General features: G+C 46.3%; 30 protein-coding genes, 2 long non-coding RNA genes and 1 other non-coding gene across 53 annotated transcripts; 16 read left to right on the forward strand and 17 right to left on the reverse strand.

Annotated features, from left to right (window-relative positions):
* Nucleotides 1-2,294: 2,294 nt before the first annotated feature.
* Nucleotides 2,295-33,517, reverse strand: RP1L1 (RP1 like 1). The gene is made up of 6 exons (XM_051615063.1): nt 32,879-33,517; nt 15,987-16,152; nt 11,529-12,929; nt 11,034-11,233; nt 5,224-10,794; nt 2,295-4,524 (listed from the first exon to the last, which is right to left on the reverse strand). Exons 1-6 carry the CDS (start codon nt 33,515-33,517, stop codon nt 3,655-3,657), a joined length of 8,847 nt encoding a protein of 2,948 aa, XP_051471023.1. The 3' UTR covers nt 2,295-3,654.
* A 49,894-nt stretch (nt 33,518-83,411) lies between these two features.
* Nucleotides 83,412-87,804, reverse strand: SOX7 (SRY-box transcription factor 7). Its single transcript, XM_051614405.1, has 2 exons — nt 87,576-87,804; nt 83,412-85,776 (listed from the first exon to the last, which is right to left on the reverse strand). Exons 1-2 carry the CDS (start codon nt 87,802-87,804, stop codon nt 84,878-84,880), a joined length of 1,128 nt encoding a protein of 375 aa, XP_051470365.1. The 3' UTR covers nt 83,412-84,877.
* Nucleotides 87,805-94,605: 6,801 nt separating this feature from the next.
* PINX1 (PIN2 (TERF1) interacting telomerase inhibitor 1) lies at nt 94,606-156,870 on the reverse strand. Of its 3 annotated transcripts, none has more exons than XM_051614411.1 (7): nt 156,803-156,870; nt 150,544-150,653; nt 148,260-148,352; nt 147,451-147,529; nt 143,688-143,780; nt 140,885-140,961; nt 94,606-96,634 (listed from the first exon to the last, which is right to left on the reverse strand). In XM_051614411.1, exons 1-7 carry the CDS (start codon nt 156,819-156,821, stop codon nt 96,038-96,040), a joined length of 1,068 nt encoding a protein of 355 aa, XP_051470371.1. In that variant the 5' UTR covers nt 156,822-156,870; the 3' UTR covers nt 94,606-96,037. The 3 variants fall into 3 exon arrangements, with proteins under 3 accessions (XP_051470371.1, XP_051470373.1, XP_051470372.1); XM_051614413.1 differs by lacking the exon at nt 156,803-156,870 and adding an exon at nt 155,925-156,473; XM_051614412.1 differs by lacking the exon at nt 148,260-148,352.
* Nucleotides 156,871-201,709: 44,839 nt separating this feature from the next.
* On the reverse strand, nt 201,710-794,003 carry LOC127382597 (gallinacin-13-like). Of its 4 annotated transcripts, none has more exons than XM_051614428.1 (4): nt 793,678-794,003; nt 793,247-793,414; nt 791,644-791,796; nt 201,710-201,720 (listed from the first exon to the last, which is right to left on the reverse strand). In XM_051614428.1, exons 2-3 carry the CDS (start codon nt 793,305-793,307, stop codon nt 791,675-791,677), a joined length of 183 nt encoding a protein of 60 aa, XP_051470388.1. In that variant the 5' UTR covers nt 793,308-793,414; nt 793,678-794,003; the 3' UTR covers nt 201,710-201,720; nt 791,644-791,674. The 4 variants fall into 4 exon arrangements, with proteins under 4 accessions (XP_051470388.1, XP_051470389.1, XP_051470387.1 ...); XM_051614429.1 differs by lacking the exon at nt 201,710-201,720 and adding an exon at nt 299,962-299,971; XM_051614427.1 differs by lacking the exon at nt 201,710-201,720 and adding an exon at nt 551,918-551,929.
* XKR6 (XK related 6) lies at nt 208,218-390,920 on the reverse strand. Of its 2 annotated transcripts, none has more exons than XM_051614383.1 (3): nt 390,169-390,920; nt 232,041-232,237; nt 208,218-211,226 (listed from the first exon to the last, which is right to left on the reverse strand). In XM_051614383.1, the coding sequence occupies exons 1-3, from the start codon at nt 390,918-390,920 to the stop codon at nt 210,262-210,264; spliced, it is 1,914 nt and encodes a 637-aa protein (XP_051470343.1). In that variant the 3' UTR covers nt 208,218-210,261. The 2 variants fall into 2 exon arrangements, 1 of the variants encoding a protein (XP_051470343.1); XR_007888993.1 differs by lacking the exons at nt 208,218-211,226; nt 232,041-232,237 and adding exons at nt 338,837-340,651; nt 343,842-343,952 and having other exon boundaries at nt 390,169-390,259.
* On the forward strand, nt 365,706-521,996 carry LOC127382606 (uncharacterized). The gene is made up of 2 exons (XR_007889002.1): nt 365,706-365,796; nt 520,823-521,996. It is a non-coding gene; the product is annotated as an uncharacterized LOC127382606 (long non-coding RNA).
* Nucleotides 420,848-422,054, reverse strand: LOC127382598 (cygnin-like). Its single transcript, XM_051614430.1, has 2 exons — nt 421,997-422,054; nt 420,848-421,007 (listed from the first exon to the last, which is right to left on the reverse strand). Exons 1-2 carry the CDS (start codon nt 422,052-422,054, stop codon nt 420,874-420,876), a joined length of 192 nt encoding a protein of 63 aa, XP_051470390.1. The 3' UTR covers nt 420,848-420,873.
* On the forward strand, nt 426,988-427,620 carry LOC127382599 (small basic protein 1-like). Its single transcript, XM_051614431.1, has 2 exons — nt 426,988-427,045; nt 427,490-427,620. Exons 1-2 carry the CDS (start codon nt 426,988-426,990, stop codon nt 427,618-427,620), a joined length of 189 nt encoding a protein of 62 aa, XP_051470391.1.
* On the reverse strand, nt 436,333-437,787 carry LOC127382596 (cygnin-like). The gene is made up of 2 exons (XM_051614425.1): nt 437,718-437,787; nt 436,333-436,482 (listed from the first exon to the last, which is right to left on the reverse strand). Exons 1-2 carry the CDS (start codon nt 437,773-437,775, stop codon nt 436,349-436,351), a joined length of 192 nt encoding a protein of 63 aa, XP_051470385.1. The 5' UTR covers nt 437,776-437,787; the 3' UTR covers nt 436,333-436,348.
* MTMR9 (myotubularin related protein 9) lies at nt 454,018-486,607 on the forward strand. 6 transcript variants are annotated; one of them, XR_007888994.1, is made up of 13 exons: nt 454,018-454,525; nt 457,849-457,957; nt 458,650-458,775; nt 466,638-466,811; nt 468,761-468,978; nt 470,178-470,339; nt 472,809-472,944; nt 473,789-474,015; nt 476,318-476,469; nt 477,166-477,263; nt 481,347-481,427; nt 485,065-485,179; nt 486,201-486,607. XR_007888994.1 is itself a non-coding variant. In XM_051614385.1 (12 exons), exons 1-12 carry the CDS (start codon nt 454,341-454,343, stop codon nt 482,693-482,695), a joined length of 1,674 nt encoding a protein of 557 aa, XP_051470345.1. In that variant the 5' UTR covers nt 454,018-454,340; the 3' UTR covers nt 482,696-483,297. The 6 variants fall into 6 exon arrangements, 3 of the variants coding, with proteins under 3 accessions (XP_051470345.1, XP_051470344.1, XP_051470346.1); XR_007888996.1 differs by lacking the exon at nt 481,347-481,427 and having other exon boundaries at nt 486,201-486,606; XR_007888995.1 differs by lacking the exon at nt 486,201-486,607 and having other exon boundaries at nt 481,347-482,827; nt 485,065-485,082.
* LOC127382586 (L-threonine 3-dehydrogenase, mitochondrial-like) lies at nt 502,010-515,365 on the forward strand. 2 transcript variants are annotated; one of them, XM_051614408.1, is made up of 9 exons: nt 502,010-502,079; nt 507,563-507,764; nt 508,121-508,163; nt 509,291-509,361; nt 510,116-510,265; nt 510,349-510,521; nt 511,336-511,426; nt 511,895-512,164; nt 512,401-515,365. In XM_051614408.1, exons 2-9 carry the CDS (start codon nt 507,581-507,583, stop codon nt 512,538-512,540), a joined length of 1,122 nt encoding a protein of 373 aa, XP_051470368.1. In that variant the 5' UTR covers nt 502,010-502,079; nt 507,563-507,580; the 3' UTR covers nt 512,541-515,365. The 2 variants fall into 2 exon arrangements, with proteins under 2 accessions (XP_051470368.1, XP_051470367.1); XM_051614407.1 differs by lacking the exon at nt 502,010-502,079 and adding an exon at nt 504,260-504,357.
* Nucleotides 553,470-578,358, reverse strand: FAM167A (family with sequence similarity 167 member A). Its single transcript, XM_051614418.1, has 3 exons — nt 578,033-578,358; nt 569,087-569,628; nt 553,470-556,987 (listed from the first exon to the last, which is right to left on the reverse strand). The coding sequence occupies exons 2-3, from the start codon at nt 569,456-569,458 to the stop codon at nt 556,724-556,726; spliced, it is 636 nt and encodes a 211-aa protein (XP_051470378.1). The 5' UTR covers nt 569,459-569,628; nt 578,033-578,358; the 3' UTR covers nt 553,470-556,723.
* Nucleotides 594,597-632,566, forward strand: BLK (BLK proto-oncogene, Src family tyrosine kinase). The gene is made up of 13 exons (XM_051614434.1): nt 594,597-594,764; nt 601,236-601,338; nt 603,580-603,628; nt 610,452-610,545; nt 611,528-611,626; nt 613,043-613,146; nt 621,779-621,928; nt 622,424-622,576; nt 623,484-623,663; nt 624,214-624,290; nt 628,523-628,673; nt 631,313-631,444; nt 631,811-632,566. The coding sequence occupies exons 1-13, from the start codon at nt 594,685-594,687 to the stop codon at nt 632,017-632,019; spliced, it is 1,581 nt and encodes a 526-aa protein (XP_051470394.1). The 5' UTR covers nt 594,597-594,684; the 3' UTR covers nt 632,020-632,566.
* On the forward strand, nt 696,239-730,169 carry GATA4 (GATA binding protein 4). Of its 3 annotated transcripts, none has more exons than XM_051614400.1 (7): nt 696,239-696,561; nt 698,490-699,150; nt 719,529-719,698; nt 722,742-722,867; nt 723,888-723,975; nt 724,241-724,383; nt 725,484-730,169. In XM_051614400.1, the coding sequence occupies exons 2-7, from the start codon at nt 698,625-698,627 to the stop codon at nt 725,664-725,666; spliced, it is 1,236 nt and encodes a 411-aa protein (XP_051470360.1). In that variant the 5' UTR covers nt 696,239-696,561; nt 698,490-698,624; the 3' UTR covers nt 725,667-730,169. The 3 variants fall into 3 exon arrangements, with proteins under 3 accessions (XP_051470360.1, XP_051470362.1, XP_051470361.1); XM_051614402.1 differs by having other exon boundaries at nt 698,676-699,150; XM_051614401.1 differs by lacking the exon at nt 696,239-696,561 and having other exon boundaries at nt 698,454-699,150; nt 719,532-719,698.
* On the forward strand, nt 732,482-736,888 carry NEIL2 (nei like DNA glycosylase 2). The gene is made up of 4 exons (XM_051615064.1): nt 732,482-732,649; nt 734,040-734,371; nt 735,929-736,125; nt 736,572-736,888. Exons 1-4 carry the CDS (start codon nt 732,512-732,514, stop codon nt 736,886-736,888), a joined length of 984 nt encoding a protein of 327 aa, XP_051471024.1. The 5' UTR covers nt 732,482-732,511.
* Nucleotides 739,560-754,183, forward strand: FDFT1 (farnesyl-diphosphate farnesyltransferase 1). Its single transcript, XM_051614399.1, has 8 exons — nt 739,560-739,712; nt 740,752-740,849; nt 745,511-745,694; nt 748,321-748,449; nt 748,929-749,120; nt 750,143-750,319; nt 750,569-750,721; nt 752,453-754,183. Exons 1-8 carry the CDS (start codon nt 739,611-739,613, stop codon nt 752,672-752,674), a joined length of 1,257 nt encoding a protein of 418 aa, XP_051470359.1. The 5' UTR covers nt 739,560-739,610; the 3' UTR covers nt 752,675-754,183.
* Nucleotides 754,740-767,842, reverse strand: CTSB (cathepsin B). The gene is made up of 10 exons (XM_051614403.1): nt 767,764-767,842; nt 760,842-760,993; nt 760,336-760,421; nt 759,826-759,940; nt 759,499-759,617; nt 758,740-758,825; nt 757,830-757,976; nt 756,854-756,970; nt 756,167-756,295; nt 754,740-756,061 (listed from the first exon to the last, which is right to left on the reverse strand). The coding sequence occupies exons 1-10, from the start codon at nt 767,840-767,842 to the stop codon at nt 755,964-755,966; spliced, it is 1,128 nt and encodes a 375-aa protein (XP_051470363.1). The 3' UTR covers nt 754,740-755,963.
* Nucleotides 794,004-800,228: 6,225 nt separating the features above from the next.
* Nucleotides 800,229-801,241, reverse strand: LOC127382602 (gallinacin-12-like). Its single transcript, XM_051614435.1, has 2 exons — nt 801,022-801,241; nt 800,229-800,651 (listed from the first exon to the last, which is right to left on the reverse strand). Exons 1-2 carry the CDS (start codon nt 801,152-801,154, stop codon nt 800,497-800,499), a joined length of 288 nt encoding a protein of 95 aa, XP_051470395.1. The 5' UTR covers nt 801,155-801,241; the 3' UTR covers nt 800,229-800,496.
* A 15,509-nt stretch (nt 801,242-816,750) lies between these two features.
* Nucleotides 816,751-816,822, forward strand: TRNAW-CCA (transfer RNA tryptophan (anticodon CCA)). Its single transcript has one exon. It is a non-coding gene; the product is annotated as a tRNA-Trp (tRNA).
* Nucleotides 816,823-829,410: 12,588 nt separating this feature from the next.
* On the forward strand, nt 829,411-830,193 carry LOC127382595 (gallinacin-10-like). Its single transcript, XM_051614423.1, has 2 exons — nt 829,411-829,555; nt 830,057-830,193. The coding sequence occupies exons 1-2, from the start codon at nt 829,498-829,500 to the stop codon at nt 830,191-830,193; spliced, it is 195 nt and encodes a 64-aa protein (XP_051470383.1). The 5' UTR covers nt 829,411-829,497.
* Nucleotides 830,194-838,389: 8,196 nt separating this feature from the next.
* LOC127382605 (uncharacterized) lies at nt 838,390-840,922 on the reverse strand. 2 transcript variants are annotated; one of them, XR_007889000.1, is made up of 2 exons: nt 840,785-840,922; nt 838,390-839,066 (listed from the first exon to the last, which is right to left on the reverse strand). It is a non-coding gene; the product is annotated as an uncharacterized LOC127382605 (long non-coding RNA). The 2 variants fall into 2 exon arrangements; XR_007889001.1 differs by having other exon boundaries at nt 839,951-840,922.
* Nucleotides 840,923-841,287: 365 nt separating this feature from the next.
* LOC127382594 (gallinacin-9) lies at nt 841,288-844,632 on the forward strand. The gene is made up of 3 exons (XM_051614422.1): nt 841,288-841,429; nt 843,737-843,866; nt 844,396-844,632. Exons 1-3 carry the CDS (start codon nt 841,372-841,374, stop codon nt 844,409-844,411), a joined length of 204 nt encoding a protein of 67 aa, XP_051470382.1. The 5' UTR covers nt 841,288-841,371; the 3' UTR covers nt 844,412-844,632.
* Nucleotides 844,633-845,594: 962 nt separating this feature from the next.
* Nucleotides 845,595-849,948, reverse strand: LOC127382592 (gallinacin-8-like). Its single transcript, XM_051614420.1, has 4 exons — nt 849,263-849,948; nt 847,940-848,024; nt 847,483-847,616; nt 845,595-846,061 (listed from the first exon to the last, which is right to left on the reverse strand). Exons 1-4 carry the CDS (start codon nt 849,290-849,292, stop codon nt 846,053-846,055), a joined length of 258 nt encoding a protein of 85 aa, XP_051470380.1. The 5' UTR covers nt 849,293-849,948; the 3' UTR covers nt 845,595-846,052.
* Nucleotides 849,949-860,405: 10,457 nt separating this feature from the next.
* Nucleotides 860,406-864,180, forward strand: LOC127382593 (antimicrobial peptide THP2-like). The gene is made up of 4 exons (XM_051614421.1): nt 860,406-860,456; nt 861,653-861,723; nt 862,453-862,573; nt 864,022-864,180. The coding sequence occupies exons 2-4, from the start codon at nt 861,666-861,668 to the stop codon at nt 864,056-864,058; spliced, it is 216 nt and encodes a 71-aa protein (XP_051470381.1). The 5' UTR covers nt 860,406-860,456; nt 861,653-861,665; the 3' UTR covers nt 864,059-864,180.
* A 14,199-nt stretch (nt 864,181-878,379) lies between these two features.
* On the reverse strand, nt 878,380-889,358 carry LOC127382603 (gallinacin-5-like). 2 transcript variants are annotated; one of them, XM_051614437.1, is made up of 4 exons: nt 889,297-889,358; nt 888,471-888,557; nt 878,738-878,864; nt 878,380-878,582 (listed from the first exon to the last, which is right to left on the reverse strand). In XM_051614437.1, exons 2-4 carry the CDS (start codon nt 888,526-888,528, stop codon nt 878,567-878,569), a joined length of 201 nt encoding a protein of 66 aa, XP_051470397.1. In that variant the 5' UTR covers nt 888,529-888,557; nt 889,297-889,358; the 3' UTR covers nt 878,380-878,566. The 2 variants fall into 2 exon arrangements, with proteins under 2 accessions (XP_051470397.1, XP_051470396.1); XM_051614436.1 differs by lacking the exons at nt 878,380-878,582; nt 878,738-878,864 and adding an exon at nt 886,222-886,346.
* A 3,908-nt stretch (nt 889,359-893,266) lies between these two features.
* Nucleotides 893,267-893,689, reverse strand: DEFB1 (defensin beta 1). Its single transcript, XM_051615065.1, has 2 exons — nt 893,620-893,689; nt 893,267-893,418 (listed from the first exon to the last, which is right to left on the reverse strand). Exons 1-2 carry the CDS (start codon nt 893,687-893,689, stop codon nt 893,267-893,269), a joined length of 222 nt encoding a protein of 73 aa, XP_051471025.1.
* A 3,159-nt stretch (nt 893,690-896,848) lies between these two features.
* Nucleotides 896,849-905,077, forward strand: XKR5 (XK related 5). 2 transcript variants are annotated; one of them, XM_051614379.1, is made up of 7 exons: nt 896,849-896,906; nt 898,140-898,323; nt 898,426-898,607; nt 899,451-899,660; nt 899,763-899,932; nt 900,821-900,932; nt 902,576-905,077. In XM_051614379.1, exons 1-7 carry the CDS (start codon nt 896,849-896,851, stop codon nt 903,646-903,648), a joined length of 1,989 nt encoding a protein of 662 aa, XP_051470339.1. In that variant the 3' UTR covers nt 903,649-905,077. The 2 variants fall into 2 exon arrangements, with proteins under 2 accessions (XP_051470339.1, XP_051470338.1); XM_051614378.1 differs by lacking the exon at nt 896,849-896,906 and having other exon boundaries at nt 897,949-898,323.
* Nucleotides 905,078-909,778: 4,701 nt separating this feature from the next.
* On the forward strand, nt 909,779-933,354 carry TRAM2 (translocation associated membrane protein 2). 2 transcript variants are annotated; one of them, XR_007888997.1, is made up of 12 exons: nt 909,817-910,017; nt 918,913-918,976; nt 921,276-921,385; nt 921,608-921,724; nt 924,882-924,940; nt 925,524-925,608; nt 925,748-925,818; nt 926,845-926,949; nt 927,086-927,244; nt 928,478-928,641; nt 928,893-929,074; nt 932,737-933,354. XR_007888997.1 is itself a non-coding variant. In XM_051614404.1 (11 exons), exons 1-11 carry the CDS (start codon nt 909,898-909,900, stop codon nt 928,964-928,966), a joined length of 1,128 nt encoding a protein of 375 aa, XP_051470364.1. In that variant the 5' UTR covers nt 909,779-909,897; the 3' UTR covers nt 928,967-933,354. The 2 variants fall into 2 exon arrangements, 1 of the variants encoding a protein (XP_051470364.1); XM_051614404.1 differs by having other exon boundaries at nt 909,779-910,017; nt 928,893-933,354.
* A 1,065-nt stretch (nt 933,355-934,419) lies between these two features.
* EFHC1 (EF-hand domain containing 1) lies at nt 934,420-971,982 on the reverse strand. Of its 2 annotated transcripts, none has more exons than XM_051614382.1 (11): nt 971,939-971,982; nt 946,998-947,219; nt 944,687-944,974; nt 942,848-942,997; nt 941,802-941,994; nt 941,277-941,497; nt 940,170-940,310; nt 938,761-938,974; nt 937,977-938,124; nt 936,944-937,148; nt 934,420-935,044 (listed from the first exon to the last, which is right to left on the reverse strand). In XM_051614382.1, exons 1-11 carry the CDS (start codon nt 971,945-971,947, stop codon nt 934,973-934,975), a joined length of 1,863 nt encoding a protein of 620 aa, XP_051470342.1. In that variant the 5' UTR covers nt 971,948-971,982; the 3' UTR covers nt 934,420-934,972. The 2 variants fall into 2 exon arrangements, with proteins under 2 accessions (XP_051470342.1, XP_051470341.1); XM_051614381.1 differs by lacking the exon at nt 971,939-971,982 and adding an exon at nt 953,213-953,288.
* PAQR8 (progestin and adipoQ receptor family member 8) lies at nt 957,171-972,396 on the reverse strand. Of its 2 annotated transcripts, none has more exons than XM_051614410.1 (2): nt 972,390-972,396; nt 957,171-962,734 (listed from the first exon to the last, which is right to left on the reverse strand). In XM_051614410.1, exon 2 carries the CDS (start codon nt 962,678-962,680, stop codon nt 961,622-961,624), a length of 1,059 nt encoding a protein of 352 aa, XP_051470370.1. In that variant the 5' UTR covers nt 962,681-962,734; nt 972,390-972,396; the 3' UTR covers nt 957,171-961,621. The 2 variants fall into 2 exon arrangements, with proteins under 2 accessions (XP_051470370.1, XP_051470369.1); XM_051614409.1 differs by lacking the exon at nt 972,390-972,396 and adding an exon at nt 971,939-971,982.
* A 6,746-nt stretch (nt 972,397-979,142) lies between these two features.
* MCM3 (minichromosome maintenance complex component 3) lies at nt 979,143-991,214 on the forward strand. Its single transcript, XM_051614377.1, has 18 exons — nt 979,143-979,256; nt 979,651-979,770; nt 980,432-980,544; nt 982,205-982,413; nt 982,677-982,807; nt 983,634-983,872; nt 984,435-984,543; nt 985,256-985,409; nt 985,947-986,078; nt 986,517-986,725; nt 987,249-987,423; nt 987,596-987,722; nt 988,051-988,201; nt 988,645-988,785; nt 989,003-989,109; nt 989,844-989,926; nt 990,260-990,335; nt 990,560-991,214. Exons 2-18 carry the CDS (start codon nt 979,693-979,695, stop codon nt 990,756-990,758), a joined length of 2,433 nt encoding a protein of 810 aa, XP_051470337.1. The 5' UTR covers nt 979,143-979,256; nt 979,651-979,692; the 3' UTR covers nt 990,759-991,214.
* A 9,640-nt stretch (nt 991,215-1,000,854) lies between these two features.
* On the forward strand, nt 1,000,855-1,002,890 carry LOC127382591 (interleukin-17F-like). The gene is made up of 3 exons (XM_051614419.1): nt 1,000,855-1,000,930; nt 1,001,810-1,002,054; nt 1,002,653-1,002,890. Exons 1-3 carry the CDS (start codon nt 1,000,904-1,000,906, stop codon nt 1,002,888-1,002,890), a joined length of 510 nt encoding a protein of 169 aa, XP_051470379.1. The 5' UTR covers nt 1,000,855-1,000,903.
* An 8,104-nt stretch (nt 1,002,891-1,010,994) lies between these two features.
* Nucleotides 1,010,995-1,012,216, reverse strand: IL17A (interleukin 17A). Its single transcript, XM_051614433.1, has 2 exons — nt 1,011,972-1,012,216; nt 1,010,995-1,011,255 (listed from the first exon to the last, which is right to left on the reverse strand). The coding sequence occupies exons 1-2, from the start codon at nt 1,012,196-1,012,198 to the stop codon at nt 1,011,018-1,011,020; spliced, it is 465 nt and encodes a 154-aa protein (XP_051470393.1). The 5' UTR covers nt 1,012,199-1,012,216; the 3' UTR covers nt 1,010,995-1,011,017.
* Between the last annotated feature and the right edge of the window lie 31,021 nt (nt 1,012,217-1,043,237).

A 1,043,237-nucleotide genomic window follows, 5' to 3' on the forward strand; every position in this document is an offset into this window, starting at 1 on the left:
CATTGTAAGATACTTTTGGGTAGCTATGCTGGGATCAGCTCTTCCCGTATGAGATATCTCCATCTGAGCAACTTGTCTAGACTCCCTGTGCTCTCAGCAGAGAGAAACAAGCCTGCTGAGAGAGTAATTCTTCCCAGTGTAGTTGTCTGCAGCAGATGAATTACACACTTCTTTGCCTCTCTCTCTCCAGTAATTATAACAGGAGTTTTGGTGGTGGGCTCAGAGGGAGACATCTTCACCAGAAACGACTGAAGTTAAGTCAATGCCTATCACTTCCAGTGTATGTCTCATGCCAAGATCAGAGCTATGAATACCCAGCTCAGTGCCTTTCTGAATCCTGTAAGAACTGATCAGTCAGAAAGCAGACATTTCACTTGGTTCCCATGGAACCATAACACTTCTACTTGTGACTCCTTGTCTACCAGGTGCTGCCAACATAGAGAGATGCATACTACAGGACCACTGAGCAGCCATGCTGGGCCTGCTCTTCTCCTGCAAGGACTGAGAAGCTTTAAGGCTTCTTTTGCTGGCAAACACCTCTTCCCTGTCATCTGTAATAGCTCACTAGCAGGCATCAGTGAACAAAGGTGAGACAGCCTTCACCCAATGTCTCTAGGCTGGGTTTTGAACCAAGCAGCTTGGTGGTACTTGGCCAGCTTCCAAGTTCCAGGAGTAGTTCACAGCATGAATTAAAAAATTTGTTTGAAATGCTTTGGTTAGGAGCATTGGCTGGAGAACCCAGGACAAAGCACCTAATGCATATACCTAGAGGTAGCAGTATGAATAATAGAATCATAAGATAGTTTGGGTTGGAAGTGAACTTAAAGATCATCTAGTTCCAGCCCCCCTGCATGAGCAGGAACACCTCCCACTGGACTAAGTTGCTCAGAGCTCTAACCCACCACAGCTGTACCTTTCTCCTGGGTGCCTTAATCATGAATCAATGAATGTACCTATTTTTTACATTTCTCACTCTGGACACCTTATAGAGTGTTTTTGAATTGGCTTGTGGAAATCTTGGAACAGTTTAATACAGAGTCAGAATACTGATGTCATGGGACATCACTAAAGAAGGGTAAAAGTACCCTGCAGAAGCACAGTTTCTTTCTGACCCAGACAGTAAATGCCAGAGGGATTGTTTATGCTGTGTGGGTGCTGTCTTTAACCATGACCAGATGAGGAGGATTCAACAGGACTATCAAGTCTCTTGTGGATGGTGGGTACTTGAAAGCATTTGCATGAAATCCAGCTCATACAAGCCATGGTCACTTAGGTGCAAACCCCACCACTGAGCTCATGTAGAAAAGCTTCTGCTTAAACCTTTAAAGAGGACTTTAAAAGGAGCATTAATGGTACAGAAGCTATAGGACTGGCCCTCAGAGCAGGTATGGTGTTCATCATGTACTGCAGATGTGGGAATTAACCTGTTAGTGCAGTACTGAGGTACTAGAAAATGCAGAATTATTGCTGTGTCAGAGGAGAGTAAGTGTCCTTTTCCTTGTACTTCAAAGCCAGTTGAGTTTTCACATTTAGTTTTAAGCTTGTGCTTAATTTTCTTGGAGTAGGATTTATTTACAAGATTTTAGGGATGGATTTTATGATTCTGTTTTTTTACATCCAAGTGTAATGCGACTTAAGATGCCCTGGAACAGCCCTGAAATTTACAAGGAGCTTGCAATAATTATCTGGACCTGTAGGAGATCGACACCTCTTCAGACCTACACTTGCACATGATACTGGGTATCCTGGGCCCTCTCAACTGGCATCAAACTTCTATGTTTAAACAACTCCAAAGAGCCTAAGCTGTTTGAGAGCTGGTAATTTAGGTTTTGGAGCAAACATGGCACTGAGATGACCACATGAGACAAGATAGCAGACTTTGAGATAGGTTCAGGGCTCAGCTGAGTTGCATCAAGAGAGAGATGCAGTTCTACCTGAAAACCCAGGACATTCCCAAGAGGCTAACAGGTAGAGTTGCTCTTCTTTTCAGGAAGGCCCAGATCTTTCTTTATTTCTGTGTCTTGAGGACAGTCTGGTTGTCCTGGACTCCCTGGAGGATCTCAGATCCTGTAAGCTTTTGTGAGGGCAGCTCAGTTGTGATCTTTCTCTCCACAGACTTCTCCACATAGACCCCTCTTTCTCAGACACCCAAAATTAAGCATGCACATCTGGAGCTGAACCCATTTTTTTATTTGAATGAAGTGAATCTTATCTCTGGAAATCAATATATTTGCTATGAGTTTAAGAAATTCATTCTTAAAATGATAACAACATGAATTGTTTTATTTTGAGGATTGATTATTTCAACATGTCAGCATGCAACTTCACAAACCCAGCACAATGCTACACACATACTTTTTCACCATACAATTTAAGGCATTTTGTTTTCACCTTCTCTTCTTTTTTTGCTGTTTTATTCTCCCTGCAAATTACAGATAAAATTGACTGCTTCCTAGAGAGGAATACACACGTATGCAGCTGAGGCATGGACAAATTTCTCCTGGCATTAGTTGGGCTTTTATTCAGAAATATGTATATGGCCCCAGGGGGGGAAAAATAATGAAGAAGAGATATCGTGGTAGAAAATAGTTATTAAATGAATTTTGCAGTTCTATTGGCATTTGTAAAGTACAACTTCTCTAGTAAATGCTTGAGCCTCTTCCAGGTGTTTGCTGCAGCACAAACGCTCAAACCTTTTCCATGTTAAAGGTAAAATTAGGTTGAATATTGCTGGTTGTCTGCAAGGGCGAGGCACTGAACAGTTACAAATCATATTAGCTTCAGGACAGGGCCTCGTGCAAAATTGTCTGAGGGATCCCAGATGCTTGTAAAGTGCTTGGATACCATCATTGGCATAATAAAGGTAATCACAAGGAATTGTACTTTACTCATTTCTAATTTGGTTGATACTGCATTCAACCACTTCTCAGGTATCTGACAGGTGAGTTAACTCTTCTTTGTTTATCTACTGCTACACAACTACATGCTACAGTGATGAGTACAGGACAAGCAGATGGGTGGTCTGGAAGAGGAGAGATCCACTGGGGTGTTGGGTGTTGAGGATGTCCAGTGAAGTGACAAACTATCTCAACCCCCACTAAAGAAAAATACAGGTAGTTGGGAAAGACTTTAATATCTCAGGCCCTTTTTCTGGGTACAGAGAGGGTAGGGTAGAGTAAGGGGAGAAGCTGAATGTACGGCTCTGCGGGCTCTGACCAGACTTTGGCAATGGATCCAGATTTTGTCAAGTTTCTGTGGATTGGCAATCTTTCCAAGAAAATGGCATGCCACAGACAAAAGGCATCCTGAAGTCACCCAGAGATGATGCCTAGAAGAGCCACAGACGACTCAAGCAGCAGTGTGGCTTAAAGAGTGGGAACAAGTAGGTATCACAAACAAAACAGCCTTCTCTTTCCCCAAACTGCTTTTCTATTGAAACCACTAAATCTTAAGGAGTTTACTAGCCCTCTAGAAATGAGGGCAGGTAATTGCAACATTACTCACAGGATTCAAGTTTACCACATTTAACTCAGAAGAAAAGCCAATTATGATGGCTCAACTCACTGGAGATACTGTAAGATATAATGAAAATATAGTTTTAAAAAAGAAAGAAAAGAAGAAAGAAAAAAACAAAACAGTTTTTTATAAGCAATTCTAGAAGTCCAGATCATCCTGGTCAATGTCATTAGTGTCTTCTTTCTTTTTAGAAGTCTGAACTTCATCTGTATGTTCATCTGCCTTTGGATCTGCACCTTCAGCATCTGCCTGGTCCTTGTCTCCTAAAGGATCAGTGCAGGAAGATTCTTTGTCCTCTTCTTCTTCCTCATAGGCAGGGTACATCTGTGAGTGTTTGCTGTTCTCATCAGTTGGAACCTCACCAGTGAGGTGGTTGTTCATGGGTTTCTCGTCATCTTTTAATTCCTCTTCATCTTCAGACCCCTTCAGGGATTGTTGTGAGAAGTTTCCCATAGAAGAATAAAGAGTTAACATGGCTGCTTTCATCAGAGTCTTTAGCTTTTTAGTGGCTCTTTTGCCTTTGGCCCTTGAGGCTATCTCAGAAACCTTGTCATTGCCTTCATCTTCCTGTTTTCCATCTGCCTTATCAGAGTCATCACGGTTAGGTTCCTCATCATTCTCATCATATTTGTCACCTCCTTCACTGTTGTTTTCCTCCTTAGCTGAACACACCTCATTTTCTGGCTCAGGGTTTGCATCTTCCACTGCCTCAGCTTCATCCTGCTCAACCTCTTTACTTTCTTCTGCAGTATTGCCTTCAGGATTGTTGTAATTTCCAGAGTCATCAGCATCTTCTCTCCAATCAGATGTCTCTCCCTCATCATCAGCCTCTTCTGCGTCATCAGCGCCAGTATCTCCATCCTCTGGCTCCTCTGCTTCTTCAGCTTCATTGTCAGCTTCATCTCCTGCTTTGGATATCTCTTCAACTTCTTGCTCTTCATTTTGAGTTTCTTCTTGTTGTTCTTCCTCTTTTGCTTCCTCCTCCTCCTTCACTTCCTCCTTTGCTTCCTCCTCCTCCTTCACTTCCTCCTTTGCTTCCTCCTCTTTTGCCTCTTCTAATTCTTCTGTCTCTTTTGGGTTTTCTTCCTCTTCTTCCACTTCCTTGTCCTCTTGTTTTGTTGCTTCCTCATCTTCTTTTGCTTCCTCATCTTTCTTTGTTATTTCTTCCTCTTCTTGCACTTCTTCCTCCTTGTCTTCTGTTCCTTCTTCCTCCTTCTTCATGTCTTCCTCTTCCTTTGTTTCTTCATCCTCCTTGTTCACTCCCTCCTCCTCTTCCTCTTTTGTTTCTTCTCCTTCCTTCTTCACTTCCTCCTTTGCTTCCTCCTCTTCCACTTTTGTTTCTTCTCCCTCCTTCACTTCCTCCTTTGCTTCCACCTCTTCTTTCTCTTTTTTTTCTTCTCCTTCCTCCTTCACTTCCTCCTTTGCTTCCTCCTCCTCTTTCTCTTTTTTTTCTTCTCCTTCCTCCTTCACTTCCTCCTTTGCTTCCTCCTCTTCCACTTTTGTTTCTTCTCCTTCCTCCTTCAGTTCCTCTTCCTCTTTCTTCTCTTCCTCCTCTTTTGCTTCTTCCTTCTCCTTCACTTCCTCCTTTGCTTCCTCCTCTTCCACTTTTGTTTCTTCTCCTTCCTCCTTCACTTCCTCCTTTGCTTCCACCTCTTCTTTCTCTTTTTTTTCTTCTCCTTCCTCCTTCACTTCCTCCTTTGCTTCCACCTCCTCTTCCTCTTTTGTTTCTTCTCCTTCCTCCTTCACTTCCTCCTTTGCTTCCTCCTCCTCTTTCTCTTTTGTTTCTTCTCCTTCCTCCTTCACTTCCTCCTTTGCTTCCTCCTCCTCTTCCACTTTTGTTTCTTCTCCTTCCTCCTTCACTTCCTCCTTTGCTTCCTCCTCCTCTTCCTCTTTTGTTTCTTCTCCTTCCTCCTTCACTTCCTCCTTTGCTTCCTCCTCCTCTTCCACTTTTGTTTCTTCTCCTTCCTCCTTCAGTTCCTCTTCCTCTTTCTTCTCTTCCTCCTCTTTTGCTTCTTCCGTCTCCTTCACTTCCTCCTTTGCTTCCTCCTCCTCTTCCACTTTTGTTTCTTCTCCTTCCTCCTTCTCTTCCTGCTTTGCTTCCTCCTCCTCTTCCTCTTTTGTTTCTTCTCCTTCCTCCTTCACTTCCTCCTTTGCTTCCTCCTCCTCCTCCTGTTTTGTTTCTTCTCTTTCCTCCTTCACTTCCTCCTTCACTTCCTCTTCCTCCTTCTTCTCCTCCTTTTCCTCCTCCTCTTTTGCTTCTTCCTCCTCCTCCTTCACTTCTTCCTCCTCTTCCTCTTTTCCTTCTTCCTCTTTCTCCTTAATTTCCTCTTCCTCCTCTTTTGCTTCTTCCTCCTCCTCCTTAACTTCTTCCTCCTCTTCCTCTTTTCCTTCTTCCTCTTTCTCCTTAATTTCCTCTTCCTCCTCTTTTGCTTCTTCCTCCTCCTCCTTAACTTCTTCCTCCTCTTCCTCTTTTCCTTCTTCCTCTTTCTCCTTAATTTCCTCTTCCTCCTCTTTTGCTTCTTCCTCCTCCTCCTTAATTTCCTCCTCCTTCTTCTTCTCTTCCTCCTCTTTTCCTTCTTTCTCCTTCTCCTTTACTTCCTCCTCCTCCTTCTCTTTCTCCTCTTTTGCTTCTTCCTCCTCCTCCACTTCTTCTTCCTCTTCCTCTTTTCTTTCTTCCTCCTCCTTCCCTTCTTCCTCTTCTTCCTCTTTTCTTTCTTCCTCTTCCACTTCTTCCTCTTTTCTTTCTTCCTCTTCCACTTCCTCCTCCTCCTTCACTTCTTCCTCCTGTTCCTCATTTTCTTCTTTCCCTTTCTCCTTCACTTCTTCCTCCTCTTTCTCATTTTCTTTTTCCTCTTCCTGCTTCACTTCCTCTTCCTCATTTCCTTCTTCCTCTTCCTCCTTCATTTTCTCTTCCTCCTCCTTTGCTTCCTCTTCCTCCTCCTCCTTTGCTTCCTCTTCCTCCTCCTCTTTTGCTGCTTCCTCCTCTTTTGCTGCTTCCTCCTCCTTCACTTCTTCCTCCTCTTTTGCTTCTTCCTCCTCCTCCTTCACTTCCTCTTCCTCCTCCTGTGCTTCCACTTCCACGTTCTCTTCCTCCTCTTGTTCTTCCTCTTCCTCCTCTTTTGCTTCTTCCTCCTCCTTCATGTCTTCCCCTTTTGTTTCTTCCTCATCCACTTTTTCCTCCTCTTTTGTTTCTTCCTCCTCATCCTTCTCTTCAACCTCTTTTGTTTCCTCCTCTTTTTTTTCCTCCTCTTTTGTTTCTTGCTTGTCTTCTGCCTTCATGATTACTTCTTCCTCTTTCTCTTCTTCCTGCTCTTTTGCTTCTTCTCCTACTCTCATTTCTTCCCCTACTTCTTCTGTGTCTCCCTTTTCTTCTTCTTTGCTTTCTTCATCTTTAACCTCATCCTCCATCTCACAGTTTTTACTCTCTGATATTTCAGGTCCTTCTCCAGTTCCATTCAATGTTGAGCTGTCCACCTCATTGAGTTTGGGCTCCTTTTCTTCATTGCCCTCCACTTCTGTTTCACTTGGCTGGAATTCACCCTCATCATTCTCCTCCTTTTGATTGTTATTTTCTGCTGCTTCCTCCACAGAGTTTCTGGTATTTTTTGTGATGTCCTGGGCTGCTTCTGAGACACAGACTTCCTCATTTTTCTTCAGCCTCAGGATTTGTTGTAAATCAAATGCTTTCAGAACTGGGGCATTGGTGGCCACCACTGGGTTTCTTATGGGCTTGGAAGCTATTTTTTTCCTCACACAAGTGTCACACGGGCAGAATTCCTCCTCACTCGTTTGTTTACTAATACTGGCCTCAAAAGCTGCACTAAATGCTTCATCATCACCTACATCAAATGATAAGTCTGACGTGCCCTCTATCATACTCTGGTTTCCATTCTTGTCACTGAAGAAGGACCTTCTATGCATAGACTGCAGTCGTCGTCTCCTCTCCTCAGTTTGTTGGCTCAGTGTTGACTCGCTCTTGGGTGATTCATCTGGAGGTCTTGATGTCTTCTCTGCTCTGGCTTTAATCTTCCTCAACTCCTTTTCTATGCTTTCCTGTATCCTTTTGCTCACTTCTTCCTTCAGCACCAAAATCATTTCATCCATCTGCTCGTTGTTCTGCAGGTTCCACCTGACTTTTACCTCATCCATGGCACTGACATAATGAGCCATGAACTCCTTCTCGATTTTCTTGAGCAGTTTCAGGACCCAGGTTGGATCTGGTTCCATTGAGTTTTGCTGCGTAATGGATGTGTCCACACTGGTGGCCACATCAACATTGGGCTTTGGATCATCTGGAGACTCTTTTTCAAGTTGCTCTTCCAAATCAGCTTTCAGTTCTGTTCCACAATCAGCATCACTGGCATTTGTATCATCAGCAGTAGCTAGCTGATCAGTTTCCTCTTCAAGATTTTCTTTTGGGATTTCATCATTTACAGCTTCAGCTTCTTCTTGTTCTCCATTTTCAGCTAACTTGCTGTTTTCTTCATTTTCTTTTTCTTCCCCTTCCTCCTGACCATTCTCACAGTTGCTGCACGGATTCTCCCCCTTCTCTTCTGCTTCCTGAATTAGAGACTCCTGTCTAGTAGACTGTGCTTTTTTCTCACTTTTTGAGCAAGCTGTTGAAGGGCGGGATGACTTCTCTTGCTTGTGAATTTGCTCTTCAGCCTCAGTCGGTTCAATGCCAGTCATTACATTTTCCATTTGTCCAGCTGATTTGACTTCAGCAGTTTTCAGTGCCATTGAAGTGCAATCCTTGGTGCAATCTTCTCCTGAGCCACCAGAACCACTGTTAACATCGACCCCAGAGGAGGACATGGGAGTGAAATCATTATCTACAGATGCTTGGGCTTTACACACAGGGGCTGTCTTTGCCTGCTCACTTGCCTCTTGATCTGGACTTGAAACACATTTTTCATCTGTGCATCCAAACCATAAGGCTTGAAAAATATTTAGCAGGTCCAGATAACTTGGCTTACCCAAACGTTTATCTGCTGGATCTTCTGATTCTTCATCAAGGAGTTGGAGACTGGCAAGACAAGTAATCAAAACGTTGGCAGAGTTACTCAGTTTTTTCCCCATAGTGGGGGACATTTCAGGCAAACTGTTTGATCGGTCAAACTTTGGTTCGTATTTTGAACTGAGCAAGGCCTTCATGATCTGGACAGAGGTCTGGACTGAGGTTGGCAGCTCTTTTTGGTTGTTGTCTTGGCTGGATGTAACTGGTGGGTTGCATTCTCCCTGGTCACATTCTGCTTGGTCACATTCTGCCTGGTTACATTCCTCCTGGTCAACCTTGGCAGCTTCAGACACAGACACAGCCTCAGATATTTGCTCCTGATTAACACGTTCTTCAGTGTCTTCATTATTAGAAGTGTTTTCTGCTGTCTCTTTTCCCTCTTCATGCTTTGCTTCATTTTCAGCTTCCTCCATGTTCTCTTTCTCAGCTTTTTCATCCTCTGAGGCTTCCTCTGCATTTGTACAGCCAGATACCTCAGTAGTTGCCTCTACACATTCTTCTTCTGCACCATCATTCATTTCATATTTCAGAAGTAATACTTCTGTAGGGATTTTATTTAGCCATTCTTGCACAACTTCCTCCGGAGATGTATTTGGTAGAATAGACGGCATTAACTCACTCCCTTCCTCCTGAATGCTCAGACCTTCTAACTCTTCATTCTCTTTTCTGCTGCAAGAGTCATTGATCTCTTTATTTTTCTCATCATATACTTTGCTTGCAGCTGATTTAGACCCATAAGAAGTTGCTATGGAGGAATCTGTTATTTCTTTTTGTTCTTTTCCTGTGGCCAGCACTGATTCAGTACCTACACTGCTAATGGAGTAATTCTTCATCATGGGTGACTGTGCTTTTTTTCTGTTTGGCTTCCCTTTTGGTGGGGCAGGGCAATGCAAGCTACAGACTGACAAAGTGTCAGACAGTGATGCTCGACTGGAGTTTGCCATCTTCACATGAAGATTTCTAGTTTTTAACTGTCTTGATTTTGAGGACTGAGATAAGTTTGATTGTGAACACCTATCATCACTCTCCTGAGATGTCTGTATCAACAAGCATTTATCTTTTATTTCTGATTTTGAAGAGACTCTTGAAGAGACACTTTCAGGATATCCGTTCCCAGGCAGAGCCTCAGTCACATGGTCACCTTTTGAACACACACTCTCACTCATACTTCCTTGTCTTGAAGAAGGGGCCTCTGAATTCATCTTGGAATGGCCCTCTCTAGCACTTCCATTAGGGCTTGAAACACTTGAGCAGGGGGATGATGATTTGCTATTTTCTTCTATATGGCTTCTCTTCTTTGAACTTCTTGAGGACTGACTGTAACAATTGGTACTTTTCGAGCTTTTCTCCTCAGCAAAACCTGTTATTACCTCTCCTTCATTAGAAACTGAAATGCTTGAGTGAAAAGATCCTGAGTCTTGAGACTTGGAGTCTCCAATAGATTTTTTCTTCATTTCACATGAGCTTTTGGAGTAATTAGTTGCCCTGCTGCCTGATCTCATATCACCTGCATATAGGGAGTTACTCTTTTTATTTCTAGTGGATTCAAGTGAAGACACAGACATTTCAGACCGTGCATCCAAATTAATATGGCTGTGTTTGCTCTTCTTGGATCCTCTGGAAGAGCAAGAGAAGTTGCAATTTTCAACCTCATCATTGTCACTTCTCTTGCTATTTCTGTCACTAGCTCTGGAATGAGGGGTTCCTTCTCTAGAGCACTGTTCACCTTCACTGCTCTCATCTCTAATTGGTTGGCTGGCCTTTGATTTTGCTGACACTGAGCCGACCTCACTGATTTCATGTTCTTCTTGTTCTGCTCCAGCTTCTTCAGCCTCTTTCTGGGGGTGGGATTCACTGGAGAAAGAGACCATTGCATTGTCATTAGAGCTTTTGGAATAATTAGATGCCCTGCTGCCTGATCTCATATCACCTGCATGTAGGGAGTTACTCTTTCTATTTGCAGTGGATCCAACTGAAGACACAGACTTTTCAGACCGTGCATCCAAATTAATATGGCTGTGTTTGCTCTTCTTGGATCCTCTGGAAGAGCAAGAGGCATTGCAATTTAAAACCTCACCACTGTCACTTCTTTTGCTGTTCCAGTCACTAGCTCTGGAGTGAGGGGTTCCTTGTCTAGAGCATTGTTCACCTTCACTGCTCTCATCTCTAATTGGTTGGCTTGCCTTTGATTTTGCTGACACTGAGCCGACCTCACTGATTTCATGTTCTTCTTGTTCTGCTCCAGCTTCTTCAGCCTCTTTCTGGGGGTGGGATTCACTGGAGAAAGAGACCATTGCATTGTCATTAGAGCTTTTGGAATAATTAGATGCCCTGCTGCCTGATCTCATATCACCTGCATGTAGGGAGTTACTCTTTCTATTTGCAGTGGATCCAACTGAAGACACAGACTTTTCAGACCGTGCATCCAAATTAATATGGCTGTGTTTGCTCTTCTTGGATCCTCTGGAAGAGCAAGAGGCATTGCAATTTAAAACCTCACCACTGTCACTTCTTTTGCTATTCCAGTCACTAGCTCTGGAGTGAGGGGTTCCTTGTCTAGAGCACTGTTCACCTTCACTGCTCTCATCTCTAATTGGTTGGCTGGCCTTTGATTTTGCTGACACTGAGCCGGCCTCACTGATTTCATGTTCTTCTTGTTCTGCTCCAGCTTCTTCAGCCTCTTTCTGGGGGTGGGATTCACTGGAGAAAGAGACCACTGCATTGTCATTAGAGCTTTTGGAATAATTAGATGCCCTGCTGCCTGATCTTGTATCACCTGCATGTAGGGAGTTATTCTTTCTATTTGCAGTGGATCCAACTGAAGACACAGACTTTTCAGACCGTGCATCCAAATTAATATGGCTGTGTTTGCTCTTCTTGGATCCTCTGGAAGAGCAAGAGGCATTGCAATTTAAAACCTCACCACTGTCACTTCTTTTGCTATTCCAGTCACTAGCTCTGGAGTGAGGGGTTCCTTGTCTAGAGCATTGTTCACCTTCACTGCTCTCATCTCTAATTGGTTGGCTGGCCTTTGATTTTGCTGACACTGAGCCGGCCTCACTGATTTCATGTTCTTCTTGTTCTACTCCAACTTCTTCAGCCTCTTTCTGGGGGTGGGATTCACTGGAGAAAGAGACCACTGCATTGTCATCAGAGTGGTCATCTTGTTCACTCTGAGCTCTTGGTGTAGGACATTTGCTAGACTTACTGTACACACTATTGGCAGGAGTGGAGCACCTGGTATTATCTTCTTGATCTGCCCTCCGAAGGCTGGAGGAGGACATGCTCCTAGCCACACTGCTTGTTTCCTCACATACATTTTTCTTGCTCTGTCTGGACTGCAGAGATGACCTTGACATGGCACTCCCAACTCTGCTGGTTTCAACCTCTTCCATGTCATCCTTTAAGCACTTCACAGAGGAAACTTCAAAACAGTTTTCATCTTCATGTTGTGAATTGGTTTTGCTGGGTTCATGGTCTTCAGGGCTGTCTTGAGGATCAAGGTTGTTTTCACAGCTTGAATGTGACATTACGCCTGCGGACGAAGGTCTCTGACTGTTGCTCGTGCTTGTCCGGGTGTATTCTTGCTGGTCTTCTCCATTGGAAACACCTGTAGACAGCTCACTTCGACAGGTACACTTTTTAATTGATCGGTATGACACTCTGTTCTCTACAGTCTCTGAGTAGGATGAGGACTCATGCACAATGTGTTCAGAGAACTCCTCACTGGATGTGGTGTGGAGGCTATCCACAGAAGCCATTTTTTTGTGGACTACTCTCCTCCGGGAAGATGTGCTGGAGCATGACGACCGTGTGCGCCAGGTGCTTCGTACACTGGGCTCTTCCCTCTGGGATGTGTGCATGGGATTTTTCCAGATGTCATAATCCTGGTGTTTCTTGCCACAGTTGTGGCAAAGAACCTCATCACATTCCGATTCCTCAAGTTTTGACATGTAAGAATCAATATCACAGGGATATAATGACTCATCTGCCTCTGAGCTGGCCTCTGGGTTCATTTTCTGTATGGGGTCTACTCCAGTGTCCTCTACACCGGACTCTTCACAAGGCATCTGGTTCATGTTGGACTTTTTGATCTGGGTGGACCATTGCAGAGTCTCATCATTCAGCAAGCGGAAGCGAACTTTCATCTCAACAGACAGGCTTCCATCCTTGTTCACATGTACCCGTTTTTCTATGTCATCATTGACCAAAGAATGGACCAGTTCCCCAGGTTTTGGATGCGAGCAACTGTTTGAGAAAGGTGCCCCATTATCTGGTGAGGCAGCGAGACCATTAGGATATGACTTTTCCGATGATAAAGAAAATCTCATTGACCTGGTGCTTGATGATGTCCGTGGATGGATAACACTTTTTTTGGCTTTCAGCCCAAAGTTTGCTGCAATTTGAAATGGGTAAAGAAAATAAAAATTGAGAGAAATGTTAACTCATATAAAGATAACACAAAATACATAGATCAAACCCTCAAACTAGAGAACACTAATATTATTGCATTAAAACTAAGCTTATGCAGGTTTGCATAATTTGAAACTTTGGCTTTGACTAAGTGATGGCCATGAATGTTACTTTTTGAACAACAATGTGTTTTAAAATCCTCTATACCTTAGCTTTATTATTTTTCTAAATCTAAACTGAAACCTAAATGCTTCTTGTTGTTGTTGTTGATGCACTATGTGTATTGTCAGGAAGAAAAACAAATACATATATAAACAATTTAGTCTCTATATTTCTGTATTTTAACACATTGCAAATATCTCTTTATTTAAGTGCTCAAATTTTCATCCTTCTTCCTCAGCCAGGGAAAAAATACGTGTAGAACTGATGTTAGAGTTCAAGCATCACACATTTATTGTGTGTCATCCAATTCTCCACCCACATGCCAGAAAATGCAGGTGTGGTCATGTAGACCAGAGCAGCACTCAGGCCCTGCAGCGATGTGCCACTATGAGTGATTATAAAGTTTATTAAAATTTAGAGAACAAATGGAAAAGGAATTGTAAACTGGTGATGGTTACGAAGAGAAATAGTGATAGTTATAGAGGAAGTCAGCGATAGGAAGGGACTTTTAGGAGTTGTTATCCTAAGCACATCTCTACAGCTCAGGGCAGTGATCTGCATGGATTTACTGAGGTCCTAGACCCTTCCATTTTGAACACAGCATATTTGCTATCATACTGTCTTGCAAGATATGCATCTATCTTGTATCTAATACATGTTTGTTCAAAGTTCACTTTTATATATCTAGACAACCTTATGCTTCTGTAGACAACCAAGATCAATAACACATGAAATAGCTTCTATTTAACCATCCTTATACATTTGAACAGATACATTTGCTCAGTCCCTTAATTGAAGTGATAATTTTCCCAATTTGATGGACAAATCTTCGGCTGTTCCCTCTGCATCTGACTTTTATATCTCAGACAATGAGTAAGGGATACCTCTGTCTTTAAATTTCAACACGAGTGAATGTTTCCTGGCTCCTGGTACTGGCAATGGAGAGAAACAGGTGCACCTTCAGAGCACTGTTCATTTCACGCTAAAACCAGTTCCTAATATAGGGTGGAGGAATTGCCCTCTGAACACTGGAAGTTTCTCTTCATAGGCTTCTTAGGCTGACTTAATTACCTGCAACCTTAGGTAACTCATGATGAAGTGCCTAGAAATATCATCCTGAATAACCCCCACCCATCTTGTGGGGTGTGGACCTGTTGGAACGTGTCCAGAGGAGGGCAACAAAAATGGTCAGAGGGCTGGAGCACCTCTCTTATGAGGACAGGCTGAAGGAGTTGGGGTTGTTCAGCCTGAAGAAGAGAAGACTCTGGGGAAACCTTATAGTGACCTTCCAATACCTGAAATGGACCTATAAGAAGGCTGAGGAAGACCTGTTCGTGAGAGCATGTAATGATAGGACAAGGGGTAATGGTTTTAAGCTAGAGAGGGGTAGATTTAGGTTGGACATTAGGAAAAAGTTGTTTAATATGAGAGTGATAGATCACTGGAATGTGTTGCCTGGAGAGGTGGAGGAGGACCCATTCCTGGAGACATTCAAGGTTAGTCTTGATGGGGCTCTGAGCAATCTGTTCGAGTTAGAGATGATGCTGCTTATTGTAGGGGTTTGGACTGGATGACCTTTAGAGATCATCCCAAGACATTACCTGATTCTATGATTCTATAACATACTCATTCCTGCAGTGCTCCAGGCTTGGGGAAGTGTGGCTGGGAAGTGCCCAGCAGAAAAGGACTGCGACGGATTTGGTTGACAGCAGCTGAATATGAGCCAGCGTGTGCCCAGGTGGCCAAGAAGGCCAATGGCATCCTGACTTGTATCAGGAATAGTGTGGCCAGCGGGACCAGGGCAGGATTCACCCAGCTGTACTTGGCTCTGGTGAGGCTGCACCTTGAATCCTCAAGTCAGTTTTGGGCCCATCATGACAAGAAGGACATTGAGGGGCTGAAGCTTGTCCAAAGAAGGGCAAAGGAGCTGGTGAAGGGACTGGAGCACAAGTCTCACGAGGAGTGGCTGAGGGAACTAGGGGTGTTTGGCCTGGAGAAAAAGAGGCTGAGGGGAGACCTTCTCACTCTCTACAGCTGCCTGAAAGGAGGTTGGAGTGAGGGGGCAGTCTGTCTCTTCTTCCAAGGAAAAAGTGACAGGACAAAAAGAAATGGCCTCAAGTTGTGCCAGGGGAGGTTTAGACTAGATATTAGGAAGAATATCTTGACCAAAAGAGCAGTCAGGCCCTGGCCCAGGCTGCCCAGGGCAGTGGTGGAGTCCCCATCCCTGGAGCGATTTCAAAGCTGTGTAGATGTGACGCTGAGGGACATGGTTTAGTGGTGGCTTTGGTAGTGCTGGGGTAACAGTTGGGGTAACCTTGATGATCTTAAAGGTCTTTTCGAACCAAAATGATTCTACGATTCTAGTTTATGATTCCATAACCTTTCCACAAAAACATGCTTTGTACCCAAAAGACTGCACTGCAGCTTTAACCTGCAGGAGAAACTGAGTCTTCTGCTGACTAAATTAGGTCAACCTCTGATGCAGGCAAATGCAGAAGTGGAGGCATTACATGACAGACAGACAAGGGGATAGAAGATCTGTGGGAAATCTCATGAGTTTAGGGAGTCTTAGAGGCAGAGACAGGAAAGGAGGGAATTCTGGAAGGAAAAGGAGCTACAGAGATATGAAAGAGGAAGGGAAGTCAGCCAGACATGGGGAGCATATAAAAGAAAGACTGGAGGGTGTAGGGAGGAAATCCTAGAAGGAAACCAGGGGAAAAGAAGGGGAGGATGGAAAGGCCTGGGAGGCAGAAAGAGGGAAGTATATTTTGCACATGAAATTTGCACATTGCGGCAGTACAATAGGTGCCTGTAATCTCCAGGTTGTGGGACACAGGCCTGGAGACGACTGTGCAAAATGCCCCCGGGTTTTCCTTACCTTCATTGTTTTCATTGATATTGTTGCCATTGGAACGAGGGGTCAGGTCGGGCAGCTTCTCCACCGAGTGTTTCCTCAAATTTTCCATCGATACTGGTTTGAATGGCTCCCGGCCAACACACACCAGCACGCTGGGGCAGTGAAGCAGAGCCTGCATGCTGTCGATCTAGAAAGAGAAGAGCAAGTGCATCACCATGAGATGAGAGAGCAGAGCTGGTTTCTTCCAAGCCTGGAATCAACTGACAGTTGTCACCTAAAATAAAATAAACTTGGTTCTGGAGAAGCTTGAGGGCTACCACAGCCTGCTGGCAGGCTCTGGTGCAGTATTTTTCAATTGAAAGAGAAGGTCTGGTATGTTTTAATCAGATCATCCAAGATGGAAAGGGTTGGAAAGACTGCCTAAGGGAGAAGATATCTCATTTATTGCAAGGTTTTATATCTTGTGGGAAAAAATTAGGCCTATCAAAGTGGTAGTGAGGAAGAGGGTGGAACTGGAGGCTTTTCAGTTTCCCTTACATAGAATAATACTCTTTAATTCTTCTCATTCCTGTATGAGATGGCAGTTATTACCTGGTAAATGCTACATTCCAGATTGACCATTAGCTTTCTTCCTTCCTCTAGTTATGAAAGGAAAAGAACTGTGACTTCCCCTAATATTGCCTCAAATACTGTCTCAAGTATTACTTCAAGTATCGCCTCAATGAAATATTACCTAATGTACTGCCTCAGTGCTGGACAATGTGGGACATTGTCCCTCAGTGTGGGAAGTGTCTGAAGGACTCTCCGTTCCTCCATGAGAACCCAGGTTACACACTGGTTCTTCGTTTTCACCACATGACCTGATTCTGGATGACATACCAAGTTCTTCCTGTCAACTACAGCAAGTAGCAGGGAGCAGGGCTGGACATGGCAGAAAATAACTTTTAGCCAAATACAATGTTTACCTGGGATCTAAAGGAGCAAGAATTAGTCTTGTGATGAGCGCTGGCTAGACAAAGTCTGGAGTCCACTTCCATCTTGCTTTTGCAATCCTTTATTTGTAAGACAAGTTAAGCTCCCAGGTAAATCACTTGTTGGCTTCTAAAAGAATGAGAAGGTCTTAGAAGGGCCCAACATCCAGCAGCTTCATGCTGTGAGGGGGTTCCACAGTCTAGCTAGGATGTCACTCTCTCCTCAGCCTGTTACGTCAGGTGAATATCTCTAGAGCATATGGGAAGTCACCAATAAGAACTGAGTGTGCAATGGGCTACCAAGATGTTAGCTCACATCTGTGGTGGGCTGAGCACTATCTTGCCCATAAGATGCACCCTGACTTCACTGTGTCACCTAATCATCAACCCTTGAACTAGCAACCTGCCCATGCAGAGGAGTTGTAACTAGATGATCTTTAAGGTCCCTCCCAACCCATTGTATGATTCTGTTTTTTCTTACAGTAAAGCATATGTCATCAACTTTAGTGGGAATACACTAAAATCCCATTCTCTTCCCATTATTTTTGTATACTTTGTGCTGTAACAGCACTTGGAAACTGAGGCCTATTGAGTTGTGTAAAGGAACAAAACTTTGCATCTGTGTGAAGATTACCATGAAACAGAAACTGAAAATGAACCACAAATATCTGCCTATGTCTACTGCTTGTCATTTGCCAATAAATAATTGTTTCCAATGTATTTGTAAAGGAAATATCCTTCTAGCTCACTCAAAAAGTGTCTAGAAAGCCTGTAATTTAATAATTTATAAGATTTTTAGTAGGTTTTTGCCATCTGTATCATTTCCTTCTTTACCTTCCTGTTCTCTCATTCATTTTCATTCCTTAGTGAGATGTTTTTTCATGTCCTCATGCAAGCAGAAAAAAAGGTGAGGGTAAGAAAGAAGAAAGAGAAAAGAAGAGGAAGAGAAGAAAAATAGATGTGAAATCTCTTCCAACCCTAATGTAAAACACTCTTTTGTTAAACCCCCACTAATCTTAGGAGCTATTCCTATTTGTAAAGGACTTATATTCAGTGAAAGCTATTTTTTTGCCCTGACATTCCCTCACATGGTGCTGTGTCTGTATATAGATACTTCAAGCACACTCATCACTGCTGTGCTGTTTGTGCAAAAATAGATGGTGCCAGTGACACAGCTTCAGGACTCAATGGAGCTGAGCCAGCCAGGTTATTGAATTTATATATACAAACCAAATTCTTTCATATGAAATAGACTTGTGTTATGTGACTTAAAATAAAGGGTGTGTCATGTAATATTTCTGGTATCATCAGCTCTTCAGCAGCGTTTATACCTACAACACAGCTTTTCTTCTTCACACCTTGCAAGCTTAATACCTTTGAATTAATAATTGTAGAAATTCATCTAAATTTGGGAAATCAATACTTAGTAACAATTGCTAAAAACATTTTGGTAGTTGTAAATGTGACTGAATGTTTCCTAAAGGTTAAATACATAATTTTTGGCCAAGAAGGCCAACAGCATGCTGGCCTGCAACAACAATAACGAGGCCAGCAGGAGTAGGGAAGAGATTGTGCCCCTGTGCTCAGCACTGGTGAGACTGCACCTCAAGCACTGTGTGCAGTTCAGTTCTGGGCCTCTCACTACAAGTACATTGAGGTGCTGGGGCTAGTCCAGAGAAGGTCAATGAAACTGGTGAAGTGTCTGGAGCACAAGTCCTGTGAAGAGAGACTGAGGGAACTTAGTTTGGAGGAGGCTGGGAGGGGACCTTATTGCTCTCTACAACTCCCTGAAAGGAGGTTATAGGTAGGTGAGTGTTGGACTCTTCTCGCAAGTGAATGAAAATAGGACTAGGGAAAATGGCCTGAAGTTGTGCCAGGGGAGATTTAGACTAGGTATTAGGAGGGATTTCTTTACAAAATGATTAGCCAGGCACTGAAACAGGCTGCCCAGGGAGGTGGTGGAGTCACCATCTCTGGAGATATTCAAGAAATGTGCAGATGTTGCAATTCAGGACATTCTCTAGTGGGCATGGTAGTTTTTTTCTGGATTAACTGTTGGACTTAGTGATCTTAGAGGTCTTTCCAACTATGGCAATTTTGTGATTCTGTAATTTTTCTCACATGGATTTGGTTTAATGGAACATCCATTCTGCCAGGTCAGTGAAGTGCTATGGGGCTGGGATAATGATTCACCTGTTTGGTCAGCACAGAGCTTTCCCGCGTGGCTGCAGTACCTCTCCTCTCAGTATCACATTGCTGCCTGGCCTATGCAGAGGACACCACAACTTTTAAATACCTACAGGGATGGTGACTCCACCACTGCCCTGGGCAGTGCCAGGGCCTGACAACCCTTTAGGTGAAGAATTTTTGTAAACTACTTCTATAAAGAAGCATATTGTCATTATGTCCCTTAGATAAGTTGTGAAAAACAAGTAACAAGCATCCTTCTGTAAATACTGAAAACAAAAGACAGCAAGATAATATATAGATTTTGCTTCAGATTTTGGACATCTGTAAGTTAGATGTGTAGGGCTAAGTTAGTCAAGGCTGTATAGTCCCTGCAGAAAGGGCAATTTCTGTACCCTGCATTAGACTCCTACTATGAGACAAATCATGCTCTGGAGATGTCTCTTTCTCACTTGGTATAGATGCACCTTGGAATTATTAGGAGAGATGCAGACAACTGAGCTAAGTGAGATAAGTTCCAACCAACATAACCACTCAGTAGTCATCAGGAAGCACCATAACATTGAATATCAGTCTCTAGGTTCCCAGGCCTGTATTCCTTCTTGAAGGCCATATTAGTTCAATGAGCTGCTGCTGCTTGTTATTTTAGGAATACAATCATTATTAACTTTAGCTATATAATACCACATGTGCCATATTCCAAATGTAAATAATATCAGTAATAGAGCATGTTTGGTCAAACACTATAGATCTGGTCTGAAGCACGGAGTCTATCACTACAGAAGAAATTAATAATTTTAAAGGGCCCTTTAGATTCCTCACACTCAGTGAAAACTTGGGACTCCAGAGGCCCTTGTTATCTGACATTTATTCCCTAATTATTTATTTAAAAAATTCTACTTAAACAGAAGAAAAAACTTTTCTTATTGTAAAGGTGGCCAAGCACTGGACCAGGTTGTTCAAAGATGTTGTGGAGTCTCCATACTGAAAGATATTCCAAACCCAGCTGAACACCTGATTAACCTTGAACCTAGCTGGACACCTGAACAACCTACTCTAGTTGACTATGCTTTGAAAGGGTGGGCTGGATGAGATGATCTTCGGAGGCCTTTTCCAGCTTTAGTGATAATGTCATTCTGTGATTTATTGTAAAAGAGCCTGATACAGATATCAGCCTAAAGGAAAAGTGTGGTGGAACTCGAAGAGTAGAAGGTGGATGTTTTTGTCTGCCTTAGCAGTCACCGTCAGTGGAGAAAAAAAAATGCCAGTAGGGTACAATGTGTTTCATTCTAAAGCAGCAATAAAACTTCAGATATTTGATATTTTCTTTTAAGGTGAGGCAGTAAATCAGAAAATGCTCCAGTGAAATGGAGTGGTGGGTTATGGTTGCCCAGCACAGATTTTTTCAGAGATTGAAGTTTTCTGTGTTTGCTCAGAGGTGCCATTATCTCTTCTGAGCAGCAGCCCATAAGGAAATCCTTCTGGTAAACAGATTCCCCACTTCCCTCTGGCTGCAACAGCAAGATTCTTGAGCACTCGTGCCAGGATACCATATTACAAGAAAACAGTATTACATCCCAGTCCAATTTAACCACAAAAAACAAAGGCAACTGATTGAGGCTGCTTAAAGCCCGGAATAACCAGAAGGAGTTGTGATGGAGAAGGCAATGTCCTGCCATACTGTTTTTCCATTAAATCATCACACTTGGTTGTCAGTCATCTTTTACAATCTAGGCTTCTTGCACACTGATGGAGGACAATCACTATTTGGGGGGGAGAGGTTGTTTTACCCCAGGAAATTCACCTGATACAGGCAATAAATCCCCCATTGGATGTGCCCATCTCTTTCACTGACTAGAGAGAAAGCCAATTGTAGAATCACATAATGGTTTGGTTTGGAAGGGACCTTAAAGATCATCTAGTTCCAACCCCTCTTCATGGTCAGGGACACCTCCTACTAGGCCAGGTTGCTCAAAGCCCCATGCAACCTAGCACTGAATGTTGCCAAGGATAGGACATCTACTACTTCTCTGGGCAACCCGTTTCAGTGTCTCATCACTTTCACAGCTCAATGTAGTTCTCTAAGTGTAGATACCTAGAGCAATTTGAGATGTTCTTGGGTGTCAAACCATTCTATGATTCTATGATCTAATATGTGCATGAAGAAGGCACCCAGGATACAAGACTGTGCCCCACCAGACTACCATCTGAAAGCTGAGCAGGAAACATCTGGCATAGTCATATAGAGACAGTGAGAAAATTAAGTGTCTATTGCAAGCTGAATCCCAGCTAAATGGAAACTTCAAGAGTAGTTTAATCTATGGTAAGTGAACAGTCAAAAATAAAATGGAAGAAAATTAATGGCTTGTGGCAAAGATTTTTGATGGGTTAGGAAAGAGTTGCTTTGGATCACTCATGCCCCTTTCAAGCCCTCATTTGAGTTCTGTCAATGTAATTACCTGATCACAGGAACTCATGGGAAGAGCAATTCCTGAAAATTAAATAAGTTTCTCATTCTTACTGTAAGACTTGACCCAAATCCCACTGTAACCAAGGAAGAGAAACTTGTTGACATTTACAGTCTCTGGGTCAGGAACTAAGAGAATTATGGAGGCTGTGAGTGAAGTTCTGGACAAGAAAGCAGGAAACTTGTTGCCACTACTTGCCACCATTTGTATCAACCATCTTCTGGCCCACAAACTACTGTGGTATCTTAAATATCAGGGGCTACCTTGTGAAAAAATTTGCCATTTTTTGTTCCTTAAACCTATAGGCACAGACTCTTCCAAGAAACTATCAGTTATGCTCTTAAGTTTATTGAAGTCTTGGTACTTCTGACAACAAAATAGTGATTTTTCAAAGCAGTATAACTGTTGGTTATTTGCATACTTGATTATCTCACACTACAGGAAGTCACTGTCAAAATGGGATATATCATGTATGGCTCAGTTCAAAAAAGCTAAAAGTTCTTTCAAATAAAAGTGTTTCATAGACCTTATTTTAAGCCCCACTGAGGTGGCCACCATGTGCGAGGTGGAAAAAAATGGCCATCCTCTCTTCTGAGCTATGTCTCTTTTTCCATTTGGGTGTTATTCATTAGAGGATAGATTGTCTTAATGAATGTTACTGTATAGTAACTACCAAAAAGGGGCTGTGATCTTAGCAAGGACCTCTAGGTGCTACTGCAACACAGTTAATAATAAAATGTCATCAGTACCTAAAGAGAAGAAAGACAAACATAATATCTCTAAACTAAGGAATCTGTTGGTTGTTGTGGAGAACAGGTCATCCTCTGGCTGTTCCCAGAGGAGAAAGAACCTTCACAAACCTTGCTCACCTTAGAAGTCAAATACAGAGACCAGTTTCTCATGAAGGTCATATGTCCTTTTTCCTCTGCTGGCTACCAGCCAACCAAGGATATTTGGAAGAGTAAGAGAAAGACAGAACGGGAAAATAATTCAAGACATTGTTCAGGTCACAATTCCATAATCTAAACCACCTTCCAAAGAAGTGCAGAGATGCAACAGGAAAAACTGGTAACTGACATGTTCAAGGAAAGACTAACAAAAGGAGTTCATTGCCTATCATGCTGACTCATTGCCTTGTTTCCTTGTGCTCTTTCCTCTGTTCCCTTTTGTCTTTGATTTGGATTTACAGCTCTTTGGAGTGTGAACAGCCCTTTGGTTTTGTAGTTGTATTTCATTCTATCCAGAGGGATCCAGTACCTGAACTAGGGTGTCTCATTTTAACAATAATGACATTTGTAATTTATTTATGCAAATAACCCATTTGCCCTGCCCTCCCTCCAGACTTCACACTGGAGGAATTAGCTAGTGGTTCTTCTGGGGAGTGGTTTTTTCAAGCTATGCTAATCTGTTGGTCAGAAGGTGAGTCACGGGGTGTTGCCACTCCCTGCCCACATACATATTAACAAATTAGCTGAAGAAAATAAGGTGGAAGTTTATAGGATAGTGCATGACTTGGCCTCACTTTCTCTAACATAAACATGGGCAACATTCCCCCACACCCTACAACAGTGGAACACCCCTTTTTCCCATCTGCAGAGAGCCTGGTGGACGTGGCATGGGTGTGTATTTGATGAGCAGCCGGAGGGCTCTACCCCACACATCAAAAGGAACACAGAGCAAGAGCTAATATTGAACTTTAAGTAGGGAGCTATTGCACAGAAATCGATCTAATCCTCTGCAAACTGTAGCACACAAACTATTAGTCTAGAAGAGACTACACAGCATCCTTTCCTCTCCCACAGCACACCAAAATTCACATGGTCTCCTACACACCACATCAAACCTCAGGTCTTACAATACGCATGTAGGAAGCAGAACAGGTACCTGCTATAGCAGGTAATCCACTAAACATACATTACACACTGCTACCTTTATTTGGTACTTATATCGTGGGAACATGGGCCAGTCCATTGCTTCAGATGCTGAAATGCAGCAATCTAAGATGATTTGTCATACCAATACTTCTAAAAACATCAGCATCTTCGAGAGCTGCTCAGACATGAGCTGTCTAGTTTTCTGTTTTGACCACTGTGTAAAGCCGCATGAAAAATGATAGCTTTGGGAGTTGTGACCTGGAAATCAGGCCATGAAGTGTTCAAACAGCCAAGTAAAATATGTGAAAAGACAGAGGGATAAGGCACTGCACTGCTTTCTCAGTCAACCACAGGCAAAGATTTTGTTTAGCTATTGCAAGGATGGCAGCTTTTCCTACAGTACTCACAGATGCCTTTTCCCTGTGTTTGACACTTTGCAAATGCATAAGGAAAATGTCCTGAGTTTGGCCCTGGAAATAGTCCAGATGAACATCTTACAGCAGATCAGGAGAAATACTACAATCGGAAGTTCAGTGGCCATTGGAAATCATTTGGGCAGCAGCAGAAGAGAAACACTGCATGGAAAAAGGACAAGGAAGAGGAAAGACTGAAAAAAAGGCATTAAAAAAGGAGATTTTTTTTTGCTAAACAAGTGAAGAGGACAAAAGGGGAGGAAAACTTATTTGCAGGCTGCAAGGTCACATGAGGGCTGCCACAGTTATTTTGTCTCTGTGGAAGATGAGCTGGTTCCTAATGAAGACTCTGAGTGTCTTTCTGAAGACTTAGACTGAGTGCTGGATTGAGTTAAGGAGGTCCACAAATCATACTGAGTTTCTATTCAAGCTTTTTACGGCCTTTTTGATGGCTGAGGGAGGGGATTCTCCCCCTCTACTCCGCTCTGCTGAGACCTCACTTGCTGCACTGTGTCCAGCTCTGGGGTCCTCAGCACAGGAAAGATATGAACCTGTTGGAGATAGTCCAAAGGAAGCCACAAAGATGATTAGAGGGCTGGAGCACCTCTTCTAGGAAGACAGGCTGAGGAAGTTGGGGTTCTTCAGCCTGGAGAAGACAAGGCTCTAAGGAGAGCTTAGAGCACCTTCCAGTAGTTAAAGGGGGCCTATAAGAGAGATGGTGACAAACTTTAGCAAGGCCTTTAGTGATAGGACAAGGGGAAATGGTTTTAAACTGAAAGAGGGGAGATTTAGAGGCTTGACAGGAGGCTTGATGGGGCTCTGAGCAACCTGATCTAGTTAAAGAGTTCCCTGGTCACTGCAAAGGGGTTGGACTAAATGGCCTTTGAAGTTCCCTTCCAACCCAAACCATGACTCTTTACCTTGCACACCCACCCAGTTGGCTCAAAATGGGGTGTGAGACTTTTCTAGTTGTGAATCAGAAATCAGAGCCAGAGAAATGAAAAATTGCTCTTAAGGGTGCAAATTTCAACATGGAAGAGAAGAAGGCATTTCTTAGAAAGTTTTTGCAGTAGATATTATCTACCTTCTGACATGGTGCAATTCCTCATTGAAATCAGAGTCCCCCACCTGCTCTAGGCTCATTAAATCTTGTCCATCCAACATCAGCATTTAAAAATAATGAGTCAGACTAATGTCCACCCCACCCCAAGCACCTGCCCTTATCCTCTCTGTGGGCAGGATTAGTTCTGAAAAATGCTAAGCATCTGCTTTTTGTGACTAGCCTTGTGGTGACTGAGTCAGTGAAAAGGATATGGTTCATGAGTTTAGGCTTTTCCCCATTACCAGAAGTTCTCAAAACTTATTCTGTTTGCATAGGAAATATCTGCACCACGGATGAAAAGTTACTCCAACTGGAAGCTGTAGAGGAAAAGAGGGAAGCACAACATAGATATGCTCCAGCTAGGAGCTGGGACTGAGTATATGAACCTTACTGCTTCTAGATCAAGCTCACAGATCCATATGGCTTTGTTCCATGGTGTCACAACCAGGATTGGGCAACCCAGCCTGATTCAGATTGAACCCTCTTGCTTTCTAAACTCCTTCTCAGATGGAAATGTTCCCTCACACATGGTCTTACAAACTCAGATGTCTCTTAGCTTCAACATTTGTGAATTGTGCTTCATGGAGCACCACGGATCCAGCCAATGGAGTACAGAAGCTCAGGGCCTAGAGAAACCCATCTGTCTCAAAACCCTGGTTTAATTAAATAGTTTTCTTCTTATTGACTTCAGGGTTTCACCCTCAATTTGCAAAGTCTGTAGTACAATTGTGAAAGCTGGAAAGTTGTTCATTTCTATGCAGCAGAAGGAGCTCCCCTGATGTTAATTTATTTTAGAAAAGATGTGAGTAGAAGGAGAACCAGACCTGCTGAGAGTTGCAGCAGAATCATTTGAATTCTCTGCTCATGACCCAAAGGAAGAAGCAAATTGATGAAAATGCAAAACATGCTCTTTTCCTCTCCTAATATAGGTAAAAAATCAAAAATCTTAATTTAGAAAAACAGATTTCCCTACGAAAAAACCCTGCCTCTCCTGCAAAAATTCTTCGCAGAATCAATGATTTCTACTTAAATTACATAAAGGAAATTCACAGTTTTTCCAGGAGAGGGTGGAATTCTGCTGTTCTTTATGCTCTAGGTAAATGAATAAATGTTCACAAATATTATTGCATATACTCAATAAAATGATTGGAAATGTCTTTGTCCTGGATTAAATTCAAAAGAATTAGAAAGTAATTATACTTTGCTACATTACTCTTGAAAGAAGAAAATCTCCCCAGGCAAAGGGATTCATTTGCATTTGGTATATGTTAGATAAGAAAGCATTAGATTTGGTGTATGTTAGATAAGAAAGCATTAGATTTGGTGTATGTTAGATAAGAAAGTGGCTAGCACACAAGGTCCATTTCACTACATCTTGTAAGGCGCTGGGCCAAATGATTTCAGGGCACCTGAAAGGTTCATAAAACACACCTGGATATGAGTCTTCTTATGGATCAGGTTCATGGAAAGTTTTGCTGAGGTTTACAGATCGCTTGTGTAAATCTCGTTGGAGTCATTGTGGTTTTGGCATGGAATCAGAGAATATTGAACCTGAAACCTGGGGTTTGTTTTTAGACTATGAGTCACGCACATGGTGGGTGGAAAGTGGTACAGCTCACTTGACAACAACAGTCTGCAACAGATGAGGGGCTGAAATTGGTTGCAATTATTCATACCTGAACACAGCATGAAACCAAATGTCACACTGAATATGTCAACATGGAACCAGAAAAATTCACTCTCCCAAGGAGGGAAATTATCACCTTTCTTCTCTTATTGTTTATATACACACCACATTTTTAACCAGCTCATTTGCCTCCATGTACCTCATTTCTCTCTTCCAGTTCCATCAGGGTCTTGATGACACCTGTCATTAAGACAGATGAACTTGGTAAACAGCCCACACATGAGTGGCCTAGAGGATGCCTGCGGGCAGTCTACAGATGTCCTAGAAATGGCTACATGGCTGTGTAAATTGGAGCCAGGAAATATGTCAGACAGGCCTGTTTCCTGGCCTTGCACCCTAAGGTCGCTGTAAATGCAGTCATTATTACCAAGAATTATTTAGTAATGATAGTTAAGTCAATATGTTTGCTAGTAACAGCTAAAAATAAAAGTTCTGTCTTTACTGCTAGATGGAACAATTCTGGATTCATGGCACTTGAACAGAGTTACCTGCACTGTTATGTTGTAAGGATGGTCTTCAGTGCATTTAAAGCCTGGATCGATTGGAGCTTTCCCAAGCAATTCCTGGGAAGGTCTGGGAGTTAACATATGCAGGGGACCTTCCCTAAGAAGTACCTTGAATGTGGCCACCCAGTTTTAGAAAATGAGACCCTGTTTTGCAGTCTACATAGTATGAGTATGTGTCCTGACACTATTCTGTCTACTAGAAAAGTTGTAACAAATGACACTACTTCCGTCTGAGGAAGATCTTTGCCTACAGGTTACTGGATACTGAGAAAATATTCTGGGGAAAGAATCACTTGATATGTGCCTTTCTGTCTTTCTCTGAGACTGCTACAACTGATCACTGTCAAAGATGGCTTGATTTGACCCAGAATGGTTAGTCTTGCCACAGCATCTAGTGTGTCTCCTTTCAAACTCAACACAAACACAGAAGAAAAATGAGGGTACTCGCCCCAAGGAATTTCTAATAACTAATCCTTTACAATCTCCAGTTAGTGGTGCCTGAGGAAGCATTCCTTAACTTGTGATTTCTCCCCGGATTAACTTGCACAGTAATTCTCTGATTCCTCAAGGAAATTTGGTTGCATACAGTGCTCATTCTGCAATGTCCTCACTTGTAGAGTCTAAGGCAAAAGAGAGTCTGGCCGTCTGCTCTGCCTTTGTACATAACAGACTGGATTATATTCACCCATTAAATACAACAGCTTATGGTCAGCCTTGAGTGCTTCTAAGCAAAAGAACATCTAAGTCTTGGCCTGACTGCAACAAACAAAACTAGCCACATCCCTTGGAAAACTCTTCTGACGGTTGATAAATCCCATTTGAGAAGCTCATGGTAATTGCCACCAGTAGCCATAAACTATGCAGACTATTTGCCATAGCACAATGTGGTTTCAAAAGCCATACAGGAAGGAGTATTGGATTTTAAGGAAGAATTTGGGTTTGTTTCAATTTAAGACAGTAAGTAAAAGGAAGGTCTAGTCAGTGAAGAGTAATGGTAGAAATCAGGACAACTGTGACTAGACTCATAGTCATGTTGCTGGGTTCCTGTGACTTAAACAAGCCTTAATGACTGCTCAGCTGGTGGATCCGGGATAATTGCCATTTGTAAGGGAAATCCTCTGTTGCTGTGCAGTTGCTGTCACGTAATCCTACACATCATTTCTTAGAGTTTGTCTGTGAGGCCTTTCTATGATCTGTCTTCCACTTTGTGCCTACAGGCATCCTTCCCTCTCCAGTGACAAGTGATGGGGATCTGTGCATAGGTGCACTCCTTCTGTGGTTTAGACCATGAGGAAAGAAAAATCCACTGGATTGTATAAGAATTTTGCAGAACAGAGATGAAAGTGTGTCTGGTGGAGAAGATAACCTACAACTTTTAATCTACCTTTTTCTTATTGAGGTATCTGTTCTTAGTTGAACACCTGGTTCTTTTTTAGGGTAGAACTGATGTCCCTAGTAAAAACTAGGAAAGGTCTAATTTTCAACTGTCTCATTAGCCAAGTGATCTTCACATGTAGAGTCCTGTGTCTTATGTTTGCTAATATTTGAATATCTGTAGTACTTTAAAACTTGGAGGAAAACTTGGGCCTGGGTTAATTCCTCCTAATTTTAGATGTACAGTCTGAGTCAGTCTTCTCATCTTCTTCTGCAGACAGTAAAGAGAAGCCAACAGGAAACGTGACCCCTTCATCCTATGCCTAATAAACTGTGAGATTTAGATGAATTAATCCAGGTCGGTCTATTTTTTAGTGCACAAACTTGCACAAAGTTTCACTGGCAAGTTAATGACATGTCAATGTTCATCTAAATTAAAGATTTCTTTATTTGGGCATTATTTTCACTTAATCACCTGAAAAACAGTAACTAGACCTTGACCTGAAAAGAACTGTATGATTTACACTTTTTACTTGCTGAAAATTTAACTGATCTGTCTAAGCTAAAACCAAATTAAATTTCTCTCCAGTCCCATAGTCATCAAATTCCTTTTTTGGTTTAGAAACTGACAACAAAATCATGGTTAGTTTGGGAAGAGGGGCTGTCGGCCCTGCTGAAATCACTGCCCAAATACCTAAACACCTATTCACTTCAGTGGGACTAGCTTTTCCTTCCTTGCAGGCAGCCTGATGGATGCTTAAGAGTAAAAATTGTGGTTTCACCTCATTCAAGGCTTCAAGGGTTAGAATAAAAATTCAGAAGTGTGAATTCCAATAGGACTACTATTTATACTAAGATTGGAATCAGGATTTTTGAATCACTGTTTCTACTGACCTGAGCTTTTCTTAATTATTATAGGCTAATTTTGAATTCAAAGCACTGACTTTCTAACCCAAGAGCAATGAAGGCCCTGTAATCCAGGCCACAAAAGAAATAACCAGCAAATAGGCTGACCTTTCCCAGGAAGTTCATAAAGTATAATTTTGAAAATATATGAGAGTTAAATAAGCAGGCAAATGGGAGCCAGAAAAGATAAAATAACAGGAAAATATGTGTCATCACAAAAGCAAGAGCTCTGCTGGCCTCCAATGGCTCTTGATGTTACAACAACACCTTTTTCTTTACTATGAACTTCATCTGTATTAGGATTCTGCATAGCTGCCCACGACCATCTTCTGACTTTGTTTTATAAAAAAGGGGTAAACTGTTCCTTCATTTTCTTCATGAAACCACTAGCATTTCTTCCTTTTCAGGTAAAATCTTAAGCTAATGCCAATTTGGGAGAGGAGAAGAACCAAAATGAGGGGTATAAAAGCAGAAATTATACAAGTTTTGTCTGGAGGAAAAAACATATTGATGCAGAAAACCAGTGAGATTTGCATTAAAAAAAATTATTTCTCTGTGAGCTATGATTGAATTAAATTTAGAGGCTTACTGGAAACATTTGTGGACTAGGTGGACTACAAGATGAGGAAAACACTCCTCTGGTTTTTCAAATCAGTAGTACATGAAAGGAACACAAAACAACAAGCCTGTTCAATGTGTTTGAAGCTTACACCAGCATAAAGGTAAAATAGGAAACCCAAGACTTGTAATATTGAAGTGCTCTGGATTTACTCAACTAAATTCTAAAGAAATTAAAACACAGCCACTGGGACAATATATGCCAACCATACCTCATGTTGCAGAGGTGATTTAACTTAGGATTCCAGTTTAGATCTAGAGTCATAGTAGTAGAAGAAAACAAAAGCAGATTGAAGGGGCAACACTCTCAGCTCTATGAATAGAACTTTCACTGATGGAAGAGACTGAGTCACCTGCAGGAGAGATTTTTCCTTTTTCATGTTCAGTATTCAAGAGATCAAGGAAAAAACTGCCAGCAAAGGAAACATTGTGAACTTGGTTCTAAACCAGACAAATATAAAATAATTGAAGCAGTATCCCAGCTACATTGCTTAGGAATTAATCTTACTGTTATTCAGCTAACCCATGAAGTCAGGGGAAAGAATATTGAAAGTTCCTATTCTTCCCACTCCAAGCCCCCTTTCCAAGAAATAAGGCTGTAATAAGGCTAGACATAGGCATGTGATAAAAGAAGTTAACAAAATTGTTAAGAGACTATTTGAATTCTTATTTGAAGAGAGTAATATGAGAAACAAGGAAATACCCAAGAAATATGAAACATCCAGACACCTTTGAACAGTCATGGCAGAATGGAGACATGTTTTCATTGTCACTAATAGAAAATGCATATGTAAGTACAAAGGTAAGATGCAGAGTCAAAGTTAATCTTCAGCACCAGCTGAAGTAGGTTATTTCAGGAAATCGCCCAAATTATGTGAAAAATTTACCATTTTCACTCCTCAAAGAAACTGTTAGTATCTGGTGAAAACTCTAGGACACAACCAATTGTGTGTAAGAAACAAAGATCTTGAAGATGACATATGACAAGAAAACTTAGACAGAAGAGCAGAAATGATGTAGAGAATCCTTGTGAAAGAAAAAGACTGGAAAAATCCAAGACAGAGTGACTAATTCTGTGGTTTAAATCCTTTGCACCTGAGACTGGAATAACAGCTCCAGGAAGTCCTAACAGAATTGACCATTGAATGAGCAGCAAGAAAGAGTTAAAAAGCAGGAGGTAAGTGACTGAAATTAAGAATGACCAAAAAATAGTTTTAAAAGATTCCCCAGAAAAGATGTTAATGGTCAGGCTAGACCCATATTTGTCACTACACCTATCACTACAATACTCTACACAAGAATAAAAGGAGTGCTAATTAAATTAATAAAGTACAGAAGATAAACTGTCTATTGACAAGATTATAATTAATATTTTCTTATTTTAAAAAAATGGAGACATTATGTGATAGTGTTTGATCCACACCTACATTACTTCAGGTGGAAAATGTAGAGCAAAAAAGGAGGAGAGAAAAGGTCTCTATGGAACCCCTGGGATTTATTGTGGAAAATATCTTTATCACTACATAAAGGATAATCTTAAACTCTATGGCATGCCAGAGAAGATAATGTCCTGCCATGTCTTGGCATGTTGGGATGAGATCTGGACTCTGGGAGAATAGAAACCTTTAGGCATGTTTATCACTACTGCTGAGCTGAAAATGTGGAAGATAATTTGATGTCATTAGATGGAAAGAAAGGTGGAGGCTGAATAATAGTGAAAATACTGTGTTTACAATGCATAGCAGAAAACACTGTGATGTGATGTTCTGCCTCACCCAAGAAAGCAGTCTTAAGGCACCATCATGTCCTTCCTCTTTCCTTCTTGGTTGCACACTCCTGTCCCTGTGCCAGGTGAAAATTACTTGGGTTAAAAATATTCCTCTATTTTTTCCCCCTACTGGATGGTAGGTCATTTGAACCCAAGTAATCTCAGCGATCTAGTTCAGCAAGTGACACCACAAATGGTTGTAAGGTTACTACTGAGGAGCTGGCACAGAGATCTGTGAAGGGGGAACATTTCTCAAGCAGCAGCAGAATTGCTTCACTTGGCTGCATTGCCAGGGACTAGTCAGACTAACATGTGAGACCTCTTCAGAAGAAATGGAAGCACAGTTTAGTCTATTTTACAAAGAGAAGGAGAAGAAACCAGGAGAATCTTATGTTCGTCAGGAGATCCCTTGGAGAACAGAAATAGTCATGTCATGTCCCAGATTTGTTATGGGAGTTCACCCCAATTAGCACACTCACCAGATCACCAATACAAATGCATCTCCTGATCCCACTCATACCTTTATGCATTTATTAGTTATATTACCATAATGCTGAGGATCCTATACCGTAAGCAGGACCCTGATCTGTTAGGAACTGTACAACCACAGGGTGCTACCTAAGGGCCACCTTATTCTGTTGAAGTCCTTGTTACTAGGTATAGAAAAATTAATCCCCTGTTGGGACATGCCTCCCTGGAGAGCGTGGTGAACTCCATTACTAGAGGTTTATTTAGGTTTTTATACCCAGCTGCAAAAAATTGAGCTTCTGGACTTCTATCAGAAGTTGCCTGTCATTGACCCAAAATGGTACCTGTTGTATGAAGCTCTTGAACTGCTGAACAAGATTTTTCTCCATCACCCCTTCATGTAATTAATGAGGAAGTAATTAATGTGACATTAAGTACACAAGCCCGAAGGATTAAGGTAATGTGGGCAAGATAATGAGCTAAAAGATTTGTGTCAGAGGGTATGCAACTGCTGATGTGATAACACACCTATTAGAATAACTGACCAGCACCAGGTATGAGAGATACTTGCCTTCTTCCCATCAACAGTGTAGAGCTTCTTCACTGGGAACTGCAGGATCTCTGAGATCTCATCCAGGAGTGTTATGAAGCTCCTGGCATTTCTGCGGTTCAAGATAATCGAGCGCCGAAAACTGGTTTCTCCATTCTTAAGTAGAGTGATTTTCTTGGGTATTCTAGGTCCGTGCTGTGTAAAAGTTGTGGAATAATCTTCAAATCTACCTTCCTGAGCTGCTCTTCTCAAGGTACTGGAGGGACGACCATTTCGTGGAGGGCCTGGCCTGTACCTCCCAGAAGTAATGCTAATAGGCTTGACATATTTCTTGTCAGAGCAAAGGTAACATCCTCCATCTTCCAGCTGGTCCAGCTCATTGATGCAATGTATTCCTCGTGGGGTGGTGATGGTCCGTACCCCAAATGGCAGTGGGACCCGATGAGAGAGGTCATCCATGAGTGCATTGAAGCTCTTGAAGCTTCGCTGGTTGATGGCCATCTTGACTCCCTCAAACTGAGGATCTCCACTCTTGAAGAAGGTTATTTTTTTGGCTGGAGGTACCTTGGTGACAGTGCTTGTCCGAGCCCCGGGGGGAAGGGGCTGCTCATAGTTGTAGGAGCTGGTGGTTGACAAGTAGTCAGCAGGTGCCTCAGTCATCCCTCTTGCTTAGAGGTAACTACAAGAGAAGCAAAAGCAAAGTAGGGTTTGTTTGAGTCATGCAGAGTCAGTGCCTGACTAGCCTGGTGGCAAAGATTGTTTTCCTCACAACAGTTTTACCACCTGTGCTTGATCAAGAGCAGATTGTACCAACATGGACTTATGAACTCACTGGCTCAGGTAGATGCAAGGAAACAGCAGGAAGAGTATCCATAACCCTGCTCCTCACAGTTAAACCATTCTTGTCCTGCAAATGCCAGTGAGAATTCAGTCAGTGTTAGTCTCCCCTGAGGCACAAAAAGCATGAGTCAGACCCCAAGCAAAACCCACAAAAACTGAGATTTGTGTATTGTTGGCCTTTTGAGTTTTGTGTCTTCCTTGCTTATATTTTTGAGGTTTTCTCTGAAACTGTCAGAGCCAGCGACTACTTCGGGTTTATTTTTACAAGCAGGGTGCTGAGATTCTCATGTAACCCTTTAACCCTGTGAACTGGAGCATAACAAAACACCCAGAACAAACCTGAATTTGTTCCTGCAGTGGTTGCACGTTGTTGCACAACCACTCCTGAGTGTACCGAGGAGCAGAGCAGCCTGGTTGCAGAACAGCTGCATGTGATCATGCCATGGTGTGCTACAGCAAGACCTGGGTGAAAATCCATGGCAGTTATGGAAACAAATAATGGTAAAACATATTGCAAGTCCTCAAATGGAGGCTGAGCGGTGGGAAAATGTGAATTCAGGTTGGTAAGCACAGACACAAGGAGAACGATCTGCCCAATTTGTGTCAAAGCACCTGGTGTCCAATTTTAAAGGCTAAGCTGACTTCAGTGTTTAAAACTAGAGGCTGAACTCCAGCTCTTTTTAATGTCTTTGCCATGACGGAGACAAGCGTAAAAAAGACTGGACTCCATTCTTTCTTGCTCACCTTTATCAGATGCACTGTCTTGGAAGCTGATCCCTCAAAAATTCACAACCCATGTGGTACAAAACTACTATGCCAAAAAAGACGCTTTGGTTTTGATATGGAAAAATAAAAATCAACATTATTTGCAACTGCTAAAATATTGGCTGTGATGAGTGTGATGAATGACTGTTTAATGAATGTGAACCATGATTCTACAGTTTACTTTGAGTTAATTACTCAGAATTAATTGGAGAACCTCAAAATTATGTTTAGAGATATCAGATATCAGAAGTTATTGCTCACATATAGGCAGCAAATAATTTGAATCATTAGCAAGAAATACAGTAACTTGTAGCTTGTAGAAGGTGGTTCTGGTGACAAACACCTACACCAAATTTACTTTTCAAATTACGTTCTTAGTTGGTAGCAGTTTTCTATGGCAACTGCAAAAAAAATCTCTCACAAGAAAGAAATATTTTAGTGTTCACAAATGATTTAGAAAACTATAAATGTATTTCTAATGACATGTTTCCTTCAGTTTGCTCCTGGTTACCTTTCTTGCAGCAGCTGAATGAAGTTCTAGTTTCAATAAAACTGTCCTGCTACTCACAAATTATTACTGTTGAACAAGCTTGGTGACCACTGTAATTAATAGGAATTTTGTCACTGATTGCAGAGGTGCGTTTAAAAAGCTGTAAATGCTGATTTCCTTTCACATTTTTGAACAAAACCATTTTTATTTCTTATGCTACTCTCAAGTGAAATATTTTTTTGTGCACTTTGTACTACAGCATATTCACCCCTGCAATAAATGGAATTTTAACCTCAGCTGGGTGAGAAAAGTCATCAAGCAACATTTGAAAGATTGTTATTTTGACAAATCTCTGCTTTTTTATATCCATGCTCACTGACAAAAATTTCAATATGATTTATTCTTTCCAAGTACATATTTCACTGAGCAATTATTCTCTTATTTATTTCCTACTTAAAGGTCAATCCACCACACTATCTTCCATGGGAAGAAAAAAACAACAAGTTAATTTCTCTAATTTTCAACAAATTCAGAAAGGTGGTTCTAACATTTTCTCCATGAGTCCCATATTAAAGCTTTCAGACACAGGCAGCATAATTTCCAAACAAACCCATTATCCAAATTGTAGTCTCTGGACCAGTGGCGGTCCATAATATGCTGGTTGCAATCCCAGAATTCAAACTGCTTCCCAAGGATTTATTCTTTTTTGTATTCAAGCTGTTAAATCATATTGAAATACGTATTAAAAAATTAAAAAATGGGAAAAATCATAATATACTGTCTGAAACTAATTTTCTTTGGGAATAATTTCACAAAACCATTAGGAGATCACCGATGTAAAGGCACATTGTTCCCTTAAGTTTTGGGTGATAGAGTTTTTTATCTACACAAACCTAGATGGTCTGTCAGGTCTGCTCTTATGAAGCAGCATATCATGTGAAGAAAGAGCCTTCCAGAAAAGCCTTGCGTGAAATACAAACAGTTCCCTCAGAGGGAAGTTCTGTCTTGTCTATTTAAAGTTCCAGAATGGGAAGGGGATTCTACTGTAGAGCTGGCAAGGCAAAAAAAGTCATAGAATCACAGAATGGTTTGGACTGGGAGAGTCTTTAAAGATCATCTAGTTCTAGCCCCTGCCATGGGCAGAAACACCTTCCACTAGACCAGGTTGTTCCAAGTCCCATCCTATCTGCTGTTGAACACTCCCAGGGATGGGGCAGCCACAGCTGCTCTGGCAACCTGGGCCAGTGTCTCACCACCCTCACAGCAAAGAATTTCTTCCTAAGATCTCATCTCAATCTCACCTCTTGCAGCTTGAAACCATTCTCCCCTTGTCCCATCACTCCATGCCCTTGTCAAGAGTCTCTCTGCAACTTTCCTGTAGCCCCTTCAGGTACTGGAAAGTGCTCCAAGGTCTCCCCAGACCCTTCTCTTCTCCAGGCTGAAGAACCTCAGCTCTCTCAACCTGTCTCCATAGCGGAGCTGCTCCAGCCCTCTGATCATCATCTTACCTTAATACATATTTTTAGAGATACAGAAGAGAGGAGTCTCAATGCATATTTTTGTACTTACATTGAAATACTTCATGCCTCTTGCTCAAGATGAATTTTTCTTAGAGAATATCCAAAAAAATTTTAAAAAATCAGTGAAATAATTAAATAAAAAAATCCAACACAGCCAACCAACCACCTCCAGGATCTAATGCACTAGACAACTCAGGGAAAAGCATTACAGGTTACATGCTGTCAATCAAACTGTCCTCAAAATGACTGACCACAGCTTGGAGACTTAATCAGGACTGTGTTGCTAAGGATAGAAAGAAAAGCTACCTAAGCTGCTGGAGATGGCTCTCAAATCCACTGGGGCTTTAGGCAGAGTTCTGCCAATCCTTCTCTTGCATCATGTAACTTGGCCGTGCAGCTAAGGCCATCTTGCATAAAAGTCTGCAGAGGTCTGGATAATTTTCCTGAGCCACCCCACTCATCAACCCACACACTCATGAACTGCAGTTTGAAATCAGATGTATCTTTTAGGTAACTCCAAGGAAATCAACAGACTTACAGTAAAGATAATGGCAGCTCTTAGTGATTTGTGTCTGTTTGTTACTTCTCAGCTGTTTGATAGTCAGCTACTCAAGACATAGATAGCTGAGGTTCATAGCAATTATTCAATGAAATATTATCTTAACAGGAAAGTCTGATGAGTCCTAACCCAAATATTTCTAAGTTCGTGGCAAATGTTAAAGGCAGATTCTCAGATGAATGCTCAACAGCTGGATCATCAAGATTTGGGCATGAAATAAGGACAGACAAGCAACCTCTCAATTATAAATTATGGGAAATAACTTGTACTTTTCTAATTCACTTATAAGAGCCTTTCTGCTTTGTCTCACACTTCCTCTTTACAAAGAAAACACACACATCCCTCAAAAAAATTGATCATTTGGATTCAGGTACAAAACCAGTGCGAAATTTCATTTTTGTATGGATGGCAATTCTTGTATTCCAGCAATATCTGTTCACCCTTTATGTCGTCGTTGCACCCATGCACCGATGTCGCTTACAGCTCAGCACTTTCTTTTGTAGAAAACAATGACTTGCACAGAAACCAGGGTCATAACAGGCTTTTCTTGGAAGGGCAGGAACTTGGGGATCCTGCAAGAATTGATTAGCAAGTGATCCATCTCAGAACCTCAGCATGAATCTTCCAAATATAAGGCTAGTGTTCGAGCCACTACACTGTCCTTCCTATATACAGCACTGCTCTTCCACTTGTTGGATTGTAGATCTAGAAAAGCAAGATAATCTTTCTATACCCTGCAATTACTAGAAGAGGTCAACAGCTCTACTGGAAAATTTGTAGGAGTCCACCCATGGGAAAGAATGAGCCTGGCATGGAGGCCATTTTCCTCAGTCAGGACTATGTCAAGGCAGCTTGGCCCTTGTCTAAAGTTTCCACCACAGTTCAAATTGACATATCACTATATACCTTATCAAGCAGGTAAGTCATGCACTTCTAAACCCTCTCAGGTAAGTCATGGACTTCTAAACCCTCTCCAACCTCTGCTATCAGACTTCACACAGAGGAAACTCTGTGACCGTGTGGTTGGGCATCTATTATGTGAATCCTTAGCCAAAATCTCCTGGGATCTCCAATATATCTGCAACAGGTTTCTCCACACCAGCAACACTTTCAGTTCCCTCACACTAGTCTTTTTACCTCTGTGGGTTTTTTGCAGACTTCTCTCATTCGGGGGCATAGAAGAAGGAGAGGAATCCAGATACCTCTCTGGCAAAGGCCTGAGCTGAGGCAGGGAAGCTGTCAGGGAGCTTGATTTGCAATTGATCTGCAAGTTTATAAACCGTTTGAGAGATGCGAGAGCCTTTATGAGAAGCATATAGACCTGACTTAAATAATTTAAATTACCAAGTCTACCCTGTCCAGAAGCAACAGTCCCAATAACTAACCCCACCTACTCCTAAACTTCTGCACCTTTTCTCTAGCTTGAATATACCTTGAGTAAATTATTGTATGGTGTTTGTTGACAAATGAGTGTGCAGACTTTACTGGAAGTTCCTGTTTCCATACAACTAATTGTAGCTTCCATTTTTACAAAGATATTTTTTCAAGATGAAAAAAACATATGGGTCACCATTAACTTTGGAGTGAAACTGGCTGAAAATCTAGGTGTGTGTTCTAGGGAAATCATGGACAAGGTTATTTAAGTTTAATTTTTTCCCAGAACAGGTGAGAGCTTCTGGAAAAAAGGAGAATTATCATTTTGTAAGATGAACAAGGGCTCTAAGAAGGCTCATTTCAATTTGCTATGTGTCCTTTTTGAGACAGAAAAGTATTTTTAAAATGTCAAAGTGATCTTATTAAGAAGGATTATTTATAGTCTGACCAATCCAAAGTATTGTATGGAAAATCACAGAATCAAGGAATGATTTGGTCTGGAAGGGACCTTAAAGATCATGATGGAAGTTGAGATAATTTATTCCTAAAATCAGGAAAAGCATTGAGTTGGAAGGCAGCATATCCATTTGCCTGTGATTATATGAGAATTCCCTGAAAACAAAACAGCTAGATTGTAGATTTTTCCCCCTCAATCAGTTTGCAACTTAGAATTGCTTGAAAAGGATTATCAAACTGTGTAGGACTTCAAGTTTTCCATTGTTTAGAAAGCAGGTTTCCGACTGTCTTTCTGTTTCACTCCTGAGTCATCTTAAATCACAGTTCTCTTCTTCACCCAGGTCAGAGTTGGTGTTAAATACAAGAAAAACCACCTCCTGTTAGGAACTAGTGCTTTAGTAATCGTAGCCATTACAACTGTCTCTTGAACCACAACACTGGGCCAGTAAGCTAGAAAGCATGATGGAGGTGGAAACCTCTATCTTCTGCACTAAAACCAACTAGAATTTAATGGCATCTACATCTTATACCATTTTTCCTCTACTGCTCTCAGTGAGGAACATGGGCACATCCATCTAAGAGGGTTTGGATTCATTGCATCTAATTTGATTTATTTCTTTTCCTTCTCTTCTGGGATTTACTTGGGAATCTACTATATGGATATCTCCTCTATTACAGCTGAACTGTGCCCATATCCTACTCCTTTCACATTAGGACAATCAGGGTTCTGACCAGAAACAAGCACAATGTTACCTCCTCTCAAGTCCTGTCTTGAAGCATGAACATACCCAAGCTCTTCTATTGGTGACCATGCCTCTGTTCTGGATGTTTCCTTACTCAAAGCAACAGCATAACAAACAGGTTGCTCTTTGCAGATCCCGAGGGTTGGAATGGCAGGGGCAGGGCAGCACTTGAGACAGTTGCTGAGAAACCCTCATTAGTGACCTGAATGGTGGCACAGGACACCCTCAGCAAGTTCCCCAGAAATACCAATTTGTGGGGAGCAGCTGATGTGCTGGAGGGCAGGACTGCCATTTGGAAGGACCTTGGAAGCCTGGAGAAATTAGCTTACGTGACCCGTGGGAGAAGGAAACACCAACTACATGTCAGGGCCAGAAAGCCCCCGTTCAGCAAGGCAGGCTCAAGCTGACTAATAACAGCTTGGCAGAAAAGGATTTGGGGGTCCCAGTGGAAAAAGAAGTTGAACGGCAGTCAGGAGTGAGCCCTCGTGGCAAAGAACATTATCCACATACTGCAATGTGTTAGCAAGAGTGTCCTAAGCAGCCCAAGAGGAGTCAGAACTCCCTCCTGCTTGGCTCTTTTGAGAGCACATGTGGACTCTGTATCCAGCTTTGCACTCCATAGTGCAGAGCAGATACTGGCATATCCACATGGTGGGTCCAACAAAAGCCTCATGTGGTAACTGAGATCCTCTTAAGTGCCAGTTCAGTATGTTACATCCTTTGTAGCAATCTGAGCTGTGCCATCCTTGGAGATGTGTGATTCTATGAATCTATGTTTTCTGTGAACTGATACAATATTCCACCTCTAATTAAATGCAAATTATTAGCTCTTTCCTGTTGTGTTTACTGGATTTACTTCTTAAAAAAAGAAATAATTTAAAAATGTGGGGCAGATTCTAGTAGATAAGGTTTTCTGTTTATGTTTTGAAGGGCTTTGGGGAAGATGGGGTGGTCTGGTTTGAGTTTCTTTGTTTGATTTTTTAAAAAGAAGGAATTGCTTTGTCTTTGTTTGGGCTTATATCAGTTGGGAATAAGTCAATCTTCAAAGTACAGCAGTCCCAGTTGTAGTTCCAGCTCCTGCCTTCAATGCAAAGGATTACATTGCACTTAACCTAGGTAATCAAACAGCCCAGTTTTCTGGAGGATAAGAATTAGTCTCAGGGATCAGATTCATCTACAGCAAATCTCCTTCGTATTCTAGTTGCATTATCTAATTAGTTTTTCAGCCATAAACCACAGGTGTAAAGAAAAAAACCCTCTGAAATGGCCTAATAAATAAATAAATAAATAAAATAGGGGTTTTTCAATGCTTCTTACTTTTAAAAGCATTTCCCTAGACTTGCTACATCAGTCTTCATGGACTCAAATTATGAACTGGAATCCCTTCAATATAAGACAAAATATAGATGAGAGACATCATTACCTTGCCAAGATTCATACTCACCATCCAAATAATCGGTGCATACATGAAGGTGAAGACCAAAGCTCATGTTTTCAGTAGCAACTTAGAGAATGGGGACTGAGCCATGAAGATCTAGTCACAGGACTGGGACCTTAGACTGGACAGACCTTATCAATTTTGGGTCCTTAGCACTATACTGAAACTTTGTTCAAACTCCTGAAAATCTTGATGTTTGCTTAAGGGGAAACCTGACTGAATACTAGAAAAAAAATCACCTAAAGGGTGACAGAAACAGGCTGCCCAGGGCAGCAGTGGAGTCACCATTCCTGCAGGGATTTTAAGCCTTGTAGATGTGGTGTTGAGGGACATGGTTTAGTGGTGGGTTTGCCAGTGCTGGGTTAATGTTGGACTTGTTGATCTTAAAGGTCTTTTCAAACCTGAACTGTTCTGTAATACTGGAAGGATAGTTGTACATGGCTACAACAAAATAAAACAAGAAGATGGGTGGCGCACAGAACACCTGTTTTGTTCTCTTGATGAGCAGAAAGACACAGGGACACACTGGTGCTCTGTTAGGTATTCCTTCCCCTACGTATCCTGTTGTCACCCATCAAGGACAATTTCTTTTATTAAAGAAATGTAGAATTTGCCTTTCCTAAAATGAAAACAAGGACTTAAGAAGCCAGAGGCAGAGAGGACAGTTCTGTCATGTACTCACCCCCAGTTGTGGTCTATCAAAGTGACACAGCCCTGGTTACACTAATGTCTGCAACAGGCTCTGACAGCAACAGTCACATCTGGGTGTTTCACAGAATCACAGAATTGTTAGAGTTGGAAGAGACCTCTAGAGATCATCTAGTCCAACTCCCCCACTAAAGCAGGATCCCCTAGAGCACATTACTCTGGACTGAATTCAGGCAAGTCTTGAATATCTCCAGAGTGGGGGATTCCACAACCTCCCTGGGCAGCCTGTCCCAGTGCTCTGTCACCCTCACCCTAAATAAGCTTTTCCTCATATTTAAATGGAACTTCCCATGTTCCAGCTTGTGTCCATTGCCCCTTGTCCTGTCTCTGGGAACTACTGAAAAGAGTCTGGCTCCATCCTCCTTGCACCCACCCTTTAGATACTTACAGGCATTAATAAGGTCTCCCCTCAGCCTTCTCTTCTCCAGGCTGAAGAGTCCCAGCTCTCAGCCTTTCCTCATAAGAGAGATGCTCCAGTTCACCAGTCATCTTTTTTACCCTGCACACAGGTCAGCTCCACCAGCACCTCTGAAACATCCCTACAAGCTGGGGACAGTGCATTTGTTTCCAAGGGTATTTCTAGTGCCACATCCAGGCACTTCCTAAGAATACTGCTGTTTCAAACATCTGAGATTTTAGAGACACTGCGCTGCCCTTGACTCACATTTCTGGCAATACAGAAGAGAATAACTTTGCCTTTCCTTTTTGAGGTGGGCTTGAAGTTTTGTGTCCAAGCTGATCTGCATGTTTTTGCCAGGAAACAGATAAACAGAAGCATTATTTATTGTGTCAAGTGGAGGTGACCGGATGGCAACTGACTATATGAAAGGAAGAAGATCACAAGAACATAGATGTATCACAAGGATTAAGTATGGGTTGAGGAGGAGGTTGGCAGTCCTTTTGTCTGCTAATGATGACTGATATGCATATCCCTTGGCTATGGGATCACAGCCACATGACATGGCTCCTCCACCTCTCATCTCTCATTCCAGGCTGTTTCCATCTCCAAGCAGGACATAAAAGCTCAGGCACAGAAGTTTCATAGACAACCAGTTGAGATTTCCTAGACTGGGTAACTCATACTTAACAACCCAGGTGTAGCTTCCTCTTCTTCCTCTCTGTAAAGGGGAAATGAAGGAAGAGGCTGAGCAAAGTTATTTATGTGAGTATCCAGGAAAGGAAAGCAGCTGACTAGAGTGAGCAGCTGAAGAACTAGGAATATGCACAAAACTTAGGACCTGAAGCAAATCCTGTCTAAAAAGCTACATCCAGGAACCAATTACTGAGAAGTGATCCAAGAAAGTCACCATGAGCTTTTAAGAGTTTTCAGTTTACAACTGGATCTGGACTTGGCAGCTAACAGCCAGTCAGTAGAAGAAACTCACTGTAGGTTTCAGCAGCTGCAGCTGTTGGAAGCTCTTTGCTAGTTTCCATGCAAACCAACTCCAACCCTTCTTCCTCAGGACAGCTCCAAACTCTGCAAACACACAGGTGCTTCACTGCACAAACCTCCTGAGTTCAGTGTGGGGCTATCCACATGTCCACATCTGCAATGAAACAACCACTTGCATCCTAGTGTCTTCATCTGCCACAAGTTGATTTCCTCTACACCACCATCCTTCCCAATTTTACATTTCTCACGAAACATTTATTTGAGATTATTAAACTTTTTATATGTGAAATTTGTTTTTTTCCCCTACTATGCATCTCATTTTTCTGACTGTTTCTAACATTTCTAAGCCCCTTTACATCATTTCTCTTTCCTTTCTGGTGTCCTCAGTTACTTTCAAATGACTATCTATTTTGATTTGCATTAGCGTGTTTTTGCACTCTTAAAAATTATTTCAAAAGATATGAAATCAAATCAAATCCCTCCACATTTCAACTTGTATACTCTTCCCTCTCACCTTTTCAGTACATTTATTACCGAGTCTGTGGACACCTTTTATTTATCCAACAATGTATCTTCTAAAATCCTTTCAAACAGTTTTCCAAGCCAAATTAAGCACTGTATAAAACCTGATCAACAGTAGCAGCAGACAAGTTTCTCTGACATTGCGTATTTAATTGGACTTTTGTCTACAATTCTCATGTCATACAGCTGTGTTCTTTAACATCTGTTCCATTATATTAGAAGACACAACGTTTTACCTGGAGTGACTATCTCCTTTTTGTCTTTTAGTAGGGAAAAAAAAAATCAGAGATATTGTCCCAGCCCCTTCTTCTTTATTCGTCACAGTTGGCATAAGTTGCCTTTGAAACAGAGAATCACAGAACTGTTCAGGTTGGAAAAGCCCCTCGGGATCACTGAGTCCAACCATCATCCTTACTCTACAAAGTTCTCCCCTAAACCACATCCACCAACACCACATCCAAACGACCCTTAAACACATCCAGGGATGGTGACTCAACCACCTCCCTGGGCAGCCTATTCCAGTGTCTAACAACTCTTTCTGGGGAAAAAAAAATTCCTAATGTCCAGTCTAAACCTCCCCTGTTGCAGCTTGAAGCCATTCCCTCTTGTTCTGTCGCTAATTACCTGTGAGAAGAGACCAGCACCAGCCTCTCTACAATGACCTTTCAGGTAGTTGTAGAGACTGATCAGGTCTTCCCTCAGCCTCCTCTTTCTCAAACTAAACATTCCCAGCTCCTTCAAGTGTTCTTCATAAGATTTATTCTCTAGGCCCTTCACCAGCTTTGTTGCCCTCCTCTGTACTCGCTCCAGCACCTCAATATCTCTCTTGAATTGAGGTGCCCAGAACTGGACATGAAACTCCAGGTGTGGCCTCACCAGTGCTGAGTACAGGGGAATAATCACCCCTCTACTTCTGCTGGTCACACTATTTCTAATACAGGCCAGGATGCAATTGGGAAGCAATATACAGTTGGTGTCTCAATTAATTCTCTGATGTCCAGCAGGCCAACATGGTCTCCATGTGATTTCCTTTTTTTTTCAGTAATTCCTCCACTTGTTCTCTATCAATTATATATGTATTTTATAGTTACTTCCTTCCTCACTGTAAATCCTGTCCAAATTGCTCTCCTATAGTTTTATTCTTTAGGAAAGATTTTTTTTAAGGTGCTCAGAAACTCGGCCACTTCTGAATCATTGTCCTCTTTCATTATTAATAATCCAGCTTTTTCCGTTACTTTTGCTCTACCCCCAAGATTTACATCCTTCCAATTTTTATTTTTTTCACTTTTTAATTTTAATTCATGTCAGCAGAACTTTGACCTCTCATCAAGGGTAACATTGCTAATACTGGTAACATGGCCAAAGTCTAAATGGGCTGATTTCTGCAATTTTTGCTTACCTACACATTTTTAACACAATAAACTGTTCTTTCTTTTTCCCCCATCTATTGAATCTCAGTGCCAGGTTCTCAGACTGGATGAGCCAGCAGGACTCACTGGAGCTCACAAGATCTTTTGGGATTAATTCTTGCTGAACACCTGCTCCTCTTGGGCACTGTGCAAGGGGAGAAGGCACAATGGTCTCTCTCCAGTGCCAGCTGCATGACAATGGTGGATGTTTCCTCCACACACATTCCTTCCCAGATGTGTTGGGGCCTTTCTGGAAGAACAAAGTGTTGTGGTGTAGTAATACAGTCAGGTGGCTTTGCTGCTGCTCAAACCCAGCAACCTGGTCTGATTGAAGATGTCTCTGCAGGAGGTTTGGAACTAGGTGACCTTGAAAGGCCCCTTCCAACCCAAACCATTCTGTGATTCTCCAGTTCTGTGCTCAGAAAGATAATGTGCAACCAGGGAGCAGGGACAAGGATCAGTCAATGCCTGAGCATCATTGGACAAATACACCCTTGCTGGGCAGGATACTTCAAGTTGGATGTGGATGTCTGTAATGTACTGACAGTCCCTCCAGCCTTCCTTCAGTCAGAAAGATATGGTGTCTTTTGGCTGAGCTCATCCTGAATTGGATGTCTCAAATGAACTCTATCTTAAAACTCTTATTTCTCTCCACTGCCTGGAAAAGAAACTCAAGGTGATGAACTCAAACAGTGACAAGGCTGTTTCATCAGATTTGTATCACTCCTTGTGTCCTGGCTCTAAATTACTAGAAAAAAATACTTGAATTACTAACAAAGAGAGAGGAGATGGAGGAATCTCCTTGGCTGTTCCTTCAAACTACAGTTTTTTTAAAATATTGGTTTAAAAAATTGGATGGAAAAGGATTACCAGAAATGAATGCCTGAAATACTGAGGAGGAAAAAGAAAACAACCCCCCAAACAAACAAACAAACAAACAAAACCAGAAAAGCCATGTTCCCTCCAGGATTGATCCTTCAAATCGCATTTGTTTACTATTTGTAATAGATAGGAAGATAAAAAAGCCATTTTAAATGAAGTGAAAAGTTTTATTTCACCTTAATTTTCCTTCTGCTCTCTCAAAGAAGTTGAAAGAATGTTTATTAAAAAAAACAAACAACAACAACCAAACCAGAACATCCATATTTTTAACACTGAACATCTGAAACATTCAAAATTTTATGAACAGAATAGCTTGGGTCCTTTAAAAGACTCCACATTTGAACCTGACATTTAAAAATAAATCATCTACAAAAGCCACCTCCCGCCCTCTACATGAGTGGCCATTCAGATGTCCCCAACAACAATGGGCACTACGTTTGTAAACCTCAGTTTGCTTTGTGACAGACTGGCCACCTTTTGCTGCCTTCCCTCCACATCTCCTCTGAATGCCCTGGTTCTTCTTACTCATCTGCATTCTCTCTCCTGTTGACATTGTGCTCCCTGTGATGTCAGCTGGTGGCACCATAACCCACACTGAGGGCAGCAGGTGTAACTCTCCACTGTGGGGTCTCTCCTATCCTTCCTCTGAGTTCTTTCCCAGACGTGTGGCTGCCAACACTTTTACAGGGGTTAAAATAACACCTCCTTATCTCTCACCATGAACTCTTCCCTTCCCAAGCCCTCCTTGCTGTGAATAACTTGCACTTTTGTGACACCCAGACTGGCAATCTCCATGTCACCCTCAACACCTACATCTCCTTCACACCAAACACTCATACCTGGATTGTTGCCAAATCCTACAGATTCCTGCCTATAATCTCTCCAACATCTCCTGCCATCCTTTCCTGCTGAAACATCTATCTGGTTCTGAGTTATCTTATCTCAACCTTTATAAACTTTACCAGCTTTCACAATATTATGCAAGGTCTATTCAAAATCCTGCCTATAGAATTCTTCTCTTCTGCAGTCTGGTGGTTTCCTCTCCGTCTTTCCATTTGCCCTTACCACCCTCAGCAGCTCTGAAGATCTTCACCTTCTCCTTTCTTGCTCCTGCCTCCTCCTGAAGATTGCCAAGATCGGCCAATTCAGCTCACACCTTGCAATCCATGGAGTGGAAAGTGCTCAGATACTACAGAAATAGGTGACATGTGAAAGCATGGGGAGACATGTGGTCTTCCTTATACTGTGCAGCTCCCTCCCCAGCCTCATACCCATCCTAAAATAACAGATCTTTCTTCTAAAACACATAGGAGTTAATGCAAAGCTTGTGTAACACTGCAGTCATCACCCAGTTCTTCATCACCACCATTTCCCAGTCTGCATTTGATGCCGACCTGGATCTAGATGTGAACACTGTTCCATTTGTCCTGTCTCTCACTCAAAGGCAGATGTGATAAGAAATAGCAAGATAATTTATTAAGAGGTTTTACATGCCTTTGAGGAAGCTTAAAGTGATAGTGTGCTGGAGTGGGTAAATGAATTCCCAACAAAAAGGGAAGAGGTCTGGAAAAGTACTGCTCAATGTACTTGGGATTATTTGTGCTTTTTTTTTTTTTTTTTTCCATAGGCTGGCCAGGTGCCATGTTTCTACTGACTCCAGCATTCACTTTGCCTCAACTTTAATGGCAAGGGCATCTGCCAAATGTGCTTATGGGCTTGCTGAGGTGTTCAGGGAGGGCAAGTAACAACTACCACCTTGCAAGACCTCATAGCCAGATCTCAGTGACACAAGATTGGCTTGTGCAGTCAAGAAACAAGGATGACACCAGGTGACTAAGCCCAGTCAGCTAATGCAGAAAGAATGCAAACATGAAAAAACGAAGCCACTGAGCAAAAAACACCTGTGAGCAGATCATGGGATAATTCTAATAAACTTTGATGCAGCTGTTAATGTTTTCTCAAGTGGGACAAAAAAAAGTCACAAAAATCTTGCAATTTATTGAATTCAACTGCAGTGCCTGTGAGTAACCTCACTTCTGTTTAAGACATATATCATTCTCCCTCTCTACTCCACTCTTCTGAGACCCCACCTGTGGTGCTGGGTCCAGTTCTGGTGTCCTCAACATAACATGGAGCTGTTGGAGCAAGTTCAGAGGAGAGCCAAGAAGATGATGGGAGGGCTGGAGCAGCTCTGCTCTGGAGACAGGCTGAGAGAGTTTGGGTTGTTCAGCCTGGAGAAGAGGAGGCTCCAGAGAGAACTTACAACACCTCCCAGTAACTGAAGGAGCTAGAGGAATACTGGAGAGAGACTTTTGACAAGAGCATGGAGTGACAGGATGAGAAGGAATGATTTCAAGCTGCAAGAGGTGAGATTGAGATGAGATCTTAGGAAGAAATTCTTTGCTGTGAGGGTGGTGAGACACTGGCCCAGGTTGCCCAGAGCAGCTGTGGCTGCCCCATCCCTGGAAGTATTCAAGGGCAAGTTGGATGGGGCTTGGAGAAAGCTGGTCTAGTGGGAGGTGTCCTTGTTCATGGGAGGGGGTGGGAACTAGATAATCTTTAAAGTCCCTTCCAACCCAACCCATTCTGTGATTATGTGGTTATTCTTCCATGCAGTTTTAGTACCAGAAGTTACTGTAAATGTGTTTCTTCTAAGAACTCTGGATCAAATATTCTAAACTTACAACTCTGTGTGTTATTTTTATCCCCTGCCAGAGCCTTATTACTTTCCAGGCTCTGAGACACATGTTCTGCTTCTCCCAGTGCTTCCCCATGCAACCCAACACAGCAGCTGCAGGCTACCTGGCACCTGTATATGTGCCTCCATAGGCAGCAAAGAATCCAGTCTCACTGTTAACCAGGCTAACAAAGTCTGAAAACATGCTTGTTGAAGGAGCAGAAATGGCAAAATATGGCTCTGGGACATGCATCAGGTCTGTTGAGTAAACAGATGTAATTCCTATGCATTTATTACTCCTTTGGGTTCCAGCACTGCTCCGAGGCTGCTGTTGAGATGGCTGATGGTACATGCACATGTTAGGACATCCACACTGCCAGCCAGCACAGGCCCAGGTTTGCTGTCAGGAACAGACTTGGCCACAACCACACTGATCAGGTATGTGTGCTCAAAGAGGTCACCTCTGCTCTCTGGGTGCTGTAATATGAGACAACCTCTTTCTGCAGGGCAACATCCAGGTGGTCCTGCATATGCCCTCCCCAGATAACCAAGCCTGGCTCCTTCCAAACATGCTGCAGATGCTGAGACCCCACTGGTGCTCAGCACATAGCACAGAGGGTGGGTGGAAAACAGGCTTAGGGAGCCAGCAGTGCTTAGGCTCTCTCTACGTCTCAGAGTCGTATAGACCCAATCCTCAGTAAGTCACAGTTCTCAGAGGGCCATTGGAGCGAGTTCAGAGGTGGACCATGAAGAATTAAGATGATGAGAAAGCTGGAGCACCACTCCTATGAAAACAGACTGAGAGAGTTGGGGTTGTTCAGCCCGGAGAAGAAAAGGCTCAGGGAAGACCTTAGAGCACCTTCCAGGACCTGAAGGGGCTACAGGAAAGCCAAGGAAAGACTTTTGACAGGGGTAAGGAGTGTGGTTGCAAAAGGGGGGATGGTTTTACACTGAAAGAGGGGATATTTAGATGAGGCATTAGGAAGAAATTCTTTGCTGTGAGGGTGGTGAGACACTGGCTCAGGTTGCCTAGAGAAGCTGTGGCTGCCCTCTCCCTGGAAGTGTTGAAGGGCTGGATGGGAATTGGAGCAGCCTGGTCTAGTGGGATGTGTCCCTGTTCATGGCTGAGGGTGGGAACTAGATGATCTTTAAGGTCCATTCCAACACAAACCATTCCATGATTCTATTATAAAAGGGAATCTGACATACTGAGATACCAAGTGAGTTGCCCATTACCACTTACATGGCCATTCAAACAGCACTAGGAACACAACCTTTGTCTCCTTGGTCCTGACACAATGATTTACACTACCTCATTTAAGCAAAGAAAAAGGGATCAAGCTAATTTCTGACAAAAGTACATTGTTTCTGGGCCAGCTGCTTGAACCTGATGATTTCGAAGTTCTTTTCCAACCTTGACGATTCTATGCTTCCATGAAACCATCATGGAAGCGTTTGCTTCACCATCTTGGTAGCCCACCCCTCCCACTAAGCCTTTAAGTACACACAACACTCTGCTCACATAATCCTGGGGACCAATGTCAGTGGAAACACCTAAGAAAGTAAGACAACAAACTCAAATTCCATGCCCTCCAGGAGAAGGAAGACTGAGGGTCTCATTGGACAACCACAATCTGGCAGGATGCTGATGATTTTGGGAGCTTTTGGAGAAAAGCAACAAAACTATGGAGGGGTTGGTTAGATAAAGGAGGGAAGAAAAAAAAAATATGGAAAGCACTAAATATATATTGCTGTGCCAACTAATGCCCAAGGGAAAATAAAAGAGCTGGCAGGCAGGAGGGAGTTGAGAGCCAAGGAAGAAGTAGGATCTCTGCTGTTTAGAGCTCTCAGCCCTTGTAAGTGAACAATGAGGAATGACTTTGTGCTGCAAGCCAGGAGATAAATCAGGCTGAGGGGAAGCTGATGAGTGTAGGCACGACACAAATAGATGAAATTAAGTTATTTCTGAAACAACACTTTTGGCACTCACTGCACCTGGATCTTGATTGTCTCCTGTGGTTTTCATTCTCTACGTGGTCTGAAGGTTAAGACTCTAACTCGTCCCATGCGTCCAGACGAACTGCTCAATGTCAGGCAAGAGGGTATAAATAGATGTGATGGGATAAAACTGAGAAAAGAGCAAGTGGGGTCATTTAGATTGGAATCATTTTCTAATGAAGCAGTGGAAACCCACAGGTTATTCAAAACTAGACTGGGGGAAAAAAAAAAAAACACAAACAAAAATATTGTTTTCCTTTTTTAAGGGGGAATAGACTTTAGGCAGGGGGAAACTGTTCCGTGAAGGGAAGAGATTGAGAGATCTGTTTTTAATCTCTCCAAACTGATTTTTTTACATATTAAGACCACCTAAGCTGAATAAGAAAAATGTTGCCTTTGAATGTGAAGTTTGTCCCTCTTTAACACCTATGAGAACAAATTAATAAAAATAATTGATAGCAATAAAATTCACCTCTTGGCCAATGATTCATGTTTCTCCAAAGCACAATATGAAAACAGCCATGATTACAAGGAAATATATTAAAGAGATAAGGAAAATAATCCCTGTTAATTCTCCAAAGGAGAGCCAAGGGAGATCCAGTAGAGCAGGGAAAAAGAAACACAAAACAAACAAACAAACAACCTAACCAAAAAACCCAAACTGAACACCAGCAATGGACTGAGACATTATCTTGTGCCCTCAATTGCTGTAAGGAGCACTTTAGAGGAGCAGAAGATAAATACCCATCAATCATGATCACAACCAATAATTCTTAGTGATTATAGACAAGCTAAGAACTTACTGTAGTTTCAGATGTTCAAAAGCAAACACAAATCTTGGCTCAAACCATACAAGAAGAGTTAGAGAGATGCAGAAATTCCCAGGCCGGGAGTACAGCTACCAGGCAATATTCTTCCATGACAGAGAAATGAAACCAGGTGGGTTCTGAGCAAGAGGCAATGGGGTGTTGCCAAGCCCCAGTGCTCAAAGAGTCAATTAGCTGCTGACCTGTGGCCTTCTGATAAGTTTGTATCAGTGCTCTTCCTCCGTTCTGTGTTAATTCAACCCCTAAAGATCCTGTGGTCCTGACATTATGAGTTTCCCGTATAAAGACCATAAATGAAAGGCCAGGAGCTATGGGATGAAATTCCATGCCCCACACTATTCAAGGGGTCAGATTCGATGCTCTCAATGACCCTTATGTAATCAACTATATGAACCTCTCTTCAGCCCAAGAAATTAATTCCTTTTTTAACAATAATTCCCTGAAGAGCTGTCAAGGGTTAATGACCTGAGGCTTGTGTTAGCCAAAAAACACAAGGCCTCCCTTTAGCTTGTACTTAGAGAGACTGAGGGGTTGAAAAAAAAAAAAAAAAAAAATATATATATATATATATTCTTACAGAGAAAATCAGAGCAGAAATGTCGGTTTACACCATAATTGGAATTGTGGTGAAAGCCACAATCTCTCCCATCAGGGACCAGTGTTGGACAAGCCTGTGGCCAGCCTAGCTCCCTGCCTGGGCAGCATTGCTTAACACGTCCAGGACTCCCCTTTCTGTGCACAGGAGCCTCTATCTTCTTATGGGCTTGATCCAGTCAATCTCCTGCTGTCCTGAAATAGCAGCAGAGACTTTAAGTGGCCACAGCAAGTTACATCAGGAAAACTGGAATCCAGCTCTGGTTAGAAAAGAGACCTACTTGCTTGGTAAATGCCTCAGTAAAGATGGACCCAGAGCCCACTGTAAAGCCTCCTAGAAAAACACAAAAACAGCCTTTGGAAATCTGCCAGGGGTAATATCTGCATTGCTCAACAAAGCAAAATACAGCCACCAGCTATGGTTTGATCACATCAGCAACCTTCCCCAAAAGCATAATTCTTATTTATCATGGGCACCTATTTCTCTCATGTGAACATCAACCACACCTCACTTTCCTAGTAAGAAACAAAGACATAAGAAAAAAAGACAACAGAGTTACAGAAAAAAAGGCACTCAATCAGACCTGCTGCTGCCTGCTCTCCATCATGCCAGTATCTCCCTTGTTGCTCCTTTTCCCTATTTGGATTCACAAGGGTACAGAGGGACAGAGAGAGGCAGATTCAACTCACCCCAGTTAAGGTAATCCAGGTACATAGCTTTGCTTGGGTCAATAATCCATCCCAGATCAGGCCTCCAGCAGAGATCAAAAGCCAGGCAGAGCAATCTCCCAGGTTTAGGTCTCCCAGTCCTACAAATGAAAGGTGGAGCACATCTGCTCACCCACTGCCTACACCAAGGCACAGGCCCCCACCTTCCTGCCTAAAGCTTTACATCTCTCCCCTTCTCACTGCTTTCCCCACCACCATGTCCTCCCGTGCTCAACCACTTCTACAAATAAAAAAACCACACGGGCTCTTCTGCCCAGGGTAGCCACTGGGAATGGGATTAAGATGAGCAGAAAGAAGCTTACAGCTGGGCACCATCTGTGGTGATGGTAATTAACTAATCAGATTTTAAAGATTTTTTTGTTCTGTTCTTCACAGAGGAGTGTGATGACTGAGAAATTTGCATCACTGTGTGCACTATGGTCTTTGCTCTTTGACAAGTCTGACCCACTGCCTCCTCCTCTGTACACATTAGAGTCACAAGCTTGGATGCAGGAGAAAAGCTGGCTCCTGGTGGCAAAGGCTTTCTTGCATTTTCTGATCACAAAGCCCATGTTTTAAGTCTTGAGCCTGTGATATGCAATACATAAATCTGGTTAAATTATTGCATAGATCCCTCCCAGCCTGAAAAAAACCTCATGAAGAGCAAAAAGAAAAATTCAGAGTCATAGAATCACAGACTGGTTTGGATTGGAAAGGACCTTAAAGATCACCTAGTTCCAATCCCCTGCTGCCATGGGCAGGGACACCTCCCACCAGACCAGGTTGCTCCAAACCCCATCCAACCTGGCCTTCAACACTTCCAGGGAGGGGACAGCCACAGCTGCTCACAGCTCTGGGCAACCTGAACCTCACCATCCTCACAGCAAAGAATTTCCTCCAGGACGAAGTTTTGTATATTCCATCTTGGGATCTTAAAGGGCACCCATGAATGATGCAGACAAAAATCACAAGCCCAGACAGGTGAGGGGAAACATTATTGCTCATTCACAGGTAAGAAAAGAGGCATCTTCAAATTTTGGTATTTTTCCACAGTCAGGCCAGGTGCAGAACCCCAATGTCTTCATGCCTAGCTCATGCCTTCATCACAGACCAGATTCCTTGCCAGAAGAGCATCACATTTTCTTGTATAAAAACACTGTCTGGCCTGCAAAGCTGGTGTGCTCTGAAATATAGGTGCCTGCACTGCAGACCCTGTGAGATGGCAGCCTATGCTCCTCACTCAGCATGCTCCTCAGGACACAACTCCTCACTTGCTATAACTGGTGGTGATCAGGCATCCTAATTGCAAAAATGGTTTCTGTTATATTTTGCCAACAAGAACTTGAGTGATGCCCACTGTTTTCTCCTAAGTGTGAAATGCTCTTGACAAGGTCAGGTGCCTTCTCACCCCACCTTATATGCAGATCAGCTTGGTCTCAGCGGTGCAAAAAGAATTTGCTCTGCCAGCAAATCTCCAAGAAAGGTTCAGTTCCCTGTTACAGAGCCTGAAGACAGTCTGTGGATGCCCGTGAAATAAGTTAGATTTGTGCTTAAGCAATAAGACGTTCCCTCTTAGAAGCTGGTCTTCTGTTGTTTGAGTTGGGTTTTTTAGTTGTTTAGGTCTTTTAGTTTGTGGGTTATGTATTGTTTTTTTTTTTCTATTGTGGAGGGAAAAATTAGGAAATAAGCTGCAAATTTTGGATTTTCACCAAGGGAAGACAAACATCTCTGGGATCTCTGCTTTAGAATGAGCTGAACCATTTTCCAGGCTGTGTTGACCATGGCTTGTCTAGAGGGAACACCATATGCAGAACACATACAGTACAAGCATAAAGAGTTTATTGTCTGAATTTATACAATGAATTTAATCCTTATCCCTGTAAAGAAGTATTTGCAACAACTACTACCTACCTTCAGGTTCTTCTGTTTCTTCAACATGAAGAGAGACAAGGAGAGACCTCAGCCAGCTCTGACTTAACCCTTGTAAGTGACTATTGCCCCATCTATGACAGACCAGAGGCTGCTTGCAATGTATTATTCAATAGCTGTAACTAGAGCAGAATCTAGTTCTGCATTATTTGACAAAAATAATACTGCAAAAGACAAGGCCACAAGAACAGTGGGGTAAAAAGATTTTGTGTGTTGTACCCCAGCCACTTCCTTCACTCTGTCCTGTCTGAAACTTAAATCACATCTGCAGTGATGGTCAAACCATAGCTGAAAATAGAGCTTACTTCAGACATGTGTGAGGACTCCACATGTTGCAGGCTGCAACTTCAGGCAGGTGTCATGTTAAATCTCTCGAGAGGGATTGATTACTGTTTATCATCGGAAGGAGGAGATACTCTCCATCTTTACCTTGTGCAATAGCTTTGTAACTTAAAGCTACACATGATCAGCTTGACCTTATGCTGCAGTTGTTGACTAGGTGATTTTCCAAAAGAAGATTACACATTGAGATGCTCAGAGTGGGGTTTCCATCACTTTTCTCCTCTGAGATTGTCTTATTAATTGTTTGTTTATTGTCATTAATTGCATTTTGGCAATCTTCCTGGCCTATTTTACTTGTAAATCTCCATGTAACTTCAAGGCATTAATAAAAATAGCCTCACCTGCAAAGGTGGCTGAGGATTTTTTTTATTAAGTGTTAATACAATTCAGGAGGGAAAAGACTTGTTAGGTTTGAGAAAACTCTTGCTGGGAGCGTTTCTCAAATTCAAGGCTGAACTCTAGTCAAATTTACAGGGGAGAGAAAGCACCTAGGGTGGATAACTATTAACCCAGGTTCATACTTTTTTTAATAAATTAAGAATCACACTGTAGGTCACAGCTCCACACCACAGTGGCTGTCCTGACCTCGTCTCCTCTCCCAGTAGAGAGTCCTATTAGGTCTTGAGCTGCAGAAATGGTCATGATGCTCATCTGCATTGAGAGGGAAAGGTAGATGAAATAACACATTGACTGTGACAAATCAGCAGGTCATACAACCATCCCAGGGACACCTTTTCCTAACTCCCTCCTCCATTAATAAGCATCTCTTGCCTCACAATGAGAAATACAGAAGAAGACAGGAGAAAATTTGCTGACTGGGAGACCAGGAGAACCTGACCCTAAGCTCTTTGACTCCCATAAAACCCTCCTTAGGTTTGGATATTATTAGCGCCTGTTCCTAATCCATTCTTGAAAAGTTTTATGCTTAACAGCTGAAATTGCCAAGGGTGTCAGATCTCACTCAGAAAAACTGAGTACAGTACAACTGGGGTTACTTTGGGCAAATCACTAACTCCCTGTTCACAAAGGAATATAAGGTCCTGATTTCCAGGAGGTGTTTAGCTTCTTCCTAGCTTGTCCTCTGTTGAACAGGGCCTCATTTTGTCTTTAAAACATTATTTTACATATAGTGAAATACCTCTCTCCTGGCCTCCCAGAGGTTATCATCAAGAGGTAATGGAGCTGCCCAGACCTGCAGAGCAGAAGAAAATGAACATAGACCTCCCTGTTTATCTCAGTTATTAGTTACTGTTCTCTACTAAAATAATTCCCAGAATTAATAATGCTCATTGCAGTCCCTAAGTGTTTGGTGACATGTCAATATTGTATAATTTCAAGCAGACTGTACTTAAGGACTGGATTGCTCATAATATCATAGCATAGTTTTGGTTAGAAAAGACCTTTAGTATCATCAAGTCCCACCATTAACCCAGTACTGCCAAGGTCACCACTAAACCATGTCCCTCAGCACCACATCTACATGGATTTGAAATCCCTCCAGCAATAGGGACTCCACCACTGCTCTGGGCAGCTTGGGCCAGGGCCTGACAACCCTTTCAAGGAAGAAATTGTTTCCAATATCCAATCTAAACCTCCCCTGGCATAACTTGAGGCCATTTCTTCTTGTTCTATCACTTGTTTCTTGAGAAAAACAAGACCAACCCCCAGCTTGCTCCAACCTTCTTTCAGGTAGTTGTAGACAGTGAGAATTGTCTCCACTTCTTCAGATGAAAGACGCCCAGTTCCCTCAGCTGCTACTTAAAGGACTTTTCCTTTAGACCCTTCCCCAGCTCCATTGCCCTTCTCTGGACACACTCCAGCCCCTCAGTGTCTTCTTGTAGTGAGAGGCCCAAAACTGGCCCCAGGATTCGAGATGCAGAAATTATGATCCCAGGTGGGATCAGATAATTCCAGCTGTGGATGGCTAACTTCTAGGAGGACTATGAAGCTTAGGTGTTATCAAGACCTCTGGAGAGTCTAGAAAGTTAGGAAATACATCTGCAGGCAGACCTCTGTCCTTGCTACAGGAGATCCCTCTTTCTCATTGAGACTAAACTTGGACATTTCTAAGATTCAGCTGGACAGGATGCTGGGCCATCTTGTCCAGATTGTTTTTGTCAATACAGGTTGAACCAGATAATCCTTGAGGTTCCTTCCAACCTGGTCTTCTATGATTTTTATTTCCCTACCCCCGGTCTCTCCTACTTCCTCACCGAGCACACATCCTACTTCAACATTGCATGGTCACCTGAAAAAGTTTTTAGTTTTTCTTGTGTTTTATAAAAAAGAACCACCCGAAAACCAAATAAATTAGGAAACCCAGTTGTGTCCTGAAATGCAGCTGTGTATTTATCAGTGTGATTAAACTCTCAGGGTCACACACAAATTAAAATGAAGTCACTCATTGAAGGGTTTGTCATGTTATTAATTCAGGACAGGGACAGAACAAATCAAATTGTTAAATGGGCAGAGATAAAGTCAAGTACAAAGGATGAAGTTTATTACAAAAGTGTTGCTACCCCTGAGGTGGGAAGGACTGTTCTGAGCCAGGCCACAGGAAATGGCCAAGTTATCTCCTGCTGTCCAACAGCACCAAAATTAATTGACCTGTCATGGTGCATAGTGGGAAGGCCAAAACCACAGATCTCAAAATGCTGGTCCCCTTGGAGGTGCTTGACTGGCAGGATGGTGAGATGACCTTGATTTGGTCCATTACAGAGATAAGAGATGGCTGTGGGACACTCAAACACCTCCCCAGACCTCGCCTTCTGCCTGGGCCCCTCTCAAAGACCAACATTAGGCTCCCAGTGGGGCTGTGACCACAATGAAAGGTGTGAGCAGGACGCTCAATCACCAAGCAGCTCCTCTGGGTGAACAAAAAGGAGATCTGAAGCTTTGCCAGGCTTTGCTGTGCTTATCTTATCTTTGCTGGAATGCAACCTCTGACATATCTTCACAGGTTCATCTCTCAGTGCTGTGACATAACTGGGCAGAGCCTACTAGCTGATGCACAGGGTGATAGTGCTGCCTCGGCCCAACACCCTGCCCTAACCACCCTCTCTGTGTGGAGGGTTTTGAGATTAGGATCTCAGGTTGCTCTTGGGAGACAGCTGAAGTACCACAAGCCTTGTTGGGCTGAGATGAAGGACTCTGGGCTTATGGCAGTTACACCTGCAATGGGTGAGGGTGAGAGTTCTCAGGACTGGTTTCTTTCACCCTCCGATGTCCTGTCTGTTGCAACAGGTCATATGATGCAGAGAATGATGGGTGAAATGCAGAACACAAGAGCTGAAAGACCGCTCCTACCTTTCTTCTGGTACCCAAAATTTGTATGAGAGACAACTGGCTCATATGCTGAGACATTAATGTAGTAGCACTAAGAGATTTAGGGACTTGACTAGTACTGTAACCTCCACCCTCACCCACCATGTGACAATGCTTTAAAGGGCTCCATCCTTGCCTGGTCTTTGTGCCTGCCAGCAACCATTCATCATCTAGGATGAGGGGGAATAGTTTGAAGCTAGAAGACAGGAGATTTATGTGAGATATTAGGAAGAAATTCTTTGCTGTGAGGGTGGTGAGACACTGGCCCAGTTTGCCCAGAGCAGCTGTGGCTGCCCCATCCCTGGCAGTGTTAAAGACCAGGTTGGATGGGTCTTGGAGCAAGCTGGTCTAGTGGGAGGTGTCCCTGCCCATGGCAGAGGGGTTGGAACTAGATGATCTTTAAGGTCCCTTCCAACCCAAACCATTCTATGATTCTATGATCCTGGTTAATGGCCAAGAACATGACTGTGATACCCAGGTCATAAAAGAGACACCTGGAGAGCTTGTGAGAGGTTAAAGTCTCTCAAGAGCCAGAGGCACTCCCTCAACTTGGCCCTCTTGGAAAAATATTTAGGGGGAGCGAATTATTCACAGCGCTGGGGCTTGGGACATTTGACACATCCCTAGGGGGAAGTGCCATGGATTTCTCTTGGCTTCACCAAAAAGGGAAATGATTTTAAAATGTCCCAACATGACGACATTACCAGATGCATCATGTATTCTTTTGGGATTCAAAATCCATCCCCTCAGCTACTTCACTGAACCTCTACTCTTCCCAGATCCTCTCTCTTGTTTTTTCCTCCATCTCATTTTGCTTTCCACCTTCAGGGATGAGTTTGGCTCATTTTCTTTTCCCCTGGAAATAGCCAATAATGGGAGTCAATGGTTTTCTAACAGGCACCAAATCTTAGCTCTGACTTCCCAAAGCCTCTTGCACAGCCCAAAGACCCCTCACGACCACATCCAAGCCATCACCCCCTCCATATGAAACCCAGCCTCCCAGCCTATGTACTGCCCAGCACCAACAGCCTCCTCTACTGCCCAGTCCCACAGCCTGGGCTCCCTGCAGCAACACCATCTGACCTCTGCAGCCTAGTCATACTCAAGTTGATCTCATGTAGACTTAAGACCTTCCCAAGGAGTCTAAGTAAGGTGTGTTGCAACCTTTGGGTCTTGCTTGCCAATGGAAAGGAAAAGGTGCCTCCAGAGAGAGTTTACGTAAAGAGCGTGGGATGGCTAGCTGGAAATCCAGGCCTCAGTAGATGTTTTTTCAGAGAGGGAGTACAATTTGCATTGTGTCTAAATAGAGGCAAAAAATGTCCATGGTGGTCTGAGAGCTGCCCCAGGGTGGGAAAAGCCCTAGAGGGAAGGTTTTGTTAGAGCTGTGGTTGCTGGGGACACCAGGAGCAGTCGTGCTCTGCTATGCTCTGGGCAAAATGTCTGGGAGCCCAGCCTGGCAGAACAAGTCTGGTAGGGTTTCTGGCACATCCATACTGGTGTGATCGGTATGAAATCATGCCCTCACCCTACCTCCCAGTGAGCTGCTGAAGAGCTTCCCTGTTTTGTAACAAAGATGACAACATCCATCCATCCCCTGCCAAGCAGGGATCCAAGTGTGGTGGGTAAACATCCCTGTGCTGCCCCAAGCTTGGCAGGAGAGAGGGTCTTGCCCAGGGCTCCTGCCAACAGGGGGGAAGTGATGCTCACCACAGCAAACATCTTCACTCAGCACACACGTACTCCCAGCAGGGAGGCATGTGAGAATTTGCTCCTTTGTACAACTGGCTCAAGGGACCACTGTGTAGCTCAGGCAACAAGAGTTTGGACTCTCGTCTCAGGTTCTATCCAGATACCTTTTTTCTGCTGTCTTTGTCCCAGCCTTTTAAAAGTGTAATTACACCACATCAGAATTGAGAAGTTAAATAAAAAACCTGAGGCTCTAGTCCTTTCCATGACAGCAAAAAATAATGCTACTGATTTAATTTAAACTTTGTATTGCTTTGGACCTACCTAACTTCTTGGGCATCAGGTCTATATATTGATTGTCCATCACAGTAGTATTAATCTAGATCAACAAGATTACAGTTGAAGGAAGTACTGTGGTTTTATACCATTGAAATGAATGCAGAATCCAACCCCTCACTTGATGCTGAGTATTTTAATCATGTTGGGTATAACAGTCTAGCCAGGAATGAGAGTTTGGCTCTGCTGGAGGGAGGTTTGCAGAAACCTGACTATGCCACTGCTGCAAACCCCAGTGTAGATGGGTTCTTCCCAGCAAAGAGAGGTAGCCTTCACACTTCTTCCAAAACTGTTGTTTTGATTTGTTAATCCTCCACCCCTGCTGCTGCAAGCATGTCACCACCTTGCCAGCTCTGACTCTTCACTGGAGTGGCCCCATCAACACTTTAAGGAGAGGTGGGAAGATCCTTAATGGAGCATTCTCTACTAGCTTCCAGTAGTCCCCTGGAGTCCCCTGAGGTCACCAGGAATGCACTGGTGAATATAAGGAGTGAATTAGACCTAAAGTGTGTCTGACTGTGTTGATGACCAGACCACTTAGTTGAGTCACTGACAACTTTGGCTACTACTGTAACTAGTGTAAACCTTGACAAGATTTTAGCATGACCTTGCACCACTCTCACAAACTATTTCCAGCACAAATCAGGAGGTAGTACATGACCAGCTTGTTTTAAAGAACAAATTTGGCATCATGAACATGGCCAAACTCTGGGCCAGGTGGACCAAGGCCCAGAGAATGGGCAGGGCACTGTTTGATTTACAGATGTTGAAATGAGCTTTTTGGTGTTGTCTCTGTTGGTTGTGGCTTTGATGGATATAAATATCCATCTTGAAGGATCTTGAAGGCTTTACCCTGCAAGAACCTCAGTTTGCATTGTCTTAGAGGTTTCAGAGTGGGCAAAACCACTCAGTACTGCAGTGCTTTAAAGTATTTGCATTGTTATGGCAATTTGTAAACATCATCAGGCAGTTTGTTTCTTTCTTGCTCCCACCTGAAGCCAAGAAATGAATTAGAGTTAGTATTTCCCTTGTTTGCTTATGAGACAACAGAGTCACTTCTCGCCACGGGGTGTGTCTGGTGCGTTCTCAGCACAGCTCTGAGCGGGGATGGGCAGTCACCTTTGAGCGTGGAGCTTGGTGTGAACCTTAGAACTTCCCTTATATTCAGTGTCTGGAAGAATACCTGCAGCTGGGGGTTTGTCCTGGGCTCTTCACAGAATCAGGGAGTGATGCGGTTGAGAGGGAACCTCTGGAGGTCTCTGGTCCAACCCCCTTATTCAAAGCAGGGTGAGTCTAAAGTTAGATCCAACTTCTAAGTTATTACATATTGCTTAGGGTCATACACAGCAACATTTTGAGTACCTGCAAGAACAGAGATACCCTAAAATCTCTGGGTAACTCGTCCAAATTTTTTTTGTCTTCATGGTAGATTTCCCCATCCTGGCCCCTAATGTCTAACTGAGATTTCTGTTCTTGCACTCAAAGTCCATTGCCTCTTTTCCTTTCATCATGAACACCCAATAAGAATCTGACTCTACCTGGAGTTCCCAACATAAAAAGGACATGGAGCTGTTGAAATTATTCCAGAGGAGGGCCATGAAGATGTTCAGAGTGTTGGAGCACCTCTGCTATGGAGACAGGCTGAGAGAGTTGGGATTGTTCAGCTTGGAGAACAGAAGGCTCTGGAGAGACCTTAGAGCACCTTCCAGTAACTGAAGGGGCAACAGAAAGCTGGAGAGGGACTTTTGACAAGGACAAAATGCAGTGGTAGGACAAGATGGGATGGTTTTAAGCTGAAAAAGAGTAGATTGAGGTGAGATCTTAGGAAAAAATTATTTGCAGTGAGGGTGGTGAGACACTGGCCCAGACTGCCCAGAGCAGCTGTGGCTGCCCCATCCCTGGCAGTGTTGAAGGCCAGGCTGGATGGGGCTTGGAGCAAGCTGATCTAGTGGGAGGTGTCCCTGCCCATGGCAGAGTGTTTTTGGACTAGATGTTCTTTCAGGTCCCTTCCAATCCAAAGCAGTCTGTGATTTCTCTATACCCTACCCCTAGACAGCCGGATACAGCAGTAAGATCCCCCTTAGACATATCTGCTTATAGCTGAACAAACTCAGTTCCCTCAGCCTCTGCTTGTAAACACTTTGCTTTAACCCTCTAACCATGCTGATGACCTACTGCTCAACTCTGTCCACTTTGCCAATCTCCTTCTTGTGGAAAAGGCCAAAATTCGAAGCCCCAAACCAGATACAGTGTTCTGGATGTGTCTTACAAGTACCAAGTACAAATGAGAACAGGTCTTCCATTACACAATTACACTGTTTTATTACACTCAATTACACTCCAGAAGATGTAATAAGGGTTAATCTTCTCTTGGGCTGTTTTTCCATTCATCTCCTTGGTATTTTGAAATTGTCTCTTACTTGCATTGATGCAAGCAAATCAGGAATCAGATCTAAGCTAAGAAAGAGACAAGGATGATCCCTTTCTCCTTCATGCCTCCAACAAGAATGAGAAGGGTGGAGCAGGTGATGAGAGAAACCAACAGCCAAGCCACATCAACACAGTTCAGCAGTTGTTCACTTAACAGTTGGGTGAAAAAAACAGTTATCTGCTTATGTCCTGCACTGGATGGAAAGAGAAGACAGAATAGTACCATGACACTGTGTTGTTTTGCATGATGTGCTGGTTGGCTTCCCATCTCACTCATCTGTTGGAGGTGGTCCGTGTCTACCACATGGCCAAAGAAAGTTAACAGAGTTTTGTGCTGGTGGCAGAGTAAGCCTGGGGTTTTTAGGGTACCTATGAAATAAAATGTAGATGTCATTGATGCATAACTCCAGAGAGAGCTGCTGCCCATGCCCACAGAGTGCTTGGATTCCCTCCCCTGCCAGGCCCTAAGCATCATCTGGAAGGTGCAGAGCAGAGCTGAAGAGAATGTACTCATCTGCCCTGGATTAGACCCTGCACACAGAAGCCTGAGAGATCAAGTATTTTGGTGCTTACAGAGCTGTTTAATCATAAGATAATGCACAGCCTGTTCACAGAAATTAGGGTGGGTCCTGTTTGCATAATGTTGGTTTCAGAGGCAAATTAATCTCACAGACAACTTGTTCCTACTGCAGATTTTATCCATCCAGCATATTCAATACGGGAACAGGTCTCAGTCTGATGAAATTGTTGCAGGGTCAGTTTTGAGTGGAAGAAAGGAGGTAAAAAGAAGTGCAGCCAGGAAGGCAGCTGAACTTAACTGGGGAGTCGTTCCAGGATTGCTAAGTTTAGACAGAATTTAGCAAAGACTTTATAACTTGAACTGGATATTTGACCCTTGGGAACAGAAAATGTTTAATAACAATTCACCCCCTATTTGTATTGCAAATTCAGTCATGGATCAAACATCCACCCCAACCCCACAACCCTCCTGTGTTTCTTGCCCCACAGATCTCCCAATCTGGCTACCTTCCCCACAAAAATGCATGCTTACATTCATTACTTTCCCAAAACCACACAGGATCAGAGCACCAATTTCCAAGCATTCCCTTTGAAATAAAAATCTATTCAGGACATCCATCACTTCTTAACAAGTTTTTTAAATTTCAATTAAGCATCACTAAGAAATTAAATTTCCCTTTGCAGTCAGCCAGGTTGGGAAGGACCATGGGGCATCATTCAGTTCCATTTAAGAAGCCAGGTGGAAAACACAGCTTTGAGGACTTTATGAGTTCTTGACAAATGTTTGGAAGTGCATTTCTTGGGGATATTTTAGAAACAGTAGCACAAATACTTACACTTGAAAATAAGTTCTGACACAGCTTGTGCTTTCAAACAACCCCCACAAACACAGGGGTCAACAAAGGAGGCAAGCAGAGATGTGGGCTATTGAGAGAGAGAGAGGAAGTTATGGGGGATCAGGAGCAATGAGACACTGGGAGTTGTAGGGTCCCAAAGAGAACTTGCTCTCATATTACTTCTACAAGCCTACAAATTGTCCCTGATTCAAAGAGGTTTTTTAACAGAAACTCTGAGGTTAATGGCTGTAACCACTTAGTCAAATTATAATTTTAAGCCACTTTACATTACTTTTTGTTCAGAAAGCTGAAAGGTGCTTCCTTCCTTACTCCAGTGCAGGACAACTCCAGTGTGAGGTGCTGGAGAAGCAAAGCCAGCTGAAGCACAAAAAGATTTAAGCTTGGCAGCAGCCAGTGTCTAGATGAATTGGGATGAAAAAGCAAGTATGTAAGTAGTGGAAACACAACCTTTCTGCATCATTCCCTGAACTTTACAGTCATTCTGCAAAGAGAGGACAATATGTCTCTGGGATGAAGCTCATTTTAACTGAGGGCTTGAAGGAAGAGGTGGTGGTGTGGAGCTAAGAGCAGACTATTATCTCCCTCATCTTAGGAGCAGCAAATGGAGGTGGCCATAAGTTGGTGGGTGGTTGGTGGCAGAGAGTGGAAAACAGAGACAAGAGCAGAGGTCTGTGTTGTATATGGCCAGGACATCCAGAAAGAGAGTCTGCACAAGACCTACAAAAATCCACAAGGGCCATTTGGCCTCAGAGGAAATGTCTGGTGAAAGAGTAGTGGGCTCAGATGTGTCATGCAAGTGAAATGTCTTTGGTGGAGAAGTGCAGGAAGGATTGAAAAGAGCTTAGCATAAGGGAGAGAAAAAGGTACTTGTGACTGTCAGCAAGAGGGACCTACCAAAACCTTCTCTTGAACTGTGAGTCCTCTATTAACCATTATACAGTAGTTGCAATCTTTGGCAAAGTTTTTCATCTGAGCAAGCCAACTCTCATGTGCAAGTCACCAGTCAACACAGACCAAGAATCACTCCCAAGAGGCAGTTTGAGTGAGGCCACCTGATTTTGGAGGCTGAATAAGTAAAGGCATGGCCAGATGGTGCCCATTGGTGTGAGGGTGAGAAAGTCAGTGCTGCACTTTTGTTTCATAGCACACGTGTGGCCAGAGATGTGTCCCAATTTGGGAAACAGCCCACAGGGGAGTGTCCATGTTCCTTGTAACCACCCACCAGCTCTCTGCAGCTTGTCCTTCATTTTACTCCATTAATGAAACAAAAGGATTGGCTCTGGTCACCTCCACCCATCTCTGTCTCTCCCCTAGGAAATACATTCCTGACTTTTACGATGTGAATAGGAATTGCCCATTCCCAGCTATCCTTCTTCCTTGTCTCACATAGGTTCTCCAAGACTTCCTGCAATTTCCCATTTACCCCACAACTTCTCCCTGCTGATACCCTCCATGGGGCAGGTTTTCCAGCTGCCTCCCTGCATACTGTGCTGCAGCCATTCACCACACAGTGCTGTACTGAGCTACAAACCAGGAGTAGCTTTAAACACCAGCTTTTCTCATCCTTTTTTCCATAACTGACCAATTTCATTGACTTTCATCCCTGCTGGGTTTACACCGCTACATCACGGGTGGCTTCTGGCTGAACCGAGGGGCAGACTCCACCTTGGAAGCCTCAGAAGATGCCAGCCCTCATCAGGCTTCTAGGAGTTTACATTAGAAGTGCATTAAAATGTATGAAATGCAAGGTTTTTTGTGCCCTAAATGCATGAAATACAATGTCTTTGTTTCCTCTGAGAGGAGAAGGGTGTCACAAAGAATTTGGACCTTAGTAGTCCCATGGGCTGTTACATCTTCTCAGCTGCTTCTGCATAGATACAAGAAAAGGTTCAGGTACCAGTAAGTTGTGTGACCACAGCCCAAAGGACCTAAATATCAAGTAACTTCAAGTAGCTGAAGGGAGCTCAGGACTTTCACCGTCAGCTTGAGATCTTTCTGCTACAGCTGAGCTTTGGATTCCCCTCAGACTGCTCCTTCCCTTCAGGTCTCAGGGTGGAAATCACAACACCTCATTCTGTTTTGTGAGGTGCTGCAGTAAATCTGGGGTAACTGTGTTTTGGAGGAGCTACCTCCCATTGACATGGGTGTGATTAGGTGCTAAAAGAGTGCAAGAAAGGGGTGGAGTAAGGTACATCTGGTGGGCCTGAGCTTATATGGAAGCAAGTGAGAAGTAGTTGTGCTGAGCTTTAGAGGGTTGCACTCAATGAAAACAGCATGTGGATGGAGAAAGACCACATCCTAACATTAATATGTTAACTCTGTATTTCAGCCTTCTGGATCCCTATTTATAAAGTGCTTGGGGTAAAGGACTTTTTTCTTGTTGTCTTGTGTTTGCAAAGAAGCTGGCATGGGGCATTGTTGAGCTCTGGCTGAAGTCCTGTGATGATAGCACTACTTACATAGGCAATAAAACACCAAATCTGAGTCTTGTCTGTGCTGCCCCAGGCTCTTCACGGGTTGTTGGGATTCATTGAACTTCAAGGTCAGGCTTGATGGGGCTCTGAGCAACCTGATCTAGTTAAAGAGGTCCCTGATGACTGCAGGGGGGAGTGGTCTAGGTGACCTTTGAAGGTCCCTTCCAACCCACCACATTCTAGGAGTCTATGATTCTGGGCACACTGGAGTTGGCTGAATCCAACCTCACTGCACTTGCTTCCCTTTACGGAGAACACATTGAAGAATGGAGTATGAATGAAGGGCACTTTTACAAAGGACAAGTTTTCTTATTTTAAAATAGATGTGTAAAATATCATGACTGGCTCTAGAGGAGCTCAGATCTCCCCATTGACTACAGAGGACTTAAATAAATTAGCTCAGTTTTGGATTTTTAGGCTATGCCTCTTTGAGCAAACTATGGACTCCCACAGCACTGGTGCTGGTGCATCATTGTCCTCTCTGATAAATAGCACAGGCATTGGTATGGTTTCTCCTTGGCCAACCAGCACTGATCCAGGCCATTTCTATACACATTTTGGGAGTTTGCACTACCTATGGTGATTCCCATTAAGCAATGTAGGTATATCAGGCTATTAAGTTAAATATTATGATTATTTGGCCAGGAATGGGCATTGTAGTATTTAAACAACTAACGGAGGTGCTCCTCCGAGTGCCTAAACTTATGGAGGGTAAATAGCATCCTGCACTTTTTTCTGTGATCTTAAGATCACAGAGGGTTATCTTGCCATTTTCACTACAAAGGCATTCACCAATTGCATGTTTTTCCCTGTGTAATTGCACAAAGAATGTAGACCACACTTTTACACATGAACCTCTATTTGCCAATGGTTGGTGGGGTAGTCGGGCACTTTGCACAGTAATGACTTGTTTCTGTTCATCCCACAGGATCCCTGAAAAATCTTCATGTCCAGGCACAGTGAGGTGTACACAGTCCATTCCTTGTCTCACCCCCAGAACATCATTCCCATGACATGATTCATTTGTGGACATAAAGCCTGAAGAAAGTCCGGGAGATGTGCCTCCAAGCAAAATCAATGGGCATCAGGCTGTTACATCCTCATGTAATTAAGCTCTCTCAGATATCTCCCATCAGAAAGCATCAAGGGATTGGTATATTTAATAACCACATCCATTTGTTCAACACTGCTTTGCCTCAGTTCCCCAATGGGTTTGGCTGTGCTTTTTGCCTTGTGTTGCTATGGATCTTCCTTCCTAGCCAAATGTTTTCGTGCTAACAATTTTATCTCCCAAGGCTCAGACTATTACTACAGACATCTCTCCCCAAAGACATCAATCTTTCTCCAACTCATTACTGTTACCTCAGAGGAAACAACAGAGTGTGTTCACCAGCTCCTCAGGATTTTACAGAGGGTAACGGATGTTCCCAGTTCCCTTAAGGGAGGAATTATCATTCTGGTATTGAAGAAAGATTAGCCAGATCTCACCAAGGGTTAACTGACTTGGCAAATGGAATGTAGTGATTTGGTGGCAGAAGCAACACTGTAGTTAGAATAGAATAGAATTCGATAACATTAAATTGAATCAAATCTTTTTGGTTGGAAAAGACCCTTAGGATCATCAAGTCCAACCGTTACCCCAGCACTGCCAAGGTCACCACTAAACCATGTCCCTCAGCACCACATCTACACAGCTTTGAAATCCCTCCAGGGATGGAGATGCCACCACTGCCTTTGGCAGCCTGGGCCACGGCCTGACAACTCTTTCAGGGAAGAAATTGTTCCTAATATCCAATCTAAACCTCTACTGGTACAACTTCAAGCAATTTCCTATTGTCCTATTGCTTGTTCTTTGGGACAAGAGACCAAGTCCCTCTCGCTCCAACCTCTTTCTGTAGAGAGCAAGATCTCCCCTCAGCCTCCTTTTCTCCAGGCTGAACACCCCTTTTTCCCTCAGCCACTCTGTAGGACTTGTGCTCCAGACCTGAGTACTGACTCACTCCAGTAATAATTATTGTCTGCCATTAACATAACTCAGACTGTAAGGTTAGGAAGTGGAACACAGAATCACAGAGTCACAGAATAGTTTGGGTTAGGAGGGACCTTAAAGATCATCTAGTCCCAACTCTCATGCCATGGGCAGGGACCTCCCACCAGACCAGGTTGCTCCAAGCCCCATCCAACCTGGCCTTGAACACTTCCAGGGATGGGACAGCCACAACTGCTCTGGGCACCATCTCTTACAATAAAAAAAATTCTTCCTCTTCATTAATCTATTAAAACTAAATAGGCCTTCAGATTAGTAGGATCTGATGATAAGGCTGAAGCCTAGCTTCACCAAGAACCTGTTGATTATAGCTAACAGAAAGAAATAAGTACAGTACATATAAATAAATCATATTTTCTGTGGATGTTCTGGAAGAGCTTGGGTATTGCTATGAAAAATGTTATTTAAAAAATTATACCCATCATATCTTTTAAAACAAATTGAAATCTCACTCTGACTTTTCAGTCATCACTTCTATTTTTTCTTAATGCCTGTGGGCCACTAAAGAGGGAAAAAAGTGAACAAGTTGTGAAAAATGCTTTTTCTTTTAAAGTGTGCTTAAGGAAAATGAAACTAAACCTAGACATTTTTTTAAGTTTCTTTTTTTCTTTTTTTTTTTTTTCCCTAGAAGGATGTTTTCTACAAGGAAATCATCAACGCAAAATGTTTGACCAGCTGTACTCTTATCTTCAGATCTGGAAACACATGCAATACATGGAAATCCCCACCTCACTTGAAGTTTCAAGGAGGTGACTGGGTTTTGTGCTCCTACTCCTTTTGACATGAGTAAGTGTTTCAGTATTTGCTTTTGTTTGCTGTCCATCCACTCTGGTTCAAGGGAAAATACAGGAAAATTTTTCCATTTTGCCCTTCCAGTGCATGATCACTGTGCAGGCATCTGTAAAGTCTGTGCCTGTTGGTGTTTTTGCAGTCCCCTGAATGATGCCTCAGTCTTAGCTCCTTCTTTTGTCTTCAGGGAATTTTAATCTGAAGATCAATTTCCAGCTTGCAGGAAGTAACAAAGACAACCTGGTGGTATTTTGATATGGACTGGCCATCAGAGCTCGGTCATTTGCAGGGTTGTTAGCATGGCTCCTGGCTTGGTTTTGGCCTGAGCCTGCTGGCCCAGACCCAGATGATCTCAAGCCATAGGTCAGGAGTTAGCATAGTCCAAGGACCATTCCTAGTAGGTTGTTTAGATGCAGCCACTTGGCTCTGGAGGCAGTTTAGCAATACAGACTTCACCAGACCAGGCCACCAAGACAGAGCAAGGACACTGGTCCTGGTTAGTCTGCTTGTAAGCAACTATTTGGGTTCATCATGGACTAGTTTTCTTTTTCTGAGGTTAATTACTCAAGTGCATCTTTGTACCATGGAGCAGAAGAGTCTTGTTCTTTGATCAATGTTGTCCTGGCAAAACCCTTGTCCATCTGTTTCACTTGTCAAAATCCTCTAGGCAGGGGGTATTAGGTTATCCTGGGGAATCCTAAAACAAGAACTGGTTTAACAGTTCTTTGGAAACAGCAGCCTCCCATCCTCTCTCCAGCTTAGCCAGGAATTGCAGGAAACAAAATAAGAATACTAATAATAATAATAACGAAAGGGAAGAGGAGGTTACGTTACATTTTCCAGTTAAGTGAACATCAGTTGATGCTTAATAGCTGCATGTTATTATTTTCTTCTTTACCATAGTAGTGAGTCTTGATAGCTGCAGGATTTTTGCAGGCTCATTTAGGCTTCCATTCACTCACCTTTGGGCACACAGCTTAGGTTCCTAAAGGATTTTAGCTGAATAGTCCTTCTCTAGAGCCCATGGAAAGAGGTGACCTCCTCTGGAAAGCTAAGAAGAACTCAAAGCCAGAGGATCACCCTTAGAAGACCCTGTTTCTCTTCACTGAACTGAATCCAAACCCCGGGAACCACCATCGTGTCTTTCCAAGTCTAATCATTTCCCAAACCCTTCAAGACTTACAATACAAAGTCTCAGCCTGTGAGCTGAATCTGAGACCACCCAAGAGGAGCATCTGGTGTGATTACTTTCTCAACATGTGCCTCAAACATTTCCACATCTAACAATTCCTGTTGTGGCACATGAGAGCAGTGGTGGCAGAGCTACACTGGAGATCTGTGTCCCTCCATATGCCATCCCACTGGAGGATGGCTTAGGTGTAGAGGTTGAAAGATACCAAAACACCAGCATGTTGCTGCCTTGTGGACACCAAGACCCAAAAACACAGCTATGTGCTGCTTCTACAAAAGACAGTGAGGGTTGAGAAGGATACCATCCTGGAAAAAGCATACACAACACTGGAAGACCCAGGAAAGAAGCTGGATAGAGCAGTAAACCCTCCCCCTGATCTGAGAGTTGCTGTTGATGCAGCACTCAGAGCTGACTAAAGGGGCTGGAGTTGGCTCCAGCCCTCTGCCACCAGCACTCTCTGACCTTCCTTCTAACTCTTCATTTTTCATCTATGAGACTAAGGATGAGGATGACATACGGGACATGTCTTTCATGTAAAAAGATCTGGTTATCTGATCTGCATTCAGCTTTGGGCCCTCCAATACAAAAAGGACATGGACAGTTGGAGTCAGTTCAGAGGACACCATGAAGATGATCAGAGGGCTGGAGAACCTCTGCTATAGAGACAGGCTGAGGGAGTTGAGGTTCTTCAGCCTGGAAAGGAGAAGGCTCCAAGGAAACCTTGGAACATCTTTTAGTACCTGAATGAGCTACAGGAAAGCTGGGAAAGGACTTTTTACAAGAGCATGGAATGATAGGATGAGGAGGAACATTTTCAAACTGCAAAAAGGGAGATTAAGATGAGATCTTAGGAAGAAATTATTTGCTGTGAGGGTGGTGAGACACTGGCCCAGGTTGCCCAGAGCAGCTGTGGCTGCCCCATCCCTGGCAGTGTTGAAGGCCTGGCTGGATGTGTCTTGGAGCAACCTGGTCTGGTGGGAGGTGTCCCTGCCCATGGTAGAGGGGTTGGGACTAGATGATCTTTAAGGTTCCTTCCAACACAAACCATTCTGTGATTATGTGATTTTAGGTTTCCTTTGTCATCTAAAGCTGTTAAGTTTGGAATTATTCCGTCCTGTTTGGTTTTTTTGCCAAGTTTCAATAGCGGGAACTAATCTATCTGGGGGCAACTTCTAATTCCTGATCACCTCCTGCTTATGTCCTACAAGAGGACTGCAGTTCAAAATTCTGCTGTTCCACTAGTACAGCACTCTCAACAGGAGTGGTGGGAGTAGAATGCCTGTAAGAGTTGGCTTTTCTTTATACAGTGTTGACTGGATTGTCACCTCAGGTTGTATTTCGTAACCCAGCCATGAAGTGTTGATAACATTTAGGAAAAAAAAATAAATTAAAAATTACATTTGCAAATACAAAAAAAAAAAAAACACAACCAAAAAAACCCCAATAAAACCTCAACAAGATCAACAACAACAACCCCCAAAACAAACAAGAAAAAAGAAAAAAGAAGAAAGAAAAAGAAAAAGAAAAAGAAAAAGAAAAAGAAAAAGAAAAAGAAAAAGAAAAAGAAAAAGAAAAAGAAAAAGAAAAAGAAAAAGAAAAAGAAAAAGAAAAAGAAAAAAAAGAAAAAGAAAAAGAAAAAGAAAAAGAAAAAGAAAAATAAAAAGAAAAAGAAAAAGAAAAAGAAAAGAGAAAAAAAAGAGAAATAAAAAGAAGAAAAAATAAAAAATAAAAAGGAAAAGGAAAAGAAAAAGGAAAAGGAAAAAAAAGAAAAAGCTCCAAAACTCCAGCCATACACACACACAGATGCAGACCTGCTTCAGCTTGCATTACAGGTTCTCAGCCCCGGAGCAAATCACTTGGGAAATTTAATTAAACTTTAATGAGGCACTTTGATTGTTGGGCCGTACGCCGAGTGGAATTAATGTACAGTGAAGGGGCGTCTCGTCATGCTGCTGGCAATAGCTGGCAAGTTCATGTAAAGCAGAGCATGTCATCCTAAATCACCTTTTGAACTCGGGAAAGCAGCAGGGAAGAACAACCTGGAAGCTCTAATGGGTCATTCAGTTACAGCAGATTCTACATGTGTGAGACCCATAGGTTCAAGAAATTCCCTCTGAGTTGATTTGAGACTTTTCAGGAGGCTGGGGAATGGAAGGCAGGCAGGGTGGTGGTGGTGGTCTAAGTCATGTGTTTCCTTCTCTTCTTTCACAGAATCATTTTGGTTGGAAATACCTTTAAGATCATCAAGTCCAACTGTTAACCCAGCAAACCAAGACCACCACTAAATCATGCCCCTAAATGTTCCTTTGAGTAGGCAAGAGCCTGGATTGGAAGGAGCTCTGGTATGGGAGATCCTGGCAGAGTTGGGTGGTGAGCAGGGACCTCCATGGGTCCTCAATGAGACCCTGGTACACAGTTACTCACTAACCAGAGAAAGACACTATTTTGTTGCTAGTATGGATGCAGCTTCTGTTTAAGTGAAGGACCAAGCTATTTAAGCCCTCTTCTGCCACAAGGGGAAGGCTGTTTTGTAACATAACCCTAGTTTGGTGAGGACCATTCAATCTCAGGAGAGTTCCACCTCTTTCTACCTCAAAGCTAGACCTCCATCTCAGAAAAGATCTGTTCTAGATGCCATGGAATCTCCAGACATCCCTTACAACCTCAACATTCCAGTGAGAAGCTGCTCCACCAGACTGGATTTGATCACCCATCCTTGGCTTATTGAGTCCCAAAAGGACTGGGACACTGTGCTTTCACCAAGTTATGTTACCATGCAAGGTCTCTTATGGAAAGGATCCCTTTTTGAAAGGTACATCCCTCTCTAGGCATTCAGGAAAGTGATCAGATGCATCCACTCAACTTTTAATGTGTAGCTGAATCTTGCCATGTCCCTCCCCAGTGATTGCACAGAGCTGGTCAACTCTGAGCAATGATTTAAGGTGGGATTTGCTTTCCAGACATGCCCAGCTGTCTCCACTGCAATCCCAGGGTAGCAGAGCTCCCACCTTGAACACCACACCAGGAATCACCTCTCTATTGTAGATCAGCCCTCAAGGCAAGGTTCTTTACCTCCTCCGGTCTTTTCACTCTTTGTAAATGAACTGGAGAAGTGCTGGGAACATGTCTCAGTAACAAAAATGATAACACAAAGCACAGAATGAGCTCTTGAAACCTAACTGAGTTGGAGATAAAACAGAAAGTCATGTCTGCACGTGCCAGGTCATCATGCACTGTGTTCTTGAAAATCTGGAGGCTACCAAGCCAGTAGCCTGCTTCTCTTTCCAGCAGACACCACAACTTCTTTTTACAAGGGCATGGAGTGATACAACAAGGGGTAACGGTTTTTAATTGGGAGAAGGTAGATTTAGGTCAGACATGAGGAAGAAACTCTTCATTACGAGGGTGGTGAGACAGTGGCCCAGGTTGTCCAGAGAAGCTGTGGCTGCCCCATCCCTGGAAGTGTTGAAGGCCAGGTTGGACGGGGCTTGGAGCAACCTGGTCTGGTGGGACATGTCCCTGCCCATGCTAGGGGGTTTGGTACTAGAGGATCTTTAATGTCCCTTCCAATCCAAGCCAGTCTGGGATTCTAGAATTTTATCTTAAGACCCTTGCCTTCTTGGCTGAGGACTTGAGAATATATAAAATGAATGATGTAGGGATGCTGAACAGGCATGGATGATCCTCCTCAATGTTCAGATGGACACAGGCTGCCCTGAAGAACCAGGTATGTCTTTAACTCTGCCATTCAGCATGTCCATCAGGGCTGCTAGGGGACCATTCTGCTGGAATCGCTGGCAGCAGAGTTTTTAATTTCCAGATGCTCAGTTTGTGACCCAGGTCTGTGGTGCAACTGAACTCCAGCTATGGTGTAGGATGCCCTTTCTGCAGGTGAGAGCTGAGTTCTTGAGTATGAATTGACCAGTGAGCATCCATCATCCCAAGCTGATGAGCATCTGTTCAACAGCTTGCTTCACTGGGATCCAAGGAAATGGCTGAGTTTGTGCAGAACCAGGGTACTGGCAGGACAAACATCAGGGAGGCATCCCTACCCAAATCCTCTGCTTTTGCATCAGGGATGATAAAGCAGAAAATAAGGCCCAGAGGTGGGCATCAGGTGAAGAGAGAAGACAGCAACTGCTAATGATTGTGGAGCTGTGGTCTAAGTTCAGCTGTTTAAATGATACCTCTGATGTGGTGTTCAAGTTGGTAGCATACCCTGAGATTGAAGTGAAGACAGCTGGGCATGTCTGGGAAGTAAATCCCACCTTAAACCACTGATCAGACTTGCCCAGGTCTGTGCAATCACTGGGGAGGGACCTGGCAGGATTTGGTTACATGTTAAAAGTTGAGTGGATGCATCCAAATTTGTGAGCTGAGAGAGGCAGTGGTCCAAGAGGAGGAAAAAAGGTTGATGTGTAATCCTGCAGTGTGATCATGCAACGAGTGCCTTTCACTGCATGATCACATCAAGGGATCTCCTGCAGCTCCAGGTCTCCTGCGATGCCTAGCACCTGGAAAGAGCAGAGGGGCTGCACAAACACGCTCCAGCCTGGCATTTCCTAATCCCAGAGCACTTGGCTCTACAACTGTTACACACTTCTTCTAGTGTGCATGGAGGGGGGCAGCCAGAATGTTTTCTAAGGCTGTAAAGAGCCCAGAAGAGAAATTCACCCGTATCCCACAGTCTGGCATTACCTAGGTGCCCCAGTCCTCACCTATACTCATAAATGAACAGAGCCAGGATCAGGGGCACACACACCTCTGCAGTGCCCTTCCAGTTACTTGTAGCAGTGCTACCTGGTGGGATTTAAGCCCAGAGCAAGTGGCACTGATGCAGCCAGCACCCAGGTAAGGTTCAAGGTGAGCAAAAGCCAGGGTTCGTGTGCAATATCTGGGTGCTGTTGTTCTCTTTTTGGAGGCTGAGAGGGTTTAGTGACAAGGATGGACCAGCTGGGCTCAGAACTGACCTGTTTATTTTCCTGCACAGGTGCATCCATATGAGCCATTGGGACAGCCACCATGCCACACCAGGAGGCTGTCACCTCTCCCAGGCCAGCTCTGAAGGGGACACGTGGGACATGTACTCTGCAGAGGCTTTCACCTGTCTGTGCTGACAGCTGTGGAAAAGGAGACCAGGGGATGCTGCTTTCCCCTGTCCCCAGCTTGTCCCACTTCTGTCCTCTGCATTGACCACTCACAGGCAGCCCAATAATTTCTTCTCCACCCTGGGCCACTGGTCTCTCTCCTGTCAGTTTTCTATTGACCCTTGGCCCTGCTGTAAGTTCTGCAATCCCTGCCTGGTCCAGCAGATCCTGATAGCAGTCCTCTCTTTTGCCCAGCCCAGTCTCCACTCCAGAAGGTTCCTTCCACTAGTTTGATCCTTTCCTCCCCAATCTTCTTGTTCCTCATCCGACATCTGTCCTTCCAGTCATGCTCTGTTCCTTCCCAGCCCTACCCTTCCTGGCCAGACCATGGCTGTTCACACCCAGCCTCCTCCTTTCTTGGCTGCTTTCCCCAGCCTCTTTCACCATCTAGTCCTGTCCCTGACACCCCAACTGCTTGTCTCCTGTCTCGCCCAGACCAGGTCCCACTCCCTGTCTCTTGCTTGCCACCATTCCCACACCCACCCAGCATCCCTCGGTGTCTCCTCCACCCAGTCTCCCCCCACATAATGATAGTTTTAAGCTGTTGAAACTTCACAATACAAAAGTCTCCCTCTGCAGCACCTGCCCCCAGCGCTCAACAAATATTCCTGAAGGGAATGATGAGCAAATCAAGTCTCAGCACTCCTGAGGTAGGCTGATATCCAGAGAGGAACACTGGGGGTCTCCAGACTGGAAACAAGATGGGTAAATGGTGGGATATGAGATATGGCTACAAAATCACATCTGGCCCAGGGAGGGTAAGTAAGGAGTAGTGCAACTGGAGAACTGTGGCATCAAAATGGGTGAAGGGCTACAAATATGATCAGAAGACTGGGAAGCCTGCCATAGAAAGAGAGGCTGAAGAACTGGGTTTGTTCAGCCTTATGAAAAGAAGGCTTAGGGGAGATCTCATCACCATGTTTCAGGACTTATAGGATTGACGGGTACAAATTACTGTTGAGGACATTCCGATTAGACATAAGAGGAAAAATTTTCACAAGGAGAACTCTCATCCATTGGAATAATCTTCCTAGGAAATTGATGGATTCCCCAGCATTGGACACTTTTAAGATGCAGCTGCTCAGAGCGCTGGGCCATCTTGTCTTGATGATATTTTCACCAAGAAAGGTTGGACCAGGTGATCCTTGGGGTTCCTTCCAACCAGGAATTCTATTATTCTGTTAAATGAACCTGGCATATTGCAGGATCAAAGCAACAGATGGGAGTGGTTCTTCACATTGAGAAGAGATGTGAAGGGGACTAAAATTTTAAACCCTCAACTGAGCAAATGCAGGAAGGAAAATCTCACCGAGTTGAGTTAAAATGGAGACCTCACGAGGTCTTGGTGCTTGGATGGATTTCTCTGCTTGCTCCAGCTTCATACTTATCTCCAGACATGCTTTTCTTATCCCATCAGAAACAACATCATGGGCTGAATCCACCGTGGGCATGGCAAGATGTGACCTGTGCAGGTATATATCATAGGATCACAGACTGGTTTGTATTGAAAGACACCTTAAAGATCACATAGTTCCAAGCCCCCTGACATGGGCAGGGACACCTCCCACTAGATCAGCTTGATCCAAGCCCCATTCAACATGGCCATCAACACCTTCAGGGAGGGAGCAGCCACAGCTTCTCTGAGCAGCCTGGGACAGTATCTCACCACACTCAGAGCCAAGAATTTCTTCCTAATATCTCATCTAAATCTCCCATCTTCCAGTTTAATATATATGTATGTGTCATATCTCTTCTCTGCAAATATATATGTATGTGTGTTTATATATGTGTGTGTGTGTTTATATATACCTTGGATGTCCTGTAAATAAGAGGGGCAGAGTCAAGAATACCATCCACCTCCAGACCAAAGCTCCTACTTTTCCTGGATTCGGAGTCAAACTGATGCCCCTGGGTTCAGAGTCAAATTAGACTTCAGGTCTTTTCTGCTGTGGGAGGGTCTGAGTGCTGACAAACTTTGTGGTCTCGTGTGATGCTCAAGCCGTGAAATCTGATCCTAACAGCAGAGAATCAAAAAGCTGGTCCCAGGTCAGGGGTGCTAAGAAGCTTGTTTTAAGCTAAGGTTTTCAACATCCTCTCTGGCTTTTGGCTGAGGCCCAAAAGGGCAGCATGGAGACTCTTGCCTAGCTGGAGAAGCAAATCCAGCCTTTCCCACTCAAGCTGCAGGAAAACATAAACAAACCTCAAACGCAGCATTTTTTTCCTCAAAGCTAGAAGATAGGGTGGTGGCACAAGAGAAAGATTTTTGGTGCCCTAGCTGGGCAAGGGGCAGTGGGACCTGCTGACCCTTGATACCCAGTGCTGCCTGCTCCCTGGGATGCAGGGAGGGAGCAGCAGGATCGTGACTCAGCCACCCCCCGTAAGTGGGTTTCCTTCCTGCACCACCAGCCCAAGCTTCTGATATTTTGTTTGTTGTGAAGCTCTGGGGCCAAGAGGGAGCTCCTGGAAATCAAAGGGAAAGAAAAACATCTTGGCTTTTCCAAAGCAGGGTGCATCCCGGCTGGCCAGGGGGTTCAGGGGTTCAGCATTTGGGGTGCTGCAGGAAAAGAGGTGGGAGAGCTGGAAGGAGGGCAAGGTCAGACCTCCAGCACAAGCTTTCTTAATCTCTCCTTTTATGCAGCAATGCTCCTCAGATGTTCTTCAGCTGCCAGCAGGGACCCTCATGGACTCCCCAGGCCCTGAGGAAGAGAAAGGGAAGGGGTTTCCTCCTCTCTCCTTTAATCTCAGGGTGTCCTCCAGTCCTGTCTCTGCCCCACTGGGTGGGAAGCGAGACCCCCAGCAGTACCTCTTGCATTGAAATGGGAGTAAATGGGGGTGGGGAGGCAGCTCAGCTCTTGTGAACTACAATGGACACCAGACTGCCAAATTTTCTCTCTTATCAAACTTCTCTCTATTGACACCAAAGACAAAACTCTTGATCAGAAGCTGATCAACACTAGCAAAAAAAATGTCTGTAGATAACCTTGTAGTGCCCAGACTCAATTGTTTGACTCTGAGGACCCCAACGTGATCTGGATGCAACCAGAACAAGTGGTCACATCCCAAACCTTCCTGGGGATGTCCTCACTACCCCAGCCCCAGGGCTGAGAAAGGACTTGTTGGCCTGGGCACTCCTGTGCTAGGGACTGTAGTAATGTCAGAGTGGATGGTAGTGATAGAGGGCTAGGGATCTTCCCTGTCCTGCTTTCTTCACCACTGTGGGCCCAGTTCAGGTCTCTCCATGTCCCTTCCAGTACCCAGAAGTTACTCTGAGTGTGTACCAACCTTCACTGCAGAGCTTTTGGCTTGAGCCCTGTGGATGGTCCCAGAAGTGTGGCAGGAGCACACAAGCTGCATTCAAAAGAGAAGAGTCTGGCCAGCACTGGATTTTACTAATTTATTGCAAAAAGATGATGAATATCCCTATTTGCCTCATTGCCTCCATATCCACTGCACAACTTCTCCCTCCTCCCCAGCTAGGTGCTCCTGGGCTGTTGGACCCAACTCTTCCACCACCCTCCCTCCTTCATTATCTCTGACCCCTGGATGACAGAGGTGGACAGGAGTTAACCCTGGACCTTCAGCCACAAAAATTGGTGTGGGTGACTTTAGCTCTTGCTGTGGAGGGGCTTTTCTGATCCTTACTGGGGGCTGGATGTCCTCCAGGTGGGCACCAGAGGTGACATGCTTGATTCAGCCAAGTGCATTGTCACCGATGTGACTGGGATTGATTCTGAGACTGAGCACACGGGGTTGAACTTGCACTACCCAGCCCTGGGCTCATCTCCCTTCTCCCCTTGCCTTTGTCTTGGCATCCAGCAGGGAGGGAGAAATCCCAGCCTTCGAACTGCCCTCCTGCCCTGGGGCCAAACTGTTCTGCCCCATCACCCACCTCCACCCCCTTACCCCTGCTTTCCTATTCCCAGCATTTCCCATCCCGCACATAGCCCTGGGGGAGCCGGAGGATTGTACACAGAGGGAGAAGTTATTTTTCCTTGACATAAACATCCAAGCCTTTCCTCAGCCCCTTCGCTTGAAACGTGGAGGTAGGACCTGGACTCATAACATCCGGCAGGAGGGGTTGGCCTTATCTGCCAGGAAACACTCAGCTCCAGATACATCCTCCCTTGCTCCCGGCACCCCAAGCAGCTCCCATTGGCAGTGCCGGGCAGGAAACCACTCAGCAGCTTGTCTCATTCCCTCCTCTGGAGAGATGGGAGGGAGGGCCTGATCCTGGCCTCCCCTGCGTGGCTCCCCATGAGGTGCAGTGGGGTTCAGAGTAGGGTTGAGATGGGTGCAAAGGGAGATGGAAGGGGAAGGTGTTTTCTCATGAGCAGAAAAGGAATGATGGGGGCAAAAGCATTTTTGGGGGAGCTGGCAGTGCTGAGGGTCTCTCCGAGGCTCTGTCACTGATTTGCAAGGTGACCTGAATCAAGTCTCCTCGTCCCCTTCTCTGCCTCTACTTCCCCTCCATTGCCTTCTGCCTTGAGAGAGACCGAGGGAAAATAACAATCTCTAAGATAATTTCAGCATCCAGAGCCCTCACATGGGGTGGATACCCCTTGTGCTAAGGGAAGCACAAGCCCTTGGTCTTGGTCACAGTTGTGGTAAGGTCATATGCCAAGGCTGGAGAGAAAAAGATTGAGAGGGAAGGAAATAGTATCTCTAGTTTACAAAAAGGGAAACTGAGGCACAGAACAGCCATGTGAATGCTTGTTACTGGGGTCTATGCCTCCCCCGTGGCACTGGGACAAGTAGGGATGGGCGGTGGAGTGAGGATGAAGAGGAACCACCTGCTCAAGGGACACAAAGGACATTGCCCACCGTGGCAGGGCCAGGCCATGACACACACTGCAGCTCCCAGCCAGCCCAAATCCCTGTGCTATCCAGGAAGGTGACCTCATCCCTGCTCCTGATGTCCAGCACCATGACCCATGCAGCCACAGGGAACAAGGGCTGGCTGGGGCCACCGGACACCGGGAACAGAGGACTCACACCCTGGTCACCTCCTGGCAAGGAGGGCCCCTTGTCCTGGCCCAACTTGAGACCCCTAAGTGGTTGCTCAAATGTACTGTGAGGTCATTTTATACCTTCCTGCAGCCCTGAATGGATTTTCTTGCTGGTTCCCAGCCTGGAGAAAGCAACCCACAAACCACAAGACTCCTCGGCATGCACAGAGACAGCCTTGAGCTTGTGGGTTTGGGATAGGGAGGGAGGAGAAACACACAGAATGGGTCTTTCTTGGGATGGAGACCCCCCCAAACATCCATAAACCACCATGGTCACCATGCAGAAAAAGGCTACTTCCCATCTCTGTCCACCACTTATTTTCTGTCAAGTCCCTGCCAGCAGTGCCCTGCACCCCAAAAACCTGCTGCGGCGTGGGGGGCAACCTCGAGCCTTGCGTTTTTCTATCCTGCCGGAGAAAGGGCAGATGGCTCCACTCCCTAATTTCATCTCAGCTGCCAGTGTCCTGGGAGCTGGAAGCTGGCTGCTCCCGGCGCTGGGCGTGTGCCGGGATCCGGCCGGCGAGCCCTGGCTCCCGGGGAGCCGCACCTCGCCTTGGCTCTGGCTCCCAACACCCTCGGGGGGCCCCAGCTCCCGGTTGGGACCTGTAGCTGTTCCTGATGTGCAAAGAGCACGGGGACATGCTCCCGCTTCTCCTCACGTGGCTCTGGGTTGAGCAAGTGGGGACAGGCTCAGCTTGCAGGAGTCTCCCTGCATCCCAGCCTGGCATCTCATTCCTTTTCCTGGGGAAACCAGGCTTTGGCCATGGCTGCACACGCTGCCCAGAGCTCTTGCCTCCACCAACCGTGAATGTGAGTCTGGGAAAAGAGGCCTGGCAGAGGCTCATGGGGTGTTTCAGTCCATCCTATCATTGCTTGGGGCTCAGAGCAGGATAGGAGAGAGCAGCCCATGTCCCGGAGAGAGGTTCCCACTGGGGAGACGAATGTGAGAACCCAGGTCAGGCACCCTGATGGCAACACCCTGAGCTTATCTTCTTGTGCAACTGGGACAGCTGAGTGCTCTGCCTCCTCAACAAGGCGGTTTAGAATCTCATTACACCATTCTCAGCTGCTCCTGCAGAAGACCTGGCAGAAAGGACTACTTGCCCTGAGGTTGTTGGCCCTGTGATGCCCTGGTCTGGATGCTCTTCTAATGACAGTCTGTTTGGAAGGGAGCACCCTCCTGGATTTTCTGGTTGAAAGGCAGATCCAGGTTTGCCACAGGCACAATAACCCCTGTTGCAAACAATTTTTAATGTGCTGCTGGGTGACTGGAAGCATCCCTTGGCCCTGGAGGCACCACAGGGATTGTGGGCAGAGTAGGGCCCACAGTCTTCAGTCTTTTTCCTGCTGCTGGCACCAGTGTCATTGGGTAGAGAGGCCAAACAGGCTCATGGCATCACCCTCCTTCCCAAACGTGATTCACAAACCCTCTTGGGAAAGCAACGCTGCCTGTCGTGAGCTGGCAACATCCAGGCTGCTGCACTGACCATCTTGACACCACACCAAGTGTCACATCCTTGTGTCACGACCTGGTGCAAGAGCCACCACAGTCCACAGCATCAGCAGGACACCCAAAAACATCCATTTTGTCCACCTTAAAAGGTAAACCAGCTGCATGGGGTCAAGGGTGGGTTTGGATGGGCAAATTACAGGCAAAGGAGGAGGTGGCGTGTGTGATGGGAGTGCTGTCTCCAGGGGGTCTACGGGAGGGGGACAAAAGTCAACCATAAGCACAGATCAGGGACATGTTGGTGCCTTCCCAAATACTCACACCGAGTCCCACCTTCTGGAACCATAGGGTCCTTGAGTCACAGTTGTCATTTATGGGAGGCAAGCCAGCCCAGTTAGGTTGGGTTGCCTTGGGTTGGGTGACCTCAGGAGACCCCTTCCAACCAACACACGTAAGAAGGCATCACAAAATGCATCAGGAAACATGCTCCTCTGCTTTTGGGAGCCAAGCAGGAGGACACAGAGGCAAGGCCAGTGCTCTGGCGGGTGTGCATGACTCAAGGACTGCAGGAACACAGCTTGATTTAATGTCTAGCAAGAGTAGGCTGTGATGTTCATCCATGGCTCAGAAGAAGGACTATGATTTTCTCTTCCCTAGCCATACCTGAAGGCCACCACTCAACATCTGCCTACAAGATCACCCATCATGCAGCATCCCAAATTTAGTTCACGTTCCATTTCTGAGGCCTCAGTGCCTTGATCTGCACGTGCCCTAAGGACCTTTCACATGGTGCTCGCAAGGTGGAGCATCTTCAACGATGCATCAGCACAAACTCTGAAATACAGACTCAAATGGGACTAAAAGCCATGCTCCAGGCAGTGGCACTTGCTCCATAGACAACACCATTACTGCTCACAAACAGACCAACAACATCTACATAGGACCTGGAATGAAAAGGTCATATGAGAAGGCAAAAGCGGGATCAAGGTGATAGGAGTGACTCCTGCCCCTGAGACACAGCAGGGAAAGTGAAGACATGCACACGTCATGCCTCCAGTTGGCTTGTCAGAAAGCAGACCACAATTTTTAAAAGACAACCACAGATCTTTTTTTTTCTTTTTATTTAAAAAAAATGAAAGTAGAAAAGTTTGGCTAAAAATATCAACCAAAAAAAAATTATTAAAAAAATTGCACTTGAACAGGAAATGTTTTTGTCTCGAAAACTTTGTCAATAGCTACAGCAATTTAAATCATAAAACAATCATTGTATAAAACCATATTTATTTAAATTAAATATTTTATGCAAACTCATATATACACTCATTCAAAATGTATAGAGTCACACAATAAAGATGGAATGTATTAGCTTAAAAACCTGTGAAGTTCTGGGGTTTTTTAAAGTATTATTTGCAATTATTATTAATACACATTCAGGACTGAAACCAGAAAATCATAGCCATGCTACTAACTAATCATTACCAAGTGCCATACAGTAAACACTAAGATTAATCATGTCATATAACTGATTTAAAATAAAGCTTCATCTTTACAAAAAGGAAGAGAACTCGAGCAATACAAAATCAGAGGGGAGGAATAATGGGAGAAATAAATCAATGTACAGCTTTATTACAAGCAATAATATGCCAGAATTAGAAGAGGCATCGGGCACTGCGGCTCGAAACGTGAAGCCTTTGCCTTCAAAGTTTTGATTAAAAAATGTGCCTGCTACAACATCACTTCTTTTTCCAAGTGCTCGGCCCAGGACCCATTCCCAGCCTGGTGGGGAGGGCAGCTTTTGCTGCCCTGTCATTTGGGAATGCTTCTGCGAGAAGGCTAAGGGGAAGCTGTGGGGGGTGGATGCTGGTCAGATCCTGCTTTGCAAGCCCTGGTCTTACCCTTGTCCAAAATGCAGAGGCTGAGCACCCCCAGGGCTGGCTGCCCCCTGGAACAGCCCCCCTATGCAGTCCTAGGGCCAGCCCGGCAACATCCCTGGTATCCATCCCTGGTGTCCATTTTGTTCCCTCTGGAATTTCCCCAGGGGATTAAGCCCCCAACTCATGGTCTGGGGGTGGGAGGATGGGGGGCTTTAACACCAGGAGCAATGTTAACACCAGGAGCTGAGATTGGCCCAAAGTGCACTTGCAGACTGTGAACCCATTTACTAAAATCTTCCCTTTTTCCCCATCCCTGCCTTTTTTCCCTTGCAGGGGGTTTTACCCCTGCTGGGACTTCAGACCTGCTGTTTACGGGATGCTGCCACCCTCCCAACTCCAAAATACAGCCCCAAGTGGTGGGCAGCTTTCCCACGCTCCCAGGAGCACGTCTGCTTTGGAAGAGGGACGTAGCCAAAGGGTTTTGGCATTGGGAAATCCCCCCCTGGCCCTGTTGGGAGCAGAGCACCCAAGGCTTTGCACCGGTGGTGAGCTGATGACCAAAATCCTTTACCTACACCACCAAGGAGACTCCGTGGCCCTCACGGTTTGGACTCGGTCACCCTGAGGGGCGGCGAGCGATGTCCCTGAGGAGCAATGCCTCGTAAGACTGTGTCGGGTCCTTCCTCAGCCGGTCCAGGCGGCCCCAGCAGGGGGTCTAAGAGACACTGTAGTTATTGTAGTAGGTGGCCGTGGCATCGGCGAGGACGGAGATGAGGCTGGTCTCAGAGGCGTGGGAGCTGCCAGATGTCGGGACCTGCCCGTTGACCAAGACCCCGCCGTGGTGGTCGCCATGGCCGGGATTGTTGAGATACTGGTCGAACTCATTGCGGTCCATCTCCCCCAGGAGCTCGGCTTGGCTCAGCTGGTCCAAAGTGTCAAAGCTGTGGTGGTCAGGTGGTGGGGAGAGCTGGCCCAGGTGGGCATGGAGGCTGGGGGGGTGCAGGGAGGGGAAGGCGGGTGTGTAGTAGCTGGGAGGAGGAGGAGGAGGAAGGGAAGGACAGCTTGTGGCTGGGGGGATCATGCAGGTGGCCGGCTGAGGCATGGGGCTGAGAGGGTGGTGGTTGCACGGGAGCGAACTGCCCGTGTATTCCGGGGAGTAGGTGGCTCCGGCAAGGTGGGAGCGGTGATGCTCGTCGGGGCAGGGCGAGGAGAAGAAGCTCTGCTCAGGGTCTATGGCATCCAGAGGAGACATCTCTGGGGGGGTGGGCAGCCCATAGGGGTAGGTGTCCACGCTGGTGCTGCTGCCACTGTCTGGGGCGTCCCGGTATCCCCGGATGGATGGCAGCCCCGGACCAGGGGGGTACTCACCCAGCCCCTCTTTCTCCCCCCCAGCCCGGCCGCAGTTCCGCTTCTCCGGCACCGCGTTTTGGTCCCGTGTCAGGCTGCCCAGCAAAAACCCGGGGTCCACCCGCTTGCAGATCCGCTTGACCTGCTTTTTCCGCCGGGGCCGGTATTTGTAGTTGGGGTAATCTTGCATGTGCTTCACCCGCAGCCGCTCAGCCTCCTCCACATAGGGACGCTTCTGCGAGAGGCTCAGAGCCTTCCAGGACTTGCCTGAAACAGAGAACAAAACTCCCCTGAGTGCCCACAGTGGCCATATCCATATCGGGAAAAGAGACCAGGGGGCTGCCTCCCAAAGCTTACAGGCACTCAACCCAAGGACAAGGTGGGGGTTCCCAAAATCTGAGCCAGCACACAGGGAGGAAACAGCCTGTAACCCTCCCAGGAGGACGAGATAGGTGAAGAAGAGAAGGGATTGAAGCTGCTGTAGATCCATCAACTGCCCCCATCCCAGGTCCCAGAATAGGGTGGGTTTGGGGTTAGCTGAGCCTCACTGCAAATACACCAGGGCAAATCAGCTCCCCCGGCTCCATAGCCTGGGATGGAGAGCCTGGCTGCTGAGTGAGGCTGGCCGAGGCCATGCCTGGCTGAGCAGGGGGTCAGGACGTGGTGTCCCTGGATGTGTCCCAGTCCATGCCCTGCCAGGACCTGCACTGGAGCATACAGAGACCTGGGTGCCAGGACCTTGCTGCTCCCTGTTCAAGATATACAAAATGTTCTCAAGACACAGGACACTGGAGCAGCGCTGGGGCGGGGGGGTTGTATCCCACAGTGAGGCTACTCCAGGCTGTTCCTCAGGGACAGGGGGGGAGAAATGACGATATGGATCAAAGCATTTGATGCCTTCCCATTGCCAAAGGGAACCAGAAATAACCAGAAATAACACTAACAAGCTGAAGTGCTGCAAGGAAAGCAGAGAGGAGAAAACCCGAACCACCAAAGAAAACACCACAAAACTGCCCAGGGAAACACAAACTTTGGGTAAGAGGCTGGACAGCAAAGCTGTGTTGCAATTTGGGCAGCACTTTCTCAGGCTGGGCTGGTTATTTCAGTTTGTTCTCTTGGTTTTGCATAAAAAAGGGGGAGTGGGAGAAGGGGGAAAGGGTGGATGGGGAGTGGGAAACAAAGGTGTGTTCAAAATGGGTTGTGATCCCTGAAAAGAAACAGCAGAAACACACATACACCCCCCAGCCACACACTGTTGGTGGTGGGACAGTGAGTTTGGGGACAAAGTGGGACAGCAAAGACAGGACAGGACAGGAAAATCTGGGTGTTTCCTTCTTGTACAGCACCTAGGGATCCCTGGCACTGGCAGCATGAGAAGTTTGCACCCCAGCAGGGTTTGCACCTGAGGGGTAGCAGGGTGTGCACATGGGTGTGTGTCCCAGGGGGTGTGGGACCCCTTCAGGCTTTACACCCCACAGGGAAGTTTGGAGGATACTGCTCAGGGTGCTGGACCCAGGCAGGCTGCACACCCCACAGAATGGCCAAGTGGGTGCATGGGTGCCTACAGTGGAGTAGTGGATCCAGACAGGGTTTGCACCCCTGGGGATGCCCAGGTGGGTGCGTGGGTGCCCACCTGCTGCATGCCAGACCTGTCTGTAACCCACGGGATGGCCAGGAGGATATATGCACCCCAGGGTGCCGGTGCTAGACCTGGGCAGGGCTTGCACCCCGCGGGGTGGCACGGAGGATCCATGGGTCCCCATCTGGGCAGGGTTTGCACCCGTGGGGATCCCTGTGCGGGTGCATGGGTCCCCACTCTGGCATACTGGATCCGGAGAGGGTTTGCACCCCATGGGATCCCGGGGTGGCTGCGTGGGTGCCTACCCCGGAGTGCCGGATCTGAACAGGGTCTGCATCCCCGGGGATGCCCGGGTGGGTGCACGCACCGCAGGCTGCCAGACCCAGAGCAAGGTTTGCAGCCCCAGAGAGGGCCGGGGGATGCCCGGACACCTCACCCCACTCTCCTCCCTCCTCCCCAACAAACCCCTCACCCCTTCTCTCCTTACCGAGCATCTTGCTGAGCTCCGCGTTGTGCAGGTCGGGATTTTGCACCGCCAGACGTTTTCTCTCGTCCTTCGCCCACACCATGAAAGCGTTCATGGGCCGGCGGATCCGGCTTTCGGAGCCTTTTTCCCCCGGTGGACAACGGGGGGTGGGTGGCCCCGCTGGCAGCCCCCCGGCTCCGTCCCCCTCCAGTCGCTCCGGCCAGGGGTAGGTGTTCATCAGAGCAGCCATGGCCCGGCCCCGCCGCCCCCCTCCAGCCCCCTGCGCTGCCCTCGGGGTCCCCGCGCAAGTCCCAGCCTCCTCGCTCCGGCCTCCTCCGTATTTATGAGCTCCTTGGGAAAAAAAAAAAAAACACCAAACAAAAAAAAAACCAAACCCACAACCTCCTCCAATGACACCGAAGGTACTCGGCTGCTCCTCCTTGTTTGCAAACTCCTCAGCCCCGGGGCCAGGATGGAGCGGGGAGAAAACTTCTCCCCACCCTCTGCCCCAGCTCTCCCCCTCCTACCTCGGTGCCCCCCCTCCCTCCGCTTTCCGTCCCCCTCTCCTCTTTATTATTATTCTTTCATTCTTATTTTGCCCACTGAAAAGCTGAAGGAGAGTGAGGACTGAGCTGGAAATGGCCTCGTTACTCGCCCCTTCCCCCCCCCCCCCAGCAGCCCCCACTGCCCCCCGCACCTTGGAGCCCCTAAAACCGCAGGGCTGAAGGAAACTCAGAGAGGAGGGATGAGGACACTGAAATATTTTGGGGTGGCCTGGAAAGATAAGGAGAATGGCCCCATGAGGAAGGTGACCACAGGAGTGCAAAAGATCCCTCCCCAGACCCCTCCCCAGCTGCAACATGGGCGTTAGCACAGGGAAATCAAAGCATGGGTCCTTGCACCCCATTTCCCCCTCACCTCTTGCTTTAATCACCAGTCCAGGCTGTGCTTTGCCCCCACCCCGTGCAAGTTGTCACCCAGTCACCCCAAATTCCCAGGTCTGCTCATACGGGAGGGAAACTGGGACCCAGTGTATGTGCTGGTAAGTGTTTGGGAGTAAGATTTGCAGGGATCACAAAGGGCAGGATGAAGGGCCCAGAAGGGCTGCAACATGCCCAGTTGGTCTCCACTGCCCATCTCCCAGCCACTGGGAGGCAAAGGGCTGATCCGATGCTTTGTGGCCTTTTTCTTGCTGCTGCATTTCATGGAGCACTGCTCCTTCCTGCAAAGCCCCCCCCCAGCCTGGCTGGCATGGAAGCACCACAATCACATAATGATATTTCCCACTAACCCAGTTTGGTGCTCATGAGGGCAGAAAAATCACCCACAAGAGGCATTCCCCCGGCTAGGACAAAGGATCTCCAGAAAGGTGAGGGGACCAAAAATCCCCATTTGGACACGCCCCCCCCCTTGCTCAGCTCATTTCTGCAACCTGCTCCAAGGAATATATGGAATGTATTTAGTCGCTTGACTCCTTTATGATTCTGACCCCCTGACATGGGCTGCAGGGCTGCAGCGGCTCCGCTTTGACCGATGGTGGATTTCCTCTTAATGCTGCCAGAAAGCCAGAGGGCTGGGGAGGGAGATGGGAAGGAGGGAGATGGGAAGGAGGGAGATGAGAAGGCATTTCCTCGGGCAGGCTGGCCCCATCAAACCCGAGCACAGAGGGGGAAAACCCAGCGTGGATCCCAAGCCGGGGTGTTTGTGCAGGTCGGCAGCGATTTCCCACGTGCCTGGGTGTTCCTATTGACTCATGTCAGATTACAAGTGATGGAGAGCACGGTATGTAAATGTAAGCTCCACAGGGTTCAGGATCTGCCTGGGTTTCCTGGTCTCTCCTCTTCCATTTGCACCTGAGTGGGATTCCCTGTGGATCTGGTTTCTTGCAGGTTACAGTGCCTTGGAGGTCCAGAGAGGTGGAATCTGCCAACTCCTCGTTCAGCAACTGCCCTTTCTGAGCTTTTCCCTGGGACCGAATTAAAACCCTGCGGAAGCAACAACATTTTCCAAAGGAACTGATTAAATCTATTAAGCTATTTACAAGTGGGCTTGATCAGAGCTGCGTTATCTGGGAATACAACAGGAAGGCAACTTCTCTTAAATCTAAAAGGCACAGGAGATTTCCTGGTCTCAGGACAGCTTTATAAACCCTTTACACACACACACACAGAGGTCGGCCCATAGCAACTGCCTTTTATGTGTGTTTTGGAGCCATGCTTGCTCCTGGGGACAGCCTGTGCTGTCTTAAGCTTTGCACAGCGGGCTCCGGTTCTCTCTGCAAGTGCCCGTCTCACGCCTAGAAGTGCCAGGATGGGGCAGAGAGAGAGGATGCCAAGCCCTCCATCCTGCTCTCAACAGGTCTCCTGGGGGCATTTTGCAGGCGGGAGTTGCAGCAAGCGGTTGGGAAGAAAATCTCTTAACATCCTTTTATTTTTTCCCCCTTAGTAGGGGTTGAAGTGCTGGAAGTTGCAAGGTTTTATTTTGAAGATGGTGTTACACTGCTCTGTTATTTTTTAATCCTCAGGATGCACAGGGCCTGAATATCATCATCACTATAAAAATACCACTTCTCTACTCCAGGTCGTGGAGCCCAGACAGTTTTCATAGTAGTAGTACAATATATCCCTGCAAGGGGAAAGAAAAGGAACACATGAATTCCACTTGAGCCTTTTACATGGCATGTGTCTATCCCGTGTTCCCAAGCTGTGACATGCTTTAAAACGTATTTGAAATGCTGAGCAGGGGGACAGGACCTGCATCCAGCCCCCACCTCTGCTGCGGATGCCTGGAGGCTGTTGGAGCAACTCGCCAGATTTTCCTGGTCCTCATTATTCCCTCTGCATTGTGGGGGTAACACTGTCAGGTCCACCCCAGGTTTTGCAGGGATAAACTCACATGGCTTTTTCCAAGACACACTCTGGGACCCCTGTGGCAAGACAAAAATACTGCAAAATATTTATCATTTGGATTTGCCCCCACCTTCCTGAGGGCCTTCACACTGAATTTTGAGTGCAAACAATAATAAACCGTGTTTTAAAAAATTGTTTTCTTTTCTCCCTCTCTCCTTTAACACCTGGCATTCTGATTGCATTAGTAAGATGGGTTTCATTCTGCACCCTGCCTAAAATGCTGGTCAAACCTGTCCTGTCGGAAGCTCCACATTACATAAAGGCAGCTGGGGCCATGTGAAAATGCCACCTTTTAATTGCGACCGTATCAGGGTAATTAGCAGCAGTCTGGAAAACCTCATCTTTACTTTTTCTGCTTACCTTCCCAATTCTGGTGCAACACTTACCTGTATCTGGGGCACAGGAAGGAGCAAAGCTCTCACAGGGCTTTGAGAACAGGGAAATTACAGCTAAAAGCTACAAGCTAAAATAGACCGAGCAGACAAAGGGTGGAAGAAAGCTTTGTTCTCCCCATTTTCACGGATGGGGAACGGTGGCAGCAACTCCCATGGGTCGTGCAGAAAATCCATGGCTGAACCTGGCTTTCACGTCGTGCAGTCCCCAGTCTTTAAAAACATCCCCTTTTGGCGTGGATATTTTCACCAAGTAACCTCCCCCCTGCCCCCGCTTTAGAGACACTAAAATGTGTTAGAAAGTGCAAATCCTAAATTAGTTCAATACTCACGTCTTCCTTAATTATTGATGAAACTCTCATCTCCCAAAGGCAGGTTTTGCAGAGCCAGCTGGGGGTTCCCAGAAGAGTCAGCTCTTGGTGGTGCAGCTCCCAGCTGTTTTGCCACCAAGGCAGAAGAACCAACCCTGCCCACCATCCATCCTCCTGGGGTCCACCAGCCTTTCCCCAGGGATCGCTACTGGGACCATTTATCTTCTTGGAGGAGAAGCCAGAACTTTCCTCTTATACACCCCACAGCAAAAAAAAAAAAAAAAGGCACACACACATATTCAACATACACACTCATGGTGCTGAATAATTCTGCTCTTACTATTTTTGAAATGCAGCTTTTACATTTAAAAAATAAATATATCATAGTCCATTTGGGTTAAAAGGGACTAGTAGAATTTCCCTCTTATACTTTAAAATACATAAAAAGGGATTAAGGGAAAAAAAATCAGACCCAGAAGCAGAATTTTAGTTCTGACTTGCTGAGAAATCAAGCTTCAATTTGGCTTTGGAACAATCTTCCCATTTTTGCCACCACAAAAGTTTATTCTTGCCATATTCACCAGTCCCACATCACTAGAAGTTTGCATACACAAGCAAAACCTTCCTTATCCCTGCACAGGACAGGTCTGGAGCCTTGGTTATTGTCCAAGTACTCGGTGAGCTCTGATCATTCCTGGGGGGCTCCTCAGCCACTAGCACCATGCGGATGGGATTTGTAACCCTTCCAATAGCAAACCTTCCCCTGCCCAGGAATGAGGAGGAATTAAGCAAAGGGCTGCTTGAGCTGCTAGCAATCCTCACGCTGCTTGAGAATAGACTATTATAAGATCTTTTTTTAAGATAGGCATGATGCTATGCAGTGTTTCCAAAAGACTTTGTGTGGTTTTCCTCTCCTCTTGGAGCTTCCTTCCTCTTCTTAGTGCTGGCAGGTTTGGAGGTTTTGTGACGTAAATTGTGCCTTTTGAAGGTGGATGTTTGAAGAACTTCAATCTCATGTGTTTAAACAGGAGAAAATTGGTTAATTACATTGGTGCATTTCAGCTAATTTTCTTTGCTGAGAGCTGATTATCTGAAAGAAGTCAGCACCAGAACTACCTTTTGCTCAAAGGAAAATTGCATCAATTGAATGTGATGCTGAACTGGATGGGTCCCCAAGTACAATTCTTAAGTTTCACAAAGCAGCTGCCTCTCAGATTCTATCTAATGAACATAAACTCACATAGATATATGGATACAGGGTTCTGAAATATTTATGGGTTGTCTTGAAACTTCTACTTAATAGTATGACACCTCTGTGCTTTGAAATAACCCTGGCTGTTACTTCTGCTTTACACTGCTGGTGTGCAAAGCACTAAAGTCAGTATGTCTTGGACAGAAATCCAAGGAATGATGCCTGTACCTGGGTTGTCACATGGTGTGTGCCAGTGCCATCTCTTGTCCTCAGCAGGAAGGAAGGCTCTGCAGCAGGATGAAAACAGCTGAAGCCCACAAAGCTTGTGCAGACTTTGGTCCAATGCTGGTAACAGACTATTTTTCCATGGCCTCTACTTTCCAGGATACAGTTTTGTGCTCGCAGGTAATTACAAGCACAAAAGCCAGGATATATATTGCCCTTCACAAAATTGCAATTGCAAATCACATCGCTTGGCATGTAGCAGCCTTCGTATCGACAGTTAATTTCAAGGCTCAAAGCGAAGAACAACCCTGCACCTGTGAAGAATGGAAGTAACTCAGGAGAAACCATCATCTGTGTAAGGCTCCCAGTGTGAAAAAGAAGAAAATTCTTCTATGTCACTGGTGACCTGGGATTACTAAACTGAAAACTTTTTAATATCTATGTTGTGTGCATATCTCTATATCTATTTGTACCTATACGGGTGCATCATTCTCGATTTGGAAGCGAAAGCAGAGTGGTAGATCTCATTTTGTTTAGTTTCTAAGTAATTTCACCTGGAGGTACATAATTTTGTGCTGCAATGTGTGAGTAAAATGGACAAATCTATAACAAAAGACTCAGCTGCTTTAAAGTCTTATTTTCACAGAAATGAAACCAAATAATTTCTTTGTGCTTACGTTCTGCTAATTTTACTATTTGGGTAATGACATAATTCTTCTTATGCTTTCTAAAAAAGACCTTCTTGCCAAACCAGAGTTTGGTTAAAACTGGACTCACAACCCACTATAAACTAAAAACCCCAACAATTTATTACTTTGAACCACATTCCTGTTGTTCAAATAATCCACTTTAATAGACAGTATCTGGTCAGAAAAGCTTTTTGTTGAGTATTGCAAACTGGGCTGATCACTAACACCACCAGAGCAGAGCAGCTAAGTCAGTTACTTGTTTCAAATGTTGGTCTATTATGATTTTTTTTCCCTTGCTACTTATATTCTGCACATACTTCTTCTCTTTGAGTTTGAGGCACACAAAAATCCTTCCTTTCCTGGGATAAAGTGAATTTCCCACTTCTTGCACAATAGAGAATCTTCTGTTTGTAGCTGATATTTCAATCCAAGCCAGATTTAAATCTTAAGTATACTGTGCTTAACTGCATAACACTGTAAACGTAAAGATTTATTCCTGGTTTTCTTCTTTCTATAACTAGCACTGGAATCTGGCCAAAGATTTAGAATTAGCATAAGTATCAGCACACAGAAACTCATGGACGATTAACACAAACAAACAAGCCCAGCAGTATTTGGAGAAGAAAACCCTATTCCTTGACTAGCACCTTTTAAAATTGAAATCCCAGGGAGACTCTACATTTTGGCTGCTAAAGAGTTAACAAAATCATCTGACACAGTCAGGCTTTGCCTTCTACTAACAAACAAAAATGCAAACTCATGGTGAACAAGAAACTAGAAGGAGTGCTTTGCCGGGGGCCAAAAAAAATTTCCATGTTTCAATGTAACATGAAATAATCATCAGCATTGAGATTATTTTTTTCACCCCAATCATGGAGCTTACTCACAACTCTATAGCAACCTCATGGTATTAAGTGGTATTTCATTTATGGAAGCCAGGGAATGAGCCCAGTCATAGCAGCATCATAAAAGCTAATATTTCTATAACACTGAAAAACCAAATGCTGCAAGGGTTAAAAAATACTGGCATGCCAGCAGTGAAACACAGAGAAAGGCATCTTGTTCTCCCTTACAATAAGTAAAACTACAGTAATTTTGCTGCAATGAATAAGCATGTCCTGAGGGCAAGAGAGGTGCTCTGCAAACCAAGATATCTTAGAAAGGAAGAGTTCAGCTGCAACTAAACCACCTGAAGCCACTTGGACTGTGTGCTGCAGACCAAGTTTCTCCCTCTGGACAAAAGAGGCAGCTTAAGGCAATTTTTTCATATTAACATCTGCATCTCGACAATGTTTTTCAAACCACATTAAGCAACACAACTGAGCTAAGACAATAAAAACAAAATGGACCCATTTTATTCAGCAGAGCAGGCCAGTGGGATGTTTTAGATTTACACTGATGAAACACAGTCAGGCCCAAAGTCAACTGAACAGCAAACGGATTTGCATTCTAGACAACTGGTGGGTTTTCAGGGTTGTGCTGTCAATCTGCTGTGGCCAAAGCAATACCAGAACAAGATTTAAGGACAGTGACTGCTTCTTCCAGTTCCACCACTTTGCTTCCAAGCTCACCCATCTCTTGTGGCAGCTTTTAGCTGAGTGAGAGAAAGACGCTAAAATCTGTGCTGAATGTTAAAAATCTCATACAAAATTGCTTACAGAAGTGCTGAGTTCCAGCATTACTTATTTCCAGGTTTACAAATAGAAACAAGCTCTCATTTGGTTCTAAATCTAAATTGCAGATTTTCAATGTATAAATGGCAATACTAAGCCATCTGACCAGCTATGCTTTTAAAATCTATCTGGTCTCCTAATTTCACAGAAAATCATGCTCCATCCGAGACAACTTTTTGAATTCCAGATGCACCACTGAAGGTATCCTGAATCTTGCTTGGACACCAAAGATTTATATATAGTTAATAAGCTCCTTTAGCTTTGTTGCAAAGTTACAATTTCTTGACAATAGTTAACTACTGGATAGGAAACAAAGGGAGCTTTTCTTCATTTCATTCTTCAGTACTGACACTCAGGCTAAACCTTTAATTAGACTGAGTATTATGGGAAGAAACAACATTCATTTTATACGTAAAAGGAGATAGATGAAAAAATTTGACAGGACATTGCAAAAGTCAATGAAAAAATACATACAGCTTTGCAAACCCCCTCATGTGTCCAGAAGCAGAGCTGGGCTATCAGAAGTGGAAACAATGGTAGCTTTAATAATAAAGGCAGTAGTAGGGTGATTCCACCTCACCTCCCTGGATTGAGAAAAAAAACAGTCTGTGTGAAGCAGCAGTTAGTAATTCACTGGCTTTCACAGTCTTAAACACAGCAGTTAAAAGCAGTCCTGATTTGGCTTGCTGTTCCCTGACTTGAATGGAGTTGCACCACAGTGAATCTGGGCTGAAGGCAGCACAGGCTCTGCTGTGCTGAAACATTTCTCTTCCAAAGCCATCAAGGTGAACGTCTGCCACACTGGAAGAGGCAAAGCATAACTAGTTTTTATCAAGTCTTGCTTTGCAGATAGGCAAGCCTTGGCCCTACACATGGAGATCCTTTTAAGATGGCACTGAAGCTCATGGTGGCCTGTCACCATGTTCTCCCTTGAAAGAGCTATGTTTAAACACAGTCTGTGGTCTCAGCTGGAGGTAGAGCAGTGTGCTCAAGACTGGATTACATTGTGATGTCTGGCTGGTGCATTTACAGACTTCTCTAACATGCTAAAGTTCAAATCACCTCAGAGTCCCAGCTGGACTGTTAAAATGGTTAAATGTGCTTGCAGTGCTTCTTTTTCTTTCTCTGTGCTCCTTCAAAACACTCATCTGTCTCCTCTTGCTGTCTTTTGTTTTTCTTATGGTGTTTCTTTTGCTTTAACTTATAGTCCTTTACACTGAGATCTTCCCCAGCAGATACTCCCGTATAAATTTCACCACTGCCCATATTTTCATCACAACTAATGCTTCCCTCTTCGTCCCGCTTTTTATGTTTCCTTTTCTTTTTCCCTGAGTGACATTCACTGAGGGGAGCATCCTTTCCAATCAAGCTACCTATCTTAGGTTGCTTCACTTTTGGATTCTCACAATGCTCTGCACTCTCTGCCTCATCTCTCTTCTGCTTCTTCTTTTTCTTTTTGACTTTGGTTTTCAGCTCTTCTGAAGGCTCCAAAGCTTCATCAGCTGTCAGGCATGAATTGTCTACCTTAGCTTCTGTTTCATCCTGGGATCCCTTCAGTTTTGCCATGCGCTTGGCGAAATATTCCTGAACAGTGAGAACACTCTTCACTGTGTTGTAGCCATCTGCAGGCCCAGATAGCCAGCAGCTACTCTTCTTCTCTTCCTGAGACTCAGGATCAGTAATATCCTCCTGCAGGTGAACAAAGAGAAGTAGGAGTGAGAGTCAGAAACAATGACTTTAAACATAAGGTTATTTTTTTTTTGCACACTCATAAGAAAAAACATTAAAAAACCATACAGTGGTGAAAATTAATTATAATAGAACAGACTTTGGTGAAGTGAGAGGCAGCCTTTAATGCAAAGGACAATGTAGGTTTAGGGAGATGAGGTGGCAGCATGGAAGGCAACAAGAAAATACAGAAAAAGACAATTCTCTGTTGCTTAGAATTTCTTACTGTTTATTGACTCCAGTGCAACTCATGCAGATTATGTATAATACTATCATACTCAGTGTATTACACTCCCTTTGCAAAGGCACGTGTCTCTACAAGATATAAAACAACATGAAAAAAAGCCCACAGTGTGCTCCTATTAGCCTGTGGCATAAAGGAAATCCCATGCCTGGAATACCTCTACAGTAAAGTGTAAGAACTTATGATACACGGAGCAATCCAGCACTGATGCATCTCTTCCATCTTATCTGATCTTCAGAAATGTTTGTTTGGTAGCTGGTTTACTGTCAGTGTGTCCTAGATGTTGTTATTTAAACATGCTCCATTTGATCATATGTTATCAGATGGCAAAAACAACATCACAGGTTAGATCTTACAAGGCTTCTGCATAGATAAAATAAATAGGTGCTGAACTCTAGTTGCTGGTGAACAGCTATAAAAAAGTCTAGTATCTGGGAAGTAAATATAAAACAAAAAGCAAAGTGTAGCTCTGGAGCTGGATGTTATGTATGACACGAAGAGAATTGACTCTGAAAAAGCAACAAATGCAACAAGATGAAAATACGTAACTTGTTAAATTATCTGTGACTTACAAACTAAACAACCCAAAAAATGAGTTGAAATTCAGACTCATTTATATGGATAGTGAAGCACTCAACAATAACCCTTTGTGGCATATCCTTCTGCTTGGCACAAGTCACAAATAACTCCCAATTTTTTATTTTTTTTTAGGTTTTTGTGGGGTGTTTTTTGTTTGTTTGGTTGGTTTGTTTGTTTGTCTTTTTAAAGCCTTGTATAAACTGCAGGTATCCAAGCACACTCTCCTTGATGGGGAAAAGTACAGAAACCATACCAGTATCTGGCCTACAACATACTTCTTGGACAGGAGGGAAATCCACAGCTATTACAGTTGAATGTGGTGTGACAGAGCTACTTCACTGCTTTTCCATTCATAAAAGCACAGATAGGTAAGAGCATCCACTCTACCCTTGCATCTTCTACGTGATCTGAAGTGACTATAAACTACATCCAAATCAGAGCAGCCCAGTTCCACTGGCATAAACGTATACAGGGTGAAGGCCAGTGGCAAACTGGGAGATATAAAACCACTTATCTCAACACTACAGTTACTGCAGGATGGTGTAGATAAATGAGCTGGGTCTCTTCAGGGCATCATTAAACTGGCTAGCTTAAGTGGGGTTTACTAGGGTTTGTGAGTAAGGTTTGCAGGTCTGACTCCTTATGCATCCATAACCTTTGCTCACATGAGCAGGAATGCAAAAACTCGTGTCATTAGTGATGCATTACGAGGAGTGATTTCCTCATATATCTGCCTTCAAGAGAGCTGTTCCAGTGGAATGAAAGTAACAAAACACTTGAGATTCCAGTAATGTTTCTGAGGGCACTTAAAAAAACGTAGGTACTTTTCTTGTAGGAATACCTCGCACTGTAACTTCAAGGCAGGTTTATGAAGTAACTGAAACTATTTGACTTTTGGGAAAGAAGTCTGTAAAGATGTTGAACATGGGGAAAAATAAAGCGTGTATCTGCACACTTCCACACATACAGGTGACATTTGAAAGGAAAACTGCAGGAGGAGTTTGACAAGACAGAATCCACAGATTAAATGGATTGAGCTACGTTTGCAGTCACTCTCCTTTTAATAAGATACACCTCCCAACCCAAGGAAACAGCGTTAGCGCGGATCAAAAAAGGATGCCTTGCTAAAGCAGAGTTAAGCAGGTCACTTTCTCTTCCTTTTCCTTCTACCCACAGCAGGACTTTGACACCTCATACTGCAAAATGACAAATAGTCTCCCAGGTTTTCTGCCAGCCAGAACAGTTTCCCTCCCCAGCCCAATATGTAAAATGTACTTGTCACCAGAACACCAATTACTCCCTGGCCAACCAGGAAAGGATTTTCTCATTCCCTTGGTGACTTCAAGTCCTGACAACTTAATTACTGTAATTGAAGGCAAATATTACTTGAACTCTACTCATTTCTTTTTTATAAAATACATTAGGCATTAAAAAAAAAATGTTCCTTCAGTTAAATGGAGGAGTTCAGAAGGTATGCATGATCCCAGAAAATAAGAACCTTGCTCAAAAATTCCTTTATTGATAAGAATTTTAATAACCATGGGCCATTGAACACAGAACTAACAGGGCATGGAGACAAGCAAAGAGGTGCCAACCCTAGAATACCTCTAAGTTTAGGAAAAGCTTATGTGAAACCATAAATCACCTGGAAAGGCTGTTAAATGCCAGAAGCATTCCCCCTCCTGTAACATACCTGTCCTAGTAGCCATGGGAACACCATTGAACTCTAACCATGGGTTTTCTCTAACCTCTCAGTAGGAGACTCACAGTTTATGCAATTCCTCCCTTGCTTGCCCCAACACATGCATATAAAGGTTTCAAAGAAAAATAAGATACATATACTTCTATGCAAACTGAGTTCCTGCAACTTCTGAAAAGCAATTGATTACACAAGATAAAGAGACAGAAAGAAACACTCTTTCTCTGCAGAACTGATGATCATGTAAAAGGAAAAGAGAAATCGTGGTGTAATTGGTGGGAAGCCTGAAGATTGGGCTTTGGAGGAGTAAGTTTGTCTACACTGCAAGTTCTAAAACTGTCAATGAAATCAGATTGAGAAGATTAAAAGCAGTTGGGAATACTGGCCTCTAGGGGATTGGTAGGATGGTCCCAAGCAAGAAAAAAGAACTGCTTGAAACACAGTGTTAAATGTGGAACGAGTAAGAGGAAACAATAGGAAAACTCAAGGAGAAGCTGGGAAGTGCACAGGAAAAGATGAAGGTCAATTATAGCCAGAAGTCCCCTGTAAATACCATATGTTTATGCAATTAGTTAAATGTATGGAAAATAATGTGAAGCACATAAAGCACTCTGAAGACCAGGGTTTTTTTCTGCCTGCTTTCTTCACTTGAGACACACAATGCTGATTTAATCATTAAGGTAGTACACCAAACTTACAGAGTGAAATCCTGGTTCCCTTGATTCCTGCAGGATCAGGATTGCATCCCTAAGGCATCATACTCTCAGAGCACCTTTCAGCCACAGTTATTTAGTGAAGAAAAAAATAGGGGATTATGGTCAATTAGACATAAAAAATTCACAGTTTGGCAACAGTAGAAACTCAAAGTGGAAAGTATTTAGACACCTTATGAAATCAAATTAGTCTGAAACCCAAAGATTTTTGGAGACTTAAGACCTTAGGTTGAAAAACTAAAATGCAAAAAGAAAAACTGCATCTGCATTTTACTCTGGGAGGAAAAGTGATACATAACCAATCAGCAAAGAAATAGGGTGCCAGTACATCAGCAACAGAAGCAGCTTGGACTAATTCAGTGAAGTTTCCTGCCTTTTCAGACTGCAAGTGTTTCTTTCTTAGCACTTAAAGCTTAGAATCAAAAAATCTGCTGTACTGCCTCAGATCTGCCACACAGGAACTACAATTACTTAAGTCATTTCAGATGCCTTTGCTTCCTCATTTGCAAATGAGGGGGTACTAATTCACAAGCAATTTTGTTAGCTCAAATTCACAAAAATGATATGAAAGGACAAGTACAGAGGGATGAGAATAAAGGCAGAATGAAGCTAAACTATAATTTCAGTAGATTCTCACTGAAATTACAGAAAATGGGCTAGATGAAGTAAGTAGAGGCTAAATCTCCAGCCTGAGCTACAAGGCAATCACACAATCATTCAAGGCTTCAAAATGCAACAACGCCGTTCTGCAGTCTGGCTGAACCACGGTGATTAGCTACTTTCTTGTTGAGAAACCATAGCAATAAGATTAATATAATCCAGTTCTGTTTCTGCTCCTTCAGATCCTCACTGCAGAGGTGTGATGGTATGACCCCCATGCAGTGCCCAAAACTTGCCAGGCAAGAACTGAGGGCATCCCTGTATCTTTCTAACCCAGGTCTAGCTGTCACAGAGAGAAGTACTGCAGATTATTCATGAAGAGTCACTCTGGAGCTTCACAGACATTAAGGATGACAGGGTCTTGCTTTAAGGAGTTGACAACTTCAAGTTAAGTACATGCATAAACATTTGGATTGGGATCAAACAGGCAAAAGAGTGAACAAAGACTTGTAGCATGATGAGTTTAAGCAGGATTAAAATAAATACGTGCATAAATAAGGCCACGTACCATCAGTTCTGAAGTAAATTCTGGCATAAGAACAGGTACCCAGGAGGCTGTAATGTTTTTGGTTTAGCTGATTAAGATTGGTGTAGTGCAGACAGCATCTTATAAAGCACTAATGAAAACTGACTTCCAATACAGAAAGAGCTGATGCAAAGAGAAAAGGGGACAATATCCCCTGTGCTGATGAGGAAGAGGACAATCAGCAGCAGATAGAAATCACCAGCATGAAACTTTGCTAGTAGGATAAATCTATCAGTGTAAATGTGAAGCCTCTACAACCACTGGGAGTCTTGAACATTGAAAGCAACTCACACAACTATCAGGAAAGCATTAGGTAGAGTTAATCCTTCCTTGGAATGGAAAACACAAAATCTGGACTCTAGAAGGATCCTCCAGTCTTGTAATACTTTAAAAATTTAAGCAGGGATAGAATTTGACTTCCTGTTACTAAAAGAGGGTTTAATGAAAGAGACGGAAAGCAGAACACTAAACCTGTAAAGAAATGGTAAAAATTCAGGTCATCTGCAATTTGCTTCTTGGGCCCTGGTATTCTAATCACCAGGATGCCTCACATAACCATAGCAAGGTTTAACTTTACTATTGTTTATATTGAATGCCAATACAGCAAAGAATCCACTTATGGTAAATGGAATGAAAACCTTGAACATCTAATACCTGGACAGGCTGTATAATATCATAGCACTTCTTAAAAGGACAACTTTCAATTACTATAGAGAAGCACTTTCCTGTTTAACTCCATTAAAAAAAAGATAATAAAAATGCATTGAAAAGCCAGCTGCTGTCTTGCAGTTGGATATTATCTACTATACTCCACATGAACTATCAGGCAGCAAGGACAAGAAGAGAGGTTAGGAAGTAACTAATGGAAACAGGACAAGGAAAAACCTTTTAAAAAAATCCAACTGTTTTCTCCATGGAATTATGAAGATCCAGTTTTGGTACATCTGGATCCATCTGCAACTACAAGGGAAAGAGCAGTCAGCCTGCTCCTTTTGTCATTAAAAATGCCAGGGAATTTAATTGTAATAAATATCTGCTTAGAATAATTTTGGGGTTAGTCACAGAATCACTGCTTGGAAGTGACTCTGGAGGTTTTTAGTCCAGGTCCAGCCTGGAGCAGGACTACCACCAATCCTGGACCAGGTAAGCTTTTTGTAGCAGAGTCATGGAAACCTCCAAGGATGGAGGTTTCATGATCTTTCTGGATACCTGTTCCCATGCAGCACTGTATCCTAGTGAAGTTTTATTACCACGTAACAGCATCCATTTCATTCTACTGTATAAAACTATAGATGCTTGGTTTTCAAGTATATTTACACTGTACATCTGCTGAGTTCATTTTTTTAATTTTAATTTTAAATTCCATGGTGATGTGTTTCTATGAAAACCACATTCACACTCTCCCAGGCTGTCTTGTAATTCTGTTTTATATTTTTGCCAAAAGCTCATCCCTCAGCAAGTGGCCAATTTTAGCATTTTCATTTATTTTTACAATTCACGTGCTACTACTGCTAAAGTAGCAAGCCACCATCTCTCTTGCTGAATGCAATCTCTAGTATCCAAAATGCCATTTGCTTGTCATATAAACAATGCATTTCTACTGTTGTCTATGACCTTCTGGATCCCAGCCTGTTTCCAGCAATGAAAAAGGAGCTGTACAATAAGCTGTGGTTCTCAGCCAGGTTTTGCCTTCAGCCTGAAAACAACAGCGTAACAGGAAGCAACAGGGTTGCAAAAGTGCAATGGATTAAATTTTGGCCAGAGACTTGATTACAATGATAGTCATGGGGATTCATTCCAGCCCTCATTATCAGATCCTGGTCAGTTCTACAGTACTAACAGTTACAATATTAGCAGTTACAACACCTGTATTTCTAACGTCAGCATGGGAACCCTGATACTGTGTTGCACAGAGCACACAAACTTCCTTCTACTGTTCTTACACTTTTTAGGAAAAAAAAAAAAAAAAGCCTTCATTAAAGTTTTAGCAAACAAAGGCAGTGAGGAAAATCCCCAAGCAGAAGGCAATACACACCATGAGAGAAAGCAAAAGAGATGCAGAAGACTGAAGGCACGTAGGGAGGGAGTTAAAAAATCAGCACACCGCAGAGAAGAAAAATCCTTTTTGCATCTTGAGAGACACTTAGATATCCTTGTGACATCTCATTTCACTCCAGCTACACTGCTGAGGCCAGCAAAACCTCTTTTCCTTCGCATTTCCTTGCAAATTACATCTGTGCATTAGACTGAATATAAACAAAACTAAAGGAAGAGATTTCCCCTAGGATCTCTTTATTGGCACAATACAGAGATACAAACATAGTGACTTCATCTTCCCAGAAGCACCTAAATCAATTCTAACCATTCTGTTCACACCTTGAATAACAGAGGAAGTATGGTCCGGCAAAGCGAGCACAGGACTGGGAAGGTCACATTTCCCAAGTTCTCCTCCCAGATGGTAGGAAACCCTGGAGAAGAAGTTATTCCCTCCAGCTCTGGCACAGGTTACTGAAGCACAAAACGTACCTTATCAACTATATGGAACTTGCAGCAGAGGTGGGAGTTCCATTAAGTGTTTGTAGAGTGCTTTGAGGTCCTTCAAAGAGGTACCACAGACATGCAGGGCTCTGTGCAAGTACCGAATCAACCCCACCAGGCAACTCTCCTGACAGTGCTACGTGGCTGTGACACTCAGCAGCCAAAAGAAACATCACAGTTTTTGTCTGTTCTGCAATATACCCATATATAAGCAAATCATCAAGAAACTCTCAAATACCGTATTTTAAGGCAGCAGGCAGGACTATAATCAAACTGGTACAGACTCATCTTTTTGTCCAGTACCCATCCTTGAAATGTCAATGTCCAGGACAGTCACCCCAGTAGTGTAGGTATTGTTCATGAGGCAGTAGGGCTGCCAGGCACACTCAGAAGCAATCCAAGTCATCTTCACATAGAAGTTTACTACTCTAATTTCATTCCCTGGGCATTTTTCATCATTCTTTTTGTGTGTGGAATAGGCAGCTGTTGTTAATCCATTCTCATCAGGATTCAGAAAGACAGAATCCTTCTGGATTTTTGAGTTCAGGATTTCTTCCTATACTCCACACATACAGAAGAAACTGCATGGATGACATGAGAAGTAACAAGTGGACTTGGCCAAATTGTGAATACAAACAAAAGTATTAACAAGAGCTCTGAAGATTTAAGATGCTGAGATAAGCCACTGAGGGAAAGGATGCAATAAAAATCGTTGGAAATATCCAGAAGAGAGAAAGGAATTCTGGTAGCGATTCTGAGAGCAAGCACAGCAAGCATCATAGCTTGACTTCTGGCAGAGGAAACTACATGTACTTTGAAATCTGAAAATAAAACCTATGTAAAACTTCACTTCTATCTCTTTTCTAATAATAAATGTAGAAAAGTGTATTTGTGTATAAAGTGCTTCTAGGAGCATCTGAAGCAGATAGTTTAAATGGCCAAACCTTTCCTCTTTTCCCCTTCCCCTTAGAAAATGCTTCTGAAAAGGAAAATACACACTTGAAACTCTTCCGTTTCTCTGCTCTGAGAGGGCAATATGCTAGAGAGCTGAGCCTCGTATCAAAATCAAGTCAGACCTCTGTGCAAAGGTACAGACATTTCCTGTTTTTCAGCACAAGAAGTGGCAGAGTAGCTGCTGAGAAATACCTTGTGTCACTTTGTAGTCACTTATTTGTTAAGTGTGCCTTCACCATGACTTGGGTTCCTTTCTCGAAGCAGGTGTGAAGAAGTATTTGCAGCACAGGAAAATGAATCAGAACATTATGATTTAGGCAGTACAGAACATAAATACCAGCAGAGCCCTCCTGCCTGAAAGTGTGCAGACTAAAAGACAGATGTAGAAAAACAAGACAAATGGCAAGAATGAGAACTGAAAGCTGAAATACAACTGCATGGATGTGTATGCACATTTCTTTCTTCTCTCCAATCTATAATGGTCTGAAGAAAATATTTTGTCTGAGGAAAAGGTTTTATTTTTTCAAGGCATATCACTCATGCAGTGTACCTACAGTTCATATGGATCTTATTTTTGTTTTCAAGAATTCACACAGCCCTGCAACTATAACAAAGCCAGATACAATCTCCCTGCAGCTTTCTTTCATAAATCTCTGTATTTTTTCATCTTTGCTGCCTTTAGTTTTGGTGCTTCCTTTCACAGCTATTCTGACAAGTCAACTCCTCAGATCAATTGAAATTAGCACCCATTTTCTCCTGCCACAAACCAACACAACTCTTCTATACTATACTTCAGAATGCTACTGTTTTCAAACACAGATGGAAGTGCTTAACTAACCATATTACCCATGTCCTACCTTACCCTTTTACTCTCTGATATGTGTAACACCCTGCTCTTGTTCTGTCCATCATTTTATTGTAAGCTCTCTGGGGAAGTAATTAGCCCACATGTGAGCACTATATAACATAATTAACAAATAATAACCACTAAGAAATGTAGGCCAAAAAAGCAAAGTTATCAGAGCAACATTTCTGCAGAGACTTGTATTGTTCTGTTCTCACTTGCAGCACTAGCTTCCAAGTTCCTGGAGGCACATATTATACTCCAAGCAGCAAAAAAGCAAAGGTGAACACTGTGCTTTAAAGAAGATATAAAATGTTCTGACTTTATTTGGATTTACAGGCTTTGCTATTCTTCCACATCAATTAACATTACCAGTAGTAAGTATTTACACAGCACACTACAGTCAATAAATTTCACAATTTGAGGTGAAAGGCTTATAATTTGATTCTAAATTAACTTGGCAACAAGAGTATCAAAGGAAGGAAAGACAGGATGACTGTAACCATGAGCAAGATGCAACAGACTTCTCAAGTGACATCATTTCGTATGGAAAAAACTGCTTGAGGAGACAAGGATAGAACCTTCAATCATGGGTACTCACCCTCACATCCCCCAACAGCTAGTAGAGAATGGCAGCAACTGTTGCTGTCCTATCAGGGAAAGCCTAAGAACTCCCTCTGATTTCAGCAGGGAACAAAGTATTTCCCATTCCTGAGCCTTCCTACTGTAAGCCAGGTATTTCAGCCTCTTGCACATTTGCTAGAAAATGTGAAGAGTCCTGGGTATCCCTTCAACTGTGTCTCTATCCCCTTGATACTGAAAAATAAGTCTGACTGTTAAAGTGCCAAAGGAATTAGACAAAGGTTTCTAAGAAGCCTGAAGTAGACCTCCTGTTTTATGGGGACCTGGGGAGCTAAGGTATCATAAAGAAGGATGAAAGGAGGGAAGAAAAGGAGAAAGGATCAGTCTGGAGTGGTTATTGGGATGAAGCAAGATGACACTTCCAACGTACAGAGGAGGAATAATATGCAGGAAAGAAGAGGCAGAAAGTGTGTGATTACACCTCCACATTTCTGAGTATGTTAGCAATGGTGACTGGGTTCTGAAATACAGCAATAGCTGATCTTGTCTTGAAACATCAAATTAAGGTGGCCCCTGCTGAGGACATGACAGTGAACAGACTACTCCAGCCACAAGGCAGATGGAAAACCTGTCGCCAAGCAGTTGGCACTACTTTATGGGCAATCCCTGGAGACTACAAGTGCCAGCGTGACCTCTGCAGCCTTGCAGCCTAAGTGAGACAGGGCACGTATGCTGTGACCTGTAACTAAGATGCTGACTTTTCATGGTCAGTTTGGGAAATCTGCAATCTTTGGCAGAACTTCGGCTCTACCAACCTGCAAAACAACTCACCTGTTTTAACCCATGCAAGCAAGCTTTTTGAGGAGAGAATAGCTTAGATCAGCATGTACAGTATCGGCATTTCCAAGGCCTGCTTCAACGCCAAGAAAAATCTTAACTATCTAAGTGAAGAAGACAAGTTTCGTGCTTTAAAACTGATGAATAGCTATACAATATTGAGACAGTTTGTACTCTCACAGGCAGGGTCTTATCTCAGCTTTTCTGCTCATAGGCAATCCAGCTCTAATCTCTCAAGCATTAAAGGTGAAAACATTTAGTTTATTTGTGTTTCACATCCATACCTGTCCAGACTGCTCTTGGGTTTACATTACTTTCCTCCCCTGGGAGTAAAGAGCCTCACTTTCCACCTTCAAACCCCTTCTTAAGACTTCATTTCCTTTGGCTTGCTTTCCATGGCTGACCTTTGTATTTCTGCTCTGCTTTTCCTGCCTCCCTTCAACTTCTGCACCTTGCAAACCACAGCTTTAATTTCACACCCTTCCTTGCTACTTCCCTACCTCCTTACTTTTTTTTCTTTTTCTTTTGTGATGGTTGCTTCTACAATTTGACCTGGGTAAGCTTTAAAGACACACGTCTTTCATTATGCTAAGTATTAGCTTTATGGTACTGCATAAAGATTAAGCAGTAATGTGAAACACGACAATAAGAAAATCCCCATGCCTGTAATTCCAAATAGATTTCCTAGGATTTTATTATTAACACTTTATGTAATGCCCCAAGGGGAGTGAAGTGCTCTGTGGTTGCCCAGTGAACCACACAAAACACATAACCTGTGCCTCAAGGGACCTGCAGGTTAAAGCTAGGAGTGGGTACAAAACAACACAAAGAATTGCCAGGTAGGCAATCCCGCAGGCAGCGTTCCTGTTCCAAGCCGGAACGTCTCCTGACACAGGAGCTTTGAAAAAGGAGTGGGAATGGGATGCTTATCACAGCTTAACAGCAAATTGCTCCAGGAATATGCAGCAAAATGAAGAGAAGACTCAGGAAGAAATGTCAGATTAAAGGAAAGCCCGATTTGTTCCCAATGTCTCATTAGCTTCTAACGCTCTGCTGTTTTCAGGTAAGGAAAATAAAACAGCATAAGCCACAGCTGCCATCTGCAGTCCCTCAGCCATGCCGTGGGCAGCCATCCTGTTGAGAGAGAAGTGGTGTTGGCTGGGGTCTCGGATCCTTAGTGGAAGCCTTGGAGTAGTTCTCCTAGATGTCTTAAGTGCACTGAAGCAGAGAGAAACCAGATGCCAGACAGCACAGAAATTCTTCGAATGAGCATTAAAAGGGTGTAAAGAAAGAGGGGAAAAAAGACCCTTACCCAACAGACCTGAGTGGCCCAGCGTTCAGCAAGAGCACAGAAGCTTTACAAGATTGTGTTTATCCCCAGTTAGACACTAACAATCCACCCTTAAAAGTGGCTTTCTACTTTTGCTTCACCTCCTTTCAGTCAGTCTTCCCACTGCCCTGCTCTCCTTTCATAAGGTGAGTCCTTTGCTAATCCCTTCTGCTACCTGGGAGAGCTGGGTGGTCCCCCCATCCTGAGTGGAACTCCACCAACACGTCAGCCTGTCTCAAATCTCGGCAGTGACTCAGCAATGCCAGCTCAGGTTTATTTCTTCCCTTCATTACCCCACACTTAATGCCATAAGAAAAGCAGGAGGGTGGAGCCAGGGAGTTTTTGAAGAAGTCATTCCAAGCACAGATGAAGGTCACGGCTACTCCAAGGTGTCAGCTACATCTCTCATGTACAGAAGGATAGTTGTAGTAGCTCTGAGCAAAGCAACGTGGCTTCCTGTGCCTTTGCATCTTGTGGCTGGATGACCCCATATTTAATGAAGTGCAATTTCTGACAGATGCTGTTCTTGTGGTTATAGCATTCATAACGACTTTCCTCTGTGTGGATTCTCTGATGTCTAATAATACAGTCGAGCCCAGCTAGGAAAACAATATGTCTTTCCTTTTCATGCGACTATTTATTTTCACAAAGAGTAGGAACTTAGTATTTGCAAGGCTGCTGTCTGCCTATGCAGTGTGGTTGAAATCAATGACAAAGGATGGAATAAACAAAGAGAATAATCATATATGCTTAGCTGACCTGGAAATCAGGCTTAAAATGAGGCAGCACTTTAAGTAATGGAATTGATAGCAAAAAGAAGTTCAGTGTCGATAAATAAAAAGTAATGCACTTGGGTGAAAGATAACCTACCATTTAATAGTATAAAAATCAGGAAGTTGGGAAGTATTTCAGCAGCCCATCCAGCCTGTTGTTGTACTGATAGATCTGTGCATCTGAACTGGGGTGGACATTGGTAGCTTGACAACTTAAAAAGCAGCATACCACACAGACATAGGTTAAAAAGAAAGTCAATGTAATGCTGATTAAAGAAGTCCAAAGTTCCCAACAGTAAAGTGTGCCAGCACTGATTGCCATTACTGCATTCAGACTACCTTTAAACCATTTTCTCAGACATATCTTCTTCATGAGAACACGTGTGCTAAGAGGTGGGTGGTGATTCAAGACGGAAGTGAGGCTCCACGAGAAATGGGAAAACAATAATGACAGCAAAAACCACCACTAAAAATGCTTTAAGAGTAACTGGCTGATTTTTTAAGCAGATGAGAAACAGTCACAAGTCTGTTCCACCACCTCTGCTGCAGAGGAAATCACCTCTGGAAAAGGGGCAATAACATACAAATGGAAGTGGTGAAGGTAAGGTGCAGACGGCAACCATTAACACAATTATTTTTGGAGCAATCAACACCTCTTGAAGAAGAAAAGAGCCCATGCTAAGTCATAGGTGGTAAGAAGCCAACACATCACTAAAAAGAAGGAATTGTTCAATTATTATTCTGGATATGAGCATTGCAAATGCAGGCACTAACATCCATGTTACAACCTGTTATCAACCGCAGCATGTTGAAGGGATTAAAAACTAACATCGCATCACTGTTCCTCCTAAAATCCTGTGCCAGGCCAGGGTATTCCAATTTTTCAGCTTAAATATTCACAGAGTTGCAACATCAGACCAACTTTGTTTGCTCCTAATGAAAGAGGTGATTCACTTCCTTTCAAGGAGCTACATTGTAAAATGTTGATTAAAGCACAAATTGTCCCCCAAAATTTAAAGCTGAGCAAAAAAGAATACAAAGCGAGGTGTAACAGTAGATGGGAGTCAAGGGGAAAATCAAAGCAGAGAATTCACCAAGAGATAGAGATTTTATCAAAGTGATTGGTTCATTAGGCAGAAAATTTGACTATGCATTAACACTGTACAGTAGTATTTTTTGTTAGTGAGTTCTTCAGGGCAGACACCTTTGTCTTTATACTTGTAAAACACCAATTAGTATCTTGGGCAGACTACAAACAAATCAACATTAGAACAAAGCAGTGAAACAGAACCATTTGTATATCCTGTTATGCCTGGAGTCACTAGGACAGATTCAGTTCCCCGGAGAGGGACCATATTCTCTTTTCTCTAACAGTTTTGTCCATGTTTGCTGCACGTTCGTAGTAGTTAAAAAGCACAAACTTTGATTTATCTCTCTGCTTTGGTTCAGAAGGAGTTCACCACAGCATGTCTCTCTGGGAATTTTTGTTACACTTGTCATGTGTGTGCATTCAAGCTGGCTTTAAATTAGTAACCAAGTGCAGGAGCAGAGTCCTCTGAGAGCTGCAAAACCCACCCAAGACCAAGATAAATGTGCCAGGAGCCAGCCCTGTGGCATCACTGCTTTCCCATCATCAAACTGATTCCACCTATTCCCCATCATCTGCAGGGAGGTGGCCACATTTGGGAGTTTAAAGGGAGCTGGAATGGGACTGGAGGACTATATAGAGTGGAAGGCACGAGATCTTGCTCAGTCTTGTCCATGTGGTTGGACTGTGAAGGGTATTTGTCATAAACATTCTCCAGAAGTGTACGAGGTGGGGGGGGAGGGGTTGTTTTGGAGAGAAACAGCTCATTCACTTCAAAGTGGAGTCTGGGAGGGAATTTACTGAAGTGGACATCTAGTCACCAGGATGCAGGAGGGAAAAGGAGGACCAAGCTATATCAGCAAAGGTGTACACAGTAACTCAAGAAAACAATCCAAAGTTGCAGAAGCTTCCCTTTCAACCTGCCCTCCCCAATACAGCATCTTCCCCCCACTTCCCACACACAGTTTCTAAACTGGAAGAGCCATCTAGTACTGTCTAACTCCCTAAACTATTCTCAGAGGAAAGGCTGGACACAGCAAAAATCTCTTGGTTTAGGGTCATGGTAGTGGTTAGGATGCCATACCACAGAGTCTGAGCCTTCCCCTGATTCACACTTATGGGCTGGCCATGTTGTACTTGCTGCAAGGAGGAAGATAGTAGTTTAGACTCATGATTAAAAAAACTGAAAATATGCCAGCCACATCTCTGCCTGGCATTCTAGAAGTTATGAAAACCAAGGCTACAAGTAGGGAATGCATGGTTTGGGTTTTACCATTTCCTAGAGCAATGTTAAAGTCAAAGGCTGGAAGAGAACAAGGGTCTTATCTCCATGGTCTACTGTCTATGGTAAATAAATACAGATCTTACATAGTAGATACAAGATGTATTTTGTAAGAGTTGGAAAAGCCTTTCCATGTTTAGTCAAGCAGACAACAGACTGTGCAGTCTGTGGAGTTGATGTAAGAGGCACTCATTTAGTGGCTTTTTAAAACACATCTGTCAAGACTCCTGCTGATCCCTGCCAGAGAAAAGGCAATAGATTTGATGAACCCATAAGGTCCTTTCCTAACTTACCTCCTATGAAAAGAAACCTAGCACATGGAAACACAGAAGAGAGGAACAAATAACTATATCCTGCGAGTGAAAAATGGTTCCAGATCACCTTGCATCTTGTCCTGAGCAGCTCTGGTGAACAGCAGCTTGGTAACAGAAAAGGGTGAGATTTAGAGATCTCATGAAAGAGTTAAATATTAAAACAGGTAATATCTGAATTTTGAAAGAATTTGGGCAACGGAGCTACTTCCCTGCAACAGTTACAAGAAGCTGGTGCCAATGTTAACATCAGGAGGCAGATACTGACAGGTTTTTTTTGCCCAGTCAGATGATGGTATTGACACTCATTTAGACAAGCCAGTACAAACATGCATAAAAGGACATTTTCTATAGCAACAGCTTCTCAAGTGACTGGGGAATTTACTGACATCTCTGGCAGGTGGGTGGGAGGCGGTGGGGTTAGCTTCCCAAATGTCCTGGGGCACGGAAAAGCTGATGAGATTCACGTAACAACAGTTCCTACCACGCTTCTGAAGCCTGGGTAGTTTGAGAGATGAGTGACAGCCTCCCCGAGCTGTGCAATAAAGCAACAGGAATCACTGAAATTTGGTAACGTGTCCTTTTTGGATGTGGAGGATGGGTGATAAGTTACCGTTGCAGGTCAGGCTCCTTGTGAGAGGACATACTTCTGCTGAACCAACAGCTACTTGAAATTTTCCTTGCACAAGAGTTACTGACCAGTTAATAAAACTCAAAGCAATATCCCTCCTATGGGAATGCATCAAAATGCTTTATCAATGTTAGACTGAAACAGGACCTATTGTGAACAATTGTTCACAAGGGAACTATTGTGAACAAGGGAAACTTGCAAAGAAATACAAGTATCAAAGGTACAAGTAACCAAATACCATCCAAATTTCTGGTTGTGCATTTTATGCCCCAGCTCATGGTACACCATCTAACCAGACACAGTGCTAGCAGAGAAGGGAAAACTGATTAAGAGAGAAGCAGCTGATCTGATTTTGCAAAGTCTAGGGCAAGGGTAAGAACAAGGTGTGGTACGTTCCCTCACAGACTAGGATCTCCACACCCAGTGCTCAGACCAGTTTCCAGCTTTCCTGTGTTGAAGAAAAGGGATGTGAGCATAAGCTTGGAGCTGAACTCCCAGCTTGAGCTGCTCTGCTTCTCAGAAGACCAGCACCAGCTTCCTTGTACTTGGATTTTGAATCTAAACTGTGAAAATTTATGCCTTTAGCCCATCACTAGTCTGAAGGCAGAAGTCTTAACAAATTTAACCTGGTCTCAGATTCACAGTACTTAAGGAAAAGATCGTGCAACCTTCACCAGCAGTTGTGCTTTTGTCTTTAAAGTAGAGCTGAAAATAGCATGAATCCTGGAGAGTTGATAGCCATGTGAGACAGACAATGTGAAAACTTCCAAGAGGGTTTTTTAAACACCAGGAAGAGAAGGTCTGGAAAGGTAGCTGACAGTCTGCTATAGATGACAGATTAGCCAACTCTACAGGGCACAATTTGCATCTGATTCATGAGGACTGGAAGAGAACTAGAAAGTTGAGATTACAATGAGATTAATCATACAACTCTAGGGATCCCATTCATCCCGCTGCTGAAGGGTCCTAGGGCCACTCTGTACTATCTGTGCTGCATTTCAGAAGTTATTTGGGATTCCCTGGGACGGAAACATGTCTGATTGGAAGGAGGCAAGGGATAAAAGTTTGCTGGTTTTCCAGACAAAAGCAGCCAGTATCAAAGTTATGTGACCACGAGCTGAGATTGAAGACAGTAGCAAACCTCAAATTCCAGACTAGAGCTGAAATGCTTAGAGATTTAATGCTAATAATTCATACAGCTCTTGCATTTACCAGGGGTGACTGTTCAAAAAATAAAAAATAAATAAAAAAAATTAATCAATCAATCTGGAAGAACCATTCTGCATCCTGAAACAAAGGGAAAAGATGAGATCATACCTATTTCTTCAGGCTTGGTGAAGTCTCACAGTTAACATATGAAACAGATGAGGAGACTTGCATTAGCAAGGCATGCCAATGTCATAGCAATAAATAATTGTTCAAATAATAAGGCTGCACCTTCAGCTGATGTGGCAGCACGCTACACTGCTGCCAAACCTGGGCAAACTGCTTTAGTTCCAGGACCTCTGGGTAATTGAAGATCTGGCGCCACATTTACCTAAAGGTGGACTTCAGAGCACAGCCACTATAAATAGTGCTGGGTTGCCAGGCAGGCAGTTAATTAGAAGAGAAATACTGTGCACTTCCAAGGTCCCTTTCCCACTGTGATCTTCTGTGTTGAACTTGGCATTATCATGGAGTTCTTGGTCTGTTCCACCAATGGGGACACCAAGGCCCAGAAAGCAGTGAAGCAGTTTGCCCCAAACTGTACAGCATTGATATTTGATGTGGGACTCCTGATTTTCCTGGATTTCTAGTTCCTTTGCCCACTGAGATACATTCCTACATGTGACCAGAAGAAGAGCTGCAAGCTGGGGCTTTTTGTGCCTATTTTAATGGCAAAAATTAGGAATGAAATCTAACTATTATGTGAAAGTGAAATTATTTGGTCCAACCAATTCATAACTGTGTTTCTATTTTTTCAAAAATTGGTTGCTAACCTAGTCACAACACAGGCCCTGGCTGAGATCCTGAGGTCCAGTCACACTAAGGCTCAGGCAGTCCTGGTGGAAGGTTCTGTTTGCTCCAATTCACATTCCCTTTGACTTAGACCCTTCATTTCTAGGTCACATAAAGACAATACATAAAAGAAAACCTCTGATGTTTGTCTATAAAGACGCTCACTGTCCAAATAACCCCTTCGTTGAGGACAATTTTTGTCTGACCTTTGTTCCAAATCTGAACAGCACAACCCTGATTTTTATAAAACTCTCTTAGAAAAAGCAGCTATTTTTTTAAAAAAACAACTTAATTCACCTTCTGGTAGAAGTCTAAACAAACAATTAGGAGTCATGCTGAATTTATGTCCTTTGGAAAAAGAAAAAACAGCTAACAAATCCACAAAACACTACAATGTCTACAGAGATGTCTATTGACCCAGCAGTTATCAGAAATGTGTTGGGTTTTTTGGTTGTTGGTTTTTTTGTTGGTTTGTTGTTTTTTTTTTTGCTGGCACAAAAACAGCTTTCTAAACAGCCAGTGACCCACTTTCACCTAGCTGGCCTCTGAAGTTGAGAGAAGATTCATACCCTCTAGACGCTAGAGGCTCTGTTTGAAGTCACTGCTGTCAGGAGATGGTCAGTTTACGTCTCCTGTCCTAGGACAGGAAAAGGATGCACTCTCAGCTCCATGTGTTGCAGTAAGATAAGCACAAAGATTTCTGTCCTATGCCCTTATCAGCTTTTCCTGCTACTCTCCAGAACAGACACCACCAAGACTGGCAATAAAAATTAAACTTGCTTAAGCAAAAAAAAAACAACCAGAAAAAAAAAAAAAAAAAAAGAGACTCAAGTATTTCTCATAACTGCAATCCAAAAAGTTGAAGTTTTGGGGAAAAAAGGCATGCTAGGATTATTTTTGGAAGCACTGAAAACTACCTAAAATCCTCCCTATAAACTAAGCTCTTTTCTGACACACCCAGGATGACTTACATTTTACAACATATCTCACCAGTTAAACAGCAGTCTTTACTACATGAAAGATACAAATATTCCCCTTGCAAATAAAACCAATTAGCTGGCAAAAGGACATTTCTTGCATATGGAAATTATGCTGATGTATCAACATTTTTCTCCTATGGTTTTCTGTGTTGGTTTTTTTTTCTCTCTCTGCTGCTCACTCCTTCTCTTTACATTCCATCTGTCCTTCCACCTCAGTCCTTACTGTGCAGAGGACAGGCTAGACAGAGCCTCCAAGGACCTTGGTTTATCTCTTATCTTTCCATCACCTGCCCACATGTGATTTAATTTATGGGTGCTTCAGTCTCCACCCTGTATAAAACTGGCATTACTATTTGTTAAAACACAGATGAGATGGACTCCACATCACAGCAGCATGTTGTTCAAAAAAGCCATTTTACAAATCGTAGACTCACAGAATCACTTGGATTGGAAGGGATCTTAAAGATCACCTAGTTCCAACCCCCTGCCGTGTGCAGGGACACCTTCCACTAGACCAGGTTGCTCCAAGCCTCATCCAACCAGGCCTTCACCACTTCCAGGGATGGAGCAGCCACAGGTTCCCTGGGCAACCTGGGCCAGTGTCTCACCACCCTCATAGCAAATAATTTCTTCCTAAAATCTCATCTCAATCTCCCCTCTTGCAGCTTGAAACCATTCCCACTTGTCTTGTTACTCCATGTCCTCATCAAAAGTCTCTCCCCAGGCTTCCTGTAGCCCCTTCAGGTACTGAAAGGTGCTCTGAAGTCTCCTCAGAGCCTTCTCTTCTCCAGGGTGAACAACCCATAGCTAAAGGCTCCTTTCTAATCTTGTGGAAGATGTGGTTGCGCTCCCCAAACTCTCCTCAAATACTACTCTGGTGGATGAGAAGCACCATCAGGATCAAACATATACAGACATGGATGTATGTTGTGGTTTTGATGTCTACTGACACAATCAGCTTCACCTGCCAGGGATGGTGCAAACTGCCTGTGCAAGCCCAGGAATCAGACCTCACCATTACTGGCTTTACACCAGTCACCCAAGTGAAAGCAAGTGACATTGACATTCATGATCCCAACTGAACAGATATACATCCCAAGTGCCTCTTTTAAGACATCAATGCCACTTCAGGAGGCACCCTCTACTAAGACTTGAACATATAGGTGGTAAATACCTTCCAGACAGAAACTATGTTTCCAGTCTTTCTATAAAGATCCTTTTTCACCTACCAACAAATACCATTTAGCATACACCCAAGTATCACTGCCACATGGGAACTGCTCTTATGCTCCTCCTCAGTCCTCAATATACATAAGTAAAATTACAACTGCTGAGCATCTATTATTGCCTTTCTGAAGTACCAAAACCTAACCCATTCTTGCCCACGGAAAGGAAATAAAACAGTGTGGTCATTTTACACATTTAAACAATTTTAGAAAATACATCCCATGGAACTGCAGCAGCTATTAAATACACATCACAGAAGTATGGGGTGCCATAAAAATGGAAGGAGAACTTTGTTGATGTGCAAGGTATCACTGAAAGAAAAGCCACAGGAAAGTCATTGGGTAGGTTGAGACTCCTGCTACTAATGTACCAGGTATCTTGGGAAAATTGAAAACAGTAGTCCAGTGTAACTTTTAAAAGCACAGAAGATCCTCAAACATACTAATTTTCTAGGTGACTTAAAGACCTACCTACCTATCTACACAGAAGAACATCTGGAGGTCCAAAATGACCACAAACCACTGAAGCTATAATCCACACATTAGTTCTTTAGTGAAAGCAGGACTTTTGTATTAGGTAAACAGAGAAGCTTCTAAAATTTTACTTTTAAAATTAATGTGCTCCTGATATATTTTACCCTTAAACGTGATTCAGTACCCTCATTAAAGTGAAAAAATACTTCCTTACATCCACAGAATACCAAAACTTGAGTTTCTTACTCTTAATGCTATTGAGTAAACCTTTCAAAAGGAAGATATTAGTATTTATCTAAGTCACTCTGACATTTCTCTGTAAGTTCTACCACAATAAAGAAAAATTTACTCACTCAAAACCCTATAATAATATGAGAATATGGAAAATATGATTAAATGATCCCTGGGCAAGATAAGAACTACGGTGATGGCATAAAAAATGTCAAATAATCCTTCAAAACCAAACTGGAACGAAACAAGTGTTTAAAGACCTTAACTACATTCAACCAAGAGCAGCATTATGTACAGCATTCTGGATAAAACAGCATGTGTGTATGTGTCTGGGTGTGTTTATCCCTAGATATCAGACAGAACAGGAAAGGAAGAGCTGAAACACTTGCCCAAAAAATCCTCAAAAAGAAAACACAGCCAGGACAAATTTAGAAGCTTTACTTAGCTGTAATATCAAAGGCAAAGCTGACTGTAAAAGCAACCACCTCTCAAGAATGGCAAAATAAACTTACACGAGTCTCGGGAGGAAAACACTGATCAGAGACTGGATATTGTTAACTGCTGCTGTTTTGGTTAAGTGAAGTCCTTTTTGACACTACTAAGATAGTCTTGTCAAAGAACAACATAAATGAAAAGCAAAAAAACCCCCCAAAACAACAAAAAAAAACACCACAGACAACAGCCATTTCAGGGGAATCTGTTTGGCAAAGCCTGGCTTTGAGCTGATGTCTGAAGAAACAAAACTTGGAATGAACTTCCTAAAACATTTTTTTGGTCTTCTTTGGAAAAGCAGCAGAGAGCCTTTCGCAAATTTCAACAGTCTGATCAGCAGCTTGTGTCTTGATCAAAGCAGAAGTCTGAAACACATCTGAAAAAGATTTTTCTGAAAAAAAGAAAAAAAAAAACCAACCCAATATTTCATGCTCAATTCAGAATAAAGTTTTCCTAGCAGAAACTAAGCTATTGGAATTTATTTAAAAAAAAAAAACAAACAAGTTTTCTTTCAAATAAAACAAGCCAGGAGTGACATATTTTAATAACAGTCTTAAATATAGGAAGTTTACATGGATCTATACCCATAATCTGGACTTGATATCAGTGTACTGAAATAATGGTTTGAAACTGTTTAACTTTCTATACAGTGTACATTAATTTGCTTATGTTATGCTGAAAATTCACCTCAGACTCTGAAAAACATCCGGATCTCTTCTTTTACAGTAACCATAATGACAAGCTTATGCTCAGAAATAGTCTGCATTTAGATAGGAGTGTGGCATCTGCCCATCTCTGATATAAAGAAGAAGAAGAAGAAAAGCCTGAACTTGGTTAGCAGCATGCCTTGAAATTGCTGCTACTTCACCTGGGGAAGTCTACCTCGAAGATTTAGCAAAAGCAATAAAGCATGTGTGTTAACATGATCTATACCATCCAATGGATAAAACTGGCTTCATAATTCACCCTCGGAGTGCCAAACTCCTGCTGTCTAGATATTCAGAAATTTAAGTGATGTCAAGCAATTTCCCTTGGCTTACAGTAATGCCAGCAGACAGACACTCTGACGCCAAGAGAGGATGATGGCGAGATAGTACGTCCCTCTCATTTGCACAAGAACTCGAGGGAACTGCTCTCATATCTTTTGCAGAATTAATCAAGATAAGTTAATGTGTGATAACATGTATCTGAAGTGCTCTGAAGGGAAGAAAACTTCTGAAGAGAAGAAATCCTGGATCTCCAGGATTAACTGTAACAGCTCTCCAAGAAACACAAAGCTTTTCTTTTTTGCCCTGATCTAGCCCCAAAACAGAGTTCATACCCCGGAGTCAGAAATGTTGAGGATAAAAATATAAAGTATGTCACAGGAATGCAACATGATGGAGAAGCACCTCCTAACACAGAGGCACTGACATACTACTGAGGCTTCTACACCCTAGCATAAGACATTTTTACTTGACCTGTAAGTACTCCTTCTACTGTTACTATTCAAATACTCCACACTAACAATACATAAATGATTTCTGCATACACAAGCATGGACATTTTGAGGTATTACAGAGAGGCCTAAACTATATTTTGTTGCCGCATTACAAATGTGATATATTTTACATTTAATGCAGAAGTCCAAAACTATTGGAACATTTGACTTGTGGATAAGCTAGGAAACTGGAAAAAGGTTTTGGTGGCAACCATGTAAATTGGAGTATAAAGACGTCAGAATCCTGTGCACACACATGCACACACACATTTTTTTCTCTGTAAGCCGAGTGTACCAAGCGAGCTGTTGCCTTCCCAACCAGTCTTGCCTTTCATAAGATATTCCCTGTTATTCTTCTTAAAGCTCTTCCCATGAAAAGACAAGCTTGACTTCTTACTTGCTCTGTAACCAAGGTGTTAGAATGCTGGTTTGTGAGATGCTAGAAGGTGGGCCACGGGATGACTGCCACCCCCCCATGCAATCCTTTCGCACTCAGCTGATGGGAACAAGTCACTACAAGCAGGCAAGCACAGGTAAGAACCAATTCCCCACAGCAGTCAGTACCTAATTAAAAAGCTAACTGAAACAGCAAAACGAGGGGGTTTGTAAGATAATATGGTTTTGCTTACTTCAATATAAACTACTTTGGTACCTCTCTCTCCCTCAGGTGCCAACACTTGGAGGTAAGATAGCCTGCAAGATGTTTCTCTCCAAGGGACTGCAGTCCTTTGATGAAGAGCTTGGGAAGCACAGCCCTCCCCAGTGTAACACAGCAATTAACACAGTTCTCATCCAGCTATCAGTGTCTAAAGACTCTGGTATCTGTGTAGCTTTATTCATCACAAATGAGGTACTTTGCAGACTCAAGAAGTCTTCTAGCCATGACAGTAACTAACTCACCAGGAATCACATGCCAGCAAGCAAATATCTGCATTGAGTGCTTTGAAGTGTTCACAGGGAATTCCCAATGAGTGCAATGAATTAGATCTAATTAATAAACCATGCTATTAAGGCATGCTCTGTCTATCTGTGCTCACAATAACTTCCAGACACATACGTGCCGAGACATGGTGGTAGACAAGCACCAGCCGTGTGTGCGTTATACACAAGGACATCACATATAAAGAGTTAGATAGGCAAAGGTGTCTAAAAATACTACCCACTGCATTTACAGAAACCACAATTTAAATAGGAAGCTCTCATGCTCCCTGTTCTCACCTGCGCTGTTCCCAGGGTGACATATATAAGAAGCATCCCTGATGGCATGGATTAATAGAGCGACTTCAGAGGATGAGTTTCTAGCTAGATATTTATACCACCTTCCATTGTGAGTGAGCTGACTGTACTTAGATAGGAAACTGTAACCCACAAAAGGCAGAAATGTCAGTGCACCAAAAAATGAAATCAAATGGGAAAAAAAATCAAAATTAGTCTGTTTTGTGTGCAGACATGTTGGATACAGAAGAGCCTTCTAAATGAAAGGTGATTTGACCGGAAGATTTCCCTGAGGCATAATTTGCCTCTCTAATAAAACTATAACTTCTCACTGTGCAGTCATGAATAGTACCACCTAAAATAATACCTATTTCTTTAATCCAGGAATATATGGAGAGGTGAAAAAAAAAATTTGTATGTACAACCAATGAACAGCAAAGCAGCAGGGCTGACATAAAAAACTCTCTTCTTCATTAGTTCAGAGTTATTCTTGACAGAGACTCACAGTGAAAAACTAAAATCGTTCAGCTCCAGGTGTGTGAACCCTAGTTTTGAAATCTGTATTGCAGAGAGAGAATTTTCACAGCTAAACATTAAACAGTCACAGAAGACTATGAGCACTGGAGAGATTATTATAACTCAGATCCACAAGAATATTTAGGTGCCCAATGCTTTCCAGCAGCTTTGTGCTTTTGCATTCTGTTACCAGTTAAAACTATGTAGCTACTTGTTATGTTCTGCATAGGACTTCCCTCCTCTCCTGCAGTGAGCAGGACAGACTTCACCAGAGATGATGGATCAAAGGTTTGCAGTGATGGAAGCAACACTCTATAGGACCATGTATCACCTGGTGCAAAATGCAGAAAGCCAAACAATCAAGAGTCTCGTCGTTAAATTAGCTGAATGGTGACCTGAGAAATACAATTCTACTTTGGCCATGGCCACAGAGCACACTGATACAAAGTAATGCCCTTAGCTTCTGTTTCTCTTTGAAGTGCCTGTCAAAAACCTCAATTTGAAAGCCACTCAAGTTTTTCTTAAGTCAAGAGTAGAAGTACTGTGAATACATGCAGCTTTATGATTTGAAGCAATATGAAAACAAACAAAAAAGCTGAGGTGCCAGGTGTCTCAAGCTGCAAACCTAAAATCAGTAGACATTTATATTGCATCATCAAAAGTGGGGCAGCTGCACCCAAATTACTTCTGAAGAAGAGATGATGATGTATGTTAGTTTCCTAAAACAGGCCAGGGCATTGTATGCAACTGTCATCTGCCCAGGGATTGGGCTTCCAGTTTAATAGCATGGACAATCAGAGGCCAGTGAACAGGTTGGTACCTCAGCCTTTTAAGTTTATTATTAAAACACAGATTTTTTTGAGCTTTCTTGTCCATCAAAAGGTTGGGATAGTACCCTCTCCATCTCGTAGCAATATTGTGAGGACTGGGACAGGTGAGGGGTAATTCTCCTTGCTCAGACTTCAAATTTTCACTTCTCATACTTCAGGATATAACAGTGTTATCTACAAGTACCTGATCTCTTCCCCATACCATAGATGAAATGTTGAAAAGAAAGGATGTAGACATGACTGCAGCAAACAATGCAGAAAGCCAGCAAGAATATTCATAATTCTGTTTTCTGAGCAGCATTTGAATTGTATGTAGTAAATAAAGACCCAGGCAACACCTTAAGTGAAAACAAAATACTGAACAGTTCTTCATTATGCAAGAGCTATTTGCAGAAAAATGAATAGTACATAATTATGTAATTAACAATTATGACTGCCCAAATAATCTTATTGTAGAATTGGAGGGAGTCAAGTTACATGATCAATCTCACATTCTGCATTTCTAGTTTTTCAGTACTTACACAAATTAGCATTTGAACTAGGTACAGTCCAAGATATCCTGTACTGAGAAAACACAGAATCATAGAACCATGGAAGGTTGGAAAAGACCTTTAAGATTATCAAGTCCAACTGTCAACCCAACACCACCATGTCAACTAAACCATGTCCTGAAGTGCTACATCCGCATGGTTTTTGAACACCTCCAGGAATGGTGACTCCACCACTTCCAAAAAAGGATGAAATAAACATTCAACTCTTAACTGTAAAAGAAGTGCATTATACAAAGGACTCTAGGAGACACAGTCTGATTCACATGAACCCACACAGGCTACAGGAGCAGCCAACTCACATCCAGACTCAACTACTGTCTGCAGAAACATGCAATCCCAAACTTATCTAAGTACAAGCATGAAAGTCAAGTTGACAGCTTAAGCATTGTGTGACACTCACATGTGTCCTAAGTAAGGAGAAAACAACAAAAAAATTGATTTTTTTTTTTAAATTCAAGTACTGTCAAGACAGCCTCATGAAGTACATGTAAAGTTTTTAAAGACATCAGAGAAACGTCTTTCAAATCCTTGCCATAAAAAACCCAAGAGCTTCTCTCCCTGAAAGAATTTTCAAATACAGTGCTTATGACACCAGGTAGTAACTATGAAACTTTTTAGAATTTTGAGTACAACCAAAACTCAAATGTACACCTTATTAAAAAATAACTGAAAAAAAAACCCCAAACTAAACAACTTACACTGGAGCACTTGAGTCTTCCCACTGTGAAGCTGCCTTATTTGGAACACACAGAAGCTAAGTGTGCTCTGTTAAATATCAACACAATATTGCAGCCTGCACTGAAATTTAGGAAGCCACCCTGTACATGTTATGCTAATGCAGTAATGGTTTTTACAAGTAATTGTTTGCCTTATGAATGGATTATTTTTATTGAATGTCCCTTCAAGTATCTTCTGAAGACAATTAAATTTTTGGTCTTATGGTTTCCACTTCAGAATGGACAAACCCCATTTTTTCTTTCGAATAAAGCCAGTTATTGCTCCAGGCAGTGACCATCTCTGAACCATCCAGACAGGTGCTGACATCAGTGTTACAGGGCTTGCAAAACAGAAAGTCACCTCCCACTCAGACAGTTAAAACTTGTCTGAAGCCTGTTGGACTCCTGGGAGCAACTGGATGCTCCAATAGTTCTGACAATACATGTTCCCATTTCCACAGGAGTTAACCAGAACAAGATCAGACCACATTCCTGTCAGCCGACTCTGGCCGTGGCAACCTACTCTTGTGTAACCTCAGGTACAAAGGCAGAAGTTTCTCTCCACATCTGAATGCAGCCAGGTCACTTTGCAAAGCCACCTGCAGTGCAAAGAGCAGCTGGATGAACAGATCTCCCAAGACTGGCAGCACTCTGAAGGGACAGTTCAAGGTCACTGGCTTCATACTTAAGAGTTGTCCTTAGTATCAAATATTTTGGAGATTATTTCCACTATCAAGAACTCCTGGCAGTTAAGTTTCTATTGCAGCAGGGGAATTCCTAGCTGTTGGAAGGAAGCTTCTGTGAGGCAAGGTCTTTACTGCAGTGAGATCCTGGCAGTAGAATTTATCCATCCAGGAAAATGCAACTGGCTACAGTTCCAAGAAAACCACTTGCACCTTTGAACAGCTCAGTGGTTCATTTGCACATCACCAGGTACAGCAGGTAAAGCAGGAGAATAAGTTATTACTTTTCATTTAATGAGAAAAAAGAATTAAAACTATCTTAGAACACTTTTAAAGTCTTCAGTAATGGTTTTACAAAGAATTAGGGGGAACCCTCCAACTTTTGGAAGTGGATCTGCCCTCCAACCAGAGAACAGGCGACTGGGAGGTACCAACCCTAGTAATCTCTTGTAATAGAAAGCTAACCAATAACATCATAAGACCCAGCAAACCCTATTCATGCTTTTTAATGTGCCTCTTTGCTTCTGTATCTGAAAGATGATTGAACAGCTTGGGTCCTCCTCAGCTGATTATAGTGTGGGGTACAGTGTACAGCTCTATACATCACAAATCTTTCTCTCAAACAACTTTAAAAAATACTATGGATAAGATACTTTTGTTCCACTTAAAGACTGAATTACCATCTCTCAAAACAAATATTTTAGAGAGGCTTTTCTTGGTTTAGAAGCCAGTCTCATGCTATGAGCTCTCAACCAGTCTTGTATCTACATTCTCTCAAACACTTGCTATTCAGGACAGCCTCAGGAACCCTAAGCAGTTAGAACAGCACATCTCAGTTTCCCTGAGCAGAGAGAACTAGCAAATGTATTACAGGGACATTAAAGAGTTAATTAGGTAATGCTTCAAGCATCACAGCTTCACTGCTTCAGCAAGTCTCCTGTAACACCTTATTAACAAATCTCTAATGAGCTGTTTCTTAGAGAGCTCAGCATTGGTGCTCCATGCAAATCTTCCTTAACGTGCCAGCCATGCAGCTATGAAGCCTCTTGGCCCCTCAGTGAGGGTATATTGAGATTGTTCTGGCTGGATTTAAGCTGTCATTCATGCCCCGTCCCCCTCCCCACTAAAACTTTATTTACTAAACTTTGAAGCATTTGGTACAAAGCAAAAAACAGCAAGCTACATCAAAGCCTTCCTATTATCACTCCCTAGTGAACTGTGAAAATATAAATTCAAAGCTGACAAGCTAGTTAGACTTTTAACTAAAATCTGAGTGCAATTAACTTTAACCATGCCACTCTGCTACTGTACTTCTGGCACCAACTTTGAGAAGTGGCCCAAATTCTTCTGAGGAACAGAAAGACCATTTATCTACTATATTTATTCAGGGCAAACCTCCTCCTTTGTGTCAAGTAGGGAATGTAGTGTTGCTGACTGTGACTGGCAGTGATAAAGGAGCTGGTATGATTTTCAAACGAGTAGCATGTCCCGCTTTCCCAAATGTTAGAGACAAGTGAATAAATGTGTCCTCCTAAATAAGCACCAGGTACTGATTCAGAGATGCACATTGGGGAAAAGGTGCCTGTAAATTACTGGACGTAAAAAGCTACCACCTCAAGAAGGCTTTCTGCTTGGATCTCCTACAAAAGGGTATTTTTCTTTGTAGAAGTTGGTAAAGGAAAGTGATTCAGAAGAGCGAGAGAGGGATCATTTGTCTACGGTAAAGTTAGGAAATGACATTAATTTACCAAACAATTTGTATACATGTGGTCCCTTCCAAGGCTCACAAAATCACAGAATCTTAGGGGTTGGAAGGGACCTCGAAAGATCATCTATTCCTTGAGGTTCCTGGAGGTCTGGTGTGTACTCTGTGTACTGAACCATTTTAGCAGTATTACACCTGTAAAATAGAAACTGTCACAAGTGTAATGTCTTACCTAAACATCCGCATGGAAAGGAAAATAATATAAAGCTTTTATAGATTTGCAATCTATGCATATAAACCAAGAGCTTTGTACCCTCACAACATTTCCAAATATTTATATTTAGTAGAAGCTTTAAATCTGGAGGCTAAAATAATCATATTCAATGGAGAGAGGTGACCCTCAAATGCGCAGGTCTTACCTTAAGTGGGTTAAATGGCCCTTCACTGGTGCTTCTCTCTTCCTCTGCTTCTTACATCACTATTATTTAACCTCTCAGCTAGGATTAATCTCCCTCTACTTTAGCCCTCTAGCTTAACTCTAAAACAATTGGAGAATATTGTCTTGACTCCATTATTATCAGCAAATCTCCACAGCAACAAGATATCCTGAAGGACAAAACAAGGCAGTTAAGTGGGTACCTCTTGCATGGCACCCTGAAGATGATTGTGTGTCAGGGTCCATAAGTGCTATTAAACCCCACAACTCTCCCTTGAGAGCAATCTTATGTTTTCCTTCAAGGACTTCAGACTCAGGACAACAGAGAATTCTCCTACCAGCCTGAACAATACAGGTTCCAGAAAAATTAATTACTAATTAGGACAAAAGATTTTTCAGCTTTCACTCAAAAATTTATAATCATAAAAGCTGCTCAGAAAAATAAGTACAAGAAGTACTTTACAAATGGCATGGCAAAAATCTAATATTTTGTTGCCTGACACCAGCTCAAGGTAATTGTTTCTAGTAACCATCCTTGCAAGCTTCTTTTGGGAGGGCTACCAGTTCCCATCTCTTCAGCTACTCCATGTTCCCATACTCCTTCTTTCAAGAAAATCACCTGCATTTTTTTACTGTGCCCCACAAAGGTCTGGGCTCAGTGCTAGTCCCAGGGCGTTGACAGGTGAACACTGGCAAATACTTCAGTTGAAAATGTCAGCAAACCCAGCTCTGCACATCTCTGTGCTGAAGGTTACTGTCCCCCTTATATAGCAAAATCAGCACTGGAGAACATGTGCCTGTAAATCAGTCAGCCTAGTGTAAAGCCACCTTGGTATGTTAAACCAAGAACCTACACTGTCTACTAGAGTGGCTGAGGCATATGTACACTGTTTTTCTTCAGAAGGCTGCAGCACAGCAGGTTCTTGGGATCAGAAATATCTTACAGCTCCATAAATTTACCCAAGCTCTTCTGTGCTCAGGAGAAGAGTATTTTGCTCCAATAATACTTACAGGAAAGACAGAAGCTTCAAGACAAAATGAACTTTAATTCTGTGACTTGAACAGTAACTGCAAGAGCCCTGCAAGGCTTTACATATTATTGAGCATCTGGAAGTGCCAGACGTTGAGGTACAGAAGGTATTTGGGACCAGACAAGCTCCACAAACCACACTGTGAGTTCTGCCATCCAGGGACAACTCTGGGGGTTAAAGCAGAGGGGCAGCATCACCACTACACTGGAAGATTCCCAGAAAGCAAGCACAAGCCAGGGCTGGGCACGAAGCCCTTTATTGTTATCAGTGTTTTTATAAAGTCAGTTGCCAGGAGTGACAAACGTCTGTTTTCTAGAAGCAAGTATTAAAATCAGAACACCCAGACTTCTGTGCTGAAGAGCAAGGGCTACAGCGATGGGCGTCTCTTGGAGACACCCATTTCCCTACGACAAGGGAGGAAAAAGGAACAGGCCATATTTTGTGCTTTTGGATGAAATCCATTGCAGTTGCTACACACAGCATTCCTTTGGCATTTGATAACTGTGAAACACTAGGCTTATTAAAAAGAAAAAAAGAACAGCCCTGCAGTGCTCTGGTTGGTAAGCACTGGTCAGAGGAGGTCTGCTGTAATGAATGGGTGTCAGAGAACCAGCAGCCCAAATGATACATTAAGTACTAGCTGTCAAAACAAGGGCTGCTACTTCACTTGACCAGAAACAACCCCTTTATACAAACACTCCTGCAGGTAGATACTTCTTCACTTCTTTCTTGACCTCAACTTTCCAAGATTCACAAATCTGCAGGGTTGCATACCCTCACCTTCAGAGTGAGTAACATGGTGCTGTGGAGCACACTCCCTCCTCCCGTTCAGAGTTTATGTGAACAGCCTTCCTTTTGCAGGGATTTCAGGAAAGCCAGAGACAGTCACGCTTCAGGAATCTCTGAAAGTTTAATTAAGTTACAATGTCCTAAACCCACAGTTAAGCTCTTACAAGCACTATCGCTGTAAAACTTAAAAAGTAAACAAGTAAGCACATATAATACACCTCAAACAGCTCCTCTAGTTCCCCAGAAATAATCTGAGAAACTGAACATATATGATAAACTTCGCACTTTTTACATTCTCACTTACCTAAATACTTCAATGCACTTCACAAAGAACTACCATTCAACACAAATTAGGCTAATGCCACCTACATGGGGTATGTGGTGTTGGGTTGACGGTTGGACTTGATGATCTTGGAGGTCTTTTCCAACCATAATGATTCTATGTGAATCATCCCCAGATTTAGTGATTGTGAAACTGGGATGCACAGAAGTACCTTGACCCAAGGCTGTGTAACATGTGAGTAGGATGGTGGTGAAAGCAAAGAGCCCTGACTACAGGCTGCCTGTGCCTCATCAGAGCCACATTCCTGGGACCCACTGCAGGCTGATGTCCTCTGCAGACAAATCACACGCTCAAATCCATCTTTGCATAAAAATGCCAAGAGGCTGAGAGAGAGGAGTTCACAAGCAGCAACTGATAGAAGGCTCAACAAGGCATAAGTTAAAATAGGGACATTTTGCCTTCTAACTTCTTAGTGTGCAAGTTACAACAAAAAACTTCCTCTTCCAGTTGCTTGCTGACGTGTAAGATTACACAATTTTCTCTCATCACCTCGAAGTTTGGCCCAGCATTCTCACTGCCTTTAAGATGAAATGTAAATGAATGGCTCAGCTTTCAGCATTAGCACGGTCAGAGATACTAAGAGGCTGAAACTAGGTCACTTTGGCCAACACTGAACTGCTCTCCACAGAACACCCATTCTTCAATTCAGGAGGAGAAAAGTTTTTTAGGTAGAAGCAAACTTGAGAACTGGATAACTCAACAGTCATGTGTTTCATTATATCACTGCCCCAGATTCAAGCTGAGCAGCACCAAAAGGTTTATATAAGCAGACTATTATGGTGGTCTTCATGGAACAATTTGAGTTTTGAGCTGATGCCATTATTGGACAGATTGAGAACACAGAAAAGGAAGATACTCAGAAAAATTAATAACCCACAGGCTAAATGTGTTGTTTACTGATTAAGGACAAGCTGAGCCAGGCAAGTAAATAAAGACTTGAAGCTCTGAGATAATCTGAGAACTGTTGGAGGAAATAGCTTTTGCTTGAAGGTGACAGCAGTGGCATATAGAGTTAGCAGCCCCCGAGATGTTGTGCATCAAAACAAAATTCAAGAAGTTGTCCTTGCTGATTTCTGTTACTCTTTTCATACCAATTTTCCTAGTGTGTTAAAACATCAGTAGTTGCAGAGAAATTCCACATCTACTGCTATCCAGAGGACTTTATAGTTATTGTACTGAACAACAGTTAAACCTTGGAAGCTGTCTTGGAGTGTTTGGTACAGGCTAAGGTGCTTTTTGAATACAGTTAAGAGTTAAAGGTAGAAAAGAGGTGAGGAGGATCAACAAAAACCTCCTGCTTAATTACTTCCATGGTTTCCTTTTTTTCTCCTAGTAACACATGAATCATATTTACAAGACATCAGACAAATATAAAACCAGAAAGGCTTACCTGAACTAATAAATAACTGAAATTGCATTTTTTTTCCCTCATCTAATATTTTTAATTCATTATGAGATAAGTGGTCTAACAAGCAATAATAAAAAGCACCTACAAGCTTGCACTTGATTGCAACAAGAGGTCTGTAGTAATTCCTCCTTCTGTAACTGCAAATATTCATTACAAAACACAGAAGTTGACTATTTGAAATGAAAACATTTTTTGAGAAATTTTCCAACAAAAATTGACCATATTTTATGTGAACTAGAAAGCATTTCCTAATTAGCATTAGCCTTTGACTAACTCACTGTACTACAGGCTTTCTTCTACTCCCCAAGCTTAAAGAAATTTTTTCTTAAAAAAAGTATTGAGAATAAATAATTTTCTTTCAAGTATTGAAGTACCAAGTGACATTGAAATTCTTCAATATTCTGGAAAACAAGATTTTAGGGCACGTAATATTTTTGATCTTCTCTTCATTTGTTAAAAAAAACAACCTGTAACACACAGGTGACACAGGATCTAGTTAGCCTGAGCTGGGTTTGATTCTGTTGCTGTCAACAACATGTCCCAGAATTTGGAAAAAAATCAGCTCATGGTGACAACAGAGCAGATTTAAACAGAAATAATCAGAAAGAACTGAATTATTAGAACTCTTCAACCCTGTGGATAGCCACACTTCTCATTTGCTGTCTCCTCTACTATCCCAAGTCAAATCAACCTTGGTTTTGTCCTTTTCACAGGAGCTTAAAGGTCAGCTTCAGGTCCTAAGGGACATAAGCATTTTCTACCAGCAGGTTAAAACTCTATGCAGAACCTTCTGAGGGTCCATTGCAGACTGTGCAACAAACTTCCACAGAAACTAATTATCATGAACAGCATCATCTTCTGCTCCAAAGCCAGAGCACACTTCAACTTGTCTTCACTAATACCCACTGGATTCGTATTACTGAGAATCTGCCAAACCAAAACACTTGAATGCACAATCATTTCCCCCAAGGAGAGAAAGAACAAACTATGCACAACAGACAGACGTCACATCCCTTAATCTGGTGCAGGGAAGAGTTCAGGCACTGTTACGTGCACAGAAACTTCAGAATCTGTACAGTAACCAAACTCTTTCCAGCTCAGCAAAACTCAGGCTTGCTTGAGGTCCTCTTTGTTCCCTTTTCTGTTCCTTACTTCAGATGTTACACCCTTGCTTCCTCGCTCTCTCCTCTCAACTACAATCTGGCTTAGTGATCAAAATTGGATAGCATTGATCCTTAACACCAAATCTGAGGTCCTTCCCCCAAAGTATTCTGTGATGGAGAACAGATTCATCAACATGATACTGGCAACTGATATAACATTTTTAAAATTATCCTAAAGCAAACAGAGCATGGAAGGTATCTACCATTCCATCATCATCCTCTCCAACATACTCTTCCTCTTTTCTTAACTGAGGGATACATGCAGTTACTAGCAGATGGTCAATTCAGTGACATTAGTTAGCAGGTAACATTTGCCTGTATGTATGTGTAACAACACAATTATTCAAAGGAAACACACTGGGATTGCTGATAGTTTGCAGAATGAGGCTGTAGGATTTCTTGATCTTGTCTTATTACTTTGCGAAAACTCAAATGAACCTAAATTAACTTCAAATTGCCAGACTTCTCAAACACGTCAGAAAGCTGAAGCAAGGTCAGAGAGAGGAAGGTATAGCTCATACACTCTCAAGGTTACCCCCGTGGGGAAGTTTACCATTAAGTCACACTTCAGCACTAAGTACTTCTCCAGATTGGAGAAGGAAAAAAGCAAATGCTCACAGCTGAAGAAAGAACTAATCAGTAGAGAAGTCTGGACTGGAAGTGGAAAAGCTTGTTTCTTTGGTTTTAAGGACAATCTCAGGTTGAATAATTTATTTTGCTCCAGGTTCTGGTTTGTTTAACCCATCTGAACCAACTAGCAGTTTCATGATCAGTTTGATGAGCCAAAATCGGAACACACCTTTGGAGAAAGCTTAGACGCCCTTTAATAACTAAAAGTCAGCAAAAATAAGACTGTACTGTGAGCATCCACTCCTTCTGCAGGCTGAGTGGATCCAGCAGCCTTCTTAGAGGGCAATAAAACATACTATATTCCCTGAGAGAGAACACATGCTGCCATTTTCCTCTCATTCCCACAGCAGTATTATTCCCACAAGGTACCGATCCCAATTGCCCCTCACACCACCCCTTCTCCTAATGCACAGAGGAATAAACTCCTTGTACAAAGGACTATCATCCTGGCTGTATGTAGCATACTCTTCCACCAGGGATAGCAGGGCAGGTAGCAGCCCACGAGATCAATTAGTTGTCAAGAACTTGCCCACCTGGCTTTAAAATCAACAGGAAACCACCTGCTTAGTTCACACTTCCATACAGAAATCCTGTTATGACAGGATCAAAAAAAGGTACTTTTCCTTGTTTTGATAACTGCACTGGAATTTTATCTTTTTTTTTTTCTTCCCCTTTTTTTTAAGGAAAGCTCTTTGATCACACAAATATTTTTAAAAGGAAAAACAAAACAAAGCTGTTCTATAAAAGTGCAGGCCCATGATGAGTGCTGTTTGGGAGGAAGGGATTACACACGGCAAAAATAAGGTTAACTTCATTCTCTAGTACTCAAGCCCATATCCTTAGGTACTGACATTACTTTCTCACAGTATACACACAGTTAAAGGGAAAAAAAAAAAACCCACCATAACAAAAAAGCACAATTAGGATTTGTTTTGTGCACCCAGTTAAGCAGCTATGCCAAACATTATTGGTTTATGGTTCCTTACATGGTTTCACTGCTTTGCCTCTGTTTACACACCTCACATGTTATAGTGGTTCTGGATCACATTTTTAAGCCATTTCATGTAGAGCTGGATTTATTCCCTCCCTTTTTCCTTTTTTTTTTTTTTCTTTGACTCTCAGTGAAGAATCCCAGTGGGGAACCACCCTTTCAAGATAAGGTGTTATAGAGATGGATGTCAAAAGCCAGTACTAATTGAAACGGGTATGATGAAGTCTTTTACCAACACAGACATGCATCGTACTTTGTATATTTTCCCCAGTTATTTCATTAGACACATTTATGGATGTCAGCTTTGTTCATGCAGTGCCTGAAGACAGGACATGACCTACTAAACAGCCTCAGTATATTTAAAAGACAAAAAGCTATCAGCAGTTCTGATGAGAGACCCACTCAATCTCAATACAAAACCATGACAGTGATTTCTTTTTTTTCCCCTCTTTTTTTATGCCTGAGACTTTTTCTGCAATTCAGAAGAACTACGAAGTTCTGTTTGGGCTTTTCCTCTTAAAAACATTCACAATCTAAAAACTCCCACAACATAAAAAGCAAGGGCAGCAAAAATTCACCTCCAAAAATGCAGTGCAGCTTTCACACAAAGTGTAGTTAAAAAATGACTAAGTTTTCTTGATATATGAATTTGTGGGTAAACCATTTATCAATGACCTGTTTACCTGTGCAGCAGAGTCCCTCAAGCCGAGGGCCATGTCATTCCCCTTTGACTGATTAATTAGCCAATCAAGGGATATTTTTCACTGTGAGGCATGATGGTTTATTCCAGCTAATGCATGGTCTCTAATGGTAACACATTAAAGCCAACTCGGCTCTTTAAGCCTATCGAAGTGACCAAAAGGAAAGGAGAGAAGATAAATCAAAAGATCTCCCCCCAGTTTTGTTTCTGTTCCTAACAATCCCCCCAGGAACTATCACTAGAGGCAAGACTCTTCTCCAATGAAGAGGGAAGAAAAAGCACCATTTCTTCCAGTCCAGGAGATGTCTCCTCCTCTCCCTCTCTGCTGATTATCTGAGCAGCAATAATTTATCCTCAGTTGATTAACCAGGCACTTATAGAATAGGCAACAAAACATCAATACTTTGCTCTTCCTCCTTTTATCAAAAGCACTGCTAGGACACCATGCGAGGTAAAATAATTTTTACTGGTGCTTCTGGAACAATCTTATCTGCACGGAGAAGTATTAAAAATATGGCTCAAATTAACACCTTGAGCCTAACTCATTGTTCTTCTGACTTATTATATACAGTGTGACAAGTTACCAGCTCAGAGCAACAACATTTTAGATTTACTTTATGTTAGCCTGTGCCACTCCTACACACTGAAGATGCATTAAGCCCTTCAGCTGTATTGTCATGCTGTCCTCCTTGTGAGTTTGTGGCACCAACCTGTACTTGCTGTCCCTCAAGCAAGGGCAAAAGCCTTGTTCTGGTAAGTGGTGCCAGAACCTGTTATTGAGGGTTTTTTTCCTCTTTTTTTATCAGGAAATAATCCCTGTATTTGTTAAGAGTCCATGGTATGCAGCAGAGCAAAAGTGGACAGGCCAAAGAAGCAACTGCAGTATTACAGGAGTAAAAAGCTTTTGCTAGAGGTAATTTTCAGATATCTAATTCAAAGAGTCAGAAAGAAAAAAAACAAAAAACAAAAGAGGTGAGCACACAAACCTAAGGATATCCTCTAAGACTGATGCTGCAGAACACAGAGCTCCCACCGTAAAGGAGGACTAAGCCACTGTAGGCTGAGTGCTGCCATTTCCTACATCATGCACTTCAAAATGTGCAGTGAGCAAGCCATGCTGGGCAACGAAGAAGAGAACTGGAGTTTGACAGAAACCTTTCTACTCAGAAGCAGGTTTCTGGGGATACAGAATGTGTAAAAGCACCATTACGGTGTCTTGTAGTCTCTGCCACTAGGTCACCAGCCTCTTCCCACTAACCAACATTTAAAAAAAATAAATTAAAATGCAGCCTTCACAAGAAGTCAGTATGTCAAGAGGTTTGAGCAGCAATCACATGCTGACAAGAACAGTCAGCTTTTGCACTGAAATGGAACAGACTGAGAATGTAATTTTTTGATTGGAATTGTCAGTGCTAGGTTAATGGTTGGACTTGATCTCAAAGGTCTCTCCAACCCAAATGATTCTGTGATTCTACAAATGCACCTCCCTATTAGATGTTCCCTATGATCAGTGAAAAGGAAGGCAAGTATCTCTAGGAAGGGTCCTGCCTCATACACCTTTACCATCTTTGGAGACAGTGAACGCTTCTGTTTGGACACCTGTACCTTGTCACCATGAAGGGAGTCTGAAGAAGATGCCCAGACCAATAAAGTCTAGTGGGATTAAACTGTATCTTATGTTATTTATGCATTTATTTGCCTTGATTTTTGGTAAAATGTTAAAATTCATTTTCCCCAATGAAACACAACACATTACATACTTCTGTGCTGAAATGGCCTAATCATACACAGGCATAAGCACTGGGTGGTTCTAAATTTTAACTCTAAATCTGACAAACTCTATAGCCTGGAAATAATTATAACACCTAGGCACAACATACTCAGTGCCTCTAAAAATGCAATTCTTCTCTCTGACAACAAATGTATAATAAAAAAAGAAGGAAATATGTTAAAGATACTATCTCAGTGTTTTTTTCCTGCTTTCCTCTGGAACACATTGACAGCAATTGCATTTTTACTCTGACTTCTTAAGGAAGAAAAGTTTCCACAATCATTCTGCCCAGGTACTTGTATACATCACATACTCCTATCTCTCCAGGTTTTAATCCAACCTGAGAGAAAATTAGAGATTTCAAGGATATTAAGATGCTAAACTATTTCATCAAACCAGGAAGCTGGATAGAGAAGGCCAACAGCATATGGACAAGGATTTCAGTGTGAGCTCATCTCCTTTAGTCACACAGAATCCAAGCACAACACAACCACAGGAAACCAAAGCTTCACAGAGTAACTTGCTGGGAGATGTTTTACTTCAATCAATTCACCTTTGCCCATTTCAATGGGTCTAAAAGTGTTAAATCCATTTTCTATCTTGGTGTCATTTACTAAGGAGCTGGGATTTCCCTTAGGAGACTCTTCCACTGCTCTGCTGACATCACTGCAAGGAAGCCTGCCGAAGAGTAAGCTTGTGTCTTCCTTTTTCTAATTGAAGTTCTCACCCCCAGTACCATTCTTGGCTTTTGCCTACCCTGATTACTATCCCTTCCCTTCCTCTGTTCCTCCCTCCCCCTGACCCCCAGATATTTATAGGAAGATAGGTCATCTTTCTCTGCCTCTTTTCTGAGATGAACGTATCCAGTTCCTCCACTCTCTCCTTCTAGGACATGCCCTCTAACCCTGTCGCCCATTTTACTAAATCCTTTTGGACTCTTTCCAGGTTTTTGATGTCCTTTTTCTGTTCTGCTTCTCAGTCCCAAATACTTCATGTTAGTTGCAGTCTCTAAAGCGGAAAAAACAAAGTTAATTTTTAACTAATTTTTTTCTTCTGCAGTTTTTTGTTCCTCAACATTTCTGAAGAGAGGAAAAGCAAGTTAATTTCTATGCTACCCCTGCAACAGGGACTTTTGCTACAGGTAAAAAAAAAACAATAGACTAAACTTGTGACTTGTCTAAAAGCCACAACTGTGAAGCCCCACAAACATCAGTATCATGACTGGTATTTTTCAGAAAGAAAGTTGAGGTGTAGACAATGATACTGCTTTACCCATAGCTTCAGTGAGCCCATAGCAGAGCCAGACTTTAATGGATTTTCAGTTATGTCCCTTAAGATTAGTCAACATGCCTTTCTGATAAGTGCTGGGAAATGTAAGTCAGTTGAGGAAGTTCTGCAAAATGTGTCAGAAGACAATTTCCTGATTTAAAAAAAAAGGGGAAAAGCAACAGGGCGGATAGTTACATATCTAATGACTAACATGGAAGAAATCACCACGAACTCCAGACTTTTGAGCTACTCGGATTAGGATGTTTAAAGGGAACTTACACAGACTTACATGCAAATTACAAAGACTTGGAGGAAGCAGATTACTCATCAAATGGCCAAAGACACTGAAGTGAAATGGAGGCAAAAGATTCAGTTTTCTTTGCATCTCAAACAGGGTTATTACAAATGTGCCAGCAAATCAGAACTGCTCCCCCAGCCCCCAAAGAGAAATCAGTGCCAGAATCATGTTGTTCAGCAACCAAGTTGGGACTGTCTGTAACTCATTCCCAAATTCTCAGTCTCACTCAGGAGCATTTTCTCCAGTGATAAGGCTTCATCAGGAAACACAGCTGGATGGAGGAAGGAAATTCTGAGAAGCAAAAAAAATAGTGGGGGTTCCAGGAAGTTCAACCAGATAGGAACTAATGGAATTTGTTTTTCTGCCTCCCCAGCTCCCAGTGTTCCTAAGCAAGTGAGAAAATCAGAGGGAAAGTGGGGGCAAAAAAAGTCTGGCAGATCTTACCCTGCAAAACAGGTCCTCACTGCAGGTCTCCAGAGAGCATCATAATTACAATTCAATATTTTCGATCCCTTACTCTCTCTGGGAAAAACTGCAGACGTTTTCAATTCAGGCCCACTCTGAAGCCCAGCCATTGTTTTCTTTCCCCCGTTTTTCTGACTTGTGGTTGGTTTTCTTAAACAAAGGTCCCTGTGTAGTTTATTAAGGAGGTTTTAGTTGAATACATGATTTATCAAAAATAATAATAATAAAAAAAAAGTACCGTTATGTTTTAACATTCAGGAGAATTAAAGGTTTCAAGTGCCTATGATTAGCAACACATATCCCAGAACCACCAAAAGAACAGCTTGAACTAGAGTCTTGGTCATCTTACTTCTAGGGAAACTCATTTCGACCCTCAGGGGCAAGCAGCATTTCCTTCCATATCCTTTGCAGTTCCACTCTTTTGCAATCTTTACAATCCTCTAGCCAACTCCCTTTTCCTTTGATAAGGTAGATAATCCAAATTTCAACATCTCCACTTAGAGCAGTAGTGTCAGTGTGAAATAAGATCCATTAGCCAGACCACTCCTAGGCTACTGAGACAGTTAAAAATTTGAGTTAAGAAAGCTCAGACTAAGCTAGCAAAAAACATCTGCCAAAGACCTCACAGGTCAAGATTATAAAATGATTACTAATGGCTACAGTAGAAAAGACTGTACATGACTAATTGGAACAGTGTCTCTGTGACATACCTGATTTGTTGAGATACTATTTATCACAGTAGCAGTTCAGAGGTGACATATTTTTGACACACACTTCAGAAGAGCCAGGGTTATCTCACTGGTCCAGAGACCATGTCACTTAGCCTTGAGCCCTTCCACCAGTTTCCATTAGACCATAAGAACAGAGGGAGTTTCCTGGATTTTACTCTTTCTCCCCCTTTTCCTAATCTTTAAGAACAATGTGATGTAACACCAACCAACCAGACATACCTAGTAGGACAGTGCTGATGAGCATCAATATAATACCACTGTCAATATCTACTACATGTTAAACCACTTGTAGAAACAGAAAAGCTCAAAGGCAGTGGGTACAACAGCTCTTAGGAATAAGAGAAGGTCCACAACTCAGTCAGATAAAAAACTTTGCCATAATGCCATCAATGGCATCTGTAATCATTTCCATAACTTCCACCATGTCTCTGATGCCTACCGATGTGCAAATGATCACTCAACTGAGTCTGTTTCTAGCATAAGCATTTTTTTATTCCAAACTGTTCCCATTTTCTGCTCCTGAAATTATTTATTTCATCCATCCACTGAATTTTGTCACAGGCTTAAACTGGCAGCTACAAGGGAGGGAGACAGTCAAAAGTTAGCTGGAAAAGGTCCTGAGCAACTTGCTGTAGCTGATCCTGCTTTGAGCAGGGCAGTTGATCTAGAGAACTTCAGAGGTCTCCTCCAATCTCAGCAATTCTGTGATTCTATGAAAAGCAGTTCCTGCATCTTTCCCTGAAGAATCCAAGATGGTTCTGATCCTGTACTTAAACAACTGGAAATATGGGAAACAGAATTATGCTGAGTATCTTTGTCAAAAGATTACAACTCTACTGTGAGCTAAGGACAGGTCATTCAGTCCAAATCAAATTTGTACTGAGTGCTTCTTAAACTGCACCTCTGAAAAAAAGAGGAGGAATCAAATACTTGGAAAGTATGGCAGCTGTCCTCATCTACTGTGAACAGGGACAACAGCACACCACTGTTACCAACAGCTGCAGGAGCTGCAATCAGAAGACAGTGCAGCCTACCACAGTCTGAAGACATATCCCAGGGCTCTGATGGACACCAGGACTCTTCGTATATTATCTCTGCAGAGGAACAGATAGGAACCAACTTGCTTCAGGAGAATGACAGCACTTTCCTGCTCTTGTAGTGCACTCTCTGCCACACCATGGAAATGCCCAGAGCCAATGGAGTTCAAAATAGAATGCAAACACACACTGAGAACAGTATTGCAGTTCTCAGAGGGCAGTTCAGTTTATGCCACTTTAAGGACCAGGCTCTGGAACATCACGGAAAGGGATCCTTAGAGTTCATGGGTGCAATGAAATTGCTCAGAGCTGGAGGGCCTGAGCCATGCATTTTTGTTCTGTGCAAACTTCACAGATCTCTGATCCATGAAGAAAAGGAGAGGGGGATTAAAATAAAAAAAAGCAATTGTGCTGCCTTTGGCTTTCTCTCCCTGTGGCTCCTTAGCAGCAGACGGTAGCCAGAGGATGACAATGCAGCTCAAAATTACATTACCTCCTGCCTGTATCTGAATATGGAAATCTGGGTGTTTAACAGAGAACAGACTGTGACTTTTTGCCAGAACCTTGACCCATTAGCTCAGCGTTACCGAGGGGAAAAGGGAAATCTGCACAGGAGCCATCAGCCAACCACTGCAGCCATCGAGGAATTAGCAGAAGGCTGCACAAACTTACATACCCTTCACAAGCAGCTACAAAGTCCCATGATCTGCAGTGTCTATAAACAAAAGAACAATCACCCCGCAGGTTTTAGCCTCAGAAGAAGCAACAGCACTTTCCAAACTTATCTTCAGTTTCAAAAGATGTAGGACATGCAGAGGAAACAAGACCAACTATTTGGGATAAATCCTGGGCGGGCAAAATCTCCTCCCTCAACTATTGCACTGTTGATTTGTATTAAATCCCAGTTCTCTTGCTTCATACTGATCTGAGGGCAAGGGAGCTACAAAGTAGATCCACAGAATATTTAGGTGATTGGAAGTGCTAATCAATGGGGCTCTGATAGTGTAAACTCACCTGCAGCATCTGAGACCTCTAAAAGCTCTCACAGACTTGAAGTCCCCAAACACTTATTTCAAGACATTAATAAGCTAAGATGGGTTTTGTTGTGGCAGATGGCCTCCTCCCAAGTTCTTACCTTTCAAGCCAAACCATGTGACTTGTAACAAAGGTTTGTACTGTTTCTCACAGTGGCAGACAAGACAGGACAGTTCTTAATTCATTTACATTTCTTCTAACTTCCCAGTTCAATTAACTGTAACTGCATTTTTGTAGTTTATAGAACAGTACTCAGAAAAACTTGACATTTTTCTCTGTCCTACCAGTAAGTGTAAAGCCCACAGCAGATTCACTGAAATTATAACACCGTATGACACAACAGCAAGACCAAATCCTTCAAACTATTTGATTCAAGGCATCCCACTGAAGTGTATGTTATAGTAAGAGGTTTTTTTCAGTGAAGAATCCCCAGTGGATCCCTATTTGACATTCTGCCGCACATTTACACAGCTATAAACCTTGTTATACTTTCATTGCTACCCACAATCTCTTAGAACATTCTTCCCCCTATTCCTATCCTCCCAAACTTCACAGTGGCTTACAGTGAAGTTACAGAACAATCTTCAAGAGTCCTGCACAACAAGCAAGGTGTCAAACAAACACAGGGCATTTCAGAAATTTCCATTCCATTTCAGGCCCAACCTTTCCCTCTAACTACAAGAGACTTCAGAGACCCCTGAACTGACATGGCAATTCTTGCTACATATTAATTTGTGCTTTTCCAGATGTTATCTTTTCAAAACAAGTTTTCTGGATATGTTAGTCACATTTCAGTGTAAGCCTGTTACTTTACATACTGCTACAGCAAGCCTACTTTTCTGCAAGTAGAAAATGCTAATGAATACAAAAATAATAAAATAAATGCTAGTACAAACCTTGATCTCATTAAACAAAGTTGGAGGAAAGTCTTTTCATTAAATATGTACCAGTGTTCCAGCCATCTTTGAATCCTTTGTTCAAAGATGAGCATGACTTTGCAGCTGCTCAGCCTTCCCCAAATCTTATGAAAATAAAGCCAGTTTGCTGAAATTGGCCAGTAGCTGCTCTGTGTCAAATTTTGTTTTGGGTATTTACGCAACTTTCAGATCAAGCAAAAATTATTTACTTTGCAATGTATAATGCTTCATAAGTATAAAATTAAGATAATGGAGATTTCTAACACCAAAGAAGTTACATCACAGTAATTCATAAAAACACATTCAATTTACTCTAGCTTTCTAATGGTTCAGAGCAGAGCTCTCCACCTGCAGCTTTCAAGTAGGAACAACAGTGACTGAATGGGCAGGAGACTCCTTGCTTTTGATGGGCAAGTGGTAATCTCATCAAGCAGAAAGACATTTAGGTGTGGTTTTGTTGAAAGGGAAAACATGTAAGGGAGCAAGAGAAAGGTGAAGCCTCTTGTTTACCTGTGCCTTCATACTCTTCCGTCTCTTCCCAAATATGCAGGAGAGATCATCTTCACTGCGCGAAGAGAGATCCTTACCTGAAAGGGGAAAAAGAAGAAAAAAGCCCACCACAGTCTTCATATCTGGTGATGACAGGTACATTTTGATAACAAAAACTGTGATCCACGGAATTAGAGAAATTGTTCTTGGAGGTGTAAAAAAAAAATAAATCAGGAGGAGGATGGCACTAAATGAAGGTTGACCATGGTTCCCACATATTGTAGGAAATGTCTGTGAGTGGAGGGAAAGGCTGGTGAGGAGACAACCACAGCCTGTTGGTGCATGCCCACAGGAAAACATTGAACAACACCTTGTTCCCACCCCGACGCTGCAATTGTCATAGCAAGATGAGGGAAGCAGCCTGCACTACATGGAAGGGAAAGAAGAGTTGCAACCTCCTGCACACTAGAAAAGTTAAAGGAGAAACTGCACATATTGGGATTATCATGAGAATTCCCCATCTCTGATAGAGTCAGGGAATTATAGCTCCTCTATACAGTGGGAAAAAATCCATCTCTGCTCAGCAGGGGGATTTTCTTTGATTCGTGAAATTGCTTCTGAAAAGCAAAACCTCCATCTCTGCAACCCACTGGATTATTTTAACTTAAAACGACTTCAAGGATGAAGCAAAGATTTCTCTGAGTTCCAGTAGGACCATTATTCTCATCTCACTGTTGTGTGACTAGCTGAGTATTAAACATGGAGCAGGGAGGGGGAAGAACAAGGGTGTGATGTGACATTTTGAAGTACTGGTAAAAGTTTAGTCAATTCCACAGTGTGGAAGCCTTTATGATTTGTCCACAGCTCATCCTAGAAAATTCTTAAAAAAAAGTCAGCAAAAGTTAAAAAAAATGAAAATAGCCCAGATAGGTCAACTTATTAGGAATCTGCTGGGGTCTTACTCCTCTTGATTGTTTAATTCCAAAATCACTGACCTCAAAATGAAACTAAGCACATATAAAGGCAATAAATAAATAAATATTAAAAATCTACCTATTCTACCTGTTTCTTCAACTCAGGACCCTTAACTGCCCACAAAGGTTAAGCAAACACATCAACCTACAGGAGTGTTACCCAACTTTCCGGTGTCTCACTGTGCAGTCTCTGGACATCCTTTCCCAAGGAAGCTAGATGGCTCTGGAGGCTGTTTCCAGCTTTATCCTGGCCAAGACTTGGAACATGAGACCTATACTCCTGGTGCTACTCCTCTCACTCAAAGCTTTCTTTCCATGCTTTCACCCCTCCAAACATATCCCCCTCCTGTTTTTGCATTCTCTAATAGAAAACCAACTCCGCCGACAGTCCACAACTTTGCAGCATCACAGTGGAACGGCTACTGGAAAAGCATCTGAAATCACTGTCTTACTCTCATGTTGGTGTGTATTCCCTAGATCCAAGTGTGGCTGCTAGGGCTATATGTGGGGACTATGTTCCTCCAACAGCGAGACTACAAAACAGCACCAGAAACGGAAGCTGGGTTTTCTGCAGTTGCTGTTCCCTTCTCCCGCTTTTGTGTGAGCTCGTCTTGTTTAGTCTAAAAGGAAGCAGGATCGGACTTGAACAGCAAGGGCCACGACAACATCAGCCTTTCTCAAATAACTTTTCCTCTTTCCTTGAAAAAGCACAATTTCTCTGTTGTAGACTACAGAGGGTACATTCAAACAGGGGTCTAGCTTACAGAAACACTGCAGCCAAACAAATAAGGGATATTGCTAACATGAAAGCCTTGCTCCATGTTTTACATGCTCAAAAGACACTTCTTCTTCCTCTGCATTTACCAAAAGGTCAAATCCAAATCCAAATTAATCCTCTTTGCTACTATCTCCAATAGGCCATAACCTCTGTACTTAGCACGCCCTGAAACAATTTGTTTAATATTGTAAAGTGACGAGGACATGTTAACATGTTTGAATTCTAGGCTGAATTATTTAATCAAAAAAACCAAACCCTGGTACCAGAATTGGGTATCTAGTCAGATGTCAATTATTTCTGTTTTAGCAAAACTATCTGTTATCAGAAAATATTATACAGAGCCTTAGAGTATAATAGATTAGCCATTTCTGGAAACTGATCCTATCCAAACACTGACACACATACACACACACCATGTGCACATGGGTGTGTGAAAAGGGGACACAATCAACTGAGAAAGAGAGCAAGGGATTGAACAATGGTCAAGAGCCAAAACCAGGGATGGCTGAAATAATGTCATATCTCTAAGAAGGAAAGAAATGACTAAGCTCCATGAATTCTTGATGAAGTTTTTGTGGCCACCAATTGCTGTCCTCATTTGTCCAATAAAGCATCTGAGAGATGTAAGAGGGCTTTCCTCTTCCTGCATTCAGGTTTAATCTGATCCCTGATCTTACCCACATGATCTCTTAGCAGGGGTTATTGGAGATTGCAGAGGATAGTGCAATGCAGATGCTCAGGCAACTCTGTCACCACCTTTACCTCCCCCTTCTATCCCCTGCCCACACACAGATCACTCAGAATATTCACTGCTCCTATATTCAGATGATGGTTCCTTCAGACAGAAATTGTTTTAATCAACAATATCTGCCTGAAGCCATGCAAAATTGTCCAAAATAAAGAGGAACCGTGTATTATAGCTTTAAGTAAGTTGCTGCAGGGGGTATTTCTAAACCAAGATCTTACTTGCCATATTTAGACCCCAGAAGGCACAGATCACCTTGACACGTTGTTGGGTGTTTTTTTTTTTTAATCTTGGCTAGAGCTTATGAAACAACAAAACACCTCTTACCTTTTGCAAACTTCATATAATGGACACGTCTCCTGGAAGATTTTGATTTCTCTTCCAGACTGAATGTCTTCTTCTGATTATTCACTGTGGACTCTAATGGAAAAAAAGAAAACCAAACAGGTTCCACCCTACTAGAGGCATTCTAACCACCAAATTCAAACATTACTGTATTTAACTTTCTCTCTCAAAACCAAGTCTCAACACCATATCTCAATAAATTACTGAAGGAAGCATAATAAGTTTTGTCTGAGACATGTTACTGCTTGATTTTTTTTTTTTGCCACATCCCCTTCCCATTTCCAATCTAATGTAATTTGAAAAGGCAGATACAGGTATTCCAGGTCAAAGGCAAATTCTAATTTAACACCATTTATACGGTAAGAAGAGAATCATAGGTCAGGGTTTATCATGTAATTTGTTACAAAATATCTCCAGTGCCAGAGTCTGAGAAAGATGTAAGAAATAGTACAAAATAAAATACTGAATCTGACTGGGTAGAAAGGGGGAAAAAAAACAAATCACACAGACAGGCTTTCCACTTCTAATACTACACAAAGTGCCTCTATCTGGACACAGCCTGATACATCTGTGTAAGGAAACTGAGCAGTGGCAGAGCTTTTCTTTCCCTGAGGCCAGCTAGAACAAATTGCCACATCCGTATTATTTAATTCTCTCAGCTTCCAGAAGAGGGACTGCATCTAAACTGTCCACTGGGAATGCTCTCTGGGATTGGCTAAGTCCCATATTCACTCAGGAGTTGTTCGGGGGAAGATTAGCTTGTGCAGGTCAAACCCATGTGAAAGATTATTCTAAATATTTAACAGCAGAGGTATCAAGTTCCTGTGCTGTGGCAAGTTATTTTACTGGTACAGACATCCCTTGTGCCTCGAGAGCCTGTTAATTTACAATAAATTCTCAGAAGGAAGTAACCTCCAGTCTAGTTAATAACTACTTTATTAGTCCTGTCCTGAAAAAACAAAATGGGCACTACAGGATTCTGTGCTCTGTAACTCTAAAAAAGGCTTCTCTGGTGAGATGTTTTTTTTTTAACTGCCAGTGGCAACTGGGATAGGTAGGGAAATCAACCCATACCCTGAGGGCCAAGTTGAGTCACCTTTTCATGTGATCCTGCCCCTAAAAGCTCTGCAGACCAGAACTTTCTGATATTGGAATTACAGCACTTCACTGTTTGATAGATAGGTAGGGACACATGATGATTAGGTCATTGACCTAAAAATTAAATCCACAGCCTGCAGTGGGACAGCTGACTACCAGAAAGCAGGTGAGATATACTCTTATTCCAATCTTCTTTTCTACTCTTGAGATTTACTCTTCTTCTACACACTAAGTCCTAATGAGAAGAGGAAGGACTAACAAAACCAGTTTTAGACAGAGCGCAGTCAACTTGAAAATATTTCATAAAAAGGGCCTATGGGGAAAGCAGGCATCACAACTAAAATATCCTGACCAGAGATGAAGCACTTTGAGTCTGCTCTCCAATTCCCTTGTCCCGAAGGGAACATCACACGGCAAAGGATTTCCACAGGACTTGTTTCTCCTCTTTATTCTTACAGCGAAAGGGGCAGCAGCACCGCCTTGTGTCTTCAAGGAGGAATTTCACCGTTGAAACGTGCCGGCACTTGCCACGGACAGGGAAGTACATCCCTGTGTCTGCCAGTGCCTGGTAAATCCTGACAAACTGAACAAGCGCTGCAGGAATATTACTGTGCTTTTTAAAGCAATTCAGTCATAGCAATGAAGCCACGTACCATTTCTACAGCAAATCTGATACAGGTGAATATTCCAAAGCACATTACAGCCACAGCAAGTATGTTGTTGCTCCATATTAAGAAAGGGAAACGGAAAAAGAGCCAGGAATCAAAACTCCTCACTAAATGCTCAGCTAGAAAAAAAGGGAAGAAAACTAAAACTATGCAGAACAAGGGTATGTGAATGTTGGCAACCTAACCACCACGGGGCCCTTCCTTCCCGATCTCTAAATGCAATCCAACTCTGTCAACTACACCAGTTATTTAAGAACAATGAAGTTTTTCAGCTGACTTTTAATGCAATCTGAAACTGGATGATGGCCAATAATGTAACATTTGATCCCATAGCACAGCTGCAGGCAGAGTGACCTGGATGAGTTTTGCCAGCTTAAACAATTGCCAAAAAACCAAGTTTCAGAGCAATGCTCGCAGTCTGCAAGTCACCCAATGTGGTTCTGACCACAAATTTTCAGCATGTACCCAAATTTGTCCTCAGTGATTGAAAACTCTTGTTCCAGCTCCTAAAAAGGTCAAGGAAAAATAACTGAGAAAAAGAGGGAGGAATATGTTTTTTAGGGGCCATTTCGTAGCTGTAGAGATGATCCAGGGAATACAGCTCAGATTTAGGAACAAGGCAGCCTTGCTCAATGAACCTGCCTCTGTGCTGACTCACTGTGTCACTGGGCAAGTCACTTCAGCTCTTTGCTCATCAGCTCGAAGGTTTCCCACCAGTTACACCTAACTGATCTTCCCATGGCTCAAGTTGGAACTTGGGCAGGATTTAGCTATAAAGGTAGAAAGGAACTTCTGGAATTTCCCTACGATATGCTATTCTACCTCTTGAGGACTTCAACTACAGAACTTAGTACTGTGTGGCCTCAGACCACAATTAGGCTCCAATGCACAAGGATAAGTCACACAGGAATTAAAAAAACTGCATCAGGTTTAGAATTTTAACCCTAGTTTTCTATGATTAGAAACCAAGTTTGATCCTTCTTGCTAACTCAAATTCTTTCACTTTCTATATTCCCTCTCCTAGAAAACCTTCTGTGCTCAGATGTTGGGAACAAATGAACTGTTGCTAAACTCACTAAGCTGGCAGTTCTGCCACTATAAGCATGTGGACAGGCTGCCATGTCCTAGTAGAGGTCCTTGGTTTAACAACACTCCACAGAGAGCTGTTTGAGTATACGATTAGAGTTTAAATTTGAGAGACAAACCAGTCTAACTGAAGGAGATATGATGTGTTTGATGTGTACAGTTCTCCCTGCAAGCTCATACCCAACAGCTTTGTGTAACTTCATTTTTACTAATCAAAGTCAAACAGTAGAAACCCCTTAAAAATTAAGACTTTAAAAACAGCCTGTTTGAGAAAGCTGTGTAGTTTCCCCACTTTTGTGCCCTACACCAGGGCTACACAAATGACACTGTAACACACTCAAAAAAATCCCATGTGTAACTCTGAGTCAAAAGCTAAGAAGCAGCTCTCTGAGGAGAGGAGCAGTAGGTATGTAAGAAATGACCAGAACATGGAAGCCAGGTGTGACTTAGTAAAAGGAAGGCAAATGCATTTCAATGGAGAATGATTGTGTTGTGAACTTTCATACTGGCTCTGGCTGCATTGCAAAGAAACTAGTGCTGCTATAGTCCCTCCCAGCAAAAGGTCCTTCATGTTGTGGTTGTGGGTAAAATAAACAAGTTCAAAGTTTTATGTTTGCTTTTCCCAACAAAAAGTCTTTAATAGAAGGCTGACTGGGAGCAAAACCAATCCACCAAGATCTATACATCTGAGCAAACATGAGCATGGTCAGGGATGGCAACATGTCCTTTGGCTCCCACTGATTTTGAGGGAAAAGGAGAAGAGGGAGGAGTTGTCAACTTCAGGATGCAGACTATTAGCAGCCCAAAAGATTGGGCCTCAGCTAGCCTTCTAAGACAAAGGATGGAAACTCTGCTAAGCTTCCAGAATCTGACTGAGCAAAGCATGAACCTACCTGTTTCACCCTGTCCATGGCAATCATTCAGTTCAGCCAGAAGCTGGTTGAAGTCATCCTGATGAGCAATCCAGTTGTCCTGTAAATATCACCCACATTAATACAAGACAAGTCTTCATGACTAACAAAGTTGTGGTAAAACAGATGTTAAGTCTCTGCACTCTAAGAAGTAACTTAATTGTATATACTCAATCTCTGTTGGTGGGAGAGACCCTCAGAAGCTCCACAGGTGGTAATGCTGACAACAGCTTGCCACAGTCACTCTAATGTGCAAAAAATGATAAGGGTTGAGCTTAGAAGTCCTCAAACAATAATGAGCTGCTATCGGCTCTGTGTGTCCCCCATCAAGATGTGCAAGATGTTTTCAAAAGTAGGCAGGAAATTCGAGTGTGATTTTTTCCAGCAACAAAGTTACTTAAGATGTTGATCACAAGACAAGCACCTTTAGGACCATGTTCTGCTCTGCTCATGTATGTGAACTCTAGTCAGAGAGGTGACTGTATCAGGGAGAGGGGCAGAAGGCACGAAGCTAAGGAGGGCAGAAGACACAGGGAGAAAGCAAATACTTTGCCTGGAAGCAAAAAAATCTCTGAACAGCCTGCTCCCAGAACTCACTGTAATCTTTCCAAGCAAGTTCTTACTCCTAAAATACCCAACAAAGCAGAGCTAAACTGAAGAATTTCTGCAGAGATGTTTGCACATGTACATGCTGCCAACAGATGTGACAACAGATTTCAGTAAAGTACCATTCCAAGGATTGTGCTTTAGCTGAAATGGGAGCAGCTTCCTTACCTGGGTCTAGTGCTCACCTCATGATTGATGGTTGCTCCTAACCCCAGTGTGTTGTTTTTCACCTGAACCTTGATATGTTCTGTATTTCCTTGTTCCTGAGCACCAAGACCCTAAAGAGGATTTGATGGCAAAAATGTAAGGATCGTACAGCAGTGATCAAGCAACTAGAGCTGCTAGTACTGTAAGACAGTTTGCAATGAAATACAGCAAGAAACCTCAACTTACTATTTATTTGCTTGCTTATAACTGAATTAATTTACAGGCATTATTACACATGAGATACTAAGTTTTTTTAATTTACTACTTAAGCCTCCAGCAAAGTATTATAAACACTAAAATAGCAACAACGTTAAGTAGTTGGGTGATTAATCAGGAAGCCACCTGACATTCCTAGGCATGTCCAAAGTGTTTACAATTTTAAAACAAGACACTACATAAAAAGAACATGCCTCTCACAAAAAAAAAAAACCCTCCATCACTGGGAAGGCAGCTGCCTAACAGCTGTAGGACAGATGACACAGATAACATACAGCACAGAATGAATATGGGGGAGGAGGCAGGGAAGAGTCAGACTGGAGCTAGTATGACATTAAGAACTTCCATCTCACACTAATAAGCCAATATTGGAACACACGTGTCAGGTCTGTCTATCCTAAAAACCATAATAATTCAAATCTGGGAAGTTATTTTTAGGCCCACTATTATCTTTATTTCAGGGGAAAAGAAGACAAAGCATTTGGTTTCAAACTTTATTCTTGGTATCTACCTGCTTTTTCCCTAATCTGTCACCAGCAACAAACCATCAGCTCAGTGTGGGGCTGTAATAAACTTGTATGTGGTGGAGTAGAAGAGAAACCCTGTGGATAGATCTCCTATTTGAAGCAATGAGGTATATTTGAAAAAGGCTGTTGCTCTTATGAATCCAGTAGTTTACTTGTTCAGTAGGGTAGAAAATTTACCTTGACACTTCTGCTAACCAAAAAGCATGGAAGCAAGGAGGACACTTGGCTACACATCCTGCCATGACCCAGTTCCAACACAAGTAATAACAGGACTAGTGTAAGCAGCTTAATTTCACTGCACAGATGGGCTTTTGTCCATTAATTTGATCAAGTTAAGGCTCCATTTGTCTGAGTTTGTAGTGGAATGGAGACACAGATCTTTCTTGTACAGCTGTAACTGTTGTAAAGGAAGATCCAGTAGCTCAAGTAGGAAACATTGTGAAGAGAATAAGGGGGGATGACAGATAGAAACAACAAGGCCTTCCTTTCCCTCCCTGACACAAACCATATTCCTAACAGCAAAGGTGTTATCTACAGTCAGAGAAGGTGGCTGCCTAAAATACAACCAGAACATTTAACAGTGTTTTTTCTACTCTGGTTTACATATCTATTTTAATCTTAGACACAATTAACATAAAAGGAGTACCTGAGCTCCATACTTTTAACAGTCTGATCTAAAGCTTAGTGAAACCAATGTCAGCTCCATGACTTCAGCAGCTTTTGAATCAGATACCACAGCCTGTTGGTGAAATGAGCCAGATTTATATGTGCTAACTGTAAGCCAACTGAGGCAACAGCAGGCTACACTGAGAAATCTAGGAGGAAGCTTATTTTTCTAAGTTCTAACGCATTCACAGAATTGAGAACGATCCTAATTTTATTCCTTTAAAAAAAAAGGCTGGGAGAGGAAATCTAGAAGAATTCAATTAGTATTGTGGAAGTTTTGCATGCATTCATTTCACTGAACATGCTGAGGCACCTCTGTGGAAGGTAAACTGCTTCAAAGGGGTGGCTGAGAAGTCTGCAGCTGCTCACTGACCTAGAGATTACTCTTAGCTCCAGAAACCAGTCACCTCATTCTACAGGTAGAGGCTGAAGCTGAAGGAATACAGCTCACATAAAGCTGCATTTTGGCCATTCAAGGCACAGATCAGAAGGAACCTTTAAAAGCAGGTAAAAGATTAAAGCAGGTCCTGGAGTTGCTTCAAACAGTAGCAAAAGCCAGAGAGAACTGAGGGCATAAAGGGAACTTAAAGCCTTTAACCAGCACCTGATTGAAAGTGCCAACTCCTGCTCTTACTTGAGGACATGTCAAAGACAGAGGAGAAAAACTGGCAAGCAGGACAGGCACGAGCGAGTACCTTTGTAACAAACTGCAGAAACAGAACATTGGTCAAATTCTCTGTGCACGCAAGAGAATAAATCAAACAGGAATAACGTGGCAGTTTTAAACACTGACATCAAGAGTTCCCCAGCAGTCTTCCACCTTCCAGCTACACAACTGTCTTTTAGGTCATACCTTTCCTTTGGACCAGCCCATCTTTTCCAGCATCTTCTGGCCAAATTTAGACTCATCTTTACTCCAAGCGCTATTCCGTGGATCCACAGACCACTTCTGCTTTCTACGGGCTAGAGCAGGAAGGAAAAATTCAAACAGGCTCTATTTACATTTCCACAGTGTTCTTAGTCATTTTATTCTTTCAAGGAAAGCTCTTCATTGCAAAAAAAAATCCCACCAGAACTTGCACCAGACCAAACACGTTCTGGCAGTTTAATTTTACTAAACCTTGTGTTGCAAAAACAATGGAGTGAAAATTGTAATTATTAACGTGAAGAATGCCAAAGTAAAATTTACATGGAAGTTGTCATCCTTAAGGATGGGCTGCAATTCAGGGAAGGCTTAAGGATTACCACTTAGGTGTACTGGCTTAAATTCCACATTTATTCCAACTTTTGTTTTACATCTGGCTTCAACATTAAAACTACCAGGGATCCGACTACAGTGCTGGCATTCCCCGTTCTGGACAACAGCCACTGGCTAGTCCTCCTTTTAACCTGAACACAGAAGTTTTAAAATTTGCCTTCATAACAAAAGCCAAGTCAAAAATCAAACATAAGCGACTAGAGCACCTGAATTACAGAACACAGCCCACTAGGATTTCAGCTTCTGGATTTGCCACAAAATGGTTTATTTGGCAACTGAAGAGACAACGGAAATTACTGCAGGTGTTAAGCAATCCAAACGGGAACCAAAGCTCCTTTGTTTTACCCAGACTACTAAAGAAACCACAGTCCCCCAGGCCCACATGCGTGCGCTTGCCTCCACCACCAGGAACAGCTTCACTGAAAGCAAGGAAGAAAAGCTAGCACAGTTAACCAGTCACTTCAAGCGTGCACCTAAATATGCAGGAAGACAACCTAAGTAAACAAGACAAATAAAGAATGGGAGACAGGAAGATTACAGACTTCATTAAACATGATGGGAAACGGTGGATCAAAACTGACCGATTAACCCAAGGCCACACAAAGTCAGTGAGAAGCCAAGTCCACTGAGGCACTCCACATAATCAGGAAGTTATCTTTCCCTAAAATGAAACACTTCGGATTTGGGCCACAGCGACAAAATATGACAGGGATGTTTGATTCATTTTTGGCCCAGTTTTGTTTCGTTCTCAAAGAATGACTAATACTGTCAGCAGGTATGATGGTGGCTTTGTTGAACATACTTCCGAAGCTTTGAAGCTCCAAACTGGTGCTGTGTGGCAGCCCCATAAAACATCAGATAAAGAAATGCATAAAACCCCAAACATTCAAAAAAAAAAAAAAAAAAAAGCTACAGTAGGTTCTCCACAGGAAAACAACAATTTATTTCCCACAAGCAGCCTTCAGAGAAGCATCGACTCCAAGCCCGGCCTGTGCTGCTCACAAAAGGCAGTGAAGTGCACCCGCGGACTGTGATTTTAAATGTGTCAAAGCAAATTTGGTTCCCTCCTACCCCAGTGAGAAGAAAAAACTCTGGCTCCCCTAACAACGTGGCTCACTTAAGTCATGTATTGCAGTCTTTGAAGCACTGACCTAAGAATTTGGGACAATTAATATGCTTTGGCATCTTCCCTCACCCAAGATGTAAATGATATCTAAGGACACCAAGTTTCAAATGGTTTCTGGGGGGGGGGAGGGGGCAGAGCAGGAGTGTGAATTAAAAAGCTATCAAGCTGGCAGAAAAGCTAAATCCTATAAAAACAGGGAATACCTTGGCTGTTGCTTTTGTCCATAGCTGACAGTGAAATGAACAACATAAAAGGACAATGAAAAGAAGCAACTGAATAGAGGTTATGCTGCCCAGCTGAGCAGCACCTCTCCTGTTCAATCACATTTCTTCATTTGTCATTTTGTTCAGAATATCTCAACACCAACTTTCTCTCGGTCACCCAAACCTGTTTAATGCCTCTTTTTAAATCTAACTATAACAACATTTTAAGTGTGTCTGTATTCTGTTATGCTTTCTGCAACTAGTTCCCCGGGTGGTGACTTTGCAAATCCCGAGAATTTATATTCAATGCAGCCCTTACAGCTGTGAAGCCACCATACCTATCTAAGGATCTGTCTACACAACAAAGGTAATTGGTGTCAAGTGAATAAGTGAATTTAAATTAACTTCCAAACTGAGTTGTTTGATGTAGTTCAACAAATTCACTGTTAAAGTTAACTTCTATTAAGGTTGGTTTTTTTTAACATCTCTCTGAAGAGAAGCTCTAAAGTGTTTTACTCCTACGAAAACCCTGGTAACAAAACACAAGGGTACCTAGTACTGAGATTTCTTAAGCTTGAAATTTTAAGATATTTTCCCTTTATTCAGCACTTTCAATGCAAGTATTTCAAACCTCTCAAGTACTGCTATAGGATTAACCTTCATATTTCTGTCAGGCTAACAAACTCTTACTTTCAAATATGATAAGCTAGACACAGAAAAGTAAAGAAACTTGCTTACATCTTTAGAGAAGAATTTCAGGGACAACTTCATGCTACATAGAACAATGATAAAATCATGTCCCCTCTCCAAACAGCAAAAAAAATGCTGCTTAGTCAACAATTTATCAGAAATGTTTTTTTCACTGATGTCTTGAGAGTGAGAAAGGAAACAACATATTATCTTCCAGGTAATAAATTCAGCTCAGAAGGTTACACCAACCTTCTGTGCTGCTCATAAAATGATGCTAGAGATAGTAACAGAACTCTGGGCAAGCAGCACCATCCAGTGGAGAAAAATGTCACTTCTTTAGATAACTCTTCATTTAGATACCTTATCTTAAAAAAATAAATAATAAAAACATCTATTGCTAAACCCTTTTACCAAGACTAATTCTGTGTCTGGAACATATGTTTAACTACATTTCTAAATGTTCCCTGTTGGTTCAAACCCCTGTCCTGTGTCCATATATGGTGAAAAGGAACACAGAAAACAATAAACATGTTAAATTTCTCCAACAAATGGGGAAAAAAAAATGTCCTTGATGATTTTTTTTGTTTTCAATTGAAGCTATGAAACCCATCATTAGCATATGGACTTTTTTTACTGATAAGTGCAAATATGATAGACATTTAATTATCGTTTATTAGAAATTTAAGAGTTAGAGTAAATGAAAAATAGAAGCTAACTCTGGCCATTTCTGCCACATATACTTTTTAAAATTCACACCACACAAGCACAGAATTATCAAGATTGTCCTTTCCTAGTTTAGTTCACAGCACCATAAAAGTTGGAAGGACTTATCAAGATCATCTACTTCAACCTCCTACTCAAGCAGGTTGTCCAGGACTGTAGTCCAGTCTGGTTCTGAATATCCCCACAGACTGATACTCCACAGCCTCTGTGAACACTGTGTTCCAGTGTTTGGCCACGCTCACAGTGAAAAACATGGAATTTCTTGTGTTTCTATTTGCAGCCACTGCTCCTCGTCCTGTCACTGGGTACCACTGAGAAGTTAGTTGAAACACATGTGCTTTCATAGCTGTAGTAAAACCAATTAACCCCCTCCCACAACTTTTTTTTTTTTTTTTAAGATGAATATTAATAGGAGCATGAGAACTTGATCCCAGAGTTGCAAGCAAAAAGGCACAGTGTAACACAGCTGCACAATCACAACTGCAGCTGAAGGTGATAACAAAGGCATAAACTCTGCAAAGGAGGTGGCTCTCAGAAACTGGATTTGTTTTTTTAAGGCATTTCATTTTAGAAGTTACTACATACGAGAAGCTCCATTTACACACAGGAGCAGATTGCCCTGAGAGATGGCGGGAGATGCCCCATCCCTAGAAACATTTCAGGTCAGGCTGGACAGGGCTCTGAGCAACCTGATCTAGTTGAAGATGTCCCTGCTCACTGCAGGGGATTGGACGAGATGAGCTTTAAAGTTCCTTTCCCATCCACATTATTCTATGGTTTTAAGATTATTGAAACGTGCCAGCTCCAATTAAAATAATTAACAAATTCTATACAAAATGGCATTAAGGAAGTTTACATCTAAAATAATTTTAAAATTACATATGTAAAAGCTATTTTGTTTTCCTCATTTCACGCCTGAATTTTCCACTGGAAATCAGATTTTCTAATTGGTGATTATCCTTAATTCCATCTTGTCTGCAGTCAGGCAAACAGATTGATTAGACCCTGTGCTCTCAGGTTAAGGGTGTCCTGACACCAGCAAGCTCACCGAAACTGCCTCATGACATTACTCATAAGTATATTAGTACTGTTACATAAAAATTTACAGTTGAGACGTTTGGTCTTCCTACTCATAAAGAGTTTGACATTTATTAGAAAAGGTAACATTACACGAATTCATCTTGGAAAAGAAGGCATCAAGTTTTTATTTCCCACTTTGGCCAACCCTGAGAGTTCCATTTCCTGAACTGAAGGGCATTACCCGAGAAGAGTTATCAGGCAGGATATTCATTCAATGTTTAATCAGTTCTTTTATATAAGAGGAGCCCAAGTCTTCCATCACCTCAGAGGTAAGAGTGAAGCTCAGTTTGGTTCCAGTATCAGGAAAAGGTTAAGCAAAATTATCAGGCTACATATAGTAAAACCTTCAAAAAGTATTCACTCAGCAACACCTTTACACAAAAGGCGTAAGACAATCACAGGGCCCTACCCCAAGTTCTCCCTATGAGATCAGGGGATTTATTTGTCCTTCCTGAAGCACCTGCCTAAAATCTCTGATATCCCAATGTCATAAGCCAATGCCAGGGGTCTACCGGCTGTCAAGGTGCTTTCATGACTTCCTCCCCCCCCCAATCTGGAGGGGTTGTTGAATAAGACCGAGGCTCACACGTGGTGTTTGCCTCTCACAGAGGAAAGGCCACTGCGGGACCATATCTTAGAGTGGAAGTTAGATACTCCCCCATCACACCCACTCGCACTTTCCCCAACCAAGAATTTGCTCTCCAAAGTTACCTGTACAGACAAGAACCACAGAATCCCAGACTGGTCTGAGTTCAAAGTGACCCCTTCTAGTTCCACCCTCCTGCCATGGGCAGGGACATCTCCCACTAGACCAGGTTGCTCCAAGCCCCATTCAACCTGGCCTTGAACACTTCCAGGGATGGGGCAGCCACAGCTGCTCTGGGCAACCTGGGCCAGGGTCTCACCACCCTCACAGCAAAGAATTTCCTCCTTAGATCTCATCTCAGTCTCCCCTCTTTCAGCCTAAAGCCATTCCCCCTCATCCCATCACTCCATGCCCTTGTCAAAAGTCTCTCCCAGGTTTCCTGTAGCCTCTTCAGGTCCTGGAAGGTGCTCGAAGGTCTCCCCAGAGCCTTCCCTTCTCCAGGCTGAACAACCCCAACTCTCTCTCTCTGCCTGTCTCCAGAGCAGAGCTGCTCCAGCCCTCTGATCACCTTTGTGGCCTCCTCTGGACTCGCTCCAACAGCTCCATGTCCTTCTTGTGTTGGGACTCCAGAATTGGACACAGCACTGCAGGTGGAGCCAGGAGGGCAAGCTAAGATCAACCCCTACACCTGTGTGCAGTCCAAAGACCAACACCTACAAACACGCAGCTCCCCCGAGTCCTGCCTGCCGGCCACACAGCAATCAGCTCCCCAGCACAGCCCCCGCTCCAAGGCTCCCTGTAACACACTGTGCCACGGCATGGCACTGAGATGCTGAAGGAATCGTACACTTGTTCTGGCTAGAAAACACCTTCAAGTTTGTCAAGCCCGAGAATTAACCCAGCGCTGCCAAGGCCACCACTCAACCACGTCCCTCAGCACCACAGCTACACGGCTTTGAAATCCCTCCAGGGATGGGGACTTGGCCGCTGCGCCGGGCAGCCTGGGCCAGGGCCTGGCAACCCCTTCGGGGAAGAGGTTTCTTCTAATATCCAGCCTAAACCTTCCCTGGTGCAACTCAAAACCATCGCCTCTTGTCCTACCCTTGTTACCCGGGAGAAGAAGCCGACCCCCCCCCCCGGCTACAAACTCCTTTTTCAGCCAGAGGGTTTCCCCTTTCCGCCTCCTCCCCTTCCAGGCCGGGAAGCCACAAGAGCCCCGGAAAACCCGCACCAACCACCGCAGGGCGTGCGGGGACCCCGGCGAGGAACAGCCCGGCAGGGAGACCCTGCGGTGCCTCCCAGGATAAGGGCCCGACCCCCTGCCCGGCTCCGAGGGGGCGGCCCGGAGCCCCGAGCCCCCGGCTCCGAGGGGGCGGCCCGGAGCCCCGAGCCCCCCGCTCTCCGGGGGCGGCCCGGGCGGTTTCTCCCCGCGGGACCCGCACTCACGCTCCGCCAGCATCGCCATCTCGGGGCCCTCCCTCGGCCGCGGCGCGGGGCCGGCAACGCGCGGCGCCCGCTCCTCCCGCCCAGCCCAGCCCAGCCCAGCCCCGCCGCGGGGCTTTCGGCATCGCGGGCGCAGCGGGCGGCAGAAAGAAACGCCTGATTAAAAAAACACAACACAACGCAACAAAACCCTAGATGTACGCGAGTACAACGCCCCCCCCCCCTTTTAGTGCAAACACAGGCTGGAAACCTGCTCAATAAGCAGCTGTCAATAAGACAGGCTGGGTTGCATATCGGCTCTTCTTTCCCTCCCGGGCAGGCAGCTGCAGGGAGCGCTGGGCCGCGGCGGCTGCGCGGCCTCCGGGACCCGTCGGGGCGTTCCGGGGCGTCCGCCGGCGCGTCCCGCTTGCGCGGAGGCTCTTGAGGCCGCCGCGGGGCTGAGCAGCCCTGGCTGCGGCCCCGAGGCTGCCGCATCCCGCGGGGCGGACGTCCCCGAGCTGACCCGCGTCCGCGCCCGCCGCGGGAGGCAGGGACCGCCCGGGCTTGTCTCGGTGCGGGGCTGCCGTCCGGGCGGGGGGCGGGCAGAGCGGCAGCGGCTTCGGGCCTCCTCAGGCGAAGTTCGTTCTGCTTTTCAAGGCTTTTAGGGGCTGGGAGGTGAGCCCAGGTCTTCCTGTGCTGCCAGCTCGGTGCTTCTTGCCTGACCCACCTGAGATGCGGGCAAGGTTTCTGCAACAGGTTTTCGTGTACTTGAAGACTGACTGCAGCTGCTCCTCGAGGAATGCTTTTTGAATCAAATTACTACTATTTAGCAGTCTTCCCCCCCCCCATTCATGTTTTTGAGCTCCTGGTCGTTTTGTGTTTTCTGTGGGGTTTTTTTTAGCCAATGTTCAGTTGTTTCTTCTGTTGGAAGTACAACATGACACATGATGCAGCTGAGCTTCAGAGCACTTCACTGGAATTGTGGGCTGCTTCCTCTCTCTCCTCTCTGGCTACATTTTGCATCTGAGTCAGACTTTGTTCTTGACCCTCCGTTTCCCTTCCAGAGGTGTTATGCAGGGATTTTGTGTTCTTTGTTCATACACTCTGTTAATCCTGTCTTGCTGCCCTTACTGAACCCATCCTTACTTCTCTCCTTCTGTAAAGTTGTATTGTTCTGCATTGCAGACCTATCCTTTGGGTCTTCTGCTGTCTCTTTCCCAGCTTGCAGTCACTTGTCGGTACCATAAGTGTTCTCTGTGCCTGAAGTCACATCATTCATGGGAGTATTGAGTCCTGCCTGGAGGAAAACAGTTGCCCACCACTCCTTCTTCATCCATATTTCCATTTGGATGACAGCTGGATTACAGCTCCCACAGTTCGGCTTTTCAAAGGGTTTTCCTTCTGTGCTGTTTGATTTAGATTACCTTTCTCTATTTGCTGATGAGAACACTGCCAGTTTCTGAAGACTTTAGAGACACAGAAAATAGAAATTGTAACTATGTCTTTTCCTCTGTAAGGCCCATTCTGTCAGTCAGCAAAGTTAGATTGATCCAATAGAGCTTGTTCTTGGCAAATCTATAAGCTTACAAATAGCTTGTTGATTTGTTTAATGGTTTATACTCAGTTCCTATTAAACTGGGTGCTCTGACTGCCCCACTTCCTCCTTTAAAGAAGGGTGTCAGGCTGGTCCTTAGTCTTCTAAGCCCACCTAGCCATCAGAAATTCTTGTGTTGCCTGCTTTCATCACACTTTTTTGCCAGTTCTTTGTCAGTCAACTTTCATGTTGATCACACTGGACTAACATGAAAGCAATTAAATACTTTTCAGTCCTTCACTACTTGAGAGACACCTTTTTTCCCTTTGCCTCTTTTGTTAGTTGTATTAGCCACTTGATTGCATCTAATCCTTTTAGTGAAGACTGAAGGAATCACCTCCCAGCTCCTTCTGCTCTGTAGTGCATCAGCCTTGCCTTTGGTCTGTCTCTTATGCCTGCTGTGCTATAGAAAGCTTTGCAGCTACAGGTTGAATCTCATTCAATGTCTTGAGTTTGGTCATTTGTCCCTTATGCTTATAATGCATGTCTGTACTGCTCTGCACAAGGTGGCTTTACCTCTGCTTGTGTCCTTCTGGCTTGCAGCTGGGTGTTTATTAGTGTTAGTTAAGGAACAACTCTCTTAATTCCTAAACCAGGCTCCTAAGAGTCTGCCTGGTCATTCTCTGAGCTTACTGAGGTCTACCTGAAATCTGTCAGTTTTTTTGGCCTTCTCTACTCTCCTGCCTTAGGAAGAGGAACCATTGTTTGCACCTGGAAATAACCAGGTATGTAGCATCTTTCAAGCATTCACTTAATGTCTTCTTCCAGGAGGAAGTCCCTGGAGATCAGAATAAACCCTAGAGGAGCCTTCTTTCTGTTTTCTTTTTTCCTTTCTGAACAAAATTCGTACACAGCAGAGACCTGCTTGGACAGTCTAGGACAGGATCTACCTCACCTCCCTTAACTGCATACAAAGCAGGCCTGTCAACCAAATTCCTGGTGCCCATCTTTTTTCCAACCCAGATGTTAGATGTTAGATACCCAGCCAATCGTCTGGATAGCTCTACTTGAATCCCACCACCCCCAGATGATGCTGGACAGGCCAGATGAACACTCCTGTCACCACCACCTGCCATTCTGCTAGTTCTCAGCCTGGCACCCTGCCTGCTTTCTAGTGCTCGCAGGTCACCCTCTCAGGATCCTCCTCCCCTTCCGTCACCACCCTGAGACTCTCAGCAGTGGCTGCTCTTTGCCTGTCATCTGAAATACAAGGTGATGTGTCTCCCATCTGTCATCCTTTTACCTGTGTTTGCTGAATAAACTCCTCCTGCAGCACCAGCCGTTTTGGTGAAGTGTCCCTACGAGTTCTGTTCCATCAGCTGAATTGCAGTGTCGTCCATCCATTAAGTGTTCAGTTGGTCACTTGTGTGAGCCATTTCCCACCAGCCGAATTCAGCTTCCATTTTTGGGTCTGGAGAGGTGTCAGTCTCCTGCCTGAGAATCGAGTGTACTATTTGATGGCTCCAATAGGGAGCAGCATCCCACACGTTTGGATCAGCTTTGCTGGGATATAAAGACCTCGCCGAATGTGGAAGAATGGAACTAATTTCTGTTAAAGGATGCCTTGAGGTGGAGATTTGTTTCTTGTTTGTTTTCTAAACTTAATATTCGACTGCATCAAACCACTTCTACTTCCAAACCTGCCTTACTCCCTTGCTTGCAAAGAATCATCGCTCAAAACATGAATGAGGTCATGCCTGCTTTATTGCTTAACAGTAGGCTTGAGGTCAAAGTCCAAATTATTCCACACATGTCAACACACTCTTGCAGATTAGTAGCTTAAGGTGCTGATCCTGAAGACATTTAAGTTCATGATATGCACAGGGACTGTGAAATTGGGCCCTGTGCACAGAAGGGGAAGGTTCCATCCAGGGGTGATTATTCTATTTCACAATTGCATGCCTGAATAAAAGCTGCTGTCACAGGAAAGAAAAATATACATATGTATGTATTTGTATGTTTGTATATGTGTATACATATATATATATATATATTTAGTCCCAGAAAAAGAAGAGCTGAACTGGGTGGTTATGGCCCTCTGAGAAAATACCCTGAAATCCTGTTTCCTGTGTGCTTGAAGTGGTTGAAATGTAGCTCTTCTCTGAAATATAAAGTGATAAAGATGCCCAATGGGCATGACATTCAGAGTTCTCCAGTGAGTCCTCCCAGGGGTCTTACTTGAGAAGAGGTGTTTCCTGACAGCCAGCACAGCAAAGATCACGTGGGGCTCAGCTTTGAGCAGGGTATTTCCCTCCTGGCACATCATTATCGATCAGACAGTGGCTGCAGCCTGTGCTGTGCTGTCAGTGTCAGCTCCAGAGTCCCCACAGGCTTTGGGGAATTCCTTTGATGCCACTCGCAGGTTGAAGTGTCTGGGTCGCAGGGAGAGATCCAGCTGGGATGAAGAGAGCCAACAATACAGAGAAATTGAAATGGCAGATAAATGGAGGAGGGCTGCAAGTGTGTCTGGACCTGGTACCCACCCTGTTGGACCCCTTCCACCCAGGGGAGACCCGTGGAAGGGAGGAGGGAAAGAATTACATTCCCCAGCTGCCAAGCAGCTCCTGTGCCCTACAGAAGGGCAGCCACGAGTACCAGCGATGGGCTAATGACACAGAGAGCTCTACACCAGTCTCTTGCTATCTCAGGACACTGGGGTGGGATCTGTGAAGATGTTGCAACTCCCTTCGAGTTGATGGGGCAACAGGCACTCACAGGTGGGGTTCAGGCCCCCTAACACAAGGTTCCTGCAAGAGATGTCTAGGTCTGGATGCATCAAGTTCAAATGGAGAATCATAGACACATGAAATGGATTGGGCTGGGAGGGACCTTTAAATTCATCTAGTCCAGCCACCCTGCAGGGAGCAGGGACTTCTTCAACTAGATCAGATTGTTCAGGGCCCCATGCAACCCAACCTGGGATGTTTCCAGGGATGGGGCATCTACCACCTCTCTGGGCAACATTTGCTAGTATCTCACCACCCTCATTGCAAAAAAATTCTTCCTTACATCTACTCTAAATCTTTCCCCTTTTAGTTTAAAGCCATCCCCCCTTGTCCTGTCACTGCAGGCCCCTACAGAAGTCCCTCCCCATCTTTCCTGTAGGCCCCCTTTAAGTTCTGAAAGGCCACAATAAGTTCTCCCTGGAGCCTTCTCCTCTCCATGCTGAACACCCCCAACTCTCTCAGCCTGTCTCCATAGGAGAGGGGCTCCAGCCCTCTGATCATTTTTCTGGCCCTCTTCTAGGTTCACTCCAACAGCTCCATGTCTTTCCTGTGCTGAGGACTCCAGAACTGGACATCATACTCTCACAAGAGTAGAGTAGAGGGGGTGAATCCCCTCCCTTGACCTGCTGGTCACACTACTGGGGATGCAGCCCAGGACACAGTTGGCTTTCTGGGCTCCCAGTGCACATTGCTGGCTCATGTTGAGCTTTTCATCCACCAGTAGCCCCAAGTCCTTCTCCTTGGCTTCTCTCAATCCCTTCATCCCCCAGCCTGTATGGGTACCGGGGGTTGCCCCAACCTTTCACTAGGCCTTGTTGAACCTCATGAGGTTCACCCAGGCCCACTTCTCAAGCTTGTGCAGGTTCCTCTGGATGCCATTCCATCAAAACAGTACCAATCAAAACACCCATTTTTCTCCCCATCAACAATGGAGGTGTGTTAAGGGAGAGGAGAGGTGGCCAGGAAAAGTGGGAAAAAGGAGGAGAGGAGCAAGTAAAGAAATAGGTTGTGAGTCCTGGCTGTGCAACAGGTCATTTGTGAGGCAAATCAGCCCCTGTTGTGTGATCATGACCTGAGGCCAGGGTAGAAGTGCTTATTGAGTGAGTCCTGGGAGAGGTGTGATGGAAGCACTAGGGACAAGGGCTGCCTGGAGACCTTAAAATGAAAAGACAGGTTTGATTTAGGACAATGATTCGAGAGAACAGGCGGATTTGAGGTGAGCTCTGGTGCAAAGCCGCATTAGTGGAGCAGAGAAGCCACCCATCAAGTGCCAGGCAGGGAGCAAGAGACTAACAACGTCTGACCCATGGAGCAAAAGATGTCACAACGAGTGTCCACAGCCAGGAAATGAGGGGTTTAAAGAACAGCTACTGGGGCAGGGGAGGAGCAGAAACAGGCTCAAGGCGAGGAGGTGATGTTCCTCAAGATGCTGCCAGAGAAGAGCTCAGCATCAGTGTGCAGTGCCTAGCAGGGAACGCTGGAGGGAGTGTGGACAAAGGAGGCAGCAGGCAGGAATCTGGACAATTTTCCTTCTATTCCATAACCACAGTGTGCTTTTATCATTTTTGCTAGTGCTGTTGTTATTTCTTCAGCCTGTGCTTCATGGAATATGAGAATGAAGGCCTTTTGTAAGCAGTTTGTTATGCAAGCAGAAAAAAGGAGGTAGGGAGCAGATGGTTTGTAGATGGGAAACTGAGGCACAGGCATAATGTCACAGCACTAAGAGCTTGCATTTCTTGTGGGGATATTTTTAAATATACAGGAGTACCAAAAAAGTTGGATACTACTGTGGAATTAGACTCACACTGGATCTAACCGTGGCAGGGGTTTCAGGACTAAATGGTCTGTAAGGTCCCTTCCAACCCAAACCATTCTATGACTCTATGCACAGGTTGGAGTTTTTGGTGGTGGTGTTTGGTGTTGGTTTTTTTAATTTATTATTATTATGACTGATATTTTGATGATCAGATTTCCCAGCTGGGCTGTGCTTAAGGTGGGTTGGAAGCATTGCTCTGAGGTACAGTCATGGTAGGATGAGGCCAGGCATCAGAGGGTCCCAAATGGACCAGTCCAAAGAAGGTAAGGAAACCAAAAAGTTGGAGCCAGCAAGTCCCAAGGGCAATCCAGGGTGTAGTCCACAGGTGGGGTGAAGATGAGGATCCCAAGGACATGTGCAGCAGCTCAGGGCTTGGGAACACCTTAGACAGGTTGATTTAAAAGAGATAAAGGAAGACAAGGTCAGAAACCATTAAGGGCTAGGCTGATGTTAGAGGCGATGAGGTTGGAAAGGTGGCTGGAAGCCAAGCCATGGAGAAGGTCTGCAAGATCTGCAAACTGGTCAAGAGTCTTTGCACAGATGCATCCTCAGAAACCATCAGCTACATCTTGCTGCCAGTCATGCAACAAAGCTCCCATATCCCTGTCTCCATCCCTGGAAACATTCAAGGTCAGGTTGGATGGGGCTCAGAGCAACCTGATCTAGTTGCAGATGTCCCTGCTCACTGCAGGGGGGTAGATGACTGTAAAGGCCCCTTTCAACCCAAACCATTCTATGATCTGCAACTCAGAAAACCCCAGACTGAGCATTCCAAGGGTAAAAAAAAATTGAAACTACAAACCTCTTTCAAATGACTTGCAGCACGATCCCATATGAATTCCAGACAGCTTCCCCACATCATGGGTGCACGTGTCTAGTTGGTGCTCTGTGAACAACCTGGTGTGGGACAGACCATCAGCTGATGTATCATGCACAGCAGGGCTGCAAGCAGTGTGGAAAGCAGGATTGAAACTCAACCCATCACTTGAAATGGAGGAATAGGCTGGAAAAAATGAGACAGCAGGCAGTAGGGTAAGAATTAAACCTGCAAAATAACACAGGTAGGAAAACTAGGAATTACCAGGAGGCACCAACACTGGGGGGGGAATAAAATAGGAAGGAGTAGAACTAAAACATAACTGATCAAATGAGAACCTATAGAAAAATGCTGGTTCAAAAGGAGCAGTTAATGTCTGGACCACATTATCCGTGATGAAAGGGAATAATCGTTCCTTGTCTCAGAGGTGGAAAAGCCACAGCTGTAATACCATGCCTGTGTCTTCCATTGCACTTCACAAAATTAGGGATGAGCCAGATATGGAGCACAGAGGAGAGGAAGAGACACACCAGATGATTGGAAAAGACAGTTTGAGGAAGAGCTTGGAGGACCTGGACTTGTTTGGTCCAGAGATTAAAAGCATACAGGAACTTCAGGCTGCTAAAGGTAAGGGTGAGCAATTGGTTTTGTTGTCCACTGCCACCTGGACAAGCAGGAATCAACATCATTAAAAATGTTGGAGAATATGCAGGGCACCAGAACACCTGGGACTGGCTAAGGGGTGGTGGGATGGTCTTTTTTAATGGTCAGACTTGTCACCAATGGACTCCTTGACCTGACCACAGAATGGGCAGAGGAGTGAGGTGGCTTCCCAAAGGCTCCTCCAGTTCATCCAGTTCTCCATATCTCTGAGTTTATGAATTAATTCGGGTAGCCCTCTCAGAACACATCTTTTCTTATGTCCAATTCAATGTCTTAACCACAAAACCCATTCTGTGCTCTTTACTCTTTCTTCAAGTGCAGTTTACTCTTCTGCAAATTTAACTGTCCCATTTAATCCTACAAAACATTCATTTGTTTCATTCAAAATGGGATGGGAAAGGAAAAAAAAAATAATAAAAGGTTTTCCTGCAGATGCTCATTCGAATTTCAGAATTAATTGTCTTCCACCTTTGCTATGCTCATTTTCTGATCAGCAGCTAGGCAGCAAATTTCGTTTGCACAAGACATTTGTTGGCAGCCAGGTTGCAGTGTTATTTACCACACACGAGATAAGAAGCAAATGATACTTTTGTAGATTCAAGAATTGCTCCTCTGGTCAGGAAGCAAGAAAAGGAGTAGGTAAGCAGCACACCAGCAACACCAGTGGCTCAGTTCAACAGGACCCACAAAAAATATTCATGATGAAACAGCTGAAATAAAGCTTTCCTGGCCCAGATATCAAATACTTTTGGATTTGCAAATGGTTGCAAGGAAAGTTCATCGCTTCCCAGGAGGAGGAGAAAATGCCAGGCCCAGCAGAGCGTGTTTGATATATTATTAATGAAAAATCATATGCTGAGGACTAGTCAAAATTGAGCAGCAGCAAACTGGCCAGCAGTGAATAAAAAAAAAAAAAAAAAAAAAAAAAAGGCAAATAGAACTGCATCAGGTTTTAAACTGTTTTAATGTATCCAGTTTATAGCCCAATTTATTCATTAGCCCTGGTTCTTGTGGCAGGATTGAGGTTACTTCAGAAGATTTCCGAACCAGCATTGCTCACAGCCTCAGCAGGGTTCAGCTTTATAAATGCAGCAAAGTAGTTTTAGGGCTTTTGAACAGAAATGAAGAGGGAAACCCACAAGGACGTTGCTCACTTTTCAAAGCGTGGCTGCGCTTTCAAGGCTGACCCAGTACTGTCGTTTCGGGCTGTTTGAGCAACCACTGGAAAATAAAAGAAGACTAAAAATAGCCAACACGGGCTCATTAGCTCTTTAATTACACATTGGTTTTCCTTTCTCTCATCTTTGACCTGTGATCTCACCACTGACATTGACTGGAGAATGCCAGGAGCTGCCTTGGGCTGGTGGACACCAGTATGATTCACATATAGTGCATCTTCTTACCCTTCCCTTTCCCACAGATTGGAAGTGTGGGTTCCCCCCCATGAAGCCCGTGGTTAGACAAGCATTGAGGAAAAGAAAATGTAAAGAAAACAGGGTGGGAAGTGACAGTAGCAGCCTCCGAAGTGCTCAGAGCTTGTCCTGGTACATGAAATAGAGTTGTGTCTTCAATAAAGTGTTAAAGAAGCAAACATGAGTCTGACTAAACAGACATCATAGAATCACAGAATGGTTTGGGTAGGGAGGGACTTTAAAGATCATCCAGTCTGAACCCCCTGCCAAGGGCAGGGACACCTCCCACTAGACCAGGCTGCTCCAAGACCCATCCAACCTGGCCTTGAACACTTCTAGGGATGGGCAGCCACAACTTCCTTCGGCAACCTGGGCCAGTGTCTCACCACCCTCATATTGTTTAAGATCATGAAGTCCAACCATTAACCCAGCACTGCCAAGTTCACCACTAAACCGTGTCCCTCAGCACCACATCTACATCTAGGATGGCGACTCCACCACTGCCCTGGGCAGCCTGTGCCAGGGCCTGGCAACCCTTTAAGTGAAGAAATTTTTCCTAATATCCAATCTAAACCTTCCCTGGCACAACTTAACCCCATTTCCTCTTGTTCTATCAGTTCGATCTACTTCGGAGAAGAGACCAACCCCCACCTCACTCCAACCTCATTTCAGGTAATTGTAAAGAGCAAGAAGGTGTCCCCTCAGTCTCCTTTTCTCCAGACTAAACATACACAATTCCCTCAGCCACTCCTCCCTCCTAAGTCTTCACTCCTCTAGACCCTTCACCATCTTTATTGTCCTTCTTTGGACACACTTTTGTTCAGTTTTTCCATACTGGTTTGTTTCCTAGACCAATTATCTTGTCAGGAAGAACTCTAAGCCACCCTTGTGCCAGGCATTGTATAAACACACTGATCTTCAATTAAACAATGATTTCATGGCCTGGCACTCTTCTCTGCGAAGACAAAGATGATGGAAACTAGTTCCTGTAAGTCCACACTTATTTGCATGGTTGCAACCCAGATCAATTAGCCTCGGTTTCTAGATGTGTTTTCCACCCAGGTCAATTAGGACTGAGCCAAACCATCCCCTGATGCTACTAAGGAGTTTAGCATAGGTCCCAACATATAGTTTGGACGTGGCCACGTTGACCGTCTCCAGGGCTCCACTGGAACATCTGCCTTAGCTCCTGTGAAAGAAGCTAACTTGCAAACCTTCCTATGAAACCAAAGACTGGACAAGTCTCCAGAAAATTCAAATTGAAAATCTGATCATCTAAGTAGAGGCAACTGCTACCTACCTTGTGCTACAATGTGGCAGGAGTCCGCTCTGCAGACAGGTGAGGAACCGCACAAGAAGCCATCGGGTTGTGGCCTGAGCTGAAGGTGTTCTTTCCAGAAGTCAGGGAAAAGTATTTAAGGAAAGTGTTAAAGGGGAACTTGGCAGATTGATGAAAGGAAACAGGGAACTTGTTTTGTCAGAAGGATGTCCTGGGCTGGGTATTAGGAGGAAAGATGTAATTGTTGTGTAAAGCAGTGTCTTCACTTGTTTTTCCCCACCCTGCTAGGTGAAAGATGGTCTTTCCAGGATTGTTGCTCTGCTCCCAGAGATCTGCACTCCACTGGGGCTCTGCAACAGATGTCCACCCTCCTTCTGTTAGTGTGCTGTGCCATGCAACAAGATGGCATGATGACTGTCACTGGTTATGTCTATAGCAGTAAATTAAACAAGTAGTGAATGGGTTTAAGAGCACAATCCTGAGTATAGTTTTGGACCAGGTCAGCTGTAACTGTCCCAAATAATACTTGGACTTGTCTCAGGAGTTAGAATAGCCCATTCCCAATGGGTCATTTGGTTGTGACCACCTTGCTCTCAAGGCTGAAGCCCTGCCTTAGAACCAAGGATGAAGCCAACATTCACCTCATGGTCACAAGCAGATTTGCTCTCCATGCAATACCAACACCCAGCACCACTGCAGAGGCTTCACAAGAGGCCTCTTGGTGCCCTCAGGTAAGAGTTACCACCACATGATAGAGCTGCATCTGAAGGAGGACAGCTTGCATAGCCCACTTCATATTTGGGCTTTGTCTATAAAGGGATGGATCAAAGGTATCACTAACTAGCCTGAACACATCTGGATTCTTAAGGGGGGTTGGGAAAGGGACCCAGTAGCCTCCTTCAGCATAAGCTGAAGCCAGAAAACTGGAGAAGCCAAAGCACAGCTCATTGGCAGCAACAGACACATGTCCCTTTGTGTGTGTGGTGGGTTTATGCACCATCCTGGGCAGGGGCTTGAAGGAGCAGGAGGTGACAATGGAGGTGAATGACTTGTGCCATCCCCTATCTGGAGACTCCAGGGGGAGGTCACATCACCTCAAGCCAGCAGCAGACAATTTGTTTTCCAGCCTTATGGAAGTTTACTCTAACCCTGGACCCTCCTTACCCCCAGGTATTCTACTTTCTCAAGCTGCCTCATCCTGTGGTTTGCCCTGGTGCCCATGGGGTTTTCCTGGGGCATCCTGCTAAGGACACGCTCTGGTTTAAAAGAAACTCAGGATTGTTGGGAATATTGCAGAGCTGCTTTTGATTTTGTAGGCTCTCTGTCCAGTGTGGAGTAGAAAAGAAAGAATAAAAAGACACAGCACACTGCAAAGGTGTTATTAAAATGAACTGTTTATATTATCTCAGTTGAGTCAATACATTATAATGTATTAAAATGGAAAGGTACAAAATTGAAATAAATACTTTCTGATTCATGTATAAATCTTTTGTCAAGATGACATTTTGTTTGTTTGTTTTCATCAGTACATGTTTCAATAAAACATTTAAAATGACAAAGTATCATTTAAAATATGGTTCATGGAAGAAAAGGTTGAAATCAAACAACTTTTGGCTTGTTTTGGCATGAGATCTTGACACAATCTGGGTTCCCCAAAACCACGTAAATGGTGGTAAAATATAAATGCTCAAACTTATTTAAAAAAATAAACAGGCTTTACAAAACCCTCTGATCCTTGACTTAGCCACTTTTCTGTATAGTCTGCACTTACGATATATACATTCATTATTGTCCAAGGGAAGACAGCCACTGACGTTCATTTAAAGAGCTTGGTGGAGAGGCCTAACAAACATTATGCAGCTGACTACACTTAACACGGTTTAAAAAATTCCTGACAGTGCAAAAAACAGCTCAGAAATCAAAGTGTACAAATGGGACAGGGAAGAGGCAAGTGCACAAGACCAGATCTGATGCAAAAGCTCTCGGCGTTTTGGCCAGGTCTAAACAAAACCATTTTTTTAAAGGATAAGCCAGCTGATCAGCTTCTCCTGCAAAGGTGTGCCAGCATGGACTTCACGTGGGCTTGGAGATCTGCCTGTTTGCTGACACGGGCCATTTCAGGCTCTCCTGCAGCTCCCAGTGGTATTTGTGCTCCTGGGAAAATCACTCCTTGGCACCCAGGGACCTTCTGCAGAGGCTCCTTTCTCAGGGGTGGTGAAGAGAAGAGCCATGCTAAGTGGAATACACTGGTGTGAGCCTGGCCTGGGAGAGGGGGGTGATGTCCAGACGAGACATTGCAGAGCAGGAAGGGAGGAAGGGGGAGTGTGAATGTGGGTTTGGGATCTTTGAGAAGAGGCAGTGAGGAATTCCCTCCTAGGCAGTGGGTTTTTATCAGGATCATGGAGCAGGCTTGTTGGTGTGCTTTAGTCTCAACAGTGTGCTTATTTCTTTGTCACCATAGCCATGGGCTGCTGTGGTCCCTCTACCATGTGCTTATCATTGTGGGGCAATGGACAAGGTGCTGCTTGGGGCAGGATGTGAGAGCATGGGCTTCACTGTTGGATAATGGTGACTTTTCCCAAATTTCCAGGAAATTTCCAAGTTTCACCCCAAAGGGGAAAAGAAACAAATGTTGTTAAAAAATATCTTCCTGCCAACCTCTAGATAAAACTTCTTGATGCTTGGTACAGGTCCTGTGGGTTGTATTGCTGCCAGCAGGTTAAGCTGTATAAACTGAAAAGTGGATCTTTGCTTGGTTGTTTTTAAAGTGGTAGAAGATTTTATCACCTCAGAAAGAAAGAAGAGCCCCATCCTGGCTCCGTTGAAGGGCAGGCAGGACTCGAGACAGTGCTGGCCGTGCTGTTCTCCTTGGAGCTATGCAGGGTGCTGGGGACTAAGTCTTCTTGCGTACCTGGTTGTTCCCATCCATCTCCTGGCTCAAGCTGTTTGCGATGCTCTGAACGTTGCTGCAGGCATGTGGTTCCTGTACCAAAGGCAATCCCATTGCAAAGAGAGCCCAGTAAAGTGTGGGACGTGTGGGCTTGAGGGTCAAGGGATATGAAGGATATGTTGTTTGGAAAAAAAATTCTCTCCCTGCCCAAAAAACAGCCAGTGCATCAGAGTTAAAACTCCTTGGAAAATGCCAGCTTCACGCCGTTGCCTGTTGAAAAATATCACAGCCAGGGGAAAGTGAAGGATGTGATTTGAGGCCCTCCAGTATCTTCTTTGATATTTTTATTTGTTTGTTGTTTTGTTTTGTTTTTTTTTTTATTTCAGAACAGCTTTTCATTTCAAAATGCAATGTAATTTTTTAAAAAAGAAGGAAAAAAAAGAGGATGCAAACGGGAAGATCAAAACCATCTCCCTCCAAGACACCAGACTGCTTTTGTTGGCCTATGCATTGTTTTGCATATTTTTGTTTCATGTTTGCTGTTAGCCTTGAGGTTTCCATGTTCCTCGGAAAAACAAATTCACAAAAACTCTTTATGGATGTAGCAGTTCTTTCCTATCCTACTCCTCTGCACAGAACACTGGATTCACCTTCGCTGAAGCTCTCCCCTTCTGTATTTCTGCATTTGGGACTCAGTTTTTAAAGGCCAAATGGAGCAGAATTTCTCTGAACGCTGCTTTCCAGTGAGGTGGACCCAAGAATTTTCATGTCCCAGTGTGGGTGAAAGCTGATAATTCATCCTATTGTTTTCTCTTAACCAGACTCATGTGGTGCACAAGAAGGGTCTTTTTTGGGCTCCTTTTCCACTTCTGGGAGGAGAATTTTCTCGCTTTTCATTGTTTCTTTTTAGCATTTTGTGTCCTAATCTAATCTTGCTGCTTTCAAAAGCCCACCTCACTGGAGATCCTTAGATTACTAGTTTTATAGCTTTTAATTCTGTTAACCATGGTTAAGATGAAGCTTGGGACAAAACAGCATCCTTCACTGACTGTGGGGTAAGCTAGGAATGTGACAAAGACTGTTTTTTTAGGAATGTCTTTCTCTCCTCCAGTGCCAGTTGCTGGGACTTGTGCCATAAATCCTGTCTGCTAGAGCCCAAATCCATTGACTGAGTGTGTGTGGTCAAGGATCATCAATGTGATGAACTCCTAGCAAAGCAGAAAAATTATTTTTAAATTACTTTAAAATATTGCAAGCAGCAAACATTTCCCTGGATGTTCCCGTGGTGCCATAGGACAGCCTGGACTGTCACAGAAAGCCCTGGCATCTCATCTGCAGCCAAAATGTGAGAGTTCACAATTCAAAGACTTGTTCATGGAGACAACAGTCTGATGTGGTGGTTGTTGGAGACTTGTGACAGGAGGGTAAAAGACCCTTTGTCCATGGTTGTGTCAGTATTTTCAGCTGTCTCAGGAATAAGAGCAGAGCTTCCCATATCTTATCTCCTCCACATGTCAAATGCCCCAAACCCTGGCATTGGACAAAAGCAGTGAATAAAACTCACAACAGCACTGGCTTCTGCTAACACTGATGTCTCAAGGAAGAGTTTGCACAGGGAATGCTGATGAGCTGATCTATGAACGGGGGGCATTTCTACCCCACCTTCCAGACAAGAGTCTCAGTAACAGAACCTCACAACACCCCTGTGAGGTAGATATTACACCAGGGTAGGTAAAGTGAGGCAGAGATGAAGTAGAAAGCAAGTGAGAGGAGAAGCTGAGGATCCAGGGATCCTTGATGGCAATCTGAACATTTCCTCTCTGAAGAAGAAGATACGTGGCTGTCTGGGGGAAGGTGGGAGAGTCAGACCAATGAGCTCCTGGAACAAAGTATCAACACTAATTTTCCTGGTTGAAATCCAGGGTTCAACTTGTTAAAGGTAAAAAAAAGGTCACTGGGCACAACGGCAGTGAAAGAGATAATCCAGAAGAGGTAAGAAACCAAGTCAAGAGGGGAATACAAACAAAAGCACAATGAAAAGGTAGTTCCAAAGGGACATCTGTGGGCTCTCTACACAAACACCTTCAACTGAACTGTGAAACAAGGATGGAAAGAACAAAGGGATTTGCTTTCATAGATCAGGGGACTTCCAGTGAACCTTTTACCTCCTCATCTCACAAGAAAGAATGAGAGAAGGAAAGAAGACAAGAGATACAGAGAAAGACAAAGAAAGAGAATGAGAAAGACACAGAGAGGGAGAAAGATAAAAAGAAATAAAGAAAAAGAAAAAGAAAGAAGGAAGGAAGGAAGGAAGGAAGGAAGGAAGGAAGGAAGGAAGGAAGGAAGGAAGGAAGGAAGGAAGGAAGGAAGGAAGGAAGGAAGGAAGGAAGGAAGGAAGGAAGGAAGGAAGGAAGGAAGGAAGGAAGGAAGGGAAGGGAAGGGAAGGGAAGGGAAGGGAAGGGAAGGGAAGGGAAGGGAAGGGAAGGGAAGGGAAGGGAAGGGAAGGGAAGGGAAGGGAAGGGAAGGGAAGGGAAGGGAAGGGAAGGGAAGGGAAGGGAAGGGAAGGGAAGGGAAGGGAAGGGAAGGGAAGGGAAGGGAAGGGAAGGGAAGGGAAAGAAAAAAAGAAAAGAAAAGAAAAGAAAAGAGAAAAGAAAAGAAAAGAAAAGAAAAGAAAAGAAAAGAAAAGAAAAGAAAAGAAAAGAAAAGAAAAGAAAAGAAAAGAAAAGAAAAGAAAAGAAAAGAAAAGAAAAGAAAAGAAAAGAAAAGAAAAGAAAAGAAAAAAACATCTGTAAGCCACATAGTTTTACCCATTTGTAATCTGTCCCTGCTGGGATAGAGACAAAGAGGTTTTTTTTCCCTTCCAACATTCTGCAAAGTGCTGCTAGGCAGAGCAAATCCAGGGCAGACTGTCCCATGCAGAAAGTTTTGGGAGATAGCACCTGGCACAAGGTTTGCTACAGTAAGTTGGTTATTCTTTATTGCGTTGGAAATAAAACAGTCATGTAAAGTCCTGCATAAATCCACAGCTCTGGCCTGTAAAATCTCTGCCTCACCTTGACTTTGTTGAATGTTTTCAGGGTTTACCGCCTGAGGGGTTTTTAAATTGTATTTAGTTTCAAGAATGGAAATTAAAGCTGGCCATGAGATTTGTTCTTAGGAGCAGGGGGGAGAAAATCTGTCTATACAGAGATTTTTCTCATGGGTTGCTAGTGAGGGTGAGGTTAGAGAGTGAGTAAAGGAATGTGCCCAGCTTATAAATTGGTGCAATATTTTTAAAGAGGGCTTTTATCTAACCCTAGAACATGCTCCCATTGAGCAAGTTAAAGCTTAGACAACATCTAGAAGATGAAGATCTTTCTGGCAGCTGGTAGAGAACTAGTGATAGGACAAGAGGAAATGGGGTCAAGTTGCACCAGGGGAGGTTCAGATTGGATATTAGGAAAAAACTTCTTCACAGAAAGTGTGGTGAGGCATTGGAACAGGCTGCCCAGGGAGGTGGTGGAGGCACCATCCCTGGAGGTGTTAAAAAAAATGGGTGGACGTGGTGTTTTGGGAGATGGTTTAATGGTTAGGGATTGTAAGAAGGACATTTGGACTTGATGTTCTTGGAGATCTTTTCCAACCTTGATGCTTCTATGCTTCTATGATTCTATGTAAGACCACCTCCAGTTACTTCTAGGAGGCTGATAATTTACATTGAATGGATGGTTAATTGATCAACTGGAAACATTTTCATGTGGGCCTTTAGACAGGGGAGGAGGACCAACCATTGGAGGCTGCTTCTGCAGGACACTGATCTAAGAGCCAGCTTGCTCTTGATGTATGTGGGGCCACAAAGAAGCGGATAGACCAAAGGCAAGGTGACACTCCATGAGCATATTTCCAGGTTGCACCTGCCAAGGAATAAGCTCTTTTCTAATAGGGCCCAGCTCCTTCTTCCAGACATGTCGGAGATACAGAAGACCAGCTTTGCAGAAGCGAATCTTGACTATTAGGAAATGCTCTTGCAAGGGACTGAATACAGATGTCCTCCATCTGAAGATGCCCATATACAGATTTCAGGGGTCATAACTGATCTCACAGACTTTGAAAAAACTTGATTTCAGCAGAAGTTTTTCTATACGAAGACTTAGGACTCAGGACTGATTGAACCCCTCTTAAGAGAAAGATCCACTGAGCATCACACCATGAACCCTCAACCAGGTGATCTCCTCCTCTCACCAGACAGCCAGTGTTTGGGCATTTCCAGTGTTTTGCTGGAGAAACTCTGGATCTGGAACAAAGGAAGAAGACAGCTTACCAAGCTGGGGAGAGGATCGCCACAAGCAGCTTTTCAGAGATGTAGCCAATCCTGCAACAAATCACAGGATTTGCAGTCAGCATCAAGGCCACAAGCTGACATCCATCAAGCTGTATCATTTGGCCACAGGACAGTGCATATATCTGCATGCCAAGCACAGATTCCTGCCGGCACCTAATGTCAAGCTGTTTGTTTCTGTCCAGATTAAAACCAGTTAGAACATCAAGCAGCAAAATCTCAGTGTAACTGGAGTTTAAAAGAAGTAGTTGAGATCAGGAAAGACTGAAAGTTAATTGGCCAATACCTTTCTATAAAGCAAGGAGACAAGGAAGGAGCAAGGGATGGAGTTGCTTTATTTCTGGAGCAGAGGAGGGGACAATTTGTTCCCTATTCTCCTATGTGAAAAGAATATTTTAAAAGCTTTTAGGAAAGAATAAGCTGATGAAAGTGGCCTGGAAATGTTCAATCCCCAACATTGTGTGAGGACGGAACAAAAGGAGGGAACTGCCCAGAAAAAAGGAAAATTAAATGAATCAACCTGTTCTCTCTGGTCTTACTGTGGACTTAGCTGGGATTTTAGCATGCTAGACAGTTGCTAAGCTCCCCAAAGGTGTAATCCATATCCCTTGCATTAGACTGTTGCATAGAGTTGCCATCAGCTGGCAGCTTTACAGGCTGCACGAGTTAAGATATTGTTACGTTGGAAAAGCCCTTTGAGAACCTCTGGGATGAAGAACATGAAGAAATTTGATAGCTCTATGTATTTAAGACTAGCTCTGTCTTGTTTTTGGGAAAGGCCACTGGAGATTTTTCAGGCAATAAGAGACAAGAAAGTGTCCACATTGACTATCGCAGGGAGGTCAGTCCCAGGAGCCTTTAACGGTCACTAAAGCCAGCAACTTTTGGTGGAGTTGGTGCCTGCTAGATTACCTACTAGAAGTTAGGAAGTGTCCCCATTCTGGTGGTTCAGCAGAAGCAAAGCTTGGAGAAAACTGGTAAGAGGTGTGGTAGAGCAAGGAGATGTGAAAATGAACTGTGACCATTGCCTGTGTGGTCCCTGCTTGGATGTTTGGTCCCAGCTCTCATGGCATCCATTGGACAGACTCAGTCTGTAGGGCACCGTGCCAGCTCCTCTTGAACATGGTGGGTTTGTGCTTCTGGACTGGAGTATGGAGCTTATTGCAAATGCTGAAAGTTCATTATGTTTCTCATGATGGCAAGGGCTGGTTGTCCACACTCCGCTGCCGGTAGCCTGTTGTTTCAGCAGTGTTGGTTGGCTGCCACTAAAAGCCAAATTCATCCATTAGAGAGCTGGGAGAAACCCCAGAAGATGCCTGCTAAGATCCTGATAAAACACATGCTGCCAAGAGGAAAAACCCAGCCTTCGTTCTTTGAGGAGGGACCAAATCCTGCCCTTGTATCCCTCTGTTGTCAGGGACAGCCAGGCCTGACGCTGATGTCCAGGTGTCCAAGTGGAGCAAACCACTTGGGTCCTCCTTGTCCCAGTGGCACTCGCAGCCTGGCCTCTAGCATCAACCCCCTGGCAAGTAAGATCCCAAAGGAAAGTCAAACCTGAACCTTCACAGCAAATTAAATGCAATGCAACTGAATCACAAGTGTGATGCAAAAACATCATTTTGCCAGACGAAACGCAGTTTCCACAACCTGGTTTTAAGGAACAGTTTTACATAGAGATAGATACACTATGCTAGATCTTGAGAAAAAAAAAATAATAAAAAATGCTAAATAAACTAAGACATACAGTATAGGGGATATTCTGATCAACAAATCAATCACCATTAGAATCAAAAAGTAAACCAGCCTTTCACTTAGGACCCTAACAACATTTCTCAATGCACTAAGTACATTTTAAACCATGCAAGTTTACACAAACATCTTAACTAGGTTTTTTTTTTTTTTTACTTTTTAAAACACCAACATTATGCATTTCTTTGTTAATTATATTGGTTAAAGTTGCAGCCGTTCACTGCCAAATATCAGATACATCATATACATATTTTTATACAGAATCTGGACAACACAACATTACACAGCCTAAAGAGAGAAAAAAAGATTATTTGTTCCTTTGTTTGTTTGTTTTTTTCAGTTTTGTAAAAAATATGAAATGATGATAGGAAGGAGGGAGAAGGTGTGGGAAATCTTCTACCAAATTAAAGGATTATATCAAAATAATTCCCAAATCACAGTACAACAAGGAAAAAAAAAGGTTCAAACTTAGCTCCACATTTAAGATTCTCTTAGTTAAGAAACAAGACTTTACACACAGAATGTCTCAGTATTTAAAAATAGAAAGAATTGCAACACCATGCTGATTCCAAATACATATTATTTAAAAAAATAAATAAATCAAAAGGGGGAGGAAAACATAGCCAATAAATGGAGCGGTTGCAAAATTATCTCATTGGTTTGGATTTCCTACCTACTCGCAATGCATTGCAGTGTGATGGAGCTGGACAGCCAACGTGGCCAGAACAACCCCAGGAGAAAGAAATGTTGTACAATGGGGGCAGCTGGAACTCTGAACGGGATCAGAAACCGTCCAAATGGTTTGGGGTCTTTGCTTTTCCTTCTACTCAGCTCATTCGGGTGCATGTCTCTGAACAAGAGAGGGGGGTGACCTACCAGCTCCCATGGCCATACCCTGCCCATCCACATTTAGCAATGCATGTGTTTGATTAGACAGAAAGGAAACAGAACCCGGAAATTAACCATGGAGGATGCTATCGTTGACATGGTAAGTATACAAAAATGCTAAAATTTCAGATATAATCAAAGATACAAAATCAGTTCTGACAAGAGGTTTCTTTTTTTCTTTTTTTTTTCTTTTTTTTTTTTTTTTTAATAGTAACCATTACAGTGCAAGGTTTTTAAAGTTATTATTACAGTAAAAGGTGTGGATCTGGTTTTACAGTAACTGTATCACTGATTTTTGTTATGTTTAGTAGGTCCCTGACGTAAAGTGTATGCACCAGTTTGAGAGAAAACCCCGCACAATAACGGCTCTTGAGTTTTAAATGCTTTTTTTTTGTTTGCTTTTTTTTTTTTTTTAACAGATACAAAATAACACATCAACTTCACAATTTCACAAGCACGTACTTTTGCCATAATAAAAAGCATGAAAACTTTGTTGAAGCCCCGACACTTAAAGAAATGTAGAAACTGTTCAATGAGGGACACGGCTGTGTGTTTGAGTCCCAGCATCCTGCCACCCCACTGAGCTCCTGGAGTTCACCAGTGATTTGGTGTCATCAAACTGCTGCTTCTTGCCCACCCACCAGTTTCTGGCCAGGCAAACTGGTGTTCAGCTTCCCACAGCTGGGATTTGAGTTTGTGCATTTCACATTATCAATGATCTGCTTTTTGCGTGGATGAGTTCCCTCAAGAAGGATCATCCATACTGGCCCTGTGACTCCCAGCCCCAGATGTATTTGGAGAGGGCTCTTCTTTTGCAAAATTATTAAGTGAGATGCAAATAGCTGCAGCCCTGGCTATAACTCACTGTGTGGAACTAACTCAAGGAAGATGCTCAACTCCTATCCCAAAAAGCCAACTTCAGTTAAGAGAGCAGGTGCCCAGAACATACCACAAAGAAGGTGATTTGGGAAAATCACTGAGGCAAAAACAAATTCAACTCCTTGATCCAATGGAGTTATTCCAAAATTAGGCTAGTGCAGCTGACTGCCCTGTCTCTGTGGGCTGGATGAGAACAGCTGAGGTCCCACAACTTCATACTTGTGTCTACTCTGAAAGCACAGCTTAACATACAGGTGCTCAGAGAGGAATCATTACAGTGCTGCTTGTCTGTCACTCATGGTATACTACTAATATAGATCATCTCTGCCTTTGCACCTCTCTCTATCTAGCCTACCACACACCCTAAACACACACACATGACTTAAAAGATACAGCATGAGACCCTACTACTCCTTAATCACTGTCAAAAGGTATAGATAATATCCCTGGTCTCCTTTGGAGATAAATCCTTACTAGAAAGTTTGCTTTTCTCTGCAGTATTTACCCAGCAGTCTCCCACTCTCTGTTCTCATGAACAGGGAAGACTAAGCTCCTAGGGAAGAACTGAGTGGATGGACCATCCAGCATGGACCACTGGCAGAGGTCACCAAGCACCACCAGATGCAGCAGGTCAGAGTCAAATGAAACAATATGAGATGTCCAAAGGTTAGATACACCCATCCTGCCAAATCACTGCTGGTCAGACGTTTACCAAATGTTAAACTCAACAATCAACAGGTAGAAACTGCCACTGCTAGACTCTGATTCTTCTTCCTATCATGGAGGTGAGCAAAATGTAATGAATCACAGCCTGGTAGTGCCTGTTTTGCTCAGTTGGCTACAGCAGGGGTATAAAGAACAAGCTCAAGTGGAGAAGCCTCTTACATGGACATACAACTGGTGAGATAACTCCCTCCATCCCTACCAGGAGTTCAAGACAGTAAATCAAACAAATAAAAAAATAAAGTGAAATTAGTACTAGATCTAAGTGCCAAGATGTTCTAGCAAGCAGTCAGACATCTCTGTGTATCAGGTGTGGCCACAGTAGGAAGCATTATTTCAAGAGGGGAGCAGGACAGCTGAAATTGCACAGGGTAGTCATAAGGCCTTACCATTTCGACGGCACCCACATAGAGCCAACCAGGAGATAAATGTCTTTGTGGTTGCCTATCTGGGTCCCTTCTCCCATCCTAAGACAGATATGAGCTGGATCATTTTCAAGAAGTGCCAGTCTTTTCCTGTTGACTGCAGTGGGAATTCAGACAGTTGTATTAGACTGAATACCTGCATTAGGACAGTTTAACTTTGGAGTTAGACCAGGCACTTTAATTTTTAGAGTGAAAGTTAACTGGAATTATTCCCTCTTTCAACTTCTTATCATCTACCTGGACTTCTCCAAGGCTTTTGGTATGGTCCCCCACAGCCTCCTCCTGGAGAAACTGACTCATTACTGCCTTGACAAGTGGTCTGTGCAGTGGGTGGGGAACTGGCTGACAGGTCATACCCAGAGGGTGACAGTAAATAGTTCCTCCTCAAACTGGCAACCGGTCACAAGTGGGGTCCCCCAGGGATTGATAATGAGCTCCGTCCTGTTCAACATCTTCATAAGTGACCTGGATGTTGTGATCCTGATGAAGTTTGCTGATGACACCAAGATGAGTGGAGAGTCTGACACTCCAGAAGTGAGAGCCACCCTCCAGGATGATCTGGACAGACTGGAGGAGTGGGGTAGCAGGAACCTTATGAAGTTCAACAGGGAGAAGTGTTAAGTCTTGCACCTGGGAACACATAACCCAGGAGTGCAGTTCAGACTGGGATCCACCTGGCTGGAGAGCAGTCCTGTGGAAAGGGACCTGGGGGTCTTGGTGGATAACAGGCTCAACATGAGTGAACAATGTGCTGCAGCAGCAAAGAAGCCAACAGGATGCTGGGCTGCATCAACAAGGACATCACCAACAGAGGTAAAGAAGTCATCATCCCGCTCTACTCGGCACTTGTCAGACCACACCTGGAGTATTGGGATCAGTTCTGGTCCCCATGCTACAAAAAGGATGCAGACAGGCTGGAGAGGGTCCAGAGAAGGGCCAGAATAATGATCAGAAACCTGCCCTACGAGGAGAGGGTGAGAACACTGGGTTTGTTCAGCCTTAAGAAAAGAAAGCTTATTACCATGTTCCAGTACTTAAAGGGTGGCTACCAAGAAGATGGGAGGCTCCCAGTTTAAAAGGAGTCACATGGAAAAGACAAGGGGTAATGGGCACAAGTTGCTCCTGGGAAGATTCTGATTGGACACAAGAGGTAAACTTTTCACCATGAGGACAATCAAACATTGGTATAGTCTCCCAAGGGAAGTAGTAGATTGTCCCACATTGGACAGTTTTAAGTCTCAGCTTGACAGGCTGCTGAGCCATCTCATAGAAACTATAGTAGTACCTAGAAAGGTTGGACCAGATGATCCTTGAGGTCCCTTCCAACCTGGCATTCTATGATTCTGTAATTCTATGATTCTCTCCCCACTCCAAATGGCTAGGGAAACCATACATAGGGAGTGATAATCAGGTGGGAAAGGCTGCAGAATTATTTGGAGGGAATATTGTATATTAAAAGAAAAAAACCTCATATTTTGAAAATCTCATCTGCAATCTTCAGCTTCATGAAGTCCCAGCCAGAGGCTAGGGGAGGCTGGGTGAACACTATGAGCTCAACAGAGAAAGACAATTTTTTTTTTTCCAAGGTCTTCTATCCCTGCCTCCCTTTAGATTTTATTCTGAACACTTGTGTAAGAAACGGCACAAGTTCAGCACAAGAGTGTGATGCTCTTGGTTGTATTAGAAACCACAGTTTGGTTCTGTCAGACACTGCACCCTTCCATCAGACTTGGTTCCTGCAGTCTGCTCCACCATGACTCCTCAGCTCCTCATTGCAAAGCCTCTCCATGTAAGAATCCACACCTCTCTGACAGGACACCTCAATCTTGGCCTGAGGCCTCATAGGAAACCTGCCACTGCAGCTGGGGAACCTTATTTTTTGAGAAGATCCTGCCTTTGCAGTTTACCTAACACTGTGGAAGCTTGTTATCAATCTGGCTCATACCAAAGTAAAAGACTTGACAAAATCCCTGGTCAGAAATAATGTTTATCCTTTTAAAGAGGAAAGGTTCAAGGATTAGAAACATTTCATCACAATGCTCCTCTAGCCTGGGCTTTTATTAAATGAGGTGTTCCTCTTGAAGCTTAATGAATCAGTGGAAAAGCAGTCAAAGTATGGAGGCATGTGCTAGGTGTGTTGCCTCAATGCAAGAGGCATTTATTTAGCTATGATTGTTGTTCTAAAGCAAAAATACATTTAAAAGACAAAGATAAGTTCAACAATGGCAAAAAAAAAGAAAATATCCTTTTAAAATAAACAGCACCACTCCTCCCAAACTCTGAGGAACAGCAAGATAGTGAACCACAAGCCTAACCCAAAAAAGGCTGAAAAGTCAGGATGTCCACAAAGTTATCTTTCCTGCCTACCCAGAAAACATTCAGATACTTAGAGCACAAGTTCTTAAGCTAGAAAAGAAGAGGTCAAAATCTGATGAGCCGCGTTGCTTAAAATTAGCCTAGGTAAAGCTTTGGGACCTGAGACTGAGGCTAGTTGAGCGGGGTCAGCTTCATTATCCCAGGAAACAAAGAAGACCTCTACCATCTACACTGGCTTTGCTCCTTGGATGTTAATGTCTGAGCTTCTCTGAAGAATTGTGGATGGAAGAAGGACAGTAGGAATGTTGTCTCAGTCTTATATAAAATAATTTGCTGCATGACTAGAGAAAATAGCCTGTGATCTCCACATTGTGTTAGAAAATCACCCTTGGCTTCTTTTGTAGTCGGTGGAAAGAAATGAGCATTTCCAGTGACTGATTCATCTCTCATACTTTAGATATCTCTGCTAGGAGAGGTGAGTATTATCCTCCAAGAATCAAAGAGAAAGTTGAGCAGCACTATCTTGAGTTTGGAGAGTCAACTTTCAGTTATCTAAGTCAGACAAAGTGAATTTCATCACCAATATTCATTCTGTCCACACTAAAAAATTTGTGGAGCTTTGGATTTTCTAAAGAACTGACACATTTAAATGCTATTCAATTTTGTATTGAACTTTTCAACTCATCTTGAACTGAAAGCTATCATAATTTTTTGTTCCTTCATTTCATGCCAAGGTATCACAGCTTCTTTTCCACAGCAATACTTCTAGTTTGTTTTCCCAGTTGGGAGAACCTGTATTCACAACTAAGAATTGAATATGATCAAGTCTAAAGACCAAGACTGAAAGTAACTCTAGAATTTCAGCAGGTGATGCTTCTGAAACCTTAAGTTGGGGAAGAAGATGAGAACTAGATTGTTTGAAGTGGCACTGTATGAATAAGGTGTAAACTGGCCATTGAGGTTCCAATGAGATGTTTTGCAGAAATAGAAATTGTAATGTCTCCAGCTTGACTCATAATGTTGGCTGCAGTAAGTTATTTTCCTTCCACGTTCTTAAGAGTGTAAGAAACAGAAGATCACCTTGACAGGTAAGCAGTGTGCTGAGTACCCTTTAAAAACTGATTTTGATCTTGAGACACTGGGAGCCTCATTATCTGAACAAACACAGGTTGATGCATGTGTTTGACTTAGTATCTGGCTTCTTCCAAAGTCAAGACATATATGAGACATGGATATTTCTAGGACATGGTTCATCAGACAAAGTGCAGGCAGCTGCTATATGATGACAGGGTTTGCAACCCAGAATCACATTTTCCTTTCTACAGGCTGTAAAAGCAGCCTTCATTCATTAATCTACTCATGTGGGGCATCCACACTGTACATGTCTAAAGTCAAGTGAGATGGATCTCACCTGAGATTGCAGAGTTATTCATTTTTGCAATTTTTTGCCTCTCAAAGCAGCCAGGATGTTATAGAGCAAACAGAAAGCTCAAGGATCGAGAATCGCATGCATGGATCCTATTTCTACTGGAGACTCAGTCAAAACCCAGAAACTTGAGAGAGTTTTAAAACTCTCTTAAAATCTTTAAACTATGGGAGCTCTGTGGGAGAACTTTTCACTTTTGCTAAAGAGCAAGGGACAGAAATAAAACTGTCCTGGGAGAATGACTGAGTGTCTTGCCTCACATGTAAACATGTAAGGTACAGAGGAGTGACTAATTGTCATGATGATAGAGCTACCTTAATAAAGAATAGTAAATAAGCCATTTACTAAAAGTTTAAGTTCAAGACAAATTTCCAAAGAATTAAAATGCAGAATATTCTCATAGTGTCCTTCTTAGTGTCTACAAAAGCAACCAACCTAAGAGCCCACCAGGATAACAAAGGATGGAATCAGCTAGGAGATCATCTGACTGCACGCTGGGCTACCAGAGCTTGCAAGTTTGAAGGACATGCCATCTCCTGGAACTCCTCAAGTAGCTAAGTAAACTGTTGCTGTAGTCATGGAGCATGAAAATATCTAGATTTTAAACAGGTTTTATTGGATTAGACCAAATAAGAGGCGAGCGGATAATAGCTTTTCAATGACATGGTACGTATTTGAAAGAGAATCAAATGTATCTCAAAGCAGATAGGCTGGAAATGGTGGTGCTAATGGACAGAAGAGCAGAGCTAAGTAGCATCTGATAAATGTCCTAATATCCCACCAAGAGGGCTGAAGCAACAACGGGCTCAGAGGAACATCTCCATTGGCAATTTCAGCCAATGGTTCGATGCAGGGAAAGCTACAACTGAAACTGTGTCAGAGTAGTGATGTAGTACATTAGCAATGCAGAGACAACTGCACTGATCTTACCAATGTTCATCTATATTCCTCACTGACACCAGCCTCTCTTTCCTGCATTGGCTTGAAATTCTCCATTTTAAAAAATGGTACCATTTGGTATGATCTTTAATACCAGGTTCATTACAGCTGTCTTTTGCCTCCGTGTAAACCAGGCACTTCTTTTCCTGAGAAAGGAACTGTACTACTACAGGAAAGTGTCATCGGTGGTCCCTGCTGTTTGAATTACCTGTATTTGGCTGATATGGGTCAAGCCTGCTTGTGTCATGATACAAGGAGAGACAAATGCATTTGTCTTCTCCACTAAAAAAGTTTCATCTTTATAGAAAAAAGTAACAAAGCAAAAGCATCTCATGCATTGAATACAGGACCTGATGGAGTCAGCAAACACAAGTGATCCAGAGAGTCATGCTGCCTTCTGCTTTACCACATCTGGGAACTCTTAACCCAGTCTCAAGTTTTCATGCCAAATGCCTCCTCATGGCTTGCATGATGCAAATTCTTTCAGTGGTCTTGGCTAAGAGTTTTGAGAAAGCCTAGGGCTGAGTTCTTAGAGAAAATTTGGGCTGAAGAAGTATTTTGCAAACAAGATAAAGAATTACCATTTAAATCAAACTTAGCCTGGGGGGAGGGGGACAGCTCGAAAGCTGTTCAATTCTTCAGAAATATCTTGCTTGTCAGAGGGAAATGGACATAAACCCAGCACATTTTACACCATTAAAACTCATGCAGCACTCTGGAGTCTTTACTTAAAAAAAAAAAAAAAAAAAAAGCATAAAAAAAAACCAAGTGTAAGAAGGCCATATGCTGTTCTTGAGTCTCTGTTGGCAGGATAACAAAGGGAAGGCATGGAACAAAAAAATTCTGGGCTCTTCCTGGAACATACTGATCCCCTTAGCTCCCACAGAAAGCAAGGATGCTATTTTTGGACTTTATAAGGAACCTTTGGCACCTTTGCAAAGCTGAAGTCTCTTGCCCTGGTGTGTATGCTGGGATAAGAACCAGGTACAGGCCATAAGGATGAAAAGGGCCACAACAGTTTGTTAACGCTAGAATGACCACACTGAGGCAAAATCCATTATACATTTCTAAACACTTCCTACTCATGTGTTAGTAGCTGGCATAGCCTAAGGTAATACAAGAGGCATGGCTTAAAGGGGGAGATATTTTAATAATAAAATATATTTTTGTAGTAAAAGATATGATCTCTCCCTCAAACCTTGTCTCTTTTATTAAGCAGGGACTTGGTTGCAGGTCTAGTCTGATATTACCTTCTCTTGACTATCACACCATAGTTTGTGATGCCATTTAGCTAGCAGCTGATGAGGTTCATGTTGACTGTATCTATAATAACCAAAACAATGCCAGGATCCATTCTTTCCCTCTCTGAAAGTCTTCCTTAGCCTCCCAGACAGAGTGACAACAATTGAAGTGCCTGTTGTCTCCAGATCCTGTACTAAATCCTCAAGCAGGAGAGTGTTGGGTCAACGCTAGCTGTCCCCAGCCAAAACTGTGCCAAGGATCTTGTTTACAATTGAAAAATGTGGACAACTGAGTGCCAGTGCCAATACCCAGGTCCTGTACTATTTAACTTACTACTGTGGACAAGGAACCCAACTGGAACGGCATAATAATCTGTGGTTCTTATCAAGTCTAGAGCTTTTAAGTCTTCAGAGCACATCCAAATGTTATTCAACCCCTCTCCCTTCAGCTCAGTGGTATCTAAGGAGCATGCTAGATCATGGGATGAGATCCCGAACAGGTACACCAGCAAGGTAGTCTGGTTGTTCATCTTGAAGTCTGAAATTGGCTGGGCAGTAAAATGCGCATCTGGTGCCTAGGCAGATCAGTAAGAAATTCACTGCCAAGTGATGTCATCAGTGTTGAGCTAATGATCCAAACAGTACCTGGCACAAAAAAAAAGAGCAGAATGTCCTCACAGCTAATGCCATTACCTCTTCAGAAAAGTAATTCAAGGTACATGTTTGAGACTCAAGCCAGTCTCAGAGATGGAACAGGCCGACTGAGCAGCAGGAAGTTATCATTCTAGCATCGACCAGTTTTACACCTCCTTCTTGTACCTCTGGTCAAGGTTACAGACAGGCAGGATGATGGGCTGGATAGCATGACTGCTTTGGTGATTCCAGGCTAATTTTCTTCAGGTTTAAGATGATTCATCACTTTTTTGATAACAAAGCTTCACAGTTGCCACGTCAGGCATTATGTCCTTAGCCCCCTTTCTAAGTGAGTCCGTATTTCAAAGAAAGATTTCAGTGGGCTAAAATTGCAGCACTTTTCCTATATATTTTAAGCTCTGATATCTTTTGTAGCATCTTCTAATGGTGCTCTGGTCTACCGTTCAGCATGTGCACTTGGGCATGTCCTGAAGACCAACCATTCAGCCATTAAGGAACCCAGAAGCCCTTAAACCCTTTTCAACCTGAGCAGTGAGTGAGCTGACTCTGACACTGTGCAGGGCTTTGTGCCTCTAAACCTCAGGAGATAACTGAGAGAAAACAAAACAGAGTCCTGCAGATGAAAGCCTTTGCCAGTGGTCTGCTGCCTGAAGGATCTCAGGACACCCTTGAGCCAAATCAAATGAGTCTTGGTTTCTGTAAAAGCTCAGTTGCCAGAATCTGCTCAACCCTTTACCCCAATTATTTCTTTCAAAAGCGACAGAGCAGAAGACATTCCCAATGCTATTACAGCCACTTGTTATAACCCATCTCTCATGCAACAGTCAACACAGAGGCAACTCCTGTTCCAACAGCACACCCTTCTCACCAATGCATGCAGCCACTCTATGCCAGGATAAATGTTGAGTCAGCTCCACTGAAGTTGCTAAAGCTCTCCCACATTGTCAGAGTAGAAGAATAAAATTTTGCTCATGATGCAGCTACCAAAATAAATGGGACCTCTAGAGAAATGAACAGTCTCACCACTGTGAAAAGAGCAGATAGTACAGCAGGGAGCATGAAGCTGGAAGACCCACTTTTTCCTATACAGAGATATTGCCCATGGTGCAAGAGACACACAGAGGTTCTCAGTGAAGTAGAGCCAATGCTACAGTAGGACATAAACCCTTAAAGTCAGCATTTCCAAACCATCATGATATGATCATAGTAGCAAAGCAACATGAAGATGTGACAAGAAAATGCTTTCACGACCAAAACCAAAGCATCAGTAGAAATACTTGAGAGGAAGGGAACAAAATCCAGGCTCCTTTCAGATAAAGAGATGAAGAAAAAGAATTGCTTAAGACTTTCCCATTTCATCAAACAACCCACCAGCCCTCTGAACATCTGAGGACACCATTAACGCCACCTCGGAGATCCACCTATGCCTGCACCTCTGGAGTGCAACCAGGATAAACCTGGTCCCTCGTTAACATTAATCAGCGTGACCCAATCAGAACCACAAGTGATTTGCATGACCTAGTCCTTCACAAACTTATTTCACTGCATATGGGATAGAAACCAAGCTGTCTCTTCCATTGACTGGATAGACTCTGTCACTCAGCTAAAAGCACTTCCACTTTACAGGAGGCCTCAAAGAGAATAACCAACTGCAAAATTCAACCCTGTGTTTAAAGCAAATAATGAAAAAATGAGGCCAGGAATTCTGCAAGATTTCTGACCGGAAGTGAAACAGCTGCATCTCTCCCTTTTGGCTAACGCGAGATGATTAATGAACAAATATAAATGATTATATATTACACATCAAAAGTATGTGATTATAATGTTCAGATAGGCAAAAAATGAAATAACATAATGTAAACTCAATAAAATTATAACTGTTTAACAATAATTGTGCTTTTTGGTATCTCAAAACCCTCAACCTTCATAAAGTCTCATTATTTCAAAATAAACCTTTCAAAAAGCTCAGTAGAATGACAAAATGCTCAATTTCAAACACACAATTTGGAAGCATGCTTTTCATATAGATATTTTTCCCATTGTTAGATTTCTTTTTTTTTTTTTTCAAATCACTTCCAACCTGTAATTCCATCTGCTACACAATTCATGAACACATCTGCATTTCGTTCCCTATAGACAAAATACTACACCATAAAAATAGAAATAGCTGGGAACTGGCAACAAAAAATTATAAAAATAAACCAAAAAACAAGCCAGATTTGTACAGACACCAGATCAAAATGAGGAAAAAAAATGCTGTTTGTACTGAATAATTGTGCCCATTTTAGAGCAAAGACTCTAGGCAGAAGGAGTCTCATGAAACAGACTCTAAACATGTGTTTTGCAGTCCTGTCTTGTGCTGTCCTGTCTTGTGCTTTAGGTGAAACCCAATAGCATGTTCTCCACTCATATTTGTTTATATTTGGGTTTAATTTCCTGCATCTTCCATTTTTCCTAAGATGGAAAAGCTGGATATAAGTTCAGTAGTATTTCTTCTCCTTGCTTCAAAAAAATATTTAAAAATTGTCATATTCCTTTTGTGTCCAAGTCTTTCTGATCACCCATTTTTTGTTTGCTTTGGCAAAGCAGTGGGCAAAAATATTACTTTCCCCACAATCTGGTGGGAAGGAAATGGAGAGGATTCCCCTCATTTTACTCCCAGTAAAGTCAGTGTGTGAGATCCATCAAGCAAAGAGTCCCAACATTTGGGGCTTGATGTTTTTTTCCTAATTCAAGTCTACAGGAGCAGCAGGGGGGTGGGGGTGGGGCTGGAGAAGGACTGCACTGGGCAGATGTGGGTTTTGCCCCCTCACATTTCTGGCAGCAGGATCAAGCTTTACTGGGATTAAACAGATGAGAGGTCCTGTCCACCTCAACAGTCCTCCCTGATGCTCCTCCCTGCATTGCAGGATGCAGCCAGCACTTCTGTGCCAGATGTTGGACCTTGTGGTATTGCTGGCTAGTCACTGTGTCCAAGGACATTTTCCACCACACAAACATAGAAGAAGTAGGCAAAGTCCTGCTCACTGCACCAGGAACTCCCACCTTCCTCATCCCTTCCATTGACAGAGCATAAAGCATCATGTGGTTCAGAATAATGCACATGACCAAAAATGGAGAGAGTTTTCACTTGTCAGTTTGTTAATTGTCCTTCAACTTGATTTTAGCCCATAAAGTTGAAGTGTCTAATGTGAGCTCATCCTCTCAGCTCCATCCACAGAGATGGGGAGAGACAGCCATCCTAAAGGAGATGCATTCCACATGCCTTAAGATAGTGTATTTTTGTCTCTCTCCAATCCCACAGAAAGGACCTGGATTAGTGTCTTTGGGTCCATGACTGCCATTAGACACATAACATTTCAACAGCTGGAGATAATTTTGATGAGTGTGGTCCCCATGCTCAGGGAAGTGCCACATTTCAGTAATTTCAAAGAATGAATCCCCTCTTTGCCTATATGGAAACAGATGAACATATTTTTCCTTCCTCAGCCCTAATAGCCCCTATTTTTTTGCTCCCTCTCCACCTCCTGCCAAATTTAAAGTGAATAACAGACAAACCAAAATTGAAAGATCAGGACTGCAAGTAAATTTCTTTCAATTTCACTGTTTGATTCCAGTTACAAACAGGCTGTATTTGGGGGAAAGAAAAAGTAAACCAATTCGTGTTTGATGATTCTGGTGTCTATCTCACATCTCAAAAATATCACTTGAATGGAAAAGTAACAGAAATAATAACCATTCACTCATGAACACAATATCAGTTTTAGTGTACAGGAAAATTGGATCCAGACAGGATTTTACAACTAAGAAGGGAACATTACAATAAAGATTATGACATTTTATGAATATTCATGTTATAGCTTTGAGCTTTATTGCAAAGCAAAAAATATATATTTGTATATATATATATATATTTATCTACATATCACCTCTGACATTGTATACAACACTAAATCACAAGAAATCAAAGAAATCATAGTGAGGTAGATACAAAACAAAGGGATGCTGAAGAATCCAGATGCTAAATTTGGCTTAACACAACTGTCATTAACATATGTTTATTCAACACAGCAGTGAGCTTTGATTCACAGCTTGATCAATGGATCCTACTAACATTGATATTGATATTAGATCCCATTTAGAAACAATGCCATGTGGAAAGGGGGAGGAAAAAGGGAAAGTAAATAATGAGTGTTCCCTACAAGCAAATAATCGCCAAGGGAAATTCTTCCATTGATTTTTCATGATTTTTCATGTTGATAAAACAAATCTAAGAAATAGCCTGTGTTCTAGGGGTACTAGCAATGCATGAGGGTAAAAAAAGAGGCTTCATAGTCAGGGAATCTACTGGTGCTGAAGATGGCCTTTTTGATGGCCAAGGGGCAGCAGCACACCCTGGGAATGCTTCAGGCTACATTCATCAATGTATGCTCATAAATATCAGCTTGGATTTGTTGATCACGGCCAATGAAACAAGGTTTCAATAGAAGGGCAGCGCCTTGGTGGATCCTGTTGCCCTTTTCAAGCAACAGCAGATACGTGGTAAGAAAGATGGTACCAGTGAAGTAACCGGGTGCTGGTGTGACCGGTACTGGTACCTGGTGAGATCTGGCTGCTTGGTCTGCACTCCCACAAGGAGACTTGTTAAGGCACCTGGATGACTGGGGCTCTTCAGTTAATTCTCATTGTGATATCCTAGAAGGGATTTGGAGTAATCTTGGATTTCCTAGCTTTTATGTGTAGTCTATCAATCCAGGACAATGTGTACCTGGTGCTTCCATAGGAGAAAAGACATGAAGATGAGAAGCAGTAGGTTTAACTGCAGTAAGGGGGAACCAGGTTGGATACAGGAAAACCTTTTGAATAAAATTTTGGGATGTTTGGTAAAATATCTTCTTTGGGCCATCGAACCACCCTCACCCATGAGGTGGCACGTGCAGCAAAGGAAGGGCATATCCTCATACACCAGGATGCAGGAGCCCCATATTATCAGGATTGTAAGGACCTTTCAGGTGCTTGACATGAAGCACAGACAAAAACAAGTTTGAAGTCTTGGATGAGGCAGCCCCATCCTTTGCTGCTGCTTAATCATGTCCTCATCTTCTTGCAAAGGTAGGAAGTGGTGCCCTGGAGAGATTATAATTCCCCAGCCATTCTATAAGAAGTGGTAATCTGAGCTTTAGTCTCATATAAATTACAATGTCACGGCTGAATTAAAGAAAATAAAGACAAAGGACCAGTACAGATTGCTAACGAGCTGGAGAAGAAGCCAGTGTGATAGTTACCAGCTCGCTATGTGAATCTATTAAACAAGTCACTGTTATAGATCAGATTTTACTCCTTCTTTTTCACCTAGCCAAAAAGTGACCATGTCCTTTAGGGAAACACACAGACATAACACACAGGTTATTCCTTGTGAATTGGTTTCCAAGGCATTTTTTTGGTGAACCCCTAGAGTGACAAGAAGACTGCCACAGAAAGTTTCTATCACTTAAGGAAATAAAATTCTCCCCTCTTTTGAGTGGGTCCCACTCTGAATTGCATCCTGATACCCTTAGTCCTGAGAGTGAAAGGTTTGATGTGGATGTGCCACTTAGGCAGAGGCTGTTGAGCAAGCATGGGGAGCTAAGCTGAAGGAGGTAAGTTTGAATGTTCATTGGCAGAGCAGAAAGAGCACAAATCTCACAGTAAGCCATGGTAGGAAATGGACTGGAAGTGCAGTAAACCCTGTACACTCTTGGTGGGATTCAACTCACCCAAACGTAACCAGCTAAAGGCCACACAACTTGGATGAATCCCTACCTGGAGGTATCCTGCTGTCTCTCTTCAGTATGGAAGGGTCCTTGACAACTCACTCAGCTTTTCTGGCTAAGTCTGGGACTGGATCCCATGCTTAGAGAGCCAGTAAGTGAAGTACTTTGGACAAACAACCCCAGCGAGGGGACTTGGTATGTGTGCCAAGAAACATGTTCTCTCTTAGGGTCTGAAAGTTGTGGGTGACTTTATACTTGTCCTCAAAGTGAATGTCTCCTGCTGTTGGACAAACACACTCTTAAAGATTTATTTTTTCATGTCACAAAAAGGCATTTGAAACTAACACAATGGCCTGTTTTTATTTTAACTCTGATGGGTGCTTTGCTTTGCTTCAAAGCGACTGGGTGACCTGGAGAGGAAGAATATATTGCCAAGCATCCTCCAAGTATTTCTTTTCCTTACATAGATTTTCTTGGTGGAAGTCCTGGAAGGAAGTTTGCAAGTTACTCCCTTTAAGAAACTGGAGTAACTGGACTTAAAAGATTATAGCTGCAAGATTACAGATTAAATCAAACTTGCCCTCTACATTCTTCCATTCACCAAATCTAGCAATTAGAAAAGTGTATTTGTGTGTGTGTGCCCTTAAGGCTTTAATACAAACTGCTAACTGAGGCAGAAGATGAGTCCACTTGACCTCCTTAGCTGGGCACCTCTCAGCACTACATTTTCAGGGAAGGAAGTTAGTTTTGCCTTAAAGTGAGCCAGAGTGGGGATGGGGGCGGGGGGGGGGGAAGGAAATACTGTCCTTGATTTGTGTATGGGATTAAGCATTAACACAGCCCACAGACACCAGCATCCTAATGGTGGCAAGTCCAATGAACAACTATAGCTCCTTGCAAACACCAGCCACAACCAGAGCCTAAAACCTGTCAGTGTGAGTAGACGGAAGAGCCCACGTTTGTGCAAGAAGAGTAAATAAGTAGACACTTGAGGCAATACAACTGTGTTACAGATTATATCACCAAATACATGACGTGTAACGTAAGCCTGGGTGAGATGTCCTGAAATAAATTATTTAGGTGTGAATGCTGCTTTCTAGAGAGCTTATTTATATGAAGCACTCACTGGAAGTTTTGAAGCTCACCTGGATTTACAGATCGACCAAATGGCTACCAACAACGGCAGCCATGAGACTGTACAAGATAGGAAGATTGCCCCCAGCTTTTCCACTACAGTTGTTTTTAGACAAACGTGGCTTTAACTTCAGTAGGAAGGCAAATATGAAGTTCTTGTTAAGGAGTCACGCGCAAAAGACTGGCTGGAAGAAGCATTCATGCTGCCACAGACTGATGTGGACACTTGTGTTCCCACTGAGACACTGAAGAGATGCCACAAAACCATCCCCTTCATCCTTCCCATCTTACTGGCTCCAGTAAGGGCCCTTTCTGTATTCACAACTATGTATAATACCCAACCCAGCTGTCCCTTGGACACTTAAAGAGCTTCCTTAAATCAGTTGTGTCCAATAAGTCAAAAATGGGGTTTCATCAGCCCTATCTCAAGAAACATAAGGTCATAGAATCACAGAATATCTCAAGTTGTAAGAGACCCATAAAGATCAAAACTATCAGGCCTGCATGTGGTATTTAGGGCAAGAGTGGGCTATCAGCAGCAACCCAGGGTTTTGCTCTTTGCCAAGTTGCTTGGAGGTACCGTGGCTGAGGAGAGCCTGATTTGAAGTGTGTTAGTGTGGTGGCTCATGGTTCTCAAGGATGAGGAAGCCTTGAGTGCAAGGAAGGAGAAGCACATCAGTGCTCATTTAAAATGTAATGGTGAGAAGATGAAGGTCAAGAATGGCCCAACAGGGCAGAAGTGGGTTTCCTGAACAGAAGAGAGATGGAGGACATGGGGTAGGTTGGTGAAGATCTCACTGTAAACTGGTCCGAATCACCTCCTACTAGTATTGAGGGGGCTCCTGCAGTACTTGCAGAGAGGGACCATGAGTGCAAAGTGCTTAAAGGCTTGGTAAGCATTAGCAACCCCAGTTTGACAGGCACAAAGAAGTGGGAGTGACGTGCTCTGAGTTGCATGGTGAGTCAGTGGTGGGCAAGGGGCATGGCAGCCACATCTCGTGGTCTTGTGGTTTCCTGAGCTCATCACTGGATGACCCTGTTTCCTCACCAACACTCTCTCCTCAGCACCTGCTGGTAAACTGGGGAGGGGAAAGAAATGTTAGAAAGGCTAAATCACGCCAGGAATATGAATGGTGAATAACAGGGGAGGACAATTCTTTGCAGAGAAGAGGTTTACCCAGTAGAGCCAGGCTATTTATTGTCACTTTAAAACCTTAAAGAAATACAAACCCCTGTATTTGTGTGGTATAGGTGGGCATGATAATATGTTTAGATGTGTGTATATATTATACACACCCTAACATGGACATACACTATTATATACTTCTATAATATATAATATAGTATATAATACATACACACACGTGTGTGAGATACTCAGATATCTTAATTAATCTCCTCTCAATTAAAACTCTCTTCTTTGAAGGTCAGGTTAACACTCACTACATTTTCTATATAGACAACTTTGTACATACAAGTCGTAAAGTGCGTTAAAAAGCGCGTAGAATTTTCTATGTAGAAAACTATATACATATAGCACACACATGTACTAAAACACTTGAAGTTAAGCCAAATTTCACCTTCATCTTCACATCCCCAATACCTACGATACAAAACCAGAATTAAAAAAAAAAAGAAATACATAAGGAAAGGAATTAAAAAAAATAATAATCCTAAAACCGTAGAGAATAAGAAATAAACCAGGAAACAAAACCAAACCCAAAAACAGTCAACAGAAGCCTGGCACATGTAGAAAACATCAATTCACTTAGAGAACATAAAGAGGATCATGTCTGAACCTCCCTTTTCTTAAAAAACAAAACCAAACCAAACCCCTTTTTGTCTATTTGTTAGCTCTTATCATTTGAGAAAAGTCACAGTAGCACTCTCACCTTGAACCAGAGTTTGGAACTTTTTGTGTTTCTTTGTACAAAAGAATAAACAGTTTAGGTTATGGAAAATAGTTGGGATATTTGAGGTTGAAGAGAGGAGATAGAGAGAGAAACTGGAAGATTGCATAGTTGTGAACAGTGGCTTCTCATCAAGGTGAAAAAGTGCATCATCTGATAAAATAGCATTTGATTATTATTTTTTGTTCGGTTCCATATGTGTCATTTTTTTTTCCTCAGTCAACTGTACATGTCACACATAAAAAGGTATATACAGCACACACACATGCTAACATTAAACGTCTGACATCGAAACAGCCATTCTTTAAATGTTCCATCAGTTTTTTTCCATGCAAATTTGTATTCTTTTTAAATACATTTTTTGCTACATCCTAAGACCACAAACTTGTCTAAGCCCATCTCATGTAATTTTGACCATTAGCAACACAAAAAGGGGAAAAGCACCAGAATGGCTGGGTTTGATCACCAAACCTCTGCTTTGACTTCTTTCTTTTTTTATTTTTCATTCCTTCAATTCACTGCTGGTTGTTTGCTTTTTCTTTTTTTTTTTATTTTTTTTTCTCTTTTTGTTGTTATTGTCATTTGTTTGCTTTAATTTTCCAGAGATGGGAAAAAATAATTGACTTTTTTTGTAAGTGTTCTTGAGGTAAGAGTTATGCTCAGCACCTGGGGCAGGCAGCAAAGCTTTCAAAAGCATTTGAGAAATGAAGTGTGAGTCCAAACACTGTCACCCATGTCATAAACTAACAACAAAACAAACAGACAAAAAATAAGATACCGATTAATATTTCAGATTTCTGTGCTATCTAAACCTCTCACCCTCTTTGCATCCCTCTTTCCTTTTCCCAAAAGTCACGAACAGAATTAAAAGGAAATAAAAGTGACTTGGCACGTTCCCTCTTGCACCAGCCAAACAAAAAAAGACAGGTGTCGTGCATTAAAAAAGATACTTCAAAAGCTTTTCACGCTTGCTGCCTGCCTCAAGTGCATTTTTACATATGTCTGATCATTTACATTTATATAGGAAAGTCCTATTTGTTACACTTTATACAGGATCACTTAATTGTTGTCCTTTTTTAACCTTTTCATGTGTTGGTTGGTTGTGGGGTTTTTTTGATAGTTGGTTATAATAATCTATAGTAAGGCTGCACAGGAGAAATTCTGTGTATTTATTTTTTTTCTTCTCTAAGATTCATAGTATATAAAATGAGGTTTGATTCTAGCACCTTTTATAGTATTATTGGTGTTGTTCCCTTCAGTAGAAATACCTTCATTCCACACCTGTTCTATCACCTATCTATAGTTTCGGCAATACTTCAAGGGTAACGATAAGGTGACAATTGTCCCAACCCAGCAGTCCCTTGACAAAAAGTCCTCCCCTCCTGAAGTCAGGCAGAACGTGAGCAAAGGAAAAAGCCTTTGCTGGCTTCCCTGCATCCCGCCAGCGAGGGCTGCGGCACTGGGCTCGCTGGGAGCAGCGAGGGGGAAGCCAAGCATCCCAAAAGAGAAAAGAAATACACCAAGTTGCTGTCTGGCTGGGGAAGCTGGGATGGAGAGGCTTGCCAGTGGGGGCTTTTGGCTAGCAGGGGAATAATGCTGCTTGCCACCTGGGGGGTTGCATTGCCTTGATGCAAAGAAAAGGCAAAGATGCTGCCCTGGGATGCCACCCTGAGATGCTTTCCTGGGATGCCACCCTGGCATGCTGTCCTGGGATGTCACCCTGGGATGCTGCCCCACTGGCCCCACCATCCTCCTTTCGTGACAAGGGGAGACCTCCCCATACAGCGATGGGAGGAAGATGTTGCCTTGTGGCATGTGGCAGGGAGAGCTGTTTGGAGAAACTGCTGTGGTGTGAAACAGCAGCTTTCACAGAGCGCATTTTTGGGAGCAGCAAGGAGAAGGGCAGGAGAGAAGGGAGCTGGAAAAATGAAGGAGGGAAAGAGAAGCTCCTTGCCAAAGTTGTAACACTTTACAGGACATTGAGCTGTTGGTTTCACTTGAGCAGTGTATAATCCTGCAGAGGAATGGTCCATTCCCCAGACAGTGGCATCAGAACCTCAATTATATATATATAATTATAACTATAGCAATATATCTATGTAGCTATCTATACTTATATATGTATACGTTAAAGTCTGTTACTGCACTGGCACCTAATACAGAGGAAAAGTTCTGGTGTTGCTGTTTGATGCAAGTGGTTGCCTTGATTGAAGTCCTGTGAAGAGTAAGCACCACAAGAAAAGGCACCACAAGGTTTTAGGATTTGAAAGGTTGCTGCCCTAACATTGTTGTCGTCAACAAACAGAAAGGGCTTCTTGGAGTTAATGAGGGCATTTGGGGCCGGGCCAAATTCAGGCCTCTGACAGCAGGAAAAACAGGGTGTTCCCCCAAAAAATAGTGGGGTTCATGCAGGGTGGCTGGTGCCTTCGTGAAACTGAGACCAGAATTTGGTCTTTTAAGGGGCACGTTGACTTTGCGAGCTCTTACTTTGGACACTTTTTAACCCCCTTCCTAAATCAAAATGACCACATCTTGCCATGTTTGACATGCTTGCACTGTTGTAAGGGAGGCAGAATTGAACTTGGAATGCACAAAGCATCATCTAACATAAACAGGGCACAACCTGACATGAGCTGCCTCCTGGGGTTTACTGGGTGCCTTCAGCTTCCACTAAACCAGGGCAAGTTGAAAGAGCTCAGTGAGTCTGATCTCATCCTTCTGTGGAGCCCTGCCCTGAGTATCTCAATCTGTCACTCCCCAGAAGCCCAGAGAAGAAACTGTCCTGGACACAGACAAGAATCTTGATGGATTTACAGAAGTAAGAGAGACAGAAATCAAAATCTACATGTCTGGTTTTCCCAGGTCTATGCCTGTGCTTCTTATTCACTCCTTACTCAGTCAAAACTTTCATTGCACTACATTTTTGGGTTGGCCCTTGCTCTATTTCTTTTGCTCATAAATTCAAGCTCAAGCACACACATAGATGTATACTTTGCGGTCCAAGACATAGAAATCAGAGGAAGAGCTGGGGAACAAAAGTGCATGCTCTAAGCCTTCCTGTGAAACAAGAGGACACCACAGACCTTGTCTGTGAAGAATGGGCTTCCCATGCATAAAGTAATTGCTTGGTGATCGAAAAAGAAAGAGAAGAGACTCGCAGGCACTCTATGCCAAGTGAGTAGCACCAGTTTTGCATCGTGCTGACACCTGTCAGCCCATCCCACCTGAACGACCCTAGCTCTTCAGACAGCTGCCGACAAGCAGCCAGCCCTGCTCAGGGCAGCATTGCACCAAATAGAGGGCAATGCCACCCAAATCAGCAGAAATGCTCTGGATGGACAAAAGACGAGGGTCAAGTTTGCCCTCATCCACTTCTTTTGGCCAGCCCAGAGCAGAGTTGTTGGCAGTCCTCCTGTCTCCCCAGTATGACATATGCAGCTTGCTGGCAGAAGTTAGAAATGGTGTTGGAACACCACTGTGGGAGAGAAAAGAGGTTGCCTGTGGCAGGACCTGAAGTAGTTCTCCTTGTTCATTCAGATCTACTTTTGGGGATCTAATTTGGATAAAAGTCTCTCTAGATCCTCCACAAGGATGCTTCAGGTGGAGAACTAATCTAGGATGGAGCCAACCTCTCCCAGTCTGTCTGGCAGATCCTTGATCCTAACTTGGATGGACAGGTATCTTCACCCGCAAGCCACGATGGGTCAGAAGGGCACTGGAAGAACAACTTCAGATGAATGACCTGGGTCCAGAATGGGCTGAGTTTGGCTAATAAGGCAAGATTCAAGGCATGGACATGACTAAGTTTCAAGCTTAGTTAGCAAAAAACGTACTTCTTGCTAGGAAAGTTTAGACCATTATTTCTGTCTGATGTGCCAGATTGAGAGAGTTTAGGGTGAGCAAACCCCTTCTTTGGAAGATTTCCAACCAGACAGGATTTAGGGCGGGAGGATAAGACACAGGGATGCCTGTGGCCTGAGCTCTTGGGAATGCATCTGATGATCCACATGCCCTTTCCATCTCTGCTTTCTCCGATTCTATGACCCAATGGGACTGTGCTAAATCCTTGGCTTCTCAGTTGACTTCCCTCAAATTGTTTTCAAATTGAGAGTGGAGCATTTCAGGGGATGGAGAAAAGCCATCTCCGAAAGTCTGGGTTGTGTTAGTCCTCTGCAAGAATTCAGATCAGCCTGCCTTCCCAGTCTCTGCTGGGCTGCACAGAGACCAGGGAAAAGTGATAATGATGCACTTTGTCCTACTCTGCTCAACATCACTTCAGTCCTGCAGTGCTTTTGGTCTTAAGGTCTTGAAGCACTTCACCAACATTGAATAAATAATCCTCACCTCATCCTGTGAGGGAAGCTTTACACCTCCCACTATACAGATGGGGAAACTGAGGCACAGAGCAGTTATACCTGTGCTCAAGGTCACACAAACAACCACAGTAAAACTGCAGGCTATTTTAGGGCAAGTCCATGTTTCTCTGTGTTTTGGTAAAGCACAAGGGGGTTGTAAGCCTGGCTGTCCTAGAGTGCCTACTGCAAGGCAAATGGACAATATGCAGTGTATTGCACTCAAAAAATATTAGAAAAACTCAGGTGTACTGATTTAAGAGCTTCTTTCTACTGCTTTTTAGTGATTGGTGAATTTGTTCTTCTTGAATAAGGTTTATCTGAGGCACCAAGTGCACAAGTATTTTCCAGGTTTTGAATGGTAATGAGTTCCAGCAATGAGTAGTTAAGTTTCAATGCTTATGGGAAAAGTGGCACTTCTGAAATAGAAGTATTTAAATTGTGCTGTCCTCTATGACTGTGCCAATTTTCCAGGACTATCAAAATTCACTAACCAAAAATGCTCCATGGATGAAAGCTCATTTGAGACGATACCATGAACTTTCAGAATTCCTTTCAATAGGAAGGTGCAAGATGCTTGAGAGCTTTGGAAGAAGAACCTAAGTACTCTGTCCTCCCAGCACTTTCATAGAGTACACAAGGATCACACTTTGCAACACCTGGAGCAAGTGTGGAAGGGCTGGAGGTGGGATTGGTGCTGGAAGCCAGGCAACAGACTGACCATTCCCATATCACATGCCCTGGAAAAGGCCAGTGGTACCAGGGAACTTATCTGCCGGCAGAGACAACCCTAAAATCCCTTTGTCTTTCCCAACCAACAGCCCACAGCAGAGATGGAGACAGAATGTGGATCTTCAGGCACCAGGATTTTACCTTCTGTACACAACAGTGCATCCAAAAACATACAACCCAAAGGGCTGCTATTTTCTTGCAATCAAAATTCATTCAAAGCCTACAAAATATATAGCCTTTCTGTGAAAGTCCTGCTTTTAGGGGAACAGGTCCATGATGGGGCTTGCTACATCAGGTTCCCAAGCACACCGCCATTAAGTCTGTGGTTGGGAACATGTAACACCACTCAAGGGCCTCCTCCCAGCTGTTATCTCATACTGGTTTCATACTGGGTAATCACACTGGCTTCAGTGGAATGGTCTGAACTTGGCCCAATGAAATGAGTGGAAGTCACCAGACCTAGATGTGAAATAGTCCTTCCCTGAGTAATTTAAACACTTTTGAAACTACTTCCTATTCCTCATTGGAACAGAAGTCTGGAATGGTAAAACATTTTGCAGACTGGAAACATTAGCCAAAACCATTGGGTATTTTCTGATAGGAAAATGTTTTCTACCAAAAAAATGAGGTTTAGATCCATTTTGGGAAGGGACATGTTTGGTAGCTAATGGCAAACTTTAATGTTCCATGTAAAACCTCTTCCCTCTCACTTCCTTACACAGAGAAGATGGGGGCCAAAGGGTTTGGCTGTGGCACCTAATTAGCCATTTTTAAAGAAAACACACATCACAGCTCTCCTCCAAATGACTGCAATTACACCCAATTTAAGGCTTATTTAATTGCTTGAGCAATACCAAGAGGTCTATGGGTAAGTGAGAACCAGTCCACTTCTACTACTTCTCTGTCACAAATTTGTTGACTGATACCCAGGCTTCAATAATTGTTGAAAAAAAGAAACCCAGATTATATGGGAATACTGTGAAATTGTGGTAATTTGAGGGGGTCACCTGAGGTACAGTTGCTGTATCTTTCTCTAGCAGCAGTGTCAGCTCAGAGCAAAGTCCATTGAAGTCAAGTGGCTTCAACTTCAGGCTGCAGAAATTTCTGCAGGTGCATGTGCCTGTGTGTACTTGCATGGCCTCAGAAAGTGAAATAAAATCCTACAGTGAACAGATTGCAGGTGTAATCATCTGGCATTTATCCGGGGTTTTTGCTACTTGGGAAAAAACAGTGTTTGCTTTTTAAGGTGGAAGAAGGGGAAGGAAGATAGGGTGGCAGGCAATGTTCAGCTGGGTCTGAGGGATGAATGGGAATGACATCTGGAGAGAAAACAAGTATCATTCCCTTTGATTGGCATTTGGTAGTTGAACTCTAAGGGCTTGAAATTAGATTTGGAGAGTTTAATCCCTGCAAAAGAGGGCCTGGTAGCTGCATGTATTAACAGGGCTCTTGTTGTGATAGCAATAGATGTGGCAGTGGGAACCAGCACTTCCAGTAGGGCCAGTAGTGCCCAGTCTGGGCTCCCCTGGCACTAGCAGAAATGACTGGTTTTAGCACAGGGAGTGTAAGAAGGCACCTGGACATCAATGGAGTTTCACTGATTTATACCGACACTGCTTTTGGCCGTCATTTTTGGTCTGATTTTGGCTTCCAAATTTCTTAAGAAATGGAAGGTCATGTGGTACAGTATTTCCTCTGAAGGACCTCAAGCCTCTGATGGTCTTTTGTATCCGTTTCACTTAAAAATTAAAAAAAAAAAGAAAAAAAAAAGAAAAAAAAAGTACAAGGAATATTTTTTCAGTTCTGCTTGCAAATCCCAAATTGCTAGCACCTCACACCAGAAAATACCTTCCTCATCTCCAAAAGCCCTTTGGAATTCACAATGTGTTAATATATATTAAAACATATATACTGTTGCAGTAACATGGCATGTATGCTTTTCTATATTTTCACAGGACTGTGTATATAGGCACAGACATACATGTTGATTAGTCCCTTTAATCCTGAAAATTTCTAGCCACCCACTTCACAACAGGCCTAATACACAGTAGAAGGAGTTCTCTCTCTCTCTCTTACTTTTTTACCTTTGCAGTTAAGAGTCACCAAAGCTGCTGGAGTGAGTCAAAGCAAAACAACTGGGTGCAGACACAGCCAGGTGTTTTTGCTGTTGAACAGTATATTTTCAGGAAAATTAAAGAGTGATTAATTGATAAGGTGATTTTTTTGTATTTTTTTCTCAAATATATATATATATATATAATGCCCTCAATGCTTTATAGGCTATATCCTATTTACTTCCATGAGGTGGGCGACAACTAGCTTTGAAAGCAGTCTGCATTTACATCTGTTTTTCTTGCTCTACTAGATACATGTGAGACTTTAATTACTTTCAAAACCACACTTGCCCTCTCTCACCCCTCTCAGTCCATCCCTGTTCAAGACACAGATGGGTGGTGATTCTTAGGACAAAGAGGGAAAATCTGTATGTTGGCCAGCATTTAGTTGGGTTGAACAAAGCAGTTAGTATAGCACCGAAGGAGTTACATTGCTGTTTCTTTTTTCCCAGCTTCAATCTTTTTTGTGGAACAGAAGCAGTAAAAAGAACCCAGAAGCACTGAGCTGAGTGCTTAAAACAGGGCAAATAAATGGCTGGGGAGAAGACTGGGGAAGGAGCAGACCCAAAGCCAAGGCAGATGAGCAGTGGCCCATCTGGAAGAGTTGGGCTTCTGAATTTGCTTTGCCCCAGAGAGGAGATATGCAGCTGCCTGGTTAGTCATGCGGAAGAGCCTGGCCCACCTAGCCAGAAGATTTTGAACTACCTCCCCATGGTGGATACAGAAAAGGGATGGGGAAGGTATGTGGCAGACCAAGACCGAGCTGGAGGTGGAGGGCTTCCCAGCTTGCTTCATGCAAGGCAAGCCTTGGGTTAGAGAAGACAACAGCCGCCTGAAGCACCACCCGGTTATTCAGAACAGGCCGGGTTTCACAGTCCTTACTCAGGAGAGAAAATGAGACCCAAGAACAAAACTCAGGAATTTTGCCTGAGTAAGGAGTGCATGAGTAGACTTCAAAAAGCTTTTCTAAAAGGGAGCAGGGAGTCTTGCCTCACACTGCATTTCCAAAAGAAACAATAGATAATGGTCAGGACACTAAGACACTTAAAAAAACCACTTGGCTCAAAAGCAGAAAAAAATACAACCCAAGCTTTCTTCCCATGCCTTTTTTCCCTTCCAAATTATCTGACCAGTGGTGATATTTGGAGCAATGAACTGGATCCCTTCCCTGTGTTCTAAAGAAAATCATCCTTGGTTTCACCCGAGCATCTTGGGGTTCAACCAGGGATGAATCCACTTTGCTGGACACATAATCAACAGCCAAAACTTCCGCGGACGGCAAGGGAAGTTTTGCCTGTAGGAGGATGGTGAAGGCAGGCCTGGTCTAGTCTCTCTGGATGTGGCACAGATTTTTCTCCAGAAAAGTGGGTACTTCGAGAAGAGTCACGTGCAAGCAGCGTCGAGTCTAGTTTATCCTTTTCACAACCCCCCTTCACCCTTCACATAGGGAAACAGTTAAAAAAACAAAAAAAGCTACTGTACTGTACAACCAAGTAAACTGCAATTCTTGTGCTGTCCTAGGTAGTTAAGAAACTTAAAGGCAAAAGGAAACAAAGAGAAAAAAGATTTTTCACATGTACATCAGTTGAGACCCTAGTTTTCCCATGCCTACAAGAGTCCTCAGCAAACAGAATACCAGCCTCCCAGATAAGGTCCAGGCTATTCCAAAACAGCGTGAGCAAATTTTTCACTGTATTCAGATGGAAGCTGATGACGGAAAGATTAGTGCACATTAACCGTGGCTGATGAGAGCAACTTTTAAAGAAATTCAAGTATTCGTCAGTAATCTGTTCGGTTCAGAAGTATTTTTGTGATCTTTAGTTTCAAGTTTCCAGAAACAGAACAGAAAAAGGGAAAGGTCACCTGTTGTGTAAGAAAGTAATATTGCAAACAGTGCTATTACATTTGACCAGAAAAGCAAGGCCATTCAGCTGACGCACAACAATTTTCTCCATTCTTTGCTTGTGGGGACAGAAAAGACTGCAGATCACCTTCTCAATACACGCACGTACCAGCAGCTTTTCCTCCCACATGTTGTAACAAACCCCTTTTCTGCTGGTTCCCAACAACAGCACAAACCCAGCAAGAATGAGATTTTTACGGCGCACTTCCAGCACCTCTCACACACATTTCCTTAAGCCTCACAACACCCCTGTGAGGTAGGTAAATATTATTATACCCATGTATAGACGGGTAAACTGTAGGCACAGAAAGGTTCAATCACTTGCCTAAGGTTACACAGCAACTTCGTGGCAGAGCTGGGGTCCAAACCCAGGAGTAGTGTCACCCAGAAATCTGCAATGAGTTTTAGACCGTGGCCATTTTCTACGCTGGCTGTAAAAGGCCACCTGACAAACACAGCGTTGCATAAATCCAAATAACTCCATGTATTACAAAGCACCTGGTTTTCAAACAGTTGCCTTGCTGCATGTGTCCCAAAGAGCAGGGGGGAAGTAAAAGTTTATGGTCTCAAATGATTTTTGTCTGCTTGAAATACTTTGTTTTCTTCCTTTTTAAATATTTTTTTTTTCTTTAACTTTTGAATACACAATGGGAAACATTAGTCCACGTTACTTAATCAACACCATCGCTTTCCAATTGGGTTGTGTGAATGTCTGAATATACATTAAGGTCCAGATGGTTTATGCAGATCTATTTTAATTGTCATCAATTGCATCCCTCCTCATCAGTGAAGAGCCAATGGAACATATGCAGCTATCTGCCATCTCATTTTCACATTTTTCTCATTATCCTACTGTCTGAGCTTCAAGTAAGCAACAAGGGTTGAACACAGGCAATATCTAGGACAGTGGGAAGGCTCCTACCTTTCTTCACATTGCACCTCAACAGAAAAGAGTCACAACACTGTTATTCCCACGTTCAAACACAACAGAACAATTAAGCCATTCTGAACGTGCTCATGGAGAAAGAGTGGATTGTAACAATCTCTAGCAGTACCCAAAGGTCTGGAAATGCATTCTGCACACAGTGAAAGGTTTGCCCACGTCTATTTGGGATAGCCTCAAATCTTCTTATTCAAACCAGGCTGAGATTCTCTGCACCAGAATACACCTGAGCTCCAAGGAAAAATAAAAACAGCAATCATCATCCTGGGAAACTACCATCCCCAAAGCCCCAGGGCTTCAGACAACTGCCAAAATAACAACATGCAGGCTTCTGCAAGCAAAGGGTACACAAAAGAGTTCACATCATCCCTACCATCTAACATCGACTATCTCAGATTCAGTGGGGATTGGCATAGACCTTACTTTTTACTGGTTATTTGGGTTTCTGTTTTCTGGTGGATTTTCTTATTTATTTATTTTTATTAATTTGCATGACCACATTCAATCTCAACAGAATCCAGAGAAAAACTAACCCATTAAAAGAAGACAAGATCCTAGAAAAGCCTGTCTCCGCAATTTTCCGCTGACTCTGGCAGCTTCCAAATTGTCCCTTGCCCAAGCTGCCCAGCAAGCAGGCACTAAAAGGTTTTGCAAATGCACAGTAGTAAGTTTTCCTTTTCAAAGCACCTCTGAGCTTCAATGAAATCAGGCTGGACGACCCTCAGACCACATTTTCTTCAGGAGGTTTAGTCAGGCAGCAGGTAGGTGGGTGACAGGTGTGTCATGCATTTTTGTGTAGGGATGAGGGATAAATTGTGAAGTGAATCTTGTATGAACAACAAAAAAAAAGTATCTGAAGACCACAGGATGATTGCCCTCTGAAAGTCAACAGCAATGCTGCTCTCATGAGCAGCATCAGCCATGTTTTAGCAGACCACTGACTAAAAGCTTGGAATTAATTTTTATCCTGTTTCCCAGCTTTAAATAAAAATACATGCAAATGGCTACTGACTTTTAGCACATGCAGAGAAGGATGGAATGAAGGAGACAGTTATCTCCAATCCAAAACACTGGAGAAGTATATATTTACACTTGAAATTGGTGGCTTGCTTGCACTTCCTACTGGTAATCATACAACATTGGCTTGTCTTCTGCAGCTCAGGTTGGATATGCTGTGGATGAAAAATGCCTTGTGTGGGTGGCAAAGCATGACAAGGGCATAGGCAGGGACTCTGGGATTCCTGTATTTCCATTGTTGGTTTGGTCTGGTTTGAATCACCTGTCTCCAAATTAGCTGCCTACAGATGTATAATGCTGTCACAATAAGCATGCCAGCCATCTGCTGTGGATGGAGGGATGGACGGACAGGTTGACATCAGAACGATAGAAGTGATGCTGTTCGCAAAACAACCTCAGCAAAAAGAGTAAAATGAACTGAAAAAAATACTTTGCCCATTGAGTCGGGCAGAAAATAGAAAAATGCCAAACTGGAGCTGAGGTACTCCAGCAAATCCTGCATCTTGGTCTGGGGCATATAATTACACCTTTATTAGTTAATTAAGCCCAGCCAGGATCCATTCTGGCTGCAAAGCCAACTGACAAATGCTGGCCACGTCCCCACTGCTAAACACTTTCACCTCCAGTACAGAGCGGTTGCATCCAAGCTGCCCATTGGGGATGGTCCCTGGCCAGTGTCAACATCTGTGCAAGCTGTGCCCTTGGACTCCTTGGAGTGGGTCAAAACCATGCCAGGGAAGGTCCGAACAATATAGCAGTGGGGGTGGTGGAGCCCTCATGCCCTGGCTTTGCCGTAGCATGCCATAGTTGGCTGGTTTAGATGAATCTAGCAACATAAACATGCCAGAGAAGTTGTCTGCTGATCTTGTGATGTGAATAAATACAGACTCAATCTTCTTCATGACAGTTTCAAAAGCCCCTTTTGTAGTATCTTCTGGCAAGAAGGTGGGACGTGGTATAACTAAGCTACAAGGGAGAATCTGAGGAGTTAAAAACAAGTGAAATCAAGACAAGTCACTGACCATTCTTCCAAAGTGCATACCCAAAATCCAAGAGACCCTGGGCAAAAAAAATCCAAAACGAAACAGAAGCTGAGGACTAGACTCAGAATCAGGATTAGTACCAATAAAGAACCGGGGGTAATTTCCCTCCCCAGGCTTTTGGCTTGACAAAAGGCGCTGTTTGGCAAAAAGATCACAGATAATCCCAAGAGGAAACGGTCACCACTCCAAACAGTTCACCATGAACTCATTGGGTGTAGTGGTAGAGCACGTGCTTTACGTTAAGGCTGTAACGAAGTCCTTCAGAGAGAAAACAGTTCTTCAAGGTTGACTCAGGCTCTCACTGGAAATCTTTTGCTCCATCAAGATGCCAGTGGATATCATTCCAAGAAAGGACTAATAGCCGAGGCAGAAAGTTTATGCAATGACGTGTAATGAAACAGTTTTAACAGGCAGTGGAGGCACCTGCCTTAGTTGTTATCCATACTACGAGCCACGAGGAAGGAGGACTTTGGAGCAGAGGTGTGTCAAGCCCTTAGTCAAGCTGGTTTGGTTGTGAGAAATTAGCACTGCATTGAGAGGTAAGGTCACTTCAAGAGTGTTTTGCCCCTCCATTCCCATAACAGGATGGAGAGGACAGCTGTTGGTGTGGTGGTCTGGAGCAAAGGTCCTGTTCCTAAGGGAAGGCAGGCTGCAAATGCTCGTGAGAGGCAACACTGAAGGGTCTTCTCCTCGACTCCTGATGAATGTTCCCTGGCTCGTTGACTTGTTTCATTGTCCCGGTGCAAGGTGGCAGGGTTCTGCTGTTCAGTGGGGCCAGGGAATGGGATTACATCTCCAAACCAGACCTCAAAGTTGGTAAGTTTGTGGAGGGGAGACTTCTCAAGGCGTTTTTGAAAATGAAGGTACTATCTCCTGGATGAAAGGTCCCAGAGGAATAGCAAGGTTGTTTGTCATCCATTCCTTTCCCATGCTTATGCCAATGAAATGCAGATGAGTAGAGGAGAGCTCTTCACTGAAGGACCAAGGACAGTTTTTACACTGGGCATGAGTCTCAGGGAAATGGATCAGAATAAGTCTACACTAGTGTTACAGGTAAATGAAGAACAAGTCCTGGGAGCAGAAATGCAGGCCTGTTGCTGGAGGATGGACACCTCTGTGTTTTTATGTTTCAGTAGACGGGGACAGCAAGTTCACTTCACAAATTACCTCTTTTTATAGAGACAGCATACTGATTAGGGAAGAAGGGGTGAAATGTTAGTAGGACACTTGAGAAGGGACTGGTTTTGGGACACAGACGATGGAGAACGGAAATGAAAGGTTTTCACAAATATATATGTGTGGGTACATATATATATTTATGTGCACAGTAAACAAGGGATGGGGAATTTAGATAAGGGACGACAAGACAAAATCCCTCCCTTTGCGTGAAAATGTGACCATCATATTGGTTGTAATGAGAGCCCAGAAACATTTGCCTGAAATGGAGTTTGACTGGGAATTACAGTACCAGTGACAATTTGGCTTCTTATAAACTTTGCCGTGTGTCTATAGTTTGGCGTGAGTGAGTCCTGCCCTCCTTGGAAGGGACAGGCACTAGTTAAAAGTTTTCTTTACAAAACAAAATGAAACAACTAAACAAACCTCAACGTTTTCTCAGAGTACTGCAAAGGATCACTGATTGAAAAAAATGTTTGTCTTCAGGTATATTCAGGCGAAGAAAGCATTCAGCTTCTTTGAACTGTTATATAAAATTGGTACTAGTTTTTTTAAATACTATTATAATTTTAAAAAAAACACAACCTGATTCCTCAAAATTAAAAAAAAAAAATCATAATAATAATTAAAAAATATCCCCCCCATGCTGATCTTCTGCTCAGAATAGGTCAGCACGGGAGTTTTGCACCCTAGACAGTTACAGTATTTCTGGAATAAAAAATTGCAATTACACACAGAAAATACTACAGCATTCACTTAAAAATATCTTGTTTTGTTGTTGTTGTTTTCTCCCCTCCCAAGTAGAGGGATGGTGGGATTGAAAAGATGCCCTGAAATGGGAATATTCCTTTAAAGGAGCAATACTCTCAAAACAGAAAAGGGTGTCGGTTAGATGCAAACCCGTGATTTAACTCGAAACAAGAGATTCCCAGCACAGAAACAGAATTCTAGAGATGTGGATATTCGGACACCAAGCGGGTTATTTGGAAATGTCAAGACAACCACGCAGCCCTCAGCAGGTGACCATCTAGGCTTTGCCATCATCGGAGGTGGCAGCATCTCCTTGCGGTGAGAAGGCTAAGCTAAACCACGATGCTCTCGCTACACCCTTGAACTTCCTTTGGTGGTGTTTCTTGCCATGTACTTACAGTAGAGGGTGACACGAGACAGTTTTTATCAGCAGTTCCCCACATGTACTGAGTTGAAGAATTCTCAGCTAAATCACAACAACAACATCAACAAAAATACAAAGCACCAAATCATCTCAAGATGTGAGTCAGTTTACAGGTTATTACCATTTGAAGAAGTTTGTCAGTTGTTTTGTTGTTGTTTGTTTTTTGTGTGTGTGTTTTGGTTTGTGTTTTTTTTTTAATCCCGATTTTCATGTTTTGTTTTCCTTAAAAACAAAAACAAAACAGAACAAAAATCAAAACCCAAAATCCCCAAAATGAAACAAAGGATGCTTTACAATCACTTTAAGGCTCTCACTGAATGAGACATGACAGGTCTTACACAAGATTACAAATAATGGATGCCTTTCACAGCCTTAAAATGATACAGTAGGTCAAATTATTTTGCCAGTCACTGATCAAGTATTGTGCCTTTAAATTGACTCGCTTTTTGCTACTATGCTGAGTTTTATTATTACTGAAATAGCTATTAGATATGTGAAAATGTACTTTAGGATAATGGTTTTGGTACATAATTTCAACATTTGCAGATTTCTTATTTTCCAGAAATCAAGGTGGCAGGCTTTATTCTGGGCTCAGATGGTTGGTATTTACTCCACTGAAGACAGTGGAGCTTCAGCGTGTGCAATTGTTGGAAGCAAGATCAGATACTGTTTTTCCATATTAATCTGGTGCAAACTGACCATTACATGTGGCCCGTTTACACAGGGGAAAAGGTTGCATGGTGGGATGGCCTTTAGGACACGACCTGGTCAAGGCTTGCAGGCTCGGCCAAGTGGTGTTACAAATGCTTTGCCAAATTGAGTTACAGACCTGATTTTATCTTTCATCTGTTGGAAAAATCAGACTACACTGGGGGTGTCTTGGCTTTGCTTTCTTATCTTTAGACATTTGGGTTTGGTTTTTTTTTCTGCTAAATCCAATTATTTTTTTTCCATACATTTCTCTCTTTTTGTTGTTGTTAATTTTTTTCTTTTTCTTTTTTTTTTTTCTTTTTTCTTTTAAGGTTTGTATTTCAGTTGGTTGTTTTTTTTCCTGGCATATAATAATCAAAGAGTTTTGCATGAGAAAGGTGACAGTACTTAATGAAACTCAGCACCTAAGGGCATAAGGCAGTTGTAGGTTTGTTTGTTTGTTTGTTTTATTTTTCAATCAGCACCAATCCCATAAATAATGTTCTACACTTGGTGTACGGTATAAAACTGATGTGGAGATGCCTCCTTCTCCACCTGTGAATCCTAGGTGTGGAAGTTGAAATACTGTTTCTTGTGTGTAAAAAACAAAAGAAAAGTTTTTCTTTTTGTTTTTACTTACAAAACATAGAGAATATCTTTTTTTTCTTTTTTTATACATACAGCAACCAGAAAGAAAGCTTATCTGAAGGTTTGTGTTTGTTTCATGATCTGTGTTTACCGTAAACAAAAATAAGGTCCCCTCTTTTACTCTTGCTCTAAGGAGCTTTTAAAGTGAAGATTCATATTGTAGCAACTCATATAAGAGAGGTCCATCTCTATACCTAATACCTACAGCTGTGGGGGTGACATACTGGAGGATGTTGATAGTTCTTCTTAACCTCCTGTCTACAAAATGAGCATCCCATGCCGGATATCTTTTTCTTGGGATGTCAATCTTAATGAGAGGCCCCTCGGGGGGGTAGGGTCGCCCAGATGGAGTAGGTGGTACCATTGCTCTCACCTGGAAAACGGGCAAGCAAGTGTCAGCTGTGAGTTCCTCCTGTTGCTCCGTGACCGCTCTGGTGGGCGTAGCCTGAGCCCCCCGGTACCCAGGGGTTTGGGGCGCCATGGGCTCAACATCGGGGGGCAAAGGAATGCCCCAGAGCAGCTCGGCGCAACAGGAGCTGGCAAAGATCTTAGCTCTTGGCCCCGTGGGATGCAGCACACCATAATATAACAGCATCAAAGCTATCCCAGCAGCAAAGCTAAGAAAGACACAACACAGTGCTGGCACGGCATATGAGTCAGTAGTGTCAGGATCTCTGTAAAAATACCAAAGGAGCGTCAAGGCAGCGTTCTCCGTCAGGACCACCGTGTAATACGCAAACATTCTGTATCGAGTCCGCCCTTCCTTGACATTAAACCAGCAGAAAATGTACACAATCCCTACCACCATGTTGAAGAGGATCTCCTCCCACTTAGACATGCAGAAATCTGTCCCACCATGGATGATCCAGAAAGCCATGGCACACCAATGGACCACTACAAAGATCCCAAAGTAGAGCTGGAAGATGGAAGCAAAGAGAGCAAAAGAAATAACTCGGGATGAGATGGTGAAGAGGCGCCAGAAGAGATGGATGAGGGCCCCTCTGTAGCTCATACTCTTCTTGTCGTCCCTAGAGTCCCGAAGAAGCTTGTGATAGGAGGCTAGCACCCAAGCCAGGGACATCAGGGAGGCCACAGAGGACACACCTGCCGGAAGACACACAGATCCACTGAGTTAGACAGGAGGTTTGGTTGAAAACATCATCTGCTCACTAAATATTGCATCTGGGGCAGGCTCAGAAGCCCAGCGGTTCAACTCACTCCAGGTTGTCCTTGTCTAGAGGAGAGAAATACAGAAATATCAGTGGGGGAACCGGAAAGTATGCTGCACTCAGGAGTTCTGACACAGCCCATTATGATAATCTTCATGATCTACTGGCTCTGCCACCCCACCACAGCTCTTCTCTTTTTTACAGGGAACCGCCTCTGTCCTCATCCTGATTCAATCACATTTGAGAATTTGAAATCCAGATCCCATTCAAAATCTGCAGCCCAAGTATGAAGGTCACTTTCTCTAGAAAGGGGTCTATGATGGGGTGCAACATGCAAGAGCAGGACATCTATGTTCCTTGTAATGGCAGGGATCTTTTTTATTCTAATACTTTCATACAGGTAACATTCATACTGACTTGCACTTGATTCTGCCTTAATCAGGAATCCCCATTTGCATTCACCTTTGAAATAAACAGGCAGTTGATCAGCTTTTTTGTCACCCTGTTGTCCTATACAGATAATATATAAAAACAGGGAACATCAAGACTCGTCAATACCCTCCAAATGCTCCTAAAGCAAAGAATCTGATCCCTGCCATCTTTCCAGGAGGGACTGAAGACCTATATGGGAGGTAGGTTATCTCCAGCCTTATCTTCTGGATGAACCACAGATCCAAGGTGCAGTCATGTCTTCAGCCCTGTCTCTAGCCCTGTCTCATTCTGCTCCTGATGAGACACCCTGGAGGGACCTTGGATCTGGTACATACCCCTGCCTTGTCTTGGTCTGCTGAGGGAGCCACAACCAACATGCAGCTCTGCCCTGTGCACTCAGACCCTGTGGTTCTGCTCCCATCAGCGAGGGCATTGCCTGCTCTGGGGTCACCCTCACTTCCCAGTTCATCCCCCCATTCCCTGGCATGGGACAGGCACCTCATTATATTCCAAAGGGGCTTGATCTTATTTCCCATCCCAATCAACACTATTTATTTGTTCCGATGAATAAAATAAAGCCCTGTCACACTTCAAGAGCTTTTAAAAATACAACACCATTGATTATCACAAGGGGAAACTGCACAACTCATTGAGCAAAGCATCATAATCAAAATCAATTGACAGATTTCTGGGAAAAGAAAAGGCCACTGGCATCTCATTCCTTTGCTCCCACTGTTGTTCACTGGACAATGGCTCTGCAGGTGAGGGAACAGATGATCAGCTAAGATCCATGTTTGGGAAGTAATTTGGTAGCTATATTTTGACTGAGCCTTTGCCAAAGATTTCTCTGGGAGCATCACCTATAAAATACACAGGGAAAATGCTAATGGGTTTTAAGCAATACAAACACTGACAAACACCCCTCCATCTCTGATGTGTAACGTACTGGAAAACAAGTCCAAATATATTTTGCTTTCACTATAAGAAAACCCAAGGATCAACTCGCTGCAGCTGCTCAGGGCTAAAAAGCTAAAATGTCTGAAACCCCTAAATTTAATCTCCTCCTGTTGTCTTATCACTTTTCCCTCTGCCCACAAGGACCTTGCTCCCATGGGGATGAGAGGAAGATGCCTTGGCTCTTCAGGTCTCACTGTAAAGACATTATCTTCATCCTTTGGAGCAGTCCACACCACAGTGTGGTGGGGTTAGATTCCCCATTTCCAGCCTAGGTATGTCCAGAGGAGACATGATGGAAAAGGTGGCCAGGAAGGATGGCAGATGTCCATCTCTGGCCCCCATTGCAATTAACCCAGCCTGCTGGTCCACTAAAACTGTGCTCTTTCTCCAGGACTCAAGCCTCCCAATACCTTGCCTTTGGGCTCACACACCTTAGCACTTCAGACTGAATTTTAAAAAACAACAAAGCACAAACCAGTAAGATCAGTGGCCTTATCAAAGAGGGAAACTTTAGGCCATCATCTTGGAAAAAAACAGTTTTCCCCAAGTTTTAAGTCCCCAATAAGAAACACTTGCATATAGGACTTGGCAGCTCTAATAGATGGAAACTTCTGAAAGTTGGGCCACAGCCCCAAACAGAGGTAGATTTATTTTTAACCTGCCAGGTGTGTGACATTTTTAGCAGAAGTAACAGTTTTGGAATGCCATGCAATTGTTAAGGGAAGTGTTGCTATGTGTGTAAGTACTGTTTGTTGCAGTATCTTCTCGATATTCAGGTTTAAAACTTTCCATTACTAGAAGAAAAAAAAAAACACAAACCAAAAGTCATGCATTGTCTTCTTTTAGTGCTATTATACTAGAAAGTCATACAGCATTAGCTGTACCTGCACACCGAAACTCAAGCACTGCCAACCCACAGGGGACATGTGTCACACTGGCTTAAAAATGTTTCTATTGGGTTGATTTATTCTAGAATAGAGAGGGGAATAAAATACACCAGAAACAAAAACCCAGTGTACACATGAAGGCTCTTCCCACTGCAATGTTTTCAGTGCAGAAGCCTACAGTCATGACAGCCATTGCTGTAAACTGCACTGAGCTGGCTGGGCGTGTGTGCATTGAGTCACTCATGTCGCACGGTCCCATGCCTGCTGATAGTCATCTGAACATCTCCTCGAGTCAACAGAGAGAGGCAGACACCCCCAGAAAGTGATTCACCCTGTCCTAAGATCCATGTGTGGGACAAGCGGGGTTGACTCATGCTCTCAAAGTGTCTGTCTCCCTTAACAGGGGAGTGTGGGGACTTGCCAACACCAGCAGTCAGGCAGGATGAGTCCTACCCTTACCAAACAGTTCATGTCCTCCTCATCTGCACTAAGATCTGAGGGGGAAAACTAAGTATCTGCAGAATTTTTGACATATTCCTGCCATTGTTTAAAAATCCATGACTTTGTGGCAAAGGTGAACTTTGGCATCCTAGCAATGAGCAGGACTGTACCTGGGTGTCAGGGGGGTGCAATGAGGTGGACATCAACAGGAACCATGGAGCAATATGAAGATTTCTGCAGTACTTCTTACTGTGTTGCTACATAAATTATTCCCTGGCTTTTTCATTCAGACTTAAATGACAAAGTAAGCCTTGGCTTTTGTCATCTTGACCATGAGTTTCTCAATCCCATCTTTTCCTGTTATTTCTAGCCTGTGACATCTTCATACAATGTACAGTTTTCACAGACTGTGGGATAAACTTTTCTTTCTTTTCCACTTTTCCGGGCCTTATTTCTAAGCAACTATAGAGACATCTCCAATTATAACTAAAAGAAAAAAAAGTCCTGACAAATTGGATCACATGGGAAATAGTTTTTTTATTTTGATTTCGACATTTGCACATGGTGACTGATGCACCTTCATCTAGCATGAGTAGGTTTCAACTCCCTTCCAAGGTTTGTTTATCAAAGGCTTGGGGTTGGTTCAAAACTGGAGTCACTTCCAAAAACCCACTCCCACTCCTCCCACTGTGCTTAGTCTTGGGAGTGGAAAATACCTGCCATGCATTGCCACCTCTTTGTGGGCATTCTCCGGCCAGGAGGACATCAACTACCATGGGCTGGATGCCCTATGGCTGCATCTGTGGGATCTGTATCTCAACTATATGTAAAAAGTGAGAGTAGTGGAGACTGGGGTTATCTTCAAACTCTCTGGACCAGGCTGTATAACAGCTCTCAAACTCCTCCTCTCACCTGCTAGGAGCAGTGAGTGACTCACATGTCATAATCACCTCCATTGAAGAGTCAAGCCCATGTGTCTTGAATGACACATCACAAGAATTAGTTCCACAAGTCCTTTTAGTAATGTCTTCTCAAGCCCTTTGATGAGACACCTCCTAACTTACATTCAGCATGATGAGACAGAGCTCTGTGATGTCCCCATTTGGCAGAAGCAGCACTAAGATTTGAAGGATTAATCCAAGGTCTCATATAAAATCTGTGCTACAGCAGGGAATCAATCTCTATCACATCACTGGGTTCCTTGCATTTCAGGCAGAATTCAGCTTCTACTATAGAGATTCACCCTGTGGTGTCCATGGGTGAGTGACATCTCTTTACTCAATGGAGAACTAAGACTTACTGCAACCATAACAGATGGGAAACCAGCAACATTTGAGATGCTGTAGGATATCCCAGACCTCCGTATGGAGCTGGCAGATGTAACAAACTTGCACAGAGAAGACATGAACATTTTCGAGCTGAGAGCTGGAGTGAGGCAGGGTAATCAGGGCATCTAAAATAATGCTAGGCAAAAGTCAACCAAATTGCTCCTTCACCCAGTGGAGCCAGAGCTGTATGATGGTCATTGTTTAGACCCTGTGGCTGTGTTGCCTACATCTCCACTGAATACAAGGGAAGTCTGGACATTCCCATCATGTGAAGACACCTCCATTGAAGACACCTTTGTTTAGGTGTCTGAACCTGGAGTGGAACTTGTCCATCACCTTGAACTTCCTTGATGTTGACTTGAGCAATCTGGTCTAGTGCCCCTTCCCATGGCAGGGGGGTTGGAACTAGATGATCCCTTCCCACCCAAACCATCCTATAATTCTATGATTCTTGGCATAGTAACTCTGCCTTTCTCAGGGGGAGCTAATGAACAGTTGTCAGTGGTAAACATGTGGCATGGAGACTAAGCACCAGTAAGTGGTGAAGAGAAAGGAGAAAGAAGCGGAAAATAAGGCAGCTACACAAAAAGTTAAACTTTCTGAGAAGAATGTCAGACCAAGGAATAGAGTCTCTGAGAAATGGAAATTAGCCATTTCCTTACATCATGAAAACAGGAGTGGACTAGAGTATAAGGTAGGTAATGATCTCATATCAGAGAAGAGGAGGATGAGCCATTTGAAGTCCAAAGAAAGCTCCTGGATCGTTGCTGAAGCTCACACGGACAGGCTGAATTTCAGCTTGTTTTGTTTTTCATCCTCTAGTTCCTACTGATGGCCCAGAAAAAGAAAAGGCCAACTCAGAAATATAATGAGGGTCTTTGAAAAACCCACATCCACAAGGGAGACTCAAAACAATGACTCCCCTTACTTTTCCATTGCTGATTTTAAAGCCCATATATATGCAGGAATAAAAACAGCACATGGAATGCCAAGCCAGTCTATCTGGCCTATTCATGCTATGCAATTACACGTGGTTTTACAATTAGTATAATAAAAGCTGTAGACAAATCACACACACACAAATGAACATTTAAAATGAGCAATATATCCATTTTTTTCCCCTTACTCGTAGTGTTGTTCAGCTGAGGAGAGAGGTTTTCACTAGGGGTATGTAGAGTTTTCATCATTAATCCAGCTGCAGGTTATGAGCATAAAGTAATTTGAATGCACTTACTGTAGCATATTCCCTAAGTATTTACTGTGGTGCCTGTCCCTTTAAAGCTGAAAATTATGCCTAAATGGTGTTCTATTTCTTTTTTGACATTAATTGTCCTGAAGATTCTACTAGAAGAAAATGGGAAGATACCAACATTTCTCCCGGTTAAGCTGGACAGGAGACATTCCATCCAACATTAAACATTCCAGCAGCCCCTCCATGGAGGCAGTGCTTGCTTAATGCCAAGTGCCACGTCTCAGTTCCTCCCCATCCCTCACTGGCTGCTCAGGCCTCTGTGCTGTGAACCCTGTTATCATGTTTTCCCCTTTGGGTGGCACGTTTCTCCCTGAAGGTTGGTACGAACTGAGGAACAGGTTTTCATTTCAATGCACACAGAGTGAAAATGCTTTCACATACCAAAGAGACTGAGCCAGATTCTGCTCTTGTAACAACATTGCCTGAAAGCTGCTCCCCCTTAGTTTTTAATCTGTTTTTAATTTATTTGTACCAGAGTGAAAGGGATCAGAATCAGGCTCCAGGTTCAATTTAATTTGTCCCTGCTGTATTTTGATGCTTGATCTTTCCTTTTTCATTCCTTTCAGTGGAGGGAATGACTTTTCTTTCCTTCATTCTCCTTCTTTGTTTTTCACTTTAAACATAGAAGAATATAGTCCATTCCCCGTATATAAATAATAAAGGGCTGCATAGACTGTTTTGGCATTAATTTTCCTCTTAGGACTTCAGGACACTTCCTTAACCAGTTTCTCCAGTGTGCCACCAGTCCACTACAGATATGGTGACCATCACCAGTCATTCTGACCCAGGCCTGGCCTGCCTTCATCTATGTGCCACCTATTTCTATGGTCACGTAACACTCTGCAGGTGCTCTGTGGGTGAAACCAAGCCCAAAAGGTGAGCTGAACTTAGGTTCAGTATTTTTGACTTCTCAATTCCTGTGGCTGCTTTTAATGGAAAGAATGGGGTTGGCTAAAAACAAGACCTCTCCTCAGGGGATGACTTATCTCACACATCTCAACAACAGAAGATGAGTCAAGTCATGTTTTGGAGCATTTGCCTCTACCCAGTGACTACTAACGGAGTCAACTTCATTTATACAGTTTAACATAAAGCTTAAACTGTCTAAGATGAATTCAGCAGCTTAGCAAGGAGGATGGATCCCATCCTCAGGGCCCAAGAGAGCTGAGGGATCTATTGTCCTTTGGGAGATGATTGATAAAAGATGGAGATGTGCTGAAACAGTTCCTAGAGCTGAACTTCCCTAAATTTGTTAGAAGAGTATGAGTCTACACTGGGATCTGCCTTTGGTTACAGGACTGCCAGCTTACCTCTGTACTTGACTCAGACCTGGAGTGACCAGTCACAAAAACCAGATCCTGACACCAGGAAGAGATGTGACTTGAAGACTGGGTTTTCTATGGGTGACACCAGTGTCTTGTCCTTTGTTCTTTTCTCAAGAAAAATGTTTTGGTTTCATTGGCAAAGGGTGAATTTCAAATCCCCAGGATCTGCCCCCTTGGTAGGGAGCTCTTCTGAGGCTTTCCTTCAAGGAACATGCACAGCCCCACTCTCCCCAGGGCCTGACCCTCATAGGACACAGCCTCACCAGTCTATAAGAAATGGAAAACTACTGGTGCCTGTTTGGGAAAGGGAGGAAGCAAAGATAAGTAATTCAGTTCAGGGATCAATCTCCAAGTAGATCTGGACAACAAGAAGTAGGTCTTCTACCACTGAATCTCACTGGGAATTCTTCACATGAGGCTTGCTTTGAGTTTCTGTACAGGACAGGCCATGTCCAAGCTTGCACAAGGAAGGCTCTTCCACATTAGACCAGAGGAGCATCCACATTCCCAAATCTTTTATTGTGAGAGTGTGAAAGTCCATAGCAAGGCAACTTCAAAACAGTTTGCTCACACAGAGAGTTGCCCTCCCACCCCTTGCCAGTTAAAGGCTGGCTGATGTCATGAAATAGGAATGCTTCCTAAAACCTTTTCTTTTTGCTCAATTAAGATGTCCTCACTGACCTGAGAAGCACTGGATCTCTTTTAAGTTCCCCACCAGCTTTTGTCTTAGCAGTGCCTTTAGGAACTGAGGCCCACAGGTTCACTACAGATTGTGTTTGCAAAGGACTTGCCTTCTTCCCCTTTCATCCTGCTGCCTTTCAGTTCTCCCAAATGCTCCGTTTGCTCAACTGCTGGAAGAGGTGACCGACCATGTTCCTCTGATCTGTGCTCTCATTATCTCAGCTGCTTCTGTCATGTCTCCTCCTACTCATCTCCTCTGTGAACTCAGGAGCTGCCAAACTGGCTCAGACCCTGGGGCCATCCAGTCTTGTATCTCCTCCTGGATGCAAGCCAACAACTGATCCTTCTGCAGGCAGCACAAGCAACCCAGGCCAAGCAGAAATAGGATAATCTGCCCTCTGTTTTGGATTGTCCTTGAATACCCTCAGCAAAGTGTTAAATCTGCTGTTGCAAATGTTGACTATCACCCACCACACAAGGATTGGCAAAGCTTCCCCCTGTTTTAAAACACTCTTAATTAAGATCTTCCTCGCATCATGTGCCTCAGTGTTTATCCCATCCAAGGAGATCTATCTGAGACATGGGATGAACTGCCCTCTGGAAATGCTGCTCTGTCTCTCCATTGACTCTACCTGAAGTGTGGATAAACAAACCAAAATGACCAAACAAGGAGAAGTGGATAAGATGAAAAGTACTGTAGATAGCAGGGATTTGGTATCCACCAAATCCCCGCAAGAGCTCAGAGGAGGGCCTTCAGTCCCAGAAAGGTGAGGAGAGCAGAGAGGATGCTTGGGGAAACCTGTTCCTGACTTCAAGATAAGCAGAATAACTGGCATTGACTTCTACAGAGAAGTTGCCAGACCCAACACAGCATGGACAAATTTGAATGATGCAACACAAATATTTTATACTACTGAAGGCCAAGCAGGCAAACGTATTGGACTACACCACCTTTAAAGGTCCCTTCCAACCCAAACTGTTCTATGATTCTATGAAAATGACCCCCCAACACCCTCCTAATGGGAGAAGCATGTTGCGACTAGTCAGAGGATACATTTCAGTTGCATTGCTCTGAACAACCAGAGTTATCACCATCCTCAAGAAAGTGGTAGTAAAAACACAAAATCCACTCGCTACAACAAGAAGGCAGCTGATCTCAGCAGGCATATATGTACACAGTCCTCACAGGCATGTAAGATCACTATTTGCTTTTCATAACAGCCTTGCCCCTTTCCTAGGATGCTGACTGCAGGTATCCCAGGTTGTACCTATTTATGTAGGCAAAAAAGCTGCTGACATCCACTCCACAGCTGAAACATTTCTATTGGCACTTACCTAAAGCTAGTATCTCAGTCCTTAGATATGCACAGATCTTCAAACAAGCCTCATCTCACTTAGTGAGCTGAGATCTTTGATCTTGTATAGTGGCTCACCACCAGATAATGGCTCACAAAAAAGAACAGGAGAGAGGAGGAGAGCACATGGGAAGCCAGGCCTTGAGAAATCCTGGGTTATTGTGGTGACATCTAAACTAGCAACCAAGAAACACAGCCAGAGCTATTCAATGACCCTGAGCCCAGCTGGCAGAGTCTGCCATGTCCACACTATTAAACTTTCTTAGTAGTTGTATCCAAACTGCCTTTTGGGAATGGATCCTGGACTATGTGAACTCTTTTTGTCATGCCTGGGAAAGCTCTGGGAAAGGCCTAGCTGGCCAAAACTGTTCCAGAGATCATGTTAGCAGAGTCACTTGAGTGTCAGTGCTTGGGCCTCAGCCTTGTTTGCATTAAGGTATATACATAATCTGTGAGCAGTCCTCTGCCTGTCACAAACATGGTCATATTGTTCCCTTCATCACTTTAAAAAATAATGTGGAAAATGTGGTTTAACTGCTGGACATGGAGTCTCTCATATTACCAGTTTTTCCAGGCTGGGGTTTTTGGCAGAGGAAATTAGCCTAAGTGGCTGCTCTGGGGAGCCTAGGAATGTCAGCTAGAGCTTCAGAATGGTGGAATACAGAAGTGTAGGCAGCTTTATGCCAGCAAAATGTCATTTTGTCAGTGTAAGCTAATTCTTCAGCTACTCTCTCAAAGCTGTGTCTAAGAAAAAGGCCACAGTGACTCTTATTGCTACAGATAGATGGGCAAACCTTGCCTTATGGAGAAAAGCCCTGTTATGAAGGTCCACTAGAGTTTGGTGAATAGTTTCAGTCCTAAAGAAGCTGGAGACAGTAATGGAGTAGAGGAAAGGAAGGACATACTGTAAGACTAAGCTTTCCTTCGTTGTTCCTTTTGATGTGACATTATTATGATATTATTTATGACATATAGCTATTTATTTTGAAATCCCTCCTCCACTTTGAAACTTCCCCTAAATGTTAAGGAAATAAAAGGAAAATAAATTTCTGTCCCACTCTGACAAAAAGCAAACAGTTCCACTTCAGGGGGGCTATTTTGGGGGTATTAATATAGAACAGTTCTTTTCTTTGTGATTTTTGGCCAGTAAACCAGAAATCTCATTAGTCCTACTTATGGTGTTTTTGATGTCAGTGTGGGACGACATTTGATGGTGTTTCCAATTAGCATTAGCTGCTGTTAGGACTTAATTTGGGGTTTGTGTATCCTGGTAACCCACATCCCCTGCAGGATTCAAGATATTTTACACATGTGACAATATCTCTGCAGGATGTTCCCACAGTGCCCTGGTGCTTCCTCCCCCAGTGCTTCCTCCAAAGGGCATGCTGAATCTCATGTGGACAGGGCTTCCTCAAGGTTCCTAGGGATGCTTGGCACCAACAGCTGTGTCTCTCTCCATCTTCTAATGATACACACAGGAATGAGAGATGATCTGGTCTGAGCCTGGTCTAAATTGATCCAGGTACCAATTACATGGGCTAATTCTGCTGTGGAAATGTGCTGGGGGAGTAGCAGCCAGGATTTTCTGGGCTCACTTTTTTGGAAATAGAGCATAAGAGCTCTTATACCTGTCTATTTTTGTCAAAGCCTGTATGAATTGCCACTATTCAGACTGAGATGCCCTCTGCACAGTCATCACTGCAATTATAAAGACTACAGTTAAATTCCTGTTAATCTGGATGACTTTAATCACTGTCTCAGAATCACACTGAAAAAGAACCCCACATGAATCCCCCAAAGTCAACAGCCACAGGCAGGAGGATCTGAAGCTCTTCATGAGACCCCAAGAGATTTCACTTGAAATGCTCCATCAGGATGTCCTGACAACTCCTCCAGCAAGGACAGGTTTTTAATCTTCGCATGCAGAGAAAAATATCTCTTTGTGGGCATTGTTACAGGACAGTAGAGCCTAGCACAGAAACCTGGTTCAACCTGAAAGGAACACAGCCAGCAGAGAAGTGTACAAGTCTTCTCTACAGACTTCTATTGTGTTTTTTTTTTTTGGTGCACTTTCTGGTTACTCTTCTGCTTACTTGCCTCTGACCTCAGTTCAGAAATCGGAGTAACCTGAGCAGAGCTTTGAACCTAGGTGGTCATCAATGTGGCTCAGAGGCATCCAAATCTTACCAGGCACCTGAGATGGCAGAAAAGTCAACTTAAGTTACCCTTAGAGTTAATATGGACAGCTAGGCACTACCATTAACAGGGATCTACCATAGATCTCTAGAGACTAAAGACACCCAACTATGACTGTGCTGCTCTTATGTAGAATCTTGGAATCACAGAATGGTTTGGGCTGGAAAGAACCTTAAAGATCATCTACTTCGAACCCCCCTGCCATGAGCAGGGACACCACTCAACACTCTTGTAGCCTGTTGATTAGATGTCCAGTGTTGTGTGGTTGTTGATTGCTGAGATCTAGGGTTTTTCCCTCTGCTATTTAAAATAAGTCTTTCCCAGAGCAACAAGAGAAAAAAAACCTGAATGCATGATCACTTTAGCTGGGAAAAATAAGGTGGCAAAATCCAAGAATTACTCCTGAAGGAAAAATCATATTGCACATTCAACAGCTGGTTCTTTATGCAGGACACTTTAGACACAACTTTTAGCAGCCAGTTCTTTGCTCAGATTCTTGAGTATATTGAATATCTTAGCAGACTCCAGCAGAGACGCTCCTGATTTACACTCTGCAAAGATCAGAATGAGCCTCTTCCATCGGGATTTTTTAGACCTAATGATATTTCAATTCTACCATTAGAAACCTTTAGAAAAGAAACAAATCTTAGGATACTGCTAGAATATACTGACATGGGAAAAAAAAAAAACAAAAAAACAACCTCCTTTGCTAAGGAAAACAACACATGGCTTGATTCAGAATAAAATCTTTCCCCACTCATTTCTATGTCCTGAGTAGGGTAGTTGTCATGAAACATCACAACTCCATGAAAACATACAATATACTTGCATTTTAACACTGTGTGTTTGATATTTGTTGCAGCATCTTTATTCTGGCATTCTTTTTTTATTCAGATGAGAACCAGTCATTGGGAAGAATTTAAATCTACCTAGTACAAGTTGAAAGAATGTTGTAACCTTGCAGGAGGGGCTAAAATACTCTGAAAAAATAGAGAAGCATGTCACACCTGGAAAGAAATGCCCTAGGAGTTCTGTCTGCTTCTGAAAGTCACCGTTAGAATCTCTTTTCCCTAGCACAGGTCTGGGGTGCCTTCCAAACCTGAGACCCTGTGCCTAGAGATCAGTAACTGAGCAAAGCCTAATTCTGTTGATTGCTACATCCATGTCCTTATTCTGTCTCAGCCTCCAAAAACAGGGTGGCCCAATCCAGATTTCCTGTTGGGAATCATCCTTGGCCTGTGCTAACATCTGAGCCAAGCATAGGAATTGTTTGGGTTGGTGAAAGCTGCCGCAGGCTAAAAATATGCCAAGGACTGTGCTGATAAGTGAACCACGTGGATGACCAAGATCTGGTGGCTGTGCTCATGCTCTGCTGTGTTTCAGTTTATTAGCATAGATGAAACCCAACAGACTTGTCACCAGATTGGAAAAGCAACATCTTCTGCCAGAGCTTAGTGAAGGAACTTCCTGCTGTAAATACAGCTCCCACGGCCAGTTCCTTACAGAGGAAGCAACACCAATGCAGTATTTCAAACAGCCTGCTAATGGTTTGGCCTGGACACAGAAAGTCTGCAGGGCTTTAGAGAAATAACTTCATCCCAGTCCTGGAAATGCTTTTGAGCAGATGGGGGAGAGGAAGGAAACACAACTTGGTTCACACGCACTGGCCAAGGTAAGAGGGTCTTCATTCTTGCTGACCCTATGGCTTTAAAGTCTTTGTTATTGCATAAGGGGCCATTGCTGGAATTGTCTCAGCATAATTGCAGGTGAGAGGACTGGTGTCCTGAAAAGAGGGATCATCTCAACACTTCTGGAGAGCCTGGCAGGGCATTTCTGTGAGGGGGAGTGACAACGTGACAAAAAAGGGATGTGGTGCAGCTGGTGCTGTCTTGCAGTGGAGTAGTTGAAGGCACCAGGGACATTGATTTCCAAGGATAACAGCAGGAACCTGTTTCTCCCTCTGCTTCCCATGCTTTGTAAGCTCTGCGAAGGTCTAGAGTGGCGTGTAGCAGGCCAGAACTCAAGGACACACCAGCATCCACTGGTTAAGTCATGCTCAGGTTGGCATGTCTCCCCTGGGTCTTTTTGCCTTCTCAGAAGTTCACGTGTGTACAAGATGGAGTTGAGACTGCCTCTTCAACAGATTAATGAACATCACCTTCCCCCAGGACAGGCTGAGATCAAACCATGCATCCATTCCCCTACTGCAAATGTTGGTTTGCACCTTAGGGTATTCCAGACATGTGCTCCTGCAATAGGGAAACAGCCGTGCCTGGTGGACATTCCCCTTCGGTGAGTGTCCATGTGAAGATGGGAATGCACTGAGGGCACTGAGAGCAGGAGGTTGGTCAAATGCCACTTCGGACAAAAGTCATTTCAGGAGATTGCCACTGACTAAGTAAATCTGCTGCACTCCCAGACTCGGGGCTGTCACCCTGAGCTAATCATCTAAACCAGCTGATAGTTTCTGAAACAAGAAAGTTCTTTCCTTCAATACTCAGCGATTTTGAGGCAGTTGCATCAACCTCAACTGCTCCATCTACATCAGGGTTGCAAACACAGAGAAGTCCCTGCCCAGCACACGCCCTGCGTCTTCTGATTTTTGCATACCCCACCTGCTCTCTGTTTTTCCAGAGTTAGCATGTTCTCCTGGGTGCCTGATGTGAAGCCCAGAGTTGCATGCTAGAGTGCCCTGAAGGCAAAAAGAGTTGAATTTCCATGTATGTTACTTGCCAATTACCCAGCAGTGTGCAGCCACCCTTCCTATGCTCTAATCATCAATCTGCCATAACAAGTATGTCTCCAAAAAAGTCTGCAGCATAAAATTACCTGAAAAAGCTTTAATTTCCTGCCTGGAATATGTTTGGCTTGAACTTGCTCCCCAGGAGCCTACAGTGTAACCTCGGGTTAGTCAAACCTCTCGGTCTGTGCCTCAGTTTCCCAGCTCCTAGGAACAGCATGAGCTAATGCTTGTTTAGTGCTCTGATGATGTAACCTCCCTCCCAATGACTACCACAGCCTTACGCAGCCTAAAGTTGGCAGCCCTGGCTCCCTGCCAGCACTGTCCCGAGAACGGTGACTCATCTTTATTGGCTGTGGCCTGTCATACGTGTGATGGTGGCATGTGACAAGGAACAGAAGGGGCTTTTTATCAGCACTCCAAAATAACTGAGCGAGAGCAATGGGAAGGTGGTGGATGGAGAAGCTGCAGGTGGCGACAGGCTAAAGGATGATGTCTTTCTTTGGGCTTGATCCAAAGTCCCTTTGGAAAAAAAAAACACCACCAAAAAAAAGCTGTCACTGGCTTCAAAGGCTCCTGGACTCAGTCCTTCCCTGCTGTGCTGGGACAATATGGGTGATGACAGAGCAAGCTTTCCCCATGCCACTCACTGCTAGTCTGCCTCGGGCTTGGCCTGCTCTCAGCATGCCAGAGCAAGACGTCCTCAGTGCCCACTGCCAACTGGGGAGATGGCTTTTTGATGCTGCTGGGAATTGGCCTGGGACCAGCCACTCATTTCAAGCAGGGCACCAAATTGCTATCTGTCATCCGGCTTTGGTGAGAGGGAGGGGAAGGCAGGAACTGAGCCATATGCCCCAGTCTGGCACAGCACTTGAGTCATATGAGTGGCCTCCCAGGCAAGCTGCTCATGTGTTGGGAGATATCTGGGCATTTTGTGAGGTGCCTCCTTGGTCTGCTAATGAACATTTAAAGGGAAACTGTGGCTGAATTAGGAAAAATTTTCAATGCAGATTTCCCTGCTTCATCCCTGCCAAGCCCCTTCAGCAAGCACACTACTGGGGGGGTCCCATTCAGACCTCTTCTGTCACAGAGAAATAGGGATGGGTGATGGATGTTTCACAGAATCATAGAATGATAGAACAGTTTATGTTTGAAGGGACCTTAAAGATCATCTAGTTCCAACCCCCTGCCATTATCAGGGACACCTCCCACTACACCAGGTTGCTCCAAGCCCCATCCAACCTCGCCTTCAATATTTCCAGGGATGGGGCAGCCACAGCTTCTCTGGGCAACCTGGGCTAGTGTCTCACCACCCTCACAGCAAAGATTTTCTTCCTCATGTCTCATCTAAATCTCCCCTCTTGCAGCTTGAAATTGTCCTCCCTCATCCCATCACTTCATGCCCTTGTAAAAACTTCATCTTTCCTGTAGCCGCTTCAGGTCCTGGAAGATGCTCTAAGGTCTCCCCTTCTGGAGCCTTTTCTTCTCCAGGTTGAACAACCCCAACTCTCTCAGCATGCTCCAGAGCAGAGCTGCTCCAGCCCTCTGATCAGCTTTGTGGCCTCCTCTGGACTTCTTTTTTGGGGACTCCAGAGCTGGTCATAGTGCTGCAGGTGAAGTCTCACCAGAGCTCAATAGAGGCAGCTTCCCATTTCTTTTACTCCCCAAGAAATGGCATGAGAGAGACAGAAAGAGAATATGTCTTCAGCCCCATAAGAAAATTTTTAGCATCTTTTTTTCCTATGATCACTCTGACAAAGTCCAGAGTGTGGGCTTAATTCATTATCACTTCTCACTCAGCTGCAGGAGCATCTAAAATGGGGCAGACTCATCCCAAACCCACTCAGCTGGATGGGAAATGCCATCTCTGGGCAGTGAGGATAATGCCTAACCCATTCCTGCTCCCCATCCTCCAACACCCCACAAAGATCAGTTAAGATCAGTTTTCTAAACTAAAGTGAAAGGAGAAAGCATCTCAGAGTGCTCGTGGAGTGCCCTTGCAGAAAAGGACAAGCTCTGATCATACGTGGCCTCCAGACGTGGTACAGAAAGAGTGAGGACGTGATGAAACAGATAGGACCTTTATTTGGGAGGGACAACAAAATCTAGCTACATTATTTATGAACTCCACCAGGATAACTCCTCAGCCAACACATCTCCAGTGGAGATGCCTACAATTGCCTTTTGCGCCTAACTTGGATCACTCTGCTTAAAAAAAGTGACAATGCAGACAGGCTGAAGCTCATGTTGCTTTTTCTTACATATACCAGCAGCTCCAGACTACTCATTGTGGGCTGCAGAGAGTGCTGAGACCTCACAAAATCCCTGAGATTTCAACAGGACTTTGCATAATGAAGGCTTACGCTGCAAATCTCTTTCAGATCAACAGCAGGGTTATGGAGGAGACGGGCACAGCATCAGTGGATAGACAGTCCTTTTTGTGGGGAGGAATCCTGTCCTGAAAACTTCAAGTGCAGGCAGGCAAATTCCCAGCAAAAGCCTTGCAAAAAGTACTCGTGACATGAGTGGAAGGACGTCAGAGGTTCTGCTAAATCTCAATTAAGTCTTAAAGTAGCCACATTAAAAATTAAATAGAAGGTAACCTTTTTAGGAGGAGATTTATGTTGAAAAAACAGAATCTCTCTCACCTCACTAACTGTCTAGAAGTTGGGTGTCTTCTTTAAGCTGGTTGTATGTGCTCCTTCCATTCAGTGCAGAGGAACAGGCATCTCTGCAGGGTGAAGTGGGTTAAGGATGGTTTATTTGGCAAGAAGTGAGGTGGATTATCGACTAGGAGTGACTAGGAAGTGAAGAGTGGGGTTGCTGGGCTTTTTTTGTTATAATTAATATTATGTTTTCCCCCAGAAATATGCCATGTTATTTAAATCAGGGAAGTCCTCTGGCCAGCGCTGTCCAGGCATCTGAGAGAGATGGCCACCATTTAATCCTTTCCCCTTCTACATCTTGGAGAGAGTTAAGGTGAGTAAGGGACAGGGCTGTGTCCTCTTCAGAGTCCCACCACCTCCTTTTGCCTGTGACGTCTAGTGAAAGGTGTCTCTGCCCATGGCAGAGGGTTGGAACTAGATAATATGTAAGGTCCCTTCCAACCCAAATCATTCTGTGATTCTATGCCCAAATGCATCACCAAGGTTCTGTCTAGATTCCATGGAGAAAGACACTGCTGGAGGGCAAGCATCTCATCTTACCTCCTCCAGCTTATCTGGATGTGGGCTGATCCATGTTTTGGAGGCATCCTTCCTCCCTCACCTTCCATCGACTCTGTTTGGACCCATACATCTGTGGTTGTAGCTGATGAATCCTCACAACAGGCCTGTGTGCCATCACTAGCTTCTTCCACATGCATATTCAGGAGCTGGTGTCGACCCATTTGTCCCAGCACAAGGTACTCCAGCTCAGGCTCCCAGTATGCACCTTCCAGAGTACAACGAGTTCCTGCTTATCTTCTCTGTGCTATTTTCTGCTCTTCCAAAGTCACTGGGTGATGGCAACTAAGCTGGGACCTGGTTTATCTTGTGCTAGGGTTATGATAAAGCAATGAATCTTGACCTTCATGAAATCTCAGGGGGTGTTGTCCCAAGCTTTACTGGAGTGAGACTTTACCTCAAATTCCAGCTCTAGCACTTCTGCTGCTAGGGGTGTCAGACCATGTAGGAGATACCAACTCTTGGGTGAGCAGGGGCCCACTGGTGAAACCGGTCCATTCTTCGAGCACTGCAGGAACTATAAACTCGTGTTCTGCCTAACCCTCTACCCAGGTGCCTCTCAGGGTGAAATGGCTCTTGCAATGCATGGTGAGGCTTTTTCAATCTACCCAATAGATACGGAAACCAGGAAATTAAGCATTAGCCTGACTGCATCCCCTTCTAGTCTTCGCAGCGCTGCCCCACACACTGCAACCACAATAGGCCCTTTCTGTCACCATGCTCCTTAACAGTTCTGGAGGAGATGCTCTGGGCTTGGGTAAAGACCTCCAGTATATTCACTCTTACTGTCTCAACAGCTACCTTGACATGGGAACTAGGAGAAAAAAGCAAATTTTGTCCTAGCCATCCCAGTAACTTTCTTTCTACAGCTCCTTAAATAGGAGAAGGAGACATTAGCCGACCCACTGGAAGAAGACTGGAGCCTGCTTTGGCTTCCTGCACTGGGCTTGGCATTGCAGTCTTAAGAGCTGGGAGGACTGAGGCTTGGAAGAGGGATGTATGCCATATAAAATGACATATGGACCTTGCTGTTGCACTAAAAGAATCATGGAATGGTTTGGGTTGGAAGGGACCTTTAAATATCATCTAGTTCCAACCCCCCTGCCATTATCAGGGACACCTCCCACTACACCAGGTTGCTCCAAGCCCCATTCAAACTGGCCTTGAACACTTCCAGGGATGGGGCAGCCACAACTTCTCTGGGCAACCTGGGCCAGTGTCTCACCACCCTCACAGTAAAGATTTTCTTCCTAATGTCTCATCCCAACCTCTCCTCTTGCAGCTTGAAACTGTTCCTCCTCATCCTATCACTCCATGCCCTTATCAAAAGTCTCTCCCCAACTTTTCTGTAGCCACTTCAGACACTGGAAGGTGCTCTAAAATCTCCCCTTCTGCAACCTTTTCTTCTCCAGACTGAACAACACCAACTCTCTCAGCCTGTCGCCACAGCAGAGGTGCTCCAGCCCTCTCTCTGACCATCTTCATGGCCTCCTCTGGAGTTGCTCCAACAGCTCCATGTCCTTCTTTTGTTGGTGACTCCAGAGCTGGACACAGCACTGCGGGGGGGGGGTCTCATGAGAGTTGAGAATCCTTTAGTGACTGGGTGAACCATACAGAAGGAATCTGGACATATCAGCACAGGATGTATTTGGGTTTATAAGCACTGTTGTGGGCCATTTTGTGTCCCTCAGTGTCACAGCTGATACTGTCCCTGTTCAGAGGCAGAACTGGCCTCTCCCTGTACAGCCTGAGAAGCCACACTCACCCAGACATGAGGAGTCAGGAGAGACTGGAGTTGATTTTTAAACATACTGCCTTCCTAACAATATCCATCTTCCTTTGGTTTCTGCCTGCTTTAAGGGAAATCTTTGATGCTCCTTTTCATAACGGCCCCTCTCAGCATTTAATTTCCTTGCACATAATTATGTACAGGCTGGGAGGAAGACAGAACAGGCATGGAGGAGCTGTAGGAGACCTTGCACCTGAGTCAGAAGCGCTGAGCAAGCTCTGCTGCTCGTATCCATCAGCATCCCAAGATCTGCAGGCACATCTCTGGCACAGGCTGGGAGGGGGAAGGCAGGGAGAAGGTTCACTGGGGACCCTGAGAGCTGGGCTGCTGGAGCGTGGCAGGCAAAGAGCCCTCCAGGGCTGGAGGAGGCAGGCAGGGACGTGCGCTGCCTTGGAAGAGAGCGCGGCTTGCTCGGTGTGGTGGAGGAACGGAGGAACTGCATAGCTGAAGAAGGAGGGGGGGGGGGGGCGGTGGTGTTGGAAAATGATGCAGCTTGTTCAGTGGATTAGGCAGCCATGCCTAGAAGTGGCAAACTGAAAGAGCTGCAGATTTGGAAGCCTAGAGGGATTATTCAGCCGTGTCACACAACAGAGGCCAGCAAACTTCACCCAGTGCTTTCTGTAGCCAGACCAACAAGCTGCATAACACCCTGGCAAGCCTCTTAGGTTAGGATTTATACATTTGATAGTAGGGTTAGTAATGTTGGAAGCAGCAGGAAAAGGGTGCTGGCAAATGTGAGCAGTGCTAGCAGGAGCTGCAGAAATGCATGTTCATCATGTCAGCATTTTGGAGGCTTGGAGAGCTCGTGATGAGAGGTTTCAGAAATAGGCTGCATAAATAGGAGAAGGGAGGCCTCTGTAAACAACTCTGATGGACATGTCCATAGTATGGAGGAAGGGGAGAGCAGTCGGACTTACTGATGCTCTAGGTAGCAGTGATCTTGGTCCAACCAGCAAAATTTAACCCTGAAGAGCTGCCAAGTTCCAATCCCACCTCTAAGAAACTCCTCAGTTCATAGAGTCACAGAATAGTTTGGGGTGGAAGGGACCTTAAGGATCATCTAGTTCCAACCCCCCCTGCATGGGCAGACACCTCCCATTAGACCAGTTGCTCAAAACCCCATCCAACCTGGTCTTGAAATAGCATGGTCTGCCAGAAATGGCATGCCACAAACTGGCTCTCTTTGGGAAGCATAATCCAAGTGTCATTCCTGGTGTGTGGTTTGAGCACAGGCTGAATAACCCAGCAGCTCACCAGCTGATGCTGCAGTTGGTCCTTGTGAAGGACAATTATTCCTCAAGCTGGTGACTCTTAGGCAGCCAGCATACCCATTGGCATGGGCTGGTAGAGCTGCTCACCCCAGGGCTGGGACAGGGGAAGATGCCTCTTGACTGGGGTGGATGCCCCATGCTCCAGGACATCACTACAGCAAAGCATATCAGAACTGGCAAACTCTTTGTGGTCACTTCCAAGCCTCCGCTCAGCTATCTACCTTTGCAGATACCTGCACTACAAAATCTCTGTCCCTACACAATGCCCTCCACTGCCTTCTCCCCTCTCTTTTCTTGGACTTGCTGAGAATCAGAGAGCCATTGACCAAGTCTTGATTCCTGAGCACTCTTTGGAAAAGGTCCTGCAGCTTTTATCTATAAAACCAAGCTCCTTATCCTACACTTCACACCATCAGAGCACCGCACAGGCATTGAAGCTTTTGTCCCTACAACACAAATTAAAACCTGGCCAGTTTTATCCTCCTGCTTAAGTAAGGAGGGAAACTGAGGCAGAGAAGGATTGTGTTTGCTTAGTTCCATGTGGCAAGCAAATGGTGACACTTGCCATAGCAGCAGAGATTGCCCCCTCCTGATAACACCATCATTTCTTTAGACTGGACCGGGTGTGGAAGAGCTGAAATCTCATCTTTTGACAGACAGTGTGTGGGGTTTTTTCTCAGCAGAACGAGCAGAAATTTTACCCAGCAGATGCAGTGTGGAGCTGGAATGAGATTTGTCCCAAGTGGCAGCCCCTTACACACTGGGTTGCGTAGGGCAGGCGGTTCGCAACACCGCCAGCAGCAGCTGAGCAGAGGACCAGAGAGGGGAGGCCGGGAGGATGGGGAGGGGGACACACGAGGGGGCCACTTACATGGTAATGTTTCTGCACGGTTCTTTTGGATCATTATGCAGAGCTGTAGCACCAGTTGAGGGGCGCTCTCCAGGAAAGTTTCCAGGAGGCGCAACATATTTACGTCTGCATATTCGTACATCATAGCCCAGTAGAAACGCCGCTGGTGTTCCTTCCGCCTCTGGCTCTGGATCCCCAGGTACATAGTTCGGATATACCTGCAGGAAACAGGAGGAAAAGCTGAGTGTGAGACTTCGGCTTGCATCAAAACACAAGGTGGACAGGGCTGTGGGCCAGCTGCATGGGGAGAGAGATGTTGTCTGGGTGAAATGGGAGTCTGGAATGCCTACACAGCTCCAACACCACCTCCTGCAGTATTTTGTATTGTAGGAGTGGGAAAACTTTCACTTGCACCATCCAGATGTGAAGCACAGGGGTAGGAAATGCTCATGGAGCTTCTGCACAAGAAAACAACTCCCTCACTTTGTTCTCATAACAAGAAAAGGAGGAACTCCTTGACAAATGCTGGCCACAACACTTGGTGGTGGCTTGACAGATTATAGAATCATCAAATCCTTCTGGTTGGAAAAGACCTTTAAGATCATCAAGTCAAACTGTCAACCCAGCACCGCCAAGGCCACCACTCAACCATGCCACTCAGTGCCACATCTACATGGCTTTGAAATCTCTCCAGGGATGGGGACTCCACCACTGCCCTGGGCAGCCTGTGCCAGGGCCTGACAACCTCTTCAGTGAATAAATTTTTCCTAATATCCAATCTAATCCTCCCCTGGCACAACTTGATGCCATTTCCTCTTGTTCTATTACTTGTTACTTGGGAGGAGAGACTGACCCCCACCTTGCTCCAACTTCCTTTCAGGCAGCTGTAGAGAGTGAGAAGGTCTCCCCTCTCAGCCTCCTTGAAACTAAACAATCCCAGTTCCCTCAGCCACACCTTCTAAGATTGCCTCAGCCTCTTCAGCACTCTAGCAAGGAGCCTCTTTCACAGACACCAGAGATCTGACCCCATGTCATCACAGGTGGAGCAATGAGACACCACCTTTACCTTCAGCACATGAGTGACCCACAAGTGCAAAAGGCCACAGCTTGCCACTGGTGGGCTATTGAGATGTTGGCCAACACTGCACTAGAAGGAGGTGTCTCATGCATAGACAGGTACTGGTCTATCACCTCTGTTTTCCTATCAGGTGTGAAAGGAACCCTGCAAAGCTCACCCTGGGGACACAATTTCCCTTGAGGGAACATTTGGCCAACCTTTGTAAAGGGAGCTGATCAAGTCAGGGGAGCACAAGGTGCCCAGATGTCACAGGTTGCACGGCATTTCAGAAATAAAGTATCTACAGCAGGTTCCTTTCTAATGCTTTCTGATATTAATGAACTAATACTGGGTCTTCTTCCTTCTGATTCTGAGTGGTGGCTGTAACCTTGTGCTCTGAAATTTGGCATGTAAATCTTTTCACCTAATGCCAACCCTGAAACTGGTCATCTGAGTTAGTCAACGGGCAGAAATGTCCCCTCCTGGGACCGTTCATCTGTCCCACCTCAGATGCCAGCAGGACAGTGGGATGAAGTGCATTCTGTAGCCTCTGGGAGGGGCTCACAGCACAAACTGGGGTTTCATCAAAACGATTAGATCATTCCTTGCCACTCGGGTGAGGTTGCAGAGCAAGGAAGAGCAGGAGGAAGGGACACAAGCCCCGACAGCCTCTGCATTTCCAAATTACGCTCAGGGACTGGGAGCTGGGACAGAGGCAGAGGTGGCTCTGCACGCTCTGCCCTTTCTCAGGCACCTCGTCCTTCCTCCCCGCTTGCAGTTCGCAAGCACGCAAGACGAAAAATCCCGAAAGAAGCAAGGACACGAAAAACGACGCAGGAAAGCCACCAGATGGGGCTCGACACTCGAGAAAAATGCTGCACCGGCCACACAGGACACTGGTGACACGGGTGTGACATCCCCGTAGAGCCTGAGTGGGATGGAAATGGCCACGGAGCCGCCTGCTCTCCCACGGACACCAGTCCTGGTTCCATTCCCCCAACAGCTCAAGGCCACCGCCTGGATGCAGCTTTTTCCTGGAAGCACCCAACCTCAGAAACTGCAGGATGACACGGGAATCCTGCCTTCCCTCCAGGCATGCAAAAACCGAAACAGGTGTAGTGTAGCTGGAAAGGCAGAAGTTGGGAGAAGTGAACTGTAATGGCTCAAGGACAAAGCAGAGGAAAGGATCGTGCAAGTGGTTTTCAGAATACCAGCAACACAGGGCCACCAAAACCCAAGGTGGTGGTGCCCAGAAGGTGCTGCCCATGGGCAAAGACTGCATCACCTCAGGCAAACTCTTCCCAGGGACATATTTACCAAAGCTGTCCTGAATTCTTGTGTGGCCTTCCCTACCCAGGAGCTCCCATTCCTTCTAGTACATGAAACCTAAACTCCTCTTCTGACGGATAAGCCACTAATTTATCATTATCCCAGCCATGGACAAGGAGAAGAATCTATTAATTTTCACCCTGCAGCCAACTTTTACCTGTTTGCACATGGTTACCATGTAAACCCCCAGACTTCTTTTGTCCAGATGAAAAACAACCCAATTTCTTTTCAGCCCTTTCTAGCAGGTCATATTTTTCTAGACCTCTATTCTTCTGCATTGCTGTCCCCACCAGCTCTCCTCAGTTTTTGATTATTTTTAAGACTCCCTTTACTTTTCTGAGCACTCCAGGTTGGCAGAACCAACCTATAACAATGACAGTGAGTCACTCAAAAAGATTAAGAAGAAACTAACAGAAGGGACACCATGTCCCACAATGATTTCTCCTTGATTCAGCACTATCCACAGTTTAATAATGAATATTTCTAACTGGCCACAGTAAGAGGACCTATTCATGGAGGCATGACACATATAAACGCATTGGATTAATGTAATGCCCTGATCATAGAATCACACAATGGTTTGGGTTGGAAGGGACCTTAAAGATCATCTAGTTCCAACCTCCCTGCAGGGGCAGAGATGCCTTCCACTACACCAGGTTGCTCCAAGCCCCATCCAACCTGGCCTTGAACACTTCTAAGGCTCCTGTCTCCGTCAATGGACAGCACAATGGCAATGACAGTAACACCGAATTCTCTTGACTGTTGAGCCCACAGCCTTTTACAAAGGTCAACTGCATTGTGCCCTCTCCATTGATGGGGAAACTGAGTCATAGAGCACCACAAGGGCTCTCCCAAAGTCTTCTGGCATCAGAACCCAGGCAAGTTGCTGCTGTCCTAAGCCTCTGATCACCACAACACGAGCATGTGAGTGAGGAAAGACTCTGCCTGCTGGTAGCTCCCCATCCAGGATGGACATACTTCCTAGATACCATGAAGCCCAATTCTGCCCAATCTGACTTGTGCTACATGACCTAGCAGGCCATATATGTCCTTATCCAACTGCCACATGGAATTATGACCTTGGGAATTCCCTGACATAATTTCAGCTACCTGGTAAGCTTTCAACAAGTAATAAATACCTGCCTAATTAATCAATACAAGACTTCACCCAGCTGTAAAATTGGCAATGCTTAACCCTATTTTCAAACATGAATGTACAGCAGTGCTGTAAGCAGTTTTATTCCAGTCCATCTGTTTTTTCATGCTATTTTCTTTACCTGTTTCAGGGCTTTTTCCTGCCTTTACTAATACTGGTTAAGTGTAGACAAACTGCAAAGGAAAAAAAAAAAACACACCAAAAAATCAATGTCATTTCACCTGAAATTTGTTGTTCTCGGTCAAGTTGGTAGCAAACAGGATTCTATAATTAGACTTTCAAATCCATACTCAGGCCTGATCTTCAATCTTTAGCAACACGATGCTTCCTCTTATGTCAGTGAAAGCCATTCACCGCCCTGTGCTTCTGAAAATCAGGCTAATTTATTTATTTAAGAGCTTAATTTTGGATACAGGAGCCTAACTTGGGGCTTTTTATTTCTTGAATGCTGGCTATTTTTACATACGAGCGTGTGTATTTGTGAGTATCTGTGTATTTTTAGTTCTAAGCCCCATCATGGCTTCAAGAGATAGAACTCATTTGGGGTTGGGAGGGGGATTCGGAGTGATTTTCTTTACATGCACAAAGGATTGGCTGTCCTCTCCATTCTGGCAGGGTTCCCAGAATTCCTGTTGGCATAATTACCCTCATGCTTATTTACTACGTGTGTTGCAGTAACACACCAACTGCACGGGGCAAAGTCACTGCTGTCCCTGCGCCAAAGCAGGTTTTAAAGGAGCCCAAAGCTCTTGGCTCCAGAAATGTGGCCAAACAACCTCTGGAGAGAAACCCCGGATGCCACCAGGAGGAAGAAAAGGAGATGCTTCTACTGTAAAAGAACTCCCACCCTAAGTGCAATGGAAAAATGTGATTCACGTTGGATGACGGAGGCTGCTCAGCTGTCTCAGCAAGGACTATAAAAGAAATGTCCAGAGATAGGATTATGGAGTCAGAGGCTCTGTCTATACCATTAAACAAAGCAGCCTCTGTCCTTGGCCAGCTGGCATGACTCAACTCCACGTGGCTATGTCCATGCTAGTTGGCCAAAATTGCCAGAGTCTGTGCTAAAAATGTATCAGGGTGAACTATTACAGAATTGTGCCTGTGCCTGGCACTGTTTGATTTACAGAGGTGGCTCTGGATACCACCAGCAGAAAGTGTAGGAGGAAGCCTCAGGCAACAGACTGGGTTGAAATGAAGAGGATGCTGATGTGTAAGAGGGTTCCAGGAGCATGGAAAGGCACATCAACACAGGCCCTGGGCTACGTTTTGAGGACAGAAGAGTTCTGAGGGACTGTCTCACACAACTACAAGCTGACCAAAGTCGGGAAACTCAGACTGTATCCACAATAGTCAACAACAAACAAGGAACTGATCACCGTTCCTGAAGGCAATAGGACAAGACTGACCACAGAAATGAGCTCTCTCATCCTCCAAAACTAGGTAGCTGCCTTCAGGCTCAGTATTGGGAATGATTGCTAGTACCTGTGGAGTCCTGAACCCTGCTTAGGTTACGACTATGAACAGGCCTTGAAGTTGCCTGGTTTGCTTATATAAGTTTATGGAAAGATAGAAAGGAACAGGATTTGGGGTACTCAAACCACTGCCAACAATTCCAGGTAGGGAAACTTTTCTTGACCAACAGCTTCATGTCCTTCCTTTGTTGGGGGCCCCAGAACTGAACATAGGTTCAGGTGGGTTTTCTAGGTGTCATGGTAGCAAGGCACACCATCTCCCTCACCCACCCCATGTACCAACCTTCTCCCTGGTGTTCAATCCTGTAAGAAGAGGGGTGGGATGGAGCAAGGTGGAATGGCTTATTCTCCTGCCATCTCCTCCACAGGCACTCCTGCTAACTCTTGCAAGGGGCCATTATCCTTATGCACTAGAGGGTGTTTACAGATTAAAAGCCCACTCCTTGGAAGGGAGGAAATGAGGACATGTGTAACCGCTCGGCTGGAAGGCGTGCAGCAGAGGCTGCCTGAGCAGAGCCTTAAAATGAGGTTATGTAAGGCCAGATCTCAGCTGGAGCGAGCTGGCATCCACAGCACTCCAGCAATTTACACCAGCTGCAGCTTTGGCCCCCTTTTTTTAATTTTAATGAGTTATTTTCATTCTAACAGATATAAAAGGAATATAAAATGCAGCGCTAAAGCAACAGGGGAGCACGAAAGTAAAATGCTGTCTATTAAAAAAATCAGAATCAAACTTACAGTTGCCATCACAATTAACGTGCTCAATATCAACACTTGTTAGTGATTTCTTTCTTTGTAATGTTGCAAGTTAGAGATACTGTTCCTAGTTGGAGTATCAAAGTAGTAACTACCTGGTCCCATCCAGGTGCCAATATACCACAGTTTTGTCTGGCTGCTTCCATGGCATCAAACTCCTCCAGAACAAGGTGGCTGCATCCAAACCACCTCTGGGGAATGGTTCCTGGTCTGGGCTTGTCCTCAAAGGGTGTGCAGGGCTTATTTACACCACTGCTAGTAGTCTTGTGCCAAAATCATGCTAGGGACCATTGCTAAACTAGGAAAGACCATTTGCCATCTCAGAAACAAGCAAGGGCACCTTAAATCTTTTCATAGGACTAAGCAAGCAGTGTACAAAGCCTTCCTTTAATCCAGCATCCTCATAGGTCACCCCAACAACTTATGACTAAATCACTCATCATGCATCAGGACCCTGATTTTCAGAATTGAGATTCTCAGAGCTTTCTAGAACCTTGCCACTTTCAGCACCTCTTCATGTAGTTTACATCCAAGAATGAACAAAACATAACAAGAAGTGTGTTCATCAACTGTTTTAGTCTTTCTATCTTGCAATTCCTGTACTCTCCTGCCTGGTAAACTTGCTTCCATATGCAACTACTCCTTATCTAGTTAATTGCTTCTATCAGCTCCTATTAAACAATTAATAATCTCTATTCCATGCCTTGTCTTTCTTATTGGAGGATAATGTTGCTGAACACAAAATAAGCTTGTTCCATGCCTTAGAGACACTTAAAAAGCTTAAATGTGTGGTCTGACATAATCCATGAGTTACGTAGACTAGTGGGTCATGCAGGACACTCTCTTTATTCAGACACACAGTTTATCATCATCTCAGTGTCAAACTTGGAATTCCAATATGAGACTTTATCCACAGTCTAACTTATCACAGCACCACTGTGATCCAGGATCAGGTTTAGGAATCACTCACAAGATTACACAACAGTGACATCATCAGTGAGAGAAAATCGGATTACTTGGCCTATATTAACATTTTTGAGTTAAGACAGTACTCGTACCTACTTCAACCTCTTTTCATGTTTTCTAGCATCCAGATGTTCCTATTGGCTTGTTATTTCCTTATCCCTGCTTGAGAAATTTTCTGTGAATCTGTTTCTCACAAATAGTTGCCAAGATCTCTTCTCTTTAAAGCTAACGGGTCAACTCAAGTCAAACTTCCTGAATATCCCTGTTTTGTAGACATGGTAACCACCACTTCAGGGAAAACACTGGTCTTTATGTGAATTCAAAACCCTATTCTTTACATGCACATATTTAAGAGGGGATGATACCTGAATATCCATTTATATTAGAAAGTTTTACTTTTTATGAAATACTATTTGCAACTGAAACATCCAGTAGAGAGAGTGATAGACCCAGTCTTCTGCTGTGCCAGAGAAACTGTAATAATTTTGTATTCTAAGCCAGTTTAAAGCTGTTTTAAAGCACAGATGGCTTTACTATACACCAACCACGAAAGAGGCATCTGATTTATTCTGTAAACTGTACATTGGGGAGGATCATATCACAGAGTGATGGAATAATTTAGGTTGGGAGGGAACTCTAGAAGTCTCTGGAGCAAACCTCCTCTCTAACTTTGAAGTTAGAGAGGGCTGGTCATGGCCTTGTGCAGCTGAGTTTTGAAAACCTCTAAGGATGAAGACCCCACAGTCTCTCTGGGCAACCTGTTCCAGCACTTAACCGCAATCACTGCAGAAATGATTTTCAGCCTGAGATCATTTTCACTATTTAAAGAAAGCCTACAAATCAACCCCTCCTTGAAAAGAGTCAATTCCATCAAACAGTTGGAGAGAGACAATAAAATGATGCCACAGGATTTTTAGGATTCCGTTTCTGCAGCTTTGATGTTTGCAGGCTGTTGTAAGTTGTGGCTGATAATTTGGGGGCTCTGATACACAAAACAGGGAGCTTGGATTGAGAATTTCAGAGAATTGTTCCCAGCTCCTCTGAAATGGTTGCTCTGGTTGCAATGCCAGCCAAATGGAACATCTACCTCTATCACCTCCTCTGGGACATAATCTACAGTCTTCATTCAATTCCCTTGGTTTAAGCAGATATTTGGGACTGAGAGAGCCCACAGCAGAGCTGCAGGTGTGGATTTCATCCTCCTGACAGATAGCAGGGCCATAACCTCCAGCAGATGCATGGGGCAGAAAACTGGGACAAGGGCATTGCTGCAGTTAAAGCTCCAAAAATGTGTGAGCTGCCCATCCCCATGTTGCTCAACCTGGGGGATGTTTCTGGGATTCATCTTTGTGTCTATTCTCCTTTTCTAGCTGCAGGGTAGTTTTCATTGACTCATGGACTGAAAGATCACAACCAGAAGAAGAGAAATGAAACATAAGCAAGTGCTAGCTCTAGACAGTCCCTTTGTCTGGCATTAATTTTCAAACTTTCCTGAATCTGGGCTGTTACAGAAATCTCCATGCTTCACCAGAGCCTGGCTAACATGTCTTTTATTTGCAAAAATAATAACAAATGTGTCACTGGTATATTCATTACAACCCCAATTTTGCAAGCAGCTCTGCCCAGGCAACCTGTCTTTGTGTCCCATGGGCTGTGGGACTCTCCTGGATACCCAGGCTGCAGAATCCCTATTTCCAGATCTTTGCTCAGCAAATCAATAGAGCATCAGAGAACAGCTCTGTAGTGGGAGCTACTACAGTTTCAAGCCAAGCTTGTAGAAATCATGTTTATGTTTTTTTACTTGTCAATTATTTCATGAGGTGTAGAGTTCTAAAACAGAGAAAGAAACTCCAAAGACCTCTTCAGCACGAGAGTATGAATGTCCTTTTTAAAATATATTTGAATGTGGGAAGCATCCTTGTGCTGAGCAAAGGAGCAGGCAGGATAGCACGGGCTGCTGGAGAGGGTATCAAAGCGGTGGGTGCTGCAGAGACATGTCAGAGCATCCATCACCCGTGGGATGGTCTCACATCCTAGCACTGAGCCAAATGCCCTTTTATCACAGATTCCCCCTAAACTAGTTATGAATACTTAAGTTCCAGTCCCTTTCTGATTTTGCACATACTTACTTGCTTTAAAGTGTACCTTGACGCCTAGTGCTATCACCTCTGGGAAAGCCTTCTGTTTTAAATCAAAGCTGTTAAGTAGCTTTGCATAGAAAGAAAGAAATTGAACTCAGACTGAATTTTGGCTTCAAGTGTCTTTGAGCTATTAGGGTTCATTGTCAGGGCCTCCCTTTTGGAAAGAAAACTGGTCCCAGTCCCGTAGACCCTATAGGAACAGATGCACCCAAAGGCCTTGAAAGTAAGTGGAGGTCTTTTCATTGACCTGCCTTGGTTCCAAGCAAGGGAAGTTTCAGGGCAAATTCAGAGAAATGCCTGAGGGCTCCCAAAATGTGAGTGTTCAGGGGCATGATGCTATAGGGACACATGGGAATAGTCACCTTATTCTTTCTATTGGATGGGCCACATTTCAGTACTTAACCCAGATGGTCTTGAGAGTTGATTTGGCATCACATGGACTCATCAGAGCAACAGGATACCTCAGGAGAGGGGAAGTTTGCATTGCCCTGGGAGGCCAGTCAGGGACAGGGACATACCTTCCCCTCCTCACAGCTCTCTGCAAGCCTCCAAGATCCCTTGGCGGAGGATGCAGAGGAGTAGAGGGGAAAGCAATGGCTTTAATGAGCTCTGAGTCTCCTAGAGATGGAGACATAATGTGGTGGTTTTCTCTTTCAAGGGTTTCCCTCTTCCTGAGTGATTTAACAAGTAGCGGGTCCAAAGATCAGAACAGAGACAGGAGGTTGCCTGCAGTGTAAACCCTCAAAAAGTTATGTGGACCTCAGAGCCAAAGAGGAACATGTCTGGGAGCTGGTCACCTCGCTCAGAGGGAAACATTTCCTCTTCCCAGGTTCTGGCTGATGGCAAAAGCAAGAGGGTCACATCTCCCACTGGGAGATCAGGGAACTGATATGGACTCTAGAGTAGTATTCACTGAATTTATAGCATTTACTCTCTCCCTGGCCATCAAGGTCACTGATGCTAAAGCAGGAACTGAAAGCACTAGACAAGACTTTTCCATACACCAAAGCCTCTCCTAATCCCCATGGCCGTGGCTTTGTGGAGCTAAGGAGGCGGATGTTCCAGGAGAGGCTCTGCCAAAGAGGTAGGATTTTTTAACAGCACACCAGAAAACCACCAGCCAGAGCAGTTCAGGGGGAGAGGACCCTGCCTGAGAAGAGGCGAGCTGATTTTCTGAGACTGAAAAAAAGCCTGCTGCAGAGCTGCCAGGGGCAGAGCTGTAGGCTTGCTGCCAGCTGCAGCAAGCTCTCCCCATCACTTGCATCCATGTCCCAGCACACGTCACTGCAGAACAAAGCTTCAGGTCTCCCTGGGGCCAGCAAATCCTCCGGGAGCTTCTCAGCAGCCATCGGAAATGCTGGTGACCACCCCAGCCTTGCAAGAGGCCATGACAGACCTGGGACCATACGTTCAGCAGCATGTCCCCAGCTCGTCCGTGCCACAGGGGTCAAAAGACACCCCTGGAGCAAGGCTCCCCACATGGTGGCTTTGCACGAGGGTTGAGACTGTTGCCTCCGTTTTGCCATCCGTTTGAGAAGGAGCTAAAAATTGGGTGAGCGCCTGCGAAATCCTGGAAGAACAGCCTCAGATCTTGGCTATTTTTAGTTTCAGAGAAGCTGTGCATACATTAGCAAGGGCCTGCCTCCCTCTCCGGGTGCACACGGCTCCGAGAAACCTCTCAGAAATCACACGGCATCCTCCCAGCCTGCCAGGAAAGAGTTTAACCCTTGTCATCTCACCGCAGTCAGTCCCATCCAGCTCCACCTGGGGGGGGAGAGCTTTGCCCCATGGCCCTTATATCATTATATCTGGTGGGAGGAGCAAGGATCTTTGGTATCACCTGGGGACTGGGAGGAAATGCCAGCACAGAAATGGCATCTGACTCCCATCACCATCAGCTCTTGCTGGGAAACAGCCACACTAAAGGCTGAGAGGGGCTGGGGGGAGTTCAGAGTGGTTCCATAACCCAAGACATGATGCCTCAACTCCAATGACCTTTTGTGACGGCCAAGATGAATGCCACTCATGAACTACCACATCTCATCCTTCAATGCACCCACCATGAGATCACAGATTCACAGACTGGTTTGGGTCAGAAGAGACCCTAAGGATCATCCAGTCCCAACCCCCTGCCACTGGCAGGGACACGTCCCACTAGACCAGGTTGCCCCAAGCCCCATCCAACCTGGCCTTGAACACTTTCAGGGAAGGGGCAGCCACAGCTTCTCTGGACAACCTGCTATGCACAATCCAAATGTGTCATCTGAATTTGCAATCTTTTAGCCAGGCAATATCCTGGGGAACAAGACCTTGCCACCCCTCAGGCTCCTCAGATGCTTGTGGCATCTCCTTCCTCTCACTGGCTGTGTCTCTCCTGGTCCAGACTGACACATCGTGCTAGGAAAACCACTGCTTGGACCCATAAAGGGGATGAGGCCAGGGACAGGGCATGAGTTCACAAGTGAACAATGCCTTTCAACACACCATTAACAGAAAATAATTGCAACATTTATTTCTATGTTCCCTCCTGCATGAAAGGATGAAAAGCAACGTCTGCGTGAGGCACACGCTGACGATCTCTGCACTTCACACCCACGGTGCTTGTCAGCTCTGCTGCCCGTGCACTTTAACATTTTCCAGCTCTTTAATATTTATTCCCTTTGCTGCTTTGTATTACTCATCAGCCATTCCTGGCCAGAGGAAACGTAGCAGCGGATTCTGAAGCGCGGACGTCTTCTTCAAGGGAGCTGTAGGTCCAACAGCAGCCTGGCAAACACACCTTTGGGCATCGCAGTCTCCTGGGGCTTTTCAGGCACCAGGTGAAAGAGAATCAAATGCACCAAAATGCACCAAACCACTCTCTCATGGTAGCTTTGCAAAGACCACAAGGATGGAGTAAGCCATCAGGAGAGGAGACACAGCACTTCTGAAAGGTCTAGGAGCCCTTACCTCAGTGTATTTGTGCTGATCCCTGCAGAAACACCCCTTTCCCCTTCAGAACTTCACATAGAGGATCCTGCCCTGCTCTACTTGCAATTATTTCACAAGTCTCCTGCCAGTCCCATGATTAACCACCAGCCTTCCAGCAGCTGTGCTTACTTGCAGCATTTCTTCCAGCTGCTGGGGTCTCCATGTAAGGATATACCTGAAGGGGCTACAGGAAAGATAGGGAGGGACTTTTTACAAGGCTGCAGATGAGGGGGAATGGTTTTCAGCTGAAAGAGGGAAGATTAAGATAAGAACTTAGAAAGAAGCTATTTTCTGTGAGGGTGGTGAGACCCTGGCCCAGGTTGCCCAGAGAAGCTGTGACTGCCTCAGCCCTGGAAATGTTCAAGGCCAGGTTGGATGGGACTTAGAGCAACCTGGTGTAGTGAAAGGTGTCCCTGCCCATGGCAGGGGGGTTGGAACTAGCTGATCTTTAAGGTCCCTTCTAACCCAAAGCATTCTGTGATTCTATGATTCTATGATAAGACAACAAAGCAAGTCAAGCTACATAGGAGCCTATGGGTGGCTGCACTTCCAGCTGTTTCATTTAATAGGTAGCTCCTAATTAAGAATGACTCTAAATAACATGACAAAGAGGACTACTTTCTAGCTGTCATGTTCAGAAGAAGAAACAGCTCAAGTACAGTATTACCCAGTATTACAGTAATTTTTCTTTTTTCTTTTTTTTTTTTTTTTTTTTCCTCTTCTCCTACTAATTGAAAAGGAGCTTTCTGCTTGGAGCTTAATAAAAGTGAAGCCACCTGACCACATCCTTGCTCCACCACCCTCTGGGTACAGCTGAGTCTTTTCGTGCTGGTAGAACATTTATCCAAGTGACACAAATGTGCTTGCAGGAGCTTTCTACCAGTGAACAGCATCTGGGCTGCGAGGTGCAGGGTCCTGCAGCCCAGCCCAAGGGACTGATGTTCATGCACATTTAGGTGCAGAAATGGAGACAGTGAGGTTAAATAACTGTCCTCGAGCTAGCAGGGGAGATTGGTGTGGGGGCTGGTGTTTTTTAAATAGAAAGGGGAAGGAAAAAGGAGAGGAGAGGAAAAAAAATGAAAGTAAAAGGGAGGGAAGGGAACGGAAGGGGAGGGAAGAGGAAAAAGGAGAGGAGAGAGGAGAGGTTTCAGCTGGAAGTGACCTACAATGATCATCTAGTCCAACTGCCCTTGATTCTGTGGTGGTCCTGCTCTGGCTGGGGGGGTTGGACTCTGTGATCTCCAGAGGTCCCTTCCAACCCCTATCATTCTGTGACTCTGTGATTCTGTGAACTGCCAATCTGGGAGGTCCCTGTCTCCCTGTCCCTGCTGGTTGCGCTCTTTGTGTCCTTTCAGAAGTGCAGGGTGCATGCCTATTATGAAAGAAAATAAAGCCCTGCATTTTCTTACATGTCCTTTTGACCTTCTGCTGCTCAAAATGCTTCCCCAGCCCAACCAAAAACCTTGGGCACATCTGACACAGCCAATGCAGCTGCCCTGCACTGTGTGGAGGATGTTTGCATCAACACTGACTATCGTAAATGCCTGGACAAGATATATCCCAGCAGCACCAATAAATTGCTGGATGCATTGATCTAGACGTGACTCAGGAGTCACCACTGAATAATCTCTTCAGGCAGCTTTCTCTGGTTGAGCTTGGGCAGAGTTTCTGCTCTCATCAGCAAAGCAAGTAGAGGTCTCTTCCATCTTACACTTCTCCAGGGGAAGGCCAGCTTAAATGACATGTGGGTGCTATTGATTTCTGTAATGAATGAATGGATTTTCCCCTCCTGTGCTCAAACCCCCTCTCCCTGCTGTGGAATAATTTAGGGCCTCTGTCATTTACTGCCCAAATGCCTCTCCAAGGTGCAAACATGCAACCTTTCCCTGCTGGAATTGCATGCTGTCTCCAAAGCCCTGGCCTTGGCTCCTCTCTTTTCTCCTGTCTTCACTGATCTTGGAGAGCTTTGCTTCCTGGAGAGAGCATTTAGCCTTGTGCAGTGAGGAAAGTATCCCAGGAGAACATGGAAGTTTTCCTCCCACGAAGGAAGATGTGGCCACAGTGCTTGGGTAACTCAGGCTGTGTGTCAGATGCTGCAGAATTGGCTGGGAAAGGTGGTGCAGCTGCACGTCGAGATGGGCCTGGAAGAGATTTCTGCACTCTAGGGATCTGTTCTTAAACAGGAGCAGAACAGATGTTGAGGTTTTTGAGGTACTGAAGGAAATACAGCTGGGGATTTTGCAGTTATCATAGAATCATAGAATTGTTTTGGTTGGAAAACATGTTTAAGATCATCAAGTCCAACTGTTAACCCAGCGCTGCCAAGGCCACCACTAAACCATGTCCCTCAGCACGACAGCTACACAGCTTTGAAATCCCTCCAGGGATGGGGACTCCAACACTGCCCTGGGCAGCCTGGGCCAGGGCCTGACAATTCTTTCCATTAAGAAATCATTCCCAGTATCTAATCTAATCCTCTCCTGGCACAGCTTGAGGCCCTTTCCTCTTGTCCTATTGCTTGAGAGAAGAGACTGATCTCCCCCCGCCCTGGCTCCAACCTCCTTTCAGGCAGTTGCAGAGAGCAAGAAGGTCTCCCCTCAGCCTCCTTTTCCCCAGGCTGAACACCCCCAGTTCCCTCAGCTGCTTCTCATCACACTTGTGCTCCAGACCCTTCCCCAGCTCCGTTGCCCTTCTCTGGACACGCTCCAGCCCCTCAATGTTCTTCTTGTTGTGAGGGGCCCAAAACTGACCCCAGGATTTGAGGTGCAAACTCATCAGTGCCCAGCACAGAGGGACAATCCCTGCCCTGGTCCTCCTTGCCACATATGGATTGAAACAGCCTCATGCACACTAGGATCAGCTCTGAAGCAAGAGATGTCCTATTTTGTCTACAAGGAGTCTCACTGCTAGCTCAAAATGTCCTTCCTTTCTGCCTTCCCAAGTTCCTCCTTATGTAACTCCCTTCTATCATCAAAATTTGCTGGATGTGAAGGAAGGGCTTGACCTTCACCATCAAACATCACAGGTGAACCCATTAACCACCCCAACTTCAACAAAGACACAAAGCACTCAGATGCCTGTGTTGGGGCTGCTGTGCAGGATATCTAACACTCAAACATCTCCTGAGACACGGCATCATGTCAGGAAGACTCTCATCTGCTGGCTCAAAGGGTTATCCCCTCGAGGGGCTGACACCAAAGCTCAATTCCTTGCAGCCAGACGTGCTTCCTCAGTCACACGGGGTGGCTGGGTGCCAGCAACTGGGCTACAAACACAGTCTCATGTGGACACCCTGTTGGAAAGAGGATGCTGCAGGCTTGAATGAACTCGAGGCTATGGAGGCAACTCATCTTAATGCTTTAATGGGATTTTCTTTCTTACTTCAGCTGTCCAAAAGTGGGAAAGCTGATTTCAACTCATCATCTTAGTTCCATCTTTTACCAATGGAGGGAGAGAGATTTCCAGAAAGCCACTCCTACCATCTCAAGATAATAATATAATTATAGAATGGTTTGTGTTGGAAGGGTGTCTACAACACCTCCTACAGTCTTCCTGTCTCCTTCCCTTGACTACAGAAGGGTCCAGACAACTAGCTGAGATCTGATGGCTGATAACAGATGTCTCTCAGATCTTTGGCATCACTTTCCTATCAGATGCCTCTCACCTCCTTATCATCATTTTGATATGCCATTTGGAGGACTCACTTGTGCTGGATGCACATACTTCCCCATGGAAAAGACTTGGGGGGACATGGAGACTGGGGCGGGGGCAGGGACCATGCTAACAAGTAGGAACAGATTTTCCTGTGGGAATTTCACACTAAAACTGAATGTATTCTTATCTGATAGCTGGAGTAGGAGCTCCCAGAGCTGGCTGGGATATTTTTTGTTCCAGCCATCTCTTCACTGCCTTTTTCTCTGTGGATCAAATACACAGCCATGGGAAGAGGACACACACCATGAATAGCCCTTGTCTAGAACAGATGCTGTCCCATGTCCTTCTCTACCCAGAGGAAAGTCTTTCCTTTCAATGAAAGTCCCTATGGAGGAAAATCACATGCATAAACCCCCAGCCAGCTTTTCCAATGCATTCCTGAAGAAGCTGAAGACCAAGAGCAAGACTCACAGGCATCTGGACTGTTTTAGGCAGTATCAAAGATATCCACAGACTGGTGTCAGGTAGAACACAAGGCATGCAGAAGACCTGTGCCCTTCTACACCCACAGCTGAGGGTGCACTGGGACACACACAGCATCCTGAGTGGTGCTGGGTGCCTGGTTTGGACAACTGAATGGAGATCCTGAGTCTCAGCCCAGAGGGAGAATGTATGACAGCAGGCCACCAAGCCAGGCAGACCAACTCCACGCCGCTAGACAAGAAATCAGGCTCTCCTCCTCCCCATGCTATTCATTTCTCCATCTACACTTTGCCCATGGGGAGCCACCCAGTTTATTTGCCTCATGTCTGGAGTTCTTGCCCTTCCCTGGCCCCTGCTGCCCACTGCAGGCACCAGCTGGAAGAAACCCTCACTGTGAGCCTGACAGCAGATTCTGCACGTCCCTGCAAGCCACAACAACCCAGAACCTCTGTCCTTGAAACCTCCAGGGCTGCTAGTCCTCCTGTCACCAGCTATGCCCTCTGACGAAGATGTCACTGTTCACTGCTTAGAAAAGAAAAGCAGCATATAAAGGAGGTTTGGGAGCTTGCTCAGGAGACTTGTAGGCAGCAGAGACTGGTACATGGGCAGAATACATCTCTCTGAACAGTTTTGTTTATTAAGGCAGCAAAGGTTGGGAAGCACAAGGGAGCAGGAGAGCAGTCATCCAGTAGAACCAATACACTGTCCACAAAGCCTTTGCTCCAGTGTTGGATCAGCCCTGTAAGTGCATTCCCTTTCATTTTTTTCCTTAGGATTAGTGATCTGTTCCATAGGAAGCCAAATTTAATTCATATTAGTTATAGAATCATAGAATCACAGACTGGTTTGGCTTGGATGGGCTCTTAAAGATCATCTAGTTCCAACCCCCCTGCCATGGGCAGGGACACCTCCCACCAGACCAGGTTGCTCCAAACACCACCCAACCTGGCCTTCAGCACTTCCAGGGAGAGGGTAGCCACAGCTTCTCCAGGCAACTTGGGCCAGTGTCTCACCACTTTCACAGTGAAGAATTTCTTCCCTATTTCTCATCTCAGTCTCCCCTCTTTCAGCTTGAAATATTTCCCCTCATCCTGTCACTACAAGCTCTTGTCAGAAGTCCCTCCCCAGCTTTCCCGTATCCTCTTCAAGTACTGGAAGGTGCTCTAAGGTCTCCCTGGAGCCTTCTCTTCTCCAGGTTGAACAACCCTAGCTCTCTCAGCCTGTCTCCAGAGCAGAGCTGCTCCAGCCCTCTGATCATCTTGGTGGAATCCTCTGGACTTGCTCCAACAGCTCTGTGTCCATCTTGGGTTTGGGACTCCATATCTGGACCCAGCACTGCAGGGGGTCTCACCAGAGTGGAGCAAAGAGGGACAATCCCCTCCCTAATCCTAATCCTGCTGGTCACGCTGCTGGGGATGCAGCCCAGGACACAGTTGGTTTCTGGGCTGCCAGCACACGGTGCTGGCTCATGTCGAGCTTCTCATCACCCAACACCCCCAAGTTCTTCTCAGGGCTGCTCTCAATCCATTCTCTGCAACTAGTAATTAAACTCTTGCACCCCATCAACTCTTCCTTAAAGTTATTAATAAACAAATCCTCATTTCCTTCCCCATTCAGCCAATCCTTCCAACTACTGTTTCAGAGATGTTTTGTTCCTTCTGAGCACTATTTTTAGAGGTTCTTCAAGGGGTAAAGTAACTTGTCTGTGGCTGCAATGCAGGAACTGAGAGACCTGGACACAGAACCCAGGAGTCCTGGCTCCCAGGTATGAGTGTTATTTATATTATAGCAATGTTAAGAGGCTTCTGCTGAGATCAGAGTTTGATTGTACTGAGTCCGGTGCATACACATCGTAAGAGACAGTTCTTGCCCTAAAGGATTTACAATCTAAATTGACAAGGACAGAAGCACAGCAAAGGAAAGGATGTGTTATTAACAGCAGGGGACTGAGGCATTGAGAGATGGAGTAAATCGCCTGCAGTCACAGAGGGAGCTTGTGGAAGAGCCCAAAGCTGACCCTTGCTTTCCCACCAACACAGTCTTGTCTCAGCCGTCAGGGAAGGTGCACGCTGGGAATCTGGGTGAGTTGGGAACTTTGCTGATGGTTCAGGTGAGGCCAAGACCCCTGCCAAAACACACAACCCAGCACAAATGCGTTCTTGCTCCTGCCCCATCCTTATTTGTACATGACTGAGAGGGAGAAGAAAAGCTCCCTTTGACACCACCGCCCCTGGTGTCATCACCGTCCCCTGCCAACTGGCTTTGGTTTACCCAGACAGGTCCCCTCCAAGCCCTGTTAGAGGGGTCAGGGCTCAGGCTGATAAACCTCTCCAGGTACTTCTATAGACTGGCAAGAAAGGAAGACGAAGCTGAAATAACGTCTACTTAGGTGAAACCTGCCTGAAAAAGTAGATTTCAGGGGACATCTGCCTGAAAAAGTGACCCTCAGCCAGTTTGTTAGGTTGGGCACAACACTGTGCCAAGACTCTGGTTAGACTTATTCATCATTTCTGAGTCTGGTCAGGACATCTCAAAGCACGATGAGATTATCCCACCTGTCTTTGCACACACGTCCTATAACACCCCACATCTATCCAAATCACATGTGAGAAAGCACACGAAACCAAATACATTTACTCTGTCTACTGGAGGAGAGGCTGGTACTACTTTTTTTGAGACTTGGCATCTGACATCAATTCCTTTTCCATTAGCCTACCAAAGCTCCTTGACTCTCCAGGATGCACCTGAACCATAGGAGTGATGCAAAGGAATTTATACTATTCAGTTGAACACCCAAATCTGAACAATTTAAGATTGAGTATGGAAGGGTCTTATTTCAGTTGATAAATATCAGTAAATGTAGGGGTTTGCCTTGTCACATCCAGCCCTGTGTCTCATTTAGCTACTCACTGTCCGTCTGGTCAGTTTTGGCCTCAAAATTAATCAGACTCTCTTACTGTCCAGAAAATGTAATGGTGAGATCTGCGGGAGAAACAGAGCAAGGAAGAAGCAAGCTGGGGTTGAGACTCGGACACTTCAGAAGAGACAAACAACTATAAAAATGGCAATAAAAAAATAGAATAGCTATTTTAGCAGTAAAAGCCATTTTTAAACAAAAATGAAAGTCCTACCCAAACAAGTCGGAATTTCAGTTGCTGAGTGACACCGCATGGGAGGGGAAAGAGAGAAATACGTAGGACTGTATCTGCACCACCCATGGCCATGCCCCATCATCCTTGGCCCATACTAGTCACTTTGTGGTCATTACACTGGTTTCTCTTCTGAAGCCTTCACCATCAGAGGTCCACCTCTCAGACAAGCTTAGCCATAATGCAGGGATTCAGGGCAATTTGCCCACGGTCTTACGCAGCAAAAGACGTATTTCTGAGCTCACCCTGCCTCCATATGGTCATAGGTTCATCCTGTTGTGTAACTGCTTTGATTTTTCCACACTGCCCTAGAATCCCTGTCAGATTAGAACTGGTTATGATATCAGTAAAGAGCTTACTGCTGTGGGTGCTCTCAACATCTGCATGAAAACCTTCGTAAGCAGCCAGGGCAAGGGAGAATTCAAAGGATCTATCTCGTTTTGTCTCCTCCTTGCAGCACGCCCTCATGGGAGCAAACATTCCCAGGAATTATTCGTATCAAATCACAGAATCCTCACATGACCCTGAGTGCAAAGAAGCGCTTTCCTTATACAATGTTTATGGAGCAGAAGCATCAGGTGAGGAATGAGCAGTTTTAAGGCTTGTGTCATTTTCTGGGCCAAGAAAAGGAATTGTTTTTTATACTAAAGCTTTGTTCTGGTCTCTAGGGCCTCATACAAAGTCATTAACTAAACATTTCATGGTTCTCCTCTGGCCCTGAGGCCAACAGGCAGAATCTGGCTACATCCATGCTATTGAACACTGGAAGCCTTCAAACCAGAGCCTGGAGAGAATGGGATGAGCAGAGGGGGTCCAGAAAGCAGGGCAGCTATACCATGGCTGCAATTCTACAGTGTGATCTCAGGAACCAAGGAGGACAGGATGCAATAATGCCTTATGTCAATGTATTGTAAACATTTCATATTGTCAGCCTTCTCCATGGGCAAGCATCTCTGACTCCATGAGTTTAAGCCAATCTGAAATAGCTGTTGCCCCTACAAAGCCTTAGTCTTGCGTAAGATCCTGCCCCAGGGCACTGACAGCCTGCTTTTTCATGGACAATCCCTTCAAGAAGAGTAAAGCCTTCAGGATGGGACCCCACAGTTCATTACTACAGGTTTATGAGGGTCCTTGACTCTAATTTTCTTCACGACACACACTGCTTATTTGTGCATCACACTCCTGACACATCCCAACACCAAAAAGCATCCACATGGCTCTAGCAGACTTTGTGTTTGAGCTAGAGCCCTTGGGCTTTGCAATCTTCCCCGCTCACTTTCCTTTGGCTTCAGCCACCCTGCGTGAAAGTAATTTAGGATGCCAGACTTCGAGTGAAAATGTTGGTTTCAGAAGCACAAGACTGAGGGTAGCTGCCCATGTAAAGAAGGGGCAATCCTTGCTCTTATGAATATCAAAGATAAGTCTCCTGGAGGCAAAGCTGTGCCTGAAATTCCCATTGTTACACTGATCAAAGTCAGAGATCACAGAGTCACACAATGGTTTAGGTTGGAAGGGGCCCTAAAAATAATCTAGTTCCAATCCCCTGCCAGGGACACCTCCCACCACTAGACCAGCTTGCTCCAAGCCCCATCCAACCTGGCCTTGAACACTTCCAGAGATGGGGCAGCCACAGCTTCTCTGGGCAACCTGGGCCAGGGTCTCACCACCCTCACTGCAAAGAGTTTCTTCCCAATTTCTCATCTCAATCTACCTTCTTTCAACTTAAAGCCACTACCCATTGTCCTATCACCCCATGCCCCTGTAGGAAGTCCCTCCCCAGCATTCCTGTAGCCCCTTCAGGTACTGGAAAGTGCTCTAAGGTCTCCCCTTCTGGAGCCTTCTCTTCTCCAGGCTTAACAACCCCAACTCTTTCAGCCTGCCTCTATATCACCTTTGTGTCCTCCTCTGGACTAATTTCAACAACTCCATGACCTTATGTTGGAGGCCCCAGAACTGGACCCAGCACTACAGGTGGGATCTCACCAAATCAGAGCGGAGGGGGAGAATCAACTCCCTCAAACTGCTGTTCATCTTCTTGGTCGTCATCTTGGTGATCACCACAGCACCATCCCCACCAGCATCATTTCAGTGAAACACAAAGGAAACCAAGTTACAGTAACCTGGCTTTTCTACATGGACCAGGTTACTCTCAATCAAGGTCTCTTCAGAGCTTGTTGCTTAGTAATAGGACTCCACCATAATGGTGTCACCAAAGCCTGGCAATGCCACTCAGGAGCCTGTGATCTTAAATGGCATTATTTTCCTTCACAGTTGTGAAAACTGCAGTGCCTTCACCCATTCTACTGAATAATGGGAGTGCTTCTGCAAACTTGCCATGGTGATTTAAAATCAAATTTATTTTCGTATCACATTATAACTTTTTTGCTACAGGAAATTAATGCTTTAGTAAATCATATAATGTCTGCAAAACAACAAAGTGCATTAAATGGTAGCACTGCAAGGTTCTGTTGGTTTGCAATGAAAAAAACAATGGATGTATGTATTGAAATTTAAATATGTAGGTTTTGCTGCTCATCAGCCCTGAGAAACATAGGGAAGGTAGGTGAACCTGGATCAGACCATGACATCTGCTCAGTGATGGAGAGGAACATGCCCTGCATTTAAGAACAAAAGGTACCCTTTCAAGTATCTTCTTCAGTTGTTGGAAATAAAGTGTGGCTGAGACTTTTCACACCTCAGCTGTCACTTTTAATAATTTTCATCCAATGCTTTGCAGGAACATTAGGACCACAGCCATGCTATAAAACTCAGAAGTGCCTGGGACTGTGGAAAAGGGCTGAAGCCTGACTATCCACACTTAAATTGTTAGCGTGGTCCTGCCACAGCCTTCTCCAGACAATTCCCAGGCATGGATGAGAAATTAGCCAAAGCCAGGGCCCATTTGCAATGAAAGACCAGGGATCTTGCCCCATCATTTTGGTGGCTAAGAGATATGATGGTTCAAATGTGAGCAAACCATGCAGATTGGTCTCAGAGTTAGAGAATATCACTGATTATTGCTCTGGTTTAAACATAGACACAAAATTTGGGCTTCAGGTCCCATGTTTTACCTATTTTTCACTTGAAAGCAAACAGAGAGAGCTTGTTCTTAAAAGGTGTGATTTTTTATAAGGAAAATCCATGGATGGCTCTAGAAGACCTTTCTCCATAAACAAAAGAAACACATTGGGGATGAAAGCATATCTTCAGGTTGAAAGGCAACTTCTCTTTTAATCTTCTCTGTGCTTATATATGGTGATCAGAGACTGTGGTGAGAGATGATATTGAGCCTACCCAGATGGACTGAAAAAAACCACCAAAACCACTATGAAGTTCTTTCTAGTTAATAGATATTTACTGAAGCAATGCACATAACTTTTTTCAGTTCACTGGTGGAACCAAAGAAGTAACTAAAGGTGATGCTGGAGGCAGCCAGTGAGAACAGATGCTCATGGGGTAGCCTGTGGTGGGTACAGGCTGGAGTTCAGATCCATGCTCAGAAATCAGATTGATGTGGTGGGGGTAGTCACAGACCTTTGAGGGAGCATGGGCAGATCCAAGGTTGTCACCAAACATGGCCAGGTACAGCCTGCACATGTGGGTCAGGCAATGGGGCTGTGGGAGGTTAGGTGCCACCTGCACAGCAGAATGGCCAAAGCACCATGCTGTTGTGTGAATGATGATTGTTAGCCCCATAACTAGCACTGTGGAGGGGGTGTTAATGGCTGGAGGTGGAGCTCACTTCATCCTGTCACCCTGCAAATGTGTTCAAGGATAGGCTGGATGGGGCTTTGAGCAACTTGGACTAGTGGAAGGTGTCCCTGCCCATGGTAGGGGGGTTGGAACTAGACTATCCTTAAGGTCCCTTCCAACCCAAACTATTCTATGATTCTAGGATTAAATTACATTGGATATGACCTGAAACTGTGTCTTCTGCTGGCTGCCAGCTGGCATCACCAACTCCTTACACTGTATAGTGGAGGACCCTATTCATCCTCCTGCATTTGGGGAATGATGCTCAAACCTTTTGGTGACACTGCCGTGAAAGCCAGAGCTGCATCTTCCATGGCAAAGGAATTGCTCCAGTGCTCCTGGACTTGTGGGGCAGGTTTTCTGTCTGTTTTCCCACCGACGAACAGAAACTGTAAAACCCCTCAGTCACCTCCACTCCTTTCCATGACAATCACTTCAATAAAAGACACGATAAAAAGCAGAAGAGAAAAAAAATCCACCAGGTCTCTGAATCCCCCCCATTCAAATTACTACAGCCATTTAAAAGTGAGGTGTTCCATGCTGTACAAACCTGCAGATCACTCTGCCCAGATTTTTAAATACACAGGACAAAAAAAAAAAAAGTCTTAGCCTGGGCCTTCATCTCCTCTCCTGACGTGCCTACTTGCCTGCTTTCAGCCCTTGCTGTCAGCAGTCCCCTCCTACCATCAGAGGCAAATAACAAAAGCGCAGCTCCTCGCTCCTGAGCCGCCAGTCATTAGGAAGTTCCTGCCTCTCTCCCAGTTGTCTGTTAATGAGCAGAGAGAGAACCAGGGATGGTTTTGCTCAGTGTTTCAGAGCCAGCTCGGGAGATGAAACCTGCCATTCAGTGGCTTTCACAGGAAAATTGCTCCCCTCCCAGGCTTTCCTCAAAACTCATCAAAACCAGCGTGAGCAGGTGGGCGCAGCCTGATCCAAAGGATGGAAGAGGAGGAGGGCTGGAGATGGATGGCTCCTGCAGAGCCCGTGACCAGAAAACCCCTCTGGTCAACCCATGCATTGCCCATTCTTTTCTTGGAGGCATTTTGTAGACAGGAGTGTGAATTTGAAGTGTAAAACATCTTTGTGATAAACACCAAGGGTGCATTGCAGGATCAGCGAATGGACAAGCCATAGCGGACGTTTAGCATGGACTTCAGAATAACCTCCTCAATGGTGTGGAGATGCCAGCTGAGACAAGAGATCTGGCTTGCCTTCCTCAGCTTGGAGGCATTTGTAAAATAGGGGCAAGAAGGTAAAATTGTGACAGATGGGTCAGAAAGCCTCTGGCTACACCTGCAAAACTCCCTTCTACCTCTTGGTCTCCCTCTTCCTCATACATGCTAGGATTTGGGAGATATACCTCATCCCCATATGGACACATTTAGCTACTTGAGAAGATGGGATCTGTAGCTGAAAGACCACCTTGGAGCCAAAAGAAAGCTTTTCCCATGAAAGCTTTCTCAGCCCTGGTGCTTTCCCATCTAAAACTGTTGCTTTTGACAAATGGGCATCTTCCTTCAGGGGACAGTAAGCAGCTTCGCTATAAAATGCCTTACTTGTGTCAATGAGTATTTTGGACATGCCTCTGCTACATCAGCCAGTGAAAGCACATCTATATCCTAAGAGGTCTAGGCTCTGTAAAGCCTCCTGGGAGCTGGCAAGGTGTCTCCTAGGCTGCCCAACATGCAGTAAGTCATAGAATCACAGAATTCTTAGGAGTAGAGATGAGTTCTGTAGGAAGCCAAATTTAATTCACACGGGTACAGAACCATACAATCATAGAATGGTTTGGGTTGGAAGGGACCTTAAAGATCTGGGTGACCTGGGCCAGTACCACGCTCACAGCAAAGAATTTCTTCCTAACATCTCATCTCAATCTCCCCTCTTTCAGCTTAAAACCATGTCCTCTTGTCCTATCTCTCCCTGCTCTTGTAAAAAGTCCCTCCCCAGCGTTTCTGCAGCCCCTTCAGCTTCTGGAGGGTGCTCTAAGTTCTCCCCAGAGCCTTATTTTCTCCAGGCTGAACAACCTCAGCTCTCCCACTCTGTCTTCATAGAAGAGGTGCTGCAGCCACCTCATGCAATGCCAAACCACTATGAAGCTGCATGGACAGGCACGTGGAAAAGGAGGTGCAGTAAAAAATAAAACCTTCCTTGCCCCATCCTCTATCATCCCAAATCAGTGTGAGGCTGCCTGCAGCTGGGGTGCAACGTCTGAGACAATCACAGCTGACAGTGCCTTCGAGGGACGCTGTCAAAGAGTTTTAGGCTCATTGTTGGGTGAGGGAAAGACTTCATGGCTGACTTCATGGGAAAAAAGCCCCTTTGCAGACATTCTGGGAGCACAACCTGCAGCTGTCATAGCTTAATCCCTTGTTCCCATGGCCTGACACCACTGCAGGATGGTACCACCACCCTTGAAGGTGAGGGTGGGGTCAAAGATGTTGGGCAGAGTCAGGTAAGGATAAGGAGGTCTATGTGGAAAGCTCTTATTAGGAGGATGGTGGCAAGGCTGCAGTGCAGCCAGCCCTGGTGCAATGGGGCGATGCCCTTGGCGTATCGTTCTTGTCCATGTTTTTCTAGTGGTTTGGGTACTGCAGGTCTCCAGTTTGATACAAGACATTGGCAGCACTTTGGGGTTTGTGGTGAGTGGATGTGCAGTGAGTACTCAGGGCACCAGGTTATTCATGTCACCATCATCAGATGTCTGATGTCAACCAGGCTTCCTCTGCAGCCAAGGGAGAGCAAGGGGCAGCTGCAGAGGGTGACTCATCTCCTGAAACTGGCCTCCTGCACTGAATCATCCTCCAGAGGAACCTCTCCCTCCACAGAGAGCAGGAGGATGAGGTGGCACACAAAACTCAGGGGCAAACGACTAGCCAGAGCTTTCTGGCTTTCTGTGCTTCTGATGGTTGCAGGGGATGGATCTCCTTTCAGGTGGCAGTCAGGGATCCACTACCCACACATCCAGCCATGCTGGGAATGCTCATTGCCCTTTCCATTCAAAAGGGAAAAAAAAAATAGTGTATTTTTACAGTGACAGCCACCTGATGTGCCTCAGAGTCCTGCTTTAAGCTCAGATGAATTATGAGTTTTATTACAATTATCTACCTTATTTGGAAATACCTCCATTGCCAAAGTACCAAGTCAGGTGGGGAAAATCCCATCCTTCTGGTTCAACCATTCAGCTTTGATATCATCTATATATTCACCCAAATCCATTTTCTGACACTAGATTCTTGCCCCACTTCCATTTTTCCCAGGATTTTGCCCATGAGTCACTTTATGTAATCACTCTGGAATGAATTTTTTAACAGTTTTGTTTATTTGTTTGTTTGCTTTTTAATTTATGAGCACCACACAGGACTCTATCACCAGAAAAAATATGTAACGAATAAATAAACCACATACAGATAGACATACCCTTAAATACACTCTTAAACATAGATGCAGGTTCATATATACGTACAAACCCATATGTATACATATCTATGGCTTATTTATTCATTATAGGTGTATATATGTGTATATATATGTATATATGTATACATAGAGGTATATGGTATATAGAAATAAAGGAATAAAAAACTTATTTATGACCTATATATTGATATGAATAAATAAACAGTATGTGTGTATATATATAACAGATATGGCCATAGACATGGTTTATTTATACATCTATACAAACAATTTCCTGCTGGTGGAGTAGGTAAAACCAGGAATTCCTGTCTGATGTAAATGTGGAAATCAGCCTTCAGGTCAAGCTGGAATAAGTAAAAGAGTATTTTGAAGATTTTGTGTAAAAGACCTTTGGAATTAATTTGGGGAAGCTCTTTTAAGAAACCAAGGAAATGTCACTTCTTGGCAAAATTGTTATTACTGGTTGCATTTCACTTTTTAAACTTCATATTCAGTGTATGCCATCCATAGTGCTGGATGGGATGACCCATTACTGTATAATGTATTTCCATGGTAATAGGCTATTTCAAAATAAAATAAACAAAATAAAAGAAGGGCAGCTGTAACTTAATACAGATTGAATAATTGTCTTTGGAGAGGCAAAGGGTTTTCTCACTGGTGAGTCAGGGAAGCAGCTACATTCTTCTACCCCTTGTTGCCACTAAAGGTAAGAAGAAAAGGCACTTTATCAGGTTCCTGCTCCACTTGGAGGTATCAAAAGACTGTGGCCAAACTCTTGATGTCCTTCCCCTGTCCCTACACTCTCCCAGGTGTTACATGAGCTGAACTTTGCTCACCATCTGGCGTCTCTTTCAGTCCTTCCATTACTCCCCTGCCTTTCTCTGGTTTCCCTCCTGAGCTGCAGACAGCAGGTCTGGACAGAGTCTCCCTGGAGCCACTGCAGCAACGCCGGCAGCAGAGATCATATCGCTGCTGCTGGCTGCTTGGGAGGGATGGAGGAGCCTGTCCGTGGGGCCATGCCATGGGGACCCTGCATCCCTAAGCTGCAGCCCTGTCACCACCAGTCCCATCTTCCAGCCCTTGTCCTGGGAGGTGTGACTTCATATTTGATCTACAAAAGAGCATGGAAGTGACTCGTTTGATTATATACACAATAGATATAAAGGAACCTTCTTCATATTAATTCATGAATCAAATCTAAGCTCATACGTGGCGTTGGGAAACTCAGAGGTTGCACAGACATTCCCCTCCTGCTGCCCCTGCCCTGGGGCTTAGTTCAGCTTTTGATAAACTCAAGGGTAGCTAAAGAAGGGGGCTAATTTATTAATGCCCTGATGTCTGGAAGAGGAGAAAGTAGACATAGAACACAGCTCTAGATCGAGTGCAAGCCAGGGCAAAGCACCCCAGTGAAGGATGGATGTGCTACCTGGGAGAGTGGGGGAGGATGATCCAAGGAGGGGTGAACACCTTGCTGTGAAGGAAAGAGAGAAACAGCCAGGATACAGCCCTCTGCCTCTCCTGGAAAATCACCAAAGCAAGCAATAGTAATAGGAGAGCTACTTGTAAGCTGGGCATCTTCCCCCCCGCTAAAAGCTTTGCCTGTAGCACTGAAGGAGTGGCTACTGATAAATATATATATATTAAAAATATCTGCTCTGACAAGCGTGAAGCAGGAGAGCAGAGAGGGAGGGGAGGAGGTAAGGCGGGTAGGAATCATAAATCAAAATGTTTTCCTGCTTCTAATTAAATCCACCAACCTGTTTGTAACAAAACCATGCTAGATCAATGGGAAGAGATAGGGACAAGAGCTGCCACCGCCTGATGGTAAAGGAAAAACCACTCCCTCCGTAAAGCTGAGCCTCACGCAGGAGCACAGAGGCCTCGGTGTCTTTATGCTATGTTTGCAGCTTCAGAAAAACCTCCAAACATCTGTGCCAGGCAGAGAAAGCAGGAGAAGGCAGAGCAATCACAGCAAAGCAGAGAGGAGAGTGGGGAAAAGTGTTGCAGGCTGCAAAGGGAGGGCTGGAAACCCTCTCACTGTTCCATGTCCTCTGCAGCCAGGTGGCTGCAATGTGCTGCTGCCAGTCCTGCAGCCACCATGGCTCCTGTAACCTGCATGGCCTGGGAATGGGTCAGAAGAGGAAGATCAGATGGAAGGGAGACTGAGAAAGGGAGAACACATACAAGAAAGCATGCTACTGCTTCCCTGTCCAGGATGCTGCATGCTGGGTGTTTGTAGTCCCCACTCATCTCCAAAAGGACACATTGGAACTAGAAAAGGCTCAGAGAAGGGTAGTGAAGGTGATCAGAGGGCTGGAGCATCTCTCCTATGAAGATGTGCTGAGAGGCCTGGGGTTGTTCAGCCTGTAGAAGGGAAGGCTCCAGAAGGGGAGACCTTACAGTACCTTCCAGTACCTGAAGGGGCTACAGGAAACATGGAGAGGGACTTTTTACAAGGGCATGGAATGATAGGATCAGGGAGAATAGTTTCAAGCTGAAAGAGGGGAGATTGAGATGAAATGTTAGGAAGAAATTCTTTGCTGTGAAGGTAGTGAGACACTGGCCCAGGATGCCCAGAGAAGCTGTGGCTGCTCCATCCCTGGAAGTGTTGAAGGCCAGGTCAGATGGGGATTGGAGCAACATGGTCTAGTAGGAGCTGTCCCTGCTCATGCAGGGGGGTTAGGACTAGATGATCTTTCAGATCTTTTCCAAACCAAACCAATCTGTGATTTTATGATTTATATTATTTATCCCCATCTCATCTGCTTGCAAATGTCACCACACACTCATTGCATGCTGGGGACATGTGATGGGAGTAAGGTGGTTGGGGATATCAGTCACCTACTACTATCTCTTCATCAGGAAGTGATACTGCTGGTCCAAGATTTTACAAACAATGTACAACTTTTTCCACTTCCTTGGCCTTTGCTCCTTGCCTTGCACACCAGCTACAGAATGGATTAGGGGAACTTTATCGGAGGCTGATGTTTTTCTAGTGATTGTATTGATTCAGAGTAGAAATCTGCTGACCTGTTGGAAAGAAAGGAGGAGGAGGTAAAAGAGCAAGCTCTGGAGAAACACACAAGGTTACTACTACTACTCAGTCACTGGACAAAATAAACACTGTGGAATATCCACAGGCTGGTTTTAGTGCTGTACTAGTGCTAAATGTTACTGTGATGTGGGGGAAGTGAAAGTTACAAATAATAAATTACTGTTTGGGGTTTTACTTCTTCACAGATGCACAGAGGAGAAGGTGGAGTAACATGATAGCAGTGAGTTTTTTGGAGTGATTGTCTTAGCACCTGGGGTAGGGAATTTCACTTGGTAACATAACCAGATTCCTGTCATGGGTTTTGGCTTCCAGAAACCTATCCAGGTTTGGCTTATCCGTGCAAATAATGGGGAAAAATAACCAATAATGGTCCATTTTGATTTGTTCCCATTGCAATCCCAAGCACAGATACAGGCTGGGTGGAGAATGGATTGAGGGCAGCCCTAAGAAGGACTTGGGGGTGTTGGGTGATGAGAAGCTCACCATGAGCTGGCACCACGTGCTGGCAGCCCAGAAACCAACTGTGTCCTGGGCTGCATCCCCAGCAGTGTGACCAACAGGGCCAGGGAGGGATTGTCTGTCCCCCTCTGCTCTGCTCTGGTGAGACCCCCTGCAGTGCTGGGTCCAGTGCTGGGGCCCCCAACACAAGAAGGACATGAAGTCATTGGAGTGAGTCCAGAGAAAATTCTATGATTGTTACCTACCCACACTGTCCAAAGATGTGAAACTTGTTTCAAGTTGGAATTTGACTGACAACACTTTCCCAACTTGGGAGATCAACAGGTGGTTTTATCTCCTACAGCAGATATTGTCTTTCTGAGTGCAAGTTACTGATGGTGCCCATTCAAGAGGTGGCTGTGCTTTTAGAAACCAAAAGTTCACCCACTAGGGCTGCTCTGACTTGGGAGACAGGAGCCATGGGAACCATTGTTAGCATTTCACAGTAGAGTGGGTTGATATTTTTTAATCAACATTTGCATGCTTGAAGTTCACTTATATTTTATTTTTAACCACCTCCTTTCTCCTCATATTTTCAGAGGACAATAGGAAAGAAAGGGAACTTTTAAATTAAACTTTTGAAGAAAAATATAGTACAAAGTTGTTCTTTATATTGCAGGACACAAATCACTGCAAACATTTTGAAGACCCTTGTCCATCCTACTCTCTTTGGTGCATTGTGTCAGCACAATCATACTTCAGAAGTGACCTAGGGTCCAAGTTTGGCTCCTGGTTGAAGTGGGCCAGCAGAAGAACTTAGCTGTCACTACCTGCTTATCAGACTAAGGAACCAAGGCAATGTGATGCTGGACACATCTTGGGTACCTCTGCCAACTGACAAGAGTGCCACAACCAAATTTCTTCACCAAAAGGATTGTCAAGCATTGGCAGAGGCTGCCCAGGTCACCATCCCTGGAGGTATTTCATAGACATATAGGTGTGGTGCTTAGGGACATGGTTTAGTGGTGGCCTTGTGTCAAGGTTTAACAGCATCCGATAAACTGGGCTGACAATTAAATGACTGACAGATGCTCTCTACAAACCCTTCTCTCTTCCCAGAAAGGGAAAGATAAAATACGGGAGAAAGACTTGTGGGTTGGAAACTAGACTACAAAGCTTTAATGAAACAGTAGTGATGGAAAAGAAAACAATGAAAAATATACAAATATATACAAATATACACAAAACCAATATCGTTCCCCCCGGTAACGCTCAGGTCACCACTGAGTCTGCAGGGCTGGCTCTGGGAAACTCCCAGACTGGGCTCCTGGACTCAGCAGCAGATGGGAACTGGATTCAGGAACACACAGATTCAGGAACACAGGGATCAGGACCAAAGGCAGATGAACGGATGGAGCCCTCCTATGACACCAGCCACAGATGAAGAGAGCTTGACCCTCATGATCCCTCAGCTTTATACCCAGTATGACACATGGGATGGAACACTGCCTTTGGTCAGTTTTGGTCGCCTGTCTGGTCCGCTCCTCCCTTCAGGAGGGTGACAGGTGTGATCCCTTTTCCTCCTCTTTGTTTCCAGCACACAAGAAGTTCAGCAGAACCAAGAAGCGACCTTGGTTTCTATAGCAATAGGTATCACCAAGAGCACACCCCTCTCCAGCACTAACTACAAACATCAATGCTATCAGTCCTAGGAGCAGACACTGACTGGAAAACAGGCTGTTAACTTCAGCACGTGCAGCTACTTAGAAGAGACTTAACCGAAAAGTAAAATTACTAGAAAGAAAATTGGTTCTGTCACCTTGGCAGTGTGAGCTTAACAGTCGGACTTGATGGTCTTAAAGGTCTTTTTCAACCAAAATGATTCTATGATCCTTCCCTGATGAGCCCCACAGACATGTAACAGACCCTGCATTTGGGCACAAGATCTTCTGGAGAAAGAGATTTTATCTGTGTTAGTAAATCAAGGTCTTAAGCCTGACACTTCCCCACCTAAACTTCTTTAGGATGCCTCTTGCTACAGTTTTTGCTCACTCTTAAAAAAGTTCTTTGTAACCTTCAGGAATTATCTTGGGCATAGGGAGCATAGTCCTAATATACCCACTCTGTTTTGGAGAGTAAGAGAGTTTAATAAAATGGATGTGGCCAAAAGGCTCAGTTTTATTTAAGTATATATAGAGCCAGAATTTCCTGATGTGCACTTCAGCATGGCTGGCTTTCTTCCTAAAGCAACGGGTAGAAATTCGGACTATAAGAGGAATGGGATGCACCTCTCAGTTACTAAATGTATCTGATACACATTTTTCAATGGAAAATTCAACTTTTCAGACGAGAAAGCTTCAAACCCCACAGGGTTACAGAAATGTCATAATGTTTTTCCCTAGGAGATGCAGTTCAGATGCTCCACATTTTCAATCTCAATAGGATAAGGTTTCCAGGCAGACCTGCACTTCCAGGATGCATCAGTCTTCTTCCCTGCATATGTGATATTATGGAGATAAAATCTAGTTTCCTTTCATGAAGAAGACATGGACACACTTAGCACATGCTTCTACGCCTGGGCCACCCAGACTTTGCTGTCTTTGTGCCTCCAGATGCAACTGCCAGGGTGGTCATTTTGGAGCCGACTGAAACCCTCATGGGTAAAGTGCTGGCCTTGTCATGGCTCTTTGTGCAAGCAGATGGAACAGAGGCCATGGTCCATCCCTAAGCATAATCCCAGAAAGTAGTCAAAGGGCTGGGGAGTAGGAAAGGAAAACTTAAGAGAACCTGCAAGAAGCCACTCAGGAGAGGTGTGAAGGCAGAGCATTGCTGTGAGGCTGGAGCTAGGCTACCTTTAGCCTCATCACCAGCCACTGCCAATAAGAAGGACAATCTAGTGGCCCAACATTGCAGAAACTTGCCCTGTTGGCGGACTCCAAAACACCTTTGTGTTACACACCTGCAAGGAGGCATCTCCTTGAGTAGCCTGTGTAGAACCCCTTGAGATAGCTTTGAGGATGTCACCTAATCTTTATTGCTGCTCATCCAGTATGACATGGGGCTCCCATACATCCTATATCCAAGCCCATGTCCCCACAAGAATGTTTCTGGATATCTCAAGGGATGCTAGGCACCTGTTTTTAGGCAAAAGACTGAAAAAGCAGTAAGTAATGAATAATGCAACTAGCTGAACTGAACCTTAGATGATTAAAATATAAGTGTCTACTTTTGAGTTAGTTGCCCCAGGTCCTTTCTGTAATCAACTGAGAGAAATGGATTTGTGCTATTTCAAATGCATGTTTTCCTCCATTAACTGCAAAGGGGGTTGAAGTAGCAGCTCAGAAATAAGTGTGTACATCGTGGAGGTTTTATCCTGGTTAGATGACTCCCACTATCTAGAACTTTTTCTTTTTTTTTTTTTTTCTTCCCAAAGGTAGAGGGCCCTCTGCTTTGTTCATGCTATTTATCCAAGAATCTCAGTTACTGTACGTTACAGCCACCACGGCCTATATATCAAAATCATGAACACCCTGAGATTTTTTCTTTAAACATCCAGAAAAATGAAGCCTTGTTCTTGTCCACAGTGGAATGTACTACACCAGATGAGAGGCTGTCGTGGTTTGGGCCCAACACAACAACAGAGGAACAGCCCCATGGCTGCTCACTCAACTCCCCCCCGCCCACACACTGTGGGATGGGAAGGACAAAGGCCAACTAGAAGCTCATGGGTGGAGACAAAGGACAAGGAGGGTTTGCTCACCATTTATGGTTCCAGGCAAAACAGACTCAACTTGGGGAAAAATAATAATTTCACACAAATCAAACCCACACAGGACACAGACACACACAGAGCAGGGCTTGCATATGTTACCCCACCCCTCCCTTCTTCCCAGGCCCAAATCACTTTGTTCCTGGTTTCTCTCCCTCCTTCCCCCCAGCGGCACAGGGGGTGGGGATGGGGTTTAGAGTCAGTTCATGGGCTGGTGGTTCTTGCTGAGCCATCCTCCTCGGGAAGAAGGATTCCTTACAGTCCTTCCCTGCTTCCCCATGGGCTCCTTCCCATGGGAAAGAGTTCTCCATGAACCTCTCCTCCATGAGTCCTTCCCACGAGGTCTGGAGCTGCTCCAGCCTGGGCTTCCCACAGAGTCACTGGCTGCTCAGGGAACAGGCACCTCCCCTGGCTCCAAGGTCTTTCAAAACTGCACAATCAGAGTCCACAGGCAGCAAATCCACTGGCCACAACATCCAAGTCCTCTGGCCAAGTTCAGCCCTCCTGGCGCCTTCAAGGAATGTTTCACCAGGTTCCTCCATGAGTGCAGGGGGACAGCTGCCATCTCGCCATGGGCTGCAGGGAAACTTCTGCTTGGGCACCTTCTTCCCCTTCTTCCTCACCAACCACCAGCACCGCTCTCCTTGCCCCGCACAGCTCTCCTCCCTCTCTCCTCAGGTGTCATATCAGTTCTTTCGGTTTTTTCGCAGAGGCGCATCTATTGTCCCTCTAACGGCCCTTTAGCTGGGTTTGGAGCAGAGGGAGCTTCTCAGCTTCTTACTAGAGCCACCCTGGGGCCCTTCCCCAGTTACCAAAAAACCCACCAAACCAGAACAGAGGCATGAGCTATTAATAATACCTTACTCTATATAACACCTCTCACTATAGTATGCCACTGTGAAGATCCTGCTGCTTCTGTTCTGCTGTCAGTAATGGGTCATGAAGATTACCAGAGGGCTGGAGCACCTCTTCAACAAAGACAGGCTGAGAGTTGGGTTGTTCAGCCTGGAGAAGAAAAGGCTCTGGAGAGACCTTAGAGCACCTCTGAGCACGTGAAGGGGCTATAGGAAAGTTGGGGAGGAAGTTTTTACAAATGCATGATGTGAAAGGACAAGGAGGAACAGTTCCAAGCTGAAAGAGGGGAGATTGAGGTATTAGGAAGAAACTATTTTCCGTGAGGGTGGTGAGACACTGGCACCGGTTGTCCAGAGAAGCTGTGGTTGCTCCATCCCTGGAAGTGTTCGAGGCCAGACTGGATGGGGCTTGGAACAACCTGATCTAGTGGGAGGTGTCCCTGACAATGGCAGGGGGGTTGGAACCTGGTGATCTTTCAGATCCCTTCCAACCCAAACCAGTCTGTGATTCTATGCTTCTATACCAGCTGAATCAACACTACCAGAAAATTGGGATGGAGAGCTCTCAAGACATCAAAGAGGGATATTTCAGAAGAAAACAACCAAATAAAATAAATTAAAAAAAAAAAAAGCCCTCTCCTCTAAAGTACCAGTAGACTAATGATAAAGACTTCCTCAAACCCTCCTCACTTGGCTCATTAAACACTACTGAACACAATGAACTCACAAAACACTTCTCCACTGGTGCCAAGGGTCTTGTCATGCTTCCACGGACTTTGGAGCAGCATTTTGGTCATCAGACCCAATTCTCCTGAGCAGTTTGGCAGCAACAGCCTAGACAGCAGTCAGTCCAGCTAATGGGCAAGACAGGGAGGGATGCTTCCCCTCCACACTTTGGCAAGGAAGATCCTTGGATCTAATGGTTCTTACCCTGGCCTACTCCCCCTTGTGCAGGAGCATCTGCCTGTCAGATTAATAATGCAGTCAATGCAGCTTGTCACCATGCATAAGGTGAGCTGTGATAAGCCCAGCATCCGATAAAGCTGTCTTCAACACTGACAGCTTGTGTAATTTCCCAGACTGTCAGCAGCAAAGGAAGAGAAAGAAATTTCATGGGACTCTTCCCATATATTTCTTGGGCTTGCTGATCCTGCCACCAGTAGGGGAAAAGTGGGTAGGTGAAGACCAGGATCAGCAAGAAGGTGCTGCATGCTACAGTAGGCTGAAATCCTCACAATAAAATTCTCCCATCTGTCTTTGCTCAGATATGGGGTTTGGTTGATAAGGGTAACTGCAAAGGACTTCTGTCAAGTACTTGGCTTTGTGTCATGGAATATTCAGGTGGAAAACTAGCTCAATGCTGTATTAACTTAGCTCATGCTGCTGGGGTTCATATGGGCTGGTTAAAACATCTCCTGCCTGGTTCAGGTTGCAGAGAATCACAGAAACTTTGGGTGGAAGAGAAATCTTGACGTCTCTGTCTGAACTTCTGCTCTAAGCAGGACTAAGTCAAATACCTGATCAGGTCAGTCCTGGTGTGGGCTATCCAGGTCTTAACAACCTCAAAAGATGGAGATTCCCCCACTTTCCTGAGTGGGTTTCCTCCACTGCTGCACAACCTCCTATGGAAAAAGTTTGTCATGAAGTTCAGCTTGAACCTCCCCATATCCTGGAGAAAGAACGTTTAACTGAAAAATGGCTAGAGCCAAGGGAAATGATGTATGGACCTGGGTAACAGTTTTGCATTACAAGTAAAAAGGCATCAAAGAAAGAGCAGGAATGTGTAAAAATTCTAGCCTGACATTTAAAAGAACAGGTGTTTCAATCTCCCATGTCAGCAGTTAGCTCAAAATAAAACAGGAAAATCGCTCTGAAACAAAGGAATTTTCTTTTTTTAAAATCTCCAAAAGCAGAGGGTTAGCTGCATTGGGAAGGGGAGGGTCCATCTGTTGAACATGGAGCACTTAAAAACAGGTAGTAATTCAGGGGCGGATCCCCCTTCATGCAGTTTTCCTCCTGAATTTCCATCCCTGCTTGAATCCACCTGGCATCCTTAAGCAATACTGGGGTGTACCTCTAACCATGCTTCCATCTCAGCAGAGCCCTCCTCTGCAAACCATGAGTTCAGAGACCACACCATGCATTATGTCATCCTGCAAGGAGGAGCTGGGCAATTCTGCAATGATTTCTTTCCTAGCCCTTTTATTCAAACCCTCCTCTGAACAGCACTGCTGAAGAAGTGAAGCTGAGGGGAAAGCCTGGACACAGGGGGAAAGGTATCACAAGAGGAGATCCCATGCCAGGATCTCCTGATCAGCATCCCAAAATTAAAAGTGCTGTGGTGCAGGGTTGAGAATGGTTAAGCTGCCTCCCTGGCTGCTGCTCACCTGCCGTGTGGAAATGCCAGCTCTCTCTCGCTTGCAAGAGAAACCTGTGTGCAGCAAAAGGTGATGTCATCCTTTCCCTGCTCCTGAAATTCAGCTCCTTGCTGAGCGGGGCTCAGGGCTGGTGTTATTAACAGTCCCTTTTGACACATCCTGTGCTCTGATGATTTCTTTCTTTCTCTTTTTATTTTTTTTAATTTTTTTTTTATTATTTTCCACTCGACTTTTCTCTTTTTGCTGCACAGTGACCAGGCTCCTGAGAATCAGGTTGATTAAATTTCTATGCCTAGCAGCTTCCCTGGAGTCCACATAATTTATGTAAATATGAGAGATAAGAAACGAGGGGGAATCACAAGAAAAATGGAGCATTAAAGCCGCCAAGATCCATTAAATTCTCCATCACCCTTTTCAGAATCCCAATGTTCAGCTCTACCACCCCCATGTTTTCCCCCACACCACAGCAACGTGGATCAAATTAACTCTCCTTGGGCTGAGGAAATGCACAGGATCAGTCCTACCTCCTGCTTAACATTTGGATTTAGCCCTGCCTGCAATGAATCAGCACACAAAATGAGCCCTATCTGGAAAACAGGTGGTGCAGCTGGTCACAGCCCCTTGCTGAGCTGGATCGCGATGCAGTCCTGAGCAGCTGGAGCAGGGATGATGCAGGGCACATCCCAACATACTGAGGCATTAGTGGGTAAAACAAGATCACAGAATCATGGGATAATTTGGGTTGGAAGGGACCTTAAAGATCATCTAGTTCCAGCCCCTTCTGCCATTATCAGGGACACTCTCACAAGACCAGGTTGCTCCAAACACCACACAACACTTTCAGAGAGGGGCAGCCACAACTTCTCTGGGCAACCTGGACCAATGTCTCACCACCCTCACAGCAAAGAATTTCTTCCTAATATCCAGTCTAAATCTGCCCTCTTTCAGTTTGAAACCATTACCCTTCACCCTGTCATTCCATGCCCTTGCCAAAAGTACCTCCCCAGATTTCCTGTAGCTCCTTCAGGTGCAGGAAGGTGCTCTAAGGTCTCCCATTCTGGAGCCTTCTCTTCTTCAGGCTGAAGACCCCCAACTCTCTCAGCCTGTCTCCAGAGCAGAGATGCTCCAGCCCTCTGATCACCTTCATGGCCTTCCTCTGGATTTGCTTAAACATCTCCATGTCCTTCTTGTGTTGGGGGCACCAGAACTGGACACATGATGAGCAGGGCTTCTCTGTTTCGGGTTACTTGGGAGATCCTCCAGACTTCTTTGGGGTGTACGCATGCTGTCAGCTAACAGGGTTAGTCTGAGCCCACTGTCACAACCAGACCTAGCAATCCCTGAAGCTTGCCCAAAACCAGCCCTTCAACCCAAAACCATGAAGAGCTGTGCTAAGAAGGAGCAGGAATAAGGTCAGCAGCCTGATTCTCTCCTTCGCACAGACTCTGCCCTTCCTAAGCCCTTCCCAAGCACCTTGTTGAGTTTAAACCCCTTCTCCAGCCTGTTCATCACATACTTGGGCAGGGAGAACTTCACCACCAGGAAACATCTCCACGAAATAGTGCTAAGCCATCAGCACTCCAGATTGGTGGTCTATCTTGTTAAACTGTTCCTAGCACTGTCTTGGTCCACACCAAGAAGAAAAGACCAGAAACGATTCCTGAGGTTGGTTTGGAAAGTGGCCTGGATGGGGGACAGTCCCCAGTTGGCAGGCTGAATGGAAACACTGTGTTTTTAGAATGATGCAAGGACAACAGGGACAGGAGACATGATAGTAAAGGCATGGTCAGAGTGTACCAGTTGGCCTCAGGTGAGAAAACATATCTGGAAATCACAAAATCACAGAATCACAGAATGGTAGGGGTTGTAAGGGACCTCTGGAGATCATCTATCCATCCCCCCTATTAGAGCCAGATCTCCTAGAGCAGATTGCAGAGGAACATATCTAGGTGGGTTTTGAATGTCTCCAGAGAAGGGAACTGACTCCACGACCTCCCTGGGCAGTTTGTTCCAGAACTCTGTTACCTTCAGAGTAAATAAGTATTTTCTTACCTTTATGTTAAACCTCCTGATCATTTCACCTGTTCTGTCATTGGACACCACTGAGAAGAATCTGACCCCATCACCCTGACACCCTTCTTTAGATATTTATAAGCATTCATGACATCCCCCCTCAGCCTCGTTTTCTCTAAGCTAAACAGACCCAGCTCTCTCAGCCTTTCCTCATATGGTAGATGTTCCAGTCCCTTAATCATCTTACTGGAATACATTCCTCAGGTGCAGAACTTCTTGGTAAGCACCATCCCAGGCATGGATCAGCTGTCTACACATACATGCTGACCACCTGTGCCTGCTCCCATACTGAGCTGAGCCCAGTTTGAGGATGGGAGTCACCACAGTCACAAGGTCCACAATCAACAAGAAGTGGTGCTCAAACCCGCTTGCACAAATGTCAACTGAGAACACTTCTGACAGCACTGGGAGCCTTGGGGCTGGCTGGAAGCCACTCAGACCCAGAAATGACCTTGTATACACAGCCTCCTTCTTCCCTGAGACTTTCAGTCCTGCAAAGAGAACCCAGTTAACTCCAGCTCTTCAGAAATACGTCTCTTTCCCTCTCCAAAGGGATGCCTTTACTGATAACACCACAGACTTTTTATTTACGTTTGGAGCTCATGGGCAATGCTTGAATTGCTTAACAAGTGTGACAGACAGAAACATCTCTTTAATGGAAGCAAAGACTCTCCAACCACAATATCATTTTAGGATGCTGGAGCTTGAGGGAAAACACTGCAAATCCTGAATGGTGATGAAGTCTCAAGAGCAGAAGTCATCAGCTCTGTTCCTAACCTGGATGCTGCAGCATTACCTGGGGTGTTTCTGCTTACAGAGCTACCTGCAGAGTCAATCCTTAGTGTCAGTGCCCTGGGCACAATTAACTACTCCAATAATCAAATATCAGCTTATAGATCTTGCAATAGTCATCCAGGATCAAGATCTAATTAAGACTACAAATGAGTTAATCATGTGTGATGAAGTCTTCTATGAAAATTACACCCAAGACTTACATTCTGTCTGAGCTGAAAATACTTTTGACAAAGCCCCAAAGCAGAGACTAAAATAATGAAGATTAGATGGAGCGATGGGTATGAAAAAACAGAACTGTATAGGTTTAAAAAAAAAAAAAAAAAAAAAGGCTACCTATCATCTGCAGCTTGGATTGCTGAATTATTTGAGACAAATTTGATTTGACAGATTCCCTTGAAACATCTATTAATTTTGCAAATCACTTTGCCCCAGCACTCAGTGACCAGCAACTGGAAGAGACTTAAGTGTCTCCTTTTTCCTGAGCAAAATATCTAGTTTTGAGCTGTGATCAAATGAAACACACTACCAAGACTGGCCTTGGACACAGACAAAAAAGGCCAAGGAGAAGTGACAATTGTTTGACCTTCCAAACCAACACTGGAAACAACACAGCACAGTATAAAGCACCCTGTATATAATACGTGTGCCTGACATTTAACAGGGTTTGAAAGGTCTATTCCTTGGCTTCATCCTGTCCCATGGATGCATCATTTGCTGTGCTATCATGCTAAAAATGACTACGGTCATTTAGGAACAATTTAGGCTTAGGAAAATAATTATGGTCATTAATGGGGCTGAAAGCAGACGCCATTAAGAAGCAGGAGCAGAGTTGTGACAGCCGACTGTGCACGCGATGTGATTGACGTACACGGTAATTATGGTGTTCGTATGATTATGCATCCTGACCAATCCCAGTTAAGGCTTAGGAGGGAGCCAATAAGTGATATGTTCAAAGGATATCGGAGAAAGGCCAACAGGATCACAACAAGACAAGGCACAGCAGTGTCTAGGAGAGCTGGCTGGAAACACAGCATGGGTGGTAGTCACCAAAAAATACTATTGACCACCATGGAGTACAAAGTGTGCCTGCAGTTCAAGTCTACTACAAATATTCAGTGAGTGGTATGAGTGGCTCATAAACAAGGTCACATCTGGCTACTGGACTCTAACTTCACAGAAATATGACATCTGCAAAGAGATGCCTAAGGCAGATACCTCAGTCTTTGGGCCAGCTGATGGCATAGGTAGGACTAAGCATGGGTAGCTGCATGTAAGAGATGGCTTATCCTCTGGGGTAGCTCCCTCAGTAGAAAACAGTGGTATATTGAAATCTATGAGCATCCATCTGGGATCACATTTTCAGGGCAGGTCATATGCTGTGACCCAGGAAACATCGGTCTAAGAAACTGAACAAGAATGAGAAAGTCATGCCTGGATTTCCTCAGGCTCCCTCTTTCTGTGAAAAGCACAGGAAATCTTGGCAGTCAGTTAATAAAGCTCATTCACGTTGTCTGGACAGTCTCCTAAAGATTTAATGTACTACTCAACAAAAGAGTCAACTTGGAAAGGGTAATGGTCGGTGAAACCGGACAATGACTGACTGGTATTTTTAAATCTTTAAGGTCTCCTCCAACCTAAACCATCCTGTGATTCTGTTTCTACACTAGTAATACAAATACACACTGTTTTCATTTACATCAACGAGGAAGGGAAGTTTAACTTGACATAGGGCTGTTCATTTCTAAGGCAAATCTCTTCCATCCCAAAACCAGTAGCCTGAAGTCAGCCTTGTCCCAGAGGTGATCAGACCATTGTGCAAAGCCCCAAAGCCACCTTCTGATATCCAGGAAAGCTCATGCTCATCCAGGTGCCATCCACATCTTTGACACTCCCTGGTTCAAAACACATTACTCTCCCTTCATTAACTCCAAATCCACAGACCATCTACTACCCTCAGTTTCAGGTTATACTTTTGGGGAGCAAATTTCCACCTGCCTTTAGAGGCAGACAGAAAAACATCTTGTGGATGTCTCACTTCAGTGGAGAAACATCTGATCATCTTTGTGCTCCTTGCTCTAACCATGTTGATCACAAGTATCTGGTCTTGCATTGGCTGAATTTTGCCAATTCAGCAGCCTGGGTCTTGTTATGATTTAACTTGATAAATTAAGGAGCCTTTTAGCACAGGGAATCTGCCCAGCATGTATTTATTGAATCAGATTGAATCAATCCATAGCATTGTGTACAGCCCAAGAGTGTCACAGGGAAAATTTTGCTGGCCATTCTTGCCTTGGGATCCCCCCTGGCCAGAGGCAAAATGTCACCAGAGAGAAGGGCATGTGAAGAGGGGCGTAGCAGGGAAAGAATGGGTTAAACTGCCACAAAAAATGTGGTTCTGTCAAACATCCCATTCAGTTGAATTAAGTAAAAAACCAAAATGATCTAGCTGCTTAGAAACTGAGGATGTTTGTGTCCCAAAACATTCCTTGGGTGGAAAGACATAGTAATGGCCAGCAACACTGTGGTCCTGCCATCAATAAGTCCCTGTGTCAGGAGGATAAATAGATTAAGGATGCAAAGTGATCAGATCTTAGCAAAATAAAGGTATTGGTGCTCTGGACTACAAGGCTGATCATACAGGAATGAGAATTACCACAGCTGTTGAAGGCATCATACCAAGTAGGACAGAAAGGTTAAGTAGATACCCAGGCTTTGGTGCTACCTTCCAGGCTCCAGCATTTCTATAAATAGTTGCTTTAATAAATAGGCCGTTTAGTTTTGCAAACCTGGAGTCCCTTCACATGGCTTTGCAGCAGGTGGTACATGAAACATGGTGGCAGGAGGCAGCATCACCAGGCTTGCAGCACAGGAAAGACTAATTAACAGGCAAATAACCCAGCATCCAGAAAGTGAATCTGAACAGGCAGCATGGAGAGACTAAGACAGCCAGAAGCACAAGCTTGCCAGGGAGAAGAGGCCCCGCACAGGCATGAGAAGAAGAACGAAGGCCAGCTGCAGAGCTGAACACGGATGATAACAATATGTAAGAAAAAAAATACATATTTTTATCACTGCATTGTTGGAGGTGACTTTTTAGCAGGGTCTGTAGTGACAGGACAAGGGGTGACAGTTTTAAGCTGAAAGAGGGGAGATTCAGACTAGATAGAAGGAAGAAATTGTTTACAGTGAGGGTGGAGAATAACCGGCACAGGTTGCCAGAGAGGTTAAAGTCCCAGCCTTGGAAACATTGAAGGTCAGGTTGGACGGGGTTCTGAGCAATCTGATCTAGTTGCAGATGTCCCTGCACACTGCAGGGTGTTGGACTAGATGGACTTTAAAGGCCCCTTCTAACCCAAACCATTCCATGGTTCTGTGATTCTATGAAAATCGTACAAGAAGTGAGTAAGAATGGTATCAATAACTTCCCAAAACATAGTTATTTGATGATTTTGAGACCCCCCCCAAAAAAATGAAGGAGTTGAGTAGACAATCTCCCAAAGTCCCTTGCAACCTTAAATGCTCTGTGATTCTGTGAAATGCTTTTAGTGGAGAAGGCTGTATCTATGGACTGCAGTCAAACCTGTGTAGTTCAACTCAAGGGACCACTTAAATGGCAATGGGAAGGCAGCCTTGTTTGGAAAGACAGACAAAAATCTGATACCTGCTTCCCACAGGGAATTAGACAACAGCTCAGAACAAAGGCAGGCCAAGAAGCAAGACTCCTGCTTTCAAGGCCAGGTTGGATGGAGCTTGGATCAACCTGGTCTAGTGGTAGGTGTCCCTGTCCATGGCAGGGTATATGATCTCTAGGGTCCCTTCCAACCCAAACTATTCTGTGATTCTGTGACTCCCACTGAGGTTGGTTCTTTGCAATGTGGCCAGAGAGCAGGGACAATCCATGGAGGCAGGTAAAAGAAAGTCAGACCAGCCAGATTTGCACTGGTCTCTCCTCTGGCTCCTGCAAGCCAGCAATCATTTGCAGAAGGAAAGATACAAAAAAATGAAAAACATGAAAAAGAAAGGTGAAACAGCCCATGTGGAGCACAGAGCGAGTCACGCTGTAGAAGGAAAAGGCATACTAAGGCTGCCTGCCTCAGGCTGGAGAGCTGTGTTGACTCCTGGTCGCCCTGAAAAGGACACATTTAGGGATTAAACCATTCAGGTTAAGAAGCATTGAGCCTTTTGCTAATGCTGGCAGGTGGTGGCTCTTGGTCTATGCACACTAGCAACAGCAGATGAAGGCAGCATTTCCACAAGCCTTGCAGGTAGGAGAAGGTGGATGACTACTCTCCACTCTGCCTCCTGTAACAGTAGAAAGAGTGGGATGCAGAATGACCTACTTGTGTCCTGCCCTCAGTGCCTCATTTTGCTCCAGCCAAGCCATCCCCAAGCACCACTCTTCCCAAGGTTCCTGTTCTGTCTATTTGAACTGCCTAATTGAGTCGCTCCCCTCTTCCACCTCTTCCTGTCCCCTTGGCTCCTTTGGAGCTAGGAGGGCTGCAAAGATACTGTGAGAGGTGCAATGGGAACTGGCAGCAGCAGTGGGATCACTCACAAGCCATGAGAGAAGGAGATGTAATGGAGAAGCATCCCTTGACGTTGGCTGCCCATGGCACAGGGAGCCGGGTGCCCCCCTTGAGCACAGATGTAAATTCACCGGTACGATTAGAGTTCTTCCAGATTTAGAGCAGGATTGTTTAAATAATCACCTCCTTTCTCCTCACAAGTCAAGATGGAAGGAGCTGGGCTTTTGGGGATAGGACTCTTTTTCTGGAGAAGGTATTGATTTAATTGCCTGCTTAGCCAAAAATATACTAGGCATGAGCTTTTCAAAAGCTCTCAGAATCACGAACACTCTGCTCCTTCATGAACTTCTGAGGTATTACCCCTGTTGACTTCAATGGCAGCTGAGATAGCCCAGTGCTGAGCTGATTTGGAAAACCCAGCCCTAAAAGCATCAATTCTATTAATATATATATATTTTCTTTATAAAGATTTTTATAAAAACTATTGCCATGCACATTATCACAGGCTTTCAACACAGCTCCCACAAAGCCAAAGACATCTTTACTGCACCTTGTGAGGCAGTCATAAAGAACCTACTGTCTGCGTTATTGAGCTCTTGGAGATATTTCTTTGTCCTTTACTTGCAGCTGTAGCCTAGCAGTTGTGACAGGTTTCATTTAAGGTCCTTTATTTACAGCTACGATGAGTTGTCATGTAATCAGCCCTGTCCATCTTGCTTTGCACATTATCTCTGATTAACTCTTCTCCATGCTGGTCTGCTGCTATGGAGAGGATGGGAGACACAAGGAGTAAAATCTAGAATTAGACAGCTAATGACATTTTCTCTCTCCCATGGGTGAACAAGGAGTGTCCCTTTGCCTCTCCCACTGTTGACTTTTTCCTGGGCACTTGGACAGAAATTGCTGAGCAGACTGCAAGGGTGGGTAAATCCCATTCGAGCAAGATGTAGTGTTGAATATCATTGCTGAACACATCTCTCCTTTCCCTGCTCCCCTAGTCAAATTAGTCAGAGATGGTGTGATGCCTCAAACTGACCTGCAGTGGGTATCTCTCCTGTTGGTCAAACAACCCCTTTTTGGTCAGCTAGGATCTGAGCAGTGAATAACTCTTTCCAAACCGGAAATAGTGAGAGCTGCAGTTGGATGATGTCCTGGAGCATGCTGGTGCTGTAGTGGCATCTCACCTCTGCCTGTATGAGAAGCCAAGTCTGGCCAGCATGAAGCACAAACTGTCTGGATCAGCTGACATTCTCCTAAACCTGGTGGCCAGGCAACACAGAATGCCCAAATTAGTCTCACCTCATAGATGGTCTGATCATTATGCCAGTGGCTGTAACCTGAAAGGAGGCCTTAGCAAGATGGGTGCTGGTCTCTTCTCCGAAGTAACAATAGGACAAGAGGAAATGGCCTCAAGTTGCACCAGGGGAGGTTTAGATTTGGTGTCAGGAAAAATTTATTCCCTGAAAGGGTTGTCAGGCATTGGTACAGGCTGCCCAGGGCAGTGGCGGGATCCCCATCCCTGGAGGGATTTCAAAGCCGTGTAGCTGTGGTGCTGAGGGACATGGTTTAGTGACGGGCTTGTCAGTGCTGAGTTAATGGCTGGACTTGATGATCTTAGAGGTCTTTTCCAACCAAAACGATTCTATGAATCTGTGATGTAGCAGAAGTCCTACAAACATTCTTAACCAAATGGACATTTCAAGTGTTTGAACTTAGGGCTTGAGATAAATTCTTGATGTGGTGCAGTGCCCACAGACTCAACCCCTCAGGATTGGTGCTTGATGTTCAACATAGCTGCCACTGCTTCTGGAAGCTGCCCTGACTTAGAAAGGTGAAATGGAGATACTGTTCAAGTTTTGTCCACTTTTTGTTCTCTAAGACAAGGTCTGGTAAAGCCACATGGCAGATGTGGCTGCACACGTGCTGGTAGAGGGGCCACAGCATCAGCCTCACCAGCCACCAGCTGCACACACAGCTTCTCTTCCACACTGAAGTCACCAGCTTTGAAGTTTGACCAGTCCCACACCATTCATGGGACAGCAGAAAAATTGGGCTGCAGAGGTGTGAGGCACAGAACTTCAGTGCAGAGGGACTACCAGGAGAGAGACCAACATATCCGACTCTGCTTGTGAGAGCTCACCTGAAGAGACGCTAAAACCGATAGTCCTGTCTGAAAACCACGCATGAGATGTTGGTTCCCTTCACAGCAAGCTACATTTGCAGTGTGACTCCTGGGAGAAGAGCTACGGCCACCGCACCCCCTCAGCATGTTCCATCTTCAGAACACCACCCCTTTACTAAGCAAGAATAGTTCTTTCTCTTGCTGCAGATCTGGCTGAGAAAGCCTGGCTGGTATCTTCACATAAGTATCATCACCATAATCATTCCCTTAGGGAGCACATCAAGAGGAAGCTAATGTAAAGAGATGGGCCTCACCATCATCTGCTCCAAAAGTGACAAAGATCTCTGGTCATTCTAATGTCTTGAGGATTGAGTCCCACAGCCAAAGGGCACCTATGCAAAAGATCTGACCTTGCTGCACTTGAGAAGTTCACCCGAGGCCTCGTTAGTTCCAGTCTCCCTGGGAGCTGAGCTGTCTCAGTTGGTCACATCATGGGGGCAGGAGACAGATGATCTTACAAAGAGTTTTCTCTTTATGGCTTAATGTATTTTGTATTTCACTAATCCTGGTGCCTGCCCACTGCCCTGGAGCTCCCTGTGTACCACAGCTCCTGCCATTTGTCCAGAGCAAAACCTGGATGGGCTTTCAAACCATGAATAAGAACTTTCTTCTTTGATCCTCCACTTTTGAAGTACAACCCCAGCACTATCCCTGCCCTGTGCTAACTCCAAAAGTAAAGAAGCACTTGAACCAACACCAATGGCCCCAAATAATGTCATGGTGCTGCCTAATTAATCCAAACAGCTGTAGTCTGCAGGTGGCTCATTGAAATGATGGAGCAGTTGATATCTCAAGCCACTTCCAGGCACTTCTAAGACTCAGGTCTGATACAACCTGGCCATTTGACTCCTGGGGCACAACTCTTGACTCCTTGGTAGTTTTACACCATGGTCACTTGAGGCTAGGAAGTCTAAAGTAGGTCTAGGCCAGCAGACTACAAGAAGACTACAAGACTAGAAGAAAGCATCTGATTCATGGAACACCTCAGGGTGGCCAAGCAAAATAACTTAAAGGGCTATTAGGACATAGAAACCATATTTGACACCATCTGGAAAGATTGCAGGAGCTTCGTTGACGCAAAAGCAAGTCCCAATAAGTTAGGAAGACCACTTGCTACATCACTGAAAGCCACAGGTGGATTGCATTGTGCCTGCTTGTTTTCCTGTCATCAAGTCCCCCACAGTTCCACCCTCACAGATGAATTCTCACCTCCCTCTGAGTCTTCCTCTCTTCAGAATTTTCCCCTTACCTCCGGAGTCTGGGATTCACGAGCAACAGCTTTAGCAGTGAAGACTGAAGCAAAGAAGGTGTTGAGTGACTCTGCCTTCTCTGTGTCTTTTGCCATTAGGGTGCCCACCTCATTCATCAGCAGCCCTACATTTTCCTTAGTCTTCCTTTTTCTATTGATATACTGAAAAAAACCTCTTCTTGTTCTATTTAACTGCAGTGGCCAAGATAAGTTCTGCTTGAGCTTTGGCCCTTCTAATTTTCCCCCTGCATAGCTTCACTACTTCTTGGTATTCCTCAAGTTCCCAACACCCTTTTCCAAAGGCCATAAACTTTCCTGTTGTTCCTGAGGTCCAGCCAAATCTCTCTGTTCAGCCAGGCTGGTCTTCTTCCCTATATCATAGTTATCTTCTTGCACAATGGCCTCCAGCTCCTCCTGTTTGTTGCCCTTGCTGCATGCATTGGTGTAGATGAACTTCAGCTGGGCTAATTGTCCTGCCACATTTTTGGGGGGACAAGCCCTAATTCCCACCTGACCACACTCAGACACTTGCAGTTACCAACCTATCACTAACCTTCATGTCTTTGCTGCCCTATGGATCACCATCCTTCACCTCCACTCAGACAACAGACTTTAAGACCTTGCTAGCACTTCTACCCACAAGCACTGGCATGCAGCCCCAGGCTTCTCTCTAGTAAGCCTGGTTTCATCCCCATCCCCCTTCAAACCTAGTTTAAAGCTCTTTCAAGGAACCCTGCTAACTCTTGTCCCAGAAGCCTTCTTCCCCTTTGGGTTAGGCTTTCCCCACCTGTTGCCAGCATGCCTGGTGTCCTGTAGATCAACCCATGATCAAAGAAACCAAAGTTCTGCTGGCTCCTCCTGCTCATCCCATCATCAATCCCTGCAACAGTTGGGAGAGAGCAGAACATTAGTTGTGCTCCTGATCCCTTAACCAGTCATCCCAGGGCCCTGAAGCCTCTCTTCATTGCTCTTGGACTTATGGTAGCTACCTGAAATATGTGTCCTCTGTAATCAGAGGGCTGAGCTAGCCTAGGAAGTTTTCTCCGTATCTTTAATCCTGGCCCCAGGGAGGCAGCTGAATTCCCTAGGAAGTGGGTCTGGCCTAAATATGGGGCCTTCTGCTCCCTCCATTTAGAAGTGAGACACTCATGACAAGGACCCACCTTTTTTTCTTAACTGTTACCTCAGTTAACACACATCTCACCACATCTACCTGTCTGCTAAATCCCTCCAGGGATGGGGACTCCATCACTGCCCTGGGCAGCCTGGGCCAGGGCCTGACAACCCTTTTGGGGAAGAACTTGTTCTCGATATCCAATCTAAACCTCCCATGGCACAACTTGAGGCTAATTCCTCTTACCCTACTGCTTGTCAGCACAGACCCAAACAAGTCCCCAGATACAGACCATCCCCATCAGAGCTCAGATACCTTTGCTCAGGTAGCTTATCCCAGCCATACAACATTGCTACTAGCTTTCATTTAATAGACCTCCTGATGGCTAATGACAGCAGAATAGACTCCTTTGTTTGTTTGTTTGTTTGTTTGAGGTTTTTTTCATTTTTCAACAAATTTGGTTCTTAAGATAAGTAGGTTTTATTCCTGGCACCTGGGATGAAATTTCAAGTTAAAGAATTCCTCTGATACAGAGAAAAAAAATCAGCAAAAATACAGAAACACTAAATCAGTGATTCATTAACTTGCACACCAAGTGGCAAAATAATTGGCAAATGATCAGCACTACATCCAGAATGGAGCTCTCACAACTCCTTCTCCTAGACAGGCTACTGATCTATGGAATTGTCTCTGCAGATTTATTTTCAGGGGAAAAAAAATCACTCTGATTATAGCAGGAAGAGAGTTTTGAACAGAAGAGCTATTTCCCAGTGGGGCTGAGGGCTCTTACACTATATCACATCCCTGCAACTTAAAATATTGCTGTGCATCAGCTGAGACTCAGTTATTGCTCACGTGTGTGTTTTTTCTCAGAGGCAGGTATTGCTATGTGACTTCATCCTCCTCTCTGATCTGTAAGATTAAGCTGAATTCCTTTGCATTTTCTCCAGGCTTGCCTGCCTGGTTAGCAAAGCTCAGCTGATTTGTGCTAATTTCTTAACCTGGTTTTTTGGTGGGGTCCCAGGTGGATTGAACTAATTTGGAATAAGGCGTGTCTGATTCTGGAATAAGAGCATCAACACAGGGAATTAATTATGAACCACTAATGTCAAGTGGGTAGTTCAATATAAGGCCTTGGATAGATGAGGCTTAAGACCATTTCTAATTTTTTTCTCAAAAGCAGATTTATTTTATATTTTTTTTCTTGGTCTGTCTCTTGAACCATCTATCAGGAAATACTCACGTGGATGTTTTGCCTTTGCCTCATTTCAGCCCCTGAACCCTGGAGACCAGCTCTGTGCACGGGATGCTTAGTGTGCAAAGTCCTTCATACACTTAGGGCTTGATCTTGCTCTTTCAGTCACCAGGCTTATTTTGTCTGCAAGAAGTTACTCAGATCAGAGTCCTCACCAGTTTCTCAGGCTTTACTAAAGACTTAACTGTATGGGAGCAGCCTAAGCCATGGAAAGTGTGATTTTCAGAGTGAGGCAGTTATTCTGCATTCAGCCTTTATTATACACCCTATCTCAGTCTTATTTTTGCTTATTTAATTCCATTTTGAGTCTAATATGGGCCATTTATTCCAAATATGCAGATCTGGGGCTTTAACTCACCTATCTCAGAAGACATTTAGCCAGAATTTCTGCAGTGTTCCCATGTAAATTCAGCCTCTTAAGGCTCCACTAAAGCTCAACTGTCCTTAACTACACTGGTCTATTTCATGATACTGACTCTTCACCCTCAAATGGGATTACCCCAAGGTGGAAGCATCAATAGCCTCCAGCTTCAGCCGCAGCTACTCCCACTGGGAAGGATGGGGACCTCTGGGTTCACTGCTCCCTTCCCCAGGGTGGGAGGTCCCTGGGTCACCAGAGCATTCTCAGATCAGTGAACCAATCATTTCTTTCAAAGCACAGCTTTCCTCTGAGCCTTCTCCTCTCCTTACCCACTCTACAAATACAGGTGATGTTCCCCTCCTTAGCTATAAGCCTTGATTGCTTTGGGTGCAAATGCTGCCCTATTGCATCAACCTCCTGTGCTGGCCCCATTGAAGAGTTTTAGATTTTGGGAGTGAAAACAGGTGAAATTTAAACCTGAGAAACTTTCTTGGCATGACATTGCCAAGATGGAGTTAAGCTTTTTTCAGTGATGACCAGTGATAGGACAAAGAGTAATGGATACAAATTGGAGCATAGGAGGTTTAAGGTGAATATCAGAAAAAATTTTTTTACTGTGAGAGTGACAGAGCCCTGGAACAGGCTGCCCAGAGAGGTTGTGGAGTCTTCTTCACTGGAGACATTCAAAACCCGCCTGGACGCATTCCTGTGTGATGTGCTCTAGGTGACCCTGCTCTGGCAGGGGGGTTGGACTAGATGATCTTTCGAGGTCCCTTCCAAGCCCTAGGATTCTATGATTCTATGATTGTGGGTATTGCTGGCATACAAAAACTACCCTTTTATGCAGGAAAGTTTCAGCAACCTTGTTAGTGATCATGACAGAGACCTTAGAGACCTGGTAAGTTTGTTTGGATTATTTTTTATTTATTTTTACTTTTTTTGCTCAAATAACTTTCAGTGAGAGATGAGATGCATGGGCAACTCCTAATTGTAATATAACCATGACAAAGTGAAGATAAATACTAAACTTAGTCTGACTGGAGTGATTTAGCAATCTGGTCTACTGGAAGGTGTCCCTGCCCATGACAAGGCAGGTTGGACACCAGATGATCTTTAAGGTCCTTTCAACCAAAACCGTTCTATGATTCTGTGGTTCTACTTGTAGAGCCACCACAAATGATGCTGTAACATTCAAAATGGGGCAAAGACATCCTTAGAAAAACCCATGTAGATAATAAATAAAATAAAGTGACCATATTGGACAAATCCTTTGGAGACCTCCCAGAGGCAAGGTGAAGTTTCTGGCCTCTGTATCAGACTGTGCAGTCTCTGGTAAACTCAACGAAGTGAATTATTACTTTGATTTTAGCAGTAAGGAAGGGCAAATCTGTGTCTTGATTGCTGCTTGAGTAAACCTGTAACTTCCTTTAAAGGTTCTGGTGTGAGTAGTTATAAATAAACCTAACAAAAGGAACAGTTAACTGGAGCTTAATGCAGTCTGATGGCCAACATCTACCTCCAGAGGTGGTCACGATGCTACCAAGTACAACAGGGCAGGACACAGTGATTGCTTTGCTTGGGTGTATGCACAGAGGATCCTTGCTCACTGCTCTCTTCTCCTTCCAGATGTTTGACATCTCACGGACATGATGGACATGTCATGAGCTGGGGAAACTGAGGGAGATGCTCAAATTTCACGGCAAAAGGTTGCCAGTAGCGATGCTCATCTCTCAAGAAGCTCTGTCCAGCCCATGTACATCCAGCTCCCCTGGACTGTGTTTGCTTAAGAGCATCTTCTGCTGAGGTGGGAAGAGCAAGAAAGTGGTGGGAAAGATTTTGGGTGGATGGACTTGTCTGAAGAACAACTAAAAACCTCTGGCCATATGTTTTCAATATCAACCAGAGCCTTTGCCCCAGATTCAGTGAGGCTGCAATGACTCTCCACTGGCTTAGTGGTGGAACTTGGAGCTCATGATATCTAACTGCAACGACAGACCTGGTGGTGGTCACCACAGAGTTGCACCAGCATGGGAAGTGCCACCCATCCCTATATGGGAAGGGGCTAAGGAGAAGGTCTTCTCCAGGAGCTGTCATCTCTGCAGGGAGAAGGTCCAAGATGCATCTCATCCACAGCTTTGCTGCTAGATGTGTCTCCTTGCTTGCCAGAGCCCTTGGGATTAACCCTGATGATTGTGCACTCCCTTGGGAAGTTTTGCCCAATAAAGTCTCAATTTTACAACCCAGAGAGCAGGTGACAGTGTGAAGATCTCAAAAAAGGATTGTCCATTTTTTCAAGAGTAAACACCACTTCTTTCCCTGGGGCTCGTCAAACATCAAGTCACCTTCAGGTACAGAGCCTGTATTTTCTGTATTTTCTACCTGCCCCATTACATACACCCCTGGGTGCAAATCTGAGATACCCCAAACATAGATGGAGATCCCAAAACCACCAGCACCGTCTGACCTCCCTGTATGGAGAGGTTACCAGGACAACACCATTTCCTGTTCCCAGGATCTCTGGGCTCTCCACAAGGGCTGGAGTTTCAGTGATGTTATTTCAGCTCCTTATCAGGAGCATGCACATGGACACACAAGTACTTCAATAGGTCTCCTGTGGAAGCCCCCACCCACCCAACATAGGGCCAGTTTGGACATCAGATTAAGTTAGCTAAGGATATCCCCCACTGCAGCCTGTCCCCTCTGCCTGTCGTCCCTTTATTGGGCATGTCTGAGAAGAGTCGTTTGATCCTCTCCATACCCCCCAGTCAATATTAGAAGACAGCAATTCAGTGGCCCTTCATCTTCTCCTCACTGGGCTGAGCACACCAGCGTCCCCAGTTCCCCCTCATAGGTCAGGTACGAGTAGACAGAGGACATTTCTCTGCAATGAACATGGGATAATCCACCTGACTCCCTCTGTGACTTAGTTTCCCCTCATTTTCTCTAGCAGCCTTCTCAATCTCCATACAGAGCAGGTGTTGTCAACCATCTGTGCAGCCTACAGTCGCTCTCCACCAAGGACTCCAAACATTTCCCAGTCTCCTTGAGAAACTTCACACCTCCAGGTGACTGCCCAGCATACACAGACTTGCTTTTCTCAAGCTTGTGTCATCATCCCACCTCAATGCAACCCACCGGCCCCCAGTAATTGAAGGGCAATGATCCAGGACAAGGCCATGGCTCTATGCAACACCACCAGACACTGCTCTAATACAAAGCTGAAGACAAGAGAAATCAGAAGGGTGTTCAGAAGACTTAGATTAAAAACCTGGAAATGGAAAAATCCTGATTTTGACAGTGAATTCTCCTATGAACTTGGCAAACTTTGGTTTCTTCTCCTTCCTGTTAACCCCTTGTCTTTTTCAAGAACCAAAACATTGCTGGAGCTTAAGAAGATGAATTACCTGACCTGCATATTCAATGAAGCTCAAATGCTTCATAAATGTGACATGAGTTTTAACAGTATTTAATGGTATGCAGTAATCAGTAATTATTTAAAGATGTCAAACATTTGTAGATTTGAAAACTTTATAACCTTCAATAAATTCAGTGGGGCTTAATGAATTCATCCAGATTTATACAGCTTCTGAAACACACTCTATCTGAAATAAATTCAATAGTGGATGAAATTTCAAGAGAAAGGAAAAAAGAAAAGAAGGAAGGAAGAAAGCAAAGGGGTGGGGAAAAAAAGATACAATTTATTAAGTCTTGATTTAACGGGAGACAGATGTATTAAATCACTTCAACATTTTATTATGTTATTTGACTGATTTTTTGAGCAGTTCTGTGGAAAAGCTCTTGATGCAATGAGGGGTGGGGAGCTCACAAGCTGAGCGAGCCCCTGGATGAGCAAACACCCTCTGTAAAAAATGTGGGGTCATCCCTTTTCATGTGGGTGGGGTGCAACAGTCCAAAACAGAGGTTGATCCCCGAGGAAGTGACAGAGACCTGAAATGGTCAAACTGCACCCTCAGAGCCCAGGGAGTGGGGGTGGACACTAATTAACACTGACCTGACCTGGGACATGATGATTATCCCCCCCAAAAAAAGGTCCAAAAAGGTGAAAATTCCACTTGTCAAATTATTTTCCACAAAGAGAAAAGTTTTTCTGCAGAACAAACGGATACAGGATCTCAACTTCTTTTTCCTAGTCCAAGAAGAAAATAAGACTTGAGATATTAACATTTACTTTTGGATAGAGAGTCTGATTTTCTGCTATTTCTGGAAATTGTACTTATTGTACCACCAGTGATGAAGCCCAGGACATGGTTGATTTCTGGGTTTCAGTGCATGGTGCCAGCTCATGTTGAGTTTCTCATCAACCAATGCCCCCAAGTCCTTCTTCTCAGGGCTGCTCTCAATCCATTCTCCACCCATCCTGGATTTGTGTGCCTGGCTCTAAAAATTTGGTGTAGTAGGGCTCCAACCTCAGCCTCCACAAGGTCCTGTCACACCAACCAAACCCCAGCAGGTGCTGCTCAGCTTTACCACCCCTAGTAATGAGGAGAACACATATGCCCTCTTTAAAGCAGGCATAGACCTCATTTAGCTACAGTCCTGATCTTCTTCACCAAGCCTTTCTCATTTTCAGTCACTCACATGGTCACTTGCCCAGACTCTTCACCCAGCTGTGCCCACCAACATCATGCACCCTGGGAATAAAACAGGCCTGCTCAATTCCAATATAAAATGCCCTCCCATCTTTTGAAACCATCACCCCTTCTGCTCCCCTCATTTTATACCCACACTTGCTCATCCCTGGAGACCACAAATAAGAAGAAGAGGTGCTCCAGAGGTCCATATCCCAAACCGGTGCCTCTTCCGTGCCTGTCAGATGCAACAGCTGAGATGCTACAGTGTCCCACCACGGTGCTGGCAGTACCTGCTCTCCAGCAGAGAGCTGGGATGCTCAGCCCCTGTGATGGGACTGGCAGGGACACTGCGATCCATCCATATGGAGATCTGCACGGTGGGGCACCTTGCTGACGTGCTGCAGCCTCCGCTTGGCCGAGGGAACCCGGCCGTGCTCTGGCTCACTCCCCTCCCTCGTTTGCTCATGCAAATTGGCTGCTGGGACTCCAGCATCCTGGGAACTTCCTGGCTACCAGCTTTACTGGGCAGGCTGAGTCAAGAGTCAACGAGAGGAAGCAAGACTATAATTGAAACAGAGGGGAAAGCTGCAGGGGAGTTTGTCTTGGAATGACAAACAGGAGCTGCAAAGGCAAGAAGAGGGTGAGGGAAAAGGGATGAACAGTAGCAAGTGCAGACTGACCTGCTTCATAGCATGAGCTACAGCCCAGTGCCCTGGAGAAGGAGGAGGCAGGTCTCACTCCTTGCCCCTGGCCTGACACAGCTGCACCAAAGCACTTGGCTGTGGCCACCCACTTGCTGAACCTGGCCATGCAAATCAGACCTGGGCTTGAACTGCTACCGAAAATCTTGCCAAGGCACCCAGACGGATTGTTGGGGCATTGATAAATAACCACTGAAGCAGTGCCATGGTAGTGCTTAGGGCTGCTCACCAGCACGGGAACAGAGAGGAGACACTCTCGTGCTGATATGGTCTACTGAGTCTACAAACACTGAGAAATCAAGCCACACAGCAGTGACCCAACTTGCTCAGTGCTCTTCTGGCCTGGTTGATGCCACCCTCAAAGATATCAGCCTTCCAGGGACATGTGAGAAAGGACAATAGTCTCCTAAAGAAATATAGAAGTGATGCTCCCTAGAAACACAGTGAATCCCAGAATCACAGAGTGGTTCATGTTGGAAGGGACCTTAAAGATCATCTAGTTCCAACCCCTTGCCATGGGCAGCAACACTTCCCGCTAGACAGGGTTGCTCCAAGCCCCATCCAACCTGGCCTTGAACACTTCCAATGATAGGGCATCAAAACTTCACCTACCAACCTCAGCTGGGAGCAGCTGGACACCAGACTGGTGGATTTTGGGTTGCTTCTCTTGCCTAAATTCAAAGGCAACCATCCCAAGGAAACGCAACTGGTCGGAGGCATCCAGGAAAGGAAAACTTTTAGGAAAGAGATTAAAATTTTCCTACAGTGCCTTTTTCTGTCCTGTGTTGCTGGTCTTGCTTGAAGGCTGGGTACTCATTGTTCTGAAGCTGGGGTGATAAAAAAAAGTCTGTGGCCTTTTTGGATAATATAATAAAGACTTAGATGCTTTTCGGACGTCAGCTGCTGCCAGTAATCAGCACTTCCCAGCTGCTGAGTCACAAATAGATTGAAAAATATTTCCAGTCCTTGCTCTCCTGAGAGCTAATCCCAGAAAGGGCAGTCTTAAAAAAAAAAAAAAAAAAAAAAAAAAAAAAAAATCCCAAAATTACCAAGTGGCCCCAGAAAACTCTTTTAAGGAGGTGAGTTAGATGTTGGTTCTGGATTCATATTGTCTTTAGCTTGTTGCCTTCTCCTCCATATTCCCACCTCCTCTCTTTTCCCTGGATATGGTTGGAAAAGGTCATTCTTCTGTCCCTCATCCTGTCTTTGTTCTGGTGACAAACGTGGCCCCAACCTTTGAATCAGCTCCATTCCCAATGTCTCATAATCTCCTGTCTTCATGGGCTCTGTCCTTTTGCTCCCTCCCCACACTTGCCCTGTCCAGCCCCAATATCCCTCTGTGCCAGAAAATCAGATAATGAAATGTTTCACTAAGCAACAAAGAGATTTTTGTTGTTCTTGTTGGTTTGGGATTTTCCCCTATTTTTCAGAAAGAACATGGATGTTTCTGTGTGGGGTTGTCCACAAATTTTTTCAAGTCACCCTTCAAACCAAATATAATTATATTGGCACTGTTATCTGCGAGAGATCGTACCCTGGTGTCCAAAGGCCTCTTCTAAATTTTTCTTAAGCTTGTTCAGAATTGGTTTAGAAGTATTAAAATAATAGAATCACAGAATGTTAGTGGTTGGAAGGAACTTCTGGTGATCATTGAGTCCAATCCCTCTGCCAGAGCAGGATCACCTAGGACAGGCCACACAGAAACACATCCAGATGGATCTTGAAAGTCTCTAGAGAAGGAGACTCCACAAGCTCTCTCGGAAGCCTGTTCCAGTGCTCTGTCTCCCTTACAGTATGGAATTTTTTCCTCATGTTGAGGTGGAACTTACCACCTTCCAATTTGTTTCTGTTGCCCCTCATCCACCTGGAATACTGTGTACAGTTCTGGTGCCCTCAGCACAAGATACAGACCTGTTGGAGAAGGTCCAAAGAAGGGCCACCAAGATGATCAGAGGGCTGGAGCACCTCTGCTATGAAGACAGGCTGAGAGAGTTGGGGCTGTTCAGCCTGCAGAAGAGAAGGCTCCAGGGAGACCTTAGAGCACCTTCCAGTACTTGAAAGGGACTACAGGAAAGCTGGGGAGGGGCTTTTCATCAGAGAAGATAGTGATAGGTCAAGGGGTAAAGGTTTTAAACTGAGAGAAGGGAGATTTAGGTTAGATATTAGGAAGAAGTTCTTCACTATAAGGGTGACGAGGAACTGGGATGGGTTGCCCAGGGAGGTTGTTGATGCCCCATCCCTGGAGGTTTTTAAGGCCAGGTTGGACAAGGTTTTGTGCAACCTGGTCTAGTGGTAGGTTCCCTGCTCATGGCAGGGGGGTTGGAAATTGATGATCTTTAAGGTCCCTTCCAACCTTAATGATTCTATGATTCTATGATCCTATCACAGGGCATGACTGAAAAAAAGACTGGCCCCTTCTTTTTGACACCCACCCTTCAGATATTTGGAAACATTAATAAGATCCCCTCTCAGTCTTCTCCAGACTAAACAGCCCCAGATGTCTCAGCCTTTCCTCATAAGACAGATGTTCCAGTCCCTAAATCATTCTTATAGCCCTCCTTTGGACTCTCTCTTGAACTGAGGAGTCCAGAACTGGACACAATACTCCGGATGTGGCCTCACTAGGGAAGAGTAAAGAACCTCCCTCAACCTGCTGGACACACACCTTTTAATGCATCCCCCACCCTACTATGAAAATACAGTTTCTTTATGACATCTTTCTTTAAGTGAATGCCAAGCATGCTGCAAGAGTCATCACCACTAATTAATCAGAAAAAAGGCCAGTTGAAGCCAACATGAGTGTGTCCATGCAGCTGCTTGCGTAATTTTAAATAGATAGATAGAGATAGATAGATTAAAATAAACCTATTTTAGAGCTTGTTATCCAATTCTGGCCCTTTTCCATACCACTAAATCCTCACTCAACAAAGTAGGGTGTTGGCATCTGAGCTGCCTGTTGGGGATGGCCCCTGGGTTGGGCTAACTCCCAAACTCAACCCAGCAACTGCTTGGGTTGGTCCTTCTTGGCCAGGTCAAACCTGTGTGAGCAACCGTGACATTATTTCAGTAGTTTGGATGATTGAGTTCCCTTGCTCATGTAGGTAAGGCTGAAGCTAATCTTCATCTTTCAGGTAGGGAAGGAGATGCCAGAAGCACTTCAGACCCCCATAGCCCCATGCTATCCTTGTGGAAAGCACACCTAAGCAGCTTGGTCCCAGTTAATGTCTGAAGTGAGTACATAGGTTGGTGTCTCCCATGTTGGAAATAACATGCCTGGAATTGCATGGCCCCAGGTAGGTTAAGGCTACACCAAAGCTGGGAAGATGGGAGAGGAAGGCTCAGCCTTTAAGTGCAGGTCCATATTATTAAACTCTTGTGACCTCTGAAAGGGAGTGGCTGAATCCAGAGCACTTTGTGGGAAGAGTCATGGTCCCTGCCCCATGCCTGGGCATTATGTGGGCCAGTGCCCACTGGTCTTGGCCAGCTGGTGCTGCAATAAACCAGTGATGTAGACAGTCAAATGGCAGAGCCTGTGCCAGGGTCCCGGCACTGCTGCATGTACTGGTCCAGAACTCTATGGCTCTCCCTGCTTTTCTCTGGATGACCCTTTGCTCCTCCCCTCTCTCCTTGTGACCCCAGTTTTTCTCTCCCAGGACACCCCCAGTTCCAGAAACCTCATTTCCCTTCCCTTGGCAAGGACTCAAGATTTAACGTAAACCCAGGACATGGGAAGACATGAGCCACCCCCACGGGGACAGCCAAGCAAGAGCAAAAGCCTCTATAACTCAGCAGAGAGTATTTTTAACATTAACAATAATAACCGGATGGCCTGGCCTACAAAATGCTGCTACAGGGCATCTGTCCCAACATGGCAATGATCCCGAGTGGCTGCTGGGACTCTCTGAACTAAGTTTAGCCCTGAAATGAGCTCAGACCCCTTGCTGAGGTCTCTGACTCATGGTCTCCTAGCTGAGCTGGTGAAAGAGGTTGTTGCTTCCCCCTCTGGCCCGACTCCTTTGCCATGGGTGGCTTCCCCCGTGCCAGAGCAGAAGATGCAAATGCACCCATGGGACATGGCAAGGACTTCACCGTCCCCCTGTGGTGACAGCACAAGACTCTGATTGTGCTGAAAACTTTGGCTCCAAGGGATCAGCGACTGCCCTGGGTTGCTCCTTGCTCTGTTTTTTTGCTTTGTTTTTTTCTCACTCTTCCTTCCGGCTGCCTACGGCACATGAAAAAAAAAACCCAGTGGCCAGAGCCAGACCACGTGGACGTCTTGGGGCTGGGCTTTTGGCCAGCATCACCCACTGAGGACCAGGGCATGTCCCTGCCAGACCCTGTCTCAGAGCTCGCAGCCAGCACCCACCCAGGAGGAGACGTCCAGGGAAGGGCTTTAGTGTTCCCCAGTGATGCTCCTGGGTGACATCTCAGCACCACCCCAGGCCTGCGGGCTCTTGCACTGCATTTGTCACCCTGAAGCTGCCCTGACTGTGATTGTCCCCAGGCAGCACCAGCTCATCCCAGTCCTTCCCTGCTACAAATGTGATAGTCAGAGCTGAGCTCTGCCCCCTGCATAAGCTGAGCGCTGACGGGGAGGCCTTCAAGGACATCTTCAAAAAGTATGACGTGAACAAAAAGGAAATAAATAAGGAATAAACCGGGGGCTGGGACACCCCAGGAATCTCACAGCCATCACCAGGAATACGCACAGGCGCAGGGGAAGGAGGGGCCGTCAGGACCGAGCTTGCTATTTTAAGGACAAGTTCCAATAGTAAAGCAATCATCTCCCGAGCAGCAATGCTATTTTCTGGATCCGTGCCCTCAAGTCAGCACGAAGCCACCGCGCTTTCTATTCCAGTCACACCAAGCACTTCTCACCGATCTATCCGTCTTAATCCCAGCCCCGGCAGCCACACAGCCCTGCCGGGGTGAGGGGTGCCCAGGGGCGAGGGGTGCCGAGCTGGGTACACCCCTGCCAGCCCACCCCTGGGCAGGCAGGACCATCCTCGCCGTCGCCTTTCCCCCTCGGGCGAGATGCTCCTTCCAGCTGCACCCCCCCTGCTGCTGCTGCTGCTGGACAAAATGCCTCCCCCTTAATCAGTTCCCTGTCTCCTCCTCCTCCTCCTCCTCTCCCTTTGTCCCCTCCTCCAGCGCTACAGACGAAGGGATCGGTCCTGCAGTGACGGGGTCATTTCGGGAGCCGTGGCTGCTGGAACGGCCAGGGTTTGCCTGCAACACAGAAACCCTCTCCCCGCTGCAGCACCGAGCGACAGGGGCGGCTGGCCACGGGGAGACGGGGAGATGGCGGGATGCTTCACCCCAGCTCTGCCCGCTCCTGCATCCCTCCTCCCTGACACCGCAGCACTCCCCGTGTCCCCATCTCACGGGGCAGAACAGCCTGGTCTGCCGTGCAAAAAAAAAGGCACCTGCACAAACCTCAGTGCCCGCTGGGCACGGAGACGTGTCCGCGGCACAAAGCCACCTGCACCTCCTCCCTGGGGACCACGCCTGCCACCTCCCATCCCCACATCCCTCCCCGCTCCCCTCACCCGGGGCATCCAGCCCCAGCCAGACCACAGCACCGCACAAAGCTCTTCGTCTCTCCTTCTATTAACTCTGACTGTGCTGCTGGTGGATCAGGCAGGAGCTGCACTTCACGCTGCAAGGGTTTCCCCACAAACTTCACCTTCAAAAGCTCAAGTCCCCAAAGCCCCGAGGCACAAGGTTTCCTTTTGCTCCTTCCTAACACGTGGTCAGCAGCTTGAGGGGCTTTTATTGTCTCCTAAACAACTACGTTTCTTCAGAAGCCCAAGAGGTTAAAAACCCAGCCGACTTCTAGAAATTATGTCTATATGGAGCACAAAAAAGATCTGGACTGTATAAAGACATATGTATAATATAGAGATAAACGTGCACTAATAGAAATACAGACACAGAGATGCAACACGCTACCATGCAAACCCAGGCTTACAGAAGGACCCTCCCAGGCACAAATTAACCTCTCGTTATGCTTTAGGATCAAACTCTCCCTGGAGCAGTGTGTTTCCTACCGACACAGACAATACCTAAATGGCCATCACTGTAGTAAAAAATACACTGCACTGAAGAGCCTGAGCCAGGCAGGCAATTTTTCATGGAATCACAGAATTGTTTTGGTTGGAAAAAAAACATTAAGATCAGCCAGTCCAACCATTAACCCAGCACTGCCACGTCCAGCACTAAACCATGCCCCTCAGCACCACAGCTACATGGCTTTGAAAGCCCTGCAGGGCTGGGGACTCCACCCCTGCCCTGGGCAGCCTGGGCCAGGGCCTGACAACCCTTTCCAGGAAGAAATTGCTCCCAATATCGAGCCTAAACCTCCCCTGGAACAACTTGAGGCCGTTTCCTCTTGTTTTATTGCTTGTCACTTGGGAGAAGAGATGGACCACCCCTTGCTCCAACCTCCTTTCAGGCAGTCGTAGAAAGCAAGAAGGTCTCCCATGACAGAGATTTTGGTGCCCTTTGATCCCAGACACTTGTCTCTGAACCCCATTTTTTTCATCTGAGTGCACAAAAGCCCTATGCCTCCCTCTGTGCCTCAGTTTCCCCACGTGTCTCATGGGCTCAGCACCAGAACTGAAGTCAGATGACACAGCCATAGGTTGGCAGTATGTCCAAGTCCTACTTCTGCTGAAAGAAATCATCCACATACCAAAAATTAAAGCTGAGAAAATGCTCAGGGCAAGATGGTTTGGGCTTTTTGGGGAGGGAAGAAATTATTTTTTTATATAATTTTCAGGAAAAACATTTTTAACATGATTTAAAAAGAGCCAGAAATCAGTTACAAGAGGCTTAAAAGTTATAAAAAACATGAGCTCATAATTTCTCCCAAAGACATGGATCAGCTCAAACAGGGGCATTAACCAAGTTCCTCCACCAAGAGCTTTGGAGCCCTCGAGTAACCCAGATTTGGTCTTCACATTAATTTCTTCATTAGCACTTTTTTTCCTCCCTTCCCACCCCTTTTGTCTCAGGCTCAGCACATAATTTCTCAAGGCAATGCTCTTTAAATATATTTATAAACATTAGTTTTATTTTGTATATTTATTACTTATATATATTTATATAGCTTTAATATATGTTTTATACAGACACAATTATTTATTTGTCAGCTCAGCAGGTGAGTTTGAGTGAATGAAGCTGAAGAAGAGCAGAGGAGGAAGAAGAATCAGAGACACAGAATAGTTAAGGTTGGAAGGGACCTTAAAGATCATTTAGTTCCAGTCCCCTGCCAGGGCAGGGACACGTCCCACTAGACCAGGCTGCACAAAGCCTCATTCAGCCTGGCCTTCAACACCTGCAGAGAGGAACCACCTCCCTGGGCAGTGCCAGGAAGAGGAAGAGAAGACAGGCAAGGATGTTTGCAAGAGGCTACACCCATATGGTAGATATACAGAGGTTATACCTCTACTGCTAACATCAGCTCCAGGGGCCCTTCCTTGAGCCCCCCTGCCCCCACCTCCCCCACCCCAGGTGGTATCCAGACTGTCCAGTTCTTACCCTCTGCCAAGCTGCCCGGGACAAGTCCTCACCCCACAAATTGGGAATTAGGTGCCCTAATAGAGTATGTACAGATACAAATACTCACAAACACTCCAACTTGGAAATGCTTAGGTTCTTCCCCCCATTAAAAAAAAAAAAAAAATGGGGAGGGGGGGAAAAAAAAAAAGAAGAAAAAAAAAGGCAGAACAAAACCAAACCTCTGAGAAAATAACAAAATAAGATCCTGCTATGGAGTCGTTTCAGGAGCCCAGGACTAAATTGGAGCAGGTCCCTGGGAGTCACTTGAGCAGCAGAGATGAGGCAGAGTGCTGCAAGAGCCAGTTATATGCCCTGCGGCTGGCTAAATAATAATAGTAATAATAATAATAAGCCATGTCCAATCAGCCCTAATATCCATCACCACCATCAGGTCCAATGCAGGACTAAGAAGTGGATGTGAATAAATATGCCTCTGATTTCCACTGTGTGTAGAGACTGATTGAAAATCCCAGCGGAGGATGCTCAGCCACGGATGCAATCCAGCCACCTCTCCAAGCTGAGGATGCTGCAGATCTCTCTTGGCCTCACTCTTGTCTCTTCTGTTGTCTGACCCTACTCCTCTTCCTCAGCTCTCACTTGAGTTGTGCTACAGCTGTAACTGGGGTTGTGCTGGGCTGTAGACCAAGCAAGAGGGACAAAGCCAATGGTCTCATGCATTACGGGGACAAACTTTTTAGCAGGGCCCATTGCAAGAGGACAAGGGGTGATGGTTTTCAACCACAAGAGGGGACATTCAGGCTACACATAAGGAAGACATTTTTTACAGTGAGGGTAGTGAAGAAGTGGCCCAGGTTGCCCAGAGAGGTGGTAGATACCCCTTCCTGAAAACATTCAAGGCCAGGTTGGACGGGGCTGAGCAGCCTGATCTAGTTGCAGATGTCCCTGCTCACTGCAGGGGGGTTGGACTAGATGGCCTTTAAAGGTCCCTTTCAACCCAAACCGTTTCATAATTCTGTGATTCTATGAAAATCATAGAAGAAGTGAATAAGGTATCAATGATAACTTCCCAAAACAAAAAAAGGGCTAACTCTATTCTATGCTTCTGTTCCCCACTGCCGTGGTTTGGATTTATCCTGCCAAGGGCTCAGGTTAGCACCTAAAATTTAGTAGGATAAACCAGGGCTCATCCTGGTTCTGATGAAATACCCATCTCAAGACCAGATAGGTATTCATTCCTTGAGTTTGCTGAGATTTTGAGTTGAGCCCACAAGTAAGACCTTGTGCTTCTCCTGATGGAGCAGCAGTAAATCTTTCACTGCTCGGGCACCTTCTTCTCCACTCAGCCCCTGCTGTGAGGACTTTCAACCCCATGGTGATACAGTAAATCATACAACTTCACTTTGTTTTGGTGATATCATCACCACTCCTAACAAATGCGTTTCCATCGCTTTACCTTTTGGCAGTCAGTTTTTTCCCTTATTTTTTGGATGCTTCAGGGAGGAGCAGGTTGACTCGGAGAAGAAACGGCGCAGACAGATCCATCAACTTCAGCCTGGCCAGCAGGGAGGAGCCAAGTGGGCAAGCTGCCGAGTCCCAGCGTGGAAAGGAGCAGCAAGATGAGATGTCTCTGCCTCGGGGAGATCTCTGCATTGAGGGATGACGGGAGAGCCCCTCAGCCCTCCCTGCATCCTCCGCACTCTCGGCGTCCCCTCTCCGCCTCCCTACCAACTCTCTTGTTTCCGTGACAACAGTTGGCTCACACCAGCCTCTCCACAAGCAGCACCCACCCACCCCAGTGCAAAACACAGCCTGTGGTGCCTGTGCATCCCACGTGGGGCTCTGTGGGGCTGCCATCAAGCCAATGCCTTCGGGCTGGGCGCTTGGAGGAAGCGCCAAACTGCAGTTGAATCTTGGAGGGGGAAGAAGCCTGCTAGGTTGGGGATCATCTCTTTACTCCTAGGAAAGGTGGACAGTGAGAGCAGTTGGGATGTAACGGAAGGCAAAGGAAGGGAAAGGAAAACAAAAGCAAAAAGGAAAGTGGATATAACCATCCTGGTGCTCAAGGCCAGAGCCGATGCTGAGGCTACACCTCCGCAAGAGAATAAACCCGTGTTGGAGCCTGGTCTCCAAGTAAGATGGCTGCATCCCCACCACCTGTTGGGGATGGTCCCTGGCCCCTCTCAACTCCTGAGCTGTGCCAGGGATAGTTTTGGTAAGTTCAAGTTGGCCAAGGTTAAAATGGCACTAGGGATGTTGGTGGAAGTGTAAGGGTAAAGAAGATTGAACCCCAACCCTTGTCTCCTGACTCTGCTTTATTTACAACTTACAGTTATGCATCATTCAGCCATAGCAGGGCCTGGGCAAATCTGAGCACGTCTCCCAGCTTGTAGCTCCTTGGTGCCCCAGTTGATGTCAGGGCAGGTGCCTTAAGCAACAGTAGGGACTTAGATCAACAAATGCAGATAGATGGTGACTCACATGCCATCCTTTCAGTTGCTTGCCCTCTGATCCAGGGTACAGATTCAAACGCCAGCTACTTTGGTGAAACAGCCACCAAAGACATGAAGTCACACCTACACACACTGCTAGGAGAGTTTGCAGGGACCAAGGGCTGTGCCTAGGAAGTGGCCACATGGTGGAACAAAGGAGCAGGGATTTTACAGAATCACATAATGGTTTGGGATGGAAGGGACCTTAGAGATCATGGCGCAGCTACAGCTTCCCTGGGCAACCTGGGCCAGGGTCTCACCGCCCTCACAGCAAATAATTTCTTCCTAGGATCTCATCTCAATCTCCCCTCTTTCAGCTTAAAACTGTCCCCCCTTGTCCTACCACTACATGCCCTTGTAATTTGTGTTAGTATAGATGGAAAAGGGACCATAAAGAAGTGTTCAGGGGTAGAGGGGGGACAGATGAGTTGGCAGGAGCAATCACCAGCTCTGTACATCCCCACTGAGCAGTTGTGAAGCAAGAGTAAGGGCTGGGGGGAGAAAGCAGGGAATGAGCTTCCCAGAACAAGCAAAACTTGTTTAGCTCTGTTGCTAAGGATCAGGAAATGTGGCAGTCCTGCAAAATGTCCCACTTTTGCAGGTCTTCTCCTCATCCCAGTCCTTGGCACCAATGACCAGCAAGGTGCAGAGAGGACTGTGTTTGCCAGCGTAGTCCCTGGCACAGTCTTGGCCCAGACCAGTATGTGCTCTCCCAAACTGTCACACCATAGGGGTCCTAAAGAGAACCCAGGACCAGGAGCTACACAGATAGGTTGTTCCGTTTAGTTCCAATCATACATCCTCACAAACACCACAAAAACAGTCACCTGAGTAGAAAAGAGAAAGGGAGGCAGACAAACGGAGGGCACACATTTCATCTTCCACAAGAAAAAGATTGTCCCATGATCTTACCCCTGCAAAAGACAACAGTGAGCCCAAGGGGGATAGAAAACCCTAACCGAGCTTCAGTCCAAACTTGCACCTTTTGAAAAGCTCACCACAGTGAGCTTTGGAAAACACACTCAGCCAGAAATCTCTGAGACATCATTTTGAACTCCACTATAGCAAACCCACCAACAGGAACGGGGTAGGAGCAGAACATGTTGAAAAGGAGGTGAGGTCCAGTCAGTTTAAAGACATGATTATAGGAGTGGGTATGATGGTTTATTCTTCTCATTCCCATTAATTTGAGAAAACTTGGTCCAGAGGCAAAATCCCTCTGCTTTCCAGCTAGGGCTCAGGGTTGGACACCAGCAATGAGGGACATATATACTGTCGCCTGCCCTGGCCTATGGAAATAAATCAATGACAACGAAAACAAGCTCAGTGAGAACGTTGGACCACTAGAGAGGGAGTTTATTAGCACCCCGGGAAGAGAATGTGAGGCAGGGGGGGCAGGAAAGAAAGCATCACACAGTGGCTGCTGGAATTTGTTTGCAAGGCTACTTTATCAGTGTCAAGAGAAACGCAGGCTGGTTTACACCACAGGGGTCCAAAACACTCAACTTACTAAAAGGCAGTTTGCTGGGTGGTGAGATCCTGCTGCTGCCAGCTGAGGTTCTTCCCAACGGAGTCCAAACGTGATGGAGATGTTACTTATGGGCAGCCAAATTCCCAGGGCATGAAGGAAGGGACTAGCATGGTAACTCTTCTGTGTCACATGGAGACAGGTTTCAGTATGGGTTGGGAACAGAGTCCACTTCAAGATCTGGACTCTTGGCCTGAGTGGGAACAGAGGCATCAGCAAAATACAGGGTTGACCTCTTTGACATTGAGAAAAAAACTCAGGTTCACCTGGTTGCCAGAACAAACACTGAGTACCTGTACTCAACAGAGAGAAGATAGAGCTATATATTACATACATACATGCATGCATAAAGTTCTCCCTGGCATTAAAATTTCATTACAAGGAGTGTACCAGGAATAACCATTATCAATTATATATTATACGCTGCTTTAGTCTAAAAGAAACCTAATGGCTTGGGGTGTTCTGCTGCAAAAGGAGTCTCTCTTGCAAGGTTTGAAGCTGGTTGTGTAGAGAAGCTTTGTGAGTCATAGAATCATGGAATGGTTTGGGAAGGGACCTTAAAGATCATCTAGATCCAATGCACTGCCATGGGCAAGGACATCTTCCACTAGACCATGTTGCTCAAAGGCCCATCCAACCTGGCCTTGAACACTCACAGAGGGGGTGAATACTTCCAGGGAGGGAGGAATCACCACACATGTGCTCACCACTATCCACCCAGCCCCATGTTGGGATGGTGGGGAAATTCAGCCCATGAGGTGCCTTGCTGTTTCCCCTGGCTCCATGAAAATCATGCTGGATTTTGGATGCCTCCATGGAAAGCTCAGGACAGGGAATGAGAACTGGATCTTACGGCTTTCAGAGAAGTTATTCTGTGAAGTTCTCACTTCTCTGTCCTGATAATGCCACTGTGCCTTGTGCCTTCAGCCCTGGTGCTCCCTGCACATGGACATTTTGAATTCTGGCCTTCTTGGACAGCCTTGCTCTCAGTTTATCATCGTGCTGGTACTAGAGTCCCTTAATGAGTCACTAGGGCATCTAAGATGCCTTCTGCAGCCATAGGCACGTCCACAGAGGTGGCTGTTCCTATGTATCTTGGACACCTTTCATGGATGAGATTACTGGAGGTGTCTCCACTGTTGACAGAGGGCTCTTTGGTGACCAGTCTCCTCCTTTCAGATACTTTGTTCTAAGCATGAGACAAGACCTATGACCCAGATCTGCAGTGCGTCCATTAATTTGTTCCATATACCATTTCTTTCTGAAAGTGGTGACAGCCATCCCTCCAGTGTCTGAAGCCATCCAAATCTCCTCCCTCCTCCAACATACTACCCCTGAAGGCTGAGAAGCTTTTAAAAAACAACCCAAAAGAGACAACCTCATCCATTCTCAGCATGCTCCTCACCCCTGCTCCTCCCTACAGCCACTGAGGCCTGAGCAGCTCTTGACCCGGCACAATGGAAAAGACCAGCTGGCTTCCACATCTTCATGTTGAGGAATAAATGTTTGCATGGACAGAAGGCTTTCCAGTTAAATTATTTGCAGGTCCTCCTCCCTGGAAATGTTCAGTGCCAGGTTGGATGGGGTTTGGAGCAGCCTGGTCTAGTGGGAGGTATCTCTGCCCAAGCAGAAGGGTTGGAACTAGATGATCTTTAGGGTCCTTTCCAACCCAAATCATTCCATGATTCCATGATCTTCCTTTGTGGATAGCACCAGTGAACAATCCCAGTGTCTTGATAGATGCCATTTAATAAAAGATAATGGCAAGGACACTGAGCTGCAATGGGGCAGAGGGAGGAGCTGCCCTGCTGAAGACTTAATGCTGCTGTCTTAACCGAATTAGTGCCCCTGTGCGTACCAAGGCAGAGGCTCTTGGAGAAACCTCCGTGTAAAGGCAGCTGGGTGGGTAACAGTCAGGCCAGGGAGGGGATCTGCATGACTTTGGTCACCCCCTTAATACTTTTGGGGGAATACAGGTGCTGAAGGGGGAGGAAATTGAACTGCAACGCCAGCTAGACCTTGTCCAGTGGTTCACAGGGAAAAAGAGTATGAGAAAACATGGTTTGGCAGGTAAAAAAAAAATGTTTTGGAGGAAGTCAGGGGGTCACTAGGCTGGTAGAGACTGTAGAACAAGATGGTAGAGCAAACCCAGGCCAAGTTCAGGAGGTAGGATAAGACAGAGGACATTGCCAAGAAGAAGAATGAATCTGGTCACTGTGATGGGTGTGATACAACAGCAACAGGGAAGGGACATTATTTGCATGGACATCAGCTGGGCTAGCACTAAAGCAGGTCTCACATTTCTCTGCTGCCAACAAGCCCATTGCTACATTTTGAAAGCCCTATTTCCCTTTCCCATTCAGTAGATCATGACTCAGAAAGTGATTTCTCAGAATGCAGATTAAAGAGAACAGCAGAGAGCCCTCAGTGCAATTATGAAAAGGAAGTAATAAAAATAGTAATTAAAAGTCGTATTTCTGCTGGGTAAATGCCTGGGCAGGGCTGGGAGTTGTTGGAGAGAGAGATGTCTGAAAGACAGGGGATGCAGCTGAGGTAGAGATCACAGAATCATCAAATCCTTTTGGTTGGAAAAGACCTTTAAGGTCACCAAGTTCAACAGTTACCCCAGCACTGCCAAGGCCACCACTGACCCACGTCCCTCAGCACTACATCTTCATGGCTTTGAAATCCCTCCAGGGATGGGGACTCCACCACTGCCCTGGGCAGCCTGGGCCAGGGCCTGACAACCTTTTTGTCAGGAAAAAATTTTTCTTGACACCAAATCTAAACCTCCCCTGGAACAACTTGGGGCTATTTCCTCTTGTTCTGTCTCTTGTTACTTGGGAAGAGACTGACCCCTCCTTCCTCCAGCCTCCTTTTAGGGAGTTGTATCGAATGAGAAGGTCTCCCCTCAGTCTCCTTTTCTCCCAGTTCCCTCAGCTGCTCCTTGTCAGACTTGTGCTCCTCCCCAGCTTTGTTGCTCTTCGCTGGACACGCTCCAGCCCCTCAGTGTCCTTGTACTGAGGGGCCCAAAACTGAACCCAGGATTCAAGGTCCAGACTCACCAGTGCTGAGTACAGTGGGACAATTCCTGCCCTAGTCCTTCTGGCAACACTATTCCTGATACAAGCCAGGATGCTGTTGGCCCTCTTGGCCACCTGGGCACACACTGCCTCATACTCAGCTATTGTCAACTAACACCCCCAGGTCCTATTCCGCCAGGCACTTCCCAGCTAATCTTCCCCAAGCCCGTAATGTTGCAAGGGGTTGTTGTGGCCCAAGTGCAGGACCTGACACTTGGCCTTGTTGAACCTCATACAAAAATCATAAAATCACAGAATGGTTTGGGCTGGGAGGGACCTTAGAGATCATCTAGTTCCAACCCCCCTGCCATGGGCAGGGACACCTCCCACCAGACCAGGTTGCTCCAAGCAACCTGGCCTTCAACACTGCCAGGGATGGGGCAGCCACAGCTGCTCTGGGCAACCTGGGCCAGTGTCTCACCACCCTCACAGCAAAGCATTTCTTCCTCAGATCTCATCTCAATCTCCCCTCTTTCAGCCTGAAACCACTCCCCCTCATACTATCTCTCTATGCCCTTGTCAAAAGTCCCTCCCCAGCTTCCTTGTAGTGCCTTCAGGTCCTGGAAGGGGCTCTCGATCCATTCTCCACCCAGCCTGTATTTGTGCTTGGGATTGCCCCATATGACCCATGTGCAGGCCCTTGCACTTCGACCATGTTGAACTTCATGTGGTTTAGCACAGGCCATGATGATCTTTACGATCTCTTCCAACCCAAACCATTCTATGATTCGATGTGGAACCTCTAGGGAAACACTCAAGGAAACCTCTAAGCCAACAACCCCAAAGCCCAGAGGGACTCTTTGCCTTCCTGCTGCTTAACCACCAGTGATGCGGGCAGCAGGAATTAAACAGAAGAAATAAGAATGGAGCAACAGTAAATGGAGATCGCAAACACAAACCAGATTAAAAACTTAATGGGTCTAAGCAGGCATCAGGGGAAAGCAGGGGTGGGAGAGAATGGGGGACTGGTTTTGTCTGATGGGCGGAAAGGGCTGTAGGAAGATCAATCTCACTGCACTCAGGGGAGGGGAATCAGATGCTTGGGAAGCAAGAGATGGAGATGCAATTGCTCTGCCCAACGAGCAGCTGCTGCTGGGCTGGACTGGGTGGCACCCAAGAGCTTAGAGAAAATTTGGAGTAAGCTGTGTGCAAGACAAAGCAGAGGTTCATGACCACCACTACACCACTTATGGCTGTGGTCCCCAGATGATGCATTTATTTCTCTTTGGTGCAGATGGCCATGGTAGGTAGGACCTTCCTGATGATCTGCTCCAGGTGAAAAGAACTAGCACCTCTGGCATTTGACACATTGCAATCTTCCCACAGAAGAGCCATTTTACTGAAAAATGTCCACCTGACTTTGTGCCATCAATGATTCATTCAACAGTTGTGTTTTCTCTGAGTAGAGCTGGAAGCAACATGCTCCAAAAGCCTACTGTGGAGGGATGTTCAATATGCCATTCTCCAAGGATGTCCAAGAACCCCCAGGGGTCTCAGCCACCTCAGCACAGAAGAGCTCTGCAACTGTTAGAATACTTTCTGGGCCAACAACCTGATGAATTTCCAACTCTCACACTTTTTTTTTGCAAGCTAAAGGAAATTATTTGGAAATGATTTTCAGACCAGGAATAGGCCAGATCTGGTGGCAAGAGGGTCCTTCAGAAGATCAGATGCAAGGGCCATGGTCCTTGTAGCTCTCCTGAAAACCCTGCAGTGTGCTAAAACAAATGCTTTCCTGGTGTGATCATGATCCAAATTGCTATACCTCAGCTCCCTCAGCCTCTGAAAACCTGTCCTTATTGGCTGAAATGAGAAATGCTCATTCAGAGAGCCAATATTTTTGTTAGGATATGTAGGATTAAGATTAAGACCCGTGCTGCAGGTGTTGCTTGTCCCTCACAAGCAACACAAGCTTCCATAGCTTCCAACCCTGGGGGTTGGAACTAGATTATCTTTAATCCAGACCACTCTGTGGTTCCCTGATTCTTACACTTGGGTTTTTGAGAGCTGATCTGAGCTTGCAGATCCCCAACATCAGGTTTAAAAGAGCTCCATCTTGGTCTCCTTGAAGCTACCTGAACAGAAAGGCTGACCAGATGTGCAGACTTGGAGCCCATAATCTTCCTGTGTTTCTCTTGCTGTACCAGTCAGCAGAATAAAACCATGATCCTTCCCTATGAACCTCCCTTCCATTACAATTTGTGTAACTGTGCTCTTAGTGATGTGCATAAATGCACTTTTAGTTTCACGCTGCTGTCCACAAGAGGTGATTGAAAATGAAAGCCATAAACAATCAAGGCATTATCAGCTTTATGATATTATTATTATTTCAATATTCTTAGAGTATCCTAGGGTTAAAAACCAAGCAAACAAACAAACAAAAAACAAAAAAATCCCACCTTTCCCACTTGCCTCCCAAAGTGTTTCTTTACGTGCTCTACCATGAAATCACTGCCAGACCCCTCCACACGCTGTGATGCAGCTAAGAAAACAAACTCCTCTGTGTTAGTAAAAGAGCAAAGCAAGGCTGGTTTCCAAGGAATGGTGGATAGTCTAGTGCCCAGTGTAGGGCAAACTCCAAAAAAACTCCAACCCAAGGCTGTGACATTCATCAAGTCTCTCTAGTGTGTGGTTTTACTGGAATTTAAGAGGTTGTATGTTCCTGGGCTGCTTTTTGCTTCACTGAAGATATGAACCGGTCCCTCTCTATCCCTGTGCCTGGTTGTGTGAAACTTGTAGGGTTTATCCACTGCCAAAATAGTATCAAAAGATGTGATGGGCTGCCCTGGTTTGGGCCTAACACAACAGCAAAGAAGCAGACATGTGGCTGCTCACTCACCTCAAATCCCCACACACACACACACTGTGGGATGGGAAGGACAAAGGCCAACTAGAAGCTCATGGGTGGAGACAAAGGACAAGGAGGGTTTGCTCACCATTTATGGTTCCAGGCAAAACAGACTCAACTTGGGGAAAAATAATAATTTCACATAAATCAAACCCAAACAGGACAAAGACACACACAGAGCAGGGCTTGCATATGTTACCCCACCCCTCCCTTCTTCCCAGGCCCAAATCACTTTGTTCCTGGTTTCTCTCCCTCCTTCCCCCCAGCTGCACAGGGGGATGGGGATGGAGTTTAGAGTCAGTTCATGGGCTGGTGGGTCCTGCTGCTCCTTCCTCCTCAGGAAGAAGGATTCCTTACAGTCCTTCCCTGCTTCCCCATGGGCTCCTTCCCATGGGAGAGAGTCTTCCACGAACCTCTCCTTCATGAGTCCTTCCCACCAGGTCCGGAGCTGCTCCAGCCTGGGCTTCCCACAGAGTCATGGGCTGCTTCGGGAACAGTCACCTTCCCTGGCACGGGGTCATCCATGGCTGCATGATGTCCATGATCAAGTCCATGGGCTGCAAGTCCACATTCGCCCCTCCTGATGCCTTCAGGGAATGTTCCACCACATTCCTCCATTAATGCAGGGGAACAGCCTGCCATCTCACTACAGGTTTCAGGGAAACTTCTCTATGAGCACCTTCTTCCCCTTTCTTCCTCACCAACCTCAGGATATTCACCCTGGCACTGCTTTCACCTCTTCAGCACAGCTCTTTCTCCTTGCTCTCTCCTCAGGTCTTACATCAGTTCTTTCATGTGTTAATCGTGGAGATGCATCTGTTGTGTCTCTAATGACCCAGCCTTGGCCACCTGAGCTGGGGGAGCTTTTAGCAGCTTCTTACAGGAGCCACTTCTGGGCCACCTCCCCCGTTACCAAAACCATGCCAGAACCAAACCAGCACAGGGGCCCTTGGCTGCTTGCAGTCACCCTCCATTGCTACGTAGCTCTGGTTTCCTCAGGAAATCAAAGTAAAGTTGTGATAGTCGCTCTGGTGAAAGTCACTGCACAAAACCAAACATGAAACACTTGGAAACAGATTTTCGCACCTCTGACACAAAGACAGGCATTTTAAATCTCTCTGAGGTGAGAAGGTTTAACTTGAAAATTTTCCTCCAGGCTCTAACACTTTGGGAAAACAAAACAAAACAAAAAGTAAAAAAATGGAATGTTGATGACATTTTTCTCTACTTGCCCGGTTTTAGTCAGTTTCTGAAGGCCTGACGTGCATCCTGGAGAGCCTGAGATTGGCAATGCCAAAGGCAAAGGCGCTGAATTTCAAAATGTGGAGGAAAGAGCTGGCTGATCACATCAGTGTGAGCTGCTGGTAGGACAGGGACTCTGCCAAGTGGCTCAACACTCATCTCCCAGGTGGTGGTGACCAAGTCCTCTCTCTGCTGTGCCTGTCACCCCAACCCATCTCTGAGATCACCATGGAAAAGCTGAGAAGTGTTGTTGCACCATGCAGACCTCGGCCACATCCACTTTTTGGACCTTTTCTGCATGTGTGAGCCACCTTCTTGTGTCCTCCTCCAAGAAGGGACCAGAGCCCTGCACGGCTCCCCTTGGGAAGGGGGGACATGCAGGATGCCACCTTGTCTGAGCATGTACTTATGTGTTTACACATTTGTGCTCATGTAAGCTTGAGTATATGCATCATGCTTGGGTGCACACATGCATTAAGCATGTTAATGCATGTATGTACATGCACAGGTGTATGCATGGCCATTTTTGTACCCATACACATGTGTCTGTCTGCATGCAAGCTAGCTTTTGCACGGCTTTGCATCATTTACTCACGCAGTGGTGTGTGCACACACATGGGGACAAACAGGAGGTGTGTTTGTGTACACAGCCTGGTGCGTGCGTGTGCCCCGAGCTGGCCCCAAGGGTTTGTTTGCCCTTCAGAGCATGTGGCAAACTCCACCTCTGAGTGCAAGGGGACATGCAGATGGGGGGTCCAAGCAAACCCTTTCCACACCGATCCCCAGCTCTCTCTGCAGAGCTGGGCTGAATGATGTCCAGGGCAGGCTGACCTGCACCATGCGAGGCATTAACGCACAGTAACGGGATCTGGCTGTGACTCACCATCACAGATCTGACAAACTGTTGATCCCATTGATAAAAGCCCGGAGGGTTCGGGCACCCAGCCAGATCCCTGCACTTCATTCATGGAAAGGAGAAGGGCTGGGGAGGGAAATCGGCTGGGCTCAGGTCCAGGGAACAGAAGCACAAGCAGCTCTGGCTATTGCACAGCGTCCTCCTATAGCCATGGATGGAGGCCAGAGGCACGGGCAGGAGCCGGGAGCCGTAGCCATTCCCACACAATGAGGCTCCGGCCAGAAAACAGCAAGGCAGTGGTGTCCTGGGCCAGGAATAATCCTCAGAAAGGGAATAAAGCAGACCCTTCGGCAAAGCTCTGCCCCATGTCCTTCTGCCCTTGTGAAAATCCCTCTGCCGGCGCTGTTAACTCAAGCAGTGCTGTTCTCCCAGTTGGATTTAGAGCCAAGCTCCAGTCCTACACGCCAGCAGCAAGGGAGACCCTGCCAACAAGACAGGGAAGGACAAGGAAGGGGCAGCCTGTGGGGGTTGGGGGTTGCCCATGCTGCAAATATCCCTCATGCAATCCCTGTACATTCAAATCTTTGTGTGTGCCCAAGCTCTCCTAGATGACTCCAGTGTTGGAAGTTACATGGGATAGTTCCTTGCAGCTTTTCCTAATTGCTACTGGAGAGAAAGAGGCTCCTGGAGCTGCCAGCTCATCCACCCCTTACACATAAATCCCACAAGCCCTGTTCTTTATTAGGTAGATCATGGACAGAAGTCCCTTGCTAACAGGTGGGGCAGGCAGATGAACCACACACCATGGGCAACTGGAGCACAGCACACTCACAGGGGCACCCATCACAGGGGGAAACCCCATAAATAGCAACCTCTAGATCAGTACCCAGGCCACCAGACTATTATTTCAGAGGGGTCCCTCCTGCTGGTTGAATCCCTGAAAAGGGTTGGTTTGCTTGTTTTCTTATTTGTTTTATGCCTAAACTAGTGTTTTCCAGCAGGGAAATTAAAAGTTTGCCTTGAGAGATCCCTGGTCAGCTTTCCCAGGAGATTCATGAAAGAACATGAACAGGGTCACTGAAGGAATGACGTCTCATTGCATTCTGCTTGGAAAAAAAGCTGAAGAGGCAGGAAACCCTCTCAGTTGCCTCAGGTGGTGCTGGACATGCTGCTCTGACCCATCAGCAAGGAGCTAAGGTGTTACTGCTCGAGGCAGAAATCTGCTGGTGTAACTTTGTGCAGAGCTGCTCTCAGCCTACTCTGCTGAAAAGGCTATGCAAAGAGCCTTTGGATTTTTTTTTTAACTCAGGACATTTTAGTAGACTGGCCCAAGAGATCGATCACAAACAGTGATGCTCACAGACCTGAGGAAACAATCAGTTCAAGCAGGACTGGGCTACCTTTGCCAGGGGGAAGCTTCCTCACATCTAAGGTGCAACCAGAAAGAGATCATGTCATGTCTGAGAAGCTGCACGCACCGTCTTATGTCGATAGCACAGAAACTTCTCAATGGGTTTCTTTTCAAGTGACAGGTCAGGAAATCTAACAGCCAACCCTATCATATTTTAAGCTGTAGGGATAAGAACTGAACCACAATCCTCTCTCAGAAGGCAATGCATGGAGGACCCAGGCTTGGATAGGCTGAATACATCCTGTTTTCACTGATAGCATCTCCAGGTCTATAAGGATGAACTGCAGAGTGACAACCTGTCAAGGACAAAAGACTATTCAGTATGACCCCACCTGGACTTTGATCCCTAGCTGAACCTGTTGTAAGGAAGAGAGAGATGATGGCTGGTTTGCTTTAAAGCTGCAGCAGTGGCTTAAGCCAGTCCAGCCTCCAGACTAGTGTTGGATTAGTCTCACTCCACTGCTTTAATGTGTCTGTAAAGGTTAAGTGTTGATTCCTGAATGTGTTAACCATGCAATGGGGCTGTGCTGGAAGAGACAGTAGAAATGATAGCCTGAAAATAAGCAAAAGGCAAATTTGAAGCATTTACAAAGACTTTGCTGAATAGAGAGACGCTGGTCTCTGGTACAGTGCCCAGGAGGGAAGGGGACTCAATCCCACCACCCACTTGGAGCTGATTTTGCCAAATCATTGATCTCACAGGAGGTAACTTCAGAAAACTTGAGTCTAACTCAAGGCAGACGTGAAACAGCAAGAGCAAAACACCTACAGAGATCCTGATCCTACTACTGGACCAAAGCAAGCAAACCCTTGGAGAATGACCTACAACACCCCCTCATACCCTCACATTACTTCCAAGCCTTGATGCAGAATTCAGGAAGCACTTGCCTAAGTCCTAGTGAGTGACTAAATCAAGCAGAGAGGAAAATGAATACTTTAGCTGCGCTTTGTAGCATTAGTCACGAGTTCCTGTGTGTGAGGAAAGTCGAGCCCTGTGTTGTGCTCTACCCACACAAGCAGTCCCATTGAGATCCAGAGTTACTCACGCGGGGAAATTCAAGTGAAGTGAGGATGTGTGGGTAGCTTGCACAGTGCTTTTAAGGTAACATTTGAGGTTGCCAACCAATTTTTCCTCTTGAAATTCACTGAGCAATTTTCTCCCTCTCGTAATGTTTTTTTAGATTTTCTTTTCTTTTTTCTTTTTTTTTTTTTTTTTAAAGCCAAATCCACATTACAGAGAAAAATGGCAAGAAACTGTAATTGTAGAGGAGGGGAGCGAATGCAGAGAAGGGAGAGAAGGCAGCTGTATTGACCATCTGCTATACCGCTAAAAACACCCACTTAAGTATCTGTTTACAAATCAAGTTGCCTGTGTTAGTAGAAACAGAGGCTCTTGCTTCAGAAGTATCAGACGATTGGCTGCCAACATGCTGAGTTTATTAGGTAGCAGACTGGGTCTTTGTGAAAATGTGTGGTAGGAGGAATAAAACCAAACACTGTTCTTAACAAGGAAATACTGAGGAACATGTTAGAAAAACCAATGCCTGCAAGGAGCTGCAAAGAGTGCCCACCCCTGAGCCAGTGGCCATTGCCAGAGGAATCCTAAGCTTTCTTAAACATAAGGTGTACCTTAAAAAAAAAAAATAAAAATGCACTCAGCTCCAGCTTTGTCTCTCATTTACCAAGGACCACAGCCAGGCATGCTGTACAGCCACAGAGACATTTCATGACTGGCTCACAGCGTTGTTTGCAAAACGAGTATTCTTTCTTAAAAGTTTCCAGTTATTTTCATATTTAATAGAATCACAGAATGGTTATGTTTGGAAGGGACCTTAAAGATCATCTAGTTCCAACCCCCTGCCATGGACAGGGAAGTCTCCCACTAGACCACATTGCTCCAAGCTCCATCCAACCTGGCCTTGAACACTTCCGGGATGGGGCAGCCACAAGTTCTCTGGGCAACCTGGGCCAGTGTCTCACAGCAAAGAATTTTTTCCTAAGATCTTGTCTAAATACCACGTCTTTCAGCTTGAAACCGTTCCCCCTCATCCCATCACTCTCTGCCCTTGTCAAAAGTCCCTCCCCAGCTGTCCTGTAGCCCTTCAGAGTTTTAAAGATGTACTGATAACTGATTCGTATTTCCATTTTCATCATCACTTGAGTAACTGGTGCAGGAGGATACAGCTGCATTTTGGGAAGTCTGCACACACAGCTGAGGCTGCCACAGTTTTGAAAATCAGGAGCTGTGGACTTCTGATGTAGCCACTTCTCAGATTATGCTCGTAAGAGAACAGAAGTTGGGTCTCCAGGAACTACCTCCCCATCCCATTCCATCCTAAAAAGCGTTTTGGGGTAACAGCGATTTTAGGGTAATCCAGCAATAAAGTCCTGAAGTCATCTGGAAGAAACAAATCTTTTATTTGATTACAGAATTCATGGGATAGGACTTTAAAAACAGAAAGTAGCATAGGTAGAGTTGCTGCAAGACTAACTGCACTGAACTCTCCCAACTCCAGTTTCTGGAATTCTATAAAATAGGAAGTCAGGTGCTTGCTGTGTTGGAGACATAACCAACACAGTCAAAAAGTCCCAGGAGAAAGACATTTTAGGTGCTAGGTATCAGCCAATGAACCTTTAAAAGTATTCCCCTGACTCCCACCTTGGCCACTGCGGGGCACACATAGCAACAAGTGGAAATGAGATGCATGAGTAGCATGGATTTCATGAAACAGGAGCCATTTGCTTTCTCCTGAGGTGGCTGGGTGACAAGGACATCTTTGCCTCCTATGCACTGCCACCAGGACAGTCCCTTGGTTGCAATCTCCGACCCCAACTCTTTGCAAAATTAATACCAACCTGGGTATTCCACAGTTGTGGATCAAAAAGTGGTCCTGATGTTGATGTCCAAAGCAACCACGACAGTTGTAAATCGAAGCTGCTCCATCAGGGTCAGTCAATTTGCATTTCTTTACATCCATGGGAGATCTGGGTTGTACTCCAGTTTAGGCAAAAGCAGGGGTCAAAGTGAGACTGTGAAAACATTGGTAGGGATACTCGGAAATGTTAAGGCAGATGGCACAGCTCCATCCTAACTCCTGCCCACAGAAAGCCCTGGCAAACTCCTCTGAAGTTCTGGCTGACCTGTCTGCAGCAACTGCCTATTTCAGACCACATAAAATACTGGCCACATGCCAAGGACCTTCTCTCTGACAAACGGTCCCACCAGTAGCCTGTCACACCTCTTCAGGAAAGCCCTGCCTGGCTTTCCTCCCTTTTGGGGAGTTTTCTCTTTCTGACGTGCCCAGGGAAGAAAAGCCCAGGCAGGCACACTGCTTTTTAAGCTCTGAGGATGGCAGTGAGGAGGCCAGCCCTCTCCTGCAGCCCACAGTAGGCTGGCAAGCCTGTGTGACAGCCAGATCCAGGTAGGTATGAGCCGTTCATCTCCTGCAGGGGACAATACTCCCTGTCTCTTTGAACCACTGCATTTTATGAGGGAGTGAAAAGAGCAGACAATCAACTGTTAATGCTCACTCCAAAGATGAAAACATTTAACATTAAATCAGATCTTAGGGAACAGGATTTTTTTTTTTTAAATATTATTATTCTCTCTCTCTTTTTATTCTCTTTCCTTTTAATTCGCTCCTTTATCTCCCAGGCCTTGATAGTGTCACTGACTGATGACTACAGTGTTAAGTTGCCTCTGGTTAAACCAAACAGTGCTTCAAGCAATGAGTGTCTGGCTAGGAGCAGTTCAGGAGTGACAGGGGGAGAGGGAATAGGCTATGCTTCTTTGATGGGTTGAGGGAACCACACTCTTGGAGTGATGAAAAGAAAATATCCCTGTGCTGGTTATCCTCATCATCTGGCACAACAGAGTTACACCCAGTGAGGGTTCAGATAATGTTGTCTGTGAGGTTGGTGCAGGGCAGGAGAGGTTGCTTCTAGGAACAAAAGACTCATGAAAGTAGCAACATGTTCCATTTGGAATGAAGAGACGGTCTCGTGCTTGGTCTTCTCAACCTGAAGCCGCAAATACACATCAGAACAAAGCCCAAAGCGTCCTACTACACAACCTCTCTCTCTGCAGGAAGAAATCAGTGGAAATGTTAGGCAGGGGAATAGTCTTGCTTGGTGGCAGCTGCCTCTTCAGTGACTGAACCAGCACTGTCCAGTCGTGCACACAGGGGATCAGGGTGTAACACCAGGGCAGTCCCAGCACTGAATGCATCGCCGTCACCAGGGCTGAACAGCAATGCAGCCAGTTCAGGTTGCTCATGGGTGGATAAATCTGAGCTGAGTTTTCTTCAAGGTCAGTGCCTGCCTTTTTTCACACCAGGTGAAGCTTCTCCGAAAGCCAGTGCACTCCCCCCACTCCACTTTGTGCCAAGTCACATTAGCATCAACACCACTGAGAGCAGCAAAGCTCCGCTCTTTATTAATGCAGCAGGGCTGTTCGTCCCCCTTATGCAGATGAACACTAAACACATTCTATGAGCAGCACTGGGAATCAGTCCCCCACTTCAAAGAACCACTTTAGAAAACAGAAAATACTGGATGTTGGAGTCCATCATGGGTTTCCCAGGGAGAGGCGGCCAGCTGGTGGGGTTTAGTTTTCTCATTAACAGTCCCTAAAACTTCCAGACACCTGGCAAAGGGCATCTTTGCTTGCACAGTCTGACAAGGCAGTGCACAAATCCAACGCCTCCAGGACACATCCCACATCCCTGCTAGGAAATAAAATGGGCCACGGCCAGTTCTCTGAGGGCAAGCAGCATGGTACAGCTCACATCCATATGGCTGAACTCACCCATCCTCAAAAACAGGCTGGCATTGTGCTGGTTGGAAAGCATCCATGCTAAACCCTCCAGCATGCCGAGACATTGTCTGGGAGATAGTTGGTCTGGGCCAAAACTGGGTTTGGGATCATGGTAACAAATTAGTGGTATAGATGATCTGGGACCAGGATTCAGCCTTGTGCCCTTCTCCTGGTCGGTTTGTTAGTGCAAATATGGAGACATGGCCCTGGTGAGCTCTCAGAACGCACACACAAACCATGAATGCAAGGACCCACCACCCTGGGCTGGCTTGGCTACACCCATGCACACCAAAGAGTGGTGGCACCTAAAATCTACAATTACAGGTAACTGATCTCCAGTGTCCAGGTGCTGGCAGTGTTTAATTTGCTAGCACAGACATACCTTCACTACCTACTGTTTTCCAGAAAAAAAATCAGTGGAACCAAACTCATGAGCTCTTGCATCCTGCAAGATGATGAAGGCACAAGCAGTCGTGTAATCCACACATATGGGCAGGGGCTCTGCCCATTCCAAGCTATCCTAATGCCAAAGAAATGACAGACGTAGCAAAATATGGTAAAATCACAGAATCACAGACTCACTGGAGTTGAAGTGACCTCTAGAGATCACCCAGTCCAACCCTTCTGCTAAAGCAGGATTGCCTGCAGCACATTAGACAGGATTGCATCCAGGCAGGTTTTGAATATCTCCAGAAAAAACAGAAGGAATACACTAGGATTGAATCCATGGCAAGAGCTGGAGTGTACCTGAAAGCCTGGCTCTGTTAGAGGCTGCTCCCCCAGCAGGATGCTGGTGCAGAACAACACCCAGTCTCTGGTTTTCCATTGCAAAACCCAATTATCTCATAGGCACAAAAGACAAAAGAGTGGGAAGAGATCCAAAACCATAGAATCCCAGACTGGTTTGGGTTGGAAGGAACCTTAAGGATAATCTAGTACCAAACCCCTGCCATGGACAGGGACACCTCCCACTACATCAGCTTTCTCCAAGCCCCATCCAACCTGGCCTTCAACACTGCCAGGGATAGGGCAGCCACAGCTTCCCTGGACGGCCTGTGCCAGTGTCTCACCACCCTCACAGCAAAGAATTTCTTCCTAATAGCTCATCTCAATCTTCCCTCTTTCAGCTTAAAACCGTTCCACTTCACCCTGAGTAAAGCAACATTCCTCCTTCTGCTGTTGCCAAAACCAAGAAAAAGATATGCTTGAGTCTTAGCCTTCACCATCAACCTATTTACCATTATCTATAATACTGTATTATTTTGTGAACCGGGGCAATGAGCTTGTAAGAAGAAGAGATTTTCTCTGTAATAGTTTTGACAATAGCAACCTCTCTGTATAGCCAAAGTTCTGGAGAGAAAAAAAATAATTTTTTGGGGAAAAAAAATAGCCAGCAGCAGCCTTATGTATTGACTTCAGAAATGGCCTTTTGACAGCTCTGATTCATAACTATGCCCAGCCAAAACAAAAACCTTGCTGGCTGTTGGCTGAAGGCTCTTACAAGCATAGGTGCATTTTAAAAGGTTTCACCTGACTTTGACTTTGGACCAAGTGGATCTGCCTGCCTCTGAGAAAGATGGAGAGGGGAGATTTGCTAGGGCACATAGTGACAGGACCTTATCACTCTCTACAGCTGCCTGAAAGAAGGTCATAGAGATGTGGCTGTTGGTCTCTTTTCCCAAGTAACAAGTGATAGGACAAGAGAAAATGGACTCAAGTTGTGCCAGGGGAGGATTAGATTGGACATTAGCAACAATTTCTTCCCTCAAAGGGTTGTCAGGCCCTGGCCCAGGCTGCCCAGGGCAGTGGTGGAGTCCCCATCCCTGCAGGGTTTTAACAGATGTGTAGATGTGGTGCTGAGGGACAGGGTTTAGTAGTGGCTTTGGCAGTGCTGGATTAACAGTTGAACTCGGTGATCTTAAAGGTCTTTTCCAACCAAAGCAATTCTATGATTCTATAACTTCTTGCTCCCATCCTCAATCGCTCTGCAATGAGAGCTTCAGCTGTGTGAACAGTTCAGCTTGAGTTCTGTGGTCTTCTGCCCTGGCTCCGCAACACATCTGAAAGGCTTTAAATCAATCCTAAGGGGACATTTATTACTACAGCTTTCACGTTTGTATTTTTAACCTCCTTGAAGAGTTCCCAAGGATAGCCAGAGGAGGGATACTATTTTAAGTGCATGAAGCAGATGAAAAAAGACACAAAATTAGCACTTCGTGCATTTAGCGGACTGGCAGGTGTTTGATCTGATTCTCAGGTTGGAAAGGGTTGGATTTCCTTGTACAGAAGCCGAACAGCACCATCCTCCCAAATCAAACTTCAGCCTCCAGCATCACCACCTCGCAGGCTGTGGTTTCAGAGGATGTTTTGAAGAGCTGGGAGCACGTGCCCACCCTCTGTTTTAGGTGAACACAGGCACGACCAGGGCGCCATTGCATTCACTTAATTAAGAGTGACGGTGCTAGAAAAGCTCCAGCGTGTGCTGGCAAAACATCAGCAAACCAGGACTGCAAAAGCATCCACTTGAAGGAGCTCAGGGACGGGCAAACAGCCCATGCAGAAAGGCGACGGGTGCTTTTTGCACGCCATCCTCTTCTGCCAGGTAAGTGCTGTCAACCCTACGGTGTTGGAAATAGCAAGAGGAGGTGAGAAGCATCCCCAGAGGCACCCTGGAGGTCTGGAGCTAAGGAGGGAATTGAATACGCTCCATCAGGCATTTCTAAATCTGAAGGCACTGCCTTGTGAGCAATATAAAATTAAGGACATTTAAGTGATGGGAAGTAACAGCCCCAGCCAGGCTACCTTACAACCTCCTGTAAAATCTCCTGTGTTGTCCTCCAATCTAGCTGGCAGTAGCTGTGCTGTGACAGAGGGTTATAAGCCAGGGAGTGGGAGAGGTTGCTTCATATCACCTGATATAATAATTCCCTTTTCAGGTTCTCCTCCCTAGGTAGATTGACCACTTGCTGCTGACAAGAGGCATTCCTTCTGCTCAGGTGTTTGGGTGCTATGCTGTGGCTTTTGGGTCTAAACTCTTGGAAACAGAGACTGCAATCCTCCCTTTCCAAAGGCTCTTCTTCATTTTGAAATTGATTTTGGTGCAGTTCCTAAAAATGTTTCACAGGAACTACTGGTACACCCACAAGTCCAACTCTACCAGTTTGGGATTCAGCTCCAGGTTATCTAAACGGAGTTGCGTATCTGTAGGTATCTCCGTTTCCACCATAGCCACGGGAGTCCTTGCTCATAGAGTCAGCAAGGCCTGGGAGAGTGGTTCAGCTCTCCCTAAAGCACACTAAAACATGCTTCCTCCAGGACAGCTGGATGGTTTTCTCCAAGCTCTTCAGTGCTCAAGTCTTGTGCCCACAGGGAGGGATCCAGTACTGACTGTGATGCCTCAAAATATTTCTCCTGAGTTTCAGTTGTTCCTTCAGAGGAAGGTTAATTAGTTCCTCCTTTCTCTCATTTCCTTGGAGGTGGTAGCTATCTTGGTGTGGTTTTAGCCCTCACAGGCTGTGATGAAAGAGCCATTGCTAGGTGGGTAGCACCATAGTCGGTACCTGTGCACTGGATCTGGATCAAGGGGAGAACCAAGTTCAACCTTTGGATTCAACCAATCATAGAATCATAGAACCATTCAGGTTGGAAAAGACCCTTGGGATCACTGAGTCCAACCATCATCCCTGCTCTACAAAGTTCCCCCCTAAAACCATATCCATCAACACCATATCCAAACGACCCTTAAACACATCCCAGGCCTCTTTGCAATGACAAAGGGAGACACCAAAGGGAGACCTCAACCCCCAGGCTCAATGCACAGCAGTTTCCTTGTTGGTATCTTCAAACTCATGGGGAAACATGGGGTGCTTCCAGCTGGCACCCCAAACCCCTTCCATGATCCCTCCAGCTGATGAATTTGGTATGATCTGGGCATCTAGTCTCACCCTCTCCTGTCACAGAATCATAGAATAGTTTGGGGTGGAAGGCACCTTTAAAGGTCATCTAGTGCAACCCCCTCCTCTGGACCCTGCCTCTGAACTCTGCCCAAATTCAGCCTGGACTCACTCTTGATGTACTAGGGAGAGCAGAAAACGGTGCAATGTTCCCACAAGGTCTCCAAGATATGATGGGATCAACCTGGTCTCTACTAGAGACACTTCTGATCCCCTCTACTACTTCCACTTCCATGCTGTATTTTCCACCTTGTGATCAGTTCACACTTGGGTTTTCCTTCCTTCTTCTGCCATTTCTAAGACCAATTACTGCATCTTGGCAGAAATTACTGCAGTGAATCCCCAGGCTGCATCACTCCTCACAGCCCACCAGGCTTACCTGAGGGCCCTCTGCTCCTCTCTCTATCCCAGCCCCAAGGCGAGGTCTCGAGGCCAACCTAAGGTTTGTGGGGATAACAGAAATAATGTAATTTATCTGAATTTGCAATACATCAATTTGCCTTTGTGTGAGGGTCACCCTCTCTAGCCAGCACATCCTTTTTAGCTTGTAATACAAAAGCTTTTTGCAGCACAGCAGGGTGGCAGTGACAGTATCTGTGAGAAGATGCCAAAGAGCAAAAAAAGTGGCAGTAACCTCTCTGGTAAGTGTCTGGCTTCAGCATTTCTCCTGGGATGGTACAAGTGCAAGTGACTCCTTAGAGGAGTAGGGCTGGAGCCTCCTTTTCTTCATTTTGGGGTAGTCTGAACTTGGGCAGATACTTCACATCCCAACTTTTCTGTCCTCGTAAAGCAGGAGTGCTCATCCCCAGCTCCTGGAGCACACAGGCTTTCTCAGAAAAAACTATTTTCCAAGCAGGGATCTTTAGGAAATAGATACTTGATGAAAAGCTATCCCCTTCCCTTCCCTCCTAATTATTTTTTAAGCACTATAGACATGAAATAAAACATTTTTATTAAAATGTCGGCAAGCAAACAAAAAATATAAGAGATATTCCAGAGCGAAGCCAAAATCAACTCTGAAAAATTACTAAAGCAGAAGAGTTAACCCCCAGACAGTAATTTCTTTCCTAGGGAGACAGCAAAGCCTCTAGAGCTCCCTGTGCAGAGGGACTACTGCAAAGCCTGGCATTATTTTACTTTATTGTTTTATTGTTTTCATTTCAGAGCAGTAACAGCCCTTCTCTAAGACTGTGGACTGGATTTGTCCTTATAATATGGCCTTTTTGTAGCCTACAAGTAGTGGAAAAAAGACAGACTCTGGCAGCAAATGGACAAGACCTCTGGCTTTCTCCAGGTGAAAAGTCAGGTTTTACCCAGCCTCAGCTCTGAGCTGCTCTGGAGACAAGAGCACAGTGATCTCCACTTATCTGCTGTGATCTGCCATTTCCAGAGCTCCTACTGCGAACCCAGGTCAAGTCCCTTATGTGTTTTTGCTTTTCTTGCAATGGTTGAGCAATCCCTCTTCACTCTCCAGAAACAGAAAGAGCCCCTTCACTTGCCTGACCACTACAGCCTCCACACAGCTTTCCTGCAGATGCCCACAGCCTTCCTGAGCTTCTACTGTGTGTGGCCCATTCCCATGCCTGGTGAGGATGACCCTTAAGAATCGCAGAATGGTTTGGGTTGGAAGGGACCATAAAGATCATCTAGTTCCAACCCCCTGCCATGGGCAGGGACACCTCCCACCAGACCAGGTTGCTCCAAGACCCATCCAACCTGGCCTTGAACACTTCAGGGATGAGGCAGCCACAGCTGCTCTGGGCAACCTGGGCCTGTGTCTCACCACCCTCACAGCAAAGAATTTCCTCCTCAGATCTCATCTAAATCTCCCCTCTTACAGCCTAAAACTGTTCCCCCTCATCCTGTTTCAGTACATAGGAAGCATGAAGCATGAAGACCTTCCCAAATAAACTACCTGGGCCTGAAATGTCAGGCAAATCCTTACTCAAGGAGCACATCAGTAGGTACATCAATCAGACAACCCTTTCTTCCAGCAGGCACATGAGTGAACGAATACCTCGGTTATGGCTCAGTGTTTCATTGCACTTGACCTTATGAGCCCAATGCTTTCTATGAAGCAGTTTAATCCAATTAGCACACTCACAGGCTTTCCAGCCAGGCTACTAACTGACCCACTGATGAAGGATGTTTAAAGGTAGCACAGGGCACTGGAGTTCAAATCCACTATTTTCTCTTGCTTTCCATCTGCAGTCCAAAAAAAAGAACATCAGTTATTCCAGCAGAGGTGGCATTTGTTGCAAAAACTTCCTACCATTTGTTTTTGCAGGTTTAAAGGCTGTTTTTCTTCAGGCTTTCAAAGTATGCTCAGGCAGGGATGCATGCTGCTCATAAAACATGGAGAAAGTCACATCCATAAAGTGGAGGAATCTTGTGCTGGGATCAAAACACGAGAGGTCAGATGGCCTCTTCTTTGCTTGACAACCCACTGGAGAAGCTGCTCTGAAGGTTGCAGAAGACTTGTTCTCACATAGGTCAAAGCCAGGTGTTGGTTTTTTTTTGTTTTGAGGGGGGGGCTGGACAAACATGCACTGTGGGACAAGGCAATATTCATGGGATCATTCATGACCTTGACCACACCAGTTCTCTATTCTATGCTCTGTTTCTGGAACTAGACTCACAGAATCACAGAACCATCCTGGTTGGAAAAGACCTTGCAGATCATCAAGTCTAATCATAACCTAAATCCCCCTACCATAACCTAATCTACCCATTCAGTGCTTAAGTCATGTCCCTAAGCACAACATCTATATTTCTTGTAAACACTTCCAGGGATGATAACTCCACCACCTCCCTGCACAGCCTGCTCCACTGTCCAACCACTCTTTAGGCAACAAAATTCTTTCTAATATCCAGTCTAAACCTCCCCTGGCGCAACTTCAGGCCATTTCCTCTGGTCCTGTCATTATTCACTTGAGAGAAGAGGCCAACTCCCACCTCCCTACAGCCTCCTCTCAGGTAGCTGTAGAGAGCAATCAAGCCTCCCCTCAGCCTCCTCTTTTTCAAACTAACAATCCCAGTTCCCTCAGCCTCTCCTCATAGGACTTATTCTCCAGGCCTTTCACCAGCTTGGTAGCTCTTCTCTGGACTTGCTCCAGCAGCTCTACACCCTTCCTGAAGTGAGGGGCCCAGAACCGCACACAGTACTTGAGGTGTGACCTCACCAGTGCTGAGCACAGGGGCATGATCACCTCTTTACTCCTGCTGGCCACACTATTCCTGATGCAGGCCAGGATGCTGGTGAGCAAGAAAAGGAAGCAGCAGGGAAGGGAGATGGAATCTCAGAAAGAACCAAGGAAATTTAGAGGGAATTACCAAGGCCAAATAGCTAGAGAAATGGGCAGATGGGGGAAAAAAACCCGGAGGCTGGTTCCCAGTCCTTTTGCTCAGAGGAAAACAGGGAGCGTGCCTGTTGAAGCTGGGATAGGCAGGGGCACCAAGAGCTCTCATCCCTCTCCAGGGTACCTTGGAGCTGCGGGGGAAAAAAAATAAAAAAAAAAAAAGGAGAAAAAACATCCAGAGACCTTGCTGAAATTAGAAACTTAACAATGAACACGGTCGAAGTACAACTTGCCCATCTCTGTAGTCATGGAGACAGCTACAAATTTGTGTCAGACAAAATCCACTCTCCAGTTCCTCAAATTTAAAAGAAAAAGGAGGGAGCGAGGGCTGGGAGGCGGGAAGGGGGAATTCCTCTGCACTGTTTGGCTTTGATGTGCATCACGTTTAAAGGCACAGGGGATTATCTGAGCCTGATGCCAGATGAAGCAGCGACTGTGCAGCAGCTGATGTGTGCTGGCCACATTCCCCTCCAGGAGAGCATCTCTCCAGCCTCCCTAACGGACATGTCGAAATGTCTTGGTGCTGGGGATGAACTCAATGGCATTCCCAGGAGGCTACAAAGCATCAGCATCATTCCTGGAGGTAGTGGGGTGAGGCAGCATCTAAGAGGGGATGGAAGGACCAGAAGAGTTGGGAAACAAGGATCTGAGGGATGGGTGCAGGGCTTCAGAGGGGAAGCACCAGGAAAGATGCTGGTAGTCTCTGCATAGCAAAAAGGGCAGAGTCAGAGAGGAATTTCCTGGTGCCAGGATGGCAGGGGAGAAGATGAAGCAGGAAGGATGGGATCAGACACTTGTTTCTCCTGGGCTTAGAGGTCACAGCTGGGATTTAGGGAACTGGAACAAGCTCCCCAGGGAAGTGGTCACAGCACCAAGCCTACTTGAGTTCAAGAAACGTTTGGATGATGCTCTCAGGCACATGGTGTGATTCCAGGGGTGCCGTACACAGGTACAGGAGTTGGACTGACGATCCTGATGGGTCCCTTCCAACTCAGGATATTCTATGATTCTGTCAACAACACACCCCAAGTTAGGCAGACCGCTGGCTGGCTCTGTCTGAAAAGCAGCGAAACCACAGTTTCTTGGACAAGACTTACAGCCTCTTGGACTTACAAGGAGGTTCACAAATGAGTAGGAGTGGCATATGGAACCTGTGATTATGCAGAAAGGTCACGGAAAGTTGCCTTTTCAGCTAGGCAAGGTGTGAGGAATAAAGAAGAGCCAACCCCCACATCTTCATGGAGGAAGTCTGCCATATCTCAGCAAAATGCAAGCAAGCAACCAACCAGCATCCCCTGCCCCCAACAGGGGGGGATTCCCATCTTTGACAATTACTAGGATTTGCATCATTTTTACCTTTTCCACATTTCCTTTGATTTGGGCTACTTTTGGTTGGATTGTCTCATTTTTGCTATTATGCACCTCAGTCCTACTTGTGCTGCTACATGGACCTGAAAGCCACACATTGTAGGAAACTACAGGGCTGCAGGAAACTCAGCAGCACAAGGAGAGATTAGAGGACTCTGAAACTCTCACAGCAGTTAAATAATATTGAAGACTACACCACCAATGCTAATTTATACAGTGCTGTTCTCAAGCCACCCTATGTCTCTGAAGGCTACCTGGGGAAATGCTGTAGGGCTTCCTATCAAGGTCTCTATTTAAAGACAGGTCAGAGAGGTAAAAGAGATGTGGACTATTCTGACCAACTCCTTTTGTTTCAAGGGCTAACCCACTGAATCATCCACAGGTGACCAGTACAGAAGCAGGGTGTTAGCTGAAGCCATGGCGATGGAGAAAGAAATCTCAGTTCCCATCAATTATTGTATGATTGGAGAGTGCTATTGGCCACAAATTCAAGATAACCCACTGAAAGCAACCTGATTTTCCCCTGCATTCATTCCCTGCTCCACCATGTTCCCACTAGTACTACAAGATTTTGGATGGAGAAGGTTGAAAGGCAAGAAGCTATCCAGCAGAGGAAGACACCTGGAGAACTATCTCTTGGCCATGGATGCAAAACAGAAACACACCTCACAGCACCTGTAATAACAGAATGACCTACAACTCCTAATTCATTAATCACTTCTATGGAATAAGCCTTATTTCAATGGGGGTGAAATTAACTAGTGCACTGCAATGTACTGTCATATAGCTTATCATTTGATTAAGGTCTAAAATGTGCATGGAGGGTTTATTGGAATGGTCTCATTTGCTGCAATGCAATTAATTAGAGATACACTCCCAGACAGGTATATTTTTAATGCTATCTGATGAGTTTTCAAAAAAAAAGAGGATGAGACAGGAAGAAAAAAGGACAATTGTAACTCATTTTAAATCAGGAGATTAAATGCATCGGTGGAACTCCTCTTTCTAGAGGAGTTCCTTTCCAAGAAAAACCTGTCAGAAAGCAGTTTTGCTGAATCTTGGATTTCCCTCATCAGTGAAGTGGAGCTGAAAGCAGCACTTGGACTGGGAGGAAAAAAGCAAACCTGAACACCCAAAGGAGCCTGTTGACCAGAGATACATGAACACCCCACTATGACTAATAAGCAGGGCTCTACTTGTTATGTGAGCTGCAGTAACGCTCCAATTAATTCGTTCATATTTGCAAAGCCATTGAAAGAGGCAAAGCATTAAATATAGATGCTAAATAAAAGGGAATAAATAGCAACTAGCACGTATCTCTCCAGGTTTGAGGCCCTGTCATCAGGGACATCCACGCAGTGCCCAGAGCAGACTCCTTAACTAAGACTCGTAAGTGCATTATGAATTTTTCAGAAGCACCTACCAGACCTAATGAAGACTCAGTTATGCTATTCATGAGGACTCCACACTCAGAAGAGCTTTAAAATCTCCAGTCTCATGGCTGATTAGGGTCACAGGATGGTTTGGACACAGACCAGTTACCCCCCTCTGCAGCCCCAAGTCCTCCTGCTGCCCATTTTCATGTTTCCAAACTGGTGGTCCCTGCCCCTGGTGAATCTGACAGCCATCACCCATCCTGTCTCTCCCAGTCTTGATTCTTCTCTAAATGGCTTCATTTTTTAGTCTTCTTGCTGCCAATGAGTAAAGACAGTTGCAGCACCTGGAGAAAACTAGAGCCTTCTACGGTCTCTGCTGTATGTTTCTGTTATTAAACCATCCTAGCATCCAGGCAGGGTAGTCACATCCAAACTGCCTGTTGGGAATGGTCTCTGGTGGCACTGGGCATCCAAACGGGCAGTGTGGATGTCCATTTCTTTGGGATGGCACTGCTAGTATAGGCATGGTAAGGAAATTATATATTTCCAACTGGATTGCATGAGAGATCTCAACATATTCTGGATAGTATCTAAAGATCCCTGTCGAAGCCAGGCACTGGTGACTAGCAGGACCTTACAAAGCTACTCTTCCTTGATGAAGGCTTTTTGCAAACAGTTGTTTTGACAAGACAAAGTCCTTGTTCTGATTCCACTGGCACTGACCATCCCGTTGGCTCTCAATGGGCAATAAAGGCCACCCCTACTGTGAGGACGTTGGTGGACATGTGTTCTTTCAGAGTAATGGGGAGGTGCACCTCAGAGTTGGATACCTCTTGCAAGGAACATGCTTCCAAGCTTCATTTTTAACAATAAGAGGGAATTTCAGCTTGAGCTCAAGGGTCTGCACTGGTTGCATCTACAGCAAGAAGACAGCAGTAGAATCATAGAATGGTTTCTATTGAAAGGGAACCTTAAAGATCATCTAGTTTCCAAAAAACCCAAAACAGAACAAAAAAACAAACAGAAAAAAAAAAACCCTCCCAGGGGCAGGGACACCTCCCCCTAAACCAGGTTGCTCCAAGCCCCATCCAACCTGGCCTTCAACACTTCCAGAGATGGGGCAGCCACAGCTGCTCTGGGCAACCTGAGCCAGTGTCTCACTACTCTAACACTAATGAATTTCTTCCTAATGCCTAATCTAAATGTACACTCTTTTGTTTCAAGACACCTTCACCTCCTTCCCTTGTGAATGGCTATCTCCTACAGTAGCCTGCAATTATGGGCTGACCTCCAGAAAAGATATCAGCTTCCTGAAATCCATCCCCCAACTGCCTCTCATGAAGGCCAACAGGTTTCCAAATTGGTCCATCCATTCCTCACTCACACCACCCACTGTCATCTCATCCCCCCTGATGATTAGAGGGGCAGTATTAAAAAAATACCCTCTTTGCATGTCACCCCATGATCTCCAGGTGTTGAGGAGACAGGCTTATAATCTGTGCAGTCAGCTGGTGTGTTCCCCTGGGTTAGTAATACATCAATTATCCCTATTTTTAGGCTTGAGGGTAAAGTCCCGTAGTCCACAACAGAGGCAAACAACTCCCAAAGAAAAGGTATTAATGTATCTTTATATTCCAGTCTTTGTTTAGCTCCATGAGGGATCCATCAAGAACCAGAAGACTACCAATTTCCAAAGCCTGGAGTATTTCCAGGATTCAGTTCTGCTCCAACCCAGCTGTTTCACCCCCCTTCTTTTTCTTTCCTTGTTCTCTTTTATCCGTGGGAGTTCATTTGCCTCGAAGTACCTCCTTGTACTTCGTTGAGCTTGTGCCATTATTATCCTCCCTCCAGAAATTCTTGTGTAGAAGGTTCAAAACACATTATGTATTTCTTCATTTATGGCTGCATCCCCATTGTTATTAGCAGCCAGAAAAAGACATCTTATTAGTACTTTCTCTGTTATTAAGCCTGGAAGCTCATAACTTCCTTGCCAACCTGCCCCCAAGACTTCCCCAAAACTCCTTGTGCAGATCTTAATCTTCAAGTCATTATAATTTATCTGCACATGTGTTGTGAACTCTGTGCCGGACAACACAAGACAGAGACCACTGTGATGGACAAACAGGGACAACATCAAGTAGAGCTGGAAAACCTCTGGATGATGATCTATACTCTTCAGGTTCTTCTTCTTGATACAGTGCTACCAAGACACAGGATTTGGGAGTGTTACACAATTAACTTCCTATACTCAGGTGTCAAAGCCACAAGGAGCTTTCTCGTGCCTTCACCTTTCTCCTGTGACATCATTTTGCCTTTCAACAGCAAAAACCAAACCAAAGAGTCTTTTCAGCCATTCTCCCACTTGGCTGTCCTTGCTTTGTTTCCCAAGCCTGTCTGACAGGACAGCTCACAGCAGAAACATGGCAGCAGCTGGTACAAAGGTGGCACTTCAAGTGGTTTTGGACATCCACCCTCAAATGCTGCATAGGCTGGGGGACAACGATGGGACGCAAGAGCCTGGAGGCATTGTTGGTTTTATTCTGAGACAAGCTGTGAAGGAGGACAGGAGAGCAGGAAGGTCAGTGGGTGGAAGTGGCCTGGGACATCTGCCTCAAAATGGGATGAGTAACTCACTGTCAAGTCACTTCGTCTCTGTTAAATGTGTCTACAGGTGTGTTCACTTACAGAGGCATCACCTCATGCAGTTTCCTTCTAGGATTACATTGGACTGGATTCAGGACTGCAAGTTTTTAAGTAAAGGAAGATCATAGATTCTCTAGGCTGCAGGACAGTGGCTGCCCAATGGTCATCTCTTGTGCTTTGTGACTTCACAGCCTCCAAGCACCAAAATGGAGAAGAGCTGAAGGGAACACTTGGCACAAAACATATCCCAGGGTGATGGGCTTCTCAACAGTGAGTGCTTCTCAAACACTTAGAATCAAAGAATTGTTTTGGTTGGAAAAGAACTTTTAGATCCTCAAGACCAACTGTTAACCCAGCACTGCCAAGGCCACCCCTCAACCATGTCCCTCAGCACCACAGCTACACAGCTTTGAAATCCCTCCAGGGATGGGGACTCCACCCCTGCCCTGGGCAGCCTGGGCCAGGGCCTGACAGTCCTTTCCAGGAAGAAATTGTTCCCAATATCCAATCTAAACCTCCCCTGGCACAACTTGAGGTCCCTTCCTCCTACTCTATCAGGCCACTTAACTAAAAAGAGGGAAATGATGCTGAGATGGGGAACAACTTTTCAGGATCACATCCATTTGAAATACATCTTTTTATTAAAGAAAACGCCAACAAAACCTTGCAATGGGAAACAGTTTATTTCAAGTGAGGAATAAAGCTTGATACCACCACAATGAGTACTACATAAGTAAGGAAGAAAAAGAGGACAGATAGGGACAGGCCGAGAGAGGAAGCTTTGCTGATGTAAGGGAATTGCCATGTGCAAGCTGTCTGTCAAAATAAATCACACAAGACCTTCATCATGCTTGCTCCACCCCACCCTTGATGTGAATTTCAGTTCAGGCCCTCAAAGCTATTTAGGAGTCTACTTCCAGAGAGAGCTGGTTGTCTGAATGTGTCACTCTTCATGCTCAGGTGCCCAGTTCTGCAAATTCAGAACAGTCTTCTCTCATGTGTCCAGGCAGGACTTTCTAGGAGATACTGTAACCAATGAAGATCATGAAGAGGCTCATATGGTAAAGCATTACACCATTAAGACCCCCTCTGTAAGCACTGGCAGTAGTTGCTATCACAGCTCTTGGGTAGGATTCATATTGTGAGGGTGGTGAGACACTGGCCGAGGTTGCCCAGGGAAGCTGTGGCTGCCCCATCCCTGGAAGTGTTCAAGACCAGGTTGAATGGGGCTTGGAGCAACCTGGTCTAGTGGAAGGTGTCCCTCCCTATCCCTGGGAGAGGGGTTGGTACTAGATTATATTTAAGGTCCTTTCCAACCCATACCATTCTGTGATTCTATGATCTAAGCTAAATGTGAATGTTTTCATCACTGAAAACATCTGTGGAGATCTTCCCAATATGAGAACTTTGTGACATCTCCTTTATTACATGACCCTGAACACAGAATATCTACCAAGTCATACTTAAGAAGACCAACTACTAGCCCTCTCCTTCCTATCTCCACAAACCTGTAGATGGAGTTATTTAACACTACTATAAAAGTAACATCCAGACTGCCCTGCTGTGCCAGACAGAGCACAAACATCTAGCAGACAACAGATCTTGTCCCCAGAAACATAGCAGGAGGTTACTGGGCAGCCAAATCCTAGATCCGTATGTCCCAGGACCCAGTGAAGTATTTAATCTTCTATGCAATGCTGATTCTCCCAGAAACATGGAACAAGATATTCCTGCCTGCAGACTAACCCAGCAGGAACTTGTAGTGCAGGAAAATGTAATGCCCAGCCTGGAATTTTGCACTGACACAGGAAAAATCACATGCTGCACCTGAGCTGCACGAGTGACACTGTTAAATGGAATATTAGCCTTCATTAAAAATAAAAAAAAAGGCAAACCAGCCCTTTTAGTGGAAATTATTTCTGGCACAGAAGGAAAGAGGAGGCCACGGTGTTGCTCAGCCACCTCTGCACTCACAGCTCTGTTTGAATTTAGAGTTGGTAGGAAAACAGACTCCCACCTGGGGCTTCCTACACATCCTGCCCTTGTGGTGAGACTCAACGGCAGTTTCTGAGGCCCCAGTGGGTCTGCCCCACACACAGAGATATCGGGAGGTACGTGGTTCTTGCAGGCTGCTCCTGGCTTTGCATCAACAACCACACCTCAGTGGTGGCTTGTAAGTGCCACCTAAATCCATCATGGGAGATGTGTTGTGGATGGGACTTCACCAAAGTAAGCAGGTATAATTCCCAGGGAGGGTTTCAGCCCATTGAACCACAGGCGCCCATGTCAAAGTCTCCTCTCCAGGAGGAGACATCAACTGCAGCTAATGGAGATACCTGCATGCAGTGAAGGCTGCTGAGGTTTCCTTCCCTGGAGCAAACTCCTATGTGCAGGTGCAGAACACCATCCCACTCCGGCTGGTTGTTCACCTCTTTTCTAACCTTACTGGACTCCTAAATTCACACACAGGTCGATCTACAGGAGGTTTCCCCAGCTGACCCACTCCTTGCCTGCCTGTCCACGGGGATGCCTCATTCAAGACAGTGGCAGTAGCTGGGTGGGCAGCAGGGCAAACACATGACATGATGGTTGCGAGGGCAGCCAGGGCCTTGTTGTACCTGATGGCATTTCTTCACTGAAAACAAACACTGTGGTGTAGGGAAAAGACAGGAACAAACATCTGAGCACAGCAGTTCTTCTTGCAGCAAAAGCAACGGGCTCAGCAAAGGTGGGAGCGGGTTGGTGCCGGATTCCCATGGGGTTTCACTGAGTGATGGGTCTCAAATTGCATTAGATAGTGATATTCTCCCCAGAGGCCTCAGAATGAGAAAATCCTGTGAATGAAGGGACCACTGGGACCGAAATCCACCTGGCAGCTCACCAACTGCCAGTCGTTCTGGCCTTGGCTCTGCCTGTCACACATTGCCAGAAGAGCTGCTGGATCTTGGGCTTCATGTGTGCTTGCCTGTGTTGATGCTCCAGAGTTGCAGTGAAGCACATGCTTTCTTAGAATCATAGAATGGTTTGAGTTGGAAGAAACCTTAAAGATCTTCTAGTCCAACCCCCCTGCCATGGGCAGGGACACCTCCCACCAGACCAGCTTGCTCCAAGCCCCATCCAACCCAGCCTGGAACACCTCCAGGGATGGCACAGACACAGCTTCTCTGGGCAACCTGGGCCAGTGTCTCACCACCCTCACAGCAAAGAATTTCTTCCTAATGTCTAACGTAAATCTCCTCTTTTTCAGTTTAAAACCATTCCACCTCACCCTAGCCCTCTGCCCTAGCCCACTGCTTCCCATTCTCTTCCAAGCTTATCTGGAGACTGCTAAGTCCTAACATAATCCAACATCTAACAAAGGTATCAGAGATGTTACCAAGCTGTGAGAAGGACTTTGGAGCTGCTACGGCTCTCCTCTTAGAAGCTGAGCAAGCTGGCTCACTGCTGCAAGGCTGCCGTGGCTTGTCCTTCTCTTCAGCAGACAAGAAGTGCTTGAGGTTTACCACAGGCAGTGCAGTTGGGTTTGATGTGCCATCTGGAAAGCTGTCAGCCCTCTTCTCTCAGCAGTGAGAGAGAAAGTTGGGTTTTTTTTCACCAGTGTCTTCATCTGCTTGACTAAAGCCATGGGGTTGTGAATCAAAGGCGCTGCACAAGATGACACCAGGACATTTTACCCTCTGCCACCTTGGCCAGTACTCACTGTTAGTTCTCTTAGATGTCAGAAGCCTTTGAAAGTTCCCCCCCAGGAACATGTGTTTATTTCTTTATTTGAAAAGGCAGCACATGGAAAGGCACGCAGCGAGGAATGGATGTCTAGACCAGGCTCTAGAAGTCCCCAAGCAGTGGCACATGTTGCAAGAGGTGCTTCAATGGGGGCTACACACCTCCCCAGGCTGCTCTACACCCTTTGCAGCTCTTGGGCACAGCCAGGTGGACTCTGAGCATAGTATATTTGGGGTCCCTGAACACCAGGAAGATCCCAGCTATCACCACAGCTAAGGAAATAACATGAAGCTTCTTTGTGAAGCTGGATCACGGCATTGGTGACTTCCTGTGGTCCAGATTACCTCACAGCACCATCAGAAGGGACAACAGGTCTGGAGGCCGTCTCAAAGCCCATAGGGATTTTGCAGAGAGAAGCCTGCCTGTTTTTGAGGGGAGAGAAATTTTCCTGCCCACACAAAAAAAAAGTGCTGCAGAACTCTTTGAAAGCTGTTAAACTCCCCCCCTGGGAATTTCTCCCCAGGTTTGAATTTTTCCCCTTTGTAAACAAAAAGCACATTTTTGTGACCATGGAATCACACAACGGGACTGTTCTCACATCAAAAGGTTCCAAAGCTCACTTAAAAAAAGGTTTGTTCAGTAATCACATTTGTAGTTTGAAAAGCATTTATAGTGAAGAAAGGATGAAGTATTTACAGAGAGCAAAAGACATCCACTGAGAACACACTTCATGCAGCAGGATGGGCTGACATCTACCCCTGACTTCTAACATGAGCTGGGCTGTCCCTCCTCTCCATTTCAGACCACAACCAGCTTTTTATGGGCAGAAACACCATCTCTGTGTACCACGCCTGCACCCAACATGAGACCAACTGCTCCCACCACCACTGCTCACCCTTCATGGGTTCTGCAGACCTCTCCCTGCACAATCATAGAAACACAGAACCACAGAACTATTCAGGTTGGAAAAGACCCTTGGGATCACTGAGTCCAACCGTCATCCCTACTCTACAAAGTTCTCCCCTAAATCATATCCACCAACACCACATCAGCTCAAACCCTTCACATCAACTCTTCATTGCTTCTCCGATTACCAAACTTACTTGTCTTGAAGCAATTGCTCTGTGCCATCAAGGATGAGGTGCAAGTACACTTGTCTAGCTGGAAAAGACACACTACCTTTCTGAAATGGAAGTTTTTGCTGTAAACTTACCTTGAGCTCCTGGTGCTATTAACTCAAGTGCTTCTACGCACAAATAATCTCCTTAGTCAAAAGTGAAGGTGTTTTGAAACTGATTTGACTGGCAGGGCTGAGGCTTGCTGAGGAACTGGGGGAAAACAGCCCCTTGCTGCTGCAAGCTCTGCTGTGGGCTGTGGAAAAGGGAAACGCCAAACTTCGGGGTCATTTCACAATCCATCCCACAAGTATCTGCACTGTGTCCCCGCTGACACTGTTAGATCCATCAGATCTTGCAGCTGGACTAGATGATTGTTGTAGGTCCCCCCCAACTGGAACTACTCTATTCTGACGAAAAAATCCAGTCTCAGGTTACCTTGAACTGGATCAAAATTTCCACAGCTCCCTGAGCCAAAGCCCTGACCCAGCAGGAACTCACCGCAATGGTTTGAATTTATTAAACAACAGCACAGCTTCATGCCAGGCCCATCACCCTCCCACAGACACACAACAATAACAAAACTACTGCACCCTTGGCTAATCTGACTGGACTAGGACATTTTCACAGTGACCACCATCTCTTGAGCTTGGCCAAGAATAGCACCAAGTGCTATTCTAATAGCAACAAGTGACCCCCAAAAGTTCTATCAGAAAGCCAAGAGATACCAAGCTGACCACAAGAGGTCAGCTCTGTCCACTCCAGGAAGATGCCCACAGCTCAGTTCCCAAGGATCCAAGTGCCACCACTGCCAACAGGCACATAGCACAATGCATTTTTGGCAGATTCCTACCAACTTGCAACAAGGTTTTTGGATTATACATAACCTCAGGAGGTGCTCAGGAGGGCTCCAAAAAGCCACGTGCTGAACTGAACCTCTGGGGGTCTTGCACCTCACAGGGATTCATGTGCTTCAGCCTCTGCTGGTGCAATTCCTCATGCTGCACATTCACAGACACACCTCTCCCACTGTTCAAGTCAAGGAGCTGAGGTGTTGCCTCTGGCAGAGGAACAGGCACTGAGACAGTAATATCTTAAACCACCACATCAGGATGCATCAGCCCTTGCCCCCAAGAGTCAAAGAAACAAGCACATGGATAGCTAAGTTGCATCTTATGAACATTCCCAAATAATCAAATTTTGTTCTGTTCTGGAAGCTGCCACTTTTTATTGCATGTTAGATTTTCATTCTCCCTGGCCACACATGTGGCTCAAGACTGCACATAGGGAAAAGAAATGTATTCCTGCAGAATCAGTGGAGAAACAGCCTTGATCTCAGCACGACAATCTCACAGTATCCCTGTCCTGCTCTGTGTGTTCCCATTTTATGCAGATCCAGCCTGAATCCCAATGTCTACATATGCTTCTACAAATGCTGTGTTTCTCATATAGGGTCTGCTATACACTGGAGTCTTGCTGTAGAAATCAGGGAAGGCAGCTCCAAATGGCACAGGAAAATTATTACACCTTAAAAGCCTGTGACTAACCATGAGAGTCATTCAGTTCAGAAAAGAGGCTAGTATTTAGGTTGCAGATGGAGAAAAACATCAAGAGGACTGTTCAAACCACTGCTGTTTCAACAACTTACTACAGGCAGCTTTAGTAAACATTATACCTTAAAGGAGCCCTTCTGCTGCTCACAGAAAGACTCTGATGTCAGTCTGATAGTGACTGGTCATCGGGACTCCTCTACTCATGCTTTCCAACCACCCTGGTCCTCTTGTAAAGCGGAGATGCTCACAGGGAACCAAGCCTGGCTGGAACTCTTGATCCAGAAATATGCTGCTGTAAACCTCAGATAGGATTCCTCGCCAGCTCAGTAACGTAATGAATTGAGGCTCAGGTTTTACACAAAACACACAATAACCTTTCAGTGATGCTTAGCCTTCCCCTCCTGTTGTCCCCCTATTTCTCTTCCCAGCCCTTTGCAGAAGGAGCAACAGCCTTGACCAGAAGCTCTATAAGCACAAGGGGGAATGTCCTGGCCCCCATAAAAACAGCATCTTGGTCATGTTAGCTCCAGCCATTATTAATTGGCCAAACTTGTGTGCCTGAAATACCTTTATTTGTTCCCACGGGCACCAGGTGTGGTGGTACAGCACTGAATTTAAGAGCTGTCAACTCCAGCCTTGGCACCACACAGCTTTTTCATTATGGTCTCACTCACTGGAGTTGTCTAAAGATACTTCCTGGTCATCCAAAGTTCTCTGTGGCTCAGAGTGATATCAGAGAGGGGGACAAGGGAAAACTTCAGGCTCCAAGCGTGTATCTGGGCAAGTGAAAATGCACAGCTGGAGAGCCTGCTGCATGCCTGCCCCATCCTGGAGGCCTCTGCCTTTACTGCAAGCCATCATTGGCTCAAAGAAGCTGGTGAGGACATGGGAGACACCTGAGCACACAACTTGCAGCAGCAACTCTTACACACCTTGATCTTTTCCAGTCAGAGTTCAAACTGAACTGGACTGAACTGCCTGATGCTGTTAAACAACCTCCCCAGCTCACATGTGCTCCATGTGGGCAGCACACGGCTGGGTCCTGGGGGCAGGAAAACATTAACAGTGCTGAGCCTGTGCCTAAGGGGACTGAAGGGGGGCATAAGGAGGAGTGTTAAGAGGAAGATGTGGTTTAAAGGCCAGTAGCTTGGTCAACACATTATTTTACATTTTTAAAACAGAAGAGCAAAATGGACTGCCACTCTCCCTTCTGTAATTTCTGAGGGAGGTAGGATCTGCTCCTGGAGGGGCTGGTGCTGCCAACACATCCTTCGTTACCACCAGTGCCTAACGAGGCTTCAGCACCGCTCTGGAGAACATCAGTTATTACAAGGGCTCATTTGGAGGAGTAATGATAGGGCAGATATTGGACAACACTGCACTTGGATGAGCAAACCCCAAAAGCTGTTAGTGCTTGTACCCTGAAAACCACAGGAGAAGCCTCAGATGAAAAGGGCTGTATGCAGGCACAGCTGCAACTTTTCTTCCCTGGGCAGGTGACTGTGGGTTGTTCAATGCACTGCACATGTTGGAGGGAAGACTGAGCATCCCCTCAGCAGCAACCAGCTGCACACTAGTGAGCCTAAACCCAGATTTCTAAATTCATACCAAGGGATGGAAATAACAGCATCCCAAGTTTTGAAAGCACCGTGGCCTCACTCTCTTATTGAATTGAACTAAACACCAAGGTCAGTGTCTTATTTTAGAGCATATTATTCAGTTTTAATACTTTCCAAGACTGATTTTTTTTCTTTTCAGTTGTAACTCCACCTTTTGGACTAGTGATTTTGCTTTACGATGGGATATTAGGAGTAGGCAGCCAACCCTTTTTCTTTTTTTTCCAAGCCAGTATTCCAAAGGAATAGATTAAATCATTAAATACACAGAAGCATGGGAAACACTGGAACTCTTAGCCATTATCCTATGAAAAGAATGCCAGTGCAAACACTGTAATAAAATATTCTTCACTGAAATCAACACTAATTTTCCAAGGCAATCAAATCCATTCCTGTGATCCCTCCTCCTAGGGAAAACAGCCAGCACAGCTAAATTCAGATCTGTGTGGCTCCATGCTTACATTTGGCTCAGACATGCTGCAAATCAATGACTCCAGAAAGGTTTGCTAAGGAAAAATTCCCAACGGGCAACATTTGCTACAGCACATGGCAACTCTCCCAACAAAGCCATAGAGTATGATGCTGCCTTCATCTAGGGCTCCAGAAAGGCTAAAGCATCAAATTACAAACTTGCTGAGGCCACCTTGGCCACTATTTGGAGATGGCTCTGTGTTGTCCAAGGGGGAAGTCTCCAAAGAGAGCTCAGCCAAGAGGAACACCTCTAAATGCTCCCAGCTCAGGTGAACAACTGTATCCCATGCTGCATCCCCAGCAGCGTGACCAGCAGGGTGAGGGAGGGGACTGTCCCCCTCCACTGCACTCTGGTGAGATCCCCCCTGCAGTGCTGGGTCCAGTGCTGGGGTCCCCAGCACAAGAAGGACATAGAAACTGTTGGCACGAGTCCAGAAGTCACAAAGATGCTCAGAGGGCTGGAGCAGCTCTGCAATGGTGACAGCCTGAGACAGCTGGGGTGGTTCAGACTGGAGAAGGCCCTGGGGAGACCCTATTGCAGCCTTTCAATACTTTAAGGGGCCTATGAAAAAGATGTGGATAAACTTTTTAGCAAGGCCTGTAGTGACAGGACAAGGGGTTTATTTAACCATTCTGTGATTCTATGATTCTAAATGTTGATGCTCCACCAGGAGCCTAGAAAAAGCACCAAGTCAATGCCTCCTCCTTCCTAACCAATCTACAGAGGGGGGAAAAGGATGTGCTGTTAGAAAGGACTGGAGCAGGTCTAGTCAATAACCCAGCCAGCATCAGAGAAACAGGAGGAGAGGACACATGACAGAATTGTAGAATGGTTTGGATTAGAAGGGGCCTTTAAAGGTCACCTAGTCCAATCCCCCTGCATTGAGCAGGTACATCTCCAACTAGGTCAGGTTGCTCAGAGCCCTGTGCAACTTGATCTGAAATATTTCCAGGGAGTGGCATCTCCCACTTATCTGGGCAATCTGTGCCAGGACTGTCCTTTCCCACCTATTCACAGTTTGTGGTTTGGCCATGTCAAGGGCTGTGCTCATTTTTCACACACCTACTCCTGTTTCAAGAAGCCTGTTGAAACCTCTCTTTGGTGGTCCCTAAATCTTCTAGAATAAGACAGTGAATAAATGTTCCATCCAGGTATTTTACAGTGGGTGTGTACCCTTCATCATTTCTTTAAGAATCCTGCAGCATGCTGCAGATAGTGGATTTCAACAATGACACTTGAGAAATACTTAAATACTCCTCCACACTGTATGAAGAGTTACCCAAACAAACAAAAAACAGACTTTTCTGTTTAAGATGACTGGATAATTTCAATCAAGTAGGCTCCAAACCATGCTTCTGATCACAACGATCTTACCAGATCAGAAGACCAACAGCCATGATGGCAGGTGGGTCCACAATCCAATCTGCCAACACAATTTTTGTAGGACAGACATTACCAGGATCCATTGCCCAGTCATGGTGCATGGCCACATCCTACTGTAAAACACTGTCTCTCTTTTGGAGAGACATATGTACAATACATATACATTACAGCTTTTCATGGGGAAAAAAAAAAAAACAAACACCAAGTGCTGGTGTTCACTGTGTCCTCGGCACCAAACCATAATACATTCCCCAGTGTGGTTGAGGTCAAATGCAGAATTCCCATCCTAATTTCTGCTCAACATCACCCAGGAAAAATAACCCCAGTGCTTCTCATGTTCTCTGGCAAATGGCAGAAACGCTTCTTTTTATTTTCCTGACACAGCAGTCAGGGTTCAGCATGATTCATCAGGTGAACAAAACCCGGTTTATCCCAAGTTCAGCAAACCTGAAAGCACTTGCAAAAGTAACAATTATGAGAAGCAACCACATATTCCTCTGAAAACAGAGATGCCCTAGGCAAGTTAACAGGACTTCTTCCCTCACTCTTTCAAGCCACCCCAGAAGCACTTTTGGTTGATGGCAGAGCAGCTCTGGGACACTACAGGTTTTATCAGAAACATTCAGCTGCATGGGACACCTAGGGAGAGACCACGTTCTGGTCCAACTCTGAGTGGCAGGGCAATGCCATCACTTTGCTCACACAAAAGGGGTATTGCATCAAGTCTGCAAAACTCAGGGCTTTTGCTCTACCTTTGGATCAAGCTGGGTGAAGTCCTGCTTCTACTGAGGTCACTGAGATCTACATTTTTAGCTGGAGAGACATGACACTCCCCTGGCATACCCTGAATGCAGCTTTAACCTACTGAGGACTGCAGGGCCCCATAGATTAGCATCTGTAGTATGTAATGAAGAACAGGGCAGCCTGGTCTCCTGTCCAACAGCTCCAAACAACAGTACATCATCCCTAACAGCTCAGCACAGGAGCCCCCATCCTGCTTTCACCACACACCCAACTTTTTACAGCCCGACACCCTTGTGCTTGCACAGAGCAGTGATGGGTGACCATCTCCTGGCTAGGCAGCAAGAGCTGCATCATCAGGCTTGGACACAGCCAAACACCTTCTGCCAATCCTTCCTGGTGATGGAGGCCGGATAATTTCTCCTTTCTGTATCCACAGCATAAGATCAATGAACCTTTGCTATGGCTCCTCCTGTGAATCACTTAAGAGAGGTAATAGTTAAACTGCTTCATAGGAAGTGGTTTTAAAAAGGCTCTGCTCTGCATAGGATGAGAGAGTTTGACACAGAGAAGGGGGGGGGGTGGAAATCAAGCATGTTCAGCATCTTAGGGATTAATCCTAGGCCTAGAGGCAGGATAATTACTGCCAGAAGGAATAAAAGTAACATAAATATAGGTTAACGCACAAAGGATCCCGTTTGCAAGGTTTTATGCATCACCAGCTCAAAAGTGGATTTGCAAATTTAATTATAGAAAGATTATAAAAGCAGGTAATACCCAAAGGGTTATTAAAATAATTTTACTACAGTGATGAGAACAAAACAAAATAACCCAAACATTTTAAATGAAGCAGGGCAGCCGACAGATCTCTTGAAGACCTTCCGCAGGATTCAGACCAGACTGGGCGCCGGGGATGCGCACGTGGCATCCGGCTAACGCAGCATCCGCCACGATCTTCCAGAAATGCCCTTTCCAAGGGAGAAGAGATAAGTCACTCTGACAGCTGTGCAATCTTCCAGTGCTGATTTACTTAAAAACTTTTTATAGAAGGTGCTCCTGGTGGCAGGAGCATGCAATGGTCTGGTCAAAGCCATGTTAAGATGGAAGAGGACACTTTCAAATTCACCTTTTCTGCACGGGTGACGTGAAAAGCCTGAATATGCTGGTTTCCATCAGGATTAATGGCACTCCTCTGCCAAGAACAGCCTTGGGGGTGGAGGACAGTTCATTAAATATCATCAGGAGGGATCTGGGTTCTACCCCACAACTGTGCTTAGTGAGCTGTTGCCAGTGAAGAAAGTGGCAATAGCATGTGCTGTCCAAGGAACTCGCTCAGAAAAGCAAGAATATTCTCTGCCATCCAGGCTGACATGATTGCCTCTTTCACCCTGCTAAAAACTGTCTGAAATGCGTATATATTTCCAAGTGTTCACACACACTCATTTACTGTAACACAGTTAATCCTGTAGATGATCTGAAAAAAAAATCCATCTCAATGTACACAGCATAATATTTAGGTTACCTATTGTACTCATCGTTTATCATCTTTCTGCTTATCCCTTCTCCCTTCTAGAAATGCTGCAGGACTTCTTCCTACTGGTGCTGTCTGCACTCCCTAAGAAAATTTAAATAATCCTGCAAGGTGTGAATAAAAGGTGAAGGCACAGGGCAGGAACAGAGATGAGAGTTAAATTCTGGGATCTCTCGGGCTTATTGTTAATACACACGTAGCCCTTAGTAACTTCAAATTTTAACTCTTGACCTATAAAACATTTTTTTTTGGTGTATAAAGCGTATTTCTGACCTCTCCAGTACTTTCTACTCTAAAAAGCAGTTCCTGAAACATCCCTGGGACTGATCTGGGTGCTAACCTAACACAGCTCTGAACAAGCTTTTGTCCAGCAAAACACACTGTCAATTTTAAATGCATCGCTTGCGTACTTAAAATAGATCATGTGGCTCAATGCTCTGCTGCTCTGCCCCGTGTGTGTAAGGAGAAAACATTCTGAGCACGCTGCCAACACTGCATGCTGCAAAAAAGGCACTTCAAAGCATCACAGACAAGTGTTTTTTAAGCCTGAAAACACACATTTATTAGAAAGAACAGAAGGTTTTACAAACTCATCATGCATAAAACACAGCGCATGCATAAAAAACTCAGGACTGACCATTTAAACTTTCCACTTTGCTGGAAAATAAGTGACGTGATCCTCTTCTTTGCCTCAATCAGCAATATTTCTGCACACATGGCTCTTTAACTTTGCTCCACACCAGTTGTTTTTGTGGGCTACAGATCCACACCAGCCACTACAAGCCCTTTGGCATGTAAATGTGTCGAACAGTTTGAAGACCTATCCACAAGCCACACACAGTTGCTTCTAAGACTGGGGTTAAAATAGATATAGTTTGACTAAGTGTGTAGTGAGCATAGAAAATAGCATGAGCACGTTAATGCTCCATATGCCTTTGAAAGCCATATACCAAGGAGCAGTGACATTATGTATATGGCACAGGATGAAATGGGATGCAGTAATGGAAATGCAAATTGAATCTCAGCATCGAGCAAGTACCTCTAAATCAGAGGCTGTGCCACACAACTGTTTGGCAGGAGTCATAAGAAGCCCAGTCTCCCGAGACATGTAAAACTGGATTAGACATGAACTTCAAAACCAGTATGAGGTGGAATAATCCTATGCTGGCAGAAAGGGATCAAAGCTAATTTCTCTAACTTGCCTAATCTTCTGCAGAGACTTCTGAACCCTAGATATATACCACTCTCCTTTGTAAAGTTCAGCAGTGGCTAACTGAACACAGAGCAAGGTAAATATCCCACAGAGCACAGTTACTTTTATAAGGCTTTTTTAAAGGAATCCTATGGCCAGGGACAGCAGGTCTGCAACAAAGGAAAAGCATCGTTACACAGGTCTATCCACTTGGTTACCGTCAGGGGGTCACCATCCAAATTGCATGACCTAAGTTCAGAAATTCCTGGATGCTTTTAGTTTTACATACATACACATTAGTATTTTTTAAATATTCTTTTTTTTCCCCTAACTTGGCTCATGCAATCCCTGAAACACAGCTGAAGGCAACTCTCACACTGTCCTAGCAGAGGACCGCGAGCACTCGGGCAGAGGATTGAGCGCTCTGCTGAACAGGGACAGACCTGTTCCCTCCACAGGAGGAAATTAAAAGGATGCTTCATTTCTCTGGCTGAGGGGTGAAATCCTGGCAACACAAAAGGAGCAGCAAAGCTCCCCACTCTAGTGCGTGGTGTTTGGGACTTCACCTGAGGCTCTGCAACCTTTAGCAATGTGAGATCCCACGGTTCCAGCACATACCGCTTCAGCCTTGCCTGCTAAGCAAAGGAGAGAGATTTCCCTCCTCCAGGTCATTCACAGCATAGCAGAAATCCTGCTAAACCTCAGGCTAAGGTGAGCTCCAGCTGACACAGCACTGCTGGTAAAGTAAATCCCCAACATCCCAGTTTCTTCCACGGAAGTTGGCTTCTTTGCTAAATGAAGCTGCATTTGGTCCACGTGTGTCATAGTTTTCATTGCACTTCTGATACTCATCAAGTTTGAACAACTCCTCAGCCAAAGCTTCTCCCTTTCCTCTGCTGTTTTCTGTGACAGCTCCTCCAGGTCTTTTTCTGCCTGGGGATGGTTTCATTTGCTCTGTTGCACATACAGTATTTGCATGTTTATATACATAGATGCACCTCACCTGGATCTGCTACGCTGATTTATAATTACAGCAATTAAAAAAAAACATAATACAACAACAACAACAACAACAAAAAATGCACTCCTTCCCAACATTAAATGAAACACAATGATCCAAGCACTGGAACGTCTCACCACGAATAAAAACTTTTCAGACCTAAAAAAAAAAGAAAAATAAAAAGAAAAAGAAAAAAGAAATAAAAAGAAAATAATTACATAAATAGTAATGTTCAAACATTAATCCATTATCAATCAATTAAAGCTTAAATGGTGAAATAAAAATTAAAATAATGCTTTAGACCTAAAGGAACTGAACCACTTAAACAAAAACCTGCTTCTAAGTACAACAGCAACATTTTTCCACTTGGTGTACTTTCATGTCCCCATTTATTGGAGGAAAAACATGCAGCAGAACTGGAGGCATATAGTATTTTCTTGACAAAATAAAACTAGGGGAGTTCTTGGCATCCCAACAGTACTTGCAGGGGTTTGGTTTTATACTTAGATGCACTATTTTTTAGTGAAATACAGCCAAGAAGAGGTGAGTTTCAGACCTGTCAGCAAGAAGTACAACAGTGAGAGACAGTTCCCTCTGGAAAATTAGCTTATTTGTGCCCAGACTTGTCTTTGGGGTTGGTGAGTGGCAGCTCGGGGAATCCACACCCCATCATGTGTGACACTCCAGTGGTACAGACCTGCTTTCTGTGTAGTACACAGCACTGCATCAAGAAGACCCATAAGGCACAGAAAGAGCAGCTACTGACAAAAGTATTTCCAATAATTTTAATTTCAAGAGAGGATTTTAACTTAAAAAAAGAGTATTTTTTTCCTTCTTCTCTATAAGGCCATTGCAACAGAGTGCTCTCCTAGGGATACTGGATGACTAGAAAGCACCTTGAACCATCAGCTGGTTTCCAGCATGCTCTACTCATGCCCATTAAAGCTGATGGTAGCAATGCCACAACTGGGCTCCCAACCCAAACCATGGGGTGCTCCTGTTATTGGCATGTAGAACTTTTTGTAAGGCTCCCCAGCCCTGAAGACCCCAAGCTGTTTAAGGATGTCTGCAACCATGGCTTTTGTGGAGATGGCATTGCACAAAAGCAAAAAATTAAATCCCTCCTGTGACTGGCAAAGGTCTCCCTTGCAAAAGCAGGATTCCATCAGATGGGTTTGATTAAAGTAAATTTGGATACACATCCCCCCTCTAGGACTACTGACCCCACAGATCAGATCCAGGACAAGGTGGTGCATGGGAATCAGCATACCAACTTCCCTGCTGCATTGCCAACACCCTCTGGCTGCTGCAGGGACAGTTTCATAGCTCTCAGTGAGGCATCACAGCTTATGCACCCAAGGAAAGACATTTTAGAGGATGTTTAGAGATTGCTCCTGCTGAGAGGGTGGCAGAGTTCATCCCACCAAACATTAGTTGCCAGAGAATCGTTTTGGTTGGAAAAGACCTTTAAGATCCTCAAGTCCAACCTTAACCCAGCACTGCCAAGGCCACCACTAAACCATACTCATCAGCACCTCATCTACATGTCTATTAAAACCCTGCAGGGATGGGGACTCCACCACTGCCCTGGACAGCCTGTGCCAGGGCCTGACATTCACCTTTTGGTGAATTAATTTTTCTCAACATCCAATCTAAACCTCCTTTGGCACAACTTGAGGCTGTTGACAATACTGTTGACTGAGATGGAGCCAAGACAAGTAGCTCAGTCTGGACATCTAACTTCTAGATAAATGAAATCAGCTGGAAAAAAAACAACAAACAACCCAGCAGGATAAAGTAACCACTGTGAAGCCTTTAAAAGAAATACTGTACAGGCAGATGCAAATAGAATCATGTAATAGTTTGGGTTGGACAGGGCCTTCAAAGGTCATCCAGTTCAACTCCCCTGCAGTGAGCAGGGCCATCTTCAATTAGATCAGGTTGCTCAGAGCCCCTGGTCTTGAATGTTTCCAGGGATGGGACCACCTCTCTGGGCAACCTGGGCCAGTGTTTCACCACTCCCACTATAAAAAACTTCTTCCTAATACCTAGTCTAAATGTAGTCTGAATTGTATTAGTAAATATACCTTATACTGGGACAAGAATAGGGCTATTCAGTTTGGGATGACACATTCTTCCACACTATAGGTGCAACATGAGTTGTGCTGGTAAAAGCAGAGTGCTAACAGATAAACCCAGAACTTCTCCAGCAGAATATACTCTGCTTTTCAAGTGTGAATCAACCCTTACACTGTCATTTAAAAATATCTTGTTGCATAAAAAAACACCAAAAAATTAAGTACAAAACGGCTAGATCACATCAAATCACAATTATCCATAAGGGGATACATTCTATCATACACATATCTTCGCCCTGTTAATTATTAATTTAAATGGACACATTTAAAAAGACATATAAGTATAACACGGTTAAGCACCTTTTGCTAGAAGACAGCAACTCCTGTTAGTGAGTAAGAAAGGAACAGCTACAGAGGAGAGCAGAATGAGGCATTTCATGCAAGGAGCAGTCCAAGAATAAGAAAAATACATAGCACAGTAACCTGATAAAGTACACTTTTCTGATACAGACATAGAACTCTCACATGTACATACTTATATGTATTCAGTGTGGCTCTTCTAAACTCATTCCTTTTTACAGGACTTTTTTTTTTAAATCCAAGCTACTTAGCATGATATATTGTTGTCTTCCAGAAATGTAAGATTATTCAGTTTGAACAGATTCCTCTAGTGAGTATGGAGTAACACTATGCTAAAACATACTCCATTTGAAACAAGCACTGATTTAGCTGCAACTCACACCAGACAGCTTTAGCTGCACGTGTCTATCACTTAAAAATGTGAAGAAAGCTCTTTCAAAAGCTTCACGTACACATGCTAAATATATCTTGTGCCAAACACAGCAAATACTCTCTGTAATAAATCAATCTGTAAAGTTTTTTTGCCTTCCTTAAGTTCCAGCTTCAAGGAGTACTTGGCTACACTCTCAGACATACACTCAGCTATGAAGTGAAACATCAACCTAAGCACATGCCTTACTTGTTTCCTCCACTGCTGTTAATCTACAGACATATTTGCTGCATTTGCCAATTATCTGTCCCTACAAATCTTCACAGCATTCTTCAACACAGGGGTTTTTGCTTGGTAAAATGCTGCCTAACCTCCCCCCTACTCCCAAAGCACTGGTTTTCAGGGAGTTCTCAGGACTATACGCAAAAGCAAACCCCACAGGAAAGGAAAGAGAAGCTGTGCAGTGCAACAGTAGTTGTGCCTGAAGAAAAAAGAAACAGAAGAATGCCAGCACAACAGAAGCCTTTCTTTTTCTCATTACCATTTTGTTGGGAGTTTTTCAGGGTGTCGATCTCCTACAGCACCTTCTATGATGGAATCAGATGATGTCCAAATAACCCCAACTCAGCCTTAACGCTTCATGTCTCTCAAGCTAAAAATAAAGACACACATGGATGATTATGATATGTCACACACAAGAAACTGAAAATAATGTTTTGTTTCAGGATTCTGGATTACCATGAATTGTGAAAAAATAAAATAATCAAAAGGCAAAAATGTTTTAACTTGAAAGTATGGATATAATGTAAATAAATTAATTTATATGTTGGAATAATAAATGGCTTGTCAATGGAATAACATAAATAGCAGGTAAAAATGTATTATGTTTCTAACAGATGATAGAAATGAACAGAAATGGACTACACATTTCCCACGGTGTATTCCTGACTTAGGATAAAGGCATTTTACCAGTTACACAGCTGCAATTAAGATAATCTCAGTCACAAACAACAGCGTTGCATGGGGGAGAGGGATTATCAGTGGTTTATTTGTCAAACTGAATTACCTGTGGTATGTGTGTGCAGAAGTACCAGCTTAAACATTCAAACAAATTGCCTCCAAGAAAAGTCATCTTTATTTTCATTGTCCTCAATTTCACGGCCAGGCCAACAACATGTAACGTATGCACGTCAGCACAGCCAGCACTTGGAGGAATCCATACTGACATGACAAGAACTAATCCTATTATTTCCTTTCCGGCATCTGAATAGGCATTTTCCAAGTACTGCTTCTTATTGTAAGTTTAACCCACGTGTTAATTCTCTTACTGAGATCTCAAGCTGCTTTCTCTAAAAACGGGGATTTAGGGGAGTAAAATCCCTTCTATTCAATTTCGTACTTAAGAGACAAACCTTTCAAAATTGCAGACTGTTTGCCTTAAAAAAAAACACACTTCTCCTTCCAAGGCATTGGAAAATATCTCTAAAGCCACCTTAAGCAAGTAGAAAATAAGTTTTTAGTACACCTCAAGTTTAAACCTGACAGCAGTTTGGGCAGCTGCCTTTCAGTGAGAATTAGGACTGCAGAGAAACATCACAGAAAGGTTTTTCAGAATTATTTTAGTGACAATTCAATGAGTGAACAATCAAGTGATGCTCCATTACAGTGAATTATTTCCTAGGACTCCAATCCTCCTCCAACAAACTGCAATATTCAGAGGTGACCAGCTTGGACAAGGCATACTCCTTGGAGTCATTTCCCTTGGCTGAAAAAATGTTAAGCACATGGTGCGTGGGGGAGTTTTCCTTTCTGTAATCAAATATTAAAATATGAAGCACAATGAAAACAAACAACTTACTCCACACACACACTTTTTGTGCTTTCCAGCAAAGCCACAACAGCAGATTTGCTGTGGGTATGCAGGAACTTATAGGTAGCATATTAAATATTGATTAAAAATAAATCCAAATAATTAGGCTTAAATTTTAATACCCATGTACTTTTCTCTATAATTCATCATGAACGGAATTTTATAAGGTTCCATGAGAGGCTCTGGGTTTAATTTTAATTATGCATTTATTACATAATTCACCAAATTCAGTAATGTGCAATGAGTCTCCCAGCCATTCAAGTGAGTAACAAGATCTATCAGCCCAGTTTGTCACACAACAAACAGGATTCAGAGCTGTTATAAAGGCGGGTGATGAAAGATACATGGAGGGAGGGAAGAACCAGCAGCAGCTTTATTCCCATGTAATAATGCTAATAATATGCAAATAATTCCCCATCTTAATGAATACTTCAGATGAATGCCACATTCAAAACGGAGGCTGCACGCAGCTCAGCTGCTCTGAGTTTTCAAAGCTCTTTTGAAGCCACGAGGTATGACTGCTCGTATCACTGAGCATCCATCCACTTCAACCTGACTGAAAAGATGCTGCCCCATAGCAGAAAATACCTAAGGTCCTCAAGCTCCTTTATAAAGAGTGACAACCACGTCAAAGCCACCTTAAAAATATGCATTATTTTCCAAATATGCAGGGAACCACACATACCTCTAGGGATCTAAATCTGGCCTCTGGAGCACAGTTCTCAGGGAGCATACACGAGCATCTTCAATGCCCAAATCTCCATTGGACTGGGACTTACTCTCCTAAATACTTCTGGTGACTTTTCAAATTTTCAAAATCCCAGTATCCCAGCAGAAGCAATCTTCAAGATAATTAGTGTTTATAGGGGTTTTATAGAGTTATAGGGAAGAGACAATGAGGTCCCATGGAAGATACAAGCCTAAAATCAATTTAAACCCACCAAAGATCACACTGATGCTGAGTGGAGGTGGTGGATTCTCCTCCTTTCTCATTCTTGGAGAAAGGCTACAGTGTGAAGCTCTCCTTTCTTGGGCACTGAAGAATCTGTACAGAAACCATAAAAATTACTTCCACAGGCCTACAATACCCTCCTGTGGCCCAGAGCAAATGACCGTGAGACACAAGCCACAGAGACACCAGGCTTCATTAGGTCTGGCACTCAAAGCACTGCTCCTGAGACATACAAACTGTAAGACAAAACAAGCCTTTACCAATCTCTATCCTCAGAAATCCTCAGGTCCAATGCTATCATATGACTTCACTCTGAGATTGCTGGTGCTTCAATATTCAGTATTTTGCTTATTTTGACTTCAAACACAGAGGACAATCTGCTGCTTTTACTGTCAGTTGGGACCAGCAGAGAGGGGATTTTTTCAACAGCTGATCCACCATCAGCTGAGCTCCTCACTCACTGAACCCAGAGTACACTTTCTGAACTAAAAAAGAAACTCATTCCTCATCTTTCACTTAAAGGATGCTTTTAGACACCAGATGACAGTGTTCTGCAAGGATACTTAACTGCAAAATACCCAAGTTGCTGCAGGAAAGAGATAATCTGAGCCAAGAAAGACCCAGAGACTGTATTGCACCCACTGAAAAGCATCGCTTCAAAGAAATCCAGACAGCATGTCCTCATAGCCCAGACAGCAACCAGTGTACTGGTCAGCAGAATTACTCAGGAAAGACACCATCCAAGTCTGAAATAAGTCTCTTCATTGCTCCTCTCCCATGTATGCCATGAGCATCACATGGGTGAAGAGGTGGCAGCCTCACCTACCTCTGAAACAGTCTGATCTAGGAAAAAATACAGCACTGCCTGTGAGGGCAACATTAAATTCTTCAGCCTCCCAGTGATATAAAAGATTTTTTATAGCCTGTGAAGGTTCTGATTCTTCCCCAAATCAGCACTGAGTAGATCCAAGCATGCAAAGGAAAACAAGCAGGAACAAGTCTTGCAGCAGGGATTGTTTCAATCTGCTCATTGCTTAAGAACCAAATAAAACAGAAGAAAGTGGACAAATAAGCAACCAGAGACATCACATCTAAGCTACCAGGTGGATGAACATCACTTAATAAGGCAGTTTTGTGGGCAGCACCAGAGCTGGAGACCTTTACTCTGGCCTCTGCAATCACCACTTGGAAGCACTTTGTTGACACAATAGAACATGGCTCGATTTCAAGCACCGCTGAGGTTGAGTAATTTCAAACATCTTTTAATGCTTGTAGATAGTCCAGAGGGAAGTTGGCTGAAAAGATTTCCAAGGCAGCCACGTGAAAATAGATACAAAACTCTTTAAATCATTACAGTGCCAGGCAGGAGGGAAGAACAGAGACCAAACAGGGAAAGGGGGAAAGGTGAGGATCCAGACTTCCAGCTAAACTGCTTAAAGCATTTATTTATGTCCAGTGCCTCCATTACAACTTTACAGGATGCCTGAGGGAGCAGTAACAGACCAATTCCATCAAGCAGATTGGTACTTCAGAAGTAAGATTTTAAGTGTAATCTGTACTCTTCTTTCTTCTCACAGAATGAATACTCACATTGGAGGTAGGTCATTCTCCTGTTTTCTTCTGGGTAGCAAAAATATTGCATGAGAAATCAGTTAAGATGTTAATACAGCTGGACTTAACCAGAATATTACACACTGAGGCAGTGGCACTTCTAATGAAAATCTGAGAAAGGTTAAACCTGGGTCAGAAACAAAGCATGTCAGGGAAAATGGGCAAACAGATTTAGCTACAGAGCTTCTCCTAAACTCATGAGGTAAGAGAGAGCCCTTTGAAAGTCTTAATTAAATACACAAAGGACAAAATTAGCTGCTCAGTGTTACTGTTAGTATATTACAGCATCTTCTGGAGGGTGACCCAGCAACAGGACTACCTTTTGCTAAGTGGTGGTCAAGTGTGTTAGAAAGACATTTGGGAAAACATGTGGGGAAGCCAAGGCACGGGAATATAAAGGATGTCCAGCATATCTGTATCACGTAAATCAAATCCATGTCTTAAATCAGGTTATTTGGATACACAAAAGTAATGTAAGAGGAGCAAAAAGGCCTTTCAGATATAGCTGGTTGCTGAAACCCTCAATTCTGAACAAAATTTTTCTCCAGTCCCCTGGCATTACCTTGCTGCTGAGGTCAAGCCAGCATCCCAGAAAGGAATTTCAGGACAACAAACAGTAATAACACAACAGCACTTACTGTTTTGTGGGGTTTTTTGGTGACTCATGAGGATTCAGAATAAGGAAATCTGTCTCAAGAACTTCCAGAGAAATACACCTATTTCTGGCTACCACATTAAAACTACGCTCCTCTGCAAACCTGTCAAAGCCACTAACTCATCACTCCCACTCCGGTTTGTGCCCCTGAAGTGAGCCAAGCAGTAAAAGATGTCAGGGTGAAAAGTAACACACACCTCCTGCAACAGGGAAACATGATGGTGCTGGAGAATCTGCACTATATGAGGTGAAAAGCTACTTGAATCTTCCTGACATCCCTGATTTCTTACTGTCCTGGTGAACCCACTGTGTGAGCAGAGTTATGCTCTGCGCTGGTGTCCGGCTGCTCCGGCTGGCAGAATTTAAATCTGGCAACAGTGGAACATCTCTTGCTTCATCTGCCACTTCTCAGTGCCTCTGGCAACATCACATTTAGAGCTTCAGAGGAAAGCAAAGCTAAATCCTTCCTAACCATTCACAGCAACGCAACCACCGTGCTTTCATCGGGAGATGATTCATCCCCGTGGATAGATCCACATGCCACCCTAAGTGAGATCACAACAGTTTACCTTGTTCCCCCATAAGTTAAAACTACTCTCCTAGCACCGTATGGTGCTGTGGTTTATGGGTATTCAATGGGTGAAGAACAAAAAAGGGTGGGCATGAAAATAAAGGCCCTCTCCCACATCACAGAGAATCACAGAATATTAGGGGTTGGAAGGGACCTCTGGAGATAATTTAGTCCAACCCCCTGCCAGATTCACCTAGAGCAGGTTGCACAGGATGGTCTCCAGGTGGGTTTTGCTTGTCTCCAGATATGGAGACTCCACAACTGCTCTGGGCAGCTTGTTCCAGTGCTCTGCCACCCTCTAAGTAGTTTGTTCATGTTTAGATGGAACTTCCTATGTTCAAGTTTGTGCCCATTACCTCTTGTCCTGTCACTAGGCACCACTGTAAAAAGACTGGCCCCATCCTCGTGACAAGCACCCTTCCAGTATTTATAAAATTTCTAAGATTCCACCTCAGTCTTTTCCAGACTAAAAAAACCCAAGTCCCTCAGCCTTCCTCATAAGAGATATGTCATCTGACAGAAGAGAGCCAGCCTCAGAGGCCACTGCATATAATGGGCACCAGTGGCTGCTGAAGATACTCCTCCTTAGCGTGTGCTGATACCCTGATACCTAGATATCTGACCCCAGAACCATTGCCTAAAGGAAGATTTTTCCTCTATGTGGCCAGACAGAGCTACTCCACCAAGCCCCTATTAATTTGCCATTTGTTTATACCCAGCCAAGGTAAAGACTAAACCAGCACCTCTGTAGTTTTGTAACAGATGCTTTAGACTTCCTAGACAGACAGACTGCAAGTGCTGCCCTGCTGGGACACTGCACTCCACATCAACAGCACATTAAGGGGGTGGCAATCCCAGGATCAGCTGTGTGAGCACTATCAATAAACAGCTATTTTTCAAGCTTGATTTCTCCAAACTCTCATCATTTTCCATTTCGATGTGGATTCTTACCATGAGCAAACTCATTACTGCCCAGCTAACTTTGTCTCTCCGGCCCAGACACCACATTTGTTCACACAAGACTGCAACATATGGATTTTTCCTTCAAAAAATGAAGAGTGTCAGCATTTTTGTATCATTCTTCTGCAGTAAAAGCGATCAGTTGGTGCCTGAGGTGAAGAGATGGTTCCACACAGCACACCCACCCCATACAGCAGCTCCACTGACAGCCAGGACAGGATCCTCCAAGCACCCAAAATTTCCTTGTGTTACTACTTAAGCCTTTTCTTTACAAAAAAAGCAGTCTGCCTTTAAATCAAGAAAGTAGAATTTATCTCCCTTGGCCCACAGAGGACCGAAGATGCCAGCAAAACACTATCCCAGGCCCAAGTAGCCCCAGCATGCTTTTACATCAAGATGCACTTGATACTTTTGTTGAGTCCATGCAGGACCAAACTGAAAACCCACCCACCACAAGCATGGTGTGGGTGGGTTATTTAACTGCTCCCTTCCAAACGCAGAAGCACATTTTGTTAGAACTCTGCTTTGTCAGACCACAGTGAAGACACAGATCAGTCTGGCAGGCAGAAAACGTTGATGATCTTTAAGATCCCTTCCAACCCAAACTATTCTATGATTCTGTAAAAAGCAGTTTTTCAATGTGTTGTGAAGGTTGACAGAGCTGGGATAGCAGAAAGGATCCCTCACATGTTCAGGCAGTGTCAGGCTCTGCAGCAGCTCTCCATTGCCTGAATGTAAACTAGTCTCAACTGATTTTCACTAATTCCTTCAAAGGCTCTCTTACAATCATCTCAACAGATTACACAGTAAATACGCTTTAAGAAAGCCCTCCCTAACACCAGCAAGGCTATTCAAAAAAATAAGGCTTAATTGGTTGACCTCTGATTATCTCAAGCATTTCACCCATCTGTATCCAACAGACAAATTCCAGCCTCAAACAGCACTTTGTTAAGGTTTTGCAACTGGATGTTAATAATTACAAAACTACTTGATGCCTTAAATGAACTGGCAGCATGAAAGCATCCAACTGTCCTAAAAAAACTCATGAGTGCCACAAGGGCATTTAAGTGTCAAGCCCTGCACTTGGGCCACAACAACCCCAGCTGCCCTGAGGAAAAGGACCTGGGGGTGTTGGTAAACAGCAGCTGAACATGAAGTTGCTTCCTCTGGTCCTATCACTTGTTACCTGGGAGAAGAGACCAGGCCCCCTCCCCCCCACTTCCTTTCAAGTAGCTGTAGGGAGTGAGAAGGTCTCCCATCAGCCTCCTTTTCTCCAGGCTGAACAACCCAAATTCTCTCAGCCACAGGACTTGTACTGTTGGCCATTCACCAGCTCCATTGCCCTCCCCTGGACTTTCTCCAGCCACTCAGTAGTGAGAGGCCTAAAACCAACCCCAGGATTCAAAGTGCAGCCTCACCAGTGCTGAGTACAAATTCATTCTGCCATCAAATAATACATAAGAGGAGCTGGTGGTGGCAACAAGTTACAGCTTTTTCTATGATAAGCTTATTTTCAAGTCTTCAGTTTGTTGGGGGCCCAGTGCTGATGCCCAAGAAAGCTGTGTGTGCACCATGCACCACAGGCTTTCAAGCCACTGCCCACCCTCCTGTAGACTCAGAGAGCAATTCTACCTACCCCCAGTCTCTAAAAATTGTGTTTCACCCTTTCCAGCCCAGTATGCATGCTATTTAACATCTGCTATAGACACTATAAGCAGCTTCTGCATTTGAAGACTTTCCACTGAGTGCAAATTACAAGTTAGGTCTCTTTAGGACAAAATCTGTCTCACTGGGCATTTTAAGATACCCAGGGAGCTCCTGATCCTAGCAGGGGCTGGAAATTGTTTCAATTACAAAAGGAAAAAAAATGCACAAATCCATTTCAAACAAAGGGGAAGATGGAGCAGGAGTCTTCAAATGGATGTAGCTTTGCTAGAAACAGGAAAAAAATCACAGGAAGAGGAAATCACAAAACATCAATTTGGGAAACAAAATATCTGCAAGAGGCTGATTATGGCCTTGATGAGCATTCCCAGCTCAGGGCTGAAGCAAAAGAAGCATCAGTGAGGAAGGCCATCCCTGGGAAGAGCTGAAGCAAGGTAGGTGCTGCAACAGTTTGCTGCTTTCCAAGAGAGCAGAGCTACAGGGACCCTTCACACATCTATTATCCGTGAGGAGAGAGCGCAGAGCATCCTCTTGCCAGTGGAAATGAATCTTGGCTCAGGAGCGAGACAGCCCTGTTAGAGTGGAGGAAGCGCCTCTATCCAATTACACTGCCTTAATGAGTCTAAGAATAGATGAATATTTTATCTGTTTTCACCCTGAATATTTGGAGGGTTTTTAATTTCAGGTGGAAAGGCGGATGCAAATTCACGGCAACGGTAGGCTGGAGCATCCGGCTGGTACAAAAAGCGCCATGGACCTGGCCCAGCACCTCTGAATCCCTGTGGTGTAGCTGGACCATGGACACAGAGACCCACGTGAGATGCCACCAGCAGTACAAGGTCAGCTGCAGTTCTGAGATTATAGAATAACAGAATCACTTAGGTTGAAAAAGACCTTTAAGATCATCGAGTTCAATAATTAACCCTACTCTGCCCTGTCCAGCACTAAGCCATATTCCCAAGCGCCACATCCAGACAACTCTTAAACACATCCAGGGATGGTGACTCAACCACCTCCCTGGGCAGCCTGTTTCAATGTCTGACAAACCCTTCAGTTAAAAAAGTTCTTCCTAATATCTAGCCTAAACCTCCCCTGCTGTAGCTTGAGGCCATTCCCTCTTGTTCTACCACCAGTTACTTGCGAGAAGAGACGAGCATCTACCTCTTTACAGTGTCTTTTCAGGTAGTTGTAGAGGGTGATGAGGTCTCCTCTCAGCCTCCTTTTCTTCAGACTAAATAACCCCAGATACCTTCTTTTGGGGAGAATGGGACTGAGGGTGATTTGGTGCAGCTGTAACCAACTCCTGGGTTTACACAACAAAATTCTCTGTTCATGATCTGTCCTCCTGCAAAGAAACCTCATGATACAACAGAACATCCACTCCTTTCTGCAGAAGGATGTGGAAGTAATGGCTCAACATGCTCCTTTGTACACCCACTGATCTGGATCTTCTGCTGACAGCTCTTCCTGCAGGGTGGTAGGGCATAACCTGAGCTAAGACATAGTAATCAATTTGGGAGCATATACTGGTTTACTTCATCTCCCTGGGCAAAATCTCTCACTCCATCTTGAATTAAATCTAAGCATGAAGCAAAAGTGGCTGCATTTGTGTAGTGATACATGAAAGTGTCTGTAAAACATTTTAGGATCCTTCAGGAAAAATGCTAACTATCTGTTCTGTAATTCAATGTATGTTAATATATTCACCACAGATTTCAACTCTCCAATTGCACAAGAAAAAAAACCAAGATCAGACCTTGCTGAAACATTATGATGCCCAGGGATGAAAATGGTCCAGGGTCTCAGAATATTCAAACAAGTTTTGTATGGGGTGTCATGAAAGAACCCTTTACAATGGAGACATGGGGTACAGTAAGGAGCTCTAAACTCCAACAGTGACAGACACACCAGGCTTGACCTGCAAGTACAGAAGCCACAAGCCAGATGCTGTTCCACATTTCTGTGGCTCCAAGATCAAAACCAAAGTGCCTCAGTCCCCATACAGCAGTGTTCCTATGCTGCTTACCAGGCAGAGAGACAGGTTAAGCATCTTTCTGCTTATTTTTCACTGTGTCCTCTTCTAAAAAGCTGTACTTAAGGTGCTTATATCCACCAGCAGCTTTTGCCTGATGTGACCTCACGAGGAGAGGGCTTCAGACCACAAAGCAAGAGCACTTACCCTCTTTTCCTGTAAATGCATGCCCTTAATTGTTACCTCTGGACTGTAACATATTTTTCTTCACTGCTTGGAGCAACTCTTGAGCACATAAACTGCCCTCCATTGTTCATGCTCTTCAGCGTAAAGGTGAACAACAGAACCTACTGCTTTTCTACTGTGCTCAAACACAAAAACTCTAAGCAAGATCACATGTTTAGCAGACTTAGCGCTATTTGAATATGTGCTAATTTAGGGGAGTGTTTGAAACACACTCACCAAAGTAGTAATCAGAGCTCACACACCACCTGCTTTTACACCTTGAGAAATCGCTGCTGCAGCATGTTGCATGCAGTAATACTCTCCTCTACAGTCCCCCTTTAATATTCTTCAAGTCTCTGGCAAAAGCTCTGCAGTTAATTTTCTCCCTCAGCATCTTTGGTTTCTCAGTGACCATTTAAGCAAGTCACTTCTGGACCCCAGCCCTTGTTTCAAACCTCCTCTTGTTGTGCTGTGGTGCTACCGATAATTCATCTCAGCCTGACAGCTGGAGTGTTGCTGAAGCGAACTCTGGAGTGCCTGAGCAGGAGGGGCAGGAGAAGCACTTTAAAATGAAAGTATTATTCTACAGCAGTGAAGCACCCTTTCCTCCTGCCTCGAGCAACATCAACCCTTCCATTCCTTTGGTTTCTAACAATATCTTCCTCCTGCCACTGAGTTACAAAAGGCCCGACCTGAAAATCGGCTCTTAAAGCAACTGTCAGCAGTTTTTAAAGCCTGTTAAGTAGTACACTGGAAGGGGAAGGGGAGTCACCTCCCCTCAGAGGCAAACCTCAGTTCAGTTTTCCTTGGCCATGGAAAAATAAAATATAAAAATAAAATACACTGATAAACCTGAGAGCTGGCATGCCACAGGATGGCAAAGCACATGGTTTACTGGCAGAAGGGCTGCAGCACACCCTCTTGCTATACAGTGACTACAGCAAAACAGAGGGTCTACAGTTGCTTCACAGAAAAACAGCAGGAGCTGTCAAAAATCTTCTTCGACCCACTGTCATCTGGAGGGAAGGAAGAAGAGGACGTGTCTGCTAATTACCCGGCACAATGTCACCTCTAAGCCAGCAGCAGTCGCCTTAACCAGCTGCAAGCCCGACCTGGAGAGGCTCCAGGAACTATGAAACACACACCCATGCTCACAGCTTAGCTCAAACCCTCCAGAGATCCTGACAGATCCTCACTTGTAAAAACACCAGCAGGTGTCACAGGAACTGGATGCAATTGTTAGAAGACTTCAAAGATGGCATGGTCGGACAGAAAATGTTCAACCAGTGCGAGGCCACGACGCGTATCTATCTGCAAAGTGCCAGCAGGAAGCAGGGATGCAAAAGCGTCCACTGCATTTGTTCTGCTCTGAAGCAGAGAGAGGAGCCGTACATGTGCCATCAACAGTGCATCAAGGATTTATTTAATTTTCATACACTCACTGGCAGGGATCCAGTGATAGTTGTGTGACCATTTTTTCATTGCCCGTGTGTATATTTCACAGACCAACGTATTATACACCTCCAGGTAATGAAAGCCCATTTATAATCTGATAAACCACTATCCCTAGCTAGGCTCAGATGAACAATTTAAAAACTCTCGTGTTACCTTTTTTTATTATTTTTTTTTCAAGTGGAAGATTAAACCAAGAAATCATTGTCTACTCTTTTTTCTAAAGCACTGATGTATGTTACACAGGAATCAACATGTACACAGTTGAGAGTTCAAAAACCCAAGCTCCTCAGAAAACTGAGAAACCTGCTAAAGAAACATGGCAGGGTTATAACATTCTACCACCCAGTTACTTTTCAATGCTACTCACAGAAAACCATTCCAAAATAGCCATTCAGGATCCCACTTTTATTATCTCAACGCCATCAACACCATATAGACTTTGCCTCTTAGTAAATGCAGAGCAATATTTAGACGCCTTAGAGTTTCAAGAATGGAAAGCCATTTCAATGTTAACAGCCTCAAGAAGCAATAAATCATAACATTTCAAAAAGGAGTTGCTTCTGACTCTGGTATTACTGAGCTAAATGACTTGTACCATTACAGAAAAGTAATTCCGCATATGAGAAACGAGCAGCAGCACTTTGGTGATAAGGATATAGAGATATTTGTACTAATGAGGAAACGTAAACTCCATTTTAACACAGACTTGCTGCAGCCGTAACTCTGGAGCTGTTAGCAATGTCTCCTCGGGTTTCTCCAGGGACCAACACAGTATCACTATCACATACTTCTCCAGAGCGATGAAAGCACATTATAGGCTGATAAGAGGCAATCCATGGTTATTTCTTACAAGCCTCCAAAGATGAGCAATTTATTAAGAAGAGCTTTTCAGGAACCTGGCAAAAACAAAACATTCTTCATCAACACCTCACACCAAATCCATCTTCCTTTAAATAAATTCCTAGAGCTGGTGCTACGAAGTCACTCTTCCCTGATTGCTGCTGCTTCGAATTTGCAAATTACAAGTGGTAATGCCTCCTCGCTTGTCAGCAAAGATTTATCAACCCACTCCTGTGTCAAAAGGTCACACGAGTAAATCCGAGTGTAAGTGGTTTCAGCAGGAACACCTCCACCCTGCCCGAGCTGTCCCATTGATAACTGCGCACATCACGATGACATAAGAAATAGCTTAAATAATTGAAACTATAATTATCAAAGCAAAAGAACAAAGCAGCTCTGAGATGTAACGAGCCTTGCTTTTCTTATCCTCTGTTCACTTATCTGCAACAGGTCTCCCAGGCACTACTGTGAATTAGAGTAATGAAGAGATGCTCCAGGGTTTGGTTAAAGGCTACTAGATCCAGCTGTGCGTCCTTCATTAGAACAAAAAGAAACCACCAGAAAACCAAGGGTCTGATTCTCACTTACCGCTTTAAACCATTCCAGCAGAGTAAATGTGAGAAGAAATTATACCCACGCCTCCTCTAGCAGCAGTGTGAATGAGCTGTACTGTAAATTACGATCCAGCTGAAGGTTTTAAATTAAGACCTAAAGGAAACATGACAGCCAGATGTTCTGTTGTCTTGTGTCTTCTGCAGGCGCTGCTTCCCATGAGCGGTGGAGTTGTTCACCTCTCCTTTTAATGGCACCTGGGAACTGCAGCGTCATGCCAGGCTCTGTAAAAACCAGGCACGGAAATGCCCGATAAATGAACCATCCAAAAACTCCTTTTACTGCAGCTGCACCTTCACTGAAATAAAAATCTCCCTCACAGCCCACCTGCTGCCATGAAGCTCTCCAATTCACCCACACAGCTAAGGAAAGCTTAAACCAAGCCACTCTGTGTGAAATCAGGTGAAATCAGTTAAATCGGGCCAGTCAAGTGAAATAAACAGGCCCCGCACTGTGTGCGAGGAACCCTGCTCCTTACCCGTGTGTCTTTATTCATTGCGGGTCACACCACTTGATTTCAAGCACATGATTCCTTTGGCTTCACGAGGGACTCTGCAGATGGAGTGATATCTCCAGTCGTTCGCACTGACTGGGGTCACTACCCAACAATTCATCCCTTGTAGCAACATGTCATCCTCTAAAGCCCTGAACATGAGGTGACCTTACAATGACAGAACGATGGGAATGCAGGAGAGCGGGGCAGGAGGAGAAGCCCAGCACAAGCACCCTGCCCTGCTGTCTTCCCACAGGCACTCGCTCCAGCACCTTGCTGACCTTAACTGCAGCGCTAACACCAGTTTTTTCCATTCTGTTTTGTGGGTTTTTTAAACACATATGACTAAAAATAGAAGAGGTACCTGCACAGCTCAAACATAACATGCTCCAACAGCCGTGTGGCAAGTTTAAGTCACCCTGTGATTTATTGACTCTGGGATGTCTCACTTGTGTCCAGGTCATGACACCCTACTCCAGAAATCCCAGTTATCCATACAGCAGATGCAGTCTTAGGGTCCATAAAATCTTATTCTCCTTTTCCTCCAAAAATGCTGAGGGATTCTACTGCACCACTGAGAGCCCATAATATATCATCTGAGACTGTTGCAGTGGACTGAGAGCAGAAAAATGTCAAAATACACATTCCAGGATTATACTGTTGAACCAGATTGAGTAGGGTCAAAATCTTTTGGTAGGGAAAGATTCTGGAAGCTCATCTTTTGAATCACACTGTGCTGCTGGAAGCACATGCCACTCTGCATTTCAGTCAAAGCCTAATTCAGTTTGACTCAAAATAGGAAAATAGCACATTAATCCTAAATCCTATAAACATTTGTAAACACTTTCCACCATTTTCCTCACCCATGCCGTGGAGGGTTGGCCCGTGTTTTCAAAGCCTGTATGAAAGCAGATGGCAGCCATCTAATTCGGATTCGATGCAATCTGCTGCTGGTGGGGAAAAAAATCTTGACTGCTTCTCCAACAAATGTAAAACCTGGGAAGTTCAACCTACTTCTTAGTTTTGTTAGATGTTTTGTAACAGTTTTGCCAACAGACTCAGCTAGGCTCAGGGAAAACACATGCTTCTTGTTCTCAGCCTCAACTCAACAGCAAAAAAAGGCTCAGATGACGCTGGGAATGGCTGATTGTCTACTTGCTTAGCTCTTCTTCTTGGTCTGCCTTTGCAACAGCATCAACTGTTCTCTCCTCACCCACGAACCCAAACATTTTAACCCCCAGGACAACCCGGTTGGTCTGACATGATTTACCCTTGGTAAATCCATGCTGACTGTTCCCAAACTCTTTCTTTTCCTGCACATACCCAGAAATTTGTTCTAAGAGGACTTGTTCCATCCCTAGTGACCAAAGTTGGGCTGACTGGCCTGTAGCTCCTTAGGTCATCCTTGTGGTTTTAGGAAGGTGGGTCCAATATTCACCTTTCTCCCATCATCGAGGGCCTCTTCCAATCTCCCTGAATTTTCAGAGATAAGACAGTGGCCTTACTTTAACATCAGCTACGTGTCTCAGCACTCGCAGATGGAGGCCATCAGGTCTCACAGACTTGCAAGTATCTGCAGCTGATGTTCCTCTGCGTCTCAACCCCCCACATTAATGACAGACGACAGGAAGACCTCACTGGTAAAGACTGAAGCAAAGAATGCCCTGAGGACCTCAGCCTTACCTGTGTTCACTGGTGTTAAATCACACAGCGTATTCAGGAACAGGCCACAATGCAATTCATCAATCACTAGGGCAGGGATCATCCTCCTATACTTGGCACTGGTGAGGCTGCACCTCAAATCCTGAGTTCAGTTTTGGGCCCCTCACTACAAGAAGGACACTAAGGGGCTGGAGAGTATCCAGAGAAGGGCAACAGAGCTGGTGTAGGGTCTGGAGGACAAGTCTGATGAGGAGCAGCTGCGGGAACTGGGGGTGTTCAGCCTGGAGAAAAGGAGGCTGAGGGGAGACCTTCTCACTCTCTACAACTGTCTGAAAGGAGGCTGGAGTGAGGAGGGGTTTGGTCTCTTCTCCCAGGAAGCAAGCGACAAGACACGAGGCAACAGCCTCAGGTTGTGCCAGGGGAGGCTTAGATTAGATATTGGAAAAAATTTCTTCGTGGAAAGGGTTGTCAGGCCCTGGCACAGGCTGTGCAGGGCAGTGGTGGAGTCACCGCCCTTGGAGGAATTTAAAAGACATGTAGATGTGGTGCTGAGGGACATGGTTTAGTGGTGGAAATGGCAGTGCTGGGCAAATGGCTGGACTTGATGATCTTAAAGGTCTTTTCCAACCAAAACCATGGTATGATTCTGTAATCATCTTGCTGCTCTTGATATCCTCTTGCAAGAACCAACTCCAGATGAGCTCTGGCATTCCTAGCACCAAACCTGCCTGACTGGACAACGTTTCTAACCTCCACCTTTGCAGCCAGACTCAGCTTTTACCTCCTGCATACTGCTTTTTTGCATATTGAAAGCAAAATGAACCACACTGCCCTGTTGGGCCTCTAGCAGAGGTCATAACATGATACCTCAAAGTGAAAAATCTCTTCAATCCCATCCAAAACTCAAGGATTTGGTATTTTTTCTCTCCAAGAGATGAAAAACAGGCTAACACTGCTAGCGACTAGTTAAGCCCCTTCACAGCAAACTGTAAATAACCCTGGCTTGATACACAAATGCCAGTGGTTACAAAGCTTCCAAGTCCTTCTACAAAACTGGGAGATTTTATTTGACTGGGTCTCTCTGTGCAAGAACTAATTTTGGAGGTTGATTCCATGTGATACAATCAGGATGTTTTAGTTCCTGGAGATGACACTTCTCCTCCTACCCACAGCTATAAACTTCAGAAGCATGACACAGATTTCCTACAAACCTACAAATATTTGCTTCACTATTTCAGCAGCCTCAAAGTGTATTAATTTTATTTAAAAAAACACCAATCATCAGTAACCTGAAGTTACAACATTTCTGTGATCCCTGATGTTTTATAAACATTCAGTGAAGCTCTCAATGAGCACATTCATATTCTCCATAGCACAGAGCTGCCTTGCTTTGTTTTCCCCTCTTGGGGAGAAATGCAGCTCTGAATCCCCCATGTCTGATCACAAGGGTAAAAGCAGAAACTGGACAACCGGTTGATGAGTCAGGTTGAACTGGGAACTTTAGTGGAACACTGAAAAACATACCAAGACAAGATTTTATTTTTCAATACTTAGGCTTCTAGCATCCTCCTGTTATTGCTACACTGAACACTTCAGCTAAATGACATGGGGGACAAGGTGATGTGGGGAGACTTTTCAGTGTAATTGATCCATTTTCTTGGTATATTAATCCATGTCAGATAAACATTAAAAATAAAACCTATCCCCAAACTCTGCAGTTATTCAGTATCAAAGACTTCTCTGTTTTTATTTCAACATTAAGTTGCTCATAAGCCATCAATATCCACCTTGAAGACTGTAATGGAACTAAAGAAGGAAGAAAATTATTTTAAGAACCTTAATATCTTCCTCTTGGAGAACTCCAAATCCCAAATGGTTTTAATCCCAACTCTAAAATTAGGTCTCAGGTCAATCTCTTTCATACCTCTTTCTCAACAAGTGACAGAGCACATGCATTGCTGACAACACACTTAAATTGAAATATATCACACTGGTGGGCCCACCTTGTCCTGTCTTCACAAGGAACCAAAACCCTTCAGGAGATGGGACAGGGACTAGACCATCAAGCTACCCTTTCTACTTTCCTCTGTGGAGAAGAATTACTTTAAACTGCCTGCAGAGTGGAAGAGGAGCTGAAGGAATATGTTACTGACTTGTTCTGGTGCTAGCAGCAAAAGTGCAAAGACTTTTAAACCCATTTAGATCCACTGAATCACGTAAAGACTCCTCTGCAACTGTCTGATATGTTCTGCTCAGCAAGCAGAACAAGAACATCCTTTCTCAAGCGGAGCAAGGCTTTGCATTCTCCACCTGCTCTGTCTCAGAAAAGCTTGTGTGGCTGAATTTCACCCAAATCTGCTGCTCCAGCCTCATTCAGTGCCACTTGTCCTAGAACAGGAGCTTTCGGGACAGGACCTAAGCCAGCAGCTAGCACAGATGGGCCATGTCAACGCTTCAAAGAGGCAGGTCCTACCATGTGATGCTGCACCAGTGCCAAACCTCACTCTGCCAAAACCGCTCTGGAGACAGTCTGCAGTGTTAACAGCACGGAAAGAGCTGAACCAGGGGCTGTCTTCTCCTTTGGAGACAGTCTAGCTGCTTTCCTTGGCTTAGAAGTCATACATCACCACTTCAGGGACTGTCACTAGATGCTGGACTGATGCCCACCCTCAGGTTCCATCCAAGCAAACCAGTTCAGTCCCTGGCAAACCAACCCTAGATTACACCCAGTGCAATGCTGTCACTGCACACACCGGGCACTTGAAATGATGTACAAGCCCTTGACCCTTAGGTCATCTCTTAGGCAGTATCAATATCAGAGGCTAAGTTTTAATGCCCTGGAGCTAAGCAAGAGACTACCGTTTGTCTCGTAACAGTGTAATTTCACAAAACGCACCTCTCCAGGAGTACTCCCGCTCACTTTAAAGGTTAGACATTGTTTCACAAGATTTATTTTCAGGAAATGAGATTTTTATCCTCCTTTTCATAAATCATCTGATTTCACAAGATATTTCAGCTGTAATATTAACTGTACAAATTCACACATACCCAGGCAGAGATGCTAAACAGGGAATGCTCTAGAAGTGGAGAATGATGTACAGGCAACTATGAGGGATAAGCTACATTTAAGAGCATTGCAGCATCTTGCTTAGAACATGAGAAAGGCATGTGCAACCATATTTCTATAATCATGTGAAAAAACTTTAAGAAAGATTAATAAATCAAAGGGACAATTAAGAAGGGGCCGTTTTTGAGAAGTGACTGATAAGCCAATTGCATAAAACCTGGAGAAAGAAGCCAACACTTAGTCTTAACATCTCCTTCAAAAGAACCTTTCACTTTCAGACTCTGTCATGCTGTTGTTACTTTGCACCTGCCAGCATTGAAAACTTGGCTTGGAACAGCTGTAAACATGTGCAGGAGATTTCTAGTTTGTGCATGCCAGCATTTCCCTCATTCCTGCTCACAGAACTGCACTCATGCTAGACCAAGGGTAAGAGTTACCAGCAATGTATCCTAAGTGCAAAGACCAACCGCCTTTCAATCCTGGACCTAGAAGCCTTAGGTTTGCTATTAAGTTTTTCAGAAAGAAGGAAAAATTAAGCATATTGGGAAAGAAACTCCTCTTGCACAGAAGTTCAATCCAAAGGGACAGCAAACTACTCGGAGATGGTGCTTTCCTCCTAAGTACAGATCAAGCTCTCAAATCTTTTAAAAGCAAAGTGGAGCTCTCCAGGCTTACCCTATTTCCAACAGACTGATCCCAAGTACACAAAAATCAGCAGCCATAATTATTATGGGTTTTGGAAGCACTTTTGTTTCAACATGGACAAAAATCACATGTCACAGAGCAACAGGTGAGACACTATGGCACCCCTGAATCCTGGGCTTAAATAGTAGTAGGTCTGTGTGTGTCTACAGCAAAATGGGAGAAACCACAGTCGTCTAATCAGGCTGCAATCCACTGCCTCAGAGTGCAGTTTTAGCCGGATCTTAATGCTGTGAAAATTACATTAGCTTCAGCAATCCAATCTCCCTCTCATTACCTCACTGCTACTAGGCTTCTGATGTAATTGACATGATCACTTGTAAGGGTTAGGAAAGTTTTGATTCTAGAACAGTCAATCCTTGCCCTCTTTTTCTGTAGCATTTTAGACTCATCCATTTATACAATCAGATTTTTTTCGCCATATAAATACTCCTTTCTGGAAAAGAAATTCAAAATAGTTCTGATTTCCCAGTAATTAGGAATATAAATAGAGTGAAAGTAACAAGAAGAGTTTCTAAGAAGACAAAACCACTTGCTTTTCCACCTAGGAGGATCAGGCTTCCTGATTATTTCTGTCTGCAGAAGAGCTTGTCCCCAACATAGTGACAGAGTATGTGTCCTCTGAACACTCTCATTCACACCTGGATGTGACTACCACCCTGAAGGGAAATCCTGTGGTTGTTCCCTCTCAAGCACAAGTTAAGGAGATGAAAGCCCAGGTTGTGACCTGTCGTGATGGTCAAACTGAATTCTGACCTCAATAAATCCTTCCTGGTGAAAAAACTACCTTTATAGAAATACTTCTCCCAGCAGTGAGGGCAAAGCTGCTTGTTATAAAAACCTGTCCCACTAACAAACACTTCTGGCACAAAGCCTTACCATCCTCTTCCAGCAACTGAGACAGGTAAAAAACTGAGGCAGGCTTTCATAGAATCATTGAATGGTTTGGGTTGGAAGGGATCTTTAAATGTCATCTTGTCCAACCCCCCTGTAGTGAGCAGGGACATCTCCAACTAAGTCAGGTTGCTCAGAGCCCCATCCAACCTGACCTGGAACGTTTGCAGGGATAGGGCATCTACCACCTCTCTGGGCAACCTGGGCCAGTGTCTCACCACCCTAATTGAAAAAAATGTCTTCATTAAGATGAATATCTAGTCTCCTTATATCCTCTAGTTCTTTTGAATCCCAGGTCCTCTCTGCACAAACTCCTTTCCCCTTGAACAGGAACTCTCTTACTCTTACAGGAGTGACACATTTCTCTGTGCTCACAAGCTGACTCCTGTGCTGCTCAATACCAGGCTGGCTGAAGAGACAGAAAAAAAATTTAAAACAAAGAACTTAAAGCTTCTATGTCTGGTACTTCCTCTTAACACCTCTTCAAGCATTCACCGTTCATTGAGCCTTTCATTTCCTTCTCAAATAACCTCCTACGGAGTTAAACCAACACAATCAAACAAAATCTCAGTAACCAGGCCAACATGTGGAGCTCACATAGAGCTACAAAGCACGCTGAGATCTCTCACACCCTGCCACAGTGCCATGCTCTGCCATGCCCTGGGTGCCGTATGTCTGAGCCAGGAATGCCAGCAGTTTCAGGAGGAAAACTAGACTCAGATTAAGGCATCACTTCTGCCAACAACTGACTCATGAAAGAGCAATGCTCCTTTGACATGGCCAGATCTATGAACAGAGGGGGTGATGAAGATCAGTGCATTATGCTTTGGTATCTCCTGGTGAACTCATGGAGGCTCCGAGACAACACATGGCAGCTTTTACACCACGGGGACTGTAACAGCTTTTTCTATCCCCTCTGCTTTCATGGGCTCTAAAAGAATTTGTTATCTTCAAAATCTACGCTGAAAAATTTGGCTAAGACTGGTCAAATTCAGAAGTTACTACAGGGACTGCCCATGTCTCCTCTGCACATGCTGGTCATCACATAAACCATCAACTCATTTCAAAGGAGTCTAAAAATCATATGCTTTATGCATAAAGACATGATTGGTGACAGCCAACATGGCTTCACTAAGGGCAAGTCATGCCTGACCAATCTCGTGGCCTTCTACAACAAGGCTACAGGGATGGTGGATGGTGGCAGAGCAACTGGCATCATCTACCTGGATTTGTGCAAGGTGTTTGACACTGTCCCACATGACATCCTGGTTTCCAAACTGACAAGGCATGGATTTGACAGATGGACCGCTCGGTGGATAAAAGATTGGCTGGATGGCCACACACAGAGTTATGGTCAATGGCTCAGTGTCCAAATGGAGGCAGGTGACCAGTGGTGTCCCTCAGGGATCAGTATTGGGACCAGTGCTGTTTAACATCTCTGTTGGAGATGTGGACAGTGGGATTGAGTGTATCCTCAGCAAGTTTGCTGATGATACCAAGCTGTGTGGTGGGGTTGACACCCAAGAGGGAAGGGAAGCCATCCAGAGGGACCTTGACAGGCTGGAGAGCTGGGCCAGTGCCAGCCTCATGAAGTTCAACAAGGCCAAGTGCAGGATCCTGCACCTGGGTCAGCACAACCCCAGGCACAAATACAGGCTGGGGCACGAATGGCTGGAGAGCAGTCCTGAGAAGAAGGACTTGGGGGTGGGTAGCAGATGAGAAGCCAGACATGAGCCACCAGTGTGTGCTGGAGCCTGGGGAGCCAGTTATGTCCTGGGCTGCATCAAAAGAAGTGTGGCCAGCAGGGCCAGGGAGGGGATTCTGCCCCTCTACTCTGCTCTGGTGAGACCCCACCTGGAGCACTGTGTACAGTTGTGGGGCCCTCAGCACAAGAAAGATACAGACCTGTTGGAAAAGGTCCAGAGAAGGGCCACCAAGATGATCACAGGCCTGGAGCAGCTCTGCTCTGGAGACAGCCTGAGAGACTTGGGGCTTTTCAGCCTGGTGAAGAGAAGGCTCTGGGGAGACCTTAGAGCACCTTCCAGTACTTGAAAGGGGCTACAGGAAAGCTGGGGAGGGGCTTTTCATCAGGGAAGATAATGATAGGACAAGGGACAATGGTTTTAAACTGAGAGAGGGGAGATCTAGGTTAGATATCAGGAAGAAGTTCTTCACTATAAGGGTAGTGAGGAACTGGAATGGGTTGCCCAGGGAGGTTGTTGATGCCCCATCCCTGGAGGTTTTTAAGGCCAGGTTGGACGAGGTTTTGTGCAACCTGGTCTAGTGGTAGGTTCCCTGCTCATGGCAAGGGGGTTGGAACGGGATGATCTTCGAGGTCCCTTCCAACCTTAATGATTCTATGATCCCACCCCTCCTTCAGAGTCATGCTGACCCCCATCCCTTCCTTGCACTAGTCTTCTTATAAAGCGTGCATGGTCAAAGAAGACACCTGCATCACGAGAGCATGTGCTTTTTTTCCCTCTCCTGCAGTTTTTACAGTGCCAAAAGTTAAGCCATTCAAATTTTGTTTTTTTGACAATTCCTCTGCTTTATACACTAAGCATGAAAACACAGAAAGCTGGTTGTGGCTGAGGAGCAGGTACACCCTCTTTGGGAAGGCACACGGTATGAGCCTGATTCCCTCTCCACAGGGATGTTCAGTGATGCAGCACTCTCCTAAGAGAAACCATCATTCCTGTGCAGAGCACACAGACACGCACCAAGTAACTCCATGTCAATCAACACCAGCCTTCAAAACACAACAACCAGACTATTTTCTCCCTGCACATCAAAACCACATGCAAACACAGGAACAATTCCAAAACACAACTGCAGGTTTCTCGCTTTCCACACACCCCATGTACCCACTGCAGAAGACTATGAGTGAAAAAATGGTAAATCCAACCTAAACCAATCACAACCAGACCCCAGCTCCTGTTCTACTGACAGAACAATTTCACTTTCTGGCTGCAAGGTACAAAAGTCTTCGGGCTCCAGGTTTTGCCAAGGCAACACATGGATATCACAGGGACCCTAAAAAAGGCTGACAGCAGACACTTTTCTTACACTCTCTGCCAGGTCTCCTGTGTGCCACAATATTCAACCCTTGCTATTCCCAATCCCTGAGAAAACACTCCCTTGCTCTACCTTACCCTAATGGATGGGCAAAGTCAATTTGCAGAACACCAATGGGCAGAAAGCAGCAGCCCAGGTTACACCAACCAGTGAAGGGGCTTTGTATTTCTAGGCTTTAGATGCTCTCAGGTTGTACCTAATGGGTGCTGAGCAAAACCTGCAGAGTCTGGCATTACAACCTGCCTTCCTGCTTTCTCAGAAAACCAGCAGTTAATGGCATTCAGACTGAATCTGGAATCATGAAAATATCTTTATTAAGCATGTCAGAAAACGTAGCAAAATGCTATGTTGAACAATTGGCCATAGCAATGCTACTCAGTTCAGCAAAGTGAGCCTGTATCACATCTGATGTGTTACATAAAATATATGTCAGCATTTTCCTGGCAATAACAATACAGCAGTTTCTGAAAACCTTAACATACTGCAAATAAAATATTTGCAATGCACTTGGAATTGTGGTCACTGTGCAGCTTAACACACCCAGCTGTATTCTCACGTTTCAATTGCCGGAGAAGAGCATGAAATAAATCCACCTCTTTAAGGCACGCACATAGTGCTGAGTCTTGGGTCTTCTTATGCATTTCAGGTATAAAAGAAACATATTTGTATTTATCTCCATCCATGCATTCCTGTCTAGAGGCATACGACCCTTGGAAAAAAAACCAAACAGGAGATGAAGGCAAGGAAGGAGGGCCCGCATAAGGAAGGAGACATGGGCAACAGAGGTTTTTAAGAGGCTTGAAAATTGCTGTGATTAGTCAAGCTAAGGAAGAAATCAGAAAGATTAAGAAAAAGATGGATGGTTCATATAAGGACAGGAGGGAAAACACTATAGCAAGGAGACAGGGGAATAAAAAAACCCCAAAAAACCTAAAGAAACAATCAGGAGTGACTTTTAAATGAGATATAGTATCGCCTGGGGTCAGAGAAGAGAACCAGGAGCCAGAAACGCACCCTCAGAGTTCATCAAGCGTGAGATTTCTGCCTGGAAATCTCTTCAGTTGGAGCTCTTGTTGCTGCTGTCTGTTATGAGGCTTTTTGAATCCATCTGCTCCTGACTGCCAGGCCCACACACCCATCAGCAACACATCTCCACAGAACACCAAGAGACGTGCACTTAAATGGATGGAGAAATCCTCCAATTTAACCCAAGCACAGACCAACAGAGGTGGCCTCCTGTGATTTGTCGTGACCCAACCCTACAGAACAAATTCCACTTAAAAGCAGCATTCCCACAGATTCCAGTGGGGCCAGGACTTCCCCTCCTGCCACTTATAAGGGTCTGACCTGTTCTGGCTCATCTTGAACCCCACTGAGGTGCTGGCTCTGAGCCAAAACCTCCTCCCCCAAACACAAGTCCCCATCCAGCCTCATTTATCTCACAGCCCAAAAGTTTCTGCTGCCCATCAGCTCAGTGTCCAAAAGCAATGCTGCTGCATCATGAGTAAAAATGCTGTACCCTCTGGCACAGCAAAACACCAGTAACAAAATCCCACTTAACCTGAAAAGGACCACACAGGCACACTACACAGGTTTGGCACTGGTTCTGCTTAAATTCAGCATTTCATTTAAGAGGAAACGCATGAATTTCCAACTTTTCACACCTTGATACCCTATGACCATCACATACCCATCAGGGCTGGAGTGGAGCAACTGGAAAAAGAAGAGGAACAGGAGTGGGACTTGATGATCCTCACAGGTCCCTTCCAACTGAGCATATTCTATGATTCCGTGGGGATATACCCAGCCCCCTGATGCTCACGCCCAGCAGCTCCAACAAGAGCAGGACTGGGCTGGGGGCTGTGCCATGTTCCAGCCACCTTTGAAGAGATGGACACCAGCAGAAGCAAAGCACTTGTGTTTCTAAGTGCAGTCATCCCAGGAGAGCACTTCTGAAAGGTTTAGGAAGCCTTTTGATTAGAAGGGAAATTGGAAATCCTAGCTACAGAGCCTAGCACATAATAGGCAAAAACCTGCTGTTGCCAAAACTACCCATTTAATTTTTTTCACAGCTCTACCAGAAAATGAGTTACACAGAAAAACAGATTAAGGAGAAGGAAGGGCTGTTAGCATGGTCTTGCTGTCTCCTCCACGGATGCTCCCTCCTTCAGGTAATTCTGTCTTCGTCCCACCCTACCACAGAGAACCGCCACGCTTACTTATTTTAACTGTGATTTCTCTTCAGAGGTGACATGACTGCGCTCTGATTTTGATGCATCTCGACACCTATCAAGACTCCTAATCTTACAAGTAGTGCAAAGTGACTCTCCCACCCTTTCCAGCTCTTGATTCTTACTTAAAAACTGCATTAGACAAGGACTTAGCCATAAGCCAAACATCTTGTATAAGGCAGTCTTCCCAGTGAAGGATGGTAACCACAAATGTTAGGTGGTGAAGGGCTTGAACATCAGTAGGACTTCTTTGCTACTGACAACAAATAACTAGAAAGCCAGAACAGCTCAACAGTGTTGAGCCAGAACAGCCTGAGCGGCTGACCCTTCTCCTCATGTCCTCCATCTGCAAGGCTTTGCAGTGTTGGGGACAGCATCCACACCACAAAGAAGCTGGCATGTTAATAACTTGTCTTGTGCAAAGGGATGAGCAGTTTACAGGCCAGTCTGTAGTATCCTGGGCAGAGACCCAGCTCACCGTGGGACCTGGTGGGCCAGGTGAGGACAGCAATGACCTTTAGGACCAGAGAAAAAAGGCTTGAGGAGATGAAGCTTTATAACAGCAGGAAGGTGGGGAAGTCTGGCAGGCCCATTGGATGGGCAAATTTGCTTTTCTTTTATTATTTTGGGTCTCCCCCTACATCTTCCTTAGCCCTGCCTTGTCTAACATTGGCCCTGCCAGAGACTCTAATTTTCCCTGCCCCATCTGTTTGGATTTGCTTACTTACTAATTTATACAACATCTAGCTCCATGGTGGCTAAGCATTTTAATCACAGTGATTAACACACTGAGCAAGAACAAAACAAAAATGGTTAATCAAAGGCTATTAGCAGTGTTGGAATGTCTAGACGCTGCTTTTTACACATGAATGCTGGTTAACGATCATCTCCCCATAACATTCACAGGTCTCTGATTTATTCATTCTTCTGCCAGCTCTGCAGTTTGCCACAACCACATCAGGGATTTTGACCCATTTGGCACCAGAAGAACACAAGATGCTCCTGCAGGAAACACTCATGCTTTTTAGCCTGTCTGAAGTGCTTAATGCCATGAGCACAAGTAAGAGAGAAACCTCAGGAGAACAAGAATGGTCTGCAACCTGCACTATGATGCCCAAACTCCTTGTGCCTCCAACATAAAGAGGATCCTTCCCAAATCAAGGAATGCTCTACAACAAGAAATGCCAAGAATTCCCATTACTAGGTGCACAATGTCCTAACTAGTGTTTGTAACAATAGGAACACTACTTGTAAACATACATACAGAGTTTTGTAGTGACATAAGCCTGGGCTTGCTCCTGCAACCACCACTACATGAGCTGGCAGCTCACCTCCTGGGTACAATAATCACCACCTCCAAAACTATTGCCAGCAGCAAAATGGAGCCCAGTGTCCAAGTGGGAAGCAGAGCCCCCTGGGTGAAGCAATGTCAGTACACAAAAAAACAGTCTGGCTCAAGGACCACTCACAGATGCCAGACAAAGGGTACACAAGGAAGCCAGGGGATGCCCAAATACCTGGGCAAAGTACTAATTTGGAAAGCCTAAGCCTTTAAGAATGAGTTACCTGGGCAGGGAGAGCATGTCTTATCTGTGTTTGTAAAGCCCTGTGTAAATTAACAGCCTTACACAAACAGGATTTAAAACAAAAATACAAGTGCATCTACAGGGTTTATTGCTTAAATACATCTCCAGTGGTTTACACTGTGAACACGGAGCTTAATGGCTTCATTTATGAGTCACAGCTGCTTAAGGTAAAGTGTAAATATAGGTTTTTAATAGCTAATACAACTAAGAGCACCCAAAAAAAGTTTGACCATTCTTCCATGCTTTCAATTCAGTTGCCTTCAACTAGTCCTCCTGCCACTTCACTGACCTCTTCTGAGGCACCTTTGGTAAAATTTTAAGTCTGATTTTCCTTATAAAATAGGGCACCACAGCTGCATACAGAGTTCTGGGTTGGTTCTTGGTTCAAAAGCCTCCAGTAAAAGCTGTATATTGGGTAAAGGTCCAAGATAACCAGTAAAGCTTGAAAATTATACAATCCCATGCCTGTGCACAGACATTTGTCTTTCTCCTGTGATAAGAAAATATTTATTTGATGGTAAACTAGAAGGAAATTAAATAAGCACCCTTGCTCTGCTGTGGTTTTTACCTCCTTTTCTAACAAATCATCACTTCAGGGACATGAATCATTTTAGTGATACCTTTGCTTCATTAGAAGAAGTGTATGTTTAGAGCAAAATAGAAGTTTTGAGGGTTTTATCTCTGTGTGAAATCCTGTGGACACATGTATCCCAAGTCACAGTGCTGTGCAACAGAGAGGAAGCCAGCCATCTCAAGATGGACCTCAATTAGCTGCGTCGAGATATGTCTCCAGTCACTTTGGTCCCTTAGTACAGCATTACCAGCCACAGAAAGTAATAACCACACTGAAACTGCACATTATTAATTTAACAAGGCTGACTGGGAGATCTTTACATTGACTCTCCCAGCCTTCCACTAGTTCTACTCCATTGTCGATTGTTTATTTATTATTTATTATCTAGGTGTCTCTGGGACAACTTAATACAGTAAGATAGTCTCTCATCTCATCCCTGCTAATGAAAGTAATAAATAACTACAGTAAGCATTACAATCAATATTACGCTCTGCTCACATCCTGAAGAACACGAGGTCTGTGGCCCACAGTCCTGCTGGAGATGAAGGGTCTCCAAAGGATCCAGATCTGCTTAGTGCTCAGACAAGAGCAGGTGAATTAGCAACAGTGGGCTGGGGTACCAGGGGACAACCAGATGGCTGGGAAGGTATCCCGCAGGTGATGGTTTCATGTTTTGGAGGAGATGTGAAGCACAGGTGCCTGCTCACTTAGGCTCACTGCAAGCAAACCTCAAAAGCAGCAGTAACACCATCAGTGCCTCAAGTGAAAGGCAAGAGGAGGTTGCTCAGAAACGTAAAGTATGATAAAAACAAAGAAGGGGCAAGAAGAGACATTGAAAGTTTGCACTGAGTAAATGCTGGCAAATAATCCTACAGATTTGTTTCTGTTTTCAGAAAAAAAACATATTTAATGGAAAAACACTATGAACTGCACAATATGAACAGGCTCGAGTTACTTGGAATTTACCTTCCTATAAGACAAGATCATGGAAAGCTCCTGAGATACTGAATTCAACTGTTTTTTTTGCTGTATTTCCTGCTCTTAGGAATACAGAAGAAACCCACACAAGTTTTCACACTGCTTCGTGGAATGTTTTCACACTTGCCTAATGGAATGGTCTGGGTTGGAAGGGACCTCAAAGAGCATCTAGTTCCAACCCCCCCTGCCGTGGGCAGGGACACCTCCCACTACACCAGGTTGCTCCAAGCCCCACCCAACCTGGCCTTCAACACTGCCAGGGATGGGGCAGCCACAGCTTCTCTGTGCAACCTGTTCCAGTGTCTTACCACCCTCACTCTAAAGAATTTCTTCCTGATATCTACCATAAATCTCTTTTCAGTATAAGACAAATTCTCAGTTGCCATCACTCACTCATGTCACCAGGAAAGAACTTGGTCCTCTTCATCTACACCACAGAGAAGCTGGAAAACTGACTTTGCAACATTTTGTATCTTGCTCCACTCAAAAATAAGTTTCCACAATTAATCTACGGAAAGATACTTCTTGTACAGGCATTTTCTGACCCTGCAAGGGGCACTCACCCTCTGGTTTCGGCTCTTCCAGGATAACTTAAAACATCTAAAGCTCAAGTGATTGAATTAAATCCTCGTTGCACAAATGGATTTGCAGGAAAAAACACACACACACACAAAAACCCCCTCAAAAACCCTGTAATTGCCCCATTCTTGATTTCTGCAGAAGTTTCAAAACCCTCAGAATTCATACCCTTACCTGGGGATGTCCCTAACCAAAACAGTGAGGAAAGCCCATGTGATGCAAAATTTTCTAAACAGCACTGAAGAAAATTTTGCCAAACTTCAAAAACTCACAAAGTACTGAAGTATTTATCATGAGCTATTAAACACTCACCATCTCCTGCTCAGGAAGTTTTTAAGCCACAAATGCCAGTTGATGGCACAATAAGCTGCAGGAAAATTATAACGCACCTGCCCAGATCCAAGGCCTGTTCTGAGGCCACCTGTGATCTTTTCTGTTCTCCATCAGAAACACGATAATGAGCTGCACAGTGTTTTGGCCTGACATCTCTGAAGACACAAATGCTTTGGTTGCACTCTCCTAAACTCCCAGAGGAGCTCTTTCAAGCATTGTGAACTGTTTTCAATAACTAGTAGAGCACAAGAAAGGAAAAAAAAAAAGAAGAGATTTTATGCTCACTTTGGAACTCCATTAAAAACACCAAACATTGATGCTTCTTTGTGGTTTCTTCCTTTAACTCGGGTAGTCATTACAGATCACAGGAAGCTCTGCACAATAGCTAGTTGTACCTGTCACCCAGAGTCCTGACCCATTCAGGACACAGAGTTATTTAATTCACTAAAGACACAACTGAACGAATGCAGACACCCCAGGAACAGTCCCCATCAAAGACAAAGCAGAGCAAGAAAACCCATATGTGAGTTGGGAAGGACTGAGTAGCCAACAGCCTCATTTAGATAATCCCTCTGGTTTGACGCAAGGTGGTACAATCTCATCACATAACAGATCTTCTCGGGGGGGAAGCAAGAGATCATAAACTGACAAAAGCTGTCTGAATCCAGAGGTTTTAGAGGTATCTAACTATTCCTGCCTGCACATCAGCCCCGTTGCTGTGGTCTGTGTAGCTGTGGAGATGCAGGGTGGGAAACAGTGTACAGAGGAAAAGAACAACTACTCCACAGACCTGGGTAAAAAGCCTGATTTACAGCAGATATTTCTTTTTATAATTCTACTCATATGATTAGGAAGAATAATATACATCCTTTAACAGGCAAATAAAGTCATTTCAGGGTTATCACTAGAATTTTCAAACAAAGGATGCATGAACAAATTTTGTGTTTGGGATGGTAAATTTTTGTGGTCGTTCCTTGCCCCTACAAATGTGCTTTTTTGACATCTAATGCAGTGCATGACAACACTTTCAGTGAAACCAGCCTTAATTTGTCAGGTTTTTAAGTTGTATTTCTATTATGAAACTTCTCTTTTGAGGTTTTCTTCTCATCTAGTTCTTCTTTACTGTTAGGAAGATGACCCTAAATGACTTCTGCAATGAACGTCTCTTTAACTTAAATCACTAATAACTTCACAGCCTCCGACACTTTTCAAAACTTACCATATGTAAAGTTACACTCCACCCATTCTGGGTCCATGTTAGGGCCCTGAGAAGGAAGGCTGCCTGCTGAAGACCCAAGCCAGGACTAGATTGGGTGGAAAAGCTGGGCTAGCAAGGTTGCATCAGTGTGCTGGTGTTCAAGCCTCTGAGAGTTCAAAGGCTCCTTGGCTAAGGAACAACAATGTTCAGTTCTCACTCATTACACCTGGCTATCTGCTGGAGGAGCTGGCTAGGCTAAGATGGGCTGCAGGGGGGTAGGCAGCTACCAGGCCTCTGCGTTTGAGGCAGATGAGGAGAAGGTACTCAAGCTTCAAAAACTTGAAACTTCATTGGGGTCAATGCCTGGATGTAATCCTAGCAGATGATGCTCAAACAAAAATCCAAAGTCTGCATGGCACAAAGAAAACACTGAAATTTAATAAATAAATATATATAAATGTTACCATTCACTGGTTCCTGCTACTCAGATCCATAAATACATCAAGTAGCCCAACCCTGGAGACACTTGGTTTAAAAAAATATTAATAATAACGCCCACAGCAATTCAATGCACTGATTACACAAAAACTCCAGGTTTGGGAACCGGTAAGAGTCCAGATAAAACACTTCGACCTACCTTAGCACTGCTGAAGAAAAGAGCAATACCATCCCACAGAAGGGAAATGGGTAAAAAGCAGAACACAAAAGGACAATGCCAAGGCAGGAGCACACTGCTCATCTCAGAGCTCTTCACACATATTACAGGCAACTGTGCCTGCTGTGCAAACACAAAAACAAACTTGCAGTTACAGTTAACAGAGATTAAATGTCTTACTGAAAGATTTCCTCTTAGAAAAGGGATTGGAAGAAAAATAAATTTCTTTAAAGGTGACTGCTCTTTAAGCCTAATCAGTAAAAATCCACACTTTTATCACAGTGAAATTGCTGTTAAGAATGCAGACGTCTATTTTGAGTGACTAACAGATGTTTTCACTGAGGATTTAGGACAGAAAGAACACAAATACAATGATAATGGCAGCATAATGAAGCTCAGCCTTCATTTAATTCACACAACCAATTAATACTGTACTCAGTGGAAAATACTACCAGGGCAAGAACCCTTTAGTTGACCATAAGAGTCAACGTGAGGCAAAATATCCACCTGCATTTCAATTCTTTATTAGGGAAGAGTAAGGATGGTGTTAGAGGGCTGTGCCTCTTTAAAAGCAGTAACTTCACAGCAGCAAACAAGCATCCAGCACCTGATCCCCACCAGAAAAATTGCCCTGAGGAGGTCCAGCTTCTCAAGCAGTCTGGAGGTTTAAACATCTTTCTGTTCAAATGAGCCCATTATCCATGTGGGAAATGGCACTAACTAAGGAATTTTCAATGGATGCATCCTCATTCATCATTTCTCACGTGAAATACTTCAGCAGCTCCCCTCCAAAATAAAAGTATTATTTTGCCTTTCCTGTTGATTTCCCCCAAAATGAGCTTTCAGGACCATAAAAGCAGTTCAAAGGAAACAAAAGATGTGACCTTCCCAGTTTTTTTTAGACACCTCTGTGAGGAGTGCAGGTTTACAAATCCCCTAATCCCCTGAAAGAAAGGGGAAAATAAGCCAGTCCCAGGAAAAGAAGTCAGCAAAGCATCAGAAATTAAACTTAAACCCTCAGTTCAAACCCCCTGCTGCAGTTATGTAGCTCCCGATAATTGCAGTGGCTTCTTTTAATCTGAGAACACAGTTAAATACCAACAAGAAAAATGTAAGGGACAGAAATAACCTGCCCTCACTGCTAAAAAATTGGTCACTTCCCAGGAACCGCAAAGAGCTGGTTCCTGGTTAAAGGAGCAGCAGGGAATTACGGTGAGATCTGTGTGTTCAAATGGAAAATTCAGCGGCTCATTCCAGGCAGAGCTTGATCACAAGGGAAAATAATGAGAGACTTTAGCGAAGCTCTAATTGTGCAACAAGCCATACCAGAAAAAAACCCCACGTTTTTGTAAATGGAATTATTAAACTCCAGAGCAGTAAAACAAAGGCTAAAAAAAGCCTATGCAGAAATGCTGATACAGTATCAATTATGGCAGTGTTTTGAAGCGTATCAATGGAGAGATTATTCAGGTAAATGCTAGGTTACCCAGCCAGAGTTTCAATACTAAAAAACAGTGTTTAATCTTAGTTTCTGCTCTCCTGAGTTTTAGAAAGTAAAAATATTCCCTTTACTCAGGATTCATTTCTATTTTCTTATGAGAATATGTGGGGTTTTTCAGCCCACCTCTGCAGGCTCTCCTGCACATTCCAAGATACGGGGCGATATCAGAAAGGACCAAGCAGTAAGACCACCCTTACGTAGTTCATTTGTCTCTTGTGTTCATTATCTAACCAGCAGACTTCAATCTGGTTTTTGCATCCCAATCTGGAAAGCCACACCAATTTTAAAGCAGCTGAGGGAATGCTCAAAAACATATGATCTTTGGGATGCCAAACATCCCAAAGCATATCAAACATAAGTTTTTGGAAAATTATGAATGACACCTGAAGTCCTAGCTGAATTCATCTCCTGAAGGATGATTAAGTTGAAAATCTACAGTTACTTCCAATCTTAAAAACTGATAGGTTTTAACTCCCAACATACAGTAGCTAAGATGTGATATTACTGGAAGCTTTTTGAAACCAATCAATAACTATTAAAGCTGGATCCCATCAGCTACGACCAGGTATTAGCCACTTTCTCAATATCTCAAGTATTCAGTTATTCTTAGATACAGTTAAAGTAGTAAAATGAAGTGGTCTCATACTGACACTGCGATAAATACAAGATTAAATATAGAACAAATTTATTACTCCCTAAAGTCCTACTGAGTGTCCTGATTTTTCTGTATCCACAACAGTAGAGTTCACTTTGATGTTTTATTATCCCAGATCTAAAATGCACAACTGAAAACCAAAGCCTGTGCTGGTTTAAAGACCGAACAGGAACGAAGCCAATGCCGAACCCACGGACCAAGCTGATGTCCCTCTGACAGACGTCATGCCCCTCTTAAAGCAAGTGCCACCACCTGCATGTGAGTGATTTGTGACACTGAGCCTGTGTGACACACTGCAGCACCCCCGGAGTGCCTGAGGGCTGCCAGAGGAATGTGCCTGCAGGAGATGACTCTTCCTAATACCCTGCTTTGAAGAAAACTGAATAATCACCCCTTTTTAAACCACTGTTTTTAAGGGCTCTGAGGAGTTTTAAAGTAAATCAGCTAATTACTCAGCTTGCTTAAAAGGAACTTTTGATGCACAAATGAAGTTCCACTGGGTCTGGGTGAAAATGGCTGACCCCAGAGGTGCATGTTTCTGGCTCGCTGCCTGCTCTGCTCTCCCAGGATGGTCCCAGCTTAACTTCACCAGGTCCTCATGCACAGCAAAGCATGCTGAAGGAAGCTGCAGGAGCAACAAACCACGTCCTCCCTCATCAGCATCTGAGAAAATGTGTTCACAAGGACATGAGCATTTGGGTCTCAGCTAGAGGGACATGCCTAGGCAACTCTCACCATCACTCACCTGGATCCCAGGATCTGGGCTCCACTACTGGAACACACACATGGGCCACAACATAACCACATGGCCGCATCTGAAAGCTGGAAGTGGATTTTCATAGAATCATGGAATCATTTGCTTTAAAAGGGACCCTTAAAGGCCATCTAGTTCCATCCCCCTGCAGTGAGCAGGGACATCTTCAACTAGATCAGGTTGCTCAGAGCCCAATCCAACTTGACCTCCAGTGTTTCAAGGCGTGGGGCATCTACCACCTCTCTGGGCAACCTATGCCAGTATTGCACCATTTTCCTAGAGATTCTGATAGGCTGGATACACCTCAATCAGCTGGGGAAAAACCCACGTATTTTTTAAGAAAATGAAAATTAACCCTAAGTAAAGGGAGTATTTTCCTTGCAAAAGTGTTGCATCCCTCTGGGATCCTTGTTGTACATTAGGATGCTGCAGCTTCTGCAGCTCAACCACTATAGGACTGTCCCTGGCACAATTCTGGCCAGGACCTACCAGTCCTCACCCCAGCAGCTCCTCAGCACCAGCTTAGGAGTCAGCACAGCCCAGAAACCACTCCCAGCTGGCAGGGGGAGGCAGCCACCCTATCTCAAATGCCAAGAAAGCTTAACGTAACAGAAATGCCCACCCTATGACAGCATCACAGGCAGAGGACAAATCCTGCCATTACTTGGCTTACAAGTGGAGATGTGGCCATTGAGGGTGAGCTCCCAGCACATGAGGCAAGGAGAGCTCTATGCTTGATGAGAGCTTGTGACAGTGGTGTTTTACTCAAGGGAGTAAACTTGAAGCAGAGGAAAGCAATGAGATGGACCCCCTGAGGGTCTTCTCTATCATCCAAAAGCTGGCTGCATCAGATTTGGGGCTGGAGCCTTCCCCAGAGGCAGTGGTATGATGCCTTTACATCAGTGTGTGCCAACAGAACCAGGCTGACAAGGACTAAGATTAAGCATTCAGGAGACAAGCATGTCCTTCACAAAAACAAGGGCACAAAAGTCTATTGTGCTGCTGTTCCCACGTGCAGATGTGAAAGTCTTAACCTCCAGCTCCCACTCTGGGTCTGATGCTGATGACTCGGCATGGGGCTGCTGCAGCTTCCCAAAGAAACCAGTTTTTTTCCAGCCCAGTCACAAGAAATGTTGGGAAATAAAGCAGTACAGCAACCTCTTCGTTCTACCACTGAGTCCATGTGTTGGTTGACAGCCTGTACGTGGGGACTTCACACTCCAACATGAGCTTGCATCTTCCCCAGGAGTCACCTGTAGTTGCAAGTCTCCCACAAGGGAGGAACAGATGCATTTCTGCTGTCAGTGCTTCGAGAGTCATCAGTGCACGCTGTTGCAAATTATTTCCATTCCTAATTAATATTCATAAACAAACCACAATACTGTGCCTTCAATCAGCCGTCACACACACCACCCACACTAGATGAAAGGACAACTACACCAGATAAGCGGTTTATTGGATCAAAAGTCCCCTTTTGATGAGAAGACAGCTATTCCAAGTGTAAAACTGATAGCATCCCATAGCGGGTGTACGCGTGGAGGAAGTATGAGCAAATCTCCCTCTTTAACCAGAGATTCAACACAGGGAATGTACAATGCAATTATTATGTTACTTTATCTGCATTTTTCTGCCTGCTTTAGGTTTGAGCTGGAGGTAGGAACTTACGTTTGAAAAGTTGGCATTTTGTGTCACTGAAAACGGCTACTTCAAAAACCTCGATCGACACCCAATTACACCATCAGCAGTTCCAAGTTTAATTCCCCATCCCTATTGCCAGAATTCCTGCTCCACCATTCTCAAATGGTTTTGAGTGAGGACTTTGCCCTTCAGCTTTTGCTTTTACCTGCCATTTACATCTTGCTCAAACAAGATCTATAACATGCTTCTCCTTATTCTCCTTTCCAAGCTAAGTCCAAGTGGCAGAAATCAAGGATCTTGTCTGCCCGCACAGAACATGGCCTTGGGATAAAAGACTGGATGCACCTGTCAAGCACTAGCTCTGAGTGAACAATAAATTAATTAAAAGACACCTGACAAAGTGATGTCAAGCCCATGTACAGTGACAGAAAGCATTTTATCTTTAACACTGCATTCCCTCTCTCCACCAGATGGGAAACTCATATTTGCCAGTGATAACGGCAAGATGATTATAAAGACCAGAGAAATTTTTCTTGTTCACCACTTCCCAGAGCTATTCTGCTCCCCAGTCATGAGATACCAAAATGATCTGCCCAAGAAAAAGAGTATTTACACCCATTGCCAGAAAGGGAAAGTATAAATATTTCCAAAGCTTTATGAAGGCTAGTACTTACAGTCATGCTTTGAAAGGGAAAGAATAAAGCAAAATATTCAATTAGAAAAAATTACTATAATTGCAGGTTCTGTTTTATCCCTCCATTAAAGCAATAAAGTGCCTTGAAATATTGCTGAGCTGGGATACAGAGCTTAGTGCTACTTAACATCTTAATATACATCCGGGGGGCCTAATTTAATTTACATCTGCATGAGGGTCTTCTCTCCTCCCTGGCCCCTACTGCCTCTCCCTACGCATCTTAAAATATGGCTGGATATAAATATATGCTCCTCCCCCATGCCAAAGGATGTACATGCAGAGCTGAGGCTGGACATAAATTCTGACACATGCTGGCACCCCCCCAGAGTCAGAGGACATCAAGCACATACCAACATAGTTCCACATATACAGATGCCCAGTTAAAAGTGTCTTTGCCTACATCTGAAAGTTCTGATGTCCACATTTTTTTATTTCTAGGTTTTTTTTTTTTTAATTGGAGGAAAATACCTGATTTCTGTTCCACGAACACCAAACAAAATCCTCTTGGAAATGTAAAATGATGCCAACTTGCTCTAACAGCACATTAATCCCATGGGAAGGGATTTGCTATTGAGGCAAGCAATGGCTGAGGCTGAAGAAGGGGGCTTACACTCCCAGCCCTGGGCTCTCACCACTACAGTGCTACAAGCTGCCATTTTCTGAATATAACCTCATTCCTCCCTGAGACAGAAGATAAGTGAATCTTATTTTAGGGAGCCCTTCATCCTTTTAATTAAACAAATTAATATCACTTCTCCATATCTCATAGCCTCTACTATCTTTTGTGAACTCCTACAATTCTGTTGTAAAGATATATTGAAAAAGCACTAATTGAGATAATCTCTGGAATTCAAGAGTTGGTATATTTTTAGCTATGTTTTAAAACTATTTTCCCTTTGTTTCTGGAATGCCTCCCATCCTTCCTCCCATGCCAGACTGTTTACATTATTTAAATGCCTTCTGCTTATACCACTCTTTACAATTTTTACATCAACAACACCGGCCTCCGTTGCTCTTTTTTCCATCGCTTAGACATAACTGGGATGAATTCCAATCCCAAACTCAAAATCACTCCTGGTGCTTTACTGCTGTCTTCTGTGTTTGGTACATCAGACAAGGCACTACTGCCAGTCCTGTCATCCAGGACTGCCTGTGGGGGGGAACCAAGCATCAAGAGTAAAACTGTTCTTTTAGAACAGAAACTAGGGAAATGGTGATTTTTAATTTTTTTTTTCCCAGAATTCTCTGCAAACTCAGAGATATTTGTCATCCTCCTGCTTTAGCTGACAAGCCTGAGCCACCCCACTGAAAGGATGGAGGAACCCATCACTGTTTTGTAGAGAGCTGTGAAAACCAGAGCCCACTGTAGAAGCAGAGCTACCCCATGACTGCCCTATAGAAAACCCCACTGACTGAGACCCTCGAGCTGAAGGAGGCTCCTGCAGCCGACCACACATCTCTGTTGCTTGGATTTGATTTGCTTTTTCCTCAGGTTTAATTATAAAGGTGATAAAGGCAGCCCCAGGTGCCAGAGCCTTTTGCATTGCGGCTCCTGAAGAGTTTTTAATAAGAGTTCTGCCAAACTGGTGGGGGTTTAACAGCAAGTTTTTCCTGCATTGAAATGACCTGTAAAGGTGGAAAGGGTGATACAGCACAACAGCCTATTGAGTTTGATATTTATTTGGGATGCAAAAATCCTCAGCAGCCTCTGCAGCAGGTAAACTGAACCATGCAGGCAGAGCAGAGGAAGAGGAGGTCCGCATGATAAAGGCTCTGGGCTTGAATGCAGGAGGTTTCAGCAAAGCTGCCAATTCTGCAAAAGATCTGTGCAGCCGAAGTCACTTAAGGACAGACAGTGAATATTTCATAGGTGAACCTGAGCTCTCTCAGAATTCAGAAGAAAGGAGACGTGAGGAGAAGCACACCCTTCAGGTCCCATTATAGTTTTGGGGACATATTTAAGAATGCCTTTTGTTCTATTTTTTGTCTATTGGCCAAGATCTGGTTTTACTCTAGCAGGGCTGCTGGTTCAGCGAGGGCTTCAAGACATGGATGGAAGGAATAACACACTCATTTATACTGAAATAAGAAAAGCAGACATGGACACATGCCATCGGAGCACATGCATACTTTAAATGGAGTTCTCAGTCCATAGGGATAGACAAATAGCAGCTCCTGAGACTCTTCCCAAGCAACGTAACCATGGCTCCTATGCCACAGCAGTTACATGTAATCCAACATAGGCTGAAATCAGAATATAGGGTGGCGGGCAATACAAAGTCCCAGAGTGGGTGGAGCTGCAAAATATGTAAAAATAAAAACCCAGCCATGGGGAGGTACAGAGGGCTACTACCAGCCACCCTGGAACACAGCCAAATGATCAGTTCTGTGACGCAGGAGACAGTCAGAACATCCTTGACACTGTGGGCACCACCAGTCCCCAAAGACATAGGACGTGCCTGTTGATCTGCCCTGCAGAGACCGTGCTGTTCCGCTCTGATCCACAGGGTTAGAAACACAAGCTGTTCCTCCCACTGCCAGACTGCTGCTAGGCTTCAAGATTTTCTAAAGATCCTTCTCCCAAGAAAGTGCTTTCCCGATTTTCTTGGGATCAGTTTGGAAAAGCACCTCAGTGCCCTAGTGCCTAGTCACAGTACACTAGGGCATCAGTCTGAATCCCAGCACATCAGAAGAAGGCGGGTCAATGAAGTAACAATATTTGGCACACACTCTTCCCTTACACCTTTAATTACAATTTAATTTTATCTCTAGCTACAGCAAAGTGTTACTCTGATTCACAGTTCCTCCTGCCTAAAAGCTTTCCGGTGTTACAACAGCGGCTTATACTACCACTGATTTTCATGACAGTAAGGTGATAAAAATCAAGTCAGGATTCAAGGGAAATAAAAGTAAAATGCAAGTACAGGGAGAAGTTCTGGGAGGGATCCAGACTTCTCCACAAGCTCACCTTCATTCCCCAAGTAAAATTACACATTTGACGTCCAATTTCTGTTTCCTGCAGTCTCAAGACAGTGAAAGCAGCTCTCCTCCAAAGAGGTGCTTTATCACCATCAGTTCTACCGCCATCCTTTTCATTAAAGAAAATGCTCCCTGAATAACGTACATTTGTCCTGAGAGGAGAACCACTGCAAGGAATAAAGCGAGCTCGATGCAGCTAAAAGCAAAATGGAAGTGTCTAGAAAAGGTGGAAAATAGAGAGCTTATAATTTTAACATTTAAAAAAAAAAAGGTGAGCCATGTCTCTTTCTTCCCTGGGCACCCTGCCCCCCCTCCACCAGGAAAGGTACTTTCAGGTTGCCACTGGCATTAGAGATAAAGCACCTGGAAAAAAAAAGCATGACTCTCTTTCCTAGAGTTCAGCATGAAGCCTGAGCAACCGAAAGGGGACATTCTGGTCAAAGACCATGCAGGTAGCAGCATTTAGGGAAGCAGCCTGCAACCCAACTTCAAATCAGCCATTTTACCTTATAGTAAACCTCATAAATACCTAGCACTGGTGGTTTTGCCTTGAACGTCATGGAAACCTTACGCTGGTTTCCAAAAGAACGAAGTCAGGCAACCAAAGCATTTCTGCTTCCCCTTTCTCCTCCCCACATACCATGGTGGAGAGTTGACAAGCTGTCACCAACGCAGGACCACCTTACCCAGAGGTGCCCACCTTACCCATCATGCCCACATGGGTTTTCCTCATTAAAATCCCCACACCCAAGAAGAAACCAAACTCCAGATTCTCCTCCAAATCCCGCTAACCCAGCTCTCCAAGCCATGCTGTTGCTGCAGAAACACTGAACTACATGGGAAGGCAAGTTCTCATCAGTTGTGGGCAGCATGTTATTTCTCCCAATAAAACGTTTGAAGAAAACTTTGCCCTCCCAAGGCTGGCACAGCAGATCGGCTTCAACATCTGAGGTTTTACCCCCTCTAGTGGGTAGCACTCAACAAGACAAGGAGCCTCACCACGACCCTGAAACCAATGGAGATTCTACTCAAGTGATAAAGCCCTTTGCCATTATGATAATGATGATGATGATGATTACTATTTTCACACACACACACCCTATCTGCCTTGCACTTCAGATTCAGTGTCTTTGGACCTCTACACCCACAGGCTGGCACTTTTTTAGATCCTGTAGAAAACTCTTAGAAATGGAGGCTGAGTAGCTAAGGCTTCTGGAAGGGATAACCACCTCACTGGGAAAATAAAAGTTATACCTCAGATTTTGAAAAGAGAACATATTTACCATCTATCCCAGAATGTCTTCCCTCTGCCAACTTGTCAAAAGCTGACAAAACTTCATAATATAAAAGCAAGCTGTTAAAACTTGGCTAAAAGCAAAAACTTAGCTGCCAGACAAGCTAACCAGAAAAAGCTGAAAAAAATATTCCAGTGTGCCAGGGCAGGCAGTAAATTCACAGAAAGGCTCTACAGAGCTGAACATCCCAAACCAAGGCAGCAAAGCAGTATTAGGTCAGCAGCTTCTTGTTCATCTGTCATTTGACAAGCAGATGTCTCTCACTTCAAGGGACCTGGGCAAATATCCTAAGAGTTGTAGCTGACTATATATTTAAACTGTCCAAAGGAGCATGTATCTAAGTCACAGTTCATCCCAGAAGAAAGTATTTTAGTAGCGCCTAAACCCACTTATCACATAGTCATTAAATACCACATATTCCATTTAAAACCATTGATTCATCCTTCCACCTCCAAGCACGTCAAAAGATTAACAACTCACAGATTTGGTCTTTCCACTGATAAATAATATATCAAGTCTTTGCCTAAATTTTTGGAATTTTTCTTCTCATCACACACATACCCAAGATCTTTTTATCATCAAACTAGTGACAAAGGTTGTTCTGGTTTGTTTTGTTGGGGTTTTTTTACAGAATGTTTTTCTTCTAAATATATATTCAAATGACTTTTAAAACCAAAACTCACTAACGTATTACACTCAAGTCACCAAATCTAACATTCATTTTAGCTCCAACTCCACATACTGCTAACCCAGTGGAATCCAATAATGTTTTCTTCAATAGCACCCTGCAACGCAAAGGATCGTACTTTATACTCTAAACCATGTGCTCCAGAACAGCAATCATGACCCACTAACCCACTTACAACAGAGGTTAAAGAGAGGTACATCAAACACAGACTTAATTGTCATTAATACAACTTGTGCAACTACCCAAGATACGAAAACTTCAAGTCAAAAGGAGGCCTCCTGAATTTACAGATCTGAATGGCTTCAGCAAAAGCAACAGCCCTGGCAAGCTCAGGTGTCCAACCCGCCTTCAGCTTGTTTCCAGCAAAACCACAGCACTGCAACATCCCTCTTCAATATATTAACAGACCTTCTGCAGCTCGCAGTGCAGCAGCTCAATAGGCAGTGGAATGTGCCCCAGTTGGCATCTTTACTTGTCGGAGAGTCTGGCCAGGTTGTTCTAGTCCTCGAGACAATCAAAGAGGTTTGAGATGAATGGTGAAAACTGTAGACTGGAGAAGATAAAAACTGCAGGAACTGAGTTTCATCAGTGGAAACACCATCTGAGGTTATACTACTTCAAGCAAGAATTAAAAATGCATATATAAACGTCTGTGTATATACACATGTGTTTTTACAATGGACAGTTATACTTTCTTCCCAGCAGCCACTACAGGTAGGCAGTATTAACACAGCTTTTGATTCTTAGATGACCAAAAAGCAACCACAAAACAATGGGAATATCTTTAAGCTCCCCTCAGTACTTGCACCACCCCCCAAGCACTCACTCCCCTCAGTACATGCACTGCCCCTCCCAGCACTCCTGCCTGGTCACGATTCACTCTCTGAATAGGACAACAGAGGACATGGGCAGAAGACAAAACCCCCACACCCAGGCTGCTCAGAAAAAACAAGATATCTCTCCCACAATCCTGACAAAATGAAGAGACGATTTTGCTAAAATAAGAGCCTGATGTATGTTCATATTTCTGCCACAAAATGTTATTTATTAATCATCTCACTGGCAAGTCTTCCCAACATTTAGGAAAATAATCCCTGCAGGAACTGTATTATTCCCCCCCCAAATCAAAACCCAGATTACCCAACATATTTCAGGACAAGGATTTCTGTACAACTCCAACCTACCCGCCCCTCTTCTCTACGACTTCACCTCCAGCTGCTGAGCAACAGCCACGACAGCCTCTACCTAACGTACAATCCCGATTACGCTCCATGCGGTCGCAGCGCGTATCCGTGATTCCGCAGGAAACCAGGCTCGGTGCAGTGTGCACTGAATGTGCACTGAACTTACATAGTCCTAGGTCTTCCTCCTCTGTCCCCACGGATAAACTTCTTACCAGCACAGAGTGATCTAGCTGCAGGCAAAGACGGCTAAAACTGCACTTTCCAGTATTAGTCCCATCACCACATTCAAGATTAATTTTAATGGCGTTTGCAATAGCTACAGTGGGAATGCAAAAAGACACCCTCATGAAGGCGAGTTCACAGATCCCAGGAAGTTATTCTTGCTGTGGTCAAATACTGGGAGGCAGCTCCACGCTTTTCAGCATGCCTTAAAAAGCAGGAGCTGTGTGCTAGCAGGATTAGCAATCAACAGGAGGGACAGCTCCCTTATTTCACCTAACATGATACAGTCTGCAGAGCTCCTTTCCAGTCCCTTTCAGCAGTCTCAGCCCTGCACAACCTCAGAAGCAAATATTTTTCTCTGCATTAAGAAAATCAGGGCAACTTGAACCTTGTTTTCTTTCACGTTACCAAAAAATAATCCCCCCCCACATCCTCCACATGCATCCCGTGTCTCTGCCAGCACTGCTCTAGTGTCCCCCTCCCCACCTGTTCACTCAGGCGTGCCAGGGGGATGTTTTTGCCAATGCCGGCTCGTATCAGGGCTAACACACAATCATTTCTTTTTGCCTGGCTCCAAGAGGGGAAAAATCCAACTTGCCAGAGGAGCATCTGCATTGAGAACTGCTCTTGCTGATGGGATCAGCACTCGGGAGTAGCAGGGAAAGCAGGAGAAAGGGTCGCATACCAATTCATCACGCACGCAGACACTCCCTTCCCTCCATGCCCCAGCCCAAACCTCGGCCACAAAGAAAATAATAATAAAAAAAATAAAAATAGAATAAACCCCTAAGCAGAAGTTGAGAACAAACGTGCTTTGAACGCTGCACAAATGACATTGAAGACGCAGAAGAAATATGTATTTGCTGTTGCGCTGCACGATGTCATGGGCTTATTTCCTAGGTATACATTTCACGCACCCTTCCCACACAGATCCCCTCCCCTCCACCCCCTCGGCTTCTTTTAACAAAATTTTTTAAAAAATAATCTTTGATGTGCATACTCATTTTATCTGGAGAGAGCGGTGTCCTCAGAAGAGGTGTCAAGGCCCTCCCCTGCCTCCACCCACGCAGCCCTCCCCCAGGCTCAACCATGCTGTCTCCATCTTAACTCCAGCCACTTCTTCACCGATTTCATTAGGCAGCGGAGTTAACCCCTTCAGCTACCCACATGCGGGGGGGGGGGGGGGGAAAGGACCTCCCCATCAGTCATCACTTTCTGACTTCCCCTTCATCTTCTTCCTCTTCCAGACCCCAGCAAAAAAATTCCTAAAATCAACCAATGAGGTTATTTTTGCCTCATTAATTAATCTGAGAAATACCAATGCGGGGACATTAACTCTTCCAGTGAGCTCTTCCAGGTCTTCCCACTGCTTCACCATGACATGCCATCTTCTCCCCCCTTAAAAAAATTCAGCATCTTCTCCCTAATGGTTACTTTTAAAGCTACAAAACCCAACCAACCCCACCTGCAGCCTCTTCCCCAAAGTCTAACCCATTTGTGGGGTGGAGAGGTGCATCTGCCACCCTGTGATGCTACCCAGAGACTTCCTCCCACCCTCCATCATCCATGTATCACACCCCTTCCATCTTATTAATCCGTGTCCCATCTCAGAAGACACTGGGCCACATCGGGTCTTTCCAGTTGTCCTTACAACACCCCTTTCTGTGAGACCGACATCTCTGTGGTAGCGTTGCATCTCCAGGCTTTTATCCCGGAGAATCCCTCCCCGCCTCCTCACACATCTCCTTCTGGGGAGGTTAACGCAATTTCCAGCTCACTCTGGAAGATGCTTTTTTTATTACCACCGAGCCTGGGGTCAATTCCCAGACCCTTCACTGACCAGCATCTCCTCATCCCAGGACCCCTCCTTCTGGAGGGGAATGATCCCTGTCTCTGACCTTCAGTCTCACACTGGCAACCACAATGCCGTCCCCACTCCCCCGAGGAGAAGACTTCTTATTTCGCCAAAGCCACAGCTGAGGCATCACGCTGTGTTTTTCCACTCCTACAACCTGCTCCTTCAGTGTGGGGGGGTCCCTTCTGACCGGTGGGGAGAGGCTCTCAGGGATGGATGCGATCCTCACCCTCTCCTCATCTATCTGGGGGCGTCTGATCCACATCAGCTGGATACCAACCCTCTGGAAACAGCACATCCTAGAGCTTGACAGCAGGGGGTCTGCCATACAGCCCAACCACAGACCCTCTCTGAAGCAGCCCCACACCTTCTGTGCGGTCTTTCCATTACCACTACCCCCCCCATCCCACCCCGTCCCAGAACAGGAGCAGTGGGACAAGCCCTCCTCAGGGCAACAGGACTTCCCTCTGCAGCACTGCCCGTGCCAGGGTCACCCCCAGCCCCGGTCCTGCCTCCATGCTGTCACCCACGGGTGTCCCCCCCACAAGTTCTTGTCCTGCAAAGCAGCTCCATCCTCCAACTCCCCATCCTGCCCCATGTCTGTGGGGCAACAAGAGCCAACACCATGAAACATCATCTACAGCCCCACAAAACTAGCACCCTTTCCACCCCCCATGGTGGGGCACGGACCCATGTCCCCTGCAGGCTGTGAGGTGACAGCAGCCCCCATTCCTCTCTCCTCAGCCCCACACACTCATCTGGGGGGCATGTCTCCTCCCTTCAGAACTCTCCTCAGTGAAGCAGGGTACACCCCAAATCTCCACATGGGGGGCACCAATCCATGTTCAGCTTGGACCACTGAAGCCCACTCCTCCCACCTCAGCCCCACAGACACATTTTGGGGAAACTTCTCTTCCGTTTGGATGTCTGCTCAGCACAAGGGGAGCCCTTAGACCTCCTCCACCTGGGGGGGAACTGACCCATGTCCACCTCAGTTTGTGAGGTGGCAACAACTCCCATGTGCCTTGTCGCAGCCCCCCAGGCTCATTTTGTGAGAATCTCCCCTCCCTTTGGGTCTCTCCTCACCCAAAGTGGGAGTAACCCCCAAATCTCCCCTCCTTCTTCACATGGGGAACACCGCACTGACAAGGGCCACCTCAGACCACAAGCTGACAGTGACCCCCATCTTCCCCACCTCAGCCAGGGGACAGTGACACACTTCTGCCTCGACGCATGAGATGACACTGACCCACGTTCACCTAGGACCATGAGGTGACACTGACCCCCACTGGCCCCACCTCAGCCAGAGGACAGTGACCCACCTCTGCCTCATGTACGAGATGACACCGACGCTCACCTATCTGCTCCACCTCAGGCAGTGACCCACCTAAAAACCATGAGGTAGCACTGACCCACGTCCACCTTGGACCGGGAGGTGACACCGACCCACATCCGTCTAACACCACAAGCTGACAGTGACCTCCAGCTGCCCCACTTCAGCCAAGGGACAGCGACCCACCTCAAGCCATGACCCACATCCACCTTAGACCACGAGGTGATAGTGACCCATGTCCACCTTGGACCACACGCTGACAGCAAACCCCACCAGCCCCACTTCACACCACGAGGCGACACCGACCCACGTCCACCTCAGACCACGAGCTGACAACGATCCCCACCCGCCCCACCTCCACCAGAGGACAGCCACCCCCCTCGAAACCACGGGGTGACATTGACCCACCGCCAACCAGGAGGTGACACTCACCCACGTCCACCACAGGGCGAGCGCCGACAACCACCTCCACCCGCCCCACCTCAACCAGGGGACACCGACCCCACTCCCAGCATGGGGCAGCCACCCCCGTCCGCACCCGCACTCCGCCGGGGGAACCGCGACCCGCGCCCAGGGACGCGCCGACCCAGCGCCACGGCGGGCACCCCCCCGACCGACCGCTCCGGAAGGACACCCGGCCGCCTGCCCCCCTTACCTCCAGACCTGCCCCATCTGCAGCAGGTGGATGACGGACTGCCAGACCCAGACGGAGATCCTGCAGAGGCGCTGCGCCCCGGGGGTGGCGGTGCCGGCGGCTCCTCCTACCCCGCCGGCGGGTCCCCCCCGGCGGCCGACGGCCCCCATCATGGGCGGCCCGCGGCTGCTCAGGCCCTGCACGGCCCCCAGCCCGCCGCCCGTGTAGTCCTGCACGAACCAGCGGAAGCTGAGGATCTGCACCAGCACCGAGGGCAGCAGCACGAAGGCCAGCGTCAGGCCGCACCAGACGTAGTCCCGCCGGCCGTAGTGGTGCAGCGCCAGCCACAGGTCCGTGCCCACGTCCCCGAGCAGCACCAGCAGCGCCAACACGATCCACAGGCAGTCCAGCCACGGCCGCTCTCCCCCCTCGACGACCTCCGGCACCTGGGGCGGCCCCTCGGCGGCGGGGCGGGGGGCCAGCGGCTCGGCGGCGGCGGCGGCGGCGGCGGCGGGCGCCCGCCCGAAGAGGCTCCGCAGACAGGCGCTCCGGCAGCCCCAGTAGCACGACGACGTGTTGCAGCAGTGGCAGATGTGCAAGGAGCTGCTGCCGCCCGGCTCCTCCGCGCCCTCGGCCGCCGCTGCCCCGACGCCGCCGGCGCCGCAGACGCCCGCCGCCGCCGCCGCCGCCGCCGCCTCGTCCAGGTTGTGCAGCTGGGCGAAGCCCGCGCCGCCGCCGCCGCCGCCGCCGCCGCCATCCGACTTGGCCGCCATCTTGCTGCCGCCGCCGCCGCCGCCGCGTCTCCGGCCCCTTCGCCGGGCGCGCTCGCTCGCTCTGCCCCCCCCCGTCCCCGCTCCCGGCACCCCCCCCACCCGCCGCCCGCCCGCCTGCCCGCCCGCCGCTTCCGGGGGCGGTGCTTCCGCGCCCGCGCAGGACGGGCCGGGCCGCCTAGCGACCGAGCGGGGCAGCGACCGAGCGGGGCAGCGGCCGGCGGGGGGGGCACCGGCCGAGCGGGGCACAGACCGAGCGGGGGGGAGCACCGACCGAGCGGGGCAGCGACCGGCCGGGGGGGGGGACACAAAGCGAGGGGGGCAATGATCGAGCCGTAGAGCGACGGAGCGAGGCGGCTTCGCGCCGGCCGGGAGTGGAGGGCACAGGACAGGACGGGACGGGACGGGACGGGACGGGACGGGACGAGCCGCCGCAAGGAAGCGGCCCCGGCCCCGTTCCCCGGCCCCGTTCCCCGGCCGCGCTCCTCCGCCCGGTGCTGCCCCGGCTCGGTGCTGCTCTCTGCTGGCGCCCCGCACGCCGGCACCCCGCCCCGCACGCCGGCACCCCGCGCTGCCCCGCACGCCGGCACCCCGCCCCGCACGCCGGCACCCCGCCCCGCACGCCGGCACCCCGCGCTGCCCCGCACGCCGGCACCCCGCGCCGCCCGCTGCCTCATCCCCACGGCTCCGGTGCCCGCTGCCCTCCTGCCCGTTCTCGCTGCCCGCAGGTCCCGTCGCGCTGCTTCCCACAGCCCCCGCGCGCTGACACCGGCGCCCTCGTGAGCATCCTGAGCGGGGCCCCTTGTGCGGGCCCCATCCCGCTCCCAAAGCAGCGCCCCAGCCCGGTGTCCTGGCCCGCAGATCCCTGTCCTGCGGCGCAACCTCCCTGTCCCCGTGGCCCGATCATCCTCAAACCCGAAGGGCATCACTCTGTCACCCAGCTTGTCCTCAACACCCCTACCCCCCAAGTCCACCTCCCCTTCCCGCCCCCAGCGATTCCCTGGGACCTGCCAGGTCCAGGTGCTCCTCTGGGTTTCGCTTTGCCTTTTCCCTCCCTATGGCCGTGCTGGGGAAGGGGGACTCTTGTCACACCCCCATCCCATAGCAGCAGTCTCCAAGCACACCTCAGCACCCTGACCTAACGTGGCCTCAGTCACCTCCAAAATCCCCCACCACAGTGTCCTCCTGTCCCTCACTTTCCAAACACGAGGATCCCCCATCCTCTGTCCTCCTTGGCATTTGTGCTTTCCTCTCCCACTCTGGGGGACACTGCTTTGCCTACCCTGCTCTGACAGGGTCAGGCTGGCTCCTCTTTATGGGCTGTTTCTCGTTGGAGGACACAAAGCTCTGGCAAGGTGAGGAAGTGATTCCCAGATCCAGTTCTGGGCTTTGCCCGGGGCTGAGCTGCACCCCAGGCAGGTGTTTCACCAAAGGACCTTCTGGCAGTTGAGGAAAGCCAAAATCAAGGTCTTCCTCCCCTGGTTCTCTCTGCACCCATTCATATTCCTTAAGTCATCATATCCACCTTTTCTGTGCTGTCCTCTGTAGGTTATAATCTCCCCTCTTTTCTGTTGTGGGGGGTTTTTTGGCTTCTTTTCCCCCCCCCCCCCCATTTGATAAGTGTGCTCCTTCCCAATAACTGTGCTCATTCCCAACACTCCATCTCCAGCTGTTTTAATCTTACATGGGCTCTTGCTTCTGCCTCTTTCCACAGGAGTTTGAGCTCAGCACTCTTTTTTTCTTTCTTTCTTTTTCTTTTTCCTTTCTTCTTTTTTTTTAACATTGTGGCAAAACAAACTGTGGCTGATACATTCAGGGCTCCAGAACTGGCTGCTAAAGTCACTACTTTTGCAAAGTCTGAACTTCAACAGAGGAAAAACCAACCGACAACAAAAAACAAGCAGAAGAGGTGCCTAAGTGCTTTTTCCAGGGAGGGAAAATTATTTTCATCTTGAGAAGAGTGGGAGGGCTCGTATATATGAAATAAGCTGTCCGGGGAATGTGTATTTGGCCTTTCCAAGTGACAGAGGAGTTCAAAAGTTTTGCAAAGTCTGAAAGACCCTGTTGGTTGTGAAACGGTTGGACCCTCCTGCAGCAGGGAAACAGGAGAAAGGAAGCAGAAAGCAAAGCTTTGTGCATTCTCCAGATGAATGCACTCTGATGCACACCCCTGTGTGGCCAAATCAGAGTCATTCAGCGTGGGTGAAACTCTGGTACAAAGTTCTTCAAAAGGAGAAAACTGGGGTAATGCATAAAACGGGATGGGGGAGGACGTGATCCCACAGGTCCCCACAACGCTGAATTCAAGTCTTGCAGATAAGCTCTTTTCTACTGCCTTAAACTGTGACAAGAAATATGAATATGGGAAGAAATGAGACAAACGCCAGCCCTCAACTCCACCCAAATTAATGCACATGCACAAGGCATGTGTAATAATATATATGCAATATAAAATCCCTCTCCTGTTTGACACTTTAAGCAGTAAATACATATGTCGATTCTCCCAGTGCTAAGAAATAAGGACTCTTGGGTGAGAGGGGCTGATGTAAAGCTTCAACTTTTGTTTTGCAGTGTGATGAGATATAAATGGGAACATTCCTCATCTGCTCAAACATTCTTATGTGGCAAATTTGCTACATCTGATTTGAAAGGGGGAAACAAAATAAATCAAACCAAAACAGCACAGAAGTAATAAGACTATTTAGTCTTATTATTTAAATAGAAGTGTAGGTGCACATTGCATTTCATGAACCAATAAGGGGGCAGAAGAGTCATCTGTTTTGATACAAAAAGAACCCAAATTTGTGCGATGAGACATATGGGTGGGAGAAGACAGCAGTTAAGGGTTTTTAGAGTTGGCACAATAAATGAGAAAAGCAGTTGCTTGGGCAATATATGACACAATACAATACACTGTTAAGGCTGCCTCTGAACTTCTCCATGCAGTTGTGGCCAGCTGTGTCCAAAAAGAGCGTATTCAGGCTAAAATATGTGCCAGGAAGAGCCAGGAGTTGATCAGAGGTGAGGACAGCCCATTTTTCTACTGAGGACTGAAAGAATTTGGCTTGTTTATTTTAGCAAAATGAGAACAGAGAGGGAATGTGTTTCCTGCCTATAAATACATCCTGGAAAGTAAATGCAAGGAAAGGGAAAGGCGTTGTGATGCTGAAGGGCAGCAGCAGAAGAATAAATGAGAAGAAACTGACCATGAATATATTTAGTCTAGAAATTGGAAGATCCTTCCAGTAGGAGTGACAGAGACTAAAACAAACAAAAAAAAGAAAAAGAAGAAAAAAAAAAAAAAAGAAGAGAAACTACTTTTAACACATAGTTTCAAAATTTTGTAAAGGAAATGCCAATTGGATGCCAACGTGGAACAATGAACAGTTGGAATGAAAGCCCTTTAAAGGTTTTCCAGTCCGGAACATCTCTCCTTGGAAAGATCTTGTCCATTTCCATGTGTGGAACACTACGTTCCTTCCTGCAGCAGCCGATGAGTCACGGATACATGACTCCGTGGGTGGCCAGAAGTGATATCTCCACCACTTACATCTTAATTCCTGATTATCCCATGATGTTCTCCAGCTCCCGCTCACTCACTTCTCACACAGAAGAGATGCTGCCGTGTTCGAAGCACCCCACAAACCCCTCATTTCCCTGGTACCCACAGCCACTGTATGGTCTGTTGTAGGGTCTGTTTGTCCAAGGACACGAGGAAGATGCTTTTCCTCTTAATTCCAGGAGAGCTGCAGCCCTGCTTTGCTCTAGGACTGGCCCTTACAGAGAGCCAAAAATGTCATTAGTCAGAACCTGTTTCTTTTATTAGCCAACACCATGTATTTTTACGGGGTTTTTGGGTGTCAGCCACCCCCGAGTGGAGATCTCTCTTAACTCATATGTTTGAGAGGAAAAAGCTCTTCTCTGTGTAAAGTGGTGATCCACGCTTCCACAGCACTGGAGGCATTTGTGTCCCCAGGTCTGGGTAAACTCCGTGTGACCCATAGATCTGCAAGTATTTATAGAACGTGTCTAGCAAAAGGTTTTCCTTTGCAGCACTCAGAGCTGATCTGTCTGTGCCTTGCATTTCATGTTTTTTCTGTTCTTCAGGAGCACCACCAAGACACCAGGGAGAGAAGGGATGTTTGGTACTCCAGTAGCACCCAGCAAGCCAAGGCATGGGATCATGAAACCCAGAAAGCCAACCGTACCCTGGGCTGCATCAAAAGCAGTAAGACCAGCAGGGTGAGGGAGGGGATTCTCCCCCTCTACTCCATTCTGGTGACACCTGCCCTGCAGTGCTGTGTCCAGTTCTGGGGTTCCCAACACAAGAAGGACATGGAGCAGATGGACAAAGTCCAGAGGAGGCCATGAAGATGATCAGAGGGCTGGAGCAGCTCTGCTCTGGAGACAGGCTGAGAGAGTTGGGGTTGTTTAGCCTGGAGAAGAGAGGATTCTAGGCAGACCTTAGAGCACCTTCCAGGACCTGAAGGGGCTAAAGGAAAGCTGAGGAGGGACTTTTTAACAAGGGCATGGAGTAATAGGATGAGGGGGAACGGTTTTAAGCTGAAAGTGAGGAGACTTAGAAGACATCTTAGGAAGAAATTATTTCTTGTGAGGGTGGTAGGGCACTGGACCAGGTTGCCCAGAGAAGCTGTGGCTGCCCCATCCCTGGAAGTGTTCAAGGGCAGGTTGGATGAGGCAGCCTGTTCTAGTGGGAGGTGTCCCTGCCCAGGGCAGGGGGGGAACATTCTATGTTTCTGTGACTCTCTAACCTTCTTGTGCCTGTTGGTTAAAGGCTTTATTCTTCCTGATCAATACACTAATTGAGCTGTGTGGTCTTCCATCTTCCAGGCATTTATTCAGATCAGGGGAACAAACACTATATATAGAGAGGTATGTAAGCCAGAATCAGAGTTGTGTAAATCTGGAACTACTTCATTTAAATAACTGGGGGATGGACCCAGCTGAGTGTTACGTGTATGTGGAATACTCCACTATCATCACAGATAATTACAGTTAATGGGGATTTACTTTAAGCAAAGTAGGTCAGAAAAATGACATCTTATTGTGTCATTAGTTTCCATCAATTACTTCCATGTTGTTTGCTCAGTTCCCAAGTCAAATGAGTGTGGGCTGACAGCCTTGCAAGCTCAACTTGGTATTGTCTCTAAAAATCAAACTGCATTATTTCTGCCTCATGCATCATCACTAACAATAAAGCATCCAGCACTGGAATATAGCAGGTGGCTTTGTTATTCATGCATGAGGCAGAAAAACTTCAACTTCCTTTGCCTTGACATTAAAGTCTCTGCAGTGTTAAAAGTTGGGTATGTTGGTAAACTTAAGAGTTATTGTGGGAGTTTGACTTGGAAGGCACACTCAGATGAGTCCTTCTGTTTATTATCTTCTGTATTTTCTATTAGACTTTTGGGGTGCTAGATGAATATGTTGGGGAAGGATTAACATAACGCTGCTTTTGCTGTTATTTATCTCCTGACGGCAGCATTTTGTGACATTAGGCTCTCTAGGAAAAGCACAGAAGGTGTAAAAAGTGTTTTTTATTGAAAAACCTGCTTGTTCATCCTAAGAACTACCTCTAAGAGACTCTGAGAAATGTTCTATCACTTATTTTATTATTTGTGGACTTAGTTTTTGACATTTCAGTTCATGTAATCAACTGGTGTTACCAATGACTGTCAATAATCATGTGTTAGTTGGTCCCTACTGATATCTTGAAGCACCTGAATGTGGTATATTCTGACAGCTAGACCAGGTACTTGACTTCTAATCCCAGTTCCTTAAAACCCTGTCATTCCACATGCAACTGAGTACTTTTGAATGGTTTACGTTTTTCAGGAAATATGTTAAAATGTCAAGGGTAAGTTTAGGCTCCTGTAGTCCAACTAGGTGCAGGTTTACTTTCAAGTAACAGTAAATATCCCTGTGAGCCACCCTGGTTTCACTTGTTGAGGTTTTAGCTGGAGGGGCTATCATGGAGGAATGAATCTTAAGCAAGACTCCTCTTCCTGGCTGTATTTTTGGCAAAATAGAGTCTCTGATATGACCTAGACAGGTTGTGAAGCTTGATTAATGGATACAAATTGGAGCATAGGAGGTTTAAGGTGAATATCAGAAAAAAATTTTTTACTGTGAGAGTGACAGAGCACTGGAACAGGCTGCCCAGAGAGGCTGTGGAGTCTCCTTCTCTGGAGACATTCAAACCCTGCCTGGAAGCCTTCCTGTGTGATGTGCTCTGGGTGACCCTGCTCTGGCAGGGGCGTTGGACTAGATGATCTTTCGAGGTCCCTTCCAACCCCTAGGATTCTATGATTCTATGATTAATATTCCTAAAACATGCTCAGGTCCCCAGATGTTACTTGATAAAATCTGGGTAACAATTCTCTACTAAATATGGAATTACATGGATCCCAAACTTTTCTCTACTGGATAGCAATATTACACTTAAATTATTTTACATCTCCTGACAAATTTAGGAATCAGTACAGTCTTGGGAAGTGTGCATTAGCAAACTTCATAGCTCCTATTATCTAGATCTCACCTGCAGTGGCATGGTTGATTCAGCTCTCCTCAGGTTTCCTTTAATCTCCTGAGAGCTGCAACTGTTTTCCTTTATTACTGCGCATCAAAAGGAGCCTGTCTCTCTGCTTTCAGAAACCTGCCTTTGTGGGACACGGTTTAGATGCAATCAGCTGAACCAGTGGCATCAGATGCATGATCCTGGGGCCACCTGGGGACTGGCCTGTGCAGAAGAGGGTGACTGCGAGAAGCTTTCCGACCTGTCTGCCTCTTCTTTGCCAAGCCTGGCAGTACTTGCAGCTTTCCTGTTAAACTGAGCAGAAGCTAATCCCCTCGGTTGTGCTCTTCGAGGTACTGGTTACACAGCAGGAAGAAGTGACTTGACTTCATCAGCCAAAAAAGGTGGTGAGTGGTACAGGGAGCTGTGTTTTTCCCCTTGGAAAAGCATTAACAGCTAAGACCTCCAGCCTGATGGCTTTGCTTGGTGCTCTTCCAAGCTGGGATTTAGGAAAAGCAACTACACAGCATTTCTGACTTCCCCCCATGGGGCTGCAATGATTTAATTTGCTATGAAGGGCAGGGACGTATCTCATGGAGTAGCTGGCTGCTGTTTGTCAGCCTGCCACACTGCTCGTCAGCCTCAGTGAAAAATAAAGTGATCAAGTGATGCTTTCCCTTCTCAACTGGTGTATGTAAAGGTTGGTCACGGTGCCAACAGGAGCTGCACATAGCACGTAGCTCTTCTTCTGGGTCACTGGGAAATCCAAGGAATAGCCACAGACCACGTATGGAAGCAGAGCTGGGTTTTACACTTTAACTAAGGCCAAGCATGTTCCCTGTACCACAACTCCCCTTTCCAGACACACTCCCTGATGCTCATTTTAATACCTAATAATGCTGTAAACCTCATCCAAACCCATGCATGTAAGAAAATAAAGTATTTTCCTTTTATTATGCTGTCACTACAGAGTATTTAACTAAATACATGGCATTTTCTATAAAAAAACAAAGACAGAATGTTGCACTAATGCCTACCTGCCTGGGTTTCCCCTTGGAAGATAGCAAGGAAAAGGCTGCTGATGGTAGTTGCTCTGGTGGCTGTAGCTTCATCCATTTCCCTTCAGCTGAAACACCAGCCCAAGCAGTGCCTGTTTCTAACATGGGCTATTACACCCTGGTGTTTCTGCTTCCCCTCTTCAAGACCTTGGCTCTAGTCAAAGTACTGCCATAGAAATAATCTTCCCCTGGTGCTCCACTGAGCTTGTGGGATCCTCCATGGACCATTTTGGAGCTTCCAACTTCATGCCTCCATGTTGTCTCCTAAAACTCATTCTCCCCAGTAGGATCAGGTTCTGGTTTCAAGCAGCAATGTGGGCTTTTTAGGTGTTTTACAGGGAACCTTTTATCTGGCTTTGCCACTTGGCATTAAGTGATGTAAGGAGATGGAGCATAAATATTGTTTATTCTCTAACTGAGCAAAGATCTCTTTGTAGGATATCAGAAACACTTTATTTCTTACTTCCTTTTATTGTCTCACTGCATTAAAAGCATCACCATTCCCTTACTCTGTTTTTTAATGGTTTTAATTAATATAGCTTTACAGGGGTCACTAAATATCTCTGGGGACAGATGAGATTTGCCCAGCTTGAAATGGACAATTAAGGTCTCATCTGTATGGCAAAAATAATCTTGTGGCTATTTCAGAGAATGCTTAAAAATCAAGCATTGCTTTTCTGGAGCGTTAGTTGAGGCACACACTGTGGTTTCTGATATGTTCACATCACCAGTGTATCCAGCTTTGGCAAGTGCTCTTCTCATCCCTTCCATCTGCCAGCACACACAATGTTTCTGAATCTGTTAATTAAGGGACTGAATTTTGCCCTAAGATACCGGAGTAACTGGTTCAGTTTCTTTGCAGCAAAAACTGATGCTTGCCTTGTCCATAATTACCTAAATTGTTGAGAAAAAATGATTCTGCTTTCACGTTGATTCACTTTTGTAATTTCATTGCTGAGGCTAAGTGTGGCACCCATTTAAATTATCCCCTACTCTCGTTTTACTCAAGACATGTTATTTGCTAACAAAGATTCAATATGGAAAAACAGGAAGGTGACAACTACCTCCTTCATCAGTGCAAACGACAATAATCTCCTCTCTTCCACCATGCAAAAATAAACATTGAATCATCCCAGGCAGAAATACCCTTCTGCATTCAGAAATATGGATACAGAAAGTCAACACCTGCTCCTATTCCTTTAGTGGCAAAACTCAAGTTTATCTAGTGATTCCCTGGCAAATACTTCAGGAGAGCAACAGCAACATGGACTCAGACTGCAAATGTCCTCAGCATTTTTCCTAACAGTATTCACATGCTTCATTCTTTGGTTATACATGCACTTGAATATAGAAGATTACTTTTTTCTCCTGTTAAATTATTGAAAATATTTATACAAAAAATCATCCCCTGCAGCAACTCTGCTATAAATTCCTGCTTTCTATAGCTCTCTGATACATTTACTAGCTTCTGTACAGCTTCTAAAGCAACATTACACCTCCCACAAGGGATGACCTCTTGTAATAAGCACTGTTGGGTGTGCAGAGACTTGTCGAGATGGTGGGCTGAAGCTGATGATCCAGTGAGAAGACTTTTGTTGGACACGCGGCCGCTGGGAAGAGCACACAAAAACGTTTGCCATCAGGCTTGTAGATACGCAGTTCTGCTTAGTAAAGTAGTTCTCCATACTTGAGTTGTCCTTTTGGAAACACTTGAAGGGTTTTTCAATGGCTCTGGGACATCTACTCTGCTCTCATGAGACCACACCTGCAGTTCTGTGTCTGGTTCTGGAGTCCCCAACATAAAAAAGACATGGAGCTGTTGGAGCGAGTCCAGAGGAGGCCATGGAGGTGATCAGAGGGCTGGAGCAGCTTTGCTCTGGAGATAGGCTGAGAGAGTTGGGGTTCTTCAGGCTGGAGAAGGCACTTTCCCGTACCTGAAGGGGCTACACGAAAGCTGAGGAGAGACTTTTGACAAGGGCATGGAGTGATAGGATGAGGGGGAATGGTTTCAGGCTGAAAGAGGGGAGATTGAGATGAGATCTGAGGAAGAAATTCTTTGCTGTGAGGGTGGTGAGACCCTGGCCCAAGTTGCCCAGGGAAGCTGTGGCTGCCCCATCCCTGGCAGTGTTGAAGACGAGGTTGGATGGGGCTTGGAGCAACCTGGTCTGGTGGGAGGTGTTCTTGCCTTGAGCAGGTTGGAGGTGGGATTAGCTGCTTTTACCCTTAATCCTATCACTACAGGCCCTTGTATACACATCCATCTGGCTTCAGATAAAGGTAGAACAAGTTTTGAAGGGGATCATGAAAGTCTGTGACTTCCAGAGGATTAGCTAACAGTAACAACCTCTTTGCCCACTAGATGCCTGTGAATCTTCTCCCTGAGACTGAGTAAACCCCTCCAGAAAAGGCAATGCCAGTGTGAATATAACAGTGGGACCCACAGCCCCCTTCCCCTCCGTGGCAGACCCACTCTGCAGCAGAGGAGCATCCCCTGTGGCTCACAGCTTCCCTCAGCCCTGCTTTGGGATGTTGGAAGTGTCTGCATAAGCAGGCATCTTTGTGTGACCTGGGCATGAAAGGTTTTTTGGTAGATGTGAAGGCCCAGCTGCTGTGTAAAAGATCCACGGGGATCTGAGATGGCAAAAACTTTGTCAACATCCTCCAAACAGAGGGGAAAACACTGTCAGAAAATCACCCTTGGATGGATTTGGGTGATTGTGTCAGAACTTAGCAAAGCAGGTCAGAGGGGCATCTACTGGAAGGTTACCCACTTTTAGAAGGGCCAGAAGCATTTTGCATGAGTTCAGAAATAAATGCACAGAATAACACCATGCTTCTCAGAGATGATATCCATCTTTGCACAGCGAATAGAAGTTCTGCTGGCTCCGCTGACTTCTCTTGTGATTCCTCCTCATGCTTTGAGCCATTCTTCTCTCTTCAAGGATGGGTGTTTACATGCTCACCTCCTAATCAGCCACAATTACAGCCTTTTCCAGTATCTTCTACTGCCAAATTGGAAGGGAAAAAAAAAAAAAGAGTTTTTTGTGTTGTTTTTTTTTTAAAAAAAGAGAGGGAGGCTAATGCTTGAAAAGACATATGTGTTTAGTGTTGTTGGCAGATTTGTAAACTTATTAGTGCCTCCACACACCATGTAATTAAGATCTACTGGTAATTAGTCAATAGTTAAAAATAGGGGTTGGTATTGTGCTACTGAAAACGCCTACAAAATAATGTGTTCTCTGTGCTCAGGATGCAGTTAGAGTCTCTTAAAAATGCTAATTTAAAAAATATATATTTGTTTCAGACCCAGATTTTTTAGCAAAGTAGATTTCAGCGTGTGTGTGTGTCTCTGTGTGTGTGCACATGTGTGTTCAGCCTGCTTATCTTGGGTCATTTATGCATGTTTATGTGATGTCCAAAGAGACTGACTGAGTATTTTGTCTCGGATAAAAATGTTCTGCTCTAAAACTGCAGCCTCCACACAGCCATGGAGGGAAGGGGAGCTTCTCTCATTTGTGGTGTTCCATTGAAATAAACCTGCTCATCAAAGGAAATTGTTCAGAAATCCACAGGAACAGCAGATGTGCAGCACCACGGGGCAGATGTCTGTTGTTTGGAGAGTCATGCATGTTTTTTTCTAAATATTCAGGGATTACCACAGTCTGTAGATATAATCCCTTAGTAACCTGAAATGCCAAAGACAATGCAAAAGCTCTAAAGCCTTGTAGCAAACGTTTGGCCACACTGCCCGGTAAGAGCAGACATTCCCACACATGCCTGTAGTCACTTTACTTGATCCCGTGAAGGAAAATCCAAAAGAGTTGATGTGGTTTATAAATTTCTGAACTCCTGCTTTATAATGTGGTCCAGAGCTGTGTGAGCGTTGCTGGGGAATGTTCTGAAAGGACGTCTCACTTGGCTGTCATAAGCAATCTGTGGTGATTTGTTGTGCAGACAGGCATTTGTCTCAAGTAATTCAAAGGGCTTACTTTGATTGCTTGATAGATCCAAGGAACGGATAGTCAACTCAATGGGGGATTCATTTCTTACGCTCCCAAACCATTCCTAAATCTTCCCTCATGTCATGTCAATGGACTTGTCAGGCCACCCTCACATAGCAGTGATGCACTGGTGGGGAAAACGTACCCTTGCCAAGCAGAGTTAGTTGCTGTGTTTGTAGGCTTCTTTCTGAAGCACCAGTGGTGAGTGAAATTCTGCTGCAGGAAATAAAGTGGACTTTGTTTCATGCCCTAGAGAGAAGCATCTTCTGTTGATCTTAGGAAATTAAAGGAAAAAATGACAACTCTACTCCAATTCCATAATAAAGCAGAACAGACCAAGTCTAGAAAGTCTTAGCAGGTGCCAGCAAAGTTATTTCATGGGTTGTTCCTGATACACACGTGAGATCATCTAGAAAGCCCTATGAAGGCTCCACAAACATGAGGTATTGCTACATCTGAGTCCACAGTAGGATTTATAGTAATGTTTCTTTGATGCTGAAAGTTAATTTCAGTTTCATTGTGTTCTGCTCTGGAATTCATTGAGTGAGGTTTTGTGCTCAAATACCTGAATGGCCACTGAAACTCATTTTCAAGCAGCATTTTCAGAGTACGAATGTGTCTTTTCACATTCAGGTATGAATGTGTCTTTTCTCCAACCTGTTCCAATGTCCTCTTCCCCAGCTGGGTAGGTATGGTAGCTAACCAGCACATGATAGGGTAGTTGACACACATGGTATAGTAGTTTAACAACACATGATGCAATAGTTAACTAACACATGACAAAAACTTTGGAAATGTCATCAAGTTATTGACACTGAACCCACGAGGAGAGCAATACTATATGTGGATAATTAAAATGCACATCAGTGATGCTGGTTTTATTTTTAATCAAACAAAAGCACTGATTGCAGAAAAAAAATCCAAACAAAATGAAAACAACCACCTTTGAGTGAGGAGTAGGTTTAAGAATTGTGAAACAGTTGTGCATGAGGAAAAAGCAGAAAGTCGTTGTAAGAGTGAATTAGTTTTACATCATGATGTGTTACATTCTGGTGTGGAAATCTCATTTTCTAATTGAAAAGCACATAACCTCTTGCAACATGAGGGAATGATTTCCCCAGGATTAAGCTTCCATTGGAAAAGACTGGTTTAGGAATTAATGATCACTGTGGCAGAGGGGCAAGGCAGGAAGGATACTCAGGCACAGAGTTGGCCGTGCTGTGTGATAGATGAGGAACTAGAGAGAACCCTTTCTTTGAGTCTGTGCCTGTCATCTGTAGCTTTGACTGGCAGAAGACATGAATGGGGTGTCCCTCCTCTCCTTGGGATCCAGTAGAAACTAGGGAAGAAGGAGTTCTTAGAAGGGGTTAGAATGTTAAGAACATAGAAAGCTAGAGATGAGCACTCTGAGGATGTGATCTCCCGAGTCTTATTTCCTCCAGAAGCCAGAAAGACATAAAAGAGCCATTATTTTCTTTGCTCTTCTCTTTTTCACAAGCTCTTTATAAATCATCATCCCCAAATCTCACTGTCCAGCTTGGGCTCACTCAGGACTGAAAGCCAATGCAGCCTGCAGGTTCACCTCAGGGTTGATGCACACTCATTTTGGGAAAAAGCTTCATTTTTCAGCTGATCAGTCATCACTGGGGACCACCAGTTTATCAGTGGTCATGCTGGTCCTTGGAAATAGCTGCACACAAAGCTGCCAGAGCATGAGAACCTCTGGGGCACCAAACAACCAAGGCTGGACAGTGACAAACCTCTCCAGTGGGACTCCTGACATGTTCTGCATGGGCTGTCCCAGAGCTCTGAGCAGCAGAGACGCAAAACCCTAGAGGACTTGAGAATTGTGAATAGGGACCAACTGTTCACTGTCTCTTCCAGAATGAGAACGAGTAAGAAAATCCCACTGCAAGCAAATAGCAACAGAATCAAGGAATCCCCTGAGCTGAAAATGAACAGAAAGTGGGAAACTAGTAGAGAACATGTGCCATACCTGCTTACCCTGTTCTTACTTTTCTTATAGGAACCTGTTAATGGCCAAAGGCAGGGCAAAAATGCTAGGTGCAGCCTTGGTTTCAACCAGCCCAGCTCTTGTACTCCTCCCAGAACAGATTGCCCCCCAGGAGGATGCACACCACAAGTCCATCATTTTGGTCCACTGTGAGAGGAGGTTGGAGTAGCCCCCATGCTGCTGGCTCTGCAATATATAATCTCCTGGTGTTTTCCTTCACAGTGATGTCTTTTCTTCTTGGTTAGAAGCTTTGTTTTGAAAGGCAGTTCTGATGACTGTGATTTATCATGACAGCAACTCCAGTGGCATTTAAAGAGACTGGAAGGAAGAGATAAATAAGTTTGAAGATTGCTTAATAAAGTGATAGAAGAGTTGTTCTTCCCTATAAGGTTCCTAAATACTAAGCCAGACATCGGAATTTGTCTCATGTTGTTTTAGACATGTAAAATTGTGGCCAGCAGGACTAGGGCAGGGATTTTCCCTCTGTACTCAGCACTGGTGAGACTACATCTCAAATCCTGGGTTCAGTTTTGGGCCCCTCACAAGAAGGAAACTGAGCAGCTGGAGCATGTCCAGAGAAGGGCAACAAAGCTGGGAATGGGTCTGGAGCACAAGTCTTACGAAGAGTAGCTGAGGGAACTGAGGGTGTTCAGTCTGGAGAAAAGGTCACCATCCCTGTGTCTAAAAGCCATGTAGCTGTGGTGCTGAGGGACATGTTTTAGTGATGGCTTTGGCAGTGCTGGGTTAACGGTTGGACTTGATGATCTTAAAGGTCTTTCCCAACCAAAACAATTCTGTGATTCTAAGAGCAACCCAGACTAGGCAGAGTGAGTAAAGCCATCTTCAGAGATAGCTTTGATTAGGTGACACTTTGAATCTTTCTTCTTGGATTGCCAGAGCCTGAGAGCCATGAGTGGCATGCTTGGTCTTTGGGCGAGTGTCACAAAATGCTCCCTGTGGCATCTTCCACAGGAGTCCCAGCCAGTAGCAGAGAACCCCACCTCCTGCTCTGCTCAGGGGCTGGTCAGTGCAATACAGAGAGAAACCTGGGGAGGTCAAGCAAAGCTGGAGGAGAACAAGGGCTCCTCAAAAAAGAAGCGTAAGGAACTGAGCTATCTGCTGGTTAGGCTGATAAAAAGGGTCACGAGGGGTTCTGAAGCACAAATGCTCAGGTTGAATCTCTGAGAGGATAACAAGTTCTGGCATTTTTAGGGCAGAATTAAAAAAAAAAAAAAAAAGAAAAAAAAAAGAAGAAGAAAAGAAAAGAAGCTGAAGTGGCAGCAAACAATGATTCTTGATCTAAATCTTACAGATCACTGTACTTGCAGTGAAACCAATGGGGCAACTGTCCAGGTAAGGACTGCTAAGCCGAGTCTGCTGGATGAGACCTACTTTGGCCCAAAAAGTCCCAAAATTTTCCTCCTAGCTCCAGCAGGGATTGTGAAGCCCTGACTGGTCACTCCTCAGCTCCTCTAGCATTTCACCTGGAAGAGAGGAAAGAATTCTCATTCCTCTGAAACACAAAGGCAGACTTAATTCATAGACCTGAACACTGACGGCAGTTCTGCTGATCCAGCACCAGACAGGTCAGAAAACCCCACCAAGAGGTATCTACAACAGAGAAAACAGACTCTTCATAAGCAATGGCTTTCATCGTGCTTTTGAGTAACCGCCGCCTGCTGCCTCGCAGGGAGCTGCGAAGATGCAGCTCATCTGTTGTGCTATTAATTAATCAACATTCAAGGGAGAAGGCGCCGGTTCCACTTGCGTGAGCAAGTTGGTCTCTGCGTGGCAGGCTGCAGCTCAGGGCTACCAGGAGGATTTGGTGCAAGATGGCAGCTGGGCTGCAGGATGCAAGGCGGCAAGACCTGGCGTCCAGGAGCCGCGGCAGCACGGAGCGCAGCGCGCACACCGCTCCCTGCCCCGCGGTTCTCACGGGGAAGGCAACCCCCTCGCACTGCTCACCTGTGCTTTCCGTACATAAATGCTGTTTCCACCTCTTTGCTGACAGCTCTTTTATGAAGTCGTGATTAAACAAAGAAATAAACAACAAACCTATTCAAATTCTTATCCCTATTTAGGCACCTGCCTGAGATATGTCTATGTGGCAGAGTATTTAAACACTGCCTTTCAGTGCCACTCGCTTCAAGGAGCACAGATGAGCTTCAGCTTCATTTTGGGTGTAACACTGAAAGAATAATTTAGACTGGAAAAGAGCTTTCAGATTATCAAGTCCAACAGTAAACCTATCATTACCAAATCCATGACTAAGCCATCTAGGTACAGAGAAGTGTGGCACAAGAGGGCATCCTATTTGTTGCAGGAGACAAAAACTAACACTGTCTTTGCAGAAGCAAATGTGGTGGAAGGACCTCACAGGTTTATCTTGAGCCTTCAAGTCTATCTTGAATTGGTGAGTATACAGGTTATGGTAAATGGTGACTAAGTAGTCCTCACCCAAGAGCAAAAGCCGTACATACATTCAACTTCAGGAGAGATTCCAGTGCTTTCCATCCTGGGACACAGTTATTTTCCATCTTTGTTGTTCATTCATACAGGCTGTGCATTGACCTCAGTGCCTCCACTCTGGATTGTTCCTGACAGATGGAGTTAAATTCATCTCTGACTTTCCCATCCAAAGCACATGAACCACAGCTTGGGTCTCAAGAGGTGTTGCCACAAACTCCTCTGGGAGCATCGCTGCTGGGAAATAGGGATGAGTCCTCTCCCACACAGCCCCTTACTGGTGTCTGCTGAGGACTGGTCTCTTAAAGACTGCGAAGCATGCAGAACTCTTCTGTGGCAAGGCTTTAAATAAGTGGAGACCTTGGAGTAGGTGCTTTCAGATTCGTCACAGCATCGGGTATGGATAGATCAGTTGAAAGTAAGGAAACATCAGCGGGAGAGTCTTGGGGCCTGAGGATCTCCAGATCTTCCCTTTGCTCTCACAAGAACAAGGTGGATCCATCTAATGCCTCTTTGATTGAGTTCAAATTGTTGTTCAACGTTCAGAAAATATTATGGCATAGAAGGTTGAAAGGAGTTTGGAGCAAGGTGGGTGTTGCTCTCTCCTCCCATCTTACCAGTGATAGAATAAGAGGAAATTGTCTCAAGTTGCACCAGAGGAGATTTTGATTGGATGTCAGGAAAAAATTCATTACTGAAAGGCTTGTCAGCACTGGAAGAGGCTTCCAGTAGTGGAATCACCATCCCTGGAGGAATTTAAAAGTCATGTAGATATGGTGCTGAGGGACATAGTTTAGTGGTGGGCTTGGCAGTGCTGACTTAATGGTTGGACTTGATGATCTTAAAGGTTTTTTCCAACCAAAACCATTCTATGATTCTATGATCTGTGGCTTCGCAACCATTTTCCAGCACCTACCTTCTTTTTTTTTTTTATTTTCCTTCAGAAGAGCTTGGATGTGTCAACAAAAACTGGATGCTGGACTGAGCAGTCTGTACAGGCTGTGTGAACAGCAACGATGGATGAACATCCCAGCTGGCTGCCAGCACTGCAGCAAAGCTGGCTGCCTTTAAAGCCCTGTGTACTTTAACCCAGAGAACTGTGAATCCAAGAGCATTTGACAGTGTGAAGGCAGAGCAACAGCCTGGCAGCTGGTATCCCAGTGGGAAATCCTGTGCCTGGCTCGTGTTCGCTCCCTACATCTGGGAGCAGTCATGACTGGAGGTGATACCTCCATTTTCAGGTGCAACTGCTCTTTCAGCTATTTGCCTTCCAAAATCACTCTTTATTGCTATGTGTGAAAACCTTCTCCACTCTGCAAAATTACTGTGTATCTGATGGGAACAGTTTCCTGGCGCTGGTTTTCAAGACAATATTTCCCAGCTCTCTGCTTGCTGGGAAACACCCATTTCTGCTCCAGTCTGTGCTGCTGACCCACAGAAGTCACAGGCTGGAGCAGCCTCCTTATGCAGAGCCTGTTGAAGAGTTGCCTTATTGCCACGTTGCCTTTTTTCTCTTGCACATCACAGAATCACAGACTGGTTTGGGTTGGAAGGGATCTTAAAATCATCTAGGTCCAACCCCCTGCCATGGGCAGGGACACCTCCCACAAGACTGGGTTACTTCAAGCCCCATCCAACCTGGCCTTCAACACTGCCAGGGATGGGGCAGCCACACCTGCTCTGGGCAACCTGGGCCAGGGTCTCTCCAACCTCACAGCAAATAATTTCTTCCTAAGACCTCATTTAAATCTCCCTTCTTTTAGCTGAAAACTTTTTCCCCTCATCCCATTACTCCCTGCCCTTGTCAAAAATCCCTCCCCAGCTTTTCTGTAGCCCCTTCAGGTACAGGAAGATGCTTTAAGGTCTCTCTCAGCCTGTCTCCACAGCCCTTTCCAGCCCTTTCATCATCTTTGTGGCTACATCTGGACTTTCTCCAACAGCTACATGTGCTTCTCTGGTTGTGGACCCCTGCTCTGGTGGCAGTTTTAGTTGGGGTAGGCCTGCACAGATATTGTTTTCCAAAATTTATCCACATAAATGCATGTAGACCACAAAATTTGAACTGCATCATGTTACCCACCGGAATGTTATGTCTCTTCTCAAGTTTGCAGTAGTGGTAGCACCATGACTGATCTTTTTATCAACATGAATACCAACAGCTTGTCACATAAGGGAGGTTCACTATTTTAGTATTCATGGGAACTGAGGACTTCTTCATTGGTCCTAATTCTTGAACTGAGCAAAGTGTCACCTGCAGTCCCCAAGGATTTTCCAGACTCCATTGCAAAAGTGCTCTCTGGTCTTTTTCTTGATGTTTCAGACTACTGTTAGCTGTTGAGGCTACCTCCTGAAAGACATACATTTCCAAATGTGGCAGCAAAATGGCTCGTTGTAGCACATTAATTGCACATTTCCCCTTTTGTGATCCCCTCAGCTCTTGCACAGGAGTTGCCATACCCTGTTAGACCACCAGCTCATCAAATCCTGCTTCCTGCCTCCAGCAATGGCCAAAACCTAAGGCTTCAGAGCTTACCTCCATAGCACACCAAACTCACTGCTCAGTCCTGGGGGGCCGGGTGGAAAAGCTCTTTCCTGGCTGCCACAGAAGATCCACTTATGCACTGAAGCATGAGATTTGATTACCTTTATTACAGGATCTTCACATGCAGACTTACAAATGTTCGTGGCCCTGCAAGTATCCAGTCACAGCAGTTGACTCAGTGACCTTATTTGACAGTGAAATCCACACGTTGGCTACATACAGTGGAGGCAACCTCTGATTTGCTGCTCCTCCATTGACCTTTACCTTCAGCAAGTGACATCCAGTGACTTACATTATACATGGCAGGGTAAAATGGGGAGACAGTCTCAGGCCTGTTGTTCCCTGTTTTTTTTTGTTTGAATATCCTCAAATTCTTATTTTGTCTTTAGAAAACTACCCTGAATTTTTGACCATTTTCTTTCCTCAGATAAGAATGTATTTCTGCTGCTCTTCAGAATTTTCCAGTGCTGTGGGCCCATGAAATGTCCAGCACATCCTTTGGCTTCTCTGCATAAAGATCTCAGGTGTGTTTGGGAACAGAGCAGGGCTATTACACACATGCAAGAAGGAAGGTTATTTCAAGGACTGACATGATCTGAGACCCAGCAGAGGCAGGAAGATGATGAGTGTACCCAGTTAAACATTATGGGGAAATTTCTACATGAGAAGTCAGAGAATCAGAGTGTAATTTGGCCAGAGATCACATTTCTCAGTTAAAGTGTTCCAGGGATCACAAGCAACAGGACAAACAGCTATAGTTTGGGGGGGGAAGTTAGTTTTATCATAGAATCATAGAATCCTTTAATTTTAATTTTTTAATTTTTTAAACCAAAAAATGCCACAAAAAACCAGTTAGCAACTCTTCAAGCACATGCTGCTGCAGCCTTGAGTGCAAGGAGCCATAAAAGTGACTAAAGCAAGAGTCTCAGGAGCTGATTGCTCAAGTGAAAGGAAGCTGGAATGAAATGCCAACCCTGTCGGTCCCTCACTCAGCACTGCTCAGAAATGCCTGATGCTTTCTGACTGGGTGGCCAGGACTGGAGTAATTACTCAGTTGCATTTTCACTTTTAAGGAGAAAAGGAGGCTTCTTCTCTTTGCATGAGTTACAATTTTGCCTCATATGTTATGAGTTGACACCGTTGGTGAAGGTCTTTGCTATGAAGTCCTTCTGGTCTGGTCCTGACCTGCTCATAACGGCCACGTGGCTGCTATTCTGCTCTACCATACTTGAAGCCAAACTCCCTGGGACTATGTCTATACCTGGAAACAAAACAACTTGGGGTCGAGATAGTCACCCACACTGCTAAATTGCCAGTTTCAGATCAAATGAACAAACAACCCTGGGAAGCTCAGGAGTTAACATAGACCAGGGACCGTTCCCAAAGGACCATCTGTAGGAACCACTCTGTTTTGAAGACTGAGAGAGTTCAATATCATGGACAAGGCCAGGCTGTGCCAAAGGGCTTCAGGACTAGAGAGCTAGTCTGACCCTGGGGTTTTTTAGTGGTATAGATACAGCCCAACAGCCTGCAAGGACACCTCCCACTAGAGCAGTTTGCTCCAGGCCCCAACCAACCTGGCCTTCTACACTTCCAGGGTTTGAGCAACCACAGCTTCTCTGAGCAACCTGGGCCAGTGTCTCACCACCTTTATAGTGAAGAATTTCTTCCTAGGTGATCTTTAAGGCTCCTTCCAACCCAAACAATTCTGTAACACTATGATTTGAGCTGAAAAGCAGAACCTATTTCTAAGCAACAGCATCTCTTTGCCTCTTTGTCACCTTCCTGGGAATCCCGCAAGTCCTTTCCTCCCACTCGACCACTGTCTCCCAAAGGCCATCACAGCCACCAACATCCATGATGCTGTAAAACATGGCAATTTTAAGCCATTCCCTGTTCCTCCACTTCAGCCACCTCCCCCACACAGTTTCCTTCTCTAATCCTCAAGGAGCCACAGCTTAGGAGTCCCAGCTTAGCATCACATGATGTGTGCATCCTATTGTCCCCCTCTAATAGCATAAGCCCTGCATGAATCCCCTGGATTTTAGGGCACAGAGTGTTGCTGGAATTCTTTGCCTTGTTTCTAGTGCTTCTAGTTCCCTATTGGGTCTTTTCACTTATTTATTTGCTGCCTGTTCAGAGCACTGTAAGACATATTATTGTTTATATTTTAGAGGCAGTGTTTGCTTTCCATGTAGATAACAAAGCAGGGATGCAGCAGAGGGGCAGTGGTCTCTATCATGCATCCTCTAAAGGTAAAATTTGGGTAAAAGGTTAAAGTCATCAAGATGAGAAGTTCCTTTTGAAAAAAATCCCAGCTCTTACTGTCAGGGCCAGATGTTCTCAGTATCACCCTCCTATGACACATACTATCAGAAAAACCTGGTTTAATTATTTGGCTTTGGGGAACTCTCACTTTATTTACATTTGGTGCTTTTGGGGGGCCAGGCTAAAGGTTTCACCTTGGCCATAGATGGCAAGGGAGGTCAAGCAATGGAGACGTAGACCTGCCAGGCTTATAGGAATGGAAAATCTTGGAAGCAATGTGTGTTTTAGCACATTTGATTTGGGTTTTATCAGGCTGATTAAAAAGTTCTGTACACTCATGCATTGACAGAACCTAAACATTGTGGTGTTGGCTTGCTGGACAAAGGCCGTGTGGGATGGGGGCAAGAGGCTTGCATTAAGATAGTATCACAGAATGGTTTGGGTTGGAAAGGACCTTATAGATCATCTAGCTCCAACCCTCCTGCCAGGGAGTGTTGGAACTAGATGGAAATCACAGAATCATAGAACGACTTGTGTTGGAAGGGACCTTAAAGATCACCTAGTTCCAGCCCTTCTGCATGGGTAGGGACACTTTCCAATAGATCAGATTGCTCAAAGTCTCATCCAGTCTCTTATCATAGAACCACAAAATAGTTTGCTTTAGAATAAACCTTTAGAAGTCATCTAGTCCAACCTCACTGCAATGAGCAGGGACTTCCACTAGATCCCAGCGAGATGGGGCAGGGTGGGAAAAGGATGAAGACTTGCAGCTTGTCTTCGTCCACCTAAAGCAGGCCATCTCCCTTTGTCTGTGATGGGGCAAATCCTTTGTTCCTTGATGGCAGCAGAAAAGGCATGAACAGATTGGCTGCACAAAAGGGAGAGAAAACAGATGACACGTCCACAAGAAATGCTTTGGTGTGGGGGCATCGCAGTGGTCCCAGCAGAGGACCATTTGCTCTCAGAGGGCTCACAAAGGGGCTTTGCCCAAGGCATATTTAAGCAGCTTATGGTCATTAGATGAATGTTTAATCTGCAGGAAAGTGGGCCACTAGGCAAGCAGGTGCTCTGATCCATTTAAGGCCATGGAGCAGCTGGGCCTGTGAAACAGAGGGGTGGCAGTGACCCAGGGGACAGGCCATCAGAAGAGTTTAGGACCAAGGTTGTCAGTGTCAGAGCTAATGGCCCAGGGATTGAGACAGCAGGTATAGCAATTGCAAACCCCAAAAAGGCTTCTGTGGAAAGGTAAAAGGAACCTCTGAAATCACCTAACAGCAGCAGGGAGAATTCCCAGACAGAAGCACCAAGCCTAGTTGAACCTGCATTCTCTGTGTGTCTTGCAGGACCTGAGCTGACCAGGTGGAAAGTAGCTTCAATGTTGTTCTCCAGATGTGCAGCTCCATCCTTGCAGGTATGGTCACTGCTGAAGGGCATGAAGGTCCAGGCTGAAATTCTGCAGATCATTTCTAGATCTGATCCTAGTTTTCCCTAAACAAAGATCTGGCTCGATCTGTTCGGGGCAAGAGCAGAGCAGGAATAACTTCAATCGTCTCCATCTGCACCTTGTCCTTCAAGAAAAAGGCCTGAGCTGGCATCTCTCAGGTCGTGAGCAGCGTTTCCTAGGCAGGTGCCGTTATTTTGCAGAGATCCAAAAGGTGGCAGCCTTCCCCAAATCTTCTCCCTCGCCAGCGGGCTGGGCGCTGGGCAGGAGGTGGGAGCGCTCCTGGCCCTGCGGGAGGCAGCTCCGAGCTACAGAGCTGCTCGAGGCCACCTTTTCAGCCAGGCTTTTGGTGTTTTGCTAATGCGGTTGCTTTGGGTTTGGTTTTGGTGGTGTTTTTTTTAAGAAACATAGACTCACAGACTGGTTTGGGTTGGAGGGACCTTAAAGATCACCCAGTTCCAACCCCCTGCCATGGACAGGGACATCTCCCACCAGACCAGATTGCTCCAAGCCTCATCCAACCTGGCCTTGAACACCTCCAGGGATGGGGCAGCCACAGCTGCTCTGGGCAACCTGGGCCAGGGTCTCACCACCCTCCCAGCAAAGAATTTCCTCCTAATATCTAATCTTAATATTGTTGGGGTGCTTTGCAGCAATGCCAGGTGGGCTGGAAATGGCCTTTATGAGCATCCTTAGGTATTTCCCACCAGCAAAGTGAACCTGCACATCTCAGACAAGGAGGGAAGTGCACCACTGAGACCTGCATCCACCTGAGACCTGCCATAGGCTCTGTTGACCCCGATTGACACCAACACCACTAAAAGATGAAATTGTCATTATTCACAGGGTATTTTGTGTTTCCTCGAGGCAGGAACCAGCGAGCTGGGTAATGCACAAACAGTGGGAATTACTCCCACTCCCAGTTCCTGCTCCTCCTAAGGTGCACTCACTACAGCCCCAGGAGTGTGGGTGGGGAAGAAATGAGGCCAAGAGCAAAATGGCAATGTGATAGCAGCACTACTGTCATTTTTCCAGAGGTATTTTCTCCACAGAAAGAAAATCCTTTCTTTAAATAAATGCCCACAAGGTGAAATCGGAATTGCTGGAGTGTCCTCCACTTGGGGAAAGGAAAATATTTGGGTTTGGCTGCAGTGTTTTTCTCACATGTTTTGAGCTTTCAAAACCTTTCCCTTCCCTGTACATTAAAATTGAGTAAAACTATAATTGCCTTCCTCTCAAAGAGACACAGGAGAACCCTTTCCCCCTGTGCATAGGTAACTCGCCTGTGCCTTGAAGGAGGTGGCACCAGAGTCCACAGCTGAGGAGGCTGGGGGGAGTGAAAGGAGATATCAGTGAATTCCTCTCCAGGAAACCCACCCAGTCTCCCCTTGATCCCAGGTGAAGTCTCAGCAGCCACAATACTACACGGTGGGGATTTTGAAGTGCTAGAAAAGGAGATGAATTCACAGTGATGAATGGGAGCTCGGGTCAGCAAGACATGAAGATGATATGGGATGTTTTATTCTTTGTCTTCCAAGAAAACAGTGAGCAGAGAAGACCCCTGGATATTTCCTTCTTTTCTGGCTCATGTGCCCTGCCTCCTGCTGCAGCACCAGTGCTTGTCCCTGTTCTTCAAACCAGAGCAGGGCACACTGTGGATTTTCTGGTTCACTGACAAGCCTCAGGAATGCAAAGAAAATTGACTTTGATCTAAAAAGAAATGAAGAAATGAAGCTTTTGCCTTTTCAGTCTGTCCAAAAAAAAAAAAAAAAAAAAGAAAAAAAAAAAAAGAAGAAGAAAGGATATCTTTGAGATCAGGCAAAATGTTTTCTTTCACATCCAAACATTTTAAGTTCTTGTTTAAATAAAAACACAGGATAAGAAGAGAAGGCAAGAGGCAGGCTGTGAGGACTGCCTGATTCATGGAATCACAGAATGGTTTGGGTCGGAAGGGACCTTGAAGATCATCTAGTTCCTACTACTGGACCAACCAAAGGCTTTAGCAGGAATTTGCTGCCTTCACATGACTCTTGTTTGAGGAAACAGGCTCTGAGTGACCCACGGACAAGTGGTGGAGGAAGAATGGAAGGAAACATCAACACTGTGGGATACAAATGCTTTTGGGAGTTGGTTCCCAATGTACTGGCAATGCAAGGGTGTGAGGGTTGAAATGTAGCAGATACCAGATGCCCACAAGGTTTCTCACATGAGACATCTCTGAAGTAATTCACAAGGGTTTTGGAAACTGAAACTATGATCTTCATAGGTTTATGTCTGCTGGTTCAGGTTATCTGGATCAGAAGAAGAGGTAATAAAAACCTTTGCGGTGGTCTCTGCTCATATAAGGTAAAGATGGTGTTTGCAGTGTGCTGCACACCTCGAGGGCCACAGCTTTCAGCTGGTGCTGGCTAACCTCTCTGAGAATGACATTCAGTGGTTCTGTGGGACCTGCTGGGGTCTGCTGGCTGGTACCACAACTTGGGCTTTGAGGACGCGACTCAGAGTTATCGATGTGGGTGTTGGGTGATGGATATAGTGAACATGCAAAACCTTGGTGATGGTCACTGCTGATGATAGATCACCTCAGCCCAAGTGTGGGAGGGATCTCTGGAGGACAGTGACAGGGCATGCTGAGGATTTCTCGCTGCTACCACCCCACTGTCTCTGTTCCTGTGCATCCCTGCAGTATTTGAATCACACAAAGGCACAACTTCACATGAACAGGCTGCTAAGACACCCAGAACTCTCATTGTGATGAGGCTGGTATGAGAAAGTGCATATCTGTAAGTGCCCATATGATCTCTATAAACATGGACTTATCTGGCGAGACTCACCAGATCTTTTCCAGTCCTCTGCACACAACTTCTTGGAAGAAAATGAACTACACAGCACATATGAGGGTAAGAACTGGTCTTTTTTTAATGAGAGGGGTAAACTCCACTTCCATCAACCAAGAAGGAACTAACACAAACATCACTGTTTCCCTTCTCCTCTCAGCACTGAAAGTCTTTGCTTTACTTCTTTTTCCTGTGAGCCAGGCAGCAGGACCTCCTCCCACAGTCTTCAGTATGCTCCTCCTCCTCCTCTCCTTTAGCACATGTCCTGGAACAATACCCACTGCAGTTCTTCTTTGATTGTTTTTTGCCTGCAGAAAGAAGTAAACTGAGCTACAGCTGCATTGACTAATTCATCATGGGCAACAGCACAGAAGTACCACCACACAATAAACTGTCTCCTTAAAAAAGAAGTGTCCACGTCCACACTGATACTTGGGAATGGACTCTGGCCACTGTTAGCCCTTGTCTCAGGAGTGGTTTGAGTCCATGCTGTTTGGCCAAGAGCAGAACAGTGACAACACTGTCAGTTACGGAGACAGGCTGAGAGATTTGAGGTTGTTCAGCCTGGAGTAGAGAAGGCTCCAGAAGGGGAGACCTTAGAGCATCTTCCAGTAACTGAAGGGGCTACACGAAAGCTGTTGAGGGACTTTTGACAAGGCCAGGGAGTGATGGGATGAGGGGGAAAAGTTTTCAGCTAAAGGAGGGAAGACTGAGATGAGATCTGAAGAAGAAATTCTTTGCTGTGAGGGTGGTAAGACACTGGCCCAGGTTGCCCGGAGCAGCTGTGGCTGCCCCATCCCTGGCAGTGTTCAGGGCAGGTTGGATGGGGCTTGGAGCAACCTGGTCTGGTGCGAGGTGTCCCTGTCTGTGGTAAGGGGGCTGGAACTAGATGATCTTTAAGGTCCCTTCCAAGTCAAACCGTTGTGTAATTGTACAAGTAAATGGTGTTGAAGACCTAGTACAAATGTCAAGCTGATAGTCCCGGCACTATAAAGTCACACCTTGGGTATGTAGCTTGAGATGAACTGAATTGCTCTGACTAATAACTAGAGTCCAGTGACCATGATGGGACCCAGTTTACAATGAGATCCCCAGAATGTGGATGTCTCTGTCTACTATGGTATGATTCTGGGACTGAACTCCATTCCAAAAGGCTCATGAGCTGAATCAACCAAAACCCTGATATAAGACTCATCACCCACACCTGCTTTCCTGGAGAAGTCTTTTGTTAATCTTAATTCCTCTATGGTTCAGTATTATCTCTCATTTCGGCTCCCCATAATTTGCCACCTTACCTGGGGTGGCCATCAAGGCCATTAGAAAAACAGCAAACACAACATAGATGATCCTCATGATTGGAAATCCACCAGGATCACAGCACGTCTGGGATGCAGCCTTGCAGAGAGATGTTGAATCAGTTGCTAAGAGAAGGCTGGAGATCCTGGTATTTATAGACATTTCTTGACAGAGAGGACAGTGTTAAGGAGGAGTGTGACTTTGCTGTTGTCCAAGGACATTGTTTGCTGCTTAGCAGGATATTATGTCACTCCAACCCAGTGGCCATTTGAGAATGAGACGTCCACTCTGTGCCCTTTCCTCACTGGCTCTCTGAAGGCATCTTATGTGGCCTGTGCATGTGTCTCTGCCTTGGGACCTGGACTCCTCTCAGTGTGGCTGGCAAAGCTTTTAGCAGAGACAATTGGGACTATCAATCCCTGGCCAGGGAACTTGGAGCTGCCTTGTAGGCATGGTTGTGGTGAACAGTGTTGCACTAACAAGTCTAAGATCCCTTCTTCTTCCCTGCCAAAAAAGAGATCTGAGAGGACTGGTGCTACAATGGCCAACACCACCGTATGCATTCCCAGCTGTATGTCAAGGCTTAGACCTTCTGCTGGAATCCAAAGTGCTGTGACAATGGATATGCAAGTTATTATGAAGTTGAATTGTCTTTCCAGTAAAAAAAAAAGCCTCTGGTTGTCTGAAGGTGAGGTCATCAGTCTAAGCTGGTCTAATCATCATAAATAGAGGAGGAAAAGCTGGACATGAGCCAGCAATGTGTGCTTGAGGCCTGGAAGGCCAACAGTATCCTGGGCTGCATCAAAAGAAACGTGGCCAGAAGAGTGAGGGAGGTGAATCTCCCTCTCTGCTTCACTCTCATGAGACCCCCCTGCAATGCTGTGTCTGGTTCTGGGGTCCCCAACACAAGAAAGACCTGGAGTTGTTGGAGCAATTCCAGAGGAAGCTATGGAGATGATCAGAGGGCTGGAGCAGCTCTGCTCTGGAGACAGGCTGAGAGAGTGGAGGTTGTTCAGCCAGGAGGAGAGAAGGCTCTGAGAAGATCTTATTGTGGCCTTTCAGTATTCAAATAAGAAAGATAAAGACAGGGGAGATTCAGGCTAGATATAAACCCAAATTTTTTTATGCTGAGGCTGGTGAGACAATGACACTGGTTGCCCACAGAGGTGGTAGATGCCCCATCCCTGGAAACACCCCAAGTCAGGTTGGACACAGCTCTGAGCAACCTGTTCTAGCTGAGGATGTCCCTGCTCACTGCAGGGGGCGTTGGACTAGATGGTCTTGAAAGGTCCCTTCCAACCCAAAACACTCGGTGGTTCAGTGATTCTATGATCTATGGCTCAATTCAGTTGCCTACACACAGACTCATTTGAGACCTCCTGAAATTACCCAGGTTTCTCCTACTCTCCTACATCAAATATGTCAAAGAGGTTTGGAAACCACACTCTGCAGATAGGATAAACAGCAACTCTGTTCTAGCCCAGCAGTGTCAGACTTTGTAAACATGACTTAACAGAATACAGCAAGGCACTAAGTGCAGAGGTGACCAAAGAAGAGTGGCAAGTAGCTTACGCCTCTGTTGCCCACCTAAATTCTCCTTCACCACAAGCTGGAAAGAAGTCCTAACATTTACATTTACATCAGCTTGTGATTGATGTGTATCTTTCCTCATTTCAGAGAATCAGAGAATCCCAGACTGGTTTAAGTTGGAAAGGACCTCAAAGATCATCTGGTTCCAACCCCCCTGCCATGGGCAGGGACACCTCCCACTAGACCAGCTTTCTCCAAGCCCCATCCAACTTGGCCTGGAACACTTCCAGGGATGAGGCAGCCACAGCTTCTCTGGGCAACCTGGGCCAGTGTCTTTTTGCTTGAGGAGAAGCAAAGAAATAGCTACCACAGAATCTCCAGTACAAGGAGAACCCAAACAGATACAGTGTAGGTTGTGTTCCCTGGCAATGGCAGAATGTTTGAAACTGAACAATATTGGCACTGCATCACATCATTCCCTCCAGAACTTCCTGAGAGCAGGCTGGGGCTATCTGCCCTGGAGAACAAAAACTGCAGAAGCCCTTGCTCCAAGTCTGTCCACTCTGAGCAGGATTAATTCAGATATTAATATTTTGATTTCTCATGCAGGTGTCTCCTTCTGATCTGTGAGAAGACACCAGAAGCTTCCCCTGTGTCTAATAGAGCCAGTGCCAGTAGGCTACAGAATGGACCTGCCCCTGGCCAAGGCTGAGCCCATCACGATGGTGGTAACACTAAGAAGGGGAAAATACTGCTGTGCTAAACAGCTGTGAGAGAGGAGTGAGAATATTAGATAAGTTTGTCTATGCAGAGGTGCAAGACTGCTCCTGCTACAGAACACACCTTTCATCACCTTCTTGGCTCTTCTCTGTACCTTTTTCTGCTCCAACACACCCAGTTTGAGGTAGGGACAGCAGAAACCACACCCTTAGTACAGTATTGATCTGTAAATTGAAGGTGAACAGAGGGCTGGAGCAGCTCTGCTCTGGAAACAGGCTGAGAGAGTTGGGGCTGTTCAGCCTGGAGAAGAGAAGGCTCTGGGGAGACCTTAGAGCACCCTCCAGTACCTGAAGGGGCTACAGGAAAGCTGGGGAGGGACTTTTGACAAGGGCAGGGAGTGACACGGTGGAACAATTTCAAACTGAAAGAAGGTAAATTGAGAAGAGACCTTAGGACGGGGGGGCGGGAGGGTGGTTAGGCACCATCCCAGGTTGCTCAGGGAAGCTGTGGCTGCCCCATCCCTGGAAGTGTTCAAGGCCAGGTTGGGTGGGGCTTGGAGCAACCTGGTCTCGTGGGAGGTGTCCCTGCCCGTGGCAGGGGGGGTTGGAACTAGGTGATCTTTGTGGTTCCTTCCAACCATTCTGGGATTCTGTGATTCTATACATAAGACAGAAGCACTGACTGGCCTGTCCTGAGACTTTGTTCCGAAGAGGACATAAAATCCTTTGCATGAGATCTGTGAGGGCCTATTTGCTTTTCTTTTGCCCAGCGCTGGGGATTTGTTGAAATGTTGATGGGAAAGAGCTGTCTTGTGCTTAGAGGAGACACTGCTGAACTACCCACATTTTTTAAGACATCTACAGACAACCTGTAGCCTGAAAAAGCAGTAGGGACCTGAAAGATTCTCTCTTGTCTCTAGAGGGTTGTGTGCAGGGCCACATAGAAAGCAAGAGGAAAAATAATACCTTCTTTCCCACTTCCATACCCCATGAGACCCCTGGCAGCTCTGCAGCTGCTGTCAGTGGATGATCAGGTATTATTGGTGCTGGGCTTGGAAAATCTGTCCCAATGCTTTACACAGGATCATGGGGAATCCAGTAACCACACCACACACATAAGAGTTACATCTCCTTTTTTTCCCATTTTATTTGTTGAGAGGAGGGGATGACAGTTGGGTTAGACAGTTGAGAAGCTGCTCCCAAAGCCACCGCAGTGCCTCCTCTTCCCTGCAACCTTCTTCTGCAGCTCCTATTTCCCCTTCCAGCCAGCTGGGATGCAGCAGTAGTACTTGCAGTCATAGGAGTGGGACCATACGTCTGCCTTGGAGCACTTGCTGGAGCAGTACCCCACCTTGGGGCAGTGCTTCCTCACCTGCCCATAGCCTGCAAGAGAGGAGAGCGGTCGTGTCAGTGTAGGTGCCTCTGTGCCCCACTGCCATGCCCTCCTACCACCTCCAGGTCTGAGGGTGGCACTGGTCACATCCAGACCCTGCTCCTAGGGAGGTGCTGCTCCATTCTCCCACACATCCACCTCTCCTGCCCAAGCCCAGCCCCAAAGCAGGAAGGGATCCTGAAGAGCACAAGCCTGAGAGACTCCTTGTGCATCCCTCTCCCCCCAGCTGGTGACTACAGAGCCCGCTGATGACACTGGTGCAGTTTGGGGAAGAGATGCTCCCAAGGAGAGCAGATTCCTTACCCACACTGATAGGCACCCCAAAAGCAAAGTTCATAAAGATGTTCATAAGTTTCAAAGTTCATTAGATCTGTGCAGTATTGCATCTCTCTTTAAGAGACAGGAATCAGTGTTCTAACAGCAAAACAACAGAAGCCACATGAAGCTTATTTCAAGAACTCAGTTGTTCACTCAGGTCTCTGTGCCTGTATCATTCTTTTAAAAAATGCCCCCTTACTCAGAAATGGCTGTAAGGATGCTGCAGAGGTCTTGAATTTGGCCCGACAGCAGCCAAGCACCCAATATTCACCATAGTAGGTTTAAAGTGAATGAGAAGTAGTATCTGAAGGGGGTTTCTAAAGCCTGTCTGGGAGATTTCAGCCCAGAATCCCCTTTTGACTCCTGCAGAGACACCAGAAAGCCTTAGAGTCTCAGAAACAGGCATTAGCAGCATTAACTGTGTCACAACAGTAAATCAAATGTGCTCAGGACTGAGCCCCAGCAGTTCCCTCAGTTATTCCCACACAGATCTCTGGTAGGCATTCCTGCTTTCACTGTCTCTTAGAAGAAGGCATTAAAGTACTTGGCCAGATTGTAGAAGTCACCTTGAATAACTTGGTATCTATAATTTTAAGAGTTAAAGTTACTTTAAAAGACCCTCAGCTAGTACCAGCTTATCTTGCCCAATTTGTCATCTTACCTGGAGTGGCCAGGGAGACCAGGAGGAAGACAGCGAAGACCAGGTAGAGAAACCTCATGGCTGGAGTTGAGCTGGAACCACAGCAAGGCTGGAGAGAGGAGAGCTGGTGAGAGCTGGAAGGGAGGAGGTGGTGTACAAGGAGGCTGAAGCTGCTGGCTTTTATAGAACCTTTCCCTGCAGATGCTGGGGAAACACAGGAATTCATCCAAGTCTGGGATGGGTGGATGTGAAGTCATGGCATGAGCACCAGCACTTCCCACGCGGGCCCGAGTGTGCTGGCAGCCACCTCCTGCCCCCCTAGCTGGTTACTCAATATCAGATAGGATTTCAGGGCACTGGCTTGGATGAGAGCACAAATGAATAGGGGCTGTCAATAGTGGAGTTGTCAGGACTAGGCTGGTGGGTCAGAGGGACCTGATGGAGATCTGCAGGTACAATGATGAAGAGACAACAAGATCAGTATCACGGGGCATCAGGCCTTTCCCAATCTCTGGCAGAGATGCAAGGGGGCTAAAATGTGGCCACAATGCACTGATAAATCTCCCTCCATTCTTCAAAATGGTCATGATGCGGGGCTGGTGTCTTGGAAAGGACCCATGTTCCCATTTCGGCTTGTGAAACAAACAATGAATGCAAAATCTCTCTGATAAATCTGTCAAACATCACACTCAATGGAGTCTCTTTTGTTGTCCCCTCTCACCCTTCTAATGGATGGGCAGGAGCACTGGGGCTGAGAGCTCCCAGGAGTCTGGATGTGGAGACCACTTGCAGACACTTTGATCATCACCTCTTCCCCTCAAACCCTCTAGGCAGACCTGGGGTTTCAAACGTGAGCAGAATTCTGCAAAGGAACTTTTCCAACCTCAGCTCACTGGGCTGTTCAGGAACTTCATAAACAGCCAGGAAAAAAAAAAAAAAAAAAAAAAAAAAAAAAGGCTGATGAAGGGACAGAAGCTGTTGCTGATGCAGAATTACTAAAAACCATCAAACCTAAATCTCCAAAGGGTAGCAGAAGGATCTTACAACCCTGAGAAAGAGAGAAGCAAAATCACAGAATCACAGAATCTTAGGGATTGGAAGGGACCTTGAAAGTCCATCCAGTCCAACCCCCCTGCCACAGCAGGATCACCCAGAGCACATCACACAGGAACGTGTCCAGGTGGGTTTTGAATGTCTCCAGTGAAGGAGACTCCACAACCTCTCTGGGCAGCCTGTTCCAGGGCTCTGTCACTCTCACAGTAAAGAAGTTTTTTCTGGTGTTTACGTGGAACCTCCTATGTTCCAGTTTGCATCCATTGCCCCTTGTCCTGTCACTAGACATCACTGAAAATGTCAAAAGCTGAATCAATGCAAGTTAGTTTGAAGTTCTCTATTTAGAAAAATCCATAATCTTTGTCCAAATTATGAGCATCAATTACCTAAAGCCAGTTAGGAAGTATGTTTGGGAGTCCTTGAACAGAGTGTTCTGAATACAGCAGATAAGAACCAAAAAGTGGGAAACTGTACATTAAGAAATGTAAAGAAAGTTATCAAGGCAAAAGAAAACTGCAGCAGTCTATGGTGTGTTGCACTGTGGTGTGTGCACTGCTCATCTCCCCAGCCCTGATGGCCAACAGTAGGGCAAGAAGAGGTCAAAAGAAAGGTGGCAGAGCTGGGGACTCATCTCCATAAAATTAAATATACTGACACTCTTCCAATATTATTAGAAGTGTAACACAAAGCTATACAAGTTTTAGAGGACTGAGAAAAACAGAACTATGGCTCAATTTTTATAATTCAAAAAATAGGTGGGATGCAATGTTAAATCAGGTGTTTATCAAAAAAGCAACCAAAATAATTCCGCTTTCATACCGAGCAAAGCTGAAACATGGAACTCAGTCAAGAAATTCAAGAAATGAAAATGTATTGAAAAGACAAATGTATTGAAAAGAAATTTATAAATTAATAAATCAGGTCCAAATTAAAAAAAAAAAAATATAGCTATAAAACTTTCTGGATGAAATCACCAAATTCATGTTACTGGATGGTGGGGAGTTTTACAAAGTGAAAACATGTTTTTTAACTCATTCCCAGGCACTCACTTGTGCCCAAGGCAGGCTTTGCACTCTGACTTGGCTCAGCCTCACGTTCCTCTCCATGATCTTATCTGAGTAGAGAGACAAAGTAAAAGTAAAGGTGAGAAGACAGTGCAGCTTTTCTGCCTCATCACCACTATTTCATAGAATCACAATGGTTTGTGTTGGAATGGACCTTTAAAGATCATCTAGTTCAAATCCCCCCTGCCATGGGCAGGCACACCTCCCACTAGACCAGGTTGCTCCAAGCCCCATCCAACCTGGCCTGGAACACTGCCAGGGATGGGGCAGCCACAGCTGCTCTAGGCAGCCTGGGCCAGGGTCTCATCACCCTCACAGGAAAGAGTTTCTTCCTCAGATCTCATCTCAATCTCCCCTCTTTCAGCTTGAAACTGTTCCCTCTCATCCTGTCACTCCCTGCCCTTGCCAAAAGCCCCTCTCCAGCTTTCCTGTAGCCCCTTCAGGTACTGGAAGGTGCTCTAAGGTCTCCCTGGAGCCTTCTCTTCTTCAGGCTGAACAACCCCAACTCTCTCAGCCTGTCTCCAGAGCAGAGCTGCTCCAGCCCTCCCATCATCTTTGTAGCCTCCTTTGGACTCCCTCCAACAGTTCCATGCTCTTCTTGTATTGGGCACCCCAGAACTGGACCCAGCACTGCAGGGGGGGTCTCACGAGAGCAGCATAGAATGGGAGAATCACCCTATTGTTCTCAGGAGCTTGTCTGTTTTTTAAGACCATCAGCAATAGTGTTTCCATTCCCCCCCCCATTCAGTCCTTTCTGCTGCTGTACAATCCTGTCACTGGAAAGGCTTCCCTAGACATCAAGTGAGATTATCTCATTGTGTCTGGAGTCACTGGCTTCTCATTCTGGACACCAGGAACAGACCACACCTGTACAATGTATTGTCTTTGGTGGATCTCGGGACTTTTATGTTTTCCATGTCTTCTCTTTCCTGATTATCATTATTCCACTTGCTTCAGGTTTTTCCTACAGGTACCATCCTTTTGACCTCCTGTCATTTCCTGAGCTTCCCTCAGTCCTTTCACAGCTTTCTGGAAGCAGAGTGTACAAAACTGGATGGAGGCACTTTGAAGGGGTGCCCAGTGCAGTGGGTACACCCTGTGTTTTACAAATGCAGCTTTTGTTTATAGTTATAGGACAATTAGTTCTGGTTTCCCAACACCATGACTCCTTTGTGCCTACCTATGATCCACTGCAAGCCAAATTTTCCTGCCAGAACTGCCACGCACCCAGAAACTCCTTGTTCTCTCTTCTCCAGCTTATTATTCTTGTCTGTATAGACAAAGGAACTTTCCCTATTACTTAGTTACATTTTTTCGTTCTCTTTAGCATGAGATGATCCACTGGAAGGCTAATCCTGTCCTCAAATGTTTTTCAGTCCCTTCCAACATCTTATTGGTGAATTTAGTGAGCAGAATTTCTAGAAAACCATGAGAATTATTATGCAGGATAGCACTGGACTTGCACCAGATTTTTTAACAGATTCATTACCTTAGCTTCATCTGCATATTTGCCTACATCCCCTTTACTCAGCACCTTTTTTGAGAGATTTCAGACAGAAAACCCAAATAGGTCTCTGGTGAAATGAGTGTGATTAAAAGCAGAGCAAGTGTGAGGTCCTGCACCTGGGTTGGGGCAACTCCTGGTATCCATACAGGCTGTGGGGTGAAGGGGTGGAGACCAGCCCTAGGGAGAAGGACTTGGGGATGTTGGTGGTGAAAAGGTGGACATGAGCCAGCACCGTGCGCTGGCAGCCCAGAAACCAACTGTGTCCTGGGCTGCATCCCCAGCAGTGGGACCAGCAGGGCCAGGGAGGGGATTGTCCCCTTCTGCTGCACTCTGATGAGACCCCCTGCAGTGCTGGGTCCAGTTCTGGAGTCCCCAACACAGGAAGAGCATGGAGTGTTGGAGCGAATCCAGAGAAGGCCAGGAAGATGATCTGAGGGCTGGAGCAGCTCTGCTCTGGAGACAGGCTGAGAGAGTTGGGGCTGTTCAGCCTGAAGAGAAAGCTCTGAGAAGACCTTATTATGGCCTTTCAATACTTAAAGGTGGCCTACAAGAAAAATAGAGCCAGACTGTTTATCAGGGTCTGTAATGATGGGAGAAGGAGTGATGGTTTCAAACTAAAAGAGGCAAGATTCAGACTAGGTATAAGGAAAAATATTTTTTACAATGAGGGTGGTGAAACAGTGGCATGGTTTCCCAGAGAGGTGGTGGATGCCCCCTCTCTGGAAGTGCTGAAGGTCAGGTTGGACGGGGGCTCTGAACAGCCTGTTCCAGCTGAAGATGTCCCTGTTCACTGCTGGGGGTTGGACGAGATGACCTTTAAAGGTCCCTTCCAACCCAAACTATTACGGTTGGGGACGGATGCACCTCAAAAACTCTGCCCCATGGTGGGTCTGATGCCTCGGCATTGTCCACTGTGTCTGGGCCTTGGAGACAGCACCCAGTGCTGGTGGCTCATTAGATGAGCACCCAGTCCCAATCCCTGCAGCTCTGGGGAGCAGCTCTGCTGCTGGCAGCCCTGGCTGGAGCTGGGTCGAGCAGGGCTGTGCTCAGTAGCTCCATGAGTCCCAGCAACTGGATCTGGGGAAGGGGGAATTGCCCCCACGTGTCCGGGTTGGTAAAGGCAGCTGGTGAGCAGTGAGAAGAAGCCCTCTAGAGCATGGACCTGGCTGCCAGGTGCCTTTGTGAGTGGGACCAGTGGGTCGGGGTGACATTGCACACGTCGACAAGCAAACAACACCTCTTTGGAGAAAGGTTTGCTCAAGTTTCTCCTCCTGCTGCTCAGCTAGTGGCAGGAGTCCGTCTATAAAACCCAGGCCTCCAAGGTCCCCCACCATGGCCATCTCTGACTCGCTTTTCTGGTGTGCTTAGATCTCTGCTGGCCTCCAAGAATGAGGGTGCTCTGCGTGGTCTTGGCTGTGCTCCTGCTTTTCTCCTTGGCCAGCCCAGGTAAGATGGCAACACATAGTGGTAGAGAAAGCAGTGCTGACCCTGGAGACTGAGGGTATGGGTGCCTGTCCCCTCTCTAGCCTTTGTGCCTTGGGGTGGAGGGAGGTGGTTCCATCTCACCCAGCTTGGGCAGATGGGTGCAGCTACCCGCAGTTGGCTCTGGCTGATGATTTACCCAACCTGGCTCACATAACTGATTTGGGATGAGATTAATGCCACAGTACAAATGCACTGTTTCTCGTGCTCATGAACAAAAAGATCTTGCCAGCAAGCTGCAGTACTCACCTTTTTTAGGGGGAGGACTTTTAAGAGTCCCCAGGTCAATGGGGACAGAAGGAATGGGTCCAGCCCTAGGTGGGCCTAAACCAGCAAGGAGATAACTTTTGGGGCCCTGCTTTCCTACAGTGTCTGACATTTATAACCCATCTCTCCCTCCCACTGTAGGGTACGGGCAGCCTAAGGGCTTTTGTGGTGGGTACTGCTCTTACACGTGTGCCAAAAGGGATGAGTGGAGTTTCAGCCAGTCCTGCGGGAAGATGTTCTGCTGCATCCCCCCACCTGAAAAGGGAAAATGATTGTGAAAGGCTCCAGCTGTGGAGGAGGAGCAGCACTCATGGTGGGGTTCCCACCTCTGTATTCACGGTGTGACAGAGATGGTGTTCACTGCTTTGAAGTAAAGATGGGCAAATGTCATCTCTGTGTGCTGTGTGGTCCATTCACCTCTCAGGAGAGCAGCACTAGGAGAGGTTCTGCAGCCAGACCTCCCTGAACAGCATTCACAGCACACTCCTGAAAGCCCCAGACATTTGTGACAGCCCCAGATTCATGACACCAAAATTGCATGCTGGAAGAGAAGAGGCTTCAGGATTTTCTCATTGCTTCAAGGCCGGGTGGTAGCAAAGGCTGAGAGACAACTAACTGCTTAATATTGTGTTCCCCTCTTCCACAAGTTGAGTCCCAGTTCATTTTTAGGGGTCACAACAGCCCCCAATGCCCCATCAATCCCATTCAGCCTCTGCACTGGGGACCTCAGTCCAGTGGGGGCTTAGAGCTCAGAGGCCAACAGCCACCACCTACCCCTTGCACCCCTGAAATCCCACTCTCGGGCTGCTTCAAGAGCATCCTCACCCCAGTGCAGCCACTCAGGTTTCATAGTCCCATGCTCCTGGACTCCCTTGCACAAAGCAGGTGACTTTTCAACATAGCATGTGTTTAATCTCAGTAACTCTGAGCCCTTGGGGGTCACCATTATTGGAAATAAAGGCAAGGAGGATTTCTTCAGTGTCCTCTTCTCTACCCTCTCTACAGCATGGTAAACCATTCACCCCAGGCTTTCTGCAGGGGGACACGGATGGTGTTGGATGGCTCAGAGCATTCTGGCAAAGGGCAGCCAGACAAGCCCTGGGAGCATTATCGGAGGGCGAGATGTTTGTGTCAAAAAGGGTCAACTCCCTGACTGGCCCATGGGACAGGAAGCAGCCCTATTTCTCTGAAAACCTCCAGGAAAAAAAGAGTAAGCTTCCATCCCTGTGGCCTTTCAAATCAAGAAAAATGCCACTGCACCAATGTTTGTCCAACTGAAGGATGCTGAAGACAAGAGAGGAGATATAGATCTCTCCCTTGCAGAAAGATTGCCTAACTTCTGTAGAGAAGAAGGTCTGTGTCTCCTCTCTTCTGCAGCATCCTTCAGTGGCCAGTGGTCAGTAGAAATCTTGGCACTACCACCGGTACCTGGAGTTGAGTGGAGAGAATTTCTCCTAAGGCTAATTTCTGTATTTTTCCAAAACTCCAGTTGCCAGCAGAGTCTGAACACACAGTGCCTGTAGACGTGTCCCTGCTACCCCCACAAGAGGTGAATCCTCGTTTTGAGTCTGTACATGCACCACAACCTGCTCCAAGGGGCTGGCTACCAACCACAGGGTCCAAATGACTGTGCCAGGCAAAACCAGAAATAACATAGTGAGCAGACTTATGATCTTTTATTTTATGCTTAGGACACGGGATAAATATGAAATCTGATAACTTGATATCAATTTTAAGACTGGCCAAGCAGACAGAAATCCTGACAAAGCTGTGGGATTTCTTATGACTTTTTTCTTGATAAAAGGAACAAGACTCTTTCCAAACTAGGGAGATACTGAGTATGAGGGGCTTAGCATCTAGTCCATGATGACCAAGATCAGGCAGGGGTGGGTAGCAGGTAAATGCCACATTTGGTACAGGATGGCCCATTAAGAGCCACTGACTGTTGTCTTTGAAACAGTAATTTGTCAAATTTCAACTGACCTGAGACATCAGGATATGAAAGAGGGAAAATTCACCTGAAACAACCATGTGCTGGTGAGCAAGCTCCACAGACACAGAATCACAGAATGGTTGGGCTTGGAAGGGACCTCTGAAGACCATCTAGTCCAACCCCCTGCTAGAGCAGGATCCCCTAGAGCAGAAAAAACAGGAACACGCCCGGGTAGGGTTTGAATGTCTCCAGGTGGGGTTTGAGTGACACATGGATTGAAAGTTCAATAAAATAATAAAAATTGCAGAAAGGAACAGCAAATGGAAAAGCAAGAAGACAAACAAACAAACACTTTCTGTTTCTTTCGTGTTTTCCTGCAAGAAGAAAAAAAAAAAAGGATTCTGTGAGGAGAGTGAAAAGCAAAGCCCCGTGAAAGTGAATTAGCTGCAAAATTAGTTTTTGAAATGGTGTCTCTCATTCTGTTGCATCTCCAGGCTTCAAAATGTCTTCTGCAGCTGAAGAAAGTTTCCAAAACCACACGAGAATTTTATTTTTAATTTATCTTGTAGGAGAATGGTAGACCCTCCCTTTTGCTGCCCCTGTCGTCTGCAAATGGTGTGACCTCCTGGGGCACCTTGTTGAGGAGCAGAGGGATCCTGCAGCTGCACCAGAAGGAAAGGCTTGGTTTCTGTTTTGGGGTGGGGTTCAGCCTTGAATTTGGCATGGGTGTAATGCAAGTAGGGAGTGAGACAGGGTTCCTTCATCTTCAGATCCCACCTCTTTTATTGGCAGAAGGTTGGACCTGGGATCCCCAAGAGGAACCCCGCATTCCCCGCAGTAGAGAAGCTCTCAACATACAAAATACGGGGTTTTTCCTGAAAAAAGAGGCAGAAGGAATTTGCCTGGCTTCTTCAGCCCAGGTGCCCTGAATGCTAACCCCGCATTTCCCAGCCACAGGAGTTGCACATGCTGCAGTCTGGGGATTCATCCACTGCAACTGAGTCTTCCCTCCTGTTGTTAGGAAGGCAGGTGGGACACAGCTCTACTGCACAGAATGCTTGGCATTTCATATGCATGCACTTTGTGCTTATGTTAAACATGGGTTTTGCTTTTTCACCTCTTTCAGAACAGCAGTCCAGCCACCTCAGGTTTCCACAGTGAAAGGCACACAAAGGAAAAAGAAGCTGTACTTGCTCTGTCCTCACAGCCAGGAAATGTCCAAAACCTTGCTGGGCCACTCACCTCCTCTTGCAATAGTAGAGCATCCTGCAGTTGCTACAGGTTCATCTTCAGAGGAAGAGAGTGAGAAGCAGGGGTGAGGAACAACAACTGCTTATGGCAAATGCTTTGGCTGCAAAAGCTCTGTCTTTATTTTGTGGAAATGCTGTTTCTCAGAGTTGTCTCCACTAAAGGAAAGCAAATGTGAATGGCATCCAAGAGCTCCTCACTGGCTGCCTTCGAAGGCAAGACAACAATTTGGCTGGTGTCTTGTGAAGACAGTCAATAATTACAACTTAATTTGTTCTATTTGATCACAAAGGCTGCTTTTCCAGCCACACAAGGTGTGTTTTTCTGCTGGTGAAGTGAACCAGGTAGCAATTATAAGCTTGAAGAGAGCATTTCAACCTGCTCACAAACACAGTCAAAGCAGGGAAGAAAGAGGTACTGGAGATGAGGCATATGGGGGAAAAAAAGGCTCTGGTGCCTGAGAAATCCATGACAGTAGACAACATAAGCGAGAAATATTCAGCTATTACACCAGCAAGAGAGCTTGCCAGGGCTGAACCTTCCTCTTGGAACAGAATCATAGAATCATAGAAAGATTTGGGTGGGAAGGGACCTTCAAAGACCACCTAGTCCAACCCCACTGCAGTGGGGTCCAACCTGACCTGGAATGTTCCCAGGGATGAGGCTTCTAATACCTCTCTGGATTTTAGAACCTGTGCCAGTGTTTCACCACCCTCAGCATAAACAATTTCTTTCTTATATTTAGCCTGAATCTCCCCTCTTGTAGTTTAAAATCATCACCCCTTGTCTTGTTGCAATGGGCCCTGCTAAAAAGTCTGTACCCATCTTTCTTCTAGGTTCCCTTGAAGTGTAGAAATGCCTTAAGTATTGGAAGGCACCATGAAGCTGTGCATCCAAAAAAAGGATGTAATGAAAAGATATTGCATATATGGAAGGTGCTGGTGGCAGTTTCAGGCTTTCAGAAGAAGAATGAGCAAAAGCACAGTGTCTGAAGCAGTAACCCCCAACATCCCACATTTTATAGCATCACACTGAAAGGGTGTTACTTGTGTGTTGGATGGTGCTTTGGGTATGAAGGTGTAAGATAGGGTTGGAAGACACAGTCCTGTCTTTCCAGAATAGAGCTCTTGTACAGAAGATCTCAGAAACAGAAACCTTGTCTTGGAGGGGATCAGTTGCCCAGAAGTGAATTGGTGCTAAAGACAGAGCAATCCAGGTTGACAGTGTGAGTGCAGAGGAATCACAGGACACAGCAGTTGAGCATGAAGACCCCCTTAAAATATGTAACCAGACCTTCTTTCTGTATAGCATACACATGATGCTGATACTTCTTAAACCTGTATTTAATTCAGTCTCTTCTGGTTAACTCGGATATTTCCTGGACAAAGGTATCCAGGTGTGAACAGATGACCAAGAAAAAGAGAAAACTTATCTTCCCTAGTGTGGTCAGTCACCATTAATGCTAAAAATATGGTCTGCCTTTAATTTCAATCTGTTCATACCCTAAATGCTATGCCAAGAAGCAGATTTGTGTCCTGGAAAGCACCGTTTAGAGGAGAAATGGTTGAGTATTTGTATCTTAGGAAGCCAGTATTGATGAATTACTGGACTATGGGGTTTTCACATGTTTACACGGAGAAAACACCAGCTACAGGCTCACTGACCTAGCAGTAGGAGACAAAGGCACAACAAGTGATTTCTCTGGTGTGCTGAATGACAGAGCAACAGCACTGGGCTCTGGTTGACGTCTTGGGCTTGGTTCAAAGTTCTACCCTGAGAGAGCTACTCTGCAGCACAGATCATCCACAACTGCAGGAGCAACAGTGGATGAAAAGGCCACCACTTTTGTGCTTAATTTCAATAAGGGAGCTACAAAAAGAATGCAGAAATTGTTAAAAAGAAGATAAAAGGGGCACCTAAAAGAGTTAAATCCTTGCAAATAGATTCTTTGCAAGCACCATGGGAGCTGTTTAAGGCCAGTGTATTGGAGCCTCTGAGAAAATGTATGACATCTATTAAAAAAAGCCCTGAGAAAGAGCAAAAGAAAAAGGTCATAGCAGAAGAGTGGGATGAGGGAGGTTGCCAGAAAGAAGCAGCTGAAATTGTGTCCAAACACAGAAAATAGAAATTATAATAAACTGTGCCTGACGAAGTATAAAACACAATAAGGCAACTCAGCTGAGAATTGCAGGAAGAACTTGTAAAAGGCAAAGAAACCTCTTAAAAGAAGTTGGTTACACTTTTTTTTTTTTTTTCCAAACACATCAAGAGCAGGAAACCTGATGAAGAGTGTGTAGGGTAGGAAATGGTCAGAACAGTAAAGCTAATAAAACCTAGGGCCACTCCATGGAAACTAAATGATATATTGGCAGCTGTGTTCACCTTGTAAGAAAGAAAGGTCTTCATGCTGAGCTCTCCTTTGTGGGCTCATCAAAGGACTTGTCATACATGAAAAGGAGGTGGAAGAGAGGAAATAAGCATCAACAGATCCTCAGCACTCAGATTATTTTCCCCAAAAATCCAAAGGGAATTTAAGGATAAAATAGCTGCCCTCCTGACTGATCTATTGCTTAACAAAGATTTACTGTGCAAAGATGGGGAAATGCTAAAGTTATCATCAAAAATAATTGCAAGGTTCTACAGGATTGTAAGACAGGATTGTCCCAGTTATAAATATAAGAACATGAGAGGGGGAAAGGAGGAAAATCCTGTTCTAAAAACCTGCTCACATTCCCTGAAGGAGGCAGCAGACTTGACAACTGGAGAGACTGGCATGCAGGAGGCAAGGACTAGCACTATGGGGCCTGAGTTGCAGGAGAGGGAGGTGAAGGGCAGCACTGTGGGGAGTCACTCTTGGGGCTACAGTGGTAAATTTGATCATGAAAGATGTGGAAAAGGGGCTGAAAGGAAAGATAACAAAATTTGTTACTGCTGCTGTTGCTGTTGAGGGCAATAAAGGTAATGGCTGCAGAAGGCCCTTGCTGGTTTGAGCAGCCAGCTCGTGAACTGGCTGATGAAACCCAGTGCAGATCAAGGTAGAGTGATGCACAGAGAAAAATCAAACTAATTTTATATGTTCACAACCTCACTGCCAAATAGAGACCAGAATGCAAATCATCAGGAGAGGAAGGGAGAACAAGGTCAACACCATTACACTGTATTGCTTGATAAACCCTGGGGATTTTAGCCAGAAATTTTGGGACTCTTTATTTGCTCCTTTTTTTTGGTGTAGTTTTTTTTCTTCCTTTTTTTTTTTTTTCTTCCTTTTTTTTTTTTTTTTTTTTTAATCTTTCATTTCAGGAAGAAACCTTTAATCTCCTTTGAAGGATAGCTAATATCCCCATGCAAGAAGAGGGAAAAGTTGGAGGTACCAAGATTTTTGTGTGCCAGAGAGTGAAATCTGAGACCTGGCCCAACCTTTAGCCTCCCTCTTATCGGGCAAGTAGAAGAAGCTCTGATGGGTCATTGCTCTGCTGTTCATACTTGCATATTTGCTATTTGAGCAACCTCGTCCAGCAGGAGGTGTCCCTGCCAATGGCAGGGGGGTTGGAACTAGATGATCTTTAAGATCCCTTCCAATCCAACCCATTCTGTGATTCTATGCAAAAAGCAACCAACCAGAAAGGTTCAGGTCCTGGTGAAAACAAAACAAAACAAAACAAAACAAAACAAAACAAAACAAAACAACAAGCCAGTGTAGACCCTGCCCCAGTCACTGTCTGCAAGTGACAGAGAAGCAGATGGGCTTATTAACAGGAATCCTTGTGCCAGATGTTTTCATCATGCCTGGCATTCCTCTTTCTTCCAGGGCAGATGTACTGACTGTCACTATAAGAAGAGACAGCTCTTTACAAAGTATAGCACCAGACAATATGGTAACTCCAGATTTGTTTGGAAAGTGGTTTGGATTTATTTTGGGTTTTGTTCTTTGGGGTTGTTTTTTTTTTTTTGCAGCTTTGTTTGCTTTAAGATGTTTCAGCAGAAGTCATTATATTTCATTGAAAATAAGATGTAGTAGAAAGCAGTGGCAAAAAAAATAATAATCTTAGAAGCAGGTTCCAATCTATTATCACCTTGTAGCTCCTGGGAGCAGAGCTCAGAAAAACACTTTTTCTTATGGAGCTGCAAATTATGGTGCAGTTTTAATTGGTACTTACCATATTTTCTTACCACTCCAGCTGCCAGACAGGAAAGATAAAGGTTTTTTTCCCAAAATACCTGTCCTTTCAACATCTGGAACACCATGAAATCTTCATGTGAAAGGGGTGAATAAATGACTGCATTAAAGTTCTGTGGGTTTAGGTGAAAACCAAAAGCAATTCATTCTCACTTCATTATTCCACTCACTATTTCACTTACTTTATAACAGTCTACAAAGATGAGGGTATCTTTGCTTTCTCACTGAAAAATATGGCTTATTTTCCAGGTTTTTCTGGACCCTGTGAACTCCCTAAGTCCTAAGGCCCCTTATCTTCTTGCTTTTCTTACTAAACTCACTGATCAAAGAAAATGTATTAGAAGGGAAGTACAGATGAGGACTGAGGAAGGATCCTCTGCTGAAATATTGAGAATTTTCTCCGTGACTTCAGGATACCAAGACACATGGGTGGTTTAAGACTTGGACTCACACCAAGTCAAGTCCTGGATTAGTCACTTACAGAACATCCTAAAAGAGATTATTAACTCTGGCCTGATTTTGGAATCATGGAACATAGAATCATAGAACTATTCAGGTTGGAAAAGACCCTTGGGATCATCAAGTCCAACCATCATCCTTACTCTACAAAGTTCTCCCCTAAACCACATCCACCAACACCACATACAAACGACCCTTAAACACATCCAGGGATGGTGACTCAACCACCTCCCTGGCAGCACGTTCCAGTGTCTAACCACTCTTTCTGTGAAAAAATGTTTCCTAATGTCCAGTCTAAACCTCCCCTGTTGCAGCTTGAAGCCATTCCCTCTTGTTCTGTCGCTAATTACCTGTGAGAAGAGACCAGCACCAACCTCTCTACAATGACCTTTCAGGTAGTTGTAGAGACTGATGAGGTCTCCCCTCAGCCTCCTCTTTCTCAGACTAAACATTCCCAGCTCCTTCAAGTGTTCTTCACAAGATTGATTCTCTAGGCCCTTCACCAGCTTCGTTGCCCTCCTCTGTACTCGCTCCAGCACCTCGATGTCTCTCTTGAATTGAGGTGCCCAGAACTGGACACAAAACTCCAGGTGTGGCCTCACTAGTGCTGAGTAGAGGGGGACAATCACCCCTTGCTTCTGCTGGTCACACTGTTTCTAACACAAGCCAGGATGCCATTGGCTTTCTTGGCCACCTGGGCACACTGCTGGCTCATATTCAGCCTATATCTATATCTATTTTTTGAGCCTCAGGACTAAACCAGGCTCTCTCCCACACAAAATCTGTGGGTTTTGCAATGAAGCTCAGTGGGAAAAGAGTCACCCAGAAGGTGTTATTCCAACCACACCACCACACCTTTTTCGTCCACCATTGTCTGAATTCACTGTGGGAAACAGTGGAAAACTCCATCTTTTGGCACTTTTGTTATAAATTTTGTGCAAAAAAGGACAATGAGACATGCAGCTAATGGACCTTTTGGGGTGTGCTTGGAAAATCTGTCCCAATGCTCTACATGGGATCATAGGGACACCAGTAACCACACCACACACATAAGAGTTACATCTCCTTTTTTTCCCATTTTATTTGTTGAGAGGAAGGGATGACAGTTGGGTTAGACAGTTGAGAAGCTGCTCCCAAAGCCACCGCAGTGCCTCCTCTTCCCTGCAACCTTCTTCTGCAGCTCCTATTTCCCCTTCCAGCCAGCTGGGATGCAGCAGTAGTACTTGCAGTCATAGGAGTGGGACCATACGTCTGCCTTGGAGCACTTGCTGGAGCAGTACCCCACCTTGGGGCAGTGCTTCCTCACCTGCCCATAGCCTGCAAGAGAGGAGAGCGGTTGTGTCCGTGTAGGTGCCTCTGTGCCCCACTGCCATGCCCTCCCACCACCTCCAGGTCTGAGGGTGGCACTGGTCACATCCAGACCCTGCTCCTAGGGAGGTGCTGCTCCATTCTCCCACACATCCACCTCTCCTGCCCAAGCCCAGCCCCAAAGCAGGAAGGGATCCTGAAGAACACAAGCCTGAGAGACTCCTTGTGCATCCCTCTCCCCCCAGCTGGTGACTACAGAGCCCGCTGATGACACTGGTGCAGTTTGGGGAAGAGATGCTCCCAAGGAGAGCAGATTCCTTACCCACACTGATAGGCACCCCAAAAGCAAAGTTCATAAAGATGTTCATAAGTTTCAAAGTTCATTAGATCTGTGCAGTATTGCACCTCTCTTTAACACACAGGTTCAATGTTCTCAGAGCAAAATAGCAAAAACAACGCCAAAGTAATTTCAAAATATTAAGTTTATGTTCCAAAAAAAAAAAATATGGAGGGTTTCATGGGTGTCAGTTCCTGTGCCAACCAGAAATCTGAGCCACATTATTGCAAAGAGATTCAAGTGCCAAGCACTAGGCACCACACTGGGAGACTGTTGGACTAAAATAGTTCAGAAATTATGTCCAGAGTAAATGGACATTGGGCTGGGAAACTTTTGTTCATTAAAGAGGGAAGCAAGAAGCAGAACTGGAGAGACTGCACATTCAAAAGATCTGAAGCTACTTTCAGAACTGGTGTGACACAAAAGGTGGCATCACCTGAGCAGGAAGCCTCCAGCAGGCTGGTGTCTCTGAAAAAGACATCCCGCACTCGCTTGGGACTCCATGGCTAAAGTAATTACATGATGTCCCAGCTCATCTTGACCTAGAAGGTGTGAAAAATATCTAAAACATCCTAAAAGTGACAATTACAGCAAAGTAAGTCTGTCTTTTGATAGGATCTCTATTTTCTAAATACAGGGTCCAGCTCAGCTGCCTGCACACAAATACACAGCCCCATTTTAAACAACCTGCAGTAACAAGTTATCTAAGTGTTTTCAGGAGACCAGCACCCAGCTCCATACCCAAAGGACTTGGCACCTTTATGGGGGCAACAAAATCACAGCCTTTAAAGCCAGTAGAGGTGACATTTGTTCAAGCTGCCTGTCAAGCATGGCCTACTGATCCCTCCATCATTCTGGTTCTCTCACCATTGTCCAGCTCACCTTCTAATGACATTTACCCTCTTACCTGGGACAGCCAAGGAGACCAGGAGGAAGACAGTGAAGACAAGGTAGAGGAACCTCATGGCTGGGGCTCAGCGAGGATCTCAGCGAGGCTGTAGAGAGGAGGGTTGGAGTGAGCCTGAGCTGGATGCTGCTGAGTGGCAAGGCTGGGGATCCTCATATTTATAGTGCCTTTCAGAGCAGAGAGGAGGGTTCTGGGGGAGGTCCTATGCTTGCAGAACCTCTCATGGTTCAACACACAGCACAGCCACTGGCCCCTCCACCCTGCACCTGGGCATTTTGGCAAAATTATGCTCTTCTCAGATCTGGTATCTATACCCGATTCAATGAAAGCCATTGAGTGTGACAGGAGCCAGCAGTGAGTGGATAGAACAGATCTGCTGGGGCAGAGGGACCTGATAGGAAACAAGATCAATATCAAAGAGCCTCAGGTCTTTCTCAACCTTTGGCAGGGATGCAGCTACATGCAATAGAGCCGAGCCACGACCATGATACACTCATAACTCTCCCTCCAATGTCTAGATTTGTTACCATGTGTGGCTGGACAAGCCGAGATGGGCCCTGGTGGGACCAGCCTTGGCTTGGGAAGGACCCAGTGTCCATGTATCGACCACTTGGGAACAAGAAATGCAAAATTCCTCCAATAAAATTAACAAACACTACATTCAGTGCAGTCTGTTTTGTTGTTCCCCCTCTCATCCCACTGCTGGGCAGGAGCACTGGGGCTGAGAACCTTTGCCCAGGAGCCTGGATGAGCCAGGCAGTCGCAGACACATTGATCATCACCTCTTCCTCACAAGTCCTCCTGACAGATCTGTGGTCTCAAGTATGCTTAATTTCTGGGAAAGTGATAGCCTGATCCCTGATGCCAGGGGAGCTCTGGTGCCAACAGGAAGTCATTCAGTGAAATGAAAACTGACTCGATTACTGTGAAGGCCTTTTCCAACCAGAACTGTTCCATGATTCTCTGTGTCAGTCTGCAAGGCAGAGGGATCTCAGTGCTGAGTGGCAGCGTAAGCAGATGGCAAGTGAGTCTGTGATGGCAAACTTACTTTCAGCTTCCAGGGAAGAGGTGCTCCCAAAGAACATTCACATCAGTGTCCAGAGGCAGTCAGAAAGGAAAACTGAGTGTTAGTATTTACTAGACCAGGCCCTGACAAAAATCAGTGTGTCACTAACAGTTTTGAGGGTACTTCATCACAGGAAGGTTTGGGTTGGAAGGGACCTTAAAGATCATTTGGTTCCATCCCCCTGCCACTGGCAGGGACACCTCCCACTAGACCAGGTTGCCCCAAGTCCCAGCCAACCTGGCCTTCAGCACTGCCAGGGATGGGGCAGCCACAGCTTCTCTGGGCAACCTGGGCCAGTGTCTCACCACTCTCACAGCAAAGAATTTCTTCCCAACACCTCATCTCAATCTCCCCTCTTTTATTTTTAAGCCGTTCGCCCTCATCCCATCACTCCCTGCTCTTGTCAAAACTCCGTCCCCAGCTTTCCTACAGCCCCTTCAGGTACTGGGGTGAGTTCAGGTATTTTCTGCTGCATACTATGCATGCTGCTACTCTCCCTGTCTCTGCAAACCTGGAGTAGGACAAGAAGAGGTACAAAAGATGACAGCAGGGATGGTGAAAGCTGGGGACTTATTTTCAGACAGCGGGATGGTTATTCTGTTGAGACTCTCACTCCAGGAGGAGACAAGTAGGTGGGGACATGTGACAGCAGTGTAAAACCTGTAATTGGCCTAACAAAGAGAACCACAGAATCACAGAATATTAGGGGTTGGAAGGGACCTCCAAAGATCATCAAGTCCAACCCCCCTAGCAGAGCAGGACCAAAAAACCACACACAACGAGGGCAGATCACTCAGAAAAGCATCCAGACAAGTCTTGAAGTCTCCAGAGAAGAAGATTCCGCAACCTCTCTGGGGAGCCTGTTCCAGTGAGAGAGAACCATGGGTTTACATTCGTTATAACCAGAGAAGCAAGAGACAACAAACAAAAGTATGATGCACTGAACAAAGAAAGTTTTCTTCCACACTGCACACAAGGGGACGGTGCAGCTCATTGACATGGATACTGTGGAGGAAGAAACTGTAAAAGTGTTCAGAAAACAAGTTGGTCTAACTTTGAAGTTTGCTCTGCTCTAAGCAGCTGGCTGGATCAGATGATCTCCAGAGCTCCCTTATACCCTGGATTATTCTGTACTTCCATGAAATCCATAAAATCCACTGAGGGGCATTCAGCACAATGACATGGATCCTCATTCAATTCAATAACCCCAACACCTCAGACTGCTGTAATCAAAGGGATTTCCAGTCTGTATGTTCTTCCACTCTTCTGACCATCAGCTATTTGCTGCTGTCCAGCTGAAGACACTGGGCTAGATGGGTCCCTGCTATAGCCTCGTTTGCTCTCCTTGCAACCCTAAATCACTCCTCTCAGAAAGTTCTCAAGCTTCTTTGGAAATACCATCAATAACTGTCCTCCACCACATCATTTCCTCTCCTTCAAGACACCATTTTCCATCCCACTAGAACCACTATCCTATATACAACACGGAACTGTCACCACCACAGTTTCAGCCCACTGTTTCTCACCTGGATCACCCTAGTCATATACTGTTCCCTTCCTATGTTCTCTTTACTCCAGATTTGTGGAGCATCATTGCTCCAAATTTTTTTCCCCCACCGTCATGATATCAGTTCTTCCAGGCTTTTTATACAGATTGTATTGTCTTTGTTGCTTAACCATCTCAGCTCTAGGCTCTCTCCAACTATCCCACCTCATCTTGAAGTATGGTGGCCTATGCAGCAAACAGAACACTGCCTGAAACTCTAGTGGTTTGGAGTAATAAATGGATTAAGTGCCTGACAAGTGATAAGCCTGTTTTGTTGGGGGCTTTTTGGTGTTTGTTTTTTTGTTTGTTTGTTTTTAAATAATGATTTCTGCCTTTTCTATAACAGGACATTGTACTATTATGAGTACCTTGTTGCCCACTGCTCTCCCACAACTCTTCTGCAGAACAGCTGCCTGTCAGATATTGCTTATTCCACCTTCTCCACCAATTGCTTCTGTCTATAGCAAAAAAAAATAAATTATGTTGATTTCTAGTATCATCCAACATCTTGTAGTCTCCTTCAACCTGCTGTTTGCAAATTCACTAAGCACAATCTTTATTCCATTATGCAATTTTTTAATGAAGACTCTAGATAGTACAGGAATCAGAACAACCTTCTGAAATGTCCTTCTACCATCACCATGGTAACTGGAAATTTATTAACTTCTGTACATAAACCATTTTTCCTCCATTTCCTTTAGGCCATGATCAATACTGAAAAAATAAGAACAGAATTGAGACAGAACACCCAGCCAAATGACTGTGATGAAAATGTCTTAGACCACCAAATCTGGGGGAGAAACTTGAGGGACTTTTGACAAGGCCATGTCATGATGGGACGAGGGGAAATGGCTTCAAACTGAAGAGGGGAGATGGAGATGAGATGTTAGGAAGAAACTCTTTGCTGTGAGGGTGGTGAGGCACTGGCCCAGGTTGCCCAGAGAAGCTGTGGCTGCCCCATCCCTGGCAGTGTTGAAGGCCAGGTTGGATGGGGCTTGGAGCAACCTGGTCTAGTGGGAGGTGTCCCTGCCCATGACAGGAGGTTGGACCTAGAGGATCTTTAAGGTCCCTTCCAATACAAACCATTCTGTCATCCTGTTCTATTGTTCTGTGGACCTCACTGCCAGTGCCCTGGTCAGGAATGGATACACCTGAAAACTACTCCCCATGATGGATCTGATGCCTCAGTATTGTCCATTGTGTCCGGGCCTCTCAGACAGTGCCCAGAGCTTATCAGATGGGCACCCAGGCTCAATCCCTTCAGCTCTGGGGAACAGCTCCGTGAGTCCCGGCAGCCGGATCTAGGGGAGGGGGAAATTGTCCCTACATGTCCGGGTTGGTGAAGGCAGCCAGCAAGCACTGAGAAGAAGCCCATTGGAGCATGGACGTGGCTGCCAGGTGCCTTTGTGAGAAGGACTAGCAGGTCAGGGTGACATTGCACAAGTTGACAAGCAAACAACACCTCTTTGGAGAAGGGTTTGCTCAAGTTTCTCCTTTCTGTGGGTGGCAGGAGTCTACCTCTAAGCACCAATGTCTCTATCTTTGTTTTTGATGGGTATTTTTCTTTGTTCCCAGCACACCCAGCTGTTCACTGGCCTCCAGACATGAGCATTTTGTCCACTGTTTTTTTTTTCTCCATGCTCATCCAGGTAACACAGCAGCTAGGAAACTAGAGAGGACAGAGAGAGCTGGAAAGTCAAAATCAGGAATTAACACCTTCAGAGTCCTCTTGTCTGAGCAAGTTGCAGTGGGACAATTTTGAATGCAGTCTCCAATGCCCATAAATTTTGCCCCAAAATGTTCAGATTGGTGAAGAGTAAACTGGAAAAAGACTCATTCCAATATCTCACCTGTCATTTGTTTACTCCCTTTCCTGCTTTCTCTATTCCTTCTCTCTTACTTGTGTCTCCCCCCAATTATTTGCCACAGGTTCATACCCTCCCAGCCCCCTCCTTCAAGCTTTGCTTTTTCCCTTCGCTCTTCTTTTTCTTGTTTCCCATGAACACTAGAGGGAAATAACTTTGCTCATTTCTGCAATTAACCATTCATAACCTTTTTAAATTTAATAATTCAATTTACTGGAAAGTTGAAGGAAAAGGAGTAATTACTCTTATACGAAGCATCTTTTTTTTTCTTGACAAACAACTGTGGGTTGTTTTCTTTTTTCAGATGCAGAGTTTATTTTGTAGCTACTGAATGTGTGTGTTGCTATAAATGTTCAACAGGGAATCCCTCACTCAAGCTATTTCCATTTGAATGCAAACAAACACCACTACTTGTTTCTAATGTTGGCCCAGCATCCAGAGCTGCAGACTTTATGTGGATTCATCTTTTCTGGATGCAAAACCAACAGCTATAATTTCCTCCTTTGAGTTGAGGCACAAGGACCCAAAAGGATGAGTCTGGAGGAGTTAACTGTTGTGTGAGAGAAACCACTCTGCACCATGGAAGAAACAGCAGAGGTGGAGAAAAGCCAGCAGAGGAGAGGAAGAATATTTTATGTTTCTTCACAAAAACATATTTTTTCACTGTATTTTTGAAGTGGATGTGATCTAGCCTTGATGGAATTTTTAAATTTTTTTTTTTTTTGAAAGTCTAGAATCATTAGCCCCCAGGCAGACCTGTGACCTTGTGCAGATGTTTTTGTGAGGCTTATTTCTTTCCAAATTTTCCCGGCAAGAGCAGTGACCTCTGTGATCCTTGTGTGATCCTGCCTCTGTACGAGTAAAGTAAACATTTTAAGAAGTGGTAAAAAGAAATGTGCAGTCTCTCATCATGAATATGAATCTGGGCTTATTTTTTCTTTTCCATTACCTTGCAATTACCAGTTTTTATGAATATTTCCCAAAATGCTCAGCAGTGAACAGAGATTGGGTCTAGCCTACTTCAGTGTGTCAGGTACTGAAGATTTCCAGTGTGCAGCAGTGGTAATTGCCACATTAATTAGACTCATCTGATACTGCTAATGAGGTGCTCCAGGAAAGGCAGATGGAATGGATGCAGTTGTAGAAACTGGGTACCTTGACTGCTATTTAAATCTAAAGATAATTCATCTAGAAAATTAAATCATGATGGTCTCTGCTGGTTTAAGCTAGACCTCTTGTTTATCACCTGTAATAAATGATGCTGGGCACATTTTCAAGGGGGAAGGAGGACAATAAGAAAACTACCCTAACCCATCCCATCCTATCCCCTGGTATCTTCATGCCTTTCAAGGGTATCCTACGAGCTATCTGTGAAACTTTTCTGTTGTAAATTTTCATACAAGCAGATAAATGTCCTCACTTAGTTCTTGTAACAAGATATGGTTTCTCATGGTGCCCAGAGGACCTTCCTTTTCCACTGCTCTTGGTTCATTTCATCCAGAAGTGGGAAAGACAATGGGATGAATTACTCAGATAGTGAGATAGCAAAAGGAACTGGGATCTCTTATCTCTCCTGGCTCTTTACAGTTGAAAATTTGAAACCGAGTCCTTGGCGTGTGTAAGTCAGCTCAACCTCATGCTGGGCAGCAAGGAGATGTCAAAATGATAACTGTGCTGAGGACTCCAGAGCTGTACTCACCAGAGCAGAGTATAGGGGCAGAATCACCTCCCTGGCCCTGCTGGCCACACTTCTTTTGATGCAGCCCAGGACACAACTGGCTCTCTGGGCTCCAGCACACACTGGTGGCTCATGTCCAGCTTCTCATCCACTACCCACCCCCAAGTCCTTCTCCTCAGGACTGCTCTCCAGCCATTCTCCCCCCAGCCTGTATTTGTGCCTGGGGTTGCTCCAACCCAGGTGCAGGACCCTGCACTTGGCCTTGTTGAGCTTCATGAGATTGGCATTGGATCACCTCTCCAGCCTGTCGAGGTTCATCTGGATGGCCTCCCTTCCCTCTAGAGTGTCAAAAAAGAAGATCAGAGGGCTGGAGCATCTGTGCTATGAAGACAGGCTGAGAGAGTTGGAGCTTTTCAGCCTGGAGAAGAGAAGGCTCCAAGGAGACCTTAGAGCACCTTCCAGGACCTGATGGGCCTACAGGAAAGATGAGGAAGGGCTTTTCACCAGAGAGGGCAGTGACAGGATGAGGAGTAACGGTTTTCAACCGAGAGAGGGGAGATTTATGTTAGACATCAAGAGGAAATTCTTCACCATGAGGGTAGGAAGGCACTGGAATAGGTTGCCTAAGGAGGCTGTGGAAGCCGCCTGCCTTGATGTGTTCAAGGCCAGGTTGGATGAGGCTTGTGCAGCCTGGTCTGGTGTGAGGTGTCCCTGCTCATAGCAGGGAGGTTGGAACCTGATGGTCTTTACGGTCCCTTTCAACTTTAACAATTCTATGATCCTATGACTGGAGTACAGCACTGCTTAAGTTAATTTAAGAGTATGGGCAAACTCCAGGGTAGCTCAAGACCACAATGTCTCTGAGTTTTAAGGAAAGAAAGAGGAGTATATTTAATCAGATCTTCTGGACTTCACAAGCCATGGAGTTGCACCTTCAGTGAAAATTTTCCCTGGCTAAGAGTATTGGGTCTTGAGTTGAAGACCTCAAGGAAATTAACACATGATCACTCACACTATTAATTGCTCTTACTCTTCAGAACTAAGCTTTCTTTCTCAGTTTATTCTGTTTAACTAAGAAGCAGCATCAGGAGGTTATGCCTCCCTCTGTTCAGTTAAACAGCTGCATTTATAAATTGGTATGTTTTCCCTGTGAAGATACTTGTACCCTCAACTGAATCACTCCCCAGTGCAAAGCTTTGATAAGGCACATTGATTCAGCTCCTTATCTTGCCTCAAGGTGACATTTCCTCCATTTCACTATATCAATCCACCCCCTTTTTCAAAAACATGTTCTTTCTAGTAGCATCACCAACCACAAACAGTCACATGTGAGTCAGCAGGGTATCCTTGCAGCAGTGAAGGCCAACTGCATACCAGACTGTATCAGCAAAAGCAGGGCCAGCAGCTCTGCTTTGTCTCTGATCTTACAGCTAAAGAAGCTTTGACTCTGCTTCAGCACTGTTGGCGAGTTACAGCACAGCTTGACTTTTTTGCCAGTTCTCACTTTGTGTCCTTTTTGATTTCTGAAATGACAAGTCATTGCTCTAAACTTATCCCACTCCCTACAACAGGGAGGGGAACAAAAGGCATTTCAGCTTCTGGGAGCATGTCTGACCCTACTGGGCTACCCTGTCTCTAGTCCCTTTGTCAGATATAAGCATTGGTACCCTGGCCATTTATTCATTCATTCATTATTAACTGGAACCATTAATTGGATTCTAAAGGAAAGGATTTTCGCTTCTGAACATCCAACAGAGAGAACATTTATTCCCATGCTGAGCACCTTTTTTCCCATGCTGAGCCCCTTTTTTTGCCTGATGAGCAATGCTTCCATCATAGCCTTAAGCTACTAGACACTCAGCCTAGAGAACCTTAATTCAGCCTGTTCAAATTTGATCTTAAATCATAGAATCACAGAATGGTTTGGGTTGGAAGCAACTTTAAAGATCATCTAGTTCCAGACCCCCTGCCATGGACAGGGACACCTCCCACTAGACCAGGTTGCTTCAAGCCCCATCCAACCTGGCCTTCAACACTTCAGGGAGGGGCAGTCAGAACTTCCCTGGGAAACCAGTTCTAGTGCCTCACCACCCTCACAGCTAAGAATTTCTTCATAATAGCTCATCTCAGTCTCACCTTTTTCAGATGGAAACTGCTTCTGCTTGTCCTATCACTCCATGTCCTTGTAAAAAGTCTCTTCACACCTTTCCTGTAGCCCCTTCAGATACTGGAAGGTGCTCTAAGGTATTCCCAGCGCCTTCTCTTCTCCAGGCTGAACAACCCCGAATCTCTCAGCCTGTCTCCTTCCTTCCTTCCTTCCTTCCTTCCTTCCTTCCTTCCTTCCTTCCTTCCTTCCTTCCTTCCTTCCTTCCTTCCTTCCTTCCTTCCTTCCTTCCTTCCTTCCTTCCTTCCTTCCTTCCTTCCTTCCTTCCTTCCTTCCTTCCTGCCTTCCTTCCTTCCTTCCTTCCTTCCTTCCTTCCTTCCTTCCTTCCTTCCTTCCTTCCTTCCTGCCTGCCTGCCTGCCTGCCTGCCTGCCTGCCTTCCTTCCTTGCCTGCCTGCCTTCCTGCCTTCCTGCCTTCCTGCCTTCCTTCCTGCCTTCCTGCCTTCCTGCCTTCCTTCCTTCCTTCCTTCCTTCCTTCCTTCCTTCCTTCCTTCCTTCCTTCCTTCCTTCCTTCCTTCCTTCCTTCCTTCCTTCCTTCCTTCCTTCCTTCCTTCCTTCCTTCCTTCCTTCCTTCCTTCCTTCCTTCCCTCCTCGATGATCTTTAAGGTTTCTTCCAACAAAAAGCAGTCTGGGAGTCTATGATATTAGGATTTTTCTCCCTCTGCACTCAGTGATCATGGGGCCCCCTCAAATGTTAAATTGCATCCAGAGCAATATTTGCAACAGAATCCATTATTCCACCTAACAAATCAGGTCATGGCACATCATCACATGAAATATTTATCAGACCCCTAAGTTGATACTTCTTCAGATTTCTATAGGTTTTGAGTCTAAGGAAAAGGTTGGGGTTTTCTCCTGACAATTTCTGAAAAAGCCAAATGCAGATGATATCAGATATCCTACCCTTCCCACATGGATGGTAACGACCGCTGAGGAAAGTTCTGGGGACAATTTGTACCCAAGCAATTGTTCTCACTCACTCAGAATAATTGCACACAACTTTGGCATCGAGCTGTCTGTGAGTTTCAGATGACCAGCCCTAAAGATACTCTTAGAGTGCAGAGTCTTGTGGGCTTGTCTTTGCTGAGAGCCTGAATAATACCATGACAGGAAAGGATTTTCCCAAAGTGAAGAAAATACAAACTCGAAATTCCCTTTTCATTGTCCAGACATTTCCCAGGCTGACAAATGAAAACTTAATTCAGATAAAAAAACTTGAGATGGAAAAGACAAAGAGTTTTGTAAAAAATGTTAGATTTCTGGACACAATGCACTGTCCCATGACTCTTTATGAGAACATGGAAAATCTTCAACAGAAACTAGCTATTTTCTGCAAAAAAATAAAATAAAAAAGAATATTCTGCTAAAAATAATATATTAGGGAAATTTAGATCCAAAGAACACTTGTGTCTGCAGGATCAGGATTGGGTACATGTGCCTGCTCCATCGCATCCTGCCAGGCTGTCTCCTCCTGCAGTCTGACTTCAGATGTGCCCACTCACCCTCTGGTTGCCAGATTCCCAGTTCAACATTCTCCTGTGGTTTCAGGAGAGCTAACTGGGAAGCTCTCCCATACCTGCAAATTCCCTCTTCTCAGCTCCCAAGAATCATTGAATTATTTTGGTTGGAAAAGACCTCTAAGATCATAAAGTCCAACCATTAACCCAGCACTGCCAAATCCACCACTAAACCATGTCCCTCAGCACCACATCTACATGTCTGTTAAATGCTTCCAGGGATGGGGACTCCACTGCCCTGGGCAGATTGTACCAGGGCCTGATAACCCTTTCAGTGAAGAAGTTTATTCTAGTATCTAATCTAAACCTCCCCTGGCACAGCTTCCAGACATTTCCTCTTGTCCTATCATTTTTTACTTGGGAGAAAAGACCAACCCCACCAAGCTCCAACCTCCTTTCAGGCAGTTGTAGAGAGTGAGAAGGTCTCCCCTCAGCCTCCTTTTCTCCAGGCTGAACACCCCCAGTTCCCTCAGCTGCTCCTCATCACACTTGTGCTCCAGACCCTTCACCAGCCCTGTTGCCCTTCATTAAACTCACTCCAGCACCTCAATGTCCTTCTTGTTGTGAAGGGCCCAAAACTGACCCTAGGATTCCAGATGTGGCCTCACCAGCGCTGAGCACAGGGCCACGATCACCTCCCTTCTCCTGCTGGCCACACTATTCCTGATACAAGCCAGGATGCTGGTGGTCTTCTTGGCCACCTGGGCACACTGCTGGCTCATATTCAGCCAGCTGTCAATACACACTCCCAGGTCCTTTTCTGCAGGGCTCTTTCCAGCTACTCTTCCCCAAGCCTGGAGTGCTCTTCCAGCCTGGGGTTGTTGTGGCCCAAGAGCAGGAGGTGACACTTCTCTCAAAAGAGAATGAACCTAATCTGTGGGCAACCATCTATACCAGACAGGCTTTAGTGAAGAAGCAGGAAGGGAAGCTGTGTGCTCAGACATACTGACAGATATTAAGTGGAAAACAACAGATAAATCAGCTTCAGCTGACTCTCCTGCCATCGTAACAAATTTCATATAAATAGAATAATTTATCTGGTGCTTTATGGGAGGGTTTTGTTTTCTGCCTCTTTCTTTTCCAGACCTCTGGCTACATCCACACCAGTAAATGAAACGGTGCTAGGGCCAGGCTAAGACCTAAAATACAGCACAGCCCCTGGAACACTGTTGGTCTGGGCAAACTGGCTCCTAGGCAGAGCTCAAGAGTAAGCACTGGGACTGACACCCAGCCACCCACCCACTGTGGATCCCTTTTTAGGCAGCCAGGAGATCTGAATATCCTGCATATGGCTTGGCCATGCCAGCTGGCCACATGGCTGCCTTGGATTTATCCCTTCAGGTGTGGTTACTGCCATCCTGGATGATTTTCAGCCACAAACATCCTTTACTTTGCCTCTGCTGCTCTTTCACTTCTCTTCCTAGGAAGATACCAGTGGGTAAAGCAGCTGGGTGTCTGGATAAGAAGATCACAATCTATTTTAGGAATGAAAACAAGCAAATAGAGAGCCCAAAAAATACTAGTGCTCATCCAAAAGGCAAACGGTCATGGGACTGTAGCATATGGAGGGTGATTCTCTGCTATTCTGCAGCCAATTACTTCTTGGATTTCACAGGCAAAACCCTGCTGATATGAGTATGTGTCGTGGAGGAGAGCTTGCTTGTTGAAAACCCTAAAATCATGATAACTGCCTCTGATCTAGGAGATGTTGTCTCACCGAGGAATCCAGACCAACTAAGTGCAACCAGAGAGAGGAACTTCCCCTGCTCAGGATCTGCCCTGTGCCCTGGGGTCCTTCAGGGAGATGCAGGAAGAGTGGCCAGAGACCTGAATGGTTCCTCATCCTGCTCTCCAGACAGGAAAGGAAGAGTAAGCAGCTCCTAGAAAAGCTCAAACTGAAGAAGGAAGCACACGGGGGGTGGAAGCTAGGGCAGGTATCCTGGGAGGATTACAGAGAGGGTGTCTGAGCAGCCAGGGATCAGGTGAGGAGAGCCAAATCCCTGCTAGTATTAAATCTTGCCAGGGATGTTAAGAGCAAAAACAAATGCTTCTTTAGGTATGTTTGGGAGAAAAGGACATCCAAGGAGAGTGTAGGCCCTCTCCTGAAGGAAATGGGAGAGGTAGCAACACAGGATATTGAGAAGACTGAGGTCCTCAATGACTTCTTTGCTTCAGTCTTCTCTGGCAAGTGCTCCAGCCTCAACACAAAGGCCACAGAAGGTGAAAGCAGGAACTGAGAGAATGAATTACCCCCACTGTAGGTGTAGAGCAGGTTCATGACCATCTAAAGAACCTGAAGGTGCATAAATCTGTGGGATTCACCCACAGGTCCTGAGGGAGCTGGCAGATGCAGTTCCTAAGCCTCTGTCCATCATACTTGAGAGGTCATGGCAGTCTGCTGAGGTTCCTGCTGGTTGGAAAAATGATTCTGTGATTCTGTGTGGGAAGAGCCCCTTCTGCTGAGGCCAAACAAGCCTCTTTGCAAACCTCTTCAAGACACGTTACGGGGTAGAAGGAAGCAGATGGCTGGGTGCTTAGGGGTCTGGCAGGAGGAATCTCTGGGCATTTGGCAGAGAGTCCTGATTTAGCTGCATTTCCTTCTGGTTGGACACTTTCTAGATGTGCATGCTGCTTCTGATTGCTAGGGAGGCTGTTTCTTAGGAAACTTTCTCAGAGCAACTAAAGCTTATGGTACCTGGCAGCTGGTGAGCCCCAATTAACTCGTTATCTGCTGGAGCACATCCAGAAAAGGACAACGGATCTCAGGGAGGGTCTGGAGCACAAGTCTTATAGGGAGCATCTGAGGGAACTGGGGGTGTTCAGCCTGGAGAAAAGAAGCCTGAGGGGACGGGGAGATGTTCTTGCTTTCTACAACTCCCTGGAAAGAGTTTGGAGAGAGGGGGCAGTTGGTCTCTTCTCTCAAGTAACAAACAACCAATAAAGAGGAAACGGCCTCAAGATGTGCCAGGGGAGGTTAGATTGGATATTAGGAGAAATTGCTTCACAGAAAGAGCTGTCAGGCCCTGGCCCAGGCTGCCCAGGGCAGTGGTGGAGTCCCCAGCCCTGGAGGGATTTCCAAGCCGTGTAGCTGTGGTGCTGAGGGACATGGTTTAGCAGTGGACTTGGCAGTGCTGGGTTAATGGTTGGACTTGATGATCTTAAAGGTGTTTTCAAATCAAAATGATTCTGTGATTCTGTAAAAAAATGCATCCTCACAAATACCTGCACAAGTTCTCTCTCACACAGGCAAGTCTCTACCCCCTGACACGAGGCTGTATTAAGAATGGTGGTGTGCACAGCCCAGCCTCTGCTGGAGCTTTGGGAAGGCAGAACAGGACAATTTGTGCAGGACAAACAAAAAATTGTGTCAGGTTGGTGGGGTTTTATTGCGCAAGAGACACGTTGTACTCTTCACAATGTCCTGTACACCTTCTGTTCTTCAGAAGACTCTAAGAACATTCACCGACTGTTACCAGGGCTGCCCCGTGCCAGGCAGCACTGAAATGCAGCACAGGAAAGGAGCGTGCCCCAAACATTACTGATCCTTATTTTACAGGAGGGAAAATGAGTCCAAAAGAGCAGGATGACACTCACTGCAATATTCAGATGTTCCACTGGAAGAGTTGAGGTTTGAGCCAAGTTTTCTGGAGTGCAAGTCGTCTGGCTCTGCCACACAGCAGTTTGCTTTCCCTAAAGCACACAGCAAAAGGCAGCAGAGAAACCCACCAGAGGGCCAGTCACCCCTCTTTTCAGTCTCATTTCTAAAGCACCTCTGGCTCCTTTTAGTCAGTGTAGTATCTGATATGCTCTCCATTTGGGGAATGTATTTAGTGCTTTTTTTTCCCTCTGAGCTGGGAGAGAGATGTTCTACTTGCACACATCACCTGGGGCTTGCAGAGTCATCAGGGCTAATGAGGGGGAAGTGCTAGGTTTGTAATTAGTTGTGGGGTGTGCAGCCACTGCCCAAATTTTCCTTTCCCCCCCTTCATGGAGGCAGCCATGACATTTCCCTGCTGCCCATGGGGCTGAAGCTTTTGCTTTCCTTTCTGGTCACTCTTCAGCTGAGTGTGCCCCATCCCTGGAAACATTCAAAGTCAGGTTGGATGGAGCTCTGAGCAACCTGAGCTAGTTGAAGATGTCACTACTTACTGCAGTGGGATTGGACTAGGCGACCTTTAGAGGGCCTTTCTAACACAAAGCAGTCTAAGATCCTGTTGAGGATGCTCTTAATAAACGTAACTCCCCACAGCACTGCCAGTGAGATGGAGGCCACCCCACAGAGAAAGCAGCTGTTGCTCAGTCTGTGGGGCCTGGTGGTCCTCTGTGGGGATGGGGGCTGTGGGGGCCATGGGGACAGAGGAGGTGAACACGGAGAGTCTGGGCAGAGTCTCCTAGGAGATCCAGGATGGTTAATGCCTATAAGCTGATTGCAAGGGAGATGTATGGCGATTTCAGACACCTCTCCTGAAGCTGAGGATACCCCCAAAACACCAGCCCTCCCTCTGCTATTGCAGAGGAATCTCCAGAACTGCTGTGCATGGTGAGGGGCAGGGAAGCAGAATCACAGAATCCTAGAATGGTTTGGGTTAGAAGGGACCTTAAAGATCACCTAGTCCCAACCCCCCTGCACGGGCAGGGACACCTTCCACTACACCATCTTGCTCCAAGTCCCAATCCAACCTGGCCTGGAACCCTTCCAGGGATGGGGCAGCCACAGCTGCTCTGGGCAGTCTGGGCCAGTGTCTCACCACCCTCCCAGCAAATAATGTGTTCCTTATATCTAGCCTAAATATCCCCTTTTTTCAGTTTTAAACCACCACCCCTGGTCCTATAGATACTGACCTTGGTAAAAAGTTTGTTTCCTTCTCTCTCAAAGGCCCCCTTTCTGTGTGAAAAAGCTGCTCTAAGGTCTCCCCGGAGCTTTCTCTTCTCCAGGCTGCACAACCTCAACCCTTCAGCCAGGATAAACTGCACAGGTGAGCAGCAGCCCTTTCACAGTCCTGCTTATCCTCTGAAGGTGGGGGTTCATGTTTAGCTCCAGATTCGTACCAAAAGGTTCCCAGTCTGCCCAGTAAGATGCAGAGAGGATCAGTCCTGTGCTGCTTCCAGCCCATCTCAGCACTGGACTGGAAGCTGCAGCGTAGACATGGTTTTATTTTAATTTCCATGCCCTGTTATCTCTAGACCTGGGAGAGAATCCCCTTCTCTTTTGGAAGGGTTGGTGATGTGGATCATTGCCACTGCTGTAAGGGGAGAATTAATCTTCCTTATCATGAATCTTTGCATATATCTAGGAGAAAAAAACATGTCATTCGTTAGACTTTCCAGATAATTCTCAGGTACTGAAATCACCTGAGCTGCCAGCGTGAATAAGACACCCAGCTAACAGCCTGGACAAATTCAGAACGAAGTCACCACCAGAGGTGAGCCTCAGAATTCGGGTCACTCTGTCTGAAGAGCAGCGCAGCCCTTCTCAGGTGCAGCTGCCCGGCACGGGCTGTCACCACCTGCCCGGACACCTCCAGCCGCCTCCCTCCTGCAGGGACTCAGCGCCCTTGAACTTGCACCACCCAAACAACCACGGGCGGGACTGGTCCCCGACAGCTCTTCACCTCCTTCCAAGGGAGCCCCGGCACTGCCCCATGACCCGGGTTATCACGCTTCGCTCTTCTCCGGAGCCGCATCGGGGCCCGCCCCGCGGGCATCACCGCCGGCCCCGCACCCTCCCGCGGCGTCCGGCGGCCGCTGCTGGGCAGGCGGCAGGAACCGGGAAGAGCCTCCTCGGGTGTCCGGCTCTGCTGTCACCGCCGGGAGCCCTGGAGCCCGCTCCTGCCGGGAAGCGCGGGGTGAAGGGGTGGGGGGGTGGGGGGGGCGGCCCTTCCCAGCCCCGCCGGCGCTCCCAGGGGAAACGCGGGATTGCGGCGCTACCCGCCTCCAGCGGCGTGCGGAACGGGGCGAGCTCGGGGGCTGCTCGCGGGCCACCCCAGGCCAGGACGGCTCCGGAGAGACCTTGGAGACCACCCAGTCCCAACCCCTCCTGCACGGGCAGGGACACCTCCCAGGGACCAGGCTGCTCCCAGCCCCATCCAGCCCGGCCTGGAACCCTTCCAGGGATGGGGCAGCCGCAGCTTCCCCGGGCAGCCTGGGCCGGGCTCTCCCCACCCGCACAGCGAAGACTTTCCCCCCCATCCTCATCCTCATCCTCATCCTCGTCCCCGTCCCCGTCCCCGTCCCAGCCCCGCCCGCCTCCTGCTGGCCCCGCCCACCTCCCCGCTCCCCATTGGCTGCCCCTGCCCCGGAGGCCCCGCCCCCCTTCCCTCCCTCTCAGGCCCCGCCCACCCCGCCGGAACGGGCCGTGCCGCGGGCGCGAGCTCCGTGCGGCCGCGCCGCTTCCGGGGAGGGGCGGGGCGGGGATTGGGCCAGGCGGGTCACGTGAGCGCCCGGCATCCGGGGCCGAGCCGCCATCCATCCCCCCCGGTCCCGCTCCGGTCCCGCTCCGGGGCCGCTCCGGTCCCGCTCCGCCGGGTGTCTGCGGGGGCCCGGGGCGGCCGCTGCCGCCGGGCCCGCCCTGCCCGCCCCCTCCGGCGCTCCCCGCCGGGCCCCGCGCGCCTCGTTCCCCTCCGTCCGGGGGGGGGGCGACGGCTGCGGCCTGTCCCGGGAGCCAGGACCGCATCCTGCGCTGGCCGCTCCAGGCCCGCCCGGCTCCGGGAGGCCGTCCCCGGGCCCTCCCGCAGCTCCCTCCCCGCTCCCTGCCGCACAGGCCCCCCCGGGCCCGCTCCGGTGCTCCCCATGGAGTTCGCGGAGCTGATCAAGACCCCCCGCGCGGACAAGGCCGTCCTGCACCGCCCGTCCCACCCGGCCGTGGAGGGCACCCTCTGCCTGACCGGCCACCACCTCATCTTTTCTTCGCGCCGCCAGAACGACGCGGAGGAGCTGTGGCTGCTGCACTCCAACATCGACTCCCTGGAGAAGCGGTAGGCCTCCTCCGGGCCCCGCCGGCCCGCCCCGCGTCGCGCCTCACGGGCTGAGGGCTGCCCGTCCAGGCTGGCCTGCACCTCGGGTCTCTCACCTCCAGGCCTGGGGAGGAGGCAGGCCAGACAGGGGGAGCACAGGGAACGCAGGTTCTCTGTCTGTTTGGGTATTGACATCTGCATCTTAGATTTTGGGGGGTGTCTTTTCATATGTAGAGTAGGAAATTTTACGTTTAAAGACCTTTATAAACTGCTTGAAAGAGTCCACGAAGATGCTGAAGGGAGTGGAACATCTCCCTGATGAGGAAAGGCTGAGGGAGCTGGGTCTCTTTAGCTTGGAGAAGAGGAGGCTGAGGGGTGACCTCATCAATGTTTACAAATATGTAAGGGATGAGTGTCAGGGAGATGGAGTTAAGCTTTTTTCAGTGATGACCAGTGATAGGACAAAGGGTGATGGATGCAAACTGGAGTGTAGGAGGTTCCATATAAATATCAGAAGAAACTTCTTTCCTGTGAGAGTGACAGAGCACTGGAACAGGCTGCCCAGAGAGGTTGTGGAGTCTCCTTCTCTGGAGACATTCAAAACCTGCCTGGGCACATTCCTGTGTGATGTGCTCTGGGTGACCCTGCTCTGGCAGGGGGGTTGGACTAGATGATCTTTCGAGGTCCCTTCCAACCCCTAAAATTCTGTGATTCTGTGATAAGGGAGGAGTCTTTACATGGAGACAGAAGCCGAGGTGCTGGTGAAGTGATTTGCCCTGGGTCACCCCAGAAGTCGGATGGCAGGAGTGAGTTCTGGACTCTCTCAGCCCCAGATCAGTCTCCTGCTGCTTGACACCATCATCCCCACACCCCTCCAACTGCTCCTGGGAATCGATAACATTGTAACAGCATAATTCCTGTGGGAATGATGTGGTAAAGCTGAGCTGTAGCTGCAGCTCTCTGTTTTATTCCTGTCCATCCCCTTTTTTTGCAGGGACTTCAGAGATGAATCATCTTACCATCACTTCTCTCTGCTTTACATCTGCTGTTGCCCCATCACTCTTTTGTTATTGAGAGTCAGTCCCATCATTGTCTCCTGCTTCCTCATTTTGGTCCTTTTTTCAGTTTGCTCATGATATTTTAATTTTTCAGTATATTTTTTTGCTAATGACAAAGTCAGCCCTCTCTTTTCCTTACCTTTTGAAGCAACCTGGAAGAACCGATTTCCTTTCTGCCAGCAAGACTGGCTAAATCAAGCAGCAGAGATTAGAAATGCCAGATTGCCTCAGAATCTGAGAACTGGTGAACTACTGGATGCTGATTAAGTTTCTTCCCACCTTCCTGATTTCTCTGAGTGTTTCTGAGGAATTCTGCGTCTTGGCCTGTGGGTGGAGAGGAACAGAGTGGTGGAAACCTGAGGAAATCTGTTCCCATCTAGTACTGCTCAGTCATTGGGATGGTTTGGCCTTGTCCTCCATCCTGCTGGTACTAAAGTAGCCATAGCTGCCCTTTGGAAATTACTATGGACAAGCTTTGTTTTGTATGGGTTTTTAAAACTTGTTTTAATCTTAATTGCAATTACATTGTAAGTTAATACCAAATGAGCAAGGAACATAAACTGTGGTGAGGGAGTAGCCTGTTCCTAGCTCAGTGCATGATTTGTAGTAGAGTTATATGTCTACAAATCTATTGATGTCTGTGGACTGCAGCCCTTATTGCCAGCCAGAGTTTCTAGAAGGTCTCTGGAGTGGATATCTCCCTCCCTGGGAGTAGCTTTGTGTGAATGTAACTGCAAGAAAACTACTGTATAAAAGGGGAAGAGTTTATTCTTAGTGCTGGAGAGAATGGAATAACAAGGCTCTTACACCAGTATAGGTTGTAGCAAGGTCCAGTTTGGCACCGATTCAGGTTATTAGTTCACAACAAGTGTGAGATTGTGCCAGGTTCATAGAATCAAGCATGGTTAAGGTTGAAAGGGACCTTAGAGATCATCAGGTTCCAACCTCCCTGCTATGAGCAGGGATGCCTCACACTAGACCAGGCTACACAAACCTCATCCAACCTGGCCTTGAACACCTCCAAGGAGGGGGCTTTCAAAACCTCCCTAGGCAACCTATTCCATTATCTTACTACCCTCATGGTGAATCATTTCTTCCTCATGTCTAGCCTAAATCTCCGCCCTTTCAGTTTAAAACAATTACCCCTTGTCATATCAATGCCCTCTCTGGTGAAAAGCCCCTCCCCAGCTTTCCTGTAGCCCTTTCAGGTACTGGAAATCTCATTAAATCTCTTCATAAAATCTCTTCTCCCACTCCCACGTTAGAAGTATCTTTTGTACAAAGCTGTGCTTTCTCTAGTTGTCAGATGGTTCCCAAACTGCTTTTTAAATGTTCGTAGCTTTTGAAGCAACTTAAACATGACCTGTAGGGTTTGTTGAGAAGTGGAACAGTCTGTTGTGCTTTTGCTTGGAGGAAACCCAGCCTGGTGATGTGTTGTAGCTGTGCTTTGTTATTACCCTGGAGATCTGTGAAGTGGCCCTGCAGGAAGGACACACGGGGCACAGGCTGGAGCTGCAGAGCTTCTCTGTCAAAATGTCTGCAGTTCAGCCTTTAGCACTATCCAAATTCTAACTGGTTCTGCATGTTTCCTCTTTGTCTGCACAGAAGAAATAGATAATAACCCTTCAGCCATAACACTAATTCTAAAATAAATCGTCAGCACTTTTTGTAGCCTGTAAGGAAGACTGGAGAGGGCGTCTGTGTGCTGTGTTTGTTCTGGAACTTAGAGGTTTTTGTCCAAGTTGATTTGTACTCTGCCACCCAGTGATAAGACCTTAACTTCTCTGAGGTCTGCAGAATGAACGTCTCCATGGGACCACAGGTATCAGAAACCAAACTTTCTTGATAAGACAAAGCCAGACTGTAGTTACTTTAAAAATTCAATTCTATTTAAATGTCTTCAGCAATCCTCAAAGCTTCAACACACTCATGAAACTCAAAACTTGCAGCTGAAGTTTGCATACTACCAGAAAATACCCAAGCATACTTTTTATTTCATGGTTTAAAGCAAGCTGGGAGGAAAGCCTTCTCTCTTCTGTCTTGTAACACTTAGACCTCCACTCACTGCTTTATCACAAGGATGGAATTAAAAGAAAAGAAGCAGAGCACAACTTGCAGACACCGAATAGAGGAGTTTGGTTTGTCTTTTTGGAAAGATGATATAGCAAACACAACTACTAAAGGAATTTTTGTCTTGTAGGCATATGTTGTGGGAAAAACTAGAATGCCTCAGCATGCATTAGAATATGCTGTTCTTATGAGACATTTCTTGCTGTCTTGCTGTAGGTTTGTGGGCTCCTTAGGTACCATCATTATAAAATGCAAGGATCTGCGCATTATCCAGCTGGATATACCTGGGATGGAGGAGTGCTTGAACATTGCTAGCTCCATTGAGGTAAGAATTCATAATGATAAATAACACTTATATTCTCAGATCTTGATCAGACCCAAACCTTCACAGCTTTTTTCCTGGTTACGAAAGTTTTAATTACTGTTCTGGAAGGCATATGAGAATTGTGAGATATTTCCTTTCAATTGGTAAAATATTGTTTAAAAACAAAAACACAAACTACATGTTTTCTTGATCAAATATATTACAACAATATTTGGGAAAATGAAGCTCAACTTCATTATGTTGGAGCATAAGGAGGCAAACCCAAACCAGACTGGATGAGTTTCATGTGTTCAAACAACATCAAGTGATTGAGTTCGAGTCCTGTTGTTCGTAACCAGGTAAATTCCATGTAGGATGTGCCCTATGAGTTATACCTGCTCGGTGTGCATCTTTCTCATCCTGCAGTGCACTGTTACACAGTGTAGCCTGCAGAAATGGTGCTGTTTGTACAGATCCTTAGTTGCTGTTATATTGTCTTGTTATCATCTGCTTTTGTTTGTGCTGCTTTTTTGATGTATCTTAAACCACCTTGCAGGTAACTTGGTGTTTCAAGCTTAATGGCTGGGTGTTTTTGGGTGGCTTAGGTTTGCATCACCAATATGAAAGGAAAATTCTATTTGCCTCAAGTTTCTTGGAATAAAATAGCAGTTTGAATGAATTAAGTGGCTGTTTATTTCTCTCTTCCCCCACAGGCACTTTCCACCCTGGATTCTGTCACACTCATGTATCCCTTCTTCTACCGGCCCATGTTTGAAATCGTGGAAGATGGCTGGTGCTCTTTTCTGCCTGACCAGGAATTTGAGCTCCTCTGCTCAGTGGTAAGTTGGATCATAAGGATTTGCACTTGGATATACTTGAGCAAGTAGTTTGTGAAGTATTTCACCCAGTAGTGTCCAGAGTGGAAATCTTAGATGACAAAAATAGCAGTTGTGTGCCTGAGTGAGAAGTGAATGCTGCTCAAATATTTGCTAATGTAAACATCAGGCATTTCTGTTTATGTGCTAAATATTCCTATTCAGCATTTTTTATCTTCTACTAATGGAGTTTTGAGGCCTGTTTAATCATTGCCTGAGGGGACACGAAGGTAGGAAATGTTGTCCTTTGAGTGTGGCCCTCCTTATTGTATGAGCAAATTTAAAATTGCAGAGGGTTTCTTAACTCTCTAGGAAGATGGCAGTAGATAAAGATGCCAAATTTGAAACATTCTTCACTCTAATCCACATTGGGGAAATCCTGGGAGTCTTCAGACAGCAGGGAATTTTCAGTCATATTCCTCCAGGTGCCATGAGCACATGTTGGTAGTATTTTGGTACCTGGAGGGCAGGAATTGTTCTTGTGGCATTGCCTGTGGTATCTGTTATCCAAACTTCATTTTAGGGTGCTGCATTTGATACAGTGGGAGCTGTCTCAGTTGCAGGATCCTACTTGTTTTAATGGTGCCTTGGGTTAGCATCTTTGTGTTCCCAGTCTTGATTTCACAAAAAAGAAATGCACTTGCTGCATCATCTTAGGTTTCTGAGACCACATCCATTAGTGCAGCATTAAGGACATGGATTTCTTTAATTTTGTCTGCAGCATTGATCACTTCCTGTTTATGACTAATAACTGAGTAATATAATTTGCTTGACCAGATTCATGTGATGAAATCACTGGAAAACTAAAGGAGTTCAGGGATCTTCCTATTTTTATCTCCTAATTGGAGTACTCTCACATGTTCCATCTTCATCCACTGTCAAAAGACACACAAACTGACCTGTTATAATAACTAGCCCCCCAGTTTTGGTTTTAATTTCAGCTGGGGAAGTCAAAGATGTGATCAGAGCGTCCTCCTGTTTGGAGGTAAATCAGCAGGTGTTTTCCCAACTCAGCAGAGGAAGCCTGCATGCATTTCAATGAGAATTTAAAGGCCAGCATCTGAAGTGCTATCTGGTGAGGAGGGAGGAGTTGTGAGAGCAGGATTGAAGGCAGCAGAAGGAAATCCCTCAAAGCTCAATGAATGATGGCAGGAGATGGTTGTTCTTCTGTTCATGTTTTGCTTTCTACGTGTAGTTGAAATCCTTTTGAGATTTCAGAAATCCAGTCACTTTTGATGGTTTATTTACCAGCATGCAGGTGCTAACATGGATCCATTGATATGCTGTTGTTTTTTTTTTTCCTTTTGGAGGTTTAAAAGTGCACTGCTACCTTATTTGTGGATCTCTTGGCTTTCTGAGCATATGTTCCTTGGAAGGCTTGCATTTAAAAACCTAATTACTTTAAAGCTTTACACTTCAAGGGCAATAACTAATTTATTTAAAATCTGCACATGTACCAGCTGTTGATTAATTCATGGCTTTTAACCCAAAACTTCAGATGTACCTAATTTTTAATGGTGGCAAAAGCCACGTGCAGATGATTTACACTTCCTGAACAACACAAAAATACTGTTGCCCAAAATTCCTTGTCCTGTAATTAAACTTTCTTATGTGACAGACTAAAACAAGTAATGACATAGTGGAGAAAAAAAAAATAGATCAGCCAAATAAGTGGCATTCTGAAGGTTACCTCCCTCTCCACTAAACCATCCATCTGGCTTTGTTATGCCTTGCCTACCCCAATATGATAACAACTTGTCAAAAACTGCATTTCACCCACACTGCAGCTCTAGTGGTGTTTTCATTCCACGTTTGTCTGCTACAGGAGAGTTGTTTTAAAGCTCTGACACATTCTATAATGGCAAAGTAAAACTAGGAAAGTTAAGATTTTTGAAAAGTTAGATAACATTTTTAAAAAATCAGCTAATATATGATGGTATTATTCTGTATAATAAATAATGTACATGTTTATCTTTGTTTGTGTTGTGCCAAAGGTGTTTTTCTCCCAACATTCATACCCCCTGCATGTTGCTCCAATCTGAATGTGTCATCCAGCACTGCCCCTGGAATTTGCTATCAAACACTCAAGCAACTGCTGGCCCAGCTCCAAGGTTAGGGAGCCTGCCATACTGTCACAACATTCTTGGACATTTAGTTCATGGAGGTGTTAAAGGAAGAACTGTCAAGGCAAACAACATGATTTGATCTAAAGAAATTGCAGGAATTAAGTTGCTGTGGGCTGTTACATGCTGATAGCTGGTACCATGTGTGCTACCTGTTTGTTTTCTTGGGAATAACCTACAGCCCAGATCAGCAGGGCTTTTGACAAGTGTCTTTCCATGAACTGCTCTTCTGATAAGTCCAACGTGTCAACAGGAGTAGTTTAGCTGAGAATTAAGTCATATGAAGAAATCAACTCAATGTTTCATTAAATGTCACAGTAAAAACTCCACAGTGCCTGCAGGCTCCAAGTTATTGCACTGTGAGATGAGACTTTAAAAACAGAAATATATGAATGGAGTAAAAAGCTTCACAGGATAGGTAAAGTTTACTCATCCAGCTTTTGGTTGTGTGTGTTGTGTTTTTTGCTTGAAGTACACTACAGCTGGGTTGGTTGCAGATATGCCAGGTGAAATCAAAGGATATTAGGGGTAGGAAGGGACCTTCAAAGATCGAGTCCAACCCCCCCTGCCAGAGCAGGACAAAAACAAAAAACCGCACACCAACTAGGGTAGATCACTCAGGCATCCAGATAGGTCTTGAAAATCTCCAAAGAAGAAGACTCTACAACCTCTCTGGGGAGCCTGTTCCAGTGCTCTGTCACCCTCACATTAAAGAATTTCTTCCTCATGTTGAGGTGGAACTTCCTGCCCCTCGTCCTGTCCCAGAGCACAAGTGAAAAGAGGTTGTCCCTGCCTTCTTGACACTCAGCCCTCATGTATTTATTAGACATTAATTAGATCCCCCCTCTCAGTCTTCTCTCTAGACTGAAAAGGCCCAGGTCTCTCAGCCTTTGCTTGTAAGGCAAGTGTTCCAATCCTTCAATCATCATCGTAGCCAGTGTGTGAATATGTGTGAAAATTCATATTCTTCTCTGTGCTACTGCCTAACCAGTGAGTGGCTGAATGGAATTAGAGTATACACATTATGCAAAATATTTCAGATTTTTCTGAAGTCAGAGAAGAGCTAATAGGTCAGGGGAAAGAGATTTCTCTTCTTGCAACTTACACAACTACAGGATAAGGCAAACTCTAAGAGGAAACTGAATTTCCAGAGTTAAGTGAAGTGTCTCTGAGAAATTTGTACACTAAAAGTATTATTGATATTAAGAGATTTCATGCAACAAAACTCACTTTCTTCTTTCTCTTCTTTATTTCTTTTCCATTTTGTAGGAAAGAATTCAGGGTTCTGGACAGTTCAGCCATGCTTTATCTGCTGTCCCAGAGGTTCTTAAAAAAGCTGAGTTTTCTGGCTTTGGGCTGAGTTTACAATGGTGTGGGTAACCATGTTTTGCTCTTCTCAGACAAGCATCAATCTTTGCCTGCATCTGTTGTTATGCTTCTTGTCCATGCACAATCTGTTATTAACAGGGCTTGTTGCCTTTTGCCTGTTCCTTGGGAATGACCCCTGTCATTGCTGCTTTGCAGGATCCTTCAAGGTCCTAGTTGGTTTCTTGACATTTAAGGCTTATTAGTAGAGCTTGATTTGTTTCACACTGTATAGAAAACAGTTTCTCTTAGCAGTTACTAAGTTTTAGGAGGAAGGATAACTTGTTTTAGCCTTTCAGTAACATTTGAAAATCAGTATCTTTAAGCAAGTAACAGCACAAGGAAAGTAGAAATGTAAGAGTTTTTCTTGTGTTTAAGAAAATATTTCTTATTTATTTATTTATTTATTTGGAGTGCTCACCTCCCCTCTGCTCACCTCCCATCCTTCACTGCTTCTAGCTTTAACTAGAATTAACTTTTCCCCATTCTCTAAAGTACAGATTTCTTGCTGGCAGAAATAAATGTTAACTTTGTACTTGGGTTTCATACAGTGTATCAGGTGATGTCTGAAGATGAGGTCCATGTCTTCCCTTTCCCTGCAGTCCTTACTCCTTCCTGTGTCTGCAGCTGCTGCTGCACATAGTTGAATTGATGTTCCTTTGCTCTTCCAGTTAGTAATGGCAATTTTTTTCTTCCAAATTCCAGACGTGCCCCAAGCAAAAGCCAGGAAAGAGACTTACACTGTTGGGTTTTACTATAGTTTGATTCATGGAGTATATTTTAGCAGTGTGAAGCTGGCACTGCAGAGGTTAACTGGATCTCTGCAGAAGTAACTATGCTACAGAGGACAAATGATGCTAATTGCTGCTGTGCTCCCCATCCTTCCCATGTAACAGTGAATTATAAAGTGAATGACATAACAGTATCATCTGTCTCATGTTATAAATGCTGAGAAGAGGTTATGGACAGGGTTAAGTTACCAAAGTAGGAGATAAATCAGGTTGATGCTGCTCCATTTCTTTTCATACTGGTGATATTGGTGACAGGCAGTCTCTCAAAAAAGTATACCATGGAGTTCTGATTTTGCTTCCTCTACATCCTCTCTGGCAGGAAGGTGTTTATGTGTATTTTTTTTCATTCCAAACAAATTGCCCACCATCATATGAAATCTGCTGTAATTTAACATAGATACCCCCAAAAAACTATAAAAAACCATCATTATTGGTGTATTAAAAGCACAAACTGTGACCAGCTGGCCTCCCTTATGTGATCTAGAACTTTCCATCTCCAAATATGACATGATTGCTGGAGGCAGTTTAACTTTGCATGTGGGAGAACCTCTGCTTTTTATGAAACATAGATATTCAGAGAAGCTGTTTTGAGGCTAATGAATAATGAAATAAGCTTACAGCACGGATGGTGCAGAACTGTCCAGGGAGCAATTGCTGTTCTTGCTGATGATAATGCACACGTGTACCTCTCCCAGTATCTTTTTCCTAGGCTGCCACCAAAAGGAACAATTCTCCTGTTTCCTAAGCCACACATCCCATACCTTGGATCTACTGATGATGAAATAGTGAGCAGCTTGTCCATCTAAGGGAAGGACTTAATTGCCAGAAAACCCTTCTGAATCAATCCTAGTTTTCTGCTGGACCAGGGAGTCAATGATTTATACAACTAGGTACCAGTCAGAAGGGTCAAAGGCAAGAGATATTAAGCCTCTGGAGGAAAAGAAAGAGGAAGATACCTACTTCTGATCAGAGCTGTGTAATTAATGCAGGCTAAACTAACCTTCCTGAATTGGTTTGGATTTTTGTGTATTCTGTTACCACATAATTTAACTGTCATGCTCTTGTTTTCTCTGATACCTGCTTTGTCCCCTTACCTTTTTGTCTAGCTGAAATTTTTTTTGAACACAAATGAGCAGAGTTTTTAATGGCATCTGTATGAGGTGTCTGCCTGCTGCAGTGGCACACAAATGCTTCCCAGTCTGTACTGAAGACCTCTCAGCTGAGGAGTTACTTAAGGTCTTGTTTGCTTTCTGACACCTGTGTCATGTCAATGCACATGAACTAAAAAATAAATAAATGAAAAAGTTCCACCTTGAAAGCAGCTCCCTGTTCCTCTTCAAAAGCATTTTCTGTTTCATTTTAACTTTGGAGCTTTTGCAGGTAAATTTGACTGGTATTATAGAATACAATCATGGAATGGTTTGGGTTGGAAGGGACCTTTCAAGGTCATCTAGTCCAACCCCCCTGCAGTCAGCAGGGCCATCTTCAGCTAGATCAGATTGCTCAGAGCCCTGCCCAGCCTGACATTGAATGGTTGGTTCCAGGGATGGGGGCATCTACCACCTCTTTGGGCAAGCTGGGTCAATGATTCACCACCCCCATTCTAAAAGATTTCTTCCTAATATCTGAATCTGCCCCCTTTTAGTTTAAAGCCATCATCCTTTGTCCTATAACTACAAACCATGCTTAGACATCAGGAAGAAATTCTTCACCATGAGGCTATTAAGGTTCTGGAATAGGTTGCCTAGGCAGGTTGTTGATGCCCCCTCCCTGGAGGTGTTCAAGGCCAGGCTGGATGAGGCTTTGTGCAACTTGGTCTAGTGGGAGGTGTCCCTGCTCATAGCAAGGAGGTTGGAACTTGATGATCTTTAAGGTCCCTTTCAACCTTAACCATTCTGTGATGCCATGCTAAAAAGTTTACCCCCATCTCTTTTATAGGTCCCCCTCAAGTATTGAAAGGCCACAATAAGGTCTCCCTGGAGCTTTCTCTTCTCCAGGCTGCACAACTCCAACACTCAACCTTTCCTCATGCAGAAATGTGCCATCCCTCTGAGGGTAATTGTCCTGCTACATTTAAGAATTTAATGCTGCTCTTAAAATCAAATGTGCTGTAAAGGCTCTTGGGTCATTTTCCTCACTAAGGCTTCTGGCTGCAGGTTTTGTTTGCCATAAGGAATACAGTTTCAGGATCCACTCAGTAAAAATGCAGCCCAGCCAAACCCATGGCCTGCTATGGAAGACCACAAGCTTAATTCCTGCCAAACTTTAGGCAAGATACTGCTGTGTGATCTGAGCCCCTGGGGAAATCATGCCCCATGGCCATTTGATGCACCTGGATAGTGTCTTTACCTCAGCAGGCCATGGTGTGGTACCAGCCCAGGAGCAGCAAGCCCTCCATGAAAGCTGAGCTTGTCCAAGGCTGCAGTTAGAGCAGTGGCAGCTGTTCCAGACTGGACTTTTAAGTAAAGATTTCTTGTCACAGGGGCAACTTGTTGACCTTTGGTTTTCTCTGAGGTGGAGACAGGTCCTGTGTCTGACCCTGGGTATCAGGTAGCCTGAGTTCAGATGCCAAGTGCCTGTGAGGGCACGGGGTGCCAGTTTTCAGTGCTTCTTTCACAAGTGTTTGGCTGTTGGAAGCTGACAATTATGTAACAGGAGTTCATTACGAGACCTTTGTGCGTAGATGCTGTGCTGGTTCCAGGAGGTGCTTTTGCAGGAAGAGCTGTAGTGCCTTATGTAAAGCACAGCCCGTAGACCAGAACCAAGCTAGAAATGTTAAATTGCAATTTTAACCTCGGAGCATTGTCTGGAGTTATTGGACATTCTTGCCTTTTTTACTGGGCACCTTTGTCTCGTGGACAGTGTTACTAATTCTGCTCTCAGCACAGACAGAAGTTTGAGCCCATGTTACCTGCATCTAAATCAACCTTTTTTCCTCTAAATCTGTTGAATACATTTTTATTCTGGGGTCTCCCTGAGAGACAGACGTACCACACTCTTACTTCCTATGAGGTTGAAGCTACCTGTGAATGCAGTAAGTTGAGCTGTAGCATGTGCTGCAAACGTGTTGTCTGCCTGTGTCTGTGGAATAATTAAAAGCCACAATCACCCATTTCTGACTTCCATTGCTTATGAGCTTTACCTGCATGCTGGGTAATGAGCTTCTGCAAGCTGGTGCAACAAGAGATTATGATTGCAGGCAGAATTAAGGGGCGTGGGGGAAAAATAATGAGTCAACAGACATATAAAAGGATACTACAAAGAACCAGGCAGGGATATTCTTTCTAATATCTGTAATACAATATCTGAGAGGTAGAGGATGAGGAGTGCAGTGCAGAGGCTGGTTTGTTCTTGAATAGCATCTCTTTCAGCATGTTTCTGTTGGAGACAAGATGTGATGCTGGGTTTCATCTGACCAATTAGTGTAGTTATGCTATTACAGGATGCTTTATCCTCAGTATGGGAGTTCCTTTTCCCTAGTATGTTATGCTGAAGCAGTAGTCATCTGTTTTCTCACCCAAAGCTGGTATCTTCTGATCTTTTTCAGACGGATGAATGGCGTCTAAGCTGCATCAATAAGGAATTCTCTGTCTGTCCCTCCTACCCTCCAGTTGTTGTTGTCCCCAAATCCATCGATGATGAAGCCCTTCGGAAAGTTGCCACATTTCGCCATGGCAGTCGCTTCCCAGTCCTCAGCTATTACCATAAGAAGAATGGGATGGTAACTGCATTTCAGTAATGGTTGTACCTGAAGGAACGGTGTGAATTTGTTCATTTAGTGGCAAAACCACTTGTGCTCTAGACTTAATACAGTTCATGAGATCTTTTCTCATTGTTTATTCCAACTTACTAAGCGTGTGCAATGCTTGTGGTGATGGAATGGTTGTGGGTGATGGAATGGGTAACCCCCATCCTAGAAATAGCTGTCAATCTGCTTGTTTGGGAGCCTGTGTGGCAGGAGCTTGTTCACAGCAGTAAAAGGAGGATGAGGCTTGTAAAGCCACCACTGGCACCCTTATGTGCTTCGTCTGTCAAGAGACTTCATGCTGAAAGGATGGCAGAAAGTGGGCTGCCTCCTTCCTAATAGAGTCATGATGAGAGCACGTGTGCCCAGAGCCAGCAACGCTTCTGTGTTGCTGCTGAAGGAGTGATCAGAACAATCTGTTCTCTGAGCCTTTCAGTGTCACGTATTTCAGGAGTAGCAAATTCTTCCTGTTGCACAGACTTTACCAACATGCTGAAATCTAAGTGAATGACTGATACTCTATAATTAAGAAATGCAATTTATGAAATTGTTGAGTAATTCTCTGTATCTCTTGTTGATGTAAACAGTTCTGAGGAAGCTGGGATGTCCAACCTGCAGCTTGTAAACTTGATCCAGGCTTCTGAGTCAAATGCTCTAGTGTGTTCTCACCTCGTGTTGCCAAGATTTGTAAGCTGTCAATTAGAGGACATCTAGTCTGATTTAGTAGCACCTTGGGGCCCTTTCTTCTTTGCTTTGAAATCAGCTATCCACCAGCTTCACCACAGTTGTGCTTTCTGCTTTTTCTCACCTTGACTGAAAGCTACTGAAGGAAGATTATTTCAATTATCTCTCTGAATTGTGCATGTTTCAAGCCGGTGGAACATAATAGCATTTGGCACCGAGTGCTTGAACTTGTGACAGTAAGACTGTCTGTCATGTTGCTTTTCTGACTCTTAAGTTCTCAAGCATAGCTGGGGTTGCTGACTGGCTGCCCTTGCATTTTAGTGATAATTTGGGCTGCAGGAATGCTTTCTGAATGGAAAGGCATTTACTAAAAAGAAATTCAGCTCATAAATCTGTGGACCTAATATTTATTAGTCTAGCCACTGGGTAAAACTGTACCCAGGAGGCATCTTTAGCACATGAATCACTCCAGTGTTTTAAAAACACAGTTGGGAAGAGACCTTAAAGATGACAATCCTCAAAATGTGGGTTTATAAAGGAGCCATCAGCAGGAAGCCAGTTTAGTGGCTCACAAAAGTGGTACTTGAGGCATAGTTAAAGGGATAAAGCTAAGACCACCTGTGATTTAGAAAGTGGCCTGCCAAAGGATTGTTCAATTCAAGGATATCTAGTTTGTTTTTTCAATAGGTTCAGTCCCTGCAAGGGATTGCACTTAAAAGAACTGAAGGATTCAGGGCAAAGAGGAGGAGCAGGTGTGGGAAGAGCTAGAGAAATGTTTCTGTGTATCAGGCAGTGCAGATCAGGGACTTGGGCTGTGTGCAGACATTGCTGATTGAGCTTGAAGCAGATGGGATTAGGAAGTGTGGTGGAGTGAGAGCTGTACTTGCTGATTCACAGAGAAGAGCCCCACTTGCATTTTACCACTGAACTGGTAGAGGAAGCTTTTTTAAGGTTGAGCAGTCTCACTCCCATAGGCACTGTCATGATGACCTGAGTTGTAGAGGAAAGCAGGAGTATCCTGTGAGACTTTGAGCAGTGCTGGTCTCCATGCCTGGCGTTCAAACCCAGCATCCATTTGCAGTCTGTGTTTACAGACCCCTAAGAAACCCTCTAGTGAAGGGGTGTCCTTTGCGTCGTGAGTTTAAATCTCCGGTCTTGGCTTGGAGCTCAAGTGACCGGTGGCTTTCAAGCTTGACTCTCTCTACTTCCAGTGCATAATTGATGGTTAATTGTCTCCGCAGGTCATGATGAGAAGTAGCCAGCCTCTTACAGGTACCAATGGGAGACGGTGTAAAGAAGATGAGAAGCTCATTAATGCCACGCTGAGGCCTGGCAAGCGTGGCTACATCATTGATACCAGGTCCCTGAATGTTGCCCAGCAGGCCAGGGCCAAGGGTGGGGGCTTTGAACAAGAAGCACACTATCCCCAGTGGAGGAGGATTCACAAATGTATTGAGAGGTGGGTGACATCACACAGGCTCTCCTCTGGGCTTGGCTCTGTAGGGTTGCTTTGGCAAAGCCATGCTAGCTCCATAAAGTGTTTGCCTCTGTAAGAAGTGGCCATGTGTCCTGGTTCCTGTCAATGTGGCCACATTCCTTTTTTTGCAAAAAAAGGGAACGTTGGATGATAATTTTGGTATTTGGCTTTGGAAATCTGTGTTTAGTTCCTTGTTCTGAACAACCTGCTGCAGGTTTCAGACATCAGACAGTCTCCTGGTGTCACCTCTTTCTCTGACCATGTATAGGTGTTCGCCAGCCTTCCTGGGTTCCCCTTTGCAGTAGGGCACAGGAATGAACAAGTTCCTTGCCAGAAAATGTCTGTAGGTGAAGCTTTGTTCTGAGGCAGTCACACTCCTCTTATCCAGTACTTTTTTTCTGGACATCTAATACTGTTTGGTCATTTGGAGACAAGTTACTAAGAGATGAGAGACTTTGTCTCATCCTTTTCAACTGCTCTTAAGCCTTAATTCTGGGGAATCCCTCTACACAGGCATGCAGTAATGTTACTGGAGCTATTGGAAAGCAGTCACTCCCCTGGTCACCTCTTGTGTTGAGGACTCCACAGCTGAACACATTACTCCAGGTAGGGTCTTACAAGAGTAGAGTAAAAGGGCAGTATTACCCCCCTTGACCTGCTGGTCCCATTTCTTTTGATGCAGCCCAGGATACAATTAGCCCTCTGGGCTGTGAGTGCAGATTGTTGGCTCATGTCCAACAGTTTTCCACCAGTACCCAAGTCCCTTCTTGCAGGGCTGCTCTCTGTCACATTATCCCCAGCCTGTATTGATAGTGAGGATTGTTCCTACCCAGGTGCAGGACCTTGCACTTGGCCTCGTCGAACCTCATGAGGTTCACACAAGCCCACTTCTCTAGCTTGTCCAGGTTCCTCTGGATAACATCCCATCTCTCTGGTGTGTAAAGGCAGGAGATTGTTTATGCCCAAGAGTGGTATCTGCTGGCCATTAGGTGTGGGTTTGGCATTAACCAGTGAAAGCAGGTTTGCTGAATGAGAAGACATGACTTCTGTAGGCTCATACTCTTTCCTATAACTTCATATAAATCACAATGCTTTATTTTTAATTTAGTGTATTTCTGTAAACATATTGTCCTGGTTATGTTACTGCTAATGTTTTCAATAATATATTGCTTTTCCCAAAGGTTTAACATTCTGCAGGAAAGCCTCATCAAACTTGTGGAAGCTTGTAATGACCAGTCACACAATATGGATCGCTGGCTCAGTAAACTGGAAGCTTCCAACTGGCTGACACACATCAAGGAGATACTAACTGCAGCTTGTCTGGCTGCTCAGTGTATTGATAGGTAAATCTTTTCCAGAAAGCCTTGTGTTTCTCATTCACTGGTTACAGGTGGCTTGTTAAATGTTTGTATTTCCACTCCAAGTATTAGTAACTAATCACTGTCAACTGGCTTGCTTGTACCCATGCAAGACACTGTTTCATCGTGTTTAAGGAATGTTACTCCAGTAAATCATGCTTACATTCTTAGAAGTACAAGCTTGAGGGAGGGAGACTTGGCTAAGAATAGGCATTAGATCATCTGGTGAAGGTATATTCCTATGTCTCATACAACCAATCTGATTTAGTTTTATTGAAGGTTTAGGTTACAAGGCACCCACCTGAAATCCTGGTTGGGAGCCTATTGAAATGCAAAAACAGGTTGTTGAGGTTTTATTTAAAGTCCTTTTTTTTTTTTTTTAGCTGAGAGTTTCCACTACCCCACCTCACTTCTAGAGTTTAAAACAATCCAGTTTCCTCCTTTTCCCCAATAATTAGTCCCGTGCTTTTTCCTCTTTATATTTTTATCCTCATAGTCCTATCTAAGCAATCCTATTCATCCCTTATAAGTGCTTGTGACCTCTTTTAACCTGAGGTTGATTTAATAGATACTGCTGACCTGGCTGCCTTGTCTTTAGACTGCAGGCTGGAGAGAAAAAGCTAGATGTCAGGTGCCTGGGTTTGTAGGAGCAAATGCAGGAGTCTAAATGTGATTTCTTTGTGGCTATGAGAGGTGAAAGCCCTTCTCAAAGCTCAGGAGCAAAGTAGCTTTTCGTACCAGCTGGGGAATGTTATAGAGATACACAAAGAGGCTGAAATGCAGTCTCATAAAACAGCATTACTGCATTAAAAGATGAGCTGCTGTGCTTTTTAAAAGCACTAACAGTGCCTGTTTCATTATTGCCAGAAAAGGATTGCTCTTGATCAATACTTTTATCTGTAATTCTTTCCTGTGTGTATATAATGGGAATGATCAGTGATGAAACCCTTGTGCCTTGTTGGGACAGTGGACAATTTCATCATTTTTTAACCTCAGCTTTGCTTTTTGTGTTTACCTGAAGCTATGGGAGGCCAGCTCAGCATTGGTGGCCCACCTCATTCAGAGCCTGGAGGTCATAGCTGAGCTGTCAAGGGTGGTTCAGTTATATTGGCTGCAGGGAGGGAATGGTTGGGATGGCTCTTGCAGCTTCTTAAAGGTCTAGGGCCAGAAAGGTGAAAGTGGCATTATCCTGGTGTGCCCCACTTTGGGAAGTGCATAGGCTTGCAGTCAGCCTTTGCCATTGTGCTTGGCTGTTAAGCAGCCTCTTTATCAGCCACTGCCTGGGGGAGGAGCAGAGAAAGTGTCTGAAGATTATCTGTATTGTAGAAGCACTGGGTTTATTTTAGACCTAGGACTATAGACAAAGAAGTTGCAATGTTTAAGGAATAGATTTTTATGCTTTTTGCTTCAGAAAGCAAGCAATATCTACAGGGTTTCCTGTTTTGTAGATACATGTTTTTTACCGCACTTTGCTGCTTGCCTTGGATCTTTGCACAGAAACAAATTCAGCCTGCAGTTCATTTCCTTTCTGGGTGTAAGGATGCTGGCAGAAGTAAAGCATTGGGTCAAGATTTGGGAAGATTAAGGGGAATAAATATCATTTAATGCCATTCAGTCCTTCCTTCAGGAGCCTGTGGATGATATCTTGGTATTGTATCCAAACACAGCCTAGGATGGAGGAAGAGGGAAGGGAATCAGTTGTCCTGGACAGTCCCCACTGGAGTGTGGGGAGTGACAGCAGATGGGCCCCCACCACTGTGCAAAACCCTCCTGCCCCAAACTCTGGGCTCCCTCTGCTCCTCACATTGTTCTGCTGATTCACTTGAGCTGGCTGGTGAGTGAGAAGCCTTTGTGCTTGGCTCTCTGACAAGCTTCCTTGCTCAGCACAGTAACTCTGCTGCCTTTCTGGAGGCCAAGCTCTGCCTATTCTTTTGTTCTTTCTCCTGAACTGGCTTATTTTGCTTGCAGTAAATGCCACTTGAGGCCCAAATGCAATTAAGCCCAGGTTTGAGCAAGAACCTCATAGTACTGTTCTGCAGAGCATCTGGTGGGGATGGTATGTCTTCATTGCAGTGTGTATGGAAAAATCTCAGAGTACTTAGGAAGGCAATAAACCACAAGCAAATTTTAAGATGCTTCTCCATGCTGTAAAACAAAGGGGTACCAATTGAAAGTAGTCAGCACCACAGAAGAGATTTTGCTGCACATCTTTGGTCAGTATGGCCAAGGTTCTGGATTTCCAGAATGCTTAGCAAGAAACTAAGGTGTTACACTTCCCTATGGGGTGTGGAGTAAGCTTTATGGGATGAAAGGAGTAAAGAGCCAGCAAAACCTCAGCACTGTCAGCAGCACTGGTGTCTGTGGAATGTGCTGGCATCCACTGGGATGTATGCATCTTTGGGATGTGTTTTGCTCCTTCACATTCTTTTCCTTTTCACTTTTTTTCTTTCTCAGGGAAGGTGCTTCAGTGTTAGTTCATGGGACTGAAGGAACCGATTCAACACTCCAGGTAACTTCCCTGGCACAGATTATCTTGGATCCAAGGTGCAGGACCATACGTGGCTTTGAATCTCTTGTTGTGAGGGAGTGGCTACAGGTAAGAAATGCCTATGGACAGAACAGTGATCTGTTCCAGTGACAATTGTGTTCAGAAATAGCTTGAGAGGCAGCAGACAGGTTGGGCCTCGGTTGCAGCCCTGCATAGTGTGAATGGCTTCTGTCCTAAAAGCAACTTCATTAACTGAGTCATTTGTACCTCTGACACCCCACAGGGCCTCTGCCTCTCATGGTAGTTTTTTGGTTTGGGGGAACTGCCTGTCTTGTGGGTACAGTGTGAAAATCTTGAGAGAACACTGTTCAGACTAAAATCTTAGTTCTACCTGTTGTACTCCTGCAGCTAATACCCTCAGCCTGGTCTTCTGGTGTACCTACACCAGTTTGTTCATAGAATCACAGAATGGTTTGGGTTGGAAGGAACGTTGGAGATCATCTAGTTCCAACCCCCCTGCCATGGGCAGGGACACCTCCCACTAGACTAGGTTGCTCCAAGCCCCATCCAGCCTGGCCCTGAACACTTTCAGGCACGGGGCAACCTGTTCCAGTGTCTCTCCACTCTCATCGAGAAGAATTTCCTCCTATTGTCTAATCTAAATCTCCCCTCTTCCAGTTAGAAGCCATTACCCTTTTTCCTCTGGCTACATGCCCTTGTTCATGGTAAAATTCTCTGATCAAGTACAGGGCAGTTGCCATAGCCTGAAAAAGGCAGCAAAGTTGGCTGTGGCTGCTAGCAGTTTGTTAGTGGGCACATGATGAATTTACTGTTGTAGAAAAGAGTAGCAATAGCACAGTTGCATGGACAGAACGAGCTCTGGAGTCTTTTTTGCTGCCTGTACTCCCATCCCATTGCTTTGTGTATGGTGTTCTCTGATCCTTACCTACAGGCTGGTCACCCTTTCCAGCAGCGCTGTGCCCAGTCGGCCTATTCCAACAGCAAGCAGAAGTGGGAGGCCCCAGTGTTCCTCCTCTTCTTGGACTGCGTGTGGCAAATCCTTCGCCAGTTCCCCTGCTCCTTTGAATTCAATGAGCAGTTCCTCATCATGCTGTTTGAACACGCTTACGCTTCACAGTTTGGGACTTTCCTGGGAAACAACGAGAATGAGAGGTTGGTGAGGATTTTTGCTTCGAAGCCTTTAAATATTGGTTTCTCTCTGACAAAAAGCAAGTCGTTGCTTGGTTTGAAAGTGTGAGGGTGTTGGTGTGGTCTCCCTCGCACTGGTGAGCATCTTTTTGCAGTTATGTTGTCTTCTGCAATGTTAGGGAGCTCTTCTGTCACATGTACAAGTGGGACATTGTGATTAAAGCAATTAGTGACTTGGTCAGGGAGCTTGAATTAGTTTTCTCCAAGTCCAAGCTAATACCATAGCCTGTCTTTGCTGTTTCCCTGTGTGGCCTTGAAAAATCTCCACCCATCACCTATATAGATAGTCTCTTCTGCAGAAACTTGTTCCATAAAAGAATAAACAGCAGGAGTTCAACAAGGATGTGAGTCATAGCTGTGGGAAGCAAGCTTGTCCATGCAAGTCTGGAGGAGGTCAAGGCAGGCAGAGGCCAAAGCTGGAAAGTCTGGTTCTTACCTTAACTCTTGGGGAGGAACATGACTCTGTAGCCTGGTGGTCTTGACACCCCCAGGAAGGGAAAGCTTTGCTTTTTCCTTCATCCAACAACTGTTGAAAGTGGAAACCATGGAAGGTGTTCTTTCAGAAGGATCTGCCTCACAGTTATGCCATGGCAAAAGCTTTAGTTGTTTGGCTCTCAGCATCACAATTAGGTTTGAGGTCTGTTTGGCCATGCAGTAGTACAACTTCAATAGAAGGACAAGAAAATCACTCGAGCCATAACCTGTGACCTGAAGTGTGACTGGCAGTCTGTACTGCTGAGGTTCTTAGCAAATGCTATCAACTTTCAGGCAGATGCTCATGCAACTTTGAAAGGAAGCAGCCAGGACTGCATCCTGTTGGAGTCAGCCTTGTCAGGTGATCACAGAATCATTCTGGCTGGAAAAGACCTTTCAGATCATTGAGTCCAACTGTAACCTAACTGTACCAACCATTAACCTAACTCTGCCAGGTCTAGAGCTAAACCATGTCCCTCAGCACCACATCTACACAGCTTTTAAACACCTCCAGGGATGGTGATTCAACCACCTCCCTGGGCAGCCTGTGCCAGTGTTTAGTTACCCTGTCAGTGAAGAAGTTTCCTCTATTATCTAGACTAAACCTCCATTGGCACAACTGGAGGCCATTTCCTCTTGTCCTGGGGGGCTTGTCTGGGATGACAGGCTTGTGCTGAGCTTGCTTACAAGCTTGTGGTGGTAAAGGTACTAGAGCAGACCAACATCCAGCTTCTGAATCCTAGCCTGGGTTAGATGCTGTGCTGGGCCAGTGGGGCCTAAGTAGGGCTGCTGGGAGCAGTAAACAGGGTGGAACCCAGGAAGATGGGAGCCTCCCGTGGCAGATGCCAGAGAGGCTGGGATTCCTGTTTTGATCTTGGCAGTTCTGTTCTTAGGACTTTTGACTCCAGCAAGACCATGTCTGAAGGTCATCTACTTAACTGAAGACTATGGAATGAGTAGAAAGGAAAATCAGAGCTGATATTACAGATTGGGAAAGCAATTGAAACTTCGTATAAACCTCTGTCCTTAAAGTAATATTTGCTTAGAAGAAACTCTTCTGTTTTCCAAAGGGCTGCTGAACCAGTTGTCTGCAAAACCCAGTTAGACTTGAGACCAGTAAGATGAAATTTGAAAGAACGTTGAATGTTACATGTAATCACCTGCTTGTCACGTCTGAATATGTCAGCCTGGGTGGCAGTTTGATGTGCTAGTGCGTGCAGAAACAGGTTCTGGAACCTAAGGAGCAGACACCTCTGTGTAACTCCCGGAGGTGGGTTTGACCCAGGAAAGCAGCACCGATTTCTGTCTGTGTTAGGATGCTTCCTGCCACCAGAGGGACCTAATCGGATGTGCCTGTTGCACAATTCCAGCTCTAACACTGCTTTGATGTACTGTGAAAACTGCACTGTCGTCCTTGATGCAGATCGACTGCTCCTCCATCTCTGTCTTAACACCAGAGTTCAGTCCCTTTCGGAATCTGGCAGTCGAACAGTTTTGGGAAAGTGACCAATTCTTCATCTGGACAGAAGGCAGCTAGCTTCCACCCAACTTACAAATGTTATTTCCCTGTCTTTTCTCCAAAACTAATTGTAATCAGCCAGGTTGAGTAAATTCCTTTAGGTTTATACTCTGTGCTATGCTGGTGAGAGGTATAGAAGGGATTACCCTGAATTGTCTGAGCTAGTAGCACATGGGAAAGCTTGTGGCATTCTAATCTGCAGGGTTCTGACAAAGCAAAATGAATCTTTACAGTGTAAAAGTGAAAGCTGACTTGTTCCTGTGGTTTTGTTAGGTCTAAACTGAAGCTGCCACAAAAGACTATGTCCCTGTGGTCCTGGGTGAACAGGTCTGAAGAGCTGAGCAAATTCCAGAATCCTCTTTTTGAGGCCAACAGCCTTGTCATCTGGCCCTCCGTTGCCCCACAGAGCCTGCAGCTCTGGGAAGGTAAGCCAGGCTTGATTTTTTTGTTACAGGCAACATATATTTTGTGGCAACTTGTAAAACTTCTGAAGTGTTCACTCCTTTTTGTCTCTGGTCTCAGCTGATGGTAATCTCACTCCTTTTGAAATCTGATCCAAAATATTTTTGGCATGTACCATCCCCAGAGGCACAATGCTTTCTCCTTCCAAGGTTTGGTGACATGTTAGTCTTTGTCAGGGAGCCTTCCTTGTACCATTTAACTTACTAATGCAATATTTCTGCAGTGATACAGCCTAATCTATAGATGTTCTGCAGGCCTAAGGCTTTTGTTCAGTATCAACCAAGACTTCCCTTTCTGCATTACTAACTGTGTTGGCCAGGATAATCTGTGTGCAGTAGGTTCCCTGCTGCAGAAACTTTATCCTATGTGTGCTGAAGCATTACTTACAATGAAGCAAGCAGGATGCAGGCTGAACATGGATTGGTCTGATCAGCATTAAAAAGAAATTAAAACCCTTCATATTTTCTTTATTATCGGTGTTTAATAGAACTGAGAACTTGGACAGGAGGTTCAGTTATTTCTAAAGGCTACTTAGGGGAGAAGGAAGGAAAAAAGGCATCAACTGTTTGTAGATGACTTGGGAATTAATGTAATATGGATTAATATTTCCTCCTTGCAACAAAAAACCCTTCTGATTTGTGCTGTCTCTGGGCTTTCAGGTGTCTTTCTTCGGTGGAACAGGCCTTCCAAGTTCCTAGGTGAAGCCCAGGAAGAAATGATCAACATTATAAATTACAACAAGGAACTTCAGGCAAAGGTTAATGCATTGAGGAGGCAGCTAGCAGAGATGGAAACAGATGATACAATGCAGGAGAGCCTGTGAGCTGGCAGGGCTTTGCCTCAGGTCGTTCCTTTCCAGTCCCCTTTAAGTTAAAGACCAAACATGGGAAGTGCATGGATTGCAGAGCCCTCTGGGTACAGTTGACCCTCAGTCCTCCTGCTGCTGAAAACTCCACTTCACACTATTGACCTCCCTGCTTTTTGGGGAGGATTTCTGTTTTGTTTACAGAAGACACAAACAACTGGGCATAGTGTCTTCTCTTGGCAGCTTTTCTGTCTCAAAATGGTGTACAGTGTCAGCAGAAGCTGAAACTCTTACCTCCACCCAACTGCATGGATGACCAGGATGGGCCAAGATACAGGTTGTTTCAGATTTGTTTTGGACTTTTTCTGGTTTTGTTGAACTCTCTGAACACTCAGCAGGATTAAAATACCAAACTATGTACAGATAGGTACAGGCATTTTGACTGAAAGCACCTTTTCTCTCCAAGAGTAAGTAAGGCAGCTTAGTTCTTTAGTTTCCTAGAAAAACTAGTAACTGGTACACTCTAACTACAGGTTCTACCAGTCTACATGTTACTGTCAGTAGCCTTCACATCAAACCCTTTTTTTTGTTAAGCATTGCCTTGGCAGCAGTAAGTTGAACACCAAACCAGAGCAAGACATTTTAGTGCAATACAGAACTGAAGTAGGGATTCTGCTGCTAATGTTTAAGCCGTGGCCTTCAGGTGGAATTGTCCCTCATGGACAAAAATACCTCCTAAGGAATAAAACTTTTTTTCATTCTACCAGGAAAATAAAAAGGTTAAGTAGTTGGCAGAGGTGTTCACTTGCAAAACAGCGGCTTGGATCTGTCCTTTGAACTAGAGCTAAGCTGTCCTCTTAAAACTTGGGATGGCTCTGGCTGGTTTTGTACATCTGAACAGGTTCACAGCATTGTGAGGATGTAAGAGCAGCACTTAATCCACAGCACAGCTGAACACTTTTGCTCCACCTGGTGTGCTTTTTCCTCCCATGCTCTTATTGCATGCTTTATGAAACATCAGTAGCAGAAGTTGAGAGTTAAGGTGTTCTCACATGTCAGGTAGGAGATTGAGGCTGTCACACTACAAAAATGCTAACAATTTTGTTCATATGTAGCTGCTAAAAACTGCTTAAAGACTTTAGGGATAAGCTTTTGTCTGCTCTTTTTTTTTTGAAATCAGAGGTTTTGCTAGAGGTTCTTTTCTTTCCTCCTTTAAAAAGACAGATAAAAGTGGGTCTGAAATACTAACTCACCCAGACACTTGTTCAGCTTAATTCCATTGTCAGCTGCACATGACTGAGAAGACAAATTAATGACAGTGCATGTGGCTGGGATTATCTTAAAAGGCACTTGCTGTTAGCCTGTTTCTACTAAAAAGAATGGAGCTGTGTTAGGTCAGGGTTGATCTCTTTGGAAACTGTTGAGCTTCTGTGACAGTATATGCTGGTTTGGAATGAAGTTGCCTTTATTCACATAAAGATAGGTAGATAGATGTCACAATGGAGGATTATTTTCTTGTTGAGTAACCTAAACTTAGTCCTCAAGTCATCTGGCTTAAAAACTGAAAAGATCCCTTTTAAACCTTTATTCATTTAAGGCAGAAGAATAATTCCCCCTACTTAGAAAACCAATTTCTTTTTGGATTTGGAGAGGGACAATCTTGTTCACTGAGGTCAGGGTGGCTGATCTGTTCTGTGTAGCAGGGGAGGCAGAAGTAAGTTGGCTGTGCCTTCCACCTCCAGGTGCTGGCTTCTGGAGCTACCTTCTGGGTAAATTGCAAATTTGAGCCCTTAAGATTATTACTTACCCTTTAAAATAATATCTGTGGCTTCTACACCTGCCTGGGTGTTGTATCCTTGTCCAGTTCAGAATTTCTACTGTTCCTGTGCATCTGAAACACATCATCACAGATGGGAAGGATTCAGAAGGCACTATTTTCCCCATAATAGACTATACATAAAACACTTAAAGGTTATGTAATTTCCTAACATAGTAATTGCATATTGAGCTAAATAATAGAGAAGCAAAGAGGATTGTTTTTGTTTTTTTAATCTAATTGCCTGGCTGCTTTAGTCTCTCATGCAAACTGCAGGCATCTGAGGAAATTGGGTAACCAGCTGTGACAGCTAACAAAAGGCAGCAAATTCTCTCTGAGCTGGCATTCCATCCTTGGCTTGTGTTTTGGGACTGAGTCCACACCCAAGCTCTGTGTCCTTGCCTTGTCGCCGTGGTGGTGTGGGTGACAGCCTTCATGTCAGTCTGCCAATGTCCTGAGCAGCCACAGCAGTTTCTTCCCCAGTTTCTCTGCCGTGCATCACAGTGTACTCACTGCCAGCAGGCAGGAGCTGGAGGCTTAAGGTAGCCTGCAAATAATCACCTTCATGAGACGTTACCTGGAGCAGTCCTGTGAGGCATTGCATGTGATGGAGTTGCGAAAAGATGTGTGGAAGCTTGCAGGTCCTCCTGGGAGAAGACAGTTCACAGACCTCTTGTGCCAAGCTACTTGCACATTGTCTTTTAACCTTTTCATAGCCGGTGCTTTCCACGTTCTAGTCTGGTGGGTACTGGTGATACACACCAGAGCACTCCAGTTCTTTGCTTATCTGCATATTTATTCCCATATTTAACACGGATGATCAGCTTGCTTCCTCGTAGAGGGGGATACCTGGTAGACTCTGCCCTGTGGGGTCGCTGACACCCTGTTTGCAGCTTACCTCTGTCTTGCTGAGCTGTAAGGGCTGTGGCAGTGCCTGGCTCTGGCTCTTCAGCCTGACCCTGCCTTACCCTCTAGCTGACCCCCTGCTTCTGCTCTTTTGCACATAGCTTTTTGTGCAATAAGCTGGACACTGAGGGCCCCCTTCCTCAAACCCTGGGGTCAATCACTGCGGACACTCTGCCATTTACCAAAAAAAAAAAGGGAAAAGGAAGTAACGTGCACAGTTCTCATAAGGGAATATGAACCTTCAGTATTTTGATTGTATCGATCTAACTCTTGAATGTGGCAACTGGTTTAAGTGCACTATTGTCCATGTTGCAGATGATATAAATTAAATTGCACTGTACAGCATATTGGTGTCTCATTTATGCTTTACTAAAGCCTTGGGAAGTGCTACCATGTACAGGTTCCTGTAGGAGGGGAGAAAGTCTCTACTAGCACTCTTTTTTGTAACTGTGTGACATTGAATAGCACTGTGTGATGTGTGCTATGTATCTGTTAATGAGTACAACTTTAAGTGATGAGTGCACTTCTGTCCAAACATCTGGAATTGCTAACTGGACTTGGGTGCTGCATCAGTCTTGATTATTTTGGATTTTCAATGAAACAAGTAATAGGGCTGGGAGTTGTGGGCTATTGTTAGCTGTATGTTCTGTGTGTACAGAGTCCCAGCCCCTGTGGAGTTGAATATATTGCAAAAAAAATATGAAAAGGTAACAAATCTGAGAAAAACTATCATAGCTCGAATTGCTTGGCCGTTTGAGTGAAGAAAAACAGATACAAAGTTGCTGTAAACTTCGCTGTAGATATGTTGAGAACATAGTAGAAATGTCTGTTCAAATTAAAACCTTGAAGACTACAAAGTTCTTTAATTACAGTGCTGAGTCTTCTTTATTAGAATTGCTTTTGCTTTCCACTGGGGGGATGTGTGTCTGATTGGATCTAAGCTTTTGCCTAAAATTTTGGTTCTTTTCAGCTATTGTGTATTTTCTTTTACAGCTGAATTTTATAGCCGTGGTGGTAGAGGAGGGGTTTGTGCTGCAGGGCTGCACGGAAAGTAGAAGGTTGAGACTGGTTTGCAGAGCTCTGCTCCTGTGGTTTTTGGTCCTTTGGCAGCAGCTCTGCACATGATGGATAAACAATTCAATTAGATGAGATGTTATGCTTGTATTGAACTCTAAAGGAACACAGGCAGATGTCTTCAAAGGGAGGGTGGTTTGGACTGAAGTGAAACCTTGCAAGAAGTCTTTCAGTAGATCTGGGGTCACTGTCAACTATTGTTTTTTAAGGGTTGTGGGGTATTTCGATGTACTTGTCAGGGGAAGGAGCTAAAAAAGGACAGACGGCTCTTGGGGAACAGAGGCTGTGAACCATGGGAACTCCTGGATCTCTCCTGGCAGGTGGGTCAGTAGGCTGTGAACCTCTGGGCTGCTTTCCTACTGCATTATTCGTGGTCTCTGCAACCTCCCTGGAAGGTGAAGAATTTGTGTGGCTTTTGGCATCTCAGCAGATGGAGATTCTGGGTGTCTGTGCTGCCCTGCAGCTTGTGCAGTCCTGTATGGTAACACAGTGAAGGGTCTTGGAGATTTTATGTTAAAAGATTGATATTCAGCCCCTGTTTGCACCAAACATACAAGCAAGTCCCAGCTGAAACAGAGCGGGTCTATTTTAAAATATTTTTGGCTATAAAAACCAGGCAGCCTGATTTGGTTTGAACTTGTTTTTTTGGAGGGGAGAAAATAACTATCTGATCAAGTGTTCAAATTTCTTTTTATTTAAATTTCTTTCTTAGGTTTTGTATTTGAACATAGTAAGAAGGCATCATTAGTCCAGTGGTTTAAAACTTAACATTTAAAGGCTCTGGAGTGTTCAGAAGGGCATAAAGCAGTGTGCTGGATTCAAACTAGATTTGAGATGCCACTCATAAAATTGTTCCTTTAAAGAGCTTGTACTGTACAAACAGGCTGTTCAGGGGAGCTATGGTGGGTTCCTTCAGCCCATATCATCTGCATGTAAAACACAATGTTTTGATTCAATGTGTAGAAACACCCATTGGGAGAGGGTGGAAGAGACAGAGGCAGACTCTGCTTGGTGCCCAGTCTGTGACTCACCTGGACTCTGGTGTGGCTTCCCAAGCCTCTGTTCCCAAGCCTCCCTGAAGTCATCTGGCATGGGATCTGTCCCATCTTGCCCCTTTCTAGCCTGTTCCCCAGTTTTGAGGCTTTGCAGGGGAGGGAATAGGAAGGTTTTACATTCCTGCAAGCTTCATGAGGAGCAGCAGCCTGCAGGGAAACCAGTTAACCCCTGCGGATGGGATGTCCATGAGCTCATCTCATTAAATACTGGGTTCCTCTGGCTGGTGGTGACTGTGCAACATCCACACCCCAGTATCTTGTACATGCCATGGCATCAACAGATCCTGAGGAAGCTAAAACTCAGCAGATTGAGGCCACTGGCATTTCTTTTTTGGGAGCCCAAGTGATTTTGTTCAGTGTCATTGTAGGACTCTCTTCCATGCTGCCAGTTTTCCCCTCCAGCAATGAAAGAAAACAAACTACCATTGTGCATGAAATGTAACTCAGGGTGCTGGACTGTGCTGGGTTGCTCACAATTCCTCCTGCTGTGAAAATGTCAAGACAAGCCTGTGGCATTTGTCTTTTAGAGCTGAAGATGATGATCCTTTTGATGTTCTGTTGCAAGAGCTTGTTGGTGGCTTTGGATCACTTTATCTGATTCTGCATGTCACGCTAATGGACGGTTTACTCTTCAAGCTCAAAATCTGCTCCCTCAGTATCTTAAGGTATTGATAGCTACATGGAAGAGGAGAAAACCTGTTTCTCATAAACATGGGGGATTTGGGAAAATTTTCGGTTGCTACTCAAGTGAGCAAAACTTTTGCTTGGGTTAATGGCGGAAAAAAAGACACAATGTTGCTGTTTGCTTCCTATGGGAATTCACCAGGTTGGTCGCATAAATTCAGTGTTTGCTTTAAGGAGAAGGTGCCTCTGTGTTTGTTTGCACTAAATGAGTCCAGCTCTTTCTTTTCTGTACTGCTGCTTACATTTTAGTCTCTCTTAAGCATCTTGGGTCATGGCTGGGCAGGTAAGGGGCTCTGCCAGAAATGCTGAAGGTTTTAATGTTGCTGTACAGTGCACGGGAGGGCTGTAGCTCTGCACCTGAGGGATGGATGCCATAAGAACAAAATATCCATTAAATGGAGTATTTTACTTGCTGTGGTAAAATGCACATTGTATCAATCTTAAAGACACTGGGTGTTTGTTGCAGCTTGTACAATTGGGTTGGAACTGTTACTGTTTAGAGAGGATTCATGTGATTCAGAGCTGTACAATCTTCCCTCTGAACTGTAGGTTGAAGAATACAGGGCACATTGTGCATTTGTTCAAGGGACTGATTGTTGCACCCCAACACTGTAATTTTGAGTTCTTAACAGCTTTTAGCTACTCAGGTTATTACTTGCCAAAGTAAAAGCAAAAGCTAGTGGACTGGATCATTTATGCTGATTTAAAAGGCAGGATAATTACAGTTCCTGTCCTTGGAGCTTGCCAGAGGCTACCTCCCCAGCCACCTTCAGCTCCAGAAGTTTCTAGCACCTGCTTTGTCAGGCTGTGCTTCACATGCACAGGATTACTCTGATATGTTGAGCTTGGCATGGATATCTAGGATGTAAATCTTCACACAGGGAATTATGTGTGGGAGGAGAAGTGCCTCCTGTGAGGAGGTAGATTATCAAGTGTCCAGGGAAAGTTGCAGATCCAGGGTTTGCACTGTGCTGTGCCAGGACATCCCTACCGGTAGTGGTACCACACAGGGTAGTTCTCAGGGTTGAAGGGTGTAGCCTGTGATGGTTGTGTGGAGGAAAAAAAGTTGTCAGCATTTTGGCAAGTGGATAACTCAAAAGTACAAGAGGTGGAGGGAATTTGCCTCCTAGTGTCTCTTTCGATGTGAAATAAATTGTTGAGATGCCCCAGCAAGGGGACAACATTTCTACAGGATATTTTCTGTTTCAACCATTTCCTTTTGGCTTGTAATTTTTTTTAAGGGTATGAAAAAAAACCAACAAACTTGTCTGAAATAAAAACCTGTCCAAAATAAAAACTTGTCAAAGATTTTTCTGGCAGGCGTAGGGGGTGTTTGAGAGTTGGGGGGGAGGCAGTTTTGGAGCAGAGAACTGCTTGCCTTTTCTGTACTGTGCTTCACCCCACCAGCTGCCATCTTTTTTGGTGGTGGTTGGAACATCTAAGCTACCATGGCCATATCCTTCATGGTCATGGGGTCCTGAAGCCTGTGTTAACCAGTGGGTTAGATGTGGTGTAGGAACAGCTTTGAGTAAGTGCAGTGCTGGGTGCACTAGACTGAGAGTTACACTTCACCTCAACTTCTTCTCCCTGGAGGCTCAAGGACATTTCTGCCAGAGTGAAGATGATTTTCTTTCTTATTGAACTAGTTGTTTCAGGGAGAAAACAGCAATTTGGACTACAGTGGGGTAAGTACAGGATACTCTAGTTTCTACAGTTCCCTAGATATGGAGGGGGATGGGGGGGAGGGAATGCTGTGCCTCGATGGGAAGAAGTTTTCTTCCATAGATCTTTATAGGACATTTGCACAGCATCAAATCCATAAAGCATCCTGGCTGCTCTGCCAGCAGTTGGCAAGGCTCTAGTTTCACAACAGGGGAGGCTTTGGGAATGCTGAATTAAAATGCTGCTGTTCTCCTCCAACTCTTTTTCCTCCTTGCTTGTGCTGGTCCTGCTGTTTGGGATTCCACGTGGCATGTTGGATTGGAAAAACTGGAAAGGAAAAGTAACCCAGCCAAGAGGGATAAAGCCCTGCAGCCTGAGTCAGCATCTGTGGTGTTAAACATTGCAATGATGCTTTTCATAATGAAGTGACAGCAAAGATTTGCAAGGTGAAAACCCATGTGGATTAATGAGCTGTCATCTTAAGGCTGTCAGTGCAGCTGGATCCTCAACTAGACTGGAAGGATGACTGTTTTTCTAATTAGTTTTGTTTTTTCAGGACTGGGGTTTGGAAGAATGAAGTCCTGCTCCTGCCACTGTCAGAGATTGCTGGTGTCATCTTGAGTGATTTATTTGATCTGCAACACTTTTGGCCAAAGAAGTGCACTTTCTAGGTGAGTCCAGGTGAAATTCCCTGTTCCCATGTGCCCCTTGTGTTTGCTGTTTGGAACAGAGCTTTGATCAAAGCTCTAGACACTAATCCAGGTCTCAGCTATCAAGCATGTAGTGAAGCCCAGGTGGAGCTGAAAGAGGAGAGAGGATACATGTACCTGGACCCTTTCCCACTGCTAACTTTACAGAAAGCCATGCACTTCACATCTGCTCAGTGTCAACAGGACTAAAAATAACTGGTCTACAGAAATAAAAGAATGGTGCCCACAGAGTATGGTCCTGTGCAGAGCAGCAAACCAAAGGGATGGCATGTCTCTACAGCAAGAACTCTTGTATCTCCAAGTATCCTGAAAGGCCAGGAAAAGCTGCTTTCACTCAGCTATCTAAGCACAATGAGTTTTGGGAAAGTTGTGTAAATCCAGCAAGTGGGCAGAGGGGGAGCAGGGCTGAGATAATGAAAACACTGAGTAGGAGGGGGTGGGAGGGAGACTTAGCCTGGGGCTCTGGGAGAGGCTGTTGCAGAAGGCCTCCAACAAGAGGAGCACTACTGGATGCTGCATGAAAAAGTGGGGGAGAAGGCAGTGGTGTAGAGTGGGGAGAGGGAGGAGCTCTCCTGGAGACATGAGCTCCACCACACCATGCTGCTTACATCTCCTGCTGGAGACTCCCAAAAGCAGAGGGAATTCCCAGCAGCTCTGGATCCCTGTCCTTGCCCTTTTGGCAGTACTGTGCATAAGTCCCAGCTCAGAAACCTGCCTCACCACACTGCAAAAGATGCTCAGGAATTTGCTAGCTTAGTATTTTAATGTTCTATCCCTCCTAGAAGAAGGGAATGGTTTGTACTCTGCCATTGCTTGGGCTTGTGTTGGACTTGAGTGACATCATGTTAAAACTCTTGCTATTTTGGAGCCTTTTGAGGAGAGGGGAAGAAAAGAAATAGGATTTAACTATTTTAGAGGCTGCAGCTTTATTGCTCTTCAAACTGGGAATATCCTTAAATCTACAACTCTGCTGCTCTTACAGGATGGCACCTCCTGTTTGAACGAGGAAGAAAGGGCGCTGTGCTACGAGGATGGTGCTGTCCCCCTTCCTGGGTGAAAATCAACCTTTTGCTGTCCTCTCTCCCTTCTTCAGCTCCCTGGATGTCTTTCTGATGAGAATGTTGCCTCAACACCCAGTCCAGACCTAACTTTACCCTCCCCTTCATCACAGCCTTGAGAGGCAGAGCAGCTTGTTAGAACATGTCCTGCTCTTCCCTTTGGCTCTTTTAATTTGCTTTTCCAATATTCCCCCATTACTGAGTTTCTGAGCTTCAGACTGGCTTTTCTAGTTTGCAGTCTCTCAAACATGGGTTTCAAAAAACCAAAACCAAACAAAACCAAAAACCTAAAAATCCAGATATAATTAAAAATATAAAACTTAAAAGCTTCTCAGTAGTTTCTCTCTCCTTGGAGCATTTTTGGGGGCACCGTTTGTCATGCACAGAGCTCTGTGATTAAGATACTCGCAAGCAAAAAGTGAGCTACAAGGTTCTGCTGACCACCAAGACAGACACCCAAAGTGTTTTTGGTGCCCAAACAGGCACTTGTTGGGTGGGATGGTTGGCCTTGGATGCTTGCTGTAATCACTCATGTTGCTGAGATGCCACCATCCTTCTCAGGGAGTGTGAGTTTTCTGCCTTCTCATGTTGAGGTTTTTCTCTTGCACCTTTGAGCTGCTACCTATCACATCTAAACAATCCTACCTCTGCCCTCAGTTTTACCTTCCTTATCTTGCAGCGCTCTGTGCTCTTTCTCACAATCTGGCAATCTCCTCAGCTCTCAGAGGCAGAGTTATCCAGCTGGGCTGTTTCAAGGAGGCCTTGGATTGCAGCTGAACTTGGAGGACAGGGTGGTTTTAGGGCTAGCTTGCTGCAAGCTCCATCTAGTTTGTGTTCATGCCAATTCAATGCTCCAAATGGTTGCCTCAGTGCTGGACAAGGCAACTGGTTATTAAATCACTTGGGCTTCTTTGTCAGTCTGAGGGATCTGCTGTCCCAGTGTGATACTGGTCTAAAAGAGAACTTTACATTGACTCAGGTAAGCACATACAGTAAAACCACCAAAGAACAACTTCAGGTGCTCAATGCATCGTCTTTCCCAAGAAGAAAAAAGCCTTTTGCTCAACTGCATGTGTGTATCAGGGCCCTGGAGACAAGAGGATCTTTTATTTTTGCCTCTGCATTATGCCAGGTGAGGTCTGTTTGCCCTCGCTGCATAGCAGGATCCACGGTGCCCTTCCTGAGTGCATCCATGGAGTCATGCTGGAGGCTCTGCTCTTCTCTTTATTGCTTGGTGGCAGTGACTGCTGAGGTGATGACATGATGGAGGTCTATGAAACATGGCTTTTGTGGAGATAAGGAACAACTATTTGACTCATACAAGAGTTAAAGTGTGACAGATGAAATTAAAACAAAAGGAGGTGGTGTTTGGCAGGGCAATGTGGTTCAGCTGGGCAGCTCATGGCCATGGGGCATCCTTGATGGCAAACATGATATGCATTTAAAAAGCAGCTAAATTTGAGAAAGAAAAATCCATCAGGAGTTATTTAACACAAAGACATCAGCTGTCATTTTGGCTTCTTGCACACTGGGTAATGGACCCTGCTCTTGGGACAACAAATGGATGTCCCTGAATAACAGAGTATCAGGATGACAGGGGTGCAGAGAATGATAGAATGGTTTGGGTTGGAAGGGACCTCAAAGATCTCCCCTAAATCTACCCGCTTTCACCCTGAAAACATTCTTGCTTGTCCTGCCACTCCATGTCCTTGTAAAAAGTCCCTTCCCAGTTTTCTTGTAGCTCCTTCAGATACTGGAAGGTGCTCTGAGGTCTCCCTGGTGCCTTCTTTTCTCAAGACTGAACAATCCCAACTTTCTCAAAAGCCTGTCTCCAGAGGTGCTCTAGCCCTCTGGCCATCCTTGTGGCCAAGAGGTCCATGTCTTTTTTGTGCTGGGGACCCCAGAGCTGGACCCAGCACAGCAGGAGGGTCTCACCAGAGTGGAGCAGAGGGGACAATCCCCTCCCTGGCCCTGCTGGTCACACTGCTGGGGATGCAGACCAGGACACAGTTGGTTTCTGGGCTGCCAGCACGTGGTGCCAGCTCATGGTGAGCTTCTCATCACCGAACACCCCCAAGTCCTTCTCCTCAGGGCTGCTCTCAATCCATTTTCCTCCCAGCCTGTATTTGTGCTTGGGCTTGCCCTGACCCATAGCTGTGAGATTTTCCTCCACGTACTGGGTCTTGGCTGTTTGCTGGTGGCCTTTGAGACAACACAGAGGACTGAGATGACCCTTTTAGTTGGACTCAGTTTGCGGAAGATGCTGCAGTGATACTGCTGATGGTCCCATAGCTTGGCTCCCCAAGGGGCTTTAAATTAATTCTCCGAAGCTCTGCAGTGAATAAGCGAGTTCTTGTGTTTATTTTCCTATTGTAGATTTTCCTCTTCTAAAAAGAGACAGCTGGATTTGTGAATGGTACTTAACAGTTCTTTCAAACTCAATTAGGCACTTGGGAGCCAGGAGTTGTGAGCACTAAGCTTCTATAGACAGCAGAGTACTTCCCCCCTTGCAGCTTCTGTTACACCACGATTTTCCAAGATGGTCCAGGTTTTGTGAGCTGACGTTTTAAAAGTGGCCGTTTGTCAGTGTCTGAAAGCCTTGGAGACAGTGGCCAGTTCTGCTTTGTTTGCTCCCCTAATTTTGAACTGCTCTGAAACCAATTGCACTCTCCACTGTCCTTTCAGGAAAAAAAAGAGGGGAAAAAATATCTGTAAAAGTCAGGCTCTGTCCCAACCTTGAACGGACTTGAATCTTGTATCTACAGCAAATGCCAGGAATTTTTTTGGCAGACTTGATGACAAACCATTCTTCCATTTGAGAGTGAAAGTGTTTTTTCCTTTTGTTATAAGTGGGTATTGAGGTGCAGTGTTTTGTGCAGGGTCTTCTGCTCATGCCCTGTAGCTGTGCCCTGTACTGCCCAGCCAGGCACGAAGTGATGTGATTAACAGCTGTCACTTGTGGTTGGCTCTGCCTCTGATCTCTAGGCTGGGGAGATCTGTGTGTGCACTGGAGGGTTTTATTTTGCTAGCAGAGCTCTGTGAAAGGTTTCCCTCTCAGGAAATTGTTTCTGATACTTTAATGTTGGTCTTTGTCCTGACTGAAAATTAAAACCTAAAAAATATATATATATAAAAAAAAAGAGCATACACATATTTTTTGTATGACACTTTTTTATTTAGTTAGTTAAGCTTGCCAGATTATTTCCTTTAGGTACCTTTAACAAAAGCTTTTTAAAATTTTAGGATTCCTTTTTGGGTTGCTGAGCTGAAGGTTCCAGCTCACTGAGCTATATGCTCACAGGGGCCTGGGATACTTTAGATGTCATTTTTTCATGCTCTGGACTCCTGCCCAGACAATGTGTCCCCAGAGAGAGACACTGCCACAAGACACAGCTGAGCTGCCTTAATGCAAGCATGTAAGAATGACCACATGGAGAAGGCACAAACATCTCCTCGTTTGGTCTCCAGCAGCCATCAATAGTGAATGTTGAAGGAGAGAATGTAGGGAATGGGATATTTCCCAGACTCCGGTCATAAATGGCTCAATGACTTCTCGAGGCAGAAGTTGTATCTGGATTGTCACATTTAACACTCACTATGGAGCTATCTTCTGCAGATTGCCTCTTGAATCCACGTTCCCTTTGGGGCTTGGTGATCAAGCACTTTTTGGCTCTCCTGTTTATTTTGGAAAGGCTACAAATGTATGGCACCTAAATCTGCAGTCTCAGCAGGCAAACAGTGGCCTGAATTCATGCAACTTATTGCTGACATGACTTGAAACCCTTTGGATTTAGATCAAGAAAATGCTGACTTTTGATTTAAGGGGGAATGAAAAGAAAACTGAATGATTTAGGCAAAATCTCTTTATTTTTTGCCCCAAGGATATATTTTTTTTTCTTTGCTGAGATTGCTCTTTGATTGTTCTTTCTGTGGATGGAAAATCCCAAACCTGCTTGAGTTGGCAAGCTCTTGGTTTTAGCTAAAGCATATGCTGATGTATGTTTGTATCTTGCTCCAACAAAAAGCTGTGGATAAATAAAGATCTGAAGGCAGTAGGCACTTACTTTCTCTATTCCAACAGGCCTCATAGTGCCAGTGGGGGGGTGGACAAGTGTGGATTACAGTTCAGACTGCAGGAATGACAGTAACATTATGTTAAGTAAGAAAATAAAATATAAGCCCACCTCTCTCACCTGTCCTACAGGGGACTTCACTGTAAATGCAGAAAGAGCCTGACAAATTGATCTGCAGCACCTGTTGCCTGAGAGATGTCAAATGAGAAGAAGGAATAAATTGACTTTAGTTCCAGAGGAGGACTATTAAACTCTGAGAGCATCTAGCACTCGCTGTGCTAGATTGTAGAGGCTATCTAATAATTTTGGATGGAAGATGGAATTCTTAAATACTTTGCCTCTCCCTAGCTCATAACTCCATGCCTTCTTACCCTCAAGCAAAGGCCAGAAATTCTTCAGTGGATTTTTCACTGACACTCTGCGTGCTCCTGCCGGCTGCTCTGCTCAATCTTAACAGCTGTGAGAGCCTGTGGGAAAGGTGTCTGCCTGTTCTTGGACTCCTCAAGCTTGCCCCTAGCACTTGATAAATGATTTTGCAGCTGTGCTAATGGCTCCATTTTGCAGAGATGGCCTTTTCAGGTTTCATTTTAAATGCATTTTAACTTTTCTGTCCTGAACTCTCCCCTCCGAGGTTTTCTGCCAAAAATCAGCTTTATTTTAGAATGAAAGTTTTGAGGTTAATTGAAAAGAGCACTTGGGAGATGAGGGATTTAAGTCCGTGAGACTCTGCAGATTTCTTGAAATGCAGTGAAATGTTTTTAGCAGGCTTTTCTCAGATCAATCCGTGAGGGTTACACTCCTCAAGACCAATGAAACCCAGTGGTTTTCTGGACCAGCTAAACTGAGGAGGTGTGCATCTACTCCCAAGTAGACTGTCAAGTCAACAGATTTGACAGGTTTTGAGCTCCTGACAGGGAAAATTTACATTACATTATTAGATGAAACCTGAGTCCTTTTCATAACCACACTATTTCTTCTCCAAAGTCTATTTAACAAATGTGCTCACTAAATACAGTTGGGAAAGTGGCTTTAACTTGATTACAGGGTCTTCCTCCTCTGCTTTATTCTCTTGCAGAAAATTACCCTGATGAATGGTATGTCCTCTCAGGCTATAACTGGCCTCAGCCAACCCCAAGACATTCACAGCCAGCTGTGGCAGTGGCCAGAGAGGGTGAAGAAACAATCATGTCAGACTCACGACCATGTAAGTGTTCCAAGGCTCCTATATGGTGTTTGACCATCTTCTGGGCAGAGGGAGGTGATCTTCTCCCTTTCTTGTCTCAGAGTGCCTGCCTTGCTCAGAGCTGTTATTATGGCATCCCTTTCCACAGTCATGTTCAATGTTTGCTGCTGAACCCAACTGCTTCTCTTCTTACCACCAGAGTGCTGGAGGTGGGATCTTCTCTGTGGGGCAATACTGTGTGTTTCTGCTAATTACAGAGGCTGTTTTGCACAGATTAGTGTCCAGAGAGACTGTGTCTACAGGAGGCCTATGATGTCATCTCTGCACTAGGATGACATCACTAGCTCTGCTGCTGTAAGATAGTGGATGCCCTTGTCACTTGTGTCTGTCTGGTTGTGACAGTGAGGAAGGGACTGAAATGATGCAGAACCTTTCCTGCCCAGTAATGGCAGACTGTAAGTACAAAGGAGTGAATTCAATACCCCATTCAGCTGATAGCTGTGTGTTTACTGGGTAAAAGCATTTATCAAGAAGCTCTGTAATCCATCAGCACTCCAGGGAGAGTAAACCACCACACAGACCCCAGTAGACCACTCTTTTTGAATCAGATGGTCACTCCCCATTTTCTTGGTTTCTGAGCATCTTAGGAAGAGGTATCACTGCACTGACAGTGAACCTCAGTTATAAAACCGTAGCATAAAGATGTATTTCCAAAATCTTTGGTTTGCCTTTTGTGGTTTCCAAACAGTTCTCACCTGTAGCCTCAAAGGTTCCATCCATACACAAAGGTTGCTAGAATGGCCTTCTTCTGTTTAGCTGAGCATCCCAACAACTACAGTGGTTGCCTCAGAATGGTGCAGCAGATGCTGCCAGCCTCAGACAGACGCTTTTTGGAGTGGAAAGTTATCAGAGAATTTGTATTATTGGATGAGTGAAAGGAAAAGGTATTTCTGTGACTATGGAGTATCTATTCAAGGCTTTTCTCCCTTACTGTAACTGAGTAAAGGATAAAGCCTGACTTCCTTTCCATTAAAGTCTCCCCTTTCTCATGGAGCTTAAAGCCCTACTGTGTTTTCAGGTGTGGACCAGCTCGGGTACACACTGAAGAGCCCAGCTATTCAGTGGAATATCTGGAAAGTCAGATGCAGATCAGCCTTGACAGAGGAAGATACTTAAAATCATTGCATTAATAACCATTGTCCTTTGTGGTGTGAGGCTTTGGGTTTTTAAGATAGTCTGGTTTTCACCTCTCAGAGGGTACATTCCTTAACCCTTAGTGTAATGTAACAGCTGCTCACCTCAAAGACCTGTATGAGCTTGTTTTTATACCCAGTTGTGTGTTGTTTAGAAGGATACAGACCTTTGGAAAAGCAGGGCATTATTTACTGGACAGAGGAGACTTGCTGTGAACAAACTCTCCTACTGGCCTGAGAGCTGTCTGAAACACTGCTCCTGATTAGGCTGAAAACTCATCCTTGTCATTAGCTGCACTAATTATGCAGCTTGTTTCCATAGCCTACTTGAAACGAAACCCTGTGTGGAAATCTGCACTGTCAAGGCCAGTAAGGAAGGAAAACGGATGCTGTCTGCACTCCAGGCACTGCTAGTGGATCTAGTTCTGCAAAAACAACTGCTGAGGGTATGTAGTATTTTCCTCCTGCCCTTGTTTTCAGCTGTGGTTACACTTACTTGTTACAGGATGAATGTATTTAGCCTTAGAGAAGCTGTGAAGGGCGAGGAGATTGGTTGGGACTTAGTGCTTCTGTCTTGAGCTTTCCATGTGATGTTCTTGGTGCTACAGGAGCTCTGCAGGAAAACAGAGAAAGTCAGCAAGGGGGGAGGGAGAGTCACTTTGAATTAGAGCACCTGCCTGCCCCTTGTGAGCCCTGTGTCTCCACTCTGAGCTGTGAAAACCCTGCAGAAGGGCAAGCCTCAACTTGCTGTGGATTTCTTAGCATCTTTATGGTCTCTGTACAGGCAAGTGTTGATGAAGGGTATGACCTAGGGGCAAACTCATTACCTACACATGCAAATATAGCTCAAATCATTGTTCTTATGTTTGGAATGTATCCTTCATCCATTTTGTTTGCTTTGATGTGACAAGACAGTCACATCTAAGCTTAGCTGCAAGACAATGGGTAAATGGGCATGTATAGAAAAGTCTTCAGGGAACAAATGAAGCTGTTCCCTTCTCTTTCTAGGAATTCTTATTTGTTGGCTGCTCTGCAGGTCAGGGCTTCTTGATGACTGTGTAACCTTCAAAACTTCAAACAGTGGCCTTTTTTTAGTACACTCTCAGGAAACAAGTGTTCCTTTGTTATTTTGTATGTTTCGTGTATATCAAATAAACCACAAAAAATGCTATTGGTCACACTAGAACTGTATGATGACTCTATATGCAAACTGATCTAAGCTGCAAAGGCTTCAGAGCTGCAGAAGCAGCAAGCATGGGGAGATATTCAGACATTAAGCCTGAAGAGAGAAGGTGGTTAAGCCTCTCTCTTTGCCCAGAGACAGGATCCCCTAAATGTGCATCCCTGCTGATGGAGGCTTACCTAACCTGCTCTTAAATCTCTTAGCAACTAAAACTCTGCACCCTCCCCAAATTACCTTTTCCAGGATTTCCTTACAGCTAAAAGCTTGTCTTAAGGAATAATCTTGCTGCTATTTGGCTTCAAAACCAATCTATTTTGGAATTTTTTTTCTTGTGGTATTGGTGGTGCTTTCTGTTATAAGATTTGCCTCGTATCTCCTCCAAGCCACTTCTCCTCACAGAACAGTCTCTGTTCCTTTCTTCTTTTCCCATTTATTATTATTATTATTTTTTTTATATATAATTCTTGTTGTTCTGGACTGTCATTAATTGTCTCATCACTCTTGTAAGCCCCTTCACTATCAGGGTGGGAATTAGCATAATGGATATGAAAGGAACCAGATGAAATATCTGCCATCATTACACTAGCAGTATTCAAGTCTCACATTGCAGTGGACAAATTACTGTCTCTAAGGGGAGCTGCCCTTGCAGGATTTCTACCCTGAGCTCACAAAAAGATGTTCACAGAAAGATGTTGCTCCCCTTACGCAGACAAGTGTGGCTGCAGCCACTGGATGTACACACCCAGGGCTGGAGAAAAACTGGTTGCAGAACTTCCTGCTTTCTCTGACCAGCCTGCCCAGAGAAAATGTTACCCTCTAGGCAGTGATCTTCGTAGAATTTCAGACTGGTTTGGGTTGGAAAGGACCTTAAAGATCATGCAAGGGGGGCAGGGACACCTCCCACTAGACCAGGTTGCTCCCAGCCCCATCCAGCCTGGCCTTCAACACTGCCAGGGATGGGGCAGGCACAGCTGCTCTGGGCAACCTGGGCCAGTGTCTCACCACCCTCACAGCAAAGAATTGCTTCCTAAGACCTCACCTCAATCTCTTCTTTTCCAGGTTGTCCAAAATGGGGCAAGATAGCAGATGAGATGTATATGCACAGATCAAGATTTATTGCATGTAACGCTGGAGTCTTAACTCTTTAAAGTAGAAGGCATAAGCATAGTCAAATTGTAGGAAATTGGGAGTTTGGAACAGAAGCTAAGGTTAGAATGCAAAAGGTAGCTTAACAATAAAGTGTACTTCTAGTAGTTAGATCAAACAATAAAGGCTAACCATTAAAATGTTGACCAATTACTTACTACCAGGTTTTATAGTAGGCCTAAACACATGTATCAATTTTAAAGACTTCTCTAATCTTAAAACTTGATGATGAAAGTTACTTAAGGTTAAGTTTGCTAATCAAGACAATAAAGGAGTTAATATTTCTCACCCTTGCCTGGCCACAGCTGGGTATCTCTGGGTGGGTCTTAGTTCTCCAGAATTAATCTCTCTGGCAGGTGGCCCAGCTGGAGAAGAGAAGGTCCAGCAACCTCCTGGGCGGATGGGAACAGGCTTTTATAGAATAAAATGGTTTGACTGCTGTCATTTAACCATTTAGCTGTAACTCCAAAATCTCTCATTGGAGAATAAAAGGTAAACAGTAGAAAAAAACAGGAAGGCCCAGTTCTCACCAAGCAAACTCTGTTGTTTATATTTGTTATTACTTTAGCTCTGGTTTGGGCCTAGCTGTGGCTGGGCTGAGCTCCTTGTTCTTCAGCACTGGAGAGCAGCTGGTGTTATGCACATCCACTTGGCCCTCTGTTTATACCTTTCAAGGTTGTTACCAGCTCAGAGTTTGCTAAGCCGTTTCCTTTCTCATGAGAACATCTCACTGCAGGCCAGGGCAGTTGAATCATAGAGTGAAACTGAGGCAGGCATATTGAGAGATGGAACATTCTGCTACGCAGGTTAAAGCCATTGCCCCTTGTCCTCTTGCTACAGGCCCTTATAGAAAGTCCCTCCCCAGCTTTCTTACACGTGGTGTTGAAGAGCCAGGCTGAAAGATGCTATCAGCAGAAGCAGGTCTTCTTCTCAGCCTACCTGAAGGGCTAACACCTGTGTTTTCACTTTGAAGGAGTTCCCAAGAACTGGAAGATGCCAAGTGAATGATCTTAAAACATCCATGGTTCACACAATGCTGCACCTCTTCCTTTTTTTTTTTTCTTTTTTATAAAAAAAAAAAAGAACCAAACAGCTTCAAGCTCTTTTAATTAAAATACCAACTTCTAAATATAATCTTCCCCATCTCTTCTCCTCCAAGGAAATGGCAATCCAGTGCAACGCACATGTTTGGGTGCAAAAGCAATGCCAGTCACTCAGAGAGGGAAGATTACAACTGACTTTGATCAGGAAAGGCTTTCCCTTGGCTGCCAACACAATGTGGCACCTTTTTGTGTACAAGCACAGCCTGTGTCAGGTCTGCTGGGGCTGAAGAACGTCAGGGTTAAAACAGTTCAGTGCCAGATGGAGAAGATGTTTCTTCTTTTTGCATTGTATGTGTTTGAGCTGTCACCAAAGTGAAGTTCAGTCTCCCTCCTTGGTGACTCTTTGTGGCTACCATGGCACATTTGGACACAACAGGAACTTGCAGAATGTAGAATTGAGAGTCTGCTCATTAGTGCTAGCTGCTACATCTGAGGGACATAAGATCATACAAAGTCAAGGCATAAGTCTACTTCTTGTTAACCTGTCTCCTAACAGTAAGCAGTGGCAAAAGCTTGTAGAAAAAAAGTAACTCCTAAGAGTTATTCTCCCTTCATCAGACCTTGGTTTCTAGTGTTCCCACTCTTACTGCAGTCACCAGCCCAGTGGCAGAGTAGGACTCCTTTGGATCTGCAGCATTTCTGAGCAAGGTTGTGCTTCCTAAAAGAACAACACAAAGAGATGACTCCCCTTTCCCCATCTCAGCCTGCATCTCATGTATGTGCAAAGTCCTAACTGGCTTTGCTGAGGCCTCAGACCAGCAGAATGAGTCACCTGGTTGGTCTTCAGTTCAGAAACCAATGTGGGGGGGAGGGACTGTGCTCAGTCAATAATGTCTTGACTGGAACACGGCATATAGGAATCATGTTTGTGCTGTCTGCACAGCCTGATAGTTATGACACCATGTGTCAAACTGGAGATACACCCTAGCTCTTCAGCAAACTCCAGTGCAGCTTCTAGCATATCACAAGAGAGTCTGCTGGCTGATTTTCTGCAGGAGATGGGTGTAGCTGTTCTGAGAAGAAAACTCGTCCTATCAACATACATGCTCTTCTAAGTAGGAGGCCATGTAGAGAATCAAGTTAGTGGAGCTGCATGTCCACAGCAAGGATCCCACTGACTGTCAGACACTCAGATACAGTTAGATTCTACCAGTGAAAACTAAAATAGTTTTAGAAAGGGAATTTACTTGATACCAGGTGTATTGAGCTGGGATAGGATGGCACTTCCATTAGAGACATTTCTTTTTATGCTGTTTTGGAACGTGATGGGTAAATTTCTATACAGGACAAGAGTGCAAGACTGAATGCTTTGTGGGTCATTAACCTGGGGTCAATGTTTTTGCATGTCCACAACAGGAATGTGTCCTGTGAGTTGACAAGCCCTCTGAAGAAAATGCAAACCTGTCTCCCCCTTCCATGATCTCCAAAGCTCTTTGTTCTGGGGTTTTGGAGCTGTGCTTCTTCCTTACAAATTCTACCTCTTCATTTTCCTTTCTGGGGAAATGATCTTACTTTGAAGCACCTGTGTAGGTATTTCCCATCAACAACAGAGGAAGCAACTTCTTCAAATCCTTTTCTTACCCCCATGTGCATCACTGTAAAGTGAGCTCTGGGGTGTCAGATGCCTTCCAAGTCAGTCCTGCATAGATAACCATCTTGGTTCAAGGCCTCTGGACAGTTTCTTGTCTCAGGTTACAGTTTGGATCATGCAATGATGACGTCCTTGGTGTTTATTCTTTCCCCATGCTTTGCAGTGCACAGGTAGCTGGAGCAAAGGACTGCCTTGGTGGTAAAATAAGAGTCCAGAAGGTCCCCCGGTGAGTGCCTGCTGGCCTGGGGTTCACAGAGGAGTGTTACCCGAGACACCAGGATTACCAGGATTCCTGCTGGTAGCCTAACAGGAAAGCTGTGGAGTGAAGCCTACATTGAGCCCTCCTGGAAAAGCTGCTAAGTCTCCAGTGAGAAGTGACTGCCCACAGCAGCCAGCTCGTAAGCCCTAGTGCTGCCTTTTATCCAATGGTCTCCTTCATTCAGTCTCTTCATAGCTCTTCTGCACACCTTTGAGACTCCACCTCAGTGCTGAGTCTCCTCTTCTGTTTCTCTGCTCCTCAGGTGCTATTTGTTGCCCTCATTTGTTGTCCTTCTCCTCCCCAGCCTGCCTCTGCCTGGTTTCCTCAGACCAGATGTTCTGGACCATCAGTTCTTGTTGTGGACAGCCCACTGGAGGGCAATCCCATCTGTCAGGGCTGACAAACAGATACTCCCCAAATTGATGTGATAATACCATAACACTGTGTGGAGGCAGCAGGAACACCCTTGCATGTTTCTTGCAGAATATCCTTCTAGAGTGGAGTCTTGGCCAAAACTGCAAGAGCCCAGAACATGACATCATGGTTCTATGCCATCCAGGCACTCCTGATTTCCTGGATGACTGGTAAAGCCAGAAGTTCTTGATGAGCGACCAGGAGGGGATTAGAGACCCTGGAGCTGTTTGTGCAAAGTATTTGGACTTAAATCTGATCCCTTGTCACACATTCTAAAACTCTTAGCAGCATTCTGGTGTGCTAGGTTGTCGCAGCCTAGGAAGCAGGGCTCCACATGGGAATCCCACTCCTAAATCCAGGTTCTTCTGCTGTTTCTGGCTGAGGGAGCAGGTTAGTTCTGACAACAGAAGGTTCTGTTCATGTAGATAAGTAGGATATCCTCTCAAGAGGACAAGCTGCTGGCAAACAGGACATCATTGATCTGATGGACCATGGCAAGGCCTAAAAAGGGGGTGCAGTCACCCATGACTGCTTTCACACAAAAGGTGACTGAATCCTACTTTCCCTGAGCCGATCCTCACTTCTCATTTCCAGCAGCAACTGTACAAAGAGCTTCCAGAGCTCCAGACCCTTCTCCTCCTTTCTTCTGCTGAGCTGTACGTCTTTTTTTCCCCCCTTCTTCCAAACACTTCTATCTTTCACAACCATAAACAACATTAACTCCCCAAGCAATCTTGAAGAAAAAGGGCTTTGAGATAAGATTAGCTTGCCACAGAGAAGGTTGGAAGATGCTGGTTTCCCTTCCCTCCTGCTTCTGAACTTCACCTCTTGGCAGGCTGGGGATTGTTATGTAGTATCTTAGCTACGTATACTTAGAGGGCACCAAATTATATACAAAGCAGGCATATTATCCAGTGTGGGTGCTACCAGCTCACTGGAGTTTTAAAAGCATATATGGCCGAGTTTGTTGAGAACAAAAACATTAATGAGTGACTGTAAATATACAGAATATGAAGATACCATGTCTGGCTCAGAAAGTCCTTCAGCTGTAGGTCAGAGGTCTGTGAGAGCATTGTGGGGAAGGAGCTGCTGCTAGAGATAAGGGAAGTGGACTAGGGTGATCATTGCTTGATTTGTTGTGGTACACTACACTGACTGAGGAGCACTACCTGCTTAACCACAGTAAGGAGTCAATGAGGATCTCACAGAGCTTTGCAAACAAACCATTCTTTATAAAAATGCTGTTTGTCCAGGCCTTTTATTATAAGCAGAACACTGAGGCACAAGGAAGCTAGGAGTACTAATTACATTTGTTAAGTATGGGCCTTTTCTGTTGGCTGGACCCACGTGACTGTTATTCATACAATAGAATAATTTTTGTGTGTGTTGAGCTTATCAGTTTCTGCTTTAAAAACAATTAGTGCTTGAGTTATGCTTACCTTCCCTCTTAGCAGTACTGGCTTCTGTGTTTGAAGGTGCTCCTGAAGGCAAACCAACCTCCTTCGACCTGTGTTACACATTTAACATATCTTTTTGAAATCCTACCTTATCTTCTGTGAAGCCTGTTGTATTCCACAGTGTTTTGCAGAGTAGTCTTTCCATTTTGCCACATTTCTACCCATAAACAGGTCTTAAATTGATCATAGTGGGGAAGAGGGGAGATAGACACCTTCCAGCTTTCTCATCTTCCTCCAGGTAGAAAGGCAAATATCTAATACTTTCTTTATTCCTGAAATCTTGCCATCTGTGTACTGCCATTAACTACCACAGAAGAAGGTTACAATGGCCTTAGAGGACTCTCCCCCTCTACCTTCCTCATGATGAAACTCCTGATTTTTTTTTTTATTTTTATTTTTTTAAATACTCAAAGCCTTTCTGGCATTTTAACTGATAAATGAACCTGTTTTTGAATTTCTGTATTAATTCCTTCTTGGAGGAAGAAGAATTTTCCATCTCTATGCTGATCATCAAACAGCCTTATTCCTGATCACACAAATCCTGCAGAACTCACCACTTTGCCATGCTCTTTAACAGTTGTTTGATCAAAAGGTTTTACTTGGCAAAATATGCTGGTTACTGGTCCTTCCTTGCACCCAGAGGGATCATCACCAGCAGCACTCATCCTGCTCAAGGAGCTGAGCAACAGGTCATCTGATCCCCAAGAGAAGTTCACTCACTGTGTCTTGATTTCATCCTACCCTTTTCACAGCCAGAAGGGATTTGCAACAGCCTTATCTTGCAGCTCGATATGAAAGGTGCTTTGCAGTTAGAAATATTATTTCCAGTGGCATTTGCAAAGGGGCCACCATGGCTCCCTCGCCTCAGACCTTCATACTGCTGCATGTCACAGAATGTCTCTGACTGGAAGAGACCTCCAAGATCATCCAGTCTGGCCTTAGACCTAACACCTCAAGCTCACCACTAAACCATGTCTCTAAGCACCAGGTCCATGTGCCATTTAAATGCCTCCAGAGATGGTGAGTCCAGCACTGCCCTGGACAATCTAATGCCTGACAACCCTTTCAGTGAAGAAATGCTTCCTAATATCTAACCTAAACCTCCCCTGGTGCAGCTTGCATCCATTCCCTCTGGTCCTATCACACGTCACCAGGGAGAAGAGGCTGTTCCCCTCATCACTCCAACCTCCCTTCAGGCAGTTGTAGGGAGCAATGAGGTCTCCCCTCAGCCTTAGAATCATAGAATCAGAGAATCCTAGGGGTTGGAAGGGACCTCAAAAGATCATATAATCCAACCCCCCTGCCAGAGCAGGATCACCCAGAGTACATCACACAGGAACGTGTCCAGGTGGGTTTTGAATGTCTCCAGAGATGGAGACTCCACAGCCTCTCTGGGCAGCCTGTTCCAGGGCTCTGTCACTCTCACAGGAAAGAAGTTTTTTCTGATGTTTACATGGAACCTCCTATGCTCCAATTTGCACCCATTACTCCTTGTCCTGTCACTGGTCATCACTGGAAAAAGCCTCCTCTTCTCCAGACTGAACAACCCCAGCTCCCTCAGCCGCTCCTCGCAGGACTTGTGCTCTAGGCCCTTCACAAGCCTCCCTGCCCTTTTTCTGGCCACGCTCCAGCACTGCTGTGTCCTTCTTACAGCGAGGGGCCCAGCACTGAACCCAATATTCCAGGTGTGGCCCCCTCCCAGTTCCTGCCGGCCAGGCTGTTCCTGGCACACGCCAGGCTGCCCCGGGCCGCCTCAGCCGCCTGCACGCCCCGCTGGCTCACGTCTCGGCCATCAGTCCATACGCGCAGGTGCATTCCCAGCCCGCAGCACGTCCTCAGCTTCTCTCGGCAAGCCTCGCCTCAGCCAGCGCCTCAGCCACGCCGCAGAGGAGACGGACCTGGGGCAGCCGGGGGACAGCGGCCGAACGGGGGCTAACGGAGGAGTGAGTGCCCAGGCGGCCAGCGCAGCCTCCTGGCCTGCATCAGCAGCAGCGCGGCCGGCGGGACCGCGGCGGGGATCACACCGCGAGTCCCGGGCTCCGTGCCGGGCCCCTTCCCCCCCCTCCGCCCCGCACCGCCGGGCGGGAACGCGCGGCCGCCGCCCCGCCCCTCCCGCAGCCCCAGGGCTTGGGGCGCGGCGCCGGCCGGGAGGCACCGGGAGGCACCGGGAGGCGGCGGTGGGAGCTCGGAGGGCCCCGCGGGTGAGCGCGGGGCTGGGCTGGGCTGGGCTGGGCTGTGGGGGCCGTGGGGGCCGCGGGGCCGCCCCGCTCCCGGCCCGGCCCCGAATGAATGAGGGGGGGGAGGGGAGCGGGCGGGCGCGCGCTGCGGTAACGGCCGTAACGGCCGTAACGGCCGCGCCTCTGAGGGGCGGCGGGCGCCGCTTCCCGCCTCGCCTCGCCCGCCGGCCGGGGCAGCAGCCGGCTCCCCACGGCCTCTCCTCCTTTGGTTTCCCCCCTCCCCCGCCTCTCCTCCCCGGGCAGCGCCCTGAGGAGCCGCCGCCCTCTGGGGTGGGGAGGGTGCGGGACGAGCGCTTTTTCCTCGGCCTTTTCGCTTGTCACCTGGCGCGGGGTGCCAGGTTTTCTTCACGCCTGTCACCCGCTCCAGCCTCTTCATCTCCAGCGGGCTGCCCAGGGAAGCTGCGGCTGCCCCATCCCTGGAGATGTTCCAGGCCGGGCTGGATGGGGCTGGGAGCAGCCTGGTCCCTGGGAGGTGTCCCTGCCCGTGCAGGGGGGGTTGGCACAGAGTGATCTTAAAGGTCCCCTCCAACCCCAACCATTCTGGGATTCTATCTGGAGATGCCCCGTGTGAAGTAGCTCTTCCCAGACCCGCTCCGAGAGCCTTGCGTTGTTCAGCAGCTGGTGTAATTTTTCTTTGTCTTTCTTTTTTTTTTTTTCTCTTTCTTTTGGCTGCTGAGCTCAGATGTGCAGTTGTTCCCTTGGCATTTCAGGCTGGCATCGTTTCTTTGCCAGGGGGTAACGGCGTCATCCCGCGGTTGTGCATCACCTCTGTAAAATGAGCCGCGGAGGTTGCGTGTGTCTGTCTGTGTGTGTGTGTCAAGGTTATTTCAACTGAGGTTAGCCAAGAGCTGCCTGCTGGAGAGGACAGCACCAGCCCAGCCACCCCTCATGGCACATCTGCCGTGCCAGGGGACACCGGGAGGGACGCAGGGTCCCCTTACCCCAGCTTGGGGCTCTCCAGAGGGAATGCCAACAGAGGACATGTGATGGCCTTAGTCTGTCCAGCTATCCAGGCTGCATTAAGTGTTGGTTGGAGTATTATCACCCCAGTTTTTTTCCTAAATGCGGTGATCCGATGGGCTTTGGGCACCAGGGAACAATGCTTTCCTGTGGGATGGGCAAGGTGGCATGTGCTGCTTCTTCTGGATGCCCAAGGCAGGCAGTGTCTTTTCAGTCAAGCTCTTCTTGATACAGTTGGAAAAAAGAAGAGGATTTTTCCAGTGCATAAGCCCTTCTTCATTGTCTGAAGCAGAATCTGTGTGTTTTGAAGGCAAGCATGAGTTGAGGATGACCGAGGTGCTTAGTGCTTTGATGTGGACCATATGCCCGAGGCTGCTGTCTCTTATGAAAGTACTACTGTTTGGGAATCTGCGAGATCCTGTGCCCTAAAGAGTGTCTTAACTTTCTTGGAAAATAGCGAGTGTTGGACTTCTTTTGATTACGAGTGTTCTGTGGTATCTTAGCAGCTGAGCAGCCCCTAGAAATGCTGTGGGAGCACTGGGGTTTGGTTCTGACCTGTCTCTCCTCCCTCTTTCCTGTTTTCTTCGAAGCTTACTCTTGTGGGATTTTTCCAGACCAGACCCACGAGTTTCTTAACTTTCTTATCGCTGTAATGTTCTATTAATAACTAATACATAAGAAACTACTGGCTTCTATAAATATGTTTTTGTCTTTTTATGTGAGCAACAGGTGCTTGCTGCTTACATAACACTTTGGAAGTCTTGCAGAGAAAAAGCAGCTGGCACTTAACTTGCCAAATGTCATTTTATGAGCCCATTTCTTTTTTTTTCCTCCTCTTTTCCCTCTCCCAGTGCTTTAATCTTCTTACAAAACTCAAGTTTCCTGCTATCCAAGGGAGATTACTGCTTTACATTTGAACCATGGTTTTCTTTATACTAATTCCTTGCCCTGCAACCAAGTAGTTTAAAACCTGTCCTTCAGAGATGACCCTGTGGTTCTGGGAGTTAAAGGAGCTGGTTGCATTCTTCAGAGTCCTCTGCCTATCACGAAGTTACAGACATTTCAAAAGCAACCCAATGTGAACAAAGTGATATCCCTGGCTTGCTGCTGTTCTCATGCACATACTTTCTTTTTTTTTTTTTTGTCCCCGTGGTTTTTTTTTTTTTTAAGGTGTGGGACAACTCCTACTTTCTGGCAGGTTTTGATTGGCTTTCGAAAGAGGCAGTGTCCTATAAATCACCATCTCTGCTTTGCTCTTTCTCTATCACCAGCTAGGGGACAGGTGAGTACAGAAGAGGAAAAATTCCAGCCATTATTACTTAATTCTTGAAATCAGCTTTGGTTGTTAGTTTAAATTAGTGGGGTGGGGAAGTAGCTCCATGTTTCTGGATAAAATTTCTTTGTTCAATTTGATCTACAAGGCAAAAGAGCTGGTTTCTAATATCGGTTTGGGCTGATGTGTAAAACCAGAGAAAAACTAGTCAGCAGGTGATATGGGGAGGGATGTTTAAAGATGTGTGTATATATATGATTTTTTTTTTCCCTTTCCTGTTCATAATGGTACAGAAGTGTCCCTCTTTGGGATAGTAAAAAAAGGAGAAACTTATTGAAAAATTTAAGATTTTTCACGTTAGTTAAATTAATGTTTGGGGTTTTTTCCAGGACTGTTAATAATTCCTTGGAGTTATTTAAAATGGGAAAATCTGATCTAGCAGAATGGGCTTTTCTGACCTAGTTGCTTTTGCAAGTTATTGACTGTGTTTGGGCTATCTTTATCTTATGGTTGGGTTGGGGAGGTGTTTTTAAGGGGTGCTCTTAATTTCTTTATATATCTATGCACTTCCTGGCAACTTTTAGAATTGAATAGATAGTTACACCACCATTTCCCCCCCTGCTTCGTGTTTGAAATAGAAATAAGTGAGTGCCATAGGTAGGATTTTTGCATGCAGCTGTGCTGCCTGGTGAACCAGGGCTTTCACTGTCTGGTATAAAATGTGTTTACCTAACGTTTGAGTCAGTCTAGACTTGCAAGTAAATTCTTAGCTTGAGCCTCTGTGGTTTCACTCCAGGTGAACCAGTCCAGTAGGTGGGAAACCAATTTCATCCTAGTGTGGCATTTTTAGCAGCAACGAACTTTAGTTTGTACTTTGTTTATAGAGCTCAAAATGCCTTTTTAGGTACTTTATAAGGGTAAATTTCCTGCCACAGAGCCCAGTGAGTCTCTCTTAGTGCTTTAATAGCTTTTTATTATCCCATTCTGAAACAAGAGGGGATTATCACTGCTCCTTAAAGGGCTCACACTGCCCTTTAACGCTCATATTGGTTTTCTAGCAAGAAGCATGTCTAATGAGATTGAATTATCTGGATACATGTCTGCCTGCTGCCTTCTTACCCTGGACACCTAACTATTTTTGCACCTATTGGCTAATTTCAATTAAGCTTGACAGGAACTGAGTCTCAAAAATAGCAAGAACATGTCTGTTTTGTGTAAGTGGTCTTGCAGGAAGGAAATCTCACAGAATCACAGAATGGTAGGGGCTGGAAGGGACCTCTGGAGATATGTAGTCTAATCTCTCCTGCTAGAGCAGGATCCCCTAGAGCAGGTAGCTGCATCATTAGTGCCTTGGCTGAGCATCAGAGAGTGGCTGAGCTTGCAAGGGACCTCTGGAAGTCACCTGGTCCAGCCCCCATTGCTGAAGCTGGGACACCTAGAGCTGGTTGCCCAGGATCATGTCCAGATGGCTTTTAGGTATCTCCAAGGATGGAGATTCCACAGTCTCTACAGGGAACCTGTGCCAGTGCTGGGTGACCCTCACAGTTAAAAAGGAGCCTCCTGTATTTCATTGTGTGCCCATGGCCTCTGTTCCTAGCACTGGGCATCACTGAAAAGATCCTGGCTCTGTCCTCTTCACACTTTCCCTTCAGGTATTTGTTGAAATCTCCCCACAGCATTCTCTCCTCCAGGCTGAACAGTCCCAGCTCTCTCAGGGGAGATGCTCCAGGCCCTTCTTCATCTTTGTGGCCCATCAGCAACATAAACTGAATCAAACTAATTAATGTTAGAGAATCAGGATGGGAGAAACGGATCCATAACCTTTTAGATAGAAATTAGTTACCCTTGAGATTGAGTTCTCAGGAAATGGGGCTTCTTCCCTTCCAGTGCTCAAGGAATAGCTTGTTTGCTCTAGTTTTGGAAGCGTAGTGAGGTGTCGGTATACAGGGTTGGTGTATAACAAGGAATTGCAAGAGTCTTGTGCAAAGCCCAGAGGAGACAGAGCAGTTGCTTCTATAGCACTGTGACAGGAGGGACAGCTTTGGTAGATCAAGCCTGTAGTTGGGGAGACTGATGCCTCTGTTGGGTTTGTGGCTGTGAGGTGCAGCACAGGCTTGGCTAATTGACCAAGCTTGACAAGGGAGCAAACAAGTCTAAGCAGGGGGGAAAGATGCCCCTGATCTTTGCTCAGTTTTAATATGCAAATGTGCTCTTTAATTATGCGTTTTTTTGGGTGGAGTATCTTATTAAGTATGTGATAGGTAGTTTAGCAAGTCTTCTGCATTGAAATGGCTGCAGTCCCTGAAGTGTCAGAAAATTCTCAGCCTTGTGTGTTGCCATAAGCGAAAGGAACCTCCATATTAATTGCTTGTTTGCATTTCTATGCCTGTTAGGATTTGTAGTGCTGGAATTTGGGTAGCTGCACCTCAAGAATTGTATTTGAAAGAAGTTAACTGAAACCTCAGAAAAGACCAGTTGTGCATGCATGTGGGATTTGTTTGGGGTGCCTTCTTTTCCTAATATGAAAGATTTGGAGGGAAAGAAAACCAAACTTGGAGGTAGCTCAGGGACACTTTTGCAATGTGTTGTTATGAGCAAATCGTGTCTTTTTTCTTTTTTTCTTCTTTTTTGATGAGGTAATTAGAACATTTTCATGAGTCCTGGGTAAATAGTGCTTCTCCTTTGTTTCCTGAGTCTGTCCATCCAGGATATTAAGTCTGAGCAAAGCAGTGCTCTTGAAAGAGATTCACTGCTGTCTCTGTTGGCTTAGCTGGATCTTGCTGATGCAATACTGAGGAAGTTTGCTTATTCATGGCAGTCTACAAAACTTTTACTCCAAAGTACCTGCAGTGAAGCAGTGTCATCATACCTGCTGAGCTTGTTGAATTCTGTATTTGTTGTCTTTTGTGCTTGAAATAATGGTGACTGTTTTTAAAAGGCTTAAACCTGAATTGTATCCTCTCTCTTCAGTATACTGGACTCTGTGCTGGGGCTGTGAATATTTTCTTGAGCTTACTCTGGTGAAGGCATTGCCTTTGTTCATGTTACTTTACCAGCTGCTTCTAGTAGACGTGGCTCTCAGTTGGCACGTCAGCTGGGACTTGGATTGCCTCAGACTTCTCATTAGCCCTTCAGAGTTTTCTAAGGGAGTGTTTGAAATGTTTAGTATGGTTGAGTCATTTGTGACTAATGTTTTCCCTTGATGTCCTCACAGCGCATTTGAAGGAGGAAGATGCCGATTGTGAAAACCGTGAGCCGAGCTGCCAGCCAGCTGCTGCAGAGCTCTGGCTGTGGCTGTGGAATTTCCATCGTGCCTGTTCGGTGCATCGGGGTCTCACCCCGCCAGGTGGCCTCTGATGCCAGCTTTCACTCGGTGACTTTCTCCGAGTCTGCTCATCCTCGGGTCCTAATTACAGGTCAGCATTCCTCTCATAAGTGTATTCCTGCTCCAGCTCCTCAGGCAGGTCCTTCACTCCCCTCTTCCCTCCCTGGTGAGCAGAATGCTGGAAGCTAAAATACTCAAAATAACCTGGAATTGTGATGATCTTTCCCCTATGGTGATAAAATCAGTCTCCCATGTGACCTTTCCAACTGATTTTCTTCCCAAAATCTACTGAAACCAGTTAATTGGGTTTTCCTTGAGAAAAATAAAAAAGCTTTGACTCACTGAAAAAAAAAAACAAACACTCACTTCTCATGTGATACATATGATAATGGAACTCTTGATATCACTTTTTTCTCTGAGTTTTGTCTCTTGTGTGTTGCCTTTTAGGTGGTCTTGGCCAGCTTGGAGTGGGTCTTGCTAAGCTGCTGAGGTATGTCATGAAGCTCTGACTTGAGGAATTCAAGCTTTAGCCATAACTTTTAGAAGGAATAATTTTCTGGGATGTATTTTTAAAAAAAAATCCCTTTTTTTTGTCTAGCCAAAGAAGGCTGGATTTGAGTGCTCAATAGAGAGAAAAAAGTTTGGGATTTTTTGCAGGTGCTACAGGAGAGAAAGAAGTGCAAACATCCACTTGAAAGAAATGCATGGTCCTTTGCTAACTACCCAGCTGTTGGACTTTGTAACTGCTGACTTTTATCCTTCTGAGAATTTAATTTAAGTGCCTTTAGAAAGAAGATGCCCTATTTAGTCAAGTGCAAACAAAAATAGAGATTAGGGTACAAGATTTTGAATTTTTTAATATTTGGTGAAAGATGAACTCAGGCAGCAAAAGGAGTAAATTGAAAATGTATTTCTTCTGGTTCTTTCTGTTTTCCTCTGCTTCACACACACACGTACGTTATTTTTTCATCATATTATTTAAAGATATTTTGCATTTCTCTTTAAAGAAAAGAGTGTCATTTGCACATAGACAGGTGGTTTGGACTATGACCAAAAGTGAGCAGACTCACTGTGTTCAACACTGTGTTGCAGTTGGAATGTTTTCTACCATTTCTATGATATATTTAAAAAATCATCCAAATAATGGAAGGCTGGAATGTTCTCCAGTGCCATCAGAATTGTTCTCTGTGACAGTCTTGTGGTGATTAGAAAAGCACAAGACAGAGATTACTCAGTTGTATTTACTTTGTTGATATAAAAGTAGCAGGAGCTACAGTGGCTTTTTGTTGTCTGGAGGGGAGTAGATTATCTCTGGGTAAAATTTTCAGAAATAATTGTGTAGGAAGGTCTTTTTTCTTAATGTGTCTTCATTTTCTAAAAAATGTGTCTATCCTGTGCAGTCTTTCACTTCTCCTAGAAGTAGTTTACTCATTTTCTAAGATGCTATATTGACCATTAAAGGATTGGTGGATAGTTTTTGTAGTGCAATAACTGATTTCATTGTGGAGATTATTGTTCTTCTGGTACTGCTCCTGCAAAACAAAATAGCAGCACAGCAACTTAGGAATTATCTTGAAGGCTGTGGGCTCACTGTACCATGTGGGTATTTTCACACAGGAAACGCTTTGGAAAGAACAACGTGATCTTGTCTGACATCAGAAAGCCTGCAGATCATATTTTTTATAGTGGTAAGTGGCTGGGGAACCAGATGAAAAAAACTTGACTTCACCTCTGATGTTGATAGGCTAATTACCAAAGTCTAAGTGCTATGTGGATTAAACTGAACAAACTGCTGTTTGAAACTTTTGGATAATGCCTTCCTGCTTTGAAATTCTGCCAAGACATTGATTTCTTCTGTCAGTTACTCCCTTTTCCCAAATATTTTTCTTGGCATTTTTCACTGTCTGCTTGCTACCTTGTTGGCCAGATTAAATACTGAAGTCAAGTTGAACTGGGCTGTTGTGCTCTTGCTGTAAAGAGAGATGCATTTATTCTTTTGGAGAAACAAGTTGGAAATTAAATTTGTACCTAGTTTTTCCATGTTCAGGCAATTTTCATTATAAGATGGATGAAGAGTACGATTTTTGGATTGTTTTATTTTCATTAGAGACTTGCATAGGTTTTTCTTCATCATTACTGCTAAATGATGTATTTAGGTATTTGAACAGTTTACACTCAGTGTTCCCTGCTTTCATGGCACTAACTGGATGAAACAGAAGTTCTCACATCAGTCTGTTGTTGAGGTAAAGGTAGAGGTTTCCCTTTGTTTCTCCTGCTTATTTACTGATTTATTGACCACTACTGTTAGGTGTGCATTCTGCTGTGCAGTCAAATCCTGTCTGTAGGCATGGTCAAGAAGCAGCAGTGTGAGTTTCATGCAGAACTTTTCTTTACATCCATCCTTTTTGGCATTCCATTTCCTACTGGTTCCATTTCTTCTAGGTCCCTTTATCTATGCGGATATCTTGGACTACAAGAATTTACGTGAGATCGTGGTGAATAATCGCATAACTTGGCTGTTCCACTACAGTGCTCTGCTCAGTGCTGTTGGAGAAGCAAATGTCCCTTTGGCCAGAGCTGTGAATATTACTGGTATGTGACAAGAGTTTCAACTTCATGACTTCTGCAGAGGCTTGAGGAAGTGCAGTTCTGATAAATCGTGTTGGTTGTTCCAGGTTTACACAATGTTCTGGACATTGCAGCTGAGCATAATCTGAGACTCTTTGTTCCGAGCACTATTGGAGCCTTTGGACCCACCTCTCCTCGAGATCCAACTCCTGATCTCTGCATTCAGAGACCAAGGACAATCTATGGAGTCTCCAAAGTTCATGCTGAACTCATGGGAGAAGTGAGAATTTTGTATTTTATTTATATAATTAAAGTTCTGGGAGATCCTCATTGCTTTTGGAAGATTAATCTCTGCAGTGTTGTTCCCCCTTCTTTCCTTCCTTCAGGCTTTAGTATTCAATAGTAGTCTGAGGCAGCTTTTAAGGACAAATATCTTTTGAGTTCAGTTGGAAAAAGTACAAAGAATTGGAAGCTGGCAGACATCTGAGCTTCAATATACTTTCTTTCCCTGGTTCTTTTGACCTTGGCCTCTTTGCCTCATCTGCCAGTAGGAATGGCATTTCATAAATGGCAGTGCTCAAGGCCTTGTGGAAGTGTTCTAGACAATGATGACTTTGACACCCACAACCCAAAAAGAAAGACTAAAGTCAAAACCATGGGAGTCTGTACGTGCACAACTTCTCTTTTGGCTTTGTGGTGTTTTAGAAACAGGGCATTATTACAGCTGATGTTTTTGCATCCAGTTTCCTCATGCTTGAAATTTTTTGAAGGACAGTGGCAGGTCTGAAGGCTGTATGAACCTGAAATGTCTCACAACTTAGGAATATTCAGTTTCTGAACACTAGATCCAGACCTGAAGTCAATCTGTATCAAGGATCTATTGCTATTGATGTGGGTGTAAACTAGAAAAGAGCAAGCAGGGAGATCCGCTACCTGGCAGGGAATGGGGACTGTTCAGTAGTTCCTTTCTTTCATTCCTGCTAGGGGATGCTTATAGAGTGGAGGTTCATCCTGTGGCAGGTTTTTCCTGTGAAATCAAGGAGTTGTGTGGCCTCATCTTGGTGTGTAAAGCTGTTTCTTTCCTCCCTCCATAGTACTACCACTACCGGTACGGCCTAGACTTCCGCTGCCTGAGGTACCCAGGAATTATATCTGCTGACTCTCAGCCTGGCGGGGGAACAACTGGTAAGTGTCTTGTGCATATTTCTCAGTATTGCAGGCAAGAATAGGAAAAAAAGCCAATACAGTATTTTTTAATACGTTTGCAGGAATTTAATCTGTAGAGCATCAGTGTGGAGAGGCTGCTTCAACAATGTTACAACAATACTTTTGTCCACTCCAGCCTAGGGCATAATTTTGTAGCCTTTACATTTAAGCAGTATCTGAGAGATTTTAGATTATTTACATTCACTGAGGCCCTTTTTTTAACAAATATTTTAAACTCTACTGTCTTGCTGCAGTGTGTAAATGCTAGACCAGCATTGGCATAGTTCAGGGTGACTAACACTCCTGCTGTACAGTATATATTATGCACAGTTCTGCTGCTAGATTTTAGACAGGAGGCTTTGGGACTGGTCTGAGGATTGTTGACTGTCATGAAGTGAACAATGGCTCGAGGCAGATGAGTACATACAACCATTGTTCTTTCTTCAGATTATGCTGTCCAGATTTTCCATGATGCCATAAAGACTGGCAAATTTCAGTGCTACCTAAAGCCAGACACTCGTCTCCCTATGATGTACATTGATGATTGTCTGAAAGCGACTCTGGAGGTCATGGAGGCTCCTGCAAAGGCACTGACCATGAGGACATACAACATCAGTGCTATGAGCTTCAGTCCTGAAGAGCTGGCACAGGAGGTGCAGAAGCATGTTCCTGAGCTCCAGGTGACCTACAAAGTGGATGAAGTCAGACAGGCCATAGGTTAGTATCAGCTTATTTGGCAGTGGGTAAGAAAAAACACTGGATTGCTACAAGCTAAGGGCAAAACTGAGTTTCTTTTCCTTTTAGGCACTTGCAAATTACTCCTGTACAGTTCAAGTCTTAAGGTTTGAAATTCAGCTTTAGTAGTTCAAATGGCCATGATGACACATCTTAAAGTTTCAAAGAAATGTTTCTTAACTCTCATGCTCCTTGTTTCTTCTTTCTTTTCACTGCAGCTGACAGCTGGCCGATGAACTTCGATGACAGGAATGCCCGGAGGGATTGGGGTTGGAAACATGATTATGATCTCTCTGAGTTGGTGTCTACGATGTTTAGCTTCCTTGGGTCTGACTCCAGGATTGCTCAAGCTAACTGAAATTGTTTGTAAGATGTTTCCAGTTTTCCACAGAGGACCAGGAATAAATGGCTAAATTAGTTTAGAATTTTCTGAGTCTTAGAGCATGTCAGTTACTAATTTTCATAAGTAGCAATATTGTTGGGCAGAAGCATACTGTAGCTGGAATGTGCTTTAGGTAAACAACATCATTTGGTACTGTCTCTCAGCACAGCACCCATGACAAATGTAGAATTCTTGAACTTAAGCAGCTAGAGAAAGAGAAAACAAAACCAACAACAAAACCCTTACTCCTGGCTGATGACTCTCCAGTCATTCCTGCTGCCTGCCTCTTCTTTGGCAAACAACATGGGGTTGTATTGTCAAATGTGGTGTCTCGGGCATATCACACAATGTTAATGATAGGTTTTTTGTTTTCCTGGTGGATTATGTTAGGTTGTAGTATGATCTGATCCTTTCTACTCTTTACTTACAAAAGAGAGATCAGCAGAGCTACTTCATATTTCCAAATTGCAGGGGTTGTTGCAATTCTAGTTTGAAATCAAACTTTGGTCAATAGTTCCTATTTTTTATATATATATATAGTGCTGTATAAACATACACTTTTCTATACATAGCTCATACAAAGTAGCATTGTTATTATAATGCTTATAAATGTGGAGTAGGACTTTAACTCTCTTTATGCTTTAAAAAAAACAGGGTTTACAAGCTAAACTTTTGTCCTGTTCTTTGAAAGTGCTGCTGCCTTCAGTTTAACCTTGGAGGCAGACCTGAAATCCGAAGAGCTGGTATGTGTAAGTGAATCTGGGGTGTGTTTCAAGAAGGCAATGCCCGGGTGTGGGTTTATTGCTAATTGGCACTACTTTTGGTTATCCCAGTTGTTTGCTGTGCTAGCATGATACACTGTCTCTAGCAAGTTCTAAAGGTGTGCGGTTGATGGAGAGTCAGGTCAGCCTTTGAAATCTGCTCATGTACACTACCTTTTCCGTGTGCACTGTAAGTATATTTGTAGATGCTATTTATGTGTTAACTGTCATATGCTTTTCTTCTTTAGAGAGGGATCCAGAAGCTGAATCCATCTTCTAGCTACAGTTAAGGGCTGTTCTGCTCATTGAGTTTCATGCAGAGGAGATTCTGGGATTAACAAGGGAGTCTTAGTAGATGCATGCAAGGAAGACACATCTATTCAAAAGCTACTTAAGGGGACTTTGAGAGAAGGCAAACAGGAGAACCAGGAAAGCCGTTTGAGGTAAAATGTCAGTTTCTGTGGATGCAAATCTGAGCCATCAGATAATATAGCTATAGCATGCCTTGAGAAACAGCATCTGGGAACTTTGGATTATTATTTTTTTTTTTCAAAGAAAAAAATATCTTTCATTTTCATAATGACTGGAAAATCCCTATATGAAGCTCTCCATCTTTTTTGCCTGGTGTACTCCCGTAGCCTGTGTAGGCAAACACGTTCAAGTATTTTTTTGCCTACAACTTGTTTTCTCTGTTTCCTGTGATGGTGCTTTGGCAGTTGCCAGTCTGTTATGTTCTCTGTAGTCTGCAGTGTTTCCTCAATAAGTAGATAACTGACATGACCAGATTTTCATCTCTGTGGAGGAATCTACATGCTGCAGGGAATTTGTTTTCTCTTGGAATTAACCTTTAAATGAAAATTCTGTGGTGAAACTCAGTTATTTTAAACATTGTTAAGCTTGTATCTCTTGATTTTTGTATGTATCTTACTGTTTCATCTGTTGGCTAAGTGTGCGTTTCCCAGCTATTTAAGCTCAAAACCTCTAAGGTTATGGCCTGTTATTGAAACTTTTTTTTTTATATTGTTTATATTGTATCTGAAAGGATAAGTTTTTAAACTTTGGCCGCTGTTGTAACTATCACATTGTTCAAGTGTAATATTTGGCCCAATGGGCCAGGGAAGGTTGGCCATCCATTTGTACCCTCCAAGGAAAGACTTGACTCAGGTTTTGTCCTCTGCCCTCCCAAAACAACATGATCTCCCAGTGAACTGTTACACTGAGCCTGCAGGTGAAAGGCTCTCATGTGAGCTGACATGTCTTGTCCATTCCAGCCTTTCTTAAGTCAGACGCTGGGGACTCCTCATTGCCTCTGTTCCAGGAGACATGTAAAATAGAGTTGATGAGTCTCACTCCATTTCTTTACTTCACTCAAAGGCATGGGGGCTGTTCCCCTCACCCTTGCTCAGAGCTCCAGTTAACACTTACAAGAGTGAAGAGCAAGGATGTTCTAACTTCTGAAACACACTGTCTTCGTTTGTGGCGTTGCATTTAAGTTTTTGCTAACGTGTTATGGTGAAGGTGAAATTCAAACCTATGGCATTTTGAACAAAAGGTTTTTGTTTAGTTTTTGTTGGGTTTTTGTGGGGTTTTTTTCTGCCAAAAGTTGCTGACTCTGTTATGAGCAAACATTTAAGAAACTTTGATTTTGCAAAATCTAAAAGAATCCATCTTGACAGTAGAGTTGTTTGGAAGCAACAAAGTGGTGATGGACAGAGAATGTGATTAGAGATGGTCCGAGTCCTGTTTTAAATCCTGATTTTCAACCTGTGACACGTGTAATCCCCCACCCCCATCTTCTCCTTTAGCTTCTGTTGTAACTATGTTACAATATTTCTGTATTAAACCAGTTTAATATGTTATGAAATGTCAAACTTCTGCTACCAGATTGGAGTTTGACTTTTGGGCAGAGACTTTGTTCATGACATTTGAGCACTAGCTGTTAAACTACCTAGTCAGGAAAAAAAAAAAAAAAAAAAGAATATTTTTTCAAATATTGTAAGTTGTGGATGATGCCTACTTTAATAAAATCCTATGCAGGTGTGTCTGTGTTCTGTCTCTTTGTTTAGAGCACACAAAGGCAGTGTTGAAGGATGCTGGTTAGTGCTGAAGCCTTTTCTTTAGCTGCAGAAGTAATGCATGACTTGAGGCACAGAAAAGGATACAGACACCCTGGGCTCCCCAGTCTATGCACTCACTGAGACGTTTGTGTTATGGTCAACTTTCTGCTGATGGTTCCTGTTGCTCTGTGTAGCAGAGTCCCTCGGGCAGGTGCAGCATGGTTATTTTCCATGAACCACTGGGCAGGTGTAGGGGCTGTGCTGGTAGATGGCAGCCATCCAAAAAGTGCTGGGTTTCAAATATTCCTCTGGTATGTCTAGGTTTCTTAGCCCTTTCTCATGTTGAGAAGCCAGTTGGTCTGTCTTCAGCCGTGTTTCTGTCCCTCCTCCCATCCATCCAGCTTTCAAGTAGCAAGGAAAGAGCAATAGTGTTCTGGGGGAGGAGCTTTAAAAAGCAGATGCCAAGAATTTAAGATTGTAGGGTCCTGGTTTCTGCTTCTGGGAAGGTCTTGATTCCACCTGCTGTGCAGCCAGTAATATTGGTCATCAGATGTTTGTGCAGACATAAGTGAGAAGGAGTGGGCTGATAACTTTCTGTGAACCCACCCTGCAATGTTAATCGATGAATAAACTCTCCCTTCAGGGTAAACAAGGCCTTTCCACACCTCAGCTTTCCGATGATGGGAACTTATTGTGGAGTAAACATTCCACTTGACCACAATTTAATGACTAATGCAGAATTCTGCCTTGCAGCACAGGAGAGGGTGTTGCAGCATTATGCTCTTTCCAGCTATTTCACTTTGAGTAGTTTGACTCTTGTTTACACATGCTCAGTCTGGCTTCTCTAAGTGCTACAGCTGACAGTGCTTCATCCAAAGCTGCTGCAGCCAGGGAGAGGATCACTGTTACCTTTGAGGTCATTCAGGCCCTACAGAAACAACTATTCCACTTTCCCCATTTTTCCTCCACCCTGTTCTTCAGAGACTTAAGAATATTTGACCCTGTAATCATGTTCATGAAGCAAAAAACAAATGCCTCCTCACCTTTTTGCTTTTCATTTTCAAATTTACTTCTCCTGGCCGGTTTGCCTTGGAGTCGGTGTTTGGCTTGGTTGTCCTACCTTCATGGTTCCTTTGTAAGAGGGAAGGGGCAGAGGCTTTGAAGCTTTGAAGGAAGAAGCTCTGCTCCTTCTCAAGGTGTGGGTGCTGGTGGAGCGTGCCTGTTCAGCCTCCCCCAGGATTTGAAGTATGTGCCTCTGTGGCAATGGGTTATTAATACCCAGGCAGCTGAATTCGAAACGGGGGCCAGAGAAAGTGTCTTCAGTCATCTTGAAAGTTGCCTCCCAAGCCTGGGATAGAAATGTAAATCCTGCCTGGGTCTGGGTCCTGTTGCGAAGATTAATTCCTAAGATGTTGAAATTAGTTCCTTTGTTTCAAGCCCATGCAGTCACAGCTGCTTTCTGCTCTTGGCTGCTAAAGACATCCTAAGAGGAGGAACCTTTTTCCCCCAGTAAGATCGCAGGAGGGCTGGGGGTGATTAACCTCTGTGCTTTTGGATGACCCCTCCTTTTGCTCCTCAGGAGGAAGTCAGGTTCTGCATGCCTCCAGGGAGGAGAAGCCAGGCCCTGGAGAGAGGGAGAGAGGAGAGTGCCAAGTTCCAGGGTTACCCAGAGGGCAGAGCATGGCTTCCTGGGGGTGGGATGCCCATCTTGCAGCCCCCACTCACAACACCCCATGTTTCAGGCAGGGTTGGAGGCATTCCTGCCCCACCCTAGGCAAGCTGTTTCTATTTTAGATAAATACTAGCTGGCACTGTGAAACCTTTGCCCTTCTCCTGGAGGCCTGGGCCAGAGGAGCACTCTGCAGGCTATTTTTGGATTCATACCATAATTGTACTCGATCCTAATTGTGCCTGGATCCTGTGGCACGCTGGGGCTGAGGGGGTGTGTGAGGGGTGGGCTGGCACATTCCCACTGCAGTGTCACAAAAAGGGTGCTGTTGCTGTCCTTCTTGGGGGCTTCATCTACACGGGGAATGGCTGTGATGATGTCTGCCTCTTCAAGCCAGGGTCAGCTTCTGGATTAAAAAATGGGTGTTTAAAGATGACAGTGACTCGATGCAGCAGCTAAGAGTTGGCACACGTGGCTGGCTTTGCCAGCAGAGACTGGATTCAAAAGGTATTTATGCTTTTGCAGTGCTGTTGTGGACCCAAACCTAGAGTGGACCTTGCTCAGCCAGAAAAAAATAATTGCTTCCCACACCTGATACTGCAATTGGAAGCGATTTAGGACATTTTCCTTCAAGCTGGCAGTGATTATCTGTGCATTTTTGAGGACTCAAGACAACAATTTGGTAAAACTGAGATCCAGTTCAGCACTGGAGTGCTTGTCCAGTACAACCACCATCCATCCTGACCTAGGGGTGGTTTTTGTGCATTTGATATCTTCCAGAAGATGTATTTTCTCTAGTCTTTGTGCAGTCTCACTGAAGAGCAAACTGAAGCTCCTGAGAAGGTGCAGTGCACAGGTTAGTGTTCAGCTTTGAGAGGATTTCATCTTCTTGCTAAAAATAATCGGCAGCTGAGTGTCACCTGCACACCAAGCTGCTGTCTCCCTCCTTCTCACAGGGCTCCCCACAGCAGAAAAGATCTAAAGTGCAGGAGGATATTTCTTCTGGTCTCAAGCATTGCTCTGTTACCCTGTGAAGCCGAGTCCTACATCTAGTATTTCCATTCTGCTTTCCTCTCCCTCTGGCCATCCTGTGAAGTGTGATCCTACCTTGTTTGTCTCTCATCCTTTCAGTGAAGGTGTAAGATTCTCCAGCCCATCTGAAGGCTCACCAAAGTCTTCCTGGGAGCTGCTGCAGGCACTCACTGCTAAATGCTTTTCTAGGTGAAAGTGACAACTTCAAAAAAAAAGAACAAGGGAAAGTGCTGGTTTCAGTGACCTTTTGCATGGAAAATATATAGATTTGCTTTAAATGATATATTTTTTTAGTCAAGTCAGAAACTTCCCATATGGATTTTTACTAGACCAGAATGTTTAGTTCTATTTTTCCAGAGCAACCTTTTATCTCAAAATGTGTTTCACCTCAGAGGATTTCAGAGGGTGAGAAACTCCACTCCTTCCCTGTGCCAGAAGGCACTTTCCCAGCACAGATATGTTAATTTTTCTAGCTGCCATGTCTTCCCAGGCTGCTTGGGCAGACCTTATCTGAGCACCAACAAAGCAGTAAGCCCTTACAGATGTCAATGCTTGAAGGTCATCTTATTTCTTTGTATTATTGTTGTCACTTTGGTCTCTAAACACAGGTGCTCCCCAAGCTGTTGTGCAGACACAGGCTGGAAAGATCTTTCTGGCTCTAGAGTTTCAGTCTTACTGCATGATGAGAGGTGGGTATAGACAGAAGGAAGAGGAAAGGAAGATGGGTTTGTGGTCGTGGTTGGAGGCAGATAGACCTGGATGGCTTGAAGATATCTCTGTACATCTCATTTCTTCTGAAAGTTAACGTAAAGCTGGATGGAAAAGAAGCTGCAGGGGGTGTTATTTCTTAGCCCAGATGTAACCCGAGTATTCTCAGCCAAATGTTCCCAGAGCAGCAAATGAGACCTTTCACTGGGAGTCATCTCCCAGCCTCTGTGCTGGTTGTGGAGGTCCTTGGGTCTGTGGCTTTGAATGACACCATCTGCCACTGTCCTGAAGAGGAGAGCAGCTGTGAGGGGCCAAATCCCTGTCAGTTTGGGGCAGGAAGGGGATCTGGGGCTGATGGGGGAACCACACAGTTTTACCTGGATTACAGCTGATGTCTGTTCTCACTGCGTTACCTGCCAACCATGTCCCTGGCAACAGGCCTGGGGTTATCCCAGAGAAAGAATCGTACCCAGCAGGAGATTGTGATGCAGTGATCTTGTCTCAGGGGCAAATGAGTCCAATATGTGGCTACAGCCAGAATGTGCCAGCCAGAGGGGGCCCAGGCCCTGCTCAGGTTAGTCATGCAGTCCCTCATATGGGTGTCTCAAGTGTCCAGCACAGAGAACCAAGAAGCAGGAGAAACGGGATGTGGCACAGCGGTGTGGATTGGGATGTGTTCCTCCTTGGGACCCCACATCAACAGGCTTGGCCATCTCCAGCCTACCCTTTCTACCAAGGTTCTGGGACTCGGCCATCCAGCCATTGGGGCAGAAGCATGAGGAAGCCCTTTAATATCTTCTACTAACCAAAGCATAAGTCCCCTGGCCCTCTTAAGCTCAACAGATGTGTCCTCCACTTTGCTGGTTGCTCAACATGTCCCTGCCTCTATTCCCAGTCCTGTGAGCCTTCACAGCCCCCTCTTTGTCTAGTGGAAAGGTCTGAGACCACGATCCTGTCAGGATGAATATATAGGATTTGTGCAAGGCATTTGGCACTGTCCCACATGACATCCTGGTCTCCAAACTGACAAGGCATGGATTTGACAGATGGACCACTCAGTGGATAAGAGATTGGCTGGATGGCCACAAACAGAGTCGTGATCAATGGCTCAATGTCCAAATGGAGGCAGGTGACCAGTGGTGTCCCTCAGGGGTCAGTACTGGGATCAGTGCTGTTTAACACCTTTGTTGGAGGCATGGACAGTGGGATTGAGTGTATCCTGACCAAGTTTGCTGGTGGTACCAAGCTGTGTGGTGTGGTTGACACCTAAGAGGGAAGGGAGGCCATCCAGAGGGACCTTGACAGGCTGGAGAGCTGGGCCAGTGCCAGCCTCATGAAGTTCAATAAGGCCAAGTGCAGGGTCCTGCACCTGGGTCAGCACAACCCCAGGCACAAATACAGGCTGGGGGAAGAACGGCTGGAGAGCAGTCCTGAGAAGAAGGACTTGGGGGTGGGTAGTGGATGAGAAGCTGGACATGAGCCACCAGTGTGTGCTGGAGCCCAGAGAGCCAGTTGTGTCCTGGGCTGCATCAAAAGAAGTGTGGCCAGCAGGGCCAGGGAGGGGATTCTGCCCCTTTGCTCTGGTGAGACCCCACCTGGAGCACTGCGTACAGTTGTGGGGCCCTCAGCACAAGAAAGATACAGACCTGTTGGAAAAGGTCCAGAGAAGGGCCACCTAGATGATCAAAGACCTGGAGCAGCTCTGCTATGAAGACAGGCTGAGAGAGTTGGGGCTGTTCAGCCTGGTGAAGAGAAGGCTCTGGGGAGACCTTAGAGCACCTTCCAGTACTTGAAAGGGGCTACAGGAAAGCTGGGGAGGGGCTTTTCATCAGAGAAGATGGTGACAGGACAAGGGGCAATGGTTTTAAACTGAGAGAGGGGAGATTTGGGTTAGATATTAGGAAGAAATTCTTCACTATAAGGGTGGTGAGGAACTAGAATGGGTTGCCCAGGGCGGTTGTTGATGCCCCATCCCTGGAGGTTTTTAAGGCCAGGTTGGACGAGGTTTTGTGCAACCTGGTGTAGTGGTAGATTCCCTGGCTCATGGCAGGGGTGTTGGAACTGGATAGTCTTTAGGGTCCTTTCCAGCCTTAATGATTCTATGATTCTATACCTGGGATTTTCCCTCCCACAGCGAGGTTACAGCGTGTTGCTGGATGCGCCAGATGACCTTTAGACCAGTCCTCAATAAAGGAGGCTCTTGGCAAGGCAAATCAGAGTGCAGCTCCAAGGTCACCTGTGAGCTGATCATTTTTTGGCGAGAAGGGAGCATTGCTGCAAGGATGATCTCATTTTACCCAGCTGGTGCAATAAGTCCTTGATCTCTCCATCCTTTCCGTAATGTCAGGATCAAGACCCGTCAGCAGCAGCACCGTTGCGAAAGCAACGTGTCAGAGCAGAGAAAGTCCAGAGTTCATCCACTAATCATCTGCTTTCCCTTCAAATGATGCTGCTGGTTCTTTGCATCTGAAGCCCAAGATTCGTGAGATCCGGTGCATTTTCTGAAGCCCTGACTCCTGGACTCTCATGATTCTGAGAGGCTCTGAGGTTTAAAAGCAATCCTTAGCTTTCTAACCCTAATATTTTCAAGAAAAAAAAGAATCTTCTGAAAATGAATCTGCATTGTATGTAGTTATGTTATTGTATGTAGTTAATTTTAAAAGTGCAAGGGATTAATATTTTCTTATTATTTTATTTATAAACATCGATAATATTTTAATTTTCTTGCTTAATTTAGTGGACTCACCATTTTACACTACATGATCACACCCATATTCATACATTCCATTGGAAAATTCAGGAATTACATCGTTCCTGATCACATGTGGCTTGTCAACATTTCCTAAATTGTGATAAAGATTTTCTGAGGATTGTCTTACAGGGACATCATTACAGAGTGTCTGAGTGTCTTTAGTTACACAGAAACATCACCCCCACGATGCAGTTTCATGGAATAAGTGATACATTGAACTTCAGTAATAGGGAAACCTGGCTTGGATGTGTATCTTGTAGCTGATTAGTGTGGGTGTCTAATAATGAACAAAAAATGTTATTCTTTGCAAAGAGACACCTCCTCCCTCTGTCTGAATCCAGCCCCATTATGCCCACACGTGTCCCTCCATGATCTTCCCCCTTGCACTTGCCTTTGGGGAATGCAAAGGGAGGAAATGTTAATAAAGGAGCATTTGCCTTTTGCTTGTAGTAATTCTTTTGTATGTAATCTCTCCTCCCACATCTACTTGTCTTTTTCCATGATTATGGGTGGGTTAAGCAGGTTTGAAGTTGTGCCAGGGCTCAGTGGGTCTCACAGCTGACCCTATTGAAGCCAGATGTGCTTTGGAAACCAGGAGTAACCCCAACACCTCCTGCAGTCTCTTCCCCACTTGAAGGTGGTATGACACCTGACATATCTATCAAAAAACCCCAATCTGGTATCAGCCATCTTTACCAGTGCTGAGGGCAGGAGGAGAGGCAGGTGCAAATCCTGCTGGTCCAAGCTCAGGACAGCTGATCTGTTTTCCTTACCAGATCTTGCAGCAGCCTCCCTGGAGGAGCTGCTACTGCTTGAGTGTGCTGATGCGGACTGAGGGGGTTTGTATCCAGCGTGTGGGTAGAAAGTGGACTCTGGCAAAATCTGGGCTCTTGCCAGGAGCAGCAGGACTCCAGTGCTCACTAAGGATTCAGCATGTCCCCCATCACTCCAGCACTGTCCAAACTTCCCTGTGGATGTCAGCTCCACGGGCCTAATGGTTAAGGTTTAGCCTTTGATTTGCACTGTAACCATCAGATCTTTTTCAACCCTTATCCATCTCCTCCTCCACATGTGGCAGGGGACTTGCAAAGCCTTGTGCTGACAATGAGCAAGAGGACAGGCTTTACTCAGAGGGTTGCTCAGCTGCTTACTCTAATGGCTGATGAGCTGCCAAGAAAACAGCAACACATTTATTATTGTACAACCTGGTCTAGTGAAGGTGTCCCTGCCCGTGGCAACAGGTTCGAAAGTAGATGATCTTTAAGGTGCCTTCCAACCCAAACCACTTAATGATTCTATGATCATTTCTTTGTCTAATTGACCCTCAGTTTTGCTGTCTTCTTGCCAGGTAGAAAAGCTGCCCCATCCATTGCCCAAGAGCAGCAAGGTCTCACTCGAGATGCTGTAGATGACAGAGCAGATGTTTGAGCTGCCAGTGACCCATGGCTGACTTGGGGGTATTTGCTCTTTTGGCAGCGTGTCCCAGGATCGGTGCCAGGAGCAGATTTTCTACCTCCAGCCTCTCCACCTGGCAACAGCAGCTGGGACATTTGCCTCAGATAATGCTGAGCCTTTGGGAGAGAAAGAAGGGACATTTCCCATCCGTCCGCAGGCACGTACGCCTGCCAGTGACCCCTGCAGGTCCTCAGCCAATGGGAGGGCAAGGCCAGCAAGATCCACATTGCATGGGAAGGGTTGTACCTTGGTCCCTGGGGACACACAGTGTCCCCATCCTGACAGCAAGGGTCCAGAGCAGTTTGAAAGGGTTTTGACGCTCCAGAGATTGCAACAGAGCTACAGCCACCATGGTGACAGAGGTGGCGATGGGGAAGGGCAGTTGTGCCATGCATAGGAGGAAGAACACATCATCAGGCTGGGAACCCAGGGAGGAGGAGGATGCAACCCACCATCACTGGGTCACCCTTGGCTGACCCTTTTGGACCTCAGCCATCACCCTGTTGTGCATCTGTTTGCCATCTCCTTTGGCAGAAATGCAGAAATGAAAGTCTCCCTGTTGCTTGTCCCTACGGGGTCTTCTTTCATCTCTCCTGTCTCTCTCTACAAACCATTCAGTACTCAGTGGACCATGTAAAATGGTTCTATGATTCTATGATTCTATAATTAGCTCTGTCTTAGGCTGGGAGGCAGAAGTGGAGGTGGTGAACACTGCTGCTCCTCTGGGCTTGGGACACACTTGGGTGTGCAGCCATGGCACCAGTTTGGGGTGTGTTGGGGCAAGTAACACTGCTGGAGGAAGAGAAGCCTTTGGAAAGGTCTTTTCCATGGCCAAGATTGGTGTCAGAGCCACACCTGGTCCAGACTTCTTCTGTGACCCCAGAGAAGCTGCTCAAGGAGTGATTTTGGAAAAGGGGGGAGGTGGGGGATTCTTCATCCTCAGAAAGTGAGTCCTGGCCAAAAAAAGCTGTTTTGCGTTGTCATCTCCTCTCCCCTCTCCACCCCAGATTCTGAAGGCCTTGTGCATGATGTATTCCAGGAGCTGATGATGCAACACTTCCTAAATACTGGATTTTGATGGATTTGGGGTGGGTTTGTTTTGTTGTTTTAAGGGAAACTGATGGTTGTGCACAAAGGGGATACACATGTTCACATGAAACCAGCTCTCCCCTTCCCAGTGACAATTTAAAGCAAACATTGTCACTATTTTTCCTGTCTTTTTCCCCTCTCCAGCTGTGGATCAGCATTTCAGGGTGAATCCAGCATTACTCTATAACCTGAGCAGTGCAGTTACTCTGCAACATGATGCATTTTGCTTTAAACTCTCTTGGTCTCCTGTGTCTTTTCCATTTGTTGGTGAGGTTAAACTCAGGTGTCTGATAAGGTCCAAGTTGTAACTCAGGGGCTCCTCAGTCACGCTGTGGCTCTTTCAACTTCCAAAGTGACTCCAGGCACTGTTAGGGAGCAGCAAGTGCCACGCTGCTGCCACCAACCCTGTGTCAGCATCTGGGAGAGGTTGGCATCTCCCTGTCCCCAGGGAGAGGAGATTTCCTGCCCTAAGCCATACATGATGCCTTAAAGCCCTTGTGGCCGCATAAGCAGGAGGGGAGGATGGGAAGCTTATGGAGAGAGAGGAAAGTGATCCCTGGAACAAATCCCAGAGGTACTAGCAATGGGAAATGGGGGTGAGTGACCCAAATCTCTCGCCAGAAAACCAAATACAGGCAGGGACCTAAGCCAGGTGACCTGCAACAAGGTTTGCACAGGGCCAGCACTGCTCTTTCCATTATTTTCTAGAGGACTAAAAATCTGACCATCTCCCCTTGCTCCTCCCCTTCCCCAGGCTCCTGTGGCACAGGCATTTTTTAGTCAGTTTCCAAAGAAAATGAATCATATGCCCAACTGTTTGTCTGTCTGCTCATCCGTGCTCCTCCAGCAATAATTACATCCCATGATTGATTTCAGCCAGGCTGCACCAAGAGCTAGAGAGAAAAGAAGTCTGTAGAAATATTGGGGCAGGGACCGCTGGAAGGAGTGAGAGACAGATGTCCCATGGTGAGCTGAGCCTCATATTAGACACCAGAGAAACCTTTCCCCTGCACAGATCTCTATTCCGGGGGCTCAGGGCTGTTATCAACTGAAATCGTGGACTTGTTTTGCCATCTGCTGGTGGGACCCCGGCAGAGGAGCTGGAGCAGGGGCAGAGGACAGCCAGGAGAAGGAGGTTGTGGGGTTGAGCCCCACACCGAGTCCCTGTGCTGTTGCTGGCACCCCCGTGGGGGACGAGCTCAATCAGGAGAGAACCAAGCACAGCCTTGTGAGTTAATTTCTTCTAAGAATCATAGAACATCAGGTTGGAAGGGACCTCAAGGATCATCTGGTCCAACCTTTCTTGGCAAAAGCACAATCTAGATGAGATGACCTAGCACTCTGTCCAGCTGAACCTTTGAAACGTCCTAAGTCGGGGAACCCACCACTCCCCTGGAAGGATTATTCCAATGGCTGATTTTTCTCATTGTGAACAATTTTCCTTTTGTGTCCTCTCAGAATCTCCCCAGGAGTAACTTGTACCCATCACCCATCTTTTTCCCTTGTACAAAGGAAGTCTCCATCTCCATCACTCTTTACAAAATCACAGAATTGTTCTGATTGGAAAAGACTTTTAAGATCATTGAGTCCCACCATTAACCTAACTCTGCTGAGTCCAGTGGCAAACCATGTCCCTCAGCACCACATCTACGTGTCTCTCAAACACCTCAAGGGATGGTGATTCAACCATGCCCCTGGACGTCCTGTTCCAGTGCTTGAAGTACTTTAAGTCCTGGAACATAGTGAATTCTTGCTTTCCAGAAGGCTTTCCTTGCTCCTGTGGTCTACCAATACCTTCTGAAACATATTCATCCTTGTGATAGCATTTCCCCTCTCCTGAACTTCCCCGCTTGGTGCTCCCAGGTGTGATTCAGGGATGCTCCTTTCTCCAGCTTGTCCCTGCTGCAGCTCACCTGGTTTCACCTTCCTCAACACAGATGTTCCAAGGATGAGCTGTGGTGGCCAAGGTGAGCAGGTGGCCTGGCCCTCGGGGGTCATGGTGTGGATTTTGATGTGGTCAGGGGGCTGGGAGAGACCTCTGGCTGACAAGGCTTAGACAAGCAAGAAGGGCTCTCCCATGTGCAGGCCCTGATCATAGAATCACAGAATTGTTTTTGTTGGAAAAGACCTTTAAGATCATCAAGTCCCACCATTACCCCAGCACTGCCAAGGCCACCACTAAACCATGTCCCTCAGCAGCACATCTACAGGGTCTTGAAAACCCTCCAGGGATGGGAACTCCAGCACTCCTGGGCAGCCTGTGCCAGGGCCTGACAACCATTTTGGTGAAGAAATTTCTCATAATATCCAATCTAGTCCTTCCCTGGCACAACTTGAGGCCATCTTCTCTTGTCTTTTAACTTGTTCCTTGGGACAAGAGACCAACCCCTCCCCCAGTTCCAACCTCCTTTCAGGCAGCTGCAGAGAGCAAGAAGGTCTCCCCTCAGCCTCCTTTTCTCCAGGCAACCCCTGTTCCCTCAGCCTCTCCTTGTAAAACTTGTGCTCCAGACCCTTCCCCAGCTTTGTTGCCCTTCTCTGGACAAACTCCAGCTTCTCAATGTCCTTCTTGTAGTGAGGGTCCCAAAACTCACCCCAGGATTCAAGGAGTGGCCTCACCAGTGCTGAGTACAGGGGCACAGTAACTTCGCTGGTGCACTGGAAAGAGATGGACACAGAGGAACCTCACCATAGGTCTGGAGGAAAGCTGTGTATTCTGTGTGCCTGTGGCCAGTGGCCACACTTGGCAGGGTGCTGGGGGGTGCTTTGGTTTGGTTCAGCATCATTCATATTGTTTTCTGGAAGAAGGTTTCCTGAAGCACTTTGCCCCTCGTTATTCCATCAAAGGTTTCCATGGGTGAACCACCGCCAGAATTAGACTTTGAGGGAAACCTGAGCCACTCGATTCATGCCTGTGGCCAGACCTGAGGGTTGATAAGCAACCCTAGTACCTTCCCCACCGGCTTTTGGGAGGATGTTTAGGCCTGTAAAAGGTGTCAGGAGAGGGAGCCAGAGCCTCAGCTGAGAACTTCGAGAGCTGCCGGGAATGGTGGGCACCGCAGCAGGGGCATCCCAGACTGCAGAACCACCACCGCTTTGGAGCTGGTCCCACCGGCATTTGAGGATGCTCAGAGCAAGTCGGGTCCTCCAGGGCTCTAATTTTTGAAGACACATGCTGGCACAGTCAGCACAAGGGCCAGGGCCCTGTGGGACAGCAGTTTTAAGCCCCGTTGGAATTTTGTCCTCTTTTTTAATTGAGTGCTGTGACTGCAATGTTTTTTGGGTGGGATTTCTTCTTGCCCCTTTTCCTCTGGAATAAGAACCAGAATTCAGCCACCCCCTCAATACTTTCTGTGTCTTCCAACACATGGGTGTACAGGTGCATGTGTCAGCACGTGGTGGTGTGTCCATGGGATCAGGTTGTGTGTCCACTGGCAGATATGTGTGGTTTTGGGGCTGGACATAGGTCTGCACTAACCAGGGTGTGTTTGAGGGCTCCTCCAGGTGTGCACGTGTGGTGCCTGCATGAGACAGGCCAGAGACACTCGGGCTGTGTTTTCAGGGTGTGCTGACATAAAAATTGCTTGGATTCATATACTTTAGTAAATGCAATTGCTTTTGTTTTGCTGAAGCTGAGAAGGGGTGAACGTGTCCTTCCAGAAGCTCAGCTGGTAAGAAATGCATCCAAGGATGAGCTGACCCCCCAGTTTAACAAGAGATGTCTCCTGTGTTTTTGTGTTAACATCAGCTTCAGGCTTTTACCTTCCAGTTTTCCTTCCCCCTGCTCCCTCTAAATATAAAAGATGTTCAGAAAAGTGTAAAGTCTCATCCCAGCATCTCCAGGATGGTCAGAGTGGAGCATTTCTACAGTGCCAGAAAAGGCACAGTGCTGTATGGATATCTTAACTACAACTCCCATAATTAAATCCTGCTCCAGAAAGCTCAAAACTTTTCTCAGGGTAGAGAAAAACACAGATCTGAGTATAGGAAGAGGTGACAACTGAGCCTGGTGTCCTTGAGAGGGAGAGCCTAGCAGCAAGCTGGAGCCTGGTGGCTTGAAGCCTGGAGAGGAGCAGGACACTACCATCTCCATTTGCTGACAAAGCAGGAGAAAGGATGGGGAGCCTGTATTTGGTGTCTACCCTTTGAAATGCATTGATGATGGTGCTGCACCCCACACGTTCACCCATGGCTTGACCACTGTGACCCTGGGGGCAGAGCAGCGCTGGGTGCTTCAGCTGCTGAGCAAGCACTGTCCTGCATCTTCTCTCCAGCTCAGCTTCAGAGCTTCTTGAATTATTGATGCCTCTGATGTACCACTCTATAATTAGCTCTCTAGACCTTTTCCCTGTGGGCTGAAGCTGGGGACAGGTTTTCTTTCTCTTTCAGTGGTTTTGCTCTGACTTGAGCTGACTGGGGAGGGAAGAGGGGAGCAAGGGATGGCTGAAGAGCTTGGTTAACATCAAGGGAGGACCAGCATGGATTTGAATGCATGGGGTGGTTCAAGAGAGTGGCCACCCTCTTTATAGTCCATCAGAGAAAGGGGTGTGGAGAGAGCCCAGGCTGTCCAAGAGGTCCTCAACCCAGCTTGTGGAGGCCCTGTCAAGAGCCATGAGGAAGCGATGGGTCTTCTTCATGTCACCCTTTGGGGCCTCTGCAGCTACAGTGCTGGTGGGTCTACAGATCAGAGGGAGAAAAACATTGATCCCTGGGTGCTGAAAGCAAGACTACACCTCATGCAAACAAAGGGCTGTGTTTGGATGTGTGTGGGTAGAGAAAATGGTGGGTTAGAGGCACAGAGAGGTGGCAGAAGGCTTCTCCCACTAGCAAGGAGCAGGTCAGCTTCAGAGTGGGCTGCTCTTCAAGAGCTGTTCATAATCTAAAATTATTTCAGTAGTTTCCAGAAAGTTTGGCTGCATTAAATGCTCATTCCTCAAAACTCTAAGTCTCAGTCTAAAGCGGAGCACAAATTCACCAAGGTTTTGAGGTCAGGGGCAGTAGTCCTCAAGTTTATCTCTCTGTCTTGCTTTCTGAAAAACAGACACTTTGAGCTGCAGCTGATGGAGATACTTGCAAACTGTCTAGAATCCCACAGCCCTAATTTAGGGTCTCTGTGGTCATGTTGGAGACATTTTGTTTAAAAAGAGAGTCAGAGCAGGAGGTAGGACAGTCCCACTCTTCTCTGCTGTTTTCCTCCTCTTTCCTCCCTTTGAGGTATGGAGGAACTCCCTCATGCAAGTGTCACTGACCCACTCCTGGTGCCATCAGCTGGATGGGCAGGAGATGCCAGTCTCTGCATGAAGGGCAGGGGGATTCCAATCAGAGGATGAAAACCAGAAGTAGGGGTAAAATAATTAGAATAATATAATGGTGTGGGTTGGAAGGGACCTTAAAGATTATATTGGTCCAATCTCCTACCATGGGACTACACCTTTAACTAACTACACGAGGTTGCTCCAAGCCCGACCCAACCTGGTCTTGAATTCTCCCAGGGATGGGGCAGCCACAGCTTCTCTGGACAGCCTGGGCCAGTGTCTCATCGTCCTCACAGAAAATAATTTCTTCCTCATATCAGATCAAAATCTCCCCACTTTCATCTTAAAATCGTTCCCCCTTGTCCTCTCCATTTCACATGTCCTGGTCATGGTTGGGTTTATGGGAATGGATTGCTGCAGTAGCTTGGCCAGGGGCTGCTCTAGGCCAAAAGTCCTTTCCAGTCTGAGTTCTCCCTTCTTCAGCTGGCAGAAATCCCACTCCATTATGTCAGTGCGAAGGACTGGCAGGTGAAAGAGGGTAGGATGGTTTTGGTTGCAAGATGAGGTTGAATCTGAGGGCACTGACCTCCCCTTCCAGTCCTGGAGCCCATGATCACTGCAGCTGAGCATGGCACAGACCTTCCTGCAAGCCCTTCCTGGAAAAACCTCATGCATGGGGCAGAGATTACAGCCAAGACCAGCAGCAAGAAGGGTTCCCCAGTAAGATTTCTGCTGCTGCTGCCAATGCTGCTTTGGGTCTGGGGGTGATCACAGGAGCAAAGAGTTGGCAGGGGAATTCCCATTCCAGTGCTTTTGCTCCAAGCTTGGATCATGTCACCTACACTCATCCTGGCAAGTATTTCTCTGGGCTACTTTAAACAATGAATGGAGATTAAGGAATTCACTTACTGAATGAGCCTTCTAGTGATAAACTCCCAGTCTCCAATCCTGCTTCCAGGGACTTGCCATTTCAACAGGACTCCCCTCCTGGGCATTTGCAGCAGGTCAAAGTGAGGCACGGACAGGAACTAGCTCATCAACAAGGAGGAAGGTGAGTTGTCTCCAACTCCAGAAATTCCCAAGTATCCACTTCCTGGCCCACAGCATGGTGACAGGGGCTTGGAGAAAAGCTGGTGCTGGAGTCAGCCTAGGAGCTGGCCTGGAGAGGACTTCTCGTGTCTGCAACAACAGATCCTCCACTCTCCTCAGCTTTACTGGAGACTTCAGCACCAAGACCTGTCTCAATCCCTTAAAACAGCAACAAACTCACTCCAGCAGGAAACTACATCTATTTATAGTGGATTTGCATAATTTATGTCAGGGCCTGACCTATGGCTGTCCCTTGTGTCCCTTACATGGGGCAGGCTGAACAAAGGGCAGATCTTCCCACAAGCAGCACTGAGGACCCACCCTGCCCTGGTCCCATCCCCTTGGAGATCCCTCTCTTGGTGTTGGGAGGTCTCTCTGTCCCCACCACACAGCCAGCCTTGCTGCAAGTGTTTACTTCAACATGTACATTAAACATATATTTAAGCACATTCCCTAGAAAATTGTCCCTTTTTTTTGAGAATCCTGGCATAATTAAAGAGTTGACTTAGTTTCAGCCCTGTGGGAAGGACAGTGCTGGAGCCAGTATAAAGCTGCAGGCAGGCTCAGAGCCTCCTGCTCTGCACCCACTCACCCCTTGGGCTCTGGGCATAGGTTTGAGCAGGATGAGACCCACTGACCCCAACAACTCCAGTACATGTGCATGTGGGGGTGGGGGACTTAAAAAAAAAAAAAAAAAAAGGGCTTTTGGGAGAAAGAGGGATTTTCCAGAAGACCCCACCAGGACTTGGATGGAAATGCAGAATCCTGCTACCAGCCTCTCTGTGTTGTGGGCATCATCCTGGGGCGAAAAAGCAAAGCTGAGGAATGGAGCAGGGTCACTGGGGACTGAGCAGGGACAAAGGGGATTGTTCAGCCTACAGAAGAGAAAACCCAGGGCAGATGGGGCACAAAGTGATGTACATGCTCTAGGTGTGAGACTTGATGAGACCATCAGTGCTGCCAGCACTGATTTATGTGTAGTTCCTCCTCCCACAGGGCTGGGAAATGAACTGAGGCTTTTTGAGATCCATCAATCTGCATTTCCTAAGGGCTGAGTGAGCTGCAAACCAACAGACTGACCTTCCCTTTCACCCAGCCATGTGGAAACCCAGAGTTGAGGGGGTAAGAGAGCAAAGGGAGAGGTTTAAGTTCAGGGCATGGGTCATGGGAGCCTGTTATAAGTAAACAGGACTTGTTTAAAAGATGATGTATGCTGCACTACTATTATTCCCAGTCTCCCACTCATCACTGCAAGCTAATTACACTTCCTGGAGCCATCAAGCCTTCCTTTGCATCTTTTATGCACTGTACAACAACATGGATATGACCTAGAAGCTTGTGGCTGAGGGTTGCCCCTTCTCTTTAGGTTTCTTTTGGATTTTCTGCTGTAATTGAACTGTGTCCTGGCCTCAGAGGAACTCTGGGTCCCCGCCATATTTCCTTGAAAGAACATGGGGATAAATATGAGGTGAAGTCCCATATAAATCTCATATAAGGTTTTGTGCAAATGGAAGTAGGTTTCATTAGCTGCATTTGTGCCAGTAAACAGGATCCCTACGTACTGGGAGATGGACCCACTTGATGGAACTTGGCATCTCCGCTGGGTTGTCAGTCTTGCTCACATAGTTTTGGCCCATTGCTTACAAAATAAAGGAATTCTACTTCAAATCTGGAAGGGAAAGGGTTAGTGGTAGAATGGTAGAGTGACTGGGAACAATAACTTCTTTCCCACTGCTTAGCTGTATGGTCTCTGAGAGACAGAGGTCTTTCTGCCAAGGTCTGGGTGCTGGACAAGCTAGGACATCATATGGTAATAGAATGGTTTGGGTTGGAAGAGAATTTTAAAGGTCATTCAGTTCAACCTCTCTGCCATTGACAGGGACTTCTTCAACTAGACCAAAACCTGATCTAGGACATATCTTCTTTTGATGGAGAACATCAGTCCTTAAATGTTGCTTTTTTTTCCCATTTAACTTGGTCAAAGTTCAGGGTTTCTTGGGACCACTTTTGCAGTGTGGCATCATGGTGGCCAAGGTTTGTCCCTGAGCAGGTATTATCTGCTTCATGCCAGCCACCACTGGGATCAGTGGGCTAAAACACCTTCCTGAAATCAGTCCTGTTGGAAGGGGGGCCTTCTTCTGACCTTCTGACCAACCCGTAACTCCTGGGAGGAACCTTTCAAACACATCCTTGAGGGCTTCAGGTCCTTGAGGTCAGTTCAGAAGTCAGTTTGATTTTGGGTGGTGGGTGCTTGGACCCCACTCAGGGTTGAGGACAGCTGCTGGGTTGTGTGTAGGCTTTAGGATGCTGTATGTATCCCTCAGCTTCAGTGATGTCCTACCAAAAAGTGAGTAAGTGCCCAGCAAAGCAGGAAATGGCTACATTAAGAATAACTCCTCTGAAAGGACTAGAAGGTGCTGCCAAGTCATTTACCAAAAAAGCCCCAGGCTAGGGCTGGCCCCAGGGATGCCCTTGCTCAGAGCAAGTTGCCTATGTCATGTTGGTGTTCAGCTCACCCTGCTGTTCTCCATCTCCCTGGGAAATGCCTGAGTAGGTCATGCTGCAGACCCCACAGGTAATTTTTCTCTGTCTTGCCTGCATAATTAATCAGCAGTGCTAATACTGTCACATCAAAACTGTCTTCAGGCAAAGTGAGCTGGGGTGGGGGGAGGCAATAAATCTGCCATTGCTCTGTTCCACAGCGTCAATGATGACTTTGCAAACCAACTTGCCTTGTAATAGGTAGGATCCAGGAGCTGGGCACAGGTGGCTTAATTTCCACTTAACCCACCTGCACCTCTTCCTGCTTCCCATGACAAAGACTCTTAAAAGCCCATAGGAAATACTCCATGCAAGGAATTTGGATATCTGCATCTGAAAGGGATGCCCAGGGTTGCTCTGTGGGGCTCTGGTGGCTGAGGGGCAGCCCTGACACACATTGCTGAGTTTGCTGCCAGGTCTGACTGGAAGAGGGGCAGCCTGTACTTACCTGAGGGCAGCCTTATTAGTCCCAGGGATTTAGCCACCTGTAGAGAATATTTTGGGCGTATAAAATACAATCCCAACCTCTATTTAGCTCCAGCTCAAACATTGACTCAGAGCAGAATACCAGCACATGGACATCAGGTGTGTGGTGGCACGGATAGGGATGGTTTCCTTCCTGGTGAGCTACCAGGACCTCATTTGGGAGTTTCTAGAAGTGCACGCACTAACCCCACCACTCTCATCTCTCCTCAGGAGAAGGCAGGAGCTGAGGCTAATTCAAACCTCATATTTGGAGGAGAAATTACCTCTCCAAACCCAAACCCCAAGGCCTGTTAACGAGGACAGACCACACAAAGCCCAAAGACCAGGAGTCTAAATTGCATTAGTTCAGAGACCAAAGTGACAGACATGTTTGTTGGGTTGGGACATACAAAACAGGGTGGGTCAGACACACAAAAGTGAATTTTCAAACACCAGCCCTCGTGGGTTAGATCTTTCTCCCCAGCATCTCTGCTACATTGTCCAGAAGCTGATGCTGAGGTAACACTATAAGAGTAAAGCAAACATAAAATATCCTTCCCCATATTCTCCCCCAGCCTCAGCTGTGCCTCAAGATATTTCTGTCTGCTCATTTTAACACTGAATTCCACTGTCACAAAATAATCTGGTCTCCCATCAACTTCATGTCAACTTTTAGCAGCAATAACATCTGCAGCAAGTTCCACAGTTCTGGTAATCAAATCTGATTTTAAGCACTTTCCAAATTGAATTGAGCCTGGAAAAAAAGGTAACAGTCAGTCTCTGAGAAATGCAGACACCTTCCTCCAGCTTCTGGGCACAGGCATTGGCTTCTGTCCCTTGAAAATGCTGCTGCCTTTGAAGCAAAGACGGAGACAGCACATCCTTTCATACCTCAGCAGAGAAAGGAGCAGGGACACAAAGAAAACATCTGGATTTTCAATGTTTCTGGGCCAGACAGGTGGAAAAGAGGAGTGCCAGCAGAGCAAAGAGGGAAACACAAACACCTTAGGTGAAGTGTTTCACGGTGCTCTGGCCAAATTTGAAATTCTTTACACCAAAGGTTTTAAAATCACTCTTCCTGAGCTCTGAAGATTAATGGGTTCATTCCTTCTTTTCCCAGGTGTAATTTCTCTTATTATGACCTTATTCTAACAGCTCCAAGTGTTTAATGTCTGGGATATTTTCCAGATAGTTTAAACACCAGATTCAAGGGCTGAGTTGATGGTTTCCTGCTTTAGTATATGCTGCAGTGAGTGTCACACTGGATGCAGGTGATTTCTGGCTGGCTTTCTCCACAGACTAGGTGGAATGATGTTGGTTTGCTCCACCTCAGAGTCTGGCTTATCCTTTCCACACGTAGCACCTGCTTTGTTTTTTGAAAATTGCTCCAATACACTGAATCTGTGGGGCCCTCAGGAGATTTTCCATTCCCACCTTTAGAGAGCCTCCTGCAAAGCTCTGCCAGGACTTTTCTGGATGAGTGGTTCACATCTGCTTCAGGTATTGGTGTCACTGATGTTTCAAAACTATCTGGAAAAGTTTATTATAAAAAAAAAACAACCCAACAACACCAGATGTAGCCCCCAGGGGTGAAACTTATTCCTGGCCCAATGACTGGTAGTAGTTAGCTCATTAGTACAGACCACAGCAGCAATTTAAAATCTTGGAATAATTCAGATTGGAAGGGACTTCTGGCTCTAATCTCATCCTAAGTCCTGCTCAGTGCAGGTCTAATAACAAAAAAATGTTTATTTAAATACATTCACAACAACAAGAGGACTAGAGAGAATCTTCTTCATTTATTGGATGCAGGGGGAAACATAGTGACCGAGGATGAGGAAAAGGCTGAGGTACTTAATGACTTCTTTGCCTCAACCTGTAACAGTAGGACTGGTTGTTCCCTGGGTACTCAGCCCCTGAGCTGGAAGACAGGGATGGGGAACAGAACAAGACTTCCATAATCCAAGAGGAGATGATTAGTAACCAGATACACACAAATCTATGGGGCTGGATGGGGAGTTGGCAGATGTGCTCACCAAGCCACTCTTTGTGATTTATCAGCAGTCCTGACTAACCAGGGAGGTCCAAGTGGACTGGGCGTGGGCAAATGTCATGCCCATCTACAAGAAGGGTCAGAAGGAGGATCTGGGGAACTACAGACCTGTTAGTCTGACACTGGTGTCAGAGAAGGTTACAGAACAGATGATCTCAAGTGCCATTAAGCACCATTTACAGGACAACCAGGTGATCAGGCAAAGTTAGTACGGGTTCATGAAAGGAAGGTCGTGCTTGCCGAACCTGATCTCCTTCTACGACAAGGTGACCCGCCTACTGGATGAGGGAAAGGTTGTGGATGTTGTCTACCTGGACTTCAGTAAAGCCTTTGACACTGTTCTCCACAAGATCCTCATGAAACACCTGGGAGCCCAAGGCTTGAACAGGCATACACCCTGCTGGGTCAAACACTGGCTGGATGGCTGGTCCCAGAGAGTGGTGGTGAATGGAATTCAACCCAGCTGGCAGCTGGTCACAAGTGGTGTCCCCCATGGCTCAGTTTTGGGTCCCGTCTTGTTTAATATCTTTGTCAATGGCCTGGATGAGAGAATTGAGTGAATACTCAGTAAGTTTCCAGGTCACACCAAATCAAGTGGGAGTGTTGATCTGCTTGAGGGTAGGAAGGCTCTGCAGAGGAACCTGGACAGGCTGGTTTGATGGGACCTGGACAGTTGTATGAGGTTCAACAAGAACAAGTGTTCAGTCCTGCACTTGGGCAGGCAATGCTCTGGGCTTGGGGAAGATTGGCTGGAAAGCTGCCCACCAGAAAGGGACCTGGGGGTGTTGATCAGCAGCCAGCTGAACACGAGCCAGTGTGTGCCCAGGTGGTCAAGAAGGCCAACAGCATCCTGGCTTGTAACAGCACTGGTGTGGTCAGCAGGACCAGGGCAGGGATCATCGCCCTGTGCTCGGCACTGGTGAGGCTGCTCCTCAAATCCTGGGTTCAGTTTTGGGCTCCTCACTACAAGAAGGACACTGAAGGGCTGGAGTGTGTTCAGAGAAGGGCGATGGAGCTGTGGGATGGTCTGGAGCACAGGTCTTATGAAGAGTGTCTGAGGGAAACGGGGTTGTTTAATCTGGAGAAAAGGAGGCTGAGGGGAGACCTTCTCACTCTGTACAAACTGCCTGAAAGGAGGTTGGAGCCAGGGGGTGGTTGGTCTCTTCTCCCAAGTAACTAGCAAAAGGATGAGAAGAAATGGCTCCGTGTTATGCCAGGGGAGGTTTAGGTTGGATGTTAGGAAAAACTTCTTCACAGGAAGGGCTATCAAGACCCAGGACTGGCTGCCCAGGGAAGTGGTTGAATCACCATCCTGGAATATTTTCAAAATCATATAGATGTGGTGCTTAGGGTGATTGTTTAGCAGTGGGCTGGTAGAGCTGGGTTAGTAGAGTTAGGTTAAAGATTGGACTGGATGATCTTACAGATCTTTTCCAATCTGAATGATTCTATGATTCTAGGATCTCACGCTGGAGTCAGCCCCCAAAGAGCTCATATTCTGCACCAAAAGGGAAGTATCCCCTAGTGTTCAGCCAGCCAGAATCCCTGGGGCTACAAGATCTGGCCCAGAGCTCCCTTCCAACAGGAGCCATTTCCAAAGGCTACAGGAGATGAAGGGGTGTGTGTTGCATGTGTTGGAGGGAAGCCACTGACCTCCAGCCAAAGGACACTTTCTGCTTGGCCAATCTGTTCCCTTTTTTCCTCATTAATGCTACTTCCATGCTCGACGGTTGTGATTTGAATAATTTGGACTGATTAGTGTTTACATAGCAACATTTGGAGGAAATGAAACACACCAGAGCCAACAGCCAACTCAAAGCTCTGAAACGCTGGTTTGTTGGGTTTTCTAAAGAAAGGGGCTTACATGACCATGCAGGTCTATGCCTCCTCCTTGTCTGCAAGGTTAATCACCTTGAAATATGTGACAAGTCATGGCCATGTCTAATCTACAGGTGCAGGTCTCAAAGATATTTGGTTCTTGCAGGTTTTTAGTAACGCTGGTTGTTGGCTGGAGGACAGGAGGGGCATGACTGTGTGAAATGAAGAGAGGCCAGGGGTGGCAGTGCCTCAGGCTGGTTTATATCCACTAGAGCAGAGACACAGTGGGCAAGCAGTGCCTCTACCCCCTTGTTCAGCACCTGCATGGATCCAAATGAGGCCAAAACATGGTGTATCCACAGCCAAGGATCAATAGGAGACAGGGCCAGAGGAAAGAAGGGAGGGGAAGTATTGCACCTGGGAGATAAGGAGATTTAGGAAAGAGAAATTAGGGTTTGGGAATTATCTGGGAGTCTTGTGCAGGTGGATGAAAGAAGCCGAGGGGCAGCAGGACACAAACCTGAATGATGTAAATATTCGTCCATTGCATGGAGCTTCTTCGCCTTTTTTCCTGATCAAAGATCATTTTTCAAAGGTTGCTGGGGCTGCAGAAACCTTTTTTTAGTGAATCCTTTTCCTTTCTTCATCTCTGCAGGGAGGCCTTATCTGATCTTTTCTGGGAATGGATGTCCTGCCACCTTTTTCAAAGGTGCTGATGGAAATTGAATTCCTTGAAAGTGTTATGTACAAAGTCAGGAAGGTTTCTCCTCCCCAGTCTGCTTCTGGCACTGGTCATGTCTGCTTTTTATTCACCTCCTTGGGGCTCAGCAGCATGCCTGAGCTGGCTTAAATGACCCCAGGACTATTATGGTACCTCCAAATTCTCCTGAGGAACAGTTGCAAGGGGGATATCTGAATGCAGGAAGAAATCTGTGTTCAGCTCTGGGGCCCTCAACGTAAGTAAGACACTGAAATGTTGGAACATGTCCAGAGGAGAGTCACTAAGATGATGAGAGGCCGGGAGCACCTCTGCTACAGAGACAGGTTGAGGGAACTGATGTTGTTCAGCCTGGAGAAGAGAAGGCTCTGGGGAGACCTTAAAGCACCTTGCAGTACCTGAAGGGGCTACAGGAAAGCTGGGGAGGAACTTATTGCAAGATCATGGAATGATGAGATGAGGGGGGATTGTTTTAAATTAAAAGAGAGGAGATGGAGATGAGATCATAGGAAGAAATTTTTTGCTGAGAGGGTGATGAGACAGAGGGCACAGTTGCCCAGAGAAGCTGTGGCTGCCCTACCACTGGAAGTGTTGAAGGCCAGGTTGGATAAAACTTGGAGCAACCTGGTCTAGTGGGAGGCATCCCTGCACGTGGTAGGGGTGTTGGAACTAGATGATCTTTAATGTCCCTTCCAGCCCAAACCGTTCTTTGATTCTGTGAGCTGCATGATTCAACTGAGCTTTTGAGCTCTCCCACTTAGCAGTGCAGCTTTGAGTGCAGCAGCACTTGTGAGACACCGGATTCCCCAGCACAGAGGGAAGGGGATGGGCCTAGCATGAAGCTTCAGGGATCCTTTCATGCTTTGGTTCCTGTGGTGTTTGCCCCATACATCCAAATCTAGCCAGCAAGTCCTCCACCTTGTATTCACTCAGCAGGGGCATTTCCCACCACCCACCCTCTCCTGTAAGCCCCAAGCAACCAGAAAAACAAGGAGAGGATTGAACAGAAACTGAAATAAGCAAATCCCAACACCCTCCTCCAAAGCTGATCTTTTATCTGAGGGATGAAGCAGCTCCCAAGCCCCCTTAGAATCATAGAATCATTCAGGTTGGGAGAGATCTTCAAGATTATTGAGTCCAACCATAATCCAGCTACCACAACCACTAAACTATATCCTGAAGTGCCACGTCTAAATGCTTCTTGAACACCTCCAGGGATGGAGACTCCACCACTGTCCAGGACAGCCTGTTCCAATGCCTCACCACTCTTTCAGTAAGGAAATGTTTCCTTACCTAAACCTCCTCTGCCACAATTTAAGCCTAGTTCTTCTTGTCCTATTACTATTTACTTGGGAGAAGAGACCAACACTGGCCTCTCTACAACCTCCCTTCAGCAATAAGATCTCCCCTGAGCCTTCTCTTCTTTTGACTAAACAACCCCAGTTCCCTCAGCCTCTCCTTGTATGACATGCCCTCCAAATCCCAAACCTCCAAACCCTTGATGCCTGCTGGGACTTTGAGCCAAGTATTGACATTATTCAGGAGATGCTCTGATCTCCAGCAGTGAGCTGAGGGTAAAACCCTTGGAGAGCTAACACAACCTTCCTGTATTTTCTTATTTATTTGACATTCTGTGCGTGGGAGTCTTTGTTTGTATGGACAGAGATTTCTAAATTAATACAGTCTTGGATTTCCTTTTTGCTTTTGTTTTTGTGTTTGCTGTTCTTTTTTCTGGTTGTTTGGGGCTTTTTGTTGTGTTCTTTGTTTGTTGTGTTTTGTTTCTTTGGGTTTTTTGCCTTTTGTTTGTGGCTTGTTTCATTTTGTTTGGTTTGTTGTTGTTTGGTGGGTTTTTTTGGTTGGTTTGGTGGGTTTTTTTCCTCCCCTGAAAAGGCTGAAATGCCCCCTTCTTATTCAGGTGGCTCTGTGTGGGCAGTGACCACACACACCCCAGGGGCTTCTCAGTGTCTCTATGGAGGGCAGGGCAGAGCCTGGCTCTGGCTACATGTCCATGTGCTCTCTAGCTGTAGGAAGAGCCAACATTTCTGCCTTTTCCTTTCCTGCCAGCACACAGTACTGCTGAGGAAATGAGAATTCATCCCCTCCTGGCAGCAAGAATTAATAACCAGTTTCTGAGACAAATGGTACCAGCGTCTCCGTGTTCGCGGCTCAGCAAATACTGACGCTCGGCTCTCAGGTGTTCCCAGCTCTCCTCTGCACCTGACACAGAGGGAGATACAGAGCTGCTCCTGGAGGAAAATTATCTCTCTCCAACACTCCAGTTTCATCTATTTTCCAAGATCATTATTCTTGCAGGATTTCTGGGTACTGGGGTGCATGTCTCTGCCCTTCCTCCCTCATCTGCTGCCCTGCTTCTCAGCTGGACTGTGGGCTCCCTTGGGATGTGTTTCATAAAATGATAGAATGGTTTGGGTTGGAAGGGACCTTAAAGATCATCCAGTTCCAACTCCCCAGATGTGGGCAAGGACACCTTTCACTAGACCAGATTGCTCCAAGCCCCATCCAACCTGGCCTTTGCACAGCCAGTTGCACGGGGAGGGCATCAATCCCAAGAGGGACTGAGAGGATCCCAGTGATACAATCAGAAGCTGACATTAAAATTATCTCCAAGGGTCACAGAATGGTCCCTTGAGCCCACGCTGGCCAAAGAGATGCTCTTTAGAGACAGCTCATTAACCCGGCACCTCTCTGTGGGCCAGTCCTCAAGTGCTTCCCCAGCATCCTCACCCCTGGATTTAGGGACATGGGCAAGAACATCCCATCCATTTATGGCTCTGCTGTCCTTGACTGTTTCTCCCTCTTTTTCCAGCATCTTGATACTTTTTGATGCCCACTGTGTCAAGACCTAATTTGTGTTATCCATTTTGAACTGATTCCCTGATAGCTTGGTCACTTTCTCCCTATGACTTCATGGAGGGAGGGCCTGCAGTTACCAAATCCACCACCTTCATGACCACAAGACCAAGGGCATCTTTGGCCAGAAGACAGGTCCAGGCACTGATTAGTTCACTGCTATGGCTGTAGTTAGTCTCAAGCATGTTCTCTGCTCCATAAAGACACGGATGGAAAAGCACTTGAGAACCATTTGTGGGAAAGTGACATCTCTGAGGTTCACTGCTCTGTCAAATGTTTCAGAGATCAGGAGGTTCCAACATTGTTTGTAGGGAAGAGGGGATGGACAACAAGCACAGGGGTAAACAGCTGGAGTAATTCATCCGTCTTGTAGAAAAAAACACCCATTCCAAAAACAGCTTGTGCATCAACAATCAGAGCTGATACCATGAGAAGGAAGATCAGGGAAAACATGGTAATTTTATGAAGCATAATTAATCAGATCCACCAAATAAATCACAGCTCTGCTGCTCAGGAAGCTGGAGAAGCAGAGAAGCAGAAAATGAGGCTGAGCCTCTTTCTCTCTCCTCACACCCAACATGCAAATCCATCCCCAGCAATTTCTGCAGCAGCAGAAGGTCAGTAATTGATTTGGAGACCCGAATTTCTGACTACATCATGATGCAGCTGTGCTTCCCAGCCCAGCTAGTGGCCACACAGCTCCCACTGCAGCAAATGAGCTTGGAATATGAGCAGAGAAGAGAAAGGGAAGGAGCACACTCTTTCTTTGACAAACCAGCAACAGGAGATGAAAAAACCCAACCTTTCCATGCTGCTTTAAACCAGTTTTGTCTTGAGTTGCAGCCCCCTCCCTGCCCCCCATTGCTCCCTAGAGCAAAATGCCTGGTTGGAGTTGCCTTGCTGGGGTAAAAGGAGGCTGGAGGAGGGTGAGTTTAACTTGGGGTTGTTTTTAGATGTTTTCTTTGGAAATGATGTTGCATTTTCAATAGCTAGAGCGGCTCTGGTCCTCCCCACATCTTAACCCCCAGCTCAGGCAATTTTTTTGTGAAGGACTGAGAGTGTGATGAACCTCATCCCAGAGCTGAAACCATCTTAGTGCAGTGAGGAACCCCTGCTCCTGGCCATGGAGGCTGAGCACTGGCCCCAGCATAAGAAGAGACATCTTTCAGCCTGGTCTTGAGCATAATGGACTCCAAATTCCAGACTGAGGGAGGTGATTCTCCCCCACTACTCCACCCTCATGAGACACACACCACATCCCCCCCCAAGCAGTGCTGTGTCCAGCTCTGGGGTCCCCAACACAAGAAGCACATGGAGCTGTTGGAGCGAGTCCAGAGGAGGCCACAGAGATGATCTGAGAGCTGGAGCAGCTCTGCTCTGGAGACAGGCTGAGAGAGTTGGGGTTTTTTCAGGCTGGAGAAGAGAAGGCTCCAGGGAGACCTTAAAGCACCTTCCAGTACCTGAAGGGGCTACAGGAAAGCTGGGGAGGGACTTTTTACAAGGGCTTGGAGTGATAGGACAAGGGATGATGGTTTTAAACTGAAAGAAGGGAGATTTGGACTAGATACTAGCAAGAAAATTTTACAATGAGGGTAATAAAACACTGGCCCAGGCTGCCCAGAGAGGTGGCAGATGACCCATCCCTGGATGCTCTAAGGTCTCCCCTTTTGCAGCCTTTTCTTCTCCAGGCTGAAACCCCCCAACTCTCCCAGCCTGTCTCCAGAGCAGAGCTGCTCCAGCCCTCTGATCATCTCCGTGGCCTCTTCTGGACTCGCTCCAACAGCTCCACGTCCTTCTTGTGTTGGGGACCCCAGCACTGGGCACAGCACTGCAGGAGGTTGTCTCACAAGAGCAGTGGGGGAGAATCCCCTCCCTCGTCCTGCTGGTCAGGCTGCTTTTGATTCAGCCCAGGACACAGTTGGTTTTCTGATCTGCAAGCACACATTGCCAGCTTAGGTTTGCCGCTTATTATCACTTTGTTTTGAACATGTCACCTGGATACACACACAATCTGTGTTACACACACGAGTGTGTTCCCTGTAGGCCATGGGCATGTCTACTCCTCTGGCACACCCGGCCACTCACTGTGGCACACACAGACACATGCCTTGTGGTTCATATTGTGACACACACATGCACACTCGAGCTCAGGAGATACATCATGGACATGCCAAGGCGAGAAATGTGCTGATGAACTCATACCTTGGGACTTGGAGAGAGATGAAATCCGAGGAGAGACATTTTCATGTGGGAAGAAGTCTTGATGTCTGCAGTGCAGGCGAACAGGGGAGCTTTGGAGGCTTGTCTGGGGATTCCCTGCAGCCCAGATAGCCACCCCAAAATCTTGACCTTGTTGTTTACTTGTGTGAATCTCCCCTTCCCATCACCCACATGGCAAACGTGGCAGGATCTGGATGGCACAGGCATCCCTGTGGGACAGCATGGCCGGGTGGGAGCTGCAGCCAGGAGCACAGCAGCACGCCAGGGAGCTGGCCTCTCTGGCACGGGGGGGTTGCCTCCTTATTTCCCAAAATACCCAGTACCAGCAACCTTGGCCCTTCAGTCTGGCACAGCCACAGGACAGATGGTAGCAGGAGACAGCTCAGGTATGAAAGCAGCTCCTCCAGGCTCAAAAACCTCCCTTTCCCCCGCTCCCTCCCGCTCCCTCCCCCCACCCCCCCACCCCCCTGCAGCTTCCAGCCAAGGAAGGGGACGATTAAAACAAAATCCATGGCAACCCGGCCGGCAGCCTTGGAGCCAGCTCCTCGCTCCCTCCCTCCCCTCCTCAGCTCCTTTGTCTGCCGCTGGCACATCCTTCAAGCCCTCACTTTTTGCTCTCCTCCCGGATTTCTGAGGGAGCAGCTTTGCTCTTCTTTCCCTCCCGAGGCAGCCCTGGCTGGGGAAAGAAGATGCAGAAGAGATTTACCTGGAAGAGACACCTTTGCTCCTTTTCCTACACCACCAGCGTTACAAAAGCCACTGGTGACGTGCAAGGATGCTCCCTGGGAGCAAACTGCAAGCTGGCATGGGCGAGCAAGAGCTGGTCTACAGGTGAGCCTGGAAAAATAAGCCAGCAAAACTCCAGGGAAACCTCTCTGTAAGAACCCAGGGAAGAGCTTACACACTCTGATTCCTGGCTTGTTCTGCAGGTGGGTAAATAACTGTATTGCTGCCCTCAAGCTGATGATTTCCACCTGCAAACAGCCCAGTGGAAAAAAATCAGACCATGACTGCAAAAACTGTATCACCAGCAAGCCAGTAATTAAAAATCAGGGTATCCCTACAGGAACACACAGATATAGTCAGCTATGAGGTTAGGGGTTCTTCCCATCAAGGAAGCAGCATCTTGGGCCACAGAGGGGAACACTGAGAGCTCATGCTCAGCCTGTGGTTTGTGAACAACCTTACAAAAAAAAACCTGGAGTCCATGACTTGAATGCAAGGCTAGAGATCTGGAAGTGTAGCCTGCAAAGGATAAACCAGTAGCATTGGTGGAATTTGCCACCTTTCCAAGCAAAAACAACCCAGAGGGAATCTCAAAAAAACCCTTCTGCATCCCATCCTGCTGAGCCCACTCCAGATAGTAAATTCATGTGGCCTCTTTTAAGAGCAGCTCTTGAACCCACCCACCTCCTGCATGGCTCAGAGAGCTTCCCCCCGGGAAAAAACCTCCTCTGCAATGTATGAAAACCCTCCAGGTATTTGGACGTGATGAATTTAATCTTTACATCCCAGGAAGATCATCAGCACTGTGCTATTGTCAGAGACTCCTGACTGTCATAGAATCACAGACTGGTTAAGGCTGGAAGGGACCTTAAAGATCACCTAGTCCCAACCCCCTTGCTATGGGCAGGGACACCTCCCACTAGACCAAGTTGCTCCAAGCCCCATCCAACCTGTCTTGGAACACTTCCAGGGATGGGGCAGCCACAGCTTCTCGCGACAGCTTGGGCCAGTGTCTCACCACCCCCACAGGAAAGAATTTACTAATATCTCATCTAAATCTCCCTCCTTCAGCTTTAAACTGTTCTCTCCTGTCACTCCGTGTCCTTGTAAAAGGTCCCTCCCCAGCTTTCCTGTAGCCCCTTCAGGTACTGGAAGGTGCTGGAAGGTCTCCTCGGAGCCTTTGCTTCTCCAGGCTGAACAACCACAATTCTCTCTGTCTGTCTTCTTTCTCCCTGACCCCTAAGCAATTGCCTTAGGAGACTGGGATGAGTCCCTAAGGAATCCTGTGCTGGCAAGAGCTCCTAAAGCCTGGCCAGGCAGCCCAGTGTCCCTCTGGCGGGTGCCAGTGAATGACAGCAGGGAACCACAGCAGCAGGGGCACCATCCCCTCTGCACCTCCTTGCCTGGAGGCTTCGCATTCACCACCTGCACTGAGGGAAGGCAGGAAAAAGAGGGGACTCATTGTATGGACTTCCCAGCATGGGCTGGGGCAGGGCATTTCTTGAGTGCTGCAGGAGCTGCTTGGACGGCTGACACGATGCACTCCTCATCTCAGTATGCGAAGGGTTTTGCTAGAGCTGGTAACGCTGCTTCTGCTTGAAGATAACATGTTCTTGCAGGCTGGGCTGGCAGGAGCCCAGCGCCAGCACAAAGAGGGCTTTGTACGAGCAGGATGCACAAGGGGATGGGGCAGAGCTGCTCTCCGAGGAAACTGGAGGCCCGTAGATAAAACGGGTCCCCGGTGAGAAGCTAAAAGGGGACCTTTCTTGCTTTGCTTTTTTGCAGAGACAGAGGAGGCTGCACATGGGAATGAATAAGCCGCAGGTGATCAAACCCCTGCGGCCGCTGAGCAGGGAAAGGGAAGCAAAGAGGCACGGGGAGGAGAGGCAGGAGTAAACACTCTCCACAGGGCGCTGCTAGGAAAGGAAAGCCAGCTGAGGTCGGAGGGGTGGGACACTGAGCCACGATGGCATCTGTCAGATCTGCTGGCCTTGAACTCATCAAAAACCTTATTTCCTTTTGGCTGTGAAGCTGACTGCCAGGCTGGAGATGGACTCTTGTAGAATCATAGAATCATTTTGGTTGGAAAAGACCTTTAAGATCATCGAGCCCAACTGTTAACCCAGCACTGCCAAATCCACCACTAATCCATGTCCCTCAGCACCACATCTACATGGCTTTGAAATCCCTCCAGGGTTGTGCTCTACCACCAGCTAGAGCAAGGGGAAAGGAAAGCAGAATGATAGCAGGGGGAAGTAGTGCCCTACATACAGAGCTAAGTTTGGCAGGCTGGGTGGGTGTCTGGCCATGCTAAGGAAACACAGGCTGGCCTGGTGCTTGGAGAGGGGGCATCCGCAAATCCCACTTGCCACAGGTGTTGGCTGAAGCATTGCAGCTGAACCTTGGGCAAATGGAAGACCTTGGCTTCAGGCTTTATAGTGATTATGATAGTAAGTAAAACAGGTCATAGACTACTCTCTGGCCCCAAGAACCAAGTAGCATGATACAGATGATGTTGACCACATGATGACATCCACACCTGCAGCTCTACACCCTCCCTCTTTCAGCAGAGCAGCTGTGTCAGTTCCCAGGTCTCGGCTGGGCAAGCTCTGCTGTGCCAGGGTGCACAGGGCTAGTTGTGAGACTTGTCATTGGCTGTGGTGTTTTTTTGCTAGCTAGTTTGCTAATGTTTTCTTTGCTAACAACACAAGCAGGTGTCAAGGAGTTGTGGGCTCCTGTCTCTGTCCCCTCCTTCCTACCCCTCTCCTAGGCATTGACGTGCACTCTTGTGCAGCCATGTGGGGAGCTGGGGTGCTGAACCCATCTAGGTTTCAACGACTGTAGCTAAGCCATGCAGAAAACCTGAGGCATAAGGTCAGTCCTGCCCTGCCATGCTTGGGTCATCATATGGGAGGGAAGAAAATAAGAGTGGAGGGTGGTTAGCAAGAAGGTAGGTTGGCATCTGGAAGGGATCCAAGCCACTTCCAGTTAGAGCAGGACTGGCTCTGTTTCTGACCCAGTTTTCAAGAGAAGAAAATCTTGCACCATCAGGGTCTGTGTGTGTATCTGTCCTTAAGTACCACCCTTGCCTTCCCCTAGTTAACTTTCAAGCTCATTAGCTGTCCTTGATCAATGCCTGTCTTCATCCCCATCCATCCCCATCAATGTGTTTGATCTGCTGTTCATAGAATGGAACCACAGAATGCTTCAGGTCGGAAAGGACTTTCAAGGTCATCTAGTCCAACCACCCAGTTGTGAACAAGGACATTGTCAACCAGATCAGGTTGCTCAGAGCCCCATCCAACTTGATCTTGAATATTCCCAGGGACAGGGCATCTACCACATCTCTGGGTAACCTGTGCCACTGTTTCACCACCTTCATTGTAAAAAATATCTCCCTAGTATCTAGTCTAAATCTCCCCTCTTTCAGCTTAAAACCATCTCCCCTTGTCCTATCTCTACAAGCCCTGCTAAGAAGTTTGTCCCAATTTTTCTCATAGGCCCCCTCTAAGTATTGAGATGCTGCAGTAAGGTCTCCCCAGAGCCTTCTCTTCTCTAGGCTGAACAAATCCAACTCTCTCAGCCTGTCTCCAGAGCAGAGCTGCTTCAGCCCTTGAATAATTTTTGTGGCCTTCTCTGATTTTACTTCAACAGTTCCATGTCCAAATGTAGAGGAGCAGAGGGCAGCTGTGGTCAGGGATGGCTGCTTGGTGTCTCATAGCTGTGAGACGACTGGGTTTGCATCTGGAGAGAATCTTGAGAAGACAAGTCATAGGATGAGGACTCTGGGCCCTAGGAGAATTTACCTCAGTTTATGCAGGGAACGGGGAGTTCGTTATGAAGGGAAAAGGTGTCCAAGCCAGCTGGCTGATTTTTTTAAAGAAAACTTATTCAGAGCTTGGGAACAAACCCTGCCTTTGCACATGAAAATCAGGAATTTCAGCACAAAGCCTGCTTGGCTAATTAAGACACTTCTTATTGAACTGAGCTGCTAAAAGGGAGCATACAAGAAATGGAAATAAGGAGAGAAAATGAAAGAAGAGTGCAAATGCATTGCTGGGGTGCTTAGGGATAAAAGCAGAAGGGCTGAAGACCAGATGGAGCAAAGACTGGCCAGGGATGTTAAGAGAAACAAAAAGGGGGGTTGCAAGTATTTTAACAGCATACTGTTAAAATGTAGGTTGATTGGTGGAGAGGGGAACAGCCTAGTAATGGATTAGTATGGAAAAGGTTGAATGCCTTTTTTGCCCTAGTTTATACAGGTCAGGCTTGTGCCAAGCTTCTGCACAGAACAACAGCCTTTGGGAAGGAGAACAGCCAGCAGTGGGGGAAGGACAAGGTTAGGAACTATTTAGTAAAATTAAACATATTTACACCCATGAAACTGGATGAGATTCACCCTAGTGTTCTGACAGAGCTCTCTGATGTGAGAGACATAATTTACTGCCTGTCATCTGCCAAAAACCATGGTGGCCTCTGTCTACCCATCAGGTGTCTCCAAGAGATATACTTATCTTAAGAAAGGGAAAAAGGGGGATACAGAGGGCTATAGAGATCAACCTCGCCTTGGGCCTTGGAAAGATCATGAAACATGTCCTCTGGGAATTCATTTCTGGATATATAAGAGCAAGAAGATAGGGACCTGGGACCCCAAGCTACAGATCATGTTCTGTGGGTCTAGTGTACAAGCTGCTCTGCACAGACGTAGGACTTTAGGGAGAGAGAAAGAGCTTACAAAGGAATCTGCTGTTCTTCTTCACTGGCAATGACCTTAAACTGGGGCGAGGAGGAAGCCTTGCATTTTGAGGATATAAAGAAATTCTATATTATTAAAGTTCCAGTATTAAATCCTTCCCTTCTCTGCTAGAACCCTGAAACAGGGAAGAAACCACAAACGATGGGGTGGATGTCACCTTTCTCTATGATACATGACAAATCTTGAGGCTTGCATGCACTGAGATGAGTCTCTGTGCTTGCTCATCCCAAAGGAATAGCTGCACAACCATGAAGAAGACAAAGAGACCCTACAGGAAACCTGGGCTTGCTGTGACTGGTTCAAGCTGAGCAACCTCAGCTGTTTGGCTCTCAGTTTCTCTGTATATTTTGCATTAAACTATCAGTGGGGAAGGTAGAGAAATGGACAGAAATTCAGAATTTCCACTCTCCTGGGGACAGCCCCGATCACTGAACCATCATATGCCTCTTCTGGCTTGGTTACTCTCAAAGAAATCTCACCTCATGGGAGCCTTCCTCCCTCTGGATAAAAAAATGGAAACAAAATGGATAGAAAAAAGGTGGAAAACCCAAAGAAGAGCTGTTCCCAGACAGTGTGGCTGCCTATATATAACCAGCCACTTGAAGCTCTCCCTTTTACCTAGAGCAGGGGCTCAGCTTGGCTGCTGTGTGACATCATGGCTGATCCCACCCAGGGATCCCACCCACTGAGGGTTCTTTCACTTCCTTTTGGTGGTTGTTTTTTTCCTGAAGGAGGGATTTCCAGGAACAGCATCAGGCACCATCCTTTGGAAAGGTGATGGAAGCTGCTCCCCCTCCTTGTAGGGCTCTGGAGCATACTCCTTCCACTGTCCTCTCCTCCTACATGACAAGGAACCATCTGATAAATAAGTCCCTTTTTTTCCCCCTGATTCTATCTTGTTGCCAAGATGTCCAGGAAGCATTTTGGGACCACTGCACTGAGCAGACTTTCAGCTAATGAAAATAATGAAGATTGTATAGTCACCTTTCCTAACAATCTGGCTGAGCTTTCCAGTGAGGATCTGAGTGGACTGAGGTCCTCTCTTTCTGTGTTAGGTGGGTTTATAAGAGATCCAAGTGAGGAAGAACAACTTCTTTAGGACTTTGCTAGATTTTGTGCTGCTTATGTTAGCAAACCAAATGGTGGAGGAACATTTCCATGTGATGGAGTTCAACTGTTCTGGGGTCATCACAGTCCTTGGCATGGTTTAGGCATGGGACAACAATCTCCAGGCAAAGTTTGGTAGCTTTCCTGGCTCAGGGAATATTCCTAAAATGTAGTTTATCAGTGGCTGCCCTGTTTTAGTAGTTAATGATATGGACTCAGCCAGACTGGTCACCTGGCCTGAGGTCAGAGAATGGGTCCTAGTTGCTGGTGGAGATGCAGCTCATGGTGTTCCCCTCCAAATGAGTGATCCCACCTCTGGATGGGAGGTTGTATGTCAAGAATCAAGAAAATTTTGTCTGTACAGCCTTGGCTTAGAAGTGCACTAGGAAGCTGTCCCTTCACAAGGCTCATGAGTGATTAGTGATTGCTGCTTCATTGGAAAGGTGTATTGCACACTGTTCTGACTGCCTTTCTTCATGCAGATGTTGCATCATACTGGTGAACTGAGCAGCTCCAGAGTTCCTCCTCTGTCCATGAGACCAACTGTAACGGCCCGGACAGGTTCATAAAGTTAGACCCTCATATCCCAAAAGTGGTGGTTGCATGCAGATTGTCTGCTGGGATGGTCCCTGGCTTACACTGACTCCTGGACTATATCTGCTGGTTTTTTGAATCAGTGCTAGCTGAGCTGGACCAACACCATGCCAGGAACCGTGCTGACAACTGATCAGGCAGAGCTAACCCTTGGTAAGCCCCATGCCAAAGCCATCGAAGCTGTGGCTGGACTTGGCAGCATGAGAAGGGGAACAGCGTGGCCTACCAAGCTCTGGTTTCACAGGATGAACTTAATAGCATTAAGAACTTGATCCCTCTGATTTGGTTAAGAGGCTTTGCAATAGGCTTTCAATTTTAATCCACCTGCAGGACAGGCTTGTGTCTTGAAGCCCAGCCCCAGCAGCTTCCAGGGTGGCAAAGGACATGCTGAGCATGCCGAGGTGCTCACATCTGAAGGGCCAGAAGTTTCTCAGCCATATCTCAGACTGAGCAGCCACAGCATGGGGCATTCCAGGTCTTGTTTTCCATTTTGTAATGAGATAATAACTGTTCTAACTATCTTTCTGGGGTGGTAGGAAGGAGGTCACCTTTGCAGGCCTCTGCAGAGAACTGTCAGCAGTGTTCCTGCTTCCTGTTGAGTTGCCTCCTTAGCTACCCAGGCTGCAAGCTTAAGTGGTTGAGGGAAACTCCTTCTACCTCCCTGAGCAATCCCCATCCTAATGGCATTTTTTGGAGCAGCTCTTTCCTGCCCCCATTGTTGCCAGAGAGGAGAGACAATGATCTAAGAATGCAAAGCTCTTGAAACCCCTCCAGAAAGCTGCAATCTATGAGCAGCCTGTTCCAGCTGGCAGAGGGAAGTTGTCAGTGGAAAAAAAATATTGTGCAATAACCCTCCCCCTCCTCTTCCCAGGAGAAGCAGGCAGGGGGGTGGGACACAGAGCCACCAGGGACAGGAGGTGTTGGGGAAGGGGAAGCAGTGAAGCACTGGGCATCTTCCACCAACAGCCTGGGGCTTGGGCATTGCAGACCTCTCACTGTGGCTGACCCAGAGTGTTTTGCAGCACATTGAGATGCTGAAGGCAATGGTCACCAGGAGGGTTTGGCTGCCCTGAGGATCAGACCACAGAGCCTTTGCACCATCTGCCTTTTGCAAGGATGGTGCAAGTCCAGGTCTTGGCTTCTTTGAATCATGGGTGCATGGAGCTGGTCTCTTGGTCCTTCTTCATAAAATAGGTGGAAATAATGAAAAATGACAGCTTGAAGTCAAGAGTTTGTCCCAAATCTGATAATTGCTTACCTTAAAATCCGCATTCAACCATTGCAGCTTGGGGCTCAGCTTTGCATGAGTGAGTGTGGCCATCTGAGGGCCAGGTGTGTCCCCTGGTCAGAGAAGTGAGTGAGAAGACAGTGGGACTTTGAGCAACTTGGTTTCCTGGGAGGTGTCCCTGCCCATGACAGTGGACATGGAACTAGATGATCTTTAAGGTCCCTTCCAGCCCAAACCATTCTGTGAGTCTGTGTTACTCAGATTTCCAGATTTCCCAGGTAGCACAGAAGTGGCTGAAAATTTTGGGAGTGGTTTGCACAGCTTTGGTTCTGTTCCTCCTTCGGGGGACTGCACAGAGCCTCTGAACACCAGTTGGGTTATAAGGGGTAACTTCTCCATGAGGTTTGGGCATGTCTTGCTCCCTGGTGCATATCTTCTCAGACACAGCACTTGATTTTAAAACAAGCAGTGAGGGAAGCAAGTCTGACTCTGGTTTTGGTGTGTAACCTGCCACCTTCTCCCTCAGTCTTTTTTTTCTTCCTCCCCCTGCCCTTTCTCTCTTCCTTAGTCTAAAATAAAACCCCTTTTACAGACAGCATCAACCTGTGAAAAAAAACTGACAAGGTGCTGGGAATCCTCCATCTGGGCTTTTTTTCCACTCTCACACACATATATATATATATATATATATATATATATGAAGAGGTTAGACAGTGATAGCTGAAATAACAAGTAGCAGAGGCAATCTGAAAATTCAGCCTTTAAGTCCTTAAATATATCATTCCCTGCCTCTCCTGGTGTAAGTGGGACCTATCAGAGCATTTTATCTCTATTGAATTTCATTAAGAGTCTATAGGGAGGCAATTTTGGGAGATGTCAAATAGGAATCAGTAGCTGATTATACAATAGCACTTTGCAGTGCCTGAAGAGTGAGAAATGAGACACTCTCCTAGGAACAATAACCCTTTTCATTGTTGCTGCACTGGGGCTGTGACAGATGAGCAAGGTCTTCTTCCTTAGTACATCATGGTAGATCCTGCCAGGGAGAGTGGCCAGCTGGACGAAGGTTAAAATGTATAAAATTGCTTTGTGCTTCCTCTTAATTGACCCAAAGAAAATCAGAAACCAAGCAGGGCCAATGTATATTTAGCTGCTTTCTTCATGCTGAAAAATATCTAGAACTTTGGGTTCACTGAAGCTGTAGGGATTTGGTCTAGCTGGATATGTGGCTGATAACCACTGGAAAGAGAAAGTGGAAATGTTTCATTGAGGTTATTTCAGGGAAAATAATTTGACTGTTCATTCCAAAACAATGTTTGAATGAACATGAGGTGATAGTGGTTTCAGTTTTAATTTAGGACTTTTAGAACTGTTTTAAGTAAAAGCAAAATGTAACCAATTAAAATTCTAGACTAACTAAGCCCATCTTTAGTCTTAATTATTCACATGGACTAGGCTCAAACTTGCTCTTTGACTTCAGCAAGAAACATGTCTCACTGCTGGGTGGCTTTAGACAACCCTTAAGTCAACATTCAGTAGATCCCTGCTTCAAATAGATGGACCAGCAGCCATGAATGCTCCAGGTGGAGATACCAGGGCCTTGATTTGGTGGTCCACACATGGCCACATTAAATGGTATTTTCAGGATGGATCCCAGAAGTGTTAAACCTGATTGCCACCAGCCTTTCTCTGCAGACACCATAGGTCATCTAGGGAAGGAGACAAGGCTCTAAGCTACTTGTAGGAGGAGAGGAACTGGCACTCAAGGACATGAATCATCTCGTTGCAGACAGCTGAGAGCTGCAGGCTCCTTTCTTGGAATTCTGTGGTGGGAGCAGTGATCTGTATCCATGTTTCTCAAGGCCCATCCAACCTTTGGATCACTCTTTTAATTATTTTTTTTTTTAAACAAAGTTCAGCAAAATTAAGACATACTTCCACATATTTTTCTTCCTTAACCTGGTACATTTTGGAGTGCCTGGATCCACTTTTGACTCAGTGGCTGACTAACAAAACAGTACCTAACATAAAAAGAGGGGTTTTTTTATTTCTTTCCCATCAACTTTTGCCCAAATATGTAAGTGCTCCCACCTTCATTCCTTCCCCTCTCCTCCAGACTGCAAGGCAGAGCAGCTGCTGATGGAGCTGTAAGGGTGTCCCAGTGAATTTCCAGGGAATTGGGGTTGTTTAGTCTAAAGAAGAGGAGGTTGAGGGGAGACCTTCTAGCTCTCTACAGCTATCTGAAAGGAGGTTGGAGCGAGGTGGGGTCAGTTTTGGTCCCACGTTACTGGTGATAGGATGAGAGGAAATAGCTTCAAGTTGTGCCAGGGGAGGGTTAGATAGGATATTAGGAAAAAATTCTTTACTGACAGAGTGGTCAGGCACTGGAAGGGGTTGCCCAGGGTAGTGGTGGTGGCATCACCATCCCTGGAGGTATTCAGAAAAAATTGTGGATGTAGAACTTCAGGACATGGTTTAGTTGACTTGGTGGTGTTGGGTGGATGGTTGGACTTGATGATCTTAAAGGTCTTTTCCAACCTTAATGATTCTATTATTCTATGATTCTAAAAACATGAGTGGAAACCTTGCACACCTGTGAACCTTGAACACACCAGACCGGAGCATCCTGAACTGCTCTCCAGGTAGAGCTGGAGCCACTGAACGCAGTGAAAGACCAGAGGCAGAAATCAATACAGACACAATTTTATAATTTAAAAATTGTGCATTTTGACAAGCAGCTGGCAGTTTTAACTCATTCCACTTAATGCAGAAAATACATGTCTGGAACCCAGACGTCTGATATTTCTAATGCCACATATAATGACCTCCTAAGACTGTGCTTGTACTAAACTCCTGCACTTGGCTACCAAAGGCAAGTCGACCCTGTAGTTGACTCTAGCTGATCCTAGAACTGATGCCCCTCTTCCAAGGCATTATTTTCACTCAGAAGACATCGTTACTATCTTTTAATCAAAATTTCCTCTGAAAAATCAACATGTGGGACTTGGATTGACTTGTTTTATTATTAAAAAAGTAAACAAAGATAATTTTAATGTGTTTTTTTGTTTGTTTTCAAGATGTCCATGGGGAAATAAGGCTATTTCTCTACTAGTAAAATAGACAGCACTGTGGTTGGTTGTTGTGTCCAGAGGCCCACTGAGAGTGTGGCCACAACCCAATTAAACCTTCACAACCTGGGCAGCACAAGATTTAGTACCCAGGCATGGCACTTATTAGCTTACTGGGATAGATGGAGCTCCAGTGACCATAATACCTCCTTCCTTAGCAGAAAGAAAGGATATTCAGTGAGCTTTGAAATGAAGAGGGAAGCATCACTGAGAGGTTATGTGCTATGGGAGATGAAGGATTGAACTCAGCTCCCGAGTCCCCTGCCAGTCCGCAGCCCCATGTGGCTATGAACCCCTTTGTGATGTTAATTTGTTCCTCCCATGAAGATCTGTGGAGGCAAATGAATTATTTTTCTTCTCTGCATCAACCTAACCTCGCTGTGGAAACCCCGAGTCTTCAAGCCTCCCTGTGTCTTCCCAGACAAGGGAGAGACCAGATGGATTCTGTTTCACATCACATTTGGGAACAAAGACATAATCCAACACTCAACCTCCTAGAGGAGCTCCCATGCACACATAAAACAACTTATGCACACACACAGCTCACAGACACAGTCGGGTATGGGCACGTCAGCACAACCACACAGCTTTCAGCTCAGCACTGCTTTGCACCTTCCTCCCTCATCCCCAGGGCTTGGGCTGGTGCTCTGTGGACACAGTCACGTTCACTCAGTTGCAGATGTTTCTGCTCTGGCATGTGGTAGAGAGCAGAGTTGTGGTGATGGGTTGAGAGGTTGCACCACACTGACATGGTCAAGAGAGGTATTAGTACAAGAGGGGGAGCCTAAGGCCACCCACACTCCCTCTAGACAGCCTGCCTTGGGTGCTAAGTGTCCCAAGATTGCCATGGCTAGATCTTTTGAGTCCCATCCCTTGATGGGCTATGCCACTGATGTCTCTGCCCTCCATGCTACAAACAAGCAGGTGTGCAGCTGTGTGCACTGAAAGGCAAGAAAATACAGCATCCATCTTACGTCCTGCCAAGCAGGGAGGGGATCCTGCGTTTGCTGCAGGTCCAAAGCTCATTATATCGAGATTTCTCCCTTTAATTTTACAGTCACACTTTATCTTCTTTATACAAATGTCCCTTTTCTCCTCTTGAAGTTCCCTTCTCTGATGGATGTGTGTTGCTACAGATCCAGGATTTGCTGGTGCTGCTGTTGGGGGAATGTCAGCCTGGGGTGACTTCTCTGATAAGAGATGTCCAGGGTGTAAATAACCTCCTTTGTCTTACTGCTTGTAGGGGTTATATTACAGTGTCTTGTGGCCACTGTTGACTACAAGATCAGAAACACATATTGCTCTGGGTATAATTTCTAGGGCATACAGGTGACTTTTGACTGACAGGAGTCCATGTATAAATCTGTCCATGATTTGTCCATAGTCTATACCACAGGCAAAATTCAGCTAAATTAGCTGGATTCAATGGAGCAAGTCAACAAATGCGTCTTCTCACCATGTCTTGGGGACATGTACCATTTAACCCATAGTCCCTCACCTGCTGGGAGGGCTCTTTTCCACAGGAAATCAGCTTTCCACCTGAAATAGCTCCATGGACCCTGTGCTTGGGCCAGCAGAGGCTGAGGATTGATGCCCAAGGAGACATCCATGGAGGAGAGTGACTTATTTTCTGAAGAGATGGCTCTAGCCTGAAAGGAGGTACAGGGGAAGGGGAAAGGGATTTTGCTTTGTTTTTTGACTGCTCTTCACCCCCTTTTGATTTTTGAGTACAACCAACCACACTGGAGCTGCATCTTCTTGGTTACTTGGGGAGGAAGAGAAGGAGAAGAGACTTTGCAAAGGAACAGGCTAAGAGCACATTTTAGGTTCAGATGCATTCCACGCTTCCTCCTTGCAGGTCCTGTCTTCCCAACGAGCATCTCTGGGCCATCTCAGTGCCCAGCTCTGCTGCTCTACCCTGCCACCAAGACCCGCTGTGGGTTCCCTTTTTGCTCCTGTTCCCTCTCTTACTCTTTGGCCTCTTTTTGCCCAGCCACCAGGCAGAGAGAGCCCTGGCACTGTCCAGTCCTCTCTCTCTTTCTCCCCTATCCTTCCCTCTTCTTCCCCCCTTCAACACAGTGAGAACCGGCGGGAGTTGATGTTCATCTTGGTGACTCCGATGAGCTTGAGCGGCGTGGAGAGGCTGAAGGAGTTGACAAGGGGGAAGTCACAGAAGAGGTCAGAGAGCTCATCCCTCTCCTCCAGCTCGTACGTGGCATCGTTGAGCATGCGCTGGTGCAGGTGGCAGGTCTGCTCGATCTTCAGCTTGTTGATGTCACTGCGGAGGCGCATGAGCTGCCTGGCCAGCTGCTGGTCCTGCAGGCGCATTTCTGCCTGAAACACAAGGTGGAGGGTGGGGAGAGAAGAAGGTGTTGGCAAGGGCACAACAAATATGCTCATCGTGCTGTTCCCTGCTGATGGAAAATGTAGCTTAACTAGAGATCCTACCCGGCTGTAAAGAACAGGAAGAGACACGAATCTTCCAAACAAACAACGCATCCCAGTCAAAGACCAGCTCAGGATGGTGAATTTTTAATGTTCAGGAAGTCTGTGCCTGCTTAGGTTTTCAGGAGCAGCAGGAAACTGGAATTAAAGAGAGCCAAGCCAAGTTCTTGGCTTAGATATTCATCAGAAAAGCTTCAGAGCCTCGATCTTAACCTTAAGCAAAGTCCAAATTAATTTTGCTCATAAGGGAGCAGCCAAGGTAGCAATTGAAGGTGGAAAGGAGCAATTAAGAGAACCCCAGAGAACAGATCCCCACACATTCAGCTCAGGTTTCCAGTCTGCATAAATCAGAGATGGTTCACAGCAGCCAGGAACGTGGCCCTCCAGGTCCCCTGTGGCTTATCTTGCTGACTTGAAGTGGCTCTCGGGATGGGACCTCCATGGTTTCCCACAGGAGAGAGAACAAGTATCCCGCAGGCTAATGAGCTAAGTGTTTTGGAGGGTTTTTTTCCTTCCCTGGCACCTGACTTCAGAAGGTGGAATATTCAGAAGTGATGAAAGATATATGGTTATTTTTAATTGGTTTGGTGTTGTTTTTTTTTTTCATTATTAGTTTTGAAATTCCAGCTTCTAATTAAGCAGAAAATTTAGTGCCACAGGATATTGACGGTGGTGAAGGAAAGAGGTGAACATTTGGTGCAAGAATCAGCCTTTATTTGGAAAACAGAAGCAGACAGAGCTAGAACAGCAGACTTTGAGAAGACAATCCCCATGTCTCACCCAGCATCCCTCCTCACAGAAAAGCAACAAACCACAAAAGCCACAAAGGAAAGAGAGTGGTGGGAGAGAAGCTGAACTGCTCTTAGCAAACCGTGTAGCTGAAATCTCTCTCTAAGTGCTGGAGACAAGGAAGGAGCAAAACTGGCTGGAAAGCTGTTCTACATCTGCAGCAGTGAGGTGTCCTGCCTCTTTCCCTAGTGTTGCCTCTATCTCAGCTCATGAACTAGCACTGGAAAGAGTCCCTTGGCACCCAGGCTCCTGATATTGTTTTGTTTGGGGTTTTTTTCCTCCTAATGCCTCTCTGGGTAAGTCCTGTCCTCGCTGACTTCTCGATGCATGAGATGATGCCCTGAGCTCATCTCCAGCTGCATAGTGCAGCTACCTTGACACCAAATCCATCCTTTAACTCTCTCCTTTGATTTACATCACTGGCTTCTTGGCTCCTTGTGGTTTGAACAAGCTCAGAAACAGAACCAGACTTCTTATGTAGCAAAACATCAAATAACACATTGTAACAAAGTCGGCTCCTGGATTAAAAGCTCAACATGAGCTGGTAATATCTGTTTGCAACCCAGAAAACCAACTGCGTCCTGGTCTGCATCCCCAGCAGTGTGACTAGCAGGACAAGGGAAGGGATTGTCCCCCTCTGCTGAGCTTTGGTGAGATCCCTTGCAGTGCTGGGTCCAGTTCTGGGGCACCCAACATAAGAAGGACATGGAGCTGTTAGAACGAGTCCAGAGGAGATCACAAGGATGAACAGAGGGCTGGAGCACCCCTCCTACAAAGACAGGCTGAGAGAGTTGGGGTTGCTCAGCCTGGAGAAGAGAAAGCTCTGGGGAGACCTTAGAGCACCTTCCAGGACCTGAAGGGGCTACAGGGAAGATGGGGAGGGACTTTTGATAAGGGCAGGGAGTGACAGGACAAAGGCAGATGGTTTCAAGCTAAAGAGGGGAGATTGAGATGACATCCTAGGGAGAAATTCTTTGCTGTGAAGGTTGCAAGACACTGGCCCGGGGTGCCTGGAGCAGCTGTGGCTGTCCCATCCCTGGAACTGTTGAAAGCCAGGTTGGATTGAGCTTGGAGCAACCTGGTTTAGTGGGAGGTGTCCATGGCCATCTCAGCGGGGTTGGGACTAGATGATCTTTCACAGAACCATGGGAGTTGGAAAGCACCTCTAGAGATCTTTTACTGAAGGAAAAACAAATCAGTAAAAGGAAAAGTGGCTTCATCCTGGCTCAAACCAGGACAATCACCTAGATCAATGCCCCTGCTGAAGCTGTATCCCCTAGACCACATTACACAGGACTGCGTCCAGGATGGTCCTGAATGTCTCCAGAGAAGGAAACTCCACAAGCTCTCTGGACAGCCTATTCCAGTGCTCTGTCATCCTCACAGTAAAGAACTTTTTCCTCATGTTCAGATGGAAGTTCCTGTGTTCCGGTTGCCCTTTGTTCTATTGCTGGACACTACTGAAAAGAGTTTGGCTCCATCATCCTTACACTCACCCTTAAGATATTTATAGACGTTAATAAGGTCTTCTCTCAGCCTTCTCCTCTTCAGGCTAGACAGTCCCAGCTCTCTCAACCCTTCCTCATAAGAGAGATACTCCAATCCACCAGTCATCTTTGCTGTCCTCTCCAGCTGGACTCTCTCCAGTAGTCCCTTTTCTCACTTGAACTGAGGAACCCAGAACTGAACACAGTACTTCAGATGGGGCCTCGCCAGGGGAGAGTAGAGGAAGATGATGATCTCCTTCAACCTACTGGCCACAGTCTTCCTGATGCTTCCTAGGATATTATTAGCCTTCTTGGCCACAAGGACAAAATGCTGACTCACTGTTAACTTATTGTCTACTAGGATTTCAAGATCCTTCTCCTCCAAGCTGCTTCGCAGAAGGTCAGCCCCTAAGGTCCCTTCCAACACAAACCATTCTATGATTTTATGAAAGTCTCTCCACTTGATTGTGAGCAATGTCCTGGCATCCTTTGAGCTGAGGCCAGTGCTCACGGTCCTAAGCAATTCCTCAAAGGATCTCTTCAGGAGTGAACACAGTGGGATTCATCCTCAGTAGGCGTTTGGGATACAGCCACCTTGTCTGGATTTTAACAGCATGGGTGTGGTCAGACCATACTAGTTTGCTTCCAGGCCTGAAAATGAGCTGTTTAGTTTACAAGTAGAGATGTAGCTCTGGGGGTGGGGATTAAATTTATTCCTGGTCTGGTGGCTCGTAAATGAAACTACAGAAGGAAAAGAAGGAAGGAAATTTCCCCTCAAGAGGCTCAACAAGTGGCCCTGGTATTTCTACATGAGACCTTTCTGATACATGGGCAGCTGCAGCAAGACGGTCAACCAGAGCAGCCTTGGGGTTGCTCTGGCTTGTAACGCAACCCCTCCTCCTCCAGGCAAGGCCTCCAGAGACTTTGGAATTGGCCCTTTACAGCATTGCCAGTCCCACAGCAAAGTGAAGCAGCCACCTTAGAAGGCTGAAAGGTTTGGAGGGAAGCCTGGCTCGGCTCCAGCTCCTTTTCTGCAGCGGTCAGGAAGCCTTTTGCAATCCCAAGCTCAAAGCCTAAACCGAGAGCTGACAGGAGCATAAGGAAAATTAAGCCAAGAAAAGCTTTTCTCATTCCTGCACCATCAGGGCACCCTGGAGGACCTTGCTTGGTGCTCTGAGCCAGCAACTGGACTCCAGCTTGGCTGCCTGGACGGGATTAAGTCACCTTTCTACAAATCTCAGAACGAATCTCTTTCTCTCCTGAAATCTGGCAGCACTGTGGCCTTTTACCTTCTTTGAAAAAACATAATTTCCTTGCAGATCTCAGATCTGCTGTGCCCCCAGCAGAGCAATGCCACTCAGCAGGTTTTTCTTCTCCCATGTGAGTTGCAGTGAAAAGATATGAATTTTGTTGATACTTTTCCCTACTTCACAACGAATGCTGCGACTTGACATTTTATCAGGAAGGAAATCGTGGGTTTTATTGAACTGACCCTTGGTTGTTCTTTCTTGTCAGTTTATCAAGCTACATAAGAAATGTCAACAAATGCTTTCATTAAATGCTTTGAGGAATGTGAGATTAAAGAACCAAGACCTAAAAGAGTTTTAAATTAATAACAAGGCCATTGTAAAGAGGAATGTTACTTGGAGATTGCTGTTTTATCCCTACAAGTCAACTTTTTGGCCATTTCTTGCTTTCCCTGTCTTTGGAGGAAGCTGTCTTGCTTTCATGCAAGCTGGAGGACAAAGTCCTGTAGGACATGTCCTTCAGGTGCTCGGTGTCCAGTCCCCTTTCTTCCCTCCATGAGACCTGCAGACCCCCTCACTTACCAAGCCAGCCATGTGGCCTCCTGGCCCATCTGTGTGGTGAGGGCCATGTGGCACTGGGCAGATGCATCACCCATCTACATTGATCACCAAGGCTTTGACATCATCTTGGACACAGCACACCTGCCTGTGCTTTGGGGCTGAACAGAGAAGCAGCAGTGACTGCCAGATGTGCACCATCAGCCAAGGCTGTCCCAGGGGGATAAAACCATTTCCTGCTCTCCAGGAAAGAAAGGTGGATGGGAGAGGAACAAAGACCAGCAATGGTTGACTAAAGGATGACGTGCACAATGAGGAGATGTCACAGGGGCTGAAGACTGTAACTTCTTGCATCCCCTGGGAGCTCACCTTGGCTTCCTGAGGTCTCAGGAGCATTTTGTGTGGTGACAGCTCCTATGCAGACAAGTCTGTTGGCCATGACTGGGTGGGGAGCAGAGCATGAAAGGCTCCACTGTGGGCAGGAAGGGTGGGCTGCTCTGCAGGGCACTGCTCTTCCTGCTTCTCCCTCTAGCTTGGCTCAAGATGTACACAGCCTGTCCTCCCTCCATGGACTTGTCTCTTCAAAACTTGCTTTGGTCAAAACCACACAATATTGGCAGAATTTGGGTCAGAATCCAGAAATCCTCATTCTTCTTCCCTTTCCTAGGGGTTTGTCCTGAGTAATAGAAACATTCACTCCATGACACACTGAGGACCTAACCATCATTAGACATGGTCAGTGATCTCTTTTTAAAAGCAGCATAGTAGGGTCATCAAAGGTCCACAAAACTTCCTGGAAAGAAATAACAGGACTACATGGGCCACATCTTTGGAAGCTGTGGGTTTTCTGCTTACACAGAGCAAGTCACTGCAAAGTAGCTCCATGCACCAGTTTGTTTGTGTGGGACAAATTCATGATCCCACACACTGTGTAATGTCCTAGAGAAACCCCACAGGGAGCACCCAACAGCAGATTATTATTTTACTTCCTTCAAGCCTCACGTGCCAAATGCAGGAACAGCCTCAGGTATGTCTTGCTCACACAAACTGCCCAACTCTAGCAGGCAAGAAGGTGCCTTTCATCTGCATGGCTAGAACATGCTGTTGGGGTGGACAAGATGCTGTTTTGAATTTCCTGCGGAGGGAGAGGGGCCCAAACCCACGTCCTTCCTGGCACAGCTACTGCAGCTCCTAGGCTGAATCACAAACCTGGACCACAGAGGCTCAAACCCTGGAAGGATTTTCTGTTTGGATTTTGCCTCAAAGTCTCCATAGGATGTTTAATATGGGGGAGTGAGAGAAAGTTTTGGATGCATCTTGCCAGCTGTCCAGTTTAGGTGGCTTAGCCCAAATAGGTCATAGTAGCTCTGGGTGGTGCTGAGACTTGTCCTCAAGTTTGCCTTAAACATATGGTCACTGAGAGCAAGATCAATAATGTTACCTTTGCCAGTGGTCCATCTCCCTGCAATACAACAGGGGGTTGTATCTGCAGAGAGAGCCTCACGGCGTGGAGGTGTGGAACTCCTTGGGACTTCTTCCCAAAAGTGAAGTGTCCCATGGATAGCCTCCCATTCTGTGGTCCATGAAGCTCAGGGTGATGGTCTGCAGAGAAGTGGCTACTCCCATGGTGCTAGTCCTTTTTATTTTTATTGTAGATGTGGTGCTGAGGGACACAGTTTAGTGGTGGACTTGACACTACTAGGTTAACAGTTGGACTTGATGCTCTTGAAGATCTTTTCCAACCAAAACAATTCTATGATTACATGATTTCCAAAAGATCAAAAGAATTTTAAACTGGTGCTTTCCTAACTAAGTGGATTCAAACATAAAACAAAGCAGAGGCTGGTTAGTCAGTCAGATCCTTGCCAAACACCTCAGGTAAGTCAGGTAAGTCTATGTTTTAGTTTGAGGCTTGGTCTTCAAAGGTGTTTAGATGACACCCTGTTGTGGTTATTTTTAGATGCTCATGCCCTTGTGTTGCAAACAACAGCCCCAAACAAGGTACCTGATTTTCTGCAGTGCCTGGGAGTTACATACCACCAAAGTCCACCTGACACCTGTAGAGCCTGATGTGGGTCCCAAACCTCAACCTTCTTCAGTGTTGAGTGTAGTCTGTGTAGAGTCCCCCAGAATTTATCAGATTATTGTTCCTAAAACCAGTTACCTTGGGTGTTTTTTTTTGTTAAATTAAGGGTTGCTAAAATGATTCCAGGGTTGGGAATGCTGCACTTAGGAGAAAGACCACTGTCTGAGGAAAAGCCTGGCATCTTAACATCTGGGTGAGTTGAACTGAGGAACATCTCAGTGGGGTAAAATGTGGGCTTACATAGGAGAAGAGCACGTAATTTCTCAGATGTTTCTGCAGTTACATCTCTGCTATGTGCATGAACCCACATCCACCCCATGAAACTCCCTCTCTCTCTCCACAACAGGGCGAATGTCCTTTGGGGACAGTCCTGTTCTGTTATCCTTAGGATAACTCCTAAATTGTGCCCCTGTTCTAATAATTTAACAGTAGAGATGACCTTGCTCTGGTGCCTCTGTTCTTTCATTGCTTTAAACACAAATGCAGACAAGCCCTTCTTGGACCTGCTACATAGCAGGGGACTCCCAAGACGGGCCAGTCTCCATCACCATATCCATGCTGTAAACTCCTTATCTCCACCTCCCAACAACCACAGAGCAATGTGCAACGAGGTTCATGTCAACAATGTTTTGGTGCCACACTGTTGTTTAAATTCACTTAGGTACTTGTTCAGCCAATATCAGTATCCCAAACAGACATAACTTAATAATTCTTATTTAATAATATTTAATAATAAGTGTCTGACCAACAGAGGGTAAGTGTTTTACTGTCAGACATTTGTGTCCCTCTTCAAGATTCTTTTCCTGCATTCTGGTTCAGACATCTCACATTTCAGTGCCAAAGATTGGTGAATTTGAGATGGAAAATATCTTCCTCTTGGGACAAAGTCAGACTTGTCCGAAGATGTTCCAATTCAAAGCAGAGTTTTGTAATTCAAACACTTTTAGGAGGAAGAGGACTTTTGAGGGCCTAATTTTAGACTGTGTAAAGAGGAAATCACAGTCTGGCCACTGTGATCTTTGGGTCTGTCACCTTACCCTGGCTGGTGATGGCCTTACTTTCAGCATAGGTGAGGAGCAGCCACACTTGACAGCACAAAGGCAAAGATGAGGGCAATGAAGAGGCAGGAGGAGCTGAGGAGGGAAGTGTTCCAGCCAGCCCTGGGGCGGTTCAGCACATGCTGAGTGCTGCAATTTGCTCCAACACCTTCACAGAACTTTTCAGCACAAAAAAACAAGGGCAGGAGTTTGCATATCTGAATAAATCAGCATCCCCAGGCGAGATTCTCAGCAGGTCTCGGCTGACGTGGCTGGCTAGAGCCTGGTGGGCATATGTCAGTCCTAAACACCAAGGCTCAGAGCTGAACGTGCAGAACCAGGGCCTGGGACAGGTCACATGGGGTGAAGGACCAAGAGCAGCAAATGCACATTAAGACCTTGGGTTTGTCCTTCACTTCTGAACTTGAGGAGCCTGAACCTGGCTGAAACTGAACCAGAGCACAGAGGCACAGAGGCAGCACTTCATGATCCTTTTTGTGTGCACTGGGTGTAATCCTTCAGATTTTACTGGGAACTTCAATTTTAAAGCTGAGCACTCCTGGACCATCATTTGACCAAGCAACTATCCCATGGCATGGCCATTCTGTAGCACTGTAGCCAAGGGGAGGTTTGGACATACACATACTACTAAATTCACTTTGTTTCCTCTGCTTGTTTTTGGCTGGGATAAAGTTAATTCCAAAACTGGGTGGTCCTGTCCAAGTTGAATATTGAGAATAGTCCCCAGCATGTGCAAACTCCTGCAGCTCTAACTGGCAGGGTGCTGACTGGTACAAGCCAAGCCATGCTGGGGCCATGCTATTGAAATAACCCAGCCAAAACCCACTGGTAGCTGGGAGGAGGGTTGCACAGTGTGGGGGATGGAGCTTCACACCCCACCTCATTGCATGTCATTCAGTAAGGGCATGGGCTGCTCTTCTTTCCTGGATAGAAATCTTCATGTACAACAGCTTTTGCCTTTCCATTGGACAGACTACTCCTACATACCTTAAACTGACTTCTCTTGAAGGACTGTGAGAAGGAGGATCTACCCTGCAGCAGGAAGAAGCTGATTTCAGCCGTTATGAGTGTTGGATCATTTTTGAATCACAGATTGGTTTGTGTTGGAAGGGACCTTAAAGAGCATCTATTTCCAATGGTCCCCTGCCATGGGCAGGGACACCTCACACTAGACCAAGCCCCATCCAACCTGGCCCTGAACAATTCTAGAAACGGGGCAGCCACAGCTTCTTTGGGCAACCTGGGCCAGTGTCTCACCACCCCCACAGCAAAGAATTTCTTCCTAATAGCTTATCTGAGGCCTGGAGCACCTCTCTTACGAGGACAGGCTGAGAGAGTTGGGGTTGTTCAGTCTGAAGAAGAGAAGGCTCCAGGGGGACCTCACAGTGGCCTTCCAGTACCTGAAGGGGGCCTACAGGAAAGCTGGGGAGAGTCTTTTTACAGGGGCTTGCAGCAAGAGGACAAGGGGCAATGGTTTTAAGATGAAAGAAGAGAGATTTAGGTGTGACATCAGGCGTAAATTCTTCAGTGTAAGAGTGGTGAGACACTGGAACAGGCTGTCCAGAGATGTTGTGGGGGCTCCATCCCTGGAGGTGTTCAAGGGCAGGTTGGATGGGGCTCTGAGCAGCCTGGTCTAGTGGAAGGTGTCCCTGCCCATGCAGGGGAGTTGGAACTTGATGATCTTTAAGGTCCCTTCCAACTCAAAACATTCTGTGATTCTGTGATCTAAATCACCCCTCTTTCAGTTTGAAACCACTCCCCCTCATGCTATCACTCCATGCCTTTGTCAAAAGTCCCTCCCCAGTTTTCCTGTAGCTCCTTCAGGTCCTGGAAGATGCTCTAAGGTCTCCCTGGACCCATTTCTTCATTCAGGCTGAACAACCTCAACTGCCTCAGCCCATCTCCATAACAAAGGAGGTGGCCTCCTTTGAACTCACTCCAACAGCTCCATGTCCTTATGTTGGAGGTCTCAGAGCTGAACACAGTACTTTCATCTCCAGAAAGCTGCCTGAGATAATCAGTGCTTGTTTGAGGTTGTGTGGTGCTCCTAGGTCTCTGTTCCCCTACATTAAATCAGAGCAGAAAGATCAATTTCCCACTTAGGGTGACCTTACCCAAGGTTTGGGGTGCTGTCCCCTGCCTGGCTGCCTGGAGCAGGATGCTGTCTGAGGGATGCCCCCCTTTCTGGCCTCTGCTTCTCTCTTAAATAAATATATAAATTTAGATATAACTATGGGAGGGCTGGAAATAGGGGATCTTTAAGGTCCCTTCCCACCCAAACCATTCTATAACCTTCTCTTAATCTTTCTAATTTGCTTTATTACCACAATGTGGGGATAAGGAAGGAAAAATCCTGGCTGTGTTGGGCTGTGTGGAATCTTGTTCCTTTATTTGAAAAGAAACTGGGTTTCACCCCTGAATGTAATGTGAAATGCATTTTTCTGTTCCAGCATCCTGTGATGTGATGGTCTCACTGTGTTCTCACTGTTTGTTGGCAGCTCTTGCCCAACAACAGTGACTCCAACATCACAGTTTAACTGTGTGGTCAGTCAAATACACACTCTCTCTTTTGGGGAAATTGTTCTAAATTATATGAGTCATGTCCAGATCCAGCAAAGACTGGTATAATTAAGAGGCAGGAAAATAGAAAGTGAGGAACAATTAGGGTTTGCTTTGCCCTTTTTCTTCTTTAATTTAAACTTTTATTTTTTGACAGATGGTGGTTTCCATACCACACCCCAGACTAAAGGGTAGAATCAGACTGAGACAATTGATACTTCCACCATGGGCAGAAACTGAAAGAACAAACGAATTATTTTAAAATCTGGGGCTCTGAGAAGGAAAATCTCCTTCTTACTGTCCTTCAGGCATCTTGACGTGGAGTTTACATCAAGTGCACTTTGAATTTAAGATTGCATCACAGATGCAAGCATGGACTCAGATTCAGGTTTCAGATCTGGAGCTGAGACTCTTCAGAGCACACAGTGATTTTAGGAGGTCAGCTCAAAGATCTTCCTAATAGTCCTGGGTTCCTGAAACACTGTACCTGCCTCATGAAAACCACGAGCCTGAGGAACCTCTCAACCACCAAAACATAACTTCTCTAGGGATCAGTCTAGCTGGGACAATACAGCAAGAACAACAAGGAGTTGAAAATAAATATTATCTGAAGCAAATAATTTGCAGAGAAATTTTTAGCACCTATTAGTTGTTGTTTTGCATTAGAAGTTTTTCTCAAAAGCTTCCAGTGTTTATCAAAAGCAGATTATTTGCACAGCAACATTTTCACAAGTGCATCTGAACTGTAATTTCTGCCCCAAACCTCTGGGACCCTCTTGCAAATATTTCTGCTGTCGACACAGTTGCAAATGCTGGTGGGACTCACAGGCAAACTTCCAATTAGGCAACAGAAACAAGGCCACATGATGCGAGTTGTTTCCAGCCATGTGGGCCAAAGAATAAAGGTTTTTCATTCCACTGAGGAGAAGAGAAGGATCACTGCAAGTGTGGTCTTGGTATCTGTTTGCTTCTACATTTTTGAAGAGCACTAGGGACCATTCTCCAGCCTTGAACACGGCTGCCCTGATGCAGTCATGTCCATCCTATTGGCCTCCTGTGGCCTCCACAAAAGATGTATTTCATCCATGATTCCTCTTGGGAATTATCCCCAGGCTGTGCTAACTCCTGAGCTGGGGTGGAAGCTGCTTAGGGCAGTACTAGTTTAGCCAGGCCAAATTTGTGCCAAAGAACATAATAACAGCACAACACATGAAAGATGAGCTTCCAGTGCCCACACTCTGTGTATTTTCTTAGCATAAGAGTAGTATTTTTGTCTTGTCTTCCTCTCTGTGAAACTACCAGTTCGTAACTACCAAAAATAAACGTATGTGCAAGACAGGGCTGAAGGCTGGGATGGGAGGAGGACAGAAATGTGGATCAGCTTCTAACAAGGCAGGAGCCAACAGACGATGAACCTGTGAGAGCTGCATGAGGAGGGGTCTGAGATAGGGTTCTGACATCATGCACACAGCAGAAAAAGGAACAGGGTTCATTAGAGATTTCATGGTCAGAACAAGGGGTTTCCACAACAATTTGAAACAAAAGGAAGCACTTGGCCTCGCCCTGCAGAAATGACCTGGGGGAAGCAGGTTACCAAGAGACCATACAGAGACTCATGAGTTAAAAATTAAAAATTAAAAAATAAGAGAATAAGAGAAACACAAGCACAGTGCTCAGCATATAACCTCCTGCTGGGGGACATCTGAAACCACCAACAGCCACAAGCTGCAAGGGCAGATCCAGGGGATGGATCTAATCACCCTTCCCACAGCCCTGACGAAGCATCCCTTTGTGATGCCATCTGAGCAGCGCAGCTGCACCAGCAGTGCCCACGTATTCATGGTGGGCTCATACCTGCTGTGTTCACCTGAGTGCTGAAATATAATTAGAGAAGCAGGGGAGGGGGCAAACTGCTAAAAGTCCTTGTCAGTGCAAGATACCTTAAGTCCCCTGATCTATTGGATCCCAGCCGGGGTTCTGAGATGATCCCAGCTCCTTCTCTGAGGCTATGGGTACTCTGACATTTGCCTTTTCCCTTCCCTGGGTTGCTCCTGATTCCACCAGATACAGAAAATGCCAGGATTGATTCTTGCCTTTCCACTCGGGGTTGAAGGCAGGTAGGAACAAGCTTGTTTCCTCATTCTTTTCCCCCCTACACCCCTTGAAAAAAGAATGATACCCAGCAGGGACAGGAAACCACTTACCAGTTCCTTCCTGAGCCACGTCAAAGCTTCATCAATGCTCTCAAAGCCACTTATTCTCCCTGAAGTAAGAGTCACCTTGTCCTGGACAGAGCTTCCATTGAGATGCAGCTGCACCTTCCTCAAGGGAACAGTGTCCCCAGTGGACTTTTTGTCCTCGATCACCTCCTCCACTCCTGCAGGCTGAGGGCTCTTCCATGCCTGCTCCTCCAGCTTTGCTTTCCACTCCAAGTAGGATGGGCGCCTGGTCTCCAGTCTCAGCTTCTCTGTCAATGCCTTGAGGCTCCTTAGGTGGTCATCAGGAGGAGCAGCACCTCCAGAGCTGGCATCCATGCTGTCCAGTGCCTCTTCTATTTGGATTTTGGGTAGAGACATTTTTTTTGGAAGTCAAACAGCATAGAGGTGTGCTGCAAAAGATCAGGGATGGAGGTGGGAAACCCTCAGGGCTGGACCAGCTCCTGTTGTGCAACAAGCACAGCCCCTCGGAGGACAGCTACAGTGGTGGTGGCTCTTGCTCCAGCACTGCCCTGGCCCTGGACAAATGCCTAGAAGAAAAGCAGAGGGTTGGATTCCAGTTTGTGAGGGAGAAGGGAGGGAGAAGGGAGAGATGGCTCTTGCTGCAGCAGAGGGAGGGAGAGGCACGGCGCCAAGGTGCTCCTGGGGAGCGTTACCTCACCTCAGCCATCTGACTGCTTTTGGGGCAGGAACAGGCAGGTTCTGTCTTTTAGGGAGGGTCTGGTTACCTGCATCTCCAGTCGTAACTCAAGGGGCCATGACAGGGTTGCGAAGGAGTCCGGGACACGTTCACAGACCCCTCTGGAACTGTATCACACAACCCTGGGGGTCAAGGTGTTTCTGTATGTTTTGGTTGCTGATTTCCTGGCTTGTAATCTTACATCTTTGCACTTGGGCAAAGCAGGATAGGATGAAATAAGACAACCCAAAAAATACCCAGAAGCATGGTCCCTGGCCAAGTGTGGGAGAAGCTGGCATGCGAGCACAGTTTGGGTTCAGATGTCACCCCTCAGAGAGACCTGGCATTGTGGTTTCCATCACTGGCCATGTCCAGTCTGCCTATTAGGAAGAGGGTCCCAGTGGTCCTCCTGAAAACACACTGGTGAAGGGCTAGCACTGAGGAGCCGGGAGCTTCCTCCCAGCTCCTCCTCCTGCCACTTCATGTAGACTCAGATGAGGTCCTACCCCTAGCTGGTATTACCAAAACTTGGGACAAAGGACTCAAACAACTCAGCAAGAGTTAAGCTCAGGCAGCTTCTGCATTCATTTGCTGGTAGGATCAGATAAGAGACTTTCTCAAGGTCATATGCTCATCTACGACTGAGCTAGGAATAGATCCAGAGCTCTCATCTACACTTTGAACAGAAAACAAAATACGTTTTTTGCCTGCCTGGTAACAAGCCCAGAAAGACCAGCCAGGACATTTGCAGCTTTCTAGCTGGATGCACTAAACCATGGTGATATGAGCTACTCAGCCATTCTCTTCCCTGCTATTTGTGCCCACAAAGACGTGTGTAACTCTGAAATCCAGGCCATAATTATGCCTCTCCATTTTTTTTCAGTAGGAAGATTCAATTTAAAATAAACACCAACACAGAGCAAGATTTATCCCACAATTGTGTGCAGGCACATGGGCTGAACGAGGCGTCGATAATGTACACACAGACAGTCTGGGGGTGGAGAATTAGTCATGTTGTGGTCTTGTTCCTGCTCCTATTTATGTTAATGAGAGTTTTATGGTGAGCGGGAACAAGCACAGATACTGTATCAGGTTGAAGCCAACAGTTCTTATGCCTGGAGCACCAACAACTTTCCATCTTCTGTGGAAAATTAAATCATATGGAGGGGAAAGCAGAGGGCTGCCTTGTCAGAGGGTCGGGTCCTGCACCAGCTCTTGCACGGATGCTCTGCAGAGCTGCGGGCATGTTGATGAGTTTCACTTGCCTCCAGCTCTAGCCTACCAAAATCTATAAACACCTAAAGACTGTAAAGACCTCTCCTGTGATTTTTTTCCTGTCCACTGAGATGGAGATTGCTAGGGGAGGCCAAAGGCAGCAGCCCAGTGGAATCTGCTGCAACTCCACCCTGGGCTACTGGATTTAGAATCATCGAATCACAGGATGGTTTGAGTGGGGAGGGACCTTTAAAGGTCATGAAGTCCAAACTCCCTGGAGTGAGCAGGGACATCTTCAGCTAGATCAGGTTGCTCAGAGCTCTGTCCAACCTGACCTGGAATGTTTCCGGGGATGGGGCATCCAGAGCTTCTCTGGGCAACCTGTGCCAGTGTTTCATCACTCTCAGTGTAAATGATTTCTTCCTTAGATCTAGTCTAAATCTACCCTCTTTTAGTTTAAAACTTGGTAACCCCTAAGAAAGATAATATTTTTATTGTTAAGCTGACTTTTCTGAATGCTACAGCTACAAAGCAGAGCCCCCACAAACTCCTTTGTCTTATGTCTTCAGCACCTACAAAATCCTCAGGATGGAAAACACCCTTGCTCTGTGAGCCTTGGCTGCAGCTCCTTTAGCATTTACAGCATTGGGCCATGAAAGCATGACAGCAGTTTGGAGCATCCCCTTTGCTCTCTCTCCCTCCTTGTCACCACCTCCCAGAAGCTGTGGAGGGATTTTATTTTCCTCCCCTAAAAGCAACCCCGATCCTTCACCTCCTCCCAGGTGCAACATGAAAGTTCTCCTTCAGTCTATGGGGACACCCAGGCATGTTTGTTGCCCAGCCTGACCCAGTTCAATAAGAGTAGAAAGGAGCAGCCTCTAATTTCCTATCAATACCTTGGACCTGGGTCAAATACCTGCTGTGGAAAAGGAGAACTGAAAGTGGTAAGCGTGAGAAAAATGTCTGTGTGTGAGGCTGTAATACAAACCTGTTTGCTGCCTGAGAGCTACACAATTCCCAGGAACAATCCTGGCCTCTGGCTCAAATCCCAAGTCTCCCAGCCTCAGGCTCAGTTTCCCCCTAGGCTAGCCTATGTGTAGGAATTTAAGGGATTAACCCTTGATTTGTCCTCATTATCACACTTGCCTGGCTCTAGGTATTGCCTAGTTAGGGGTAACAGGTGCCAAAATGAGGTGAGGGTGTGCTCACTGAGAACCTTTGCTCAGGGGTTTCCACCTTCTCTTACATGAATTCTATCAGTCCTGAAGGCACAAGGACACATCAAGTCACCGAGACACCAAAAAACCCTTACATTTCTTTGTTGGGTTAAGTTTCCATCAGAGAAGTCAGCTTACCTGACCTACCCTGTGAGCTGTAGTGCAAAGGGATTGGCAGAAGCACATGACCAGGATGGAGAAACGACAGGACTCTCAAGCTGGATTGGGTGTGAAGTCCTACCATGCCAAGACTCAGGGAGCTGGCATACCCTGAGGCTTGGCTTTTGCATGGTTGCAGGTCAGCACTGCAAATCCTGCTCTCTCCCACACCAGATACACTTGGTGAAGCTCACGGGGTGTCCTATGTTGTAAGAAACCAGGTCCAGTGGCACAACCTACCACCACAACTTGCCACAGCGGCCATTCCTCTGAGCCTGAAGCAGATGCAGAAGACTGTCCTCATCACACACCCTCCGACATCCCTACATGATGTGATCAGGAGACTCATGTGAACATCCCCTGACAGACCAGGTGGGATGAGGCAAGGACTAGAAGGCACAGGGATGTGTACACGGGTGTGAGCAAAGCTTTGCTTTCCCATCACTGAGGGTGGATAACAATAAATTCAGATGCTGTTCACTGTCAAAAAGGAGGTTGCACAAAGTGATTCTAGGCATAGCTCTTTACTCTGTGTGATTTCTAACATGCCTGAGAAGTGTTATAGATCTGTACCTTCCCCATCTCTCTCTGTACCATGGTCAGCTTTGAACACGAGGCATTCATGGAGCAGTGCTGGTTTGTACGTGCCAGACCAGAGCAGCACAGATACAGCCTGTTAAATTAAGGGCTGTAAATAAGGACACAGGGTGTTTTGGAAGGTCACAATCTGGGGAGTGAGAGGTCTAGGAGAAGAGAAGAAAGGAAAAAAAAAAAAGAAGAAGAAAAAAAGGATAAACAGGAAGGAAAAGAGAGGGGAAAAGCAGAATAGATAGAACAGGCAGGACAGAGGTGTGGGGAACAAATAATTCTGCTCCCTTCACTATTCCTGGTGGACTTCATCTTGCTGTAACACCATTTATTATTGCAGACAAGCAGCAGTGACTGCAAGAGTCTGCATTACTCTGCTTTTCTAGTCTCTGAGAAGAAAAAACAGCCCCAGCATGAGACAGAGCCCAGGCTGAGGGAAGTCACTTTGCAGGATGAAGAGATACACTTCTGGCATGGGTTAGACAGGGCAGAGGTATTGGTTCAGCTGTTAATAAATTTCAAAAAGCTCTTCAGCCCCTTTTATGCCTCAGTTTCCCTCTCCTTGAGTAGGCAGTTCATGCAACTGGTCTTCAGGAAAAAAGCTCTGAGGATCTTCAGGGATGTACAGAGATTCTCCCGTGGTATCTCTGGGTCTCTCCATCTCATTGGGGTCCCCATGCTCTGGCTATAATTGATGCAGGGATACCCTGGAGAGCCACAGAGTCTGGGACCTGATTTCCCTGACTGTTTGCAAGGATTTGCTCCAAAGGCTTGCATAGGTCACCATGTGGGCCATTTAGAGACCTCTTGAACCTACAGAAGAAAACTCTGGAGTAAATCACGGCTCCTAACATCGTCATCAGGTTCTACAGGTCCCAGTGGGTGGGGAGGACCCTGAGCCTGAAACATCAAGATGAAGAAATACTGAGGTGGAGCAAGAGATGGGGGGAGTGTGCAGGGAGAGCTGTATTTGCTTTCCTTTTCAGCACAGCAAAAAGGTGGGGATGGAGTGGGGCTGGTTGACCCCCCCTCCCCCCCGAGGTCTTCAGCAGGTTGGCAGCAGGGCAGCAAGGAGGAGATGCCTGTGCGAGGGGGTTGCCATAGCAATGGAGTAAGGGAGGCTGCTGCATGGTGGTGGATGGAGGCTGCTGAACATCCTCCAGGCAATGGAAATGTCGAGGCCTGGGGTGAGGGAAGGAGGGATCTGCATTGAAGATCTGCATCAACATCACCGCTTCCTGGAGGTTCCCTTTCAGGCTGGCTGCACATGAATTACCCCTTTCCCCATGCCAAAATGACCTCAGGAGAGGAGCTGCGGTGCTGTGTGAGCTTAGGCTCTTCCTCACCCTAAGGTCCCCTGCCACAGCCCCCCCAGCAGCACGTTGCTCTGCACAATGGTCCCACAGAGATGGAGAGCAAACTGCCCCCTGGTCATCCCACTGACTCAGGGGAGAGCTCATCTCCCTGGGTTTTATTACCCAGAATTTAGCCATCTGATCCCTTCCTGTAACACCTGAAAGCTGCTTTGGCAGAAAACTGATCTGGTTCCCAAATGCCTTTCTCTGCCCAATCTTCAGCCTCCCTCCCCCAAAAGGAGAAGATGCCAGCAGCCTGAAGATGAGCCCAGTCCTGAAGCCAGGACTCCCTTCAGGGCAGAAATAGGCACCATCAGGGCCCAACACTCTACCTACCCAGCATGGTTGGGGCAGGATGGAAAAGGTCTGTCTGTGTAAGGTTGGAGGGGTCTTGGCAGAGCCCCCAGACCTCAGTTCCCATTGGATATAGTGCCCATGGGGACCTCTTGGCCACACTCATGTGGGCTATGAGCTTGGTCCTGCTTCCAGCAGCAAGGTGAAGGCACCAAAGTGACCAAGCTGGGTATCATAAACACAAGTACAGGTCCAGGTTTGTGACTTTGCCTTCAGGCCTCCTTGCAGGGCTGCCCACATTAACTCTACCTTCACACACTCACAGACTCAGATTCCAGCCCTGTACATAACAAAAGCCCAGAGAGGAGCCAAGTTTCTGTCCCTGGGGTTGATTCATTATTTAATGCCCCTACAGGTGTATGGAGAGATGGTCACAGAGTTGCCCCATGCAACTGACATATGGATATAGGATCCAGTTTAACGGGGTCTTGAGTACACCTCAATATTCCTATCCCTTTACTGCCACGAACAAACCCCCAGAAGACCTCCCAGACACCTTGGATGCTATGGTCAGCAGCAGGGAAGCAGCCCTTCCTGCTGCTGCAGCCCTTTGGATGTGGACATGGGATTCACAGGTACAGGGGGGAAAGAGGGAAGAAGTGGAACTCTGCATTAATGTATGACCTGGAGCAGGGTGACGGTTCAACCTGGTACATCCTTCTGTCCAAATACCCAAATTTTCAGCATCACTACTAGAGTCAGAACCGACTCCAATCAACAAATACATCTGCCCCTTCCTGTCTAGCTACAGCTTATCCCTCATGCTTCCCCTGCACAAGATCGAGCAGGCTCCTCGCAAGGAAGCAGGATGGAGATGACTGCCTGCTTTACATGGATTCTAGCAGCTCTGTTTTCAGACCAGCTTAGCTTCCATTGATCAGCAGTCAGGTGGAAATCCTGCAGGAAGATGGGCATTGCCAGATGTTTGGCATTCCCGCAAACCAGTCTTCCAGTGAGTGGGAAGCATTTGCAAACTGGGAAGCTGGAAGGGGTCAATGCTCTCAGCCTATCAGCCAAAACCAGGTATAACTGCACTAAGAGGGAAAGGGACTAAGCAGCCAGCAAAGGCAAGTTTGTAACCTCTTGGTGAAGACACCCCATCCACCCAAGTCATCGTCTGGAAAAGTCTGTTGAGGTGACAGGAGCCATGGATTATGGGCCAGGGTTGCTTCTCTGTGCAGTGCCCCAGGGTCCAAGCAGGTCTTGGGACCTAAACCTGGAGGTGGCACGCCTAACCTGTCCTAAGATATGCCCCCGAAGGACCTGTGGCTTGGCAGAGCCAGTTCCTCTCCTTATTTTCCCTGCTGCCACCCCAAGCACAGCCACGTTTCTGCAAGCAAAGAGCAGACAGAGCAGGCAGGGACTCTGTTCCCGTGCAACCAGGGTAATGCCAAGGGCTGGGACTCCTTGGGAATGAGCAAGGGCAGGCTGAGAAATGCTTTCTTCCCAGGAGGCTGCTACAGGGAGTTATTTTTCCCTAAATGCAGCCTGGAAGGCAGTAGGGTATATTTTCCTTTAAAAACCCCGACAAAACAACAAACCTCTTTCTGGGCTTCATCTGCCCAGCACCAAGCAGAGACAAGCTCCAGGGCAGCTCCCACTCGAGACCCTGAGGCTCCAAGTTATAGTGATGGGGGGAGCAGGGTCAGCCTCCCCACCCCCCCCGGGCAATCCCCTAATCCCTTTTCCATGCTCCCTGTCCCAGCCAATTACCCACCTTGGCGGCTGCCCCAGCAATGATCAGACGAACCTCTGTCCTCGGACCTGCCTCCCCCCAGCTCTGAGCTGCACTTTGTTATTCAATATGATTTAAGGCGAGCCGGTTGCAAACAGTTCCTCACTCCCTTCCCCCGAAACTGCTACGTTACTCTGAAGCTGATTATTATTATTATTATTTCATTTGCCCCCCCCCCCCACCTCTTGCAGTGTCTCTGCTACATTTTGCAAACACCTAATGGCTGCGGAGCTTTTGCAAGCCCGGGAGAAGCCGGATGCCTCCCATTCTGGTTTCTTTTTGTGTGTCATACAGACCCCCCCCACCACCCCACCCCATGAAAAGGTAAGACTGCAATGGGCTTTTGAAAGCAGAGGAAACCTGAGATGCAAATAACAGTGACAGCCCCAGCATGCTGAAATGATGGCAGGCAGAGAGAAAACACACAGCAGCCAAAACCAGCTTGTTCCCACTGAAAAGTGGGAAGTCCATAGGATGTTGGGAATGAGCAGACAAAGCAGAGATAATGTGATACCAGCCAGGCACAGCTCCTCACTGGAAACAAGGCACTTGGTTTTCATCCATTTTACGACCTTCTCCTTCCACTCAGGTCTCTGGTATAGAAAAGCTTCCAAGGGCAGAGCAGTGCCAAATAGTACAGGGAGCACCACAGGAAAATAAGGAGGGGTCCCCCCAGCCCTGTGGGTGATGGCTGTGGGCGAGATGTCCATTTGCATGGGCTAGAGAGGGTGCAGGCTGTGTGATTTGGGGGGTGTGGGTGCAGGGCAGTGGGGTGCACTGGCAGGAGGCTGTGGGCTGACAGCATTATTTTAGCAATTAGCCCCAAGCTGTTATAAAGGGCTCGGAAGAAGTTCTAGGTGATTTTTTTGTTGTTGTTTTTTCCCCCCCTCTTTTTCTCTCCCTCAGTGTTAATATAAGCTGCAAGGGCCAGACCTGAGCAGGTGGAAACCTGCTCTGCTCAGCACACGGTTGCCTTGCCTGCTTGAGAAATCAAAGGTAGCTACACCCTGTGAAGCCGCCACGCTTTATCCCATTATGTCTGTGCTGCACAAGCCGACAAACCCTTCCAGGGCTCTTGCAGATCTCGGGGAGGGGGCAGAGGGAGCAACAGGTGATTGTCCCGAAACCTGGCCCAGACTCTTCCCTATTACACCTCAGCCAGGGCAGAAAAATCCTCCTGAAGGTGGTGAGCACCCCCACGCCGCCCTCGGCTCACAGCAAAATCCACGAATCCTCATGGTAAAGGAGAACTCAAACCCTGTCCTTATTTCCAGCCTGTCCCAACAGGGGAGCCACCATGCTGGCCATCTCCAGAGGATTTAGGCAAGGCAGGAGGTGGTGTCTGGGGGGACACAATGCAAGCCCCCAGCCCTACCAGGCTGCAGCTGGCACACCAGACCCCAGTGTTGAACTTCACGGTGCCTGGGGTCCCCATCACCCCCACCCTGATGCTCTCCGGGGACCTGGTCCTTGCTGCCACCCCTTTCTGTGGGGCTAACAGAGCTGGGGGTTCCCTGCTGCACCCGGCTGCTCTCAGGGATCTCCCGCCCTGGGTGCAGCAGGGTGTCCAAGGGTGCCTGTGCTCCCCCCCAAGCCCCTGCACGGCTGAGCCAACCCAAGCAACAAACTTACCGTGGACCCAGTCAGAGGGAAGATTTCACGGACATCTTGGCTCCCTCCTCATTCCTCGGGTATCCAACTTGGTGTTTGCAGCGTGGTGTCACCAGTGCCTTCAGGAGAGCATTTCAGCCTCCTCTCTGTCTCGCTTCAGAAATCTCGGTGTGTGTGTGTGTTTTTTTTTATTTAAAGGACTTTCCCCCCCCCAGCGGTTGCGTCAGGCCTGTTGCCTGGAGACAGGCGAGCTATTCCAGTTTGTGCTTTTCAGTCCAGATTTCCTGTCTCTCTTTCATTCATACCACCGAGCCCTGAACCTACCTCCCACCAAGCAATAACCCTGGAGAGACCTGAAAGGGAGGAGCTGCACAGCCTGGGTCCTAAACATCCTCCCATTCCGGCACCCAAATGAGGGAGGAGGGGCCTGGGTAAGAGGGATGAAGGGGTGCACTTGAGGGCAGGGATCCAAAGAGCTTGCAGGAGATGCTCGTGTACCCTCAAAGGAACCTGTGGCTCTTTCCAGCATGAGCAAGACTGGTGTCCCTGTGGCTGTTCCCGTTCTATGCCATGGAGAGTTATGAGCCCTTCTCCAAGAAGCCTGGGGTACTCTGGCACTCGGGAGAGGTTTGGGATAACATTTTCCAGATGCCATGGCTCGCCCAGGGGTCAACGTGTGTGCAGAGGGGAGTTTTGCAAGGCTGCATCAGCATTGCTGGGAAGCCCTGGGGGGGGGGTACCTCGGGGCACTGTGGCTGGCACCCGCTTGCTGGCACCATCCATCCCCAGACAGAAACCAGCTCAGAAACCAGCCTTTGCCTGTCCCATGGACTGGGAAAGCTCCTGTTGCTCTCACATGTCCCCAGGAGGGCTTGGAAACCGTTTTAACTGCTTCCAAGGAGGGACCGAGAGAGGCACGTGTCCAGCTGCTGGCTGACTCGGGGCCAAAAGCAAAGGCAGGAGACAGAGTTTCTTTCCTTCTCCAGCAGCCGAAGGTGAACCCTTAGAAGCCTGGGGACAGAGCTCAAAAGCTCTCCTCACATCTCTCTCCACCTACAGCTGCTACATGGCTGGTGTCTGAGGACCACTGGCTGTGTTTGCAAACCCGATGGTGCAAAGGGTTAAGTGCTGGCCATGGACACTTAACCACGGAGGCCCCTGCCCACATTCAGCTTTTGTGAGACAAACCCCCTCACAGCCTCCTTTTTCTTTTTCTTTTTTTTTTTTTTAACCCTTCCCTTCTCCTGCCTAAACCATCCCCCCTCTCCCCCACGGGAGAGATTTATAGCCCTTTCCTCTCTCTGCCATCCCAACGAGAACCTTACAAACTGCATCACAGGGCTGGGAATTCCCACCTCCCTTCAAATACCAACGAGACCAGCGATGCCCCCCCTCCCCCCAGTAATTTACAGTCCTTATCTGTACAGCACTGAGCCCAGGGGGAGCTGATGTCCTGTGAGATGCAGCAATGCAGACTCTAACAAACAGCATTTTCACATTTCTGATGTAAAGGCAAATTTTTTTCTTTTTTTTTGGTGTTTGTTTATGCTTTGCCAGCACCCTTTTTTGATCAGATTTCAGATATGCGTTTGCAAATGCAGTCTGGTGATCTGCTCTTTCTGGGCTGCAGGCAGCCACCCAACAGCTTGCACCCATCCTTCCTGGCACTGCTACTGTTGGAGAGGGATCAGGGAGATGGAAGAACCGTTGTCTTCATGCTAAAACCATCTGACATATCTACAGCTGCATTTAAGCTCTTGGCGACAAATGGGTGGTTCAACGTTTCCTGCAACATCTCATCAAAAGAAAATCTGGGTCCATGCCAATGAACCAAGTGGGCCTGACTGTGAGGAAACACAGTCTCTGGGCTGGTTTTCATGTTGGACAAGCAATCTCAGAATGTGGTTCAGGAATCAGAGAATCACAGAAGGGGTTAGGTTGGAAGGGACCTTAAAGATCATCTAGTTCCAACTCCCCAGGTTGCCCCATCGAACCTGGCCTTCAACACTTTCAGGGATGGGGCAGCCACAGCTTCTCTGGGCAACCTGGACCAGTGTCTCCCCACCCTCACAGCAAAGAATTTCTTCCCAATGCCTCATCTAAATCTCCCCTCTTTCAGCTTGAAACCATTCCCCCTCATCCTATCACTCCATGCCCTTGTCAATAGTTCCTCCCCAGATTTCTTGTAGATCCTCTTTAAGTACTGGAAGGCTGCTCTAATGAGCAGTGAGCAAGACCAGGGCCCCTTCCTGACAGACAAGTTGGATCCAGCCAGTCAGATTTGATTGCCATGAGCATTTAATTTCATGGGAGTGGCCAGACAGGGTCCATTGGCCTCAGGACTCAAGACCAGGTCTAGCATGGGTTAGTTTACTGGCAGAGGTGTCACTACCAAGGCTGGACATCTGTCTCATCACAGTAACAGACCATACACTGACACCCGCTCCCTCTTCTGTAAATGTTTATTTTTCATTTAGTTGTGTAATGGATTTCAAATGAGCTGCCATAAGACACCACTGAAAGGCTGAATCCATGTCCTTCTGAAGTCTCTTCATCGGTTTGCAGTGGTTCTTGGCCTGAGTTTATCTCATTTCAGTTGTCTTCACCCCCAAAAAGTGTGGTGGGTACCTGGTTGTCTTCTACAAAAACCCATCTGGGGAGGCTCTAACCCCAACCACCTGCAGTGGTTGTAATTAGTCAGTCTGAGATTGGGTGTAATTAGTCAAAATAAACCTGTGCAACACCAACACTGTCCCTATGGCTCAGACTTTTTTTTTCTTTTCCTCAGATACAGTGGGGCCTTTCTCTTGCTCTAAGAGATGCAGAAGGTGCCAGTTCCACATCAACTCTGGGAACACCACCTTTTGCAGTGGACTCCTGAATCCTTGGGAGCTCTTGAATCCAAGCATGGGTCCTTGCTGGAAAGTGGTTTTGCAAAGCACAAGCTGGGAACTGCCTGCTGTTGTGCTGATTCTCTCCAGACTTTCTTGGGAACCTAAATCTCACTTGCCAATCAGAGCACCACAAATGCTATGAGGTAAATGTGCCCTACAGCCAGCTAAATGTCATCTGGACCTTCTGAGCTGCCTCTGTATCACCAGAAATAGGAAGAAATGGCCATTCCTCTTCCATAACTGCAGCAGTTCAATGCAGTTTGGATTTGACCCCTCTATTTCTTGCCCTGGCTCCTGACTTTGAGGAATTGCTCCTTGTAGGCATCCTGTCAACAGAACATGGAGAAGGTGGACTTCCCAGCAGGACAGTGAGGCTATTTTGTGGGATCATGTGCTGGGGGAATCTTGGAGGATCACAGATGGTTGCTTCTCGGTCACCAAAAGAATGCCTTTTCCCCAAAACAAAGTTCCTGGGGCTCAGCCTACCCAGACTGAGATGGAGAGAGGAGGATATGGTGTTCTCAACCATCTACATCCTATCTTAGTCAGATGTAGCCTCTACACCCTGCACACAGACTTGTATCAGAAAAGTCCTCTGACATCATTGCAGGGCCACCTGGGAGGCAGTCAACCTGGAAATGTGGCAGAGGCATCTATAGAGGGCAGCAGGTCTCCAGCTAATGCTGTCCCTTGGCCACCTCAAGGGAACCAGTGCAAGAGCAGAGCATTGTGGTCACCTGGCTGCTCATCTCCATGGCTCACTGAAGGACCCAGGACTGGCCTATTTCAGTATTGCTCTGCTGTTTAGTCGGGGTTCAGCTAGTTTAAGAGATGTCATTTCCCAGCTGGGCTGACAAGAGTTTTTTGAGCAACACGGGGGAAACAGCCCACTGCAAGGACAAGCCCCCTGCACCCATGTGTTTGGCTCTGCTCTGCTTCTGGATCATAGAAACACAGAATGATAGAACAGTTTGGGTTGGAAGGAATCTTAAAGAGCACCTAGTTCCAACTCTCCTGCCATGGACAGGGACACCTCCCACTAGAGCAGCTTGCTCCAAGCCACATCCAACCTGGCCTTGAACACAGCACCGAAAGCCAACTGTGTCCTGAGCTGCATCAAAAGCAGCATGACCAGCAGCTCAAGGGAGGGGATTCTCCCCCTCTACCCCACTATTGTAAGACCCCACCTGCAGGGCTGGGTCCAGTTCAGCAGTCACCAGCACATGGAGCTGTTGGAAGGAGTCCAGAGGAGGCCATAAAGATGATCCGAGGGCTGGAGCAGCTCTGCCCTGGAGACAGGCTGAAAGAGTTGGGGTTGTTCAGCCTGGAGAAGAGAGGGTTCCAGGGAGACCTTAGAGCACCTGCCAGTACCTGAAGGTGTTTCAGGAAAGCTGGGGAGGGACTTTTTCCAAGGACATGGAGTGATAGGACAATGGACAATGGTTTCAAGCTGAAAGAGGGGAGATTTAGGTTAGAAACTAGGAAGAAATTATTTGCTGTCAAGGTGGCGAGACTCTGGCACAAGTTGCCCAGAGAAACTGTGGCTGCCCCCTCCCTGGAAGTGTTCAAAACCAGGTTGGATGGTCTTTTGATCCACCTGGTCTAGTGGGACTTGTTGCTGCCTGTGGCAGTGGAGGTTGGAACTAGATGATCTTTAGGGTCCCTTCCAATCCAAATCATTCTATGATTATATGTTTCAAAGATGCAAAGAGGAGGCTGAGCAGAGGAGACTGAGTCCACTGGAGAGGAAAAGTTTAATGGTGAGCACCATTAATGTGTTAAACACCGAAGCATTGGGAGGAAATCAGATTTCGTGAGTTTCACTGTCATGGAACATTTTGGTGGTGTTTGAGTTTTGTGTTCCCTCAAGGTGTCAGAGATATTTTCTCCATGGGTTTCTCCCAGGCAAGTCAACATCAAAGAAAAACAAAGGACAATTGTGCCTGAAGTTCTACTGAAATGATAGTGGGAGTTTTCAGCCCTTCTGTTTTTTCTGGAGGTAAAAAGAAATTCATTTGGTGACTCTAAAACTAACTCTGCAAGAGTGTATATTGAATTAGTGAAACACTCCTTCCTCTAACTCTGAAAAAGTTCTCAAGCCCCGAAGAACTAGAAATAATTTCCAAAGAAAATCAAAACCTTTTCCAATGATTTGAAGTGGCTCATTTGTCATGAATTCCCTTTGATAAAGCTGCTATCCAATTCACTGCAGCCACCCATAGTTTGCTTCTGAGATTTCAAAATCTTTGGACTAGTATGTAGTATTTTCCACCTTTCTACTTTGCTGGAAAAAGGACTTGAATTCCATTTTCACCCAGAGTATTAGTTATAAATTATTTTCCAGAACCGTTTGTGAACCTGAAATTCCTCCTTTGATCTTACCTGGCTACTCTGTAAAGCATCTTCACTGAAAAACAAAAGAGTGGAAACATTTTGGGTGGACACAGAGTATGGAACAACCTGGTCTAGTTTGAGGACCTGGCAGGGACATGGCATGGGAGGGAGATGGCAGGGAGATTTGAACTAGATGATCTTGAAGTTCCCTTCCAACCCAAGCCATTCTGTGGTTCTATGATCTGGGATTCCATGGCCCTGTTGGATTTCTTTGCCACTGCAGCAAACTGTTCGCTCATATTGAGCTTATTGTCCACCTGGACTCCAGCTGCATGGTGTTCAAAGACCGTTGGGGACAGCAGGCACTGAACCACCTCAGCAGAGTGAGTTCTGAGCTGTTCCCTGCCCACAAAGGCACCAGGTGGGCTCTGGGTGCTCAGCCCAAGCGAAACTTTTTGCAGTAGAGCAAGTAGCTAATTGCACAAGACAGAAGGAAGGTAGATCTTACAAGATCTTACACACAAGCGATATAGAGATATCAGGATGTGCTGTCAGGTGTCTCCCCTGCCTCTCTTTCCCCCATGCCCTGAGTGGCAGGAATTGTTTTGTGCTGCTTGCCAAAATGCAGCCAGCTCTGAGGAGGAACAAGACCACTCTCATTAGGTGAGATTTTAAGCAGAAGCAGAACCTTAAGTGGAAAGTAAGATTACAGCACCGTAGCAAAAGGGGAAACTGTTCAGAGGAGAACCTGACTGGTGATAAACTCTCCCAAAGGTTAAGCACATGCAATAAATATCTCCAACCCTGCTATTGGCCCAGACTGCTCTTAGCTGTGAATGAACCAATCTAGAAAACTTAAGGACCTGTATTACTCCTCCCATTTGCACGACCAGTTTTACACCCTGTGGCTCCAGACGACAACTTTCAAGTCACAGCAGCCTGAATGAGAGCGATTCGGGGCATCATTTGTAGTGGGACTTTACTTTTTATAGCCTGCTGAGCCTTTGTGGGTAACGGTTCTTCTAAGGTAGACACCGTGCTAACATTAGTGCTAAATGAGCAGTGTGGTTATTCTACCAGCCTGTAATTGCTATAAGTGTAACAAACCAGTTCGATTTCTCATTCAGCTGTTGTCGACAGGAAACCACTAACAGCAACTGACAAGGCCAAGAAAAATTAGGGTTTCTCTTTCTATGTGCTCTAAGGATTAAAACTTACCAAGGAGAGCTTATGTTCTGAAGTGCACACCCTGCAAGGGATGTTTTAACTCTGGAGGACAACTAGGATCAAGAAGGACATGATTTAACCCTAACACAGGACTCGCCAGGTAAGCGCAAACTATTTTCCAGCAACTTTGCTTCATTTCTGCTGCTTGTTCATTGCCCAGTTGCACTCCAGTGGGTGCAGCTCCTTAGAATGTTTCAAGATTTGGTCGATCTCTGGTTATTAATTATAGGCCAATGGTAATTAAGCCCTTAAAGACCGGGAGTGGGATGTTCAATGGACCATATTGTTTCCATGGATGTCCTGGATCAGGACAAGGTGCATCTTTTTGTTTCCTTCTGGCAAGGTCTCCATGCTGAAATTAGGGCACTTTCCAAGGTAGAACTACAGCTGGAAGTCAGAAGGTTACCTGGTAGGTTCTGTCTTGGACACAGATCAATGTCTTTTTCTTACAAAAAAAATAATAATAAAAGCATATGAAAGCACTTTAAATAGCAAGGGGTGAATGAGTTTCTTCCAAGTGAATTCCTTGGAAAGGAGAGAGAGGGGAGAAAGTGAGATCAGGGACTCAATTGTAAATTGAAGAGGAGTGGGAAGTTTAGATACCCAGGCTCCAACCTGGCAGTGTTTGCTGAGTTGAACCCATGGATGCTGCGGGTGCTACAGAGAAGAGTTGACACTTTACTTCTGTTTCTGTGAGAGGCACACTTGGTGCTGAGGATCTTTGCTTTCTTTTGCTCCGCAGGTAGGTTAGGTGGTCTCCTTGGATGTAGTATTTTGCTTTCACCAGCTGCTCCATTCAGGCTGGTAAAACCAGTGGCAGGTTAATGCTGGTTGTGGACAAAGCTTCTGGCAAGCTGGAGATCTCCAATGGAGTTATGGGAAGGATGGACTTGCTGCTTCTCCTCCTATCACTTCCGATCCCCACACATGCAGAGTCTACACTAAATCCCTAATTTTCATTCTTGACTAAAATTTAGCCCAGACTCAATATTCTACAAGGGTTTCACTTGGAGCCTGGATATCTCAGAAGCCTGGAAGAGAAGAACAGTTACTGTGTTGTGGGGTGTCTGTATCTCAGACCTCCTCAGGTGTTTGCTCCAGGCTTTTGGGCCAGTGCTGGCAAGACAACAAGTTGTTTCTTCAAGCTGCTTCAGCTACCCCACTTGTGAAATGGGGGCATTTCTTGCCTTTCTTTTTTTAAGTGATTATGGGACTTTAAAAATGCCGTATTGGGACAAGGTGAATCCACTGCCAGCAGAGAGGGTTCCTGCTGTATGCAGAGCATGCACACATGATCGCTGCTCTGGTACATGCTGGAGAACAGAAGGCAGATTGAAATTAAGAGGAAAGAAAGGACAGCTGCAAGGCAGCAAAGGAACCTTCATTAATATGTTCATTCTGTTAAGATTTAAGTAATTTCTATCAGAAGATTGGAGAGCTGCAGAGCTTGTGATTTCTTGCCCACATTTTGATTTTTTCACTTAGTCTTCTGCAGCATCATCATGATACTGGTGCACACAAATCTGTGAAAAAAACTGCTGGCCCATTCTTGTTTTGTCCTGCCAAAACAGAGCTCTCACTGTGCCTTGAGGGCTGTGAAGTCACAGACTGAGTTTTCTGATGGAGGAGAAAAGACCCGCGACACGTTTCAGTGAAAATTTTGCAAAAGTGTCACTGATTTTCCTTTATCTGTTTTTCTAATGACTGCCTGGGTTCTACTCTAGCCAGTGTGTCCTGGCACCATCTACACTCTGGGCTCTCAGTTCGGATGTGCTTTCCAGCCCCTGTTAAATAAGCCCACATCCCATGTCTGCTCAGCTTGGGCTGCGTGCCTGTTTCAGACGTGGGCATCAGCTCTTCTATTTATTTTCTGTGACATTCCTCTCGACTGACCTTTCAGCCTTTCATTCTCAGTGGCACCTTTATGTGCACATCAGAACCCAAAAAGGTCTCGAGGATGTATTTAGCTGCAGACAAGACTTCTTGCATCTTGATCAGGTGTGGAAACAGGTCACCATAGATTTCACGGAGACCACAGCTTTGTCTTGAGCAGAGTAGGAGCACTTGGGCATATTATTACTTCAACATTTTTTGTCTTCCTTCCTTCCTTCCCCTCATTCTTTCCATTCTCTCTATGTTAAAAAGGGAGTTTCTTCACCGCTCTTCCATGGTTGACAAGACTCTGGAGGCAATCAAGAGCTGACTCCATGTGGGTGAGCTCCCCTGTAGTCAGCCGTTTCCTGCAGGCTCACAGGGTTCAATCATGGGCAAGAATTTAGCAAGACACCTGGGGCTAAATCCTGCTGGAGCCTTCGGCAGCCCCAAAGTTTCCATGTTATGTGATGCAAGTCCCCTTTCTCGTTTGGTCGGCACCACACGGCAAGATTAAATGTATCTGAGGGGGTAAACTCCGATGCAATTCCCCTTTGGCAGAGGTCTTGGCAACAGATCACAGCCTCAGGGGCCTCTTGCTTGCTGTGGATGAAGTGGCTGCACTGCTGGACATCACTGTGAAACTCAAAAGTACATCCCTGTATGATAACAGGATATATTGGGTCATGGTTATTGCTTAAAAAATATATATTAAGGTGCAACATATGCAATATGAATGTCAATCAGACCTCCAGTATTTCATGCTGGACAAGGCATGTGCTTCTCACAGGTCAATCTGCCTTCTATACCAGACTGAAATCCATATGAATTCTTTTCACTGGCCAGCCTAAAAAAATATCCTCCCCACCGCCCCCCCCCACCAACAAACCTCAAAACACAGCAGCTCCTTGTGTTGAAATAAAAAAAGAGGTTTCTAATTATATTTTTTTTCCAAGAAAATGTTGCAACTGAGTGGGAAGACAATGTTTCTGTGGTTTTACGGAGCAATTTTGCCTTTGTTAATGTTGGTCAGTTTTAATTGGGAAAACATTGTGGGCTTGCCTATTCAAACATCCAAACCCAATTAAAAATGCCTGATGAAGAGGGACACAGTTAAGCAAAGGTGTAGAAAATGCAATCAATGAGGAATTTTTACCATAATTATTTTTGCTTCATTTTCTGCAGCCACTGCAAAGAAGGGAAGGAATGAACTTTATGTCCACCATGGACAGGACAAGCAGTTGTAGGTCTTTTGGTGAAGGAAATTACTTCTGATCATTAGGAAGTCATTTTAAGGCTATGGGAATTGGAGGGTTGGGATAAACTGATGGGCAGTAGTAAGAATTCCCATCTCTGAAAGCTTTGAAGTGGAAGTTATGTAGTGTCCCAGACACCATGTAGATTCCTCAAATTAAAGATCTACTAGGGGAAGTTCCTACATTTCTGTGAGTGTAGTCTTGCAAAATGTATGTGGCTTCTGTACTGAATTGTGTTTTTCAAATTTTTTCTCCTGAATTCCCCCCTCTTTATTTTATAATTTATGTAATTGTGAAAATATTCTCCACATTTTACAGAATCTCACTGATAATTTCTGCTCTTCTGGAAAATGTGAAATATGTTATGGATCACAAACCAGCTTGCAGGACCCCTGTGTGTCAGACACATTGGTCACTGAGCAGAAATAGCAATATAAATTATATAAATTAATTCTTTGCTACCTAATTAGGGGAGAAGAGTGAAAGATTGCTCAGTTGTCCGGGATGTCTGGACCACCTTACCAGTGACTGAATATGCAACACTTTCAGTAGATGAAAGTTGGGTGAAAAACAACCATTTTGCACCATCTGCCTAAGTGTCCTCACAGCCAAGAGGCAAAAGATGTTATTGGCCTTCTGCCTAAGTCCTCAGGGTCCCAATTTGCTACATTACGGTGTTCAAGGCCAGGTTGGATGGAGCTCGGAGCAACATTGTCTAGTGAAAGGTGTCCTGCCCATATCAGGGGCCAGGGGGGTAAAACTAGATGATCTTTAAGGTCCCTTCCAACCCAAGCCATTCTGTGATCCTGTGATCATTCTGTGATTCTATGTTCTTCTTTGTTTTATTCAGTTCCACTTGCAGGCCCCCCTTGTACACAGAAGGTCACAGCCTCCTATTTTCTTAGATCTCTGTGCTATCCTGGGTTAAGATGGTTAGTAGTAGAGGACCATCAGGTCACACCAGGTGTCCTCATAAGGAGTCACCCTTCTTCTCCATGAAATCCCTGGGCTGGGAGAGGCAAATCTTGACAAAATACCACAGGCAGAGGTGGCGCAGGACTTCTTTCAGCCCAGCTGAAACACCCAAGCCATGATGGTATCCGTGTTTATGTGACTAGTTGCTGATGGTGAATGGCTTGGAACCATGACAATCTGGGGCAGAACATCTCAAAATGTGTGTGTTGGAGGATGATGCTCGGAAAGTGGGCTTTGAATAGAGGTTAAACTTGACCTATGGAAAAATCAAGGCATCACCCACAATACATGGCAGAAGAAGTGAGAACTAAGGTCCTGCTAAACAAATGGAGAAATGATTATACATTTCTAACTTGACTTTTATCTCAAGACGTTTTTTCCTGGCTGTCTCTTACGTGTTTGGCTTTCACCATTTTAGAAGCACAGGAAGAAGTCGGCAGCTGCTTGAGACGTTAATATAGAAAACTTGCATGGGAAATGATTCTTTTCCCAGTGAAATATGCCACTAGGGAAGGTGTTTCAGTGACAGAACCTTTTCAAGGGTGGCGATTTCCCATGGAATATTTTTTTTTTTTCTGGAAAATTTGGTGGACCAATGAATAAAAACTGTGCACAGAGGGGAACTGAGACTGTGGGACTCTTTATAAGAGAGGCCTTAGCCAGGTGGGAAGAAATCCTAGTTGTTTAAACTTGGTGCTTGTAGGGTCATCAACCCATCCTGGTGATGCTAGTGAGAGTATGGACACTGGCAAAGCAAGAAACTTCAGGCAATAAGATCCCTTCTGGCTCTGATGCAGTAGAATTAGACCAGATCAAAGATGAGGTAACCTGAGATCAGCCCCATCATTGCTGGGCTGTGAATAATGACTTCTGAAATACACCTGGTTGCAAGGTTTTGGCCTTGTTCTGTCACATTTTAATCTCCTTCCAGCATCATAGAGAAATTTGAATATTCTTCTAATTCTGAAAGTCAAGTTCATCTTCTCATTTTGAATAAGGGATTAAAATGAATTTTGTTTTGTTTTGCTTTGGTTTTGCTTACCAGCATCAAAAAGGAAATCCAGGTTCGATGGGACTTGGAACAATCTCATGTAGTGAAAGGTGCTCCTACCCATGGCAGGTGGGTGGAACTAAATGGTCTTGAAGGTCCTTTCCAACCCAAACTATTCTGTGATTCTATGAAGAAGGAAAAAAAAAACAAAAACCAACAACAACGAAAGTTATATCCTCCCTCCAAAGAGACTTTTCCTAACTGGGACCAGACAAAACCTTGTTGTGATTCCTACTAGCAGAATATTCTCCCAGTTGCTATCAGCCAAAACCACTGCTGTGTTTTTATCCCAGACCCTCAAGGTAGCCCTGCAGTGCCCGTGGGATTCAGCAATCAATAACAATAGAGAAACAAGTGCTCAGAGTGCTCTGATATCAGGGGCTACACAAGGTGCCCATGTCTGAACAACATGGCAAACATGGTGATGTGCTCAGGTTAACAAACCAGGAGAAAAGGGACAGCCTGTGTCTTGAAAACCAGAGACTCAGCAGGCAGGCAGTGCAACCTGAGCAGTCATGTTAAGATTCTGTAAACTCAGTCCAGGAGGTAGTTCAGGATGGGGACTACAAGGGCTTTGGATGCAGCCACCTGATTTTGAAGGGTGGGAGAACAAGTCCAAATATTGCCTGTTTTAGCAGTCAAGATGCTTTCTCAGAGAGCTCAGAAAGTCTAAGTGCTCAAGATGGAGGCTGGAGGGTTGGTTCTAATGCACCAGATTTTTCAGGAGCAGCCATATTTTGCATTAAATAAGCTTTCATTCTACTAGAAGAATGGACACAGGGAGGTTCAGGTGATAAATTAGGCTACTTACTCTCAGCAGAGAAGAGAAAAACATGGCCAGACAGTGAAAATATCATCTAGAGGGAATGAGCTGCCCAGCTTTCACAGCAGCAGTCTAGGGAAGCAGCCAGCTGGAAGAGGAGAGGTGCCTTTATTCCTCTTGGTGGTTTCAGATCAAAGCTGGAATCACTTCTGCAGCAGCCACCTTAACAGGAACACTTTCAGGTTGGTGTGACCTGGGTAAAATGCAGTGGGAGTGGGAGCTACTGCAGAAGGAGAATGGTGCCATGGGCCACCAGTGTTAGTGTCTGGCTGTGGGTGACGTGCAGGCCATCCCTCTCTATGTCCTGTGAAGTGGTAGATGCTAGAGGTCTTTCTCAGGGGCAAGCCTAATGGCATTTATCTCATGGGTTGGACTTCTGGTGTTCATGCATGTCTTACAGGGGATTGCAAAAGCCTCAGGGTTGCACACTCATGTAGAGGCCTGCAAAGGTACTGAAGAGCACCTGGGGACTGATGTATGAAAACAGGGTGGAAAGCACTGCCAGACAGACCCTATTCTGCTGGGTGACCTGTCAGGTTGGGGAAACGGGAGCAGGTGGAGCCCATCTGGAGTGACCCAGGAGCTGCAGGAGGGACTTTCTATTTAGTGCCCTTTTTCATGTGCTTTCTCAGCAATCTCCCTTCAGCTGCTTTCAGAGGACATCCCTGGGCTGTCCCTTCATGGTTTCTGAGTAGCAAACTGCAGAAGGGCACTCCCTGCTTGGGCTTCTTCACTCCAGGTTTTGTCTCATGTCCATGAGATTGCAAGCTTGGAGGAAACAGAGGAAACTCAGGGATGGAGGGATGTGCCCCAGGTGACATGCAGGATACCTTAAATACCAAAATGACCCCCCTGAGAGACAATAGACAGACCACGCCATACCTAGGAGATATTTCTTTATTATTTTTTTAATTAATATTTATTTATACTTCTTCCTTCTGAGCTGCTTGAACCCTGGCTGTCACTGGAAGGGTCTTCACAGAAGCCTGGCTGCAGCTGCTGGGTTTCCCCATCATCAGCATTGGGAGTGTGTCGCAAATCAGAAGCAAGTTTCCCAAGATGACTTGGCAGCCACTGGCTTATTTTTAAGTCTTTGCTGCACCTCAGGGTAGCTCCTCCTTCCTACCTCAGCAGTGGATGACAAGCAGCTTCTAAAAAAGCAACTTCTCTTTTCATAGGAGTAGGAAGTGAAGCTTGCTTAACAAAGAGAGGTCAGGTACCTCAGATGTGTTCTCTGCCAAAGTACAAGTCCCTGCCCTAAAGCTCAAAGCTCTCCAACTAATTCTGAAGCTGTCTTCTCCTTCTCCAGCCCCAACCCTACCCATTCTGTCTCCCATCTCTCCAGCCCTTAGCTGGAGGAGAATTGAGCCAGCAAAATGCAAGCTGGCGAAGGAGAATTTGATGAATCTGCAAGGGTTTCCTCATTTCTATATCTCCTTGGTATGCAAATGGAAGGCACACCTGGCTGGGGGGTGATGGGGTGGGTGTCTGTCCTGGTTGTCTTCTGAGTCACCCTGTGCTGACCGTCTAGGATAAGAGCCATGGTGCCACCCCCCAGCATTTGCCAGCCCCTGCACATGGCCCAGGCAGCTCTGCAGCCATCCACAGGGTTTCTTCCTTTATCAGGAGCACTGAGCACTTGAAGATCCAAGGCTGTTGTCCATGCCATGTATCCTGTGGGGTTTTACCAGGGGGTGCACTTCACAGCCCCACAAGCAGTGCTTGGGGCATCAAGAAGGTGCATCCTGGAGCAGCAGCTCCCATCTCGCCATGAGTCAGCAACGTAAGATGGCAGCCCAGAAAGCCACCCATGTCCTGAGCTGTACCAGTAGTAGTGTGACCAGCAGGGCGAGGGAGGGGATTGTCCCCCTCTGCTCTGCTGTCCTGAGACCCCCTCTGCAGTGCTGGGTCCAGTTATGGAGCCCCCAACCCAAGATGGACACGGAGCTGTTGGAGGGAGTCCAGAGGATTCCACCAGGATGATCAGAGGGCTGGAGCAGCTCTGCTCTTGAGACAGGCTGAGAGAGTTGGGGCTGTTCAGTCTGGAGAAGAGAAGGCTCTGGGGAGACCTTTGAGCACCTTCCAAGTACCTGAAGGGGTTACAGGAAAGCTGGGGAGGGACTTTTCACAAGGGCATGGAGTGATAGAACGAGGGGGGAAAGGTTTTAAGATGAAAGAGGGGAGCTTGAGATGAGATCTTAGGAAGAAACTGTTTCCTGTGGAGTGGTGAGACACTGGCCCAGGTTGCCCAGAGCAGCTGTGGCTGCCCCATCCCTGGAAGTGTTGAAGGCCAGGTTGGATGGGGCTTGGAGAAACATGGTGTAGTGGGAGGTGTCCCTGCCCATGGCAGGGGAGTTGGAACTAGATGCTCTTTAATGTCCCTTCCAACCCAAAACAGTCTGGGATTCTAAGATTCTGTGATCTCATGCAGCATCACGTCCTTGGCCACCCTCACCTTGCCTGTGGGTTTTATGGTTGGTAAAGGTCCTTCACATTGACCTCAGCTTTGATGTGCTTCACAAAGATTTCCTCCTGTAAACAGCATCACCAGCGTGTGGACGACCTTTAGGTTGTGCATCACACTCAGCTGATGTTGGCTTGTGTTTGTCCTTCTTGGTGAGAGCGGCCGAAGTGCAAACCATGTGAGGTCATCCCAGCCTCCAGGAGGCTGATACCAAGAGTCCCTTCCCTCCTGCTGCCCCATATAACGCAAAAATGATGTCACCTAACTACCCACAGAGTTTGCACAGTGGTTTTCGGGGAGGTTTTGTCTCTGCAACAGCTTAAACAAATACATTGAAAACACCCAGGGAAACCAGCTCTTTATGAGCCCTGCAGGAAGCCTCAGGAGTCTGTAAAAACAAATCTTGCTTCTTATAAAACGTTGTTGTATAACACAACAATTATCAGAGGGCTGGAGCAGCTCTGCTCTGGAGCCAGGCTGAGAGAGCTGGGGTTGTTCAGCCCGGAGAAGAGAAGGCTCCAGGGAGATCTTAGAGCACCTTCCAGTGCCTGAAGGGGCTACAAGAAAGCTGGAGTGAGACTTTTTAGCAGGATTTGTAGTGTTAGGACCAAGGGGTGATGGTTTTAAACTGAAAAAGGGGAGATTTAGACTAGATATTAGGGATAAATTGCTTACAGTGAGGGTGGTGAAGCACTGGCTCAGGCTGCCCAGAGAAGTGGTACATGCCCTGTCTCTGGAAAGATTCTAGGTCAGGTTGGACAGGGCTCTGAGCAACCTGATGTACTTGAACCACTGAATCACAGAATTCTTGAGGCTGGAAAAGACCTCTGAGATCATCAGGTCCAATCTATGACCTAACACCACCAGATCAGCTAGACCATGGCACTAAGTGCCACATCCAGCCTTTCCCTAGAGACCTCCAGGGATGGTGACTCCACCTCTTCCCTGGGCAGTCCATTCCAATGTCTAATGAGCTTTTCCATGAGGAAGTGTTTCCTAATATCCAACCTAAACCTGCCCAGCACATCTTCAGGCCACGTCCTTTCATCATGTCACTGATTGCCTGGGAGATGTCCCTGCTCACTGCAGGGGGATTGGACTACGTGGCCTCGAAAGGCCCCTTCTCCAAACCATTCTATGATTCTAAGATTCTAGGTTTTAGCTCCTAAGACAGAGGCATTTTCAGGATCCCTAACAAACCTGCTGAGTCATTTCCTCAGAGTCACCCACAAGTCCCTGTCCAGGTTTGTTAGACCATGCTGCTATGGTTGAGTAGATTCATAGAGGTCTTCTGTTAATTACAGGGAGGAAAGATCATTCCAAAGCTATTTTGTTCAGCTCTTTCCTAAAATTTGGTGGTTTGCACCATGCAAACACAACCCATTCACAGCCATTGTAGCTGTTTTTACTGACAGCTGTTGATAGTCTGTGGGCTTTGCTGGGTTTTGTGTCTGGATTCTCTTTGGGTTTCTAACCTTCCTCACTGCTATTTTCATTGGTCAGGTTTTCTGGGAAGTGCAACTCCCCCTCCCCCTCCTCCCAGGTGATCATTTTTTATATTCAAAATAGAGCATGGGATCCTTGGGGGGTAGAAAAGAGTCAGTTCTGACACAAAGACCTGATTAAAAAAAGAAAGCCCATTAAAAGCATTTGCAAAATCAGGCTGCTCCTGCAGTCTGGGAGCGTAACTTTCAGAGCGGTCGGTCCCATGGATGGTGTGGACGTGGTGGGAGCCAGAGATTTCTGACAGAGAACTTCTGCAAGGGCCCTCAGCCCCATGGAGCATCTGTCATGGGTCGGACCAGTTGTTCGTCCGTCCTCAGGTCGTGTCTCCAGGAGCAGCTCCGTGGGAAGCAGGCAAGTAGGGAATATCCCACCCCCACTTGCATTCCCCTGAGGGTGGGGAGAAGCCCAGCAGGTTTTTCTCTATAGTCTTCCTCTCTCCTATTCCTCCTTCACATAATGTTCTCCTCTGCCCCGTTTTCCTTCCCCAAGATCTGTGGGGTAGAGGGATGATGGGGCACTGTCCAGTGGCTGCTGAAGTCCAGCCCCACGGGGTGGTCTGCAAGGATGATGTTCCCTTGGTTTACTGCAAAAGGAGGGGAGGATAAATAAGATCCAGGCATGCTCAGCCTGGTAGTCCTATCCTACCCTGTGTCCCCAGGGCTTGTGGGGAAGAAGGAGGTAAATACCTGGGGGAAAGCTGCCTGGAGCTGGACACAGCTGTGACAAGTAGGGGAAAGGCTCTGTACCCAGTAGCTATTTCTGATGTGGTTTTCCAAGCAGTGGGATGTATTCAAGTGGGGAGCTGGAGGTCTACATCCTTCCCTACAGCCTTCTGCCTCATCTGAGGATGGTGGGAGGGAGCGTCGTTCCAAATGAGACCCAAACCAAGAAGGGGATCTCTCACAACATGGAATGCTTGAGCACCAGCTTAATTCCTCCTCTTGGAACATGGCTAGCAGGCCCAAATAAATGCTGTTCCCTTGCTAGGAAATGGCAGCTAATGGGATGCAAGGCCCTCAGGAACAGCCTCTCCCAGGGCAGAAATATGAGTGGCCATATGTAGAGGTGTGAAAGGACATTCCATCCATCTCCTCATCTTCCTAGGGCTGTGAGGGTCAGACCTCCTCACATCTCTGCAGACCACCATGATGTATCCACAAGGTGCTGTAAAACAACATAATGGACTTTTGTCAAGCAAGTATGGACTATGACCACTTTTAAGGGACTTGGACCTCAGTTAGGGGTGGCCTCCAGACAGGATTTCTCCCTGTTTCACTTCACCTTGCCCATAACTCATCTGCAAATCTGACTGAGATCTGCGTTGGGCAGCAGATAGATTTGAATTGAAATTTGGGTCAAAATTCCAGCACCACAAAAATCGTCCTCAAATAACAGTTTCATGATCATAGAATCATAGAATTACAGAATGGTTTGGGATGGAAGGGACCTTAAAGATCATCTAAGCCCAACCTCCCTTCCATGGGCAGGTACATCTTCCACCATCCAACCTGGGCTTGAACACTTCCAGGCATGGGGCAGCCACAAGTTCCGTGAGCAACATGAGCCAGTATCTCACCACACTCACAGCAAAGAATTTCTTCCTAAGATCTCATCTAAACATCCCCTCTTTCAGCTTAAAGCCTTTTCCCCTCATCCCATCACCCCATGCCCTTGTAAAAAGTCCCTCCCCAGCTTTCCTTTAGCCCCTTCAGGTCCTGGAAGGTGCTCTAAGGTCTCCCCTTCTGGAGTCTTCTCTTCTGCAGGCTGAACAACCCCAACTCTCTCAGCCTGTCTCCAGAACAGAGGTGCTCCAGCTCTCTGGTTATCTTTGTGGCCTCCTCTGGACTTGCTCCAACAGCTCCATATCCTTCTTAAGTTATGGACCCCAGAACTGGACCCAGCATTCTAGGGAGGTCTCAGGAGAGCAGAGCAGAGGGGGAGTGAATCCCCTCCCTTGACCTGCTGGTTATGCTCCTTTTGATGCAGATTATTAAAATCTCACACTTGAAGAACTCCAGGGATGCTCCAGGTATCCAAAGGTTCCTGCTTTTCCTGGCCCAATCCTCCTCCTTTTCCTCTCCAGTGCATCCCACCTTCCTGTGCTGCAGGACATGACATCCTGCAGAACCATCCCCAGCAAACATCCCACCTGGCTAATGCAGGGCCTGGGATGAGCTCATGAGGAAAGCATGTTGAAGGGAGATGGGATAAGCAGTCTGTGCTCCTGCTCTTCCCTCTCCCCAGGACCCCGAGCCCTGGCTCTGCTTCCTGGCCCACATCCTCTTGCAGCTCAGCTGAGCATCTGCCAGGTTCCAGCAGGGTGCAAGGCTCAATGTAAGCAGCTATTTTTCCTCCAGACAGATGTTTTGGTTAGTGTACGACCACTCTGGCAGCAGGAGGCTGTTTTCTACTTCTGGAGAGAGTGAGAATATTTTACTTTATTTTTTTAAAAATTATTTTTATTTTTTTATTCCCTGTCAAGAAACTTTTTGCATCTGCTTAAACTCAGGGGCCTGGAATTATATGTGCTCCCACCCCCTGGTCTTGAACACAGTCTTCTCCCACAGAGCATCCCAGCTCTTCAGAAAAGCCTGAAACAGTCAGATTTTCTGCTTGGTTCATTAGTTTGGGCCAGATCCACCTGCAAAACATGGCTGGAGAGGGACCGTGGGTTGAGGATGGAGCTAAGTTGCAGTGGAAATGTCAAGCTGGCTCAGATTTGACTGTTGTAAGAAATCCCAAAAATAAGCCAGTGGGCTCCAGCCTCATTTCTGCAACACGTAGTCCTCACCGAGGGGTAAGTCACAGGAACACAGAGCTCCTCTGGTTTTGTTCTGCAGCTCCCCTAGGCTGCCAGGAAACAGACATTGCTGCTGAGACCAGTTTGGCTGCACTGGCTGTGCTAGAGACTGGGACCAGCAGCAGCACAGCTCCAACATCAGCACCTCACCAGCATTACCTGCAGAGCCTGGCTCCTCCTGGCAGCTGCCTTTTCTTCTCCCTCAAAGACCTTTTACATGGGCCAGCATGTTTTAAAAAGGTCTCAATGCCAGCACAAACATATAGTGGTATCAGGATCAGGACTGGATGGGATCTGAACATTGCCAGTAGGATACTGTCAGTCCTCCAGCAAGGATACAACATGCAAGCCAGACGTATTATTCATTCCCAAGCAAAAGTCATTGTGGTTCTTGCTCTGGGCTCTCCAGCTCTTTGTGGGGACTTCTGCTTGGCTGTAATTCCTCCTTACACAGTCTGGTCCTAATGAGCATCAGCTTTTGGCTATGGGAGTCCCCTGATCTTAGCTGGAGACCCAGCATTGTGGGTATCATCACAGGAGGTCTTGCTGCCCTTCCACTTGCAAGGAGGGATCTTCAGCAACTCTTTGGCCACTGTGTCTTTCTAGAGGATGGTGGCCATAGCCTCAGTCTTCTGCCTCTGAGACAGACATGTCCATGTCCAATGCTGTTTATAGCACAACACACTTGTTTGTAGGCATCTTCTAACCATCTCTTAGTAACAAAGCCGCTGTTGTTGCTAATAATAATAATAATAATAATAATAATAATAATAATAATAATAATAATAATAATAATAATAATAATAATAATAATAAATCACATACTTGACCAAAACCCAGCTAAAACAGAAAACAGTCACAGCAGAAAATGTTTTGGTAGAAGATCTTCATTTCTATTTAAATATCTGATCTCACCAAGCTCTTCAGTGTCTTGTAAAGCAGTCTGAAGGTGTTGGATCAGGAAATATAATGAAGAGTGATTTCACTGAGGGAAAAGAAAACTTCTGGAGAATTAATATAGCTGGCATGTGCCTAGAACTGGTGGATTTTTTTCTGTTGAACTTTTTTGCTTCTTGCTGTTGCAAAAATGCAACTCATAGAATCATAGAATGTTACGAATTAGAAGGGACCTTGAGCATCATTTAGTCCCAAGCTCCCATCCATGGGCAGGGACACTTTCCACAAGACCAGGTTGTTCCAAGCCCTATCCTAGAACATTTCCAAGGATGGGGGGTCCACAATTTCGAGAATAATTAAATTAAAAAATTAAATCTAGAATGAGTAGATTATTGTATCCAAAGTGACTTGATTTCAACAATTAAGGGGATGACATACAAATAGAATCTCAGCATTTTGAATCCTTCATACTTGTCTATATCTGCATTTTCAAAGCATTTTTTTTTAGGGTTTTTAATGTCATTTCCTTTTAAAATGTGTTTTCTTAAAAAGGATATTCTGAAGTTTTAAAATGAAGTGAAAGTTCTAATCTTGGTAAGCTATAAAAACACTTTGGCAGGCCTACCCTAGAATCTGAATGGAAAAGGAGGTCATTTTGTGATTTCACTGGGCCTGGGGGTTTTTTGGAGCTGCCCTCACAGTCAAATACTATTGGCTTGTTCAGGTCTTGACCTATTTTTTCATGGCACAATTTAATGGGGGTGAGGGAAATAACAACCCTAGATTTCTGCTTTTCTGCTAGATTCTATCTTATTTTTTCCCTGTGCCCACCCGTGCAATCCCACGTGTGTCCTGCACATCCCTGTTGCAGAAGAGGTTGCTGCATTCGCATCAGAAGCAATTTTTGGGCTCTCTTGCTCTGGTGGCAGGAACCAGCCAACTGCAGTAGATGCTGTGCCCATGGTGCAGGGCTGCTTTCCATAAAGACCCTATAGGCAATAAGCTCATCCTTGTAGTGCTGGGCTTAGCCCAGGTGTCTTCATCCTACCCTCTCATCTGCTGCAACAAAAGGTCCAATTCAACCCTGCCCTGATTGTTTTAGCCCATTCTGGCCACACATACAAGCCAAACACAGATGCAAGACAGGTCTCCTAACCTTGTGGTCACTAAAGACCTGTGTCCACCTCTAGTGGACCTTCATCTTCTGCAGTTCCTGATCCAGCTTAGTGTGTTGATCCTGTAGGGCACATTCTCCAATCATCTTGGAAGACAAGAGAGCAATAGAACATTCAGACATACTCCTTCCTCTCCACCATGAAGATATTGTCCTAATGCCAACAAAAACATTGCCAGAGCAGGACCTTCTGGTGGGATCTTCAGAAGACCTCCCATTGGCCCACTCATGTGGGAACATCTGTACCTGCACCCAGCTTTTGCTAACCAACATGTCACTTCAGCTGTCCCTCTGAAGGTTACAAAAATTACTTTTTTGTTGTCCTACAACATGGGACACACAGCATCTTTTAGAGATCCTGTACAAGCTTCCAGCAGTCCGTGACCAGCATGTCTGTCCCACATGTGTTCAGAGCTGGATGCTCCACAGACCTCACTGCCCTGGTATCTACTGATTTCTTCAGCAGATGCATGCCTGACTCTGCCAGGAAGACTTCAGCATCAGATATTTTCTCTCAAAGCTTATCAGCAGCTAAGCAGAACTATTTTTTGCTAAAACTTTTCAAGCATACAGAGAACTTTTGGGTTTCTTTACAAAATTTTTTGTTCCACTTTGATTTCCTGTTGCTTTAAAAAGGGTTTGTTTTATAAATCTTCTTTTTTTCCAACTTGAGCAAAGTTGAGGAATGAGTTTCCCCACAGTTATTAAAAATAAGCAAACATTTTTAGATATGAAAAACTGTAAATTCTCAAAAGGAAATTTTCATGCTTTTCTGAGTTACTCTTTTCTGCCCAGTGTTCTTTTCCACTGGGAAAAAAAACCAAGTAAACAAAACAAAATGCCAAGAAAAAAAAATGGCTAGGAGAACTATGAGTAAATATTCCCCAAATATTTTGGTGAAGCTAATTAAAAAAACCCCGACATGGATCAGAAGCAGAATCACTGTGGAACAGTGGCCAGTCAACTCAGCCACCTTTTTTTTTGAGAAAAAAATAAATTCATTGTTTTTTAAAAACTGAAAGCTCCAGCAGCTGTGGGCTGGGAGCTGACCAGCAGCTCTCCACATCTGACCACATCTGTCTGTGGCAGTACTTGGGATTTCATATAGCACCTGCAGGCATGAAGGGTGGTTGCCTTGGTTGTCTAAGCCTGCAAAGGTGACCTGGAGAGCGTGAGGGGTGGATTTCGTAAGGACTGTGAATACATCAAAGCTGTGCTAACATCTTCCATGCATGGGTGAGAGACTCCTTTGTGGGAGACTTTTAACCAGTTCCATTTCCCTCCCGTGCTGGGACATGCTGCTCACTTCTCTTGTGCTACTCTGCACAAATGCATCGTCAGCACGAGCGTGCGGGGGCACAGCTCAGCTTGCACAAGCATGCAGAGGTGCTTCCAGCTCCAGCACGATGCAGATGTCCCCCTGGGCACAGGAGCCCCATGGGGAGATGCACAGGTTAAAGCATGGTCCCCATTCCTCTAAAACCTTGTCAGTCCCCTGATGGGACTTGTTGAGGTTGACCAACCCAGCCTAGGGAAAGGTGTCCCTATCAGCAGAGTGGTATTCCTCAGGAGGTCCAGCAACCCTTCTTCAACCCTCTAACAGTGCATGCTTGCAGCATTACCCATCTCTGGAGCAAGGCTGCTCAGTGCCAGCTGGGACTCTCCACGTTAGAGAGGGGACATATCCAAAGCAGTCATTTGTGCTCATTTTGTCCTGGTGACTTATAGTGTCTGTCTGAGCCCTAAGTATGAAACATCAGAATTGTGTCAGAACAGTAGGAGGACTGTAGGAAGGATGATTTTATACGCTTGTCTCCACTGTTGCATTGCCTTACATTCTAATCTTCTCCATTTTGTTCATCTTGACTGAGAAGATTATTTTGTCTCTCAGTCCCTGTCCCTTTCCCCAAGAGCAGTTTCATTAAAAAGTAATTTCTGGTCTTCCTTCCAGGATGGGGTTGCTCGGGAGCAAAAATCAGCTGACATCCAATGAGAAACACGCTTCTGGAAGTAACCCAAAAACCAAGAGTAAGCCTCCTCCTGCCCCACCCAAGGTAAGTCTGCAGTTTTGTGTCTTTTTGGGGTCCTCCATAGCCAGTGTCTGGAGTGACGTAGGCAATATTTGTGTGTGACAGCAGGAACTTGAGGATTTCTACTTCTTAAAATTTGGTCACCAATTGGGAAATGTTATTCAAAGGGCAGAAAACATATGTTTATGCCTGACTTCCCCTAATGAGCTTCTTAATATGGGGTGAGCTGTTCAATCAACACTTTCTTGCTCTGAGTTTCCCATTTTTCTCTTTGGACACACGTTATGGTCATGAATTGTCTGAGTAGACAAGGGATGATGTTGCTCTGAAAGGCTCTCATGTTGAGCCTGGCATGATATTTTGTGTGGGCTGAAATGGAGAGCAGGGCAGGAGACAGGGAGAGAGAATTTTGATATTGGGAAGAAATTATTTAGATATTAGGAAGAAATACTTGACTGTGAGTGTGGTGAGACACTGGCCCAGGTTGCCCAGAGAACCCGTGGTTTACCCCTCCCTGGAAGTGTTCAAGGCCAGGTTGGATGGGGCTTGGAATAACTTGGTCTAGTGGGAGGTGTCCCTGCCCATGACAGCAAGGTGGAACTAGACGGCCTTTAAGGTCCCTTCCAACCCAAACCATCCCCTGATTCTGTAAGTCTTGTGAGCTGATCTTCATATCTTTTAGACAGGGCTGCTGCTCTCAGTGCTCTGCAGCCCAAGCTGATCTTTCTGACTTGCAAACTGCACAAAGATGGCTCAGATTCAGGCTAAGATTCAGAGCTGCAAACCACAACGGAAACTCTACCATCAGGGAGGACAACAGGTTCACTAAAGAGGGTCCACAGCTGAGCTGTGCTGGGATGGGCTGAGGATCAGGAATGCTAAGCATCCTCTGCTCCCTTTGAATTCATACAGCCTCTGTGTGCAGGGACACAGCTCAGTAAAACACTGGGTCAGGATTGAGGAGACCTCAAACAACAAATTCACTGTTCAAAATTTGGAAATCACTTTATCTGTATGTTGCTGTTCAGGGGATATGAAGCTATTTTCCTCTTTCTTGCCCTTGTCAGCACTGCATCCCTCAGCAAGAGCAAGACAAACTGCAGGTGCAACTGTCACTTAAAAACCATCTTAAGTCTCAAGGTCTGAGAATCGCCTATCATTGTTTTTGATGACAGGTGGAGATGTTGTTCACTCCTTTAGTTTTATTTCTGAGTTCTCCCATGGTTATGAAGTCCAGTTTTCATGACAGTAGATGTCAGATTGACCAAGTTAATGTTCTTTTCCTAAATTTCCTCCTCTCCAGCTCATTGGAGAGGAGCTGCCGTCAGTGTAAATACAGGATCATCAATCACCTTCTGACACTGATTTTTTCTTTTTGCCATGGGCACTAAGCCCTCACATGTCAAGGGAAGTCCATTTCTCCTTCATTTAAATTAGAAAGGGCAATGGTTGAGCAGCTCTCCCACCCCACACTGCTGCTAAACAGGAGTCAAAGAGTGACGAGGACAGAAAGTACTACATGTTTTTATTTCAGAGTCTGTAGTTCACTCCTTTTGCAGGTGCATAAAAATACCTGGTGGTGGTCAAATACCAGGACTGGCTTTTGAGGTTGGTTAGCATCCAGCAGAGGTCACCTGGCCATTTCCGCCGTATTAAACTCAGCCCACAAGCCATGATTGCAACCCAGCTGCAGATTAGGACTGGTCTATGGCCAATTGGCCACTCTCAGAGTCTGGGCCAAACCAAACCAGGGACCATGTCCACATCTTGTAAGTGTGCCTAGATGAGTTGCAGTACCCTGCTGCTGTTTAGTCTGCTAACACAGTCACTAAATGCATTTCTAACATACCCCTGAGCAAAGGATATTCCATGAACCTTGAGACAATTATGGTTAAGAGTATTTTTATTTTTCTGCTTCAAATAATACTGAAATTGTCATTTCTCAATGGGACCATTCATGTCTCATCCCCCATTGATCTGAAATCTGGCATCAGTGAATGCTGGTTAGTGTAAATGAGTGGGTAGCAGATTTATGCTTTTATTCAGAGGGGAGCCAGGGATTATTCCAGCTGACAGCTATGAGCACATCATGGCAAAACGTGCTCAAGCCATCATGACATATACGGACCCAAAACCAGGGACTGGTGACTGACTACAGTGGGCTCTGGATCACACTCCCACTCGTCTGTCAAGCTGAGAGTGGGTCTTCCTGTAGAGACAGCAAAGTAATAAATGCCTTCTTATTTCTTTCTATTTCTACCAAAGGGAAGACAATTTATCAGCATCCCTCATCTAAACCAAGCCTCTGTACAAGGTAAGATTCTCAGCTCAATTGCTGTTTTCTTCTCCTTCCCGTGGGGCTTTGCAAGGTGCTGGTGTCCCAAGAGCAGCTCTTGAGAACAAGCAGTCATGCCGCAGGCGTGCGGTTTCTGGCCAGGAGTGCAACAGTCTGTTTTTCAGAAGGTTCAGTTTACATCACTAACTGTTTGTAGCTGCCAGTTTGCCCTGCTCATCAAAGAAATTAAGAGGGAGAAGCACTCATTTTCCATCGGTTGAGCAAAGTGAGATCTGAGACATCAACGGCATGAAATTTCTGGCTGCTGAACTGTCTGTGGCGTGACAACTTGTGGATGTTCTCTCCAGCCTGCTGGAAATTTCAGAGGAGATAGCAGGCCTCAGAGAGCCCAGAGAGACTACAAAGAGAGTGAGAAGAAAGGAAACAGTAGAAAATAAGGATGTAAAGAGCCTCTGCTTGGAGTCTGTTGGCTTCATCCACCTCTGCAATTAACTGCATGTAGCAGATGGCATTTGGTAGATGAGTGTCTTTTAGCAGGAAGCCTCTGCTACCTCTGCCCTGCTTCTGACAGCAGCTTGTATGCTTTTCTGTTGAAGAAGTTTTGTGAATTGAGAGTGAGATAAAGAGAATTAAAAGAGGGCAAAAAATAGAGGAAGCTCAGAAAAAGTATCTTAGAACTTTAGTATGTTAGCAATATGCTAAAGTTCCTCTTGCGGGCAAAAGTGTGGGGTTAGGGGAGAAAAGGCATGACAGAAGGAAAAAGTGGGGTGACAAATGCCACAGGATGGCATGACAGATTTAGGTCTTCTTAGGTCTTATGGATGATGGCGGAGAGGGTCTGCCACGGGCACATCAAAAAGTTCTTCAAAATTGACCTTTGCTATGGAGATCAGCTTTGTGGGAGGTGCAGCTCTTCAACCATGTGAATTGGGGTGCATTTCCCTTGAAGTACCATTTTTCCAGAAGCCATGCTTTCTTTTCAATAAATGTTTTCATGGCACATTTCTGAGTGCCCTTGTTGTCCTACCTCAATGACCAAGCAGACACTGCCAGGTTTTTGTGGGTTTTTTATCAACCTTCTCAGTGTGGTGAGAAGCACAACAGAAGCTATCTTCAGGGAGGAGGCTTTTACTTCTGCTTCATGCCAGAAGGCAGAAGTGGAAAGATGCAAAAAAAATGCATTAAATACCATTTTAGACATTTTCAGCTCTCAAAAGTATTTTGGTTTGTCAGGTTCAGTTCCAGTTTTGGAGGAATATTCATACTGACAGTCTGAGGAACTTCCTATTTTTCTCTACCTGTGCCTAATTTTCCAGACATGATGCTGTGCTGAATCTGCCCTGTGTGGCAAAATGGGCTGATAGGAACCACATGAGATATTTGAGATCTTTGAGAGATTCTCATGAAGGAAGACAATTCAAGGGAATTGACAGAGGAAGCACAAAATCCAGAGAATTCAATAATATAAAAAGATTAAAGAGCTTAATTACATCCTGTGGGAGCACTTCTAGTTAAATCAAGTAAAATTATTGACTATGGAAGTGTAGCACGTAATATAAAATCAAAACCTTCTTCTTTCATTGTTTTTTGTTGGGTTTTTTTGAGGTTTTTTGTGGTTTTTTTCTTTTTGTTTGTTTTTATTCCTTGCATTTTGGTTTTTAATTTTTTTTTTTTCCTGATCTCGGTGTTTTGCAACTTGTTTCACAGTTTCCAGCTTCCTCACTGCTGCCTCAGAAATAATTTATTTATCTTTTTCATCATTAACAAAGCCTCATTCCTCCCAACATTATTTAGCTTGATGCAACTAACACGAAGACAGGGCAGGGGTAGATGCCTCTGGGTTTGACTGTTGTATCGGCAGTATCGCCAATAAGCTTCTCACTTGGGATGGGCTCTACTATCATGTGAGCCCCTGATTCATTTTCTCGTGGTTCCCTCAGCACTTATGGTGCCTTCAAGGTTGGCTCTGTATCTCTGCAGGGTCCAAACTTACCTTTTATTCTGCACCTCCAAAGTCTTAGCCCATGATGGTGCTCCCCAAACGCAGCAGCTCTATTGCTACAGCTGCAGCTATTCCCTCACATTGGGTAGATAAGACATAGCAGATGGGTAGTATAACCCCTGCCCTTGTCCTGCCAGCTGCTCACAGCTGGATTTAAATACCACTGGTGGGGAGAGCTGGTTGGTTTGAGTGTTTGTCCTCAGGCTTTATAGCAACCTGTGACTGCATGAAGAATAGGTCTCTCTGCGAGGCTGTTTCTTCTGACTGAGGAACTGCAACTTCTTACAGCTTCTTTCACTTGCTTTTGGCCAACCACAGTATGAATAGGACTGATTTTGGGGGGGTGGGAGGGAAGCATGCTCTGGAAATTGAGGTCCTTCGTAGCATCTCAAGATTAGCAAAGCCCTTAGTAGTTTTTATTGTTGTTCCCTGAGTAGAGGTGTGAGTTTGAAAGGAATGTCAGAAATGGGCTTTTGAGCTTAATTGGAATAGGGGGGCTTGTTTGTACCATAAAGACAGACTTCTGTATGAGAAATTAAAACTTCTAATAAAAAATGGGCATCACTAATCAAAAGTAAGCGGGGGAAGGAAGATTAGAAGGAATTACCCAAAGTGTTCCAATTTCCTATTAAAAGCGTTATGAGTTTGGTTCTGGGATGATTTTATGAAGGAAGCAGGAATAACACTCACTGAGTCAAAAGGCAAGGCAGAAAGTTTGGCAGAAAGAGCTCTCTCAGCAGAAGCCAGGATGTCCCAGGAGACATCTCCCATACTGTCCTGCCTGGGCTTCCTGACCAGCTGGGAGATGCAACAGTCCCAGCCCACAGTCCCTTGCACCTCTACTGACCTTATCTGATGGTGTTTCCCCTGGTGACAGCAGCCAGGAGGCCATTGTGCCACCAGCAGCTGCATGTTTTGAAGACATGCAATTCTAGTACACGTTTACCTTGGTGAACCAGCCCATGCTCTGCTGAAACAGGAACCTGGACCCATTTTCTGCAGCACTAACTCATAGCTCAGTGCACTCGGTCAGTCAACATGTACTGCGAGTTGTCATTTACCCCATGACCATCCTAGCACAGCTTTAAATCAATTTATGGTCCTCTGGGGGACCCTGGCACAGTGTCAGCCTGGCTCCATAGCTGTGAGATGGTTGCAAAGACCTTCCATTCATGATGGGGCAGCTGGGGGAAGACTGGTTGATTCATTTCTATCAAGCCATTGAACTGGCACTCAGCCTATGCAAACCGAGCTGGTATCTAAACTTTCTTGACAGCAGCTCTGAGCCAAGATGTCTTTGGCTTGCAATCAAAGTCTCCAGGCTGCTAGAATTATCTGCAAAACACTCACTCTTAGCAGCCTTGACTGGTCCTGGAGAGTCACTCATGACCTAACTTGATCAAATAGGCCAAGAAACTATTATAGAAGTTATTTCTCATTGGGATGACAACCAGAGACAGGAAGAGCCACTTTCGGCATGAGACAGTGAGTCTTGCTGGCTTGAACAGAGAGAGCTTTTCTTCTGGCTCATGTAAGTGGGCAGTACTTCTCAACATGTATGTTGAGAAGGGGATAAGAGGTGAACATGGTATTTTTTTAGCAGATAAAACCTTTTTCTCCTCCTTGCTATATTTGCTCTTTTTCTTTCTCCCTCTTTCAGTTTTGCTTTTGGTTCCATTTACTTGTACTTGAGTCAGTTCCTTCAAGATCAAAACCACGTTTTTCATTTTATTTTCTGGAACATGCAGGCACTCTGTGCTTGAAGATGTTGACATATTTGCTTGTATTTTTCAAAGCAAAAGTGCAACCACTGCATTATTTTACTTCCAAGAGGAAGAGGACGGTGCATGTGGATGAACACATTCCTTGTGGACCCTTTGCAGTAGGAACATGCCCAGAAACCTTTCATGTCAGTGAAGCCACATGATAACAACTTTCTCAAGGAGCCAACAGGAGTCTGGCTGTGTTGCTTATGCCAAATGCTTTTAGATCCCTCAAGGGAAAGCCGCCAACCATCCAGGCTATTTTAAGACAATGTTAAGGCCGTTTCAAAGCCTTGTGACTGATCATCTTTACCCCATAAGTAGGAGAGTGAGGGTCTGCTGAAACTTCTCGTAGAGCTCCAAGTTCCTCCTTGTAAGTCTGAAGGGAACTGCTCAGGGCTTCGTTTTACAAAGCTACATTTCCGCCCACACTGACCCTTTCTCCTCCCTTCTCTGCAATAAATCACTGGCAGAGCAACAACCAGGCCTTGCACAGACACAAAACCCAAGTTGCCCTAGAGACAGGTTATCTTGTAATGACAAAGGGCCAGTCTGGCTCTCTTGCTGGTGGCGTTATTTGAAAAGGTCACACAGAGACTGGAGCTTGCCAGTCTGTTTTGAAAAATGCTATTTATACACTGTCTATCACTCTTGGTGCATTAATTAGGCCGTGTGCAAGCTAAAACCTTGCTACAGCAAATGGTTTTCTTTTTCTTTTTCTTTTTCTCTTTCTTTTTCTTTTTCTTTTTCTTTTTCTTTTTCTTTTTTTTCTTTTTCTTTTTCTTTTTCTTTTTCTTTTTCTTTTTCTTTTTCTTTTTCTTTTTCTTTTTCTTTTTCTTTTTCTTTTTCTTTTTCTTTTTCTTTTTCTTTTTCTTTTTCTTTTCCTTTTTCTTTTCCTTTTTCTTTTTCTTTTTCTTTTTCTTTTTCTTTTTCTTTTTCTTTTTCTTTTTCTTTTTCTTTTTCTTTTTCTTTTTCTTTTCCTTTTTCTTTTTCTTTTTCTTTTTCTTTTTCTTTTTCTTTTTCTTCTTTTTCTTTTTCTTTTTCATCTTCTTTTTCTTTTTATTCTTTTTCTTTTTCTTCTTCTTCTTCTTCTTCTTCTTCTTCTTCTTCTCCTACTCCTCCTACTTCTCATTTTTTCTTTTTTTTCTTTCTTTTTTCTTTTTTCTAAATTGTATTTATTTATAATTTTGCCTTTTTTAATCATTATTTTACTCTTTTTTTTATTTTCCCCACCACTGAGTTTTGCTTTGATTTTTGTGCTTGTGTGCATGTTCTGATCCTCTTCATAAAGTTTGCTTTGCTCCAGAATAGCTGCTTGTTTCTGCTTCAGTAGCTGCCAGCCTGTAGAGCCCATGTGAACAGTTGCAGAAGCTCCCTGAGAGCAGCATGGGCACAATGTGGGCATGGAAAGGGGGTAATTAAGCCCCAGCCCACAGAGCTCTGCCCTGGGGGTGGGTCAGCAACCTCACACCACACATACCAGGCTGCAGCTTTGCCACACACAGCACAGCTCCCACACACCAGAAAGTGAAGGTTCTTTTTGCCATGCCAAGATTTAGTTTTTATCAACTAGTCCAGTTATGGAGCTCCCAACACAAGAAGCACGTGGAGCTACTGGAGGGAGTCCAGAGGATTCCACCAAGATGATCTGGGGGCTGAAGCACCTCTGCCCTGGAGACAGACTGAGAGTTGGGATTGTTCAGCTCAGAGAAGAGAAAGCCCAGAAGGGGAGACCTTAGAGCACCTTCCAGTACCTGAAGGGGCTACAGGAAAGCTGGGGAGGGACTTTTGGTAAAGGCCAGGAGTGTTAGGACAAGGGGGAAAGGTTTCAAGCTGATAGAGGGGAGATTGAGATGAGATCTCAGGAAGAAATTTTTTACTGTAGGGTGGTGAGATACTGGCCGAGGTTGCCCAGAGAAGCTGTGGCTGCCCCATCCCTGGAAGTGTTCAAGGCCAAGTTGGATGGTGCTTTGAGCTACCTGGTCTAGTGGAAGGTGTCCCTGCTCATAAGAGGGGGGGCTGGAACTAGATGATCTTTAAGGTCCCTTCTAACTCAAACCGTTCCATGTCTGGACTAAAAGCAACATGGTTGGACTTGGTGATCTAAAAGTCTTTTCCAACCAAAATGATTCTATGTTTCTATGAACTGGGAGTCACAGAGCACTGGTTTTGTTGCCTTGAGCATCTAAAATGCATTTGCACTAGGGAGAGGGAAGAGGTTTCTGGAGCATCTGCCACCCCAATGGGAACTTCTGGAGCCAGGTGCTGCAGAGGTGCTGGGTCAAAAGCAGCCACATGACTTAAACACAGTGCCACATCTGCAGGGAACAGTGGGAAAAAGGGATGTCAAGATACAGGCTGAGTCAAGAGCATCTGGGAGGAGAACTAAATCAAATCAATGGGCTCAAGAACAGAAACTTAGATGACTTTACACCTTTCTCAACCAAGAAAACCTCTGGTTTTCAAGTCAAATCCCAGAGCCATCCTGGGAGGGGTTGCTACAGAAGTTTTCATTTACCACCACATAAAACTCAGGTCAACCACTGGCAGGTTATTTATGACCCTTCTTATTCCACACAAACCCTTTCTTCTTGTTTACACACTGGGTTTTGCGGATAGGGGAGCCTGGAGTGCTTTAAAAACACATTCACAGGAAACACTTTGGTGAATTAGCATTAGTCCCTGAGCAAAGATTGTGGTTGGCAGGGAAGCTGGGTTGGCAGAAAGTTTGGTTTTGGGGGGATGGGGGGATTGAAAGCTCCTGTGTACATGGGGGTCAAATTCCCTGCCATACACCCAGGTGTGCATCACCAACCAGGCAGGGAACTGGCTGGGTTCAATGGTGCTGCTGCTTCTTTCACTGTGTTGAAATTCTACACTGTGAGGGTGGTGAGACACTGACCCAGGCTGTCCAGAGCAACTGTGGCCGCCCCATCCCTGGCAGTGCTGAAGGCCAGGTTGGATGGAGCTTGGGGCAACCTGATCTAGTGGGAGGTGTCCCTGCCCATGGCAGGGAGTTGGAACTAGATGAGCTTTACTTTCTTTTCTAACTCAAACTATTCTGGGATTCTTTCAGACAACTTTGTGGTGGTTGCACTGTACGATTTTCCTGCCTCAAGTGACCGTGATCTGCCTCTGGTCAAGGGGGAGAAACTCCAAGTCCTGTCCAAGTAAGTGACCAGAGTGGGGCTCAAAGATGAGCAAAGGTGAGTTCAGGGAAGTTGGTACCTTGGAGTCAGCAACTTTGCAGCTCACCAGAGCTGGGCCTGTATATTAACTTTGTTCCAGAGTGGGATTCTGGGTACCCTCTTCTCTCTGCAAGGTGACAATTCCATGGGTTACACAGACTTTTGGCTTGGGTAGTGTCCCTGCCCGGATGCTGCTCGGACCTTCTTCACTGCGGGTGTGCGTGGGTGCAGAAGTATCATAAATAACAACAATAACTGAGCTCCTGTTTCATGTTTTGTGCTGATTCTGCTTCTGCAAAGGATGTGGGTTGGGTGTAGTCAGAGGAAAGGACAGAACCAAGCCAGAGAGGTGCATGGTTTCACATCACCTTCTTCTCAAACTCATAAGAGAAGAGGCGCACATCCCGTCTGCCCAGTCCACAACAGCCCCAAGGTGGGCTTGGATGCCTCAGTCACTTGGCCTTGTAGGGCTGCTCCATCCTTGACCTCTTTGTGAGGTGGCCTCCAGAGGTGACATTTCTCACTCGGATGTCATGGGAATGCATGGCTGAATGGGAATGTTTTTTGGTGGTCAAGTCAGGGGTGAGAGAGTAAAGCAGACAAAGGAAGAAGCAGAAAGAAACAGCCCTGATGTCCTTATGCAAGAGACAGAATAAACCAACCCTCAGTGGCCCAGAATTCCCTCTTCTCACCTGGGGCATGTAGCAGAGGTTTGGCTCTGTGATTACTCTGCACTTCCTCTACATTCATGGAAAGAGACTGTCACCTCCAGACATCCTAGAGAAACTACAGCCTTCAACAGGGTGGTGGTCTTAGGAAAATGAGCGGGACCTGTGGGGTGGATTAAGGAGTGCTGAACTATTTGCAGTGCTCAAAACCACAGAAAGCATGATGTCCTGGCAGCCTCAGCTCATCACGAAACCTTCTCTAGGCACCCATGTTTTTTCTTCTGTTTGATTTGCAGTGAGGGGGACTGGTGGCTGGCAAAATCCCTCAGCAGCGGGAGGAAAGGCTACATTCCCAGTAACTTCGTTGCACAAGTAGACAGTTTGGAAGAGGAAAAGTAAGTGTGAAAGCTTATGGATGGTGAACACAGGGCTTTCCTTTCCAAAGGATCTCAGTTTATCACCAAGCTATGGGAACAGCTCTACTTGATGGCAGGAAGATACGTGTGTATAGATGTATGATGCATGTACACACATACTTAATGTCCCACCCCAATGTTGCTGTGTTTAAATTCTGTACAGAAGCAAAAATCACAATAAAAGTTCAGTTTAGATGCCCCATCCCTGGAAACATTCAAGACAAAATTAAAAGCCCTTTGGGCACCTAGTCTAGTTGAAGATGTTCCTGCTCATTACAAGGGGGTTGGACTAGATGACTTTTAAAAGTCCTTTCTAACCCAAACAATTGTATAATTCTATGATTCTATGACAATGCTGGGATGGATGGCAAGAGGTCTTTCATCATCTCACAACAGTGCTGCCCAAAAGTACAGGAGAAGTTTTAAGCACCATGTGGGTGAGGTACAGGGAGAACAAAGAATCCTGTCCCACTGATTGCACCCCTTTGGAAAACAAGCATTTGGGGGAATGAACATCAAAGTTATCTTCACACTGGTAAATTAGTAGTGCCATGGACCATCTTCTGGGCCAGTTCACCTACATGCACAATGTTAAACTTCCTCAGCCTCCAAGACTGTGTGTGTTTGCAAACTGGGACTGGGGGTCACTCAGGAAGGGTGCCTTGATCCAGGTCTCAGGTGTGCCAGGCACCACACCAACCATTTAATGGAGCAGACAGTGAGTGCCAGTGTCCAGACCCCCATTCTGGAGCTGTTTGTTTTGTTAGCCCAGACGTAGCCCTCATATTTGGCTTCCTGGAAAGAAGATGGTAAGAAAGACTTGAGCCAAAAGGGTTTATTATACCAATAATACAAGGAGAAGGAGAAGTTGCTTCCATGACTTATTCTCCTTTATGGCATTCAGCCATAAATGATCAGCCATGCCTGCAAACTCCTCTTGGAGGGACACAACCATCACGGAATCCAGCAAATATTTAACCACACATAGAAATGTGTTTAAAACATCAACGCTCTTTGTATCCAAAGGGTACATTTAAATGGCTATGGGCACCCTGTGCTTGGCCTCCAGCCCACGGATCTGCTTTATTTGGGCACAGCTCAGGGCTTACTCACTGGCCATGTGAGGCGTGGGTCCCTGCATGCTGTGAAAGACACCCAAAGTGACCCAATCTGGTATTAATCTACTGAAAACTGTCTATTACTGGCATTTTCCAGCCGATAAAAAAACTACTGGCTGATAAAAATAACCCACAGTTTCAGAGTGTAATGGTTAAAACAAAAAAAGAAAAAAAAAAAAGAAAAATAAAGTGAACTAACTGGAAAGAATTTGCTCTTTTTTTTTTTTTTTAGAGCTTTTTGTTTTCCAACAATGATTTTGCCTTTTCTGTCTCCCAGGTGGTATTTTAAAACTCTGAGCAGAAAAGATGCTGAAAGGCTGCTGTTGTCTTCTGGTAACAAAGTTGGCTCTTTCCTTGTACGAGAGAGTGAAACCAGCAAAGGTGAGATCCACAGAGCAAGGGTAACTCCTCATTATTGCCACAGCTTGGATAAACTTCCAGACCTGAGCTGCAAAGTTCAGCTATGTCGGTGTTTCTTGGGTCTGCCTGGGCAGAATGGAGCTTGTGAGGCTCAGTGGGAAAGCAGGGGTGAGCTGGAGATGTGGAGGACTAATATTTACTCATTACACTCTTTGTCTGTGTAGTTCAAGCTGTGGTAAGGGTGGCTCTTGTCACCACAGTGCATGGCAGAGATGCAAGAACAGAGAGAAGCAGAAAAGACTTTCCTATACAACGTGTGGGAGGTTCTTTTCCTTTTCTTCCCAAGGAGAGAGAGGAAAGTGGAGATATCTCATTTTTTTTTGGCAAATGGGGATTCTTTGAAACATTCTTGAAGCATCATTTCTCCTGCTTGCAGCAGAAACTTGGAGAATTTTTTTTAAAAGTCTTTTGGTTAAATATTTTCCAAGGGGAAATATGTTTTTACTGGTAATCTGTAACAGGGGCAATTGGTGCAAACCAAGACTTCTGAAAGGAGACTGACTGGAACTGGAAAGGTAGACTTCATCCACTTTCCTTCCCTATGAACATGTCTGGCTTTTGAAGGCATGACCCAATTATGATGGAAAGGGCAAAGCATCGTTGTCACTTCTCTTGGGCAGTGGATATAATTATTAACTGTAATACTTAACTGTGTAATTGCAGTTCCTTCATTCCATGCTGTTAATTTGCAGACAGTCTGGAAGCCAGTTTAGCTTGTCCATCCCCTGGAAATTTCATATTGTTTATTTCCTACTTTTCTCTCCTTGTATCCTCTGGGCCAGCAGGTGTGTTTATGGCACGGAGGAAGTGATGCTCACAGTGATCTCATGGTTCTGCTCAGAATGAGGTCCTTTCAGTAGTTCAAGGAAGTACCTCAGTTCTGCTGTGCTTTGATTTCTTTCCTGTGAAGTGGATACAGGAGTCTTTGCTTGCCATATGGGAAAAAGTTGGTTTGTGCCTTCCTAGTAGATGAGAAGAGACTTGCAGCACCCATCTGAAGTAATAAGGGACCTTCTTTTCAATGCCTTGCTTCCCAAATGCTTCTGTAAGTCTCTGGCCAAACAGATAGAGTGGGAACAGATAAACTGGATCCTCTGCTCTTGTGACCCCCCCTGCAGTACTGTGTCTAGTCCTGGAGTCCACAACATAAGCAGGACATGGAGTAGTTGGAGCTAGTCCAAAGGAAGGACATGAAGATGATCACAGGCCTGGAGCAGCTCTGCTCTGGAGACAGGCTGAGAGAGTTGGGGGTGTTCAGCCTGGAGAAGAGAAGGCTCCTGGGAGACCTTAGAGCACCTTCCAGTCCCTGACGGGGGTGCAAGAAAGATGGGGAGGAACTTTTTTCGAGAACATGGAGTGATGGGACAAGGAGTAATGGTTTCAAACTGGAAGAGGATAGATTTAGGTTAGGAAGAAATTAGGAAGAAATTATTTCTCCTGAGGGTGGTGTGACACTGGCCCAGGTTGCCCAGAGAAATTGTGGCTGCCCCATCCCTGGAATTGTTGAAGGTTGGAGCAACCTGCTCTAGTGGGAGGTGTCCCTGACCGTGGTAAGGGAGGGTTGTGATTAGATGATTTTAAAGTCCCTTCCAACCCAAACCATTCTATGATTCTTCATTTTACAACTAGTTCTTGCCTACAGCAGCTTTTTCTTCTTCCTTTCTCTTCTCTGTTTTCCCCCATTCACACTGGAGGTCTCCAAGTCAAGATCTGTCCCTTCCTCCCTGGCTGCATCATTGTCAGCAAATTAAATAGTGCCAGAGCCTGCATGTAACAGCTGGGACATCCATTCAGGACCTGTACAGGTTTTGTCCTGTACTGACAGGACATTCGCAATTGTCAATTTGACTGCAGACACTCTGTTCTAAAGGCTGAGAGAGTTTCTTGGTGTGGATGTCACCCCAGAACTAGAAAGCAGGTTCTTGCATGTTGTAGTTTCCTCACAGATGTAGTTTTCACCCTCACTGTGCTGCAGCCCTGACCATTTCAGCCACTTCCAACAGCAGGATTTGACCAATAGTCAAACTGGGTCCCCGGTCTTGAGCTGGTGTGATACTTGGTGTGCTAAGTGGGGCAGCAAGGTGCTTGTCTCCCTCCAGCCATCAGGCAGGGCTGCTGTGTCAGCACCGTAGCAGCCTCCTTTCACTTCCTCGCCCCATGCCTGAACTCACCTCCACACATCCCTGCTGACCTGATGCCAAGTTGGAGGGCTATTTTCCATGTGGATTTGTGGTTTTCAGAATGTTTAAAGAGTGTTCAAGTCAGAAAACACTGAAGAAACATGTTTCTTAGCATTTCTCTTTACAAGTAGCTTGGTCTGTTTGTATATTTGTTTCTCTGCTGCTTTTGTGGTGCCTTTGAAACAATCAGTCTTGGAGCAGTCACTGCATGATCTAGATGATCTTTAAAGTCCCTTCCAACCTAAACCATCCTATGATTCTATGATTCTATGACATGCTGCTCTTATCTTTATCCACTTCCCACTCTTCCCATTGTTTGCTGGGATATCTGGGCAACTGGCATGACTATGCATTGCACCCAGGAAGGTTAGGGAGCAAGAAATGTGCTGTGACCAAGCTCAGCAGTCACTTGTGCATCGTATTTGAAGGTCTGGGAAGGGGTGAGGCCCTCTGTCCACACATAGAATGGCTTGAGTTGGAAGGGACCTTAAAGCTTGTCTAGTTCCAACCCCTCTGCCATGGGCAGGGACACCTCCTGCTAGACCAGGTTGCTCCAAGCCCTATCCAGCCTGGCCTTGAACACTTACAGGGAAGAGGCAGGCACAACTTCTTTGGGCAATGATTCTAGTCTTGGTGATGTCTCTAGATGCCACTCATGAATAGGATCAGACCTTTCCCTACTCTTGTTTAGGAAAATTGCCCCCTCCTTCTGCTAGTTGTGAGCTACAAATATGAAAAAATTCCTTGCAATTCTCTGGAGTGTGGTTGAGTCTAGGTCACATGAAGTTAGGATAGAGGTGATGAGGTCCTGAGAGTCAAGGAGTAATAACCAGCCTAGACCCAGTCTTCAATACCCTGTCTCTGCTGGCTAGAAACAGACTTAGCTGGAGGTGTGTGGCATTCTGCATCAGCAGATGTGATATGTCTCAAGTTAGCCCCAATGGTCAGAAATCAGCTTCTGCTCTGAAATGTGAGTCTCACCTCTGCCTTTCTTGATATTTAGTGTTCTGCTTCAAAATACAGCTGTTATTCCTTCAAAGACCTCATTCTTCTCTGAAACATACTATGGGTTCAGCTTCTACCTGAACACCCTGTGCCTTAAACTGCCTGAATGGCCATGGTGACGCCATCTGATCTGCCCTAACCACAGCTTCCTCCTCTCTGAAGAGAAGGGGAAGAGAGAAAGCCCCACATCTCCAAACATGCTGTGAAGCTGAGTTTGCTAATGCAAAGTACTCTGTGACTCACTGCGAGATGTCCAGAGCAATGCCATGGAATTAACCCTGCTCTTCCAAACCCCCCAGGTTCTTCCCATTTGCTTCCTCTGTGATGTATGCTTTCACTCACTTTGCAGATCACCAGCAACATTTGACCTTCAGGGCTGAGCACTGAGTTAAGCTAAGGGATGTATCCCCCTTAGCTCATGCACTGTAGGGTGGTTGTCTCAGAATCACAGAATCTCCCAGGCTGGAAAAGACCTTTGAGATCATCAAGTCCAGCCTATGACCTAACACCACTAAATCAGCTAGATCATGTACCCTCAAAGCTTAACCATAGACCTATCACAGTAGACCCTTACCCTAGACCCTTAACCCTAGACCCTTAACCCTAGACCATTTAATCTAGATGCTTACCCCTAGACCCTTAAACCTTGACCCTTAACACCAGAGTCCTAACCCTGGGCAGAATCGTCCCAGAACTTAGTCCAACCACAACCTAAACCCCCTACCGTAACCTAATCTGCCCCATCAGTGCTTAAATCATGCTGCTAAGCACTATATCTCTATTTCTCTTAAATGCTTCTGGGATGGTGACTCCACCACCTCCCTGGGCAGCCTGTTCCACTGTCTAATCACTCTTTCAGTAAAGAAATTCTTTCTAATATCCAGTCTAAACGTCCCCTGCTGCAACTTCAGACCATTTCCTCTGGTCCTGTCATTATTCACTTGAGAGAAGAGGCCAACTCCCACCTCCCTACAACCTCCTCTCAGGTAGCTGTAGAGAGCAATAAGGTCTCCCCTCAGCTTCCTCTTCTCTAAACTAAGCAATCCCAGTTCCCTCAGCCTCTCCTCATAGGACTTATTCTCCAGGCCTTTCACCAGCTTGGTAGCTCTTCTCTGGACTTGCTCCAGCAGCTCTACACCCTTCCTGAAGTGAGGGGCCCAGAACCGCACACAGTACTTGAGGTGTGACCTCACCAGTGCTGAGCACAGGGACACGATCACCTCTCTACTCCTGCTGGCCACACAATTCCTGATGCAGGCCAGGATGCTGTTGGCCTTCCTGGCCACCTGGGCACACTGATGGCTTATATTAAGTCATCCATCAACCAGCACCCCAGGTCCTTTTCCACCACGGAGCTTTCCATTCTGCACCCTGCCTAAAAGCAATCCAACTTAAACAGTGTCTCCTTTTGCTCATGGCTAAAGACTGAGAAACTTTGCAAACTTGAGGGCCCCTTGCTGGGAAGAGGAGTCACTGTCAGACAGTGTGGGAAGCAGACCTGCAGTGAAATCATTGTCGGAGAGCTTGCCTTGCTGGACATAAAGAAATCTTCTCCCATAGAGGTAATAATTCTGAAACCTGAGGGAATGCAGGGACAGCTCTGCCCAGTCACAAACTCCTGGCTCACAGCAAGACTGCTGTGTCTGTTCTCCTGACAGGAGGGACCTCCTGGAGCTCAGCTGCTGTATGAAGCTGAACTCCTGGGTTCCCTGTTGGGAAGGAATTAGGAGCCTGATGAGGAACAGGAGATGCCAGATGTGCCATGTGAAAGTGGGACTCAGTCTGAGATGCAGACATCAAAATGTCAATATCACATGTAGCCTGAGCTCCTGCTGTAGCCAGTGAGGCTTGAATTGGTGACCAAATACTAAATGTTTTGGAGTTAGAGAATCATAAAATGATTTGGGTTGAAAGGGACCTTTAAAGGTCACATAGTCCAAACCCCCTGCAGTCAGCAGGGACATCTTCAACTAGATCAGGTTGCTCAGAGCCCTGTCCAAACTGACTTTGAATGTTTCCAGGGATGGGGCTCCTACCACCTCTCTGAGCAACTGCACCAGTGTTTCACCACTCTCAGTGTAAAAAATTTCTCCATTACATCTAGTCTAAATCTTCCCTCTTTCAGTTTACAACCATCAACCTTTGTCCTATTACTACCAGCCCTGGTAAAATGTTTGTCCCCATCTTTATTATAGGCCCACTTTAACTACTGAAAGGCTGCAATAATGTGTCCCCAGAGCCTTCACTTCTCCAGGCTGAATAGCTCCAACTCTCTTAGCCTTTCTTCATGGGAAAGGTGTTCCATCTTTTGATCATTTTTATGGCCCTCATTCATCTCCATGTTCTCCTCTAGAAGGTGTGATTTTGCACTATATCTGCCCAGCCCATGTGGATGTCCCAGAGCACCTCAAGTGCTGCCAAACACCCATGTTTAAGTTACTGAATCATCCCTAGGTATGATGTGAAGTTGAATCTCATCTTTTGCACCTTCTGTTGCTCTTTCCCGTACAAAATTAGTGACTTTTTGACCAGAAAGGATCTGAGAGCCCTTGTAGGATGGTTTGGGGATCCCAGACCCACAACAAGAGAGTCTGACACCCAGAGCTGCCCAGACCAAGATTTGGTTGTGCTCACACTGTTCTGAGGTGGTGCTGAGTGCAGGCATGGACCAACGTGTGTGAGCCCTGGTCTGTGCTGGGATGAGATGCAGGGCTGTCAGACTGGGATGTCCCTTGTGATCCCTGGCTATCCTAGCCAGGATGGCTATCCTGGCTATCATCAGAGGAGATTAGGACTCCTGCCAACTGTCTGGATCTACTTAACATTTTTCATTGGCTGCTGTCAGTGGTAGAAGAGAGAATTGAAGCTTTTCAGCCCTGGTGCTTTGCCTTTACCCTGCAGATCCCAAGAGAACAGTAACCAGCCACAGGGAATGACAGGGGAAGCTCTAACACACTCACTCCAGCAAACTAAACTCTGGCTTAGGGTGAAATACAGTCATTAGCTCTAATGACAGGATAAGTATAAATGCTGGTAGTAGGCAGCTGATAAAATGGCCTGGAGGATGCCTGGAGCCCCTGTCACTGCTGCATTCTGCACATGGCTGGTTTGCAAGATACAAGAGGGTTTAAAGGGTCAGTGGGGCCTGGAAACGAGGTCCTGCAGGAGAACAGCCGTTTTGGGTACAACACTTAGCTTCCAGGCACCCATTGGCACACATGTTGGTTGTTAATTCCTGCACTCCCTTCTGCCATCCTGTCGTCAGTGCAGCTGGATTCACTCCATGTAAACATCCCACACGTACCTTGGAGTACTCAAGCACCATCTTGGACTCCAGCTACGTAAACCCAGCTCTGGGTTGCAGCCTGCCCTGTGCATTATTCCAATCACTTTGGAATTAAAATGTTATAACCAACAACAATAATATAAGGTAATAATTTTAATGATCATAATAGAATTATAGGGTGGTTTGGGTTGGAAGGGATGTTAAAGATCATCTAGTTCTAACCCCCCTGCAATGGGCAGGAACACCTTCCGCTAGACCACATTGCTCAAAACTCCATCCTTGATAATGATAATAATAATAATAGTAGTAGTAATAATACTAATTGCAACTTAGGATCACATAAGTACCACAGAGGAGCCAGAGGGGGTCTGGATCCAAGTGCCAGGAAGTGTAAATGTGGCTAAACCCTCTAGCAGGACTTGTGCTAGAACTTCTGGACTCAAGCTCTAGCAATACCTCTCTGCCACCTATCAAGGACCAAAGATCACTCCCTTGGAAAGACAGCCTTAGCTGTGTAGGGACATTTGGTCACTGGGACAGGGACCAAAAAAATGAGATATTCCTTTGCCCTTCTCTTGAGTTCTTTGTTGCCCCATTGAAGATGCTTCAGGGTTTTTTCTTAGACTTTCAGCTGCTGAGAGTCAAAAAGTCTTCTTGATCTGTCTTCTGCCAGACATTCATAGTGAAGGAAACAGCATCCTCTGTTGAGAAGGAGCCCACCATGCTTCCAGTCTTGAGGTTCCCTGGCCCTGAATTTAAACCAGCATGTCTTCTATGAATGTTATGCCACCATATCTCCTGGTCTGGTCTCTGCAGAAAGCGAGTCCCTCCAAATCAACGTCTAGCACTTGAAAAAAAAAAAAATAAACTCTCCCTTGTAAAGATTTATAATCACTGCAACAGCACAAATATCCACAGAGGTGGTTTTCTTCTGTCACTTTCTAAAAATGTGAATGGTTTCCAGCCGCAGCGTCTAGAACTGCTGGTGGAGAAACACCAGCCAGTGAGTGTTACATGTTAGTAAACTCCCTCGCACGCAGGATTAGGGTTTCAGAGTCACTGTGGAAGGTCCTAGCTTCTGCTTCTGATCCTACATGACAGATGCATACTTTTTAACATCTATAACTTTGCCTTTTCAAACATTTAAAAGGGCAACCTATCAACCCAGATGACGTATTTGACTTTTCACAGCCCAGCAGGCTTATAACAACTCCCTCTGGAAATATGATCCAGACAAAAGGGGGGGGGGAAACCCACTGCTAAGCTGTATTGAAATTTACACTAACAGAGGCTGGAAGTTGCTGCTCTGTAGCAACATCTAGTGATGTTTTTGTGCACAAAAAAACCCCCATCCCCATGTTTTGGATTATAAACCCATTGTAAGGCGAAAATGGAAGGTTGGAGTGTTAGATCGTTGAGTAGCTCCCTTGAGGTCAAGAGACACCTGGTTCTAAAACTGAATCTAGATGTGGTTCAGCCACAGTCACAAATTTATGGCTGAACAAAACATTTCTCCTGAACCTTCCTTATGTACCTTCCAGCTGAACCACTGACCTTGGCACAAGGGTTATAGGGGATAACAGTGACATGAGGACCTGGGGTAATGCTGAGAAGGGACACTTACTTCTTATCTCTCCCACTACCTGGAATCTGGTTGTGTTGGCAGGGTGGTTCAGCTCCTTGTCAGCCCTGTGTTTGCACAGACTGGTGGGACTGCAGTCACTTGTTTCATTCAGATGAGATGGTAAGATTGACTGAGCTTAGAAAGGAGATGTGAAGCTGTAGGATGACCTTAATAACCTAAGCAGTGTCTGATTGCTCTGGCTGGAGAGATACTATGGATTGTCATCTTGCTTCCTTGGGAATGTTTGCCACAGCATAGGCAGATCTTAACCAAGCCTTGACTGGCCCAGTTAAGCTCTGATGACTCTTTTTCCTCTCCGTTCACCTTGGAGAGAGGGGAGTTTATAGCTTTGCAGTCTGGTGGGACTTGCCCTGAGAAAGCATCAGCAAGGGCTGTGAGAGGTGTCTGCAGCTAAAGGCAGCCAAGGAAGTGGAGGTGGCTGATCCCTGAGTTAGTTCTGACTTGTCCTCACCATTCTCTCTTCTGCTTATTCTTCAGGTGCCTATTCATTGTCTGTGAGAGACAGCAACTCTGCTCATGGGGACATCATCAAACACTACAGGATCCGCTCCTTGGATGGCGGGGGTTATTACATCTCCCCCAGGATGACTTTCTCCAACCTGCCAGAGCTAATCCATCATTACAGCCGTGAGTCGCTTGCCTTCTCTAAGGGGTTTGTCTCCAAGCAGAAGCTGGGCATGTGGGCAGAGGGAGGATGGGCTTCCTAGCCATCACCCCCACACCATCCACTCTAATGGGTCAGATATGTTTCTCCAAGCAGAACTTGGGCACCCAAGTCCAGTCTTTCATCTTAGGGCACTGTGAGGGTAAGCTCTGCCCACAGCTGGATAACCAGGGAGTTTTTCCCACCAGGAAAGGGAAAAGATCAATTCTGAAAGGATATGCAGGAGGCATGCTTGATGTGCAGGAGAATTTTCTCCTCTGTGGCTTCCTTTGAGCTTTTTCCTTTCACTGGGTCCATTCTGGGTGCCTTTATCCCTGTGGCTGAAACATTTGTGTGGTTGTGGAGTTTTCCCATGGGTTGACTTTTGCCTGGCTTGTGTGGATCTTGGAGGAGGTTAGCTCTGGAGCTGAAAGTTCAGGCCATCTCATTGAGCTGTCCTGTGCTTTGTCCTCACACAGAGAAGGGGGATGGTCTGTGCCAGCGGCTCACAGCTCCCTGCATATCCCTGGTTCCCCAGAGACCCTGGGCACAGGATGAATGGGAGATCCCAAGGGAATCTCTGAAGCTTGTGAAGAAACTTGGCAGTGGGCAGTTTGGGGAAGTATGGATGGGTAAGTAAAATTCCCCCTGTTCCAGGAAAGAAAGCATAAACAGAGGTGATGGAAAACCCTCTTTCTCCAAGATAGGACTAATGCAAGTATGGGGATCCTAAAGCATGAACATGTGTTTATGGATACACAGGTAGCAGTAGATGTCACACACCTGGAAGGTACCAAACAGGTTGTGCTTGCACATATCAGTGGCTGACCATGGGTTTCATAGGCTGGACACATGGGAGAGGTGGTGGAGTATGTATATACTCATCTCCTGAGACATGTTCTTGTTCTTCCTGGGAGTCCTGGGCATGGCTGTGGGATTCTAAGTGACACGCAGCAGGGTACCTGGGTGACACTATCCCAATTTCTCTGTTTCCTTGTTCCACTTTCTCACCCAGATCCAAATTCTTTATGCCTTCCTGCCCACCACTAATCAGTGAGAGAGGAAGTGTGGTGACCTCAGCTTCCTTTGCTGTCCTCTTTGTGGTTGCCTGTTGCCTTGGCAATGGAGATTATGGACAGGACCAGACTGAGCTGGTGTCCTGTCTGCAGTCCTGACTTTCTCCGTGGTATTTGGAATATCTGAGGTGGGAGGCCCAGGGCTTCTCATTCAGAAAGAGTCTTCCAAGACTGAGAGAATTTCATGAGAATAGGCTCATTGCATGGACGGCCACCACCCAGAGCAGGATTGATCCCCAGTGAAGCCACATGCACTGACACTTGTGCCTTCTCCTCTCATACCTGCTGGTTGCTCTGAGCCCACAGGCACAGAGGTTTACCATTTACTTCTTGTTGGAAGATTGAAAGCTGTTGTTGTGGTTTTCTGCTCCCTCATCCACAAGCTCTTCTGCTCCTAAATGCATGGCCTCATAGAGCCTGTAGGGAGGCCAAAATGCTTCAATGCATCATTATCTCTCTGCAGGTTACTACAAGAACAACATCAAGGTGGCTGTGAAGACCATGAAGGAGGGCAGCATGGATCCTGATGCCTTTTTGGCAGAAGCCAACTTGATGAAGAGGCTGCAGCACAACAAACTGGTCAGGCTATATGCAGTAGTCACAAAGCAGCCAATCTACATTGTGACAGAGTACATGGCCAATGGTAAAGAACCTCAGGGAGATTTTTGTTTGGTTTCTGCCAAATCAGGTCAACAAGCAGGCTGGTACAGCCATCATAAGGGAAATGGGGAGGGGGGATTGTACCAAATCTATAAGCAGAAGGACTGAATGATCCACAAGTTTCTTTCTAGTACTGGAAGAGACTTTATGGGAGATGAGATCCTGCCTCTTGTGATCTCATATTTCATAAGCCACTTCACAAGATAGCAATGCTCTATTTGGAGGGTATTTAGATTTCTCATCTCCACTGTTCCTACTTGAAGTTTGTTTCAGATTTTTGCTCCCCTCATGGTGAAATTGTTCTTTCTTTCTCCCCTCCTGTCTATAAGGCTTTGAGTGAGGAATTTTTGTGCAAAATAGAGGGGCAAAATGGACCATGTCTGAGAACTTTCCTAATGGAAGATGCTCCAGCAGACACCCACTGTGGTTCCCCTGATTTTCTCTGGGGATTTTCTGCTTCCTCAGAAAAGCATCAGGGAAAGCCAAGATACAGAGTTACTAAAAAGAGTCACACAGTCTCTCCTCTTTTGCAGGGTGTTTGCTGGATTACTTGAAGACAGAAGAAGGAAGCCAATTGAATCTCCCCAAACTCATTGATATGTCTGCTCAGGTTAGTGACCAGCCTCTGGGCAACAGACTCAAAATCATGATTTATTATTGCCTCAGGGAAACTTTCGCAAGTCTGAAGTCTGTCAAGAGTGTTTTTCAGGAGGAAAACAGCAGCACCTCCTGGTGTGCTCTCTTAGGGTTTCCCTCTCAGCCCTCTTGTGGTGACGTGCGTGTCAGCTCAGCAATGTTCTGCTAGCCTTAGGACAGCCTCTGGGGAACTTCGTGCTAGAGAACTGGAATCTGTTTTTTAAGGTTTTTTTCAATTTGTTCTTGGTTGTGGTTTTTTGGTTTTTTTGTGGGGCTCTTTTTGTGTTTTGGTTTTTTTTTATGTTGGCTTGTTTGGGTGTTGGGTGTTCCTTGGTTGGTTGTTTTTTGTTGTGTTCTTTTGGTTTTCTGTTTGTTTTGTTGTTTGCTTGTGTTTTTTTTTCAATTTCTGGCTTTCTGAGCAAGAAATATGTCTGTTTCCTTTTTTACCTAAAGGAAGAAAATGCTCAACAAAGAGACTTTCAATGTAGAGACATGCGGGCTTTCAGCAGTTCTTCCCTTCTGATGATTAAGCATGAGGGATGTTCTGATCCTCAAATCTAGGAATATTGCTCCTTGTGAGAACAAATTTTTACCTTTGAAGGTTTTTTTTCTAAGCATCCCCAAGCTGTAACTGTTAGCTGCAAATGCTCTGTAACATCCTAGTCCAGAAGCATCTAAACCAGGTAAAAGTGAGGAAAACAGAGACCCAGAGCGGCAGCATCTTGGCAACAAGTTATACATGAAGGTTGAGATTGGCCAAGTCACTCCACTTTGGTCCTTACCAGCTGTTGACTGAGTTTGGCTCACCCAGAGCAGAATTAGGCTAATTTTGGAAATACTGGAAAAAAGACATGAAGTGTCAGTGTGGTAGCTGAATGCAGCCACTTTGGTGTGGAGGTCTGGGATTTACCTGTGAGGTCACTCAGCCTCTCTGGGTCAAAGTGAGCCTGAGCAAACAACATGTAAAAGCTGCCCACTTGGTTCCAGCCATCATACAGAGTTATTTTATTGAAATTTATTTGTTATTTATTTAAATTATTAAAACCTGGAGAATCTTAATATTTCATTCAGCACAAGTTATAGGATAGTGATAGATTTTCCTTCTTAGTTTCCCACCATCCTCACAGGAAATTATTTCTTCCTAATATCTCTTCTCAATCTCCCGTCTTTCAGCTTAAAACCATCACCCTGATCCTATCCCTCCATGCCTTTGTCAAAAGTCCTTCCTCAGTATTCTTGTAGCCCTTTCAGATCCTGGAAGGTGCTCTAAGGTCTCCCCAGAGCTTTCTCTTCTCCAGGATGAACAACCCTAACTCTCTCAGCCTGTCTCCACAGAGCAGAGCTGCTCCAGGCCTCTGATCATCTTCACGGCCTTCTCTGGACTTGCTCCAACAACTCTGTGTCCTTCTTGTGTTGGGGACTGCAGAAATAGACATATTATTGCAGGTGGGGTCTTACGAGAGAAGAGTAGAGGGGAAGAATCACCTCCCTCAAAACCCATCAAGGGCAACTTCATGCACCCAAACCTCCTCTCTGAATTCAGGGTCAAAGTCTTGAATATGATGACGTGGCACAGCCTGAGCTGGCCAGAAGCCCATCCACTACAATCGTCAAATAATCCCTACAGTGGGAACCATTTCTGGGTTTGAGTAATTACACATGGACACCTGGAAACACTCACGTGCCCTGCACAGGCTTCTCACATCCCTCCATGCTCTTTGCAGCACCCTGCACCACACACCTCTCCCAGGACCAGGATGGTCAAATGTAGACCAAACCTACACACCCCAGCAATGTGATACGCCACACAAGCCACCCCACAGCACTTGGGGTGAGAAGGGTTTTGCCCATCCCTCAATATATAGTGATCAATCAGAAGCACAGCTCTCATTGCTCCCCCTCCCACCACCTCACCAGGGCAGGGATTCAAAGACTCCCTGGGTAGCACTGGGAGGTCAAGGGAAGTCTCTCAAGCTATTTTGCAATCTGCTAATCTGTGGTGTTGGGATGACATCACTCCCCAGCAGGCACCCAACCCTCTTCAGCACAATTTTGGATCCAAGAGCATGTGTCAGAGTTAAAATTAGCAATCTCTGGGCCGGTGCTCTTGATCCTGTGGTCAGTCTCAAGGGTACATGCTTCAAAGCACACTGAGCTGGAACGGGCCCACTGCTGGGTACTATATCATTAACATCAGGACAGGAAATTACATCATTTCTTCCATTTTCCACTGCAGCAAGCAGCACTTGCACTGAAGGGGTGTTGACACAGGTTAGAAATGCAGCATTGGAAAGTATGTGTTCGTATCCTGTTTAAAACCACATTTAAGTCAAGATGTTGATGTGAATCTGTATGGAGTGGAAAATTGCTCTGCCCTTACCCACAGGCTCATAAAAGCTTTAATAGGTCCTAACAGGGGGTTGCAGAGGTTGCATGCATCCTGATAAATGCCTGACCTGAATCTGAGACTCAACTGATAAAGCAATTTTGCAATCTCTTTTTTTCTATACCTACCAGCACCCAGCAATCAAAGATTGATGCCATTGTCACACACCAGGCACCTCCCCAGGGCTGCTCCCTGCTCTGAGGAACTAATCAGTGAAAGATGATCTTGGGAGCAAGAACCTCCCAAAGTAAAGTTTGGAGGTGGTTGAAGAGAGCATCATGTGCCCATGACAATGGATTTGTCCATGGACAAACTCTCTATCCATGTCATATTTTTAAGGATCACAGAATCACAGAATCTTAGGGGTTGGAAGGGACCCCGAAAGATCATCCAGTCCAATCCCCCTGCCAGAGCAGGGTCACCCAGAGCACATCACACAGGAACACGTCCAGGAGGGGTTTGAATGTCTCCAGTGAAGGAGACTCCACAACCTCTCTGGGCAGCCTGTTCCAGTGCTCTGTCACTCTCACAGGAAAGAAGTTTCTTCTGATATTTACATGGAACCTCTTATGCTTCAGTTTGCACCCATTGCCCCTTGTTCTGTCACTGGATATCTGGGTCTTCTGCTCTAATGAAACCTGTAGGTATCAGAGGGGAACTGTGTTGTATCCTGGGTCCTAGCTGGACCATTCCAGCTGGATCCAGCAAATGGAAAGAAAACACCACTTTCAGTTTTCTTGTGGAGGGACCTCCAGGGGTCTTCTCTTCATCCCAAAGCAGGCCAGTGAGGGAGAACAGAGGAGATTACTGAACAATATCTGGCTGTCCTACATCTGAACTTTGCTACTCTGACTGAGGCACAGATGATCTCTTTGAGGGCTTTTCCTTTTTTCTTTTCTTTCTTTAGTTTTTTTATTAAATTCATATATTTAATTTTGTGATTAAAATCCTAACTAGAGGGGCGAGTCTTGTGGCAGAAACTGTGAATCCAGTGATGTGGCTTTAGGTTTTCTTCAACTTTCCGTGTCTTGCTGCAGACAGGACTCCCAGCTGTAACCTCTGAGCAAAACAGAAATTGATGCTTCTGTTCTGCTTGACTTGCTTGCTTAAAGCTTTTGGAGGCCTGGTGCATGCTGGTAGAGCTGCACGTATGCACATGTACATGGGCAATATAGAATAGTTTGGGTTGGAAGGGGCCTTTAAAGCTAGTCCAACCCCCCTGCAGTGAGCAGGGACATCTTCAACTGGATCAGCTTGCTCAGAGCCCCATCCAACCTGACCACCAATGTTTCCAGGAATCGGGCATCTACCACCTCTCTGGGAAACCTGTGCCAGTGTTCTCCACCCTTGTTGTTAAAACTTTCTTCCTATTATCTAGCCTGATTCTCCCCTCTTTGAGCTTACAAACAAACCTCCTTGTCCTATCACTCCATGCCTTCATCAAAAGTCCCTCCCCAGCTTTTCTGTAACCCCTTCATGTACTGGAAGGTGCTCTAAGGTTTCCCCAGAGCCTTCTCTTCTCCAGGCTGTATCACCCCAACTTTCTCAGCCTGTCTTCACAGCAGAGGTGCTCTAGCCCTCTGATAACTTTAGTGGCCCATGCCTCTTTAAGCATGTATGTACCTGTCTACGTGTTTACCCATCTGTCCGTTGATCTACCTGTCACTCCATGGAGCACATAGACATGCCCACGCACATAGAGGCAGGTGAGCAACCCTATATGCTTGTCGTTCTTTTGTAAAGGCGAGTAGGAAGCAGCCAAGCCAACTTGTTGTCCCAGGGGGGTGACTGATAAAGGTGGACTCCTGCTGCTCTCCTAGGTGGCAGAGGGCATGGCGTACATCGAGCGCATGAACTCCATCCACCGCGACTTGAGAGCCGCCAACATCCTCGTCTCGGAGACACTCTGCTGCAAAATTGCTGATTTTGGCTTGGCCAGGATCATTGAGGATGAATACTTGGCACAAGAAGGTGGGTATCTTTCCCAGCACTGCCTCACCAACACATTTCCCTTATCTCCAATCCTTCTGCCATGCAGACGTGTCAAGATACAGGGTGTTCAAGGGTTGGGCTGGGACCAGGCATGGGGCAACACTGCCCATGGCCAGAAACTGGAGTCCCTGTTGCCTGCCACTGTTAAGCAGAGGAAGAAAGGGACCCAAAAATGGGGTCCCAGGAGAGAGCACCTCTTGGGGATAATAAAGAGCAAGCGGGGTTTGCAGAGGGAAATGGAAAAAAATCGTCTGGTGCTGCTTGAGTGAGTCCTGCTGAATCTCAGATTGTGCTCCTGGAGAAATTTGACCTCTACTAATGAAACCTGCTGCCTGTGCCCAAGTGTTCACAGGGACTCAGTCCAAAGGGAAGGAAATAGCAGTGTAATTCAGTCACTGCAGGGCTGCAGAGGGGATCTGGAGCCACAAATCTGGACCTAAAGGCAGGTTTTGCATATTCCAGACAAAATGAGCCCAGATCATGTCTCTTCAATAACAGAGAGACAACCTACAAAACATGGGGCAGGGACTGCAGCTTGGTAGGTGGTTCTTATGGGAACAGACTACTTTAACTATCCAAAATAAAACAACAAAAAATTCCCCAAACCCAACCCAACCAACCAAAAAAAACCCCAAACAAACAAACCAAACCCCACAAAACAGAAAACAAAAAAGCAAACAAAAAAACCCAAATTACATAAAAAAACCCATATCCCCCACATTAATATGAAAATTCATTACTCCATTTGCAAAGCCAAGCCTCTTACTGGGGCTGACTACCTAAACTGGTGGTGGACAGGAGAACATGGCCATGAGAGGTGACAACTGGTATGCTTGGTACAGAGGTCTGTCTACAGCCATTTGACAACAGGGTTAAGTCAAATTCCTCTAGTGGCAGGATTTTTTGGCTGTACTTTGAGGTTAATTATAAGATGGTGTCATTCAAATTGCAGAGTCTTTATAGAGCAGCAGTGACACAAGCAGAAAGGATTGAAATAGAACAATCAAATATGGTATGGGTGGCAGAAAATTTTCAAATTTTTGAAATCTCTACACCTCTAGAGCTGGGATGAATTTAAAATTTCCCATAAAAATACTCTGGGGAGAGAAAATATTTCATATATTTTTTTCTTATAAATCAGAAAACATTTCAATTTGCTGTCCTAAAATACTTTATGATGTAAATTATACTCATTTGAACATGTAAAACTAAATCAAAGTAGTAAAAACTCACAAATGTAATTTGTGAAATATAAAAGGTTACTGTGGGATAGATTGTCACAATTTCTAAAGCAGTTTTTAGCTTTAAGAGAAGTTTTGGTGAAATCAGCTTACTTCTGTTAGCATCCCCAAAGGAGCTACGTGTCCAGTGGAAAACAGTTCCTATCAGCATTTTCCCAGCTAGCTTTAATCTGAAATAACAACTGCCCCTCTATCTGCTTTGAATGATTTTCACTTCATAAGCTGAATTTCCTACCTTCATCAGTCTGCCTTGTCTGCACATGATGTGCAAGAACAAAGGCACTTGTTTCACACACTGCATTTGGGCTTTCAGTCCTGAAAGGATATCTACAAATAAAAATGTGGTTTCCTCTGTGGTCTGTTACACATTCAGGACCTACTTATCAAGGTGTTTTGGGCTTTTGGGTTTGGTGTTGGTTTTTTTTTGCTAAACTTTAGGTCTTTTAGCTAAACTGAGGTTACAGTCTTGTGATCATTGCTGCCCAAGTGTGCAAAACAAGGACCTGGTGGATAAAATAAACTGGGACTTTTTCTTGTTTTCATACATATATGCAGCTTTAAGAACTGGATAATGTATATTTGCTGTATTATTCAGGCACTTTCACTAAAAACAGCCCTCTTCACCTAGAAGTGGTTTCATACAGAATAAAATAAAATCCTCCTGTTGTTGTCCTCTAACAAAGCTACTTGAGACATTTACTTTGAACAGCACAGACACACAGTATGGTCTACAGAAACCCCATGGTCTGCATGATTCTCCACAGCAGGTTGCTACCTGAGGAGCAATGGGTCTCTCAGGAGAGCTGCTGGATGCCCAAGGGCTGGGGCAGGCATTGCCTCCTCCAGTCTTGGCATGCACAAAGCTGGTCCACACTGCCATTCCTGGCTCCTCTCCTGAGATCCCATTGTTAAAGACACAAGAGATGCAAAGGTGTTGTAAGACTGTAGATTCCTCTAACTTCAGCAGTAAAAAAGTTTACCTAGGCTTGTTTTCTGTTGTTGTTTTTTTTTTAAATAAACATATTATTATTCCTTACCTAGGACATTAAGGTTTTCCATTATTTGGCCTTCATACAACAGCATCTATGGAGGTTTATGAGCACATACATGTAAAAAAGTTTTTTTAAAAGAAAATAGCCTTGATTGCACTGGAGGAAGAGCCAAGAAAGGCAAATAGATGCCAGATAGAAATCACTTATAAAAGCAGGAGTTAGGAAGCAATTACCTTCTTCTGGCCTTACCTCCATAACTTCACAGTACCATCAGTAAGTCCCATCACAGCCCCATGGTGAAGTTTTTGGGGAACTGGTTGCTCCATAAGAGTGGAGGGAGCTGCTATACCTCCACATGCTATTTCTCTTTGCTTCCTCTGGACAGGTGCCAAATTCCCAATCAAATGGACAGCACCAGAGGCCATTAACTTTGGAGTTTTCACCATCAAATCTGATGTGTGGTCTTTTGGGATCCTCTTGACAGAAATCATAACCTACGGCAGGATCCCTTACCCAGGTACGCTGCAGATACGGGATGAGTGAGCTTCAAATGATCCAGTGCTGCTTTATGCTTGGAGATGCACACATAAATGTGCACGTGTGCCCAGATACATGGCCCTGTCTCCATGCTGGGTTTCCTCTCCAAGGCTTTCACGAGGCTCAGTTATACCTCTGCTAGGTAAAAACCTACAGAGGGGAATTGGGGAGGAGACAAAGGGATGGAGGGGGGAGCACAACTCTGAAGAAGGGATGGTGCACAGGTAAGTCCCAGCATCACGGTCCCTCATGCCCCTCCAGCCCTGCCTGGATATGAGCTATGGGGAGGACTCATCTTCACTCTCAGGGTGCTGAATGTCTCCTGTTGGGTTGTGTTTCCCTGCAGGAATGACCAACCCTGAGGTGATTCGCAACCTGGAGCGGGGCTATCGCATGCCCTGCCCGGACATGTGCCCCGCTGAACTCTACAACATCATCCTGAAATGCTGGCGGAACAAACCAGAGGATCGCCCGACCTTCGAGTACCTGCAGTCGGTTCTTGAGGACTTCTACACTGCCACGGAGAAGCAGTACGAGGCAGAACCTGAGCAGTGAAGCCACAGTCTGCCTGGGGACAGATCTGGAGGAAAACCACTGCCCTGCACAGCTCTGCGATGGCTCATCTCAGGCCTCTGCCTTCCTCTTGTGTGCCACCATGATGGCAGGATGGAGATGGGGAACAAGGAGGGACACAAGGAAGGTTGGTACTGCCAGCTCTGTGCTTATCACGGAGACTAAAGAGGTGGCTGAGAACTGGCACAGCTCCTTCCTCATCCACCTTGGAGGTCTGAACCCACTTCGCAGACATAGTTTCTGCCATGAAGGACAGCAGGACTCCTTTGTGACCCATCCAGAGAAAGAAAATCCCCTCAGCCCTGCAACTGCAGCCCTGGGAAGAGGGCATCATGGCCAAGGTGGTGGTATGGAGAAAGCACAACCTCTCCCCCTCATCTGGTGCCACTGCCAGCAATACTACCGCTCCCCTCGTGCCACAGGCAGGGATGGGAAAATGTTCTGTCTGCACCTCCTTGGGCCACTCCAGACCCCTAAGCTCTGGATCAATCTCTCCAGGTGGTGCCACCCCCCTTGTCCCAAATCAATAATAAAGAACTGGATATGACTATTTCTCGTTTTTTATTCAGGTGTCAGGATGAGAACTGGGGGCTGCATTTCCCACGTCCACCCCCCCAGCCCATGGAGAAGAAGGGGAGAGGTCATGGAGCTCCCGGGGCAGCTCAGGGTGATGCTGGGATGGAAAAGGGGAATGCTGCACCTCAAATCTTGTGTTCCATATTCTCATAACAAGAAGGACATTGAGGGGCTAAAGTGTGTCCAGAGAAGGGCAAGGGAGCTGGGAAAGGGTCTGGAGCACAAGTGTGATGAGGACCAGCTGAGGGAACTGGGGATGTTCAGCCTGGGGAAAAGGAGGCTGAGGGGAGACCTTCTCACACTCTACAACCCCCTGAAAGGAGGTTGGAGCAACGGAGGGTCAGTCTCTCCTCCCAGGTAATGAGCAGTAGGACAAGAAGAAACAGCCTCAAGTTGTGCCAGGGGGAGGATTAGATTGGATAGTAGGAAAAATTCCTTCCCCATAAAGGTTGTCAGGCCCTGGCCCAGGCTGCCCAGGGCAGGGGTGGAGGGATTTGAAAGCCGTGTAGCTGTGGTGCTGAGGGACATGGTTTAGTGGTGGCCTTAGCAGTGCCGGGGTAACGGTTGGACTTGGTGATCTTAAAGGTCTTTTCCAACCAAAACGACTCTGTGGTTCCGTGCCCGGGATGCAGCCCGGAGGGTGTTCGTGGTGTGGCCACGAGATGTCCCTCCGACCCCGCAAATCCTGGTGGCACCTGACGCCCCGCTGGTGGTGTAGGGAGTTGAAAATAGATACACTGAAATACCTCCCAACTCAAAAATGCACTCAGTGCTTTGCTGAGCCCTTCACTGCACAAGGTCCTGATGCAGCATCGAGGCATCATGCCAGCCCCATGGCAGGTCCCGCTCCATGCCCAGCACCAGGAGGGTTCAGATGCCCTTTCCCTGTTCTCTGGGGCAGCTCTGACCTACAGCTCTGATAGGAATGTCCACCTTAGGCTGCAGGGTGGTCTCTGATCAGCAGTTGCACTGGGCTGAGGGGTGGTGGATGAAGAAATAAGGCACACTGATGGGGTGTTAGGACCTGGTGTGAGCATCAAGCTGGGACTCTCCTTCGGGTTATGATGCTGAGCAGCATCTCTCTGGGGTGCTTGGTCTGCAGTTTGTGAAGCAGATTTTGAGTCCTTCTGTAGAAGGTGATTTACATAAGTAAGAACAGAGACGACCCCTGTGTGCCAGAAAAATACCTGATGGTCACCGAGACGTGACACAGAGATATCTGTGCACACCACTGCTTCAAGAGAGCCTAGGAGGAGAAAGGAGTGGGAAGATTCATAACACATTTATATGGACAACTGGGCTATCAGCAACTACATTCAGTCCAAGGCCTTGATCTTCAGTCCCATGATGCCCCTGTCTGCCATCAAAAGTCATCCTCCAATTCAGCACTAACATCTGGGGAGCAGTCGTGGCCAAGGCCTGGACACAGTTAGGCAGGTCTCTTCAACAAATCCTTAGAAAAACTCCTCTCCTTCCCAACCTGGTTCCTGGACCCTGTGAGACCAGTAGGTCCTAGCACTAGCTCAGGGTGGAACAGGCTTGGTCCACTTGTTTCATGGTTCCAAGGAGCAAGTTGTTTTTTCCATAATTGTACAAAGCCCATTTTAAACAAGAAGAATTTATTAGTAATTTATTCAATATTTTCACTGGATTTGAAGAAATAATCTTTCCCCCAGATTGGTCTTTGACAATAACCAGGAACTTCATGCAGACCTAGGAGATCTCTGTTAGTGAGATGACACACTGCAAACAAGTACAGATGAAAGATTTATGATGCCTTGGCTGCAAATATTTTATTGAACTGAAAACTGTGGATCATCTGTGCTAAAACAAACCAGGAAGAAGAGGTACATGGTTTCTGCTGAGCACTTGTGCATTGCTTTATCGCCCAAGGCCAAAGAGTCAAGTATTGTAGCTCAATTTAGAAAGGAAATGGATATTTTTATGGCCAATAGCAACACATGGCCAAGCTCAGGGTGAACATAACAAAGAGACTCTAAGCTCTGCTTCCTCTGCACTGGACACCACAGGGTTTTTATTCATGCTGTCCAAATGCATGTGGAATTTTGCTCCTTGCCAGGCCTGTGACGAATAGCTGGGGCAGACAGTCACCTGGCTGCACAGTCACACATGCTTCCACCACTGTAGAAGGCACTGACCATTCTTCTTTTGCTTCAGGACTTGGGGCTATGTCACCAACTTGAGTCTCTGCAGTTGGAGAAGGGAGACTGTGACCCCCATGAGCAGCCGTGGTTTCATGCAACAGCCACCAAAACTACTGGGAAATGGACCCCACGGCTCCACCCCAGCAGAGGTCATTCAGTTGCAGAGAAAAGGACCTGCACTCCGCTCTGCCTCCTGGACGTGTACATCAGGGAGCTCAGCCAAAAACACAGGTGAGAAGTGAGATGTATTTCTCAATTCCCCACCTAACAGATGTGGAAATATCCCCGTGGCTGCAGTGCAAAACCTCTCCCAGGCAATATCTGTGCACGCTGACATCTTAGCAAAGCATTTGGAAACCTGGAGCCATGGGCATGACACAAGTATGGAAAAATCAGAAGAAGATCAGAGGAGAGTGGTGGGAGTGAGAGAGAGAGCAAAGGACAAGCAGTGAGAGGGCAGGGCTGTGGGGAGAGCAGCAGGGAGGAAATTGGATAGCTTCTCTGATGTCTAGTGAGGTGTGAAATACAGATGAGGCTCATCCATAACCCAGACATTCACAGCAATGTGGATTTTCTCATGTCTAATAAAAGATTAAGCACACAACGGTCTTTCCTGAATGTCTTTAAGAAGCTGGGTTAAAATCAGACTAAGACAAGATTAACCAAGTTGGAAAAGCACAGGAGAGTGGAGGAGGAGATGCATGTCCCTACCCAGGGGATAAAGGCCTAGGCCTTCTCAAGGAAGGCTCCTCTACCCTGTTCTCTACACTCCATGCTGTGTTAACACCCTGAACTGCCTGACCAGCACGACCCTGTGCGTGCAGAACTCAGCCAGGGAAGGGATGAAGAAGAAAAGTTCATTACATTTCCAGATCTCCGGCTAATGGGGGAACTGGTTCCCTGTTGGGGAAAGAGGGTGCCCAGCAGAGAGAGAGGTCTGCCTCTACTTTCAGAGGCTGCAGCTGTACCCTGAAACGATGAGTTGGGTTTGTTCAGCTGGTGTAAAGCAAAGGCAAAGTAGCTAGGTATTTGACACTGTCTCCCACAGCATCCTCGTGGATAAACTGAGGAAGTGTGCTCTTGATGGTCAGGTGGTGAGGTGGATCATGAACTGGTTGAAAGGAAGAAGTCAGAGAGTTGTGGTCAATGGGACAAAATCTAGTTGGAGGTCTGTGACTAGTGGAGTCCCCTGCCATGGGCAGGGACACTTCCCACTAGACCAGCTTGCTCCAAGCCCCATTCAACCTAGGCTAGAACACCTCCAGGGTTGGGGCAGGCACAGCTTCTCTGGGCAAACTTTGCCAGTGTCTCACCACCCTCACAGCAAAAAATTTCTTCCTAACATCTAACCTAGATCTCCCCTCTTCTAGTTTAAACCACTGCCCCTTGTCCCCTCACTCCATGCCCTTGTAAAAAATCCCTCCCCAGCTTTCTTGTAGCCCCTTCAGTTACTGGAAGGTGCTTTAAGGTCTCCTGGGATTCTTCTCTTCTCCAGGCTGAACAGCCCCAACTCTCTCAGCCTGTCTCCCTAGCAGAGGTGCTCCAGCCCTCTGATCATCTCTGTGGCCCATATGCACCAAAATTTGGTCCGAAGGAGGAACAGCATCCTTGTCTCCCTGATGAGCCAGTGTGGGACAACCAGTCAGGACACCTCCTCCAGGTTGAACTCAGTCCTGACCTGGAATGTCAATGCATGAGCTGCTGGTAGCTGATCTAGGCAACCGAGTGATGACAGAAAAAATTAAAATCCAGTGCATCTTGCTAGGATTAACAAAGTACCTTTGTGCTGGGCAGCTGTGAATGAAAATCACTGTGGTGGCACTGTTTGAGAGAGGATATTCTTCAAATATGGCAATGTCTCCAGAACTAGGAAGAAGCCAAGAAAGCCTGCTGCAACACCCAAGCTTTTCCTTATCACCACAGGCCACTTGAACATGTTTGGATAAAGCTAAGTTCTTCACTTGAGTTGCAGCTGTTGGGCAGACCCTTGAGATTGACAAACAGTTAACCATAAAAATGGGGTAGGAGAGATTCATACCAAAGAAGCTACGGAATTGGTGGACTTCTTGGGTCAAGACCACAGACCTTCCCACTGACCCCAACATGCATAGCCTGCTACTTTCCCCTGACCCACAAGCTTGGAGTCCCAAGAAGGACCCCTGCTCATCTACAGGGATATGTTAGGAAGAGTGAAGACTGGAGCTATATGGGGCAGTGATCATCACAAAGAGGACATCCCTCTTGAGAAAAGGCAGAACATTGAGCACCAACAAAAGGGATAATCCTTGACTAGGGCGTGAGCTTTTGCAAGCAGAGGGATGTTCAGCTGCTCTGAACAGGTAAATGTGAGAGCCTTTGTCCCACATTTTCTTACCCAGATCAAACTTTCAGAACAACTGATCTGTCCTGTCCAAGAGTTTAGAAATTAATATCACAACAAGTCCTTTTGCACTTAAAATTGGACCTTGCCTTACAGTGAAATGTGCTCCAACCTTCTTTCTCTACCAGCTCCTTGCCTTTGCCATCTTCAGCAGAGAATCATAGAATAGTTTTGGTTGGAAAATACCTTCAAGATCATCAAGTCCAACCATAATTACCATCTATATTCCACCAAGGACCTTGAGAGTCTTCCTTCTGCAGGACAAACACTGCTAGAGCTGTTCTGGGTCATTTTGACTCTGTAGTACCTTAAACTTAGGAGGCCACTCATTATAGTTGTGCTGGAAAACAAAAAAGTACCTGGTGTGTCTTTGGACACTGAAGCTGGCTGGTCTAGTATGGTCATGTCCATACTATTAAATTCTCTTTGCCTCCAGAACAAAGGTGGACATATCACATCCAACATTTTGGGAATGGTCCCTGCTGTGTACTATCTGCAGGACTATGCCCAGAGATTGTTTGAGTCCATGCCAGTTGAGCTGGGCCAAGCTGATGCTAGGAGTAAGTTCACAATTTAGGACTGCAGATGGTCAAGTTGCTGGCTGTGTTGAATTTACTAGTACAGATACATCTAAGCCCAGTTTTGCCTGAAATCATCAACGGTGGTTTTCATCTGGTGGACAAAGTCTCCTCACCCCATGGACCAACACCGCAGAGGAGGTTAATCAGCCCAACTGGACAGACTGCAATAAAGCACCTTTGCCATCTATTGACTGGTAATCATTTTGCCAGGTGTTTAGATGATCATCTAGGTTCCCAGCCCTGGAGCTATATGGGCCAGGAGCCCCCTGTGTAGACTGTATCTCTAGATCTCCTCTCCTGAAGCTGCGCAGGATCGCCACACAGCTCACGTCGCACTGTAGGTGGTCCTCCAGCCCCACCGCATGGTCGCTTCCCTCTGATAACTCCAAGGTCTTAAAGGTCAATCCAAGGGCAGTGGGTGGACATGTATCAACCAGCTTCGACATGCTGCACTCCAGGAGTAGCTGTGTTTAGACCCAGCAACTCTCTGATCTTCAATAACCTGGCAGCAGCTTGTAAACAGTGAGCTTGACGTGATAGCATCCTCAGTGAGCGATTTACACCCTCCCCCCTCAGTCCCCATCCCCTCTTTTCTCCTGCAGCATTGGAAGCCTGAGGGAGAGGCTTGCTCAGAGCCAAAATTGCTGAGAAAGGCTGAACTTGTGGCTAAGTGTCAGCTATGGTGGGTTGGGGAGTGGGGAAGGCTGAGGAGGTGGGAGCACTAATGTGTGTTTGCCCTCTACATGCACAGCTTCATGTGTGGGGTGCAAAAGAAGCACTTACAGGTGTCTCTAAACCAGTGCCTTGGTTTTTCTCTTATGCATTTGGTCTAAAAAGAGGGGGATGGTGGAAGACTGTCAAGCCTTCAATGTGTGTATGTACAGCACATACACAGCAGTGTGTGTTGGGTGTATATTCATGCTTCTTTCTGTTCCTCACTACAAGAAGGACATTGAGGGGCTGGAGCGTGTCCAGAGAAGGGCAACAAAGCTGGGGAAGGGGATGGAGCACAAGTCTGATGAGGAGCAGCTGAGGGAACTGGGGGTGTTCAGTCTGGAGAAAAGGAAGCTGAAGGGAGACCTTCTTTCCCCCTACAACTCCCTGAAAGGAGGTTGGAATGAAGAGGGGGTTTGTCTCTTCTCCCAAGTAACAAGCAGTAGAACAAGTGGAAAGAGCCTCAAGTGCCAGGGGAGGATTAGATTGGATATTAGGAAAAATATATTCCCCAAATGGGTTGTCAGGCACTGGCACAGGCTGCCCAGGGCAGTGGTGGAGTCACCTTCCCTGGAAGGATTTCAAAGCTATGTAGATGTAGTGCTGAGGGTTTAGTGGTCACCCTGCCAGTGCTGGGTAAACAGTTGGACTCAATGATCTTACAGGTCTTTCCCAACCAAAATTATTCTGTGATTCCATGTACCTGTAACATCCTAGCCCAAATATATGACCTGCCAATCTAAAGCTATTTGTTGGGATAAAAGCAACACCCACCAGGCTGATGGTCAGAACATGCCTCCTGTTTCACAGCCTCAGCTGCTGGTACACAAGTGAGGACTGTCCGAGCCCTGGGGATGAACTCTGTTTTACTCAGAGAGTTTCTCAGAGCCTTGTCACCCCTGGATGCAAAAGGATGGGCTATGAGGATCGTTCAGTGCAGGGGAAATGCCCAACCAATGTCCCCTCTGAAGCAGGAGGAGCTCACAGAAATGAACAGAGGGAAAAGGAACCACCCTGTTGCTTTGTTTTATACAGAACATGGAAAAACCCCTTTGAATCTCCATCTCCAAATTGTCTCCCCTGCTTAGTCTGGAGCAGGTCTGGCTTGGCCTGGCTAGTAGTGACCCAGATGAGTCCCAGGCATGGTTTGAAGGTTATCATGGGCCCGGGGCCATTCCTAACAGTCATTCTGAATGTGGCCATCCTTTCGTGCAGGTGAGGAGACCTTAGTGGGATGTATCCAATTCGTGCTGGTCTCCCTGCCTGCAGGACCAGAGAGTGAATGCATACCCTGTCTTCCCGTTTGTCTCCATGTGGGAAGAAACTGAAGCAGGAGAAATCAAAGGGCTCCCCAGCCAAGTGCCCCCCTTTGCTTTTTCCTGAGCAAAGCAGGAGGTGAAGGCCACGGGACAGAGCCCAGCTGTGCCGGGTATTACAACGCTGTCTCCAATGAAATCCCAGCCGCCAGGCCCGCTCCTCCTCCTCTTCCTTCTCCTCCTACTTTTGCTTGGAGTAGGACTGCAAAACAAGCCAACCGCATCCTCGCTCGCTCTGGAGCCTTTTCCCTGTGCTCAAGGTAACAGTCGGTGCCCATCTGTGCCTCGGCCCCCCTGCCCACCCCTCGCCTCCCCACGGGAATGTTCTGTACCCAGGAGCAGGAGCGTCACGGGGGAGCTGCCTGCGTCAGGCTCTCCTGCCGCGGGGACCTTGACTTCTGCTTCTGAACAGAAAGGACAGCAAGGGCCGCATTTGCAGACACGCATGCAAGAACAGATCTAGGGTGCAGGATCAAAGAACCACAGACTGGTTGGGGTTGGAGGGACCTCAAAGATCATCAAGTCCCAACTCCCCTGCCATGGGCAGGGACACATCCCCTAGACCAGGTTGCTCCAAGCCGCATCCAACCTGGCCTTTAACACTTCCAGGGATGGGGCAGCCACAGCTTCCCTGGGCAACCTGGGCCAGGGTCTCACCACCCTTACAGGAAAGAATTTCTTCATAATAGCTCATCTCAGTCTACCCTTTGCCAGTTTGAAACCATTCCCCCTCATCTTATCACTCCACGTGCTTGTAAAAAATCCCTCCCCAGCTTTCCTGTAACCCCATCAGGTACTGGAAGGTGCTCTAAGGTCTCTCCAGAGCCTTCTCTTCTCCAGGCTGAACAACCTCAGCTCTCTCAGCCTTATTTAAGGTCTTGCCATTATAAGATCAGATTTTCTTGCTGGCCACATAAGCATCCCTTCTGTTTTCACATTAATTGTAAACCCACTGTGACCTGGGATCCTGTCACATCATGAGGAAAGGATTTCCCCTGGTTCACAGCCTCAAATGCCTGTTGATGTTAATAGCCTGCACCTGAGTGAGGAAAAGGAAACATTAAGGTCCTCCAATGCCTGCAGACCAGGTGCAGAAGCACACTTGAACTTGCAGACACTATCCATAGGACTACGCCTCAGCTTTTGCTGCAGCCCAGCCAGAAGCCCCTCACCAGTACTGATGGGGGGAAAAAAAATAGGGCTTTTCCATCTTGAAGGGAAGCCAGGTCTTAGCCAGAGAAAGGCCTCTCCTTCCCTGGTCATCCACTGGCCACAGCCATCTGAGAGGAGCTTGTGACACCTTCTCATGCCTCTTCTCCATCAGTCTTTTATCTGAGATTCAACATCAGTAAGGTCCTGAGGTATCACTTGGCAGGGCTGTCACTTCCTACCTCCTCCCTACATGAACAGGAGCCTCAGAGCTGCTGGCAGCAGGGCAAACATTTTAACATGTGTCCCTGAGAAGAAAACTTGAGGCACCAGGAAACACTGCAGTATCTCAGAGACAAGGCAGGATCTTGGTGGATCACCAAGACACATCTCAGGCCTTAAAATCACCTATGCCCTGTGCTCCCACCAGCAGTCTTCAGGAAGCTCCCACCTTACCAAGTCCCCCTCGGCCATTTATCAGACACACCATGGAGAAGACTGGATTTTAGGGTTCCCTATATCCATCTACAACATTCCCAGCACAGTGAAGCTCCAAAATCACCTACACCCCCCAGCCAGGTACTCTGCAACTAAGCACTCAGTCTTCTGAGGCTCTTAACACAACATTTGGTCCACACTCAAGACGGAAATAAAGATGTTTTGGTGAAATGCAATGTCTGACCTGCCCACGGATGCTTCTTTCTGTTCACTCCTGTTGTTTCAGGAGATGTCTTCTTATCTGTCAGGCTTGTGAGCTGCCTTTTCTCAATACAAGAGAGGTTGGCTGCTGAGCTGCTGAACGGATATGGGTAGGCAAGGCACTGTTTGGCAGGGAGAGTTGATATTAACTGCTCAGACTATTTAAAAAGAATGATTTAATCAGCCGAGCTATTTCTGCCCAGCTCCATGCACGGTACATTTGGCAGTTTGCTGGAATTGGACCAGGGTCTTTTATCTAGAGGAGAGAAGGGAAGGAAAGGGCAAAGCAGATGAGGGTGCAGATGAAAAAAAATTAGAGTTTCCAAGGCTCTTCCATAAAGCAAAGCAAGGAAGAGAAAACAGAGTTAAAAATAATATCATGGCATGTTCTGGGCAGAGATACCAGCGTCCTAGGAAAAATACACACTTTTACTTTTTGCCAAGAGGGAAGTAAAAGGGAGGATGAGGGAGGATGCTGAGGTTGTTCTTTGATTTGAAAATGAAGCAAGGCCAAAGAGCAGAGCTGGTCCCTGGGATTTTTCAGCAGAATCTGCGTTTTATAGCTAAAGCAAGCTGGGCTTGAAAGCTGCCAAGTGCAGAAATTTGCTCCTAGGGAGAAAGGCCAGACCCGTCAACATGGGGTGTTGTGCTACCAAATGCTGCTCAAATACTGTTGGAAAGAAAACTGTGCAAATCCTTGGATGGGGGTGAATGGAGCTAGTGTGAGCTCTGATTTTTGCTCTAAGTGGTCATTGGTTCAGACCCTTTTTCTGGTGAAACCAGTTGTCACCATACAAGCATGAAGGGCCAATCTAATCTGAAAATTAAGTACTAACTCTCTGTCATGTGAGAGGGAGTTAGGTACATGCATTCCTTCAAGAAGCTAACCATAAAGGCTTGTCTGGGAAGATTTTTGTACCATTTTAACTTTATCTCTTCCAAACAGCTCTGGGTTTTGTCTGAGCTTGCCAATTTTTTCATGACAATCATTAATTTAATAAAAAATGCAGGTTTTGGCAGATGAAGTCTCTTTGTAAGTTCAGGCCAAATTTGGCAAACTGTTTCAACCAAAAAAAAATTAAATAATGGTGAAAACTTAGAGACATTTTGCCTTGAGTTTCAAAATGAAATTTCTTGCCTTTTCTTTCTTGTGCAATGGTTTCACCTTGAAATGAAGCTGTGATCTCCTTATTCAAGTTCTTGTGAGAATAAGTAATAAAAGAAGATAAAATGAAACATTTAGCATAATTTCATTTGCCTGAAAAGAATGAGCTGAATTATTTGTGGGGGGAGGAAAAGATTTGTCCCCCAGATCAGAAGTCCATTTCTTCCTCATCTTCATCAGCTTTACCTGGATGAGGATGCCAGGACATAATATTGCTAAACAGGCAAAAAAGCAAATAACTACATAAAAAATCAGCTAAGCTGCAGCTTAAACCTCTGAACAAAACAGACTGAAGGAGAGAGAGTCCAGTTGTGCCAGTATAAATTGCCAGGAAGAGGCCCAGTGTCTTAAAATTCGGGAGGTTCCTTCTAGCTTCAGGTTTTACTTGGAGGAAGTGAAAAATCCCCCATGGCTGCTGGAAGCTACCATGTTGATTCCATCATGGGGACACAGAACAGCTGAGCAACTCATGATAATGCAGGGACTAAAAGCCAAGCTTCCCATGGTGGACATCAATTCCTGAATCCTGGATCACTCTACTCACTTTTTTCCTTGTGTAGCAAGGATACAAATTGCAGCACGTATCCCCAGCCTCATTTCCTAAGTGCCACCACGAGTCTGACTTGCTCCAGCAGTTCCTAAACTCTGCTTTGAGAAGAAACTAAAACTTTCTCATCTTTTCCCCCTGTTATAGTTTCAGCTAAGTCCTAATGATCTTAATTGAATGACTTTGTAGTTGAACCACACAGCTTCCAGGGCATTTTAAGGAAGCCAGTAGCTTCCAGAGGATGCTAAAAGCACTGTTTCTCCAACATGGTCTCCAGCATGACCTCCAGCAGGTCATGATAGACACATGCATAGGTCTATCAGAAGGAATTGTCCCATAATTCAGGATATAGGTCAGTGACATTTTCTCCAATGAGAAAGCTGGTTTAGGAGCATCAAGGAATGGTATAAAGAAAACAGGGGAAGTGAAGATCCTCATCCTGTTTTTTTGAGTGCAGACCTTTTCTTATTTTTTCTTTTTCTTTTTCATTTTTTTTCTTTTTCTTTCTCTTTTTCCTTTTATTTTTCCTTTCCTTTTCTTTTCCTTCTCCTTCTCCTTCTCCTCCTTCTCCTTCTCCTTCTCCTTCTCCTTCTCCTTTTCTCCTTTTCTCCTTCTCCTTCTCCTTCTTCTCCTTTTCTCCTTCTACTTCTCCTTCTCCTTCTCCTTTTCCTTCTTTTTTTTGCTTTTTGTTACTCCTAACCATTCCAATGACCTGGAACAGCACCAGAAATTTTGTCATCAAAGTAACTGCAGGTTTGGCAGCCTGAGGCACAGACCTGTGGGGCATTGCTAGGGCTGGACACCCTTAAACTGACTTTGCATCCACAGGGAGTAAAACTTGGATCTAGACCCTTAGTTCCTGGATGACTGTGATTATAACCATCTGTAAAACATTGTTGATGTTTACCAGAAGAACATGTGGAAGAGCATCTACACTTCCATTCCTTTCTCTTCTGCAAATGTGGTTGCTCAGGAAAATCTACCGCTTTGGACTGATAGCTCCAGGTAGTCACAGAGTAGCTTTTGTTGGAGCTGCCCATGGGATCCAGGTGGCACATCTGCAGTTCTTTCACACATTAAATGCAAAGTCAGTTTGTCTCAGGTGTCCTGAAACATCCTGGACTGGAGCAGAGGCAAATTGGAAACACACAGGCAAAGTCAGGGTTTGTGACACCTTCCCATGTGCCATACCTCAGGTTCCTGAAGAAGCTATCAGATTAGCATGAACACTAGGAAGTTTTAAAAACATTACTAAATTCCAGGCATCTTTTCCCCTTCTAGGCAGTTTCAATTTTTTCTCCACAAAGGTAAGGACTAACATCTCTTGAATCTCAAAGTGTAAGCTCACAAGCTTGTGGTGAGGGGGCTTCAAGGACAGTTTGAATCAACGGTGGATTTGCAGCAAATCTGTGATGGGCAACATCACTTCAGGGCAGCTCCTGAGGCTGCTGGGGAGGAAAAGCAACTGGGGATGTGACCATGTCTCTGGCAGGAGTCAGACTCTGATCCCCTTTGTGATGCCTTCACCTCTTGTTCCTCCCACCCAATGAGCTCCGTTTCTAGTTGTCACAGGTGCTTGTTGTTTGTTTGTTGGTTTTGGGTTTTTTTTTTTTGTGGGTTGTGGTTTTTTTTTTGTTTTAGGAGTGTTAAAGGAACAATTAGCTCCTGTTTTGTTCTTGAGGGATAATGTTCACTGCAATCAACCCTTGGTCACAAGACACAGGAAGAGCAGTGAACGCTGGGGTAGATGAACAAAATTATGAAGTTAAAAATGCAGAGGGATTGCCAGGAAACACTCAGGATATCTGAAACACAGCAGGGGACACGAGATGGAAACAAGGTCTAACTTGGGGATTAACTATTCAATTTGCAATTTTTTATCCTCAAACCCTGCCTTGCCTTCTTTTTGGCCATTTTTAAAACCAGAACCTCTTTTTAGGTTCTGAGATACTTATGAATGTTTTCATATTTACTCCAGCCACCTACAGGAAAATGATCCTGCACAATTTACCTCCTGGCCAGAAACCAAAGGTGAGTGCAATCTGCACAGCAGGGATGTACACAGCTTCACCCAGCAGTCCCTGCCATCTAACTTGCTCAGAAAGGTTGTACTAGCCCCAGTGCTTCCCAGTCCATGTTCAGGGCCTTCCTCCAGCTAGAGGGAAGCTGACTTTCTCCTGGCAATTCAGGTCTTCACCATGGACCAAGTTTCCAAAGGCAGAGGGAGCTGCAGAATTCTATAATTCTATTCCATAGGTGGTGGACTTGGCAGTGCTGGATTAACAGTTGAACTTGATGATCTTAAAGGTCTTTTCCAATCAAAATGATTCTATAATCTTTAAAAAAAAGGACACAGTTGAGCACCAAAAATGTTTTCCAAAGTGTTATAGCAGGTTAGCTTTTGCTATGACCTTGCACCAGAATCTCAAACCACAGAGGATCATAGTGAGAGGGAGTCTGTGTCTACAGATGTATCTACAGTGACTGTCCACCATCATGCAGTAACATCATGACAAATGTACAGACAGCAGCAGGGTCCACCTGTACAGGAGAGCACCCATAAGATGACATGCACAGCCAGCCTTTCCTCCCCTCAGTTACCTTCACAGTCTATGAATGAGTTGTTGGGGGTTTTTAGGTGTCATTGGCCAACTTCAGCCAGAAGGCTGGAGAGGAGGTTGTGGCTCCTTCCAGGAAAACAGATAATTTCAGTCTCTAATTACTGAGCCTGAGAGGGGCTATGAACTGAAATCTCTCCTTTTCTTTCCCAAATTACCTATCTGTGGGGCTCTGCAGCCCTTTCCCTCCAGTGTCACAGAGAGAGTATCTACTCTGGAGCAGTTTTGGGAACCTGTTGGGGATAGGGACCTAAATGCTCTCTCTAGGAAATCCCCTAGTAAACTTTCAAGAGAGAATTTGCCCATTCCCAAAAGGAAGCATCTGAGACCAGCCAGCTCAGTGCACACAGGGTCAGGACTTGCAGCTGGGAGGAAGCTCTGGGCACCAGGTCCCTTTCACTTTGCTCTCAGATCACTCACCAGCAGGCCCTGAAAAGAGACTCAAGTCACTGCAAAGAGTCTCACTGATTTGGAGGCAGGCAATGGGGCAAAATCAGTGTTTGCTCATAAATCTGGGCAACATGTATATCACTTTAATTGATGTCGAACTTCCAGCCTGACATGCTTTATAAACCCTGGGCAGCTTTGATCTCCTTGTCTTTGCCTATAAATGCAAGGATTACAAAAACATTCCAAAAAAACAGCACCAAAAAATGTCTTTCACCGAGGTACTTTGCTCCAGCAGATAAGGCTAATAAGCCAAGAAAACCCCAGGTATTAGGAAATGAAGCTTTTCAGGAATATACTCCGGGGTGGAGAGAGGGGGGCCTAAACGTCTGAAGGATATTGATGGTTATGTTCTCCCTGTCATTACTTCACTATATTGTTTATATCCCTGGGATGTGGATAAAGGTAGCTGTCACTTCTGGCACCGCTCACTCCCCAGGAGATTACAGCGAACTGTGGCTGACACTGCCCAACCTTGTGCTGACTGACAGCCCCCCATGGCATGGTTACTGTCAGAGCCCTCAGAGGCCTGGGGGTGCCCGGGTCTGTGAGGCATGGGGAAAGGGAGAGGGGTTTCCAGAGAATGGTGGGCTCCTCTTGCTCTCCAGTGCATCCCCAAGCGGGAAGAGGCAGCTTCTCTCCATGCAGGGATTGACAGTGTTAGTGGAGTTGAGGGAAGGATTTTTACTGGCCCTTTTGTGGGTACAGGGTTCAAGTCCCCAATGCTGGGGTCCCTCTCAGGTGTTTTGGTGCTCTGCTCCCAGGTGATGCTCAGGGATGTTGATGGGATGATGTCTTGCAATGCCTCCACCCAGCAGGACAAGGGAAGTTTCTTTGCATGGAGAGAATAGGTGGAAACAGAGAAGGTAGGTGTGAAAACAGAGAAAGGGAAGCTGTATGACTTGGCATGCAAGTCAAGACTCAGTTGTGGATTAAGACTAACAAGCTTCTTCAGCTTAGTGTCTCCCTGAGAGATGTATTCCCTTTATATTCCCTTTATTCCCTGTGGTATCCTTAGGCAAGATTCAGCTGGCCAAACAGAGGCACTGGGAATATCTGATGGGACCTTGTCAACATGAGGTCAGAAGATACAGCACAAGACTCACACCCAGCTAAATGGCAGCAGGATCTCTGACTGCTATGACCTTAGACACCCATGTGAGAAGCAAATCCCACGCTGGCATTGACCAGAGCCACCAAAGTTAGTTACTCCACTCAGCAACAGAGACCTCAGCTTGGCCAGCTGGATGGCTGACTTGTGGACACCAAAATGTGGGTATCTTATGTCTGCAGACCAACAGCCTTCTTCAGCTTCCTTTCATAATGGGAACCACTCTTCCCAATCTCTGGGAAGCTGGGAAGTGTCTGAGCCTTTGGGGAGCTCTGTGGAGTTATGGCATTATCTTTGAAGTTAGCTATGGAGTTATCTCCTTGACACTGGGAAGGTCTCAGCCGGAGTGCTGGGCCCCCTCCTGGGCCCTGGGTTTCAAGGAAAAAAGGGGTCAGACTGGGGACAGCCCCAAAAAAATGCAAAGAGAATGACTAAAGGAGTAGAAATAACAGATTAAGGAGGAAGTGCTGAAATTGGTTAGTTTGCAGAGACACGTGAGGAGTGGCATTCCTTCAGGAAAGGTAAAAGAAGGGAGGGAGGAAGGGAAGAAAAGAGACTTTAAATGGCAAGAACAGGGAATCCTAGGAGGGAGAAACTGCCTGGGAGGATCAGCATCCTTCAGAACAGCCTCTGAGAAGGATGGAAATAAGTAGATATAGTTGACTCTGCCTTGCAGCAGGAGGATGGGTGAGATGCCCTCAAGGAGCCCCTTCTCATCCTGTAGTGCTTTGACCCTTGTCAGCTGGGGCTGTGGCAGCTGCCATATGATGTGACTTGCCCCAGGTCCCTCAGGATTCTTTGGGGTGGAGCAGGAAATGAGACCCATCTCTGTCAGTGCCCACACCAGTGTCTGGATGCAAGGCCACCCTCTGTATCTGCCTGCGTCTGTCAAACAAACTGATTAAGACATCTGAGAAAAGCAAAACCCAGGGGCTGTGACTGCCTTTTGATGGCATTACTTGGGTCCCACCTGGTGAACTCTAACAGGCTTTGTCAATGAAAATGAGGGGGCAGGGATTTCCAGCCTTGGCACACACAGCCTTGCCTGTACTATTCCAGGCTTTGCCATGTTTCTCCAGGACCTTTTCCCCTTTCTCACTTTGTAGGCCTTCATTTACACAAATAAACCCCCTGTAAACAAGATTTTGCACTCTCCTTCCTGTAAGACAGAGGAACATAGCTAAACTGCCCCCGTGAGGGGTTTGGATAGGAACATGGGTTTTAAAAAAAAGGAACCAGGCATTTACATAAATTAAATTACACTGTTAATTGACATGATTTAAGACCGCAGACCATCTAGATGAGACGTTAACTCTTCTGCTTCAGGGTTGAAAGCAAGATCCAGTTTTTACAAGTCCAGATAAGTCTTCTGTGAGAAATAGGAATTTGGCTTCTAAATCAATTAGGCCTGCCAGCTCTACAAAGGGGAATTATAACTGAGCACAGAATTAACCCTGGACCTTGCAAACTGTACGTCAAGCTGCTGAGCGCTGCCTCTCGCCTCTTTGCCTACTTGAGTCTCATGGCCCGAAGAGAGAAATTATTTGGAGTAATGTTGTCAGAGACCAAAGCAAATCTGATGCTCCCAGACGTGTGGAGGGCACAGGCCTTGACCTGTGACTGTAACCATCTGCAAAGGGAGGATCCACCCGTCGGAGCATGAGAGGAAATCAAAGTGTGCAACATCCTTGCTTTTCTGCTAACTGCCTCTTTGCTGCCTGCGTGAGGAGCCCTGGCAAAGACCAAGGTGGTTCTAAGACCCACCAGCCTGTGCCCATACAGTCCTGAGCACAGCTTTACACACATCATCTGTCCTCATAACAGATGGGGTTGGGACACTTCAGGAAGGTGTGTTGGAACCATTTTGTCTGCCAGACATCACGATCACAAAGACTGATGAAGGACAACACGGTGCAGTTTGTGTCTAAATGAATAAGCTTTTGAGTTTGTATTAAAGGAGTGGTGACCTTTTTTCTAGAACAAATTGCCACTCTGGCTTCAAGCCTGACTTTGGAGCCTCTTCTTCCCAGCCACATACACAAAACTTGGCCAGCTTGGGCCAGATATCCAGAGCCCAAGTCATCTCCTTTGACTTTAGCAGTTTGACTCAATTGCCCATGAGAAGACTTGGGGAGATATTTTACATGCCCTCAGCTTCCAGCAGCTCTTCAAGACCTGCACAGGTCTCCCACAGATTTGGTGTCTTTAAGGTCCTTTCCAACCCAAACCATTCTATTATTCTATGATCAACTCTCAAGCATCTCAGTGGGCACCAGGTCCCCACATATGTGCAGCTAAAAATTGACGTGTCCGTTCAATCTAATGACTCTACGTTCCCTTTCCAGTCACCAAAGAGCCTTGCAGACAAGCAGGCATGAATCATTTGACCTCTTTGAGAATCCTGCCTTGGGCCAAGACAAGCTGGCCCTTGGAAGTGCCTGTTTCTCTTTGCTGTCTACAAAGGGAGTTCAGGATGATTAGCTCAGCTTTGGATGTTTACAACACATACGGCAAAATTTGACCGGAAGACTCTCACCCTTGGGCCTTTGCTGCTCTGCCTGTTCCTGTGTCCCTTCCAAGGCTGGGTTTCTAATGGAAAAAAGGGAAAAAAAAAGGAAGATGAAGAGGCCCTCCCACTCTGTCTCTGCTTACATCGTCTTTACACTAAATGGAGAGGATCCTAATAGGATATTTAGAAGAGGTTAACTCTTCAGAAGCCTCCGTCTCTACCCTACATCCTGGACGCCTGCCAGAGCAAAGCCAAGGATAACAAACCAGCTTTCGTTCAAGTATTCTGAGCCAATTAAAAAAGACAAATTAGTTTGGCCTTATCTCTCCCTCCTCCTCCCCCTTCCCACCCGAGAGACAAGAGGGGATTCACGGAGGAATGTTTCTCCTCTATGAGGGCTCTGCCTCACTGAACTCTTCAAGGTCTATGACGGATGAAAGCTCTCCCTTCCATTACGCTTCCGACAGCCTGCTGGGTCCTAATGGGATTTGGGGGGGGGGGGGGGGGCAGGGGCAGCAATGGGGGGACTGGAGTGGCAAAGTAGGGAGAAAGCTTTAGGAGGGAATGGAGGCAATGGAGCTAATGGACATCTCTGTTCCCCATCCAAGCTCAGCCTGAGGACCTCTGCAACCTTGCAAGCCCCAGTGCGAGATAAACAAGAACTACCCCACACTATCTGCCCTTTTCTTATGTTGTTCTTTCTTCCCCTGCATTTTTGGACATGCAGTTGCTGCATTATCCACGTGCTACAAGCAGAAACTCTGGCACCACCTGGGTATGCCAGGAGGCGGGGGGGGGGGAGGCAGAAGCAAGGAAAGGTTTTTGGGAAGAACTATTTGGTCCAGTTCTGGGCTTTTTAAAGATATCACATGCTGGTTTGACCTCTGCCTTGGTCTGAGCTCCTCTGCATGAAAACAGGGCAAAAAGATCTGAGCAGCCGCAATGAGTCAGAGCAGAGCTCTATCTGCTTACGTGCTGTTTCCCAACCCTGACCACTAGCAGATGTTTATGTAAAGGGTTTAAGAAGCAGGGCAAGCAGAACAATACATCAACAGGCTCAGCTGAGCTGTGGCCACATGCTTGTGGCACCTGGGGGGAGTTCAGATGGGGTACCCCAAAAGACTGGGTGCTCCACCTGAACCTCATCTGGGTGAAACAGCATCCCTGTGCTGGGATCACAACCACACTGCCCTTTGCAAGTCAAGGATAGCTTAGGTTAGCACTGGGTTTGGACCAAAATTGTGCCAGGCATCATGTTAAAGATAGAGACAATCAAGTTCCAGTATCTGTGTTTGGTGCTGTTAAATTCGTTAGTAGAGCTGTGTCCTGTGACGGAAAAGATCATCTCATTCCCCAGATTAGAAACCCACTTGTTCTTGTTATTCATGATAACGCTGAGCTTTTTTCATCCCTCTCTTGCAGTCTTTGTTTCACAGCTGGGGACATGCAGGACTTGTCTGATGAGACAATGCAAAGAGTGGAGTTTAGATCCCATCTCACTTCCCAAAGTAACACTCTACCCAGCAGGTAACAAGGTATATCTTGCTTGACTGACTAGGGAGGGCAGGGAAAGGACCCATCCCACACTGGAGATACTGCTAAGGTACTTTTTCCCCACTCCATGAACCCTGGGCTGAAGAAAGCCAAAACAGCTGAGCAATTCAAGAGAACTAGACTCCTTGGTTTCCATCCAGTCTCAATCTCCTAGGCTCTTCAGGGCCTTCAGGGCCCTTCAGGGATTTTGCGTTATCCTGCTTCTGCAAGTCTAAGAGAAACACTCCAGGATGTTTTAATATTAAGACTATGTCTTTATAGAAAGAGCAAGAAAGACTTTATTGAAAGGTCCTGAGGAAGTCTCCAATTTCCATTGTGAAACACCTACTGGGAAAGAGATGCATGCACTTGACTTTCTGCTAATGCTGTTCAACACCTGGAAATGCGGTGAAGCAGCATCAGACCAGGAGGTATGGGGACAGCAAGAGGATGGACTCTCAGAGACAGAGAAAGGATGAAAGCACAAAGCAAGACAGACCCATGGAGAAAAGATACTCATTTGCACTTTGTTAGTTCCATCTGACTTGGGCTGAGTTATGTTTGAAAGGTTGGTGAAAGTTTTTTTTCCTTTCTTCCTATTTAATCACAGGAGCATGTTGGTTGGAAAAGACCCTTCAGATCATCGAGTCCAACTATAACCTAACTCTACCAAGTCCAGTCTGACCCTCTATTGCTGTTGACTACCAGGATACCAGAGAGGCCCAGGTTTCCTCTAGTACAAACATCTCTCAGACAAGAACAGTGCAAGACTCCTGCTTCACCCGAACACTTCTCTCTTCCCCACCACTGCTTTGGAGGCAGGTTAGCTCCTGATCTCCATTCTTACCTTTGCCCTGCAGGGACCCTTCAGACAAGAGTGGTTGGGTTGTTAAGGACACTCCTTGGGTAAAACCTACACTAAGGAAAGGGGTTCATGAACTGTCTTAGAAGTGGTAGCCACATAGGGCTCCTGGAGACAGGAAAGTGCACAGCTGAGGAGGGTCACACTGGAAGCAGCTGGAAGGGACCTTTAAAGGTCACCTAGTCTCTTCAGGTTTCTCAGAGCCTTGCCTAATCTGGCCTTGAATATTTCCAGAGATGAGTCATCTACCCCCTCTCTGGGCAACCTGGGCCAGTGTCTCACCACCCTCAGTGCAAAAATTTCTTCCTTACACCTAGTCTGAAACTCCCCTCTTTTAGTTTTAAACCATCACTCCTTGTCTTATCACTACAGGCCCTGCAAAATGTCTGTCCCCATCTTTCTTATAAGCCCCCTGTAAGTACTGAAAGGCCACAATAGGGTCTCCCTGAAGCCTTCTCTTCTCCGGGGCTATCAAATCTAACTAGAGAGGTCTCACTAGATGCTCCATAATGTAAGTTTTGTAAGGACCCAGTCTTCGTGTGGTGTCTGCAGCAGCAGAGACTTTGCAGAGACATGGGCACAGGCCTGGCACAGCCTTGCCAGGGCAGAGCTGTGACTATATCCCATGGGCACTGCACCAGGAGGGTTTTCTAGGAACCACTCAAAAGACCTGCAGGAGCTTGAGGTCAATGCTGCAGCACTTTCATGTCAGTCCTGGGGACAGAGTGTAAAAGAGTATTGGAGGGGCAGGAGTAAGTCCCTTGGAGGGGCTCCAGACAGGCTATAAAAGGAGCTGGTCTCTGCTGAATTCCACAGGGAGTGAACAAGTTGTAATTGCACTGGTGCTGTCTCAATCAACAGTGGCACAAACCAGAACCTTCCAGTTCTGTGGTGGGGAACAACAGCTGAAAATATGCCTTGTGCCCTTGAAACAGGGAGCTTGCAAATTAAAGTTTAGTCTGAAACTCCACTCCTCTGCATGCTCAGTCCTGGCCTTGGAACGGGGGTGTGCATGTGGGCTGCTGGGAAAGAGAAACAGTGGGAGAAAAAGCAGGAAAGGGAGAGATGGAGGGGGAGACATGAAAAGGAGAAAAGAAAGATTTAGGATAAACATATCCTAGCTGATAAACAATCAGGGTCAAGATGGGAGGGGCTGGAAAAGCTGCTCAGAAGGAATGAATGGAGGGGGCTTTTTTTTTCTTCAGCTGTGCAATGAAAGGTGTTGTGACTTCTCTATATGCAGGACCCTACAGCCCCTCCCAGCCATGCTGAAGGCTGTGTACACAGGACATGAAATACTTGATGCCCCCCAGGGTTGGGACCCCACCTTTATCTCAGAGAGGAGCAGTCTGACTTCCAATGGCTCTGGGTCAGCACAGGTTCTGTGGGTGTCAAAGAAACTTAGCATGAAGAAAGCACAGTATTGCCATTGGCATCATATAAATAAGAAATTTTATGCTATGAGGGTGGTGACACACTGGCCCAGGTTTCCCAGAGAGGTAGTAGATGTCCCATTCCCGGGATCATTCCAGGTCAGATTGGATGGGGCTCTGAGCAACCTGATCTAGCTGAAGATATCCTTGCTCACTGCAGGGGGGTTTAGACTAGATGACCTTTAAAAGTCCCTTCCAACCCGAATTATCCCATGATGTTGGTGTAGAAAATCTGCACTGGGAGCTATTTGTGAGAATAAAGGGTAATGTTCATGGATCAAAGTGTAGTAGAAAAAAGGAGGATTTAGTAAAGAGATCCCAGGGTTGATGGAGGCCAACCACAAGGCAAGAGATCAACAGGAGCAGAAGAGGATCTACACTGCAGATCAGAAGCTGAACATGTGGTGCAAAGGTTAACTCCACACTGGGAAGTATAATTGATACATAACTTGGGATAAGGGAGGTCCAGACTGCTCAGTGCCACAGCACAGGGTCCATCTTGGGGCATCACACAAGGATATGGGAGCAAGTGGAGGGAATGCAGAAGACAGTAACTTGGATGAGCAGGGGAATGGGAAACAGACAATGTGGAGCAGTTGAAGGACATGGAGTGCTTAGTTCAAAGATAAGACATAGGGTAAATGTGATATGTACCTCTTTTGCCTGTCTAGGGAGACAGTAGGGAGGAAGGACAGTGTCTCTATCAACAGTGTTTTAAAAGAACAGGCTGCCCAAGGAGGAAAGGTGTCTAGTGCAGCTGAGGGAAGAGTATTTGGACTTTCAAGGGTCCCTACCTCCTACAATATTTTTCAGCTGTGTTTTTTTATTCCTCTGTTGCTATTTGCTCAATATACACTCAAGTTGCCCTCCTCATGGTCGAATCTTTCAGCCCATAGTCTAAATGGTGGTTTTAGACCCTATGTAGCTGGTGGCAGCTCTTCCCAGTGAAGGTCCATCAAGAGCTTTGCTCAGAATGGGGGCAGAGCTCAGGAAAAGCATATTCTAAGCAACACATTTGGCGAAAGCCTGTCCTGCAAGTCTTGCCCAGTGAGAAAATTGAACATTGGTAATAAAGAAGCTGGGAGTGAAAACAAAAACAAAAACAAAAACAAACAAACAAAACCAAAACAAAACAAAAAAAAAAAAAACAACAACAAAAAAAAAGAGCAGAACAGAATGAGTAAGAAACACAAGTCTGTTTTGAAGAAATGAAATACTAAATCACATAGCCTTCCTGTGTTCTTATGACCTGCAAGCCCAGCAGGTAATAACACCAGCACAAGAAAACACTTCCTGCATTACTCGAAAGTTTTCTTGGTGAAAATTCTCACTTTGGTTTCTCCATCTCCTTGATTTGCTGAGTTGTTAACCTCACCTTGAGCAGAAGCTCTGTGATCATGAATCAGCTTTTGTAAGCACTCACCGATCTGGCTGATGACTAGTTTCCAGGTCTCCCTCAGCAGTCCTTCAAGATGTGCTAAAGCAAACCCAGTTGGAATCTCCATCCATCAACTGGGTAACAACAACCCAAAGCCAAAACCAAAACAAACAAACAAAAAACAAACAAAAAAACCCAAACAAAAAACTCCACACAAACAAAAAAAAAGCAAACACAACAAACAAACCACACAAAGAGAACAACACCAACAAAAAAGCCCACATTGTTTTCCTAAGTCTCCCCTCACTTTTCATGAATCATGGCAGCAAAGACCCCCGTGGTCTCACCTCCCATATAGCTCAACCAATCATATTTCAGGACCGTAAGTCCTGATTTTCAGATGTAGTTCTCACTGCTCAACAGCTTGCCTTTGGCTAAAACATTGCTTCCAGAAAGGCATCTGCTCTTAATGTCAGGGTAGCAGGGATGAAGGACCTGGGTAGCCTATAGACTAGTTACTCTCAGCAGTAACAGCAGGCCTGGGTGGTTTGGCTCTGCTTTGCAGCCATGGGAAGGCCCTTTTTTTGCTAGATTAGAGACCTTTTGCATCAGCCATTTTTATCCCCAAGCAATTCTTCTCCAGTCACCTCTCCATCTCCTTTTCTGATAAGCCAACAAGCTTTCTGAGCCTGTCATGCTCAGGCTTCCCCTTCACTCTTCAGATAATTTTTATGGGCCTTTTTTCCATGCCCTTTCTCATTTTTCAGTGTCTTCTTTAAAGCAGCAATGTGGCTTTCTCAGGCTCTAGCAACAGCCTGTCTCCATTCAAAGAGAGAAGACCTCTCTGGTTTAAGCTATGTGGCCTGCTTAGAGATGACAGAAAAATAGCCAGAGGGTTTTATAAGGTAAAGAAATAATGATCTTTTCATCTTTCCTTCTCAATATTTTCATTTGATCCTTCCTGCCTACAGTGAAAAAACAGTAAAATTTGATTACAAATTTTATATTTGGGGAAACTTGTATATCAAAGAGTGTGTGTGGGGGGGGTGTTGCTTTTTACTTTTACTTTCTGAAAAGACTGGGAAATTCTCAGAAATGGGAACATTTCCTGAAGATTTTTTTTTTTTCTTTCCACCCAGCAATACCAGCCAATAAAACAGATCCAGGAACACCTGTTGGTACTGGTCCACAGTCACCTACACTACTCTTAGCTGCCCTTGCCATAGATTTTGCCCTTGACCAACCAGTAGTTGAGCTTCACAACGAACACTTGAGCTTCTGTGTCCTACCTGGAGGACATGAACTGCATAAGCAGGGTTTGCCTGCCCACAGCAGCATGGACCCTGAACTGCAGGGACCTCCAGCCCTCCCCCTGCTACTCCCTCCTCTGCTTCAAACTCAAGCATAAGAAGTTCCTCCTCAACATGAGGAAAAACTTCTTTACTGAGGGTTACAGAGCACTGGAACAGGCTCCCCAGAGAGGTTGTGGAGTGTCCTTCTCTAGAGACTTTCAAAACCTGTCTGGATGCATTTCTGAGTCATCTGCCCTGGTTGTTTGTTTATTCTTTGGTCCTGCTCTGGCAGGGGGTTGAACTCGACGGTCTTCAGAGGTCCCTTCCAACCCCCAATATTCTGTGATTCTGTGATTCTTTCACCACCAAGTTAGCTAAATAACAGGTGAGCCAAAGTGCAGTATTGTTGGGTAGTGGTGAGAGGTGAAGGAGAGGGAGATGTTACTCACATAGGAACTGGTGTAGATGTCTTAGGTGAGCCATAATGCTTCACAAGCATGGTTTTCTTTTCAGGCCCACAAAACAGCTACCCTGGCCTGATCCAGGGCAGACCAGGACAACCCTGGCTTTGAAGCAATGCACAACCCAGATAACACTGGAAGTGGGACCCGACATTGTTGGGGCACAGCAAGCATGAAAGGTCACTTGAGGCCAGGGAGTGCTGGGTTTCATGGGCAGAGCTTTGCTCCCTTCTGTTCTACAGCCAAAGCCAGAACCTATAAAGTGTATAGAAATGGATGTCTCACCTCTTCTCCAGCAATGACAATGAAAGAATACAGACTCAGGGCAATGCTTCCCCAACACCTTCTTCTACCCTCTAGGAAGTTGCTACCGTATGACATCCTGAGCTAGAGGAGTTGGTCTCACATTTAGTGGCCCTCAATAGACTGTTTTTCCTCCACCCAAATGTCCAGTTTCTTTCCTGAACCCTCATGAACCTCTAGCTGGGCTGGATTTCAGTTCTCTGGAGTTGATCCCATGCCCTGGTGTCACAAGGCCAAGCTTCTTGCAGACGTTAGGTTTGAGGACATGGTGGGGGCCAGAGGAGCCCTATCAGCCTTACCCGGTGCTGAACTCCCGCTGACACCAAAAGGAGCCGGCCAGACTCTCCGGGATGCTGAGCACAGGGGAACTGCCCAGGCCACGTCCCAAACAAACAGGAGGGAAAAGGCAGAAATTGGTCCACGTAAAAAATGAGAGGGGGAAGTAAGGGGCAAAGTGAGAAGGGAAACGTCTGATTCATTATGCGCTTGTTTTGCTTTTGTTTTCTCCAAGGAGGAAGAGGATGGAGCGCTGTCAAAGACAGAGACAGAAGGATGTTTCCTGGCCAGGCCTGGGAGAAGATCAGATAATGGGCAGATAACAATAGAAATGATGACTGAGACAAAACGGCCTCCACCCGCCAGGCAGAGAGAGGCTGAAGAGGAAGAGGCAAGAGCACAAACAGCTTCGGTGTATGACCTGGATGGTCCAGGTAGGACCTCCTGGAGCCAAGAACCTCCAGAACTGCTGCAGCCCATTACATGAGCGTTTCCACATTTTTATCTGGGGTCTCAGGGCACAACAGCAAATTCAAACCACAGTTGTGGCAGGGGATGGGCAATAACCCTTTACTACGACTCTTCTGCCCATCACAGTTTGCTTTTCTACTCTCGCTTTCCCTTCACCAGCACTTCAGTGCTGACACATAAGCACTAGTTTTTCCCCAACTTTGGATACTTTTAAGATTCAGCTGGGCAGGGTGCTGGGCCATCTTGTCTACATCATGCTTTTGCCAAGAAAGTTTGGGCCAGATGATCCTTAAGTCCCTTCCAACCTGGTATTCTATGATTCACTCTGTTTGAACCTAGGTCTGTCATGCTCCCATCACAGTGAGATTTCCACTAACCTGATGGGTGTCATATTTTACAAAGGAGCAGTAAGTCACACTAATTCTGAAGGTCTTCTCAGGAAGAACTGTTTTGGTTTCTCCATTGCATATAAAACATGCTGTGGTCTTCACACATCTCCAGGAGTCAACATGCAAATGTAGTCATGCAGGATATGCAAACAGAGATGTAAATGTACCAGTAGGCAAATGCCAAAGCCCCAGGCTGAAGCCTGTTGGATATGGATGAAAAGTGCTCTTGTTTGTGTCTGGACTAGTTGTAGATAGGACACACTTCAGTGTACGAGGTCATTTCCAACACCAGAGCTTAATGGAAACTACTGCAAGATGTGTGTGTTCTTACCACTCATCTTCTCCTTTGAGGAAAGCATGTTGTGTGTGAGTACCCCTGCAGCTGTAGGGCATGACCATCCCACCGCAGACAGTGGACCAGAGGAGAATGCTCATGTGTGCAGAGAGTTTGCCTGGGGTTAGTTTTTGCAGTTTGCTGTAAGTTCTTCTTGTCTCATGGATAAACTCTGAGGGGATGCAGGTGGGTCCTGAGCAGTTTTCTGAAGCTCCATGGTATCTTCCTGTGTGTCACAGAAAAGCCCCGAGTCTGCCTTTAGCTATTAAATGAGGCTTTAAGGGTCTGTAGCAAGACATGTGATTGTTTATCCTTGACATCAAACAACCTGCTGAGCTGCCACCACGGCTGAGCTGCTGGGGTGATGAATGTACAGCAGACACCAGGGCCACACAACCCCTCTCCCAGGGTGAGTCACCCAGTAGTTGAACCCAAAGTCCAAAATCAATGCTGTTTTCTGCTTGGTCACACAGTGAACCAGGCACTAGTGAAACAGCCAAAGGATGAGTCATCCCAGGTTCTTACTAATAACACATTAAATATTGTACAGCTTCTACTAGTGGCTACTGGATATACACATTTTATGAGGGCATATCCTGGCTGCAGGTTCTTTAGCAGCCTACTGGGCTTGAGTGAAGATAAATAGGAAATTGTCAAGTTCATTATAAGCAGTGGAAATCCAAGCTGTCACCTGTGCCTGCAAACATCTTCTGATCCTACCTGCCCACACAAGGTCAGATGGAAATGTAGAGCACGAAATCCCATCAAAGAGGGTGTAAAATGCACCTGATTTGGTCCACCTCCCTCACACTAGAGATTGCTCCAAGGTGGAGTTCCAGTGGGATTGAAAATAATGGTCCTGTCGACTTTGGCCAAAGGATGGTTGCACATCAGGGCTGCCATGTGGACCAGGGTAGCCAAGTGAACCCATGCCATAGTCCTCAGGGTTGATGCACAAGTATGGCTCTGGGTGGCCTGTGCCCCAGTTGATAACCTCATTGCTGCTCTTACTATTGCTGAATAGGCTGAGTTAACACACCTGATCCTGCCTGGCCATATACCTCATGTTGCTGTACTAACATAAATTTAAGGTTCTTCTCTCTTCCCATGTGGCAGCTGAAGTGACACTGTCCTTGCTGCTGTAGTGGAGATGATAGAATCACAGAATGGTTTGGGTTGGAAAGGACCTTTAGAAATCATCTAGTTCAACTCCTCTGCAAAGAGTAGGGACATCTTCAACTAAATCAGCTTGCTCAGAACCCCATCCAACCTAACCTTGAATATTTCCAGGGATGGGACATCTACTACCTCTCTGGGCAACCTGGGCCAGTGCCTATAAAAAATTGCTCCTTTGTATCTAGTCTAAATCTCCTCTCTTTCAGTTTAAAACCATCATCCCTTGTCCTATCACAACAGGCCCTGGTATAAAAGTCTGTCCCCATCTTTCTTACAGGACACTTTTAAGTACCAAAAGGTCTTAGTAAGGTGTCCCCAAGGCTGCCTGTTCTCCTGAGGGTTTAAACTTCACCAAGCAAAGTCTATGAGGCTGTCTTGTCCTGTAATTACTTCATATGGGCTACTTCATTTGTCTTTCCCATTCAAGCCCAGAATTTTTTAAGCCATTGGCCACTTAAGGATGCTAAGCTGCTGGCTGTTCTTTCAAAATAGATGTCTAGAGATGAGAAAAAAATGGGGGGAAAAGCCACAGTGGGAGCTCAACTGGTACATTAGCCAGTGAAAATCCTCACAGGAAAGTGCTGTCAAGGATGATCCACACTGCAGGAGATGTCTGGGCTCACCCTGCCACCAGCAGCTGGGCCACTCCAGCATCAGAAAGCTGCGCCTTCTGGGGCTCGTAGGAGGAACCAGAGAGGACACTTATCCTGACAAGCAAACACTTTGGTGTTTTATTGTCTGGGGTGGGGAAGGAGAAATGATCTTCATTAAAGTGCTGGCTGGAAATAGTCTGCTCAGTTCAGGCTGGAAGCCCCCCTCCACCACCCAGCCAGCCCTCCCTCTTTGCTCCATGCAGGAGAAGGTCTCCTATCTCCTGAGAATCCCGATAAACCCTCCTCTCGCGCCCTCCCCATCCCTCCCCCGGCCCCCCCGAAATAAAAGTGAGCTGTCTCAGTGCTAGGATGCAGAAACCACTTCCAAGCCAGCATTACATCAACATTGCAGCTGATAAAGGGATGCACAATGGAGTGTTAGACTAATAGAAAAACACAGCTCAGATAAGGCCGGCTCCTGATAGCCTGGGCTGATGTAAAATGCCATTGTCTCCTTTTCTGTCAGCTGAGTCACGGAGTGATAGGGAATTCCAGTGGCAACGGGCAAGTCAGGGGTCAGAAACCACCAGCTCTGGGTGATGCAGATCCCCCTGGCCTGGGCACTGGTGGGCACACGGAGCTGGGCTGGGAGGACGTGGCTGGGGACAAAAGTGGTGGAAAACGCTCCATGGCTGCAGGAGTAGGGAGCAAGGACAAAGGATGGAAAGGGTCCAGGATGCAAGGCAGCACTGCGGTCTGTGTGCAAGGATCTACCCAGCACAGAACTCTCAGCATCACCAGTCCTAGCGTGGGATCAATTGATTTGATTAGCTTTTGCTCTCCATTTCACTTCCCTCCCACTAGCTCATCCATCTCCTGTATTTTCCCTGGGTAGGCTGAAGTCAGGATGAGTGGGAAGTCAGCTGGAGAACGCAGTCACAGGATGCTGATGGCACTGCCCTGGGCAACTGCAGCCTCCCGAGCTCTTTTGGATCTACATCATCTCTTCTGGGGGGCTTGAACAGCACCAGGCACAAAAAGGGCTAGTTCTTGTCTCAAGCTGCCATCTTACACAAGTCCCAGCTATAAGGTGGGAGAGGCATGGACAGCATGCCGGCACCCAGCTGGGTGTCCAGAGCCAGAGGAGGATGTCTGTCTCCATCCCTCCTGTGAACGGGAACTCCCAAAACCCTCTGAGGGCTGCGATTAGTCCCCGGCCGGCGGGTGAGGGTGTTTTTCCCTCCATGGGCTCTGCTCTCTTTTTCCTGTGCTGCCTTTTGATCTCCTCTCACACGGCCCCAGCCCACGAGGCTGCCCCAAAGGAGGAACTCCAGATTGCATGACAGGGTGATGTCATTTTTCCAGTGGACGTGCTGGCCTGGCTTTCAGCTGAGAGGGCTTTTTTTAGTGCCAGCCCTGTACTCATCAGCCAGACAGGTCCTAGAGAAACCCTGAAGTGGCGATGCTGCAAAGCCCTTGTGCCCCAGTGACAATCTGGGGCAGCCAGATGGGACCCAGGACAGGCTCAGCAACCAACTCTGGTCCTTCTCTCTGTTTGTTCACACCTCTGTGGGAAGTCAAGGGTTTCAGAGCTCGTCACAACCCAGCTGGGGCAAGTGCAGCCTTAGCCAAAGCCCTGGGAAGTACAATGTAAGGGAAGATTATAGGTTTTATACTGAGGAATGGATGCTACCTCCCATCCAGGTACTTGGAGGTGGGGCAGAGCTACAAGGATGTTGCAAGTTAAAGGAATAGCAAACATGAAACTCCAGTGATGAAGAATCAGATCTGGCTGCAAGTGTTTATGGCTTGCCCTTTTGTTTCACCATAAGTGCAGAGTTTCAATGAAGAGTAAAGAAAAAAAAAACACATTTTTTTTTAACAAATATTTTTTACATTTCTTCTGAAAATTTTATGATTAAAATTGTCCTCTTCTTCCCAAATTAGTGGGTTATTTTATCTATCTGGACACCTGGGGACCACTTCCTCATTATCCAAAGGTAGAAGTACGGGTTTCCCAGTGAGGGTGTGCATTCCCCATCCCTGGAAGCGTTCAAGGCCAGGTTGGATTTTGCTTGGAACAACCTGATCTAGTGGGAGGTGTCCCTGCCCTTGCAGAGAATTTGGAACTAGATGATCTTTAAGGTCCCTTCTAACTCAAAGCATTCCAGGATTCTATGATAAAATCTCAAAAGGTTGACAAGTGCAAGAAAAGGAGAATGGAGGCCCATCATCTACATGATTGTGAAGAAGCCAAGATGGCCAGGCAAATCTGCTGAAGGTGGAAGACTGAGGAGGATACCCTATCACTGGATCCTACTATAGTCTCATTGGTTCAGTAAACTGACAGTTGCCAATTGAAGGAAATCCCCATGTCAGGCCTACTGCAAACTCATGTGTGTGGAAGACCCAGCCTGAGCCTGGCTTATGATACCAGCTTGATGGATGGAGGGTACTTACTTGTCAGAGTCCCTGGACTTAGTACTTAGTTGTACAAAGAAGGACAGGAGGTCCTCTCTGTTTTTGAGAAGCGTGGGAAGTTCAAGACCTTCTTGCTTATCAGGACTGCTGGGAACACACACACACTTTGTGCCCTAGTTGCACTGGTTTGTAGAGGTGTGTTTGTGAAGGACAAAGGAAATTTTCCAGAAAGTGCTCCCAAAGTGCTGAAGGTTTCTTCTCAGTCAATCAAGATAAAATAGCATCTCTTCCATAAGAACCCATACCACCTTGGACTCAAGACTGCTTGAAGAAGAGGGCATTTGCAGTCCCAAACTGCAGCCCAGAAGAGGAAGGTGTTTCCCTGTGACACATTTATCAGTTGTAATGATCAAAGATGCATGAAGGCTCAACCTACAGCTGAAATTACCTTAGTGCTGTGCTGTTTCCCTCCCCTGACCTCATAGGTTCTTAGATCTGGCTTTGAAAGGTAGAAGCTGTGTTGTGTTAGCTGCAGATGTAATAAAAGGGCTTCTGAGATGCAGGAACAGGGGATGCAGGGTAGATTCTGGATTTCAGGAAACAGAACAGCCTGGGTCTGGTTTCAAATTCTTGCAGATGTCCAGTGCTGTGTTTCAGAAATGCTTCAGTAGGAATAGTTACGAAACCCAAGGATTTCCAGGCTAGAACCTCAAGGATCTTTTAAAGCCAAAGGGATTTCCTTATCTATAGGGCTGGAGGGGTGCTGGGCTCTCGTGAAAAACCCTTTACCTCCTTTGGTACAAAACCCATGGGGAGATCTTCTTTATCTGCAGAGAAATGGATAGAGTTTATTCTGCTGCAAAGATCTTGGATGGGATTCAATTGAAAGATTCAGGAACCTAAATTTAGCACTTAAGATGTACCGAAGATGCAGTAGAGCAGCCAAGATGCCCACATAGGGCTAGGAGACAAAGGAAATACAGGCAGGTCATGTCCTGCTGTCCAGCAGCTGGGGATTAAGTGGGGATTTCTCAAGGCTGACCTAAACATGGTGGCTGGATTTGGGTGATTTAATCTGCTCCTCTGCCTGCAAGGACTGAGTCTACTCTGACTGTAATGGGAGCTGAGACATTTGAAGCCACAGAGACCTCTCCAACGTATGTAGCCAGTGCAGGTGTCTGATCTTGCAAGCTGAATCACTCCCTCTATCACCTTCTGCCAGCACAGGAAGGCCTCAAACTAAGCAGAAGTTTGCTCCTACCTATTTTAAATATAATATTGTCATCATGGATCTTCACTTAGCTGAGCCTTGGCTTTTTTCCTTTCCTCTTTTCCCTCCTGATGTACCTGTGTGTACCTGCAGAACATGCCTCCACATCAGCTCAAGGCTTGCAGGCCACCAAAGAGGCCATCAGCTACAGTGGTGTCCTACTGGTCACCTCTCCCACTGTATACCTACTTGCATGGAAAAAACCCACCACTGGGTCTTATTTTGAAGGCAACTCCAAAACTATTTAAATCACTCGTGTTGGGGAGGGAAGCTATGAGGATAAACCCTGGAGAATATAGCTGGGCTGTTGCAGGTGGTTTGGATCCTGAGATCCAGAATCCAGCCATCAGCTCACCCTTTTTCAAGAGAGACAGAGACTGCTGAGTTTCTACTCAGGAAGAAAAATGCACTCAATCTTGGAAAGGTTTCTGGCCCCTGGATTAGATGACCTCAGTATGCCTTTTTCATATCTACTACCAAAGACATAGGCCTACCTTGAGCCTCCTGGGAATTTTTTGGACAAAACTATTTATTTATTTATTTATTTAAATTAAGAAAGGCAGTTTATTTAGCTACTGTTCTTGTTGTTTCTCTTGTTATTATTATTCCCCATTTCTATGGAAATATATTTGTTTCAATGACTCCTGTAAAAATTGTCATGTTGGATGGAATTTCTGCTCGAAATTAACAAATTTCTCACCCTATACATTTGAAGACTTTTACAGTCCAAATCAGGCATTTAATTTTCAGTTTCCCAGTAAACATATCAGCTTTTACTCTTTGGACATTTTGTTGTAATGTTTCTCCATGACAATCCATGGCCAGGCATGAGGGTTTGCCCTCGTTCACCAGATCAGGGTGAGCAGAAATCCTCCACGTGGCAATTATTGCCACTAAAAATACACCCTTGTCAAAGCCCTCCTGTAAGTGTGACGATGTCCTGTCTGAAGGCAAGCAAGTTGAAAGGTCTGGGTTGTTTCAGTTTGTTTTGCTTTCCAGGGAGGGAAAGGAGTTTCATTTTCAATCAATATCTTTGTGTCAAAGTTTAGAGTTGAAAAGACACAATGTGACTCAAATAAATTTGAAATTGCCCTGAGTGAGAAGGCGATTGTACAGCCAAAGAAATCTTAATTTAGGTGTATTTGTTTTACATATTTATTTTGAAGGAACCCAATGACTATCAGAGTTTATTCTTTCATGGGTGTAGAAGGGCAGATATTGCTGCTGGATTCCCCTTTCTTTTCATATAAACATACAATGATTTGGTTTGGAAGGGGCCTTGAAAGGTCCAACCCCCCTAAAATGAGCAGGGACATCTTCAACTAGATCAGGTTGCTCAGGGCCTCATCCAAACTGACCTGGAATGTTTCCAGGGATGGGGCTTCTACCACCTCTCTGAGCAACCTGTGCCAGTGCTTCACCACCCTCAGTGTAAGAAAATTCTTCCTTGGATCTAGTCTGAACCTCCCCTTTTAGTTTAAAACCATCACCCCTTGTTCTACCACTACAGACCCTGCCAAGAAGTTTGTCGCAGTTTTTCTCATGGGCCCCCTTTCAGTGTTGGAAGACAATAAGTTCTCTCCAGAGCCTTCTCTTCTCCAGGCTGAACAACCCTAACTCTCTCAGCCTGTCTTCACAGCAGAGCTGCTCCAGCCCTCTGAGCATTTTTGTGTTCCTCTTTGACCCAACACACACCTTCCCCACCACACCAACACCCACGTGGCTCACGATGGGCTGAAACAGCTGTAACACCAGTTTGGTTACTGGGGGGTCTATCCCACCATCCCAATAGGAATATTATTCCTGCATTGCCAATGTGAAAGGGTCCTGGCACTGAAGGGGATCTGGATGAGCACAGAAAAGGGGAGGAATGAGGATGGAGAGAGCCAGGGGAGAGGTGAGCTGTATCGATTGGTGTGTGAAAAGCCTCCCGGGAGCCCCGTTGCTGAGAGACAGCCCTGGGAGATGCAAGGCTGGAATTAATAACTGCTCCACTGGGGCCCTGTTTGCTCTCCTTGCCCAGAGCCAGAGGACTTTGGTCGCAGCTTATCACCCAGCAGAAAGCTCCAGGAATGCAGTCACAGGCAAATGTGCATGTTCACACGACATCTATTAATCAAACGGCTCCCCCACCCTTTAACCCTTTGTGGGTCGGGGAAGGGGGAGGAGGTGAGCATAGCTCTGCTTTGTCTAAAATCAGGGCCCCAGGAGTCTCTTCAGAGCAACCAGAGATAGAGTAAGTCTCATATGAGCTTCAGTTAAGATACCACTCCCTGCTCTGTAACCAGGGCTTTTCTAAAATCATATGCCCTGGCGCCCTCAGAATGCATGGGGAATTGATTTTGGTACCTCCATCTGAAAATATCCCTTTTCAATGGGAGATAAGTATCTAACAGCCTTAAAATGCCTTGAAAATCCCCATCATTTAGGCTGAAAAATTACCACAAACTTTTCTTCTTCTTCACCCTGTTTCAAATCTTAGGTGCTGTTTGCACTCACACCATGGTGGTTGTTCTCCAGCTTCCCCAAGCAACCTGTGACTGCACTTCTGCTGCTGCTGTACGTGTCCATAAGGGGACAATCTCCACTCTGAACAGCACAGAGCTCATCAAACACAATCTTTTTCACCAGTTTTCACCTGGGGACACAAAATATCATGGGCAAATGTCTCTGCTGCTGCCTATGGTTAAGAAGATTTTATCAGATTGGATATTAGGAACAATTTCTTCCTGGAAAGGGTTGTCAGGCCCTGGCACAGGCTGCCCAGGGCAGTGGTGGAGTCCCCATCCCAGGAGGGATTTAAAAGTCATGTAGATGTTGTGCTGAGGGACATGGGTTAGTGGTGGCCTTGGCAGTGCTGGGTTAGAGGTTGAACTTGAGGATCTTAAAGGTCTTTTCTAATCAAAACAACTCTATAATTCTAACTTGGTGTCTCAATGGCAAGAACAACCACCCTCTTGCCTATCTGTTGAGTGTTTTAGTCTCAGCAGTGTGCAACAGTGTGTTTCTGCCTTGAAAGATGAGGTTGAGAAAGATTTTCAGTCTCTTGACTTGTTAGCAGTTATTTAGCCAGCAGAATTACCCAGAGAGTCTCTGTAGGCCCCTCATGGTGAAGGAAGAGACAGTGGCACCTCCCAAGGGCAATTTAAAACACCAAAGTTGGGGTCTTCCTCTGTGTCATCTCCTGGAAGACCTTGATGACAGACACTCCAGGAAAACATCATCTGCTTAATTAAATGTTGTAACCTGACCAGGATGCACATCCCTTCATTGATCACCCTGAGATGTCACCTCATCCTTGCCAACAACCTAAAATGCAGGATTGTTGTGCTACAGGCTGAATCAACACACCAGTCAAACAAAGACAGGCACCAAAGTGGTGTTTCCGGAAGGTACCAAGGATGCTCCAGCACTGCAAGGTATGGAACAGCCTGGGAAAGGTCAGATGGGCATTAGAAGATGGCTCCTGCAGAGGAGTGAGGCTATGGAACAGCCTCCTAGGAGGAGCAGACAGGAACAGAAGCCTACTCAATCTACAGATGGACTCTGAGCATCTTCTGGTGTTGTTACCTAGAGCCAAGGCTGATGCTGCTCCTCCCTGTCCTCTCTCCCCTGTTCCTGGAAGTGTGGTTAGTTCCCCATCACATGAATTTTTCCACCCAGGTAGGAAACCCCTCCCTGAATGCCACCTGTGTTGGGTGACAGGGTGAGGCTGTGGCTTTTGCCACAGGCCAGATCAGACTGGATGACGGGGTTGATGACCTTTAGCCTTCTTGCACCAGGAAGGAAGGAGGACAGATTTTTGTGTGTCACGTCTTGAGAAGTCTTTAGCCTTGGATACTGTCCTGTTTACCTTGTGTCAAGAGGAGGAGCATAAGCTGAAGACAAAAGGCATCACCCCAGGGATGGGATTTGGTGTATTTTTACCTAGATTTGTGTTCCTAGCCTAACTCATGAAATCTCCCAGGCTTGGCTCCCAGGTTTTCACCAGGAAAAGGTGAGAGGACAGCAGCCTCCTTCCCATCAGAGCAGGTTTCACCTGTTAAGGACAGCGATGGAGACAAAGGACATTGTTAATAGTTGGTATTTTTAGGCATGCAAAAATGCTGGGTTCTTCTAGCTGTCAGAGAACCAAACACATCTTTTGGAGTTGAATCCGTTCATTTCTGAAGCATCACCACGTTCCAGTCTCTGGTTTGAACTTTGAAAAATTCCCCCTCAGATCCTAATATGCCTGACAAACTAGACTTCTTTTCAACGAGACTAACCCAAAAGATGCTGCTAATGGGTTTGATTTTTTTATCTATAGGACCAAAACAGGGCTGTTCATCCTGAGTAAGCCCCCACTGAAATGTGTGCAGTGTGGACATCATGTGCTCAAGAACAAGCATTTGGCTACATTGACCCACTTCTACACGGCCACACCAATGGCTGATATAGTCTTTCCTCTTGCTTTTTCACAGCCTGTTACATAGAACTTGCCACGTGTTTGTGCAGCACCCAAAGCAGAGGGACCTAATGGGTCCCAAGGATAAAGCACTAATAAGGACTAAACATATTACAGGACACTTATTCCTGACTAATCAATGCATGGAGAGACTATGAACAGAAATAAAATGCATTACAAACTCTGTAGTCCAGCTAACCTCCAGAAAATCAGGTATTAAGAAAAGGAAAAAGAAGCAAACAACAAAAAAAAAAAGGAACACACACATACAACCACCAAGCAGTTTGACACTTCTACCTGTAATTAATTATTCATCCAAACTCCAGTGATAAGCACATGACACTGTCCATGCAGATTAGGACCCCATTGAAGAAGAAAACCTTGCTTTCCCTCTTCCTGTTAAAGACTAGATTGCTCCCAAAGAGTTAACAAGGAAGCAGGTTTGCAATAACCCTGGAATAATGGGGTGTGATTGGGGCACTAAAGAGTTGGAATTGATTTTTTTTTCAGGCTTTCAGCCTTAGAAGCCCCTCCCTGACTTCCTGGTAACTCATGACCAGCAGGGTCAATAGAGCAGAAATCCTTCTAAAGGGCCAATCTCTATTTGAATTATTTAAACAATGTAGTACAGCCAAGTTAAATGGGGCTTATCAAATGTTACACCTCTCAAAGCACAATTGGAGGCAGAAGGATATTAACTGCTGAATGCTCCACTACTGGCCCAAGAGCAGGGAGGAGAGAAAAAAAAAGAGGGGAGAAAGAAGAAAAAAATATAGGAAGGTCAAGGCAGGCTGGTTTGTAAGAGGAGCAGGTGCCTGCTCTGTGGTCTTGGCCAGAAATAGTCTCTTCTCCCCTTTGGAGACCCTCCATGCTTGTCCAAACCAGGTTGGCTTTACCATCCTGGCTGAAAGGAATGAAAATGCCAGGCTTGGGTTATTTGAGTGCTTAACCTGCATCATCTGCCCCCAGATGAGAGCAGCTGTGGATACAGCACTAGAGGATATGGCTCTTTTCTTCACCTTTTTCAGACAGAAAGGCAGGTGAAGGTTGTTTCTGTGTTGTGATTGGCTGCAGGTTCTTATCCCCACGTGCACCCTGGGCTGTGCACTTTGTCCAGAAAGGGCTGAGACATGGAGCTGTCCACTGGGCACAGTGGGAAAAGGAATTTAAAAAAAAAAAACAAAACATAAAATAGCAGGATTTTCCTCCAAATTTGGAAGCCAAACAAAAAAAACTCCTATCTATTGAGAAGGGCTAAGGACAACTAGGAGAAGTCCAGCTTGTCAAGCAGCCCCAAAAGGCAGTTGCAAGTATTTTTTACCATACAAACTGTGAGCTCGGTTAGGTTTGGGAGCCAGGAATTTATCAAGGAAAACAGTTCTGTAAGACAGCCAAGAGCTGTTTTCCTGGATTGCCAAGATGAAAGCAAACAAGAATCCACCTGGATATTTTTCTGGCCATTTATCCTGCATTACTCCAACCCTTCCACGGTGTTTCAGGTGACTGACCCTCATTGGAGGGTCCTGGTGGGATGCAGGGGCTAAATAGTTCACAGGTGATTCATGCACTGACATTTTCACATGACTTACTTGACCTAGAGAGAAAGTAAATATGTTTGCAAGTAAGAAAACATAATCTGCCAACAAACTGCAAACAGGCCCCAAAAGAGCCTGACTTCATTGGATGATGTATGGATGGGTGAGAAATAATTCAGCCACATGCAAGGGCAGTAAGGGTACAGGGGAAAAGATAGAAGTGGAAAGGGTTTGTAAATTATTCAAGGGCCAAAAATGTATAAATATTGGTTAGCTGACTTGCAAAGGTTTTACCAGAAAGCCAAAAGTCTAAAGCAAATGAGAAAAGAGGGGAAAATGCAAATTAACAGTGCAAATTAACAAGGCTGTCTTGTTGACTAATGTTCCTTCATTGATAGAGTTGCTGTGCTGCTTCTGAGCTAATTAACCCTGCTAATTAATGGGGATCCAGGCTGTTTTCTCTGGGCTGTGTGCACAGAGATGCCAGTTCCCTGAGAGATGATTTCTGGGAGAGGGTCTTTGCCCACCCCTGAGCTGAGCTCATGCTCAGGCTGAACCCCCAGCCCGATGGCAGCAGGTAGGGGATGGGCAGTTGGTCAGAGCTGGGCAGGAAAACCCAGAGGGAAATATTTCCTGCTGCAAAAGGCTCTCCCTTCCAAACTGGAACATTTCAGGAGATGTTGCTGATTTCACTGAGGTTGTGTATTTAAAAAAAAAAAAAAATAAAAAAGAAAAGAAAAGAAAAATAATGAGGGGAAGAAGAGAAAAGTTTTCCTGACTCTGTTCCACTCTTTTTATCAGAAGTTAGGAATATAAGAAGGTGCCTCACGGCTCAAATCCAGCCCAGTGCTATCTCAGTATTTGACATTATTTGTCATTTGGGGAAGAATTTCAAAATGTTTAGATTTCGTTACGGTTCAAAATGAAGCCCCAAACTCAACCCTTCCTCCCCCTCCTGAGCAAGCCACATTTGCCATTCTTCCCCAACCACTCTTTTAGGACCCATTGTTTTGCTACAAACCCGAAAATGGGGCTTTGGGGCCAATGTCTGTAACCTCCACCTCAAACAAAACCGGGCACTGGGTTTGCTCACTCAGCTGTGACAGATCCAGCCCCAGGCACCCTCTGCACGGGTGGAGGCTCCTGTTCCCCCCAGCTCTGGACGTCACGTCTCCAACAGATTCTTCCACCTTGAATGCTGGATGTCTGGGTGAAGGTCACCATCTCCAGCAGCCCCTGCTTTCACATGCTGCTTTCCTGCCCCACGGCACTGGGAGATGTTGGAAGGGGATGGGATGATCACAATATTGAGAAAGCTCAATCCAAGCAAATGGAGGATTTATAAACTCCTGGCTGAGCCCACAGGCTGCAAGGTCACCCCTTATCTGAGTTTGCAGAGGGTTTGCAAAGCTCTGGCAGCCCTCCAAATATGTTTGGGAGTTTTTACTCTAACCTAAGGCTGCCGGACTCCCACATTTGACATTTTCCAAGTGCTGTTAAACGACAAGGCAGCGACCAAGAACAATGTGTGATTATAACAGCAGGCTGGGATAGGGAAAGCCACTAGCTGAGGCTTTCCAAGAGCAAGTGTGAAGTATCAGTAGCCTGATCACCCACCCTGCAGGAGCTGTCTTCACCAGGGATGCTGCAGGCTGGAGGGAGCTGCTGTGCAAAGCCAGCAGACACCCCTTGAAAAGCTTCATATCATGGCCTAAAGTTGAAATTACAAAGTTTTGCAAATGGAAAAATTTTGGGTAACATTAATAAAGCTGCTCCAGGAGCATCAAGTTCAACCATTAACTCAGTGCTACCAAGGCCACCACTAAACCATGTCCCTCAGCACCACAGCTACACAGCTTTTAAATCCCTCCAGGAATGGGGACTCCACCACTGCCCTGAGCAGCCTCACAACCCTTTCAGGGAATAAATTGTTCCTAATATCCAATCTACTCCTCCTCTGGCACAACCTGAGGCTTTTTCCTCTTGTTCTATCACTAGTTACTTGGGAGAAGAAGCTGACCAACCCCTAGCTCCAACCTCCTTTCAGGTAGCTGTAGGGAGTTAAGAAGGTTTCCCTTCGGATTGTCTTCTCCACACTAAACAACCCCAGTTTCCCCAGCCACTCCTCACAAGACTCATGCTCCAGACTCTTCACCAGCTTTGTTGCCCTTCTCTGGACATGCTTCAGCCCCTCAGTGTCCTGGTAGTGAGGGCCCAAGATTGAACACAGGATTGGAGGTGCAGCCTCAGCAGTGCTGAGGCCAGGGGAGAATGGAGCTTGTGAACTTTTACCTGGGCTTCTCAAGGTCTGTTTTAACCTCTGCATAGATTATTCTTCCCCTTTGTGCCTTAATTAATCCATCAGCAGGAAAGGCTGACCATAGTTAAAGAGGTGTATTCATTAGTGGATGTACTCAACATTGCACAGTAATTTAAAATAGCTGAGGTGCCCTGATTTTTCGCTGGGAATATTTCTGTTATTTAGTAGACAAAAAAGGAAGAGATTAAATCCACGCTGAAGACAGATAAAAATATGAACACACTTGTTGCCTTATTTCTTCTTTCCTTCCTTTATCTGTCTGGAAAACGATGCAGGCCAGGGAGTAAAAGAAAACAAAGCAAAGAGGAAGGAAAAACAAAAAACAAAAGTGCTGTTTTTCCTTCTTTCTTTCTCAAGAAAACAAGTTCAGAACGCTGTTCCAAAATAGTTTTTTAACCTGACAGCTGCCCTCATTTAGAAATAATTTTTGAGAGGGGAAACAATGAAAAGAGAGGAACAGCTGAGGAGAAGTAGGATGTGCTTGAATACAAATTGGATTGGAAGTGCAAAGAGGGTTATTAGTCAGACAGGGAGGATTATTTTACATCTTGACCACCTATGCAATGACACATGAGACCACATAAATGAAATGTTGCTTTAATCCCTGGTCAAAATCCTCTGGCTACAAGCAAGGCATGTTGTACTGTGGATTAACAGGGGAAAAAAATTAAAGGATTCTATATACACAATTTTTCTGGCTTTGGTTAGAAACCCCGGGGTCAGAGCAAAGCTCTGATATTAAACAACCGTATTTTGAGTGATCCTGTTTATTCCAAGTGTCTGCTGAGGCTTTGACTCTGAGCTATTAATACAAAATAAATAATTTTCACACGAGCTATTTTTGCCTCCATTCCCAGAAAAATAAAGCAAGGCGGCCACAGAAGCGACACGTGTGAGAAGCAGAGAGGGAGCAAGAGGGGGCCTTGAGCTGCTGAGATTTCCTTGGCTGCTGATTTTCTCAGAGTGCTGCTTGCAAAGGATGCCAAGCAAAACCCCTTCGGCCCACGGGATGAAGGATGATTTTGTGACACGTAAGGAGTGGTGGGAGACTCCCAGGGCGTGTTAGACCATGAGGTTTATGGCATCTAAATCCACTGTTGTTTGAGAGGGTGTGTGACCTGCAATAAAGGCAGCTTAGCCCCTGGAAGCAGTAGCTTCGGAAGCTGCTTCTTGCAGATCCTGCAGGGCAGATGTGAGAGTGGATGGTTACAGGAATCATAATCACAGAATGGTTTGGCTTGGAAGGGACCTTAAAGATCACCTAGTCCCAACCCCCTGCCATGGACAGGGGCACCTCCCATTAGACCAGGTTGCTCCAAACCCCATCCAACCTGGCCTTGAACACTGCCAGGGATGGGGCAGCCACAGCTGCTCTGGGCAACCTGGGCCAGTGTCTCACCACCCTCACAGCAAAGAATTTCTTCCTAAGATCTCACCTCAATCTCCCCTCTTTCAGTTTGAAAATGCTCCCCCTCATCCCATCACTCCCTGCCCTTGTAAAAAGTTCCTTATTGCAGATGTGCTGGCACAAGGACCTGCTGTGAGTGCAGATGCATCCAGAGAGGTCTGTCCTGTTTTCTGGGGAAGCAGCATCCCACCACAGTGTTCTTAAGTAGGGATCCGAGGGATTTCTCCAGGGATCTAATTCCCTGTGGTGTGGGACCCATGAAGACTGTCTGGGATACACTTGGGACCACATCATTTAGATCCACAGGGCAAGGGAGCAGAGGTCAAGAGATAAAGTCATCAGGTCCCTGCTCAGCTGTTTCCCAGCAGATCCCAGGGATGGGCTGTATTTGCACACCTGCTGCCAAGCCCCCTCCCATGTCAATGGTCACACACTCACAGAACACATACCTTCTCTACCAGCTGCTTTCCTGGTGCTCTATTTGCACGTGGATGCCTGGAGCTCACCAGGTCTCTGCATCTGGGAATCAGATTTTGGATTTAATGATGGAGTAAAACGTAAAGGAGGGAAACACTCTAAAAATCGAGGGCCTCACTGATAGAAAATAATTCTGCAAAGCCTCTGCAGAGGCCACCTGGCCTCCTTCTGTGGTGTACCTTAATGGCAGTCCCACTATATGCCTTCAAGAAAGGCTTTAAAGTCTTCACTACTTTTTTGCTGTGTGCTCCTTAATAAAGGGGCTTCACTGGGGTTCAGAGGTTCAGAAATGGTGGCAGCCTGTGGAGGCATCAGAAGGCAAGGAGAAGGCAGCTAGTGGAGGGGCAAAGTGAGTGCCTCTCAGAATCACAGCCCTTAACATATGTACGTGGTGTGACAGGGGGTGATGGTTTTAAACTAGAAGAGAGGAAATTCAGACTAGACATAAGGAATACATTGTTTACAGAGAGGGTGATGAGACACTGGCCCAGGTTGCCCAGAGATGTAGTAGATGCCTCACCGCTGGAAACACTCAAGGTCAGGTTGAACAGGACTCTGAGCAACCTGATCTAGTTGAAGATGTCCCTGCTGACTGCAGGGGGATTGGACTAGATGGCCTTTAAAGGTCCCTTCCCACCCACACTATTCTATGGTTCTATGATTCCCATGTCAGGCACTCAAGTCTGCTTGGGGAAATGGAGATCTCTGTTCTCTGAAAACACTGTAGTCCCTCCACTGAAATAAGCACCAGCTGGACCAGGAAAGTCCATCCCACCTCCTGCCTCTACTGGGTATGAATCACAGAGGGATGCAGCCTGACCCTGAGGTGTTTTGCAGGCTCAGACTCACACAGGCACAAGGAAGGACCTTCAAACCTGCTGGACAAAGGACCTGGTGTTGGAGTCTCCCCCGTGAGCAGGCAGGGGAGTTGCTTGCTGTGGAGCTGTGGGAGGCATTCACTGGAGTCTGCAAGTCTGAAGGGAGAGCACAGGGCTAGAAAACTCTACCCACCATTCACATCTGTGGCCTGTTCTTTTTGTGATGGTTTTTAAGGTTCTATTAAAATATATTGACTGATCTAGCTAGGTAGTTTAAATTATCAAGGTATAAAATGACATCATTTCATTTAAGCTGTAAGATCTCCAAGGTGGGACTATGTCCTACAGAAGGCAAGCACAGCAGTGAGGAACATCCCTCATAAACTACTGGAAAGCAGAAGCAGCAGATGAGGCTTTAAAACACGTTTCTTGGGGGAAAAAATTCAGATAAAATTCACCTAGAATCTTCTAGAGGCAGGGGGAACACACCTGGTGAAAATCACTACATGCTCACCTTGTTCTCATATTTTTCCACAAAGTCTCCTAACAGCCTCTGTCTTCAGTTTGGAGGAAGGAGCCATAAACACAGTCCATCACTGTCACAAATGATACATTTCCATTTTCCATGTTTGGCAAAATCAGGGCTCAGTATAACACAGTGCAAAGCACCAGCTTGATTTTATTGTCACCCTTGAACACCTCAGGTTGCTGAACCACTTCCATGATAATAAGTTCTTGATCTCAAATAGAGCACCTGTGCACCCCACAACCATAGAATCATAGAATCATTTTGGTTGGAAAAGACCTTTAAGATCAGCAAGTCCAACCATTAGCCCAGCACTGCCAAGACCACCACTAACCCATGTCCCTCAGAACCACATCTACATGGCTTTTAAATACCTCCAGGTGACTCCACCAGTTCCCTGGGCACTCTGCTCCAAATACGGCTAAATAACAATAAAATCATATTTGTCCTGCCAATTGCTCCCAGCAGGGCTTGGGAGCTGCAGTGCCCCAAAGGAATAACTCAAATCTGGGGTCCCACTGGGACCAAGGCAGGAGGGCAGAGTGGGCCAGCTGGGTTTCCCAAGCACTGAGCTGTAGGCATCTATTAACTATCAGCTTTTTGGCTCCACTAAGTGCACTCAGCCTGACTGGGGTTTATTGGCATCACCCATCTCCCAGTAAATGAGATAAGAAAGTCTGATTAGCTCAGACCAGGCTGGGATCTAGTCTCTCCATGGCTGTCTGAAGGCTACTTACCACATGTGTTTTCCACGCCACGCTCCGAGGTCCAGGAGGGTCTAATGAAGATTGTCCTTGGACCTCATTGCTTGCTTTTAAGCAAACATCGGAATTAGGACCAATTTATCTGCCCCTTCTTTTTCTTTTTATTTCCTTTTTTTTTTTTTTTTTCCCCAGGCTCAGTCTAAACATCATCTCAAGCAAGAGACTTTTTTATTGCCAAGACAACGCGTGATAAGGACAGATCATCTGTCTGCGAGAAAATTACTCCTGTTGGATTTGTAAAGTGGTCTCAAGGGTCTGATCCCAGCACAGGCACAGCCTCTGGAGAACATTAAAGAATTAAAACCCCCATGATAAAGCACTTTATTTTATAGTGGTTGGTTTTTTTTTTTTTATTTCATAGCAATAGTCACAGCTTAAAGATAAGAACAGCACACATTTTGTTTAACTAGGCTCTTGTTCCTTGGTGTGGGGCTCACTGTGAACTGGCATCCATCAAACTCTTTTGTGATTTACATGAATACCTGATTCTTCTGATAAGGGAAAGTGTAAGTCAACACAGTTCTGTTGTAATTGGGTGTTACCTGTTTAGATACTGAACTGCTATCTCAGCATCAGCTCACAGGCAAGCTCGACTTTACCTTTCCTTGCTAGGTGCAGGAAAAATGTCTCTTGGTTTTGCATTGGCCCCAAGGTTGCATCCAGCTGCTTGGAGGCATCTTTTCTCTTCAGGCTAGTGAGGGTGGCCACAGGACATTGTGGATGCTAAAAGTCAAGGTGCAGTCAGCGATGGGGAAAAAACATAAAAATTACAGAAGAAAAATCCCCAGTTGAACCCAAAGTCCCCACTTCATGTTTAGTATAATCCCTGGCCACAATCTGGTAGAGACTACGTGGTCTAGCAAAGAGGTACTACCAAATCCTTACATTGCTGATATAATTATTTATCTTAGTGAGCAGCATTTCATGTTTACAGTATGAAAACAGATACTACTGATGTGTGTATGACAGCAGCAGTCTCTGACCCTCAGCACAAAAATACTTCTTTGCACTAGACGATGGAGATACTAAAACATCTCAGATCTGATAATTTTGAAACCTAAAAACAAACCAAAGATGGAGCCCAGAAAAGGATTTGATGACTGTCATGAAGCAGGACTTGTCAGAAAGAGACCGTAGCTCCCACCTTGGACTGTAATACCTCTAATTAGATGCCAGTGCCCCAGAAGACAACTGCTTTACTTTGAACAAAAAGAAGAGCACTTGATCTTCCATAACAAGAATAACTAGAAACAAACTGAATGTCCCATCTGCAGGCTCTGAGGGCCAGAGGATTAGAATCATAGAATCACATGAAGTTTGGGGTTGGAAAGTCCTTAAAGATCATCTAGTTCCAATCCCCCTGCTGTGAACAGAGACACATCCCATAGACCAGGTTGCTCCAAGCCCCATCCAACCTGGCCTTCAATACTTCCAGGGACGGAGCAGCCACAGCTTCCCTGGGCAACCTGGGCCAGTGTCTCACCACCCTCACAGCAAAGAATTTCTTCCTAAGACCTCATCTCAATCTACCCTCTGCCAGTTTGAAATAATTCCTTCTCATCCTGTCACTCCCTGCCCTTGTCAAAAGTCGCTCTCCAGCTTTTCTGTAGCCCCTACAGGTGCTGGAATGTGTTCCAGTGTCTCCCCAGAAGAACTGAAAAATTTAAATACAGATCACTAACCAAGGCTTTCATTTTTTGTAGGGATGCTGCCCAGTGTTTGCTCTCCCTCTGCCTGATGTCTTTAGCAGAGCCAAGCTCAGGAAGTGGAGAAGCAGTGTAGAAGCTGACCATTAGCAGCCAGACAATCTCTTCTGCTACCATCCCAAATTTTCCTATCAGCCTCCAACTTTTCTTGATTTCCCTGGCTTAAGCTGGGGCTCCACCAAACTCCCTGGAGAGGCAGTGATGAGGCCAGTGGCCCAGGACTGCAGGGATCTCTCAAAAACTGCTGGTAGAGGGGCCAGGAGACCACCCATCAGTGAGATGCAGACAGAGAAGATCCCATACAAGAGCTATAAAGAGATGGCTGGATGTATCTCCCTCCCAAAATCAAAGGTGAATCTGGGTCACTTGCCAGCTTCCAGCTGGGATGATATAGGAATGCCCAAAGGTCTTTTATTAGACCAAATCCTCCTCTTGGTGTGAACCCACCTGACTGCAGTGAGGGTGCAGCAATGTTTTGCAGTGGAAGGGCTACTCATGGCAGATCTCCCCAAACCACAGTGATATCCCACACCCTAAATCTACACCACTGCCCAGATTGGAGGAACACTGGTTCCTGCCAGCAAACACTCAGGGCTGGATAAATAAGAGGAGCAGCAGAGTAGATATGGCCTTCTTCCCAGAAGTGTGATCTAGGCTTTCAAAAGGAGTAAGGCTCCTGGTTCCTCCTCAGTCTCCCCAAAAGCTTCTGCTCAACACAAAGCATTGGCTGAGGCCCCTTGTCCAACTGTTGGCCAGTTGGTCGAGCACCACCTAAAACATCATCTTGGTCATGCTGGGCCAAGGGCCCACTCTGTGGAGATGGCTGTGGGTTGTGTGGGCACCTCTTGACAAGCAGAGAACATGTCTCTGTTGGCCTCAGGTGTCCCCTGAGGCTGGGGATAATTGCTACCGGGAAAAAATACTCCAGCCCAGGTAGTCAAAAAGGCAGCTTGTTGTATTGGCTTGTTTTTATGAGTTTAAAAGGATTTCTTGGCCATCACACTGTTAAAAGACAGGGGTTTTATGGTGGTATAAAGACATATATATATATATGTGTGTGTGTGTGTGTGTGTGTATGTAAATAAAATGCTAAATTTACTTTTAGCATGGCAGAGATGAGGTTTAAGAGGCTATTTCCCAGCTTAGTCTAACTCTCTCACTAGATATTTTCCTTCACACTAAGTAAAATTCTGTCTGAATAGAAGAACCACTTTTCCTCTTATCTGCTGTTCCTGTTATCTAACTGCAAGGCAAAGGCTGGGAGCTGAGAGGCAGCCAGGGCAGACCATTTTACAGCTCCTCTTCCCACTCTTCTCCTGGGCTTGCATCAAATGCCAGGAAGATTTGTTAAAAACCAGCTTGTCACTCTTAGCCATACAGGGGGAACAGCAAAGGAAAAGCCACAAAACAGGTCACTTTCCTGGATATCTTTTTTTAGGGGAGAGATTCCCAAAATCTCATACTAACCCCAGTGAAGTGGTTGCACTGTGACTTCAGGGGAATAGGGACCATCTTTTCAGTTTAAGGGTCCAGGCCCATTTGCATGTGCCAGCTTCCAAGTGTGTCTGTGACAAGAGAAGCAATAAAAAGCACCAACCCTGCTCGTTATTTCCTGTCACTACTTGTTCCTGGCCCTTGACCAGATTGGTGCAACCAGCAGGAGCCAAGAAAACTCAGCTCCCTCCTTCCCTCCACCACTGACTTACTGCTTCGCTTCAGGCACGTCCCTCCACTTGTTGGCACCTCTTTCTCCACCTTCAGCAAAGTCTCTATCTTGGTTACAGAGGCTGCCAGTTTTGGAGGAGCAGGTATGTTTGTCCAGCACCAAACACAACTGAGGATCCTACCTCCTAATGATCCTCTGCATGCCATGGTGGGAACAATATTTGTGCCTAATTAGCATAGCCCTTAGCTCTTTTATCCTTGGATTTTTTCCTTAGTGTCTTGTCCCAGAGTTATTCACTTACCTTTCTCCAGGTTCCCTCCAAGCCCTCTCTTGTGTCAAGGTATCATCAGCCTCTTCCACACAGACTGCAGGAGTTGCAGTCACACCACTGTGAAATTCTGCCTGTAGAGAAGTGTCTAAATAGTGAAACATGGTTGTGACTGGACACCCACTGGGGGACACTGAGGGGGCTGAGATGGTGCTGAGTGCCCAGGAGTTTGTTACTACTCTTTTCCTCCTCTTTTCACTACCCTCTTGCACCATCAGTGTTCACCTGTAGACCAGGAGGCAAATAAATCTCAGGAAGTGGAAATGAGCAGATCCACTTCTGAGGGAGCCAAGAGGTCTTGATTTTGAAGCGTGATCTCGTGCCTAGAGCAACGAAGAGGCAAAGTCCTCCTTGTCCTCCCAGCCCTCTCCCTCACCTCCGAGGGAACTTCAGGAAAGTCTCCTGCTTTGATTTCCCCTCCTGTAAAACAGGAGTGAAATTTCCTTCCTCTGAGATCAGCCAGTGAAGGGAGATGAACAGGATCATAAAGTGATGACGATTAGAATGACATACCTCTCCCCATTTGAAACAGATAAAGATCTGGTCCAATAATTCCACACAAAAAAATTCAGTCTCGATATCTTTAATACACTGATCTGGTTTAAAAAGAAACAGAAACCTGGAGTTAAAAAGCAGGTGGGTTTTATCACCACTTTTATTATTTAATTCGGCTGGAATGTCTTTCTTTTAAGATGAATGAACCTGCTGACAGCAACTCCCTCACTTTTTGCTTTCCAACCAAAATTGACTGGATTTTAGGGGATTTTCTGTTAAAAAAACCCACCACAAATGAACAAAAAAAAGCCACAAAACCAAAAAAATCCCCCCAAAACCACCACCAAAACCAAATCAAAACTGAACAAAAAAAACCCCAAACAACCAAAAAAACACCAAACCCCTCCTCATAGTCAAATATAGGTTATGTTACTGTCCTGAAAAACTCTGGCTAAAATTACACTTGGTTTTAGTCAGAGTTTCAGGCAGTTGCAGAGAGTGAGAAGGTCTCCCCTCAGCCTCCTTTTCCCCAGGCTGAACACCCCCAGTTTCCCTCAGCTGCTCCTCATCACCCTTGTGCTCCAGACCCTTCCCCAGCTCCCTTGCCCTTCTCTGGACACGCTCCAGCCCCTCAATGTCCTTCTTGTTGTGAGGGGCCCAAAACTGACTCCAGGATTTGAGGTGGATGTAAACAAATTATCATTGGCAAAAAATTATCTCAGAAACAGCGAAGCAGGGCCAAAGATATTGAAGCCCAGGATTTGCTGGTAAAATTCTTTTTTTAAGCAGGAAGTATCTGCCTTTACCTCTAGACAAAGATCCTCTTGAGCATCAGGGTGGGAGCTGAGAGCCCTCCATCTAGCAGAGCACAAGCTGGAGACCTCCACAAATTTCCTAAGCAACCTTAGATTATCCTGTAAAAAATGAATACATTCACTTCTCTACATTTCTTTTAGCTCTGCATGAGTCTGTCCAAGTAGCCACTGTCAATGCCTTTATCTCGCTCTTCTCACCCTTGGGGGTTGGCCCTGCTTGACCCAGCAGAGAAGAACCTCAGCTGACCCAGAAGTCCTGCAAAGAAATGCAACAACCTTACAACTCAAATAGAAAATGCAGATGCCTGAAGAATATTTTCTTTAGACAAGGCTTTTTTGGGGGACAATTAGAGTGTGGACTTTGCTTCTGCACATTCTGTGGCTTATGAAGGTTCCTCTTGCTGCAGCAATAGTCCATGCTCACTAGGAGTAACCTCTGCAGCTTGAAGTGAGTAATTCCTGGACTCTGCCCAGTGGACAGGAAATAAATGAAGTTTAAATGAAGAGCTGCTCCTTTTTCGAGCTGTTTGATTATTTCTTTTGATTTAGTATAATCCTGGCAGGGTGCTCCTGATCTAATCACAGGAGCTTGCACTTTGTGATCCAATTACTGCCAAGTCTCTGGATGTTCTTTTTGCTTTGATGGAAACATTCAGATGTGTGAATGTTGCAGGGGCTGGGTGACAGCTCTCGGCTCTGGCATCTCACTTTAATTATAGACACAGAGGAAAGAGTTTCTTATGAGAGCAGGTTTCTTTTCATGGGAAAGCTAGACTCCTGTAGTTTGGGGGTGGAGGGAGTGAAATGAAATAGTGTGATTTTCCACAAACCTACTTAACCTTGCAGCCTGTCCGTAGCTTAGACATGCAAAGAGCTCCTGGTTCAGCATTGCTTCTAGACACTCCATGAATCCAGATACCTGGTACCTGGTTCAAGCAGTTGTCAGAGGGGTGGAGACCTGCCAGTACAAGTAGAAATAGGTACCAGGTGTCTGCATTCATGGAATAAATATAAGTGCTGTCTGGACAAACATGCAGCCTGCACACTTGCACAGTTTTGTTTTTGAGAAGGAAGCTACAGACACAGAGATAACACTGAGCCTGTTTTCCAACAGCCTTCCCCAGCCTGAGCTTGCACAAAGTTGGGCTAAGAACTGATTATTTCAGTGCACTTGGTGAGAAAGTCTAAGTCATCTGCTTCTCACACCGATTTTCCAGCACCACCATTTTGTATCCTTGGTCTTCCATGACTAAAGGTGTTCACAGCCACCGATCCCCTCTCAACACCCCTGGGCAGAGAAAGCAGCTCCCAGAGTCTGCCTCACAAGATAGCATCACCCCACCAATTCCCAAAGCCTTTCTTGCTGTGCCACTACCCCATGTGTACCCATGTCCTCACATTGTCCCCAATCCTGATAACTTCTCTGGTCAACGTTATCATCTTATTGACACTGCTGAGCTCTCTATGTTTTGCAGGGAAGGCACCAAGCTTCATCTGCTGATAGACCTATCTATAAGCCTGTTTAGGACTGTTTTGATCAATGGCTTAATCTCTGTTTGCACGGACAAATCCCTCCCTCCCTTGTCTGCAGGCTGGATAGTGGGAAGAATGTCCCCTCAGTTTGTGTCATCTCAAAGCCCAGCTACGTGGAGAGCATGTCACAAAGCTTCACTGTTTGCACCCCATGAAGCTTTGCTACCCTTAATTTAGTAGATGGACAATGCAATCCTGGCTTGTATCAGCACTTGTGTGGCCACCAGAACAAGGACAGGGTTTATTCCCCTGTACTCAACACTGGTGAGGCTGAACCTCAAATCCTTGGGTTATTTTGGGCCCCTCACTATTAGAAGGACATTGAGGGGTTGGAGCATGTCCACAGAAGGGCAACAGAGCTGGGAAGGGTCTGGAGCACAAGTCTGATGAGGAGCAGCTGAGAGAATTGGGAGTGTTTAACCTGGAGAAAAGGAGGCTGAGGGAAGACCTTCCCACTCTCTACAACTGCCTGAAAGGACGTTAGAGTGAGGGGGGGTTGGTCTCTTCTCCCAAGGAATAAGTGATGGGACAAGTGGAAATGGCCTCGAGTTGTGCCAGGGGAGGTTTAGATGGGATATTGGAAGAACGTTCCTCACTGAAAGGGCTGTCAGGCACTAGAACAGACTGTCTGGGGAAGTGGTTGGATCACCATCCCTGGAGGTGTTTAAAAGATGTGTAGATGTGTTGCTGAGAGAATATAGCTTAGCACTGGACTGAGCAGAGCTGGGTTAATGGTTGGACTCCGTGATCTTAAAGGCCTTTTCCAACCAGAACGATTCTGTGATTTACGTGAACTGAGGTCCCAAGAGAGGTGTGGTGGCCTCTCCAAGGCCTCAGGACAACTGAGAATTGAGCTTGGTTTTCCCAAAACTAAGGGCATTCTTCTTCTTCAACAGTTCTCTAAAGGTCTGGCCAAGTCAGGGAGTTGTTTACTGACAGTTGAACACAGGACCCTTGTCCAGAGCCACTTTTCCATCTATAGTCCTGATATCTTTTGAAGACGTGACCGTTTGCTTAGCTTCATTTACTGATCAACCCTCTTCCAGTCAATGGAAGGGAGATAAGCCTGTGCAGAGATCTTGATGAGATCAGGATTCATCTGATAGAACAAGAACAGGGTGGAGAAGAACAAAGAAAAAAAGTAAAAGTAGAAGCTTATTGATGATCCAGGCTCCAAAACTGGCCAAATCTGAAGGGCAGAATTCTCCCTCAAATGCTTCTCTCTGTTTTATTTTGTTTGTTGTTTGTTTTTTTGGTTTTTTTTTGTTTTTTTTTTAAATTGCATTGTGAGGTATTTGGGCTCCAACACTGAACAAGCAGCAGAGAAAAAAACTAAGAGTAAGGGGAAAGAGAAACCAAGAAAAAAAAAAAATAGGAAAAGATTTTTTCCATTTTTTCAACCACGAAAAATGTAAAACTGGCCAAGAATTCTGGAAGAAAACCATCACCAAGAGAAGGTGCCCTCACCCTCCACCATGTATTTAACATTGGTGGCCAACTTTATACAAAGAAAGAAACTAAAGTCCATTTCACAGAAGGACCTGGCCTGGAGCCCCAGGTGGACACACCTGACTTGAGACACTTCCCAGTGGTGCCTGAGTTATTGTCAGTAATGGATGGAAAGTGGTGATTCTTCCAACTGAGAAGCATCCACCACTCTGAAGTGACTGCAGAGAGATGTGAAGCTTACACAGGTCCTGAAGGCTCCTGGGCAGCTTGCAGCAGAGCTAAAGGACTTGGTCACAGCATCCTCAGAAATATCAAGTAAATTGTAACAGAGCCAGGCTTGGTTTTTGGCCAGGTGGCCCCACGCATCCTATCAAACTCCATCTCCCATCAGAGTGGCAACAGAGCTGCTTAACGAGCATGACCTTCCCACAGAGAGGCTGGGATATGTCTGGTTGGTTGTCCCCACCTCTAATGTCCAACACCCTTGACCCAGAGTGGCTAAACCTACTAGAAGTCAACTTGCCTTGAAGTTCAGCAGGAGATCATTAATAGCAGAGCAAAGGGGATGCACAGCTGTTCACTGCCACCATCTCCTGATCTCCACATCTGATGGAAATCCATTAGCTTCAGTCTATGGGCCCTTGGAGAGAGGGAAGGGACCAGCCCTAGAAGATAAGGGGCCTCACTCTGGAACCTCAGCCACAGTCCCTGCCTGGAGCAAGTGTGGTATATGTATGACTTGATTTGATCCAGCTCAAAGGAGTATGAAGATGGGACATCCATATTGCAACTCACAAGAGGTATCTGGACAGCAGAGAAAAGGAAGCAGATCAGAGAGAAGATTTCCACAGTTACAAATTCTTCCCCTCTACTGCACTCTCATGAGAACCCCCCTTGCAGTACTGTGTCCAGTCCTGGGGTCCCCAACACAAGAAGAACATGGACATGATGGAGAGGGTCCAGAGGAGGCCATGAGCATGACTGGAGGGCTGGAGCATCTCTGCTGTGGAGACAGGCTGAGAGAGTTGGGGTTGTTCAGCCTGGGGAAGAGAAGGCTCCAGAAGGGGAGAGCACAGAGCACCTTCCAGTACCTGAAGGGGCTACAGGAAAGCTGGGGAGGGAGTTTTTACAAGGGCACAGGGTGAGAGGACAAGACAGAACAGTTTTTAAATGAACAAGGGGATATTTAGATGAGATCTTAGAAAGAAATTCTTTGCTGTGAGGGTGGTAGGACACCAGCTCAGGGAAGCTGTGGCTGCCTCTTCCCTGGCAGTGTTCAAGGCCAGGTTGGATGGGGCTTGGAGCAAGCTGGTCTAGTGGGAGGTGTCCCTTCCCATGGCGGGGGGGATGGAACTAGATGATCTTTAAGGTCCCTTCCAACCCAAACCAGTCTGTAATTCTGTCACTCTATGAATTTTGCCCACAGTCTTGAGTATCTGAAGAAAGTAGAGATGGTGTGTGTGATTCTCCAGGTATCTCCCCTGTAGTCACAGTGCCCAGGCTCCACCAGGTGTGAACAGCTCTGCACGGGGTATCACCTCACATCACCTCTCATTTGGGGCTGATATCCCACGGACAGACACGAGCCAGGAAACAAGATGGGTGCAGCAGAGGCTCAAAGATGCTCTTCATGCAGCTGATCAGTGGAAAAGGAAAGATTTTAGGGTGCACTCCAAAAAACCCCACAACCCTGTGATTTATTCCAACTAGGATATGTAAATATGCAGAACAAAGAGCAAAACGTCTGTTCCTCATGAAAAACCTCGAGGCCAGGGCTGATGTGACCCAGCTGAGTGTTGCTCAAAGAACAGGTGAGCAGGAGAAACATCTCCAAGGGGAAAGGATAGAAAAGTGCATCCAATGCAAGCAGGTGAGGAAAAATACATTAGAGACTTGTCCATTATCCTGGTGTTTGTGCTGGAGAGCTGTGGCTCTCTTGTACTTTTCATAGAGGGTGAAAGCCAGGAAATAAATAGTTAAGCAACAAAGGCCACAGTGGTGGGCTTTTTTCTTGGTGTGTTTGTTTTTTTGCCTGCAACAACATAAAATGTAACATCTTTAGCCCATTCTGTGTTTTTCCCACTGCAGGCTGTTCACAACCAAGGCTTTGTAGACTTGCAAGCATCCAGTAAGAAGAGAGAATTTTGAAAATCTTGTTTATTCTCTATGTGAATAATTAAAAAAAAAGGAAGACATTTGAAAAAAAGGAAATAATTTTAACTGAAAGCCAAATAAAGCATTTCCCTTTTTTTTCAGCTAAAACGAGTAAAGTCCATCTGGATTCATGTTCCATTATATTGCTTTTTCAGGAACAGAATCTCAGCCCTAAATGTAGCTGAAAACAATTAGAAATGTTTAAACATCTTGCTTATAGCAGTGGAAACACAATATTTTTTTTGTTTCTTTCCTTCTTCTTGTTTTTTTGTTTAAAGAGCCATTCATTCAAAAATGTTTAAAAATTTCTCAAAACAAGCAAACTCACCAAAACCAAACCAAAACCCTGAAAGTGAAATTAAATTAAATAACAAAATGTATTTAATAAAACTGTTGCAGTTAGGAGCTTTGTTCAGGCAGAAACAAAGAATATTGAACCTTCCAGTTTGCTGATTTTGTATTTCTGCCTCTTCCAGCCAAAACAATACTGACAGTTTTCTTGATTTTAGGGGGTGTATGGGGGGGATTTTCCACTGAATTGAAAAATGCATTTCCTAATCAGTTCTATTTCTGACGTGTGTTTTCCTGGAGTCAAGATTAGGTGTAGAGCTCTACCACAGTCTGTATGTGAAGGTGCTAAAAATTATCCCTTTTTGCATGTCAGAAGAAGACAGTAAATCGAAAGTATATATTTTGCAGAGGAGCCCTCTGTGGGTGCTTCCAGCCATTTCTCCATGGTGGTTTATGTACCTTTGGGTGTTAAAAACTGGAATATGTTCCGATGCCTCCCCTGTCCCACTAGCATTACAGTGAGATTTCACAGCTGTTCTGCCAAAAAATATATAATCCTGTGTTAAGGCATGGGATGAACTTCTCCAAGAGCAAGGGGTCCTGTCCTGGATCTGCAATCCCCCATAAGCCTTTTAATCACCCTTTCCCTGGTCTTCCCAGATGATAAGATCTACCTGCCTCACAGGGTTGCTGTGAGGCTTAACTTGGTGATCTTTATAAAGTGCCCAGGGATCCTTTGTAAATGACAAAAGAAAAAGAAAATAAAAAAGAAAAAAAAATGATCCAGACTGATTTTGCTCATGCATGGCCAAAGAGAGATTCCTGGGGAGTCTTTGCTGCTCTGTACTATATCAAAGTCTGCTTTGTCCCCCTTACTTGAAATTCTGTCACAGCATGTCTCAGACTAGTTATGAGGCAAGACTCCAAAAGCAGGTGCAAGATGCAGTTCACACTGTCCAGCTCAAGCAATGTCACTTTCTTCAATGGCAATGGATGAGGATGTCCCACCACCCTCCTTAAGGCATCCATCCCATCCCTGCTACCTGGCCAGGGCAGGACAATTGAGCCCAAGCTGTTCTCTCCTGCCAGCTAAGAGCCATATACACCTCTTGGAAGCACTGTCTGTTCAGCCAGATACACCACAAACTCATGGAATTGTGTGAACAACCACATCAGGCTTTAGCTTTATCTATATCCATTTTTTTTTTTTTCCCACCTGGACCACAGATAAATTGTTTGTTTGATTGATTGATTGATTGATTGATTGATTGACAGATGACAGCTAGAACCACAAAGACACTTAAGAGCAGGTTCTTTAATCCAATTAAAAAAACTCCCAAACTCAAGCCATGCCCAGGAGCCCACCTCTCCCCCAGGACTCACAACGTTCCTCCAGATTTGCACGATGCAGGAAAAATCAGAGGTGCATCTGTCTCCCCTTGCACTGCCTAACAGATATTGCTGTTTATTAACAATATCAACACTGTATTAATGACAAAAGAATGAGGGCTAATTAGGTATTGATTTGCCAACCTACCTGAGTATTCTTTCCACCCTGTGCTGCACTGGAGTTTTGCCTAACGATAACCCTATCATTTCATGATAGAATGGACTTTTAAATGGTACCTTTTACAATCACATCTTACTGTGGATTGTCTTGCCTTTCCCCACAGATGACAAAACATCACTTTCACCCAAGATTTGCCATCCTGGACGATGCCCAGTGTGAAGCTGGAGGCTGAGTCTGAAAGGCAAAGCCAGGCTGGGTTTCAGCAGATTTAAGGGCTCATCAGCTCTGCTGGTCTCCAATAATGTCAATGCATCAGCAATATTAACACCAGGGATACTTTTCTTTACCTTACAAACTCAAAAGACGAGAAGCAGGAGAGCGAGCAGGCGCTTCCCAATGGCTCAGAAAGCTGGAAGCTTAATTTGGAATCTCAGCAGCATAGTCGGAATTCCTGCTGCCGTGAGTGAAGGTTGCAATGTCTGCCTGGCTGGAGAACAGCAGTGCAAGGGGGGCTCTGAGCGGGTTTTTTGTAGGATAGGTCTGGAAAGCTGAACAGACCTGTCTTTAGGAAGGAAGAAAATGCCCATCAAGTCACTCCAACTCCAGCAGCTGTTGTGTAGATCACATGGAAATGAGATAGAATCCAAAGGAGCCCTGGCAGAGCTTGGAGATTAACAATTATTTAATAGCACCAGCTCTGCTTATCCAGCCTCTGATCTTGAACAACTCCAGCTCTGAAGGAGCAGAGTCCTTCCCACAGGCATTGGCCCTAGCACCTCTCAGGATGTCTGAGGTCCCCAGTTCCCACAGGAGTTTGGGTACTTCTTTCCTCTGTGAAGCTTAGGCTGGGGGTCTGGGGGAGGCTGTGTGAGCATCTGCTGGGTCCCAGCCCGGTGTCCTGAGCTCAAAGAATTGCTCTTTGCTGGAGGACACTCTCAACCTCAGATCACACACACACCCTGTGCCAGAGGGGGTTTTTTTCTGTCTTGACAAAGACTAGATGTTTTAATGCCTTTTTTCCCTAAGTTTTTAATTTTTGGAATTGTCAATATTTTGTGGTTTTTGGGCTGGCAAAATAGTCCAAGGTCAAACCAACCTCCTGCATTATCTCTCAGTCCTGCCAGCACTTGCCTACACATGGAACCCCCCACTTGTCCTTTGCTCACGTGAGAGCATTTCACATGGATTTGGCACTTGGAGGTTCAGGGCTTGGAGCATCAGGATGAAAAACTAGTTTGATTTGGCGGTTTCACTTCTGTTTCTCTCTTTTTTTTTTGTTATTTTTTATTTTTTATTCTTCTCTCCCGAATAGGTGTAACAACTGAAACCCCTGCAAGCCCCTGATGCGTCTGTGTAGAGAGAGAAGTGGGTTGTTTGGTTTTTTTTTTTTGTAGCCTAGAAAGAAATCAGTGATGAAGCCTCCACCCTCTCGCTGCATCTGCTCCCCAGGGGGTGGAGGATTTGGGTCAGGATTGGCCCTTTTCTCATGGTCTCCAGCCCCACCGCTGCCATTGCCACAGCCCAGCGCCCGCTGCCTGGTGCTCGGAGGGGGAGCAGGGGCATCCCCTCTGGGTCCAGCCCTTCCCTTCCCGGCGGCGACGGGGCTGGCCGGGGCACTGACCCCAGCGCCGGGGAGTCTGGAGCGGAGCTGGCGGCCGCCGCTCCCCGCCATCATCCCACACCTCATCAATAGGGGCTGACAGCCCCGGCCTCGCCGCCCCGACGGCACCGCTGACGGCACCGCGGGGCTCGACGAGACGCGGGGATGCCAGCAGGCAGCCCCCCAAGTCGGGGGTGCGGGCGGAGTGTCCGAGGTGCGGGCAGCCACAGCAACCCGGGATGTAGGGGGACCGATGGTTTTGGGATACAGGCAGAGCAGCGGGTCCGGCTGCAGGCAGGGCTGTGGGTCTGGCTGCAGGCAGGGCTGTGGGTCTGGCTGCAGGCAGGGTTGTGGGTCTGGCTGCAGGCAGGGCTGTGGGTCTGGCTGCAGGCAGGGCTGTGGGTCTGGCTGCAGGCAGGCTGTGGGTCTAGGTGTAGGCAGGGTTGTGGGTCTGGCTGCAGGCAGGGCTGTGGGTCTAGGTGTAGGCAGGGTTGTGGGTCTGGCTGCAGGCAGGGCTGTGGGTCTAGGTGTAGGCAGGGTTGTGGGTCTGGCTGCAGGCAGGGCTGTGGGTCTAGGTGTAGGCAGCCCCATCGGGCTGGGATACAGGCAACACTGTGGGGCCAGGCAGAGGCAGTCCAAGGAGGTCTGGGATACAGGCAGCCCTGGAAGTCAGAGTGCAGGCAGGGCTGTGGGTCTGGGTGCAGGCAGCCCCATGGGGCTGGGGTTTGGGCAGTCCTACAGGTTAGGGGGTATAGGCAGCCCCATGGGTCAGGGGTAGCAGCAGAATCACTTGTCAGGGAGTGCAGGGAGCCCTGTGGGTCTGGGAGACACAGAGACCAGAGAACCCAGGCAGCCATGGATTGTGGGGGTACAGGCAGCACCATTTACCAAGGGGTGCAGGGAGCCCCACAGGCCTGGGGGCACAGATAGCCCCATAGCTTAGGTGGTTCTGACAGCCACATGGGTCAGAGCCATAACAGACACGCACAGGCAGGGATACACCCGTGCAGCCACACACAATGGTACAGTGACAGGTTAGGGATACAGCGTGACTGGGTACAGGCAGACAGACATGTAAGTGAGAGAGACATGTATAGATATGCTAAGGGAAATAAGCAGCTATTTCAGCAAGTAGATAGGCACAAATAAGTAAATAGACATAGGAATAACTAGAAAGTTATATAGATATATGGATAAAGGGATATATATGTATGTGCCTAACTGTGTCTGAGGGAACTGAGGGTGTTTAGCTTGGGGAAAAGGAGGTTGAGGGGAGACCTTCTCATTCTCTACAACTGCCTGAAAGGAGGCTGGAGCAAGGAGGGGGGAGTCTCTTCTCCCAAGTAACAAATGATAGGATAAGAGGAAATGGCCTCAAGTCACACCAGGGGACATTTAGATTGGTTATTAGAAGAAACTTCTTCACTGGAAGGGTAATTAAACACTGGCACAGGGTGCCCAGGGATGTGGTTGAATCACCATCCCTGGAGGTAGAGTTAGGTTAATGGTTGGTAGAATTACATTATGGTTGGACTCAATGATCTTAAAAGTCTTTTCCAACAAGAACAATTCTGTGATTCTGTGATACGTAGATAAAGGAGATAAATGGATAGATGGATAATGATGCCAGCTGAGATTCTGCACTGACAGGGCTCGAGTCCATGCATTTCCAGGCAGCATTTTCCAGACTCTCTGACATGGGAAGGCACTTCCGTCAACGCCGGACATAAGTGGTTGTGCCCAGTCTTCAGCTGCCAGCTGGTACTCAAGAGCCAGGAAGGTGATTTCCCAGCAGCACGGTGACAGGTGCAGGTGTGCTCCACACACACTTTTTTATTGTCATTGTATCTAAACACTGCAGCAATGACAATACAAGACATACGGATGGCAGTGTAGGTGGGTGAGAGGAACCTGTGGGATCACACACTCCCATTCATCCCAGGTGGGCCCCCTTGTCCCTGTGGTGATATTCACCCATTCATCCCCACACCCGTGGCCCCCTCACCCACCAGTGACATGCACCCACAGGTTCCCACTGGGCCATTCATCACACTGTGGCTCAGCCCTGCTGCCCTGGGAGAAGCCCCCTCTGTGCTGGGCTTGCACAGGTCCCTGCCCACTGAGAGGATCCCAGATCAGGAAGTGCAGACCACTGATATTTTAGGTTCAGTTCACCTGATTTTGGCAGCAAAGCTGAACAGGAATATAGCACCTTGATCCACAGAGTATTTTCAGCATCTACCCCAGGACAACTCTGTCCCCTGCAGCAGGGATCCTCCACACACACACGATGTCACAGCCACACATGGGCACACGTGGTCCCATCCTGCAGCCCCTGTTTCCCTAAAGATCCCAATTCCCAGTCGGTTTTGGATCCTGACCCTCTTCAGATCACCCCAGCACTGACCCTCACCACTCAACCTTCCTCCCCTCCTGCTGCCTCGAAGCACAGAGCGCTGCTCCAGGCACCTCTGCATCCCACAGCTTTGTCCTTGAGGAATTCATTTGTATTTATTTCCATCAGGGGACGGTGGGGGGGGGGACGGAGGGGAGGGGGGGGTGGCGAGCTGTGGAAAGGAAAAATGAAAAAGCAACAACAGAATGTTTAGGGACAGAGAGGGGAGACAAAAAAAGATTCTAAAATGCACCTGGAGCACCGCTGAACCGTGGTGCTCTTTGGTCACCCCTCTCCCAAGCAGCGGTACCCGGCCTTTGGGGGGAGGGATGTAGGCTGCGGGGTGGTGGCATTTTAGGACCACTGTCGTCCTGCAAACAGACGGGACGTTTGTTTAGGAAAGTGTCTTGGAAGGTGTGATGTGAGAATATTATAAGTCGGTGGGGGGGTGGTAGCAGAAAGCAGGACCACCACCCCACCCTCCCCCCCCCCAGCTCTGACTCCTTCCTGCCCACACTTTCCCTGTGTTGTAGGTGGAGGAGTTGATGCTCGGGGCTTTCCCCCTTGCTCCTTGTAGGCTAGATCGGGGGAAGTCAGGAGCGGGCAGGCAGGGGAACAGCGGAGTCCCAGACCCCCCTCACTCCATCCCCAAACCGCCCCAAAGGCCGGCGGGGGAGGCGGGGGAGGCGGGTGCGCTCCCTCGGTGCCGCCCCGGGATGTCTCCGGTCTCACAGCGACTCGCCCCTCGCCCTCTCAGCCACCCCTTCCCCTGCCCGGCCTGATCCTGCCGTTCTGGCCCCAAAAAAACAGGGGTGCAGCCGATCCCAGTCCCCTCGGCTTGAGACCCCTCCTCCTTGCACATCCCAAATCACACCGGCTGCTCTCTTGCAAGCCAGCGCCGTGGAAACCCCACTGGCTGCATCTCCACATCCCCTATACCTATAGACACATACCTATAGATATATATACCTACAGATATATATCTATAGAAATATAAACCTATAGATATATGCTACCCACCCGAGGGTACAGATATTTTGGAGTCCGGTTGCTCGTTCCCTCTGCCCCGGGATGGCCGGTACCCTCCGGCAGCCCGTAGCTCCCGGACCACCTCCTTCCCTTCCCCCCCGCCCCCAGACCCTTTCCGAGGGATGGAATAATTAAAATAATGTAATAATAATAATAATAATGAAAGAAAAGGGTGAAAAACGCCCATGCACAGCAGCTGCCGGCTGCGTTTATCCCTTTGGCTCTGCTAAAACCACACTTGCCTGACGTGGGTTGTTTTATTTTTTCCATTTTAAAACCATTTTTCCATGTTTGGTTTGGTTTGGTTTTTGTTTTTGGTTTGGTTTGGTTTGGTTTTTTGTGTTTTGTTTTTTTTTTTAATTCAATTTTCAGCACAGTCCCGCGGGAAATTTTTTTAATCGACTTCTTCTCTTCTCTCCTCCCTAATATGTTTTTTGGTGGGAGTTGTTCATTGCCCCTGACGGGTGCATTTACCAACCCTCAGAGCTTGAACTTCTAAAACAGCCGCGGAATTAACTTCGGTGCGGGGAAAAAAAAAACAACCCAACAACCCAACAACAACAACAACCAAACAAAAAAAAACAAACCAAACCCAGTATCGTATCCATTTATTGCCTCTCTGGGGGGGAAGAAGGGGTGGAAAAGAGAGTGGAAAGGCCGAGGTGTGTTCCTCAGGGTTATTTTCAGCCAGATTTCGTTAACCGCTTCGCTTTGCCGGCGAGCGAGGTCGGTCATAGCAGGGGTGAAAAAATCTCCTCCGAGTGCAGAGCAGAGATTTTTTCTTTTCTTGTGGCTCCACTCTGCTGTGTCCCATCCTCTGCTTTTTCGGGATAAAAAGGGTCCGAAATCCTTCCTCACCCACCCTGCTATTAGTTTGCACAAAGCTGGGGCTCGGCTCAGCTCCTCACGACATTAATTTTTGGGGTGAGCACCCCCAGCGATATGATGCTGGGCACTAAGGACCGGTATTTTCCCGGGGAAAGAGGCTGGATCCGGCCACGCACACACAAAACCCACAGCGGAATTATATATTTTTGGTGCTTTTTCGTGGCAGATGCAAACCCGAGGCAGGTCCTTTCCAATCGTCTTTGCTCTTGGTAAAGCTGCTCGGGCGGTTTAAATCGGTTTTAACTGGGTTCTTGCTCGTGCTTTTATTTTAAAAGAAAGCGCTGATATTCAGGAAGAATTCAACTTTGGCGAAGAAAATCGCCAGGGACTTCGCAAGGCGTGGAGAGGATGTGTATCCGAAGCACAGCACATCTGGATCCGCAGCTGCTTTGGGGGGGGGGGCGGGGGGGAAGAAGACATCGAATTATTTAATTTTCCCTTATTTATCTGCTTGCCCGTAGCCCTGTGTTCATAACCATAATTTTTTACATATATACAGGCACACAGCGCGGTATAAATGACACCAGGTATTTAGGTATATATACGTGCTTATTTGCAATACACGGCATGAAATCCCAGCTACGTGCAATGTTTACATTGGGATGTATATAACTGCATTCTTATTGCTACATACATATTTCCCCCTATATGATTAACGTGTAAATATCTTCCACGCACACGGGGGCACCTCTGCAGATTTTTCTCCGTGTCGTATTTCTGCTCCTATAATTTTCTTTCTACGCGCTCCTACAACCACCTTGGTGCCGATATTTGTGTGTTTGCCCGGATTCAGCTCTAGCCGCGTTTGCAGCCTCTGCCGGTGCCCACACACGTCCCTGCAGGGCTGGAGTCTCCTTTTTGGGGTGTCCTGGTGACAGAGTCCCTGTGCCCCAACCCAAGAGTAACAGGGGGACGATGCGAGAGGCTGCCGGGCAGAAGGTGGGGGGATCCCAAGTTCCCGGAGACCCGCTCCCTGCCCCGGGCACCCTCCGACCGCTCCCTTCGTCTTCTGCCCCCCTTCAGTAAATCGCTTTCCCCCCGTCCTCTCTTCCTCCCCCCCCCACCCCCCGCTCTGCCTCTTTCATGCGGAGATTTTTCATTTCCTCAGAGATTTTTTATTCCCGAGCCCCCAAATCCGCTGCCAGTGCCCTCCCTTCCCCACCCACCTCCCACCCCCACCCCTAGCTGGGTAGGACCCCCAGATTTCCTAAGGGAAACCCCGAAGCAGGCATGTAGGGAATGCTCAGGGTGTAAGCGTTATTCCCGGGGCTGTGGGACCCTCCCTTCTCGGCTCTCAGCGGCGGGAGCTAAATGTTCCCCTGGGAGAGGGTGGGGGGAAATGGGGTGTGAGCCCCCAGTGGGCTGGGTGCCCGCTGGGACCCCACATTGCCTCGGGGTGCAGCTCCCTGGGCTGTCCCTGCACCATTAACCTTTAGACCCGGCGGCCTCCGCAGCGCAAGGGGCGGGCGGTGCCAGGGAAGGATTGACCAATTTGGGGTTTGGGGGGTGGGCACACCCCCAAACAGGCTGGGGTGAAGCGGAGAGGGGCTGAGACCTCTTCATTCTGCTTGGACCGTGAAGCACCGGGGGAAATTTGGCTTGGAGAAATCCCCTCTGTGCAGTATCCCCACGGAAAGGAGTTGCCTCCAAAGGAACTGGGGAGCTGGGGGGGAGGAATTCACTCCCCATCCCCGGGTAAATACCCCATATTATTTCTGCGAGCTGGGTATGGGTGTCCCCCCGGATGCGTGAGGAGGTGCTGGACTTTGCCTGCACGGCGGGGCCGTACCGGGGGGGGGGGGGTGGTGGTTTGATTTTATTATTATATTCCTTTTTTTTTTTTTTTTTTTGCACAGCAGTGAAACCTGGCGCCCGGTTGATGGTGCAAGAGATACCAGCCACCCCTCCTTAACCAGCACCTCCCCCCCCACCTCACCACCTCTTTCCTCCCATCGCCGCCCACTTCCACGTGATGTGGGCAAACCAGTCAGCGAGTGGGACTGGGGAGTCTGGACATATTGGGGAGCCAAGAAGGGGGATGGGGGACAAAAAGAGCCCTGCTGCCCCTGACTCCCTTCCCTGGGAAGCTGGAGCAGGCAGGAACCAAGGCATCTCTTAGCCCTCTGCCTTCCTCACAGCGAGGGGGTGTCCTGCCCCACGGCCTCATCCCCACCACCCCTTGCCCCCCCCCAGCACCGAAGGTGGGTATCTCTTCTCTGCCCCCTCACTCCTGTCCCCTGCTGTCAAGCCAGGACCCCGGCGAGCCCCTTCCTCTGGGCCTCCCCTAAAGTTTCCTCCTATTGTCTCCCCTGGCTTGAAAACAGACTCGATTATTTTGGGTTGATTTTTAAATCATTATTATTATCATTGTTGCTATTTTTAAGGCAGGAGGGGAATTCACTCCTTTTTCCCCTCCTGTGGGTCCTGGCTCTTCTTTGGAAAGTCTTGTGGAAAGGCTCCATGCATCCTAGGCCATTCACACACACGAACCAGCTGCTTCTCCAACCCCTGAGCTTCAGGAGGACACAGACCTCCCTCAAACCCCTTTCTTCCCAGCTCGCTTCCATCCTTACCCCTTCCCGACGCTGCCTCCGGCTTTTCCCCCTTCCCTCAGCTGCCTGCCGGTCTCTCCCGCTGTCCTCCCGGGTATCAGTCCTTATCTCCTGGTTATCTCTTCTGCTTCTAAATTCAGCCCAGTGGAGAGGTTCAGCCTGGGGAATCTGCTAGTTAAATCTAAATCAGTCCCAAGAGTTATTTCTCTGGTCACCATTCCCCTCATCCAGCCTTTCTCTGAGTGTGAGATGGTTTTCTAGGATCCCTCCATGATTTGCAGGGAAAACAACATCTCAGGTGGTTTCATATCCTTCTCAGACCCTCCTTAAGGAAGTTATTTCATCCTGACCCCCCCTCCACAAAACATTTTTGGGGTCTCACTGTTGCAAGCCACATGTCAGGTCCTGATGGCCACTTGTGCTGTGCCCAAAACCCATTAATTACACCTCACCTCTCCACCACCACGAAGGAGCCCATGGGGAAAAGCACACTCCATGCTCACCCCACTCCTGGGCTCTGGGACATGCCACCCTACCCGAACCACTGCCTCCTCACTACCCAGTGGGTCAAGCTACTCTGCTTCCAGCTTCTCCCACCTTCCCAGAGAGGAAAAGTGATGGGGGGTGGGATATAAAAACACGTGGGAAGGGAGAATTTTTTTGGGTGCTGCGAGGAATCTGCTCCCCACATCCTGAAGGGCTGATCCCCAGTGCGAGTGGGTCTGGGCAGCACTGACAGGAGGATGCAGCAGTTAATGCCCCCCCTTTAAGCACCCCCTGCCACGCGTGGCCGGCCTTGAGGACGTGCGGACACGAGTGGGGGTGGGAGGGTCGAGCCAGCCTTCCTAATCCTCCTTCCTCCCTTTCCTCACCGTCTGCCTAATTTAATCCCCCCCCCCACCCAGAGCCCTCCGGCTCGCCCTCCCGTCGCCCACATCAAACACCGGCCTCGGGGGCCATTAACAACTTAAAGCACCGATCGTACCTACGGGACAAAGGTGTGGGTTTTTTCCCTTTTTTTTTTTTCCCCTCTCCAGGCCCTAGGATTGAGCACCGCTGTCTCTCACCTTCCTGGCTGTATAATCAAACCCCCCCCCCCTACCACTTTTCACCGCCACCCCCCCCCCCCCCGAACTGCTCTAACCTCCTTATCTCCTCCGCCCCGAGGTGGGCTCCCGGCCCGGCCGCCTCCCCCCGCATCCTCGGCCGCATCTCCCCCCCCCTTTGCCTCCTTCGGAGGTGTTGTTGGACAGGGCGGGGGGGGGGGGGGAGGTTGGTTGGAGAAAGGCTGGGAGGAGACTGACCGAGGGTTTTAAGCAGCCCAGCCCCAACGTGGAGGGGTGGGGGTGGGGGGGGGGCGGGAGGTGATGGATGGAGTCCGGTGGGAGAAGCTAAATCCAAGCGGGAGCTAAATCTTTCCCTCCCGGAGGGACCCCTTGACTTCTTGCTTGGGGTCCAGAAGTGGTGGCCGGACCTGCTGAAGGTGGGGTAGGTGGGTGGTGGGAAAGAAGGGGGGTGGGAGGGGGGGGTTGGAGGAAAATTGCATCGCTGGTCGTGTTTTGGTTTTTGGCTGGAAGGCTGTACCCACTCGAGACCGCTCCGGCCACTGCTCGCCGCAGGGGAAAAGTGGAGCCTGGGGTTTTCCACCCGCTCTTCATCGCTCTGGATTGTGGCCGGGGATCCGGCTGGGGTCTGGGGGGTCCCGTCACGAGATGTACCAGAGTTTAGCCATGGCAGCTAACCCCGGCCCTCCAACATACGAGGGGGCAGGTGGCTTCATGCACAGCGCGGCCGCAGCGTCCCCCGTCTATGTGCCCACCACGAGGGTCACCTCCATGCTCCCCAGCCTGCCTTACCTCCAGAGCAGCGGCTCTTCCCAGCAAGGCAGCCCAGTCTCCAGCCACTCCATCTGGACTCAACCCGGAGCCGAAAGCGCCGCTTACAACCCCGGATCTTCTCACCCCCCTGTGTCACCTCGGTTCTCCTTCTCCACCAGCACCCCCATCCCTGCTACCTCTTCCCGGGAAGCTGCAGCGGCTTATAGCAGCTCCTTGAACCTTTCTGCTAACGGGAGGGAGCAGTACAGCCGGGGTTTCGGCAGCTCCTACTCCAGCCCTTACCCAGCTTACATGAGTCCTGAAATGGCCACCACTTGGACTTCTTCACCCTTCGACAGCCCCATGCTGCACAACCTGCAGAGCCGAGGGACGCCCGCAGCCGCCCGGCACGCCAACATAGGTGAGCACAGCCAGGCTTGGGATGGGAGAGGGAGGGTTTCTCCCCACTGCTCCCCTTAAATTTTGGGGGGCACACCCCTCTTTGGGTAGGGTGAGGAGGGAGAAATTCGGCATATTTGGGATGTCGCTGCAAAACACCAAAGGGGTCCCCGTGGTGCTGGGGTCGCTTGCCTGCATGTGTGACTTCTCTGTAAAACCACCATTTCAAATTATCTTCAAGGCCTACAATTAAAAAAAAAAAATCATATATATATACAGTTTAGGGTAGGCCTGGAGAAGCAAGAAATGAGGTACTGAACTCCCATGTAAAGGCCTGCTTGGCTCTGCAAATAGCTCTGTGGGGATTTAGGGGCTGCGATGGAGATGACCACGGGTGTGCAGGACCACAATGTTCTTCCCCGCATTGCTTTAGGTGTAAAATGTGGAAGATTTGTTGGAAGATGGGGAAACTGAAGTTTGGCCCATGAATTCCAGATCTTTCCTTTGAGCTGTTTTATGTTATGTCTTTTTTTTTAATTATTATTTTTTGAGAGGTTAGTTTATTAGGAAAAGGGAAAGTGAAGGGAAATTTGGCACAGATGGAGGAGAGGCCACGGAGAAGAAGAAAAAGAAACACATTTCCATTTATTATCCCACTTTTTTGGGGCGACTCACTGGCACATCTGAACGACCCAGCCCTGTATTTCAGGGTTCCACTATCCCGAAAAATCTCAGCCCTGGTGTCTTGTGCTGATCCTGATCTCGGAGCTTTTCATTTCATTAGGCACCCTGGGGTTCTAAGACCAGAAATTGGCCCGAATGGTTTAAAATATCAGTTTCTTATTTTATAAGGTGAAAGAAGGAGAAAAGGGGAGAGAAATTCTGGGCACATTTTTACATTGTGATTTCATAATCCCTTTTTTCTTCCCTGCATTCTCTTCAGGAAGGTATTTTCGTCGGCTTCGGGGTCGGGGTTAACAAAGAAAATGACTCAAATTTGTCTGGAGATACATTTTAAGGTTGTGTTCTCTAGCCTGAATTTTGGAGGGGAATTTTACCATCATGTCTAGCAAGATTTACTTGGTCTTTAGAATTATTTTAAGACATTAAAGAAAGGAAAGTTGGGCATAGGTGAAGACTTGGCCTTGCCAATGCCTTTTGCTTTTCTTTGGGCAGTACAAAGCTTGTAACAGATTATCTGTATGGATAAAATTTTGACCAACCAGGCAATGTTTTTTGGGAAGCCATGAGAAGGCAGAAAGTCTAGGAAAAAAGCAGGATGAGTAGAATAATCAACTTAATTAAACATTATCAACAAGGACACATACGCATTTGTATTTGACCACTGTGCCATCTCTTCCTTGGGGAAAAAAATACCACCCTTTTGCCATGGTCTCCAAAGGGCTCTTAATCATAAAAATAACTTAAAACCAAAATAATGCAAACAAAAAGCTGAAGTTTGAGGAATATCCAGCAGCTTTTAAGGTGCCAGAGATGGAGCACAGTGATTTTGGGGTTTCAAGCTGTGCATTGAGCAGCAGCCCAGTCTTACGGTGGCAAAAAGTGGTTTTTATTTGAACTCTTAAATAGCACTGGGAAGATGTGTTGAGCCAGTCCAGAAAATGTTAGTGGTCACTAAGGAAGGAGAAAGGAGCCAAGGCCCTTTTCCACGGCCAGGTCTTGATTTGGGTGCTGGATTCACAGTGTTACCTCCCACACCACTGAAACCAGGGGATTTATTAGCGTGGGTCTAATTATGCCTTGAATGTGGAAACAGCACTTGGTTTTAAATTAAAAATGTTTAGTTTATAGTAAAAAAAAAAAAAAATCAAATTACATCCCCTCAAATAAAACCTGCCTGAGACCTGGCAAGTTTTAAATTCAGGATGAAAATGGTTGCAGGGATTTTTTTGGAAGGCTGCTCCCTTGGAAAGCAGTTTAAGGGCCAGACCTGCCTCTTTGCCTCCTCTCGCCGAGTCGGGATGCGGCCGCTGCCGGGCTGCTCCCAGCCAGGTCCCTTCCTGATGCCGGGGTGATGATTTGCACAGGCCGTAGGGATTGAGGGGGTTGGATGTAGCTCGTCAAGGCTGGCTGGTCATTTTTGAGCAGAGAGAAGGGTGTTTTGGGTTTGGGTTTTTTTTTTGGTGGTGTGTTTTTTTGGGGGGTTTCGGTGTTTTGTGGTTGGTTTTTTTTGTTTGTTTGGGTTTTGTTTGTATTATTTTTTTATAAGAAAGTGTAGAAATGTCTTGCAGGCTGAAAACCTGAAGGCACTGAAAGATTTATTTTGGGGTGGAACAACTATCGTGGACTGTACCCATCACAAACTGATTTTAATAACACATTGAGTCTGGCTCAGCATCCAAGCAGTCTTTGGCACGGTAAAGCCCAGACTGCTTCATTTGCCTTTCCTTAGGACTGAAGGTGTTTTTATTCTTTGCACAATTAGGAATCTCGAGGTGGAAATGGAATCCTTCACACGAGGCTATTTTAAATCAATTTATTTTTTGCAGTGCTCTCATTTCTCTCCAGGGATTTTCAGGAGAACAGACACCTTTGGTTAGTGCTAATTGCTGAGCACCACAGGGCCATTAGAATATTAATTATTATCATTTTTAAATAATGAAGATCAAGTCTATGCAGGCGTGGGTGGTTACTCAGACACAGATGGGCAATCTATGCAATGGTATTTCTTCTCCTCTGTAAAGCAATATACTGGGGAAAGAAGTTTAGTGAAACTTATGCAAAGGTCATAGAAGATAGAAAATTCCTCTTATTTTTTTCTAAATAGAGGAATTTTTGCCTGGGCTGAAATGTGCCAGTACAGTTCTGTGGTATAAAGGTCTGGGAAGGTGGGTGTGTAAATCACATGGGCCCATTTTTAATATTTACCTCAATGTGAGTTCAAAATGCCAAATTTGGGCTTTTCAGGGCAAGTTTCACAAATGATTTAATTACCCTGAAGGGCAGGATCAGACCACTTCTGTCGAAGCCGTGAACTTGCTCCAGGCATTGCCTGGGATGGGGTTTACAGTGAATTCCGGACTTAATGAGGCATGAAAAGGACCCGCTGCAAACTCCTCTTTCAGGAGACTTCCCTGTCAGAGCCAAAAAATGCTTGAAATCTGTCCCAAAAGTACATCAGATGGGCAGTTCACCCCTTCCCCAGCCAGAGAGGAGCAGCAATTGGGTGGCAGGGGAGCTCGGCCGCATCCAGCCTGCTCCCTCCTGGATGTTTCCAGGCTGGGAATGGAGAGCTGGATCCTGGTTTGCCATCCCCACCTCCTGCAATTTTCCTTCTCATGAAAAAAATCAGCAGGGTTTTGCTTTTGCTGTGGCACAGAGGAGGCTGATGTGGTTGGGAGTAAATCGGGGCGAGGGGCTGTGGGTGCTTTGCATCTTGCTTGGGCTAAGTGGGAATCAAGGTTCCCTGAACAGGCACTGTTTGAACACAGCAGCAGCATCTGGGAAGATCAAAGCCTGGAGCAGATGCTGGGTTGGAAAATGTCCTCTCCACTGCTGGTGAGGGAGAGATTGTGAACCAGATCTTAAGCTTTCCCATAGGGATGCTAAGAGATTTGCCCTGTAGCATCTCGGCGGCATTTCCAGTGACTCATTGGCATTTGTTGCAATCCTCAAGCAGCCCCTGACCTTCCCCATGCACTTAAGGACAAGGTGGCTGCTCCATGTGGGGCAGCAGGCGATGGGGAGAGCCCAGCATCTCTGCTATGTCTGCCCTCAGAGGGATGGGGCTGTAGGATGAAGGACCGGGGCCCTAGGACTGAGGGATACGGCCGTAGAGCGGAGGGATGGAGTGTAGGAAGGAGCGATGGGGCCTTAGGTAGGAGGGATGGGGCCTCAGAATGGAGGATGGGGCTGTAAGGTGTGGAGATAAGGCTGTAGGAAGGAGGAATGGGTCTGTAGGATGGAAGGACAGGACCAAAGGATGTGTCTGCGGTGTGCACAGGACCCTGCACCCCTACATTTTGCCAGTGGTTGCATTTCTCACCTCGGCTCTGCCGGCAGGGAAGGTTGACCCAGGGCTTTGTTCCCCACACCGGGTTTTAAGCCGCCTTCTGCTCTCCAGCCTAATTGAATTGCCACCGGTCAGTCTGGGATTTGGGATGAAATCCACAGAATTAAGGGAGGTGAGATTGAGCTCAAGCACATGCAAATAATTTTTACCTCCCCAAATCCCCAAAGAATATATTTAAAATTGTAAATAAACAAAGCAATGATAATAAAAAATATCCCCATCATGGGCACCGTATCACCCCTATTAACAGTACAAATCCTTAACTGAAAATTTCTCTTTATTACTGAATACAAAAATGGAGAAGGCATCGTGTAGAATATATTACAAATGCTCATGAATTTTTGTAAAGTAATAAAACTCAATGCAGTGGATAGCAGCCCTGAATCTATGACTTTATTGGACAGGATTAATTATTTTTCTCCTCCCCACATGCACCCATGTACGTATCCTTATCCCTGTAACAATAACAACAATTTATTTTTTGGGAGACAACCCGTATTTTGGTCTCTTTGTATTTCTTTCCATCATTTTTTTTAGGGAAAGAGGCAAAATTCTGGGAAATAGATGAGGCTTTATAGAGTGTTTCCCAAAGGAAACCGGACCCGATCCTGCTGCCTCTGTGTTTCTCTGATGGGAAGAAACATTAGCTCGGCAGGCAGAGAAGGGCTTCCCAAAGCTGGCTATCTCAAATGCAGCTGGGTATTTTGAATGGGCAAAGCATTCTGCTCCCGATAGCTGTAAAATTAAAGATGCCTCAAAAAACCTCTCACCAAACCACCAACAAAGCACCAGCCAGCAAAAAAAAACACAACCTAACTGGGGCAAAAAAGCAGCAACGCAGCGTGATGAGCAAGTTTTTGTGCCTGTAGGTCAGCAGCCTGTTGCTGCTGGGGAGGGTGTGCACGCAGGGGCTGTTCAAAAGCAGAAAAATGTAATTTTAATGAAAACACATTTAAAGAAACCTTGATAGTGCAGTACCGAAACCTGCAGAGACCTTGTTTCTCATCAGCACAGGGCTCTGTGCTGAAATTTTTGCTCCTCAAGGCCCTCAGAAATTTGTATGCATTGGAGAAAGGGATGTAACTGTAACAAACCTCCTTTTTGGAGTTTTTGTTCCCAAATTTCCTTGTCCTGCATGTCCACCTGGTGTGTCCTTCGCTCCCTACAATTTTCTTCCCGAAAAGGAGGTGCAGAACTGGAATATTTGGGAATGTCCCCGTGCTCAGCAGTGCTCCTGGGGGGGCACAAGGCAGAGAAAAGATGCACCTGAACATCTCGGGGCCATCGGGACTTTTTCAACCCTATTAAAAAAAAGACTTAATGAAGCATCTGCCTCCCATTTGGGGCTCACCCCTGCCTGCAAAACCAGGTAGGGAGCTGCGTCAAGGGCTCAGACTGTGGGGCTTAAATGCAGCCAGTTTACTCATGCTGGGAGGGCAGAGGCAGAAATGCAGAATTTTTTGCTGGGATGGACACAAAATGGCTGTTACGGGGACGTGTGATCCCCAAATAACGCGATTACGTGGCCAAAACCCCTCGGTCTTCGTGGCAGGGTTGGGTGGTTACAAGTACAGCATGCTTTGGATGAGGAGAGGGGGCAATGTGTGTAATTTTGCCTGACGATTGCAAAAAGGGAGATTGGAAATGCCAGATCTCCACCGTGTAGATGGATCCTGAATTCATGCTTCTGTCTGGCAGGAAGGTGTAAATAGGCCTTTGGTGGGCGAGTGTGAAGTGCTGCTTAAATAACTAGGGAAATATGTGAGAATGTGCTCTTACCTCTGAAATCAACCCAAATTCTAAACAAAAATTCATTATAAGATTGGATTTAATTTGTTTATTATTATTTTTTTTAAATTTTAAGAGGGAAGAAAAAAACCCCTGTGTCTTCCTTTTGTGGGGCAAAATCCTTGTAGACGGGCCATGATAACGTCCAACATTATGCCAAAATATTAAAACCTCTCTGGCCTTTGCAAGTTTTCCCCACATCATCGGTCATGGTGACCGCTCCAAGCTGTAAATATATCTGTAATGACAAATTAAACCCAATTATCTGCCATGCCTGAGCAGTGAGGTCTTTATACACGGGTGCTTACACGTGCGTGACAGCGCTTGAAAATAATTCAATCACCGTTGCCTTGGCCGGGGCTGGTACAAGTGGTATTAAAAGCTCTTTTGAAATTCCCCCCCTTCCCATGTTCCTGCCACACTAAGAGATGCCATCGTGAGGTCTCGTGTGGCAGAAATGTTGTGGGGTTTTTTTTTCCTTACAATTTTTCAGAAGGGCACTTGCTGCAGGATACACTCGAGCTCGTGGCATTTCCCGTGCTCTCGCACCCCGGCCACTGGGTGTTGATTCCTTTTTCAATATAAAAAGCTGAAGTTTCTAAACACCCTCACCCCCCCTCCCAAAAAAAAAAAAAAATAAAAAAAAAAAGAAAAAAAAAAAAGGCAAAAAAAAAAGCCACAGAAAGGTGGCTCTGGGTCTACTTGAACAGAAGATTCTGGGCAGAGATTTTCGAAGCTGGATACGGATCTGACCCCGCCATCAGTGCTGAAACATTTCAGCTTTCAGTTTTGGCAAGGTCTGGATTTTAAAGCCAAGTTTGGGGCAACATCAACTAGAAGCAAAAATAATTAGCTTTTTTCCAAGAAGTGGCCAGTGATTTTTATTTTTTCTTAATTATTTACTGGCACCGAAGGGTATTTTTTGCTTAATTAGGAGGACACCTAAATGTAGATGCACTCTTTGCTTGTGGGGGAGCAAAGCTGGGTCCTTCCCATGGGTTTTTTTTATGTTTCCTCTGTCTTTCTCTACCTTTTTAAGGCCAATCCTGCTGTTTCACCCAGGCAAGGTTTGCAGGATCAGGCCACCCGGCAAACAAACTTAGTATGAACAGTGAAAAAAAAAAACAACAACACCCAAAATCCTTTCTCTAATCTGAAACCATCCTTGTTTTAAAGAAAAAGGAGGTTTGCCAGGAGCCAGTGCAGGATCAGGCCCATGCAAGACACTTCCATAGGGATGAAATGTAGACCCCTGCAAATTATTTGGAGACCTAAAAGTTTTCTCAGGCAAGTGAAGCCCCAAAGGCCAGTGGGACCTTTCTATTTCTTTTCTGGAAAGTGGTCACTTGGTTTATGTGTTGTGGCATGAAGGGATTTGTGCTGTTTTAAAAAAAATTTTTAGTGACCTGTAGAGCTGGTGAACTCCTTATTGGAGCCAGCTGGGCTCCAGCAATGTTTGCTGGCCTTGGGAGAGACTTGGAAATTAATTTCATTTGTGAAAGAGGGAAAAAAAAGAAAAGAATGGAAAGTCAAGGAAAAGTAAGTTTTCCAGCAAAGGTGGGGTTAGGGCAGCCGGATGAGGGATGCCATGGGGCTGACCTCCTGTCTCCAGCAGGGACTGGTACTGGATGCTGCTGAATCTGGGATTAGAAAAAAATTGCTGCCTGGAAATGTTTCCTCCCAATCCCTGGGAATTAGGTTGGTGTCTGCGGGGGAAGCACTTCAGGAGAGGTCCTGTGGGGGGACGCTGCTGCCTGCTCTTCTTCTTCTTCCCAAAGCTCAGCCGTTTTCCTCAAGTCAACACTTCCAGCTGCAGCTGGTGTGTTTTCAGGCAGGCCTGGGAGCCTGGTGCCATCAGGATCTAATAGATGGTTAAAACCTGAGCCCAGCAGAAGAGGTTGGGGACAGAGGTGAAGCAGGGGAGGGAGAAGGAGACCACACTGCTCCCTTGGAGGAAGTTTTTGCCCATTCTCTTTCTTTTTTCTCCCCCTCCCAGCTCCTGCTTTCACATTGCTCTCTGGCTGGGCCTGTATTATTTAAGCAAGTTCCAGGTTGTCTTCTGGCCCTGGGGGCCGGGTGAGTGGGCTGTCTCCTTTGATTCTGCAAGTATCTCCAGACAGTTTGGGAGATATCTCTCTCTTGTCTGCTTCTCAGCTGCCTGCCTCTGGCTGTGGCCAGCCCTTGTGCTTCCATGCACCTCAGTTTTCCTTCAAGCTCCTGCTTTTGGACTCATGTTATCATATGTCGAGCTCTGCTTTTGCAGGAAAAGGAAGGAGCAGTTTTTCTGGACAAGAGAAAAGCTGGGAAACCTTGATTCCTTCATGCTGAAACTCTAGAAGAGACAAAAAAATAACCTGATATTTATTATTTAAACTCCTATTAGTTTCCAGGCCAGGTTCTTGGGTTTGCAAACCAGGAAGCCATAATTATTTAATATTCAGGGCTTGCAGAGCTGGAGCTGTAGAAAATCAGGGAGGTGGTGAGCCTCAGACATCAGGACTCCTCTGAATGACATATTTGACCCCAGATGTCTGAGATTATTTTGGGAAAGGAGTGCTGGCCCCAGGGGCTGGCTGCTTAGGGGACCAGCTGCTGGGAAGGATGCTGGGTTGGGACATGCCTTGGTAACGTGGAGCACAAGGGAGGCAGCTTGGCTTGGGGAGATGTCTCCTCCTCAGGCTCCCCTGGGCTGGGAGGATGCCCTGGGTCTTGGGTACGGCCAAGGCTTTTCTCCAGGGGCTTCCCATGTTCGGTCCTTCATTGCTTAAAGTGGCAGATTGTTGATGCTGTGACTTACCCTGACCCTGTGGATGTGAAGATTTGGCCTCCAGGGTTTTCCCAGATCCCAGCACAAGCAGGAGGGTGAAATTCCCCTTGTACCTCCTTCCCTTTGACCCCAGCCAGGGAAGGGTCTCACTCAGGCAGGGCTACCTGCCTGCCCTGCTGCCTGCCCCACTGCCTCCCCTCCCTGACCATTTCTATTCCTAAACCAACATCCCAGTCAGACTCTGTCACCTCCCCTCGCATGAAATCAATAACAACGGGTGAGCAGGTTAATTATAATCACAGAATAAACGCCGCGGTCTCAAAGTTCACTCAACTTCAGCAGCGTTTCAAAACGAGTGGACGATGCCAAGAAACTTTCATTGATTCCTCTGGGGCAGGTGTGGGAGTTTGAACCTGTCCCCAAGCTGATCTTGATTCAAGACCTACTCAATTTTCTTCCTTATCTCGACTTTCGCCTATCTTATAATGCCTGTTATTTTAGATAAAGAGTCCAATCGAGTTAGAAAAACTGCAAGTTATGTGTTGCCCTGATAACTTTGGTACCTGCTGGTTTATTGGCCTGAGCTGCAGTTTCTGACCTTTGCAGATGCTTTATCTGTGGCCAGGATAATCGTTCCATCCTCCTGCCCCACTCAGGGGCTGAGTTGACTTAACGTTCAGAATAACTAATAAAAGAGGAAAAGAGAAGGGCCAGGGGTTAGACAAACTGACTGTCCCCTATAATGTGATGAACCATAGTAAACACCTTTTTGTTTGTCCCTGGCTGATGTCCCATAGGGAGGCCAGGGTCTGGCTGAGCTTATTTTGGTGTAACTCCTCTACGTGGGATTTATCAGTATAACACCTCCAAATCTGAATCAGTGCCTGTGCCTAAATGAGTGAGCTAAAGGAAAATGGGGTGGGGGGTTGAATGTGCACAGGATAATCAATATTTGTTGGTGCCATCATGTTCAGGGGTCAGGCATGTGGACCAGTATATTCATACCCTAGCAGAGTCACCCTTCAAATCAGAAGCAGAGAGAATTGATTAGAGATTACTCCCATCTGGCTAAAATGGCAGTATTAAGGATATAGTACATGTATATATACATGAATATACACATTTATGTATGTGTGGATTCATACAGACAATTACATATGTATTACACACATACACATATGGTAATAATAATAATACAACTAATCATAATCCTACAATCAGGGTTTTGCCCACTTGACTTGGACCACTGTCTTTCCCTCTCATCTGCACCAGTCTGGGGAAAAATACCCAAACAACAACAAAACAAACTTTGATTTTCTGGAGTTGCAGGATTGCAGGTTGGAGGATTTTTAGTCCAGCTTCCTGCTTGCAGCAGGACAACCACTAGCAGTAGCTGAGGTCAGCTATGGGTTTGCCTGGATGAGGCTTGGAAATGCCCAGGGACAGACATTTCCCCACCTCTCTGGGTGCTCAATCCACCTCCTCATGAAAATGTTTTTCCTGAAGCCCAGCCTGTGGTTTGTGCTGTGTCCCCTCGTGCCTTCTCCCACTCCTGAGGAGAGTTTAGCTCTGTTGTCTGCACACATCAGCCTAGCTTCTCCCTGATGTCTTCCCAAACAGCACCAGTTTCCCTGGATCCAGAGCTGGCCCTGGCTTTGGTTCCCCTGGGTGTTGGTAGTCACCTCTAGACAAACAGATGGTCACCACTGGACAGACAGATCCTGCATTAGTAAGTATGACCACAAACCAGGTGGTTCCTGTGGTTTAAGAATTTTCAGCTTATAGAACCATGGAATGATTTAGGCTGGAAAAGACCTTTAAGATCATCAAGTCCAACTGTAAACCCAAATGTAAAGTCCACCACTAAATCACATCCCTAAGTGCCACATCATCAGCTGCTCTGTAGGACCCATGAAGTCTGCGTCATGCTTGGTGATGAATTAGTGCCAGATGCCAGCCACAGGAACCCAACAGACCATGTCTTGCAGTCATTAGCATGGTCCCTGGCATGGCCTGAGCACAGACCATCTCATCCTAACCCCAGCAGGTGCAGATCCTGGCAAGCAGTTTCAGTGTGACCACTGTAGACTGGGGTCTAAGAGTGGCCAGACCCCACTAGTTGGACTTAGGGATGGGGCTCACCAGTTATCCAGTAACTGGCCCCAGTTCACCAGTTACCCAGTAACCATAAGGCCACTTCCCATGGCTCAGTCATGGAGCAGCAGCTTGGCATGCCTCCACAGCTGCACATGGTCCCCTGTAGGTACACCAGACATGGCTGCACATGTCAGAGCTGATCCATTGCCTGTGACCAACTAGGAAACAACTGCCCAGGTAGGATCATGGCATTGCAAATCCCAAGATTTTCTCACCCTCAACATTTTTTTCCCCATCCTCCCTCCCCCCACAGTAACCAAAGAAGGGCCTCTGGTAGGGCCAAATCTCAAGGAGGAAAACGCTGTAGCTGTTTTTGCTTTGTCAAGAGAGGGAAAGACCATTTCCAGGTGCCTTCTGCCCCAACCTGGTCATTCCCTGGGCTGTCTGTGATAGTCTAAGCTTTGTCAAAAGTATTTAAACAGTTGATAAGCTGAGGAATCTCCTGTTTATCAGAAGAGCCTCAGATATTTACAAGTGTAAGAATTATAAGTAGAGGTAAGAAAGGGGAGGTCACCTTGGTGGGTGGGATCAGGTGTGCATCCCAGCAAAAGAAAGCAGACCTTGGAATTCACTCATGCACAACCCAACAGTCAGCAGAAGATGCTGAGACACTAGGTTGCTATCAAAGGGGTTGCCAGCAAGTGCTCCAACCAAAAGCACCCTACATCCTTGGGGATTTTGGTGTGCCTGTCTCCTGTACAGCAAACTGTGCACCTTTTGGATGTGGGACATAGTATTTCAGCATGTGGGTTGACAGTCTTTCCACTCAGCTCTGGTACAACCTTTGGACTTGATGGTTTGGGATCTGGTGGATCTGATGTGTTGGAGAGATGTCAATGCTCCTCCAATCAACCAGGTTAGCCAGTCCCCCAGGACCATGTCTTGAGCTGCTTTAGAAGCATGGAGACCATTTCCACCCACCATTCTTCCATTCACTGTTTGTCTCCACATCTATGACTGTAGCCTTTGAAAGTTGGCCTGTTGCCCCTGTCCAGTGAGGCAGGGAAGAGCCTTTGCTCCTTCTCACAGGGGAAGAATAGTGTCACAAGGAGATGAAAAGCTCTGCTGAAGGGAAGCCTCTTGCAGAGCCAAGACTGAGCTCAAATCCAGGCCCAGGGGTTGACCAGCCTTCTCATCATGTTCCCCTTGCACATAATCTCAGCTGGTCCCTTGGCTGCTTTTGCCTCCACTGGCCTTCAGACTGGGGAAAACATAACCATGAAGGAAAGGAGTATTCTTGGCTGTTGGCAAGGGTGTGTGCCATAGACCTTGGCTTGCAGCAGGCAGAGGAGAGAGCTGTGCAGAGGAGGGACACAATGTTCCCTGTGTGTTGACGTGAAACATTTGGCCTGTGAAGGGCTGCACAGGAACAGTCTCACTGTGGTGTTTCATGATGCAAGGAAAAAAACAGATTTCTTTGCTTTTTTGAAGGCCACACGTGGCTCAGCTCGACGGTAGGTTGGATGTTTCCTAAGCACTGAAGTAGGGTCTTTAGGTTTTTGGGGGAAAGGTGTTTGGTGTAGGCAGCCAACTGGGTAACCAACCATATTCTCCACCACAGGTGTGTCAGATAAACCCCAAAACATTTTGAGACAGTGTCCAGACATTTCTGTGAAGCTGCACAATGATGCATTTTACTTGAAAAGGTGTTTCTAGTTAACAGGACAAGAGGAAATGGTCTCAAGTTGTACCAGAGGAAGTTTAGATGAGACACTAGATCCACTGAAAAGGTTAGTAAACAGTGGAATGGGCTGCCTAGGGTGGTGGTTGAATCACCATCCCCAGACTTGTTTGAAAAACATGTAGATATGGTGCTTAGGAATATGGTTTAGCACTGGACCCGGTAGAGTTGTGTTAATGGTTGAACTCAATGATCTTCAAGGTCTTTTCTAACCAGAACAATTCTGTGACTCTGTGAACACTGGGGAATTTAACCCGCTCTCTATTTCCTGCAGATCAGCAATCCCAAAGGTGATATTCTTTGCTAATCAAGATTAGAGGAGAGTAGGGAACCACATTCCCACCGGCAACCAACCCAGTGATGGGCACTACTCACACACACACTGTCCTGCTCTCCCCATGTCCAGGTCCCAGTAGTTTCTAAAATAGGGGGGCCCTGCATTAATATCCCCCAAATTCTCTCTGAGGGGAGACAGAGAAGAGGGAGGGAGAAAAAGAGACAATGGGCAGAACCTGCTTTTACAGAAGCATCCTCAGCTCTTGTAGATGAAGGGTAAGATAATAATGCACATGGACTTTCTGATCCCTGTCCGTGTGTCTTTTGTCTCTTCTTGTTTTTTTGCTGCTGCTTTCCTTTCCAGTTCAGCCCTGTCCTGCCACCATATTGGACAAACTGCTGTGATCCAACCAGAAACTTTCTGAAAGCTTCAGCTTCTGAACTTAGACAATTCATGGGAGAATCTTAACCCATGTAAAATAAATAGGAGTTGTGACTTTCAGCTCCACTAACTGCAGCAAAACACTTATTAAAAGGACCCCCAAAGGTGTGATCTGCAGGTAGGGTTTACACACTGTCACTTTTTAGTGGAAACAGTCATGGAATTTGGGACAAACCAACCTGAGCAGCTGGAATGGCAAATCCTGTTTTCCCCCAATGTGCTATCGTGGCTGTCCCTTGATGCAGAAAGTGTAGGTGGCTTGGGTGGGATCCTAGGGTGTCCATGTGTCCAGGGGGCCAATGTCCTTTGTGTCAGCTGTGAGTGCCCCTGAGAGTCCATTTGGGAATCGTGTATACACAGGACTGTGGCTTTCACCTCTTATCATAACAAATTGTTTTAGGAAACTGCTTCTCTACAGGGAAAACTGCTCTCAGGGTCTGTTTAGAGCCTGTAAGTGCCTGGCTGTTTTGAAGGACAGTTTCTTTTTTGCTGACTTGCTTCATTGAGTTGAGGAGACACTTCTGCAGGGGCAAATGTTGATATTAAATAACCCTCCAGCTGTAAACAAAACTCTGGTGCTATATTGATGGAAGTTTCTTTCCATTCCTCTTCACCCAGATGGGTGAGAGCAGGAGGGGGCTGGAGGGCAGAAGAAGGTAGACAACATCATTGCTGTTTCTCATGAGGCAACAAGAGAGTGTGCCTCAAGCCAATGCAGGTCTTTGTCCCCTTCTAGAGGCTGATTTGGGAAGAAAAAATAATAAACTGGTTGCTGACTCTGAACTGAAAGATTCAAAACCTCTCTATCAGAAGTGTTTTTACTGTTATTATTCCTTTGGGTCCCGATCCCTCAGGTTTACATGATCAAGAGGATCTCTCCAAGGTTAACAGATTTAGGGTTTCTAAAGAAAAGTCAAAAAAAAACCTAGAAGGTCTGGACCTAGGAAGAGCCATGCTGGCAGGCTGGCAGAGCTGGGGTTTGCAGAGATGGTGGAAGGATCCAGAGTGGGGGTCCAAGCTATGCTTCACACTCAAGCCCCGGGCAACCTCCCTCTGATCTCCAGCTGACTAGAGAGAGTATTTGATTCTCCCGGTTGAGAAGGCAAAAGTACTCAGAGCTTGGGTCCTTGGTCAGAGATGCTGTCATCCCCTAGTCATGCTGGAAGAACTGCCCTTAGGTGTGGGCTGGTTGGAGGTGCTCAGGTCTGCTTTCTTGTTGATCCCTCTGTTGTCCATACCAGCAGATATTTGTGGACCCGGTGGATGTGGAGGACCACTCCCAATGCCTAAGAGACACAAAGAGCCATACCCAAGAATGCTTTTTTCCTACCAGACCCACTTAGGAGCTGCTCCTGGCTCCCTTGGGACTGAATGTCCCATTGTGGAAAGTATTTCTGACAATAGCACGTTCAAGGCCTCACCCAAGACTAGGATACTGTTGTGCAACACAGAAGTGACATTTCCTGCCCTGGAGACCTTGCAGTCCTTGTAAACAGTAGGTGTGAGGGGAAAAATATCTCCTACATAGCAAGCTCGTGATCAGGATAGGGACAGGACCCAACCCATCCTCTCCATTAGCTGGGTCATTCAACAAGATTTCATGATGTAGACTCATGTGAGAGTGTCTTTCATGGACTAAAGGTAGGGTCTTATGAAGAATTAATCATAGAACCACAGAATCACAGAATGGTTTGGGTTGGAAGGGACTCTTAAACATCGTCTAATCCAACCCCACTGCAGTGAGCAGGGACATCTTCAACTAGATCATGTTGCTCAGAGCCCCATCCAACCTGACCTTGAATGTTTCCAGGGATGGGGCATCTACCACCTCTCTGGGCAACCTATGCTAGTGTCTCACCACCCTCACTGTAAAAAATTTCTTCCTGGTATCTAGTCTGAATCTCCCCTCTTCTAGTTCAAAACTATCACCCCTTGTCCTATCACTACAGTCCCTGCTAAAAAATTTGTCCCCAAGGAAAGCAGAAGGCCATTGGCATTAGACAACACCAAGGACCCAACCCATAAGAAGGACTGAATGATCCCAAGGCTGATATTATCCAAGGTAAGGGCTGGGCAAATGCACTCAGGGAAGCTGCACATTCAAAGAGGAAGACAAGGCCATTCAGCACATGAGGCTACTCCAGCCACGGGCTGGTGTCCTTCCCAGCCTGCCCAGCAAACCTTATCCATTCCTCAACTCTGTCCCATCCCCAGCCATACCTGGCTTTGGGAGAGGGAGTAAATCTCTCCAGCAGAAAGGCTATTACGGAGGTCACCGGATAGACTCATAAATCTCCATTATCAGGCAGCGGCTCCTGTGCCACAAAACGGAAATTATTGCCCTGAGTGTGACTGGGGGAGCTTTTCCTTCCCCCCACATTGTTCAGGGCCCTCCGGGAGCTGCTCAAGCAATTTGCTGCCTGAATAAACGTTTCCTTTCCCAGCTGCTAAGTACAAGGAATAAGTGTCAGGGGATCTCATAATGCCAGGATTTAGAGCTCCAGACCCAAGACAGAAGTCAAGAAAAAGCTTTGCTGTTTTTTTTCCTGGGGACCCTCCATTCTGTCAGGCCTTAATCCCCATTATTAATAACAATGGCAAATTAAACAATTAGTGCACTTGAAGCTCAGTGACCTCCATGCCCAATACTGCTCAGGCTGCTGGTGGATCACAGTTCCTGTGGGCTCTGAGCCTTGGGAATATTTGGGTTTTCTTGGACACTCCCCCATGTAAAACTTCACCAGCTGCAGCTCTTCAGGTGATACTTTTTCATGGTTTTGTAGACCCTCACGTTCTCAAGAGCAGCTGTGTGGCCTGGAGGTCAGCTCAGAAGGCTCTCCTTGGCAACTTCATCCCTGAGTTTAGGGATGCTGTGAAATTATAGCACCTCTTTTAGAAACAGATCCAGTCTCTTGCCTTCCATTTCTCCATTGGGGCCCAAATGCCTTTTAGTCACCAAAGAGCATGTGTTAAGCCTACATCATCTTCTCTGAGTCAGTATCCAGTAGTGTCCAAGACACATCCTTCAACATCAAGTGTATTTTCATAGCATCACAGAGATACAGAATAGTTTAGGTTGGAAAAAACCTTTAAGATCATCAAGTTCAATCATTAACCTAACTCTGCAAAGCCTGGTGCTAAACCATGCTCCTAAGCACCCCATCTATACATGTCTTAAACATCTCCAGGGATGGTGATTCAACCATCTCCCTGAGCAGTCTGTCCCAGTGTTTATTAACCCTTTTGGTGAAGAAGTTTCTCCTAATATCCAGTCTAAACCTCCCCTGGCACAACTTGAAGCCATCTCCTCTTATTCTGTTGCTTCTTACCTGGGATAAGAGACCAACACTCATTTCCCTACAACCTCCTTTCAGGCAGTTGCAGAGGGTGAGAAGGTCTCCCCTCAGCCTCCTTTTCTCCAGGCTGAACACCCTTAGTTCCATCAGCCTTGTTAGGCTTGTGCTCCAGACCCTTCACCAGCTTCACTGCCCTTCTTTAAAGCAAGAGAAGATATTTCTCCTCCACGTGAGATCTCTTGAAGTCAAGGAGCTCCTCTGCTCTGATGAGGCTCCAGAAATGGTTTTAATGAGGTGGCACTCAGCAGATGTCATCTTCTGACTCAGCACTGGGTAGTGCATGCAGGGGGCACACCCATCTGATATTATCCCATGAGGGCTGAGATTAGGGAGAGTCATGTGTGCCCTGAGAACAAAGTCTATTCCTTCCTCCACTCAAGAACCAGCAATTTCTGTTTATTAATGTTCATAAGGATCACCTTTGTCTGCAGCTGAGAGGGGAAAATCATATAAATGCTCTTACTACAGAAGCAGAAGAGGACTTTTTGAAACTTAAACCAATGAAAGTCCCTCCAGAGAGAAGCTCCAGTCCAAATCCCATGGAAATTTAAAACAAAACAAAACAAAACAACAAAAAAAACACCACCAAAAAGTAGGTGAAAGCTACAACTTAAACAAATATGGATGAAAGAGGAGAGCAGGTGTCAAGATTGCTTTGTACTGGTGTTGTGGGGGTCTGATTCCAAACCAACAGTGAAAATAATGTGGACAATGGAGCTGGGTGTCCCACAAACTCTTTGGAAGCAACACCCAATATTCAGTAGCAAATCTGATTATTGTCAGAAAAGAAGAGACTTTTGCTCTGCTTGGTTTCAACTCCATGTCCTCTGTTTCTTTCTAAAAGCAAAAGTGTTGCCATACTTGATATTTCTTGGTATCAGATCTGTTTTAAGGGACTTTCTTATTCAAGGGCTAGTCCAACTCTTAGCATTTCTGACTGTCAGGAAATTTTCTTTTATTGCCATGATTAAAAGCTTTCAGATTTTGTTCTTCTGGAGGAAAAATATCCAGGAAAGACGTTAGGCCAGGTTGGATGGTGCTTGGAGCAACCTGATCCCTGCCCGTGGCAGGGATGGAAATGAGTGGTCTTTAAGGTCCTTTGCAACACAAACCATGCTATGATTCTATGATACTTTGTAATTAATCACCAACACAACTCAAATTGGCCAAGAATTTTAACTGTTACCTTTGGATTTCCTCTGCTCTGCTGAATTCTCCCTGGATTATGTCAACAACGTTGTACTGAATTATTTTCAAAGAAGGAATTTTCTCACAAAAATTGCTTGGCTTTTTCTTTGGAAAATGAGAAATGAAAAACTCAACAACTTCTAAGACAGAAAAAAAAAAAAAAAGTGAAATGTTTTCCTTTCTTGAGATTTTTCAAGGAAATTAGCTCTTTCCTGACCAGCTGTTCCAATCCTTCCCTTTTCAAAGGAAGTTCATTTGATCTAGATTTTGGCTGTGGCTCAATGGTGATTTTAAAGGGGAAAGTGAGGCATTTTGGTTACAGAATCACTGAATTCATGTGTACAAAAATCACCCGGAGAAATTCTCATCTTTCCTAAACCATCAGAATTGCTCAAAGGTAATGAGATTTTTCCTTAGCTGCTGGATCCCTTCTTTTCTGGCTCCAAAGCCCCTTGGCTACACTAATTTACTGTTTTCTAGTATTTCCCCATGGCCACATTTCCTCTCTTGCCATTTTTAGCCTGGTTTTCTAGGGAGAATTAAGTTCATGCGATTTTTTTTCTCTGTGTCTCTGTTTTACTGGCGCCACTTTAGTAATTTTTCAGTCCTTTGGCTGTTTCATGGTTATGTAGTTTCCTACAGATTTTCCAAAAATAGTCTGGAGAAAAGAGAAAATAAGGCTGATGTTTGAACGTAACCTTTAGTAGATACAAGAGGATCCACATGGGATTGAGGCACAGGCAGGCAAGAAGCCAAATGTTAGTAGTTTGCTGGTTGAGGAACTATTGTCTTCTAGCAGAAAGCTGAGATACTCATATAACAAGCAGGTGAACAAGCACAAAAGATAGCAAGATGCACAATAACATTTCAAGAGTTATTCTGGTCTCTAATGGCTGAAAGTCCTGATAGAAAGTTCTCTAAATGTCTCCTGTGTGATGCAGTCTGTTTGGAGTTTTTTCAGCAGTTTGGTTTATTCCCAGCCTACACTAATCATAGAATCACAGAATAATTTGGGTTGGAAGGGACCTTATAGATCATCTAGATCTAACCCCCTGCCATGGGCAGGGACACCTCCCACAACACCAGATTGCTCCAAGTCCCATCCAACCTGGCCTTAAACACTTCCAGAGATGAAGCAGCAGGTTGCTCTGAGCAACCTGGGCCAGTGTGTCACCAACCTCACAGCAAAGAATTTCTCCTAAGATCTCATTTAAATCTCCCCTCTTTCAGCTTGAGACCATTCCCCTTCATCTTATCACTCCCTGCCCTTGTAAAAATTCTCTCTTCAGCTTTCCTGTAGCCCTCTCAGGTGCTGGGAGGTGCTCTAAGGTCTTCTCTTCTAAGCTTTCTCTTCTCCAGGCTGAACCCCAACTGTCCCAGCCTGTCTCCATTGCAGAGGTGCTCCAACCCCCTGATCATCCTCAGGACACTCTCTGGACTTGCTCCAACAGCTTCATGTCATTCTTGTGTTGGTGTCTCCAGAACTGGACACAGCATTATGTAATGGAGCCCTCTGCTGTAATTTTCTTCTTCTCTTCCATTATTTTACTAGTGTTCCCTTTTTGGAGTCATGTCAACAGAACCTGTCAGTGTGCAGGAAGGAATGGTTTTGTAACAGAAGAAATACATCCCCAAGCTGAACTCCATAGCTGATAGTCTCTTGGTGGGATCACCATCAGGAATGCACAGTTTCAAGGTCTGTGCCAGCTGAGTGCAGCTGTATTTACATCTCAGTAAGGCCTGTAGCTGATGTTTATGTTTTATTAGGTGATGGCTTTGGCTTCTCAAGGGCATTGAATCCAAGGGTGAGCTGACCTGGTCTTTCCAAATGCTGATGAAATCGAGGTGTTCCATGTTGACTCTGCACCACCTTGCAGATGATATGGACATTCCATAGCCATAGGGATTGCACTAGCCCAGCCCAGAGCAATTGTCCTCACTCTCACATCACACCTGCAGCTGGGCCCTGGTGCAGGGTGAACCAGGAACGTGGTGAATCAATGCACTAAGCCCTGGAGAGTGACATCAAGCACAGAGGAGATTTCCATCAAAAGCTGAGTCTGTGACACTTACTTATAAATGCCCATCAACTGTCTGAGCGAATTCTTGTGTTTTAGGAGCCACTGCTCATGCAGAGAAAAGAGCAAAGGGACATCAAGGTCTCAACCCCTCACTTCCTGCAGCCTTTCCCCTCTGCAGAGAGGCTGGGTGGGAGCAATCAAGGGCTGGGTGAGGGAAAGTAGGAGGTATAGACATAGCTTTCCCTGCCCACACCTACTGAAGCGCCACAGAGAGCTGCTGGGGAAGCTACCTGATGTCTGGGCAGTTCTGCTTTGTGGCTCCAGGCTTGGGTTTGTTCATGGTCTTGACTGTAAACACGTCTCCTTCCCTGCCCTGGCTGTGTCCAATCTTGAAAACTGGATAAAGTCAGAGCAGAAGGAGAGGTTTCTGTTTCTGTCTCATTGTATCCGTGTCCCAGCACATCCCTGCTGCCACAGAAGTCCTGCAGCCAACACTGTATGACAGGGAAAGGGATTTTGCTTCCCAATAATCCCACAGGCTTCCTTGAGAAAGGAAGCACCCTATGAAATCTGAATGTTTGTGATTTCTAGAAATGTCATTTCTGGGCTCAAATATGGAGAACTGGACCAGAAATTAAATGTACAGCTGCCCAATTAACCAAGTCTTTTCCCTTCTTTCCCATCACGGCAGCAGAATTTTTTGATGATTATTCAGAAGGGCGAGAATGTGTCAACTGTGGGGCCATGTCCACCCCACTCTGGAGGAGAGATGGCACGGGGCACTACCTCTGCAATGCCTGTGGGCTCTACCACAAGATGAATGGCATCAACAGGCCCTTGTTCAAACCTCAGAGGAGGCTGGTAAGTCAAGATCACACCACACATGTGGGGCAAGGCTGCGTGCAAGGATGAGGCAGAAAGACCTTGGCTAGGTGGAGATGCCAGGGGTGTTTCAACTCCTTGGGTCTGCCCAATTTAGGTGGTTTTGGTGCAGATTTCTGAAATAAGCCAGATTGTCTTGTTCTTGGTCCACTCCAAGGTCTTGTACTGCCCAGATGAGTTCTACAGACACCCAGGCCAGGTCGGGGAAGGGGCTGTAGGACACAGGGGCAGTCCTATGGTGTCAGCTGAGCAAAAGTCAGCTTTTGCTTTAGTACCCTTGTAGGCAGATTAAGAAGAATGGAAACCTTTTCCAGCTTCACCACACCACCAGTCTTTCTTCTCTTACCTTCAGGGCCCGTATTATTGCCTAGTCACTGGTGGGTGACCCCTCTCACTTTGTGGCCACTGGACACCTTTTCTAGATACTCTCATCCCAGTTCCTTTGGGCAAGCTGAAGCAGAGTTTGTGGGGCAGGTCAGGGTATCCCAAAGCCTCTGGGGTGAGGATGGAGTATGCATGGGGAACCTGGGGGATGGGAACACCCTGTGGATAACCTGCCTGTTTCTGCCCCTTTCACGAGGGGTTTTGGGAAGGTCTCTGCAGTCTGTGCCCCAGGGATGTGGAGTCATAGCTTTAGGTAGAAAGCCATCCCTCAGGGCCATATTTCCTTGTCTTCCATGAGGCTCCTACCCCAACCTGCCCTGGCCTTCTTATCACCCAGACCTGTCTGTGCCCAAAGCCAGCTGTTCCCTGCAAGCCTCAAAAAATGACACTTGGCAGCCTGAGTGCTGCCACCAGCCACAGCCACCCAGCGCCCTCTTGTGAAAACCCCTTCCTGGACACTGCACTGACTGCACCCTGCCACCCAGGCTCCTGCCCTCTGTCATGTGCTGCTCTACATGTGGTCCTTGGGCACATCTGTGTAGGCAGAAATGTCCCGTCGGGTGCCAGGCTTGGTCCTTTGGAGCAAGCAGTGATGTTCACTCTGCAGAGTTTGGGAGAAAGCTTGGAAAAACCTATGAAAAATATAAATGCATGAGCTGTGCAGATCTGTATGTGCACTTTTGTCACTTAGCTGGGCTGCTGACAATCTGGAAACCTTGCAGAACTGGCCAGATTTCTGCTTTTTCTTATGGAAGAGAATTTCCGTGAAGAAAAGGAGGATCTGTCCAGAGATGCAATGTAGGGATGTGGTTCAGGTCATGACAATTGGTCTACCTGAATAAATATCTTCAGTAGAAGTGATTTGGTTTAATCTGTCACTATGTAACCCCTTTTTTTTCGGAGACTGAGATGTACCAGAGAGCCCTGCAAGGGACATCTCTGCCTTTACTGCAAGCTCTGTAAAGCTCTCGGTCCAATTCCAAAGGCTGCTGATTGAAGTTAATACATGGTGAGCTTACAATTAAAGAAGTGTTTGGCTTCTCTGCACCAAAGGGTTTTTCCAGATTCTGAAGTCTTAAGAAGTACTTGAATTTCAGTTTTTATTGTTCTCCTGTTGTAGACTGACTGAACCTGGTTTATAACAAGGGAGAAGAAACAGAGAGAGAGTGCTGTGGCAAAGATCACAGAGCAAATTCCCAGTAGGTGCTAGGTCCTTTGACCCCAACACAGCAGCCAGCTGTGCTTTTCAGGTCTGCAGAGCTGGGTAGATGTCCAAGACCACCAGATTTCCTCCCCACAGGCTCATTTTCAGGCACCGTGAGAACAGGAATCTTCACACAGCTCCAGCACTTCTGTTCAGTCCTTGGTTTATCAGCAAGAAAAGAGAGAATTTGACCTCTGTTCACCCAGACTATATCCTCAGCTTCTTAAGACCTGAGATTTGAAGGATGCTGGAAAGAGTCAGACAAGCATGAAGGATGCCACTTTTTCTTGCTGCACCTGCTTCCAAGCTCAAAACTGCTATTTTATATTGTTTCAAGCTCACTGTCTTCCTCCTGTGGCTTTTTGAGCTTGGCTAAACCAGTTCACTCAGGGAGTAAACTTGATAAGGCCTGTTCCCTGCACTGCTTCATTAGTGGGGATTTCTATTAATTATCCATCTTTATCTTGAGTAAGATGATGCTCTTGGAAGCACTCCTTTTCTTATCTTCCCCTCAAGCCACATAAGCAACACCCTACAAACCCAGCAAGGAGTAGATAACATTCAGAGAATCACAGAATGGTTTTGGTTGGAAGGGAACTTAAAGATGACCTAGTCCCAACCCCCTGCCATGGGTGGGGTCACCTCCCACTAGACCAGGTTGCTCCAAGCCCCATCCAACCTGGCCTTGAGCACTTCCAGAGAAAGGGCAACCACAGCTTCTCTGGGTAACCTGGCTCAGTGTCCCACCACCTTCACAGGAAACAATTTCTTCCTAATGTCTAACCTGTATCTCCCCTCTTCCAGTTTAAGGTCATTACCCCTTGTCCTATCACTACATGCCCTCGTGAAAAGTCCTTCCCCGTCTTTCCTGTAGCCTCTTCAGGTACTGGAAGGTGCTCTAAACTATCCAAGGCTCTAAGGCTGAACAACCCCAAATCTCTCAGCCGGTCTCCATAGCAGAGGTGCTTCAGCACACTGAAGCTTTCATGACATTGATAACATCTTCTTGGAATATGCCATGATGGTGAAGGGCTTGGGAACCTGAAAGGGCAGAAGGGCCTGAGATCCAGAACCCTTTGTGTAGGTGTGTGTATATCCAGCTTAGTCTCTAAGCTGCTCCTAGACATACAGGAGATCTGGGGCTCTTTTCAGGTGATGTCTCTGGCAGCACCTCAGATGCCCCAGGACAGCTGAGATGTGCACACAGTGCACATGGTGGTGGAAAGGCAGCGGAGCAGAAGCTGAAAGGCAAGAGGGGAAGCAAAAAGCAGCTGCCTTATCCACCACACCAAAGCGAAAGGAGAAACGGGCAGAGAAATTAGAAAGGCAAGAGGAGAGGAAAACCAGAGGAGTGCTGGAGCGAGGCTGTGGGACCTGGTGCTGATGGTAGCAGTGGAGGGCTGATGTGTTTTCTTCCTCTGCACGTTCTCGCAGTCGGCTTCCCGCCGCGTCGGCCTCTCTTGTGCCAACTGCCACACGACCACGACCACGCTCTGGCGCCGGAACGCCGAGGGAGAGCCCGTCTGCAACGCCTGCGGGCTCTACATGAAGCTGCACGGGGTAACGGGGCTTTGCTCTTTTACGGGGGGAGTATCGATAGCACCAAGCTGGGCACTGGCTTTGTTGTGCAGCTCTGTGCTCTCCTGGGGCTGCTTTTTCTGCTGGCCCTTTGGGCTTTAGTCCCCCTCAATATTACATCGTGTTCATACTGGCAAGGGGTGATGCATGAAGGGCATTTCTCATGTATTGGTTTCATAGAATTGTGGAATAGCTTGGATGGGAAGGACCTTAAAGATCACCTAGTTCCAGTCCCTCTGCTCTGGGCAGGGACACACCCTGGACCAGGTTGCTCTAAGTCCTATCCAAAATTTGCTGCCATTTGCCCCCAAGCCTTAGAAAGCGATGAAACCAGATCCAGATTCTTCCCACCTAAATTCAGGCACTTTAGTGAAAAACCTGAGTCAGAAGCACAAAGAAAGGCTTGGCCCTTCCACACAGGGTGTCAGATCTTGGCTGTAGGCTGGTCATGGGAGCAACTGATTACTATTTTTGCTCAGGTGCCCAGATAGTCTCCTCCTCTCAGTGGGGGCTTTATGTACAAATATAATGTCTGATGTAGCTAGACAAGTCCTGTTGGAGTCCAAGGCATAGCAGGACTTTAAGATGCAAATCTACAGCCCTTCTCCCACCAGTCAGTGACAGCAGGGCCATCCCCCAAGGCAGAGACAAAGGCTTGCAACTTTTTGGCGATTGCTTTGTAGCAAACCCCTGCTTCTCATTGCTACTCCTAGGGTTTTTTATACATGTCCATGCTCTCAGTAATGTCCAGGGCTTCACAGTGGATGGAAGAGCATTCAGGACACACAGGTCAAAGCTTTATGGCTTTGACAAAGTATTATAGCTTTGACACATCTCTTCACACAGCAGTGCTGACCAGTGACCTTGGGCTCTATCTTGTTGTGGCTTTCAATTAAATCTGCTGGCTTTCATGGAGCCTGTGAGGCAGAAGTGGAATAATGTTTTCCTAGATGACCTTATGGACATGCAGAAACCAATGTGCTCTTATATATGGGTCTGTAGGTTCCAAGGCCTTTAGCAATGAGAAAAGAGGGCATCCAGACGAGGAAGCGCAAGCCGAAGAACCTTAACAAAACAAAGACACCAGCAGGTTAGTGTTGAATGGGGGAGTATATTCTATGCCCATACATGTATGCACTGGTGTTTCTGACCACCACTTCCTGTGAGTCAGATACCCAACCACAGAATGAGCTGATTCTTCAAAAACGGGTGTGTGTGTCTGAATTCCTTTCAGCAGTAACAAAGCCCTTCCCACCATTTATTTTTACCTACACCACCAGCTTTGGGTGGGTGGGTAGAGCGCTGCACTGGAAGGTCTTTGGGAAGAGCCTGGCTTACTGTCTGCTTTCTCACAGGTCCATCCAGCAGTGAGAGCCTTACTCCAACCACCAGCTCCACCAGCAGCAGCAGCAGCACCACAACCACTGAGGAGATGCGCCCCATAAAAACAGAACCTGGGCTCTCATCTCATTACGGGCACCCCAGTGCAATTTCTCAGGTACAGAGAGGAGATATTGGCAGTGGGACAAAGATGGGAACTAGGATGGTAGACATGGTGAGACATTTGTCCTCAAAACCTCAGTGGAAGGCTGCCTCTTTTCAACCCAGGAGTCTAGGAGTTGGCTGGAAAGAGATCTATCCTTTTGGATGGGGAAAACAGCACAATACAGCTTTTTAATGATGTGTAGCAGTCCTGATTGGATGAGAAGAAGTAGTAACTTTGCTGAAAACATGAAATTCCTTCTTGCTGGGCAGCTATATAGGTCCTATAGCAAGAAAATTCCCATTCCCTTCGTATTATTTGATTTGGTTTGATTTATCTTGAGCAAGGAAGAACTTGGTAGTATTATACTACTTCCCCTGCACTGTCTGTCTGTCTATTGAGTGAGAAGAGAAACACAGGGTGAGGACAATAAACTCATACAGCCCAAATCTAAGGGAATTGACTCCCTGCCAAGGTAAAGCAGGCCAGCATGACAGCCCAGAGCTGCAGAGTGAAATGGTGTGCTCTGTCCATATCCACCATGAGATGCCTTGGGACGAGCACAGAATCCACAGAAGGTGTGTATCCTGCTGAGCAACACTCACAGCTGGCAGCTGATCTGTATGGAGGTTTATTAACTGTGCTTTGGTTAATGATCCCCATTGCAAAGCATGACAGGGGGGGTGTCATGAGAGCAGGGCAGAGGGGCAGAATCCCCTCCCTTGACCTCCTAGTCATGCTGCTTTTGATGCTGCTCAGGACACAGTTGGCTTTTTTGTTGTGTGCTGTGCTGGACTGAGCCTGCATCTGCAGCACTTTGCAGAGCTGTTAATGTGTCCTGCAATAGACAGAAGGCCATTTGAAAGCTAGGAGAGCCCAAGACCAATGAAATCTCAAGCCTTGGGAGGTAAAACGATCATTTCTGACATTTAGAAGAGAACAAGATGTCTGGAGCAAGAAGGAAAGAGCCTGTCCCAAGTATGCATGAGCTGCAATCTGCAGCTCCACAGCAAATCCACAGCCATGTTATTCCAATAGCACCAGACCCCGTAAAGGGTTTCATATGGTCCTTTATGGTTTGAATCTTTCTTCACAGGATGTTCCTTTTCCCACAGGCATTCTCAGTCTCTGCCATGTCTGGACACGGGTCATCTATCCACCCTGCGATTTCAGCTCTGAAGCTTTCCCCACAGGCTTACCAGTCAGCTATCAGCCAGTCTCCACAAACCAGCTCCAAACAGGACTCCTGGAACAGCCTGGTGTTAGCTGATAACCATGGGGACATCATAACTGCGTAACCTGGTCTTCCATCCATGAACTTCAGGCTGATCTGCTTGAGAGATGAAGAAGATGCTGTGTAATCATCAAGTCAATGTTGTTTCCCACCTCCTTTCTTCTCCTGCCTTCTCTCCCCTCGTGAGATGTTCCAGCAAAGAGATAAAGAGGACTTACCTGAGGTGCAGGAGAGCTCTTACACAACAAACAGAGAAGACTCAAATCTCAAAGTAACTAATAGATTTGAAGCCTTTTTTCCCCACTTCAAATGAGCCTCTCTATTTGATTGTCACCAACTTCTATAAAATAGTCAGAAATACAAAGACGGACACAGTTCTTGAGTTTATTAAAGTATCTGACATTTAAGGCTCAGACAATGGTGGAGCAGAGACACTTTTTTTTTTTTTCTTCTGTCAGCATCTGTTATTTTCCAGACTAGGAGAAAATGCCACCATCTTCTCATTACCCAAATTCAGTGATCTTCCATCAAATGAAGCCAGTTCCAGAACAGTTTGTTGAACAGACTTCACTAGACATCTTGTGGTGGCTGTAGTGGATTTTATATGATCTAGGACAGAGAAAAAGAGATCCTTCCCCACACTCATCCTCAGTTCATACATCTAGAGCATTGTCTTCATTTTCCTAGGTGGTCTGAAAAGCTAATGAATGTCTGTATTTAATAGTAACTCCTTTCCTATTTATCATTACAAAATCATGGGACTGTGTTTCCAAAAAGTTGTTGCCTGAGCCTGGAGAAAGTCTGTTCAAAGTCAAAGAGAGATTTTGGAATGAGGAACCTTGTGGAAGCAGGTAGAGAAGACCCATATTGGTCATCAAATCCTGGAGGAAATCGCTGGGCTCTTCCCTTGTGGATAGCTACAAGCAAGGCCTAGAGGTTATTCAATAGCACAGCAAGTGACAGATGCTCTTCTAATGCTGCTGTGCCATTGCTTCTGAGACAGTTAATTTAATTATTTTGCAAACTTTTTGGTTGGTTTTGATGTCATAGATGAAATCTGACTGTGATTTATTGCTGGCTGTACTGTGAGGGCCCACTTTCCCCCTCACAGCTCAGGACCATTTCACATGTCTAAGCCTTCAGGATTTCACCTTTCTCACCAAGCAAAGGCTTCAGCTTCTAATGGGGCAGGCAGGGGATGTTTTCTTTACCAAGCATGTGCATAGACTTGCTTGCCTGCAAGAGAAGGAAAACTGCATTCATGCATGAGTATTAACCAAGACCTGTGTTTTTCTTGCCCATAAAGCTCTCAGCAACCAGGGGATCTTAGCAAATGGAGTTGGAAGAGATGCTGAGAGCTCACTGACTCATTCCCCTTTCCCAAAGGGATCAATCCTACGTAACCTCACCCTGGCTGCTCTTTCTCTAGCATGTGCTTAACAAACTCCAGCACCATAGGTGCCACAGCTCTCCTGTGCAGTCTCAGTGCTTCACCAGCTGCTTGCCATGGTGTTCTCATCAACATTTCTGAAGAGGGACAGCTTTGCCTCTCCAGGCAGAGAATTTCTGGGAGAGTTCATCCTACAAGATTCTCCACTCTTGTTTCTTTCATTCCCAAACTGTTACTCTTCTTGGCTCCTCAGCTCCCCTCTTTCCTCCCTGCATCCAGAACCCAAGTTAACAGAACTACCAAGTGAAAATCTAGAAGAGGGATTTTGCATCCCCCCTAAATGTGCCACCCTCTGTTTAACACCCACTGTTTAACATTACCGAAAAGAATGTTTCCACCCAAGCACCAAGATACATGCCTTGGTGAAGAGGACAGACATGTTTGAAACAAAAGAATGGCACCGTATTGTCTTGGTTTGAACTCGCAATTTTCCTCCTAATGTTAGAAAAGCTTCTCTAAGGAGAAGGACTCAACTGGACTGGTTATGGTAAAGACTGGGACTGGAGTCACAGTAGAGACCTGGACGCTTCCATACACTTCCCTGTGCTCTGTGTAACTCAGATGTGCAGGGTTTTGGAGAAGTGACAGAGCCTCTACACTCCCCAGGCAAAACCACCATGGCAGTGATGCCATGGGAATAGCTGGATGGTGTTTGCATCAGAGTTTCCTCTCTGTCTTGCTGAGCTAATGTAGGGTCTAGCCTCATTAGTGTTAATTACAGCCAAGGAAAAGAAACAGTAACAAAACCAAATTAAATCATGTTGTTCTGCTCAAGCCTCGTAGGCTGCAGAGAAGAGGCTAGAAATAGTCCTAAAAATGTGAATTTGGGCTGAAATCATAAAGCCATTTTCCCCCAGACATGCAAGTCTTTAGCCAGCCTCCTTGAACTATATTTCCTGCCTGTGACTGAGAAGCATGCACCATAATGATGCCCCTTGGCTAATGCACATGTTTGGGATATCCTGGACAACCTGAGAGGGAGGGAAGAAGGTGGTCTCCAGGAGAGGAGCTAAGGTCCAGACCAACCACATGCTCCATTTCTTATTCTATCTAGATGCTCCCGGAGGCCCCATCCACCTTGCTTTATTCCTGTGCTCCTCCTCAAACACAAACTCCCTAGCTGAATTTTTCTCCTGCCCTTAGAAGACACTCCAAGGTGCTATAAAGGAATCTGCTAGCAGGAAAACCTCTGCAAGACACAGCTTGCCCTATGCTCCCTCAGGTTATCTAAACGACCCTGGTAGAGATTTGTTAACTGGTTCTCAGCCTTCCTCAAGGACTTAAAAAAAATTATTGAAACACAGTGAGGGGTATTTACCAGGACCCTGGTAACAGGATGATAAGTCTGCTTTAAGATGAGGCTCTGGGGGCTGTGAGGACAATCTGGCTCTCTTTAGCAGAATAAATTAGGTCTCCTGTGTGATGCACTCTAGGTGACCCTGCTCTGGCAGGGGGGTTGGACTAGATGATCTTTCGAGGTCCTTTCCAACCCCTATGATTCTATGATTCTATGATTCTATGATTTTGCCCCTCCTTTTGCACCTCAAGCAGTAGAAGTCAAGATGCACCTAGTTCTGTTCTTCTTTTCAGTCACCCAAAACTGTGGTAGAGCTATTGTTGGTCCAAGAGCATTTGCCATATTCTGGACAACACTGATACCAAGATAGTGAGAGGCTGAGCTCAGACTGAGCACCATTATGGTAGGTGTTGCACAAACACACCACAACAGATGGGTCCTGTCCTAGGGAGTTTGTAACAATAGAATTACAGAGCAATTTAAGTCAGAAGGGACTAGATCAGGTGTCTCAGGTCCCTGCTCAGGCAAGTTTTAAATATCTCCAAGAATATAAATCCTACAGCCTCTCTGGGTTCCTGATCCAGTGTTTGACCACCCTTACGGTGGATTTTTTTTTTTTTCCCAAATAAATGTTAGATATTAATGAGAAACAAAATCATTGGTAAATCAATTGCTTTGCCTTGGGGATTCCCAAAAAATGAGTCATTTCAGGAGACTGAATGTTGGATCCGATCCCAGGAGTCACAGACAGCCCCTTCTTGCAGGTAGGAGCTGGGATGGCCAACACAGGATGACAAACACCAGAAGTGACACACTAAGGAATTCTCACATGACAAGAGAATAGAAGGGCAACCAGTTTCAGGAGACTCAGCTCATTCTAGCAAGAGGGGCAATTAAAAAAATTCTGAGTTCCATCTGAGCTTTGCTTTCCTTCCCCCGATGGCATTTAGAGCCTGCTTTGCTAATGAAATTAGATACAATTATTAAAGACTCATTAAGACTAGATAATTATTGCTATTATTGCAATAATTTAGTCCATTGCAGCATGGCTAGATAGTGAGGACCATACCAGGCCAGATCCTTCACAAGTGCAGGACCAAGAACCATTCCTGCCCTTGGGAGCAAGAGGGAAGGGCCCTGTCCTACAAAACCCTTAGACACATGTAACATACATTTGTGGGACTTGGTCCTTTAGAGGTCATCATCAACATGTGCAGATTTTGATGTCCAGTCCAAGGCTTTGCAGCACAAGGTTTGATGGTGCCAAACCAGACCTTTGCAATGGCTTAGTGGTCACCAGGGTGAGATGGGCAGATGAGAACCAAGATGGGGAGCCAAAGGGGTAAAAAGGTCATTTCACCATCTCTAAATGTCTTTCCTCGTTATGGAAGTGCAATACCTTGAATCACTTCAGCTATTATTTTGCAAATTTATCAAAAGACACCCTTCTTTTTCTTGCAATCTTATGGGCTGGCTGGAGAGGGTGCAATCAGAAGGAGCTCAGGAATTATCTAAATGAGCTTTAAAACCAATCATCAACTCTTAATGTAACATTGAAGCTGTGACTACGTCAGGGGTGGTGTTTTGTTTTGCTTTTTTTTCTCTCCATGTATAAATTTGAAGCTCCCCAGGCCATCTGGGAATTTGCCATGGAAACAGACACCTATTTTTAAGGGGGAGAAGGAAACCAACCAACTGAACAAGCTGTAATTATTTAAAGATGTAAAAAATATATATTATGAAGTAGTATGGCTATCAATCCACTTATCTTCTACACCTTTAGAACTAATGGAAATAAAACAATTATAATAAAACCAGAAGGCTACTGCTTGGCTTTGAATCTCCTCATGGACTTCTTGGAGAGGGCTGGAGCTAAATGATCACGTATGAAGGGAACTTGGAGAAGAAATTGTGCAACGGGTCCTGTTGTAGAGAGCTCGTAACAATAGAATTACAGAGTAATTTAAGTCAGAAGGGACTAGATCAGATGTCTCAGGTCCCTGGTCAGTCAAGTTTTGAGTATTACCAAGGATGGAAATCCTACAGCCTCTCTGGGTTCCTGATCCAGTGTTTGACCACCTTCATGGTGGATTTTTTTTTTTTTCCAAATAAATGTTAGATACTAATGAGAAACAAAATCATTGGTAAATCAATTGCTTTGACTTGGGGATTCCCAAAAAATGAGTCATTTCAGGAGACTGAATGTTGGATCCGATCCCAGGAGTCACAGACAGCCCCTTCTTGCAGGTAGGAGCTGGGATGGCCAACACAGGATGACAAACATCAGAAGTGACAGACCCAGCAACGAAGCCCTTCAAGGTCAGGTTGGAAGGGGCTTAGAGCAGCTTGGTGTAGTGGGAGGGGTCCATGGCCAGGGCAGGAGTGGAACTAAATGATCTTTGAAGTCCCCTCCAACACAAAGCATTCTGTGATTTTAACACAAAGGAGGAAAAGCACCCAACATGTTTTCCATGTGGCAGGAAACCCCCCCAAACACAGTGGAGAGAGGAAAAGCTTCTCAGGGCACCTTAACACTGTCATGACTTCTCTTTTTGCTCTGCTCGCCCACCTGGCTCTGCTGGGCAGGCTGCTGGTTGTTCAGCCCAACCACTGCCAGCTGAGCTCAGAGACATTGCCCTTAAGCCAAAGCCACATCCCTCCAAGGTCTGTGCTTCTACAGAGGGTGGGAGTGGCTGAGCTCAGCCCTCCCATAAGCCCCTGACCTTCTTCCCATGGTGTCCAGCTTCCTTCCCAGTCCAACCAGCCCCTGGAGGTCGGTGTAAGCTGTGGAGGGAGTGGGGCTGGGGCTTGAAACCTCTCCCGTTCCTCCCCCACCAGCCAACTGGGGAGTTCTCCTGCTGTTGGAGGGGAGGGACCATCTGCTATAAAAGTAGGTGGGTGGGAGGGATGTGGGTATGAAGGGTGAAGGTAAGGAGGTGGCTGAGGTGCTGTGGGAGCTGGCTGGGAGTGTTGGACTGGGGAAGGAGGAAGGGCTGGGGAGCAGAAGGGGGGAAATGAAGCAGGGGAGAAGGGCTGCGTGCTCTGCTCCTCGGGGTGTGTGCAGGGTGGGCCTGGGAATGGCATGGATGCAGGAATGTGGGGCTCGGGGGTGTGTGCCATGGGTGCCTCCTTTGGGACTCTGCAAGGTGCTGAGGGGGTTGGGTGGTTCCTCCTCTTCCTTCCTGGAAAGGGGGGAGCGTTTTGGAAGAGACTGAACTCTGGATTAAAAAGGTGAGGTAGGGAGGTCTATGGAGAGAAGGAAGAGACAAGAGACCTCAGGTGCTGGTACTTCTGATGCCCTGGGGAAAAGGGCAGGCTCTCCTCTTCAGAGGAGCATTGCCCATGGCCTCAGGTGGAAGACTGTGTTAAAACCTCACCAAGTGCTCAGCACTGGTAGTGTCTCAGGAGGAGCCTGTTGTGGGTAAAATCAGCAGCAACTGGAGCTGTGCAGATCTGCAGGTGATGAATGTCCTCAGGGTTGAACCTCAGGGCTATGTGAGCTATTCTGGGGCTCATTCCATGCTGCTTGGCAGGAAGTCAGTGCCTGGATAGTAATGTGGAAGACCCAAATGGCCTGGAGCACGGGCAGACCCCTGGGATGACTTGTATCTGAGTAGGGAGCAGCTCTTCCCTTGGTGGCTGTGTCAGGACAAGGATAGTTCACCACGGCCTGTGCTGTTTCTGGTTCATTAATGTCTCTGCAAGATTATGTTCCTCCTTTATACTGGGATGTCAAAACTGTGACTGAGGGAAACTGTTTGAGTTAGGTGAACTCTAGTTTCTGGTGAGGAGAGAGATGTTAAACAGTCTAAGGTCCTCTGTGACTCCTTGAACACCTGCAATAGGACAGGATTTCTGGAGATCCCAGGACAAATTCTTGCTTGTGGGATTAAAATTACCATTAGAGAGTTACTCATGGCCTTATTTGATTGAACTATGAATATCCCCAAGTATGGAAATTACCTCACCTCCCCAGGCCTGAAAGGAATCTCTTTCTCCCTGTGGACTTTGCCACAGGGACTTCAGGATAAAAATGGAGATGAGAAAATTGTGGTGATCTTAGCCTCTGACTGGTTGGGTGTATTTCTGAATTGCAATTTTCCTTCAAGTCTAGAGCATCAAGTGTGAGAAGGACCTGCTATTTCCCCAACTGCTGCTGGAGATGCCGGAGGGTCCCTCTGTGAGGAAGTTCCATCTGCTGACCTCCCCTTTTGTGGGACAAGTGGTGACCAAGGTGGAGGGAAGCAGCCGTAAGATCAATGTGAATGACCTGAATGCCCTAAGGCTCCAGGACTCCCAGGTGAGCTGTACTAAAGATTAACTTATGGGTCCATGACAAGTCTGAGGCAAACCATCATTGCCTTGCATCTGAGTCACAGAAGGTGCATAACCTGAGAATGAGGCCAAGCTTGTGTTTGAGATGGACCATTGGCTTTATAGCCACAAAACAGGGCATGTGGCCAAAGAGATGTGAGAGGCCATCTTGCAGTTTTGCTCCGTGTTGCAAAGTTTGAGATCAAGGTTACTGTGAAGAAAGGGTGTTGCAGTGATGTGACTAAACATGGGGATACCCAGAATTATTTGCTGTTTTGGCTCGGTCATGTTGATGGTGGTTCTGTGCCACTCCAAGGGATGAGGAGTTGGTGTTGGTGAGGGCTCTTTGTAGATGAGGGTGGATTTCTTCAATGTGTGAATATTGGAAGCAGGAGCTTTGTTTCCCTCAGCTGAAAACTTGCACAGTTGCATCCCTTGTACCTGGCAAGGTTGAAATGTCTGTGCTGTGGGCACTTCTGAGAGCCACGCTGGGTCAGTCTTACTGTGGGTTTCACTTGCCTGACCTCCTTCAGATGATGATTTGGACTTGCCATAGAATGGTTTGGGTTGGAAAGGACCTTAAAGATCATCTAGTTCCAACACTCCTGCCGTGGGCAGGGAAACCTCCCACAACACCAGGTTGCTCCAAGCTCCATCTAACCTGGTCTTGAACACGTCCAGGGATGGGGCAGCACAAACCTTTCAGGGCAACCTGGGCCAGTGTCTCACCATACTCACAGGAAATATTTTCTTCCTAATAGTTCATCTAAATCTACCTTTTCTCAGCTTGAAACCGTTCCTGCTTATCCTGTCACTTCATGCCCCTGTCAAAAGTCCCTCCTTAGCTTTCTTGTAGTCCCTTCAGGTACTGGAAGGTGCTCTAAGGTCTCCCTGGAGCCTTCTCTTCTCCAGGCTGAACAACTTGATTGACCAAATGCTCTTGCAGCCTCAGCTCTGATTACATGGTAGTCTCAGCTGGGGGCACAGATGTGAGTAGCTTAGTCATTTCCAGAGCCACTGTTGAGTTAGGTCACCCTAGCCTGAGACACCTGAGGCCAGTACAAAATGGGGAGGTAAATGAGAAGCAGTGATGACTGACTTTGAAACCCTGAGTGTCTGTCCTGGTGTGTCTCTTTGGCCTAAGAGGAGCCTCTAGCAGGGTGTTACACTGGAGTGGCATCTGAACACCTGGTGCTTCCTACAGATAAAGGAGAGGATAACTGCAGCTCTGGTAGGAATGGATCAGATGCTAAGGAACCAGTGTTTAGGGCGGGGTGATGTACCTTCTGTCTAAAAGAGTCTGCAGAAAGTAGTCACTTGTATAGAAATTACCAGAAGTTACGTGGGTCCTCAGTACATCCCACCTGTTTTCTCAGGTTCATGGGAAAATCTTGTACCTGGCATTTGTGGCAGCTGAAAGTCCCTTAGGACCAACTGTGGAAGAGACAGTGCTACAAAGAGAAGCTGCTAGTGGAGCAAGCTCTTCTGCCCAGGGAGGGCAAGAACAAGTTTGTGCTTCAGAGACACATCCCCAGGATGAGGAGCTGCTGGAACTTCAGCACTCAAGAACTGAACCTCCAGATGCAGCAGAGGGTCCAGGCAACTGGCTGCGCTTCCGCTTTGGCTTGTTTGGCAGTGTTAGAGCAAATGAGTTCTCAAGGGCAAGCAAAGCCAATAAGAGGGGGGACTGGAAGGATCCTGTACCCAGGTATTTGGTGGAGGCCTCAAAACTGCCTTTTCCCTGCCCCTCATTCTGGAGAGGCACTCTCCTGACTCAAGCTGCGTTTGTGTGGGGATGTTCTCTAGGCCTTTCTTCTCTGACAATCCTTAAGATAAGCAGGCATGAGATGGCATCAGCAGGTGTGGGGTGTGTTTAGCCAGGGAATCCACAGTGCACCTGTGGGATGCATGTTGTCTGTCAGCCTGGGATCATAGTACCAGCTCAGTTAAGATTTTTATTCAAAGAGAGAACTTCTAGAATGCTAGACTGCATAATGCCCTGAAAATGTCAGTTTCTCCCAATTACATGTTTTTAAAAAGCCTTGGATAAACTGCATATATCTAGGGCAGCTGGAGTCACTGGTTGGAGTGATGCTGTTACAGGCAACAGTGTGTTGAAAACATGTTTATGTGCCAAGTCCCATGGGTAATGTACTGAACAAGGGGATAAATACTGGAAGATAATGTGGACTCAGCCCTTGTGACTGGTTACACAAGTGGTTAGTAATGCACAAGGTGAGTTTGGCACCTCTGTATGTGAGGTACATGGTAGGGATGTGCTCCCTGCTGGCCCGTCTTGCAGACTTTTGAACAATTGCTTTATTCCTACACAAATGGTTTTAGAGAGCTTTGTGTGCTACTTTGAGCACTAGTTTCCTTTGTAGGCTGTGGGGCTGGAGCCCTTGGTCATCTTTCTTGCCTGCTGGGGAGAGCAAAGGTACTGATACATCTCCCTGCCTCCTGCTGTCTCGGCTAGGGGCTACAGGGCAGCAGAAAGAACGATTGTCCACAGGTTGTCTGGTTTCACAACCAAGTCTCTTGGCTGAAATTACAACAGTTGGCTGCCTTGCACTAAGATGGTACCTGCTGTGACCCTGTGCACACAAGCATGTGCAGTGATGAGCTGCAGGGAAGGAAGAGCTGGACTAGGGTACAGGCCTGGGGAGCTGGTTCTTCAAGATGTCTCCCTGGCTCTCATGAGAATGAGTAGGCATGTAGTGAGGGCTGCTGCCTCACTGTGTGCTTCTCCCTAAGTTTATGTAAAGTCCAGGCTCTCTTCTCACCTTCCAGAAGCTTTTTGTTCCATTGCTGCACTGCTGTCTCCTTCTGCTCTTTCTGTACAAGCTTCTTTCCAATACATGAAAGGGGCCTAGAAGAGGGCTGGGGAGGAGCTGTTCACAGGAGCATGTAACAATACGAGAAGGGGTAATGGTTTCTAGCTAGAGAGGGGTAGATTTAGGTTGGACATTAGGGAAAAGGCTCTCTAATATGAGGGTGGTGGATCACTGGAACGTGTCTCCTGGAGAAGTGGTGGAGCCTCCAGCTCTGGAGGCATTCAAGATCAGGCTTGATGTGGCTCTGAGCAATCTAGTCTAGTTGGAGATGTTCCTGATTGCTGTAGGGGTGTTGGACTAGTTGACCTTCATAAGTTCCTTCCAGCCCAACACATTCTATCATTCTGTGATTCTTCCAGCTGTAACAGAATATAACCAATTGTTCAGGGATGTTTCTGGTACAAAACTTTCAACTTCTTTGCTTCTCCCAGGCTGGTTCTGCACTTTGAGCGTGGAGGGTTCCTGGTTTTCTACAACTGCCAAATGCACTGGTGCTCCTCTCCAAGGGCTGATCCTGCCTCCGACATCCTGTCTGTGGAGTTCCACCGTGGCCGGGCACTGGATGCCCTCTGCACACCTGAGCCCATCTGCTACACCCTCTTAAACCAAAGATATTTTTCAGGTCTGGGTAAGTTCCAGGGCATAGTAGTAGAGCAAGAAATGGAGGAAGGTGGGTGGGATGTCTAATGATCCAGAGCTGAGTGTCTGAGCCTTTTACTCCTTAGCCTTATGGCTGATCCAGCTGTGGTCATCTTGCTGAGGACAAAGCTTGCAGTCTGCAGCCACAGGCTTCAGATGCTTGAGTGCACCATGTGAGCACAGTGAACTGTGTCTGTGACTCTGGATTGGCTTGTACTGGTGGATGAAAGGAAGGTCTGCTTTAGGGTAGTGGGAAGAGAACACCCTCCAGTCCAATCCCTGCTGTAGGTCTACTCCTTGTATGCTACCTCTCTTCTGGGAATGGCGTTGCTGGCTGTGATCCTAGGGGCAGAAGTCACAGTGATTGGAGCCATCGGTCTGTACCATCTTGATAAGAAATATCCTTATGTTCTCCTTATTTCTGACCCTTTCCAGGCAACATCATTAAGAACGAGATCTTGTACCTGGCCAAGATCCATCCATTGACACAAGGCTCTCTCTTGGCACTCTCGGATCTGGAGCGTCTGCTTGACTGTGCTGCTCAGTTCAGCTCTGCCTGGCTGCACAGCAAGCTGCGTGGCAAAGGGCTGCACCCTCAAGTCTACCAGAAGGAGCAGTGTCCCCTTGGGCATGCAGTGATGAAAGGAACCCTTGGACCTTCAGGTGGCTTAAAGAGGCTTACGTGGTGGTGTCCTCAATGCCAGCCTGCAGTACTGTCAGGGAATGGGGATCATTCCCCACTCACTGAGTGACATGACTTTGTGTTCCTCCTTTCTCGAGGGTGTCTAGGTGGTCTCTAAACCATGTCCTGAGAAGCTCTTGATGGTTTCATTGAGGCTGAATTTGCTCCTTAGGGACAGTGAGTTGGCAGAGTTAGTGATCAGCAGAGGCTACAGGGATCACTGCAGCACTGTGTGCCTCTGGGTGTGAAAAGGAAAATAGTTGTAAATCTTTTTTTGTCACTGTGACAGGAGTGTAAATAGGTTGACCAGTTCTGAGGTCTTGGTCCCCCTGTTCAGACTATAGTGAATGGAAAGTGTTGGATGTCAAGCAGGTGATTACTGTGGTCTGAAGTGACCCTGTCCCTAAATCCTGGTGCAGGTGCAGTGGCTTCTGGTGGGGTTAGTAGACAGGACTGTAGCTCCCTGCCCAAAGATCTTGATTAATTAATTTCTAGATAATCCTGCCTCCCCTTGTAGCTGAATACCTGTGTCGTGGGCTGTGATTAGGTGTGGTTGAAACTGAGTGGCTGTTCCTTGTATCAGCTCTTACAGGAACTGCTGCCTTCTTCCAAAGGGGTGAAAACAAGGTTTGGCAGTGCTTGGTGGACCTCATTTCTGCCTGCCAGTCGTGGTCTCTGGCCCCACATGTTTGTTTTGTGGCAAACTGCAAATTCCAGATCTGCATGTAAAAAGTAAATTCTGCTTTGCATAACATAGAGGGGTGGCCTCTAAGGGAGGGACTGTGAGGCTCAGTTATTGCTAATTACAACCTGGATCACAAGCCATGGTAGATCTAGGTGTGTTTGCGTGTGTGTGCTTGTCTGATTGTGTTTGTGACAAGAATTGCATGGAACTCAAGAGCTGCAAGGTAACCTGAAAACAAAGATGTGGAATAGAGATGGTGTGGTCCCTCCTTTGTTGAGCTGTGTCTCTGTGCAGGAGGCCAAGGCTATTGCTGTTTCTCTCGGGATCTGGGTTTATTTTAACAACACATTGTTCACTCGATTTAAAATAAAAAATGGAGTTAGAATTGTTGATGTTCAGTGAGTCTTTTGTGGTAGTTTTTTTTTTGGTTAAAAACCAAGCTGTCCAGGGAAACTCCAGTGTTGGTGCTGCCCTTTAGAAGGTGGTACCAGCAGCTTTCCTCGGCTGCCTAAGGGTGGCTCAGTGGGAGAACTCTTTCCATGGGAATGGGACCTAAAGGTGGATTGCAAATCACAGAATGGCTTAGGTTGAAGGGACCTATAAAGGTCATCTAGTCCAACCTCCCAGGAACATGTCCAACTAGACCAGATGCTTAGAGCCCCATCAAGCCTGACCTCTCTAGGCAATTCCAAAGTTTTACAGGTCATCTAGTTCCAACTCCACTGCAGTGAGCAGGGACATGTTCAACTGGATCAGGGTGCTCAGAGTCCTGTCCCACCTGACCTGTAATGTTTCCAGGAATGGACCATCTACCACCTTTATGGGAAACCTGTTCCTGTGTTTCACCACCCTGATTGTAAAAAAAAAAAAATTGTTCCTTATTTCTAGTCTCCCCTCTTTCAGTTTAAAATCATCTCTCCTTGACCTATTGCAGCAGGCCCTGTTACAAAGCTGGGCCCATTTATTTATTTATTTATTTATTTATTTTTCTTATAAGCCCTCTTTAAGTATTGAAAGGCAGCAATAAGGTGTCCTTGACATTGTAGCCCCACTAACTGGATGAGTCAGAAATCCTGTAACCTGCAGCCACTCAGGGGTGTCAAGATTCACAGGGGAGTGGCTGTGCAAGTCTTGTCTGTGAAGCAGCACTGAGTTCTTTAACTCCAGCATTTCCCAGTTGAAAATAAAGACATGGAGCTGTTAGCAAGTCCAGAGGAGGCCAGGAAGATTATCAGAGCAGGAGCAACTGTGCTGTAAGGACAGGCTGAGGGAGTTGGGGCTGCTCAGCCTGGAGAGGAAAAGGCTTCCTGGAGACCTTAGAGCACCTTCCAGTACCTGAAAGGGCTACAGGAAAGCTGGGGAGGGAATTTTTACAAGGGCATGGAGTGATGGGATGAGGAGGGAATGGCTATAAGATGGAAGAGGGGAGATTGAGATAGTGGGAGGAAATTCTTTGCTGTGAGAGTGGTGAGACTCTGGCCCAGGCTGCCCAGAGAAGCTGTGGCTGCCCCATCCCTGGCAGTGTGGAAGGCCAGGTTGGATGGGGCTTGGAGCAACCTGGTCCATGGGAGGTGTCCCTGCCCAAGGCAGGGGGGTTGGAATAGACGATCTTTATGGACCCTCCCACCCCAAACCATTCCATGACATGATCCCTCTCCACCCCTTCTCCGCGCAGCCTGTGTTTGAGGCGACCCTACCGAGTGAGGGGAGACCCCAGAGCAGCGCCCCGGGCAGAAGGACCGGGCGGTGACACGGACCGGATCATCACGGACCGGATCATCACCGACCCCCCCGGGACCGCCCCGGGACCCGCTCCCCCCGCCCCGCCGCCTTCCCGCGCCGCGTGCGCTGACGCGCGCCCTCCGCCCAATCGGCGCCCTCCGCCCGCCGTCACACCAGCCCCGAATCCTTCCTATTGGCTGGCGCTCCTCTGGTGCGAGCGCGCTTCGGCCAATGGGCGGCCCAGCCGGCCCAACGAGCGATGGGGCGAGGGAGCTGATTGGCCGAGGGGGGCGGGGCAGGGGCGGGGCGGAGGCGGCCCCAGCCGGCGCCGGTTAAGCGGCGGGCAGGCGGGCGGGCGGCGGTGGGGGGAGGCCGAGCGCTGCCCATGGAGCTGCTGCGGAAATGGCTGGGCCACCCCCAGGACATCTACCACCTGCTGCGCTTCAAGATGGGCGGCTACCGGGCCGTCATGCCGCAGGTCGACCCGGTGAGCGCGGCGGGAGGCGGTGGCGAGCGGGTGCTGCGGCGGCGGTGGGAGGGGGGGGGCGGGGGAGGGGGCTGCCGTCTCGCTGCGGGGCTGCCGCGGGTGAGGCTTGGCACGGGCTCCGTGTTTCCCGGGCGATGGCGTGGCCCGGAGCTCTCGTTCGTCGTACGGGCTTGGCCGGAACCGCACCGGCCCGGGCACCGCACCGCCCTGGGCACCGCACCGCCCTGGGCACCGCACCGGCCTGAGCACCGCACCTGCCCGGGCACCGCACCGCCCTGAGCACCGCAACGCCCTGGGCACCGCACCGGCCCCAGCACCGGCCTGAGCACCGCACCGGCCCTGGGCCCCGCATCGCCCTGAGCACCGCACCGGCCCGGGCACCGCACGGCCCCGGGCACCGCACCGGCCCCTGGCACCGCACCGGCCTGGGCACCGCACCGGCCCCAGCACCGGCCCGGGCACCGCACTGGCCTGAGCACCGCACCGGCCCGGGCACCGCACCGGCCCGGGCACCGCCCCCGTTCCGGGCATCCCCGGCGTGTCTCGGGTCCGGTGCCCCGTGCGCCTTCGGGATGCGCCGTCCCGGTGCTTTCCCCGGCTTCAGGCTTCCCGTGCGCGGCTCGGGGCCGGTACCCTGCGCGCTCCGCCCCGGCTGCCGGGGACGCCGCACGCTTGGCGGGCACCGCGCGGCCCCGCTGCTCGGAGCGCGTCCCGCCGGCTCCGGGCATCGTCGGGCTCCAGCGGTTTCCCTTCAGGTCCCGGTGCCCGCCTCAGCGCTCGCCGGGCGGGCCGAGGGGCGGGCCGGGGAGGGGTGGGCCGGCCCTCGGCCCCCCGCCCACGCCGCCGCCGCTGCCCCATGGCGCAGGGCTGCAGAGCCGTGTCCCTCCTCAGGCGGACACTGTCCCTGTCCCCGCCGCGGGGCTCCCCCCGGGCGCTGGGCCGGCTGCGGGGCTGCGGGCGGAGGCTGCAGCAGCCTTGCGGGTCCCCCCCGGCCGCCCCCCGCCTCCAACCGGCCCCCTGCCCCCCGCTCTGCCCGCAGGACTCGCTGGGACGAGGCCTCCGCACCTGCTACCGGTACCTCAACCAGACCAGCCGCAGCTTCGCCGCTGTCATCCAGGCCCTGGACGGAGAGCTGCGGTGAGTGAGGGGCGGAGGGGGGGATAACGGGAGAGCTGGGGGGGGGGGGTGCCGTGCCCCACCTGACGTCAGGGCTCACCAGGAGGTGGTGGGTGCAATGGTCCCCCCAGGACCGGTGCTCCTTGGGGGGGGGTGGGTACAATGGGACCCTGATGCCAGGGGTCCCTAGGAGGTGGTGGGTGTAATGTCACCCCAATGTTGGGGGTCCCCAGGAGTTGGTGGGGGCAATACCCCCTTGCCACTGGGGTTCTTCAGGCGGTGGTGGCTGCAATGGCTCCCCAAATGCTAGGGATTCCTGGTAGAGCTGGCCAGGAGATGGTCCATGCACTGCTCCACTATGCCATGTTCCTTTAGCTGAACTGCTTGGAAGTGCTCTCCCTGCTCTCCCAGTGCAGCAAATGACCGCGATACTGGGCTGAGCTGGCTAGGACACACTCGGTGCCCCCCACCACGTGCAGCTGGACATGGGGTTTTTCACATCCAGCCTGGGGATGGGCACTACAGCTTCTCAGCCAGTAGAGAGTTAAACACAGTGCCTGGCCATATGCTGTTTGTGACACCCTGGGAATGTGTCCTGGCAGTGCCAAGGCTGGCACTGGCCTTCAGGCTGGCTGGGGGAGGTGAGCAAAAACCCAGGGCTGACCGAGGGTCTGGATGCTGTGTGGAAGGTGATTTTGGAAGCAGCTGCCTCAAAACCCACACAATCATTTGAGGGGGATTCGCTGCATGCTCATTTTTGCTGTACAAATGTTGCTGACCTCTGTAGGAAAGCTTCAGATGGTGATAGTAACAGGATGCAGAGCTCAGCTGGGCCCAGGGCCCTGTGTGTTTATATCTCTCCTTATAATTCTTTATATTCATGCAGTAATTATTGGTTTCAATATGTAGATCTCTCTCCCAAGCTGGGTTACTCACCAAAATTAGGGGCTCCTTAAAAGTTGCACTGGACACGTATAATGCTGTGGTTCTAACTTCACCAGCCTGAACACTGGGTTCTCTGTTTGTTGTCTGAGCCCTGGTTTGGCATTTTGGGTGCTGCCTCCCAGCTGTCATCCAGCATTTATGAAATGGTCGTCTGTGGCCTGTCTTACTGGAAATGCCAAAAAAATTCAGCAGCTTGGCTGGGGTTGCATGGAAATTTGTGGTAGGGCCAAGAATTAATATTTTTCCATGCTTGGTACATTTGCTCATGTGGAAATTAAGAGGAAGAAGAGAAAAAAAGCCAAGAAATCAAACACCTTGAAACCTGTTAGCAGGTTTCATTATGCTGTGTGCTCCCTGCAGTTGTCTTTCTTGTCTGTTTTTTCTGGGCTTTAATCCTGGCATTGCAGCTTGCTGGGATCAGGAATGCTCCCTTCCCTCAGGGCACAGAAACATCTGCCTGGCAACCTAAAAAAATGCTGGATCTTTGCAACCTAAGGCTGTGCATGGGTTGCTGCTGAATTACAGCTGGCTCTGTAGTGGATCAGAAGAAACTGATCAAGTTCAAAGCACAGCAGCTCTGCTGAAGAGTTTAGGGACAAAAGAGGGAAATGCACAATAGGCAGAATGTAGGAATAGGCAGAGCAGCTAGCTTATCAAAGGAATTAATTTGCTGGATCGTGTCAAAGAAGCACTTTCACTGTTGTTAACCCCCCCCATTAGGAGGTTAAACTGAATCCCTGTGGTTACAGGCTGCTTAATATTTGCCTTTGTGCTGGTTGAAAGAACTGGTGGTGTAGGGTTCAAGCTTTTGAACAACCACAACAGGTTGAGGCTTTGAGCAACCTGGTCTAGTGGGAGGTGTCTCTGCCCATGGCAGGGGGCTGGAACTAGATGAGCTTTAAGGTCCCTTCCAACCCAAACCAGCCTGTGGTTCTGTGCTGAGAAACTCAGCGCTGCCAGGTTCTGCTCCCAGCACAGTGTCCTACACCATGGCCTAGTTCCCTCTGCTGCAGCTTTTTTGGCAACTTCTTTGGAGTGAAATCCCCTGGTTTGAAGGCTGGGGGAGAGTGAAGCTCTCACTCCCTGGTTCACACCCCTGCTCCTTGGAGAGTTTTCTTGTGTCCCCTGAGGACTGTTGGAAAACAGGGAACTTCTGGATGAGTGCTTGGAGCAATGCTGCCCTGGCTAGTGCACAGGGAGTTGAGGTAAAATGCTTTCTTTCTTTCTTCTTATTTTTTTTGGCCCTAGAAACCATGTGTTTTGCTGGCCAGGGCCCTGTCTAGCCTGTTGTTCCATGGTTAGGGAGGTGGGAGGTGGAAGGCTCAAAACTGCAGCTTCATTGGCAGCTAAACCAACATAATAACTTGTGGTGGTGGACAGGAGACAGGAGCCAATATCATGGCTCCTTTCCTGGTGGTGGAGAGGAGGAGGATGCTCTTGCCTTCCTCTGCTGCAGGCTCAGTGGTCCTGCTGGTCCCTGGGACCCTTTGAGATAAATTCCTGCAGCTTCAGATGCTTTGTGGTGGCAGAGGGTGGATGTGGTGGCAAGGAGCGAAGAGACCTCGCCTGGGAAGGGGGAGCTGTGCCTAGAACAGGGCTTGAGCTTGGGCTCTGAGATGAAACTTGGCTTACTCTTTGGAAGTGGATGCTTCTAGTTTTTTGGTGAAGAGGTAATGCAGGAGTGTCCTCTTCCCAGCACTCTCACATATGTTTTCTGGTGAAGACTGTGTTGCTTTGGTTGGCTTCTGTATTCCCTGTGGATTGGAGAATGGTTGGACCCTAGCTGGGACCATGGTGCCTGGAACCCTGCAAAGCAACAGGGAACTGCATGCAGACCACTCTCCCTGTGTAGTTGCTTTTATGATCTTATAACCTGGGACAGTGTTTCACCACACTCAGCACAAAAAAATTCTTACTCTGCTATGCCCAAATTGCCATGGAGCTAAATTCAGTATGAGATGAAAGCTGGGGATGCATTTAAGGTTTGGATGCAGAAGAGGGCTTATATAAGGGGTTTATTTATGCTGGGCTCTTGAGTTACTGCTTGCTCTTTTCTTGGCATGGTGTAAATGTGTGAGATGCTTCTGGGATGGCATTTCAGGTTCTGCTCTGTCTTCTGCTGCTGGTGGAAGTTGCTGCTGAAGAGGGGTAGGAGTCCTGGGCACTCATGTGGGATGAACCTTTGCCACCCAGTTGAAATGGAAAGGAACAGGGGGACATGAGAGAGCTGCTTGTGAACAATCAGATGTGTGGGTGAACTGAGGTTTTATATACCCTTCAATTAAGGAAAAATGGCAGATTTAACAGTATTGACTCTTAAGAGCCAGTCAGTTTTCTCTAGCTGCTTAATCACTGTTGTCATCTCAGGAGAGCAATGATTTTGCCTAGTAATTAGTATTTAAGCAATCCAAGCTAGTTTCCATTTGTCAAACCATTAATAAATGCATCATCTCCTTGAAGTATCACTGGGCTTATTTAGAGCTGGGGGGTTATTTTATATAGATCCTGGAGTCAGAGCTGGTGTTTCTCACCATCAGGACTTTTTTGTTCTTTGCTTCAGCTGCAGAATTGTGTAGCCTGGGTTGGGAAGGTGGGGGCGGTGGGACTGGGAGGAGAAGCAGCTCTCCAGCAGCTTTCCTGGGATACGTGGGCTGACTCCAGTGTCTTGTGCATGGACATAGAAAATACAAAGTGGTTTTGGCTCTGTCTGCCAGTCCTAATGTCCCTCTTGTACAGTAAAGGACACCTGTATGCCTCCCCAAACAGGATAAAAGAAAGCTGGGTACAGAGAAGGTGAAGTGCTAGGGAAAGGGCATCTGCTTTTTTTCCCCTTCCTCATTTTGCTTTTGCTGTTGCCAACAGCCTCACCTCAGGCTCTGTCCTCTGGGTCCTAGCGAGCACTGGTCTTGCTTGCAGGGTTGGATCTTGCTTGCAGGATTGGGTTGAATCTGGCAGTGCCTGGCCCAGGGAGACCTTACAGGCCTGTCCCTTCCCCAGCACATGCCTCAGAAAGCCAAAAGCCCTGCTGTAGTTCTTTTCATGAAGGGAAAAACCTGGCTTCCTTAACCCAGCTGCAACTTTCGCAGCCATCTTCCCATGGGGAGCTCCTGCTGAGGCACCTCTGTTGCTCAGACTGGAGATTCAAGGAGATAATGAGTGAGGTAGGTGGGAAGAGCTATTGGTGCTTTCCATGCTTAACCTGCTCCTGTGACCTTGGGATTTGAGCATCATGTTTCTAATGCATTTATTCTGTTCCTGCACTGCAGGGGATGGCCACTGTCCCCAGATAAGGGCTGGGGAAGCTGACACCCCAGGTGTAGTAGAAGATGTCCCTGCTCATTGCAGAGGGGTTTGACTAGAAGACTTGTAAAAGTTCCTTCCCGCCCAAACCGTTCCATGATTTGATGGAGGAGGGATTGAACGTGGACAACCTTTTACCTAAGCCAGCTTCCAGACTTCAGGAGACACTGGGCCATAATGGTGGGGTCTGGGAATGTTTTCACATCACTGTTTTCTCTTCTGCTCAGTGGCAGAAGTACTGTGTTGCTTGAAACCTTAAAGCTGGAATTGTGCTGGAAGTACTTGTATCTTCCAAGGCATCAACACCCTGACAGTGCTAGTGCATGTTGTGTTGAGCTGGAAGCCCCTCTGCCAAGGCTGTGTGGTTAATTTAAACTTTGTCCTGCCTAGTAAACAATCCCCAGTAAGAGAGGATTGTGTTTTTCTCACCCCCCCAGACATGCCGTCTGTATATTCTACCTAGTCCTCCGTGCCCTGGACACCGTAGAGGATGACATGACCATCAGCTTAGATGTGAAGGTCCCGATGTTGCATGAGTTTCACTCCTATCTCTATCAACCAGAGTGGAAGTACACGGAGAGCAAGGAGAAGGACCGGCAGGTGCTCGAGGACTTCCCAACGGTAAGATGTCCACCTCCTTGTTTCAGCTGCCTTGCTTCACCTTTGCTTGCAAGATTGGATCTTGCTTGCAGGGTTGGATCTCCGTATTTCACCCATCGCTGTCCCTGGAGGGATTTATAAGCCATATAGTTGTGGTGCTGAGGGACATGGGTTAGTGGTGGTCTTGGCAGTGCTGGGTTCATGGTTGGACTTGATGATCTTAAAGGTCTTTTCCAACCAAAACAATTATATTATTCTACCGCTGAGCTCGTTCAGTCCTTGCTGAGCCTGTAGCTCTTCAGAAGAGCTACATGACCTGCACATGGGATTGGATGCAAAGTTGGTGTGAGAACTGAAACATTGCCCAACTCTATGTGAGCAACAGATAACCTGGCTGTGGAAAAGTGCCAGCTCCAAAAAGTGGCTTTTTGCCTCCCCTGTTGGGAGGGTAAATGACTGTCTCCTTGCAGAGAGTGTTTTGGATTTGTTGCCCAACACTGTGCATTGCCTGGGCTATGTGTCCAGTGACCTCTAACAGATAGGGAGTGGAGGAGAGCTTGTCTGATATCTGGCTTATGGATGGACCAACGTTTGCAGGATCCTGCAGGATCTACTCTAGAGCTACAGGGATCTGTCTGCACATCTTTGATGTGCATATGAGATAAAAATGACCCTCACTGTTAGTAACACTGTTGCCCTAAGACTTATTGCTCTAAGGATCCTAAAAGGAAGCCACAGAGAGCCTGCATCTCCACTATCAAGATGCAGCAGTATTGGAGCCTGTTCTCTGACCTGAAGGCTGACTGTCCAAGCTGGTAAACTCTCTCAGCATGCAGAACAGCATGGTTGTATCCCAGACTGTCCTTGAGAAGTGGTTTCTGGCCCACACTACTTCCCAAGAACTGCCTGCAGATGTGAGGTAGCTGCAGGTGATTGAGTCCATGTTTAATATTTAGGTTACTGATGCAGATGTAGCTGTAGGGTCTTGACTCTGGTGATTGAGTCCATGTTTAATATTTAGGTTACTGATGCAGATGTAGCTGTAGGGTCTTGACTCTGATGCTATAGAGTGGCATGCAGCAGAGCTCAAACTGCTGCTTGTCCTGGGCTCCTGCCTGATTTCAGTCCCAGCAGGAGCAAGGGGATGGTGGAGCTCTGAGATGCAACATCTCCCAGAGTGGCAGGAAAGCCCATCTGGGCAGGGATCCATCGAGCTGACAGCAGAAGGAGATGCTGTGGCTGGAAGGCAAGGCTGAGCTCTACAGACGTCTGGTTTTGGTGAGGGCACAGGGACTGGCCCTTGGTAGAGGCTGCAGTTTTGCTGTTGCTCATGTTGATCAATAGTAGCTGGGTTGTTTTTTATTTTAGATTTTTAAAAAGCTGTTTAAGCAGAAGTATAATAGTTATAGTGAAGAGTATTTAATTTTTTAAGGAAGTTCTGTTTTGTTCAGCTTTTTACCTTTTAAAATTTATTCTACCCTTGTCAGGCTTTCTCTAGCAGTGGGAATGGGATAATTGTTTGGAACACTGAGGTGTATTGTAAATTTTGATGCTCAGCCTTGGGATAACAGTGGCTGTGCCCTGTCTGGGAGGGGAATGTAGTACAGGGCATGGCTGAGTCAGGGGCTTCTTGACGTCTTGATGATTCTGTGATTCTGTGCAGTGACAAAGTAGGTGTGCCAAAGGCTTGTACTTCAGAAAAGCTTTGGAGAAGGTGTTATGGCACTTGGTTGTTCTCTCTTGGTGTGTATGTTTACTTGGCCAATCTGAGTTCATGTTCAGGCATGATTTTAATAGTATCTGGTGAACTCATACATAATAATGAGGTGTACTCATAGGTTGTACTTCTCTGTGTAGTGGATGGAAGCCATTGAGGCAGAAGCTTCTTTTACAGACAGACTGAGACACGGGGCAAGGAGGAGAAGCTGGATCTGCAGTTGCGTTTGTGTCTGAGCTGTCATTGTTCAGACTGCTGTCCTCACCAGACACACACCCTGGGCTGGCTGTAGTTACCCACTTCTGTGGAATAAAGCCTAGAAAAATGAAACATGATGCTCCAGCTTTGGCAAGGGGAGGAAGCACTGTTTCATTTTTTATCAGTGTAAGAGAGACTGAGTCACTGCATCATGTTACTGGAGATGCAGAAGAAGGATTTTACACTTTCTCTGTTGCTTGATGCCTTTCCAGTTGTGAAAAATGTGCCCTGTGGAGCCAGAGCTGGAGAGGGCTCAGGAGAACAGAGCACCAGAAGCCTCCCCTGTTGTTTCCCATGGTTGGTGTGCTGGGGTGCTCTTACAAATTATAAAAAAAACCAACTGTATGCACCAAGTGTAGCTAGTTTTGTCCTGCTACTCCCAGATGATACGAGTCCAAGGCCAAAGAGCCTTCCCAAAGATATTTCTGTCTCTGATCCATCGCCAGAGACCATTCTGTTTAGACTGAGAACAGACTGAGCCTGTGCTTCAAGGGCCTTGAAACCTCTCTGGCTGTGGGAGTTGTCCTAGATCTCCAGCCAGGGTGGGATAAGAGCCTGGTAAGCAGTCTTCTTCTAATTGCTTAATAAATGTTGAGCTCTGCTATTTTTTCCTGACGCTGTCTTGTCGTTTTTTTTTTTTTTTTTTTTTCCTGGTGGTGCTTTGTGCTGCAGATCTCCATGGAGTTCAGGAACCTGTCAAAGGTCTACCAGGATGTGATTTCAGATATCTGCCACAAGATGGGCGTCGGGATGGCAGAGTTCTTGGAGAAGAAGGTGGACTCTCAGCACGAATGGGATAAGGTGAGTCAGCCTGGACAGAGGAGTGGACTGAATGTGGGTAAGCTCTACCTTGTCTTTTGGGAAAGAAGAGAGAGGGCATCCCTGTGAGAGGAAGGTTCAGCTGGATGAGGGAGGCTGTGTGGGCTTGGGAAGGCTTTGGAAGACTGCTGATACTGTGGGTAATGGGAGGATGGCATGGATTGTTGGTGTTGCCCACCAGCATGTGTTTTGGGTGAACCATCACATCAGCTGTTCCTGTGTGGGCAGTTCCTTTGGCTGCTGGAGGCAGAGAGGCATCTTGGTGGAACATCCTCACTAAGGTGTTTGCTGGGGGTGGGAAAGCTGAGACCTCCTAGGAAGAGCCATGAAAACACACAGAAAATGCAGTCAATTACTTATGAGCATCATTTTTGTAAAACTCCCTGTAGCAAATAGGCAGCACTTTGTAACATTTTAATCTTGTTTTTTCCCTTGCCCCTTCCCCTCTGGCTGCCTTGCAGTATTGTCACTATGTTGCTGGGCTGGTGGGGATCGGCCTTTCCCGTCTCTTCTCTGCATCCAAACTAGAAGATCCTATCGTTGGGCAGGACACGGAGCTGGCAAACTCCATGGGCCTCTTCCTGCAGAAAACCAACATCATCCGTGACTATCTGGAGGACCAGCTAGAAGGAAGGGAGTTCTGGCCCAGAGAGGTGAGGACAAACACTGCTTTGGGATGAGGGATTCTGCTGTGCCTCTTTGGGAAATGCAAAGACTGAAGGTGCTGTTGTTGCTGCTCCGATACAGTGAGTTGCATCCTTTCCTTAGAAGGACTCCTGCTGGAATTTCCTTTGAAATTCCCAAAGACAGGGTTTTTACCACCATTTGTTGGTGTCCCTTGACAGTCTTTCATACTTCTGCCCATGATCTGTAACGGATGGAGCCACCCAGCCTGCTTCCCAGGTCACTTGTCCCAGGAATGCATTACGGGGTGCACAGCAGAAGGTGCACAGCTAAGATCTCGTGTCCCTTCTATATAAAGTTAACAGGAGAGACTTGATCATCTGCTTTAATTTTATTAGGACCCTGCAGTAAAGCTGTGCTGCATAAGATCACTACTAATGGTTACACATCTTCTTGACAGTAACAGTTCTTGTAATGACAGCTGATTGGAAAGTTCCACACTTACAGCTGTCTGGGTAAAGATGAGGGGACAAGGTGATGTCTCCCTACACTGACAACAACTTGTTGGGCAGCTTTTTCTCCTCTCTGTTATTGTTGGTTCTAGGAGTGAGGGAGGATTAGACTGGGTGAGATCTCAAGGGGATACTCAGTCTGTTCCCAAAGGCAGGATCAGTTCTGCCTGTGCCTGACAGATGCTTGTCTGCTCCAAGAATTTTTCTCTCCCTTTTCCATGTGGCTCACCTGTCTTACAGGGCATTTTTTGATGTCAGCCTGGTCCATGAGGCATCTTTTCTTTGCCCTACCCTAGAGAAGATGTGGATATGAGTTGCAGCTTTCTCCTTTACAACTCCTTTGTATATAAGGAGAACACTGCCTTGTCTCTGCAGCGTGCTCTCCCTTATTTTCTTTTGCCTAGTAAGCTCCAGTTCTTCAAGGCTCTCGTGGGTCTGTGGAGGTTCTTGTTGCTCTTCCAGACCTCACACTGCTATTGACATCTCTCTTGTGAGATCAATGTGCCCTTCAACTTGTGAGTCTTTATCTTGATGCTTAGGTTTGGAGCAGATATGCAAAGAAGCTGTCGGATTTTGCCAAGCCAGAGAACATTGATATGGCTGTCCAGTGTCTGAATGAGCTCATCACCAACGCCCTTCACCACGTCCCTGACGTTCTCACATACTTATCCCGTCTGAAAAACCAAAGTGTCTTCAACTTCTGTGCTATCCCCCAGGTGAGTTGTGTTTTCAAGTGGTTCTTCATCATCTGCAGCCCAGCTGATGAGAAGCTGGAGGTGAAGGAAGTCACGTATCGTGGCGGTCTTAGCCTGTTTTATTCTCCCCCTCTTTTATCTTTTCCTTCTTTCCCGGTACCTTCCATTTCTGCTGTCAGTGAGACTGTGGCTTCACTCCAGTGTCTTGCCATCGTGCTCCCTTAGCAAGCTCCTCACAATACAGTAAGGACTCTTGGTGTTTCTCCCTAGGTGATGGCCATTGCCACCTTGGCTGCCTGCTATAACAACAAGCAGGTGTTCAAGGGTGTGGTGAAGATCCGGAAGGGACAAGCTGTCACTCTCATGATGGATGCTACAAGCATACAAGCTGTAAAAGCTATCATGTACCAGTATGTGGAAGAGGTAGGTTTCCTAACTTGCCTTGAGTAATTTCTGGCTGTTCCTGCCCTCATTCCTGGTGTGGAATTTTGGAAGATCTGTGATTCTGTTAATCCTTTCCTTATGTCTCTTGGTTCAGTGGAGGCAGGGCACCATGAACCTGATGTGGTTTTGGCCTGACCAAATGGATTGTTTGATGCACTCCCCTGAAATGTACCCTTGGGCTTTGTTGAGAAGTGGAGGCCAAGGTCCTGTTGTTCTTGTGGAGGAGAATAAACTGAGTGAGGTGTCACAGCACAGCACTTCCCCTGGGCTGGGCAGGCACAGGGGACCTTTCCCATAGCACACATCTGAATAGGTTGCATCATCTCCCCACGGGCTGCTCCAGAGAACTCTTGTTTTCTTTGTTTGTAGTTGCAGCTGGCAACATGTTGTGTGGTTGTTTCCTAGTCCTGCATCACCAATAGTAAATAAAAGCAGCTCTTCACGGGTGATTAAAGCAGTGGGGCTCCCAACTTCAGGCTACTGTGGACATAAAAAGTTCATAGAATCTTAGAAAGGTTTGGGTTGGAAGGGACCTTAAAGATCATCGAGGTCCAACCCTTCTGCCATGGACACCTTCCACTACACCAGGTTGCTCCAAGCCCCATCGAACCTGCCCTTGAACACTTCTGGGGAGAGAGCAGCCACAGCTTCTCAGGGCAGCCTGGACCAGGGTCTCACCACACTCGCAGGAAAGATTTTCTTCCAAAGATCTCATGTAAATCTTCTTTCGTTCAGTTTAAAACTGTTCCACCTCATCCTATCACCCCATGCCCTTGTTAAAAGTCTCTCCCCAGCTTTCCTGTAGCCCCTTCAGGTACTTGGAAGGTGCTCTAAGGTCTCCCTGGAGCCTTCTCTTCTCCAGGCTGAGCAACCCCAACTCTCAGCCTGTCTCCAATGCAGAGCTGCTCCAGCCCTCTGATCATCTTTGTGGCCCTTCTCTGGACCCTCTCCAACAGGTCCATGTCCTTCTTGTGTTGGAGACCCCAGAACTGGACACAGTACTGCAGGTGTAGTTCACATGGAGGAACATCTGGTGGATAGATTAATGGGAGAAAACCAAACCCAACCCTGAAAAACAAATTCAGCAACAGCAGTTAAATAAATAGACATTACTTCTGCACCAGGAAGACTCCACACTATGGGTTATTAGAGCTCCATTTGTGGTCTAGCTGACCCCATGACAAGGGACAGTGACACATTAGACTAGAGGAGGGTCTCTGCTTGTGCACTGCTCCCTAAAACTCAGTATCTTAAAAGCTATGGAGTTTGCAGACCATGAGGAAAAAATCCCAAAGAACATGAGGTTTTCTGCTGAAGGTGGCCATATTCTGGCAGTCACACCAGCTTCTGGTCATTCTGGGATGTCCTCACTGGTTTGAGGTGGCCTGCAGCACACTGGCAGCGAAGATTGCTGGGTAAGATCTGCTGGTCCCTGCAACATCACTTGTGGTTGAGGGATTGTGTCTGATGCTTGTGGTCATCTCCCATCATGGGGTGCCCTCAAGAGGCTGCTTGCTTTAGTGCACTTCTCTAGGGAAATTTGCCCTGGCCCCATCCAGGCATCCGTTGCAGCTGGTCCCTGCTCCATGGCAGTGCACCACAGAGGCTGCTGTTGAGGACACGGTGGTCCTTAAGGCTTCCTGTTCCGCCCAGTCATCCCGTTTGTCTCCTTAACCTCAGAACTATAACTCCTCCTTCCTCTCTTCCCAGATCTACCAGAAGATCCCAAGCACGGACCCATCATCCAACAAGACACAGCAGGTGATCTCCACCATCCGTGCCATGAGCTTGCCCAGTGGCTCCATGGCATCACGCCACCACTACTCCCCCATCTACCTGTCGTGTGCCATGCTCCTGGCTGCCCTGAGCTGGCAGTACCTGAGCACCATCTCCAAGGCCACCGAGGAGTATGTCCAGGCGGGCGAGAACTGATGGGCAGTGCGGGCAGGTGGGGAAAAAAGAAATGGTTGGTGGATGGGCAGTAGAGGCAGGATGCTCCTTGTCCCCCACCAGTGGGGATGGCCTGGCAGTGGGGTGCCATGGGGCCTGGGACAGTGATGAGGATGGGATGCTGGTGAGCTGCAGCCCTGGGGTGACAGTGTGACATTGCCAGACTCTGCTCCTCACCGCCCTTGCCATCTGCTTGGATGGTCACGAACACTGATCGGAGTCTTGCTTTTTGGGATTGAATATCTTTTTTTTTTTTCCCTTTCCTGGTGGACTGTTTACCTGAATTTTTTTGTTGTCGTTAGGATGGTTTTAAATAGAAGCTCCGGTTGCCTCTTTTCTTGCTTGAGATTTGAGACACCTTTCCAGCTCAGAGCTGAGCAAAACCACCTGGATTTTGCCTCCCTTTCTTGGGCAGCCTCTTCTGCATTGTCTGTGGTGCCTGCTCTGCACTGGAAGGCTGCTTCCTCAGCTGGGAGAGGAGTACATTTCCTTATCCAAGGAAGAAGCTCTGTCACCTTCTGGTCCTCAGCCCAGCCTAGGAACAGACAGAGGCAATCTTCACATTTCTGTTGTGCTGCTGAAGGAGGCTACTGGGCTTGAAACAAGCCCTTTTAGTAATAAACACAGGGGAGGGGGGATGCTATGTCCATTGGAATGTGCCCCCAGTTGAAAGGCATCTCTGGCAGCTTCCTGCCCTCTAGCAGATGGCACCCTGCCCTCACAAAGCTTCAGTTTAGCAGCTTGGGAGGTGGTGAAATGGAGGAGACAGGAGTTGCCTGCGTGGCCCTGAGCTACCAGCCCCATGTTTGACTCCACGGCAGGGTCAAAGCTCTGAGCCCTTTCTTCAGCCCAAGGGGATGAGTGGCTGTGGCAGAGCACCCATCACAACAGCACCAGGTGCCTCTGCAAGGCAGAGGAGCAAGGGTTTGCACCACCCTGTCCCTCATGGGATGCTTTTTATGGGGTCTTGGTGCATTGGCCACCCTGAAAGGCAGTGGTGATCCCCACCACAGGCTGGGAAGGTTGGAGCCACTGAGGCAGTGGCCAGGGCAGGTTTCCCTGGCCCACTTGTCTTTAGCTTGGGATGATTCTTTGGGTTAGTCTGATGTGCAAGCTGGACAAGGCTTCCACTGCTGCTTTGAAACACATCAGCCTGGATTGACTTCAAGAGCAAACAGCACATTAAGGGCAAGTCTTGTTTTCCTGTGGTGTATTTTTGTTTTCAGGGTCCCTACCCAACCCTCCTCAGATGCTGCTTTGCCTTTGTGAAGGGAAGGACAGCCCGTGTTCTGGTGCAGGACAGAGGTGTCCATCAGGTGCAGTTCAGTGGCCTTTGAAAGGCCAAGCCCCTGTGGCCAGACTGTTACTCAGAAGGAGGACCTTACTCCACAAGTATTCATGTAGATAGTTTTAAGCTGTTCAAAAGAAACTTGCAGTAGCTCTCTTTGTGCAGCTTCCTGTCTTGTTGAAATTAAAGTTTTCTTTGGGAAATAGTGTTTGTTTTCTTTTTAGCCATCATTTCCATTACCCTGGTAATTCTCCACTATGCCACATGTCACAGCCCTCAGCTCAGATGAAATGCAGATGCTTCCTTCATAGAATCATAGAATGGTTTGGGTTTGGTGGGATCTTAAAAGATCATCTAGGTCCAACCCTCCTGCCATGGACAGGGACACCTCCCAGTAGAGGTGCTTGGGATTGCCCCATGTGACCCACGTGCAGGACATTGCACTTGGCCTTGTTGAATTTCATGTGCCACCCCTCCTGCAGTGCAAAGGTAATTAAAATTTAATTTACTGACCTTTAGCTGGCTGTCACCCTGGTTAGTTATTTCTAACTGCTGGGGGCAGTCCTGGTCCATGCTGAAGCACCTTCCCCACCCTCAGGAGACAACACAAGCCATGCTTTCAGCAGCATGGCCAGGACTGACCTCACTTGAATGAAGACAGAAGGGTCGCACCTGCCTTCCACAAAGCACAGATGAACAGCAGAATAGTTGGAGGTGGTTTGAAGTCAAGCAGAAGCAACCAAGGGCCAGAAGACAAGATATTGGAGAAGTCATTTATTGGCACAGTTGTTCCAGCCACATCACAGCTCTGTCTCACCAGTGTGAGGAAGGGGACACAAAAGGCTATGGTACAGTGCAAGGGAGAACCTGTTTCACACCATCAGGGCTGCAGCCTCAGCTCAGCAACACAGTTTGTGCTATACAATTTTATTTTATTTTTTTTAAAAAAAAGCTCTTTCACTATATTAGTGTTGGCAAATCACGATTCCTCCTACACAGCTATTACATCTCCCCCAGTAACAAAAATAAGGTTCTTCTTCCTTAACACCTGTGGCTCTAAAGAAGAAAAGCTTCAGTCCTGTGCAACTTAGCAACATACCTCCAAGCATCTGCACGAGCTCCCTGCAGCAACATCCCTCATCTCTGCTCAGCACCCACAGCCCCAAAGCACCACAGCAATTTTGGAGGCAGCACCCATGCCAAAGCACCACCCAAGCTGCCCGGCTATGGGGGAGAAGTGGTTTGCTCTTTTCAGTGTGCTCCTAGATGCTTGGCAGGACATTTGCTTGAAGGCTCATGGAGTTCCAGCCAGACCCTTCCCTAGGATCAAAAACCCCAGACTACAGCAGAAAAGAACACCCAAATACACACCTAAGGAACAAGTGGTTTAAAAAGCAGCTGAATGGAGGGAGCGGAGCAAGCGATGCATGAAGGACTTGTTGCAGGCAGGAGAAACCTTAAAGCAGCTCCAGCCAGAGCCAGCCCCACATCAAGCTTGTCAGTATTTTGTCATTAATAGGTCTAAGTTTAGCCAATTCAAGGCACACACTGATATACTCTGCTTGCTTTGGGTGCTCAGAGCCAGACCCAGCCAGCCAAGAGGTGCAACAAATGACACCTGGCCCACGGCTTCCCAACAGGTTCCATCTCTACTGCCCCACCAAGTCCCTCATCCCAGCACAAAGCTACTGCTTCCTAGCAACAGACTGGCCTGGAAGGGGTCCAGGCCTAACCAAATCCCATCGCACAAGAGGCCAGCCAGCAATTCAGCAGTCCTTTGAGCAGGGAATGCCCCAGAGCTGCAACCCACCAGTAGCAGAGGGCTTGCAGAGGGCACCTCCACTGTACAATTAAAAAACAAAAAGATAAAAAGCTTTAATAAAGTAACCTCAACTATAGTCTCTTAGAAGGAAGGGGCTCTGCACCCAACCGCTATCAGTTAAAAGCATCGGGGACTTGGGATTGTTTCTGATTTGATCATGGTTACACCCTCTTCCAGTACTGCTCCGGCCTGGGGATCCCAGCCACGATCTCGGACTCGATGCCGCAGTGGTCTTCTCCCCGGAGGATTTTGAAGAAGCCTGCAAACACACCAAGAGCAAAAAAGTCAGCTTCCTCATCGTGCCCGGGAGAAGGGGGAGAGGGTCCCCACACCACCCGCAGGCAGCATCTGGGGCTGGTCTCACCGTTGTCCCCCCAGTCGGTGTTCCAGGAGTTGGCAGCCAGCCAGTACGGAGTGCCGTTCTCCTCCCCCCAGCCCAGCACCCGGATCGCGTGGCCTCCAACCTGCTCACCCGACACGTGCTGGTAGACCCCTGCAAGGCAACAAGGCAACACGTCAACAGGCACCATGTCTCCCCCCACCTGAGACCACTGCCAGCTCGTGGGACATTCTATATCTAAGCCGACAGACCAGCTGAGAAGTTTTGGGTTTTGTTGGTTTTTTTTTTTTGTTAAATGGAAACTTGAGGTTTACTGGAGTCTGGACGAAGGATGCAGGACACCCTGAGACACTCAGCAAGGGTCCCAAAAGTGGCACGTCCCAAGCAGTTCAGAACAGGGAGTTGGGGTCCACACCAGAACAGCCATCTGCCAGAATTTTACCTACAATCTTAACTGTTGTTCTCAGCTGCAATTCCAGGGCCTCCCCACTGAGGCCTCCTCTCTGAGCCAGCCCCAAGCACCTCCTCCCCCTGCTATACACCAGTGGACACAGGAGATGGCCTCTGCCCATGTTCTTGCAACACCAGATACTCAAGCATGACCTTGAGATCTCCTTTCAGACTTAAGTAGAGGAACAAGGGACATGCATGACAGATCCTACTGATGAAATAGGGATCAGGACTCCCTGCAACCTCAGGGATGATGCTCACCAGACTTGTACATCAGGAAGTCCTCATAGACAATAAAGGCTCCTTCCACTGGGCCGTTCTTGTAGATCTCAGCCATGATTTCCTTTTCACTGCGAGGGACACCGTAGGATGTGATGCCTAAGGAGGAAAAAAAGTCCCACCATTAGTACAGCATTATCAGGCCACAGGTCTTGGGACAGCTGGAGAGACGAGCATGGGACTGCAATACATCTTCTTCACTTAAAAGGTTAAATTCAAGCCCAGCTCCTCCAGAGGCACGGTGACAGCCAGGCAGGAAAAGTGGACTCTATCCATCATCCAGATGGAGTGAGTTAACCTGAGTCCTATTCTATACCCAAAGACCTGTTACAGACACTTTCAGTGGCAAGTTACATCATTTACAAAACAACCCAAATTATTAGAAGCTAAGACAAATCTCCAAGAAGCAGCCAGACTATCCTACATGTCTGGAAACCATCAAGGAGAAGGAATCACAGAACGGTTTGGGTTGGAAGGAACATTAAATATCATCTAGTTCCAAGCCCCCTGAATGGTCAGGGACACCTCCCACTAGACCAGGTTGCTCCAAGCCCCATCCAACCTGGCTTGGAACACTTCCAAGGAGGTGGCAGCCACAGCTTCTCCAGAAAACCTGTGGCAGTGCCTCACCACCCTCACAGCAAAGAATTTCTGCCTAATACCTCATCTAAAGAAGAAGGTGGCTTTGACACCAGCCTCCCCCAGGGCTCAGCACCATGCTCTTCAACTCAAGCATGTGCATCACAAGCACTCAAACCAACTCCCCCTTCTCAGCCGAGTCTCAGCAAACACAAATTGTCCATCTGCCAGGCTGATGGTTGCTCCAGGAACCAACCATCCCAAGGGCACAAGAAAACAACCACCATCCAACAGCTTAGGAAGACGTTCAACCCCACCAACCTACTGCTAGGATCAGCTCTGGAGCTGCAGAAGTGCTGGAGGAGGCCACCTCCCTTACCGTAGTGCTTGTCCTCCTTGTACGAGGGCGAGTAGCCGGCCTCGCAGTGCCGGCTGCACCGGGGGGTCTCTCCCCCCTCCCCAGTGCAGGGTGGCCGGGACCCGTTGACGTGGTGCTCACAGGGTGGGATGGAGTAAGGACGGCAGCCTGTCAAGGACAGAGGCAGCATGAACTGGCTGTCCACAAGCACCCCTGTACCAAACAGCCACGCCGGAGAAGGCACCAGATAGCCCAGGAAAGGGTATGAGCTTTCTGACCCAGAAGGCCCCACAGATCAGAGGGGCGTGAGCAAGAGCAGGTTTGTCACTGCTGGGGTGAGCAATCCCTGCTTCATCAACGGGATTCCCTCTGGAGCCACTTCCCACCACCACGTGAGCAATCCCTGCTTCAGCAACGGGATTCCCTCTGGACCTGCTTCCCATCACCTCCTTCTTGACAAGGTAATGGAAAAGATGGAAACGTGAACCAACTCATAGGCATGTTTAGAAGAGGCAGAAGTTTCCAGTCTGGAAGTTGTTTTTTGAGGGGGAAACATGTCAGGAAGACTCCTTCCTTCATCCAAAGTGTATTGAACTGGTCCAAAACCAGCAATACCAAAAAACTCTCAGCCTGATTAATTCCTGCTATGGAAGCAGGAGCCTTGTGAGGCTGTTAGATCTGGCCACTGTGTTGGCCAGGTGGGTCAATTTCCTGGATGGGTCTTCTGCCACCAGGTGCTGCTCAAGGACTCCTGTCCCAAATGGGTGAACAGGACAGGAGCAGCCAGCTGGGCTAGCAAAAGTGCTTAAGCCCAGACCTGAAAGGGGGAGCAGCCACAAGGATGCAGGCCAGAAGGGAAGCACCCTGAACCTGTAACCAAGCAGAGATGCTCCTCCTTGCCTTCAGAAGGAGGGAATCTGCCAGGACTTACCCACATGGGAGTCATAGAGACCGCCAGACACGAGGCCCCTTTCTGTCCAGTACCTCCATGCACCAGAGGGGTAACCACCATTGCACCTGGAGAAAGAAGCAGCAGTTCCAGCTCCAGCCTGCTCAGAGCCATCCCCTTTTGTGGGAGGAGAGGCAAACAGCCAGCTTGGGATGGCTGATGGGAAGCCTTCAGCATGTTGATCCTTTTTAAATCTGTCTCTGCCTTCCCCATAATTTCTAGGCCTCAAGACACCAAAGCCACAGGGCAAGAATCACAGAATTGTTTGGGTTGGAAGGGACTTTAAAGATCATCTAGTTCCAATCTCCTTGCCACGGGCCGGCACACCTTCCACTAGAGTGGGTTGTTCCAAGCCCCATCCAACCTGGCCTTGAACACTTCCAGGGAGGGGGCAGCCACAGCTTCCACAGGCAAAAGATTTGTGCCAGAAAACCAAGGTTTTGGGGCTACTGAAAGATCCAACTCTGTATGGGAAAGCATCACTATGTGCTTGGCCTCTCTACACCATCCATCATCATCCTGCAACTGCTGGAGGCAGGACGCGGCCCCGAGGGACTCCCAGTCCATGCAGTCCCCTTTACATCCCCACCTAACACCAACATCTACAGCACAAACCACTGGTGGGACTTCCTGCTCGTTAAGGAGACCAGGAAGACAAGGTTGAAGTGATCAGTGTCTTCAGGTTGTGTCCCTGCTCCTCCTACCCACTTTTTAAGTGCACAAGAGCCAAGAGCAGCTCACCCCATGCCGCACTCGAAGCCGCAGCACGACAGCAAGTCCTCTGCCGAGACCTCCACGCTCATCTTGGCGTTGCTGTGGACGCAGATTCTGTCTGAAATCGCTTCTACGGCACCGAAAGCCTGCAGGCAGCCCCAGAAACCCAGGAGAAGACCATTAGAAATGGCCAGGGGACAGAAACCTCCTGGCAATGAGTGCAGCAGGCATGAACCTGGCTGGGAGAGGCCCAGCGAGAAGCTCAGACACCGCAGGACCTGCCGTGTCCCCGTATTTATGCGGTTCAATTGCAAACTCTGTATTAATACAGCCTTTAACCAACCACAGTCTTACCCAGCAAGAGCCACAAGAGCCCTGGTCTCTTATCTCATTGATGGTGGGACAGTTTGGCCACTGTGTCCGTGAGTCAAAGCTATCGGGCAGCTCCATGTCTCCAGCAAAATCTACCCTGCAAGTGAGAAGAGGGAAGTCCTGTTATAGGAACACCAGTGTAACAGGACTAGGTGTGCAGGACTCTCCAACCTGCTCTGAAGGTGACCTGGAGCACAAGTGCCCTTGTTGTTTGCCTACAGAAGGAAAATAAATACTTCTGAAGTCCTCAGACCAGGTCAGCAGCTCCTCCAGTGTTTTAAGTTTCAAGGACTGGGCAAATACCTGGCAGGACAGAGGACAGACGTTCACCCCATGCATGCTTCTCTGCTTAACACCATGCAAGATGTTCAAGCTGCACCCAGGGGAACCCCACTCATAGCCTGCTAGGGGAGACCCTCACCCACTTCAGACACACCAGGAGCATCCACACAAGCTGCTGAAGGGCCCTCATCATCTTCTCCCAGCACTCACCTTTCGGGAAGCTTGGGCCCACCCAGGAAGGTGCCACAGAGCTTCTTCACATAGCTCATGTCAACACTGTGGAAGTTGTGCCCTGCCTGGGAAGAGACAGAAACAGGACATGACTCTTCACAGCCACCAAGGGTATTGCTGGGACCAGCCTTGTGCTCCAGATCTCCCTTAAACCCAGGCAGTGTCTGCTACTTGCTATAAAACCCAGGTGCTCAAGAGCCAAGCTACCTCTTGACACAAAACACAGCCCCTTCCAGGATCAGTGCATCATGACCAGTGAGCTACAGTCCTTCAGGCTTTGACCACTGCTCTGCTCCAAAGAGATGCTCCACAGTTACTATCACTGCACAAATCCCTGACAGCATCCACTCACTGGAGAAGTCAACTGGGACCAGGGCTGGTTTGATGCAACCCCCATGATGGGACTCCCAAAGCTCAGCTATTGAGTCCCACAGACTGCTGAGCAATGCATTTAAAAGCCCCCCAAAAAACAACCTTGTACTCACCTTCCAGGTGGTGTTGAGCTTGTTTATGTGGTTGACCAAGTCATCGGAGAGAGGCGGGTAGTAAGGAATGCTGCGAGCATTGGCAAAGGCCACCAGGACACAGAGGATGGACACTGACAGCCACATCTTGGCTACAGAACAGGACACTCCACCTGCAGACAGATTTGGGCATCATTGGAAACCTTCCCAAAGCAGGCTCAGATCACAAGCGAGGGCTTGGCAGGACAGCCCCTGCAGCAACACATGGAGGGATAAAACACGTGGCTGCATGAAGTCCCTCTCCCAATCCCAATTTATTCCAAAGGTCAGGAGAGACACAGGAGCGGGCTAATAACTTCCCTCCTTGGAAGAAATCAGACAAGGCAACCCTGTTTGTTGACCACTGCAGGATTAGTAGCAGCAGGAAAATACCTTTTGAAGCAGATCCAAGGGATTTGGGAGGTATTAAAAGCTGTGTTTAATTCCACAACGCTGGAGAATAAGGAGCAGGAGAAGGAAGAGGTGACTCCCCCCTCCAAGGCAACCTGCAGCCTCAAGGCCCTGCTATAGCTCCTGCCCTCGTGCCATGCTCCTCCCTTTGAAGATACCACTCCAAATCACATTTTTGGGCTTTAAGGTCTTATTTTGGCCAGCTCATTACCCTCAAGGGGACCACAGCCCCAAGGTAGGGATCCCCTGGCCACACACATCAGAGCTGCCTGTGCTGCCCTCTCTCTGGGGCTTTTCAGCAGGGAGGCTGCAAAGCCACATCCCTTGGTGTAGAGAGCACCAGGGAAGTCCCAGTCTGGGGAAAAGAGATGCAGGGGAAATCCAGGAACATGGCAAGAGCAAGGCACAGCCCTCCATATGGGAGTACAAGCATCACCCAGCTAAAAGATACTCCAGTGCTCAGTGGTTGCTCTGCTCTCGTGCCTCCTTTAACCCAATTCACATGAAATGGCCCACCTGCAATTTAACCCCAATGCCAGCAGCCACTGCTTGCTCTGTGTTCCCATATCTGACTCACACAGCCAGGCCACCAGCTGCTCTACCTCTGTGCAGACACACCAGGGAACGCTGCTCCTCCAAAACCTCCCAACTCTCCTTCCACCAACACCACATGCACCTCAATCCTGGTGAGCAACCCGAGACCTCAGATTCTCCGTGGCAGCCTGAAGAGCAGAGATGCTGAGACTCAAATTCACAGAACCATTGAATGGTTTGTGTTGGAAGAGACCTTAAAGATCATCTAGGTCCAACCCTCCTGCCATGGACACCTCCCATTAGACCAGGTTGCTCCAAGCCCCATCCAACCTGGCCTTCAACACTTCCAGGGATGGGGCAGCCACAGCTTCTCTGGGAAACCTGGGCCAGGGTCTCACCCCACTCATAGCAAATAATTTCCTCCTATTATCTCATCTCAATTTCCACTCTTTTAGCTTAAAACTGTTCCCCTCTCATCCTATCGCTCCATGCCTTGTAAAAAGCCCCTCCCCAGCTTTCCTGTAGCCCCTTCGGGCACTGGAAGTTGCTCTAAGGTCTCTCTGGAGCCTTCTCTTCTCCAGGCAGAACAGCCCCAACTCTCTCAGCCTGTCTCCAGAGCAGAGCTGCTCCAGCCCTCAGATCATCTTTGTGGCCTCCTCTGGACTTATTTCAACAGCTTCATGTGCTTTGTGTGGAGACCCCAGAACTGGACACAGCACTGCAGGGGGGGTGTCAGGAGAGCAGAGGGGGAGAAGCCCCTCCTGCACCCTGCTGGTCATGCTGCTGGTGATGCAGCCCAGGATATGGTTGGCTTTTCTACTCATCTCAGCAAGCTGAACACATCATCACCTCTGCAAGCCTGGGCTGAAGCCTTCCTAGGCAAATTCACCCAAGCTCCTGGCAGCAGCTCTCCAGCCCTGCAGCAGTGCAACTTGCCGAGCAGGGGATGGGGAGACGTACAGGCATTTCCATCCAGGCTGCTTCCACCCACTCACAGCCAAGTTTAGCCTTTCCAAAGACAACCCAGCAGGACTGTCCTACTTTCCACCAGTGACAAGCCCAGGCGGCTGCAGCTAACTGCATAAAGGGGCTTTTTTTTTGTTTTCCTTCCCCCTCCTCCTTTCACCATTTATTTATTTTTCTTCCCACTCTCCGTGGTTTCAGCAGGATGCTCAGCCCAAAAGCTGGTTGAGTTCCAGTACTGCCTGTGTCCTCCTACCCCCAGATCTCAGCTCTTTGAAGGGGTTTCATGGGTATTTGCTTGCTTAGAGCTTTCTTGCAGACTAGAGACTTTGGCACTGCTGGTGTCCCTGCCGTGCTCTCCTGCTTGTGCAGCAGGAAGGTTACACCCAGCAAAGCAGATAGACATTTCTAAAGCTAGTGTGGTTTTTGACTTGTGTCCTTTCAACATGGCCATAGGAAGCCAACAGGTGATCGGTCTGAGCTGAAGCATCTATTTAATGATAAGTCTTTGAAAAAAAACAACCCCCTCAAAAAAAACCCAACCAAAACCTCACACAAACATAAAACATAAAAAAAACACCCCAAATCCCCAAAAAACCAACAAACCCTAAAACCTCTGTACTTCCTGCAGTCAACTTTATATTTTCTGTAGCAGACAGGCGGCATTTCTGAGGCCAGAAGCCACTTGGTATACTTTTGTTTTCAGCAGGATGCCTGTAAATTTGCTGACGAGCTGAAACCTGCCCTGCAAAGCCTCCTGCATCGAACCAGCTTCTTGCATCAAGCTCCTGATGGACAGACATGGGAGATCTCACATCCTCAGGTTACCAGACCACACAGGCTACAGCCTACAAGCTCCAGGCAACCTGAGACCAAACTGAAAGAAGACACCAGGCAGCTTCCCCTCTGACATGCACTTGTATTTCAAGGTCTGCTGCATTGCATCTGCCCCACGATGTGGCTGATGGCCACCAAACCCAACAGAGACACTGCCCAGCACAACCCAAGTAGCAGGGAGCCAGTTGGTCATTTCATCAAACCAGCCTCTTGCCAAGTCTCCTGCTGGCATGAAGTTTTCTGGGGAGATGCTGATACACTCTGTTGGATGGCACAGATTATCCCAAGATCTGGGTGCAGAACAAAGAGGAAATCCTCGACCTCATGGGGAAAAGACTTTTTAGGGCCTGTAGCAACAGGAAAAGGGGCGATGGTTTCAAACTAAAAGAAGGAAGATTCAGACTAGATACAAGGAAGAATTTCTGTACAATGAGGGTGGTGAAACACTGGCAAAGGTGGGAGATGCCCGATCCCTGAAAACATTCCAGGCCAGGTTGGATGGGGCTCTGAGATACCTGATCTAGTAGAAGATGTCCCTGCTCACTGCAGAGGGGTTGGACTAGATGACCTTTAAAGGTCCCCTCCCACCCAAACCACTCTGTTATTCTATGAAGTTTCCTAGAGGCATAGTTTTGCTGGGTGAGCTAATACCCTAAGCTGGATGACAAAGAATATCCCAAAACCTGGGTGGAGAAGGAAGAAGAAATCCTAGAATGGTTTGGGTTGGAAGGGCCCTTAAAGATCATCCAGTTCCAACCCTCCTGCCATGGCCACAGACATCTCCCCCTTGACCAGCTTGCTCTAAGCCTCACCCAACCTGGCCTTCAACACTTCCAAGGATGGGGCAGCCACAACTTCCCCAGGCAACCTGGGCGAGTGCCTCACCACCCTCACAGCAAAAAAAGTTTCTTCTCAATAACTAATCTAAATCTACCCTTTTTCATCTTGAAACCGTTCCCCCTCGTCCCATCACTCCATGCCCCTGTCAAAAGTCCCTCCCCAGCTTTACCATTCAGGTACTGCAAGGTGCTCTAAGGCCTCCCTGGAGCCTCGTTCAGACACAAGAGACCTCTCCTTGCTCTCATGTGATTTCTCCCTCACTGCCCCCCCCCCCCCCCCCATGGCTTTAGCAATCGTCCTGCAAACAGCAAGTCTACACAGAGAGCCCAGGCACAGGACTCACAGGACTCTTTTCCACCAACAGCAAGTCACATGCAGCCAGAGACATGCCAACCTCAGCAAGAACACAGCCAGTAAGAAAAGGCTGCTGGTCTGCACCATCACCCCCATTATCTCACCGACAAGGCACAGCAGATGCTTCTCGTTATCATTCACGTGCTTCCCCCACCACAACTATCTTCTCCGCACACGCTTCCCAGCCCCTAAAGCCCCACAGCTGCTTTAACCACCACCAGAAGAACAGCACGCAAACCAAACTTGCATAACAGCTGCTGCACCTGACAGATATATTTATATCTTTAAGGTCCCTTCCAACACAAACCCTTCTATGATCTCCTTTCTGCATGGTGAAGCAGGCCAGCGGAGTCTCTCCAACAACCCCAGGAGATCCCTCCTTTTCGCACCCCCCAGGGCTCTGGAGGTACCTCGCAGCTTCAGGGTAGCCCTGGCTAAGGCTGTCTTCACAGGTCACATCCCACCACAGATCAAGAAGAGAAGCAAAGCTCAGCTGGTGGACTTCTTAAGACACAGCAGCAAACTCTCTAGATGGCAGAAGGATGTTTAGAGCTTGCAAAGAGCCTCCCGAGCTGCTCCACCTCTTCTTAGGCATGGGCCTGGGGGCTGAGGACAAATCCCTTGCCCCACAATCCAAAGTATCTGGTAATTTCTTGAAGGATGAGCAAGAAATAACTCCAGGAAGCTGCTATCCACCAGCACACCTGACCTTGGGCAGGACTGTCACAGTTCAGCCACCTGGTTGCTTAGAAAGAGGACATATGGGCCACCTGAGTGCAGCCCTTGAGGCCCCCCTCCCAGCCAAAAAGGAGGAAGCACTGAGGCCTAATGTCCTCCAACGTGAGCTGCTCAGAGCAGCTGCAGCAAGGGAGGGAGGAGGGCATCTGAAGTGAGATGGCTGCAGTTGGTCTTGCACCACCCACATGCAGTCCTTCTTTGATGCAGGGAGGAGGGAAAGAGGTGACATCACTTCAGTGCCTTCTCCATCCCTCCTGACAAGGAGACCCTGGAGCCAGAGGCAGTTCCCTGCCTGCTTTCCCAGAGACTGGGCTCTCACTGTTTGGACCACATTATGCCCGAGATCAGCAGGGTCCCACAGCCTCCTCCCAGCAGCTCAGGCAGATGCACAGTGCCCACAAGAGCAAATTCCCCTGCAGAGCCCTACCTGTGAAGGTCTCCATCTCACCCTGAAATGAAAGCCCACAAGTCTCATTTAACCAAGCATTTAACTGCACAATCAATAAAACCTCCAAAACAGGCTCTTCAAAGCCCCGTTCACATGACTCAGTTCAGGCAGGTCAGGCCATGAGATAAGTCACATCCCTGAAGAAACTCTCAGCTCCTCCAGTCTGGGCAAAACCCCTTCAGACACAGACAGAGGCACCTACACACCCTTTTTTAAGGTTTGAGGAAGATAAAAGCTCTCTCACCCTCATGACTAGAACACCCCCACCCCTCCTGGCTGAGAGGTTCTCAGCAAACCCAAGTCATGTGTCCTCCTCCAGGCCTTGAGCTTTGGCCTTTGTTCTGGCTGCCAGTATTAGTGTATGACTCTGAGCCACAATAAAGCAAGCATGCAAACAAAGGCATCCAGCTCAGCTTGCTGTGCTGCCAGGTTAGCTTGGTGGCCCCACTCATGGCGTGGTGGCTTCGTTACAGCCATTACTACATTATCAAAGCCTGACTTGGTTTGGTTGGGTTTTTTGGTCTTCTTAAAGAAGTAAGGAGAAACCAGCTCTTCCCCACCCCCATTCCTTTCCAGGAAAGCCAAACCATTAGCACATGTTAAGATACCTGGTAAAACAAATACACCTGGAGATAAGTTGCGGTGCTCGCTTCTACCCGCTTGCACTCTCAGGGAGATGCAGCAGCCTTCCCAAATGGAGCTGCACTGATTTATGTATTTATTTTGCTATGACAGAGCAATCTTTAAACCAGAGTCTTGCTCAAGACCTCAGCCACCCCAGCAGCCACCCCAGCAGCCACCCCAGCAGCCACCCCAGCAGCCACCCTGCGCTACCGAAATCCCTCGCCCGCTCCCTCGGCTTCGCAACCTGGAGGTAAATACGAGGAGGAGACCATCTTCGCTGCAGAGCAACCCCCGGAGCACGATGGATGGATGGATGGGTGACAGCTCGGCTGCACAGCAGACAGAGGCCAGGCAGCTTTTCCCCAGCGCCACCTCCGAGCCAGGGCCCCGCTGCCAGCGCAGAGCTCGGCCCTGCACCACGGGATGTTCCCAGAAGCACTTCAGCGGGTGCCAAACCTCACCGGCATCAGCTGACAGCCTGGCTGAGGGTTGTGTTGGTTGGTTTTGTGTTTTTTTTTTTTTCCCCCCTCAGCCTTCGTTATGATAACAAGGTTTCCTCTCTCCTCCACGGTCTCTTAGAATCACAGCACGGTTTGGGCTGGAAAGGGACCTTCAAGATCGTCTAGTTCCAACCCCCCTGCCACGGGCAGGGGCACTTTCCATCAGACCAGGCTGCTCCAAGCCTCCTCCGACCTGGCCTTGAACACTTCCAGGGATGGGGGCAGGAAAACCGGCTGGTTTTTGAGATGCACCGAGGACTAAATGACGCTTCCCCTGCAACAACCCTGCCCTGCTGAGCCTCGGAGCATCCCCCCTGCACCCGCCGCGCACAAAAATACCCCCAAAAACGCAGCTGGCAAACCTGGGGGACGCTTCTGCTGCCCAAGGCGCTGCTCCCTAGCATCCCAAGGCTGCAGGGCTGGGGTCAAGGCGGTGACCCCTCCCCATCCCTCCAACCCTGCCCCATCCGCACCCGCATCCCCATCCCTGTCCCCCTGTCCCATCCCCACCCAAGCCCCCCGAGTCCGCCCGGCCCCGCCGTGCAGCGCAGCATCCCCCGCCCTTACCTGTCCCCGCCGAAGCTCCCGCACCCCCCGCCCCGCTGCGCTTCTTATCCCCGGGCCCTCCCGCGTCCCGCCCCCCGCCGGGACTCACCCACCGCCCCGCGCAGCCCCCGCCGGCCCCGCGATCCCCGGGCGGCCGCGGAAGGGGCAGTTCCCGGCAGCTGAGTCATCCCAGCCCCGGCCCGCCCCCCCGGTGACTGCATCCTGCCTGCTGCCCGCCCCTCTGCTGCCTCCCGCTCCGACCTGCCTCCCTCCCGGCTCCTTTTCCTCCAGCAACCTGCCGGCGTCCTTCCTCAATCCCACCCGCATTCCGCTTCCATCCTTCCTCAATCTCACCCGCATCCCTTCTGCTTCCCTCCTCCAGTTTGTCCCCGCTTAGTTTTTCTCCTCTGACCTGCCTGCAGTCTTCCTCAATCCCACCTCCTTCCCTCTGCCATCCTGCCTTCATCCCACTTTCATCCTCTCTCCATCCTTCTGCATTCCTCCTCAATACCACCTGCATTCCTCCTCAATCCCACCTGCATTCCTCCTCAATCCCACCTGCATTCCTCCTCAATCCCACTCGCATTTTGCCTGCTTCCCTGCTCCAGCCTGTCTCCATCCCTCCTCCAGCCTGCCTGCAGCCTGCCTCCAGCCCACCTCATGTTCCTCCTGCACCCTACCTGCATCCCACCACCATCCTGTCTCCATCCCACCCCCACCCTACCTGCATCCCACCACCATCCTGTCTCCATCCCACACCCACCCTTCCTGCATCCCACGTCCAACCAGCCTCCATCCTGCCTGCTCCTCTCCTGCATCCCATCTCCATCCCCTGCCAGTCCTACCTCCATCCTGCCAGCATCCTTTAATGTTTTCATCTGGAAGTCCAGCAAGTTTTTACTGTATTGTTACTCTGTCAGCTGATGTTTTGTTCCTCATTTTGCCTCATTTTCAGAAGTGTGAACAACACAGAAAGGTCATTTTGAGAACCAGTTTCAAGCCCTGTTCTAAACCACAGTGATTCTAAAGCTTCTTTTATGTAGAAGACCATAACTTCTTTTCCTTTCTTATGCCTCTCTGGGAAAAGGTGGGGATAAAATAGGCTTTGTGCCCTGTACATATTATACATAAGTTTTAGTATTTGCTTTCGACTTTTTGGAAGGTTTGTTCTATATTTTCTCCAGAAAATCACTGAGTATACTTTTTATTTTTCACTGCTGCCATGTATAGCCAATAATTTTTTGGTCACATTCTCATTTTAAAGACTGGTTTTGCTATAGAAGGCTTCCTAGTGAAGTGATGAAAAAAAAATCAGAAAAAATAATATTTGACACCCTTAACTGTATCTCCCAGCATATGTTGTTGTATTTATTTATTTATGCTTTGATACACTGTGTGCAAAGGCCCTGGACCACTGCCTGTCTTTACATACAGTGCTTACCCAGGAAAGAGTAACACTATGTTTTTATTTTTGCTTTGGCAAAATAATAATAATACTCCTAATACTACTACTAAAGTAAATAAATCATTTGCAGCCTAACTTCCCTCTGGCTCCCACAGGATTTCTTTGCTCTGCTTGTTACTGTTTCGTTTTTGTAGTTTTCTGTGTTGCCTGGGAGGTTTTGCTGAGGTAAACCACAGGCAAAACAACTCAATTTTTGTCCTGCCCTTTGTACCATCTGGCTCAGCAGTTCCTGGTGCTAGACAGGCACAGCATGTGATGCTGGGCAGCTGCAGTCAGTAGTCATCACTAATGCTCATTTTTCCCAGCAACTTACAGAATCACAGAATCATAGAAAGGTTTGGGTTGGAAGGGTCCATAAAGATCATCCAGTTCCAACGCCCCTGCCATGGACAGGGACACCTCCCATTAGACCAGGTTGCTCCAAGCCCCATCCAACCTGGCCTTCAACACTGCCAGGGATGGAGCAGTCACAGCTGCTCTGGGCAACCTGGGCCAGTGTCTCACCACCCTCACAGCAAAAAATGTCCTCCTAAGATCTCAACTCAATCTCCTCTCTTTGATCTTATAGCCATTTCCCATCATCCCATTACTCCATGCCCTTGTAAAAAGTCCCTCCCCAGCTTTCCTGTAGCTGGTACTCGAAAGTGCTCTAAGGTCTCATGGGAGCCTTCTCTTCTCCAGGCTGAACAACCTCAGCTCTCTCAGCCTGCTTCCATAGCAGAGCTGCTCCAGCCCTCAGATCATCTTCATGGCCCTTCTCTGGACTCAATCCAACAGCTCCCATGTCCTTCTTGTGTTGGGGGTTCATGTCCAACAGGTCTGTGTCCTTCTTATGTCTCATCTCCCACCTGCCTTAAATAATGCAGATATGGGTACTTTGAATCTTCAGGGTTTAAAATAATTATTGCTTATGAAATGAAGCAAACAGCTTGGCTTGGCTGAGGATGGGAGTGAAGTGTGCTCCTCCCTGAACACAAAGCCTGCACTGCCCGGCTGGGCTGCCAGGCCTCCTTCTGGGTCTATCCACTCAGATTTATCCTAATTCACCCTCATCAGCCACTTTTAAAAACTAAAGTTTTACTGCTGAAACAGCATTAAAAGCTTTGCTCCTGAAGGTCTTGTGTTCTTGACTTCATAGGCCTCTTTGAGCACCATGATTCATCCACAAGTCATCACTGCCCTCTTCCCAGCTGTCCTGTTGTGGGGTATTGAACCACCTCATCTAATAAGTGTTGCAGGTGACCCAACATGAGGCATTTGGGAAAGAAATTGAATAAATTGAATTAATGGAATTAATGAAATAAAAATGCATTTTTGGCCCAAGAGACATTACTTCAAGGGTGCCTGTCAGCATTTATAGCTTTAAATTGAGAATTAACCAGCCTGGTCTGGTCTTCCTCATCCTTTCAGACAACATATCTGGGTTTTTCATCTGCACAGCAGAAAACCACTGTCTCAGCAATTTGAAAGGGCACTTCAGATGTAGATCTTGTCATCAAACTTGCAAACTAATTGATCTGAATGTGAGTTTTATCTGGGGCCATCTTTCTCTTCTGTGGATCTTGCAGCTGCCTTGAACAGCCTCGCAGCAGCAGAACGTCTCCCATGGCCCATCTGTTGGGTTTTGATGGGAATAATAAGGGTCATTACAGCTGGATCAGCTGCCAAGGTAAGTAACTGGCCCAGGGTGACTGGTGAGCAGGATTTTATGAAGCCATAGCCCTCCCTGCCTTATAAATCCTCGCTGGGAGGGATGGACACCAATGTAATTCTTACCTCTTCATGGCAGCTGGGAAAGCCTGAGTTCAAATCCTCGCTCTCCAAGCTTTCAATGGCTGCCAGAGGTACTGCTGGAGCGCATGGCTTTAAAAAACTCATGGAACTGTGGCCTGTACTGGCTGTTGGATAATTCTGCTGGATTTAGGCATGTCCAGTGCCACCTGAGGCTTTGTTGACTGGATTTTTCTGCCCAGACAGAAAATGAGCTTTGCTTTCCACATTGAGCAAGAGGCTGGACAGGCTGCCCTGGCCAAGTGAGGGAGCTTCATGCTCCTGTTGTGGATGGGAGATAAGCAAAAAGCCATAATGCTGTGGGGATGGCCCCTAGACCATGTGAAGGACATGGTAAGTGTTGCTCTGAGTGCAGAGCTTGGCTCTACCTCTTCCCCTTTTGCCAGTTTCAGTCTGTATCTAACCCAAGAAGAACCCAGCAGAAGGCAGCAGTGCTTGGCTGTGCCACAAAGGCACCAGCAGACCTAAGTCATAGTCATTGAAAGGTTTGGGTTGGAAGGGAACCTTACAAATCATCTAGTTCCATCCCCTGCCATGACAGGGACATGTCCCACTAAACCAGGTTGCTGCAAGCCCCATCCAGCCTGGCTTTGAACACTTCCAGGGATGGGGCAGCCACAGCTTCTCTGAAAAACCTGGGCCAGTGTCTCACCACCCTCACAGCAAAGAATTTCTTCCTCAGATCTCATCTCAGTCTCCCCTCTTTCATCTTAAAGCCATTCTCCCTTGTCACCTGTCACATTCTCCTTGTCTCCTTGTTGCATTCTCACTCCATGTCCTTGTAAAACATCCCTCTTCAGCTTTCTTGTAGCTTCCACAGGTACTTGAAGACGCTCTAAGGTCTCCCTGGAGCCTTCTCTTCTCCAGGATGTACAACCCCAACTCTCCCAGCCTGTCTCCAGAGCAGAGCTGCTCCAGCCCTCTGATCATCCTTGTGGCCTCCTCTGGACTCAATCCGACAGCTCCATGTCCTTACACTGGGGGGTCCAGAACTGGACACAGCACTGCAGGTGGGGTCTCACAATGAAAATCCACCACCAAGCCTGGCTTTCCATCCATGCAGCAAGGCAGGTGGAAACACAGGGGGGTCCTGGTGTCCTCCACCTATGCACCCTTTTTGCCTTACACTGCTGACGCTCCTTAAGAGTCTGAGGGCCCCTTCTAGATCTGGAGGGTGCTGCAGCATCCTCCCCCCTGCTCCCTTCAAATCCTTGCAAACAGGGAACTCCAGTTCCCTGCAAATCTCTGCAACAGGGAACTCCAGTTACGCAACCGCGGTCTAGTGATTCAGCTGAGCTCACAAGGAAGCAGGTGACTTTGTGGGGAGGTGTCTCAGGAATGGGTGATGTAAGCAAAAAGCTCTTTCCCACCATTGCTGGGACAAATTTAATCAAGATCTGGGTCAGCAGAGTGAGAGGTGAGCCCAGAGCTGTTTGGGGGGGGGCAAAGGCAGGGTTATAATTTGCTCCTGGAAACTTTATGTCCCTTAGGACAGCACGAGCTGTAGGCAGGAAGGGGAGATGAAGGAGAAAACCATTCAGGACCTCTCTTACCTTTTCATTCCAGCTGCTGCTGCCAGAACTGTGTTTTGGACAAAAGGGGCTGCTGGAGGCAGTTGATCCTTGGCTCCAACACAAGGCAGAATCCCTGTCTAAATTAAACATTACTTGCATGTTCTGTATTTTCTGTTGAGAAGCTCTCCCTGGTTCCCTGGCTTCATCCATCTCATTTTCCTGGGGTTTTGCTCCTCCTTTAAATTCAAGCAAACACAATCATCTGTGCTCAGTCTGTGCTGTGCCCAAGGAGGTGCCAAACTGTTTGCATACAAAGGTGGAAATGTCTCTCTTCATGTCTGGCATGTAAAAGAGGCAGAGAGCAAAACTTGTCCTACATCTACTTTGTGACAGACCCTTGTATCTCGAATCCTGTGTTTAGTTTTGGGTCTCTCACTACAAGGACTTTGAGGGGCTGGAGCATTTCCAAAGAAGGGCAACTGAGCTGGAGTGTGGAGCACAAGTTTACAATGAGCATTTGAGGGAATTAGAGGTGTTCAGCCAGGAGAAAAGGAGCTTGAGGGGAGACCTTCTCTGTCTCTATAACTCCCTGAAAGGAGGTTGGAGCGAGGGGGGATCAGTCTCTTCTCCAAAGGAACAAACAATGGGACAAGAGGAAATGGCCTCAGGTTGTGACAGGGGAAGTTTGGATTGGATATTGGGAACAATTTCATCCCCAAAAGTGTTGTCAGGCACTGGCACAGGCTGGAGGTCACCATCTCTGAAGGGATTTAAAAGCTGCGTAGATGTGGTGCTGAGGGACATGGTTTAGTGGTGGCCTTGGCAGTGTACTAGGTTAACGATTCAACCCAATTATCTTGAGGGTGTTTTCCAACAAAAACGGTTCTACAAGTCTACAATCCAGGTGTGAACATTGCTGCTCATTTATTCAGTGTTGCGAGACCTTTCTTGCCAGCTCTTCCAGCAGTTTTTGGCTGTGGTACTCTTGGATTCAAAAGTGGACCTCTGTGTTTGGCAGCCTGAGACTGATATTTTCCCTCCATGACTCTGGCTGACTTTTGAGTCTATGGGAACCCTTTTCATCTACTCTGTCCTCCAGGAAGGGAGCTTCTTCCTCAGCTCACTGGGCTGGGCCAGCTCTCCAGTGCTGTCTCCTTTTTGATGCGAGGCTGAATGGGGCTTTGGCAGCTCGTAGGGTCCCAAGTAGACCAAGCTGTCCCACTTGAGAAACACCTTACCTCCAGGGAAACCGTTCCCATGTGCTTTCCACGTGAGGTGTCAGGCAGGTTCAGACACTTCAGGTCAGATGCTGTGGTCTCATTTCCCTTTGTGGCATGTGCCTGACTTTGCTCTTGCTCCTACCATACCCCAGCCTTCAGGAAATTCAAGAGTGGTGGCAAGTTCTCAGATCTCAGCTGCTCTCCTTGGGCACCTGATCCTGACCTCCTCCCTCCATCACTTGCTGAGCTTGTTCTTTCAAGCCACCTGATCACAATCTCTGTCTGTCTGTCCCAGCATATGATGGAAAGCAGGAGCTGATTTCTCCTCCACGACCCTCTGCAGCCATCTCCCCCACCCCCCACAAACTCAGATGACAGGATTGCATAAGAAAAACCAAGGATGGTGACAGCTCTCATGCTTAAAAAAGAAACCTTCAGCTGGCCTCAGAGAAGGAAATCCACTGGAAAGAAGAAGTGAGAGAGAAGCCGGGGCATTTACCCAGGCCACAAAAATTTGCATCCAGAACATGTTTCTCTGGGTGCTGGACAGAGGGACAGATTAAAAAAAAGCAACTCTCTTTCACATCCTTTGTTTTCTGCAAGACTAGCAGTGCCTTCCATCAAGATCAATTTTGACATGTTGACTTCAGAGCTCTGTGCACAGCTTTTTTGGGGAGTGTTTAACAATTTAACCTTTCTCTGCAGGCTCAGAGGTTGACTGTAGCCAAGACAAGACCCTAAGCAAGGTGGGCACCTGGGCTCTTGGCTGATGGGGCTTGCTCCTACACTCATGTGAGTCTTCCCAAAACAGAATTTGGAAGATTATAGAATCATAGAAACAGAAGCACCAGGCTGGAAGGGATCTCAAGGACCATCTGGTCCAACCTTTTCTGGCAAAAGTACGGTTTAGATGCGATGGCCCAGCACCCTCTCCAGATGAATTTGAAAGGTGTCCAGTGTGGAGGAATCCACCTCTTCCCTGGGAAGATGATTCCAATACCTGATTGTTCTCATTGTGAAAAATGTTTTGCAATAAGAACGTGAAGATGCTTTCCCAAAGTGGTTGGCCAAGGAATGGGGCTGTACTTGCCCTCATCTATTCAAAGAGACCCTCAGACTCCTATCTGTGATCTCTCCTGATCTCTTGATCTCTCCTGCTCACAGCGTGAAACACGTTGTGGGAGGTTCCTTGGTCCAAAATATTGCTCTGTGTGGTGTTTGTTTTTGATAGATTATATAGGGGTGGAGGCTGTCTTGTATCTTGTCATGGTTTGGGCCTAACCAACAGCAAAGAACCACACTCACTCACTCACACCTCCCTGCCCCAAGGGATGGGGAGGACGAAAACCAACTAGAAGCTTGTGGGTCGAGACAAACACAAGGAGGGTTCACTCACCAGTTATGGTCATGGGCAAAACAGACTCAACTTGGGGAAAATATATTAATTTAATTTATCACTAATCAGATGCACACAGGACAAAGACAACAAAAATCAGAGCTTAAATACCTCGCCTCACCCCTCCCTTCTTCCCAGGCCCACATTACTTTGCTCTCGGTTTCTCCACCTCCTTCCCCCCAGTGGCACAGGGGGACAGGGAATGGGGTTCAGAGTCCGTGTGTCACAAGTTGTTTTCTACTGCACCTTCCTTCTCAGGGAGAACAATTCCTCACATTCTTCCCTTGCTTCCCCTCAAGGTCCCTCCCGTGGAAGGGAGTCCTTCACAAACCTCTCCGACATGAGTCCCTCCCACAAAGTGCAGTCCCTCAGGAACAGACTGCTCCAGCCTGGGCTTCCCACAGAATTACAGGCTGCTTCAGGAACAGGCACATCCCCTGGCACAGGGTCCTCCCCGGCTGCAGGTCCACATGTGCTCCACTGTGGTCCTTCATGGGCTGCAGGTCTACAGCTGCTCCACTGTGGTCCTTCATGGGGTCCATCGCCAGGCTTCTCCATGGATTGCAGGAGGACAGCCTGCCACCTCACCACCGGCTGCAGGGGAACCTCTGCTCAGACGTCTCCTCCCCCTCCTTGCTCACTGGCCTTGGCATCTCTGCTCTGGCATTGCTCTCACATCTGCTCTTCACCTCCCCTGCTCCTCTGCTCTCAGGTCTTATATCAGCTCATTTCCCCTTCTTTTATACGTTAACCACAGGGGTGAATCCATTGTCTCAGACGACTTGACCTCGGCCAGAGGTGTGGCTGGCACTTTTTGGAGCCAGGGGAGCTTAACGAGTTTCTTACTGGAGCCACTGATGCCTCACCAAACCACCACACATGTTCAGGGAGATAGCAGCTTCCTCTCTGCAGAGCCACTATCAAGTGTCGGCTTTGCAGAAGCGAAGCTGAGGCACAAAAGCTCCAGCTCACGGTCAGCCCAGATGGAGAAAGCAGCAGTCCTGGCCCATGGAAAGCTCTGCTGCAACTACTTGGCCATGCTGCCTGCAAAGCTAGAAGGGTTGCTTCTCCTGGCAGGAAGGGAAACCTCCCAAGATTCTTCCGAAGCGGGTGTTTTTCGGTGCTGTGGTGAAAGGTTATCTCATCAGGCACCAGGCCAGGCACTCGGTGACGTGGGAGGCTCCGTCACACACCACCAGCCACCCAGGCCCCCGTCTTCTCCTGGTAACCCTGTTTTACCCTGTTCTTTGCTGTGTTTATACATGAGCCTTGGGGAGGGGGGGGGGAAATGGGAACAGGAGGAGAACCGGTGGGACTGGAAATTTGGGTCATCGGAAAGGAGCTGGGGCAGGAAGGACAAAGTGCTGGGAAGGTTTTCTGAGGGTCGGTGGGGAGGGTGAGGTGGGTACCTAGAAGCCAGCCAGGACATACTTTGGATATGGGGGAAACTGGAAGCACGTTTTGTTGCATTTTCATTTATTTAGAAAAAAAATACTACAGGATGAGGAAGCCAGCGGGGAGTTTCCCACGGGCAGAAGGGACGTCCCTGCCAGGAGGGACACGCTGGGCCATCCATCCCAGCATGATCCCACTCGGGACCTCTGGGTTTGCTGATTGAGGCCAGACCAGAGGGGAAACCAGTCCGGTTCAGGCTGCACTGGGTTTTGATGCCATCTCGTGGTCCGAGAAGGCTTTACAAAGGGGTGTGTGTGGAGTAGGTTTCCGTGGTTAGGCAGAAAACTGCAGAGTCAACCAGCTCCTGCTGCAGAACATGGTGAAAGCTGGCCCTGGTCTCATTCCAGGAGGATGACTTCCACCACCTCATCCCACGTCATTTTTAGAACTGTCATCCTGTGTACTTCTAGGGAGCAGGGCTCTCTCATCCCATCTCATTTTAAGTTCCTATGGAGGAATATCTGTCCCCCCAGCATCCTTCCAAGGAGTGGGGAGAGATGAGCAAGGAAGGTTCACCTTGCCTTCAGGCCCAACCCTCTCCAGATGTGATCATTGCCGTCTGTCCCCACAGAGCAGGTGGTCCCCTCCTCTTTCTGTTCCTCCCTAAATGAAACAAAGGGAGATCCTCTTCAGAGGTGAGAAAAAGCAGGGAGTAAAGAGATACTGGAGCTGCAGAATCCTTATCTGTGTCTACAGGAGAGATCGAATCAAGTCCCAGCCCCATTACACTATTGTCAGCTGCTCAGGCTGGAACAGCCTCTTTCCCAGCATCTCACAAGCACTGACCCTCACAGAAATTGTTGAGAGCTTTTGAAGTGCCTGCTGGTAACTCAATAAAGCAACTGTAGAACTCTGCACAGAAAGGAAAATAGATGCATCAGAGGCTGAAGTCAAGGAGTGTGCATCAGGAATGAAAGGGAAGCTGGGAACCATAAAGTCTTCATGGCAAAGGGGATTGAACCTCACTTGTTGCAAGCCTAGATACCTAACAGGAGTCCATGCAGCTGGGATGTGCAGCAGAAACAGGTTGCAAAGCTTGCTAAACATATTCAAAGGTTTGAGCAAGTACGTCCTGGCCATTGTGTGCAGGGCTTCCAGCTGGGATTCCCTTACCAAGAGGTGCAAAAAATTAAGGAGTAAAAAGCAGCTGCACACTGCTCTTTCTCACTGGGAGTGTTTTGGAGAGGTTTTGTGTGTTATTCTCCTCTAGTCTCACTGCCACAGGACAGCATGAAGGTGTCAAAACTTTTTTAGGTACTTAAATGCACCCATTTTTCTTTCACCAGCAAGAATTCCCATTCTAGGCTGACTATCCCTGGGGTTTCAGTAGGACAGGGGAAGGACGAATTACTTTGGGCCATCTCCCAGGCAGAAGAAAGGTGACACCAGCTTATCCTGGAAATCTCCAGCTGGAGAAGAGGGTTGTGAAGGTTTGGGAGGTGAGCAGGTCTCAAGCATAACGACAGCGAGCCCCCAGCTGGCCATACACAAGGCTGCTGAACACTTAAAAATTATCTGTAGAGCATGAGCAATTCAACGAATGTTGATCATCCTCCCAGCTTTACACTGGAATTACCCTGAGGGAGATGTGAGAGTATCTTGCAACAGCCACATCAGGATGGAGGCAGCTGCATGTTTTCTCCCATGGCTGATTTCCAAGGTCTCTCCACCCCCGCTGTCTCCCCAGGCACTTTCCAACCAGCTAAATCATTCTGATAAATATAGCAGGAGGAAGGTGGCAGGTTCAGCTTGGGAAAGGCAGATGGAGCTGACTCTGAGACAGCAAGTGTGTATTGTCCTCATTGCAGTCATGTGCATGTAATTAAGCTGAGATCTAAGTGTCAGATTTTGTTGTCTGGGACTCTGGAGAAGTCTTGAGTTTTGGAGGGGATGTTGGCAGCTGTGGTTTTACCCAGCCAGTGTGGCAGAACGTCAGCTTGATTGAAGTGGGTTTTCCTGCCAAGAGAAGCCGTGGCTTCCCTGTCCCTGAAGTGTTCAGTGTCAGATTGGATGGGGCTTGGAGCAACCTGGTCTAGTGGAAGGTGTCCCTGCCCGTGGCAGGGGGTTGGAACTAGAAGGTCTTTAATGCCCTTTCCAACCCAAACCATTCTGTGATTTTATGATCTTTTAGCTATGAGGTGTCCTTCTTCACCTAAGGAAAGGCAGGCAGACATCCCAACACACAGCCCTGCCCTCTTGGTATCTCCAACTATGCCTATGCAGTGAGGGCCCAGTGACTGTCCAGGTCCTTGTCTCTGTTCCCCATCCCAAGGCACCACTTGACTGCATGAGGTTCCTGGGATGGAAAACCTCTGAGACAGGGAAAGAGATGGGAGTGACTTCTGGCTGCAGCCTCCACCATGCTGAGGCAGCCAGGTGCCCACTGAGGGACGGACTCCAGCATTTGAGGGGCACCATGGGGCCTTCCCAGTGAGGCCATGCTCTGAGCACCTGGACCATCTACAGCCTCTCTGAGGTCTTGTAGCTAGAAAATATTATGTACTGATGTCTGCAAGAGCCTTGAGTTCCCGAGACTGGCCCACCAAGGTACCCAGTGGACCTCAATCATGGTAGTTCTCACAAGGCAGGCAGTTTTCCCACGGGGTGGGCTGTGTCACCATGGCTCCGTGTGTGCACCAAGTGCCTGTAGGTCCCACCTGAGGGGCGAGGGATAGCCCTGAGTCTTTCCATCATCAGGCACAGTGAGATCCTAACCCTGAGCTGACACCTAGCCCAGGCAACCAACACCAAAAAAAAGAGGGGACTCTCTCCTGGGAACTGCTATATCAGGACTTGGCCCTCCTAATTTTGCCTCCCTGTGTCCTTGAGCATCTTCCTTCTTACTGTGGTGCTGAGCTGCACGTCGCACGGTGAGCAGAGGCTGAATAAACCTCTGCCCCCACTCCAAAAACCATCCTGGCGCCCGCTGGGAAAGCCCAGACTGGTGTTTATGCCAGAAGACAAACAAACATCTCAGACAAACAGCCCTGACCTCCTCCTCTTTCCCCAACTAAATCAGGCCTTTTCTGCTTATCTCTGCATCCCTGGGGTAGCCCTTTGCAGAGATATTCTGGGAGCCCTGCACTGTCGTTTCCTCCCAGCGTGGTTTCCTTCGGAGCAGGGTCAGCACCACCACCCTCTCCCAGCAGGGCCCCGCGGGATGCCTGCGGTCCCCTGGGATGCTTGGGGCTATCACTGGGAGGACATCAGCCAGAGGAGAAGGAAGCACTTCCACAGGAGCTGATGGTCCAGGAGCCAGGGAGGCTGGAGGGTGCTAGGCAAGGAAGAAAAACAGGAAGGTGGTGTCAGATAAGGCCCTGGAAGAGGAATATAGAGGAATAGCGGAGGGTAGGAGGGAAATGAAGATCAACAGCTTCTCTTACGTCTCTTCCAGCAGACGTTGTGCCATGAGAGGAAGCTGCCAAGACAAAGGCAGCCCAGAAGAATCTTTCTCATCACTTTAGGAAGCAAGTCTCAGCCTCATAGCAAGGTGGGAGCTGGGGATGCCCCAGTAGGTCTGTCTGCATGTTGCCCAGGGAAGTCCCACCCAGCAGGGAAGTTAGAACTAGATGACCTTTAACATCTCTTCCAAGGATTCTGTGAATCTATAAATGGATTCACAGAATGGTTTGGATTGGAAAGAGCCTTAAGGTCATCTGCCATGGGCAGGGACACCTTGCACTAGACCAGGTTGCTCCAAGCCCCTTCCAACCTGGCCTTGAACACTTCCAGGGAGGGGGTAGCCAAAAATTCTCTGGGCAATCTGTACCAGTGTCTCACCAAATATTTCTCTACCCATGAGCTTCTGGGAACATGCCAGGTCTGAGACCTTTTTACTGCAAGAAAGTTCATTGGGAATGGTCCCTGGCATTTACTCATGGCCAGAATGTGCCCATGTTTTGTTTAGTTCAGTGCTCACTGGTCAGGGTTAAAAGCAAGGACATAGTTATTTAACAGTGTAGTCAAAGGCACTTATTTAATTCCCTCCTTGATAGGAGGGATTATCCATGTCCTGCCAAAGTATCATGTCAAAAGGGAGAGTCTGGTAGATGATAAACCCGGAAGGGAAGAGGTCAAATCATCAGATACATGAAAGGTTGAAAAGACCTAACAGGATGACTGGGTTCCCCATGCTGAGATGGGATGCAGCACATCTGTCTGAGCTGCCAGACAAGGGATGTGGGCAGGTGACCCCAAGCAGAATCATCTCAGTAACCTGATCAAGAAGCCGTGATCACTGATGCTGCAGGGGATGGAAACCAAAATCCCAGCCTAAGAGTAACAATCACAAGTGCCTACCACAAGGACATAGCTGACTTGACCAGATGTGGCTGGTGTCCACCAAAGGCAGAACCAGTTTCTCTAATACTTGGGATGCGGGACTTGGGCCAAGAGGAAAGGAGGTGAAGTATCTGTGAGCTGAATCCCTCTCTCCATGCCTCAGGGTTGTCTTCTGTTCCACTCTTCGTGCTTCCCCTTGGCTCTCTCTCTAGTGCACAGTAGGGTATTATGGGGTGATAAGAGCTGGGTAATGACAGCCAAACTCCCTTGGCATTTTCAGGCATGGCTTGGACAACCTTGAGAAGAGGGGACAAAGGAAGTGTTGGTCATAAGCCCTCTCTAGAGTCCATCTCATCCCACCACTAACATCAGTGGTATGCTGAAGCTGAGCCTGTGCTCATGGTCAGGTTCCCAGCTGGCATCAGTGGAGCAGGACTGGACTACAAACACTCAAGTGGTGAAACTCAGCCAGGTCATGTGGAGGAAGCAATGAGGGACCCCCAAGGTCTGTGTGATCTATCCTTCAGCATCTTACTGCTGATCTGGGTGTCTCCAAGCATGCTCTAGAGATGGATACCACGTGTCCTTGCCAGATTGATCTGGAGGGGCACATGTGATCACATTGTAGGCATAACACAATGGATGGGATATAAGAAGGTGGTGCCTGTGATAGGCCATGACAGGGAGAATGATGATCCGAAATTGCATCTAGTTAGTGAAGGAAAGATGGGCTCAGTGAGTCCTTTGTGCACGGGCTGCATAAAGGAGCAGACCCTCTGTTCCGTTCCAACGTAACAAGAAGAAAGTGAGTGACATACAACACCCTGTCACACTACTGTTCTGGTCTCTTCACCATGGAGACCAGACCAACTTCTCCAGGCCTGAGCAGAAAGCCTTTGGAGAGAAGGCCAGGCTCCTTTGTGGCTTGTTAGGTGGTAAGATGCCAACAATAAGAAAGTCTAGGTAACTCCATACATGCAAGTGGCAATGCCCATAGCTGGGTCAGCTCCAGGACTGGGAATTGCTGGGCCCGGGACTGGGTTTGTCTCCTTTGCTGAGCCTCCCAAAGGGCAGCATCACCAGAAGAGAGAAGGGAACAAGTGAGAGCAGAAGCCAGCCCAGAGGCATGGTCTGCTCCTGGCAGGGACTTCACTTCCTCCAAGCATATGTAGAATGGAGCCAAAGGAGCAGTGTTGGGTTTGGGAGAGGCTTGTGTCAAGGTCTGACTGGGCTGGCAAGTAAATGACTGACTGATGCTCTCTATGAACCCCTCTGCCTTCCCAGAAAGGGAAAGAGAATAAGAGAGAGAGACTTACAAGTTGGAAACTAAGCTACACAGCTCTAATGAAACAGTAGTTGATGGAAAAGAAAATAATGAAGTATGTTTAAATGTGTAGTAACCCAGTATTGCTCCCCCCAGTAACACTCAGGTCACCACTGAGGCTGCAGGGCTGGCTCTGGGAAACTCCCAGACTGGGCTCCTGGACTCAGTAGCAGATGGGAACTGGATTCAGGAACACACAGATTCAGGAACACAGGGATCTGGAAGAATTTTCCTGCTGAAACCTTTTGCTCTATAGTTTGCACAAGGGAAAAAAACAACAACAGAAAGGGTCATGGGATGTTTCTATGGAAGGTCTAATCCTGTCAAAACCCACTTTTTTCAGTATGGATGTCTCTAACAGCCCGTATCCCAAAATAAACTACTATTGTAAGATGTAAAGATAATATTAAAAGATCACAGAATCACAGAAAGGTTTGGGTTGAAAGAGACCTTTAAAGATCATCTAGTTCCAACCCCTCTGCCATGGGCAGGGACACCTCCCACTAGAATTTCCAACAGAAAATATATTTCTTAAGCATCTAATAAATTATGTTTGACACCCTTGGACAACCTCTTCAGCTTTCCTCAGAAACAGCTGATCTAGGTTTCCCTGGCTGGAGCAGGAGGTGGATCAAAGGTCTCCTGAAGTCCCACCCAGCCTCAGTCACTCCATGTTTTCATAAGCTTTTCTCCAGCATTCACCTCTGGGAGAAAGAGCCATCTTAGGCCCCATCTTACAGGTGGGTAAACTGAGGCAGAAAATCTTGCAAAGGATTCAAAGGCAGGAGCAGAAACCAGCTCTCCAGACACCCGGTCATACACCGTGGGAAAAACTCTATCCTGAAGCTGAACAAGTGCCAAACCTCAAGTAAGGTGGTTTCCCACAGCAAGCCTTTGCTGACCTCCTGTTTGCTGGGATGCTGGCTCAGGCAGCCTCAGCCCAGGAAAAAAACACTAGAAAACTTGATTTTTTGATTCAGCATTTCTGTCACCATCTGGGAGGAGCATCTGGCACCAGGGACATTTCTGGACCAGTGCATGCACTCATCCAGACAGGCAACACCTCCTTGGAAGCAGACATTGTTGGTAGCTGGTTTGGTGCATGTTTTATTGACAGTGGGAGCTAAAGAAGTAAAAAACCCCTCTGGTTTAGTCCTGGAATTTCTCAAGGAAGACAAAGCATCAGGGGAAGCTTCCTGTCTGTTCCCCCCATGGCTCATGCAAGTTATTTTACTAGCTTATGAGTTGGTGGTTGAATGTTAATTTAGGAGTTGTCTCCTTCCAGAAATGTACCTGGAGTCAGCCAGCAGCACCCTGTGTGATTTTTGGCAAAGCAATGACACAAATGCTCGTGTCTCCCTGTGTCACCTCTGCCTACAGAGGGAAGAGGGAGCCCTGGATTTGCTTGTTGCTGTTTGCATGATGAAGGGTTGGGTCTGCAGCCTCATAATCTCTTGCTGGGTGGTTGCCTGATCCAACCAGAATGGGCCTGCAGGGATGGGTTCCTAAAAACCTTTGTGGTTCATGGATGCCTTGGCTTTGCATCTATTACACCAGTTTTCCCAGCTAAAGGAGGACCTTTCCCATATTCCTCAAAATAAGTGCTATCTGTGTGCTGATTGCCCTGTGGGGACAAGGAAAGGCCACAGCAGGTGAAAGCAGGGACTGGGAGAATTAATTACCCCCCACTGTAGGAGAAGAACAGGTTTGTGCCCAACTAAAGAACCTGAAGGTACAGAAGTCTATGGGATCTGATGGGATTCACCCACAGGTCCTGACGGAGCTGGCAGATGCAGTTCCTAAGCCTCTGTCCATCATATTTGAGAGGTCATGGCAGTCTGCTGAGGTTCCTGCTGGTTGGAAAAAGGGGAACATGGCCCCTCTTTTTAAACAGGGGGAAAAGGAAGACCCGGGGAGCTACAGGCCGGTCAGTCTCACCTCTGTGCCTGGCAAGATCATGGAGCAGATCCTCCTGGAAAGTCTGCTAAGGCACATGGGAAATAAGGAGGTGATTGGTGACAGCCAGCATGGCTTCACTAAGGGCAAGTCATGCCTGACTGTTCTGGTGGCCTTCTACAACAAGGCTACAGGGATGGCGGATGGTGGCAGAGCAACTGATGTCATCTACCTGGATTTGTGCAAGGTGTTTGACACTGTCCCACATGACATCCTGGTCTCCAAACTGACAAGGCATGGGTTTGACAGATGGACCACTCAGTGGCTAACTAGTTGGCTGGATGGCCACACACAGAGTTGTGGTCAATGGCTCAGTGTCCAGATGGGAGGCAGGTGACCAGTGGTGTCCCTCAGGGGTCAGTACTGGGACCAGTGCTGTTTAACATCTTTGTTGGATACATGGACAGTGGGATTGAGTGTCATCATGAGCCAAAGCCAGGGGGGCTACCAGCTGTCAAGGTGCCTCCGCGATTTCCCCCTGTAATTTGGAGGGGTTGTTGAATAAGACCGAGGCTCACACGTGGCGTTTGCCTCTCGCAGAGGAACGGCCGCTGCGGGACTGGATTTGAGAGTGGAAGTTAGATACACCCCCGCCATGCTCATGAATTGCTACTGAGACCAATGCTTAGTTTAAGAATTAACCAGTTTATTAAGGGTTAACACAAACTGAGGGATGAGGTTTAGGGAAAATGTAGAAATGGCAAATGGATAGAGCAAGGAAGTAATGCGAAAGTGCTGTGCCCTTCAGGGAGGTGATGCAAAAAGTGCTGTGCCCTTAGGATGTTCTCTCTGAGAGAGGGTTGTGGATCAAAGCAGGGGGAGGGAGGACTTGAGCCCGACAGCACAGTTAGACTGTGTATGTGTTTACCCTTCTGTAGCGTGTGGCTCCTGGGATGAGGGTTCTTTTCCAGCTGGCAGGGCTTGGCAGCAGGTCCGTCTTCCCGGTACCAGGGGCGACCCCCGCAGCAGTAGCAGCAGCAGGCGGGCGGGACAGGCTCCAGTCCTGGGGCAGAGCGGGCAGGCAGCTACGGCAGGATCTCGAAATCCTTGGTTTCGGGGGGCAGCCCCTTGAGATTCAGCAGCAGCTGTTCCCCCTCAGCGATTTGGTTTTGGTTTCCGCAGCAACCAGCAGCAAAACGGGGGCTGCTCCGGCCCCAGTGGCTGTGGGAAGGACCCGGTGCTGCAGGGGTCAGAACCCGGCACACTCGCCGTTATTCACCACCTTTTCATACCCCCGTGGCCCCTCTGTCCAGCCAGTGTCACTGTCCAGAGCCAAGTAACATCCATGAGCCCCAAGTTAGGGCGGTAACTATTCGGGGCAATGCATAACTTGTGGCCCATCCTTCCTGCCTTGTACCACACCTGTTGTTTTGCTTTCTTATGTCCTCGAGCAGCAGGCCTGGTTTTGGTCCCTTAGCTGGGTACAATCAGCAGAAGGGCTTTGCTGCCTTAAAAGGCATTTTGTTTAGAGTTGCGTGGGGAAGAAGAACCGTTTCCCACAAGTGTATCCTCAGCAAGTTTGCTGATGGTACCAAGCTGTGTGGTGGGGTTGACATCCAAGAGGGAAGAGATGCCATCCAGAAGGACCTTGACAGGTGGGCCAGTGCCAGCCTCATGAAATTCAACAAGGCCAAGATATTTGTTGGCCTTATAAAACCCTGGCCTTATGTATTGGTCTAAGGATGACCATTGCCCTCATGAGAGCTGCTGCAAACAGACCCATACATCAGAAACCCACTCATCTCTGCCCCACGCTCAAGTCACAGAGAGTGACACAGAAGGTCTCCACACGTATTTTGAGGTTCAGTTTTAACTCAGGGTGGTCCAGCCGGTGGCCTGGTGGTTGGCAAAGGCTGGTGGGATGATTCTGCCTGTCTCTGAAGGCATTTTGAAGGCTTTCACCATGTGATTCTGACTAGTGACAGGCTTGTTGTGGAGGCTGATAACTGAATTAGCTTGAGCCAAAATTGCTTCTGCCTACACTCAGCAGGACCTTGGATCATCCCCCACTGTGTCAGCTCACAGAATGGAGGGGACCCTTTTCCAGCCTGTGCTTAACCCACCACAGTTAGTCACACCCCAGGACACTCTGCTAATGAACTGTGCTTGAAGACCATCATCTCCTGGCAGATAGCAGCTCCCCACGGAACAGGCAGCCTGGGAGGGGTGATGCTGATGGTGAAACCTCCCATCCATCAAGGAAACACGGCTGCCACCTCCCCACACCAGCTACCAGGAGTAATCACATCACTAAGCAGACAAAACATGCACGTTTTTCCCCAGCCATGAGCTCCCATTTGTTTTCTCTCCCATGTGCTCAGTGTCAGAGATGTCTCGTGCTCAGATAGGGCTGCTCCTTGGCTGTGGAACATACATTAGAAGATGACATTGTCAACCAGCCCCATTTGTGGAAACACCAGCCTGGGAAGTCCATAATGCACTTAACGGGGCATCACACTGCTTGGTGGGTCCAATCCATAACTCTACTCCTTGGGGAGATAAACTTATTCACATTCCAACAAGCCAGGTTTCAGATTCTGCTCTACAAAAGGGCTGTGGGCCAAGACCCTGCCTTCCCAGGGCTTGATAAAAGTGACCACTGCATAAACCCAGTGAGATGCAATGTGCAGTTGACAACTGCAGCCACTGTGACGGGACCCTAGTTGCTCTGTCTGTGTCTGATACAGCTGAGCATTCTGCTGTATTGATATCTTTCCTGCTGGCTGGAGCTTTCCCCCAGTCCTGGGAAGAATCAGTCTGACACCAAGGAGGGGTCATACCCCTTGGGGTCTTGATAACCCAACCAACATCCTTGCAAAAGTTCTCTCCATTTCTACTTACACACATATGAACCGAAAGATACGTTTTCAGGAAGAGTGTTTTAGGATCTCGCCCAAGGAATTTCAGATTGTCTCTACTGGGCCAGGAGGCTATAGTTCTGACACAACTGCTTTGCCAACACATTCCTTCAAAAACCCATTTTCCCTTTCCTTGTTTCATAGATTTGGGGAGCATGGGGTCAGTGAAGGATGGGGTGGGTGGACATTCATGCCCGTGTGCCTCCCCTCCTCCCGTCCTCCTCCCCATCACCCTTCCCAGCCCCTTCCCCTCTTCTCAGCAAAGATAAGCTCGCTGATGGAAAAAATGTTGTCACACATATCTCACTTCCAGTGTGTGGGAGTCACTGATAGCAACACGAAGATCTGGACAATAAAGCCTCCTGACAGCTTATGTGTCCATCCCAGGCGTGGGGACCTGATCCTGGAGGAAGGGCTGAGCACTTACAGGGCTTGGGGACAGGTCCCTGTGTCCCTGGTGAGGAGATGGAGAGGGGAAGTGGGTCCCTTACCCTCCCTCATCTGGGTTGGGAAACCTTTCCCCAGTTTCAGCATTGCCTCTCATCCCTGGGGTGTCTCCAAACCAAGAGCCTTGAGCTTTTGGCTGCAGGTGGTTGTGCTGAGGAGCAGCCCTGCAGCTGCTCACCACCATGTTTGTTTTGGAGCATCCCCACCCACTAGTGCTCCCTGCCCGGGGACGGGGGGGGGGGCTGCATTGCTCCAGCACTGCTGTTGTACCCCGTGGGGCTGCCAAAAGGACCCAGAGCACCTCGTCAGGAGGGTGAAGTAATTTATTTACTTCTAGGAAAAAAAACACACAACTTTATTACACAGCCTCTGAGACATTAGGGCTCACCAGCTGCCAAGCTCTTGCTCTGACGTGGAGAGCTGAGGTCAATCTTGGTGGCTGAGTCTTTTCTCTGTCCCTTTGTAGGGGTGTGCAAATGGGGCACCGATTTATTCATGTAAAAAACGTGCCAAGGTATTGCTGGCAGAGATTCTTTGATTGGCAGAAGTGTCTCCATGGTGGCAGGTCACCTTGGGCCCCCTTGGCCATCCACAGAGATAAGAAAACCCTTGTGAAACATAATTTCTTGCTGCACGGAGCCTGTTCCTCCAGCTCTCAAGAGAGCCGTGGAGGCCAAGGGGATGGAGATCTCTGCTTCATAGATGTTTAAAACACTTGCCCAGTGCAAGGGCTTGGCTCTGCCTGAGATGGAAATGGTTCTTGAGAAACAGGGCTTAGGTGTGAAAGAACCCCTGAAGGTGACCCTAGTTTGCAGCACTCTTGTTTTTTCAGTATCTATTTTCTCACTGTAACAACCAAAAGCGAGAATGATTTTTACACAAAATCTTATTTTTTCTGAGTAAAAAAAAAAAAAAAAATTCTAAATTTCCCAGCTGGAGAGAGAACAACTCAGTGTTTACATTTCTGCTCCATGCCTTGGGGGCTGCAGTTCTTCTCCCTGTAGTCCCCATTTTCCTCTGGAGGGCTGGTCTCTAAAGTCAGGTGTGAGCAAGATGATACATTGGGGTGGGGAAAAGATATTTTTTGTAACAATAAAATAATAGAAAATAAAATTTTCCCTGCTGGTGGAAGAGAGTGAGAACTAGATGATCTTTAGGGTCCCATCCATCAAAAAATATTTACAATTCTATGATTCTAGAAAATAAAAATATTAAAGGACCACTGCTGTAGGGAACCATCTCTCTCCTTGGGCTATGGCTCCTGTGTCCCACAAGGCTTTTCCCTCCCTAGGGTTGTGTTGTAGGAGACAGGAAGTACAGTTTGTTTCTGGGTTTAGCCAAAAATACTTTTACGTATTGAATCATTCTTTTCTGATCAAACTGCACTTCTGGAGCAGAGAAGAAAAGCAGAGGTGACGTTAGGGCTTATTACTGTTATATGGAGAATCACAGAATCATGTTCATGAATCTGATAATTCATAGAATGAGGGGTTTCCATTCAAAGTCAGGGAAAAAGGCCAAAAACATGTAGAGGAAGATCTGATGCTCCACCTCAAAACTATTTCCATGGTAAATTTGTAGGCAGCCCTGCTTGAGATCACTCCCAACCTCAAGTTTGATTAAGGGGCACACAGACACTCCCTCTGCCCTGGCCTCCTCGTTTGGTGGCAAGGGGGATCTCCTAACCCTTTGCAGAGGGTGACAGAGAATTTTCCTGGTTGCCTGCCTGGGACGTGAGAGGTTAAACTCTCCCAGGCCTTAACAGGAGCAAATCTGGAGGACAGCATCCCCCTTGACTCCAGCAGCACAGAGGCTCTTTCTTCTAGGCAGCGGCTGCTAGCCGGCTCCATCCTGCTTGCGGGGAGCGATTTCCCTCTGCAGTGCCTTGCCAGCGAGCACACACACACACGCACATACACACACACCCCCCCCCATGTGCATCTCACAAGGCTCACATTCAGGGGCTCCCCACCTCCTTTCCCTCGCAGCCCCAGCAGCCCGTCCCTGAGATGTCACCCTGCCCCTGATAAGGCGCAGGGGCGGCTGCGAGAGGAAAGCTCCCAGTTGCTCCCGGCGCCAGGCTGGGTAGAGGCAGACATGTCTAACCCTCGCCTCCTCCAGCAGCGGCCAAAAACAGATGACATCACCTCCTTGTCCCCCCCACCTCCCTATATTTCCCCCCACCCCCCACCCCAAGCATCCCTATCAGCCCTACGGAGAGGCGTGTGCATGGAGGAGCAAGGAGGAAGGAGGAAGGCAGAGGGAGGAGGTCGGGGGAAAAGAGGGAAGGCGAAGGCTGGAGCTGGAAGTTGGTTACTTTGGCAAGAAGACAAAGTTCTGCAAAGCTTCACCGGACAGACTTCAAAAAGGTGGAAAAACTGGAGGCTCGTTTCTGGCAGGTCCTGTTATCAAGAGGAGCCTTATCTGCTTGATGGGACTGATGGCTCGAGCGAGCCAGAGTGGCTGCTAACCTCTGGCTGAGCTTTCCAAGGCCCCTGAGGAGCTGGACTGTCACTCAACGGAGAGGAGCAGCATCCAGCCACTGTTTGCTGCCTGTGGAGTGAGAGGAGCAAGGACAGGGGTATTTCCAGCCTGGGAGCACACAGGAGCCCTGTCCCTCACTGATTTGATCCACAGTGACAGGAGAGATCTCTCCCTGCTCAGAGTCCCAGTGAAGACAGGACAGATCTCCACTGTCAATCAGCACGGTTGAGTCACTGGTTTTACCAGTTTCCTTCTGTTTCCTCCAGGACAAGAATGGTCCCTCTGGGGTAGATAGTGGGGTGGGTTTGGGTCAAAGTTAGGTGTGTGGCTGGAGGTTTTGCAGTCCAAGGAAGGTTTTGGATGGCATTTTTAGCCACCTCCTTCCTTGCATGTCCCAGAGACCATGCTGGGTGTTTTCTAGAGATGAACCCTCCTCTCGAGGAGACTTTCATATCCCCTCATGCCCACTCACATCTCCAAGACATAGCTGTTCTTGTTCACCCTACATCACCTCCTTTCCTATGTGAGGACCTGCTCCTGGAGTCCTGCTCCAGAGGACATTGTAGTGGGCAATTCCCCTTCCTTCTTAGCACCACAGTCAACAACATTTGCTTCCTAGTAAGGAGCTGCTGTAAATGAACTTGGTCTTGGCCCATTCTCACTCATAATTCCACCCAGCATATGCTGGAAATGAGGCAGTGATGCCCCTCATATCCCATCTGGGATATGGTTTGAAATACACAAGTGCATCCTCTATCTCTGCCCAAAACACTTTGCATGGGTGAAGCATGGGTGAAACTGTCCCCAGGCTTTTGGTCTGTGCCAGCTGGTCCAGGCACGACCCTGGCATGGCTCAGGGAACAGCATAGGCCTACCAGGCAGTTTCTATGCAGGCATCAAGTATAAGGATGGAAATACTCTTTTTGCCTTGCCTTGCTTTTCATCAGCTGCTTCAGACCTCTTCTTCTGCCCCCAGACCCACAGCTAACCCCACCCTGGGTTATCCCTCACCATCAAATACCAGTGAGGCCAGAAAAGCTCCTTTTGCTTTTATCAGCTTGATGAGTGGTTTATTTTTTAAAATTAATTTAAACCTCACACTATGCAGGCAAGATTTCACAGGAGAATCATTCCATGCAGAAGTGAGGCAAGACCAGGACGCACCACACTGACCATGTGACCACTATTGCTCTGCATGTGGGAGTGGGATTTCTTCTCCATCTCACTCACCTTTACCTTGTCTCAGAGGTAAAGAGAACCTGAACCACTGGCCCCGGTTCCCCTTATTGTTGTTACAGGGGTGGAAGGGGCACTTCTAGAGGGCACATCAGACCTCTATCTTGGATCCACCTCCTTGAAGAGTATGGATCCTGCCGTTGTCTCTTCTGTGGATGGATAGAGCAGGAGGTAGAGGTTGATGAAGGCTGTGACAGGCACAGAGATATAGGTATGGAATAGAAGGAAGGCTCCATAACTGCTGGAAAAGCCCAGCAGACCCCTTTCTGGATGCCACCCTGGAAGTGCACAGATGAGCCCTTGGTCCTGTGCTGCATCTTCCAGCCCTGTGCAGATGTTTTGGATATCCTAGTGCATCTCAAGCATCTCTAAATGTCTCTGGGTGGGCAAGTCCATCAAACCCCAAGTGCTAGTCAGGATGGTCCATCTCAGAGGGAAACACGGCTGAGCACTGGACCCAGAAGAATCTATAAACCAAACATATTTATTGGTGCAGGAAAAAACAAGCTGTGGGTGTAGTTCTGGCGGTGTCCAAGAGCAGATCCAGGGCTGGTCTCCATGAGGTGCTGGGGTCTGTCCCAGCGTGGCGGGTCTCATCGGCAGCAGCGCAGGCGGCCGTTGGCGCAGCTCCCTTCCCAGCGCTCCGTGTGGAAGCAAAGCCTCCGGCAGTGGCCGTGGTTGCTTCTGCACTGCTGGCTGTCTGAAAGGCCTCTTGCTGCAAGAGAAAAAGGGATGGGAGAGCTTCTGTGGGGACTTGAGAACCCACTTGGAGCCCTGCTGTTAAATGCTTGCTGTTGTCAGTGGGGAGATTCAGCTGCCTTCATGGTGAAGGTCAGATGTGCTCGGAGGAGCATCTCCCTCCAGCAAGCACTGGGAGTGTCTGAACAAGTGGCTTAGGCCAGACAGCCAGGCTTGGGTTGGCTAAGTTAGGTTAGGTGAGTTAGGTGAGGTGGCTACCTTGGGCAACATCAAAAGTCAGAGAAGAGTCTTTTTTTTTAATAGATGTTTTATCTGTTGGTTTGTTCATGGTTTTTTTTGTGTGATTCTTGATTTCTTGGTGTTTCAAGGGGTGGGGGTTTTTGTTTGTCTTAAATCTTCCTTTTTTGATAAAAAAGGTTTGTGCTGCTTCTCTTTAAACACAGCAGGAACATCAAGTTTGAGGTTTCTGGAGGGATAGACTGATGGATATTCAACATCAGGGGAGTAGGCAAACCTTGCTCCTCCCTTTATCCCTAGGAGTTAAGTTAGCTAAATTATATAAGAAAGATGGGGACAGACTTTTAGCAGGGCCTGTTGCAATAAGACAAGAGCTAATTATTTCAAACTAAATGAAGGTAGATTTAGATTAGTCACAAGGAAGGAATACTCTGTGATGAAGCTGATGAGACACTGACCCAGGTTACCCAGAGCAGCTGTGGCTGCCCCATCCCTGGAAGTGTTGAAAGCCAGGTTGGATGTGGCTCAGACCAGCCTGCTCTAGTGGGAGGTGTCCCTGCCCATGCAGGGGGGCTGGAACTAGATGATCTTTAAAGGTCTCTTCCAACCCAAACCATTCTATGATGCTATAAACAGGCTAAACAAGTAAATCACCTCTTCTTGGTTATCAGGTTTGTTTTCTGTGAGAGTTATGCCACCATAGGCCTAGTAACACCATAGTGACCTTAGAGCTGAATTAAACCTCAATTCCTAACATATATATACAAGCAACAAGAGAAAAAGCCCAGGCAAGGAAGCTTTTTCTATTAAACCAGAATCCCAGAAGAAAGCAGACAGACAAAAAATTAAACTAATACTCTTTCCTCTCACTTTTTTTCCCCTGGAGATGCTTTTTGATTTCATGGCATTCTCCTTGTTTTGTGGAGGATGAAGTTTATATCCTGGTCAGGAGCAGAACTCAGACTCCCTTCTTAGGCTTAGCATTTCTGGATGGGTTTGAGGGGATGTGGAGGAGGCAAAATACAGTCTATGAGCCTCAGGCACCTGTATCCAGGAACTTCATGGAGACAATTTCAGAAGAATATTTTTTCCTTGGAAGCAAGAGTCAGGTCAGCCTCGACTTGATTTGATTTGACTTGAGGCTCTTGTCCTTTTCTACCTCAGGGTGAGAACCTGTCTTTTCTCTCTCCACAGTCCCTTAGAAATCCCTGTGAGTATTTTGTCCTTACCGGGAACATCCTGTAGGAGGAGAATGACAATGACTGCAAAGATCAGCTGAAGGATCCTCATGGCTGAAGCTGGGTAGAGGTTCCACCACGAGGAGGAGTGAAGGGCCGTGAAGAGATGGAGAAGAGGGAAATCCAGAATTTATAGTGCCCGGAGGTTGTGTAATGCTCCTGGAGCAGAGGGAACTTTGTCAATCTTAGATGCATTTCAACATGACAGCAAACAGTTGCACTGGGATGTGCCCTTCTTGGACACACTATGTTACAGAAACAAAAAAACAAAACTAAAACCATGGAAAAAGAGAAAAAAACCCCTAACATCAAGCATGTAAAAGAGAAAAACAGAAAAAAAAGGCAAGGTTTTGTCAACAAATTGCACTGAGCACTGAGGATCTGCTACTGGTTGCTGCTGGAGACAGGATGTTGGGGCTTACCCAGTCTGGCTCTTCTTGTGTTTGCAGGCTTGAGCATGTGTTGTTAGAATCCTGTCCAAGCATTTGCAGTATCAAAGTTGTTTTTTTTATTTCCAGCTCCCAGTCTCTGTATGTAGCACTGACACAATCAAGAGTGAAAACATCCAGAGTCTCCTCCTCAGCACTTCCCAACGTACAACGTTGACATGAAAATCACAGGATACTTAAAAATCAAAGGTTTTCTTTCCAAGCTTCTGTGCTGTAATGAGACTGCTTGCCAAGCTTTTGTTTACAGCTGCCAAGAAAAATGGCAATTTAGCATCTTATTCATTTCTGTATTTATTAAATGGGAAAGCTGGGATGCTTCCCTCTAATTATGAGGAGCAGGAGCATGAGGAAAGCTTCTTTATTACAGCTCTCCCAAGAACGCTGGCAGGCTCTCAGGTTTGTCCTGGTTCTCCAGGTCTGTTCCAGGAAATTTGTGGACGTGGGACCTGCGTTTCAGCTTGGGAAAACAACACAAAGCAAATAATGAGCAGAAATCTCCCCAACCAACAGCAAACAGAGGCAGAGGAAACAGAAACTTTATAAAGGTTTCTATTCACAACAACCACGCATCAGAGGGCATCACCAAGTCTTCCATTTTTTCCTTTTGTAAGTCACCTTGATGGCTTTTTATTTGAAAGGTAGGTGTCAAGTAGCATTGAAAAATGTAAAATTCATGGCCTTCAGGCTGCTTGAACAGAACAAGGATCACCTTCATCAAACAGTGCAGATAAGAGGCCCTTCACCAGCTGGACTTTGGTTCACGGGACATGGAGCATTTAAACAAGGTGTCGTGCAAACCTGCCACATACAACCTGGGGAAAGAAAATGGGTCTGTGGCCTCATCAGCAGGAGGGATGTTTGCAAGAATGTGTGTAGAGCCTCTCTAGAAGAGTTGCTACTTTGCAATTCTTATGGTACTGCTTGGTGCACTTTTGGTCTTCCACCCACTGCACCAGCCCTGCCTCTGAGCGTGGGCATCTCCAGTGTGAGAGATGGTGCAATGGGGCTGGGGCAGGGTTTATATAGTAGAAATGAGGTAGGAGCTCTTGAGCTACAGAATGAGCAGTGGAGGACAGTCTGGATGCTCATATGAGTGTCCTGCTCTGACTATGTGACCTGGTGAACATGTCTCTGCAGGTGGCTTCCAGAGAGGAGGTTTAGCCAGAGTGCCACGTGGCCATGGTGTTTCCAGTGATAGATGGTAAAATGCCATCTCATCTCTAGCTCAGCTGCTCTCCCTCAGTGGGAGCAGTCCCATCTCAGCAGATGAGATGTGTCTGGATCTGCCTGGATGCTGCAGGATCCACAGGCACAAAGGTGGCCAGGAGGCATCCTCCACATCACCACAAATCCCTGTTCTGCAGCTGTGGTGCATAGCTCAAGTTGCAGAACGTGCCTTGGGAAAGAGAGCCAAAACCAGACAATACCAACATAAACCAGATTTCCCCAAGAATCAGGGGCAGGAAGTCTCTATCCCTGGGGCCATTGCTTTAAGAGCAGCTGGGTTTGCTCCTTCCAGCGTGGTCCCTACAACTATGTTGGCCTCAACCTCTGGTGAGTTTACTGGAGCTGGTCCATCAGCCTCCTTCTCTTCCTTGCTCCCCAACCTGCCTCCAGATGTTTGGGTTTTTTTCACACCCAGCCATGGAAAAAGGCTGATCTGTTCTCAGTGACACACAGCACAGAAATTACCTCCTGGATGCCTCAGAGCCCTGGAGGCTGGGGAGGGGTCAAGCTCATCCACATCTGCCCCATGGCCCCAAACAGAAGGGATGTGTCCACTGACTTCATCTGCCTTCTGTCCAGGACATGAGCAGCCGGATTTAAAAAATGCAACCTGGGATAAACTTTCAGCACATCCTTCAGCAACTGAAGCTTTGCTAGTTTGCAATGCTGCCTTCTACTCCCCCCCATGACCAGTGCCTTTTTACCAAACCCTGAGCCAAGCAAGTTCAGATGCAGACTTGCAGTTCAGCATGGGAAGAAATGATTGTCGGATCAGCTCTCGGCTCACCTGTGTCTCAGAAACCCCCCAGGGCTGTGGGCAGGTTTATATGACTTACAGAAATACAACCATCCTCACCCGGCCCGTGGGATCATCCATCTCCTGCCTATCACAGCAGCCATATGGGGAGTACTCTGAAGGACAGTATCATATTCTGAATTAGCAACATACTCTGAATTATAGAATCATAGAATTGTTGAATGGTTTGGGTTGGAAGGGAACCTTAAAGATCCACTAGTTCCAACTCCCTTGCTGTGGGCAGGGGCCAGGAACACCTCCCACTAGACCAGGTTGCTCCAAACCCCATCCTACCTGCCCTTAAACACTTCCAGGAATGGGGCAGCCACAGCTTCTCTGGGCAACCTGGGCCAGTGTCTCGCCACCCTCACAGGAAAGAATTTCTTCCCAATTTATCATCTCAATCTCCCCTCTTTCAGCTTGAAAGTGTTCCTCTTCATCCTATCACTCCATGCCCTTCTCAAAAGTCTCTCCCCAGTTTTCCTGTAGTCCCTTCAGGTACTGGAAGATGCTCTGAGGTCTCCCTGAAGCCTTTTCTTCTCCAGATTGAACAACCCCAACTGTCTCAGCCTGTCTCCAGAGCAGAGCTGCTCCAGCCCTCTGATCATCTTCGTGGCCTTCTCTGTACTCACTCCAACAGGTCCATGTAGAGTTAAGTAAGAACAGCACATCCGTGGTATTTGTCTATAATTTTCTCCTGTTCTGAGGCTCTTTCCTCGTCTGGGGAGAGTTGTTTTACATGGCAATGTCATTCAACAGGGAGTTTTGTAGGTCTGCAACTGGTAGGATAAAGGAGCTTTATTTTGTTTGTTTTAAATGGGACTCCCACCAATTTCCCAATAGCTCTTGTGCATGATGAGACTGTGATCAGTCTGACCCCGTTCACCTCCAGCACATTTCAGCTGACTTACCTGATCCTTTCCATTTCTGCCATGTCTTAAATCACCTCATGCCAGTCCTGCTTTGCAACAGATGCTTCTGGACTCAGCCTCAGCCCAGCAGGCTCTGTCTTGCCTCCTGACTTCTCCCCAGGACTCACATGAGCCCTGGGGAGTTGTTTGTGAATAATCCCCAAACCCTATTCATGTTCAGGCCTACAGGCTGTGTCACATGTGTCCTTTCAAACATGTAGGTCTTCAGGCTCATGAGATGTCTAAGTTCTCACTGAAGTTGGTGGAGAACTAGCACTCATGTCAGTCACCTAAACAGACACCTGTCAGCATTTAGGGTTAGTGCTCTGGGGCACTTGGCACCACACCAGGCTGGCAGGTGTGATGCCGGATCTATGCCCCCTTCTGATGTGGCAGCTGGAGGTCAGGGCCAATACCCTGGACATCTCAAACACATCTAGTACCTGGTGTGTGAACCACATTATGCTAATTACATTGGCAACTAGACTTATCCTGTTCCACTCCGCCCGTGAAACCCACTGTCCTCCTGGTCTCACAGCCTGCTGCAGCTTACTTGCTCTCTGAGTAGAAAAATGTTGCCTTTTATGTGGTCTGAATCTATAAATCCCTCCTTTCTGCCCATTTTTTTTTTTTTTTTCCAAAATGCTGTTCCTTACCCCATGGCAAGTGGACACAGCACACCTTGTGTCTCGACAGCTAAGCTCTCCCTGCCAGCTTCGTGGCCACATCCAGATATCAGCTGTGAATGATCCTGGACATGTACACACATCCAAACTGTGCTGAGGAATAGTTTGGGGCAGGGTTGTTTTGCTGATTGCATGGGTGGATATCTGCTAATATCTGAGCCTCAGCCTCACGAGATTTGATTTACTCAAGGAGATACAGCCCCTGAATCCAGACCTACTTTGGCTTCCTAGCATGCCCCTGGAGCTGGGCAGTGGAAGGTGATGGTATCTTTCACTCCACAGGAGGTGAAGGAGCAGCCATGTGAGTGGGCCAAGTACCATCCTCTTTCTCCTGCCTGGGGGTGAAGGAAGAGCCATCCGTGCAGGTGGCTGCATTGACTTGGATGGTATTCCTGGGGATGCAAAGGACAACCTGTATCTAAGGGGCTTGCCGAGGCTAGGACAGCTCAGCTTCCCCAAGGAGGACCCCAAATGGCACCCATTCTTCTCCTGATTACACACCTCCAATTACAATGGCATTTTTTTAGGGCAGAATCAGAGGATTTCATCTCCATCTGGCTCTCACTGCCAAGCAAACTCTGGCCTGTTGCCTGGGAACAGCAAACAAATTCCAGCGAGGAGGAATGTTTGTGCCGTGCTTTGATGAACTGACGCCTCCAGTTATTCATGAGGCTTGTGCTGGTTGACAGAGCAGGCATGAGGGTAGGGCCCTACCCCAGCTGTCCACGTGGCTGCAAAGACACTAAGTGTACTTCCAAAGATCCAAAATACACTTCCCAAGCTGTCTGGATGGCTTCTGGGTCTCCCCTAGGAGCTGTTATATGTCTTCTTCGGTAGTCCTGAAAAACCCAAGTCCCAAGGTGTGGGGGTGAGTGAATAGCCCTGGGCAACTCCCTGGAGGATTTTCATCTCCATCCTCATTCACCTGACCCTCAAGTTCCAAAGCCCCATACCTATTGTGCAAGGGCAACTGAGAAGGTGAACTGGGCCAGGAGGAGTTTCACTTGCCCCTCTGAGGAGGGACCTGTCTCCATTCCCCCCTGTCCCTTAGGTCCCGTCTTTCTACCTGGTGACAGGAGGGGAGGGGATCCTCCACTTCTTGACTCTGGTCCCACTCCAGCCCCTCCATGTCCTTGTAAGGGGCTCAAAACTGAACCTAGGATTCAAAGAGCAGCCTCAGAAGGCCCAGTGACTGGCAGGGAGGTTTACGAGATGAGTTACATGAGCCCCCATGTTTCACTTCCTCTAGGAAATTAGGCTATAAATATGGTGGCTGAGCATCCTTCAGATAAGAGGCACGAATCACAAACTTTGTGGATGGATGAGAGAAATAAACTGTTTGATTTGGAAAGGTGCCTGGATTTAAAAGCCTGCTTGTGCTGTACTCATACATCCACGTGTATTGGAGAGCTGGGGATCTGAGGAGGAATTTGGCCCTGGGCTCATCTCTGTCTATTTTCAGCAGTGGTTCCCAAGCCAACAGCCAGCTCTGGGTGATCTGGCTCTCCTGATGGTTCATCCAAACACAGGGAATCTCCAGGGAAGTGCTGGTGTCTCTCGCCATGTGTTGGTGTCCTGGACTGTGTTATGATGACCCAAGGAGAACAGCTGGGCTGCTCATGGGAGAACGGAGTTGCTCAGATGAATTAAGTGTTGGACCTTTGGCAATGGGTCCTGACCCAGATGAGTCAATGGGAATTTTCCTGTTTGATTTATCACAACAAGAATTTCATCTCCCAGGGAGGACTTTTCCCTGGCTCTGGCCAGCGCCTTGGCTGACTGGCGTAGCTCTCTCATTACATCATTGTTTTCTTGCTTTCACAGAAATGATTTACCCAGAGAGAAATATTTTACCTGGAAAGGAAGACCAAGAGCTAACGGACAAAGGCAGAGGGAGTGTCAAAATTTCATGCTGAAAGATCACAGAAGGACTAAGAGTCGATCTGGACAGCTAATGGATTTAGGCTGATGCACCTCATAGGCAGAAAGCTGTTAGGTGCAAACAGGCTGATGGCTTTGGGATTAATGCTAGGTGATCAAAGAAGGAAGGAGGAGCACCAGAAATGCAGTCCATGGATGAGATTAGCCTGTTAAGGACAACGGTGCACAACTTTCAGATCCGTTCTCCAGGCAGTAGATTCAGACTAGACCAGAAATTGTTTACAATGAGAGTGGTGAATCACTGGCCCAGGTTGCCCAGAGAGATGGTGGATGCCCCATCCCTGGAAACATTCAACGTCAGGTTTGACGGGGCTCTGAGCAACCTGATGTAGCTGAAGCTGTCCCTGCTTGCTGCAGGGGGGTTGGGCTAGATGACCTTTAAAGGTCCCTTCCCACCAAAACCATTGTGTGATTCTATGTTTAAAGCAAACAACCCTTGGCTCCTCCTTGGTCTTACTGCATTGTGGAAGAGGGATGAACTCAGGACAGCCCTGCTAGCTTTTACATTTTCTGGTCTAGGTATTAGCTGATGAGCAGGACAGTCCTGCTGTGAACCCCATGGGCAAGGTAATCTGTATGCATGTGGGGAATCCCTGCTCCCTTTCTGTGCTTCTCATGCCAGCCCCTCCCTGTGCCTGTAAGAACATGGGACAGCCTGGAAACAAAGAATAACATAGGGTTTGTCTGAGAAACACAATCTTTTGTGTCAAACTGGATATTTTTTGCTGCAAAAGTGAAGGGAAAAAGGCTGCACCCATTGCAACTTTTTCTCTGGGAAGGGAAATAAAAAGAATCGCCCTGCCCTGCTGGGAAAGTGTGGGCTGCTGTGCCCACTGCTGGTTAGTGGGGCATCATGTGTCCCACCACCAGCAGCTTTGCTGAGTGTCAGCAGGAATCACAGACAGGCACTTGCTGCTCTGTTAAACTTCAAGTTTATTGATTTCAGGTGAGGAGAAAGGTAAGTTCTCATCTGTGCGTGACAGGTAAGAACCAGATGCCAAAAGAAGCAATATATAGTCTGCGTGTCCCCCAATTTCTTCTTCTAACAGTATTACCTACAAAATCACAAGAAAAGCAAAGAAGTTCAGAAGTTCATCAGTAAATCCAAAGCCATGTTCTCCCATGGGATCAACAGTCATAGAGAGGCACATTTCCCTCCCAATAGCAGCTCATTCCTTGGTAGTGGAGCCTATGGCTCTCCATGTGCTGCTTTTTCCTCTTTTAGAAATCTTCAGCTTTTTGGGGTGGTGGGTGGTACTTTTTTACAGCACAGAATGACAGGTTCAAAGCAGTACTTAGTCGGGTATTCACCAGAATCACAGTATCCAGCTCGGCACAAGCCTCCTTCACGGTGACAGATCTCTGGTGACTGAGCATGTACGTGTCCTGTACAAAGAAGCAACAATTTAGGGGGTGAAATCCATGGAGGTTCCTCTGGCAACACATGCCCAGCCAGCACTGTGAGAGTGCACAGAGCCTGGGCATGCACCCAGGATCCCTGTCCCAAAGGAAAGCTGCAGACATCCGTGTTAAAAAAAAACCCCAAGCTGCAGAGCCAGCCTCACTCAAGGAACATTTTTGCATCACCTCAAGGGATTAAATCACCAATTTTGTACTTAACACACCAGCTCATCCAGAAACCTGAGGACACATTTCCCCCTCAGTACCTAGAATATTTTTATTTGATTATAGTGAAAAAACATGATTCCTGTTCCCAGATACCCCTGCTTACCACCCTCAGCCTTCCTGGTCTTACCATGGCTGGCCAAGGAGACAAAGATTAAAACGAGCCAGAGAATCGCCATTGCTTTGGCTCTGCTGGAAACTGGCAGAGCTGAGAGGGAGATTTTGCAGAAGCCTCTGTGTGCTGCTGGTATGCTGGCTGGCATCCGGGGAGGGAGGCAGTAGGCAGGAGTTATTTATATTCCAGTCTTGGGAGTAACATTTGCTGATGAGAAACCCTCCGTGACGTTCTGACCCGCTGCCGCGGCTCCGAACAATGTTGACTCTCTTCGTGTTCTCTGGTTATCGGCTTCCTCAACTTCTCTCCCTGGCAGCGGGCACTTTGTACTGGTATATTGCCAGCTGCAGGCAGCTCAGTGTAAAAAAAGGCTCAGGGGGATCCTCTGCCCTTCCCGTGCAGCCAGCAAAGTCATGGTGGAGCTGATGTGTGGGATGGTGGCAACCTGCAAGGAGAGACCCTTGAGGAGCTGCGAGGAGGAGAACCACGCAGCGAGGAGTGATTCGGTTTTTTTCACTGAGCTCGTGGGAATATTTGCTCCAGTTGATATCTGGGTGGGATTTTTCTTACTGCCAAGAGGCTATTACATTTTTGGCTTCCAAGGAATTTGGGAGGCTTCATTCCTGAGTGTGACGAGCACACAGCACTGGTGGAGGAGGTAACTGGTTAGCTCAGTGATGTACCTCATGGTGACAATTATCTGAAAGATCTGCAGGTCTTGCTGTAAAATCAGCCTGGGACATTCCTGGTGTCTTCACCTGGCTGCTGCCCCTGCCTGGTCCTGCTGTTTCCTGTCCCTTCAGCTGTGTTAATCTAAGTCTGTGAATACATCCTTAACTGGACAGTTGAAAGATGAAGCTTAAAAATTCGGTACTCCCTGAAGTTCAACTGCATTTAACAGAGTCAAACTCCCACCCTGCAGTATTGGCTCCAGCTCTGGGGTCCCCAGCTGAAGAAGGATGTGGAGCTGTTGGAGCAAGTCCAGAGGAGGCCACAAAGATGATCAGAGGGCTGGAGCCCTCTGGAGCCTGGCTGAGAGAGTTGGGCTTGTTCAGCCCAGAGAAGAAAAGGCTCTGGGGAGTGACCACAGTGACAATTTGCTGGCATAGACCATCCAGCTCCAGCCCTATGGCCTGGTTCTGCCTATTTTAAAAACACAGCATAGCCTCAGAAACAGCTGGAAAAGGCCAATATTTTCTGTGTGTCCACGCTTCAGTAAAGTGCCTGAGTGATACAATGCACAACAAAATGTAATCCCTGACATTCTCAAAGGCTTGTCTGACGCCTGCACCTCTAGATTTTGAGTTGGGTTTGTGCTGGTTAAAGACACCTGTGAATGCAGACATGAAGGTCCTGAAGGGCAAGTCAGTGCTGCTGTTACTCCTGTGCACACTGGGAGTATTTCTCTCTGGAAGATGGTGAGATGTGAAGATACTGAGCAGTGAGTGACCAGGTAGAAACACCAGGTCTATTAAAATTTTATAACACATTATTCCTGGAAAACAACTTGCAGTGGCAGTAGGGAGAGCCAGGGGGCAGGAAGGGAGGGGATCAGAGAAACAAAGCAGAAGGATTTTTGTAGCTAAAAATCCTTTTCACAGGACCTTCTTTTAATGAAGAACTACTATGTTTCTCAAGCCCAATCTAAAGTCTCAGGACAATTCTCCAACTGGTGATTCCTTTGCCAATTCCAAATCTCTCTCTCTCTCTCTCTGCAGCATTTTAGTGCCTGTTGATAATGAGGTCCATCTCATCCTTGCTGTAATAACAATTGCTCCTGAACCAGCTCTCCTGGTTGGGCCATGACCTGTAAATAGCTCAGCAGGATGCTCAGAGCCACCACTACTAATTAATTCAATATCACTTATATCCTCCTACCCTAGAAAAGCAATGTTACTCATGGGTAGGAGTAGGCAGTGCTTGTGCCTGGCATGGTGTGTGTGGAGGGGCATCTGAATATCTTAATGCCTGGGTCAGTGGAGAAGTAGTTCCTGGCCATTAAACTCTGCTTTCCACAGACCCTTAAGGGTGTCAACAAGGTATTCTTCTCAATTTGCATAGAGCTTTGGAAAAGCCACTTTTATTTCAAGTCTGGATAAAAGCTTGTGTGCCCAAATTCACCCAACATTTTCAGCTGTGCCAGTTTGGCTTTCTCTCTGTCCAGACTTCGTTCTGCTCATGTCATTCAACCATCAGAGCCGTAGTGAAATGGTGGAGTAACCTGAGAGCAGCCTGTCATCTGCCAACTCCCCCTTTGCTTCACTTCTTTATTAGCTGTTTCCTTCAGTAAAAATGCTTAATTGTCCTCAATCCTATGAAGCATCCGAGCACAAAAATGTGATGTTGGTAAACAAGATCGGGCTAATCAAGAAGACTAATAGAGAGGTAGATCTGCAAGGACATATTTCCCTCTGATGACTCCTCCACAGCACAGGGTCTGGCATCAGGGTGTGGCAGAGAGCCAGGTACAGCAGCTTCCAACAGACATAGTCACTGCCACAAATTTCTCAAAAAAACCCCTCAATTTCTTAGAAATTAAAGAAAATTGGCTTCTCCTACCTATTTCTGAAGCAGACAAGCCATCTGCAGCATTGCTTCTCTTTCCACATCTTTCTGTTCTCACTTGTTCTTCCAAAACTCCTCCAGGAAGAGTTTCTGACATGAAAAACTCTTAAATTAATACAGATCAACTGGTGTAGGCAGACCTGGGCTCACATCCACTACTCAGTGCTTATACTTTGTGGGTTTTTCTTCCCTTGAGTTGCTTTTTTTCCTTCCTCCCCTGCCCCGTGCAGTTACATAATTTGCCCTCCCTCTTCTCCAGCAAAAAAAAATAAAAGACAGACAGCAATCAAAACCAATATCCTTCAAAAAATTCTCAAATAATTTCTAAGTCTTTCTTCCCCTTTAGTACTCCATCCTAGGTGAAAAATGTACTTCAGGGAGACTTTTACTGTTTCCAGCTGCAAGCCATACACACCTGCCTGATCTGTGATACAAACTCTGGGAACACCTACCTAAAATATTCTTTGAGCTCCCAGCAATGGACATGGCAGAAAGCACCCTCAGAGCTGCCCTCTTGCAGCATGAAAATCCCTAGGATAAAATGAATTAAATAATTTTGAGAAACTGAGTGAAGATCTCACTTGAAGGATGTTCATCTCCACTTACTAAGAATCATAGAATGGTTTGGGCTGGAAGGGACCTTAAAGATCATCTAGTTCCCATTAAGCTCTTGGTTGGTTACCTAGGCTGCCACATGGAGAGGTGATGACACTACAGAAATACAATTTTCCCATTGGCAGAGGCCAATATCACTTTATACATGTTAGGATGCAGGAAAAAATGTTAGTCTTCAACTGGGTGAATTAGAAAGCCAGTAGTCATCCAAGGCCAGGTTGGATGGAGCTTTGAGCAACCTCGTCTAGTGGGAGGTATCCCTGCTCATGGCAGGGGGGTTGGAACTAGATGAACTTTAAGGTCCCTTCCAGTCCAAACCAGCCTGGGATTCTATGATTCTATGAATGGGAGCTGCTGAGCACATGGAGGTGACACTGGGAAGCAAAACCTCTTTTGTCTACATTTGTAATGAAACTTCTGCAGTTAATACATTCAAACTTAGCACAGAGGGAAGCACAGACTGGATAAATGGTTTCAGACAGATGTTTTCAGATAGATTTTCCCAGTCACACCTGAAGACTTACCATAGGAGGTACCTGTGCTCAAGTGGGTGCAGGATATTGATAGAAACAGGGAGGTGGGGAAGGGCAGTTTTCTGGCACCCTGCTTTGGAGAAAGAGTTGGATGGTGTAGACATGACTTGATCATGCCAGCTGGACAGTCCTTGTTTCTATCACTTTAACAGAAGGACAAGTCATCATCTTTCCATTAGGAAGGAAAGGGAGGGAGGAAGAGACAAAAAAGAGGGACGCAAGGTTTGGATTATGAGGGGATGTGGTTTCCAAGGATGTTACAGCAAAGTTTCTGAGGATTTCTGTGTGAAAATGCAATGGAGAGACATTCTGCACCTTTCCATTGTTTCCATTGTTTTCAGAAAATAATCTTTTTTGCAAAATAAGGAAGAAAATTTATTTGTTTTCCTGTCCACGCATCTCTCTGTTTTTCTGCCAATCTGTGAGGTCCGTATTACACTTCTGTGCAACACTTCCATTCTCTGTGAGGACAAAGTCCCACTTGTTCTTGCAGATATTTGATTTTTGGAGGTACACAATGACCCCTCTCATCTTGACAAGTGTGGAATTTTGATGTCATGTCTGCAACGAAAAGGATTTAAGTCAAACCAGGAAACACTACATTACCACCTGAACCAATTAATACATGGAAGGTGTAATGAAGTTCTAGTTACTGTGTCTCCAGAAGCAAGGACACAAAAAAGACTATGGGGGGGGGTCACCAGAGCACTTCTGTAAAAAGAAGTTGTGATCTACCAACTTGGAAAAGAAACAGCTGGAGAAGAGACTATTGTAAAGGTATGAAGAAGGTGGATCAGAATGACTACATTTCATCTGCAGTACAGAAGTACTGGATAAAACTATGAGGGAAGAGGTTTTAAAACAAAGAGAAGGAATTCCTAATCTGAGGAGGAAAAATCCAGTAAGGACTTTTAAACACAGCAATGCTAAAATCTAAAAGTCCTGAGCTGCAAATTCATGAAACCCAGGAGAATATAAAAGGACGTGTAATTATATGGTTGTGGTGATCATTAATATTCATTTTACACACACAGAATAACTGGGTAGAAACATACACTTTTGGCCATGGACAAATGCAAGATGCTGGATCAGATTAACCTTAGGTCTGACTAACACAGTTGGCTATAAAACATGTATTGACCTACAGACATAAATAGACTATTGAGCTCCAAAAATAAGCAAGTCCAGAAAGGATGTGATAAATTTACAGGGAAGAGCTCACCAGGCACCTATTAAGCATAGCAGTGTGGATGCAATCAGCAGCCCCCCAACAGGTGATTACAGGAAGACACATCGAGGAAAGAGGACTCTGTGTGGACCACAGTTTTTGTTTTCTGTCCCTGGGAATCTGTTCTGCTGGAGACAGGACACTGAGCTGCCTGGCATTTCCCCAGCACAAAATGGCAATTTTTTTCCTGTGCTACATAGAATCATAGAATGGTTTGAGTTGGAAGGGACCTTAAAGATCACCTAGTTCCAACCCCCCTGCATGAGAAGGAACACGTCCCACTAGATCAGGTTGCTCAGGGCCCCATCCAACCTGACCTGGATCATTTCCAGGGATGGGGCTTTCACAACTTCCCTGGGCAGCCAGTTCCAGTGTCTCACCATCCTCACACTAAAGAATTTCCTCCTAATGTCTAACCTAAATCTTGCTTCTTCCAGTTTTGATCCATTATGTCTTGTCCTCTCACTACAAGCCCTTGTAAAAAGTTCCTCCTCAGCTTTCCTGTAGGCCCTTCAGGCACTGGAAGGGGCTATAAGTTCTACCATTAATAGAAGAACAGCCAGGTCCATCTTTGTAGAAGGGAGGAGGTGACCATTTGGAGACTGAGCAAGGGTGTGTTTTGCTGACTTCAGTTACCTCCTCTCTGAACGTTGCCTGCCCGGGCAGGGTCACCACACCTACCTACACAGCAGGTTTTCTGACCAAGAGCAAGTTCCAAACGCGGCAAACGGCTCCGGGCAGGACTTGGGAGGGAAGCAGAAACCGTGGTATCCAACACAACGTAAGGTGGCTTTGGGCAAGCACAGACCTACAGGAAGAATGGGGTTCCCAGCTGTGCTGCAGGATCAGTCCATTTCTTATGGTCTCCTCCTGCTGAAACCCTGTGGCCCTCAATTAGAGATCCTGCTGCCTGCACAGAGAAAACAATTTGTACTCTGATGAGAAAAGAGAGGCACAAAATGTTGTCAGATCAATGAGTTTGTGGTTAGGTTACCTGTCACCTATCTACAGCCTGTGCTGCACGCATAGCTGAGCTTCTGAGTGATGCATGAAGCTGGAAAAGAGAGACAGGTTTGATTTGGACAGAAGTGAACTGGGACTTCTCCAAGCTATTGCTGTGAAATTGCCACAGGAAAAAAAACAACACCACAAAACAAAACCATTTTTTTACTCAGCGTGAAAATTTCTGTTCATCCTGAAATAAAACTTTCTGTGTAAGACACAAAGGAAATATGTTTGGTCTTTAGAAACACCCCCCTATGTCCCATCTGCCCCTTCAAGATAATATCTCAGGTACACTAGGGCATCTCAGTGCATGCAGGTGCCTATGTCAGGCTGTTGATATCTGGAGGCTATAATGAGGAGGTCCTCATGGCTGGAGCTTGGTCTCAGACTCATGGAAAATACACAGAGAAAAAGGCTTTGATCTGCAGAGAATGATAAGGTGTCCTTATATTTGTATAAGCAGGCAAAGGAAAATCTAAGAATAGCTCCACAAAATCCATAGCCCCACAAAGCTGCCAAAGTTTATTAGCTCAAGTTTCACTTTTATTACATGATAGCAAAAGAGACTTGATGAATTCTTGAAAATCCAGTCTATAGGATGTGATGTAGGTAATGAAAGGGGAATGAGGGGCCCTAAATCAAGGTAGGGGAGAAACATCTCTAGAAGCTCTTTTCCATGTGTATGTATGAAAAATGTCTTTTCTCATTTCCATGGGAATAAAGGTGCCTCTCATAGGAGAGTCGAGGCAGCTTTGCAGCATCATTGGCTTTCTGAGATGGTAGTGGCAAAGGAGGGAGGAAAACCCCATCTTTGCCAGGATAATCAGTCCTATAAAAATCCATCCATGGGCACTGCTGGAGGGGAGGTCCACCTTGACATTCCATTGCTTTAGGATCCCTGGAAATTGCCAGTTGGGACCCTGCTAATAACCCCTCTTTCAGATCAGGGACTCTGGAAAACCATCTTCCTTTCTCAGCAGCAGATGATGAGGGACTTACATAGGTCTGAAGAGTCATGTACACAGTGGGCTTGCAGGGATGTCACAGAGCTTCATCTTATAGAGATGATATTGAAGGGATATGGAAGGAAACTGCATGCACAACACTGGAGTATGGAAGCAAAGGAAAAGGGTTTTCACCTCCCTACTCTTCTCCTGGGGCTTTGGTCTTCCTTTCCTTCAGGTCTTGGGTTTTGTTTTTTGTTTTGTTTTGTTTTTTGTTTTTTTCCTGTGCCCTTGACCTTCTGAACCCAAATCTAACATCCTTCTAACTCATCCCCTACACCACCAGAATCACAGTACAAATCCTGTGCTCTGAACCTCCTCTGCCCCCCTCTTTCCCCACCTACTATGCCATGTGCTTCCTACCTCACAAGCCAGGTCTTCCTTGGACCCCAGTCTCCAGCCTTTATCTGGAAGTACGGATCTTCTCAGTGGCTGGGAACTAAATCTTCTTGATGCTGCCCTTGCTTGTTCTGTTTTCATATACCTAGGAAAACAGCTAGATGGTTAGTTAAGCCATTCTGGTCAAGCCCACACAGATCACAGGTCATTTTCCACCTTCACTCCTACATCATGCAGAGCAAGCATCTGAATATGAAAGTACCAAGAAGAACTTACACCTCAGAGGTAAAGTAATAGGTTATTAAGGAAAGCTGTGCAGATTGATTAAGATCCTCACATGGTTTCAGTTTGAAGGGGTTGTTATCTCATGTAAAACATATGTGTCAGAACAAATCAGCCTGCACTTCTGCAGAGAGCTCAGTTTCATAATGCATTGAAATAAAAACATGTGGAAATTGCCAGAAAGCCTCCCCAAGATTGTCAGTCTGTCCCACTGCTCTCTCACACTTCAGTTCCTCAAATGTCTGTGCCATACTACAGGAACAAGGTGTTACAGCAGTTTGGAAGTAACCAGCTTGTTTTATGCTTGGGCTGCTAGGACTTAATTTCCACAGAAAATGCTGCATTATTAAAAATGCTGGGTTTCTAGTTAAAAAGTAGGGTCTTGCCATCTTAAAAGTGATCAGCACTGTGAGTTCCTGTGCCCATTGCCTGAAGCCATTGTTCAACCCTCAGTGCTCATGCTGTTCCCTTCAACAAGATCAAATGCTTTAGTGATGCCCATAAGCCAGAAATGAGCACTCTCTGCTCCAGGGAGTCCTGGGGGAATGCTTTGTCACTTTTATGGCTTGACAAGGACAGTTTGATTTTAAAACAAAAAAAAAAGATATTTTATTTATTTTTCTTCACAGCACATTTCACATAACAAAATAAAATTACTTGCTTTCTCTTGGGAGCCAGTGTTGCCTCACAGGACATACAACAGGGTCCTGCATGGGGTGCAGATTATCAGAGAGGTTGTGGGCAGCACCCTCAGTTTTGCAGGTGTACAAAAAGCATAGGACAAGTGAGGTTCATGCAGTTTCCATAAGGGTCTGACCACGAAGTGCTTGAATTGTGCTACCAACAGCTACATTGAATGGTAGCTGACAGAGCAGGTTCTCCTTCAGAGCAGAAGAAACCAGTGCCACTGGCTTGAGCCTGTTTCTGCACATGATATTTACTGATGTTGTTCTGAGCCAGTGGCCTTGCCAGTTGCCTTTATAAATCTTAGTCATTGTTCTCTGAGTTTCTGGTTTCTTTGTTAGCTTTTCACTTCAGATTTGCAGGCATCATTGTGTCTCCCAGTCGGCGATGTGGAAGGAGAACTGTTTATGTCCATTTTCAGGTACTTCAGGAAAGTGGATGAAACAAAGACCTTGACAAGACAACTTTAGTCAGCTCAGGGTCCCACTGAAGGCAAGGGAAATATCCCAGCTCTCAGACAGGATCTAACATTATGCTTTGTCAGACTGCAGAAGCTTTCTAATCCTGCCAAATCATTTTTTGAAATGGCAAAAAATGGTCTTGTTCTGTTTAGTGATGGACTGGAAAGTTTGCTTTTTTTATTAAAAACTTCAGGTTATTAAAACCTCAGGTGTGTTAATAATGTGGTAGAGGAGGAGTGCTTGTTGAATAATCTTATATCCACAATCCTTCTCTTTCATTTCCAGCTATAGCATATGAATGTCCCCACTGTCAGGCTTTAAGTGTTTATACAGTCACAATCCTCTTCAAATCATGATCAGAAATTTTATGCCAGAAAAAAACATCTTTGGATTGAGAGTCCCATCTCATTCTGCCTTGATACCTCTGCCCTTCATTTGCCCTTGTTTGCTCTCCTTCTCCTCTCCCAGGTTATTCCAGGTAATAGATGTTTCTAGAGGATCACAGAAAAAATAGGTACAAATGGGGAAAGCTCTGTCCCTTGATCAGTTCTGCAGCAGACCTACAGCTGGGGCTGGAGAAAGTCACCAACTCTTCATATAGTTCTCATCTTACTCACACTCGATCACTAGTTTAGTCATTAGCATTCTTAAGATGAATCACCCATGATTTGAGATCCTGTCTTTTGTGGCTTTTGGTAGAGTAAGTTTCACATTACATACATGCAAATTACAAGTAAGGTTCCCCTCACCCCACCTGAGGTGCCTACAGTTTAGACATTGGAGCCACTCTTGAAGCCAGTCTCCTTTCTACAGTGTGAGGTTATGGAAGACTCATCCAGTGCTTGCTTCTCTCCACTGACTGTGAAGGGAATGCAGAAGACTAGTTCAGATGGAGGGATCTGTACTGTCAGCTGTATCCCATGCACGGATCTTGGATGCTCCAGAAATCATAGAATGACAGAATGGTTTGTGTTGGAAGGGACTTTTAGAGGTCATCTAGTCCAATCCCCTTGCCATGGGACATCTTTCACTAGACCACATTACTCAGAGCCCTGTTCAAGCTGGCCTTGCATGTTTCCAGGGATGGGGCATCTGCCACCTCTCTGGGCAACTTGTGCCAGTGTCTCACCACCCTAACTGTAAACAATCTTCCTAATATCTAGATGGAATCTCCCCTCTTATAGTTTAAAACCATCACTCCTTGTCCTGTTGCAGCAGGCCCTGCTGAAAGTCTGTTTCCTTCTCTCTTATAAGCCCCTTTTAAGTACTAAAAAGCCACCACATCTATAGTGATACAGATCCTGCCTGAGGGTGGGAGTCAGCTCAAAGATATGGACATTTAAAGTAGGTGTCTCCACATTGGGGTCTATTTGTGTGTTAGATAGTTGATAGAGTCATAAAAAGTCTTGAAAAGATGCAGGAGATATTTCTGGACACCTGGCTTTTCTTTGTTCATTTTTATTTTTAAGCAGAATATATCGTGTTGGTGGGATATCTGTTTGATTGAATACTGACATTTTAAAATTTCTCAGCAGAACACCCCATTTCCCTTCCAAAACCCCTGTCCAACTCCTTACAATATTACAAATAAGGTCTGGTTCCCAGCTAGTTGGAGGAGCTCTGCATCCCGACTGCAATCAGATTTGGCTGATCTACATTCCAACAATGCAAATCTGTACTAGTACTGAGGTGAAGCAGAAGCTTCTCATAATTTCATGTCCCAGGTTAATTCAGAGATATTCCAGGTCCACTGACTGAAAACTTTAAAACAAAAGAGAAGTCCTCCCTTCTCATGTGTACTCCCTTTCTCATGCTGTAAGAGGGATGTGAGTCCCAGGGAAAGATTAAATGTTTTCTGAATCTGCTGGCAAGAGACAACAGACATTTCACATGATGGTAGAAGCTTCTCCCTCACTGCAGTCTGCCACTCAGGTGGATCTACATCTTTAGGACATGATTTCACTTGGCAGACACTTCTCAGGAGCCATCATGGTGATTTCATGGTGAGAACTGCCTAGTGGAGATGTCTATGGCTAAGGAACTCATTGCAGCATGGGAGGGCTCTCCTGTGACCAGACCTTCTGCAACTTCAGGAGTCAAGCCATTGGCTCACCCCATTTTCATCCTGTTCTGATGCCTGTGTCATGCTTCCCCACCAGTTGCAGCAGGGATGCAGGCATCTTCTGGAATTATCTGTAAAAACCCACTCATCACTTCTCATACCCTCATCAGAAGAGGTGACCCCTCTGGTGGGACTGATGCCCACAAATGGTGTTTTTCAGGCTATGGCTTTTGTTAAATTATCAGACGTAACTGGATGGGATGGGTAGGGATGCTACTCTATGGGCAGTCTGTATTGGCATGGAAGGCTGGATCAGCAGGGTCTGTGGGAGACTCAGTGGTTCACACAATCACAGAATTACTGAGGCTGGACAAGACCTCTGAGATCATCAAGGGCAGCTGGAGGGGCAAATAGTGAGCAGGCAGCATATCCCATAACACAGCACCTGGTACTTGAACTTTGGCAGTTCAGCCTCTCCCATTGTGCCATGTAGTTGGAAATGAAGCAAGTGCCAGAGGATGAGGAGAGGTGCCACTGCAGGGCAGGCGGTGGGGAGCAGGCAGCAGGTAGAGGTTCCTGAGGTGACATCTGAAGCTGCATGTCTAGAAAACTGTGGGCTGGTGGGGGCTGGGGGGGGGGAAACTCAAGTGGAGACCAGTGGGAGTGAACAGCCAAAAAAATACGGGCTGTGAGAAAGAACTTTATTTCCAGGAAAGCAGGAAGTTTAATTCGCAGCCTGGCCTAGGGATGGAGGTTCCTTTACTGAGCAAAACCTGTCCCCACCCGGGCTTTGAAGCTTGTGGAGCCCATGAGCTGGTTCATGGCTCCCTCTTGCGGGAGGACGTGCTGGAGGAGGAAGGGACAAGCAGTATCTTGTAGGGCAGGCTTTGCTCCGACAAAAGGTAGGGGTGCTTGCCTCTTCGCTCTTTTTTCAACACTAATAATCCACAGGTGAAACACGAGAAAATTCTTGATATGTTTGGAGAGCGGGGATGGCTTTTGGTCGAAGACACTAAATTTAGGGAATGAAGTGAGCTGCTCACATTCAAGATAGGTGAGTAACTATAAAGTTTTTCTAACTTGATATAATTTTATATCACTTATATATACCTCTGTAACTGGTAACAGCTGGAGCTCTGCTGCCTAGTGTGCAGGTAACCATCTTCCCTGTAGAGAAATCCAGATTTCTAAAGCAACATTCCACCCCTGGAGACCTTCCCCAAGTGCTTGATGCCTTGCTAATCGATCCTGCCAGGCACAGTCAGAAAGCAGCCAGCACATCATACCAGTTGTTTTTTGCTTTTGTCTAAAATAAAACTCGTTTTCAAAAGCTTGAAAGTGCAGGATTCCAGGGAGTCTTTTTCTGAGATTTCTTTTTTCACAAGAGAAGAGCTTTTCCATGTAGAAATGTACCCTACCACTGGCCCAGGTGAGAGTGCTGTGACCTGCTCCCCAAAAATTATCCACAAATGGAGATCTAAGGAAGTTCAGCAACCATCTTTCCCCCAAATGAATAACATATATGTCATGTACTTATACCCAGTATGTACAGATGGTGGACAACTACCTCATTGGCTGTGCAATTCAAGCAAACTCCCTTAAGCACAGCTGGATAACTTTATCCACTGCAAAAAATAGATGCCATTCCTCATTTGGGTGCACTAATTGCTCTTTGCATTTATAAACCATCTTCTCAGTTTTTTGTCCTCATTTCTTAAGGGTTTTTCTGAAATGGATCACTTAATTACAATAATAAATTTGGCATTGTCTTCCCGAGCACCACTGAATGAAAGTTATCTGAGGCCTCACTGTGAGGCCTGACTGTGGTTAAGGGATGGGTGGAAAATGGTGTGGGACATTGAGCTCAAAGGGTTATGCTCAGGGTCTGGACATGTAAATGGTTAGTCGTTCCTGCTGCTCCTGAGGGGTCAATGCTGACACTATGATAGAATCATGGAATGTTTTGGGTGGGAAGGGACCTTAAAGATCATCCAGGTCCAACCCCCTGCCATGGCCATGGCCACCTCCCATTAGACCAGGTTGCTCCAAGCCCCATCCAACCTGACACTGAACTCTTCCAGGGGTGGGGCAGCCAGAGCTGCTCTGGGCAACCTGGGCCAGTGTTTCACCACCCTCACACCAAATAATTTCTTCCTAGTGTCTCATCTAAATCTCCCCTCTTTCAGTTTGAAACCATAATCCCCCTTGTCCTGTCACTCCCTGCCCTTGTCAAAAGTCCCTCCCCAGCTTTCCTGTACCCCCTTCAGGTGCTGGAGGATGCGCAGCACAAGGCTCTAGGGTGGAATAACCCCAACTCTCTCAGCCTATCTCCATAGCAGAGCTGCTCTAGCCCTCTGATCATCTTCGTGGTCTCCTCTGGGCTTTCTCCAACAGCTCCATGTCCTTCTTATTTATACTCCAGGTGAGGCCATACTATTGAACATCTTCACTGACATACTCAGTAATGGGATCAGATGAATCCCAGGTGAATTAATGGGTGACACCTGTGGGGAGGGCAGCAAGTGACACTGGCAGGGATGTTTGTCATTCCAGGTGCCCTGGATAGGATGAAGGATGGTCAGCAAAGGCAAATGCAATAGCCTGTATCTGGGATGTGGTAACCACACAGCTCCACACGCTGGGAGTGACTGTCAAGAAAACAGCTGTGCAGAAAAGGGCATCGAGGGTTCTGGAGAACAACAACTTGAAGAAGTTGTGCCCTTGCACCCATAAAGGCCAACTGTGTGCTAGGTTGTCCTAGTAAAAACATAGACACCAGCTCAAGAGCAGGGATTATTCCTGAGCATCCGGCGCTTCTGAGACCATCACTGGGGCACTCTGACCATGACTGAGGTCCTCAGAACAAGCAAGGCATTGACAACATGGGGCAAGTCTAGCTTTGTCCTTTTCTATACTTTTCCACACTTTTCCACACCTCTTTGAGCTTTTCCCCTGGTCAATGTTTTCAAAGCTTGCTGGCAGACATACTTTTGTCTCTTCCTCTCTGATAGACTTTGCATTCTCCTGAGCAACCCTAATTTCTAAAAGAAGGCTCCAAAGTCATAAAAGTGAGGGGCCTGGCATGTCTGGGTGCTGCATCCCTCCACCCTGACCTTGTGGCACAAGGGCAGTATGTCTGCTCCTGGATCACAAGGTTGGGTGTCTCAATCAGGCTGAGCTCAGGCCTGGGACAGTCCTGCAGGCAGGTGGCCAGGCTGTGCTTCCCATGGGGCTCATCGGTGTTGCAGCCAGACCTTTGCAAGGCACCGACAAACAGCAGCAAGACCAACGTGAGCTTAGGAGTGTTTTGTCTGTCCAGCCTACAGGGCACCAGGTCAGGAGGCATCTTCACTCTGCTGTGGGATTTGAGCCTTTGGGAGTGCTCAGCTCTGCCATGAGGTCGGGAGGAACTCTTTCCATTATGCAGGGCAAGAGATCAGGCCAGCACTTTTGCCCTGCAGAAGACCTGGAATGATGGAAGGTCCTTGTGGAGTGAGCAGGAGATGACAGACAATGACCAAGAGAATGAATGACCTTCAAGGGGAGCAGGAGGAGCTGCCAGCAGGCTAAAAGTGTTAAGCCAGGCAGGAGTTGAACCTGCAATCTCCTGATCCATAGTCAGGCTCATTGTCCATTGCACCACTGGCCCTGTCCTCTTGCTTTTATCTTGCTGGCCAAGAGTGGTCTGGTTTTGGTGAATCTATGGTCACTGTTTCCATCCATTTTCATCTCCTTCCTTTATTTGGGCAAGGCTTTCAGTGGTATTTCTTCTGTAGTTTTCATGTGGGTTCTGAGGCAGACCAGAGTAAGTTCCTCAGATCCTCCTTCTTAATACTCTTGAAAAGATCTCTCTTACCAGTCATCAGAAACCTCTCCCTGTCATAATAAACTTTCATGTCATTGCCCTTGACCCCCTCCAGTTGTCCCATTGACTGACTGTACCACCTTATGTTTCCCTTCCAGGCAAATATTACCCAATGGTAGGTCCAGGTCCACCAGGAGTGACTAAGCATGCAGTTATGAAGCTTCTTGCTCTTTCCTGAGGAAGGCTTCACTTTCTTCAGCTTCTTGATGAGACCACCCAAGACCCATAACCTGTCAGGTGGACCCATACCACCTGACTGAAGCCCCGTGCATCATGTTTTGCCCACAGCTTGTTCCTGAGGTGATCACTATAGTTGGCCAATGCCTTGCAGAACCCTGCATCTCAGCTCCCCAGAAAATGAGGGGTAATACAGAGGGTGGCCAGTGGTGCCCCAGGGCTGACCCTGGTTTGAGTTGAACACACAGTCTTCTGATCTGGAGTCAGATGGACTGCCCTTGTGCCATGAGGTCAGGATGGAGGCACACAGCTCCCTGGCATGGCCCCCAGCCTTGGCATTGTTATGTCCTCTCCATGAAAACCACCCCAGGGGTCTCTAGGCAACCCCAGGAGAAGCGCCATGAGAGGTAGAGAAGACAGGGCCACCCTTTAAGGAGAGGCTGGCTAAGTCGTGCCCATGGAGGGACAGGGCAGAAGTGCAGAGGGAGCAGCACGGGTCCAGGACATGAAGGGGCAGCCAAACTCAAAGCAGACTCCATGCTCCTGTTGGAGGGAAGGTGACCCCAGTCGGGCTGTGCAAAAGGCAAGATGGTCCCTCCTGCCACAGGACTTGAGATGGATCCTGTGCAGCTGCCAGGTGAACAGGGTGTCTCTCCTCAGGAAGGTGGTAGGCCACCATCCCTCCTGCCTCTCTGGAGACACCATGACCAGAAGCTTGTTTCTCCTGGGAGAGTCCCTGCAGGCCATGTTTTGGCCTTCCTCCTCTGAAGTCATAATATAGAGCTGTCCCTGAAGCCTTAGCGAGTCAGCTGGTAAAGATGCTCCCACTCCTTTGTCAGATGAATCAAAAATCCCCTTCCCTCGAAAAGCAGCCCATGGACATAGAGTCCGAGGTGACATATGGACAAAAGAGCCCCCAGCTCTGACCTCGTGGCGCAATGGTAGCGCGTCTGACTCCAGATCAGAAGGCTGTGTGTTCAAATCACACCGGGGTCAGGGTGTCCCAGCTCCGGAATTGGGAGTCTGAGATGGGCATCTCATGGGCAATTGTGGCTTTTTTTCCCCTCCCACTCTTTACGCCATAGCCCTGGTGAAGGGCAGCAGATGAGCCACGGCAAAATGGTCCTTCCTTGATGGACCAGTAGATTTAGACTAGATATTAGGAAGAAAATATTTACAATGAGGGAGGTGAAAGAGGAGGAAGTTGACACAGGTGGCCCAGAGATTCAGCAGAAGCCCCATCCCTGCAGACATTCCAGGTCAGGTTGGACAGGGCTGTAAGCAACCTGATCTAGTTGAACATATCCTTGCTCACTGCAGGGCCATTACTCTGGATGACCTGTAAAGGCCTCTTTCAACCCAAACCATTCTCTGATTCTGTCTCTATGAAGGGAAGTATCTGGATAGCTTCAGCCTTCCCCCATCCTATGTTCATCTTGAGTGTCCTCACATGGCAAGTGCAGGACAGCCAGGGGACCGATCCCAGCCAGCATGGGTTCAGAGAAGGCAGGCCTTCCTTGATTGAGCTGATTTTCTATGACCAGTTGACCTACCTAGTGGATAAGGGAAAGGCTGTGGATGTTCTCTTCTTGGACTTTGGGAAAGCCTTTGGCACTGTATCCTAGAGGAGCTGGCAGATCATGGCTTAGACATGTCCTCTCTTTGTTGGGTTAAAAACTGACTGGATGGCTGAGCCCAGAGAGTTGTGATGAATGGAGTTAAATCCAGCTGGATGCCAGTCACAAGTGGTGTTCCCCATGGCTCAGTTTTGGGGCCAGCCTTTAATATCTTCATCAATGCTCTGGATAAGGTGCTCCCTCAGTTAGTTTGTAGATGACACCAAGTTGGGCAGGAGTGTTGATCTGCTCGAGGGTGGGAAGGCTCTGCAGATTGGTTAGATGGGCCAAGGTCAATTGTATGAGGTTCAACAAGGCCATGCCAGGTCCTGCACTTGACTCACAACAACCCCATGCAAAGCTACAGGCTTGGGGCAGAGTGGCTGGAAAGCTGCCCAGAGGAAAAGGACCTGGGGTGCAGCTGAACACTAGCCAATGTGTGCCCAGGTGGCCAAGAAGGCCACCAGCATCCTGGCCTGAATCAGGAATAGTCTGGCCAACGGGGGTAGAGAAGTGTTCTTGCCCTTGTGCTCAGCACTGGTGGGGCCACACCTCGAGTACTGTGTTCAGTTTTGGGTCTCTCACAACGAGAAGGACTTTGAGGTGATGAAGCGAGTCCAGAGAAGGGCAACAAAGCTCATGAAGGGTCTGGAGCACAAGACCTATGAGGAGAAGCTGAGGGAACTGGGAGAAGAGGAGGACAAGAGGAGACCTTCTAGCTCTCTGCAACTCCTTCAAAGGAGGTTAGAGCCAGGGGGGAACGGTCTTTTCTCCCAAATAACCAGCAATAGGACAAGAGGACATGGCCTCAGGTTGCTCCAGAGGAGGTTCAGGTTGGATATTACTGAAAGAGTGGTGAGGTGGTGCCAGAATCAAGAATTTATCAGGAGGAGAAGTCCCACAGTTCTGCATCCTGCACACAGAGGAGGGCATTGACACAGAAGTCCATGAGAACAACACAAACATGGGACTCATCTAACAAGACAGCCTTGAGCTCACACCTCCAACAAATTCAGGCTTGTTTCTGATGTTTGGACAACAGCTGAATGGTAATATCTGAAGATAGTACTGGACTAACATCTTCAGAAGCTTGTGTAGCCACCAAATATTATTTAGCCAATGAGGAGTATCAGCTAAGGATATCTGGTAGATGAACTGTGTCAGAAATGTCATTTCCATGGTTTCATGGGTGGTGGGATTGCATGTTGGCTTTGGCAATGCCAATGGCCTGAAAGTGCAAGGAGCTTAATCTACCTGGACACAGGCTGTCCTGTCTGATCATCCAGCCCTAGAAGACCTCCTTTCTGCCCATAACTTGTCTGGGCAGAATATCTTGGAGAATGTGGTTGGAGGGGAAAATTGGCAACACAGGGGAAAATTGTCAGTCCCTCTTCTCAGACCACCCCACAGCTGGGCGTCACAGCTCTGAAGAGCTCTGGTAGTGCTCTGGGCCTGAAAATGCCTGGGAACCACAGACAGAAGGAAGAAGAATTTGAGGAGCCAAGCAGGGCAAGTTCTTAATACCCTGGAGGTATTTAAAAGATCCGTAGATGTGGTGCTAAAGGACTTGGTTTAGTGGTGGACTTGGCAGTGCTGGGTTAATGATTGGACTTGATGATCTTAAAGGTCTTTTCCAACCAAAATAATAGTATGATTCTACTGTTCAAGGTGTTTCCTAAACCTGAACCAAAAAAAAAAACCTAAGTGAAGGTCTTTCCGTGGCTCCCGTTCTCACTTATCTGATGAACACAGACTGAAGGGCTTCCACCCCACTTCCAAAAACTCCTGGTGTGTCACGGATGGGTTGAGCGAGCAGAGGGCTTCCTCGGTGGCTGTCCTCCAGATGTCGCTGCCTCACTGTTGGTTAATGTCCCTGGCTATTCCAAAACCAAGCAAGCAAGGGGAGCACCTGGAGGCAGGGGAGAGGTCTCCTGTCTGAGGACCAAACGCACATTAGTTTGCCATGGGGAGAACATTGCAGCTGGAATCTCTACATGCCAAAGCCTTGTAGATGCCGAGTGGATTCACTCGGCTGCAATCACTGCTGAACCAGGGGCAAGATTTGATCTGGAAAGAACAGTATCTGGTGGGAAGTGTCACTCGTGTATTTCTGGTTAGAAGCATTATTTCCACTGCAGCCAATGAGAACAGTTTTTACAGGTCATAAAAAATGCTGAGATTTAAAATCATTCTTGCTCTTCAAAGGGATGAACTTTTAAGACTTTTTAAAGTTGTGGGGTTTTTTCCTTCTTCTTTTCAAGAGCAGGAGTGACTTGATGCACAACCAGTAAGAGGTTTCATCAAAAGGACAGTTCAGCAGCCAGTAGAGCTTGATGTCTCCCATGCAAGGGAAGTTGCCATAGGTTACTTAATAACCAAATAATTTCATAATCTTGAGACTCTTTGAATTTTTCTAGTTAAAACACTCTATCTTGCATAAACAAGGACATTTTTGAGGCCGTATCAGATAGGAAAGTGTGAAGGAGAAAGGCTTATTAATATTCCATAAAGTTGTAAATTCTTGTAAGAGATGCTGCTTCAGATAAATCTTTATTCTCCAATGAAAATCCAGTTCTCAGAAAATTTGGATTAGCCCTGTTGAGGTCCATTATATAAAACTGTTCACTCTAAATATTGACATACAATGAGCTTGACCCGAGTAGGACATGAAGCCTTTGAGCACAAGCCTAACTTTCCTGAGTTGAGACCCCTGCTCACAGCACCAGATTGAGTCCAGCTCAGGATTTTCTGTGTCTGGTGAAAATAATTACAGATCCTTAAGTATATTGTCAGGCAGTGACAATTTTTTTCTGGCTGTGGAAGGACCTGTGCCACTCCTGTGTCACTGGGCTATGTTCACTTCTTGCACCATCCCATGGCTGCATTGGAAGCTGAAGATACATTTTAATTTCCCTCCATGCTGTTGATTCAAGGCTCAGTGTCTAAGCTGAGGACAAGGTCACACCTTCCTGTTAGTGACCAAGGTAAGGAATTTTTTTTCCTGCTGGGCCTTTTTTAAGGATAAAGATCCTTCTGTTTGTGGAGGGAGGGTAACTCCTAAGCACTGATGCCAATAGCAAGGTCTCTAGTCTCTTTTTCCCTCAGTATCTGAAACACCCATGAAGCGGCTGCTGGAGAAGTGATGGAGTCTATTAAGATTTAAATCCTAAGCTTTGGGTCTCTTATTTTCTATGGTCAGGTCTGTCCTGGGAGGCTTTCATCCCTATCCCTATTTACCTTTGAGGATCACCCCTGCACCCCTTGGTGCAGAGCAGGATGGAGGTGCCAGGGCTGAGACTCCTGGCCACCCATGGGGTGCCCCAGTCTTCAAGTGTGTGGATGAATTCTTGTAAATATCTTCAGTGGTGATGTGCAAAAAGAAGCAAAGAATGATATCTCTGGGTTTGCAATTTTTATTTCAGTTATTTAAAAGCTGTGCCAGTTGCAAGGAACATCATAAAATGGAGCAAGTGGGAAAACAGATCACAGAAGTGTTTCATGCAGGGGAAAATAACCCAGACTGTCTCACTGGACTGACATTTACAACCCAGGAATGACACCTGGACATTTGCAGACAGCAAACTTGTCAACTTCACAGCCACAGGAGGCTGTGAAGTCAGACAGCACCGACAAGGTCAAAAACATGAAGACATAGATGGTCCAATAGCTCATTGCTTTGTTCATATGTTACAACATGAGGTCAAGGTTGCCCCAGCAGAGAGCTGTTGGGGACTATTTCTTTCCCAATATATATTTTAGTGGTAGCATGTGACTGATATCAGGAGGCAGAAGGGCTTTCAGATAGTGCACTGGTATGTTCAAAATCAGACCATAAACCAGATGTGGTATGAGATGGATTATCAGCCAAGACATCTCCAAGAAAGATACATTTCTTTGGAATGATATCAGGACAAAACAACAATAAAAAGGACTCAGAGCAATTTCTTATATCTACCTCTCTTGCAATCCCCAAACCTGAAAACACACACACATACACTCATGGTTGCACCTTTCTCTTAGATTGATATTTTTGAGCCAAAACTGTGGAACATTTTTATCCCACTGTTTCAACCAAATCTTAAAATATCTGTGTGACATTAGATTCAGGACCTCAGTTTGCTCTTTTTCACAGAGCCAGGATATACTCCTGAGTTAGTATCAAGTGGTCTCCTTAGGAACTGGACAATGTTAAAGTCAAGTCCAAGAAGACCTACACAAAGCACAAAGACCACCCTTGTGAGCAGACACCAATGCTGACAGTGAGGAGTAATTTTTTGTAAAGGGATAAATGTCTAGATGAGAGACATACATGTAGAGTTCATCAGTTTGAAGGTTACTGTTCTTCTAATAGCATTCTCTGCTCTACCACAGTTCACTGAGTTTTCAAAGCCCCAGGAGTGCGTTAGACATTTCTTACGCCTTAGGTTTGCAGTGAAGAAGTCATGATGTGAATTTCTCCTGAAAAAGAAAGTGGCAAGATGGAGCTGGAGCATATGGCCCCTCTCAGCACATCATCCCCCTTCTCTCAAGGTTGATAGAGGAGTAATACCAAAGGGCCCTTTTCCTTACAACATCTCATATATATTGGTATCCCCTGAGACATCAACCTTCCATAGATTAATTCTTACAATACTCCTGGGAAGGAGGGGAGATAAAACCTTGCCATGGTTTTACCAACGTGGGAATTGAGAGACTTTATAGGGAACAGGTTGCTGAAGCAAGGAATTGAATTTGTGTCTTTGGAGGTTCCACTTTTGGCCCACCACATTGTCCCTGGTGGTGCCAGAGAAGCTCAGGTATCACTTTGATAGCTGTCCCAGAACATCTAAATTTGCTGTAATCATCAATGAGTTGCACAATTATCCAGAAAGGCAAGTTCAGCTGTATAATGTGTGGTACTTTAACAAGGATCAGCAGATTCCTGGCTGCTCTCCTCTCCTCTGCCTTCTTCTCTCTGTGCCCCTATTGCCCTTCTGACTGGGGAAGGGCTTGTCCAGGTACCAGATGTGGTACATCAGAGACAACTCTAGTGCAAAAGAAACTGTGTTTAACAAGGCAAACAAAGCTGCCTGTAAGTATCTCTCTGTTCCATCTGAGTAACAGTAATTCCCTCATCTGAAAGAGCTGGAAGACCAGGCAGAGCTTCTCACCTTGAGATTATCAGTACAGTTTTCTTGGGTGCCTGATCTCATGGCCATCTCATTCTCTCAGCATATCCTTTCCACAAGGTTTGTACCAGTGAAAGTTGAACAACTGCTTCTTAGTGTTCTGTGTGTAGAAAATCAACCACATTTTCCATCCTTTGTATGAAATTTCCCTGGGATTTTGTCACTCACATAAGAACAGGAGTTGTTGGCCAAGTGGGATTTGATCCCACAGCTTGCTTGCTTCCTTCCTCTATGCTTCTGAGATTGTAAATGGATAATTGATAAGGAGTTAGGCTTTTTGTTATATTTTAATCGAATCACAGAAGGTTTTGGGTTGGAAAGGACCTTAAAGAACACCTAGCTCCAGCCCCCCTGCCATGGGCAGGGACACCTTCCACTAGACCAGGTTGATCCAAGCCTCATCCAGCCTTGCCCTGAACACTTCCAGGGACGGAGCAGCCACAAACTTCTCTGGGCAACTTGGACCAGTGTCTCACCACTCTCACAGCAAAGAATATCTTCCTAATATCCATCTAAATCTCCCCTTTGTAAGTTTTAAACCATTCCCCCTTGTCCTATCACTACGCACCCTTGTCAAAAGTCCCTTCCCAACTTCCCTGTAGCCCCTTCAGGTACTGGAAGGTGCTCTAAAGGCTCCCTAGAGCCTTCTCTTCTCCTTCTCTTCTCCAAACTCTCTCAGCCTGTCTCCAGAGCAGAGATCCTCCAGCCCTCTGATCATCTTAATTTCTAATTCTTTAGCACGGCCATGTTTATATGTGTGCTCTTTGTACCAGCAGCCACAAAACCATACCCAGTGCCCTTCTGAAGGACTGGAGATGAAGGTGAAGGCTGGGTGAAACTGTTTTAGACCCCCAGCAAAGGCGTGGGTGTAAAAACTGTACAGAGAATTCTTGAGAAACACATCCTGTAATGCTGCTAGCAAGCCTTGGCCTTTCCAAAGGTCATTTGCCTGGCCGTGTGTGGCTCATTACCCAGGAGGAATCCCATCCCAGGGATGGGGATTGAAGTGCTGCAGTTAAAGGCATGGTTTCCCAGCAAAACCATGTGTGGGAGCTATTAGTTGTGGGTTGCTCTGTGGAGACTTTTATGTGGAAGGCTGGAAGTGACCCTCTTAGCTGCTGTGGGGTTGGGTCCCTACAAACAGCCTTGAATATTTTGTCAGCTTCAGCAGATGAAAATTGTATTGTCTTATGTCCCATAAGTGTGTCTGTGAAAAAGGAAGTTAATTCAATGGCTGCCTTTTCTTTTTGTGGGACTTTTTCAGGCTGGCCACTGCAGATGCTGCAGTATCCTGCTCTCAGTTAAGACTGGACCAAACCTCATCCCCCATTACTGGATATGAAATAAGGACAGAGGCAGAGATCAGGTTTACATAGTGCTCCCAGAGGCTCACCTGATAGGTGCTTATCTGTCCTTATTCTCACTGAGATATTTAAGGGTCAGAGACAGCAAATACCAGGGAGATGCTTAGGATCTTGTCTCTGACCTCTAAGAAACGGCACAGTGACATATTGAGGTATTTAACCCACAAGGGCCACAATTCCAGCAAGAAAATTAACTGAAACCTGTCTGAAACTTGAAATTGGAAAGCAAACCTTTTGGTGATGAGGGCAAATGCAAACAGCTCTTGCAAACAGCCAGGCACTGCCTCTTCTCTTCCCATCCCCAGCAGACATGCCCCACCAGGTGGTAGAAAGCAAATAGCATTTACGCCTCCACCCCTGCACACCTTGTGCAATGCTCTGATTAGTTCATTGGAAATTGATTCTGTACTTGATTATGTCATGGTTTATGTAACAGGTTCTGCCTGTGATATTGACCTCAGAAGATGCGAGCTGCTCTCCAGAGGGCTAGCAATGAAGTAACTATGTAAACTGAAGTAACTAGGCAGTTCTCCAGGTGGCTTCTTTTCCTTGTTCTTTAAAGGCTTCTATTTCAAGTCATCTTTTATAACTCAATGGACATATTTTGTTTGTCAGATTAGTGGTATATTTTAATATTATCCCTCATTGTTTGTAATCTGTCCAACTAGAAATTTGCAGTGATTGACTTCCAGATTGGGAGTTAGATGTCACTCACAAGCATCTAATTAGTGTGAGTTCCTCTGGTGACAGTGACACCCAAGCAGAAACAAGCACAGTGAGGAACCCTGTGCAATCCCAAACTTTAATCAAGACAGGATCTGTGTAGAAGATAGGTGTTTTAATCCCAAATTGTTTAAATTACAGGAAAGATTGATAGCAGCCAGACAAACAGGTGTTGAAGAAAGCTGAGCTGGGGGGCAAGAAGGCAGTTGTTGGAGCAACTTGCTGAAGGCTCATTTAAAATTGGTGTAAAACCAGACAAATATCAATACCTGTAATCAGTTTATGAGAGAGCTAGGACTCTCTAGTCTGGAGAGGAGAAGATTCTTTAAGAAAGAACCTTTATCTTCTTAAGAAAGAATGTCCCTTGCAACTCAAACCATTCTATCATTCTATGATTCACACATGTGACTGGCCAGGGGAGTGGTTTATGTCATTTCACATGGACTGCACAAGGCTCAAAGCAAAGACCCTCAGGTGTGTTTTACCTCTGCTCTTCCATCAGTCCTTACTGTGCCTGTGATGAATGGGCCTCTGGCAGAGAAACTTCAACTTTTTAGAGGAAGAAAAGTACAGCAGAGCAGTTAGTGAATCCTGAGGTGTGAGAGACTTCCTAGTGTCTCTGAAAAGACACAAGAGGAGGCTGGGGAGCCTCTGTGCATGTGCAGTTGAAGAATGCTGCAATGCAGCAGTGAACAAGTATAGCTTTCCTGTCTGGATTTGCAACTAATCACTTCCTAATAATTTATCCCTAATAGCTCATCTCGATCTCCCCTCTTTCAGAGTAAAACCATTCCCTCTCATCCTATCTCTCCATGCCCTTGTCAGAAGGGGCTTTCCCATAGCCCCTTCAGGTACTGGAAGATACTCTAAGGTCTCCCCTTCTGGAACCTTCTCTTCTGAAAGCTGAACAACCCCAACTCTCAGCCTGCCTCCAGAGCAGAGCTGCTCCAGCCCTCACATCATCTTCATGGTCCTCCTCTGCACTCCCTCCAACAGATCCACTTTGTGAATATTTTGCATCAGAGAAAAATGTATCTATTAGAATGTTTCCACTAATATAGCTCCAGGGATGATGCAACTTCAGCCCTCGTGTTCCCATTCTTATTGTGCCCTTTGCAAGACGGTACCAACAGATACCCCATGAGATGGCAAGTTAGTAAACGGACATGGCAGTGGTAGAGACCATACATGATTTGCAGACTTATTGTTCTGAGCTACTCCTGCCCTGAAATATGAGTAACATATGGATCAAGAGATGTGAGATGCGATGGAGAAGCAGGTTGGAACCCAGCTTCACCTGGGGCTCTCCAGGCAGAGGTGCAAAGAGTGCATATCTCCTACCACCAGCTATCTGCAGTCAGCTGTGGAAGAGAAACACCCCTTTACTTACACCACAAAAGAAAGAGCTGTACATTTGTTTTACATTGAGTTCCCACATAGAAAACTCTAACAGCAGACTAGCCAGCTGCAAAAGCAGGAAAACCCAAATTTGTTTGTTAAAATTGTCCTGTGCGTAGATGGTGATGATGATAAAACGAATGTAAGATTTCAATCTATGTTCTTTAATCTTGTTCACTAAGTCTTGGAAGAGCTAGACAAAGGACACAATTGAATAACATATTATTATCCTAATCAATTAACTGATTGGTGACTCATTGGAAGATGAAACACTGAAAACATAAATCACTTTGCATGCCTGGTAAGAATTTATGCCATAATGAGGAAAGCCAAGAGAATACTGATGTGTTAACATGAGCTTGGTTTTAATCAAATAAGCATAATCTTTCCTAAAAACATGTGCCTGTGTGGTTTTAAAGGCATACTTATAGTTAAAAGGGCAAAGTAAAGTCCTACCAGTGTCCAAATATATCTACCCCACTTTATATAACCATTCTCAAAAGTATAATAGTTAGACCCTAAAAAAACCATTTTATTAGCCATTATCTGTTAAGCTGTGCTTAAGGGAACATCTCTGAGAAAATGCTGAGGCAAGAAGCAATGGACACCATATATGATGCTCATTATGAACTGTTCTTATTTAGTTTGTCAACCAAGAAGAGAAGAAGAAAACCACCTGCCTTGCAGAAAACTGAGAAATCTACTAAGTCATTTCATGCTCCTTTATCAGGAAGAGGTGATGCTTGCAAGTGCTGACCCCATTCAACAATTCAGATTTTGCTAACAATATCACCTTTGGAAAGCTGTGCTGAAAGGACAAAATCCAGCAAAATTGGATTGCAAACATCAAAGCATAAATATCTATTTATACAAAATAGAGACAAATACAGAGAGCACCATTGTGAGATACTGTGTCCTTCACGATCATCCAGAAATCCCCATATGCTGATGTACCAAGTTCTTTGTTTGGAAATAGCTATTGGATCAGTTAATCTGACCATCTGTTCCTGATCTTAAAGTCAAAATTAAACATCTTTTGAGTGTCATATGTCTTCCCTTTCTCTCATTTGCTACCAATATTCTCATGGTATCTTTCATGTCTTATATGCATTGCAATATTTTTGCATAAGGTTTGACGTAAAGTCCCTCCAACACCTATTTGCTTTGAGAGCTTGATTTCTCTGGGATGAATGCCTACAACTACTAGAGTTCCTAGGTGGTGTGTCTGGAAGTTAACATTCAACAGAGATCTCCAGAATTTTTTCCTGGTCCTGATTGCCATGGGACACAGCTCCATGCCATGTTCCAGCCCCAGGTCACTGCAGTGCTGCACAAAGTGCTCTGCTCCTCAGGCACTTTAGACAAGTTTGGCCTGGTTTTAAGGAACTAGCTTGCACCTGTCTTTGTTTTTACTAGGAGTCAAAGTCATGGAATTTTCCTATGGTTCTGAATAACACTCTCAGCGTGCCTGTGCTAGCAGGGCCTAAAATGTTGCCCACTTTCCTAGAGGGCTGCTTTCCTTCTGCAAGAAAGAAGGCTGTTCAGCAAAATCTATCAATACTATGGCAATTTGCATCCTTGAAATTTAAACAAGGTGATTCTGATAATAGATTTCTTCTGCTCCACAGGTGGGAAACAGTACAGCCCAGAAAGCAAGCAAAGATTGTTCAAACACTTCATGTGACAGCAAAGCATTGTCACCAGCTTCCCCAGTGCCACTTTCTGATTTTATTTAGGGAAAACGTGACTCTTCCCTAACATGAACTTCTTTAGGGAGCACGGAGTGCTCAAAAAAACACACTTCCATTTGCAAAATGTCACAACACCATTGTTCTGCTTATGTGTACAACAGGTGGGGGAAATGCACATTTTGATGGGTTTTCATAAAAACAAAAGGGTTTTGTTTCCTTGTTTCTTAGCATTCATGTGGCGGATCATGTTGCAGGTCTCTCTGTTGAGGTGTCCCACTAACAACACACTGCAAGAGAAAAGAGAGGAGTGGCAATCACCTCTCCTATCCATTAGAAATGGAGAAAGTTGGAGAGTGGTTGGCAAAAAAATAAAATAAAATAAAATAAAATAAAATAAAATAAAATAAAATAAAATAATAATTTCCAAGGCAGGGGTACAAAGACAAACATTCTGGAGTACTTGACATTTCCTGGTTAATTAGATTTTATGGGTGGCAGAGGGAAATCAGTGTTTATCTTACTGTTATTGACTGCATAAACATTTAAATAACTCATGTTGTTGCTACTTTCTGAGCTGCTTCTTCTTGCCTCTTAGTATGTAGATTAAACACAAACAACAATAATGTTTTAATCCTATGGATAATTCTTAGAACAAAAATGCCATTAACTCCAAGTTAAATATAATAAATGAGGTAATAAGGAAGCAAAATCGCTGAACCAGAATGCCAGAGCTAGGAACTGCAGAAATGCCTGGGCTTTGACAGAGATTAACCTGTTTATTATGTGTGACAGTACTTGGACAAAGACAGGATTCCCATGGGGGAAAAGCTGTGCCAGTCATTTAATATTTGCAGGCCCAGGATTTAATGGAAAAGAACCTTCAGTGTGATGATCTCCTAACCAGTTCATAGCCATGGGGGTCATGCTCTTAAGTGAAGCCCAACAAGGTGTTGCCCTTTGAGCACTTTGCCTGCAGAGACTGTCATGGAATCAGCCCATTGTCCCAAACTTTTGGAGTAATATGAGGGGAAACAAAAGGAGCTGTCAAAAGCTGGTAAAAATGCGAAGTGCCCAAGATGGGATGTAAGTGAAAATTATAGGAGGGAGAGACCTTTTTGTCAAGCCTCTGCAGAGGGTGAGGATGTTCTGAAATCTGTTTAAAAAGTGACAAAGCAAAGTTGCATCATCTCAAATTTTTCTCAGTGCTCTTCCCTGCCTTTGACATAATCCACCTGGTGACAGGGATGGGGAGACAGAGACAAAATGTTACACGACTTGTCGGTGAGTGATTGATCCAGGGTCAACACTGGAACCAGACTGCACTGTGGCTGACTCCCAACCCCTCTGCCTGACCCATCCTTGTGCTTGTGTTGGAAACAGGCCTACAAAAGCCATGAGAATGGCTCAGTGGGGCTTGGCTTGTGATCACATTATACAACGGACACGGTCAGTGGAAATTCACCCTTGGGGATTGCAACATGTTCTCTGCACATTTCGTCGCAACCTGTGATAAGGGGGCTATAACCACTCTGCTTTCCAGAAGGTTGGTTGCAGTTACTTATTGACAAAGCACTCAGGCATCAAACTTGCACAATCCCACAAGCCCTATAAATACCAGGCCTTTACCAGCCTCTGCCTCAAGCAAACTTCACCCTCCCTCAGTCTGTCAGGTACATTGCAGGAGCACACAGTCCACAACCGACCAGCAACCATGAGGATCCTCTACCTGCTCTTCGCTGTTGTTCTCCTCCTCTTCCAGGCTGCTCCAGGTGAGAAGCAAAGTAAACCCTACAAAGGATGAAAGGGCTTGAAAGCAGAGTGTGGGCATAGGAGGAAGGAAGGAAACTGTCAACTGACAGGCAAAATTTGATGCTGTCAGAATGGTTCTACGGATGGGACCGAGAACATCTGTGCTCATGATGGCACACTTCCTAAAAAAGCAACTCACAGACTGGTAGAATCAAAGACTCACACAATGGTTTGGGCTGGAAGGGACTTTTAAGATCATCTGTCACACTAGACCAGCTTGTCCCAAGCCCCATCCAACCTGGCTTTGAACACTTTCAGCTACAACAGCTTCTCTGGGCAACCTGTGCCAATGTCTCACCAGTCTCACAGGAATCAATTTCTTGCTAATACCGCTTCTAAATCTACCCTCTTCCAACTTAAAACTGTAACCCCTCATCCTAACACTACCTGATTTATTGCATATTTATTCTTCATCATTTGAGACTGAAAACTTGTATTTTAACATCTTCCCCTTCCCACAGGCTCTGCAGATCCTCTTTTTGCTGACACCATGGAGTGCAAGAGCCAGGGGAACTTCTGCCGTGCTGGGGCATGCCCACCCACCTTCACTGCCTCAGGGTCCTGCCACGGGGGGGTCCTGAAATGCTGTTCAAAGTAAGTGCTGCAGGACTGAAGGACATCAGAGGGTGTTTTGGTCCTACCTCTTTATTTACTGTTTCTTTGGATACTATGCATAATGCCGTGGGGTTTGTAGGCAGCCTCTTGTGACAAAGTCCGGGTGGAGGATGAACAGGTAGATATCATAGGTGTGTGTTAAAGGAGAAAATTCATTTTGATGGAAGTGATCATAGAATCATTTTGTTTGGAAAAGACCTTTAAGATCCTCAGGTCCAACCATTAACCCAGTACTGCCAAGACCACCACTAACCCATGTCCCTCAGCACCACATCTACACAGCTTTTAAATCCCTCCAGGGATGGGGACTCCACCACTGCCCTGAGCAGCCTGGGCCAGGGCCTGACAACCCTTTCAGTAAAGAACTTATGTATAAAAGTTAAATAGGGTCATGATTACCCAGAATTCAGTGGTTTTTACTTTATTTTAAATTCTGATGACGAGAATTAAGTTTTTTCAAGAAACTATTAGGCAAGTATTTAACAGTATTTTCATCCATCTTGGAACAAAAATATGTCTTCCTTCTTTTCATTTCCAAAATTACCTACAAAACTGAATTTTAAAAGGGGCAAAATGCTCACAAAATTCTGCTTCTCATTCTCTTCCCTTCGTCCCAGCCCTGTACAGCCCTTAGAAAGATGAAGAAGAATTAATTTATCACTGACTGGAGAAAACAGTGTGCATTTCATTTTTCACTTTGGACACCACTTTCTAATAATGTTTGGAATTTCCCTGATGGCAAGATTTTTTCCTTGCCTTTAGGTTTTGAATATGTTTTTGGGAAATGCACTTTAGCTTAGGATAAAATATATTCCTCAGGCATTTAATGCTTACAATGATTTTGTGCTACTGATGGCCAAGTGATGATCATTGCCAGGTGCAGTGACTACCACACACACACAATTCAGAGGCAATTTAGGAGAGAATCCTGTATCTTCTGTGAATAAGGACAGGCATGATTATGTAATACATCCCAGCAAGAGATGCTCAGGCAGATCCTCAGCCATTGATATGACTGGACATAACCTGGTTCAAAAATAAAGGGAGAATGCAAATCTGTATTTATTTTTTTCTTAATTTTCCAGAACTCCTTAGTCTGTTATTTATAGAATTGTCAGGGTTTAAAGGTTCCCAGAAACTGAAGAAAGTGTGATAAGATGGCTCTAAGGAAGAGGTTTCATAGCATGTGGGGATCCTCAGTCAGACAGTGGCTTCAGGAAACCCAAGTAACACCAATAATAGGACAGGTTTGTTGTCAGGAGATTCAGATGCTAAGGAAGTTTCTACTTAGTAACTCAGAAAAACAAATGACACAGAAGAAACCCACTATTAGATGATTTTACCAAAAAATGGTGTGATCCCTCAGTCTCTGTGAACAATTATTCTCTTTAAGAAGCAATTTCTACTCATTGCAAATAGATTGGGAGGAGCAGCTGGCAATCTTCAGCACTAAATTTCAGTAAGAACTGGGGCTGGGAAAGGAACCAGAGCTCCTGAGTTTGTTTCCAGGTGTAATTATTCTACAGAAATACTCTTTCTTGTAAGAATGTACCCATATGTGATATTAATGGATGCTAATATTCAGGATTAAAACTCTTCCTATTGGGCTGTTAGATTTTCAGCTGGATTGATTAATATAGCAGTAGAAGTTGAAACCAACAGGATATTCTGAGGTACAATATGATATTTTTCCAGCTCAGGATTCAACCTACTGAGTTGCTTGAAAAGAAATCTTTGAAATTGGACACAAAGAGTTTGATTCAGCAAGCCTTGGAGTATTTAAACCATCTATACATATCTGGCTGCCAAAGCTCCTGGGGAAACACTGCTTTTCTGAAGAGATGGCTGGAGGCCAAGCACATACCCCAAAGCTCTCCAAATGGCACTAGACTTGTGTGATTCAGTAACTAAACCAAATCCCCAGGGTTTTTTTTTGGGGGGTAAGCTGAAGCAAAACTTTATTACTGGAATCACAGAATCTCAGAATGGTTTGCATTGGAAGGGAGCTTAAAGATCAACCAGTTTCAACCCCTCCCCCCCCCATGGCAATAGGACTTGTTTGCCAGTGATCGTGGTTCTTGTGGACTGGATGTCTGCAGGCACCTGGCACACATGGGGACCCTTCCATGGAGGCATCTCTATGTAGGTTTTTAAACCTGCAGGCTGAACTCAGCCTGCACATTTTTTCTGAAAGGTAATTAGCAGATACTGAGGCTTTTAGAGGTTGAGCTTATACTTCAGCAAAATTACAAGACCCTTTGTATCCTTGCAGGATTTCAGCAGAGTAAGAAGAAGCAGCTTTCCTGGGTCAGTGCCCTTGTACCAGCATCAGGTCCACTGCCTCCAGGAGGGGATTTTGATGGATTCCTCCTCTGTCTAAATCCTCCTGCAAATGAGCATGAAAAGAAGCTTCCAGAGGGCACGTCCTGTTAGCACACTGCTTCTGGAGATCCAAGTTTTTCTTTGCTGAAGTCACTCCCTTTTTTGCTTTTAATACACAAGCCACTTTGGCACCTTGGCCACCTATTCCAGCCTACCTCACAGGGATGCTTGGATGCTCAGTCACTTCAGGTTCATGCAGTTCTTGGAGGATGTGAAGCAAAATATATATTATTACTTTATTCACACACACAAATAAATGTCTTCTTAAACCAATAAGTGTGATCTTTCGTTGTTATTAGCAGTAATTTTCTCTGTGGTTTTGACTCAAGGCTCATGAAGTCATGCAATTTTTTTTAAATAATTAATTCTTTGCAGTCTCACATATTCCCAAGTCATCTGGAAAAGAGAACAGCTAAAACAGCAACCAGTTTTGATACTAAATACTTTAGGATTTAGGATGACAAGACTGAAAGTTGTGTGAGAACTGCACAAGTAACTCTTGATAATGAATGACTGAATTAAAAATGGCAATCAATAAGCACCTCCAGTATTGCAAGCTTTATTTTAGATATCTGTGTGTGTGTGTTTATACACACACCTGACTTGATAAATGCAGTGATAGGGTCTGAACTCTCTCTACCCAGAAGCAAGATTTGGGGTGATACATAGACTGTGTCTGAAAACTTCAGGCCTGTGTTCAACAGCAGTCAGAAAAGTGAATTAAATGTCCTGTTTTATTGAGTAGTACAGATATAACCATGAGCACTAATTAACAGTTACACATGCACAATCAATTTCTTCTCCCATCACAACTGGCCATGGAGGCAAGAAGTCAATATTTTGTACTCAATTTCCTACATCTATCTTGAAAAGATAGGGCAACACAGGCCTGAATTCATCCTGGTGCATTGGAAAGAAACTCGGAGCTTTCCCATGGCACTGGAGCCCTTTTAAAATCAACTTCATTGTTCCTTTTGTCTCTGAATTTGGACCTGTATCAAGAGGTGCTCCTTCCTCACAACTGTAGCCTTTTCTTTTTTTTCTAAGGAGTCTAAAAAGAAACCAAATGCAAACCACAAAGGAAATGCAGAACTTAAAAAGATTAAATTAACACAGGGTGTGCAATATTTTATTTCCTCCTTGTCTTAGCTTCCCCATTAAAAGCTTGACAATGTTCTGGTTAGCCTGAAGAAGGCAACATGTTCAGGTATTCCCAGCTATTTTGGAAATTACAAGGTGTCCTGGTTTGAGCCAGGACAGAAATAATTTTCTTTCTAGTAATTTTTCTTTGCAGTTAAGTCTCTTCTAAGTAGCTGCACGTGCTGAAGTTAACAGCCTGTTTTCCAGTCAGTGTCTGCTCCTAGGACTGATAGCATTGATGTTTGTAGTTACTGCCTGTGGAAATGATTCTTCTTCCCCACATAAGTCTAAACAAAATGCCTTTTAAGCCAGCAAAGCCCTTCTGCTGATTGTACCCAGCTAAGGGACCAAACCAGGCCTGCTGCTTGAGGACAGACGAAAGCAAAACAACAGGTGTGGTACAAGGCAGGAAGGATGGGCCACAAGTTATGCATTGCCCCGAATAGTTACCGCCCTAACTTGGGGCTCAGGGATGTTAAATTGGCTCTGAACATCAGTATGTTCATGCCTTGTGGCAGTGACACTGACTGGACAGGGGGTCACTGGGGTACAAAAGGCAACGGGTCTTGCAGGTGAGACAGCAGCCTGCTCGGATGCCTGACAGCCCCCTGCTGCTCCTCAGGCCTGCCCTGCTGTGGAGCCTGGTGCTGGACTCTGCTGGTCCTGGGGACCTGCCTGGGGACCTGCCTGGGGACCTGCCTGCCCAGGCATCCAGCCTGAGCCCTGACAGTGGGCGCGCCGGGTCCTGACCCCGCTGCCACCTCTGCCACTGGGGAGGAAGCAGCCAGGGGCTGTACTGGGGACTGCACCCCACACAAACCAGGGATGCACCCCACACACAAGCCAGGGCTGCACCCCACACAAGCCAGCGCCGGAGGGAACAACCTCGCCATGGGAGTGTAGTGACTCCATACAACTCCTCCTTCCTCTCCCCAGACTTGCACACACATCACAACCTCTTCAAGGAGGACCCTGTCGGGCTTGCCCTCCTCCCTGCCTCTCCTTTGATCCACAACCCTCTCTCAGAGAGAACATCCTAAGGGCACAGCACTTTTTGCATCACCTCCCTGAAGGGCACAGCACTTTCACATTACTTCCTTGCTGTATCCCTGGTAGCCTATTTACCATTCTTACATTTTCCCTAAACCTCACCCCTCAGCTTGTGTTAACCTTTAATAAACTGGTTAATTCTTAAACTAAACATTGGCCTTGGTAACAATTTGTGGGCATGGTGAGGGTGGTGTACTAATCTATATATCTAAAATAGGGTCCTGCAGTGGCCGATCCTCTGTGAGAGGCAAGTGCCACGTGTGAGCCCTGGGGGTCATTTAAAAACCCCTCCAGACTGGGGGGGAAGTCGTGGGAGCAGCTTGACACCCAGTAGCCCCCCTGGCATTGGCTCACAGCACTGCTGGAGGGGGGTGTGCAGGAAGGCTCATGGTGATACCTATTGCTATAGAAACCAAGGTCACTTCTTGGTTATGCTGAACTTCTTGTGTGCTGGAACTGAAAGGGAGGAAAAAGGATCACACCTGTGACCCTCCTGAAGGGAGGAGCAGACCAGATAGGCAACCAAAACTGACCAAAGGCAGTGTTCCATCCTATGTGTCATACTGGGTATAAAGCTAAGGGATCATGAGGGTCAAGCTCTCTTCATCCATGGCTGGTGTCCTGTGAGGGCTCCATCCGTTCATCTGCCTTTGGTCCTGATCCCTGTGTTCCTGAATCTGTGCGTTCCTGAATCCAGTTCCCATCTGCTGCTGAGTCCAGGAACCCAATCCAGGACTTTCCCAGAGCCAGCCCTGTACTGTGCAAGAAATACTGTGCAATAAGCTGTACTTGTGCAAGAAAAAAGTCTCTTGACTTCTGCAGCTTTGGATCCATAAACTGAGTCTAGATCACTTTCTCCTGAATGAACATTTACACCAGGACCATGATCTGTGTTAAGTGACACCAAGGGCAAGATATTCTACCTACTTGTGTGGCTTCTTAGACAAAAAAGGTCCGAGGATATTGCAATGATCCATGTTCAAAGCTACCTCGAATAATCTGCCCAACTGGATTAATCTTACATTTGTATCAGCAACTAAAAATTTCAGGAACAGTTTTATGGCAAAATGGAAAACTACTCGCAAGATCTCTTGGCCTCCAAAAAAAAGATGGCTGTGTTCAAGGTGTGTATCAAGAACTGTCTCTGAACCATGTCCAAGATTTGTTCAGGAGATGGCTGACTGACCCACTCCTAAGCTACACCAAAGATCTTGATAACACTTAAACAACACACTATCCATTAGCAAGCACATCTCACTGCCCTTAACCTGATTCTGTTCAGCTTACTACTACAGACATGGATGGATGATCTGTTCTCCATCCCTCAAGTTTCTCCTGAAAAAGATCTCTGCTATTAAGTTTGGATAAATTCAGGACAGTCAGAGCCTCAGATTTCCCTCCTGTCCCAACAAAATGCATCTCTAATGTGTAAGTCATAAAGGTATTACTCCAAACTGGATTGTCTCCACTTCTGTCTCTAGATGCTGAATTCATGTCCATCAAGGTCTTTTGGTTCACCCCAGCAGCCACCCTCACAGGAGTAACCTCAGCCCCTTGAGTCTCTGTCTCACCTCTTCACTCCCCATATCCCCTAAGAGCTGGCTGGGGTTGTCTTCATGCTCTCCTGTTTCAATGGCCCTACAGGGACCCGTTTCTCCCATTATCAGTTTCCTGGCCTATCTCTTATACAGTGACCACTAAGAACTCTTTCCAAGAAGTTCTTCATCTCATTTCTGTTGAGAACTTCTCTCCTAGGTCACCTTTTTTTTTTTTCTTTTTTTTTTCCCCCCCTTTGGATGGCTGGCAGGAAGGCAGCTAGAAACAAAATCTTGGATAGTGCAGCTCAAGCTCTAGAAGAGGGATCTCTTGGTTGATCTACACCTTCCAAAGATAATGCAGGATCTCAGAAAACCTCCTCCTTGGTCATCTGAAGAATGGATCAGTTTTCAAAATGGTGATTGAGATACAAACTTTCAAAAAATTTGCTAATCAATGTCTTCTTCCTCTCCTACCTCTCTTCTATGGCAGGGAGCCAGATTGGAGACATTCCCATGGCTGACCTTGGACAGCCACTTCACTCACTAGGTCTGGAGTTCCCCCTCTGAAATCTAGTTTCATGCATCAGCAGCATCAAGTGCTCCATCAAGGAAAACGAACATCATGTTCCTTCCACCCACTCTCATCTTCATATGTCTGCAAATATCTGTGTGTCTCACCAGCATTTTTTCCTTGCACTTAACTTTGGGACAGGGGAACTCAACATCACTGCTTGCTGCCACCAGGTTTTTTACTCCTAGACCACAGGAGTTCTTCACTAAATTTATTCTTACTTCTGTTCTAGCAGATGAATTGTCCAACAGCTGTAGTTAAAAGCAGGAACTCTCCTTCAGGTCCAAAAACATCTGTATCCTTGCTCAGACAACAGATTAGAAGTGGCAATCACCTAGGCTGAAATGTCAAACCAACAAGCCTCCTGAAGGAACAGTGAGCTAGAGAGATTCATTTAGTAATTTTGGGTGACAAATTGCCATTTCTTCACAGGAATAAGACCCATTCAAGGCCCCCAGCCCACTTCTTTGCTGCCAGGTCAAATATTAACCCTAACAGACACCTTAAGATCATCATCCCATCAGTAACAACCCTACTGCTTTGTCTGCCAGCATCTGACAGAACAAGAAGAAATGGTCTTAAGTTGTGCCAAGGGAGGTCTAGATTGGATACTAGGAACAATTTCTTCTCTAAAAGTGTTGCCAGGCTGTGGATCAGGCTTCCCAGGCCATGGGTGGTGTCACCATCGCTGGAGGGATGTGCAGCTGTGGTGCTGAGGGACTTGGTTTAAGCGATGGCCTTGGCAGTGCTGGGTTAATGGTTGGACTTAATGATCTTAAAGGTCTTTTCCAACCAGAAGCATTCTATGAGTCTATCTTTCTCTGGTGTTAAAGGAGAAGGAAGAAGTGGGGCACCTTGCCCAGGCTCCCTTTCCCCAGTGCCAAGCAATATTCAAGGGGGCTTTTACCACCCCAGGTATATTTATCTTCCCATGGAGGGAGCCTGGACCTGGGACAAGCTTTTCTGCCACATTGCAGCTGGAACTGGGGGAGGCAGGTGAGGGGGATGGAGCTGTTCCCCCTTCCTTCCCTCTCCCTGACATTGTTTGGTTCCAAAGAGCATTGAACAACGTGTGACAGCATGGGCCGACCCTGGCAGGGTTTGCTCAGCAGCCTCACTCCCCAAAACAAACACCCCTGCCCCTGGTGCCACCTGGGACAGACAGGAGGAGAATTATGCAAGGAGCAGACAAGTGTATTTTCCTTTTCCATTAAATCTTGTGATTTTTACAAGCTAATTTCACCCTTGACAGTTTCTTCATGGCTGGCCATATTTTATGGTCACTGACTGTCCATTGCTTTCCCTCTTTTTGGCCATGCTCTGTTCTCAGAAATGAAGCTGAGGGTGTGTGTGGATGAGGTGCCTGTCTGGGACCTCCAGCAGGTGCACAGAGTGGTTTGGGTTGTGGGGTTGCGTCTATGTCCTAGGTCACAGGTTGGGAATCTGAGAGCTGGTCAATATTCCCTATTGCTCACTTAAAAAAAAAATCCAACACAAACACAGACACAGAGTGTTTTAATAGGAGAGATTGACTCCTCACAACTTATATTCCCATGTTGAGAAGGAAAACAGAGGAGAGATCATAGAATCATAGAATAATTTAGGTTGAAAAAGACCTTTAAGATCATCAAGTCCAACCTTTAAGGCTACTCTACCACGTTCACCCCTAAACCATAGATGACAGCAGATTCCTTCTTCATCCCCTGCCTGAAGCAAAAGGAGACAACACAGTACAGAACATAAGAAGGTACAAATGATTTCACATCCTGTACCCCTCTTCTCCATGGAAGGGGATGGTGAAGACACCAACTGTAAAGGCAACAGCCTGTTTAAGAACCCGTGCCTCTGCCTCAACAATATGTACATAACTACACCTACATGGCCTTTCCCTAGACCACCACTGCCCACTGTGGTTCTCACAGCTGCCTGGCAGAGGTCAGAAGCTCCATTTTCTCGTCAGGTCTTCCACAGGGTTCATCACAGCAATCCACCACTTGCAGTCTGGGAGGTGCAGAGAGGGAGATGTGGGCCTGATACCCCCAATTATCTTCTAGATGTTTTGTCCATCACATGAGACAGACAGAAATGAGGGTTGCCCTCCTTCCATTGGACCTCGAGGGGCCATGCCAATGCTGCCAGTCCCACCCGTCTTGTCAGCTTTGCATAGTGCCCAACCTGCTGAGCAAAGACAAATGTTCATGAAGCATGGAGGGGAATTTGTTGGCTTTGCCACATGCATTCTCTTGCCCCTCCTCATCAGCCCTCCACTATAAAGAGTATTTTTGCTTGTTTCTAAAACCCTAGTCCCCAGATAGCAAGCTGATGCTTTTTTTTTCACAAACTGTAGCACCTGCTTCATGCCCTACACCCAAACTGTAGCAGCCAGTTTACCAGACACAGACCTTTCTGCCCTCTGCATGCTCTGCTCACCTCCCGTGGTTATTCTCCATCACTTCAGTCTGCTGTTCTCACTGAAGGATTACAAAATTAAGCACCCTCAAGAGATTATTTCATTAATGATTCTTGGTTTATGCTGTTTGTCTGAAAAAAACCTCACACTTGCAGTTCTCATGTGTCTCAGGACTGGCATTTCTTGGAGACAAGCACAGATATTAAGAGTGCTGAACAAAGCTCTGGTGACACTTCCTCTGGTTCACTTTATATATGGCTGGTCCTTCATGTGCTTGAAAAATATTGTATTTTTTTTTACAGATACATAAAAAAGATACAAGGTGCTAAAAGATGTGGTGACACACACAAGTAGAATCATAGAATCACAGAATGGTTTGGGTTGGAAGGGACCTTTAAAGGTCATTGAGTCCAACCCCTAGCAGCAAGCAGGGACATCTTCAGCCAGATCAGGTTGCTCAGAGCCCCATCCAACCTGATCTGGAATGTTTCTAGGGATGGGGCATCTACCATCTCTCTGGGCAACTTGTACTACCCTCATTTTAAATCATTCTTCCTTATATCTAGCTTAAATCTATGCTCTTCTAGTTGTAACCATTCCCCCTTGCCCTATTGCTACAGGCCCTCTAAAAAGTCTTTCTTACAGGCACCTTTTAAGTATTGAAAGGCCACAATAAGGTCTCCCCTGAATCATTTCTTGTCCAGGCTGAACAACCCCAGCTCTCCCAGCCTCTCTCCAGAGCAGAGCTGCTCCAGTCCTCTGAGCATCTTTGTGTCTTACTCTGGATTCACTCCAACAGTTCCACATCCTTCTTGTGATGGGTGCCCCAGAACTGGGCCCAGCACTGCAGGGGGGAGTGTCATGAGAGTGGAGGAGAGGGGTAGAATCCCTGGTCACCTGCTGGTGATGCAGCCCAGGACACAATTGACTCTCAAGGCTGTCAGAACACATTGCCAGTTTATATCCAGCTTTTCATCCACCAAGTAGGCTTGGTATGTTATTTCTACAAAACCAGAAGGAGGGTTGGAAGTCTCTTCATAACAACATCAGGAAAGTGAATAGTTGCAAGGAGAAATGCTGTTTAACCAAAAATCATTTTGGGCAGAGAATTAGTAGATTTAGACTCTCCACAAAGGTTAGACATTGGAAGGTTCAAAGCATCAGAAGAGAGACTGGGAATTCAGTGCCCATAGCAGCAGTGAGCAACACTGCTCAACATTTTCAAGGCAGAGCTTTGCTGAAAGGGAATTGGGTTGTAGTCTCCTATGATAACGTGGCGTAACACACAGTAATGTCCAGTCCTTTCTGTCTAATCATTTCTTCTTCAAGTTTTGGTACATATTCATTGTTCAAGTCACAAATATAAAATGCAGAAAATAACTGAGTTCCAAATGCTAGAAGAACATCTGGGAGAATGGAGCTACTGCCATGTCTGCAGATGTCATAGCCAGGAGGGAGAATGTCCACAACCCTTTCTTCTTACCTTGCTTCCTTCAACTGAAGCCCTACAACTGTGATCCAAGCAAGGATTGAAGTTCTGATCCTTTCCTGCATTAAAAGGGGGTCTGTTGCCTTCATGTTTCATGCAGCCTTGCAGGCCAGCTGCCCAGCCTTTGCTACTCTTACCATGCCTGTCCCTCCTGGGGGGAAGACAGCCTGTCACAAGACCATGGCCAAGAGCCATGGGACATCAGCAGATCTGTGTGGTTTACACATCACAGGAACCCACCTCCTTCCTCCTCCAATCCTGTGTCCTTCCTGGGTGCAGCCCCCAGCTGGCACGGGGTGATCTGTCTGCTTGGGTCAGCTAGCAGGGTTTGGTCATTGCTCAGGTCAGGCATCTTCAAATGTGTTAGGTTGCAACATCTTCATACATCACCAATCTCTATAGTAATAGGGCAATGAACTCATCGTTCCTCAGACAACCACTCCTCCACCCCCCTGGTTGTCAGCCCTGCTTCATTCCAGAGCCTTTATAAGTGAAGGGACTAGCCATCTTCTGCCTCGGCCACAGCTTCTGTGCACCTTGGAGTACCTTCATACCTGCAGAGACCAGCCCACTTTGCAGTCATGAGAATCCTTTTCTTCCTCGTTGCTGTTCTCTTCTTCCTCTTCCAGGCTGCTCCAGGTAAGACTGAAGATAGGTCAGATGGAGACCAAGAGTGTGTATGTGTAGGGAAGGTCATTAGAGCCCACTTTACAGTATTTCTGTGCTCTTGGACTTGCATATGAGAAGTCTCCTTCATAGAATCATAGAATCATAGAATCCTAGGGGTTGGAAGGGACTTCGAAAGATCATCCTTCCCCAGTTGTAGCCCTAATTTTTAAGCTATTTAGTCATGATCCTTGATGGTCTTCCTGATGGTTTCTTTCTAGCATCTTGCATTCCAGTCACACAATGACTTCTGTGTAATCAGGCAATTCTTAGGCTGGTTGCTTAGGACACAACCCTGCAATGCAAGAGCTTTCTTTCCCATTCACACCCACACATCTTGACTGTGTATTCTAGATCAATGCACCTCCTATATTTATTTGGGAAAAAAAGTAGTTGTGACTATGGGTCTTTGCCTGGACTCTATACTGTCCATGTGCATTAAGAGAATTTGGAGCACTTATCATACCAGGCTGTTTGGGGGACTTCAGAGAGGTTTAAGCTATCTCCATCCCTGCTTTTGTTTGCAGTAGACTCAAATTTCTACCTGCTTTCCTAGACCAGCAAATGTCTGTCTACTCAGTGAGGAAATGTAGAACCACTTAGGCCAAAACCAGGCACTTGCAGGAGCTTTAGACAATGCCTGGACTGTTGGCTTCTGGCTTGCTTTTCTAGATTTTTTTTATTTTATAAATTACCAAAAAAAATCTCCATTTTAAGGCAAATCTGATGATGGTTGAAGTCAAACTTCACCCCTGAGATGGTTGTGGGGATGGTGCAATTCTAGTAGATTCCCTGGGAAAGAGCAGCATGTTATTTTCTGTCATAAAGAAGTATGTACAGAAAAGACCCATAACATTATAGGGCTATTTAATTTAGGAGACAAGGAAAACCAAAGTCTAATGATGTCTTTAAAACTAGCTGAGTGAAATCAGCAACACACAATACTGGAATAACATGCACGTAAGAGAAAAGACTTGAGAACCACTGGTTGAAACCATTGGTTGAAATGTGGTAGATCTGATTTTGAATACAGCTTGCATGCCTTTCAAATCATGGATAGAGCCCAGTTTGACAGCAACTGTGGTTTAAGCTGGCACAAAAATCACTGGGTAAGATGATCAGGTTTGTGCCTAGCAGAAAGTTCAGGTAATAGAAGGATAGAATGGTTTGGGTTGGAAGGGACATTAATTATCATCTAGTTCTGCCATGGGCAGGCACATCTCCCATTAGACGAGGTTGCTCCAAGCCACATCCAATCTGGCCTTGAACACTTCCAGGAATGGGGCAGGCACAGTTTCTCAGGGCAACCTGGGCCAGTGTCTCACTACTCTCATAGGAAATAATTATTTTTTGCTAATGTCTCATCTAAATCTCCCCTGTTTCATCTTGAAACTGTCCCAACTTGTTCTATCCTTCCATGATCTTCTAAAAAGTCTTTCTCCAGCTTTCCTGTAGAATTGGGCAGCTGACAAGGGTTTCTTCTGCCTTTTAAGTACACAGATACATAAGGCTCCAGGTGGTATAAATATCCACTTAAAACATACAAAAAATAACCCAGTTCCAAGTGGGGACAAGTAATGTTTCACCTGGAAATACTCTGAACCCAAACTTGGGTGAGCTTTTCAGCTGGGATAAGCCTGTGCAGATCCCCCAGTCATGGTGGATCTGCAGTCTGTGCCACCAGCTGAACATTTGGCTCTGCAGGTCTGAACATACCAGCACAGTAAAACCAGCATCAGATCTTGCTAAACCGTATGCAGCAGTAGCAACAACAGCCACCGACTTTATTTTACAGTGCATATTTAAGTACAGAAAACATTTTAGTTGGGCAAATGTTGATTCCATTGGTTTGGCTGTGTTTAAAAACTCTTTGCCATGAAGCTTTATGGCAGCTGGGTTAGCTGTGTGGGAGTTCACATGGGAAGAGTGCAAGGGTTTCCTTTCAGCATGGTGCTATTGCTAGCAGTGGCTTTTTCACATAAATGGCAAGCACATGTCTTCAGGAGAAATGCTGAAGAAGCAGGCAGTTACCTTCAGGTCACTATTGGTCAAGCACTGTCCCTCCATGCTACCACTGCAATCTGCTCCTCTGGTTAGTTTGCATTTCATATGGCTGTAAAGACCTTGAGAAGGTCTGCTCAGGTTACCCCGATCACAAACCAGGCTCTGTGGCAGGAGACCGCACACCACACCAGGTAAATCGGATGCTGCAGCTCTCTAATCCTCTGCCTTGGCAAATAAACATGGGTTTTCCCTTTTTCCTTTGTCTTTGTTCTGCAGCTTACAGCCAGGAAGCTGCTGACACCTTGGCATGCCGGCAAAGCCGGGGCTCCTGCTCATTTGTCCCATGCTCTGCTCCTCTGGTTGACATCGGGACCTGCCGCGGCGGGAAGCTGAAATGCTGCAAATGGTAAGACAAAGTCATTTCATACCAAAGGAACTGTAACAGATTGACCCCTTTTTGGACCACATACCTCTTGATTTTATGATTATTTTTTACTATTATTTACATTTATATTTAATCTAATTGGGTTTCTGTGAAACATCATGCTGAAGGGAACCAAGAAGTTGTGTGACCTTGTCAACAAAGGCATGGAGGACGTGGATAAAAGTGTGAGCATCAGCCACTTTCTCCAGTGCACCTCTTTATTCCTAAACTAGTTTTATTCTTAAGCAATACCCTGGAAGGTATTCTGGTCCATCAGCAGCTGCAGCTGGACAGGTGTGGTGTGAGTTGACTGGTAGCATCCACATCCTCCATTTTATTCCACTTGTCTTGTGGCCAGAAACACAGGTCAGGGGACTAATCACAAGGACATCTAGTAGTCTTTAACCTTATGTATTATTTTATGTCCACAGCAGTCTGGGATGGCACAGTATAATTATTTTTTTTGGATGGAGATAGGTGGATTAGCTAAGCACCTGATTGTTCTTTGCAGGACACCCAGTTCCTAAAACTGACACCTCACTGGCCACAGAAACAAGAGCTCTGGGCATCTGTGACATCTCCCATCTTTGAACACCAATGGATCCCAGCTTCGGTGCAAGCCTGGGGAGCCTTTCCATGGGGGTGAAGGCCCTTAGGAGCACAAGAAGATCTGAGGAGGAGTTCTTGTACCCCAATAAAGAGATTTGCATCTTCAATTCTAATAAAAGCAAGTCATTTTGAAACCACATTCCTGACATTTGCTTGTCTATGTCAATGCGGGTTTTGCTGCTCTTATTGTCTATAAAAACCAACCTGTAAATGAAGTTTATTTAACTAAATTGAGTTAATTTATGTGCACGCATCCCTGAGTCCTGTTAAATCATCCTGCAGAGTGTCAGGGTTGCAGTGATTTGTGTGGCAACATCTTTATTAATAAATCCAAAAGCACTAGAGCTCATTCCCTCTGCCACCCCAGTCCAGGGCACCAGGCTGGGGTTCAGGAGACAAGCATCAGGTCTCATTCTCTCCTCTTTCAGCTTAAAACTTTTTCCCCTCATCCTATCACTCCCTACTCTTGTCAAAAGTCCCTTTCCAGTTTTTTCTGTAGCCCCTTTAGGTACTGGAAGGTGCTCTCAGGTCTCCCCAGAGTCTTCTCCAGGCTGAAGAACCCCAACTCTCTCAGCCTGTCCCCAGAACAGAGCTGCTCCAGCTCTCACATCATCTTCATGGCCTCCTGTGGACTCATTCCAACAGCTCCATGTGCTTCTTATGTCAAACTATTTATCACTGCACCATGATGCCTAGAGGCAGAGGATGGGTTGTCTATCATCCTGAAGTCCTGGCACCTCTTGTTACAAGGCATAGATGCACCCGCTGCTTCCCTTCCCTATCCCTAATATCCCAGCCTGCTAATGTAAAGGCCAATATAATTTGTGACAAGGGATGACTAAAAAGTATCTCTGCTCTCCATGCCATGAGCTGCTCTGGGTGGTTTTAGGGCTGCCACAGGCCTTGAACGTGGTCAGTTTGTGCCAGCTTTCTACTAGCCTGAACATTGTGGGTTTGGAGACTGTTACTGGGCAACCTAATGATAAATAGGACCAGGACAGAAGACATGTAACACACACCTCAGGTGAGAGGGAAGCCAGATTCTCCAGCAAAAGTACACCCCAAGACAATTCCTCAGAGGTATAAGGATGAGACACAAGGTCTTCTGAAAAAGCTTTATTAACATTCACGGAGATACATAGATTATTACATATGAACACACCAGCTGAGCATTCAGTGTCCCCTGAAGATTTTGGATTTTAGTGCTAATCCCATTATTACTAACCCTAAAAGGAAAATAATATAGTGAATAGTTCTATAGTTCTAAGGGACAAAGGAAAAACCTGCTCTGCATCCTCTCATGGAGACAGATTTCTGCATGTTGGTGATCTGCTCTCTGGTACAGGTGTTGTTAAAGAATTGCTTTGAAGTTTCTTCAAGTCATTAAGGTTTGGGTTTTTTTTTGTGGAGTTTGTTTTCTTGTTCTTCATGTTGTGGTGGGTGCATGTGTGTGTGTTAAATGCATATTTTCAGCTCAAAATTCCAGATTTTCCCATGAGATGAGGCATGTTCTAAATTGCCAGAAGTCCTCCTTGGCCAGCCTGAGCTGCCAGTCATCACTAATCATACTGGAAAAAAAAAACACAAAAAAAACCCATTCAGATTTTGTACTTATAACCAAGAAAACACAGAAGGGACTGAATGAGCACCAAGAGCTGATATCCGTGGACAAATCTCCAGTTCTTAGTAGGATATTTATAGCCCTGCTGCTGCTGATTTGTAAAAATTAGTTGTCTTTCTGTTTGTCTTTCTATTTTATTTAATAATGAATTGCCATGTCTCTGTACCTGAAGCTTCTCATTTTAAAATCTCTGGTGTGGAGAGGAATAAGTAAGAGTTAAAATAAGAGCCTCCAAAAATAAAGACTAGCTACAGCAAAAAGAAACAGAAAATTAAATGTTAGAATCATTGCAGGCAGAGTGCAAGTTTTCACGGATATTTGTTTCTGCAGTTTCAGTTTGGGGGATAGACACAAGATGAACTTTAGGATTTTAGCAAGGAATTCAAGGAATATTAAGATTATATGTTTTGCTTTTGTTTTTGTCCAAAAGGGAGACATATGGAACCAAAGAAAATACCAGGATAATGTGACTTTCAGATTGTTCTTGTGACTGTGGTAGAATTTCAGTGTGGAACATGTAGGTTTCCTATGAACATGACTGAAATGTCTCAAGTCTGTAGACAGTGTGCACAACCTGCTGAGAGATGTGTCTTCTGAATCCAGTATTACTCATATTGAGAAGTTTGAACAGCAGTTAAAAGAGTTCACTTCTAGCTAATTACTTAGAATCACAGAATCAGAGGCTGGTTTGGATTGGAAGGGACCTTAAAGATCATCTAGTTCCAACCCCCCTGCCATGGGCAGGGACACCTCCCACTAGACCAGCTTGCTCCAAGCCCCATCCAACCTGGCCTTGAACACTGCCAGGGATGGGGCAGCCACAGCTGCTCTGGGCAACCTGAGCCAGTGTCTCACCATCCTCACAGCAAAGAATTTCTTCCTGAGATCTCATCTCAATCTCTACCTTGCAGCTTGAAACCACTCCCCCCTCATGCTATCTCTCTATGCCTTTGTAAAAAATCCCTCTCCAGGGACTTTTCTCATATTACTTTCCTTGCCAAAGAGATTTAGCTGTGATCTTTCCCATGGGGCACTCAAACTACATCATTAGTAGTAGCTCAGGCTTGATAGGACTTTGAGCAATCTGTCCTAGTTGGAGATGTTCCTGCTTATTGTAGGGACGTTGGACTAGATTGACCTTTATAGTTCCCTTCCAACACAAGACATTCTATGATTCTATGACTGATGGTACAGAGGGAATTAATGAGGAAATCCTCAGGAAATCCTATATCTGACTGTACAGTCTCTGCTCCCTTGCAGGTTGCACTGGAGGAGTTCTGCATCTGAAGGGCAGACTGGATGTGTGAAAGCAAGTAATGAACCAATTCCCCCAAGAAGCACATGATCTTCATCACATCCAAAACTCACCACAGTCCGGCAGCAAGGGACCCCTTGCTGGCAACGTCCAAAGGGCCTGGTTTGGGGCAGAGGACAGTGGTCAGTGGAACAGGTACCCCCAGCCTGTTTGCACTGCACTTCATTATTAGGTGCACGCATGAAACCTGCACACAAAAAAACCCCACACTCTTGATTTTCCTTCCCAAAGAAGACTAAGAACAAGCCACTTTTATAGCATGACAGAAATATTCTAGTCTGCCTTGCAGGCTGGCCACAAGGGTACTACGAAATCCCCTTGTTTTCCAAAGCAGGAGAGTTCATCCAAGGGACCCAGCTGGTATTTGCTCACTGCTAAAGGGTGCAAAACAATCTGGCAAAGCGGGTCAATCTCGGGTAAAAGGGTCTAAAATCCACTTCATTTCTATTTTAGGTTCCCTGTACCTGCAAAATTCCTTCTGCATTTCCTTCAGTTTTATGTAGCTCTTACCTAAAGTGCCTTGGAGCACTAGGAGAACACCAAAGAAAAGGGAAAGGATCTTCATGTCTGAATTCAGAGGCACCAAATACACCAGCTAATAAGAATAAAATAAAAAACAACAACAATAATTATAATAATAATAAAGCAAAAGAGGTCATGCATTCATCCAGCATTTGCCATTACCTGATCCAAAGACTATTTAGGACATAAAAGCTGTACTTTGTTAATAAAAATTCCCATTTATACAATAGAGTAAAAGTTCTAGAGTAAGTCTATTGAAATACCACTTTCATAGGAGACATACTTTTGAAAGTACATTGCTTGAATTCAAAAAAAGATATTTATGCCCATAAAATTAAAATTTAAAAGAATTAGATTAATACTGTGATCTTCTTTCCATGACCTGCAAAGTCAGTTTACATCAGCTCTACCAAAGACTCCCTTATATGAATTCCATGCACTCTGGATGTTATAACTCCATAAAAAAGTATGACACATAATTGATTTCCTCTAGGTTTTATCCAAGTCTCCTGAAATAATCATGATTTTCTTCAGTCTCTTTTATAATTTGCAGGTAATGCTTCTACATTTACAAAATCATTGATGTTTCAATTTAGAGCTTATTTCTATTTTTATTTGAACAACTGTACTGAGTCTGGCTAGGATGGGGTTAACTTTTTTCACAGCAGCCCATATGGTGTAGTGTTTTATGTTTGTGACAAGCTGGTTAATTACTAAAATATCTATTGTATTTATTTATCACATATTTTGATTCAGATATGTGTAGAAAACCAGTCTCAGATATGTGTAGATAATAATAGTCATCATAATTATTTAAGCCATTCTAATTTCTCTGGATAATAAACACTGAGAAACTCTAATTGTTCAAATAATAGTAATTTTTGTAGTAAGTCCTTGAAAACATCTTTACAGGAAAAGCTAAGGAGTCATCTATCCTGTCTTTCCATAACACCTCTATGTGTGACAGCTGAAAGTATCTCTCCACCATAATTTCTTGCTGCAGATTCCAATACACTTTTGAAAATAATACAAACTACTATAATCATTCAGAATCACCATGATTGACTATAATAATCAGCCAAATACACTGCTGAAAAGCCAAGCATTGTGCATCCCAATTGCTCACGGGGATTTCATTAAGCTGCAAAATTCTACATCTTAGAAAGGTGAATTTCTTTTTAGAGAAGCAAAGAATATTATCAATAATAGATGTATTTTTCTCCTCATGAATTGAAGCTGATGTGGAAACCACACATTCAGCTCACCCTAGAGGACTTCAGGTGAGGGGGCACAGTGGCCAGTTTGTCCTACCTGGTTCCTCTTAATGGGGAGCTTCAGCATGTGATGTCTTGCCCTGAAACAACTCTCTTTTTATATTGCTGTTGATGACAAGGCTGCCACAGACCAGTTGGCCAAGGACAGTGATTCCCAGCAGCTGACATGTCACTTCCCAGCAGCTGATGGGAAATGGTGACCGTTCATGAACTCCCTCCCCCCTTTCTCTGGCACATGAGTTGGCTCATCCAAAAAGCACCTTGCACCACCCCTGTTTGTGTACAACACATTGATCCATCGTGGTCTGTGAGAAAAGCATCCTGGGACATGTACTGAAAGCTCCTGGCTTGGATCCAGCAGGGACCTAATGCTACAGGGTTGTCCTAATGGCCATGGTGTCTGGAGCTGCCTGCAGAAAGGTCCTCCTGAAGCCTGGAGATACCTACCACAGTGCCTAAGTAGTTGGATTAGGAAAACTCAGTTGCTGCACAAGACTTAAAAAAAATCAAACCAAACCAAAAAAACCCCAGCCAATTCCTGATAAGTCTTGTGTGCTGTAGGCAATGTCTTGGGAGCAGAGAGGAGTTGAGCGTCCCACCTAATTCAAACAATCAGCAGTGAAATCATACAGAAGAGCACACTTATCTGTGCACCAAGAATTATTTTCATTTTCATAATTAAAGGTTCAGGGATGCACCTTCTTCCACACACCCACTTACTAGATGACCAAAGGAAACAACCTCCACAAAAGGGGCTTGGAGCAACCTGGTCTAGTGGGAGGTGTCCCTGCCCATGCAGGGGGGTTGGAACTGGATTATCTTTAAGGTGCCTTCCAACCCAAACCAGTTGGTGATTTTATGAAAACATGGCTTGGGGTGCATTAGAAAGGGTGTGGTTAGTAGGTCAAGAGAGGTTCTCCTCCTCCTCTATTCTGCCTTGGTGAGGCCACATTTGGAGTATTGTGTCCAGTTCTGGGCCCCACAGTTCAAGAAAGACAAGAGTCCAGTGCAGAGCCACAAAGGTGATTAAGGGAGTGGAACATCTCCCTGATGAGGAAAGGCTGAGGGAGCTGGGTCTCTTTAGCTTGGAGAAGAGACTGAGGGGTGACCTCACTAGTATTTACCAATACGTAAAGGGTGAGTGTCAGGACGATGGAGCCAGGCTTTTTTTAGTGATGACCAGTGATAGGACAAGGGTCAGTGGATGCAAACTGGAGTATAGGAGGTTCCATGTGAATATCAGGAAGAACTTCTTTACTGTGAGAGTGACAGAGCCCTGGAACAGGCTGCCCAGAGAGGTTGTGGAGTCTCCTTCACTGCAGACATTCAAAACCCACCTGGACGCCTTCCTGTGTGATGTTCTCTGGGTGATCCTGCTCTGGCAGGGGGGTTGGACTAGATGATCTTTCGAGGTCCCTTCCAACCCTTAGGATTCTGTGAATCTGTGAATCAAACATGTTCCCCCAGAGGGTTTGGACCAGAGAGACTGATGGCAGCACTGTTACCTACTGGACCCTGAAGGCACCCAGGTGGGCCCAGAAAAAGATGATGCGTTTTGATTATCATACTACAAGAGTCTGGAAAAAAAGCAAACCAAACCAAAACCAAAACAAACAGCATGGGACATAGTTTAGTGGTTGACTTGGCAGCGTTAGTCTCACTACTGGACTTGATGATCTTAAGGGTCTTTTTCAACATAAATGATTCTGTGATCCTTGTACTCCCAACAGCCATCCAAGCAGCATCCAGCTACCCAGGTCACCTGTCTCCCAGAAGAGGGCAATGAAGAGCTGACACAGAAGTTCCTCTCCACCAGCCTTTTTCAGTCAGTACATAAATTCGTCTGCTGGCAGGGTCTGATGGATTTTCTTCTTAATTATACTGATGTCTTCTGATTTCTACTGCTGACATGTTAATGAATTATGTTTTCTGACAGTCCAGCCTCAAAGCTCTCAGTGTTTGCAATCTGCTGTGGATTCCTGCAATGCACAAGAAGCCAGTTCTTGCTCTGAAATATCAGATTGAACCAAATAGGTAAGAGAGCTCCAGGCAGAGGGAGTGTGGGATCCCCTTTGCCTTGCCAGCTGGACAGAGCCAACAGTGAGCACCTGGGCAGCTGGGAAACATTTGCTTCCATCAGTATCAGTGTCACAGGAGTCTGAATTCCTCTTGGTTTAGGCCCAAGTGATATGACAGGAGCAATCCAAACGAGTGCTTTATCAGCCCAGAAAGAGACAGCTATTTTAAATCCCATTCCTGTAGAATTGGACTGATGGAACATGTATATGTGCTTTGCAGTAGGCAGGAGCAATTGTTTTCTATTGTTTGGGTTTGGATTTTTTTTTATTTAAAAAATATTACTTAAGCAATCAAACCATGAAAAGTAAAGAGGTAAAAATAAACATGGTGAATATTAAATCCATAGATGTGTTCTTAGAGGAACAGAGCTTTGAACTGAGCTTTTGGGTTCTGACAACACCTCCTGAAAAGGACCTTGAAATAAGATAAAATTCCTCTTTCCTCCTGGTCCCCACTTTGTGCCTGGGCCACCTGCCCAACGTTGTACAAAACAGATCAAAGCTTGAATATGGATCAAGTCTGGGATAAGATCTTCAATTAATGCATTATATCTGTTGTTCTACTTGATGGCAAACTTACTTTCAGTTTCTTAAGCATAGTAATTAAATTATCTGTAATTTAAATTACAGTAGATTATTAACTCTAAATATTGTTTTGGCTACTCACGCTCACCAAAGTGATACGTTTCCCTAACCTGTTTCTTGGCAAACACGTGTAATGAAAGAATGAATATTGCAAATGAATTAATATTGTGTAGTGAAAACATGTGGAGAGCTGAAAACCTTATTCAGCTTCCTTTCTTTGTAGTACTGCAAAAGAGACTGTGTGGAGGGCTAAAAATCATGTTCTTTTATACATGTGCAAGCACATAAATATATATTTGAGACTCCTCCTGAAATACTGTGCACAGTTCTGGGGCCCTCAGCACAAGAAAGATACAGACCTGTTGGAAAAAGTCTAGAGAAGGGCCACCAAGATGATCACAGGCCTGGAGCAGCTCTGCTCTGGAGACAGGCTGTGAGATTTGGGGCTGTTCAGCCTGGTGACGAGAAGGCTCTGGGGAGACCTTAGAGCACCTTCCAGTACTTGAAAGGGGCTACAGGAAAGCTGGGGAGGGGCTTTTCATCAGGGAAGATGGTGATAGGACAAGGGGTAAAGGTTTTAAACTGAGAGAGGGGAGATTTGGGTTAGATATTAGGAAGAAATTCTTCACTATAAGGGTGGTGAGGAACTGGAATGGGTTGCCCAGAGAGGTTGTTGATGCCCCATCCCTGGAGGTTTTTAAGGGCAGGTTGGATGAGGTTTTGTGCAACCTGGTCTAGGGGTAGGGTTCCCTGCTCATGGCAGGAGGGTTGGAACTGGATGATCTTTAAGGTCCCCCCCAACCTTAATGATTCTATGATTCTATGATAGGTGCCTATATTTATATATATATATGTACATATATTTGTATGTTTGTGTATGTGTATGTATATTGTCACAACACATAAACATATATAATATAAATATTTAATTTATCTTAGCTGAAGAACACATGAATAGAGAAGAATAATCCATATGTTATAATCTGTGATTTACTCAGGAATAGTCAGGATATTACTATAAGTACTTGTGTGTTTAAAGTTACGTATACTCTCCAATTATGACCTTTCTTACTCTCCCATTTCTCTACAGTCTTCCTAGCAAATCCATGCTATCATTTATTTATATTTATAAATAAAATATGGTTAATATAAATATGTTGAAGGACTCTTCTAAAGCCCACCTGACTTTATCATTCAGCAAGCCACAGACTTGTCCTTTGTGAATAACCAGGTCTCAACTCTCTTGCTTACACTTGGGCAAGTGTCACCTGAGATGTCGCTGAGTCCCACCTGGCTGCTCACCTGGCTTGGTCTCCTGCCTCCTGACCCTTGTCCACCAGGTCCAGGTGAAGATCTCAGACAATCCAGAGCGCTGCAAATTACTCTTGATGCAGGTGTGACAGAAACTGAACTAAACCCTGTGTGTCTCTATATCTCCTCCATCATGCCACAGCTTACCTCTGATGATGGGATATCCTCAGCCAACCTGAAGCCACAGGATTCTTCACCTTCTCTTTGCCATCCTATTCCTCCAGTGCCCTCTGTGCAAATGACAGGGAGGAATGACAGACCTTTGGTACAATTACCCAATGCATGTCCTCACAGCACGTCCACAATTTGCAACAAATGGCAGGAAATCCAGCCTGCTGTCCATTCAGTGGCCTTGGACAGCCCTGTGGAAACCTGCCCAGACCTGACTTGGCCAAAACCTGCCTGGAAATCACAACAATAATATTTATCTGTGATTCACCAACTGTATTGCAAAGACAGACTTTATGCCACATGGAGAGTTTACCCAGCTGAGACCAGAAAATAGCATTAGATAACCTGAAGGTGGACATCTGAGCTGCCTCTCCATTCAGGTCATTCAAGCAACTATAAAGCTGGTAGCTGGACTCGAGGAAGATATTTCCAGCATTGAGATTTCTTAAAATCATCCACCTACAGCCCCATAGAGACAAACAGTTTGTTCCCATCCCCTTCCTCACCCAAGTGTGGCATCCCTACTGAGCAGCAAAGTTGCTGGTCCTCCTGGTTACATGATCCAGAAGGTCTATAAAGCACAGCAGCAGTGACCAGAGGAAGTCAGACACACCAGCAGAGACATCTATTCTGTTACAAATTTCTTATTATCACAGTGGGACATCATCTCATGGACACAGCTGTTGCAAAGGGCAAATTCAGGACTTCACAGAAGTTTCAGATTTCTCCTTTCTTTAATCCAAGGTGTTTTAAAAGCATTTTTACACTCGAGGCTCAATTCAAGGGCAGCAAAGGCTCATGCAGGATTTAGGTTGCTGTGGCACTGGGTTGCCTGAATCAGGAATAGTTCCAGAATCTTTTAAGGCAAACCTATTGTTTTTCTGTCACATAAAGAACACACAATCAGGCAGTCCCTGGGTACTCCTGCTCCAATCCTAAATCAACAATGCAATTAATGTCCATGAAACCTGGTACCACTCAGGTCCCATCTCCAGCACCAGCCTGATCCAGAAAATTACCTTTCTACCCTATGCAATTTCCCTTCAAGTTTGTGTTGTGTTTTTTCAAGCCACCTGCTTTTCCCAAGGGGACAGTGTAGACACAGCAGCAGCTCTTCAGAATTAGGAATTGCTGCTTCCATATCCCAGAAGGGACTCAGGCTGAGTGAGGACAACCATGCTCATGGCTCAGAAACTGTAAAATCCTTGCAACCTTTGACATAAATATTTAGTGTTTGAATGCCTGTATATACATTGATCCATGTATAATATGTATATACACAGATAAATGCACATGTATATAAGGATTGTATGGGACTTATGGCTGCCATTCAAAACTGGAAGGATTAGAATTGAAATTTCTTGTTAATAAACTGGTTTTTTAGATAATTTGATAAATATGTGTGAGGTTGGGAGTGTGCTGGTTATCCTGCCAGAGATTGGGCAGCCTAAGAAATGTTGAGTAAAAGCTGACATCAAGAAAGACACTGAAACAACAGGAAAAAAGCCAAGAGTAATCCAGAGAGCAAGCAGTAGAAGTGAAAATAGGATCTATTATAAAATTTTGTATGAAGACTGTATTCATCATTTCATTATGCACTACACTATTAACTTGGCAATTAATCAGCTGAAAAGTAAGCAATGGTTATTCTTTTGCTGATGTGGAGATAAAATAAACAGAAGGTTAGATGTAAGGGACAAAATGTGATGAAGGGAAACCATGGCCTTGCTACAGCTGCAAATGAGAGGAGGTAGCTGCACACCAAAGGCAGGCCCAAAAGGAGCCATTGTTGCATGTTCACAGGTATTTTACACCACCCTGTGGCCTAACGTGTCTTACACAAGCTTGGATAGTCCAAGATGGATTGCGTAAAGATCAGGGGCCTTGCAGTGAAAGCTGTCACAAAGCAGACTCTCCATTGTCTCTGGAAGACACTGAAGTACAGGAAAAATGTGAATGGAAAAGGCTTTTATATATATATGTGTATTGACCCAGGACTCCACTGCCAGGATCCCCAAACCTTTATGAAAAAAGTCACATTGAGGTCTGGGGCACCTGCTGGAGAAGAGACAGTGGTAGAGATTCTCCACCTCCTCTGTTGACAACTCTCTGCCTGGTTCTGGACAGGCAGCTTCACCTCCTGGCCTTTATCAGTTTCTTTTCCTATTATTAATCTCAACTCTAACGAGTATCCTGCTTTCATTAACCCCTTCCTTCTCATCACTCCAGTGAGTGTGTCTGGTCTCTACAAGTCCTGCAGAACCACATGTTGCTTGCAGGAGAAAACTGTGTTTGCTGGTCTCCAAGAGGAGTGAACAGAGACCCAGAAAGATTTACTTGAGACATCAGAGACAAAGGGCTTGTTGATTAAGAAATGTTTAGATCCCCACTAGGCACCTAGGCGGCACAGATGTTCAGAGCTGCAATTTGAGCTCCATGTCTTCATAGAGTCATAGAATCACAGAATGGTTTGGATTGGAAGTCACCTGAAAGATCATCTAGTTCCAACCCCCCCTGCCATGGGCAGGGACACCTCACACTAGACCAGGTTATCCTCCTTTTGGTGGATCTACTTTGGCAATGCAACCGCTGCCAACAGCTTCTACAGCTTTCTAGAAGAGTCTGAACTTCTATACTATAAATTCCATAGAGAGTGTACAGTGTGTCTGTGCCTGTCGCATCAAAATACCTTGATCTCCTGATCAGGACCAACATGAGTGAACAGTGTGCTGCAGCAGCAAGGAAAGCCAGCAGGATGCTGGGCTGCATCAACAAGGGCATCACCAACAGAGGTAAAGAAGTCATCATCCTGCTCTACTCAGCACTTGTCAGACCACACCTGGAGTCTTGCATTCAGAGAGAGGCTGAGAAAACAGGGTTTGCTCAGCCTTGAGAAAAGAGGGCTTCAGGGAGACCTTATTACAGTGTTCCAGAACTTAAAGGGTGGCTACCAAGAAGATGGAGACTCCCTGTTTACAATGAGACATATAGAAAAGACAAGGGGTAATGGGCACAAGTTGTTCCTAGGGAGATTCCAATTGGACACAAGAGGTAAACTTTTCACCATGAGGACAATCAAACATTGGAATAGTGTCCCAAGGGATGTGGTAGATTCCCCGACATTGGACAGTTTTAAGTCTCAGCTTGACAGGCTGCTGAGCCATCTCATATAAACTATAGTAGTACTTAAAAAGGTTGGACCAGATGATCATTGAGGTCCCTTCCATTTCATGACTCTATGATTCTATGATTCTGTGAGTGAAGGCTTGTTGTGGAGATAGAGAGAAACATAACTAGATCATCTTCTGAACTTCGATGAAATAAGAAGACAAAAGAAACACATTATTTAAACAGCAGGAAACTCTCCACAAAGACTTCCATTCCCTCTGCACTGAATATACTGAGAAAATCAATGGTATTTTGGGTAGAGAGGATTACTTACCTAAGCTTCAGAGCTAAGTAATTGTGAGGTGCTAACCAACTTAGCTGGGCTGGATCCCATTAACTTTCCTGCTCAGATGCCCTGGGTGAAGGAACACATAGTTGGTGCTACATTGATTGGTGTAAGTCAGGTTTACCAGCAAAAGGCACTGGAGAAAAGTGCTGGGATTGTGAAGGGCAAAACACTGTCATGGCCCTCCTGATGTATGAAGCTGTCTCCTGCTCATAAGAACAGGGAATTGGAAATGTTTTCCACCCTGAGAGCCACAAACCCAAATCTCAATAAGGCCTGCCTCAATGCTATGAGCTTTGGACAACCAAAGGTCCTCCATGCCTCCTCTGCTTCTCCCTCACCCATCTCCTGCCAGAGATGGTAACAATGGGATTTGTCATGTAGAGTTTATAATTACCAGCATCAAGAGAGCTCAGTGTTAAAGCCGGTTCCCTGACATTACTTGCCCTTGGACATGGTTAAAATGATGATGCATCTCTGCTTCCTTAAGGAATCAGGTTGAGTAACCACAGCAGTTGGTAGGCAAGCTAACCACAAACTCCTGGTGAGTTACAAAGTAACCACAAGTTTTGTAATTTTATTCCCTCCATTTTCTGCTTTGTGGCCAGAAGTTCATAGACACACCAGAAATTCAACTATGGTTTTTAGTTGCTGCAAAAGCAGTTCACTTATAAAAATATGTAGAAGATAAGAATCTATATCAATTATCAGGGTATGCATTTAAGGGGAATCATTTGTAGGTATGTTTTCACATGCATATATATCCATGTTGTGTGGGCATGCCTGGGAACACTTCTGCACACTTAAGAAATTGATATCAAAGTATTGAAAAAAATCACATCACTAGTAACTACACTGAGGAACTGATAAGTAATTAAAATATTTCAGTTTAGTTTTGATCATCTGTGAGAAGTGGTGTCTCTTGCAGAGATCTTGGTCAATTAGAAACACCAGTCACTCAAAATAGGAAATGGATCATAACCTGTTGTGATGTACTTCAGGTGTCCTATTAAAATATTGCATGAATCATGTTTGTTTGTTAACTGATGTGAGGTGTAAAGTAAAATATTATCTGAAAATGATTTAATATTGGTGTCTTTGGATAGCTGCTGTGTATGTCAGCAAGCGACTTGGTGCAATGGAAGATGAGGAGATAGGAAAAGACCACTAGGCCTTAGAGATTGTGCTGAGGTTCCTCTGCACGATTTCTGGATTTATGAATTCAGTTTGACTTGGATTTTGAAAAAACTACAAAATCGTCTAAGTTGTAGTATGTGTTTGGAAACTATCTGATCCATCCTATCCCTCCAGACAGAGCCAGTTTCAGAGATAGACCAGACAGCTTAGAGCTTTATCCAGTTTAGTTTGAATATCTATGTGGGGATTGAGATTCTGTAATTGGACCCCATTCCAGTGTTTGACGACCCTCATTGTGAGAGGGTTTTTTTCCTTCCATCTCATTGGAATTTCTCTCATTGCAATTTGTGTCTTTTACTCCTCATCCTTCCATTGTGCAGCTCTGAGAAGAGTGTGGCTTCATCTTCTCTGTAGCTACCATTAGGTAGTTGTGTACAGCATTTAAATTACCCTTAGTTGTGTCTTCTCCAAGCTGAACAAAGACAGGTCCTTCAGCCTCTCCTTGAATGGCTGATGCCCCCATTCCCAACTCTCCAGGTGTCCAAAAGAAAGGAAGGTTATATACACTCTACAGGACCTTGAGGTGGTGTAGCCCACATGTTGGTTTATTGCCCACTGGGCACTGGAGCACTTCTAGGATACCTTGGGAGTACCTTTGGAATACCTTAAAAGTAAAACTTCTGGTTCACTTTCCTCCTAAGAAATCTACTTTGCACACAAGAAAAGCTCTTTGCAAACGGAGCCAGCATGAAGTCACAGGAGAACATCAAGGAGTTACTTCAAAACTGCACTAATGGAGCTGTAGACTGCACTGTGGACACTAGGAATGTTAGTGTTTAGCTGTGGACAAAAAGGCAAGGAAAATGCTAGGAATTGAGAGGGGGAAAGGAGCTGAAAGCAGAAGAGCAAATATGATTAGGCACTGTAAAAATCCAAGATGCATTTTGCACAATGCATGCAATTCTAGACAGCCCATTCCCAAAAGGGCATAGGAGAACTGAAAAAATAAGATAAATGTACAACAGGAATGCTCCACTGAAACAGCTGGATCCATTCAAAGCTTTATCTGACAGATGTGGTTGACAGAATCTTTTTTTTCATTGTGGGGAAATAAATGAGGGGGAGTTTAAGAAAAGACCACAGCATCAGTGGCGATGTAGGAAGGGGAAAATTGAATATTTATTTGCTTTTTCCCTTGACAAAAAAAACAGAGGTGATCAGCTGGCAGACTGAGAGCAGGTAAGAAAAAAACAAAAGAATGCTCTCCTAAAGCATAATATCATAGAATCATAGAATCCTAGGGGTTGGAAGGGACCTCGAAAGATCATCTAGTCCAACCCCCCTGCCAGAGCAGGGTCACCTAGAGCACATCACACAGGAAGGCATCCAGGCGGGGTTTGAATGTCTCCAGTGAAGGAGACTCCACAGCCTCTCTGGGCAGCCTGTTCCAGGGCTCTGTCACTCTCACAGTAAAAAAAAATTTTCTGATATTCACCTTAAACCTCCTATGCTCCAATTTGTATCCATTACTCCTTGTCCTATCACTGGTCATCACTGAAAAAAGCTTAACTCCATCTTCTTGACACTCACCCTTTACGTATTTGTAAACATTGATGAGGTCACCCCTCAGTCTCCTTTTCTCCAAACTAAAGGGACCCAGCTCCCTCAGCCTTTCCTCATCAGGGAGATGTTCCACTCCCTTAGTCATCTTTGTGGCTCTGCCACATGTTTGTGGAGTTATCAGCTGAAGGTCCTATGGAGGTCAGAAATGCAAGAAGATCAGCCAAAGTCATGGAAAAATGCTCATGCAGGAGCTCTGAGGCCTGAGGGTCCAGAGACAGCCTCTGGTACTTGATTTCCCTAAACTGATGTATTTTCCATCAGCTGGAAGTGTGTACAGGGAAACAACCACTATGCACTCACTCTGTTTCTGCACATCTCATGCTCTTTACTTAGGCATCCATTTTGTCCACAAATGGACATTTATTTTAGTCTCATATTTTCATTCTCTGTTCTTATATTCCGTGTTTATGGACCAGAAAATTAACTAACTGGGAGTGCAGAAAAGCAAGCAGATGTTTTGTATTGCAATGGATGATGTTGCTCCTGAGCCGGGGACTGTTCAACGTGTGTCACAAGATGTTTGACACATGTCGTGGTGGCTTAATGTATCTTACACAAACTGGAGTGTCACAAGAGGTATTGCATGAGTAGCCTGGGATTTTCCAGAAGAAAAACTTCAACAGGTTTAGAGAGGAAGCCTGTTTTTTTTGCCGGGAAATGAAAAGCATCATGATTCTGGTTGGATTAGAAGTTACAAAAATAAATAAATAATTAAAGAGGAGCTTTTTTTATTGGCTCAATGTGCACCTGCATTTGCCACTCCCCCTAAGAAACACCTTATAAAACAGGGTTTCAGCCCCACAGCCAAAGTCCTCTGGACAGAAGGAACCAAGAGCAGGGCTTGCTTGGCTTCTGGGGTCATCTGTTACCTGGTAACTTCTCAGTTATTTTCAGTCTTTCTTTGAATGTCTGCTGTTGTCTCTTCCTCCATTCTCCTGCCTCAAAGCTAAAAAAAGGTTAATTACTAATTACTAAAAAAAGGTTAATTGAAGCTTCTCAGAAATTGCACAGGTTGAGTAAGTATTTCAGACATGTGCTAATTCCTAGAAATACTTTGATAAAAATACTCTGCTTCTAAACTCCTGGGAAAAAATCTGGCTGGGCCAGGTTACTTTAGAGAGGTCTGTGATCCAGAAAAAAATGTGGTCTCTTTGATGGAAACCAGTATATATCTCTTTATCTATGTCTTTATCTTAAGAACTCTGTTTCATTTTCAGAACTGTTAATTTTGACTACTTGTTTCTTCCGATATTTTCAAATAGGTAGAAATTTGTGAAAACTTCTAATACTCATTTCAAAGCTGCTTTGGGCCACCCTCTACCATTCCATTTGCATTTGACATTTCAGCACAACCTCATTTCCCTGCCTTGTTTGAGAGAATTTGTGACAGCTCAGGAGACCCTCTAATGCCAAGATATCTGCCATCAACTACTTCTTCTTTATCCATAATCTCCCACTCTGGCCTATAGTTGTATCTCATTTTATTGATATTCATTCCATTATTAACTCTTTCCATAAAGACTGCTTTTCAAATTTCATTTGTCAAATGGGAACTGGTTTGGTGGTACATTTCCATTCTTAATCTATTGCCTGTAGAAGAAGACTACAGACTTCAAGAAAGTTGATTTTAGGTATTATTTGTTAATAAATGTTAACATTACAGAACAAACTTTTTTATCTCTAAAATGTGTAAGTTTAACTGCATAATGACCTCATTTTGCTTAGTGTTTGTTGTCTTTCAGAGAAAACATTGAACTGAAAGTAAAGTTATGATTGCATTTTGGCTGAGGACTATGAGCAAAATATGAAAGAAATCTGAGCAATCAAACTATTAAAATAACCTCATGTTCACATATCCAGAAAGCACATTTTCCCAGATATATTTACTTCTCCCAGTAATGTTCACACTGCAGTCATGATGTCATATGGGTGGTTATTTTTTTGAAAGTTTGAGGAAAAAAGACCATATATATGCCATTTTTTATTAATATAGTATTTGTTGAGTTCAGAAGACTGTAGATCCCAGGGACTGTCTGTCATACAGTTTTCTTGGTCCTTTTCCCCACAGAAAATCCACAGTCATGAAGATCCTATATCTACTCTTTTCTCTTCTCTTCTTGGTACTCCAGGTTTCTCCAGGTAAGATGGAAATGAGATGCTACCATTTTTTGTGTACCTCAGTTTCCAAGCACATTTTATCTTCTAGTGGTTAAGTTTGCTAGAAAATGAGCATGAGTTAGTCAGATAGTTCAGTGTCTGTGCTCCTATGCTAAAACTATTTCAAAGGTGGAGAAAAAATGACTTCTGAAGAAAAGTCATTTTTCATTCCTGGTGTCTTCCTAAAAAGATTACAGAATCACAGGCTGTTAGAGATTGGAAGGGACCTCTGGAGATCATCTCATCCAATCCCCAGGATCAAGGTGAACACTCTGGTGTTAGACACCTGAGAAGGTGTTTGTGGTGGCCATGATCTTTGGATAACAGCACACTCAGCAATGCATGTACAGGTGAAAATGAAGTGTGGCCAACTGTTTTCAGATAGGAGCCAGTATTAAAACCTTTGGATCCATGACCATTTTTCAGAAGGTAAAGGACAATGAGTCAGGAGATCTGTATCATTCTCCACTTGGATTTCAAGGGCACCCATTTTGATGCACTATGAGCTAAAGATCCCACCTCTTCAAGGTGTAGACCTGCTTTGCAATCTCAACTTTTACATGGCCTTTTAACATGGCCAAATCTGGGTAAATCCTTAAGGTGAGTTGGTGGTGAAGGTGGCTCAACAAATGCAAAACCCTGCTGGTGCTGTAACTGCGTTGCCCTGCCCTACAGCATGAGGGGGAAAGAAACATTTTATTATTGTTGCAGGTTTTTCTTCACCCCAACGGGACATGTTTTTCTGTAAAAGAAGCAACTGTCACTCTGGAAGATGTCCCATCCATCTGATTAGAGTTGGAAGTTGCTTTGGGTTCGGCTCCTGCTGCAAAGCGTAAGTTTGACGCACACCAAGGCTCATCTGCAGTGTCAGGAAACAAACCTGTTTCCTCTGTGCCCTTAACCCCAGGGTGCTATGGAATGTTCAGACTGGATGTAAGGAAAAATACCTATTATGCCATGAGGACAGTCAAGAGTTGAAGCAGCTGAGCTCCACAGTGCTCTTTCTGTTGGCATGTGCACCATAGACAGAGAATCATAGAATCACTTTGGTTGGAAAAGGCCTTTAAGATCAAGTCCAACTGTTAACTCAGCACTGCTAAGTCCACTATTAAAGCATGTCCCTCAGCATCACATCTACACATCCTTTAAATCCCTTCAGGGATGGTGACTCCACCACTTCCCTGGGCAGCCTGTTCCAATGCCTGACAACCCTTTTATCCCAACATCCAATCTAAACCTCCCCTGGCACAACTTGAGGCCATTTCCACCTGTCTTTGCTTGTTACTTGAGAGACGAGAGTATGATCAGACCCAGCAAAAAGGATGAAGTGAGGCTGAAGATGTCTTGATTGGGCTGCCCCAGCTCTGTGTGGCTCCTTTACAGATCTTATGCCAGAACAATCTATCAGGGTTTGGTATCTGCAGAACTGGGCTGCTGTGCTGTATGGGGAACAGTGGAGAATTAAGTTACACTGTAGGGTGAACACAGAACTCTGAGTGACATCAAAGGTGTGCAAGAGAGTACTAAAAAGCACTATAATTTGAAAAGTAGCCCTCTATTTTCACTCAGGAATGAAGGCATTCACCCCAATATCAAGGGATACGAATTTAATTGCTTACTTTTCATGAAGCAACAGGAAAACACTCTTCTTACAGGTATGAGAGCACAGGGCTGTCCCAGCATGACTACACATGGAATCATGGACAGGCTTGGGTTGGAAGGGACATTAAAGATACTCTAGTCCCAACCCCCCTGCCATGGACAGGGACACCTCCCACTAGACCAGGTTGCTCCAAGCCCCACCCAACCTGGTCTTCAGCACTTCCAGGGACGGGGGAACCACAGCTTCCCTGGGCAACCTGGGCCAGTGTCTCACCACCCTCACAGGAAAGAATTTCTTTGTAATATCTCATATAAATCTCTCCTCTTTCAGTTTGACACCATTCCCCCTCATCCTATCACTCCATGCCCTTGTCAAAAGTCCCTTCCCATCTTTCCTGTAGCCCCTTCAGGTACCGGAAGGTGCTCTAAGGTCTCCCTGGAGTCTTCTCTTCTCCAGCCTGAACAGCCCCAACTCAGCCTGTCTCCATAGCAGAGCTGCTCCACTACTCAGGTCATGTTCATGGCCCTAGGTTCATTAGGTATTTTTGAAAGCATAATGCATGACATTTGGGAAGTATTCATACCCAAGAGGAAAATATGCACGGACTAAGAGTAAGTAGAGAGGAAATACAAGCAGAAGAAGAATCTGAACTTGTGTTTTTTTTTTTCTTTGTGCAGGCCATGGGAAATTAATAGAAGGTCCATTCAAGAGTGATGACAATTTCTTCTAAGCCCAGGAATTTGCTTTCAATCCCCTTTCTGCTAAGACCACCAGATCCTGCTACAAAGCTTCGTGCACTTTTCATTTTTAATGCAAAAAGCTTCTTTATATAGAGTGAATCCAATTGTATTCTGCATTGCCTTCCCTCTCTTTGAATAAATTATTGTTGCTTAGCATTCACATCACTGAAACATGTTTGCTGTATGGGCTGAAAACGATGATCCTGCCTGGGTTTTGACACACAAACCCTGGAGGGCAATAATTTACATTTCCACTGCTTCTTAATTTGAGTTTTTCTGGAGCAGAAAAAGAAAAATTATCCAGAGATAGGCAGACATGGACTGCAGACTTTGCCCTCTGGTACTGAGTGGATAGGTTGGCTGGAAACACTCAGCTTCCCTTTGTGGGTGTATGTTCAGATGCCAAAATACCTTTTTTCTTACTATTCAGAAATCTTGGGGAAAGAGAAACAGAAATAACTAAAAAAAGACACCCACCATCCATTAAAAAGTCAGCATGTGAGACCCAATGTTCTGGCTTCTGGAAGATGCCCATGAGAATCCCAGAAAAGATGTTGGTCTGTTTGGCTTTGGCTGGTTTTATTGCTTTGGTTTTGGGGCAGGGGGGTAGTAGGATGGTGGTGTTTGTGTGTGTGTTTGGTTGGGTTATTTTGTTTGTTGTTGTGAGGGTTTTGTTTATGTGTCTGTTTGGTTTTGTGTTGTATTTGTTGTTTTTTTTTTTATGTAGTACAACAGTTTCTGCCATTTCTTTTCTGTCCAGAAGTTCTTTGTCCTGAAATTTCACAGCAACTGATGTAAGTTTTGCGTTTTCCCCCTACCCATCCTTCTGAGAGGAGGCATAAAAGATAACAGATGGAGAAAAGCTCATAGTGCTCTCTCCTCATGACCTCCTCTCACACTCCCTTAGCCGTATGTCACGCTCTCTTCAGCTCTTTGTTTGGATGCCCACATTTCTGAAAAATTCTTTGGAAAGGCGTTTTGTTTTCCTGCCAATATCGCAGCGTTTATATCACAGAATCACAGAACAGTTTGGGTTGAAAGGGACCTTAAAGAACATCCAGTTTCAACTCCCCTGCCATTGGCAGGGACACCTCCCACCAGACCAGGTTGCTCCAAGCCCCATTCAACCTGGCCTTCAACACTGCCAGGGATGGGGCAGCCACAGCTGCTCTGAGCAGCCTGGGCCAGGGTCTCACCACCCTCACAGCAAAGAATTTCTTCCTAAAATCTCATCTCAGTCTCCCCTCTTTCAGTTTAAAGCCACTACCTCTTGTCCTATTGCCACATGACAGGGCAATTGGAACTAGATGATCTTTAAGGTCCTGTCCAATCCAAACCATTCTGTGATTCTATGACTCAGGCAAAATCTCATGCTTCAGGCCTCTTCTCAGTAGATTTACAGCAGCTATCTTATGTCCACGCTCAAAAAGCAGTTCCAAACTGATTGGGCAGATTTAAAAAAAATGCCTCTGAGTTTTTATTTTGTATTTTTTTCTCTTTGGTGTAGGTTGTAACTTGCTCTCTTTGGGACAATGCTAAGAGAAAAGCAAGGAGAATGCATAGAAGCCTTATGGTTATCTGAGGTCGAGTATTGCCAGCAGGTTGAGGGACATGATCTTTCCCCTCTATTCAATGCTTGTAAAGCCCAACTTGGAGTTCTGTGTCCAGTTCTGGGCTCCCCAGTCCAAGAGATACAAGGACCTACTAGAGTTAGTCCAACAAAGGGCTCCCAAGATGATGAAGGGACTCAAGCATCTCTTCTATGAGGAAAGGCTGGGAGAGCTGGGACTGCTCAGCCTAGAGGAGTGAAGGCCTTGAGGCAATTTCATCAAATACCTGAAGGGAGGGTACAAAGAGGACAGAGCCAGGATTTTTTCAGTGGTGCCCATTTCCAGGACCAGAGGCCATGGGCACACAGTGAAACACAGGAAGTTCTTTTGGAACATCAGGAAACACTTTTCAACTTTGAGGGTGACCAAGCATTCACACAGGTTGCCCAGGAAGGTTGTGGAGTCTCCATCCTTGGAGATACTTAGAAGCCATCTAGATACAGTCCTCAGCAACCAGGTCTGGGTGGCCAACACTAGCAGGGGGATCATACCAGATGATCTCCGTAAGCCCCTTCCAGCCTCAATCAGTGGGTGACTCAGTGATCACGCAAAACTACATGTCTTTATTGAAACCAGGAAAAGCAGCCTCTGCCCAAGGGACACCAGATCTGTTACAGGGTATCTCCAGTCCATGAACACCACACAGGAGCAGCACTTCCACTCCCACCACCACCACAGCTGGGGAGAGCAGAGGCAGGGAGGGGACAGGATGTCAGGAGCTGGCTCCAGGAGCTAGAAGGAAGGGAGATGTCCTGCTTGGGAAGACCAGGGATGCATCACCATTTCCTGCATAAACAAAACACAGTATATGGTCACCAAATTCATTTCTTCTGTTCCTTCTTTGCCTTCCTCCAGTCTTTCCACCGCTTCTTCTACTATAAGGACCCACAGGGAATCACTGGACAACCCCTCTTCAGATAAACTTCAGTCCATATTGCAGGTGACTTGAACCTGTGCTTTTCTTAGTGGTTGCAGCCTTGAAGCCAAGGCTTTTCAGAAACCTGAAGGAGATGGTCCTGTGCCCCACACTACACAAAGATCAAACTTCCCTTTCCAACAGCACGGGAAACTCTTCGTGAAAGCCCAGTCTGGCCTCATGGTGCTGAAGGGGACTGGGAAGATGCTGGCTGAATTTGGGCTTTCCCCACATAGGGCTGGTTCAATCAGCTTTACCAAGGGACTTCAACCCTCCTTCCCCAGCCTCTGCCTCTCACCATGAATGCAGGAGGATGTTCTCCAGAAGGGTGGATGTAACGAGAACAGCGGATCTATTTTGGCCAAGAAAGCAGAGGGCAAATTCCTGAATGTTTGACTTTAGAACTCACCTTTTGCAGCAAACCATAAATGTTGAACACCTTCCAAAGATGTGATGAGGGTGATAGCATGTCAAAAAATTGCAGAATCCCCCTTCTTGCTTGCATTGATCTTCATTTCCTGGAGTCAGGGATGCACCTGCAGAGAGAAACAATTGAAAAGAAAATATGTGGGAGAATATTTCATAATTCCAGAAGGGCTGGCACACCATTGGGATTTCAATCAACTTTGTGGCCCAAGTATTAAAATGACCATAATTACACCTTCAGTAGCAAGGTAACTACCTAGAAGAACTATCAGCTAAAGCCCTGAGGCACACGTGACCCTGGCCATTTGTGGTACAATGGGATACAGACTCTTTCCAGTAGTTCCCAGTGACAGGACAAGGGGCAAGAGGCACAAGCTGAAACATAGAAAGTGCCATTCAAATATGAGAAAAAACTTATTTAAGGTGAAGGTGACAGAGTACTGGAACAGGCTGCCCTGGGAGGTTGTGGAGTTTCCATCTCTGGAGATATTCAAGACCCACCTGGATGCAGTCCTGAGGAATGTGCTCTAGGGGATCCTGCTTTAGCAGGGGAGTTGGACTAGATGATCTCTAGAGGTCCCTTCCAACCCTGACAATTCTGTGATATTTTCTGTTCTCCCACTGTCCCTGCAGAAGGAGCATCTCTTACATAAAGTCCTTGACTAGCTCATCCAGCCTGTGGTAGAGGACTTTGACATCTCAGAATCACACACATCCAGGGGTCCTCAAAAGGTGCTAAGTATCTGGGATTTTACAACAGACTTTCCCATCCATTTTGGGGGTGAGCAGGGTAGGTTGTATAGGCTGATACTTCAGTGGTTGGGATGGGATGTGACCCAGAGATAGTCCCCAAAGCAGCAGCTAAATGTCCAGGGCAAACCCCAGAGCTCAGCCCCTCCCTAAGGAGGGGAGGGCTTCCCACATAAGAAGCCAAGCTCTTATTCCTGGATGACTGTCTTCACACTAACCCCTCTGCTCTTAGGAAAAGGGGCACTGTGGGAACATCTTTTGATATATCCCATTGCATGACTTTTCATGCTGGGGCAAAGCCAAAAAACCATTCCCTCCTTTGAGCATCTCTAAAAAATATGGCCACTTCTTGGGACATGAAAGACCCCATTGATGGGGGTTTATGCCCCACCCATCTCCTCTCTTCTCCTCTCACCTGTAGTACCCTGGATCAACAACAAGAAGAAGAGAAGGTACAGGATCTTCATGGCAGATGCCTTGATGATCTTCAAGGGGCTGCAGAGGGGAGACATCAAGGCAACAAGGTCATGGGGGACCCCGGGTGATGTAGAAGCCTGGGCACAGAGGTACATCAAACAGCAAGTGTGCTCCCCTGAGCAACAGAAGGTGGTGTTGTCTGTAGCCTATTCACTTCAACAGTTCTACCTATCCAACTTAATAGCCTGCAGATAGGCCAGAAAGTTTCAGACAAAGCACCACCTAAACACCTGTGTTTCAGATATCTTGCTATGCTTTCTTCCAAGTACAGACTGTGGTTCTTATGTCTGGTGATTTGAGCTGTTTTAAGTAAAAAAGAAGCTAGTGTTATTTAGAGAATGTACCCAGAAAACTTACCTTAGGAAGTGTCTTGGTCCTCACACATGGCATGTGCTTATCCCTAAGCCAGATCAAAGTACTTTCTAGGGGAACAGAATCAAAGGGATAGTCTAGACACGCTCTCAAGTGTGCTCATCTAGGGCCTGTGCTCTCCTGCTTCTGTGTCTCCTTACCAAAGGCCAAAGCAGAGAGGGTTTACATGCTTGGGAGGTGCTTGTGGCAACACTGAATGCAGAAGCAATAGTAAAGCCACAGTCACAAAATGATTCTGTGCACCATCTCACCAGTTTGGAGGAAGAGGAGAGACAAGTGCTTCGGTGGTCAAGGAGAGCAGGAAAACACGAGCTTGCAAGTTAACTGGAGGCTGAAAGAATGGAAATGCTCTGTGTGGCTCTAAGGAGTGAAGCACATGGAGTGAAAGGGGCTGGGTTTGCTGGGTGAGGGCTCACAAATGTTCTGGCTCTGAAAAGTTCAGAAGCTGAATAGGGCAAAGGAAACCTCCTTTTTCCCCCTTCCTGGAAGTTTTGAAGGCCAGGTTGGATGGAGCTTGGAGCAGCCTGGTGTAGTGGGATGTGTCCCTGTCCATGGCAGGGGGGTTGGAAGTAAATGATCTTTAAGGTCCCTTCCAACCCAAAACATTCTATGATTCTTTGGTTCTATGTAAAGTGGCTGCTCCCTTTAATTCATAGAGTCCATGCTTTCCCAGAGTACAAGATCTGGATGTCCCTCTTGAAACACCACAGAAACTTTCCCATCTCTCCTGCCCTGAGTAAGCCCTGGATCCAGCTTCAGCAGATTCCAAGCTCTAATGGGAAGGAATTTTTATTTTCAATTTACTTTTTTTGCCACAAAGCTCTAATGCTGTCACTATGTGAACAGATATATCCACCACTTTGTCATTTAGATGGTTCCACCATCGTGGGACTTGAACAGAGAGACTGAATGGGTGGCAAACCTGAAAGAGACCCCATAGTTACTTGCCTGATGAGGGAAAGTCTTGGTCTTCAGCCAGCAACACACACACCAAGAACCACTCTCATCCAGATGCTCTTGTGGTCAAGGAATGCTGCTTTGCCTGACACACTCTGGTTTTATACCACTGCTGGTAGGTGGGACATGCTTATTGCCATGGCCACATCTCCCTTGGCCAATCGGAAAGTGCCCCATCTGCACGGGGATGGTGGGGTTGCACTTCTTCCCCTCCCTGCTGCAGTGGGAGAGGCTGAGGTGCCTCCTGGGGGCTGTTGCAATCTTCACCGTTACCCTCACGCAACACGACTTGTGCCTCCCCGTGTCACAGTGGGCACAGGGGCTGTGGTGGCTCAAGATGAGCTGCCTGGACTTTGCCTGGCACAGCAGCAATGGGTCTCTAAAGAGCAGATAAGGTTTCTCTTCTTGTACCCTCCAATCTGACCAAAGAGTCAGCTAGTGTGGGATGTGCAAGAACATGAGGAGTATGATAAACCTTCTTAATTTTCCGAGTGATAAGAAGGGCTTTATCTCTGCTTTTATTTGAAGTTTCACCAGATGTTTTGGAAATAACAGTGCTGCATGTGTGTATGAGCTGATGTTCAAATGCCCATCTGCATCATCCCCCTGGACTTGGCACTGGTGAGGACACATCTCAAATCCTGTGTTCAGTTTTAGGCCCCCCCATTACAAAAAGGACATTGAGGGGCTGGAGTGTGTCCAGAGAAGGGCAACGGGGGTAAAGTTCTGGAGCACAAGTGTGATGAGGAGCAGCTGAGAGAACTGGGGGTGTCCAGCCTGGAGAAAAGGAGGCTGAGGGGAGACCTTCTCACTCTGCACATCCAACTGAAAGGAGGTTGGAGCAAGGGGGGGTCTGTGTCTTCTCCCAGTTATCAAGAGGAAATGGTCTCACGTTGTGCCAGGGGAGGTTCAGTTTGGTTATTTGGAACAACTTCTTCACTGAAAGTCAGGAAATGGACCAGGCTGCTCAGGGCAGTGGTGGAGTCACCATCCTTGGAAGGATTTAAAAACCATGTAGACGTGGTGTTGAAGGACATGGTTTAATGGTGGGCTTGGCAGTGCTGGGTTAACAGTTGGACTTAAAGTTCTTTTCCAACCAAAATTATTCTATGATCTCCAGTTCACTGCTTCCATGTAAATCATGTCATATCACTTCTAAAAGAAATTATCATTTATCTATTGATCTTTCTTCTTTTCTTGCCATTTCTTCTCTGTCTCTAGTGTATTAAATTCATGGGGTGCCTTTCCACACCAACATCAGTCTTCTTCAAGATGTCCTGGGCAAAATGGCCCAATGGGACAGGGGAACAGCTTCACAGTGCTGAGAGAAAGGATGTTCATGGTGACTACTAAATGTTCAGTTAAATGACACCTGAATGAACATGAAGGAAAGATCTGGGAAAGCACCTGCTGTGCTTGGTACAGGACCTGGACAGCAGAGTGGGAGCTGCTGGTGGATGAGAAGAAAGACCCTAGCTGATGTGGACACAGCTCTTGGGGTTGTACAGATGCCAAATCACTCCTACAACCCTCCCACAAGAATTTATGGCATAGGAGACTGGGATACTCTGAATCCAGCAGGGACTTTCAGCTTCTGCAGTAGGGCAGAGATGTCCTGGGAGCAAAAGCAGACATCAGCCCTGTGGCTCTAGGAAGTGCTGCACACCCAACAGGAGGTGGGGACATAAAGAATGGAGTGCTGAGGCTGATCTGCCTCCTTGGAATGGAAATAATAAAACCACCAGGGTCGCTAGTTGCTGACACACTGACGTGTGCATGGACACACACATGTATTTAACTACATTCTGAGCTTGCAGAAAAGTTGAGGTCACTGGATGGTGATGGAGAACAGCGTTGCAATCATGGTATGTCTGAGGCAGGCAGACAGAAGACACCCTGCTTTCTCCCTGCTGAACTACACTTCTGGACGTTTTCAGGTTGTGGTCTACGGGACTCATTGCAGAGGTCGATTTGAGGAGGAGCTAGATATCCAGCCAGGGAGAGCCACTTACCAAAAAGGCCTGTAAAGAGCTCCTTGGGGGCTTGGGGGCTCTGGGATGAAGACCTTCCAGGAGGGATGTGGGATTGATAGAGCGGTTTGTGCTGTGGGAGTGTCAGTAAGGAGGATGCTGAGCTGGGACTGCCCTGCAACACTCAGCCTCACTAGAGATGAGGGAGATGGAGGTCCCATCCCATTATGTGGTGGGACCTCTGGGGCCTCTGTGATGGGTTGGGCAGGCAGCCATGGCCATGCCTAGCCAAGTGACACACAACCCAGCACAGCCCTGTGCATGAAGACATGCCTGTTAAGGACAAGGGATGCCTGTGACTGAAAGGACCAGGACAGGGCTCCTGCCCCCCAGAAGGGAGCAGAGCAGCTCCATCACACCCACAGCAAACACTCTGGCCCAGCAGGGACTGCCAGGATCCACATCCCCATGACACTGCCAGGCAAGAGCATCCCCAGGGACAGCCACAGAGGTGGCCTCCAGCATCCCCAGGTGCTTCTCCTGCCACCAACCCACCACCCCCAGAGCACACCCTCCATCACAAGGAAACAACCACACGTCCCACCCACTGCAATGCTGAACTGCTCATCTTTATTCAAGCTGGGAAAAGCAGCCTCTGCCCAAGCACTCCAGGACCATGATGGGATGTCTCCAGTCACAAGCACCTGGGCACCCCCCAGGAGCAGCACTTCCACTGCTGCTGTCACACCACCTGGGGATGGCAGAGGCAGGGAGGGGAGAGGACATCAGGAGAAAGTTCCAGGAGCCAGAAGCCAGGGGGACATGCTGCTTGCAAAGTTCAGGGTCTCAACCCCAGGAACTGCATGAAGAAAACAGAGAAGCACATCACGTGTTGTAACTTACTTTTCTCTTCCACTCCCTCCCAGCTTCCCGGGGATGACAAGCAAGTCGATGGTGCAAGAAAACCAGGCTCAGCAGAGGTGAGGGTCTGTCCTTTTTGCAGACAGTTTGGAGACATGTTATCTTAGTTGTGCCAGCCCTGACTCCAAGTCTCTGCAGATGCATCAAAAACAGGATCACGTCCTCAGCACTCATGTCCAAGGACAGTGAATGCTTCACTCTTTGCTAGCTTGGAGAGCCCTCTGCAAAGCCCAAACGAATCTCGTGGGGCTGAAGGAGAGTGAGGAGGTGCTGGCTGATCTCAGGCTCCTTCAGCACCACTCAGGGCAGGTCCAAACCCACAAGGGTTTTTCCCTTCTTTCTTGGGCCTCTCCCCCACAGCAGAAATGCAGGAGAAGAGTTCACCAGGCACTGGCTAGAAATTCTTTTGTAGCGGATATTTTTGTGGACAAAGGAGGAAACTTTCCTCAGCCAGGAATCCAGACCTTACCTTCTGCAGCATGGACGAAACGTTGAACATCTTCCAATAGGTCTTGCAGGGTAGCGGCAGCGCCCAAAAGTGCAGTGTCCCCCTCTTTGCCTGCATGCAACTGAGTTTCCTGTTTCCATGGGGGAAAAGAACACACAAAACAACTAAAGGGATAACCTGGGAGAGCAGTGTGTGGTTGCAGAAAGGCTGACACTCCCCATGCCTCTCAGGCCAATATGCGGGGTCAGCTTCAACCTCACTATAGCCACGGCTACCATAGCAACGTGTCCCACTTAGGAGGACTCTTTCACTCCAACGTGGGTGCACACAAGAGGGGACAGTGGGAAGGATCAGCTTGAGGTTGAGGTTGGTTCCCCAGCTGTGTGTCCACCACTGCCTGGACCAGCACAGCTGGCAAACAGGGCACTCCCTGCACCCCACATCCCTGTCCTGGCTGTGTCCTGCCTTTGAGTGACCTCCCATGGAGATTCCTTGCCCAGCTGTTGGGGTTATGTGGTTTTGGGACACTCTGCTGAGACATGACTAGACAAGAAGGAACAGCTTTGTGTCCTAGGCAACCCACCAAGCCAACAGCCCACTGGGGCTTTTTTCCATCCCTGCACAGGGCAAATGATCATCCAAAGACACCTAAGGAGGAACAGCTGAATGCAGGTTTGAGGCCTGACACCTAACCCGTTTCTGACCCACAGAAGAAGCCAGGTTTCTATCTCCAGGTGTTATCTCCACCCCTAGTCCATGGTCTCTTGGAAGTGCTTTCAGATAACTCCCTTACCTCAATCCTCCTAACCTTTGCATCATTCCAACTAATATGGTCACTTTCCAGGACACGGAAAACTGCACTGATAGGAGCTCACACCTCATCCATCTCCCTTCTTCCCCTCTCACCTGCAGCACCCTGGATCAACAGAAGGAAGAAAGGGAAGAGCAGGTACAGGATCTTCATGGCTGATGCCTGTCCGGGGTCTTCAAGGGGCTGCAGAGGGGAACATCAAGGTAATAAGGAGGCAGAGGCCCCCAGGTGGTGTAGAAGCTTGAGCACAGTGGTACACCAAACTGCAGAGGGGCTACCTCAAACTAAAGCAGATGATGTTTCCTCTGCCTCTCAAGACAAACTCTCAGATCTGCAACATCACCCTGCATATCTTGGGAGCATTTCATGATGTCTCAGTCTCTTGGAAATGGATTACTTAAGCTGTTGCTGTTCCATTAGTTTTCTAAAAGGTCTTCCACAGACCTTCCCCAAAGCACAGACTGCAGATCTTGGGGACAATTATTGCCAAACCCATCAAAACAACATCTGGTGAAATTTGGAAAATGCAGATATATAATTGCCATTGAAAGTTACAGAACTAATGAACTTTTACTCCTTCATGCTTCATGTATCAAAAAATCTTCTGATTAAAACATAAGTAAATATTCCCTGATTGTTAGAAAGACCCAGATTCCTATGGCCTGAAACTCTCTGTCTCCAGGGTTGTCCCAAATCAAGAAATGAAACATAACATGATTTCAAGCATATCAGAATTATGGCTTGTGACTTGCCTTTCTCATTTCTACATTCCTTTAACCAGGGGCCAGATTAGAGGATGATTGGACATCAGGAGATTCTTGTGGGAAAAGTATCTCCTTACTTAATGGAGGAAAGTCTCCATTGTTCCAGAATAGAAGATCTCAGGGTGTCCAGTCTCACCTGTACTTAGAAAACCCTAGTTCCATTTTCCACAAGTTCTGGGTTCTTAGACTCATATGAACGTTTTTATTCTCTTTCCCAGGTATCTCTGGTGACCTGATTATATGCATGGATATTTCCAGCAGTTTGTCATTTAGATGAGTCTAGGGTGATAGAACTTGAGTAGAGAAAGTGAATGGGCAGTTTTCAAGACAGAAACATGACAATTACCTACCTGATGAAGGTCTTGGAGATCAGACAGGGACAAGCCCAACAGGAATAGCTTGTGTCCAGACGCCCTTGGGTCCAAGGACTAGTGTTTTGGTCTAAAACCCCTGGTTTTATACCATTGCTGGTGAATGAGACACGCATTTTTTTCCCATGGCCACACCTCCCCTTGGCCAATCAGAAAGTGCCCCATCTGCGTGGGGATGGTGGGGTTGCACCTCTTCCCCTCCCTGCTGCAGTGGGAGAGGCTGAGGTGCCTCCTGGGGGCTGTTGCAATCTTCACCGTTACCCTCACGCAACACGACTTGTGCCTCCCCGTGTCGCAGCGGGCACAGGGGCTGTGGTGGCTCAACATGAGCTGTCTGGGATGGAGAAAGCAGACTGGTTGCTGTGACACCAGTAGCAACCCGTTCCATAAAAGGATAAAACATTTGTCTCTTTCCTCTCAGCTTACTTGGTTAGCAAGTAGTGTGTGACATGCAGGATCATGCAAAGGATTTTAATTCTCTCCTCGTCTAACCTTACAAGAACAGCTTCACCCTTGACAAGGTGGTTTGCATTTGACATGCCAGAAAGTGACAAGTGTAAGGCTACGTCTCTGATGGCTACTCAGATGAAAAAAAAACAACAGTGAACAGAAGAAAAGAATCACAGAATTGTTCTGGTTGGAAAAGACCTTTAAGATCATTGAGTCCAACCATAACCTAAGTCTAAACATTAACCTAATTCTACCCAGTCCAATCTTAAACCATGTCCCTCAGCACCACATTTATACATCTATTTAACACCTTCAGAGATGTTGACTAAACCACCTCCCTGGGCTGCCTATTCCAGTGTTTAATTATCCTTTCAGTGAAAAAGGGTAAGAATTCCAGTGTTTAATTACTCTTTCAGTAATTAAAAGGGATCAGTTGATCACCTAATTCTGCCTGGATTCACTGCTTCTAAAGCTGTCCTTCCTGGTACAAAACCCATGAAGGTGGTTCAATAGAAAAAAGTCTCTGTGGAAAAGTATACCTGTTGAATTATGGTGAATAAGGCTCATTAGACTTTGGATATGTGGACTTGATCAAGAGAGTTCATGGATTTATAGGGATTATGTGATGCTTCAGAATGGTAAAGATCAAGGTGGGTCATGGAGGAACAGGTCATGAGAAACAGTGAGGGGCCAAGCTCATGTAGGCAGGCTTGCTGGTCAGTGTGCTCCTCTGGCTGTGCCTTACATGTGATCACCATGATCATACAACAATAAAATTACAGAATGGTTTGGGTTGGAAGGTACCTTAAAGATTACCTAGATCCAACATCCCTGCCTTGGGCAGGGATGCGTCCAACTACACCGTGCTGCTAAAAATCTGTCCTATATTCCCAGTAAGCTTTATTTTTAACTATATTTTATCCCAAAAAATCTATCTCTGGTGTGTCTGTATGGTTGTGCAGTCCTCTAGCAAACTTCAAGCCAGAGTACTGGTTATGGGAGAGAGTCCTAAGAGTGCTCGTTCATCGCCTAGACAGACCGAAGCTCTGGGAGCTGGATCTTGGAGAGAATGAAGGGTCTTGATGTTGGATACATGAGAGACGAAGGGTCTGGTGCCATCAATCAGGGACACATGATGGGGATTTTACCTGAATTGCAAACCATAGAATTAGGATTGGGTGTCCGTGGTGGTGTCTTTGCAAGTGTAAGGATCCTAAGAGCATCCTCACTCCTGGAGGTTTGGTACCAGCGTCACAGAATCACAGAGTTGTCACAGTTGGAAAAGACCTCTAAGATCACTCTGTCAAACCATCAACCCCCCATGGTCCAAAAGAAAAAAAAAAAGCCCACTAGAAGACCATGTCCTGAAGTGTCTCGTCTATGCATTTTTTAAATACTTCCATGGATGGTGAACCCACCACCACCCTGGGCAGCTTGTGCCAATGCCTGCCTACTTTTTCATTAAAGAAATTCTTCCATCTATCTAGTGTAAACATTCCCTGACGTAACTTCAAGCCATTGCCTCTAATCTTATTGCTATTTAGTTAAGAGAGAAGAGGCCCACACCCACCTCCCTACAACCTCCTTTCAGGTAGTTCTGGAGAAAATTTGGGTCTCCCCTCAGCCTCCTCTTTTCCTAACTAAACAATCCCAATTCCCTCAGCCTCTCCATACATAGGACTTGTTCTCCAGCTCCTTCACCAGTTTAGTTGCCCTTCATTAAACTCACTCCAGCACCTCAATGTCCTTCGTGTAGTGAGGGGCCCAAAACTGAATCCAGGATTCCAGGTGTGGCCTCACCAGTGCTGAGCACAGGTGCATGATCACCTCCCTTCTCTTGCTGGTCACATTATTCCTTATACAAGCCAGGATCCTGTTAGTCTTCTTGGCCACCTGGGCACACTGCTGGCTCATATTCAGCAGGGTGTCAACCAACATGACCAGGTCCTTTTCTGCCAGACAGCTCTCTAGCCACTGTTCCCCAAAGGCTTATGTCCAGGACCAGGCTGTGGCCAGCACGGACTTTGCTGATTAAGATGTGGGGAGAGGTTCCAGCCCACACTGCAGGGAGGCCATGGCTGGGGTCAACTCCTTCCCAGGGGAGCTGCTCCAAGCTGGGGTTCTTGTGCTGGACCTAACCAGAGCTGCAGCTTGGCCCTGCTAACCCAGACCTGGACAGCTGACATCCTAGCCTGGCCTTGGCCCATCCCCATGGAGGCACCCGATGCCCCAGGTTGTGGCTGCTCCCAGCCCCCCTGGCCTGCTCCTGGGACTGGGCCAGTTGGATGACCCGATGGTGACTGCCCCATGGCAATGCAAGGGACACCCCCATGGCCCCCCTGAGCTGAGCATTACTGATCTGTCCCAAAGCTTGCCCACAATCCTGATCCACAGCCCGGCCCATGATCCTAACTGACCCCCCCAACCCCAGGTCTTGAACCCCCTTACCACAGCACTGAACCACAACTCCTCAATCCCAAGCTCCTGAGTGATCCCCTGGAACAGACATCAGTCCCTGTTTCCTCAGAGAAAGCAGGAGATGTTTCCTCAGGGAAGCAGATTGACCTCCCCCAGCCCCCTCCAGCTACCTCTGGGCTCCACAACACCCCCTTGGTGCCACACACCCAGACCCCACATCTGGAGATGGATCCATGGCCACCAGAGTGGCATGTCCTTGTGCCACAGCTGCATGAGGACTCTGGGCTTGGCATGGGACCCAGCAGACAACCAGCAGGCACCTACTGAAGGTAGGGGGTTCATAGCAGCTCCCCCCATCCCTGACGCTGGATGTGAGGTGCAGGGATGCCCATGTTGAGAGAGAAAGTGGGGTCCCTATAGGTCCCCACACACACTGGAGGGGATGCTGCTGTGGCTTGGGGACAACTTGGAGAGAGAGTAGGAGAAGTGGGGTGTGGATGTGTTTGTGGGTCTGTGCCCATGGGAAATACACCCCAGCCTCTCTGCCCTTCCCTTCACACAGAGGAGAGCTGCATGCCTGCACATTCGCTCCCTGAAGACACAGACACACACAAGCTCAGCGGTGGGAACGCAAACCACAACTTATATTTGGGACTCTGGGCTAAGGGATTCCCGTGGGACCACGGTCTGGGTGCCCAGGGCTGGCGTTGCTCCCGGCGGTGCTGGTTCCCTCCGCGCAGCTTCACCCTGACGGCGCTGCGAGGTGCAGGGCTGGTCTCAGAGGGATGCTCAGACATCAGCGTCGGGGAGTCAGGAGCCCATCAGGAATACCATCGGCTGCAGGAGGAAAGGTCTGGAAGTGGCTGTCCCACCAGGTGGCAGCAGTGAAGGCTTGGGGATGTCCCCATGCCCTCAGGCTGCGTGTTCTCCCCTCTTTCTCCAACAGCCTCACCTCTAACCCCAACAGGCAGCAACCTTGGCCCTGGACCTACCTCCGGCAGCAGAAGTCGTGCTTAGAGCAAATCCCAATGCGGGTGATCCCCGGGGGGCACGACCTGCGAGAGCAGAAGCCCCCACGGCGCTCGCAGTCCTCGGGCGATCCTCGAGCAAGGGACACTCCTGCAGAGCACAGGAAGAGGAGACATCTGGCATGGCCCTGCTGGGATGCTGAGCGTAGGCCCTGGTCCCTCTGTGGCCAGCACTAGCCCGCCCTTGGCTGTCCCCTGTGACAGAAGCTCAGGAAGGTATCTGCAGCAGAAATCAAGGTGATGGCTATGGCACTTGGATGGGAGACACTCAGTACTCAGCAGATTCCAGGAGAGGCTCTCCAACACACCTGCTCTCTCCCTCCTGCAATGAGGGAGGACACAGAGGGTGGAAGCAGGATCTGCCTTCCTCTCTCCTCCTCCTCTCCAGCAGGACTCCTGTGCCCAGTGCTGCTGACGTGGAAAGACAGGGGCCAGGAGATAAGGAAAAGGCAGCAAATCCTTACTCATGGACCATGAGAGCTTTGTTACCCAGATCTGGTCCCAGCTGCAGAACCTGCAGCAGGAACCTTTTCTGAAAGGTTTAGGGTGTGAGGGACCCCAGGGAGGTGCCACAGCAACCAGGAGAAGTAACACTGGACTTATCCTCTCAGCTGGCAAATCCTCCCTAGAAAGTATTCGCAAATCCTCCGTGTTCCCACACACATTTCTTACCTGCCACTTCCTGGAGTATCAGGAGGAGGAGAGCACAGAGGAGAGGCAGGATCCGCATGGCTGGGAGTCGTCAGCAGGGTCACAGAACTGGGGAGAAGAGAAAGGAGATGAACAGGAGGGTCTCTGCACCTGCACCAGAACAGGACTGAGGAGAGGAGACAGCCCGTCCGGGAGGAGAAGTGGCCAGCCACCAGGGAGAGGATGTGCCCAGCACCCTGGGGGTAGAAGCCTCCTGCAACCTCTTGGCTCCTGGTGCCAGCAGCAGCTGTTCAGTCCAAGCCAGCTGGTCTCTCCACGTGGCAAAAGTGTCTCTTGGAATGGCTGACACTTTAAAACACAACCCAAAAGCTCCTTACCTCGCTTCTCCCCCCACCAGAGAAAAAGAACCACTTGCCTCTTCTGACACCTCTGAGAAGGATTCCCAGGCCTCCAGCCTGGAGTCTTGAGTCATCCCACCTTGCGTAAGGGCTGTGTGCTGCTGTGGTTTGCTGGACACCTCTTGGCACACACTGCATCCCTGTTCGTTAGACCTTGGCAAGTGATCTGCTTTTGCAAGACAAAGGAGCTCTGTCCTCCTCCAGGCCAGTGAAGCATGCTCTCTGTGCTTCACTTGAAAATAACTGGGAAGGCGCCACATGGGATGACATCTCCGTCCAGCTGGCAGCCCCATGAATGACAGGCTTTCAGTTGTGACCTTGTTAAGAGTTTGTTGTGTGAAGAGGTTGCTGTGTGTAACCCTTTACGGGTTCTCAATGTAGGGATGGTGTCATCTTCTGATACTTTTCAGCCTTGTTGCAGGTTCATCAAGCATATATTTATATATATGTGTATATATATAAAACACATACTCATACATATTTGCTGAGTGGTTACATGAATATGCCTTTTATCCCAGCACCTCTTCACATTTCATTGCTCTTTCCTGCCTCAGTTTCTCTCCCTAGTGGGGGAAAAAGCACAAAGTACTCGCAGGTCTGACTCTGAGGGGATCTCTTGACATTCAGCACTTCTCTGCCATGGTGGTCAGGAGCTCAGGGCAGCTTCTCGTTTTCTCCACCACCCTAAACCTGAGCTAGTGCATGTGTTGAAAACCAACAGCACAGAGAGGTAGTTAATTGGCACCTTACTCTGTAAAGAGCCTGACTGCCAGGTGCAGCTACTCCCAGCCCACCCCTTCCTGCAGCTCAGGTGCCACAACAGCCCAGCAGACATAAAAAATATTTGGACAAAGGTCTTTTCCCTTCTTGTGGCTGTAGCTGTAGGATTAGGATGCCACCAGGGCGATTGACAGTCCTTGCCTGGCAGGAGGGTGCTATTCTGCACAACCAGGTTTTGGGTAGTCTCTTCCAATGTTTGGAATAGGACTCATGATCCTCCCCACTACCAGGGGCTGGGGATTTCAGCAGTGGAAGTTGGCATATGGGTTGTTCCTTCTCCCAGAAACATCCTTTCTGATGTTTCAGAAAGGTCCTTGTCAAGACTGCAAAAATGGTGGAAGAGAGCTGCTGCAGGTTTGGAAGAAGCAGAGGAGCCAGGGACCCAGCAGGTTAGTTCAGGACTTTGCCAGGAGACTCCACTTCTATTGCACTCTAGTGAGACCCCCCATGCAGTGCTGGGTCCAGTTCAGGGTCCTCAACACAAGAATGACATGGAGCTGTTGGAGTCAGTCCAGAGGAAGGCCACAAAGATGATCAGAGGGCTGGAGCAGCTCTGCTATGGGGACAGGCTGAGAGAGTTGGAGCTGTTCAGCCTGGAGAAGACAAGACTCTGGGGAGAACTTAGAGCACCTTCCAGGACCTGAAGGGGCTACAGGAAAGATGGGGAGGGACTTTTAACAAGGGCACAGGGTGATAGGATGAGGAGGAACGGTTTCAAACTGAAAGAGGGAAGGTTTGGATGAGATCTTAGGAAGAAATTCTTTCCTGTAAGGGTGGTGAGACACTGGAACAGGCTGCCTAGAGCAGCTCTGGCTGTCCCCTCCCTGGAAGTGTCCAAGGCCAGGTTGGATGGGGCTTGGACCAAATTGGTCTAGTGGGAGGAGTCCCTGCCCATGGCAGGGGGGTTGGAACTAGACAATCTTTAAGGTCCCTTCCCACTCAACCCATTCTATGATTCTATCATTCTATGTCCTCTTGCAGGGACTCATCTGTGACACGAGACTGTGGTGGCTACAGGAGGAGGCCACCGGCCTTTGCACTTCCAAAGCACCATCCTGCTCAGCAGAGAGGCTTGCCGAGGCCTGCTGCTGTGTGCGAGGGGACTGAGGTGACACAGCTGAAACAAGAGAACTTGTCAACACATACCAGAGGCAGGACTCTGCTGGCCACGTGTGGATTTTTGCAGTGATGAAGGAGTGGGGCTCAGATCTTCACCTTCTGGTCCACAGCAGACAGAGCACAAGTTTTCATATCTCCAAAAAATACTTTGGTTGGAAAACACCTTTAAGTTCATCAAATCCTACCATTAACCCAGCACTGCCAAGTCGACCACTAAAGCATATCCTTCAGCATCACATGGTCACAGCTTTTGAAGCCCTCCAGGGATGGTGACTGGACCCCTGCCCTGGGCAGCCTGTGCCAGGTCCTGACAGCCCTTTAAGTGCAGAAATTTCTCCGAATATCCAACATAAAACTCCCCTGGCACAACCTGGGGACATTTCCTCTTGTTCTACTGTTTGTCCCTTGGGAGAAGAGGCCAACACCCACCTCACCTTTCAGGTAGTTGTAGAGAGTGATAAGGGCTCCTCTCAGCCTCCTTTTCTCCAGGCTATAACAACATTATCCTCATGGTGATGTCCAAAACTGGCTTGGCAAATCCTTCTTAAAACACTCCTGCTTTTCTGTCATGGTCCATACAGGGAACTTAGCATGACCAGCTTTGACACAGATATCTGTATCATTATTATCTAACATTAAGTACAGATGAAACCACCCCAGATGACAGCAGCTTCTCTGTATAGACTTCCCATCTATTTGCCAGTCCCTGCTGAAAGAAGAAAACTGCTAATTGCAATTCTAAGGAGATGTTATTCCTGTCTACTGTGACTGTAAGAAGGACACTGAAAGCTGGTTACCTCCCATGATATTTTGGACTCATGCAAACTAACACTAAACCAGCCTGTTCCTGAGGCCAATCATTGCAGCCTTACCCCTGGGTAGTTGCATCCAAACTGTTTATGGGGACTGGTCCTGCCCTTTTACACACCCAAGCCCTCCCTGAACACCTGTGTGTGCTCACCCTGAGGTAAGACTGAGCTCGCAACTTCCTGTCCTGCTCCACACTCATCATCTTCATGTTGGATGTCAATCCCCACTCAGCAGCTGCAACTGTGCAAAAATACTTCAGAAAAGAGAGAGATGGACAAGGCCATTAGCACTGCTGTGCCTCTAGGGAGGTGCTGGGAGAGTCTGTCTTCTCCAGCAAGGCTTCATGTGCAAAGAGGGCTGCTGGGGCACTGGGGTAGGCAGATCTCTTCTTCACACCTTTGCGTCATGGAACAATATGTCCCCTCTCAGACATGAGGAAAGAAAGAGGGGCTGTGCTACAAAGTGACAGGGTTATCACTGGGGGATGTAGAAGAGCAGCATTTCTACCTCCTGGGAAAAGCTGTGAGATGAATTTAAACCCACCCAGAGTATTGGGGAGGTGGAATTGGGGTAAGAAGCAGGGAGGAGATGTGCAGCATGGATCCAAAGGAGTGAGGTTTCAGCCTGTGTTTCACTCTAAGCTGGCTCTTGAAGCCATTCCCCAGCAATAAATGCAAGGACAGCTATTTTTGGCAGTGAGTTAAAAGCATGTTGATGCAGTATTCTGCATGATGCTGGCTACAGACACTGGACCATCGCCAGAGCTGACTTTTAAAATTTTAATCTTATTATTATTATTTGTTATTTTGATGAGATGGGCAGAACACTCTCTACAAAGTCCTCCCTCCTTGAGCAAAACATCTTGTGCCATTCCTGTTTGTGAAAGTGACACTCACCTACCATGGATTGCGCAAAACTTCTTAGGACATAAACTGTAAATTGCTGGTTTGGTTCCACTTGGCAACTTCCTCAGGTCTCCATCCAGGGGAATTCCTGCGAGGTGACCGTTGGCCCAGTTTCCTGCCTTCACAAGGCTGTGGTTTCAAGGCTGACAGAGTCATTTGCAGAAGCATCTGCTCTGAAGGGAGCCCAGGTGCTTTGCCACAAATGGCAAGCTCAGGGCTTCAAGTCAGTCCTTTGCATGTAGGCACTTGGGTTGATTGTTTCCTTTAAAAGTCCAGTGCAAGGTTCTGCACATGGGTCAGGACAACCCCTGGTATCAATACAGGCTGAGGGATGAAGGAGTGGGGAGCAGCCCTGAGGAACAGGACTTGGGGCTACTGGTGGATGAAAAACTCGACATGAGCCAGCAATGTGTACTGGCAGCACAGAAACCCACTGTGTCCCGGGCTGCACCAAAAGCAACATGACCAGCAAGTTGAGGGGGGGATTTTCCCCCTCTAATCCTCTCTCGTGTGCCTCCTCTGCAGTGCTGGGTCCAGTTCTGGGGCTCTCAGCACAGGAAAAACATGGAGCTGTAGGAGCAGGTCCAGACGACAGCAACAACAATCATCAGAGGGCTGGAGCACCTCTCCTATGAAGACAGGCTGAGAGAGTTGGGGGTGTTCAGTCTGGAGAAGAGAAGGCTCCAGGGAGAACTTAGAGCAGCTTTTCAATACTTAGAGGGAACTATAAGAAAGGTGGGAACAGACTGTTTAGCAGGGCCTTGGGCGACAGGACAAGGAGTGATGGTTTTAAACTAAAAGAAGGGAGATTTATACTAGATACAAGGCAGAAATTTTTTACAGTGAAGGTGGTGGGACCCTGTCACAGGCTGCCTAGAGAGGTGGTAGATGCTCCATCCCTTGGAATGTTCCAGGTCAGGTTGAACCAGTCTCTGAGGAACCTGACCTTGTGGAAAGTGTCCCTGCTCATTGTAAGGGCGTATTGGACTAGATGGCCTTTAAAGGCCCCTTCCAACCCAAACCATTCTGTGATTCCATGATTAGTGCTCCTACCCTTGCAGAGTATCCACGAGTGCTGCCCTTCACAGGGGCTATGGGAGAGCTGAGGTCAGTCCTCCCGTGTTTCAGAGATATATTTATTCCCCTTTCCCTCAGAGATGTGTCCTAGGACCAGCCAGCCCAGCCTGGCCATGTTTGCTACTAAGCTCCCTCTGCTTGTGGAAAAGGGTGGCTACATGCAAATGGTGTTTCAGAAAGGTCCTTGGCCTTTCCTAAGTAACCCCCAAGGTTATTCTGGCACGGTGCTGGTTGGCCTGGGCTCAGCCCCTGGCAATAGCCAGGCAGGACTCAGAAGACAGCAAGAACACAAGATGGTTGTGAACAGGCTGAGGCTGTCCTACTTTGGGGGCTGAGTTTGGCCATATGTGCCTGAAGGAGGCCTACGAGAAAGCTGAGGAGGGTCTCTTTACAAGGTCATGTAGCGATAGGATAAGGGGTAGTGGTTTGAAACTGGAAGAGGGGAGATTTAGTTTAGACATTAGGAAGAAATTATTTAGTGTGAGGGTGGTGAGACAGTGGCCCAGGTTGCCCAGAGCAGCTGTGGCTGCCCCATCCCTGGAATTGTTGAAGGGCAGGTTGGATGGGGCTTGGAGCAGCCTGGTTTAGTGGGAGGTGTCCCTGGTGATGGCAGGAGGATTGGAACTAGATGATCTTTAAGGTCACTTCCAACCCAAACAGTTCTGTGATTGTATGAGCTCTGCCATGCCAGCTAGTCTCAGGGCAGACTATTTACTAGCCACAGCTACCAAGCACTGGTCCAAAGAATGATTTACCTGCACAAGGATGCTCCTGACCATGTAAGAGCAGCTGCAGATACCAGAGTTCACTGAGGATTCTGCACCTTCTGAGCTTCCTGTTAGGATTCAGTAAAGGATAAGGGAAACTTCTTGCAGGAGGCATGACTGAAGCAGAAGGGGTATTGGCCTTTCATATTTGTTGTCTAATGCAGTGTTGTAGGTTTAACTCCCATCTCCTGATCTGCCACTGCAGATGATGTGAATTTTACAGATTTACTCCAAATTGATATAAAATAAAATAACCAAGGGTAAAACTGGGCTTCAGATTTTAAAATGGGGTCACCTGCCTTCTTTTGTTCTACTTGGTGTGTTCTTCTCAGTTTCTATAATGAAACAGGTGCTGTTTCCAGGTCTGAAAGATCTGGACCAGGTGGTGGGAATCCAAAGTTTTCTGAGCAGAGGTGCTCTGAAGCACCACACAGAAGAAGACTTTCATGCTGTCTATGGAAATGGTGACTGACGCCAGCTTTGGTCATGACAGAGGACTCCTAACAGGCATGGATGGAGAACATGCAGCAATTATTTGATAAGCAACCCAAGAGGGGAAAATACTTTGGGAATCTAAGTGCTCATGGTAGATTTAACCTGATTTCAGAACTCTTCCTCAAATTTCTAAAGGCAAATAACACTTCTAGAGAAATGAATTACAGCACTACACACAGCAGCCTCATAACCTCCCCAGATCTTGCATTTATTGAAAGAAGAATGACAAATCCTTCCTGAGTGGTGCAATGGTTCCCTGAATCCAACGATGTGAGAACCAATCATCTGCAGATGCCTGGAGGTGCTCTGCAATTAGCCACACTACAACCTATGCAAAAGAAAGAATATTTCAGGGTTTTCAGGATGACATTAATGGGAGAAATCTTGCTACACAGGACTTAACTAACAATGTGAAAAGTTATCTTTGCTCTGGTTAAGTCCTAAACTTACCATTTACAGCAAGAATGTCCCGAACAACACACCCCCAGATAAATGTTGCCACGAGGGCATATCCCAGGGATGCAGAAAGTCCCACGATATCCACATTGCATGACAGGAGGTCTTGAGAAGACTGTATCACCAAAAGAAAACAGAAAAAAGAAAAGAAAAAAAAAAAGCAGGAAACAGTTGTTTCTGTCAATTTTTGCATCTTGCTAATTCCTGTGCACTGACACCACACCACCCCATGATAGTCCTAACACAATCCTCCTCTGAGGAAGACTATGGCAGAACAATCAAGCAAATGCTCTCATCCCTTCTTCAGATGTAAGAACTGTGTCTCCAAGCTCAAGACTTCCTTAGGAGCTCAGCTTTCAGGGGTTTCAGGGATTTTTCTATCAGAGAGCTGATAGAAAACAGTAAGTGGACACATAGCAGCTCTTCGAGTCTTGTAGGTCACAGTTAAGGAGAGATGCACCAGCCCAGCCTGAAGGCTGCCACTTCTAGGGGCAGAGAGATTAGGATTTCTGTGCATCTGGATTTCCATAGATTTGGCCTATTTCCCTCCCTATAACTTTCACCCTGTCTCAAAACAGGTCCTGGTGTCTAGCATTCCATATAGGTGTCCCCCATACATGGACAAACTCAACAGTGCAAGCAGAACAAACACTTCCATGTTATCAAACACAGCAGCCTCTGGCTCTAAGGCCAAGTAGCTTGATGTTGCTCCAATCTACATGGCTAAATTTTCTTCCTCATTAAAACAGGATATCCACACTTAGATTGCCTTTTGGGAATGGCCACCAGCCTGTGCTGTTCCCAGAACAGGTTTTATCTGTGAAAGAGCTTGTTGGCAGGGGTCAAAATTACCCCAGGGAGCAGACTACCAATTAGGCAGCATGTTACCTGGCCTTGTTTGATTGATTAAAAGAGATGTAGCCTGGCAGGCTGATGTGTTCTGGATACACCTGATTGACTATCCATGAACCAATTGATTCCAGTTTCACAGTTCATCCATGCAACCACACTAAGTCCAGCATACCCAGAAAGTGGAGAGCTTGTTTCGGCAAACAGACCATGAATATTTCCCCCAGACAGTAGATCCAGGGCACCCCTGGTGTGTTAGGTTCACAACACATGAGTTTGTGGTGTGTGCACACATAGCTGTGCCCAGAAAATCCCAGGCAACTATAAAGGAGTGTTAGGAAGGCTGAATAAAACATTCCTCCCAAGCAATCTGTCTGTGGGTCATTGCAACTGTGGTTGTGAGCAGCTTCAGGTCTCAGAAACACTTAATTCCAGACAAATTTCTTGGTTTACCATACTCAGAAGATAGGTCCTACTGAAAACAGCCCAAATGTCCACCATCTGTATCTGCATGTTAAATAAGGACATGAAAAAACCATGCTGGGTCAGACTAAAGGAACCCTTTGCCCAGTGTCCTTTCTGTGACAACAGCCATAAGTAGAGGCCCAGGTAAGAATAAGATCAGGCAAGTATATATGACACTTACACGTGGCCCTGGTCTTCTGCAAGTCCCATCCTTACTCTCCACTTTCCGTTTTATCTCCACAGAGATCAACCTCCACTGGTATTTGTGGGTGCACACGGTGGCCTGTACTGCAATTGTGCCATTTTCAGGGGTAGTGCTTAAACACAGTCCCTTTTCTGGACAATAAGGTGGGTTTTGGGTTCCTGACCCACCTTGCATTCCCCCAGAGGCACAGCCTAACACCACCACTTAGGGCTGCATCACAGATTTCTCCTCTGAGCAGAAGCTACCAGTGAGCATTTCAGTCTTAACTCATGATCTTCTGCCTCCCCACCCCAAGTACAAGTTCCTGAAGCAAAGGATATTTAGAGGGCACAGGACCAGATTCCTTTTTTCCTGTGTGTCTAAAGAATATTTGATTATAAGTGGTTTGCTGTAGGGTGAGCCAGAGACAAAGCGTTTAAAGTACAAGAGTCTGCAAGCTTCAAAGGGGTGGATGCTTGTGCTGCATGGTAATTTTGGGGTTGCCCCTAGTGCTTTCAACTCAGAGTGGATGTTCAGAGGAGTAGCAAAGACACTGAATTACTGATTGAAGTGTTTGCCTGCTGATTCCACTGATCATCTGTAATCCACCGACAAGTTCTGATCATAGGTGTGAAGTTTCTTTGCAAGAAGAAACTTGGCCACTTCCTGAAGGGGACAGGAGACCCTTATAAGCTACGGTATCTCCTTCTATATAGCTCCTCATCTACATTTACACCTTACCTGCAGCTCCGTGAAGTATCACCAGGAGGAGAGCAAAGAGAAAGGAAAGGATTCTCATGGCAGAAGGTGGACTGGGAAGTCCTGTCACTACAGAGAAATGACACCAAGACATTAGTAAGAGGGTCGTCCCTCCACAACCATAGTGGGCTGAGAAGTGCCATACAGAAACATTCATCAAGACCAAGTGTTATCTAGATGAGATATTACCCATTTTCTTTATAATAATGTCTATTGTCCTAAGGGTTCCTGGAGCATACACAGGATTGTGGCACAGGATGCAACTTCTGTTTAGAAAAATAAAGCTTTGAATCCCCTTTTGATTACTGCATTAATTAACCAGGTATTTATCCTAGAGTGGTTGATAACCTGCAATACATTGCAACAAATTTGATTTGCCTTATGGAAGTTAAAACTGTTAATTCAGAGAGAAAAATAAGACAATTTTTTTGCTATTTATACAAACAAAATCCACTGTGCATTCTCAAGTTCTTCTAATATATAAATAGCAGAAAAACTTTCTTCACAGTTAAGTTAAAATCCAGCTTCTCCCTGTTCTTTCTTAGAGGCTGTTGCTGTTGCTTTTCCTTGACCTCAAGAAATACATGATTTCCAGGATAAACTTCTGAGTGTTTGTGTTTCCTCTCAGCTCTACTCCTACAGCCAACAAAACCTCTTCTCCCTTATTCATATTTGAGATCTCTAGAACTGACTCCTAATAGACTGGATGAAATGCAGCTACACAGGAAAGATATAAAGTCTCCAGCCTGTTTAAGAAGGACAGAACTTTTTAAGAGAGGCTGAAAAATGAGAAGATTTTGGTTGTTACCAGGTAAGAGGAGGTTCTAGGTTGGAAAAGTCCTTGGATCAGTGTCAATCACCCAGATGAACTATGATGCAGGAGCAGAGCTTGGCTTTATGCTGTTTCTGGAGGGTGGTGAAGGATGCTTGCTCTTCACAGCCTTCTGGTGGCCAGTCAGACAATCAGACAATGGGGAGCATTTGGGGAGGTCCAATGAAGCCTCTCCTTTATTGTCCTTCTATGAGGAACAGAGGTATTGCTTTCAAAATATTGCAGCATAGTTTGGGGAAATGTGCTGAACTCCATGGAAACCAGCTTGGGCCACCTCCATTTGTGCAACATGTTGGGCCACAGCAGCTCACTCAGGGTTTCTGTGCCATATCTCCTGTGCTTGCTGACTGAAACTTGGTGGTAGCTACTCTCCAGCATGACCAAACCAGCTACACAGGCTGCCATGCTCCTGGTTGGTCATTCTGTACAGCTCATTTGGAAGCTGATGCTGTGTGATGGGACACCTGAGAGAAATTATATCCCTGGTGGGATTTACTCAGTAGATGTCCACTCAGATGTCCTCAGAGGAGTTATCTTGCAAAGGCATGCCCTGCGTTCATGATTCTGGTGTCTGTGGCATGGAAGAAAATTCTAAATCTGAAGGTACCTTGAAGCTGCTCAGTTCAGGTAGGCTTCATGGTTAGCATGGGCAGTGCCAGCTACTGTTATTCAATTTAACTGCTCTTGGAGCACAGAAGCATTTGCAATGTGCTGGTCCTATCTTTGCTAGGGAGCTAACCTCCACCAGGTTGATCTCCATGCCAAAGGGCAGACTCTAGCCATGTCCATACTATTGGCTCCATCATGGATAGGCTTCACCTAAATTTGAACTAGATTTGTTCAGGGGCTGGAATTGGATGGTCCCTTCCAACCCAAACCATTCTATAAATTGCCTGCTGGGAATGGTCCCTGGTGTCTGCCCACTTTTAGGCTGCATCTGGAAATTGCTGGGAGAGTGCAAGAGCCAAACTTGAGCCAGGGGCAGCTCTATGGCTGAATTACAGAAAGGTCCTGGGCCTAAGTTGGCTTTTGCTCTTGTAACTGGAAAAGATAAGGAAAAAGTACATTTTTGATACAGTGTTATCCAGTTACTTGAGAGATCTCCAGTGATTTCTAGCTCTAGGATTTAATCTTCTCTTCTGCAGCAATGCACTTCAGGTTTTGATGAGTTTAGTCATGTGTATCTGAGTGTTATTAGTGAGCTAGTCAGTTATTTCACTTACCAAATAAATTCCAGCAGGAATTTCTCCTTAAGTGCCCACAGCTCTCTAGTGGGGAATCACTGTCTTCAGCTGTTTGCAGAGATTTTGAATTATTTCCTTACGAATGTGAAAATTGCGTCAACCATCAAAAGAAAAATACTCACCAGCTGGAATTAAGTTAAAAAGAACTGCATTATCTGGGAATTGAGTTATTCTTTGAAAATTCAGAAACAGGATGCATAGTCTATCAGGATTATTACATAATTTCTCCTGTTTGAAGGAAAGATTTGGAGACTTCTCTGTATTTTAGTTAAGAACATGAAAAAATCTACACTAGGGAATGGCAGGAAAAAATGAGAAAGTAAAACAGAAATCTAATAGCTAGGAGTAAAAAAAAAAAATAATAAAGGAAAAGGTGGTTTGGTTTCTTTAGCACCTGCACCAAAAATTTTTCAGAACTAATTATCTGCACTGTATCTAAGACATTTTAAGCTCCATCTATTTACAGAAATCATTACTAGAACCATCCCAACAATGTGATGTGTTAAATCTTCTTTTTCATTTTCCCTCATGCTGGTTTTCCAGGGACCTTCCTCTTTGGTTTGAGCCTTGGGCAGCTTGAATGAGAAACAGATGCTGGGTGAAGTTATTTTTTCCCCAAATTGAGTCTGTTTCTCTCAGCACCTTAATCGGTGAAGAACCCTCCTTGTCCTTTGTCTCATCTCAGGAGCTCTGTCCTCCTCATCCCAGAGTGTGTGTGGGGGGATTGAGTGAGCAGCCATGGGGCTGTTCCTTTGTTGTTGTGTTGGGCCCAAACCACGACCTTCAGGTTGGAAGGAGCCTTTAAAGGTCGCCTAGTCCACCCCTCCTGCCATTAGCAGGGACACCTTCAACTAGATCAGGTTGCTCAGAACCCCATCCAACATGACCTCAAATGGTCCTTCTCACAATATCAGAAATTGGTGCAATGATTTCAACAACTTATTCTGATTTACACCTCTCAGCCTAGTGAGGAGCAGAATACAGCCTTAAACTGTAGAAGACATTGCTCTGGTCACATCTGTTATTTTAGCTTGAATGCATTTGCTCCTCATCTCTCTGCAAATGCAGAGGTTGTTTAAGGCCTTTTCTAAGACGTTGAGAAATATTTGCAGCGAGGGTGTGTAGCAAAACACAGGGTGGAACAGGTGCAAACAGGTGGCTCAACATGTGAGGGCCAGCTGGGTCCATGTGATAGCATCTGTATACAAGCCAAGACTCCCTTTGCCTTTGCTACCTCCTCTCCTATCTATGGGGACAATTCTAATCTGGGCATGTAGATGTGCAGGTGGTTTTGATGCTTCTCATTGTTCCTGTCCACTGGATGGACAAAGCCTGGGCTGTCCAGCTCCCCAGTCTTGGGCTTCACTGAGCCTCAGATTGTGAACAACCTCCTTCAAACAATGAAGGCATCTCCAGCCCAGGATAGTCCTGACTCTTACATTACCCACCTTTCCCATGAAGTGAATCTTCCTGAGTTCTGTGAAGAACAGATTGCTCCTTGCCTACTCCAAGATAGCCATGACACAGCTATTCAGATTTCTGGGATATGGGGCCAGCAATCGTGCTCTACACCAAAGGATTGATTGTCCCCAGTTGTTGGTCACAATTCAGAATGATTTTGCATGCTATTTTATTAATGATGCCTCCATTTATTTTCAAAGGGGTTAAAAAATTTAGGACACCAGAGCACAGCTTCCAAGGTCTTTCTCCTCCTCCTGGCTGTGGGTGATCAGGAGGCAGTGACCTTGCTGGCACTTCCTCATTCTGCATCCCAGTTTCTTCATCAATGCAACGTGAGTAGCAATTCCTGCAACCTCTGCAGAGCATTTGATCTCCTGATTGCAATAATTATGCAATCACTGAGGAGCCTCACTTATTATTCCTGAAAGCCAGCTCCGTCACACTGTCACTGGAACTTTTTGGCATACCACCAAATAGCTGCTTTTCACTGTTATTATTTCTTATTCCTGAACCATGGAATGGTCAGGAGGATGAAGGCAGAGAGACAAATCACAGGCAGGGAGAAGGTGGGAGAGACGTGGGAAGAGAAAGCACTGGTGTCCCTGCCCCACACTCTTTTGGCATGTGGTGAATGGAAAGGGCAGTGAAGAAGTCCAAGAACTGGAGGAAGGTCCCAGAGGGCTGTACTGTCAGATCTGAGCCTTGCCCCTCCATGGGCTCCGCCACAGTGAAGTAGAAGGGCCAGAACAAGGAGCCCCTTCCCAGCTAAACTTCTTCAGCGGATGGAAAGCAGCCTTGTACTCTCCCCTTGGGAGACCAGGGTGGCAACCAAGGCCATCAAGGCTCCATGGGTGGCTACAACAGGAGACCATACGGGATGGGTGATGTTTGCTGTGGTATCTCAGCATCCCATAGGGACACATCATGGTCTCCCCCAGCACTAAGAGAAAATCTGCCTGATTCCCACCACAAAGCACCCTTGGCAGGGAGAAGGGAGGAGCTACCCCATTTCAGGCTACCAGTTCAACTCTGCCTTGGTGGCAGTGAGGTGACTGGGTCCAGTATATAAGGAGGTGCCACACAGTGATCTCCCAACTGTGGATACACAGGTGAAGAGCAGACACATGGCCACATGCAAAAGTAACTTCCACCAGCTCCAAGGAAAGGCAGCACCAACATCAGCACATACCCATGTAAAGGACAGAACTCTGTTGCTGCTGGCACTGATGGTGCCAACGCTATCAGTGTCCACCACGGGCTGCAGATGGTGACCAGAAGGGCATGCAGCATTTTGCCAGCCCGTTGTAGCAGGTACTGGTGGCTCTCTGAAACATGGGACAAAGCAGGAACGAACACTGGCCCTTGGACTTCCGACACATCGCAGTGTCTGACACTGTAAATCAGAAAAAGAGCTGGTAAGTATCTTCCTTTGGATACTCACACATGAAGAAAGCCTGTCCCCATGTTTGCAACAGCTTGACCTGCAGATAGCACAAGTGGTACCTCAGGGAGATCATCAGCCTGCTGTGGAGTTTTGCTGCCATGTCTGAAGGCATTCAGGAGTCCTGCAAACTGGGGTTGTATTTACACTTACCTGCAGCAGCCTGGGACACCACCAGGAGAAGAACGAGCAGGAAGAATATCTTCATTGCTTTGGTTGTCATGGTGGAGCTCCACCACAAAGCTGCTGAGACCAAGAGGCACTGCAAGAGAAAGGAATTCACCTGTATTTATAAGGCTTTGAGGAATGCAATCTGCAGGGATTTAGCAATCATGTTTGGATCCAAATAATATATTTAAAGGATGCACATTGTGACCTCTAATTACAACCTCTTGTGTAGATAGATACCACAACATGTCCCCACCCCTGAAGGAATTATTATTCACTTATGACAATCACCTACTGTTCCCATGTCTGATCCATCTCCTCCACCAGCAATGACCACATGCACAAAGCCCAGTTCACTTCGAGGTGTGTGCACTCAAATCCTGATCAAATGCATCTTTGCATTTTGCAGTGCTTAATTACCCTTTCGGTGAAGAAATTTTTCTGTTATCTAATCTGAGCCTCCCCTGGTGCAACTTGAGCCCCTTTCCTCCAGGGGAGGTCTAGATTAGCTATCAGAAAAAAAAATTTCTTCACTGAAGGGGTCATTAAACACTGGAACAGGCTGCCCAGGGAGGTGGTTGAATCTCCAACCCCAGAGGTGTTTAAGAGATGTATAGATGTGGTGCTAGGGAACATGGTTTAAGCATTGGACTTGGTGGAGTTAGATTAATGCTTGGTAGTGTTAGGTTATGGTTGGACTCGATGATCTGAAAGGTCTTTTCCAACCAGAATGATTCTGTTATTCTGTGATTTGCCTCCAGAAATCCAGATTCTGTACAGAAAGGAATATTTGTTCCCATTTTAGACTCCCCAAAAAAGATTGAGACTGAATCCAGAATCAGCTCCACCACTTGAAGGCTGGAGAAACAACCTTGCATGGAGGAGCTGGAGGACCTTAATTTGGTAAGCTTGCTAAATAAAATACAGATAGGTGACTTCAGCATCCTCTAGATGTAGCTTTGACAGAGACCTGAGGGGTTTTTTAGCAAGAGAGGCTCCTGGGTGCTGAAAGCCAGCAGAGAAAAATGCAGCCAAAGCAGTGGCTGGGTGGCTGCCAGAGCAACTGGGAGCTGGCAGTGAAATTGGCTAGCTCTGGGAATATATCTTCTGGAAGGCTTTCTGGCTTTCTCCTTCTCTGCTTGAAATTGTTTCAGGGTGGTAATGGCAAGTCTCGTGTGGCATGGGAACTTATTCCTGGCTTGGAACAAAGCTTTTGAGCAGGAGGAAGGACAAATTTTGTCATCAGTCACCTTGAAACTGAGAAAAGACAGTTGAGGTGCCTCAGGGTGGCTCCTTGCTGGGAATGATGAAGATGCAGGGGAGGGGGATGAAATTATAAGGATCACACATCTTGTCTGGGTGACAAGAAAGGCCATGCCACACTGCCCCACCATGAACCCTTGCCAGTTCTTCACTGCTGGATTTGCCAGCAAAGACAGCTCCTCAACAGCCCACCCTCAGCTTTGGAAGAGGCTTTGGTGCCCGTCAGAAATTGTGATTTGCATGCAGAAAGTTGGGTTTTCTAGGAATGGGTCATTTGGCAGCAGTGGTATTTGTTGCACTATAAATTGTGGAGGACAAAGCCAGAGACAAATAAGCCTGAGCTTTGCTTGGCTCCAGAGCTCAGTTTACTTTATTAAAATGCTTGGCTAGAGCTGGGCCCAACATCTCAATGCTGGTAGTTAATGAAACACTTTGCTGAATATGGACACGGCTGCCGGGCGAGGGGAGAAGCAGGTTCTCTCCCTTCCACCCACGACTTTTTTAACCCACTGACCACCAAATCCAAACACTGGAGCTGAGGCTGCAAAGATGCCAAGTTTGGTAAAAAAAAAGTGCTGGAGGCCCTGGCGATGCTCCCTCAACGTGGAACAATCAGGCAATGACACCCCGGAGAGTTTCTCTCCCCAGCCAGCAGCACATCCATGGCCCTGAGCTCATGCAGGATGTTTAGTTCCTTGCTCGTGTGCAAATATCACAGAAAGTTTTACAGAGCATGGCTGGGACAGGCATCTTGTCCCAGGGACCTATGGTGAACCCTGGAAACGGAGCTTTCATACTGCAAGAAGTCCCTGCTCAGCAGAATGGGTGAGAAATGTTGCTCCAGTTTAGCAGCAGAATCCAAGATTTGTTCCCAGGGTTGCAAAGAAACTTGCTAGAATTAAAAAAAACCAAAACAACAGTAAATGTGTGGAAGCCCCACAACACACACACGTCCCGACAGCCCAGCTGGTGTCCAGAGCTTGGGGAGCTTCCTGCCTGACTTTGCAAAAGCAATGACAAAACCTTCAGTGACATTTGGACCTGGTTAAAAACCCCTTCATGGACAAGAAGCAACTTGCTGAGGATTTGCTTTCTAAAAAGCCCGTGCTTCGCTGGGGGTGGGGTCTGCAGGGCTGGAGACTGAGGATAAAAGCAGGTAGGACACGTCTCTGCACAGCGAAGGGCACCTACAGCCCCCAAGGGCTGGGATGACATCTCCCCAAGATTTCGTCTTGGGTGGGGGGTTAAAAACAAGCGAATTAACTTACGGCTCCGGGAACACCATGTCCCGGCTGCCACCTAGTGCTCATCCCTGCGGCAGACACACATCCCTTGGGCATCGCAGCAGGCGACATCGGGATGTGCCAGGAACCCAGGGACGTTGGGACAGAACGCAGGGACACCAGCCGGGAGCATGGGGAGGGACTTGTGCGGATGCACAAGAACCTGGGAGGGGGGGGGGGGGGATCGGGAGGGTGGGCTGGTGCAAGGGCACCGTAACCCCGGGGGCCAGCGGGTGCACAAGAGCCCAGGGACATGGGTAGAGGGTGCCCGAGGGCCCGGGGGACACCAGGACGGGCTGGTGCCAGCAGCTCGGGGGGTCCTGGGAGGGGCTTCTGCAAACGCACCCTGGCGCCGGGGTTCTCGAGCTGCTGCCCCGCCCCCCCACCGCCCCCCTCCCCCCCCACCGCCCTGTGCTGCAGCAAAGCTCCCAGGGGCTCCCGTGACGTCATCGGTGTGGCGTCATCGGCGTGACGTCACAGCGCCCAGAGGGAGGGGAGGGGCGGGGCGGGGGGAAGCCCTGGGGAGGTGCTCGGGGGGGGGGGGGCGGGAGCGGCCCCGGGGGGCTCCTGCCTCCTCCTCCTGCTCCTCCCTCCTGCTCCTCCTCCCTCCCGCTCCTGCTCCTCGCCCGGGGGCCGCGGTGCGGGGGCCGCGGTGCGGGGCGCGCAGGATGCGCGGGGTGTTCCCGGGGCTCTGCCTGGCGCTGGCGGCGGCGGAGCGCGGAGCACGTGAGTCGGGGGCAGGACGCGCGGGATGGGGGGCGGTGGGGCTAGTGGGGCTGCGCACATGCGGGGGCAGCTGGCAGCCCCCCCCCCGCAGCCCTCCCAGCGGCCTGGGGCCCAGATAACCCCTTTCTACAATTTTCTTCTTCTTTTTTTTTCTTTTTTTTTTTTTTTCCGCCCCAATTTGCAATTTGATTATTTATTTTATTTCTCTTTGAAATAATTAATCCCAAGCACAGATACAGGCTGGGCAGAAAATGGATTGAGAGCAGCCCTGAGAAGAAGGACTTGGGGGTGTTGGGTGATGAGAAGCTCACCATGAGCTGGCACCACGTGCTGGCAGCCCAGAAACCAACTGTGTCCCGGGCTGCATCCCCAGCAGTGGGACCAGCAGGGCCAGGGAGGGGATTGTCCCCTCTGCTCTGCTCTGGTGAGACCCCCTGCAGTGCTGGGTCCAGTGCTGGGGTCCCCAGCACAAAAAGGACTGGGAGCTATTGGAGCGAGTCCAGAGGAGGCCATGGAGATAAATCAGAGGGCTGGAGCAGCTCTGCTCTGGAGACAGGCTGAGAGAGTTGGGGCTGTTCAGCTTGGAAAAGAAAAGGCTCCAGGGAGACCATAGAGCACCTTCCAGAACCTGAAGGAGCTACATGAAAGCTGGGGAGGGACTTTTGACAAGGGCATGGAGTGATGGGATGAGGGGCAACAGTTTTAAGTTGAAAGAGGGGAGATTAAAGTTAGACATTAGGAAGAAATTCTTTGCTGTGAGAGTGGTGAGATCCTGGCCGAGGTTGCCCAGAGAAGCTGTGGCTGCCTCATCCCTGGCACTGTTCAAGGCCAGGCTGGATGGGGCTTGGAGCAACCTGGTCTAGTGGGAGGTGTCCCTGCCCATGGCAGGGGGTTGGAACTGGATTATCTTTAAGGTCCCTTCCAACCCAAACCATTCTATGATTCTATTGTTGTTGTTGCTGTTATTACCACTTTATTTATTTGGAGCATGAGCCTTTGTCTGAGCACTTTTTATCAGAGCCCTTCCTTGGGCTGGGCCCCTTGGTGGCAATGGCTGTGCCACAGCTGACAAGCCACCAGGAGCCGGCAGCTGGAGATAAGATGGGGACAAGGTCTGCAAACCCCTCAGCATGTGGGAGCTGAATTTGGGGCAAATTGTGCGTATTGTCTCTCAGTTGCTGGGCACGCATGGCTGTGGCAATCCCTCAGCAGTGGGTCTCTGCTGTTCTCCAGGGCTCTGTGCCATCATCCACTACCTTCTCCATGGGCAGCTGGGCTGGTTGGGGCTGACCATTGCCTGTGAGGTACCCGGCTACGTGGCTCAGCTCCTCAGCATCCTCTGGTTCAGGGCAGATGGTCACCCTCCTGGCAGTTGGCTCCTAGTGCTCCACCTCCTGCAGCTGGGTCTCTGGAAGCGGTAAGAAATGCTTCCCATGGTCCATCCAGCTCCCTCCAACCTGTGTGCAGTTCCAAACCTGCCAGAAGCAGGGTGGACATCCCGTCACGGTGACTCTTGCAGGTACTGGGATATTTTGCGGACGGTGACAAAGACGGGAGGTGGTCCCTGTGCCAGGGAGGTGCTGACACAGCATGGGGACGTGTGTGTGCTGCGGCTGCTGGAAGCTCTGCTGCAGACCCTGCCTCACCTCCTGCTGCAGGCCTACGTCGTCATGGCCGTCAACCCAATGGGCTTCATCCCTGGTGAGCGGGGAGTTCCCAGGAGGATGCTGCGGGTTGCAGAGGGGTGATGCATTTGGGTGTGAGGATGTGTGTGCCCACCTGGCAGGGCTCAGGGCAGTTTCAGGACGGAGGACCAAACTGCCAGAGGGTTGGGAAGCTCGGATGCAAAGCAGCAGGGATAAATGTGGCATAAAAAATCTGCCGTGGCTGAACATAGAGAAGTCTCTGAGCTTACCCATGGGTTCTCCTGGTTGGTAAAGTCAGTCCCCTGTATAAGGGACCCCCGTGGCAAGGCAGTGCCTTGGTTGGGTTTGAGCCATACAAATCTTTGAAAGTGTTCAAGGCCAGGTTGGATAGGGCTTGAAGCAACCTGGTCTAGTAGAATGTGATCTTTTAAGGTCCCCTCCAACTCAAACCATCCTGTAATTCTGTGTTCCTGTTGATGATTTAGCCCTAAACACACTGCTGAGCATTTTGGGTTTGGGGGCTGCTTCATAGAAAAGGTGAACTTTCAGGTGTGCAAACTGAGAAGTTGGAGTGTGGAAGTCACGGTGGGTACAAGGTCACCCTCAAGTTGGTGTCAGTCTCTGGTCCAGTGGCAGTGACCAGAGCTGAACCTGCCCTGCTGCTGCAGAGCCCTGCCCGTGGCAGAGGGTGGTCAGAGGTTTTAAGCAGGGAGATGCCGAGCGTACGAAGGAGACCAGGTTCAGCAGGAGCTGGTTGAAATGCTCCAGTTGGCAGGTTGGTGTGGTGCTGGCTTGTATCAGGGTGCTGTGCTAGCAAGAGCTCCTTAGCATTGAGATACGGTCTTACAATGTGACTGAGCATCCTTCAGAGCATCTGACTCTCCCTATCCCCATCCAGGTGTCAGTGCTGGGCTGTCACTGCTCTCCCTTGCTTGGGCTTTGGTCTCCTACAGCCACTTCACTCGCTTGCTGAAACCTGGACACCTCTGCCCACCAGCCACAGCCATCCTCTGCCTGCTGCTCTGGAGGACAGGGATGCTGGGGACCAGGATCCTGGCCCTGGTGCTCTTTGCCAGGGTGTATTCCTTTTGGGTCTTGGCTGTGGCAGGTAAGACCTGGGACCATCTTCCCCATGTCCTATCCTGCTGTCAGCCACAAGGATGCTCCTGCTAATGGAGCATCCGGTACCTTCAATCCCTTCCCCTTGCAGGTGTCCACTGGTTGATCATGTCCTTCTGGCTGGTGGCCCAGCAGACAGACATCATGGCCCAGCCCTGCCCCTGGAGGCTGTTCAATTGCCTGGTGGGAGCTGTGTACACCTTCTGTTACATCAATGTCCAGTCCGGTCCCTCCAAGCACAGAGTGGCCATGTTTTATGCAGTAAGTACCCAGGACATTTGGTATTACACAAGAGTGGAGCTGCTGAGGAGAAAAGCAGCTTCAGACTCTCTCAGTTTTCACATCCCTGCTTGATAAAAATCCAGCGTTTGTTGGACCAAGTCCAGAGAAGAGCCTCGAAGGTGATGAGAGGGCCAGAGCAACTCTGCTCTGGAGACAGGCTGAGACAAGTTGGGGTTGTTCAGCCTGGAGAAGAGAAGGCTCCAGGGAGACCTTAGAGCACCTTCCAGTGCCTGAGGGGGCTACAGGAAAGCTGGGGAGGGACTTTTGACAAAGGTACGTAGTGATAGGACAAGGGGGAATGGTTTCAAACTAAAAGAGGGGAGGTTTAGATGAGATCTGAGGAAGAAATTCTTTCCTGTGAGGGTGGTGAGACCCTGACCCAGGTTGCCCAGGGAAGCTGTGGCTGCCGCATCCCTGGAAGTGTTGAAGGCCAGGTTGGATGGGGCTTGGAGCAACCTGGTCTAGTCAGAGGTGTGTCTGTCCATGCAGTGCGTTGGAACTAGGTGATCTTTAAGGTCCCTTCCAACCCAAACCGTTCTGATTCTGTGATTTACCACATCCTGACAAAGCCATGTGGTCACTGAGGTGGATGCACCTTCTGCACTGGCTTTGCTTTCTTAGCAGCAGCCGTACGATGGCTTAATAACACCAGCACTACTGTGCAGCTCAGCCAGAGTTGTTTTTCAAGGTAAGAAAAAGGTCGAGACCTTGCGGAAAGTTCTGTTCAGCGATGCTTATGTTTTAAGTGACAAGTGAAGTGCAAAACAAATCATCGAAATCTAGAAAGTGCTTTTTTTCTGTCATCGGGAGGCTGTCTGGAGCCATCAGAAGGATAAATGTGACCACTCTGTTCCCTCTGCTCTCCAGATAATGCTGATGGAAAACACTGTCCTGCTGCTGCTGGCCTCCCGGTTCCTGCGAGCTGATCTGAGGAACAGTTTGTGTGTGACTGGGGCCATCATGTCAGGGTCTGTAATAGGTAAGATCTGCTGGTTTCTTAGAGCCTGGATTGCATGTTTTGAGAGCAAATAATCAGTTATTTTAGTTGCAGCAGATTATTTGCTTTATTTCATAGAATCACAGAATAATAAAATGGTTTGGGTTGGAAGGGACCTTAAAGATCATCTAGTTCCAACCCCCTGCCATGGGCAGGGACACCTCCCACTAGACCAGGCTGCTCCAAGCCCCATCCAACCTGGCCTTGAACACTGCCAGGGATGAGGCAGCCACAGCTTCTCTGGGCAACCTGGGCCAGTGTCTCACCACCCTCACAGCAAAGAATTTCTTCCTAACATGCAACCTAAATCTGCCCTCTTTCCAGTGAATTTCTTCTAGCTTAAATGTCTGAATTTACATTTTTGTTAATACATAAATCAACCTTGAAGTTCATCTCATCAGTGCTTAAAAGCCCCATCCCTAAAGAGGGAAGCTTGAAGAAATTCTCAAGATGTCACCACATGGCTCACATACCACGACCAAATACAAAATACGCAATTTTGAAGCACATCTGTGCTTTCTGTGATGATCTATGAAGGTTCCCAACCAGGGCAGTGGTGGAGTCCCTATCCTGGAAGGATTTTAAAGCCATGTAGATGTGGTGCTGAGGGACATGGTTTAGTGGTAGACTTGGCAGAGCTGAGTCAGTGATTGGACTTGATGATCTTAAAGGTCTTTTCCAACCAAAATGATTCTGTGATTCTGTGTTTGGAAATACTGGTGTGGGGCCATGCAGAACTACAGCAACTTTCTCCTACACTGTTTTCTCTCAAAGACCAGTGCTGCTTCTCTAAGTGGAAAAGCCTTTTGTGTTCATGGAGAGGATTTTTTGGTATGTGGTGGAGGAGGTACTCCATACCTTGGCTGTACCTTGCTTGACTCCATGTCTGCCCATAAAGCAGGCAGCAGCTATGGCCACCTGATGCCTTTAACTCAGCTGAAGGAGGGGAGACATGGTATGATGCTGGCAAACAATGCATCAGCACTTTGATTTGCAAGACTGGCACTGGGCAAGGATGGGAGTTGCTGTTTGCTGTGTGAGGTCCCCACCAGGTTCATGTTTTTCCAGTGGGATGGGGGCAGAAGGAAGCTGTAATGTCTTGGTCCTTGCTGGGCTTTGTGCACCTTCTCAGACCATCTGCTTGCAGACCAACCATGTTCAAGAATGGGCATGTTGGGGCTGGAAGAGGAGACATTACTCTGGCCTTCTAGGATAGAAGTAGGAAGGTGCCTCAAAAACCTGCTGGTGTCTTATTTAATGACTAGAGGACAGGGATGCTGCAAGGTGGGAAGGATTCTGGCATCACACACCTCCTCTCAGCCCTGTGCCCTGTCTGCTGGTGCTCAGCAGCTGCCTTGCTGTGCACCAATCAGTCTGCACATCAATCTGGATTAAATTCGGTCTTGAGAGCATGCTCAGCACTTCCTTTCCTGAAAGCTACTCAAATGGGATCCTTACATCCCTAACAATACTGGGAAGACATGCTGCTCAGACATCTGATACCCAGCAGCATCTCTGCAAAGGGTCAGTTGATCTGGAGGTGGCAGTGAGATTTGGTCTGTCCTCCACCCCTCACTGAAATGCTGCTGGGACTCATCCTTTGACACCTTTCTACTCTTTTTCAGGTGCTGCAGCTCTGGTGGTGTATTACAGCCGGCTCCATCCCAAATCCACAGAGATCTGGCAGGGCTTCCTGAAGACAACCTGCAGTGCTGAGGCTGCCGGTGATGATGAGGTTGCTGGAGACAGCTCCCAGTCTGGGCAGAGTTTGGGAATGTTGGGGCACAGCAGGTTCTTGGCTGGGGAAGGGATCATGGCAGATCCCAAAAACATCTCACCACTCCTGAAATTCGGAGGGTGTTTGGATGACAGCTGGACAAACCATCACCACTGGCTGCTGGTAAAGCTGGCCTTGAAGACAGGAGATATGTCTGTGATCAGTGCGGCTTTTGGAGATGGTGGCATCAGAGAGGTTTACCCTGGAGGATGGGTGATGGGGAAGCCCACCAGTGTTGATGCTGGGGAAAACCTTTCCCTCCCCACAAGAGAAATTGGTCCTCAGGGTGGTGAGCCTGCTTTGGCTGAGGAGAAATTGCTGGCAGAGGGGGGTGGTGAAGATGGCAGTCCCAGCGCCAGCACTGCCAGAACGGCACAGAAGAAGAGAGCTGGGCAGGAGCCTGGTTTTCCCCCAGTTATGTCCTTTCCCAGGAGCTTCTCCCCGGATCCAACCGAAGGCTCCTCTGTGTATTTCAGCGCGGGAAGTGTCGCCTCTCCTGGCATGGGGATGGTCACAGCTACCTGCATGGCCTTGGTACCAAGGGACAGTGAAGCCCAGCATCCCCCAGGCTGCTTGGGAGGAGAAGGAGGGAATTTATCCCTTGGGATGGTGAACATCAGCCCAATCCTGGGCACCTGTGCCCACAAGCATCTGCAGAGCAGCTCTTCCCTCAGAGGAGTGAGTGGCTGTGGGGTGGCAGGTCCCCCCAAAGAGGGCTCGTTGCCCACAGGGGTGGAGGGTGCCCTCATGGGGTCACATCACCTTTGGGACAGCCACCCTTGTGGCACACAGGGGACTGTCATGAGGAGCGAGCTGAGGCCACCGTGCTTCACCTCCACCCCCAAGGCTGACTCTAGATACCTGGAGCAAGGGCTGGGGGAGGTGGTAGAAGGGACAAACCTGTCTGGGTTGCTGCGGTGACCCTGGAAATTGCTGCATCGTCACCTCGGGTCAGCATTGGGGTTGACCACCTCATTGATGGGGTACAGCAGGAGGTGTTGGGATGTTAATGATGGTCACGAAGACTGTCCCCGTGGTGCTTCTGCCATGGGGCTGATGTGGTCCTTCCTCACTAGGACATCACCTTCCCTCCCGATGCATCTTCTACTTGCATTTTTTGAGAGCTCAGAGGTCCTAAAAAGCCTTAAAAGTCCATGTTTAGGTATTAATTGAACTTATTTATGTCACAGCCCTGCTGGGCAGATGGAGCACACTGCCTCCTCTATATTTGTGATCATGTCTTGAATTGTGTCCTTTAACAAGCATCTGTACAAGCTGCTGTTCTCTCCCAGGTGGAGATCTGGCTGCTGTCTCCAGGGGCTGCAGTGCTGGCCAAAGCAGGAGTTTTCTCAGGACAAATAAGTGCCTAGACCAGGAAAAGTCTTACTCTCAGAGTTACACTCTGAGATGCCCTCTTTTTCTGGGCAGAATAAGCCCTAAGATAAAGCTTAGTGGTGCTTGATTTATTTTCCCCCCACCCAGTTCATCTTGAGAGCTTTACCAGCTCCGTTTGCTGGGGCCACGTAGGATCACAGATCCTCTTCATACTGCAGACCACAACCTCAGGACCCTGAATTGCAGACAAAAGCCATGTCCAGCTCCCTCGCTCACTGCCCCACTTCCTCAAGTGACCTTTTCTGCCCAGCCTCTTCCTTGCCCCCTTCCCCCCAGCTGCTGATAATCCAGATCTGGCTGGTTGCTCCTTGCTAAATTTAACTTCAAACCAAATTTCAAAAGAGATCTCCATACTCCTGCTGCTGTAAAATCCCCACTGCAGACAGGGTTTATTTATATCAGCAACTAAAGGCCTCAGTGTTGTGGTCTCAAAAATAGCCAAGTACTTCCAGTCAGGCTGGCTGGCCATGGGTGTATGCTTGCACATGGCTTGACTTGTTTGATTGAGGTCTAGTCAGCTGGGTTCACCAGCAAGCTCATGGGTACCAGCTGGTGCACATCTGGCCACATCCTCCAGCTGTTGTCCTGCTGCAGGCAAGATTCCAGTGGTGCCACAGGGCAGGAAAGGCAGCAGGAAGGACAGGCATGCAATGAATTATTGAAAGAAAAAGCTTCAGCGTAGCATTCACTGTTCAGGATTGACCCAGCCAGATGTTTCTTCAAGCTGATCTGGTCACTGAAAACCCCCTTGGTGCCACTTTCAGAGTGAAGCTGCTTTCCAGCATGGTGAAAGCTCCATGTCCCTGTTCAGCCCACAGCACTGCTGTGCTCTGCAGGGAGGAGGCAGCTTTTCCAGAGTCCTCACTACGTGCATTACAGAGAAGACAGCAGAGTTGCCGTGGCATTACAGACATTTTTATGTGTAATTTGGTTTTCTACCTTTGATAATATATAATGATGCTTTAAAAAAACAAACCAGCCTTTGCTGTCTCTGTGTCTTGTGTTGGGGGTGCACATAAGCATGAAGAGGCCCTCTGGACCTTGCTGTAGGGAATGTTGGACCTTGATCTCCTGCTGCTTTGCAAGCTGTGCAGCTTCCTGGCTGGATGTGACCTCACCTGCTCCTCTCTGTTTTGTAACTCCATTTTCCTGTTTTCTTAGATTTTATACCCATTCTGGTTCTACCTGCCTCCAAGTTCTTTTTTCTTTACTTGAGCAGGGTTTTTCCCTTTAACTGAGGAGGGTTTTTCCCTTTCTCCAGCAAGGGACTCCACATCCCCTTCTTTCTTTCTTCCCTCCACTCTGTCTCTGCAGCCCCAAGATGAGTTTTGCCTGTTGGAATTGCAAAGAAGGATCTGTACCCACAGCTTTCTAGCAGCAGCCACCTCAGTCTGCAGGACCTGGGTGCTTAGATGGGGAATGCAAATAGCAGTGGGTTGGGTGAGTGGTTGCTGTGGACAAGCAGTAGCTCAGGAGGAACAGAGATGACAAGCTGGGATGTTGGCAGCTCTTTGGGATGAGGATGCAGACATTTAGTGGCCAAATATAGGGCCCCAAAGATGATCAGGGGGCTGGAGGTCCTCTCCAACAGCCTGAAAGAGTTGGGGTTGTACAGCCTGGAGAAGAGAAGGCTCCAGAAGGGGAGAGCACAGAGCACCTTCCAGTACCTGAAGGGGCTACAGGAAAGCTGGGGAGGGACTTTTGACAAGGGCAGGCAGTGATAGAAAAAGGGCTAACAGTTTCAAACTGAAAGAGGGGAGACTGAAATGAGATACAAGGAATAAATTATTTGCTGCAAAGGTGTTGAAACACTGGCCCAGGTTGCCCAGGGAAGCTGTGGCTGCCCCATCCCTGGAAGTGTTCAAGGCCAGGTTGGATGGAATTTGGAACAACCTGGTCTGATGGGAGGTGTCCCTGCCTATGGCAAGGGGTTTGGGACTGGATTATCTCTAAGGTCCCTCCCAACCCAAACCATTGTGTGATTCAATGAAATTCCTCTATCAGGCAGTGGATGCTGGGAGGAGGGATTGATTGTGTCTTCCCTGTCCCATTCCCACATGCCAAGGTTTGTGTAAACTCGAACCTGAGTTTACTGGATTGTGGCTGGTGGCAGCTGCCCCTGTCCCCCACCCCCTGACCCAGAGGAGAGTGGGTGATGCTGAACCAGACAGTGGTGCCTGTTTACCTCACCCCATCCCCAACCAGGACCAAACTAGGTCTAGGACAAGGAAGTCCTTTCCCTCCTTGAGCAGGATCATTCTCTTCCTGTCCTAGAGCCTTCCTTTTAAGTTGGAGGGGGTCTACAGAAGGGGCTGTGTCCTATATCACTTGGACCAAGAGATCTGATGTTAGTTGCAGGTGACCTTAAGAAGAAACACTAACATGGCAAGAATTGTTGAAACTATACAACGTTAATATTAGTAATAGTTTGGGATAGATTTTGAACATTTGCTGCCAACAGTAAGAGCATGGCTTTGCTTCCTGATTGATTTGATTCCTTGAGATGGTCGCTGGTGAGATCCTGCTGTCCTCTCCCTCACCTTCTTCTTCAGAGCAATTTGAGTCTGAACCACAGGTTCCCACATATAAAAATTACTTATATTTAGTTAAATCTTAAAGCCCTGTTTGGAGTAGGAGGACTGTCCAGCTGCAAATTACAGCTCCAGATACCCCTCCCCACTCTTCCCATCTCTGCAGGGGGGAAGTCCAGGTGCTCCAATGACCTGGTGCACATCCAGAGTTTTCGCAACGCTGCCAGACCAAAAAAGTCACGCTGGAAAGATTTCTCCCCAGAACTTCTTGTTTCTCAGCCACAAGAGGGAGATGCTGCTCAAGGCCACGAAAGCGGACACCTTATTCCAGATGCTGGGAGCCCACCCAGCACCCGAGTTGAAGATGGGGAAGCTCAGGACTGATGCTGCTGTGGCATCGCAGATGGGAGACGGTGGGAGCAAAACAGGAGCTCCTGGGATGCTGGAGGAGGCCAGTATGGTTCACAGTGAGTGCCTGAAGGAATGTGACCATGTTTGCAGGTGGCTCCATACACCTTACCAGGCATCACCAGGCCATAGGGAAAGTTTGGGAGGCCCTGCCAGGGTCTCACCAAGGTAGTATTTGGGAATAGGAAAGGTGATATTCATCTGCAAATATCATATGGTGACTTCAAGTCCAAAGGTGGGTGTGCAAGGGAAGCTGCCAGCAGTTGTGTTGGATATGGTGTGAGAACCTGCTGGTTTGGTAGAACCAGCTCCAGCTGTTGCCACCACGGTGCTGAGACCTGATACTCGGTGGTGTATCTGTGGAGTGGTGCACGTGTGCCTGGGTGAGTGACATGGTCACTCCCCACCCTGGTCTCTCTTCACATCAACCCATGGGAAGCAGAGGTCCCACAAAGCCCAGGTCCTTGCTCTCCTTGGAGCAACAAGGTCCCGGGCCCAGTCCAAACCCACAAGAAGTTACACCAGAACCTGTAGCTATGAAGAAGAGTGGCAGAGGGGCGATGACCCAGCTTCTTAGGGGAACCGGCTGATGTTTCCTCCAAGTGTCCCAAAAAGGACACCCAACCAGACCTTGTGCTACTTTTTCAGCATTTTCCATGAAGCTCTTTTGAGGTAAGATACATTACCCTGAGCTAGACTTCAGGGTCTGCCCAGCCTTGTGGAGGTGCTGATCGCAAAAGGCCTGGAGTGGAGGAATATCTTCACAGCTCCACACTTTGCCATATGTGGTCTTGCCTACTCTGGAGTGAAAGATTTCTGCTCATTGGCCTCTTATGAGCCTTTTTTGTTTGTTTTGGTTTTTTTAAGGAAACCCTCTCCGGGACTTTAGAGAGGCAGAGGATTATACCCCAGCCCAGGAGAGCTCAGTGCCACCCATGAGAGGACTTCTTGTGGGCTGCGAATGGGCAGCAAGGGAGCAGAGAGCAGGAATTGATGGTGAATTTTGACAATGAGGGGAGGGACCTGTGGGCTCTTGAGGAGAACTGGCTGTGCTGCTCACCGGTGATCTGGAAAAAGGAGCAAACAGGCAGGAACAGAGGCTGTGTCCCTAATAAATTAAACAATACCCAGGTGAACGCCTGGGCCTGGAGATGTGGCTGTCCAGTCCACTGGCACCATCCCCTTGGCTTGTTGTTTTTAATGGATCTCTCTAGTCCCTCTTTCAAGGTGAAATAAAATGGGTTGGAAGGTACTGACAGGGCATGAGGGGTTGGCAGCAGCCCTGCCCTGGCTGGGACCCTGCCTTCCAGCAGCACCGTTTTCCACCTCCCTCTGCAGTCCCATTTCTGAGCTCTGCCCCTGGGTTTGGGGTCAGTGAAAAATATTCTATCCAGCTCTGAGGTGATGTAGCCCCCTCCCCCAGAACTAACCCAGGAGAGATTTACCTGGAAAAACACCTTTTCCGTTCCAAAAATATTAGAACACTTGGACATTACAGAAAGTATCAGTATTTGCCCTGGGGTTATTGTTAATTGCTTATTTTTTCCAAGCTGAAATTTTGGTATGTTTTTGTTTTGGTTGGTTGGTTTCCCCCCCTCCTAGTTTTTTTTAGTGTCTTGACTATTCCTATAAAGTCTTGGCCCAGGCTGCACCTCCATGCCCATCGCTCTGAGGCTACATAGGGGCTGGGAGGGAGGGCTGGGCGGGCAAACACGGCTAATCAGGACTTCCCTAATATGAACAACTGCTTAATGAGCACCCAGGGACTGTGCTTCCTGTGCTGGATTTGGCTGGAGGAAAACGCTTTGTGCTCTCCACACCAGCTTTGAGATGGCTCAGTTCCCTCGAACGCGCTGGAGCAGCATTTCTTCCCTCCTGTGAATCCTTCCCCAGTGGCCATGGGATGGGATCTACGGCTGCAAGGGACCCGTGGGGATGCAGGGATGCTGGAGGAGCTGGGCCAGATCCTGCAAGCTCAAAGATCTGGTGCTTGTTTGGCTTGAAGGGAGATCTTGAAAGCAAAAGCCCTATTGGTGCTTTGCTTTTTCTGCCTCTGGGATGCTGAAGGTCCCAATGGGATATGGGTTTGGGAAGGTGAAGGGATGGGGAGAGCATCCCATGCCTCTGGCCTCTCCCTGGTCAGCGGGGAGGGAGGGAGAGTGTGGGTTCAGTAAATGGAGCTGTGGGCTTGGGAGGGGTGGGGTGGTGAGTGTCATGGTGTGCATGGGGGGGGTGGGTGACCATCCATATGTGCTCCATAGGTGAGCTAGAGATGCAGGTGGGCACCATGACACGCCCAGTAGGTGGGTGCAGACGCAGCGGGGGTGTCCAGACAGGCAGGGCAGGTGGGTGCAGATGTGGCTGGGAGTCCAGGCACGCGTGCTGCTTGAGTGCAGACGCAGATGGGCGCCCAGACGCGCAGGGGAGGTGGGCGCCGATGCAGGCGGGTGCCCAGACGTGCACGGCGGGTGGGCGCAGATGCGAGTGGATGCCCAGCCACCCACAACAGGTAGGTGCGGACGCCTCTGTGTGTGGACGGGTGACGCCTGACGAGGTACCTCTACCCCTCCCCACCCCCTTCTCCGCGGAGAGCGGGGCCGTGCGCGGTGCAGCGGGCGCGGGCAGGAGCGGGGAGCAGCAGAACCCCGGGGGGGCGGGCGGCGGGGCCGCTCGGTGGCCGGGGCGGGCGGCGGGGAGGGGTCAGGCGGCGGCGCCTGCGCGGGGCGGTCGCGGAGCTCCGCGAAGTTGCGCGGGGGCCCGGGGAAGTTTTTTTGGCAGCGCTGCGGGGCGGCGGGCGGCGGATCCCGCTCCCGCTCCGCACCCCCTCCGCTCCGCCATGGCCTTCCGCCGGCGGGCCAAGAGCCACCCGCTCTTCAGCCAGGAGTTCCTCATCCACAACCACGCCGACATCGGCTTCTGTCTGGTGCTCAGCGTCCTGATCGCCCTCATGTTCGAGGTGAGACCCCCCGCCCCGGGCCCTCCGCCTTCCCTCCGGGGGGGTGGTCCCGCGGGGAGACCCTACCGGGGTCAACCCTACCCGGAGCCGGCTGTGTATGTGTGTCCTCCCCGCCACCGATGCGCACCCCCGCTGTGGATCCCCCCCCTTTGTTTCACGGGGTGCCCCCTTCCACAACCCTCCGGCTCTGCCTCCGCTCAGGGAATGTCACCTCTGCCAGGTGAGCACGTCCCGCTTGGGGAGGGGGCTGTGGGATGCGGGACCGCTCCACCTGAGGGTCCCTGGTGCTACCCCATTCATTCCCCATCTCTCTCCCTCCAGCGGAGAGGTGTGTGTCCCCTCCAAAATCCCTATGGGGACCCAGCCTGGCACCGGTTTTTAGGGTGACACATGCTTCTGCCACCCCCAGCCCCGCCCGGGGCCCCTGGCTGCAGAAAGGGGAGCACGGGGGGGGCGGGGGGGTGAACCCCCTTCTCCTGCAAACCCACCGCTGCTGCCGGGGTCCCTGCCCCACCGCCCTTCCTCAGCACAGAGGGGTGCATCGGACACCCGGCCACACGCAGGGAGAAGTCAAGCCCTCGCTGGTGTTTCCAGTTATTGGAAGCGTTAATTTTGCCTTTCATTTGTTAATTAACGCTAGCCCTTTTCCAGGTGCTTTCTCCACAGCTCGCTGACCCCACGCCGTGGGACGAGCACGGGGGGGGGCTCCTGGGCCTCACGCAGACACCAGGGGCTCCCGAGCTTTTCCCCCCCCATCCCGGCCATCCCACTCCAGCACGGGCTGTGAGATGGCATTCCCGGCCGCTCCGGGACAACCCTTCTCCTAGCCGGGATGGCCGGAGCCCCCCCGGGAAGGCCGCTGCCCCGCCACCGCCCCGGCGCCGTGCGGAGCCATGCCGGGAATGCCGCGCTCCCCCTGCTCCCTCGCCTTCCCTTCCCAGCTTGCTTTTTCCTCTCCTCTTTCGGGGAGGAGACAGAGGGAAGGCTGGAGGCCACCAGCGAGCAGCTTCTCTCTCTCTCGGCTCCAGCCCCTCTGCGTGGAGGCACCTCGGGCGGCTGCGAGCTGCGGGCAGCAGCTCGGCCAGATCGGACCCCCCCAGCTTCCCCCGCACACAAACCCTCCCCTTCTGCCACGTTTCAAAGCAAATCCGGACGGGAAAGGGGTGGCCGGGGGGCCTGGCGGAGGAGGAAAAGCTCCTTCTGTAGCAAATCGCAGGAGGAGGAGATCCATTTCCTTAATACCCTCCCAGTGGCAGCCCCCTTCTTTTTTTTTCTTCCCCCCTCTTCCTCTTTTTTGTTTGTTTTGTGGGATTTTTCCACCCCCCCCTGCAAATGCATTGAATGAGCGAGTAGCTTCCAGTGCACAAAACCTTCCCATGTGTTTCTGCAGATCTATCTATATATATTTAAGGGTCAAGGTGAGTTTCAGAACTAACCCAAGAGGGCCAGCTGTATTCCAAAACCACATGCAAATGCTGCAAAGTTGGGCTGCAAGTTTCGGAGTCATACTTAGAAAAAAAAATAACAAGTCACCGAGTTTGCTTTTCTGTCAGGGTTTCTCCCCACAGCTGTTTTGTTGGGGTTTTTTTGGGGGTGCTGGTGCCTGAGGTTGCAGGCCAGGAACCCCCTTCTGGAGAGGTGCTGCCTGGGCTCGCTGCTGCAAGGGCTTCTGGTCGCTGTGATGCTCTGAGGGTGGTTCTGAAATTTGATGCAATGGAACCCCCCCGTGGAGGTGGCAGCAGGGAGGGTTTCATGGTGTTCCTGATTTTTTTTTTTTTAAGATGTCTTTTAATAAAATCTCCCCCAGCAGTTCCCTGCTAGTGCTGCTGCTCTCCTGGCAGACCTTGGGGAAACGATGCTCACCGTGCCAGGGTGGCTTCAGTGCTTCTCCTTCTGCACTGCCTGGCTGTGTGCCTGCTTGGCAGCATCTGCCCTCATCTAACTCTCTGCCATTTGGTCCTTGTGGTTATTTTAATTTTATTTTTAATTTTTTTTTAAATTTTTTTTTTCTACTTTTAGTTATTACAGGCTGAGAGAGTTTGGGTTGTTCTTCCTGGAAAAGAGAAGGCTCCAGGGACACCTTAGAGCACCTTTCAGTACCTGAAGGGGCTACGGGAAAGTTGGGGAGAGACTTTTTACAAGGGCATGGAGTGATGGGACAAGGAGGAATGGCTTTAAACGGGAGGAGGGTAGATTTAGTTTAGACATTAGGAAGAAACTCTTTCCTGTGAAAGTGGTGAGACACTGGCACAGGTTGCACAGAGGGAAGTTGTGGTTGCTCCATCCTTAGAGGTCTTGAAGCCACCTGGAGCAACCTGGTCTAGTGGGAGGTGTCCCTGCCCATGGCAGGGGGGTTGGGACTGGATGATCTTTAAGGTCCCTTCCAAGCCAAACCATTCTATGATTTTATGTATTTTATTTCTTCCTTCCGCTTCCTTCCCCTTTTTTTGCTGGAGGAGAAATAAGACTCTGTTCTTTCCCGACCCTCCAGACCAGCTTGGGTATTTCTGCCTTTTGACACCTCTTCAGCACCTCCTCTATGATGGTGGGGAGGACATGCTGCCATCCTTTCTGCTCCTCACTGCCCTACTTTCCACCCCGCTGCCAGGCTCCCACCTTCCCTGATGCCGGTGGCCACAGCTCAAGCTCAGCGGAAAAGGCCAAATCCAGCTGACAATAGGTTGTTTCCTGCAGGGGAGGTTCTTTGGGGAGGCACAGATGGAATTTTTAACCTTTTCCCAGGCAGTCCCTGGGAGTTGGGTCCTTGCTTGCTGCAGCACTGTACTCATGGCGATGCTCCAGGGCTGCCGTGGGTCTTCCCCTCCCAAAGGTCTGCCTTGAGCATCCTTCTGGGCACGCAACATCTTCCCCATCTGAACGGATCAATGGGCCCCACCAGCCTGGTAATTCCTCTGTAGCAGGGAGTGGGACCAGTCACAGTGGAGATAAGAGTTCATATCTTGTTTGGAGCCTGGTTTTGCTGCTGCCTGCACCACTAGCACTGTCCTGGCTCCAGGAAGGGGACTCGGGGCACAGAGCATGGCACAAGGCTGCTCGCTGGTGTTGTGGGTGTGTTGGACTTGATTATTTCAGTGTCATGTGTGTTTACTGTGATCATGGTATTGCTTAGGGAAGGAAACCCCAGGCTCGGGGAGGTTCCCTCCAGAAAAAAGTAATTCTGAGCTGGGTGCTGCAGGGGCTTCTGCCTTCTCAGGCAGTCCTAATCCTTTAGGGTGTGAAAACACACCCGGTTCAGGTCTGTGTGGTGCCAGGGAGGGATTTTACTGCACGTGTGTGGCTGCTCCATCCAGAAGCAAGCTGGAGCCCAGAAAGAAAAATCTCACCCTTTTTTTTTTTTTTTTGGTAAAAAAAACATGTTAAGTGACTGTGTATGGAAACGAGAAATGGGTGCTCTCCATCCTCATCACTTTCCATATCTTTTTCCACCCTGCTTTGCCAAAAAATTAAGCCAAGGCCAGGCTGGGTTTAACCTGCAGCTGCCTGGTGACCTGTGTCCCATCTGGGATGGCTCCTGTGTGCAGTGTTGGATCCATCAACCTCTGTGTCGGTTGAGTTTGGGAGAGACCTCGCTGGGTTTAGAGGTGGTTCTGTATTAGATGGGACTGTCATAATCTGTGTAAAATGGAGAAACTGAGGCTCAGTCTTTATCTCTTTTATGCTCAGAACTGACTGCCACGGGCTCAGGGACAAAGCAGAGGACAGGTCCTGATGCTTATGCATGGGGTGATGGTATAAATTATTTTGTTATAAGAGATGCTGTGCCTTTGTTGGGCTTTCCCCCATGCACAGAGCCATGGCAGTGAGTCATGGTCTCCCAAATGCTGGGTTGTGACACTGTCAAACGAAGGCGGCTGACGAATGAGCTGCTATTTCCAGGCTTCCTGCTAAATATACTTTCCCCTCCCCTCTCCCTTGCATAGTACTTTGCAAAAATTAAGGCCTTCCCACTGTTAATGAAGGAAGGCAAACTGTGTTTCTGCCTCCCCCAGTCTTTGCCAGATGTGGAAACTGAGGCACGCAGGCAGCTTAAGGGCTGAATAGCTGGGGGGAGGGGAGGAGTGGAGAAAAAAGCAGAATTTGGGTCTGCTTTTAAAAAGGGAATGAACAGGAGGGGGTGTGAGGCGATGATAATCGTGGTGTGTTGTGTGTTGGTGGGAGCAGAGGGGCTGTGCTCCCCTCAGGGAGGGTTTTAGTCAAAGCTGGCTGTTTACTTTTAAAGGCTTTGGTCCAAAGTTTCGTCTTCAGTTTACATATAGGGCTTGTGTCAATCCATACGGTGGATCGACAAGTTTTTTCTTTCAATAAACACTCTGGCTGGTGGCGGGGAAAAAAAATACCCCCAAGTTGTGAGAAAAGCCTCAGACAGCATTTTATCTTTAATTAGTTTGAGTTGTTTTTCAAGCCCTGGAAATATTTTCCCGGCTCAGACTCAGAAACTCCCACAGCCTCCCCCGCCAGAGGTTTGGAGCCGCTTCCTTCCTCCGAAGCTGTTTTAACCCAAGCAGGACTGTGGGGTTGGCTGCATGTCTGGGCATTCCCAGCTGGGGTGAAGACAGCACTGACCCTGCAAATCCCACCAGGCTGAAGCTTTTGGAAGGGAATTGGATTTCATGGAGTGAACTGGTACCTCTCTGTGGAGGATGCTCAAAAATTAATCCCTTGCTCCTGAAAATCTCACGGCTTGACGGTCACAGCAGGTAGATTTTTGGGAGAGGTGCTAAGCTGCCTGGATGTACATGCTCAGATGCATTTATTAAAAGCTGCTTGTGTGGCTGCAAAAGTGGGATTGGGATTTTGTTTTGGACTCTTAAAGTGTTTGGTGGCAGGGAAAAAAACAGCATCTTCTAAAAAGGTTGGGGGGAGCTTTGCTGCTTTTCATTAGGCAGCAAACTCGGCTTGTGGGGATGTGAAGTTTTCCAGTTACCATAATATTGGGAAGTAGGTGGATAGTGGTGGAGAACAGATGCATAGTAAATGCATAGTGGTGCTGGGATTGTTTGGCTTTATCTATTGCCCTGCCATCCAAGGGCTGTGAGCTAGATGTGCTGGTTTGATTTCGTGCTGGTTTGCTCTGTGACAAACAGCCCTGGCTGCCCTGAGCATTGCAGGAAACCATGGTCTTGATGTACATGTTGAATATTGCCTCTTCACCATCTGGCTGGTGTTTGGTCCTTGGGTTAGTGTCACTGACCACCAGAAACCCACTTGCTGTTGAGGATGCTGTTTCCTCTGTAGCATAGAGACACCCCAGGACAACTGCTTCCCTAACTTATCTGGTTCAGGCACATCCCTCATGCAAGGCAGGATGAGGCCAGGATGAGGAGCATCTCACTCTCCCCCTTGGGCAGTGCTGGGTTGCATCAGAGGTGCCCTTAATGCAGGGCAGTGAGCAAGTGAGGAATATACAGCCTTTCCTATATGGTCCCTGCTCAGCTTGTTGCATGCAGCCAGATCCTTCTCCCACCCTATCCTTACCCAAATCATGGGGATGCTCTGTAAGATTAAGACTTCTGGCACTTCCTTTCCCATACCAGTATTTTGTTCCAGAGCAAACAGCAAGTGTCTTGTGCCTCTGAATGAGTTGCTCTTCCTGTTACAAACTTCTCCTTTCTCTGGCTGCCTGCAAAACACTTGATGTGAGCTCTAATGCTTTGTCATCCTTAGTGCTCATTACTCCTTCCTGAGCTGAGGAAACCTGGTTTCTGCCTTGCAGGGGAGCTGGAGGTGGGCTGCTGGAGGTCATGGTGCAAGTTTTCCCTCTTTCCCAAGAGGCTGAAGCTGCTCATTGGTGTTTCTGTCTCTATACACTACGCAGGGCTGTATTGCAATGGGTGTACCATGGGTGCTCCCAGTTGATGTGGCTGAGGGGGTTATGGCTACAACCTGGGATTTTGGAGCCTAATGTTCACTTGGTGGAGCTCAGCTATGACCTTAGTCAAGTCATCCATCCATGCCCACTGGTAAAGGGACGTGTTGTGAGCAGTGGCAAAAAGATGTGGATCCCTCCATGGACATGCAGGGTGTCCTTCACCTTCAAGGAGGGAGAGGGATGTCACCAGTGTCCCACTCAAGATGGCTCATCCCATGCGTTTTGTGCTCCACCTGCCTCAGCTGCTGGAAAGCATGGTTCTTCTCCTGTGTGAACTGTGATGTCCTTGCAGTCGGTGGCAAGGAGGTGGAGATGACCCTGTCAAGGGTGTGTGGCACTGTTGGGACACTGGTGTCCTGGTGGGTGGTGAGACTCAAAGGACAGAGCTGAGCTGGACAATAAGTACATCACTTGGGTTTTTTTATGCAATTGCAACAAGGAAAGCATAGAGGTGCAAGTGCTCACAAAATGAAATGGGACCAGTCCTTTGAGCCCTTGGAAAGCTCAAGGACCCACCTTCAAAAATGCTGCTTTGTTGTTAAAAGTCCTGCTGGTGCCCATAAGGGAGCGTGTGTGGGGACTGCACCAAGATGAAGGGTGAAGTCCTGCACATACTCAGATGTTTCCATGGGCAGTGTGAACATTTCCCAACCAACTGTAGGAGAAAGAAACACTTTTGGTGGCTGAGAGGAGACCTTCCCTCCACATAAGGGCTGTAGGATGTCCAGAATTGGATGCAGAAGTTGGATGTTGGCCTTCAGTGAGTGGTTGCATGTGTATTCCTGGGTTTCCCCATCCATCAAATAGAGGAGAGAGGCAATCTGTCTTTGGAAATCGGTCAGTCAGGAGCCAGCCTATGTCCAGGAGGTTACCTTTATCTTAGGCTGTAAGACATTTTATACAGGCTTTAGAAAAACAACATGTCTGTGGTGAAAGGTGGAGAGTTGAAGAAGTGCAAAGGGAACCCCTGAAGATGCTGGTGATCCTGTGGGAAGCAAAGACAGGTGTGGAGATAGGACAGAGCATTGCTTGATTATTGAGTGGATGGAGAAAACCTTCCTGCCTTTAGAAAAGGATCCTTGCAAACCGTGTTGGGGCTGAGCATGGTGCAGGCATTGCTCCCCACTCCAGAGATGCTCCAGGGTCATTTTCTTGGACCCACAATCTGACTTATTGTCCCTCCAGAAAATCAGAAAGTTACATCTGGAGGTGATGCCTTGTTTCCAGCTTTTTACACTTCTGGATATCAGCCAGGATGTAAAACCTTCAGTGCCTGCTGCCATCGGCACATCCCTGACATGGCAGCCTGTCCCTGCAGCATCATGGCCACAGCTGGCTTCATGCATGTGTGTCATGCCCTGTGGCAGCTTGTGATGAGGTTTGGATGTAAAGTCCAGGTCCTGGTTGTGCTGTACCACTCCGGGATGAAGCAACCTTCTTTTCCTAGCCAGCAAAGTTTCCAAGAGCCAGAAGCATCTCCTGAAGCCAGCACGAAGCCAGGCGATGCGCTTTTTCCATTACCACCCAAACTCTGTCCGTGGTCTCCCTCAGCAGCGTGCTTCTCACACCTCCTCCTCCACAAGGAAAGCACAACATGTGGGATTTCTTCTTTTAAGTAGGGGGGGGAAAAATAACTAAAAAATCCCCAAAACACCATGGGAACACACTGTGGAGGCTGCTTTCCCTCAGCCGGGACTGCAAGGGGATGGCAGAGCGAAGCCGCCAGGTGGTTGCTCAATGCTCCTGGGGGTGGGATGGGAGCACTTGGCAAAGCCCCTGTGTGTGTCCCCCCCACGCAGCTACATCCAGCAAGACATGAGGCAATATTTCCAGCCGGGTTTTTAATAGCCTGCAGCTCTGAAACGGTTGCAGCTGTGTCCGTGCAAGCTGCAGCTCATTTCCATCAGTGCTCGACAGGCGTTTTTTTTAGGGCAGGTTCCGTCTGAGGCTGGTGGCTTGCAAAGCCTTGGAGGGGGGGCTGAGAAGCTGTCAGAAAAGTAAAAAGCCTCTGGTGACCTGCTAGTAGTGTGGGGTTGGATGGGATGAAGGAATGTTTGGCGTTGGATGTCAGTGCATTACATTTTGCGGTGGCTCCGGCTCGAGGGTCCGTCGCTCTCAGAGATGCTGCTTTGAGTCATCCTACAGATGCATCAGGATGGGATGCTCTGTCCCATCCCCACAAAACCTTCTGCTTCACTGCCAAGGAAGGCAATTCCCTTTAATGAAAAGCAATAAATGAAGAGTGAGCAGCCCAGCCCTGGTTTACAGGGCGCCTGATGTCTCATCCCAGGCTTTTTTTTTTTCCCCCTTTTTTGGCCAGCATGGGACATGTAGCTGAGATCTTGAGAGTGGCCAGCTCAAGATTCATCTCTTTTGCTAAAGCTGATTTTCCCCTGCCCTGTGGGACCCTTTTTCCCTGCCTTGAGCACCTGTATGGTCTCTAAAGAGTCCCACAGCTGCCATTACTAGAGGAGTCTTGACAAAGGTGCTGGGGGTATGTATGTGTGTAGCCTGTGGGGCTTTGAAGCCTCTGAGCTTGCTTCTGTGCCAGGTGCTGCCATCACTGCCTGGAGCAGATGGGAGTTAAGGGAAGGTTCTAATTAACACAGCCCACTGAGTTGTAGTCCTGGTGTCCCTGAGCAACAGGTCACAGTGACAATGGTACCTAATACTGGAGGGATGCTCATTCTCAATGAGGGGGGGAGCTCCCTTCATCAGCCTGGCTGGTGACTTTTGCAGCCTTTTTCCAGGTTTTTTTACATTCCTTTTCCAGGTTTCTCCATGTTTTATCCACCCCTTTCTCCTTCCTAAATCCCAAGTCCTGTTGGCAAACCTCTTCCCTAGCAATCCCCTTGCTGAAACGCTCTTCTGCGAGTGCAGTTGGTGCCTGCACATCTCCCTCAGTGATTTGCTTTTCCCAGTGCAGTAGAAGAGGGGAGCAGATGCGGTCAGAGAAATGGATTTAACAACTGATTTGCTTTTTTTCCTCTGTGTGTCTCTGACAGGTTACAGCCAAGACTGCCTTCCTGTTTATCTTACCTCAGTATAACGTCAGCGTGCCTACAGCAGGTAAGAGATGCTGCTGCTGTGGATACTCCAAGGGGAGGGTTAAGTTGTGGTCTATCCCAGACCCTTGCTGCCAGCTGGCCTGTGCTCATCTTCTGCAGAGGCTCTTGTCTGGTAGTAAAAGAGACTTTAGAAATAAGATACATGGGGGAAAAGCAAAGTTTGAGAGGCTCAGATCAGTGTTCATTTCTGCTGCCAGCGCTGCAAAGAAGGGAAGTTAAACTGGTGAAGGGTCTAGAACTTGAGCCCTGTGAGGAGTGACTGAGGGAACTGGAGGTGTTTAGCCTGGAGAAAAGGAGGCTGAGGGGAGACATTCTCCCTCTCTACAACTACCTTAAAGGAGGCTGGAGCAAGGTGGGGGTTGGTCTCTTCTGCAACGTAACAAGCAATAGAACAAGAGGAAATGGGCCTCAAGTTGCACCAGGGGAGGTTTAGATTGGATATTAGAAAAGATTTCTTCACTTAAAGGGTCATTAAATGCTGGAACAGGCTGCCCAGGGAAGTGGTTGAATCACCATCCCTGGAGGTGTTTAAGAGATGTATAGATGTGGTGCTAAGAAACATGGTTTAAGCATTGGACTTGGTGGAGTTAGATTAATGGTTGATAGTTAGATTAATGGTTGATAATTAGGTTATGATTGGACTCGATGATCTTAAAAGTCTTTTCCTACCCGAACAATTCTGTGACTGTTATTCTGTGAGATGCTTTCCAGGGGGTATTAGGGCTTCTTCTGTTTCTGTCATGGTCAGGCCAGTTGGTGGGATTTGCAGGGTGAGAATCCTCCTCCAAGCCTGGTCAGGCAAGACCAAGTTGCCTGATGGCATGTCCAGAGCAGCTCTGTGCCCTGCCTCGGAGCAGGAGAGATTTAGCTCTTTGCTAAGCAGTGGGGGCTGTGCAGGTGATTCTCATCTGGCTTTATTTATTGGGTGTGGCACAAGGTGAGGGTGCAAAGATGCATGTGGTGACATCGTCCCAGCTCCGGGCAGCTTGTGGTCCTGATGTATATGGTGAGTAATTCAAGGAGGCTCCAAGCTGGTGCAGGTCCATGCCCAATGGACTGGAGGCAGCTGGAGGCTCAGTCCCTGTTTGTATTTTGGCTGCTGGTTGTTGAGCACCTCCAGGGCTGGCAGCAATCTGGGCATTGGCGTGGGGGCAGCAGGAGGTGGTTTGGGTAAAGCCACATGCCCAGGGCACAGAGTTTGGTTTGGCAGCTGAAAACTGCAGTTAATTACAAGGTTTGAGTAATGATTCAAGGAAAGAGTGGGTTTTAGTGAAATTAGGATGAGGCAGACAGGCAGAAGATAAAAGTTGTGCTCTTAAAATCTTTGAATGACATAGTGGAAGGTGTCCCTGTCCATGGCAGGAGGTTGGAACTAGATGATCTTTAAGGTCCCTTCCAACCCAAACCAGTCTGTGATGCTATGGTTGAGGAAATCGTCCAGCTTCCAGATTAAATTGTGACAAGTCACTTCCCAGCATTGCTACTGGGAGAGAATAGAGGGGACGGGAGAGCATTGGCTGGGGGTGGGCTGAGCTTTTGCATCGTGTTGCTTTCTGCAGCATGCCATGAGGACAGCAGCTTTCCCCACTCTCCTTCTTCCCCAGAAGCTCCAGGGAGCAACCTCGTCTAGTCAAAGGTGTCCCTGCCTCTGGCAGGCAAGTTGGAACCAGATGATCTTTAAGGTCCCTTCCAACCCAACCCATTCTGTGATCCTATGAAACAGTTGCCTAAAGGCAGATACCTGGGGTATTTTGGGTGTGCTCTTGGGTCTCCTGTAGCTTCAGGGCGTCCCATGGGTTCTCTTTCTCATCCACCTGTCTACTGTCTCTGGTCTCTTAATAGCACAAGGCACCTGTATTTAGGCAGTTGAATCTTGTTCCAGCAATGTTGAATGATAATTGACAGGGTGGAAATCCCATTCCAAGCCCTAATGCTCCCAAGTGGGATATCTCTGATCCCATCACCTGCTTCAGCACTGCCTCCATGTGTCCATGCCTGATCAATTCCCTTCTTTGCAGCCAGGTTGTCCGCAGTCCCTCATCTCTGGCACGGGAAGCTTGAAGTGTCCCGATTGTCACTTCCCTTGAGGTGTGTAACTATTAAGCAGGGGAAACCATCCACCCTCTGACGACGAGCTGACCATGACTAGAGCCCTTTTTACCAGCCCTGCACCCACTGGCACAGTTGTGATCTCCCTCTGCCTCTACCTCTCTGGGAATATCCACATTCCTGACCTTAAGACCTTACCTGAAAATCGTTTGGGTCATGGGGATTTGACCCACCACTTGGTCTCTTTGCAGATGGGGAGCTGGTCCAGTATCACTATGGACTGAAGGACCTGGTCACCATCCTCTTCTACATCTTTGTTGCCATCATCCTGCATGCAGTGGTGCAGGAGTATGCCCTGGACGTGAGTACCACTCGGTGCCTCAAGTCACCAGAATATCTCAAGTATCATTGGGGGGACATGGTCCTGGCTGCAGTTTGCTGTTCTGGAGGTGGTATGGTGGTTGAGGTGGTCATGAGTGAGTCTTCATCTCCAGGGGCTACTTGGGATGGGGGGGGAGGGAATGTTACTGACCCAGTGGCTCATGTCTTTTTGTTCCTTTTCTTTCCCTCTGCTCCTTCCTAGAAAATCAACAGGCGTCTCCATCTCTCCAAGGTCAAACACAGCAAGTTCAATGAATCAGGACAGCTGGTGGCCTTCCACCTCACCTCTGTGATTTGGTGCTTGTATGTCGTGGTGACGGTAAGACACGGCCACCTGGCTTTGGGTTCCCTGGGTGGGATTTGGGGTTTCTGGAGTACAAAAACTTGGTGGCAGCAGAGAGTCCCCTTGTCAGCTCCTGGGCCAAGACAGGCACATTGCAGCAAATTTAATTTTCAGGTGTGGTGGATCTTTCCAGCCATGGAGCAAAGACAGTTTGGAGAGATCCGTCTCCTGCTTCATGCAAGGAAATATTTTTGAAATATTTTTGGAGCTGAACTTCAGAAGTCCTGCCTGGCTCTGTCGTCTGCATCTGCTGCTCTGGGATCTGCTGCCTTTCTCAGCCTCTTATTTTCCTGCTTATTTGCATTCAGTGCCTTGTTATTTTTTTACGCCCTTTGTAGGGTCGTGCAGCTAATGGGCAGATGTTCAGGATCCCTCTCTTTCTGGTCCATCTCTTGGCAAGCTGACAGAGAGGACTGCTGAGAGCAGGGAGACCACACCATGCATTGAATCACAGAATGATAGGATGGTTTGTGTTGGAAGGGACCTTAAAGATCCATCTAGTTCCAACCCCCATGCATGGGGGGAGAACCTTCTAGTGGAACCTTTCACTAGACCAGGTTGCTCCAAGCCCCATCCTGCCTGGCCTTGAACACTTCCAGGGATGGGGAAGACCACAACTTCTCTGAGCAGCCCGTTCCAGTGTCTCACCACCCTCTCAGGAAAGAATTTCTTCCTGATGTCTAACTTAAATCTACCATTGACCTATTTAAAGCTATTCCACTTCATCCCATCACTCCCTGCCCTTGTACAAAGTCCCTCAGTTTTCCTGTAGCCCCTTCAGATACTGGAAGGTGCTCTGATGTCTCCCTGGACCCTTCTCTTCTCCAGCCTGAACAACTCCAACACTCTCAGCCTGTCCCCAGAGCAGAGCTCCAGCCCTCTTACCATCTCCATAGCCCTCCTTTGGACTCACTCCAATAGCTCCGTGTCTTGTTATGTTGGGTACCCCAGAACTGGACCTAACACTCCCTGTTTGGAGAGTTTTCAGGATATTTTAACCCAAAACTACTGGAGAAAAATTCAGAGTGAAAACATTTCATTTTAGGGGAGGAAGAGGGAAGGAAGAAGAGGTGTTGTTGGAGAAATCTGTCAGCAGCATGATCTCTTGGCAGCATGAAGTGATGATGATGCTTCACTACTGGTGGCCATTGGGGTCCAGCTGTGGTCCCTGGTGGTGCTGGCAATGGATGCTTAGGGGCAGGTCCCCTTCCCACTACTTGGGAGTTCCTGCCAGCCTTCCTTAGAGGACAGCCACCTCCTTCCAGGCCAGCAATTCTGGGGATCTGCCAGCAGTGCTCCTGCCCCACAGGGCTGCAGGAAGGGGAGCTGTGGCAAAACAGTTGATGCTGCTGCTTTTGGGCTGCTGTTGCCCCATACCAGATGTGTCCCTGCTGGCTCTGAGGCTGCAGCCTTTTGGGCAAAGGCCACATTGCCACAGAGAGCTTCCCAAATGTTCCACATGTGGAGAGCAGGTCAGTCTTTGCAATACTTACACTTTCCCCAAACTCCCCCAACCAAAAACAAAAAAAAGGGCTTAGGGCAGACAGAGCATGACTGATGGTGACAGACAGGGGCTGTCAGATGGTCACAGACCCTGGGCAGGGTGTTTTCCATGCCAACATCTCTTTGCAAAGCCCCATGCAGCACCCCTGTGGCAGAGGCTGTGCAAGCTTGGAACCCAAAGGGAGCCCCATTCTCTATTCTGCCTTGCAAGTGTAAGGCAAGAGGCTGTAGGGGATGCAGGCAGGTGGAAAATTAAACTATGCAACACATATGATGTTATTTTGTAAGTGTTTTCTGTTATACTTTCTCTTCAGAAGTACTTTTTCTTGCTTAAGTGATACTTAAGCAAGTATCTGGGAATGCTAGTGGGGAAGAAGCACGCCCAGACTGTGCTGTGCAACTGGCATCTCACCCCCGTGCCTCCAGAGCATCCCTCTTGGATTGCCCAAACCCCAAAACATCCTATCCTGAGCTTGGCACACTCTGTGCAACCAAGCAAGCAGCTTTCAACCCCTGAACACGGGGGCTTCTTGAAGCTCAAGCTGGGTGTGAGAGACCCTTAAATGGGGCTGTGCTTTGGAGAGCTGAGCCTTGGCTCCTGCAGGGAAAATGGGTTTTACTGCAGGCTGAAAGGACTCATATTCTTTGAGGAGACAAAACTGGGACAATTGGCTGACACCAGAAGGATATGCTGCCATCCAGTGTGACCTGGACAGGCTGGAGAGTTGGGCAGAGAGAAACTTAATGAAATTTAACAAAGGCAAGTGTAAAGTATTGCATCTGGGGGAGCAACAACCCCATGGATCAGTATGGTTTGGGAGCTGACCTGCTGGAGAGCAGTGCTAGGGAGAAGGACCTGTCCTGGTGAGCAGCAGGCTGACCATGAGCCAGCAGTGTGCCCTTGTGACCAAGAAGGCCAATAGTATCCTGGGGTGCATTAGGAAGAGTGTGACCAGTAGATCAAAGGAGGTTATCCTCCTCCTCTGTTCTGCCCTGGTGAGGCCACATCTGGAATACTGCATCCAATTCTGGGCTTCCCCGTTCATGAAGGGTAAGGAACTACTGGAAAGAGTCCGGCACAGGGCCACAAAGATTGTCAGGGGACTGGAGCATCTGCCCTGTAAGGAAAGGCTGAGAGAGCTGGGGCTGTTTAGCCTGGAGAAGAGGAGACTGAGGGGGGATCTCATCAATGCTTATAAATTCTAAAGGGCAGGTGTCAGGAGGATGGGTCCAGTCTGTTTTCCGCAATGTCCAATGACAGGAGAAGAGGCAATGGGCACAAGCTGGAGCACAGAAGGTTTAAGGTAAACATAAGGAAGAACTTGTTTGCTGTGAGGGTAACAGAGCACTGGAACAGGCTGCCCAGAGAGGTTGTGGAGACTCCTTCTCTGGAGACATTCCACTCCCGCCTGGGCATGTTCCTGTGTGATCTACTGTATGTGATCCTGCTTTATCAGGGGGGTTGGACTAGATGATCTTCAGAGATCCCTTCCAACCCTGACCACTCTGTGACTCTGATTCTGTGGGTGTCATCCTCAGTTCCTGTTTCTCTGTAGCCTTAGCCTGCCCCATCATAACCACGTACTGCCTGTTTCTTTTGCTGAAGACTTGCATCTTTTCTCTTTTTCAGGAAGGATACATCTCAAACCCCCGGAGTTTGTGGGAAAACTACCCGCACGTTTATCTTCCGTAAGCACTCGCGAGGGTATTTCCTTCTGGGGCTGACCACTTCCTTCCTCTGTACGGTTTTCCCTGTGGCTGAGGGGAGGGTGCTGACAGCAAAGTGCCCTTCACATGCACCCTGCTGCAGGGATGCTGCAGTGACATGCCAGGGGATGTTGGACATACTGTTTGTAGCCCCAGGGTGGGTGTTCACAGGGGGTGTTTCCTCCACGAAGAAAGTCTGGTGGACTTGGTTACTCATCCTGACTGTTCCTGCCTGCAACACCTTGAGCAAGTCACTTTGCTGTTCATTTTTCATGTGAAGTGGGGGATAATCCTCCCTTCTTTGGTTTTTGCAAGGTTTGTTGAGACCATGGAGACCACAGCAGAAGCATCTGGATAAACTTCAGGCGTGGCTAGCTCAGCTCAACATAACATTTCAGCCCAGAAGTGATGCCTCCTGAGTAATTTTAGGAGGGATGGGATAGAGGAGGGATTAGGTGGAGGGATCGCCTGGCACTCTGCAGCCAGGCGCTTCCCCTGGTGCCTGGGTCCTTGGGGTCCTGCCATGACCTGGGCTCTCTCACCTGGGCTTGTCCCTTCATTTCAGGTTCCAGGTGAAGTTTTTCTACCTGTGCCAGCTGGCATACTGGCTGCACGCCCTGCCAGAGCTCTACTTCCAAAAAGTTCGCAAGGTGAGAGGCGGATGGGTGCTCTCGTGTGCCTAGGGGGATGCTTGAGGTAGTTTGCCCGCCAGCTTTGGGGAGAGCAAGTTTTGGGAGAGGGTGGGTGAAGGGTGGTGAGGGGTTTCACATGGCTTTCTGCCCTTGCCAGGAGGAGATCCCTCGCCAGCTGAGGTGCATCACCCTCTACCTGGTCCACATCGCCGGCGCGTACCTCCTCAAGTGAGTCCATCGGCTGCCTCAGCACCCTGTCCTGCACCAGGGATGGGGCTGAGCAGGTCCTTTTGCACGTTGAGTCATCTAGAAAGCTTCAGTGGGGTGGGGAGAGGGGGCTTAAAGGGAACGAAGGTGGGTGTTTAAAAAGCAGATGGTGCTGAAGTTGACCTCCCGGCTGTGGGCTGTCAGGCAGATGGTTTTCACAGATCCAAAGAGCTGGTTTTCGTAGAATTACAGAATCATTTTGGTTAGAAGAGACCTTTATGATCATCCACTTATAAGGACGAGGGGTGATGGCTTTAAACTGGCAGAGGGTAGATTTAGATGAGATATTAGGAAGAAATTCTTCACTATGAGAGTGGTGAGACACTGGCCCAGGTTGCCCAGAGAAGCTGTGGCTGCCCCATCCCTGGAAGTGTTGAAGGCCAGGTTGGATGGGGCTGGGAGCAACCTGGTCTGGTGGGAGGTGTCCCTGCCTGTGGCCGGTGGGGTTGGAATTAGGTGATCTTTAAGGTCCCTTCAAACCCAAGCCATTCTGTGGTTCCTAGTCCAGCTGTTAAACCAGAACACTGCCAAATGTACCACTAAACCACATCCCTAAGTACCACATCTATTTTGAAGGAGTTCAGGTGGTCTCTGTTCACAGAGCACTGCAAAGCTAATGTTAACCAGGGACCCTGAACACAGGCTGAGGGGTGCATCTCCCTGTGGGAATCACACTGGGATGGTCTCCCAGCACAGTGTGGGCAGGCAAGCTCTTACCTTTCCTCTGAGTTTGTGCACGGAGCTGCAGTGCCAGTGGTCAGGGCTTTGTGCTGGACTCATCCCCTCTCTGGTGTTGGTTTGGGCTGCTTTCATGTTCTGGGGACAGGAATGCCCCCGTCACAGTCCTGCCCCTGCTGCTGCATAGAGGTCCAGCTTTGAGCAGGTCCTTGCTGCAGCTCAGGAGTGGCAGGAGAGATGCTGTTGCTGGATGTGAAGGACTAAGGCTGACCAGCCCAATGATGCTCTTCTTCTTTTCTTCCCTCTTAGCTTAACCCGCCTGGGGCTGATCCTCTTGCTGTTGCAGTACTTAGCTGAATTCTTCTTCCACATGGCCCGGCTGGTCTACTTCACGGACGAGAACAACGAGAAGCTGTAAGCAGGCTATCTAGCCATGGCTTCCATCCTCTGGTGCCCAGGAGAGCCACCAGCATGACGGGGGACTCACTGTCACCTGCCAGCTCAGCGCTGGAGGCTGCTCCTGCCGACACATCTGCTTGCCCTCCTGCAGGTTTAACGTCTGGGCCGTCGTGTTTGTGGTCACCAGGCTCTTCACCCTCACCTTGTACATCCTGGTCATCGGGTTCGGGTTGCCACGGGTGGAGAGCCAGGCCCTCGACCCTGAAAGAGGGAACTTCTTCAGCTTTCTCTTCAACAATATCCTCTTCAGGTAGGAATATCCCCTGCTGTACCTACCACCACTTACCACCTCCTTTCACGTGAAGACTGAATTGGGGAAACTTCTCCCGTATGTTCATTGGTTGTGTTATCCCAGGATGGATTTTGCTGAGTTTGGAAATGCCAGTGGGGATCTGATTGAGTTTCTCCTGAGTTAAAGTCCTAGAATGCTGTGAGGGTGTGGAGGGAGTGAGGAGGGGTTAAAGACTATGGAGCCACAACAGAGGGGAAAAGCCAGCAAATCGGTTGTTCATTGAGTGAAGTTATAAAGCATGAGCCTAATCTTAGAGAAAGGCTTGGAGGCTTTCCCTTCTGCACCACTCACTGTGCTTACAGGGAAGTGGTCAATGAACAGGCATTTTTCCCTTCTTCTTGGACGTGTCTTGCTGCCTGTTGATGCAGGAAGCAGTGGTGGGATGAGCTCCTCATGCCTTGCAGTCTCTCTGTCAAGACTGGGAGCCTTTCTCACCCATACAGTTCAGCTTGAAAGTTGCTAGGACGTGTGCCTGGCCATTCCCAAGTTTTTTTGAGCTATGGACTACTGGCGTGTCTGAGGATGTGGGGGACTTTCTTATCTCCATTCCAACCACATACACTTTAGTTGTACAGAGCTGCTGGAGATGCCTTACCTTGACTGTGGAGACTTGGGTTTGGGCAGTGCTGGTTGGGCTGATCCTATGCATAGAGTTACAGAATGGTTTGGATTGGAAGGGACCTTCAAGATCATCTATTCCCAACCCCCTGCCACAGGCAGGGACACCACCCACTAGGGCAGGTTACTCCAAGCCCCATCCAGCCTGGCCTTGAACACTTCCAGGGATGGGACATCCACAACTTCTCTGGGAAACCTGTGCCAGTATCTCATCACCCTCACAGGAGATAATTTCTTCCTAATATCTCATCCAAATCTGCCCTCTTTCAGTTTGAAACCATTACCCCTTGCCCTCTGTGCTACATTCATCTATTCCTGCTCTAAAGACTTAAAAGTCAGCGTGGCCCTGGGCACCTGAGAGCTTTGTAGTGAGGAGGGAAAGGGAAGTGGCTGCCCTGAGTTCAGGAGATGGCAGAAGACAGAGGTGGTGGCTGGAGGGATGGCATGTGCCTCCGGCACTCAGTGCCACCACCCACGGGAGCCCCAGCCACCAGCCCCAGCGTGGGTGGAAAACTGGGCTGGTGGTGGCTTCGTTCCTCTGTTCTCAGCCTACCTCTTCTCCACCCCTACCAGAATGAGTGTGCTGCTGTTGGTGTGCCTCTTCCAGGCCTCGGTGATGTGGCGATTCATCCACTTCCAGCTGCGGCGCTGGCGGGAGTACTGGAACGAGCAGAGCAGTCGGAAGCGAGCGGCTGCCGGCGCCAAGCAGCAAGCCAAGCCGCTCAAGAGGGACTCGGGTGAGCACCAGAACTCACCTCTCATGGGGTGGCACCACGGGAGACATCAGTCCTGGGGCTTAGCATCCCCTAGGCTGGCTGGTGCCCATGCAGGCAATGCTGCCGTGGTGCCTCCTGCTCTGTGCTGAGCCCAGAGGTCTCCAGCAGGGCTGTGCCTTGGGGGGGGTTTTCCTCATGTCGCCAGGCCAGCTCCAGGCAAATGAAGGTTCTGACTTGCCCAAGGGACAAGGTTTTTTCCTCTTCATCCCCAGGTTACCATGAAAACGGAGTGGTGAAAGCAGAGAACGGCACCTCGCCACGAACCAAGAAGCTGAAGTCACCTTAGAAGCGAAGGGCTGTGTCCTGGGGAGGAGGGCAAGATACCGGGACTAAGCAGCAGCCCCTCCTCCCGAGCGCCGCGCCGAACCTCTTGGAAACTGGTCATCTTCCCAAGGTGTCTCTTGCTCTCCTCCCTTCCTTTCTTGCTCTCTTGAACCATTTGCAATAAAACCAAAAAAGGTCCCTTCCCCCTGCTCCCTTCCCCTTCTAGGAGCCCTTTCTAACCCTCCTGGTTTTGCCTTCCTCTGTTTAACCGTAAATCAGCGTGCAATTATTTTCTTTTCTACTTTTACTGTTTGGTTATTTTGGGTTATTGTTGCAAATGCATCGTAGATGGTTCCAATCCTTTTTTCTCCCCACAGCACATTCCTTCCCTCTCTCCATGGTGCTTTCCTGAGCTCCCCCTGGGTCAAAGCCACAGCAGCTTGAAGGCACCACTTGTCTGTTATGGGAACAGGCTCCTGGGGGGATGTGCTGGAGCTCTGTGGCCCTGAGGCTCAGAAGTGCTCTCGGCAAGTGTTGCCTCTCCTAGGACACCAATGTTTGGCAGGTGCCACAGGATGGTGATGCTACAAATAGAGAGCAGGGTCTGAGGGAGGAATGTCAAACCATGCCTTGTCTCAAGGTGGACCTCTGGTTAAATGGGGGTTTTCTGACCCCTGAGGCTTTTGAACTAATTTTGGAGAGCTGGGCAGCAGAGAAGGGAGATAATTTCCCTCTTCACATGGGACCCACCTAGCCTGTGCTTGCCCCAGCTGTTCTGATACAGCTGGGTTCCTCTTACCCTCTTGGCTGCAGGAGCTGAGCTGCCCCATAGTTGTTCTGGAGCTCCCAGCCCTGTTCTGCAGCTCACAGTGCCTTGTCATAGGGCAGCAGCATCCTCAGGTCCCCGTGAATGCTTGAGTCCGGCCCTGCTCTGAGTGCTGGCCTGGCACCTGTCAGCCCAGGCTCTTTGCCAGCTTGCTTGTGCCTCATGGACCTGGTGTTCTCATGGCTTGTAACCAGGTCCAGGTTACAAACTGGCTGCTGCAAAGGGTTTTGCAGCAACAGGACTGTGCCACTCATGCTGTTGCCTTAGCCTTCCTCATCCCTGCTGCTCCAGTCCAGCTATGCCATTGGCAGCCACCAGTTTCACTCTTTGTTTCTGAAGGATACAGAGCTTGTATCCACCCAAGGTGCTATCAAATGCAGGGTTTCTTCATAAAAACCCAGCCTCTTCATCCCTTTCTGAGCTGTGAATGAGAGGACAGGGAAAGGGAAAGAAGCCAGGGCTGCAAGAAGCAGCTTGCATATTAGGAAAAGCCTGCCCTGTGTTGCATAGCTGTTGGCAGATGGAGTTGTCTCAAATCTACCTCAGAGGCCATCTCTTGCTGCAGACCACTTTCCCCTCTTGCTCCTGCCTGCTGCCACCTCTGCGTGGTGGCAGGAGATTCCTGGGAACCCCAGATCCCACCTGCTCCCTCTTTTTTCTGGGGAGCAGCATCTCCTGCCCAGGGCTTTGTGCATCAGCGCTGAGCTTCTCTGGGGGTCCGTGCACCAGTCTAGGTCTGGTGGGCGTGCAGTTGATGGGCACCTCCCACCCCCCAGCTCTCCTTCGGGGCAGTTCCTGTAGCTGGGCTTTGCTGTTGGTGCCTCTTGGGCAGCAAAGCCAGCTGTAGCTTTCGTTCTCCTTCGCCATTGCAGGAGCAGGCGAGTGATGTGTTCCCTTGGCTGGGGGAGAAGAGGGAGCACGGGGTTGCAGGCAACTTGGGTGTTCTTTGATAGGCACACCAGGGTTTAAGTCCACCTTTGTTGCACGTGGTTCTTCGTGTGTCTCTTGCTCAGCCCTTTGAGCAGCTGAACTCCAGCTCTCTCCAAGTGCAATTGTAGCCTGGGGCTGGTGCAGTTGTCCTCTATATCATTTGTGTTTTGGGGAATGGGTGACAGTTGATTTTCTGTGCCTCTTTGAATTGGGTCAGGTTTTTTGTCTCCTATAGGTTTCTTCTTTCCTCTCTTGTTGAGTCCCAGCTAAGACTGGGCACCAGAGGGAGAAAATGTGCCAGGACACAAGGACAGTTGGTCAAATTCCATTTGTTCTTCCATCCCCACAACCTCTAAGTCCTGAATGAGAGATGTCAGCAGGACTCAGGGAGAGGGATTCCCCCTTTTTCAGGGGAACTGAGGGAAAAGCCTTTGGCACGGAGCCCTTGGTGGTATCCTGGAATTGCTTCTCATAGCCCTTGTTGGGTGGATAATACACATTTTGGCTCAGAGGCAGCGAAAGTACCTGAGTGCAATGTGAGGAGAGAGGGAAAAAGAGCTTTATGTTAGGGAGGACATGGAAGGGGTCTAGTGTGAGAAGTTTTTCGTTTTTCCTGGCTCTTCCCATGCCCAGCCATCCACTGCCACGTGCCGGCATCTCTCCAGAGCCTCAGCTGGTCTTTTCTGCAAAGCCAGTGCCTGGCAGCAGCCGGGGTATTGACTCTGTTAAAGGTGACACGTGCAGTCCACCCAGAAACTGGCTGCTGAATGATTCCTCCTCCTGCCTGCTTTGCTCCAGGCAGCTTTTCCACTTGCACAATCCTTTGTCTTCATAAAGTAGCTAATTACACTTTGTATCCCAAGTGCCTTATGCTGCCATGTAGCCTCTTGTCCGCTTGATCCCCTGTACTACACCAGTAGCTGAACTCCCTCCCTCCCCCTTTCCAGCCTCTGTACAACCTGTGCTACATTTCTGTGGGTTTTGTTTTCTTTTTGGTTAGTGCTACGAGTAAAAGGGACAGTTTGTTTTGGAAGCATTTCCATGTGCTCTTTTTTATATTGTATTTTTAACCTATAGATGGTGGGGCTTTTTTTGCCCTCCCCTATATTTAGTCCTCAGAAATCCCCCCCCATCTTCTGTTGTGCCCAAATGGGGCAGGTTTCTTGGTGTTTTTTCCTTTGAGCTCAGCCTTCGCTGCAAGACAAGATGTGCTATCATCCCAGAGGTCTGCAATCCACCCTCCACTGGAGGGGCTGCCACGGGCTGCTTCTGTCTCTGTCATCTACTGTGAGCACCATCCCTTGGCTGCAAGCCTGTGGTGACTGCTTCTTATGTCCATGTCATTTCCCAGCAGGCCAAGCCTTCTCTTCAGCCCAAAGAGCTTTTTCTTTCCCAGAGTATTTTCATTGCAAACCCTTAATGGTCAGTCTTTTCTTGACCACTCTGCATACAAAGATGCCATGAGTCCACTTTCTCTGAGTGGATGCTCTTCTGGTGACCCATCTTGTCAAGTCCTGTGCCTTCTGCAAAAAAAAAAAAAACAAAACAAAAACAACAGAGATCCAACCCCACGCAGAATTGCTCTTGTCCACCACAGTGCAGAGAGACTGTGCAAAACTGCAAGTCCTTACAGTCAGTATAAGGCTACTGCATGCACCTTTCCTGTGGGCTTGAGACTGCTTTTGTAGTCTGGGTTCATTATCTGAGGTCAGGGATTGAGTAGTCTGTGATTTTTGGTGTGAAGCATAGTATTCTCCTGCCCTAGCCTGGAAGAGCTGTGGAATACCAGCAGTAGTTCTCTCTTTTTGTCTTAGTGGGCTTGGGAAGAGAAGGGGGCGAAGGAAGAACAGATGTAGCATTTCACATACAAGTTTTGAGTGACTCTTATGGGGCATTACAGTTGCATTATTTTTGTGTGTGTGTCTAGGATTCTTTCTTACTCATCATGTTTGGGTTAGTAGTAAAGGTGACAAGTTCCAGTTCCCCTGTAGGTCCCCTTACCCTTAACTCACCATTTAAAAATGTATTTTTGGTAGGCTTCCTGGTTGAAGGGGAGAACGACTACTCTAGGATGCCTCCCCCATGCCTCCAAGTGACTCTTGAAGCCTGTAGCTACCCTGCCTTGACTGCACGGGGCTTTACAGCAGCCTCAGTCTCTTGCCTTAGATGAAGTCTTGGTAGATGGACCCCCCAACATGAATCAACAATAGATGGAGACCACAGTGTTTGATTTACAGCCTCCTGGTGAACTTCACAAGTGTGTAATAGATGGTTTGGCAAACTGTGATGTGTGTTAATTCACCCTGGGGCTGCACATGGGGTTTTGCTGGCAGCAGGGCAGGATGGCTCTTGTAAAAGCCAGGCAGAGGCACGGAGTTTTGCTTTGAATATGTTGAACTCAATGGACCAAACTTCAGCAAAGGAACTTGAGGAAAATTACTGTTCTTCCATATTTATGCTTTAGTGCACATTTCCTAATTTTGGAGGGGGTGGTGGGGAAGTAACAGACTCTGATATTTTATCCCGTTTGTTTCATTCTTCCTGTCACTTAAGTTTTTGTATGGATTTTGTTTGTTGTTGTTGTTAAATGACTTCTGTGATAAACTCAACAAAAGTATTTTTCTGAAATAAATAAATAAAAGGTGTAGATTCTTCCATTGCTCCTGTCAAGTCATGCTTTATCACTCTGCTAAGCTGTATAGGTTTTCAGAGCTGGCTGCGATGAGTCCTTCTTGTCTCCCTCATGCCATACCAGACTGGTCTGTTCCCTTTGGTGAAGCATCTTGTGTGTCCTCATATTCCCCACAGTTGGGGTTCATCATCTCACTTTTCCCAGGTCCACAGCATGGGCAACTGCTTCTAAGTGAGTTATCTGTGGCTGCCTTCATCTTTGGGGGTGGAGGATAAGAGCATTTGTAGGATATGTTGTATCTGATGTGGTTTAGGTGCATACTTTGTGGTGAGCTAAATGGTATACTTTCTGCAGCTGGCCCTGGGCATGCTACATCATTTAGCTGAGTATCAGGTTACAGTTTCATAGCATGTGCAGAAAACAGTTTCTGGCTTTCTTTTCTACAGCCTACAGCTCCAGTAGTTTCATCTCTTTAAGTTCTTGGTTTCTGGAAAAACTGGTAAGGGTGGCTTCTAGAAGTTAGCCTTTGTCAGCTGCTTCTTGGAAGGCACCTCATGCAATGCCAAGCTGTGCTTTGAAATCTAAGGTGGACCTGACAGAGCTGTAATGACTCCTGATCAGAGTGAGCAGCAGCACAAAGCAAGCCCAGAAGGGAAGAGCTGTGACCTTTGCAAGCAGGCAGGAGGGACCTGTCCTGTGGAGACTCTCAGCTGTCTGAGGGGAAGTGGGAATCCACAGCACAAAAGCTGATGTAAATCAGCATTTTTTTCCAAGGAGCTTTGTTCCCTGCTGTGTGCACAATAGCTGCCTGTCATGTGTGCTCAATGGCAATACCTGGCAGGTGTCATTTGGGGTGAGGAGGTCCCCACCACATTTACCTTAATGGAGAGATGAGCAATGTGACTCTCAGTGGAGCACAAGTGTCATAACTCTATTGCTATGCCAACTGCTAGTTTTCCCTGTTCATTGGACCTGTCTGGTGAGGTGATGGGTTGCAGAAGATGGGTTTAGAGAGTATCTTGCTGCTCAGAGAAACCAGAATCACAATTTTATAGTTTCCCCATCCCCATTCCAAACATGGAGGTACTTCTATTTAAAGCAGATTTATTAACACTTTTGTAGTAGCCATGCATGACTTGCCTACATTCAAACTAACAAGAGTGAGTTTATTGTTGTCCATGGCAGGGCTCTTCAGTCTTCTTGCAATGTAAGTTACAATTCAAACTGGCAGTCATTGCTGCTGGAAGGTGAAAGGCCCCTTTTGGCTCCACAGGAGAAACCTAGAGGCTTTAGGGAACTTTAGCTCTAGCAAGGCTTGCTGTACTGCATTAAAAAAATGGAGAGATCAACAAGAGAACCTGGCTTTGGTTCTCCAAAGTTTTTTTCTCCTGTGAGTTTCCTTTCAACATCCAGCAGTTGTTAGGTTGAGTTTGGTTGTAGCTAAAAGGGCAGGGAGAGGTTAGAAAGGGAAAAATGTTAACACAGTGAGGGTGAATTAAGCTGTCTCTGGTGAGGAGGGGAGGGAGAGAGTGAATGAACAGGGGTGAAGACTACAGCATATCTTTTGAGGTATGATGTCTTAAAGTCAACTAGGCTAAGAATTTTCTTGCTGGTCTTGTGCTTCAGCTTCTGGGCGAAGATCACACAGGGAAGGCTCTAAGGAAATCATGGTAGTTTATCTTGTCTTCTGCACAAGAACACAGGTCAATCAGCTGGGGAAACAAACAAATAAACACCATAAAGAACTGGAAGAAGCTACAAATACATTTTTTTAGGGGGAAGTGTCTGGGAGTACTCCTAGTGTGACAGAGCAGATCTTGCTCCCTTGTGTGGAAGAGCCTGCCACCTCAGTAGTCCTGAATCACAGGTGTCCTTGAATTCACATAGATGACACTAATTATGCAAAGAGAAGAACTCAAGTGTTTGAGATTAATCCTGATTGCCTTCTGACTATCACCACAGTGGCAACAGATCCACAAAAAAAAGTGTGGCCACAGACTGACATAGACCACAGCAAAATTTTCAGAAACCCCACAGAAATATCTGCCAAAAGTGGGGTGGGGGCAGCATATCTGGACAGTTACTGTTCACTGGGGTTGCTTTGGTGTGTGCATATGGAGGCACAGATAATTAAACTCAGTGACAGCCCTACTAATGAGCCAGTTGTGGTATCCCTGCCTGAACTTGCATTGTATTACAGAGCTATAGCCTTTGTGTGCTTAAGGGAAAGAAAGAGGGCTTTTATTTCTTAAATTGCATAACTAATCTCCTTCTGACACCCAGGGAAATGGAAAAGGTCTAATATCATAGTTCCTTGAAAGGATTCTTCTTCCTCTTGTTGCCTGGAGACAGATTTAGTAGGGTTTGCTCTGGTGTGTCTGACAGCTCTGCTCCTTTCCAATCCTGAAAGCAGTTAACTATCTGCCATATGTTTAATTTATAGCTCTGCCACACCTCTGAGGGCTCGGAGCACACTATTATCAAGATTTCAAGAGAGAAGAGGGGTTAGGTCCCAGATGGGGATTCAAACATGGGGGTTGAGCCTCAACTGTCACAGTTTCCCCACATGCTCATGGGCATGTCCATTCATCTCCCATTCTCAGCGTGGGAGCTGGAAGGACTGTCACCATATTGTACATTCCTCAGGGCAGAGAGATCCCCAGTGAACTCTAGTAGAGCATAAGCCCTGGGTGCTGTCCCTGTGCCTTTAGTCAGTGAACATCCAGAGACACAAATACCCTGCCTGTGCACCTTCCTAATGACAGCTGTGATTCTCACAGTTGGCTGGTTTAGCAAATGTTTTATTTTTAGCTAGAGAAATACCCCTGCTTTCTAGAATTCTTTAAACTCTGAGTCTGCCTTTATTGGCCACTAACCTATGGCTATCACTTTATGCTAAGAAAGCATCCTTGCCAGTCACATTCCTGAAAGGATCCCTCATCCTCACTGCATGAGTTTCATTTCAGTTTCCCTCACACCTTCTGCTATGCAGACTCCATGTGCTGGTGTTCATAGTGTCCAGCAAGCTTATGGTTTAATTGTGTTAACCAAGTGGCTATTATTCTAATTTTTATTTTATTTTATTTTTTGTACAATACTTAGATCTCAAATCCTCAATTCAGTTGCTGTTAAATACAGAACGTACCTAAACTTTCCCAAGGCTGATTCCCTAAGCACTTCAGTGTCATCTCTGCTCAAGCCCAGATGTGCTTAAGTCATGACAGACACTCAGTTGCTCTGCAGGAGCCTGTGCCTGATTTCTAGCATGATATACAACCTCTTCTGCTCACCTCTGTGACCTGAGCCAGCAGGTACTTTCAGGCTTCAGGTAACAGTGCTGCCAAACACCAGGCTGCTCATTTGAGGGGCAACCTGCTTAACATTTTCTCCCTTTACTTAGAGGACAGCAATTATTTTGTCCTCCTTCAAGAGACAGGCTCAGTCCAACAGCTCAGAGACCCTTCAAAATTGGGACTCTCTTGACCGTTTCTTGAAGCTTTGTAGGGTAGAGCTGCTGTTGGTCTTGCCTGGCTAGGACTGGTTTGTAGAAGAGCTCTTTCCAAGAGCTATAGGAGAGGAATTCGATGTGCACAGCACCCCTTCCTTCTGACCTTGGAAACCAGAACGGCGCTGGTCGGCACACTCAAGTTGTCACAAATGGTTAAAAATCTTGCTTTGTTCAGGATGCCAGAGCCATCCTTGTCACACTGAAGAAATGCCTCCCAAATCTTCTTGTTGTTCAAGTACTTATGTAGCTTCAGCTCTTCCTGAACCTGCGCGATTAACTCCTCCAGTCCCGGCTTGCTGGGGATGTCGCTGTAGAAGAAAGGAAGAACAGGACTTCATGTAAAAGCTACTTCTGGCAGCCTTCTGTGACACTTGTGTGGTGGCTGCCCACCACGGCTGACCAGAGGCTGGCCAGACTATATTTTTTTAATAGATCACAGGCTTTTGAGGTTCTCAGTTTGTCCGGCAAACTCATCTCAACTTGGACTTGGAGATACAGCTCAGTCTTGATCTTGGAGCATTAGGTAAATTATTTTCCCTTAGCAGGACCTTCTCCCACTGCACCTTTTGTCTGCAAGTGCTCTGGGACAAGGAGTGTTTCCTTGTGTGCTCCACGCAGTCCCAGGAACTGTATGCAACTCTGATTTCAACCAGAGCCCCTGAACTACCATGATACTGACTCCAAAGTGTCTTGTGAGATAACAGGGTTGTTACTGGGTCACCCAAAATGGGTCCAGACAGCTAAACATGAGGATGTGGGCTGGGATCTGATGGGCTGATAAGCAAATGAAATAAAGAGACTCCACCAAGTCTCCACTGAGCCTGTAACCCTCCAGTAGCTCCTGCAGATACTTTTAGCATCTGTTGTAGTTAACTGCTGTCTTTTGGGAAAGGTTACTGTGTCCATTTAGCTGAAAGTATCTTGGCTGCTGAGCAAGAGCTGTGCCACAAGGTTTTTGGGGCAGAAGCAGCTGAGTTGTTACACTGTACACACTTGATTCCCTCTGTGTGTACCCAGGCACAGACTCTTGGAGTTGAACAAGCAGCTGAGCAGCCATTAGACAACAGGCTGGAAATGTCCTTAGTTATCAACCCTGAGTCTCGTTTAGCTCCACACCACCATCCTTTGAAGCCTACCTGTTGGCAGGCTCCTTTGCCACCTGCCTCAGGCGAAAATGATCCCTCAGGGACTGCAGTGTCGCCGCAGGGAAACGCTCTGCATTGCTCTCCATATAATTAAGCACATACTCATCAGCATCAGTGATGATAAACCTGTGGCCAAACACTGGGGAAGAGGCATTGAAGAAAACAGTGTTATTTGCCTTTCAGCATGGGTAAGTGACTCCATCATCCAGGAGAGAGTAGGTTTTCTCTCCTGTGCCTGGGCCCAGGTTTGAGCCAGCTCTGCTGTTTGTTTCAGTCCTTGAAGTGAGAATAGCTTCCCTGACTCAAAGGGAGATTTGCTGCAAGAAAGGCAGCTGGTGAGAGGAAGGGCCCCATACTTGTGCCTACACCTCCCCCCATTACCACTGGTGTGTTTCTAATATTTCAGTATTACATTTATTTTCCTTACAGGGTAGATTTTCCTCACAGGACAGGTGTTTGCTCCTGGAAGTCACCTGGCATAGCTTTAACCCTGTGAATCCTGGCAGGTCCCAACATGCAAACTGAACACATAATATGGAGAATGTAGCTTATTTTCTAAACTATGTCAAAGGTCCCGAGATTTATAGTAACAGAGTTATATGAATGTACACCAGCTGGTGACCTGGAAATTGGGACGTGAGGAGACCCAGAAGGAGCCCTTTCAGTGTATGGAGGGAGGGAAGGGAGATGCACTGGCTGTGCAATAAGTGACATATCAGAGCAGGCACTGAAAACCAATGCTTGGAGAGTAGTGTCAATCCAGGCTGGATTTTACCTTCAATTGTAGAACCGATGGTGAAGTCAGAGGGCTCATAGTAGGTGGCATTGTCTGTAGTAGAGCCTGGTTTGGCAACTCTGGTCTTTCTTAAGTATTTGCCTCCAATGATGCCAGAGTTCCGGCTCGGGGATTCATAGATGCTGATCATGTCATTGGAGAGGAAATAAGAGAGGATGAAACGACGTTTCCTATCCTCAGGGTTTGGTGTTTCCTAGAGGAAAGGTAGTGGCTTTGGAAAAGAAGTTTTGAACCAGCTTTCTCCCCTGGGGTGCTTAGGAGTACCCAATAAACCACTCATAAGCACCCGGGGTTCATAGGTGTTTTTTTATAGCTGCCTACACAAAGCATTTGACAGAGGCCAAAAGCCACAAATAGACTGACATAGCCTAACATAGCCCTAGGCAGCATTAATATCTCAATTTCCAAGGTTCCTTGCTCTAGTCAGGCTAACAGAAGCAGAATCTGTGCCCCAGTGACTAAGTATATTTAGTGTTTCCACAGACTGAGTAATCCAAGAGAAAGGAATATCCAGTATGTAATGATTCATCACAGAGAGAGAATGGCTATAAAATTCTGTATTAAAGTTATATTTTTCACTATAATGAGTGCCTGAGAGAGATTGGTGCAGCTTCCAGCTCTTAGTCACAGGAAGACACTCCCCTGACACACCAGTAGGTTTACTTGCTTAGTTTAAAATTAAGTGGACCTGAACTTGTCAGCTGTGACCTTTAGGAACTCCCGCACAAAAAGAAAAAGAAATCAGCCCTTACTCATCAAATGTTTGGAGAGGGCAGGCACCAGGCAGTGCAGGAAATGCCATTGCTACTGCTGGATGTGCCAGAGGCTCCTTGCATAAACCAGCTGTAAAGCTGGCACAAAGGCCAGGACCCAAGTGCTCTGGTCGTGGGTGGAAAGCACCATCCCCATGGACTCCCAGGCTTCTCTGCTGGCACTTGGCTGCTCTGCTAGCACAGCTCCTGTGGCCAGGACCAGCCTGGAGAAGGACAGGTGCTGGGAGCCAGCAGAGACAGCAAGCTTCTTCTTGTGGCAGTGGTTGAAGGCAGGCAGAGGCACAGTGCCCAGCTGCAATGCTGTTTCAGTTAGGGCCATCTGTCACGTGCTGATGTCAGTGGGAGTTTTTCCATAAATGGCTGTGGTTTTGTAGCACGTCTGTCTTGGACTTTCTGGCCTTGTTTTTTTCTACCTTTTGTTACTTGCTACTAGTTGTCACAGCAAGTACACAATAACCCAATGGCATCCCCTGAGGGGCACTTGTGTCATCTCGGGGAACTCTCTTTTCCCGCCATCACAGAGGAGAATTTGCTGACAGCCTTGTCTGCACAGGCTGTTCCTCTGATCCTTCTGACAACACAAGCTGGCACTATATCATCAAGGAAATCACTTACCAGGACCGCCTGGTAGCGCAGCACCTTTTGGTCATTCTCTAGCATCTTAATGACATCTTTCCGAGGAGGCTTTGGTATCAGAGAGAAGCAGTTCTGAAGAGAGTCTTCAAGGGTGCCAAAACCATTGTAGGGAGGAATTACCTGCATCCAGAAGAGATACCAAGTAGAAACATCTGAAACTAAGAACAAGACAATGTTTGCCAGACAGCTTATCAGACACCATCTGTTTGGAAAGAGACCTGCTCCATCGCCAGGTAGCAGTATCTGTAACACCTTGCTCAGTAGAGATTCTACTAGCCTGGCCATGTATTGGACCCCTTACTTATAGCAATATTTATGAGAATTAAGAAAATCTGACATTCCAAAAGCCAAGTAATTTCTCTGAACAAAGAGACTATGGCTATACTAATAACTAAACCCTCCTGTGCACAGGAACTCAAACATCTGTATGGTTACACTAACCCATCTCCCCTCAGGTTTGTGGTCTAGGCCAGCTCCAAACCATTCCTGGCCTCGGTTTGGGAGGTAACAAGGTCTGTGACTGTCCCCAGTAGGCAGTTGGGACTTAGCTACCCTGTTGTGAAGGGTGAAGGAGAGTTTAGCAGTATGAGTGCAGCCAGACTGTGCCAGTTGGCTTCCCAAACCTGCCACTGTCTAATTCTCCAGCGTAGATGAACCCAGAGTTCTTTCTAACACTGTTACCAAGTGTTTTGTCCTTTACAGTATTAGAAACCAACAGTTTTAGAGCACTTTCACTTTTATATCAATTATGACCATTCTTTCCTTGTCTTTTCTTATTTACTTGCTCTTTTCTTTAAGCTTATTTCACAGAATCACAGAATTGTTCTGGTTGGAAAAGACCCTTAAGCTCATCAAGTCCACCCAGAACCTAACACTACCAACCATTAACCTAACTCCACCAAGTCCAGTGCTTAAACAATGCTCTTAAGCACCACATCTATACATCTCTTAAACACCTCCAGAGATGGTGATTCAACCACTTCCCTGGGAACCTATTTACTATAAGTTCTTACTCAACTGAACCTGTACTTTGCTATAAGAGCTTATACTGAGTGCTGCTTTCCTTTGAAAAAATGTTTGCTGTACCAGTGGAACTTCCTCAGGTGGTTTCTTCTTTATTTCCACTGGCTGGAAGTCTGTAATGCCAAATTTGTCACGATAGAAGTTTCGTGTGAACTCATCGCAATCGTAGATGAAGAAGGTGCGTCCAAGGAGGGTGGTAGATTTGCCAACAGCAAAATCTTTAGCTGTGAACCACTCAAGTACCTCCTGATCAGTGGTCTCCAGCACACAGCTTGGGAAGGTATCTAAAGACAAGAGAGCAAAAGGAAAAAGAAATCAAACAGGTAGATGTTAACATTTCCTAGTGAAAAGGGATACAAAGGCAAGCTCTATGCATAGTATAAATAGCATCCATGGTACTGTTTTCCAAGAGATAAAGAATTTAGTGATCATTTAAAGAACTGTTCTTTGGCCGAAAACCAATGACACTTGGAGTGTTCTCAGCAAAAACACTCCAGACTTGGTGTACCTCTGACACAGCCACCAAGTGTGTGTTTACCCACCAAGGCACTTCAGCACAGGCAGATGAGCTGGCCAGTCTAAACTTACTTTTGTTGTCCACCAAGGTTTTGGGCAAGCGTTGGCGTCTGATCAGCACTGGGAATGGGTCTCTACCATCATTTTTCTTGCGGACTTCCCGAACCTCCACTGTGTCATCTGCCAAGTAGTAATAAATGATGAAAGGCCGATTCTCACCAAACATGTTGTGAGTGTCATCCCACATTGCATAGAAGCAAAGGACCTAGGGTGGAGGAATAAAAGCCAGATAAAACAACTGTAGAAAATAATTACTCATGCTTTTGTCCATATGACAACCTCCTGAAAAAATGGTGTAACAAAGTGGATGTTGGTCTCCCCTCTCAAGTTAGAAGCAATAGGATAAGAGGAAACGGCCTCAAGTTGTGCCAAGGGATGTTTAGATTGGATATTAGGAAAAATATAATCACTGAAGGGGTTGTCAGGTCCTGGCACAGGCTGCCCAGGGCAGTGGTGGAGTCACCAACCCTGGAGGGATTTCAAAGGCATGTAGATGTGGTGCTGAGGGACATGGTTTAGTGGTGGCCTTGGCAGTGCTGGAGTAACAGTTGGACTTGATGATCTAAAAGGTCTTTTCCACCCAAAATGATTCTATGATTCTATGATGAAGCATCTCATCAATCTTCTTTGCCATCCTGTGATTCTATGAAAATGGCAACTGGATAGGATTCCGGACTGTGCTAACACTTAAGTGATGGCCAGGAACTGTTTGGTTGGTAGCTGGCCAGGGACAATATGCAGAAATCAGGTAGTCCTGGCCCTGATTTATTTTCTAGAATATATGTAGTCTAAAGGGTTTCTTATATGGTTGCTAGATGAAAAGAAGATAATCCAGAAGAGCAGGAAGGAGGAGAATGTTAGAGAACTGTGTGCACAGGGAGAGCTCAGAGCAAGTGGCATTTGTGTTTGGTTGAAATTGTCCACTCTGGCATCAAAACTAGAGTCTATTTAGTGGACTGAGATTTTTTAGAATGAGTATGGTTGTAGACACACACAAACCCCAGGTTTCAATGACACATGTAGTCTGTAAGGTGGGTAAACACTACCAGCTCTCTCACCTGCTTGTCATAGATCAGAAACTGTTTGAATTGGTCGAAATCTGATGGAGTGATGTACTTGCGCATCCGCGTCCGATGCAGTTCTGTGTAAGGATCAAGAGGAATTTTCTCTGGAGGGTTCAGTTCAATTCCTTGGCTCTCCAGGAACCCCTATGAAGGTCATCTGAGATATTAATGCTGCCGTGAGTTCTGCAGGTAAGAGGTAACTAGACATAACAGGTGGGCTGAGATGAGTTTTGACAGAACATGGCAAGTTCAATCCTCACAAATCACCAGGCTGCAGGAGTATTATTAGTTCTACTGCCATAGCAAATACAATAGAAGATAACCAAGATATTTCTGTTTAAGCTTTGATTGCCCTTTAATTACTCAGGGCAGTCCTGTCCTAACTCAGATTGTTATTAAGCACAGCTTTCCTTGTCCTCAGGGCTTTAAATGGAGCCAACTATCAGTTGATCTCTTTTATGTGAATGAAAAAGATTAAATTGGTGCATAACTGTGGATGTAGTCAGGCTGCATTTGCAAGAGACTTAGGGCTCCCCAGTGTGCCAGACAGCTCATACTAGGCTCACCAAGGCCCTTTAGGCCACCAGGATATGTGCCAGAGTGGCTTCAGTCCATCTTGCAGCAGGAGTTACTTTTCCCACAGAAAGAGGACAATCTATTTGTTTAGAGAGGGATTATTTGCTTACCTCAGATGCATCAACAAACTCTACAGCATTACTTGTGTACTCACATCAGAACAACCTCTGAAGTCAATAGACTTCTTCCCCTGGGATGCAGCCCATGAGAGCATTCTGCCCAGGAAGGACCTATGCAAACATTTCCATTAGGCATGTGAGACCACCCTGAAGACTCACAAGGCAGGTTGACACTGCCAGACTCACTATTTTCTGGTCTGGAGGATGGCAGTTAATGATAAATAGACTAGTAGCCTTGAGATGTAGACTCAAGTAGCTCATTTCATGTTTTCTATCAACCAACCAACATTAACATGAGAACCAGCTCTTTATTTGATGTTAATTGACTTTAACAGTTATCCAAATCCAGCAGAGCTGGCCCCGCATGTTCTCAACAGCCACATATATACCAAGATATTATACATGCTTGGGAATATTCCTGGGAATCAACAACTCCTGAACTGTTCCTGGGAATTGCTTGGGAGAACAGTAGTTGACCAGGGATGAGATTATACCAGGGAAACCTAACAAGACACCATTATACTGGCATTTGTTATTATTTGTTATTGTTACTAATTCATTTACTGGTACAGAAAGAGCCAGAAATAGAACAGCAGACCATGAGTAAGCCTTCTTAGAAAGGTCAGTTCACACCACAATGCTCAACCCACAGATCATGACCACTCCTCTGGCTTGATTGTAGATGGGTACATTTACTGACTTCATTCTTTTACCCTGTTCTTAACAGAGGTGTATGAAGTCAGAAAAGTGTTAAGATCAATAATTTCCTCTTCATACATGCACAATGTTTCATTTGTTTATCTGTTAAACTGTTGTATACTAGAAATGAGCTTAGTCCAATTCTGTTCACTCAGAAATAAGCTTGGAATTTGTACTGTAAGGAGCATTTTTGAGGACAACAGGTGGACTCCCAGCAGCCCTGGGGCAAAAATACTGAGCACCTAACATGCCCCCAACAAATATACCTTGAACATCCCGTCAATCTGGAGAAAGAATTCTCCACAAAAAAAGCAAAATGAAAGATTGCAGATGACCTTATTGTGAAAGCTACAGATTTGGACTACCAGACTCTAACAGGACTGGCCACCTGTAGCTTCTGGGATTCTCTGTGTCTGTGTTCTTGGTACAAGCAACACACCTGGGTGAATGGGTCACAGTCGACTATCCGGTAGGTCCTGCCATACATGGTGATGTTCATGCCCCGATTCAGATCTTTCCAGTGGTAATGCTCCCCTTGGTCATTCTTAGGCACCCGGTGGCGTCTGAGGAGTCTGCCTTGGAGAAATCCAGCTTTCTTCACGACAGGTTCTATGATGGTCAAGCTGTCATCCTCCAAAAAGTAATAGATAGCCACTTGGCGGATCCGGTAATGCTCTTCTGTAGAGACAGGAACATCTTCCTGGAAATAGGCATCAAACTTCAAAATCTGCCAAAGGGGCAATATCCCAAAAGGAGAAAGAAAGAATTTGAAAACCACAATTAGTCTATTAAGACAAATAATTTATTTGTAATGTTTTTTGGCAGTACAAAATTACTGGGCTGTAATCTGTAAAATCATTAAAGCCAACTGTAGACTAATCTGTGACCGATGGCTGAGGCACCATTGAATCATGGAATGATAGAATGGTTTGGGTTGGAAGGGACCTGAAAGATCATCTAGTCCCAACTCCCCTGCAGGGGCAGGGACACCTTCCACTAGACCAGGTTGCTCCAAGCCCATCCAACCTGCCCTTGAACACTTCCAGGGATGGGGCAGCCACAGCTCCTCTGGGCAACCTGGGCCAGCGTCTCCCCACCCTCACAGGAAATAATTTCTTCCTAATGTCTAACCTGAATCTCCCCTCTTTCAGCTTGAAACTGTTTTCCCTCAACCCGTCACTCCATGTCCTTGTAAAAAGTCCCTCCCCAGCTTTCCTGTAGCCCCTTCAGGTACTGGAAGGTGATGGCAAGTTTCCTTGGGACCTTCCCTTCTTCAGGCTGAACAACCCCAACTCTCTCAGCTTGTCTTCATAGGAGAGGTGCTACAGCTCTCTGATCATCATTGTGGACTTCCTCCAGACTTGCTCCACCAGCTCCATATCCTTCTTATGTTGGGGACCCCAGAATGAGGGGTTTTATCAAGATCTGCCTTTTACAAATCTGGTACCCATGAGACAGGTGTAAAAAATACAGCTTTCTACTCTACCTTGATAATTTGCTGTTTCATTGCCTGCAAGTGCTTGGTTACTGCCAGTAATCTAGTTTTCTGATATACGTGACATTCTTTACTATTGTCAGCTTTGCAGACCAATCAGGCTCTGCATACTCAGCCTACATCAACACAGAGGCCTGGGTAATTAAGTGATGATAAAGCCAGTAAGTTCCTACCAGCCAACAAAAGTGCTTTAAAAGGGACCATCACTTCCCCAGCAGCACTGGGACTCCTGCTGCTACTCTGGCTTGAAGCAAGGGGCAGAGAAGTATCTGACAGATTAAACAGCAACACCTACGTTACTCTGAAGCAATAGAATAATGGAATTATAGAACAGTGTAGGTTGGAATGGACCTTTAAATGTCACCTAGTCCAACCCCCTGCAGTGAGCAGGGACATCTTCAACTAGATCAGGTTGCTCAGAGCCCCATTTAACCTGATCTGGAATGTTTCCAGGGATGGGGCATCTCCCATCTCTCTGAGCAATCTCTTTCAGTGTTTCACAGTAATTAACACAGCACATGTGTTCCCCAGACTGTCTGGCAGGTGGGCTGAGGGTTGGCTGCAGCCTGCCTCCCTAGACCTGCCTGACAGCACCCAAACCCCTGCACGAGCTCAGGTCTTGCTGAGCTCTGCACACTCAGCAGCGACCACGCTGCCCCTGGCTGTGGCTGCCCCTGCCAGCTTGCAGTTTGTGCCACTGGCATGTTGAAAACCAAAGGTCAGCTCAGGACTGCTCCAAGCAGACACAGAGCCACCTCCTCGTCCCACACAGTCACCAAAATGTAATGCAGGAAGAATTAATGGAGCAGCAAAGGCTGTAACACGCTGTGGTGACAAACACAAGCATAACCATACAGACCACAGTTAAATCAGCCTAACAGAGTCCCCGTTGCAGTCTGCCTTTCACAGCTTAAGCTCAGTTACAGTCTCACTATAGCTTTGGAAACACAGGCGGCCGGGCTGTGGTTTACAGGGCAATGGTTACAAACTGAGGCTTTTCAGAGTTAATCAAACTCCTTTTCCAGTGCCTTCTGGAAATGCTCTAGCGTAACGTGTGGGGAATGTCTTACATCGTTTACGTATTCTAATCCTCCACCCCGAGCAAAGAAAGCCTCTTTCAGTCTGGGGTTCAGCTGTCTCTGACTAAGGGCTATGGCATCTGAAAACTGCCGTACACTGTCCCATGAACCCTGGAGCTGACTGTTTATGTCTCCAATCTTGGCCAGCGATATTCCTGGAATAAGCTTCTTTATACCTTTTTGTCAAAAGCCACGTGTGCTGGAATGAAGTCCGAAGGTGGAGCCTGCTTGGCTGGCCCATAGGTCAGCAGGGGTCTCTGGTCGGATAATTCATCTAACTCAGCCTGAGAAAGCTGGTTCACATAGAGCCTCTCCCCGCCGATCCCCACTGTTGGCAGCCGAAAAAAGGCAAATCCATTTTTGTAGCCCAGTGTCTGGGACCGATGGAAAGATGTTTTCTGTGGAAGGAAATCCAGCTGTTAAAGTACTATGGCTATTGAAAGCAACAGAAAAACAATAAAAAAAAAATAATATCCAGAATGCTCCCCCACCCCCAGCCAGCATTTTATTATAACCTACTGCAGCAGTTATTTACAATCAGATTCTACACTTACAGTAAGTGGCTGGAGGAACGAAGCATCAGAGTGAACTCAAATCCTAGCTCTGGCACAGACTCCCCAGGAGCTGAAATCACTTATTTTCCTTATTACCACAATTCTCAGTGCCTAGAATGGGGTGAGAGCACTTTCTCTGCCCTAGTATTTATCTCAAAAACTCTTTGTTACCTACTCTGTGTTATGGCAGTACCTCACCATGGGACCTCACTCATTGCCTTACAGTGCTCCCTTGACTATTACACCTTGTGCACCCTCTGTGTTTTCCATTGCTATTTCTTTTGTTAACCCTCTCCTGGGGATGTTGTTCACAGGATTTTCTTTGCTGGGCTAAATGAAGATGTGTCATTCCACAGAACAGCAATTATGAAACATGTCGAAGCAGATCAGCTGTTTCACCACCTCTCTCCACAGCCCACACAAGGGTCACACACTAAATAACCACAATCACAGTGTAAGACCTTATAGCACATTCATGAGAAGCCTGGTAAGATGAGAAGAATTCTATTCATGTGAGCACTGTATAATGCTGGCTATAGGATTCACCTGCTATTTCTTGTTTTGTTCCTTTAATCGTGGTTTTGAGCTTCTTGGAGCCTTTCACCTATCTTTGCTACCTTCTTGACACCAGCTACTGAGTCAGTTTTAAAGCAAAATAATTATTCAGATGGCACAGGAAGGTCCCTGCTTTGCTAAAGAACACACAATAAGAAAATGTGCAGGACCAGATCTCAGTCAGTCTAGTCCTGTTCTTCACTACTAAAGACCAGGAGCATCACCAGGCTACTTGACTTGCTTTACAGTCCACCATGCCTGGTGCCTCACCTGCAATCCTGAAAGCATTCAAAGTCATACGTGCCTGGCTGGTCCCACGGGGCTTTCAAAACTTCATGCTCAGAGAAAGCAAGAGAGTTTGTGAGCTCTTGATAATAAAATCCCTGAGTTCACCTTGATTTTTGCTAAATAAAACAGAGCTGTGTGCAACTGAAGGAACAAGCTTCAGCTCCTTTTCCAGACCCAGACCTGCAGTCAGTCCAACCTCAGACATGTGAACCACTTCTTCTCCACCCTGTCCCTCACCCTTCATGGTTAACCTTCATGGTTAAGCCCCTAATCTTATTTATACCTTCAAGGCCCCACCTGAATGTCACATAATTGCCTGTTTTCCCTATAAACTGGTACTATGGATCTTCTAATGCTGTGGACAGAGCAGTTAGAAAAACAGGTTTGAATGAAAACAAGAGAGTTTACTGAAGGCATGTTAACAAAATATCTTTTAAACATTAGGCTGCCACAAAACTGCCATTTCCTTCTGGGAAATTAATACCAAAAGAAAGCTGTGGGGAAAATATTCAAGGAAAATGAAGAAGTTTGTCTTCAACTTGGGCAATATCAGCATCTTTCAGAAGTCCACAGGCTTTTAAGGGCCCACAGCTGCCTAAAGAAAATACCCCATAAATTCCTGTGCCTCCCAAAGTCAATAGGTTCTGCCAAGAGAGCATGGATGCCAGGTAACATCTCACAGTACCAGGTGACTAACGTAAATTTAAAAAAGGAAAGCCCAGAAAGTAAACTCCTAATCTCAGTTGCTGCCAGTCCATATCTGAAGAAATTCCACTGATTTAAGTCCTCCTTTTTCCAAGTCTCTAACGCTCCATACAGACGCTGTTCCCCCTCTCAGTGTCTCTGTTCCTCTGTCACATGAGCACTAAGCAATAACACCACCATCTTATTGGAACACAGAGGTTTTCTTTAGCACTTCTCAGCAATCACTTGGAGAACAAGTACCATGGTGCCCATTTTATAGACTGGAAAAATGAGGCCAAGTGAGTTGACAGCACTGACATGGGCTCATTCTGAGCAACACTGCAAAGCCATTTCTGGAGTCCAGGTATCTTTAAAACATTACTAATACTTACTCTAAAATAATGATCTGCTCTGTTAAATTCCATGGGTTGTTTCTTACATGGCTCTGCTGAAGTCTGTAGAACCATTCCCATGACTAAAGCAGGCAGGATTTTACTGATAGAGGGTATCATATTTTTGCTCAGGGTGGAAATCTTCATTGCAGATTTCCAAAGAATTATAAATTATATTGAGGAAATAATATTAATCTGATAATAATTTTGAAGTAACCTTTATGACTGCATGATTAAGAGTGTTTGTTATGAGGAAATGATTCCACTCATTGTTGAGCCACTCAGTCATCCCTGACTTAGAAAGCAGTTTGGCTATTCATGCTGGAAGGCACCACTAAGACTGGTACAGTGACAATTTAGCCTTGGGTAATCCTAATCTGTACACAAGCAGAATAAAGAAAACAGAAGGTCCTGTTTAGGAAAACAGAGAAAACTGGGCTCCCACAAAAGTATCCACAATGATCTGGACTGGGTTTACCAAAACCCGTCATGACACAATCCTTGGTCAAGAGCACATCATGTCAAGAGAGCATCTGTCAAACAGGTATTAGTGACAATACCATCACTGGTCTAAGAAAAATAGGACAATATCTTCCTAAGGGAGCACTGGATCCCTTCAGTGTTGTTAAGATCCTTTAGAGGTTCTTCCCCACTCAATTTGAGGAGCAAACAAAAGTGATAGGAATTTCTACTTAAAGGTTACCTAGGAAACATTGTAGTCTGCTCTAGAAATATCAGGAGCATTGTGGGGGCAGAAGATAGAAGGTAAGGTTTCCTCTTTTGGGACAATAAGCATTTCTATTGGAACATCCAATAAGCATGAGGTCTGTGTCCCAGGAAGTTAAGAGGCTGTAGGAGTGATATGGGAAGAGTGGGCTGACCTGCAGCCAGGTTCACCATTGCTTGAGAAGATTTGCCATAGGGTAGACAGGAATGGTGAGACATTCTCTCTTCTATACAGCACAAGCTAGGGGATGTATCAGGAAGACATGGAAGTGCTTGTTCTGGAGGTGTCAGTTTTTAATGGGAATGTCACAGACAAGGACTTTTGATCCATGATAATGTGCATTGGTTGACAGCAGCTGAGTACGAGCCAGTGTGTGCCCAGGTGGCCAAGAAGGCCAACAGCATCCTGGCTTGTCTCAGAACTAGTGTGGCCATCAGGACCAGGGCAGGGAATGTCCCCCCATACTTGGCACTGCTGAGGCCACACCTTGAATCCTGGGTTCAGTTCTGGGCCCCTCACCACAAGAAGGACATTGAGGGCCTGGAGTGTGTACAGAGAAGGGCAATGGAGCTGGGGAAGGGTCTGGAGAACCAGTCTTACAAGGAGTGGCTGAGGGAACCGGGGTGTTTAGCTCAGAGAAAAAGAAGCTGAGGAGAGACCTCACTCTCTGCAACTGCCTGAAAGGAGGCTGGAGCAAGGGGGGCTCAGTCTCTTTTCCCAAGGAGCAAGTGACAGGATAAGAGGAAGTGGCCTCAAGTTGTGCCAGGGGAGGTTTAGATTGCATATTAGGAAAAATTTCTTCACCAAATGGGTTGTCAGGCCCTGGAACAGGCTGCCCAGGAAAGTAGTAAAGTCATGGAAGTACTTAAAAGCTGTGTAGATGTGGTGCTTAGGGACATGGTTTACTGGTGGACTTGGCAATGCTGGGTTAACAGTTGGACTTGATGATTTTAAAGGTCTTTTCTAACTAAAACCATTCTATGATTTGACCAGGCAACTTGGATGTATTGAGAGAAAGCAGCAGAAAGAAGAGACCTCACTTGGAATACTGAGCCTTATGGAAATAAAGGATCCTGTTCTAAAAGATATTAAGCTCCAGGGAAATGTAAGGCATGCCCTGATGTATCTGTTGTCTACAAAGGCCTGGGAGAATTGCTCCTGAGGGAAGTAGTAAGGGCACTGGTTTCTCAAATGGGCACTAGTAGCATTGAGGTTGAGCAACGGTATCAAGACTCAAGATATTAGTTTCCCAGGGAGGAGGAAAGGCAAAGCTTTCAGCTGCTCTGAAACACTATTGGAAGGAGCTCAGGGAGTATCTATTCCCACCTGTGGTACTGCTTCCTCAAGATGATACTGGAAGGATTTGGTGTTATCAGATCCTCAGTGTGCGGGCCACTGAGACTGGGAAAAAGGAGAGGCTGCTTCCTCATTTAGGTATCAATTCAGCTGCAGAGAATGAGGATGACACTGCTTCTTCCAAAGAACCTGGGAGCAGCTGAGGGGGTTTCACTTCCTTGGCAAGATCATGAAGGCCGTGGTGGTATCAGTTCTGTGGAGGGATACCAGTTCTCTGAAGACTATCAGATCCTCAGGTTCCATTAGTTCCCTACAGACTATCAAGGATTCACTTCTCCAGGCAATCCCAAGAGAGCATTTATGGGAATATTGGATCTTTGGAGGTGGACGTATCAAGAAAGTATTGGTTGCCCAGGAGATTGGTTCTTCTGGGTATATCAGGTCAGTTCAGAGGATATCAGGTGTGCTTAAGGGTCCTGGTTCAGGGCAGTATCAGAACAAGTAGCAGGTTCAGAACACATCCCTTTGGGAAAACTGAGATGGTTCAGAGAAACAGGAGTTTCCCTGGGGGAACAGGTTTCAAGACTATAAAGTGAATATGGGGATACTCCTTCCCCTGGGGTACCACATGAACTGGATTCAGGGGTGCTGGATCTCCATGGAGTGAGTTGGCAGATAGTAGTTCTGCAATTAGAGAGAAAGCTTTTGGGGTCTCAAATGAGGCTGAGGGAACCTACCTCTCCAAAGCTGTCAGGACAATATCAGGGCATATCAGATGTTTGCAAGATGCAATGGTTTCCCTGGAGACAAAACTAAGAGTACCAAGTCCCCTGGAGGGTGGGCTCAGGGATACCTGGTCACCTGGGAACAGACTTGAAACTACATTGGGAGAACTTAGGTAGTACCAGGTGTTCTGTGGCTGGAGTCAGGGGATACCAGGCATGTTCAGAAAGTTCAGGTTGCCTAGGAGTGAGTTCAGCAGATATTTGTTTGCTTTGGGAAAAACTAAGTACCCTGGGGGAGAGTTTGGTGGGTATTAGGTCTTCTATGGAGCATGAAATGAGTTCACAGGGCACTAGATCCCTTGGGGCTCACTTCACAAGGCACCAAGTCCCCTGAAGGATGTCTGGTGAGTTTGAGTGGTACAAGGTTCCAAGGACATGGTTTCACAGGACACCAAGTCCCTTCAGGGATGCTAAGTGAATATGGGAGGTACCAGGCCTCCTGAGGGAATTAGAGGGTATTCTGAGCGAACAGTAGGCTCCTGGGGGTGGATTCAGGGGTAGCCTGTTCCCTGGAGGGATACTGTAGAATCACAGAATCCCAGACTGGTTTAGGTTGGAAGTTACCTGAAAGGTCATGTAGTTCCAACCCCCCTGCCATGGGCAGGGACACCTCCCATGGACCAGGTTGCTCCCAGCCCCATCCAGCCTTGGCCTTCAGCACTGCCAGGGATGGGGCAGCCACAGCTTCTCTGGGCAACCTGGGCCAGTGTCTCACCACGCTCACAGCAAAGAATTTCTTCCCAATATCGCACCTCACTCTCCCCTCTTTCAGCTTGGAACCATTCCCCTTGTCCTATCACTCCATGCCCTTGCCAAAAGTACCTCTGCAGCTTTCCTGTAGCCCCTTCAGGTACAGGTCTCCTGGGGAGCCAGAGGAGTCTCTGAGGGAGTACCAGGCTCCTAGAAGGTGTCTTAAAGAGGTACCCTGTCCCCCGGGAGAGCCGGACAAGGTGCAGGTCACTGACGGGTCCCTGGAGCAGGTGGGGGGTGTAGAGGCCCGGTTCTCCTGGCGGCTTTTAGGCGGGGACACACTAGGCCACGCCGAACCGGGACTGGGGGTGCGCGGGGGTTAGGGGTTCCCCGGGAGGCAGGGTAGGCCGGAGGGCTCACCATGGGGTCCCTGAAAGCGTAGCCCGGGAGGAAGGGCAGGTCGGGCCCCGGCTCGGAGCTCATGGCGGCGGCGCTGCTCCCGGGACGGGCTCCGCGGACGCCGTCTCCATGGCAACCGCCGCCCGGGCGGTGGCGCGCGTGCGCACTGAGGCGGGCAGGGGCGGCGCCTGCGCAGTGAGCGCTACCGGGGGTTGCCAGGGCAACGCGGGGCCGGGGCGGAGGGGCCGGGCAGGCCGCGCCGGTCCCGGCACCTCGGGAGGCGGCGGTCGGGTTGTCCCCGTGTGCCGCAACGTGGCAAAGGAGCCCTCCTGGGAGTCGTGGGAAGCATGCATCTTGTTTTCTTCGAGATCTGAGCGCGTTCCGGCCTCCTCCGACACTGGCCGCCGCCATGTTCCTCCCCCTCACGCCCAGCGGGGGCCTTTCAGCGTCCCACAGCTCGTACGGCCTCGGTCAGGCCCTCGCCCCCGCTCGGCACAGCTGGGCCGTACCTTTGCTATTAACATCTCTTGGCTTCTGAAGCTGCTGGTGGCATCCAGGCCGCCTTTTGGGAGCTGTCCCTGCCCTGCGCCCAGGGAGAGGAGTAGCCGTGGAGGGGGGCAAATCCATACCTGGAGTCCTCAAAACGTTTAAACTGGAGAAGTGACTGTGCTGGTTTATTATGTATATGGTATTTATATTAGCTCTGAAATAGTGGGTTCTTCAGTAGGTCGCTCTGACATTGTTCCTCTCTTAAGCACAATCTGTATCTCTGGAGGAAGCGGCAAAAAAGGAGGAAAAGCTGCTTGTGTAAAAGTCGCCCCAAACATAAGAGATAGAAGAGAGCCACAACAATCACCATGGAGAAGAGGGTATTTGGTATGTCTTTCCCTTGGTCTCTTTTATCAACGACACACAAGGCAGGCCAGGCTGCAATTCAAGGGCAGGCAGCAGGATCTGAGAGTTTTGTAAGCAGAAGTCAAGCAGAGAGAAATGCAGCCAGACTGTCTGCCTAGGCATGGTGTGGGAGAGAGAAGAAAGCCAGCTGGTGGGAGATAAAGAATGAGTCTGGTGAGCTTAGAAAGGAAAATAACAGACTGAAGGCCAAGCAGGGCTGACAGAGCTAGATCTGAAAGACAGCACACTGCTAGTGTGACTGCTGACTCAGATGTAGGTGCTGGGTCCAAAGTATGCTCTCTGATTTCTCCTGCTGCGATACCCAACTTAACAGGGGCCAACACCTTCCTCAGAGAAGAAAACTTGCCTCTGTGGGCTGTGGGTCATCCTCTAGGAGAGTGGCAGCAACCTTTGCAACAAGGCTGTGTGGCAGAGTGCCCCTGTGCACAGCTTGCTGTGGGGCAGGAGTGCTGCCAACCCACTCTTTGCACGAGTGGGGATTTATCCAGGGTCACAAAGGAGGATCTTAGGCTCTGGATATGAGCAGGGACAGGATCAGAAGACCGTGGTTGCAGTACTTCCTAAGTGTTTTAAGGGAGATGGAAACGAAGGAAGATTAAGGAAAGCCATAGCAGAAGCTGGTACTTTCTTAGGAATAGTGACCATAAAGCAGATGAGAGGAGACATGGGGAATAAGGAATTGAAGTGGAACTGTTTAAAGCTAATGTATTTTAGAGAAAAGACACTGCCATTATGTTCATATACGCTACTGTAATACGCAGCAATAAAAAAGTCTGACCTGTGCATCCTCATGCAAGAAGAGTGGATACTTCTATCTGCCCCCTGTGTGTTCTGAGGGATCCAAGGACTGCTTCTAATAGGCCTTTTAAAAAACACTCAGAAGGCCAGGCTTGGTGGCAGTAGGCTGAAATTTGCTGAGTACCCACACGTCAAGGGGCTGACAGATCAGAATGCGCTGCCACTCCACCTCCTACACTGCTTTGTCATCATATCCAGCATTTGTCCATCTGACCAAAAGACAGCCTGATGAAGCAATCCAAGCTTGGGTGTTTTCCTTTCTTCCACCCTATCTATTGGCTCCCAAGGGTCAAATATTTTATACAGGTGTTTTATAAAGGATGCTGCTAAGGAGTGAGTTTAGTGTACTTCACTTAATAGCAAGAGGAACTGTTTTGAATTGAGAGGTCTTATCTTCATCCAGAACAATGCAAAGAGCTACAGGACAAAAGATAAGTCATCACTGGGATCAGCTGCAGAATTTAAGACAGAGCAGGTAGCTTAATGCCTTAAACTTAAGGCACGTTCAGTTCTTTTTTTCCAGGGCCACTAAGGTTCCACTTCTCTCTCTGAGGTCAGCAGGAGCAGCAGAGACAAGATTGGGTCCTAGGCCCTGAGACTTAATAGAACAAAGAAGGAAACATCTCACTTGGAGCTGTTTGCTACACAAACATGTCATCAGTGAGCTGCAAGGATATGACCAGGTAAAGGTTACCATTGGGTAAAAGAACTTCTGTGGGAACTTGACTGATTCTTAAAGTCAAAATCATTACTTCCTCTTGCTTTCTTTCCTCTGTGGCTGGTGACACATGAAGTGAGTGAAACAAAATGCCTTGTTCCTCTGACTTGGAAGCTCTTTTACTTTTTGCATTTGGTTTGATGTGCTTTTGCTAATAACCATCTCTGGCTTTTCAGGCATCAAGGATGTGTGTGTGTAACACTGGACAAACAGGTAGTATGTTCCCTCAAACAGTATCACCACACAGTTTCTTCTCAGCATACCACAAGCCTCTATTTTTGTTTCTAGTTGAAAAAGTTAACAGCCCTGTTTTTCTGTTTTGGTATTTTGTCCCATTCCTCTCCAGTTTTTACTTCATGGAAACTTAAAACTTTGGCCTAACTTGTCTGGTGAAATCCCTGTAATTTATAGAGAGGGCGAGACATTAGCAAAGCACATCCCTTGCTCAGAAATGCATCTCTTTGCAGAGCTGGCTGCATGCCTGCTTGACTGGGAGCATTTTTTCCTAAGCCTGTCCAGAGAGCTAGCAAGGAAGGCTCTGCTTTCGTGGCACTGGAGGCCTCTCCGCAGCCCCAGATGAAGACATCTCGCCCTCTGGTGGGTGAAACCACAATAGTTCGGAAGCCTTGGTCTGCATATTAGCAAAATAATAATAAAAATTTTAAGTGTGGTGGTAACAGAAGGAAAAAGAGCAGGTGTTTTAGAGGACTGAAATTCACACTGAGTGTCCATCCTGGGGGATGGGATGTGTATACAATGGCACATCATCCTCTTGGTAAAGAGGGTTTACGCTAGTGATGATGCCAATGGCAGTGAGGCTGGAATGAGATGATCTTTCAGGTCCCTTCCAACCCAAACCATTTTATGATGGGGGAGAGGGAGAGCAGCAGCAGCCCTGTCATGGAGTGATGGTCCAAGCTGATGAGCAGAGGGCCTGGAGAGATGTAACAGATTAAAAAATCGACAAAACAGGACTTAAGCAGGGTGGCCTCCAGGGTTCACATGTAAGTAATTAAGTGCACACAAAGCACCATTATGGAGAAATCCCCCAAACTCTTCCTGGGAAATTAGTGTCTGCTATAGGCTGCTTAACCAGGAAGAACAAGTAGATGAAATCTACAGGCAGGCAGGAGCAGTCTCTGTCCACCCTGTTCCTCATGGGGGACTTCAGCTACTCTGGTATCTGCTGGAGGGACAACACAGCAGGGCATAAGCAATCCAGGAGGTTCCTGGCATGCAGTGATAACTTCCTCCTCCAAGTGATAAAGGATCCAACAAGGAGAGGTGCTTTACTGGACATCATACTCATCAAGGCTCATAGCGGATGTGAAGGTCAAAGGGAGCCTTGGCTGCAGTGACCAATGAAATGGTGGAGTTCAGGATCCCATGAGGAGGGTAAAAGCTCACTGCCCTAGACTTAGGAGAGTAGACTTTGGCCTCTTCGAAGACCTCTATCCACTCTAATATATCCACTCTATAATTATTATCCACTTTTCTTCCTAATGACTCATAACCTTCTGTAGTTGTGCATTTGGGAATTTCACACCACACCAGTCATTTTGCTTTTATAGATTTTTTTTTTTCTTTTTTTTCACTAAGGTTTTTAAATAATGATCAGTACAGTACAAAGCTTAAAATATTACCAATGTTTTCAACAATACAAAGGCAGCAGATGGGAGTTGAGAAGGGAATGGTTAATATGTAGCACTCATACCCTTCCCTGTTTCCCAGGGAAAAAATACAAACTTTTGTACTTCTTTTTAGTAACAAACATTGCTTAAAAATAATCTTGTCAGTAGAAGACGTAAACTGCAAGGCACATGAGGAACCTGTCCTTACCTTATTACACAAGTCACTAGGCATAAATACAAGTTTAAGGCACCTCTCTCCATCTTCCCCTTCTGCACCATCCATGCTGTCAGTGGGTAGCAGCTGGTAAGAACAGCCATGGGCAGGCAGACAGCAAAGAGCTGCCTCTGAGCCTCGGGTTCCTTCAGGATGAATCACAAAAAGGAATAGCATAAGGCACATTGGGATGTATTTTCAGGAGTTGTTCTGTACAGATCCAGGTTGCAAGATCTGCAAAAATACTACCTCAGGACCAAAGATTCCTGGGGGAGAGGGTTGGGACCTTGGTCCCTTCAGGATCTCAGATGTACTTAACCTTTGGTGGTCAGCTCCTCACCAAACACTGCCACTGGTACACCCCTCCCTGCTGTGCGTCCTTAGAGGAACACTGGGATGGAAGAAGGTGTGCTTCAAGCAGTACGCCCCAGGAGAAGGGCCTGAGAGGCTCTCAAAAAAGCTGAGGATTTATCACAGTGGCACTTTTACTCTCTCCAGACCCAGCCCTGGCCTCTCCTAGATCAACAGTGGGGCTTTCAGGAGGGCATCAGCAGCCACTGTCCAGTCCTGGCCCAGTTGAGGAGCAGTAGACCAGATGGCATCTAGAGTCTGCCCAGGTAGGCAGCCAGGTGCATGAGGCACAAGGGTGAAGTCTGGGGATGAGGAAAAGAAATAAGCTGGTTGGAGGAAGAGGAGGAGGATGGAGATAGAGATGAAGGAAGCTCCAGTGTTGGTGAGCCCCTTGTGACACAAGAGTGCATCCTCACAGCAGCAACAATCTGTATGAAATTCCCTGCTGAATCAACCCATCATAGTAAGCAGGAGGTCAGCTCCAGGTCTGAGTGCAGGGCTACATGGGGACATGAGTGGTGTCACCTGAGGGGTAACATGAGAATATGAAAAAAACACCACCACTGTCACACAGTTGCTCCAGAAGAAGTCTGAGTTATGCTGGACCAGGGAGATGCAGAAATATGACCAGAAATGCTTCAGAAGAGCCATGTGGGAACCTGCTCTCCCTGTCCCTGAACTAAACAGCATTACTGTACTCATCCTCCTTTGGCAAGGGCAAGACATATAATCTATTTTGAAACATTTAAAGAAGGAAATGCCTGGGTGATCCCTGCCTTTGGTACCAGTGTAACTCTAGGTAGCAGCAGAGCAGGGTTTGCTATTAGCAGCAATGCCCACTCCCTCAGTTTGAAGCCAGAGAAGAGCTCTGGACCAGCCTGGTTCACTCCCCTTCCTCCATAGGAGCCCACTGATACTGTCCAGCCAGATCCACACTCAGCAGCTTATTCTGCTTTACCAACCACAAAAGCAAGGCAAATTAAGCTGTGAGAAAAGGCACTGTACCCACTGGACACCTTTCCACAAACTGGGAGGAGACCCACGAGCAAAGCCACTGAGATCATGGAGGGAGCAGCCCATCGGTGCAGCTAAGCCACTTGAGCAACCAGCTGCTGTGCAAAGAAGAACTGCTGCTGGTCTCTGCTCCAGCCCTCCCCTGCAGGCAGCAGCATTCATGGCTGAAAGTTAAAACCAGCAGAAAATTACTGACATTTTTTCAGTAGGATTGGTTTTCCTCTGGTACATCTCCTAGCACTGGCTCATTGGGTGATCAGATGAGTGCCTGTGCAAGGGAAGGGGAATGACAATGTGTAGGTGGGACCATCCCCGCCCACCACTCCCCTAAGGCAAATTTACTGTTAGGTCAGCATGGCTGTGCTGTCAAAATTCACTGCAGGAAATGAAGTATTTTCTAAGTTGGACTCAGTGTAAACCATGAGGCCTCAAGGGATGAGAAAGGTTGGACTAGATGACCTTCTGAAGGCTTTCCTATGATTTCACCTCCTGTATTCAAAACTTACTTCCCTCCTCCTTCGTATTTAATTCATCAGTAAGGCCATAAATTTCAAATGTGTCCACAAAACACAGGACACAGCAAAGCAGCTATTACTAGATCTGTTTTCAGAAGTGCTGTTGCCTGTCCCACCTTGCTCGTCCAGCAGCACAGCACTGTTTCCTTCAGGCTAACCTTGACCCAACTAGGAGGCTCTGCAGCTACAAAAGCCAAAGGCAAAGCTTTGCTGGATACTCAAAGATGCACACACACACATACACAAACACACAAATAGTTAAAAAACACATCAAGGCCAGAATCAGTGCTTGTCATGACAAATCTTATCCCCAACCCTAAACTGCCTGCTCAGAACCAACAATCACAATTCATTTGCCTGTCCTTGGATTCAGTGAGACAAATCCATGGCTGGAACAGATCCCATGGCTTCCTTGCTTTCAGCAAAGATTTATACCTTCTAGGAATTTGCCATATATCAAGGCATTTGGGGTTGCAGGTCTTGCACAGCAAGGAGCTGCACTAGGGTTTCCTACAGAAAACAAGCAGAAGGTCAAACAGGTGTCCCAGCTGCACGGGACCATATCTGCATTGGCTCTGAGCATCCTGTCCCGCCAGTGCTACCAACTTCAGTGCCACAGTGTGGGTCCATAGCTGATATTCCCCCCAAACAAGCATGTAAAAGACTCATCTAGTGGGGGACACAGTAAACCAACCCTTTCTACACCTTGGACAGGACCGACCCATGGACATTAAGTGTCCCTGACAGCTATCTTTGCTAGTCCACACAGGAATCACCAAGTCTCAAGGACAAACCTATCCCAAGTTTGCATAGGACCCTAATGTCACACTGGTCCTGCCTTTTGCTGTTCTATCTTCATCTAGTCCTGACAGAATCATGCCAGTTTCCCAACACTATTGGTCAAAGAAAAGCTTCAAGGTCAGCTTTTCCATGAGGCACACCAAGGACTGCTTGGTGTCTTGAAAAGCACCATTAAGAGTGGAATAAAATCTACTTCATTTGAATACCTTTTTGGCCATGACCATGGCTGTTGGAGGCTCAGAGCCTTTCCCACATCAGATGGGTCACACCCTGATTACTCTACACTCCATGGACATTGTTGGAGGTCAGTCAGACTCCCTAGAAGATGATATAGATTCAGTCTATGCAGGAAGGCATGAACCAGTCCCAGAAGATGTCAAAATGATGCACCCAGCATCAAAAGCATCTTCCCTTCTGGGTCCAGCACCCTAAACGCTGATTGCCTCAAGGGTGCTCAAGCTCTGTCACTGCTACTGAGAAAGGCTCCAAACCATCTCCAACCTGGCCCAGGCCCAGCTCCTCAAAGGCAACCAAGCTCTTAAAATGGAAGTGAGGAGCCTTTGAAGACCTGTCTTGTAGGCTATGAAACAGCCATCAGCACTGCCACTAGCTTAAGTCAAATTAAAGCTGCTGAGAAAGACCTCATCTCCTGTCCCATCCTTGGGACGTCCTGACTCCTTGGTTTTGAAGTGCAGCTCCACTGCAGGTGGTGCAGTTATGCAGAAAGAGAAGATGGAGCTGACCTAACATCTCCACCTGTGCTGGACCTACACCAGTCACCAGCAGACACAGGGGTCAGGCTCAAGCCCAGTTTGCCCTAGAGGACCCCAGAACAGGCCTAAATCCCAAACATATTTTGCCAAAGCCAGGTCAGCAACCTGGCATTGAGATACTTAACAAGGGAACCATAGAGAGAACCTGGCTTAGCCCAGCTGGAGCAGGAAAGGATTATACCAGGCACTGTGCCACGCAGGCCCTTGCAACTGAACCCTAGAAATGGAGACTCTTCCTGAAACCTTGCTACAGCCTTTGATAGGAACAGGTGTCCCACAGATAGTAGAGACAGCAAAACCCAAAGAGATGATCACAACCAGCTGTAGTACTCACAGGGTGTTTTCCACTGCATTGTGAGCACTGGCAGACCCTTCTGCAGTCTCACAGCCTTCAGGCTTCCCTTCTTGGCATTTAGCAAGCTATCACCCACAGGTTTACCAGAATGAACAAGAAACCTCTGCCTATTCCAGCATCCTTGGTTACGTGACTTCTGGCTTAAGACCTCCCGTGTCCCCCCGCACAGGATGTCCCTGCTGTGAAAATGCATCCAGCATGAAGTCTCCAGCCCTCCACCCAGTTCCAGGGTCCAGGTTAGTCACAGATGTTAGGCAAATAAGCCAGTTATGTCTCTAATATGTTACGCCCCTTTTCTTGATTTTCATCACCCTGGTGATGTCATGCCTGTCACATTTGTGACTCTCAGGAGTCCTTTTTAGCCAGGCTGGCCTTGATCCTGCATCGCAGGATGTAGGCTGTGGTGGCACTACAAGCCACCAGGCCAAAAAAAGAGATGCAGGAGAGATAAATAGAGAAAGGCCCGTGTCTCTTCAGGAAAATCTCCTGCCTGTTCTTGTAATCCAAAAGAATGGCCTCCAGCTGTGATAAGGTGCAGATGGCCAGGAATATGTGGAAGATCTGGTGGGCATGGCCAATGATATCGCAGGAGCCAGGGAAGTATTTCTCAGGGACTGGGCAGGAGAAGAAATAAGCACTGATAAGGAAGAAAAGTATCTGGTACGTGTGGTACCAAGCAGCATCTTCCTCACAGCCCCCCAGGTGACACACAACCACCCGGTGAGCAACAGGACTGATATCCAAGATGAATGCCAGCCCGGCTGGGATCACCTGGCACATCTTCCTCATGACAGGGTAAGGCCGTCGGTACCGGTATTTCGCGTAGCAGCAGCCGGCACAGGACAGCCAGCCACAGAAAGCTGCTGCTGGCAGGAAGAAGAGCCAGAACTTGTCATACCAGGCTTGGTCGGAGCTGTAGTAGAAATGGGCCAGGGCACTACCATACTGGTAGATGCTGACTCCGACATAGTCCACAAAATAGAAGGTGTAGTGGTACAGCTCTGATTTCGACTGCAGCAGGTGGGCCAAGAGGCTGCAGGTCAGGTAGGTGACAGAGGAGAGGACAAAGATAAGCAAAGGCAAGGACCACGCGTCCATGGGTAACTGCTCAGCCTCCACAAACGTCTTGAATCTCAGCAGCACGGCCAGCGCTGCCAGGAGATGAGTCCACACGTTGACCACCTCGTTGTGCTTCTGGAAGAGGCTAAAGAAGTAGTAGCGCCAGTCTTGGCCGGTGGGACGGTAGCCGGTGTGGATGTAGGGCTCACGGAAGAGTTGTGGCACCTCACACTCCTTGACTGTGCAAGGCATCTTGGGGAAGCCATCCTCCAGCAGCCTGGGGAGACGGCTGAGGTGCTGCCCGCTGAGGGACAGCGTGCTGATCCGCTCCAGGATGGCTGTCATCTCGCCGCGCGCGGTGGCTTCCAGCTCAGCTCTGGGGAACGTCGTCTTTGTGCCCTGTGGGGAGGGAGAGAAGAAATGGTAACAGTGGTGCATGGGGAGAAATGTGAGCTGCTGTTCCTGGGTGGGATAAGCCATGTTGCTGTCAAGGCACTGGCTCTGCTCTAGGGGGAAAGGGGCTTTTCTTGGCTTGGCAGATGTAAATTCAGCGCGGAGAAGCATGTCAGAGCCCTGTCCTTGCAGCCCAGCCTATGACAGATGGGCACAGCAATGTTAGAAGCCTGCCTTTTTACTGCTTCTTCAGCCACTCAGCTTGGAGCATGTTTAGGAGTAGCCAGGAGCTGCCAAAAAGAGGGTGCAAGAAGCAGTTAGATGTCAAGAAAGCACCTGATGATTTGCAGAGGGGACTTTTTACCCTGTTCCGCAGAACAAACTGCTTGGGAACAAAACTGGGCTGTAATTACTCATCAAAGAGATAACCTGCCTTTCTGCACCCAAATGAAGAAAGTCCCAAACAAATTGTGGAGGCTGCAAATAAGCCTGGCTCCCCTGCCATGCAACTTGCATATGGGTTGCAGGCCTGGGGCTGCTGCAGTGACTATGGAAGAGAGAGGGGAAGAAGTCCATGGTCCCAAACCTGCAGCCCTCATCCCTCTGCATGTAAGAAGCAGCACGACTGGGAGGCGAAGGAGAAATAAGGGGCTCCATATCAGGGCTGGCTGAGGCATCTAAGCCCTGGGAGCATCCACAGGGCTGTGCTGAGGGGCTGCCACAGGAGATGTGCCTGGACGCTCAGAGCAGCCCAGCCCCAGTGCTGGGCACTCCTCTGCCTTCTGTGCTCCTTGGCAACTTCCAGAGTTGCTAAGCTCTGGCTGGAAAGATTCAGATTCAGGGCACAGCAGGATCCTAATGTCTGGAGACTATCTCACGGCATTGAATTAATTCCCAAGTCTCTCTATTTCCCTTGCACCCTAGATATTTCTCTTCCCTGCTGGTGTTTATGCCACACAAAAAAAGAGAACTCATGCTTGAACTGAAATTGCTGCTGATGGAGCCCCACTAGACTCTTGCAGGGTTGTGGTGATTCCTAAGCTTATATGCACCCAACCTGAGCTGGGGTAGATGGAGATGGCCAAAAATAAGTAAAGGCAAGTAAGTGTTTTGCCTGAGTAGGGGAACCAGCTTATTTTTCTTCTGTTGCATCACATACTGGCTGCTGCTGGAGGTGAGGCAAAGGAATAGTTTATGGAGGACATGATAGGAGACCCACATGAGGCTGGCAATACAGAGGACAGGAAAGTGTTAAACACTGAGAGTGAAAGCAGAGAGATGGGACCTGTCAAACAGTCTCAGGGCTGTTTGTGGCCCAGCACAAAGAGCAAAGTGAGAGCACACTGCGAATCAGGTTTTGAGTCCCACTTCCTCTTGCAACCCACAGCCACTGATAACAGACAAAATATTTTCACGTTGCTTCCTCTTTGTAACAGATGGTGGTTGTCATATCTAAAGAGTTACATTTTCCAGTCGATTCTGTTTCTCCTTGTGCTTTCCAGGCTTTCTCCCTTAGCACTTCTCAGGGCTGGTGTCTGTTGGGTTTTTTTCACTTGTTTGCCACCAGGGAATCTAGCTGCTGAGTTTGATGGAGCTGCCTTAGCAAACAGTCCCTGCAAGCAGTATTTTAGTTTTGCAGATGCAACTGAAGATGGAAGATAGCACCCTTGCTGGGATGTGTGATGTTCTGCACATTCACAAAGACTTTTGTTTCTCTCCTAAGGGTCTGCAGGGCCTGGATCTGTGACTGGAACATGCAGTTCAATCAGCAGCTTGTGTATGTCTGAGGATGCATGCTAAAATTTAGGGACACTGGGCAAATTTTGACTCTGGGGCTCTGCTATGAGGGGGTGGTAGGAAAAGGGTGCAACGCACCCTCTCCTCAGTTCTAATGCAGAGCCAGTCTATTCTGGCTTCTTGTAGCCAATGGGGAAATAAAGGCACATTCCTCCAACTTATTGTAGACTCAGCTCCAGGACAAGGCAAAGCCCAAGTATGACCATCCCAGGCTATGCAGCACTGTAGTATTCACCCTCTGTTGCCCTGTATCTCCTTTGGATGATCTGGCCAGAACTTGGCTGGAGGCTGAGCACACTGGAGTTGGAAGGACAGAAAATTTTATGGATGTGTCTGTACTAAGACAGTATTTGATTTCTTGGTCTAGATGCATAGACAAGAGCTCCCTCCCCATGCTGACTGCATCTCCTTCACAGCAGTGCCAAGACATCTGCCATCTCCAGCTGATGATCTCCAGGCCTTATACACAGGTATGTGCAGAGATGTGAGTACAGACTCCAAAGTGCTCTGTGTGCCCTAAACTCTTCTGCCCTGTATGTTAACCTGCCATCATGTGCTTTATCCCTCTCCCAGCTTTTGCTCTGATCCAACCCAAGTAAGAGGGCATGGACCTCTGCTCACAGTCTTCCAGATTCACTGTAATTGATTCTATTATTCTAATTGTGGTCCAAAGATTTCAGCCCACTACAGGGGGCCTCAATGCTTAATCTTTGTCCCAGTTCATCACAGCAGGATGCTGGGAAACCCTCCAAAAAGGTATTCAGGCACTAATATTGGAGATGGGGATCATGGTGACAAGGCACAAAGAGATAAGGCATGCTGAAGATCCCCAACTCTTGAAGAACACTGGCTAATGCTACCGCCGGCCCCAGGATATTGGAATTGAACAACAGCTCAGATACAGTGTGGACTGGGCAGGTGAGAGGCAGAGGAGCAAGGCTGGAGCACTCATCTCCTGCAGAGAGACAGCGATACACTGAAACCTGCCCATAAGGAGCAAAAGCAACCAGAAGACAGGCAGGAAGATGGCAATCAAGCCTGGGCATACGGATATATGCTGATGCGAGGGGCACGTTGCCTCTTCCACCATCCGTGGCCTGCCTGCTTTGCATGCTGACAAGGACATGAGAGAGACAGGCAGCTTCTGTACCAGGCACAGGCTGGCTCTGGCTTGTAGCATGTGTGCTAGTGCTGGGATTTTGCCACAGTCTCTCATCCCAAGAGCTGAGTGTATCCAGTGACTACCACCTGTGAGCAGAGCTAGAATAATGTTAGATGCTGCGTATCTCCCTGACAGCAGCAGACAGGATTGATTCTTCCAGGCAGGCCATTTTTAATGGGCTGAGGGAGGGTCAGAGATTTTCAGAATAACAGTCTGAAATCACAAGGAACACATCTGATACTCAGATAAACAGCACTAAATCAGGAACCTGGCTGCCTGCTTATTTTAAACTAAACTTGTGACAATAATGAGTGAGAACAAGTTGGCAATTCCCAGCGATCATGTGATGGACAAAGCAACAAGCAATTAACATTAGAGAAGAGAGAGAAAATGAAAAAAAAAAAAACCCACAAAAACAAAACACAAAACAAAACCCCACCACACAATCCAGAAACCCAAGGTCAGCACTGGCTGTTTCACTTTCACAGAGCCCCTATTCTTTTCCCTTCATGGGGGCACAGGAGCGGCTGAAAGCCACATTCATTGTCAGGGCGTCTCGTTGAGATTCTGTCCTCACTCCCCCATCTCCGGGGGATTCAGTTATTTTGGCTGCTCCCAATTAACAGCAACCAAGTCTCATTTGTTCAGGGAAGGGAGCTGCAAGGCGAGAAGGAGGGAGTGGATGAAGGCCAGGCTGTATCATTACAGCCACAATAAGAACCGCAGCACAGGAGGAGAACGATCCTGTTCCAATTTTTCTCTCCCTTTTGAAAAGAGTAATTGGAAACCCGAGCTTTTCCCAGCTCTTTTGATTTTTGGTCACAGTCTGATGGAAGTTTTTGAATGAGAAAATTTCCTACAGAGCATGGCTGATTTTCCCACCACTCTGGCCTCAGTGTTTAACTGTCTGGGACTGGGCCTGTACCAATGTGAAGTATTTGCTTGCAGAACAGTATTCAGAGAGGTTAACACAGACACAGAAAGGCAGTAATTTCTGGTAAACAAAACAGAGAGGACCCAGGAACTCAGCTGTGGATGGGGAAGTGTTTAATAAATGCACTGGGTTGTTGTTGTTTTTTTTATTTAAAAAAGGAAAAGTAGTTGTGAATAGCATGAAAATAACTGCAGTGATCAGGCAGCAGTGGGCAACAGGCCAGTTTTGAGGGCTGTAGGTGATTAATTCCTGAACTCCTTCTCTGCTGGGAGAGACTCCAGGTCATTTTAAAGCCTGGGGTTTATTTTGACCCTTTCCTGTATGGAGCTAACTTTGGTATCACAGCTCCTACAGCACCAGAATGGCAGAGAGCAGCTCAGCTTGGCTCTCCAGAGCTGGGGAGAGGCTGCACCCAGCTCCCATGCAGTGGATAAGCCCCATGCCCAAGCCTGTTGCCAGCAGGCTGGTCCTACCTGAGCACAAACATCTCCTGTAACTAAACCCCTGGTGGAGGGCTCGGGGCAAACTTTGAAAGAGCAGCTTGAGAGCATGGTGCCAGCTCCTCCATCCCATTCTGCCCAGTGCTCTGGAAAGGCTCCACCAGGGACAAGAAACTAAAGAGATCACAGACTGGCTCCCTGCAGTGATTTCTGCATACTCTTGGTATTACCTGCTTCCTTCTGCCATACATCTCAGTGCTAAGCTCCCTCCTCACTGTGACAGATCAATGCAGCACTCTGATAGCCTTGGCAGGGAGTTACTGGGATTTACATGGGTGTCACAGAATGAGAAACTGGAGGAGGTGGCATTTGGTGATTCATGCCACAGACAAGCCCCGCTTGAGCAGGCAGCAGGGTATGAAGGACTGATCTACAGCATCAGAAAAGTGGAATTCCTCACAACCAGAGAGGTTCTAAGTGATTGAGACTTCAGTAAGTTGGGCTTCCACCTCCCCATCTATTAAATTGAGATACTAGTCCTCGTCTGCCTAATAAGAACTAGATTTTTGGCTCTTAATACACTGCTGTAATGCATACTGAAGAGTATATTGTACAGAGTATTTTATTTTCCTCGACACATGTATGTACCCAGTTACATCTACATCAGCCCAATGGGTGTATTACAAGCACTCATCCAACACAGACTCTGTGTGGGCTAGGATGGCCTGGAAAGGTAAAAGGTGATGTGATACAATTTACTGGTGACCTTGAAGGGCAAGCTTGAAAATAACCTAAGAGTCAAACCTCGTGGAACATTTCAAATGAATCTGCTCATATTCTACCTTTCTGTAGAGAGAAATACACACACAGAGCACGTAGCTGAAGCAGGGTTTGTCTCAGCATGTATTAATCAGGAAACGAACGTCTCGTGATGCTGGGAGATGAGCCATTAGAGCCAGCAGGAGATGGCAGGATCCCCCAGGGAAGCCATGGCATTGTTAGCTCCCCTGCAATGTCTGGGCTGGAAGCAAGGGTGGGCTGGCAGCCAGCCCGGCCGTGCTGAGCAGCAAGTGCCTCTTGACATGGGCTCGGCGTTGCCTGCGCCTTGGGACGGGTCCAGGGGATGAGAGCAGTGCAGCCGGCACGGTGAATGCTCTGCTTGGAGGGGACAGAGCAAAACAAAGCTGCTGGCAAATCCCATGTCCCCGTGCCAAAGCTGAGGGGGTCCACAGCATCCCACCAAGGAGGGGGAGCCCCCGAGGTCCTGTGGTGTTCAGGGGAGCAAAGCGGGACAGTGGAAATCCAAAGTGAGGAAACAGAAGACTCGATGAAGCTGCTGGCTTTACTGTTACAGTCCAAACCCTGAGCTAGACATCACCAAGTCCTTGGTTCTGGCTCGGGCTGGCTTGGATGCAACACCCCTGAAATGGGTGGCCACAGTAAACTCTCTGTCAGGAACAATGGACTGTGCTAACTCCCAGACCAAGCCAGGGAAAGCTGTGGGTCACCATGGCACACTTCTGATTTGCTGTAATAAACACAGCTGCAGTTTCTTCATGTCTAACCATGGTTAAAGCTTGGTGATGCTACTGAGAACACAGCCAATGCACTCAATATGTGAAAAAAGAAACCCATCTGCAGTGCTAGGCAGATGCAAATATGTTATTATTCATTATTTCTACCCATAGACTCTGGCTAAGAATTATCTCCTCTGGCAAATCCATCCCTCCCCTATAAAAAATTGCTCAAGATAGAGGTAATATTCTGCAGCTTTTCTTCCTGAACTCACTAAACCTTTGCTGCTTGTGCTTTCCAGATAGGCTCACCAGTTTCTTTCCCCCACACAACTAACCCAGCCCCCAGTGTTTGCGGCTTGATTTTGGGTGGATGTGAGATCCCTGGGTGGAGCACCCATGTTCGCAGGCTTTGAGTACACCAGTAATCAAACAAGACCAGGGCACGGTCCCAATTAATCACAGAATCACAGAATGTTTTGGGTGGGAAGGGACCTAGATAATCTAGTTCCAACTCTTCTGCCATGGGCAGGGACACCTCTCACTAAACCAGGTTGCTCTGAACCCCATTCAAACTGGCTTTCAACACTTCCAGGGATGGGGCAGCCACAACTTCGCTGGGCAACCTGGGCCAGTGTCTCACTCCCCTCACAGGAAAGAATTTTTTCCTAATGTCTCATCTAAATCTCCCCTCTTTCAGCTTAAAACAGTTTTCCCTTATCTCATCACTCCATGCCCTTGTAAAAAGTGTAAAAAGACCTGCAACTATCAGGTTGCTGAAGTGTTAACTCACTCCTTGGCACATTTTGGTCCAGCCACCCATCCCAGTCCTTGCCTGCTGTATTCAGTCATGCAGGGACCACTGATGGAGTGAGGCAACTGACCCATTTCACTGGGTCAGTGCTGGAACTGTGCCAGAGAAGTGCTTGGGTTTTTTCCCTTGAAAAAGAAGCCTGGATTTTTTTTTTTTCAGCTGCATCCCACTTTCACTTTATACATTTCCTCCTGTGAAGTCCATGGGATTCATTATCCTTCCCTTCCATCCCTGAGTAGCTGCATGCACATCCTGTGAGCACAGCATTTCTGCAGCCAGCTTGCCTACATAAGAGGTCATTGCCAAGAACCTTTCCTAAATCCACAGGACCAGTACCCACCGATGCAACAAATCTTTCAGCAAGGATGTGCTGGAGGTGGGAATGCCTTCTAGCACAGGGAGACCTCAATAAGCCAGCAACTGCCTCCCTGCCCAGATCTATCACTTGATGGGACAACCCAGGAACTATCTGCCCACAGGCAGAGCAACCTAACCAAACTGGCTGTGCACAGTTTGGGGATCCAGACTGTTGCCAAAAGATCTCCCACAGCCTACGGGCTGAGGCTGCTTAGCTTTGCTGCCGTCCACAAAAGCCTCTCGCACAGAAACACTTTATTTTTTCAAGGTTGTGGATTTTAGAGCTTCAGTCATTAGAAAAAAATGTATATAAATCATGCACAGCACGGCCGCTGCTGCGGGCAGGCAGCAGGCTGCTGGGGAGAGACCACAGCTCTGTGCCAACCCCCTGGAGCTGCCAGCTCTCTAATTCCCTGCACTAAAAGTCTTTGTCCCCATCCAGCACCTCCTCTTATTTAACCCCATGGCCTCTCCCAGCAAGCTTTGAGGTTTGCAAGGACAGCAGTGCCACTCTTCCACGGGGCTACGAAGCCCCGAGCAAGGGCAAGCAAAGAAATTTCCACCAAAACAAGGGATGCAGGCAGTGCTGCATTCACGTTACACCCCAATCATTTTCTGGGGGTGGGGGGGAAGCAACTGGGAGCAAGCTTCCACTTGCTACTGCCTGCGCGTGCAGGATGGAGGACATAAGGTATGGCCACATATGTACAGCTGCAGATCAAACACGCAGCCACCAGGAGCGTTCCTGGGAATTTATTCCCCTGGAGGAATTTCTTTAGCACAAATGGACACTGCGATTAAAGGGCCATTGGCCTGACCCCAGGAGTGAGGGTTATCACATCCACTGGCAGCTAAAAATTAAGCTGGTTGCATGACTCAAGATGTGCAAGTAGCTGCAAGAGCACACACGTGACTTCCAATGGCAGCTCCCCGTGTCCTCAGCCTGCACTGCTTGCCCATCACTCACACCAGCCATCCCTCCCTGCATCCCCAGGGACTCAACCCTCTTCTCGGCCACAGGCTGTGGCTGCAGCCTCAGCATAAATAAATAAAAGCAGCACTGCTCAGAAAACCCCGCAGCGAGCAGGGCTGTTAACCCACACCTTCACCAGCTGAGCGGGAGGAAACGTGCAAGGCTCGTGGTTTGGCCTGAGGAGTCAGGGGCGGGGGGGGGCGGCGTTTCTAGGAATTGCTTACAACATGTATCACCCCAAGAGGAAGGCAGGAGCACTGTCTGCCGGTGTAATTCATGGCTGCCTGTCCCCCCCCCTGCCCTGGCAGAGAGCACGGAGTTCAGACCAGCTGGATCTCGCTCCTGCAGAGCACTGCAGACATGCTTCACCCTTTTTCGTGACCTTTTCATGACTTCACAGTTTTTCAACGACTGCTGCTGAGGTGGGATCACACACATCCTCATCCTAAACCCGCCCTGGCTGGCAGTCCCTCCCAGCTAACCAAACCTAAGGCATTCTGGGGCTTTTCCCAGCTCCGCACCGATGATCCCACAGCATCCAATAACAAACGTCCATCTCCATCCTGCAGTGCAGGGAAAACCCATGTGCTCCAGCCCAAGCTGCCCTGGGATGAACTGCTGGAGCTGCGCAGTTATTAAACCAGCATCGGGTGCAGGACCAGTGGTCCCACGTACCCATGGCCAGTTGGCCATCATCCCATTTCCTCCATTTCCCACCCCAGGAGGCTCCATCCCCAACTTGGAGACAAGTCATTTTGACACTCAGCAAACGACTGTTAAAATGTTGACCCAATTTTATATCTATAGATGTATATATTTTTGTCTAGGAAAACCAGAATGGTTCAAGACTGGCTGAAATTCCCCTTCCCTGCCCAGCCCTGCCTCCCCCCCCCCCAAAAAAAAAAAAGCAAGATGCTCAGGGTGTTTTCAGAAAAAAATCCAGATGGGAAACTGGGGGAATATGATATCCTCCAACTATCCTGGAGAAGACAAGCAGGGAACAACCCTTTTGACACCTGAGCTGGGGATGTGTCAAGCAAAGCGGGCAGGTGGCAGCTCCAAAGCAAACAGCAGGGGCTGGTTCTTCACCCAGCTCAGGGCTAGACTGTGTGTCTCCTTGACACGGCCTCCAGAACGCTCCAAAGGGTCAAAGTCAGGCCAGGAAAACCCACCCGCAGCTATTTAAAACAACAAAACACGGAGGAAAACCAAAGCCTACCTCTCTCATCCTTGGGATGCAGGTCAGGGGGCCTCTGGGGGCGGGAGAATTTACGGCAAAATTTGCTGTGTCCCTGCGCACTCCTCCCCTCCTCGCACTCTTCCCCCAGCGCCCACCCGGCCGCAGGACAGACCCCGGCCCCGGCTGTGCGTGAGGAGGGGGTTAAAGATCCCCCACCGCTGCCCCGAGCCTCGGGGTTCCCGCGTGTTCCCCCCCCCGGGGCGCTCCCGACCCGCCACGGCCCGCGGGGAAGGATGCTCCTGCCCGCGGCGGGGACGCGGCGCGGCCGGGCGTGCTGCGGGGAGCTGCGGTACCCGGGCGGGGACGCCGGAGCCCGTCGGGGCGATAGAAAAGACCCGTCGCCGGATCCCCCACGGGAGCGCTCGGCGGGGTGTCCCCGGGGAGAGGAGGTGCCCGCGGGGAGGGGACCGGCACCTGCGCCCGCACTCACCGCCCGCTCGCTCCGCTCCTCTCCTGTCCCGCCCGCTCCGCTCCTCTCCTGTCCCGCCCGCTCCGCTCCTCTCCCCGCCGCCGTCACCGACTCCCGCGGCCGCCGCCTCCGGCAGCGCCGCCGCCACAGGGCGCCCCCGCGCATGCGCGCCCCGCCCCAGGGTGGCCCTGGGGCCGAGCCCCGCCGAGCCGGGCCGTGCCGAACCGTGCCGGGCCGTGCCGAGCCGGGCCGTGCCGAGCCGAGCCGTGCCGAACCGTGCCGGGCCGTGCCGAGCCGAGCCGAGCCGAGCCGAGCCGTGCCGGGCCGTGCCGGGCCGAGCAGAGCCATGCCGAACCGTGCCGAGCCGTGCCGGGCCGTGCCGAGCCGAGCTGTGCCGAGCCGAGCCGAGCCGTGCCGAGCCGAGCCGAGCCGTGCCGAGCCGAGCCGGGCCGTGCCGAGCCGAGCCGTGCCGAACCGTGCCGGGCCGTGCCGGGCCGAGCCGAGCCGTGCCGGGCCGTGCCGAGCCGAGCCGAGCCGAGCCGGGCCGAGCCGAGCCGTGCCGGGCCGAGCCGAGCCGAGCCGTGCCGGGCCGAGCCGAGTCGTGCCGAACCGTGCCGAGCCGAGCCGGGCCGTGCCGAGCCGAGCTGTGCCGAACCGTGCCGAGCTGTGCCGGGCCGAGCCGTGCCGTGCCGAGCCGAGCCGTGCCGAGCCGAGCCGGGCCGTGCCGAGCCGAGCCGAGCCGTGCCGAACCGTGCCGGGCCGTGCCGGGCCGAGCCGAGTCGTGCCGAACCGTGCCGAGCCGTGCCGGGCCGTGCCGGGCCGAGCCGTGCCGGGCCGTGCCGAGCCGAGCTGTGCCGAACCGTGCCGAGCTGTGCCGGGCCGAGCCGTGCCGTGCCGAGCCGAGCCGGGCCGTGCCGAGCCGAGCCGTGCCGAGCCGAGCCGTGCCGTGCCGAGCCGAGCCGAGCTGAGCCCAGCCGAACAGGACCATGCCGAGCCAAGCTGAACCGAGCCATGCAGAGCCAAGCCGAGCTGAATGGGGCTGTGCCGGGCCGAGCCGAGCCAAGCCCAGCTGAGGGGAACTCAACACCAGGAGAGGGACATAAAAGTCAGTGCAGGGCAGCTGGGGTGCTTAGGGATCTCCGGAGGTGGCCTGGGCCAAACCCCCTGCTCAAGCAGGGCCAGCCAGCGGTGGTTGCCCAGATGGGTTTTGAAGATCTCCAAGGATGTCGATCACATGGTTGGAGATCTCTCCCAGCGATGGAAATCCTCACAACAGAAAGGACGGGACCAAAGCCATGAGCACCCACTGAAAACACAGGAGGTTCCTCTTGAACATCAGGAAACTTTTTTCCTCTGGGAGTGAATGAGCACTGCTACAGGTTGCTCAGGGACGTGGTGGAGTCTCCATTCTTGGTGACCTTCATAAGCCATCTTGACATGGTTCTGGGCAACTGGTTCTAGGTCACTTCCAACCCAAACCATTCTATGATTTTACAAGGGCATGTAGCTGTAGAATGAAGCGTAACAGACTGTTTCCTGTGATAGTGGTGAGACACTGGCCCAGGTTCTTGTGAGAAGCTGTGGCTGCCCCATCCCTGGAAGTGCTCAAGGCCAGGTTGGATGGGGCTTGGAGAAACCTGGTCTAATGGAATGTGTCCCTGCCCACACAGGGGGTTGGAACTAGATGATTTTTATGGCCACTTCCAACCCAAACCATTCTGTGAATCTCCAGATGTTCAGTGGCTGTGAGATGGAGGGCATGGCATGGCTTTTCCTCTTCCACCTGAAGAAAAATACCACCAAAGCCAAAGGGGATGGTGAGGTGGGACATCCCTGCTGCCACGTGCACGTTGCAATGCTGCTGGGTTGCTATTCTTCCTTTTCTGCCCTAATGAAAGGCTTTTCTCCCGTTGATGTTCATGGAACACCTCAGGACAGACTTGAGTAAAGTGGAGGGCAGCCCCATGTGGGATAACTGCTCCCCTTGGTGACAGCTTTTTTTTGCACACCAAGCCTAACAGATGCTGCACAGCGAGACCTTTTTGATTGCTAACTCCATGACCTGCTCTGAGGTGACTGGTACTTGCCAAGATCTGTAGCTCATCTCACACACATCCGGCTCCTCTGCAGTCCCTGTTACACCCTATGCTTTACTTTTTACACCCTGAAATGAATCACCCACAATCTCTTCCAGGCATAACCCAGGTGTGGCTGTGTTTGCTCAGGAGTTCTCTCGCAGCAGGAGGTTTAATATTAGGCTGTACCAGGCTGGGCTCTCCCTACCCTTTACAGTCATCTGATAAAATTCAAGCAGGCTTTGTGCCCTCAAACATCCCCTGCACGCATTAATTCCTCACGCTCCCTGCCATGCGACACAAACCCTGTCCTTGCAGGCTGCAAACTGGTTGTCCTTTTACTTTGGGTGCTTTGAATTCTTAACCCTAAAAAGTATCTTGTTTTGGGGGTGGGAGTGTCTCTTCACCGAGATGCATCCAAACACACAGTGTCCAGGCTGTGCTGATGAGGAGGAATGTAGCAGCTTTGCACCAAAGACAATGGAGATATTCAGAACACGGAATGGGATATGGAAAGCAGGACAAGTCAGCTTTTCCCTATATTTGCTTGTAATAAAGAATCATAGAATCACAGAATGTTTTGGGTGGAAAGATCATGTAGTTCCGACCCCCCTGCCTCCCACTAGACAAGGTTGCTCCAAGCCGCATCCAACCAAGAGTACTAAAATCAAACTGGGTAAAAGAAGCTTTTTCTGTACCATGCTGTGTTTTTTGTTGAATCCCTTTCCAGTGGACAAGAATTGATGCTCATGGTTTGGCAAGTTTTCAAAAAGATTGTGCAGATGGGTACCCCTAAGGACAGGGAAAAAAAAACAAAAAACCCCCAGTTTTGGAGAGGATATAAAACTTCTTGCTTAAAAAAAAATCAAATCTCCACCTAACAGGACTCAGGAGGAAATGTCTTTATGATCCATAACTTTTGTGCAGGGGTTTCTTGTATTTTCCTCTATAATACACACACTAGAAAGTCTCAAGGTTCAGAGAGGGACATGAATCTCTTGCAATTAATTTGAATCCTGCTTATAGGCTTTCTTTAAATAATCATTCAGAAGAATAAAACCAAAATGAAAAAATAAAAGCCCTTGGATTGCCAAATTTGACCTCTGCAAGAAGCACCTGATACAGTTAATTTTGCCACCTTCGACTGTTCTCCCCATGTTGCACAAGGGGTATGAGGCAATTTGGGATCATGACTTTCCCTCCCCTCCATTGTGACAGTCAGATGATGATTGCTAATGCAGCTTGCACACATTGTGGCAGCTTCCCATCTTCCAAAGCTGGACATCACTTGCTGAAGTGACCAGTGGAACTTGCCCTGGGCTGAAAGCAGATCCTGATGCAGAAACGATGATGCTTTGCATGCATATGGTTGATTTCCAGGCTTGGGGGTGGAGAAAATGAGTGGGAAAATAATAATTTAAAAACAAAATAATAAAAGGAGTCGGCTGTCACTGCCTTTAGTAACAGCCAGAACTCACGAGATCAGATGAACAGGCTGAAATAGCAACACCAAACCTCAGGTGACCCGTGTCTGGGCCCTTCAGACTTCCCTGGAAGAATGGTGGAGTTGCCACATTAGGCAGACGTGCTCCTGGAGCTTTGTTGATTCAGCCACTCCTCTGATTTCATTTGCCAGGGGAATTAATTTTTCATTCTGCCTGGAGGCATGGCTTGTGTGGGTTTGTTCTGTTGGATTTTTTTTTTATTATTATTAATTGCTGTATTTTTCTTCTGCATAGTAGGAGACAATACAGAATCACCCGTGGGATTTGGGGTAGCTGTGCATCGGGAGCAGAACTGCACCAAGATTTTGTTCTCTCAGCGATGTCCCAGCTGCATCTGGGAGGGAAAGCAGCTCCGTGTGTGCCAGGCTCCTGCTCTGGGAAGCAAGAAGGTGGCTACCATCCATCCTGACATGCTGAAGGTCAGAGGCGTAACTCCTTACCCACTTTACTTTGCTCTCCTGGTGACATACCAGCAGCTCCTCATGCATTTAACAGAAGACATTCCATTCATAGTCACTGATAATTGTTTTCCATGTTTTTCTTCTGCAGGACTAGCAAAAAAAAATTAAAATAAATAGACCTAGATTAGTTTCAAGATATACCAGAGTGCATGGGAATAGTAAATACTTCAAGAAAATGACGTCAGAAATGCCTGAGCGGGGTGCAGATGCAATGAGGTGAAATTCTCCAGCTCTTGTTAGGGGAAAAGGTCAGGTTGGAGGATTTAAAAAGGTTCCTCCAGCATTAAATTACATGTCTTCCACATGTGGTCAGGAGGGCTCTCCTTTTGGAAGAGCAAACTCCCTGGTTGGGGTCCAGCTCCTGCAAGTCCAGCTGCTGAAGACACCACCAAGGACAAACCACTTTAATCCCTTGGGAAACTTCAAATTTACACTGATAAACTCCTCTCATAGGCAGTCTCCTTCTCCACAGTGTTTCAACTACAAACATTTAATTTAAACCATTCATTCCGTGTTATCACCCTTCTGTTTTATTACAAGTGTATTTGAAACCTGAACTCCAGTGTGTTGCTTGATGATGAGGTGATACTCCAGTAAACTTGGGGTACACCCTCCCAGTTTTGGAGCTGCAAAAGGGCCACAAGTCTCCTGCCCTCCATGGGTGAGATGAGGTTGCTCAGTATAAAGGAAAGTGAAGAGACGGCAACTTGAAAATTGTCTTGTGGGTTGAAAATCGACTTTTAGTTGAACTAAGGGCAAAAAATAATCCAAAGTCTGATCACAGGGTGCCCTTAGGGGGATCTTTTTTCCTCCCTCATTAAAAATCACCTCTGTTAATTCTTATTCCTAAATAGCATTATCTCAGAAACTAAGTACATCTGTGGATGCTGACAGGCAGAAATGTGAGGAAGGGAGAAGCTGCACCCTGGGGTTCTGACCAGCACCTCTTGTGTGCACTTCACCCACAGAAATTACTCCTTCCCCACCCATGATTCTGCTATTTCTCTGTGAGCTTCCTGTGACCCCCCGTGTGCTTGGATGCTTAATTCCTGGTTTAGTTCAATGGATAAAGAGATGCTAAATGTCTCTGTGAGCTGTGTTACACCTTCCACTGAGTAAGAGCTGAATCCCTGGAGGTCTTGGTCAGCATCCTTAGGAAGTCCTAAAAGGAATCCGGGTGTTCTCCAGCTTTCTCCAGCCCTTTTGTCCTCCCTGGCCTGACCTGCTCCAATTAATTATTCACACAAGAGCCACTGCCAGGCAGCAGTTGCTACGTCGTGAATAACAACAGGCTATTTTTATCCCTAACTCTTGTTACCTCGTGGTCAGGAGCGATGGGTCTCGGCCAGCTCCCTTCAGGAGGAGCACTGCAGCGATTTACAGAGCCTGTAGGGGCTGAGATTCATTCAGACCACCTAAATGTAGGGGAGATCCACGTGCAATATAGTCTGATGTGTCTGAATCCCATCCTGGTACCACTGTGCACTGGGACCTGTACTCACAGGTTGCTTTGGATCTGTATTTTATTTTTATTTTATTTTCCCCATCTATATTTTATCTGCAGTAAAGCAGAGAGTGTGTTCGTTGCTGCAGAGAGAGAAAAACCCGGGTGAAATCTCATGTCAGGTTCTGACAACTTGTGTAGGATACATTAATTGTATTTCCTCTGGGGACCTGCACAGATTGATTCCACAAACCAGTTTATATCCTTGGAGCTGGTGTGTGTGCACTTAAATATCTTGCTATGACCCGGTGAGTGGGGCAGGGGCTTCCTCTGTTCACTCCTCCTGCTGCCCCCACTCATGCCAGCCACAATTAGAACAAAAATCTGCAGAAAATCATGGGGAGGGGTGGATTTGAGGAGCACGCAAAGAGAAATGGGTGCTGCTGAGTGCACAGGGGCAGGGAGGATAATCCAGCTGTGGGGAGCTGCTCAGGAGCTAGCAGGACAGAGTGGGAGGTTTTAAAAAAATAAAATCAGAGAGAGGGAAATAAAGAAGGAAAGGAAAAAAAAAAAAGGGGGGGGGGGCAAAAAAGGGAAAAAAAAGGAAAGAAAAAAAACAGCAACAGATCCCAAGAATCTTAATTCCTGGGAACCTGCCAAATTCAATACTCCATCAAGTTATTCCAGAGGAGGGCCCATGAGCCTGAAAAGGAAAATCTGAACATTCCCTTTGGTGCAGAGTGACATGAGAAAACCTGGCAGGAGTGGGACACCCAGGGGGGACCTGGGCTGTCTGTATCCTGCACCAGCCACAGCAATTACAGGTATAATTTCAATTATTTCAGAGGAATCTGCTCCAGGCACACAAACAGAAAACGGGAAACAGGGCCGGGGGATTCCTACTCCCCTTCCAAACCCCGAATCTGCTCCCTCCGGTGGGCTCGGGCAGGCACAGCCTAAGGGATCCCGAGGGAATATTTCCTACCAACCCTGGAAAAAATGCTTTTGAGCTGTAACATCCGCCAGGGGACACAGTCAGGCCTGGATGCCCGCTGTGCCTGGCTGATGGAAGTAGTTGTGTCCAGATTTCTTCTTAGTTTTTCTATTTTAAAATAGAATTCAGATAAAAGATTTTGAAGGGGCAGCGAAGAGACGGTGTCAAGGGGAGCGGCTGTTCCCCCTTTCCTGGGCTTCCTGCCCCAACACATCCCGGAAGACACATCCAAAATCCTCTTTGTTTTTCATTCCAAGAGCCACGGGACCCGCGGCTGCTGCGTCTTCAGCCCCCCCCCCCCAAGCCCTGGGTTCGTGGCGGGAAAGGGAAAAGTGACGCTCAGCCTGGATCTTGTGGGGCAAAACCACCCAGAAACGGCGCTCCTCAAACTGCAGCGGAAATATCAAAGGTGCGGGTAATTTGTTGTCTTTTTTTCTTAATAAAACGGTGACCTCCGGCCGCCGGGGCTGGGAGCGAGTCCAGGATCCCGGGGCCGATCCCGGCTCCCCCGAACCCCTCCGGCCACCCCCGCCCCCTGCCTGGCCCCGCCCCCCCGCGCGCTGATTGGATGAAGCTGCTGCTCGTCACTCCCTCCGTCCGTCCCATTGGCTGGCGCTGGGCGGTGCTGCCCAATGAGCAGCCCCGCTGGGCGGGAGCGAGGCGGGGCGGCTGTAGGGTGGCGGGAAACGCGGCCGCTTTTCGCGCCAAGCGGGAGGGCAGGGGCTGCGCGGGTGGGTGCGTGTCGGAGCGGGGCTGCTGCGGGGTCAGTCCGGCTCCTCTCGCTTTTTTCCCCCTTGCATCAGCGGCGGGATCCCGGCGGACCCCCGCCCCGAGCGGCCGGCAGCATGGCGGCGGCGGGCGGGCTGGATGATGCGGAGCTGCGGGAAGCGCAGCGCGACTACCTCGACTTCCTGGACGATGAGGTGAGGCCGAGAGGCGGCTGCGCCGGGGTTCGCGGGCGCTGCAACCCCCCTCCCCATTTCCACCTGGTGTGTCCGCCCCTCCCCAGCCCCTCCCCCCCCCCCCCCCGCCCCAAGCCCCCCAGGTTTGAGGGGCACGCAGTGTGTGTGTGCCCCCCTCCATGGCCGCGGGCCTGGGGAGCACGTGGGGTGTCCCTCCATCCCCTCGGAGTCTGGGAGCACCTGGTGTTCTCCACTTCATGCCCCCGGGTTGGGGAGCACCTGATGTTTCCACCCGCACATCTCCCCGGGGTTGGGGAGCATGCAGAGTGTGTGTGTTCCCCCTCTATCCCCTCGGGACTGGGGAGAATGTGGTCCAACCCCCCTTCCTCTATGTCTTCCAGGGCTGGGGAGCAGCTGGTGGCCCCTCTTCCTCTGCCCCCGCCCCCCATCTCCCAGTCCCTGGGGTTGTGGATCACCTGGTGTGTCTCCTCTCTTCCATGCTCCCTGGGTTGGGGAGCACCAGGTCCCTGTGCCACCCTCTGCTTGGTTGGTGGGGCTCTAGGGAGTCAAATTCTGTAGGAACCAGCTCCTGGGGGGGGGGGGGGGGGGGGGGTTCCAACGAGTAGGCATGCAAAGTAAAATCTTTTTTTTGGGTGTTTTTCCCCCTATTCCTCTTATGCAGGAAGATCAAGGGATTTACCACGGGAAAGTCCGGGACATGATCAGTGACAACCAGTATCGCCTCCTGGTCAGCATCAACGACCTGCGGCGCAAGAACGAGAAGAGGGCCAACAGGTTGGTGTTGGGTGCTGGGCTTTGTCTCTGGCACTGTGCCCTGGGTGGGATTTCAGAGGTCCAGCCCTGGTTTTGTAGGTCCTTTGTGGCAGGGAAGGGTCAAGCCTTGTCCTGTGCATACGTTCTGTGATTCTGTTCAAGGGAGGTGATTCTGCTCCTCTACTCCACTCTTGTAAGAACCCACCCGGAGTACTGTGTCCAGGTCTGGAGCCCTCAGCAAAAGAAGGACATGGACCTGTTGGAATGAGTCCAGAGAAGGGCCACAAAAATGATCAGAGCGATGAAGCACCTCTCCTATGAAGACAGGCTGAGAGAGCTGGGATTGTTCAACCTGGAGAGAAGAAGGCTCCAAGGAGACCTCAAAGCACCTTCTGGTACCTGAAGGAGCTACAGGAAAGTTGGGCAGGGCCTGTTACAAGGGCATGGAGTGTTAAGACGAGGGGCAGTGGTCTTAAACTAGAGCAGGGTAGATTTAGATTAAACATTAGGAAGAAATTCTTTACAATGAGGGTGATGAGACACTGAAACAGGTTGCCTAGAGGGGTGGTGGAGGCCCCATCCCTGGAAACACTCAAGGTCAGGCTTGACGAGGCTCTGAGCAACCTGATCTAGTTAAAGAGGTACTGGCACACTGGAGGCTGGACTAGATGACCTTTAAAGGTCCCTTCCAACCCCATACATTCTGTGATTCTATTCTATGCATCGGGTCTTGTGTAAAAGGTGGACCTGCTCACTCTCTCCCCCCATGGCATCCATCCTTGCCAAACTTGCAAACCCTTGATTTGGCAGAAACCTTTTGCAGGAAACTGGGGTTGTTTGCACAATATAAATAATCTCATTTCTAGGATGATTTGGGCTATTTTAGACCAAGTCTGCCAATCTGTTAAAGGTTTTTCAGATGGTGTAGAATCACAGAATGTTTTGGGTTGGAAGGGACCTTAAAGATCACCTAGTTCCAACCCCCCTGCCAGGGGCAGGGACACCTCCCACTAGACCAGGCTGCTCCAAGCCCCATCCAACCTGGCCTTCCACATTTCCAGGGATGGGACATCAACAACTTCTCTGGCAAACCTGTGCCAATGTCTCATCAACCTCACAGGAAATAATTTATTCCTAATGTCTAACCTAAATCTTCCCTCTTTCAACTTAAAACTGCTCCTCCCCATCCTGTCACTCCCTGCCCTTGTAAAAAGTCCCTCCCCAGCTTTCCTGTAGCCCCTTCAGTTACTGGTAGGTGCTCTAATGTCTTCCCAGACCTTCTCTTCTCCAGGTTGAACAATGCCAACTCTTTTGGCCTGTCTCCAGCCCTCTGATCATCTTCGTGGCCTCTTCTGGATCCACTCCAACAGCTCCATGTCCTTCTTATGTTGGGTTCCCCAGAACTGGACCAAGTACTGCAGGGGGGGTGTTGTGAGAGCAGAGTAAAGAGGGAAGATCCCCTCCCTCAACCTGCAGGCCATGGTTCTTTTGATGCAGCCCAGGATATGGTTGACTTGCTTTTTGGGTTTGTTCAGCTCCTGGATGTTTTTGGAATTGACCTGACACAGAGCTTTGTTGAGCTTTGGGTTTTTCTGCCTCATGCTCCTAGTAAATTCTTGGAGGACATGAAGGCACCAGTAGGTGTGGAGGAGTAAGGCAGAATTACCTCCCTGTGTTGCAGGCTCTTGAGCAACGCCTTTGAGGAGCTGATTGCCTTCCAGCGTGCCCTGAAGGAGTTTGTTGCCTCTGTTGATGCCACCTATGCCAAGCAATATGAGGACTTCTACATTGGGCTGGAGGGCAGCTTTGGCTCCAAGCACGTGTCACCACGGACCCTGACAGCCTCTTTCCTCAGCTGCATTGTCTGCGTGGAGGGCATTGTGACAAAATGTAAGACTCAGGGACTTGGGGAGCTGTGGGTTCAGATTTTTGCTGTGGAGGGGCTGGAGTCTACCATGGTGTGTCCTGTCAACCTGGGTGGAGGGAACAGTTAGCCTGGCAGAAGATCTTGAGTGTGGGGATTGTCTTTGGGCTCAGCAAATTGTAGCAGTTGTCTCCCAGTGCAGTTATGTGGTGGAGACGCTGTTGGGGAGTGTTTGCTGACAGCTGGGTGTGACATCCCTACCCCTAACTCCTCTTTCTTCCAACCTCAGGCTCTCTGGTTCGTCCAAAGGTTGTTCGAAGTGTCCATTATTGCCCAGCTACCAAGAAGACTATTGAGCGTCGATACACAGACATGACCTCCCTGGATGCTTTCCCATCCAGCTCCATCTACCCTACAAAGGTGAGTGAGGTGAAGCAGCCTTGAGGGAAGCATCAGCAGGTTCTTCTGGGGAGAATGGGCCAGCTCCTAGCCCAGGCTCTCAAATCATAGAATGGTTTGGGTTGGAGGGAAACTTGAAGATTATCGAGCTCCAGTGCCCCTGCCATGGGCAGGGACACCTTCCACTAGACCAGGTTTCTCTAAGCTCCATCCAGCCTGGCCTTGAACACTTCCAGGGAGGGGGCAGCCACAACTTCTCTGGGCATCCCTTCTCCCTCTGCCAACATAGCCCGTGGAGTAGAAAGAGGACACAAGACAAGTGTGACAGTCTCAGAGAGCTACTAAGGAACATGGGAAGAAACTCTGTGTTGGAAGAAAGGCCACCAGACCCCCTAGTTCAGATGTTAGTTCTGATACTGGTTCTGCTGTGTCATGGTTTCTTGGGGGGCTATCAGCCAGCCTTGATGCAGCTGAAACCCTGGTCAGCTTGGGCATGCCTGTGCTGTCCTGGAGGGTGTATGTACCCTTGGGCATCTTTGGGAATTCTTTGGGAATGCAGGAAGGTTGACCTGAACTTTGTCCCCATTGCACACAGCTGGCTGCATGGGTCGTGTGTCACCATTGCCTGCAGTAGGGACAGGGTTTGGAGAGACCTAATGCACCAGCAGTGATGGGTGTGGCAGTGTTAGACTGGAGGACTCCAGCACACTTGCTAAAGCAGCCCTTTGCAGCTGTCTTGTGTGTGTTGGGTGATGCAACCTTTCTTGCCACTGCTTGGCTGACCCATCTCTGCTCCCTGTGCTCCTGAAAAATTGTGCTAATCTTTTAATTTGGTTTCCTCCTCTAGGATGAAGAGAATAACCCTCTAGAAACAGAGTTTGGCCTCTCGGTCTACAAGGACCATCAGACCATCACTATCCAGGAGATGCCTGAGAAGGCACCAGCAGGCCAGTTGCCACGCTCAGTGGATGTCATTCTGGATGACGACCTGGTGGACAGGGTGAAGCCCGGGGACCGCATCCAGGTGGTGGGAACGTACCGTTGCCTGCCAGGAAAGAAAGGGGGTTACACTTCAGGGACTTTCAGGTGAGCCTTTTTTGCCTTGACTTCAGTCTTCCCACCCTTTCAGTCAAGTCACATCTCTGGAAGGTGAGGTCTAGGTCAGGCAGGTGACCACTGCAGAGCTGGGTCCAACGCTGGCTTAAATCACTTGGAAGTGCTTTGTACCTTGCTCCTTAGCATCAGTGTGTAGCTGTGAGCTCCAGCTGTGCACAGAGAAGGTTGCGTGCTCCTAAAGATGTTTCATTGATGGTCCAGTGAAGTCAGATAGAGAGCTACAGCTGTTGAAGATTTCCAGCCTCCTCCAGGACTTCCTAGAGCAAATAATGTAAAAGAACCATAGAATGATTCAGGTTGGAAGAGGCCTTTAAAGGCCATTTAGTTCAACCTCCCTGCAGTGAGCAGGGACATCTCCATCTAGGTCAGGTTACTCAGAGTCTTGTCCAACCTGACCTTGAGTGTCTCCAGGGATAGGGCTTCTACCATTCTACCAAATGATGACCCTGTGGAAGTTTCTGCTGTGTTGTTGCTGTGACCAGGAGGCTCTGTGGGGTTTGCAGACCTGACCACAGCTGTGTCCTTTCTCCAGGACTATCCTCATTGCCTGCCACGTGAAGCAGATGAGCAAAGACGTCCGGCCTCTCTACTCTGCTGCTGATGTGGCCAAGATCAAGAGATTCAGCAAGAGTCGCTCCAAGGTATTTGAGTCCAACATCTGGAAGGCAGGCTATGCATGAAGTTTCAGCTAGAGCAGCTTCAAGGCTTGGCATGTGGTTAAGGAGGTGTATTGTTGGGTTGCAAGTAGCTCTTCAACCCTCTTAGCAATGATGATGTGTTTTCTAATCTCATTTTTTTGCATGTTCTGCTTAGGCTTTGATCAAGTCCTGTTCTTTGAGTTGTTTTTTTGTTGTTGTTGTTGCTGCTTCTGTGCTGCTAGCGGAATGTCCTGCCTGCCTGCTGGCAGCTCTGCTGTCCTTAGCTGTTGATCTGGAGATCTGTCCATGTTGTGCTGTGTGCATCCTGACTGTGCCAGCAGGGTCTCTGCAGGAGAATTGCCTCCCTTTTTCCTCTTCAAACCCCAAACCAGAATGAGATATGGAAGTCTGCCCCAGCCTGATCTTGTGCTCAGACCTTTCCTTCATAGTGTGGAGAGAGAAAGCCTTGCTCTCTCACAGGGTTTGCTGCTGCCTGTGGTTGCTTAGGTGACTGTCACAGTCAGGGTAGTGTAGGACTTCAGAGCCCCACTGAAAGAAAACTTTGGCAAATGGTCTTCTCCTTTCTAAATAATTTTCATCCATGTGGTTCTGTGATAGGAATGAGCTCCTTTTTTTTGTGCTGAAACAGACTTGTGTACAATTGCTCCTTGGTCTTATTTGTCCTTCTGATGGCCCTTTGTCTCTTCTGCCTTAGGATATCTTTGACCAGCTGGCAAGATCCCTGGCTCCTAGTATCCATGGGCATGAGTACATCAAGAAGGCCATTCTCTGCATGCTGCTTGGAGGAGTGGAGAAGGTCCTGGAGAATGGGAGCCGCATCCGAGGAGACATCAACATCTTGCTGATAGGTCTGGAAAGGCTCGGGAGAAGCACCCTCAGGTGGTGGTGTTGGAGATGGGGTGTGACATGAAGCAGTCTGGACTTAGTTTCATGGAGAAGTTGAGGTTAGATGGGACCTCTGGAGGCCTCTGGTCAAAGTGTGTGCTCAGGAAAGAGGCAGTGTCATTGCTAGATCAGGTTGCTTTGCATCCTGTCCAGTTGGTTTTGAATGTCTCCAGGGATGAGATTCCATTACTTGTGTGGGCCACTATCCCAGTGTTTGATCACCATCAAGGAGATTTCTTTTTCTTCCACCATCCCTTTAGTATTTCTTGTCTCCATTGCTTCTGGTCACATCACCACGCACCTCTCTAAACTCTAGCTCCATCTTCTCTATTTCCTTCCATCGGGTCATCGAGGAAGGCCAGAAGATTATCTCATCACTTTATTTTCTGAACAAACCCACTTCTGTCTCCTCCCCCCATCCCCCTGTGCTGAGAAACCCCAAAGCTGGACACAGTACCCAGGTGATGTGTGGTTATTAAACATATTCTTCTCCATTTCAGGAGACCCTTCTGTTGCCAAGTCTCAACTGCTGCGGTACGTGCTTAGCACCGCGCCCCGTGCCATCCCCACCACTGGCCGAGGTTCCTCTGGCGTTGGTCTGACTGCTGCTGTCACCACAGACCAAGAAACTGGTGAGGACCAGGCTGGTTCCTGGTGGGAGCTGTCAGAGGGATGTTTTTTAACACCTGGGAGGGACTCGGCAAGATCCAGGGCTGCTGTTTGACCTGTCTGCAGTGACACTTGCAGGATGAGCTCCGTCCAGAAGCTTTATAGCAATGATAGTGCTGTTTAGGGGTGTTAATGCATCTCTGTTAGATGGTGGCCTTCTCCTCTTCTGTTTGGTCCACGCCATGTGAGTAGCAGTAGCCTTGATCTTGTATTTCTCAGGGGCTTGCTCCTCATCTTAAGTGTCCTCCTTCTTCTGTCAAGTGGGGTGGTTTTGAAGGTGCTCCTGCTCTCTGAGGCTTAGCCTAGTGGCAGGGTTTGTGCTGTGGTGGAAGGGGGTGGTGGGCATGTGTGGAGCTGCTGAATGGCGGTCGACTCTCTTTTTTTCTCCCACCCTATCCCAGGTGAACGGCGCCTGGAAGCAGGAGCCATGGTGTTGGCTGACCGGGGGGTGGTGTGCATCGACGAGTTCGACAAGATGTCCGACATTGACCGCACAGCCATCCACGAGGTGATGGAGCAGGGCCGCGTCACCATCGCCAAGGCCGGCATCCATGCCCGCCTCAACTCCCGCTGCAGCGTCCTGGCAGCGGCCAACCCCGTCTATGGCCGGGTGAGTGCTGGTGTTCTGCAGCCCGTTTTCCATGGGGAAAGGTGCTGGGAGCTGTCTTGGTGGAGGAGACAGTTGGTAAAACCCAGAAGACCCTCCTAATCCAGTGACTTGGTTCTCGCTGAGATTGGGATCCATGGGGCTTTGAAGTATTGGTTGGTTTGGTCTCCATTGCTGCTCGTGGCCCTCCTAGAGGAGAGGGGATCTTGTGGGGCTTCTCACTTTGACTCTGTTCAACCTGGGTGTCTTGGGGCAGCCCAGTGGATCCTCATCCTGGTGATGAGCCTCAATCTTGGTGTATCTAGATCACAAAAAATAAGTGTTTTCCTTGCAAATGAAGCTATGCCTGCTTTCCAGGTTGGGGACGACAGGCCTTACTGCTGCAGCAGGCTGGATTTAGTGTGGTGTCAAGCTGCCTGGACATCCATCCTTTCAGGCCTGGCCCGAGGAGGTCCTCTCTGCCTTCCTGGCAGCCAAGATTGGCCCATGAGGGTCTCCTCTAACCCCCTATCTCATCCTCTTGCAGTATGATCAGTACAAGACACCCATGGATAACATCGGCCTGCAGGACTCCTTGCTCTCCCGCTTTGATCTGCTCTTCATTGTGCTGGACCAGATGGACCCTGAGCAGGACAGGGAGATCTCGGACCACGTCCTGCGGATGCATCGTTACCGCAACCCCAACGAGCAGGATGGGGATGGTGAGTTGCTTGTCATAGCTGGTCAGTCCTGTCCTTCCTTGGTGGGTTGTCACCCCGTGGTGGTAGCTCTTTGGGTTCAGCGTCCCTGCCTTTGTTGTGGATTGCTTTTGGTGGCTTTTGGAGGTCGCTCCAGAGGATAAAAGCCTGTTCACTGTGATGTTCCCCTCTCCAGCCATGCCCCTGGGCAGTGCTGTGGAGATCCTGGCTACGGAGGACCCTGACTTTGTGCAGGAGGAAGAACAAGAGCTCCAAGTGTATGAGAAACACGATGACCTCCTGCACGGGCCCAACCGCCGCAAGTGAGTCCTTCATCCCATGTTCTCTGTAGTTCTTGGGGGTAGGGTTTCCAGCACTGTGAGTTGATGGGTTTGGCTTGAGTATCCAGGCAGTGTCTAATTGCTGGTGCCAGTGATGCTGCAGGTAGTCCATGGGGAGCTAGACAGACAGGATGTGAAGGAAACTCTGCTCTAGGTTTGTTCTCATGCCAGGCAGGTGGGCAACATCTGGAGTTGAATTTGCCACATGCCTGTATGCCTATGAAGGCTACAAAGTGGAAAGCCCACTTCTGCAAACCCCCTTTCTCCATCCCCACCTTGGAGGACATGGGTGTGCCTGCATTCCCCTCAGGGAGAAGATTGTCAGCATGGAGTTCATGAGGAAGTACATCCATGTTGCAAAGATGATTAAGCCCGTCTTGACCCAGGAGTCAGCCAGCTACATAGCAGAGGAGTATTCCCGCCTGCGCAGCCAGAACCAAATGAACTCAGATGTTGCCAGGGTGAGTGAACCCCAGGAGCAGCTCCCTCACAGCCCAGGAGGAAATCATAGAATGGTTTGGGTTGGAAAAGACCTTTAAGATCAGGAAGTCCAACTGTTAACCCAGCACTGGCAAGCCTACTGCTAAACCATGTCCCTCAGCACCACATCTACATGGTTTTAAAACCCCTCCAGGGGTAGGGACTCCACCACTGTCCTGGGCAGCCTGTGCCAGGGCCTGACAACCCTTTCCATGAAGAATTTGTTTCCAATATCTAATCTAAACCCCTCCATAGCCCAACTTGAGGACATGTTCTCTTGTCCTATCAGTTGTAACTTGGGAGAAGAGACTGACACAAACAGGCACAGGCTCCCCCCTTCCCCCTTATGGGTGTTTTCCACCCTTGGTGGGATGCCACGGTGGGACTCAGCCTCACAGAGACACCTCTTTCTCTCCCCCCTTAGACCTCTCCTGTCACAGCCCGTACCCTGGAGACCCTGATCCGCCTCTCTACGGCCCATGCCAAGGCCAGGATGAACAAGACTGTTGATCTGCAGGATGCTGAGGCGGCTTTGGAGCTGGTGCAGTTTGCATACTTCAAAAAGGTGGGAGGAAGGTGTCCCTCAGCACTCGAGGGGTCCTAAAATTATCGTTGAAAGGGGTGGGTTTGATGTAGGCTGAGCACCCTGGGCTGCTGGTGGTCTTTCCTGGTAACAGAACAGGGATGGGGCAGTGGTGGGATCTTGGGTCCCTCAGGGTTAGCTCCTGAGAAGCAGCATGAGTGGAAAAGGGGACTGGGTCCATCCTGCCTTTGCCACACAGGTGCTGGAGAAGGAGAAGAAGCGCAGGAAGAAGGCAGAGGACGACTCGGAGACTGAGAAGGAGGAGGAAGAGGATTCACAGCCCAAGGAGGAGCGCAGGATGAGGAGGTAGGAACCAGAGCAAGCGAGAAGGGGCACCAGCTTCTTCTGAGGTTGCAGCAGACAGTGTTGGCCTTGGGGAAATGCTCTATGTTTTGCTTCACCTAGTGGGTCACCCCCCCCAGTTTGTATTACAGGGACACCCTTGGCAGTGCTGGGTTAATGGTTGGACTTGATGATCTTCAAGGTCTTTTCTAAACAAAATGATTCCATGATTCTATGGCACCCTTATTTGAGGGGTAAGGGATTGGCTGGATGGAAGGAAGTGTGGCTAGTAGGTGAAAGGAGGTGATTCTCTCCTGCTACTCTGCTCTTGTGAGACCCCCCCGGTGCGTAGACTTAGGTTGGACACAAATAAGAAATTTTTACAACAAGGGTAGTGAGACACAGGACAGGTTGCCCGGAGAAGTTGTGGATGCCCCATAATTGGAAATGTTCAAGCTCAGGTTGGATGGGGATTTGAGCAACCTGGTCTAATGAAGGATGTCCCTGCTCATGACAGGGGGGTTGGGCTGGATGATCCAACCCAAATCCTTCTGTTTCCACCACTTCCCCTGGGGCTGGTGCTGGCTTGGGTCCTGTGTCATTGACAAGGATTTGTGGCTGGAGGGTGGCTTCCCTGTGAGCTGTGGGTACCCTACGTGGTCTTGATCAGATGTGTCCAAGGAGCTCAGGGATTGGGGGTGGGTGCTGAAGTCTGCCATTGAGATGGAGCAGGGGTGACCTCTTCTTCCTCCACCCAGGAGAAAGAAGGCACGCACAGGAGGCGAAGGGGACTCCTATGACCCCTATGACTTCAGTGATGCCGAGGAGGAGATGCCAGAGGGTGAGTTCCTGGGGTTTTGCTGGCACCTGGCACACTGATGCTGCTGCCTTCTGCCCTGGTGGGTCTGTGCACTTGGGATCACTTGTGGTCCCTGCTGTGGTACCATCCAGCCCCACAAATCAAGATGAATTATTTTCTGACACCCTCTGTGGCCGTGTGGGACAGGAGACTTAATATTGAAGATTTTAATGTTTTTTTTCTCTCCTCTTCCAAACTGCTCCAGAGGTAACAGTGTTGGGAGGGATCATCCACCCCATCCTAAGGCCAAGTGGTTTTGCTTCCAGGGTGCTTGACCACCAGACAGGTTGAAGGTAACTCTTCTTTCTGCTCCAGTCCAGGCACACACTCCCAAGACACCCGAAGCCTCGGCTGCTGGAGAAGCAAAGAAGCCAGAGTTGGCTGAGCCAAGGTGAGTGGGGGCTGGAGGAGGCATCTGTGTGTCCCATCCCACCTTGGTGGGTTGAAGCTGTTGTCTGATGCTGGAGATTCATCTGTAAAGGGTGATCCCAGCTCCAGTTTCAGCTTTCCTGCTGGATGCTACTTCTGAAATCAGGAAGGGATGAGGCATCCTGGGCTGGGAAGGACTTGTGTGTGGTGTCTTGAGGGGGTTCACTTCTTGCCTTGCCTGACTAGGTTGAAAGCATTCAAGGCTGCCCTCCTTGAGGTCTTCAAAACTTCCCATGCCCAGTCTGTGGGTCTGAAGAATGTGATGGAGTCCATCAACCATGACAACCCTGAGCCATTCTCGCTGGCTGAAGTGAAGGTGGCGCTGGCCCACATGCAAGATGACAACCAGATCATGGTGTCTGATGACATCATCTTCTTAATCTGAACCTCTGGGCAGAAGAGCTCAAGTTCTTGTGGACTCTTAGTCTGGAGACTCTCTGTGTTTGCCTTCAATTCTCTCCTGAATGCTTGATCTGGCTGAGCTGATCTTTGAGGGGCTCAAGTCTGTGCACTTCCTCACTGTGCACCAAAAAAAGCTGGGACCTCTGGAAGCTCCTACAGTTGCAGTCTTCAAACAGGAGTATTTGGGAAGAGGTTTGTTTCTGCAAGAAGCTGAAAAGAAAAACTTTGGTGCAACTCATCTCTGTTCTTAATATGTTGTTTTTAGCTTTTGTGGTAATAGTTCAATAGCCTTTGAATAAAAATACCTATCAAACATTCAGTAGCAGTGGTGGTAACAAACAGGATGGAAGCTCTGCTGTTAGTAGTGAAGCTTTTCTTTTTCCCCAATTGTATAACCTAGATCTGCTTCTCTCAGAAGTAAAGATGCCCATTGCCTCTCCTGTTGGCTGTGACAAGCCTCTTTTTTACCTACCCCCACCTTGTGGAGGACAGTTTATGGCAATGTGATGGCAAGTGATGTCTGACCATCTCCAGCACCCATGGGTCAGCTTGATCCCTAGATTTCACAGCCCTGCTGGGAGTTTTGGTCCCAAGCATGTAGAAAGGACCTGGGATGTTCAGAGCTGCCCAGGGGACATGTTGCTGGCACAGGTGGGTTTGGCCTACTGCTTTCAGTCTGGGATGGTCTTGTATGAATGTAACAGGACCACCATGAATGGGAGGAAACTTGTAGCAAAGAAAGGTCAAAGCTCCAGGGATCTGGGATCCTGCCTGCTGAGCCACTGCAGATCCTCCTGTGGAAGGTAACCAGAAGCTACTGAGATTGTAAAAGCCTTCCCTTGCACTTGGGGGTTTTGTTGAAGTGTCCTACTTTCTGGGAACGTATAGGCAACCACTTCTTGGAGAAAGGCTGTTCTAGAAACCAACAAGCTCCTACGGTTTGGGATGGTTTTCAAGAAAAGCTGAATGTGCATTCACACCAGTCTGGGCTGCAAGTGATGCCAGAGTTGCTGAAGGTTTGGGATTTTAATTAGGTTTTGGTTTGTTTGTTGTTTTTTTAATTTTATTTTGGTTTTGTCAAGTTTGAGGCTAAGCTTTGGAGAAGACCCTGATCAGCACAAGCTGTCTCCTGTTGTCTGACCATCTCTGGGCACTTGCAGAGTTTAATGTGCTCTTGTATCTAAATGCCATAAATATTGATTTGAATAATAAAAATGTCTAGATAGCATTTCCCTCATGACTTCATGTTTACTTGGATTTAAACTCTGCCCACCTCTGGGGATGCAACTCTGCAGTCTCCTGGGGACCTGTGCTGCTATGGGAATCTTCAGGCAGTTGCCAGCCCCTTTGGGCTCAGGGGCGGTGTTGGGCACGTCCTTCACCATGGTGCCTTTGCCTTGGACCAGGCACTTGAGCAATGTTATTGGGGTGGGGAGCAAGTCTGGGCAGCTGCTTCTCCCACTGCAGCTTTGTGGCCTCTGCCACCAGCAACACATCCTGGTGGCTAGAGGACTTGGTAGCATCTGTTCAGCCTGGAGAAGAGAAGGCTCTGGGAAGAACTTAGAGCACCTGCTAGTACCTGAAGGGGCTACAGGAAAGGTGGGGAGGGAGTTTTGACAAGGGCAGGGAGTGATGGGATGAGGAGGAACAGTGTCAAACTGAAAGAGGGGAGACTGAGATCTTAGGAAGAAATGTTTCCTGCGAGGGTGGTGAGACACTGACCCAGGTTGCCCAGAGAAGCTGTGGCTGCCCCATCCCTGGGAGTGTTGAAGGCCAGGTTGGATGGGGCTTGAAGCAACCTGGTCTAGTGGGAGGTGTCCCTGCCCATGGCAGGAGGGTTGGAACTGGGTGATCTTTGAGGTCCCTTCCAACCCAAACCACTGTAGGACTTTATGGTTGTTCTGCAAACAGACCTGTTGAATTATAAAAACCTGATTTCTGATCTTCCCTCATCCAACACAGCTGTGCCAGCAGAGCTTCAGGTTTGGAGAGGATTTTGCTTGTTTGCAGCCTCCTGAAGATCTCTGGATGTATTGCCCTTCTGCAGAGTGACCTTAGACCTACGACCAGTGTCTTGCTTGTAAAACCCCAAGGCCTGGTGAAGGTGAGTTAAACACACAAATAGTCACAGTTGTTTTGTCTCTATTTTATTACACAGCTCCAGTCCTGAGTTTTGTGGGATGGGAGAGAACCTGAGCCAGCAAGCTCTGCTCCTGCATGGCCACCACTGCGGCAGTTCCATCCAGCAAAGCCCCTGGGCAGGAGCAACAGTACCCAGGTACCTTTTGCAGGATGTAGGTGGTGTTTTCTTACCAGCTCATTCGTGGGCAAAGGAACCAAACTTTCACTTCTGGGAAGGTGCCTGGGTGCTTATGAAAAGTTCCCAGTAATTCCTGCTGCTCAGATGTTGCCATGTTGTAGGAGTGGGGAATTTGTCATCTCCTCCCCCTCTCTTCCTGATTTTTGGAAGCTGTTCCTCTTCCCAGGTCACAGCAGGAAGCAGTGAGGGCAGTAGCCCAGATTAGCTATTTGGAGCCACCTTCTGTTCCTGCTGAGGCCTCTGTGGTTTCCCTGTCCTTGCAGCTGAAGAGCTGCTAATCTTGTGTTTCCCATGACAAGACACCAGGAGGAGCTCCAGGGTAGGTAAAGCTCTGGTTTATTTTATATATAGCAGAGGATGGTTGGATGCAGATGTCTACCTCCTCGTCTCCATTTGCTGATATCCACCTTGGTGTACCCTTTGCGATTGTTCAGGCTCTTGGAGGGGGAATTGTGTCTTTGCTGACAAGAGAAAATCAAAATGCCTAATCACTGGAGAGAAGCTGACTTGGCTGGTGAGTCTGTGGATGCTCCATAGCTTGTGGGGTGGTGTTGGCTTGGGGACTGTGGGTGGTGAGCAGAGCAACTGACTGGCAGCCACCAGGTCCTCCAGCATCTCTACTTTTGAGTACAAGTGCAAATCCCTGTTCTAAGGGGCAGGGACATGTCTGTCCCAGAAGAGTCTGGAACTCAGCATCTTAGGAAATTGAAGGCAGCAGACAGATGTTTGTGAGGATGTATTGGCAGAAGCACCACAAAGGCTGGGAATGCCTGGGAAGGCAACTTGGAATGAATCATGAAATAATTTGGGTTAGAAGGGACCTTTAAAAGTCATCTAATCCAACTCTCCTGCAGACAATTTGTCTTTTGATCTGAATTTACTTAATCTTTTAGATTCAGTAGTGCCAGCAAATCCATACAATGTGCATACCCCTTCTTACCTCTCAGGCAACCCTTATGACACATGATGGGGACCTAATAGCTGGTGTCCTTTGCTCTGTCTGTCACACGTGATCCTGGCCAGACTGAACTCCTATGCACTGTCATAGTATTATAGAATCACAAAATGGTTCGTTTTGGAAGTGACCTTTAAAGGTCATCTAGTCCAATTCCCCTTGAGAACTGCAATTTTAGGGGTTCAGTAGATAAAATCCCATGGAAAAACAACCTGGAAAAGGTTTTCTGTATCTTGAAGGAATAGTATTATATGCACACAAGGTGTAACAAGTTAAGAATTTCTTTAGGTCATGATTCATCCAATATAGATGGGACTAAGTCTGAGCATCTACAGGAGTTGAAATTACTTTTGGTTAACATCAATAAAGATTAGCTGTGGTCTAAATGTGCCTCTTGCTCCTTTCTGAGTCGAGAGAAAGCCTGAAATGCCAAGCTCAGCTCCAGGTGTCTTGGTTTTAGATGACTGAGATCAGTTGAACTGAACCAGTATGTTGGATTCCTTCTGGGACAACTTGGAGGATGGGTGCAGAAAACTGGAAAAAGATTAAAAACAATAAATGGGAGAAAGACAAAGAGGAGCAGGGACAGATCATAGAACGATAGAGTCACAGACTTGTTTGAATTGAAAGGGACCTTAAAGATCATCTATTTCCAACCCCTCTGCATGGGCAGGGACACCTCCCACTAGCCCAGGTTGCTCCAAGCCCCATCCAACCTGGCATGAACACTTCCAAGGAGGGGGAAGCCAGAACTTCCCTGGGATACCTGTGCCAGTGTCTCATAGAAACAAACAAAAGTTGAACCACAATAAAGCAAAACCAAAGCTACAAGGCAAATCATGCCAAGCAAACTAATGGTGCTCCTTGCCAGGTCCTGGGATTTGTGCTTAGGTGTTGAACTGTAGGTGTGTTTTCTCTTGATGCTATTAAGCCTTTTGATACAGTTGCAGGTTTAGTCTTTCATAAGCATGCTAGAAAAGGGGTCTAGACATGAAATTACAAGGTGGTGGGCAAATACTTGCTGAGGAAAGCCCTACTTCAAGTCTAGTAACAGGGGGAGGATGAAGAGAGCCGGGTTCCCACAGGGGTTTGTCCTCAGTCCAGTACTGGTCGCCCCTTTGATTGGGGAACTGGGTAAGGAAAAGAATGTCTTCCTACTAATATTCACAGGTGCTGGCCAGTTAAGAGGGGCATTGAGCATTTAAAAAAACAAAGTTAAAATGGAGGAAATAATATGAGACATATAATATCCAGTTCAATCAAGATGTGTATAAACCTTTGAGCTGAAGTAGGGCAAATCATCTGCCTTGCTCAGAGACTGGATCACAAGCTAAACGAGCCATTGAGCATCATGTTGGTGTCAAGACTGATATATTGGGATGTATAAAATCTGGTGGAGACTAAAAGACATGGCAGTTTCAAAAAAGAAAGAAATAAGCTTTTTTTTTCCTTGTCTGCAGAAGAGAATAATGAGCTTAACATGCAGAGATCATCAGGAAATATTCAAGTAGAAGTGCTGTTATGCTGGGACTGAGCAAGAGGCCACAGATACACTAAGATTCTTCCCAAGATCCTTTCCAGTTGGATTTCTTATAGTATATGGAGGGAAAAAATGCACAAGGCACTGAAGTGTGTGATGTTTTTGCAGCCCTCTAGATGGGTGATGCAGTTTCAAAGCACCATATGCTAAGAAGGTCTTGGACCCTGGGTCTCCAAAGGGTCTGAAAGCAAAGGAGACAGGTTATCTCCATGCCTTTGTGGCCTGACCTATGGAAACCCACTAGGCAGCAGTCTACAGTGTGTGAATGCAAATGCAACCTACATTGTCCAAGAATGAGCCTGTGTGTGAGCAAGAGGTAGCTGGGCTTTCCCCAAAATGGCCCTGATGTTGTGCTGACATATCTTGCTGGGAAAGAATCAGAAAGCAAAGCTGATCATGTCAATGTGACCAAGACCATCAACTGACTTCATAGATGAATCCTACAAAAATAGGTGAGAGCAGGGGGTTGGAATAAATTATGACCTTTAAAGGTCCTGTCTAATGTAAAACCATTCTATGATTCTATTATAAAATTCAGCTTCCACTGGAAAATGGGGTGTGTGCAACCTCTCTGGAGGGACATCATGGTCCTTTTGAGATTGAAGATCACAGGTAAAAAAAAATATTATTTGAGGAATCCAACTTTGGCAACCAAACCATTTGGTCTTGTATGTTCCCTGTTGCCTCCACTCAAATCATGTCTCTAATAATTTACCTGGTCTCATGCCTGCTGCATGAAAGCAAGAAGAGGAGCCCCATTTCTGACTCTGACCCTTGTTTTGGGTTGGGTGACCAGATACAGAGTTTGTCCACCTGTGCCTTTGTGCATCACCCAGCCCATGACCAGGACTTGGTCACACCCCTCAGAGACATGACTGCAGTGTCAGGTCATGCACCCAGGCATTTCCCTGGTGCCTTATTTAACACACTGCACCTTAGTACTGTATTTCTTAAGCCTTTAGTCCCCCCACTCTGGCAGGGCTATTGATGCTAGAAATTCTACACCCTATTTATCTGTCTGCTGTGGGATGGATGAGCATCCAGGGTATGAGACCAGAGGTGAAATCCCCACACCAGCACCATCAGCATCAACTAATCCCTGCATCCCACTCAATTTACAGCTCTGGCCAAAGTGTGAAATCAAGCAAGGGGTAGTAGCCAGAGATGAGGTTTGCTCATGGCCCATAGTAATAGTAGGAGCCCGGAGGAGACACCAGTCCCCTCTGAAGGCCACCAGTGATGACACAGAGCTGTGGTGATTGTCATGCTGGAGCTGTACATGCCAGAGATTTCTGCTGCCTCTATCTGTGTTGTGCTCAACAAGCCAGGTTTCCCCTCAAAATGAGTTCTTTCCACTTCATGTCTTTCAGCTGTGGTTGGTAACTTGGTCATGAGTCTCATTGGTGCGGTGAAGCACCGTCAGCAAACCCTGTTGTGGGTAAGCATGGGTGAATAGAGTCAAGTCTCTAAAACAGAAAGGTTTTGTGGTGTCACACGTCACGAAGGGAAAAACCAGGATTTTACTTCCAAGTCCCCTTCCCTGCTTCAAGCCAGATGGGAGTGAACAGCTTTTTGAGGTAACTGTTTTTTCCTCCCTTATAACGATTCATATCGGGCGACCTCTTTTAGATTAAATTTTCAGCCAATTTCTGCTCAAGACAATGTTGGTTGTAGGAAATTTCAGGTCAAAGAAGGAATCACTGCTGAAGGTTTAAGCTGCTGAAGACTGAAGATGTGAGCGGAAAGTGGTGGTCAGGGTTAAAACCCAAGTATTTTGACTCGGTAACGTCATTGCTTCGTTGCACGTACAAGTTTTCTCTTAACCCTGTACCTGCAAAATCCACCCCACCTTCGTGGCAATGCCTTTTCCTTTCACTGCAAGCACTAAGGGGGGGAAGACAAAGGGGGGCCAGTTTCCAGGCTATAGAGGAATTCTGTTAATTCTACCCTCTCTTGATCTTCCACTCTCCAGATCTCAGTAGATGCGTTTCTGGATATATTGAGTTAAACAGTCAGAATAGGAACGTGCGTCACAAAATTGATAGTATCTCAGGTGAACCTAGTAACCTGAAGTGTGAAAAATTTAGGTGAGATGAGTTGCTGGTCACCAGACTGTCAGTTGAATCAGACCACAGAATGATGATAACATCCTGCAGTGATGTTATCAGTGATGTTAAAGCATTAGTAGATAGAGATTTCTGCTGGTCCAGATTAGTCCCTTCTCTTTTGAAATTACCATGAGTCTGTAAGATGTTCCTGATTTTCTGGAGGACTGAAGATGAAACTGTCTGAAGACTCCTATATTTCAGTCCTTCTCCTCCAGCTGGGCAGCCTGGCTTTAGGAGAGGCTTCTGTCTGGGCTTTTCTTCACAGAGAAACTGATAAAACTGGTTACCTGATCTTTTTCTGCAGTAAAAAATAGATTTTACTCCTGAATTCCACCAGGGACCCAAGACCTGCTGTTTCATCTGAAAAAGCAGCTTGTGCACTGGTCTTTCCCCTCCAGGTGGTGGCTGATCCTTGTTGGATCCCAGTGCAGTCTTTGCTTCTGCTTCCCCTTTTATTTTCATGCCTCTCATCCCAAATTAGAAAACAGGGATTGTTAGCTTGTGTGATTAAGACCCATTATTTGCCATTAAAACAAAGAAGCAGAGGAGCAGTGCCAGATGGAGGAACCCAAATAATGTAGTGTCACCAGGGCCCCTGACCCAGCTCTGTTAGTGCTGTCCAAGGAGGATCATCAACCCAAGTCCAGATGTGAGATGTACCAGACAAGTCAATGGGGGACACTTGTCCCACATCACCATGCTGGCTACAGGGATATGGGACTCATTACAGCATGATCGGAAGAGAATTTTGGGATTGTGCAAGACTTATTGTAGGATGTTTAGGAGAAGGGGCAACGTTGGGGAAAGGAAAGGATCAAGGAGGATTGGTGAGGAACAAAAAGGAAAATGAGAGAAAAGATTATAGGAATTTATCACATAAAAATTAGATGGTGGTTAGTAGGCTTGTCTGGCTGGGTTCTGTTCCTGATCACGGCAGTGTGTCCGGTCTTCTTATTAAATAATTTTCTTAGCTTTCTGATTATATTTTTTTAAAAATGTAATTTCACTCTCTATCCTAGATGCAAGTGCTACAAGGTCTAAGGGCCAGCAACTGGGCGTCCAGAGTCTGTGCACATTGTGTGAGGATTGAAGTCTGTGAGGAAATGCTAAAGACATCAAACTGGACCAGCTCCAGACACTAAAGCAGCCATAAGTCTGGGCAGGATGCTGGAGAGACCAGAGTGTCTGTAAATAGGCTGCTGGTGATACTGGGAGGTCTAGACCAGGTACTGGAGAGACTGTGGAATCAAGGGGTTGACTGCTCGTAAGGTCTTAAGTCCAGAGAAGCTGCTGGCAAGACGCACTGTGGGGTGTTTGCATCTGTGCATGAAACAATGGGGAGACTGGGGGATTCAGGGGCAGCTACTGGAGAGATGATCTAAGGCCAATAACTGGAGAAATCCAGCTTGTACATATATATATAAACACGTAGCTGTTTTCCACTGACAGGCTTTCATCCTGATCAGCCAGAGAGGGGAACAAGACGAGGCCACCCATCCTCTTTATGTTGGCTTGGGTGGTGTCTTTTGCCTGTGTTGACCCTTGCATCTGGACCTCTGCAGGTGTATACAGGTTATACACGTGTTGCATAGCTGTGTGTGTGCATGTGCCTGTTGGGAATCTGTGCCCAGCTTCACTACTGTAGGGACATGGAGATGTGGACCTGCAGCAGCCTCACCTCTGCTGGGTTTGAATTTGGGGCTGCTGGATTTGTCAGCTCCAGGCCAGGACAGCATTACCTTCTCATCACTCTAAGTGCTGAAACATATATTACTGACCAGGTGTGATACCCTGACATAGCAGAGGGAAAAGCACATTGGGAAAATCTTTAAGGAACAATTAATCCCATCCAGACTTTATCTGCTAAGTTCTGCCAAGACCTTGCACTGTGCCTGCTGAAGCTTTATAAACATTTGTGATTTATAAAAACTGTGATTTAATCAGGTGTGGTGGGATTTTCACAGGATCATCAAGAGACACTCCTAGTTTCTTGCCAGGACACTGACTCCGTGTGAGTTTGCTCCAATGTTACTACCGTGGTTCCTAAGCTCCCAGCTGCCCCCATACCTCACCCCACCCCACAACATGTTGCTGGGCCATCACCATCTACAACCACTGTGCTGGTGTTGGTGGTACAGCCCTTTCAGACACCTTGTATTTCCTTATATTTTATATTTTCTCTGCTCCCCTTGGCACTCAGAGGAGACTTCTGCAAAACACAGTACAGTATGGCCATGAAGATGGTCTTCCACATATGTCCAAGGTGTCCATCCAGGAGAAATGCTACTCCCGGGTCCTTCTAGTAGCCAAGGCAAGAGAAAGGAAAACAGCATTCCTACAACGTAGCTCAGACAAGGACTGTGTACCCACAGTGAGCTGAAATGGGGCTCCTGGTGATGGGCTGTGGAGGGAAACTCAAGGAGATGCTGGTCAAGGCTGATAAAGCCAATTAGTGTCTCAGGGTCCTTACAGGGCACGCAGAAATTTTTCAAAGAGCTCTCTGGAACATGTCAACATGGCATCTCAGCAAGGAGTGGAGAAGGCATCCCAGCTCCTGGTTCCCTGGGGTCCCCCAGGAAGACTTCCCATGGGCATCTGCTCTTCCTCTTCCCGGTCACCAGAGGACACAGGGATCCCCAAGATGAGGTGGGGGTGGATGGTGCAATTGAAGGAAAAGGAAGTTAAATCATGAAGTTCCATGTCCTGTCCTCATTTTGAAACCCTTGTTGGGTGCCTGACTTTGCAGCTTGCTGATCTCTGCCATTTGGTTTGAGTGAGGCATGTGGAAGTGCATCCACAGATGTGTTGGTGGTGAGAGAACACTAATATTAGAAAGAGGGGGTGGGAAGGGGAAAAAAAAAAAAGCTGCCAGAACAAATTTTTTTTTCTTCATCTCTTATCTCTTTATCTGCCCGAATAAACTGCATTGGCTGATTTGGGATTCTGATGACATAGTATTTGCCCTCCCCTTTCTGGGGGTAGGCAGAAGGAAGTGGGCTAGGAAATGAAAGATCAGCTCCTAACCTCAGGTCAGGATAAGCCAGCCATGTGCTGCAATGGGAAGTACGGTAGTGGTTGAACTTAACTATAAAAAGGAGACCACAACTGGCTTTGAGACACATGCAGAGTGGAAAAGGTCTCCGAGAAGGAGAACTCTTGTGCTCTGCTACTGTGTGCATCTGCTGAAAGCTGCAGAGAGGTTGCCATGGCTTTTGTCAGCTACACTGTGGTGGTAAGTACCCATCTTTGGTGTAAGTGTTGTGAGAGATCTGCTGCAAGAGAAGAGGCAGACTGCAGATCCCGAGGCAGGTATCTAGGAGCAACCTATACTGGTCTTAATGGGAGCTGAATGGGATGCTGAATCTGTCTGATACAGGGTTTGCAAATGGGTTTGGTGCTTAATGACAAGGAAGCAAAGAGTGATCTGTTATTTATCTGGAAGGGTAGCACTGCTGCTGTGGGATGGGAAGGACTGTCCTTTTCTCAGACAATTCCTGGAATGTCATTGTGAAGTAAATATCTGTGTATTTCATTGTCAACCTGGGCAGTATTTGCAGCACTGTCAACTCTTGTTATTTTATTAAAGGCTTTGCATTTATCTGTCTTCTTTTCCTGAAAGTCCAGCTCCTGGAAATGGCCAAATAATTTCAGATATCATAAAGAAAATAGTTATTTCCAGCAGCTGGCAGGCATCCAGCCTATGTCCTACCTAGGTTCCAAAACTTAGGTATAGGGTAGCCAAGTCCTTACCTCACCTTGTAGGTTATAAGACATTGCTGTTTGACTGTGGAAGAGGACCTTTCATAGTTTGTTAGAGAGGTGCTTTTATTGGTGCAGAGCCAACTCTAAATCAGAATTTGAATCCGAGTTTCACATTTGTAGTGATGAGTATTCTTAGCATCATTAAACTATCTGCACATGCTGCTCTGTCTCACCCAAACAGAAGTGTGAGGATCACATTGAGTCACAGCAATGACGAATTTGGGATAGGGCTTATGTTCTGCATCCTTCTCCACTTGCTGGTTATATGGTCCAGTCTAGTCAAGATTTGGCTCTTTGTGCTCTCTCTCTCTTGACTGAGCTGATCCAATGACACCTTTTTCTCTCCCAGTTCAGGTCACTGCTTTTGGTGCTGGTTCTAGCACTCATTGTAAGGAGCTCACCCCATGGGAGAGCAGCTTGGCCTCGACCCAACAAGAACAGTGGCTCTGAGAGGCTCAGTGAAGATTGCCTGGACCAAAACGATCTCAAATTCCCTACAACAGTGAAAGTTGACATTCGTATCAGCAATTCCGATCATGACTTCAGGACGGCCCATGATGTCAGCAACCGGTCCCTTGCTCCTTGGGATTACAGGTAACTGTTTAGTTGTAACCTAAATTGCAATGACACACGTTTTTTGTGGTGAACAATAGCCATTTCTCAGTGTATACTTGCAATCCTGTGAATAATACAAACATTTCTTGATGTGCACTTTCATTTTAAAGTTGGATGAGATTTCTCCCAAATAAATTGTTTGCAGTGCAAGGGAACATCATTAGAATAATTACTAATAATCTTGTCAATCTTTGTCAAAGAATTATTCCTCTAGGGAAAGAAAAATGTCCATACATTGTAGTTTTACATTGCCATAGCTGAAGTAAGTTTTTGAATGCTGAAATGAAACCAAAACCAATTAAAAATGAGTGGTCCACTTGTTATGAGTTTTGTATTTCACCCAGCTGTGCTCCATCCAATACTAATGAATGATAATGGCAGCTTTAACCTCCCAAAATTGATTCCATCTCTAGGAAATCACTCAAAAAATCGTGAGGACAAGGGAATTCTTTGGCCTCGTTTCATAACGTGGATAATAACTCGTCAATAATATGGTTCTTTGATGGAGATAAACTAGAAGATCCTGCCAAAATGTGTTGTGCAAGTGCATCAGACCCATTTGTATCTCCGTCCGCAGGCTGGATGAGGATCCCAACCGCTTCCCCCAGGTGATCGCTGACGCCAAGTGCCGCCTCTCCAGCTGTGTCACCCCCCTGGGGCAGAAGGACCACAGCCTCAACTCCGTCCCCATCCAGCAGGAGATCCTCGTCCTGCGGCGGGAGCAGCGGGGCTGCCTGCCCACCTACCGCCTGGAGAAGAAAGTCATCACCGTGGGCTGCACGTGTGCTGCTCCAGTCATCCAACGCCAGTCCTAGGAGGGGTCAGTAGAGAGATCACAGGGGCAAGAAGGAATGTCATTGATCAACATCCCTTTGGAGAAATCCCACAGTCACCCACCTTGCATCCCAGGAACTCAACATGGCATTTGCTTCCCAAATCTGAGCAAGTTACCTCCCTCAAGTACTGGCTCTTGCTGTTGTTCATCTATGGATTTCAAAATGGGAATCACTGGTTGCTGGTGATGGAGAGGAGAGAGGGAATAGAGGAAGAGTTTTGTTTGTGACTCTAAGCAGGGAGGGAGTAAAGCAGTGCTTTTTCATTTTAATTTTTATACTTTTATTATTTTTTAGTGAGACGTGTCTGTTTGGTGGGTCAAATGAATTATAGTTCCAAAAGTTGTTCTCAGCAGTAAATTGCCTTTATGTATATATGCCTACCAGCACTGCTACACAAAATCCCTCCTCCTGCACCTTCTCCCTCCCTTCCTCATTCCCCAGCCCCATTCCCTTCTCCTGCCATCCTTGCTCACTAATATAATTCTAGTGTAAACCTGATGTAAGTGCCACCAGGCCTGATACTCTCATCACACTTTGGATTTTTGTCACTCTTGGTCCATGGGGAACAATGATTGACTTATTCTAGAGACAGAATTGAGAAGAGATAACAGAGAAAATTGACAGAGGATTGAGTCCACTTGCATTCATCATTTAAGTGGCAAAGAACTAATGAGAGTTTATATTTATACCTTCTATTTATGACCATATTTATGGCTTTGTATGTGCTCAGAGTATCAAAAAACGGTAAATGTTTTATCTGTATTTATTCAATAACTTATCCACTGAATAAATTTTGTATTTTATTTAAAATAATGTTGTTTAACGAGAGCTCAAAATGGAAGCAGACACAGAGAATGGGTTTGTGCAGCACTGAGAGATTTCAGCAGAGATCAGGCTTTTTCCTGTGCAGTGATATGAGTAAGAGGGGGGGCAAGACAACTTGCAGCCTAAATAGAAGAGAAGATGCAAAAAAGAAGGCTGAAAGAGGTGAAATGAGGTTATACAGGCAGTGCTGGGGGAGCTGGCAATGGAGCCAGGTTCTCTAGACCTTGGGGATGGTTTCTGGGGATGTAGGGAAAAGAGGTGGGAGACATCACATTGCAGAGCTGGTGCTGAAATTTGGGATGTGGGGGCTCTAGCCTGGATCATGTGAGCTGGGAAAGGCTTGTCCTATCCTCTTCCCAAGATGTCCTCCTCATATGTAACCTTCTACACCAGCTGGATGGTTGGCTGAGCAGGAATACAGGGAAATGTGCCAAGATGGCACATTCATCTCACTGCACTTTATCAAACAAAATATTAAATGTTGGGCTTGAAGTGGTGAATGGGGATCCTTTCACATTAAGGGAACAAGGAATAAACACCTCCAGGGCAGGGGTGCCTACTGAACTGAGGTATACTAACTCAGGAAGGTGTTTTAACTGGAGAAGAGAAGGCTTTGGGGAGAACTGAAAGGACCTTCCTGTACCTGAAGAGGGTACAAGAAAGCTGGGGAGGGACTTTTAACAAGGGCATGGAGTGATAGGATGAGAGGAAATAGTTTCAAGCTGAAAGAGGGGAGATTCACATGAGCTATTAGGAAGAAATTTTTTGCTGTGAGGGTGGTGAGACACTGGCCCAGATTTCCTAGAGCAGCTGTGGCTGCCCCGTCCCTGGCAGTTTTCAAGGGCAGGTTGGATGGGGCTTGAAGCAACCTGGTCTAGTGGGGAGGTGTCCCTGCCCATGGCCAAGGATGGGTTGGGACTGGATGGTCTTTAAGGTCCCTTCCAACCCAAACCATTCTGTGATTCTCTGATTGAATGAATGACCCTTTCTCTCCCTTAACTACACAAGAAGTAAGACTCCTATTTATTATTTTACCAGATTGCTGCAATGCTGTTTTTTTTTTTTTTGACATGACTCATTTCTCATCCAGATCTGAGCCAGATTCTCAGACCTCTGACTTTGGTTTCTGCTGGTGGAGGTTTTAAGCCTGTACTTCCTTGCTCACCTGCATTTAAACCAGGCTAAACCTATATGCAAACCTTGTATTTAATTTTGCCTGTGTAGAAGTTTCCTCAAATTAGATACACCTGGTGCAGGTAGACACTGGATTTCTTCCACTGAGTAGGTCAGATGAGTCGTTGGGTCTCAATAACTTAGTTGATGCTTGCTGGTTGAGTTGGGTCTATTCTCTGCCCTGCAGGTCACTGGGAGCCAGTTCAACAAGCCATGGGTAACCAGGTGGGGAAACCGCCTCATTCAGTTACAAGCACTTGTACTCATTTGTGGCAGTAGCTGTCTTGTTATGACCACCAAGCTTTTCATGTGGTGGAGCACAAACCCATGGAGGTGTCTGCTGCAGGCTCTTGCCTAACACCATCTCTCCTCTTACAGTAACTGCTGACCAGGAAATCACACGCCGTGCACCCCAGTTCCTACTCCTGACCTACTTCTTGAAGAACTGAGCCCGTGGGGTTGTTGTCTCCTATTTTGCAGGGAGAAATCGAGCCTACATTTCTCTCTTCAGACATGATTTGGTGTTGGGTTTGTGACAGCTAAACGGGTGCAAGCTCCTGTGCTGATGCTCTTAAACACCCACTAGCTTAGCTTAAGAGTTTTTATAACTGGATGAAGGATGAGGTTAACTAATTAATGAAATGCAAAGGTAGCTAATTAAGGAAGTCTCACTCATGGGTCATGAGGTTTTGCAGCTATCAGCTGCAAACCACACACCTCTCTGTAAGACTCATGGTTGTACATGGGGATTGTTTCTAAATAAAACAATCAACAAGGGTCATTCCTTCTAATAGCATAATTCTTAGAGTGTTATTGGTTGTAAATATGAGTCTGCTTATCTTTTAGATGCTGGCTTTTGTGATGAGGTAGGTGGCTGGCTTTCATTCCCAGCAATCTAAGAACGTGGCAAATGAGTTAGTGCTTCTTGTAAACAGCACAGTCATATTGCCACCAGGAGTAAGCACAGTTCACAGCTGAGGACCAACCTTTGCAAAAGGTTTGGTGTGTTTTTGTTCTCCTTGCAGCAATGGCCCCAGTCCTTGGTTGCCCAGCTGCGCCTCTCTGGCTCTGAAATGTAGTTTTGAGCAGCCTTCAGGAATTTGGTTGTTTTACCAGCAGGAGAAGACAGCTGTAGGTGTAGGAACAGTCCCCACAATTTCTTCTTGTAACCTGCTAAGCTAAACAGCCTACAGTCACAGCCACGTGGCCTTTCCTATTCCTTCCCTCTTCTGCTTTCCTCTTAGTAACCTCCTTTCTCTGTCCCCCTGCTCACTCCTCTCCGTGTCCATGACTGTTCTGGCAGCTCAAGCAGGGATCTCGTGATGCAGCAGCTCTGCATCAGCGTGGGCTGGGAGGCACAGCATGATGAGAACCTGGGAAAATGCTTCCTCCCAGACCTGTGCATGTGTTGGCCTGCATGTGCAAGTCGGGCTTCTTTGGATCCTTTACAACAGTTTCCTGGGGCTGTTCAAAGGGACTACAGACCAGGTCAGCCCATTCCACCAAACCATTGCTTTCAAAAGTGCACAGAAATTAAATATACAAAGAATGCAAAGGTTGCAAACTAAAAGGTTGAAACAGCCCAAGAACTGTTTATGTTTGTGATGGGTAAGCCAGATGAGTAATGGCTTGACAATCCAGAAGATGACATATCTTGTTGATAGTTAGACCTACCAGACAAATTCAAGGGGGTGAATGACCTGCTGGTCAGTCCTGTGGGGATCTGTGGTTTGGTGCCAACACGATGGGTATAGATGATGGGGGTGAGTTTCCATATCAGCTGTGTTTTGGGTATCCTGGGAGATGGCCTGCCAGATCGGACCAGAATCTTGCTCCCATGTCACCGTCACTGGGTAAAATGAGACACTTATCTTGATCTCCCCCTCTGCCTCATTCTCCTTCTTCCTCTTTTCTCTCTGATATGATTGTTAACCTTGTCAAGCTTAAGACAAGTCTAGGTGTGTGGGCCAAGTCTGCTTCTTCTACTGCACAGATACAAAGCAGTGACAAAAAGATCCAACCTGCTTGAAATGTCTGTAAATGCCTGATGCTGCTTGGCAGGCTCAGAGCTGCTGGTGGGGATGGGACTGTGTGCTGGTGCTGGCTTGTGGGCACTGAGAAGACACAAGCCAGACTCAGCACCAGAAACATACAACACTTTCTGTCTTTCCTACTCATGCAAATATTTTCCATCTTTGTTACTTACTCTGCGTACTTCCAAGGCTGGATAGTAATAGCAGCTTGAAGTCCTCATCTCCTCAGATAAGTCCATTCCTTCTTTCTGTGTGATGTTTCCTTTTTTTTTTTTTTTTAATTTAATGTGTTTATATATTTACTTTTAATTTTTCCTTCAGAAAACCAGCTCAGTTTTTCAACCTTTTCTGCAGCTTCAATAAACAGCTAAAAATATGTTGGATGCTATTTGGGGGTCACTGACTGAGTAGACTCTACTCAAAACACTGTTTCCTGGGCACAGCTGTTTATGAGTGAGTTTTAATGTTTTTACCAGTACAAAGTCTTGTGTTTCTGTTTTATCTGCACTCTTAGTAGGCACAATGTGTTTGTATCATGATCAAGGTTCCCTGTTCCAATAAATTAATAGAATAGGTGCATCTTCTCTCTTATAATAAAATCATAGAATCATTAAGGTCGGAAGGGACATTAACATGCCCCTATAATTTTTTGGGCTTGCTTTTTATTTCAGACTTCTGCAATCTGTACTCCTGACCTCCTTCATGCTGTAAGGCTTGCCAGTCAGCTGAAGCTTTATCTCTGGTACCTGTCCAACATGCTTTGATAACTGGTGTTGATAAGCATGGTTAACTGATCACTGATCACAAATCCAGTCTCAAACTTCTCTTTCTGCTGAGTTTTACTCACAGCTTGCCAAGCAACCTGGCTGCTAAGCTGCTGCTGCTCAGATTCTCTAAACTGACATGAAACTGAGACAGAGAGTAGTGGTGGGCTGGAAACTTGTGTTGAAGAGGGTTTTGCAGCAATTCTGCCCCCACCGCCACGCTCCTCCCTTCCCCCTCCCTCCCATGCTGATATCATTAAAGGGCATCAAATAAGCAGGAATTTGCTCTGAAACTCTTCAAAACAAGCAGAAGCCAAGCTTTACCTTTTGACCCTCAAACTGGTAAGAGTTATGCAAGGTGGAAAGAAGAGTACTGCTCTCTTCAGTCTACTCTGATCATTGTTATTAAATGTAGTCAGGAATGTTTGCCCAGAGAAACAAAGGCACTGATTAGGTGACCTCATGGCAGGGCACATCGATTTGGGATTATTCTGCAACTTTCCAACTGAACACAGCAACGCCAAGGAAGACCTCTTAGGTCATGATGCTTGGAGTTGCAAAAGAATTTGCAGTAGGAGAGAAAACACTTTTAAGGCCAAATGAATCCAGGTGACCACGTCATTAAATGCTTCTGCAGGAGCGTGTACAACACTCCAGCAGCTTGCAGGGCTGAGCATGAATTTGGCACCGGGCCAAGTAAATGAAGAAAGGTTGTGTCCTCAGACACCAGTTTAATTGGGTCGGTAAATAGTGTGAGTGAGAATGATGCTGCTGGAAGGGGGACTGGAGTACCTTTGCAGCCCATGAGCAGAAAGCTGTCAGCGTTCTGGTGCTCCAGCTGCGTCATCTCATGCTGACCTGGTTCTGACTTTTTCCATGTGGTAGCTCTCTCTCTCAGCACTGCTAGCAACTCTCTGTTACTCATGTGCCAACATCACTACCAGGTATTAAAGGATGGGACTCACCACAATTTTAACTCTTCAAAGTTACTTGGGCTGCTGCAGACAATTTGCCAAAGCTCCTATATCAAGTGGTAGGACGTTGAGGATTATCTAATGGACAAGGCAGTCAGCTCTATTTGATCTTCCTGAACTGATGTTTATTTAACTCCTTTAAAACATCAAAGGATGAGTGCTTCTAGATGGCTTTTTTTTTTTTTCTTTTTTTTTTTTTTTTCAGTCGGTTCCCATACTTCATATTCTTGGCACAGCCAGCTGGGTGAACTTCAGGATCTGCATGAGAACTTAAGGAGACTTAATTGGAGACAAGGTAGGAAACAAGCAAAGATCACATATACTGCTAGATACCTACCTATGGGCAAAGTTTTATCAGTGTCTGAAGGTAACTAAAGGTGTGGACAGGAGTTGATTGTTGTGAATACAGATACTGTGATTGCTCAGTGTTAATTAGTGTTTCCTTGGACCAGTGTACATCTGCTACGTCAAGGGATGGTATGAAATCAGTACAGCTTACACACTGACCCACCTGATTTTGCTTGGAGTAGATGTAGGAGGCTTTAGGCTCACTGACACAGATTGGGGGAATAACCCTCAGCAGCAAAAGCTGGGATGATTGTAGAATCATAGAATGGTTGGAGTTGGAAGAGACCTTGAAGATCATCTAGTTCCAACCCCCCTGCCATGGGCAGGGACACCTTCAACTAGAGCAGGTTGCTCAAAGCCCCATCCAACCTGGCCTTCAACACTTCCAGGGAGGGGGCATCCACAGCTTTCCTGGGAAACCTGTTACAGTGTCTCAGTCCCTAACTGTAAATAATTTATTCTTAACATCTAACCTAAATCACATGAGTTAGCACAGCTGCATCTAGAGAAGTTGCTTTCCCCTAAGAGGATCTTGCCTCTCATTAGGGACTTGTACCCCTGAGTTCTGCATCTGTTGAATTTCCATATTTGCTGTTGCATTTGCCAGTGGCATTTTGCCAGCCCCTGAGAAGGGTCACACCTCCTGAGACAGCAGCAAACAAAACATCCGCATGTTTGCACACCAACCTGCCTTTTGAAACACAGAACATTTCCATCTGAGCACTTTTGACCCAAGTGAGCTTTGAATAAACCCACCTGCAGTGCTAGACATCCACCTACTCGAGTCCCATTGCAATCATGATAGAAGTGCTGTGTGAGCGTGCACTACATTTGGAGCACCAACTGCTGGCAGTGAACATCTTGGAACAACATGAGCATGGAGAAAATGACAATTGAATTTAGCAACATATATAGAATCACAGAATGGTTGTGGGGAGGGACCTTAAAGATCATCTAGTTCCAACCCCCTGCCATGAGCAGGGACACTTCCCACTAGACCAGGTTGCTCCAAGCCCCATCCAACCTGGACCTGAATGCTTCCAGGGAGGGGTCCAGGACAACTTCTCTGGACGACCTGTGTAATGTCTCACCATCCTCACAGTGAAGAATTTCTTCCTAATATCTCATGTAAATCTCTCCTCTTTTTGTTTGAAACTGTTCACCCTTGTCCTATCACTACATATTCCTGTGTGATGCTAAAACCTAAATTTCTCTAGATAACATCTAGTTCTGCTGCAGTAGAACATAAAACCCATAGGGAAATTAGGGCTTTTATTATTAGCAACATTTTACTGTTAGAGAAAGAAAGATAACTGAAGAAAAATTATTTACCAAGTGACACCCAATAGATTCACACTAAAGACAGACTAGTAAAAAAACAGCAGTGAGTAGTTTCCCAGTTATCCAGCTAATTATCCAATTGGAAAGGAATTTGTAAAGACAGGTTCAACACAACACTTTGAATGCTTCTTTAGGGGAAAAGGAACTTCAGTCCCTAAAACACCAAGTGCATTTCTGAGTTTTAACTCTTTTAACTAGTTATTATATAGTGGTACTTCAATTGAGTGAATTCCTGCCTGATCAAAAGGTTTCTTTAGAAAGAAAGAACACCACAGAGTCATTTTCTATTTTTTATTACACAAAGATAAATAAGCAGATACATTATTATTAACTTTTTCACCAACATAAATTATATAAATAGACATTTCAAAGTGTAAAATAAAGATGTGTAAAGATTTCCCGTTACTTTTTCAGCATGACACACAAAGGTGTCCAGATTCTGAATTCATAGAGGTCAACATTTTGGAGCATTTTTTAAACTTTTTTTTAACTGAGATGCCTTCATTTTTGATATATTCTGATAAATTCTAGCTAATCATTATGGCCCTATTCAGTTTTGATGGTAGTGAATCAGGACCCTTCATTTCACCACTGTTAGGCAGAGAACCTCTCTTCCACGACTCTCTGCTCTTACACTACTGGTTCCCTTTAAGCCTGGTGTCTGATCAAGGGGGTGACACATGTGCAGCCCACAGTGATGATTTTCTTCTCCAACCGGAATGATTGGTGGCAGCCCTTCTGCTCCCTCCGGAGGACAAGGATCTCCTGTTTGATGGGGACAGAGTTGACACTGTGGTCCAGCTGCCCATCTGTATTCACACACCTGGAGTGGCGGCACTTGGCATCAGCAATCACCCGGGGGAAGCGGTTGTGATCCTCGTCAATCCTGTAAATTGACACAAAAGGAAATATTTGAAATGGAAATGCTTCTGCATCTCCAGAGGAATGATAGTTTGGATCATTATGGAGTCCCAGCTTGGGAACCTGTACCTCCTGGGAGATTGCCTATGAAGAGGCAGTAGAACCTTCACGACTGTAGGTTTTTAAGAAATAAAGTGTAAGGAAATACTGCAGGTTTTCAAGTATAAAACAATCTGAAACTTTGCTTTTGCAAATGACTTGCTTCAAATAGGAACTGACTATGAAAGACTGATTAGAAATTGAGTTTCCCAACATGTCAGGCTGACTAATAAATCCAAAGACATTCAGCTCCCCTTCAAAAGATGAAATGTTCTTAGGGCCTGATGCTGATATCATTAAACTGCCTTGAAATTCAGTGCAATGTTACTCCTCTGAAGTCTTTTTGATGATCGCTTAGGTAAAGAATGCTTTTGAAGATAAATATGCAAAAAAAATCAGTTTAATTACAGAAATATTTTCCTTTGCCTTCTATATGTTAACCTAGACCTTTTTTTTATTTTTTCTGTGCTCTGTTCTGTATTTTTCATCTTTCAAAGAAGATTATGTGGGTTGTGGATACCCTTACATTTCCAAAATCTTTCCACAGTAAAGCACTGATAATAAATCCATGGGCCTATCCTCACCATTAGTCTTGGCCAGGAGAGCCAGTGTATTTCTAGCCCACAGGGACAGTGATCATACCTGTAATCCCAGGGAGCCAGAGAGCGGTTGCTGACGTCAAAACTAGTTTTGGTGTCCTGGTTCCCGTTGCTGATACTTATGTTGACTCTCACAGTTTGAGGGAATTTTGCATCTTTTTGGGTCAGGCATCCAGCATACGCTTGCTTGAAGAGGTTCTCTGTCTTGACTCCAGGTTGTACCCCCTTCCCATGGGCAGAACTGCTGGCTGACAGCATGGCCAGCAGCATGAGGAGCAGTGACCTGAGCTGAAGAGAGTTGATGCATTTAGGATATGATGCAGGTACAGCTGCTGTAAGGCAACACCTGCCTAACCACTGGTCTATGGGGCTGGGAAATTCACCCACAGCCAGCCAGGCTGGTAGTCAGAGCCTATACTGTGGGTTGGAGGAAAAATATGCCATAAAGCACATCCCCTCTTGCTTTCATTATCTAATTCTCACAGTGCTGACTGGTATAGTATACACTCGGTTGCAATTTGGTGGGGAAAAAATAATTAAATTGCAGAAAATAATATAGGAGAGGAAACAGCAGATAGGTTGCAACAACAAAAAAGACACCCTCAGGTTGAGTTTTCAATGTATTTCTTGACCCGGAGTGTGTTGCAGTAACCTTGCTCACTAATTTACCCATCCAATTTACTCATTACTGTCCCACGCTGGTGCTATTCAGAAGACTCCCATTTTAGTTCTTTTCAATAATTAATGGTTTAAACAAGAATTTTAAAGGTGGCTGCAGATCCCCATTCCTGTCTATTAGAATTAAAGAAGTCTAGTGAGGGGAATAAAACACAAAGGAAGTTCTTACCAGAGAAATGTGAACGATCAGAGCCATGTCTCTTCCGTCTCTTGCTGTGGCTGATGCTTGTGCTGGGCTGTGTCGAGCTGAAGGTGTCTGGGCACATTTGCTGCTGGACTTTTTATAAAGGCTCCTGTGCTGTCCTAGTTAATGTGGAGTAGGTGTTTTTTTCCCAACCTTACAGTGTGGTTTCTGACCATACCTTAAGTTAAAAAAACGTAAGTGTATATATTCCATTAACGCAGGGCTCTGGGAAGTGTGATGTTAAACTTTCCATTCCAAAGCTAGGGAGAGGACAGAGGTGTTTGAGAGAAAACTTGTGAATGCTGTGGGATGCAAAATGTCTCCTCTTGTAAGCAGGAAAACTGGAAGGAACTGCAGGCACCTCTTCCATGGTATACACGTGATAGCATGCTACACTTGGAAATATTGGGAGCTAAAATACCTCCCATCAGGTAGCCCCAAGGCATTACAACTCCCTGTGTCCCAGCCCTGTGTGACAGTAATCAGCAATCCCACATGGCTCCTAAACTCACCCTGCTCTCTCTCTGTCCTTGTAAAACCAATATGCTGCAGCTGTAACATACCCTGCCATGTTTGTATTTAAGCTTGCAATGTTTAAACACGTGTTCAAGTGGACAAACTCCATTTGACAGGGTGACAGTCAGGATCCCTTTCTCCCATTCAAGGACATTTTTCTAGATTTTTCACTAAGATATCGTAAGGAGCCATAGACTTGGAGAGGTTGGGCTGTTTCAAGGCAGTGCCCACTATTAAGTTTGGGTCATCATTGTAGCTCTGGCTGATAGAATCACACAGAATCACTGTTAGGAGTTGGAAGGGATCTCTAGAGATCTTCTAGTCCAGCCCTCAACAGATAACAACTGCCTTGTTTTGTTTTTTTTTCCTTCTTAGGCAGATGACTTGACAGCCCTAGGTGCTGATGAAAAAGTATGGGTTTGACCCTGAAAGAGACCTTACCTGAAAGGAGGGATGTCTGTATTAATTCGTCCCATCTGTGTTCAGGGATTTAAGCTGACAACACTTTAGTAAGTATTTTGGTCACTGGGATGTATGGGATGCTCTGGGACAGAGTGCTTCTGTGACATCATTCAGTATGGTTTAGTGGTGGGTTTGGCAGTGCTGGGTTGATGCTTGAGCTTGACGACCTTAAAGGTCTTTTCCAAACAAAACAACTCTATGATTCTATTTTTCTCTCCTTTGTTGAGATTGCAGAGCTCTACAGTTAAACCAGTCAGCAGCAAAGTAAGGATGAAAAAATTTTGGATAAAGCAGATAATGGACTAGGAACTAGAAATTTGAGGTCTTCTTCCAGGCAAATATCCCATACACGTTCAGTTTTAGTTTTGACAGTTTAGTTTTAGTTATGGAGTCTTCTTGCTTCTCCCCAGCAAATCCTTGGTGGCATAGCTAATTAGTACAACTCAACATCTCCCAAGGAGAGACTCTCCACCCTGAGTGCTACAAAACCTGGCACTTACAGAGAGGGGTAGGCTCAAATATCTCAGGCTGCAACTCCTCAGGTAATTATGCTGATCATAATGAACTATGAGATAAACCATCTATGGCCGTTATTCTTATGAGGTTCCTGAGAAGTTGTTTGGAGAGTAGATGGGTGATGAACAGACACAAAAGTGTTGATGCTTCTTGTAGGCTGAATTTGAGAGCTTCTTGAAGAATGGGATTATGATTCAGAAAGGAGGGGGTGAAAGTTGAATCTATCCTTCTCTTTAACATGTCTTTCTTGGGAAATTATTTGCATCACTTTGCTCTGACGGTGGGTTACAAGTAGTTAGGATGTGAATCACTAAGTAACACATAGTGTAACAACCTTGGTTTGCTGATGTGTGCCTTTCCTCAGCTCTAAGTTTGGTGACGTTTTCAGACAAAACTATGCAAATAAGGTGTGTTTTTTACATTGCTTAATATTCACGTGTAAGTCCAAATTTTACTCACTTTGGACAATCCAAAGGAGGATGTAGGTAAGCGTCACATTTAGTTTGTGGTTTCTGGGATAGCCATGACCTATATCAGCTTGTTTAAAAGATGCTGATGCTGGAAAAGTTAAATGCATAATTTGGTTTCCCTCTTAGACTTAGAGATGTGCAGGTTAAAGGAAATAGTTCCCTCAGAGGGGGTTTTCTCTACTGCTGTTTACTGAAATATCCACCCAAAGTGGGTCAGTTACATTTTCAATTTTAGAAGCAAGAAAGATTTCAAAAATCTGCAAGGTAGTGGAAGGTCAGGTTCAACCAGATTGACCCTAAATCCAGGCTCGTCTACTCTAAATGTGTCAGTGGTTTGGGTTACCTCAGTGCTTGAAAGGTGACTAGTTAAGCATTCAAACATAACTAACGTAATGCAGCATTGCAATGGTAAAAAAGAAAAAAAAAAAAGAAAAGGAAAAAACTTTCCATGGTTTATTTTGAGGTGTAAACGCACCTGTTTGCAGTTGTCATGGGCAGGATGAGAGGGTCTCAGGAGAAAACATGCCTCTTGAAATGCTTCCAACAGGTCTGAATGATGCAAATGAAGCTCTCACATTTCTGATTCCAAGATCTTTCCAGTTTCCAAATATTTATTTTCCAATTCTTCCTGATCTGGAGTCAAAACTAAAACTGAACGTGATTTTTGCCATGAGATTGGACCTTAACCCATTTGTTTTATTCTGACACAGTTCTCTGAACTAACAGTTTCACTTTTTCATGCAAAAAGGACTAAATATTGTGCTTTTCCTCTTGTCATGTGTAAAGACATAAAAACCAACTGTTTTTATGACCTATGTGTGTGGCATTGTGGGTAGGTGCCATAGAAAACCCTGGGATATGGCAGAAGTGTATGTGTTGTGATTTTCTATTAAAATCAACTTAAGCAAGAAACAATTAGCTCTGCATTAAACAGGAACTGGGCACTAGTAAAAATTACTGAAACAACAACAACAAAAGCAAACAACAACAAAAATATTATCTAAAGCCTTTTGGAATCAAACGTGGCGCTTTTGAAGTCAAACCTGGCCCTTTTCCTGTCTCTGGTAAAAACTTTCTTGAGATTAGTGTTGCTACTTCAGTACTTTACCCAGCTGAGACCTTCCAGGCACCCCAGTCTGAGTGTATTTGCCCTTATGATACTTTTCCTCCTCAAAGTCACAGTGTGAGCCAGTGCCAGAGCTCTGGTGCCCTGACTGAGCTTGCAGAAAATTAAAAGAGGAATGGCAGACATCTCCAAATAACTTCTTCAACTACAATCAGTTGAGTTTATGCTACTTGTGCAAAAAAAGGAGCTTTTCTATTTATGTGTGGGAAGGTCATAAGATGGTTTGGGTTGGAAGGGACCTTAAAAATCATCTAGATCCAGCACCACTGCCATGGGCAGATATTTACTTGTTTGTATTTTCTTTTTCTTTTTGGAGAAAATGCATTTTCTTCCTCTTGAGTACATTTTCTTGTAAAGCTCTATGCATAAAACAACACTCTTCCTCCTATATACAAACCTTGCATGACCCATTGTGCACTGTGGAGGTAATTTCTAGGAGATCAATGATTACATTGAGCCTGAGGCTCATGCTTATCTGTGAGAAACTCAGAACTTGATAGGGCAAGGCTCTGAGCACCTTGATTAAACATTGAAGTTTAATTTTAGTTTAGTTTCATTTAATCCCGCTCTGAGTGGATGGTTATATCAGAGACACCTAGAGGTCTCCTTCAGACTGGTTAAATCACTGCACTGATCTCCTACCCCTTAATCTTTGCACAGGAGGCATGACATAAAAGGTAAAGTAACCTTTTTCCTCTAGTAAACACCTCTGCTTTTCCTCACCAGCAGCTGGAGTAGAAATTATCATCTCCTATGACATGCTTAGTTTTTCCCGACACAATTAAATCTATACCATGGTTATTCATTAGCTGTGGTTTCTGTCAGTGATTGACACATCTGCTTAATTACTAATATCTAATAGATACTCTGTAACTAGGGAGTAAACAGAGGAAGTAGACCACTCTTTTATTCTTCTCTCCTAGATATGCATAACTGGTTAATCCCTTTTAAAGGCAAGGGAAGTAGACTGAGGAAGAGACCCCCTTGGCTTAACTGTGAGCTTCTGGGTCTGCTCAGAACCAAAATGAAAATGCACCAGAGGTGGCAAAGTGGAACATTACTGGTTAAAAATAACAAGGGCGTTGCCAGGGCATGCAGAGATGCAGCTGGGAAAGCAAAATCTCAGCTCTGAGCTGACATTGTCCAGAGATGTCAAAAACTTCAAGAAAGGGTTCTTCAGATACCTTAACCACAAACAGAAACAGAGGAATAATATTGGCCCACTATGAAACAGGAGAGGTGAATTGGTCACCAACAGTGCTAAAAAGGCAGAGGTCCTTAACACCTTCTTCACCTTTGTCTGCACCAGTGCTGTTGGGTCCCAGGCCATAGGAACAAAAGTCCAGGTTGACACAGACACCGACCCACCGTCAATGAAGGAAGAGTTGGTGTTTCAACTATTACAGGAGCTTGACCTGTGCAAATCAATGGGCCCGGATGCCATCCAGCCTAGGGTGCTGAGAGAGCTGCTGATGTCATTGCAAAGCCATTCACCATAACCTTGGAGAAGTTGTGGAGACTGGGAGATGTCCCTGAAGACTGATGGAAGGCTGATGTCACCCCTGTCCATAAAAAAGGTTCAAAGGAAGACCCAGGTAATTATAGAACCATTAGCGTCACTTCAGTCCCTGGAAAGGTCATGGAGGAAATCCTCCTGGGGACAATCACAAGTCAATCAAAGTGTATGATTGGGAAAAGCCATCATGGATTTACCAGGGGCAAATCATGCTTGACAAACCTGATCACCTTCTGTGACAAAGTAACCTGCTTGGTTAATGCAGGCCGAGCAGTGGACATCATCTACCTGGACTTCTCCAAGGGTTATGGTATGGTCCCCCACGGCCTACTCCTGGAGAAACCGACTTGTTACAGCTTTGACAAGTGGTCTGTGCAGTGAGTGAGGAACTGTCTGACAGGTCATACCCAGAGGGTGACAGTAAGTAGTTCCTCCTTAAACTGGCAACCAGTCACAAGTGGGGTCCCCCAGGGACTGATAATGAGCTCCGTCCTGTTCAACATCTTCATAAGTGACCTGGATGTTGGGATCAAGAGCACCCGGATGAAGTTTGCCAATGGCACAAAGATGAGTGGAGAGGCTGACACTCCAGAAGTGACAGCCACCCTCCAGGATGACCTGGACAGACTGGAGGAGTGGGGTAGCAGGAACCTTATGAAGTTCAACAGGGAGAAGTGTTAGGTCTTGCACCTGGGAACACATAACCCAGGAGTGCAGTTCAGACTGGGATCCACCTGGCTGGAGAGCAGTCCTGTGGAAAGGGACCTGGGGGTCTTGGTGGATAACAGGCTCAACATGAGTGAACAGTGTGCTGCAGTGGCAAAGAAACCAACAGGATGCTGGGCTGCATCAACAAGGGCATCACCAACAGAGATAAAGAAGTCATCATCCCGCTCTACTCGGAGCTTGTCAGACCACACCTGGAGTATTGTGATCATTTCTGGTCCCTGCTCTACAAAAAGGATGCAGACAGGCTGGGGAGGGTGCAGAGAAGGGCCACAAGGATGATCAGAGGACTGGAGAACCTGCCCTATGAGGAGAGGCTGAGAACACTGGGTTTGTTCAGCCTTGAGAAAAGGAGGTTTTGAGGAGACCTTATTACAATGTTCCAGTACTTAAAGGGTGGTACCAAGAAGATGGGAGATTCCCTATTTACTAGGAGTAACATAGAAAAGACAAGGGATAATGGGCACCAGCTGCTACTGGGGAGATTCTGATTGAACACAAGAGGTAAACTTTTCACCATGAGGACAGTCAAACGTTGGAATAGTCTCCCAAGGGAAGTGGTAGATTCCCCCACATTGGACAGTTTTAAGTCTCAGCTTGACAGGCTGCTGAGCCATCTCATATAAACTATAGTAGTACCTAGAAAGGTTGGACCAGATGATCCTTGAGGTGCCTTCCAACCTGGCATTCTATGATTCTGTGATTCTATGCTTCTTGAGTGCTGTTTGGAGAAAAAGGGAAAGAGAGGGCTTCCAGATGTGTGAGTTGGATTTAAGGAGATGCAAGAATTTTATGCCCGCTATGTGGTAATTAATAGACCATTAATATTGAAGTGTAAAGTCATCTGGGTAAGTGGAGAAGGTTTTATGCCACCACGTGGTGGGTACAGGATATGATTGCTCAGATTACATCTGGATCCTGATCTCATCAGCATCACTATTTGTGCTATTTTACTGCCCAAGGTTTTGTTATAAAGCTGGGCCAAATTAGCACTTAACACCTAACGGAAGGAACAACATCTCCTGGCCAACACAAGGCACTTGTCTGCATGTAATTCAGTGAACAAAGCTAGCAGAATATGATTTTTTTTAATTATCTTTTTTTCCTAGTAGTTTCAGTTCTCTCTGGGATGAGGGCTTACTCTGTAGATGCCAAGATGGGGATAAAAGAAGCAATATGGGACCAGGCAGAGGAAGGTAAGGAGGTATGGACATTTTGTGGCATATATATATTTTTAGATCAACCTAACTAATGTGGAACTGCCCTGCCTCTCACTGCTCAGGACCATGGCCTACAGTAAAGAGAAGGAAAAAAAAAAGAAAAAAGAGAGTTCTTCATCTGGGAGGCTAGACTTCAGGTGGAAAACCAGCAATATTGGAAAATGTGCTGCAGGCCAATTAAACTGAACAGAAGGGTCTGGAGAACAGATATGGAGAACACAAAGGGCTGCCTTTGAGGTTGTTTATGGACAGGTCTTCAAAAGAGGTAGGTTGTCTGGTGAAAAGCATTAAGGGAGGCAAACTGAAAACCTAAATAGACTTCAATGGATCTGAGGTCTTGAAAGAGTCAAGTAGAATGGAACCAAGTCTTGAACTGCAAGACCAGCATTGATATCTAGTGAGAGGAACTCACAGAAAGACTTGAAGAGAGGAGAATCATGGCCAAAGTGTGGTTCAGAGGAGCAGTTATTCCATTTAAAAAGAGCACGACTTTAGTGAGATGAAGGCAGGAGTCCATCTAGGAGCTTTCCATAAACTTGGCTGGCACAAAAAGCCCTGAAGGGAAGTCTGAGAAATGCAATGACTGGCTAATGAGAGGGGATCTAGGCTGAAACCAGATCACCAGATGTGGTAAAGATCATCCTTGAGCACTAATGATTTTATGTGCTTTCTTGTGTCTATGTTTTCATGATTATCAGTTATGTTAATGACCAAATAGTTTTGTTGTCAAAACCTCTCTGTTAATACTCTGTTTTCATGGTTTCAGAGACATCCTGTGACTCTACATTTCACAGCCAGCTTTAATCTGTACGAGAAGAAAACCTTTATGCATAAATTGGCTCATTTTCAAGCTTGTAGAATGACTTATACAAACAATTAACTCATTTTGAAATTCTCTGTTTGCTGTGCTTTCTGCTTGCATCCTGTGTCTCACCCACAGTTTAGCCCCTTGGCAGGAAGCAAGGGAAGAAGGACCTGGGGTCCCTGCTGTTGCCCCACGTCCAAGAGCTCCAGCCTGCAACACTTTCCAAATGTCCATCTGAAATGTCACTTGCTGGAGGTTGAGACATTTATTTCCCATCCCCAGTGGATACATGGAAGAGTTGTTCCTGTCTCCCTTCCCTCTTGGGCTTTTAAGACTTTTGCACAATTTTCCCCCTCCCTTACTCTATCTGAGAGGATCTCCACTTGATCCATCCATCCCTTGCAGAGTGGTGTTCTGAGCTCAAGACAAATTGTGTGTGGAGTCCCTCAATGTGCTGATGCTCACAGAACCTCTGAGAGGCAGGAAACTGGTACATGATACCTTCTTACAAATGCAGCACTGAGAAACTCTCCTGTTTCCACAAAAATAGGTGTTAGATTCCCAAGGAGTCCATATCCTACTCTTTGGAAAATCTTTATTCTTCATTTTTGGGACCATTGTAATTAACACTTATCTGAAACAAAGTAAATTCTGACATTTACCAGGAAGTCCTTGGTGTATTCATCCTTATCTCAAAACCAGTTGCCAGCTGCAGATTTGTCAGCCTCCAGCTACACATACTTTCCTTAGCTTTTCTGCAGAAATTAGGAGTAGCTGCTTTGGGGTGCTCAGAGGCTCCAAAACTGAAAATCTGTCGTAAATGGGGAGAAAAAATATGTCACAGACTTGTCTGGAGAACATCTGAGAGTCAGTTCTTTGCACTATCCATTGGGGGAAAAAAATAAATACATTTCCCTTTTGTAGTTTTATCAGTTCGAGATGTTAAAAGTTGCCAATACAAGTTTCTCATACACAGGCACAACTTGTAGTTTTAAATTTGAATATCACCCCTGGCTTCAACAGGACAACAAAAGAAGGAATGCAGCAGTGCACGAGGTTATCTGTACAGTTGTGTGTGTTCTCCTGGTCGACGCAAAAGAGGAGAGATACCAGAATATGGAATTCTGATATTCCTTGTTTCATGCTCTCAACCACTTCAGGAGAATGAAATTTAGCTCAGTAGCTTGGTCCCTGGTGTGATGCTGTTTGCTTCTTTGGGAAGGCTTACAAGTAACATGGTACAAATGAGAATCTGACCACTAAATCTTCAGCCATATCCAGACGGGGACCAAAACATGCAGCATTGTTTAATGGGAGCAACTTCCCTCACCTGCTGCCCTGGGCTGCCATGATGCTCATGAGGTTTGGGATCTACCCCTCTGAGCAGCCCTCACAGTGCAGGGCACCATGCAGCACCTGGGAAACCTGCCCATGGTTTTGGTAGCGGTGCAAGGTGACGCTGTAGGAAAGGGACCCACGTGGAGCACTGAGAGGTGGGTGCTACGTGCCAAAACACCAGCCCTTAGCTCAGCCACCGGATCGTGCTCCACCACCCACTGCTTTCAAACCAAATTAGGTTCAGAACACTGTTTTTTTCACCAATTCGCTCACTGTACCTATATCTCAGGGCTTACACTCAGGGCTACCAGGCAGGTTTGATAAGACAGGCTGCAGCAATAAAGTCCTTTTCACCATGACCATTTGCCCGCTACTGGGTAAAGCCTGAAGAAGAACTCGGTCATTTATCCTCTCATTTAGAAAACTCAAGCTCCATTCTTCTTCTTTTGTTCACAGACAAATGACTTCTGCCCATGACAGTTTTTTTTCAGTGCAAGAACAAGTCAGAATTCAGAAGTATTAGAGAACAAATTACTCAGAGTGGTTTTGATGACAGCTGCAAATGTGCAATGGGAATCCTAATTTCTGAGCCCTTTCACCTAACTGGGGTTTAATTTGACCTTTCTTTCATTATTTTTTTTTTTTTAAATAAGAAAAGGAAATTATTCATTTTTCCAAACACATGCAAATTCTGACCACAGTGCAATGAAGTTTCCAGAACTATCCCTGGCAGAGATTTCAGAGAAGAACCACTGGTGAAGGACTCCTCCTCCAAGACATGGGGCCTTGCAGCAGGGGGTGGGGGCAAAGGGTGGAAGGCAAAAGCCTGCTGTCCTGTTTTGACCTGAATGATGCCTAGTTACCAGACCTGGTTCTTTCTGAGCTGGTAACATGGCTACAGGGCCAAAACAAACAGACATCTGCTCTTGAGCAATTCCTCTGTTTCAAGACCATCACTGCTGCATTTGACAGCCCTTTAATCTGGGTGAATTCACTATGCTGAAACCATCTAGAGCTAGAAAAAAGAATCATAGAATGGTTTGGATTGGAAGGTCCCTTTGGGGGCCATCTATTCCCTGCTGTCAGCAGGGACATCTTCAACTAGACCAGGCTGCTCACAGCCCCGTCCAACTTGACCTGGAACGTTTTCAGGTTTGGGGCCTCCTAGGCCACCTCTCTGGGCAACCTGGGCCAATGTCTCACCACCCTCACTATAAAAAATACTTATGCCTTATACCTAGTCTGAATGTCCCCTCTTTAATTTAAAACCATCACCTTTTGTCCTATTGCAACAGGCCCTGCTAAACAGGCCCATGTCCCTAAGCGTGACATCTACATGTCTTTTAAATCCTTCCAGGGATGGTGACTTCCCTGTGCAGCCCATCACAGTGCTTGACAACCCTTTTGGTGAAGAAATTGTTCCTAATATCCAACCTAAACCTCCCCTGACACAACTTGAGAGCATTTCCTCTTGTCTTATCACTTGTTCCTTCGGAGAAGAGACCTACACCACCTCACTCCAGCCTCCTTCCAGGCAGTTGTAGAGAGTGATAAGATCTCCCCTCAGCCTCCTTTTTTCCAGGTTGACCAATCCCTGTTCCCTCAGCCACTCCTTAAAAGACTTGTTCTCCAGACCCTTCACCAGCTTTCTTGTTCTTCACTGGACATGCTCTAGCCCCTCAATGTCCTTCTTGTAGTGAGGGCCCCAAACCTGAAAGTAAGATTAGAGCTGCAGCCTCACCAGTGCCCAGCACAGGGCCACAATCCCTGCCTTGGTCCTGCTGGCCACACCAGTGCTGACACAAGCCAGGATGCAGCTGGTCTTCTTGGCCACCTGGGCACATGCTGGCTCATATTCAGCCATTGTCAACAAATGCCCCCAGGTCCTTCTCTGCCAGGTACTTTCCAGCAATGCACTAATACCTCTCATGGGACACCATGAACTCATGGTGTTATTCCAGACACCAATACCTGACATATAAAGACACGTTTTTGCTTTTGACTTCTGTTTCCAAACACTTTTCCTCTTAGGCATCCAGATCCTAGACCTTCATACAGGAGCCTGTTCTCCATTTCCAATGCAACAGAGCAATTCTGGTTTTAAAGTGATTTTCAAGAGAATTACTTGTACCCTTTTCACTTTTGAACTGCTGTCCTTTTTAGTATGGGTTGAATTCTCCTTGTTAAATGCACTGGAGAGCTTAGGAGAAATCAGATTCCTGATGCAATAAAATACTTTTGCAATCAACCAATTGAGAATTTGGTATTTAGTCTATGGAGAGAACCAGCTAATAAGGGCCACAAATTGACCTAAAGAAGTGATATATGAGAAATTGTAATGTCTAGACTAGAATCTAAACACATTTTTCAGTTTCATAAACATCATAAGATGAATCTGTGTTATATTTTTACTTTCCATGTGCAAGATGTAATAGCAGGTTTGGCTGTGCAGGTTAGTTGTTTGTGTATTTGGACATAATTCCTTGGCATGGAATTAAAATATCAGTTTTTTTCACCTGTAACTACATTACAAGTAGAAAAAAATATTAATTTATCATTTGTGGACTAAGAAGGTTATTCACATAATTATGACTGCCTGATTATCATGGTGACCATCCAGGAACTATCAACTTTGCACCCAACCTTCACTTCAGAAGGTCTGTACACTTTCAAAAGTACCAAGAGTTCTAAGTCTCTTTAGATACACCAAACCCTGAAATAAGATGCATTAGAAGGAATAATCTTAATGGGATAGGAGAGATGAGCTTTTGGAGGAGGGGAAAAGAAGAAATTATGGATGATTAAAGGTGGATTTTCTGATTACTCTTCCTATTACCTGTATAAGACATACTGTGCAGAGTGGTGAGAAGTTTGAACAATTATATGGGAATTTCATACCCAAAAATAAGAAAACTTTGTTTCCTTGAAAGGAGAAGTTGAGAATGTGCTAAAAGCTCTTCCGAAATAGTAGCTGAATTTATTTATTTGTTTATTTATTTATTTATTTTTCCATGTCTCCTTTTATTTTTTCACTGTGAGGGACTAAAATATTAAAATGACACATGCTCACACTTATATCCAAGGAGAGAAATCCTCTTACCCCTTCAGACCAGCTTTTAAGCCTGTAAAAAACCTTTTATGCATCCCTGCAGGGACACAACCCCACTGCCTTAATCTCTGCTGATGCTCAGGGATATCTGTGAGCTGGCTCAGGAGCTGGGATTTAGCTCTCAGAGCAGCAGTTGGAGATGCCAGATCTCACACAACTTCTGTGGTGCACAACAGCTGATAACTGATAAGCCATTTATACAAGACAAGCAGAAGGAGACAAACAGGCGAAGTACCCAAATGTCTCATCAGCCCAGCCTGAAGTTTGTTTGCAAAGGATTCAAGCAGAGTTTTACCATATAAAGTTGCATCAGGCAAAGTAAAACTTTAATCAGATGGTGGGATGACTTTTTCTCCATCTTTCTGTCTTTCTTTTTGGTGAAGGAGGGATTGGCAGAGGTTTTCTGCAAGTGCACAGGAGACTTTTGTTCCTTGAGGAGAGAAAAGGATATTTAAATCCTGATTAAATAGTCTCATGCTCTAGAAGAACCTGGATGAGGCTGAGGGAAGAGCAGATAAATGGTAGTTGGTCAAGAGGTAGGTCTTGTTTCTTCTCCTCATGAGGGAATAATGAGAGGAAGGGGGAGAACAAGGGATGCTTTTCCCCTTGGTAAGCAAACATCTCTGTTACAATGATGCTCAAAAGCTTTTGGGTGATAAGTGTCTGGTTTTGAAACTCTGAGATAATGAAGTGGTTTACATCAGGCTTACAGAAGCCTACTGCTCTTAAATTTTCAATACAGATATATAGACACATCTTTATTTCCTCTGAAAAATGGACTTTTAGGATGATTGCAAGACTTTCTGAAAGCTGATAGTTGTGCCAATTAATGTCCAATAAAATTGCATTTTATTTTACATCCATAAACATTTTGCTGAATATTCTCAAGATGGATTTACACAGTGTAGTAGTTTATTACGAACAGGGACTGTGCTTAATGTGGAATTGCTGAAGGCTGTTTCTAAACTGGTACAAACTTGATGGAGCCTGCAGTAAACACAAAATGGGTCACTTTTGTGCTTTCTGAAGACAAAGGAACTTGGTAATTTCTAAGAATTGTTTCTTCCCTGAATTTACTCATCTTTACTCCTCATTATCTCATAATTGGCAATGGAAGGGTATGTCTTTTTACCTAAGTCAGTGGAAAAAATCACACTGGCAGTGATGAAGTGAAATGAGATGTAGTGACAATCAAACCACACGTAGGACATATGTGGGAAAGTGCTGCTGTCTACAAGCCCCTTCATTTCTGCTGTGCCAGGAGTAATTAAGATGCTCTTCTCTTTTGGAGCTCAGCAGAGAAGGGAGTGAGATATTGTCCTACTGTGCTTCTTCCATGGTGGAGGCAGACCAGCCATGTTCAGTCAAATGTTTAGTGTTATTTCTAGCTTTCCAAAACATTTCTGGGGGGACCAAAATGACTGACAAATTAACTGGAAAGCACAACTTATAAAAACATTTTTCCTTCTTTTTATAAGGTACTTTAACATTGAAAGAAACGAGATTCTTTGATCACTAGTGAAGAACGATAGTTTGTTCCAGGTCATAATAAAACAAAGTTGTAAGCTTTGAGTATTCAAACAGACTTTTCCTTTTAATAGTCGTTGGAATTTTTGTATTGGTTTTGATTGATGGCAGTGGTAAGAAATCTCTTGGTGGAAACTCTGGGTATATTTACTGCTGAGATGCAGGAGAAACACAAATATGGGAAGGATGGATATCTGCTGCTCATGATTCCAACACAAAGGATGCTTGCCATGGAGGGAACGTCACATCCAGAAGTGAAACAAACATTTCTGTCTTGTTTTAGATATTTTCTTTTCCTCATATTGTGGAGCAAGGAGGCATATATACTTGCTCCTCACTCATATTTTTTGACATAATTTTTCTGAGCTACTTGGCAGCACAGGTGGCAGAAGTATTTTTTATTTTTTTTTCACTTGTGGGTCTATTTCCACTTATGTGCTGGCTCTGCTGGGGTTTTTTCTTGTTTTGTTTTCACATTTTGGTGTTTTTTTGTTTGTTTGTTTGCTTGCTTTGTTTGTTTCTTTGTTTTCAATATGGCTGCTTTTTCCCTTTTCAGAAAAAAATATATTTATATATATTATATACATATATGATAGATATATGTATATATAATTTAAATGACAATAACCCCAAACCTACTTCTTCAATTTTTTTTACATTCCAAATCCATAATCTTCGAGGTGCTAGGAAAATCCCATTATGTACAGTGCAACTAGTTAAATGATTAAAAAGAAAAGAAAGAAGAAAAAAATCTGAATGGCTCATAAAGGGTAAACTGAAAACCAAAAAGACACACAGACACACACACAAGAAAAGAAGACAGTAAAGAACCATATTTGAGAGGAAGGCAGTGCTGGCTGGCAATACTGTGCTTTGCTGACATTGTGTGTTTGGGAGGGGGGGTTGTGAGATGCTGGAAAGATTGTTTTGGATGATCTGTGTATGGCAGGAGTCACTGGATGATGATATCTCAGTTTTGGTTTCTTGGGAAGCCTGGAAGCACTTACCTTATTTCAAGCATCTGTATAATGGGAATTCAGGAGAGATCTCTCTGTAGAAAAGGGCTGGATGTAAGCACATGTTGCACTTGGGCTGGAGACAAGTAAGACCTGCTGGGATGAGTTTTCCAGCCATGCTTTCTGCTGTACATTATTACTCTAGATAAATGTTTTGGCTTCTGTTGGTCAGCAAAATAAACATGAAAAGGGTTCAGAGGATATTCTGAACATGCCCTGAAAACCTGAGTGAAGGTGTAGGCAAAGGAAAATAATCTTCTTGCTCAGGAACTGAGTTCTTTACAGAGGTCCTACAAGAAGGATCATGAGAAAGGAGCTGCAGAGGTTGTGCTTACCCCTCCATCCACAGGTAACAGAGTTATCGAGCAGTGGAGAGCCCATCTCTGATGCCCATGTCTTCTGTAGCCTTGCAGGGGCTGCTTAGCTCCAGGAGAGGTCAGATGAGAGGAGGTCACATCTTCAAAGGTGAAGGAAGCCCTGAAAGACCATCTGCAGGAGCTTCAGAAGTATGTGGGCAAATTTTGGGAGGAATAGCCTGAGCAGAAGTGATCTCAGTCTGAGGATGCCTCATCCCAAACATGAGGAACTTACCAGCACCCAGCAAGCTGTAGCAGGTGCCCCTGGAGGAATGGCTCCTTAAGGGATGTGAGTGGGTGAGCATCAAAGACTCAGGGGAACGCATCTTGCCCCAGCACCACAAGGGGCTCACCATAGCACTGACCTCTCAGTGTCTCTGAGCAGGGATCAGGCTGTGCCTGCAAAGAAGAGCAGTCTCACGACTGGCCAAAACTGCTACCTCTTGGCTTGACTGCTGGAGTTGTCAGAGCTGAGAAGAGCTAACCATCACTGCTGCCTGCCCACCACTACTGCTGCAGCATGACTGGCTCTGGAAGAGGCTGGGAGAGACCTGTCACTTTCTCTCCATTGCTGTCTTGGAGATGGGTTAGTACCTGGCCTTCTCCTGGGAAGTAGTTTGAATGCAGTGATGTGGTGGTGGATGAGTGTAGACATGGCCAAATGGGTCCAGCAGGTCTCAGGGACAGAGTGTGCCCTGGCACAAGGTATTTTTCTAGCAGAACTACATCTTCACATACTGTGCTGGAACTGTTGGATCTGTTAGGGCTGGTTTTTATTTTGAATGGGACCTTATGTCCAGGCATTTCCTGCCACAGAAAATATGGCCTGAGAAGTGGAGGACTGCATATCCTAACTCTTGCTGTGCTCACTGTGTTAGGATGCTCTGGCTATCTACTGCTTAACCCAATGCTGGACCCATCAGGCTAACCCTGTGTAGATGTGGTGTTACTGCAGGGCAGTGCTGAGGCTGAGCACACCCAGGTTGTGTAGAACAGAAGTACAGTGAGATACAAGATGTTGAGAGAATCCTCTCCTGCCTCATCTCCAGGAACTGTTTCAAACTGGGAGCAGTTGGCTCGAAGCCAAGCTAAGAAACCTCCAGGGAGTTAGGACTGTGAAATGAGGCATCTCTGCCAGTGCAGTGGTTAAGATCCATGAGTTGTCAGTGATGATGCATCCTTGTTCATGAGGAATCATTTATCCGGCATGAGAGGGAAACCTGGGTATCTTGGAACAACCTGTCTTTTGATCTGAAAGTACTAAACCTTTTAGATTCAGCAGTGCCAGCACATCCATACAATGTGCATACCCCTTCTTACCTCTCAGAAACACCCCACAACATGTGATGTGGACTAAATAGCTGGTGTCATTTGCTCTGCCTGTCACATGTGATCCTGGCCAGACTGTCCCCTTGTGCACTGTCAGAATATCATAGAATCACAAAACAGTTGGAAGGGACCTTTAAAGGTCATCCAGTCCAAACCCTCTGCAGTCAGCAGGGACATCTTCAATTAGATCAGGTTGCTCAGAGCTCTATTCAACCTGACTTTGAATGTTTCCAGGGATGGGGCATCTACCACCTCTGTGGGCAACCTGTGCCAGTGTTTCACCACCATGACTGCAAATAATTTTTTCCTTATGTCTAGTCTACATATCTCCTCTTTTTGCTCAAAACCATCACCCCTTGTTCTATCGCAACAGGCCCTGCTAAAAAGTTTGTGCCTTGTGTGACTGGACATTGGCCATGGAGACCTGGCAGAAATGAAGCTGTGCTCCAATGCAACCCCATGGGGAAAATACAGGGATTGGGAGCATGTGGCACTCCATGGAGCATCACTGTCCTATAGGAGAGACCCAAGCTTCCTGGGACACATTAATGCCAGTCATTGTTCTGTGCAGTTTGCATCTTCCTCCCCATCCAGCCAGCAAAAAAAAAAAAAGTAATCATGGCTGATGAACATAATGAATTTAAATTGATATTAATTTGTTCATTTAATTATTGATAGCTTTACACTTTTCTTGGTAGGTTGAGGGCAGGGAACATTTTGCTGAGTTGGATGTGTAAAGTTAGACCTCTAAATCCACTGCCTGTCAGCAAAGCCATTTTCAAGCTATTTGGCTGGTTTTCTTCGTTTGCTGCCATGTGGTGTGGATGGGAAGATGCAGAAGATACCTCACATCACCTTGTGTGAGCTGATGTGTGGGTTGTGGGCTAAGTGGCTATAGGATAGATGATACGTTGTTTCCTGGGGGTCACAAACTTTTATCCTGTAAGTTATGATTACTTATCTCTCCTTTTTGCATTAATTAAATAAGAAAAGACACATGGACACAGTGCACTTTCAGGGATATGTTACCCTTGTCCTTTATGATTTGGGTTTTTATTTTATTTAAAAAAAAATGTTAAATACAAATTACTTGGACTGGCAGTTCTCAGCAAGCTGGGGTGTGTCGATACATGTTTTGTAGGGAAGGGAAACAAAGCAGGTTGTCTGTTAGGACCCTGCAGATCCACACTGACTTAGAAACCTGCTAAGTGTTGCAGACCCAGCAAGCCTTGTATGTGATGTTTTTGGCCTGTAGTACTGCTGGAGCAGGCACACATATGTGCCCTGGCAGGGGCAAGCACCATTGCAGTGATGCTTATTAAAACCAAAAGTCTATCCCAAACCTTTGCAGTGGGCTCGTCCTCAGATGCACCTCTGGAGATGTTCAGAGGGGTGGCAGATCCATCCAGGAGGGTGGGCTGGTGGGCTTGAAGGAGGCAAACCTTCCTCGCTTGATGTTTTCAACACTGCTATAGCTGGTTGAAGGGGACCAAACCTCCAAGGAAGATGGGCTTGGTTCCGTTTGACCAGCCAGAGCAGAGCATAGCTCCTGACCATGTAACTCACTTGGGCTCACTGCACCTCCCCTGCAAAGGGAATCAGACAGATTAGACAGGAGCGCTGGTGCTCAGCACTGCTTAGAGGGGGAGGAGGATGGTGCAGCACTTAGGACATCAGCTTAGGAGACCTCACCACTTTCCATCTTAGATGACTTCTACTACATACATTTTGACCAAGACCCGGTGCATGCACAGCATCCATGGGATGTCCCAGTTCCTGGGTGGCTGTCTGGTCTAGGGTGATTATCTCACTAATCATAGAATAACAGAAACATGGAATGGTTTATGTTGGGAGGGCCTTTACAGATCATCTAATTCTAACCCCCCTGCCATGCACTTAATGCCACTTACTGTTGACTTCATGTGTCAGTCAACAATATTTAAGGTTGGGGCTAAGCATCAGGAGATGATTCTGGGTCCCTGTTGAGACGTTCGTGGAGTCTGGTCTTGTTTTGAAATCTGGTCCCAGCTCAGAAGATTGGACATGGGTAATGAGGAAAGTCTTCTGAAGCTTGGAGGATTGCCTACCATGAGGCACAGCAGCATTTGTCTGAAGACTTCTCTTTTCTTCCTGCTGCTTTCTCTCTCCCTAATTTTATTCATTCATTCATTTATTTATTTTTTAAAATAAAAGGTAAAAAAAAAAGGAAAAACAAGAGGGAGGAAGGGAAGAAAGATGCCTTCTTTGTCAATTGAAGAGCAGTCACCTGCCAGTTGTCAGTCAGGCACCACTTTTCAGTGAGCTGCCCTGAGCCCTCCAGCTGTACCTGGGAGCCTCACAAGGAGACAGCTGCCAGAGCCATGAGCAGTGGGGCACAAGGCAGCTTCCAAACAGGACAAAAGAAGCATTTTTCCAGCTCTGTGCATAGGCCCCTTTCCATGAGCATGTGGTTTTTCAGGGACCTGATACATTTTTCTCTGAAAAGCATGTTAACTAAGAGGGTTCCCCTCCCTCCGCCCCTTTTTATTTTTTAGTTTCTTTGCCTTTTCAGTGCTCAGTGTTGGGAGGAACATTAACTCGAGAATCCTCAGGACTCCTCTGCCTCTTCCTTTCTCTTTGCTTCATCAGGGCTATTCATTAGCAACAAAAGCATGAGCAGCACAAACTGTTCCCTATGGAAATATCCACCTTGCTGGCAAAAGAACAGCTCAGGCAAACCTTCAGCTACACCATTCCCTCCATGCATTCTGCCACCAGCACTAGACTGTTGAAACCTGGATGGAAGTGGGGAAAAAAATTGACCTGTCCTTATGTTACTTGATAACTTCACCTTTGCTCAGGGTCTGAATGGCCTAACCAGAGGATGGAGGGAGGAAGAGAGTTAAAAGTGTTGGCCTGGACCCCCAACCAGGCTATAAGTTCTCCTAAACTTTAGCCCTGTGTCTGTATGACTAGTCTGTAGTATTTCTTCTCATGTGTCCTTGCAAGTGTGTGCTGTAACTTAATCCTGGCCCATGCTGTGCAGCAAGAGTTAATGCTGATGGCAGGCTCCAGTGGAACAGGCGTGTGCAGACTGGAGACAGCTGCAGAAAGTACATGAGGGATGGGATCCCACCCCAGAGTTAAACTCAAATTTAGACAGTCAGTCAGGTCTGGGGACAGGTTCAGCTGACCAGCCAGAAGGGTTGGCTTAATTTCATAAAATCGTAGAATACTCATTTTACGGGTCCTCGGCAGCATAAGATGGTGACAGGGCTCAGTATAACACCTCTCCTCCAGTGCAGGGGAAGGGATGTGATATCTGGAAGTGCAAATGGCTTCTCTCTCCCTCATGGCATCCTTCAGCCCAAAGGTGGCTGAGCAGTTAGCAGCAAAGTATTTGTAAGACTTCCATGTCTTGCTGACATGTAAGCATCTGGCACCTTTTGAGGAGCCATAGTGTGTTTGAGACATCCACACATGTCATGCAGGTATGGTATAGGAGACACCTGAAGAACCACTAGAAGCCAGTGGACTATTCTAAGGGTGTCTCCAAAGTTAGAAAGACCGTATTTTTAGGCAGCTAGGTAAAGTCTAGATCTCCACAGACTACAAAGTCTTCAATGTTTTGGAGATTCAGAGGTCACGAGGTGCAGAGGGGAGAAGCTGTGTTTGATACAGGCAGTAGGGCTGATCAGCAAAGCCAGGGAGAGAAGAGAGGTCAGGATCCACATTCCTGCCTGCTTTTTTAATTGGGTGCCTTTTTATCTTGCACAGTTTTTACTATCAAATAGAAAACGATAATTTTCCTTTACTCTGTTTCTCTTCTGAATTAGTCTGTTACAGTTAAATCTGTAGAAGAAGGACAGGCTGAAGTAATGTCTGGCAAGCACCTTCTTGAATAACATGTAGGAGACCACAGGGTTTGGGTCAGATGCAGAAGCCTTGGTTTTGATTCAGACTGAAATTTTGCAAAGCATCTTGGGTGACTGAGGAACATAAATGTCATTGGTTTCAAGGTCTATATTGGTACATTAAATAGTGCTGAGGTATAAGCACAGGAACTCAGTGGTTTCTGCTGTGTTTAACACAGTTGCTGTCACAGTTCTGTCCTGTGTCAGCTAGCACTGACCCTCACAGTTAGGACAGGAATTAGGGCACATCAAGGACCATTCCCAGTAGAGAGTTTGAAGATGACCATCTATTTAAGAAAGATGAACAGTCATTTTTTGCCCTTTGGCTTGTGGGCAAGTGCACAGGCCCTGGCACTACCTGGTGAACTAATGGTTGTGTAGACAGTGACACTTGGACTCCAAGATGCCAAAGTTCCTTTGAAATATGAGGCCAAGGAATACAAGCTACAGTGATAAAAGTTAATTGGCTTCAGTACTGCCCTCAGCAGAGGGTGACCAGCCTGAACTGCACAACCTGTTGGAGGCTGGGAAAATATATGATCATGAATTTGCTGAATTACTATGTCGACCTGCTAGCAGTACCTCTCATTGCCAGGTTAAAATTAAATTGTGAGCATTAATCACAGCACCATAGACCCGTTCTTAAACTTCTAACTAGGTCAGGCTTGTTGAGGGTATTTTGAGGTGGAATTCCTACAGTGTCTCATAGAATCGTAGAATCCCAGGTTTGAAGGAACCTCAAGGATCATCTGGCCCAAATTTTCTTGGCAAAAGCACAGTCTAGACAAGATGGCCCAGCACCTTGTCCAGCTAAGTCTTAAAAGTGTCCAGAGTTGGGGAACCCAGCACTTCCCTGGGGGATTATTCTAATGGTTGATAGTTCTTCTTGTGAAAGACTGGGAAAGGAGAGAATGAAAACCTTTCAAAACCTAAGCCATAAAGCTGACAACAGTCCCCAACACTGAGGAACTGAAAAAGATTTCCTAAATGCTTTCTTAAAATAAGTTAAGACTAATTGAAAAATGTCCAAAGATTTGAATATTTGACCAATAGTGGAAGAAGATGATTAATGAGAAATGGCTTGAACTCTTCAGCTCTGTGGAACAAGATATTCAGGATATGTTGGAGATATCCAGGATGTCTCCAGGCTGTCCTATATGGGTGAAAGGCAAAAGGTCCACTGTCTTACAGTTTGCAAAAAAATAAACTAAGCTCATTGCTGCACAGTGTCACAGGAGCAGAGAATTAAGCACAGCTGAGAAGAGGACAGGACATCTTTGTACACAGCAAAAGTTTCCTGAGGTGTGATGACACAAATGTAAGAAGAAATTCCAGTGGTTTTGAAAAGTCTGTGAGCTTCCTTGGCTCCACAGTGTCACATTAAACAGGAGGTAACTTTCTGCATAGCCCAGCCTAACCCCATTAAAGAATATCTTCTTATGCACTGTTGAGAGTAAAGAGGAGAATTCTGTCACTGATGTGAGATCTAGATGGACCACGTAGATGCAGTCTCACTCCTTGCAAGACATCCTACCCAGTGCTATCTATTTCTTTCTCTATGTCATGAAATCCAAAGCATTATCCACCAGCTGGGAATGGATGACAATTATTGAGGCTATCTGGGATGCAGTGATTTTCAGAATGCCCTTGAAAAGCTCTTTCAGCACAGTGTAAACATTATTTTGTTTAGATGGACCCTATATACAGATGGGTGATTTTTCCAGGCAAAGATCTATAGAATACATCTTTGAGATGAAATTTGCATAGATTGAGATCCCTGTGTACTTCACTGGCACTGAGGGCCCTGTAGAGTGAATAGAAGCTTCCTGACTCTATTTGATGAATGCAAATTGAAATAAGATAAAGTTACAGAAAAGCTTTTGACTCATCCTAGCTGGAGGCAGAGGACACTGGCGATGTCTCCCTGAAACCACACACTTCCTTACATTCCATAGCAGCCTAATCCATATGGGGATATAAAGAAGCATGTCATCTCATAAGAGAAGTCTGGATTGTGACCTCTGGGCAGCAGGACAACTCTCCATCCTCCAATCCTGAAGAGGTAGTGTTGCTCCTCAGACATGTTCCAGAGCGGGTGGTCTGCTTCCTTCTTGGAAAAGCGGTGGCAGCACAAAACCCTATAATTTTGCTGGTGCCTGTGGTCAGTTGGGGATGTTTTGGGGGTATATGTTCAGGTGGTTCAGAATTTTCAGAGCCCATCCTTTGTAAGCACTCTCTTGTGTGCCATTGCACAGTGCTGAGGGCTGGGATCCCATGTAAGTGAGCAAAAGTGCACGTTGGGGCATGTCTTGGCCTTGCTTCTATAACACTTAAACTCTGAGAATCTAGAGGTTGCTGTAAAAAAAAAGAAGTCACATGAGTGAGAGGTGATAGGTAGTGTTCTTTCCTTTAACTTTATTATCATTATTTGTATCAAGGCAGGGCCTTGAGGACCTGGTTGGGAAGAAGAGCTACTCGTACACACACAGGGAGGTAGTCCCTGCCCTGCAGAGCCAAGTAGGGAACACATTCAAAACCAGAGAGGAGCTCACTGGAGCCTGGCCTGGTTGTTCAGAAATAAGCTTTTAAGTTGTAGAGTCACAGAGTCATTTAGGTTGGAAAGGACCTCTGGAGGCCTCTTGTGCATCTCCTGGCTCAAAGCAGGGCTGAAGTTGAGTAAGGTTGTTAGGTCAGATTAGGTCAGGTTGCTCAGCACAATGTCTAGCTGAGTTTGAATCTCTCCAAGGATGGAGATGTCTCAGCCTCTTTGGGTCTCTGTCCCAGAGTCTGACCTCTCTTGTAGTGAAAAGCCTGTTTGCTGGTATCTAATTGGAATTTCCCACATTCCAACCTGTGTCTTGTCCTGCTGCACCTTTGAGAGGGACTGTTACCACATAAAGGTCAGGATATATTGACAGATTTCTGTATTTGATGATAGAAATTGCAAGCAGAGGTGAAAAGCAGAGTACCCTGGTGTCTGCTCCTACACTAAGGCCCCAATCTGGGGCTGCTGTTCTTGTCTGCAGTGGGGCAGGGATGCTGGACATGCTCAAAAAGGAGCTATGGCCGTGCTTGGAAAATAGCTGGTTGGAGTCTATTTGTACCAGATTCATAAAGAAGATTTATTTCTAAATTGAAGCTCCTCTAAGGATGGGAAAGGGAAGGGAAATACCCAGGCTAGTGACGCACAACTACTCCACACAAATATACAGGGCAGGTAAAGAAAATTAGCTTTATACCATTTTTTTCTTCTCCAAAAGAACCAAAACACTAAGAAAAGATTGCAGTTGATGAAACCCACTAAAATCCAGGTGGGAATAAGCCCAAGCTTTGAAAGAAACACACAGGCTCTTTGAAGAGAGATTCCCGTAGGAGAATGGTGGCCTGGCACAGAGTCCAGACAGCAGAGCAGCACTGCATGTGCTCAGAGGCTTCTCAGAGGCTGCAGTTGTCCCTCTCTCCAGCTTTACTGTCACTCTCCAGGCATTTCATTGTGTGTTCAGGCAGTCAGGTCAGAGTCACTCTCCATGCCTACAGGGTTCTCCACCCTTCCCTGTGGCAGAGATGTTCCCCTGCATGACACTACTTCAGAAAAATGTTTCTTTTACAACTTCTTCCAATAGCTGACATTACCATTTTTTCACATCTCACACAAAAACACCTTGTTTGTTTCTGCTCCTACTTTTTCTCTCTGTCAGCTACTCAGTAGATCTGTGTCCTTACATGATGTATGCCTACAAAAGGGTTTAAGGTGGAATGCCACCCCATGACATTGCTCATCATAACACTCAGTTGGTGCTGAATGGGCCAGTAACCTCTATTTTACTTACAGACAAACTTGAAGGACTTAATATCTATGACAAGGCATGAAAGGGGGTTTGTATTCTCTGTGTGTTCCAGGAGAAGAAATGCTGTTGAGGAGTACATTGCTGGCCTGTGATGGATGGGAAGCTCACAGCAGAAGGTAGAATCGTACTTCTTTCCTGAGCCTCAGCTTGGGCCCTGCTTCTGTATATGCAGAACAGTGGGGAAGCAATCAGACTAGCTGTAGATATTTAAAATAAAAAATATTTTTTCTAGCAAGTTGCTCAAACACTATTTCAAGCCCTGGTTGTCACTGCATTTGACAGGGAATGTCCTGGGACAGATAATCATAGGACTGTAGAATGGTTTGGGTTGGAAGTGACCTTCAGGATTATTCAGTCCCAGCCCCCCTGTAGTGAGCAGGGGCACCTTCCACTAGATCAGGTTGCTCCCCATCCAACCTGGACTTAAATGTTTCCAGGATGGGGCAACTACCACCTTTCTGGCCAACCTGAGCCATTGTTTCACCATCCTCATTGTAAACAATTTATTCCTTTTGTCTAGTCTGAATCTCCCCTCTTTTCAGTTAAAACCACCACTTGTTGTGCTATCACTACAGGGTCAGGTAAAAGTCCCTTCAGGTACTGGGAGGCCACTATGAGGTCTCCCTGGAGCCTTCTCTTCTCCAGACTGAACAACCCCAACTCTCTCAGCCTGTCTCCAGAGCAGAGCTGCTCCAGCCCTCTGATCATCTTTGTGGCCTCCTCTGGACTCACTCCAACAGCTCCATCTCCTTCCTGTATTTGGGACCCCAGCACTGGACCCAGCACTGCAGGAGGTCTCACCAGGGCAGAGCTGAGCAGGACAATCCCCTCCCTGGTCCTGCTGGTCACATTGCTGGGGATGCAGCCCAGGACTGGGAGCTGGTACTTGCTGCATCCCTTTAAGTAGCAGCAATCCAACCGAATTGGGAAAACCTGTAGTATTTACAAATATAAACTCATCTTTCATACAGTATTAGTAGCTTTTTCCCCATGGATTTAGTGAGTGTTGTGTGCAAGAATGGCTCAAATTTATTTTCAATTTAAAACCTTGTGATTCTGATATTATAAGTGCTGTTCTAAGTAATTTTGCTGATATAAAAAGGCTTACTGACTGCAGTGAGCAGAGGAGTGGCTTTTGAGGGCAGTTGTTTGTTTGTTTTAAAACAAGATAAAGCCCTTCCTTCGTGATTTCTAGAATAAATTATGGCAGGGAATTTCATGTACTCACTCATTACTTCGCTAATGTCAGCAACTGATAAAACAAATGAATGTGAGTTTTGGAGAAAGATGAGTCATGCAGTGACCCAGTAAATCATATTGCTTAAAAGTCCACAGGATCAGGAATGGTGTCTGCTGGTGCATTATATAGAGACTTTTACAAGTGCAACACAAGTTGCACTTTCTCTTTCTTTCTTTCTTTCTTTCTTTCTTTCTTTCTTTCTTTCTTTCTTTCTTTCTTTCTTTCTTTCTTTCTTTCTTTCTTTCTTTCTTTCTTTCTTTCTTTCTTTCTTTCTTTCTTTCTTTCTTTCTTTCTTTCTTTCTTTCTTTCTTTCTTTCTTTCTTTCTTTCTTTCTTTCTTTCTTTCTTTCTTTCTTTCTTTCTTTCTTTCTTTCTTTCTTTCTTTCTTTCTTTCTTTCTTTCTTTCTTTCTTTCTTTCTCTCTCTCTTTCTTTCTCTCTCTCTTTCTCTTTCTCTCTTTCTTTCTTTCTTTCTTTCTTTCTTTCTTTCTTTCTTTCTTTCTTTCTTTCTTTCTTTCTTTCTTTCTTTCTTTCTTTCTTTCTTTCTTTCTTTCTTTCTTTCTTTCTTTCTTTCTTTCTCTTTCTTTCTTTCTTTCTTTCTCTCTTTCTCTCTTTCTCTCTTTCTCTCTTTCTTTCTCTCTTTCTCTCTTTCTTTCTCTCTTTCTCTCTCTCTTTCTCTCTCTCTTTCTCTCTTTCTCTCTTTCTCTCTCTCTCTCTTTCTCTCTCTCTTTCTCTCTCTCTCTCTTTCTCTCTCTTTCTCTCTCTCTCTTTCTCTCTTTCTTCAAAACAGAGCAATGTAATAGGAGCATTTATTACATTTTGATTTGAGATTAAGAACTGAAGGTAGTCTTGCTGACATTAGGGTAAAACTCTCAAAAGATTTCAGTAGAGCCATGACTCAGTCTGTGGGTTCCCACTCTTTTGGGTGCAGAAATCTGTTTATACAAGTCATCAACAATAATAAATGAAGAAAAGTTTATTCTTAGCCTGGTTAGCCCTTGTGTAGATCTATCTGATCTTTCTTATTCATGATTATAATCCCTTACTCAGGTAGATAGGACCAACCTTGTTTCATCTCTCTGCTACATTTGGGACCATGGAAGAGGGCTACTACAACTGCTGTATATTCTAAGAGATTTTCTCCATTAAGAAGAAAATATGCCTTTGCCAGTGAAACTAAGTTTAAGGTTGCAAATTGACTCCCAAGGCTGTATGAAAGTTTTTGGTTGCAGACCTGTAAGGTTCAGGCAGGGAAACTGAAGCACAGCAGAGGAAAGTACACAGATGGGGTCAACACCAGGTCTCCAGAATGCCCTCCCTGTTTGCTATCAAGTACATCACTGTACCTTTGTACATGGCTGTTAGCCATGACAGAAGAGCTCAAAGAGGTCAGATTCACCTCACTGGGTGTTGAACACACAGAAGTTGTAAGTCCAACATCACCAGGGGCTGGGCTGTTGGCTGCATTGACAGGGACACCCAGGTACCATCACAGAAAGGCAGTGAGAGGCCAGAAACTTAACCTACAGGAGATTGAGGGCAGAAGAGAGGAGTCTCATTCCTCCAAGGGGAAAAATGTGAATTTTCTATCTAAAATACAGGGAAGGAAATAACAACTTCAATAAAATTAATGTTTTCAATAAAAATGTCTGTCTAAAGATGGGAGGACTATGGGGAAACAAGAAAAGGGAGAAAATTCTCATTCAGACATAAGCAGCAGCTCTCTTTGGCAAACATCTTATTTTGGTTCCTGACATTTGCTAAGTTGTCTAAACTCCTGTTTCCTTTTAGGAAAGATTAACAACTGGTATTCAAGATTTCTTCTTCCTGAAGTCTTTACCTGTTGCATTTTTCTCTAAATGTTTAATAAATATGGAAAATATATTGTCTTTCCAGATATTGTATTGTTTATAGTTGCTATCATACAAATTCTGGCACCAGGTTGTGGATTCAGAGTGATTAGTGATGAGATAGACCTAGTCTCTTGAAAATTCCTTGATCCCAAGCATGCAGGTAGGAAAAGATTCATTATTCATCTACATTATTCTGGTACACTTTATGGGCTGGGACTTTAAAACCTTATAGAAATATAAATGGGAATTTATTGATGATGCTAAAACACAAATCAAGCAAGATTTGTATTAAATTCAAGGACTTGAAGAGAATGGGAAGTAAAGGCTCACTAGGCTGGCTTCCCAAATCATGTACTTGTGGGATTTAAAAGCAAAACCATGCAGAGTGAAGAAACATGGATTTGGAAATTGTAGCTAAGTTACTAGAAGTTAAGGAACTGAATTGGACCCACAGACAAGAATGGCAAGAAAAACCTGCAACGAAGGAAGCCAGTAGAGTATAAATGTATCCATTTAGAGCCAGTATCTTTCTTTTTTGACTACCCAAGGATATTAGATTCATTGTGAACAGCAGATAAGCAAACAAAAAGTCAACAGGTCGTGCTTTCTTATGCTGCTGAGAGTAACCCAGTCATCTGAGGCATAACCAGGGCCACATCTGTCCCTGCCTGGTATGAGGAAGAGAAAGAGGGAAGAATGGGGCAGCTGTCCTCCAAGGGTCGGTGTGATTGGGATGGTTTGCCACCAAGGATGAGATGGGAGGTGATATTCCTAAAATGAGCTCTCTAATATGCCAGGCATTCAGGCAGTCACTCATCTGGGCTCTTTGTCAAGTTTCTCTCTCCATCCTGAACTGGAAGAAGAATGCTTTCCTAGGAGCAGTTGTTACTGGAAGGGTGGAAGCTGCTTAGCCGTTCATTTGCCAGTCTGCATGGACATGCATAGTGAGGGGCATCAAAGTGACAGCAGCACAAAGGAGGGGCTGGGCTAATCAAGGTCATCCCATTGACTTAAAAGGAAGAAAAATACCCCTAACCTGGGAGCTAAAAGGTGTTGTGGTCTCTCTCCCTAATTCATCTGAATACTCTGCCCTTTCTTGCATTAAGGATTTGAGCCCAAACCTTTGCATGGCTGGAATTTACCACCTCATTGTTCTCCTGCCTACATCAAAAGGCACCTTGCTTGAGGCAAAAACACAGTTAGCAAGTCAGTTAGGTTAATATTTTAGCCTTGGGAGCCAAATTTGTCGTCCAAGAGTGTATTTGTGCAGCAAGGCTGATTAGCTGCATCTAAACACTGTTCTAACCACAGCTTCCAGGAAGCTTAGAAGTCAGCAAAGCAAGTTTGCATCTGTCTGCAAAATATTGCCTATGTCTAGCCAGAAACTATATTTAGGCACTTGGGTTTTGGAGGTGTTCCATACATTTGACTTTTACAAAATTTGGAGGGGTTTCATCTCAGAGTTTATTGAGTTCACTCCATAAACCATGGCAATGAGGTCTCTGCCTGAAGTCAGTGAGAACGAGCACAGCAAGCACTTGTGAGGCATCCAGTCCTAGTGTGCTGATATTTAATGTCTTGAAAAAGAGAGACACTAAGCAGACTACAACGCTGGACAAAATAAGTGAGTGGCCAAAGGTTATTTGGAAAGGCTGTGTCAGAACTTGATGGACTTGGACTTGTTAATCTTAGAGGTCTTTTCCAACCTTGATGATTCTCTGAGAATCAACAGCAGCCCTGGCAATATACCTGTCCATCATACTAGTCTCCTTGTTTGATTTTGTACCACTCTTAATTCAATATAAAAAGTCATTAACTTTGTAGCTCTTTAAGCATATTTTCTACCTTATCTAATATAATGTGCATTTAAACAGTTATCTTGGCTCTGGTTTAGCCCCATCACATTTTATTTGGCCAGTCTGATTCTTTGCACCAGACCAGAAGAACTGCCCTTGTGCAAAGCCTCCTCACCAGCATTCCCAGATTATGGGAGGGGAAACTGAGGCACAGAGGGGAATTTTTTATTCTTTTTTTTGCCTGGGGCAAACTGAAGAGCCTTTAAAAATGCCCAGAGAGGTTTAGCATGGATTTCCTTGCTCCTTACCTTTTCCCTAGAATTAGAGAATAGAAGCTGATAGGATTTTTGTCACTGACTTGGGAAGGTGGGTGTTCTCCCTTGTCTTCTTTCTATGCCTGACTGTTTAACAGGGGATTTTTGAATCAAAAAACAAACAAACCCTTCCCCAGCTTGGAGTTTTCTCCTGGAGGCCAGGAGGCATAATGATTTGTTCTAATAGCAAAGGGGTGGTGGACAGGGCTCATTTTACCCTGTTTCTTCTTTTTTTTTTATCAGTTTCCCAGTGGTCTAAGCATAGAGAACTGGAGGGATGCACTGACAGGAGGAGCATAAGCCAAAGCTGGGCTCTTGACAGCTTCACTGCTGCATTCCCAATTCAAATCACTGCTAACACAATTGAAATACAAGGAAAAGTCACGTATGGAGGACAGAGACCCACAGAGCCCAGGAGTGTGTTGAGAGGGGCCCATGTCTCCCTGTTGACTCCAGAACGAGCCAGGGTTGCCTGTCATCTTCACTTAGACTCTTCACTTAAGGGTCTAGGAGTAATGGGGATGAATTTGGACCTATAGATGTGTGTACCCTTGCTTTCCATTTGTGAAATGAGGAAAGCACTTCAGGGGTGACACATACATCAAAAACTGTTTTGGTGGTCAGAGATGCACTAGTGATAATTTGCCAGTGACCACTTATTTCAAGGTAAGAAGAAGGTGCTTTCCCCTGGAAGGTCTTAGTCACATCTGTTCACCCTTCACAGTCAAATAAGGCTCCCTGGGAGAAATTTGAGATTGCTGAGCTTCCCAGGAGATGACACTGGTCCTTCAGCCTATGTTGACCATCTGAGATCCTACAGTGCCTCCTCAGCAGTCCCTGTGTCCCCTGGGTCACTGAAGATTTGTCTTGTGAGCTGGGAGGTCTGGCCAGCACAGCACCAAACACCAACTCTTCTGCCTTTGTGAACCAAAATATTTTTATTTTTTAAGATGTTTCTGAAAATCAAATACATCTCTTGGTTGTGTCTGTCCATAGCTATGATCCTGAACACATGCACTTTGAAGGGATGGTTCAAAACCATGGCCATGGGCCACATCCTGGCAACATGCTGTGGTCCCTGGGAACTCGGTAGTGAGTCTGGGGACCTGTTTGGACCATGTGGGCACCAACTCACCACCCTTCCCTTTTCCATCCTCAGCATCTCTTGCCTTGCCCAGAGTTCCTTAAGTTCCCTTACAGTGTTTCACACAACCTTGGATCTGTGACACTGCTCTTTCCTGTGCTCTTCAGGCTTGGCCACCAATACCAACCATTTTCATGCTGCAGAAGACATTGTATTAAAAAAAAGTAAATCTCAGACATTACCTTCAGCAAAGAAGCAGCTGGTCTCTTCATCCTCCTCTCCTGAGTCCTTTGTCCTTGCATAACACCCTCGGGGGGGGGTTTTTGGGCTGGCATCTTCAGTAAGGGAGGTTTTCCTTCTCTCTGTGGTTTTCCCAAGGAAGCAGGAGTC

The sequence above is a fragment of the Apus apus genome, chromosome 3 (genome assembly GCF_020740795.1).
Source record: "Apus apus isolate bApuApu2 chromosome 3, bApuApu2.pri.cur, whole genome shotgun sequence".
In the NCBI taxonomy this organism is placed as follows: Eukaryota; Metazoa; Chordata; class Aves; order Apodiformes; family Apodidae; genus Apus; species Apus apus.

What these genes read in the sequence shown, in the direction of transcription:
- FDFT1 (XM_051614399.1), top strand. Translation starts at nt 739,611, where the DNA reads ATGGAGCTGCTGCGGAAATGGCTGGGCCACCCCCAGGACATCTACCAC. An exon ending in TCATGCCGCAGGTCGACCCG is followed by an intron (nt 739,713 to 740,751) that starts GTGAGCGCGGCG and finishes CTCTGCCCGCAG; the next exon opens with GACTCGCTGGGACGAGGCCT. An exon ending in TGTACCAGTATGTGGAAGAG is followed by an intron (nt 750,722 to 752,452) that starts GTAGGTTTCCTA and finishes CTCTCTTCCCAG; the next exon opens with ATCTACCAGAAGATCCCAAG.
- CTSB (XM_051614403.1), bottom strand. Translation starts at nt 767,842, where the DNA reads ATGACTCAGCTGCCGGGAACTGCCCCTTCCGCGGCCGCCCGGGGATCG. An exon ending in TCTCTATGACTCCCATGTGG is followed by an intron (nt 757,977 to 758,739) that starts GTAAGTCCTGGC and finishes TGTCCTTGACAG; the next exon opens with GCTGCCGTCCTTACTCCATC. An exon ending in CAAGGAGGACAAGCACTACG is followed by an intron (nt 756,971 to 757,829) that starts GTAAGGGAGGTG and finishes TTTCCTCCTTAG; the next exon opens with GCATCACATCCTACGGTGTC.
- LOC127382598 (XM_051614430.1), bottom strand. Translation starts at nt 422,054, where the DNA reads ATGAGGTTTCTCTACCTGGTCTTCGCTGTCTTCCTCCTGGTCTCCCTG. An exon ending in GGTCTCCCTGGCCACTCCAG is followed by an intron (nt 421,008 to 421,996) that starts GTAAGATGACAA and finishes CCTCTCTTGCAG; the next exon opens with GCTATGGGCAGGTGAGGAAG.
- SOX7 (XM_051614405.1), bottom strand. Translation starts at nt 87,804, where the DNA reads ATGGCTGCTCTGATGAACACCTACCCCTGGCCGGAGCGACTGGAGGGG. An exon ending in GGAGCTCAGCAAGATGCTCG is followed by an intron (nt 85,777 to 87,575) that starts GTAAGGAGAGAA and finishes TCTCTGTTTCAG; the next exon opens with GCAAGTCCTGGAAGGCTCTG.
- LOC127382591 (XM_051614419.1), top strand. Translation starts at nt 1,000,904, where the DNA reads ATGGCTTTTGTCAGCTACACTGTGGTG. An exon ending in TTGTCAGCTACACTGTGGTG is followed by an intron (nt 1,000,931 to 1,001,809) that starts GTAAGTACCCAT and finishes TTTCTCTCCCAG; the next exon opens with TTCAGGTCACTGCTTTTGGT. An exon ending in CTTGCTCCTTGGGATTACAG is followed by an intron (nt 1,002,055 to 1,002,652) that starts GTAACTGTTTAG and finishes CTCCGTCCGCAG; the next exon opens with GCTGGATGAGGATCCCAACC.
- FAM167A (XM_051614418.1), bottom strand. Translation starts at nt 569,458, where the DNA reads ATGTCTCTACCCAAAATCCAAATAGAAGAGGCACTGGACAGCATGGAT. An exon ending in CGTGGCTCAGGAAGGAACTG is followed by an intron (nt 556,988 to 569,086) that starts GTAAGTGGTTTC and finishes CTTGTGTTTCAG; the next exon opens with GCAGAAATGCGCCTGCAGGA.
- LOC127382603 (XM_051614437.1), bottom strand. Translation starts at nt 888,528, where the DNA reads ATGAGAATCCTTTCCTTTCTCTTTGCTCTCCTCCTGGTGATACTTCAC. An exon ending in GATACTTCACGGAGCTGCAG is followed by an intron (nt 878,865 to 888,470) that starts GTAAGGTGTAAA and finishes TGTGCTCTGCAG; the next exon opens with GAGTGTCCCTTGCTCGAGGA.
- RP1L1 (XM_051615063.1), bottom strand. Translation starts at nt 33,517, where the DNA reads ATGACTGAGGCACCTGCTGACTACTTGTCAACCACCAGCTCCTACAAC. An exon ending in TATCAATGAAAACAATGAAG is followed by an intron (nt 12,930 to 15,986) that starts GTAAGGAAAACC and finishes TTCAAATTGCAG; the next exon opens with CAAACTTTGGGCTGAAAGCC. An exon ending in AAACAAAAGAGGAAGAGGAG is followed by an intron (nt 4,525 to 5,223) that starts GTGGAAGCAAAG and finishes AAGGAGGAGGAG; the next exon opens with GAAGCAAAGGAGGAAGTGAA.
- LOC127382596 (XM_051614425.1), bottom strand. Translation starts at nt 437,775, where the DNA reads ATGAGGTTCCTCTACCTTGTCTTCACTGTCTTCCTCCTGGTCTCCTTG. An exon ending in GGTCTCCTTGGCTGTCCCAG is followed by an intron (nt 436,483 to 437,717) that starts GTAAGAGGGTAA and finishes CCTCTCTTGCAG; the next exon opens with GCTATGGGCAGGTGAGGAAG.
- NEIL2 (XM_051615064.1), top strand. Translation starts at nt 732,512, where the DNA reads ATGCCGGAGGGTCCCTCTGTGAGGAAGTTCCATCTGCTGACCTCCCCT. An exon ending in TGGAAGGATCCTGTACCCAG is followed by an intron (nt 734,372 to 735,928) that starts GTATTTGGTGGA and finishes TGCTTCTCCCAG; the next exon opens with GCTGGTTCTGCACTTTGAGC. An exon ending in AAGATATTTTTCAGGTCTGG is followed by an intron (nt 736,126 to 736,571) that starts GTAAGTTCCAGG and finishes GACCCTTTCCAG; the next exon opens with GCAACATCATTAAGAACGAG.
- XKR5 (XM_051614378.1), top strand. Translation starts at nt 898,037, where the DNA reads ATGTGGGAGCTGAATTTGGGGCAAATTGTGCGTATTGTCTCTCAGTTG. An exon ending in CCCAATGGGCTTCATCCCTG is followed by an intron (nt 898,608 to 899,450) that starts GTGAGCGGGGAG and finishes ATCCCCATCCAG; the next exon opens with GTGTCAGTGCTGGGCTGTCA. An exon ending in GAGTGGCCATGTTTTATGCA is followed by an intron (nt 899,933 to 900,820) that starts GTAAGTACCCAG and finishes TCTGCTCTCCAG; the next exon opens with ATAATGCTGATGGAAAACAC.
- XKR6 (XM_051614383.1), bottom strand. Translation starts at nt 390,920, where the DNA reads ATGGCGGCCAAGTCGGATGGCGGCGGCGGCGGCGGCGGCGGCGGCGCG. An exon ending in CAGATGGGGCAGGTCTGGAG is followed by an intron (nt 232,238 to 390,168) that starts GTAAGGGGGGCA and finishes TGTTTCCTGCAG; the next exon opens with GTATATCCGAACTATGTACC. An exon ending in CCGTGCAGAAACATTACCAT is followed by an intron (nt 211,227 to 232,040) that starts GTAAGTGGCCCC and finishes GTCTTCCGGCAG; the next exon opens with GTGTGTCCTCTGTGGCCTCC.
- LOC127382586 (XM_051614408.1), top strand. Translation starts at nt 507,581, where the DNA reads ATGCCGATTGTGAAAACCGTGAGCCGAGCTGCCAGCCAGCTGCTGCAG. An exon ending in GGTCTTGCTAAGCTGCTGAG is followed by an intron (nt 508,164 to 509,290) that starts GTATGTCATGAA and finishes ATTTTCACACAG; the next exon opens with GAAACGCTTTGGAAAGAACA. An exon ending in CAGAGCTGTGAATATTACTG is followed by an intron (nt 510,266 to 510,348) that starts GTATGTGACAAG and finishes TGGTTGTTCCAG; the next exon opens with GTTTACACAATGTTCTGGAC.
- LOC127382599 (XM_051614431.1), top strand. Translation starts at nt 426,988, where the DNA reads ATGAGGGTGCTCTGCGTGGTCTTGGCTGTGCTCCTGCTTTTCTCCTTG. An exon ending in TTTCTCCTTGGCCAGCCCAG is followed by an intron (nt 427,046 to 427,489) that starts GTAAGATGGCAA and finishes CTCCCACTGTAG; the next exon opens with GGTACGGGCAGCCTAAGGGC.
- TRAM2 (XM_051614404.1), top strand. Translation starts at nt 909,898, where the DNA reads ATGGCCTTCCGCCGGCGGGCCAAGAGCCACCCGCTCTTCAGCCAGGAG. An exon ending in GCTTGTATGTCGTGGTGACG is followed by an intron (nt 921,725 to 924,881) that starts GTAAGACACGGC and finishes TCTCTTTTTCAG; the next exon opens with GAAGGATACATCTCAAACCC. An exon ending in GACGAGAACAACGAGAAGCT is followed by an intron (nt 926,950 to 927,085) that starts GTAAGCAGGCTA and finishes GCCCTCCTGCAG; the next exon opens with GTTTAACGTCTGGGCCGTCG.
- LOC127382594 (XM_051614422.1), top strand. Translation starts at nt 841,372, where the DNA reads ATGAGAATCCTTTTCTTCCTCGTTGCTGTTCTCTTCTTCCTCTTCCAG. An exon ending in CCTCTTCCAGGCTGCTCCAG is followed by an intron (nt 841,430 to 843,736) that starts GTAAGACTGAAG and finishes TTTGTTCTGCAG; the next exon opens with CTTACAGCCAGGAAGCTGCT.
- LOC127382592 (XM_051614420.1), bottom strand. Translation starts at nt 849,292, where the DNA reads ATGCTGAAGCTCCCCATTAAGAGGAACCAG. An exon ending in TCCCCATTAAGAGGAACCAG is followed by an intron (nt 848,025 to 849,262) that starts GTAGGACAAACT and finishes TATTCTTATTAG; the next exon opens with CTGGTGTATTTGGTGCCTCT. An exon ending in AGTGCTCCAAGGCACTTTAG is followed by an intron (nt 847,617 to 847,939) that starts GTAAGAGCTACA and finishes TTTTGTGTGCAG; the next exon opens with GTTTCATGCGTGCACCTAAT.
- LOC127382602 (XM_051614435.1), bottom strand. Translation starts at nt 801,154, where the DNA reads ATGCCAGCCAGCATACCAGCAGCACACAGAGGCTTCTGCAAAATCTCC. An exon ending in TGTCTCCTTGGCCAGCCATG is followed by an intron (nt 800,652 to 801,021) that starts GTAAGACCAGGA and finishes TTCTTTGTACAG; the next exon opens with GACACGTACATGCTCAGTCA.
- BLK (XM_051614434.1), top strand. Translation starts at nt 594,685, where the DNA reads ATGGAGCATCTGTCATGGGTCGGACCAGTTGTTCGTCCGTCCTCAGGT. An exon ending in AGCAGCTCCGTGGGAAGCAG is followed by an intron (nt 594,765 to 601,235) that starts GCAAGTAGGGAA and finishes TCTTCCTTCCAG; the next exon opens with GATGGGGTTGCTCGGGAGCA. An exon ending in TGAATACTTGGCACAAGAAG is followed by an intron (nt 628,674 to 631,312) that starts GTGGGTATCTTT and finishes TCCTCTGGACAG; the next exon opens with GTGCCAAATTCCCAATCAAA.
- LOC127382597 (XM_051614428.1), bottom strand. Translation starts at nt 793,307, where the DNA reads ATGAGGATCCTTCAGCTGATCTTTGCAGTCATTGTCATTCTCCTCCTA. An exon ending in CCTCCTACAGGATGTTCCCG is followed by an intron (nt 791,797 to 793,246) that starts GTAAGGACAAAA and finishes TTTCTCTTGCAG; the next exon opens with CAAGAGGCCTTTCAGACAGC.
- IL17A (XM_051614433.1), bottom strand. Translation starts at nt 1,012,198, where the DNA reads ATGCTGCTGGCCATGCTGTCAGCCAGCAGTTCTGCCCATGGGAAGGGG. An exon ending in CTGGCTCCCTGGGATTACAG is followed by an intron (nt 1,011,256 to 1,011,971) that starts GTATGATCACTG and finishes GTCAATTTACAG; the next exon opens with GATTGACGAGGATCACAACC.
- MCM3 (XM_051614377.1), top strand. Translation starts at nt 979,693, where the DNA reads ATGGCGGCGGCGGGCGGGCTGGATGATGCGGAGCTGCGGGAAGCGCAG. An exon ending in GGAGGGCATTGTGACAAAAT is followed by an intron (nt 982,414 to 982,676) that starts GTAAGACTCAGG and finishes TTCCAACCTCAG; the next exon opens with GCTCTCTGGTTCGTCCAAAG. An exon ending in CATCAACATCTTGCTGATAG is followed by an intron (nt 985,410 to 985,946) that starts GTCTGGAAAGGC and finishes TCTCCATTTCAG; the next exon opens with GAGACCCTTCTGTTGCCAAG.
- DEFB1 (XM_051615065.1), bottom strand. Translation starts at nt 893,689, where the DNA reads ATGACAACCAAAGCAATGAAGATATTCTTCCTGCTCGTTCTTCTCCTG. An exon ending in GGTGTCCCAGGCTGCTGCAG is followed by an intron (nt 893,419 to 893,619) that starts GTAAGTGTAAAT and finishes TCTGATTTACAG; the next exon opens with TGTCAGACACTGCGATGTGT.
- PINX1 (XM_051614411.1), bottom strand. An exon ending in TTATATGAAGTTTGCAAAAG is followed by an intron (nt 140,962 to 143,687) that starts GTAAGAGGTGTT and finishes TTCCCCTTTCAG; the next exon opens with GTAAGGATCTCTCTTCGCGC. An exon ending in GGAAGAGTATGAAGGCACAG is followed by an intron (nt 96,635 to 140,884) that starts GTAAACAAGAGG and finishes GTTCACCTGCAG; the next exon opens with GAGGATATTACTGATCCTGA.
- LOC127382595 (XM_051614423.1), top strand. Translation starts at nt 829,498, where the DNA reads ATGAGGATCCTCTACCTGCTCTTCGCTGTTGTTCTCCTCCTCTTCCAG. An exon ending in CCTCTTCCAGGCTGCTCCAG is followed by an intron (nt 829,556 to 830,056) that starts GTGAGAAGCAAA and finishes CCCTTCCCACAG; the next exon opens with GCTCTGCAGATCCTCTTTTT.
- EFHC1 (XM_051614381.1), bottom strand. Translation starts at nt 953,275, where the DNA reads ATGAGCTCCGAGCCGGGGCCCGACCTGCCCTTCCTCCCGGGCTACGCT. An exon ending in CACCTGAGGAAGTTCCACTG is followed by an intron (nt 940,311 to 941,276) that starts GTACAGCAAACA and finishes TTCTGGATGCAG; the next exon opens with GTAATTCCTCCCTACAATGG. An exon ending in GCAAAGGAGCCTGCCAACAG is followed by an intron (nt 937,149 to 937,976) that starts GTAGGCTTCAAA and finishes TTTCTTCTACAG; the next exon opens with CGACATCCCCAGCAAGCCGG.
- MTMR9 (XM_051614384.1), top strand. Translation starts at nt 454,341, where the DNA reads ATGGAGTTCGCGGAGCTGATCAAGACCCCCCGCGCGGACAAGGCCGTC. An exon ending in ATCGACTCCCTGGAGAAGCG is followed by an intron (nt 454,526 to 457,848) that starts GTAGGCCTCCTC and finishes GTCTTGCTGTAG; the next exon opens with GTTTGTGGGCTCCTTAGGTA. An exon ending in GAGCCTGCAGCTCTGGGAAG is followed by an intron (nt 476,470 to 477,165) that starts GTAAGCCAGGCT and finishes CTGGGCTTTCAG; the next exon opens with GTGTCTTTCTTCGGTGGAAC.
- LOC127382593 (XM_051614421.1), top strand. Translation starts at nt 861,666, where the DNA reads ATGAAGATCCTATATCTACTCTTTTCTCTTCTCTTCTTGGTACTCCAG. An exon ending in GGTACTCCAGGTTTCTCCAG is followed by an intron (nt 861,724 to 862,452) that starts GTAAGATGGAAA and finishes TTATTGTTGCAG; the next exon opens with GTTTTTCTTCACCCCAACGG. An exon ending in TTCGGCTCCTGCTGCAAAGC is followed by an intron (nt 862,574 to 864,021) that starts GTAAGTTTGACG and finishes TTCTTTGTGCAG; the next exon opens with GCCATGGGAAATTAATAGAA.
- GATA4 (XM_051614400.1), top strand. Translation starts at nt 698,625, where the DNA reads ATGTACCAGAGTTTAGCCATGGCAGCTAACCCCGGCCCTCCAACATAC. An exon ending in TCAAACCTCAGAGGAGGCTG is followed by an intron (nt 719,699 to 722,741) that starts GTAAGTCAAGAT and finishes ACGTTCTCGCAG; the next exon opens with TCGGCTTCCCGCCGCGTCGG. An exon ending in TCTACATGAAGCTGCACGGG is followed by an intron (nt 722,868 to 723,887) that starts GTAACGGGGCTT and finishes ATGGGTCTGTAG; the next exon opens with GTTCCAAGGCCTTTAGCAAT.